Source organism: Macaca fascicularis, chromosome 14 (assembly GCF_037993035.2).
Source record: "Macaca fascicularis isolate 582-1 chromosome 14, T2T-MFA8v1.1".
Taxonomy (NCBI): Eukaryota; Metazoa; Chordata; class Mammalia; order Primates; family Cercopithecidae; genus Macaca; species Macaca fascicularis.
In genome coordinates, this window is record NC_088388.1 from 38,816,463 (window position 1) to 39,969,895 (window position 1,153,433).

The 1,153,433-nt window shown below is 36.3% G+C and overlaps 3 protein-coding genes, 1 long non-coding RNA gene and 1 pseudogene across 11 annotated transcripts; 3 read left to right on the plus strand and 2 right to left on the minus strand.

The window, feature by feature from the left end:
- The first annotated feature begins 53,497 nt into the window (after nucleotides 1–53,497).
- Nucleotides 53,498–104,327, plus strand: SLC5A12 (solute carrier family 5 member 12). Its single transcript, XM_005578363.5, has 15 exons — nucleotides 53,498–54,180; nucleotides 62,880–62,945; nucleotides 64,218–64,269; nucleotides 66,223–66,290; nucleotides 71,624–71,778; nucleotides 71,900–72,040; nucleotides 77,040–77,169; nucleotides 78,300–78,388; nucleotides 82,889–83,001; nucleotides 87,471–87,538; nucleotides 91,274–91,360; nucleotides 93,906–94,072; nucleotides 96,317–96,420; nucleotides 101,603–101,730; nucleotides 103,887–104,327. The coding sequence occupies exons 1-15, from the start codon at nucleotides 53,842–53,844 to the stop codon at nucleotides 104,034–104,036; spliced, it is 1,857 nt and encodes a 618-aa protein (XP_005578420.3). The 5' UTR covers nucleotides 53,498–53,841; the 3' UTR covers nucleotides 104,037–104,327.
- Nucleotides 104,328–111,828: 7,501 nt separating this feature from the next.
- Nucleotides 111,829–587,944, minus strand: ANO3 (anoctamin 3). Of its 8 annotated transcripts, XM_015434966.4 has the most exons (28): nucleotides 587,460–587,944; nucleotides 472,866–472,940; nucleotides 338,298–338,492; nucleotides 336,583–336,654; nucleotides 321,988–322,106; nucleotides 271,788–271,946; nucleotides 262,775–262,875; nucleotides 253,842–253,886; nucleotides 248,616–248,747; nucleotides 239,227–239,333; nucleotides 236,628–236,683; nucleotides 232,060–232,181; nucleotides 227,157–227,291; nucleotides 221,285–221,381; nucleotides 215,237–215,297; nucleotides 176,472–176,554; nucleotides 175,915–176,055; nucleotides 175,262–175,426; nucleotides 150,862–150,898; nucleotides 140,894–141,005; nucleotides 140,150–140,207; nucleotides 135,984–136,081; nucleotides 133,214–133,347; nucleotides 131,922–132,074; nucleotides 126,981–127,128; nucleotides 118,941–119,021; nucleotides 118,666–118,771; nucleotides 111,829–114,857 (listed from the first exon to the last, which is right to left on the minus strand). In XM_015434966.4, exons 1-28 carry the CDS (start codon nucleotides 587,611–587,613, stop codon nucleotides 114,675–114,677), a joined length of 3,129 nt encoding a protein of 1,042 aa, XP_015290452.3. In that variant the 5' UTR covers nucleotides 587,614–587,944; the 3' UTR covers nucleotides 111,829–114,674. The 8 variants fall into 8 exon arrangements, with proteins under 8 accessions (XP_015290452.3, XP_073868696.1, XP_005578424.2 ...); XM_074012595.1 differs by lacking the exon at nucleotides 227,157–227,291; XM_005578367.5 differs by lacking the exons at nucleotides 472,866–472,940; nucleotides 587,460–587,944 and adding an exon at nucleotides 445,789–445,979.
- MUC15 (mucin 15, cell surface associated) lies at nucleotides 202,434–214,308 on the plus strand. The gene is made up of 4 exons (XM_005578365.5): nucleotides 202,434–202,761; nucleotides 209,157–209,888; nucleotides 211,770–211,919; nucleotides 213,797–214,308. Exons 2-4 carry the CDS (start codon nucleotides 209,195–209,197, stop codon nucleotides 213,955–213,957), a joined length of 1,005 nt encoding a protein of 334 aa, XP_005578422.2. The 5' UTR covers nucleotides 202,434–202,761; nucleotides 209,157–209,194; the 3' UTR covers nucleotides 213,958–214,308.
- Nucleotides 484,122–493,313, plus strand: LOC123568764 (uncharacterized). The gene is made up of 3 exons (XR_006692279.3): nucleotides 484,122–484,257; nucleotides 492,615–492,696; nucleotides 493,218–493,313. It is a non-coding gene; the product is annotated as an uncharacterized lncRNA (long non-coding RNA).
- A 183,613-nt stretch (nucleotides 587,945–771,557) lies between the features above and the next one.
- Nucleotides 771,558–772,657, minus strand: LOC123568850 (uncharacterized; annotated as a pseudogene).
- Nucleotides 772,658–1,153,433: the final 380,776 nt, after the last annotated feature.

Below are 1,153,433 nucleotides of genomic sequence, written 5' to 3' on the forward strand. Positions count from 1 at the left end.
CATTCTCCTGCCTCAGCCTCCCGAATAGCTGGGACTACAGGCGCCTGCCACCTCGCCCGGCTAGTTTTTTGTATTTTTTTTTTTTTTTTTTAGTAGAGACGGGTTTTCACCGTGTTAGCCAAGGTGGTCTCGATCTCCTGACCTCGTGATCCGCCCGTCTCGGCCTCCCAAAATGCTGGGATTACAGGCTTGAGCCACCGCGCCCAGCCTACTGGGGCACTTTTAAGAGTTCTCGGAAGTGCATATGTACTAGTGTTATTCTTTGCAACTGGGGCATATAATGATTCTAGATAAAACTCACTTTTGTGTTTCCAGGCTTTTTGGCTCATGGATTAAATCAATTCACCAACACAGTGGCAGAGCTGAATTTCTCTAATCCTATTCTCACAAGCACAATTCTGAGAATCATGGTAATTTGAGTGCTCTTTAGGTTTTGCCCCTTCCCAGCTAGTTTACGAGGTCCCCATAGAGTAACTCCAGTGCGTGTGAATTCATTCCTTTTAGCTAACATAGGAATTGTTACCATTGCCTTCAGCAAATGCAGCGAATGTGGGGAATGTAACCATTCCTACTGCCATGGTATGGTACTAGACATTTTTACTTTACTCAGACATATTGAGTCATGATCTTCTGGTTGTCGTGGAGGCTCTGATATTCTTACCCCTGATGTTTTATTGGTTTCTCGTTTTTTCCTGATGTGAGTTTATCAAGTTTATGAAACTCCCGTTGTATGCATTCACAATATCCTCGTCCTCCTTTCTTATGTTTGTGCTTTATATTCCCCTGTCCTCTACAGACTATAAAACATTGCTTTCAAGGTCTCAATCAGAATTTTAGCTGAATCACTTTTATTTTTCACCACTGTTTCCACTCAAACTTTGGCACTAGCTTCTGGACAAAAGCATTGAATAGGTGGATAATATGAGTTGCTCTACCACTGTTGCACTGACGTTAATTTCTCTATAACTGACTGGCTTTGTAACAGTTTATGTGACTTATTTTTCTAGATGGATTTCCTTAGAATTATCCTTCATAGATTGATTTTTTTCTTTTTTCTTTTTAGAATTAACCTTGATTTTTTATAAAAATACAAACCGGGTAGGCAATCACCATCAGCCCCAGATATGTGTAAATACACTTTTCTTGTTTGAAACTAAGGTCTAAGATGCACACAATGTAGGAGCTTAATCTAGTATGTCTTACAGGCTATCAAAGAAAGATACCACTAGAGGCTGGGCACAGTGGCTCATATCTGTAATCCCAGCACTTTGGGAGGCTGAGGCAGGCAGATCACTTGAGGCCTGGAGTTTGAAACCAGCCTGGCCAGCATGGCAAAACCCCATCTCTACCAAAAATACAACAACAACGACAACAGAAAATAGCCGGATGTGGTGGTGCATGCCTGTGGTTTCAGCTACTTTTGAGGCCGAGGCAAGAGAATCGCTGGAACCTGGGAGGTGGAGGTGAAGGCTACAGTGAGCCAAGATTGTGCCACTGCACTCCAGCCTGGGCAACAGAGCAAGACTCTGTCTCAAAACAAACAAACAAACAAACAAACAGCATTAGGCAACAGCACGAGATAGTTGCTTATAATATGCTAAATTGTGTGCAATAGACTATAAAAGCCGTTTTAGAATGGGGAAGAAAATGGGTGGAACTTGACCTGGATATTAAAGAATCAATTGGTCTAGGGAAGGGATTACATTCTCTAAGGGAGAAAAGGCCTGAATACCGGGCGCGGTGGCTCAAGCCTGTAATCCCAGCACTTTGGGAGGCCGAGACGGGCGGATCACTAGGTCAGGAGATCGAGACCATCCTGGCTAACACGGTGAAACCCCGTCTCTACTAAAAAATACAAAAAACTAGCCGGGCGAGGTGGCGGGCGCCTGTAGTCCCAGCTACTCAGGAGGCTGAGACAGGAGAATGGCGGGAACCCGGGAGGCGGAGCTTGCAGTGAGGTGAGATCCGGCCACTGCACTCCAGCCTGGGCGACAGAGCGAGACTCCGTCTCAAAAAAAAAAAAAAAAAAAGAAAAGGCCTGAATAAAGACGTAGCAGCAGGGATGATTGTGCTTGTATTATAAGAATCCTCGACTGCTTGCACTGAATGATGCATTTGGGGATGTAATTAAAACCAGAATTGTCTCAGCTAACAGTTACTCAGTTTATGCAGGGGCTTGGAGTTGATGCAATACGAGGAAGCCATTGTAGGTTTTAGATAAATAGATAGCTATGGATAATCATATCTACAGGATGGCTTAAAGTAGGTAATGATGGTAAACAGAGAAAACAGCTAGAATATATTAATAAAAGTTATGTGTGAGATGATACAAATTAAGACTCTAGCAGTGGTGGGGACAGCATATGGGTTGGGAAGGAAAATGAAAGATATTTTAAAGAAAACAGCTGACATGACTTGTGAATGGATACAGAAAAGTTATTTTTCAATGGCACACTTCAGAGTGCCAAGATTTATGCCTTGGAGGTTACTTGAGAGTATGGAAGAGAGAGAGAGTATGTGTGAGAGAAAGACAGAGAGGAGGAAAGAGACGGAGAGAGAGCACTGAGCTTACAGAAGTCCCTCACACGCACTTTAATTAGAGCGGCGCCACTTATCTGTTTTATCTAATAAATTCATAGGATTTTTATGTAACTCAGGTTTTTAAGTTGTCCTGTATATTAGTTTGGTTCTTCTGCTTGCAAATAAGAAAAACAAAAAACAAAAATAAAAGAAAAACCCTCAGGTTAATTTCAGCTCCCTCACCCTTCCTTACTCAACCTCTTTGAAAGGAGAAATTAATTGCAGAAATCATCGCAGAACTGGAAGAAGAGTTGAAGAACTATTCCAAAGACAAAACAAATCCCAGGGCTATTTCAGGAAGTTCAGCAAATTGAAATTCATAAATTTTCTCCTCCTTAGGTTGCTTCCATTAAGGTGATTTCATCTAAGGAATCTCGTCTTGGTTTTACTCTCTTACAACTTTACTGTCCTAGGACAGAGAATCAAGCCCAATGGGATCGAGGTTACTACTTCAGTATACTCTTAGCATGCTTCAGTTTAAGCATACAATCTCTAGGCACTCCTGGTTCAAGGCTTACGTGTGGTACTGGTGGGTTTCAGGTAAGCAATGAAGCATACAAACCAATAATAACTTCCCAATTTTGACTCCCAAAACTGGAAAAGAAAAGCAGCCAGGTGCAAAAATGAGAAGACAGGAAATGACATCAATAGTGAGAGTAGGGTCAAGGAACTGATTTTAAATGTGTGGTTGGATTTTGGATATGTGGCTATATGGCGAAATATCCAACAGACAAATATGAAGAGTATTAACTTCCAGGAAGACCAGGATTGGACATAAATATTTGAGTCAGCGGCACAGGGCAATAACTAAAACTCTGAGAGTAAATTTCCTTTTGTGAAGGAAAGGGTAATGTAGAGAAGAATGAAAAAAGAATGGTTTCCCAATAGAGAAGAATGAAAGGGAAGCCTGAGATAAACTGCCTCATCATCCATGCGCAGGGAAAGTATCTATGGTTCCCCCTACAATACCCAGTCATGAACACAGGCTCTTTTGACTGCAAGGCTATAAATCAGAGATGTGACTTATGAATCAAATCGTGGGTTGCTGAATTATCTTAGTCACCCAGCTGTTTTGTATCATGCAGACCCAGCATGTAGCTTCTCCTTCATGCTCTCCCTCTGCATCTGAACTAGTGCTTCCACATGAACGTCTGCACTGTGATACTGATTCATGTACTCCTTTAAAGTCTGCCCAGCTACTTCTTTGTAAAGGCTCACCCCAGATGGGAGGTGATGTAGGTATTACCATCTGACTTTTGGAAATAAAAAGAAATTCCATAATTTTGTGAAATAATGCTTATAGTTTTCCTCATTTCCTACACAGATATCATTTCATTTTTTGCCTCTGGACCCTTCATGAGCATCTTGGGGAGTGGAGAATGAGAGAACCCTTTCAGTGAGAACTACCACTGTCTTCAGTAGCTCACAGCAGTTTTACAGAATGCTAGCTCAGCAAAAGGCACATGCTTCGGAGACCACGGCGCACAATGTAATATTTGCAACCACAGTGAAATTGGCTCAAATAATTTACTTTGAAAAATTCCAGACTGGGGCCAAGATATAGAAAACTAGCTACATAATTTATAGGTCCCCTTTAAATCCTCTCTCAGTAAAATTAAATTCCACTCTTTTTCCTACCTCTTGCAACAGCAGTTTCCTGGCACTGCTGACAAGCATTGCTCTTGAGAGTTCTACTCCTTAGAGCAACGGAAGGCTGTTTGCAAACTCTGGATTAACCTGCCAACTAACTGAATGTAAAGCCATCACTCAGGAAGATTCAAAACAATCTCCACTCTGTTTTCCAGGTGGATTATTCCAAGGGCCAGAGCATGACTGGCCTAAGAGAAATCTGTTGTCGTTTGTGAGAAGGAGAGTGCAACATGGGCTTGGGGTTGATACAATTCTGGAATCTAGTGCAAGCTTTTTACACTGCCTCACCCTCTTTACATTGCTATCCCCTGTGACTGTTCCCTTAGCTTGCTGCATTGCTGACACCTTCTCATTCTTCTCATCTCAGCTTAACTGTCACCTCCCTAAGGAGGCCTTCTCTGAACAGTCCAGTGAAAAAGTAGCCCACTTCCTATTCTCCCTCTAATTATTATCATCACAGTCCTGGGGTCATTTATTTCAAACCTTTTTTCTCCAACTATACCTATTTTGTTTACTTATTTTTTAGTTTCCCCTTTCCTCTAAAAGGCAAGTTACTTGAAGGAAGAACCATAACTACATTTGTTTTATGTTTGAGAAGCAGAATATTGCCATGATTCTCAAACATTTTTGGTCTCCGCATCCCTTTATACTCTTAAAAGTTATTAAGGAGCCCAAAAAGCTTGTATTTATGTAATTTTTATCTATCGACATTTACTATTCAATAATAAAAAATGAGAAATTTTAAAAATATGTTCATCAAATAATTTTAAAATATTAATAAATTATTACATGTTAAAATAACTTTTTAAATAAAATAACTGTTTTTCAAAACATACAAAAATAGTGTGATGAGTGCCATTGTCTTACTTTTTATAAATCTTACTTTTTATAAATCTTACTTTTTATAAATCTCTTTAAATCACTTATTATATATGCTTCTGAATTCAATTTGTTGTGATACTTTTTGTTGAACATTAAGAAAAGTGAAAATACTGCATATATTCCTTTTAATACTGTACTGAAAATTTTGACAAGTAGTAATTTCTTAAATGTTAATTGCAAAATGGACTCTGAAACCATAATTATGAACTTCTCATACTTACATTATAACCCATGGTTTAGCACTTTGAAAGAATCATTTACTTGTGAGCAATTTTGTAATATGGATTGATCATTTAAAAAACATTGGTTAACTGAATTATGCATATCTTTCAAATGCTGACACTTTTCCATTTTTAATATAATCATTGATACCATGAGAAGAGTCTATTTTTTGTTTTGTTTTGAGACAGATTCTTGCTCTGTTGCCCAGACTGGAGTGCAGTGGCATAACCTTGGTTCACTGCAACCTCCACCTCCCGAGTTCAAGCAATTCTATTGCCTCAGCCTGCCAAGTAGCTGGGACTATAGATGTGTGCCACCACACCTGGCTAATTTTTGTATTTTTAGTATTTTTAGTAGAGACAGGGTTTCATCATGTTGGCCAGGCTGGTCTCAAACACCTGACCTCAAGTGATCCACCCACCTCAGCCTCCCACAACTGCTGGGATTATAGGCATGATCCACCATGCCTGGCTGAGAAGAGTCTTTATTAGGAAGCTATTAAGTGCACAATGCTAAATATAAGTTTTCAAAAATTCTAGATTTTGCTTAAAAGCTCAAATTTTATGAACGGCAATAAATATTGATATCTGTTTGACTTTGTAGTGACAGGCTCACTTCATTCATTTTTGAGAAATTATCTACAAAATATGCAAGTGTGAGTGACCTTAATTTGTCTCTCATTCTTTGTAACAAAAATGATGCTGTATTAAAAAAAAAAATGCTGGGCATGGTGGCTCACGCCTGTAATCCTAGTACTGTGGGAGACTGAGGTAGGTGGATCACTTAAGATTAGGCCAACATGGTGAAACTCCATCTCTACCAAAACATACAAAAATTAGCTGGGCGCGGTGGTGTGCACCTCTAATCTCAGCTGCTTGGGAAGCTGAGGCACGAGAATTGTTTGAATCCAGGAGGCGGAGGTTGCAGTGAGCTGACATCACACCATTGCACTCCACCTTAGGTGACAGAGTGAGATCTTTTCTCAGAAAAACAAAACAAACAAACAAAAAAACTAGTGGCTAGTTCATCTCTCAATTCAGATAAACACACCAGTGCTTTTCCTTTAGACAACTATCATAATTTACCAGCAAAATAAAAGGCTTATGTGTACTTTTCATTTCATCATACACAGAATACTGAAAAGACATATATGCAAGTATTGAAATGTTAATGTGATGAATAATTTTACTGCTTTATCAAGTATAACATTAATATCCTTGGCATTAAGAGTTTTATTGTTTTCTGAGTGTGTGAAGAGCACAATGACTACCAGTACAGTTCGATGCCACTGCATTCATCTTTGCAATGGCACCAGCAGTTTATCCACAAATATTTTGCCTCATGAGCATAAATGCTGCTATGAAAAAGGCAAATCATGCCTTAGTGTTATAGGAAAATAATGTTGGCCTGATGGATCTCATGGAAAGATCTCCAGAGCACTCAGGAGACAGCACTTTGAGGACCACTAAAGCAGTGGTTAGTGGAACAGGTCTATGGCTCTAGACTCTCTGGGTTCATACCTATGATGTATTCTTTGCCATTGTATTGATAGGCAGGTTGCTCTTTTCTTTGCCTCAGCTTCCTCATCTCTACAAATTTTAGCAAGCTGGGTAAAATAACTACTTTGTGAATTGTGAGGATGAAACAAAGTCAAACATGTGGGAAAGTTCTTTTAGTTTTAGGTTCTCTAGAAATATTTTTTTCTAATAATAGAATTTTTTACTTATGGGCTTGCAGTCACGTTTTGGTACCTGTTTTACACTGGCTGTTACTTTTTCCCAGTCTCTGCACTCTTCATGCAAAATGCACCATCTTATGTCTCAATCTCATCAGGCATGAATCTGATCAGGCATGCATCTGAATAGCTACGCAGATATGTCAATGACAGATTAACAGCCAACATGTAAGAGTTGCATTGTGCTTGGTCTAGTAAAATTTGCGGAGGAGAAAATGTGCAACTTTGATCTAGAAAAGTACTCATAAAAGACAATGCAAGCCTGAGTTTGAGTAAGTTTCCAAGCTTAATAATCAGTGATGCCTCAGGCTTAATTTATATTAACAGCTGCTGAATTAGTTAGGACTATGGTTTACTAGTGATCAAACTTAATTAAAACTGTATAGGGACAAAAATCCTAGTGAAGTAGGTAGACATCAGATCACACATCTGAAGAAATATTCACATTTATTATCATTAGTTATCTGTTTCTCTTCACTTCTCAACTTTGCTCTTCTTGGTATTGCCCCACTTCTTAGGTTCATACTCGTGATGGTTAATATTGTGTCAACTTGACTGAATTGAAGGATGCAAAGTATTGAACCTGGGTGTGTTTGTGAGGGTGTTGCCAAAGGAGACTAACATTTGAGTAAGTGGACTGGGAGAGGCAGACCCACCTTCAATCTGGGTGGGCACCATCTAATCAGCTGCCAGCATGGCTAGAATAAAGCAGGCAGAAGTTGAAATGATTAGACTTGCTGAGTCTTCCGGCCATGATCTTTCTCCTGTGCTGGATGCTTCCTGCCCTCAAACATCAGACTCCAAGTTCTTCAGCTTTTGGACTCTTGGACTTACACCAGTGATCTGCCAGGGGCTCCCAGGCCTTTGGCCACAGGCTGAAGGCTGCACTGTCGGCTTCCCTACTTTTGAGGTCTTGGGACTTGGACTGGCTCCCTTGCTCCTCAGCTTGCAGATGGCCTATTGTGGGGCTTCACCTTGTGATCTTATGAGTCAATATGCATTGATAAGCTTTCCTTCATATACACGTCTATCCTATCAATTCTGTTCCTCTAGAGAACCCTGATTAACATAGCACCCAAGATATAGTAACAGAACTAACCACAGACAGGTTCAAGCTCACAACACACACATGCTTAGAAACTGGTGGAAGGAGAACAATGCTTTCCCACCTATTGTAGCAAAGTCCTGGGCAGAATTCTCACTGATATGCCCATTTCTTCACCACTCAGAGGACTATGTTCTCTAAAGATTACCAATTAGTAATCACACACCTAGAAGCAAAAGATAAGACAGTCCTGCTATAATTATGTAGGCTGAAAATGAAAAAGGAATGGTTTCCCCATGAAAATTTGATATACTATTACCAAAAGTGGGGAGAGAATTGTGGCAGGCAAAAACAACAGGTCTTTACTTAGGGCAGTGTTAGACAAATATTGTCATGTTACCATTACAGACTGAGTATATATAATATGGGTCCTATATTTTAATAGGACTGTTTCTTGCCGCAAGAGTGACTCTGATAGAGCGAATCCCAGGCAATGAGGCAGGTAAATTGGGGTGTGTGCTTTAAAGAGAGGGGCTTTGTATACCTTAAGATCCCATTAGTGAGTGGCCATTTGTCCCTTCTATGCAAAAGGAAGGTCTTCACATGAAAGAATCAAACTACTTTTTTCATTTCTGTCATTTCTGTCACTAAGTGTCATGTCCTCACATGAGCCATTTTGTTTTCTTCTGTTCCCAATTTTTCCCTTTCATCCAGGTCAGAGAACACTCTCTAGACTTATTACTCTACTGGCCATTCTTCCCCCAAACCCTTGAGTTGATATTTTTTCCTGTTGAAAGAAAGCATAGTTTAATGATGTGAGCATTGGTATATACATGGGATTGTGAATTCTTTCCTCACTATGTCATCTTAGTGTTCAACATCTGTGAGCATCAGTTTTTTTGGCTGTAAAATGGAAAAAGATATTAGCAGTTATGAATATTCAATAAGTTACTACATGAAAAATTTCACATATAAAGTCTGGCCAGGAACAGATACTTTCCTCCTCTGACTATCAACGTTTTCTGAATGTGTATTGTTTCTAATTCTTTCATTTGAAATGCCTCAACACTGCTTCATTATGCTGAACTATCACCCTCTTCCAATTTAATTGGTGTTTCTAGTTCTAAGTGTCCTTAAAGTATACTTAATCCCCATTTTCAACATGTGTTCAGGAACAAAAAAACCTAAGGCCAAATTTATATGTATAAGCAGACCAGGTGACCATTTACAAGGTAGGCAACGACTTAGAGAATGAAAATGGGAGGGCCTCTTGTCCTAAGCTTTCTTCCCCACCTACTTGTCAATTGTAAAAAATTTCCATGAAAATTTCCAATTGTAAAAAATTCTCATGAAGCTCACAGTATAATGAGAACAATTGACATTAAGTAGTTTCAATAAAGGCTGGTATGTTTTATAATAAGCTTAATCCAGGTACTTTAGGAGAGCATAGCTATAATACCTCACCTCCATCACCCAAGGGATTCAGGTAAAGCTTCATGAAAGATGTGCCTTTTAAGTTGAGACCTGCAGAAGGCTATGTGCCCAAAAAAGAAAAGGGAGGAAAATCTTACAGAAAGAGGGAATAAAGGATACACAAGCCTGGCGACTAAAAACAAAAACAAAACAATGCATGGTATAGTTAAGTAAATAAATAAATTTTGTATCCCTGAAATATAGAATACATGAAAAAATAGCTAGAGATAAGGCCAGGGAAATAGGCAAGGATCAAAATCCTGTGAAACTGGATAAAGAGTAGGAAAGGGAGCATATGAGCCTTGCTAAGGAGGTTGTACTTCATGCTGAATTAATGCAGGGCCATTCCAAGATTTTAAGCAGAACAGTAGTATAACTGCATTTACTTTTATCAAGGTCATTCTGGTTGTAGTACATTGGAAGGGAACATGAATGAAAGCAGGCAGATGATTAAAGAAATTAATTACTGCAGCATTCCAGTGAGAGGATATTTGTAAGAGCTAATGCGGCAGTGATGATGATAATGATGATGATGATGGTGATGATCATGACCATGATGACGCCTATATTGACAATGGTGGAGGTGGTGACAGTGGTGCTGTCTTTAGGCACTATCAGGCTTATTTGCCTCCAAGTCTCTACAGCTGCACTGTTGAATCCTGTAGCCAGTAGCCACATGTGGCAAAAGAGCACTTTCAATGTGATAGTGAAACTGTGTCCAACTTAAACAAATGAGATAAAACAAAAAATGTAGTACCTCAGCTGTGCCAATCACATTACAAGTGCTCTTGAGCCACATGCACCTAGTGGCTCTCATGTTAGCTTGTGCAGGTATGAAACATTTCCATCACTGCAGAAAGTTCCACTGGACAGCCCTGCTCTATTGTTTTTCTCTCATCACATCTAGAACTGCTTAACTTCCAACTATATTTGTACCCAACCCTAGATTTTAGGACTAGTCTTATCTTTAGAAGGTGGAATTAGAGCATAATACAATACTTGAAATGCAGTAAGGACATTGTAATGCCCTAACAGTAAAATTAATTTAATGATGCTTGCTTTGACTTGCTCTTATGGGACTTCCAGATTTCCTCAAATTGTCTCTCAGTTATTTCAGGGATCACCTAGGCGACTTTTCATGTGTATACTTAAGTATACCATTTATAGTTAGTAAATAATTTCTTCTACTTCTTTCTCTCTTCTAATACATTTTCTTATCAATTTCCTTGTCCATGTAGGTCTGTCAAAGAATCTCGCTGACTTTTCTACCTCTGAGCATTTCCACAAAAATCCCTGCTATCTATCTGATCTCCTAGTACTCCTAGAATTATCAACATCAGCTGGGCACGGTGGCTCATGATTTCAGGAGTTCAAGATCAGCCTGGCCTACATGGTGAAACCCCATCTCCACTAAAAATACAAAAATTAGTTGGGCATGGTACATGTGCCTGTAATCCCAGCTACTCGGGAGGCTGAGGTAGGAGAATTACTTGAACCTGGGAGGCAGAGGTTGCAGTGAGCTGAGATTGCACTGCTGCACTCCAACCTGGGCAACAGAGCAAGACTCCGACTTGGGGGAAAAAAAGAAAATTACCAACATCAAGGCACTAAAGAAATGCTGTTCCACCTGTCATCCTCGCTATGTCCAAACTGTGTGCCACCCAGAAGAGAGAGTGGGTGTACGTTTTCTGCATTCACTACTACATAATTTTATAAGAGCACAGAAGCAGCACTGCTTGGCCTCCATATTTCACAGGGTCAACCATATAAACGGTTCCTGAGGATGTGTTAATTTAAGAAAACATTCAGTAAGCTTATACTGCATTCCCACACAAAGAGTACAAGAACAATATATTCAACAACAGTAAAGCAAAATCAGTAAAAGTATTCCAAGTAAACTAAATAAGAAGGGTTTCCATGAACTGGGCAGTTGTTGGAACCAAGCTGACATGGGGTTGCTAGCCAATTCCAATATGTTCCCAGAATTATAATTTTGATACCAATTATCACATTACCCATCCCTCTTGTATCTTCTGAGCAGAGATCACTGGTTGATTCACCAGAATAAGCAGGGTCACTCTAAATTGCAGGAAAAAAACCTCAAAAACAACTGATGAAATTAGAATCTAATAACAGGTGTACCACAGTTCTTGAAACATATTTTTTTCTCTTTCCAGTCTTCCATTTTTACTAAAGACAAATCATGGTAAGAATGATTTGCTTTATTATATTTGTCCTGATTATTTATATAATGTGCAGCAAGAATAATTATTTTTCACATAGGCTTTTAAAATTGGCTTTGATGGAACTCTGTTCCAGAGAAGGAATCTCAGATAATATATACGTTTTTTAAAGCTGAGCCCAGCCATGTGTTTTCACCCTCTAATATCTATGAGTTGGGTAAATTTCTTTCCTGTTGAAGTCATAAGATAACTTGGGGCTCCTGGGCCTGTCAGAAAGTGACATTTTTTTTTACTTACACAGGTTAGGAACCCTGCACAGGGACTGTGTAGACAACGTATGAGGCCAGTTTTCCCAAAAGGCTTTTATTGGCTCTTTAACTCAAATTTGATTCCTTACAGGAAAGCACATTGTTCTAATCAAAGTCTTGGTAAAATAACCAGTTTCTCCAGTTGTGTCCTAATACAAATGAAAACAGATTCCTCTTGCACTTACGCAAATAATTATATTGGCATGAGTTAATAATATTAGCAAATAGTTTCCAAATTCTGCAGAAATTAGGTAGAGAAAAACAAATACGCTCCAAATTTCTTTCACAGGAGTATGCTTTACTCAATTGTTAAAAGCTGCCTATATCTCAAAAGAAAAGTTTCCTTGACTCCAAAAAACAAAAGATCAGCACCATTTTCAGCAAAGCATCAAAAAGATTACTTCAGTCTTCTACTAGTTCAGTCCATGCAGTTAACTCCTGTTCTGCTTCATATTCAAGAACATTTCAGCTTCTCATGAGAGTGCTGAAAGTTTTTCTTCTATTCTAATACCACAATCACAAAAGTTATCAGGAACTTGCATTCAAGAGCACCTGTCAAAGTCCTATAGATGATTAAAAACCACATTTTAAAGAGAATTAAAATAAGACAATTGTCTGTGAATGACAAAATGTCTTAGGACAGCTACAGTCAAAAACACAATTGACAAGGAAATTTGATTACTTTTGTGGCATACAATAATTTTACCTAACAATTATAACTATTAATAACATACACTAAATTACATCAAAATTATAGGAGTTTTCCATTAATTTGAAAAACATACCAATAACATATTTATACAAATACAGCCCAAAGAAAGCCAAACATCATTTCATACGTGACAATGCTTCCTGATGATTTTTATACCATCTAAGTCAAACTTCACCCTTTGCTTTAGTGTACTCTTAATGTCAACCCCAATTCTTAATAAAATAATCTTATATTCTTTTATTAAGAATCTTATAGACAAATCTTTTTGATTTTAATCAGTTTGATCTTAATATAGGATTCTCATAAACCTTTTATCATCCTTTATAATTTTTTTTTTTTTTTTTGGTTAAAGAGTAGGTTAGTGCTCTAAGAAAAATGTGTTGTGCTTTTATTCCAATGCTCAATTTATGGAAAAACTGAATAATACTCCTTTAATGTTAGCCAATATATTAACACACATAATTTCTTTTACAAGATTAATTTTTTACAAACCTTCCACAACTTGTTCAAACCTTCAACTTTTCCCTATCTAACTTAAAACAATCCTTTAACCCTCTAAACCAGGCCAAAAAAAAATTATTCACATTTCCATGCCTTCTTAGACTCTTTTACCAAAAACACATTTCACTATCCTTATACATCTTGCATGTAAAACTGTTTTAGTTTCTCAAAGATTACTTAAGCCATATGAACTAAAAGGCATTACCCTTTTTACTTTTCTCACAAAATATTTGATTTAAGCACTTACTACATTTTTTTTTTTTTTTCCTGAGACGGAGTCTTGCTCTGTCGCCCAGGCTGGAGTGCAGTGGCCGGATCTCAGCTCACTGCAAGCTCCGCCTCCCAGGTTTACGCCATTCTCCTGCCTCAGCCTCCTGAGTAGCTGGGACTATAGGCGCCTGCCACCTCGCCCAGTTAGTTTTTTTTTTTTTGTATTTTTTAGTAGAGATGGGGTTTCACCGTATTAGCCAGGATGGTCTTGATCTCCTGACCTCGTGATCTGCCCGTCTCGGCCTCCCAAAGTGCTGGGATTACAGGCTTGAGCCACCGCGCCCGGCCAAGCACTTATTATTTTTAAGCCCATTAATTTGGAGCACTTTTATATATAAACATCACACACACAACATATATAAATACACAGACAGATAGAAGATCCAGTAGTTGTAAGGTTTTTCATTTACCAGTTTTTAAGGTTCTCTTTAAAGCATGCAGTTTCTACTACTTAATTAGCAGGCACAAGTGGAAGGCAAAACAAATCCTCAAAAGTTAAGGATCCCATTTTTACACCAGATCATAGATCCCAAAAAGATAAACACTATGAACCAAGAAAGTGCAATGATTTTACTGTGCGTTTTATTTGATGACAATATTATTTGATGACAATATTATGCATATCCACTATGTCTGTACATCCAAAGAAAGAGAATCAGTTAGGGAATTTGCTATTTGACAGAAGCCATATAAAAATGTCTAGATAGTGTAGTGCAATAGGTAACAAACAAATATATATATTATAGATACATATATTATAACAAAAGAAAAAGTTTCTTTATACACATTGAGGTTCAAGTGTGTGTCATTTAGGTATTCTTGGATTACAGGCTACAGAATATAACCCTGGTTGTTCTTAATAAAAATAATAATAATTTATTGGAAAGCTGACCATTTCCATAAAGTACAAGAACTTGGAGAACCTACCTCAAAAGAGACATAAACAAGTCCAGTCTAATAATCTAGATAATGAGAGAGTCTGATACCTTTAAAGGTCTGAAAGACACAGTTACCATCTATTCTCTCTGAGGGCTGCTACCTGTGAGGTTCCATCTATAGAGCAAGACCACCTTTGCTAGCCAAGCCTCCTCTCCCTCCCATAACCTGTTTTGCCATGATCCAAGTTCCTATTGCTCTTGTACATTCAAGATGGTATAAAAGTATCACCCATTTTGCTTTTCTTTGAGTTTTTATATTTTATGTGACTCTGGTGCACACGTGCGCACATAATAAAATATGTATGCCTTTTTTCCTGTTACTCTATTATCAATTTGTTTTATAAACTAAAATTATCAAATCTTCAGAGGAAAAATTTAAATTTCCCTATACCCTGATTCATTTCAAGGTGTAATTTTCCAAATAAAATTTAAGTTACTATTGTTACCAGTAAGAGGGAGAATACATGCTTGGCACTATAAGATAGTAAATATTACCCACCAAAAGCCAGTTGTGCAAGCACAAAATAGCAAATATATAAAGTACATGTGAGAAGAAGATTCAAGATTTTAGATACCATTAGGTACCATATAAAATTTACATATGAAAACGTTAATATAGATAGATGTATATATGTACATATAGGTACACAAACACACACATACACACACACACACACACACCCACACACACACACACAAATACTAATTACATTAATCAGACCACATTAGGAAAATTGATCTTCACACCTTGAGATCATCATAGATAATTCCAGTATGTTTATAAACACACCTGCACTCTTATACACACCTACCCACACATACACACTTCTAATTGATATGGCTCACTTCACCAGCTTGGAGCATAAGTAAGTTCATAAAATATACTATTAAAATAAATTGCTCAAGCCCTCATTTGTCTAACTTGGCAGGATGTCTCGTTCCTTTTGCTTTCTACTTTCTAGTTTCTGAAAACCCTGAGAACTTACTTGGATCAAAGGGCCCAGTTACATCTGGGTTCCAAACATGAGGCAAAGAGAAACCTAAGAGCTAGAATGATATCTTGGCTAGTTTTAGTATGCCATCACTTCCATCATTTCTAATTAAGTCACTAATAAAAACTGACATTTAAAATTATGGTACATGCTTGTCACTACTGTGGTTACACTCTTGCTGTTCCAGATCTTTCCAGAAGCTACATGTGCTGCTCCCAACCCCACTCAATACCTACATGTAAGTGAAGGGAGTATGACCAGGACTGAGCAGACATTAAACAATATTTGTTTTTCTTCCTGGGTACATATTACATCTATATTTCCTAGCTTCATTTGGAGTTAGTTTGAGACTCTATAAACAGATTCTGACCAATGCAAATGAGAGGAAGCAATGAATGTCAATTTGAGGACTGACTATAATACCCTGACTGATTGCCTGTGTTATTTCTTTCCTTTCCATGGCAGATGTGGAGGTTATACATTAAAGATGATGATATCACAAGATGGAAGGAGCCTGGATCCCTGAGTGATAAATTGGAGGAGAGTTGCACAGGGAAGCTCTCTAGGAAAGCTGTCCATCAGGTTGGAAATGATACATAAGCCTTTATCCTGTTAAGCCACAGAGGTTTGAGGTAACTGTTACTACATCATCATCTATGACTAAAACAGAAAGCTCCTTTGAGGATTACAACTCTCCAAGAATATATTCACACCCTTAGTCATTAATTCCAAGGCATAATCTTTTTAGTAAACCGGCTTAGTTAGTCATGAGCTATGTAAAAGTCAGTTTTCTTCTCCAGCCATTTAAGAGTCCAGGCCAATAATCCAGATGTCTATTAGTCTCATAGCTAGTTCTACTTGGCAGCCTTCAGCACGCTTTCCAGTTGTCACACCTTAGCTGGGAACGTCTCAACCCATCAGAGAGAGTCTAATAAAATTACCCCTCAAAAAACTGGTATTTGATGTTTCTATTTCTTTCTTCCCAGGGGGCTCATTGATTACTACGCAAATTTACCTAAGACATCCCCATAGATGAACTCTATATATCAAGGAGTTTTATGGGGGCTGCCTCAGTTAGTAATTGAGAAACTGTATTAAATCATTCCTCTAGAATAGGGGCAAACAGACTTGAGCCTCTGGTAAATTCTGGTCAGTGCCCTGCTTCTGTACAGCCTGTAAGCTAAGAATGGTATTACCATTTTTAAAAAGTGTGTAAGTTTGAACAAGGAGAAGAAAAAGGAAAAGAAGGAGGAGCAGCAGCAGCAGCAAAGACCTCATGTGGTCCCCAAAGACTTAAGCCTTTACTTCCTGGCTTTACAGTAAAAATTTGCTGGCCTCTGCTTTAGAGCAATGGGTGAGAGCAAACCTTAAGTTGGCATAATTATGAGGACTCAGTTAAGTGATATTTCCTAGAAAAAGAAAATTTACTCCAAGGTGATTTTCAGTGCCCATTCTTAGAAATAGACATACATGGAATTGCTTTTTAAGCTTAGCCTCACTTAAGTATCTTGCTAAAATTTAGCAGTGTATATATGAATGTGAATAAATTTGGAAAGTTATATGCCAAAATATCAAAAGCCTCTCTTTTTGCATAGAAATGCTTCATAGATCATTTAAAAATATATTTTTTTGCCATCTGTGGTTTTCTAATTTTTCTCCAATAAAAATATATTACTTGTATTATTTTTCAAAATATTTTCAAAAAAGAATTGTGTATAATTCTGGGTGAAATTAGAAATAGGAACATTAACATATGAAATGTATGTAGAGGTTAAGTCTTATGAAAAATAATTTAATGAACCATGGGAATTTCTCCTGGACATAAGAAAATTCAAAGGAGCTGTGATCACATCTCTGAAATATCAGAAAGAGCCATCAGGGGAAAAAGGAATTTAACTTATTCTATGTGATAAGAAGGAGTAGGAATAGAACAAATTGGGCAGTCCATAGGGAGACCAGTTTCTGTTTATTATAAGAAAGCTCTTTCCAAAAGTCAGAGCAGGGCAATATTTGTGATTGTCATGAAAGGTGTTGAGAAGTACATTGGATAAATATTTGACAGGGAAGTTGTAAAAGAGATTTGATCATACACAATAGGACTAGACAGGGGTCTTTGAATCTATTTCTAATCCTGTGTACAAGCACACAACACTGAGTCTCTGAAAATATTGCTGATCTCAATAATGCATCCTATGTCTACTCAGGTCACATACAGTCTGCACATCGACATAATGCCTAGTCATTACTCATCTTTTTCTAGTTATTAATATATAATATTTCTGGAACCAAATTCATGGGGAAGAATCAAACAATCTGATTGTATTCTATCCTTGCACTGACAAGAAATCTTCGGTAGAAACATGGTACTTGACATGCCTCAGTTCCTACCCAGATAGCAGGAAGAAAGAGAGGGCAGGCAGACCGTAAAGGAGTAGGAAAGAAATTAGAGGAATGGCACAGGAGTGGGTGTGATACAACCAGGGCTCTTTTTCCAGAACTAAGACAAAATTACCAGGTGACTATATTTTCTCTCCAGGAAAATCAACCCTATCTTGCTTCTTTCCATTGTTTCTGGACTTTGTGTAGATTTCTTTTTTTCTTTCTTTCTTTTTTTTTTTTTTGGTCTTTCTGATTTTTTTATTATTTTAAAAATATTTTTCTTGTCTTAGTTATTTAAAAGTGATCTAAAGAAAAGAGTAATGTATCCAGATGGCAGTGTTAAAGCAACCTGGAGAAAGTAGCTAAGCAAGTTGTGTGATCAAAGACACCTTCTTTTTTGGTATAATTAAACACTTTTAGGGGTAAAAAACCCTACAGAAAAGAACAGAGTTAAAGGTGCAGCCATTGGCCTTCTACCTAAAAGTCAGAAGTCAGAACAGCATGTAATAGGCCTCAAAGACTAGGGACACAAGAAACTACTGAAGCAAATCTTAAGATTGGTCTTTTTTTCCTCGCCCCCAAAAGCTGCTTAAGATTAAATTACAGGATGTTGATGATGTTTATATGTCCTTGGAAGTCACTTCCAATCTCTGTGCCTCATTTTCATCTGAAATAAGATTAGAACTACTGTTCCTAACCCAAAGTCACCGGGATCCTTATGGCTTTAGGAATACAAGATAATAACAAAAATTATTAAATTGTTTTTAATTATCTCTAAAAGCTTAATGGAAAACATAAGCCATGAGAGTAATCAAACTATTGAGTGTCTGCTTTTGTTTAACATTTATCAATGCATTTAGATCATATTGGTTTATAAAGGTGATGAATAGTGCTAACTGGCTACTAATCATTTAACTTGTACTTTATAAGTTAATTTATTTATTGAACTCTATAGGACTTGCTGGGATATAAATGGTGAACAATGTTGGTAAACAAACATGGTCACCCTGGTCATGACCTTTGTGAAGCTCTCTATTAAGTGAAAAAATAAATGAAAGGAGTCTGTGCTGATAAAAAGATAGAAAACTCCAGAGTAGGCAATTTCTAATTGTCCCTCAAGTCCTTATATTCTTCAGTTTTAGGTTCTTAATTTCTGTAGCCTAAATTTGCCATGATCGTATTTCATATTTCATATTTCATCGTTCATTCAAAATTAGCTTCCTAGGATAAACTTGGGAAATCCCCTCTCCTGCAAAGGAGAAAAGGGTGACATTTATCATTACAGAAGCAGTAAAATTGACAACCAGCCTTCTTTGACTGTATCGTAGGTACCATTTAAAGGATAAAACAGCTTTTGAAAATGTAAACCCCAGTCCTTTGCTTTGCCAAGGTTTTCCCTCTTTAGGAGGGCCAGGTCTGGTGTTCTTAAGCACGCAACTATTTCTTTATGTATGTTTCCATAAAGCTGTTTTTAAAATAAAAACATTTACTTTGGATCTTCCTTGTGAGCAATGACAAGAATGGAGTTGACAACTACACAGAGAATCTCAGTGCCCACCTTTTCAAACTCTAGACGTTTAAGTGGCCAAAGTGTAGTCTCTTTCTTTCTGTAATGTACTATTTCAAGTCTTTCACATCTGCCATTGGTATTATTTTAGTAATTGGTTTTTTGGCCTTCAATCTTACCATCTGACTATAGCAGTAAGATAACTCATTCTAAGGCATAGTTCTAAAAATACCTCCACTTAAAATCCTTCAAAGGCTTTTCACGGAATACAGAAAGAAGCGAAATCTTCTTAGCCTGGGATTCAGGGCACTGTATGTTCTGGTCTGGAATTATTTTTAGACTTTCTTCCCATTACAATCTCCTCTATCATTAATTCTAGCAATAATTCTGTACTTATTGTCCTCCATTGTATCATGTACTTTTCATGCCTCCAAGCTTTTGTTCATGATGTTCCCACCAACAAGATTTTTCTTTATTTTCATTTGGAATTTTTAAAAATTAAACCCTTTGGGGACCAGCTGACATATTTCTTAAAGAAACATAAGATCCTCTCAGCAATTCTGCCTCTGTACTTCATTGGTACTTTGAACATGTTATATTTGACCTTACATTGCATTACATAGACTTGCCTGTTACATTTATGAATGGCTAGAGATCAAGAATTAAGTTTTGAATCTTGAATTTCTCCAAGGACTTCACAGAATCTCTAAAAAAACTCAGTTGCCCCCAAAGTAATCAACTGACAAATTATTTTCTCAAAAAGATCCTAGAGAAATAAAGTACCCACATACGAAGAAATGTCTTTCTGTTACTTAAGAGCTAAAAAGTAAGACTTCTTTAATTTTTTCATGTTTCAGATAAGCCTCCATAATCTTCATTAAAAGCTTCCCTCAGCTACTTTGGTGTTACCAAGTTACTAAATGTCATGACCAGTACTCTGGTTGCTTTATTGTATTTTATTCTACCAGATTAGGAGCCTGCTCTCTGCTGACTGCTACTGGAAAATCATCCTTACAGCAGATATTGCCAAGGGTCCTGAACACAAAGATTCTTCCTGATCTCTGAAAAGAACATGTTACCAATCAAGAAAAAACAAATTTTCTTTACTTCAAAGTAGGGAATATCCTCTGCGGGAATCAAGGATGAAGAGCCTGAGGTTTTAAGGAGATCTGACCAGAGCTGCTCAGACTTGTCAGGCACCGAAGAGGATCCTGAGGCAAAGCTAGAGTGGCCAGTCACTAAGCCACAGGAAAGAAAACAAGCCAGAAGATTAAAGAAAGAGTAGCGCTCAATAGATAGGCAGACTTGGTGTCAAAGGTAGAATAACATGGAACCAACCGGAGTGTCCATCAACAGATGAACGGCTTTAAATAATGTGGCATATATACACAATGGAATACTATTCACCCCTAAAAAAGAGGGAAATCCTATCATCTGCAACAACATGAATAAACCTGGCAGATTATTATGTTAAGTGAAATAAGCCAGGCACAAAAAGACAAATGCCACACCATCTCACTCATGTAAGGAATCTAAAAAAGCGTCAAACTCACGGAAGCAGAGAGTAGAATGGTGGTTATCAGAGGCTGAAGCTGTGGGGTCGAGGAGATATTGGTCAAATGATACAACATTTCAGGTAGAGAGAAGAATGTGTTCAAAAGATCTATTGTACATTATTGTGACTATAGTTCATAATAATCTATTGTGTACTTGAAAGTTGCTGAGATTTTAAATGTTCTCATCACAAAAAATAAGTATGTAAGGTAATGTATATGCTGATTACCTCGATTTAACCATTCTACAAAGTATATGTATATGAAAACATCATGTTGTATGATATATATATCATAAATATATAGAATTTTTATTTACCAACCAAAAAAAGGCAGGGTAAAGATTCCACTTCATAAGTGATTATTGTTTTTCCCTTGTTATTAAAAACATATGAATTTCTATTTCAGAATTTAGCATGAGGTATAAGTGAGCAGAGATGTTTCCAAACAAGAAAAAGCTCAATATTTAGCTAACTTACACAGCCTTACTATGATAAAATATATGATTCTATTAAGCTCTAAGAAATATTCATAATGGTTTGTAGAATTTTGCAAGCTCCCAGGAGCCCAGATTTAATACATGAGGGCATCATTACAGTGGATCTATCCCAATGCAATCACATTTATTTTTGGAACACCTTTATTTCAGGAAGAATATTTCCTCTAGCTTTACTTTCTCATCCTACTGCTTTACTCCCAGTAAAGAAGGTCTTCATTGTAAAATTCAGAGAATTTGAAAATCCCTCTGAAGCCACTTTTACTTTAATTGTTCAAGTCTGCCAATCTACCCTCTTCCTTCATGAAACCTAAGGCTGCCATCTGCAACTATTTGAAGATAAAGAGGTCTAGATCCAAGCCTTACAAAAAATTTTCTTCAAGGGAGGCTTAAAATGCATCCTGTGACATGAGAGTCGCATGATACCAGCTGAGAATAAGGCCTTTTGAGGCTGCTGGAGAAAGCGCTCAGTGGAGTGAGAGCAGAGAGGCTGCTCTCATCAGCCACGATTCACACACTTTGAGGAATCATCCCCCTTCCCTCTGTTCATGAGTGATTTGTGCTCAGTGAGCTGACATTTTCTCTTTTTATTCATTTATTTTTATTAAAAATCAATACATGCCTTACTATAAAAATTCTAAATAAAAATACTGCATAAAAAGCCAAATTATTCTTTTACCACGCCCTTATATCCCCAATTTTACAGTCAGTCCCAAGTCGCTATGTATCCTTACACATATTATTGTCTACATGTGTTAAAAAGAGTATGCTCATGCATTTTTATTATCTACATAATATTTCATCACCTTACATATGATATAATTGTATTTCATGGACATCGTTTCATATAAATCATCACGTCCAGGCAGTGTGTTCTTTTCACAAGCTTATGAAGTGAACTAGAAATAGAAAAATGTTTTTGTGTCTTTTTTTTTTCCCCTGGAGATTTGATCCTCTGCTTAATTCCAAATAATCAATTTGCACTCCCCTGTTCTGTAGCTGCAACTAGAGAACAATTTTAATATTAATATTTGCTTCTTGCATTTCTTTACCATGCCCTTCAGTGAAAATTTACCCTCCTTTCAGATAAAGAACAGCTGTAGAGCGGTTGTCAGCCACTCAGTATTTCAAAGTAGAAAGATAAAGGCTGATCATTAGAAACCTATAACACAAATAAAAAGCAAGTCTTTGCTGGATGGTTTACTGCAGATCATTTCTGTTTTCTTCTTTTCCTCTATCTTTACCCCTTTCTATCTTTCATGTGTCCTTTACTTCTCCTCTGTTTTGACCTCTCTTTTCCTGGGTGGTTCTCCGCTGCCTGTCGGCATTTCTGTTCTTTGCTCTTGCTTTTCAATTCTATCCTGTCTTACTCTCCTACTTAACTATTGATTTTATAAAATTATAGTACTTCTAAAAACATTTTTGTGGTAAAGGCCCAATTGAACATACTGTGGCATAATTACACACAGAGCACTATATAACCATTAAAATTTATAGCATGGAAATAAATTTTTAATATGGAAAAATGTATATGATACATTGTGAATTTTTAAAATCTACAAAACAGTATATATATATATATGTATATAAAATCCTGTTTTGGAGATAATTCTATTTATAGAGACATACGATTTTTAGATAACAGTTTATGGGGTTTATATTTGGATAGTGATGACGTTATATTATTTTACATTATTTCTTTTCACTTTTTATATTTAAAATTTTTTTCTTATTTAGTATACATGTGAAATAAAATGTTTTTAAAGAAGTAACTTTAAACACATTTGCTGCATTTATTGAATGAAGTCATTTTGTCTTTTCTAAAATTTCGGTAAGAAAAATTATGAAGTTAAAAGTGCATAACAAAGGAAAAAATTAAATTAAAATTAAGATTTGAAGTAAATAAAAGATAAAGTAATTTTTCAACCACTTAAAAGCCTAAGAAACAAGTACAAGACAATTTTTCTATGCAGGGGTAATGAGGGACTTTGAGTTGAGGCAGCTGCCACAACCAAAAAGATACATATTCTGCTTATTTTCCAGGTTCACATTGCCCCACATGGCCTGAGGTCTACTAGGGCCGACACAGTCAGCCTGGATGGAAGTTAGGGGCAGAGCCCTATAAATGTATTTGTCATTTCAGCATCTTTCTGAAGACAAAACAAAACAAATAAAAAATAAACTTAAAAAAATACATTTCTTTTTACCTGTCTGTGGCCCTTGACTGAATTCCTAGTCCCAAACCTTTCCTCTACTCTGAGATTCTGGGCCCTAAAAACAAACAAAATCTAGCAGGTCTAGGGGAAACCACAGGAGTTAAACATGAAAAGGCTGCCATCTGGTGGCCTCTTAGATCGTGCTTTAATTGTCAGTTTAATTATGCAACACAGCTGGGTCATATTAAACTTGTTTCAAACTGTAGTCCGTAGATTATACATACAAATCCTATTCATGCATTCGAGAAGAATTGGGTTCTTATATGGTCATTTTTTATTACTTTTTATGAAGAAAGGGTCATTTGAATTAGGGTGTGTGGCCCATTTCTGGCAGCTTTGCCATTAACATGACTCTGAATGACTTACTGTCTTCAGTCTTTGGGGACTCTTAGAAATTCACAGTGCACCTTACTGTGTGTGTTTGCTGCACACTGACGACGCTTTCCAGACCCGGGTAGAGGCAGCCACACAGAAGGTCTCTGTGTATTAAGCCAACAGAGACTATATTATAAAGAGGTCTTAGAATTCCATCATATGCAAAAAATTGTATCTGGAGGCTTTATTCCAACACACAAACACACACAATATTCATCTATTCATTTGCTTTTCCAATATTTGAGGAAAAGGCATGGTGGGTTTCAAATTGCCTTTTGTCGTTTTATCTGATGGCAGATGGCTCCTCGGTCAAATAATCAATGTTGAAATTACTGAAACATTGAAATTACTGAAAAAAACTTCAAATCTCTTCCAATATAGGCTCCTCAGACATAGAAAGTACTATATGACCAACTGTCAACCAGTTCCTGAGGGCTGCAGTTTTTGGAAACAAAAAATTCAAAGGAGTGAGTTTCTCTAACTTTCAATGCAACTGTGGCTGGCTCATCCTCTCCTCCTTCAAAATCAATTCTGAGAATTCGTGTTCTTATTGACTCATCATTCTCAGACATCATACTAAGTTCTCCCTCTAAATATCCCCTGATATCTTGCCTCTTCAGTCATCTTTCTTTTATTTTCATTATTCTCTTCAGCTACTTCCTCCTAGTATATAAAGTTGTAAAAACTCCATTATCCCTAAAACACAACAAGAGCAAAAACTAGTTTTGCTCCATCCGATATTTTTCTTAAGCCACCATTCCTCCAAGTTTTTCTTCTCTCCCTTATAAGCCTCTCAAGGGTATAATTTACTTTTCTGTCTTTCTGTGATTTTGAGGATGTGACTTAGACATGGAACTCAATTGGATACATAGATTAAGATGTCCTCAATAGTGACACCGTATCTTAATTAATCAGAACAAAAAGGTCATCCAGAAAACAAATATGGTTTGACAAGAAAAGAGGGCCGAGGATTAGAGGTTAAGAAACGCCTACCTATAAGAGGCAGACAAAGAAAGCAGGGTCAGCATAGCAGCCCAGGTGGAACTTTCGGACATCGCCCTGTAAATACACTTGTGTTTTTGACATCTTCCTGAGGACAAAACAAAAGAAAGGAAATAAAAATAAAATAGAAAGTAGTTGATGAAGAGGGGCCGAATGATGAAAGAACAAAGTGGATACAGCCAGTACCAACAATGGTAGTAGAAGTGAGAGGTGAAGCCGGCAGGGGTTCTGGGTCAAGTGGGGACTTGGAGAACTTTTCTGTCTAGCTAAGGGCTTGTAAACGCACCAATCAGCACTCTGTGTCTAGCTAATTGGGTGGGGACTTGGAAAACTATTCTGTCTGGCTAAAGGATTGTAAATGCACTAATCAGCAACCGGTGTCTAGCTAAATGTTTGCAAATGCACTAATCAACACTGTGTAAAAATGGACCAATCTGCTCTCTGTAAAATGGACCAATCAGCAGGATGTGGGCGGGGCCAAATAAGGGAATAAAAGCTGGCCACCCCAGCCAGCCGCAGCAACCCGCTGCAGTCCCCTTGTATGCTGTGGAAGATTTGTTCTTTTGCTCTTTGCAATAAATCTTGCTGCTGCTCACTCTTTGGGTCCACACTGCCTTTATGAGCTGCAACACTCACTGCAAAAGTCTGCAACTTCACTCCTGAAGCCAGTGAGACCACGAATCCACTAGGAGGAATGAACAATTCCGGACGCACCGCCTTTATGAGCTGTAACACCCACGGCAAAGGTCTGCAGATTCACTCCTGAAGCCAGCGAGACCAGGAACCCACCAGAAGGAATAAACTCCGGACACATCTGAACATCTGAAGGAACAAACTCCTGAAACACCATAACTTGGTTATGTCTATTTTTAAAAAGGATGAAGTTGGTATATGGGATAATTACTCAGGATTTCAGAATCTTCACATTGACTGTCTATGTATTATATTCCACCTTGTTCTAGAAAGAATTTCAGAAGGCTTATTAAGCGACTTGTACAGCACAATAAAATATCATAAAGTAGCCTAGGTTAAATGTGGACAAAGAAATAAAAACTGTAAAAGTGGATCTGAGATAGAAACATAAATAAGGCTAATTCTTCAAACTATAATGAGCAACACATTTAACATGGGTGTGAGCCAGAAATTTTAGTCTAAACTTTCTGGCAGTAATGTCAAAAGTGGACAACCTGGCAATTAAACCAGAGCATCATGCAATAAAACCAGATGGGTTACTAAACTTTTAAGTAATCTTGGATTACTTGAGAGGGTAACCTCTTATTTGTATGTGTTTCACGTGAAAATTATTTTTGTCTGCAACAAGATTATCTCTCTCTTTCTTGACACCCTCCACCCCCACCCCATGATACACAGATGCACACACAGAAAAAAGTACCAAAGCTGATAGTAATTGAAGAATAGGTAATATCTGCATTTTCCCATATCAGCTAGTTTTGGTGGATAATTTAACATTCCTTCCTTTGCCAAAAATAATTCTAGACAATATTCCCTTGATATACAAATATACGATTGATTATTTTGCACTTTTTTGTGATAGGCTTGATAAAATTACAATTTATAGATAGGGTGATTAGGAGAAGAGAAGTGAGAGAGAAGAAAAAATGAAATTTTCTTTTAGATTTTTACTATGATATGAAAACCTATGAGCCAGTGTTTGACCTTGATTGTAAGAGAGCTACACCATGATGCTTAACTGAATCTGTTGCCAAAAGTTACCTAAATTTGTCATACAGATAATATTGTGTGTCTAAGGAAATATTATAAAACTCATGCAAGTCAAATGTGTAGGAGATCAAGTACTAACTGAAATAACATATAGACATAAGAAGACAGTGTCATTTGCAGTAAAGTATAATGAGCTGCTAAATTAGGTACTGTGGTCTTAAAAGAGCAAAGTATTTTTGGACAAACCCAAGCCAAAGTAAGTTCTCCAAATGAGAAAGGCTCATTAAAGTAAGATGTTTGGGCTCCACATTTCTGCAATAATGATAATCAGGTACTCCATAACAAGGCGTTGGTGGATTGCTGCTTTTATAGGCAAAGCCACTACAAAGTCTTGGCAAGTTTCGTTTTTGTTACATCCCAGCCATCAATCCCAACGGACTCTATACAGCTTCTAAAATAGAACATTTCATTTAGCGAGGGAGAATTTTATGGGGCTTATTAAATAATACCCTTGTGAGCAAAAAGAGATAGAGAAATGACCTTAATTACAGTTTGAAATTGAATGGAGAAACACACACACATATTGGACAACACAAAAACACATTCATTATATGACAATTGGAAGAAAGCTTGAGTCCAGGAAAAGAATAAGTCCTAGTAGAAAGGTCATGAGCTTTGGAATTATATAAATCTGGATTTGTGTTAAGTGTATGATCTTGGGAAAGTAGAACAACTTTCTCGGTCTCAATTTTCTCACCTGTAAAATAGGAATAGTGATACCTATTTTTCAGAGTGGATAGAAAAAATAAGGAGATACATTGATTAACATACCTTGCACATAGCCAAGGCATACAGAAGAGTCAACACATGATGACCACTTTTTAAGGTTTTTTGACATTCTGCATAAAGGTATAGCCCTTAGTTTTAGAAATACAGGGTCTAATAGGAAGATGTGCAACACACAGTGATACATTTTTGACTGAAGCTCTAGAGTCTGAGATGAAAATAAAGGGTGAATGAATTTAAACAGTTGTAACAATAGCAATAATAGATACTATTCATTGAGTACTTTTTATACCCAGTCACAATGCTAAAAGCTTTAATACACTATTTAATTTTATTCTGTGAATATCTTGTTTTACATGGAGAATCTCAGAAAAACTAAAAAATTAGATAAGTAGAAAGTGAATTCCATTCCTCAGAGGGAAATTATATAAGGTCACTTAAGAAGCTTTCAACTTCAAGTAACAGAAAGCTAAACTCAAATTCTGTAGTTTATTGATTCACATAATTAAAATGTCCAAAACTAGGGTAGCTCTAGTTGATATTTGGCCCTGAAATTTATTATTTTAAGAACCAATTATCATTTAGTTCCTGCTCTGTCTTCCAAAGATTTGCTGATTGAACAATTTAAATTGTGTGCTTATCCATTATCAATTACTTGGGCTTAAGGAATATGATGTGCGAACTCCTTTAAAGCTGACTTAATGTATGCCCTTGTGAACCAGTCACTATAGCCAGAAAGGAGGATGAAATTATGCTTATCAGTGAAGGCCTACAAGGGCCTCTTCTTGCTCGAGAGATATGGATATCAATCCTATTCGAACTTTAGGATTGTGAAAAGTGGAGTTCTTTTGGGAAGGGAAAGGAAGAGTAGAAGTATTCACTCAACAGAGTAACCGTGAAAGAGGATTAAAAGTGAAATTCTGGGAAAGCACCATGCTTAGAAAACAGACTAAAAAGTGACTTTGCAAGAGAATGAGAGTGTTTGAACATGTAAGAGGAAAACAAGAATATTACTCTCATTTGATCATAAAGCCTCACTTAACATTTTGCAATAATCTTCTCTTTCTCTTGAAATATTCTAAAATTCCTTTTTGCTTTTTAAAGAGAAGATATGGAGAGTCCAATCTCAGGCATATTGTATGGTGTTTGTTGTGGAGGGTCCTCTGACTTCCAACATTACAATGTCTCTGTGATGCCTTTGGACTGGGCATAATCCCCACTGCCACTCCCAAGGTATTAGAAGACCAAAACATTCATCCCATAGCTGCACTTCTTAAGCACACAGCATCCTCTCAAATATTAAAGAGGAAGGACATGCTCAAACTATTTTCTACTAGATGAGATTACTCATTGAAACTAAACATACAGCATTGCTTTATGGAAACAACATAAATTGAAAGGGTCCTACAGATCTGAATTGGAATCTGACTTCTAATGCTAGTTGCATGACCTTAACCAAGCTACCTCATCCTTTTGAAGCTGAGTTTCCTGACAATAAAATGGGAAAATTAACGCTATCTTGAAAAGTGTTTATAACATCGAATAAAACAATGTGTACCTATTAGTTAGCATGATGCATCATAATTGTTCAATAAATGGCATCTATTATATGTTTTAAAGTTTCACATGTGTGTAATGTATAAATTCCTGTTATTATCTCACCTCCCTTCAAAAAGAAAAGGGAGTATAAATAATAGTGTTCACTCATATAAGAATTGAAGTCAAGTTTTCTAGGTATGAATTTCAAAGTCACTTTTTAATAATTGTGTGTTCTTGGACAACTTATTATCTCTGTACCCAGATTCCCAATCTGTAAGCTAAAAATAATAATAGTACTTTCTCGAAGTGTTGTTAGGAAAATTAAAATACATGATAGATGTGAAGTTCTTAGACCTGCCCCTGATGCTCACGAAGAAAGCAGTAAACATTAGCTTGAATTTCCATTAAATAGGATGATGATGAGAGGACTTATAACTTTAATAGAGATATCTCAGGGATGCTTCACTCCCCAGGGCACTTTTTAATAACCTGACCTCATTTCATGAGAGTACTCTACTCCTTTGTTATCTTTAGGCACACAATCTGGTCAAAGATATATGAACTCCTGGTGAACCCATACTCACCTTCGTGCCCAGCCTTTGATGTACAACGTGGTCAGAATAGCAGCAACCACTTCACAGGCCTGTTGTGAAAAATAAATGACATGACATTTTCTAACCATCCAGATCTAGATAAGATTACATGGGAGCTCCATCATATACTACCTAGAATTTCAAATCCTTCCTCAGGTGAAACTGAATTTTACACTCTCATGTTTAATTCTGGTCATGAGATTTTGCTTTTTCTGATTTTTTTCAGGATTATGAAGACTTCCCTTCCCACACGCTTCTGAATTCTATAATGCTTTTATCAGAAAATAGGGCCCGTCCTTGAATATCAGAAAAGAAGAAGGGAGAGAATGAAGGATGAGAGGTGATTGAAAGAGAGATTAAGTAAACACAAAACATTTAAGTGTGTAGTAAGGATCACTGAATATTTGGAAGAATAAAAGGTGTGTTACATGTCAATACTTTAAAGAAATCTCTAACTAAACATTAGATATTCCCACTTAAAATTCCCATATTAAGGGATTTTTTTCCATTCATTGTTTCACCCTTCGAAGTATACTGGCATTTACTCTTATAGTTTCACCTTCTCTGAAACGGCTTACTTATCAAAGGAGTTGGAACAACACTTAGCACAGTGAAGGCAAATAACAGTTGCTCAATAGATACAGCATTTAATATTAATGGAAATAGTAATAATCATTATTATGACCTTACCAAGGAAAAGGGCACTGGTCATGGGAGGAAGATATGGTTGCAAAGTGTCATGCTATTTATTTCTTAGATAGTAATTTGGGGCAAGTTACTTAACCTTCTTACTCTCATGTTCTGCGTCTGTAAAATGAAATATACAATTTTATCTACCTCAAAAGGTGGTTGTATGTATTGCATGAAAGAATATGCAATTTGCATAGCACTGTGCCTGGAATACACTTTACATTTAATGTTTATTAATTATGACTACTATTATTTGTATTTATGAAGTAAATGCTAATTCAGTCAACACATTTTGAAACCCCCAAACACAATTAGTTGTACCCATGGCTTTCTTTCCCAAGCTACTTCTGAATGCCTGGTACAATGGTTTGTAAAGAAATGTTATTTTCACTGATTAACCTATTGGGATATAGGAAAACATATTAGGGCATTGATCTCTCCATCTATACATAAGTATCCTAATTTTTATAATATTTAAATATAATACAAAATATATAATACATATATTTAATGTCTATATAGCATATATCTAGTATCATAATATATAATATCATCCTCTAAATGTTTATATTTGAATATGCTTTGTAATTTGCATATTAGTATATATTATATATACTATATAATATATAATATATATATTATATATATTAGTATAATATATATAAATACTATATATAAGTATATATAGTAAATAATTTATAAGTCAACTATATATTAGAAGTATGATAAAAAATTTATATATATATATTAGAAGTATGATAAAAAATTTTTACCATGGAGTATGAAATTTAAAAACATTTTTTGAAAACCAATTTATAACTTTCTTGGACACAATGATATATTTAATTTCCTACAAGATATCAATTTTCCAGGATCTAACCAAACTCTTAGGAACAACATCAGTTGATGTTGGTATAGGAGAGTCATAGCATAAGCCATTAATTAAGAAAAATAGGTATCTAAGTCTAACATAGACGGCTTGTATAATAATTATTATTACTATAACTAACATTTGTTAAGTACTTATCATGTATCAGACATTGGGCTAAGCAGTTTTCATGTATTATCTTATGTAAACCTCATAAATATTGGCTGTGGTTACTACCGTTGCTGTTTTACATACGAGGAAAGCCCCAAAGAGGCTAAGTAACTTGCCCAAAGCGGCGAAATCTGAGTTAGAAGTCACGTGGTCTGACTACTCCATACATATCAGCATAACAAGATGTGGTTTTGTTACTTTTCTGTTATATTTGACTGAATCCAATATTTAAAACCTGCTAATGGACCCAATCTCATTTGAACCTCACAGCAAATCTTTAAATTGTAATTAGCTATTTCTATGAATGGTCCATATCATAGAGGTTGATGAGCCAAAATCTGGCCCATTAGATCACTGTACTGCAGGTTCCTTATATAATACTTTTTCTTGTATATAGCCATTGCTCTTAGTTAAAGCCTGAATTCTGGTGAGTTGAAATATCAGAAAATTGTATGTTCATCTAATGCTTACATTTTGATTCTCAAGTGTAAACATGAACATATTAGTCTTATCTTTTGTTTCTGATCAATTTTTCAATGTAATCTAAAATCTATGAGTTGTATAACTTCGAATTATTTGTGAAATGCAAATTCCCTTTTCTGTGTTAATAAACATTAAAGGTCTTTCATCAGGTTATAACCTGTTGGATAAAGAAGCAACTAATAACGAACTCCTTTTTGTAAAGTGTGATCAGGGGATGGATTTTCTTTACTTCTTTGATGACTAATATCCTCATTCATTCTTAAGCTTCAGCAAAAACGCAAGCCTGTTCATAATAGTCACATGCACTGCAAAAAGAGGTCATCATCTTCTAAATAAATGTGTGATGGTGGATATAAACATACGTATATACATTCCCAAAATTTCACAGAAAATATTTGAAGTTACATGGAAGTAGAAAAGGGAAGAATGGTTTCTTGTGCTTTCTGCAGTTTCTGAGAGAGATCTAGAGAGACAGATTTGTAAATATTTTTTGAAAAGTCCCTAGTCCAACAATTCATGAGCCGCAGAAAGAAAGTAGAGACAAAGGCAATTGCCTGGTTCACTAAGTTCTTATAACTCCCTCACCCAAAATAACAACATGATGAAAATAACTTGTTTTTGGTCTAAATGATCAGGAAAATTGCATGAGTAGTTCACTTCACATTGCAGATTTTAAGATTATACTAAAGTTCATATATATGTATATAAATATATTTATATATGTATACATTTATATATATATACACACATATATATATATTTCTTATACAGCATACATCTTGCCTATCTAGTACCTAGAGCAGAAGATGACAACCTTTTCTGTAAAGAAACAGACACTGAATATTTTGGGTTTTGTGGGCCAAAGAGTCTCTGTTGCCATTGTAGCAGGAAAGCAACTAGAAACAATAGTAACTAATTAGGCATGGCTGTGTTCTAATAAATCCTTATTTATACAAACAGCAAAGTCCTCTGAGGATCACAGTTTGCTGTTTCCTAATATAGAGCTACAGCTTCCAAAAAACCTTCACCATCAATAAATCTAAACATAGAAGCTACATATACATGGAATATGCACATATGATACGTGTGTGTGTATAATAATATCTTTAATGATGGAAGTCCTATTCAAGCCTCATTTAATAAACTGAAATCTTTCTAAATTCTCATTTTTAAATTAATTCTATCATTTAAGTATCATACCAACTTCATGAGGCAGAAAGTGTACAGACATTATTATTTATTCACTTTCATTTTGTAGAAGATGAAGCCAAGACACTAGCTCATTAGTGAAACTCGAACCAGTTCTTCCAAACTCCAGCCATGGGTTTTTTCTTTTACTGGGTGACTTTAAAATGTAGCTATTATAGCAAATGTTGACTCTTCCTTAAATAAATTTATGCCTAGATTTTACAGTGCTATCTTGTAGACAAGTGTGGATATCAGGTACATCTAAATCCGAAATCAGAGTAGCATATAGTTAAATTTTATATTAGTGCATACATCCTAAAATATGACATTCAAAGGTTTTGTTTGCAGCAGTATCAATCTGAATTTTATGACATCTGTATCTCAAAGATCAAACACTCTTGCTCCCATACCAAACGAGGACTAGGACTGTAATAGAATTAACTCAAAGCTTTCTCTACATTTTTTTAGTAATCAAGGGAGGTCAAAGGGAGGCACAGAACGGAATTAGGCAGAAACTATACAGAGCTGATTTACTCTGAAAACAAAAATGGAAGAACTTTTATTTGATTAAATGGTTGATGTATTTTTCTCCTGAGGAGAAAAAAAGCGAGAGAAGAATAAAGCAAAGAAAGGGGAGAGGATGACTAACCAAAATAGCAAAATATAAACAAACAAAATAAAATAAATAGGAAGAATGGGGATGGCTAGTGTTTAGTTTTAAACCGTTTGCTTTGCAGTGATGGAAACAGCCCCAATGTAAAGTCTGCTCCACATTAAAAGCCCAAGTGCAATTTCTTACATGTGTAAATCAAAAAAAGAAGGCAGTGTTTTTTGTTTTTTTGTTTTTTTTTTCCAGATCGGGGGGCAGTGGTGTACTGTCTGAAATTCTTTGGCTGGGAAAGACAAATTCGCTCTTGGATTAAATGCCCATTTTTCTCAGAATGAATCACTAGGCTAAGGTGGAAGTGGCCCAAAATAATCAATTGACCATCAAGTGCCTTAGTGACCTACTTACATTGGAGGCCTCCCTGAGCTAGGTGGCATTGCAACCATTGTCTATTTTCATTCATTCATTCATTCTATTTCATCAGGTGCCATACTGATCTACTTATATCTGGAGGCCTCCCTGAGCGAGGTGGCAATACAACCATTGTCTATTTTCATTCATTCATTCTATTTCATCAAGTGCCTTACTGACCTACTTACATTGGAGGCCTCCCTGAGTGAGGCGGCATTGCTACCATTGTCTATTTTCATTAATTCATTCTATTTCATCAAGTGCCTTACTGACCTACTTACATTGGAGGCCTCCCTGAGTGAGGCAGCATTGCAACCATTGTCTATTTTCATCTTTCATTTACATACTAAGCTGATCTGTCCTTAAATCAAGTTTTGTCCTGCTTATGCTCAATCCAGAATGAAAAAATGTCCATTTTATAATGTATTCCTGCTGAAACTACTGCCTGGCTGTAAGACTTGGTGGGTCCAAACATGACCCAGCTTATAATGGGGAGTTCTAGACATATGGTCACTTGGTCTCAGTGGCCAAGCTTTCATCTCTACCAGAGTCCAGAATCCAAAAGTCTACCCATTGAATCTCTCACTAGGGCCTGGCATAAATTCCTCAATGCATCTTTCTTCACTAGTGACATCTCCGTCACTAAAGATTTTTTGAGATCTTGTGGCCAAAGTGGCAGTCCTGCTTGTACTGAAGCTTAGATCTGCTGCAGAATGTTGTCTATCTCTGGTCCACTATAGAAGCTGACATTTTTTTCATGATGTCCAATATGTGGACCAGAAAAGTATTCCTAGGTGTGAAATGGGTTGCCTCCAGGAAAAAAACAAAAACAGAAACAACTTCCAAGAATATATAACCCACACAATTTAGCCTCCGCTTTAAAAGAATAAACTGACATAGCCCTGACTTCTGATCCCTTTAAACATTTTGCTAAAGTGGTGGATCTCTAAATATTAATATGGGTATCTTGCCTCCACAGCACGGGCTTTTGCATGCTAGCTGCTCTGGCTTATTCTGGCCAATCAGTGTATGTCAGTGATATACTAGATTAATGTGATATTCTGCAAGACATTGGAATAGCCCAGATCTCCTCACCATGTTATGATAGAGAGATGGAAAGTTAACATAACCCTGGGGTAAAACTGTGAATATAGTGTCAATTTTTGTAAATGTCAACTGTTTCTGGTCCTCTATCGTGATGGGATAGGAAGGAATACATTCACCAAATTAATGGTCACATAACATGTACCCAAAGCCATATTATGTCAATCGACTGTAGAGAAAATATCTTATTTGGCATGATACCTGTGATTGATGCCACTCCTTGAGTGAGCTTGTGGCATCTTATATCAGTTTTTACAGGAGTCCAGACAAGCAAATAAAATAGATGTATAATAGGGACTTTCACCCATGCTCTTTTTAAATCTCTTAATGTTTTATTCTCTGTATAATCTCCTCTAAGATGTGGTGTTTTTGATTTACTACCTTGGCCAGGGGTGGGAGGCAGTTTCAGAGGTTTCCCCTTGGCTTTCCTCACTATATGAGCAATTACATCATAGGTAAAAGACTTGGTGTGGGGGTTACTCCAACTGTCAAAAATACCAATCACAAGCATAACTTCGTGGACTGAGAAAGCGATCACTAGTGAATTCACGTACCCACTGGATCCACTGTAATTTAAACTTTGAGGATGGTGTTGTTGCTTCAGATCTCCAGGTAGCAATCACCTTACGGATACTGTGTTCTACTTACCATCTCTCCAATTCTCAGTAGCTCAAGCACCCTTGACAGCCACCCTGATCTTGCCATTTGTTATGAGAACTGGTGACAACCTGGTTTCTGGCAGTAAATCATTGCCACTGAGATTCATTGCTTTATGGCCCCTTCATTCTCACCGCTATTAATGAGGCAAGTTCTGTGGCAGCCTCTCCAACCAGCTGATCTCAGAGATGTTGATACCTCTCTCTCCAGCAATTCCTGGTAGTTTTGGTGAATAATATACACTCCAGATCTGTTGGTAAAACCCAGTCCTGTGCTAATCACATACCTGTCTAGCTTGCTCACTTACCTGAGCCTATTTTTTTAAAGAAAATTTTAAAATTTAGAATAGTTTTATATACACAGAAAAGGTACAGTCCTTGTGAGGATTCCCATATGTCCCCCAGGCAATTTCCTCTACTGTTATTATATTATAATAATATAATTGTTACAATGAATGAACCAATATTTATACGCTCTTATCAACTGAAGTTCCTGCTTTTTTTGAATTTCTTTAGTTTTTATCTAATGTAATTTTCTGTTTTTGGACTTCATCCAGGCTACCACATTACATTTAGTTATTATATCTCTTTAGACTCCTCTGGATGGTAACAGTTTTTTAGACATTCCTTGTTTCTAATAATCTTGACAGCTTTGAGGAACACTGATCAGGAATTTTGTAAAATGTCTTTTAATGTCCATCAGTCTGTTATTTGTATCAGGTTAAACTGGAGTCCCTGAGCCAATTATCCCTTTCTCTGCTGCTGCCACCTACTATGGTAACCAAAGCACTTCAACCCCACTCAACACGGGTCATTGCTTTACAGTTCTCTGGGAACCATTCTGATAGTGAATTTGTGTGATTCTCTGTTGTCCTTGCCAGCATGTTAAATATCATATCCAATAAGGATGGTCCCAGATCAGCAAACTCTTCTTTCTCTAGTTTTACATTCTGGCTGAAGGTACTGATGACCATGGAAAAGATTGAGAATATGCAAAATTGTGGTGATATCTCTCGATATACATAAGCAGCTTAATAAAGAAAATTAAGACTCCATTTTCAAGAATCAAGAAGGTCCTAGGTGATGCCTGGGTCTATTGTGCAGTGTTTAGCTTTTTGGCTGGCACATAGAGAGTAGGCCATCCAAAAACATGCATTTCTTTTCTTTTCTCTTCTCTTCTGTTGGTTCTCTCTTATGGTTTGGCCTTTGAAAGAAAATTGCATGGTGAGCCTTCAGTTGCCTAGGAAGATGAAATGTGAAACAACTTATAGAAAGGTGTCATTCAAGACAGTTCAGATCCTAAAAATCATTGAGAATTCTTTTTCAGCTTAGAGATTAAAGGGTACATGTGCAGGTTTGTTACATGGATAAACTGCAGGATGTTGAGGCTTGGGATCCCAACAGTCTTGTCATCCAGGCAGTAAGCCTAATACCCAGGAGTGGTTGCTCAGGCCACACCCCCTCCCTCCCTCTTCCATCTAGTTGTGTGCAGTGTGTACTGTTCCCATTTTTATGTTCATGTGTATCCAATGTTTAGCTCCCACTTATAAGTAAGAACATGTAGTATTTGGTTTTCTGTTCTTGCATTAGGTCATTTAGGATAATGGCCTTCAACTCCATCCATGTAGCTGCAAAAGACATTATTTTTTCTTTTTTATGGTTGCATAGTATTCCTTCGTGTACATGTACATTTTCTTTATCCAATCCACTGCTGATGGACACTTAGGTTGATTCCATGTGTTTCCGAATAGCACTGCAATGAACATACTGGTAGATGTGTCTTTCTGGTAGACGTGTCTTTCTGATAGAATGAATTGTTTTCCTTTGGACATATACCCAGTAGTAGGATTGCTGGGTCAAATGGAGTTACATTTTAAGGTCTTTGAAAATCTCCAAATTGCTTTCCACAGTGGCTGAACTAGTTTGCATTCCCACCAACAGTGTATAAACATTTATTTTACTTCACAGCCTTGCCCACATCAGTTGTTTTTTGATTTTTAAATAATCATCATTCTCACTAATGTGAGATGATATCTCATTGTGGTTTTGATTTGCATTTCTTTCTTTCTTCTATGATTAGTGATGTTGAGCGTTTTTTCATATGTATTTTGGCCACTGATATGTCTTCTTTGAGAAGTATCTGTTCATGTCCTTTGCTCATTTTTTAATTGAATTTTTTGTTTCTCACTTGTTGATTTGTTTATATTCCTCATAGATTCTGGATATTAGCCTTTTGTCAGATGTAGAGTCTGTGAATATTCTCTCCCATTCTGTAGGCTGTCTGTTTAGTCTGTTAGTAATTTATTTTGCTGTGCAGAAGCTCTTTAGTTTAACGAGGTCCTACTTATCCATTTTTGTTTTCATTGCAGTTGCTTTTGGAGGACTTAGCCATAAATTCATTGCCAAAACCATGTCGAGAAGGGTATTTCTTAGGTTTTCTTCTAGGATTTTTATAGTTTGAGGTGTTATATGGTTTTTATTTTTCTTTCTTCTAAGTTAAAGGGGTACAAGTGCAGGTTTGTTGCATGGGTAAATTGCATGTTACGGGGGTTTGGTATACAGATAATTTTGTCACCCAGGTAATCAGCGTAATACCTGATGGGTAGTTTTTCAATCCTTGTCCTCATTGCCCCCCAACCCTCAAGTAGGCCCAGTGCCTATAGCTCCCTTCTTTGTATCCATGTATACTCAAACTTTAGCTCTAGCATGTAAGTAAGAACATGTGGTATTTGCTTTTCTGTTCCTGCATTAATTTGCCTAGGATAATGGCCTCCAGCTTAATCCATGTTGCTATCAATGACATTATTTCATTTTTTTTATAGCTGTGTACTTTTCCATGGTATATATGTATGAGGTCTTATATTTAAATCTTTATCTTGAGTTACTTTTCATATATGCTAAGAGAGAGGGGTTCAGTTTCATCCTTCTGCATATGAGTAGCCAGTTATCCCTGGACCATTTGTTGAATAGGGTGTCCTTCCTTCATTGCTTATTTGTGCTGATTTTGTCAAAGATCAGATAGTTGTAGTTGTGTGGGGTTATTTCTGGATTCTCTATTGTGTTCCACTGGTCTTTGTGTCTTTTTTTTCCCAGTACTATTCTGTTTTAATTATTATAGCCTTGTAGCATAGAATTTTTTGCTTAGGATTTCTTTGGCTATTTGGGCTCTTTTTTGATTCCAAACAAATTTTAGAATAGGTTTTTCTAATTTTGTGAAAACTAAAATTGGTATTTTGATAGGGATGGCATTGAATCTGTAAATTGCTTTGGGCAGTGTGGCCATTTTAACTATATTGAGTCTTCTAATCCATGAGCATGGAGTATTTTTCCATTTATTTGTGTTGCTCTGATTTATTCTGGTAGTTGTCTTTGTAGAGCTCTTTCACCTCCTTCATTAGATGAATTCCTGGGTATTTAATTTTCTTTGTGGCTATCGTAAATGGGATTGTGTTCTTCATTTAGTTCTCAGCTAGAATGTTAATGGTGTATAAAAATGCTATTGATTTTTGTACATTAATTTTGTAGCCTGAAACTTTACTGAATTTGTTTATCAGCCCCAGACGTCTTTTGATGGAGTTGCTAGCATTTTCCATGTATAGAATCATATCCTTAGGAAACAGAAATGGTTTGACTCCTTCTTTTCCTATTGTGATGCCTTTTATTTCTTTCTCTTGTCTAATTGCTCTGGTTAGGACTTCCAGTACTATGTTGAATAGGAATGATGAGAGTGGGCATCCTTATCTTGTTGCAATTCTTAAGGGGAATGGTTCTAGTTTTTGCCCATTCAGTGTAATGTTGGCTGTGGGTTTGTCATAGATGCTTCTTATTATTTTGAGGTATGTTCCTTCAATGTCTAGTCTGTTAAGAGTGTTATCGGCCGGGCGTGGTGGCTCACGCCTGTAATCCCAGCACTTTGGGAGGCAGAGGTGGGCAGATCACGAGGTCAGGAGATCAAGACCATCCTGGCTAACCCGGTGAAACCCTGTCTCTACTAAAAAATACAAAAAACTACCGGGTGAGGTGGCGGGCACCTGTAGTCCCAGCTACTCTGGAGGCTGAGGCAGGAGAATGGCGTGAACCTGGGAGGCAGAGCTTGCAGTGAGCCAAGATAGAGCCACTGCACTCCAGTCTAGGTGACAGAGTGAGACTCTGTCTCAAAAAAAGAAAAAAAGAAAAAAAAAAGACTGTTATCATGAAGGAATGTTGGATTTTATCAAAGGTTTTCTCTGCATCTATTAAGATGATCAAATGATTTTTGTTTTCGATTCTGTTTATGTGGTGAATCACATTCATTGATTTGCATATGTTGCACCCACCTTGCATCCCAGAAATAAAGGCCACTTGATCATGGTTAATTAACTTTTTGATGTGTTGCTGGATTCAGTTTGCTAGTATTTTCCTGAGCATTTTTGTGTCTATGTTTATCAGGGATACTGGCCTAAAGTTTTCTTTTTTCATTATGTCTCTGCCAGGTTTGGGTATGAGGACTGGATTTTTTTTTCTTTAAGAATACTAAAAATAGGTCCCCAATTTATTTTGGCTTGTAGGATTTCTGCTAACCAGGATGCTTCTAGCCTGACGGGGTTCCCTTTGTAGGTGATCTGGAAAATATATCATTTTTTTCTAGCAATTATTGCTATTTTTTTCCTTTACACTCAATGACTATTCCCTGGAATGAAGCTTAGTCATTTAGTAACTCATAGACATTCAGCTAAATCTAAATCTCATCCTTTTGATCCGTGATCATTGGTGCAGACTGGTAGTGACATCTATAACTAGATAAAACAATCATTAACAAAAGCCAAAGTCCACTAAAACTTCACCTGAAGGAAAAATGGACTTTGTTTTATGCAAATTGCTACATAAACTTTTAAAATTTAACAAAGTGAGATAAGTAGTGCATTTATAAACTTGATATCCTCAGTAGTGAGACCATTTATTGAGTTGTCATTTACTGAATTCCACCTATGCCTGCTCCTGTATCAGCAACTTTATAAGCATTATCTTATTTAACCCTTAAAACTATGCTACATAGTATGATTCTCATCTTATAGGTGACACTAGATCAAAAGTTCTCATAACTTTGCTCAAACCTGTAGTGTGGAACAGAGCTTGGAAAGGAACCCCGATTTTTCCCAGACTATAATCTGTCCACCATCACATCTTGCCTTCTTAATACTAAATATTTAGTTCTATCTTACAAAGTCACCAGTTGATTTTTAGCCCCTCCTCCCCCATTAGTTGTATTTCATGCAAGACTTACAAGTTTAGTTAGTTACTTGAAGCCTCTAACCTTTAATCAAGATATAAGATCTCTCTTGGGGAAAAACATATATATGGCTTAATAGTGGATGAGCAGACAGAGCCACACTTCCTAAAAATCATATCATTACTTTTGAGAAGGATCATTATGAGTTGATCCTTATGAAGAAATTACATGGAAGTGCCTAAATTTAACACATAGAGATAAAAATCAAACAAAACTGTTTCTATTTTTAAGTATTATGAGGTCTACTTGCTCTTCTTTTTCATTTGTTTTCTGTTGCATTAGTCTGTTCTCACACTGCTAATAAAGACCTACCAGAAACTGGGTAATTTATAAAAGAAAGATGTTTAATTGACTCACAGTTCCACACGGCTCAGGAGGCATCACAATCATGGCAGAAGGCAAAGGAAGAGCAAAGTCATATCTTACATGGCGGAAGGCAAAAGAGCTTGTGCAGGCGAACTCCCATTTATAAAACCATCAGATCTCATGAGACTTATTCACTACCACAAGACCAGTATGGGGAAAACTACCCCCAAGATTCAATTATCTTCATCTAGCCCTGCCCTTGACACATGGGGATTACTATAATTCAATGTGAGATATGGTGGGGACACAGCCAAACCACATCATTCCACTCTGGCCCCTCCCAAATCTCATGTCCTTATGTTTCAAAACCAATCATACTTTCCCAACAGTTTCCCAAAGTCTTAACTCATCTCAGCATTAACTCAAAAGTCCACAGTCCAAAGTTTCATCTGAGACAAGGCAAGTCCCTTCCACCTAAGAGCCTGTAAAATCAAAACAAGTTAGTTACTTTCTAGATACAATGGGGTACAGGCATTGGGTAAATACAGTCACTCCAATGGGAGAAATTGACCAAAACAAAGGGGCTACAGGCCCCATGCAAGTCTGAAATCCAGTGGGCAGTCAAATCTTAAAGCTCTGAAATGATCTTCTCTTACTGCGTGTCTCACATCTAGGTCACACTGATGCAAGAGGTGGGTTCCCATGGTCTTGAGACGCTCCTCCTCTGTGGCTTTGCAGGATACAGCCTCCATCCTGGCTGCTTTCACAGGCTGGCATTGAGTGTCTGTGGCTTTTCCAGGCACACAATGCAAGCTGTCAGTGGATCTACTATTCTGGGGTCTGGAGGATGGTGGCCCTCTTCTCACAGCTCCACTAGGCAATGTCCCAGTGGGGACTCTGTGTGAGGGCTCCAACCCCACATTTCTTTCCACACTGTGCTAGAAGAGGTTCTCCATGAGGGCCCTGTCCCTGCAGCAAACTTCTACTTGGACATCCCTGCGTTTCCATACATCCTCTGAAATCTAGGCAGATTTCCCAAACCTCAATTTTTGACTTCTGTGTACCTGCAGACTCAACATCATGTGGAAACTGCCAAGGCTTGGGGCTTGCACCCTCTCAAGTCATGGCCTGAGCTGTACCTTGGCCCCTTTTAACCACAGCTGGAGTGGCTGGGATGCAGGACACAATGTCCTTAGGCTGCACAGAGCAGGGGTGCCCTGGGACAGGCCCATGAACCCAATTTTTCCTCCTACACCTCTGAGTCTGTGATGGGAGGGACTGCTGTGAAGACCTCTGACATGCCCTGGAGACATTTTCTCCATTGTCTTGGTGGTTCACATTTGGCTCCTCATTACTTATGCAAATTTCTGCAGTCAGCTTGAATTTCTCCTCAGAAAATGGGTTTTTCTTTTCTATCACATTGTCAGGCTGCAAGTTTTCCAAACTTTTATGCTCTGCTTCTCTTTTAAACCTAAGTTCTAATTCCAAACCATATTATTGTGAAACATACAATTGAATGCTTTTAACAGCACCCAAGTCACCTATTGAATGCTTTGCTGCTTAGAAATTTCTTTCACCAGATGCTTTAAATCATCTCTCTCAAGTTCAAAGTTCCACAGATCTCTAGAACTGGGGCAACATGCCACCAGTCTCTTTGTTATAGCATAACAAGGGTCACCTTTGCTCCAATTTCCAGCAAGTTCCTCATCTCCAACTGAGAACACCTCTATCTGAACTTCATTGTCCATATCACTGTCAGCATTTGGGATTTTGGTCAATACCATTCGACAAGTCTCTGGGAAGTTCCAAACTTTCTTTCTTTCTTTCTTTTTTGAGATGGAGTCTTGTTCTGTCACCGAGGCTGGAGTGCAATGGTATGACCTCGGCTCACTGCAACCTCCAACCTCCGCCTCACAGGTTCAAGCAATTCTTCTGCCTCAGCCACCCAAGTAGCTGGGATTACAGGCACCCACCACCATACCTGACTAATTTTTATATTTTTAGTAGAGATGGGGTTTCACCATGTTGGCCAGACTGGTCTCAAACTCCTGACCTCAGGTGATCCGCCCACCTCGGCTTCCCAAAGTGCTGGGATTACAGGTGTGAGCCACTGCGCCTGGCCAGAAGTTCCAAACTTTCTCACATTTTTCTGTCTTTCTCTGAGCCCTCCAAACTGTTCCACCCTCTGCCTGTTACCCAGTTCCAAAGTCACTTTTGCATTTTCGGATATCTTTACAGAAGCACCGTACTCTACCAGCACCAATTTACTGTATTAGTTTGTTCTCATGCTGCTAACAAAGACACACCAGAGACTATGTAATTTATAAAGGAAAGGGATTTAATTGATTCAGTTTCACATGGCTAGAGAGGCCTCACAATCATGGTGGAAGGCAGAGGAAGAGCAAAGTCACATCTTACATGGTGGCAGGTGAGAGAGGTTGTGCAGGGGAACTCCCATTATAAAACTATCAAATTCCATGAAATTTATTCACTGCCACAAGTACACTATGGAGAAACTGCCCCCATGATTCAATTATCTCCACCTGGCCCCACCCTTGACATATGGGGGTTATTACAATTCAAGGTGAGATTTGGGTGGGGACACAGCCAAATCATATGATTTGGTTGTGTGTGTGTGTGTGTGTGTCTGTGTGTATGTGTATGTATGTGTTTGAGGTTGCTTTAATCCCATGGGCATTTGGGGGCTTTTCTTTCTTTGGTGACTAAAAGTAAGTACATCAATAAGACAGGTTTACTGGCAGAAATCAGGGCATCCAAGCATATCAGCGGCAGTGTGTGGGTTTTCCTCCACCTGGATAGGAATGCTTGTGCGTGTGGGAGGGTGCTTTTCCACAAGATGTCATAGGACGGTCCCTTCTTGATCTCAAGCATTTCTCCAGTGGAGACTTTGCCAGAGAGTGGGTGCTGGAGTATCAGAACATTCTGGAAACTTCTGTGATAAGAAACAAAGTACCAATAACTGGCCTAAAAGTTAGCCTGAGGCAATTGCAGGAAGTCAGCCAAATTTATTCCCTGAATTTATTCCAGTGTCTGATACATCTCCCTTCAAGAGAGAGTGACCATATGTCTTGGTTTTTGCTTAGGACAGTCTCAGTTTATGTCTCTGCTCAGTATTATAGCACGATTTTTTTCACTCTCAAAGTGTTAGGATGATGAATCATAAAAAATTACATCCTACCACCATTTATAGATGACCCTCCTATCATTGCAGCTCCACACTCCTACTAGAGTGTAGATATCTTGGGCATATACACCACATTCCATTTACCTTTGCACACTTCCTCAGCATAAGCTTTTAATCTTTTACATAGCTTCCACTCAATGAATGCTTGCTCTAGTAAATCAGCATCAACATTAATGTGGCCATAGTTAAAAAAAAAAAAAAAGAAAACAACTCAACTGTTACTAGTAGTATGTATGGATAAACTATTGTGTGGTAGACACTATGCTGAGCACTGATTTATGTAATCTTGGTACTCATAACTACTGGGTAAGGTAATCTATTTTACAAAAGATAAAGCTCAGAGACACTAAGTAATCAGCCTACATTTTATAGTTAATAAGTAATAGAGCAGAAATGAAATTTACTTGCATTTGATGTCCAAGCCCAAAATTCTGTTATTCTTCCTGCCTTGCCCTGACTACATATGCCAAGTATCCTTATAGAATGCATTTACAGTTTATAATACATCATAGTACGAAAGCCTCAAAACATCCCCTCAAGGTAAGTAATATCTTTATTTTAAGGTAAGGATTATGATGCTCAAAGGGTTTGTTTGCTTGTTTGTTTTGCTCAAGGTCAAAGGATACTTTTGCTCAAGTTTATAGACTAGTAGTAGAATTGGACTCACACTCAGTTTCTTTCACTTCAAATTCCACATTCTTTTGACCTGATATTAAAAAAAATACTCAAAGTAGGGAAAGAGATCACCCAGTGATATCCTTGGCCTCCTAATATTAGTTATGCCCTCCTCGTCCTATCGTCCTATTTTCCTTTCTCAGGAAAGGATAGCTTTCGGAGGAAAGCTCAAAATACAGAGCTTTTTAATTTATACTGATGATCAATTCTTAAAAATAAAATAGTGCATGTATTTGGTTCACAATATATTTTCTTCAGATTGTTATCAAAAGTAATTATGATTAAAAATCTCATAGTATTTCTCTCCTAATAAAAAATTTTTTCTAGTAAACCATGTTTTTCTCAATAGAAAAACCACAGGTATCCTAAACATCTCACAGACTTCAAGCAAAGTCTAATAATTTGAAAACATACTTAGCAGAGGCAAGAAGTGGGATCCTGAACTTGGAATGTAGTAGATAAACATAATCTCACCCATATAGGCAGTTTTACAAATAGTTATATTTAAAAATAAGTAGAAACCAGCTTCTCCAACCTGTGTTTGTCTCATGGAGGTACTGGTATTGTACACTTCCCCATTAATCTTTCTTTCTAATCCTCTAGAATTTTAAAATATACACAACCAGAACATTTGCAAATGTGCTTTCTTTACAGATTCTCCAGGTTCTGGTTTGTGATTTTCCATTACACCATTGCTCCATAGGTGGACTACAATAATGCTGACTTGGGAAAGCTTGAAACATTTGCAAAGTGGGACATATTCTTGTTTCCACAGTGTAAAAATAACTTGAAGTTAAACTTAGAAGATACAATGGCTGTAAATACCTACCAATCTTGTCCAGCTCGCCTTATTTTGTTGTTATTGTTCTGTTTTGTTTTGTTTTGTTTTGTTTTAGACTTTTAGCAGGCTGAAGCCATGGTTTTTAATTTCTGTCTCTAGTGATAAGCGGAAAAGAAGGATGAGGAAGGGGCTTTGCTGGCCCAACCAGAAACAGAAGCTAAGAACCCATGACTGTATTCTCTCTTTTAGACACCCCTGCATCACAAAACAAAGATGAATAAAGATTTTTTTTCACACATTTGTAAGAACATTTGTAAGAATATTTCCAACCTAAGGTGCAAGTAGCTCATGTGAAAAGATAGAAAGAAATGATATAACAATGCACAAAACAAGGGACTACATCAGTGCAATGAAATAGAGAGGATTTCCATAATTTAGACATTACACAGAATTTCTAGATATAGAATAGAGCAAATATCAAGGGAACTCCAAATCAGAAATTTGGCTTTTGTCCTCCTGGGTCAGGAAGTATTATAGGTGATAATATAGTAGCTTCTGTTTTACTTTCCTAGACTCTGTTCTTTCCAGTATAGTATTGGAAGTTGCAGATGTTGAAATGTGATAGATGTAATAACAATAGCATTTTTGAAATTCCTGTGATATGCTTCCTGTAGTTGACACATATCTTTAATTCTCACAACAGACCAGTTAAAAGGGTCCCATTTCCATTTTAAAGATGAGTATGCTAAGTACCAAAGAAAGGAAGTAACTTGTTCAGGGTGATAAAGTTGGCAAATAGCCGAGCAAAACTTTGAGTCTGGCTTTATCTGATTCATATGCCTTCAGTCTTCATTCTTAATAAGAGCTTCCACTTAATGAGCACCTAAGTACATATCAGTCAGTTGACATTTATTATTTCATTTAAGTTCGTAAAATGTATCCCCAAACCATAAGCAGGGCCACCAAGAGCAACCTTCATTTTAAAAAAGAGCTATACATAAAATAAAATAAATCCAAGCCACCCAGAAAGGGAGTAAAAACTTTACATAGGATTTGTATAAGTATGCCTATAGTCAGAAAGGCAGGTTGGAAAGTTGTGCTAAATTTTTCTGGCAGCTTTCCCCCTACCATACCTTGTCTATGGATTAGGTATAATCCTGAGTTCCACGATAAAGAAACTTCAACTCAAAGAGTTAAAGCCACTTTCCCCAAAGTTGTTAAATGGCTGAGCTGAAACTTGAATTCAGACTTGACTGATTTTAATGTGAGGAAAAGCATTCCTCATTAATTGAAGTAATTTCTAAATAGGCACCTGAAAAGCTGACTTCTAATGGGAATTCTATTTATGAGTAATTTTCCATGCATCATGACCCAAACCAAAACCTTCCAGGGTCTGGCAACTTAGTGAAGAAATCAAGGCTTTTCAGAATTTTCAGATACATGAACACACACAAACATCACTAAGAGACTGAGCACTTGAAGAAGAGGAGTGACCTGAGGCTGGACCTTCATTATTATCACCTTAGTCACTTATAAAGGAGGATAGCAATGTCTTTGATTTGCCACTAAACACTTGAGAACGTAATTACTCATATCATGGTAGTATCAAAAGAAAGTCTTGCAAAAATGTGTTGAACAGTAGTAACTATAACATATAGTTTTTTAGCAGTGACTCAATTGGGTGATAATGTGCATCATATAAATGGCATACATTTATTTGTGTATTCCCAGTGATGGCAAATATTCACTGGTTTTCAGTTTAGAAAATATGCAAAAGTCATTTATTCAGAGTGATGCCTAGTGATGGGCCAAGGTGGCATAAAGAACACTGGAATTGCCAAGAAAAGGAAGACTGAAGAGTTCCATTGATAACTGATAGAATTGCCTCTGAGCTTGTGTGAAGTGTATTTCCAAAGAATTTGAGTAATAAAAATCACTCAATATTAAATCTTGTTTGAATTTAATTGAAGTTATATTTGTTTATAAAGTATTTAAGAATTTCTTCCTTTTTTGAGGCCTATTCAAACATCCTGTTTAAGTACCTACAAGCCTGAACCAAATAAGACACTTCCCCTTCATGCTTATTTAGCAAAATTGAGCCCTTGTTGATCATGCTGGTTTCCCCTTTGCCATTCTACAAAGGCGTGGACGATTGGGATCCATGAGACAATTAGCCAAGGACCTTGAACTTCATGCTCAGTTGCCCTCCCAACTGAATATTCTGCTTAAATGTTCTACTTGTTTACTGTGGAACAGTGCTGGCATTAGTCTGTTTTAATATTAAATAATATTCTCTGCTGACCTTTCTGAGTGGACTCTGAAATTTGCCTCTCAAAAGTTTGAGTCAACATCTCTTTTCACATTTGTTAAGTGTCTGTAGAATGTGTGAATAAATGTTTAGCCACAGTCACATTTAGTTACAATGAATTATAGGAATCGGATAGGATGGAATATAAATTCAGTTTTTATTTTCATGGAAACATGTTTGTGAACAGATAAATATTTCAACCTAAATAAAATCTTGAAAAAATGTCTTGTTTTTTTTTTCAATAAAAGAGGAATTAAACATAAACTGTGAACATGGAAGAGACTCCTAGCATTCATGTAATTTAGTTTAATTTATTGAGTGTCTACTATGGGATAGGAACTTCTAGATACTAAGAGTACATTGGAGAGTAAATAGATAAAGTCCTTTAGGGGCTTACATTCCAGTACAGGGATGCTAGCATTTAAAATATATAGTATATTAATAGAGGATACATTTCTTGGATAAGCTGTGAAGAGAGATTTTGAGTGTTAGGGTCTGCAATTTAAATAGGTTGATCAAGGAAGGTGACATTTGAGAGGCTTGAAAAGGTAATTTAATTACTTACGTTGATTTAATTATCTTGCTATTAATCTGATATATTTTCATTTTTACAAATGTGGCCACTAAGAATCAGAGAAATTAAGTGATATGTCCAAAATAACAAGATACCTTAGTAAGAGACTGTAAAAAGAGACTTGGTCTTTTGTTATGGCTAAAGAATGTTTTCCACTTAACACAAATAGCCTTGGAGGGCAAACATTTTTCTAATAAGGGTATTTGAATAAAACTGGAGTGTCAAATCCTCAACTCAAATTCTTCAACCTTTCAGCATTCTCACATTACCCTTCCCTTTGAGAGAGAGAGAGAGAGAGAGAGACAGAGAGGAAGGAAGGAAGGAAGGAAGAAGGGAGGGAGGGAGGGAGGGAGGAAGAAAGAGGAAAGAAAGAAAGAAAGAGGGAAAGAAAGAAAGAAAGAGAGAAAGAAAGAAAGAAAGGAAGAAAGAAAGAAAGAGAAAGAAAGAGAGAGAGAAAGAAAGAAGAAAAGAAAAGAAAAGAAAAGAAGAAGAGAAAAAAGAAAAATAAAAGTAAGCTCAACCTTCGGACTTTGATAGAATCAAATACCAAGTGGTCTTTTCCTCTTCAACCTCAAGACCATAAAGATCCCAGGAGATCTTTCTCGTTTTCTGCTTCTGCTGTATTCTCTATGTCCTTTGTGAGTTTTACTTCCATCTCTACCACCATTTTGAGCCTAAAGTGGAACACAAACTTCTTTCCCTTTAATTTAATGAGAAAATAACAATACAATGTCAATGATGTAGCAAGTTTTCCCTAAAGGTTGAGAGTAAAGAAGGAATTTATCCCCCAGCACAGCACAACAAAAAGTAATACTTAATATGAGTTATTCCCGTTATTAAAATCTCATCAGCTCTTCCTTACACTATGATATTTTTTGAGAAATGTCCGTGCCACCAGCCAGATTTTTGTGCCACTTCTTTGTCTTCACTCCTACGACATCTCCAATATCATTCCCATGGACTAAAAAGAAAAAAAAAATTAAAGGTCTGTTTATTTGCAAGCAGAGTTCTTTTATCTTCCCCACCTGCTCATCAGATTGACTCTTTCTATATTCATAAAGATACCAGCCAATCAAGAAGCTTCTGTTGTGGGCCATATATTTTATAGCCTACAGGAAGAGGAGGACTTCTGGATTTGTAGTCTTTTCTCTTTTATGATAAAATTATTGGACATGGCAGTTGCTATTTCTATGAAAAGCAAGCAAGCAAACAAACAAACAAACAAAAATTCGTGGACATGGTTTTTTCCCTATCAATCTCTGTAAGCAGAAGTAAGCATTATATTGAATTATCCTCTTCAGGATAGGAATTACTCAATTCCTCCTGGAAGGTGGCAATGGCCACAGTTGCTTTGCAGTTTGTTTTTTTAAGCCATAATTTCTGTTAAAGTGTAGTTTGGCATCACCAATTTGCCTCCCAGGAATTTGTTTGACAGGCATGCTCATTGAGAGAAAGCCCTATGGGGAGGACTACTTTCACTATTTCAATTAAGCAGCTTATTCACATTGTGAGCAATTCTTTGAGCCATCCTTGATATTCATTGAACTGAAATATGTAAAAATTATTATAACAGATTAATTTTTCTGAAATGTAGTTTTAATCTTGCCACTTTCTAGTTTAAAATAATAACAGGGCCAGACGTGGTGGCTCACACCTGTAATTCCAGCACTTTGGGAGGCCAAGGTGGGCAGATCACCAGGTCAGGAGATCAAGACCATCCTGGCTAACATGCTGAAACCCCGTCTCTACTAAAAACACAAAAAATTAGCCAGGTGTGGTGGCAGGCGCCTGTAGTTCCAGCTACTTGGGAGGCTGAGGCAGGAGAATGGCGTGAACCTGGGAGGTGGAGGGGGCAATGAGCTGAGATTGTGCCACTGCACTCCAGCCTGGGCAACAGAGTGAGACTCCGTCTCAAAAAAATAAAAAATAAAATAAAAACAGAACAAAATAATGGCCATTTTATTCTTCTACACCACTCCTACTCCCATTGGCTTTGAGAGCAGATGAAGGAAGACAGCAATTTAATGAAAGTCTAGTCTCAAATGGCCAAGACTTGTTCGTGCATTTTCTTCTCTTTCATCCTAGGCCAAAATAACCATGGTGTGCAGAGTTCACTCTTAGCAACATTGAAACAATGGTGTTTTTTGTTGCATTTTGTTTTGTTTTTAATGCCCCATTTTTCCAGTTCTTTACCTTTTTCTCCTTTGGTAGCATTTAATGTCATTAAACTCTCTTTCCCATTACAACTTGCTGCATGCAAATTGCTGAACTATTTTACATTGCAGAGACTACTAATGTTAGCAATTACAAATTTAACTTCTTAAGCATGTGGGTGATTGAATAGCAGGACCTTGTTAAGGCCATGTAAAAGTAACAGGTGATGGTGTTTATATTCTGTCAGGATCTCAAGCCTTACACGAAATGAGTGAAATACAAAAGGCAATGTTTGGTGCACATGAGAGAGGGTAGAGGCGCTACAGGGATTTCTTCAGGTCAAAGAAGCATATTTTCCCCCCGTCTTCTCTGTATATTAGCATTTCTGATATAGCAATGTGCCTTCTAATTGATGAGGTCATTGAATATACTGGGTTGTTTTTTTTTTCACCTGAAAAGTTACGAATAATTGCTGCTGTGCTTTACAATCTGCATGAACTTTTCATGGAGTGAGTCTTTATGGAATTAAGAAGAGAGTTTGAGGACAATGAATGCTACCAAAGGGAGAAAAGGGTAAATATGTAGAAAATAACTGAAAATTAAATTACTGAATAGATGCTGTGCCTTATAATCAACAAAATGTTGAAAGCAAGGAATAAAGAGGCATAAAGATCCCTTCACATCCCAGGTATTAGCCACTCCACTCCCTACTGCTTCAAAATTCAGGACTAATTGGAATCACGTAGATAGTACTGTACTACACAAAGTTTAATTAAAACCAGCAGTGCTCACTAACTCTTTAGTTATAGGTTTCTAATATATACCTTTAGAACCTTATTGATGATAATATTTTGGGCCATTATTAACCTGACCTATACAAGGGGGTTACATGTCCTATTGATTGAATATTAACAATTAGATAGCTTAAACATGAAGCTATAAAGTAGTCAAGTCTCTGAAAGCTAAATAAAGTTCCGATTTTCTGCTGAGATCACTACAACAAAAACCTCATATATAATTGGAATACCTCATGATACAAATAATTAAAAGCACAGGTTAAGGTAAATATATGAAAGACCAAGCTTTTCATTAACATTTATCGTATCAACTCTACAAATATAGCAGAGGAATTTAAATAGAGGACACAGATAGCTTTTGGGAGAGTCTTCATATTTTTATTGGTAACTAAAAGTATATTTAAGCCATCTGATTAGCCCTTTTTGGGGTCTAATTCAAATTCATGAAGCAAAGATTTATTCAGTTATCCAGATGCAAAAAGCAAAATAAAAACAAAAAAAAATTTGTTTTTATGTTGACTGGAAATGTTTCTGTCTTTGGACATAACGGATAATTTTAGTTTTCTTCTTTTTAAAAATTATTTTTTATTTTCTACAATGGCTATAATTTATTGGGTATATGTACTAGACTTTGCTTCTGTCTTCAAGGAAATGGTCATTTGCAACAGCTGACAGACTCCTACAGCCAGTTACATAGAGATTCCCTAAAATAGGCAAGATGATGGCAGACTACAAACTGAGTACTAAGGGAGGCTACGTTCTATAGGAGTTGACGTGGAGAGGCAGCAAAAGCTTCATAGAGTAGAGAAAACTCGTGCTGGATCTTGTAGAATAGACAGGCTTTGTAGAGGTGGAGATGGAGAAGGCCACTGAAGAAGGAGGAGAAGCAAGAACAAAATTAGAAATTGCACTGGAGGTACTTTGGAACAATTGATGGAGTTTAAAGAGAGCAGAAACAGGAATTTACAACTGGGTTGTTACCTTCCTTCTCTCATTTGTCCTGGTCCTAATTCTAACTTAGCCTGTGGGTACAGTTATTGTAACCCGGTAAAAATAAGAGAAAGACAAGATAAAGTTTAAGGCTATACATAATTTGTTAATTAATGGCAAATCAATTTTTCTGAGTCCTAGTGGAAAGAAAGAAAAACTATGATGTTCAAGAGTTCTCTGCTGTAAGCACAGATAGCAGCCAATGAGGTAGATATTATTACCTTTCATTTTACGATCAGGACGAAGAGAGTCAGGAAGTTTAAGACTGAAAAACCTTGCAAGGTCTTACTATCCCTGTGTTCCAGGTGAAGTTCAGAAATGTTAAATGACTTATGAAATGTATCACGGCTTTCTCGTGGTTGAGCCAGGACTCGAGCAAAGGTCTCTGGATTCCTAGTCCTTTGCTCCTTTCCCTCCACAGCCACTGCGTCAGACAATTGCAGGCACACAGCCTTCACTTTCCCTTCCTCAGGAGGAAGACACTGCTGAGGATTGTGTTTGCATTTTACAGATTCCATCTCACGAATTAAAAATGCTGAGGTGGTCAACTGTTATCAATTCTATGTTTCCCAGTAATGTTTAACCTTAAGTTAGAAAAAAAAAATCTAAGAGATAAAACAGCATGTTATCTGGCCAGTCCATTCCACCCCCAGTGGTTATAATTTCAGAACACTTCTGAATTCCTTCTCCGTGGCTATGCTTTAGGAGAGGAGCAGACAGCTCTTTGCCAGGGTCAGATTTCAGATTCTCATCTATTGGTGGCAATACCACCACCAGATTCTTCTTTGAAGTCAACTTTTGAGATCTTCCTTAAGTACACCTTGGTGTCTGAAGATTCGCACAAGTGCCTCTGGTAATCATTTTCTTCAGGGAATCACAGCCTCTCCTCTCAGCAAAGCATCCACTGTACTGAACTTTGCTTTTGAAAACGTCTTCTTCCTGATACCTCATTGAAAGAAGCTCTCTGGTGTCATACTTTCCAGTATGGAGGCGAAGAACTTTGCAATTTGGGATTATGTTGTATTTGCAGCCCTCTTTTTGGTTTCCTCTGGAATTGGGGTGTTCTTTGCCATTAAGGAGAGGAAAAAGGCAACTTCCCGAGAGTTCCTGGTTGGGGGAAGGCAAATGAGCTTTGGCCCTGTCGCCTTGTCTCTGACAGCCAGCTTCATGTCAGCTGTCACGGTCCTGGGGACCCCTTCTGAAGTCTACCGCTTTGGGGCATCCTTCATAATCTTCTTCATTGCTTACCTATTTGTCATCATCTTAACATCAGAGCTCTTTCTCCCTGTGTTCTACAGATCTGGTATCACCAGCACTTATGAGGTAAGATGATTTCTCCATTCTTCTCTGTTTTGTTTTGTTTTTTCTCATCCTCTTGATGGTAGCACCTGGTAGTTGAAGAACACTCACTGATTTTCAGGACAATTACACATTATGAGAAAGACATTAAAAGGGTTTTTTTTTAAAAAGCCTAAGCTTTGGAGAGAGACATATCTATTTTCCCATCTATAGAAAGAAAATAATGATGACAATCCCACAGGGCTATTTTAATGATTAAATGAGAACCTCTATGTAAGCACTTAATGTATGGTCTCATTTGTAGGAGGCTTGCAATAAAGAGGGCTGACGTTATTTTTTATTATTATGAACATCATCATTCTGAAAAGCAAACAGAACATCTATCATGAATATGGCAATTTTCCAGCTAAGAAAATTGAGATACAGATAAATGACCTAGTTAAGATTTTTGAATAGTAAAGTGACCTGAGAACCTAATTTTTTCTGTATCTCTACTTAGTGGCCTTTCTATCAGAGAGTAGAGGGCATTTTAATACAAATTATAATAAGACTCTAATTTTTAATGAGGGAATGGAAATATTTTTGAAAAATACAAAACATATTTTAACAGGAAGGAACTGCTAAATAATACAAATATGGGAATTATTTAATGAGAGGGAAATGAGATAATGCTGTTTTGGCTTTACAATGATTCTCAATGAAGACATCATGTTCAAAATTGAATTTGCATGCTCAATATAGAAGTGTGATAAAAAATAAGTTTCTATTAATAAGGTGTTTATTTTCATTATCCGGCATCATTCCTACTAAGTCACTGCAGAAGACTCAAAAGAGACCTATTTTTTTTTTTTTAATCTGTATGCTAAATGACTATGAAACATTATTCTAGCCTTCAAAAGCCACTCAAGCAAATGAACACTTTTTAGGAACTCTTAAAAAATATTATTGATTCCACAGTTTTACGGAATGTAATTTTTATGACTATACTCAGTAAATATTCATTAAGCATCTACTCTTAAGATACTTAAAAAGGCACTCTTCTTTTTTTCCATTTATTTATTTATTTATTTATTTATTTATTTATTTATTTATGAGATGGGGCTTTTGCTATGTTGCCCGGGCTGTTCTCAAACTCCTGGGCTCAAGTGATTCTCCTGAATCAACCTCCCAAGTGTCTGGGACTACAGGAGTTTGCCACCACGCCCAGCTTGTTCTAGGCATTGTCGTAGCCCTAGGCATAAAGCATTGCACCAAGTTCCTGCTCTCATGGAGCTTACTTCATAGCAGAGAAGGGCAGTCAATAAACATATACTGTGTAAGAAAATTATAATACAAACGTATATGGTATTTAACTAGGTGTTAAGTACTTCTGTAAGTTCCTTATGTGTGTTAAGTCATTTGGCCTTAAAACAATCTTTTTTAGATAGGTACTGTCACCTCCTTTTAACAGACTAGAAAACTGAGGCATATAGAATTAAGTAACTTGCTAAGTGACATAAAGCTAGCAAGTAACAGTTTTTCAAACCAGGCAGTCTACCTTTATATATCATATGCTAAATAACTATGCTATCCCATCCTACAAAAAAAAAAAAAAAAAAAAATGGAGAAAAAGTAAAGTAAATAGGATGAGATAGAGAGGAGGAATGCTGGTATGAGTGGAGAATGTCCATATTCATATATTCATAGACAGTGATCATATGAAACCTCAAGAAAAAAAGGACATCTAAATGGAGACTGGAAGAAAGCAAATAATTGCACCAGACAAGGGAAGTACATCTCAGGCTGAAGGAGTCACAGATGCAAAGGCCCTAGAAAAGGAATGTGACTGACATGTTGAAGGACAGCATAGAAATCAGTGTGCTTGGAGAAGACAGAACAAAGGGGACAATGGTAAAAGATAAGATCAAAGAGTTGGGAGTGCCGAGTTACATACAGCAGGGGTCTCAGGGGGCTGGTGCCACACAGTGGGAGTAATTGGGATATTTGTAGGCTATTTGGTTGTCACAATGATTAGGGGTCACCACCAATGTTTAGGGAGTTGAGGGCAGAGACATCAGATGTCTTTCAGTGTGTAAAGACACACATACAATGAGTAATTTCACTCTGCACTGCATGATATTTTAAGGCTGTAATGCTCAAAAACTACTGCACATAATAATATTACCTTAGTACATAGTAACTTTACAATAAAAAGTTATACACACACAATAAATGAGTACATTTTCCAGAAATTAAATGAAATTAAAACATTATCTTAAAATTATTGAACAATTTACTTACTTTGAGCAATCTGTCTATTCCATACATGCTGCTCAATTCATGGTTTTAGTAAAATGACTCAGTTACTGTAAAAACAACTAAACCAATTGCAATTATGTAACTGAGGAGATTTGATTCTCTTTTTAAATCAATAAATTAGTACAAGTATTGAAAATATAAGGACTTGATTGAATTTAATTTACTAAATTGTTTTCAAAATATTTGCTATTTTTGCCTCTACATGTTTTTAACTTTTTAGTGACCTAATAGTAAGTAATCCAGAGTGTGTAAAGTAGACATAAGGTTATTTTGAGATTACCTCTTGTTTTATAAAAATTGGCATTATGGCATGCAAGTTAAAAGTATGGACTCTAGGTCAGGCGTGGTGGCTCACGTCTGTAATCCCAGTACTTTGGGAGGCCGAGTTGGGGGATCACCTGAGGTCAGGAGTTCGAGACTAGCCTAGCCAACATGGCAAAGCCCCATCTCTACTAAAAAAAAAAAAAAAAAAAAAAAAAAAAAAACACCCACAAAATTAGTCAGGCATGTTGGCATGCCTAATCCCAGCTACTCGAGAGGCTGAGGCATGAGAATCACTTGAACCTGGGAGGTTGCAGTGAACTGCCGAGATCCACTGCACTCCAACCTGGGCAACAGAGTGAGACTCTGTCTTTAAAAAAAAATAAAAAAGAGTATGGACCTACACTCTGTTGACTTGACTTTCAATGTTAGCTCTGCTACTTGCTAGCTGCATGACTTTGGCGTAAACTACTTAACTTTTGTATACCTGGTTTTCACATGTGTAAAATAGTGGTAATAAAAACATCTATCTCAAAGGATGTCTGTGAGGAGTAAATGATGTATTGTAAACAAATACGTTTAACAGAGCCTGGCAAATAGTAAATACTATGTAAGAGTGTTGCATTATTATGATTATTGTTGTTGTTGCTATCTTCAAATGTATACCGCTTAGTCTGTCTGTAGTATCTTAAGCTTCTGTTTCTTTCTGCAGCCTCCATTCTCTAGTAGTTATTGAAAGATACGCTTTCTAGGGTCTTTTTAAATGCCAAAGATTGAAAGAGGTGGAATCTCTTTATCCACCCTGTGAACTTTGGCCAGTTTTGAGACTTGCTTTGACCACTAGAATGTAGCCAAAGTGATGTTCTGTGAGCTTGGAGCCTGGGCCTTATGAGCCTTGTAGCTTCTGCTTTTGTCGTCTTGGGATGCTGCCCTGATACTGCTGTCTAAGGAAGCTAGCATAGCTGATCTAGCTTCAGGAGTAGCAGTGGACACATAGAGAACAGAGATACCCAGCCAACAGCCAATACATGTTACCAGACCTGTGAGTGAGGCCATCTCAGACCTCTCTCCATTGATCTTCCAAGTTACTGAAGCTACATGAGAGTCCTGATGAAACCAGAGAGATCACCCAGTCTGTCCTCAGAGTTACGAGAAATAATAAGTTTTTGGTTTTTGAGCCTATGAGTTTGGGGGTAGGTGTTATATAGCAATAGCCAACTGATTTAAATGCCTTGATATGCAGTGGGATTTCAAGACTAAGATATGCCATCTGCGCTACTTTATCACTATCCTGTCACAAGTCAAAGCATAGGGAATTCTTCTCACCCTCAAGTGATAATTTAGGCTTATCTAGTTTGCAATATCATATATTTTCATTATGTCAATTGTACAGTTTATTATTAGTCTCATAATATTATCTTCACTTTAAAGTTATTTCCTTCCTTCTCTTATCATACACTAATAAATCCAGTTTGTTATTATTTACCTAATTTAATATTGGCTTATAGGCCAATGCCTACCTGTTCTCTCATTTTTTCTTGGACTTCTTGGCTTCTGAACTACTTACTTCTCTTCAATTTCAAATTTTCTTTATGATAATGCCCAGGCTACTACTTCACTGTGTTTTCTTGTACAGTGGTTTCTGAGCATTTATACATTACACACTTTTTTAAGGTAAAATGCTTTCCTTTTAGTTCTTTAAATAACAGTGGCGGTATTTTAGTAATTATATTTATATTTTGAGAAATTCAATGTTTATCTATAAGATATTATTGAATACTATTTCAACAGAGTAAATGGTGCTATATAATATTTGTTGTAAAAGAGATATTTAGGGTCTGAACCAACATCATGGGGCCTCTTAGGTCATCATAGGGATTAGCTTTTACTTTAGAAATGATGGGTTATTACAGTGTTTGGGAAGAGAAGTGACATGATGGGATTTGTATGTTAAGAGGATTACTCTAACTAGATATTAAGAATAATTATAGGGTTTTTACTGCTGAATCGGGGAGGTAATTGGGAGTGTACTTACATAATCTGAGCAAGAGATGATAGTAATAGGGTGGTAAGAGAGGATGAATGCAAGTAAATTTGTTTTGAAAGTGGGGGGCAAGCACCCAGATTTCTTTTATGAATTGGATGTGGGGAGGGAGAGAGAGGAGTAAAGGCTGGTTCTATGTTATTTGGGCTCAAATCAACCTGAAAAGTAGAGTTGGTATTTCCTGAGATGGAAAAGAGTATGGCTGGATCAAGTTTGGGGTTCTGAAAATAATCCATCATAATGTTGGTCAATGTCACCTCAGGTATTTTTATAAGCAAGCACGAAGCATGCAACTTCTCTGTTGCGTTTTTACTTTTGACAATAGGAATAGCTTATATATACACCAAAGTTGACAACTGAATGAAGTAGTGAATACATTGAAAGGAAAAGTGGATAAATTATTTCAGATATCGAAGTATGCAGTTGGAATAGTCTTTCTTCTTTCACAGATGAGAATCCTGAAGCATAGATCATAGAGTGAGATGCCAGCAAATATCAAACTGGAATTCAAGGAGCCTGATTTCTGATCAGGTCTTTGTTCATATAGCTTTTCCCCAGTACTGTCTTTGTAATTTTACTGGGTTGACTGAATTGAGTGGAACTTAACTGAGATGTGAAAACCATTTATTTTTTTCAAGATTCCTATAGCAATATCCTCATGGCTTTACTGTTTTTCAGGATTCATTGCCCCTTAGGTTTTCCAGAATTCCTCGTGCCACCCAGTACCAAAGCTAATGCTACAGGTTTTTGGTTTTAGTTACACCTCCCCACTTCTAGTGCCAATCTTTGTATTCATGGTTATCTATCGCTATGTAGTATACTACCCCAAAATAAATGTCTCAAAATAACAATTTTATCTTCTTACGATCCTGCAGATTAGCAATTTTGCCTGGCTCAGATGGGCCCCATAAAATTGTGCTGGTCTCACTTGGGACCATCTCTGTGACTTCCATAAGATAGCAAGTTGGCTAGCAGCTTGCTGGCCTAGGGGAATGCAAATGAGACAGCTTGTCCTTGTTACCTTTAGTCTCATCCTCTTGTAGGCTATCCTGAGTTCTTTATGTGATGGAAAAGAGTTCCTCTCAGAGAGAGAGCACACCTCATTACAGAAGCATTTTCAAAATGTTTACTTGCATTATATTTACTAGAAATGTCTCTGTCTTAAGTTGCATTCTACTAGAAGCAGATCCTGAAACATGGATTTGAATGCAAGTTTATTTGGGGGGAAGTGATTCTAGTAAGCGTTGATAGACAAGTGGCAACGTGAGACATAGAAGAAAAAGATGCCAATAAAAAATGTAATTTTGAGCAGGTTACCACTGTGAACAACTGGGGTTCAATCCAACTGGGGATCTCTAAGAGACAATATAAAGCATGTCTCAGGATTGTCCTCACTGAAAGGCAAAAAGCCAGGGTATTTTGTTTCCAACTCCATTTAGTCATTGGCTGAGTACCAATGGTAACACCTGCAAGCCTTTCTGATCTGCCCTATGGCCTTGTGCAAAGGCTCAGAACACTCTCAAGCAGATAATCTCAGGCACATTTAGATGCCATCAACATGCACTGGAACAGTGAATGCCAATAAACTATGGGTGTTGCACCCTCCGTGACCACAGCAGTCATTAAATCCTACTATAGCTCTAGTTCTGTACTTGGCATTATCATACCTCCCACCATTTGATCCATACAACATCCACTTTTAGAAGATAAAATCATGGCTTAGTGGCAGAAAATAGTCTTCCCAAGGGCACAAGATTTGAACCTAAGTTGTCTTCACCACAAACATTTCGCAGTGTTTTCTATCTTACGATATTTGAGACCGCTGACTCCTCACTGACTTCCCTTCCTCTGTAATATTTTCCTTATGTCTGGTGCCCTCATTCACATATTCACTGGAGTATACATTCTGGTTCACAGAATGTATCATCTGAAGGGAGGGCCTGAAAATACGGCGGTTTTCTACCTCAGGTTTGGGAGAATCTGGCAGGATAAATTCAGAATGTGAGTTAGTATAAAATGGAATCACAGTTCTGCCAAATGTCCTTTGTTTCAAAGAAGGGCCCATTGTAAGCCATGAAACATTTATCTATTGTTTCTAGGGAAAGGATAACTCGGTTGTCAATCCTTGATTTAATCAAAGTGAATTTTTTAAATTCAGAAAAAAAGAACTACTATCAAGTAGAAACTACTAGCAAGAAATTTAATCCTCAAGCCAATTGATACTTTAAAACTTTATTTTGTTTTTTCAATACATGTTTATTATAAACTGAAAGACACGTATTAATGTCTTCTAGAATACTTACTGAGAAAAACCTTTCCTTACCTCCAAAACAGCAAATCAAATCCTACTATTTAGTAAGTTCACAGCTACTTTTAGCTGTGAACATATCACAATTGAACATACCACAATTGCAACTTTACTTTTATTAGTATAAATATGTGTTAATAGTCACTTCATCTAATCTGTAAGATCCTCTATGGTATGGACTATATCATATTTACTTATCATTTTGTGTCAGAATGCAATATGTAAAGCAGGTAACAAATATTCATTGAATGAATGAATATGTAAATGAAAAAGATAAAAATGAATAAAAGAGAACAGTACTTGTATATATCAGGGATAGTAAATGTGGTAGGCTGAAAACAGCATACCTTCCCCAATATATATCCAGGTGTAATCTCTGAAAGCTGTGAATATTACTTAAATGTTTTTTTTGTTTCAAAGGGATTACTGCAAATGTGATTAAAGGATTTTGAGGTGAGAAAGTTGTCTTGGGTTATCCAGAGAGGCTATATATAAATACAATCACATATATCCTTATATGAGGGAGGTAGCGGGAAATTTGACAGGCAAAAGAAAAGGCAATATAACTATAAAGGCAGAAATTGGAGTGATGGTAACCAGAAGCTAAGGACTGCCAGCAGCCACTAACAGCAGGAAGGCAGGAAGCTGAGTTTTCCTTAGAGCCTCGTGTAGGAGCCTCCTGCTCACACTTTGATTTTGACCCAGTGAAATTGATTTTTAACTTTTGGTTTTCAGTACCGAGAGGTAATAAATTTCTGTTGTTTCAAAACAACAAATTGGTGCCAATTAATTTATACAGTATTAATAATAAACTAATACAGTGAGATAATCAAGTTCAACACCAAAATACAAGATAGCAACTGATAACCACAAAAAAGTCTTAGTATTAGTGCCATATGAGCTCAGAGGATGAAGTATGATCAGGGCCAGGAATAGCAATTGGGCTAATGCTTTCATCTATGATCTAAGCCTTGAGTTTCTCACCTGTGAAAGAAGAAAGGACTATTTCAACTGCATAATTCTATATCTAAAAGAACGTATTTACTTTTCCTTCCGTCTATTGACAGATGACTAAGACTTTGTGAAATTTGGGGAGAGTGGCTCTTATATTGAGAGTTCTGCCTAAACAAAGGAAAGGTCTGAAAAAGCACAAAACATGTTAGCTGAATGATAAACAATAATTGCATGTGGAGAATAAATTATGTGAAGGTTAGTGATATGATTTAAGAAAGGGAGGGTGTGGGTCCGACAATGGAAGGTTTGGAATATCAAGCCTGGGATATGAACTTTGTTTTGTCAATGATAGAGAATCATTGAAGAATTTGAGAAAAAGAGCAACAGGATCAGAGCTCTGCTTTAAAAGAATTGATATGGGAGATATGTGGTTGATAGGATGAGTGGGCAAAGATTGGTATTAGGGAGATCAATTGGGGTGCTACAACAGCAATCCAGAAAAGAGAAAATAAAAGATTGAACTAAATTTGGGGCAGCAGGGATATAAAAGGAAACAATGGCTTCAGTGGGTCTGCTAGGAAGACTTTTGGGCAGAAAGTCAATAGAGTTGAATTTTTATTCAAACAACCCACTTCTCTTCTCTGACCATCATGAGAAACATGAACAAAAATTGAATTTCAATAGATCTTTGACTTTTAACAATCCATGCTTTTTCATTCCTGTTGCTTCTAAGGATACATATCATAAAATCAAATTAAAGTACAAAGCACAACAGACGATATACCAAGATAAAAAGGACTTTCTTAGCAGCTCTTATCTAAACCTCACTGACTCTGCATGTCTTTCTGTTTCCTTTAGTACTTACAACTACGATTCAACAAACCAGTTCGCTATGCTGCCACAGTCATCTACATTGTACAGACGGTAAGGGGTCATGGCTGCTGCAGATGTGGAAACTATGAGGTTACTAGATACAGGTTTGTTTATTTTGGGGGCAATAAACTTAGCTAAAGGACATTTAATACTCAGAAGACACTACTTTCTTCCAAAGATAGCACTTTTAATCTGTACTAAAAATAAGCAAATGTATATTGTATGCCACAAAGGGAAAAAAAGCCATCTGTGTGTGTGTGTATAAACCACCCACATTTTCTTAACATGTATTTCACTGCTGTTTAACCTGTACCAGTTGCTCTAAGTTAGATATGAAATGGTCTGGTAAATAGGGTTTTTCTTTCTTTCTTTTTTTCTTGTTTGTTTTTAACCATTAACTGAGTTGAAGCAGAAATACCTATTTTACTGAAAGTCATTTTAAGACAATATTCCCAGCGAATACTCCTACTTGCCTCTCTTCTCTCTTATGAACTCCTTTCACACCCTCCCAGCTTTGGGATGTCTTCATGCTGCTCCAAATTTGCCCATGGCACAGCATTGGTACACTTCCTACTACTCACCAAGTGCTTTCTGCTAGAAGATAAGCTTCTTCCCTCTTTTTAATCGAAACTCCCACTCACTGACTGAAGAATTTAGGCAAGAAAATAGGAGGAAAACCATGCTCATTTACCTGCCCATAGATATTTGCCTTTTAAACCCCTAACATGAATCTCTGCATGGTGAAATTCCAAATAGAAACTGGAGAAACTGGACCTATTTCCAGCAGGGTGGTGGTTGCACTTCTGGGAATTAGAAGATATATTCATTATGGAGATCACCCATGTTGTTAGTCTTCCCAGCACAGTACTTTTTTTTCCCTCACAGATTCTTTTTATCTCACCTCTAAATTCCGTATTTCAGTAAACTGCTAAAATATGCTTCTGTTCCTTAGTAAAGCTTCTCATGATGTCAGTAGAGAGTACATTGTGATGCGTGTATCAGGAAAATGGGTAGAAGGAAGATGAATCAAAACTTAAGTAAGTCTATTTTTATATCCCTTAGAGATATACAAAATATAACCATAGTATCTCAAAATTAGTAGCAATTTTGAAAACCCAACTCTCTTCCTCCATCTAATGATTACATCCCCTCTACAAACTACTGATAGTGGTGAGCAACTTCAAAATTAGAGTGGACGGGAATGCAATGTTTGGTGAACAAGTTGAAGAGAATACAACTCTAACATCAATAAAGAACTTTCCAGGCAGTTTTCCTTTCTATGTCACTTTCGCACTGCCAACCTGATTCTTGTTTCTCTACCAGATTCTCTACACAGGAGTGGTGGTGTATGCTCCTGCCCTGGCACTCAATCAAGGTAAGTTATCAACATTCCCTTGGCACATTTTACCATTTTTATGCCTGAATTCTAACCTTGGAGAATTATAAATAAAATACTTTGTTGGGGAGATATTCTTCTGGTTAGGGGATTCTGAATTACTATTAGGAGTCATGACATAAAGCTCTAAATATTGATTAAACTTTGAAAATAATGCAAACAATTAATTACTTGGTTTTGACTCATATACTTCTAGACACCAATTTTGATTGCTTTTGCTTGTTTGGGATTTGGTTTTGGTTTTTAAATCATTGGAATTGTGGAAGTTTTGGTATTGTATATGTTGCTAAGTATGGTCATCTATAATATATGGACTTCAGTGATCTCATGAAGTAGATAATCTCAGTATAAGAGTAAAGCTTGCTTGTAATAGTTACACTAAAATATATAGTTTGTTCTTTCAAAATAATAGAATCCTATAAACAAAAAGGAAAGAAATAAAAGTCAAAGTAAACTTCACAATGACGCCTGCCATATTGAAAGTCCTCAATATTCCATTTAATTGGGCTATGTGCTTATATTGAGAAATATTAACCTCAGAGTCAGTGAGGGTTAGATAAGAGCTGACAAGAAAGTCCTTTTTATCTTGATATTCCTCTGAGTTTTGTGCTTTGGACTTGTAATCTGATTTTATGATATGTATTCTTAGAAGCAACAGGAATAAAAAAGCATGGATTGTTAAAAGTCAAAGATCACTGGTAGTTAGAGAAATGCAAATCAAAAACACAATGAGATACCATCTCATGCCAATTAGAATGGCGATCATTAAAAAGTCGGGAAACAACAGATGTGGGAGAGGATGTAGAGAAATAGGAATGCTTTTACATTGTTGGTGGGAGTGTAAATTAGTTCAACCATTATGGAAGACAGTGTGGCGATTCCTCAAGGATCTAGAACCAGAAATATCATTTGACCCAGCATCCCATTACTGGGTATACACCCAAAGGATTATAATCATTTTATTATAAGGACACATGCATACATATGTTTATTGCAGCAGTATTCACAATAGTAAAGACTTGGAACCAACCCAAATGCCCATCAATGATAGACTGGATAAAGAAAATGTGGCACATATACCCCATGGATACTATGCAGCCATAAAAAAGGATGAGTTCATGTCCTCTGCAGGGACATCGATGAAGCTGGAAACCATCATTCTCAGCAAACTATCACAAGGACAGAAAAACAAACACCACATGTTCTCACTCCTAAGTGGGAGTTGAACAAGGAGAACACATGGACACAGGGAGGGGAACATCACACACTGGAGGCCTGTTGAGGGGTAGGGGGCTAGGGGAGGGATAGCATTAGGAGAATTACCTAATGTAGATGATGGGTTTATGGGTGCAGCAAACCGCCACGGCAGATGTGTACCTATATATGCTAGGTACGTTCAATAAAAGGATTGTTTTCCTAGAAAAAAAAAGTCAAAGATCCATTAAAACTCAATTTTTGTTCATGTTTCTCATGATGGTCAGAGAAGAGAAGTGGGTTGTTTGAATAAAAATTCAAGTCTACTGACTTTCTGCCCAACAGTCTTCCTAGTGGAACCTCTAAAGCCATTATTTCCTTTTATATCCCTGCTCATGGATGATGTTTGGGTGATTTCAGAGTACTCAAACTAACTTTGTTGAGAAAAACAGAAACTCAAAAGCAAAACATTTGGATCAAAGATTGGAATCTACAAAATCTTAGGAGGAAAAATTTGACTTAACATTACGTAAAATGTATGGACTAGCTAGAAGTATAAAAATATAACAAAAATAATCTTTCTCAAAGGTGAGAAAATTTAATGAGGGAAAACTCTAATTTGATTTTATTTTTGCCTACAAAGAACACTGATAAAAATATTGTGTCTTTTTCCTCATAAAATTTGCTCTTTAAATTTTTCAAGGAAACTTATTTTAATATATTTTTCTTCTTTCCTAGTGACTGGGTTTGACCTCTGGGGCTCTGTGTTTGCAACAGGAATTGTTTGCACATTCTACTGTACTCTGGTATGTATCTAGCTGTGAAGAAGTATTTAACACTACCTCCTAATATGGGGTAAGGGCACATCTCCAGCAACAGACATCTAATTATAGCGGAATTTGTTATTCCAAAATTAAGCAGAAGTATGTCGGCTTATCTGTCACAGTTTCCTGAGGAAGGTGCTGTTGTTTAAAATTCTTTTCATTATCAACCTTTAAGAGAATTTAATCTCTGCACTCATTCAAGAAAATCATGCCTAAGAAGAAAAAAATCTAATGAAAAAGTCTTCTTGATTAGAGAATAGGTGAACCTATGCTACTTCTGAGAAAATAGTTTACTCATTCATGGCCCTCATAAACCACAGATGACACTTATACTTTACACTTTATACTTCACTGTCTACTGGTTGAGAAATAACAAAATGTACATACAAGTGAGCAATGATGGCTGCTTTTTTATAAACTTGAGAATTTCGCAGCTTGTTTTTGTCTTGTATTTCTGGATAAGCCTGGATTACACTTACCATTTGGCTTTACACATGCTCTGTTTTTAATTAAGGAGCCTGAGTCGTATTGGCAGCATGTTTATGTAATTAATACAATTATATATAGTCTAGTTCAACATTCATTGAGGACCTATTGTTTGCCCATTCCCTGTAACTGTAATCTTTATTCTTCGGAGTCATTTTACCATGTACGACCTATAATTAACCAGTTAAGCATGTGGCAGTGGTTCCCAGACAGTTGAATTCTCTTTCCTTCACTATAGATAAAAATAAAAAAATAATATATTTTCATATAGCAGATAATTCATGTATTTTGGTGTTATGTGCATATCACCTACTCTTTGTAACATCTATTCCGATTATATAACATCCTGATCTCTCTTTTTCATACTTGTAAATTCCATTATTTATTTGCACTTAGTTTTGTCTTCATTTTTAAAAATTTCATTCTCATTACCATAATTCTATTCCAGACACTCAACTCTTCCCAGCTATGCTAAAAAAATAGGATCTTGCTTCTCTTACCTCTAATCTCATGTAATAGATTAGTTGCTCTGAGGTACCTGTCCAGAGAAGGACAGCTAGATGCTGGATATAACAATTTTTAATGCATTGCTTGTCTTGAAAAAGCTATCATAGCTCCCTAAGTAAGTGTTCTTCCCCCAAAACAAAGTAACAAAATAATACAAAACAATTTAAAACATATTAATTATCAGGACTGATATTTGGAAGGAGTGTTGTGGGTAGACAGGATGCATGAGGCTGACTTGAAGGCAGGTGGTGATAACAGTACTACTACCATTAAGGTACTGAAATTTGGGTCAGTGAAAATTTAGGGAAACTGAGCTTGGGACTATAACATTAAGCTAGAATCCTTGAGGGGAGCTGACATGGTTTTACTTCAGTGATGTACTTCAAATTTTTCGAGGAAAAAGTGCAAATCCTCTCTGGAGGAATAATCCAACTTAAGACTATAAGATATTTACACACAGATAAAGATCTAACGATAACTTTAACAAAATATCATAAAAAATACGAAATAGAAATTTACTGTGAGTGAGGATCAGCAAAGCAATAAAGATTTAGCCTCTCAAGAACAAAATACTTTGGTATTAAAAGATATTGAATAAAAGAATAGATATGCATAAACAGCTTAAATAAATAAAGAATGTAATTTCAAAGATGAATAAGCATCAGGAATGACTGACTACACAATATAATTATTATTATAAAGAGCAAATATATTTGAAGAAACAATCAGTATGATGGAAACTCTATCCAAATTCTATCCAAAGAAATAACCTAAAGAATAACAGAGAGACAAGAAGATGAAAAATGTGAAATAGAAATGGAGACATATGGTGGACAAAATTCATGTCCAATTGGAGTCTCAGAGGAGCGTACAAAGTCTCAGAGGAGGTGAAGTAGTGTTTCAAAAAATTATGGCTTGTAATTGTTCAGATATGATAAAATATAAGTACATATAGATTTAGAAAGTGTAACCTTAAAGCAGAAAGCAAAAGAATAAGTTTATGTCTAGATACATTAGTGAAACTGTAGAACAGCAAATACAAATGGAGGACCTGAAAAAGAGCCAGAAGAAAGAGAAAGAGATACTTAAAGAGCGACACTTAGCAACAACAATGGAAACCAGAAGCAGTGGAATAATATATTCAAAGCATTGAGGAAAAACTATTCCAGACCCAGTCATAATTGTGTTTTTGACAAAACTGTCTTTCAGAAGTTGAGTGTCAACAACCAAAGAGAATTTAGCCCTTACAGATCTTCCCTAAAGAAAAATCTAGAGGAGATACTGCGGAAGAAAGGGAAAACATTAAAATATGACAGTTTTAAACAGAAGAATTGATAAGAAAATAAAATAGTAAACATTTAATGAGTCTAGTTAAACTATTTTTGGTACTAAATGATAATCATTATTTTAAAATTTATATAGTATTAAATGTTTTATATTATTGTACAATTTAAAATATAAAACATATCAATAATTATGTTCATAATTATAATTATATGCCACTTTGAAATTAAGAAAAAAGAATTACCCCCAAACTATATAACAATAGCATGTAAATCAGGAAGGGAGTGCTCAGACCTAAATGTTTTATCATCCTTGAATTTCTGGGGATTACGGCATTGCTTAAATATTAACTCTACATTTAAAATGCATGGCAAAATTTCAAGGGAACCCATTTACATAAAATAGTCAAAGTTAAGAAAAATGGAGTTTGAAAAAGCAACCTTCAATTCATCAAAGCAAGAGAAAAAAGAGGAAAACAAGCATAGCCAAAGTAGGACACATAGAAACGAAAAAGCATGACATCAGAAACACATCCAGATATTTTTATAATCACAATAAACTAAAATGAACTAAATTTACTACCTTCTAACTGGTTTTATGCTTCCAGTCTCTTCTTGCTCCCACACCCCACATACCTCTGTCAGATTAATCTTCTTAAAATATTCATTTCTTCGTGCCACTTTACTGATCTAATTCTTTCCTTACTTCCTATTGTTCACAAGATAAATTATAAGCTCCTTAGCCTGGTGTTAAAAATCTTTCATTCTGTGAATCCAATCTACCCATATAATCTCTGTACCACACCTCTGTTCTTCTCTGTTGTCAAATTAGAGGCTTCACCTTTGCTCATATTGCAGTCTCTTTACTGTGCTAAGCCTGTGGATGTATAAAATATTTAAAGTAACAGTGAAAGAGAAAGTGTTTGTTGCCATCCAGGGTTCTGTAGTTTAGTAGGGCAAACATTAGGCCCCAAACAAGGCAGTTTGATTAAATATGTAGGTGACACACAAGGTACCATCAGTATTAAAGAAGATAAGTGTGTGTGTGTGTGTGTGTGTGTGTGAAAGGAGGTGAGGACTCTTGCTGTATGAAGAAGTCAGACAAGTCTTCATGGTGTCTATAATGTGCCTTTTGATTAATATCTGATAAAGTGGTTTGTTCTCTTGCCTTATGCCAAGTTTATGCAGATTTCTGCACAACCAATGCCAAGTATCCTCTGAAAACAGAGGCCTTTGCCATTTTGTCTTCATAGCACTAAAATCTTATGTTGAGATTTGGGTTTGGAAGGCTTAATGGATTTAAGAAAATTAAGCTAGTGCTACCTAGGAGGTAAGAGGTAAGAAATTTATTATTTCTCAAACCATGTGTGAACAAAATACATAAATACAATGCCTTTGGCAGGTACTTTAATGTCTATTTTTAAAACTGAATTTCAATTTTAATTACAAAAGAAGTGATGGGGCAACCCCAATGTCTTCTTTCATCTCAAGATGAAGATGAAGCCTGTCATCTTTTCACTAAAGTGCCTGACACTCTGGAGGAGTAACCAGAGATGATAATTCTGTTTTTCAATGTTAAAAATACCACGTCATTTCATTTTCACAGAGCTCATTCATTTCCCAAGCACTTACTGATACATCACTTTATTTCATCTTTCCCCACTTGCTCATCCCACATAGATCATGGTCCTAAGGGCTTCTATACCTGCAATACTACAACACCCTCTCTTTTTCCTTCCTTCTTCTTGCCCAAAGGTTCCCAACTGTAATTCTACATTAGAGTCAATGAGGGAGCTTTCAAAAGACACTGAGGACCAGACCCCAATCCAGACCTTAATTAATTCACAACCCCTGGGGATAGGGCTTAAATGTTATTTAATTATTTATTTTTCCTTTTGCATTCCTCAAGTGACTCTCAAGGGGAGCTGGGATGGATTTCATAACTACTGCTCTAACCCCTTACCTAATCATTGTATCCTAGATTTTGCTATTAGATTAATCCTCCTGGACCTCTGTTCTGCTTACCTCACCATTTGACCATTCTGTAGCTCTTAAAACTCATTCCTCCATGAATGTCTGGAATATACCATTCCTTCCTAGTTCTTTGTTTGATATTCTACCATCTCAGTTTCCCAAAATATATTCCCTGTGACTAATTTTACAGTTTCTCTAGTTGTGCAAGCCAGACCCTATTGGTTAGTCTTCATTCCTTTACTTCTTTATCACCTGTATTCAATGAATCATGAGTTATGTTGATTTTACCTCCAAAATAGCTTTTAAGCCCATCCACTTCTTTTCATCTCTACCTTACCTCCATCTGCCAATCATATCGGGCATGGACTACTGAAATAAACTGAGATGGTCTCTCAACTCCTTTTCTTTTCCTGCAGTTGATTCTCCACACAATCACCAATGAAACTGCTGTGAAACAAAATCTCTCATCATATAACTCTTGTTAATGCTTTCTTATGCTCCTGAGAAATCATTTAAGTGTCCTCATCAAAGTCTGTGTGGCCAGGCCTCTAGCAAATTCACCCAAAGAGCAAATTCCTCTTTGGGTGTTTCACACCTTTGACCAACATCTTCCAGTTTTCTTGTATTTCCTCAGGGAGCTGTGCTTCTTCACACATGCTGGTTCCCTCTTCTCTTTGTCCTCTGTAGTTGGTAAATTCCTACTCATTCTTCAGAAATTAGCTTGAACATCATTTCCTCAATACCAGGTCAGGGCTCCCTGTTTTATGCTCCTATAGTAACCTGTCTTTCTTAGTTGCACTTTCCACATTTTTAAGTAAATCACTATCTTGTTGTCTAACATCTGCTTCTCCCATTAGATTATAAACTTTATAAAGTTAAAGAAGGGGTCTGTCTCACTTTTCATTTTATTCTCATGCTTAACACAGTACTGGGCACATAAAAGATGCTCAGTGGCTGATGCTGAATAAACAAAAGAATGCATGCATGTATTAGCAGAGAGGCTTTGCAGAGTCAGAAGAGTTACAGGGTTTGTTTTCAAGGACTCAAACATTCTCTCTATTTCAGGGAGGATTAAAAGCAGTGGTGTGGACAGATGCATTTCAGATGGTTGTCATGTTTGTGGGCTTCTTAACGGTTCTCATTCAAGGATCAACTCATGCTGGGGGATTCCACAATGTATTAGAGCAATCAACAAATGGATCTCGACTACATATATTTGAGTATGTCCAATGCACTTTTTTCATACTTTACAAAGATTTAGCTATATGACCTTGTCACCTAAAATAATATCTTGGGCATCAAATGAATATCTTTGTTCACTCATTTCTGTCTGTCTCATAGCTTTGATGTAGATCCTCTCAGGCGACACACTTTTTGGACTATCACAGTGGGAGGAACTTTTACATGGCTCGGAATCTATGGGGTCAATCAATCAACTATTCAGCGATGCATCTCTTGCAAAACAGAAAAGCATGCTAAGCTGTAAGTTCTCAGTAAAGACAAATTTTAATGTTTTATCTTACCTTATTTGGTACTTATTATATATTAATACTTCCTCTTGGGGGGGGGTGTGTGTGTGTGTGTGTGTGTGTGTATGTGTGTGTAAGAGAGAGGCAGAGAGACTCACTTAACTCTTCCAACTTTTTGAGCCAAGCGTTACTACTGTCATCTCAGCAGGAAGTGGCCGAGAAGAGGTATGAACTGAAGTTGATTTGTCTTTTCTCACAATTATTTGCTGCCTCCATTTATTGAGAAATTACTAGATTAAATTAGGTACTGTGGGTGGCAATGCAAAGGTAAATAGCTCACATTTCTTCCTCACTTGATTTAGCATGTGGTCTCTTCAACTATTATTTTTCTTTTCATGGGTTAAAAGGTAAACTGAGGCACAATTAAATTTTTAAAGAGTTTATTTAAGTGAACAGTGATTTATGAATTAGACAGTTATCAAATAGAAGTAGCTCAAGGCCTCCATTGAGGGAGCACAAGGGGAAAAATTATAGGTTAAACATGGAAATAAAGCAAAGGAAATATTTTATTGGTTACATCTGTACAGTTGTCTTACTTGGTCTATCCGACTGGAAATTTCTTAGTTAGATATCTGTAAGTTAGTTGGTGGTTTCTGAGTGGTTAGCATTAAGTTTCTTTTTTTTTGTTTGATATAGGCATTTACCAGAAAAAGCCCAAGTTAAGCTTCATTTATATTTGCAAAGGTTAAGCTCACTTAACAGATGTTTGTACTCTTAAAGTTTCCAAGGAGAGCTTTAAAAAATAAGAAAACAAAGGGTAATGTAGCAAGCCACAGTGGAACTTCAGCTGCTCTGACTGTTTCCTGGTCTGCTTTCTCTGAAGGATACAAGCAGAGGCACAAGCATCAAGTGTTTTCCAAGCCCCGCAAGCTATCCATGCTCCAAAATAGAGACCAAAGTTATATACACTTTCACAAAACTGGCAGAAATAAGCCAAAACTGCATCCAAAATGATTCTTCATCTTCAGTGCTGCTTCCCAAGGTTTCAACCTCCCCAGCCTAACCAGGATACACTAAACTTTTCTTAGAAAAATAGTCACTATGAATATTTCCCCAAGTGATTTTAAAATGCTTTCAATGCACAGTTTCTTATGTTCACTAAATAAAATATAAAATTGCCTGGAAATGATTCAACCATTTTGTAAGCTGAATTCCAAAAGGAGAACTGTAATGTAATATTTCACAGCTCTCAGAATAAGGAAATAAAAGCATTATCTGGTGTTCCATCAATTCACTGGTAACAAATTCAAATCTTATTACAATAAATAATATTGTAACAAATCCTCCACACATGTGGTCATCTCTTTATCAAATAGCTGTGTTATTGAAAATACATGTGACTTAATCTGAAAAATTCATTTAAAATTCTGCTCTAAAATAAATTATAGTTGGCTATACCTGTAAAGAGAAGAATCCTTTGGTAAAATAAATAATAATTCTTTGTTATATCTAGTTTTTAAAACTATTATGAGTTTATATTATTTTCTTTTGCGAATATGCCTAATTTCTCTATGTTAATACCTGAAAGTTAGGAAATGTGTCTTTTTAATCATTTTTCCCCACAAGACCAAGAACAATGCTTTGTGCTTATTAAATGTTTATCGCTTAGTAAACAAAGTAATGCCTTGAGAAGGTCATACTTGTGTGTATGTATTACACAGGGACACACACATGTATGGATGGGCATATATATGTGAGTGTGTGTGTGTACACACTCATATATATATATGTAAATGAAAATTAAGGCTAACTAATCAGAAGCCATCAATGAACTTATCATTATCTAACTAGGACATTTCCAACAAGATAGACCAAGTAATACAATTATATAGCTGTAATCAATCAATATGTGTACACACACACATATTTCTGTATATAAATCTTAGAAACCTCATTTAGTAAAGTAGTTTAATTCAAGAAAAATAAATACAATCCCATTTCTATAGTTACCTGGAAATTGGAATTTGTTTTACTAGTATTTAGTGAGTAAGAAAGCTGGCAGAAAAGGAGGCATACTCATGAAGAAAGAAATGTACACAATTTCCTAACAAATGTACATCATTTTTTAACATTCAGGACTGCCATTCCTGGTTCCACTCATGCTGACTCCCACGAAGGGATTAGGACTGTGATAGTGATTTTGTGAGAATATTGAAAGACGAAACATAAAAATTCGCTTTAGAAAAGGGATCCCTGAGAGAATCTAAGGTGACAGGGTTCATAAAATTCAGGAGAGAGAAATCAGTTCAGATGTTCGGTACAGTTGCAGTGCACAGAGCTGCAGGGGAGATTGCTGTGGTGGGGAAATGGTGAGGGCTCCCATCTGTCACGTAGTTGGAGCCTTGAGGGCACTCAGGGGCATCTGGAAGCCACTCAGAGCCAGCTGCTGACTGACTGTCACCTAGGAGGCTCTGCAGATGCCGATGAGATGTTTTGCTTTTGTTCCATTATCTGAGAGCCTAATGTCATTAAGACATTCCATGGGGCTTCAAAAAATCTCTAGTACTTGAGGAAAATTAATCCTGCAATATAGGTAGGTAGAAATAGATCCATAAAGTTCACACTGAAGGTGGGCATGGGTTAGAATCAGGAGTGGCTCATATACATACATTTGGTTTCATGACCAGAAATGTGATTATTCACCAAAGACAACTTAATCTAAAGCCAAATCTTCCTTGCACCTAGAAATAGTATCACTTACCAAGACAGTTACATGTGCTTCCTGGAAGTTAACTGTTTGTGTTTCTAAACCCTTGTTTATCTTTCAGGTCTTCTGGTAGCAAATGGTGCTGTGAGGGTAGGAGTTGATGCAGGGTATCACGTCCCATCTCCCAATTACGATGAGCACATCTACACACAGTTGCTTTTCCATTTCTATTTCCTTAGTTTATTTTCCCCTTATCTCTATCAGATCTAAAATTATCTTATCTTATTTATGTATGTATGTATTTATTTATTTATTTTCAGTGTTCATTACCTGCTTCTAATCCCAAAATGTAATCTCCACGAGGTTGGGTTTTGCATTGCTTCTTGCTATAGCCACAGTACCTAGAACAGGGCCTGGTACAGACAGTTGCCCAGTAAATGCTTTCTGAATGGATCAGTGAAAAAGCCTATTTTACAAACAGAAGAATTAACCCTGTATAGAACCAACGTCCATTTCAAATGGTAAACAGATTAAAAATACAACGACTTTAATGTTCTATTGCCACTGGTTTCTCATTTTGCGTAGTTGACCGATAAACTTGTAAGATTGTTTTGGATAATATATGACTGTCCTCTGGATGGCTATATAACTTCCACATATTTTTACAGAGTGTAACTCATTAAATCCTCATAATCCTATAATAAAAAGTAAGGCAGTTACATTACATTCTTTTTACAGATGATATAACTGACTCAGAGTGTTATGTGACTTGCCTAAAGTCACATACTTGTTAAGGGTAAAGACTTTTAACTCCAGGTCAAATGGTATATTTTAAAAAGAAACAGTGTAAAAAATGTAATTATGTAGTAATGAATTTCTACCATTAATTTCTTCAATCATTTCATCATTTCTTACCAAAAAAATAATTTTATGTTTGCTATATGCTGAAACTGTTCAGTGCTCTGGGAACACAAAACAATAATACATGAATAAATATAGAATTTCAGATCATAAATACTATAGTGACATAATTAATTCTAAGAAGTAGAAACTGACAAGAAAGCAGGAAGTGACTGTTACAAACAAGGATGAACAGGAAAGCCTCTCTAGCCGGCCAGAGCAAAGGCTTGAATAGAGTTGGCCTGAAGGTTGGAGACAGCCAGAGTACAACTAAAGCAGTTATCAGTATTGATCATTTTATGTAGCAATTGTATTCCCAAAGCCCAGCAAGAAAAACAAACACATAAAAATCATTGCATTGGCAAAATACTTTCAAGGAAGTAGCCTTTGAGATAAAAACTTCTTAAAAAACTTTAAATTGTGAAGTGAAAACTCCTCTAAATGGGATAATTATCTGGCATATTTGCCTTATAAATGTGGACTTTGATTGAAGGGTCTTCTGAAAGTCAAGTACACTTATACAGTATAGGTTTTAGAGGACTTTGAAATAAATGTATGTCCTTACATTTAAATATGATTCCCTTCAAACAGTGACTAGATCTTAGACAATGTTCAGCATTGTTCTCTTGGCCCCCTGTGGCCATCTCCACAGTGAGTTTGTTTATTCTCTCAGGCCAAGGTAAGGCCAGCCTACTTTCATGTCCTCTCTGGAATTGAGGAAATCAGTAAAATTTTGACTTTCAAAGGACAGTAATGAATACAACATAACTGTAGGATACTACAAAAGCACCCAGGCTGGAATTAGGCATATCTGTGCGTTTTAAAATAAAATGAATTGCTCCACATAATATGGGTAAGATGATCCTAAGTTTTTCGTACTTCTGTTGTCTTTTTAACAAACCAACTCTAACTTTTACCTGCATTAATCTACAAAGTGAATATTTCCAACACTTATCTATTTCTGTATTAGCTCATTATCCCTCTGGAAAAAGATGTTAAAAATATAAGTTGCCTTTTTGACAGTTTTATGAATTGAGTAGGGGGAAAATCACTTGAAGTTATATAATATGAGTGATTGGTATGTGAAATTTAATCCAAGAGAATAGATCTCATACCACACATATTAAGACTTTGCAGAAAACTCCTGATTTCAAAGGAAAATTCACTTAAAAATCTTACTTTATTTAAATTTGGTAATGAGTCTAAAAATGTAATGTTCTCAAGCAAAAAAAAAAAAAGAAAAAAAAATAACAAAAGTATAAAGTGTAGTGATTCTTAAAGGCTGTAGAATTTTATTTTACTAGCAAAAAGGTCTAAAATCCTTTACCTTGAGTACTTGATAATGACCTCACCACACCATGATATAGTGTGCAGGCTACCAATAGGCCTATGTGCTCTTTTCTAGGGCCTTGTATTTTAACTTGCTGGGTCTCTGGATCATTCTGGTGTGTGCTGTCTTCTCTGGCTTAATCATGTACTCTCACTTCAAAGACTGTGACCCTTGGACTTCGGGCATCATCTCAGCACCAGACCAGGTATGGGTTTTCTTGAGGACAGTGGGGAATGTCTGGAATGAGCATGCTTCTGGTCATTGTTGGGTAATGTTGGCTTTTCTCTTTTTCTGCCTGGACTGCTCACTATTTCTCAAACCCCAAGAAGTTGGCTTCTTTCTTCTCTTTGGTGATATCTGCATCCACCAGGTTCAAATATAGGGGAATGAGAATGTAAAAAAGAGGGCACCTTGGCCAGGCGCGGTGGTTCACACCTGTAATCCCAGCAGTTGGGGAGGCTGAGGCAGGCAGATCACCTGAGGTCAGGAGTTCGAGACCAGCCTGGCCAACATGGCGAAACCCCATCCCTACTAAAAGTACAAAAATTAGTCAGGCATGGTAGCGAGCGCCTGTAATCCCAGCTACTCAGAGGCTGAGGCAGGAGAATTGCTTGAATCTGGGAGGCAGAGGTTGCAGTGAGCTGAGATGGCGCCACTGCACTTCAGCCTGGGTGACAAGAGTGAGACTCCATCTAAAAAAAAAAAAAAGAGGGCACCTCACCTTGTTTCTGAAGACAAGGCCTGGTAACATAGCAAGGTTGGAAACAGTGGAATGCGGCTTGAACCATGGCTTTGGATGTTGCTGCTGCCTTTGGACTCTTCCTACAGGTTTCACAGTTGATTAAGGAACCTCAGATTGGAGACAATGATCCTTATTTCCACAATGCCTGCCTCTTTTCATGTCTTCTCAGCATAATTTAAATATTGTGCTGATATAGTACAGTAAACATGGTTTTGAAAACTTTATTTATGGACAATATGCTCATGAGAAGCAATCATTTGCCTTCCCTCTCTATATGTATTTAACTGTCCTGCTCTGTCAAAGAGGAACTTCTTTGCCACAAACCTGGATGTAGAGTAGAACATCATATCTAGATTCCCTGAAGACTACTTTTATGGGTTTGATATTAGGGCTTAGTTGCTAACATTCAGGATAAACAGGAAAGAAAATGGCATATATTGAAAACAAGGAAAATAAACTTCCTACCTCCTTTTGCTCAAAAGCTATTTTCCCACATTTCAAACACTAATGAGAAAGCCGCGAATCCTATTTTTTCTCTCTTTTCTTTTCTTTCTTTCTTCATTGTACTTTTTTATTTTTTGCCTCCTCTTCAGCTGATGCCATACTTTGTCATGGAGATATTTGCCACAATGCCAGGACTGCCAGGACTTTTTGTGGCTTGTGCCTTCAGTGGAACTCTGAGGTTTGTATATCAACAACAATCTGATGATGATGATGGAAAGGATGACAAGGATGATGGTGTAGTGATCGACAGTATTCAGCAAGCACTCACTGTGTGTAAACTGATCTTCTGAATGTGTTATTTGTATTTGCTTGTTAATTGGCACACAACATATGAGGCTAGAACTTCACTCATCAGTATACACTTATCAGTATATTCACTCATCAGTATACAGATAAGGAAAATGAGATTTAGCCAGATAGAAAAATTACCTATGGTGAGTTAGTAAACTGCAGGGGCTGGATGTAAGCCTTGATCGGGCTGGATGTAAGCCTTGATCTGTCCCTACTGAAGACTTTTATGCTCATTATCCTACCTTGTCTGATGCTAATTGACCCCACACTTTCACATCACCTTTACATAAAGCAGCTCACTCTGCTGGCTCTTCTTATTCATTCGGCTGCAATGTATATAGTCATGTACCACATGATGTTTCAGTCAATGATGGACTGCATATATGATGATGGCCCTATATTTTAATACTGCATTTTATCATACCTTTTCTATATTTAAGTACACAAATGCTTTGCGATTGTATTACAATTGCCTACAGTATTCAGGACAGTAACATTCTGTACAGGTTTGCAAACTGGGGGTAGTAGGCTATACCATATACCCTAGGTGTATAGCAGACAATGCCATCTAGGCTTATGTAAGCACATTATGATGTTAGCACAATGATGAAATCACCTAACAATGCATTTTCTCAGAACATAGCCTTGCCATTAAGCAATGCATGGCTATATATTCTGCACATCTATTCTTTGCATTCCATTCATCTCATCTTTAATAACACATCAGACAGCTAATAACTTCCATTTCTCAAATAAGGGCATTATTCTAAATACAAAATCATTCATGCATTTTATTATGGCAAATACTTTAGAAGGCTTATATTATACCAGACACAGTTGGTGACATCAGGGATATTGCAGAGAACAAGACTGACATAAGCACTGTCCTTGCTTATACAGAGTTTGCTTTCTAACAGACATGGCAGATGGCCATGTGAGTAAAAAAGATAAATAAGATTGTGTCTGAAAATAGCAAACAGTATAAAGGAAATAACAGCATGTATCCTCGAGAGAGGTGAGGTCTGAGGGTCCTAATTTTGTTAGGCTCTTTAAGGAACTCCTTTCTGAATATGTGATACTTGTATTGAAATCTAAAGGATACAAAAAAGCCAGCTATGTGAAGAGCACAAGCAGGAACATTTACAGGTAGGGGGAAAAGCAAATACTAAAGCCCTGGGGAGACAAACTGTATGGAGTATTTGAAGAACAGAGGAAACACTGGCACCTAAGGCCCTGGGAGCAGAGCAGGTGGGGATGAGTTAGAAGAGGTGAGCAAGAATCAAATCATGACGAGCCTTCATAAAATGGTAGAGTTTGCATTTCAAGTGAAATAGGAAGTCATTAGAAGGTTTGAAACCAAGGGAGTGAGTGATATACAAATTGAAGACTTGGTCTTCTCTGTCAGGAAGATTTGAGCTTGCCTCTTTATATATAAGAAAAGTAGCCAATTGACCTAGGTTAAGGACTCCTTTTCTCATTTGTTCATTGTTTATTTGCTTTATTAATGACATTTTTGAGCACATAAAGATTTTAATTTATATTAATGTTTTACATCCTGATTTCAGGGTTAACATCATGCTCAGAAAGGTTTGTCCATTCTACGATTGTAAATAATCAACTAGACACCATTCTAGTATACTTATGGTTTTATTCAATATTAACATTATTAAATTATCTAGACTATACATGTGATATAAGAAATTAAGTGAAGTTCCTGCTTTATTTTCCTTGTAAACTAGTAACCAAGTTGTCCCATTTGTCTTTAATAAACAGGCCATTTTTCACCACTGACTTGAAATATTACTTTTATTACATTCTATATTCTTCTTTGTAGTTGATACCTCTTCTTAATTATCTTTTACATTCTTTTGATGTATTGGTCTTTAGCTATGCCAACACCAATAATTTTGATGACTGTGCTCTAAAATATAATTTATCTATTAGGCTGATACCCTAATTAATTTTATTTTACAGAACTTTCCTGATACCTGGGGGTTTTAAAACAATATTTTTAGTTGATTCTTTGGGGTTTGATTGTAATCGATTATCTGCAAATACTCTTGACTTATTTTCTTTCTTTTAAATAGGCGTACTTCTATGTTTATTTTCTTATGTAATTGTGCTTTGAGAACAATAATAAATAATTAAGGTAATAACAGAAATCCTCCTTTTATTATGTACTCTAAAAGGAATATTTCTTTGATTTTACAATTTAATAAGGTATTGACTTTCGGTTTGAAAGGTATTATTTATATTTGAGAATATTTGCATAAATTATTTAAAAAGTAGAAGAATAAAATGCATATATTTATGCTAATTTTAGAAAAGATGTTGATCTCAGTGGTATATTTTGGTAAAATTTTAGCATTTTTGAAATGGATATATAATTTTGCTCTTTCAAAACTTTTAGCAGAGACAATGTCCTATGGTGTTGGTCCTAGGATCTCAAGGACACTAAGGACAGAGATAATGAGCACCAGAGACTCAAACACCAGTAAGGGTCACACTCTGTCTTTTTGTCTCTCTCTACGTGCTTTATTTTTTGCTCTCTTACTCTGAGGCTCACTCTTTCCAGACTGGAGAAATATGGCTGTTAACAGAATAAATCCCCCATAAAAGAGTGTTGATTCCTTTATTCTAAGTCCCAAATTTTCAAGGAAGAAACACACTGGACAACATATGGTATAGAGAGATTACTGCTGCCACAACCACAAGGAGACTGTAGGGACAGAGAAAGGAAAAGACAGGAGTGGGGATAGAATGGGGAGATAGTGGTTGAGACATAGGGGAAAAAATATTTGCACTATCTTGTAGCAGCTTTAAAATCTGAAAATTGACATATGGATACACCTGACTGCCAGTGCAACCCTGCAAAGGTTCTACAAACCTTACCCTTCTGGGCCAAATTCAACTTTCTGCTCTCTCCCACCCAAAGGATTCAAAGATTAACCTTGATGTTGGAAACTTTCACAAGATGTATATTAAGACAAAGATTTTGGGAGCATAAAAAGTCCTCTTATTTAATACTCTTCTCTCCTTATTTAACTTTTATGGAGCTCCAGATAGAAGAGGAGTCTGGCAGGGGTCACATATTATGTTTTAATTCTTAGAAAAATACGAACAGTACCCCCAAAGCACTTAGTTTTCAGATATGGGTCTTGGACAGTTTTTACTTCCTCTGTATATATTACTTAGAGAAGTCATAGCTATATCTTGTGTTCAAGTAAGCACCAGAGGATAACAGAATAATTTTTAATTAATATAAATGGAAAAGTTACAAATTCCTAGACATCTTTTGTTCATTGGCCTATTTCTTTTCCAGAATTTTTTTTCATAGTTGTGATTTTGCATCACTTAAATTGAATATTTTATCTATTACACTAGCTAAAATATTCCAGGTCTGTATGAGGAATTAAAGAAGGTCTCATGTCATTCTGCAAAGAAAACCCCAACGTTCAGGTGCTGTGTCACCTAAGCAAGTTTTAGGTCAAATAAGATTGAGCTCTGATTGGAAAGTGAGAGACGGAATATCAGAGGTTTTATGCAGTTTCGATATGTGGACACTTCCCAGTCTTATCTCTTGCCACTTTCTCTTTTACTGTTATAATATCATTCCAGCAACGCTGGTAGCTTTCGGTTGTTGAATGTAACAGCTCCTTTTTATGTTGAGACATTTATATGTAAGTTTTCCTTCTTCCTACAACATCTTTTTCCCATTTTGCATGGATCTTCCCAGTGCCTATCTGTCACTTCCTAAGGAAAATTTTCCAAACTACATATCAATTTAGGTCTCTGTATGCTCTTATAGCACCTTGCTATTTTCCTTCACAACAATTTCACAACTGTAAGCAGGTAAATAATTGGTCGTCAAATGTTTGTGTACCAGTTAGAGTGCAAGATCTATGTCTTCCTGGTTCACCATTGTATGCTTGATACCCAGAATGAATAAAACGATGTATAAATAAATGAATGAATAATTAATGAGTGGCAGGCTGTACTGATTCCTGGGTTAGGGTAGTCACTACTCTCTGTTTCCACTCCAACCTGAACACACACATAGACACACACACACACACACACATTTCCTCTGGTGCTGCCTGCTAGGTCATTTAACCTCTTGTTAAGAGGAATTAGTGGGTGTTAGATTATGAAAGCCTAGCTTCTTCACTGTAGTTCATGGAAAAAATTTAAGAGCAATAGCATGGAAAAAGATTTGAAAGATGAGTAAAGAGGCCATATAGTTCCCATGGAGTCTCAGAAGATAGAGACCTGTCCGCATCTGTTTTTCCTAGAGCCCTGCCTTATCTATCTGCCCTGGACGAGAGGGCAGGCTGGTAGTTCTGCCTTACGTAGCTTAGACCATGTTCTCACTTTTCTTTCCTTATAGCACCGTGGCTGCCAGCATCAATGCCTTGGCAACAGTGACCTTTGAGGATTTTGTCAAGAGCTGTTTTCCCCATCTCTCCGACAAGCTGAGCACCTGGATCAGTAAAGGCTTATGTAGGTACAGCTGGTGGACCTTCTATTCCATATCATGAAATGTACGTGTGGTACATGTCAAAATCCTGCACGTGCTGTTCAGGACACACTTATAAACACAAATGCACAGTGAGACATGTGAAGAATCCCACATATAGATTCTTACACTTCCAAAGATCCGGCGGGGTATCAGGAAAGAATGGCTAGCTAGTTTACCTTAACTAATTTTATTTTCAGATACTCTTCTATACTTACCCTACACTCTAAACGAGGCTTATCCAACCCATGGCCTGTGGGCTACATGCGGCCCGGGATGGCTTTTAATGGAGCCCAACACAAATTTGCAAACTTTCTTAAAACATTCTGGATATTTTTGTAATTTTAAAAATCTTTTGTAATTTTTAAATTCTTAAAATCTTATCAGCTATCATTAGTGTTTGTGTATTTTCTATGTACTCCAAGGCAACTCCTTCTTTCAGTGTGGCCCAGGGAGGCCAAAAGATTGGATGCTCCTGCAGACTAATCACATCAATCTCTCTTGATTACACTGTGTGATGGTCATTAGTCTCTCTACATGGGAAGATGTTGTGCTCACTATGGCCAGTCACCTTGACAAAGAAAAGCCGAATTCTTTTCTGAAGAACTGTTCCTTATTACCAAACTCCCAGTAACCCCATCAAAGAATAATTGCTCCTTGCTTAATCATGCAATTGCATATTATGTTTATAATCAGTTCAGCACTTACCAGAGAAATTGCAGTTTCACAAGGTTTACTTTTTAAAGTATAAACAAATTATGTATTTACTAATAGAAAATATAAGTAATTTGGGAAAACTTATGTACATTGTTAAATAAAATTATACCTATTTTTCTTGGTATGTATTATGAAATCTTGTTCTAGCAGGATTGAATACATAATTATGTGGCAGCAGTGAGTGTTGATACATTTTTTGTGTGCTTAATATTACTATTTTCTAAAATTGCCCAAGTTAGTAGACAAAATGGCATCACATTTTTGCTTTAATTTACATATTTTGAAATATAGACCATTATTTTTCAGATAGTAATGATTTGTATATTTTTGTAAAAAAATTATTTATGCTTTCTATATATTTGTTGATGAGACAGTAGAAATTTTATTGTTTGCAAAATCTCTTTACGTAGAGAGGAAGTAAGTCCTTTGTCTGTTGTAGAATGTCTACCAGCTTAATTATTTTTAAACATATTTTTCATGTACAGAAAATTTCATTTTGTTTGATCAAATATATCATTTCTTTTATTATTTTATCATTTCTTTATGCTTATAAATTTCTTACATTAAAAACTTATGTTTATATTTTCTTTTAGATTGTAAGTACTTTTATATTTTATATTTAATACATCTAAATTACTTATTTGATTTATTATTTAAGATGATAAATTAAATTGTTTATTTATTTATTTATTTATTTTTTGAGACGGAGTCTCGCTGTGTCTCCCAGGCTGGAGTGCAGTGGCGTGATCTCGGCTCACTGCAAGCTCCGCCTCCCGGGTTCACGCCATTCTCCCACCTCAGCCTCCCAAGTAGCTGAGACTACAGGCGCCCGCCACCACGCCCGGCTAGTTTTTTTTTTTTTTTTTTTTTTTTGTATTTTTAGTAGAGACGGGGTTTCACCATGTTAGCCAGGATAGTCTCGATCTCCTGACCTTGTGATCCACCCGCCTCGCCCTCCCAAAGTGCTGGGATTAGATAAATTAAATTGTTTTTCTTTTTCTTTTTTAAGATGGAGTTTCACTTTCATTGCTCAGGCTGGAGTGCAATGGCATGATCTCAGCTCACCGCAACCTCTGCCTTCTGGGTTCAAGCAATTCTCCTGCCTCAGCCTCCCGAGTAGCTGGGATTACAAGCATGTGCCACCACGCCTGGCTAATTTTTTTTTTTTTTTTTTTTTTTTTAGTAGAGATGGGGTTTCTCCATGTTGGTCAGGCTGGTCTTGAACTCCCGACCTCAGATGATCCACCCGCCTCAGCCTCCCAAAGTGCTGGGAGTACAGGCGTGGGCCACCACATCCAGCCACTAAGATTTTTTTTATATAGTTCACTTCCCCAGCATTATTTTTCCAATATTCCTGTTTTAAACATATTTTCATTAATAAAAATATATAACATAAATTTTTTTCATCTATAAGAATATATTTCATAGTATATACTTATTTTCTGTAATTACAGGACTAAACCATCTTGTTTGATATTATAGCTTTGTAGTATTTTATTTAAATATATGATAGAACAATTTCTCATTTTTCTTTCAGTTTAAAAATTAAAAATGTTTCCATTGTAATTTTTACAAAAAAAAATTGGCTATTCATTACTATTTATTCTTTCAAAATGACTTTAACGTTTATTCCATGGAACCTATCTGAACCCCCCACTGCCACTCCTCAATCCCATGGGATTGCATTAAACCTGAAAACATACTTGGAAACAACTGATATCTTTGTCAATCTTCCACCTAGCAATAGAATTTATTTTTTTCTATTTAACTGTATTGTATTTTTTAAATCTTACGTATTAACTATACTAACGTCTTCCTCTTTCAGCTCCTCTTCCTTCCTCCCCCTCGCGCTCTTCTCTTCTTTCTCTTCTCTCTTCTTCTTCTTTTGTTCATCCTCCTCCTCCTCCTTTCCTTGATATTATGAGTAAGATGCTTTCCACATAATGTCTTATAAACTATTTATTGTCATTGTGGAAGCTGTAATTTTTTGTTTTTGTTTTGAAAATGATATATCTGACCATTTACTCAACTCTCATTGATTCTTAAAATGCAAATTGATTTTATTGAAAGTGTGGTTGTTGCTTGCAAATATGAATAGTTTTACCATCCCTTTTATGCTTAATTTGTTTTCTAATTTAGGTGGTTTTCCATATCTTTCACTTTTTCTCTTATTTTCATAACTTTGTCCTTTTCTTCTGTATACTTGAAGAATTCAAGTTTTTCTCTATGTTACTTTGAATTCTCCCTATATAAACTTCTTAACAATAATGATTTTAATTATGCTATTGTGTTATGTTCCTTATATTTTATTACAAAAATTAAATTATTTGGCCAAGTTTAAAAATGTTATTGTGAATTATCATGTATACATTGCCTAGATTCTCCATTAATATTTTCCTAAGCTTGCTTTTTAGCATATCCATCCAGTTGTCTATCCATCCATTAATCCATCATATTTTTGGTACATTTAAAAGTAAATTGTGGACTTCTGCATACTTCCCCCAAATTATTTTAACATGCACATTGTTAATGATAATTCACTATTTAAAAAGCTGGAAAAGAGAGCCTCAAAAGTTGCTAGCCTGATTTCATTTTAAGAGTAAGTTCCTGATAGGAAATATCATGTACTGAATTTGAAATAAAATAAAAATGATAAATACATAGTACTTGCTGTGTACCAGGCATTGTTCTTGGGTATATGCATATACTTGTTGGATTAATTTACAAGTAGTTCCTTTCTACAGTGAAAGCTGTTAGAGACAGGAATCACGTTCTAAGTTTATAGCACTGGCATCTGGTGCAGTGTCAAATCTATGGTTGGTATTCAATAAGATTGAATTAATAGTCATGTTGGGAACTGGGCTGGATGTATAGCTGACAGAGAATGTTCCAAAAGAATCAACACAATAGTTTTCTTTCCATTTCTGTCACTGTGTCTCTGTCTCTACCTGCTACTTTTTGCCTTTCTATTATTTAGTTTATGTGTTATTATTGGAATTCAGTGTACTCTTGAGATGATTTTTAAACAAAGATGTATAAAAAATGGCTTTTTAAAAGATGGTTTAGAAAAGACATTATTTTTACATGTTGACTAAAACATATATGCTGATTTATTAGTGAGCTTTTATGATACCAGAAGAGCACTGTACTCTGAAGGCCCTTATGGTGATATAGAAACAAATAAATCATTATGTAGCATAACTAAGGACCATAAGGAAAATACAAATAAAGTGCCAAAGGGAAAAATCTGAAAAAGTTTCCAGATGTGCGAAATCTGTTAGGTAGAATGTGTAGACGTTATTTAACCATTGTTAAGATGAAAAGCTACTGGACTCCTGCAATTAGTAGCTTCTTTTTCAGCTCCTTGCTGGAGGGTGGTTTCCCTGGAATTAATTTCCACTAATTTTGTCTAGATTTAGTCTGGACCTTTCCCACATTTTCATGTAGTTTCCACATAACAGATTTCTTCTAGAAGCTTAGGATAACCCTTGAGGCTGGATACCAGTTCATTCCGCCTGGCCTGAGGAAGCAGGTCATTGAAACTTTTCCTTGGTAGAGAGACTTCCTAAATGCCTCTCTTGGGGCTGATGACGGCTGAATGTGGAGGACGGTCCTCACTGAGATCCCTTTGCAAAGGGCTTCCATCAGAGACAGTTCTGAGTGGGGGTCATGTCATCCCTTGAAGTCAGGAATCCCTCAGGAAATTACGGTTGTAATTTTTCTTTCTTTCTTTCAGGTCTCTTATTTGGCGTGCTGTGTACCACTATGGCTGTGGCTGCATCCGTCCTGGGAGGTGTTGTGCAGGTAACGAAAGAAGGAAAAGACACATTTGATGTCACCAGAACTTCCCCCCACTCTCTTCTAATGTCCTGCCTCTTCCTCCAAGATCCAAAGGCTGACATTTAATAATACCAGCTCCCAATTAAAAATACATGTAAAATTTCAACCAAAATCACTTTCAGAAGGAGAAACTATTAAAACTAGTAATAGGATAGTGAGATAAAATTAGAAACTCCTAAAAATTCAGATCTGAGAATTTATTATCCTGATATAAAAGTAGTGATAATAATAGTTAAAACAATAATAATTAACATGTATGTAACACTCTGTTCTGGGCAGAGTCCTAAATGTATTATTTCATTTAATCTTCATCACTTCTCTTAAAGTAGTAGAATTAATGCACTAATTTTCCAGATGAAGAAACTAAGAAGTAACTGTCCCAAAGTTACATAATTAAAGAGTGGTAGAATGGGATATCTACTCACCTCCACCTGTCATCCAAGATGAACTCACAGCTCCCAATTCCACAAAATATCAATACTAAAAGGAACCTTATGTTTCAATTATAATCTGTTTCAATTATCTTCATTTTGCAGGTGATTACAGGAAAAAAAGTAAAAATATCCTGTTCAAGGTCTCACAGTTAGTGGAAAAACTAGGTTTATGACCCAAGTCTCCTGAGCCACCCATCCCCATTCCTCATGTTACCCAACTCACAAAACAGCATCAGATAAGTACATCTTCAGGTTCAAGCGATTCTCCTGCCTCATCCTCCCCAGTAGCTGGGATTACAGGTGCCCAGTTAATTTTTGTAGTTTTAGTAGAGATGGAGTTTCGCCATATTTGCCAGACTGGTCTTGAACTTCTGACCTCAAGTGATCCACCAGCCTCGGCCTCCCAGAGTGCTGGGATAACAGACGTGAGCCACCACACCTGGCCTTGTGTAATCTGAACATCATTTAGAGTTTCTTATCATGGTATAAGTTTTCAATAAATGTTTTTCAAATGAAGATATGAGTCACAGTAAGTGAATAGTAATCATTAATGTTTATAGAAGGCCTCCCAGTTCCCAGAGCAGTTTAACTTACTTGATCCTTCCAATGATTACTTAGATAAGTTCCATTAATTCCATTATAAGATTCAGGGAACAAATCTGGGAGAGCTAAGTGATGGAATAATTCACTTGTCTACATAAAAGAACTTACGGGACATGGTGTCCTTTCTAATAGGCCATTAACGTACTGTTTTATCACAGATGCTTTATAATCCCTTCATAATGTTTGAAGCACTCTGATATATACCCGTCTACACAGCAGAAGTGGCAAGATGGTGAGGTTTGTCTTTAGTGATCTCAGGTACTTTTTTAAGATTTATTTTCCTATTCATGGAACCTATATTTCCAAGTTGCCTCTTGATGTCTTGTGCTCCACAATCAGTATTTACTCTTAAGAAAGTATCATCATGTCCAACTGGTGATGATTAGAGTCACTAAATTGTTTTCCTCCAGAGATACTTCCACTGTAAGCTCCTCTGCAATTGAAGTATGAGGGGCTCCAGATAGGCAAGGACTCCTCCAAAGACTAGTGGAAAACAATTCTTGTAGTGAGGAAGAAGTTGTGAGTGATGCCCTCATCCTCCTGCCTTCGTTCAGTTGAGTATGCTGGGCCCACCTTCTTGATGGATTAAGATGTGTGCCATGCAGTTGAAGCGATGTCGATAGGCAAGAATGAAAACCCTGATCTCTCCTTTCCTAGGAGAGGTATTTAAGGTGGTCCACTCATTTCTCTGAACACATCTGACTTTGACGGGCAAGAAAAGGCAACTATAATTCCCTTATTTAATTTTCCAAACACCCTTGCTAAATTGAGTTTAATGGCATAACATTCATATTCTGAATTTACATATGAGAAGAAGACAAGAAATTAGGTACCCTAGGGATGAGATATAGAGCCAGGTTTAATTTCATTTCATGTTTCTGAAACCACCCCGTACCCATGGTATGTGTTTATGGTAGTGCTGAGGGTGAGAGTGGGGCAGCTTAAGTTCCTTAAACAAAGACCCATTCAATGTTTTAGTTAAAGACTTTAGAAAATGTGTTCTGGAAAGTCTCATCCTGCGACATGTTCCAAGAAAGAAAATTTCCACAGTCAAAAGACTTTGGAACACACTGCACACTACATTCCACTCTCCAAAATCCACATGATACAGGGGCATATTGAAGCCTTCGAAAAATCCTCTAGTAAGGAAACCTGTTTCACTTGAAACATGTGACCACAGAACCACAATGGAGTGGAGAGTAGTGGGGCAGGAGGGGCTGGGGTCAAATAGCAGCAGGGAAGATCAGTTCGTGATTTGCCCAGCTCCCTTTGAGAAAGGTCGTTCTATCCAATATGCTGCTGTCCTAATGATTATCAGCTAATTCTGCTAAGAGCTGTTAATGACTTCTAGGGGCATTTTAATCTCAACTTGAGAAAAAACTTTCTGGATATCATAACAGTTCAGCAAACAAATGGCATGCGTCAGGGATCAGAGCTCACTAATAGAGAAGGTTAGAGCAGTAATAAAAAGATAATAATAGTAGTAGTCAACACTTTGGTGCCTTTATGTGCTCCATACTCCTCAGACAGTATTCTGTGTTTTTTCTTGGATTCCACATTGAATACTCACCAAACCCCATGCCCCCCAAATGGGAAGCAAGTATTAGCATACCCACATGACGTGTGAGGAAGCTAAGGCATAGCAAGGTAAAATAAGGTAAAATATCCTGCCCAAGCCCCAAAGGCAACCCTAACCCCAATGCACAAAGCTATTGTCCTGTACTTGCAGGAGTGGCTTAGCAGGTATTTGGGCATTGGGGAGGAGGCTGAATTAGATGGGCTCTAAGTCTTCCTCTAATTAAACATACTTAATATTAACAAAAGAAAGGTAAAAATTAAAATTAGTTTGCTTGTACACTACAGAAATATACATAGTTTTAAATCCAGGAACTCTTGAATTCCTCCCCCACCACCTTGTTTTTTGTTGTTGTTGTTGTTTGTTTGTTTGTTTTTATCATGTGAAGGCCTTTTTCTTCTGAGGCATGGTGGCTACTGACTTTGTAAGAGATTGTGAAATATTTGTCCCACAGGAGAAGATAAAATTACCTTTACTAATTTATTGACTCTCCTATGTAATCACTAGTAAATGAACTTTCAAATTCAGCAACCCTAGAAACTGTGAATTAATGCTATCAGTCAGCAGAGGAAATGCCAGGAATATTAACTTAAGTATTGATGCTGGGTAAGAAGCAAGGCTTTACCCTCATCTGCCTCCATTTTGTCAAGAATATATCTGAGGCATTGACTTCTCTGAAATTAATCTGGAAAAAACAATCAAGCATTGCAACCCATCTTTCTGGAAAAAAGAAAAAAATTTTGCTAGAGGTGATTTGAAGTCCCCTTGGTTCTATGACCTTATTTTTTTTTTTTATAGAGAAAGAAGACTTTGAAATTCACTGAGTTTCAGCTTGGACTTCAAACTAAATTCAGGTTGCTTGCCTTTCTACCATACAAACACACACACAGACACACACACACACATAAATACAGTGCTTATCATTCAGCCTAGAATTTAGAAATGACTTATAGAAAGCACATAATTAATAAATGGCACAGTCAGAACTAGGACCCAATTGTATCCCAGGTCCAGGAGAGGGATGATGCCAGGAAGTCACAGATACCCTTGAGTAGGGGGTTCATCTGGTCTGCTTTTGTTCCACAGGCTGCCCTCAGCATTCACGGCATGTGCGGGGGACCAATGTTGGGTCTATTCTCCTTGGGTATTGTGTTCCCGTTTGTGAACTGGAAGGTAAGGATCCCACAGCCATCTTCACAATTCCTAGTCAAAAACTGGTCCCAGCCATTTCTTCCTCCTCTCACCCCTGTTTGGAAAAGCTATTTGTCTTAACCAGGAAAAGAATCCACAGTAGAATTAAACAGAGCTTGAGTCTACCTATCTCTGACTTCAGTGACATTTTTCTGGGAACAGAAATGAAAGAAAAGCAGAGGTAGTTATGAACTATCATATATCCTGACATGAAAGCTGACTCTTTAAGGTTAAATTAAGTCTTCTCTAAATTAAAGGCCCACAACATTAATTGTAAAATAGATTCTGAATTCAAGAATAGTTTTGTTGAAACACAATTTTGAAAATTCATATTTACAAATGTAAATCTAATTGTTTTCTGTGTATTGTTACCTAGATTTATAACTAACTTTATTAAACTAATTAACTAATTTATGTAGGGGAGAAGGGACAAACTTGGGTTCTGACAGCTGGATCTTCATTTTGCTGCTCTGGCAAGCTAACAGTATGTCTTCAAGTAAATGTTGGCTGGATAACTGTGTATTGAGTATAAATCAAAATAAATAATTATCTGGAAAATAATATAACAATATTTTTTAAACATTTATAATAGCAGGATTTTCTCAATCTAACAAAATTGCCATTTTCCAGTTACTGCCATCTGCACACTTACATGCATGTATTTCGAGAAAAGTCTTTTGATTCCAGAAAGCTTGACTTTATACTTATTTATCTATATACTATAGGATATTCCATAATGTCTGTGTCAGATAGTATACCTGATTAGGTCTCTGTGGCTACCTGACCTTTATTGACCCTTCTCCTAGATAAATCTTGTTGGGCTAGGTAAAGAGGTTGATGGGTAGTGAGCATTCGGGTCTTTGCAGCACTTCCCAAGCAGTCTTAATCACTTGTCTGATATTGGGGTTGACAAGAATATTATGTCTTTGGGGAGATAATGTGAGGGAAGACAATATCCTAGCCACAAAAAAATATGAGCTAACTACATAAGATTTTACAGTGCACTGTAAACATTAATTTATTATCTATGTTAGTACATTGGAGTTTTTTTCTATTTGGTCAGGAAAACCACCTTGATTTCTCTTACTGAAACCACCTTGTCATTTTTGGCAGCCATTGGGGCCCTCATTTACCCTGCGTCAGCCTCTAAGACATGTCCTTTGCCTAGATATTTACTAAAGTATAGTAAATATTATAAATTTGTGTCACCTCTCCCCTCATCAATGGCCATGACTGATCCTACTAACCAATCATGGCTCTCCTTCCCACAGAATGTGGCTGCAACTTCAGAATCTGTCTCAACATGGCTCTCCAGCTAGCTATTATAGAACAACCAGGGTTAGCTGTCCAGTTGAAATCCATTTGCCACTTACTGGTAGGCCAGGGGTCAGCAAACAATATGCCTCAAGCCAAATCTAGCTGGCCCCCTGTGTTTGGTAAGGCCTTCAAGCTAAAAATGGTTTTGACATTTTTAAGTGGTTGGGAAAAAAAAGTCAAAAGAAGAATAATATTTTCTGGCACAAAAATATTATATCAAATTCCAATTTCAGTGCCCATAAATAAAATTTTACTAAAACACAGCCAGCCTCTTCTGTTTGGGTATTGTTCTATAGTTGCTTACATGCTATAAGAGAAGAGCTGAGTAGTTGTGACAGATACTGCATGGCTCATGAAACCTAAAATATTTATTGTCTGACTGTTATATTAGAAATTTGCAGACCACTTGTTTAGACCAAGGCACAAGCATTCAAATCACACACACTGATTTAGTTTCTTCAAACAATAATGAAGAAAGCATTCTGGAACTCTTACCACGGTCTCTTCTATTCTTTTCTGATTAACTAGAGAAGCCAACAGGTTTGTTTTCTCTGACTCAGAAGGCTCAGCTTCCTAGCAGTGACCAGAAACATTTGATTATATTCTCTAGTGGTCCTAATCTCTGCTAAATTGTTCTGCCTCCTCTACAAGAAAAACGATTCTTTGAATTTTCATTATTTATCAAGAAATATAAACCTTAAATGACAAGACTACTAAATGCACTTGCTAGTATTCATACTCAAACAAAAAAACCTCAAAACTAGGGATTCAGGGGACTCTGTCAGTTACTTAGGAAGAGAGATAGGAGTAATATTTTCTGTATAAAAGCTGTCGATAACAAAAAATGATTCTAATATTTGAAGTTTTCCTTAACTTCCGAAAGTCTTCTAATGAGAATCAAAGTTTCAGCAGCTTTTTAAGTAGTAAGAGAAAGAAACCCTAAGGAGAAAAATAATTATTGCTAGAAATCTAAATATATTGATCAGTGTGAAATTATCTCGTGTCTTCGTTTAAAGAACAAGTCACTCCTTAATAAACCTGCATTATGGGAATTGAGGTGAAGGCAGTTTGAGTAGAGTGTTTCCAAAACATGGGGCCAAGATTTGGGGTGGAATGCCAGAATCTCTAAGGCATAGAACTCCTCATCTCATTATTCTTTCAATAGACAACTTTGTCAAATTTCCCATTAACTTTTTTCTTCTTCATCCAGGGTGCACTAGGAGGTCTTCTTACTGGAATCATCTTGTCATTTTGGGTGGCCATTGGGGCCTTCGTTTACCCTGCACCAGCCTCTAAGACATGGCCTTTGCCTCTATCAACAGACCAATGTATCAAATCAAATGTGACAGCAACAGGGTCTCCAGTGCTATCCAGCAGGTATGCTGACTTTAAAGATGGCGCTGAGTCCCAGAGAGTAGGTCACCCGGTAAGAGGGAGGTGCACTCTTCAGAGATAAGTGTGATGAGACACATCTTGCTCTCTTGTGAGACTCACTCTGGGAAGTACCCAGCACTGAAGAGTGCCACGCAGGGCTGCAGCTTTCTGCAGATGTCCATTGTATGTCTGAATACAGAGGTATTCAGACATACAAAAACGGATTTGGTGTAAGAGTTAATGGGAGATATGAGTACAAAACAGAAAAATAGTGGAGGGTTGAAAGGTGACTGGGTATGAGAAATATGGTGTCCTCAAAGAATAAAACTGAGTAGAAGAAGTTTGTGAGCAATGAGGATAATGCTTGTAGGTATGCGGAGTTAGGAGCACTGCTATGAACCTATGGCTTCTAAACCAAACAATATGAACACAGGGTTTAACAAAGAATTTCCCTTTCTGCTTCTGGCTGGGGTAAGTGATCAAAAATATCAAAACACATCAGATACTATTGTGTAGAGAGAAGATTGTGGACTTTGAAATGTGAAATACCTGGGTTTGGATTTTGGTTTTACCATTTATTCCCTCTGTATCTTTGGACAAGTTAGTAAGTTGTAACTTCTTGAATTCTCAGAGCCCTTGATTGAAAAATGAGGGTATTAGTACCTACTATACTTCGTTTTTGAGAGGATCAAATGAGATGACTATATATATCTCTCTCTCTCTTCGTATGTATATATGTTTGTGTGTGTATATATGTATATATGTGTGTATATATATGTATGAGTGTGTATATATATATCAAGTGGCACTACACATGACTTTAATAAATGTTCACTCACATTCTAATTGTATGTAAGAGCAAGTCTAGAAAATACAGGATTTGTGTTATTTGTGTATCCTCAAAAGTACTTCATTTTTAGTAGCCCTTTTCTGATTATCATCAATACCTCCCTGTACACGCTCATTTCCTCTGAGCCCAGCCTTCTCAAACTGGCCAGGTAATGTGGCAAATTACATTTATGAAAGTCTCTCTTGGCCCGGCATATCTTCTCCTCTCCATTGTCCTTGTCAATCTTGAGGCAAGTCTCGTCATTACAAAGTCCAGAAAAGTGAAATTATCTTATTTGTATTTTTGATTTCCTCCATTTTTCTATTTTCTCTTCTTTTCTAATACAACCCATTCTATCCAAGCATCACTAGATTTATTTTTTCTGAAGCGCCTTCCTGAACTCATTACTACCACATGGAGATGACTTCAATGATTCATGTGCTTGTGGAATAAAATGCAACCTTTATCCTGGAGCTAAATATCTGCCAAACTTTCCTGTGGTTTTAATGTTATTAACTATTGTTTTCCTTCTACTCTGAATTCTGTCTCTTCTCTTCTACCTATGCCTATCCCACTCTTTCCTACATTTGGGTCCTTAATCAAGCTATTTCCTCCATAGTAATGTCTTAGTGTTCATTTCTACTCTCCTAAAATCTGTTTATTTTTCAAGAGCTGTACTAGTGTTCCCCATTCCTCCATAAAATTCATTTTGACTCAGGTTCCAAATGGGCACTCCATTATTTTGCTTCCATTTGCCTTTGAGTTTCATTTTCTTTCCATAAATTTTATATCAAAGAATTTCAACCTATTTATGGTTCATCAGAAACCATGTCGATTCTTCCCTCCTGCCTTTACTTACTGTATTACCTTCTTGGAATGCTAATTCCTGGCCCTGACTACCCTCTTTGCTTGATTAACTACTAATTATTCTTTCAAAATGAGCTGAGGTATCATCTCATGCATTGATCTGAATTTGATACTACTATGAAGGCTGCCTTAATCTTTTATACCTCTTCTACTGAGGCAAAACTAACCCATTTTATGATTATCTATTAGCTCCTATATGTAGACTTTGTGACTTTCTCATCTTTAGATCACTAATGCCTGTCACAATCACTAGCACCAAATCTGGGCTTAATAAATATCTGAAGAATAAATAATACAAATGAAATGAAAGACACAATCCTCATGGTAATACTTATGATTCAGTATCTATATTGTTATATTTTTAATTCAGGAATGAATTAGATTGAGTGGAATGCAAAGCACATTTTGTCTAAATATAATTTTTTAAATGACAAGAAGTTATGCTTTAGGCTTTTGAGATGCCAGGCCCTAAAATGAATCCTGAGCAGTCCTCTATACCACTGTGGGTCTTTAGAATGCACGGAATTGGTGACATGTGCTGTTTTCCACAGACCTGCAATAGCTGATACCTGGTACTCAATCTCCTACCTTTACTACAGTGCAGTGGGCTGCCTAGGATGCATTGCTGCTGGAGTAATCATCAGCCTCGTAACAGGTTGGTTATAATTCCTCCCTTTGGGACTAAAGAAGATATGGGCTAATGCATGCATTGGTGGACTGGCTGACTGTCTTATTGGTTTGAATTCAAGTTTCTCAAAAAACCCTTCTTCCCACAGAGATGTCTACTCTCTCAAAACTGACATACAAAGACGCCTTTCATTATTATATATCTGATTATTAATATATAAAACATGTATTCACGGGAGGCTGAGGAAGCAGAATTGCTTGAACCCAGGAGGTGGAGGTTGCAGTGAGCTGAGATGGTGCCATTGCACTCCAGCTTGGGCGACAGAGCAACACTCCGGCTCAAAAAACAAACAAACAAACAAAAAACCACATATATTCAAATATTTCCCATATATTATTTAAAAAAAAGATGCTTTGACACATGTCCCCCAGAAGCTTGAGTATAAAAAACCCTCCGTAATATAACAATCAGTAAATAAGGTTAAATATTCAGAGTGGTTCTTTTCCCCTCATCTCAGTAAGAGACAAAATTTTTGTCATCACCATCTTGCTATCTCATGAAGTCAGCCTTTGCTAACTTACTAGAAAAGCAAAACACTGTTGTTTTTGCCTATGTTGTCCTTTGGAGGCTGCTCCTCTAAAGTCGTGGAGTTCTCTGCAGTGAGCAGCTTCATTGTCAGCCATTTTTAGCAAAGTGTCTACCATCCATACTTGCCCTTTTGATGGATTAATGTCTTTTTTGTTTCAATGCCCATGAGGGATTCATAGTGGTGGTGAGAGTGTGGGAGATAATGGGGTGGAATAAGTTCACTATACTCTTGTCCCTCCACCTCCTTGGAGTACGTATTTTAGCTAAAAAATTTTTAAGGTATTCTACTTTTCCACGACTATTATATACCAGTGAACAATGGCCAACATTCTTACTCAACATGAAACCTGAATGGCAACATTTCTGGTGACTGTGTACTAGAAATGTTATATGCAAGTTCCAATACCCTATTGTTCTGCGTGTGATGTCACTAGCCATTCACTGAAATTTAAGAAGATATTAGCTATGATAAAGAATTGACTATAAATCTTGTAACCCCAGTCTTTCACATAATAACAATTCTCTCAATGTCTTTATTTAAATAGTTCCAGGCGAAAGATTGTTTATTCAATTTGTTTAGATTTTTGCCTTAGAACCCTGACATCCTTGACTCCTTCCTTGATGCTGGAGGAATATACCTAGACATTTCAGTTTAGTGGTCAGTCGCCACTAAGAAGACAGCCAATATTTCAGCTGCCTGGACATTTCCTTCTAAAGCAGGAAATGTGTACACATGAAATCCAGTGGTTTGTCAGTCTATATTTTCCATGTGTGCACCAGAATTAGCATGCTGTTATGTTGATACAGCAGCACTTATATTAAATTTGATTGAAAATTCTTGCACATTTTCAGCATGAACAACTCTTTTGGTATTAATCCCTATGTTTTCTTTTTCTCCAAATGAACCAGGTCTTAGTGAAATGCCCTTGAGACCAAAAGCGAACATGTAACAAAGTCTAGTTATGCCTTCAAACATTTGGAAAAATTTTGGAACATGACCACTAGATGTTCTTGCCTCCTGGTGCCTGTCTTCCAAATGAGGCCTTACTGCTAGCCTGATACCCTCAGGTCTGCTCACCAAGAGGGTTTAACAAATCTTATGTAATACCCACTGAATCTTTTAAAAAGTCTTACAATGTTGAAATGTAGAATAGGGTCAGTGAGGAAGGACAGAGGCCTTTTGTGGGCCTGTTCTCCCTGTGTTATATTTTATCTTGGTCTTATTTGGTCTTAATAGGTAATGTATTCAATTATACTTCTTCCAGAAAAAATATGGCACCTAAAAGATATGCCGTTTATGTTACTCATATATGTTGACACATAGAATCATGTCTGTGTTGATTAGCAACTCCAGGAAGTTTATATCATTAATCATTTTGTGTATCAGCTTCTGAAAGGAGATCTTGGGCTAGGATACACTTTAAATTCTTCATTATTACTGATAAAATTCTGCTGGGTGGCTGAAAATTATTTTTTCATTTTTCCAATTTAGACATGTGAAATGAAAATATCATTTCCTAAATCAAGAACAAATACCATTGTTGGTGTATCAAGTGACCAAAACATCCCATTATCAGGACAGTACGTAGAGATTGATGCTACTCTGTTTTTCAGTGTACAGTAGTTTATATTTATCTGAATCTTACTGTATTTTTCTCATTTACCATAAAGCTGCATGTCTCTTTATGGACATGCAGATCTTTAGTTATGGATATGAAGTCTTTAGTTATCAGTCTATTATTTTTATATTTTAGATTATGGTTCCATATATTAAGGTTAAATGTGGCCTACTACCTATTTTCTTTTTCTTTTTTCTTTTTTTTAGTTTTCTAGAAACAGAGCTTGCCCATTTATTTGCTTTTGACTATGGTTGATTTCACTCTATAGAGGCAGAGTTGAGTAGTGGCAACAAACATCTGGCCAGCAACGCCTCAAATATTTACTATCTATCTCTTAACATACAAAAATTAATCTTTGTGTTAGATAATTCATCTCATCAGAGAAATTTACTGTACTACTTTATAAATTGCCAGGAATTGCGCAGCTCTGTATAATGATGTGAGATAGATAAAAAATATTCTAGCTTTCAGTTTGCTGTGGTGAAAGCTGATACCATTCTAATTTCTGATTCTTGTATGTAATCTACCTTATTTCAGTCTCTCCTGTTTGTCACACAGACACACACAGATACACACACACACACATATACACACACACACAGACACATACACACACACTCATACCATTCTTTCTGTTGAAAGTTTATAGACCATCTTTTTATTCATAGGTTTCTGAAATTTTATGTCCTTGCCACTCCTAATCTGACTTTCTTGACTTGCAACTTAAGCCTATATCTTGTACTCAGGACTTCTGCTGAGAGTTTTGGGGCTTGTGCCCAGTAGAGGGACCATGTAGGGAATGGATTCTAGGTTGCATTCGGCTCGTGGAGTCAGTACCTTGGCATAGAGTTGCTTCTGCTTAGAGGAAGGGGAACTTTCCTCAAAACCACCCCAAGTTACTATACATCTAGTGACATTTCCTCTATAGGCATGAACTTTCTTTTCCTTAGGAAAAACCCACTTGTCTACAGGAAATGATCTCATCCCCTTTGACCTTCTTCTCTTTTCTCACCTAATATGTCTACAGTCCTGCAACCTCTTGACGAACTTGGTTTCACCCAATTTTCTCAACAGTCCACTGATGCTCAATCCCTAAGGTCTTGCTCATGAAAGATGATAAATCCATGATTGAAGGCAAATACAGAGCTTCTGGTTTGAGAATTTGAGTTTCATTTTCAACTTTCCTATCTGTGAGAATTATAGCCCTATACTTTGCTTTACCATCTACTATCTCCCAAAGGCAACATTCTCTTTTTCTAGAAGAAAACAGAATATAAATCCATATGAAGCAAAGAGTCCTGTCCAAATCTCAGGACCTGCTCTTCAGAGACAATAGATCACCATCATTTGTTGGAATGTTTGATACTTTTGTGGTTCATTCAGAGACAAAACTCTTCTCTGTTTGAAACCCTGGAAATGACTTTGTCCCAAATTAAATTATTCTGATTCAGAGATGCCCTTGCATAGAATTTTGAGGTTGTGCAACCCCTCCTCTGCCACTCACACATATACACATATTAAGACAAATGGAGGGTTACAGAGTGTGAGATCACACATGTTTAACTAAACATATATTTCATCATTTATTAGCTCATAGAAAAGTTCACCATTTCCTCATCCATGAAAAGAGAATAATAATACTTACCTATTTATAGGGATTAGTGATAATCTATGTAAAATGTGCCCAGTATGTAGAATACACTGACTAATTGATAAATATTATTATCAACACTAGTAGAATTCTATGTGGTCAAATGTCTTGTGACAGGGTGATGTAATGCCAGGGAATAGATTGTTTAAACCTCAATTTAGAATTTTAAAAATCTACATTTTTGGCCAGGCACAGTGGCTAACGTCTGTAATCACAGCACTTTGGGAGGCTGAGGTGGGCGGATCACTTGAGGTCAGGAATTTTAAACCAGCCTGGCTAACATGGTGAAACCTCATCTCTACAGAAAAAAATGCAAAAAATTAGCCAGGTGTGGTAGTGCGTGCCTATAGTCCCAGCTACTCCAGAGGCTGAGGCAGGAGAATCACTTGAACCCGGGAGGCAGAGGTTGCCGTGAGCCAAGATCATGCCACTGCATTCCAGTCTGGGCAATAGCATGAGACTCTGTCTCATACAAAAACCAAACAAATCTACAATTTTTTTTCTTGTCTCTAGAAAGCAGTTTGAGAAAAAGTTTGTGGATGGGCACAGTATCTGGCACTTAAAAGAAATTTGATCAACGGTATAACCGCTACTCCACTCTTCCTTCTAGTATCTTTACACTACACTGAGTATGGGACTAATAACTATCATTGAATGATATAGGGTATTAGTGAATAGTCTTTATGACTTAAAATTTGCATAAATTCTGGGAGGAGCAACATCACTGGCATTTATGTCTTGGTTTGAATATCAATTTGACTCTTGTTCCACAGCAGGATTTGAAGAAATAGGACATTGAACAGGTATGTTTTGAGGAAGGGAAAAGGAGGTGTGAGGAGTGAGGAGGTGTGAGGAATGCTTAAAGTACCTGGGAGGAACATGAGGATATTGGTTGTTCAGGATGTTAGGGTGAAAGAAAAGAAGGAACAATAAAAATACTCTTTCTAATTTTACAAATACTGACTTAGATGATCTCAAATATTAATATATCTGGTTTGGCTAAAAAATCAAGAGCTTTTTTAAAGGAAGAAATTGAATAATTACTGCTCTCCCCTCTGTTGGCCAAGGAAGGGTACTAGTAGAGTTTTCTATAATAGATATTTAAAAATAAATAGGTTGTCTCTGTTTAACTCTACAGTCATGAGTCTACCTGACCTTATAATTTGTTGATGTTTAAAAATGAACTCCTACCTCTTTCAGCAGTTAAGCAATTTCTGTTTATTAACCACTCAGTCTTGTTTTCACTTTTATTCTAAAAAGTAACCTACTTTTCAAGTTGACAATGTTTAAATTTGTAAAGGAAGAGCTGGAGGCCTGCAACTGTCTAATCTATTTGTTCTTTTGTTAATAGGTCGCCAAAGAGGTGAGGATATTCAACCACTGTTAATTAGACCAGTTTGTAATTTATTTTGCTTTTGGTCTAAGAAGTACAAAACACTATGCTGGTGCGGAGTTCAGCATGACAGTGGTACAGAGCAGGTGAGCTGATGTTTGAGCTTCTAAAAATGTGTATGGACTCAAAGGGATTCCTGGTTTTGCCTATTTAAACCAGCTGCAAAGATGCACTGGAAAGGGAAGGCAGTGATTGAAAGAACTTGAAAGAATTTGAGTTTCAACTTCAGAGTTACCTCAGCTAATCAGCTTTTAAGCACATAAATATGTTGATAGGTAAAAGTGCCTTGAAGCTGAATTATTGGCATTACGGGTGGTCAGTTTTCAAAGCTTGTTTTAACCCTTATGAAGGTGAATTGTAGGAAAATATAAAAGCGAATCATAGAAAAGGAACAAATTGAAGGCACATTCTCCTATAATAGTTCAAAGCATGGACCTCAGCATCAGATAGTCGTGGGATTAATCCTGGTTCCATGTCCTCCATTCCTTGGGTAAATTATTTAACTCCTCAACTCTAGCTTTTCTGATCTGAAAACTGGGTGGGTGAGAGGGGGATTATCAGAGCAACATGGACACAAGCATTTCCAGTTCCATGGGATATAAATGGAAAGCAAGGTCATGGTGGGAATGCACAGGCAAAGAAGCAGCAACATGCACCTAACTCTCTAACTCCCCAGCTCTTTTTATTCTGGGAAAAAGAAGTGTGTTTAGGTCAGGCAGTACTAGAGACACTGTCCAAGTATTATTAAGGTTTCATCAGCCAAAGACCACCAGAAAGAGCCTGTAGTTAGACAAAATTGGACTTACCGACTTGATGCAGCAAGGTGGGGTACTTCAGAGGAATCGGCGAATGCCACCCTCAACAAGAGGGAGGAAGAACATGTCTTGTAAGGTTTGGGTTTCCACTGAAGGATTCTTAAAGGGGTCTACGGGAAGCAGAAATGACCACAAAGCTATCTGGGGCAGCATTGGTAAGAGTGCAATGGTCACTCAAAGGGTTGTTATGGCATTTGATGACTGCCAGATCTTGGGAGCAGCTGGCCTTATCAGTGTCTGTCTTCCCAGCTTGATTAAGTGCAAGAGTGTTTTTGTTGTTATTGTTGTTGTTGTGTTTTTCTTTTTAGTTTAAACTTATATTCACTTTTAGTCCCAGACATTTTATTCTTTTATGATTTTAGGAGAGGGAAGCCTAACCCGAATCACGGCAAATATTTCTGAGTTGCCCATTGCTCTCCTCTCCAGAAAACAGCAGAATAACATGTATATCACCTAAAGCTGAGTTTATTACTTATGGCGGGAGGCAAGAGCACCAGGTTTACAGAGAGGCTCAGAGAATGGAAGTTAGGTGCAGACATTTATAGAATTCTGAGCTTAAGTGACTTAAGGTAGATCTTTCAATTCAGGGTTCTTATTGGAACTGGGCAAAACTGTGGTGTAAGAATTTAAAGTTGGAAAACATAGCCAGGTGAAGGTCCTAAAGTCAGTTTTGATAATTGAACCGTGGCTTGATAAGCAAGGAGTTTGCTTCATTGAACAATCTATACTTTGGAGAAAAGGGCTGTTTACCCAGATGAGAAATTTATTTTGCTTAGAAGGCAGCTGGTTAAGCAGCCTATTGTTTGTATAAATGAATTTTGAGGAAGTTCTAGAAGCAACGGATCAAGTTATTTATTGGTTTGCAGACTCAGGAAGATAGAATTTTCTGGAATAAATAATAAACTTACTTAATTCAGGCAGCCAGCTTCTGTTCTCAAGGCTAAGTTGAATGGGAGGGGACACTCCTTGTGTCACTATTGGGCTTCTTTGCCAGAAAATAATGTTGAGCAGCATCCAGGGGAGTTTGTGTATAGGTGTCCCTCTTATTATCAGCAGGCTCTCCTATTCCCTGGTAGGAAGGGGGCCATCCTCATATGAGATAGAGGTATGTTTCTCCTTATAATGTAATACTACTACCTGACGGGATTGCTGGGTTAAATGAGAGATGTAAAAATTTCTTCATGCAACACAAGACATACTGTAAATGCTCAATAAATTGTTCTTTTTGCTGTTATTATCATTAGAAATAGTACCTTACATGGATTATCAAAGTTATCAATTAGAAATTGTCTTAGGTCAGAGTTGTTTATGCTTCTTTTGTACTTATATATAATTTTTTGAAGCCGAAGCCTAAACAAGATTCTCTCAGGTTAATTTGGAATACATCAAGGCTATATTGCTAATATGTGTCTTTCTATTTTCCTCAGGAAAACCTTGAGAATGGCAGTGCCTGGAAACAAGGGGCTGAATCTGTCTTACAGAATGGACTCAGGAAAGAAAGCCTGGTACATGTTCCAGGCTATGATCCTAAGGACAAAAGCTACAACAATATGGCATTTGAGATTACCCATTTCTAAGGCAATACCTGTATGAATGCACACACACACACAGACACACACAATATACACACACACAAACACACAAACTCCACATACTTCTTGCCTATTTGTTAGTAGATTTGTATAGTTGCCATTGCTAGCAGACAGGGATGTCTGCTGCCTATTTGTACTTATTTATTACTACATGCAAAATACTGTTTCCCAGGATATTATTTGAAAGACTCCAACTTTCACAGAGAAAAACCAATCTGCTCCAAATGTCCTTGACTACTTCCTTCTTGAATAAATTAGGACTGGATTTCATCACCATTCAAGAAATCAAAGTCTGTTTGCTTGGTGTCGTATTAAACTTCAGGTTTTTCATTTTAGTAGTTTTTTAACCATCAAAATATCTTGGATTTTAAAGGCAGAATGGGCAATAGGAATATGCATATTATTGCTTTTCTACCACGAGGAATAAAACAGAGGAATGACATCCACCTCTGACCTCATACCTCACATATATGCAGACATATTTTATGCCACCCATCTCCCATCCTGTAGCTGCAATTGGCATACAACTATTAACATACTATTAACATCCCTTCACCACCACTATTAGGTCCTCTTCCAGTCATTCCAGTCATTAGCTGTCCTGACCAAACATTAAAAAAAAATTCAGCTAAGTGCAGAAGGAGAATATGGTATGTCTGGCTAGTGGGAGCGATTATAACTAAAATCTCTGCTCCTATTATGTTGTCCATGCAGTATTTCTTCTTCCTTTCTATCACTTTACAATGAAAAATTGCCTCAGAGCTCAATAAGAAGTCTGGAGCCTTTTTCCAGGGCTAAGTAAAGAGAAAAGGAATGTCCTATAGAAGGTTGTTAGAATAGAATTTGGTAAAAGAACGTTGCAAATAGTGTAACAGACCATAGATTTCACCAGCAATAGTGTTCTTCTTTGGACAAAACACATTGTCCACAAGACTTGTACTCTGCTCATTCAGCTCATGTGAGCAAGTTCAACTCACTCCACCGGGTAAGGTAACAAAAATGGAGAACTTCATAGTTCGTGTCTAGAAAATAATGTTTAAAGTTCTGGATAATGAGGGCATTGCCAATTAAAAGGCGAGTTGACAAATGAAGGAGCAGTGAAAGATTTTTGGAGGAAGTGAAGAAATAAAATTCTGAAAAGGTAAAAGAAAGAAACAGTATGTCACAGGGGCAAAGTCAGAGGACAGATAATAAGAAACAAAGTTGTATCTGAGAGTCATATATTAGGACAGGTGTCAGATATTTATTTTGGCGGCCAGATAAGAGCAAAAGGCCTAGAAACAGTGCATTAGCAAAGTAAGAAGAAATAGTTCAAATAGGCAAGCATAAGGAACTCCAAAGGTTGTCTTTAAATAGTTCTTGAAAGAGAAAGCCTTGAAAGAAGCATGCAATAGACAATACCAATATCTATTATTAGAAAAGATAGAAAGACAGACAAATCAATGGAGGAATTAAAACAGACACACTGGAGTTTACAAAACAGAACTCAATCCTTGCCTTCTCTCCCTCCACTCAAATAGAAAAGGAGAATAGAGAAAGAGAAAAAAGGTATTGGGCTACAGTTTATAAGAGAGATGAGAAAAAAAATACATTTGGGATAAGAGGGAAGGGGTCAAAAGGGGGCACATTTGGAGAAATATCTGAAAACGAGAAGGAGCAGAATTTTTGGAAACATTTTTCAAAGTCTGGCAATGCTAATTAAGCTGTTGATCTAAGGATTTGCAAATTGAGAGGTGCAATTATTTTCCAAATGACTTGTGATACTCTTATTAATTAGAATACATATTTTGTGAATATTGAAATCTGAGCCAAACCTAGTTGGCTTTATTAATATCTTAGGGAAAGAAGAGAGAAAGAAAGAGGGAGAGACAGAGAGAGAAAGAAAGAAAGGAAGAGGGAGAGAGAGAGAGAGAAAGAATAAAAAGGAAAAAACAGCAATTCTGAGGATGAGAATAAATTAATGGTAGGCATTATATATGCATGTACATATATATACATGTGCATACATATATATGTAAATATGATTTGGAATACATCAGGATTGTGAACTTCCATTTGGGATAGCATAAAAACAAAATATACCGTACAGTTTTTCCTTTTACTCACAAATTTTACTCATACATTTTCCTAAAGACATTTCACTGGGTCAGTACATTTCCGCAAAAGTTTTAAAAATGTTTTTTCTTTTACAGTCCCTAATTATCTTACCTGGAGTGTTATCAAAATGTCATACAACTGGAAGATGCAATTATTATAATAAAAATATCTCTGCCTTCCTTGTGTAATGAAATTTATGGCATTAGCAGATGACATTTCAAGAGATTTTAGAGGTCATTGTAGAGACTCCCCCCATTCTTCTTAATTGAACAAACAGGCATAAATCTAGGGTTTCAGGTAGAGAGCAGATGGGAATCTGTGGGAAACTGTCTTCCACAGTGTATGAAAATCGTGTTTGTTGTGTGATGAAGCAAAAGGGAGCTATGAAGTGCACAGTCAACAGATTCAGCTAGTGAGTCCCAGCACTCCTCTCAGGCCCTCCCTAGGATTAGCAGCCCAGAGTCATGCCAAGGCCACTGGTGCAGTACAAAGACAGTCCATACCATGGAAGAGGGTTTAACTCGTGGCTGTTTTTGCCACAGCATGACCAGAGACATTCTCAATAAATGGCACTAGGAATGATGAGTTTTAGAGGGGCCTAAAATGTTCCAAACTTGATACTCAACACTGTGCTTTAAAGCACAACCACAGATACTGGTAAAAATGGAACAGAATTACCTCAATGCCTCTTTAACTCATTCTGAATGAATTCATTTCTGGGACAGATATTTTTTTGTCACCATTTGGAATAAGAACTACAACAGCTTATGATTGAGATGAGGAACTGGAGTCAAATGGCTTAGGTTCAAACACAAATTCTGACATAAATCTAGGTAATTTTGGGCAATACTTTTTAAATGTTACTTTACCAATTAATAGGAGTAAAAATTATCCCTACTTAATAGAATTATTATGAAGATTTATAGAAGTAAATCATATAAAGTGCTTAGCACAGCGTGACTGGCCCACATGGAACATTCAATACTTGGTCTGCAATATATACAGACCAATACTTGGTCTGCAATAACATGGTGTACATGTTAACTTAAATGGTTTCATTATTTCTCTTCAGGATTTTTAAGATGCAGGATCAGAATATATGTTACTATTTTGAGAATAAGAAATAATAAGACAAACAGAATGTATAAATTAAAAGTCATGCCATAAATTTCCAAAGAGTAGTTTTTTTAATGCCAGAGTTTAAATAAAATATTATTTTCCAGAGAGTAACTTTTCTAAAGGTCCTAAATTCTGAAAAGAGAGAAAACTACTGTTATAAACAAGTTTATTACTAAAAGATGCAATAGTCATTATTATGATTTATTATTTTGTACATGTAAACTTTGATAAGTAAACAGTATCTCAACCCAAGTTTATCACTCAATGCACAGTTCAAAGCAACTGTGACTCTCAAAATAGCAACAGAAGGTGGGGAAGGTCTTTTCCCTTTGTTTATATAATGTTTGCTAAATAAGAACTTTACTATTTCATGACTTTACAGGGTTATACCATTTCATTCTAAAGAGAAACAAAAAGTAAACCATTGCCTATGTGGTTTTCAAATAGTATTTCAAAGAGAATATTACTGAAATATTTTTGTGCTGTTACAGACTTAATCAAACATTATTTATGGAGAAAATAGAGGAGTCTCCCTTTAATTGTTCCCTTAGAAATAAATTGTTTTAAAATATTACAGAAGTTATAGCTGTATGTATATGCACATTTGTATATTTACAAGTCTCATGGACTTAATCTCAATATTGTAAATTAGCTAGGTTTACTATAGTTAACTGCTTTTATCTAGCATTTATAATCTTGTAGCATAAGCTCTTTTCAAATAACTAAAATTTAACTGATATCAATGGTACACATGGAATGATACAAATTTATAAACTAATCAAAGGTAACTCATCATTGATAGTGAATTAACTAATCTGTAGTTTTTACTGGTAGTTCTTGGAAAGAGATAACACCATTATTTCCTCTCCCACTCCAATCTCCCAAGTAAATCAATGTAGATCTGCAAATACCCATGTGAATAATAAACATTCACAAGCCCATTTTTCTAATATTATACTTTGGTGTTTCAACTATTAGCCATCTTCAGAAGAAAAAGAGTTAAGCTCATAAGTATTTAACTTCGAAATCACAACATGACCCTTTCTCGAAGTGTCAGGCTGTCATCATAAATTAGAAAAATAATCTTACCCTGTGGAGCAAGATGGTCATTGATAATGATATTTCAGTACATCGGTAGGACATTTAATAGGATATTTTTGTATTTTCAAAATCTTATGCAGCTTTTTAATTTCAGAGTTCTAGAATACATCTAAATCTAATGTTGTTTATACAACTAGTTAAGATTAGGAAAAATGCCTATAAACAAGTATAGTTAAATAATTTATATATAATTATTTAAATTATTTTTTTAAATTAAGTTTTGATTTAAGTGCATGGGAATTATCAATGTGAATATTTTCTACAGGGTTAGGAATGGAAAGGAAGCTAATCATCTATTCTAAAATCTTTTGTTAAAACCTTATAGATTAAGGAAGGTCCACCAGGTGACCAAGTAAGCATATACCAAAATAAGGTTTTTCATATTATATAACATGACTTCCTTTTTGATGTTTTGGATAATGCCTGTAATATTTAGCTTACCATGGGTTAGGAAGCACACACACACACACACACACACACACACACACACACACACAGAAATAAACATCAAGAGGGCTTGTAACTTAATAAAATAGGTTCTATAAATCAAGAAAAGCAATAAATAATGGTGATATCCTTTGTGGACCTTATCCTCAGGAATTTCCAGAAACGATTCATCTGTGTCCTAAGTTGCTAAAGCAAGTGTGTGCACAGGTGTTCAGAACACCTCATTCCTATTACAGGATCTGCTTTTGACACATTTAAAAGGCTAAGAGTAGTTTCACGTAATTCTTTATTTAATGTCTTAATTTAACTGCCATATTAAAAAAATGAGCAACCCTCAAATCATTTATTTGCAGTATAGTATAATATAAGCAGGCTGAATTTGTGGATAACATTATTGACTGGTTTGGAATACACTTCGTAAAAGTTTATATACCTTTATGTTAACTACTTTCAAGAATGCTAATAGGTCACCTTCTGAAAAATTGATTCCGTCTATTTCAACAGAGCAAAGCTTCCTTAAATTGGCTTTAGAATTTAAGAATTTGGAAGGAATGTTTAATGATAACAATACACAGTGTATTTTTTTTTTTTTATGATTTGCAGGGTAACTGTAGTGAGTAAAAGGAATAAAACCAATATTTATAATCATCTGGATAAATGTATGGTTGCCACATAATTTCTCCTATTGAGAATAAAAATGGAGAAATCCACTGTTGTCTCTTCTGGCCGTCCCCAAATTCTTTTTTCAATTATAGAATTCCAATAGCTCTTTCCTACTTGAAAAATACAATATAGAGGCCAATGGATGTATATGTTAGGAAGATAAAATTGTATAACCTTAAAATTGTGTATCTTTTTAAGTGAATTTTCATGTTTAACACTGAAAATGAGGCTGTTTATTCTTTGGTTAGAGTTGTCACCAAAATCTAGGCTTACTAGATTTAGCTTCATAAATCATAACATAGTCAACAAAAAAAAATCTTCATTTCTTCTGAGTGTTAACAGATGAACTACATTGTGGTTTTTCAGCCAGAAAGAAGGCAGGGCGTGTGCACAGCAGACACTGAAGTAGGATCTGTAAACTAGACATTTTTGCATGGGTAGAAAAGACTCTAAATTATCTTTATCATTTTCAAAACATTGCTTCCACAATTATCTTTGCCATCCGGTTTTTCTGCCACCCAATCTCTCTTTTCTCACCAGAGAGAGAAAAATACGCTGGGTAAAGATCAATGGAAAAGTCTGTTCATATTACTTGTTGGAAAGATACTTAATTTTGCCTGAAGACTTTACTGGTAGGGTTGAATTTCATATATCAACATGCAATTCAAAATAATTGTAATGGTACTGAGGCATTCTGAGTAGCACATGGGGCTAGCCACCTACATGACAATTATGTTTTGAGGAGTATCTAAATAGATTTCATAAAGTTTTGTTTTTCAACTAATAATATAAGAAATGTTACTTTGTGAAAAACAAAGAGGGCAGAGACGTCACTTTAACCACATAGAGAGAATTAAGATGGAAAAAACACTGAGGATGTCAATGAAGGTCTATACCAGAAAATCTCATTTATTTCCTTCTTAGGGAAAGATGTAAAGCAAAGCCCATATAACTGACTGTCTAGTGTAACGAAGACTTCTACTTTGGGCTGGCTGCATGTGAACGGAGGCTTTTTCTAGAGAGAATTTTGCAGAAGCACACATACAGTCACAAAGCAGTAAAACTGGACTTACTTATAGGTTTCTCTTTGAGGGTAGACATTGATAGTAGCAGATATTAGAACTGGTCCCAAATATGAAACTTTTCTCTACCAACCTGTTTGTTTCATTTTACTTTCCTAAAAAAGACATCTTAATGTGTGATGTGGCTAGGATGCAGTGAGGGTAACATTTGTCTTCTCTAGAAAACAAAAAAGCCATCAAATGTGATCATGGGTGTGTTTTTTCAAATGAAGCCAGATGGCAGATTCAATTGAAGGTAACTTATCACTGTTACAAAGGTATCAATCCTAGCTAGCAGAGGCCTGGGCTGATCAATGATTCAAGCTAAAGCCCAATTAATATCCCCTTTGGACTATGTATTGTTGTCGTATTTCATTTGGAATAGAAATGCCTGTAGGGAAATGTTTGGCTTTTCATCAGAAACTGGGTTGTTCAGGTCACTCCTAAAAGGTTCTCTCTGAGCCAGTAAGAATAGCAGGAATGAGGTAAGATGTTAACTGATTCCTTGGATGAAACCTAGAACTATACCCAGAGTCCATTTTAATACCGTGATTTTTGGGGGAAATGGAGTGGAAATATCTGGTCACCATAGTAGGACTGAGTTGGGCATTTTTCAAAGATAGTAAATGCTCACTGATTCTTATACAAAAGATGGCAAGATGCAAGTGTGTGTGTGCACACCCCCACACAACACACATACCCTGGGCTTATGTTAACTTGCCCCCACTTGACAGGATAGTCAATCAAGCCATATCAGTTAAGCAACTCTGCAGGCCACCTGGATTTTCCATTTTGACCATCATTAAAAAAAAAAAATGGGCAAATTGGTAGCCTCTTTTTGACAGTTGGCTGTGGTGCTCCTGCATGTCCTCCCTCCTTAGCATGCACTGTATCTGTGCAAAAATTCCTGTCCTAAAGAGATTTTGATGGTGATTGATGGAGCCAGCATAAATGTGAAAAAGAGAAAGGGCTTATGTGTGATGACACTATTGTTAACCCTCACAAGAACTAATCAAGAGCTTCTTCTCTTATCTGTGTCTAAATACAAAGCATTAGACAGGTGTGATTCCCCACCAGCACTTTATAATGTGCAAGCACCTTGAGGAAAACAATGATCGTATCAGAAGAGAGTCAAACCTTTTTAAGAGTATGGTAATGGCCTGCAAGAATAAGGAACTCGCCTTGCAGAGTAAAGAATGAACAACACCCCCTCCCCATACACAACAGATTTCAATTCAATATTTAAAAAGCAAGCAGAATTAAATTTAACGTGCAAATTATAGGGAAAATACCATATCAAATAATGATTTATTGAGTGAAAAAGTTTTCTATTCATTCCATCATACAATAGATTGTGCTAAGAATCATTTTGGAGGAATGTGCAGCATTCAGAAGTTGTATCTCATCATGCAGTCACTCAGCAGCATTTTATCTAAAAGTACGTGCACAGACTCAGACAATTACAAACTATTTCAGGCATGATCTACAGTGATTTTCCACACATTGTACAGTGAGAGCTCTTCATCTTGGAACAACTTGTCAAGGCAGACTGCATGCACATATATATTAGTTATTCGCTTGAAAAGACAAGTTAGAATATGAAAATATATAAGCAGCATTCATGTAATACAGAATTCCTGAGAATAGCGTGTGCTATAAATCTTTGAGAAGTAATTTGTATTCATATAAAAACCATGATATAAAACATTTCTCTCAACTAAAACAGAGTGATCTAAAACTAACACACTGCAAGGGGCTGTCAGTATTTACTGTCAACAATGATGAAGGCATAACTAGATTCTATTGCACTTTTTCGCAAAATAAACATTTCAGACAATTTTTTTTTCTCTTTTTCACATCTGTTTCGAAAGTATCAGAGAAGGCATTTTATAAACCAATGTATTACAATTTTTAAATTAAAATATTTTTCTCTTCATATTTTTCTTTCTAGTTGATCAATATGGTTTTAAACCCTAACGGGACTATATAAAAACACGGAAAGGAAATACTTCTCAAGGATACAGCTATCATTATTCCTTATACTACTCTCAGACAAATGTTGCTGTTCTGTGACCCTAACTTGGAAAAGATGTTGGTTGATGTTATTAATAGGTAGAGAGAGTATTTATACTCAGGCATGTATTTACATGTACCTAACAAAGCAAAATAAATGCAGAGGATATAAAAATGGAGGAGTGTAAAACTCCCTTGTACTTAGTAGAATTAGTTGCTACAACTGCTACAAATAAGGACGGGGAGCATGAGAACCTCTCTGGAATCTGAATGGAAGAGTCTCACATAACAAGGGCACGTGAGGGAAGTTCAGAGTCTAAGGCCCTTTCCCTTGCTCAGAATCAGAGGACAAGGAGGAAAGTGAATATGCTTGACAAAAACAAACAATGAAACAGCTATCATCTATCCGCTTTTCTTCTGGAGAGAAAGAAGGAAAAGCTAACAAAACATTTTCAGTGTTAATATTTAGAAAATAGTTTTCTAGTAAGAGAAACATAATCGTACTAGAGAAACACTAGCATATATACGTAGTAGCTTTATTTCCATTGTGTTTGATCTGGTCTTTTAAATATTAGAAATAATGGTGCTTTGCTTGATTGGAAAAATAATAATAATCATAGTAACCATAAATATGTAGTTGTGCATATGTGTGATTTCCTTGTTTTGCAAGGAAACGTCTTAATTTCTACCATACATTTACTTCAGCTCTTCTCTTTCTTCCTTTCCAACCTCCACAACTTATGCCTCCTCTGAACTTTCTTGAGTGCACCATCACTCCTGCCTCATCTGTATGTGGAACAGACATACTCATAGATACAGAGTTGACGGTGAAATAGAAATTCCACAACAAAGCAAAATTATGTCTTTTGTGATTAATTTGACTTTGTTTCTAGAGAGTTGTTATAAATAAACCAAATCAAAACTATCAAAGAAATAATAACATAAAACTCCCTTCAGTGATGAAAAAAGAAACTAAAACACAAATAAAGGTTTTGCTTTTTTTAACAAATAATATAGATTTATATTCATGCATTACTTTCATTAGTTCATGAGTAAGAGTGCACATTGTTGAAAAAGCTTAAGTGTTGCAGAGCATCTGGCCTCAGTTTTCCTAAATAAACATATTACAATAGTAAAAACTGGTGTCAGAGCTGCATAAACCACAACATATACTACATACCATCAAGGTGCAAAGGGACAAGGAAAACCAACGTATGTACAGCATTTCAAGTTAATATTCCATGAGAGTTGTAGTAAATCATAGAGAAAAAATTAAATATACTATAAAACAGCCTTCCACAATAAAGTATGGATTCGTTGTGTTCTAAACTATGTAAGAATAGCCATTCATATTTTATAAGTATGTGGCTTTATTGGCAGTTAATACAAAAAATTGCAGTGCAACTGGCTCTGCCAGGGATAAAACAGACTTGAAGTAGCCAATGCAATGGAATATTATTTCAATGAATGCCGTTCTTTTTGGAATCTTGGATTTTTGGTTTGACTACTAAAGGTGATGTACAACTCTTCAACTGCATAGTCAATGTAAAGCAGCATAAATCCCCTGTGGCACAGAACCATAATCTCAGCAAGAGACAAGGGCAATTACTACCAACCTGTAAACTGAAGGGATGTGGAGTTCTGGCAGCCAAGGCAAGAATTTGTTTAAGTCATTTCTTATAAGTACCTGGACTCAATCATACTTTCCAAAGTCAAATTAGTATGTGGGTGAAGACTGCTTGATACTTTAAGCCATGCCTGGCTTGTGAACATTTACATGGAAATCTGTCTTTGAAAACCTCACCAGCCTCTTTCTCATTACACTGCAGTTGATGGAAGGCAGAGGTCTCCAAGCATACAACTCCCTGAGACTGGTTCTGAGAATGACATCCTGGCTTCCTGCAATGTCAATCTAACCCTTTTTAAGGTCATCAAGTCATTGTTTTCTTCCCTACAAGCCTGGATATTTCAAATCCCAAATATGGCGGTGATACATTTCCAAGTAGCGTATTATACACGTGGTTTGCCAAGCATGCCTTCCTCCTAGATTCCACCTAGCATTCAAAGTTGCCATCATTTCTTCCCATTACTGTTATCACCCCTACTGGGTAACAGGTGTCAACTAAGGCCATTCATGGTGAACAGGCTGACCACTTTTTCTCCGTTGTTGTTGCAAATGTTCCAGTTCAGCCTCATACATCATTTCTTGAACTAAGTACTTCTCCCGTCGTATTCGGTCATGTAGACCCTTTGGTACATCTGGAATCAGGTATGCGATGAATGACTTTATCCCAAAAACAAGGTGCTGCAAATTTAAATGTGAAAAGTACAGTTTTCAAAGATTCTGAAATGTTAATTATAAAAAAGTACAACAATGAACAATGTTGCATTTGGCTTGAATCAAGCATCAGAACTTAGTATGTACCATCTAGAATATTAATACCTTCAAAAATTATATTGAAAACACTACTGTTGCCTTCTTCACATAAGTATCAGGACAAAACAAAAAATTACTTCCTCTTTTTGCTGTAACATGTTGATATCACTTTATAAGCACCAAGTAAATCCTAAATTCATACCTATAAAATCTTTACATATTATGAAATATTATTATGACATGAATTGTTATACACAGATGAGAAAGATCATATCCAGGGAGAACCCATGTCCAATAGATCATAACATATATCATGTAAACCACATAGAATGCAATCTGCCTGTTATGCTAGCATTAGACTCAAACTCAGAAAATGCATTTTTCATGTCTATTAAGTTCACATATCACCATAGCTGCTTTAAATATTTTACCTTTATTATATAATTGTTCTATGATGAAAAACATATTACTTTTATTATTACTTCTTTGAGACAGCATCTCATTCTTTTGCCCAGGTTGGAGTGCAGTGGTATATACACAGCTGACTGCAGCCTCCATCTCCTAGGCTTAAGCGATCCTCCTGCCTCAGACTCCCAAGTAGCTAGGAACACAGTTGCCTGCCACTACACTTGGATAATTTTTTAAAAAAATTTTGTAGATACAAGGTCTTACCATGTTGCCCAGACTGGCCTCAAGCTCCTGAGCTCAAGTTATCCTCCCACCTTGGCCTCCCAAAGTGCTGGGATTACAGTTGGGAGCCACTGCGCCTGGTCAATATTTTGAAAAATGAACTGACAAAAGTAATGCATTTTAAAAAAAGCAGGAATAAAACTCAAAGGCAGTGTGTCTGTGGTTAGAAGTATACATGTTGAATGAGGCTGCTTGAATCTGAATCCTACACTTATCAGCTATTTAACCTCAGGCAAATCACCTATATTCTGTGTCATATCCCTAAAATGGTGATAATAGTAATACCTCTTAAAGGTTGGCATAAGTATTAAATGAATATGTGTGTGTGTATATATAAATACACACATACCATATATGTATATATATATTTGTGTGTGTGTGTGTGTGTGTGTGTGTGTATATATGGCTCAGGGATTGCTTGTCATAGCGTGAGCCCTGCTTAAATATTACCTCCTGTTATTATAAATGCATCCTGTTTTTCCCAGGAAGAAGAGTAGATCTTTCAATTTCTCAGAAAGGAAAAAATATGATACTAATAGAGTTAGCATAATCTGTGGAAAATAACACGTTCCTAATGGATTCTTAGTAGATAATAGTCTACGTGGAAAAGAATTCAAGGTACTTTAACTGGGCTTATTATATGTGTCCCAAGAAACTGTACTGTAGAGTAGATCATAGTAAGGCAGGTCATATTTTTCCATATAAAAGCAAATAATCAGAAGTTCTTTCTTGATAAAATATTTGATATTCACAGAAATATCCAGGAATGGGCCTTAAGGGTATAGGAATAAAATTCAAAACCTTTGCTATAATTAAATTAGTAAGGAGGGATATGCTTCAAGTTCCTGAGGAAAAAATAATTTAGTATACCTTTCTTTTCTTTCTTTTTTTTTTTTTTAGATGGAGTTTCACACTTGCTGGCCAGGCTAGAGTGCAAAGCCGTGATCTCGACTCACCACAACTTCCGCCTCTCGGGTTCAAGTAATTCTCCTGCCTCAACCTCCTGAGTAGCTGGGATTACAGGCATGCACCACTGCACCTGGCTAATTTTGTATTTTTAGTAGAGACGGGGTTTCTCCATGTTGGTCAGGCTGCTTCGAACTCCTGACCTCAGGTGATCCGCCTGCCTTGGCCTCCCAAAGTTCTGGGATTACAGGCGTGAGCCACCACACCTGGCCAAGTTAGTATAATTTTAATAACACTGACTAGTGGAATTTAATGCAGAATTATTTTATAATTAAAAAGTTTATTCAACTCATTCTAAATGGCACTCTAAGGGGAAAATATTTAATACAATAAAAGATAGTCTCTTCAATAAATGGTGGAGGGAAAATTGGATATCTATGTACAGAAGAATGAAAACAGAACCCTATCTCTTACCAAATTCAAAAATAAAATCAAAATGGATTAAAGACAGGTGTAAGTCCAAAACTATGAAACCACTAGAAGAAAAACACTGGGGAAATGCTTTAGGACATAGACCTGGGCAGAGATTTTTTTGGGGTAAGTCCTCAAAAGCATGGGCAATAAAAACAAAAATAGACAAATGAGATCACATCAAGCTAAAAAGTTCCTGCATGGCAAATAAAAAAAATCTACAGAACAGACAACTGATAGAGTTGAGAAAATATTTCCAAACTATCCATCTGACAAAGGATTAATAAATTTGATGAAATATCATATAGAAGACAGAGAAAATGTTCTAAATGTGAATCAATCTCATGGCTAGCTCTCTATATATCTAAAAACAATAAAATGGGTAAGGTGCAAAATAAGTTTCATGAAACAATACCATTGAAGTAATTTTGAAAAGGAACACTAAAATTAACACTATGTATTTTTTTTGTAAACAAACACATATGCAAGTAAATATATGGGAGAATTTATACAGATGAAAAGGGAGGGGATGTTTTTGGAATGGGTGGGTAATGGAATTAGCAACGGTGAAAGAAGAAGAAAAAAAATAGTGACGAAATTACATGGATCAATGATGACAGTTTGCTTTGAATCCATGCATTTTATTAACTTTGTTCATTTGAGCTCCAAAATAAGATGGGAGAAGAAGTGTAAATAAAAACACAATAGAAGTTTTTTTAATCACTGGATTGGAAATATGCCTTAACTCTTATGTTAGACACTCTCACTTCATTAGAGATATGTATACAGGTGCAAAGTCGTTAAGTAATAGAATTTCAGTCCCGGATGATACCCTTAGGGGTAAGCATTTTATTTTAAAGATGAAGGATATTTCACTACAAAATTTGAAGTACTTTTTGGAGATCAGTTGAGAGGTATATTACCTTTAAAAATATTTGTTCCAAAAGTCTTAGATATGGCTACCTTTTCTCTGAATAAATTGGTGTGCCCATGTAAAACAGATGCATTTAAAGTCTTTTTATTGACCTTAGTGGTACCTCAGGGAGTATATACTCAATATATCCCAGTGCTAAATTCTTCACTGTATTGAAATAATGATATGCTAAATGAGGCAATAATACAATAGCTTCTGCCAAATTTCTTCACAGGATTACAATCAGATATTATTGTATGGATCTGATAATCAAAGTCTCTGCATTTTTAAATAAAATGTTCTCAAGCACAATTTATTGAATCATCCAGTGTTCCTTATACAAACATGTAAGTGATCAACTGTAATTGGAATTGATTGTTCAGAAAATCAGTTTTTTCCACCCCAATGAATCGATATGGATTCCTTTATCAGATGATGAAAATCATCCTTTCCTTTTTAAACTTGGTTACTAAAAGACTCAAAAGTAGGAGGCTCAAAAGTTTTCAGCTCAACTGTGCAGTAGCTTTTTTTTTTTAACCCTGATTTCCTGGTATTTAAATTAATGTACACTCTTACATTATTCAGCGCTTGCTTTTCTGTACTTGTAATAATGCTTTCATTGTATTAAAGCCTTTTACGGGACCTACTTAAGTGTTTTTGTGGAAGTCTGTGAGGAACTGATTTCGAAGAGGCAGATGATAAATCATTTAGAAGAGCATTTATCCATAGTCATTTTCAACTCAGCTTGTGACTAACCTCAAATACAATAATGAAGGCCAATCTAGCAGCAAGAATATGCCAGTATTGTAAAGTAAACTCATAGGGCTTGGAACTCCAGGGGGGGCCTCTGTAGTCTCTGTACCTGAAATCCACAAAAACAAAGAGAATGACAAATAGAGATCAAACAGTGGAGGCCCAAATTTTCTTGATTTGCCCAAATGCCAAAATAACAGTTTAAATGTGCTCATTAACATGCAGTGGGGAATACATGGAATGGTGAAAGCAAGCAGGAAAGAAACTATTATAAGTACCTGCAATAACCAGATTTTCCCATGCCAAGCTCACTCAGGTCAAAGAAGGATAGGCTATTGTTGACATATCCCTTTAAGCAACTGGGAGAAAAGAAAAATATCATGTGATTCAAAGATTCATACATTTCTAGCCTAATTAATGTATTACAAATGCCAGGATTTTATAAATGTATTATTCTTTCCATTCTAACGATAAACTTTTAGCAACTAAGCTCTTTTATTCCATTCCCTAACTTTCATAATTGTACCTTAATGAGACAGATTCCTGCCCTGCCATTTTCTCCCAATAATTCCTATATTGCCTTTTCATCTGGTTTATGTTTATTAAGTAGTTTCCACACACTAGACATTCTGATAATTACTTTCTATGTATTAAAACTCTATAAAATATGTTTTATAAATATACATGCACATAATACTGTTCAATTATAATTAAGTAGTTAATAAACATTGCTTATTCTTAACTTATTCAACATATATATTTATTCAAGACCTATAATTTGTTGGAAAAATTCTCGATGCTTGGTACTTAACAGTGAACAGAACAGGCAAAAACCCCTATCCTTGTGCAGCTTACATTCTAGTAGGGTGGGAGAGGGGAGAGATACGCACACAATAAACATAATTAATAAGTAAATTGTATTGAATGTTAAAATGCAGTAGGTGCTATGAAAATAAAAATGAAGTAATTCTTCCAGACGGGATATTGTTAAGTCAGCATTCCTACAGTAACAAAAATCCAGTTTTTAAAGACAATGAAGATGTATGGAAACAAGAACTAGATGAATGAATGTTCCAGAGAGAGAAAAGTCCTTCCTAGGGAAATTGGCAATCACCTATTCTTTCCCTTTCCTGGAGGCATTCATTTGCCAAATCTGGGTGAATACTAAGAATTAGGCTCAGTTCAACTGTGCAGTAGCTTTTTGTTGTTGTTGTTGTTGTTGTTAACCCTGATTTCCTGGTATTTAAATTAAGGTACACTCTTACATTAGAGTCTGTACCAAGGGCAATAGAAACCAATGAGTTTTACCAATGGCATGGGGCTGGTGTGACAGATTGGAAGGTACAGACGCCCCATATGCCTGGATGTTTTTCTCATGAGATATTTGCTAAGTTCTTGGGCAGCCTGGAAAGCTGGAGGTGGGAGTGAATTTGGTTTTCAAAAGGCAGAATGAAATCTTCGAGAGTGTCACAGCACTTAAGAGAAAAAGGCCTCTACAAGTCCTACTGCAAGAAGGAGGGGGCCTGCCACTAATAGCTTCTCAAAAGTTTTGAGGCAGTGGAAGGCCGAAAGATAAGTTTGAGTTGTCCATAGGCCATAAATGAATCTCATGACCAAGTGGAGCTAATTCTCGCAATACGAGGTTTTTTCTATCATATAAAATCGCTCAGTGGAACTCACTACATTAATAGAACAAAAAGAAAACCATAGGATTATATTAATAAATAAATGTTTCATAAAATTCAACTGGAGATACAATAAACACTACTCAACAAACCAAAAATCTGGTAGGATCTTAATCTGATGAAGAATGTCTACATAAATACATATAGCTAATATCACATATGTTGAACACTTTCTCCTGAAGTCAGTGAGAAGACAAACACTTAACTGGAATTAACACAAAGAAACAATATATAAATATGACTTTATTCACATATGCATAGTTATGTATATAGGAAATATAAAATAATCTAAAACCCATTTGCATTAATGAGTGAATTTAGCAAGGTCACTAGATAGATACAAGGTCAATATAGAAAAAATATTTCAGCAGCAAACAAAAGAAAATAAAATTTAAATGAATACTACTTATAGTGACATTACAAATACCAAATATCTGGGTATAAATCTAAAAATGCCATATAGGACCTCTACGCTGGCATCTAAAAACAAACAAACAAACCACATGTCTCAGAGAATTCAATAAACACTTAAGTAAATGGAGTCCGCATGTTTAAAGACTGGTTGTTAAAATGTCAATTCTCTCAAATTTTTAAAAAATGGTAACTGATAAATTGAATCTAAAGTTTATATGTAAATGTCAAGAATCTATATTAGCAACATCAGTGTTGAAGAAGAAAATGTACAGAAGATTACAGCACATAATATTGACTTACTGTAAAGCTACAGTAATTAAGACACCGTGATCTTCATACAAGGAAAGGCAATAGGCCAGTGAAGAGGAGATAGTTCAAAAACTGATCCACAAATACACATTCACCTGATTTATGACAAGAATGGCCCTGCCATCCTTGGTGAAATAATTGTCTTTTCAACAAATGGTGCTGGAGAAATTGGATGTTCTTAAAGAAAGTAATGTAAACCTTTGACTACCACACAACATAATAGATTAGGCTAAGGGAAATTGGAATTAGGGGGTTAAAATTTCACATAGAGTCCTTAGGGTAGACTTTGTTAAGAAGGTAACATGAGGAAAGATTAGGAGTTGAGAGAGGCAGCCATGAGGGTATCTGGGGATGGGCAGTTTCAAGCAGAAAAAGCAGAGTCCTTGGCATGTACTGGGGACTGTGAGAGGGCAGCGGTGGTGGAAACAAAGGGAGGGAGGGAAATAGTGTTGGAAAATGAGTTCCGAGAAGAAGCTCACTTTGTATGAATGTAGGGAGGATTCTGGCTCTTAGAGTGAAATAAGAAGACACTACTTTGTTTTGAGCACATGAATCACATGAATGAACTTAAGTTTTAAGTAAGATTATTCAAGGATCCAGGTGAGAGATGATAGTGTCTTGCGCTAGGTGGTGGCAGTGGAAGTGGTATGAACAGGAGATGTTTAGAAAGCAGGGTCAACATGTTTCCCAGTGGATTGTGTGGGGCGTGAAAAAAAAAAGTATTCAAGGCTGATTACCAAGGATCATGGCCTGAGCCACTATAAATATGAAATTGATGTTAACTGAGATGGGGAAGACCAAACGTGAAGCAGGACTGGGTGAAATTTGGACTTTAAATTTGGGCATGGCAAGTTTTAGATGTTTATTAGACATGTAAGAGGAGATGCCAAGTAGATAGTGGAATATTCAAGGCTAGAATTCAGGTGTGAGAGTAGATTGATCCATGAAACTGAATTAGATGGTCAAGGAAATAAACAGAAATACAGACGATAGTAAGTCCATAGATTGAGCCCTTGGGGAACTCCAAAATTAAAGCTGAGAGATGAGGAGAACTAGCAGACATGATTGGTTAGGTGTGGCTGGTGGGGTAGCAGGAAAACCAAAATTATGTGGCTTTCTGAAAGTCAAGTGAATAAAGTATATTAAGAAGGGAATGATCAATTGTCAAATGCTGCTGAGAGGCCAAATGATGTGAGAACTGGAGTCGACAAGTGGGTTTGACAATGTGAAAGTCATCATGACATCTCGATGGAGCCATGGGGCATATGTGTTACTGAAGAGAGTTTAAAAGGGAAGAGGAGAAGGGGAATTGGAGAACATAGGAAGAGAAAGATCTTTGGATGCAGTTTTTGTGATAAATGGGAGCAAAGACATAAAGATGTAACTGGAAGGCAGCTGGGACAAGGAGGACTTTACTGACTAGAAGAATAAAAGCATGTTTCAATGTTAATGTGAAAAAGTAAATAGAGGCAAAATACATAATGTATGAGAAAAAGGGGTGAATTACTAGAATGATGGTCTCAGAGAAAGAGAAAGAGATCCAGGACATAAGTGGAGGAATTTTGCCTTCAAAATGGGAGCACAGATGGTTCTATTTCTAGGAACTTGGAGGAGGCAGGCTATATGGGACACATACTGTAGGTAGGAAGATGTGATAATAGATGTCTGTGGAAGATCTTTTCTAATTGATTCAATTTTTCTTAAGTAGGAAGCAAGATCAGGTCAGAGTAAGAATAAAAAAGGAGGTGCAGAAGGCTTGAGGAGCAAGGAGAAAGTATGATAAACTTCTCTAAAAAAGTAAATGGGCAAATGAACTAGGAAAATAAAATACGTTTGTCAGGTTCACACAAAGTATGTGATACAAATTTAAAGTGAAACTAGTCGGTGTGGTAGTTCATTTTCCTTCATTCATATGCAGCTGCATGAGTGCAGTGCAGAGTAGACAAAGAGTTTGGAGAACCAAGGATGTGATTCTGCATTTCCGTAACAAAGTGAATGGAGGAAAGACCTACGTATCCAAGGAAGTGGTTATGGTGATTGGGCAACTGGTTTGTAAGATGGTTAAGGATGGAAAAGAGGACATTAAAGGAAAGGGGGGGGCAAGAATGAGTTATTATGACCAATGCCTTAGAGATCTAGGTGAGTTCAAAGAATTGTTAAAATTAATTAATTTTTACAACAACCTTAAAAGATATATATTTTATCTCCATCATAATGATTAAAGAATTGAAGTTTAAAGGGATTAAGTAACTTTATCTAGGCCTGTAATTTCAAAAACGTTTGGCCTCAGAACCCCTTTGTATTTAAAAAATTATTGAGGATCTGAAGAAGCTTTTTTTCTTTTTTTCACAAAGATGTATCATTGATATTTTAACATATTCAAAATTAAAGCTGAGAAATTTAGAAAATGTCTGTTACTTCATTTAAAAACAAAAATAATTCATATTAAGGTAAATTAATATAAATGACCTGTTTCTTAAAGAAAAATACCTATATTTTCCAAAAGAAAAACATACTGAGAATGACATTAAATGTTTGCAAATCCCTTTAATGCCTGTTTTAACAGAAGACAGCTAGATTCTCATATCTGGTTCTATATAAAATCTATTGCAATATGTTGTTTTGGTCGAAGAAAAAACAGAAAATCTGGTCTCATATATTAAGACTATTTTAATAGTACTTGAAACAATTGTGGATATTTTTCATTGACATTCCCTCAAAGCTCTACATGTGATACTTTCTAACATTTAGTTGCAATGTGGAATTAAACCATATCAATGAAGTTTTTATTCTGTTACATTAAAATCCCTAAGTCTAACTTGTATTTTAAATTCGTCTTTAATTCATTCATGATTTTGTAACATCAAATATGGGTTATTTGGAAAATATTCATTCCTGGAATCATGCAGCTCTTCCAAATGTTGACATATTTTTACTACATACCATGAAAAAACTCACGATTGTTAATATCGCCATTTATTTTTATCAGAAAAAAATCTAACAGCATTGGGAAACTTTTAAGCTCAAAGTGGTAAATAAAAGTTATCCAAAATTCTAACTTTCACTTCAGTGCTTGAACTTTTTCAATGGCAATAAATATAGCAATTATTTTCTTAAAAATGACAGGCTAGTTGTGAGCATTCTGTAAAAGACTGCTAAGTATCCAAGTCTGAATAATCATAGTTTGTCTGGCAATCATTATTTAATGTTGGAAAAAAGTTTGCTCAGTTTGTAACTCCAACGATCACATGAGTGTTTTTTTTTTCTTTGAGATGACCATCAATCACACTTTGGAATTAAGCAGAAAGTGGTTTATGCACACTTCCTATTTTGTCACATGAAATATTTAAAAGACATCTATTCAATAGTGGAGATTTTATTAAATCAATAATTATTGCTGCTTCACTGAGGACACACTGAACTTCTTATTGAAATTTTTTATGTTGGCCAAATTATGGTGAGGAATACAATCACTACTAATACTGTTTGGTACCACTGCCTTTAGTTACGCGAAACTACCAGAAACTTTATTCACCAATATTTTTGGATCGCTAGAGAAAATGTCAATATATGAAAAGGGCAAATTATATCTTAATTTCATTATAAAAATGGCACTGACTTCATGGACCCCTGAAGGAGATCTGCAGACCACATGTTAAGAAGGACTGCCCTCGGACAACGGTTGTTGGAACCTAGATTCAAACATGCATCTATCTGATCCTAAACCTTGAATTCTTAATTACAGAGCTATGCTGGCTTCACTCCATTCGTTGTCCATACTAGAGCCAATAATTTATCATTTCATCTACTCTCTTGCCAATATCCTCCCCTCCCACTGTCATCTTGTCCTTTTGCCCCCTCCGAAAATTTCCAATCTGAATGAATCTATGCCAATGTAGCTGCTAAGCATACAGGGAAAATAATTAAACAGGGTGCTCCTCTGAATGTGTGCTGTCAGTGTAACATAAGCCCTCCACATCTTTGCTTGAAATTAATCTATATTCCTAACCGATGAATATGGAGAAGATGTCGGGGGCTATCTATATGAAACGCAGGCTCTGGAATGTAGAGTACTAGATACCCAGTCAATCTCATTGTCATTTGCCACTAGGTGGCAGTGAAGACACTGGCAAATAATGCTATGGAAGAGGGCTCCTTAACAAGCCTGTATGTTTTAAATCCTTAACATCCGCTTCTAGATTATTTTGAATTAAGAAAAAAGAGGGTTTTTTAAACTACTAATACAAAATCCCACTTACACTTAGAGAGTGCTTTACAGTTCATAAGATCTTATCTCTGACACCATTTCTTAAGCATAAGGGCTTTTTTTGGGGTGTTTTTTTTTTTTTTTTGAGACAGAGTTTCGCCCTGTCATCCAGGCTGGAGTGCAATGGCACAATCTCGGCTCACTGCAACCTCTGCCTCTCGAGTTCAAACGATTCTCCTACCTCAGTCTCCCAAGTAGCTGGGATTACAGGCACCTGCCACCACACCCAGCTAATTTTTGTGTTTTTAGTAGAGACGGGATTTCATCATGTTGGCCAGGCTGGTCTCGAACTCTTGACCTTGTGATCTGCCCACCTCGGCCCCTCAAAGTGCTGGGGTTAGAGGCCTGAGCCACCGCACCCGGCCGAACATTTCTTATTATGAACCAACTAGGTCCAGATTAATGATGTGTCTTTCACTAAAAGGCAAAGTTAGAACTCAAACCTAAAATGTCTGGCTTCAAGTTAAAATCCTGTGACAAGACCCCAAAATATGCAATATATGAAGGAAATATCCATTCCCTTATCACCTATCTGAAAAATTGAGACATTTATATACAGAAAGATATTTCATTGATCTGAGAAAACGTCCATTCCTCAGCAGTTAACAGTGGATTTCCTCCTATTCCAGTGCTCATCCTGCTTGTGGCACGTGTCCTGCATCCAGATCAGCTGCACACCCAAAGCTGCTCCTGCAGGAAGCAGGAGAAGCAGCTTCTCCTGTCACTTCTTCCACACCTAAGGCTGATCTCTAGCTACAGCTCTGTGTTATGTACCTACAACTCCTCTCTGTTCCTCAAATCCAATGCTCTCTTACATTTTCCCCTAGTACTTTATTTCAGTAAGGAAAGAGTTGAAAAAACCTGTATCACCTAAAGCAGTGGTTCTAAACTGGGTGATTTTGTCCCTCAGCGGACATCTGGCAATGCCCAGAGATAATTATGGTTGTCACAACTTTGGGAGTATGGAGGTTACTATTGGTATCTACTGGGTGGTAACAAGGGTGCTGCTAAACATCCTACAATGTACAAGACAGCCCCTCTGACCTCCATGAAAAGATAGAATTACCTGATCTAAAACATCAACAGAGAAGAAGTTGAGAAACTGTTTGTAAAGAGTGGATTTAAATTTTAAAAGAAAATACATGGGAGACGGATTTTTTTGCGTCCTGAAAACACTTAGTTGTAAATCCCTTTTGAAAATCTCTAGTCACAGAGCTGACAGTTTCTTCAAATTCTGCTTCTCCCCAGAAACTAGCACTGCTCCATTCAGCAATTTGATTAGCCAGTATAGGTTGCAATTTCCACATCTATATGGTAAGAAGATTACATTCTTACCATATAGATGATAAGAAGTTATTCTAAGACAACTTCTATTCACAGAATGTAACTTCTAAATACATTTTTTACTATTTTGATACTTGTGATGCATTTCCAAGTAAAAACATTAGATGGACTCTAAGATTATTTGCTATAATAACACTGTTGTCCTTTTCACTTTGCTTCATTTCATCTAATAAACACATTATAAATGCAAGGCTAAGAAACACCACCCTAAATGGTCATAGAACAAAACTTCCCAGTCAGATCCCATTTTAATTACAAATGTAAAACATATCAGGAGAATGTTTAAATTTAAACCTTACTTTTCACTTGGTTCTACATGATTTGCACAGGGGCCATATTTGTATTCGTAGACAAAACGTGGGATGTAATCAGAAGTAATAGCAATTACAAATGCATTGGTGATCACAGCCAATATACCGATTCCTTCGAGAATTCCAAGCCAGATACCTGATAAGAGAAAGATTAATCATGGTGAACAAAAATGAAAAATATGAAAAGCCTGCAAATAATCTTATTTTGGAAATGTTTTACTTATGTTGGGACCACAGTTCTGTCCACTTTGTGCTTTCTTAGTATACTATCTCAATACAGACATTATAGCTATTGAATATGCTTTTTCCACAAAGAGAAGATAGATCTCATCTAGAAAGATTTAAAAATTGAAATGCCATTAGGACTGGGTTCATGTCTGCTACAATGAAACATGGCACAGGTGCACAAGTGCACAAGATATTTCAAAGTCTAATTTACAGACCTTGCTGAGGCAATAAAAATAGTACATAAGAAACTTAAAGTTCTGCATGCATGGTTATGCACACTGTGAAATATCTGCATTCACTCTGAGGTTTGTCTTTATCTTTTTTTTTTTTTTTTTTTTGAGACAGAGTCTTGCTCTGTCACCCAGACTGGAGTGCAGTGGCGCGATCTTGGTTCACTGCAAGCTCCGCCTCCTGGGTTCATGCTATTCTCCTGCTTCAGCCTCCTGAGTAGCTGGGACTACAGGCGCCCGCCACCACGCCTGTTTACTTTTTTTTTTTGTCTTTTTTAGTAGAGACGGGGTTTCACCGTGTTAGCCAGGATGGTCTCGATCTCCTGACCTCGTGATCCGCCCGCCTCGGCCTCCCAAAGTGCTGAGATTACAGGTTTGAGCCACCGCGCCCGGCTGTCTTTATCTCTGTCAAATGTCTTTTTAAAGTAAAAATATAGAAAAGCAAAACTAGTCTGGTGGTCAGACCTGAAAATTTCTAGTAGACATTTTTTACTTCCTAGGAGGTCAATCTGGCATCATGGAAATACATATACACATACAAAGCTTTTGAAGTTATATAGTATAAAGAAGTAGTATACTATTAATTATAGTCAAAACTAATGTTTTCAGTAGGATTAAACTTAGTTTTAAAAATATGTATGAGAAAAAAATATCCTGGAAAAAAATGCTCTATAGCACTAAAGGTGATTATGTAGCATGCCAACTTTCCTTCCTCCCACACTCAGCATTTCAAAATTTTTATAATGTGCTACATTGAGTTGTAATTAAAAATAATAGTTTAAAAAGATGTTAAAGTTTACTTGATGAGATCATAGGCCAAAAAATCGATACAAACCATATTTGAGTACATTAAAATTAAACACTTATTTTTACAAAAGTCACAATATTTAGGCAAAAGAAAGCATTTTGGGAGAAACAATTTGGTTTACAAAAACTGAAAAAAGGTTAACATGCCTAATATACGAAAAGATCCCAAAATGTTAATAAAATAAACCTAGAGAAAAATGAAGAATAAAAGGAGCAATTTGCTTTCTGAATTAAAATAACCGATAAAAAGAAGCTTCAATCACTAGTATTCAGAGAAATGACACTCAAAAAATAAGATTTTTTAAAAATCCATAGATTGACAAAGATTTGAAAGTCTTATAAAATCTAGTGCTATTTAAGGATTGTGGAAACAGAAACTCTTTTACAGTGTTGCTGGAAGTATGACTTGTTACAACATTTTTAGTAATTAATCTGATACATCTTAAAATTAAAATATGTATACATTTTAATCCTACTTATTGGGACCTATACTATGGATACACTATATGCAAACACATATATAAATATGTGATATGTACTACATGTATAATAACTATGTACATATTTATATTTATAGCTATGAATATATGTGTATTTCTGCTTATAGTGGGAAATAAGTAAATGGTTATACAAATTATGATGTATCAGTATTATAATTATTACTATTCTATTAAAATAAATTGGACAAATATGTTTTGAGCTGGAGAATGTTCATGAAGGAAAAACAATGCACAATTCTACATATGTGTACGAATATATTTTTGTATATTTCTATAAGCGAGAAAAACAATGGCAAAGGATACATGCCAAATTGATAGCATTGACTCCTTGAGGTAGAAGAGAAAAATAAAGGTGAAAGATTACTAACTGTTTTCTTTATACACTTTCGTGTTCTCTGGCTTGAGCAAAGTAAAATCCAGTAATTTAGAAAACACTTATCTATGGGAAGGTATAGTAAGTGCTAACTAAAGCTGAAATGGAAGTTTTTAAAAATTTATTTTCTAGATTTTCTTTAATGTGCTTATATTATTTTTATTTTATTTTAAGTTCCGGGATATATGTGCAGGATGTGCAGGTTTGTTACATAGGTAATCGTGTACCATGGTGATTTGCTGCATCTATCAACCCATTATCTAGGTATTAAATCCAGCATGCATTAGCTATTTTTCCTGATGCTCTCCCTCCTCCTGCCACCCAAACAGGCCCCAGTGTGTGTTGTTCCCCTCCTGTGTCTATATTGTTTAAATAATGAAATCAACAACATCACCAAATTTAAAGGACAGCAATAATTTTAGTTGCTTAAAATATGAGAACTCAAATTGCATTGTATTCAATCTTTACAGATAAGCATATTTTACGTAGACTTTGGTGACGATGTAATATATAAATGGGTAAAATTAATTAAAAGGATAACCTTGCAGTATTAGCCAGAAAATTTCTCCTCCCAAAAAAAGAGACATGTGGAGCTGCTTTCCAATACAGTTGGACTTTTGATTTAAAAACTACAGTTTATTAAAGCAGTATATGTAATAAGTAGCACAATGGGAAAAAGTGAATTATATAAATATAATTGAATTTATAGAGAATTTAGTGTAAGATAACATAAAATAAGTTCAAAAATTGAATTATTTAATGAACGGTCTTGGAAAAATGGATTAGGCATTGGGGAAAAAACCCTGGACCTCAATTTTATCAACAACATATTCCAGATAAATCAACAATTTACACGAACAACAATTAAATGAATCAACAATTTAAATGAAATAATAAAATGACAGCAAACAGCAAGCAAATAAACAAAACAGAATAGCAGACATAACTAAATAATGAAACAACAATAAATACAATAGGTGAAAAATCTTTAGTTCTACAGTACCTTTCTAAGAATGTACCAAAATAATAACAAGGGAAATATGTCAATTTGATTATATATAAAAATTGAAACCTTATCCAAAATAAAGTGAATAAATTGAAAACCAGCATATATGTTATATACATATATATCTACATATATTTATACACAGTTTTATATATATATGTGTATATATATGTGGTGTATATATATGTGTGTGTGTGCGTGTGTGTGTGTGTGATTAGTATTCCAATACAGGGCCAGATAACCAAACCAAATATAATGGCCAAATAGCCAAAGAACATAAACACAATTAGCAAAGAAGAAATGCAAATATATTTAATCTCACAGTTACAAAAATGCTAGTAAATAGAACAATAAATTTTTTCCTCTTCACATTCTCAAAGATAGAAAAATCCAAAAATCCTTATTACATTTGGAGTTGCTGCAGAAATAGAGAAATGTACTTAAGATGAGAGTGTAAATTGGTACAACATCTCTGGAGGACATGCTGCCAAATTGTGTACCAAAAATTTAAATGTGCATGCTCTTTGAACAGGAGCTCCAGTCTAGAAATGTATACTGAGGAAATAATCTGGCAAAGTATGTAAGAACATGGTCACTTCAGTGTTGTTTATATTAGCAAAGTACTGAAGCAATGTAAACATCTCTGGCTAAAGTAATATTTTAAAAAATGTTATACACATATAATAGAAATCTGTGCAGCAATTGTCCAGAATGAGGCAGAGCTGTGTCTATTAACATGGAAAGGTATGGAAAAGTATATATGAAATCCGTTTTAGTTATGACCAAGTTTACGAAATAGCATATTGAATATAAACTTAATCTCAACTAAATTAATGTTCCCTTTATTCTTTTCATAACTAAAAGTGTTAAGTTTTGTTATGGTTGGAAGGGTGTCCTCACAATAGAAAACCACATGGTGCTAAGTAGTACCAAGTTATGTTGTCTTAGTCCCTTTGTGCTGCTATAACAAAATACCTGAGACTGGGTAATTAACAGTGAACAGAAGTTCCTTGCTATTTTGGAGGATAGGAAGCCCTAAATAAATGCACCAGCAGGTTCAATATCTGGAGATGGTCTTGCTTCCAGTTTCCAAAATGGCACCTTGCTGCTGTATCCTCTAGAGGGGGCAGACGCTGTGTCTTCACATAACAGAAGGTGGGAAAGCAAAAGGGATGAATGCTGTGTCCTCACACCACGAGGAAGTGGAAGAGAATGAAGCCACTCCCTCAAGCTATTTTTCATAAGAGTCCTAATCCCATTCATAAGGGATCATGGCTTAATCACTTCTTTTTTTTTTTGTTTTGAGACGGAATTTTGCTCTTGTTGCCCAGGCTGGAGTGCAATGGCGCGATCTGGGCTCACTGCAACCTCTGCCTCCTGTGTTTAAATGATTCTCCTGCCTCAGCTTCCCGAGTAGCTGGTATTACAGGCATCCGCCACCACACCCAGCTAATTTTGTATTTTTAGTAGAGACAAGGTTTCTCCATGTTGGTCAGGCTGGTGTTGAACTCCTGACTAATTTTGTATTTGAGACAGGGTTTCTCCATGTTGGTCAGGCTGGTCTCGAACTCCCGATCTCAGCTGATCTGCCCACCTCGGCCTCCCAAAGTGCTGGGATTACAGGAGTGAGCCACCACACCTGGCTGGCTTAATCACTTCTTAAAGGCCTCTTAATACTATGACACTGGGAATTAAGTTTCAACATATGAATCTGGGGGCACACTCAAACCATAGCACACCTCTTGGTGTTAGCAACGTAAAAATCATTTAACTTCTGAATCTTACCTATGTCAGTTGCTCGGGCTGGCAGAGGCCTCCGCCACTGGGTGACAAATTTGTATGCATCCAGCCTGATTTCAATGATATTGTTTAACAAAGCCAAAAGAGGGGCTAGAGGAAAAGCCGCAACAAAGATGGTGGTAAAACCAAATTGCAAAACTGCAAAAGAAGAGCATTAGGAAATTAATAATATAAACTTCCTTTGTGACAAATTAGTTGCTTTTTCTAAATTGCCTTTAATGCTTTCGACATCCCTACAAAGTAGATATGTTTATCTCATTTTACAGTTAGGACATCTTTATTTCATATATGTTAACTAAACTTGCTAAAGGGTAGATAGCTAGAAAATGTTGAAACCTGTATTCAAATTAAGTTCTGAATGTATTGAAAGTCTATGGGCTTTCCACCTCTATATAATGCAGCATGAAGGAGGGAGAAAAAGAAGAAGAAATAGAGGGAAGATAGGGACAAAGCAGAGGAGGAGGAGAAGGAGGAGGAAGAAGAAGAAAGAAGAAGAAGGAGAAGGAGAAGGAAAAAGAAAAAGAGAAAGAAGAGGAGGAAGAAGGAGGAGGAGTTAAGATTCAGAAGTTAAGATTCAGAAGTTAAGATTCAGACTGAGTCTGTGCAAAGGTTTATTGTGAAAAATAATTATTGCTTTATGTTAGTAGAATGGTAGGTTTCTTAACATAGAAACTGGTTCAGCTGGCCGGGCATGGTGGCTCACGCCTGCAATCCCAGCACTGTGGGAGGCTGAGGTGAGCAGATCACCTGAGGTCAGGAGTTTGAGAACAGCCTGGCCAACATGGCAAAACTCCATCTCTACTAAAAAATGCAAAAATTAGCTGGGCATGGTGGTGTACACCTGTAATCTCAGCTTCTCAGGAGGCTGAGGCAGGAGAATTGCTTGAACCCAGGAGGTGGAGGTTGCAGTGAGCCGAGATCGTGCCACTGCATTCCAGCTTGGTTGGCAGAACAAGACTCTGTCTCAAAAGAAAAAAAAAAGAAAGAAAAGAAACTGGTTCAGCATTATTTTGTTTGCTTAAAATATTTGCTCATAAAATAGGTGTCCCACTGTGAGAAAAACTTTCATTCTGGTCAATGCATGGCTCTCAGAGAATAAAACGTGAATCTGCCAAGAGTAAATATCTCTAGCTCCTTGAGATGAAGGTGTAGATGTGTTTTAGAATGCTTGGGGTTGGAAAGGAAAGAGATAATTTTCTCTGTTGAACCAAAGCTTGTGTAAAGTAGAAAAATAGTATCAAGAAGGCCAAATAGTCCTGCGGATTTCTTTTCCTTACCCATTTCTAAGTACTCATCCATCAGTCCGTGAAGGTTCATGGGCTGTAGATTCCAATCATTTTCCCACTGAGGTATGGAAGCATCATGGATTCCCCGCTTGATTTTATGTCGTGACCACCAGTTCTGGATCAACCTACATCACAAAGCAGACCAAGGGCTTTTGAGCTCTGATTCAAGCATCCAGTTAACAATTTATAGTGAACTACGAAGTGAGTAAAACCAATTCCAGCTCCTTGGAACTGGAGGTATTTGGTTTTACCTTTTATAAAAGTTAAAAAAAAAAAGTTTAAAAAATGTTTTGAAAGCTTAAAATATCTTAAAGAATTTTTAAAAAATCTTTTGAAAAACGTTAGCATAGAAGAGTAGGCCCCAGTCTTCCAGAACTCTCCTAGGTCCTATAAATATCTCCATATTTATCTAGGAATTCATGCCCTGTACACCAAAATCGTCCTTGATATTGACTAAACGAATATTCATTTCTATGATTCCTTCCCCTCTCCCCACCTATAGAAATACTTAAACTTCTATGTTGCCTGCTGTGATTAGGTCTGACTCTTTCATTGCTCATAACCTAAAATCTTCTGAGCTATACTCTCTGAACAGGAAAAAAAATCACGTTTCACATAAACCAGTTGACGGTAGGATTTCAAAAGATCTAAGTTCTAGTTCCCACCCTGCAATGCATTAGCCATGTGATTTTTAGCAAGTCACTTCACCTCTCTGAGTTTAGAAACATGAGGAGTCTAAGTGTTAGTGATTATTACATTCTGCTATTGTGGTGAACAGTAATTACTAGCAATAAGTCTGGGTCCATGAGTCCATTTTTCACACCTGGGAAGGAAGTAACAATACTGTTTCCTTAGCCCAAGTACAATCTTGGAATTATGTGACTCAGAAATATCCTGGTATGCACATATTGTGGCCTTCTGGGTAACGAATTATTTAAGAGTTCAATGAAAATTACCTCCAGGACGAGGTGATTTTTACAGGACTTGGTGAACAGCACCCAACTCTCAATTTTAATCATGGAACCTAAGTGGCAGTTGGAGGAGCAATCAGAGAACAAATGTCAGGCAGTGGAGGTTGCCTCCAGAGCCTCAGGAAGGTGAAAAAGGGGCTGGAGGAGAGAGTTGCGGCAGATCTGCTTGTTTCTATTATATTTACTTTGGTTCTGTTTAAAGTTTTGCTTGAAGAAAGACAATTGTGGTTTACAAGAGTTTTGCTTTAATGGCTCGACTACTCCTGCTCACTTTTCTTTAACAAAGCCTTTGCCTAGGTATCGGGAAGGGTAGGATGTGCCATGGTACCCTTAGGATTTGATATATGTGATTCAGACTGACCCCTAGGGCAAGGCTATAATGAAAATGTTCTGTCTAAAGTGCATGGCAAGTGTAGCAGTCCATGAGTAGTGACAATAAAAAGAACTTTTTTATACTGCAATGACCCCTACATCATCTTGTTGATACTTAAGGACTACTCACAGCATGTTACATTCTGTGCTAAGCACTTGACACCTAATTTCCTGTTTCTTTCAAACAATGACACCTAATTTCCTGTTTCTTTCCTAAACCCTGTTTTAAAGAAGTGCCCCAAGAATAGGAAAGGAATACCACAAATGAACTGGGCTCCCCAATCCTCCATCCTCTATTCTCTCTTTGTTTAGGAGAGATTTGCTTAAATTTGTTTTGAATATTAAGTCTGTATAAAACTCTCTTCACAAAAAGGTTCTGTCATTTATGATGAAGGTTTAAAAAGCATTGGGTCATCTCAATCTTCATAAATACGCTATATTTTATAAATGGACTAAAAAAGCCTTAGAGTTGTCAAGGAAATATAAAACAAATTTAGCAAGGAAGAGAGAAGGAATTTAAACCAGGTCTGGGTAATTCCACAGCCTATGCTCTAAGGCTGCCTGTAAATTAACACAATATGTTATAGCAGACTGCAGGGTTAATATCACTTCTACAACCCCCAGGTCTTTGTTCAGGAATGTTCTGATAAAATGTGTACCGCCAAAAGAAAAAAATAAGAATATAAGTTGATATATAACTCCAAGCTATTTATATCACCAAACAACTAACCAGTTCTTCCCCAATAGTCAGGAAATTATTCAAATAGTCATGTTTTTAGTTGATTAGACTCAAAGCCTCAATATTACGTTGTTTTAAATACCCAGTGTTTTGTCATATTTTAAAGGAAAGCGTATTTTAATATATGTGAAAGTGAGCATTCAGCACCTCTGTAAGCATTGCACAGGCAGCTAAAACGTCTCAAATAATGAAAATAAAGTGCTATTGTTTTGACGTTAGTACAATCAGTCCTGTTCTAACATTTTTTTTCTTCGTAGTAACAAAGAGTACAAGGCTTCTCATCTAGGATTTGATCTTTGCTTTATTCTTTTGGGAGGAATGAAGGCTGTCTTTATTAAACAACGAACTTGGTCTGTTGGTAGTGAAAGAAACATCCCAGAAAATTATTTTTACATTCAAGAACCTGTAATGTCATTCATGTTTTCAAACTAGTAACAAGTGTCTTAACGCATTAAACAAGTTAGAATCTACTCTACATTCATTATTCTGTTTAACCCTTACTGCTGTTCTTGGGGTAGATCTATTGTTGATACATTCTTAGTGAAAACAGGCTCTGAAACAGGAATTGAGCCATCACCTGTGTGATTATCAAGCCCAAATTCTTAAGCACTATTCACACCACCTCTAGTTTTCTTCTTTGTAACTAGACATAAGGCAAGTTTGAAAATAATGTGCTCACGGGTATCCCAGTTCCATGAAGTTGTTCCATATTTGCTTCAAAAACATGATGACACCCATTTGGAGGCAGAGGTCTATCAAACAGCCACTAGGATGACACTGAAATAGAACATAAGAGCAATAATGGTATTGATCTTCTTCCCAGTAGGCTCAGACATGCCCAGCTTTAAATTGTACAGCAAATTTTAAAGCTGGGTCACACCACCTCGTGCATTAAGAAAACAAGAACAAGAAAGAAACAGCATGTATGAGGGCACTTGGTGAGGGAATTCTTCAGTAATTATAATGAAATATCGATCAAAATTATAATAGCACTAACAACAAATCTAACTTTTAGTGAGCACTTACTATCTGCCAGGCTCTGTGTTAGGCACGATCACATTTAATGAATGCTATGGAATATTACATACCCATTAACAATCAGGTAATAGAAAATAGTTAATTGTATGGCATAATGTTCATAACATATTATTTTTAATAACCTTTTTATTTCAGAATAAGTTTAGATGTATAGATAACTTGCAAAGATAGTACAGAGTTCTCATACACTCCTTATCCAGTTCTAGCTGTTGTTCTGTACATTACCATGGTATATTTGACAAAGCTAAGAAAATTATATTAGTACATTACAATTAGCTAAATGTAAAGCTCTCTTTGGATTCCACCAGTTTTCCTCTCTCTGCTCCAGGATCCAAGCCCACATACCTGATTGCATTCATTTTTCCTATCTCCCTAGTCTCCTCTGGTCTGAATAGCTTCTCAGTTTTTAATAACTTTAAATGTTTTGAGGATTGTTGGATGTGTATCCTGTGCAATGTCCCACAATCTAAGTTTGTCTCATGGTTTTCTTACGCTTAGACCAGGATTATGTGTTTTAGAGAGACCAGTCACAAAGGTGAAGTGCTATTTTCCTCACATCGTATGAGGGATACATGGGAAGCACATGACATCACTGGTGGTGTTAATTGGTTAATATAGTGTTTTCCAATTTTTTTCCACTGGAAAGTTTCTCATTCTTCTCCTTTTCGGTTCTATTTTTTAGAAGGGAGCCACTAAGTCTAGCCCATTCTCAAGATGGTGGGGAGGCGTTGAACTCTACCTCCTGGAGAGGAAGTATCTACATATATTATAATGTATTTTTAAGTGATAACGCAACACCACAAAAATAATTCATCAGTATGATCCTATTTTTTCCTGTGCTTTTCTGCTTTTTTAGATTTTCAATAAGTTAGTTTTAGAGCCCCACACAAACAAAAACGTGATTTCAAAGAAAATCACAACCAATGTGTTTTACTTGAAAACACTGCAGTATTTGGGTGGGAGGGCGTGGGTCTGTTTCTTTAGAAATGGGTACATGTCCTGCTCATAAGGAAGACAGTCTTCTCTATCACTTTGATCCACAGTTTCTATTTCTATCAAATTGGTACTAGTGGAACTTCAAAGAGAACAAATAATTAAGACACTAAGAGCCTGCTTTTCCTGTTCCAGCCCAGTAATTTAAGACTCCCTAATCTGAGCCTGAGAGAGGATTTGCAAATGGTCATGCTTACTGCATGAAGAGGTCTAAATTCGCCCATTGAAGCAAACCTCTTTTTTCAGGATGAATTTAGGATTTCCTGAACTCTCCCAAATATATCTGATAAATGGGTTCACTGGAATGACTGAGGCAGAATAATTATTAAGCTACAGGGGCAAATCACAGATCACAGCTGCAAGCTGAAGCTCTTCATTTTTGTAGAAACTCAGAGGCAAGCTGACTTGCCCAAGGCCATGCAGTGTTGACTAGTGCTGTGGAAATGAAAGTTGTCCCCAGTACCCTAATCCACTGCTCTTTTATAATACACTAAGGATGAATTCCATTTACCAATGTGTTTGCTGCCTTAAAGTGTGGGTTTAACACAAACATATTATTTTGTGGGATGGGAAAAAGAAGATGATCATATAGGATCATGTGATTGGTTTGCTACCTACAAAGGATAGGCCAAAATGGGGTGGCTGGAAGACAGGCCATTTACACTTTTGTTGAAATTAAGCCTTGATGACTTTATGATTTATAAGGAAGAGAAGGGGGTCCAACAGTTTTTATGGGTTTGTCCATTCACATAGTGATGGCCTTGCACTAAAGCCAGTCTATCAAAACTTTAAATTTCATTTGGTAGAAAGAGCCCATACTTAGAATGTACAAAAGGGCATGAGTGAGTGTGCAGAAGACATAAGTATTCATTCCAATTGCACCACTCAAGATCATATGACCTTGGACAAGCCAAACTACATGCTGTCATGTATTTTTCTCTTACTCCTTGTCAGAACCTGCCTTGGTAGTTGTTGGTATCTTCACTCTGTAGATAATAAAGCTAAGTGACAGAAAGAACTACCAGACTCCAATACCCAGGTTCCTTCACTTACTTTAGTATGCTTACTCTAAATCCAACATAGACGTGTGAGCCAGCAATCAGACAGCAATTTCTCAGCAAAATAAGTTTTCATTATGTCTTTGATTATACCTACACGCCATTCCAATCGTGGCTGGAAAGCACAGTGCTCAGAGCACAGACTCTGAAGCTACACTGAAAAGATTTAAATCATAACCTCATCAGTGTGTATGTTTGTACAATTGTAGGAAAATCACATTTGCAGTTGCAGGAACTGCACATCTGTGACTTTGTTTCCTGATCTATAAAATGGATATAATGATAGAACTTGAGGATTAAATGCATTAATATACAGAGAGCACTTAGAAACAATTGCTGGAGTACATTAGCATATAGTAAGCCCTCAATAAATCTTAGCTATTATTAAAAACTTTTTAATATTGATTTCACATAAAATATTAATGTGAGATATGATATAGTTGTAGTAGAAGATTCACAAGTCTAGGTTAGCCAGTTCACAAATATCCTAAAACGAACTGTAACACTTTTTAAATTTTGTAATAATGGCTATCATTAATTATAACTATTATTTTACATGCACAATCTAATTTAATACACCAATCACCAGTACTGGGATAGCTATTCTTTATTTTTTCTGTTGTTTAGGGACAGTGTTGGTCTCTCACCCAAGCTGGAGTGCAGTGGTACAATCACGGCTCACTGCATCCTCGAACTCCTGGGCTCAAGGGATCTTCCCACCTCAGCTTCCTGAGTAGCTGGGACTAGAAGCACGTGCCACCACGCCCGGCTAATTTTTAAATTTTTAAAATAAAGACAGGGTCTCATCATTTTGCCCAGGCTGGTCTTGAACTTTTGGCCTCAAGCAATCCACCTGCCTTGGCCTCCTAAAGTGTTGGGACTACAGGTGTGAGCCACAGGGCCAGGCAAGATAGCCATTCTTATCACCAATTTACAAAAGAAGAAAATGAGATTTATAGATATTAAATCACACATCTGGGTGGGCAGCATTAGAATATAGACTGTCAGTCTCCAAAGATAAAATATTAGTTGTGTTTTATTGTTATGCCCTGTTCTTCAAGGCTATGAACAGAAAACTAAAATGTTCAAGAAAAATATGAAAAATATTATCCATGTCATTCATAACTACAGAAACTAAAATCACTGGCTATTAGAATGGTGAAAATTCTACCATTGGCTAAATACTGAAGAAGCAGGCTCATACAGTCTAGGTAGGGGTGGCATTTGGAGGCCCATTTCTCAGTCGCAATGAAAATATATAATATACTTATCCTGTAACCCAGTAATGCTACTCCTGGGCAGTTTTTCCATATTTACAACAAACATATTGTAAATCAATAAAGAAATATGAGTCTTAGGGCAGGTACTTTTATATAATTACATGTTGGTGTTTCCAGTATGATGTCTTTTGGACTAAAAGGAAACCTAACATATTTAAAAGTTTGAAAATGTACCCAATAAATAATAATAATTTCCAATAAAAGAAGGAAAATTACTGGAGCTAAATTCCTGGGGTCTGTAAATACAAGAAATTAAGGTGATTAAAAAAGTAAAGAGAGCTGAGGTGAGAATCTTGAGGTTTAACTTTTCAGTTCACCCTCTTTTTTGAAAAGATGTGGTTGCTTCCTTTCTGAACAATGTGTCTTCAATATCCATAGACTTCCCTGAACTTCTCCTTTCTTCAGTTCCCTTCCTCCCACAGGAACTGGCTCAAATCCGTGCCCATTCCTGCACCCACACTCCCAAAGTTACTTACTTCCTCCAGTCTCCACCGATCAAAAAGTTTATTGTATTTTCCTGGGTGGCCTACGAATCTGTAAAAAGACATTTTAGTTCATTAGCATTTAAGTGGGGATCACTGAAGAACATCTACTAAGGCATCACGACGAGTGCATGTGTGGGTAGACATAAATGTTCACTGGTGCAATCTGTCCCCAGTTGACTTCTGCTATGTTAAACATCAAAGTATCTGACTTACAAAGGAAAAAGTGATGCGTGAATTAATGGGTCAGGAAAGTACCGACAAACCAGCTGGATGATGTTTCCGACCCTCACATAGAGTCTTAATGTTTTGTTGACCTAGTTAATGACTATTACAATAATGTATTGCATTGTTTGGTCCAAAATGTTTCTATCTTCAGTAAGTTTCCACGGCACTGGATGGAGTACTAAGCATATGGCAAAGCAGAATCATTAGTTTACTATGTTGCTTTTTTCGTATTTTGCATTAAAGGTGGAAAAATGTTAAGATGATAGGAGTTTCCACGTTAAGGAATTATAACCCAAGGTTGCACAAAAATTCTTTTCTTCTTTAACAAAACTGTTACTGATGATGAAACAGGCACAATTCAACTAAAATGCAGCAAATAGGATTTTTTTTTTTGTGCCAACTTTAACTGCTGGTGGCTGTCAGAAATCATGAGTGAGAACAGTAATTGTCAATTAAACTATTGACTACGTTTTTGACTCTGTGAAGATAATGTACAAAAAGTTGACTTACCTTCCCAAAAAGAATGCGATATAGAAGATGGAACTGTTTAAATTGACAAACTGGAAGAGGAACATCTTCAGGGCAAAGCTGTTTTCCCACTCAGATTCTGTTCGAGGATATTCTAAAAGGAACACAGGGTACATTGACATAGATGAGGTAAATGTCAAGACTCTGAACATGGAGTCAGAAACCCCAAGTTCAAGTTTTTTTTAAAAAATTATTTATTTATTTATTTATTTATTTATTTATTTATTTATTTATTTATTTATTTTTGGAGATGGAGTCTCAGTCTGTTGCCCAGGCTGGAGTACAGTGGTGCAATCTTGACTCACTGCAACCTGTGCCTCCTGGGTTCAAGCAATTCTTCTGGCTCAGCCTCCCAAGTAGCTGAGATTATAGGTGCCCGCCACCATGCCTGGCTAATTTTTTGTGTTTTTAGTAGAAGTGGGGGGTTTCACCATGTTGGCCAGGGTGGTCTCGAACTCCTGACCTCAGGCGATCTGCCCACCTTGGACCCTCAAAGTGCTAGGATTACAGGCGTGAGCCACCACACCTGGCCAAGGTTTTTAGTTCTATGAGGCACTTAGTTTTGCTGATTTCTAGCATCTGTATCTGTAAAATGTGAATAATATCTACTGTTCACACTTGATGAAAGGACTTCATAAGATAATCTTTGGACTTTCCCCACAGCTACAAAAGTATGTTATTAATACATGAAGATTTTCAGGAGTCTCTCTGCTATCATCATTTAGCAGAAACCATACATAATGGATCAATCATTCACTCAAACTGTCTATACTCAATATAAGGGTCTAAACTGTCCACAGAGTTCTTTGAAGAATGAGTATTTTGTGTACAGACAGAAGTGGAATGGTAAAGAGAAAAGAGGGCTATTATCAGTGTGGAGAGCTGAGCTCTTATCGCAGCCTTACACCTGAGTGGCAGGTAATCTCAGGCAGGTCTCTTCACGTTTTTTTGCAGTCAGTTTTGTCGTCTGTAGAATAAGGGATTTAGACAAGATGATTTATAAAAATCCTGTCAACTCTAACATCTTATGGTTTTATAATGATTAAAAGAAAAAAATAAGGACAGCACGTACTGCAACCTTAGCTCCTATCTAGTACTCAAATGAGTGATAGAAAACAGACATGTCTCATCTAACACATATTGTAACGTAGTTGAAGAATTCAGTAAAGATAGAAAATAGGATCTCCTTTAAGGAAAACATAGGCTAAACGTATGCACGAGCCCAATCACATGGGAGGAAAAAAGAGGTCCTGGGGAACTCCAAGTTCAAAGGTGGTAGGTGCCAAAAGTAGGAAGGGTCCGTGGGCCACCCAGAAGGTGACTGGCAAGTGTGCCTCAGTAAGAACAGTCAGTAAGAACCTGTCCCCACAGGTTTCGACATGTCATGCTTTCACTGTTGTTTCTCTCTAGTTTATAAATTTAGTTTATTAACACAAAACTTATTTAGAAAAGAGGATGTAGATTTTTAGGTAATTTTTATTCTGTAGATTATTTTTGGTTCTTCATTTCTAATTTTATTTCAGCATTGTCCACAAATGTGTCCTGCCTGATTTCTGGTTTTAGGCAAAAAGTTGCGATGTCATTTGTGGCTAAATTGTGTGGATAAGTTTTGTCAATGTATCAAGTGCATGAAAATGATATTTGTTTTCCTGTTGGGCATATGGTTTGTGTGTGTGTATGTGTGTATACATATAGACATGTATTATATATGTATAATATATACATTATATATATTATATACTCTCTCTATATATATATTCTTTCTTTCTTGAGATGGAGTCTCACTCTGTTGACCAGGCTGGAGTACAATGGCATAATCTCGGCTTACTACAACCTCTGCCTCCCAGGTTCAAGTGATGATTCTGCCTCAGCCTCCTGAGTAGCTGGGATGACAGGCATGTGCCACCATGCTGGCTAATTTTTGTACTTTTTGGTAGAGACAGGGTTTCAACATGTTGGCCAGGCTGGTCTCGAACTCCTGACCGCAGGTGATCTGCCCACCTCAACCTCCCAAAGTGCTGGGATTACAGGAGTGAGTCACCGCATCCGGTCTGGTTTGTACATATTTTTAAAGAATGTCAGATATGATAGTCAAACACTGTGTATCTTTTTTTTTTTTTTTTTTTTTTTTTTTTCAGATGGAGTCTCACTCTGTTGCCCAGGCTGGATTGTAGCATGGTGATCTTGGCTCACTGCAACCTCCACCTTCCAGGTTCAAGTGATTCTCCTACTTCAGCCTCCCGAGGAGCTGGGATTACAGGCGCCTGACACCACGCTTGGCTAACTTTTTTTGGTGGGGAGGTATTTTCAGTAGAGACAGGGTTTCACCATATTGGCCAGGCTGGTTTTGAACTCCTGACCTCAAATGATCCTCCTGCCTCGGCCACCCAAAGTGCTGGGATCACAGGCGTGAGCCACCTTGCCTGGCTTAAATACTGTATATCTTTACTTATGTTTTGACTATGGATTTTTCAGTTCTTTTCTATCATTTTTTTGCTATCTATATTTTAAAGCTTGTTAAAAATGCATAGAGATCATGATTATTATACTGACATGTTAGTTCATTTACTAGTATGAAGTATTCCTCTTTCCCTCTAGTTTCCCTAATATTAACCTGGTGACATTTGATTTTATTGTTACTATTCTCTTGATATATGCTCTTACTCTGCGAGTGTCAGTCATTTTTCAGCTTTTTAAATGTAGTTGTGTTTCTTTTCATTATCATCTAGCTGGATTTTATTTTTTGAAGTTCAATCTGTGTCCCAGTTTTCAAATGGCAATTATTCTTATAGATAATTGAAAGATGGATGGATAGATAGATCTGGAGATAAATACAAACACACTTTTTAAAATTTGTTTAATGATTTATCTTTTCTTCTCTATTTGTTATATTGATCATATTCTCACTATTTTATTTATTTTTAATGTATAAATATTATCTTATATAGAAACAAATATTTTAGTTTTTCCTTCAAAGAAGCTACAAGAACAATAAAATAAACAGAAATAAAGTAAAATGAAGGAATAAAAATCGACAATAAAATGTTTTAAAATCTTCAATAAAATAGATAGAATGATTCTTGAACATGTAATATTGACTAACATTTATGAAGTGCAGTTATAAGAAAAGAGAGAAGAGTCCACCACCCCAAATAAAAGACGTATAAACACTGCACTGAAGAGATTAACATTACTAAACATCCTATCAATAATTTTTCAGTGGACAAAACACTTATATATAATAAACAACTACCTACACAAATAGGACTTTTGAAAAAATGGCTCAGAAATAAGTAGGTACTCTTCAAAAAACTAATTACCAGTGCATTAACTAAAAAAAAAAAAAGTAAACATCTACCTCAGAATGACATAATGCCTGGATAGTCACATGGGTTGATTTCATGAAACTCTAATTAAATAACAAATTTGCCTTTTGTATATTTCAGAAAAATATAAAATAATTAAAGTAATTCAACTTGCTTGGTAAGACTAACGTAATATTGACTTAACACAGCATAGCATAACAAGGCCAATGCAAGGACACTATAACCCACTTTCATTTCTAAATTTACCACAAAATTCCTTACTCAACAATGTAATAAAAGAAAATAAAACTGTATCTCGACCAAGTCTAGTAGCATAAGACTAAATGCCTTCAAGGCCCAAAAACTTAACAATTAGGGGGAGAGAGTTTTGGTTTAATACAGTAAGGAGTGGTTAGGCCTGTAACAAACTAAAGAGTATGTAATTATCTAAATGCCTTATGAACTGGTTTTTATAAAACTGTGTGAGAATAAAAGCTACAAGTACACAAGAAAAGTGTTTGGATAGTTTGGATATCCTAAAATAGGATTTAGTAATAGACTTCAACCTCCCAAAATAAGACTTTCTCTGAAAGTTCATGTTTTCCTGATTAATGTCAAGTGACAATAATGTAGGAATCTATGTGGCCAACTAAAGTGACCCTTCTATGAGAAGCCAAACTGAAGACATAAGGTGCTCCAAATTGTCCTGTGAGAAATGCCAGTGAAGACAAATAATACTTTAAAACATTGTCAGGAAAATTAAAGTTTTAAATTCTGTTTTTTACAATTCTTAATTATATAAGGAGAACCACATACCTCTAAATGTTATATTCAACCATTTATTTGTGGGCCATTCTTTATATATTTATGATTATTAATTTTTCATCCACTCTTCTGCCAAGTGTGTACTGGGCTGCTATTTCATACTGGAACAGACTTGATACTAACTACACTTGATACTATTTACACTTGATGCTATGGTATGGGGACTGAACCTATCTTCTTGTTATTTGTGAGATTTGCATAATTTCTGACACTAAAACCCCTCAAAGACAGGGCAAGTAAAAATCTACAAACTATTTTTACTTAAAATTTCATTGGAAATTCCTAGATAAAATATAGCAGATTTAGGTCTGGTGCAGTGGCTCATGCCTGTAATACCAGCACTTTGGGAGGCCAAGGTGGGTGGATCACCTGAGGTTGGCAGTTCGAGACCAGCCTGACCAACATGGAGACACCCCATCTCTACTAAAAATACAAAATTAGCCAGGTGTGGTGGTGCGCACCTGTAATCCCAGCTACTCGGGAGGCTGAGACAAGAAAATTGCTTGAACCTGGGAGGTGCAGGTTGCGGTGAGCCGAGATTGCGCCATTGCCTTCCAGCCTGGGCAACAAGAGTGAAACTCTGTCTCAAAAGAAACAAAAAATAGCAGGTTTAATTCAACCGTTTATTAAAGGAATAATGCATCTTGATAGTCTAATGGTCTGTCTCCCTATCACGTTGTCTAAAATATTAGGTCCTCCACACATATTTCTTTTATGAATGAATGCATGCCAAACTTTGTACCTAAGGATTGAAAGAATCAGAAGTAAGCACATTCATTTCTTGGCTGTAAGAATTTTTTAGTCTTGTAAAGAAACTAGATAGATAGATAGATAGATAGATAGATAGATAGATAGATAGATTAGATAGAGAATAGATCAGAATAATGTAATAGATGCAGTAATGAAAGGAATCACAAACAGCTAAAGGAACATTGTAGAGTGAAGGATCAAGAAGTCAACAAAGATTTCACAGAGGCAAGCTCTGATATCAGAAAAGGTTACTAAGATTTTACTGGGAGAAATCATTCTAAATGGTAGTAAGATTATATACCAAGTTGGAGACATGTTAAGTGCTACTCAGTTGCTTTACATATTCTGATGAAGATTACAATGTTCCTAGCAGAAAGGCATTTTGCTAGAAGTGGAGGATTGTTACATTGATTGCAGTTAAACCTGCGTCCACAGTGAACCACTCCTCCAAGTATACATACCCTAGTGTAGTTGCCTCCAACCTTGATTCTGACTTGCCTTCACCAAGAGGAGACTGGATATGCAAGTAAAATGCAAGCAGAAGCTGGATAAGCACTTGTTACAGGGGCTTGTCTTCCTGGAAGCCAGCTGACATGTAAGATGTCCTATTATACTGCTATAAGCAAGCTAGGCAGGTAGAGATACATAGAGGAGAAGAAGGCGGAAGACACCAGCTATTCCAATAATTCCATATGAGGAAACAGACGTGATTGAAGAGGCCCTCTTACACACCAGCCCCAGCAGACACCACATGGAGGAGAAAAATCACATAGCAGGGCCTAATCTAAATTGTAGGATCATTAAAAATAGTAAGTTGTTGTCCTGAGCTACTAAGTTTGGAGTAAATGGCTATGTGGCAAGAGAAAACTGAAACAATGGAAGTTACTGCAATGATGATAACTTTGAGGTTTAACCTAGGGTCTATGCTGCCAGGAAGAAAACATTTATTTTTCAACACTATTCCATTCACAAATATAGCACATTGTGGATCATTTTGAATTGGCTTTTAACTCAGAGGAGGAATCAAATCCTGAACACTAAGGATATAGGTGCTATTTCTAGGATAACGTATTTCTGGCCAAAATATCTCTTACTTTTTACCTAATGAAGCTAGTTATGGATGAAAAGATAGTTATGAGATGCAGTCACCCAGTAAGGTAATTAGTCCTTGCTTTTTACTGTTAATTTCTCTGTTCCTTGGAATTAATAGTGTGTATAGTAGAAAGTTACTGTGTGTTATGACTATAACACTGTGAGGTACTTTTGACCTCTGTTTGACAAAGTCAAAACTCTTTTCATTAGTTGGCTTAATTTGTTCCTTCGAATCCCAATTTATCTTTAACATAGACAGTTCATTATTAAGAACAACTAACAGCCATCCTGATCTAATTCTCAACAACCACGAAACCAAAGTTCAAAAAAATCACTTTGAAGTAAATGCTTTTAATTTTTTCCATGTTAAAAAACTAATGTAATAGAATTTAAGCTTTATCTTTTTTGCTTTGTGGTTTTTGAAAATATTTGGAAAAAATAAATCAAGAAACACAAAGTTTAAAAAAATTATTTAAATAGCATATGACCTCTTCTGAGAAGCAAAACTTAATTTTTCATTTGTGTTTTCAAGCACAAATTAGCACAGCCAAAAAATTAAACAGAATATAATGTCAGGCACACACACACACACACACACACACACACACACACACAGACACAACATAGATTCTATTATTTTAATCAAACTATCAATATTTTTATTCATTTAAACTAATATAGTCCATGATTAGATAAATGACGAATCAACAGACAGAAATCATCACTGGGTTATAGAGGAAAAAATCAAATATCAAGTGAAAACTTTGACATTTCTTAATACTTAGCACAAATAACTGTTCTGTTTCCTACTATTGATTATGATTTCCCCAAATCATTCTCCTTAGATTTGCTTCAATCCTGGGTATAGGGTACTTTAAAAGCAAATGAATGTAAGGAACAGAGCTAGTGCTTTGTTACCCAGCTGAAGAAAATGCAGCTCAAAGGGTTGAAAGAACAATGAACTGTATCATTGCTATTTATTGAACCACCTGTCATGTGTCAGGCAGCCAACATACAATGGTGAAATAGGAACTATTATTATTGTCATTTTACCAGTGAGGAACCGAAGACCCAAAAAGTAAAGAAGAAGGAGAAGCAGAGGGAGGAGAAAGAATGGGAAGAAGAGGAGACGGAGTGGAGAAGACGACGAGAGAACAGGGAGAGGAAAAAGCTTGCTGATGGTTACACAGTCATAATGGGGCAATCCAAATGTTCATTGCTATATCCAGCTCCAAAGCCTGCTGTTTTCCCCTTTCACAACATTGTTTCTCCAATGTTAGCTCCAGAGCACAGACACTATCTCCTTGTATATATATATAAAAAAAAGAATTTGAGAAACCAAGAGAATAAAATAATTGATTATTACTGTGCAACTATTGATAATGTAAGTTATGGTGCAAAGATTTCAACTCATGCATTCTCACTGTAGAGCCGATGCTCTTAACAATTACATTATATTGCCTACTTAAGACACTGCATCTGTGAGGCTGGAAATGGATGACATAGAAAAAGGACATTCAGAGAACAGGAAATAACTCTAGAAAATGTAAAGCATCAGCCAATATAAAATATTCACGAGAATACTTGGAAGATAAGGTTGAGGTTATCTTGAAGAAATCCCAACAAAAATCACAGAAAATGAAGAAAGAAAAAAATAACTATTGAATATGATAAGAAACATCTGAATGTAAAGAGTTTCAGAAAGATTTTTAAAAGAAGGAAATTATTTAACAAAGAATATACAAAAATTTCCTGGAAGTGAAGTTTCTGAGTTTTCAGATTATGGCAGCAGTAGAGGTTTGCCACTAGGATTTCCCCTCAGTAAGAACTTGCTGTTCAGGTGCAAGGAGTACAGTCACCTGACAGCCTCCAGCTGTTTCCAAGCCTCCAGCTGTTTCCACCCTCATCCTATGACTCAGCTTTTATGCTCAAGTCTTGCTCTTCCCAAGCAACAACCAACCAGTGACTCAGAATGACGGGGTACTAGGTCTTGGCCAATTATACTCAATTATATCCAATGTTGGATTCCTCTAAATCTTTATTTGAAATATTTGTTCTAGAGCTCTCCATTGGATTGGTTAAAACCATCAGATCTGCATTGTTGTCTGAGGCTCTTCTTATCCAGTCCTGCTCCCTTCCTCAGGAGTTTTCCCCTAAGAAATTTCTTGCATTACTAACTCCATCTCAGTGTCTGCTTCCCAAAGGACACAGTGGATATCAATAATTGATGGGATGCACTAAGTATCCGGCATAACAGATGATAAAAAGTTTTCACCAAAGTACATCATTGTGAAATCTCAAAATGAGAAAAGATTCAAAATTATGCTAGAGTATAAACAAATAAAAAAAAATCAAAACAGGTCCTGTGCAAAGGACTGCGAATAGGAATGGTAGCAGAGCTCTCAGTAACAATGCTGGAATCCAGAAGAAAATGAAGTTCCTTCAAGATTCAAAGGGGTCAGTATTTCTAAGATAGAATTTCATACCCAGGAACACTGGATATCAAGTTTGAGGCTAGAATAGAGACATTTTCAGATACACAAAGTTTTAAGAAGCTTACTTACAAATAGCAAAATAAGGAATTGAGCCAAGAAGGAATAAGACATAGGAATTAGTAAATAGTATCCAAATTATAGAAAAATATAAAAGGAATTTCCAGAGTGCTTATGAAAGTTAAGTCTAGATGCAGTTGGCTACAAGCCTAGAAAATAACCCATCTAGTCTGGAGGAGACAGCTTGAGAGGGTAACTCTAAGAAGAAAATCAAGTTTGTATAATACTTGATGTGTTTGAATATATTCAGAGAAAATTTAAGAGTCTTGGCAAAACCTTTGGGATAAATAAAGAAAAGTACGTTAAAAAAAAAGCAAAAAAAGGGGTCATTATTAGCTTAAAAAATACAGAAATGGCATAAAACACATACACAATTATAGAATATACCATGCTGTAGGTATGAAAATAGTTATAGAGACATAATGACGTGAAGACTAATGATTAATTTGGCTAAAAATGCTGATATATCCACCTTGGAAGGAGGAGAAATAACTGTATTTATCAGATAATGAAAGATGGAGTGTGGGGGGACAGGGCACTGCAGGGAACATTAAGACCTAAGTCTTAATAATTCATACTTTTATAATGGGAAGGCAATAGTTATCAAAAGATAAAATCCAATAATGGCCATAGAATGATATTACATGGAAACATGGTGGGAAATAACAAAAAAAACAGATAAAAATATTAAAAAGTAGCCAGGCGCGGTGGCTCACGCCTGTAATCCCAGCATTTTGAGAGGCCGAGGCCGGTTGATCACAAGGTCAGGAGATGGAGACCATTCTGACTAACACGGTGAAACCCCGTCTCTACTAAAAGTACAAAAAATTAGCCGGGCGAGGTGGCGGGAACCTGTAGTCCCAGCTACTTGGGAGGCTGAGGCAGGAGAATGGCGTGAAGCCGGGAGGCGGAGCTTGCAGTGAGCCGAGATCGCGCCACTGCACTCCAGCCTGGGCGATAGAGCAAGACTCCATTAAAAAAAAAAAAAAAAAAAAGAAAGGAAAAACAGTTAAAAAGTAATTCCTTTGGCATAGAAACTAGGAATGGGTGATGTGGTAAAGGATTGGTTTTTATTGTAAATCTCTTAATACTGTTTTGGATTTTAAAATGTGTACATGTAGTATAACACTTTGATAAAACATAAATATTGAGGAAAAACCCGAAGAACTGAAAAGTTGGAGAAGCAAGGACTCCTAAGTAGGAAGAAGTAGGTGTGCTGATTTCTAGTAAAAATATTTTGTAAGTACATGCATTGCCTCTCTCTTATTATTCAATATAGACCAACTTCCTGTACTACCCCTGTCCTTTTTATTGGTAAATACTTAAATAATTGCAGTTATTAAAATGCTACATTATATAAAGTAACTACAGATTGACATGCCCATATGTTATTTTCTGACTAAGGAATGAAGAAAAATGGACTTACCTAAATTGGTGAGGAGGTAAGCAATTTTTTCATAAGCCTGAAATAAAGAGAATACATAGTGAACATTATTCTTCTCTTTTGGAAAAGGCTGGTATTTACACTATTTGAAAAAACATCTATAGTGTATGTTATACAGTGGTTATATTTTACATTAAACAGAGATGTATTGAAACTTAGCATGTAAGGCTTTATATATACATACATGAATGAAATTGATATACATGTGAATGTAAATATGAGCGAACATATATGTGTGTGTAGATACACTTGTAATCTGTAATAATGAATTTTTTCTGGTAGCTATCTTCATTTTCATTTTGTAAATCAAGAAATGAGAAAAAGTCCCTAAAAGTCATTCAGCTAATCAATGGCTGAGCTGAGATTTGAGCTCAAAATTATAGATATTTTTGGCCAGGCAAGGTGGCTCACGCCTGTAATCCCAGCACTTTGGGAGGCCGAGGCGGGCAGATCATGAGGTCAGGCGATCGAGACCATCCTGGCGAACACTGTGAAACCCTGTCTCTACTAAAAATACAAAAAAAGTAGCCGGGCTTGTTGGCGGGCGCCTGTACTCCCAGCCACTCGGGAGGTTGAGGCAGGAGAATGGCGTGAACCTGGGAGGCGGAGCTTGCAGTGAGCTGAGATCGCGCCACTTCACTCCAGCCTGGGCAACAGGCGAGACTCTGTCTTTAAAAAAAAAAAAAAAAAAAAAGTATAGTTTTTTTTACTACACTGGAAGGTGAAGTGGAAGTCTGAATTCTGTACTACTGATAAAGAAATTTCTAAACTATGACAAAAGACTGTATACATTTGTATTTGTAAGGAACAAATTTGTTTTTGTAGTTATTTAAAACAGATGCATGAGTCAAATCTGTTGAATCTGTAAGTCACAATAGATTTTTCTGATAATATTTTTCCTCTTCTGCCATCTTTTCCCTTCTGCTGTATACTCTGACCAATATTTACATAGACTCAAGGAAAGGGCATACATTTCACAATATTCCAAGTAAATATAGTTGGGAAAGTATTCGCTGTAGACAGAAGTACTTGTGGGTATATGTATGTGCATGTGACTATTACCTCATAACCACATAATTCCATAAAATATTGTTTAGATTATCATTTCCAATAACTTTGCCTATTGGCACGAAAAATTAAAAGTATGCATCTGGACATATTAAAAGTTGTTCACCTTCTCTGACAGTTCTTTCAGTAAAATGACTGTCATTACTCATCTTAGCTGTGATTTAAATCTGCCCCTTCCTAAGATTTAAAGTGTTATCTGGAGACAGAAAGATTACACTGAGTACAATACTCTCATTCTCCTCCTAGTGCAGGTTTTTTGTCTTTGTTTTTGTTTTAGCTATACACAAATTATAATTTTCAAATTTTAGGATAAGATTACCGTGAATTCATGAACAGCAAGTGATTCCTACTATAACGGGTTCTTTTTCACGTCCTATTAATTAAGTGAGATAAACATAGCAGGGTCTCCAAGGAGTAGGATAGACTCGATCGCCCAAAAAATAGTACCTGAGCACCCACTATGACTCTAGCACTGAGTTGAGTTCCTTTGTGGGGATTGAAAGTTAGTTCTAGTTAAATAATTGCCATTTGGCTTGTGCCAAACAGTGCTTTACATATATTATTATTCCTTAACAACAATTTTGTTACGTAGATCCCCATTCTACAGAATGATTCCCATTCTACAGAAGAAGAAACTAAGTCCTAGAATGTCAGGGACCTTAGTGGTGAGACAACTCTACTAAGCAAGTAGCAAAGTCAGGATTGACTATCATGGTTGTCTAGCACCACCTACATCGTGCCTTGTCACATAAACGATTTCATTTTTAACTATTTATTTATTTTTGAGACAAAGTCTCACTCTAACGCCCAGGCTGGAGTGCAATGTCATGATCAGAGCTCACTGCATCCTCAACTTCCTGGGCTCAGGTGATCCTCCCACCACAGCTTCCAAAGTAGCTGTAACCACAGGTACACACCACCATGATGCCTGGCTCATTTTCTTTCTTTCTTTTTTTTTTTTTTTTTTTTTTCCAGAGATGGCTTTTGGGCATGTTGCCCAGGCTGGTCTCGAATTCCTCATCCGCCCCAGCCTCCCAAAGTACTAGGATTACAGACATGAGCCACCACGCCCAGTCCTGTTCAAATTTTTCTCTTAATATCTAGCACATAGAGTCACTCTGCAAACTTAGGAAGGAAATATCTGCAACTGATGCACTAGGGGGTTACAATAGCACTGGGAAGAAAGTTATAAATTACAAAAGATGCCATAATGCTTTTGGAAGACTTTCTGGGGTATTTGCAAACCTGCATCATCCAAGGCCCAAATGCTATGGCTGACTGGCAACATCACTGATGAGCTACAGAATCAGTTCAAGCAGAGTGAATTGTTAGATCTCAAACTACAGACTATAAAGTAAATAATGACTTAAATATATCCAACTGTATGGTGTCTGGCAGCAATCACTTTGGCAGTACATACAAGCTGTGAGTGTGTGCATGTGTGTGTGATTGTGTAAAGTGGAATGAGTAAATGCTTGTTGGGGAAGAGGATAAAGGGCTTCAGGGCCGGGCCCTACCTGATACACACACGCGCGCGCGCACACACACACACACGATAACATGTTGGAGAACCTATACTTTAAAAAATCAGCCACTGACGCATTTAGTAAGCTGAAATTCTCTTATTCATGTATATTAATTAGGTTAATATATTCATTATCAATTTCTAGTGCATCAGTTAGTGTTTTAGAAACCAAACAGACCTGAATCAAAAAGACATAATCTCTACTTTCATGGAACTCCAATTTCAGTGGGTAGAGATAAATGGCAAAAGAATATGTAATTGGTTAGGAGGTGAAAAGTGCTCTGAGGGAAAATAAAGCAGGCAGAACGGATAGCGTTTTGGTAGACACAGAGTACTGTTTTATGAAGTATTCAGAAAAGCCTCTTCAAGAGGGTAGCATCTGAGCAGAGAAGTGCATGCAATGAGGGAGGGAGCCAAGCAGAAATCTCAGCTAAGTATCTTTGAGACACAGAAACGGAAATGCCAGTGCCCTGAGACTGGCACGGACTTGATGTATTTCATGAACGGCAGGGAAGTTAGAGAGAAAGGAGTGGCAGCAATAAGACAGTGAAGTAGTAAGAGATGAGTCATTGCGATCTCACAGAGAAACACTTTTTCAGTGCACAGTAGGCCATGGTAAGGATTTTAGAATTCATTCTCAGCTAAGACTTCACCATCTTCCCAGTAATGCCTTGTTTGGGGTGTTATGCAAAAACCAGTTTGGGAGAAAAAGAACAGCAAAGGCAGGAAAAGGACATGGTTATTGTGAGGAGGCATAATAGGTGGTTCTACATGGGTTTTAGAACTTTTTGTCTTTTAGTCATGGCCCCACGATTCAGCCTTCACTGTGAAAATAAACTCCAAGCTTTTGCAGAATTGAAAAGAGCCTCCATTTTCCAGTAATCTACTTGTCTAAATTTCTAGAAACTATGGACATAGACATGAACAAACTAAACAAATACATGTATTAAAAAGCCAATCCTCTTATGAGATGAGTCGTTTGACATTACCTCTTTTCTTGGTTAAAATGCATGGTCCATTGATCCATCCCAATCCACAATAGCCTATTTGCATTGTAATTGGTAACCAGTGGTAACCAGGTATTAAGGAAAGTTAGGTGTATTTTGAGGCCTTCAGTGATCAGGCCTGTGAAAGAAGTATAGGGTTGTATGCTCTGGACTCTAGAGATGGGAATGGATCAACAAGGGAGAAAAGTCCAGAACCTACATGAAGTACTTACATTAGCCAAATGTAGATAGGATTTTTTCTTTTTTTGTTATAGAGTGCTCTGTGCATGGTACATGGATTTTAAAATGAGAGGAGGAAAACCAAAAGGAGTTCATTATTTCATTTAAAAATTTTTAAGTATAATTAAAATTTTAATTTTAGTTTAATTTTAATAAAATTTGATTTAATATTTATAAAAATTTGACTTTAATAACATTTTAATTTTTGATTAAAAGAATTTCACCATGCTGAAATGATTTACTTAGACTAATTCCAGATTTTTCAAACTCTAAGCATACTTCTGTTCTGATGTTTCTTAAAAGTTACCCTTTAATCATGAGGCCAGGCAACTGTCATGCTGCTGTAACAGGTATAATTAGTTAAAGTTGGATTGTCAAGCAACAAGAATATACATTTTTGGAATAACTTTGCATATTTAATTTTCATTAAAATATTTTTAGTAACATTTCAGTACCATGCTACTTTTGATAACTTAAAGTAGCATATCAGTTTCTGAGGGTAGCAAAATAAAGAAGAAAAATAGTAGGCTTAGGAAAGAGCAATTCTCAGTTTCAAATTCTGTCTTTGTAGTTGTTTAGCTATATGCCTGAAAAAGAGATGCTAAAAATAATACATTGATGTTTTAATTATTGTTAAATTTAATTATGTGTAATTTAATTTTAGAAGATGTAATTTCTGATCTTGATTGTGCATCGAAATTACCTTAGCTCTCTTAAATTAATGATTTTCTAATGCTCTTTGAGGGGCTGGCTGGGTAAGAATTACTAGAGAGTATCTTTGAAAGATTTGTTTTAAATACAGATTTCTTAGCCCAACAAAGGAGATTCTGAACAGGACTCAAGAATCTGTATAGTTTTTTTGCCAGGTGCAGTGGCTCACTCCTGTAATCCCAGCACTTTGGGAGGCCAAGGCAGGTGGATCTCTTGAGGTCAGGAGTTCAAGACCAGCCTGGCCAACATGGTGAAACCCTGTCTCTACTAAAAATGCAAAAATTAGCCAGGTGTGGTGATGTGCCCCCAACTACTTGGAAGGCTGAGGCACGAGAATCGCTTGAATACGGGAGGCAGAGGTTGCTGTGAGCTGAGATCCTGCCACTGCGCTCCAGCCTGGGAGACACAGTGAGACTCTATCTCAAAAAACAAAAAAATTAAAAATAAAAAAGAATCTTTAGTTTTTCAAAAGTGTTCCAGGTGATTTGATGCATAGCAAAAATAGAAAATACTATTTTAAATTACTTTCATGACCTGTAAGATGGACTTGTAACCAAATTTTGATTGTTTTAGCCCATATTTTTCTCCCCAGTTAAATATTTATTTAGGAATACTATGATCCACCTATTTTAAAATGTTTAGAAAATGTATAGTGTTTGGTTATAAGTGTAAATTAAAATAAGTGCTGCAAACTTGAAATACATTAAAAATACGATCCCAATAACAAAAAATAATTTTGAGCACATACAGTAAGCAAGATGCTAGGTGGTGAATAAAATATTTCACATTTATTTAAAGACTTGGACATACAAAAATGAGGAAGGTACAGTCCTTGTTCATAAGGAGCTTACACTCTGATAATGGGAGAAATGACATATCCTAAGCACTGTAACAGAAGAATATTCACAAAATGGATTGCTTAATTCTTCAGAAGAATCTGATTGGAGGAATAATGTCCAAACACCCTGCGAGAAGAATAAACACAAAATTCAATTCTACATACATTATTGAAAAAAATGCTTTATGAAGGAAGTGACCCTTAACTGTAATTTTCAAAGATAAAGAGATATTCGTCAAGAAGACAAATTAAGAATGGCATTCCGGGAAGCACTGTGGAGAAAGAGACAGAGTTACAGCAAAGTTCCCTGGGGGACAAACAAAAGTGGTTTTGTAGGTTGGAGTGCAGGGTGATTGGAAAGAGAGGTAGCAAGAGACAATTTTTGTCAAGAAGAGAATGGAAAAGTGGTTTTAAACAATGGAGGGCCTACCAGGCCAGGCTAATGAACTTAGAATTTATACTCAGTAAATACAATAGAAACCCATTAAACAGCCTCAAGCACATGGTAATCACATTTACTATTTAAAAAAGGTTCTTCCAATAGTCGTGTGAAAGGGACATAGGAAGAGTTTAGATTAGAGACAGGAAGAGTTTAGATTGGAGACAGGAAGACTAACCAGTTGGAAGCCCGCTGCAACTGTCCAAGCTAAAAATGACAACTAGCTGAACTAAGGAAGGAGAAGCAAGGATGATGAGCAAAAATGGATAAGAAAAATGTTACAGAAGCAAAATTCACAACAGTTAGTCACTGATACTGTTAAGGAGATAAAAGAAATAATTAAGGACTAGTTTAAGGTTCCTGGCTATGTACAGAAATAGAACTATGTTAAAAGTTCCTATTCAAAAAAAAAAAAAGTCTGACTGATGTAAACTATTTTTCCATGTCTATATTTTGTAATTCCATGTACATGGATTACATTTGAAAAGCAATTTTGATCAATAGAATATTAATCTAAGTCCCTCATTTGGAGAAAATGATGGTACAGGGATCCTGCAGTCAATCTATTAACAAACAAAAAGCATATTTTTATTAGCTGTCTATTTTGTTTTGGTCTGAAAATAGTATAACAAAAGGTAGCATTTCATTTTCTAAATGAATACTTTTGATGGTATAATATTTCACAATAATTTTTTTAATCTAGCCCTCCTTGATTAAATCTGCAGGTTAATCCTGTGTATTCAGGTGAATCAGAGGTCTATTTAATAATCTGTGATGTGCTTTAACATCCTGAATAGAAAGAGAATGCATAAATTCAGAAGATCATTATTATTTTATACTAATTAAATCTGAGGAATATAACCATCTTCTTACATTGTTTATGTTGGCTGTATTATAGTTCACTTCCTTTGCACTCAATTCATTTTATAATCTCCTGAGTTAGTTGAAAAAAGCAAAGGAGAAATATTTACGGTCTATTCCACTTCCAAAAATCCCTGAATCTTTATGCTAAATTGCCCAATAAGTAGAAATAGATATTTAGAAAAATAGGAGGTAGCCTCTGGTTTCTCCCAGGGACTATGATTGTTTTATAGCACTAAGAAGTTACATGGGTCCTAGTATTCAATTAAGAGGAGCTGGTGGGATGTTGAGGCTTTCAAAAGATTGCTTCTATGATTCAAACAATACTCTCCTCACTTGCCTTCTGAAGTCTTATTTCTACAATCAGAGATTCACTCCACTGAGTTCAGCCTTTGTTTTCTGTAAAATGCAAGTGCTTTGGAAGAAATAATACATTAAACCTCATTAAACATATAAACTTAAGAGCAAGTTGTACTGGAACCTTATAAGAGAAAGAGAAAGCCATAGGTATGAGAACCAACTGTGATTCTAGGGAAGGTGTGGCAACTGAGGAAGGGGGTAGGAAGTGGAGAAGAGTGAGAGTTTAAGGGATTGGACATTAAGAAGTAACTGGAATAGTATAAAACTGGAGTCTGGTACAACGATGAAAATTTCAGCCATATCTTGATTTCTGCAATATCAGTGATAATATAAAGAACTATTTTGGGCCGGGCACAGTGACTCACACCTGTAATCCCAGCACTTTGGAAGGCTGGGGCGGGTGGATCACTAGGTCAGGAGTTCAAAACCAGCCTGGCCAGCATGGTGAAACCCCATCCCTACTAAAAATACAAAAAATTAGCTGGGTGTGATGGCACATGCCTGTAGTCCCAGCTACTCAGGAGGCTGAGGCAGGATAATCGCTTGAACCCAGGAGGCAGAGGTTGTGGTGAGCCAAGATCTCGCCACTGCACTCCAGCCTGGGCAACAGAGTGAGACTCCATCTCAAAAAAATAAAAAATTTAAAAAGAATTATTTTGTAAGAAAATGTTTGAGGGTAAACCTCCCATTCTGTTCAAATGCAGGTTCTATCATGAGCTCGCTTGGTCTGACAAGTTTTCAGCTTATTTGGGAATATAGTTATTTTATAAGGTGGAAACTAAGTATTAAATCTTGGAACTGGAGTTTCTGTTCTAGGAGCTGTCATGCTTGCCTTCCAAAGTAAAAATTAATTAACCATATTTGGCTCCTTCATTTTCCTTTCCCTGTCTTCAAAAATGTTAAGTCAGTTCATTAATCTATTCAAGATGTTTTTGAAGATCAGTATGTCTTCGCAACAAATTACTAAAACAAAAAACAAAAAAACATAGAAACACAGGGTGTTTCTTTAAAGGCAATAATAATTAATGGGAGGAGAAGATAATTAAGGGACATGAAACTATTAGGGTGGTGCAAAAGTAATTGCGATTCTTGCTATTATTTTCAATGGCAAGAATCGCAATAACTTTGGTACCAACCTACATTAACAGTGATTACTTCAACAGGTACAATTAGATACATAGTAAGAAGGGAGATGAGTGGCATTATGAATTGAGGAAAGTGGTTTTTATTTAGCATTTCTAACGTTTTTATACTTCACTACTTTTCGTAATATCAATGTGCTGATTTTATAATTCATAGCTGTAAAAGATAAAATAATTACAGACCTTAAAAGAGCATTAAAAAGACTAAGACATTTTAAAAATAAGATTACTGAAAATTATCATAGTGGTATGATTTCTGCATGAATTAATTAAATATTTTTAAAAACTTTTTTATATTACTAGACATATTTGATAGAAAAAATACAAAACAGTGATTCTCTTTCTCTCCAAAGATGGCCCTGAGCATTTAAATATTTATGAATGGGTAATAGAAAACATTTTTTTAAAAAAGAGTAAAACATGAATACCAATCAATGCAGATGTGATATAAAGAATTTAGGAAGAACAAAGAAAAGACTGTCACTGTTTTCATATCTTGAACTGAAGGGAAATAAATGATCAAACTTAAAGATGAAGAAAATGGAGAAAAGTAAAAGTTGGTATTTTGTGATTGGAAATACGAGTATAGATAGTTTTATAAAGGGAAATGAAATGTTAAAATATCGAAAGGAAGCAAGTGTAGAGAAAGTTAACATTTATTACCATCTTTTATGCACTAGAGAGGTTACTCATTTAATCTTTCAATATCCCTATGTGTTATTTTTATCTCCCTCATTTAAAAGATCCAGAAATTACAGCTCATAGATGTTATGTGGTATGGGTAGCATTACACAGGTCAAATAGGAAATTTCTGCTTTGCCTTTGTCCAAAGTCGAGTGATTTTGGTGAAGGCACCATTGAAGAACTAAAAAACATTTTATATATATATATACACACACATATATATATATACACACACACACATTTATATACACACACACACACACACACACACACTTTCAGAAGCTTGGACAGTATTGTGAAAGCCAGGGGAGAGAGGGAAGCATACATGAGAACAGAAGGAATATGTGCTGGGATGCTGCATCCACTGATAAATCTTTTCCTTATTTGGCAAAAGACAAAACTCAAAAAGTGACCTAATGTTGCTACTTGTATGGCTGTAGTTATATGGATAACTCATAAAGAAAAAAAAGAAAGAAAATGCATTTCATTCCTAATTTGTTCTTCATTTTATATAAATAGTAGGATGTTTTAAAAGCAAAGGGTTTTTTTCTGATTATAAATCAACACCTATATACAGAGATAAATATTCAAATGATCAGAAAAAGTTATACTCTTTTTATAGAATATAATATAAACAGAATAGAATAGAAATGTAGAGAGTGATGTCAGAAAGAAGGTTGACTACAGTTACCTGGCACTCAGCCTTCCCCAACAAAAAGGAACCAAAGCAACAAATAAACCACTATATTGAAACTAGTGACTGAAGTAGTGTGCTAGGCAGCACCAGAGGAATGGTAAAATCTATTTGGAGTACAGACACCAAGGATACCATAGAGAGAGAGGAAGACACCCTACCTCTACCACTCTCTCTTCCTTACCAGAATTAGCTCAGAGTTGGGGGATTTCTTCCTATGGAGATAACATGAGCCAAAGATCCCCAGTGGTCCCTATTACCACCACAAACACCAGCAATACTTGCTACAGGAGAGACCCTAATCCTCAGAGGCCTCAAATCCAGTCTGGAGAGTAGCTGAGGTCTGTGCAACTGCATTGCCTCATTGTAAGAGCCCACCTTGAGCATCTCCCACACTGTGACCTAGGCTGCTATGGCACAGTACTATTTTGAACCTGGACCCATGTACACAGTGTGTCTTGCCCTGGGGATCAGCAGCTACTGACTTTCCATTCCTCAGGCCCTGCCATCATACTACCACAGTGCCTAGAGTACCATGACCTCAGCTGCCCAGAACATAGGCCAGATTGGAACACTGAGACCCTGGCATCCAAACCCATGTGGCATGTGTCACAACCTTCCAATAAACAGGTGAACCTGCACAGCAGGAAAGCTGCTGAACAGCCTGCTAGCCATCACATCCATGTGCACCTACACTGCACAGTCTGCCAACCCTGTGAGTGCTTATACCTAGCCTGACAGCCAGTCCTATGGTGAATCCACCCCAGAAGCAACTGCTTCAACCTGACTGGCTCCCCTCCCCAACGCCTGCATATGTTCATGTACAGCCTGACAGCGGGTCCTGCAGCAGCAGTATCCCCAGGACAGCTTGCTACAGCCTGCTTGGCTCAAGTGCATGCATGTTCCTCTATGGCCTGACAGCTGGTCCTGTGGTGATCCTGTCCCTTCAGACAGAACTTTGCAAAACCACCCAGCACCACTGCACCCATGAGCATCTGTGCTTGGCTTCTGACAGTCACTCTGGAAATGGCCACTGCCTCTGCAGGAAACTCACCAGACAGCTTGCTGGCCCTCTGCAGCTTCCTTGTCTGGCTAACATCCAGCCTGCTGCCCCAGCCCCAAGCAAAACCACATTATTGCCCTTATAGTCAACCATACACTAAGCTTCTGAGACAACATCACAGACATCACTGACAAGTATTGTAGCTAAAGAAACAGCATGAAGATCACATTACAGACTCCACTCAGAACCAAAGCCAAAGCTCCTCTGGGACCACCTACCAAAGAAAGTTTCTTCCTACAAATGCTATTCTATAAAACCGGACAGAAGAAATTTACACTAGATGTGCAGATATCAACGTAAGGACACAAGAAACACAAAACAGCAAGAAAACATGACACCTTCAAAGCAACACAGTAAGTCTCTAGTGCCAGACCCCAAAGAAAAGAACATTTATGAAATTCCTGAAAAAGTATTGTAAATAATGATCTTAAGAAAATGCAGTGAGATACAAGAGAGCACAGACAAATGATTCAGTGAAATCAGAAAAATAACTAATGATCTGAATGAGAAATACAACAACCACAAAAAAGATATATAAAAAAGAACCAAACAGAAATCTTGGAGCTGAACAATTCAATAAATACAATAAAAAATACAATTGACAGTTCTAACAACACACCAAATCAAAGAATGTATTTTTAAGCTTGAATACAGGTCTTTTAAAATAACCCAGTCAGAGAAAAATAAACAAACAAAGAAGAATAAAGAAAGCCCATGAGACTTATGAAACACCATTAAGTGAACAAATGTTCCCATTATAGGATTATTAGAGAGAGAAGAGGTGGAGAAAGACACAGAAAGCCTATTGAATGGAAAATAGACAGAAATTTCCCAAATATTGGGAGATATATTTATATCTGAATAGATTCAGGAAGCTCAAAAGTCCCCTATTAGATTCAACTCACAATGATCCTTTTCAAGGTACTTGTTAATCAAACTGCCAAAAGTCAAAGAGAAGATTCTAAAATCTGCAAGAAAAAACTTTCAAGTTGTATATAAAGGAAGCTCCTATTAGACTATCAGCAGAGTTCTCAACAGAAACTTTGCAGGCCAGAAGAAAATAGGTTGTTATATTTAAAGTGCTGAAAGGAAAAAAAAATCTGTCAGGCAATAATACTATATCCATCAAAGCTATCCTTCAGAAATGAAGGAGAAATAAAGGCCTATCCAGACAAACACATGCTGAGGAAATTCATCACCACTAGACTGGCCTTACAAGAAATGCTAGAGAAAATGCTACAATTAGAAACAAAAAGAATATAATTATTGTCAAGAAAACTTGTAAAAGCATAAAACTTAATAGTAGACATAAATTCATAAATCAAACTCAGAATAATCCATTGAAATAATGGTGCTATGTAAACTTTCAATCATCTAGTATGAAAGGTTTAAATTCAAATAAAAAACTACAACAGCCAGAATTAGTGGCTTAGGAACACCTAATAGATAAAGAAGTAAAAATTAAACAACAGGAATATAAATTGCGGGGGAGGGAAAAAGTCTAGGGTATTTTTTAATGTGACCAAAGTTATGTTACTATCAGCTTAAAATAATATATCTACAAGATTATTTAGGTTAGCCCCATGGTAGCCTTAAAGAAAGAAATTACAGTAGTTACACAAATGAAAAGAGGAAGAAAACAAAGCATAGCACCACAGAAAACCATCAAATCACAGAGGTAAACAAACAGAGACAAAGAAAGAAACAGATGATCTATAAACAACCAAGAAATCATTAACTAAGTGGCAGGAGTAAGTCCTTATCTATTAATGATAACTGTGAGTACAAATGGAACAAATTTTTCAATTAAAAGATACTGAGTAGCCAAATGGATTAAAAAATATATCCAACTGTACGCTGTCTACAAAAGATTCACCTCACCATTAAGACAAAGGTAGGCTGAAAATGAAGGCATGGAAAAAGATATTCCATGCAAATGCAAACCAAAAGTGAGCAGGAATAGCCATACTTATATCAGATGAAATAGACTGTAAGTCAAAAACTGTTAAAAGACAAAAAAAAAAAAAAAAAATCATTATATAATGATAAAAGGATCCATTCAACAAGAGGGTATAACAATTGGAAATACACATGCACCTAACACCAGAGCACCCAAATAGGTACAGTAAATAATATCAGATATAAAGGAAGAGAAAGATAGACTATAATACAATTGTGGGAAACTTCAATACCCCAGCCTCAACAATGGATAGATAATCTAGATAGAAAACCAACAAAAAAAAAAAAGACTTAAACTACACCATAGACCAAATGGACATAACAGATATTTACAGAACATTCCATCCAACAGCTGCAGAGTAAACATTCTTCTCAATCAACTGCATATTGAACATTCTCCAGGGCAGATCACATGTTAGGCCACAAAACTAGTCTTAAGAAATTTAGGAAGACAGAGACCATATCAAGTATCCTTTTAGACCACAATATTATAAAACTAGAAATAAACAAGAAAAACTTAGGAAATCTTACAAACATGAAAATTGAACAGCATACTTCTAAATAACCAATAATTCAATGAATAAATTAAAAGAGAAATTGAAAAATTACTTGAGATAAATGAGATTGGAAACACATCATACCAAAATCTATGAGACACAGCAAAAGCAGTTCTAAGAGAGAAGTTTATAGAAATAAATGCCTAAATAAAAAACAAAGATTCCCAATAACCTGACCATGCAGCTCAAAAAAGTAGAACAAAAAGACAAACGAAACCCCAAATTGTAAATAATAAAGCTTAGAGCAGAAATAAATACAATAGTGACTTTTAAAGTTTTCAAAAATAATCAACAAAATTAACAGTTTTTTTGAAAAGATTAACAAATATGAGAAACCTTAGACTCACCACAGAAAAAAAGAGAAAAGACCTACATAAATAAAATAAATAAAATGAAAAAGGAGACATTACAGGTGACATTACAGAAATACAAAGCATCATGAGACTATTATGAACAATTACACACCAAAAACTTTGTGAACATAGATGAACTGGATAGATTCCTTGACAAACACAAGTTACCAAGATTAAATTAGGAAGAAATAGAAAATCTGGACACTCCAATAATGAGTGAGGAAACTGAATTAGTAATAGTCATCTATTGAAAAAAGGCCTAAGACCTAAAATTGAATACCTATATGCAAAAACAAAAAACAAAAAACAACACTATCTTTCACTACATACAAAAATCAACTCAATTGCAATTAAAGACTCAAGTGTAAAACCTAAAACTATTAATCTACTAGAAGAAAATGTAGGGGAAATGCTGTATGACATTGGGCTGGGCAATGATTTTTTTTAAAAAAGACTGCAAAAGCACAGGAAACAAAACGAAAAATAGATAAATGGGACCACATCAAATTAAAAAGCTTCTACCCAGCAAAGGAAACAGTAAAATGAACAGTCAACCTACAGAATGGGAGAAAATATTTGCAACTATACATCTGACAAGGGGTTTATATGCAGAATATATAGGGACTTAAATAACAGCAAAAAAACAAATAACCTGATTAGAAAATTGGAAAAATACTTTAATAGGCAGTTCTCAAAAAAACCACATTGAAAGGGTCAACAGGTATGTAAAAAAAAAAAAAAAAAAAAAAAAAAAGCTCAACATCCCTAGTCATCACAGAAATGAAAATCAAAACCACAATAAGAAGATACCTCACTCCAGTTAGAATGGCTAGAATCAAAAATACAAAGTAGGTCGGGTGTGGTGGCTCACGCCTGTAATCCCAGCACTTTGGGAGGCCGAGGCAGGCGAATCACCTGAGGTCAGTTCAAGACCAGCCTGACCAACATGGAGAAACCCCATCTCTACTAAAAATACAAAATTTAGCTGGGTGCGGTGGCACATGCCTGTAATCCCAGCTACTCCAGAGGCTGAGGCAGGAGAATTGCTTGAACCCAGGAGGTGGAGTTTGCAGTGAGCCAAGATCGCCCCACTGCACCCCAGCCTGGGCAACAAGAGCAAAACTCCATCTCAAATAAATAAATACAAAGTAAACTAGCATTGGCTAGGATACAAAGAAAAGGGAAAACTTACACACTGTTGGTGGAATTGTAAATTAGTACAGCCACTTTGGAAAACTCTATGAATTTTCCTCAGAAAAATAAAAAAGAGAACTACTATATGATCCATCAATCTCACTCCTGGGTATATATCCAAAGAAATGAAATCAGTATGTTGAAGAGATATCTGAATTCCTACGTTTACCGCAGCACAATTTACAATAGTGAAGATGTGGTATTAACACATGTCCTTCAATGGATGAATAGATGAAGAAAATGTGGTAGGGGGCGGGGCCAAAGATGGCTGACTAGAAGCAGCGGGGATCGCAGGCTCCCCTCCAAAAGAACCCTAATAGCATGTGAATCCTGCACCTGCAACCAAGGTATCCACGTTCTCTCATCAGAATCGACTACACGGTTGCCGTGCCCCATGGAGTGGAAGGAACAGCACTGTGGTGCAGAGGCCCTCCTGAGAGACACGGGGTAGGGGAGCCCCCATGCCCCCAGCCAAGGGAGGCAGCGAGTCAGCGTGCTACCCAGCCTGGGAAACTGTGCTTTTTCCATGGAACTGTCGCAACCCGTGGATTTGAAGATTCCACTTGTGAAGCCATGCCACCCAGGACTAGGGTCCCAACCATGGAGCTGCACAGATTCTCAACAGCCTCTCAACTAGAATCTGCTTAAGCCCGCTGAGTTTCTTGGGGTAGGGGCCACCAGCACCACAGCTGCAGCTGCCTGCTGTCTAAGTCCTTTGAGCTCTTTGAAGGAGGGATGGCAGCCAGCACTGGGACTAATAGCCGCCTAACACACTAAGCTCCCTGGGCAGGGGAAGATGGCAGGCATCTCTATAGCTCCAGGCTGTGCTTTTCCTGTGCTGGAGCCAGGGAGGCTGGACGGTTTGTTCACAAGAGGTGTCCCCCACAGCCCAACACACAGTCTAATGTGGCAGACTGCAGCCAGAGTACCTCTTCAGGCCTTCTCCTCACTGGGTGGGGCCTCTCTGCAGGAACTCCAATAACTCCAGCCAGGGGCTCAGGGACAGAACTGTCATCTCCCTGGGCCTGGGTCCCTAGGGACACGGTTGGCTGCAGTTTCTATAAACCAGCAGACTTAGCCTTTCCTCCTCTTAATTCTGAGAAATCCAGGCAGCTCAGAAGACTGGGTTCCCCCCAAGCAAAGCACACCCCCTCCACTAAGAGACAGTAAAATTGCTTCATTATATTGCCCCCGTACCCCGCGCCACCCTCCAACAGGGGATGTCAGACACTCTATGCAGGAGAAATCCTACTGGCATCAGCTTGGTGCTCCTCAAGGTCAGAGATCTCAGAGAAATGAGCAGGCACCCATCTTTTCTGTTCTCCAGCCTCCCTGAGTAACATCTACAGGCGTGGGGGTGAATAGGGCCTGAAGGGAACCCCCAGTCAACTGCAGCAGCCCTACAGAAGGGAGACCTGACCATTGAAAGAAAAACAAACAGAAAGCAAGAACAACAGCATCATCAGCAACAAAAATGTCCCTACAAAAACCCCATCTAAGGGTCAGCAGTCTCAAAGATCGAAACTAGACAAACTCATTAAAATGAGAAAGAATCAACAAAAAAATGCTGAAAACCCAAAAGGCCAGAGTGCCTCCAAATGACTGCAATGCTTCTCTGGCAAGGGCACAGAACTGGACAAAGGATAAGAAGAAATTGACAACAGTAGGCTTCAGACGATGAGTAATAACAAACTCCACTGAGCTAAAGGAACATGTTCTAACCCAATGCAAAGAAGCTAAGAACCTTGGTAAAAGGTTAGAGGAGGTGCTATGTAGAGTAACCAATCTAGAGAGGGATATAAATGACCTGATGGAGCTGAAACACACAACACAAGAAGTTTGTAAAGCATACACAAGTATCAACAGCTGAATCGACCAAGTGATTCTATGCACCCAATAAAGGAGCACTCAGATTCATAAAGCAAGTTCTTAGAGACCTACAAAGAGACTTAAGACGCCCACACAATAATAGTGGGAGGCCTTAACGCCCCCACTGTCAATATTAGAAAGGATGTCACAGTTTGAAAACCACGTTGCTGAAATAAGGCATACAGGCAGATTAGAGAAAAAAGAATGAAAAGGAATGAACAAAGCTTCTGAGAAATAGGAACTATGTAAAAAGACAGAACCCATAATTGATTAGAGTACATAACGAGATGAGGAGAATGGAAACAAGCTGGAAAACACACTTCTGGATACTATCCAGCAGCATTTCCCCAACTTAGCAAGACAGGCCAACATTCAAATTCAGGAAATATAGAGAACAGCAAGATACTCCACGAGAGGATTAACCCCAAGACACATAATTATCAGAGCCTCCAAGCCCGAAATGAAAGATAAAAATATTTAGAGAAATCAGAAAGAAAGGCCAGGTTACCAACAAAGGGAAGTCCATCAGACTATCAGTGAACCTCTTAGCTGAAACCCTACAAGCCAGAAGAGAGTGGGGCCAATATTTGACATTCTTAAAGAATTTTCAAACCAATTTCATATCATATCATATTGAATTTCATATCCAGTCAAACTATACTTCATAAGCAAAGGGGAAATAAAATCCTTTCCAGACAAGCAAATGTTGAGGAATTTCATCACCACCAGACCTGTCTTGCAAGAGTCCTGAAGGAAGCACTAAATATGGAAAGGAAAAGCTGATACTAGCCACTGCAAAAATACACCAAAATATAAAGATCAATGACACTATGAAGAAACTGCATCAACTAGTGTGCAAAATAACCAACTAGCATCATGATGACAGGATCAAACTCACACATAACAATATTAACCTTAAATGTAAATGGACTAAATGCCCCAATTAAAAGACACAAACTGGCAAATTTGATAAAGACTCAAGACCCATTGGAGTCCTAAATTCAGGAGACCTATCTCATGTGCAAAGACACACATAGGCTGAAAATAAAGGGATGAAGGAAAATATACCAAATAGAAAGCCAAAAAAAAAGAAAAAGAAAAAGCAGGGATTGCAATCCTAGTCTCTGATAAAACAGACTTTAAACCAACAAAGAAGAGTGGGAGACCTTAACACCCCACTGTCAATATTAGACAGATCAACGAGACAGAAAATTAACAAGGATATTCAGGACTTGAACTCAGCTCTGGACCATGCAGACCTAATAGACATCGACAGAACTCTCCACCCCAGATCAACAGAATATACATTCTTCTCAGCACCACATCACACTTATTCTAAAATTGACCACATAATTGGAAGTAAAACACTCCTTAGCAAATACAAAAGAACAGAAATAATAACAAACAGTCTCTCAGACCACAGTGCAAACAAATTAGAGCTCAGGATTAGCAAACAACTACATAGAAAGTGAACAATCTGCTCCTGAATGACTATTGGGTAAATAACAAAATTAAGGCAGAAATAAATAAGTTCTTTGAAACCAATGAGAACAAAGACACAATGTACAAGAATCTCTGGGACACAGCTAAAGCAGTGTTTAGAGGGAAATTTATAGCACTAAATGCCCACAAGAGAAAGTGAGAAAGATCTAAAATCAACACCCTATCAATCACAATTTAAAGAACTAGAGAAGCAAGAGCAAACAAATTCAAAACTAGCAGACGACAAGAAATAACTAAGATCAGAGCAGAACAGAAGGAGATAGTGACATGAAAATCCCTTATAAAAATCAATGAATCCAAGGGCTGGTTTTTTGAAAACATTAACAAAATAGACCACTAGCCAGACTAATAAAGAATAAAAGAGAGAATAATCAAATAGGCACAATAAAAAATGATAAAGGGAGGTCACCACTGATCCCACAGAAATACAAGCTACCATCAGAGAATACTATAAACACCTCTGCACTAATAAACTAGAAAATCTAGAAGAAATTGATAAATTCCTGGACACATACACCCTCCCAAGACTAAACCTGGAAGAAGTCAAATCCCCGAATAGACCAATAATATGTTCTGAAATTGAGGCAGTAATTAATAGCCTACCAACCAAAAAAAGCCCAGGACCAGACGAATTCACAGCCGAATTCTACCAGAGGTACAAAGAGGAGCTGGTACCATTCCTTCTGAAACTATTCCAAGCAATAGAAAAAGAGGGACTCCTCACTAACTCATTTTATGAGGCCAGAATCATCCTGATACCAAAACCTGGCAGAGAAACAACAAAAAAAGAAAATTTCAGGCCAATATCCCTGACAAACATTGATGCAAAAATCCTCAATACAATACTGGCAAACTGAATCCAGAAGCACATCAAAAAACGTATCCACCACCATCAAGTTGGCTTCATCCCTGGGATACAAGGCTGGTTCAACATATGCAAATCAATAAACATAATCCATCATATAAACAGAACCAATGACAAAAATTTGTCTTGGTTATCTCAATGGATGCAGATTATCTCAATAGATTATCTCAATAGATGCAGAAAAGGCCTTCAATAAAATTCAATATCCCTTCAGGTTAAAAACTCTCAATAAAATGGATATTGAAGGAACATATCTCAAAATCATAAGAGCTATTTATGAAAAACCCACAGCCAATATCATATTGAATTGGCAAAAGCTGGAAGCATTCCCTTTAAAAATCAGTACAAGACAGGATGCCCTGTCTCACCACTCCTATTCAACATAGTATTGCAAGTTCTGGCCAGGCGATCAGGCAAAACAATGAAACAAAGGATATTCTAAGAGGAAGAGAGGAAGTCAAATTGTCTGTGTTGCAGATAAGATGATCGGATATTTAGAAAACCCCATCGTCTCAACCCCAAAACTCCTTGAGCTGATAAGTAACTTCAGCAAAGTCTTAGGTACAAAATCAATATGCAAAAATCACAAGCACTCCTATACAACATCAATAGACAAGCAGAGAGCCAAATCATAAATGAACTCCCATTCACAATTGCTACAAAGAGAAAAAAATTCCTAGGAATACAGATAACAAGGGATCTGAAGGACCTCTTCAAGGAGAACTACAAACCACTGCTCAAAGAAATACGAGATGACATAAATAAATGGAAAAACCTTCTATTGTCATGGAAAGGAAGAATCAATATCATGAAAATGACCATACTGCCCCAAGTAATTTACAGATTCAATGCTATTCCCATCAAACTACCATTGACATTCTTCACAGAATTAGAAAAACTACTTTAAGTTTCATATGAAACCAAAGAAGAGTCCGTATAGCCAAGACAATCCTAAGCAAAAAGAACAAAGCTGGAGGCATTACACTACCTGAATTCAAACTATGCTACAAGGCTACAGTAACCAAAACAGCATGGTACTAGTATCAAAACAGACATACGTACCAACGAAACAGTACAGAGACCTCAGAAATAACACCACGTATCTACAACCATCTGAATCTTCAACTAAACTGACAAAAACAAGCAATGGGCAGAGGATTTCTTAAAATCAATAAATGAGATGATATCATAGAGGAAGTTTTATCAGAGACTGGGTTGGGGAGGAGAAGATGGGGAGAGGTTGATCAATGGGTACAAAATTATAATTAGATAGAATAAATAAGTTATCGTGTTCTATTACACAGTAGGGTGACATTGTTTAACACTTAGGTATTTTACATTACAAAATAGGTAGAAAAGAGGCTTAGATGACCATCGCAAAAAAATGATAATTGCCATGAGGTGATGGTCATACTAAATACCCTGAGTTGATCATCATACAACATATATATGTTCAAAACATCCAATTATACTCCTAAACATGTATGATTATAATATGTGAATTAAAATAAACATACTAGCTAAACAAATACAAATCCCAATGAACAAAAATTTACACTAAATCAAAAGGGTGTGCCACATTTTTTCTCACTACTGAGGGACCAATATTGTTAATATTTGATTGTAATTTCTTAAAGTTTCAAAATTCAGAAGACTGTATGTGTATTCTAGAAAAAATGGAATCAAGTAAACTTTTATATACTTATATAACTGTATTTCATGTTCTTAAATAATATTCACATAGCATTTTAATAGTTTATATGATACTACCTTATACAGAATTTGAATAACTTTCTTTTATTTTTGGTTATTTAAGGGGGTCTCTTTTCTAATATCTATTACTCTAAATAAAACTATAACTGATAATCCTTCTATATGAATCTTGGATTATTGATAATTCCCTTAAAATAGAATATTGGAAATTAATTTTAAAAAAGGTTTGTCCTTTACTAGATTTGAATAGAATATAAGCTTATTGTAGCAAATCTAGAAAATTCAAATATGTGATAAATATTAGACAATATGTAAAGAAAATAAAAATTACTTACATTCTTCCTTTCAAGAGGTAACTCTAGAAAATATTTTGATCTATACTTGCCATTATTATGTATATAGCTGTAAATGCTCTTTAGTTTGAGTTTTCATACTACCATTGCCAGATATATTTTAAAAATCAGGTTGATGTTTACCCAGGAAGCATTATTTCTTTATCTAAATGCTGGATTAATTTGCACAACAGGTAATTATCTTTTTATTTAATTTTTTAAAAAATGTAATATGGTGCCTATGATAAGACTGCTTTACTAGTTTGTGATATTGTTTTACAATTTCTTTCATGATTGACAATCTACTTAGAATATCTACTTTTACTTTAAGCAGTTGTGACTATTTATCTTTTCCCCAGAAAGGCTTATATTTTCTTGAGAGTTTTCAAATTTACCAGCACGAAAATTACATGGGTTGGGGGAAGGGTGGATGGGGAGACGTCGATCAATGGGTACAAAATTATAATTAGACAGAATAAATAAATTCTAGTGTTCTATTACACAGTAATATCTTTTTTTTTTTTTTTTTTGAGGCTTGATCTCATGTTATCATTCAGGCTGGAGTGCAGTGGGGTGATCACAGCTTATTGTAGCCTTGACATCTGCTCTCAATTGATCCTCCCACCTCGGCCCCCTGAGTAGTTGGGACTACAGGTGTGCACCACCACACCTGGCTTTAAAAAATCTTTTGTAGCAATGAGATCTCACTGTTGCCCAGGCTGGTCTCAAACTGCTGGGCTCAAGTAATCCTCCTGCCTTGACCTCCCAAAGTGTTGGGATTACAGGCATAAGCCACCATGCCTGGCCCCTCTTCTAATATTTTAATCTCCTTTACATCTATAAATGTATCTGGTAAGATGATTTGTGGCTATTTACCTATCAAATACCATCAAGTATGGCTTCTCACTGCCCACAGTGGCCAAAAAAATAACATCATATCCAAACTCTTTACATACCAGTCACACCTCCAAAGCTAGGCACTGATTTACTTTTCCAATCTTATTTTTCTTTATTCTAATATGCTTCACAGACACTTCTCATTATTTCCTTAAGGGCAAAGAACATGCATTTCTGTGCTTCTGTCCATTTGTGGGCTGAATTTCTTCAAACAACAATCTCCTTTCTGCTCTTTCTTGGCTGATCAGAATAAGCACCCTCTCTGTTTCTGTTCAAGTCTTCTGATCCACTATCATAAAACTTTTCATGAGCAATAGATGACTTTTTTCTCACCTTACTCAGGGCCCCTTGTGCTTCAACTATTGTGCATTCTTCATTGAATTCTTCAATTCTCTTTCCCCACTAGACTATAAGATCCTGGATTGCAGAACTATGACCAGTTACTATTATTAATTTTTTTGTCAACCAACCTACTTACAATAAGAAATGAGTCAATTTAAGATCAAATTGGGCGACTGCTTGTGTGACCTAGAAATAAACACAACTACTTAGTTATCTTTTCCCAGATAATAGGGCCAGTTGCAATAACCTCTGTCTACTGAAAAGCTGTCACAGTTCGTACTGATTTTGTTACAAACAAGATGTTTTACTATATACCAGAAAAGTATCAGCAAAAATGTAAAAATCTATAGTGTCTGTGCTGAAAATGACTCTTCCATCAATGTGGTGCTTGTGCAGTGCACAACCTATACTATCTTATATATACTACCATATAGGTTTCCCACTTCTATGTATTTTTTTCAATGTTTATTGTACATTTTAAATTATGAGTCAAGAGCATAAATTACTTTATGGCTCGTTTAGACATAATGTAAACAATATTCTCTTTCTACAAATTAAACTGGACCTGAGCAAAGCAAACTCCAGTAGAAGATGTTAACTACTGTCCTCATAATAATGTGTACTCATTTTATAACCATGACTGTTCACTTTTCTCTTAAGATCTTCTCTGATTATTGTTTTAAAGTTGAATAGCAAATGGTCTCAACTCCCTCCAGGCTAAACAAGTAATGTCAGTATCAATCATATTTGGAACCAAATGCATATTATCTATCTATATTACCAACCTTATTACTTATGTATTGCTCAGCTATATCAAAGAAATTATCTCATGATGTAAATATACTAATATTAACACTTAGTATATGCAAGTTATTTTAGCTCTTTGAATCTCAGTTTCATTATTTACATAATGCAGGATACTGGAGCTGTTGGAAGAATTAAAGATATTATCCTTAATGTGTCAATAGGTGCCTTCTATTTTCAGAGGAAATTGGTTCCCATTGATAGACCTTGTTGAAGACATAGGCCTATGCATACTGTTGTGCCATCAACCATGGACATTTTGTCCATAAGTTATTAAGTGCACATGATGTTGAAACAAAAAGGTGCTTTCTTTGAGTAGCTAGCACATAAAAACAGTGGATGATTTAAGTTAAATAAGCAGTTGAAACATGAGGAACATGGTCATATAGAGAGTCAAAGAAGATAATAAAGGCATAGCAATGCCACAGCATGCCAGACTATGACAAAATGATATAGTTAGGCAAAACCAGTTATCTTTCTTATAGAACAGAGCAGGTATGCAAAGAGAAGCACTGGGAAAAGGAGAGAAAGGAAAGAAGGTAGAAAGGGAGGGGGGGAAGGAGGGAGAGGGAGTGAGAGGAAGGGAGGGAGAGCAAGGAAGGGAGGGAGAGCAAGGAAGGGAGGGAGAGGATGTGAGAGAGGGAGAGATTACGGGAGAGAGACAGAAGAGGAGAAGGAAGGAGAGGAGAGGAGGGGAGGGGAGGGGAAAAGGGGAAGAGAGGGGAGGGGAGGAGAGGAGAGGTGGGCAGAGGAGAGGAGACGAGGGGAGAGGAGAGGAGAGGGGAGGCGAGGAGAGGAGAGGTGGGGAGAGAGGAGAGGAGAGGAGGAGAGGAGAGGAGGAGAGGAGAGGACAGAGAAGAGAAGAGGAGGGGGAGAACAGGAGAGAGAAGAGAGAAACGCTAGATTCAGAGAAAGAAAAATGGAGTAACTGCCTTATTGTTTTTCATTTCTCGTGAAGACTAGTAGATAACAATACTTCGCTTTCAAAAAGATTTTCCCATATCTTTCCAACAAGTTTTCTTATAAAATGGAGTTTATTGGGATGATTTTAAAGCCCAAATAATTCTTTATTTGTTTGAAAAGTGCATAGCACCATCTCTAGTACACACTAGATACTAAAAGAATGGAAGCTATCACTAATCAGATTATAAACTCAAAATGCAGGGAAGATAATACAATTGGAATTTATTTTAATTTCAAAAATCTATCATCTAAGCCAGAAAGATGAAATCTTTTCTGTTAAACTGAGTTGTCATTGACAGAAATGTGGCTTGGTCTTATTTTGGCTTCCATGTAAATACATTTCAAATATAAAGGAAACATAGACCTCTTCCCTTTCCACCCCTTTTTTATCTACTGAAGAATAACATTATAGACACTTACAAGATTCAGCAACATAATGATTATGAAATTGATACAGACAGCAGCAGCAGATGTTGCAAACTGCCAGTATTGTTTGATGAAATTCCACTTGAATGATGCAAACTGTTCCATGACAACCAGGCGGTACACCACGACTCCAAACACTGCAGTGATCACCAAGGATATCTACAATATTAGACACCAGAAAAAACATCCATATTTTACATCACTAACAAGTCAAAAGCAAAACCATAGATCAAATCTACTGTCCCCAAAAATTGAAGGTATTTACCTTTCTAAGAAAGGATATCTAGATTTAATTATCTCCTTTAAGGAAGTTATATATGCAAATTCTGCCCAATGTCCTCTTAAATGGAATGCTCATTTTTAACACAAGATATCTAATCATCAGGTCAACTCATATAATTTCCATTTTATCTTAGACGATCTCTGTTTCTCCCAAAAAGTATTTTCTTTAAAAAGGTGCACAAACTGCCTTTGTAAAATCCCCATAACCTGTTGTGACTTCTGTTTGTTTAATTGTATGTATTACCAAGGTGTTGGAAAGAATAAGGTTTCTGACGTTCTCAATGTCACAAAATGAGTTGATATCATTGAACTTACTTCTAAATTTGGAATCCCAAAACATTTTGATATTGATGGCTATACTTTACCATGAAGAATATTCCTGAGACAGAAACAAGAAGACGAGTGACTTTGTCTGAGGATGGCTGATGTGGTTCAGGTTTTCCCGTGATGGGATTTACGATCTCCATCTTGTAATACTTGGCTTCAAACTGGGGACGAAGTGTTTCCTATGAGAGAAACTAAAGTTATCTAAATATCAAAGCCATAAACTAAAAAAAAATACTCCCCAGAGTTGATACAATACTCCTAAATTTGGCCTACTTTTGTATTAAAAGTCTTCACAATAAAGCAGCCTTTTTAAAATAACATCAAATTGCCTTCCAAATAAATCCTGAGCAGTATTGTAATCAGTATAATTTTCCACTAATGTAATTTAAAGAAACATCACAGAAGTGGTCTGAAAAATACATACTTCATTGATCTCTATTATCTTCATAAAATAATAAATTTTGTTAGTAGGAAAAATCAAGGCAAAAATCTAATGATGGTTAACTGTTTCCAGCCTGAATGCTAGGGCAGCAGATAATTTTCCATATCCTGTAATAGCCCAGTTTCCCTATTTCCTTGTATGCTAACATCTTACCTCCTCTTCTTCCCATTCGATAAGGTCCCAAGTATAGGTCAGTATACTCCTTCTCCTTTTCCAAAACTCCAGGAAGACTGTGGCTATAACATATAAAAATGATAATTCTTTACACAAATCACATCATATTGCTTTTCTTCTTTATATTGATATATCTTATCTCATAATTAAAATTAAATTATTATTAAAGTAATTAATAAAATTTTTATTTTTCCCTTTTCCTCTTCTTCCTGTGTTTATACATCATTAATTAGTGTATCTATTAACATACACTGCTAGAGGGGTGTGATTTCTTTTACTGAAACCAATAAGCAGGGACTTTTTGTCAGCATAGCTCATCAAAATGATGCAATCAATATTACTGAGCTAAATATTGACCCTTTTGACCTGCATATGCTTATTCAAAATCTAAAGACTCAAATAAAGCCTTCTCCAAGAATCACAATAAAGACCATGTGATACTTGTCCAGAACTTACAGAGAGTTGGTGTAGGAGAGAGAATAAAAGAACAAACTCTCGTAGTGAAGGAGAAAAGAAAGACAAGAGAAGAAACTCTCGAATTCATATTCTGGGTGGACTCTACATGGACGGAAAAGGACTCAGTGGAAAAAGTAAAGAAATTCCTGAACTGACAGCTCTTCTGTGTAAACAGCGAGGAGAACGATTGCTGTTTAATTTTTTTTCTAGATGGGCTCTATCTTACACCATTCAAGACTTTGTGGACACAACTAAGAACTCACATATACGTTTTAGAAATGTGTGGTACTGGGGCAACCCTCTTTAGGTCCCCTCCCATTGTATGGGAGCTTTGTTTTCACTCTATTAACTCTTGCAACTGCACACTCTTCTGGTCCATGTTTGTTATGGCTCAAGCTGAGCTTTTGTTCACTGTCGACCACTGCTGTTTGCCATTGTCGCAGACCCGTCACTGACTTCCATCCCTCCTGATCCAGCAAGGCATCCATTGCCGCTCCCGATCAGGCTAAAGGCTCGCCATTGTTCCTGCATGGCTAAGTGCCCAGGTTCATCCTAATTGAGCTGAACACTAGTCACTGGGTTCCACAGTTCTCTTTCATGACCCACGGCTTCTAATAAACCTATAACACTCACCGCATGGCCCAAGGTTCCATTCCTTGGAATCCGTGAGGCCAAGAACCCCAGGTCAGAGAACAAAAGGCTTGTCGACATCTTGGGAGCAGCCCACCCCATCTTGGGAGTGGCCCACCACCATCTTGGGAGCTCTAAGAACAAAGACCCGCTGGTAACATTTGGTAGCCCGCATGGGGCTTCTCCAAAGTAGTGAGTAATATTGAACCACTTTCTTTTGCTATTCTGTCCTATCTTTCCTTAGAATTGGAGGAAAATAACTGGGCACCTGTCAGCCAGTTAAAAACGATTAGTGTGGCCGCTGGACTAAAGACTCAGGTGTGAGGCTTCCTGGGAAAAAGCTTTCTAACAACCCCCAACCCTTCTGGTTTGGGAGTGTTGTTCTGCCTGGAACCAGCTTCTGCTTTCACAATTTTCCTGGGGAAGCTGAGGGTCGACTAGAGGCAGAAAGTTGTCATCCCGAACTCCTAGCGTTGGCCAGTTGAGACCATGGCACAGCCAGAAGTCTCTACTCAACAGTCGCCCATGCGTGCACCCCTTCGTCTCCTTCTGACCCATACCTCCTGGGTCCTAACCACAACTTTCTTGAAAGTGTAGACCCAAAATTCTCCTTACTTCTGAATCTACTTCCTCTGATCCCTGCCTCCTAGGTACTAATGCTTCAGACTTTCACTTCCACTCCCAAGTATTAGAGCAGGTTGTATCTCCAAAGGGACCTAAGGAAGATCTACACTGTGTCCTTAAGCAACTAGGCTATGAACCCAGGGAGTCTTGTCCCTGGTGACTCTCCCAATTTAGGCATACAGCTCTCGACATGGGCAGTTATGTGGGAACCGTCCCCACCACCCTTGCCAGGGCCTTAGAACTGATAACCCAGTACTTTAACAACTGGAACTGGGTCTACAACAACGTAATAGATCAGGATGAAAATGAATTGAGTAAGTTATTCCTATCTAATTAATATTCCTATAGTGGCAAATGGGGCAACAAGCGAACGTCCTTCCACTATGTTTCCAAAATCCTTCTACAGAGGCAGAAAGGAGAAAGAGAGAGGCAGAGAGAGAGAGAGAGAGAGGAAGAGACAGAGACAAAAGGTGAGTCAGAGAGAGAGAGAGACAGAAAGTCAAAGGAGAAAGAAAGAGAGAAAGAGACAGATAGAAATGGTAAAGGAAAAACAGTGTACCCTATTTCTTTAAAAGCCAGGATAAATTTAAAACCTATAATAGATAATTGAAGGTCTTCTCTGTGACACTATAACATGCCAATAGTACCTTGTTGTCAGTGTAAACAAGGGTGTAGCCCAAAACACTGAGACCACTGACAACCCACAGCCTTCCTATCAACAATCCTTAACCCAGTAACCTGCGAATGGCCCAAATGCATTCAATTGGTAGCGGCAACTGCTTTGCTAACAGAAGAAAGTAGAAAAAGAATCTTCAGAGGAAAACTCATTGTGAGCACACCTCACCAGTGTGAGGATAGTTCAGAGCTATCCTAAGTCAAAAAAAGCAAAAAGGTAGCTTACTAACTCAAAAATCTTAAAGTATGGGGCTATTCTGTTAGAAAAAGGTGATTTAACACCAACCACTGAAAATTCCCGTAATCCAGCAAATTTCCTAACGGGGGATTTAAATATTAATTACCATACAAAGGTCCAACCAGACCTAGGAGGAACGCCCTTCAGGAAAGGACTATAGATGGTTCCTCCCAGGTGATCGAGAAAAAAAACCACAATGGGTATTCAGTATTGACAGGGGGACTCTTGTGGAAGCAGAGTTAGGAGAATTGCCTAATAATTGGTCTGCTCAAACGTGTGAGTTGTTTGCACTCAGTCAAGCCTTAAAGTACTTACAGAATTAAAAAAAACTCTATCTCAATACTGAGTCAAAAGGTTACCAACACCCTCTCTGAAACGAATTTGCATAAGAACTGTTGTTTATGCGAATGAATCTTGATGGGCAGCTGAGTTGTTATGAAATACTCAGGAACCCAGCCCTGGTCTAGGACTCACCCTTGAGCCAAAGGCAATGTTGGGCATGCTGGTAAAGGACAATTAGAATCCAGCAGCCTGGACCCCTTTCTTCGTGGTCAAGAGAGGCGGGAAAAGGGGTGCAGGACTGCTACATCGGTGAGCGTAACTAATTCGATAAGCAGAGGTCCATGGGTGGTTACACACCCTGGAAAGGAATAAGCATTAGGACCATAGAGGACGCTCTAGGACTAATGCTCATTGGAAAATGACTAGGGGTGCTGCCATCCCTATGTTCTTTTTTCAGAAGTGAAACATTCCCCCCAAGGCAAAAATGCCCCTAAGATGTATTCTGGAGAATTGGGACCAATTTGATCCTCAAGACATTAAGAAAGAAATGACTTATATTCTTCTGCAGTACTGCCTGGCCACAATATACTCTTCAAGGGGGAGAAACCTGGCCCCATGTGGGAAGTATACATTATAACACCATCTTACAGCTAGACCTCTTTTGTAGAAAGAAGGGCAAATGGAGTGAAGTGCCACATGTGCAAACTTTCTTTTCATTAAGAGACAACTCACAATTATGTAAAAAGTGTAATTTATGCCCTACAGGAAGCCCTCAGAGTCTTACCTCCCTGTCCCGGTGTTTCCCCAGTTCCTTCCCCAACTAATAAGGACCCCCCTTCAACCCAAACGGTCCAAAAAGAGATAGACAAAGGGGTAAACGATGAACCCAAGAGTGCTAATATTCCCCGAGTATGCCCCCTCCAAGCGGTGGCAGGAGGAGAATTTGGCCCAGTCAGAGTGCATGTACCTTTTTCCCTCTCAGACTTGAAGCAAATTAAAATAAACCTAGGTAAATTCTCAGATAACCCTGATAGCTATGTTGATATTTTACAAGGGTTAGGGCAATCCTTTGATCTGATGTGGAGAGATATAATGTTACTGCTGAATCAGACATTAACCCCAAATGAGAGAAGTTCCACCATAACTGCAGCCCGAGAGTGTGGCGATCTCTGGTATCTCAGTCAGGTCAATGATAGGATGACAAGAGAGGAAAGAGAACGATTCCCCACAGGCCAGCAGGCAGTTCCCAGTGTAGACCCTCCTCACTGGGATGCAAAATGAGAACATGGAGATTGGTGCCGCAGACATTTGCTAACTTGCGTGCTGGAAGGACTAAGGAAAACTAGGAAGAAACCTATGAATTATTCAATGATGTCCACTATGACACAGGGAAAGGAAGAAAATCCTACTGCCTTTCTGGGGAGACTAAGGGAGGCATTGAGGAAGCATACCTCCCTGTCACCTGACTCTATTGAAAGCCAACTAATCTTAAAGGATAAGTTTATCACTCAGTCAGCTGCAGACATTAGAAAAAAACTTCAAAAGTCCACCTTAGGCTGAAGCAAAACTTAGAAACCCTATTGAATTTGGCAACTTCGGTTTTTTATAATAGAGATCAGGAGGAGTGGGCGACGGGATAAACGGGATAAAAAGAACGCCACTGCTTTAGTCATGGCCCTCAGGCAAGCGGACTTTGGAGGCTCTGGAACAGGGAAAGTCTGGGCAAATCAAATGCCTAATAGGGCTTGCATCCAGTGCAGTCTACAAGGACACTTTAAAGAAGATTGTCCAAATAGAAATAAGCCACATCCTCGTCCATACCCCTTATGTGAAGGGAATCACTGGAAGGCCCACTGCCCCAGTGAACGAAGGTCCTCTGAGTCAGAAGCCACTAACCAGATGATCCAGCAGCAGGACTGAGGGTGCCCAGGGCAAGCGCCAGCCCATGCTGTCACCCTCACAGAGCCCCGGGTATGCTTGACCATTGAGGGCCAGGAGGTTAACTGTCTCCTGGACACTGGCGCAGCCTTCTCAGTTTTAATGACCTGTCCTGGACAACTGTCCTCCAGATCTGTCACTACCCGAGGGTTCCTAGGACAGGCAGTCACTAGATACTTCTCCTAGCCACTAAATTGTGACTGGGGAACTTTACTCTTTTCACTTGCCTTTCTAATGATGCCAGAAAGCCCCCTCTTTTTTTAGCGAGAGGCATTCTAGCAAAAGCAGGGGCCATTACACACCTGAACATAGGAGAAGGAAAAAGGGTAAATATATATGCAGACTCTAAGTATGCTTACCTAGTCCTCCATGCCCATGCAGCAATATGGAGAGAAAGGGAATTCCTAACTTCCAAGGGAACACCTAGCAAACATCAGGAAGCCATTAGGAGATTATTATTGGCTGTACAGAAACCTAAAGAGGTGGCAGTCTTAACATTGCTGGGGTCATCAGAAAGGAAAGAGAAATAGAAGGGAACTGCCAAGCAGATACTGAAGACAAAAGAGCTGTAAGGTGGGACCCTCCATTAGAAATGCTTATAGAAGGACCCCTAGTGTGGGGTAAGCCCCTTCAGGAAACCAAGCCCCAGTAGTCAGCAGAAGAAATAGAATGGGGAAACTCACGAGGACATAGTTTCCTCTCCTCAGGATGGCTAGCCACTGAAGAAGGAAAAATATTTTTGCCTGCAGCTAACCAATGGAAATTACTTAAAAACCTTCACCAAACCTTTCACTTAGGCATTGATAGCACCCATCAGATGGCCAAAACCTTATTTACTGGACCAGGCCTTTTCAAAACTATCAAGCAGATAGTCAGGGCCTGTGAAGTGTGCCAAAGAAATAATCCCCGGCCTTATCGCCAAGCTCCTTCAGGAGAACAAAGAACAGGCCATTACCCAGGAGAAGACTGGCAACTAGATTTTACCCACATGCCCAAATCTCAGGGATCTCAGTATCTACTATTCTGGGTAGATACTTTCACTGGTTGGGCGGAGGCCTCTCCTTGTAGGACACAAAAGTCCCAAGAGGTAATAAAAGCACTAATTCATGAAATAATTCCCAGATTCGTACTTCCCTGAGGCTTTCAGAGTGACAATGGCCCCAATTTCAAGGCTGCAGTAACCCAGGGAGTATCCCAGGCGTTAGGCATACAATATCACTTACACTGAGCCTGGAGGCCACAATCCTCAGGAAAAGCCAAGAAAAATGAATGAAACACTCAAATGACATCTAAAAAACTAACCCAAGAAACCCACCTCACATGGCCTGCTTTGTTGCCTACAGCCTTACTAAGAATCTGAAACTCCCCCAAAAGCAGGACTTAGCCCATACGAAATGCTGTATGGACGGCCCTTCCTAACCAATGACCTTGTGCTTGACCAAGAGATGGCCAACTTAGTTAGTTGCAGACATCATCACGTCCTTAGCCAAATATCAAGTTCTTAAAACATTAAGAACTTGTCCCCCAGAGGAGGGAAAGGAATTATTCCACCCTGGAGACATGGTATTAGTCAAGTCCCTTCCCTCTAATTCCCCATCCCTAGACACATCCTGGGAAGGACCCTACCCAGTCATTTTATCTACCCCAACCATGGTTAAAGTGGCTGGAGTGGAGTCTTGGATACATTACACTTGAGTCAAACCCTGGATACTGTCAAAGGAGCCTAAAAATCCAAGAGATAACACTAGCTATTCCTGTGACCCTCTAGAGGATCTACGCCTGCTCTTCAAGTGACAACCATGAGGAAAGTAACGAGAATCATAGATCCACATGGCCCTCCCTTGTCATATTTTTCTTTTTACTGTTTTCTTAACCCCTTTCATTCTCACTGCACCTCCTCCATGCCGCTGTACTACCAGTAGCTCCCCTTACCAAGAGCTTCTATGGAGAATGCGACTTCCCAGAAATATTGATGCCCCATCGTAGAGGGGTTTTTCTAAAGGAAACCCCACTTTCACCACCCACAACCATATGCCCCTGCACTTCAGGCCATACATTTCAATCCCTGTATCTTTAACCTCCTTGTAAAATATGTCTCTTCCAGAATTGAAGCTGTAAAACTACAAATGGTTCTTCAAATGGAGCCCCAGATGCAGTCCATGACTAAGATCCACCGCAGACCCCTGGACCGGCCTGCTAGCCCATGCTCTGATGTTAATGACACCGAAGGCACCCCAGGGGTCTCAATTGCACGACCCCTACTATGCCCCAATTCATCAGGAAGCAGTTAAGAGCAGTCGTCAGCCAACCTCCCCAGCATCACTTGGGTTTTCCTGTTGAGTGAGGACTGAGAGACAGGACTAGCTGGATTTCCTAGACGGACTAAGAATTCCTAAGCCTAGCTGGGGAGGGTGACCGCACCTACCTTTCAAAATGGGGCGTGTAACTCAGCTCACACCCAATCAGGTAGTAAAGGGGGCTCACTAAAATACAAATTAGGCTAAAAGCAGGAGGTAAAGAAATATTCAAATCATGTATCACCTGAGAGCACAGGGGAGGGACAATGATAGGGATATAAACGCCAGGCATTGGAGATGGGAGTGGGCAACTCTCTTTGGGTCCCCTCCCATTGTATGGGAGCGCTGTTTTCACTCCACTAAATCTTGCAACTGCACACTCTTCTGGTCCGTGTTTGTTATGGCTCAAGCTGAACTTTCACTTGCCATCCACTACTACCATTTGCCACCATCACAGACCCGCCGCTGACATCCAACCCTCCGGATCCGACAGGATGTCCACTGTGATCCTGATGCAGTGAGGTGCCCATTGCCACTCCCCATCAGGCTAAAGGCTCGCCATTGTTCCTGCACGGCTAAGTGCCCAGGTTCATCCTAATCAAGCTGAACACTAGTCTCTGGGTTCCACGGTTCTCTTCCATGACCCACAGCTTCTAATAGAGCTATAACACTAAGCGCATGGCCCAAGGTTCCATTCCTTGGAATCCATGAGGCCAAGAACCCCAGGTCAGAGAACAAAGGCATGCCGCTATCTTGGGAGCAGCCCGCCCCATCTTGGGAGTGGCCCACCACCATCTTGGGAGCTCTAAGAACAAAGACCTGCCGGTAACAACTGGATGAGTCCGACTGCTTTATAGCTGCCTGTGTGTGGAAAGCAACTAACACTCCCTAGGCCTCAATTTTTTAATCTATAAAATGGAAGCAGTAAATATCGCATCATATAAGTTGTTGAGTATTTATGAGAATTAAAAGGATTAATCACCATAAAAGGCCTGACACTGCCAATAATATATTTGACAAATATGAGTTTCTCTTTTTCCCTTTATTCTACTTTATGGCAACTCCTACTTACTAGTCTCTTTCTTTTGCTACTAAGCGGATATCTGGGTTTGTTTCTTTGTTTCATCAAGGACAGGTTCTAAATGTTGTACCCTTTAACCCTGAAAGCATTATCTATTCTCTTAGAGGGTAAAGGGCAGAGATGTTATCCCTGTTGTTTTCTACCCTCAGAGAAGGTCAGAAATGTCACGAGCTCTCTGTAGATCCTCTTAGCTTCTCTTACACAATCCTTTGGTTCTGTGTGTGGTGAAGGTTGGATGGGGGCTAAATCAGATCAGTAGAAACCAAATGGTGAACCAACTGTGAACAGAGAAATACAAACTGAGTATCCCTACAATGGAATACTATGCAGCAATAGAAAGAAATGTTAAGGCCGGGCGCGGTGGCTCAAGCCTGTAATCCCAGCACTTTGGGAGGCCGAGACGGGCGGATCACGAGGTCAGGAGATCGAGACCATCCTGGCTAACACGGTGAAACCCCGTCTCTACTAAAAAATACAAAAAACTAGCCGGGCGAGGTGGCAGGCGCCTGTAGTCCCAGCTACTCGGGAGGCTGAGGCAGGAGAATGGCGTGAACCCGGGAGGCGGAGCTTGCAGTGAGCTGAGATCTGGCCACTGCACTCCAGCCTGGGCGACAGAGCGACACTCTGTCTCAAAAAAAAAAAAAAAGAAAAAAAAGAAATGTTAAGTATGGACCCACGCATGGAAGGATGCAGGGATGTTTCCTACAGCGTAGAAGGACCTTGAAAACACAGTGCTAAGTGAGAGAAGCTGGACAGGAAGGATCATGTATTGTGTGGTCTGCTTATGTATGATCTGCTCACATATTGTATGATCTGCTTACATGAAATACCCAAGGAAGACAAATCCACAGTCAGGAAATAGATCTGTGGTTGCCAGGGGCAGGGACTTTTGGGGGAAAATAGGGAGTGACTGTTAACAGGGACCTGATTTCTTCTGGGGTAATGAAAATGGTCTAACACTGATTGTAGTGAGGGTTGTGCAGCTCTGTGAATACGCTAAAAAAACATTGAATTGGACACTTTAAATGGGTGCAAATTATATTCCAATAAATTATTTGTAGAAACTAAAAAAAAAAAAAAAGAAATGTGTGGTACTAAGATTTTTTCTCCTTCTTTCTTTATAACTAAAAATCAGCATCAGTATTAGTTAGAAAAAAAAAATACAAAGTTCATAGTTGCATTTTCTTACCTTTCATGACATTTACAAAGCCCTCTCTCACATATGTTTTAAATTCATTGTCACTGTCATAACATTTTTAAAGAGATATGGCAAGTGTTAGCATCATGTGGATTTTGGAAACAAAGATGCCAATTGGCTGTGACCCTGACAATAAATGGCAGAGCCAGGACCAAAACTCTTGCTAGTTACTCTCCACCTACAGTGCCTGACTGGTACATTCCTCAGGCTGTTTTTTGTTGGTTGGTTGGTTGGTGTTCAGATTTTTTTTTTTTCCCTAGGACTACCATAAGTAATTACTCTGTACTGATTTTCAGCAGTTTTAAAAGAGTACAAATGACTAAAAGAAGCAAGACAGCCAAAAATTATTATCAGCAAGAAAAACTAGAATCTCCAAGCACTGGATCTGCTTTCAAATAGCAGACCAGAATCACTGTTACCAAATGAGACATTCATAACTTAAGAGGAAAGTGGAATATAGAGGAAGTAAACAGGAAAAGAGATACAAACAAAAGGAAAACTGAAAAAAAAAGTACAATATTAAGTAAGCAAGTACAACATATAGTGATTCCTAGGCTGGGACCTAAGGTTTTTAATATAGTCCATGACATTTAGAATGCTCTGTCAAATCCTAATTATCATTGGTCTCCGTCAAGGCTTAAAGTTTAAATGTGTCTGTCACATGCTTTCTTCTTAATTTATATTTCCAGCATATACTTGAGCAAAAAACATCTTTCACAAAATATAAAAAATAAAGGTAATCTTGAATTTGGTCCGATTTTAGCTTGAAGGTAATAGCATTAGAGAAAATATATTGAATCTTTCTCAGAAAGTAGGGTGTCCACTTTCAGTTTTAATATTAAGAGGTAACCTTTGTTAAAAATCCATGCTTAGCTGGTGATATATGTATTTTATTCATGGCTTATTTATTTGAACTTTCAGGTAATCCACATTCTCACTTTTTAAAATTGTTAATTAGAAAAAGGGTATACAGAATAATTGAGTATGCAAAACACTAATGAAATAAATTGGCATTTACTAATCCCTACTAAAATTATTAATAAAAATACAATTAGTAATACAAATAGCTAACTTTGAAAGTTAAAACAGTGGTTGCTTCTGGGGGTAGAGATGATTGGCAAGAGGCTCAAGGAACTATGCAAGGCATTGAAATCTATGTTTTAATAGGGGTGATGGTGGTTATACAAGTTCATTTATTTTTCAGAAGCAACCATAGTGTTCTTCGAATCTGTGGATTTCACTCTTACGCAAATTATAACTAAAAATTACAGAAAATAATTTTTTAAATAATAAGTGATTAAAAATATTATATGACTTGATTCTTATGAAAACCCTCTTTGCTTTCCGAATCTTTTTAACTCCTTTTTTTTTTTGAGACAGAGTTTCACTTTGTCCCCTAGGCTAGAGTGCAGTGGCATGATCTCGGCTCACTGCAACCTCTGCCTCCTGGGTTCAAGTGATTCTCTTTCCTCAGCCTTCTGAGTAGCTGAGACTAGAAGTGCATTTCACCATGCCAGGATGATTTTTTTTATTTTAGTCGAGACAGGGTTTCACCAAGCTGTCCAGTCTCGTCTTGAACTCCTGAGCTCAGGCAATTCGCCCACCTTGGCCTCCCAAAGTGCTAGGATTGCAGGCGTGAGCCACCACGCCTAGCCTCAACCTTTTTAACTCTCGTGCTTAGCATTAGCGGGACCTGATCTTGCAGTGAGGGGCTGAAAAGAAAGCAGGGAGATGGGATGACCATGTCATTCCACAGTCAGTTCCAGGGTGGCTGCAAACCTAAATTATGAACATAGGCAACCAGCTTGGATTTGAAGGGTAGGCTGAACAATAAAAATGTCTGCACATTTTTCTAGAACAGTTGTATTAACCAGCCTTGGAAAGGAGAAATGGCTTCTATTTATGCCAAGATCTAAGCAAACAGATGAAGCAGAAGCACCCAACTTAGGTGATCTCAAGGCTCTCTCAGGTATATAAATGCATGTGGCTTTTATAAATATAAATATAGAAGAAAAGGTTGGGGTCGACCCTAAACAAAAAAAGTATTTAGTTCATCTAGACACACCCAAATTTCAATAATACATGATGAAATAAACGTCTAACACTGCCCTAAGTCATCAGCCAGATTTGACTCACTGGCTCACATCTTGTCTATTCCAGCGCAAATATTGGATTCCAACTTATGTGAGATGGAGGGCAAAAAATTGTTAGGGTCTCAGTTCAGCGACTGTTCTCTTAGAAGGATTACATGAATTTAAATCTCAATCTTGATAGCAGAGGAAAAGAGGATGAGAAAAGGGGTTGAGCTGGCATCTTGATCAAGATTGAGTAATGGACATGGGAATTTCAAGAGGAAACAGAAATCTGTGAAAAACTCTATGAATCTATGACTTTGAATAAAGTATCTTATAATCCATTTTATTGTAATTGCTGGTGAAAAGTTTGGCGTGCATAGTTAAGTCTGGAATCCTGGCTGGATCAGGTGGTCTCTGAAGCAAGCAGCAGATTAAAAGAATACAGCAGCATTAATGACAGCCCCAGATCAAATCAGGGGTGAGAATTGAGTGGTTGGAAGAACTGACGAAGTGAATCGGGAGGATTTATATAGTTGAACATTTTAGAGCTTCAAAAAATGTCAATGCTCAATCTACACTTTAGACCAATTAAGTCAAAATCTCCAGGAAAAATATCCCAGCATCAGTACTTTTTAAAGCTCCCAAGGACTTGAAATGTGCAGCCAAGGTCGATCACAGTAGCCTAGAGAATAAGCAGTTGTGCTGATGGAAGAGGTAGAAGAGCAGTCAAAGTCAAGGTTACTGAGGTGGTAGAACCTCAATACAAAAATTATAAGGTTAAGCCAGCAGAAATAATACTGTCATTTTGTTTTGACTTCCAACTATTTATAAAGTATTTTAATAATCACTTTAGATACATTACTTCTAATGTCTATAACACCCATTCTCTTAACAGTCAACAAAAATCTGAACGGGAACTACATGTACAAGGTGTATATGAAATGTTTCATAAAATGGCTATTGTTATTAACCTTCAGCTTAACATATGAGAAATTTGGAGTACTGAGAGGTTAAGTGACTTGCTGAAGTCACATGGATGATAGGAACCTAAGTCATTCTAACTCTAATATTCATACTCTGTCTACCACACAATGCTTCCCTGAATAGACATGAAATAGGTTCTGATATGTGGGAATGAAAATCTGAGAACAAGCTGTGAGTGTCATCAATAAAGAAGTATCCTGCAGATAGGTAGATAGGGATGTAGAAAAAACAGCAGAAATGAAATAGCATGGGGTTCAAAGCACAGAAATCTGATATCTAAAAGCAAAGGAATAATGGCTCAAAATAAAGATGGCAACAGAGGGATGGTGAGGAGGGGAAGGAGTGTATTAAACTTGTTAAATGTTAAAGATAGTTAAAAATAAAAGTGTATAAAATGAAAATAATTAAATTTATAAAGAATAAAACATCAAATCATATATAGATGTAAGGAAGGCTTATAAATATAGATGCATATATAGGTAGGTAGACTGACAAATCTAGATATACAAATAATGCACACACACACATATATATAAGCATTAGCACTGATTGTTTGTGGGAAGCGGATTAGGGAGCATTTTCACTTTGTTCATAGCAGACATTGTACAAAGAAATGTGTGCTGCCTATGTTCTTTTTAACCACTCTGGAAAGTTTATCAACTCCTTTCTTTGGTCCTGTGAAACTGGTCTGGGGATGGAGTCAGAGGATCAGAGGCCTCCATAGGAGAAGTACATTTTTGTTATTAGGGGAAAGCCAGGTTTGACATGACTCACGGAGGTGAAAGGGATATTCCAGAAAAGCTGAAGATAATAAAGCATAACTCTGTTCCTTGGCAACTATACATTATATTTACTTTTCACACCTGCCTCTCTGACAACGACACCCTCTTCTCAACTTAAAAAACATTCAAAGATGAACAGGCTGCACTTAGCTCTTATAGCTCCATTTCCTCGGTTTACAGTTCATAGCACAGAGTGTCAGAATCATAGAGTCACAAATGTAAGGGAGGTCAGATGCTGCATGTGGTTTGTTCCAAGTTATTTACTTTAAATTTAAAAACAACAAGGCCCTGGGGGTTGAAACATATCATTGAGCTTGTTTAGAAACCTTCCAAAGCATCTACAGCACTTTATTATAACTTATTATACTTGTTCTTATACATGATTTTTACTACACTTGAAGTTAAGTTTTTTTAGTGTCTTTTTTTCCTTAGTTTTCTTAGTGTTTGGCACACTGAAAATGCTCAATAAATGTTCATCAAATTGAACTGAATTATTGAATAGAATCCAGTCATAATGTAACTCCTGGTCTTGTCATCTTTCCATTATTCCAGGTTTTCAAATTATGCTTCAAGGAATCTCATTGGCAATATGGGAAGGCCTGTAGTCCCAGCACTTTGGGAGGCTGAGGCAGGTGGATCGCCAGAGGTCAGGAGTTTGAGACCAGCCTGGCCAACATGGTGAAACCTGTCTCTACTAAAAATACAAAAACTAGCTGGGTGTGGTGGCGCGCACCTACAATCCCAGCTACTCAGGAGGCTGAGGCAGGAGAATCACTTGAACCTGGGAGGCAGAGGTTGCAGAGTTGAGATTGCACCATTGCGCTCCAGTCTGGTGATAGAGTGAGACTATGTCTCAAAAAAAAGACAGACTCTCACCAGGGAAGCCCCTTCTTTATCTGCTTTATATCTTGAACAATCAAGATCAATTCTAGTTGAAAAAATAATTATTGCTTAACAATTTTTGAAAACCACGGCACTATACTTCCAATGTGGTTGATTGGAAAGGTCAGTTCAAACACAAATGAAGTTAAATATTTCTGAATATGAAGGAAAAATGAACTCCAAGCATTGTTTTCATCAGAATAGTTAAAGACTTGAAGCCTTCTCAAAAGAAGGCCAAGCTGAAACAATAGTTTATCAGGGCAACAACTCAGATTGCCAGTCTGGACAGCACCCAAGTACTACTAAAGACTCCTCCATTCCCTAGGTTTATTTTCAGCATCATCCTCAAGCATAATGTGCTTTCCCAACGCACTATTGCAACACCACTACACATGAGGTAGAAATAGAAACCTTGCTAAACAGGTTCTGCATTTGGCAAAAGAGCCATGAATATGGGACATTTTACATCTCCATGCCTGGGGAAAATTACTTGGTCTTTTTGGTGAACACCTTACAGAAATGTAATGCATGGAGTTCTCTACATGAGCACAAAGTAGACTAATGGATATGAAGAGCCTGTAAATGTGTGAAGAGGCAGATTTTGAACATTTGGACTGAACTGTATTTGACACAGCGTAGTATCTGGAACTGGTTGCTTAAAACCTGCTTGTCTTGTTAAATTTCCTCTGTTCAAGGACATGGAGTCTCTCTCTAATTTTACTTCAAATTTCCCTTTCCTTCCTTTCTCTAAAAATATTAAATAAGAAAGAAGATAGTAAAGCCAGCATTTGAAGCCTAAGTATTGAAAGTCTTTACCAGTTTCTGAAATCAGACTTGACATCTTTCCCCCACCTTGCAAATTTCATGAATAAGAAACTACCTATAAGCATCATCATGTCTATTAAATTACAATGAGAACTCTCACTCAATCTTGACCAGAGCAGATTCTTAACTTGGAAGCAGAGTCCCTCTAAAAGTAACTCTTCTGGTCACTCAATATTCTATTGGCATTTCTTTATTAAATAGACATTTCAGTAGCATTTATTCAAATTGAAATGGATACTCTCAATTGAATTGCTAAAATATTGTAGGTATCCACACTTGATAAACTAGTCAGCTTTTTGCCATGTATTTTTCATAAATGCAATATAACCTTTTAAAGCACAATATTAATTTTTCTCAAGCCTTTTCCTCATCTAACCATTCAGTGATTTGACATACTTTCTTTAATTCAGTTGAATATTTTCTAATTAAAAATGTAACATCAACAAAAATAGCAGGAATAAGCACCTTGTCTTATATACTTCCGAAATCTAGGGATAGAGGAGTGCATGCCATATAGTTGACCTTTAATTAATATATGTTGAAATAATTAATTAAAAGTATAAAGAAGAAAATAAAAGTCACTAACAATCCCACCATGAATAAACAGCTACTATTAAAATTTTGGCATTTCCATCCAAGGTATTTTTCTTGAGCAGTATATTCAGGACTGACACCTTGCTGATACTCAGAAGTATGGCCATACCGATTGTTAATTTATAAAGGAAAAAACAAAAACTGAACCTGCAATTAAACTCCTCAAAGACTTCCATCTCCTTACTGGTTAGCCTATCCTTCCCACAAAACCTTCACCAGGACCAGATACCTGTATAGTCAGTCCCTGGAACAACTTGTGACTCCAGAAAACTGCTCCAGAACTAAGGTCTTCATCTATTCAAACTGGCCAGTACTAGAGACCTAAACATTATTCAATGTTTGCCTTTTCAACCTATAAGTATTTCTCTGGAACTGGATATAGTACCTCAGTTAGATTGTACTTGGCACCATAGGTAAACACCAACCAGTATAAAATAAATTACTGACTTCACCTTTAAAATAATAAATGCAATGAAAATTATCTTTTTGATTAAGTAATAATGCTCCTCAGAACATACAGGAACAGCAGTGTGGTACTGAACAAAGACCATGGATTAGAGTAGGGATGTTCTGGGTTTGAATGGTGCATATATTTCTAATTGTCTGACCTTGGACAAATTACTAAATGATGATAAAATTCTGCTGTTACTACTTAAAATGAGAATAATAAAACTGTATTCATAAGAGTGTTGTACAAATTAAGTGAGAGACAATTTGTAGTAGTCTATGCTTAATCCACTGGAAGGCCATAATAAATTGTAATAACCAATTTTCTTAACACTCTAGTTTTTACACATACCAAGAACTTTGTCTTAGTTTCCCCTGCATGAAGATAATTTCCTGCTAGGAAAAACAGATGCATTGTCAATTATTTATATTTCAATTGTTTCGCTTTTATAAAAATTCAGTCACAACCAGTCAGCTGTTCCCACAAGATACTTTCCATCTTTTGTTCATGACCTAGGAAACGGCATATTGTTTCTTTTCTCCTTTTTTTTGAGATGGAGTCTCACTGTGTCGCCCAGGGTGGAGTGCAATGGTGCGATCTTGGCTCACTTCAACCTGCGCCTCCCGGCTTCAACAGATTCTCCTGCCTCAGCCTCCCGCGTAGCTGGGATTACAGGCCGGAGCCACCATGCCCAGCTAATTTTTGTATTTTCAGTAGAGACGGGGTTTCACCATGTTGACCAGGGTGGTCTCAAACTCCTGACCTCAGGTGATCCACCTGCCTCGGCCTCCCAAAGTGCTGGGATTACAGGCATGAATCACTGTGTCCGGCCTTCTCCTTTTGTATTTAAGACTGCAAAGCTGCCTCTAGAGTAAATAATTTAATCCCAAACTTATTTTTTGAGAGCACAATGTATGTTCATCGTTACACTGAGCAGAAAAAAAGGCAAGGAATTGCACCATATTTCCAAAGAAAACTGGCATTTATCGAGCGCTTACAAAGTCCTCGAGTTTGTGCTAGATATTTTTACGTTAAGTCACATCATCTTCACAACAACTCAGGTTGACTAAACATTATTCATCTCACTCATTGTATAAACAAACCGAGACTCTTAGAGGTTAAGTTATGTGAGGAAATTACTTGGCTGGAATGCTGAATTTCTTCCATGGTTTATTTCAAACATAATTTGGAATATAACTTTCTTGGCTATATAATCTGTAACTTCTTTCTAGGAAGAAATTAGCATCACAGATAAAAGGTTTAAACAAGTTTCTGATACAGCTAAATGAGACAAGGAACTTCTGGGACGTAAGCTGCTCATCCTTCCAGTGGCCCATCAATCACTCAAAGGCCTGTGACTTGACATGCTTTCCTTTCTGAGTCTAATAATATTTACTAACCATTTTTTTTTAAATAAACATTTCTACTAAGATATAAATCTTTGCATTGGTCTGTTAGAGGACTTTTGCTTCACAGCAAAACTCATAAAATTATGAACTATGTTCATAGCTTAATTGTTTGAAAATATTTCTTTTATGAGACCACTATGTCTGAATTTGTAGACATAGTGCAGTTAAATACGAAGTTAAATATGTCTGAATATAGAGGAAAGCACTGTTTTTATCTGAAGAGTTAAAGACTTGGAGCCTTCTCAAAAGAAGGCCCAGCTGAAATAACAGTTATCGGAGCCTTATTTTGTCTCTCTATTCAGGAGTGGTATGTTGATTTGCCTATGTCCTCTGGTACCCAACACAGGTAATGGAAGAGAAATAAGATCTGAATACCTGGAGCCAGAAACTATGGGAAATTGTAAAAATTTCAACTAATCTATGAAAGACATGAGAGATTCTGCCAAATTCACAACAATCTTAAAAATGTACATAATATTGCCAATGAATTATGAAGCTGAAAGAAACTTTGAAACTATCAATAATAAAAAAAGAATTAACCATGCTAGAGAAAGAGGAAAGACTGAATTACTTTTATATTCTTTATGAAATATTTTTTAAACATCATAAAGAGATAATTTAAAATCTCTAAATTTGCAGACAAATATAGCCCCAAAAGCATTACAGAGGTGTGTTTAGCAGTTAGTTGATTAAAATATTTTTAATTTTCTGTATTTTGCTTTTTATGTATGTTATTTTGGAGTTTTAAAAAATTTATAAATTTGTGGTTTTTCCATTCTCCTTACTTTTGCACCTCATTTTGTATTGGTATTTTTGTAATCTTTTTCTTAAAAGGGGCTTCCAAAATTGTATATCTCGTCTCATGAATGGCTATAATGCATTAAAAACTTATGTGCCAGTCATGTTGTTACATATTCTACACGTTTACTCATTACATCCTCATACCAGCTTCACGTGTAAGAAACTGTTCTATTGCTCTTTTACCGGTAGTAATACTGTTCAAAAGTGAACTCGACTCTGCCCCAGGTTTCTCTGACTCCTCAGACGGTGTTACTAGTTTAAAGTACTTATATTTAAAAGAGGGGATTCATAACAACTTTAACTGGATCTTTTTCAGGGAGAAAAAAAAAGATTCAAGCGACCTAATACTTTCTTTTGCTCTCTAAACAAAAAGTGAGGCAGATAATTAGAAAATCCTAGCATATCTAATTTGTGACTTTCTCCTAATTCAGGACAAAAATTGAGTTCCTTTTCTGTAGCTAAAGAGCTTGTATGAACTGTCAGCTTAGTTACCCATATGTTTTCAATGTTCCCTGCAAATTGTTTAAGGTATGTATAGTCCTTTCACTGGATGAGTAAGTCTTTTGTCATTGTTATTTGCTGCCTATGAATTTGATTTCAAAATCTTCTTCAGGTCATGAATAAATTTCCTTTTCCTTCTGTCCCTGTTTTTGAGCCAAGGAACAAATCAAGATTCTTCCTCAGAGTGTACACACCTGCCCAGGCATCTCACTCTCTCCTCACTCTATCTGCTTCAAGTCATGGCTCCTTGGTGAGAACACTCTGCTGCTGAGGTTATTATTTAGCTATAATAACTTTTTCTAACTAGACAGAAACAAAGTAGATATGCCGGTATTTTCTAATTACCTGCCTTAAGTGCTTTTTTAGAAAGCATTAATAAATCATGTGGATCTTTTCCTAGCAGTGGTAAGATAAGTTAAAATATTATCAAACTGCCAGTTTTGCCACTTCATTATATTTATGCCTGGTTGTAACATCACTTAATAAGTTAAGTTCATATAAAAATAGTTGATAGTTAATAAATTGGGCAAGAGTTGCTTAAACAGATTAGACTATATAATAAAATTAGGGTTTTAAAAGAATAAAGCTGCTATAAGAGTACAATTCATCTCACAGGATTGAATCAGTTACGGTATCTCCACAAAACAAAGTATCACATATTGTTAAAGACAGCTGTCTCATTTCCCTGCTAGGCTGCCATTTGTAGGTTGAAGAGTCACTTGAGTGCTGGAAAGAAAAGGCTCAATTTCAGAGTTCTTCTAATAGCAAGAATCTACAGGGAGCCTAGAATTCTCCATTTTAGCAATAGACCTCTTTCCCCATATTCTACACACACCTTTCTGCCTATGAACATGTACAATTGGTCCATCGGGACTAATATAATTGTGCTTTTTAACCCTGTTCCTATCAGTTACTTCAAGAAGCCCACAATTTCCAGATCATCCCTCACTCCCCAGGAACTGATCTTCATGCCACCAGGAACAGGGATTGCCTTTGTGATGATTGCCCACTCCTTCCCAACTTTTGAAACAAATTCAGTATTCCCTTTTTTAGTCAAAGTCAAGGCAAAGCCTTTTGCATCCCTTCACTTTCTTACTCTAATTGAAACCTGGGACTCCCCTAAAACCCCGCTTTCCATGTAGCACACTCAAGTGATGGCTCTTTGTCTCCTATGTCAATACGTACTGATAATGAGATAGTGAATTTCTTGCTCCTCGTTGCTGCTTTAGGACCATTTTTCCTCCCTCCTCCTTAAGAATTTACAGATTTGAATCTCATATTATCAATTCACGCTTCCTACTGCCACTCCTTGTGGTAGTCATCTTCTGTTTCCTGGAGACATTTACCCAACGTCTATGAAGATTTTAAACTCATGTCTTAATATAACTCTTATCAACATACTCCCAAAATTATTCTTGGAAATTACAATATACACAGATAATCTTTCTAGTACTCTGGTTTCTCAGTTCTTTGATCTCTATCTTCAAAATTGTTTTCTCCTACTCGATTTCACTCATGTACTCCCACAACATATTTTTGATCAATAATAGCAGGTCTTCCATGATATTCAATAATCACATCCATAGTTCCATTTCACTCCCTGTAAACTGCAATTCCAACATTCTCTTGAGCCAGATTATCAATTCATTGATCTTATCATAGTTTTACTATCCTTTCCTCCCTTTGTGCCTTCACTTTTGTCTTTACTTATCCTAATGGGCAATCATTATACTCACTTGGGTACAAATGCCCTCAACTCTCTAGCTCTTGTTTCATTTTGTCGTGAGCCCACGGTTTAAATACGACCCTAGTTAAACCCATCACTCCATCTACTATCTATTTGTACTCATGCACATTAACATAGCTGGAGAAAAGCACAGCTATTCTGAGTGAATTGTTTTATTTTATATTAATGATTACTAACTTTGAGTAGATCTTTGAGGCTGCCATGCTGTCATACTTTCTCTCTCTCTTATTATTATTATTATTATATTATTATTATTATTTTTGAGGCAGAGTTTCTCTCTTGTTGCCCAGGCTGGAGTGTAATGGCGCAATCTCAGTTTCACTGCAACCTTTGCCTCCCGGGTTCAAGCCATTCTCCTGTTTCAGCCTCTCAGGTAGCTGGGATTATAGGCACCCGCCACCACGCCTGGCTAATTTTTTTCTATTTTTAGTACAGACAGCGTTTCACCATGTCGGCCTGACTGGTCTTGAACTCCTAACCTCAGGTGATCCACCCGCCTCAGCCTCCCAAAGTGCTGGGATTACAGGTGTGAGCCACCATGCCCAGCCACTTTAAAAAAAAAAAAAAATCTGATACCTGTACTCCCAATACTCTCAGTTGTCAATGTTTCTGTCTAAACGACTACCACCAAAACCATATCTACCCACTTATCTATCCTTGTGTCCATATCCTCTACATTCTTACATGTTAGAAGATTTCTGCATCTCTGGTTAAGGCCAACTCTTCTTGTGAAATAGCTCCTATCACTAACCACCTACCAAAGGAAACTGCTCACGGATCTATATGCACAGTCATATAAATGTGGCCAAGGAATGTCCTTAAGTGAAAACAAAGTCAAGTTTCAGATCTGAATGGGCCAACGATGAGAAGAATATTCTAAAAATAGGAAAAAGTAAACTTACAGCTGTCTCATGAATAGTATATTCACTTTTTGTTATTATTGTTGACAAATATATTAATATTTATTCAATCATTTATCAATTCACTCATTTATTCTTTCACTTATAAGTTTATCCAGCATTTGCTCTGTGCCAGACATTAGTCTAACTAACCCTGTGGATAAAGCAATGCAGAAAACAGACAAAAATGCAAGCTGTCAGGAGCTGACTTTTCTAGCACGGGACTAGATGAGAAATACATACATAAATAAGATACACAGTATGTTAGATGACAATAAGTGCTATGAATAAAATACAGCAGGGACGAGTGAGAATAGGTCAGGAGAAAAGGGTTTCAGTTTTACAAAGTGTGATCAGAGAAAGTCTCTCTGGCAGGGAAAAATTCAGTTAAAAATAAAGAAGAATTTACTCATTCATTTTTCATGAAATTAATATTCATTGAGCAACTATTATGTGCTGAGAGATGCAAATTCAAAATAATTTAGTATGTGTTTGTACACTTATTGGATTCCTCTCAACATTCATTCATGCTGATACTGAAGCTTCAATTTTTATCATCTCCAAAGAAAAATTATTATATTTATAATTAATTGAGTCTAATTGAGTTTGACTACTAAGTGTCCAATAACACACAATTACTTTATTTTAACTTGACTCCCCACACACAACTAAGAAGTAGTATCACTTTCTTTATCGTACAAATGAGAAAATATTCTTGGAAATGTGATGGCAATTATCCAAGGTTATGAAACCATTAAGTGGCAAAACCAGGATTCAAAACAAAGAAACTGTGACTTGGTAGCCTGAGTTTGCTCTACTCAGCAAACTGCTTCCTTGGTGATTATAAATCTGGAGAATCTAGCCAGAGACGGAGCCCCAGAGTGCTAACACTGAATAAAGATTTCATGGGCCACCTCAGCGACAAAGTCATTCTGCTAACATGTGCGGAGGATGATCACGTCAGCAAAAGTATCATTCTGAAGAAAGTATTGTTTATTTTTTAAATGTTTCCATCATCTTGTAACAACGCTATCCTCTACCATTTTTGTTTTTGTTTGAATAGAACCGGAAGGGAAGATAAAAAGATATAGTGGACACTATGTGAGACCCTAAATAATACAGAAAAATATCCAAGCAAATATTTTAAATCTATGAACAGCTTCAAGTATTACTAGATATCACATAGAAATTACTGAAAATGTCTGATTTACTACTCTGAATTTAATAGCTGCACTATGTCAGTGGTTTTGAAAATGATTGTGCAATCGCTAAAATAATGTTGTGAAATTATTTATCTCCTTGTACAAAATTTCTTTCCATTATATATTTAAATAGTTGTAAAGTTATGATTTCCAGTGCTTTATAAAAACGGACATTTTAAAATAAATTTATACTAGTATTTTATACCTAATTGTGTCTTTTTAAAAATATACCTTTAAAAAGCACTTATCTGTTGCAAAATTTAAATTGTTCATTTTATCTTTAAATCTATTTCCATTTAATTTCTACTTCAAAATATTTCTAATATATATTTATGTTTGAAAGTGTTGATTATCTTGTCATAGTACTCTAAAATAATTTTTAAAATGAGGTAGAAATTTTTAAAAATTTTAAAATTTCTTGTGACCATTAGGCTCTTACCTTAAAAAACAGTTAGAATTGAGTAATCATCAGAAGTAATAAAACAATATAATCGATTTTAAATTTTAATGAATATTAATTGCAAAATCTAAGACTTTGCTATAAACATATTCTTAAGGATATCAGTAGGGTTTGTGTTTGTTTTTCAATTGGTATTTTATATTGTTATAATATGATATTTTCAATTATATATTTTATAATACATTTCAGAATATTTACTAAGAAAACATGTTCACATAAATATATAGATAGAAATGCAACAGGTTTTGCTATAGTCATATCATTCAATTCTTTCAACTATGGCCGAATCAAAATCACATAGGGATCTATCCTTTAAAGTTATTTTTAGTTGATTGAGCAGGTTTACAACTTTCTTTAGCTCACCATTTATGTATGTATGCATGCAAGTATGTATACTTACATATATGTATATGTAATGTCATAACCTCTGCTTAACCAAGGGCATTGTCCTAGAATTTCCTTAACCCCAAAATGGAACACTTGACCCTTCCAAAAAGTTATAGTTAAGTGAAGAAGATCATATCATAGCACCATATTATGTACCAGAGAAAGATAAACTTGAATAACAAACAACCATTAGCATGTATGAGAACAATCCCTCTATTTCTAATAGAATATTGAAATAAATTAAATGCTACCCCAAATACATTTCCCAGCCATTAAATTCTATTTTATTTATAAAGATATCATTAAAATACTCTCAAATAATAGATTCATAATATGATTTATTTTACTATTACTCAAATAGTTCTTTTTTGCTTAAAGTGCCTATGTCCCTATGGGGAACCAAACATGAATTCTACTTGCAGCCTGTATCAGACTCAACATGCTATCAGTGAATCTGATCAATGCAAATTCCCTACATGTGACATCAGCATCAAGATTTGATGCTATAGGGTTTGTACCAAAAGGTACTCTTCTGGATTCAAAACAATGTTTTCCATTCATTTGAAGTGTGGTCCCAATCTATGTCTGCTTCTGTATTGAGATCCATTAGTGATGTTCATGTGTCTTCATGTTCTGGAAACTCCACTTGTGAGTGGTTCTGTCATTTCAGACTAGGAAGAGGTTTTTCTTCCTCCCAGTATGTATTGTGAAACTTAATTAATGAGTGTAAAGCAATTGGTGAGTGCCAGATGAAAGGCACCATAGTGGGTAAGTACCAAAAAAAATTATACAAGCGCTGCACAGTGTGTCATCTCAGCTGGCTTTGCTGATGAAATTGCAGGTAATTATCCCTTACTGTGGAGCTCCTCTGGAGAAAGGAGGTCTAAACTGGGATCGGTCTTAACCTAGAACCTACGACTGTATCTCAGTGAAACTTGTTTGTTGGCTAGAAATTACTTTTTAACTTCAACTCCAGTGAGTAAACAAAGGTTTCTGATAAGAACTAAGTGAGCTAAGTAACAATTGAGGCACTAAATTTATGCACAGTTTACATTTTATAACTTTATTTCCAGATGTGCTCAAGATGGTGAGGGTAGATAAGGTTTATCTCTAGGCTGAGGTCTAATCAACTGATTACGATTGTAAGGAGGGCAATGAATAGGATTCTGGGCCCACAGAAAGAGTCTCCAGGAAAAAACAAAATGAGAAATTAGCCTGACTTTTATGGCAGTGAAAACGGAGAGCTATAGCAAAAGTGCATTGCGATGTTCATGCCTGGTGTAAGCCATAATTACTATGGTTAAGGCAGAAGGGGATAATGATATTCCCACACATATTGCAGAAAATGCCTAGGGAAAAGGTGCACCCAGTCCTGCCCAATCATGTTCAGTTCTCTAACTACAAGCATAAAATAAATTTAGTTGGATTTTTCCCTAAAAAGCGGCTAATCTGAAAATAAGCCACTGAATTCTATTAAGCCACCGTTCGGTAACTAGCTGTTTGATTAAATTTAACCTGCTTTTCTTTGTACCACAGTAGAGACACCTTAAATATCTTTTGAGACAGTATTTTTTAGGGGTTGGTTTAATTTCTAATCAAACTCTGAAGGGGCCTTTGGGCTTCAGAAAATTTAAAACTACAGAATTACCTTGTTCTTTCCTTGGGGCAATTAACTGGGCAAATTCTTTGCATTCCATTTGAAGCTTACTAGCTCCTGCATTTTAGCTAAAGTTTCATTTCTCGCTCAGCGGTTGAAAACCTATCTCTTTGTGCAACAGAAACCAAGTATGAACCTCAGGCATACTGAGCTGAACGGGCCTTGGCGCCATCCCCAAACGCTGATGTACAGAAGATCCCAGTTTCACTCTTCTCCCTTTCATAAGCTCTGAAAGGAAGTGTAGGAAGTATGCCAAGTTGTTATTCAACTCTAGTATTTAATCAAGCATTACCTGGCCACTTCTGAAATTCTCCAGCTTCTAAAGTGAGAGTAAAAGCAGAGAGCACACAGGGTGGAAACTACTTAATCGAGAAGGCTCCTAGGAAAAATGAGGATCACATGGCCATTCTCAGGCCCCAGTTCCTCTCTAAACTACTGAAAGTCAGCAAGAAACCGAATCTCAGTCATGATGATGATTTTTCACGTAACACCTCACAGCGTTCTCAGGGATCCCAATACATACTAATTCACTCTGTGTTAGGTAGGACTTTCTTAAACAATTTCAGTGGACCTCAGAATAGATGCCTCACTACTGACCCGGCTACATTTTCTCTACTTAGGCTTTAAGTACACACATAGGGTACAGTACAGAAACTACAGTACAGAGACATTGTTTATGATTCAAGAGAATGTGGGGCTGGCACAGAGCAACAAGTGCAGGGCATGACTTGTTTGGTTTCCTCACCTGCAAGGAGCGGGGACCCAGCACATGTCAGAAATTCCTGCTATACCAGATGACTTTGCCAAAATCTTTGTCCTTTTTTTTCACTTGGCGGGGGGAAATGATGCCCCATGTTTTGCTACCACTCACGAGAGAGTAATACCTTGTCCCAAAGCTAAAACGATCAACCTATGAAAACTGGAGGGCTGGGCTTTTGTTGTTGTTGTTAAAGGCCTGAATGAGGTGATATCTTAATGCTTACAGCTGAGAAGCAGGTCAGTCAGGTTCCTGGGCGCTCTGTTACACAAGCAAGATACAGCCAGCCCCAGCTAATTTTGTTTCCCTGGCACCCTCCTGCTCAGTGCGACATTGTCACACTTAACCCATCTGTTTTCTCTAATGCACGACAGATTGCTTTCAGACAGGACAACTGTGATATTTCAGTTCCTGATTGTAAATACCTCCTAAGCCTGAAGGTAAGTGTGTGATGGTTACTTAGGTCTCTCTCTTTCTTTCACTCTCCACTCTCTCTCTTCCTTATTTACTAAAGAGAATCACAGTGGTCTCAACTTTTGACAGAACAGCCTGGCAAGTAGCTACGGCAATCCTTGTAAAGACAAGTAGTTGTTTTATTAAGTAATTACCTTCCAAATGAGTATTTGCACTCTTAAATAAGTTAGCTTTAAAAATTACTGCTAAATTTGCTAGATTACGGAACCAGCAGAAGAGTTAAATAAAACCCTTATTTAAAACATACGTGACTGTGAAATAGAATTTCCTTAAGTCAGATCTTAGTAAAGGTTTCAAAATGCTTAAAGTGGAAGCGGCAGCATGAATATAAATTGAATCTTAGATTTAAATTATGCATTTGTGCTGAAAGGTTTTTGCTTTAAGTGTTAGAGGTTTTTGCTTTAAGTATTAGAATAGTTTTGGAAAAAAAATCCTCTAATAAAATAGATTAGAAGCTTCTATACATCTTTTTCAAATGTTTTCTTAATTACAAAGTTGGCAAACTATTGTACAGTACATATAATTATTTAGCATATGTGTACATGTTTTTCACTGGAAATCTAAAAGGTTATATCAGTTACTACAGAAAACATCCTATGAAATGAAAATGTGGTAAAGTTTCTGAAAATTATTTTCATTTTGTGGCTATATAAGCCTCTTTTTTATTAAAAGGATGCTGATTTCCATTTATGTACTTTCTATTTAATCTATAGAGGCTGCTCCTACAGACATTAAAGTATGATACAGAAGGCTGGAAACCCTATGCTTGAAAATTTCAATCTAGAACATTTCTTTCAGAGAAGCATTCTTTCTTTCAAAGCTTGACACCATCACTAATTATTTAAGTATTGGAGTTTACTACTGAAAACCCCTAAGGTAGTGGGTCGTATGACAAATTCTACATTTTTCCTGTGTTTCTGTAGCCTAAGTCTTTAGCCAGAATAATGTTCCCAAACTTCTGAATTTTTTTTTTTTCTTGAAAGAAAGTCAGGCTTTTCTTTTTTCTTTTTTCTTTCTTTTTACATCAAATAAAAGTAAAATGAGAGGCCTAAGTTTCTCAGGCACAATCCTTTTTCTAGTTGGTTACCCTTCCAAAACCCTCATAAAAGAGGCATTTTTAGAAGGAAGTCTAAAGTCCTCATTTATTGTTGCTCTTGCATTTAGGAAACTAAAAATACTTTTTCCAACATTGGAAAAAGCCACTCAGAGTAACACTCAAGTTCTTCCTGAGATGTTAGTTACATGGCAGACAGAGTTTTCTTTAGAGAGACAAACAAAACCCATCTGTCTTAATTTGTAGCCTAGCCGGGCGTGGTGGCTCACGCCTGTAATCCCAGCACTTTGGGAGGCTGAGGCGGGCGGATCACAAGGTCAGGAGATCGAGACCACAGTGAAACCCCATCTCTACTAAAAATACAAAAAATTAGCCGGGCGCGGTGGCGGGCGCCTGTAGTCCCAGCTACTCAGGAGGCTGAGGCAGGAGAATGGCGTGAACCCGGGAGGCGGAGCTTGCAGTGAGCCGAGATCGCGCCACTGCACTCCAGCCTGGGCGACAGAGCGAGACTCCGTCTCAAAAAAAAAAAAAAAAAAAAAAATTGTAGCCTAAGATCTGTAAGAATGATCAAATGCAACTTGGAGAAAAGGCAGCCCCATGTATACTCATCAGTGATTTTACTATAGAAGCATGTTTTATATTATGCCTGCAGTGTACCTGAACTGATGATTCTATTTAGGATTTCTGATTTTGATTCTGTTTGGAATGACTAGCATTTCTTTGCCCTTACATGGGTTAATTACCTGACATAAACCAGGACATCTCCTTATTTCCAAAGCTTGGTATAAAATAAGTATGACTCACGATTTCAACATAGAGCCTGGACAGAATAATGACTTTATGCATTTAAGAGGAAGCAAAAATATGAACAGTGAATGTGGGTTTGCTTCCCTTACTGGCCAGAGGTGTTTTTTGTTTTTTCTCATCACCTTCTGCAGCCCTCCATACAAAAGTAGTAATGTGAAACCACTTTCAGTGCCAATAACAAAGAAGGCGAAAGTCGTGTTCATTCTCTCTGTGTAGAGGAGTTGTTTAAAAACAGTGACACTATGAAAGTATATTTTAAAACTAGTGAAATTTTAGAAACAGAAAAAATTTAATATATACAGGAAAGTTTAGAATCCTAAGGTATCACAAAGGAACTGGAAATCCTCCTTTCTTTCTCTGTTCACTTTATAGTAATTCTACCCTTAGAAGTTTTTCGAGTTTGTGATGATCCTAAACCTGTTTCTATTTTATAACTTCAAAATTCCTCTTAGGAGTTACCACCCAGATGCAAAAAGAGGCAAAGGTCAGGAGGTGAAATCATGTTATCGGGTTCTCCTGATTTCTCTCCCTCTGCAATTCTACTTTTCTTTCATCCCACCTTCTGTCTGCCCCCACAGTGCACCTGGCTGACAGATGAACTTGGGCGCACTCAGGCATACCATCTATAATCCATCATCATTTCAGCTTTATAAAACAAGTATATAGCATAGAGTTAGATATTTGAACTCCAGAGATGGAGAAAGGCTAAAGGAAAGCACACCAAAAAATAAAACATATATACATTTCATTTGTTGCCCTCTGGAGTTGCTGTCCCACCTCTATTAGGTTTTTGTCCCTTGCAAAGCGCTTTGTTCATTTAGCATGAGGTCAAACTTAGGCCAAATCTCCTGGACCTTACTCCAGCAAAATTTCATGGTGGGGTTCTGAATAGCGATGACTTCAATTTCTGGCTGCTTCTACGACTTTAAGATGAAAGGGGCCTGAGTAAGTGGCGTAACCTGGTTCTCCTAGAAGCTGGGCAGCAGAGGCAAACTTGTTCCCTACTGCAATGTCAGGACAATCCGTCTTCACAAAAGCCTTATCTGTAACTGTATCAATTTCTGAATAAACTGTAAATATTTAATAGTATTCACAACATACTGAACTACCCCTCTCTTCCCTTTCTCTCCTTTTCCTGGGAGATAAATTATAGGCAGTAACAGAGTGCTGGGCAGGTTTGGGGTGTTGATACCCTAGGTTTTCAAGTTACAATCAAAAGCTGGGTAAAGGAATGAGAGATCCCCTTGGTGATTCAATGTCACAGGCAAGGTGAAACAGGAACAGCAGAATTCACTTTATTGACTCTTGATATGTAGATTTTCACTATAGGCAGGGAATGAAAGCTCAATGCCATGTCTCTCATATCATATTATAAGAAAAACAGAAGAACAGCTAAGGACATTTTTCCCTCCACTGGTGACCACTTTATTAGGAAGAGAAAAATAGCAAAACAACTAGATATAGAGAAAATAAATCAAATGCCATAATAATGTTGAAAATAGTGGCCAAGTACGGTTTACAAATTAGATCACTTGCAGAAGATAATGAAATGGACCGTTATGTTTGCTGTAAACTTTGCAGAGTTCACGGGAGAGAGATGTTTCTGAAAAGGTACACGTAACTATTTTTAAACTAAAATGAATTATATTTTAAACGTGCTAGGTGAGGCATCAGTTTAAGTAAATATTGGTCAACTACAGGTGCCAGAGATAATCATTCATGCTTTGTAAATGCTCATCTGTAAACTCCGCGGTAAAGATATCCATCTAGAAACCATAATAGACAGTTGTTGTGATTTTCTTATATTAGAGCAAAAGCATATTTAGTGTATTTAATGGGTTCTCTGAAGACAGAGAGACATATTCTCAGTGTTTTGTAAAAATGGGATTATAAACTGCTCTGGTTAAAATCATTAAATTTGGAGAGGCTGTATTTAAAAAAAAAAAAAAGTAATGGTAGAAAGAAGTTCTAAAAAGCAGCTGTGTACCAAATTCTATATTCCTTTGCAACTTATGTTACAAAGATGAATATTGACTAGCTTTAAATCAGACATGTCAAGGTTTGAATCCAAATCTGATCTCTCAGTTACTAGCTATGTGTCCTTGGACGCATTACTTACATTATTTATGTCCCACTTAATCATCTGTAAAGTGGGATTAATAAGCCCTTCATCATTTGTTTATTTTTGATTAGCATTAAATAGAAAACATGTAAAGCAGCTGATATAACAAATGCACAATAGTAATATACTTTCCAGTTATGTTAAACAGTTTTAGAACAATCTAAATGTCCTAGTTGTCACAGAAAAGTGAATGAAATAACAATAAGCAGAATGATCACAAATACAAACACCTACGTAATCACAATCAGGTTGAGAAATAGAGTATCACCAGCACACAAGGTCCTTCCATGCTCCAGCCAATCAATTCTGTCTGTTTCCTTCCAGTAATAAAGCACTTTCCCAATTTGTAGCAATGTAGTTTTGTGCCTGTTTTTGAACTTTATATACTGAAATCACACAATACAACTGGTGTTTTAAGTGTTGCATTATGTTTGTGATAATCATCCATGTCGTTGCATGCAGCTCTAGCTCATCAATTTTCACAATCTGAATACACCACATTTATTATCCAATCTGTTACTAATGAACACTTAGGTTTGAGGCTCTTGTAAATAATGCCACTATGAACGTCCTCATATGTCTGCCTGCTTTTCTTTTTAAGTAGGTTTTTCTTAAGTGATAACCATAGGGCATGGAAGATACAATATGTCTACAATTCTGGAAGTGCATGGTTATGAAATTGCTTGCTAAAAGCTTTCAAAGAGAACTATCAGACTTTGAAGATAATTATCATATATTATAGATATATTTACGTTGTACCATATGTGAAAAATCATTATGTTAAAGGGGACTTGGTACTTGAAACCAACACATAACTAGTGGAAGTGTTTAGAAGCTCTGTAGACCCTAATGACACATCAACAAGGTTGAAAATATTTGTAAAAATTTTAGAGAGCTGTTGAGAAATGGCACACAATAAAAGAACTAAGTAACAGCAGTTGTACCTCCTCCCTTTTCCTCTCTCAGTCAGCATGGAGGCTTTCAGTGAAAAATAAGGTTCAATTCAAATAACATGAAATTAGTACTCAGATTTTATTGCTTGAGAAATAAAAGTCTAATTTTTTAAAAAAGTAAATTTTCCAGTAAAAGCACTTCAAATTTTAGCCTCTTATGAGATTGGAGTCAGATGACTTGGCTTTAAATATTGCCTTTTCCATCTACCAGCTTCTGTTACTAGCCATTGTAAACTTCAGTTTCTTCATCTGCAAAATGGACATAATACAATCTATTCTTGCCACATCAAGGGATTGTATCAAATAAGATGATACTGTAAACTTTGTAACCAAAAAGATGCTATAGATATATTATTATATTTGAATATTAAATGGAGGTTAGCATTTATTAAGTGTTTACTTTAGGCTAGATATTGTTTAGAGTGCTGCTACCTAAGTCAGCCCATTCAGTCATCAGAACAACACTCTGAAGTTAGTTTATTATAATGATTAAAAAGCGACTGCTTATTATGATGATTATTTTTCATGAGTTATTTGTATCAGAAGCCAGAATTTTAATATAAATCTGATTTCAAAACATTTTTCTATATCACCCTATTTATGAATTCTGGTACTTTCACACTTAGGAGGCAGAATGGTGTGCCTGGATTGGTGATCAGGACCCAATCTGCAATTATCTAGCATATTTTTCCACACACACACCCAAACATGTTCTTCTTTTATAAAATAAGAGAATAAGATTAAAGAATATCCTTAAATCTAGAAGACTTCTGAATCTCCCCAATTAGGGATTAAGTAGCAAGAAGGACATCATGAAGTGAAAAGTATTGTGGAAAAGGGATATATTCAAATTCAAGTAATTCAAAGTAGATACTAATAAAATGTATTCAGGGGTATTCTTGACTGACTCACTTTAAAAAACCTAATATGTGGTGCATTTAATGTATAATCAGTAATGTCATTTTCATAATAAATATTTCAAATGACATCTTTATAAAGAATGTGTTTTCTTAAATAGATTGAAGAAATCAGCCAGCTCTACATGGTCTATATTTACAATATTTTAAAAATTTTACTTAACAGCTCATATACATGTTTTAAATATATGTGTGTGAGTGGGTGGGTGTTTATGGTTTTCTTCCACCTTTTCCCAAGCTAAATGGTCTTTGAAATAGCAGTGTATAGCTTGAGAAAATTTTTGCATGGCATTTCCCTAGAAGCAACAAAGGAAGAAAGATTACATGGAAAGTAGTACTCAATGGCACTAGTTTAAGTACATAACCAAAATAAGCAATTTTGGAATAAAAATATGACATTATCATGTCTATATGATGTCTAGATTTTTATTACTTTAAAATATATAGATCCATTTAAAAACTCAGAATATTTTATTAAGGTATTCAAATGATGGTTATTTTCTTTCAGATTCCTTTCAAAAAAAACCAATACCAAAGAAGCCTACAATGTTGACCTTAGCCAAAATTCTGTTGATTTCAACTTTGTTTTATTCACTTCTATCGGGGAGCCATGGAAAAGAAAATCAAGGCATAAACACAACACAGAGCACTGCAGAAGTTTTTAAAACAATGGAAAATAAACCTATTTCTTTGGAAAGTGAAGCAAACTTAAACTCCGATAAAGAAAATATAACCACCTCAAATATCAAGGCGAGTCATTCTCCTCCTTTGAATCTACCAAACAAAAGCCATGGAATAACAGATTTCTCCAGTAACTCGTCAGCTGAGCATTCTTTGGGCAGTCTAAAACCCACACCCACCATTTCCACAAGCCCTCCCTTGATCCATAGCTTTGTTTCTAAATTGCCTTGGAATGCACCTATAGCAGATGAAGATCCTTTGCCCATCTCAGCACATACCAATGCTACACCTGCTCTGTCTTCAGAAAAATTCACTTGGTCTTTGGTCAATGACACCATGAAAATTCCCGATAACAGTTCCATTACAGTTAGCATCCTCTCTTCAGAACCAGCTTCTCCATCTGTGACCCCCTTGATAGTGGAACCAAGTGGATGGCTTACCACAAACAGTGATAGCTTCACTGGGTTTACTCCCTATCAAGAAAAAACAACTCTACAGCCTACTTTAAAATTCACCAATAATTCAAAACTCTTTCCAAATACATCAGATCCCCAAAAAGGTAAATATAAATGAATTTAACTTTCCTTTGGTGTGAAACTGAAATTCCAAATAAGTCATGCAGAGTAAGTCTAAGGAATCACCATGCTAGAAAAATAGAGGATAACACAGTAGCATGAATTTTCTCACTTTTGAGGGATGATCATTATAGTCACTAGAAATACTGAAGTGGTTTTTGGGCTTCAATGAACATATACTAGTCATTTCTCTTTGGGAGTGTAAGGAGACAATGAGACAAAATGTGAAGTTAGGTTAGTTCAAGAAAAGATGGAGACTAAAGCAATGGTATAGTTTTGAGATACTAGGTAACAATTTTCAATGAATCTTGAGAAGACTACCTGAAATTCCACATGCTCATGTGACTACTATTTAACTACACATATATATATATATAATTATATGAGCATATATATATAAGCTTATATATATACAACTGAACATATATATGTTCATATATATGTTTTTTATATATGAGTATATATATATGAGTTTATATATATGAGTTTTAAAAAAGTTGAACAAAGTAATGAATTTATAAATTGTCACCATCACAGACAATTTATTATGTGGACATTTTTATGTTTCATTCAAGGATTACATCAAGCTTTTCCATTTGAAACATAAAAATGGTTTTACATTTTTCCATAAAATGAAAAAAGATAACTAAGTTTCAATAATTCATTAATGTTTTGTTTTTTCAGATCTAATGTATTTTCCCCCCTTGAAATGTTTTTTTAATAATTTGTTTTCCTTCAAGAACTCACTTCCAGTGTGGCTTACTTAAGGATTATATTAATAATGTAAAAACCAAATCATATATACAAATTCCTATGTGAATGCTGTTGCCAGTGTGTATGAAAAGTTTTAAATTCTGAAATCTAGGCTTTTTATAACACCATGATCAATATATTGTATATGTACATTTATGATTTTAACATATCTTGTCATTTAAAAAAATACTTCCTCTCTTTTAGTCTATCTAAACTTAATATACATATTGAGAATACTGAGTACTTACTCTTACCATTGCTATTTTATGTAAAAACAAAATTTAGTTAGCTTACTTCTCTTTTATTTCACTACCAATTTTACTGTACTCCAACATGAAAATTAATTTTTTTAGAAATGAGATTTTATATAGAATCAGAGACCCTGCAAGACCCTTTGCTACCTAATTAATGAGTACCTCAAGAAAAGAGAAGAAAAAAAAGAGAAATGTACTAAATTTCAGTTCAGAGAACACTTAGTTTATTGAAAATTTAGTCTTCAAATAAGATACGGAGTGAAAATAATAATACAGTGAAATTTTGAACTCCCTTAAGCTCAGGCCTAGACAACTGTTCTTGATATGCAAGGCACTGAAGTTATCTTGCCTTGGTTTATTTGTGGTATTTAGAAATAAGCTCTATCAGGATACACTGATTTTTCCTTGCAGTGACTTCTTATTTGTTTTTTCATTTTCTATTACCCACTCACTCCTATTGGCTTTTCACCTTTGAATTATTTATAGAAACAAGTGCAAAGTTCATTTTATCATTAAAGTTCAACACTGATATTAGATCTTAATGGAGTATACACATGGCATTTCAGTGCTATTGATGTTAATAAGAACAAGACACAGTTATAGAGCTAAGACTTAGAAGTATTTCAATGTAATTAAAAATTAGAAGTGTGGTTTTATCAACAAATACGTTTACCAATATATCCCAAACAGTACTTTATAAAACACATACACACACACACACACACACACACACACAAACACATTATTATCTAATTTTTAAATGTTAAACATTCTTTGGTATAAAGAAAGTTAACATGTATGGATTTTGGTACTTTGAATAACTATTTTATATTTCTTTAAATTTTTTTTGTCCTGTAGAAAATAGAAATACAGGAATAGTATTCGGGGCCATTTTAGGTGCTATTCTGGGTGTCTCATTGCTTACTCTTGTTGGCTACTTGTTGTGTGGAAAAAGGAAAACGGATTCATTTTCCCATCGGCGACTTTATGACGACAGAAATGAACCAGGTAAAAGCTATTTTCAATACTTCACCTGGGCACAGTGGTTTTAATTAAATGAGGATGTCAATGTACACTGCATTGCCTAGAAGGTAATTCCAAAAGAATTCATATGAATGAATAAACTGAAGACTTATTCTGATCCATCTTCTGTTTATCAAAGAACAAAACCAAAATAATTATAAACCTGTGAGTGAAATTTAAAAAACATTTGAAGTGTTACTCATTGCATCAAAATTGGTTTTAAATCATAATCCAAGAATCTAAAACATATGTATAAAATTGGAAGATAATGAATGGTAGGACATTAAGGAAAAAATGACCAGTTTGGTTAGCAAGTGAAAGCAGAGCTATTCCTTGCCATTGTGAGATCACTAAGTAGCAGTAATTTGAACAAAGATTGATTCTAATTTGGAGCTCTTTTAAAGTTTATACAGAAACAGCAGTCCTCCATTAACCCTCTTAATGAGGCTCTAAAACAAAGTATCTAAAAGTTGCATATTTGCACACATAAAGTCACATTGTACCTTAATTCAGGAATTTTCCACTCACATGATGGAAAAGGCCAACCATAATATCTATGAATGAGAAATATGTATACTAAAAATAAAATTGTCAGTTTGTGCTTTAATAATATAATATCAATTTGATATTTGATTTAATGTTTGGTTCATCTGTAGTTTTATACTTCAGGGAAAAAAAAATCTGTCTTCTGGTTTGCACAAGGGATTCTTGTCACCATAACAAATAGTTAAATGCTTCTGGTGAGTCCCATTGATGAAGTCTTACTGAATCTTGAGTTTCAATGAGTTCAGATATGACTGATATATTTCTCATATTCTGAACCAAATCTGTTAATTATAAATGTAACTGAATTCTGATTATGGGTTTCTAGGAACTAATACAAAACAAAAAGTATCATTCTTCAAAATTAAAGGATAGGATTTATAACAGTGGTTTTCAATCCATTTTTTAACCTTTATCTTGTCTTTACATGTAATCTCATGCAAAAACTCAATTTATCAAAAATTGATACAATCTAAACTGCAGTGATAGAGGCATAAAGGAATAACTCAATCACAACAACTGTTTTGTCCATCAAAAACAGCTTTGAGACACCTCTCCCAAAGACCTAAGGTTCCTTTGTAAACAGATGGCTAGAGGAATAAGTAGATAAGCAAATGATGATGCCTAAGTGAATAGTTTACTAATTTAATTAACAATTAGTTATTCCTGGTAGTACTTTAAGATACCAAGTGCATGTCCAGTTTTTTTTGAAAATGAATTCAAGATCTTTAGGAAATAATGACTATTTGTTTAAAAAGAAAACTAAATTTCCACATCAACAGTCAGAAAACCTCAAGTACATGGTAACTTGAATGGATCAGAAGAAAACATAAACTCCCACAAATGTTTGTTATCTCCCCCACCTTAAATGGTTTAGCCATCAAGATACTGAGATATTTGGTAAAATAATAACATTAATTTAAAAATTATTGACTTCACTTAAAAAAATTTACACCAGAAGTGACGAATTCTGAACATATTGACAAGGCTTTGAAATCATAAGATTCAAAAGTCAATGAGGCATTGTCTACACTTCCTTATACAAGGTATTGATATACTATAGTGGTCTCTTCTTCAGTTCCTTTACTTTGAGTCCATCAACAGTAAAATTTTGGAAGTAAAACTGTACTCTTAATCTTATAAAAAATGAAGCTTGAAAAACAGCTACTTATTTAAAATTTTAAAATTAAAATATAAAAAGCCCATATAAAACTCTACTTATTTTCTCATCTAGAATAATTCCTATACTTTGGTGGATGTCTGAACGTGAATCTGTCCGAGTATCATTGTGAAACAATATTATTTTGTTACTTTTTTAGTTCTGCGATTAGACAATGCACCGGAACCTTATGATGTGAGTTTTGGGAATTCTAGCTACTACAATCCAAATTTGAATGATTCAGCCATGCCAGAAAGTCAAGAAAATGCACGTGATGGCATTCCTATGGATGACATACCTCCACTTCGCACTTCTGTATAGAACTAAAAGGAAAAAGGCGTCAAACGGCAAGTGTCGTCTACATCCTAGCCTTTTGACAAATTCATCTTTCAGAAGGTTACACAAAATTACTGTCATGTGGATTTTGCCAAGGAGAATCATAAAAGCAGGAGACCAGTAGCAGAAATGTAGACAGGATGTATCATCCAAAGGTTTTCTTTCTTACAATTTTTGGCCAACCTGAGGCATTTACTAAGTAGCCTTAATTTGTATTTTAGTATTATTTTCTTAGTAGAAAATATTTGTGTAATCAGATAAAACTAAAAGATTTCACCATTACAGCCCTGCCTGATAATTTAATAATAAAAATTATTCCACCATGAAATTCTTAAACACTGAAGTTGACTCTTTACTGCTCTGCCTGCAGCCCTAGTGCCATAATTCAAGATTACATGTTCTTAAACGACAATTGAAAGGGTGCTTTTTAAAGCTAAAAAGAGGACATAGCCTAGAGTTCCTGTCACTGGGAAATTGAGGCAATAGAAATTAGAGACCTTATTCTAGTACATTATAATTTTCTAGATCAGCACACACATGATCAGCCCCTTGAGTTGCCAAGCTGACAATGACTGCACTCAACGGGGCCATGGCGGGAAAGCTGACCCTACCCAGGAAAGTAATAGCTTCTTTAAAAGTCTTCAAAGGTTTTGGGAATTTTAACTTGTCTTAATATACCTTAGGCTTCAATTATTTGGGTGCCTTAAAAACTCAATGAGAATCATGGTAAAAAAAAAAAAAAAAAGTTAACCAAAGAATATACCTGTACATAATTTGTACAGTTTTAAGTTGTTAGATAGGAACTAGATTTCTTATATTAGACATTATTGCTCAATCATAATGGAATAGATTCTGTATCTTTAAATGTGTGAACTATAAGGTTAAAAAAGATGAATGGAAATATCAAATAACTTTTTAATGAGCATCAGTTTCATAAGCAATAATATAAGAAGATTAATTTGGATTCTAGTATGTTTCAGTTTGTTTTTAATTACCACCTGCCTTTCATAGAAAAAATATGTTCCTTGATGTAGGAAAGTCTAGGTTTTAGAGATTAGAGGATGAGATCAAGAGTTAAATTCCTAAAGAAGCAGTGAATGTATGAAGAGAGCAAACAAAGCAAGTACCAACCTAGAGGCTTTATTTTTGAACTGATTCATGGTGTGTGTGTGTGTGTGTGTGTGCACGCGCATGTGTGTGTGTGTAGAAACACAGAAACAGCTTCAGAAAATAAGGGATGGAAAGTAATGTAGAAAGTACTTACCCCATATTGCCATAAAAATAGCAAAGAAGACTGTCCCTCCATTATCAAACAAATATGTCACCTGAGGAGAAAACAAACAGAAATATTAGTCATGCAAATTGATTATAATAATCCAGTGAATACTGTTTGCACTCAGGTACTATGATTTTTTCTCAAATAGAATCATATTCTTTTATAGTATGGAAATGTTATATATGAAATCCTTTCATGGGTCCTGCATCAATTTCACACGATTTTTCTCATGGGGAGAGGTAAAGAAACAATATTAGCCCTCTTCTCTCCTCTCTTGATTCCCTTTATACCCCACCATCATTTCTAATTATAAAAAATTCTACCATCCTATGGAAGTATTTGTGGGTCACAGATTGTCAAACTACAATGAAAGTTGTATGAAATTAGTTTTTCAGTTGAGGCATTCCTAGTTGCAATTCCTGTTAGCAAAATGTTTAGGAGTGGGGAAGTTGGAAAATGCAGGATTCTTCCAGTGAGCCAGCATTTCCAATAGCTAACTCTATTCTCTTAGTCTTTCAAAATGTAGGATGGGTCCAATAATGGCTATAAGATGTAATATATCCCATCTTAATTTGTTTCAAAAGTTTCATAAATCACTGGATACTCATGAAACAAAGTGTTTTATAATCAGATAACTGAAACTTCATAAAGAAGGATGCATAGTTTTATAATGTTATTGAATCAAATTTTAAGGCTTGTAAGTATTGTTTGATTTTAATAAAGTATAAATTCAATTTACCTTTGCTTGTTTGCATTTGCATAATGCCCTCAGTATATATGTAACTTAGTGAGAGAAATTAAACTAACACAGTGAAGGCAAAAAATGTTCGGCCAGCACAAAAATTCCATAGAAACTATAGAGAAAATAGGGGCATTGTCCTCACAGGAGGGTAAGGACAATCATGGGCTAAAGTACAGTATTATAAGGAAAGTTGGAATGGAATGGTGTCCTTGCTCAATCTGACATCCAGAGGGTGCTCAATGAGAGCATTAAAATAACAGTAATGTATATTTCAGTTGTAACATCTGGAACACACTGAAAAATATACGTAAAGCAAGTCATCATAAAACGTATTTTTCTATAATGTGGCATTATTGATAATATCATCATAGAAAAGAAGTGCTCCCTTTGAAGGTTGGTGGATAGGTGCAAAATGTCCCATATGCCTCTAAAATTCATTGTTGGTTAAGGCATGGTATTTCTAAAAAAGAATATCAAAATTGGTTTTCAAAACAATCATCAGTGTACTTTTATATCAGGAGAGAAAAGGATCATAAAGAAATTATCCCACAGAGCTCATAAAATTATACCCAGCAGGGAATCAAGAATTTTTTTTTTCTCAAGACGTCCAACAGAGACACCTGAGGCTGCTGAACTGCTGAACAGCTGTCTGTTTTCCTTTGTAAACCAACATCATACAGGAAACAGTCTCTTAAGAGTGTTAGAACAGACTGTGGGGATTTAAAGGTCACCAAGAAATAATGGCTCTCCCCTGCTCTAGAAATAGCCATGCTTTTAGAAAAGTGGCAAATAAAAAACCATCCTTAGTAACAATTGTGTTGCATGAACTTGTCATGGTTTGTGTAGTATTTTCCTTTAAAGTGCTTCTCAATTTTTTTCTTACTGGGTTTGCTAACAAATCTTTCAGGCATTTTAAGTCAATAAATTTAAACATTAACAGTTTAGAAACACCTTCATGAGATCAAGTTGGAGTACATGTAATATTCTTGTAATGTGGGATTACATACATCTAATGAGAGATAAAGCTAGAAGGAGCATTAGAGAAGACTTCAGAACTTGCTCTAAGGAAGAGTACAACCATGTTTAATCATGTGTTAGATTTACCAAGCTATTACACATGGGATGTATTATGATATGGGAGATCATAGAGACAACAAGAACAGCTCTTGAAGTCGGTGGTTATAGCTTGAGGTGTTAAGGGCTTTATTTAGGGTGCTGACATATGAGCTGCTGAATGAAAATGGGAAAAAGAGCGAAGGAAGAGTCAAGCTTATTGTGAAATGGCTCAAGTTTAGATCACGGGTGACTGACAGGAGAATTAAGTGATAAGTAGCGTTCTGTCTAATAGGATAAGAACACTTATTACATTGAAGAAACCCCAACTAAAATATTGAGAAAATTCCATAAGCGGCATAGAAGATTTTTCTAAAAGCAAAAAGAATCTTGTCCTCCATATATAATTACATATGTAATACATGGAATTATTCTATTAGAAAAACAGCTTGCCTTTATGAATGGAGGGCCCATGGCAAGCGTTATGTTCAACACTGTTAATGTGACTAGGCATAACATATAAAGAAGGTCATAAACTTAGCTTCAAAGCTTGATTTAAGTACACATTGTCCAATTTCTTTGACACCTGATTTCTCTTGAAGAGCTGAGTGTGGCTACAAATAAAAAAATGTGGGTACTGTTAAAGAGATAGCTTTCTTATTAGGCTGGAAGCTGAAAGTCTATGTTTTCTGCATTATACCTGCTGGGTCTTGCTCTAAAATTGCCTTATAGGTTCAGAAAAACATAAGGCTCTGAAAAATGCCACTTATATCCCACTAAAGTCCCTCCAGGATAAGGAGAACAAGGTGACTCCTTGGCAGATTCAACCATGTACGCAGAGCTATTACTGGAGACTTGGAGGGCAGGGAGTCAGAATTGAAGCTGGAGGTCATGCCCTTTCACTTCCTCATTCCTTAACTCTTGGGTAGGGTGAAACCTGAATAACCATTTCATTTGCTGGACCTGAGCAGAAGCTACATAAAAAATAGGTATTGATCAGACTATTCTCCACGTATCTTTTAAAAATTTGGTCCTAGAAATTAGAGTCACCTGAGGAGCTTGTTAACATAGAGAGTTTTAGGCCTCACCCTTGACCAGTTGATTCTAAATTTCAGGAAGTGGGGTCCAGAAACCTGCTTTATCACAAATGTTCTAGATGATCGGATGTATAGTCTTATACACACTCTTTTTCTTTTCAATGAAGTTTCTTGAAAAGAACAGCTTCTCTTCTGCTTCTGTTGTAACCTCAAATCAGTATACAGCCTGAGGTTCACACTGGGTATTGAGTAAATGTTAAACAAGTTTTTCTTTAAGAAAATTACTCTGAATAAGACTTAAGTTCAAGGGGTTGGGTCATTTTTTAATTATATGAAAAACAGCTTAGGACCTTCTAGCTAATTATTTTACCTTAGATGAGAATTCCTAGCATTATAGGGTTTGACAACATAGTGTCAGTGAAAATATCACGAAATTACTTAATTGCAAAAATATCCTAATTCCAATTCTTTTAAGTACTAAAATAAAAGTAGTCATGAAAGGAAACATTAATGTACTTAAATATTAATATTTATCATATGATAGGACCAGTTATTTTCAGGCAGACATATCACTGAAATTATAAAGGGGAAATTACATGTACACACGTCCTTTTCAATATAATATGGAAAATTTGATTTCCTTTTATTTGTCACAAGCAGTAATGGATTCTGTAAGGAACTGAATTGAGAACTCCCTAGATCACGTGTCCAGGTGATTTTGCTTCTAGATGATCCTAGATTTGGTGGCTTGTACCTTTGGCAAAAATCTGCTCCCTTATATCTGATTCTACCCATCGAAAAATTATGAGATATTTAAATATGAAAATTTATAGTAAAATAGATTGTTGATTTCCATCCAGTAAGGGAAGAGGAACTCTTATTTTTAAGGTATAAAACAAGTAGCTACATTTTATCTTAGAGGAACAAATAAAAGACATTTCATCCTAGTGGGTTGTATTTCTTACATTCTTCCACGAGGCAATATTCTCCTTTGCAAGCTAACTTTTCCACTTTCCTTATACAAGTTATTAAGTGAATTCTTTGTGAGTCATCCCTGTCCTTAAATGTACCTTTCTCTGTTGAGAAAAGAAGAGATGTATTTACTGCACAATGACAAAAGCACCCTAGATGTAGTGTTTCCTTGGACGGCTTCCTCACTTTATCACTCTGCCATATGTGGATATTTCTTGTCTTCAGTGTTAAAATAATGCCAGTGTGTGTTATTAGATATGTCCAAGTGAAAGAAGAAGTATCTGTATATTTTTGGCGTTTCTAGGCTGTTATATGTCTAAAATACATAGGCTAGGAGAGAGACATATGTATATACATATAACAACTCTTAACACACTTGGTTCTAGCAAAAAGTGATGAGAAAATGCTGCCTCCAAACAAGATAACCATGTTTCTAAGTCCCTATCATCTTTATGGAACATTTAAAAGAATGAAAAACTAAACATTTATTCTGAAATTAAAGTATAAACAAAACAGACTTTAATTTTACTAAGTTATGTTCTTGTAGTAAGGACATTGAGTGGCTTTGGATTTTGCACCCAGCCTTGTCAAAGTTAATTGTATGGAGATCTCCACTTCTGGAAATGATGGAGTAAGAAGGATTGATTTTATCCCTATGCTGGAAACACCCCCAAAACGCACAAAATGTATAAAACAACAGATTACAAGATGGTAGACATCAGGCAACAAAGGGCAATGAGAGACAGAAAACGAACAACGTTCACTTTATTACTACTCAGATTACTGCCTTAAAGAGTTCTCAGGGTGTAGAGAAGAACAACCTAGGCAGTACCCATGAGCATGTATGCAAGGAAACCATCTGTTAAGGAAAGTGCCATTTGAGAGACTGGAGTCAGGAATAGTGCCTGGTCCCATCAGCCACTGAAACCCTCATTATGCATAGTGACTTGGGTAGCATACACAGAAAGAGCTTTAGAATTGTTAAAATTCATAAAGATTGACCACAATGAGGCTCGGTGACTACACAGAAAACTGGAATTCTCATATACCATGGGTGGGTATGTAAAAGGTATAAACACATAGGAAAGGTTTTGCTTAGCAGGGTTTTCATAGGCTAACCATATACCTACCATGTGATCTAACCAGTCTACTCCTAGATATTTACCCAAGAGAAATGATAGCATTTGTCCATACAAGGGCTTGTAGATGGATATTAATAGAAAACTTGTTTAAAATAGGTAACAATTTGAAACAATCAAAAATTTTGATAATCGGTAAAGAAATAAACGGTATAGATATTATGGAATAATGTTCAGCAATAAAAATGATCTATTGATAAATGCTACATTATGAATGAATCTCAATAAATACGCTGTGTGAAAGAAGTCAGAAGAAAATACATAAATACATGATTCGATTTACACAAGAATCTAGAAAATACAAATGTATCTATAACGATACAAAGCAGTCGGCTGCTAGAGCACAGGGGAAGGTCAGGGAGGCAGAGATTAAAAGGGCGCGAAGAAAATGTTGGAGATGATGTGTTCATTATCTTGATTATGCTAATGGTTTCACAGGTGCACGCATATAACAAAATGTATCAACTCATACACTATAAATAGGTATATTTCATTACATGTTAATTATACTTCTATAAAACTGTTTTACAAACAAAAATAATAATGTAGAATTCAGTGTTTCTTAAACTTGGAGGAACACTGAAATCACCCAGGAAAATCTGAAATATACTGATAGCTATGTTCCAATCCCAAAGGTTCTGATTTAATTGCTCTGGGGTTGATCTGAGTTTCAGGAGTTTTAAAAGCCCTTCAGGTAATTCTAATAGGCAGCAATTTTGGGATTTTTTGAATGTTATTTCATTTTCTCTGTACCAATAGAAGTATTTTAACTTCGTAAGTTTTCATGTAACATACAAATTTAGTAAACAGCAATAGAAGTAACTGTTTCTTAAAAAGAAGCTAGATATAATTACATGTGGAAGTTTATGTTTATCTACAGTGGCAAAAATCAGTTATAAAAACCAAGGGAGACAAAAATGTTCAAATAAAAGTATACTTGCTTTGTAATTACAACAGACTGACATTTTATTCAGTTGTCAATGGCACTTATGATGGTTGAAACTCTTGAGAACACTTAACTTTGACTGGAGGACTTCTTACTGCCTGCTTCTCAGTACCGCTCAGGAAGGAGAATGCGAGGGTCCACACTCACCTTGGCATAGATACAGCTGTCGTTGAGTCTCTGCAGGGAGCAGTTCTTGTCACAGAGAGGGCACATAAAGACTTCAGTGGCTTTACAAATTTCTTGGCTTGAGAAAAAAAAAGAAAAAAACCCCATTAAAACATAGCATGAAACTGTGACTAGAAATTCACTTCGCCCCTGCAGCAAATCCTGTTGGAAGCAGCAAGGCAGAGAGGAAAAGGAGAAGCAATGGTAATAGTGGGGAGTGGTGGGCACTGTGGTGTGACTCCAACTCAAACACTTCAGAGTATTTGTGATGCGAAAGTTTTGGTTTGCTTCTTTAATTTTAGAAAATGTTGTCAAGATAATTATAATGATAACAGGCCATATTTTACACTTGTGTGATATCTGGTGAAACTCTGTCTACAATGACACTTTTATACATGATTTCATGGCACTCAGGATAATCTTGTGAGGTATATATAACTCCAATGGAGTTTTAGCCAAACTCCCAGGCTTGGAAGTGGCTGAGCTGGAATCAAACCTATTTGGATTTCTCAAGTCTGGTGATCATACAATTTATAACACCCACTGCAGTACGTATTGTTGGTGCAGAATGTTCATCGGAGATTAAAATAGTTGCTTTTTTATGTTTGTTTATTGGGGTCTTTTGCATCGTCTTGACATACACTGTCACAATGACATGCCATAGTTTATATTTATATAAATATGTTCTCTATTAGAATGTAACTTTATGACGCATCTCTTCAGTTTTATGTCCACTGCCTTTAAAACAATCTCAGCATATATTTTAGATGACTTTGTGATAGCGCTAACACATCAGTAACCATTTCCGAAAAGCCTCAAAGACTCACAGTTCTCAGCAACTTATTTGCAGGACGCTTTATGCGCTTTCCTCTCATATATGGCCCTTTCCCATTTAGTATCCCCTGAATTAACTGTCTTTAAATCTTCTCTAGAAATGTTGAGAGGAATTTAAAGGCTTTAGAAAATGTGTCTGGATTCAACCCTTAACTCAAGTTTAATTAGCAATGTTTACAGCAAGATTTCTTGTTTTTACACATTTGTACTTGAACTAAAAAAAAAGAATGCATTTCAATGTGTATTTCAAGTATGGGAGGTATATAATCTCAAGCCAAAGTGGGGATCAATAGTTAAGTAATAATACCACATAGTGACATAATGCTTTACAGTGGGCAAGATGAATTTATGTTTGTCAAATTGTTTAGTCTTTACTCCAATCTCGGGTAACGGCAATTATCTCCAGTAAAAAGAGAAAAACAATGTTCAATTTAAGGAACTTGCTCAAGGTTATAGAGCTAGCTAGAGGTACCTCAAGGACCCCAAGCTTAAGTTTTCTGATTGTAGATCCAGTTCTCCATCAACTATATCTAAAAGAGAGATAAAGTTTGCTTCATAGTTTAAGGGAACTTTTCTATCAAGTAATAATTTATTAATGATCACAATGATGAAATGGGTCTTACATATACTATAGCTCTTCTACTTTCACACTCATCATCTTACTAGTAATCAGGATGTCTACAGAAGGTAGGAGAAAGCAGGTAAAATATACATATTAAAAACCAAAAAGAAAGAGAAGACTGTATCTCCTCTTGTGTCAATACCAGTAATTTGTAGGAATAAGAACTATTAACACACTTCGTGAAAAAAAAAAATTGAAATGAGCTTTTTAACATAATTCATTGTTTCACAAATGATACAATTTGTCCTGCTTTAGAATCTTATACTAAAAAGGTATTGAAGTTTGTTTATACGACATAATCTTTCTCAATTTCCAAATGGGGTCAATCAAAAGCTCAGATTTATTGAAGCACCAAGTCTAGAATTCCAGAATCTTTTTACTGTAGAATCATTACATTCATTTTCTGAAAGTCACTCAAAGCTCAACTTGATACATGATACACAAAAAACATCACACAACTTTTGACATTTTTTAGTCTAAAATATTTAAGAGTATCACAAGTTTCTTTGACTTTGCTTAACCACTAGAGGAAGGGAGAGTTCCCATCATGAGTGTTTCTTAATTTCTTCTGCAGTGCTTGACAATCTAAACAATCACTCAAACTGTGGTTTTCTTTTGTTTTGTATTTATTGCTACATATACACATCAAGTGTGATTCCAAAGAAATCATCGTTACTACCAATTAAAGATAAAAGTAGAGAGAAATTTTCCATATTGGGGTGGATGTTTGGACCCACTCACTTGAGGGTCCTCATGCTTCCTTATAATCCAGCTAACATGATAAAGAATGGAAGATAAAATATTTGCTTTATGGTACACTTTTTTTGAGAAAAGTGTGAAACTAGGTTTAAGGAAAACCAGTAGGGCATCATGGATAGATCATTGCTTTTAAAATCATACATAATCATCAGAGAAATGCAAATCAAAACTACAATAAAAAAATCACCTCACACCTGTTAGGATTGCTACTATTCCTTAAAAAAAAACAAAAAAAAAGTAAGTATTGGTGAGAATGTGGGGAAATTGTAATCCTGCACACTGCTGGTAGAAATCTAAAATGGTCCACTGCTATGAAAAACAGTAGGGAGGTTTCTCAAAAAATCAAAAATAGAACTACCATATGATTCAGCAATCCCACTTCTGGATACATATCCAAAAGAAATGAAATCATGATCTGGAAGAGCTGTCTGCACTCCCACATTTATTTCAGAATTATTAAAAATATCCAAGATATGGAAACAACCCAAATGTTTATTGACTGATGAATGAAGAAAGAGAATGTGGTATATATGTATAATGGAATATTATTTGGTCTTAGAAAAGAAGGAAATCCTGCCATATGTGATAACATGGATAAACCTAGAAGAAATTATGCTAAGTGAATTAAGCCAATCACAGAATAACCAATACTGAATAATTCAACTTATATGAGGTATATAAAATAGTCAAACTTACAAAAAACAGAGTTAAAATGGTGGTTGCCATTGGCTAGGGGAAGGAGGGAAGGGAGGGTAAAATGGACAAAAAGTTTCAGTTATATAAGATGAATAAATTCCAGAGAACTTCTGTATGACATTGTGCCTGTGGTCAATAATACTGTCTTGTGCACTTAAAAATTTATTAAGAGGCTAGATCTCACACTGTGTTCTCATCACCAATAAACACTTATTAATAATCAATTGATAATTGAATATAAATTAATAAAACATTAATGATGGTATTAATTTATTTCTGTAATTAATTATATATTAATCATAATCCTATAGTTGTTAATACTATTGACAATTTTAAAAATCAGAAATACGTTTGAAACTTAGTTGACCACTTACTAGATATAGTCCCTGACCAAGTCACTTTTTTTTAGGGGATCAATTTATTCATCTTATATGAGGATATCTAACTGGGATATTAGATTAAAAATATTTACAATGTACTTTACACATTGCAGGCACTTGATAAATGAAAGAAACTTATTGCTAAGCACAGCGTCAAGAGAGGGCTCGGAAATCCTCTAAGAAGCAAAGACTCTTAAAAATCTGGTCAATATTGAGAACCACATTCATTTCTTGGTGAGTTCTGATGCTGAAAAGGCAAGAACAGACCAGACAGTTGGGGCTTCAGGTCTGTTTCCTGGTTCCTGAAACCTAGGGCCTAAAAACCAGGCCACACGTATCTGTGCCTGTTCATTTTCAAATTCCTGTATCTTTTCCCAGGCACAGATATGGCCATATTTCACCATGTAAGACCAGTGTATACATGTAAATATATACACGTATGTATATACAGTCATCTAAAACCTGATTGTTATATACTTCTATAATTAAGTGTAAGGCAATTAAGAAACATGATCTTAATTTAGTTGGACCTAATTGGTAGAAACATAATCAATAGAGCCACATCTGCAGCTTTGGAACGTTTTTCTACCCTGCAACAAGTAAAAAAGAGCTTAATAAAATTATACTAACATAAGTCAACACAAAATAAAAGATTGCTCTCCTTCCCCCACCCACCATGATAACACCTACAACTCAACCATGTCTGACACCTTGAATGGAAAATTTCAGTCCCCAAATTTTCAGTCAAGATATTCAGTGCTGCTTATCTTGGTTTAGAATAGAAAGTCTGACAGGATCTTAATTATAGTGTGACAGAAGTGGGAGTAATATAATACCATACAGCACTGAAGAAAAGAGTTTGCTAATGCCTTTTAGAACACTCCTTGTACTAAAGGTTAAAGAATAATTATCTCATACAAAAAGAGCCTAATTTACTCCATTGGTATATAAATCAATAGAAACAGCAAATCTATTCCCTTCATTCCTCTTTGTTCATTTTCAGCTTTGTAGTGGTGGAGCTGAGAAGTCTATATCATATGCTAACATTTTGTTAATATGTTCTCCACAAGACCAACTTGAAGAATCATTTTCCATATTTTAAAACATTTTAAAATGGTTTACTTTTTTTTCCAATTCACTGTAACTCTAAACCACAACCTTTCTTCGGAGCCCCAGATGTTACTGATACAACAGAATATGGGCAAATGCCCAAAAGGAGGATGGATGTTTCCAGTGGGCAGAAGTTTGTTCAGGAAGATGCTACCTTGCAGGATGGTAATGAGTTTGCAAAACCCTGAAATTAACCCATGGCTAGATGAAATGGGTTTGAGCAGTAGGTGTTTCTTTGTTTTCATGTTATTTAGCTTTCGGCATTCATGAAGAACAAGGGGACTTTGAGATATCAAATCAAGCAATTTGATTACTGAATAGGATTTAATTATCGGACAATAAAGCTGTTTCATTTTTAAGCATAATTGCTGTACATATACATACATATACATATTATATTAAGGAAAATTCAGGGAAATTAATTTTTATGATCTCATGAAGAATATAATCTTAACATTAACTGTCACGTTCAGTATCTGGTAGCAAGGCCATGGTTAAAAGATGGATCAAAAGAGAAGAACGTGTTGAGCTCTGAAAGAAGGGGGAGAGATATTTTTCAGATTTTGAATTTTACCTTACGAAGTTAAAGTTGATAATATACTTGTGATTGAAATAGAAAATGCTGTTAAGATTATTTAATGTTAGGGTGACTCTCGTCCTTGCTGAATAATAATGTACTGTTCCTATTTCCAAATCTCAAGTCACTTCAACTTTAATAGAAGCATCACTATTTTGATATATGTTTGACTTTTGTCAAACCTGATTTCACTACAATCTCCATATCTTAAGTGTATGCTAAATAAAATTTATAAATATTTGTTCCTCCAGAGAGTAATAATAAAGTAGAAAGTATGTTATGATCTGTCATGTACTCAGGAGAGTAGAGGAGGTTGCTTAGAGCAGAATTTATGTGGTATAATTGTTTTGTTTAGACATCTTTAAGTCTATTAGGTTCCCTCATGTGCAAAAAGATCTATGCATCTCCAAGGGTGGTAGTGAAGGTTATAGCAAATGAAACAAGGTATTTGGAAGGACTTTGTAAATTATAAATTGAAATTATAAATTATAGCTATTATAATGATTTGAATGAATACATCGAGAGGGCCTTCTAGACTAACAAATACTATGCAAATATAAATCACACAAAACTATCAAATTTTTGAATTATGTGGTATATACTGGAAAGAAGAATTTTACGTAAACATTCTTGGAAATTACTCAAGATAGTTTGCATATAAAAGTATTAAAATGACATTTTGTAATAGTGTTCCTTTCCTACCAAAAAAAAACAAAAAACAAAAAAAAAAACAAAAAACACCAAGAAACAGAAATAGCAAATAAATTAAATTGTAGTATCATCAACCATTTGTTTTTTATAGTCAGCATTATCGTTAAACTTTTGCCCACTCAGAAGACAGGCCAAATATTTTTAATAGGTCTCTTAATAGCCTACCTTACTTGACTTTTATTCATTGTAAATAATCCATAGAAGAAAACGCACAAACCAACAATTGCTGCAGGAATCAACATTCCAGTATACCATCCCAGCCAAGCAAAGTATAGTCCAATCTTCTCACCAAAGTATAGCCTGCATGAGAAAGCAAATCCTTAGACTGAGTTAAGGCAATATAAGCAATATTACAACTATTGATGCCACACCTAGTCAGAATTTCAGACGGAAACTTGAGGCTACACTCGGTTCCTCCTCAGCTCCATCTACAGTATCTAATATTCCTGCTTGTTAATTAATCCAATAATGGCAATATTGTTTATTTTTAAACCTTTTCAATATAGGGGCAATTCTGTCACATGTCTTTATGTATATGCCATACTTCTCAACATGGCTCATAAACCTTGCTTTTCTCCATCTTCCTACTAGCATCCCTTTTCATTTTTCACATCACAGAGCTGCTCTAAACCATATAGCTTTCATGAAAATTGGAAAAAGGTGTCCCCTCTAGGTGGGTGCTGAGAGAGCAGGTTAGATTTCCCTCTTCATCTGCACCCTTCACCAGACACCCTTAGGCTAGACACAATGTGCACCATTATGTCACATCTTCCTCAACAAAGCTCAACTCTGCAGTTTCCAAAGCACGCAGGACTTACCCTGGTTAATGCTGTCCCTAAACTTACAAAAATGTATGGCAATTACCGGCCATTCTTCCATTCCTTTTCCTCCCTATACGATTGTAAGCTGCTGAAAGGTAGACCTGTGTGTTGCTTCACTAATAACCATCACAGGAAGTACTGAAGGACGCTAAGAGAGTTAATGCATTTAATTCCCCTCTAGCTGATGAATATCATTTAAATTGAAATGGCAGAGAAATAACGCAGTTCTAATAACTACTCAGTTGCTCTTTCTTCACCTAACCCACTGTCGGTATTAAAGGCCTGGTTAAAAATGATAATTTCCTGACTTCTTTACCACTGTTTGGTCTCCATCTTCTAAAGACGGTTACTTAACACACACAGTTTTGTTCCTGCAACAAAGATGGGCACTTCAAAGTTGATTTGGGAATATTGCACGGAGCAGTGATTCTTGTTAAGAAGAAAATTCTCTTGTCATATTTCCTTAACAAGGCTTCTCTTTCTGAAAACTATTCTCTTTCTGCTTCATTCTCTGTGTTGTGCCAATTAAATCTTTTGCATATTCTACTGCGTGTAGACCTGGAATAATCATCCGTCAAGCATCACTTCTCCGTATTTTTCCATTTTATTTTTCTCTCCTAGGAAACACAGATCAATAGAAAATTCACTTCTTATACAATAATAACATTCTACTTTGAGATGGAAACTTATTATATTAACAGGTATTGAAAAAAAAATTGTTTGCTTGAACAAGTGTTCCTCTGTGGGGTGGAGCAAAGTTTTTAGCACATGTTACTAACACAGTAGAAGACCTTTATAATTTTGATGACAGAGGACTGCACAGACAAATCAGTGGATATAGACAGTATCATCTATATCAGTATGATATAGATAGATATTTTAAATTACACATTGTTAAAGATTAAGAGAAGCAACAATATTATTTGGTGAAGTATAGTCACCTAAGTAAAAGTAGATTTCAGATCTGTGTCAGAAGAAGGAGCTGGTGCCATGTAAAAGAGGCTAATGAAAAAATGTCCTTGCCTTAGAGCGCTGGTACTCACAATCTTCTATGATTCCTGTGTTCCAAACAGAGCAAGGAGGAAGACGGAGGAAGTGGGGGCTGCTATTGGGTAACTACCCATCACACAACCACAGCTCTCTTTTTATCTTTTTTTTTTTTTAATATTTCTGCCCTGTGTCATATTTCATTCAATGATACAATTCCACTGCTGAAATAATTTCTATCATAAAATGAAACAATGTGGAAATCTATGCTTTTAGAATTGTTTCCTTTAGTGACATTGTTTTTAAATACAAATGCCTCCAATGCCTATTGTGAAATATTTTTTTAAATTGCCATACAAGAATTTTGCTACACAAATTTTATAACTGATGATTTTGAATATGTGCTCTTTGTAGTTTCAAATATTTTTCATGGAAAAACAGATTGCAACTAAAATAGGACTTAGCTATAAAACGTTTAAATTTATTTTTAAAATGGGAAAAACCATGGACACATGTCCAGAAATGGTTATTTATATAAAAAAGGAATTGCCTGTATCTGACTTTCCATCCTAAGGAACTACTTTATTCAGCATGAGACAATACAGGCTGTGCCTATGAGTCTCCATTATCCATAACCAAAGAGTATAAAGAAATTCAACTTTGAACACCCTCTTTCTCTCACTACAGATAGGAAGCAACACAGTAAGAGATGCATGCCCTCAAAAGTGTGTGGTTTTAAGAACAACTTACTCAAAATAAGTAGTCACAAATCTTAAGATAATTTTTCTGCTGGTTGTAGAAAAATGGGCCTTGTAGAAAATGCTATGCATAAATAGTTTACTATCAATGTTTGCCTCATTACCATCTAAATTTTGGTAACACAAGTTAAGTTCCTAAGGGGTAAAAACATGTTCAACTGCCCTCTATACTCTTTTATAAACTTTCTCTTGGGTGAGTATTACACCACACACTCCTTCCCTTAGCCAATTAAAGACAGAAATATAATTTTTTTAAGAAAAAATATCCTCCTATGTCAACAACCAAAGAAGTGGTAATAGTGGCTGAATAAACCTATTTACTGAAAATAAAGGCTGCTTGCTGGAATTATCTGAAGAAGCAAGAGTAATGTCTTCTATAGATGAGAACTTATACTTTCTGTTTATTTTTTGTCAACAAAAATTGTATATATATATTGCATGCATGATATTTTGAAATATGCATATAGTTTTGAAGGACTAAATGAAGCTAATTAACATACACATTACCTCACATATTTATTCTTACTATATAGTAAGAACATTTAAAATGTACTCAGCAATTTTCAACCATAAAATACATTATTATTAACTATAGTCACCATGTTGTACAACAGATCTCTGGAACTTATTCTTCCTATCTAAATTCATTTTTGTATCCTTTGACCAACTTCTCCCCAACTTCTGCCTTCTCCCCACCCCAGCCTTTGGTAACTACTATTCTACTCTCTGCTTCTATGAGTTCAACTTTTTTAGATTCTACCCATACATGAGATTATGTAGTATTTGTATTTCGGTGGCTTATAAAGAAAATATGGTATATATACACAATGAAAAACTACTTAACCTTAAAAAGGAGAAGATCCTGTCATTCGCAATAACATGGATAAGACTGGAGGACATTATCTTAAGTGAAATAAGCTAAGTAAATGTAATTATTGACACTAGAATGCATGCTTGCAAATCCTAACTTCATTTTAATTCCTAATAGATATAGCTTTGTGAACAAGCACATTTCACTGGGTTCACAATATCTAAAATAATTCTCCCGTCTGCATAAAATAAAATCTGAGAATTTCTTGTGGTCATCAAACTAAAAAATAAAACATCTTGGTTCTGAATATGCCCGAATACTTAATGTTTGAAATTAAAAGCGTTTGGTGGTGGATGTTTATCCTCTGTATCTCCAGATCTGCATTCTACTTTTTTTCCTTTCATTATAGGCACTAAGGGGTCTACCTCTATGCACTCTATAAGCTTTGTTCCTTCCCATTTTCTTCTGGCTTCCTGATGGGCTTGTTGACTGACTGAATGTGCTAGCAGGAGATCAGAGGGCAATATAAAAGAGATGGGGTTTATCATCCTGGTTTCCTCTTTCTTGGGCCATGGTTTGGCCATGGCTGCTTTCTTCCTAAGGTCAAATTTTGGGTATAAATTTTGACTGGTTCTGCCAAATATTTTCTCCCCCTGTCCCTTCAAGATCTAGGTTTGATAGCAACTTCCAGCTGTGCTAGTCCCTGGGAGCTTCCTCATCTGTCACTCTTTCCCTTGACTCTGGCTTATGCTTCTGTATATAGTTCTTTTATTAAATTCTCTACAAGTACCCCTTTCCTTGTCCACCTGTTTTATGCTGGGGGCACTGACTGATTCAGCTGTGATTTATTCTTGATGTTTATATTTCATAAACAGCTTAAAATATTAACATATATAATAATATAAATGGTCCTTTTCTTTCATTCTATAAATATTTATAGTTAACCACAGACTTAAGATCTTGTTAATACAGATTTCATGATTTCCAAAAATAAAAAACAAATTATCCTCCATCAACATAAATGATATAAATCATGAATACAACAATATTTCAAGACTAATTCAAGTTGAAGGCAGTTACTTACTAGAATATGCATCCTGAAGTAGAGTAGATCTTTAGTGAAAAATAAATATATACAAACATGTGAAACACGTGTTAGTCATTTTTCTCTTTGCTCTTAGATCCACTTTCTGGCTTGCTTGCTTTCTTTTTTTTTGATTTGGACATTTTAGTCAGGTTTTACTCTAAATTACTTCTGGTTAAGTTGAGTCAGGAGGTGTTACTTCTGGTGAGTTGATCACTCAAAGGTAGAAGGAAGCGATAAGCCAGGACCATTTTCCCTCTCTATGCCCCCTCCATGGCTCCACCCTCCCCGTCACTTTCACCTCTCTACTGGAAGCCCTAGCAATGGTACATAAGTATTGGGCTCTGATAATATATGTTTATTCCAATTTCTCTCCACCCTTAAGGGGTTAGTAATTTTTTGCTGTTGCTAATCCCTTAGACACCTTGCAAAGCCTGTTTGATTTCTCAGCTCTCCCATCCCCTGTATAACCAATTACCTACAGTGAGACTCTTTTAGTGAAAAACCTTATAGCGGTTGCTTTTTTTGTAGACTGCAAATTCCAAGTCTTAGACAATGACAACCAAACAGCATACTTTGCTTTTCATTATTGTTCCACTTGCAATACCTGATTAAATCCAGAGGCTGATGCTTATACCACATTCCCCAGCGTGCCCAGCGCTCATATAATAGATGTCTGTTATTCTGAGGTCCATGGGTTTTAATCGGCTGGCTACTTTTGTAGGCTCCCTGCAACAGATAAAGTAAGATACATTTGGATCTATTTTTTAGTGAAATTTGAACTGAATGAAAACTGTATTTTCCCTCACAGAATAATTTAAAAACTTATTGAAAGCTTCAGAAATGATAAATTAAGCCCATCGCTGAAATGATGTGATAGATGCCTTTACATATCTTTCATTAAAAATAGTCTGACAGTTACTTTAAAAATCTTCTATTAAATTAGTTAAAAAGTACAATGGAACCCATTAGCTTAAAGTAAAGTAGGTGCTAGGCTTTACTGTTTGGAATTTAAGGTCTTTTAATAAACACAATATCTTCACCATCACTGAGAGAAATTGTGATAATCTGTAGTTCAGAATTTAAGGGCATTATTTTGTTTAAGAAGTGATGCAATACCAGGAAATGTTTCTTCCATTTTTACAAGCTGAGGAAGACAGTAAGTGTTCATTCAAAATATATAAGACGCCTCAGCCACCAGTGCTAGTCAGATTTTTTTTTCTCTCTTTTTTTTAATTATAATTTAAGTTCTGGGATACATGTGCAGAACGTGCAGGTTTGTTACATAGGTATACACATCATGGTGGTTTGCTGCACCCTTCAACCCATCATCTGCACTAGGTATTTCTCCTAATGCTATCCCTCCCCTAGCTCCCCACTCCCCAACAGGCCCCAGTGTGTGATGTTCCCCTCCCTGTGTCCATGTGTTCTCATTGTTCAATTCCCAGTTATGAGTGAGAACATAGGGTGTTTGGTTTTCTATTCCTGTGTTAGTTTGCTGAGAATGATGGTTACTAGCTTCATCCATGTCCCTGCAAAGAACATGAACTCATCCTTTTTTATGGCTGCATAGTATTCCATGGTGTATATGTGTCACATTGTCTTTATCCAGTCTATCATTGATGGGTACTTGGACTGGTGCCAAGTCTTTGCTATGGTGAATATTGCTGCAATAAATGTATGTGTGCATGTGTCTTTATAGTAGAATGATTTATAATCCTTTGGGTATATACCCAGTAATAGGATTGCTGGGTCAAATGATATTTCTGGTTCTAGATCCTTGAAGGATCGCCACACTGTCTTCCACAATGGTTGAACTAATTTACACTCCCACCAACAATGTAAAGGCATTCCTGTTTCTCCACATCCTCTCCAGCATCTGTTGTTTCCTGGTTTTTTAATGATCACCATTCTAACTGCCATGAAATGGCACCTCACTGTGGTTTTGATTTGCATTTCTCTAATGACCAGTGATGATGAGTTTTTTTTCATATGTTTGTTGGCCCCATAAATGTCTTCTTTTGAGAAGTGTCTGTTTGTATCTTTTGCCCACTTTTTGATGGAGTTTCTTTTTTTTTTTTTTTTCTTATAAATTTGTTTTAAGTTCCTTGTAGATTCTGGATATTAGCCCATATGGATAGACTGCAAAAATTTTCACTCATTCTGTATGTTGCCTGTTCACTCTGATGATAGTTTCTTTTGCTGTGCAGAAACTCTTTAGTTCCATTAGATCCCATTTTTCAATTTTGGCTTTTGTGACCATGTTTCATCAATACCTAGTTTACTGAGAGTTGTTAGCATGATGGGGTGTTGAATTTTATCGAAGGACTTTTCTGCATCTATTGAGTTAATCATGTGGTTTTTGTCATTGGTTCCGTTTATATGATGGATTACGTTTATTGATTTGCATATGTTGAACCAGCCTTGCAACCCAGGAATGAAGCCGGCTAGTCAGATTTTTAAAGTGGCAGTATCTTTAAAATTTATTTCTGATAAGATATTCCAAAAATTGAAGGATTTTTTTTCAATTCTTTATATGCTCTTTCAAAAATCTGTCATGTGTGTCGCAATTTTGGAACTGCAGATTATATAATATGCCTTATAGAGAAGAGTGTTCCCTAAAGCTTGAACTTCTCTGCTTTTATTATATAAAAAGAGGACAATATATGTGGTGAACTAAAATGTGAGATACAAGATGTGACAGTCTTTCTCCTCACTCCAATGTATGGCTCTATCTTTATGAAAGTTTGACAAAAATTTAAAGCAAGTGGAGTTATGCCTCAGTTTTCTCACCTAGATGACAGAAGTAATAATAATATTACCCAGTATAGAGGGGTTTTACAAGAGTCAACTTAGTACCTATAAAGTGCCTGGCACATGGAAAGTATACAATTAATGTGAGTTATTTTATGCATTTGATACATTGTGACTCTTGAAAAGTGCAAAGCTCATCAGAATATTCCTTGACAACCAGGACGGTGAGCTCCTATAAGGAAAGAAGACACCAAGAGTCATGGCTCACAGGTGCCTCAAGGTTGCCATGAGAGACATGTGGATGCCACTCCTGGCTCCCTGATGAAATAGACACATTAATTTGGGAAGAAATGAAGTACCATTTAAGTGCAGGCCCCAAATTGTCTTCCCTAAGCTAGCTCAAGGTGTTTAAAGCCCAAAAATTAAAAGGCTTTTTGGGTTTCAGATGCTAAACTTTAGAATATGTAGGGTATCTTTTTCTTAACTCTGCTCTATAACCTCAATCAGCTACATCATTCTGGCTTGATAGTGACATGCAGTGGGCTGCAAGAGAAAACTGACCAAAGTGATTCCTCTTGCTCACTCACGTACTTTCACACCTTTCTGAAGTATTGTGTACACTCAGTGGTCTCTGCCACCCCATGATTGGCCCCCTCTGACCTACACACATTTTCTCTCTTTCCACTATTCATCATTCATAGGATTATAAATTCTATCAATATCTTGGACGAATTCTTGTGTGTGTGTATTTCTCTCGTTCCCTTTATTTTGCCTTTTCATACCAAACTCCACAAGACATTTCTTCTTCTTCCCTCTAGCCACTGTCCTTTTTGTAAGTAAAAAACAAACCTCAACTACAGGTAAAAATAAGAGATTGGCACTTGTCTCCTGCATTAAGGAAAAAGAAAAAAGGAAGCCTAGAATTGTGAACTATCCTTAATCAAATTACAGTCAATGCCATTGACTCCATTTTCCTCCTAATAAGCCTTATTTTCCTTACCTCAAGTAGTAGCATTTAAAATCAACAGAAAATTCCTGAGCCCATTTTATGGACCTTCTAATTTACTTTCTTGTATTTCAACAACATTGTTTTCCATTCTTTTCATGTATTTATTCCATATATTAATATTTCATCCAAATTACAAACACAAGTGGGGAGATGATAATTACTTATAACTTATTTATAAAAGTCCCAAATTTCACATAAAAAACTGTCAAATGAACTTTCAGAATGCAGCCTAATTATGTAGAGAAAATTACCTAAATAGAGAACAAATTAAACCTTCTTTGCTACAGAGGTTCTCCTTGGGCCTTAAGTTTGCCATTCTGAACACTTTACCGTTTATTATGTGCTATTTGATATAGTGTTTAATTTCTCTAAGCTTTGTTTCTTCAGCTGTAAAATAAGAATAATAAAATGTACCCCTCCAGGGTTATGTTCAGAATAATGGGAAAATACATGTACGAGGCCTGGCACATCAAATACACAAACATATTTCCTGTTATTATTTCTATTCTGACTATAAGTATGTATACCATAATGAATATAAACATTGGAGATTGGCTTCTGGTGCTCAAAACTGTGCCTTTGATATCTAACCTTTCCGTACCTCAATTACCTATATAAAAAACAGAGCTAATATTATCGTATATCTCAAAGGGCTGCTGCAAGGATTAAATGAGACAATCCGTATAAAACATTTACGTCACTGCCAATAGCAAGCACTCAATACATTTTATCTACTATTGGTCATACCAGACTGCAAATTCCTCAGCCTTGTATTATGTACTGAAGTCCTCAGTCATAAATTTATAAATAGAAATGTGATAGCCTTTGAAAGTTCAGAAGTGAAACCTGTAAAGACCCCACTCTTACCTTAAAACGTGAAATTGCCTTAAAGAAAGAGGTCAGGAAATAAAAGTTGGCTCAGATATCATTTACAGTGGACAGGGCCCACTGCAGCTTAGAGCAGGCATTTCTATTTAAAACTTGTAGGGAGGTAATCATCTGGCAAATAATTGAGTAGGCAGTTGGCTATAGGTTTTTGTGGTGGGACTTTAGATTTTGAAGTATCCCAAAGTAGTAGGCACAAACCAGGAAACTTCTCTATTTGGAATAGTGCGGATCCCAAGTCGGATCATGCTTGGAACTCTATACTGGAGCAGAAGGCAGCAGCTATAGTGTCCAGGAGTGTTTCCGCTAAGGCTGGGATTCCCAGTATGGGGCAAATCGCAGACAGGCTTTGAGGCAGAGGAGCCAGTGTACAGTCGCAAAATTACCATGGGGAGACAGAAGGCCCATGGCTACTTGCAGACTGAATCTTCCTGGGAGTGGACAGCTAGACTCAAATGAAAACAACAGGACGAAACATTGAGCATGAAAACCTTGTTTATAAAGTGGAAACTGTATTTCAAGATTACCTCATGTGGTGGAAACGCTGCTATGTATGAGCCATTGTTTATAAGTTTACGGATACCTGCAAAGAGAAGAAAAGGACAGTTCTTGAGTTAGCTTCAATGAAGCATTTCCTCTGAAGCAACACAAATATACAGGGGACAATGAATTAATTAAAAAGTTTAAGATAACCCAAATGACTTCCATAGCCACATCACCTATGAGGACAGTGCGATTGTGAAAGAAACTGATACTGCGTCTAGTTATGTCCTTATGATATTAGTAAATGAAGATTTGCAAGTTGTCACATGGTTTTACTTTACCATATCATAAAATATTGGGCATTTAACCCACTTATTTAGGATCATGTGACCCAGAAGCAACTTTTTGTTTTTCTCCAAATAACAAAGTTTGGTCAAGAAAGAAGACAAATTCTATATCCCACCCCATCCCTGTCCCCTACCAAAACAAAACAAAACAAAACAAAAGACCTCAAAATGATATTGGTATTGAGAAATATTTAATTTTATAATATCAAACCAAAAAGACACAAATAGCAATATGAGACACTTATTAAAATCTCCTCCCTCTCAATGAGGGTAGAGCGACATGGACACTCTCATATATTCCTGGTAAGAACCGATACCGAGTGAGCAACTATTGTTGCAATATTATTTATATCAGTAAAGAATTAGAAATAATTACATATCCAAAACTGATAAATCATTTAATTTTTATAGTACAATCAATCATAATAGGTACTTAGTAAATAACAGTGATTTGATGAATTTTATTATGGAATATTGTACAGCTTTTTATAATAATGTTTTCAAAGAGTAATTAAGGGCTTGAGAAAATATTCATAATGGTAATTTTTTTAAAATCTGAAAATTATAAATGCTAAAACATCTAATTTATATGTACATATATATACACACACATACACACAAACATAAATATATACACATATATATAAACTTAAAAATGTATAAGTGAGAATTGCAGTTAGGAATAATTTTAATTATTCTGTATTTACTACAAAGGGAACGATGCCCTTATCATTATTTATAATTTCATAATTATTTTAAAAGAATACAAAAGAGTATAGTACTAACATTTAGACACATTTTCAATTTATATTCTGGATTTCATTATTTTTAGTTCCTTTTTTTTTTTTTCTTTTTTGAGACAGGGTCTTACTCTGTTGCCCAGGCTGGAGTGCAATGGTGTGATCTCGGCTCACTGCAACCTCCACCTCCCGGGTTCAAGTGATTCTCTTGCCTCAGTCTCCCTACTAGCTGGAATTACAGTCACCTACCATTGCGCCTGGCTAATTTTTGTATTTTTAGTAGAGACGAGGTTTCACCATGTTGGCCAGGCTGGTCTTGAACTCCTGACCTCAGGTGATCCACCCATCTCGGCCTTCCAAAGTGCTGGGATTACAGGCTTAAGCCACCGTACCCAGCCTATTTTTAGTGCCTTAAATTACTTACTAAATTTATTTCTTTAGTTTTGGTGAAGTTTAGGCATGTGAGTTAACTGTTTTGAATGCTCAGTAATAAGTAAATTATTAATCAGAAGAACAACAGAGTCTGAAGGTTTTTCTTTAAAAAGTGGCTGTCTTGAAACATTGTGTATTTTACTCATATAGTACTCAGTTTTAATAAAATCAGTAGAGACTGGTACAAGTTTTTGCTGGCTACCAACTTTGTATTTTCAAGGCTTTTAAGATGTGACTAACATTTGATCCCTTCAAGCATCTTTTATTTGTCACCTTTATAATTAAAAGTATATCTTGTTTGTTACCTGCTGCTTTCTGCTCAGCTCTATGTAAATTTTGCAATTTTATTTACTTTTTCTAAGTGAAACATTCTCAAGTTTCTTTTGTATTATACATGTTGTACTATACTGCTAAACATTTAAACAACAAAGAAATATCAAAAATTAAAATTAGCTATTATTTCACCTTCCACAGGTAACCTCTAAAAAGTTTCTTACATATTCTTCTAGGGTTTTTGTCTTTTTATGTACATAGGTTTAAGAAATGAAATTATATGAGATGTATAGTTTGTGGATATCTTTTGGAGTTCATAAATAACGAACTCATAACCAATTTACAATCTCCCTGAGTATAGGGCTTATGTCATGTACTTTGTATAACAGATACTTGAAATTTTTATGCTAAAATAAGAGTAAATAAATGTCACATAACTGTTAATGAACGTATTAACATGGACACAGTCTAACTTATTTTTCAGTCCCTAAGCATGGACATGTGGGTATTTCCTGATAATTCTATTACAAACAAGCCCATGATGAACACATTTCTGTATATGTTATCATTCAAAAGTCTGATTATTTGAGGGGTATAACTTTCAAGAAATAATATTTCTGTTTCAAAGTGTTTGCACATTTCACATTTTGATATCTATGACCAAACACCCTCAAAAAAGTTTGTTTTATTAAAAGGCTGAAAATTCGAAAGTCTATAGAGTTTGTGTTCAATATGCTATACACATCTATTTAATAAATTAAAGCAAAGCTTCAGTTGTTAAAAAAAAAACAGTAATTCTGGATATAAACAGTAACAGCAAGTTCCACTCTGTTATTATTTAATGTTCTTACCCACTTTTGATATTCCATTTTCATATTTGGTGCGCTCCAGCATGTGATAGACTATTCTGCTTCGAGTAGCATTGCTGAAGAAGGTGTCTTTATTATTTATTATGAAGCTGTTAAGACGAGCGGATTTGTTTTAATATTCAAAGCAGAACACAGAATCCAGTAATAGTTACAAGTTCCATTAAAGCTAATGCATGTGAAGCATAGTAAATCAGAAGGGAAATCATCCTCTTTAAACAAAAATAGAGAAAAAGAATTCACTCATAAATAATACAAGGCATTATCAAATATTCACTGTTATCTTCTTTCAGTTTATAAGGAATTCTAGATGCTCCTATTTCTTATTTCACATGGAACAAGGACAGAATAGATGGTCCACTGGCTCCCATACATTTTATACTACCTTAAGCAATGTATTTCCAAATAGAACACATCAAAAATTGATGTTATTCCGCATACCACGCTTTCTAATGCAGCTTATCTCGTTTTCAGAGGCTTAACAATGAACAATCATCCTACCTTTCCCTTGATGCTTTTTTATTGTTCCCATGGGAAGAGTAGCAATGAAGAACCATTTGAGAGCCAATGATGTAAGAGCAAAAGCATGAGCTCAAGAGGAATGGAAGGGTCTGTTTCAGTATTTAGTTTATAGTATGCTGGGAACCTCGAAAAAATTGAAGTGTCCTGGGTCTTGCTCAACTCTGACACTTTCTGTTTCTAGTTTATCTATGCGAGTGATAAATCACCACTGTGTCAAGCACGCCGTACTGAATTAGTAGGTATTCTGTGATAGTTCCTTCATCTACACTCTTCATATTCAAACAGATGGCAAATGGTGTAACTTTTCTGACTAAACTATCTCTCTCCAGCTTTTGTTCTGGGTCTCATTGCCTCTTGCCCAGAACACGAGTAGAACATCCTCCTAACTTCCCATGCATTTTTCCACCTGACTTTTAATGCACAGCTCTGATTCTTAGAACACTCCCTTACTTTTAGTGTGCCAACAGCTTTCCTCTACAAGCATCATTAAATTTCTTATTTTCCTCCAAGGCTCTCAGTACTTGCATTCCAACCTACTCTTCAGCTTTGTGTCTTCAGATTTATATGTCTAACAGCTCTGCCTTCTTTTACCCAATCCTCTGTCAATTTGTATAATATTTAGGTTAGTGCAAATGTAATTGCAGTTTTTGCCATTAAAAGCAATGTTGGGAGGGCGTGCCCAAGATGGCTGAATACGAACAGCTCCAGCCTCCAGCTCCCAGCGTGAGTGACACAGAAGACGGATGATTTCTGCATTTTCAACTGAGGTACCGAGTTCATCTTGCTGGGGCGTGTCAGACAGTTGGCGCTGGTCTGCGGGTGCAGCCCGACCAGTGAGAGCTGCAGCAGGGCGAGGCATTGCCTCACCTGGGAAGTGCAAGGGGGAAGGGAATTCCTTTTCCTAGCCAAAGGAAAGTGAGACACACAACAACTGGAAAATCGGGTAACTTCCACCCTAATACTGCGCTTTACCAATGGTCTTAGCAAATGGCACACCAGGAAATTATATCCCACACCTGGCCTAGAGGGTCCCACGCCCATGGAGCCACCCTCATTGCTAGCACAGCAGTCTGAGATCTACCTGCAAGGTGGCAGCAAGGCTGGAGGAGGGGCACCCGCCATTGCTGAGGCTTAAGTAGGTAAACAAAGCCGCCAGGAAGTTTGAATTGGCTGGAGCCCACCACAGCTCAAGGAGGCCTGACTGCCTCTGTAGACTCCTCCTCTGGCGACATGGCAGAGCTAAACAAAAAGCAGCAGAAACCTCGGCAGAGGTAAATGACCCTGTCTGACAGCATTGAAGAGAGCAGTGGATCTCCTAGCATGGAGGTTGAGATCTGAGAACAGACAGATTGCCTGCTCAAGTGGGTCCCTGACCCCCGAGTAGCCTAACTGGGAGACATCCCCCACTAGGTGCAGACTGACACCTAACACCTCACACGGAGACGAAGCTTCCAGAGCAAGAATCAGACAGCAACATCTGCTGTTCAGCAACATTCTATCTTCTGCAGCCTCTGCTGCTGATACCCAGGCAAACAGGGTCTGGAGTGGACCTCAAGCAAACTTCAACAGACCTACAGCTGAGGGTCCTGATGGTTAAAAAGAAAACTAACAAAAAGAAAGGACACCCACACCAAAACCCCATCAGTACATCACCATTATCAAAGCCCAAAGGCAGATAAAACCACAAAGATGGGGAAAAAGCAGGGCAGAAAAGCTGGAAATTCAAAAAATCAGAGTGCATCTCCCCATCCAAAGGAACGCAGCTCATTGCCAGCAACGGAACAAAGTTGGCCGGAGAATCACTTTGAAGAGTTGAGAGAAGAAGTCTTCAGTCCATCAAACTTCTCAGAGCTAAAGGAGGAACTATGCAACCAGCGCAAAGAAACTAAAAACCTTGAAAACAGATTTGACAAATGGCTAATTAAAATAACCAAAGTAGAGAAGTCCTTAAAAGAACTGATAGAGATTAAACCGTAACACGAGAACTACGTGACAAATGCACAAGCTTCAGTAACCAACTCGATCAACTGGAAGAAAGAGTATCAGCGATTGAAACTCAAATGAATGAAATGAAGTGAGAAGAGAAGTGTAGAGAAAAAAGTAAAAAGAAATGAACAAAGTCTCCAAGAAGTATGGGATTATGTGAAAATACCAAATCTACATCTGATTGGGGTGCCTGAAAGTGACGGGGAAAATAGAACCAAATTGGAAAACACTCTTCAGGATATCATCCAGGAGAACTTCCCCAACCTCGTAAGTCAGGCCAACATTCAAATTCAGGATATACAGAGAATGCCACAAAGATACTCCTCGAGAAGAGCAACTCCAAGACACATAATTGTCAGATTCACCAAAGTTGAAATGAAGGAAAAAATGTTAAGGGCAGCCAGAGAGAAAGGTCGGGTTACACACAAAGGGAAGCCCATCAGACTAACAGCAGATCTCTCGGCAGAAACTCTACAAGCCAGAAGAGAGTGGGGGCCAGTATTCAACATTCTTAAAGAAAAGAATTTTCAACCCACAATTTCATATCCAGCCAAACTATGTTTCATAAGTGAAGGAAAAATGAAATCCTTTACAGACAAGCAAATGCTTAGAGATTTTGTCACCACCAGGCCTGCCTTATAAGAGATCCTGAAGGAAGCACCAAACATGTAAAGGAAAAACAGGTACCAGCCATTGCAAAAAACATGTCAAAATGTAAAGTCCATCGATGCTAGGAAGAAACTGCACCAACTAGTGAGCCAAATAACCAGCTAATATCATAATGACAGGATCAAGTTCACACATAACAATATTAACCTTAAATGTAAATGGACTAAATGGTCCAATTAAAAGACACAGACTGGAAAATTGGATAAAGAGTCAAGACTCATCAGTTTGCTGTATTCAGAAGACCCATCTCACACGCAGAGACACACATAGGCTCAAAATAAAGGGATGGAGGAAGATCTACCAAGCAAATGGAAAACAAAAAAAAGCAGGGGTTGCAATCCTAGTCTCTGATAAAACAGACTTTAAACCATCAAAGATCAAAAGAGACAAAGAAGGCCATTACATAATGGTAAAAGGATCAATTCATCAGGAAGAGCTAACTATCTTAAATATATATGCACCCAATACAGGAGCACCCAGATTCATAAAGGAAGTCCTGAGAGACTTACAAAGAGACTTAGACTCCTATACAATAATAAGGGGAGACTTTAACACCCCACTGTCAACATTAGACAGATCAATGAGACAGAAAGTTAATAAGGATATCCAGGAATTGAACTCAACTCTGCACCAAGTAGACCTAATAGACATCTACAGAACTCTCCACCTCAAATCAACAGAATATACATTCTTCTCAGCACCACATCACACTTATTCCAAAATTGACCACATAGTTGGAAGTAAAGCACTCCTCAGCAAATATAAAAGAACAGAAATTATAATAAAGTGTCTATTAGACCACAGTGCAATCAAATTAGAACTCAGGACTAGAAACTCAATCAAAACCGCTCAACTACATGGAAACTGAACAACTTGCTCTTGAATGACTACTGGGTACATAACGAAATGAAGGCAGAAATAAAGATGTTCTTTGAAACCAATGAGAACAAAGCCACAACATACCAGAATCTCTGGGACACATTTAAAGCAGTGTGTAGATGGAAATTTATAGCACTAAATGCCCACAAGGGAAAGCAAAAAGATCTAAAATTGACACCCTAACATTACAATTAAAAGAACTAGAGAAGCAAGAGCAAACACATTCGAAAGCTAGCAGAAGGAAAGAAATAACTAAGATCAGAGGAGAACTGAAGGAGATAGAGACACAAAAAACCCTCCAAAAAATCAATGAATCCAGGAGCTGGTTTTTTGAGAAGATCAACAAAATTGATAGACCGCTAGCAAGACTAATAAAGAAGAAAAGAGAGAAGAATCAAATATATGCAATAAAAAATGATAAAGGGGATATTACCACCGACCCCACAGAAATACAAACTACCATCAGAGAATACTATAAACAACTCTATGCAAATAAACTGGAAAACCTACAAGAAATGGGTAATTTCCTGGACACTTACACTCTCCCAAGACTAAACCAGGAAGAAGTTGAATCCCTGAATAGACAAATAGCAGACTCTGAAATTGAGGCAGTAATTAATAGCCTACCAACCAATAAAGTCCAGGACCAGAAGGATTCACAGCCGAATTCTACCAGAGGTACAAGTTGATACCATTCCTTCTGAAACTATTCCAATCAATAGAAAAAGAGGGAATCCTCCCTAACTCATTTTACGAGGCCAACATCATCCTGATACCAGAGCCTGACATTGATACAACAAAAAAGAGAATTTCAGACCAATATCCCTAATGAATATCGATGCAAAAATCCTCAATAAAATACTGGCAAACCGAATCCAGCAGCACATCAAAAAGCTTATCCACCATGATCAAGTGGGCTTCATCCCTGGCATGCAAGGCTGGTTCAACATTCACAAATTAATAAACGTAATCGAGCATATAAACAGAACCAAAGACAAAAACCACATGATTATCTCAATAGATGAAGAAAAGGCCTTCGACAAAATTCAACAGCCCTTCTTGCTAAAAACAGTTGATAAATTCGGTATTGATGGGAACATATCTCAAAATAATAAGAGCTATTTATGACAAACCCACAGCCAATATCATACTGAATGGGAAAAAGCTGGAAGCAATCTCTTTGAAAACTGGCACAAGACAGGGATGCCCTCTCGCAACACTCCTATTCAAGACAGTGTTGGAAGCTCTTGCAAGGGCAATGAGGCAAAAGAAAGAAATAAAGGTATTCACTTAGAAAAAGAAGTCAAATTGTCCCTGTTTGCAGATGACATGATTGTATATTTAGAAAACCCCATTGTCTCAGCCCAAAATCTCCTTAAGCTGATAAGCAACTTCAGCAAAGTCTCAGGCTACAAAATCAATGTGCAAAAATCACAAGCATTCTTATACACCAGTAACAGAGAAACAGAGAGCCAGAGCTCCCACTCACAATAGCTTCAAAGAGAATAAAATACCTAGGAATCCAACTTACAAGGGATGTAAAGGACCTCTTCAAGGAGAACTACAAACCACTGCTCAGTGAAATAAAAGAGGACACAGACAAATGGAAGAACATACCATGCTCATGGATAGGAAGAATCAATATTGTGAAAATGGCCATACTGCCCAAGGTAATTTATAGATTCAATGCCATCCCCATTAAACTACCAATGAGTTTCTTCACAGAATTGGAAAAAACTGCTTTAAAGTTCATATGGAACCAAAAAAGACCCCGCATTACCAAGACAATCCTAAGCCAAAAGAACAAAGCTGGAGGCATCACGCTACCTGACTTCAAACTATACTACAAGGCTACAGTAACCAAAACAGCATGGTACTGGTACCAAAACAGAGATATAGACCAATGGAACAGAACAGAGCCCTCAGACATAATGCCACACATCTACAGCCATCTGATCTTTGACAAACCTGATAAAAACAAGAAATGGGGAAAGGATTCCCTATTTAATAAATGGTGCTGGGAAAATTGGCTAGCCATAAGTACAAAGCTGAAACTGGATTCTTTTCTTACTCCTTATACGAAAATTAATTCAAGATAGATTAGAGACTTAAATGTTAGACCGAAAATCATAAAAACCATAGAAGAAAACCTCGGTCAGGACATAGGTATGGGCAAGGACTTCATGTCTAAAACACCAAAAGCAACAGCAACCAAAGCCAAAATTCACAAATGGGATCTAATTAACCTAAAGAGCTTCTGCACAGCAAAAGAAACTACCATCAGAGTGAACAGGCAACCTACAGAATGGGAGAAAATTTTTGCAATCTACTCATCTGACAAAGGGCTAATATCCAGAACCTACAAAGAACTCAAACAAATTTACAAGAAAAAAACAAACAACCCCATCAAAGAGTGGGCAAAGGATATGAACAGACACTTCTGAAAAGAAGACATTTATACAGTCAACAGACAGATGAAAAAATGCTCACCATCACTCGCCATCAGAGAAATGCAAATCAAAATCACAATAAGATACCATCTCACACCAGTTAGAATGGCAATCATTAAAAAATCAGGAAACAACAGGTGCTGGAGAGGATGTGGAGAAATAGGAACACTTTTGTTGGGACTGTAAACTAGTTCAACCATTGTGGAAAACAGTGTGGTGATTCCTCAAGGATCTAGAACTAGAAATACCATTTGACCCAGCCATCCCATTACTGGGTATATACCCAAAGGATTATAAGTCATGCTGCTATAAAGACACATGCACACGTATGTTTATTGCAGCACTATTCACAATAGCAGAGACTTGGAATCAACCCAAATGTCCATCAGCGACAGACTGGATTAAGAAAATGTGGCACATATACACCATGGAATACTATGCAGCCATAAAAAAAGATGAGTTCATGTCCTTTGTATGGACATGGATGCAACTGGAAACCATCATTCTCAGCAAACTCTCACAAGAACAGAAAATCAAATACCGCATGTTCTCACTCATAGGTGGGAACCGAACAATGAAATCACTTGGAGACAGGAAGGAGATCATCACACACCAGGTCCTATTTGGGGGGTGGGGGGAGGGATAACATTAGGAGATATACCTAATGTAAATGATGAGTTAATCGGTGCAGCATACCAATATGGCACATGCATACATATGTAACAAACCTGCACATTGTGCACATGTACCCTAGAACTTAAAGTATAATAAAAAAGAAAAAGATATCACTAAATAAAATGTCAGGAATAAAAAAAAAATAGTAATGTTGTACCAACATAATATCATCACCTTAAAATACCATGCTTCTTTTCCTTTAGATTTTGCTCTGTTTCTTCTTCTCTCTCCACGCCACTCCATATTTTTACCTGACAAAAAGAGCTATTTCCTTTGAAAAGGCATTCCAGATCCTCTCCTTTGGATGTGCTGCTCTCTCTCTTACAAAATGTGCATTTTATTTCCATCTTTCTTAATACATTGACTTTACTCTGCCTCGTTTAAGTTAATATGGACATGTGTCTATTTGCTTAGACTCTGAATTCCTCCAGTATTCTTATCTCGATACTTGGATGTACCAGATTCAGGGTCCTGTTAATTGTAGGTAGCAGAAGGAATGTCCACCTGCCTCTTTCACCATTAAGTTGATTCAGCATTCCCTCAACAAGTAATTTTTAAGCAGATCAGTTCAATTTTTCATGAAGTTACATTATAGAGGGATGATATAGCTGATGCATAAGTAAAAAGTAAATAACATAATTTCAAATAATCTCTATGAAGAAAAATGAAACAGTATACTGGGATAGAAAATGACTTGGACAAGGGCACTTTAGGTCACATTTTCAGAGCCGGTCTCTTGGAGGTGGTGATGTTTGAGTGGGAGCTGAATGACAGGAAGGACTATGCCATATGAAGATTTGGGGTAGAGCATGGCAAACAATGAGAACAGCAAGAGCAAAGACTCTGAGTTGGAACTAAGCTTGAGCTTTCAGTGGATAGAACCAAGTCTTGTATGGCTAGAGTGAGTAAATGGTGGGAAAAAATGCAGAAGATGGAATGATAGTGCTGGGCAGTAACTACAGCATCTATGCCCACTTAGTAAAAAATAAGAAATTTGAATTTTATTGAAAGTACAAATGGGAAGCTGTTTCAGAGTCTTAAGAAAGGTGGTTTTATGATGTGGCTGATATTTTCCAAAGATTACTCTGGTTTCTTTATTAAAAAAAGAAAAAAATAAAAAAGAGTAGAATGTTTTTCATTTGGTGTATCACAGATCCTTAAAGGTCCTGAAAAAGTGCAGCAAAAGGCTGAAGAAGTTTCGATGAAACTTTGACCTCTCTCTAAAGCCAACAGTCATTTGGAATTTTACTCCTTCTGCCATTACAATATTGTTGGAATTAGAAAGCATGCTTCTAGTTATACCTACAGGTGTAAGCAGGAATAAGCAACGAGATAAATAGACTACTGGGAAAAGGAGGGTTTCCCATTAATTGATGGCTGTGTTACATGTTTGGTGGTCTGGAATTCTGTTTTATCCACCCTTTCAATTTCCTGCCTCCGAGAATATAGCTCAATTCAGAATGGCCTATAGCAAAGTAGGCCCTATAGCTATAGTCCGTTAATACATCATGCCTTTTCCTATCCTTATGTTTATCCCAGTTAATTATAAATTTACATTTTTGTCTGCCCCATTAGACTGGGCGTACACTGAAGATAGAAACTGTGTCATAAATTCCTTTATATACACAACCTGTGTGATGTAGAAACACAATAAATACTAGTTGAATGAAAACATAAATAAATAAATAGGTATGGTAGGTAGGTAGATGGAGAGAAAGTAATGCAACAAATCTCTTTACAAATTCTCATTCAATTTAGTTTAATAAGATTGAACTAAAATAGATAGCTTAATTAAATATATGTTAATTGAAGCAATTATAATTATAATTTATTTATTACAGCAATCTATTACTCAAACATGCTAATGAACCGTAATCCTATTATTATTAACATTGTTATTTTAACTGGTTCACTATTACAGTAATTGTTTTTAAAGTGTTAGAAACTAGACTACCAGTCCATGGGTCTACAATTACTTATTCACTACCGAATGTCTCTAAATCATCAAATTGATGACGAATTAATAACATTCACTTAGTGTTGTTTATAAGTTAAGTGTGTATTTTAATACAATGATAAGTTGTCGGACATATTTGGTAAACAATGGAAATGGTCCCAGGTGTTTTTGTTCTATAAACAAGCCCCACATCATAAAAGGTATAAAAGCAGGCAGTATGAAAAAAGAGAACTCACTGGTGAATCCGCGCACGGCTGAAGGGGCCAGTATAGCAGTCTGACTCCTCTAAGTCTGGAAAAGCTGACTTATCAAGAACCATTGGGTTTTGGGCCATCCAGTTTTTGATTCTTCTAAAGTAAGTTTGCATCCTGGAATGAAGTCAAAATTTAGAACTAGATTAAGTTGTACTCCAAAGCTGTGACTACCTTCCACTACAATTCTCTTAAGTACCAAAAAACTTCTCCAAAAAGAGATACACAAACCTACATACACCACACATACATGTGCATTGCTTCTGCTCCCACACAAAAGAAGAAAATAGCAAAGCAAACCAAATCTCAAATCTTGCAGTTGTTTAAACTCTTTCATGACAACTATGTTATCCTCATGAAAAAATAAAATAATTGTGGAAAAGATTTCAGAAACAGGATACATAAAGATGGTGGTAGGAAACAGGTTTTCTGTTTTTGTTTTTTTCTTTGAGACAGCGTCTTGCTGTGACACCAAGCTGGAGTCCAGTGGTGCAATCTTGGCTCACTGCAACCTCCATCTCCAGGGTTCAAGCAATTCTCCTGCCTCAGCCTCCCGAGTAGCTGGGTCTGCAGGTGCACGCTACCAAGTACAGCAAATTTTTGTACTTTTTTTTTTTTTTTTTTTTTGGTAGAGATGAGGCTTCACCATGTTGGTCAGGATGGTCTCGATCTCCAGACCTCGAGATCCACCAGTGTTGGCCTCCCAAAGTGCTGGGATTACAGGCATGAGCCGCTGCGCCCAGCCAGAAAGTGTGATTTTTGTTTGTTTGTTTGTTTGTTTTAAAAAAGCAGCAAAACATATTTATTACAATGGTGTGTGTATACATGTATGTAGATAGATAGATAGATAGACAGACAGACATTACTCTCTGGTTTTTTAAAGCAAATAGCATTGCAGCTCTAGAAAAGTGGAAACTGAAAATAAATAAATGACTGTGACACATTCAGTGGCACCGGAAGTCGTGTGGTAGACAGCAAAATTTTAAAGTCAAGCAAAACTGAGTTATTATTTATTGGACTATACTAGCCACGTAAACTTGTACAAGTTATTCAACTTACCTCGGTTTCCTCACTCATAAAATAAAAGTAATGCTGACCTTACTGGAGAGTTGCAAATTGGTGTTTTATTCTAGACTTGGTAATTAACAATAAGGAACACTGAGGCAAAGAGCCGTTGCAGGACTTTTAAGATTCTCATGGGCACAGGAATAACTTGATTATCTTGTTAAAATGCAGATACTAATTCAATAGGCCTGGGATGGGGACTGAGATTCCACATTTCTACATAGCTGCTAAAGGACACTCATGTTGCTAACCACTGACTACACTTTGAGTAATGGGTTTAGCATAGACACCTGGCATATATCATTTGGACACTGGGAAATCTGACATCAGGATACTTTGGCTCCAGCTTTAGATTACATTCATAACCTAGTTCTATTATGGTATATATACTGATTGAAATCAGATTCATTTTACAAAGAAAATAGAAACAGAAGAAAACTACTGACTCCAGAGATTGACTCTGAAAGTCTAAATTCAGATTTACTATAATAATAGCTGTGTTTAATAACACATTTGCAATATTTACACACTATGAGTTTCTATCAGGGGAAATTTTTGGCTTCTTCTGCAATAGTAAGCCCAAGTAGCAGGACTTATTTTTTTCCTAGAGGAGTGTTAAATATAACACACCTCAATATTTCTTTGGCCAACTATGCTTGAACTTCAGAAAAAAAATTAGTATAGCAATGGGCAGGCAGCAAATATTGTATCTCAGGAATTATTTCACTCAAATCTATTATGGTAAAATTACCATGTGTAATCTGAAGTAATAATCAAATCCTAAGGTAAAGTTTAGTATGTGAAAGTCTAGATTTTTCCTTTGCCAAGGAAGGTTATCATTTACTTATCAAATCATTTTTGGTTTTGGAAAAACCAAAACTTTTTTTTCTAGCCTAAAATAAAAAATACATAGTATTTGAGGTGCTTCTTCTCATTGCAAAGACAGCCTTTAAAATGATAAAATATCACCTCATTGGAGAGGCTGATGTATAGACATGTAGAAAATATTGAATAGATTGCACAGAAATTACTCAAGCTTTTTAAACTTAGCATAGTTGAAAAAAAGCAGTGGGGTAGGAGTTGGAACATGAGTGTTCTAGTGCTGAATTTGCTGGTCACTGAAATTGGGCTAAACATTTCTAATCTTTGAGCTTCAGGTTCCTCGTTTCTAAAGGGAGGGAGTAATTCCATCTGTTTTCCTTCATTAGGAGGCTAGGAGGATCAAATAAAAGGAGGCATTCTAATTACACTTAGAAAATGCTGACAGGCTACAGTAGCCAAACCTCTAGTAGCACTGACATTATAAACAAAGTAGGTATAAATGTGAATTTTAAATAGCTTTAAAAGAAATGGAATAAAAGGGTTTTCTGGCCATCATTTGTGATGTTAACAGAAAACAACAATATTATCACTTTAGGTTTTCACATACACTTCCTGTGAAGGAAGGGGTAAATGGAGTCTAATAGTGAAATACGGCTGGCCTAAATCTGAATACCAGGATGCAAGGATCTAGCTTATTAATTCCTTTGAGCCTCACTCAGTTTTGCTTCTCTTAATTGAAAAGAAGTATCTTGAGAATTAAATGACTATTGTCTGACACCACAGTGCACAGAACATAGTAAGCTCTCAATAAATGTTTATAATAATAATGATGTATGATTTATACTACTAAAAGTACCATCACCATGCCACCAATGTAATCTAATACATTATCTACACTCTACTAAACGTTTATTGTGTTGGACATCTTGCAAACTCAAGATATCATGGCATAATGTAAAAATAGAGCTTTAGGTTTATTTGCTACAATCCGGGAAAAGCTAAGAGAATTCTATGAAAACTGAAAATAAGTCTGGATTAAAGGGTCAAAGGGACTTGACTGAAGCACATACTCTGCCAAACCAGCTGTGAAAGCAGGGCATGCGGTGTGGGTGGGGATGGTAAGGGAGTCTTTTTTTGTTTTCGAACCCACAAAACTGGTTACTCTCTGTTCTGCTTCCCTTGCAGAGTCATTTTTAAGATGCTTTAATAATTGAATGTGAAAATGCACTGTAAATAAAAAATAAATTGCAGTGATAATAAAACCAACAATTTCCTCTCAACCTGCTGGAGAAGTGATGATCTTCAAAAGCTGGGTAATTGCCTGTATATTATTTATCCCCAAATAGGTACCGGTCAAAACTAAGCATGTGAGAAAAATACCTTTCTCACTTCAAGGAACGAAAAGCACAAGTGAAACTAAATGGCCATGTTTGATTTCAATTTTCCACTTTTCAAACTGTCTACAGATTGAGTTTACAAATTTTGTAATTTTTTTCAGTTTAATGTTATATAATTTTATAGACTCCTTTTCTATTTATTCCCTACCCCTCCCATGTGAATTCACAAAGACATAGAAAAAAGAGAATTACTTATCATAAGTAAAATGAAAAGGGGCGGGCTGTAGCAAGGTTCAAGATATTTTAATAATCACTTGGAATAATTTGATAACTGAATTTTCATTTTATGAACTTACACAGAAAATAAGAAACATAAAAGATAAAACAAGTAATGAGATATAATAGTGTTCATTTTTCTAGTTTACTTTTAAATTTGACGAAAACAGAGAAAAGAACATTTTTTACATTAAAAATGTTTCTTTAGGATTTAGTATATGCATTTGTCATGATAGCTTTATATAAACAGACATTTGTTCCAATTTTAATGTACAGAATATGTACTTCCCCAAGTCTCCAAAGGAAAGATTCTTGTTTAACAGAAAACCCACTAATTATGTAGTAGCAAAGTCTCCCTAATTCTATAGAAGCAAACTGAAGCAAACCTAGAGATTTTATCAGCCATCCAACAATAAGCAGACATATGCAGAACAAAGACAAGAAAAACCTGCAGTTGTAAACTTGCAAATTATAATATTCCAATGACTAATTTTATTAGCAAAATGACTGGGAATTTGCTACACAGACCAGGACCAAATACCCACATGGGAAATGAGAGCTCATTCTAAATGAGAATATGTTAACCTGACAGAAAAATGTGACTTGGTTGAGGAGCATCATTAATTTAAAGAGGAAAAGCTATTTCCGTGCTAATTTCTTTAATATTCATCTTAACTTCAAGTTTTTTCTCCATAATACTTTTCTTGTCACTCAATACTGCCACGCCCAAAATTAATGCTTAAAAGAGACCAACATTTTCCCATTCTGATTTATAAAGTTTGAAATTACATTCCATTTTCTTTGGTAAAGAAATTAGATTTACTGAATCATTTCCTAAAATGGTCTGTTATTCACACTCCACAGTTATTCTAGCTTTTGTGTTATTCTGATTTGTAACATACATCCTGCAACATTATTTAATGGAGCATACTCTACCACATTCACATGCTTTATCTTTGTTAACTGATTTTTTGGCGAGGTGCAGAAAACTGCCAAGGATAAGAAGATTTTTATTTGAGCATTCATTAAATGGAAGCTGATTTCTTCCAGTTAAATAGTGACAAGACGATTCAGGTAGAAGAGTGTTCCTTCTGTTTCAGGGTCGTGGTTTGATTAACTCCTTTTCCATAGTTATTCTTACCACAATAGGTAAAGAGCTAATGTTTTGAGGTAAAGCTCTTCAAAAGTGCATTTTCAATACTAGGATAAGAGAGGTACCTTCTGGGGTTAGAATAAGAGTGGGTCTGCAATTCAAAAGATGCTATATGGCCTTGGCAAAGCACCTCATCTCTCTGAACACTAGTCTTTACCACTTCTTTCAAATGAGAGAACTGGTCTGAATGATACAGAAGGTCTTTGTTGGGTTTATTGTTCTGTTATTGTGGGTCATCATTTAACCATCGATCCTGGTCTTGTAACTATTTTTAAAATTAAGATATTATAACATGCAAACTTGCAATTAAAGGCCTCCTTCCATAACATTAGAACATGGGACAATTCCAAGAATGGTAGTGATAAATTGTAACAAAAAGATTATCGGATTTTAAATGTTATTCAATTTGGCATAAGTCATTTTGGAAATCTCTTCAACAAATCAATAGAATTTTTCTTCCTACAATTTACAACTGCTGATATGGGGAATCAAATATCTTCTTATGCTTTTTCCAAATGACAAAAGTGGTTATAAAGAAATGATTCATCACCCACCAACCTGCCCATTGATTTGCTCCTCCCGTCAGTGTAATAGCATTTTTTCCTGAAAAAATAATAGAAAACAGATGAGGAAAGTTATAGGAAAATAAAGTGATATAAGTGAGTGACAACATTTAATCATATTGAGCATTTCTATACCCCAAGTTCCATATGCTTAAGAAACTCAAGATGTTTGAAATAACCCAGCATACTATGAGGAACATCAACTTTACATTGTTTTAATTTCAGAATCTAAGATACTAATAACAAAGACACTCTAATAAATCAACACCACTTTTGCAAAAAATACAATTATTTTTAATTCTATTTATTGAAAGTCTGTCTTCTGCCACTCAATTTGTACTAACTGAATTATTTTCTTACATTTTATATAAGGCCATCCATCCATCCATCCCTCCTTCCATTTTTCCATCCATCCATCTACACATCCATTTAGTACATATGTAATAAATACTTCTGATTTGCTAAGGAGTGTAAGTTATAGCCACTAAAACTTTAGAGAAAAAAGAGGTAGGGTCAGTTTGTACCCTCAAGAAGCTTTCTTGATAGTTGAGGTGAGAAGTCATCAGTTCAAATAAAATGTGAAAATGCAAGAAAACAGAGAGGCTATGGAAATACCCAAGAAAGGGAGCTCAATTAGTTTTTAAAAGTGAAGGATGAAGGACACAGGGAAGTTGTCCCAGAGGATATGTCACCTGTATTGAATCTCGAAGCATGAATGGGAATAGTCTTTTGGGTAAAGAGGTTATGCATGACATTCTAGACAAAGGGAACAGTAGCATATAAGGTAGTTATTGGGACAAAACCAAGTATTATAAGATTTAGATAACTGCAGCCAATTTGGTAATAGCTAGAATATATACTAGAACTTGAGCATTGTGATAAAAGAGTGGAGGATGGCAGACAAGGCACAGATGATAATGGGCCTTAACAGCTAATGATAAGTTTTTGGATGAAAAGCAATGGGGAAGATATTGAGTGTTTTAAGTAGAGGTATAGCATTTCTTAGAGAAACTAAAAATTAAGATGACATAATTAATTCATCTCCTAATTTTCTCTACATGCTCATGTTGGAGCTCAGGAATCTGAGATTCTCGCTCTTCTAATATACCTCTTTATCCCCATCACCAAAATTCATTTCATAGGATCAGTGAACTGCTCTATGATGTGGTACCTAGAAAGCAGGGTTAATAGGACAACTGATATTTAGCCCTAAGTACGTTATTAGCTGCTTAGAAAACTTAAAAACTTTTGGAGATATCACATTTCATTGCAATACCTTTCACTGCAAACTTTTGGAGATACCATATTTCACTGCAATCATATTGCCAGAAAATAATTTTAAAGTTGTCCTGCCATATTCCAACACTAACTTCAAATATGGAACATTGAAGCTTGTTATATCTATCCTAAACTGACACTTTAAATACTTCTCCATTTTTTTCAAACATACACAAAACTTATGTGCGTACTTCACTCAATTCTTACTGGACTGTAAACTCATCTTTTCTTCAGAACCACCCCTATATAGATTGTCTTGCACTATTTTCCCAGATGTAACACAGCTCTTCACTTATGGCCAATGAATAAATGGATGAGCCTTTGTTGAATTCACAGTTGCATTTATCTCTTTCAGTGCCAGAGAGTATTTTTCATTTAATAAACACTTACTAAATACAGTATTAAAAAAAAAAAAACTACAAATGTGGAAATTGGTATAAAATAATTTCCAGCATCAAACAAATCCAGGGACATCATTAAAAGGAGATAAAATTTACAATTGTAATTATCAGGAGTGGATATGGTTAGGAATATTATAAAAGAATATGGAGAGGGTTGCTTGGCATTTGAACTCAACACTGCTCTCTATCTTTATTGATGGTAGTCTGAATATTTCTCTTAAACAATTAAAAAACTATTGAGAAAATGCTTTAGGAGAAATAAAGAAAATGGAGAAAGTCATACAAGATGAATATAAATACTTTTTAGACCACTTATATGGTAAGAACAAATAAAAATGAAAAATAATAGACTTAATTCTCCCAGTTGAAAATGGAAGAGATTTCTCCCTCTCTCTTCTGAGAGCATTAACTTAAGAAAACTTGCCATTATAAGTACCTTCTCCTGTCTTTTGAAATGTATTCTTTAGAAAATGAGATGGGCCCTTTGTCAGGATTTAGGGGCCATCTTTTAAAAATGCAAACATGAGGCCCGGTGCGGTGGCTCAAGCCTGTAATCCCAGCACTTTGGGAGGCCGAGACAGGCAGATTACGAGGTCAGGAGATCTAGACCATCCTGGCTAACACGGTGAAACCCCGTCTCTACTAAAAGAAAAAAATACAAAAAACTAGCCGGGCGAGTTGGCGGGTGCCTGTAGTCCCAGCTGCTCAGGAGGCTGAGGCAGGAGAATGGCGTGAACCCGGGAGGAGGAGCTTGCAGTGAGCTGAGATCCGGCCACTGCACTCCAGCCTGGGCGACAGAGCGAGACTCCGTCTCAAAAAAAAAAAAAATAAATAAAATAAAATTAAATAAATAAATAAATATAAAATGCAAACATGAAGGGAGATAGCAGTCCCCTGGCCCAGTTTCTGTGACAGATAGGAGTTTAACTTTGGTGGATGCCTTGCACCAGGTAGCAGAAGTACCTCCTGTCAAAAAGATATGAGGTTTTATTTCTCTTCGTACGAAGCTAATTAACAGCCCAATTACCAGGTGAATCTATGAATGAACTATGAGTGATGAACGGTGCTGTCAAGTCCTCTTACTTAAGGGATTGTGTTTCCACCCAAATCTCATCTCGAAGTGTAATCCGCAGGTGTTGAGGTGGGGAGGTAATTGGATCATGGGAGAGGTTTCCCCCATGCTGTTCTCACGATAGTGAGTTCTCACGAGATCTGAGGGTTTTATAAGTGTTTGGAAGCTCCTCCTTCATTTCTTCTCTCTACTGCTACCTTGTGGTGCTTGCTTCCCCTTCCACCATGATTGTTAGGCTTCCCGAGGCCTTTCCAGTCATGCAGAATTGTGAGTAAATTAAACCGTTTCCATTTATAAAGTACCCAGTCTCCTGGATGTTCTTTATGGCAGTATGAAAACGGACTAATAAAGGACTAGTTATTGTTTATTTTGAGAATATGCTTGCAATAGGTTGTATTTGTTTGGCTATGTTAAAAAAATGAGATTTCCCTCTGCCTTTACAAATTTTAGTGAATTGACTATGATATGCATCACATTCTGGTTTAGTGTTTATTCCATAACGAAATGGTTTTCTTCCTTTTCTATCGTTGTGGAGAGGTTTTCTGGGTGGGGGCAAATTTTGTTTTTATAGTCTCAATATACCACATATCTTTGATCCAGGAAGCAAACAATAAACTGTAATTCTCCTTAATTCTTCTGTGTAAATGAATGTGCAGGGCCAAATCCTTTTCTACCTATAATCTTCCATCCTGTAATTTAGTAACTGCATACTGTTCATGTACAGAGCTTTATTTTTCCCTTAATTTTTCATTTGAAAAGTTCTGCTATTTTATACCTTGTGGCAAGGCTGCAGTCATCTATCTACCTATTACAACAACCACTTCAAATTATAAGTGAATGATTGTCTCAACCACTGTTTCCAGCCAGAGTTCAACACAGTCAATGGCTACATGTGGAGATGCCTGTGGGGCTAAGTGAGGAGGACAGTTAATTGGATGAAATCCTGACCCCCATGCTCCTATCTATTTTATATTGGGCTCCCTTTAGATTTTATATTGCATATTATTTTTGCATAAAAAGTGATCTAAGTTTAACCCCAGTTATGATAAAAATGATTGCTCTTAATGTTTTAAAAGTATAGCCCCCAAATTTGCTTTGTTTAAAATATCTGCAGAAGAATGAGCTTGACAAAAAATGTGAGGTTGGCCCTATCTGGGTACTCCATCTGAAAAGCCACAGGATGACTGAATTATCTTAAAATGTGCTGAACTCTCTTAATGTGTGAGAGGTAAGCATGAATAGGAATCAGCTTTGGATCACAAGAAAAACGCTAAAAGGATCTGACATTTCTGGAATGCAGCGCTAAGTCCTTCCTGATATGACAAAAACTAGAAAATGTAGACTATTATAAACCTTTGAAATTGTCCTGGTTAGATTTGAAACATCAGGTCCAACATGTAGGTCATATTTACTTTGAAAGAAAAGTCAATAAAGAAGTGGCTAGAAAAATGTAGGCAAATAAAAGTTTTACATATATATCCAAGCAGAAAATTTAGATAAAATGGTCAAGATTCACGTTTATAACAGAAGGAGGAAGAAAAAAACTTGCAGAACGGTTATAGCTAACAAATCTAGCAACTTTTCTTTGTTGAATCTGACAGGTAGGTTTCAAAGATGAATAAATATGGAACTGCTCTATATGGGCAAAATTTTGAATGCATAAATTTTTAAAAAATATTATCCTAAAAAGAGACGTGTATGTTTCCTATTTAGGTTATTATTTTGTATAATTTAATTTTAAGTCAGTGTTTTCTCTTGAACATGCTAACAGTTGTCAATTGGAGACTAGATTGGCCATCACAAAAATACTTTGCCACTTAGTTTCTGCTTCAATAGCATTCCCTTATTATGAATTGGCTGCTATCTCAAATTTCCAGTGTACATTGTAAATAAATGACAAGTTAGTTCCTAAGGAGTTAGTTAATGTTACATCCATTATTGAAACTGATTTTGAAGGATTTCCGAAAGAACTCTGTGTTCCAGCAGTTCTCAGACTGTTTTCTCAAGAACACCAGTATCACATGGAAATTAGGAAAAGGTTATACAATTTATAACTGTCTCTTGAAATTTATAAAATATATAAAAGCTATTAAAATATTTAAATCTCCAAGACAAGAGTTCCTTACCATGGGCATCACAAACATTTGGAATGCTTGCTAAAAATTTATATACCCAATCCTATTCCAAAGCTAATATGCCAGAATCTCTGGGAGCAGGTTCCAGAAACCCTCATTTTTATCATTTCCCAGGTCATTTTAATGTGCTCTAAAGACTGAGAGCCACTTCTCTAAAAATATTTTCAGTAAATACTCTTATTTATTAACTCAGAAATTCAGAAACAAATTTGGTCACAGTATATTCTTCCTTTAAGATCCTGTTGAACTAGTATTACTTGGGCACACTTTGGAAAATGTTGCATATTTTAAAATATTTTTATTGGTAAATCATGAGAATTTCCATGGTATTTTCTAAGAGCTTCCACAATCACAATGCAATAATCATATTTTTTTGAAAAACATTATAAAGAAGAAACTTCAGGCAAAACACCAATTAATAGGGATAGTAACTGCATATGTTCCATGTTCTTTCCCCCCTTTTTCATTTTTTCCTTGGATATAGTAGAACACTTCTTCTACATGCATTCCTACCATTTTTTTTAAAAAATGGTCTGAGTCAAGAAAGCATTCTCTTCAAAATCTCCCTTGGGACAGAGGAACACTGGTGGCACATAGCCTGAAGACCTAAGCTCTACTTCATACAAAGGAAGGTCACTCAGAATCCAGCAAGGGAATGTTTTTAATGTACTTCTTAGGAAGAGAAACAAAGAAATTAATTGTGATAACGATTTTTTAAATCTAAGGTAAGGGAATAACAATTATTCCATCACTAAGAGTTCCTTGAAGTTTATTTGAAAAGGCAGAAATAAGGGAAAAGAAAAGAGGCCAAATTGTTTTTTAAATTAGTAAAATCCAACTGAGATGGTGGAAAGAGCAATATGAGAAGTACTACACCATAGAATGTGTTCCCATTCTCTCTATAAGACTTTTCCTGGATAGAGTACTGCAGAATGAACATGTATTAAAGAAAGAAAAGCCTTTTTTGAAATTATGAAAATCAAATACTAAGGGTAAGGCAAACATTTGTTACCAATTGCAATTGACAAAGCAGTTGTATTCCCCAAAACTTCACATGTTAAAATTCCAATACTTAATGGTTCTTGGAGGTGGGGCCTTTGGGAAGTACTTAGGTCATGAGGGTGGAATCCTCATGAATTGCAGGAGAGGCCAGAGAGCTAGCTATCCCTCCTTCTACCATGTGAGGATACACCCCAAAAGAGGGCCCTCACCAGAGCCCAACCATGCTGCCACTTTGATCTCAGACTTCCAGTGTCCAGAACTGTGACAAGTAAATGTTTGTTACTTAAGACATCCAGTCTGTGGTAATTTGTTCTACTATCCCGAGCTAATCAAGACACTGAGGTTGTATTTATATTTCACTATTCTATTGAATGAAATTATAATTACATCTTAATAATAGGTGGTTGTGCCAGAGCTAAGTTAAATAATGCCAACAATGGACAGAAAAAATGGAACCAATGTTCTGGAATCATGGCAAACATCTGTTTCATATGAAGTCTAGAGGAGGCAGGTGGAAGTCATGCTGCCTCTTTGAACATATTTTATACCATGTTCACTCAACCTGAACTGAACTTTATACTGATGTGTACTGAAATGACATGCTTATGATAGTTGCTAAGGGCTTTCTCCTCTTTAATCTACAAGGAAACTAGTTTGTACATAAATTCAGTTATGATGCTTAGAAACAATGATGAAATCATAGAATAGGGGCATGATGAAAGATCCTGAAATTAGGATTAATTTATTAGATTTTTTTCTGTAGCAATTTTTTTCCTGATATTAGAAAACAGGTCATTATCTTGTGTCATTCTTTTGCATCCTGTGTTTACATTAATGCAGTCAAATTAGAACTTATGGAAAATATATACTTTTGTAAGAATATAAAGAAAATAACTGAGAACCACAATTCCATTCATCAGAAGCAATCCTTTCAATCTCTTATTATATTTCATTCCAATTCCATTGCTATAAATTTTACATGATTGAAATCACCTTGTATGAATAATTGCATATGCTGTGTATTTTATTTAAAATTTTTTAGTTAATATTTCCCCAAAATCACTAAGAAATCTTTGTACCCATTCATTTTATAAACTAATTATATTTCATTGCAAAGTTGTATTCTAATTTGCTTATATCCACTAATGATAACATATGAAATATTTTATTTTTCACAATTATAAATTATACTTCAGTTAATATTTTTATATGTGTTTCAACTATAATCATAAGATACAAAGTGGAGGCTATGAAAAGTTGTAAGGCTCACAGAAAATGTTTTCAAATTGAATTTCAGAATATTTTTATTAAGTTTGACTCCCACTGTGAAAAAACAAAGGTGATTATTAACCATATCTATGCTAAATTTGAAGATTGCTACGTGTAAAATTATTTGAGAGTTTAAAATTTATTTCGCTGTTTTTATGCTGCATGGTTTTGTATAACATGAATATGCACAGACCACAGAATAAATTTCAGCAAAGAGCAAGTATTCTGCCATTATCAGCATATTATTATTATACATTATCATCTGTAATAAGTCCAAGTCAAGTATTTTAAAAGACTTTTTAGAAGGTTATATAGCATGAAGATAGAAAAATTCCAGAACTCAAGAAATGTTGTTTACCACAAATGCAAATTTACCTAGCTGTACCCTCAAAATTAGTTCAAAATAATGACCAGAATCGAAACTAGCCTCTACTAACTTCAAACTCTCTAACCATAACACAAATAATATCTCACAGGTGCTTACTGGCGTCTTTCAGAGGTACTTCATAAAAATACACAAACCTCAGGATTTTTTAAAGGAGTCTTACTCATTATTTTTATAAGGTGCTGAGGAATTGGAAATATTATTTCCTTTATTTATCTTTTTTAAAATTTTATTTTTTTTTGCCAAGATCTTTGAGGAATTATTTGCATATATTCTAAATATCAACTCTACAGAGAATTTTTAAAGCCTTAGCCAAGCATGAATATAAGCTAATTAATTTAGGTGTTTAATTCTAATATTATCAAGAAGATTCCTCAGTAGTTTTCAACACTTAATTTATGATTTATGGTCAATGACTATGGTTGCATCTTTGAAGCCCTAGGTGTTTTAAATGACTAAGAAGATGAGGCTCAATACCTCACATTTTATCTTGAATACTGTAGAGGTTTGTCATAATATTTGAGAATATCAGCACTCCTACCAGAGTTGGAGTCTTTCATGCTACCAGATCTGAGAAATTTCTCCATATTTTTGGATTGTACTTAATTTTCACTTATATTCATTATCTAGAGGCTCTTACTTGGCAATTTGTTTGTGCTTAACCTTTTAAAACCGTAGCAACTGAGGAAGCATATTAAGCTCCACATCAGTGTACATGTTCATGTCTTCAATGTGAGTAAATACTTTGCATAGTAAGAGCTTTGTTGAATTTTACTGTGAGAAATGATGGAGGAAAGTGACACATTCTGCATAAAACACAAGATACTCAATATAGGGAAACGGATGCCTATTTAATCTTTACTTGCCTAAAGGAAGGACTGGAAAATCTTGAAAGAAGCAGTCCTCCTATTACCATTTATTTCTTGTTATTGAGGACAGAATTAAGAAACCATCCTGGTTGCACTGACCTGAGAAATGATTCTTGCTAATGACTATATGGAGGACGACAATTTATACACAAAGAAAATGCTATGCACTTACACTTTCAGCCTTCCACAAAACTAAGAAGGGTTCTGCCCACCCATATTAAATAAGAAGTGAGACTGATCTTGCAAATTGTTGTAAGTTAAAATGGAAAATAACTGTTTTACTTTCCCACTAGGCAGGTCCACCTTGAAATGACATAGTGTCCAGGGAATCAGAAAGTTTACCAAATTAGACAAACAAATTAGGAAGAAAAGAAAATAACTGTCCAGAATAACCGAAATTTTGAAAGAAAAAGCATTTTCTCTGTAGAAGAGGTTGCATTTCTTGCTCTAAGGTGATGCAAAAGATAGACTCATTTTAATACATATTGAGATAAAATAAAGTAAAATTTGAAAGTACCTGAAGGGCATCCTGATATTCAGCCTCTCTGCATACTTGCACAGCGTGTCCCATGGAATGTGAATTTTAATAAACATTATATCATGGCTTGCAATAGCTGGCTGCAAATGATAGTAAGATAGGCAACATTATTTAGAATCAGAGCTGATGATATCATGCCACAGTTTGATTTGGGAATAAAGAACATTGTCCCCTTGACTATGCATGATCACTGTCACTGATTTAAAATAAATGTATATGGATAAAAAAATCTTAATGAAGAAAAACCTTGATAAAAATGTAATAATGACACTATGTACAAGAAATAACCATGTATGTGCATTAGTGCATTTTCTTACATTGATGATTTTCAATATACAGAATCCCCAATCAGAACATCAATCATGAACCAATTAAAAATGTGGAGTTATTTTTGATGGGCTTTTTATCATGACGCCATTCCAGTTCAGAGGGGGAAGAAAATACTGCCAGTTACCACCAGTCATTTATTAACTAATTCACTAATTTTTCTACTACATTTTATTGAGTAACTACTAGGTCCTCAAACTATGTGCTTGGTCCTGTGATAATACTGGAAAAAAATTGGGTATAAATCATACAAGTCTGTTAGCTCATAGAGTTGTCATATTTGCTTTCTTTCTTTCATCTTTTCATCCACTTTTACTTGTATTAACAAGTAAGAATTAAAGTGTCTTTGACTAGACAAAAGGTTTTTAAGCAGAGTCAAGTATGCATAAGGATTATGTAGAGAGCTTTTACAAAATGGGGTACTGTGGTTTAATTCTTGGAAATTCCAGGATTGTTTGCTAATCTAATACCCTTTTGAATAAGAGAATCATCACGATTCTTAGATTTGGTTTAGTAGTCTAAAATAACTAAATAAATAACTGACTCCCTAGGCATCATATATCACTCATGTTCATATTGGACCCTGTTTTGAAAGAAAGCCAACACAGTTATTCCCTGAAGATCCTACAGTATCTGAGGTTCATAGAGCATGGAACAAGTTTATGTCCATTCTAACATTGAATTACACAGAGCTTATCCTTCATGTGATTATAGGAGCAAAACATCTGAAATAAAAGAACTGTTTTTTGCTTCCCTTTAGATGCACCCACCAGGTTAGACACAGCTGAGCTCCATTTGATTAACACTGTTCATTGTATTTCCATTAGATGTAATTTATCAAGAAACATATGAATCTTAAAAGCTCCAGAATAGGGTAGAAATAACTCAATTTAATTTAAAATCATGTATGTTTTAAAATCAAACTATAAAGTTTTCATATGCATATATTACTATAGCCCCAAATTCTAAGCAGGGCTAGTTTCATGGATTTGCCAGATGATATTTTATTTTTGTATTACCAACATTTCTAGACAATATTTAGAGAACCAATGTCATTGGCCTAATATTCAAACCTAGAAGGCAACATGGCTACCCTTTCCATTGGGCAGGCACCTTCACAGACCAGGATTTGCCAGTTTGTTCCATAGAGTATTAGAAGCAAAGAAGTGGGGGCTCATTCCATGATCAACTAAATTTTGGGTTTCTCATTAGAGGACTTCTAAGACACTTTAATATGCATGCATTTGCTAAAAAATATCCAAGCAGGAGATAAACTATGCTGAATTTCCAAACTTCTGGATCAAGGATTGTTTTTTCCCCATAGCTTACTGAGGTACTAGTATTTTGCAAATCACCATGGGAAAATAGTTTAAGATGCTTTCATGTCAGTGCAAATTCCAAAGGACTTTTCCTATTTAAAATACATTTGTTTCAAATTAAAGACAAAGGATTATTAAAATGAAAACTGACAATGCCAGAAGTAAACATAATATGTCTCAAATATCTATAGGTCTTTGAATTCAGACCAACCAAAGTTACACATATTATCTATGCTTGGAAAAATGTATATAATTTTTTTAAAGTGACTGTTGATTCATTCAAATAACCATTTGTTCAAAAACATATCACCCAGCTGGAAATCTGTCACTGAAAGAAAAGAGAAGATTGTGATTTTTTTTTCCAGTATCTTTTAGTGAATCTTCCAAATTTGGTGGAAAAGTTTTTGTGCAGGAATGATAGGGATGAGAAAAACTTTTTAAAACATGAAGCGTAAGCATACATCTATTTGAATGACTCCTTCATCCAGGGCAAGTGACAGACGTGTCAAGTTTTATTATACATTTTCTTGCTTTATGCTTACAAAAGTTCTTAGGTAAGATGATGACAAAGATCCTTCATTTGAAATCATCGTGTTGGCTACCAGTGTTACACCAACTTGCCTCTCACCAAGCGTAGTTTGAATTTCCTCAATCTTTACTGCCTACTTGGAAGAGATCACATGGTATAAATGAAAAAGCATGGTATTTGGAATTACAAAGACTTAAGTAGAAATTCTATCTCTACCATTTACTATCTCTATGGCCTTAGAAAAATTATTTAACCACTCTTATCTTCAGTTTTCTCATCTGGAAAATGAAGAAAATTATCTCTGCCTCACAGAGTGTGAATGTTGTAAAAGTTTGGGTGCCTCATCAAGTGTCCATGCCTAATAAATTCTCCAGAAATATTTTTTCTCAGTTGACAGCATGTCTCTCAAATAAGAAACTACCCAAAATGATGATTACTTTCAAAGCCTGAATCTTTCTGTCTACTCAATTCATCTTTGGTAGAGCCTCTTCCTTAGCGCTGTAAACCTTCTTTATAGACCTTTCAGTTGCATAAGCATAAAGCCAGCATTAACCTATGATTTGGGAAGAACTCTGAAGGACAGTGACCTGAATCAAGGTTTAACTTGATGAGTTAAACGTTTTACTCTGAACTGGGCATAAATTTTCTTAAAACAAAACAAAACAAAACTATTTCTGTAGACTTTATAGTTTATTTAGAAGATCTGTCTTTTTCATCTCGATGTATTAAATTGTTCTATGCCTATACTTTATTTTTTGTTCCTGGGGAGACATGAATTCTTATTCAGAGGTAATTCAAGGAGAGAGAAACTGAGACCCTGAAGATTACAGAAAACCTATCTAGTCCTCATTTTTCCCAGAAGCTGGAAGAGTGACCTTCATGAAAATAAATGAGTCTAGACTCAAACAAAAACGAATCTACATCCAGACTGAGATGTTTGACATGTAGGGCTATGTAAGACTGAGTAACCAAGACCTTGAGAACACACTGATCATTTGCATTCTTCCTAATGGTTCCATGCAGGGTTTGAAAGTAAAATTTCTATTGTGAAATAGATAGATCTTGGGACAAGAAATAATTTTTCAGGAGCTGGGCCTTATTCTGGTGTGAATGGAGGTCTCATTCGCCTTCAGAACATCGTGGTTCCTGAAGTCTGGGCATATTGGTTGCCATAGTACAGTAGTAGCACGAAAGAGTGACTAATATGTGATGAATGCTGGAAAAGATCTGGGAAGATTTAAGCTCAACTGCAGGAAAACTTGGGTCTCCTACTACTAGGTTGTTCCTGATTTTACTTTACCGTACATATAGCCAGATTCTGATCCCTCTCTGCCTCCTTCACAGCTATCACTCTGGTTTATATCATCATCATCTTCGGTTGAGACTCCTGCAGTACTTTCAAGCAGCACCCTTTGCTCACGCTCTTGTCCCCAGTGGTCTTGACCCTTTGCACTAGGGTCAGGATGACCTATTTAAATGTAAGTCAGGTCATGCCATTTCTTAGAACCTAATTTCATCCACAGAGAAAGCCAAAGTTTCTTCAGTGACTTACAGAGCCTTTTATAATCTTACCCTTGATATCCCATAACCTCCTCTGCTAATACCTTTTGTCTCACTCATTCCACTTCCATCATTTGATCACTTGCTAGTTCTTGTCTGCCCTTGCTTTATCTTTCTTATTGCCTCTCTCTTTTTTTTTTTTCTATAGCATTTTTACTTTCATTTGCTCTGTCGAAGTCAGGAGAGAAGATTCGTTGTTTTGCTTATGTATCCCTAGCACCTAGCTCTGTGTTGAACACACAGTAGGCATGCACTAAGCATTTATAAAATGGATAAATAAGTTAACCTATTTTGAGAACACATTTTATGTAATTTATATCTAAGCCGGTGTGATGGAGACAAGAAAGCAAATAAGCCTGGACTGTTCTGGAAGAGGGTGCTGTGTCAGGATTCAAATTAACATCATGAACAGCTTGCCTAGTACTGGTTATTAATTCATTACTCTCAACCTCTAGGATGTAAAATAATCTAATACACTTCAATAAGGGGATGCTTTAGAAGGATGTTTCTGCATTATAGTAACTACTATCAACGAGTAAAATGTCAAGCTAAGTGCACACACGTAACATTTCTCATTTTGTATGTCTTAAAATATATAGAGATCTTTATCAACCAACATGAATAACCGTCTTTCATAACTTATTCAACTTAATTTCTCTTTATCTATACCTCTACTTAAAAAACAAAGCAGAAGAAAAGAAATGTAGTTTCATTTTCTTGCAGCTACTGGGCAGGGGCCTGATGCGGGGCTGATGCTGTCAGGGAGAAAGATTACCTTTTCCCCAGGAATCAAAAGCTGCCAATCTGGCACTATTCTGTTCAGCTCTAATGAAGGCAAGCTCCTCAGAGAACAAAACACCCACTGCCTTCACACTTCACATTATTATTTAATTATTCCACCCCAAATTCCCAAGAGGCAGGAGATTCACTCTTGAGAGAAAACTTTAAAATTATGTCTTTACAAAGTCACGCTGCAAATTGTTAGCACAGAGTGGAAAGAACATAGGATGTGATAGCTCATAGCTTTCAAGTCTAAGAGAAAGACACATTGCTGATACAAACTGCGTCTCTAATGCCGCCCATGATCTCTGTGCATCCAGTCTTGCTCTTCAAATCTATGTTCTTTTCAGTAATCCAAATTTATCTTTTTTGAAAACAAATGTGATCATGATACTAACCTGCTTAAAATTATTCAATAACTTCCCATTTTTCTTAAGTTGATCAAAAGTCTTAAACTAACAAAAAAGAATGACTTAACTGCATTCATTCTTTCCAACCTCATTTAGTACCCTGTTTTTTTCTGGTATTGAAAAATATCCATATCCTCCGTCCCACCACCATCGTGATCTTTAATTGATCTATGCTGTGGTGGGATCTGGCATCCATAGTTTAAAAAAATCACCACTTGACTCTAATATACAGCCAGTATTGAAAACCACATCTAGCCCTTTTATTCACCTACATCAGCTACTATTCATTTTTCAAATCTCAATTCAAAGTTTATTTTTAAAATTTCCCTCCTTCCCTTTCTTCTAGTCTCCCCTCACCCTCCAGACCATACCACTGCCATTGTTGCAAGCCATTTAGCACCATTTACTTTCCTTTTATGCCACTTATCACAGGTTCAAATGATAAAGGTTATCCTAGTAAAGAATTTTAAGCATTGTATTAGTAAGTGTAGATTGAAAGTCACCCTGGGTGAGATCATCTTTCTTGTGCAGTCTCTGAAGTACTCTTAGTTGTGCAAGCATTATTCAAGTGGAAAGAGTGTAACAAGTTTTTTTGTTTGTTTTCTTAATTTGTAGTACTTTCCCTTGCTTGAATAGACAGAGTTTTTACAGAGGTTTGGGTAAAATTTCATAAGGCTTCTACGGCCTTTTCAGAGGGAAAATATAAAAATCTCCCAACTCAGCTTCAAAACTAATAATATCTATTCTGGAAAACTGGGGTAGCTTAAACCTTTTCACTTTTAGGAAACTAAGTCAGAGGTACACAGTTGGGAGGACAGAGGAAGTCAAGACTGGTAACTTGTGTTCAACACAATGGCAGCAGTTTGCAGCAACGGCTGGTTCCAACAATATTCTATTGAGGTTGAATACACCTCCTGATCATGCTGTCCTGGCAATTTATTTAACAGTAGGAAACAAATCCTAAGAATGTGAATGTGGACTAAAAGGACTGTAATTGTGGGTGAGAACCCTCTCTGTTCAGGAATAACAGTAGACAAATGGACACTGTCCTGCTGAGAGTCAATCTAAACAAAGACGCCATTTGGGAGTGATTTGAGAGTGAGAGCTCAAGAATAAAGAGACTTCCTTTTAAAAGCAGAACAGGACCCTTTTTGGATGAGTAACATCCAGTATTATTCTTGGGAAAAGTCTGGAGGAACAAGGAAGAGGAAGATTCAGAACTGAGAATCTGAGCTTTCTGGCAAGAAAACTAGGTAGAAGCTGAGAGCAATACCTGTTAGGAATATACAGATTTCATGTCTGACTCCTATACTGACTATAAATTTAGTCAAGGCAGTGAGTTTGTTACTTTGTTACTTATCATATTTCTCAGCAGCTTGCTCAGTGCTAGCCAAAATAATGTGCTGAATGAATAAATAGTTGGAGATATGTGAGAAAACAAATACCAGTATCATAGTAAGATCTATGTATAAACTGCTCTGGGAGCAGATGAAGAGTGATTAATTCTATTTATATGGAGGAGAAGTCACAAGGATATCAAAAGAATAAAAGTCTATCACACAACACTGACTTAATGAGATTTTTTTTTTCCAGTAAGTACTTCTTTATTTAATTAGCCACCAGTGATTGGGGGAGGAGGCGGAATATTCTGGGTTAAAACTTCCTGGAAGAGGAATAATAAAGAAACAACAAAAGGAGTCAACAGAAAACTGAAGTCAGAATTATACTTGCCAGGCTCCATAACTCTAGGTTGTGTATGAGTAATTCTTTCCTCGTAAAGAGCCAAGTCATGGTGTGTTTGTTATTTCATACATATTAAAGGATTTTAATAAACATAAATGGATTAGTTTTTCTTTTCTTTCTTTTTTTTTTTTTTTTTTTTTTGAGACAGAATCTCGCTCTGTCACCAGACTTCCAGACTGGAGTGCAGTGGCGCCATCTCAGCTCACTGCAAGCTCTGCCTCCCGGGTTCAAGTGATTCTCCTGCCTCAGCCTCCCGAGTAGCTGGGACTACAGGCACACGCCACCACGTCCAGCTAATTTTTGTATTTTTAGTAGAGATGAGGTTTCACCATGTTGGTCAGGATGGGCTCGATCTTTTGACCTCATGATCCACCCTTCATGGCTTCCCAAAGTGCTGGGATTACAGGCGCGAGCCATCGTGTCTGGCCTAAATGGATTAGCTTTTCTAGGGCTACCCCAAACTGCAATTTAGTACTTCCTGATGGGTGTTCCTCAGAAAACTAATTCCAGGAGATGTTCTGTGGGGGAAAAGGGATTCCAATATTATATCTAAGTGCCTACTAACACTCTGATAAAGCTTGTTAGCAATTATCTAGATATTTCATCAAAAACAGTTTTTTTTCTTTTGTTTCTTTTGTTTTTCTTGTTGCTCCTATTTTTTACAACTAGTTAAAACCCAGTGGTAGCGCCGGGAGCAGTGGCTCACGCCTGTTATCCAGTACTTTGGGAGGCCGAAGTGGGCGGATCACTTGAGGTCAGGAGCTCAAGACCAGCCTGGCAAACATGGTGAAACCTCGTCTGTACTAAAAATACAAAAATTAGGTGGCCATGGTGATTGGTTCCTGTAATCCCAGCTACTTCGGAGGCTGAGGCAGAATTGCTTGAGCCCGGGTGGCAGAGGCTGCGTTAAGCCAAGATCGTGCCACTGCTCTCCAGCCTGGGCAACAGAATGAGACTCAGTCTGGAAAAAAAAAAAAAAAAAGTAGTAATTTAGGTGTCTCTGTAATAGTTAATTAATTTTTTTTCTCAGTAGAGGAACAGCTGGATAAATCCCTAGTTGTAATAATATGTATCTAGTAAAAAGCTGAGTTGGTTCTAAATGTAATGGCAATTTAAGATATCTGTAATATATTGCTAAATGACAGGAGTGAATAGCAGAATAATATAGATAGATAGATAGATACATACATACATACATATGTGTGTGTATATATGTATATATACATATATATCATGGCTGATTTTGTGTAAAATTTTATATATTTGTATATACTTAGAAAATATACTGAGGGGCACCTAGCAAGATAAAATCAAGTTGTTAACAAGACCACCAAATGAGAGAAGGGTATGATTTGAGAGATTGTAGATACTGACTTTGGCTTTTATTTTGTACATTTCTATACTTTTAATTTTCTACCTTAAGGTTTGTTCTTTCTGTAATGAGATTAATATGTGTTTTCTATAACCATACAAGGTATAACTAAAATAGTGAGAATTTTTTTTTTAATTTTTCTCTGATACTAGGATTATAGAGGATATGCTTTTCCTTCTTTCTATTTTTTTTTTTTTTGAGACGGAGTCTCACTCTGTCGCCCAGGCTGGAGTGCAGTGGCGCATCACTGCAAGCTCCGCCTCCCGGGTTCACGCCATTCTCCTGCCTCAGCCTCCCGAGTAGCTGGGACTACAGGCGCCCGCCACCTCGCCCGGCTAGTTTTTTGTAGTTTTTAGTAGAGACGGGGTTTCACCGTGTTAGCCAGGATGGTCTCGATCTCCTGACCTCGTGATCCGCCCATCTTGGCCTCCCAAAGTGCTGGGATTACAGGCTTGAGCCACCGCTCCCGGCCTCTTTCTATTTTTTTTCTAGTGAGTCTTGGTCCTTTTATTGTTTCACTAGAAAAAATAAATTCTTCCAAGAACATTTTTTTAAAAACTCACAAAAGAAAAAGATTTGGGAAGAAAACCACTCACAGTTCCAGCACTAAAAAACAGACATTAATAGTTTGGCAAACCTTTTTCTTTCAAAATGTTATTTTCCTTTTCATAAAGTTTTCTACTTTACATGACTATAATCTTTCCTTATTCAGTTTTTAAAATTGCAAAAATAGTCATGCCCTTTGAAAATACTTACATTGTACAGAACTATATAGATTAAAAAGTGAATACATATTTAATAGGGCTATGTACATGCATTTATTTAACATTTGACAGAAAAGAACTATGTATTTTATAAAGTCATGTGATACATATTTTCCTCTCTAAACCATAAGTGATTATATCTGTTCCAACACATTTTATCACATAACTAATAATAGTAAAGCACCTACCTCCTTCTCCAACATCAAGCCTTCTGCTCTGAGGTTCTTTTCAAATGTGTTTCTTTTGTCATATTGTATATTTGTCTTTCTATAAACCAAGATGTAATCAATTCTCTTTTTGCCATCTTTGAACAGAGGTCCACTGGATGCTATGTAATTCATGTCATTCTGCAAATAAAGCAATGATTGTTAATGGTGTGGGTTACACAAGCACGTATGTTTTAGTTATAGTTATTTCCATTTGAACACTAGCAATACAATATCGAAAAATGTACTTTTAATATTTCTACCGTAAGATATGAAAATACAATTAAATAGAGTTTACAGTCTACCATAGGAGCCACATTAGCAAGTGATGTTCCAGGATATAAAATTAGGTGGTCTGATATCTGAACATGGGTTCTTTGGTGCTAGCATAAAAATGCATATGTTTTATTCAATAAGACCCATGAAAATGATATCATGTAACAACAAATAATAAAACGATTATTTATTTACTAATTTATTTCATCATAAAATAATGCTAACATATGTTGAATATTTGCTAAACATCATGACCAGACATAAGTGCTTTCAATACTTTATCCTATATACTACTCACTACATGCATTTCAAAGATAAAGACACTAAGGCTTAGAGAACGTAAATACTAATAACTGAAACCAACTTTATTTCCTGTGTGGAATAATACTCAGTCCAGACATTATTTTCCTAAATGTATATTTAGTAATACTGAAACCAAAAAATAATCCCTAAGCTGTTTGCTTTGGGAAATACTTGTTCCTAGAATATACGACTGCAAACCAAATAAAACAGCTTACTTTTCAAAACAAATTGCTTGCTCAGCAAGACTGCTCTTGGGCCTTCATTCTGTTGTACTCACCAACTCAGTCTATTTTTAATGGACTCTGCCCAATTTTCAACCAAATTCCTGCCTTACAAGACCTACTGATTACCCAGTCCAGGCCGTGAGAATCCTTTGAAAACTATTCCCTAACTTCATCCTTCTAAAAAGCTACTTAGACTATCTGTGTGGTATTCTTATTTGCTGTAAGTAATTTTAATAAATCAGCTTTATTGATCAACACATTTTCTTTATGGTCCTCTTAGGGGGCTTTTCCAGTATATTGCCCAAGATCAACGAGGAGCCAGGACTTGAACCCAATACCTTCTGACTCCAAGTTCCTGTTCATAACTATTATCTACCCTTATCCTTCTTTCACCACTTTCCTTCAAACTATTTGGACATCTTTACCAACTCTCTATTTCATATTTCCTATACAGGCATTCTTGAGATTCAAAATGCTTTCCAACATCTGGGGAGATATTAGATAATTTCAGACAAAAGCATTTCAGACTGCTTTGGAGGACCCTGACTAGGGCAGATATGCAGCTCCAGGTGAAAGAAGTGAGGACCTGAGCAACCTGATGTTTAAGGAGATAAAGGCCAATGAGTCATTCAACAAACAAAAAGAATATCCAAGAAATAGTCACCCTACAGCAGCAGGTTAGGCTGCCTGAGGGGCCTCTAGTGGGCTGTAGTTCTGCAGAGAGATTAAGTTCAATTGCGTAAATTTATAGTAGTAGAGACTTCCAAGTTCAAGAACAAGAAAGCTTTACACAGTCTTTTCTTCAATGAATGAAAAAGTTCTGAGATTTCCAGGATTAACTTGGAATCCTGGCAGATTTCACAGGATCTGGAAAGAATTATAAAGTGACTAAGTAACTCCAGTGAAGCCACCAGGGCCTTCCATAACATGGTAATAATGACAATAGTAGCTATCACTTATCAAATACTTACTATGTGCCATGCATTGTGCCAAGTGTTTCATAAGGTTATTTAATTGTCATAACCCATGAGGGTAAATATTGACATGAGTACATAGAAGCCAAAGAGGTTAAGTGACAAACAGATATCATAGAAAATAAAATAATGAAGCCAGCATTTTGACCAATTTGATACCTTAGCTGGTGGTCATGACCACTATATTTAAAAAGATAAAGAGCCATATACAAATAAACACTCCTAGGACTGAGGCTTGAGTATTTTAAAAAGGGTAACAAAAAAGAACATTTCCAGCTTTTACTGAGAGAAGTACTTTTACTTGAGGGAATTTTTTTGCCACAGAAGGCACAGTTAAATTCAGATTTTAGAGGGCGTTTGCCTCCAACACTTCAGACACCTTTTTTTTTTTTAAACAAGGTCACTAATGACATATTCATTGCTGTATCCAGTTATCAAGTTGTTGTCTTTGTTTTTTTTTTTTTTTTTTTGAGACAGAGTCTCGCTCTGTCGCCCGGGCTGGAGTGCAGTGGCACTATCTCAGCTCACTGCAAGCTCCGCCTCCCGGGTTCACGCCATTCTCCTGCCTCAACTCAGCCTCCAGAGTAGCTGGGACTACAGTACAGGCACCCGCCACCATGCCCGGCTATTTTTTTTTTTTTTTTTTGTATTTTTAGTAGAGATGAGATTTCTCCATGTTAGCCAAGATGGTCTTGATCTCCTGGCCTCGTGATCCGCCCGCCTCGACCTCCCAAAGTGCTGGGATTACAGGCGTGAGCCACCGCACCCGGCCAATTCGCTGTCTTTTAAATTTATCTTCCTGCAGTGTAATCACTCTCACCTACTTGATTTACCTTTTTCCTTTGACTCCCAAGATATCTAATGTGTCTGCATTTTCTCCTAGTTAAGTGGTCACTCGTTCTCTCTTCCTCTGATTTGTTAATTAACTATTCATTGGTTCTTTTGCAATTTTTCCCCTATATACTCCCTTCTTGTGATTTCATCCAAGCTCTTGGCTTTAAATAACCATCTATATGTCGACCACTACATAGTAGATATTCACAGGCTTGTATATCCAACTGCCTTCTTGATTTCTTCACTTGGATTTCTAATGAACGTCTCAAAGTTAACTGTTAATTGTTTACCTTCTCCAAACAGGTACTTCCCACAACCTTCTTTATTCTGGTTGATTGCAACTCTGTCCCTTCAATTGCTAACATCCAACATCTTGAATCGTCTCTCTCTCTCTCTTTTTCTTACCCATCAAACATTCAAATCATCAAGAAAATCTTTCAAAATATATTTAAAATCTGACCACTTTCTAACACCCTCATTACTACCACCATTACTACCACTCTGATCTAAACCATAGTAATCTCTCTATTGGATTATTGCGGTAGCCAGGCTTGTCTCTTTGCTTCTATCTTGTCTCTTCTATAGTTTGTTCTCAACATGACAGCTGAGTTATTCCAATGATTCTCGACATTATAGATGAGATAATGTAACTCCTCTCCTCAAGCCCCTCTAATTGCTCTCCAAGTTACTCCTCACTCTTGATTCCACTTCCCCTGATATATATATATATTTTTTTCTCAGCATCTGCTAACTTCTAACTAATATGTAATACAGTGCTAGCTAATTTATTTATTATCTTTTGTTTGCTGACAGTCTTATTCTACATGGATATAAATTTCAAGAAGGTAAGAAATTTTTTAACTTTTTGGTTTACATAGTATTTTAAACATCTAGTCCACAGCCAGACACATTGTTGGCATCAATAAATATTTATAGAAAGAAGGAAACAAGAAAGAAGAGAAGGAGGAAAGGAAGCGAATACGCATCGTTCTATATATTCAGATAGGGTTGACCTCAAGAATACTGGCCTAAAAAAATCATGTGGTCATTTGTCATACTCTCCCTTCTGACATTTATAATAGAACAAATTATAATACACTAAAATGAAGAATCACACAATTACAGTAGCACTGCAATTAGTTACAATTTGCTTGCTTTTTCGCTTTATATCTGTGACCCACTGCTTACAGGCATCTTCATGCTGATCTAAGAAAAGATTAGGTGAAAATAAAATAATACACAAATTTTCCTCCAGGTTGTCTTAAAGTATACTACTCTCCCAGTGTAGTAAAGATAATCAACTGAGTCTCATAGTATTGGTAACATATTTAATCCCAGGCGAAGGCAAAAGTCCTTCAATGAGAAGACCTAGAAATCAAGAGACTGGTTGGTAGAAAAAATATTAGTAAGACAAAAAGGGTTTTAAAAATATTTTATGTTTTTCAAATTTTAAAAGCGGTATGGACTGAAAATGGAACGCTAATAGTTATTATCCATTACTCTGATTCTAAGCTAAGTAAATGCTAAACTCTCCCAGAAAGATAGCTATCTGTTTTAAAAATCCACATCTTCATAAAAAGAAGTAACCTATTATACCCAAATTTTGTCTCTCAGTGAGTAAATAAGTTCACAAACTTATTAAATAAAATTTTTATTTAATTATTATATAAATTCTAAATGTTTAATGATGAGTTTTTACCAGTTTTAACAGGCACCACAAAAAGTAGATATCAAAATGTCAATAGAGAAGCATAGCAAAATTTGGAAACCTCTTCTGAATTGTGTTGTTAAGAACTCAGTGGAGGTTTTATGTAATTTTAAGGTTGATAGTGGTATACTTTATTTTAATATTTATGATAGCCATTCACAAATACGTCAATTAACCCATGTTCAAACCTGTTGCTTTAAAACAGAATTAACTGAAAACTGATTATATATGTCATTACATCTATATAAAAATAATACAGCTTCTTGAATTGTTTGGTATAATAACAGTTGACCAAACATAAAATCACGATTCATTTCATGAGTTATATGAAATAGTGAAATGCTTCCCAATTACTATGTGGAATGCATTCGATTTAGAGTTTTTTCATGTTTATTGTTTCTAGCGGACAGATTAAAATTTGCTTTTTCTCAGAGAAGCTGGGATGCAGCTCATTCATCAGGTACTTACCTAATCTTGCAAGCCGTTTTGAAAATAACTAAATCATTAAAGCTCAAATACTTTCAGAAAAGCTGATCTTTCTAAAAATTATCTCAAGAATATGCAAGTTATGGCTCATGTTGAGTATGTTTTAGCCCATTTGCAAAATAGTAGTAGAGATGTGCCCATTTGCACAAGAACATGTTTTAGGGTACTCTTTAAATAAAATTATGGCAGTAACTGCTTGTCTTGGTGAGGGTGACAGGCTTTTTTGTTTTCCTGAATGTTTATTCTTCTCGATCTAGCAAGCATCACCTAACACCTGTGCGCTAAACTGTAGGGCTAAAGAAAACAAGACATTGAAAACTTTAAGGGATTTTACTATATACTTGCAGTTATAGGCATGTGAACATTGCATTACAATGCTCTATTATGCACATTAATAGAGTTATGAGCTATAAAGATATGAAGAATTTCAGAGTGTACCTAGAAGAACCCTGATAGGTACCAACAGACACCGAAGGTTATATTATCTTTGTGAATTTACCACAGCCAGTCTTAATCCAGCACATACAAAATTAGATCATGTCATTAACAGTAGGTGATTGCTGGTTATCTGTTAACCATACTTGTGAGTTAGTAAAATGTAGTAGGACACATTGGTTAAGGTGTTGAGAACTGTATTCAGACATACTTGGAATCTAATTTACTGCTTTCTTAGGCATTTAATGTCACTGCTTAGCCTAAATTCTACAGGCTTTAAATGAAGATAACAATGTTGCCAACATTATAGAATTATTATTATGGCTAAATGAGATAGTGCAAGCAGGAACACTTGCAATACTGATTCATTTCAGGAGATCAGAAAAATGTTGACTAGTTTAACAAAAAAAAGTCAGGTAAAACTATATAATGTATTCATTTACATTGGGATTTTACTTGTTTTCCAATAATACAAATAACCCCTTTTACTTTCTGGAAAATTATCTTTCTCAGGACAAAGACAGTTGGAAACATAAGTAATGCGAATGGCATTGATGTGAATATGGAACCATAGCAAGGAAAGTAGAAGTCCAAGTAGAAAGTAGAAGTATGTATAATTTTGAAACATAATTCACTACAAAACACAAAAGTGCAGTAAAAGAATTCATAGCTTCATGAGTTTTTACAAGATAAACACCTATATAACCATTACCCAAATTAAGAAATACAACCTCGAGGGGCATGCCCAAGATGGCCGAATAAGAACAGCTTCAGCCTCCAGCTCCCAGCATGAGTGACACAGAAGATGGGTGATTTCTGCATTTTCAACTGAGGTACCAGGTTCATCTCACTGGGGAGTGCTGGACAATCGGTGCTGGTCAGCTGGTGCAGCCTGAACAGCGAGAGCTGAAGCAGGGCGAGGCACTGCCTCACCTGGGAAGCGCAACGGGGAAGGGAATCCCTTTTCCTAGCCAAGGGAAAGTGAGACACACAACACCTGGAAAATCGGGTAACTCCCACCATAATACTGCACTTTACCAAGGGTTTTAGCAAATGGCACACCAGGAGATTATATCCCACACCTGACCCAGAGGGTCACATGCCCACGGAGCCTCCCTCATTGCTAGCACAGCAGTCTGAAATCTAACTGCAAGGCTGCAGTGAGGCTGGGGGAGGAGCACCCGTCATTGCTGAGGCTTAAGTGGGTAAACAAAGCCACCGGGAAGCTCGAATTGGGTGGAGCCCACCGCAGCTCAAGGAGGCTGGCCTGCCTCTGTAGACTCCTCCTATGGGGACAGGGCATAGCTAAACAAAAAGCAGCAGAAACCTTGGCAGAGGTAAATGCCCCTGTCTGATAGCTTTGAAGAGAGCAGTGGATCTCCCAGCACGGAGGTTGAGATCTGAGAACGGACAGACTGCCTGCTCAAGTGGGTACCTGAGTACCCACCTGACCCCTGAGTAGCCTAACTGGGAGACATCCCCCACTAGGTGCAGACCCACAACTCACACAGCGGGGTACACGCCTGAGACAAAGATTCCAGAGGAAGAATCAGACAGCAACACTCGCTGTTCAGCAATATTCTATGTTCTGCAGCCTCCGCTGCTGATACCCAGGGAAACAGGAATAATCAATGCAGAGAAGGCCATAAACGAACTGACAGAGATAAAAACCATGACACGAGAAATATGTGACAAATGCACAAGCTTCAGTAACTGACTTGATCAGCTGGAAGAAAGAGTATTAGCGATTGAAAATCAAATGAATGAAATGAAACGAGAAGAGAAGTCTAAAGAAAAAAGAGGAAAGAGAAATGAACAAAGCCTTCAAGAAGTATGGGATTATGTGAAAAGACCAAATCTACGTCTGATTGGGGTGCCTGAAAGTGACAGGGAAAATGGAACCAAGTTGGAAAATACTCTGCAGGATATCATCCAGGAGAATTTCCCCAACCTAGTAAGGCAGGCCAACATATCAAATACAGATAACACCACAAAGATACTCCTCGAGAAGAACAACTCCAAAACACATAATTGTCAGATTCACCAAAGTTGAAATGAAGGAAAAAATTAAGGGCAGCCTTAGAGAAAGGTCGGGTTGCCCACAAAGGGAAGTGCATCAGACTAACAGCAGATCTCTTGGCAGAAACTCTACAAGCCAGAAGAGAGTGGGGGCCAGTATTCAACATTCTTAAAGAAAAGAATTTTCAACCCAGAATTTCATATCCAGCCAAACTAAGTTTCATAAGTGAAGGAGAAATAAAATCCTTTACACACAAGCAAATGCTTAGAGATTTTGTCACTACCAGGCCTGACCTACAAGAGATCCTGAAGGAAGCACTAAACATGGAAAGGAACAACAGGTACCAGCCATTGCAAAAAACATGGCAAAATGTAAAGTCCATCGTTGCTAGGAAGAAACTGCAACAACTAGTGAGCAAAATAACCAGTTAATATCATAATGACAGGATCAAGTTTACACATAACAATATTAACCTTAAATGTAAATGGACTAAATGCTCCAATTAAAAGACACAGACTGGCAAATTGGATAAAGAATCAAGACCCATCAGTTTTCTGTATTCAGAAGACCCATCTCACATGCAGAGACACACATAGGTTCAAAATAAAGGGATGGAGGAAGATCTACCAAGGAAATGGAAAAAAAAAAAAAGCAGGGGTTGCAATACTAGTCTCTGAAAAAAGAGACTTTAAACCATCAAAGATCAAAAGAGACAAAGAAGGCCATTACATAATGGTAAAGGGATCAATTCATCAGGAAGAACTCACTATCGTAAATATATATGCACCCAATACAGGAGCACCCAGATTCATAAAGCAAGTCCTTAGAGACTTACAAAGAGACTTAGATTCCCATACAATAATAATGGGAAACCTTAACACCACACGGTCAACATTAGACAGATCAACGAGACAGAAAGTTAACGAGGATATCCAGGAATTGAACTTAACCCTGCACCAAGCAGACCTAATAAACATCTACAGAACTCTCCACCTCAAATCAACAGAATATACATTCTTCTCAGCACCACATCACACTTATTCCAAAATTGACCACATAGTTGGAAGTAAAGCACTCCTCAGCAAATGTAAGACAACAGAAATTATAACAAACTGTCTCTCAGACCACAGTGCAATTAAACTAGAACTCAGGACTAAGAAACTCAATCAAAACCGCTCAACTACATGGAAACTGAACAACCTGCTCCTGAATGACTACTGGGTACATAACAAAATGAAGGCAGAAATAAAGATGTTCTTTGAAACCAGTGAGAACAAAGATACAACATACCAGAATCACTGGGACACATTTAAAACAGTGTGTAGAGGGAAATTTGTAGCACTAAATGCCCACAAGAGAAAGCAGGAAAGATCAAAACTGGCACCCTAACATCACAATTAACAGAACTAGAGAACCAAGAGCAAACACATTCAAAAGTTAGCAGAAGGCAAGAAATAACTAAGATCAGAGCAGAACTGAAGGAGATAGAGACACAAAAATCCCTCCAAAAAAATCAATAAATCCAGGAGCTGGTTTTTTGAGAAGATCAACAAAATTGACAGACCGCTAGCAAGACTAATGAAGAAGAAAAGTGAGAAGAATCAAATAGACGCAATAAAAAATGATAAAGGGGATATCACCACCAACCCCACAGAAATACAAACACCATCAGAGAATACTATAAACACCTCTACGCAAATATACTAGAAAACCTAGAAAAATTGATAATTTCCTGGACACTTACACTCTCCCAAGACTAAACCAGGAAGAAGCTGAATCCCTGAATAGACCAATAGCAGCTCTGAAATTGAGGCAATCATTAATAGCTTACCAACCAAAAAAGTCCAGGACCAGATGGATTCACAGCCGAATTCTATCAGAAGTACAAGGAGGAGTTGGTGCCATTCCTTCTGAAACTATTCCAATCAATAGAAAAAGAGGGAATCTTCCCTAACTCATTTTACGAGGCCAACATCATCCTGATACCAAAGCCTGACAGAGATACAACAAAAAAAGAGAATTAGACCAATATCCCTGATGAACATCGATGCAAAAATCCTCAATAAAATATTGGCAAACCGAATCCAGCAGCACATCAAAAAGCTTATCCACCATGATCAAGTGGGCTTCATCCCTGGGATGCAAGGCTGGTTCAACATACACAAATCAATAAATGTAATCGAGCATATAAACCGAACCAAAGACAAAAACCACATGGTTATCTCAACAGATGCAGAAAAGGCCTTCGACAAAATTCAACAGCACTTCTTGCTAAAAACTCTCAATAAATTCGGTATTGATGGATTGTATCTCAAAATAATGAGAGCTATTTATGACAAACCCACAGCCAATATCATACTGTATGGGCAAAAACTGGAAGCATTCTCTTTGAAAACTGGCACAAGACAGGGATGCCCTCTCTCACCACTCCTATTCAACATAGTGTTGGAAGTTCTGGCTAGGGCAATAGGGCAAGAGAAAGAAATAAAGGGTATTCACTTAAGAAAAGAAGTCAAATTGTCCCTGTTTGCAGATGACATTATTGTATATTTAGAAAACCCCATCGTTTCAGCCCCAAATATCCTTAAGCTGATAAGCACTTCAGCAAAGTCTCAGGATACAAAATCAATGCAAAAATCATAAGCATTCTTATACACCAGTAACAGACAAACAGAGAGCCAAATCTTGAATGAGCTCCCATTCACAATAGCTTCAAAGAGAATAAAATACCTAGGAATCCAACTTACAAGGGGTGTAAAGGACCTCTTCAAGGAGAACTACAAACCACTGCTCAGTGAAATAAAAGACGACACAAACAAATGGAAGAACATACCATGCCCATGGATAGGAAGAATCAATATTGTGAAAATGGCCATACTGCCCAAGGTAATTTATAGATTCAATGGCATCCCCAATTAAGCTACCAATGAGTTTCTTCACAGAATTGGAAAAAACTGCTTTAAAGTTCATATGGAACCAAAAAAGAGCCCGCATTGCCAAGACAATCCTAAGCCAAAAGAACAAAGCTGGAGGCATCACGCTACCAGACTTCAAACTATACTACAAGGCTACAGTAACCAAAACAGCATGGTACTGGTACCAAAACAGAGATATAGACCAATGGAACAGAACAGAGCCCCCAGACATGATACCACACATCTACAGCCATCTGATCTTTGACAAACCTGATTTAAAAAAAAGAAATGGGAAAAGGATTCCCTATTTAATAAATGGTGCTGGGAATATTGGCTAGCCGTAAGTAGAAAGCTGAAACTGGATCCTTTTCTTACTCCTTATATGAAAATTAATTCAAGATGGATTAGAGACTTAAATGATAGACCTAAAACCATAAAAATCCTAGAAGAAAACCTAGGTAATACCATTCAGGACATAGGTATGGTCAAGGACTTCATGTCTAAAACACCAAAAGCAATGGCAACCAAAGTCACAATTCACAAATGGGATCTAATTAACCTAAAGAGCTTCTGCACAGCAAAAGAAACTAACATCAGAGTGAACAGGCAACCCACAGAATGGGAGAAAATTTTTACAATCTACTCATCTGACAAAGGGCTAATATCCAGAACCTATAAAGAACTCAATCAAGTTTACAAGAAAAAAACAAACAACCCCATCAAAAAGTGGGCAAAGGATATGAACAGACACTTCTCAAAAGAAGACATTCATACAGCCAACAGACACATGAAAAAAATGCTCCTCATCACTCACCATCAGACAAATGCAAATCAAAACCACAATGAGATACCATCTCACACTAGTTAGAATGGCAATCATTAAAAAATCAGGAAACAACAGGTGCTGGAGAGGATGTGGAGAAATAGGAACACTTTTACACTGTTGGTGGGACTGTAAACTAGTTCAACCATTGTGGAAAACAGTGTGGCGATTCCTCAAGGATCTAGAACTAGAAATACCATTAGACCCAGCCATCCCATTACTGGGTATATACCCAAAGGATTATAAGTCATGCTGCTATAAAGACACATGCACACATATGTTTATTGTGGCACTATTCACAATAGCAAAGACTTGGAATCAACCCAAATGTCCATCAGTGACAGATTGGATTAAGAAAATGTGGCACATATACACCACGGAATACTATGCACCTATAAAAAAGGATGAGTTTGTGTCCTTTGTAGGGACATGGATGCAGCTGGAAACCATCATTCTCAGCAAACTATCACAAGAACAGAAAATCAAATACCGCATGTTCTCACTCATAGGTGGGAATTGAACAATGAAATCACTTGGACACAGGAAGGGGAGCATCACACACCAGGTCCTATTGTGGGGAGGGAGTAGGGGGGAGGGATAGCATTAGGAGATATACCTAATTTAAATGATGAGTTGATGGGTGCAGCACACCAACACGGCACATGTATATATATGTAACAAACCTGCATGTTGTGCACATGTACCCTAGAACTTAAAGTATAATAAAAAGAAAAAAAAGAAATAGAACCTCACCAACTCTTGAATAAGCCTTCTTTATACTACTCTCTCATATGGTTATCCAATTGTTCCAGCAGCCTGTAGTAAAAAGAACTCTTTCTTCATTGCTGTGGTCCTGTTTTTTGTCTTAGATCTAGTCTCTGTGTGTGTGAATACTGAATATTATAAAGGTGTTTTCCATTCGACTGACATTTGTGAAATGGTCATAGTTCATTCACCAACCCTTTGATTGTTGACAGATTCTACCTCAGCTTGCTGATCTTGACCTGATGTGGAGCTTGTGTAAATGCCCTGATCCAATTTATAGTGTCTTGAAAGTCTTCATGTAGCATGCATGGCTCTATACAGGTAGAATCTTGTTGATTACTGATTCCTGGCCTATACTTAAAATGTTGTTTTGCCATTCTCCGTAACATGGCAAAACAAGGATGTAACAAGGATGACACTCTTCCTAGTGTGCGTGGCTCTCAGGTGCTGCCAGTATCTGCTCCCACCCACTCCTTTTCTTCACATTTTTGTATTCAGAACCAATGTAACCAAATATTGTTATACTCATTTAGTAGGCATTTTTTTTTTATTGGATTTAAAGAGTAATAGGCACAGCTGAGGCAGGGCAGAAGCAGCAGGGCATGACTCTGGCCTGCTCAGAAGACTGCTCAAGGGCAGTAGGTGGTTAATTTCCTTGGTTGTGTTGCCTCTGCAGTACAATGTTAAAGGCAGACAATGAATCAGGTTAGTCCGACTCTCCTCCATAGTTTGGGTGGCCATCAGGTGGGTTTCAGCTCATAAGGCCAAGTATCTGTGTTCCAGGTTCATTTTTCTTATTCCTATCCTATTGAATCTGTTAAGAATAGGAATATTTTTCATTAGTTTCTGGTGGTGACATTTATTTTTTACCTTCTGTATCCTTTTATGGCAATGTTTAATGTTAAATTAAAAGATGGACGTTTAGACACTGGTAGCCTGATGCTATGGTTTACCTAGTCGTTCTAGATTTACTCTCCTAAATTAGAGAATAATTCGAAGCCCTTGGTATGTAATTAAAACTTATTTTAGAGTTATAACTGTTTCCTCCTAATAGCTCTTGTTACAGACCCTACTTATTATAGAGAGCAAAACCGGGTGTTTTTCTTTTTTTGGTGGTTTTTTTTCTGCAAAATATACCATAAAGAAAGTGAAAGTGTAAACCACAGAATGAGAAAAATATTCAAAAACCATATATCTGATAAGAAACTTGTTTCCTTAATATGTAAACAACTCTTATAACTCAACAATAAAAACACAAATAAATCAATTAAAAATGGATGAATGATTTGAATAGATATTTCTCCAAAGAAAATATAGAAATGGACAACAAGCACATTCAAAGGTTTTTTTTTTTATTATTCTTATACTTTAAGTTCTAGGATACATGTGCATAACATGCAGGTTTGTTACATATGTATACTTGTGCCATGTTGCTGTGCTGCACCCATCAACTCGTCAGCACCCATCAACTCGTCATTTACATCAGGTATAACTCCCAATGCAATCCCTCCCCCTTCCCCACTCCCTGTGATAGGCCCCGGTGTGTGATGTTCCCCTTCCCGAGTCCAAGTGATCTCACTGTTCAGTTCGCACCTATGAGTGAGAACATGCGGTATTTGGTTTTAAAAAAAATTATAGTTATTAGAGAAGCACAAATCAAAATCACAGTGACATACCATTTTTCACCTTCTATGAAGGCTATAATGAAAAAGACAAAAAAAAGGAATTGACAAGGATATGAAGAAATTCAAACTCTGTTCGTATTTCTCCGAACAGAGATGGGGATGCAAAGCAGTGCAGAATCTTTCGAAAAAAGTTTGGCAATTTCTCATAGTATTAAACATAAAGTTACAATACTATCAGTTTCAACTCATAGGTATATATCCAAGAGAAACAAAAACAATGCATCCACACAAAAACTTGCGTATAAATTTTCATAAAAACATTATTCATAATAGTAAAAAAGGAAGAAAATAAAAAAGCCCATCAGCTTAATACATACATAATGCAGCACGTATATCTATCCAATAAAATATTTTCCAATAGAAAGAAATGAAATGACATATGCTACAACATAGGTCTACCTTGAAAATGTTATACTAAATGAAAGAACCCAGTCACACACATACACAATTATATAATTTCATCCATATAAAACTGAATAGTAGGTAAATACATAGAGATGGAAAATAGATTAATCAATTCCTAGGCCTGAGGGAGGAGTGGGTAGAATGGAGAATAACTCCTAACAGGTACAGGGTTTCTTTCTAGGGAATCAAAATTTTTTAAAATTAGATTGTGGGGATGGTTGCACAATCCTATGAATGTATTAAAAATATTGAATTGAATACTTTAAATGGGTGATTAACAGTATAGCATGTAAATTTTATATCAATAAAGCTGCTAAACTCAATTACAAATGCATTTTTGATTGTAAAATGTGTGAGAATGTATCTTACAGAAGCTAACATGGGAATTTACAGTTCATAAATATTTCTTAAACAGGACATATGGTATTCACGCAGGAATAGGCAACATAAAAATCAAAATAAAACAACATAGAAATACAAACAGAAGAGAAAGATACCAGCATGTATATGATTGATATGGAATTACAAATCCATAAAAATTTCATGGATATAGTGGACTACTCAATTAGAGACACTAAAAAAAGAGTTAATTTAATGGAAATAAACAGACCCTTAACTTTCAATTTACAATAAGAAAAAACACAATGAAAGGAATAAAGATTTAAGTGAGAAAAGCAAAATTAAAAAATAACTTTTAGAATAAATTATGAGAGCATTTTATAATAATTTTGGTAGGAAATTTGTATTTGTTTTTAATAAGTAAAAAGCACCAGCACCAGTTACCAAAAAAAAAAAAAAAAAAAAAAAAAAGCTGGCACATGCAATTACATTCAAATAAAAGCTATTTAAATATAAAAGATATCATAAAGATTGTGAAAAGGTAAGTTATAACTATAATATATTTTTATGATTACAACCAATAAAGCATTAATCTTCAGGTTGCATAACTCTGCGAAATTCGTAAGAAAAGGCAAATAATCTAACGGAAAAATGTCGTAAGACATAAACAAGTATTTAATAAAAGAAATGTTACATTATCTGAAAGAGCAGAAGGCCGAAAACAAAACAGTCTGTCAACTGGAAAGTGAAAACTAAATTGTGGTCAGTTAATATCACTTGTTTTGTAGTCATGCAATGGAACGTGATAGTACAAATGTATCTGCATATCTACAAATGTATATCCATCAAGGAGTTGCTATTGATCTTTTATAGTAAAAGCAATGTCTAATGTGTTACATTTTTTCAAAGCTTAAAAACATAAAAATAGTTTTCAATATTGTTTACAGATTGTACTTTTACTGTACAATGTATACAGTAAAAGTTCAAAAATATCCATAGAAAAGCTAATCACCATAAGCAGAATACTAGTTAGTTCTGTCGAGACTGAGAGAAAAGATCAGCGAATATTATACAGAAGTCTCAATTTTGGCTGTAATAATTTATTCTAAACCAAGTAAGGCAAGCAATAGAGATCATGTAAAGCTCAATGTTGGATATAACTTGTTACAGCTCAATATGATCTTGTAATATGGTTTTTGATATGCATAATGACAATTCTATTGTTTATTATTACTAATTACAATTATTATTAATTATTGACTATCATTGATAATAACAAATATATGACTATATTCATAATAACAATTTAAAAGATCAGCATAACCTATTAATTTGGGAATAAACAATCTGGGATTATATATTAGTGCTAAAATTTTACTTATAACAAGTCTCAGTTTTCTCACCTGTATAACATAACAGGAATAATAATAGCCTTGCATGACTATTTTAAGAATTATGTGAGTTGAACACTCTGTCAATCATAAAATGGTATACACCCTATAGTTATTATTACAACTAAAGACTTTCAAATGGTAAAGTCCAATATTAATCATAATCCCTAAACAATACATTCTCTTCAGTCAACTACAGTTGTATCTACATAATCATTTACAAAATTAAAATATGATTAACATATGCTTATTAGAGATATTAAATTGAACATTTGGTCACTGGTGATTCCGAAGGGATTCCATGAGGTCTAAAGGACATCATTAGGAATGAGTAATCACCTCACAGTACACATATTGAGATGTGAACACGTTCAAGTCCCATAATGTCAGCTGGCAAAGACAACTTTCTACACAATCTCTACTTAAACCCAATCTGTAGTTATTCTGCGCTTCTGCCAATGACCACATGGAAATACAAAAGGAAAGAATTTAGAATTTACTGATAGCTTGAGAATGAAAACAATGAGAATAAAATTTGATCTTTTATGCTAAAAGATCAAGTTTTAAATGCAAAATACAATCAAATACCATTTTATTGTAAAGGAATTTGGGGAGTAAAATTTTATAGGAAGTTTGAAAAAATCAGGAACGTGATTTCAATGCATTACTTGCTATCATAAATGCCACACTTTCCCTTGAGGAGCTCCCAAAACAAAACAAACGAGTTTTCATTGCAAAGAGGCACTTGATGATTTCCAATATGTATTTAGGAAACTCTTGTAAAACATGCGTCACCTCACAGACCCAATGAAAATATTCCTGACACTAGTGCATTTCTATTTCTGGTTGTTTGGATCAATCTTTCCCATGAAAACAAATATAAATTATACAAAGCAAAACTTTTAAAAACATTGGTCTAGTGTAACATAGTATCTCATTGTGGTTAGTAAAAATGTGAATTAGTACAACCTCTATCAAAAACAGCATGGAATTTTCTTAAAGAACTAATCAACCTACCAGTGCCACTGCTGGGTAACTACCCAATAGGAAAGAAATCGTTACATCAAAAAAATATGCACACTTGTATATTTATCACAGCACTATTCACAATAGCAAAGATGCAAAATCAACCTACATATACTTCTGTGTGTGTGTCTGTATCTCTCTCTATATATACACACACACATATATATACATATTTCTGTGTGTGTATGTATGTATATACGTTTCAGTGTTTTCCATAGATTTGTGTGTGTCTGTATACATATTTGTATATACATATATGTGTATAAATATATATACAGACACACAGAAATATATATAGGTTTGTGTGTGTGTCTGTGTGTATATATAGAGAAAATGTAGTGTGTGTCTGTGTGTGTGTGTATATATATATATATATACACACATTTTCTCTGTACAGTCATCTGTGATGAACACTTAGGTTGATTTTATATATAAATATACAGACACATACATACACACACCATGGAATACTACTCAGCCAGAAAAAAGGGATAAAAGCATGTCTTTTGCAGCAACATGGATGGAACTGAAGTCCATTATCTTAAGTGAAATAACTCTCAGGAAGTCAAACACTGCATGTTCTCACTTATAAGTGGGAGCTAAATTATATGTACACATGAATATAGAGAATGGAATAATAGACATTTGAGGCTTGGAGAGTGAGGGATGAGAAATTACCTAATAGGTACGATGTACACTATTTGGGTGATGTTTACATTAAAGCCTGGACTTCACTACTATATAATATATCAGTGTAACAAATCTGCATTTGTACTCCTAAATTTATAAAAACAAACAAACAAACATTGAAGAGTTCACAAGATAGTTAGGAATCACTAAAGTTCAAGACAAAGTAGAAATCAGATATCAAGAGCTAAGCTGCATCTCTGAGCACTTGGGTCCCTATTACCTCCAAAGACATCTGCAGATCCTGCAAATGTGGACTTTTTATTAGCACTTTTTTGTATGCTAGGTGCCAGGGATACACTAGTGAATGAGTCAGACAGCCCAGTCTGCATGAGATATTTTTAGGACACCTCAGTAGTAAGTGTTCTTGAAATATTAAGATACTCCCTTCATTTGGCTCTGGATTTGTAACAGATGAAAGGCAGGCAGGTGCCTGAAGAGAAAGAAAAGCTCAACACATAGAGGTCAAATTATGCAAGGGCAGGTTGAATTTATTTGCATGCTTGCAAATGCAAAAATCAAAATATCAAGTCAAAATATAGAATGGGAAAAAAAATCTCTGAAACAGGAAATAGCCTCAGAATATTCATTACCTTGGTCAAAGCCTACTATTTTCAGTCGCATAAATTTAACTTGAAATGTCAGACCTCTATATCAGAGTATCAAAACTTCTGGCACTGAGTAACTGCTTAGTATCATCATCAGTGTCCTCGACAATACACATGGAAATTAGGTAAATTCACATATGCTCCAAAGCAGACAATCCTAAACTATTAATTCTTTTCCATTAGTCATATATGTGGAGAAGGCAAATAATATAATCTCCCACAACCTTCACACCAAGATGGATTTGATCTGATGAGAAATGTATTGGCTTCCGTAGAAAAGATAAGCCCTAGGCTGTGTTCCTTACATTTGCAGGAAATTAATTTCTATGACCTAGAAGTCCTATGTTCTCCTTTTCTTTCCTCTAAAACCTCTGTCAACACGGCAAGAATCTCCTGAGACTTAGGAAGAGGAAGAAGGATTATCAAGCAGCTATATCATGCTCATGTCTTAAGTGAGATGACCCTATCATGTTGGCTACAAATCATCTACCCAGAGTACAAATGAATAAAGTCACGTTAGAATCTCTGGAAACTTGGCATGGAAAACATACCATAAAATATTCATGCCTATTTTTCCACGAGCTTAGCTCTTTCCAGTATAAGAGTTACTCTTCCTGTTAAAAGTTAGATTTTGGCCAGGTGTGGTGACTCATGCCTGTAATACCAACAATTTGGGGGGCTGAGGCAGGAGATCTCCTGAGCCCAGGAGTTCAAGACAAGCCTGGGCAACATAGAGAAACCCTATCTCTACAGAGAAAAAAAAAAAAAAAAATTAGCCGGCTGTGGTGGCATGTCTATATTCCCAGCTACTCAGAAGGCTAAGGTGGGAGGATCACTTGAGCCCAGGAGTTCAAAGCTGCAGTAAGCTGTGTTTGTGCCACTGTACTCCAGCCTGGATGACAAAGCAAGACCCTGTCTCAAACAAACAAACAAACAAACAAACAAAAGTAGATATTTATAATAAGATACACTCTTTAAACCTACGGGTATCATTTAAGATTATTTATGGCTCCAGCTATTTCTATTTTTATAGGCTTCTTCTAAGTTGATGGCTTAATTTCTGGTGCTGTTGAAGGATAGGTTAAGAAAAAAATCGATGGATCGTAACCCTTCTCTGATAATAGGCAATATCTGGAGAAAACCACACAGACTTACGTATTCAAATCATGCAATTTCAGGGACTTCATAGATCTCCTGGAGCTCACGTGTGCCCTCCCTTAGAGGTCCATGGGTACCATGCTAAGAACCTCTGGGTCAGGCAGTCCCTTAAAATTCCTTCAGTTCTAGGAGCCCCTGTTTTTGCAAACAAAGCTCCCCTTGGCAAGCCTAGGGACAAAGAAGTTGAATCTCTTACATGAAATCTAAGCAGTTTGAAAGTCCCGTAGCTAAACTAACCGTGAAGCCATGTGAATTTTTAAGAAAAATGGGAATTAGTGAAGGTACTCAGCATTTCCTCAAGATAAGTGGTAGCATTCATATTTCTTTAATTTTGTGAGGACAATATGATCTGTAGTTGAAATACCTGAGATGAAGACTCACTTCTACTTCCTATCTCATGTTACTGTGCACATATAAAGTTTCAGTATCTTTATGAAAAGATAATAATATGGACTATGCATTTCCTGTCAAAATTGCGAAGATGGTGACATATGTAAAATAACTAGCAAGAGTGCCAGACTTCTTAGGTGCTAGCTAAATGACAACTATCATCTGGCGAGTGATTAAGCAAGATACAGCATGGCATTGTTTCTCAAATTTTAATTTTTTTATATATATATACACATACACGAGAATATATATTTATATGTGTAAATGTGTATATATATATTTTACAAAGCTACAGATCATCTATTTAATATTTTTCTTTAGATTATACTATTTCTGCAAAAATAGACTTTGCCCAAATTTTAATCTAAAAAACAACAAGTTTAAGATGCTGGTTATGCTTTTTCTAATACACATTAAAATGAAATCACAAAAAAAGTTGTTACTAAGCACCATAAAAATTATTTTGAAAACTATCCTTTCACAAACATAGCAAGCCACTACCATCTTAGATTAAATAAAACCTAATCTAGGTTTATTTAGTATTTTCCTTGGCAAATTCCAGGCTTGAAAGAAGGTATTTAGAGTTTTGATGGTGGAAAGAGAAGAAGGAAATCCCCAGAGGGGGCCAGGTGGCAGTCCTTAGGGCATATGGGGTCCAGCCAGTGAGTGGCAGTCCCTGAGGGCTGCAAACCAGAAGGAGAAGGAGAGAGGAAGGCCAAGTTAGAAGCTGCATTAATTTTTAAAGACTGGTGTTACTTTCTCAGGTCCAGAATTGGACTAGCCTGTGACATTCCTAGCATGTAAGAGCTGCATCTCTATTTAATGACTTCAGTATTCTAAAGGTGGCAAAAAGTCATAGATAATTCATCATTTGAATAGAAATAAAAACATAAGGAAGGAGTGGTTAGGGCATTAGTTCAGAAAACAGAAAAACTGGCTCTCTGTTGCTGATGGACTGACGTGCATCTTTTATAATGCACCCCTATATGTGGAGGCCAAGCACAAGGCCGTAATTCTGTGAAGGGTCTGGAAGATCATTAAAACAATGCTTATCTTTTAGTCAATATTGGCCCTGGAACTGCCCACAGCAGTCCTTTCCAGCATGCTCCTGATTATGCAATCATACAATATATCAGTAAAGAGGGATGGAAGCACATCACATCTCATGAAATCCAGATTAGGAAAACTCAGAGGTATAATCCTTATTCACTTAAAAAGCAAACTCTAAAACACACACACACCTAATGTACTTAACACTACTTTAGGCTATCCATTGAAGGGACAAGAGGCGTATATAAGTCAACAAAATATTTTTGAATGCCTATTGAGTCTCAGACACTCAAGTTATTAAGGCTAGAGAGCTGAATGGCAACTAGAAGACTAAAATGAGTATTAAAGTGAAGTCCTTTACACTCTGACTTGAACAAGAAAATATTTATTAAGAATCTATTATGTGCTAAGAATTGTGTCTTTATCTTTACCTTAGCTTTTTCTTTCTACCATATGGGAAACAGTGCAGCCTAGTATTAGTGACTTATTTTTTGGTGGTAGGGAGACTCAGATTTGAATTCTGGGTATGCTTCTTAACTAGCAGAACTTGGATATGGACTTGAATTTTCCTAATCTCTGTCTTCATTGGTGGCTTCATTCATATAGTAGGAAAAATATTCCCTATAATACAAAATTAAGTACTCACTAAAAATTGATTTTGTGTTTTTCTTTCCTTTTACTGTTTTAGGCATAGATGAAAAACACTGAACAAAACAGAAATGGCCTCAAAACCTAGCCATGAAGATAAATGAGTTGATTAGTCTAAAAATGATTGGGCAATTAATGCCCTGTACTTACAGTTATAATTATCAAATGATGATATTTTGAGTGTAGTACAGGATGAGAACTACATATGCATAAAAGAAGGGCACTTTATTAAAACAAGTGGCAGATGTTAAATGACAAATGACTATCCAACATAAAATAAGCATTTTGAACTCTATGATTAAAGAAACAACTGCTGACCCAGGGAGTTATCATGACAGTTGGAGCTGACCAAAGGTAGTTTTATTGAACAGATAAGTTCAACTTATCAGACATATAAGTAGAATGACTCATAGGATTAGGAACATGCAAAAATATAAGAAAAATCAGATCAGATTGTGCCATCACTATTTAAGCAAAAGCATCTATCACTACTAATTTCAGAAGAGAAGCAGAAGAACTGAAACAGCACAGAACATAGAGCTCAGCTCACTGACTCTAAAGACACTAATGTTTAGTCTCCTTCATCCTAATGCTTCAAAGAGAATCTGATTTTATTAAACGCGATTTTAATTCTAGGTAAGTAAATTATTCCTCTTCCATGGCCAGTGGTCCACAATCAATATATTTTTGCTTATCCACATTGGAATGAGAGACTTCAGAAAACAGGGGAGACCTTGTCCTGATTATGACTGATTTAAAATGATAGTCTTAGGTTTTGGAAGTTACATATAGTATTTAGAGAACATATTAAGCTGTACTTATGAAAAAATTAAGTTTCCTTAGCATAAGCTACCATTTAATAATGTATATGTAATTAACTGCTTTACTTTTAAGTTTTTATATTTTTTTTTCAGAAAACTTCAAAAAATTATAAATTATAGGGCTGCTTTAAATCCTGTGCTGTTTTGTAGAAAATGGCAGTAGGCATGGAAGTGGGGACTACGTAGAAAAAGTAGGTAAAAATTCAACTATTTCCTGTGTGTGTATGGGAAGGATGCAGACAAACTGTATCAAAAAGCAAAATTTTTATGGCTACTTTACCATAACCAAGAGTAATAATAAAATGGTGAGGGAGAACAATATTGCTGTTTCTTTTTTTCCTGACACCTCATGTGGCTTCCCGGTATGAAGCCCTGTAATACACTGCTTCTGTTTTCTGAATACCCTTCTTTATGCTGAGATGTTTCCCTTACTCAGAGGCAGATTGTACCAGCTTACAAGAGCTGACTTTAAATTTTTGGTAATTTTTGAGCCAATTGATCTCAAGTTGGAAGCTTGAAAAATGAGCATTTAAAAAAAAAAAAAACATTGCTTATATGTGTCAATTGAAGTTGTTGTTTATAACTATTACAACTATTTATGTGGTCCTTGGTCTAGTGTCTATTATATGGTTGGTGTATACAGGCTAGACAAATTAGAGAGTTATTAAATAGATTCACTAATTCATTCTTAAAATTTATAGATAACCCTTAAAATCATAACTGCTCAATCTCACAAATAACCCCAATTGAGTAGTTTCACTGTTTCACCATTTCCATAATACCCCTGCAAGACACAGGAAGGGGGAAAATGTACAGGAATAGATACATGTATCGGAGAAGATAGCAATAAAACACAAATTTTATAACAGCCTGTAGGCATTTAGTCCATACTCCCAGCCAGTATTCACAACAGATGAGTTTCAATAGAATAAATGAATTGCTTTCTGAACAGTTTTAGGGAGCTATAGATTTGACATTGCTTTTTAGCCTCCCACTATTAAGAACCACCATGGTGTAGGAATAAAGAATGGAAAAGCAAACAGATTTGGCAACAGGCCAATTAAAAGGCTGATCAAGGTGAGTCACCAATTATTCTTTTCCAGTGTGGCAATACTGAGTTCCTTGATAAACACTCCATCTGTCTCTCATGAAGGAAACACTTGCCAAATTAAAGTTAAAGGCTGAAATGTGGAAGAAGATGTGGTTTTGGGAGAGGATCAGTTGTTGGCTTGTGGGAAGTCTAGTCTGCATTTGGACAATCTGATGGAGTTGTGGTTAGGTGTGAAATCATAGGGCTCTTGGCCTACTCATTCTACCTTCATTTCTCTGTGACGTTATACTGTTTTGTTATTTCTGATACATGGAATATCTTAATGGGCAGTCTCTATGCTGACTTATCTGAAATCCAATCTCTCAGGACCATGCAGCCATAACATCTAAATATTGAACAGTAGAGCACAGTTTATACCACAAAGCCACAACTCTGTATTTTGTTAGTTTGTTAAATTGTCTTCTTGGCAGTCTACTTTGGTATCTAGAGTTTATAATAATGTGCACGTTTGCAAAAAAAAGTATTAGTCCATTTTCACACTGCTGATAAAGACACACTGAAACTGGGAACAAAAAGAGGTTTAACTAGACTTAACAGTTCAACATGTCTAGGGAGGCCTCAGAATCATGGCAGGAGGAAAAAGGCACTTCTTAGATGGCAGTGGCAAGAGAAAAACAAGGAAGAAGTAAAAGCAGAAACCGCTGATAAACCCATCAGATCTCATGAGGCTTATTCACCATCACAAGAATAGCACAGGAAAAACCAGCCTCCATGATTCAATTACCTCCCCCTTTAGTCCCTCCCATAACACATGGGAATTCTGGGAGATACAATTCAAGTTGAGATTCGGATTGGGACACAGTCAAACCATATCATTCTGTCCCTGGACCCTCCAAATCTCATGTCCTCACATTTAAAAACCAATCATGCCTTCCCAACAGTCCCTCAAAGACATAACTCATTTCGGCATTAACCAAAACGTCCACAGTCGAAAGTCTCATTTGAACAAGACAAGTCCCTTCTGCTTATAAGCCTGTAAAATCCAAAGCAAGCTAGTTACTTCCTAGATACAATGGAGATACAGGTATCGGGTCAATACAGCCTTTCCAAATAGGAGAAATTGGCCAAAACAAAGAAGTTATGGGGCCCATGCAAGTCCAAAATCCAGTGGGGTAGTCAAATTTTAAAGCTCCAAAATGATCTCCGTTGACTCCAGGTCTCACATCCAGGTCACACTGATTCAAGAGGTGCGTTCCTACGGTCTTGAGCAGCTCTGCCCCTGTGGCTTTGCAGGGTATACCCTCCCTTCTGGCTGCTTTCACAGACTGATGTTGAGTGCCTGTGGCTTTTCCAGGTACATGATACAAGCTGTTGGTGGATCTACCAGGGACTGGAGGATGGTGGTCCTCCTCTCACAGCTTCACTAAGCAGTGCCCCAGTAGAGACTATGTGTGGGGGCTCCAACCCCACATTTCCCTTCTGCACTGCCCTAGCAGAGGTTCTCCATGAGGGCCCTGTCCTTGCAACAAACTTTTGCCTGGGGATCCAGGCATTTTCATACATCTCTGACATCTAGGCAGAGGTTCCCAAACCTCAATTCTTCTGTGCACCCATAGGCTCCACACAATGTGGAAGGTGCCAAGGCTTCAGGCTTCCACCCTCTGAAGTCACAGCCTGAGCTCTACGTTGGCCCCTTTCAGCCATGGCTGAAGTGGCTAGGACAGGGGGCACCAAGTCCCTAGGCTGCACACAGCACAGGGTCCCTGGGCCAGACCACGAAACCACTTTTTCCTCCTGGACCTCAAAGCCTGTAATTGTGAGAGGTGAAGCCATTTAGACTTCTGAGTCAGGTGGGGACTTGGAGAACTTACCTGTCTAGCTAAAGGATCGTAAACGCACCAATCAGTACTCTGTAAAAACGCACCAATCAGCACTCTATAAAATGGACCAATCAGCACTCTATAAAATGGACCAATCAGCACTCTGCAAAATGGTCAAATCAGCATGATGTGGGCAGGGCCAAATAAGGGAATAAAAGCTGGCCACCTGAGCCAGCAGCAGCAACTGGCTTGGGTCCCTTTGAGGTTGTGGAAGCTTTGTTCTTTCGCTCTTCACAATAAATCTTGCTGCTGCTCACTCTTTGGGTCTGCACTACCTTTATGAGCTGTAACACTCACTGCGAGGGTCTGCGGCTTCATTCCTGAAGTGAGCAAGACCACAAACCCACCCGGAGGAACAAACAACTCCAGATGCACCATCTTTAAGAGTTGTAACACTCACTGTGAGGGTCTGCAGCTTTACTCCTGAAGTCAGCGAGACCACGAACCCACCGGAAGGAAGAAAGTCCGGACACATCTGAACATGTGAAGGAACAAACTCCAGACACACCATCTTTAAGAGCTGTAACACTCACGGCAAGGGTCTGCGGGTTCATTCTTGAAGTCAGTGAGACCAGGAACCCGCCAGAAGGAATAAATTCTGGACACAATGAGAGGGGCTGCCATGAAGGTCTCTGACATAGCCTGGAGCCATTTCCCCATGGTTTTGGGATTAACATTAGGTTCCTTGCTACTTATGCAAATTTCTGCAGCCAGCTTAAATTTCTTCTCAAAAAATGGGGTTTTCTTTTCTACTACATTTTCAGGCTGCAAATTTTCTGAACTTTTATGATGTTTCCCTTTTAAAATGGGATTTTTATTTTTATTTTTATTTTTTTGAGATGGAGTCTCACTCTGTTGTCAGGCTGGAGTGCAGTGGTGCAATCTCGGCTCACTGCAACCTCCACCTCTTGGGTTCAAGTGATTCTCCTGCCTCCTGAGTAGCTGGGACTACAGGTGTGTGCCACCATGCCCAGCTAATATTTTGTATTTTTAGTAGAGAGGGGGTTTCATCATGTTGGCCAGGATGGTCTTGATCTCTTGACCTCATGATCCGCCCACCTCGGCATCCCAAAGTACTGGGATTACAGGCATGAGCCACTGCACCTGGCCTAAAATGGGATGCTTTTAATAGCACCTGAGTCACCTTTTGAGTGCTTTGCTGCTTAGAATCTGTTTCTTCCACCAGATACCCTAAATCATCTCTCTGAAGTTTAAAGTTTCACAAATCTCTAGGGCAGGAGTGAAATGCCAGCAATCTCTTTGGTGACATAACAGGAGTCACCTTTGCTCCAGTTCCCAACAAACTCCTCATCTCCATCTGAGACCACCTCAGCCTGGACCTTATTGTTATATCACTATCAGCATTTTTTTCAAAGCCATTTAACCAGTCTTTAGGAAGTTCCAAGCTTTCCCACATTTTCCTGTCTTCTTATGAGCCCTCCAAACTGTTCCAACCTCTACCTATTACCCAGTTCCAAAGTCACTTCCACATTTTCAGGTTATTTTTCAGCAACTCTACTGGTACCAATTAACTGTATTAGTACATTTTCAAACAGCTGATAAAGACACACTGAAACTGGGAACAAAAAGAAGTTTAATTAGACTTACAGTTCCACATGGCTAAGGAGGCCTCAGAATTATGGTGGGAGGGAAAAGGCACTTCTTACATGGCAGCAGCAAGAGAAAAATGAGGAAGAAGCAAAACCGGAAACCCCTGATAAGCCCATCAGATCTCTTGAGACTTATTCACTATCATGAGAATAGTGCAGGAAAGACTGGCCTCCATGATTCAATTACTTCCCCCTGGGTCCCTCCCACAACACGTGGGAATTTTGGAAGACAAAATTCAAGTCGGGATTTGGGTGAGGACACAGCCAAACCATATCAAATGGTGTTTGGGTTAAAAGACTGTTGTGACTGATTTCTCGGAGACTTTGGAAGCCAACCACTTGTAAGTCACCAAAGACTCCTTGCACATTAGGTTACTGTCTGAGGGGCAGTGGCAACTGCATTAACTAATGGTGACTACAAGCACACAGCATTAGAGGTAATTCTTAAAAATAGTACTCAATAAATGTTTGGTTAATGCTACCTTTTTCCACTAAAAGCCTCCATTCCTAACAGCCTGCTTTGACCCAGTACCACTTTAAGACCCTATCCAATGAAGATGACAGATTCAATTGTTCAGGCTCCATAAGAGTGGTAGTTTCTCTCATCTTTTTCCCTGCCCCAGGGAAAAGAAAAGCCGATTTCTTTAAGATGGCTTTTTCATTCATTAATGAAAACATACCAATTTAGTGTATAAGATGCCAGTAGTTTCTGCTGGACTAAGATCTCATGTCAGGGTAAGAAATTCCTTGAAGACAGTATCTTGTATAGCTTCTTGTTACCAAAGGAAGACTTGCTTATCTAAGAAGAACTAAAATAAAAACTTGCACCTACAAACATATAAATGTTTTGATCACTCCAAAGAGCTCTTACAGTTTCTGAAAATACTGCTTTCCAATGTAGTCACATCACAAATAAAACACAAACATGGAGACTAAACCAGGAAGAAGTTGAATCCCTGAATAGACCAATAGCAGGCTCTGAAATTGAGGCAATAATTAATAGCCTACCAACCAAAAAAAGTCCAGGACCAGATGGATTCACAGCAGAATTCTACCAGAGGTACAAGGAGGAGTTGGTACCATTCCTTCTGAAACTATTCCAATCAATAGAAAAAGAGGGAATCCTCCCTAACTCATTTTATGAGGCCAACATCATCCTGATACCAAAGCCTGGCAGAGACACAACAAAAAAGGAGAATTTTAGACCAATATCCCTGATGAACATCGATGCAAAAATCCTCAATAAAATACTGGCAAACCGGATTCAGCAACACATCAAAAAGCTTATCCACCATGATCAAGTGGGCTTCATCCCTGGGATGCAAGGCTGGTTTAACATTCGCAAATCAATAAACATAATCCAGCATATAAACAGAACCAAAGACAAGAACACATGATTATCTCAATAGATGCAGAAAAGGCTTTTGACAAAATTCAACAGCCCTTCATGCTAAAAACGCTCAATAAATTCGGTATTGATGGAACGTACCTCAAAATAATAAGAGCTATTTATGACAAACCCACAGCCAATATCATACTGAATGGGCAAATCTGGAAAAATTCCCTTTGAAAACTGGCACAAGACAGGGATGCCCTCTCTCACCACTCCTATTCAACATAGTGTTGGAAGTTCTGGCTAGGGCAATTAGGCAAGAGAAAGAAATCAAGGGTATTCAGTTAGGAAAAGAAGAAGTCAAATTGTCCCTCTTTGCAGATGACATGATTGTATATTTAGAAAACCCCATTGTCTCAGCCCAAAATCTCCTTAAGCTGATAAGCAACTTCAGCAAAGTCTCAGGATACAAAATTAATGTGCAAAAATCACAAGCATTCTTATACACCAGTAACAGACAAACAGAGAGCCAAATCAGGAATGAACTTCCATTCACAATTGCTTCAAAGAGAATCAAATACCTAGGAATCCAACTTACAAGGGATGTAAAGGACCTCTTCAAGGAGAACTACAAACCACTGCTCAGTGAAATAAAAGACGACACAAACAAATGGAAGAACATACCATGCTCATGGATAGGAAGAATCAATATCTTGAAAATGGCCATACTGCCCAAGGTAATTTATAGATTCAATGCCATCCCCATCAAACTACCAATGAGTTTCTTCACAGAATTGGAAAAAACTGCTTTAAAGTTCATATGGAACCAAAAAAGAGCCCGCATCTCCAAGACAATCCTAAGTCAAAAGAACAAAGCTGGAGGCATCACGCTACCTGACTTCAAACTATACTACAAGGCTACAGTAACCAAAACAGCATGGTACTGGTACCAAAACAGAGATATAGACCAATGGAACAGAACAGAGGCCTCAGAAATAATACCACACATCTACAGCCATCTGATCTTTGACAAACCTGAGAACAACAAGAAATGGGAAAAGGATTCCCTATTGAATAAATGGTGCTGGGAAAATTGGCTAGCCATAAGTAGAAAGCTGAAACTGGATCCTTTCCTTACTCCTTATACGAAAATTAATTCAAGATGGATTAGAGACTTAAATGTTAGACCTAATACCATAAAAATCCTAGAGGAAAACCTAGGTAGTACCATTCAGGACATAGGCATGGGCAAAGACTTCATGTCTAAAACACCAAAAGCAACGGCAGCAAAAGCCAAAATTGACAAATGGGATCTCATTAAACTAAAGAGCTTCTGCACAGCAAAAGAAACTACCATCAGAGTGAACAGGCAACCTACAGAATGGGAGAAAATTTTTGCAATCTACTCATCTGACAAAGGGCTAATATCCAGAACCTACAAAGAACTCAAACAAATTTACAAGAAAAAAACTAACAACCCCATCAAAAAGTGGGCAAAGGATATGAACAGACATTTCTCAAAAGAAGACATTCATACAGCCAACAGACACATGAAAAAATGCTCATCATCACTGGCCATCAGAGAAATGCAAATCAAAACCACAATGAGATACCATCTCACACCAGTTAGAATGGCGATCATTAAAAAGTCAGGAAACAACAGGTGCTGGAGAGGATGTGGAGAAATAGGAACACTTTTACACTGTTGGTGGGATTGTAAACTAGTTCAACCATTATGGAAAACAGTAAGGCGATTCCTCCAGGATCTAGAACTAGATGTACCATATGACCCAGCCATCCCATTACTGGGTATATACCCAAAGGATTATAAATTATGCTGCTATAAAGACACATGCACACGTATGTTTATTGCAGCACTATGCACAATAGCAAAGACTTGGAATCAACCCAAATGTCCATCAGTGACAGATTGGATTAAGAAAATGTGGCACATATACACCATGGAATACTATGCAGCCATCAAAAAGGATGAGTTCATGTCCTTTGTAGGGACATGGATGCAGCTGGAAACCATCATTCTTAGCAAACTATCACAAGAACAGAAAACCAAACACCGCACGTTCTCACTCATAGGTGGGAACTGAACAATGAGATCACTTGGACTCAGGAAGGGGAACATCACACACCGGGGCCTATCATGGGGAGGGGGGAGGGGGGAGGGGGGAGGGATTGCATTGGGAGTTATACCTGATGTAAATGACGAGTTGATGGGTGCAGCACACCAACATGGCACCAGTATACATATGTAACAAACCTGCATGTTATGCACATGTACCCTACAACTTAAAGTATAATAATGATAAATAAATTAAAAAAAAAAAAACACAAACATGGCTATAGCCAATATTAAAAAAATGTATATTTTTAGAATACAAAAAATGTATGATTTTAGCTATTTTAACTTTTTTTTTTTTTTTTTTTTTTTTTTGAGACACAGTCTCACTCTGTCACCCAGGCTGGAGTGCAGTGGCATGACCTTGGCTCACTGCAACCTCTGCCTCCCGGGTTCAAGCGATTCTTCTGCCTCAGCCTCCCGAGTAGCTGAAACTATAGGTGCATGCCATCACATCCAGCTAATTTTTGTATTTTTAGTAGAGACAGGGTTTCACCATATTGGCCAGGCTGGTCTTGAACTCCTGACCTCGTGATCACCTGCCTTGGCCTCCCAAAGTGCTGGGATTAAAGGCATGAGCCATCGCACCTGGCTGTGATTTTTTAAAAATAAATAAATTTCCTAAGGAATATTTGCTTTATTGACATACACATTTCTTTTAAAAAGGCAACGTTACTTTTTTTTTGAGTTGTTTGAGTTCTTTTTAAATTCTGGGTATCAGTACTATTGGATGCATAGTTTACAAATATTTTCTCCCATAGTGCAGGTTGTCTGTTCACTCTGTTGATTCTTTTGTGTGCAGAAACTTTTCAGTTTGTCTCATTTGATTATTTTTGCTTTTGTTGCTTGTTCTTTTGAAGTCTTAGTCAATCAATTCTATGCCTACCCCAACGTCAAGAAGATTTTTCCCTAGGTTTTTTTTCTGGTACATTCATAGTTTCAGGTCTCATTTAAGTCTTGGATCCATCTTGAGTTGATTTAAAAAGTGGACAAAGGACATGAATGTGAATTTTTCAAAAGAAGTCATACAAAGCATATGAAAAAATGCTCAACCAAGCATATGAAGAAATGCTGAACATCCCTAATCATCAGATGTATTTTTTGTTCTCACATTGCTATAAAGAACTACTTGAGACTGGGTACTTTATAAAGAAAAGAGGTTTAATAGGCTCACAATTCTGCAGGCTGTATAGGAAGCATGGCTGAGGAGGCCTCAGGAATCTTAACAGTCATGGAGAATGGTGAAGACAAAGGAGTCATGACTTACATGGCCAGAGCAGGAAGAAAAGAGCAAATAGGAAGGTGCCCCACACTTTTTTTACAACCAGATCTTCTGTGAACTTACTCATTAACATGAAAACAGCAAGGGGGAAGTCTGCCCCATGATCCATTCACATTCCACCAGGTCTGTCTTCTAACACTGGAAATTACGATTCAACATGATATTTGGGCAGGGACACACACCCAAACCATATCACTCTGCCCCTGGCCCCTGCTAAATCCCATGTCCTTCTCACATTGCAAAGTACAACTGTCCTTTCTCAAGAGTCCCCCAAAGTCTTAACTAATTTCAGCATTAACTCAAAAGTCTGTAGTCCAAAGTTTCATCTGAGGCAAGGCAAGTTCCTTCCACCTATGAGCCTATAAAAATCAAAACAAACCAGTTGATTCCAACATAAAATGGGGATACAGGCATTAGGTAAACACACTTATTCCAAAAGGGAGAAATTTGCCAAAACAAAGGGGCTGCAGGCCCCACACAAGCCCAAAACCCAGGAGGGCAGTTATTAAATCATACATATCCAAAATAATCTCCTTTGACTCCATGTCACATGTTGGCCACACTAATGAAAGGGCCTGACTTTCATCAGTGCTCCCAAGACCTTGAGCATCTGTGCACCAGTGGCTCTGCAGGATACAAACCTCTTGACTGCTTTCATGGGCAAGTATTGAGTGCCTGCAGCTTTTCCAAGTATATGGTACAAACTACCAGTGGATTTAACATTCTGAGGTCTATGGGACAGTCACTTCTCACAGCTCCACTAGGCAGTTTTCCAGTGGGGACTCTGTGTGGGGGCTCCAACCCCACATTTCCTCCTCCACAGTGCCTCTCTACCCCTGCAGCAGACTTCTGGCTGGACATCCAGGCATTTCCATACATCCTGTGAAATCTAGGTGGAGGCTCCTAAGCCTCAACTCTTGCCCTCTGTGAACCTGCAGGCTTAACACCACATGGAAGCTGCTAAGGCTTATGGCTTGCACTTGCTGGAGCAGTGGCCTGAGACATATCTGGGGCCTTTTAGCCACTGCGGAAGCTGTCGTGGCTGGGATGCAGGGAGCAGTGTCCTGAGGTTGTACAGGGCATTTTCCCCATGGTCTTGGCCATAACACTGGGTTCCTCTTTACTAATGCAAATTTCTGCAGCCAGCTTGAATTCCCCCCAAGAAAATGGGTTTTTCATTTCTACCACAGTCAGGTGGCAAATTTTCCAAACTTTTATGCTCTGCTTCCCTTTTAAATACAAGTTCCAGTTCCATGTGATTTCTTTGCTCATGAGTATAAGGATAGTCTGCTAGAAGGAGCCAGGCAACATCTTGAATGTTTTGCTACTTAAAAATTTCTTTCATCAGATACCATAAATCATCACTTTCAACTTCAAAGTTCCAGATCTCTAGAGTAGGGACATAATGACTCCAGACTCTGCCAATGCATCACAAAAGTGACATTTACTCAAGTTCCCAATAAGTTCCTCATTTCCATCTGAGACCTCTTCAGCCTAGACTTCATTGATGATATCAGTATAAGAATTTTGGTTACAACAACTTAGCAAGTATACAGGAAGTTCCAAACTGCCTCATCTTTCTGTCCTCTGAGCCCTCCACACTCTTCCAACCTCTGCCCATTAACCCCAAAGTTGCTTCCCCATTTTCAGGTATATTTATAGCAATGCCCCACATCCCAAGACCAATTTTCTGTGTTAGTTCATTCTTGCATTGCTATAAAGAGCTATCTAAGACTAGGTAATTTATAAAAAACAGAGGTTTAATTGGCTCACGGTTCTGCAGGCTGTATAGGAAACATGGCCAGGGTCAGGGGGAACTCAGAAAACTTACAATCATGGTAGAAGGCACAGAGGAAGGCAGCATGTCTTACATGGCCAGACCAGGAGGAAGAGATTAAAGGGGAAAGTGCCACACACATTTTTGCAACCAGATCTCATGAGAACTCATTATCATGAGAACAGCAAGGGGGAAGTGACCCCGTGATCCAATCATATCCTACCAGACCCCTCCTCCAAAACTGGAGATTACATTTCAACATGAGATTTGGGTGGGAACACAAATCCAAACCGTATTATCAGAAAAATGCAAATTAAAACCACAAAAAGATGTCATCTTACAAAAGTCATAATGACTAATATTAAGATGTCCAAAAATAACAGAGAAAAGGGAACACTTACAGGCTCTTGGTGGGAATGTAAATTAATACTACCTTTATGGAAAACAGTGTGGAGATTTCCTAAAGAACTAAGAACTACCATTTGATCCAGCATTCTCATTACTAGGTATATATCCTAAGGAAAAGAAATCATTATATCAAAAAATACCTGCACTAGTATGTTTATTGCAGCCCTGTTCACAATAGCAAAGACAGGAAATCAACTTAAGTGTCCATCAATGGATGACTGAAAATAAGAAAATGTGATATTCAGCCATAAAAAGGAGTGAAATCATGTCTTTTGCACCAAGCATGGATGGAACTGGAGGCCGTTCTCTTAAGGGAAACAACTCAGGCAGAGAAAGTCAAATATCTCCTGTTCATATACGTGCAAGCTAAATAACTCGTACACATGAGCATACAGTATGGAATAATATTGGAGACTCAGAAGGTTAGGAGGGGATTGAGAAATGAGAAACGACTTAATGAGTACAATTTATACCATTCAGGTGATGGATACACTAATAGCCCAGACTTCACCACTAGGAATATATCCACGTATTAAAACTGCTCTTGTACCCCTTAAATTTATACAAATAAACAAAGATAATGTTAAATATACTTTTAAACAATATAATGAAATAAATACAAATAAAGCTCAATTATATATATTATGAATTTCCCTTACACAGATATGAAAACATCTGAAGTCAGATAATTTCTAAGTAGGACTTTTTACAGAGATATATATATATATACACACATACACATATGTATATATATCTGTATTCAAATTCCTGCAAAATGGAAAAATTGAAAGGCTAGATTTGTAAGTATTCAACAAAATCAGTCCCAAATCACAAACCTAATCTCCATCATATTCCACATGATTCAAAAAACACTAAAGGCTGGGAAGAGCGACTCACACCTGTGACCCCAGGACTTTGGATGGCTGCAGTGGGAGGATCACTTGAACCTAGGAGGTTGGGACCAGACTGGGCAACATAGTGAGACTCTGTCTATAAAAGAAGATTAAAAAAAAAAAAAAAAGAGCAAGGCATGGTAGCATGTGCCTGTGCGCCCAGCTACTTAGGAAGCTGAGGTGAGTGGAATGCGTGAGCCGAGGAGTTTGAGGCTGCAGTGAGCCATGATTTCACCATGGCACTCCAGCATAGGTGACAGAGTGAGACATAGTCTCCAAAAACAAGGAAAAAAAAAGAAAGGAAAAAAGAAACACCCTACAACAGAATTGAGCACATATGAAATAGATCATGGGGGAGGTCAATATTCTTAATATATTGCTTAGGTTTTCCTTGACTTTTAGAAATTTCCCAAAGCAACAAATGATCCCTAATTTGTTTATGGACATTCTTTTCCTTTGCTTTCTCTTTCATTTAGTCCATTTTATCAGGTGCTTTATTTCATTCTTCACCTTCCATCTCCATGCAATACTTGAAGATAAATTTTATCAATAGGGTCCATCCTAGACATGATCAAGCTCCTTGAAACACATTTCACCATTTATTTACCTGTGCAAGGAGAAATTACCTTTATAGTATTCAACAGTTTAGGTCTTTTTGTTATAGGTTATAAACATACAACATATAGCATATATGAACTTCCCTTCATCATCTTTGTAATTTCACTCCCAAAAATCCCACCTGTGGAAATTAGTGAATGTAGTAGAATTTTCCACCTCTACTATAAAGAAAAATGAGCATAGATTTTAAGATTGTATATCACACAGTGTATTAGACAAATTTATTCTCCCAGATCTCTCTCCTCTCTCTCTCTCCCCCTCCCTCCTTCTCCTCCTCCGTGAATTTCTAACCACCTGTATCCTTTTTATCATCTCTCCTTTCCATAAGCTCATCCTCACTTCCCTTTTCACACAAAATCAGCCTGTGGTGCGGGTAAAGGCTAGCTTTGCCATTCACTATGTGGTATGTTCTTGGAACAGTCACTTAACATCTCAATTCCTTATTTTTTTCATCTGTAATAAGATGAATACATTTTCTTTATGGTGCAATTACTATGTGCTGGCACTTTTCTAAGTTTTTCAGTGTATATTCATTCATTCTTTCCTCACAAATACCCATTGAGGTGTGTATTATTTTCTGTAACCACCCCCATTTTATAAACAGAGAATCAGAGGCACTGAAAATTTAAACAATTTTCCATTGCCACATAGCATGCAAGTGGCAGGGCCAGGATTCAAATTCATGTGTTCTAACTCCAGGGGCCAAGTTCTAAAAGACAGCAACTTATTTGCTCAATTATTTTTATTTATTTATTTATATTGTTTTTGAGACAAGGTCTCACTCTGTTGCGCAGGCTGGAGTGCAGTGGAGCGAACTCAGCTCACCGCAACCTCCACCTCCTGGGTTCAAGCAATTCTCCTGCCTCAGCCTCCCAAGTAGCTGGGTCTACAGGTGCGAGCTACCACGCCCAGCTAATTTTTATATTCTTAGTAGAGACAAGGTTTCACCATGTTGGGCAGGCTGTTCTCAAACTCCTTACCTGAAGCGATCCACACACCTCAGCCTCCCAAAGTGCTGGGATTACAGGCATGAATGCCCGGCCTGCTGAATTAATTTTGGAATTCCTTTACATTTTTCATTTTTATTTTTAACTTACTACTACTATGAAATACATAAAAGACCACAGCCTAACATGTTGTTTCATAAAGAAACAAAAAAAAAAAACTGGTGTATTTGCTCTTAAGAATCAAACAGGCACTTATAAACTGAAAGGTTTGTCATTTTCTCTAAAGAATTACACATGGAAGCCCAGTGAACTGGTGATGTGCTTTTAACTTGTTTTAATGATGCTATGGCACCGCCAGCAGAGGCTCAGTCGGCTGACTCTTTAACCCAGCTCACTGTGGAAAGTGTTTTGTAAGTTTGAAGAATATCATGGAAGTTTGTGCTTGTGGGTATGAGGCATTAGAAGTTTCTGCATGAGATTGTTATATAAATCCCTATTGTCCTCAGACTTGTACTCCTTCTATAGCCTATTTCTCCCATGCAGTGTTGTAGCCAGGTATGCCTCTTGCTTTGGCCCCTGCACATGCACAATCTAGTCCAAACTCTGTATCTTTGCTCACGCTATTCCTCCAGTTGTCCAAACCTTTTCCTCTGCCCCTAGCAATTACATTTTCAACTCCCTCTTAATTTTTCCCTGCAGTGCTTTTATTTTCCTAATGTTGCATGATTGATACAAAATAAGGAGAAAGTGGAAGCACTGCTAAAGATAAACAGTTCAGGGATAATTTGCTATTACAAGTTTAGAGTTCTCTTTCTCTTATACCCTCCCTTTCAAAAATGTAGATCTAACTGTATTTGTGAGTGCATATATATTACAGATGAGATATGACTTGCAATATGTATTATAGACACTGATATGGTTTGGCTGTGTCCCCACCTGAATCTCATCGTGAATTGTAATAATCCCCAGGTGTCAAGGGCAGGGCCAGGTGGAGATAATTGAATCATGGGGGTCGTTTCCCCCATGCTGTTCTCGTGGTATTGAGTAAGTCTCATGAGATCTGATGGTTTTATAAATGGGAGTTCCCCTGCACAAGCTCTCTGCCTGCCACCATGTAAGATGTGACTTTACTCCTCATTTGCCTTCTGCCATGATTATGAGGCCTTCCCCAGCCATGTGGAACTGTGAGTCCATTAAACCTCTTTCCTTTATAAATTGCCCAGTTTCGGATATGTCTTTATTAGCAGCGTGAGAACAGACTATTACAGACACACACTGAATTCTGTACATAGTGTTATAAAATCTATTCTTATTCAATTGTAGTTATACTAATTAGGACTCTTTCAGTTCTAAATGACAAATCTAATTTGAACCAGACAATCATAGCCTCTCCTAACAAAAAATTGTTTAAGTCCATGTAGCCAAATTTATTCAGCTCTCTACCTCTGAAAAGGCCAGAGCTAGTATAGCTTTAATAACAGCTGGTTCTCACAATCCAAATGGACCTGTCAGGATTCTTACTCTAGTATTATATTTCTTCTGTATCTCCATCTCTTAATTCTGTTGCTTGTTTTTGCTTTTCTCTCTCATTCTTTCCTACACTTAAAAAACTTTTAGACAAAATAAACTTGACATACTTTATTTAAGCAAAGAACAGTTCATGAATTGGGCAACATGTAAAACTGGAAGAAATTCAGAGAGCTCTGCTCCAGCAGTACAAGCAGTGAGCTTTTATAGCCTGAAGACAGAAGCAAAGTAATTACCTGATGACTACACCTAGTCATTTGCCTCATTTATGTGTGGTGTGAGGAGAGACCCCTAGTTCTATAACCAATCAGCTAGTTGCCTGGTTGTGATTGAGGCTAGATTTTTTTTTCAAGACAGACAAAATTGTCTCCAAGTTAAGTTTTGTTTTGCTTGCATAAAGGTTTTGGGTGAAGAAAAACCCCGAGCCTGATGACTTCCTGCATATTTTGCTGTAATACGACTAAAAATAATTTTCTTCCTGTGGCTGAGAGGGGAATATCTTTTCCTATGTAAGTTCTAAGAGAACATCTCAGAGTGGAATTCAGCTTGGGAAACTTGTACATTACTGCATCTATCATTCTATCCAACAGGAGGGATAATTCTGTTGGCTAGCTTAAAGTAGGGAAATAGGGCCAACAAAGAAAGTGATACTTGCATAAAACAGGAAAAATCCACCAATATCTCTACATCAATATGTAAAGTCTCTTATCTCTTTTACCTAATGTGGGCCAGAAAACAAAGGCTATTCTAGGTTACAGTGATTGGTTGTTTTCATCTTGTTTTAATGCAAAGAATAGACTTGTGATAAAGGGTATGGGGTACTGGGGCTCTCCCAACTTTTTCTGACTTTTCAGAAAAGAGATTCTGAGGCTTGGTGGTCTGCAGAGCATATAGAATGGATCTGCTGGCAGGGAATCCCAGAACCAGATCTCGTTACTCTTAACATAGTGTTTCCCTGGGGTGGCAAATACAATTTTATATTCCCCTATTTATTCTTGTTGTGTGATGGCACACTTGAGAATTAGTGGTGCAGATTGGCCTTGTTTCACTGCACTTTCAAATACCTAAACAATATTCAGTTTTATGATTCTGCCATTATTTACCTCCAACTGAATGATATTTTGGCTTGTTTTGCCAAATTATTCTTTGCTGTGATTCATAATGATGCAGTGAGTATCCCTGTTCATATATCTCTGTTAATCTCTCAATTGTTTTATTACTACAAATCCTTATAAGTAAAATAACTCAAAAAGTTTTGCCCATTTTTAAAGACAAGATTGATTTCCTTCCCTTCCATGAATTGTGCTTGTACTCTTGAAGGCCACACTAATAACTCTATTCCACGTATTCCAATGTTTCCCTAATATTCTTTCAGTAGTTCACTTATTTGACAAGTTTATCCTGAGTTCATTATGAGTCAGCCTCTATGCACAGTGCAGAGGTAATTACAGAGAAAAAAAAAATTCATTGTCCCCCTCCATGAAAAGAGAGTAATTTAGTTAAGGAGACAGATAGGAGGACATATAATTGCAATTTGTGTGATTTGTGCTACGAGGGGGCGGAGGTGCAAGTGCTATGAGAGCAAAGATGAAGTAACTGTCTTGAGAAAGAGAAAAAACCTTCATTCAGAAGTGATATGTGATTTAAATCCTAAAAACATGAATGGAGAAAGGTGGTCAGCCTTCCCAGGTCGAGGAAACTCCATATACAAATACATCTGGGCATGGAAAAGGATGAGTATATTCAACACCTGCTGGAGTACTAGAGGAGTCACTGGTATCTGGAAGTCCTGTCAAATGATATAAAGCATAATTCTTATGCATTCTAAAATTTGAGGACCATTCTTCTGAAGCTCCTATTTTTACTGTCCCCAGTAAACTGCAAACTTTTTGACAATGGGAAGCACGTCACATTCATTTCATATCCACTGAATCTTGTATGGTACCTGGCATGCACGCATCTGTGCACACACACACACACAAATATGCAAATGAATCAAATAATTCAACTTGTAATTGAGTAAAGCCAGTTTTACTCAATGCAATATTTGAATTTGGAAATGTTAGAATATGTATTTTTTATTGCAGGAAACAAAACAAAATTTAAAAATCATCTATATCCCCAGTAGTATTAAAAGTCTCTCTCATACACACACACACACACACACACACACACACACTTATAACTTAGCTTTCTAGCCTGCTTTTTTTACTTTCTTGACTTGTGTCCCTGTCATTAAGTAATCAATTCCAATGTGATTTCTCTAACTTCCACCTTTGTAGTTAGATATCTAAGTGGTTTCCCCATTCTGATGTGGGAAACTGTCTGATGGATTCACCTTACCTTTAACCAGTCTTGGCCAGCCACCTTCGCCTTTATTGAGTTGCATTACTCTAGTGTCGTCCCCACCTCCTACATTGTTTCCCCGCCCAAAGGGGCAGAGTGATCTTACAAAAACAGAGATCTGTCCAAAAACCTTTAAACTTAGAATCAAATTCAAACTCCTCATCATAGGCCCCTGCAGCATTGTGTCTGCTCACTTCTCTCTCACCTCTTCTCTTGGCCATCCTTGTGCTTAGTTTCGGTGTTTCTGCCACATAAGCACATCGCTTCTCAAACACATCTGGATACTCTGCATGCCAGGGCCCTCACATAGGTCACTCTTCTGCCTTGAATGCCACGTTCTTCCACTTTTCCCTCTGTTGACTTCTCATCTCTCATTTCTTGCTCTTAATAAGCTGCTTTCCTGATCACTCAAGTAACTCCCCTTCTTCTACCCTGCACCCACTTATGACAACTTTAAATAGATAATTACATGTAGGCTTATTTTCTTATTCCTCCAGTAGACTACAAGCTTTGCACACTTAGGGATTTTGCCTGTTTTATTCAATAATGTATACCCAGATTAGTATAGAGTCTGGCACATGGTGAATTCTCAAAATAGAGTACACTGAAGATATTAAGGGGATAATTAAGACAATGGTTCTCAAATGTGCTATCTGCACCAATAGCATCAGAATCACCTGGAAACTTAAAAATGCAAATTCTGAGGCCTCAACTGGAGCTACTGTTATCAGAAGCTCTGGGGGGTGGAGTCCAGTTATCTATTTTTTTTTGTGCAACCACTGCTGTAAGGTATCTGTTTAGGAAGGCAACACACATATTTTGTTTAAAGATGATGTAGCCAGAATTCCTTAGAATGTGAGATTTGAACCTTAAATATCACTGAATTTAATCTCTCATTTTGCTGAAAGAGAAGTCCAAGGACAATTTTATTTTTTAATGTAACAATTAGTGATAATTCTGCTTATAAATTTGCTTTTATGATAGTGAGACACACATATTTCTTATGAATATTAAGTATAATTATGCAGCACATACTTTTGAAAAGTTTTCAAATACGAAGCTACTTTTATACTAATAGCTGAGTATGTATTAATTTAGCTAAAATTAGGTAAAAGTATGGAAAAATGCATTTTGCATTTCTCTGAAAATGGTTCAAACAATGAATTGGTCCAGATAATTTATCAGACACTATTTCTCTGTGATTAATTTTGCCTATATTGCTTTCATGTTATTAAGGGGGAAGCAATAGTTTCCTTTGAAGTGTCTTATGAAATCTGGTTCACTGAGCAATGCACTATCATAGAGTTACAAAAAAAGCTAGATTAATTTTACTCAAATTGGACTCAGATTAGATCCAAAACACCTGAGATATCTGGCCTCAGTTAACTGGATAAAGTGTGATGCTGAATACCATATGATAAGACATATATCCACGGGAAGAATAAAAATCATGAAGCAAATGTAAATATAAAACTTAAAAAATACAAAAACTAAGAAGGAAAGAAAATATTGATTGAATTTCCATTATGTAGTGGTATTATACTAAGTGCTGTTTCTTAGATTATCTTATATTATTCTCTTTCCACTAATTTTTACTTTTATTTTTTATTTAAAATCATAGGTTCTCTAGTTTATCTAATGAAGACACAAATCCAAGTCTTTCTCAAAGGAACAGTCTGTGATGAAGCATAGACTATGGTTTTCTATTGGGTTCTCAATACAATAAACATTTTTTAAATATTATATATATGTGAACTTTAAAATATTCCATTAGTGGAAGTAATTTGCAGAGAGTACATTTGAATAGATCTTTTCTCATCACTGATTTTTATATTTTTAATATTATATAAGAAATCATTTAAGTACTTATTTTTCGTAAAGAAAAGAACACTTATTTCCATATCAGTGATTATCTATGCTATATGATCTTATCTTTAACATAGATGTAAAAATGGAAATTCTCCAGATGGAAGCATCTGACATTTTAAACAAATCAAAACATGAACTGAGTCAAAATTAAGTTTCTTATTACCTTTAAAACTGTGAGAAAATAAAGACAGCAGGTTGAAAACATTTTACATCACAGTGAATTTCGTACCTGATGTGATTTATTTATTTTAACATTTGACGCTATGAGATATGCTCCTTTAAATTCAGATGTTTCCCTCAGACTTTCTATTTTCATGAAAATCAGTTAAAAATCTTGTATAAAATTAAGAAAAACTGAAAATATTTTAAAGGTAAATATGTTTTATGTTTTTGAATAAAAACCATTTTAGAGTAGATGCTGTGAATAACTATTTCAATTAAATCAATAAATACATTTAAAAAGACAAAACTTCAGAGAGGTGATATTTTGTTTACATGCAAGATAAACACAGATATTTTTAAAATAACACATTTAGATCATACTTTTTTTTACTTTGAAATATATATCTAGTATTTTGAAATAACAGATACATTCATTTCCAATTCTGAAATCAATATTAATTTCTCTCAATTGGTTTCTCTACATATGTTTAAGAAAATATAAAAATAGTATAGAATTCCTAGATTGATGCACTTTTAAACATACCACAGTCAGAATTCTGAGTTCAGCTGCATTTGGAATCCCTCATTGCTGACAACAGAGTCTCAAATGACAATCTTCTTTAAAGCACTCTTCAGTGTGACAACTGAAAGTTCTCCCTTTCACCGCCTGCTTTTTCCATTAGCTAGAATGTTACATACTGAGTGCTACACAAAGCATTTGACTGGAGGGTTTTTAGCCTACTCTTTAAATGCCTTAGTTTGAATAATCATTTTTTAAAGATAACTCATCTCTTTATAAGAATATCTGTATTTTTTTTATTAATTGCATTTTAGGAGTTGGTTATAGGGTGGAATAGGGGGCTGCCTTCATGTGTCATTGGTTAATGTCTATGCATGAGTCACCTAAGTGACATTTAGTAATATAATGTCAGCGACATTTTTATGATTTTACTGTCAATTATTAATAATCTATTGTATGTGCCATTTGAATGAGCTGGGCAGATTAACATGAAAGATGGGAGGTGTGTTTCAGTTTGATAATAGTGGTCTGGAAAATACAACTAACTTTTTTAATGGTGATCTAGGTAACACTTTTTTGATACTGGAGTGGAGTTCACCAGGAATTCCTATAATTCTTTTTCTGCTTTTAAAGGAAATTGCCTCATTTTCTTGTTCACTGGAGAAAGGTACAATTGAAAGCTTTGTGGTTTCTGAAAAATCCTGCATGTGTTAAACTTCACATTGCATTATATTGTCTCTGAGCCACACATAATGATATGATTGTAATCTGAGAGCACAGGAATTAACTGACACCTAAAAGTAAACAAGCAAATAAAATTGAATGCTTTTGTCCCCATTTAGTTAATATCCACATAAGAAATGCAACACAGGGTTACATTTATTTCTGTTAAAAAAGCCTCTGTAGGGCAGCTTGTAATTGGGACTGACAAGACACTGAACCTAAGAAGTAACCACTTAATGTATATGGTCTTGAGTTAATAAGCATGCTTTAAAATTGATTTTCCAGCAGGCTCAAGAAATAGAAAAAAATAACTTCACACAATGTTAGAAATAGTTAAAGAACAAATGGTATATTACTCTAATACGTAGGTTTAAATTGTCTATGGCAGGAAGGGATTAATGAAATCAAATGGGTTTCCATGACTGAAACCCTCATCTGGAATCCTGGTTTGCATCATGCAAGAAGTCAACCACCACAACAAAACAATAATAATTAGTTTTTTAAAACAGAAGTGTCAGAAATTATTCAGTAAACACAACAGTGCTTTATTCTGCAGGTATTTTCTTCTCTACAGTGATAATTGCTCAAAATATTCATATTTTGATTGATTCTTTGGTGAGATTAAGAAGGCTATGTGCCAAAATATATGGAGAAAGATGACAGAGGGAGATGAAGGGCTATAAGCTGCAAGCTAGAGATAAGTGTTTTAAAATTTATCAGGATATAACTAAGCACAGGAGCCTCAATTTTATTATATTAAGTATAAAACATTGAAAAAAAGCACAATATTCATGCTCTCTAATAAACATAATTTTCCAGTAATGTGAACATGACCGCTAACTACCCAATTCACTTTTCTCGTGGCTTCTATAGTCCCTTGCACGCACCTCCATTATGTGCAGTGTAGCACAGTGCTTGACAGTGTGGTCCCTGTGTATAATTCCTGCCTCCTCCTTACCAGCTGTGTGATAACAGAAAAGTTACGTAGCCATCTAACCCTTCATTTCTTCACCTATGAAATGGGGGTAAAAATAGACCTTACCTTTTAGAGTTGTTGTTGTGATAGAAAAGTAGAAGTTATTAAAATCCCTGTTAAGATCCCTAATAAATGTTAGCTGTTATAATCATTTAACATTATTATTATTAATATTGAAACTTCCAGTTCAGTGTTCACAGCCTGGAGGGCTTGGAGGTGACAGATTAAGGAGGTAGATTTGACTTTTGGTATGCTCAAATAACATGGTTTCTGATCTATCTTCTCTGGCTGCTTTCATGTCTGAACAGCTAGAGAACTGTTTGATTTGAGCCGGTGACTGATTGAATGTTCAAATATCAAGTAGAACCATTATCTGCACCATTTAACTGGTATGCCCATACATTAATTATTGAATTTACTTTCACATCCCATCAAACTATGTATACTTTTTTGCAGAGAAGTTATTGCAACTCTCATTTTAGAGCTAACATCCTCCAGGGAGATTTAGGAGATGTGTCTCCCAAAATGAATTCTTAAGTACTCATGGGAAAAACAAATACATTGGTGATTTGAGAAACCTCTATGTGTTTAATTACTGAGACATTAGTTTCAGGGAAGAGAAAACATCTTTGACATCTTTTTTGTTTCTTTGTATTGCATATGAAATACGACTTCCTAAACAGGCACATTTTTTTTCCCCCATAGTCTTTCAGGGAACTAAAGGCATCTACCCCAACAAATCCATCTCTCACCTAATTGTATTCTCTCAGGTAAATCATCTCATGTCATGATTTCCTAGCCCTCTGCTGTAGACATATTTCAGTTCTGCACAGAACTGTTGGCAGCTATAGGAGCTTTTGGGGAGAGTTTTATGTTTCGTTTTGTGGTGGTGGTGGTGGTGCTGCTTATTTTGTATTTTGATTGGTAAGGGGAGTTCCCATACTGTAATAGATTCAGTTGAAAATATTTATCTACTTATTATTTGATCCCAAGGAATGGAAACTTTCTATTATTTGACTACTTTTGCTGAGGTTTAGTGATATTATATTTGTAACACATTACTATTTTTACTTAGGGGTTTGTAGATACAAGAATAAATTGCAAACAGGTCAATCTAGTTATAGGAGGTTGTGAGTTAGCCACACAATTACTACAATTTAGAGCTGCCTTACTTCAGAGTAATGTTTCAGGGTTTTGGAAAGAGGTAAGTATCTCTGAGGGTATACCTCAGAGATCGAACTGGAGACAGAAACGCCGAGTCTAGAGTTAAAGAGACATGCCACAATGCGGCTCTGGTTCCGCCAAGCTTAGAGACTGGGGCAAGAAACGTTTCTGTTAATTCCTTATTTTCTTGTTTGTAAAAATGAGAGTATTACTACCTATTGTCATTGAATTATTGTGAGATTTAAATTAGATAATGTATATAAAGTGCTTACCACAGTTTCTGGTGCATAAGTGATCAGTGCATATCAGGGCAAAGAAACTGAAATGCTACTTACTATGGTTATTGGGCTAAAAAAGGTGAAGTCCTGAATTGCTACGGTCATGCCAGTGTAACAAAATGGAAAAACTGTTTGGAAGAAAAGACTATCTTATTTTAAATCCTGGCTCAGTCATTTACCAGCTGTATGAGATTGTAAAAAGGTAATGATATTATAATATTTATGGCTTAAATCTATGAATACTTAAGTATTATGTCCTTTGAATTTTACCACCCAGTGATAAAACTATAAACATCTCTTGTATATCATTCCAAGTATTTTCCCCATGAAAACCAGCTAGACATTTTTATATAATTGGCATTATACTGCACATATTGATTTTTAAAACCACTTTATTATATAATAATACACTGTGATCATGTCCTATTATCCTTAAATAGTTTAGAGATTTTCAGCATAGTACTGCCTTGTCTGAGGGCATTACAAATTACTATTTTAAATGTTACCATTTACACTTGACTCTGGAAGTGCTCCTCCCCCACCACAAATTACAATGTGAGAAACATTCTTTAACAGAATTATTTGGGCTAACTTCTTGCTTTTTTTTTTTCTTCCTGTTTTTTTGAGAGGGTCTCCCTCTCTCTCTCTCATGTTGGAGTGTAGTTGTGTGACCATGGCTCACTGTAGCCTCCACCTCTCAGGCTCAAGTGATCCTCGTGCCTCAGCCTCCCGAGTAGTTGGGACTACAGGTACGTGCCACCATACCCGGCTCATTTTTGTATTTTTTCTGTAGAAACAGGGTTTCACTGTGTATCTCAGCCTGTTCTCAAACTCCTGGGCTCACACTCCAGATTACTTGTCTGCCCTCCTCAGCCTCTCAAAGTGCTGGGATTATAGGCATGAGCTACTACACCCAGAAACTTGGCTAACTTCTAATTGCATTCTCTTCATAAATTCCTAGAACTAGTCAACAGGCAAAATTACTTGTAGGTACTGAACCTTCCTTGTGAAACTGTTTTCCAGAAAATTTGGCTCAATATACATACTGACCAGCAAGGAATAAAAATGATAGCTTATAGTTTAAAAGTACAACAAAACCTAATACTGATATAAACATTTTCTAATTTGGTTCAAAAAACATTGCTTACATTTGTATTTCTGTAATTAATAGTACAGCTGATCATTATATATGTTAAAATTAAATTGCTTTTCAATTTATTTCATTCTTATATTTATAAATTACATTATGATATCTGTGTGAATTAAGAATATTAGCCATTCTTCTGGCATGTATATATTTTCCAGCATGTGAGCTGATCACCATATCTTAAGCTTGTCTCTTCTTAATGTTATCAGAATTTTGACACTGATATATTTAGTATCTAAATAGTAAGTCTATCCATGCTTAATTTTATCATTGATTTTAAAAGGCCATTTAAAGAAGCAATTGTTCTATTCTGTCGTTAGAAAAAATGTTAATTTTTTTTTGCTTTGTTTTCAATATATTCAGTTTGAGTATACTTCTTCAGCTCTTCAGTAATTCATTTGTTATAAGATGTGAGATGTCATCTAAGAATATTTTAACTCTTTCCAAATAATTGACTAGTTGTTGTGAGAACATTTGCATGTTTTTGAATAATTAACATTTATTTCCTGATGTGAAATGCTACCTTTATCATAACATATACACCACTCCCTCACATGCGTGTGCACATACACACACACACACGCGCACACACAGGTTTAAGGAGTCTACAGAAAATTTGAAGCAACTCTGAAAACTCTTGTACTAAATCTTTTGGAAAATTTACACTAGCGATCAGCTAATGTAGAACAAGTCTTCACCATTTACTAAGAAAGGTTTCTGAGGGTCAAACTAAGTACTTAAATGGCACAAGGAAGGGAGATTCCTTTTAGGGTTGCAGGGAAGATAATGCTTTTTCAGTATTTCAGAGAATACAAAGACTCTGAAAACAGGGCGAGCTTCCTCTGGGCTGATCGAAAGGAGACTACTTAATGTTAAGTAAGAAGATAAATTTAAAAACATGGACAAAAAGATTAATAAGCCAAGGTGATTTTCTGTATGACCCATGTTTTACATGAAAATTAAATATTTAGGATACCACTTAATAATATAAATAAAAGGTTACTTCAGGTACTAAAGTTAAATAAATATTAATATTTTCTTTAGAAACTGACTATCCCAAAAAGAAGTAAAATTTATTCTCTTAGCATTTCATGTATAATCTTGTCCATTAAAGCAGCCATATAGAGCCAAGTTAGTCATTCATCTTGTAGTTTGTCATCACCATCTCACAATATCTGGACAAAAAAAGGAAGTAGCACATTCAGAATACTAAGTCCTATACACAATTTGGAGGCAAAGAGCCATTTAGGCAAATGAAATAGTTCCTGACATCCACATAAAAGGTATGCTGTAGAAGACTACAAAAGCCATCTCCTTCTCACCTTCTTCAACATATGACCAGTGTCTCCAGCCCTAGAGAAAATTATTTCTAATACCCATTGAGATAAAGATGAGCACCATCTGCCAATGCCAGTTGACACAAAGTGAATGGCCTTGTGATCTAATATTAATGAACTGTTAAAATATACATGTGCAGATTTTCCTTGTCCATAACCTTCTTCCTGTTTGATTTGATACCCAATATCCTTTCAAAGGTGAAGTCACTGTAATTGAAAACTAGATTAATATTCCCAGACTCATTAATGTCAATATCTGTAGTTAATCTGGGCATTGTGACAGTGGTGGACCCATGAAATATCCCAGCTGAGACCAAAAGAGCTATGCAGCTGAGCTTCACTAATGCCCACTACAGACGCCATGGATTCTTTACCATAGGCTTATTCCTGCTAACCTAGATTAACCATAGATAATCCCTGTAAATCGACCACATCTAGAGGCCTCAGCTGGTATGTAGGATGTGACTCCTTGGTGGAGAGAGGGATTCTAGTTTTGAGGATCATACAGTTTGGCGGTAGGACTTTATTATCTTCATATGTTATTCCCAATGTTCTCCATATTCGTGAAACAAGAAAAAGTGATATTTACCCAAACCATCTTAAAAAAAATCACCCTCATTTGCTCTAGAACTTTGCTTGCAGTCAGGCCAGGTCCTTCAGTCTATGGATTTTTGGGAATGTTCCTTTCCTTTCATTACAAAATGCTTCCTTAAATTGCTTAGCTACACATGGATGAAAAAGCCTTTTGTCAAGAGGTAAGACAGAAAGTAAACTGGTCTTAGAGAAAAGTTTTATAAAAGAAATATCTGCACTCCCATATTTATTGCAACAGTATTCACAACAGCCAAGACTTGGAAGCAACCCAAGTGTCCATCAACAAATGAATGGATTTTTAAAAAGTGGAGAACATATACACAATGGAGTACTATTCAGCCATAAAAGAATGAGACCCTGTCATTTGCAACACCGTAGATGGAACTGGAGGTCATTATGCTAAGGGAAATCAGTCAGGCACAGAAAGACAAACTTTTCATGTTCTCACTTATTTGCGAGAGCTGAAAATTAAAACAGTTGAACGCATAGAGATAGAGAGTAGAATGATGATTACCAGGGGCTGGGAAATGTAGGGCAAGGGGAGAGGGGATGATCACTAATTATTAGTGACGAACAAGAATAAAGAAATTTGGCACAATTATCCCTGCATCTATGTATTAGTTTGGTCTCACTTACGATAGTAATATTTAGTCTCTGCCATATTTATTTACTAACACATTGGCGGGTGTCTAATAAAGATATTTGCAAAAGTAATCCAAGAAACACAGAATCAAATATCACAGAGAAAACTGTATTTCTTGTGATTATTAGCCAGGCAGTGAAAATTGAAACCTAAGTCATTCCTTGTGTTAAACTGCACTTAATGTCCAACTATCCTTTTTACAAAGGCGTTTCCTTTTTCATCAATACAAAAAATGAAAAAAAATAAAAATTAAAAAAAATGAGCTTATCCTGAACCAGGATTTGTCGTGAAAATCATCAAAAGGGATATATGGATCAGTTACATTTGCAATGATGAAAAGAAGCAACATTCCGTTTTGTCTTTGGTATCTGATGGGAACACTCCCATGTTTTGAAGAGTCCATGAAAGCATTTTGTTTGAGGAATGGCAGGATTGTTGGAACCAACAGCTTTTAAAATTGAACTCTACCTCATTTTTGTATTGGTGAACTATAATTTTAATAAGATATTCTCAATCTTTTGCTATGCGCCAGACACTTACATGGTTATCTCATTTTGTCTTCAAATAATCTTGTCAAGCAGACAACCAGGAGCATATTCCAAGATGAGAAAACAATTCCCAGTGAGTTTAATTAGTCTTATCAAGTTATTACAACTGGGTAGTGGAAATGGAACTTAAATCTTGGTTGATGTGATACTAAAATCCATGTTCTCATTAAGTCATGCTAAGAAAGACGAAGAAGCCCTAAAGAGACTATTAATGAATAATTTTACATTTCAGATTAAGTGTTTTAAACATTGTTTGAGAAATATGAATCAGTATGATAAATATGAATTAATATCTCTATATAACTTCTGAGTTCTTAATGGTACATATTAACATGTATATTCTTGTATAGTCTCCAGCAAAAACCAAACATGTAGACACATATTAAAAGGTTTTAAAAATTATGCTCTAAAAATGACTTATTGATAAAGTTTAGTTCTCATTACCTTAGATAATTTTGTCTTGAATTCAGATTTATCTTTGATAACAAAGTCATTAATGAGACGAGACCGGTCATAAGTAGCGTGTTCTGATTCATCCGTGTAATCCTTATCTTTTCCTAGGGCTATAAAAGAGAAAGAGAAAGTTATATTTATTTCTATCATTTTTCTTTTCTCTTTTTTCATTAAATGTGCTAATCTCTCCTCTTTCATGTTTCCCAAGGTTTAGCCTAGATATACACACACACACACACACACACACACATATACACACACACTAGAACATACATAAAATTTGTGTGGCAGAATTTTCAAATAATCCATACATTCAATAAATAAGCACATGAAAGTAATCACATGAAAGCTTGCCTGTTATTTACTAATGCTGACACTGATAGTGACTTTCAGAAGAATTAAATGCATCTGTGCTATTGAATGTACTTCAAATTTTTTAAAATAAAATTAGAACCACGAAAAAATCATGTTTTGAACTTGAAGATAGTGACATTAGTAAGAACTGTGTAAGCCTTCATTTGCTTAATTAAAAACTGCATTGATTTTGAGAGTTTGTTTTCTTAAAAGCTGGAAACATTTGAAGAGTGTAAAAAGTCTGAGAAACAGTAGAAAATATGTTTCTTTTATTTGATTATGAGAGCAGACTATATTTTTTCACTTTTCTTTTTATTATACTTTATATTCTAAGGTACATGTGTATAACATGCAGGTTTGTTACATATGTATACATGTGCCATGTTGGTGTGCTGCACCCATTACCTCGTCATTTGCATTAGGTATATCTTCTAATGCTATCCCTTCCCCCTCCCACGACTCCTCAACAGGCCCTGGTGTGTCATGTTCCCTTCCTGTGACCAAGTGTTCTCATTGTTCAGTTCCCACTTATGAGTGAGAACATGCAGTGTTTGGTTTTTTGTCCTTGCGATAGTTTGCTGAGAATGATGGTTTCCAGCTGCACCCATGTCCCTACAAAGGACATGAACTCATCCTTTTTTATGGCTGCATAGTATTCCATGGTGTATATGTGCCACATTTTCTTAATCCAGTCTGTCATTGATGGACATTTGGCTTGGTTCCAAGTCTTTGCTATTGTGAATGGTGCCACAATAAACATACATGTGCATGTGTCTTTATAGCAGCGTAATTTATAATCCTTTGTGTATATACCCAGTAATGGGATGGCTGGGTCATATGGTATTTCTAGTTCTAGATCCTTGAGGAATTGCCACACTGTCTTCCACAATGGTTAAACTAGTTTACAATCCCACCAACAGTGTAAAAGTGTTCCTATTTCTCCACATCTTCTCCAGCACCTGTTGTTTCCTTTTTAATGATAGCCATTCTAACTGGTGTGAGATAGTATCTCATTGTGGTTTTGATTTACATTTCTCTAATGGCGAGTGATGATGAGCATTTTTTCATGTGTCTGCTGGCTGCATAAATCTCTTCTTTTGAGAAGTGTCTGTTCATATCATTTGCCCACTTTTTGATGGGGTTGTTTCTTTCTTGTAAATGTGTTGTATTTACAAGAAAATATGTTAATAAACATTACAAGAAATATAAATCAGGGGATTGAAACAACTACCAGGAAAGAACAGAGAATATTGAAAAATGGTTACTAGTGGAATAGCAAAAAAAAAAAAAAAAAAACCAAAAAAACTATAATATCAGTTACATATAAGGATGTATATGAACAATGAATAAGCTGTAATCAATGTAAAATAGTATAAAATAGGAAATCTCTATGGGGGCTACATGACCAAGAATTCTTGACACATTTCACCAATTTATGTTCCATATGATATAAATATATCTTCAAACTCAAAAACAGATTGCTATACATTTAGCCTTTTCAAAGATATCAAAACATCTTAGAGTTGTTTTACTAGATCAGTTGATATCTATTAAACATGAATTTTGACATGGAAAACTCTAGTGCTTTCAAGATTTCAGTCAATTTACTTATTGTTCAGAAGAAAAACAATTTTGTTTATAGTATATCCATTCCTTTATAAATAATGGTTAAAAGCTATTAAAACACAATATGTTACATCGTGGGCAGCTAATAGTATCAGGTTCATAGTGGTATAAACTAAAATCGTATAGGTTATATTATGTCTTAGGATGCAGTTAATAGCCAGATACGTTAAGAAGCTCTAAGCTTTTAGTGGTTACACTTAGACCTATTAACCATACCTGACACTCATTGATGGTTAACATTTGCTACGTGCATGCAATAGGCCAGAAACTTTACCTGTATTATTTCCTTTCATTCTGATGACAACTTTAAAAGTGGGTATAATTTCTTCCTACATCTAATAATAAGCAAAAAAGGAACACGGAAATGGAACATGCCGAAGGCACTAAACCAGTAAGAGGCACATCTAAAACTGAAACAAATTCTGATCTGACTCCAAAGCCCATGCTTGTGAACATAGTATTCCCCCAGATTTAGGTAAGTTACATTTTATTCATTCAACTTTTGTTTATTAAAGAACTCTGGATATGCAAGATCCTCTTTTACAAGTTGACATTAGAGTAGCAAACACAATTCTGCCTTCATACAACATTCAAGTAAGAGAAAAAAATTTAAAATAAGTAAAATATTAAGTAGGTCTTGTGGTCAGCGCATTTGAGAAAAATACTGTAGACAGGAAGGATGGAGGTGTGAAAGGAGTGGGGGGTGTCATTTTACTAAAGAACATAGTAATATTTGAGCAAAGATACAAAAAGTGAGGCAGTTAGACACACACGTAAACTAGAGGAGGAATGATCAACACAGAAAATCTTAAAATGCAAAATCTGGATTTGCATTGAACTGTTACAGAAGCCAGAAAGAAACTGAAATTTTGGAATTATATTATTGGAGCAGCTACCAAAACCCTACCATTGACTGCCAGTTTGTAAGGCATAGAGTGTTTAGTGTTTTTATTTCCTTTCCAATCCTTTCTCTTCCCTTTCCTTCCTTTTCCCCACGCGCGCTCTGGCTCGCAGGCTCGCTTGCTCTCTCCTTCTCTCTCTGTCCCTGTCTCTCTCTTTCTGTCTCTCCATCTTTTTCCCCATTGGTTATTAGAGAAGGAAGAAATCCTGGTTTGGTTAAACAGCAATCCGCAAATGGCATGTGCTGCTGGGGAGCAGGCACTGGCTTGTGGATCACAAGATGTCATTTCTCATTCTAAATCTGCCACTTCCTCAGCATGCAATTTCCTTTTCCTAAGTCTCTAAGGTTCCTCTAAACTCTAAAATTATTGAATTATGAATTTAATGCTTATAAAAGATAAAATGACAATTTACATTATTTTATTTTCCATGGAACACAAGAAATTAAACCTCTAGAAGTTCATTACTCATTTCCTGCTCCTATTCCACTCACAATTTAGTTTTCTAGGCAGAGAATTTTTTTTTTTTTTTTTTTTTTTTTTTTTTTTTTTTGAGATGCAGTCTCACTCTGTTGCCCAGGCTGGAGTGCAGTGGCGTGATCTTGGCTCACTGCAAGCTCTGCCTCCCAGGTTCACGCCATTCTCCTGCCTCATCCTCCCAAGTAGCTGGGACTACGGGCGCCTGCCACCACGCTCAGCTAATTTTTTATATTTTTAGTAGAGACAGGGTTTCACTGTGTTAGCCAGGATGGGCTCGATCTCCTGACCTCGTGATCCACCTGCCTCGTCCTCCCAAAGTGCTGGGATTACAGGAGTGATCCACCGTGCCCAGCCACTTTTTTTCTTTAATTCCTATAACTCATCTATTTCTGGAAAAGAAATACATAGCATCATCTTGCTGGAGGAAAGCTAACTCAATTTTGAACATTTGCCAAATACCACCATATTCGTTAAGTTTTTTCAGATTTTTTTTTTCCCTGCCCTACTGCGCTGACTGGAGCTAATCATTTTCTCTTCTAAATTCCTTCACATTTGTGTTTTCTTTTCTTTTTTTATGCCTGCCCTCCTTCCCCTTCTCTCTCTTTCTCTCTTGGTATATTAGCGAAGTTAGCATAGTATCTGGGTGAGAAAACTATCTGTACACCAAACCTCCATGACATGCAATTTACCCATTTAACAAACGTGCATATATACCTCTTAAACCTAAAAGCTGGAAAGAAAGAAAATTTTTCAATAAATGCATATTAACAAAATAAAAATAAGAAATACATAACTGAAGCACAAAAATTCAAGTAAATGAACTAAGAAAAATAATATTAGAGTAGGCAGATAACTTTAAATCATTGTCCCGATGAATGATATACAAACATATTGCTATGGCTTGGATATGGTTTGTTTGGTCCAGGTCTCATGTTGAAATTTGATCTCTATGTTGAAAGTGAAGACTGGTGGGAAATGTCTGGGTCGTGGAGGTGCATCCATCAATATGTTTTAAGAGCAAAACAGAGCACAACTGGAAATGCATTCTAAAATTATAATCTAAAAGAAATCTGTGTTAGCAGGAATGTTCCTCTAAGCCTATGAATAATAAAACGTAGAAACTATTGCCATCTTAAGAAACAAGTTTAATTCTAGTTACACAGGCTAAAACCCTAGGAGTAATCTTGACTCCTCATTTTCTCTTCTACCCTACATCAGATCTTTCACCAAATTCTGGTGACTTAGCATGAAGCATTACCTCTTTAGCACATATCACTCTTTAGCACATACCACTAACATGCAATGTGTTTTCACTTATTTGTCTTTGTTCATTATTTGTTCCCCTCACTAAGGTATTTTTTGTGAGCCTGGCCTTTACATATATACACGTGTGTGTGTACATTTTTCCCACTTTTGTTGTCTTGTTTATTGACTGCTTTCACCTTAACATCTAGAACAGGGTCTGGCACATAGTTGCCATTCAATAAATGTTTATTGAATGACTAACTGGAATTAAATGCCCAAATCCTGTCTAAACTGTCTTTAAATTACAGCTCAAAGTTGATCATTTATCAACATCTGATTATAGTTAAAGCCAAAACATCTCTCAAACAGAAGCTCATTTGGTTCTCCAAAACAATCTCCCTGTTTCCTCTTTTGCTCCTACCACATGGTAGCCAGGGTGACCCTTTTAAAAACCCAAGATATTTCACATTAAATCTCTGTTCAAACCTTCTAATAATTCTGCAGCCGCAAGTAAAACCATAGTCCATACAACAGCCCACTGGGCATATGCATCATCTAGCTCCTTACTATTGTGTCTGGAATTGGTTCCTTCTGGTGAGTTCTTGGTCTCGCTGACTTCAAGAATGAAGCCACGGACACTCGCGGTGAATGTTACAGTTCTTAAAGATGGTGTTTGTTTCAAAGTTAGTTCCTTCAGGTGTTCATGTCTCCAGAGTTTCTTCCTTCCAGTAGGTTTGTGGTCTCGCTTGACTTCAGGAGTGAAGCCGCAGACCTTCTCAGCGAGCGTTACGTCTCTTACAGGAGGCGCGTCTGGAGTTGCTTGTTCCTCCTGGTGGGTTCGTGTTCTCGCTGACCTCAGGAGCCAAGCCGCAGACCTTCCCAGTGAGTGTTACAGCTCATAAAGGTAGTGCGGACCCAAAGAGCAAGGAGCAGCAGCAGAATTTATTGTGAAGAGCCAAAGAACAAAGCTTTCACAGTGTGGAAGGGTACCCCAGCATGTTGCCAGTGGTGGCAAAGGTGGCCAGCTTTTCTTACCTTATTTGGCCCCGCCCATATCCTGCTGATTGGTCCATTTTACAGAGTGCTGATTGGTCCATTTTTACAGAGTGCTAATTGGTGTGTTTACAAACCTTTAGCTAGACACAGAGCGCTGACTGGTGTGTTTACAATCCTTTAGCTAGACAGAAAAGTTCTCCAAGTCCCCACCTGACCCAGAAGCCCAGCCAGTTTCACCCCTCACTATCATTCTGTATCCAGCTCATACAGCTCTACCTTCATACCCTCTGATCCAGCTGCACCAGGTTATTTGATGTAAAATATGTTCTCACTGAAGGGTTTTTGCACTTGCTTGTCTCTCTGCAGATAATGCTCAATCTCTGTTTTAGCCACGGTTCTGTTCACTAGTCACCCCATCAGAGAATCACTGTTTGATCATTATTTCTAAAATACAGTCTACATTGTTGTCTCTCTGCACACAATGCTTTATTTTTTTTTATTATTTTTATCAGCACCTGACATCAAATGACAAAACATTCATATAAAACATATATGCTATATATGTACATATACATCAGCATGTGGCATTGAATGTATACATTTATACATATAAATGTTATATCTACCTCCTCCTAACTATAAGTGCTATTAGTGCAGTGACTGTTTTGTTCATCACTATATCCTGATATTTAGTTCATTGTTAATTGCATTGTAATCTCGTAGCAATTGTTAACTAATAAATGAATGGTATGCTTGTATGTGGGAATATTTTGCATCCATTAAATTGCTTTGCAGACTGACAATGTACAGAAATGCTTAAACTATAATCTTAAGTTAAAAAGCTGTTTTAGGCTATTCTCACACATTTTACTTGAAATATAATTTTCCTTCTGAACGTAACTTTGTAAAACAATATAAATGTAAGGACAGTGAAAAACTGTAGTAGGAAGGAAATATAAAATGTGTTACCTATTTTAACTAGGTAGTGGTAGTCCTCTCTCCCTCGTAGATTTTTTTTTTCTTGCTAGGAGTTATTTGTATCATAACGGCAGAATTTAAAAAGCTTTTTAGAGTTAGTATTTGTGTCAGTCAACATCTGAGAGCAACAATGGAGAGAGCCATATTGCATTTTGGTTAATGAAGCTAATTATTCTTCCATCAGTGAGATCTTCTGAAACACAAATGAAACCTACTGTGTTTTGGTTTTTCTCAAGGGCATAGATCCTTATTTTTATGAAATTCTCCCCATGTGGTGATGAGACATTTATTGCACATATGCCCAGAACATCAATCAAATTTCAAATTAAAAAAATGTTTAAGCAATAGCACTAAATTACAATACCAAATATTATATCATATTTCCTCTTTGTAAGATGACTTTCTCCCACATTGTAACATTTCTGAAATCATAGCAGTAACCTATTTTTCCTAAAAGCTCTTATTAATTTGATGATGCTTCCTATAATTGATAGTGTCTTAAAATCTAAAAAGATCAAAGAATAAGTAAAACAGATTTTCACACACACCAAAAAACAAAGATAACAGCTTTCTGGAACAGGTGGTAACAGTTACAGTAAGTCTGATTATGACAAATAGAACTCTTGCTGTTCTCTAGTAGCAGAATAATAGGAAGCCATACATGCATAAAAAATGTAGTCTCAAAGCTCAATAAAATTGCTTCATGTGTTGAAGAACAAAGGCTGATATAGTGGCAAGGGAATCAATATTGGTTTCAACAAATTGAAGTTAAAATCTTGGTTTTATCATTTGTTAGCTGGGTGGCAGTGGGTCCGTTACAGTTTTTTAACCTTAGACTTTAGGATAATAAAATATTCCCATAAAATAGTTCCAAGGATTAAATGCAAGAATCTATGCACAGTTACTCAAACACACAAATATTTTTTTTCATCCTTTTGTTTGCTTTCAATACACAATTTTAGTATTGAGACAGCTATTTAAAAAATAAGTAATTTAGGGCTACCAAAAAAGTCATATCTTTCATTTTAAAGCCTAAGTAGACAGGAAACAACATAATTACCTTGAGTATGCCAGTTGAAAATTTAAAATTTAATCTATAAATCTGTTTTCTAATCATCAATTGTATGCTTTATGTTGAAAACTTATGCTGACTCAAGTGGGAATACATTGTCTTTTAAATTTTGTTTGCATATCAGCATCAGTTCAAAAACGTAAAGGAACTGACCAAGATAACATAGCAGACTATTATGATCACAACATAAACCTTAAGGCTATCTCTGGGAGTAAAAGTTTAATAGCTAAATTATTCCAGCTCAGTCATTCTTCTTTACTATAATGTCATTTTATTTTGTTACTCTCTTACATTGTATTGTTTCAGCATCTGAAAATAGATACTATCCTTCCTGGAGAATTTTCAGTGTGAGTAGATTATTAGTTGGCCTTCACTTACTTGCAACTGTACAAACTTTCTGTACCTTGCTAATAATGGCTTGCCCCAGGATGATCAGAATAGGTGATAATATGGGAGCACATGATAATAACGACCTAAGGTTATTTTCATAATTTATGTTTTATATGTCATCTCTGATAAATATTGTCTAATTTGAGTCTCACAACAGCTTTCACTACAATTATGCTCAATCTCTGTTTATAAGAAGAAATTAATATTGATATCTCCATTTCTCAAATCAGAAAACTCAGCAAAGATAGTGTGTACCCAAGTAGTAAGTGACAGTGTTGGTACCTGAAACTGGAGCTTTTGACCACCAACAAATTTCGTGATTTAAAAAATTATCCTACAGAAGCTTTCTGTGAAGAATAAATTCATGAATGGTCCATACATGGCTTGCTCTGTGGTTAGGACACAATAACAACAAAAACCCAGACTTATTAATTTTTGGGGTTCCTTTGTTGCCTACTTCTCCCTAGCCCTATTGTTCTAAAGTACTACCACTAGCCAGTAGCAGTGAGGGTGCTGGCAGAGCTGTGCTCAATGAACAACACAGAGAAGCAAAACCTGCAGATAAACTGCTTTCCATTGTATCAGTGTGCCAGTGTTTTCTGCTCACCATCTTTCCCTGTACTCTTCCAATCCTCACCCATCCACCCATGTCATTGAGTGGATAGCTTGTACCAAGCAATACGAGCAAGACAAACATAAATCACAGTTATTACCTAGTGAACACTCATCCAAAGTGCTATGAAATAAAGGAAGTAGCATCTAAATGACTATGCATTAGGGAGGACTTCAGCAAGACTGATGTTAGAAAGGCAATTCTACGGCTGGGCGCGGTGGCTCACTCCTGTTAAATAATGATTTTACTAATCATTTAACTAATGATTTAACCATTATCCCAGCACTTTGGGAGGCTGAGCTGGGCGGATTGCCTGAGGTCAGGAGTTCGAGACCAGCCTGCCCAACAAAGTAAAACCCCGTCTCTACTAAAAATACAAAAAATTAGCCGGATGTGGTGGTGGGCACCTGTAATCCCAGCTACTCGGGAGGCTGAGGCAGCAGAATCGCTTGAACCCGAGACAGAGGTTGCAGTGAGCCAAGATCATGCCACTGTACTACTGCAGCCTGGGGGACAAGAGCAAAATACTGTCTCAAAAAAAAAAAAAAAAAAAAGGTAATTCTACTACTTAAGAAGAGTTTTGTTTTAAGCCTTTAAATACTCTACATAAAGGTCCATCATCACAATTTAAATACAAAAGAGAATAATATTTAGATCAGGTCCTCGGTGAGAAAATTAACAAAGCACTAACTCATAACAAGTGAGAAAACTCACAGTGATAAATGACATCACAGAGAGCAAAAAAATGGGTGGATTCTACAGCAGACTCTCCAAAGAGGGGTGTGTGTGTGAGAGAGAGAGAGAGAGAGAGAGAGGGAGAGAGAGAATGCTCTTTCATCCATTTGTCTGTCCTAATCCTAAAAGTATTCTTTAAGCACCTACTATGGGTCAGGTACTATTCTTGATTCTGGTGCTAAAGGTGGCAGCAAGATTGACAGTTTCTGTCTTCTGGAAACACAAAATTGGGGTAAATAACCTAAATAAATAACTTTAGGTAATAAGTATTATGAAGAAAAATCCAAGATGAGGAGACAGAAAGTAAGTCTGATGTGAACCTGGCTTATTTCGGTGTAGAGCCCTAGGATAGCACATATTTATTGTGAACAAGGAACATAAGATGGTTGAGCTGTCTGCAGCTCGTAAGAAAAAGGAAGCATTAGGAAATGGCCTAGAGAGACCAGACCCAGATTCTGCAAGGTTTCTGAATACCAGAGTGAGTTTGAATTTTAAATGTAATAGGAAACCCTGGAGAGACAGGAGCACAGAAATGATGGGATTTAATCTTCCTTTTATTAAAGCTTTCTGTGACTCCTGCTTGTAAAATCATCTATAAGGAGGCAAGATTTTGAGCAGGGAGATCTGTTAGGAATTTATTGTACCAGTGTACCAAGAGAAGGCAGCAGATGGACCCAGGTGCAGCAGTGAATGTGGTGAGCAGTACTCAGATTCTGAATATATTTTGAAAATTGAGGCAAGAGGACCTTATGTGTTCGATAAACAATTGACAAGATTTACAGTGACTGTGAGACTGTCATAACTGAAAAATATGTTCCTTCAGTGTAATTCCTTCATTTCTGTAATCTTAAGTAGGTTAGGAATATTAGAAGAAAGTTATTTCTTATGCCATCTTCATATAAAATGCTACTAAGAAAAAATGAGAATTAGTGGATATTATCTATTGTTATAGAATGAAAGCAAAATCACCATGTACTCTTTGACCATAACTATTTAAAGAAATAAACCAATGAGTATTCCACTGAGCTAAACTATTATGTTTGTAGAAAGCAAATAAATGTTTCAAAACTCTAATATGACCCCATTCCTGAGGAAGTCATTTTATAACATTAGCAAAATGTTGATTTCATAACAAGATTAGACAGATGTGTGTTTGGGTTGGTTGGACTCAAATTATGCTGGTCTTAATGAGCCCTAAATATTTCATTTCTAAGTTACCTGAGTTTATAGCCATATGGGCATGGGAGGAATCAAGCAACAGGCACTTGTTAACGTGGATTACTGTGTCCTTGTCATTTTCCAGCATACTGAGAAGAAAAAAGTAGGCAATGGTAGTGGGGCTTCCAAGATTAATAAATAAAATTATTGCCACACTGGAATTTCAAATTCACTGCTACAAGGATCAGCACTTTCTAGAATAATTTTGTGAGTGTGTGGGGGAGTATGGAATGCTGCTCTGGCTTTGTGAGCTGCTTTATGAAAAGTAGAATTAAAGGCTATGAGATGTCAATAAAAAAAGAAGAGAACAAAAAGAATCAAAACTTTCTGACTCAATTAGCTTTTTAACTAATCATTACCCAAATATATTTTAACATGCAGCTTTATCTTCTCCTTGTACTTTCTGCCTGAAACTTATTAACATCTGACAGAACTAGTGTCTTTGGAAATCATTAACCACTTTTTACCTTAAGGCCTTTGTGTCTACTGTGGTGATTAAAAGAGAAGGCTAGGGATCAAGGCTTCCTGGGTTGAAATCTTAGTTCTCCATTGACTAGCTATGTGACATTTGGCAAATTATTTTATCCATTATGCCATAAAAGTCCCCCTGACCTTTTTTTTTTTTTTTTTTTTTTTTTTTTTTTTTTTTTTTTTTTTTGGCAGAATCCCGCTCTGTTGCCCAGGCTGGAGTGAAGGGGTGTGATCATAGCTCACTGTAGACTCCAACTCCTGGGCTCAAGTGATATTCCCATCTCAGCCTCCTGAGTAGGTGGGACTACAGTCAGGTACCACCATGCTTGGCTAATTATTTTCTTTTTGTAGAAACAGGGTCTCACCACTTTGCTGATGCTGGTCTTAAACCCCTGGGCTTAAGCAATCCTCCTACCTCAGCCTCTGAAGGCGCTGGTATTACAGGCGGGAGCCACCACACCCATCCTAAAATCACTTTTGGTGATCACAGAAATAGCTGTTTAGTGTAAATCTCTCTGGGCCCAGCAGAATTTAGTGTGAAAGATAAGTTTAGTGAGTGACTGAATAAAGCAATGAAAAATATTTGCTGAACCCCCATGATGTGTTAGGAGCTATGATGAAGTTATGCCTTTTTATTTACTTAAAATCCTACTAAGAATGGATCATTGATCCCAATTTACTAGTGAAATCACTAAAGCTCAGAGAGGTTAAGTAATATACTACAGTTACATAGCTAGTGGATATAAGAATAAAGATTTGACCAATGGCTGGCTGGAAAAATAACATTTCTTTCATGATGTATACCCATCCTGTTAGGGAGCCTTAGTAGAAATGTCCTTCTCTGAATCAACAGAGCCATTAATATTTTTTCCTTCATGGTTCTCATTTGGAATAATGAGAAATATCAATCCTCAGTAAAACACTGACCACATGCAGTTAAGTCTGCCTCAGCATTAATATTCTCATGGGGCCGCTCAAAGTGGTTAACTGTAAAAAGCCATTAATAAGATGCATTAGTCAGGAAATTCCCATGCAATAATTAGCCCAATACTCTGCACGCTAACGGCAAACTTAGCGAATGTAACTGCTTTGCATTTAAAAGAGAACATGTATTGCCAAAATGCTTACTCATGCTTTATTTAACTGTACTCTTGGTATATTTGACATTATTTTACTTGATTTCTTTTCGAAGATGATTAAAACACTCATATTAGGCCGGGTGTGGTGGTTCACGCCTGTAATCCCAGCATTTTGGGAGGCCAAGGTGGGTGGATTGCCTGAGGTTGGGACTTTGAGACCAGCCTGGCCAACATGGTAAAACCCTGTCTCTACTAAAAATACAAAAATTAGCTAGGTGTGGTGGTGCGCGCCTGTAGTCCCAGCTACTCAGGAGGCTGAGGCAGGAGAATCTCTTGAACCTGGCAGGCAGAGATTGCAGTGAGCTGAGATCACGCCACTGCAGTTCAGCCTGGGAGACAGAACAAGACTCTATCTCAAAAAAATAACAATAAAATAAAATAATAAAAAACACTCATAGATATGCACCTAACTCTAAAAGAGTATTTCCCAGCCAGGTGTTACATCCAGATGGATTCCTGAAATGCTTAGCGATACTACACAGTTAGCTGGAGACTGTACCTCACCTTCATTATAAAGGCAAACACCTCATCATTTGTATGTATTTTAACTGCAGAAGCTGTGATGTCTTTCTAACTTGAATAAATGACAGACTGATGCTGGGGGATACTAAAATAGTGAATATGAGATACAATGCCTGGAGAGAGATGAATACAGGTCAGCTGGAACAAATAACTGAGACACACAAAAGTGATGTGAAAAGAATCATAAAGTTAAGAGCATCTGATTATGTTAAGCATTCAGAGAAAGTGCTTTTTAATAGTTGGAATGGCAAGCTGTCAAAAATAAAATGCAAGGAATTACATGGAAGGTTTTTCAATACAGTGATTATTATACATTGGTTCTAATTTGGAGGACAGGTTAGTGAAGGGTGCTTTGCAAACTTTCCCACCTGTATGGGTATTTTGGACAAGAAAAACTTCAGGTTCGTTTTTTGTTCTTATTTTTTTTTAAATTAGAAAATAACAGATAATATAGGTTGAGCATCCCAAATCCAAAGTGCTCCAAAATCTGAAACTTTTTGAGTGTTGAAATGACACTCAATGGAAATGCTCACTGGAGCACTTCAGATTTCCGATTTTCAGATTTTGGGATGCTCAGCGAGTAAGTATATGATACAAATATTCTAAAATAAAAAAAAAATTGAAATCTGAAATACTTCTAGTCTCAAGAATTTTGGATAAAAATACTCAACTTGTAGTAATCTTCAGAATTAATTACTACAGGAAAGGCCTTTGTATTCTGAGTGAATTTTTTCTGATGAGATACTCTTTTTGATTCTGTATATGAAATGAACCTGCTGGTCACTGACTTTCTTTAATTAAAAAACTTAATAAGCCAGCACTGTTTCTGTGCCACACATAAAACAAAAATTATTATAAGAAACGTGACTAATTTGCAATCATTCAGAATGTGATTATAAATAGCAAAATTCATAGTTTTAAAAGTTATGAAGAGTGACTTAACAATGCCTGTAGAGAAAAGCCAAGTTACAGTTTTTAGGCCAGAAATTCTTTATCCTGGTTACACTAAATATTTACCGGGCAGGCTGTTAAAAGTATGTATACTAATTTCACTCCCCAGACCAATTAAAACTGATTTTCTGGAACTGTGATCCAGGAAGTATTAAAAAGCCCTCTGGTGATTTGAATGTGTAACCAGAGTTGAGAACTCCTTATGTAGGCACTGAGGCCTGGCCACTGATGTATCCGCTACTGAAAACTCAGGGCTTCGTTTCTTCAGGTTATGTATCAAGGCACTGAGGTTGCAAAGTAAGTGCTGGCACATTAGTATCACTTTTTTTTATTAATTCTGGCTTTATTTTATTTCTATTTAATTTATGAAAATGAAAACCCGATTCAAAAGAATTGTATATAGGCAAGCTACAGATTTGAATGTAAAGCTTGCTCAACTGAAGCAAATCTTATGTAACATCAAAAGGCAAAAAAGGAGATAGAGTAAACTTGTCACTGTTATAGGAAAAATAAATAAAATTTATAGTATCCTCTAATGATGGGTCGAGATAGAATCTCTGAGTGTTACTAACATTCTAAATTCTGAGTGTCAAAATTTTATAGATCTTGAAATAGTACTCTATATGTTCTTACTCATAAAAAATTGAAATTTTCAGAATAATGGCAAAAATTGTTATTTTTTATTATGAGATTGTTGCTCATCATAAATCCTCCTATATATTTGAATTCCAAACTATACATTTCTTAATTTCTTAACCACAGAATATTAAACCCACCCATTACGTTAAAAACCAAACATGAACTTTTTTCTTAAAAAAAAAAATGCTAGTTTTTTTTAGAACACAGTTTACCTTTGGAGAGAGGGATAGGAGTAGTAAATACTGAATATCAACTTACCCAAACAAAAATCGCTGAGGTCAGCAAAAGAACATCTCAGCACAGAGTCGTTTTTATTCTCCTCAGTGTTAACTGAAATAAAATAAGACACTTTGTAGTTTTGGGAAATAAAAGCATAACAGAAAAATAACCATGGTGATAGATGGACAAATGATGGCTAAACGTGAATTTTTTTAACTTAATGAGTTAAAATTAGTTATTTAAAATTTCTCTCTTTTTTTCCTTTTTTTTTTTTTTAGAGACGGAGTCTAGCTCTGTCACTCAGGCTGGAGTGCAATGGCACCATCTCGGCTCACTGCAACCTTCACCTCCCGGGTTGAAGTGATTCTCATGCCTCAGTCTCCTGAGGAGCTGCGACTATAGGCATGCATCATTATGCCTGGCTAACTTTTGTATTTTTAATAGAGACAGGGTTTCACCATCTTGGCCAGGCTGGTCTCGAACTCCTGGCCTCAAGTGATCTGCCCACTTTGGCCTCCCAAAGTGCTGGAATTACAGTCGTGAGCCATTGTGCCCGGCCTAAAATTTCACTTTCGATAAGGGAAAGAAACATCTATATTACGTTGTAATACCCTCATCTTCTTGAACAATTTGCCATTTTACATGCTGGACGTATTTGTAAGCTAACTACAATATGTAGTGATTTCACAACAGTATTGAAACAGTACTTTTGATATTTTTTAGTTATCCAGAAAAAGAAGTAACCATATGGAGTCATAAGGGAATGCATTCTTATAACAAAAAGCCACAAAAGGATTGAAAAATAAAAACACAGCTAGGTGCAGTGACTCATGCCTATAATCCCAGGATTTTGGGAGGCCAAGGTGGGTGGATCACAAGGTCAGGAGTTCGAGACCAGCCTGACAAACATAATGAAACCCAGTCTCTACTAAAAAATACAAAAATTAGCTGGGCATGGTGGCGTGTGCCTGTAATCCCAGTACTCAGGAGGCCGAGGCAGGAGAATCACTTGAACATGCATGGGAGGCAGACGTTGCAGTGAGCCGATATTGCACCACTGCACTCCAGTCTGGGTGAGAAAGCGTGACTCCATCTCAAAAAAAAGAAAAAGAAAAACACACCCTAACCACCGCACAACAGGGAGCATGGTTGTATTCAAATTCTTAACTCTTATTAAAAGGAGTTGTCTAAAGAGATAGTGTGTGTCTTAGTGGGCAAATGTGTGTAGGAGAGTGCCTAAGGGTAGCCACACCGTTTCTTTGTGTGGCACCTAGCTGGTATGTCTCTCAAATTCAGCCCTTGCACACCAGCCTTGGATTGCCAAAATCTTTATGCAACCAAATCTTCACTGCTTTATTGTCAGTTGTAAAGTCTTCAGCTTTTATTTTTAGAAAACCGAGTTTACTATTGCTGACATTTTCTATTTGAATACTGGTTATAAGTTCTCGCCAGGAATGTTACTCATCAACAAGAGGGATGCAAATAGTGGCCAAATGCACCAGTGATTCATGTAGCTGGGACTTCCACTGCGAACAAATATTAGGTCCAGACTCCATGGGATTGGCCACCTTCAAGGCAAGGAAGAGATAAAACACATCTGGCCAACAAATGGCATGGTGTGTTGGTCTCCTTTCTATGCCAGCCTCCTTCCTGAAGAGCTCTATAAAACTGGTCCAATGGAAAAAGGAAGGAAAGGACTATTTGGAAAACGTAGATTTTATAAATTGAACAAGAAAATAGGAATTGTTGCTCACCTTGCTCTGCTTTGTCAGTGGAGATCAAGGTTATAGATGTGGGAGCCTGAGATTCACTCTCTGTTGACTGGAAGAGGGAGGTAGACTGGCTCAAGCTCTTTGAGTAAGCGTAACTCTGGGCGAGGCAAGGCAGGGATCTCCGAGACGGTTTTAACGAAGTTTCTTTTGTTATCTCGCTCTTGCTTATATTCATACCTGCAAATCCAAAATGTTGAGTTTTAGCAATAAAAAAATCAATCAGTAGAGGTCAATAAAAAGTTTTAATTCGTGTGATACCTGTTTCAGGAATGAACTATTGAAAAGCATCACCTAGATATTAGAAATAATTGAGTTAGTTTTGTTTCTATTTTGTCAGGGAGTGTTTGAGATTTTCGTTAAATAGTTCTGAGACATAAATATCTGTTTCCTGTTTGAGCTTTCACCACTCTTTTAAAAGTTCTGTGAAAAAAGAAACTGATGTTTAAGTTCATTTGGGGAATTATGACAACAATTATTTGGATACTCTTTGAATAAAACTTACGATTTAGCCTTTCAAATAGCAAAATAAATAAAACCTAATACATAAACATTCAAATTACTAAATGGCGCCCTTCTTTCTACACCCTCCCCTCCCTTAAACACACACATAATATCGTAGCAGCGACTTAGAGGCTGGAAAGAGATAGCATAACACAGTATAAAAACTGGGCAGCAAGCAGGGATCAAGACACCAACCCTGTGCTTAGTGTTAGAATCACTTCCCTCATGTACGGTCTCATCTGCCAGAAGAAAGAATGCCCTTCAACCAAACTCGGCCTCCAAAAGCGGAAGTCCCGCTATACTGTGTGATCCAGGAAAGAATGGCTCCACTTCCCCATCTCTATTCCTCTTCATCCCGTAATGTCAATCCCAGGTCATTCCTCTCCCTTGGCACTCTAAACCCCAATGTCTCTGGACACTGTTATTTCTAACATTTCCCACCCAGAGTCTTTCACTATGTCCTTTGGGAACTCACATAAAACATCAGAAAATCCACTTAATATCCTCCTTAGATTTTTCTGTGGATCACCCATTTCCCTCCATAATTTCGTCCAAACCTGGCACTGCCCCATATCCCCCCAGTGACACTGCTTCTCTTGCAGCTGCCTTCAGTGGAGGCTCTTTTCTCTTCCACAACCTCATATCAACTTTACTTGAGGTGGAGTAGATATCCTTCTTGTACCTAATTGCCTGTCTCAGTCATTCTTCATGCTTCCTCTCTAAAAATCAGTATTCAAATTCCTGTCATTAAACTATTCTTCTAGTCTTCTTTATTACTGTCATTTTCCTTTAACACTTCCAGGTTATTTCCCATCATTTAAAAAGAAGTTAGCTTTTAATACTACTCTTTTGCTTATTTTCTGCTTAACACCCACTGTCATTCATATTATATATTTTGTTTTATTTCTGTATACCTCCCTAGAATGCAAGCTCTATAATGACACATGAGCCAAATAAAACATTTTCTTTACAAATTATCCAGTCTCAGGTAGTTTGTTATTACCTGAGACTGGATAATTTATAAAGAAATACATTATCAATGTGAAAACAGACTATGGTAAATTGTACAAAGCTGCTTGATCGTAAATAACTCCCTAAAAAGTTTCTTATTGACACCTGACTTGAGAAGTTGGCTATGCATGCTGTCTGCATAATGTGAATAAAACCATGAAACACCCCCCACCTAGTGTTGTGTTTGGACTTCACATTACATAAGGCAAAGGGACTTTTTATTGTGGAGTGCCTATTACATGTCAGGCTTTGTGGTTGGTGCCTTTATTTACTCACTTTGAGGATATTTATGTATTTTACATAAGCAAATTACATGAAATATTCTCATTTTAAAAGGTTTTAAATTATAGAAGTAAACAGATTTAAAAAGTAAAATTAGTTTTACCTGATTCTTAAATTCCAGTCTCTTCTCTAAATGAAATGAATGTTATCAGTTTATTGGTCTTTGTCTATGTATTCAAATATGTAACTATAAAAATAGTTTTCTTACAGAAATGAAATTATAGGCCGGGCGTGGTGGCACACACCTGTAATCTCAGCACTGTGGGAAGCCGAGGCGGGGGGATCACGAGGTCAGGAGATTGAGACCATCCTGGCTAACACGGTGAAACCCCGTCTCTACTAAAAAATACAAAAAACTAGCCGGGCGTGGTGGCGGGTGCCCGTGGTCCCAGCTACTCAGGAGGCTGAGGCAGGAGAATGGCGTGAACCCGGGAGGCGGAGCTTGCAGTGAGCCGAGATCGTGCCAGTGCACTCCAGCCTGGGCGACAGAGCGAGACTCCGTCTCAAAAAAAAAAAAAAAAAAAAAAAATTATAGTTTGTCACATTATATAATATGTCTTAGGTGTTTTTTCCATCTCAGTACATGCACATCTATCCCAGACTTTTTAATTTAAATATCTTTAAAAGCTTTGAGATACAACTCATATACCATAAAATTGACTCCTTTAAGTATACAATTTAGCTGTTTTTAGTATATGCAGAGTTGTGTAAACATCACTCTATGTGGCTTTAAAATGCTCCAAAAAGAAACATCATACCTATTAACAGCCAATTCCCATTCCCTCTTTAGCTCAGTCTCTGGAAACTACTAACCTAATTTCTTACCTCCATGCATTTGCCTATTTTCTTCCTCTGTATGGGTTGTCTTTGCATTTTCATGATTGTGTTCTTGGAAACACAAGCTTTTAATTTTGATGAAGGTCAATTTATCTATTTTTTTCTTTAGTTGTTTGTGCTTTAGGTGCTATATCTATGAAACCATTATCTAATTCAAGGTCATGAAGATTTACTCCTATGTTTTTCTCTAAGAGTTTTATACTTTTGCTCCCACATTTAGGTTATAATCCACTTGTAGCTAATTTTGTACATGGTATGGAGGTGGGCTGCAACTTTATTCTTTCCCATGTGGATATCCAGTTGTTCCTGTACAAGTTGTTGAAAATGCCATTGACTTCTCTTGGCACCCTTGTCTACAATCAATTATCCATAAATTTATGGGTTCATTTCTGAACTCTCAATTCTAACCCACCATTCTATATGTCTACTCCTATGCCAAAACCACAATGTCTTTAGTATTGTAGCTTTGTAGTAAGTTTTAAAATCAGAAAATGTGAGTTCTTTACTTTTGTTGTCTCTTTCCACGATTGCTTTGGCTATTCTTAGTCTTTTGTATTTCTATATAAATTTAAGGATCAACTTGTCAATTCATGCAAAAAAAGGTAGCTATGATGTTTTTTTTTGTTTGTTTGTTTTTTGTTTTGTTTTGTTTTTGAGATAGACTTTTGCTCTTGTTCCCCAGCCTGGAGTGCAGTGGCGCAATCTTGGCTCACTGCAATTTCTGCCCCTTGGGTTCAAGCCATTCTCCTGCCTCAGCCTCCTGAGTAGCTGGGATTATAGGTGCCTGCCACCATGCCCAGCTATTTTTTTTTTTTTTTGTATTTTTAGTAGAGACAGGGTTTCACCACGTTGGCCAGGCTGGTCTTGAACTCCTGACCTCAGGTGATCCACCTACTTCAGCTTCCCAAAGTGCTGGGATTACAGGCATGAGCCACTGAGCCTGGCCGCCAGCTGTGATTTTGATAGGGATTCCATTGAATCTATAATCACTTCGGCAGGAGTACTGCTGTCCACTAGGTGACCTGCAAATATTTTCTCTTAGTCTGTAGCCTATATTTTCATTCTCTTACTCGTGTCTTTCAAAAAAGCAGAAGTTCTTAATTTTGACAAAATCTATGCTGTGATTGTTTTATGGTTCATGCTTTTAGTCAGGTGTTTTAAACTTTTCTTTATATAAGTTTTGCATATTGGTTAGCTCCTGCTCTCTTTTAGCTATTGTAAATGCGTGTTTCTTTCCCATTGTACTGACAGTATAAATAGCCAGTTGGATTATTTTAAACAAGTGAGTAAAATACTGGTTTAGCACTGAGGTGTAAATATTTTTTTCAAGCTAAGAATGTACTACTCACTTTCTAGTTTTTTTTTTTTGTTGTTCAGTAGTGTGTTGATTTTTTTCAGTTTATATAATTTTATTCCTTAGCTATCTTATTATGTTGAGTTCCATTAATGGATTTTCTAAAGGTAAATCCTCTTTTCATTTCCAGAAAACAAAAACAGAACATACTTTGTCATGATTAATTGTTTTAAATATGTTAAATTCTAATTCTCAGTATTTTATTAAGCTTTTTGTAATAATACTTATACATGAGTTATGTGTGTGTATGTGTTTAAATCAGACTTATGCACATTCTCACTTATAAGTGGGAGCTAAGCACTGAGCATACATGAACACAAACATGGGAAGAAGAGACACTGCGGACTACTAGAGGGGTGGGATGTGGGTTGAAAAACTACCTATGGAGGGGCTGGCCAAGACAGCCAATTAGAAGCAGCTAGTGTGCCCCACACTCATGGAGAGAAATGGAAGGGGAAATAAACACAGCACCTATAACTGAAACACTCAGGTATACACATTGGGATTCATCAAGAAAACAAGTCGACCAATGGAGAATGGAGAAAATCAAGACAGGATGACTAACTGACTACCCACCCTCGAGTGACACAGAGCCAGGGGAGCCTCCCACTCTCAGGGAAGCAGTGAGTGAGTGCATGACCCCAGGGACCCACTCTTCTCTCACGGATCTTTGCAACCCTCAGGTTAGGAGATCCCCTTGTGAACCCACTCCAATAGGACCTTCATTCTGACAGGCAGAGCTATGTGGAGTCTCGGCAGAGCAGCCACTTGGGCACATGTGGAGCCCCAGGAGCTTTTGATACCTAGGCTTCCTGGAAAAACTGGCTGCAACTCCAGCAAAGTGGGAGATTAGACCCTTGTACATACCCCTAGGAAAGGAGCTGAGTCCATGGGGCTGAGCAGTGATTGGCTGCAGGCCCCTCTTTCACAGCACCTTGCAGGATAAGACCCACTGGCTTGGAACCCCAGCCTGCCACAGGTAGCAGTGTTACACCCCTCTGAGACGGAGCTCCCAGAGGGAGGGGTAGGCTGCCATCTTTGCTGTTTGGCAGACTTAGCTGTTGAAGCCTTCTGGCTCTGGGGAATCCAAGGTGACTAGGGACTGGAGCTGTCCCGTGGAATACTGCAGCAGTTCTACAAAGAAGCAACCAGACTTTTTCCACCACTGAGCAGAATCTCCTAATCGAGGTCTATAACCACCCCTGCCAGTGTTTTCCAGCCAGCAACTGTTCCAAAGCTCCCTGAGACAGAACTTCCAGAGAGAGGGGAGGACTGCCATCTTTGTTCTTTCACAGTCTTAGCCATTGTTACCTTTGAGCTTTGTAGAGTGCGAGGCAACAAGAAGCTGAAGTGGACGCCCAACCCAGCTCTATGAAAAAGTGGCCAGACTGCTTTTTTATGCAGGTCCCCAATCCTATTCCTCATCACTGGGTGGAAGCTCCTGACCAACATCCCCAACCACCCCTGCCAGTGTGTTGGGGCTGGCAGCAGGTCCATACCTCCCTAGGATGGAGCTGCCAGAGGGAGGGGCAGGCCACCATCTTTACTGTTTTGTAGCCTTCACTGTTAATACCTTCAGGTAATGGGAAATTGGAGATGATTAGAGACCAGAGCAGATCCCCAAACATATTGTAGCAGCCCTGTGGAAAAATGGCCAGACTGTTGGTTATGTGGGCCCCTGATCCATTATCTCCTCACTGGGTTCACCCCCTGCTGGGACTATCGAGCCAGTAGCAGCTTTGTAACTCCCTGGGACAAAGCTGCTGGCACGAGAGGCAGGTTACCATCTTTGCTGTCTCACAGCACTAGCCCTTGCTATCTCCACGTTGTGGAGAATCCACGGGAACAGTGACTGCTCTGGTCCCTTGGCACAGAGCACTCACCTAATGGAAAAGTGGTCAGACTGTTCTCAACGCAGGTCCCAGTCCTCACTTCTCACTGAGCAGGACTGCCTGACCTGCGACTTCAGTGCAACCTCCCTGCCCCCACCTGACCACCTCAATCAGAGGCAGCCTAGCAGTTAAAGGAACAACCACACACAGAGATGAGAAAGAACCAATGCAAGAACTCCAGCAACTTAAGGGGTCAGGGTGTTTTATGTCCTCCGGTCAAACTAGTTCTCCAACAAGGGTTGTTAACCAGGTTGAGTTGACTGAAATCAGAGAAATAGAATTTAGAATATGAACAAGAACAAAGATCATCAAGATTCAGGAGAATGGGAAAACCCAATCCAGGAAACTAAGAATCACAATAAAACGATACAGGAGTTGACAGGTGAAATAGCCAGTATAAAGAAGAACCTAAATGATCTGATAGAGCTGAAACACTACAATAATTTCACAATGCAGCAGCAAGTATTAACAGTAGAATAGACCAAGCTGAGAAAATGACGTCAGAACCTGAAGACTTAAATAAGTCAGACAAAAGTAAAGAACAAAGAATTAAAAAGAGTGAACAAAACCTCTGATAAATGTGGGATTATGTCAAGAGGCCAAATCTATGAATCACTGGCATCCCTAAAAGGGATGAGGAGAAAGCAAACAACTTGGAAACATATTTCAGGGTATAGTCCATGAAAATCTCCCCAACCTTGCTAGAGAGACCAATAGTCAAATGCAGGAAATACTGAGAACACCTGGAAGATTCTACACAAGATAATCTCCAAGAAACATAATCATCAGATTTTCCAAGGTTTAAATGAAAGAATGTTAAAGGCAGCTAGGGAGAAAAGGCAGGTCATCTGCAAAGGGAACTCCATCAGGCCAACAGTGAACCTTTCAGCAGAAACCATACAAGCCAGAAGAGATTGGAGCCTGTATTCACATTCTTAAAGAAAAAAAGAATCTTTAACCAAGAATTTCATATTCGGATCGAAAAAGACCAAGAAGGGCATTACATAATGGTAAAGAATTCAATTCAACAAGGCAATATCCTAAATATTTATGCACCCAAAATAGGAGTGCCCAGACTCATAAAGCAAGTTCTTAGAGACCTACAAAGAGACTTCAATTTCCATACAATAATAGTGGAGACTTTAATACTACACTGACAGTATTAAATCATCAAGGCAGAAAATTAACAAAGATATTCAGGACCTGAACTCAACACTGGACCAAATGGATCTGACAGATATTTACAGAAGTCTCCACCCCAAAACAACAGAATATACATTCCTCTCATCACTATATGGCACATACTTTAAAACTGACTACTCAACTGACCATATAACAACCCTCAGCAAATGTATAAGAACCAGAATGATACCAAACACACTCTTGGATCACAGCAAAATAAAAATCAAGACTTAAAAAATTGCTCAAAACCATTCAATTACATGAAAATTAAACAACCATTTTCCAGAGTGACTTTTAGGTAAGTGAAGGCAGATATCAAGAAGTTCTTTGAAAGTATTGAGAAAAAAGATACAACATATCAGAGTATCTTGGACACAGCTAAGGCAGTATTAGAAGGGAAATTTATAGCACTAAATGCCTACATCAATAAGTTAGAAAGATCCCAAATTAACAACCTAACATCACAACTAAAAGAACTAGAGAAGCAAGAGTAAACCAACCCCAAAAGTAGCAGACAAGAAATAAACAGAATCAGAGGTAAACTGAAGATCGAGACATACACCATTCAAAAGATCAATGAATCCAGGAGTTTGTTTTTTGAAAAAATTAATGATCTACATAGGCCAATAGCTAGAATAATAAAGAAGAAAAGAGACAAGATTCATATAAACACAGTTAGAAATGAGAAAGGAAATGTTGCACAGAAATACTGACTCCACAGGAATGCAGTAACCATCAGAGAGTACTAATGAACACCTCTAGGCACACAAACTATAAAACCTAGACACCCTCCCAAGACTGAATTAAGAAGAAATTGATTCCCTGAACAGACGTGCATCAACAGAACAACTGATTTCCTGAACAGACCAATACTACAAAATTGAATCAATAATAAATAACCTGACAACCAAGAAAAACCCAGAATCAGATGGATTCACAACCACATTCTACCAGATGGATAAAGAAGAACTGGTAGCATTCCTACTGAAACTATCCAAAAATTGAGGAGGAAGGATTCCTCTCCAACTCATTCTGTGAGGTCAGCATCATCCTGATACTACAATCTGGTAAAGGCATAACAAAAAAGATAAGACAACTTCAGGCCAATATCCTTGATGATCATTGATGCAAAAATCCTCAACAAAATCCATGCAAACTGAATGCAGCAGCACATCAGAAAGCTAATCTACCATGATTAAGTAGGCTTTATCCCTGGGATTCAAGGTTAGTTCAACTTGCAAATCAATAAATAAGACTCATCACATAAACAGAGCTAAAGACAAAAATCACATTTTTTTATTATGTCAATAGATGCAGAAAGGCTTTCAATAGAATTCAATATTCCTTCATGTTAAAAACTCTCAATAAACTAGGCAGTGAAGAAATATACTTCAAAATAATAGCCATCTATGACAAACCCACAGCCAACACCATACTGAATTGGCAAAAGCTGAAAGTATTCCCCCTTGAAAACAAGCACAAGACAAGGATGCCCTCCTCACCACTCCTACTCAACCCAGTATTGGAAGTCCTGGCCAAAAAAAATCAGGCAAGAGAAAGAAATAAAGGGAATTGAAACAGGAAAAGAGGAAGTCAAATTATCCCTATTTGCTGATGACATGATTCTATATGTAGGAAACTCCATAGTCTCAGCCCTAGAGCTGATAAACAATTTTAGTAAAGCTCCAGGATACAAAATCAACATACAAAACTCACTAGCATTCCCATACACTAACACCAGACAAGGAACACAATCCCTTTCACAATTGCCACATAAAAAATACCTAGGAATACAGCTAATCAGAGAGGTGAAAGATCTCTACATGGAGAATTACCAAACACTGTTCAAAATCAGAGACAACACAAATGCAAAAGCATTCCATGCTCAGGGATAGAAAGAATCATTGTCATTAAAATGGCCATACTTCACAAAGCAATTTAGAGACTCAGTGCTATTTCTATCAAACTACCAATGACATTCTTCATAGAATTAGAAAAAACAATTTTAAAATTCATACGGAACCAAAAAAAGAGCCCAAATAGCCAAGGCAACCCTAAGCAAAAAGAATAAAGCTGGAGGCATCATGATACCCGACTTCAAACTATACTTCAGGACTACAGTAACCAAAATAGCATGGTACCAGTACAAAAACAGACTTATGGACCAAAGGAACAGCATAGAGAACCTGAAATTAGGGCACAAACCTACAACCATCTGATCTTCAATAGCTGACAAAAAACACACAATGGGGAAACGACTCCCTATTCAATAAATGTTGCTGCGATAACTCGCTAGCCATAAGCAGAAAACTGAAACTGGACCCTTTCCTTATACCATAAACAAAAATCAACTCAAGATGGATTAAAAACTTAAACATAAAACTCAAAAGTGTAAAAACCCTGGAAGACAACCTTGCCAATACCATTATGTATAATGGTATTTGAACTGGCAAAGTTTTATGATGAAGATGCCAAAAGCAATCATACCGAAAGCAAAAAATTGGCAAATGGGATGTAATTAAACTTCTTCGCAGGGAAAGAAATGATCAAGGGAGTCAACAGACAACCTACATAATGGAAGAATATATTTACAAACTATGCATCTCACAGAGATCTAATATCCAGCATCTATAACGAACTTAAACTATTTTACAAGAAAAATTCAGACACCCCCATTAAAAAGTGGGCAAATGACATGAACAGACACTCTTCAAAAGAAGATATACATGTGGCCACCAATTATGTGAAAAAAAGCTCAAAACCACTGATCATTAGAGTAATGCAAATCAAAACCACAATGAGACACCATCTTACATCAGTCAGAATAGTTATTATTAAAAATGTCAAAAAATAACAGATGCTGGAAAGGTTGTGGAGCAAAACGAATACTTCTACACTGTTGGAGGAAGTGTAAATTAGTTCAACCCCTGTGAAAAGCAGTTTGGTGATTCCTCAAAGAGCTAAAAAAAAAGAATTATTCAAACCAGCAATGCCATTACTGGGTATATACCCAAAAGAATATAAATCATTTTACTATAAAGACACATGCATGTGAATGTTCTTTGCAGCACTACTCACAATAGCAAAGACAAGGAATCAAATTAAATGTTCATCAACGCTAGACTGGATAAATAAAATGTAAAATGTGGTACATATATACTACGGGATACTACACACCCATAAAAAGAACAAGATCATGTCCTTTGCAGGAACATGGATGGAGCTGGAGGCCCTCATTTTTAGCAGTCTAACACAGGAACAGACAAACATCACTTGTTCTCACTTGTAAGTGGGAGCTGAACAATGAGAACATATGGATACAGAAGGGAATCGACGTTGAGGTCTACCTGAGGATGGAGGATGGCAGAGGGAGACAAACAGAAAAATAACTATTGGGTAGTAGGCTTAGTACCTAGGTGGCAAAATAATCTGTACAACAAACCTATGTGACACCAGTTTACCTCTGTAACAAACCTACACATGTACCCCTGTATCTAAAATAAAAGTTAAAGAAAAGAAAAACTACCTATTGGGCACTGCTCACTAGCTGAGTTATGGGGGCCATACCCCAAACCTCAGCATCATGCAATATAACCATGTAACAAACCTGCACATGTACCCCTGTTATCCAGTATAAAAGTTGAAATTAAATAAACAAATCTGGTTTAGGCTTCAAAGTTCTACATGGTTCATAAAAAGAATTTAGATATTTTCCTACGTTTTTAGGAGCTAGCACTATACTGCCCAGTACAATAACCATCAGTCACATAAGATCTTATAACTTTAAAAATTACAATTAAATGAGTTAAAAATTCAGTTCCTTAGTCATCGTAGCCACATTTCAAGTGCTCATTCAATAGCCATATGTGGCTGATGACGACCACACTGAACATCACAGACGTCAAATATTTCTACTGCCACAGAGAGTTCTGGATATCACTGACCTACAAGTCAGTTAGCAATGAAACTCTCTGATCCTTACAGTTTGGTAGCTTCCCCTATGAACAAATCCGCACATGGTTGTGGGTGCAATTTCTTGAAAATGTTTGTTTCCTACACATCTCTTTAAACATTATAATGCCACTGAAGTCAATTTGGACAGAAAGTATCTCCCCATTTTAGCTTTCAAATGGATTTGCATAGAGTTATTTCTCCTTTGTCATTTCTTATTTTGTATATCTGTGATTACTCCTTTTATATTATACTAAACAATGGTTTATCTATTTCATTTATTTTTTTCCCCAAAAGAGCAGTACTTTATTTATTGCTTTGCTGTCTTCTATTTCATTAACTTCTTTTTTTCTTTTTTCTTGGTATTTGTTTTGTAATTATTCTGGTAACTTCTTGAGTTAGGAATTAGAATTTTTAATGTTCTTCCTTCCATTTTTATTGATGTCAAGTATTTAAAGCTATAAATAATCTTCCTGAAGGCACTTTAATTGTATGTCCCAATTCTGGTACTTGATGTTTTTATCATTATGGTTTATAATTGTGCAATTTCAGTTTGTTTTCCTTTTTCAAAAAAGAGTTGTTTAGGTTTCTAAATTTCAAGGTAGAAGATTATTTGCAAGGATATAAGATTTAATATGCATACACAAAAACACATATGTAGACACATACATATATATGATCTACCTTATATGATCTACCTTATCCATTAAAGCCTTTAAGATTTTTACTTTTTTTTTTTTTTTTAAACAGAGCCTCGCTCTGTTGCTTGGGCTGGAGTGCAGTGGTGCAATCTTGGCTCACTGCAAACTCTGCTTCCTGGATTCAAGTGATCCTCCTACCTCAGCCTCTCAAGTTGCTGGGATTACAATTAAGCATCATCATGCCTGGTCAATTTTTTTTAATTTTTTATTTTTGTGTGTGTGTGTTTTTGTTAGAGTCTGGGTTTCACCATGTTGGCCAGGATGTTCTCGATCTCAAACTCCTAGCCTCAAGAGATATCCCCGCTTTGGCCTCCCAAAGTGCTGAGGGTTATACTTTTACTTTTTGTCCTCTTGGTCTGTCTTGCCATGAAAGAAGTGTGTTAACTTTCTATTAGTGTGTTAGTATCTATCTATTTGCATTTCCTATAATTCTATTTTATGAAGACAGGTACTTTGTAATTGATACTGATTTATTTATAACTATTACATTTTCATCGTGAATTTTAAGCATTGTCATCTTTAAGCATCAGGTGGCTTCTTTGTCTTGTTTAATGAATCTTAGCCTGAATTTTACCTTGTCCAGTATCAGAACTGCAACCTTTCTTTCTGATTCACTTTTTTATGTATGTCTCCTGTATACAGCACAGAGTGGGTTTTACTTTGAATGCAATCTAAATGTTTTATTCTTTTAATAGGTGGGTTAAATCCATTTACATTTATTAATATAAATTACACATTTGGTCTCAAATCTGTCACATTTTTATTTCCTGAGTTTTTCACATTTACTTCATCTCTATATGATATGTTTCTTTATTTTTTTTGTACTTTTGGAATTTAGGAAATTTTGGATTTTTGTTTTAGGGGTTATCTTTATACGAATATATTTCATAATGTCCTTATCTTCCCCTTTCCTTACTTAGAATTCTACTGTTTGGTATTAGCTTAAGTGATATCTGTTGATCTCATCTAAAGACAGCATAGGAAGAAAGGGGTTTGCTTTCTTGTTCCAGTGTGTTTACTGGACAGGTTCCTGCAGTGCGTGGCAGCCAGTAGTATCAGCGGTCATCAGCAGTAGCACCCCTGCCCCTACCTGTGGTAGCTATGTAGTAGAGTTCCTCCAGAAAAACACCTCTCAATGAATTGCTCTTACCAGCACCAGAGAGGAAACATTTCTAGCAAGTTTCACCAACGTGGCACTACAGTGACTTCGCAGTGACCCAATGAGCCATGGCTATGCCCTTCTAGCAAGGTCTATGACTCAGCTCTGATAATGGGGGAGAGGATGTTCTTCCTAAGGCAATCTATCTGAGTCCTAATGTAGTGGCTTCTCTTTATGTCTGCTGTTCCTATATTCTTTAGAGTTCTCATTCATTTTTACTAGCCAATCCCTCATTATTCCTATACAATTATATTAAACTTTCTGGTTTCAGATTACTGTGTTGTTTTTCACTTTTCATTGAACCCAGACTTACAAACACTCTCTCTCTCTCTCTCTCTCTCTCTAGCCCCCCTCCCCGCCCCAGCCTTGTTTCCTCATCTGATTTTGTCTTAGATTGATTATCTCTTGGTTGGATGAAGCTGCTTCCCCAACTGACTCCTCAGGAAGGGCTTAAGGTTATAGGATCCTCTGAGTTCTAACATGATGAAAACTATTTTCATATGATCTCAATACCTGAAGAACAGTTTGATGAGATATAAAATCCTTGCTCCCATCTTCTTTCCTTGAATTTCCTGAAAATATTGCTCTACTTTTTCTTGTTTTGTACTATGCTGTTGAGAAATCTGATGCAAACCTGACTTTCTTTCCTTTGTAAACAATTGTTTTTTGTCAGAAGCTTAGAGGATTTTTTCCTTAGCGTTTAATAGTTTTACTATAATATGTTTTGGAGCTGACCAATTCAATTTTCCCAGAAACAATTTAGGCCCTTTTCAATATCTAGGTTTGTCTTTTCTTTAATTTTTGGGAAGTGTTAATCTTGTTAAGTGTTAATTCTGTTATATTTTTTTTTTATATTCTTCAGGGCCTCCAATTATGAATGCAGACCCATATATACATATACATGTTGAATCTTTGTTGATTATGTTCAATACCTAACAGTTACTTTCTGATTTTTGTAACCTTTCATATGATTCAAGGAACTTTTTTCATATCTGACACTATGATATGGTTTGTGTCCCCACCCAAATCTCTTCTTGAATTGTAGTTCACATAATCCCCGTGTGTGGTGGGAGGGACCCAAGTGGGAGGTAATAGAATCATGGGGGTGGTTACCTCCATGCTGTTCTCATGACAGTAAGTTCTCATGAGATCTTATGATTTTATTAGGAGCTTTCCTCACTGCTTCACTCTGCATTTCTCCTTGCTGCCGCCATGAGAAGAAGGATGTGTTTCCTTCCCCTTCTGCTACTACTGAAAGTTTCCTGAGACTTCCCCAACCATGCTGAACTGTGAGTCAATTAAACCTCTTTTCTTCATGGATTACCAAGTCTTGGGTATGTCTTTATTAGCAGTGTGAGAATGGTCTAATACAAATATTATTAGTTGTATTCAAGTTAACTTGAGTTGTTGCACAATAGCTGTTTACTGATTAGTCATTGGTTTTGGCAGTATAATTTTCAGTTGTAAAAATGGTTTTATACTCATCTGTTTTTCTTCATATGGAAGATTTTTATGGATACTGACCACTATTTCCTATTGATTTTGAAATGTTTTATATTTTCCCAGACCAGCAAAAGCAAGAGGTTCCATTTTGGCAGGAAACTTGGCTCATGATTTGGCATGATGAAATGCAGTCTCTTTAAAATGGGCCCACAGGGGTCTGCAGCATATTCCCAATCTTTTCGCAGTTCCCAATAGGCTGTATTTCAGCTGATTCAGACAGCTACCAGAATCATTCTCCTTAGCACTGCCATCAAGGTGCAGATGGAGGAAGGTTCCTGTAAATACAGGTGGATGGGGTGTTCTAGGATCCTGGATTTCCAACTTCATACGATCTTGAACTTGTTGCTTGGAGGTGTGTAGGACTGCTTGCAGCAATGGACAGGCACTGGGTCTAAACATGTTTGTTTTAGGTATTTGTCCTTAGTAAGATGACATAGAAGTGACTCCCTTGATGAAGCAGGGAAGGTTCCAGAGACTCTCACAAGCTAAAACATTATAGCAAAGTCAGCAGAAGGCTCCTTTGGGCCATACAAAAAGCACTGCATTCTGCATTATTTCATTTCAATTATTTCTTCAGTTCACAAACACAGACTGCTTTACTTCAAGGAATGTTAAAAGATTGTATTTAAAGTGTGAGTGTAGCCACTGGACAGAATGAAAATCACAATAATCTTCCAAAGTTTAAAGTATTTGACAGTTTTTAAAGATGTTTCCACATCTGAGAGTTCATGGAATCTTCACAACCATCACTGCAAAATGTTAGCAGCAGCTTGATATTGGGCTGCAGACTCTGATAGGTGACCATTTTTTGTTTTCTGACATCATTCTAGTCTATTACTGCATGTGTGGTGGCAGTGGTGGCACAAGGCAACTCACTCCCTTTCCGCCACCATGTTTCACTATTTCAAGGAGAGAGAACTATTCCAGACTTTTCAAAATACTACGAAGTATGGGCAAACCATAGTTTATTTGATCATTCGCCTGTTAGTGGATATTTAGGTATTTTTCAATAATTACCTTTAAAATAATGCTGCTTATGAGCATTCGTACATGTGCTTTTTTCCTTCAAATCTTGAGTGTTTCTCTAAAAGGAAATATTTCAATATACAAATACTGAGTTGGAGTACATAAATATTTGTCATTTGGACTAGAAATGCCAAACTGCCCTCCCTAAAGTTTTATCTTTTCACACTTACATTAATAGCACAAGATGGGATCCATTTCCTTATGCCTTGGCCAACTCCAGATACTATAACTGTTTTAATTGCAAACAAAATAAAAAGCCAACAACAAAAGCTTCGTCATCTTAAATTTAATTTTCCAGCATGTGAGCATGTTTTCATGTATTTCCTAGCTAGTTATAATGTTTAAGTGACTAAGTTAATAAGTTATGTTATAGCTGTATTGTTAGATTTTCTTATTGATTTACAGGTACTGAGCGCACCACACACAGAAACACAGTATTTTATATACTCTGTATTATATGTAATACGTGTGTGTTTCATTTAATTTTACATCAATATTAAAAGACAGACTTTGCAACTTGTAATAGTTGTGGGGAAACTACACAGGAAAAAGACTACACAGGAAAAGTAACATATCACACAGATAAGTAGGCAGAGAGGGAATTTATATTCCAAGCTTTTTCTAGTTCTAAAGCCACCAAATTGTGTATCCATTAACCAATTGAAAACTCCTTAAACAGCATCCATTTACTCCAAAGTTCACAGACGCTGAAATAAATAAAACACTTAGAAAAGACCATAGCAATTGAGGATAAAACACAGAGTGAACACAACTGCAGATACGTTCACTTCCACCACCCTCCCTGTTCACCCACCTTGTATGCTGATTCTCTACATTAAAGCAAATTTTGAATGAAACAGTTGAAAGGTGAAAAAGATACTGCAAATGCATTCAATTAATGAAACTTTTGTTTTGCAGTTACTTAATTTCACTTTTCAGACAGAATATAATCAGGGTCAAAATAAGTGTGAGCAGGAATAAAAATGAAATAGTATACAATTTCAGTAATTTACCGTAAGATTAGAAAAAACTATATTTCACTCATATTGTTTGTTTCAATTATTTTAGCTATATAATTTTGTGGTCACTTTATGAGTAAACTGAAGTTTCTAGGGAACTCTTCAAATGCATAAATTTAAAGAAACACAAGCAGAGATACCGAAGTGCATGCCCTTTGAGGCAAATGGGAATCCTGAAAAGGAAGTGACGGGAATGTTTGAAATAATATCTACTGAAATAAGACATGGTTGAACAGATGAAAATCAGATAACCCTAGGAGTGGGGATTTTCTCTTTCTGCTTTATAGAAATATTTATTTGTTTATTTTTATACTAATTATCAGTGTGAAAATGTGAACTAGAAACAGAGGAAAGGAAGAATTGACTGGAAGAAAAGTACTCAGTCTCTTAGCTTTCTGGAACTCTATTATGACAAGCAAAGAAAACATTATTTTGAAGAGGAATTCCCCAAGGTTCACTGAAATACTACTAAAAGTCATACAGTTCCCCTTAGTCGAAGACTGGCTGATGTTTTCTACAGTAGGTCCAAGAAACAGCATAGGATCTACCTCTCCTAGCAAGTTTTTATGTCAATTAATCATTCGTAAGGTGGTCTTATACTTTCTCTTATTTAAGAAACATTGATGTAGAATATTAAGTGATCAGCTTTCTATTTCCAAGCCCTGGTTGAGAATAGCCTGTTACTCTAGCAGAACAGACAAGTAAAAATATATGGATTTTTTTGGCGGGGAGACAAGGGGTGGTACACAAATAGAAAATGGTGTTAGCTGATGGTAAAGATGTTGGACTGAGAGTAAAATGCTCTTAGCATGTCCTGGGCCCTAGGCTGAAGGCCACTGAAAAACAGAGTCAGACATTTACCAAACAGATAAATATATGCATACATATAAACTGTCTGAAAGGCTATGAAAATACAGGCAGTTTTATATAATGGAGAGTAATAAAGGGAATCTACTTTGAGAAATTTTCTCAGAAGTAGTGACATGTTAAGTGAAAAAGATGAAAAAAAAATCTAACATACAGAAAGGGGTGTGTGTGTGTATGTGTGTGGGGGGAGATTTTAGTCAAAGATAATAACATGTATAAAAGCCATAATGTAGGATAGATTGCAATGTATTTATAAGAGTAAAAAAAAATTTGCAGTGTAGTAAGTGAGAAAAAATAGGTAGTTGTTGCTGCAATCCGAGTTGGAGATAAATATTCTGTTGTTCTTTGTGAAGTTAATTAAATAATTCATTTATTTATCCTTTAATTTCCACAAATTTATATGGCTTATGTACTATTCTTAAATAATTGCATTTGCCAAAATCAAAAAAACATTTTTAAACAATGTCCACATCATAGATGGCAAATGAAACTAGGAGAGGTTAATGAATTTACTTATTTACAGTCACAAATCTAGCAACTGGCAGAACTGAATTGTAAAGTTATAGCTATTGGATTCCAAAGCCCATAACCTTTTCAGTATGCTCCACAGTTCCTCATGTACCCTATCCTGGATGGTGCATTGCCATGACTTCCCGTGGTATAAATAACACACAAATTTTAAGCAGGAAGCTCTGAATATAGAAACCATGGAGCTAAAGCAAAGCTCAGAGAGTATGATAATTCTATATCCACGATCTTAGCAAACTGTAAAATATATTTTGATAAAAAATGAACACGTTGTGCTTGGCACATATGAATAGGAAATGTCTACCTACCATCACCAAACTGTATTTCTTATGTTGATCTTTTTAAAAAAATTGAAATGAATAATGAAATTTGGTGTGAATTAATGTGTGTAACCAAGTTACACAAAATGAGTATCAATTATTTTTTAAGACTAATTTTTATTCATTCAGTTATTCAATCACTTATTCAATAATTCTAAACAATTCTTGAGTTCCTTCCCTATGCCAGGCATTAACTCAGTATCAGTTGTAAAATAGTGCTCATTCACAGGGGAAGTAGATGCACAAATTGTTTAAAAAAAAAAAAACAGTATAAAGGTATATACAGGGTATTATAAAACCACCCACAAGGAACCCCTAATCCAGGTAATAGTATCTGTGAAGACTTCAAAAACACTGATTCTTCTTTTCACATATTCCTTCTTCTATGTTTCTATTGATTTGTAGTTCTTGGGTTTAATATTTTTCTTCATAGGATTAGGCACATAAGAAAGTCTGGAGAAGACTCTCCATACATACATTGCTGCTGAAAATAGTTGTCAAATGTAACACTTAAAGAAATAGAGAAAATAACATTAAAGATGAAACAAACAGCCCTCCTACTGCCCCACGTTTTCCTGCCCATATATCTTTCATGCAGTGCTTTTTCATTTTCTGAACTATCAAGTGTTTCCAAAGCTATTATAAGGATTATCTTTGCTAGAAACTGACACAGTCTAAACTGAAAATCTGATATCCTAATGTTCTCAGAGTACAGTTTCTTTTCAACATTTCTCATCAAACGCCATCACATCCTTGCTTGGCATTACTAGCAGTAATTCTTTGCTTGGCACGACTAAAATTACCCCCACAGCATATTCACTTTTTTCCTTCTCTGTTCCAAAGTTCCATTTCTTTGCTTCTATGGTTTATCCTGGTATTCTTGACTAATATCAGATTACAACCCATCTAAAGCTAAAAATAGAGGACAGATCAGTTTTGGTAAGCATGTGTAGCTCTGAAGTTCAAGGATAACCTGTAAACCCATAGGAAATGTGTCCTTTCTTACATGCAGAACCATTTTTTTCGAAAGTAACATTTAATGCGACTTTCGGCTGTTCTAAGTACAATTCATAAATGTTCCCATATTTAGAAGTATCTCATGAAATAATAGCTTTACTTGGGTATACATGAAGGTCCAAGACATGTAATTACAGGTATCTTTAAAAAAGGCATTCATATAATTCACAACTGACATTGCTCCAAGGAGGAAGAGTTGCTATTCATTTAACTCAATGGGCTTTCTGCTGATATGGAGTTATTAACTGGAAAAACAGATCCTTAGAAAACTTCAAAGAGAAAATTGAAAAGTAAATAAAAACTGGTTGATTATTCTCAGTGTAAAGTACAATTTTTCAAAAGATGTCCCCTCTTGGTAAAATTTCTCATCAAGAAAATTAACTCATCCTAAGGAAACATGAAGAAAAGTTCATATGTTATTTAACACAATAATAGTTTTCCTTTCAACTTTTAAGTTCAGGGGTACAAGTGCAGGTTTGTTTCATAGGAAACTTGTGTCGTGGGTGTTTGTTGCAGAGATTACTTCATCACCCAGCTATTAAGCCTAGTACGCATTAGTTATTTCTCGTGATCCTTTCCCTCCTCCGACCCTCCACCCTCTGAAAGGCCCCAGTGTGTGTTGTTCCCCTCTATGTGTCCATGCGTTCTCATCATTTAGCTCCCACTTATAAGTGAGAACATGTGATATTTGGTTTTTCATTCCTGTGTTAGTTTGCTAAGGAAAATGGCATCAAGGTCCATCCATTTCTCTGCAAAGTACATGATTTCATTCTTTTTTATAGTTGCATGGTATTCCGTGTATATATGTACCACATTCTCTTTATCCAGTCTGTCACTGATGGACATTTAGGTTGATTCTATGTCTTTGCAATTGTGAATAGTGCTGCAGTGAACATACATGTGCTTGATAAAGCCTACCAAGTAAACTGTTAGAATAACTTTAGAATATAGCAAGATAACTTGATATCGTTACCTAACGGATTTTTACATCATGTCCATAAAAAAATTTTTTTTAAATAACAAGCATATTTTTCTGCCTGTGGGGCTTAGTAACTCTTCATATCTATATTAAAACTGACGGGCTTAGAGTGGATGGTGTCTTGGGGATGCTATGTAATTTTATAAAATCTGAATACACTTTTCTATACTATTGGCTGTAGTTAAAGCATATTCATTTACATAATTATCATTGAAGAAAAAAGCATAAATGGACACAGAATTTTCTAATTTGTCTTCTTTGTCAAAATCACTGTAGCTCTGTCCTCTTCAAAAGAGTTTTTCTGAGTGATTACCTGAGTGTAGTCATTTTAGTGGACATTATTGCTAGTGATAAAAATCATTATGTATTTAGTGCCACAAATTATCAAGTTTATCCTGTAGGTTATAGTAATTTCCATAACATCTTCTGTCTACTCATCATAAGGAAAAAAAAATATTCTCTTCAGAGTCCCGTTAGGATCTGTTATCCCCATTTTATGTGTGAAAATCCTGAGAGACAAAGGACTTAGAAACTTTTGTCAAGTCCTACATCTAGGAAGTGTCAGAGCCTGAAACGAAACAGGTCCACCTGATTTCAAAGCCTCTGCTCTTTGCAATATAACATGCTACTTCTTTGTTTACTCAGAAACTTCCTTTGTAATACTTTGTTTTTCACTTATTTTTCATGTCTAGTCTCATTTTCAAAAAGAAAAAAAAATGCCTATTGTAAGAGAGTCCTGGTAGAATACAGATGGTTAATTCAGAGTATTTGAAATAAATTTAATAAAGGGAATATTCACAAGATTGTGGCCAGGACTAAACGAAACCGATAAAGAGTTGATGAAGCTTCCTACAACTACCAAGGGTGAGAAACCTTTATCATTCTGAGGCCTGAAGGAACAAGATATAAGAACCTAGAGACAATTACAGCTAGTGGAGAGGAAATCTGGAAGAATCTATGTGCTTGGATTGAGGATTACAGCCACTGCCAAACAAGAGACTGGCACAGACAGAGCCAGAGGAAAAAATAACCCAACCTCTCTTGTCTACATCTAAATCTGCTGCTGGTGTCTCCCACTGGTCAAACCTAAACAGTAGCTGGAGTTCATGAGAACACTGGGTTGTTGCAGTCCTTAGATAATTGCTTCCTGGGGCACATGGTAAAGTGGTAAGAGGGGCAGGATGAATCTGGAGGCACAAATGGAGATTACCCACTACAAATATACAGATATATAACTTCAGAGAAATTTTCAGCATAACTTTTTGGAGCAGAAAGCAACATATCCACTTTTACCACCAGAGACTAAAATTCAAAGTTTCGTTTGTTTGTTTGTTTTTTCATATACTGTGAGTACTCTAAGATGCTCAGAAGTAAATATGGAGAAGGTAACTACTGAGTTTGATTTATTTTTGAGTTTGCTTGCTAGCAGGACACAAAGGTGAACAATATATATTCAGTCCTTAAGAGTAACTAGCAAAATCAAAATGTATCTACTTCAATTACAATATATCAAGGTTCATGAAGAAAGGTCTCTAAAAATTTTAACACAAGACAAAATACCAAAAGAAAGAAAGTCATGAAGGGCTGTATAAACTGATGAAATTATATTTTAAGACTCCTGAAGGTGCAACGAGTGTCCTCATTTTTACCTTCGTCTTTGTGCACTATTCTCTAATTTGAAACCATTAGATAGAATTTTCTACATCCTAACCTTTTTGCTTTGAATGTTTTGTTTCTTCCCTCTTCAACTAAATCACACATAAATATTGTTTCATAGTTAAAACCTTCCTCACCAAAAACAAAATTCCACTCAAAGTCACATACCCTAACCCAAATAAGCTCATTTTCCTTGCTACATGTTCTCTTAACAATACATACTTTGCTTTCATAGAATTGATTATGTTTCCATTCATTTATTAGCTTATTATTTCACATATGGCCTCTCCAGTTTATAATTCCATTCCATGAGGGCTAAATTCATGTTTGTCTTTTTCACACACACAGCTTCAGTAGTTTGCACTGGGTCTGCATACACAGACAGTATCCAAATGAATAATTACTAAATGAAAGACTGAAAAAATCCTATTAATTAATTACTAATTCGTTCTGAAATGTGTTTATTGCAATACATGGTAGAAATTCTTTTTAGACAATAGAGAAATAGTAGTGAACAAAACAGATAAAACTCCGACCCAATAGACATGAAAATCAGAAACAGAATCAGAAAAAGTGGCTTATCTGAGAGCATAATTCCACACATGGTGGGATTTGGTATGGTTTGGATCTGCGTCCTACCCAAATCTCCACCTGGTGAGAGGTTATTAGATCATGGGGGCAATTTCTCATGATTTAACACCACCCCCCTAGCGCTGTTCTCATGAGAGAGTTCTCGTAAGATCTGGTTTCTTAAAAGTGTGTAGCACCTCCCCTTTCTCTCTCTTCCTCCCACTCTGGCCATGTGAAGTGCTGGCTTCCCCTTTGCCTTCTGCCATGGTTGTAAGTTTCCTGAGTCTTCCCCAGAAGACAAGTAGATGCCAGCATCATGCTTTCTGTACAGCCTGCAGAACTATGAGCCAATTATGCAACTTTTCTTCATAAATTACCCAGTTTTAGGTATTTCTTTATAGCAATGTGAGAACAGACTAATACAGAAAATTTTGTGTCTCCATGGGTTAGAGCCCCTCGCCTTGGTACCAGTTTTCTGTATTAGTCCAAGTACAGATCACTGGAGGAATTCTGGTAACTGACAGTTCTTCATCCCATCACATGTGCCTGTAATCTATGCCTCTTCATTTATTCCTATTTTGTGAAGGTACCTCCAAGTAATTTACATATAAGCTTGAAGGACACAATGTGCAGAGAGAGAGAGAGAGAGAGAGAGAGAGAGTATGTGTGTGCAGCAGTAAAATGGGACTCCTGATCATCCCTGCTTGCTTCATGGAAAGAGATTCCCAGTGAGAACAAATGTGGTTTAGATTAGGAAATAACATGTAAAGTCTTACAGTATTTCTGGCAAGCAGCAAAGTTTTTTAATGTTTACACTATTGCTAAGGAGAATGGGGAAGAGCCATACAGGCTGCTCCACAGCAAAGATCTCAAAATGGCATTTGGATTTTGGTGGTTACATGGACCCAGGAAGAAAATCCGTATTACACCCTGTTTCAGAATGGGGAGGTTCTGAAGTCCCCCATGACATCTCACAGGTTTATGATGGCATTTTAAAAAACTAAAAATATGTTCCAATCTCTTCCAGCCACACATTGTTATTGGTAAAATCAGTAACTCTACTAAAAGCAATTTTGTTGATGTGTAGAATGTGAACCCAAACACACCCTGACTAGTCTAAGCAGTACTGCATCAGGGCACAACCTGTTTTATATTTTTAGCCTATTATTAACATTTGTAACCATAGAGCTTCCCACTTCTTGCCACCTGCTGCTGTTCTTACTTGTGGGTTTCTCCATGCTGTGCCAAAGGCTGAAAATTTATACATCTGTTTTTGAACATAGTTTGACATTTTATCATTGAAAACTAATTTCAAAACCTTAAGAATGGGAAAATTTATTTTACTAATGCTAGAAGAAAACAGAACATACTATTGATTCTTTATACTTTTTTCAACCAGTTCAGGGAGAGAAAATTGTAGTTGTTACTTTGGTATTTTGAAAAGCTATTTTTTAAAGACTAAAAATATGTAGTAAAGGTAGAATACAATGTTGTCACTGTTAACTGTTTATTATTTTTGTTTTACTAATAGTTAATTTACCACCTATTAGCCATCTACTCTTTTCAGTAATATTTATTTTAGAGAAAGTCAGAACTTGAGTTTTAATTTCATATCATTTGGACCTTCATTTTTAACAATCATATTTTAAACATAATTGTTTACATTCATCAGGCAGATTATAATATTAGATTATATACACACACACACACACACACATATATATATATATATATATATATTTTCTTTATAATAGCTAACCAGCAACCCACGGAAGCCACTCTTCCTATGATGTAGCTCTGTTCTGTCTATGGAATAGCCATTTTCCTACACTGTGTTGCTCTAATAAGCTTGCTTTGCTTTCCCTTTATCCTGTTGGTTGACTCTTGAATTCTTTCCTGTGTAAAGGGAAGAATCCTCCCAGGCCAAGCCCCAGTTTTGGAGCTTGCCTGTCACTTTTACTTAACAAAATGCATTTGAGAATTATCCATATTTTTTGTGAGTATCAGGAATTTGTTCCTTTTTATTACTAAGCAGAAATTCCATTTTGCAGATGTCTTGCAGTTTACCCATTCACCCCCTGAAAGGTTGTGTGCAGTCTTTTTGTGATTATGAATGTTACTGAAAACACACTTACAGAGGTTATAGATGTAGTACCATTTACTTATTTTTGCTTTAATTGTCTAAGCTTTTGCTGTCATCTCTTTAGTTAACATACCATTGGATTCATTTTCTAGAATCATGGAACAAATGTATCCTTATATACTTGCTCTTGTGCCATGGTTCTAGAGAATGAATCCAATGGTATGTTAACTAAAGAGATTATAAACTGTAGTATATTTTTTCTTGGTCTTGCCCCTTTGCTACATTTGTTTCCTATGCATTGGGACTTGTGAAGTTGAAGCTGAAAACGGTAAAACTATTAGAGGATAGTTTAGCCAATTTAGACCACACCTTAGAAATAAATAATTTTCCTTCAACATTTCCTTGTGCTTACCCAGGCTTTGAAAGTATGTGATATCAAAATTCAAAATTAGGTGCAGGCCTAGAAGAAAGAGATCTAGGAGGCCACTAGATTTGCTGTTATTTTATATGTTAAGTAGGGTCCAGTTTCAGCAGAGCCAAGAATTTCACTGAAAACTTTGAGGCTAAGGCCCTAGTTAGAAAAAACTAAAACTACTGGGAGGCCGAGGTGGGTGGATCACCAGGTCAGTAGATCGAGACCATCCTGGCCAACATGGTGAAACCCCATCTCTACTAAAATACTAAAAACTAGCTGGGCATGGTGGAGCGCACCTTTAGTCCTAGCTACCTGGGAAGCTGAGGCAGGAGAATGGCGTGAACCCAGGAGGAGGAGTTTGCAGTGAGCTAAGATAAAGCTACTGCACTCCAGCCTGGAGACAGAGCAAGACTCCATCTCTCAAGGAAAAAAAAAAAAAAAAAAAAGAAAGAAAAGAAAAAAGAAAACAAACAGAAAAACACTAAAGCTTTTCCTGAGTGTATCTTATGTCTTCTCTGCATATATTTCTCATTAATCCATATTAGTCCTGGAAAATAATTACCCTAGGTCTCAACTAAATCTTTTTCTTAACACAACAAATACAAATCCTCAGGAACTCTATGCTAGCACTATTTTTCCATTATTCAAATTTACCAGAAATATCAACTCTCAAATAAGTCTGAGGGAAAACAAAAAACTGCCTTAAAATACACACTATTTTATTTGGGGTAGAGAAGGAAAATAAAGTTAAGATGCCCTTATGGAGAATATGTTTGGGTTTTCTAAAGCAAGGCCTCTTGTTATGTAAAATGGAATTCAATAAGAATACAATTGCTAACGACTAACAAAATCAATGCATAAAAGTATAATCACTATATCAAACTGAAAACAATAAGAAATTTAAGAATAATCGATTTAATTCAAAGTCTAAGTCAAAAACCTCAAAGGAGTCCATCACCTCAAAATTTTCTTTCAAAAGCTGTCCAAATACAATTGTACAATTGTTCTAATTTTGTGACTATGGAATAATGACCTATTTAACATTGACAGACTTACATTATAGAAAATAATGCTTTCAAAATCATTCACATTGTGCAGAGATTTAATACCCGGTTCAATGACAGAGGAAAAGAAAAACATGTGCCTGGCTTTATTTCCCTTGGTTTTCAAGAAGTCACTGCTCCTTGATAGGTTTTCTTTCAATGTGCTACACAAAACAACAGAGATGTTTCAGAATTTTTACTTCCTATTCTTTAAAAAGGAAAGTGGAACAATAAATAAGGACATGTAAGCTCTTTTTGCAATAGGAAAGATGAAACAAAAAAAAATGCAAAATCAAGCACAGATTCAAGACTGTCCTACTAGCTATTTTGTCTCTATTAGCAGAAACTGAAACCATAATTTATGATTCAGATATGCATTTCCATTGACATTACTTTTTTGCTTTTTACTGACTGTATAAATTATAAGCCCTTTGCGGTGAAAAAGAATGGCACTAGAATCAGTACAGATCAGGGTATAGCATAGAAATTACTGAGGATGCTCAATGTTAGCATCCTCAGTAAGGTTTGACAACACCTTTCTGAATACACTACTAGGTGAATGGATAGGTTTCAATAGCACTCTCATTTTAGGAGAACACACTGTCTTCTGAAATTCCTGCAGGTCTAACATATGGCATTTTTTCATATGCCAACAACACAGTGGCCTTATGACAAGTCTAGGAATATTGAGGAGCTTCTAAAGAGATTCTAGGTAGGCCTACTAATATCAAGGTGTTGAACTGTCTCACACTTACTCCCAAACACACACACACACACACACACACACCCCAATAACTTTTATACAATCTGGCTCTGCTGTGGTACCCATGGATACTTCTACATTGTCACAAGTATAGAGGTAGGTAGAGAGAGAGGTGAGTGGCTCAAGATGAAAGAAGCCATCCTCTAAATCATGAACAATTTTTTGGAATTAAAACAAACAAATTGGCCAGATTGTAATGATCGTTGACAATCCTGATAAAAAACACTTCATATCATTGAAAACAAAAAAATCTCAAATCAAGGGATTGCTCTAGCACCGGATATGAAATAACTTTCTTTTTTTAAAATTTTACTATAAGTTCCTGTATACATGTGCAGAACATGCAGGTTTGTTACATATGTATACATGTACCATGGTGGTTTGCTGCACCCATCAACCTGTCATCTAGTTTTAAGCCCTGCATGCGTTAGGTATTTGTCTTAATGCTGTCCCTTCCCTTGGCCCCCACCCCTCAACAGGCCCCATTGTATGCTGTTTCCCACTCTGTGTCCATGTGTTCTCATTGTTCAACTCCCACTTATGAGTGAGAACATGTGGTGCTTGGTTTTCTGTTCCTGTGATTGTTTGCTGAGGATGATGGCTTCCAGCTTCATCCATGTCCCTGCAAAGGACACGATCTCATTCTTTCTTATGGCTTCTTAGTATTTCATGGTGTACATATACACATTTTCTTTATCCAGTCTATCATTGATAGGTATTTAGGTTGGTTCCATGTCTTTGCTATTGAAAATAGTGCTGCAATAAACATACGTGTGCATGTGTCTTTAGAGTAGAATGATTTATCTTCCTTTGGGTATATACCTAGTAATGGATTGCTGGGTCAAATGGCTCTTCTGGTTCTAGATCCTTGAGAAATTGCCACATCATCGTCCACAATGGTTTAACTAATTTACATTCCCACTAACAGTGTAAAAGCATTCCTATTTCTTCACAGTCTCACCAGCATATATTGTTTTTTGACTTTTTAATAATTGCAGTTCTGACTGGCGTGAGATGGTATCTCACAAAGTTATAGGCGATTCCAGTTCCAAGATTGTAATATTTTATAGTTTTCAGTGATTAAATTCTGTCACTCTGTGTCTACGAGAAGTTTCAAGGTCTTTCTTTCAGAATTTATTATAGTTACCATGTTGACTGTACTTAATTTAACCTCCATTCAATTTCTTTATGTCTGCCACAGTAAAGCTGCCAATAAATGCAAGAAGGTTATAAATTCAGTTGACATATTCTCATAGACCTGAACAGTAGCTATTGTGCATGAATTCTCCGAAACGAATCCCTTTGTTCTGTTTTTAATGGAAGTAAGAAAACTCAAAGATTAAAGTTTTTAAAGAATTACACAAATAAAGTTTATGAAATTAGTGCATTGGGTGTGCAACCTTCCTCCCAAGTTAAGGGGTTAGTTTCATACTAAATTTATTTTTAGAAAATTTTAAATTAGATTTCCAGCATATTAAATTAGACAAAAATTATATTTCTACATATGGGTTGAAATAATAAGATTTCTCTAAAATATAGAGAGTAATTACACTGCAGTTGAAAAATTAGACAATTCTAAGGAAATACATTTATCTTCATATATGAGTTTGTCCAAAAAATGCATGGCATCCTTACCTTCAGATATTCTTATGCAGAAACTAAAATACATCATACAAACACTCTAATTAGTATTTGTAGCTAAAAAATAAAAGAAGTAATTTCTTTAGTAAAACACCTATATGAAAAGCATTTAGGAAGGATAGAATAACAATTTGCAAAAGGGTGTGATTGAACCAGGCAGCGTTTCCTTCATTTCCTCTGCCTGCTTTCATGATCACCATGGGCATCATAGTGCCGAGCCAAAACACAGTACTACTGGTAAATATAGCACATGGCTGCCATGGGATTACAGGATGAGGTAAGAATATTCTTGCCATTCCCATTCTGAGGCACAAAAAATATGTTCCAGTTCTCGTGAGTCTCTTTAAAAAGGACCTCCAACTTCTGAAACAATAGTTATCCCCTAAAAATTCACTTACAGAAACACATGGAGATTTCCCTGGCTACATTTATGACATCAGAGATTAATGGGAAGCAAAATGAAACCAGGTATTCAATACACAGGAAAAAGGAATATGAGAAATATGGTTCTGAGTCACTACCTTTACTTTACCCAATAATGCACGTGCACGCGCGCGCGCACACACACACACACACACACACACACACACACACACACACACACAGTTTCTTTTCTCTGCCCTTAAAAGTAAAGTGTCTTTCTTTTGAACCTGAATAGTACCTAATCTGCTTAACTAATACTGGTAATTTTTATTTGTCTTACAATTAAGCTATATCTTTACCACTTGTATAACCTATATCTTTACCACAGAACTAAGCCCCTTGAGGTCAGGAAAGATAGATGATTTCTCATTTCCTTCACAGTGGTCTGGTCGGTGCTTTACATTCATGGGGATAACTTGAAGCATCACATAGATTTGAGTATACCAGCTGCCAGCGTGCTCCTCAAAATGTACCTTCACACACTAAAAATCCTAATATTGTTTCATTACTACAGTTACAATAAGTTGTTTGAATATATTATCTTTAAAATGTGTATACCCTGAGATATTACTCAGTTCTCATTTTTTTATTTTGATTATTATTTATTTATTAAACAAATCCTTTATTTGACCTTCCTATTTTTGTCTAGCCAAATATTATAATGACAATTACATTCATTAAGAGCTTTTTTAATGCCACACATTGTGCTCAACCACTTACGTATATACTACTGATCACATAAAATCTATTTTTATCCCCATCTAACAGGTGGCTGAAAATACAGGTTCAGATAGCCTAACTAAATTGCCTGGATTCATATAAATAGTAGAATTGACATTAAAAGCTAGATTTGTATTTTTTTCCAAATCCTATGGGATTTTCACAAAAACGCTCTTATTTTTCTATAAATATTTTGAATTTTTAAATTATCCTTTACTTTCTTTAAGAAATGATCAGTATATAACTTGTAAATACTTGTTGGAAATCACATTAAAATTAACATGTGTAATGATTCATTTGACTCTAGCTCCTTCAATTTTCAGAATCAACCATATACATGGAGGTGCCAACTTCACTGGCCCTGTCTTGAAACATTACAAGGAGAACAGAAGATATGGAGTTATAACATTTAGAGTCTGGGGGGAAGGGAGGATAAGTCAACTGCAATCTTCAAATAGAAAGTGGCAAAGCAGTCATGCAACTTATTAATTGTACCTTTAAGTACAGAATACATAAAGTTACAAATGATAAAGAACATGAGAAAGGCAAAAATAATGGATGGTTTCTGCATACACTCATCTAATATTGCCATACTTATCTCATGGAAAGTGTGGTGAGTATCGCAGTATTAGATAAATGCATGCATAAAAATGTGCTAGCATGTCACTTGGAGATGATACTGGCTAAATTTTGTGAGCATATTCCTAAGTGTTTTGACTTGATTCAGTAAAAGACAAGACTTCTTAGAATGAAAAATTTTCTTAGCATGTTGAATTTATTTAATAATCTAAACTAACTTCCTTTCTATAAGGTTTACTTCTATACTATCTAATATTCGCATTATGACTGGCATGCCTCCAAAAAATTAACTACTGGTAATCATTGAAAACAGTGAAAATAGCAAACACTCTCCCACACTGGCAAAATGTTTGATATTTAAATAATCTAATTATTCTTAACACTTTTGTTACAATAAATGTCTCCTCTTGACTATAGCTTTACATTTACATCCATCTTCTCCATTAGAGTATAAGCTACATACAGTCAAGAGCCACAACTAATTCAGGTTTATATCTTTGAAACCATGAAATGCCATACTCTGCAAATTTTGCAGAGTAAGCAAATGACTAAATGAAATAATGAAATATTTCAATCCTCAGCTACATCTGAGTAGGTTTTCTATGTGACATGTTACAAATGGATGTTTCTTTCCCCATTGAAGTTAGGAAATGTTTATCTTTTTTCCACTCTAGTAAATCATTGCAATTTTAGCCAATAGATTTATCCTAGAGCCAGATAAGCCCTCTGTTGGAGATCCAGAAATGCCATAGCCCAGGGCATAAAGCGGCAATATCCTGAGTGCACAGGCAGCCCATCCTCCCAACAATGGAAATTTATGACTAATACTCCTCTAACATTTGACTCTGAAGTTCTGGTTGGCATGTCATTCCTCTGCTTCAAAACTGTCAATGGCTCCCTCAGTGTAGCCTATTCTACATTCAGACAGTTCCAGCTGTTAAGACCTTCTTTTCGTAGAGCAGAAATCTGCCTTCCTAAGGTTCTCCACACTAGTCTTTGTTCTGTCCTCCAGAAAATTGTAAAACAAGTTGTCTTTCTTCCATGTGACAGCTCTTCAAATATCTGCAGACAATTCTCATTTTTCCTTCCAATCCTTTCCTAATTAAACTAAAGATTTTGTTTCTACAGCTGTTTTGCAGGATATTGCCAAGCCACATCATCTCCCTTCAATTCCTCTGAAGGTGATGATTTGGAATTCAGTTTAGAATCAACTTGTGTTCAATTTCATTATATTATAATCTGCTTATTACTCCAGTTCTTTATATTACAAAGGTAGCAGATTACTTTCAACTACTCAGTATATACTTTCTGATATAACCTCAGTTAAATTAGACTTCCCTGCTTGTGTCCTCTTCAAATACAGGCACGCATCCCAATTTTAATTAAGTAATTCTCTGTAATATTTTGATTTTTGTCTACTTAGCTGCTATATTGTAATGCCTCAGAAGGCAAGAAATATGGTTTGTTCACAACTATGTTGTAAAACTACCAGAGAAGCCACTACAATGCATGGAACCTAGTAGGCAATCAATATATATACTGAATAGATACTGAATGCATACTTATTGAGTGACTGTTGAGAAATACCTGAATACTGAATACTACCTTTTCAGCTCTGTTTACTTTTATGAATGGCAACAGCATTTACTTTATAATTTATCTCACGTATTCATGAAAGTATTGAATGTGGCAGGGTCGAGAAAAATAATTCTGGATCAGGCTTGCAATCAGCTTACAGTCGTGTAGAAAATTACTACTGCATTGATCACTGTCGATGAGATATAGTCATTTAATTATTCAGTCACGTTAACAGTCAGTCAAATAGCTGCCTTGTCTGTAAAGGGTATCTTAGCATCATCTTTACTACATCATTTTGCTAGAAGCAAAAGGAGGATGTCACATAACTTAAAATGCCATCCTACTCACGCACAATTTAATATTCCTGCCAAGACACAAACAGAAACAAGCCAATTAGATGGAAATAATCTGATATAAAAAAATAGATGATACTCATTTCTTTCATCGTAGTTTCTATTTTGATGAATAAGAGAGATGTCCACGTTATTTCATCACATGTATCTCCATACTTAAGTTCACACTTATAAAGTAAATTTAATGTACTGGCATAATTCATGTAATTGTTGTCAATTCAATGTCAGGTCATGAAACTGTATAAGGCAGATGTGAGTTGTCAAGGTCGAGTGTTATATACTGGAGGTAGAAAAAACAATTTCATGTGCATTCTTCAAGGCCATGTCAGTTGACACCAGTCCTAGAGCGTCTTTCTTTCATTTACATGAAAACATGTAAACACTACATGTACAAAAACATGAACATACTACATTTATTCTAATCTGTCTATATCTGTTGAGCTCTTACAATATGCCAGATATAGTGTCAGCTCCAGGGATAAAGGACAAGATAGGTAAAAAGGGGAGCCCTGGAGTGTGTAAGTACACTTACTAGAGTGTAAGAATTATTCTTGAGGTGGGTTTGCCAGTGGGGAGGAACAGAGAAGCCATCCAGAGGAAGTGATATCTAAAGTGGTTCTTAAAGAATAAACAGGAATTAACCAAATAAAATGGGAGAGATGAGTCTTCTACAGATAAATTATAACATGTAGTAACATCTGTATGTGAGAGAAAAGTTTGGTATTCCTGGAAGGTAGAGCAGAATGCAAAAGAGAGTGGGGTAGGGGATGAAGATGGGGCTACGGAGCAGCTCTCAAATGGCCTGGTATGGTTATTGAGGAATTTAAACTTTATCTTAAGAGAAATGGAGAGCCATTTCAAGATTTTAAGCTACAGAGTGACATGGTTTAATTTGTATTTAAGGGTATCGCTCTGCTTTCAGTGTGGAGAATATATATGTAAAGGATGTGAGTAAAATCATGACAAGACGTAAATAGGATACGTCAGTAAACTACAGGAGGGCAGGTGATGGCCTGAAACTGTGGTTGTGGCTATAGGACTAGATAAAAGAAGACAGATTCAATAAAAGTTTATAAAGTTAGAATTCACAAGCCATGAGGATTTGATTGAAAATATTCATTTAATACTAAATATAGAAGAACATTCTGTCAGTACTAGAATATGTTCCAATGATATAGAAGCAGAGAGACAGCACCAGTTTGTTCCAAGTGGAGATAGCAGTAGTAGAAGGAAACGAAAGTCATTTGAGTTGGCTCTTTAAGAATGCATATGATTTTCAAAGGGTATAGCTGAGCACTCAAAGTAATAGAACAAATGAAGAAAGGCACAGAGATAAACAAGTTCATTACATATTCAGAGGACTAACTGGAACACTTGATTTTAGAAATGATTGTTTCGTGTTTTCCAATCAGTGCGCAATGTTGAATTTTGGACTGTATGACATAATTGTTTTCTAACTCTGGCATATATATACACACACACACACACACGCCCTATATATACACACACACCCCTATATATATACACACCTATATACACACACACACACGTATATATGTACATATATGTACATATATACGTGTGTGTGTGTGTATATATATACGCACAGAGATGTATTTATATATGTATTTTTATATATATACAGGTGTGTGTGTGTATATATACACAGATGTATTAATATATATGTATATTTCAGTTTTCTATTTCCCAGCATTAAGAAAATTAATAAAGTCTTGATTTTGCTAAGATATAAATAATCATCACAAAGTTGACAGGAAAGAGTAAGATATTTTGTGTGAATCAGAACAAGAAAATTGGCAATACAGATCATCATGTTAGAAATCACTGGTAATGCCACCAATCCACACACACACACAGTGTCATAGATCATTGGACTCTACTGGACTGGCTTAATGGTTTATCTCCTGCAAAAATTACCATCTGGAAGTTAATGATATGTCATATGTCCAGTCCTATTTTGCCTATGTGAGACGTAGATCCACATGAACCGTAAACTTTCTAACTATGCCAAACCGGTTTTCCGAGGACCTTTTGATTCTCTGATAAAAATTCTATAGAAATATAAAACAGAGTTCCCAGTGAAATTGTTAAAAGTTGTATTCAGTGGTTGCTATGGTTTGAATGATGGTGTCCCCTCCAAAATTCATGTTGAAACTTAGTCTCTAATGCACCAGTATTAAGGAGTGTGACCTGTGGAAGTTGATTAAGTCATGAGGGCTATGTATCATGAATGGGAAAAGCACCATTATCACAGGGCTCAAGGTGGATGACAGCACTCTCTTGCTCTCTGCTCTTCTGCCAAGTGAGGGCATAGCAACCAGGACCATACCAGACACACAATAGGTCAGAAACTTGCTCTTGGAATTCTAAGCCTCCAAGCCCATAAGAAATACATTTCTACTGTTGACAAATTACTCATTCTGTGATATTCTGTTATAGCACCACAAATGGACTATGACAATAGTCTTCTAGCAACAGTTCTGAGTGATGAAACACGGTGCCTAAAAGCATTCTCAGTTTGATCCACTTTAGTGATTGTGCCATCAGGGCTTAAAATGTAAAAATATCACTGGAAACACAATGCTTAGAACATGAAAAAAAAAACTTTTAGAAATTGTAGAGCTAGAGGACACCTTATGAAACTTCAGAGTGAGATCCAGGGCCACCTGTAGTATGTATTACAATGCAGATTCCTCAGCCTTTCTCAAGAAAACTTCTCTCAGGGAGGGGTCCAAGAATCTGAATTTTTAATACACACACTCATGCTCTCTAAATTTGAAAACTACTGATATAACATAATCTGCACATTCAATTCATAAAGAAACCGATAGTAAGAGAAGGTAAATTATTTTCTCAAAGTTGCATATGTAATTTTGCCAGTGTTAGGTCTTGTTTTACAACTTCTGGGTCACAACATTTGTTCTTTACAATCAGTTACGCACGACATTTATAGAGGGTAGCCATGCACTATCTTAATCACCTAATAGGTTAGCCTATACAGAATAATGGCAGATTGGCTATTAATATTCTGAGATGCAATGTCATCTCAATGGTTTTCAGTCATATCCTGCTACTGGGTTTTGTCAGGAAAAGTAACAACATCTAAAAAAAAAAAAAAAGAAATAATTAAAGCACACACATTTAGGACATATCTTCTAATTTCTTCAAGAGAACTTTGAAGAAAATAACTCCAAGAATGAAATTTGCGAGACTAAGAATGGAAGCTCACAAGAAATTTAGGAAATACTATGATATCCAAAGGTGACTGAGGAGAATTCTAGAAATGGGTTATTTCAAGCATCAGGAACTTCATGATATCACTTAAAGGAAATTATATTTTACCTAGTGAAATTATTCTTCTATTTTTGATGTTGAAGATTTATTATTCTTTCCCATGAAAGGAATAAAAATCCCACAGAGTGTGAAGAGGAGAAAAAAGTAATATTTTTTAAATGGCTATTGTTTTATATTATATTTGAGAAGAGATGAAGACACGGTAAGATATTTTTTTTTGTTCAGTCTCTTATGGAGTGTGACACATTTAGCCTGTCTTTTACGTTATTCACTCCTTGGATTTAGCTCCCAAATGGTGAAGAAAACCTGCTCCCTTCAGCATTTCTCACTCACTATAAGGATGGGTGAAAAAAAAAAAAAAGATCCCTGGGAATTGTTCTAGATGATCACTTTCTTTTGTATGGCATACATTTTTTTATGCCCTGTACACAGGGATCTGCCTTATGTCAGTGCTAGCTTATATGATCAATTGAGTGCTTCCTAGGATTAAGATTTGATTATGAAAATGCACCAGCAATCCACTTTAACCTCACAACCAGTAATAATCAGAAACCATTTCTCCTGATGACCTCACATATTGAAGTGTCCTCAAATGGTTTTGGTTAATGCTCCAGATCAACAGTACAAAGGCAAAAACAAAAAACAAAAAAATACACTTTGTTTTGTATAATTATTACACTTGGGTATATAGACCTTACCACAATGGTGTCACATCTTTACCTAAGGAAGTGATTTCATCTACAGGTGGTTAGCAGAATTATATGTATTTCTTAAGTCTTCCTAAATGCTGTGTGTTTTACTATGGTAGTCAGCCTTTGTAGACCACAGAATATGAGCAGTTCAAGTCCAAAAGCAAATATAATGTATCTCGGATTTGAGGAAGGCAGTCAATACCGTGAAGCAAAGAAACAGACAAACAGAAGTTGGGGAGGAAGCCTTACTTTCTAGTGTGGGTAAAGGAATACAAAATGTGTCAGGTTAAACTCATTTAAAATGTGTGGTTGGAGGTGCAGGAAAGGGGGCAGGAGAGGGACTTACACCTTCAAACATCAACAAAAGCAAAGGAGGCCAATCAAAGATGAATGAGAAAAAGTGAACCAACATTCTCTGAAAAAATAATTTACCCAAAGTAAAACTGCTGGTAAACGATTTAATTGAACTCCATCTGTTTCTGAAGCCTGAGCATCCTGCCACTCCCAGATATCGGCCTCTCACAGAGACTTGGGAACAAACTCCAGATGTTAAGTGCTGTAGTACATAGAATGTAGTGAGGAAAGTTGAAATGGTGCACAAGGACCTTTAGGGTCTTTAAAGTCATGCTGAAAAGTTCATATTTAATGGACTTTGTGTGTGTATTTGAAAGGAGGCAACTGAAGCCTCTTAAATGGAGGGTACCATTCTCTAAGAAAGATTCTGGCAAGGGTACTTTATCATTGAAAGCCCCCTCCTTCCCCATGGTCCTGTTTTGGAATGAAAATGCCCCTGAGAGAGGTGACATACAGTTTTAAGACTTCCGTGCAAAAGGATTCCTTGCAAAACTCACAGAAAAAGAATGATAGATGAAGGAAAGCAACATGCGGCTATGAGACGAGAAAAAGTGGTGAGATTGGGCAGAATTTTATCTTGCCAGATTTTGAGCCAGTTTGAGTTTTGCCAGGTAACACAGTATCAGTGGTAAACAGGAGTGAAATTCCAAGCTGAAGAGATATACAAGTATAGACTCTCCCTTTTACGACATTAACTGCTCCATCCACTTGCAGTGGCCTGTCATTATCCCATCACCTGCCCAAATTATACTCATCTTTCTAGACTGACTTCAAAAGTTACTACATTCATGAAGCTGGCCCCGTCTGCTTTGTTCACTTCAATTTGTAAATGGCACTCTCGTTATTTGTTTTCTTTTCTCTTATCTTTCCTTCCCTGGGCTGCTGCATGGAACATTCCAGAGGCCACAAAATCTATGATAACCTACGTGAATACCATCCCTGGATTTTTACAGAGCACTTTCTGCCTGCCTCCATGAGGAAGCTCTGTCTCTGCTAGACAGTGAAAGTACTGCTTATGTTTCATTCACCTTTATATCTTCCAAAATACTTTACACAGTAACTCTCAGTTAGTCCTAATATTAGTAATCCATCCATGTTACATTAAGAGATCCTATTTGAAAATAAATTTGAAAATTATAAAATATCCCAGCTATACAGAAGAAATATTCAATGAACATTCATGTAGTAAATAATCATATTTAACAAATACTAATATTTTGTTAAAATTGCTTTGGTTCATGCATTTTTAGTCTTAAAACATTGCACATACACGTGAAATACATTTTTTTATCCCTTTCCAACCTCATTCTCTCCATCCCTTTCCAAAGGTAATCTATACTCACAGGACCCTTTTGAAAATGTGTACCCATTCTCCTTGATTATATGCTGGCTGAGTTCAATATTTCCTGCAAAACTCTCTGTAGATTGCTTTCAAAGTCACTTATGACATTTAGCCTCCCTAAAGTTTAGGGTGCCCAGAAAATCAAATGTAGCATGAGTTTAGGTACACTCTCCTTTGATGGATTATAAATCTGACCCGCCACTTGGCATTGTACCTGTATATTTTTAGAATGCTTTTCTCCTAAATATTTAGTGATCTTTGCAGATTTTAAACATACATTTCATATGTAATACAATCCTGCTATACAGCACTTTTATTTCCAAGGATCTTTTTTTTTTTTTTTTTCGCCCATCCTTGTAGTGATTGAGAAAAGCTGAAGGGAGCAGGTTTTCTTCACCATTTGGGAGCTAAATCCAAGGAATGAATAACATAAAAGACAGGCTAAATGTGTCACACTCCATAAGAGACTGGACAAAAAAAATCTTACTGTGTTTTCATCTCTTCTCAAAAATATCTAGAAAGGTTTGTTAAAGCATAGAAAATTACAGTTAGTTCTAGTTTGATTGCACTGTGGTCTGAGAGACAGTTTGTTATAATTTCTGTTCTTGTACATTTGCTGAGGAGTGCTTTACTTCCAATTACGTGGTCAATTTTGGAGTAAGTACGATGTGGTGCTGAGAAGAATGTATATTCTGTTGATTTGGGGTGGAGAGTTCTATAGATGTCTATTAGGTCTGCTTGCTGCAGAGATGAATTCAATTCCTGGATATCCTTGTTAACTTTCTGTCTCGTTGATCTGTCTAATGTTGACAGTGGAGTGTTGAAGTCTCCCATTATTATTGTATGGGAGTCTAAGTCTCTTTGTAAGTCTCTAAGGACTTGCTTTATGAATCTGGGTGCTCCTGTATTGGGTGCATATATATTTAGGATAGTTAGCTCTTCCTGTTCAATTGATCCCTTTACCATTATGTAATGGCCTTCTTTGTCTCTTTTGAACTTTGATGGTTTAAAGTCTGTTTTATCAGAGACTAGTATTGCAACCCCCGCTTTTTTTTGTTCTCCATTTGCTTGGTAAATCTTCCTCCATCCCTTTATTTTGAGCCTATGTATGTCTCTGCGTGTGAGATGGGTCTCCTGAATACAGCAGACTGATGGGTCTTGACTCTTTATCCAGTTTGCCAGTCTGTGTCTTTTAATTGGAGCATTTAGTCCATTTACATTTAAGGTTAAGATTGTTATGTGTGAACTTGATCCTGCCATTATGATATTAACTGGTTATTTTGCTCGTTAGTTGATGCAGTTTCTTCCTTGCCTCGATGGTCTTTACATTTTGCCATGTTTTTGCAATGGCTGGTACCGGTTGTTCCTTTCCATGTTTAGTGCTTCCTTCAGGATCTCTTGTAAGGCAGGCCTAGTGGTGACAAAATCTCTAAGCATTTGCTTATCTGTAAAGGATTTTATTTCTCCTTCACTTATGAAACTGAGTTTGGCTGGATATGAAATTCTGGGTTTAAAATTCTTTTCTTTAAGAATGTTGAATATTGGCCCCCACTCTCTTCTGGCTTGTAGAGTTTCTGCCGAGAGATCTGCTGTTAGTCTGATGGGCTTCCCTTTGTGGGTAACCCGACCTTTCTCTCTGGCTGCCCTTAAGATTTTTTCCTTGAAGACATTCATACAGCCAACAGACACATGAAAAAATGCTCATCATCACTGGCCATCAGAGAAATGCAAATCAAAACCACAATGAGATACCATCTCACACCAGTTAGAATGGCGATCATTAAAAAGTCAGGAAACAACAGGTGCTGGAGAGGATGTGGAGAAATAGGAACACTTTTACACTGTTGGTGGGATTGTAAGCTAGTTCAACCATTATGGAAAACAGTATGGCGATTCCTCAAGGATCTAGAACTAGATGTACCATATGACCCAGCCATCCCATTACTGGGTATATACCCAAAGGATTATAAATTATGCTGCTATAAAGACACATGCACACGTATGTTTATTGCAGCACTATGCACAATAGCAGTCTTGGAATCAACCCAAATGTCCATCAGTGACAGAATGGATTAAGAAAATGTGGCACATATACACCATGGAATACTATGCAGCCATCAAAAAGGATGAGTTTGTGTCCTTTGTAGGGACATGGATGCAGCTGGAAACCATCATTCTTAGCAAACTATCACAAGAACAGAAAACCAAACACCACATGTTCTCACTCATAGGTGGGAACTGAACAATGAGATCACTTGGACTCAGGAAGGGGAACATCACACACCGGGGCCTATCATGGGGAGGGGGGAGGGGGGAGGGGGGAGGGATTGCATTGGGAGTTATACCTGATGTAAATGACGAGTTGATGGGTGCAGCACACCAACAAGGCACAAGTATACATATGTAACAAACCTGCACGTTATGCACATGTACCCTACAACTTAAAGTATAATAATGATAAATAAATTAAAAAAAAAAAAAAAGAAAATTACAGTTAGTTAGGTAGAATAAGTTCTTATATTCTATACCACTGCAGGATCACTACAATGGGCATTTTTATACTTTGCAGTTTTAAATATCTAGAAGGAGGATACTGAATGTTCCCAACACAAAGAAATGATAAACATTTCAGAAGATGAATACGCCAATCACCCTGATCTGATCACTGTACATTATATGTCTTGAAACATCATTATCTACCCTAATAATATTTACAATTATTATGTGTCAATTAAAAAATAAAATTAAGACAAAAGTTATACAAAATATTGTGACATTCTTTCAAAGATGTTTCCTTTTTGTATAGAGAACTTCATTCCCATTTTTATGAAACAAACAACTTTCTCAGAGTAGTCTTGAAATTCTGTTATTCCAGTGTTTTGCTTTATTTCTTTTTAATGCCAGATAATTTTCATTTGTACAAGAGGAAAGCAGGCTAAAAATAAAACATTATAATACCATTTGAATACTTCTAAAGCCTACGCTATGAGGTTAGATCTTACTCATCACAACTCTTAGAAAAAAAATACATGTACATTTAAAAAAACATCACTTTTACTTCTGAGAACACTGAGGTTCAAAGTACTTAAGTACTGAGAACTAAAGTACTAAGTACTGAGTACTAAAATGTCCTCAGTCCTTGCAATTAGGTTGAAGCACCTAATACAAGTTTCTTCATGTGTTAGTGATGACAATAGCTGCAGCCAAATGTGCTATGAACTGAGGAGAATGAGAAAGGTTCTGTATCACAGCCTTCCGGCCCCAGGGAATAATCCATTTTACTTTATTTGTTTTGTTTCTTTTTTTTTTTTTTTTTCTGTGAGAGGTTAGTTAGCTCAGACTTATTTATCTGAATCTTTTTTATTATTATTATTATACTTTTAAGTTCTGGGATACATGCGCAGAACATGCAGGTTTGTTACATAGGTATACATGTGCCATGGTGGTTTGCTGAACCTGTCAACCCATCACCTACATTAGGTATTTCTCCTAATGCTATCCCTCCCCTAGTCCCCCACCCCGACAGGCCCCTGGTGTGTGATGTTCCCCTCCCTGTGTCCATGTGTTCTCACTGTTCAACTTCCACTTGTAAGTGACAACATGTGGCATTTGGTTTTCTGTTCCTGTGTTAGTTTGCTGAGAATGATGTTTTCCAGCTTCATTCATGCACCTGCAAAGGACATGAACTCATCTTTTTTATGGCTGCATAGTATTCCTTGGTGTATATGTGCCACATTTTCTTTATCTGGTTAATCATTGATGGGCATTTGGGTTGGTTCCAAGTCTTTGCTATTGTGAACAGGGCTACAATAAATATATGTGTGCATGGATGTCTTTACAGTAGAATGTTTTATAACCCTTTAGGTATATACCCAGTAATGGGATTGCTGGGTCAAATGGTATTTCTCGTTCTAGATCCTTTAGGGATCGCCACACTGTCTTCTGAGTGTAAATGGTTGAACTAATTTACACCCCCACCAACAGTGTAAAAGCATTCCTATTTCTCCACATCCTCTCCAGCATCTGTTGTTTCTTGACTTTTTAATGATCACCGTTAAAAAAGATGGTATCTCATTGTGGTTTTGATTTGCATTTCTGTAATGACCAGTGATGATGAGCTTTTTATCATATGTTTGTTGGCTGCATAAATGTCTTCTTTTGAGAAGTGTCTGTTCATATGCTTTGCCCACTTTTTGATGGGGTTGTTTTTTTCTTGTAAATTTGTTTAAGTTCTTTGTAGGTTCTGGATATTAGCCCTGTGTCAGATGGATAGATTGCAAAAATTTTCTCCCATTCTGTAGGTTGCCTGTTCACTCTGATGATAGCTTCTTTTGCTGTGCAGAAGCTCTTTAGTTTAATTAGATCCCATTAGTCAATTTTGGTTTATGTTGCCCTTGCTTTTGGTGTTTTAGACATGAAATCTTTGCCCATGCCTATGTGCTGAATGGTGTTGCCTACATATTCTTAGGGTTTTTATGGTTTTAGGTCTTCCGTTTAAGTCTTTAACCTATCTTGTGTTAATTTTTTATAAAGTGTAATAAAATTTTTTATAAAGTGTAAGGAAGGGGTCCACTTTCAGTTTTTGCATATGGTAGCCAGTTTTTCCAACAACATTTATTAAACAGGGACTCCTTTCCCCATTGCTTGCTTTTGTCAGGTTTGTCAAAGATCAGATGATTGTAGATGTGTGGGATTATTTTTGAGGCCAATGTACAAAAATCACAAGTATTCCTATACCGCCAATAATAGACAGAGAGCCAAATCATGAGTGAACTCTCATTCACAATTGCTACAAAGAGAATAAAATATCTAGGAATATACCTTATAAGGGATGTGAAGGACCTCTTCAAGGAGAACTACAAACCACTGCTCAAGGAAATAAGAGAGAACACAAACAAATGGAAAAACAAACTTTGCCCAAGGACAGGAAAAATCAGTATCATGAAAATGGCCACACTGCCCAAAGTAATTTGGTGATTCAGTGCTATCACCATCAAGCTACCATTGACTTTCTTCACAGAATTAGAAAAAATCTACTTGAAATTTTATATGGAACCATAAAAGAACCTATTTAGCCAAGACAATCCTAAGCAAAAAGCACAAAGCTGGAGGCATCAGACTACCTGGCTTCAAACTATACTACACGGCTACAGTAACCAAAACAGCATGGTACTGGTACCAATACAGATAAACAGACCAATGGAATCTTCTCTGTTTAGAAATTGTTGGCTGAACACTAACTTTAAACAGTGAGTTTATTTAAGCTTGCAGATTTGACCCCAAAATTCCACAGGGGTCAGGTCCCATAATATGATGTTGTTCCCAGGGGTCTCTGAAAAGATATATTTTTGTTTATTGATTGATTACTAATTCTGAGATCAACAACCATGTAGAAAGTTTGAAAATCTATAGAAATCAACTTTTTGTGTGCATTCAGGGCCAGTTGTGATGACTTAAGCCTGTAATCCCAGCACTTTGTGCAGCCAAGGTGGGTGGATCACATTAGGTCAGGAGTTCAAGACCAGCCTGGCCAACATGGTGAAACCCTGTCTCTACTAAAATACAAAATTAGCTTGGCATGGTGGTGTGTGCCTCTAATCCCAGCTACTTGGTAGTCTGAAGTAGGAGAATTGCCGGGAGGCAGAGGTTGCAGTGAGCTGAGATCATGTCACTGCATTCCAGCTTGGGCAGAAAGAGTGAAACTCCATCTCCAAACAAAAAAAAAAAAGAGAGAAAATGAAATCAGTTTTTTAATGTTTTCAATCTATCCCCTATTATTGAAGGCATTGGTCAATACTGTTTTCCTAGAGAGATTTGGAGTTTTGACCAGTTTTTCTGTTTGGCCAAAGTTATCATTGATAGCTGCAATAGAGTTCTGTGGAATTTCTGACTTTCTAAACTCATTTGTAATATATAAAATGTTATCATCCTAGCCGCATTAGAGTTCTGTAGAATTTCTGACTTTCTAAACCCATTTGTAACATATAAAATGTTTAATAACTACATGTTAATAACTATAATAATGTCAGAACCAGATAATCTCAAAATTTCTCTGATTTTTTAACTTGTTTTCAGTTCTCATTCAGCTGAGGTTTTTCAAATCATCTCTTGTGAGTGTGTCTAGCAATCACTATAGAAAATATTTGACTGCAAATTAGAAAATATGATTAGAATTTTACTTAGATATTGAAAGTGACAGACTATAGAAGTAGTTTGGGAAAATAAAACCAAGTGGCTTATGGAAGTTCCTTTACAATGAAGTTGTGAAATTTTGGCAGTTAAATTAACTTCAGATTTCCTAAAATTTAAACCAAGTGTCTTTCTCAAATTGGCTAAAAACATTCCATGATTTAGAAAGACCATTTCAATAAATGTTAAAATGCATTTGTAAACCAACCGAATATGTCCATAGGTTGAGTTGAATGTAGATTTATTTTAATACCTCTAGGTCAGAAAGAAAGTTTCAGGGAAATGTCAAAATAATCCCTTATATTTCAACTAAAGCATTAAAAAATTTAGCAGTATGTGCATCAACTATTTATGTGAAGTTTTCAAAATATCTTTTTATGCCAATAACAACTCCCAAAGTATATTATTTTGTGACATCAAAAGAAAAAAATGAGACTAATATATTTGCTATCATTTCATGAAATTCAGAAGTCTTACATTTATATATTTTCTAAAAGTACTGAATACGTTCTGAAAACTAAAGCAGCAAATGTTAACCATTAGTATGATTACATAAATTTAATTTCAGCCAATATGTATCAATTAGAACTGATTAAAAATAGAATCTAGATGAGTTCAGAAATCCCCCTCCACTGTGGAGTGCGGCATGGAGCTCTTCATTGTATTATATTGGGAGGAACCTTGAACACAGACTTCTTGGTCTCTTCCATATGCCTATAGATATTCATTTCTTTCCCCTCTTTCATTCCCTCTTTCTCTTCCTTTCCAATAGAGGGCATGCTGCAGTGTTGTTGTGTTCATGCTTCTTTGAGAACAAAATTGCAAGTAAAGGATTCAACCTGCATTTACTGAGCATTACAAGGTAGATAGGACTGTGCTTGGTACTGTAGTATATACTCAGAAGCCGGTCAAGATGAGGACTGTATAGGGTATAAGGAGTAACAGACAGATTCACAAAGGCATAAAATGTGGCAAAGTATGATCAGTGCCAAAGAGAGCTAGGAGCAAAGAGGCCTGGAATAATCTTGAGAGGACACGTGTATCCAGTTGCCTCTATCATCCATAGCTTTTTAGAATTAGAAGGTGCTTTCAAAAGCATTAAGTCCAACCCTTGCCATGGGCCTTTCTGCATATTAACAGCAGAACTAGTATCACTGCCTATTATGATTCTCAAGAGATATGGATACTGGATTTAGCTATGTAGTTACAGAATTCACAAAGCATTTTCACATGCTTTTAAATTATGCAACAATCCATTTACCCACGTACCATTATTCCTATTTTAAGGATGAGGGACAGTCATTATGTTATACAAGGTTACTCAGCTAGTGAATAACAGAGGTTTGGCTTGAACCAAGGCTAAATAATTTAATAATCTCAAAGTTTACACAGTGGTTACAAACCACATAATCTTTTCAATTAATCCTGTTATTGTTATCTCTCTTTTACCCTCTCTCAAAAACATAATGCCAATTCCTACAAAAACTTAAGATAAAGGTCATTTTATAGTAGTACTTAGAGTTTATTTTCTCATTATCACTACTTGTACTGTATTTTTGTACCTTACTGTGCTAGCCTCCTAAATGTGTCTCTCAGGTCTCTGTGTCTGTTCTTTTCCAACTATAATTCACCCTGCAGACAACTATAAAATTACTAAAGCCCTTCGTAAACATAGTATCTCACCCCTATTAAAAACAGTGGTTCCCTCAGATCTAAAAAAAAAAAAAAAAAAAAAAAAGGTACAGGTCATGTTAATTCAAAGCCTTCCTCAATTTATACCACAGATTATATCAAAAGGTAAATCATATATAATTTTCTCTAACATATTGTCACTTAGACAACTGTCATCCTTTTTAAGTTATCAAACATACTCTAAATACAGTGTAAAAATGTTATTCTCAATTTTGGCTAAAGCCCAACACATTAGATGCCATATTCCAAGAAAAAAAAAAAAAAAGGCAGGAATTCACCATGTAGGACACAGACAAAGGAGGGTTCAGAAAACCAGTCTTGTGACTCAATCTCCACAATCCCAGTGAGGTTATGAAAAGATCTGAATGATAAAGATTAGGAATAAAAATCTAGAGAATTTTTGGCATGCTGTGTGTCCCTCTCCCCTCAGAAAGGAAGGGTAAAGAATGTACTCCATCTTCATTTATCTTCAAGAAAGAGGAGTCATTAGGAAACAAAATGGAGAGCTGTGTTTGCTGACATTATTTGGACACAGCAGAAAGATGTCTGACTTATGTCTGAGACATCAAAATGGTGAGTGAGTGACTGACTGGCTAAAAGCTTTAACAATGGAATAAAACAGAAGTGTTTCTGTGTTAGAATCAGCCTGTGATCCTGAGTTTCTCAGGACAGAGAATGTATGAGTGTTTCCACTGGGTTAGATGTTGGCTACACATAAAAGAGCTAATGTGAGTGTCTTAAATAGAGATAAGGTCTCACAGAGATGGACCAAAAGGAGCCAGGAGCCAAAAGAAAAAGTTCTAAACAACCAACAAGAATGTATTATCATCTGCAAATAAGAGATCCACAGAGATTGCAGAAGTGAGGGGTTTCTTTAAAAACACTGAAAACACTTCCCACAGAGAAAGGGTTGGTATCAAACCGTTGCCAAAACTAGAAAGTGTGATGTGATCACATAAAAGTAATAGTGAAAGTAAAATATGCCCTACCCCTTCCCTTGACTCTTAAAGGATCAGAAATCAATGTTTGTGCTACTATTTAAATCCCCTGGAAAAGCCATGTTGAAACTTAATCCCCAATATAACAGTATTAAGAAATAGGAACTTTAAGAGGGTCATGCGGGCTCTGCCTTCATGAATGGATTAATTCATTTATGGATTAATGGATTAGCAGGTTAATGAGTTATCCAGGAAACAGGTTAATCATCATGGGAGTGGGTCTGTTATAAAAGCCAGGTTGTCTGCCTCTCATGAGCCCCTTTGCCATGTGATGCCCTGTCACCTTAAGCCTCTGCAGAGAGTTCCCACAAGAAGGCCCTCATTAGATGTAGCTTCTTGATCTTGGACTTCCTAGTCTCCAGAACTGTAAGAAATAATTTTTTTTAATCCGTAAATGTCCCAGTCTCAGGTATGCAGTTTTAGAAAGAGAAAATGAACTAAGATAGTTGGCAAAGTTGTGGAGGGAAAAAAAAGGACATTTCTTGCCCTTAAGTGGCTATCCTAATATGGTCCAAGATAAGGATTTAATATTTTTACCATTACCCTAAAGTGCACATATTAGCTCTTGGCCAACAAACTTGGAGGAGGTCATAAAGATGGTTATGAAACTTGCCCTACATTTTATCTAGGGACAAGAAAAACTAAGTCACTTGCAATGAATTTATACGTCACATACAAAAATAATGTTGCCTTTATTGTACCTCTTACAAGTCTTGCTTGTTCAATATCATCAACTTCAGTAACTATGTAATGATTCACTATATATTTATATAATATAATTTATTCAGCCAGTGCCTTATAAATATACATTTATTTCCTTTTTTTATTTAAACTATGTAGTTGTGAGCATTCTTGTGCTTACATTATAAAGTTCATATCCTTATTAATGACTATGAATAGCTTCCTTTCATCTCTCAGATAAACTGGGTTGGTACTCTGATGCTCTAGTGTTCTATGCATATAAGATTTCCCCATAAATGCTAACTTCCTTATCTTACCAAATACGTTGGTGGATATTGAAGATGTTGTTTTAAGAAGTGGTGATGAAATTGTCTAGCCACATCAACATTATTGGAAGGGGGTCAGATGGAGGAGAAGAGAAGAAGGGCACAGGTACTTAGACCAATAAAATAGAATAAACTAACATTGAAGAGTAAACCAGGGACAATTTTCCCTCTAAAATGAGGAGGGGGAAAATCTGTTTTCAATTACTTAGAGCTTAATATCTATCCAATACAAAAGAAATATTTGAGGCATAATTTGAGTGCATATAGTTTTGTAAAGCTTCACTAAAAGGACCTTAAAAGGCATTTCTATTAATATTCCAAGAGCTTCACACACTATTTTCTTCTAGCCACAAAATCACTTTCTATAAACTCTAACAGTTTGAAGACAATTAATAAAAGAGAGAACCCTGTTAAGTCAGGAAATGGTGAATAGATTATTGATGATTTATTGCCCTCTTTTTCCCCTTCTTATTTAACTTTTACATCTGCTATCAACTGTCACCTAACAATTCAGACCATTACACAAGTACTTAACATCCTAAGACAGCTCAGTATATGCTTCTGGAGGCACGTAGCAGAGGTGTATAGTGCCTTTTAATTATATTTTTAAAATGCATCAAGTTCATTGTAAACTTCTTTTAAATTCTAGAATTCTAGAGAGTATGCATGAAATTAAAATTTCAATACTCCTTAGAATCTTTTATCCAAAAAGAAAATAATACCTTTTCAAAAACTGCACAATGAAAAAATGAAGCACCATAAAATGTAACTTGAGATATTCAACTTTTAGACAAAATTAGCAAACATGTGGTACTTAATACATATTCATGATTATAATGTAAGGCTTTTCATAGGAATCACAAAATTCTTTTCAAATGTTAAAGTTCTTAAAGTCTCGAAAGAATGGTATCTATAGTCATCCATTTGAAAAGATATCTTTATTTGAAAATGAGCATATCACATTGACTAAAATGACATATATGCATATATTTATATTGTGCTAAATATGTGCCATATCTGGGAATTATTTATTCATTTACTTATTCTTTCATTCATTCATTTATTCAATTAGTTACTTAGTTATATTCACTCAGCCTTGAGCTTTACAAAATTCTTATAAGGTAGGTATCTACTATTAATATCCCCATTGTATTGATGAAGAAATTGAGACACTAAGAGATTAAGTCAGTCCAAGATCGGAGAGACAATAGTGGAGCTGGAATTTGACCCCAGACACTCTCAGTAAATGTTCTTAAGTTTCTTGCTATACTGTTTTGTTTCCACATTTTTTTCCTAAGAAAAAGAGAAAATATCTCTCTGACAAAATTGACTTTATCTTGGTGCTATGGAGATAGAAGAAAAATGTGTGAGTTTATAGGTTAATTTAACACATCAAACACAATTATCCTAAGGACTCACTGCCTGGAAAGAAATTCTGTGTGACTTACTTCTAAACATTGAATTTTGCATATCAAAGACAAGAATACTTCTAGTATTTGGCTTTTCTCAGATATAAAATGTTCAAACATAATACAGAATCTGGGGACTCTATTTGAGTCATGGCAGACTCCTACTTGAAAAATCTAACAGAGAGGAATGTATAGTAAACGTGTGTACAGGGATTTAGGGTGTGTGTACGTGCATGTGTGTATACACAGATAAACATGTATATGTTTATTTACACATACTTAATTCCCCCTTCCATAGATGCTGCCATTCTCACAATGAGGAGACACTGAGCCATCAATAGTGCCTTCAAGTGGCTCTGTGACCAGTGAATATAAAAAATCTGTCATGATGGGATCACTTCCAAGGTTTAATTTTAAACAATTCATTTACTTCTCTCTGCCTCAGTTTCCTTATGAGTAGAATGAGAAAACAGTTGTCAGTCATACATATATTGTAAAGGCTTAAATATGACATTTCATGCAACATACTTAGATTATTGTCTGTTATATTTAAATGTTTAGTACATTTTAGCTGTTATTAGATATTTAAAGGGATATTATAAAGATAAAATATTTCTAATAAAGTTGCATTAATTAATTTGTTGTGTATATGATACCAACTATTTTGTGTGGAGCTAATCTAAAGCCAAGACAGTAAGCATACACAACAGTGTTGTTATCCATAAAGGATTTACAGTCACTTTAGGAAGAATAACACCATATTAAATAAAAAACATTTCCTTTTTCCATGATGAAACACTAGATATTTTAAAGGGCTCATCTACTGACGTATTACTAGATTCTGGTTAAAACATATCTTAATGTATTTGGGTTTATAGGACATAATAGACCATAAATATAATTTTGGGGCCAAAAATACAACATACAAAGTTTATTAAAAAATAAAAATTATAAATCTAAAAGTTAAAAAATATACAAATATATAAAATTAAAAATATAAAAATTATAAAAGTACAATTTGAGGGTCAAAAATATAAATATAGTATTAAAAAAATCAAAGAAGAATAAAATAAATGACCATGATCTGGAACTAGAAGAGAGATAGTGAGTGGTAAGCAAATGAAAACCTGTCCCAGGATACTAGACCTTTGGCCTATTCCCAAGTAAGGAGCTGAAATTGTAATGTCAACACTAAGCTTGGACGATTAAAGCTGGGGAGGGGGTGAGGTGGGAGTGGTTCCAGACATATTGACCCCTGGCGCCCATCAAAAGAAAATGCAAACTCTCTCTGGAGAAAAACATCCCCTGATTTAAGCACTTGGCATTCCCACAGATCACATCTACCAAAATACATGTGCATAAAAGAGATAACCCAAAGACACAAAGAAAGAGACCTCTACTAATGAGAATCAAGGCGAAGAAAAGCCACAGGTTTAGATCTTCAAAAATTTTAGATATTGGAAAAATAACATGCAGGACATAAAGCAACTAAGAATAAAAGTTTTAAAAGATATAATATAGATTCAGAAAGATGAACAGGCAAAAAAAAATTCATTAAATTGTATTTGAGAAATTCATGAAGTAACTTTAGAAATTAAAACTATAATCATTAAAATGTAAAACTTAATAGGGTCATATAGTAGATTATATACAGCTAAAGAGGTAAGTAGGGTACTGGATTTAAATAATTTACATAGAAGGCAAGACAAAGAAAAGGTGATACAATAAATGAGAGAAAAATTAAGGGACATGAAATTAGAAAGTCTAAGATCCAGCTTTTATCACCTTCATCAATACTGCACTTGAAAGGCGGGGGTTGGTGGCTCATGTCTGTAATCCCGGCACTTTGGGAGGCCGAGGTGGGCGGATCATAAGGTCAGGAGTTCCAGACCAGCCTGGAACATGGTGAAACCCTGTCTCTACTAAAAACAAACAAACAAACAAAAAAACTACACTTGCACCAAATAACGATGCTTTCTCTTTCTCATTCTCTCTCTCTGTCACCCTCTTCTCCATTATTTCCATTATAATTATTATGAGACTTTTCTGAGTCTTTTCAGAGCTGCTGACATGGTGCCTCATCACCTTTAAATACTTAAGTGTGTCTCCCTTTCCCCAAAAACACAACAAAATACAAACAAAAATAACAACTTCTACCACTTACCTACGTAAACACATTCAACATTCCAGGTCAAAAAATCAACACGTTACATGCAATTTACATATATGATTAAAATGTTACTAATATACCAACAGTGTTCTTTTTTAACAAAATTTTGGGTCAGGATACCATCCAGGAATATGTATTTAGTTGTTTTCTCTTGTAGGTAACCTCCAAAATGGAATGCTTCTCAAGTCTTTGCAATTTTAAAGATTATATAGTCCTTACATTCTATAGGATAAAGCTTAACCTAAGTTAATATGATGTTTTCTCCTACATTCCTGGCACAAATACTACAGAAATAATGATGTATTCTTCTCAGTACGTTGGATCAGTGGGCTCAGTACGTCAACCCATTGCAACATGGTGATGCCAATATACATTACCTGGACATGTTAGTATCTGAAATGTTTTTTCACAATCAAACCACCATCTTATCATTTGGTAGTTGACTAGTCTTTTGTTGAGAGATAATATGAATTATGAAAATTCTATTCCTCATTAAACTTCCTCCCTCCAGCCTTAGCCTCCATTGAAACTTCCACATTAACTAACAAGCACTATGACGTATGCCAAAAGGTGATCTTTCATCACCATTTAGCATTGTAATGTAAGGAGGAGCCCACACATCCTCCATTTATTTATATACTTATTCATACTTACTTCTATAAATATGGAGTCATATTATAGATTCCTATGCATTCACTGGTTGTATTCCATTATTAGCATTATTTATTTTGATGCTAAAATTCCTCTGGATTTGGCCTGTGTCCGTTTTATATGTCACCACATTCTCTGAATACATTCTCACTTCCTAGCACAAAGAGTTATCCCAAACTCATCATATATTTTTCCTACCCCATTAATCAATTCTAAAGAAGTCCTGGTTCTTTTTACTGGAAGATATTTAAAACTAGTATCTCAGCTCTTGGTGTGTTTGTCGCTACTAAGTGATCTTGTTTCTAGGTTCTCTCAGCAAAAAAGCAAAGAAATTACACACATACATGCATACATATGCTTATACATGTAAATATGTATATATACATACAAAAAACTTCACACAAACCTTTCAGCATATATGTGTGTGTGTGTGTGTGTATGTGAATGTGTGTAAAACTTTGACATCACATTCAAATTGATGTTTCCAGTTCCTGTCTATAGTAGGCAGATTAATATTCCCCATTCCCACGTATGTGCACATCCTAATCCCTGAAACCTGTGATACAGGATCTTGAGATGGAAGAGGAATATGGATTACCCAGATAGGCCCAGTGTAATCACAGGGGTCCTATTAATAGGGACAGTCACAGTCATTGTCACCTAAGATGTGGCAATGGAAGCAGAGATTAGACATTTAAAGAGATTTGAGGATGCTACACTGCATTGAAAGAGAAATAAGCCAGGAGCCAGGAATGCAAGCAGCCTCTAGAAGCTAGAAAATGCAAGAAAAGAGATTTTTTTCCCCCATAGCCTGCAGAAGAAATCAGTCATCCTGGACTTTAGTCCAGTGAGTCTAATTTTGGATTTTTGACCTCCAGAACTGTAAGATAATTTATATCATTTTAACTGACTACATTTGTGGTAATTTGTTGTAGCAGCAATATAAAGCTAATATATCAATACCTACCAAAGGATCTCACAGTTATTTCCAGATGTCCCCTTCTATATGTGTGTAAACACTTTTTCCAACAGTGAGAAACATGGCTCCTAATGTGCTAATTTTATCTCTCTACTTATTCAATCTGTTTTTCTATCTACTTAATCAATTCATTTATTCATTATGAGTCTTATCTTAATTGATCTTTTCATGCAATTTCAAAGTATCAAATGTTATATAACTTTACGTTAAGAATATTAACACCATGTGAGAAAAATTTTGAAGAACAAATAGGATTTAGCCAAGCTATATAAAATAACTTGAGAAAAGGGATAAGCATACAAGAGAGCAGAGGATTTTGGCACACAGAGAGGAAGAGCCTGAATAGGCAAAATCGAATTCTTAGAGAATAAAGTCAGACAAGGTAGAATTGCCAGGGGAAATTTTCCCAGAAAGATTGAGAAATCAAATCAAAGAGAGATGTTCACAGAATTAGGCTTGTCATGTTTTACCAGTTACAGTCTATTTGTGAAAGGAACAGTAAATGCTACTAAATTTAGAAAAGATAGTGTCTAGGGAGTAAGAACATAAGCACAAAAGCCAGCGAGAAGGCTACTGCATTAATCTAGGTGAAAATCGTGGTGGCTTGGCCTGCAATATCATTATATTATAGGAACAATGGGAAAAACTGGAAAGATGTGGCATATGTTTGGAGTAGAACTAAAAGGACTAGGTGATGAATGAGTTTTAGAAGTAAAGAAAAAGAAGGAATCAAGGAAACGTGAGAATTGGGCCTTGAGCACTTAGACGCATTCTCTTTACTTTGAAAGATTTTCATGTACTCCTCTTTAAGCCCTACCTTATGTAGTCCATTCAGAGGTTCTCAGGACCTACATTTTTTGAGCTCATCTCGGAGCTAATACACATTATTCTTGCAGACTTCTCCGTGCACTGTCAGCTTTTTGCCTATCTTATGTCTAAAGTTAACTACTGCTTGTCTGTTTGCATTTTCCAGGGTCTACAATTGGGAGAGTAGACCCATGCCGATTTAACAATTGTTAAATTTATAATTTATATATATAAATTATATAAAACAATTGTTCTTTGTAAAGAACAATGTGTGGGGCTGGGTGCGGTGGCTTATGCCTGTAATGCCAGCACTTTGGGAGGCCAAGGCAGGTGGATCATGAGTTTAAGAGTTTGAGACCAGCCTGACCAACATGGTGAACATTTTTAGTCTCTATTAAAAATACAAAAATTAGCCGGGTTATTGTGGCACATGCCTGTAATCCCAGCTACTCAGGAGGCTGAGGCAGGAGAATCACTTGCACCCAGGAAGCGGAGGTTGCAGTGAGCTGAGATTGCACCACTGCACTCCAGTCTGGGTGACAAAGAGAGATTTTGTCACCAAAAAAAAAAAAAAAAAAAAAAGCAAAAAAGAACAATGCAAAAAAGAACAATGTGTGGCACAAAGTATGTGCTATATGAAAGTTTCCTGTCTTTGTTTGTTATATTTTATTACTTCTAATTATTTACTATAATTTATTTGCCAGCTTTAGTGGAACAAAAAATAAGCAAATCTTATCAGAAGTCTGAATGTTGTATTTTTACCCTTCGCAGTTCAGGCCAAATCTTGGCACTTGCTTGAAGATTGTTTTATTTTTCACTGTAGTTATCTTAAGGTAAACTGAGGTTATTGTAAAGACAGTATCTGACATTTTACACGTAAGTATGTAATAGTCTAACGTCATTTAGGATAGGGTAAGCCGTTATATATATTGCTGTCATCTCCTAAGACAGTCAACCTACTACTGTGAGTTTAATTATTAGGAACATTCTAACATGTGATTGTTGAACCATAGCATCAAATGTGAAAAAAAAGTCAAGATTCTCACAGCTAAATGCCCAGCTAAACATGACAGAAAATGGAGTTTTAATGACCTACTCTGGTTAACATTTCTCAAAGTGGTCTTTGGGAATGCTTTTGCAGGATATTAGATACTGGTTAAAAAAAATTAAGCTTCATTGTTTTTAGAAAAAAAGGTTTGGTCAGTTTGTAAAATTAATGTGAATGTTTGGTGTGCTAATTTTTATTATTAATATCTATCTCAGAAGTGATTATGGGGTGGTAAATATTATTTTAAAAATTGCTACCTCATTTGATCACTAAAGTCCTTTATTTCTTTGCATATTTAGTAGGATACTACACTATGAAAAATATGGATGCAGACTTCATCTAGTGGCGCTCCAGTATAACCATGAGTGGATACCGCTTTCCTATTCTGGACTGAAGATCACAATGTTAATAGAATTTACACAAATCTCAAGTCAAGTATATTCCACTCAGAGTCAGAGACATCACAGGTTAGAATAATTGTAATTTCCCTATAAGGATTTGTAACTGTAGGAAAACAAGTATGACTCAAAAATAGTTATCCTCAGGGGCTACAACTCTTTGACTGTCTCCAATGAATGCCAATGTTTTCAAAACTACAGAAGGCACTCTCCCAGCTTGGGTAACACATATTTCTAATTACATAAGCAGTACAATATTTTTCATAGCCTTGGAACATCCTAAAGGAGGAAGAAACTAGAGTTTACAAGGCTAGTTCATCACTGTTGTAAGCTCATGCTAACAGATAGAAGTGGACTTTGAAGGAATATTTATGTAATTTGTGAGACATGATGACTAACTCCACAGTAGAGGAACTTTTGGGGACAACAGGCTGCTTCTATGACTGATGCTTCTTAGGTACCAAGCTTTAAAAAATAAGACAAATTTTTATAAAATTTTATTAAGGTATAAGTTCTACAATTATTTTTATCTGAGATATCATCAGAGTGGGTGGATGAGGGAAGGGGATTAAGAGCAGACGAGCCAAGTATAATGTGTTAGAGAATGCTCTTGCTGATTAAATTTTAATCTCCAGAAACCCCAGCAAACTGGGAAGTGTATCAGGCTAGCCACCAATTCTGAAGCTAGCATTGCTTTGAAAACTATCAGATAGCGCATTCATTGTACAGACACTACTACTGTTATTATAATATCAGCAGAGCCAATGTTACTGTCTTGGAACTTCTAATTTGGGAAATCCTAACTGAAATGTTTCATGATTCCATCATTGCTTAAGCAACCCATTTCACTTTTGATAAAACTGGTAAGCCCAGAAAGCTCTTTGCACAAACTGAAATATATCTATATATTAATAGATAAATTTCATATATATATGCATGATAATTAACCCAAAATTTGCTAGAATGTAGGGAGATAATGAAACATAGAATGAATGTATTAATAAAAATTCAGAATAATCCTATATTCAAAATACAGTTTGAGAAAGAATATCATCATTTTTCTGACATCAAAGGTATAATTTCAAGAAATAAAAAAATTGTTTTGCCATATGTCCATTTCATGTTTACTTCTAAAAATAAAATATGAATTCTTTGCTCTACTGGGAAGTCATCTGACAATCACTGTCCTTGGGAAATGGTCCTGCCTACAGTCCCCTGATTAGGAAAGCTCTGGACAAGTCATTGTCCAGACATTGTTTGCAATATTTTACATTAAACGCACAAGAATGGAGAGTTGGGGGTAGAGATGTGGCAAGAATGAGGATTTACCAGCTGTGTATATGAGAGCCAATAAAATTATTCTTTCAGTCAACAAACATGATACGCCTTTTATGTGATAGGTATTGTACTATGTGCTAGTAAACAAGACTGGTATTTACATTCAAATGGGATGAGCCAGTTCAGACAAATCAATAACTACATGAATAATTTGGCATAAATAAAACTTGATAATGGGATGGGATATAATATAAATGCTGTATAGAAAGTGTAGGCATAGTAGGAAAAAGCCTATTGAAAGTAGTGATATTGAACTGAGGCCTAACTGATGATGACTAGCTAGCTCCAGGAGAACATTCTAGGAAAAGCAAACAGTGAGTGCTACAGTAAAACAAAACTAAACAAACAAAAAACTATAACTCTTGTGGGATACCTTATAAATCTTCTATGATCACTTGTTTAAAACCTCCTGATAATTAAACTGAAGTTAGAATCATGGGTTGACTGTTTCAGGAATTGGCGGCAATTTACCTAATAGGTTACCCCAATCTCAATCAGTTTAGACAATTACATTCTGATCTTTAACACATTAGGCTTTGGTTTTCACAATAATCTCAGGTTACCTTTAGAGAAAAACTCCCTGAAAAAGGAAAATGATCCTGATTCAGGTGCCTCAATTCAGTCTGAACTAGGAGGAACAAAAGATACAGAATTTATGTTCTTACATTTGTTTTGTGTCCTCTTTTATTTCACTGAGCAGTGGTTTGTAGTTCTCCTAGAAAAGGTCCTTTACATCCCTTGTAAGTTGGATTACTAGGTATTTTATTGTCTTTGAAGCAATTGTGAATGGAAGTTCATTCATGATTTGGTTCTCTGTCTGTTACTGGTGTAAAAGAATGCTTGTGATTTTTGCACATTAATTTTGTATCCTGAGACTTTGCTGAAGTTGCTTATCAGCTTAAGGAGATTTTTGGGCTGAGATGATGGGGTTTTCTAAATATACAATCATGTCATCTGCAAACAGGGACAATTTGACTTCTTCTTTTCTGAACTGAATACCCTTGATTTCTTTCTCTTGCCTGATTACCCTAGCCAGAACTTCCAACACTATGTTGAATAGGAGTGGTGAGAGAGGGCATCCTTGTCTTGTGCCAGTTTTCAAAGGGAATACTTCCAGTTTTTGCCCATTCAGTGTGATATTGGCTGTGGGTTTGCATAAATAGCTCTTATTATTTTGAGATACGTTCCATCAATACCAAATTTATTGAGAGTTTTTAGCAAGAAGGGCTGTTGAATTTTGTCAAAGGCCTTTTCTGCATCTATTGAGATAATCATGTGGTTTTTGTCTTTGGTTCTGTTTATATGCTGGATTACGTTTATTGATTTGCATATGTTGAACCAGCCTTGCATCCCAGGGATGAAGTCCACTTGATCATGGTGGATAAGCTTTTTGATGCACTGCTGGATTCGGCTTGCCAGTATTTTATTCAGGATTTTTACATCGATGTTCATCAGGGATATTGGTCTAAAATTCTCTTTTTTGTTGTTGTGTCTCTGCCAGGCTTTGGTATCAGGATGATGTTGGCCTCATAAAATGAGTTAGGGAGGATTCCCTCTTTTTCTATTGATTGGAATAGTTTCAGAAGGAATGGTAGCAGCTCCTCCTTGTACCTCTGGTAGAATTCAGCTGTGAATCCATCTGGTCTTGGACTTTTTTTGGTTGGTAGGCTATTAATTATTGCCTCAATTTCAGAGCCTGCTATTGGTCTATTCAGGGATTCAACTTCTTCCTGGTTTAGTCTGGGGAGAGTGTAAGTGTCCAGGAAATTATCCATTTCTTCTAGATTTTCTAGTTTATTTGCGTAGAGGTGTTTATAGTATTCTCTGATGGTAGTTTGTATTTCTGTGGGGTCGGTGGTGATATCCCCTTTATCATTTTTTATTGCATCTATTTGATTCTTCTCTCTTTTCTTCTTTATTAGTCTTGCTAGCGGTCTATCAATTTTGTTGTTCTTTTCAAAAAACCAACTCCTAGATTCATTGATTTTGTGGAGGGTTTTTTGTGTCTCTATCTCCTTCAGTTCTGCTCTGATCTCAGTTATTTCTTGCCTTCTGCTAGCTTTTGAATGTGTTTGCTCTTGCTTCTCTAGTTCTTTTAATTGTGATGTTAGAGTGTCAATTTTAGATCTTTCCAACATGCTCATGGATAGGAAGAATCAATATCCGAAAAATGGCCATACTGCCCAAGATAATTTATACATTCAATGCCATCCCCATCAAGCTACCAATCAGTTTCTTCACAGAATTGGAAAAAGGACTGCTTTAAAGTTCATATGGAACCAAAAAAGAGCCCGCATTGCCAAGACAATCCTAAGTCAAAAGAACAAAGCTGGAGGCATCACGCTACCTGACTTCAAACTATACTACAAGGCTACAGTAACCAAAACAGTATGGTACTGGTACCAAAACAGAGATATAGACCAATGGAACAGAACAGAGTCCTCAGAAATAATACCACACATCTACAGCCATCTGATCTTTGACAAACCTGAGAACAACAAGAAATGGGAAAAGGATTCCCTATTGAATAAATGGTGCTGGGAAAATTGGCTAGCCATAAGTAGAAAGCTGAAACTGGATCCTTTCCTTACTCCTTATACGAAAATTAATTCAAGATGGATTAGAGACTTAAATGTTAGACCTAATACCATAAAAACCCTACAGGAAAACCTAGGTAGTACCATTCAGGACATAGGCATGGGCAAGGACTTCACGTCTAAAACACCAAAAGCAATGACAACAAAAGCCAAAATTGACGAATGGGATCTAATTAAACTAAAGAGCGTCTGCACAGCAAAAGAAACTACCATCAGAGTGAACAGGCAACCTACAGAATGGGAGAAATTTTTTGCAATCTACTCATCTGACAAAGGGCTAATATCCAGAACCTACAAAGAACTCAAACAAATTGACAAGAAAAAAACAAACAACCCCATCAAAAAGTGGGCAAAGGATATGAACAGACATTTCTCAGAAGAAGACATGCATACAGCCAACAGACACATGAAAAAATGCTCATCATCACTGGCCATCAGAGAAATGCAAATCAAAACCACAATGAGATACCATCTCACACCAGTTAGAATGGCAATCATTAAAAAGTCAGGAAACAACAGGTGCTGGAAAGGATGTGGAGAAATAGTAACACTTTTACACTGTTGGTGGGATTGTAAACTAGTTCAACCATTATGGAAAACAGTATGGCGATTCCTCAAGGATCTAGAACTAGAAGTACCATATGACCCAGCCATCCCATTACTGGTTGTATACCCAAAGGATTATAAATCATGCTGCTATAAAGACACATGCACACGTATGTTCACTGAGGCACTATTCGCAATAGCAAAGACTTGGAATGAACCCAAATGTCCATCAGTGACAGACTGGATTAAGAAAATGTGGCAGATATACACCATGGAATACTATGCAGCCATAAAAAAGGATGAGTTTGTGTCCTTTGTAGGGACATGGATGCAGCTGGAAACCATCATTCTTAGCAAACTATCACAAGAACAGAAAACCAAACACTGCATGTTCTCACTCATAGGTGGGAACTGAACAATGAGATCACTTGGACTCAGGAAGGGGAACATCACACACTGGGGCCTATTATGGGCAGGGGGGAGGGGGGAGGGATGGCATTGGGAGTTATACCTGATGTAAATGACGAGTTGATGGGTGCTGACGAGTTGATGGGTGTGGCACACCAACTAGGCACAAGTATACATATGTAGCAAACCTGCACCTTATGCACATGTACCCTAGAACTTAAAGTATAATAATAAAAAATAAATTTAAAAAAAAGATATGAAATTTAGATTGTGTTTTTCTTTTTCTTTTTTTCTCTCTCTCTTTTTTTTTGTTTTTGTTTTTGAGATGGAGTCTCGCTCTGTCACCCAGGCTGGAGTGGCAATGGTACGGTCTTGGCTCACTACAACCTCCACCTCGTGTGTTCAAGTGATTCTCCTGTCTCAGCCTCCTGAGTAGCTGGGATTACAGGCACACACCACCATGCCCAGCTAATTTTTGTATTTTTAGTTGAGACAGGATTTCACCATGTTGGTCAGGCTGGTCTTAAACTCCTGACCTCAGGTGATCCACCAGCTCAGCCTCCCAAAGTCCTGGGATTACAGGTGTGAGTTTTCTTATATTAAATATGTGCTGCTATGGTATGAGTGCTTGTGTCTCTCTGAAAATTCGTATGTTAAAACCTAATCCCAAAGGCAATGGTATTAAGATGTAGGGCCTCTAGAAGGTGATTTCATTAATGCCATGTAAAAGAGGTTTCAGAGAGCCTATTTATCCCTTCCACCATTTGAGAACATATAGAAGGCATCTCTGAGGAATAAGTGCTCACCAGACACCTAATGTGCTAATGCCTTGATCTTGGACTTCCCAGCCTCCAGAACTGTCAGCAATAAATTTCTGTTGTTTATAAATTACCCAGTCAAAGGTATTTTGTTATAGCAGCAAGAATAGATCAAGGCATGTACACTGACTCATGCTTTCTTATTTCTAATCCCTTTAAAACTAGCAAAGAAATGACAGTAGGAAATTTGAAAAGATAACCCACAAGAACAAGTAATACAAAATATCCAAATAAGAATAGTAACTAACACTTATATAACACATACTTTGTTCCAGGCATTATTTTAAGTGCTTTTCCTATAATAACAACCAATAATAGATGTACCCACAATTCTGAAATCCTAAAATGGCAGATAAGCAACTGTTACCTGACTAGAACTGAGATAGGAGAAAAACTGAGGATGCATAGAAAAGCCAACAAGAATGATGCTTATCAGTCCACAGAACCAAGAACAACTCAGAAGTTGTCGACACTAAAAACCCCTAAGTAAACTGCATGGATTGGGACATAAACAGGATTAACTAAAAAACTTAAAGTAATGGGAACTCTCCAATGCACCAAAATGCTCAAGGTGTTATTCCCACTTTTGCTTGGTTCTTTTTCTCCCCTCACTCTTAAAAGCAATTCATCACCTAGTTCTTTCAACTCTACTCCCAATAAATGCCAAATCTTTCCAATTTTCACCATTGTTTTTTTGAAACGGGGTCTTACTGTCACACAGGCTGGAATGCAGTGGTGCGATCTCTGCTCAATGAAACCTCCACCTCGCAGGCTCAAGTGACCCTCCCATCTCAGCCTCCTGAGTGGCTGATACTACAGGTGCATGCCACGATACCAAGCTCTTTTTTTTTTTTTTTTTTTTTTTTTTCATTTTTGGTAGAGACAGAGTTTCACCATGTTGCCCAAGCTGGTCTTGAACTCCTGTGCTCAAGCAATCCACCCACCTCAGCCTCCCAAAGTGCTGGGATTACAGGTGTGAGCCACTGTGCCCAGCCCTTCACCATTCTTATTTCCAATGTTACACCAAGCCACAGTCATCTCTCACATAGATCACAGCCATGACTCCTAACTGGCCTTTCTTCTTGTACTTTTACTACTTTACACTCCATCCTCCACGGAGAAGTTTGAGTGATTTACAAATGGAAAATGGATCACATCACACTATTGTTTAAACAACCTGATGATTTATATCAAACTCAGAAAAAAATCCAAACTTTAAAACCAGGGTTATGAGATTCTGTATGGTCCACCTACATCTTTGATCTTTTCTTTTTCCACTGTTAACCAGGCCATCTTCTCATTCTAAAAACCTGACAGTCTCATCTTGCCTTAGAATCTTGGTAGCAGTTCTTTCCCTATGCCTTTCCAGGGACGGCTTCTAATTGTCTGCTAGTTATTTGCTGACGTGTTACTTCATCAGGGATGCTTTCTGTATGGACATTCTGAAGTCTCCTACTCTATACTGTTTCCTTCTCTGCATTGCCTATTATTATGTCTTGAGGCTTTTTTCTTTTTAGAGAAGTAGTTTGTTTTGTTCTTAAGTATATCAAATGAGACTTTTCTTTAAATCTCAGAATCTTAAAAAAAACTTAGTCTCCTAAAGACTTACAATAATACAAACTTTGCCAAGCACCTTACATCATATACTGCATGGTGGAAAATGAGGAAGTTTATCTTGGACCAGAGCATTTGTCTGTGTCCTTCTGGGTACAGTTAACAGACCCATTGACTCTCATCCAAAACTATGTACTCATATTATCAGGTATCGCAGGTAATATTTTGCTTCGATTTGCCCCTTTGTTGATACAGTCATTTTATTTTAATTGAAACCCCTCAGAGATAACAATGCATTTTTCATACATTTAAACTTATTTCTATTACATTTACCATTTTGTGTTTTCTCATTTTAATTTTTTAAAATTTTCTCTGTTTACTTTTTAATTTTCAAATGTGTGTTTCCCATATCCACTGCTGTGGAAATTACCTACTATGGTATTTTAGTGGTAAATTCTCTCTCTCTCTCTCTCTCTCTCTCTCTCTCTATATATATATATATATATATATATATATATACACACACACACATATACTTCATGAGAGTCTAAAGTTAACCAGTAACTCAACCCACTTCCTCAGTACTGTGAGGCCCCTAAAATATCAATTATAATGTTTTACGGTATTATTGCCCATTAGTTGAGATTTATATTTATTTACCAGCCCAAGATATTATACATTATTGTTTTTATTTACTCACATTTTATTTTCTTATTCTGCATTCTATTTTGCATATCAGGCTTTCGGTCTAAGTATTTTCCATATTTACACTGTATAAGTATGAAAATATAATGCTTTATACTGTCCTCAAATTTTATTTTTTATAATGTCACCTAGTTAGTGTTTCCTGGTACATTAAAAAAAAAACTCAGTTTTTTATTCTCTGCAAATGTCTTCCTTTCACATTAAAGATGGCTTTTTCACAAAGTATGCAATTCTGCATGGACAGTGATTTCTTCTCTATAATTTGGAGATATTTGTACCACTATCTGATAGCTTCTACTGTTACTCTTGAGAAGTTAGCTGTCTGTTTAATTACTGTTTATTTGTAGGTAATCATTTCTCTTTCTGGATGCTTTTCAGAGTTTTTCTTGTCTTAAATTCTGCAGTTTTACTACAATGGGTCTAGATATGTGTTTTCATTTATGTGTTTGACATTCATTGAGCTTCCTGAAATTGAAGATTTATGTCTTTCAACAGTTCAGTAAGCTTCCACCATTGTCTCCATTTTTCTTTTTCTAGATTTCCAATTAGACATGTTAAAGTTTCTCATGATGTCCTTTATATGTTAGCCTAGTCTTCAGAGTTTTAATTTACTGTTTTCTATTTTGCATTTTTATTCAGATTTATATTCGAGCTTATTAGTCTCTTCATCTATGTTGATTCTCTGGTTTAACAGTGAACTTTTTATGCTAATGATTTCATTACTATATATGAATATGCTCGTGTGGTTCCTTTTCAGATTTCCTTGCTTTTTATTTATTATCTTTATGCTCATATTTTCAAACACATTTCTTGACATAAATCACATAATAGTCTACACATTTGATAATTCAATATCTGAAGTCTTTCTGCAACTTTTAGTTTTGCCAATGCATGTCCATTGTAGTTTGTTCCATATATTGTGTGTATTGTTATTTGTGGAAATGTGGAACTTTTGAATAGTCAAGTTATTTTATTAGTGGAAATTCAACAAGGCCTACACTGAGTGTGATTTTCTCCAGGATATTTTTATTTTCTTTCAAGTGCACAGAGGCAGTACCAACTACTGTAAATGCATTCTTCCTTTGAGACTTTCTGGGATGAATCTAAGAATTTTTAATGTCGAATTTTTTTCTCCTCCTCACTGAGCCACAGCCAAGATAAACAAATTCTCTTCCCTCATTGTGGAACATATTTCCTCTAGCCCATTCTCTCAGTCATGATACAAGTAATTCTGCTCTGCATGGCTCCTATAAGGACAAATTTCAGTTACCCCAATTTAATTAAATAATACCAGTTCCCCAACAACACAGTTGAAAATTCCCTATCAATATCTATTAACTATTTGGAGTTAAATAAAATACAGAATCCGTTGCTAGCCCTTTACTCCACAAATTATTGCCAAAATAACAGTTGCACATCAGGATTCATGACCAATTACGTGACTTCTTTCAAAATTGTTATTTATTTATTTTTATTCAACTTTTTTTTTTTTTTTTTTTTTGAGACGGAGTCTCACGCTGTTGCCCAGGCTGGAGTGCAGAGGCGCGATCTCGGCTCACTGCAAGCTCCGCCTCCCGGGTTCCCGCCATTCTCCTGCCTCAGCCTCCTGAGTAGCTGGGACTACAGGCGCCCGCCACCGCGCCCGGCTAATTTTTTGTATTTTTAGTAGAGACGGGGTTTCACTGTGGTCTCGATCTCCTGACCTTGTGATCCGCCCGCCTCGGCCTCCCAAAGTGCTGGGATTACAGGCTTGAGCCACCGCGCCCGGCCTTTTATTCAACTTTTAGCAGTAGATTCTTTCCCTAAGGAGAGATCTATATTTTTGGAGGGGGTAGGGGTGTGAATAAGCTTTGAGAAACATATTTGGTTGCAGACAGTGATGCCTTCGAAGGACATGTTTCAAGAAAATGCACAAGTTCCCTTTACCAAACTGCCGAGTTTTATTTTTATGAACTGAGGTAAACGATTTTCTCAGAACAAGGGTGGAAAATTAAAGTAAGAAAGAGATGTTTGAATGGAAAGAATACAGATCTATATAATGTGAAATGTAAAGTTCCTTTATTTATTTGCCTGTGATGTGAATATTTTGCCTGTCTTTTTAAGTATTTAATCAATTTTGTATTAATGGGTTTCAAAATTGGGTCTGTTTAGGTGACTGTTACTAAAAACTAAAAGCAACTTGGTAAAGCTTGAAGTGGGGAGTAAGTGAAGGCTGTTGTTGAAAGGTTCATGGATGTGTATAATTATTTAACTCTTTTTCACTCACGTACAATGACTTCTTATCATTTGGTAATCAAATACATGCTCTTTGGCATTCAAGATGAAGTGTGAATTGAACGTATCTTAAAGTCCACTGTCAAGTAAAATGCCTTTTCTTCTAGGCTGTAGTTTTATTCCCTTTACCATTTTTAACATCATGCTGTTCTTTGAATTGTGGGAATATGAATGCGTATATTTTGGAATGCATACTTTTCTTCTCTCCAGAAAAACTCCATTCTCCTGTCATCCTCACAGAGTAAAAGCAATGCAAAAATTAACTTCTGAATTTCAATCTATACTCATTGTTTTTTTGTTGTTGTTGCTGCTGCTGCTTGTTTCTTTTCATGGGGTCTTGGGAATTATATTATCTTCTCCAGCCAAAAATAATCTATACTTCTGCTAGTCTGTGACAGCTTTGCAATTATGTTGCTGCTGGATTTTTTTCTCTTATTGCCTCATGCATACATATCTTGGCTCTCCTTTTCTCCATTCAAAAGCTAAGCTGTAAACTACTTGGGCATAAAAACATGTCATGATTTTTGCCCTCTAAAATGTCTATCAGCACATGAGTTTACAGAAGATATGGAGAAAATTCTGCTGAATCTGCCATTGTTTGAGGATTTTAAGTGTTGTAGCCAACAATAACTCACTGATTCATTCAGGCTTGTAAACATTTCATTTTGCCACCAAATGCCAAATATTCATTGAGAACTTATTATTTGTAGATGAATACATTTCTGGACATTTGTATAACTATATAATCTACCAGCGGAAAGAGTTCCTTATACCAGGGTCCTTAACTCTGAGACAACAGACTGGTACCAGTCCATGGTCTATTAGGAATCTGGCAGTAGAGCAGGAGGTGAGTGGCAGGCAAGTAAGCAAAACTGAGCTACACCTCCTGTCAGATCTGTGGCAGCACTGGAGTCCCATAGGGGCACAAACCCTACTGTGAACTGCACATGTGAGTGATCTAGATTGTGCACTCCCTATGAGAATCTAATGCCTGATGATCTGTCACTGTCACCCATCATCTCCAGATGAGACTCTTTAGTTGCAGGAAAATAAACTCAAGGCTCCCACTGATTCCACATTATGATGAGTATGTAATAATAATAGAAATAAAGTGCACACGACCAGGCATGGTGGCTCACGCCTGTAATCCTAGCACTTTGGGAGGCCAAGGCAGGCAAATCACTTGAGCTCAGAAGTTCAAGACCAGCTTGGCCAACATTGTGAAACCCTGTCTCTACTAAAAATACAAAAAGTAACCAGGCATGGTGGTGTGCACCTGTAATCCCAGTTACTCAGGAGACTGAGTCAGGAGAATTGCTTGAGCAGAGGTTGCAATGAGCCAACATCATGCGACTGCACTCCAGCCTGGGCGACAGAGCAAGACTCTGTCTCAAAACAAAGCAAAACAAAACAAAAAGAAATAAAGTACATAATAAATGTAATGCACTTGAATCATCCTGAAACCACCTCCACTTTCCCTGTCTGTGGAAAAATTGTCAAAAAGGCTGGAGATAGCTGCCTTATACTTTCATAGAATAGAAGTCCATCAATTGATCATGGCCAACATCTCAATTTCAAAAGCCACACTGAAAAAAAAATAATTAAAATGGCAAATGATTATTACTCATTTTTGTTTCCCTTTATCAGAAACTTATTTGTTCCCTCCTAATGTCCAAGTTCTGTTATCTTTAAGATACCAATATTAAAAAATGATTCCAGTAGTAGACAAAAGCCTTAAAAAAAAACAGGTCTTCAGTAATCTTCAGTAATTCTAGTTGTGGGTCACTTCACTTCTAAGACCTATACAGGACTAGCAAGCAGCTCTCTTTGCCCCAACCATATCAAATCCCGAATGTGTATTATATTTCAACTGCTAAACATGATTTTTATTACCTCAAATAATATTTGATGCATAAATGATTTCTTTGCCACTCAAATAACAATAGAAATGAGAAAGAAACTGAGAATACCATAAAAGGAATATAGATCTTAAAGACAGTCTACCATATATGCGAATTCATTTCTACTTTAATTTACTCATGTTTATATATGAGTACCTGGAAAACACAAGTACTAATGACATTGTGAACCTGGAAGCATGTAATGTCTCTTAGGATCAACAAAAGCTGATACCATTTATATACTTTGCTGGGGTGGATGTGGAGGCACTACCTATTAATATGATTTAAATCTATATAAAAATTAAAACAGCAGTAAGTCTTGAAAATAGAAAGTATAAAAACTATAAACTTCAGACTTGTTATATTCAATCATCTTTTTTGGAAACTTACTTGTTGCTTGCTCCTTAATTGCTAAGATTTGTTAACATAGAATGCCTGTTCTTCCATGTTCTTATCTGCAAAAGACTTTTTACCAAACTGTTCATTACTTTCAAATTAATTTATATTTAAAAACTTACTACGTACGATGTATGCATGCCAACGTGTTTATGTCTTTGTGTGTGGGTAAAACAATTTGATCTTTATGACACTGTAAGCCCGGTGTGATTATATTTCATTTCCTAGATTTGACTAAACTGATACATATACCTGTAACTTGTTGGGGATCACAAAAGTAAGCAGTATTAGGACTACATAAGAACCAGAACTATTTAGTCCTAGAATCTAAATTATTACCTGATGTATTCATCTGTTTTCACACTGATATAAAGAAATACCTGAAATGGGGTAATGTATAAAGAAAAGCAGTTTAATTGACACACAGTTTCACATGCCTGGGGAGGCATCAGGAAATTACAATCATGGTGGAAGGCAAAACAGAAGCAGATATGTTCTTCACAAGGTGGCAGGAGAGAGAAGTGTGAAGAGCAAAGAGGGAAGAGCCCCATATAAAACCATCAGATCTCATTAAGAACTCATTTGCTGTTATGAAAACAGCATGGGGGAACTGTCCCCATGATCCAATCACCTCCCACAGGGTTCCTCCCTCAACATGTGGGGATTATAGGGATTACAATTTGAGATGAAATTTAAATGGGGAAACATATCCAAACCATATCACCTAATACTACTCTATAACTACCAACAGTAAAGAGTTGCAATTGTTAAAAAACACCATTTGCACTTATGTATGTGTGTGTCTGCCCATATGTACATAATTGCCATGCATTCATATGTATAAATCTCTTGGAATAATGAACAGAATAAACCAATGTGATGAAAGTTGTAATTTCTAGGTAGTAAAAGTTAATTTATGATGAATTTTATGTTATCCTTTATGTTTTGGGGATTTTTTTTCAAGTAATCTATAACATATTGCTTTTCTTCCACACAACATGTTTGAAAAATCTGATATTTATAATATGAATATAAATGTTCAAAGTGAAATGGCCAAACTATCTAAGATTTCAACTATTCACTCTGCCACTTTATGACCTCTTTCCTTGTTTAATGTTATATCTTTGGCACCAATCACCATTTGTTCAATATGTTAAGCATGTCCTTTACTTAGTCTTTCTCTGCCACCAGAATACTAACTTCCTCAGTATCAAAAATTTTTGTATGTTTGGTGTACTGCTCTACTTAGAACAGTACCTGGTGCATCCTAGCAAATCAATAAATATTTCTTTGATAAAATAATTGAGATAGTATAAAAAGCACTATTACTTAATTATTGAGGCGTGAACTAATAGGAAAATGTACCCAGTGAAGATGCTTTACAAAAGAGCAGTATTCTCTTCTACGAAAAGAACAATTCTTCAGTTAGGTTAATTAACATAGGTCTGACTTTTCATCGTGAAATGGACATAAAGGCTATTGTAATGGTTCGTTCTCATGCTGGTAATAAAGACATACCTGAGACTGGATATTTCATAAAGGAAAGAGGTTTAATTGACTCAGAGTTCAGCATAGCTGGGGAGGTCTCAGGAAACTTACACTCATGGCAGAGGGGGAAGCAAACCTGTCCTTCTTCACAAGGCAGCAGGAAGGAGAATAATGAGAGCTGAGCAAAGGGGGAAATTCCTTATAAAACCATCAGATCCCATGATAATTTACTATAACAAGAAGAGCATAGGGAAAACCACCCCCATGATTCAATTACCTCCCACCTGGTCCCTCTCACAACATGTGGGGATTATAGGAACTACAATTCAACATGAGATTTGGGTGGGGACACCACCAAACCATATCATTCCATCCCTGGCCCTCCCAAATCTCATGTTCCCATATTTCAAAACACAATCATGCCCTCCTAATAATCCCCCAAAGTCTGAACTTATTCCAGCATTAACTGAAAAGTCCAAGTCCAAAGCATCATCTGATACAAGGTAAGTCCCTTCCACCTATGAGCCTGCACAATCAATAACAAGTGAGTTCCTGCCTAGATACAATGGGCTTAGAGGCATTGGGCAAATACACCAGCTCCAAATGAGAGAAATTAGCCAAAACAAAAAGGCCACAGGCCTTATACAAGTCTGAAATCAAATAGGGCAGTCATTAAACCTTAAAGTTCCAAAATGTCCTCCTTTGACTCCATGGCTCATATCCATATCATGATGATGCAAGAGGTGGGCTCCCACAGCCTTGAGCAGTCACTCCCTTGTGACGTTGCAGGATATAATCCCTCTCCTGGCTGCTCTCTTAGGCTGGTGTTGAGTGCCTGCAGCTCTTCCAGCAGCATGGTGCAAGCTGTTGGTGGATCTACCATTCTGGGTCTGGAGGAGGATGGTCCTCTTCTTACAGCTCCATAAGGTTGTCCCCAGCGGGACTCTGTGGGGGGGTTCCAAGCCTATATTTCTTTTCCATACTGCAGAGGTTCTTCATGAGGGCCCCACCCCTGCAGCAAACTTCTGCCTGGACATCCAGGCATTTCCAAGCATCTTCTGAAATCTTCACAGAGGTTCCCAAAATGCAATTCTTGTCTTCTGTGCACCCACTGGACCAATCCCATGTGGAAGCTGCCAAGGCGTGTGGCTTGCACACTCTGAAGCAATGGCCCAAGATGTACCTTGGCCCCTTTTACCCATGGCTGGAGCTGAAGCAGCTGGGATACAGGACACCATGTCCTGAGACTGCACAGAGCTGGGTGCCCCTTGGCCTGGTCCACTGAAGAATTTTTTCCTATCTAAGCCTCCAGGCCTGTGATGGGAGGGGCTGCTGTGAAGGACTTTGACATACCCTGAAGACATTTTCCCCATTGTCTTGGTGATTCACATTCGATTCCTTATTACTTATGCAAATTGCTGCAGCAGGCTTGAATTTCTCCCCAGAAAATGGATTATTCTTTTCTATTGCATCACGAGACTGCAAATTTTCCAAATTTTATGCTCTGCTGCTTCTTGAATGATTTGCTGCTTAGAAATTTCTCTGCCAGACATCCTAAATCATGTCTCTCAAGTTAAAAGTTTCATTGCTCTCTAGGGCAGGGACAAAATGCTGCCAGTCACTTTGCATAACAACAGTGATCTTAACTCCAGTTTCAAACAAGTGCCTTATCTCCATCTGAGACACCTCAGCCTGGACTTTATTGTCCATATTACTAACAGAATTGTGGCCAAAGCCATCAACAAGTCTCTAGGAAGTTCCAAACTTTCCCACATCTTCCTGTCCTTTGAGCCCTCCAAGCTTTAGGAAGTTTCAAACTTTCTCACATTTTCCTGTTTTCTTCCGAACCCTCAAAACTGTTCCAACCTCTACCTGTTACCCAGTTCCAAAGTCGTCTCCACATTTTCAGGTATTTTTACAGCAGTGCCCCACTCTCTGTGGTACCAATTTACTGTATTAGTTCACGCTCATGTTGCTAATGAAGACATACATGAGACTGGGTGATTTATAAAGAAAAGAGGTTTAATGGACTCAGCATGACTGGGGAAGCCTCATGAAGCTTATAATCATTGTGGAAGGGGAAGCAAACATGTCCTTCTTTACATGGCAGCAGGAAAAAGATTAATGGGAGCTGAGCGAAGGCAAAAGCCCCATATAAAACCATCAGATCCCATTCAAACTTATTATCAGGAGAATAGCATGGGGAAAACCATGCCCATGATTCCATTACCTCCCACTGGGTCCCTCCTACAACGTGTGGGGATTATGGGAACTACAATTCAAGACTAGATATGGGGGAGAACACAGCCAAATCATATCAGGTATCAATTGATTTTTAAGGTTTTTAATCATTCCTAGTACATAGGCTGTTCTAAATAGGGTAATTTAATTAACATCCAAGAACAAGGTTTAATGCTCACATCAAGAGTAGTCTGACTATGAAGAGGAAAAGAAAAGAATGTTCACCTGCTTGATTTCATTTCCTTTTTGTACACTCAGCAGGGTTCAGGAAATTGAACCACTGATGGTAACAAATTGAACATCTTTGAGTATCCAAGGATAACTCCCAAATGATGATTCAGTGTTACACCAAACTGGGAAGATTCCAATTTAGAAAATAACAGTAAACAATAGAGTATTCAATAGTGTTTGAAGAAAAAAAAATGTAAGGAGATACTTTCTTTAAACAGGGATAGAACAGATAAAATAAGGATACAGTTAAAGGGATTAATTGGGTTAAGTATTTAATTTTTTAGTATTGTTAACAAACAAAATCAGACCATATTGAAATAAAGCTCAAACTGGAGAAGTATCAAGGGCATTAGAAAAAAGGTAAAGAAGAAAAAGGGAAAAACTTGATAACTGACAGAATATGTTTTCCTATTTTAAAAATCAGAAAATATTTAAAAATTAGTTTTATATAATACCTCTTAGCCTCAGATCTCTCATATTGAAACAAATTTTGAAAAGGAAAAGTGGTAGGAAAAGGATGAGGAGAATGAGTAGGGGAAGAAGGAGAAGGAGGAGGAGGTGAGAGAGAGGAGGAGGAGAACACTGAAAATTAGAAAATATCAAAGAGAAATGGTATAGTTTCCTTGACATTTTAATGTTTCCAGATGGCATCGATTTTGAAAGAGTTCCTAAATGCCCTTTTAAAATCTGATAAGAATTTCAGAAATGCAGTTTCTGTTTTCTTTTTTATTTTTTTTGCCACTTTTACTCTACTCACCTCCACACTTCCAACACACACATTGATAGGCATGCATGCACATACATACCCACACAGACTTATATGGCTTCAAAAGATTTCTATTGCTTTAGAGTTAAATTTAGCTGACCTATAATTTTTAAAAATGAAACCTTATTTGTTCTTATGAATATAGACCTTGTCAATTGGTGAGGGGGGAATGAAATTGCCTATGACATGACTGTAGATCTTCAGGCTTTTTGAACCATAAAGTAGAATGAATAGTTGATAAAAATTTTATATGGATTAACCAGTTTACCTTGAATATTTATATACATATTATAAACATTACATTTTAAAATAGGTTGTTTCATGGAAATAAAAGCTGTGCATTCTTATTATAGAGTACTTTGGAAAAAACAAAAAATATAAAGATAATATCAAAAATCACTATATAGAAATTACAACTTTTAGCGACTGATGTATTTCTTTCTAGCTATTTTTCCAGACCTAAAGATTTATACATACCAATGAACACATGCACACACACACACACACAAACACACACTTTTCCCTTCCCTCCTCTGTCTCTCTGTATCTCTCAATCTGTCTGTCTCTATCCCTTCTTCTCCCCCACCCTTTCTTTTTTCTCTTTCCATCTTCCTTTCCTTACACATATGGCACTGGTCAAAGGTACTATTATTCCATATAAACTAGGTAAAAATCAAAAACTAATTTTGCCAATTCTATTATTTTCAGGAAATGTACGATTTTATTTTTGAAATTACATTCATATTGAGGTTGATGTAAACTTTGATACAAATATAATTTATAAACTTAAGTTAGAGTTGGTTTAAAATTACTATAGGAAATCTACAGCTCATCATTTCTTCAAGCTTACTCTATAAAAAACTGAAGAGCTATCTATCATTATGTATTTGTATTCACAGTGATGAAGCAGAGAGCTTTCTCAGCACTTTTGGACAATAATTCTCTGTCACCAAGATTTGTTGCTCACTCAGGTGGAATTTAATGCTTATATATTTCAGGATTTCATCTGGAGAGAGAAATATAGACTATGCTATCTTTTAGAAAAACGGCATGGCCTTTCAGGTATGCATAGGGGAACAATACAGTGTGAATGTTTGTCCTCATCCATATCTCATGTTGAATTGCAATCCCCAGTATGAGAGGTGGGACCTAGTGGGAGGAGATTTGAATCATGGGGGTGGATTTCTCATGAATGGTTTAGTGCCATCCCCTTGGTGCTGTCCTCATGATTGTAATTTCTAATGAGATCTGGTTGTTGTAAAGTGTGGTACTTCCCCTGCCCCACTTTCTTTTGCTCCTGCTTTCTCCCTATGGCATATCTGTTTCCTCTTCACCTTGTGCTAAGACTGAAAGTTCCTTGATGCTTCACTAGAAGCCAAACAGATGTCATCGCCATGCTTCCTTTACTGTATGCTTCCATGCAGTAAAGCCTGCAGAACCACAAGCCAATTCAACCTCTTTTCTTTAAAAATTACCCAGCCTCAAGTATTTCTATGTAGAAATACAAGAACAACCTGACACAGAAATTTGGTACTGAGGAGTTGGGCATTAATATAAAGATAGCTGAACATGTAGAAGTGGCTTTGGAACTGGGTAACAGGCAGATGGTGGAAAAGTCTGGAGGGTTCAGAAGAATACAGAAAGATGAGGGAAAGTTTGGAACTTCTCAGAGGGTGATTATATAGTTGTGATCAAAATGGTGCCAGTAATATGGACAGTGAAGGCTGGACTGAGGAGGTCTCAGATGGAAAGAGGAACTTATTGACCTACAGCAATAGTCACATGTGTTATGTCCTAGCAAAAAGCTTGGTGCATTCTGTTCATGTCCTAGGGATATGTGGAAGTTTGAACTCAGAGTGACAACCTAAGGCATCTGGTGGAAGAAGAGCCCATAAAAGTTTGAAAAATTTGTGGCCTGGCCATGTGGCAAAGAAAGAAAAAGTGGTTTGGGGAGAGGAATTCATGCAGGCTATGGAGTAAGTACTCACGAGAGGTTTTGTATAATTAAAAAGGATCCAAGTGCTAATATCCAAACAATGAGGGAAAGGCCTCAAAGTTATTTCAGAGAATTTCATAGCAACCTCTCACCTCACAGGCCGGCCCAGAGGACTAGGAAAAAAGAATGAGTTTAGAAGCCAGGTCGAGGCCCACTGACCTGCACAGCCTTGGGACACTGCTACTCACATCGCAGCTGCTCTGGCTTCAGTCTCAGCTCAAAGGTGTCCAGGTACAGCTGTAGTCACTACTCCAGGGGGTACAAGCCATTAGCTGTGGTGGCTTCCCCATGGTGTTAAGTCTGTAGGCATGCAGAGTGTAAGTGTGAAGGAGGCTTAGCATTGTCCACTTGGATTTTAGAAGATTTATGAGAAAGGATGGGTATCCAGGCAGAAGCCTGCTGCAGGGGTGGAGCCCTCACAGAGAACCTCTACTAGGGAAGAGCAAAGGGGAAATATTTTGGGTTGGAAGCCCCAGAGAATCCCCACTAGGGCACTGCCTAGTGAAGCTATGGGAAGGGAGCCAGTGTCCCCCATACCCCAGAATGGTAGATTCATTGGCAGCTTTCAATCTACACCTGGAAAAGCTGCAGGCACTCAACAACCTATGAGAGCAGTCTTAGCGGCTGAACTCCATAAAGCTGCAGGAGTGGAGCTGCCCATGTTCTTAGGGGCCCAGCTCTTGCATCAGCATGCCCCAGATGTGACACATGGAGTCAAAGGACATTCTTTTGGAGCTTTAATGACTGCCCTGCTATATTTCAAACTTGTGTGTGGCCTGTAGCCCCTTTGTTTTGGTTGATTTCTTCTTTTTGGAATGGGTATGTTTACCAATGCCAATACCCCCATTGTACCTTGGAAGTAAATAACCTGCCTTTGAATTTACATGTTCATGGGTGAAATTAAGTAATTTCCAGATGAGACTTTGGACTTGGGACTTTTCAGTTAATTCTGGAATAAATTAAGACTTTGAGTGACAATTGGGAAGGCAGCATGATTGTATTTTGCAATGTGAGAACGATATGAGATTTGGGGTGGGGCAGGTGCAGAATGATATTGTTTGAATACTTGTTCCCACCCAAATCTCATGTTGAATTGCAATCCCAAGTATTGGAGGTGGGACCCGGTAGGAGGTGATTTGATCATGGCGATGGATTTCTCATGAATGATTTAGCACCATCCCCTTGGTGCTATTTTCATGATGTGAGTGAGTTTTCATCAGATCTGGCTTTTGTAAAGTGTGGCACCTCCACCCCCAGTCTTTCTTGGTCTTGCTTTCACCATGTAATGAGACTATTCTCCTTTGCCTTCTGTTATGATTGAAAGCTCCCTTAGGCCTCACCAGAAGCTGAGCAGATGTCAGAGCCATGCTTCCTGTAAAGCCTGCAGATGGCAAACCAATTAAAACTCTTGTCTTTATAAATTACTTTCTCTCAAATATTTCTTTTTAGCAACACAAGAATGGCCTAACCCAGGGAGATTTAGAGGGATGGGCCTTTCTGGATTAATGGAAATGATATTTTAGAATTACTGCCAAAATTTCTTAAAATCCTGGTTGAACCAATGAGGTTATTAAATGCAAGGAGTAGGTCTGATCCCCATGTTTCTGGATGATCTTCAGAGCAAACAGAAGTCAGACATGCAGAGATGGGGCTAAATTTGTCAACAGGCCCATTCTATGTGGAATTAAAAAAAAATTTCTTATTTGATTTGGAACAGCACCCAGGACCTTAAGAGTTACATGGACCCACATAAGTCAGTGGCATCTACTATGATATAGAAACTGCAAATGCTGCCATTAAAACATCTTTGATGCAAATATTAATTATAGTTTCTGCCAATCCACCTATTCTTCTAGGTAATATCACAAGTTAATGCACCCTTACCCCCACTATAAAGCCAGTCCTATAAGCACTGTCCTGGTCATGGCTTAATGGACCAAGTAGGCACTCCAACTTTGAAAAACTTTGAAAAGACAATCCTTTACATTCTCAAAAGTCTATGGTTCCTTCTTCCTTGGATAGATGAGTTAGGTCAGTTGGTTTTATCTGTTTCTTTTTTTTTTTTTTTTTTTTTTTTTTTGCAGTATATATTAGGGAACATGAAGAAAATCAGCAGTTATTACTAACAGCTGAAGCTGATGGTAGGCTTGAATAAAAGAAATGTCGTAGGAAGCAGTGCAATTTGTCTCAACAATATAAAAACAACCCAAGAATATATCCTCATAAATCACAGACTTGGACTCTGTTATTGACTAAGTTGTGTCCTCCCCAAACTTCGTATGTTGAAGCCTAACTCCCAATGTGACTCTACTTGGAGATATGCCCTTTGAAGAGGCATTTTTTTGTTAAATGAGGTTGTACACGTGAGGCACTAATCCAACATGACTAGTGTCCTGATAAGAAAAGGAAGAGACACCAAGGGATGTGCATAAACAGAGGAAAGAACATGTGAAGACATGACAAGAGGTGCCTGCATGCCAAGGAGAGAAGACTCCAGAGAAACCACACCTGCCAACACCCTCCTGAACTTAAACTTCAGAACTGTGAGAAATGCATTTCTGTTTCTTAAGCCACCCAGTATGTAGTATTTTGTTATGGCATCTCTAAACAGAACCCTGACTAATGCAGACCCTAAAAATGGGCATCAAAAAATTAAGATTTGTATATGGATTATATGATGAGTTTTTGTTCTGCCATTAATTACCAGAGTGATTTATGGGAAGTAATTTAATCTCTATGGGTCATATTTTCCTGACCTTTGATGAAGGATGAAAGAAGAACTAAAAAAATCCGTAAAATAGACACAAGTTTAAATGTAATGGTAATAAAGACATTCCCAATTATGCCAACCAACTGAGGTTTTCTACTTTCTTGATAAATGCATTTAACAGATCTCACCAGTCACTATAGGATAAATATCCAGTTATACAGTTTGCTCTTGATTGACACATGTATATTTGGTTTTCACCAATTGACCTTTAAGAGTCTTAGGGGAAGATTCCAAATTATACATTTAGCTAGTCATTTAAGAAACATTTATTAAACACTTACTATATGAGGTACTGTTGATGTTGACAATAAAATTATAAAGAGGGTATATATGATACCTTCCATCATGGTACAGACTAACCAGCAAAATTATACAAGTTAATTTAAAAAAGCAACTAACAAAATACAAAAACATAATTTAATATTTGTTTAGTGGATATTTGAAAAAGCAGTGCATTTTATGCTAGAGTTCACAGGAAGGTCTTCCCTTCCTCCAGTTTAGAAGATGAACTAATTTAGAATATGAACTGATAATCTAAGGCATATACCAGGAGCACAATTTGTTCATGTATTGAAAATCAGTGGTGAAATTCCCCTGGTTGGGGTCAGCCCTAGCCAGCATGATTTAATAATTGCTCTAAGGCCATCTGCTCAAAAATCTGCAGCCTTTACTTGCCATAGGTCATCCTTTAAGATAAATTGGCTCGCTCAGTGGAACAAAAGGGGTTTCGGGGTCATGTATATCTGTTTCAGAGTCCATAAAGAATAATCTGAATTTACTTAAGTTACATAAAATTCTAGGGCTTCAGTTTCCAATCTACCTTGTACTGTTATGAGAATTACAGGTAATATACACAAAAACTCCAAGAAAAATAACATAGAGTAGACACATAAAGTTTTTATTATTATAATTTTGTTTTGAAGCAAAATTGGCAAAATTATTTTTAGTGATTAATTCTGGCTTCCTGGTGTACTATCTTGAGAACAATTATGAGTGTGTGATTTCACTCATCAAGAGCCATCACCATAGTAAGTGAGGAATTTATGGCGTAGGCATCAGGGAAAGAAGCTGCAACCTGAGTCCCATTTAACTGCCATCCTCATATTTAAAACTCTTAATCCAAAGAGGAAATGGGAAATGGAGGGAGTAATGTACAACTCAATTAACTCCCCTGAATCCATGAATCAAGACACTAAGTCTAAAGAATTGGAAACTGTGCAGTCATTATGACATATATATCAGAAATCTCTGAGGGAGAGAAAAGAACAAAAAGCATTTTTAGAAGTCTAGAACAGGGTTTACCACCCACAGGCAGAGGCAGAATATAATTAATTGTTTAAAGAGTGAATGCAACAATCTTAAATAAATAGTTTGTTGCAAAAAGAAACCAGAGTGTCAAAAAACTAAAGATGAAAATTTATTGGTGGTTTCGTAAACGGTGCCTCCTTTCTTCTTTGGGACAGGTTCATAGTAATTGGAACAATATTTTCAAAAATATTAGCTTCTAAATTATAAGGGCAATAATCTCCAAAGTTGGCAGCTGACACCAGAAGCCTAATTACATCTTTTTTCTTCTTCACAATAAGTATATTTACTGCAAATGTTCTCTACTCTTTTTGCCTGACACTCATAAGAGGGAAGCACAAACAGAAGTTCAACTAAATCCTGACAATTACACCATCAATTATAGTACAGAAGGCAATTAAATCACATTTCTGTGTTGAATGCAATTATGTTTTATTAAAAATATTACAAAAAAGAATAGGTCTCTTCCAAACGCTGTTTCATTTTGTTCTGCCACTCTATAGGACAAAGCCTGGAAAAATAAAATGGCATCAGATTTTTGAAATGAAAAATTAAGCTAACATTCCCCAAATTTCTGTAAATATAGAACCTTACAAAAGCACCCACAAATCTATCATTCCTCAAGGCACTGGAACTCTTAACAAATACTCATTAAGAATCTGTGTACCTTTCATATCCAAGAATAGCTATTCATTATCCAGGCTTTAAGCACTAATCTCTGATATAGTTAAATTAGTCTTGAAATGAAATTAAACTGACTTTTCCTGACTCCTAGAAACCAAGTATAAAATGTTGTCACATGCTGAGTATAAAGTTAAATAGGATAAAATTTAGGGGTGACGGACTTACACACCTAATGCACGAACTTCTCTGAATATGCAACTAGAACCAATTCAAAATGGTAATTTACACAAAGATGTCAGGTTATCCACGTATTAACAGTAGGTATGTCACAAACATACTTATCACTTGTCCATCTATCCTCCAAACTCCACTAACACGAGTAAGTGTACAAATAGTTATTAATCCATTAAGTTAAAGAAAACATGATTTGATAATGTTGAGAGATATGAATAAACTTTTACAAATAAGGTAACAAAGCAAATTGACAAAGTGGAGTACAGAAAGCTTCAAATAAAAACATGCAGAGAGGGTTCCATGAGACCTTTACTAAGTGGTTCAGAATACAGATGATGTAATTTACCATGGAAAGCTGGGTGACACCTAGACCTAAAAGTAGATGGGCAATCTCTCTGCAGAGAGGTCAAGCCACCAGGTCCCTCTCCTGCCACAAAGGGGTGATGTGAGGCACAGGAATAAACTAAGTGGGATTAAATGAGGCCCTACCTAATAAAATTTATAGTCTAAGTCTTTTCTCCTATTCTCAGTAGAATGCCAACACTCCTTTGCATTTTCTACTTCCCCACCATCTTAGCAAGGGAATTTAAAAAAATCTCTATCTGATCACGCTGCAGGGAAGTACATCAGGAACCAGACCCCGCCCACAGACATTCTGGGTAGCTTTTTAGAACCTCAGTTCAGCCATGGATCCATGAATATTTAAGAAAGACTGCAAAGTGAAAGACAGAGGGAAAACCATATATAGTTAAAAAGAACCAGGAGGCAACAAAAGCAATGCAGTAAGTGGAAAAAAAGGGCGGGGTGTTGGGGGAAGCAGTGAAGAAACAAAATCTTATAAAAAGGAAAAAATGTCAGTGAAAATTCTTACAGAAATTTAAAAAACACTAAAAGATTTTGTATTCATAAATCAAAATAGGATTATGAGAATAACAAATAGAGAATAAGTACATATTAGAACTTATTCATATATTTAATATAATTTGTACTTTACATATAAATATAAAATTTCTATGTTGATTTATATAATTTATATGTAAGTTCCAATATATGAATACATTTAAATATAAATAAAAATTTACACACACACTCACACACACACACTAGTCTGATATAGTTCCACTCTGACCAAGATGTAAAACTGTTAACTAGATATTCCTTCCCATCTGAAGTAACGGTTCGCAAGAAAATAGAGATTAGCCGCCAGCAGATAATAATCTCTGAGAGATGGGTAACAAATAAGGTCATCCCTATGATTCTGTCAGTTTATTGCCTTTAAAGAGTTTCCAAGACATTGTGCACTAAGAGGAAATCCAATCGGGATTCAGCAGACTCCCTGGGTAGAGGAGACAGAGAATAGACTCTAAGGAGACCAAGGTGCACAGTGTTTGCAGGATAGAGTTACCAGAGAGGACACTGCTGCGTAGAGGGAGAACTCTAGAGATCTGCAAGATCCCCTTAAGATGTCAGGATAGTGTTGATCAGTACATACATGTGAAACTTCCTGAGTCCAGAGAAAGAACCATTGCCCAAAAAATTAAGAGATTGGTGTACTGTACATGGTGCTCACACTTCAGGGAATACTGCCTTTTCCAATTAGTCAAACTAGGAGCCCTGAAGATTCATGAGACCCCAAAAAAGCCTTGTCTCCATAGTGAGAAATAACCAGATTGAGCACTGTCCTGGTCCCACCTCACAGAACTTAAAAGCAAGAAATAAAAGCATCATCTGTTGCCAAGCTAATTTGACTGCCTTCTAGAACAGTGCTTGAGGATATTCATAGTAATATAAAAATTTCCAGCACTCAACAAGGTAAAACTGCTAGTGCCTGGTTTCTAATATAAAATTTTTAGACATTCAAAGCCCCAGAAAAATTTGAAACCTAATGACAAGATAATTCAGTTAATCAAAGTCGAACCAGAACTAACAGATATGGTAAAATGAACACATAAAGACATTAAAATAGTTATAACTGTACTCTGTATGTTCATGAAGTTAAGAAGAGACATGGAAGACATTTTTTTAAGAGACCCAAATTTTTACTTCTAGAAGTGAACACAAAATTTTATGAGAAAAACATACACTGGATAGGATTAATGACAAATATAGAAGAAAGAAAACAATAGTGAATATGAACATATAGCAAGAAAAACAATTCAAAATTAAAGATGAAAAATTTTAAAATAAAAAGAGCATGAGTGGACTGAATGAAAATTTCCTGTAGCTTAATACATGTGTAACGAGTGACCACAAAAAGGAAGGGGATATTAAAAAAAACTAGTGGCCGAAAGCATTTCAAATGTAATGAAAACTGTACACCCACATGTTTAAGAAAGTTAACAAACTCCAAACACAAAACACATAAAAATTATAAAAATAAAAAATACTATAATTGTAATTTAAAAAAATATGATGGTCAGTTCTCCCAAATTAATCTGTAGAGGCAATACAATCCCAATAAAAATCCCAACAGGATTTTAAGAGTTAAAATTGTTGCCAGGTGCAGTGGCTCATGCCTGTCATCCCAGCACTTTGGGAGGCTAAAGCAGGTGGATCACCGAGTCGAGAGATCAAGACCATCCTGGCCAACATGGCAAAACCCCATCTCGACTAAAAATACAAAAATTAGCCAGGCGTGGTGGTGTGCGCCTTTAGTCCCAGCTACTCAGGAGGCTGTGGCAGGAGAATCACTTGAACCCAGGAGGCGGAGGTTACAGTGAGCTGAGATGGCACCATGGCACTCCAGCCTGGTGACAGAGTAAAACTCCCATCTCAAAAAAAAAAAAGAGTTGAAATTGTATTCTAAGCTTCATGTAAAAATTAAACACAGAATAGCTGAAAAGACATTAAGATAACAAATCTGAAGGAGTATTGCTAAATGATTTCAATATTTTCTATAAAGATACAGTAATCAAGACAGTATGAAGTTGTTGTAAAGATTGACAAGTAGAGTAATGAAACAGAAATAACCCAGTAACAGATCCACATACACAGGGACAATTGAGTTTTGACAAATTGCAAAGGCAATTCAGGGGAAAAAGGACATTGTGTTCAAAACATGATGTCAAAAAATTTGGACGGTCATATGACAAAAAAGCATTCTGATCCATATATTATTTAAGATATTTATGCAAAATGTATAACAGTTACGAATGCAATACCTACATAAAATGATGAAAAAACTTCTAGAAAGAAACACAAAGGGAAACATTTGTGACACTCAGTTATACAAATATATTTTAATACAAAACAGTGATCCATAGAAGAAAAAAATTCTACTTCATCAAAATTAAAAACACTTTCTCTATAAAATACTCTGTTAATAGGATGAAAAGCTACGGACTGGGATAAAAGATTTGAAAATCTTACATCTGGTGAACAACTTGTAGCCATAATATAAAATGAACATTCAAAACTCCACACTGATGACCTGATTTTTAAAAAAACAAAAATTGAAAAGATACATTATTAAGGATGATGTGTGCATATCAAATAAATACAACATAATGAGTCATTAGGCAAATTCAAATAAAAAGCACAATAGATACCACCACCGTGCACTTATTAGAATACTAACATTTGTATGTAGTTAGTGAGTTTATGAAGAAACTAGAAGTCTCATGTTTCCTGCTGATGAGAATGAAAACTGAGAAAACCATGTTGAAAATAAGTTTGACAGTTTCTTAAAGAGTTAATCATACACGCAGAATATAATTCAGTCATTCCATGCCCAATTATTTAAGATAAAGGAAATCATATGTCCATACTGAGATTTGTACTCAAATGTTCACAGCAGCTTTACTTGTAATAGCTGCCAAACTGGAAACAACTGAAATGACCATCAAAGGTGAATGGATAAGCAATGTTTTGTATATCCATATTGATAGGCTGAATAATCCAAGTCCTAATTCCCAAAACCTATGAATTAATCTCATATAGCAAAACGGACTTTGTAGATGTGATTAAGTTAAGGCTCTTGAGCTGGGGAGATTGTGCTAGATATATGAGTAGGCTATAAATATCATTTCCAATGTCCTTATAAGCTGGAGCAGAAGGGAAATTTGACTTCACAACAGCAGGCCATTTGGTAACAGAAGCAGGAATTGGAGTGATACGCCTTGAAAATATAAGGAAGGGGCTGCAAGTCAAAAATACAGGCAGTCACTAGAAGTTGAAAAAGGCAGGAAAATGGGTTCTCCCCTTAGAGCCTCCAGAAAGAACTAGCTATAGCAACAATTTGACTTCTGCCAAGTGAAATTCATTTTGGACTTCAATCTCCAGAAATGTAAGAGAATAAATGTATTGTTTAATGCACTAATTTGTGGTAATTTCTTGCAGCAGCAAAAGAAATTGAATACACATTATAATGGGATAATAATCAACAATGAAAAAGAATGAGCAATTCATATACACAACTTAAATGTAAAAAGCATTATATTGAGTGAAATAAAAGGATAAAAATACATACTGTATTATGTCACTTGTGTAAAATTCTAGAAAATGCAAAGGAATCTATAGTGACAGAAGCATACTAGTGGACACCTAGCAGATATAAGAGATAGGTAGGGACAGAACAGAGGCATAAAGGTACATAAATAAACTTTTAGGGATGAGCTATATTTTCATTATCTTGATTGTCATTGTGGTTTCATGGGTGTGTACATATGTCGAATCTTACCAAAATATATACTTTAAAGTATGTGCAGTTTACAATATGTGCTCAATAAAGTTATCTAAATTACTTACATATGTGTCTAGGAGGTTGTATATATAGCATACACACATATGTGTGTAGATACATAGATATTTATTTCATTTGGAATATATAGATGAGTGGAATAAAAAGAAAAAAAGACAAATAGGTGAAAAATGAGAGAGAATATAATAAAAAAACCAAAACACAAACCATGAATTCTAACATTTATTTTATAGTAGCGTGAGAAAGGAAATGGATAAGATTAAAAATTTGAGAATTGTTATAAAAATAATACAAGAAAACCTCCTACAACTGAAAGATACCCATTTATAGATTGGAAAGAAGTTGCTCACAAAGTGGCCAACATAATGAACAACTAGAAGAACCGTGCCAAGAATCAGCATTATGAATTTTCAGCCGGGGCTGGGCGCAGTGGCTCACGCCTGTAATCCCAGCACTTTGGAAGGCCGAGGCGGATAGATCACCTGAGGTCAGAAGTTCAAGACCAGGCTGGTCAACATGGTGAAACCCTGTGTCTACTAAATATACAAAAATTAGCCGGGTGTGGTGGCACGCGCCTGTAACCCAGCTACTTGGGGGGCTGAGGCAGAAGAATCGCTTGTATCTGGGAGGCAGAGGTTGCAGTGAGCCGAGATAATGCTATTGCGCTCCATCCTGGGCAAAGAGAGCGAAACTTCATCTCAAAAAAAAGAAAAAAAAAAGAAAAAAATTTCTGGGATACCAAATTAACGAGAAGACCCCCAACAGTACAGAAGAGTTGTGGATGAATGAGTTCTTTCAGAGAAAAACCGAAAGAAAATGAAAAACAAACATTTACAAAAGAATGATCCAGAATGACATTAGACTCTTTTAAAGATAACATTTGTGCGGAAGTCAGCAGCAGAATAATGCTATAAAAGTTTTGAAAGGAAAATAAATCCATATTAGAATTATTTATCTAGTCAAATTATCATTCAACTATACAGAAATGTAAAAAAGACATTTTATGATATGCAAAGGCTCAAAAAATCAACTCTTCACTATTTTTTCAATAAGCTGCTGGAGAATATGTCTCAGTGAAACAGGGAGCAAAGAAACTGAAAGACACAGGACCAAGAAAAGAGCCCTAATATAAGAAAATCAGACAGTGAAGTCCCAGTATGACACACTGGCACTAATTCAGAAAGCTAACAGCTCTTCACTGGAGCAAAATGAGACAGAGAAGATGAAGGGGTATCTTCAGAGGGAGAAAAAAAAAGAGTTATGATTTCATAAGCTTGAGTATAAGAAAACGTTATTGCTAGGCCTTTAGTAAATTACTTTGGAACATTAAAACAAATTATGGAAGAATTACAAGGAATATAAAATACATTTTTAAGAGACTTTTTAAAAAAAAATTACCTGAAGAGAAGTCAATCTTAGGATACCACCTGACTTCTATTTGACTACACATTAAACAATTTTAATATGAAAATAATATAAACATTGACTAAACAAAGTTGATACTTATTTACTGAGCAAACAAGGAAAGAAGAATTGTGGAGGTAATATGAAAAGTTAAATTTCAAATAATTCAACAGGAAATTAATGATAACTAAATTTAACAAATAAACTGCAACATAAGTATACAATTTAGAAATATGGAAGAATGTACCAGAAAAAAAATAGCAAGAGCTAAAGAGGCTGCTTTTGGGAACAGGGCCTGGGAAGTGCAAAGTGGTGGGACAGGATATACTGGAAGGTTTTTGTTTGTTTATCTGTTTGTCTTTTTGTCTTTGTCATTATCTCATTATTTTGTAATGGCTTTATTGAGGTATGATTGAAATTTAAGAACATATATTTAATGCATACAAACTGATGTACTTGGAGAAATTATGCACCTGTGAAACTATCAAGCCATCATCACTATCCAATATCCTGAACTTATTCATCACCTCCAGAAGTTTTCCTCCTCTCCCTTTTGTTTTTCACTTTTATGGAAAGAAGAGCAAATTTTTAAGTCTACAATACAGTATTGTTAATCTTAGGCTCTATGTTTCATAGTAGATCTCCAGATTTTTTCAATCCTGTACATATATTACACTAATTTTTAAGTGTTTAATGAGAAATCAGCAACTGTTGCCTTAGCAATACCTCCTAATTAGTACTGCTCTGCATAAGCCTCTCTAATCACCTGCTGAATCACTTATTTTCAGCAAAATATCTTTTATGGCAAAAAAGAAAAGGAACTAAATAAAGTATTTTAATAGAGGTCTAGATTTCATCACCCTTGCATTCCAACTTTTCAAAACTAATTTAAAAATTAAATATCAACTGTGTGTCAGGCAATGATTTCAATTTTGGTGATATAAAGATAAATGAGAATGTGTTCTTCGACTTGTTAAAATTGGTAGTGATAGACAAGTAAAAAGGAATTAGGCCAGGCGCGGTGGCTCACGCCTGTAATCCCAGCCCTTTGGGAGGCTGAGGCAGGCAGATCACGAGGTCAGGAGATCGAGACCATCCTGGCCAACATGATGAAACGCTGTCTCAACTAAAAAATATAAAAAATAGCTTGACGTGGTGGCACATGCCTGTAATCCCAGGTACTCAGGGGGCTGAGGCAGGAGAAGCAATTGAACCAGGCAGTCAGAATTTGCAGTGAGCTGAGATCGCGCCACTACACTCCAGCCTGGTGACAGCGAGACTCTGTCCAAAAAAAGAAAGGAAAGAAGGAAGAAAGTGCAGAAAGGAAGGAAGGAATTGAAATGAGGAAGGAACTGAAGTGAAGAACATGGCTGAGATTAGCCTTGAAGAAATTTGAAAAATTGGATAGATTCCAAGTAAGACAGAAATAATACAGTGTGGTCACAGGAGAATAAAAAATCCAGGCAGCAGTTCCACATGACTAACAAAAAGGAAACTATTGAAATAGCTGCACAAGGTAGGGGACGATAAGACCCTGAAAAGCAGAATGTGGGCTAAGCTGGCTAAGACCAACTGGACCAAACATGTCACTGGATTTGATCACAGACCTCATCATACACTCATCAGCATACCAAATCCCACACCCACCAGCACCATTCCAGTCCAGGAAGAGCTATATTTGGTGTAAAAATGGGTGGCACCACAGTTCTAAGAAATCATCTTTTCCCAGGAGAATATTCCACCTCGTGATTAAAGAAACCCGTAAAGACAGAAGCTCCAAAGCCTGTTGGTATGTCCTGCATACACCTGTACTCCCCTTTCTTGAGTGTGTACTTTTACTTTGCAATAAATCTCTGTACTTTCACTATTTTATGACTCATTTTTGAGTTCTTTCTTGTGATGGTCTCAAGAGGGGGTCAAGTTCATATCAGCGTTTTGTAACCTCCCCTAGCCCACTGATATGATAAGCTTATAGAAAACTTCTTGGACTGACAAGTGTAATCAAGGTAATAATAATGAAAGGTGTAAATGATCTAATATGTATTGAACCAACAGGCATAGGCAAGGCCATTAGTAGAATTACAACCAGAATACATACCTACAAAATAACTGAAGAAGTTGTAAATCAACAAACTAGTGTTAGGGCAAAGAAAGAAAGCAAAGAGAATAGTAAAGAAACATACAATCTAGGTAGCATAAAAACAAAAGGAAGGAAAAGGCACATTCATTTTGATAAATATTTATATATTAGAAATATCTTCAATCTATAACAAGATTCTAGGAAAATGGCTTCTTAAGGATAAGCATCTAATTCCCTCTATCTGAAATTGTGAAGGAAAATTGTCAAAAAGATTCAGGGGAAGAAGAGAGGGAGTAAATGAGTGAATCTTCATTTCTACCTCGGTGCTGGAAACTAGGAAAGAGTTATATAATAGGCCAGTCCAGAATCTAGACCCTAAAAAATAAAATATATTTTAAAAATAAAAAAATATAGATAGGATCTTCAATGTTCTCTTAAATAAAAACTAAAAACTCACTGCCTTCCGTTTCCAGCCTTCAGCCAGATCTCAAGGTGGATAACTATTTGCTCTAAGTTCACCTACCAGTTCAGCGACAGGGTCTTGAGGTAACTTGAGGAACAAATGAGTCCTTGGGTAGTAAAGACTTTTTTTTTTTTTTTTTAGTTAGTACTTGAAGTGTTTGTTCAGTCTGCTCTGCCATGCCTCTAGACCCAGTTACTAATGAAAATTTATTTTTGTCTAGCTTCTACTTTATACATATTGTATGTTTTTATCTGATTTATTCCTGGTTCTCTTTCCTACTGCACCAAGGTAAGCCCAGTAGGATCAATGAAAAATCCCAATTCCAGTTGGATTTCTATTTCGTATGGACACAGTTGCCCTGAGCTATTGCTACTCGGCTGTTAATACATAGGGATGAAAGCATGCCAAACAGTCCCTTTGTCAGCCCTCTCTACCTGTCTTTGCATTTTTAATCAAGGGATATTAGCATGGTCAAACTAGGATCCTATTAAATTAAATTTAGCCTAACACTGTTTCCTTGTAAGTTCAGCCTAAACATTTCTCCGTACATAGTGAACTGTAACCTAACTGGACGTGTAAACAGACTGTAACCTACTCTTTTACCAATCACCAAGTTTCAACCAACGAAAGGTGGCCAACTGTTCAAATTGTGTTTAAATAAGGCAAACACCAAGCTATAACCAATTCAGCTGCTTCTGTACCTCACTTGTGTTTTCTGTAAGTCATTTTCCTTTTTCTGTCCATAAATTCTCTATGACCACCAGGCAAAGAATCTTTCCCTCAAGGACAATAACCAGAAATTAAGTTATAGGAACAATGAAAATGCTTCTTTTTTTTTAATAAACATAAGAGAAACAGTATGTTTTGAAGGTTGCAGAAGAGTAAAACTTTTAACAAAACATGTTACAATTTAAAAATAAAATATATTTTAAAAATGAAAAAATATAGACAGGATCTTCAATGTTCTCTTAAATAAAAATAACATTCTCAAAAAATTAAGTAACATCACATTAAAATAAAAACAGAGCAGGGTAAGTTAAAAATGTGATTTAGGGTCACATATAACTTGGCAGATATTTAAACTGTTAAAGAAAAAAAATAGAATGCACCGATGGAAAAACTGAATTATTGACATAGAAGACCATCTTAAGCAGCATTACCAGAATGTAGAGAAAAAAGGCAAAAATTAAGACAACAAATAAATGTTATTGATTTAAGAAGTGTATATCTCTGAATTTATACAATTAATTGTGATGGTTGAACAAAGAGGTATCTGAAGGTATCAGGAATAATAATTAAAGCATTACTAGGATAAATTTGCTGGACTGACAACACTGTACAGCTCAAAAGTTCTCCCTACATATCAGGCAAAAATGATAGAAAGAGATTCAGTACTCCTACATAATTTCTGGAAATTAGATTTCATTGCTAATGAGAAAACTTACAAGAATTTGGGCAGAAAAGAGCACCTTATCCCTAATAGAGAAATATAAGACTAAATTTAGACTTACCTTTCGCAGTATTGAATTTCAGAAGATTATGGAAAAGTTATGTTGGGAAAAAAACTATTCCTAACTTTAGCAGAGTTAAAATTTTTCATTCACATATGACGGTAACAAAAATGTATTCAATTAGATAATTTGTGTATTTTATGAAAAATATCACAACATTGTACTCTTCAACTGAGCTATTATATCAAAATATATATAACTAAAATATGGAAATTTTAAAAAAGATTGAACCCTGATTCACTGAAACATAGAATTAAGCCTAAGTAAGCTGGAAATAGACTAAATAGATTAAAGTCAGAATCTAAATACATACAAATTGTTCAAGATTTTTAAAAAATTGTAGCACGTAGAGTTTTAAAAAAAGAAACAATTTCAAAGTTTTTCAACTTTCCTACAATAATCATGTGTTATTTGAAAACTAGAAAACAAAAATTTAGATCATGTGCAAATATAATTGCACAAATGTATTTCCCCCTAAGCAGCCTATTTAGACTTGGTGAACAGCTAGAATTGGTAACAGGTCCCAGCCCAGCAAGCCCATACTTGTGCAGGACCTACCACATCACTCGTGCTGATGGGTGTTTCTTGACTAGTTTCACTCATGCCTCCCAAAGGAGAATGGACATGACTTTTACTCTTACCCACAGTCCTCCTAAAGAAGTTTGAAAATTGGGTTCCCGGTATTGATAGTTGAACTGGCTTCTAAATTTTGGGTTGCATTTGTCAGTTTCTCCATATAGATCTGTTTCTTTCTTCTCCCCCTTTCCTTCCTGTCTCCTCCCCAACTCTCTTTTCCCGTCTCTTTCAGATAAATGATTTCTAAGGGGAAGGGGGAAATGCCAGGAGACATCTGCTTCTCCATGCAAGGAGGTCACTGTACTTAGCCTTCAGTTTCTGCTACTGTCAAGGCTCTTCCTAACACTATGGAAGATTCCTTCTTCACTGGATCATTAGCTCCTTTAAAACAATTCTCGGCCGGTCGTGGTGGCTCACGCCTGTAATCCCAGCACTTTGGGAGGCCGAGACGGGCGAATCACGAGGTCAGGAGATCGAGACCATCCTGGCTAACACGGTGAAACCCCGTCTCTACTAAAAATACAAAAACAAAATTAGCTGGGCGTGGTGGCGGGCGCCTGTAGTCCCAGCTACTCGGGAGGCTGAGGCAGGAGAATGGCGTGAACTCGCGAGGCAGCACTTTCAGTGAGCAGAGATCACACCACTGCACTCCAGCCTGGGCCGCAGAGTGAGACTCCATCTCAAAAAGCAAACAAACAAAAACAAAACAAACAAAAAAAAAATTCTCATTTCTCAAGTGACTTATAATAGTAAGTAGCAATTTCTGCCAAATAGTATCATTTCCTATTAGGGCACATGTGAAAATGCTGATTAAAATGATAATAATTCCATATACTTGAGACATGTGTGAATGTTTTTTATATCATATTTTTGATGTTATACACTATAAACAGTTGCACAAGTTTAAGGCGTTATTAGAACAACTTCAAATTACCTGTTTTTAATTTCAATAGTAAGTTTCAGAAGGAATATCTAAACTTAGATTTTACATTTGAATGTTATTTTAAAGCTCAGCCTTAAAGGTCAAACTCTAAGCTATGTAAGGATTAAGGTGCCAGCTACAAATTAAAAGAAATTATTTTAACTGAGTCGGGATCAATTACTAGCGTATAAGTCAATCAGTAAATAGTATTTTTCATTAACACAAAAATCCATGTAGTAATAAGAAGTCCATGACGTCTTCTTTCAAAGACTCTCATAAACCTCTGTGCTTACATGAACAATGGTAAGTCCTCCGTGGTAACAAGTTTCGAAATGAAGCCAAACAAGCAAAAACTCAACAGTTTCACAACATCAACCATAACCTTCTCCTGAAAAACCATTTCCTCATCTTAGGCAAGGGTTCTTCTTTCCCACATAACTATGTCACCTGGTGTACACCCCTTCAGTGTCCTTGTTACACTCCACTGTTAATGTATGTTTCCCCAACAGTTTCACCATAAGAATGTGAGATCTTGAGAGAGCAAATAACACTTCTGATGTTTTTCTCCACAGCCCTTGTACTTTCCACAGTGCCTTGTAAAATTTGTTGAATGGGTAAATAAAATAGGAGTAAATGACTGCTTTTGTTATGTTTCAAGATTCATCCAAAACCTGATCTGCAAGAAGTTTGAGGGGTTAACCATAAATATGCGATAAATAAAAGTTAGGTTAAAAAGTTTATTTAATGTCTGTTATAACCATTGCTGTGATCCTCTTAAGGACAGGAATTTATTGGCCGTCTTTATAATACTAAGCTTAACTTAGCTTACAGATTCTAAATTTTAGAATGCAAAACATGGTAAGAGTTCCATCAATATTTTGTAAAACAAGTCTATTATTGATACCCAGGCCAGAACTGCATGAGCATGGCATTAATGTCTCAGAGATTCTTGAAGGAAGGTCATATGCCTTTCATGGTATTAGAGGTTTAATGTATATAACATGAACTTTAAATACACATGAGAAGATTACTTTCTATTTGACAAAAAGTATCAGTACTGTTGTGGTTATAAGTTATGCTTAATTATTTGTTCAAAACATATCTAACTTCATAAAGAATTTAAGGCATAATATATTTATGTGGTGATAATTTCAGATTTATGCTTGTTTCAAGATCAGGATCAGAAATAAAATAAGAGGAGGAAAGAAAAGAGGGAAAGTATTAATGAAAAATAAGCCATATGTTAAAAGAAATAGGGAAGACATGAGATTAATGACAAAATGAGTGACATTTTTTGAGGTGGCTATTTTTGAGTTGGGAGAACATTTATACCTTTTTCCTTCACCTTTGCAAAGAGTACCCAATGGGCAGGCCAAGGAGGATTACTGGTAAATCATAACCAGAGCCTCTTGGGCCGGGACTCTTTTCTTACTCTCTATAAAACACATGATATTGTACAAGGTTTTCGAGTAAAGCAAATAATACCTAGAGTTTTAAAATATAAAGTAAGCAATACCTGGATTATTCATTAGTTTTGTAACTACATCATAAGATGCAATTCCAAACTTTTTTGCCTTCCTCTAATTCCTCTTTTGTTTTCTTTTGTCTACGCCTTCTGTCTCACACAAGTACTAATAAAAAGCAGAAAAATTTACCACCTTGTCCTTAAAGAATTAATAAGGATGGGCCATGTGCCCATAGCAAAGTGTAAAGGAAGAAATGATGTTGACTAATTTTCAGCATGGGAACAAGCAGAGATATATTCCTGATTCCATAATAAATTTGACAGAATGATTTCGTTTTCACATGAACTCCATCCTGAGATTACCATGTGAAGTATTCTGAAGTCTGGTCTTATCTCAGAGAAAAGGACACGTGATCAGTTGGAACACAGATACTCACCTTCCCTGCTTTCTAGCATCAATGCTATTTGTTAGATATCCAATAAATATCTGTTGTTTGTCGTAATTGGAATAATAGTTTTGATAATCAAGAAATGTTAACCTCAACACTGTTAAATAGTTATTAGCTGCCAACTCTGTGGCAGGCACTTTACTGGTCCTACTAATTGTGCCAATTGATTCAAATATATCACCATATTTAATCCTCGCGGCAACCATAGGAAGCACGTGTTATTTTACACATGGAAGAGTCCAGATTTAGATAATATTTGAAACAGTCAAAATGACACAGTTATTAAGTGATGGAACAAGAATTTGAAGCTTCTGTATGCAACTACCATCTTACATTACCAGCTAACAAGAATTAGATACTCTGAAATTGTATTAAAATACTTGCAAAACATAAATATGGGCAGCACATTTTGGATTTCAGTGCTGGATCAGCTCCCAGGAGTTTATTCCAAGGATTAGAATGGCAATGGCTGTGTATAAAATGGTTCTGCTGGCTTTCAAATTTTTAAGTGTTTCCTTGACCACAAGAATACTTCTTTTTTTTTTTTTTCAACTAAAGATGGTGTCTAAAATGCTGACAGCCAGTTATTTCTTCAATAAAAATGATTGGCAGACAGCTGTATGTTGGAGCACCATGAGTATTGACGAAAATGTAAGTGGATCTTCCTCAGCAGATGTCAAATTTTGTTAAATGTTATATTTTCACTTTAGTGCAGTACCTGGCACATGGTAGGCATTTGATAAGTATTTGCAGAAACACAAAAGCATTGAGCTTAGGGTAAGTCACTTCATCATCTCTGGTTCCTTGTCATTTCCAATCCCAACGAACATAACATTCAAGTCTATGCACATCCAGGTGAAATAACATAAATATTAAGTCCAGATTTAAAAGATATATTACATGTCACTAAAAATTAGGTATTCTGAAGGAAGGTGGTTTAGAATAGCATGGAATGAAAGTCTTTATGATATGGTGAAACAATTATTTAGAGATTGTGAACATCCTATAGAAAGTGAGATATAGCCTGAAACAGAAATTCTCAGAGTCTCTTGTCAATAGCCCTATTGCGCCCTGTAAATTACTAAATTTCATAAGGGCCTATAATCTCCGTACTTTGCCAGAATTATTCTTTATTTAACTCTTAAACCATTTTTTTTTCAGGGTGACTTAAGGCAGAAACAAGCTTAAACATAATATATCTCACAGTGTATAGCAGGTTCATGGGATTTTATCCCAAGTTTTCCATGTATTAGCTATGTGGCCATGTGCAACTTACTTAACATCTCAGGGTGTGCTTCCTTATTTATAAAATAGGGATTTCCCTCAAAGTGTAAATATAAGATCTATGTAACATAACATGTGCACAATAGCCAGCACATTGACAGACACACAGCAGGCCCTGAACTATTATCGGTTCCTTTCCTCCACCTTGGTAAAACTTATAGTGTTTATGAAAACAAGTTATACAGCCATATCGCTCACTCAAATTCCAGCTTTTCTATAAACTTATATTACTGAGTAACTATCACCCTGTGACTTTTTTTCCTTCTGCAAAACAGAGCTGACAGTATCTATTTTGGCATATTTTTGAAACAATTACATAAGTTAATGCACATCGAGCACACAGTGATGATTGGCACACAGTAAGTTAAATTACAAATTCTCCCATGGCTTTAAGACAAGAATTTTTTTCAAGTGTTCAATAAACATTCAGTAACATATTTTCATTTACTGAGAAGTTGAAGAATATATTTAGATCTGACAAAATATTCTTGGTAGAAATAAACTTCAAATATATTGAGCTCTTTTTTTTCTGCTAAGTACAGTTCACATCAAGGATATTTTTTGTTTGTTTGTTTGTTTGTTTGTTTTTTCGAGACGGAGTCTCATTCTGTTGCCCAGGCTGGAGTTCAGTGGCGTGATCTTGGCTCACTGCAACTGCTGCCTCCTGGATTCAAGCGATTCTCCTGCCTCAGCCTCCCAAGTAGCTGGGACTACAGGCACATGCCACGACACCCGACTAATTTTTTATTTTTAGTAGAGACAGGGTTTCACCATGTTGGCCAGGCTGGTCTCAAACTCCTGACCTTAGGTGATCCGCCCGCTTCGGCCTCTCAAAGTGCTGGGATTTCAGGCAAAAGCCACTGTGCCCAGCAAGGATTTTTTATCTTAGTTGAAGGAAGAGATATCTGATAATTTCAAAGCTTTGATGCCTTGATTGTCACGATTCCAATTTTTTTAATTGATCAATACTAGGTCTGAAGAAGAGAGAGATTGCCCTACCCCATTTTACTGTTTTACATAACATCATTTCATTTTATAGACAATATGGTAATTTCCATATCAGTCTCAGATTACAGGAGGAAAATTTTCAGAATATCTTAAACATTATATTTAACAGAATATCCTTATATATGTATTCATTGTTTAGTTTTCTCATTACGCTGTGTTTCTTTAGAGCATGTAAAAGTAAGTTTTACAAAACATGAATTAATATGGAATATATATACAAAAGTAACTTCTATCCATGATTTAAACTCTAGAGTAATGCTGTCTAAATAGGCATAAGTACGTCTGAGTGGGTGATTTCTTCACATCTGGTAAGAGCTATGACTAATTGCAAGCTGTTCACTGTGGTGCTTAACCACCAACTCACTTATCTTGGAGTACTGTGGGAGAAACAGAGATACATCATTCAAAATATTAGTGGCCCAAAGGAGAAATTACACCAAAGACAGTCTTTAAAAAGACAATATTTTTCTCAGTAAGGAGATCTGAGTGTACTGTTTAACTCCCAATTTGTTGTCTATTCTTAGGGATTGACATCATTAATTTTCTCACTGTTTCATATTATAAGATGCATACAACATGGTGAAAAGAAAGATGTAATTTCAACCTTAATACAATTCTTTTTAGATGCCATTTTCCATACTTTCACCCCATGAATAATATTGCTGTCTATTATTTATCAGCACAACAGGTCATAATCAGAAATTACTACTGCTATATAAGAAATAAATGCAAATTCAGAGATAATTTTGATTTCTGAATTTAAATCCTATTATTTTGAAACTTAAAAGTACATTATGATTTTTTTAAAATCTGCCTAAGAACTGAACAATAAGGAAAGTGTGTTAAATTTGAATTTTAGTGGATTCAGTTTTTGTAGGAATCATGTTAGAATGTCTTAAGATGATTTAAGATCAGAAAAGGTTTCAGAAAAAGTGGGAGGGAGGTAGATTGGTAAACGTCTTATTGTTTTAGTATGTACTACTACAAACCATTCTCAAACAACCTTATCAGTCCCAATTTATGTAGGAGAAGAAGTGAAACTTGGAGAAGAAAAATGATGGCAAAGGTCAGACACTCATATACAGAAATTATACAGAAACAACATTTGAATCTAAGCTACTTGAACTCTACACTCCAGTTGGCAACTATAATGTATCTCCTATTATGTTAGACGCCATCTTATGTTGATATGTTCAGTCTGTACTAAAAGTAACTTCAGGCAAGTAGAATGTAAATGCACGACTAGCTGCAAGTGTACCATGGTGTCGTGAGTGGTGAGGATGTGAAGAAAAGGGAATCCTTATATACTCCTGGTGGAAATGTAAATTGGCACAGCCGTTATAAAAAACATTATGGAGGGCCCCCCCAAAATTAAAAATAGAACTTCCATGTGACCCGCCATTCCCATTTCTGCATGTATATTCAAAAGAGAAAATGAAATCTGAATCTTGAAAAGATATCAGCATTCCCATGTTCACTGAGCATTATTTAGAATAGCCAAGACATGGAATCAACATGTGTGTTCACGTGAAAGATGAATGCATAAAGAAAATGTGATATATAAATATATACATGAGATTAGCCAGGTACAGGAAGACAAATATTGCATGATCTTATTTTATGTCGAATCTAACAAAGTTGAACTTACAGAAGCAGAGAGTACAATGGAGGTTATCAAAGGGTAGGATTTGGGGGAACATGTGGTGATATTGGTCAAAGGGTACAGTTTCAGTTATGTAAGATGAGTAAGTTATGGAAATTGAATATCAGCATGGTGACTATAGTTAATATTACTGTACTATATACTTGAAATTTGCTAAGAGGGTGGATATTAAATATTCTCACCAAAAATTGTGTGAGGTGATGGATATTTTAATTGATTGATTGTGGTAATCATTTTACAAAGTATGTATATGTCAAAACATATAAAACACCCTAAATATATATACAATCCTTATTTGCCAATTATACCTCAGTAAAACTAGAAAACAAAAACATAAAAAAATAAAGTGATAAAGTGTGAAATGGTGAAACCAACCAGTTAGTGGATGTTATTCAGATAAACAGCAAAAACCTTTTTCCTTGGAATGGATCATCTTTAATCTAATTTATTTGGAGTAAGTATAGGAACTACTGGCATTTTATAAATACATTAGTGACAAAGTTGTCTTAGTCTATTTGTGCAGCTATAGCAAAATACCACAAACTGGGTAGTGTGTAAGTTATAGAAATTTATTTCTCAAGATTCCAAAGGCTACAAGGTGCCAGTAGGTTCAGTGTCTAATAAGGTCTAGTCTGCTTCCCAGATGGCATCTTGAATTCTACATCCTTTGGAAGGGACAAATGGTATGGCCTTGCATAGGAAAAGGGCAGATCAGCAAAAAGCAGTCAAACTACTTTTCTTTAGCCCTTTCATAAGGCACTCATCCTACATTAATCTACCCTCATGAGTTCATCACCTCCTCAAGGTTGCATCTCTTAATATTGTTACATTTTTGTTAAGTTTCAACATGAATTCTGGAGGCGACACAAACATGAGACTACAGCACATGCATTTAGCCTGCTATATAGCAGTCCCTAAAGGAGGTACTATTCATATAGAATTGCTAATCCTCATAATATTTCTGCCTACAAGATGGGTGCCTTAACTCCACCACTCCTGGTTGTGTCACCCTGAACTCTGACTTAACTTCTCTGCCCTTCCATTTTCTTATCTGTTTTAATGGTTAATATTGTGTGTCAACTTGACTGAGTTAAAGGATGCAAAGTATTGTTCCTGGGTGTATCTCTGAGGGTGTTGCCAAAGGAGAATAACATTTGAGTCAGTGGACTGGGAGAGGCAGACCCACCTTTAATCTGAGTGGGCCCCATCTAATCAGCTGCCAGCCAGGCTAGAATAAAGCAGACAAGAGAAGATGGAAGAGCATCTAGCCTCATCTTTCTCCCATGCTGGATGCCTCCTATCCTCCAACATCAAACTCCAGGTTCTTCAGCTTTGGACTCTTGGACTTACACCGGTGGTTTGCCAGGGATTCCTGGGCCTTTAGCTGAAGGCTACACTGTTGGCTTCCATACTTTTGAGCTTTTGGGCCCTGGACTAATCCACTACTGGCTTCCTTGCTCCGCAACTTGCAGACGGCCTATCATGGGACTTTACCTTGTGATCCTGTGAGTCAATTCTCCTTAATAAACTCCTTTTCACATACACATCTATCCTATTAGTTCTGCCCCTTTGAAGAATCCTGACTAATATATCTGTGAAATGAAATAATAGGAATTTCTCCTTTTTATTAAATGGTTTATAAGCAAAACACTTTTAAAAATGTCTGGCAAAGAGTAAGAATTTAATAACGGAACTTATGTCTGTTTTCATAACTAAAGAAACTGAAACCCACTGAAATTAATTAGTTTGCCCATGACTACTTACTGTGTAACAATCTTAAGATTCAAACACAATTTTTATGACATAATATCTTTTATTTCACACATTGCCTTTCCTACAATGACTTTACATTATTAAAGTGAATTTATAAGGAAACACAAACCTAATACACATTTTCCCTATATATAAATCAAGGAGAATTATAAGCCTTTCATTATGCATTTTTTTCAAGTCATTCTGAGATGTTTCTTTACGTGAGGCTATACAGCAAAGCCCTCTCTTTTGCAAAATGTTACATAGTAAAAAGAAAGGAAAGAAAGAGGGGAAGGGAAGGGGAGGGGAGGTAAGGGAGAGAAAAAAGAAAAGAAAAGAAAACTAACTTCGTTCAGGACCTAGAACAAAGATAAAGAATTGACAGCATTTGGGGTATTTACAAGGGACATGATTGAACAACCGAAAACAAAGTCTAAACATTCTTCCCTACAAGTCTAAAAACCCATTAATTAAAGTGTCCAGTTTGACATGAATTAGTTGAGAAGTTAACAAGCATAGAACACATAAGACAAGACAGCCAAGGCCATTTAGGAACCTTAACAAAACCTTAAAAAGGAAGATAGTTAACATTAGGAAAACACTAAAGTTACATTCCATTGGATGAAATGCATGTATACAACTAAGTATATCTAGTATCTATATAGCTTGTCTTTACTAATAAATATAGCATCAATTGGCAATTTACTATAGTTCACTCACTTAAATTCATTCTCTAATTTAATGTGCACATAGTTATAGTATTGTATTAGCAAAGTGTTTTTGAAATTGACTCAATTGTCAGACTCTCCTAGGGTGCATTTTTGTAAAAAATACAGATTTCTAGTCTTCTGCCCTGGAGTTTAGATTCGGTAGGTCTAGAGGGACTGAAGAATTTGCATTTTAACAAGAATGTTAGGTGATTCTTCAGATCTCACAAGCTAGGAAACCTAGATAGTATAGATGTAGGAAAATGAGCTAAAGTAAATGAAATAAATTGCTCCAGATATCAGGGAGTGCTGGAGTGTGTGTTTAAAGGCAGATCTTGTGCACACATTTAGAAATTAGCCACCACCACCCTCCCAAACTGTTGTTATTAGTGTTCCAAAGACAAATATAAAATATATTAGGTTGGTGTAAAAGTTATTGAGGATTTTGCCATTGAAAGTAATGGCGTTTGACGTTTTACTTGTGCACCAACAAAATACACAACTTTAGGAGGTATTTTTAGGAAATGCCTTTGGGTCAGCCTAGTAACTAAGAGTACAATGATAAGAAATGTACCACAACCAATACAATGCATTTGCAAAAATACTTTCAGTAACATAACTTTCAGGCAACCCAGTTTTACCCTCAAGGAACCTCTCTCCTCAGCAGGCCAACCACATCTCGGTTATAGTGAGGGGGTGAATATGGGAGATTCACGCTTTGGTGAATCTGTATCCCGCAGCTGCTGCAGGCTTCCTACATAGCTGTTGCATTGAAACCAATCGGAATTTAAAGTAATTGCTACTTGCAGTGCAATTTAAGTGGAAAGAATAAGAATAACCAAACGGACAGCCAGGATGGTTGTACTAATACACTACAGGTTAAGGATATTATTTCACACTTCTGTAACTTTTGATGAACTGCAGAGTCAGAAGGGAACATGGAGGGGTCATTCTGCCAGATGTTTTCATTTCAGATATATGGTGACTGAAGTCACAGAAGGGATGGGGAGCTACCCATGATGAAGTTAAGAAACAATAAAAATCTGCCCTGAACTCTGATAATATTTTTAGGGAAAAGGTGTAGAGCAAGGAAACTATCTACAGACAGCTGTGGTGAAAATTAGACAGGACTGAAATGCTTTTCAGCTGTTTAAGTGTTTCATTCTCCAAAGAACCTGCAACAATTAGGCTTCTTTGTGGAATGGACAATGGTTAGAAATGTGGACTTTGGGCCAGGCGCGGTGGCTCACGCCTGTAATCTCAGCACTTTGGGAGGCTGAGGCAGGCGGATCACCTGGGTCAGGAGTTGGAGACCAGCCTAACCAACATGGTAAAACCCCATCTCTACTAAAAATACAAAAATTAGCCAGGCATGGTGACGGGGAGCTGTAATCCCAGCTACTCAGGAGTCTGAGGCAGGAGAATAGTTTGAACCCAGGAGGCAGAGGTTACAGTGAGCCGAGATCACTCCACTGTACTCCAGCCTGGGCAAGAAGAGCAAGACTGTGTCTTAAAAAAAAGGGGGGGCGGGGGACTTTGGCATCAGGGAGGGCTGTGTTCAAACCCTAGCTTTTTCACTCATTAAGAGTTAACTTGCAATGCATATAAGTTATCTCAACCTCAAATCCCTTACCTTGAAAATAAGAACAATAAGAAAATTATTAAAGCCTTAGGAAGTATAAAATAATGCAGTGAATGTGTATCTTTGAACTTTGGGAACAATGGTGTGTCCAGAATTTATTCCTTCCGGTGGGTTCTTGGTCTCGCTGACTTCAAGAATGAAGCCGCGGATCCTCCCGGTGTGTGTTACAGCTCTTAAAAGATGGTGTGTCCAGAGTTTGTTCCTTCAGATGTTCAGATGTGTCCAGAGTTTCTTCCTTCCAGTGGGTTCGTGGCCTCGCTGACTTCACGAGTGAAGTCGCAGACCTTTGCAGTATTACAACTCTTAAAGGTGGCGCATCCGAAGTTGTTTGTTCCTCCTGGTGGGTTCATGGTCTCGCTGACTTCGGGAATGAAGCCAGAGACCCTTGCGGTGAGTGTTACAGCTCATAAAGGTAGTGCGGAACCAAAGAGTGAGCAGCAGCAACATTTACTGTGAAAAGTGAAAGAACAAAGTTTCCACAGCATGGACGGGGTCCCACCAGGTTGCTGCTGCTGGCTCAGGTGGCCAACTTTTATTCCCTTATTTGGCCCCACCCACATCCTGCTGATTGGTCCATTTTACAGAGCACCGATTGGTACGTTTTCACACAGTGCTGTTTAGTGTGTTTACAATCCTTTAGCTAGACACAGAGCACTGATTAGTGCATTTTTACAGAATGCTGATTGGTGCATTTACAATCCTCTAGCTAGGCAGAAAAGTTCTCCAAGTTCCCACTCAACCCAGGAAGTCTAGGGGGCTTCACCTCTCAATGTGTAATAGTGTCCACACAGTATTAGCTTTTGCTGTTGTTTTTGCTGTTATTTTTATTATTATCATTCACTACAATCCTGAGAGGTAGATGTTACTATCCTGAAACTTTGGATAAGGAAACTATTGCTCAGAAAAGGTAAATGCTCAAAGGCACAGAGGTGGTAACAGGGGTCAATCTCAGGGAACTTTGAGTCAGTGCTCTTTTCAACAAGGTACAACTACATTACATTAAGCCATAGTTTTGTTTTGTTTTGTTTTTTTCTTTTGAGACTGAGTTTCACTCTGTCACCCAGGCTGGAGTGCAGTGGTGCAATCTCGGCTCACTGCAACATCCGTCTCCCTGGTTCAAGCGATTCTCCTGCCTCAGCCTCCGGAGTAGCTGGGATTACAGGTGCCCACCACCACACCCAGCCAATTTTTGTATTTTTAGTAGAGATGGGGTTTTACCACGTTGACCAGGATGGTCTCAAACTCCTGTCCTCAAGTGATTCACCACCTCAGCCTCCCAAAGTGAGCCATAATTTTTACGCTAACATTTAATAAACATCTGCAGACTTATAAGACATTGAAATAATGACGAGAAGGTTGAATTTTTCTTGGATTTTTAAGGGTTTGAGTTTAAATTGTCTTTTGATAAATTGGTTTATATAATCATCAACTCCAAATATGTTATTTTCAGAAACATTCATGTGCAGAATATAATTGCAAATCCCAGATTCAAATGAAAACTTCAGCTCTCTAGAATCATCAAGGAATGTGCTATTTTAGATGAGTAAAATTCTAGATAGCTTTGAAACACATTTTAAAATTATAATTACTTTAGATAGAATTAATTTTAAACTCCATCACTTCTCTCCCTTACTAAGTAGAGGATATATATTTATCACATAACATATACTACTATTCTTGCTAATTCAAAGCCATCATTTTAAACAGCACTGTTCTTAGTTTGAATTAACACAGTAATTCCTCTGAGCCATCTGAGGTATATATGCAAGATTTTTTAAGATACGGTCCCAGACACTTGTGTTTTTTTTCGGGTTGAAATATCTCTATATTCTTTTTATAGTTTGGCTCACTCTTACTGGGGGATTGTTAATGGAGAACTGGAGTTCCAAATATCTAGGAAACCTTCTGTGTAAGGAAAGAAAGAGAAAGGTGAAAATTAAAGGACAGAGTAGAAGACCAAATGGGCTCTAAATTAGATTAGACTCCCAATTCTTTCTAATGATCCAGGTTGATATTCAGTACCAGCCTAAGAAAAGTATCACTCCTTACCTTAAAATATCTCCCCCAGTGATTTTTCCTATACAACTTAGAATTATTTTAATGAGAGACAATGCCTCCTAAGCTTTAGTCATAAATAAAAGAATAGACTGTGAAAATACCAGGAAGAGTTAGCACAATGAGTGAATGAAATTTTGTCACTGTATAAATGGCTCCAGATTTTTTCTTATTTCTCTAATATAAGGGTATAGGGAGGTTCTAGATTCTAAGGATGTCAGTTAGGAGAAAAGGAGATGAAAACAGTGGATATCAGAGATTCTGAAACAAGATATTTTCCCCAGGATTGTCCTTCTAAGTAATCTGAAGTCAGAACTCGACACAAAGCAGGATAGTTGTGCCAAGTGGCTTCATGGATGTACACTTGCAATAGCAACTAATTAGAGAAAAAGAGAAAGAAAATACTTTGGTCTGTAAGTCTCATATAAGCGTAAAATATTATTAAATGAGTTGTGTGAGTAGTAAATGCTTATTTCTGCGGAATTACTAAAAACACTCTCTGTTTAACCAAATGTCCTTTAGGATAATGATGAATCACTTAACAGCCTTTGCTGATCCCATTAAGCCCAAGTCTTTTTGGACAGGCTGTGTTTGATTTGATCTATTGTTCTATGAAAAGTCTTGGTAGCTGTACTGGTAAGGAGAAGCCACCAGAAGCCAGATCTATCATTGTCCTTTTCTTGCCCACCCTTGTATGACACATGAGTTCATCATAAATCAAGCAAAACATAGAAAGCCAGGCTAGGAAGCAAAGTTGGACTTTCCCCAGAAAAAACTGCTGATGTGTCAGCTAATGTGTTCTTACAAGATGTGCTAAGACAAAAGCAAACATACACTCTCGGTTGTCTATAACCATAATACACTCCAATTTACCCTTGGGACATCAAAAATAAGCAGACTGCCTCCCCCTCCCCACCACTGCACAGATGTCTCACTTTTTACTTCCTAACCTATTAAGCCTCTTAATAAGATAATCTAAAATTTACAGTGGATTAAAGTTCAAAAATATATGTGTATATCTTCTTCATAAACACAACTGGCACTGCCAAAAAACAAAATGTCAACGTTTTCCTGCAGAAGTGCAGGGTTGTCTGCAATTCTCATAAAAGTGTTTAGCAAATCTCTCAGACTCCCTATTGTACCAATTCCTTTAAGGAGGAGGGTTTGGCAGCACCAGATTCACCAACAAAAGAGTACCGAATAATGCTATTACTAAGCACAGTCCCCGGCATACACGCAGCAAAAGCATGGTACTTAAGAGTGGAGAGTGAATAAATACCATTTCTTGCAAAAACATTTTAGATTATAAAGTTAATTGCAAACCTAAAAATTTCTATGGGAATGCTTTGGAAGTTTTCCCAAGGGATAGACATATGAATTGCGGAGAGTTTGTGATTGTTAACTCCAGACTATTTTAAAGAACCATCCGTAGATGGTCTGGAGTCCACTGTTTTCCTTAAGATGAATCTCAAAGTAATAAAGCTGCATGATGCAAAAGAAAAAAAAAAAAGGCAAGAAATTATAAGGGAACTGCTAAGAGTCCAATATACTACTAAAGAGCCAACCAAAGATGAATGAACCTGGATGAATTTTAGTAAGAAAAATCACTAAATTTTTTGAGCCCCAACTGTGTGTCAGACAAACTGCTAAACACCTTATAACACTGCAAGATAGATAAAATTATCTTCATTTCACATAAGCAGTAACTGTGGCTTAGTTGATATTAAATGACATAACCTATAAGTAGAATGCATTGGATTAATATCCAGGGCTCAAAACAAAGACCAGAGATTAAATTAATGAATAAATTAAGACTTACATACAGTATTTCATTTCACAGATAACAAGTCTGGCATCTATACTTATTTATACTATACTTATACTTACCTATCAAAACAAATTTTGATCGGGGATTGGTTAATACATAGCTCTCAAATATAAAGGAGAATCCCTATGCCTTTTGTAGAGTTTATTGATTGAGTGTGTCTGTTTTTCAATTAAGGGTGTAACCTTTTAAAATAATATAATAAGGGTGATTTCTGGATATATCTAGGTATTTTAAAGTTGAAATCAAAATTTTTAAAAGAGACATTGAGCTCACTAGATTAAAACAAAAGTAAATTCCATCAACTGGATTTTTCAGCTAAATCAATTTGTAAAAGTAAACTAAAAGCAAGGCTCTCTTCTTTATCTGGTCCTGGAAGAAATCATCTCTGCCTTCACATGCAAATTGTCCCTCCCATTAAAGAGAGGAAGAGAGATAGAAAAGGCCAAAGGGATTAGGAATGTATTCTGTTCATCCTATATATGAAGCAAAGTCCAAAGAAATGAACCACGTTGTTGAAGATTTCTCAGCTAGTAACAAAGGCAAGCTTAGAACCTAGGAGTACAGAGTTCCACCAGAGAATTTTCTCCATTTTAATGTGCAATTTCCAGGTTAATTTTATGGTGAAAAGCACATCTGAATGTTTTGTTGTTGTTGCTGTTGCATACCTCCTGGGACAGATAACATCTAGAGAATTATTTTGCTTCTTCCTATCTGAAGAATAAAAATAGCTAATCCTCAATTTGGTCTGTTTTTTTCCTAATGTCCATGCAGGATTAAGAAGCCATTAACCAGAACCACTTAGTTAAAATGAATCTTGCTTCCTTCCTACTGGAGTACTCCTCCTCTAGATTTGTATCCATTTGCTGAAGTTGCCTTTTGTGCCAAACAGTAAATACTATACTTACTTGAAACTAAATGGCTCATAATGCATCATAAAGGAAACAATATGAAATGCCAGCAATTGCACAATTTCTTATCACTCACTTTGAGCAATAACAGTCGGTCCTACAGTTGGCAATTATTTCCTTCTTAAAAGCACAACATGTATCCATACATAATACATTGTTGTGGGGGTCATTTGAAGCTTCCAGATCCCAGAAATGAGTCACCCATAGCCAATGCATCAGAGGAGGTACTCATTCTGTGAGGCCGTTGCAAAGTTCCTACCATCTTTGTCTTCATTCTAAAAGTTTATATATGTTTAAAACCATGATGAAAGAGAACACAACTTCTTGAAGCAGTTTAACTTTCTTTGAAACGTTTAGAGTTGAAGTAGAAGTGCATACTAGCTGAAATTTTTGTCTACCCCCACAGTCTCACACATCACTCCCAATTTCAACATATGTTTGAAACATCCTAGAGAACTTGGGCTTGAACTGAGTACAGAATAATGGTTCTGGAAACTCAGTCAGTCCCATATTCTGTCTTATGCAGGAATCCCTTCGAAATTATTTCTTGTGTGCTAATCTAGTTTTTGTTTAAAAAAAAAAAAAAAAATCAAGGGCCAGGCGTGGTGGCTCACGCCTGTAATCCCAGCACTTTGAGAGGCCGAGGCGGGCGGATCACGAGATCAGGGAATCGAGACCATCCTGGCTAACACTGTGAAACCCAGTCTCTACTAAAAATACAAAAAAAAAAATTAGCTGGGCGTGGTGGCGGGCGCCTGTAGTCCCAGCTACTCAGGAGGCTGAGGCAGGAGAATAGTGTGAACCTGGGAGGAGGAGCTTGCAGTGAGCAGAGATCCTGCCACTGCACTCCAGAGTGGGAGACAGAGCGAGAATCTATCTCAAAAAAAAAAAAAAAAAAAAGCCCTACAAAAAAACAACTGTCGACGAAAGAAATACAAATAATATCTGGAGGGTGGGGGATGAGAATATTTAAGTAAATATTTACTTTGAATGAACAAATTCAGCATTCCAGAATCCACACATCTTAGGCACTCTATGGTTAACTGTATCATTATTGTCATTATTAATTCAGCAAAGTTGCAATTGTGTTAGTTATTGCTTCTGGATAATAAAACTCCAAAAACCGTGAATGTGCCTCAAAATAAAAATGCTCCGTAAAAAGCCTTTTAAACCAAATTAAGAAACAAAGATCAAAGAGTGAGGATAACTTGAACATACAGATTCTTGTCACTATGCCCAGCAAGAAACTTGAGGGAGAAGCTAAAAGACATAATACGAAGCCCCTAGAAGAGAAATCTAACATCAAGAACTTGAAACCCAGAATCAAGCATGGAACATGGGCAAACAATAAATTTTCCCAAGGAAGTGACAGAGCCCCTTTAACTGCAACAGGCCAGCTCTGGAACTCTCCCAAGAATTCATTTATCTTATGATTGTGTAAATGCGTCTCAAGGAGTAGACACACTTTTGTGAAGATTACTCAACATTTGAACCACAGAAGACGGCAAATACTGTTGAACATTTCTGTCCTCACCCCTCAGAGCTCTACTGAGCTATTTGGACAATCCCTACTAAGCGGGGTTTACTGCAGTGCATTGAAACAATCTTCACAGAGATATACATTAAGTCAAGTCCTGAAATGACGAATTCCGCTACTCCCAGGCACTGTGCGGAGGCTCAGAAAATCACTCATCTAGGATGCAGAGTGAAGAGGTATTTAATTTTTTTTTTTTTTTGAACTTCACAGAGTTCCCCACCTCTGTGTCGCATAAGCCTGCAAAGGATGCTCCTACACAACTGCAAGGGCATGCAGAGGGGGAAGTGACGCCCGCAGGGAGAGGGGAGCAAGATTCCAACTGACCTTTCTGCTGTTTAAAAGACTGAATGGAGCCTGAATGGTGGACCATTTTCACTCTGCGCGTCCCAGCCGGCTTAGGGAGCTGCCCGAGAGGGAGGCGGAGGAACAGTAGCCAGACTCAGAGGCTCCAAGGTCCGGAGCCTCGGCGAGCGCGCTGCAATCCGACACCTGCTTTAGCCGGCACTTCGCTCCCCAGGCTACGCGCCCGCCGGTGTCGTTGCCATGGGAACGCGGGAGGGCGGTCTAGCGTCCGGCTCCCCTTAGCGGCTACTCGGGGAATAACCCCGCATCCCCCGCGCGTCCAGTGCCGCAGTGAGGGTGGGCGTTGAGCGGGGTTGGCTAGGAGTGGGAGCAGAGGACTTTACTGGAGGATGAGATATAAATCAGAGCAAACCTCTAGAGCTGCTACTGATGCCCTCTTTATCAAGCTTTGAGGCTGGTTATTTATTTCCTAAAAGTTGGTAGGTAAACCCTGGGACTTTTAAGGAAGGGCAAAGTTGGTCTGTGCTCTGAGAGGGTATGCAGTGGCAGATGCAGAGACGTTTCTATTTTTCTCTCTTAAGTAGCGGGGGCAGAAAGCCACCCCAGCTTAGCCAGCAGCGTGTTTAATTAGGTAAGCTGTGTTCTGTGTCTAGCACTTTTCACTTGAGTGTTCCTCTTCTGCTTCTGCCATTCAGGCCTTGAATTATCTATGATGATGATGATGATTGAGGACCATTTATTACCTACTTAGTCACAGGGGCTGGAAAAACACTACCCACGATGCTCGATTTAATCTTCATAAAGCCCTATAATGTAGGTAAAATATGATTCTAATATTATAAAAAGAAATTTAAGATCAGCGCAACAAAGAGTTCTCAAGACCACATAAATCAACACCTTATTTGAAAGAGAAGGCACCTGATATCCAAAGAAGTGAAGTAACTCTCTTTGTTTAGTTTGAGAAATTTTATTGTATTATTTATTTATTTACTTCACCAATTTTTTTAAGTTCCGGGGTACATGTGCAGGATGTGCAGGTTTGTTACACAGGTAAACGTGTGTCACGGTGGTTTGCTGCACAGATCACCCCATCACCCAGGTATTAAGCCCAGCATCCACTAGCTATTCTTTTTAATGCTCTCCCTCCCCCTCCAACAGGCCCCAGTGTGTGTTGTTTCCCCATTGTGTCCATGTGTTGTCATCATTCAGCTCCCACTTATAAGTGAAGTAACTTTTGAAAGGCCAAACTGCAGTGGCCAAAATGTGACCAGGAGCTAGCTGAACACATTTTTCAGTAGGATCTCCTTTCCTCCATCTATCCCTGCTCCCTGATTCAAAGCCCTAAGTTCTTCCTGGAAGATGTAGGATGTTATTGAACAGACACATCGCAAGAGTCCATTGCTTCCTGAGTTTCGAAGTTTTATGGGATCAACTCAGAATCAGGTGAATAATCCAAATAAAAGCAGATGAAAAATATGCAGAAATTTCCAAACATTCGATACCTCAAAAATATTGAGCTATTATTGTATACTGTTTGATTCACCTGTGGTGCATGATACAAAAGAGTGAGGGGAATATAGCTTTGAACAAGCAGATGCCCCAATGATGTATGGATGCATAACAAACCACCCTGAAACTAACCTGTAAACTGCAATTTATTACTATTACTTATGGATTTTACAGGTTGGCTAGGTTCAGTCAGGCGGTTATCTCTCAGAGTCTCTCTTGATTGTTCAGTAACTGGTCCTAAAGTCATCTGAAGCAAAAAGAGCGGAATTGGATTCTACTCTCAGTGGGAGGAATAGCAAACAATGTGCTACGTTCTTTAATGTATCATAATGGTCTTTCCAGAAAGAAATGCTGAGCATTCAGTAAGAGCTCAGTATGCAGGCATTGAAGAAATACTTGGTTACAGACAATGGACTCAGTGTGAGTTCACTTCCAAATGAAGATCTAAAACAGAGCTCAGAGACTATTTCCACAAGGGCTTTTAATACAGATATTGTATAGATGAGGGCACTGAAACCAAGAAGAATAAATGTCTTGCTTGAGGATTTTTTTTAATTTTGTTCATACAGAGTTAAAATTCTGATAGAACTCAACTTACAGATCATTCTGATGTGAACCAACTCATTGATTCTAACGCAACCCAGTTCTCCTAGGTGAGGATTAGACAATGAATTTAAGAATGGCAGAAAACTAACACCTAATACATACTAGTCACTGTTATAATTATGACCCCTGTAGATCTCATTTAAATTTTTAAAACGCTTTTAAATCACCGGTTTTATAATCACAAATATTTTTGAAATTTAAACTTTAATTCAATCCCTGGTCAGCAGGACTAGTTAAAAGAATTAAAGTCCCCTTGCCAGGCATGCTGGCAGGCGCCTGTGGCCCCAGCTACTCCAGAGGCTGAGGCAGGAGAATGGTTTGAACCTGGGAGGTGGAGCTTGCAGTGAGCCGAGATCACACCACTGCACTCCAGCCTGGGCAACAGATGGAGACTCCATCCAAAACAAACAAACAAAAAGAATTAAAGTCCCTCTACTCCATACTTCCAGATACAGGTATCACCTTTACCTTCCTAAGATCTTTTTCTGTTGATCTCTGATTCTCCAACCTACTCCCTGATCCAAAACCCAGCAGGAGGCAAATATGTATCTGCCAGAACTAGAAATGAGTTGAGATTTTGAACCTCATTGGATTTTTTCCCAAGGAAAGAATGTTTATTATTATTTCTAACACCCTTGCACCCTAACCTCCTTGCTGCAGCTATGATTAAACTATCTTGTCGTAAAGTTAATTACTTTTCTTAAAATTAGAAACATTTTAGGTTGGACTGCCAGATTGACTAGCAGGGGATTCAAAGAACATCTTTGCTTGTTTTAAAATCAGTCTTTTAGGGGAGGTTGCTAGAGGAACAGCTTTGTGAGGGGCCGAGGAAATTTGAAGCACCATCTGCTTTATGGGAAGACAGTGCAAAGAGAAGAAAAAGATTCCTCTGTGTGTGTGTGTGTGTGTGTGTGTGTGTGTGTGTGTGTGTGTGTGTGTGTGTGTGTAAAGAAAGAAAGTACGTTTTGGAAGTGTAGAAAGAGGAGTTTGAGCAAAAGCCCTCTTTTTTAACTCAAAATAATTCTGTGATGTGGTAAAAGGAAGCATTTTGATAGACTGACATCTCCATTGTGGAAAGTTTAAGAATGGATAGCAAATAGCCTTATTAAGGAAAGCTAAGCTAACTATGAACTATGTTGGTTTGCTTTTTCATACTATTTTTAGTTTCAAATATTTTTCTCCAAATTTTAATGACATGCAAAATGTGTATTTTATATAATGTTTTATGAGGGGGCATGATTAATATATAATACACCGTATAGTCTTAACTCTGTTTTCCAAAGTAGAAAAAAAAAAAACAAAAGCCTAGAAATAAACATGTGAAAATGTCCGGAGTAATCATGCTTGCAAGTTGAGTTAAGAGTAATATTTTTTATACTTTCATATATTTTTATGATTTTCATACTTTCTATCAATGATATGTGTTGATTTTATCCTTACTACATACATATATCTTCAACCCCCCTACCCATGTACCTGTCTTGCTACAACTTCAGTTTTTCTCTTTTTTCTGTTGGGACCTAGGGTTTTATTCCCCTTCATGTTTCTGCTGCTCTTGCTCCCCACAACTCACAACCTGTGTCTCCTGTCCTCCTTAAGTAATTAACTTTGCAGCCCCCCTGCTAACATTTGCTCCCCAGAGAGGTAAGAAACTCTGATCTTTACATCACCGGGAAGCTTTTTATTCCTTTGAATTTCAAAACAGGTCCCTCAGCTCAGTCAATTGTGAGTTTCTCTGTATTGTGCTCTGTCAAAGGGACCGAGAGAGTCCTGTTTCTGCCTCTTTGGGTCATGAATCACCGCCTTAATTAAAATTGGAATTGTGAATGATACTTCGCATTGCCTAAATGGTAACAGAAATGGAAAAGCAGTACTTTCCTGCTTCTAGTTTCTCTCCATATATTAAAGACACAAACCAGCTCTGTAAAAAAAACTCATATACTATCATAAAAGGAAAAATGGAGTGAAATTTAACAATTTTCTCCCTAAAAGCCTATGGTTTCTGGCCACATGTGACAGTATAACAGCAGAATTAAGTAGATTCATCCTGCTGATATCCAGGCTGTATGCTCCGAGTAGCATTCAGAAGTGGTACTACTGATGGATGTGTCTAAGATAAAGTCATGGAGGAAGATCAGCAACCTCAACCTTCTCTGAGTCCAGCCTTAAGAAGTCTTACAAAACAGAATTAAAATAATAATAATTCTCAAGTGCGTGGAGCACATGGCATTTTAAAGAGACAGGAACACAAAATGATTTGTGTGAGAAGACAGCATCAAGAGAAGGGAGATGTGCGGGACAAAGGAGGTGATGATGGGTTAAACAGCAGTTCATATCTTAGACCCCTGCTGAAAATCTTAATAATTATTTCAAGTTGCCTATAGGATTAAATCCATGTTGTTTAATCTGTCATCAGCTACCTTGTCCCATACATTCTTTGGATATGTCTGTTGCCTGGATTGTAGTGATAGCATGACAGGTGTTTGCACATGTTCAAGCTCATAGGACATTAAATATGTGCAGTTCTTTGTATATCAATTATACCTCAATCATGTTATTAAAAATAAGCATAATTTATTTAAGCAAAAATCATCAAGTCCATGTTCACTACCTTACCATTCGAGGAGCTCCATATTTCCTTGCAGCACTTTCCAATATTGTTTCAAAGGCTCTTTTACAAACTCTTTTAATCCTGTATTGCTTTCTTCTTTGTTGGTCTGCTTTTGCTGCTGCTGCTGTTTTCTCCACTGGGAATGATTGTCCTAAAACTCCTTCGAGGAGCAATGACATTTCTTGTATGAAGATATATTTTATCCACATCTACTGAGTACACAGCCAGTTAGACCCAGTTAGATGTAGATTTAGCCTTCTCCAATTTCCATCAAGCATGAATAACATCATTTAATTGCATTTTTATAATGTTTCTACCATGCATTTACATGTATGATTTTCAAAGTAGGCACATACTTTTCTACCCGTCAAGAAGAAATCTTTTAAAATAGACTTCAGGTTGACTCACTTTTCTATTTGCCATGGTGCCTAAAAATGACTGACACATAAAAACTGACCAAATAAATATTTGCTGAATAAATGGCTTTCCATAATCCTCAACTACTCTTTATTATTTGTGAAAATAATCTAGTAATAAGACATTCAAACAAATTTCAGTGCGCTAATTGCCCTTTGAAATTTACATATATGTCTGTAGATTTGCTTCATGACTTTATTTCTTCTAGGCAGATAATTTCATAAAGACTCATTTTGCTGTACTGGTTTGAAAATGTAAGAACGTAATAATCGTTGATTTATTTGCCAGGTTCTGCCCAAATTTATAGGCTCTTAAACTGATACTCTGGTCATATCAACAACTTTACTTTATTTTTGGTGAACTGCCATGCTTTTGAACAAAGCTGATACTCAGCAAGTATCCTGGGTGTGATTGAACTGGTTACTTGTTGCTGATGTATCTTCTGATAGCTTGGCCTTTGCCTGACTGGTCTAGGCCTGTGTCTTTTTGGTTGTTTAGGTGTTTGTTTGTAGAAAGATGGAAATGGAGGTAACCTTTGTAGTTATATATTTACTTTCCAGAGATAGTATATGCTTGACCCCCAGAGGCTAGGGTGACTAATTGAGTGAGCAGTGTGATCTCTATTTGAATATGACTAGGCCAGTTATAAGAGTAACAACACAATGCTAAGCAATCATTCAAACATTAAGTGTGCATGAATATTTATTCAAACATTAAGTGTGCATGAATATTTATTTACTGAGAAAAATGATTCTAACACATCATTTATTGATAAAAACACACTCACTGCAAAACAATATTGATCCTTTTGGCAAAAAAATATGTGCATAGATATATCCATAATGATAAAATTCAAAATATAGCTAAGCCTAGATGGAGGAGATGGAGTGAATGGGTTTATTTTTTCATTTTGCTTACTGATATCTTAATTTTATTGTCCATTCATTCATAGAGTGGCTTTATGTTCTGGGTTGCCTTTTATCTCAGTGTAATTATTAATAGCCTCAAACTTTTAAAAAGTGTGCTGGTTTGGACAGTAAGTTATGTGGTCATTCTAACCATCAAATGTGCATTATTTATGTTATAAAAATAAATGTAAAAAGGGAAAAATGATAGCTATGTTTAAATTACTTGATAGAAAATGGTTTTATATGCCATTTTAATCCAATAATAACATAGATTTGAAATTGAAAAAAAATCAGCATTTGGTCATGGAGGGTCTCTTCTTGACTTAGCAGAGATATGTGGAAAGAGTGCATTGCTTTGGGATTCTAGATCATAAACTCTGTGTCCTAGCATGCTGTCTAACTGTGGGAAAATAAGTTTGCCTCCTTGGATCTAGGTCTCTAATCTGTAATGATACTGATGAATTAGATGTTCTCTAAAGGTTATTCCATCTCCTCGTATTCTAGTCTTTGCTAGAAGAGAATTTCATGCACTCTGGCTTCAGAAATATCATCTTTATGGCTGGTTTGACCAGGGGTTATTCCTTTTTCTCCTCTAAAGGAAAATAGTGAAAATAGTAAAGGAAATCCTCATTGATCCAAATATGCAAATAGAAGCTTTGTAGCAATCTGAACTTGAATGGGATTTGAAATCAAACATTGTGATATAATGAAGAGACAAATAGTTTGACAAAACAAAAGTCTTAGGATGAGAAGATTTTTGAAGTATTTAATTTACTTATGAAAATAAATATTGATGACTTGAAACCATTTATGTATCAATAATTAATCTGCCAACTACAGTCTTTAGATTCATTGAAGTAAATCTAAATAATCCATATTTAACATCACTGAATAGTCAATCATATAATGATGCCTTGGAAAATATTCAGTAAAACATATTTTATATCAAATAAAATTATTCTTACTTCGTTTCTGTAATTCCTCTAAGCAACAGGAGAAAGCTGTGTATTTTCTTTTCAGTATAGTTAACAAATATATACTGAAATCTATGTGCAAAATTCAGCTAGGATATATATTTTTAGTCATTGAAAGCTTTATGCCAAAAAAAATACCCTGCACATCTTTGTAATTACATTAGGAATAGATAGCAAATGGTGACATAAGCCCTAAGTGTTTGAAGCGTCAAGTCTTCCAAATTCATGGTGTTTTATTGTAAAACAATGGTGGAACATTTGGAAAAAATTTTATAGTATTACATTTTGCACAATAAAAACAAGGGTTTGTATATGGTCCCTTTCAGGGAAGTTTGCATTTTAACTCTAGTGACTACATTTTCCGGTTCCCAAATCGGATTTTGTCACCAAGAAATTGAATCCTTGAGCTCATCCTTTTCCTTTCCCACTGGTTCAGTGCAATCAGGAGCAACCAATCAATTTAATTATATCTATTCATTTCACTAAAATATTTTTTAAGGTATTTAATACATTATCACCCAGAAACTTGCCTCATATAAAGACTTGATTAGGAGTACCTAACAGTGATATAAGTAGTTTGTGTATTTTTGTTGTTACATGTCTCCAGACTGCCTTTGGACTCAAGTTTGAAACATCAGCTCTTGGGTTCCCAGCCTACTGGCTGGCACTGCAAAATTTTGGCTTACCAGCCCCCATGTGAGTCAATCCCTTAAAATAAAGTGTTCTCTGTACATACATCTAATTGGTTCAGTTTCTGTAGAAAACATTGGGTAGTACAGATTTTGGTTGTTGCCTTGGTTGATGAGTGTTTATTTAATAATGAATTTTGGCTTGGGCTCATTTTTAAAAGTGTATATGCTTTGTGTTGTCCAGTCATTGGCATGTCTTTCAATTTCTTAGTAGTCAGCTAATTTGATAGAGATTTCCTTAAATGTTGTGATATGATTAAATCTTCTACTTCTTGCTGAGGGTCTCAGTGTGTATTCTGGGGTACACCTGGCAGGCAGTGTACAACTTTGCCTACACCTTCACTTCCGGCTTGCACAGTCTCAGGGTCAGCTGAAGTGAGAGATAGGGTCTTTTCTGGGCATATGCCTGGCTCCACAAACATATGTGCTTATTTAGATATCCAAAAATATGTCAAAACTTTTCAAAGTTCCCTATGAATAGCTCATTGCCAGATTTTTCTTTTACATTTTTCGGTCAGCCTCTTATTTACCTCAACTGCTGTTGCCCCCTCAGTCAGCTGCGATATTAAATATTGCCTCTGATTGTTTTTGACAAATACTCTTAAGATAGGGTTTTTCTTATCTACCAAGCTCTGAGTCAGATCAGATAAACATAAACCTTGTGAATGTGGCTTTAACAGATAGGTCAAATAATGACATTTCTCTGGAGAGGGAGCACGTGCTGCTAGGCAGCTGGTTTTCACAGCTACTGTGTTTGTAAGTCTACTGGTTTTCAAGAGTATCACAGAGTTGGTAAGACGGAGGTGGGAATATGGGAAATTAAAATGCCACAAAGGGTACTCTTCTTACCACAATTCAGCTTTTTTTTTCTAAATAAACACATTGAATTGTTGAAAGCTTTGGATTGACTTCCAGAATTCTAAGAATTAATTTTTCAGTTTTTGCCAGTATTTTCTTTGCTTTAATGGAAGAGAAATTGTTTTAGGTCCTTACTCCATAATTCTGGAAGTTATTTTCTTCTATTCTTGATTCTCTGGTATTCAAGTGTTGGTTCTGCAGGCACATTGAGTCTGTACTTCCTCTGACGCTAGGAGAGCACGGGAAGCCCATGCGTTTTGAAATAGTTAATATAGGTTCTTTTTTTTTTTTTTTTTTTGAGATGGAGTCTCGCTCTGTCACCCAGGCTGGACTGCAGTGGCCGGATCTCAGCTCACTGCAAGTTCCGCCTCCCGGGTTGACACCATTCTCCTGCCTCAGCCTCCCTAGTAGCTGGGACTACAGGCGCCTACCACCTCACCTGGCTACTTTTTTGTGTTTTTTAGTAGAGACGGGGTTTCACCATGTTAGCCAGGATGGTCTCAATCTCCTGACCTTGTGATCTGCCCGTCTCGGCCTCCCAAAGTGCTGGGATTACAGGCTTGAGCCACCGTGCCCGGCCTTAATATAGGTTCTTAAGCAAGGACCAATGTCTACTGAATGACAGACCCATAAGAAAAGATGCTGCTTTACATTCACCCACCCCAAGCAGTTTATTCAGTCATTTAATATTCAACCACAGTAAGCCCACAATCCCAGTAAGTCTGGGGGGAAATCCATCCAAAGGATTCCAGTGGTCAGAAATAGGGAAATCAGACAGAGCAAAATGTATACACAGTAAAACAAAACTGCCAAAACAGATATTCATCCTTAAAAAGTTTTAAAAAATGTACTCAAGATAACCTAAAAGAAACAAGACTCTAATAGCACCTCGCACCCCATATTTTGGTTTCTGATACCTTTCTCTAGTAAAAGGGCCCAGGGTTTTTTGGATAAATAGCTGATTTCAGGTCTAGGGCAGGGGATATACCAGTTGAGCCTTGAGCATCTTGAAATCCCAGAAAGTAAGAAAGTGATTAAAAACACACACAGAGACATTGATGAAGGCAGTCAAAGTGGTCACAGAAACCAATGGAAAGAGGTCTCAGTGGTCACAGATGAGAAAATTTGGGCACCAAAATAAATGAAGTAATATTGTATCATAACCTGAAGTCTAAAATATGTATCCATGAAGTTCACAATGACATAAGTAATTGACTAAACAAATGGGGAAGAAAAGACAAATGTTCCTTGCAGAACAATTCCAAATAAGTGATGTAATCACTCTACCCTAAAAGAGGAGAAGCATGACTCCCTATTCCTTAGTGTGAGCTGGGTACAGTGACTTCCCTCCTATGAGTACGGTATGGAAAAGAGAAAGAACACTACCTTTACAGTAGAGAAACCTGATAAACATTACTTCAGCCAGGTAACTAAAGTCAACATCAATGGCCATAAATCTAATTGATAATAGGTACCTTTCATATGCTGTGAAAATGGCACATTCTTTCTGTGTACCTCCCCAAAACTGATAATTCCTTTCTAAGCATAAGGAATACTATTAGAGGAGTATACTATAATATACGTGACCGATAATGTATGTATACTGGTTCATCAGCTGTAACAAACATACAAATATTAAGATGTTAATAAGAAAGGAAATTGTGCAGGGGGAGGGGTATATGGGAATTCTCTGTATTATACACTCAATGTTTTTATAAATTTAAAATTGTTCTTAAAAAGAAGTATATTAATAAAAAACCAGATCTTCAATTATATTCAAGTGCAAGTAATAAGAAGATTTTCTGGAGCTAAATACCATGGTTTTTAAGCTAAAAAAATGTGGTATATAAACTGAAGGAAAGATTCATAGTTAGAACCAAATTAGTGATCTAGAATATCAAAGGTAAGAATCATCACACAGCCAAATAACAGTATAAGAGGAAATGATAGGATGAAATATAAAAAAGCTTGAGGAATGGAACCGTGAACACTGTTGTAGGAGTAATGAAAATGCTATGAAAAGCAAGAAGAATAAACACTGCAAGTGTAGCAATAATTAAACAATCTCAGAAATAAAGATAAAGCTTCCTTGAACATAGACTAGAAGGTTAAGAAAAGACACTAATCCTGACATATCTTGTAAAATTCCTGATCACTAAGGAATTTTATAGGACTGCAAGTGAAACTAATAAAATATTGATGAAGGGAAACAGGAAGGAGATTGACATCAGACTTCTTATTTGCCATGCTGGAGGCTAGAATAGCTTCTTTAGATTGCTGATAAAAGATGAAAACATCCCAAATCACATGGCTAGACGAGACATAATTTATTCTCAAGTGTAGGAAGACATTTGAGAATTTGTAATAATTTGAGGAATATATAGCTTGTAGAACTTGTTTTATTAAAATAGATGAGAAAAGAAATCTAGTCAAAAAACACATCAGAAGACAGACTCCAAGATTTCTGAGTAAAATATACTCATATCAAAATTGTATCTATTTATTTATCTAAGTGCAAGGGAATAATATTACACTTTCCAGGGAACTTAATATAAGAGCCAAAAAAGATACTGAAAAGAAAGGAAACACTGTTAAATAAATTCCTGTTTGTTGTCAATTCTCTCCACAAATCCAGGTGGTTGGGAGTAGGGGATGTAAAAATGTTACAGAAGTCTGTCAAGGGGATGAGGGATAAGAAAGAAAAAGTAAAGAGTGAAAATACTCTTAAGATTTCCTTTTATTGGGGAGGGATCAAGTAGGAGGGAAATAGAAGCATGCATCTTGATGACAAAATAGTTTTATTTAAATCATTTGATTATGAGAACAAAGAAAATAAAAGTGTTATGTAATGAATGAGAAAAGAACAGTACATCGTCCTAGGAGAACACAAATGAAATACATTGCATCTTGATCAAACCAGGAACAATAAGGAAAAGGAAAACATGTGGTCATCAATGGGAAAGAAGTAAAAAGTGTCAAACAAGACGGAATGAATACAATCAAACATATCAGCCGCTACTCAAACTATAAACAGATGCTTTGTTTTCTACTAAAATACAAAGAGCTAAATTAGATCAAATCAAGATATGCACATTGGAAGAAATAAAAATATTTAAGGCAAGGTAATAAAGCAGTGGGCAAAGTGATTCCAGGTAAATGCAAACAAAACAGTAATCAGGACTGGTAATGTTAGTACCAATCAAGGTAAATTTTCATATTAGAAGAACTAAAATGTGAAACAGAAACATGATGTAAAGGTATGAGTGTAATTTATAAATAAGATATAACACCATATATATTTGTGCACCAAACCATATAGCACTTAATATAAAAGTAAACTATTAGACAACTAAGAAATTAATAAATTACAAATACAATGGGAAACAATATATACATCTAAATTTTAAAAAAGAGTATAGTAAAAAGTAAACAAAGATCTAGATTACTTTCTACATTCTGTTTACTTCATTTAACAGAAGTTTTTAAGAGTCTACAACACCTTTGTAGATTGTGGACATTTATGAAAACTGGTTGTGTGCTTTGTCATATCTGTTATGTGTCAGCTTTGCTAAACTATAACTGTGTTCTCTAGAATCTCCTTTCCTTTGTGGTTTCAGGTTAAAGCTAATCAAAAGAGAATTTGCACAAGACTTGGGAAGCTGAAGGGATGCAGCAGACATTATACTCTGAAGGTCATTTTGTTTAGGAGTGATTGGAGACTAAGACTAGTAACATGAGAGATGAAGATAGATTGTAGCCAGAACTTGTTCTTGCCAGCACTGTATCCAGCTCTTTTTCTCTATAGGAATTCCAGCCCAGCAGGAGATAGAGAGGCAATAGCTTGGCCATAGACTGTCCCATCAGTACTGCATCATAATCTCACTCCAGATTCCCTGGAAGCTCTGATTTGTCTGCCACACCAGTGTTTAAGAAGGGCTGGTTCGTGACATTTCTCTGATCCTCGTGCTTTCCCTTTTGGATTCTCATTGTCTCACGAATCTTACAACTGGGTAAGTTCTTAGTTCTAAAGCCCTTCTTCTACAATACTTAAAATAGTTCTCATTCTGCTCTCTTGATTGTACATTGATTGATAAAAATAAAATAGAAAGAAATATTTTTAAAGAAATAAAGCATTTTAAAAACATTGTCAAATTCTAATCAAAAATAAATAATTTAAAGTGGTAAAATTTTTTTCTCTGGAAGTCGTAGAAATATAAGTTAAAATAAGGTATCTTTAACAGCTTTTCTCATTAGTAAAAATGAAAAGGAGCCCTGATACCTATTTTTATAGGATATGTTGACAAAGGTGTTTTATCATACATTGATTTGGAGCTGTAAGGTGTTAGAGACAATGTTAACCAATAATCCATCTCCTGGATATCTATGCCATACAAACAAAGCAGCCGTAAGTAATGACCCATATGTCAAGGTGTTTATTGCATCATTTTTCTTGGCAGCAATAAAATGGAGACAAAATTAATACCCAACAATATAGTTAATGATGGTTTATCCTACTAGAATTATCCTAGGATAATTGATAATCCTTCAATTATCCTAAATAATTGAAGTCTATCCAATTATTTGAGGAGGTAGAAAACATATAGAAAGTTACATACTAGGTTATTAACTTGGGTGGGCAGCTTAAGATGGGAGGATGGAAGAAGAGAGGGAAAAGGAAGAGTCAAAAAAGGGAAAAAGGGGCCCACGCCTGTAATCCTAGCACTTTGGGAGGCCGAGGTGGGAGGATCACTTGAGTCCAGAAGTTCCAGACTATCCCTGGCATCATAAAAGGAACCTGTCTCTACAAAATAATAATAATGATAATAATAATAATAATGTTATCTGGAAGTAGTGGCACACACCTGTAGTTCCAGCCACGTGGGAGACTGAGGTGGGAGGGCCATGTGAGGCTGGAGGTTGAGGCTACAGTGAGCCATGGTCCTGCCATTCCACTCCAGTCTGGGCAATAGAGTGAGACCCTGTCTCAGAAAAAAGTACAAAGGGCTGGGGGAAGAAAACAACTATATATTCAAGAGAAGATGTATTGCCACGTATATGCATTTGTGTAAAATTATGTGTATGTATGGGTAAAACAAAACCAAGCATTAAAAAAAAATTCTTATACATTTAGCCCAACGTAATTTACCACCAGATTTATCCATATTCCTTAGTAGGAACCCTCAACTTGCGTCAAAATATACTCCTAGGCGTGCCTCATAAAAATAACCCAAAATACCTCATTTTGTTTCCTCTTTTTGGAAAGTTCTCCGCCTGATGCTCATCATACAAGTTCTCCAAGGACCAGTTGATGTGTCGTCTCTCCTCTGAATACACCAGCCCACACAACGTCTCTTCCGAACTTCTTTATCCTTACTAAATAATTTAGCACTTAATTATATAGAACCATGACTTGTTCTCTGATTCTTTTATGCTGTCAGTCGTGTCTCCCTACCGATTAGTCCTATTCTCAGTTTCTATTTCTTTTAACAGATGCATCACCAAATTGTACCTTTCAGGTGGTGATTGTTCTATACAGCATAATGCTTAGTCTTTGGTTTCCAAACAGGGATGCAGCTGGGAAAGTATGCAGTCATGACCTCAGAAGACCTTAGTTAAAATTACATTCTGTTAATTGCTGTGGAATGTGCCTCAGTACTTTGTATTTCTCTCAGCCTTGGTTCTAATATCTGTAAAATAGGTCTCTGAGGCTTTAATTACACTTTAAGTTCTGGGGTACATGTGCAGAATGTGCAAGTTTGTTACATAGTTATACATGTGCCATGGTGGTTTGCAGTACCAATCAACCTGTTACCTACATTAGGTATTTCTCCTAATGCTATCCCTCCCCTAGTCCCCAATCTCCCAACAGGCCCCGGCGTGTGATGTTCCCCTCCCTGTGTCCACGTGTTCTCATTGTTCAACTAGCACTTATGAGTGAGAGCATGTGGTGTTTGGTTTTCTGTTCTTGTGTGTGTTTGCTGAGAATGATGGTTTCCAGCTTCATCCATGTGCCTGCAAAGGACATGAACTCATCCTTTTTTATGGTTGCATAGTATTCAGTGGTGTGTATGTGCCACATTTCATTTATCCAGTCTATCATTGACGGGCATTTGGGTTGGTTCCAAGTCTTCGCCATTGTGAACAGTGCTGCAATAAACATACGTGTGCATGTATCTTTATAGTAAAATGATTTATAATCCTTTGGGTATATACCCAGTAATGGGATTGCTGGGTCAAATGGTATTTCTGGTTCTAGATCCTTGAGGAATCGCCACACTGTCTTCCCCAATGTTTGAGCTAATTTACACTCCCACCAAGAGTGTAAAAGTGTTCCTATGTCTCCACATCCTCTCCAGCATCTGATGTTTCCAGACTTTTTAATGATCGCCATTCTAACTGGCCTAAGATGGTATCTCATGTGGTTTTGATTTGCATTTCTCTAATGACCAGTGATGATGAGCATTTTTTCATATGTTTGTTGGCCCCATAAATGTCTTCTTTTGAGAAGTGTCTGTTCGTATCCTTTGCCCATTTTTGGCTGGGGTTGTTTGTTTTATTTTTATTTTTTGTAAATTTGTTTAAGTTCCTTGTAGATTCTGGATATTAGCCCTTTGTCAGATGGATAGATTGCAAAAATTTTCTCCCATTCTGTAGATTGCCTGTTCACTCTGATGGTAATTTCTGCCAGCTCTTTATATACATTTTAAAACAGCTTGGATTGTGGAAAGCATTCTGAATCAGCGAACCTGACCTTGAGTCTGAACTCTGTAACAATTTATCTCATATAACACCTATCAATTTTTTACCTGTCCCTCTGCATCCATGTTATTTGCCACTGAGACTAGCTAAGGCAGTTGTGCTACCCAGAACTAGTGTTACTTTAAAATTTATTTTCCTAACAGGCATACCTTTGAACATGAAAGGGATTGCTATTAATTATTACACTGAATGGGGCCACAGGCATAAACCAGGATTGTCTCTGGTCAACTAGGAACTTTGCGAACCACATCTAGAGTAAATATGCAGCCACAGGTACCTCATTTGTGTGTAGCAGGAGATAGTTCTGTTTCCTATTTACCCCTCTGTTCTCACACTTAACCCAAGTAGAGAGGAAAGGTCTTTAGTGAAAGAGTGCAGACACTCTTTGTTGGCATAATTAATCAGTTACTCTATGAGGTAGAGTCAATATTAATAGGGCTATGTTTTGTTTGACTTGCCCCCTATCAAACATTTTAAGGTTATAAGGCAGTGGTTTTAAGTTGATGAACATGAGACAATTCTGGGTTTTGGGTTGTCTTATTGGGTCTACGGAATATTTCTTTAAAGGATTTGAAAGCATATCCAATACTCTAAAGTGAGATAGGTAGGTAGATAGATAGATAGATAGATAGATAGATAGATAGATAGATAGATTCAGATTTGCAATTTCTCTTGAAAAAAGAACATCTCTTAAAAGTGAAACTTCATTCCCACTTGTCAACAATCAAGTGGAGCTGAACAGTTAATTCTTCCTAATTTTATCTCTACTTCATTATACCTCTCCTAAAGTTGATGGTTAATTATATTTATTCTTCCCCACGAGATAGCATGGTCTGCCTGCCTAATTCACCCACATGTTCTGCCTAGAACCTGAAAGCGTTAGATTTTCTGAGCTTCGGGTAAATCTCCCTCCAGCAACTTGCAGCAGAGACTTTTAGAGTGCTGCCAGAAACAAGGTGGAGAGCAGAAGATTAGAAAAACTGAGGAGAATTGAGGGAAAGTCACTGGAGTCTAGAAAAAGAGGATGGACTGTGAGCTGCTCATCTGAAGTGGATTTTTGTCGACTGATAATTAGATAGGAAATAATAGATAATACATAGATATTTTTGGACTGATAGAAAAAAAGATGACTTGCTCTTCATCTGAATGCCATACATAGATGTAATCATCTACAGCTATTTTTTTCTGAGAATATACATAATATAGACCTACCTAGGATTTATGAAAAGAAAACAAATATTACATATAAAATAAAAACAATAATATTTACTCATAAAACTATTGGGATTAAACCCAGAAATAACAGGATATAACTTATCAACTGCACATAATTATACAATGCTGAATGGCTTGATGATGATGGAGAAGGCTCTATATTAATGGAGCATGATTTTCAGTTTGGGAGGTTGATTAGATTACCCAGATAGTCTTTATATCTTGCTTCTTTGACTCACATTTACTGAACACCTCTTGTTGAAAATAGAAGAGAAAACCCATTAAGTCATTACTAATATGACTTGAATCAAGTTATCATTTATTTCACATATTTATTATGTTTCCTGAGCCCTGAGACCCTGGAGTCTCAGAGAGGAAAGACCAACATCTTTACCCAACAGTGTGGGATGACAGCAAGAGGCTCCAGACAAACTGAGTTCTAGAAACTAATACACAGAAGAAGACAAAGAAAGAAAAAGAAGGAGGGGAAGGTTGGCTGACTTGCCTTTCTCACTTAAAATCATAGGGCACTGCCTCATATCTCTCCACAGCATCCTCCTCAATCCATTTTTGGCCACAGGAATTTTGTGTATTGCCCCATTTACAATGAAAAAGCAGTAATGAGTAGAATAACAGCAACTAATATTTAGTGAGATTTTTAGCATGCTAAGCACTTACCTCAGTCCTAATACTATCTTTATAAGGTCAGCAATGTTATCACAAATTTATAAATGAGGAAATTGAGAAAGAGTTGAATTAAGTAACATACGTAAAATCATGCAGCTGGAAAATGCATAACTAAGATTTGAACGCAGATAATCTGACTCAAAAGTCCAGGAAGATGACTGCTGTGCAGTAATAGCTCTATAACCCCTCTTCTCAGCTGTCTTATAAGAGGGAACACACGACATGTTAGCGAGCGATTTCCATTTCAAGGCCTGATATAAAGGCTACTCTCTTGATAAGGCCTTACTGAATTTGCCACATTGAAATGAAACTATCTCGCCATTGTGGGCTCACAACACTGTATTTCTGTCTAGGGACAAAGATATATTGCCTTTTATTATAAGCACTTATGCATTTTTCTTCTACTGAACTTTTCATGTTGAGAAAACACCCTGGCAGTCATGCTCACTTCTGTCTTTATCTCTTTCTTTTTTATGTACTCTTTTTTTATTATATTATAATTTATTATAATATTTAATTTCATTTAAATATTGACTTTTTGCTGTAATCACAAAAAGTATACATTTATATAGCATTTAGCAAGTTGTTTTCTTTTTTTTTTCAGTTTTATACTTTATTTTTTTATTTTTTTTTATTTTTTTTTTAAATTTATTTATTATTATTATACTTCTAGGGTACATGTGCATAACGTGCAGGTTTGTTACATACGTATACTTGTGCCATGTTGGTGTGCTGCACCCATCAACTCGTCAGCACCCATCAACTCGTCATTTACATCAGGTATAACTCCCAATGCAATCCCTCCCCCCTCCCCCCTCCCCATGATAGGCCCAGTGTGTGATGTTCCCCTTCCTGAGTCCAAGTGATCTCACTGTTCAGTTCCCACCTATGAGTGAGAACATGCGGTGTTTGGTTTTCTGTTCTTGCGATAGTTTGCTGAGAATGATGGTTTCCAGCTGCATCCATGTCCCTACAAAGGACACAAACTCATCCTTTTTGATGGCTGCATAGTATTCCATGGTGTATATGTGCCACATTTTCTTAATCCAATCTGTCACTGATGGACATTTGGGTTGATTCCAAGTCTTTGCTATTGTGAATAGTGCCGCAATAAACATACATGTGCATGTGTCTTTATAGCAGCATGATTTATAATCCTTTGGGTATATACCCAGTAATGGGATGGCTGGGTCATATGGTACATCTAGTTCTAGATCCTTGAGGAATCGCCATACTGTTTTCCATAATGGTTGAACTAGTTTACAATCCCACCAACAGTGTAAAAGTGTTCCTATTTCTCCACATCCTCTCCAGCACCTGTTGTTTCCTGACTTTTTAATGATTGCCATTCTAACTGGTGTGAGATGGTATCTCATTGTGGTTTTGATTTGCATTTCTCTGATGGCCAGTGATGATGAGCATTTTTTCATGTGTCTGTTGGCTGTATGCATGTCTTCTTTTGAGAAATGTCTGTTCATATCCTTTGCCCACTTTTTGATGGGGTTGTTTGTTTTTTTCTTGTAAATTTGTTTGAGTTCTTTGTAGGTTCTGGATATTAGCCCTTTGTCAGATGAGTAGATTGCAAAAATTTTCTCCCATTCTGTAGGTTGCCTGTTCACTCTGATGGTAGTTTATTTTGCTATGCAGAAGCTCTTTAGTTTAATGAGATCCCATTTGTCAATTTTGGCTTTTGCTGCCATTGCTTTTGGTGTTTTAGACATGAAGTCTTTGCCCATGCCTATGTCCTGAATGATACTACCTAGGTTTTCCTCTAGGATTTTTATGGTATTAGGTCTAACATTTAAGTCTCTAATCCATCTTGAATTAATTTTCATATAAGGAGTAAGGAAAGGATCCAGTTTCAGCTTTCTACTTATGGCTAGCCAATTTTCCCAGCACCATTTAGTAAATAGGGAATCCTTTCCCCATTTCTTGTTTCTCTCAGGTTTGTCAAAGATCAGATGGCTGTAGATGTGTGGTATTATTTCTGAGGCCTCTGTTCTGTTCCATTGGTCTATATCTCTGTTTTGGTACCAGTACCATGCTGTTTTGGTTACTGTAGCCTTGTAGTATAGTTTGAAGTCAGGTAGCGTGATGCCTCCAGCTTTGTTCTTTTGACTTAGGATTGTCTTGGAGATGCGGGCTCTTTTTTGGTTCCATATGAACTTTAAAGCAGTTTTTTCCAATTCTGTGAAGAAACTCATTGGTAGCTTGATGGGGATGGCATTGAATCTATAAATAACCTTGGGCAGTATGGCCATTTTCACGATATTGATTCTTCCTATCCATGAGCATGGTATGTTCTTCCATTTGTTTGTGTCCTCTTTGATTTCACTGAGCAGTGGTTTGTAGTTCTCCTTGAAGAGGTCCTTTACATCCCTTGTAAGTTGGATTCCTAGGTATTTTATTCTCTTTGAAGCAATTGTGAATGGAAGTTCATTCATGATTTGGCTCTCTGTTTGTCTGTTACTGGTGTATAAGAATGCTTGTGATTTTTGCACATTAATTTTGTATCCTGAGACTTTGCTGAAGTTGCTTATCAGCTTAAGGAGATTTTGGGCTGAGACAATGGGGTTTTCTAAATATACAATCATGTCATCTGCAAACAGGGACAATTTGACTTCTTCTTTTCCTAACTGAATACCCTTGATTTCTTTCTCTTGCCTAATTGCCCTAGCCAAAACTTCCAACACTATGTTGAATAGGAGTGGTGAGAGAGGGCATCCCTGTCTTGTGCCAGTTTTCAAAGGGAATTTTTCCAGTTTTTGCCCATTCAGTATTATATTGGCTGTGGGTTTGTCATAAATAGCTCTTATTATTTTGAGGTACGTTCCATCAATACCAAATTTATTGAGCGTTTTTAGCATGAAGGGCTGTTGAATTTTGTCAAAAGCCTTTTCTGCATCTATTGAGATAATCATGTGGTTCTTGTCTTTGGTTCTGTTTATATGCTGGATTATGTTTATTGATTTGTGAATGTTGAACCAGCCTTGCATCCCGGGGATGAAGCCCACTTGATCATGGTGGATAAGCTTTTTGATGTGTTGCTGAATCCAGTTTGCCAGTATTTTATTGAGGATTTTTGCATCGATGTTCATCAGGGATATTGGTCTAAAATTCTCTTTTTTTGTTGTGTCTCTGCCAGGCTTTGGTATCAGGATGATGTTGGCCTCATAAAATGAGTTAGGGAGGATTCCCTCTTTTTCTATTGATTGGAATAGTTTCAGAAGGAATGATACCAACTCCTCCTTGTACCTCTGGTAGAATTCAGCTGTGAATCCATCTGGTCCTGGACTTTTTTTGGTTGGTAGGCTATTAATTATTGCCTCAATTTCAGAGCCTGCTATTGGTCTATTCAGGGATTCAACTTCTTCCTGGTTTAGTCTTGGAAGAGTGTAAGTGTCCAGGAAATTATCCATTTCTTCTAGATTTTCCAGTTTATTTGCGTAGAGGTGTTTATAGTATTCTCTGATGGTAGTTTGTATTTCTGTGGGGTCAGTGGTGATATCCCCTTTATCATTTTTAATTGCGTCGATTTGATTCTTCTCTCTTTTCTTCTTTATTAGTCTAGCTAGTGGTCTGTCAATTTTGTTGATCTTTTCAAAAAACCAACTCCTGGATTCATTGATTTTTTGGAGGGTTTTTTGTGTCTCTATCTCCTTCAGTTCTGCTCTGATCTTAGTTATTTCTTGTTTTCTGCTAGCTTTCGAATGTGTTTGCTCTTGCTTCTCTAGTTCTTTTAATTGCGATGTTAGAGTGTCAATTTTAGATCTTTCCTGCTTTCTCTTGTGGGCATTTAGTGCTATAAATTTCCCTCTACACACTGCTTTAAATGTGTCCCAGAGATTCTGGTATGTTGTATCTTTGTTCTCATTGGTTTCAAAGAACATCTTTATTTCTGCCTTCATTTCGTTATGTATCCAGTTGTCATTCAGGAGCAGGTTGTTCAGTTTCCATGTAGTTGAGCGGTTTTGATTGAGTTTCTTAGTCCTGAGTTCTAGTTTGATTGCACTGTGGTCTGAGAGACAGTTTGTTATAATTTCTGTTCTTGTACATTTGCTGAGGAGTGCTTTACTTCCAATTACGTGGTCAATTTTGGAGTAAGTACAATGTGGTGCTGAGAAGAATGTATATTCTGTTGATTTGGGGTGGAGAGTTCTATAGATGTCTATTAGGTCTGCTTGCTGCAGAGATGAGTTCAATTCCTGGATATCCTTGTTAACTTTCTGTCTCGTTGATCTGTCTAATGTTGACAGTGGAGTGTTGAAGTCTCCCATTATTATTGTATGGGAGTCTAAGTCTCTTTGTAAGTCTCTAAGGACTTGCTTTATGAATCTGGGTGCTCCTGTATTGGGTGCATATATATTTAGGAGAGTTAGCTCTTCCTGTTGAATTGATCCCTTTACCATTATGTAATGGCCTTCTTTGTCTCTTTTGATCTTTGATGGTTTAAAGTCTGTTTTATCAGAGACTAGTATTGCAACCCCCGCTTTTTTTTGTTCTCCATTTGCTTGGTAAATCTTCCTCCATCCCTTTATTTTGAGCCTATGTATGTCTCTGCGTGTGAGATGGGTCTCCTGAATACAGCAGACTGATGGGTCTTGACTCTTTATCCAGTTTGCCAGTCTGTGTCTTTTAATTGGAGCATTTAGTCCATTTACATTTAAGGTTAAGATTGTTATGTGTGAACTTGATCCTGCCATTATGATATTAACTGGTTATTTTGCTCGTTAGTTGATGCAGTTTCTTCCTTGCCTCGATGGTCTTTACATTTTGGCATGTTTTTGCAATGGCTGGTACCGGTTGTTCCTTTCCATGTTTAGTGCTTCCTTCAGGGTCTCTTGGAAGGCAGGCCTAGTGGTGACAAAATCTCTAAGCATTTGCTTATCTGTAAAGGATTTTATTTCTCCTTCACTTATGAAACTTAGTTTGGCTGGATATGAAATTCTGGGTTGAAAATTCTTTTCTTTAAGAATGTTGAATATTGGCCCCCACTCTCTTCTGGCTTGGAGAGTTTCTGCCCAGAGATCTGCTGTTAGTCTGATGGGCTTCCCTTTGTGGGTAACCCGACCTTTCTCTCTGGCTGCCCTTAAGATTTTTTCCTTCATTTCAACTTTGGTGAATCTGGCAATTATGTGTCTTGGAGTTGCTCTTCTCGACGAGTATCTTTGTGGCGTTCTCTGTATTTCCTGGATTTGAATGTTGGCCTGCCCTACTAGGTTGGGGAAGTTCTCCTGAATGATATCCTGAAGAGTGTTTTCCAACTTGGTTCCATCTTCCCCCTCACTTTCAGGCACCCCAATCAGACGTAGATTTGGTCTTTTTACATAATCCCATACTTCTTGCAGGCTTTGTTCATTTCTTTTTCTTCTTTTTTCTTTTGGTTTCTCTTCTCGCTTCATTTCATTCATTTGATCCTCAATCGCTGATACTCTTTCTTCCAGTTGATCGAGTCGGTTACTGAAGCTTGTGCATTTGTCACGTATTTCTCGTGTCATGGTTTTCATCTCTTTCATTTCATTTATGACCTTCTCTGCATTAATTACTCTAGCCATCAATTCTTCCACTTTTTTTTCAAGATTTTTAGTTTCTTTGTGCTGGGTACGTAATTCCTCCTTTAGCTCTGAGAAGTTTGATGGACTGAAGCCTTCTTCTCTCATCTCGTCAAAGTCATTCCCCGTCCAGCTTTGATCCATTGCTGGCAATGAGCTGCGCTCCTTTGCTGGGGGAGATGTGCTCTTATTTTTTGAATTTCCAGCTTTTCTGCCCTGCTTTTTCCCCATCTTTGTGGTTTTATCTGCCTCTGGTCTTTGATGATGGTGATGTACTGATGGGGTTTTGGTGTAGGTGTCCTTCCTGTTTGATAGTTTTCCTTCTAACAGTCAGGACTCTCAGCTGTAGGTCTGTTGGAGATTGCTTGAGGTCCACTCCAGACCCTGTTTGCCTGGGTATCAGCAGCAGAGGCTGCAGAAGATAGAATATTGCTGAACAGCAAGTGTACCTGTCTGATTCTTGCTTTGGAAGCTTCCTCTCAGGGGTGTACTCCACTCTGTGAGGTGTGGGGTGTCAGACTGCCCCTAGTGGGGGATGTCTCCCAGTTAGGCTACTCAGGGGTCAGGGACCCACTTGAGCAGGGAGTCTGTCCCTTCTCAGATCTCAACCTCCGTGTTGGGAGATCCACTGCTCTCTTCAAAGCTGTCAGACAGAGTCGTTTGCGTCTGCAGAGGTGTCTGCTGTTTTTGTTATTGTTTACTGTGCCCTGTCCCCAGAGGTGGAGTCTACAGAGACAGGCAGGTTTCCTTGAGCTGCTGTGAGCTCCACCCAGTTCGAGCTTCCCAGCAGCTTTGTTTACCAACTTAAGCCTCAGCAATGGCGGGCGCCCCTCCCCCAGCCTCGCTGCTGCCTTGCCGTGATATCGCAGACTGCTGTGGTAGCAATGAGGGAGGCTCCGTGGACATGGGACCCTCCCGGCCAGGTGTGGGATATGATCTCCTGGTGTGCCTGTTTGCTTAAAGCGCAGTATTGGGGTGGGAGTTACCCGATTTTCCAGGTGTTGTGTGTCTCAGTTCCCCTGGCTAGGAAAAGGGATTCCCTTCCCCTTTGCGCTTCCCAGGTGAGGCGATGCCTCGCCCTGCTTCAGCTCTCGCTGGTCGGGCTGCAGCAGCTGACCAGCACCGATAGTCTGGCACTCCCCAGTGAGATGAACCCAGTACCTCAGTTGAAAATGCAGAAATCACCGGTCTTCTGTGTCGCTCGCGCTGGGAGTTGGAGACTGGAGCTGCTCCTATTTGGCCATCTTGCTCCGCCCCCCAGCAAGTTGTTTTCTAATTCAGTAATTCTTCCAGTACTCATGCATAATCTAAGTTTGTGAACTATGTATTATCACTTGTATTTTTCTTTCTTTTTTTCTTTAATTTTTCTTTTCTTTTTTTTTTTTTTTTTTGAGACAGAGTCTTGCTTCATTGCCAGGCTGGAGTGCAGTGCGATGATCTCAGCTTACTGCAACCTCCGTCTCCTGGGTTCAAGCAATTTTCCTGCCTCAGCCTCCCAAGTAGCTGGGACTATAGGTACGCACCACCACACCCAGCTAATTTTTTGTGTTTTTAGTAGAGATGGAGTTTCATCATGTTGGCCAGAATGGTCTCGATCTCTTGACCTTGTGATCCACCCACCTCGGCCTCCCAAAGTGCTGGGATTACAGGCATGAGCCACCATGCCCGGCCTATCACCTGTATTTTTCTAATAAAAATTAAGAGACTCAAAGAAGTTATATTACTGTGCCTAATTCAATATTGATTCTTCTAATTTTGAATCCAGTGTTCTTTTCAGAGCCTTTTCATGTACTCTCACACCTTGCTTAGTGTCTGTTACAAGAAAGATTCCCAACAATGGTGCAATAAATGAATGAGTGAATGGACACATGTCCTAATAAGACCCTCTGTTGAACATATTTTGTACTGATAGTCTAGGTACAAAATATATTTTGCATTGATATGCTAGGTACTCACCTTTTATCCAAGGAATAAAACGACTTGTGTGAAGACTGGACGTTTCTAGTTTGCATTATAAAAACAAAACGATAATAGGAACAACAGATCTGAAACAATTAAGATTAAAGTACACTCTCTCTGAAGAATTTGGAATTAATTGAAACAATTTCCAAAACAAATGATGGAACAGTATATTTACTTGATATTTAATTATTTACAATGTTCATGAAAATAGAAATCTGTGCTAAAATAAGAGAAGGCTTTTAATCAATTAAGAGGGAAATATGAACCAATTCCCTAGAAAACTCACATGAATCTCCCCGCAGTTAAAAATTTGGCTTAAATTAAGACAGAAAGACATATCAGAGTACAGGAGGTAATTGGTGCTCTGCTGTACACAGCAGTCATGGACTTACAATAAAACTAAGGACCTTTGTAAAACTGTGAATTGTTTTTGAAAAATCAACTTAGAGCTGCGTAACAACTTATCCTTCTCCTCTCTAGTAATATCTTCACCTATACACAGAAGTTGAGTGACCTATCATGTTAGCATACATTTTCTAAGACAGGTCTGGAGACAATGTAAAAATATTCCTTTCCAACAACTCTAATCCTAAATTTCATAGTCAGTGGGAATTTTGTATTTCACTAGTTTCAAGGCTTATGCCAATATCTGTGAATGATGAAAAGCTCTGTCTCTTCACGAGACAGATGTGGGTTCAAGTCCCGTTCAGGCCTTCAGGAGGGCAGAAGTAGCTAGAACACTAGTTACTCATCACTTCACATGTCTAGTCCTCATTCACCTAATCTTAGTAGTAGCACTGGCCTCATAGAGTTGTTGGGAACAGTCAATAAATCCACACAATAGACTTAGTCAAAGAACCAAACACAGTACCTGACACATAAGAATAATTTCATGAATACCAATTTCTTTGAATATTCTTATTGTTCTTAATGTTATCCCAGAATCTGCTTTTACTCACTTCACTGATTTCCCATTTCTCCTTTCTAATTTCCATTCCATAACCCACCTTTCTTTGAGTATGAAGAAACTTCTGATAATGACCTCTACATATTATTTAATATGAGAAAGACATTTATGGGCAAAGCAATGAGGGATAAAATAGTAAAGAAAAAAGATAATAGTAAAGTTTATGCCAGAAAAAATCTAGCTTACTAGTTGCTTGGAGGCATCCCAAGGTGGCTTTTACCCTGTGTATGGTGAGAGATTGATCTTCACTTACCGTCTCAGAAATCTGACTTTGGCAGAAGGAAGCAGAAGCTTTTCCTAAGGTGGACTCATGGTAAACAAGTCCACAGAATATACTATAATATCAATATAATACTAACAAAATTATTCTTGTGCCATGAAAAATAGTACTGCTGTGGGGACTGGCAGTTATAGTGTCTATGTAGCACATAGATTTCCAAAACACACATATTCACACTACACACACATGAGTGCAGACTAGAAAACATGTTAAACCCGAGATTTCTGCCGACTCCAGAATCAAGGAAAGGTAAGTCAGTCATATGATTAAAAAAGTTAATAGCATTATGGTAGTCCAATGTGCACCTCTCAATTTGGTGTTCAGGCAGAAGGAACTCTTGTAGTAAAGTAAACTCTTCTATGAAAAATTCTCCAACAACTATGGCCAATATTTTACTCTCTATTTTATGTTTTCTCATGCGAATAGCTACCTTCTGAGTGATCTATTCTCCATCTAACCCTGATAATGTAATTGATTAACTCAGTTAACCAATAACCAATCAGTTGGTTAACCAATAGAATTGCTCTCTCTCTTGATAATTGGGCCTCAAAAAGGAGTTGACTGCTAAGTACATTTTGCATTTATCTGATTTCATCTATTATAGTTGGTTTATTGCTAACTATTCAAGGATTTTAGGGCTGTTTGCTATTTTATATATGTAGCTATGTGTGCATGTATATAAATGATTATCATATTAAAATCTACATTAAATACCTTTTTAAAAAGTAATGTAAGTATGTATATATCAAATGATTTGTGTAAGGCCTTTTGCTGATTAATTTATTAATGCTTACTGAGATTGCAAAGTTATTTTGGAATGTAAATACTTTCTTAAATGGTGCAAATGTTTTTGTATGTGAGCTCTTGTATGAGACATTTATAAGTAAATGCATTTTTATTAGAAGCTTAGGATAAAAATATATTACATATGTGAATATGCTTTGCAAAGTGCATGATGAGCTAAATGTCACATAGGGTAATTATTAACATGAGACTAAATTTGTGTTAAATTTTCACACCCCATAAAGGCTCTGGAGTTGCTACCACATTATATTGAAGAACAGAGTTGGTGGGAGCTCTTGAAACACCATCCTCAAGACTCACTTTCATTATATGTGCCTTTGGCAGCCCACACACTCTTCTCAAGCCCACGATGAGACAAGCACAACTTTTGCAGGCCTGTGAGAGAGAACAAAAGAGCAAAATAAAAATTGCTCAGAAACTCAGTAGACCAGAAAGAGAGTAGAAAATTATCATGGAAAAGAAGAGCTTTTCATGTTGACTATAGCTGCAGTAGAACTACTATCTGGTATAGGTCAAATCAGTTCTGAAGAAGTGTGTAGGAAGATACAATTTTCAGTAAATTGCATTAGAAACTAAGCAGGTGGGTAGGTTCTATTCACTGTTATGCAAGCTGATTTAGCTGTCATCTTTGAAACAGCTTAGAATGGACAGATTTTCCAATTACATTTTCCTAGGGTGGGTAACACACTCTTCTAATATTCTACCCACCCAAATTCGGAGGCTGAGCCTTTTCCTTTGCTCACTCTGATCTTTTCTGTAGGCATGCTAAATCACCGGAATTATTGAGCATAACCCGTCCTTTCTAACCTCTGCTCAGCCTGTTGTCTGTGTCTAGAATGCCTTTTTTATCTAACAAGTCAATGGAAAGTCTGCTCTTGTGATTCAACTCTTAGAAAGACAACTTTTTAAGTGACACCTCCACTTAGGAACAGTCCTTCCTATTAAAAAAGCCTTTCTACAGAAATGTATGCAATCCTGAAATAATGGTAGTGGAAAGACTACATTCCCATCACTCTAACTATATGAACTTGGGGAGATTAAAAACTCTGACCTCAGTTTTTTTTTCTCCTACAAAATAGAAATAATAAGAAGAACTACCTTGAAATGTTGTAAAAATGAAAAAGTGCACAGGCTATCTAGCTTTTGTGTATGTTAATCCCTGGGATAGATCCTGGTTCATAGTAAGTATTCAGCAAGTGGTAGCAATCAACAACTTTTTCTGCCCATAAATATAGAAATTCCTTTATTTCTATGCCTCCCTCATTAGACAATCACTTCTTTAATGGTACATACCATATCTTTGAATTCATTTCTGTATAATGTTTGACAAAGTACCTTGTATTTAACAAGGTTTTGTTTTCATTTTAATATAAGTTGCCTAAGCTTATTCAATTGATATGTGAAATAGTTAACCTCACCTTTTAAGTAGCCTGCCAATTGAATAAAATTAGTTTTATGTAATAATAGAAAAAATATTCTGTAAAATATCTGCTTAAATACTTTTACAAGAGTATAAACTTGTTTGACAGATAAATGAATAATAATGTACAGTCTACTTCATTTATAATAGTAGAGTGTATTTTATAATGGTTGAGTGCATTCTGTACTAAATTGTATGAAATGCCCTTAAATATCAGTTTATAGAACGTAAACTGGAAGGAACCTTGAGGACTATTTAATCCAGTCCTTATTTCACAGATAAGCAAACTGAGACCCAGTATGTGTAACGGGCTTATTAGGAGATGTGCAGCTTGGAAGTCACAGAGAGAAAACTTGAATCCAGGTCTCTTCATTGTTTTTTCTTGTCTAACACTTTTGTGTTTTTGGAGAAAGATATTTAGATTTGCCAACTGTGCCATCAACATGATAAAACAGATAAAATGATTTTGAGTAGACTAAGACCAGATGTTCGGAAAAACCATAATAAATTTGAACTAAATATCTTCAGTTAAAGATGGAAAGCAAGCTGAACTCCAAAAGTAGAAGGATTTGGGTAGACCAGGGAAATTACAAGGTAACTTCAGGTGTGAGAAATAATGTGAAAGTGTAAAATCAGAATAGACAAAGACTTTTTGAGAGGAAAATGGGGTTAGAGAAGCCTGTTTACAGAACCCTAGACAAACGCAGAAAAGGCATAATTATAAGAAAGCTGAAAACACATAGTGCAATTCAATCATGATGGTAAACAGAACTAAATAATCTTGTCTTTTTCATTAAATTATTATTATTATTATTATTATTTAGAGACGGAGTTTCGCTCTTGTTGCCTAGGCTAGAGTGCAATGATGCCATCTCGGCTCACTGCAACCTCCACCTCCTGGATTCAAGTGATTCTCCTGCCTCAGCCCCCTGAGTAGCTGGGACTACAGGTGTGTCCCACCATATCTGGCTAATTTTTGCAGTTTTAGTAGAGATATTTAAATTTTTAGTAGAGACTTTTCACCATATTGGCCAGGCTGGTCTCAAACTCCTGACCTCAGGTGATCTGCCTGCCTCGGCCTCCGAAAGTGCTGGGATTACAGGCGTAAGCCATGGCACCCAGCCCCTTGTTAAATTATTAACTACATCTGGAGGACATTAAAAAAGAGACCATTTATTTATTTATTATTTTGAGACAGAGTTTCGCTCTTGTTGCCCAGGCTGGAGTGCAATGACGCAATCTCAGCTTACTGCAACCTCTGCCTCCAGGGTTCAAACGATTCTCCTGCCTCATCTTCCCAAGTAGCTGGGACTAGAGATATGTGCCACCACGCCTGGCTAATTTTTGTATTTTTAGTAGAGGCAGGTTTTACTGTGTTGGCCAGGCTGGTCTCAAAACGACCTCGAGATCTGCCCGCCTTGGCCTCCCAAAGTGCCAGGATTTCAGGCATGCGCCACCACACCCAGTTAATTTTTGTATTTTTAGTAGAGACTGGGTTTCACCATGTTGGCCAGGATGTTCTCGATTTCTTGACCTCATGATCCAACTGCCTTGGCCTCCCAAAGTGCTGGGATTACAGGTGTGAGCAACCGCACCTGGCCGTCTTTTTTTTTTTTTTTTTAAATAAACTCTCATGCACTAACCACTTTTTAGGAATGAGCTATTCTCCTCACTTCTCCAAAGAACCAGATAAAATTCAGTTTATGTGTAGGAAATTATATGAGATAGATACCACATGATGACTGGAAGACTGATTGAATCTTGGCAGGTACCTTCACAGCCTCTGCCTAGTACCTGTAGCTTGGCAGGGCTGCATCACCAGTCTCTCGCCTACTTTGCAATTTGTGATATTAGTAAATTTCTATCATTTTTTACCGTAAATGATCTTCTAAAACATGCAGGTCTATATGTGATGGGGCTTAGAAATGAGATGATACAGTAAAGGTCTGTGTCCTCTCACTCTGAGCCTACTTGTCTTTTGAGATTACATCAATGGGGGCGGGGATAAAACAGTCTGTTCTATAAGGTAATTAAAGGTTTTTGTGACAGTAGGGATGGAAGAAATAAAACACTTTATCATATAAGGCATTTAAGGGTTTTTGCAACTGTAGGTATGTAAGAATCTTTTACCTGAAGTTACCACTCATTTTTCATTCTCTGTCTCTCTTTTTCCTTCTGTATCTCTCAATGCCTCCACTCCTCTACATAACATAATGTGTTTATGGAGTGACAGAGCTGGAAGAAATATTAGATCTTCCATGCTACTTTTAAGAATTGTAATCCTTGGAGCACTTGAATTCCATGCAGCTGTCTGAAAGAAACCTAAAACAGTACAAAGGTGTTCAATGAGTGGCCAACTGGATGCACCAGCCCTTGTTTAAATAAAAGTACTTCAGTTTCATTTATGCTGCTATTTTACAATTATTTTAACTGCATATCTAGTCCATTTTTCTCATTTAATAAGCAAAGAAACTAGAGACTCAGAAAGCTCAATTACCTAACCAAGGCTATAAATAGGCAATGTCAGAATTAGGACAACAATTCAGGTATTTGGTTTTTAAATTCCAAACGGAAAGTAGAAAACCAATGACAGTGGTAACAATCTGTCATTCTGGGTTTGCCATAGTTTATGAAATACATTATGAAGAGGCATTAAGAAAGTAAAGAGGCTGGGTGTGGTGGCTCATACCTGTAATCCCAGCACTTTGGAAGGCCACATGAAGTGGGTGGATCATGAGGTCAGGAGTTCGAGACAAGCCTGACCAACATGGTGAAACCCGGTGTCTATTAAAAATACAAAAATTAGCCGGGCGTGGTGGTGGGTGCCTGTAATCCCAACTACTTGGTAGGCTGAGGCATGAGAATCGCTTGAACCCAGGAGGTGGAGGTTTCAGTAGGTGGAAATTGTGCCACTGCACTTCAGCCTGGGCAAGAGAATGAGACTCCATAAAAAAAGAAAGAAGGAAGGAAGGAAGGAAGGAAGGAAGGAAGGAAGGAAGGAAGGAAGGAAGGAAGGAAGGAAGGAAGGAAAGAGAGAGAGAAAAAAAGCAAGCAAGAAGGAAGGAAGGAAGGAAGGAAGGAAGGAAGGAAGGAAGGAGGGAGGGAGGGAGGGAGGGAGGGAGGGAAGGAAGGAAGGAAGGAAGGAAGGAAGGAAGGAAGGAAGGAAGGAAGGAAGGAAGGAAAGAAGGAAAGAAGGAAAGGAAAGAAGGAAAGAAGGAAAGAAGGAAAGAAGGAAAGAAGGAAAGAAGGAAAGAAAGAAAGAAAGAAAGAAAGAAAGAAAGAAAGAAAGAAAGAAAGAAAGGAAGGTAACCAGGCAACAGTAGTGATATTATCCTAACAAGAATATGTATAAGGGATATTATTCAGGGTTAGGTTATTTTGCTTCAACTGAGTTATTGAATATATAAGATAATTTAAGTTGAGCATCTTCTAAGAATTAGCATATACTTTTTCTATACACCTGTTCCACAGACGCATATCTATAAGGGAAACTCCTAGCAGTTTGTTCCTATGTGACTGCCAAAATCTGGGCCAATCCCTTTTAGCTGGTCTTTAGTCTCCCCATCTATAATGAGGAGAATGAGACTGATCTCTAAAATAATTTTCAATTCTTACATACTTGGTTATTTAGTTGGTGTGTGCTATAAAATGGAGGTCAAATGTCGAGAGAGAGAAGGAGAGCTAATGAGAGAGAGAGAGAGAGAGAGACGGAGCTAAAAGGAAAACAAAAATAGCATAGGGAAGATGTAAAACAACTTGTTTTTAAAAGTAAGGTGTGTGTCTGTGTGTGTGTCTGTGTGTGTGTGTGTCTGTGTGTGTGTCTCTGTGTGTGTGTCTCTGTGTGTCTCTGTGTGTGTGTGTGTGTGCATGCGCGCGCGCATGCTCGCATGGTCATCACACTTCCTCCATACTCATATCTGTGCAATTAAACCACAAATGAAGGAAAAAACATGCCAACATACAGACTGGTCTTCCTCAAATTCCTGATAATAACCCCACATGAGGGATTAATGGTGCCCAGCAGTCAAAATATGTTTGCCAGGTCCAGTTATTCTCCCACTCTCCTAGAAGACTACTTCATATTTTATTCCTTCATTTCAAACCATGTCTTCCAACACCTCCTCCCTATATCTCACTCTTAGCTGATAATTTGGCTTCCTATTTCACTGAGAAGATTGAAGCAATGTGAAGAAAACTTCCACAGCTCCCACCCACTTATTGGCAACTGTGTGATCATATATTCTGCCTTCCTGACTGATAGTCTAGATAAATGGACTGTATTCCAACAAAGGTCATCTCTTCCACGTATGGAGTAGTTTCTATCCCCCACCCCTACTTCGGGACAACAGCCCAATAATTCTCCATACATGCTCTCTCCCTACAGAATCAGGTCCAGTCCCTGCACCCACTGCCATTCTAGTTGATAATTATCATCACATATAAGCATGCCAGCCTCCGCCTCCCAACTCTAGTTGACATTTATCATCACTATACAAACAGATCTTCTAATCCCTAAATAAAAGGAAAAAAAAGGCAGTCTCTCTCAATTCCAGTTTTCCTGGTGGCTTCTTCTCAACTTAATTGTTGCCTTTTGCTCTACTAGTCCACAAAAGCAGATAAAGTTAGAACCAAAATTTACTATTTCAAATTCATTTTTCTAAAATCCTCTACAGTATTTATTTGTTTTCTTCTTATCACTTCACTAAGACTGTCAAAATTACCAATGACCTCTTCTTCACCAAAGTCATTGATGAATTCTTAACCTTCAGCTTCTTTGACATATCAGGGCCGTGGTATATAATTAATCACACTTTCCTCCTTGATACACTGCCCCCACTTAGCTTTCAGAATACCGCACTGTCTTGATTGTTCTCCAGCCTCACTAACTGCTCCTTTTCAGCCTCCATTGTCATTCTTCTCTTTCTTAACCTTTTAACTTTGCAAGACTCCAGAGACCTCAAACCTTAGACTCTTCTCTTTATTTCTTATGCCTGCTAATTTCATCCTGTCTCATGGTTTTATATATCAGCTGTAGAATGATACTTCCTAAATGTACACCTCCAGTCCAGATCTCTCTTTCTCACTCCAGATTTTTAAACCACATGTATGTCTTCTTCACATTTCCATTGGTCTGAAAGAATCAAGTCCAAAGTCAACATTCCCAAATAATCTCTCTGATCTTCGCTGCCAGACCATATTCAGTCATTATTTTGTCATTTCAATTGATGGAGAAAAGCTTGGGGCCAAAAATCTTGACTCTTTTTATCTCATAACCCTCATTCAATCTACTTTCAAATATGTCCGAAATCTAACCATGACTTCTCACCATCTCCACTGCCATCATCTATCATACATCTCCTAAATGATCTTGGTCTTGCCAAAGACAAATGATCTGTCTCCATTGCCCAAAATGATGGTAGGTTTGGGTTTGGAAATGAGTAGACATGAGTCAGGTGATATTAACATGAAATTCAGCTAATACAACTCATTTGTTTAAAGGGCTTCCTTCATTCAGTGAAGTCCCACTTTACTCAGAGTAAAAGGTTAATTACTCAGAATAATTATATGAAAACAAGCCCTACAAGGCCTGAAATAATCCTGCTTGGCATTGCAAATATTGAAAACACAACTCTTTCAGTGAACAGTTATTCCATACCCCTCATACTTCCATGTGTAGGGACTTCTGTTGGGGAAAAATTCTAGTTTATCTGGATTATATGATTTTTTAGCTTAAAAAATGTCTAGGAAAGATTGGTTCAGCAATTTATTTTTTCCTCTCCATTTTGGCCTGTTTTCTCTCTCCTGTCACATGGTATGTGATCCATCCCTGTGTGGGGTGCCCTGGGATCCCCTGGTTGTGCCAGTTACTGGGTGGGTAGTTATTAGATTGAGGATGAGGAGAGAAATTTGGGCAAGCTCCTTTGGCCACATATCTAAGTCCTATTTTCCAGCTTACATCAATTCACAATTGACGTTTTGATCTCTGTCTCTATTTCTAGCATTCTTTTTCTCAAATATTTTCTGAGAATCCTGATAGAGAAGATAAAAATGTTATCTACTGATTCTGTTGAAATCCCAGCATGTTTAAGGATTGAGATACTAGTTTCCATGCTCCTCGTTTTTGCAGGCACCACCTGCAGATAGGAAGGAGGGTGTAGTGGAAAGAATGGGGCTGTGGTGTCAGATGGTCTTGGCTTCTCATGTCAGATATGTTACTTACTGATTATGTCACCCAGAGTCAAGTTATTTAACTTCCTCAGCCTCCTTTCCCTGATATAAACAATGGCACGAATAATGACTCTGTCATTGCATTGTTGCGGTGTTAAAAGAAATGATACACATGGAGTTCTTAGAAGGAAACTTGGTACAGATGGATACTCAGAATTATTGCGTTTTCCTTTGTAGCAGTAACCCACTGAATGAATGATTGAAATCAAGAGAAAAAGTTGTTTACAAACTATACAAGTTGAGTTGTAGGAAGAGCATTTTGGGGAAAATGAGCAGTCTTTTATTTCGAAGGGAGAACAAAAAGAATTATCATCTTGGAAAACTAAAGTAGACTAGTGACAATAAAAAGGCACCAGTAAATCTGTCTGAAATGTCTACATTAGCTAATGTGGGTGGATTAAGAGGACCCTTGATTCGTTCAGCCCACTGCCTGTGTTCCGCATAATTACAAGTGCTTATGGCTTATGCAAGAATGTTGTTGATCATTATGACAGGCCCACAAGTGTTTGTCTGTGTTAAAACAGCGACACTCACTGGTTATTTGTGATACTGACAGAAATCCTCCCTACTAAAAAACATCCCATTATAAAGCAAAATTTAAAATGATCCTCATAAATATCAACAAGCCAAAAAAGGGATTAAAAAAAGAAACACAGATATACTGGAGGGTAAAAAGAAATTCACGCACACATACACATACACAAACACACACACACACACAAACACAATGGTTGATGCAACTTGGGATGTTCCGCCAGGAGAAGAAAGAACAGTCAGTGATTACTATTTTTAAATTATAGGAAGTAAGCTAAAACATAAAATCCAAAAGTATATCATATAAATATTTTGATCAATATAATTTTAAGAGTTATCCAATATGAAATGAGCTATCCTGGGTGTGGCTACCTGTCTCCAGAGGTACTCAAGTGTATTTTGAACAACCATTGACCAGAGTACCCTAGAGAAGATTCATATATAACATTAGGAATTCTAGATGATCTCTAGAAGTGTTTCAGCTTCAAGTTCCTGATACTCAAAGGCTCAGAGCAAATCCACATTTACATGGCTTGGAAGCTAATCATATTTTTCATAGTCAAAGCTGTCTCCTTCGCTGATATATATATATTTATGTATATATATTTATATATATAACTATATCTATATCTATATCTATATCTATATTATGAAAACATTTTCTTAATTGTTAAGGTCCTACTGGCTGTGGAAAGGTGAGTGCTTTTCAAATCAGTGTCTGTTATTCATCAATGATAATTACTCACTGCAGTAAGATATAATAGAAGTATCTCCCATGTCTCACCTGTTGGATGATTTTATGTCACCCAACACAAGATAGTAAGAATGACTGACCCCCTGTTTTCCTAACCCCTAACCTCAGTAAAATATTCAAGTCTTATGGTAAAACTAATCTCAGATTCAAGGAGGAAATCAATCTGTGTGAGCAACCAGTAGGACACTACCCAGAAGTCATATTATATTTTCTGTCCCTCATAGGCTGGTAAAAGAGAGACATGATCTGAGTATCAATGAGTTAGATATGCTGCTTAATATTCATAATTCCCGAAAGCATTGAAGAGAGTCAATTAATCTGGGGCCAGGATAAGCTGGAGCATCTCTTGTAGATGTTTTGTCATTTCTTATTTTAGAGATGTTTAAATTTGGAGATTCATAAAAAACTGCCAACTTGCCTAAGGCAGTAGGGTTTTAATAAACTCATTTATATAATGAGAACTCATTTTTCTTAGGTAGCAAGAACATTTTCATATATAAATCAGTGCACATAAGATCAATTGCTAACACAAGAGAAAATGCAACCTTACTGTCCACCGCCAATTTACGACTGAGAATAATAAACCACTTTGTTTTCATTTCTTTATTTTGAAAAAGAAACACCTACTTGGACAATAAACAGCAGTGGCAGCAATTATGTTGAAGTTTGCTATTTCAACCATTCCCCTCTTCAGTTAGCATTGGGGTGTTGATATCACAAGATAATTTTCAGGTTTATGAGTAAAAACAGAAACATCTAAAGAGAGGCAGCTCTGTAATTTCAGAGTAGAAAGGAGACAATTCCATGAAGAACATAAAAAGGGTGGAAACATGGGTGGGAATGGAGCATGGGAGGAATTTGGCTCAAAGTGTTAGGCTCTGTTTTCTTAGATTTATTTCCAAACAATAGCATCTGCAAGAACCAAACCCAGAAATATATTTAAAAACATCTTTAAAATTTTCAATCTGATCTGACATCTGATGGAGATTTGAGGTATTCTATTTCACACCTGAACATTTCTAGAAATACATAATTTTAAAATAAATTTAAAAATTAATAACTTTTTTGGCTACATGATAGCTTTATGTATTACAAAATATCATTTAATGTCTTAAATTAGGCTTACTGCTATCTATTATTATTTTTATTTATTTATTTATTTTTATTTGAGACGGAGTCTTGCTCTATCACCCAGGCCGGAGTGCAGTGGCGCAATCTGGGCTAACTGCAAGCTCCGCCTCCTGGGTTCACGCCATTCTCCTGCCTCAGCCTCCGGATTAGCTGGAACTTGCAGGCGCCTGCCACCACGCCCATTTTTTATTTTTTATTTTTTATTTTTATTTTTTGTATTTTTAGTAGAGACGGAGTTTTACCGTGTTAGCCAGGATGGTCTCGATCTCCTGACTCAAATGATTTTTGATATTGGTAAAGGAAAAACAAAGACCTTATTATCATAAGAGGGGTATAAAATAATGTGTTAGAAAATGGGTGAGCTGACGCCGTCGCGGTGGCTCATGCCTGTAATCTCAGCACTCTGGGAGGCCGAGGTGGACGGATCACGAGGTCAGGAGGTCGAGACCATCCTGGCCAACATGGTGAAACCCCATCTCTACTAAAATACAAAAAACAAAACAAAACAACAACAACATAATTACCCTGGCATGGTGGCACACGCCTGTAGTCCCAGCTACGCAGGAAGCTGAGGCAGGGGAATCGCTTGAACTGGGGAGGCAGAGGTTGCAGTGATCCGAGATCTGCCACTGCACTCCATCCAGCCTGGCAACAGAGCGAGACTCCGTCTCAATAAGTAAATAAATTAATTAATTTAAAAAAAAGAAGAAAATGACCCAGCTGAAAGCCTGTCAACTGGCGACATCTACATTCATTGCCTCAGATATGTTGATGTCTATTAAATACCAAAAAAATGAAAGACATAAGATTTTTTCAATTTGTTTTTAAAGTTTCAAAGAAGAATGATAAAAATCAAACTATAGTAAGTCACAGGCAGTCTTTCTGAGTGAGGGGCAAAGTCACTGTGTAGGTGATGGAGCCAGAGAACACGACCTGAATCTTGCTTCTGTCAATTTTGTGGCATGACCCCACAAAGGTTGCTTAACCCTACTGAACCTCGGTTTCTTCACTTGGGGAGTAGTAATGATAATTTCGCTAATAATAGCAATCATGATTTCTAGAATAGTGCTATTCTATTTAGCCATTCCACAATGCATATATATTTTGAAACAACATGTAATACTTGATAAACATACACATTTTTTATTTTACAATTCAAAATAAAATTTAAAAAATAAAGTGAAACAAAACAGCACTATTTTGAAGATCCAGTGATATCATAATATATAAAGCAGCAGCACAGTGGCTGGTGTGGATAAACACTAAAATACACAGAGGCTCTAGAATAGCTCAATGGCTCTCTAACAGTCCTATGGAATTCATGTAGAAAACATGATGACAGTCTTGAGGCAATCATCGTATTTTCAGGATAGATCAGTTTCTGACCCTCAAGAAAAGATTATAGACTATAATTTCCAAATGTGTGGACTGTAGTTCTCTAAATGTATTTTATTTCCACCGGGCCCACTTTCTACTCTTATTCTTTTAGCTCCTACTGCACATCTCCCTGCAGCTCTCCAAACAGACCCTGTTCCTGTGGACTCCTCCACCAAACACAGAGAGACTCTTCCATTGAAGTGCAATCAGAAACATTGGCAATGCAAGAAAGCTACAAAACTATTTAGGTAAATAACACCCAAATCCTAGTTACATCACTTGAGTGAGTTATTTAATCATTCTAGTGCCAGTTTCTTCACCTATAAATTGCTATTGTAATTCTGTACCAATCTGATAAACTTATTGAGGAGAATAAATTTAATGTGAAAAGCATATGCAAAGTGCAAGGACATGTAAGTAGATGCTCAAGAAAGTTTAATGTCCTTTTTATCGCTGTGGCTCAATTTCTTCATTGTAAAATGATGGATTTGTGCAGGTGATCTTTTAGTCTCTGTTAGAGTGAAATATTCTGTCTCCATGTTTCCATAAAATGATCTTTGCTTTTTAATGGGTTTCTTCTACATATTACAAAGCAAAATGTGAAAAACAACAGGAATATATATATATTTATATATACATATATATTTATATATGTATATATAAATATATATTTATATATAATATTTATTTATATATATTTATATATAATTTATAGACCCACTCTAGACTGAAATTGATTCTTTTGAGTGTCAAAAATTCCAGAAGCATAGGTCTCATTGTTTATCAGTAATCTAAACCTGGATCTAGTTCCTGGAAATAACAATTGAGCAAGTTGTAAAAAATCATCAGGGAGAAAAAAATGCTCACTAGAGTAACAGGGTAAGAGAAGGATTTTCGGAAAAACATTAGCCTCTCTTGTTTTTCTATTCATGTATTTTTTCAAAAATTCTTTGAAAACGTTGTATTATGTTAATTAGATCCTGTATGCCTTTTTATTTAAGTTTTGCTTATTTTAGAATATGAGGCAGAAACTCACAATAATGTTTTCATCAATGGCCTGTGCAATTTAGAAGAATAATTTACCTTTTCAAAATACCTTTTAAAATGGGTATTAAGTATATTCATTAGAGGATTTGGATTAAGGTGAAGTTGACCCAAATTTGTTGCCTTTAATTTAAAGATATGGGGTGGATTTTCTAAGGGCAACTTTTATTCCAAAAAAATACGTGAAGTGTGGTAGTATAAAGTAGCAAACGTTTGAAGTAGAATGAAAAATCAAAAACCGTATTTTATAAAATAATAAAATTATCAAGTTATTTGATATCTTACTCATTGCCCCACTAAAAAAAAAGGATATTTTCAATTGCTTTAAATTTCACATAATATGATTTTTTCAAGTGTATAAACTGAATTTGCTTTTCATTGGTTGATTTGTAAATTAAAAAAACAAATAAACACCGGCCACCTGCTGTGTTGTAGACACCGTTCTTGAGGTTGAGAGAATAATGATAAGACACCTCTAAATATTTCTCTTAGAACTTTAGATATTTATACCAATTCCTCATTGAAATGTAGTAAAGTAAGAGTATCATCTGAATCAGGCACAAAGGTCTCAATAAGTAATTGTTTTATTCATTGTGTGGATGTTAGGTTAATTCATTGAAAATCAATTCATAAAACCCAGCTTCCTAAATTGCCAATTAACTACAAAGCAATTACTCAAGTGATCAATTTCTGCCAATGACCAATTTTCTACATTCATCAAAGCTTGTTTTTTCAATGTAAATAAGGCTTTTATATTCATATTAAGAACAATGGTTTTAATAATCTTTGAAGTGTTCTATGAAATTTTAAGCTTTTTATGTTTAATATTTTTAATTAATAAAAATATTTTATTAAATTTCAGGAACTTGGGATTTTAAAAAAATCTTAAATATTTGCACACAAGTCACCACTATACTTTCTAGAATAGTTGAAATTAACATTTCAAGATTGTCACATATTTCCTTGTGTCACGTAGCACAGAAATCCCAAATCCTGACATTGCCCCCAGATCCTTTCTGGCCATGACTACCAAGTACTCTATTATTCTAATAGAGGACAGTGATAGAAGTGAGTAGAATATTTAAGGAGATCAACTGTGCATGAGCATACTATAACTGAAGTGATAAGAAGATCAATTCCAAAACTATGCCAGGTACACTTTGGAATGCACAACATAATTTGTTTGTATTATATACAAGTTTTCCTTTTGTATTCTTGTTTAGTTCAGGATAAAGCTGCATAAAATAAGTTGCTAGTCCCCGAGGAGCTCAGAAATTGTCAAAGGTCAAAGCAGAGACTTCCTGAAAATAAGACACTGAGGAATCATAGAGTTCATAGAGTTCATAGTGGAGAGCTGCGAGCTCTGTGGATGTAAGAGACAGGACAATTCTTGATGGCCTATCGAGAACTAGGTGTCAAAGCTGGGGCTGCCATGATAGCAGCTCAGTGATACTTGTTGTGTTGAGGGCACTTGGGAATTGAGAGCTACATTCAAAATTTAAAAACAATGCGCTAAAGACTGGCAAGACAACCTGGGGGATGGTAGCTTGCTAAACCATGGTTAACAAACGATTTTTAATTTTATCTTCCTAACAGCGTCTCATATAATTTTTTTAAGCTAAAAGTGGAAGGAGGATTCAGTATTCATTCAGTATGTCAGCAATATTTAGTATGTCATTGATATTATAAGAATATATTCACAAAAGTAAAAATCAGTAACCACATTTGAGAATACAATTACTTTAATAATGCTGATATGAATACAACCTAAGTGCAGCTATTTGTCAAGATAATCACTGAGGAATTAACCTACCTCCTCCAGAATGACAAGGAAGCATAGTATAGCAAAGATCTTATGTTTGAAAGGTAGGTTTGGACTCAAGTATTCATTATGTGATATACTAGCTCTATGACTTCAGAAATATCATTCAACTTCAAAGCCAAAGTTTGGAATCCATATGTGATCAATAAAATAAGATACCTAACACACAGAGTTGCTATGAGGATAAAATGTTATCCATAGTAGGAAAAATCTGCCATGTACATACATTAAGTAATCAAGGCACGCTCACACTTCAAGGCTGCTCTTGTGAATTTTTGTCCTGTGTCCTGATGCTCACAGAAATAAAAGCACATGAATTATTTTAATTGTATATGAGAGAGGCAAACCCACTGAAAAAGACCCAGAGAATGGGGCTGGAACTCTACCATATACAGAAATATGTTAGAATATACATATACATATATGTATGTACACCTATTATATATATATTATACATGTATACATGTATATATACAGATATTAGAATCAAAGGTAATGTATATGAAAATTCTTGGCAAAATAGGCAGTGCTATATAATATTATAATATATAAATATTAAGGATTATTATTATTAGAATGATTATTGAGTGCCAAATATGTTTTCGGTTTGGTGTCAAATTACCTGTATTCATAATCACCAATGTTCACAATGAGTATTATTATCCCATTTTTACTACTGAGTATGCTCAGTTGAAAAAATGAAGTTAATTGCTTAGTAAAACATAGAGCAAATGTGTGGTGTTCCCAGCACCTAACTCCAAGTCTGCTGATTTCAAGGCTTATCTGTTTCCTGTTACTTTTTTTTGCCTGTCATTATAAATCCCACACAGATAAATCTCAATTGATGGCAGTTTATATTAAGAGATAAAATGTGAAGAAAGTAAAAAATTGATTTAAAAAAACTTAGAAGTAATTATTCTAGTCTACCTTGGACCAGAATTGAAAGAGAAGAGAATAAAAAAGAACAAGCTTGGTAATACTCTACTGAATCACTCAAGGAATTTTGGGCTGCAAGTAATAAAATGCTTTATTAAATATGAATTAAATGAGATTTTAGTAAATTATGTCAATTTATAATAACTCCAGATGTAGGTGGTTTTAGAATTGATTCATCAGCTCAACGTCATTAACTGGAACTCAGGCTCTTCTTTGCTTTTCTCCTCTGCCATTATCAGTGGTGGTACAAGTCCCCCTCATGATCACAAGCAAATGCTAGCATTCATATTCACAAATAATGATGTCTGAAAGCAAGAAAGGGAAAAAAATCATATTTGTCTATGTTTCTGCAGATGAGAAATACTTTCCAGAAACCACAAATGTTCTTTCCGGTCACACTGGCCAAAACCAGGTCACGTGCGCCTTCCTAAACCAGTTTCAACAAAATCGCAGAGGATTACCATTGATTCTGAAACCAATAATCCTTCATGTGTAGGGTTCCAAGAGACAGCCCCACATTCCCTGGGCACTTCGCCTCCTCACCCTTGAAGGAAAGAGTCCTGTGATCATCTAAGAAAGGGGGAATGGCTCTTGAAAGGCAACCAGTGGGTTCTGCCCTATGTACCTACTGATAATTTCTGCCGTAACTAATGAACTTGAACCACAGAAGATATTACTTAAAAACTGCTTGCATAATATAGTATTCAATATTCTTAAGGTAAGAAATGCAATTTACTATGTGACATTTGAAATGATAAATTCTCCTCTGGTGAAGTCCCATTGTAATAAAACATAGAGCAAACTCACCTGGTTTTTCATCCTTATGTAAAGGAAGAAATATGCTGCTAAACAATTCTACACTCAATTTATAGTCACTATAAAATTTTACAAACCTCTAAACTGAATATCTAATGAAAAAGAGCTAAAATCAATGTTTAAAAAACTAAAGGAAACTATTCTTAAAAATGGAAAAGAAGTCATGATGACATTTATTTGTGCTCTTCATTTTTTTTTTAAATTTAAATTAACATCCATGTCAATTGTTTTCACCCTGAGAAACTTCCTTTAACGTTTCATATAAGGCCGCTCTGCTAGCAAAGAATTATCTCATTTTTTTTTGGTTTTGTTTATCTTGACATGCCTTTATCTCACAGAAGATTATCTCACAGAAGATAAAGGCATGATCTTTCACACTGAGAGAACCCATTAAAAGGGTTCTCTGAATATGAGAAATGGTATTGTCTACCATGTGATGACTTGTTATACCTGGGCCCATCCATGTTCTCTGTCTATGCCACATCAGAAACTCAACATGTGTAGAAATGAGTATTTGCAGTAATAATATAATTTCTTCTATGTGAATAACTCACGCCTAAATTACTTTCTGGTCTAATTAAGACATGTCTTAAATTGCTTACCAATGATCTACAAGATACTTTGGAGAATTCATCTGCTTATGGCTCTGCCAGTTTGAAAATGGCGATAAATTCACTGAATCTCTTGTCCTGCGCCTGGGAGGATTCTGTAACAGATTCGATAGTCAAAGTGCAGATGCAATAATCTATCAGCCAAGGCATTAAGAGGTAGGCAGAGGCAGGCACTTCTTTTATCTTACAATATTCACTCGTGAAAACCAGTGCCACATAAAAGCTTGATTTCTGGGGAGCACCATGCTGCAAGAAGCCCAAGCCATGTAGACAGGCTCTAAAGAATTGGCCGGGAGAGGTGGCTCACGCCTGTAATCCCAGCACTTTGGGAGGCCGAGTCGGGTAGATCGCTTGAGCCCAGAAATTCGAGACCAGTCTGGGCAACATGATGAAATGCTGTCTCTACCAAAAACATAAAAATTAGCCAGGCGTGGTGGTGTGCACCTATAATTCCAGCTACTCGGGAGGCTGAGGCAGGAGAATTTCTTGAACACGGAAGTCAAAGGTTGCAGTGAGCCAAGATCATGCCACTGCACTCCAGCCTGGAAGACAGAGCTAAACTGGGTCTCAAAGACAAACAAAGAAACAACAACAACAACAGACAAACAAAAAACAGAAAACAGCAACAACAACAACAAACAGAATGAAGCATTTTGTGAAAAGAGAGACGTGGAAATGCCATTTTGGAAGAAGACCTTCCAGCGCCAGCCATCCCAGGTGGAGCCAAATGATCAGAGATAAAATAATTTTTCCTGAATTCCCGACCTACAAACCCTCTGGCTTTCACTATTGGGTAGTGTTTAATGCAGTAAGAGGTAACAGAAATATTCCCCATATCCAAGCTACTAATGTGCTCTGTTAGTGAAACAGGAAAGGTTCCCTTGTTCCCCATGCAGGGCATGCGACAGGGGGAGTGGCTTGCTTCCTTGGTGCCCTGCTGCTCAAACCTCTAGGGGAGCATACAGACGGGCTGGCTGTGGGACTCTGACCATGAGGCAGTGTCTGGGGGTGAATGTTTACAGCTCCTGAAGCCCCAGTAGACCTGTGTTACAGCGTGCTCTTTTAGTTTTGCCATCTATAGTCTTGTGTTAATCAGTTCAATTAGACCCTCTACCTTGTCACAAGGACAGACGGCTTTCTGTATCCTGGCTTCTTGCTTTGGTGTACCAGAAGAGTCGGATCACACCTGGGCTTGAAGAATGAGTGCAAAGTCGTATTGAGTGGAAGTAGCTTTCAGCAGGTAGAGGAGCCAGAAGGGAGGTGGTTTTTCTCTGGAGCTGGACCAGTTGGTGACCCATGCTCTTCTCCCACTGCCCTGGCCATCGTTCTGTCGGTGGATGGACTGCCGGCATGCCGGTGCCTGTTGGTGTGCTCCTGACGTCCTCTCCACGTCCAGCCACTTGTGTGTTCCTCCAGCTATGTGTTCCTCTTGACATCCAGCTGCTTGCATCTTCTTTCACCCAGCTGCTTGTATATTCTTTCGCCGATCTGCTCCTCTCGACGTCCGGCTGCTTGTGTGCCTGCCTGTTAGGGTCTTGAGGGTGTGTCAGGCCATGGTGGTCTTGGGAAATGCAACATTTGGGCAGGAAATGCCTGTCCTCACCTAGGTCCGTGGGGGTGGAGCCCGAGCCAGGGACCTGCCTTTCTCTACCCAGCACTTCCCTCCCGCCTTCCCGTATAATCAGCTCTACTTCAAAATGTATGCTGATCCTGTCAATCTCTCATTCATACCTCCACTGCCCTCCTAGTCCCAAGCAGCATCATATTTTATGAGATGAGTACAAGAAACTTTTAATTATTCTTCCTCCTTTTGCCTGCACAGAAGTCCCTGCACAGAAGCCATGGTTTTCTTTCAAGTTAAATCAGAAAATAATACTGCTTTACTTAAATTCTCCATTGATTTTCCATTGTAATTCCAGTACATTGGTTCATGGTGGCCTATAAAGCCATCATTAATTACCCATGTTTACGTCTTTGATCTATCTCCTGCCACTTGCCCTCTTGGTTACTGCGTTCTACCCTATAGTGTCTTCTTGATGTCCCTGGAACACACTAAGCTCATACCTGTCCCACGGTCATTGTTCTTGTTTTCACCTTTACCTGAAATACTCTTCTCAAGTCCCTCACTGACCCACTTTTTCTCACTGTTCATCTCTGCTTATTTTCTCTAACGAAAACCCTTTCTTAACAACCCTAGATAAAATTGCTTCCACCCAGTTAATAGTCATATGACTTTAACCTGTTTTACTTTTTTATAGCACTTATCAGAGCCTAAAACAATTGTATTTAGTTGTTTTTCATTGTTTATTTCTCCTCCATTAAAATGTATAAAAGGAGACCTGATATGTATGGTTTACCTCTATATTCCTAAGGCCTAGGCCATTGCTTGAGAGTAGGCCCCCTATAGTTGTTGAATGAATGTGATATTAAAATCATTCCAAAATCCATTACCCCGAAACTTTTTATTATTAAACGACTGAAATCTACCAGAAAACCAAAGATTGTGCTAAGTTGTAATAAATTTGAAATCTGGATATTGTACTTCACCTACCTATTGTAGCTTCCCAGAAGGACATTGGCAGGCAAATAGATTTGGCATATTAGATCCATGGCACCATTTAATTTCTTCAATTTACAAATGCCAGTGTTGACTAATTTAGTGTATTCAGATGGCAAAGTAATATTCCTCTCACCTCCTATCCTATCCTGCTGCTTTCTCAGGCATGGTACAGTTCAAAAGAAGAGAATGGTTTGCTTAGATGTTTTCTTGCCCTATTGCTCCAGACCCATAATGGCCAGTGAAATGGGTCTGAAATTGAAAGGAGTGTAGAGGCCAGGGGAAGTATACCTGTTTATTAACCCCAGTTTGTGTTCATTATCATTGAAGCTAAAATGGAAAGCTCTTCTGGGAAGGTCAGAAAAACAAAACAAGGAATCCCTTTCCTACCCACTCATAGAACACTGACAATTTAAGAGTGCAGATTTATAATTTGTCCTATACGTAGGTTTTTAGAACTTAACAACAACAAGGAAAATCCTACTGTTACTGCCAGCTGACATGGACTCTGTGTCTTTCTGAACAACCAGTCTCTCAAATGTCAGTGATAATTGATACCTCCATCATAAACTTCCACTTCTTTATCTTAAAAGCAAGTAATTAAAGGCAGGCTGATGATTCCACCACTAAATTCACTGGCCTTTCACAGGTGAAGTCAGCGTTGCCAACCACCCTTCTTTTATGCCTCTCCCCTTTACCCTGCTTCCTCACTTAGCCTCCTGGCCTAGCAGACGTTCTGATTTCCCACAGAAAGGAGTGTTATTATCTGCCTTTCAGAATAATCTGATTAATTTTTTGACATTAGTCTACCCTCTACAGTGTGAACAACCCATAATATACCTGGAGAAGAATGTAGAAGAGAAATTAAATTCACAGAAGATCCTCCTGATGCTCTTTGGAGGTAAGCATTTTCTACTATTTGACAAAGTTCTCCATTGGTTTCAATAGCCAAGAGAAGAGGAACTTAGAATTTAAAGAAAATAAATGTGAGTTTCAACTCATCCTCTGCCATTAATTCCAGTTTGATATTTGACTATGGCACTTACATTTCTTTCAGGGCTCCTTTCACGCCTAGTAGGTGGTTTCTAACTAATAGGCTAATTGAGAAACTATAAATTAGTCATTAACAAAGGCTCTGGATTTATAACCTGGATTTGAATCTGCCTGGGTTTAAATCCTGGTTTCACCAATTATTAACTGTGTGACTTTGGGTAAGTTGCTTAGAGTCTCTGTGCCTTTGTTTCCTCACCTGTAAATGAGTGACATTATAATAGTACTTATTATATATTTTTGTTATGAACATTAACAGGATACTGGCTCTGGAACCAGAGTGCCTGGATTTAATGTCTGTTTCTATTGCTTAATGACTGTGTGACCTTCATAAATCACTTGACCTCTCTGTGCTTCACTTCCTCTATCTAGAAAATGGAGATTCTCATCTGCATCACTGGGGTGTTATAAATAGTAAATGAATCAATAAACAGATGTGACGTACTTAGACCACTGCTTCGCACATGGTAAGCATTCAATACATGTTAGCCATCATTATTTGGAGGACTAAACTAAATACAGCATTCAAAGCTCACAGCATATTTACTAATTGTGTATTACATATTGTGCTAAGAACATGCAATAATGTTCGGGACAGACTGGGCTCTGCTCTGGTGGTGCAGATAGTCAAGTCTAACAGAATATATTAGTCATTCTATCAATTCTGCTTTCTCCTGCCCCACAGTCTCTGACTTGGTAGAAAAGCATGTCAAATATCCATGAACCTAATTTTACTTACAATAACTAGTGACACAATAATTGGGCAGGTAAAGGCAAAATCTTGTGCTTCCATTTATTTATAACACTTTGTTAGTTTATAAACTCCTTCCTGCAAAAATCTGAATGTCTGTTGGCCCAGAGTTCAAGAAAGAAACCAGATTAAGCAGAGAGTCTTTAGAAGGTTCTGGTGCAAAGCTAACGACTCTAAAAAGATAGTCTGGAGGTAAGCCCTGTTTGTTTTAACATTCCAAGAGCTTCTGTACCATCCAGTAACAATAAATATCAGCAAATGAACAGAAAGAACCCCTGCATTTGAGGAGCTTTGTGTCTATCTTGTATGGAGACCAAAGCCCACCCTCATTGCCAGTTACTGAGTGGTGTGTCAACAGCCATATCGCCATCTTCTGGGAGCTTGTTAGAAATGCAGACACTCAGGCTTTGCCCCAGACATGCTGAACTTAACTGTATTTTAACAAGATCCCAAGGCAATTCCTATCACATGAAGGCTTGGGAAATGGATATATAATTACTATGCAATTATTACACAATTGGTCACATATTAGAATCACCACACATTAGAATCACGGGGGAACTTAAAAAATGATGAATGCTTGGGTTTCAACCAAAATAATTGGGACTTAACTGTATGCCTGAACATCTGAAATTTAAACATTTTTCCAAAATGATTTTGCTGTGCAGCCAGAATTCAGACCCCTGAGCTAAATATTGACAATCCCCAGGCCTTTTTATCAAAATATAACTATTTATTTCATGTGCTCTAAATGAAATAAATGTTAAGGTATACTGAATAGAAATCTTTTGTGGTTAAGAAAGTTCCCTCCTACCCTTTGATTATTTCACATGCTGTTTTCAGAGCCCTGTGAACTATTTCTCCCATTGTCATTTCAGGATTTAGAGTGCTGACCTGCTTATTTTCCTATGGAAGACAATAACCTGATTCCCTGTAGGTTGAACTAATGACCATCTGTTATGATGGGACAATGCTGATTCAAAAAGTGTCGTTTGCCACTTTGTCTGATGTCAGGAGGCAGCACATGAAATCCGAGGGCGTTTAATAGCTCACAACACCTTGTGTGTAAGATCCCCAGCGGAAAGACAACCCCAAATTAGAAACACGTTTCACTGGAAGGGCACTCACTTACTGATACCTTAGGGACTCCACTTTGAGGGATGCCTTTATCATTCATACCTTTCCATGGCATGAATGGAAACCTGCTGAATGCTGCTTCTGTCCTCATGCATTTCATGAGTCAGCACATGACACAGGGAAGGGACACCCAGGTCAGCCCCATCATTGTATCTAAAATCAACGCTTCGAATATAATTGGAATGATTACATACGATTCTACATGTTAAGTGATTAGCACAGCAACTGGTGCCCAGTTGGTTGCTATTATTATTGTTGTTGTTGTCATTAGGATTATGCTTATGCTTATTTTGTGTTATTTATTAAATGAATATACTTATCCCATATGACTCCAACTGCTCCTAAAACTCCCCATGGGTGACAAAATTTGTCTCCCATAATGTATGGCTTTATAAGAAACAGAGATTCAGGGACCATGTTTATAAGATAATCTTTAATTGTTCTTAAATATTTATTAAATATTCATTTAAAATAAGAGTAAAAATGCACAATAAGACGGAACCAAAATAATTTTATAAATTGTAATAACAATGACATCTATCAAATTTTATACAACATGTCTTGCTTTATTTTTAGAGTCTTTTTCCATCACAGTTTAATTTAGGTGCTTTGTTGCCATTATGCAAATTATGAGTTTATTTTTCTTCCTGTATTTTCTTACTCTAAAGTTATTGGTTAAGACTCTTTTAACGAAAAGTTTTTGGTCAGGCTCTTTTACAAAATATGCATTACTATTTTCTAAAAGATAACAAAGTGAACTTTATTAAGATTAAGTTTGTGGGTGATCAGTAAATACTAACCTTACAGCAATTTAAAAAAAAAAAAATTGTACACAGTAAATAAACCACATAGTGGTAGCTCCCCCTAGTGGAAATTCTGAAGTAAAGGTGGCTCTAACAAAACACTATATTTGTAGGCTTGATTCAAATATATCTAGAGATCAGCTATGCCAAATATCCACAAACTTAGAGGAAGAAAGACGTGTATTAAAAATGTGCGTTTTTTTTTTTCTTTTGAGACGGAGTCTCACTCAGTCGCCCAGGCTAGAGTGCAGTGGAGTGATCTCGGCTCACTGTAAGCTCCGCCTCCCAGGTTCGTGCCATTCTCCTGCCTCAGCCTCCCGAGTGGCTGGAACTACAGGCGCCCGCCACCAAACCCGGGTAATTTTTTTATTTTTTATTTTTTATTTATTTATTTTTTTAGTAGAGACGGAGTTTCACCGTGTTAGCCAGGATGGTCTGGATCTCCTGACCTCATGATCCGCCCGTCTCGGCCTCCCAAAGTGCTGGGATTACAGGCGTGAGCCACAGCGCCCGGCCCGAAATGTGCATTTCTTAAAGCAATAAATCCAGGAAACTATTGATTTAGATTCTTCCACTTCCGAATTGAGAGACCCGCGGGAAGTTAATGAAGCTCTCTCATTCTCTGATTTCGTAAACATATAATGAGTACGAAAACACTCAGCTTACAGGGTTGCTGTAAGGATTAAATAAAATCTATTCCCCATTTCCAGTTTATCTCCACATCAGTAAAAGTCTGCAGTATGCGGGAATCAAATTTGAATCCTCTTTCTCCCTTACTTTGCCTCCCGTTCAACCCATCAGGAATTCGTGTTTTATTCTATGCCACTCCACTCCATATTGGCACCTAATCATCTGGCCCAGACCACCATCACCTCTTGCCTGTATTATTAGAATAGGTCCAAGCTGCCCTCTCTGCTTCCTTCTCGTCTCCATTAGCTTCATGCTGCATGCAGTAGACTGAATGAAAGCTATGTCATGTCAGCCTCGGGTCCAACCCTTTAATTGCTTCCCACTGCACTTAGAGCACTTCTGGGCCTGTCCTTCAAGGCCTGCAGTTACCTGGGAACTGCTCGTGCTTCCCTCCTCACGCCATACTATCCACCTACACACCTGCCCCAGCGCAGTTCCCCCACATGGGTCAAATACTGCAAGTCTCAGGACTCCTAACTGTTTTTCTCGTTTTTCATGTGTCTAGTTCTGGTGCATCTTGCAGGTGTCAGCTTAAATAACCTTTACAGATTTCCCTATCTAAATTTGGTCTCCTACCTCTCAGTTTTCCTTTTCATGGCATCCCATTGGTTTCCATCAGAGCATTCATGACAATTTGCAGTTAGATGTTTGCTGACTTACTTTCTGTCTCCTCCATTCGAATTTAAGGCATCAAGTCTGTCTTGTTAACCGTTAGATTTCTAGTACCCTGGCAAGTTGGTGTTTTAAAGTCTCGATTGAATAGATAAATAGATTGATTCATTTTTATAAAATTACTCGGCACACATTGGCCTGAGAAATCTCACTAAGTGACAATCCTTTTCTCTTTCCAGCAAAGTATGTGCTCTATTAGGTCTCAGTTCTGGTCGTGATTATGAGCTACTCTTCATGTTATACTGATTGTGAAATGTTTTACATAATTAACCAACAATGTGGTTTGTCTTCCCAGGCTTGGAGAACAGATTTACACTGAAGCAAATAAACCAAAGCCCAGAGTCACTCATTTCCCCTGGACCTTCTAAGAACAAAGAAAAAAATGCTCTCTCTCTCTCTCTCTCTCTCTCTCTACATATATATATATATATATATATATATATATATATACACACACACACATATTATTTGTTTATTTTGGTAAGACACGGTTATGCTAACAGACTGGTGAATGTAACATTAATTCAAACAGGATTAGAGAGTAGCTCCTACACAAGAAAATGTGACATGCAATAACATCATATACCTCGTATAAGAAAGGAAATTGAAAGAAGACTTTCCATTTTTGACAGTAATCTGAAAAATGTATATGGCAATACTAATAAGTTATGAAGCAAACCAAAAATTTAAAAATTATAATGCAAAATAGTTCATCAACCGTTTTAGATGAAGCAATGATTTCTCTTTCAATTTTTTTCTGTAGAAAATATTATTAAAATGCATTCAAATAAAGACTCAAGGAATATGTGGTCTACAGGTAAGAAAAATAATTATAGAATTGTGATAGGTAGTTACTAAGACACATACCTCGTATTATCTTTCTGGATTTTGTGAGTGATGTTTGTGGGTTTTATAGCCATTGACAAATATATAATTTCTTTTATTTCCTTATTCACTTTCTAATTCAAAATTTATAATTTTGTATTCTTTTTATTCAAAAATTTCCCCAAATTTAAGACTACTGAGGCTTCATGAAACCTGAATCTTCCCTGATTCTTGGTGAGATGATACAGACTAAGTATTGTTTTCAACTGGATACACTGGAAATATATTCTTGTTTTTGTTTTCTTTTTAGTTATGTTAATTTGTTTTTTAAAAATGACACAAAGTGGCCTACACAATTCCAACAGTAGTGGATTCAATTTCAATTTCTTAATTAAAAAATATATCTTATCTTTTAGAGAAAGGAGTAAATACACATAGTAATATTTTTCAAAGCCAAGAAGAAATGGAATAAAAGAAAATACTATTGGAAAAAGATCAATCTAAAAGTTAAATTAATATGTAGAATGCAGTCTATGACTTCATCTAATTTTATTAGAAGTTCATAAAAGTTTATGTCTGAGCTTCCTAACAACCAACAATAAGAGATAAATTCAGACACATGAATCAGATAATCTATTACAGAAAAAAGAAACAAAAATTGAAAACCTGTTTGTTTATGAAAAGCACAGTTCGGATTTATTTCTGGACTTTAGATATATACTTTTCTTTGTAGCTGATGCAGAAAACACTCCATAATGATATGAACAGCATCATCAACTACATTTTCAAGTAAAAAAATGAGTTTCAAAAATTTTTGTCTAACACCCTCTGAAGCAGGTTAATGATATAAGTAAAATTTAGGAAAAACAAGCTCTATTGACTGCCCAAATAATGTATCCCCCAGCCCTGCTTCACAGGCCCCTGCTGCTAGTATTCCAAGAATAGAGTGTGTCAATGCAAAGTACTGGTTTTCACGTTTTTGCTTTGGCCTGGGAGGATATGAATTGTGACTAATCCACATGGTTGTATAGATGAACTACATATCTTCATATGCACATGTGCTGGATTGAAGCAAAAATATTCCAAAAGAGATGAGGAGCTTCATGAAGACGTTTGCCTGAATGTCTTCAAACTTAACTTGCTGGCCGGGCGCGGTGGCTCAAGCCTGTAATCCCAGCACTTTGGGAGGCCAAGACGGGCGGATCACGAGGTCAGGAGATCGAGACCATCCTGGCTAACACGGTGAAACCCCATCTCTACTAAAAAATACAAAAACCTAGCCAGGCGAGGTGGTGGGTGCCTGTAGTCCCAGCTACTCGGGAGGCTGAGGCAGGAGAATGGCGTGAACCCGGGAGGCGAAGCTTGCAGTGAGCTGAGATCCGGCCACTGCACTCCAGCCTGGGCGACAAAGGGAGACTCTGTCTCAACAACAACAAAAAAACCAAAAACCAAACTTGCTATAGTTGCAGAAGGACAATGAGCAAAGATAAGTTACTTTCAGGAACTTATCAGCATATCACCCAGGTCTTAGGCTTTAGAATTTTACATAATCTTTAAATGAGCATAAATATTTTCATGCTTTCCTGACAAAATATTTTTATTTAATTGCACCTGTACCTGTTAGAATGTACAAATAAGAATAACAATGTTTTGCCGACTCCTACTTCCCCAAGTGAAAATTCCTAGGGTGGGGTCAAAATTTATTTTGCATAATTAGCTCAGATGAGAAGAGCTTTGTTTGCTGATTTTAGTTTAAGTGTGAAGAGGAACCTCTCCCTCAAGTCATCGGAGGTGAAGTTTGGACAGGTTCTTAGCTAGTAAAAATTCAGGAGTAGGGTCCCTCTAGGCCTATCTCATTATTTTAGTCATAATTTTTCTATTCTCGTGAGGAGTTCAGAGTGGTTCAGAAATGCTCTTTCAAACATGAATATGATTAGGAAATGGTTATTTCCTTTTCATTCATTCAGTCATTCATTTCTTGAACAGAAATTGAGTGTCAACTATAGGATTATACACATTAATACCAGAGATTCTGAAGCCACTATGACTGTCATTTATGATCTGTATGATCTTAGACAAATTACTTAGCCTTTCTATATCTTTATTTCTTCATCTTCAGAGTAAAGACATTAATGTTAAGTATTTCACAGGGTTATAACAAGAATTAAATGAGACACTACATGTGAAGCACTTTCAATGGGGTTCGGTATCTAGTAAAGTACTGGCACATCTACTATGTGCCAATGCAGGGGATAAAATAATGATAGAGACAGACATTATTCATATTCTTACTGATTTTCGTAGCCATGAGAATGAGCCTGTCAGATCTCCGACTCCCAGGAGCATGCATGACCAGCTTCCCAACTGCTGTGCTGTAAAATCTATCACTGCTTTTGTGCAGAGGCCTTATGGCTGCTCCCTGTCAATAACCAAGTATAGCAGGAATACTAAGGCTGCACCATTCCTGGGAGACAGGGAACTCTTCTAACAGGTGACTGATTTTAGAACACATTGGTGCTTACTCGGTGTGATGGTAAATATTGAGTGTCAACTTGATTGGATTGACGGATGCAAAGTATTGATCCTGGGTGTGTCTGTGAGGGTGTTGCCAAAGGAGATTAACATTTGAGTCAGTGGACTGGGAAAGGCAGACCCCCCCCACCTCCTAATCTGGGTGGGCACCATCTAATCAGCTGCCAGTGTGGCCAGAATAAAAGCAGGCAGAAAAACGTGAGAAGACTAGACTTGTTTAGTGTTCCTTCCTACATATTTCCCCTGTGCTAGATGCTTCCTGCCCTCAAACATCAGAGTCCAAGTTCTTCAGCTTTGGGACTCGGACTGGCTTCCTTGCTCTTCAGCTTGTAGATGGTCTACTGTGGGACCTCACCTTGTGATCATGGGAGTCAATACTCCTTAATAAACTCCCCTTTATATATGCATCTATCCCATTAGTTCCATCCCTCTAGAGAACCCTAATACACTAGGATTTCGGGATGGTAAAGACTAGTGGGGTAGATGTGATAATAAAAAGAGGTGACACAAGAAAACTCTTTGTGGTGATGTAATCGTCCTTTATCTTGAATTCAGTAGTAGTCGCACAACTCTGCACATGTGGTAAAATGACATGAACTATACACACATATTGCACCAATGCCATTGTCCTGGTTTTGAAATTATACTCTGGTTGTGAAAGAGTTAACAATTGGAGAAGATCATCATCAATAATGGTAGCATAAGAACCCTTGAAAATTCTTTTTCATTAAAGCAATGAGACAACTGACAAGCATCATCAGTGTCATTTTTTTTTCCCAGAAATCTGGAAATGAACCAAAGATTTACACTAATCCAGGGAGAGTTATTGAAGAAAAATGGCTTAATTCATTAACAAATGCAAGTATTTATTTTGCATTTTGACTTATTCTATTCCCATCCTATTCTAATTAGCTCTGTAGTAATCTTAAAACGGCCGACAATCACAGTGAAAATAAGGAGTCTTGAAGTTGCTGGATGGACACAAAATGAGTTTGGGGCCCCTTTAAAGCCTCATTCCCAGTTGTCACTATTTATCCGGTTTTCTGGTTCCCTGGGAGACCCTACTGCAAGGGTATCTTGACTTGACTTGAACCAGTGCTCACAGAAATTTGCAAAAAGACAAATGATGTTAAATATCTTTCCATGTGCTTCTTGACTATTTGTACACTTCCTTGGAGAAATATCTATTCAAGTCCTTTGCCCCTTTTTAATAGGGTTACTTGTCTTTTTGTTGTTGAATTGTAGGAATTCTTTATTCTGCATATGAAATCTTTTTCATATACATGATTTGCAAAGTTCCTTACAATTATGTATCCATAGGACAATCTTTCATTTCATGGACTTGAAAACAACAGCAATAGCAAAGCAATTCAAAGAGGCAGAAATATGTTAAGGATTCTATTTGTACGCACTATTTGTGTTGGAATATTATTTCTAATATTATAAAATAATAAATTTAACTTAGGTAAAGTTGTGAAGAATGTTCAACTTCTCTGTTTCTAGACCTGATCTCTTAAAACTTGAAGGGAACTAGTTGAGATAGGGATCCATAAGAAAAAAGCTTCAGAGACTCTAGGGAAGAAACATTCATTTTCTCTCTCCTGGATTATTTGGATGGTCACCGGACATTCTTTCTTGCCTCTAGTCTCTCTCACATTCAGTCTATCCTGCATACAAAATTGCCTCTTTTCAGGACACTAGAACTTCCCTGACCTTACCATTGAAAGCCATGTAGGGTGATCTGTAAGTACTGGAGCATAAAGGTAGAAAGGTAAAGATGTCCACATAGCAACTTCTATTATAAAAGCATCATAGTATACAAATTCCAAGATACAACACACATACTCACACACACATACACACACACAGACATTAAGTCTAGTTTAGGTTCCCTCAGAAGAAGACTGAGAAAAATTTCAAATACAAATAATGTGCTTAAGTCGTGTAAAGAATACCAATAGCCAGCTGGGAAGGTGATAGAGGAAAGACAGATAATAGAGTATATTAACTTGAGACTTAGGAAATTTAGTACTGTTTGTATTTGAAGTTTTAGCCACTGTAGAATTTTGAAACAGCAGTGCAAAATATAATGTCTCAAAATTAGTACATTTGAGGTTCAAATTGGTCATGATTTGTGCCAACTCTAGAGAGCCATCTATTGGTTGCTTCCAACTTGAGCCCAGGTAAGTGAGAACAAACAGTAAACAGTAAGTCCTGAAGGGTACATATGACTCTGCATTCCATAAAAAATTTTTAAAACCCAGTCTTAATTGGATCACATTCTAAAATATTCTGTATTGAGTCATTACTTTATATTCTCAACACCACTAAAACCCCAATTTGTTTGCCTCTCTGATCCATTATCCTAATACTGGTTTAATATGGTAGCAAGAGAGTGGTAGCAGTCCCATTCCTCACAATTTTCAAGATTAGTAGGCGGGTGGAAAAGTGTGAGTTTCTTTTCAAGGAAAATGAACACGGGTCTTCATGTTGTTCATCCTAGAGTTAATTGCCAATGCCAGAAGACTGTGATGCTCTGATTAGCCAGATCTAAACAGAACATCAGAATGACAGCAGAATTGAGTGAAGTCAACAGCACCAGAAGCACACAGGCGCACACAGAAGCAGAGAAAGAGAGTCTGGGAGTCGTTCCTAGACTGATAGGACCAAGAGTCTTTACTAAAATGATGGAGAGTGGATGCTGGGGTGTGAAAATGGCAGACACCACCAAAATGTCTTACAAGGAAAACCATACATTGAATTAAGCTCAGTGTATGTCCACCCATTTATGCTTGGAAATGCAATGCATCTTCTTTATATATTAAACCCATCTTTTATTCATAAAGATGCCTTTACTGGGAATTTTTTAGATCACAGGCAAACTAACATACCTTAAGAAGACTGTCCAAAACTCACAGTCCAGAGATAATGTGGTATGAAGTTCAAGGTAAAAGTAGGAAAAAGAAATAATCTGGAAAGTTTTACAGAAAGATAATGTTAAGCCAAGAAAACATTATTATCTATTTGGACAAGTCTCCTAAAGAGAAAAGAAAGAAAATGGAAAAAAGGCATTTCAAGCAGAAGGAACAGCCTATGTGAAAGCATGTAGTTATGAAAAGATATGACTTCTCTAGGTTAGTGCAGTTTGATTTGGCTAGCATCTCAGGATTCAAAATGAAGGAGCAGCAAAAAATTAAAAAAAAGATTTTGGGAGCCAAATTGTGAAAGTTTTATTTACATTGTGTTAAGGATTTATACATTAACTTATTGCCATTAGGATCCACTTAAGGATTCTTAATAAGGAGGTTAGATGACAAGATGAGAATTCAGACATCCTGGGAATCAAAAGAAATTCTTTAATATATATCGTGATCCATCTATGCTAAAGTTTAGATGTAGCATGGACAATTCTATCTTTTCCTTCAAAATTGTTTTATCCTTTATTTATATAATGAGAAATATATTGTTTAGCCTTTTACTAAACACACACACACACACTCAATGCATTACTTACAACTGCTTTTTTATTAAAATGTTACTCATTTAAGTTCATCAAAAATAGTTACTAAGAAAAAAAATCACATGAAGGACAATTTTATTTTGTGAAATAGGGAGATATGTACTTTTTTATGTGGATGGATTTATTTCTGACTTAAATTACCCCTGCCACCAAGTAAGTGAAGGTAGAACCAAATTCCTTCAGTGCAATATGAATGGTAGCCACTAGAGGGCAAGCTTACCGCGTGCTGTGATCAGATACCACACAGCTGCTTTAAATTAGACCACATTTAAGCAACTAAGGTGACCTCAGAGGAGGTCACGAGGAGCCCATTACTGCAAAAGGAGAGGTCAGTCTCTCAAGTGACAGAGATGAAATATCATTTGAGTCCCTTTGAAGTCACGCTGACCAATTATACCCATCAAAGCCCAAAAGTAATGAAAACCAAAGAGGTGAAGGATATCATTCTGATGGAGATGACCTTTAGAGGGAGGTAGGAGTAAGTTTAACCAACTTTGTTTTTACGTGAAAGAGATGGGAGCATATTTCAAACGCATTGAATTGGCTTTGAAAGCGTGGTCTAACCTAGTGTATTCCTAACAGAAATAGAACAAAGTGGGTGATGCTGTTTTAACTGAAAATCATGGCTAGTCTTCTGCTGAAGTATAACTCCTTAGGGAATATTCATTTTATGGAAGTTTATTTGTTTAGAAACGGATCCCTATTTGAACACAAGCATGACCATCCTAAGACAGCCTGTATGCGGTTAGCCTCATTTCACTTAAAGTGTGGGTGTTTTTTGGAAAGAGCAAATAGTTATACAAATACCAAATTTGCCTATAAAAATGAAGCCAGAGTTTCTCGAAGGGGATCTGATGGGCTGCCTGCTTCAGAGTCACCTGGGGATAGTCGCTAAAATTTTACTTCATGAGTTCTTTCCCAGATCTTCCTAATCAGAATTTTTAAGGTAGAGTTTACGCATATGCATTTTTCACAAGAGCCTTTGGTGATTCTTGTCATATGCAATGATATTTGAGGGCAAATAAGTGTGGTATCTTTTGGGATACCGATATGAAAAATGGGTGAGACACCTGGTCCAGTCTCCAAAGTGCAGCCAAGGGTTATCTGTTTGCTGATATGCAAATACACATACTTTCAGCAAGCAGGCAAGGCCTCCCTTGTGCAGAACACCCATATTTGGCCGCAAACTCTAGTACACATTGTGTGTATGTGTGTATATTACTGTATTTTAATCTTCCCCAAACCAGTGAAGATATTGTTATTCTGTTGAGCAAATGACAGTGAATACAGCTTCAGAGAGGTTAAGTGACTCATTCAAAGTCACATATTTAGAAAGCAGCCAAATGAGAATTAAAAGCAAGATTATTTAATTAAAGTTCTTTAGCTAAAAAAGGAGACAAGAAAGGAAAATCTTCAAACATTTATGTAGTTTCTTGTATTAATTCTCTCACTGCATGTTAGTCCTTGGTTATTGGACTCGATGCCAGAAAGCACTTCAACACCACCTTGAAATCTGCTGCAGTAGAATATTCACCTTATGTCCTGAGATCTGACCTCCAGAGTTATGCAGGTGAAAAGCTAACCTCTGACCTACAGTATGACTTTAGAAAACAGCATTAACTCCTGCCTCCATCCTGAAAGGAGGGATGAGGACTTCCTCATGGTTTTTCCTTTTGGGGGAAAAAATCCATTTTAATGGTTGCTTTGAATTACAGATGTGTTTGTAGGATTGTATGAACTATGGACTTCAGTATTTAGTCAAAAGAAGGTCAGGTACCTCATGGCCACCAAAAATAAAGTGAATAAAAATCCTGAAAACATTATCGTAGCATTTTTTTACATTTCTTTAAAGAATCATATTTCACTCTAGGGAGAGTGTAGCCATGAAATACTGTAGCATAAAAGTGAAATATGTCTTTATTTTCTCTTCTTTTTAGTGGATTTGGCCATTCCTATTACATAAGAAAACATGTATCAGTAAATTCTATTTCATTTTAGCAGCACGAATCTAAGTATGTCAGCTTAAGAACAAATCCAGATTCCATTTCTTTTATATATAATGCTGGTCTGCCCCACAAATAATTGAATAAAGCGATAAAACACAAAAACGAAGCCTTAAAATCAAAGAATTTACAGAAAATTCCTCTGAAATCAATGCAATATTGACAGAGGTAAAGATAAATGATAGCATTTTGAGGTAACCTTTTAAAATGTTTAACTAATGAAATTAGTATTTTATAAACAATAAATTAATATATATTTGTTTAAGGTAAAAATTATGTTTCCTTCTTTCTCTTCCCCTACGTTTCTCCTTCCTAACCATGCTCATGGTTCGCTGTGTTTCCTTTCATATCTATACAGATAAATCAATAGTTGAAGAAGGGTAAGTAGGTAAATTAAAAAATCTAAACAAAATTATCTAAACAAAATTAAAAACTGGTATATCACTGAAGTACCTCTGCTTACTTTATTCGAATTTTCATAGTTCCAAAGTGCAAAAGGATGTCCTAACCTAAAGCAAAAGTATGACAAAGTAACCAACAGATGATATTATGTGTCATTTGTATGTAGCCATTTTAGACTTATGAATTAATTGCTTTATGTTCAGAGTTTGGGAAAGTAGCATATTCATACTATCACCATGTCAGTACCAAGGATTTACTTTCTCAGTGTCACACAAGGCAAAGTTACGCTGTGGTAATAACATACGACTCTAAAGTTCCAATGGATTTCATCAACAAAGGTCTTTTTCTCATTCACGTTATGTAGCAAACAGGAGTGGGTAGCTGCTGTATTCTAGAATTATTTGTATTCCTGAAAAATTAGTAACAACATAAACATACACACATAAGTTATGATGCATTTACATGATGAAATATTATGAACCATTCACAAGCAGGTGATAGATGGAGCAGATTGTATTGTTAACATTGTATATTGTATATTTGTATATTGTTAAAATTTGTATTATTTGTATGTTGGTAAATATTTTTGTATATTTGAATATTGTTTGTATATTTTATGTTTTTATATTGTTAAAAAATATTCACTTATCCTCCTTACACACCTCAGATCTGTTGACGTCAAGCTTGACCAAAGAACTTAAACAGGGCAATAAAATGTGAGCAGAAGAGATTTTCACTCTCTGCCTCTTTTCAACTGAATCATCCACTGTCTATTTTTCTCTTCCCCTTGTGCCATGTCCCAGATGGTTTCTGTCCCATCATCTGTTCTCATGATGGCTAATCATTTTGCTAGTGATATGGAGAAAACTGAAAATAAACATGATCACAGCTTATGTGAAGCTCAACATCATGAATTAGTAGGTTTTACATAGTATATGATTTGCTTTCCTTTAGTCTACAGCCTTCTAGATGTCAGTTTGTTTTCTGGCACTGCTTCCTCCATGTCTTCTTCCTCATGATCTGGCACTGGTTTGGAAGCAGTCATCTCCGTCAAGTCATCTTCTGTTAACTCCTCTGGTGTGATGTCTATTCGTTTTTGAATTTCTCCAAGATTTACATCTTGAAATCCTTCACCTTCCCCCTATTTGTGTGTGTGTGTGTTTGTGTGTGTGTGTGTGTGTGCGCCATATCCACAATCTCTTTCATGATTTCTTTGAGTTGCTCTGTCATAAATCCTGTGAAGGCATGCAAAACATCCGTGCTAGTTTTCTCTAACAGAAATTTATTGTTTGGGGCTTGATGGCTTGTCCTGTAACAACAATGACAGCTCAATGGTGTAATCCTTCCAGACTTCCACGATGTTTTCTCCATCTCAACTCCCTTTCATAGCATTGACAATTATTTCCTTAGACTTACGTGTGTAATGAGCCTTAAAGGTCCTTATGATCCCCTGATCTAGAGGCTGAAATCGAGACATTGTGTTTGGGGGCAAATAGACCACTTGGATGGCTTCGGTGCTGAACTCATGGGGTCTCCGGCTGGTCAGGGCATTGCACAATAGCAGCTTTATATTTATAGGTATTTCATTAAGTATGCACAATACTTAATATTACACAATACTTAAATATGAACATGTTTCCAAGGTGCTCGATAAATGAATTAGAAAGAGCTAGCACAATGCTAAGTATCAAGCATGTACCCTGATGTAGGTAGCAGATAAGGGCAGATAAAGGCAGTCCTGATCACAAAGCAGGCTAGATTTATACAAAGCAGAGTTACCCTATCCTGTCCTGCTTTATATCCTGGTGTTTGTTTATCTTCCTTATTAGTGAATGTCCTTTGTGGCATCTTAAAAGGACACTTTCATCTGCATTAAGAACCTGTGCAGGCAGATAGATATCCTTTCTCCTCAATTATTTTTTTAATGGCATCTGAGATCCTGTCTGCTGTCTTAAGCTGCTTCTCCTGATCTTGACATTTTTAAAGCTAAATCTTCTACAATTATCACACCATCCTTTGCTGGCATTAAATTCGTCAGCTTCAGATGGTTCACCTCTTTTTTACTTTAAATTGTCATAAAATGACTTCATTTCTTTCTGGAGTCATATTAGAGTCTATAGGTATAGACTCTTTCTTATACCATATTAGCAATCACACAAAGGCTGCACGTACAAGTTAAAAAAGGTATTTCACAAAAAATGCAAAGTTTTCATGCCTGCTTGGGACAAATTCGCAAATTTCCTTTTCATTTTCTTAAAACAATGGTCCTTATGCTAGATTCATTTATTTTGAAATGGCAGGCAGTTGCAGACATCAATCTACAGTACATATCAAGCAATTCAACTTTTTCTTGTAATATCATGACTTTTCTCTGCTTCTTGGAGCTCTTCTAGCATCACTGTGGCATTTCACATGGATCTCATGTGTTATTCAAGGTTTATGGTATTGCAGTAAACATGACGAAAACTATGCAAGAACTGTGGGAGATCAGTTTTTACTAATAAACCATTTACTGGAGAGAAGAACTGCTCACTGGGAGATGATTAGCATCACGTGGCATTTTCAATGGATACTCACAACACTTGATCTCACCACACTAGCAGCAGGATCTGGCTATGGAGTTTTGTAAGGATTAAAAGATATAAATACCTAACTCAGAGTATATGCTCAATACTTAACATTGCTGCTAGCCCTTTCTAATTCATTTATCCAGCACCTTGGAAGCATGTTCATATTTAAGTATTGCATAATATTAAGTATGGAACATACTTAATGAAATACCTAAGTCAGAGAGTATTGCCCAGAAATTCTCAGATATACAAATTACTGTCCTAGGCCGAAAGAATATTGACTCTTAAATAATTTTAGAAGAAAACCACCATAAAATTGGACAGCAAAGTCTTAAAGCAGCATTGTGAAATAATCTTAAGTTTATAGTGTTTATAAAAATCAACTAAATTTCTTTTTCAAGTAGTGACATACCTCTAAATTATTAATTATACAAGAAATAAAAACAGGACACTAAGACAATGAAGGGTAGTAAAATGGATAGAAAGAGCTTAAATAAAAGAAATACGAATGCTAATGCATCACAGTTAAATAGATGTTGTCCTGGATAATATTCATAAAATCATATTTTCTGTTATGTAATTGACACTCCTGAATATTTAATAATATCTTTTTGTCTATGATTTTCCTTCAGTAGAGGATATTTAGACATATACACACATTCTATGCCCTATATCAGGACTCCTTCTGTGGCTTTCAGCCATGTGCCAGCAGGGGCAAGTTTACCTCCCATGACATGTATCTATTTCAAACTAGATAGGAAGTAGAAAAAAATGCCACCTATGGGTCTCAGCCTGGCTCATGTGAATTCCACTTACGTAACACGTTTCTCCCTGGAATCACTAAAACAGCATCTTAAATGCTTGCTCTTTCTACATTCTCATTCTCTTGAAAATGATCTCTCACTGTTTTAGAATTATCTTTTAAGAACTGCAATCTTGTTACTAACAAAATTAAATCTAGGCCCTTAGCTTGTTATATTCATCCCTCCAAGATCTGGTTCCTGGCCAACTGTACAAGCTTTTCTTTTGCCCCTTCCTGCCTCCTACCTTCTACCACTCTTTTCAGTACATACTCCAGCTGAGATGAATTAATAGGAATGTCCTGAACATGTCTTTTCCAGAGACTTCTTTTCTTTTATCCTCCAACTCATGCAGTATTTTTCATGATTCACCTCAAATATTCTAAGTCTGCTCTGACCATCTTCGTTTGCATATGCCCCCTATGTGTACAAAGCATCTTTTTCATATGTCAAGGAGAATATTCAAGGAGATTGTAGTGTAGCTGCCTACCCCAATAGATTATAAACCCTTGGAGGAAAGGTCTGTATTTTTCTAATTTCCCGTATTCAGATATAGCTTATTCTTAGCCAATAGAGAATTCCCAATAATCATTGAATGAATAAATGAATTTGTAATATATTTCTAAAGGAACTAATTTCTGAGCTCCTATTTCCTGGCTGCTTTGAGATTGATGGGAGTGAGAATGTTAAGAAAATACCTCCTCAACGTAAGCACTAAAGAATGAGCAAGTGTTTAAATTTAAAAAGAGAGAGATTTTGAGCACAGAAAAAAAGTATGTACACAACCAAAATGTGAAAGTATCACAGATTCCAGGAGAAGAGAATTTATCACTGTAACTGAAGTAGAAGCTTTGGGCTGGCTAATCGTAGGTGATTCAGTTAGATTTTTTCAATAGAGTAATTTTAGTAGATTGTTTTCACCACTCTCCCCCATCCCCAATCAAGAAATTTAAATATTATCTTTAGGACATTTAGGAGTTGTTAAATCATTTGGCAAAAGTGAATGATCTGATAAAAGATTAATATTCCAGTGTACATAGTGGAGAGGGTCTAGAACAGGGTTGCTAATCATTTAAGAGAAGCAGGTAATATATTTCCAAACCCAAAAGAAAAATGAAAGCTGAACATTTTAAAAATATTTACAATGTACTTGAACTGCCTATCATTTTCTGGCAAGATCAGCATGCTGATAGTTTGGGTTCTGAGCCTCTGTCCTTGGTTTCTAGATGGCTGTCTTCTCCCTGGGGCTTCACACGATCTGTTCTCCGTGTGTGTTTGTGTCCTGATCTCTTCTTAGAAGGACATCAGTCACGTTTGATTAGGGCCCATGCTAATTACCTCCTTTTAATTACCCCATAAAGACCCTATCTTCAAATATGGTCACATTAAGAGGTACTGGGGATTAGGATTTCAAGATGTGAATTTTTTGGCAGGGTGGGTGTGGGGCACAATTTAGCTCATAACTGTCAAACCGGAAAAGGTAGCAGAGCGTGAATGTGAATCCAGCCATCTGACTCCGGACTCCATGCCTCCTTAGGATCACACCTTCTGCCTCCACGCAGCGCGGCACCGGATGATGACTGAGAGGAGCCGGAGCACGGAGCTGGAGAGAACTGAGCTGCCAGGTGCTAGAGAAGCCAATTAAGACAGCAGGTCAAAATGAAGGAATCAGTCGAGGCTTTAATCACTTACTGCCAAAGGATAAGCAACAGTCTGAACTGGAGAAGGCGCTGGCTCCCGATTCCACATTTCCCCCCATAGAATAACACCGGTCTAGGACCAGCTGGATTGGCACAGATTTGGGCGTTACTTCACCGCTGAGAGCCGCAAGAGAGATGGGAAAAGTAAGAGGGAGAGACGCTAAGGGCAGAAAACTGCTACGTACTAAGAGTGAAGAAAACATGCCTTCCACGTCTCGCCGCTCCACACCCTCCAATAAGGAGACTCTGGCAGAGGTGCCTGAAGAAGTCCTGCCTGACAGGTGAGTGCCAAAGGCCCCTGATAAAGAGGCCGCTGAGTTGAGCTGCTTGTTCTGGAAATGCAGATTATGTGTAAAAGCTTGGCCAGTATGGAGGGTGGAGGGAGCTGAGTCCTGAAGTGTATTATTGACTTTACACCGAGTCTTGTTTGTGAGCGCCGTTTCCTCTGATGAATCTTGTGAGGTATAGCCTCTTGTCATTGCTTCTGGTTGGGCCTGGGTGATCACAAATAGGTTATGGCCAGAAACCAGATTCCTCAATAACTGAATGTTTCTGAGTTGAGGGAACCTCCGCTAGGACTCTGAGCCTGTGAATTTCAGGGAATGTCATATTTATACATGTGGAGTGATTTTTTTTTTTCCTTGAGGTGCTTTCAGCAGGTCACGATGTCTGTTTTGTCTTCATCACATTCTTCCAGTGGCTTATTCTTACTGCCTTCTAGGTCTGTTAAGCCTGTACGGTGTTGTATGGGGCAATTAAGAAAACTATGTTGTCAGTGAAATCATTTAGGCCGGAAACCTGCTCAGCTGAATGCAGCTCAGCCGTTGCGGTCGTACTGACCTAGAACTAGGAGAGTTGTAACTTCTTTGGCAGATATCAGAGATGTCAAACATGGCCTTCGGAGCACAGCTCTGGCAATCTCCTCTTAATTTAAATGATGCTTTGGAAAGCCAATAAGTAAGTGTTACATACATGTGTAAAAGCTGACGCCTTTGGCTCACCCCTTCAGAAGATACTTTTTTTTTTTTTTTTTCCTCCAAGTAAAAGAGGCCTTTGACATTCCCTTATCCTACGTTTCTGCCTTTGCCTAACAAAAACTTTGTATGCCAGAGGGCGCTGGAGGGATCAAACCCCGGAGTGGCTTTATTCTTGGCATCATCATCGCGGTTTTCTTTACATTCATTCGTACAATGCTAACAACAGTCACATTGAGAGATACTGTCATCTCCATTTTGTAGGTGTTAAAAAAGCCAAAGATTGGATATTGATACCATTAATCCCATTAGAATATAAATTGAATAAACTTATACTTTCTTTGGAACAAGCTCTACCTGGTTTCAAATAACGGTTTTGAGACTATGCATTGCTTTATGACCTTGAAACAAATATTGAAATGACCAACTATTTACTCATGCATTTATATTTGGTAGTGCTTCAGGCAGTGCTTGACACATAATACTCAGTAAATGCTGATTTTCTTATAGTTCTTTCCTGACCAGTACATGTGATATGGAATTAGGTATTTTCTCAACAATGCAGTGATTCCTGTTGATCTTATTAGTGCCATGTTTTTAAATTTTGCTCTTAGTTATTCACAGATTACTTTAGGATTTAAAAAGTTTTTTTGCTAAATTTTTATTTTAGCATATGATTCAACATTTACATGCCAAGATATCAGAAAGAAAGAAAAAATGAGGCAGAAGAAAGTTATAAAATTTTGCAGAGAGAATTAGGGCAGGCAGAAGCTTTTAATCTCAGGACTTTTCCCCAGTGGACACAGTAAGGGGAATATTATGTAAATAAGTGCACCAGATTATTTTGAGGAGCATTAAGAAAAGCAAGAAAATTGGCAAATGTAACTGCACAACAAATCTAACTTAGCTAATGCTGAATTTGAAAAGAGATGTTGAGTCTCTACTTTTAAAAGAGGAAAACATTATGGAATGATTGTAATTGTCTTCAATAAATCTTTCACACTCTCTTAGCTGATGGTGATAGTTTTAAAGTCACTGATAAAAATAAGAGCAAAGGAATTTTTGCATAGTTACCCACTGAACCGCAAATGAAATAATGCAAATTGATAAAGCAGATATTTTAAAATATATTTTCCTTATCTGTATAAAAATACAGTGAACTCTTCATATGAATCCTCTATAGAAGGAAATACTTGACATGTAATATAAATTATTAGTGATGAAATTCTGGCAAAAGACTTTAGGTAACTTCAAGCGTTTAGGATTTTAGGGAATCACTGCAAATACTCTGCATACATGCTTTCAAAGAGAATACTTCATAGTGTCTTTGGAGAGCGGTAGAAAGATGCCAGGTAAATTTAGTTTGAACTATTGTGGACATTTGGGGTGTGTGTGTGTGTGTGTGTGTGAAGGTCCTACTCATACATGCCCATGTTTGACTTTAAATATAAAAGTCTTTTTCAAATACTTGCCACTGACCACTCTGCACCTGCACTTAGAAATATTTACATGTGGTGGCCGGGCACAGTGGCTCACGCTTGTAATCCCACCACTTTGGGAGGCTGAGGTGGGTGGACCACAAGGTTAGGAGTTCGAGAGCAGCCTTGTCAATATGGTGAAACCCTGTCTCTAATAAAAATACAAAATTCAGCTGGGTGTGGTGGCGGGCACCTGTAGTCCCAGCTACTCGGGAGGCTGAGGCAGGAGAATCGCTTGAACCCGGGAGGCAGAGGTTGCAGTGAGCTCAGATCGCACCACTGCACTCCAGCCTGGGCGACGGAGTGAGACTCTGTCAAAAAAAAAAAAAAATTAAATTTGTTGTTTGAATTAACTTTTAATTATTGGATTTAACCTCTGTGAGAGCTAGAATTACATGAATTGTTTGCCATATAATAGGTGCCCAATAAATAGTGTTAAAATCAATTATTGAATATATTCTAATTAATAAACCTTTAAAATCCGAGTCATGAGGAAAAGAGAAGTGTTGAATGAGGGATGGGAAGTCTCTAAGAAACTGAATGCTGGGTGTGAGCAAGTTTGAAATCATTTCTAAGGAAAGCAACTTTGCAGAGGTAGATGAAAAAAAATCTTAGATAATTTATAGAGGCATTTGATAGATTCCAGCATAAATATCTAGTTAGAAAATTATATTGGGTAATAAATTTCATTTTAAAGATGAGAGATAGAAAGTTATTTGAAATATATTTTCCTTACTCTCCAGAATGTTTCCAGTAAAGATGGGATGACACTGACAGGATTTTCCCCTTCATTGTGTAGCTTGTGAAGTAGGCTACTAAGTCGGAATTAAAGGCTTACTTGATATTTATTCCATTCATCACTGACATTCTTTGATTTGTAACCATGTCACTTCTAGGATTTTTAGATTCATACTTTGTCGTGCATTTTGCTCAAGTTAAAAGCCACTATACATAAATTACTGCTTCCCACCTGAGCTTTGAGAAGTGGACTCAGGTTTCAGGGTTATTTGACTACTACCTAGCTCAAGTCTTGGGCCACCATTACTTGTGCTAGAAAGGATTACTAACCTCTGCCCAAGGGCTGTAAGGCTTATTGTAGAATTCTACTTACCTATAGAATAAAGCATGATTATGGATTGTAGTATTGCTCATGGTGTGTGAGTAACATTTATTTCTTATGGGGTTATTTCATTAAACAGTTTCAGTAATGCTGAGACTGTCTTATTATTTTTTATTATTTTATTGTGTGTGACACAGGATACAGAACAATATTTGTTGAATCAAGAAATGATGTTAATGTAGAACCTATTAGGTTAGGTTCCCAAACCTAACCTTATCAAAGCTAAGCATTGATAATATGGAGAGTACATAGCTAGTATTTGTCCTCAAGGAGCTCTGAGGTTAATGGAGGCAATAGGTGTATATGATTATTGTACCAGAAGATAACCCTACTGGGTCTGATACATATCCAGAAGGACAAAGAAAAACCATTGAATTCAAATCAGTGAAAGTGGCAAGATGAAAGGTTTTGTACAGAGGATGATGCTAAAGTTAGTTCTTGAAGAATCTCTACTAGGGATTAGCCATGAAAAAATAATAACAATTGTTGACAAAAAAGTAAATACAAAAGTAGAAAAAATGTCAGGTTAGTAGATTTCTGAGTATTTCTTGGTGAGAAGCAATTCTCCTTTTCTTTTTATCTTTTTTATTCTAGATTTTATATTTTCCACTTTATTGTTAGCACCAAACCACCGACTTCAATATATGTTACCTCCAAAAGAAAATTCAATTACTCTATGAGTGTTTTGGGCTGACTGTGTCTCCCCTATATTTATATGTTGAAGTCCTAATACCTATTGCCTCAAAATATGACAGTTTTTGAAAAAAAAAAAAAGGTCTTTAAAAAGATAATTACATTGAATAAAGTCATTAGAGTGGGCCTTAATCCAATATGACTATTGTCTTACATAAAAATTGAAAATTTGGATACAGACACACACAGGAATGACCATGTGAAAACTCAGGGAGAAGACAGCTATTTATAAGTTAAGGAGCGAGGCCTCAGAAGAAACTAACCCTGCTGATAGTATGATCTTGAACTTCTAGTCTCCAGGACTGTGGGAAAATAAATTTCTCTTATTTAAGCTACCCAGACTGTTGTCCTTCATTGTGGCAGCACTAGCAGACTAATGCAATAAGAAATATTAGGTATCCCCCCTCTATTGGCATAAAAGATAAATTTCCTCACCCAAATAGTATCAAAATAAAGATTCTCACATCATCACTTTGTATTATGAAAAATAAATCAGAGCAGCTGGCACATTAGCTTCCTCTGGGTCTTGATATTCTCTTTGCTGTATTACTTGTGTGTTTCACTGAACTTCTTGCAGGGATTATCTGGTGCCAAATTGTTAACCTAAGTATGTGGTTTGATAGTATTAGTGCTAGTTTTTCTATGAAAGCATTCTTCATAAAGATGCATAGTCATTTGACTCATTTAATTAAAATTATTCAATAAATTGATTTCCTGGTTACATTGAAGCTACATATTCTAGTTTAATTTCTTGGAAATATTTCAAAATCTACTGAGACATATTTCCTTGAAGAACTTGCAGAATCTTCCAGGAAATATATTCTTACCACTCCAGCCCACATGGACCCTACCCCTACTTGGGTTGAAGAAAATCTATTTTGCAGAATTTCACAGGACAGAATGAAGAGTATTTAATTTTAGTCATTCAAATGATAATGAATATGAAACTAATGTGACTATATGGAACTGAATGTGATGGCTTTACCTTTAACAAAAGAAACCTGATATTCTGAAATCATAAATTAATACTTGTTATGGCTGAGTTTAGGTTTTTGACAGAGTAATAAGCTATATTAGTCTTTATAGGAACCAAATGATACTCATGTGTCCATTCATTACTTTCATTTGCATTTGCTATTATTTCAATTTCCACAGTTTCCAGCAATCATTGAAACCAATATGATGTGAATGAATTATGTAGTCACTGAAGTCCTTCAGAAAACATGGGATTTTCACTGTAATTTTAAAAAAACTAAGAAAAAATTTAGCTGCTTCTTGCCCATATGTCTAAATTCCTCTCTTAGATAATCCTTAGTCAAGTTCCAACCAGGAAAAAAAAAATTCGTCTTAGTATTAAAAATAAAAAAGTCAGTGTACTAAATACTGAGGCTGTGGAAAAGCAGAGAGGCTAGGAAGGAGATGGCAAAGCTACCCAGAGATGAGTAACACTGGGAAGGAGCAACTTTCTTGGAATGGAGTGACAACAGGAAGAGTCAGTGTCACTGAAAATCAGGGTATGGGATAACCTGGTAGAACATGAAAGTATGACAGTCTTGTCAGGTAGGGACTTGAACTGAGGGAAAGATGCAGCCCCTACAGAGAAAGAGGAAGGTAAATCCTCTGGTTTCTTTCTCTTCTGCCCTCTACTCTTCAACTAGTTCCCGCAGAGGCCTGAAGGCAAGAAAGGCTGGTTAATTTGACTCATTGGTTTGCACATAACTGCATATTTGATCAGAATTAAGAAAAGATCTTGATTCATTTTCATGTGACTATAATTTAGAGTCTGGAAGTTGGAGATTAAAATAGAAATCAAAAGAAAGAAGTAACAATGGAGGAAACAAAAGGAAGGACTGGCAGGGAGAAAGCTTGGTCTTGGAATGAAGAATATGGGCAACAAAATAGAAATAAATCACATTGCAGATGAAAATAAGAACACAGACATCACCCACCCATTCATTCACTCACTCATGTATTCAGTAAACATCTGATGAGTATGTCTCAGTATTTAGGGCTATTACCACAGAAGACCTTAGACTGGGTGGCTTAAACAACGACTTGTTTCTCACAGTTCTGAAAACTGAAAAGCCCAAGATGAATGTGCAGCTCTTGTTTAGTGTTTGTGGAGGGCACACTTCCTGGTTTGCAGGCAGCCATCTTCTCATTTTATCCTCACTTGGTCACTTGGTTGAAAGAGAATCTCTCTCTCTCTCTCTCTCTCTCTGTGTGTGTGTGTGTGTGTGTGTTTCCTATAAGGATACTAATCCTGTTAATGAGGGCTCTACCTTTCTGACCTAATGCCTTCTCAAAGGTCCTAATACTGTCTCCCGATACCATTACATTGGGTGTTAGGATTTCAATATATAAAGTTTGGGTTGACGCAGGCACAAACATTCAGCAGATAACAGAAGACCTATTATATTTCATGTACTGTGCCGTCAAAGAAAGCAAATATAATATCAATGATTGTCATCCCACAGTGTAGCCTTATAACAGAAGCTGAACATATAACCTCAAATTTAATGCATGTTCCTAAAGGCTGATGAAGACAAACATAGTGGGTTACTGGGCCTCAGAGAAATAGCGGCAAGATAGAATAAAAAATTAAAATGTGCCACTTGATTTTTGTCTTTGTAAAATTTAGCTAAATGAAGAAGAGTATTGAGAGGGTGGTAGGTTACTTCAATCAGAGAGAAGAGTACATAGAGAAAAATAGAAGTACGAGAAAATAGAGCATTTTCACAGAAGTATAAGCTTGAAATTAATATACAAAAATATTCTTGAAGTTTTAGATAATGTTCTAAAGGTAAGCTGGGCAATGTCATAAGGGTGTTGTGGGATAAATTTTCTCTATTCTACTATTTCAAGCAAGTATAGACTATGAGAAACTTTTCTTATCTAGAGAACTTCAGAGATTTATAGCACCTGCTATCACAGACAAGGATACTGGCCCTTACATTTGAACATTTTACTCAAAGTTACTCAACCTCAAAAAACTCTTAGCACTGACCAGCCTTTTACAGCTGGTGCTGGTGGTCAGCTTCTATTTTAAGAGAAGGCATATGGTGCATATTATTTCGGATCCACATTCACTTGTTGAATCCTAATTCAAACGTTTCAGAATACAACTGTATGTCAAACTTATTTGATAGAATGCTCTCACCTCCTTTTATAAAGCTAAGCCATTACTCTTAAATTTTCAGAAATATATTCACTCTTTGTCCTTCCAATTGGCAAAGTCTATTGAGATTCTGACAAAGTAAAGGTTAAGTCCCATCTGAAATGGAACAGTTTGTCTTGGTGTGCCCTAGTGGCTGTCAGTTGTGGAATAAAGTGTGATGCATGAGATCATTATGGCCAGCCATGGAGCAAGTCATCAGAGAAGGCTGCTGGCACTGGTGGGTAGTCCAGCCAGACTCATGGAAGCCTCTAAAAGGGAGGAAATTTATACAATGGGAAGAACAAGGAAAGGTAAGGTAAACAGGGCATTGATCAAAGCAATCAGGTAACTTTTTTTTTTTTTTAAAATGAGGCAAAATTGTTTTTAGCTTTTCTCGATATGTTTCTTGTCCTGGTCAGAAAACCTTTCAGGGCATGGCTAACATTAGAATGGTAAGGATCAGAAGCTAGTACATCCTGAGAGAGGGTACAATAAAAAAGGAAGAAAGCAAGGCTGTTCTCTAAATATTTGTGTAATAAATAAGCGTGTAGATTGAAAATAAAGTCATATAACTTTTTTATGGACAATTAAAAAAAAATGGTGAAAAGCCATCCCAAAGTGACCTGTCAAAAAATAAACTGATAGTTCTGGTTTAATATGTTGTTTAAAAGCTATTTCAGGCCCGTTAGAAGAACCGGAATGTTAAATTCTCTCATCTTGTTGATGTTTGTTCTCTGTGGAAGATTATCTTCTGATACAGAGAAGCTTAGAAGGGCTCTGACAAAGTATGTGATATGTATGGTTAGCTGTTTTGTTGACATATTATTCTACTAAATGCTAATTCTCTAGATATGCACATGCTCTTTTGGGGTCCATGTGCCTCAGTAAGTTTCTCCTGAGTCATTTTAAAGAGGCTTCCCAGCATCATAGATCTACCAACCATGGGAATGGCACCACCAAGAATCTTCAGGCTTAACAAAAGGGAAAATTGCCCAGGAAAATCTGTACATTGTGTGCATTAAAGTGATCTGAAGCCATGAAGCAAAAACAGCCCGCAATAGGTTGTATGGATATAATTTTTCATGGTGCCTAATCCTTACTTCCTTGGCAGTGGTGACATTTATATTGGGGTTGAGAGTCAGTGTTTGCTGAGTAAAGGAAGAGGGTCTGGAATCACACACTTTGGTTAAGATCAGAATCTCCTTTTTTGCCGTAGTTTCTGGTTGTTTTTATTGTTCCCCTCTAAAGTGTCATTCTCCTTTTCCAACAATCTCAGGCCCCCTTCAGAACTGTTCCATGCTGTGATTTCTCTTTCTTGAGGTTCTGTTCGCTTATTGTCTCTTCTCATGTACTACTTTGGCAGTAGTCAAGTGATCTAATACTTGTAGAATAGGATAAATCACAAAACTTCTTTAAAATTTCAATGTCTTCACTTATAAAAAATAATAATTATACTTCACAGGCATGCTGTGAAGATTAGATAATATTTATGTGAAAGTGGTGTGTAAACTGCAGAGGTGTAATATGAAAATACTATCATTCTGGTGTCTGTTGGAGAAAGCAATCATATGTGCCCAGTCTTTCAACCTGGCTCAGCCACAGAATAGTGGGTCTGGACCCTGGAACACTTCCTTATCAAGAGATGAAGAGCCCAAAATGCCTGTGCCAGAAGTATCCCTTTGTGTGGGGCATCTTTCCCTGTTTCAGACTCAGGGAGTGTTCCTTTGTTCTGCTTAAGTTTGTACATTAAAAAAAAAAGCACTTTAAAATTTTAAATCCCTTAGCGACCATCAGACAGGGCCCTAACTGTCAGTATTAAAGACTCTATGGGGTTAGGGTGAGGTCCTTTTACTGTGGCGGCAAACAAGTTGCTCTGTGCCAGCTGCCAGGGTAAACTATTAGCCATGAGGTACCAATGCCATACTATTGGAGTTGGTCTTGCTTTATGTATTCTCTATGTAAGTAAGAAAATTTTCTTTATGTAAGCTGTGTTTCCCCTGGCATATCTGATACCAAGAGGCAATGGGCAGAAGTGCTTGGAGCCCTCCCCTGGGACTGATAAATGGTGCATAGTGTTCTGCTCATTAGTATCCTTCTATTAATGAATAAATATTATTTACTTTTGTCACTTTTTGAGGTGGGGGTAGGGTACGGAGTCTTGCTCTGTTGCCAGTCTGGAGTGCAGTGGCGTGATCTCGGCTCACTGAAATCTCCACCTGCCCCGAGTTCAAGCGATTCTCCTGCCTCAGTCTGCCGAGGAGCTTTGACTACAGGCATGCACCACCATGCCCAGCCAATTTTTGTATTTTTAGTAGAGATGGGGTTTCACCATGTTGGCCAGGATGGTCTCAATCTCTTGACCTCATGATCCACCTGCCTCGGCCTCCCAAAGTGCTGGGATTACAGGCATGAGCAACCTCACCTGGCCACTTTTATCACTTTCTATTCACCTCCCTTTCTGTTTGCATATACTTACATAAGCATATACTTACAAATGAGAGAGATACATACACACAATAGTCAATCTATTCAACAAGAGAGAGAGATACAAACACAATAATCAATCTATTCAATCTATTTCTCTATTCAGTGGCAGTGGAAGAGAATATGTGTATCCCTCAAGAGCCATATAAAATTCCTGGATTTTGTACCAATTTTATTACCTTAGAACTAAGTATTATCACCAGAGGAATATAAAACATTGGTCTTAGGCCTGAACCTTTCATTGTGAAAAGAATGGACAATCAGGGTTTAATTTTAGTCAGCCAAGGTCCACCTGTGAAGTCAACACAATCTAAACTCCATGAACATGTCACTGTGGAGAAACAGTGGGACAACTGTTGTTCAGATATCTGTAGTGCCCACAGTAGATATTCAATGAAAGATGTGTCTGCCTATTTAAAGTTAACTTATTTACACCACTTCTCATTCCATAAAAAATTTGAACCATCTTGAAAGGGGCATTTTGAATTTTTTGTTGATCATTCTTTAGACATTAATTTTAGACTAGCCGTTGGTTATAGACTAAACTGTATAGATTTAATATGAACGCAGTGTTTAGTCTTGCATCTTAATTCTATAAGACTCAGATTGGATAGGAATAAACTAACATGTTAGGAATGCCCCTATGGAGTTTGAGGGAGATGCAAGAATTTAACAGAGAATAAGTAGTAATACTATGAAAAGATGAATCAAAAAGAGACAGTTATGACAGAAATTAACTCAACTATGAGGCACTTAAAGACATGCAGAGTGACTGTAATACAGCTTCCAGTTAGACCTCAAGATTCTTACTCCAATTTCATTTTTAGAAAGTGAACTTTTTTATTTGTAGGTATTCTCACTCATAGCTGCACAGTGATACTTAGCACAATGATGAGCAGCCAGTAGACATTTCATAACTTTGTATTGAATGGTTGACTAATATAACTGCTTTGTAAATGTGTTGTGAATATGATTATAATACATTTTTTGTTCAATACGACTGTTAAGTGAGGTGTCTTTTTGAAATTTAATTGTTCAGATCCTTATAAGAGAGTCAAAGAGTATTATACTTCTGGGACATTAATCAAGAAAATCATTATAAAATATTAGTTAATACATACTTACTTTTGTAAGAACCAGAATACCTCAATTTTACTCTGGTAAAATCTAACATTAGTATGGAAGTTTTCTTGAAAATCTTGTGGTATTAACAGTCTTAAATCTTACCAGAAATGAGTACTCTTTTATTGAAGACACTCACATATGTTATATCCGTCTGTACCCTGGGGGTTTTTGATAATTCTTGTTCTCATAGGAAACATGAAATAAAACTGTGTGGTCAAAGCTGTGTAAATTTTTCTGTAGTATAAATTTTATTTCTGTTTAATCAACCTTAATTTCATCAGTAAACACAATAGTTTTTACTTCTGAAAGGAACACTAGATTTTTAGAAATTTATTATTCTCTCCTTATTCTTTATGATTTGTCAAAAATGTCGCTTATCCAAACAGGAGTTCGTTCTCCGTGGGACAGAATTTTTATTTTTATTGATGTCTATCTATATAGAGTACTGACAGGACCATTGTTTCAGCAACATAAAGTTAAAATTCTTCAGGTATAATCAGTGATGAGAGGGATCTATCAATCAGTGGGCATAGCAGCTTGCATTTTATGGTACTTTAAAATTTTAAAGTGCTTTTATTGATTTCATAACTTTGATGCTCATACTGACTCCATAATGTACATGAAAATGTAAAATCTTTTAAAAAATATTTTTTTACTAAGTAGAAACCGTAACTCAAAAGGATTACATTCTTAGTGAAAGAACTGAACCATTAAGTGGCAGGGCCAGGATTTAAACATCGGGAGACAGCATTGCTTAATGATTTAAAGCAATGGTTTTGGAGTCAAAACACCTGAATTTAACTTATGTCTCCATCAGTGGTTACGTGTCCTTGGGTCAGATTGTATGATATCATCAAGCCTCCTATAAAAATGAGTATAAAATAATCAACTTCATTGAATGGTATAAAACAAAATTAGATAAGTCCAGTAAAAATATATTTTTGTGTGCATGTTTGTGTATGTATATTCATGTACATATATGCATACATACATACATGTATACATACATACATATTTCACATAGTTTAGTCAACAAATACTAATATTTATTGATATTAATGATGATCTAGATTTTAATGATTCCTTCAATTCTATAGTCCTTTTAAGTAAAATATGCATCTAATCAATAATCATCAGACAATTTTGATCTGCATTGTTCACATTTTGGGATGGATAACTTTTTTATTGTTGAGGGTTCTCCTATGAGTTGTAGGATGTTTAGCAGCATTTCTAGCTTCTACTTTCTAGATACTGGCAGCATCTGCCTTTCCTGTGGTAACAACCGAAACTAACCACAGATATTTTCAAATATTCCGTGCAGAGCAAAAATCCTCCAAACTGTGAACAATATATTTAAATAATGTGGAATAAAAAATGACACACCTATTTTAACTTTACCCTGCAAAACTAGAAGTTTAGAAAAAGACAGCAGAAAAATAAAATAGCTTAATTGTGTACATTGTCACAGGGATGGTGGCGTTAGTTGCTTTCACATACATTATTTCATGTGACCTGTTAAACAACTATATGAGCTGTTTTTATTATCTCAAGTTTATATTATAAAAAACTCATAGGGTAGGAGTAATAAGTATATTGCCTATAGAATAAGTATTCAGGCTCTTGGGATTAAGGTGAACTAACTTATATAGTTAGTAAGTGGTGAAATTAAAGACTGCATCTATAAATTACTAAAACTACCAAGTTTTTATTAATCTAATATTTTATTACACATCTGGAAGACAAATATTATTATATATTTAAGCAAAAACATAATGAAGAATTTGAAAAGTCAGAGAAAGAAAATATGCAAGCATTTGAATGAATCTCTAGTATTCAGTGGGGTTTTATTGAGCCATTCAACAATTGAAAGTAGGAACCTCTGGTTTCAGTCCAAACTCCATCATAACCTTTTGGAGTTTGAATACATGATATAGTTTCACATGGTAGAATCTTGAAGTGCTAAGACATTTTCTAAAAACCAAGTAGTGGTTTCAATCCAAAGGGGTCAGCTTTTTTCCCCTATCCTGTTAACTTACAGAATACAGGGAATGTAGCCAATGAATTGTCTCCAGGCTTAACAGGTTTTTCCTATGTTGCTCCCGCTTCCTGATAGTGTCCAGTCTTTCATTCACTTCTCCCCATATTGATCACCTTTCTAATTCCCCTTTTATAATTTACTATCCAATCAAATGAGTATCTTTCCAGAGGCCTACTGGCAGATGGCTGAGGTCTACAGTCTGTGACTGGCCTTGTCTAGTCAAGTCTCTGGGGTGTTAAACAGGGTTCTGAGGATACTTTCCTCTAGCATCTGCTGTGATTTTGCTAAGAATTGAAAGCATTTTTGTCATCATGGCTTAGATAAGACTGTAGAGCATCATGATTTAGTTGTTTGTTCCAGGAACCCTTTGTCTGGGAAAGATAAATCTATAAACAAATAAATAACTTAATTGTTGGCTCTAGGAAGTTCCTACTTATCAATTAATCAGAGTCACTAGTCTACACTAGTCTACTCAACTAATGGCTGGTGCACATAGGAGATTAAAATCCCCCTCCCATCTTTTCTAGCTCGTCTGTATTTTCAACACTTTTTCTTGGGCTCTTATCTAGCTGTGGTTCCTATTAATATGGGTCAAGGCAAATTAAAGGTAGTACTATCTGAAAATGTATGGAAAACATTGTAGAGTACTAAGACTTCTCATGTAAAGTAATGAATGGGCTACGATTAATATGCACCATCAATGTTCCATACACAGCACATATTTAATCCTGACAAGGATCCAAAAAAGTATCTGAGTTGGAGGAAGCTACCAAATATCAGTGCTAGAAATGGTGATACTTAGATTCAAGTCTATCTAAACCATAGCCCATTTCTTCCAATCGCACAACACTTGTGTTGATCAGGGAAATAATGTCAGATGGAGGAGTACAAAGTGAAATTAGAAAGCATGCTTTTGTTGCCTGCAGATAACATTAAGACATTTACTCTAATTGTACCACAAATACTCCAGTGAGTTTTCTAATGAATCTCTCTAAGATACATAGAAAGAGATGCAAAACTCCAACCTAGTTGTCAGATCGCTTCCTAATGGAGCATAATAAACAATAAGTCTGAACATATGGGTTACAGAGGAACAGCTGAATGGACTGAACACAATGTGGGATTGGGTTTGAATTCCGGATCCGTCACTCAGTTTCAGCAACTTATTTAATCTTGAAGAAGTTGTTTTTTCATCTATAAAACTGGGATATTGAGGACAATCTCACATCATTGTTCCGAGGACTAATTGAGATAATACACTGTCAGAGTGTTGTACAGTAATGCTGGGAATATGATTACCTCTTCTTTCTAAGTACTTAGAAATACTCACTGAGCTTCACATAATTGTTAATCCCAAATTACGCAGTTGAATATAGAAACTCTGCTATTTAGACATGTTTTTATTACAATGTATTAATATTTGCTTAGTATGTGTTCTTTATTAAGAGTTATTCTATGCCAAAACATATCATGTCTCAAGTTGATATTTAAAGGGTAGACAGCGTGTTGTTTAAAATAGCATAATGAAATGCATAATAGTAGTGGAATTCTGAGTAGAATTCTTTCTGCCAGCAATGAGTAAGACTAATCCCAAGTTTCAGAAAGAAACAAATGCATTTTTCTCCATATGCTAAATAATAAATTCCTTATAGAATAGAAATGTTAATAATACTTTTAAATAATTTAGAAAGGGATTGTAATTTAATTTCTGATAATATGGTCATTTCAAAAACAAGTTATCTGGCCCAGATAGTTTATTTCTGCAACTCTGACATTATTTTCTGTGTGTTCATTTGCCTTTTATCGATTTTTGAGGTCATTCTAGTTAAACAAAGTACAGCAATATATTAGTTCCTAAACTATTTAGGCTTTCTGACCCAAAGAAATGGGTTGAATTGGGGCAGCTATAATCTTTAGTGCACAATTTGACCTGGGAATATCTTTCTTGTAAATGCTACAAGTACTTATAAGTCACCAGCTTGAAAGGAAACATTTTAGCTTTGTGTACGTCAAAAGCCTAGACCATTAAATTTGTTCCACATGGCTGAATTCATATTGTAAAACAGAATCAGCGCGCTGGTAATTCCATCTAGAATAAAATTGCAGCTTTCAGGGGACTTGGTTAACATCACATGTGAATGTCGAGCATGCCTTCTTGTTTTTTCCTAAACTAAAATCCTGGACCCTGTAAAATTTGCTCAACCTTCGGTAGCACAGGTAGAACAAGCCTATAACCAGTTTGTGCCAGAGGCCTTGTCCTTGGGACCCCATACAAATTAAGGAGGAGCATGGACACACTCTAATACAGAGATTTGCCATCTCGCTTGGTAACATGAGGTGGGGTGGCATAGTAAATTAGCAATTGGGTCTTCTGGCCTCAGATCCCAGCTTTACCATTTACTGACTGTTGGCCATGGATAAGACTCTCATTACATCTTAAGTTCAACTTCTTCATCTACAAATAACCAACATTTGACTCCTTGATTTCTTAAGCTTATTTCAAACCATAGCATTCAGTCATTGCAAATTGTCAAAATGTATCCAATGAATTTTTTTTTAAACGTTTAATTTAAGTTCAGGGGATACAAGTACAGGTTTGTTACATAGGTAAACTTGTGTCATGGGGGTTTGTTGTACAGATTATTTCATCACCCAGGTGTTAAGCCTAGTATCCATTAGTTATTTTTCCTGATCCTCTCCCTCCTCTCACCCTCTACCCTCCAAAAGGCCCCATTGTGTGTTGCTTTTCTCTGTGTCCATGTGTTCTCATCTTTTAGCTCCCACTAAGTGAAAACCTGTGGTATTTGGTTTTCTGTTCCTGTGCTAGTTTGCTAAGGATAATGGCCTCCAGCTCCATCCATGTCCCTGCAAAGGACATGATTTCATTTTAGCATATGTTTGTCATGTAAAGCATTAGTGCAGCAGGCTGTTGTGTTTTTTGTGTGCAGAGAAGTGTTGTGTACCATAGCCATGGCTTCCACCAAATATAGTGCAGTATGAAAAGGCTTGCCTTCTGTGGACATGGCAATCATTATTGTGAAGTGTTAAAGAAGCCCTCTGCTTCCTTTGTCTCCATGCCCAACGGGATGGCTGTGATCCCAGGATCATATTCCTGTGTGATTTGGCTTTCAATCACGTAAAACTTAGCAATGGAAGCTGTCGTTTACACCATTCGAGTGTTTCTTTTAGAGTCAGTGACTTATGAGAATGTCTCAGATCAATGGTTCGAATGGTTTATGAGGCCACTAGCACACTAACATTACACCTTAAATGTGAATTTTGTTCATACTTTAGACATAGCATAAAATGAGAAAAAAAGTTTTAACTTTCATGAAAGTGGTTTACTGAGTATTGAAGAAAGAAAAATAAGAAATAAATGAGTGTAAATACATATGTATGCCTATCCAGTCCCTACTTATATGTATAAATAGGAGTTTATGTTGGGGTCGAGGGGTGTTCAAATGTCTGCTTAACTCTGTATGAAAAAAACCCCTGGATAAAATAAATGAGGGGAAAAATATAGATTAAATAATTAGGAATATCAGGTGGCCAATATCATTCACTAGAGTGACTTTACTACAGGAGGTGATGAAAATAGCATTCCAGGGAACAGTCTAAAAACTGCTCAACTGATTTTAATATTCGAAAATCAAAGAACACAGTTCACATGCCTGTTCTCAGGGTTCTTACTGGCTTCACGTCATAACAGGTTCTGAACTTCCAGAAACCAAAGGGAAAACTGTCTGGAGAGCAAAAAAAAAAAAAAAAAAAGAAAAACTTCTCTAAGGATTACAATAATTCATGGCTTTGCTAGCATGACAGTATCACTAGGATTACTTTTCTTATGACGCGTTTGTGTATTTTATACTCTAGAATCAGACTAAGTCAGTTACAAAACAAGTATGTCATTTTAAAAAGTTGTATTAAATAACGTGACTTTTTCAGCCTCCTTTGGAGTCAAGGCTAAAGTTGAATTTGAACTTTATGAAAAGAAAATATTTTATATGTTGCATAAGATAATTCTACTGGTTATGTATTTAAATTATTGATATAAAAGTTTAGACACATGTTTTTCTCTAGAAAAAAACATTAAATAAGGAACGCTTGAAACCATTTTATACATTGCATATACATGATATAGCCTCACTGATACAGTTTCGGACTGTGTCATCACCCAAATGTCATCTCAAATTGTAATCCCCAGGTGTGGAGGGAGGTATTTGGTGTGAGGTGAATCGATCATGGGGACAGTTTCCCCCATGTTTTCCTCGTGATAGTGAGGGAGTTCTCCTGAGAGCCGATGGTTTTAAATGTGGCACTTCCTCGCTCTTTCTCACACACTCTCTCCTGCCACCAGGTAAGATGTGCCCTGTTTCCCCTTTGCCTTCGCCATTATTGTAAGTTTCCTGAGGCCTCCCCAGCCATGCAGAACTGTGAGTCAATTAACCCTCTTTTCTTTATAAATTACCCAGTCTTGGGCATTTCTTTATAGCAGTGTGAGAATGGACTGATGTACTCACTAAATCAAAATATGATCCTTTGCTGCCTTTTACTTTAAATGTTAAATAAATGCAGAAAAACAGATTATCTCATTAAAGAGAAACTCGATTCATTCATTTGCTTAATGTTTGCAGTGAATTACTAATTTTGATCTATACCAAAAAGGCACAACCAACCTCATTCTTCCTTTTGGATTATAAAAGAGATTTTGATTTGAAAAATGTCTGAAAACATCTGTTTCACTGGATTTCAAAGCCTATTTCTTTAAGACCTAGAATTAGATAGCTGTGCCTCAGCTTTGATCCAGAATCTGGGGGAACCTCATGTTTGCTTCCTATGCCTCCTTTTCAGTTAGAAAGCTTTCATTTTCTTGAATATACATAGGGGTTGTAAGGCAAATTTCATGAAAAAAAGTGTTTTGAGTGTTTTATAAATACAGCTCCTCAATTTACAATTGCTTGACTTACAATTTTTCAACTTTGCAATGGTGTGAAAGCGATATGAACTCAGCAGAAATTATGCTTTAAATTTTGAATTTTGATATTTTCCTGGGGTAGTAACACTCTTTCATGATGCTGAGCAGTATAAGAGAACCACAGCTCCCAGTCAGTCACGGTATCACAAGGGTAAACAGCTGACACGCTACAGTGTACTATGTTGCTAGATGATTTAGCCCAATCGTAGGCTAATGTATGTGTTCGGAGCACTTTTAAGGTAGGCTAGGCTTAGCTATATTTAGTAGGTAGATGCACTAAATGCATTTTTGACTTATGCTATTTTCTACTTCCTATGGATTTATTGGGATGTAACCGACCTTAAGTTGATGTATACAAATGTCCATATGTACAAAATTTGGAAAGAGACTCATCTACTAGCACGTTTATTTAACAGATTAAGTGACTAATGCATGGAGAAGTTAAGTGAAATGCCCAAAGAGGAAAACAATTAACTAGTGACAAAATGAGAAAGATAATTTAGTTCTCCTGATTACCAACTCAGTACCTTAAGCCTATCTTTCAGATGGTAAAGTGCTTCAACATGGAAGTAGGGCAGTGATGAATCCAACAGAAATTTTTGCATAAAATCAGCTCACTGACAGCATACATAAGCCTCAGGTAATAGAAATAATGTAAAACAGTGTCCTTTGGAAGTTTAACCATTTGACTGTGATCTGTACTTTGGAAATAAATAGATCTAGATGCCAGAGACTGTTGTGGTCCTCTTCAGCTCAGAATATAATAAAAATGTTACTTTTTCCTCCAGAGAGAGAAAATGATACTGTTTATTATTAATGCATATTCCTAAATGCAAATGGGTGGAACAAAGAGACAGCCAACGGGAAAACATAAAATACCCATAGCTGCTACAGGAGAAAGAAAACTTCAAACATATGTGAAAAGAAAAGGAATATTTTCATAGATTAGTGAGCAGGCTTTTTGCAAAGCAAGTGATAGAGACAGTTATTGTTCACCTTAATATTGTGTATGCTCCTTAAATTTCCCATCCTCCCTCGTAATTAGGTTGTGGTTACGTAGGGTTATGAGAATAGTTGTGGCTAGTGGCCTTTGGAAGCAACAGTGACAGTGATGTGGGCCACTTCCCATTAGAAATAACAACAGATGTTGGTTTTTCATACTCTTCATTCCTTCTATTGCAATGAGAGTGGAAGTGACATATTGTGAGTAAAGCCCTAATCTTTAAATCTAGATACCTGAGACAGTGTGTGGAAGGGAACTGCAGAAGACTTTGCATAGGAAAAACAGTATCACAGGTGTTAAGCTACTGAGGTGTTTTTTTTATTGTGTTTTTCTTTCTTTCTTTCTTTTTTTTTTTGTTTATTTGTTTTTTCAGCAGAGTTTAGCTTCGACCAAATCTCTGGAGGGAAATTTTTAATAAGAGGCAATTAGAAACATTATTTAATGTTGATTTGTACAGATTTATAAACAGAGTTTGTAGTATTAAATGAGATAATATAAAATATATTTAACAACAAAACAATGCTCCAAATATTTATATTTCTTTTCATTTAGTCATTTTTTTAAAATCATGAATTAAATTAGCACAGCCACCAGGGCCACAAGAAGAAGCACATAACTATATAATTCAAGAAGTATTATATACCAGAACACCACACAAGTCATTCCTTTAGCCAAAGCTGGCTAATGACTTGCATCAGTTCCTTTGTGTAGCAAATGGGAATTAAAATATCACTCTCTCCCTTTCAATGTGTTGTATATTGTATCTGCTATGTTAGCTTCATAGTAGAATGTGTTTAATTTTCATTCATTTTTTTTAAGTAACCTTCTGTTGCCTTCACAAAGTCATTTATAAACAAAACACTGCTGGCATACAATTACTGAAGGATATCTACATTAAGTGGGTCTTGTTTAAATTTGGCAATCAATATCCATATACCCCAGTGGCAAAACCAGGCAATCAGTCTCCATTACAAAGTATTTTGAAGAACTATGCAAATATAAGTTATGGTCAATATTTTATCTGTGCTTATTTTAGTTGCAATAATAAAGAAATTAAGAAATCTAAATCAACAGTCTCCAACCGTTTTGACACCAGGGACCGGTTTTGTGGAAGACAATATTTTCACGGAGGCAGGGCATGGTGTCAGAGGCACTAGATTCTCATAAGGGGCGCACAATCCAGATCCTTTGCATGCACAGTTCACAATATGGTTCGAGCTCCTATTCGCATCCAATCTGATCTGACAGGAGACAGAGTTCAGGTGGTAATGGATGCTCAACGGTCCCTCACCTCCTGCTGTGCCAGTAGGGTTCCTATCCAGTACTGGTCCCTGCCCAGGGTTGGGGACTGCGATATAAAGGCAAAAACAAAACAAAACAAAAAAACAAAAACAAAACAAAACAAAAACAAAACATACAGTATATTCCATAGAAAAAAGAATACCAGAAAGAAAATATTTGAACATTCAGCAGAATCATTGCATCTGAATCAATGTCAGCATACATAATCTAATTCATTTCTGCTAATTGATTTTAAAAATATAAAGTTGAAAAAATTCCTTGAAAGGAAATCTTTTTGTGTTTTGTTGTAATGAATACTATTTGACACATTTTAAATTCAGTTTCTCTATATTTTCTGTCATTGATTCAAGTAAACAAAAATCAAAGTAAATATCAGAGGCATATATGATAACTCTCTCATTAGGGAAAGAACTAACTTGAAAGAGATCAGCTTGGAAGAAATAAAATTTTAAATCTTTCCTTTTTCTGTCTTTTTTTTTTTTTTTTTTAAATTTTGAATCAGAACCTTACTCTGTTGCCCAGGCTGGAGTGCAGTGGCACAATCTGGGCTCACCACAACCTCCGTCTCCCAAGTTCAAGCAATTCTCCTGCCTCATCCTCCTGAGTAGCTGGGACTGCAGGCATGTGCCACCACGCCTGGCTAATTTTTGTATTTTTAGTAGAGATGGTGTTTCACTATGTTGGCCAGGCTGATCTTGAACTCCTGACCTCATGATCTGCCCACCTGGGCCTCCCACCGTGCTGGGATTACAGGCGTGAGCCACCGTGCTCAGCCAATCCTTCCTCTTAAAAATGACTAGAGCGGCCAGGTGTGTTGGGTCACACCTGTAATCACAGCACTTTGGGAGGCCGAAGTGAGCGGATCACGAGGTCAGGAGTTTGAGACCAGCCTGGCCAACATGGTGAAACCCTCATCTCTACTAAAAATACAAAAAAATTAGCTGAGTGTGGTGACAGGCTCCTGTAATCTCAGCTACTCAGGAGGCTGAGGCAAAGAGAATAGCTTGAACCTGGGAGGCAGATGATGCAGTGAGCCAAGATCTCGCCATTGCGCTCCAGCCTGGACGACAGTGTGAGACTCCGTCTCAAAAAAAAAAAAAAAAAAAAATGACTGGAGCTATGGCTAAATAAAACATCTGGGTTTTTCAATAATACTCTCATCTCTTCAAAATGAATAATCACATGACACACACAGAGACAGTAATTGAAAAAGACTCCAGCAGTAATTAAATTGAGTTAAAACAACTGTTTCTGAAAATGCCATTTCCTTCCACTCCCAGTAGCCTGTCTTCTGATTTCACTGACTAACAAAACCAAAATTACTCATAATTCTAATAGTCACTGTGTGGCTGATGAAGTATGTTCCCCTTTTGGTACTGGCATATGGATACACAGATAGCTTGGTGAAATAAAATAAGAAAAACTGGGAATAGATTCATGTACACACAGAAATTTAGCATCTGATGAAAGTGGCATTGAAATCACTGGAGAAAGATGAAGTATTATAGCACATTGTGAGACAACTGGATCACGATTGGAAAAAAGATAGTACTGTATTCATACCTCACATAATACAGTATGTAAAAAATAAACTTTATATGAATCAGAAATCTACATGTAAAAATTAAACTACATAGCACTCAATAATAATTGGCGTTTTAATCTCAGTGTGAGGAAAGGCATTTTCATTGGAGTCAAAAATTCTGATTCATTAGAAGAAATTATTTTTAAATTGAACTACATTAAAACTATATTAAATAAAGTTTAAAAATTAATACTTTAAGAAAATACTTTCAATATATCACAAAAGTGGATAATATAGTAATATTTTATATATTATTGTTTTCGTCCATTCTCATGCTGCTATAAGAAATACCTGAGACTGGGTAATTTATAGTAGCTCCCAAGCCTCAGTGATCACACTCAGTTTTTATTTTCTTTTCTTTTAGACAGAGTCTCGCTATGTTGCCCAGGCTGGAGTGCAATGGCATAATCTTGGCTCACTGCTACCTCTGCCTCCCAAGTTCAAGCAATTCCCCTGCCTCAACCTCCTGAATAGCTGGGACTACAGATACCTACCACCATATCCAGCTAATTTTTCTATTTTTAGTAGAGGGTTTCACCATGTTGACCAGGCTGGTCTCAAACTCCTGACCTCTTGATCTGCCCACCTCGGCCTCCCAAAGTGCTGGGATTATAGGCGGGACACCACACCTGGCCTCATTTTTTTTCAAAAACAACACATACCAGGGCTTCATTTAAGATTTTTCTGAGCATCTCTGGAATGTGGCCAGATATTTGAATTATTAAAAAACCCAAAGAAGCAGATGGAATCAAAGCAAATCGATTCCTCCATAAGATCTTGAATTGAGATTCACTGATAAGTGGTGTTATTCTATCCCCATGAAAATTTTTGGTGGCTATTTATCAAAGTGTGCTTTGCTTCTGAGAAGAGTTAAAATCATAATGGGGAACTTTCTACTGCATTTCCAGGAACAAAGCCAACCTTAGTCAACCAAATAAAAGTGAATCTTTTATCTAAGCAAAATAGCTTTCTCTATAAATCTCTGCAATTGTGTAGATTCCTCTTTTTTTTTTTTTTTTTTCTTTATTGCAGCTCTCCTTTGCTCTTTGTAAATCAGAGAATTGTATGAGAGGGCTTACGTATGCACATCAAGGCTTCTATTCTTGCAAAGAACATATAATCTAGGAAGTCCTGTGAAAAGAAGAAGCCTTTATTTTATTCTTCTAAGAGAAAGAGAAGAGAGTGAGAGAGGGTGAGAGAGAGAGAAAAATAATTGATTAGAAAATAAATCGATTATACCCAGCCTGGCAACAAACTTCTGAAGATGTGTATTGTTTTTTAGCTGAGAGATTTCATTGGCCACGTCTCTGTTTGGCATTTCTTCATTCTTCAAAATATGGTCCCTGGACCATCTTTAGTAGAGTCATTCGGGTGGCTGTTTAAGCAAGAGATTACTGCTCCTTCCCAAGACCTAGGAAATCAGAGTCTTTGGGGGCAAAACCATGGAGTCTGTTTTTTAACAAGCTCCTTAAGTGATGATTGTATACAATAAACATCAACACTAAAATTGAGAAATGTTGCTTAATTCTTCATACATTATTTCTAAATGTCTGCCACTGGAACTTTCTGTTTATCTCAACAACAGTAATAGTTACAGTTACCATTTCATTGATGCTCACATTGAGCTAAGGGTTTTATATTTACTCCTCAATTTAATCTTCAAAATATTGATTTCAGGGAGGTATTTAATGCACGCTTTTGGGATGAGAAAATCAGATTTTGTAATTAACTTGCTACTTGGTAAGCTAGCAAATAGCAGAATTAGTATTCCCATTGAACTGTGTTAGACTATGAAGCCCAATATCTTTACTGCTATTATAAAACTTTTCCATCTAAGAAAACTGTCTGGTAAAAATTTGTGTAGATAGAAAATTATTAATGGATGTACAGAATGATAAATAATGCATAAACTATATGGTGGAATAATGAGTACCACGGAGATGAATAGAGAATGCAAGGGCTACGGAACTGGATAAGGTGGATATGGAAAATTCTTTCCTTGAGGGAAATATTTCGTAAAGGGAAAGGCATTTCTAAACTCGGCCTTGGAGATTAAGTGGTGAACACTTTATTTTAAAATGGACAGGTGCAAATCTACAGAGTAGATTTCATATGGATGGAATAGTATAAATGAAACAATAGCAGTAGGAAAGCATGAAGATAGTGAAAGGAAGTGCATATTACATTATGTAAATTACATAGTAGAAGACAAGAGTGAAAGATGGAACTAGACATTTAGGCTAAGGGAAGATAATATTGGGCTTTAAATGCTAGTTTAATTAATTTGGACATTGTTAATGAGGCAAATAAATGTTTTCAACAATTTCAACTATCATCAGCCCCTCTTTCTTTGCTTTTGTTCAGGCTATTTTCCTTGCACAAAACATCTTTTCTTTGATCATTTGTCCAGAAAACTATACATCCATTGAAACTCACTTCAAATGTTGTAGCTTCTCTGTTATTTTCTTTGGAAGTTCTCTATTTTGCATCCCACCTAAAAGCTTATTAAATCTTGCTTCTGTCCTCTTAGAATGATATTCATACACTGATTTTAGCAGAGTAACTAAAAGTTTGGACCCTGGATTCAGATACTGTCTGGGTAGGAAACCCAGCTTCATTATTACGTGCTTTCTGAATAACCCCAGATACATGATTCAAACTCTCTGTGCCTCAATTGCCTTGTCTGTAAAATGGAGATTTTATTAGCACTGCATGATATAATTATAGGAATCACCTAAAATAAGCTTTAAAATTATTATATTAGATTTTATTAATGTAATAAATTCTCCGCCATTACTATCTATTAATTGTTACTATGATGACACTTTTTATTCTGTACTAAAGTTATTAGTCTATATCGTTCTTACTAAACAGTAATTTCTTTAAAGGCGGAAATGTGTCAGGTCATACATGGGAAAAGCTCCTAGTGAATTAATTTGTACAAAGTTGGTATAAAGCATTTGTTGCTAGGTGTTAGGAGTATGAGAGTAAGAAAGTAAGAATTTTATGATGTAGCTTAAGACCCCAGACAAAATCAGGGACAGTATTTGGGGAATTAAATGTTTTTAGGTTCTATATCTCGAACTACTTTTCTGTCTAAATCCAGAGTTGTCAAATCTCATATGTCAGAAAGGTCCGTTACTAGGATTGTATTAGTCCATTTTCATGCTGCTGATAAAGATATACCCAAGACTGGGAAGAAAAGGAGGCTTAATGGACTTACAGTTCCACGTGGCTGGGGCAGTTTCACAATTGTGGTGGAAGGCAAGGAGGAGCAAGTCTTATCTTGCATGTATGCGACAGACAAAGAGAGAGAGAGCTTGTGCAGGGAAACTCCCATTTGTAAAACAGATCTCACGAGACTTATTCACTATCATGAGAACAGCATGGGAAAGACCTGCCCCCATGATTCAATTACCTCCCACAGGGTTTCTCCAGAGACACGTGGGAACTCTGGGAGTTAGTTACAATTCAAGAAGAGATTTGAGTGGGGACACAGCCAAACCATATCAAGGATGAAGCAGATATTTTAACACAGGCTGTCATAAGCAAGGAATTTTATTTATACATATTGTAGAAATTTTAAAATGTTAAGAGAGTCTGAGGAATATCATACAGAATATTCAAGTGTAATAAGATATACTTTTCCATACATGGCAGTAGTTTAATTTAAGTGTGGGCGAATGCCTGGGTCAAGGGAGTTATTAAGTCACTATCACATATTAAGTTTAGGTGAAATTTAACTCACACTACTTATCCAGGTAGTCAAAATATTGTTTTTTATGAAATGGGAAGTAAAGAGCAGAACAGTATATTTAAAGTGCATTTTAGCAAATCTCAATTTTGATATTTTATGTATTTTAAAAAGTCAATGGAAATATTTCACAGATAAATCACAAAACTGAGGAACATGAGGATGAAGCGCATTGCTGGTGCCATGTATAATTTCCACTTAATACAGTTTTCAGCTTTCACATACTCAGCATCTTTGAAATAGTCCATATTTACTTAATGTTTTGTTTTTGTATAATAGGACTTACCAAATGCATCTCTGAAAACAACTATACCATCAGGGGAAACACTGGTATAATTAAAGATGCAATTAGTACTTTAATTGCAATTTTATTCACAACTTCTGGTTATATAGGGATTATATGTTCTTTATATTATATGCACAAGTGCCATCACAAGAATGAAAACTATAGTCACTAAATAATAATAAAAACCCTATTGTCTTACATTTACTACGTACTATCAGAAATATTTAAGAGGAATAAACTCACTTAGTCCTTCCAATGACATTATAAGGTGAATACTATTCTTATTTTGATTTTGTAGATCAAAAATTATGTGACATGGAGGAGTTAAGTAATTTGCCCCAACAAGTGGCTGAGTTAGAATTTAAACCCTAGCAATCGAGATCCACTTATAATCTTAACAGGGATACGAAACCTACTATATTATACTATACTGTAATATGCACTATAGCACTCTCTTCTCCTCTACTCAGACATAAATACATTTTCTTTCTCCACAAATTGTCAATTCCCATATAATCTGTCAAATAAAACTCAAGTAGAGTAAAAATGTTAAATTATGGAGAAAAAGAAATTGCCTGCAATATTTTAGTCATCAGAAACTTAGGATCTTCTTCATTATTTATTCCACATTGAACAAATATTTATTGAGCACTTACTATGTGCCGGTTACTCAGGTGAGACTGGGGTTATAGAGAGACCAAGACAGACAGAAGCTGGGCATGCTAAGGTAGGAGGACAAGGTGTTAATAAGGAAGCAAAATAAACAATTTCCCTTCAGTTCTATGGGTGATATGAGGGAATGTGACCAAAAGTAAAGGCTACTCCAGTAGCATGAAAAGAAAAATCTCTTTGTTGAGATGATGTTTGTGTTAAGACCTGTGTTGTTGGAAGGGGCCCCTCTGCTTGATCTGGGGAAAGGGACTTCCTGGCAGAGCGACCAGCAAGTAGAGACTTGTGAAGGCAGGTGACTACTTGGCATTTACAATAAATAGCAGAGAAATTTGAACCATAGTTATGCCCATTTTCGAAACGTGACTGTAAGTGAAGATGAAAATTAGGCGGGCTTCTTTCTCCAATGCTATGAAGCAGAACTCTGATTAGCATAAATGGGAGGTCCACAGCTTGCTGTCCCACGTGAATATGGAGGTTCTTTATTTTAATGATAATGTATTTGGAGTACTATTTTTCTGCCTAAAGAAGCAATGCATTATTATGTAAATATTTTAATAATGTGTCTGCATTTATAAATATGTAATATAATTTTTGTTAGGTAAATAATTTCAAATTCAGAAACATGAACCTCAAACTGTAAACACCATTTACAGTTAATCCAAATTATAATTAATGTAAATATTAAATTATATTAATTTATATTTAGAGTACATAATTCATAATTTTAAATATTAAGATTAATATTTAAAATGAACATACATTAACACAATTCCATAAAATGCAAAAAGAAATTATCTCTAGCTAGCAAAACTTTTGATTTACATTTTCCAAATTTTGAATAATGATTTGAAACAGCTTAACTATACAAAATAGAGTGGAATTAAATATATTCTGAAACCCATATGTAATGAATTATTAGGCAACAAGTAAGATGTTGTTTGCAAAAATTTTGACAAGTTCTCCCAACCCACTTTCTTCTGCTCTACATTTCATTTTATATACATTGATCACCTTCTAATACAGTATGTAATTTCCATATGTTATGTTTATTATTAATTTTCTCCTATTTTAGAATATAATCTACTCAAGGGCAGAAATCATTGCCTAATTTGTTCAATTATGTAGAGCCCAGAACATTTTCTGTCAGTAGGCATTTACTCCATGCAGAATGAACAGATAAATAAATAAATGAATGTACATGCCATTGTTTTTAATAGTTGCAACTGTAAATATTTTGGGGTAAACTGTAAATTTTAGAGTATTGATGTTAAATCAGATTACCTCCTAACCTTTTCAGTCTTAACCTATGATGATTCTAAATTAAGACTATTGAATTCAGCAAATTTTGAACATATTTCAAAATAAGTGTATGTCACAGTAGTAAAATACTAGTTGTCCAGTTTTGGCTCCACATTTAAGAGATTCTTACAGAAATTGTTCCTAAGAAAGTTATGCTAACAAAATAAATAGGCAAGTATTCTTTTGTGATTTTGATAGGCTAAATTGAAAAGCTGTCTAATTTAGTTTAATGTCTTGAATCCTAGGAATTCTGTGCTCAAGTTTAATTCTGTGCTGCATTCATGCCCAGGGACATGCACAAATTTATGCACAACACACATGGGGTAATAGTAGGAATGAAGATAAAAAGATTCTGTGAACTGTTTTAACTTAGAAACTTTGGTTTATAAAATAAGCACACACTTTATCTAACAGTCTGTGTAAACTGTCCGGTTTTTGTCTTCCAGACCCAGATACAAGATAAAGACTCTTTATTTTAGAATCAACATAGATCTTGAATTTTATACTAAATTGTGACAGTCATAAACACTTTCATTTAAGCATAGCAGAATGTCTATGTAAAGATTAAAAACTCTCATGATATGCAAAATTATAAATTTTAGAACACTTATTAGAAATAGGGACTGGTACCTAAATTTTGATACATAAACAATTTGGCATATATAACTTTTCTACTATTAATCATTTTTAGTTTACAAAGAAAAGTCTATTTTAGAAATTTTTACCTACACCGAAAGAGTCAAAGAATAATGTTCCTCACTTCCATTATAAGATCAGAGAAAAACATCATTTTGTTATTTTTCTATGGCTAATGCTTATTGAGAAGAACAAAAAAACTTCAGATACATTTTAGAATCATTTTTAAAATAATAATTTTTAAGATTTGTGTGTTATGATGACTGTCGGTTATATTTTATTTGTAAATATTGAAGTGAAATTACATAAAATATGTTGCAATAGGAAATGTATTTTTGACAAAAAGTGTAATTAAAATAGTATAATAAATTTTTATGGTACTAATTGATTTAAAAAAGGAAAGCAAAATTTTTAAAAGTAGAAATATAATCAAACCTCAATTACCAAAATTCTTTGTGGAAAAAAAAGCTATTTGAAGCTTATCCTATTTCAGATGCAAAGATTTTGTCGGTTACAAAAGATTTTGTAGGTTGTAAAAATTTAGTAGGTTACTCTATTTAATCCTAACAGTGTACAGCAAATTAAATAGAGTTAGAATCAGTTCTATAGATTGAAAAATCTCGATTTTAGAGATGATAAGCATATTGACAATATTCCCAGAGTTGGAATTGTGTAATTCACACAGTTTGCCAGAATCACAATCTTAGTCTTACTGCTTTACTCTAGTTGGAATGTAGGAGGAGGAGGCACAGAGGAGTCACTAAAGGATAGTCTTCAATAGTTGAAACTTATAGATAACTGGGTTTTGAACGCAAATACATATTTTCTCAAAATTTAAAAATCTTTTATAACTGTATATATCCCCATTTCTAATTTGGTATAGATCGCTAAATAAATATATTTCCTTAATGTTTGGGGATTTTTAGATTCTTGAGTTAATATTTCATACCATCAAATCTCACAGGGTATGAGGAGTACACACATATTTCTTTTAAAAATGTTTTTATTCTTTTCTTTTCTTTCAAACTGGAGGCCAAAAAAGCACACAAAACACTTTTAAGAGATTGCTTGAACTATAGTATAATATATTGATGAGAATATCAATTGGTATAATCTTTTTTGAGAGAAATTTGGCAATAGACAACAAAACTATCTATGTATTAATATTTTCATTTTGATCCAACAACTTCAGTTCTAGAAATTTATCTCTAACTATAGTAAAGTATACAAATATGTTTATTTATTAAATTATTTTTATAGATACAAAATATTGAGAGCAACTTGAATGTTCATCTATAGAAAGCTGGTTTAATAAACTACGATGCACCTTTAAAATGGGATAATGTGGACCTATTAAAACAGAATGAGAGTTCTACAAGTCAGTATACTGGGATGTAGCAAATAATCTAGAGTTTACTATCTATATTCAACTCAGGAAGGAAAATAAGGATATACACATGTTTTTGCTCATTTGTGCAAAAAGAAACACAAGTATTAACTACATAATATTGAGACTGGCTACTTCCAAGAGATGTGTGAGATCAGGGTGAAAACTATAAAATGGAGGGAGAGGATTGATACTGCTCGGAGTATATACTTTGATTATATAACTGACTTTTAGAATTATGGTAGTGTTTTACATTTGTAAACAAACAAATGATTACATAGAATCAATAGGACTGGTAGTTGTAGGGGGACAGGAAATGGTCTAAAATAGAAACAATAGAGCCTATGGAATTTCATATGAATAATGTAACCACGATGATGGTGAAAAATAAGCAGTGTGGGGAAAAGAAAGAGAGATCAGACTGTTACTGTGTCTATATAGAAAGAAGTAGACATAAAAGACTCCATTTTGTTCTGTATTTGAGATGCTGTTAATCTGTGACCCTTCCCCCAGCCTTGTCCTTGCAAGAGACATGTGTTGCCGTGACTCAAGGTTTAAAGGATTTTGGGCTGTGCTGGGTGTGCTTTGTTGAACAAGTGGCTGAAGGCAGTATGCTTGTGAAAAGTCATCCCCATTCTCTTAATCTCAATTACCCAGGGACACTGCTAAACGTCACAGGGACCTCTGCCTAGGAAAGCTAGGTATTGTCCAAGGTTTCTCCCCATGTCTGAAATATGGCCTCGTGGGAAGGGAAAGACCTGATCGTCGCCCAGCCTGACACCCGTGAAGGGTCTGTGCTGAGGAGGACTAGTACAAGAGGAAAAAAGGCTTTTTGGCAGTTGAGATAGAGAAACGCATCTGTCTCCTGCGCATCCCTGGGCAATGGAACATCTCGGTGTAAAACCGATTGTATATTCTATTTACTAAGATGGGAGAAAACCGCCTTAGGGTGAAAGGTGGGACATGCTAGCGGCAATGCTGCTCTTTATGCACTAAAAAGGTTTATGGAGATGTTTGCATATGCATATCAAGGCATAGCACTTTTCATTAAACTTATTCATGTCACAGAGATCTTTATTCGTATGTCTTACTGCTGACCTTCTCCCTACCATGATTATCCTATTATCCTGCCACTTCACTTTTTCTGAGATGGTAAAGATAATGATCAATAAATACTGAGGGAACTCAGAGACCGGTGCCGGCGCGGGTCCTCTGTATGCTGAGCGCAGGTCCCCTGGGCCCACTTTTTCTTTCTCTATACTTTGTCTCTGTGTCTCATTTCTTTTCTCAAGTCCCTCTTTCCACCTAACGAGAAATGCCCACGGGTGTGGAGGGGCAGGCCACGCCTTCACAGCAGAACAAAATAAACACATGTAATTAATGTTAGAAATTGTTGAACCTTTAGATTCACTAATACCCATAAAGATTAAAAAAAATAGATTTTCTTATTTTTTTCACAGTAATATGTGTTAACAGATTCAGTAAATAAGTAAACATGTAACAACATATAAATACATTATGGATAATGAGAGTGAAATTTCTCAATATTAGAAAGAACATTAGGTTAGATTTAATCCTGTGGTATTTGATTGAAACTGGAAGTATCAGTTGTGGAGAGAGAGAAACACACACACATACACACACACATTTAATAATGGAATTGTATCAATATTAACTTGCTGATTTTGATTATTGTACTGTGGTTATACAGAATAATATATTTTTTAAAAGTATATGCAATCTTTTATATGGGAATATAATTGTTAGTTTATTCATTAACTTGACTGGGCCATGGAATATGCAGATACCTGGTTAAACATTATTACTGGATTTGTCTGCGAGGGCATTTCCAGAAAAGATTAGAATTTGAATTGGTGGACTGAGTAAAGTAGATGGACCTCTCCAATATGGGTGGCATCTAGGAATTCATTGCTAGCCCCAGTAGAACAAAATCTAATAGGAAGGTTTAATTTCTCTCTTGCTCTCCCCCCATCTCTCTCTCTTCCTCTTTCTCTTCCTCTTCCTCTCTCTCTCTGTCTCTCCCTGTCTCTCTCTCTCTTTTCTCTCTCTCTGTCTAATTACTTGAGCTGGGACATTAGTCTTCTCTTGTGCTTGCATTGGTACTTAACACTGTTGGCACTTCTGGCACTCCTGGCTCTCAGACCTTAGGATTTGGACTGGAATTTATACTCCCAGCTTTTCTGTTTCTCCAGCTCACAGAAGGCAGACTGTGGGTCTTAGACTCCATAAGCATGTAAGCCAATTCCTTATAATAAATCTCACTCTATGTATATCCTATTGGCTCTGATTCTCTGAAGAACCCAGATTAATATACGGAACAAATGGGCATAATGTGTGCAATTTACCTCAATACCTTCTAAGACGTAGGGGAAACCCAAAGGATATGGTAAGTATAGATCATATGTCATGAATCACCTGTGAGTCATGTTGGCTATTGACAATGTAAGTTCAATACACGTATACTCACTATCTTAGTCTGTACCTTCTCTTGTGCATTAATTCTGGCTGTGTATTTAAACTAGTTTTTAAAATGATGTAAATCGAGCATCTTAATTTGGTCTCAAAGATTTTCTTTTCCATTAGTTCTTGGATAGTGGCCTTGCTAGTGTATTTGGAGGCTGTCACCATATCAAAGTAATTGTCGAAGTGGCAATTTGTGCCTAAATGTTCAGATTGAGTGAAAAATATAAAATAAAACATATGGCATAGCTAAGTATTTAATAAAGGCAATATGATACCACATACAACACTAAATCTTTGCAATAGTTTAAGAATATGAAAAAAACGAACATGCAATAATAACAATAATATATCCTAAAGTAGGAGGTAAGCATTCATCTTTGAAGGAAAATACAATGGTTACTAAACTATTAACATACTTTTTATTGCTCAGAACTTGTACCTGTAAAGAATGAAATCAACATTATACTGTTTTGTTTTGTTTTTTATTTTAAGTTGTGGGATACATGTGCAGAACATGCAGGTTTGTTACATAGTATACAGGTGCAATGGTGGTTTGCTGCACCTGTCAACCTGTCATCTAGGTTTTAAGTCCTGCATACATTAGATATTTGTCCTAATGCTCTCCCTCCCCTTGCCCTCCCCCACCAAAGACAGGCCCTTGCATGTGATGTTCCCCTCCCTGTGTCCATGTGTTCTCATTGTTCAACTCCCACTTATGAGTGAGAACATGCGGTGTTTGGTGTTTTGTTCTTGTGTTAGTTTGCTGAGAATTAGGGATTCCAGCTTCATCCATGTCCCTGCAAAGGATGTGAACTCATTCTTTTTTTATGGCTGCATAGTATTCCTTGGTGTATATGTACCACATTTTTTTTTATCCATTCTATTATTGATGGGCATTTGGGTTGGTTCCAAGTCTTTGCTATTATAAATAGTGCTTCAATAAACATATGTGTGCATGTGTCTTTATAGTAGAATAATTTATAATCCTTTGGGTATATACCCAGTAATGGGACTACTGGGTCAAATGGTATTTCTGGTTCTAGATCCTTGAGGAATCACCACATTGAATGGTTGAACTAATTTACACTCATCAACAGTGTAAAAGCATTGCTAATTCTCTACATCCTCTCCAGCATCTGTTGTTTCCTGACTTTTTAATGATCGCCATTCTAACTGGTGTGAGATGGTATCTCATGGTGGTTTTGATTTGTATTTCTCTAATGACCAGTGATGATGAGCTTTTTTTCATATGTTTGTTGGCCACATAAATGTCTTATTCTGAGATGTGTCTGTTCATATCCTTTGACCACTTTTTGATGGGGCTGTTTTTTTCTTGTAAATTTATTTAAGTTCCTTGTAGATTCGGGATATTAGACCTTTGTCAGATGGGTAGTTTGCAAAAATTTTCTTCCAATCTGTAGGTTGTCTGTTCACTCTGATGGTAGTTTCTTTTGCTGTGCAGAAGATTTTTAGTTTGATTATATCCCATTTGTCAATTTTGGCTTTTGTTGCAATTGCTTTTGGTGTTTTAGCCATGAAGTCTTTGCCCATGCCTATGTCCTGAATGGTATTGCCTAGGTTTTCTTCTAGGGTTTTTATGGTTTTGGGTTTTACATTTAAGTCTTTAATCTATCTTGAGTTAATTTTTGTATAAGGTGTAAGGTAGAATTCCAGTTTCAGTTTTTTGCATATGGCTAGCCAGTTTTCCCAGTACAATTGATGAAATAGAGAATCCTTTCCCTATTGCTTGTTTTTGTCCATTAAACTGCTTTAAGCAAGAAATGAAATTATTGACTCATGTACTAAGGAAGTTCAGGGCTATGCATTTTTTTCATGAACCTGTAAGTCAAGGGCCCCCTATGATGTAATCAGCACACTCTTTCTCCTCTTGACTCTGTTTTTCTGTCTTTTAGCTTCGTTATCAGGCAATCTTACCCCACACAATGGCCACTGATAGATGCCCTGAGCAGGTCATGCTGTTCCTACCACCAGCTTTTCACCCTTTCCTTCTCCTTTCTTTGGAAGGATCTCTAGATTTAACTCTCATGGGTTCGTATTGTAACAGCTGCAACCCTGGGCCAACCATGGTGACAAATCTTGTGCTATATACAACCAGATCCAACCAGACCACATAGACCTTCAATAGAGAAGGTTCTCTAGAAAGAAAATTGGGGCACATGTATTAGAAGGGTTGATTCCTGAGGAGCAACAAGAAAAAAGACTTGTTTCCTCTTCAAAGCAGGTTTACTTTGACATGCCATCTTGAAAGGGAAGAAGCAATTTTTTTTTTTTTTAAGATGGAGTCTTGCTCTGTCGCCCAGGCTGGAGTGCAGTGGCGCGATCTCGGCTCACTGCAAGCTCTGCCTCCCGGGTTCATGCCATTCTCCTGCCTCAGCCTCCCCAGTAGCTCGGACTACAGGCGCCCACGACCACGCCTGGCTAATTTTTTGTATTTTTAGTAGAGATGGGGTTTCACCGTGTTGGCCAGGATGGTCTCGATCTCCTGATCTTGTGATCCACCTACCTCGGCCTCCCAGAGTGTTGGGATTACAGGCCACCGCGCCCGGCTGGGAAGAAGCTTATAAAGTGCTTCACTACATGCCAGTTCCCATGTCAAGTGTTTTATGAAAAACCAGCTCCATGATTTATAAGCTGCATGAACTTATATACCTTGCAAGTGGCAGAAGCACACTTTCAACTAAGGATTGTTTGACTCCAAATATTAGTCATAATTACACAATAATAAATAACATTTATTGACGACTATCTTACATGAACTGCAACAAGCATCTTACTTTTGTAGATGCATTCCTTGCTTAATATAAGTCTATAAGACAGGGCCTATTATTCCCATTTTATTCAGTTTGAAATTGAGGCATAGAGAACTTAAGTGGCTTTCCAAAAGAAATATGGCTTATGATAGGAAGAATTTGGATCCAAAGCCCCAGAGGTTGAATTCTGAGTCATAACACTCTCTCACCTTACTTTGAAATGTGTACCCTGTTACACATCTAAATTTGAGCATTAATACTGCTAATTGATGAATGACTGATTCACTGCTGTTGTTCAGATGTCAGAGACAAAGTTGGACAAGTCACCTTTCCAGAGATCCCAGGCTGTCAGTCTCCTACTTAATCTCCATCCAAACCTTCATGAACAAAAAATTGCCTGACTGTGGTGAGTCAGTGGTAACTCATCTGCCTCTGCTTCATTTAAGTATAGTTCTCATAGAGCTTGGCCACTCTTAGCAGACTAGAACACATTCTTCAAAGAAAGCATGGTCCTGACCATAGGCCAAGGCTCCTGAGGTCAGACCTCACATTTAACCCCAGATAGTCCTTTCTTTTAAAGTTATCTGCTCAAAGGAATACAAAAAGGAAACTTCTGGTGGGGTGTGATGGCTCACGCTTGTAATCCCAGTACTTTGGGAGGGCAAGGCAAGTGGATCATGAGGTCAGAAGTTTGAGACCAGCCTGACCAACATGGTGAAACCCCGTGTCTACTAAAAATACAAAAATTATCCAGACATGGTGGCACGCACCTGCAATCCCAGCTACTCGGGAGGCTGAGGAAGGAGAACCACTTGAACCCAGGAGGCAGAGGTTGCAGTGAGCTGAGATCCAGCCTGGGCAACAGAGTGAGACTCTGTCTATAAAAACAAACAAACAAACAAACAAACAAAAAAAAACAAAAAAAAAACTTCTAGGAAGAACCAGAAAACAAAACAAACTTTTTTCTTTTTCTCTTTTTTTTTTTGAGATGAAGTCGCGCTCTGTCACCCAGGCTGGAGTGCAGTGGTGGGATCTTGGCTCACTGCAACTTCAGCTTCCTGAGTTCAAGCGATTCTCCTGCCTCAGCCTCCCGAGTAGCTGGGATCACAGGTGTGAACCACCATGCCCGGCTAATTTTTGTATTTCTAGTAGAGACGGGTCTCTACCATGTTGGCCAGGCTGGTCTCGAACTCCTGACCTCAGGCGATCTGCCTGCCTCGGCCTTCCAAAGTGCTGGGATTACAGGCATAAGCTTTAATCTTTAATTAAAGATTGTCTTTAATTAAAGATAATCTTTAATCAGAATGGCATGAAAAATAGTCCAGTTATGAGGGATAGAAATTGCCTTATGTCCCTTTACCCCTTTCTCATCCCTGTTTCCATTCAAAGTATTTTATGGACTCCTGGAAGTGCTGACTTGTTCTTGTTGACAAGTGCTCTCCATTGAAGTTCCTTCACCCCTAGTCCTTCATACTGTTCCTGCCACTTCTCACTATTAAAACTTTCCTATTTCATGTCCATTTCCTCATCTCTACTCTCTGCTCCAACATAGTGGCTTACAAAGAAATAATCTATTTTGTTGAGCTATCCACTTCCATGATTTTTCTCATTATAATATATGTGTCTAGAAAGAGCAGCTCTTTTAGAAGGCTGAAGTTTTTAGGCAACTAGCCTATCCATGCCAGTCTAGTCTCATCTCGGGATGGCCTATCTTGCTTTGCACAGCACGGATCCTAGGAAAAAGTAAGGAGGCTCTGATCCTAACACAGAATGAGGCTAGGAATAAAGGATCAGAGGGTGACAATGATTTTTGCTATATAAAAGTAAATGGGTAAGAAGAACAGGGAATTGCTAATAACTGTTATCTTTTTATTCATGTTCCAATTCTGGCTTTATATATAAATAATATTCCAGATACATACATTGTTTATATAACAATATGAATGGTGGGTAATTGTATGTATACACAATTTTAAAATTTCACACCCTTTCTAACTTCTTGTTGATGTAGAGGGTGCTGAATTTAAACAACAATTAAAAACATTTACTGTTGACCCAGGAAATGTTGCTGATGAAGAAGCAGTGGTTCATAAAGTAAAGAAAAAAACGGCAAGAGTTGATTAACATATAAAAATAACAGTGTGTTCCTAAAGGAAATCTAACTAGGATATGCACACTGAGATATGAAAGGGGGTTGCCTGCCCAGAACTAAGAAGCTACTCGTAGCATTTGTGTCATACTTTGTCATTGGCGAAGTTCCATCACATCCATTTTCCTGTTTTATGTTCACAAAGGGATGAGGAAATATTAATATACTGAGTTAACAACATAGGGTTAGCTGAAGTACATGACTTGAAGTTTTGAATGACTCATTCAAGGTCATAGAATAAGTAAATGGCAGATCTGTGCATCATATCGAGTTTTTGACTCAAAGCTTTATATGCTTTTGATGATGGTTATGATTATATTGGAGAATTGTGTTGCACATCATGTTTTGCAAACACTTAAAATATTACCTGTTTTGAATCTCACTAACACAGAGAATTCTTAGCAGAGGGAAGTTAACGGTGGTAGAAGTGACTGATTAGAAATGTTAGAGAAATTTCTACTTGAAACCAATATGGTGGAGCTTGAATCTAAGCAGGAAAAAAAAAAATGTCCTCTTTATTTAAGATGTAAGGGCCTGAAAAGACAGCTGTGGGCTGTAGCACAACATAAATATTTTGTAGGCTTACATTACTTAGAACTGGAAATGGCAGGTTTAGCTACAGGATGGCATTGTTAATTATTTTTTTCCTTCCATGGTCAAAATTTTTCAGTGACTAATACAATTTTTCAACAAATACAACCAACCAAGTTTGACCATTTATCCATTGCTTTGGCAAATGATTCACGACCATCTCCCACCACGTGCTATCTATTGGCAGTGGGTCTTCAGCTGTTCATCTTTCTAGGATTGCCTCAGCTGCAGAGAGCCAGTACTTCATCCAAGAGCATGCCGTTCCCTGTATGGCCCACATCTAATCACCAATATATGGATGGGTATAAAGGTCTAATTTTGCCCTGTGATAGAAAACTCTGATAGTGACAGACCATTATGTTTCAGAACTTTCCGTGGTGCTAACTTTGGGGCCAATCAAACCTTCATTGCAGCGGCTCAACTTCTTCATCCCAATTCCTTCCTCTCTCTTTTATGATACCAAGGACATACTTTCATAAATACTAATAAATATCTTACACCGATCTGTGTCTCAGCAATTACCTACCATAAAACTTAACTTGTATTTATTGATGCCAGGAATGCACTGAGAAAGTGGAAAATATTATTAGATTTTAGTGCTATACCACTTGTTATTCAGCAGCTTGTTCTTATAGTAAAAGGAGCACAGACAGGACCCTGGCACCATGTGCCAGTCCAATTTTAAAACTTTCACTGGGGATAAATTGTGATGTATACTGGTAGAACAGATTGTACTATCTCATGTGTTTGTTTCAGGAATTTGAAAATTATGTGGATCATAGAAATCATAAAAACAGAGTAATACATTTGACATTTTGACAGCTTCCACCAAAATAAAACATGAGCTTTATTTAAATAATAATCATACCCTCTCAGCTAAGTCAAGATGCAAACCATGAAGTTTCAAGCTTATAATCAGGTCCAAACACCTGGAGATGCAGTAGATTAGCATACACTCTCTCTGACTTACTGAAACGACAACTTGTATACTAAACAGGGAAGCTCTTACCTGTATTGAAGCTAGGCAAATAATTAGATTTTAATAGGCAGGCTTAAGTTTTTAAACTTTATGCCATTTTTTTTTCTGTTACTTTGGGCTGACTTTCCAATCACACTGACCACAACATTGCTTGTATAAAAGGTTTAAAAAATTTAAATTATGTTAAAAGTGTTTATTATTATATATACTAAGAGTGAAAGATTTTCAACTCATTGATCACACACAACTGGAAAGGGATGTCTGAATCGCTATGCTGAAAAGGAGTATAAGGCTTTGGAGAAAGCACTCGACATGATTGAAGAGAAATGTCTGCCAGAATACACAGGCAGCACAAGTGGAATCATGCAGATAAAAACTCTGTCACCCTCGATTATGTAGCTCAGAGTGAATAAATGAAAGTTGAGAACTTACAAGACACAAGGAGAAGAGATTTCCCAATATCGCTGTAGAGACGAATCACTGATTACTTCATCTTTGTTTTCTAAATACGAATTTAGTTTCACAACATTTACTAATACCTTGATCATTTCCTGAGAAAGAACAGAAAATATACACGCATGCATACTCAACCATGACCAAGAGATGGTGGTATTACATAGACAATCAAGCCATTACTTTCACATTATAAAGCAGTTGCTCAAAGCAAGAGGCTTCTACATGGAGGCAGATGTCTGATGCAAATCATCAGAGTAATAAAATGAAGTATAGCAAATGCCTGAGACAGCAGTATAAATTTTCAATAATATAACTGTTCCATGTTTTTAACAACTTTATTCACAGTAGCCCAAAGTAGAAGCAACCCAATTAATCACGGGTGAAAGGATAAACAAAATGTGGTAGATATGTACATTGGAGTATCATTTGGTCTTAAAATGAAAATTTCGACACATGTAACAACATGGTTGAATCCCAAAGACATTATGCTAAGTGAAAACAGCCAGTCACAAAAGGACAAATGATATATGATTGCAAGAGTTTCTTTTACAAGAATCAGAGTTTCTTAGCATAGCCACATTCATAGAGACAGAAAGTAGAATGGTGGTTATCAGGGTTTGAAAGAAGGGGAAATGAGGATATTATCTAATGAGTACTGAGTTTCAGTTTGGGAAAATAAAAAAACTCTGGAAATGGATGATAGTGATGGTTGTACAACGATGTGCATGTATACTTAAACTGTACACTGAACTGTACACTTAAAAATGGTTAAACTGGAAAATGTCATGTGTTTTTTAAAACAATAAAAGTTTAAAAACAAAAAGTTAGTAATAATGAATAAATGAGTTCTCAAAAAATTGGACCAAAATCAAATGTCTAATAATTGAAAAACAGGAGTTATTAAATAAATTAACATCACCCACTCAATGAAATATTTATGTAGCCACCGATGATAGCAACAAGGAAAATGCCCATGATGCAATATTAAGTGTAGGAGAAGGGAAGATAAAATTGTCGTATACTATGATTTCAAGTACAAATAAGTCAGGCTCCAGGAATAAACTAAAAGGAAATATAAAAATGCTTTAAAAATTGACACTCGGCCGGGCGCGGTGGCTCAAGCCTGTAATCCCAGCACTTTGGGAGGCCGAGACGGGCGGATCACTAGGTCAGGAGATCGAGACCATCCTGGCGAACACGGTGAAACCCCGTCTCTACTAAAAAATACAAAAAACTAGCTGGGCGAGGCGGCGGGCGCCTGTAGTCCCAGCTACTCGGGAGGCTGAGGCAGGAGAATGGCGTAAACCCGGGGGGCGGAGCTTGCAGTGAGCTGAGATCCAGCCACTGCACTCCAGCCCGCGCGACAGAGCCAGACTCCGTCTCAAAAAAAAAAAAAAAAAAAAAAAAAAAATTGACACTCGATTTGTTAGACTGGTAAAATCGTTTGTTTTTTCTTCATATATTTCTTGATTGTTTTAGAAAGTGGATGAAATAATCTTTAACAGAAAATATGTTTATAATCAAAACTGAACAAAAGAACTGGGGAAAAATTTTTAAATAATGTAATTGTTTATGTTTTTTTTTCAGAATTTAGTGTAGGTCTCTATAAATCAAGATGTAATAATCACATATTTAATTTTGGTAGCACAGAATTTAACTAAAACAAAATATGCCACACCATCCATCTTGCCTTCTGTTGAAATGGAATTTGCCATTCTTGCCTATATGGCTTAAAGAAATCTGCTCAATACATTTTTAGCGTCCAAAAAGGAAAGAGTTGTAGGGAAACACTTTTGTATCATTTTTTAAAAGACTGAATATGGATATAAGGAATACAAGAGGCTCGTGGGGGTTGTACTTACTAGAATGAACCCCCCAAAACTGCTCCTCAGGGTACTTGAGTTAACAGGTAAGCACATCAGTTAGATCTGTCATTCCTCTGCTTAAAACCATTCAGTGGCTTCTACTAATATATGAGTACTAATGTATAAGTAAAGATGGTTTCTAAGAATATTTCTACCATCTGTTGTGTGAACTCACTTGGAACTATAACACAAAAGTACACATAGAGAGATTGTGATTGTAAAATGAACATTTTCTATGTTGCTTCACTCTAGAAGTTTGTGCTTAGAGAAGAAAAATGTTTGAAAAGTACTAGGCCAAAAAGAAGTCTGAGAAATCAGCTCAAATCTTACAGATAATAAATAAGAAACAAAAGAGATTTTTCCAAATTTGACATTAATCCTAAAAATTACATGATATTACCAAAAATGATTGTATCACTGAAAACAACTACTTTAATGAAAAGAAGAAACTCCAACCAAGCATGATAGAAACAGTACTAAATTATCTTTCTATTCTTGCTATATAAAAAGTCATTGCAAAATTGATGTCATATGAAGTGACTAGTAAAGAGCTAAAAGTCATAGGGAAAAATTCCTGAAAGAGGGTGTCAGGCAGCTAATTAACAAAAATATGTTATTTTTCTGCAGTTTGTGTTTTTGTGCAAATTGTCAGCTTTCTAAAAAAGTAATTGTATTAATTTACTTGTCTCACTCGAAATAAATGTTCCCTTTTATACTTAATATTGCATTTATAATCTTGTATTGTTATTTCTTGAAAAGAGGTTCACAAATCATAAAAGCTTCAAGCCCCACAAATCCTCAAGCATTCCCTGTTCTCAAGCCAGAAATTATTTCTTATTGAAATTTTCTAAGATTCTTGTGCTATTTTTTCTGCCACTTACTGGTTCCTAACTCAATACATATTATTTTAGTTCAGTGCCTACAATACACAAAAGATTATGCAGATTTAAGAGGGCTCTCTAAGGAGAAAATCTTTTCTTGACATGACCTCAGCAGTAAGCATTTAATAAATGAATATTTAAAAATTGTTACTATACAGAGTACATACCATTTTATATTTATAATAATAATGCAATAAAGAAGCAAAAAGGCTTTACCCTCCATGCAAGAGAAGATGGATGTTAGCGCAGGAGGACAGATCCGCAGATGACCTTGGCTAACTAAACGCTTCCTCCTCTTGTTTGCACTTTGGTTACCCCGATGCCAGTCAAATAGATCAAGGCCCGGCATTCATTGCTGAAGCCCAAGCACCGAGGGCCCACATGTTTGGCATTGGCTGGAGCTTCCACTTGCCTTACCATCCACAGGCAACAATTATAGTAGATAAAATTAATGAACAGTTGAAGAAAGCCTTGACAAAAGGATGCTTGGTGGAGGCATTTCAACCATAGATTCTGAATGTCAGGGACCCTCTGGATCATACATACTTCATTCCAACGTAGTAAAAATGTGGTCCTGGGTCACTGGATGGAGCAGCATGCACACAGGGCATAGGGGTACTATTGGAGGAGCCCCTGAGGGGGCATGTATAGGTAGGTGGTGCACAGAGAAGCACAAAAGGGAGTGGTGAGCAGTGAATGGAAGGCAAATAGGGAAACTACAGCATCATAGACCATTCTCATGTCCTTGAGAAAACTACCAATCTTTATTCCCAGTTACTGCTGCCTACATGCTTCCTGGGATGGTAGAAGATGTGGACTGCCTGGCAGGCAGACACACTGGAAGACTGTAAACATGTAGGATTAACCCGATGGGGTGCTGTGCCCTATTGTACAGGGCCCATTGGCCCTATGTATCCAGCCACCGACCTGACAAACTGTGGATGAACTTGGTGTGTGTTCCAGTGCCTCCAGAGAACGTCCTTGCTTACCTGAGAGGAGTAATGGTGGTTCTGCTCATGGAACCCTCTGACCATGCTGGAAGGAGGGTGTGAGTCAGGAGGACCTCAAGAGGGCAGCTGGGGGAAGTGGTAGCAGAAGACCAGGAATAGAGAGATTAGGTCATTATACCAACTTAACCAAAACCTTATCCAATGGTGATGTAGTTTAGATGTGTGTCTCCTCCAAATCTCATGTTGAAATGTGACCTCCAATGTTGGAGTTAAGCCTAGTGAGAGCTGTTTGGATCATGTAAGAAAATTCTTCATGAATGATTTGGTGCTGTCCTTGCAATAATGAGTGAGTTCTCACTCCACTAGTTCACTTGAGACCTGGTCATTTAAAATAGTGTGGCGCCTCTCCACTCTGTCTCTTGCTCCTGCTCTAGCCTTGACTATTCCTGGTCCTGCTTGACTTTGTGCCATGAGTAAAAACTACCTGTGGTATCACCAGAAGCCAGGCAGATGCCAGTGCCATACTTTATGTACAGCTTACAGAAATGTGAGCCAATTAAACCGATTTTCTTCATAAATTTCCCACTCTCAGGTATTTTTTTAATACATAAAAATGCTAGAATGGACTAGCACAGAAAATTGGTACTGAGGAGTGAGGCATTGCTATAAGGATATCCAGAAATGTGGAAGAGGCTTTGGAACTGAGAAACAGGTAGAATTTGGAAGAATTTGGAGGGCTCAGAAGAAGACAAGAAGATGTGGTAAAGTTTAGAGCTTCCTATAGACTTATTAAGTGGTTGTGACCAAAATGCTGATAGAAATATGGACAGTGAAGGCCAGGCTTATGAGGTCTCAGATCAAAATGAGTAGTTTATTTGGGAACTGGGGTAAAGATCACCCATGTTATGCCTTAGCAAAGAGCTTGGCTGAATTCTGTCTATGTTCATGTCCTTAAGTTCAGACTTAATAATGATGACTCAGTGTATCTGGCAGAAGAAATTTTTAAGCAGTAAAGCATTGAAGATGTTGCCTGACTGCTTCTAAGAACCTATGATAAAAAAAAGCATCTTCAGAAGAGTCCAAGCGGGCTGCAGAGCAACCGCTTGCTAGAAAGATTGCCATGTCTAAAAGGGAGCTGACTGCTAATATCAAAGAAAATGAGAAAGGCCCCAAGGAATTTCAGAGATCTTCCAGGCAGCTCTTCCCACCACAGGTCCAGAGGCCTAGAAGGAAAGAATGGTTTCAGGAGCCAGGCCCAGGGCCCCACTGCCCTACACCACCCTGAGAAGCTTATCCCCACATCCAGGATGTTCCAGCTCTAGCCTCAGTTCAAGGGGGCCCAGGTACAGCTTACACCACAGCTCCGGAGGGTGCAAGCCATAAGCCTTAGTAGCTTCTATGTGGCATTAAGCCTGTAGGTGTGCAGAATGCAAGACTGAAAGAAGCATGGCAGCTTTCACCTAATTTTCAGAGAATATATGGAAAGCCTAGACACTCCGGCAGAAACCTGCTGCAGCGGTGGAGTCACCACAGAGATACTCTACTAAGGCAGTGAGGAGATGAAAAATGTGGGGTTGGGACCTCCACACAGAGTGCCCAGTGGGGCACTGCCTAGCAGAGCTGTGGGAAGGGAGCTGCCACTCTCCAGACCTGAGAATGGTAGATCCACTGGCAACTTGCAACCCCAGTGTTTTTAAAGCTGCAGGTACTCAACTCCAATCTGTGAGAGTATCCATGGGGGGTACACCCTGAAAAGCCACAGGGATGGAGCTTTCCAAGGCCTTGGGAGCCCACCTGCTGCACCAGTGTGCACTGGATGCAGTACATGGAGTCCAGGGAAATTATTTTGGAGTTTTAAGATTTAACGACTGCCCTTCTGTGTTTCAGACTTGTGTGGGGCCTATAGCCCATTTCTTCTGGTAACTTCTTCATTTTGGAATGGTAAGACTTATCTTGGAAATAAATAACTTGTTTTGATTTTACAGTGTCATAGGTGGAAATAATGAGTCTCAGATGAGACTTAGGACTTTAGACTTGATGCTGGAACAAGTTAAAACTTTGTTGGGACTATTGGGAAGGGATGATTGTATTTTGCAATGTGAGAAGGACATGAAATTTGGAGGTTCAGGGGCAGCATGATATGGTTTAGATGTGTGTTCCCTCCAAATCTCATGTTGAAATGTGACCTCTGGTATTGGAGGTGGGCCTTGTGGGAGGTATTTAGGTCATGGAGGTGGATATCTTGGTGCTGTCCTTTCAAGAATGAGTGAATCAATGAGTTCTTAACTTTCTTACTTCATGTGAGATCTGATTGTTTAAAGTGTGTGGCATCTCCCCCTTTCCTGTCTTGCACCCACTCTCACTATGTGATGTACTTGCTCCTGCGTCACCTTCTGACATGATTGAAAGCTTCCTGAGGCTTCACCAAAAGCTGAGTAGATGCCAATGCCATACTTCTTGTACAACCTGCAAAATCATGAGTGAATTAAGCCTTTTATCTTTATAAATTATCCAGTGTTAGCTATTTCTTTATAGCAATGAATAAACAGACTAACACACATAGATAAGGAGCCTGTGAGATTCCCTTAATCTGCTCTTTCTACAGAGATGTGGAAGATGCAGAGGTGTGGAAGCACGAAGCCTGTGTTAGACAGTCCCATCCTGTGGCCACTGTGAGTAACCTGATGATCTGTTGGATTTACAACCCTGGATCTCATTCTGTCACAGGCTGTCATGACCCTTTCCTGCCAATGGTAAATTATACCAGCCTTCCTTATGCCACAGTGTACACAAGCAGAACCCAAGCCCTGAATTACTGAATGAAGATCTGGCCTTTGCCCCATAAAAGACAGCCAGAAGTGCCCTGTTTTAACTTTCTTGGCCTGTGATAGCAAAACATCACAGCTACACATCACAAAATCTTAGTGGGTTGGTCCTTTGTCACACCACATTCCTTTGATTACCTAAAAGGAAAGGTGTTCATATGGCAGTGAGCATAACAAGACCTGTACTGTTGCTAACCCTCTGTGTAGAGGATTGTTGTATGGAGGAAATTGAGATCACACAACCCTCATAAATGAAACTTGACTAAAATATGCCAATGGATCTATACTCTTGAACGAGCCACTGAGTATAAGCAGAAGAAGCGATGCTGTATGCACCCAAGGGCCACATCTTTATCTGTAGGTAGTCTGGGGTGACCTAAATATGAAATGCACAATGTCATGCCTGGAAAGCTTATGGATAGTGGGGTCCTGCCCAGTGGGTGTACCTGGGGTGTCCTAGATATCATCCCTGGGAATGGGATGCTCCATTAGGCCAGAAGCCTTAAGCTGTGTACAAGGCTTACTAGGGACCTGTCAGAAGGTGTAACTGACATTGAGTGTTACATCATTTTTGAGATGTTTGATCCATAAATAGGAGTCAATGCTCATGAGGAAATTATAAGAAACCTGTCCCTGACCATGGCAGATATTGTTTCGTCCAATGCCAATGCCTTCACAGTCCACCAGATGTTCCTCAATTCCTGTGGGAAGGTGGTTTTAGACAACACATTGCTCTAAACTTTCTTTTAGCCTAACTGAGAGAAGTGAGAATGATTGCCAACATCTCCTGCTGCACCTAGATAAACATCTTAGGTATTGTAGAGGTACAAGTAGAGTAGATCTAGAAGCAGGCCCATTGGCTGGAGACAGTAAGACCATCTGAATGATCCTTCCTCAATCTATTAGCAACTTTTCATGTGGATCACTGGGATCCTGGTCTAGCTTGCTACTCCAGGCATGCCTGATCATCCTGCCTACAGTAATGGTCTTCATGGGCCTAGCGCCATGTCTTTTAGCCATGACTTAAGGGTGTTGCACCAAGGTCAAACATTTTAAGGCACTGCATTGATTTGATGAGACCAGCCTTTACCTCCAGATTCAAGGAAGTCACTGTTCATATAAAATTGAATAGCTCAGCTAAGTGGAGGTACCTGGCTCAGGAAGTGAACTGTAGGAGGACAGAACCATAGATTACCTTAGCTGACCTTCCTCTTCTCCCTCTTGCTGTAATTCTTCAGCAGAATGGATTGAGAATGCAACATCCTGAGATAAGAAGGAAAATATCTGGAACAACCCAGGCTATGTGCTTATTTGTCCTAGAACAAGAAGTTCTGTAATACTTGAATTCAGCATGCCAAGTGGCACTCAGGGTGTAAAATCCAAAATGGAGTGCTTTCTGGGTTCCTCAGCTGCAGTGCGGCACATACATTTAAGATTCCGTCCACCCTAGGCAGCTTTCCTTAGCCTTGATGGACCAGCTTGTTATGTATCCTAGGCTTCTGTTTATTCTTTTTCTCTATCTGTGAGTAATAAATTTGCTTTGCCTGACTTCCTGTGCAAGGGTTCTGTCTCACCAGACTCATGAGAATGTACTCTGAGCTTCTGTTGGACTTATGAACCTTTGTGGTTATCATTCTAGGCTTCCTCTTGAATTTTGGGTAACTGGTTAGGTGCCTTTGATGAGGTGCTATCTTTTGTATGTCTCACTTTCCCCAGTCACAAAAACTGCTATAATATTCAACATTATATTGTCTTGAAGTAAAGGTTAATGAAAAAACTGGGAAATTCTAAGGGAAAGAGCTTTGTTTACTTTACCATAATGAAAACAAGATATGACTTCCTTTTGCACTGCTAGTTATTAAAGATTTCTTCTTCAATTAAACAAACACCAAGTACAAAACAGAATAGTTTAGTAGGCTCAGATAACACAAAAACATTAGTATAACTCTTTGAAGTTCTTCCCAAATTTCTAACTCATATTTACTTTAAAGTTTTCTATCTCACCATATCCTTTTCTCATGGGTTTAAATATCTCTTGGAAAAGAATTTTTAAAGTATCTCGCACAGCAGTTCTCATCCCGGGGCAATTTTGTCCACTACAAGATATTTGGCAATACCTAGAGACATTTTTTTTTTTCTTTTTTTGTCACAACTCGTGGTGGATGTGGGGAAGCTACTAGCATCTAAGGCATGGGTTCCAGGGATGTTACTAAATATCTTACAATGCACAGGACAGCCCCCTGCAACAGAGAGTTATCTTACCAAAAATGCCAACAGTGCAAAGTTAAGAAACCCTAACCTAGCAGTGGTAAGCATTCAAGAATTAAAATTTCTCAGCAGAGCTTAGGAGATGACTATTTGGCCTGTGGCAATTTAATATGACAACTTAGAATCAAGTTTTCAAATGATGACTGAAACTGTCATTTTGCAGCACACTATCTCTGTCTTCCTTTAAATTTTGTGTTCACACAAAAACACATATGTGCCATGTGATGGGCTATAGGGTTTTATATTTTTTCCCTTAAGAAAAAAACAAAAAACAAACAAAAAAATCCTTAATAGCCTGGAGCTCCACTTGCTTCTATTTCTTTTAAAAGATCTGCACATCATCTACTTGTATAAAATTCCTGATTAAATATTGTCCTTTCATGTTAGTACATATTTATAGAGCTTATATCAGTACAGCTCTTTGGCAAATGCTAATTTGCAGTAAGATGAACATTGGTATGAGGCAGTCACTTGGGATATAAAGGGCCAGGGAGTATAATTGAATACAGATAAGATGTAGGGAAGAAGTAAAGAAACAGAGAAGAACCCTGGGAGGGTAAGTGTTACAAATGAAATTAAAATGTTATTGGTCCAATAAGAGTAGGAACTAGCATAAGAAAATATAGAAAAGAAAAATTCAAGACATTTAGAACAAAAAAAAGTAGAGAAATAAACCAGTCAAGCGTTCTAGATGGCTCCAGGAAAAGGACATCTTATTATTAATACTACTACACACAGCTACCGTGTCGTTTTTCTGGCCATTCTTTGTTCCAGGGTCTGAACTCAGAACTGGGTGCAACAGAGCGCCTTGATCTAATCTGTTCTGCATATAGTGAAGCCAGGACCACTCTAACTTCATAAATTATATTTCCATTAAATATACTAAATATTGTACACTAAAAGAATGCTACCTCACTTACTGAAAATGAATAAATAAATAAATTTTAGAATTGCTATGATTTTCCTGCTGGGAGTTCCTTATAATGTTGGAGACTTGAGGGATTCAGCCATGGCTGTGACCACATTCTCTGGCCCACAGTTCAGTGTCAATCATTCTCACAATATCCACAAAGCAGATGGCATTTCTCACTTAACATTTTACTTCATGTGTTAACACAGGCATCTCTTCACCAACTCTAATAATTCACAAAGCATAAAAAACACAACGCAACGCAACACAACACAACACAACACAACAACAACAACAACCTGTTTTTGACTAAAAACTAAAAATGTTTAAATTTTAAAAGAAGCACAGGCCGGGCGCAGTGGCTCAAGCCTGTAATCCCAGCACTTTGGGAGGCCGAGACGGGCGGATCACGAGGTCAGGAGATGGAGACCATCCTGGCTAACACGGTGAAACCCCGTCTCTATTAAAAAAACAAAAACAAAAACAAAAAAAACTAGCCGGGCGCGGTGGCGGGCTCCTGTAGTCCCAGCTACTCGGGAGGCTGAGGCAGGAGAATGGCGTGAACCTGGGAGGTGGAGCTTGCAGTGAACTGAGATCCGGCCACTGCACTCCAGCCTGGGCGGCAGAGCGAGACTCCGTCTCAAAAAAAAAAAAAAAAAAAAAAAAGAAAAAAGAAAAAAAGAAGCACAGTAACAAATATCTAGAGATAATTTGAGTTTAAATCTGCATTTATAGGCCAGGCACGGTGGCTTACACCTGTAATCCCAGCACTTTGGAAGGCCGAGGCGGGCGGATCACGAGATCAGGAGATCGAGACCATCCTTGCTAACATGGTGAAACCCTGCCTCTACTAAAAATACAAAAAAATTAGCTGGGCGTGGTGGCGGGCGCCTGTAGTCCCAGCTACTTGGGAGGCTGAGGCAGGAGAATGGAGGCAGGAGAATGGAGTGAACCCGGGAGGCAGAGCTTGCAGTAAGCCGAGATGGCAACACTGCACTCCAGCCTGGGAGACAGTGAGACTCCGACTCAAAAAAAAAAAAAAAAAAAAAAAAAAAGAAATCTGCATTTATATCTCAAATACTTTTAGAACATGTACTATTTGCCAACTTTTATCTGAAGCACGTAACAAATATTAACTAATTTGACTTTACATCACCCCTGTATATACGCATTATTATTTTCCTCATGTAGATAGAGAAAATGAGACATGAAAAGTGATGTAAAACATATCTACGATCAGAATATCTGAGTCCAGAGTTTATGATCTCTCTCTATGACTCTCGAATCATTATTTGTGGTATATCTAACTCCCAGCTAACGCACATTACATGGCAAAGGCCATTTTTACCTCAACCAGTTGCCAAGACACACAGATATTCAGACTCCTTGAAGGTCAAGCTGAGAGAGATAAAACAATAGAGAGGGAATAGTGTCTGATAGATGGCGGCACCGGGGGGATGGTTTTTAAAAATTTCCTGTCTTGCATCCAATCCCTGCTGGAAAGTTTTTATTACCTGTTTGTAACCTAGATACAGACCTTATCTTTGTTACAAAAATTAATTCAAAATGGATCATAGAACTAATTATAAAATACAAAACTACAAACATTCCAGACAATAACATAGGAGAAAATCCATATGATCACCTCGTGATCAATTTTTAGGTACAACATCAAATGTGCCATCCATAAAATAAAAAAATTGACTAGTTGGGCTTTAGTAAAATTAAAAATTCTTTGTTGAAAAAGCACTGTTAAGAGAGCTGTTAAAGAGCACTGTTAAGCTACAGATTGAGAGAAAATATTTACAGAACAAATATCTGACAAAGGACTTGTATACAAACCTAGAAAAACTCTCGAAACTCTACAATAAGAAAACTCACCACATGATTAAAAACTGGACAAAAGATCTGAACAGACAGCTCACCAAAAAAAGAAGATCAGATGGCAAATCAATACAAAATATTTCCAACATCTTGTCGTTAAAGCTCTGTAAGTTACCCAACAATGAAATACACATTGTTGGACAGGGTGCAAAGCAATAGCAACTCTCATTCATTGTTGGTTGAAATGTAGACTGGAACAACCGCTTTAAAATATAGTTTGGCTGCTTATTTCAAAGCTAAGCATGATTTTACCATACAATCTAGTAATCATGATTTCAGGAAATTCTCACAATGATTTTAAACCTATGTTCATACAAAGCTTGCACATAAAAGTTAAGTAGCTTTATCTATAATTGTCCCAAACAGGAAACATTCAATATATCTTTAATAAGTGAATGGTTAAATGAAGGGTGATACAGTCATACAACAGAATATTATTCAACAATAAATCGTAATGAGCTATCAAGCCATAAAAAGACATGGATAAACCTTAAGTGCATAGTATGATTCCAAATTATATGAGATTCTCTAAATGGAAAAATTATTGAGATGGTAAAAAAAAAAAAATCAGTGGTTGTGTTCAGTTTCAGGAGGAGGGAGGTTAATTAATGAAGCCCAGTGGATATTTAATGTAGTGAAATTATTGCTTATGATATTGTAATGATAGATATATGCCATTATGCATTTGTGAAAACACTTAGAAATTTGTGACACAAAAAGACAACCCTAATATATGCAAATTTTAAAAAATTCTTTTAGTAGAGTATTTTAAGAGAAGAGGAATAATGTATTATACCAAATCCTTCCATCTGTATTACAAATACATAAAACAACCTAAGTGCCAGGGGTTTGGAGCAGAGTGTGGCTAACCTAAGCAAATTTGGAATGAATGGAATCTGTAATACTAAAGGCAAAAGAATATAAAAAAGAGTATAAATAACTGTACCTTGGTTGATGAAGTAGTTTTGAATGGGGGTATGGGTCAACAATCCTGATAACTTTACACATGTGTATTAAAACTGAAAATTAGGAAATAATTGGATAGTACATTGTGGAGCTGTGGGAAGTTACAGAAAAATGGGGGAGGAGGCTGTAATGGTGTATGTGGTAATGGATTAGAGTCAGGTACATCAGTATCAACTCACATTTAGCTTAACATAGATATAGATAGCTACCCAGAGAAATAGTGATAGTTAAAAGTATATATACAGATTATTATTCACCACATACATATTCTTTTCTTTCAGGTGAGAGACCCTGAAATAGTAGCAATGTTGAATTACTAATAAACGTACTTAATACCCAGATCTTGGTTTCTAATAATATTTTTCAATAAAAGGAACCAGAGTTTTCAGAGAAGTTGTTCATTGTAGGATTGGGGAAGGAAATATACAAGTTAAGCCTTCAATGTTTTGTTTTAACCAAAAGTAAGGAATGTCCGAATAGGGAAAAAAAATCTTCACAATGATAGTGCCAATTCAAAGGGACAATGGAGACAACTGAAACAGTTCCCAGTGGCCAAATCTGGAACAACTGGAGCAACCAAATAAAGCTGTATTGTATTAAAACCCAAAGTATAAAATAAGTATACTTGGTGACCATACCAATAGTAATAAGTGGATATATAAACAAATAAGGTAAAATAGACAAGAAGAATTTCAAAATTTTCTCTTGCTATTACTAGCTCAAGGAGGTGGAACGTAACTCTCTATTCTTTAGATGTGGGCTATGTACAGTGAGCTCCTTCTAAAGAGTACAGTATGGTAAGGGGAAGAAAAATAAATATAGTGGAGAAACCTGACAAATACCACCTCTTTCAGGTGATTAAGATTAATTTCAGCAATCATAAGTCATGTTGATAGTATGTACCTTTGACATGACGTGATCATAATAACACTATATTTCTGTGGTCTTTCCAACAATACATAATCCCGATCTAAACATAAAATGGGTATAGAACAAATATCAGTTAAGAGACATTCTACAAAATACTTGACCTATACTCAAAACTGTTAAGGTAAGGTAAAACTAGGAAACTTTCTGAAACTGTTAAGGCCCAGAGAAACCTAAGGAAACATGGCAACTAAAAGTAATGGGGTGTATTGGATGGAATCCTGAAACAGGAAAATAACTAACGAAATCTGAATAAAGTATGGAATTTAATTAATTATATATCAATATTGGTTCATTGAATATAAAATGCCTTACACTAATGCAATATGTTAATATGGAAAATGGAGTGTGGTGTATGTGGTGATTCTTTGTACTATTTTCTGAAATTTTCTGTAAACCTAAATCTGTTCTAAAACTAAAAGTTTATTTTCAAATACTACATTGAGACAGAGAAGGAAAAAATTAATTGAGTAGAGTACAGAGTATGAAGGGAAGTCAAACTATTTCTGATACTGGGGATCTGAATTTAGCTGTACATGTCCAAATACTGTTGATTAATAGTGATACGATGACATCTATGTTGTGATTGTTGTTATAATGTGGACAATTTTTGCTAAAATCCAACCCTAGTTCTTTATTTAACAGTTCTGCATTGGAAAACAGGTAATACATGACAGTTGTAAACTCACAGAAACTGGAAAGTTCCAGTCTACCTTACACTAACACCACTGCCAAGTCTTAACCACCAAAAGTAAAACAGAAAAAAATTATTTTGTTACTTATGTTGATCAATACACTTGTATCCTTACATGGTTTAGACATTGGTGACATTTGTAACTTGACTTGCTTCACTTTGTCAATTTAGGAGATTGATGCTATATTGTATTCAAATTACATTTATCTCATGGGAAAAATATTTGTTTGGAAATCAGTGTGCTGGTGTAATATCAATCCCCATATACATAAAAATTATCTTTCAAAAGTCTCTTTTATTACTACATACAAATACATTCTAGATTCTGAAATCTAACTAAACCTACAGTAGTCCAAATAGAAATCACATCGATAAATACTTAAATATAAGCACTTTGCATAGAGATAAATGCAAATTCAAATAGCTAAACTTTATTTATTTGCAATAGTCCTTTTAAATACACTTTAGGTATGTAAATACTTTTATCTCACCTTTACTAATTTGCACACCAATCAAAATATATCATTTAACTCTTTCTTGAAAAGTAGAAAACTTAAAGTAGTATTTTCTAATTCTGTGAAGAAAGTCAATGGCAGCTTGATGGGGATAGCATTGAATCTGTAAATTACTTTAGGCACCATGGCCATTTTCATGATATTGGTTCTTCCTATCCATGAACATGGAATGTTTTTCCATTTGTTTGTGTCCTCTCTTATTTCCTTGAGCAGTGGTTTGTAGTTCTCATTGAAGAAGTCCTTCACATCCCTTGTAAGTTGTATTCCTAGGTATTTTATTCACTTTGTAGCAATTGTGAATGGGAGTTCACTCATGATTTGACTCTGTTTGTCTATTATTGGTATATAAGAATGCTTGTGATTTTTGCACATTGATTTTGTATCCTGAAACTTTGCTGAAGTTTCTTTTCAGCTTAAGGAGATTTTAGGCTGAGATGATGGGGCTTCTAAATATGCAATCATGTCATCTGCAAACAGAGACAATTTGACTTCCTCTCTTCCTGTTTGAATACTGTTTATTTCTTTCTTGCCTGATTGCCCTGGCCAGAACTTCCAATACTGTGTTGAATGGGAGTGGTGAGAGAGGGCATCCCTGTCTTGTGCCTGTTTTCAGAGGGAATGCTTTCAGCTTTTGCCCATTCAATATGATACTGGCTGTGGGTTTGTCATATATGGCTCTTATTATTTTGAGATACATTTCATCAATACCTAGTTTATTGGGAGTTTTTAACATGAAGGGGTGTTAAATTTTGTCAAAGGCCTTTTCTGCATCTATTGAGACAATCATGTGGTTTTTGTCATTGGTTCTGTTTATGTCTTGGATTACATTTATTGATTTGCATATGTTGAACTAGCCTTGCATCCCAGGGATGAAGCCAACTTGATCGTGGTGGATAAGCTTTTTGATGTTCTGCTAGATTTAGTTTGCCAGTATTTTATTGAGAATTTTCACATTAATGTTCGTCAGGGATATTGGCCTGAAATTTACATTTTTTGTTGTGTCTTTGCCAGCTTTTTGTATCAGGATGATGCTGGCCTCATAAAATGAGTTAGGGAGGAGTCTCTCTTTTTCTATTGTTTGGAATAGTTTCAGAAGGATTGGTACCAGCTCCTTTTTGTACCTCTGGAAGAATTTGGTTGTCAATTCGTCTGGTCCTGGGCTTTTTTTGGTTGGTAGGCTATTAATTACTGATTCAGTTTCATAACTTGTTATTAATCTATTCAGGGATTCAAATTCTTCCTGGCTCAGTCTTGGGAGGGTGTATATGTCCAGGAATTTATCTGTTTATACTAGATTTTCTAGTTTATTTGCATACAGATATTTATAGTATTCTCTGATAGTAGTTTGTATTTTGGTGGGATCAGTGGTGATCTCCCCTTTATCATTTTTATTGTGTCTATTCAATTCTTCTTTGTTTTCTTCTTTATTAGTCTGGCTTGCAGTCTATTTTGTTAATCTTTGCAGAAAGAAAGGAAGGAAGGAAGGAAGAAAGGAAGGAAGGAAGGAAGGAAGGAAGGAAGGAAGGAAGGAAGGAAGGAAGGAAGGAAAGCAAGCAAGCAAGCAACTCCTGGATTCATTGATTTTTTGAAGAGTTTTTCATGTCTCCATCTCCTTCAGTTCTGCTCTGATCTTAGTTATTTCTTGTCTTCTGCTAGCTTTTGTATTTGTCTGCTCTTGCTTCTCTAGTTCTTTTTTAAATATATATGTATATTTTCTTTATATTATGATTTAAGTTCTGGGGTATATGGGCAGGACGTGCTGTTTTGTTACGTAGGTATACACATGCCATGGTGGTTTGCTGCACCCACAAACCCGTCACCCACATTAGGTATTTCTCCTAATACGATACCTCCCTTATCCCCTCATCACCTGACAGGCCCCAGTGTGTGATATTCCCCTCCCTGTGTCCACGTGTTCTCATTGTTCAACTCCCAGTTATCAGTGAGAATATGTGAGGTTTGTTTTTCTATTATTGTGTTACTTTACTGAGAATGATGGTTTCCAGCTTCATCTACGTCTCTGCAAAGGACATGAACTCATCCATTTTAATGGCTGCATAGTTTTCAATGGTATATATGTGCCACATTTTATTTATCCAGTCTATCATTGATAGACATTTGGGTTGGTTCCAAGTCTTTGCTATTGTGAATAGTACCGCAATAATAATAAGTGTTAAAGTGTCTTTATAGTAGAATGATTTATAATCCTTTGGGTATATACCCACTAATGGGATTGCTCAGTCAAATGATATTTCTAGTTCCAGATCCTTGAGAAGTCACCAAACTGTCTTCCACAATGGTTGAACTAATTTACACTCCCACCAACAGTGTAAAAGCGTTACTATTTCTCCAGCATCTGTTGTTTCCTGACTTTTTAATGATTGCACTCTAATGGATGTGAGATGGTATCTCATTTTGGTTTTGATTTGCATTTTTGTAATGACCAGTAATGATGAGCATTTTGTCATATGTTCATTGGCCACATAAATGTTAGGGTGTCAATTTTAGATCTGTCCCGCTTTCTTCTGTGGGCATTTAGTGCTATAAATTTCCCTCTAAACACTGCATTAGCTTTATTCCAGAGATTCTGGTATATTGTGTCCTTGTTCTCATTCGTTTCAAAGAACTTATTTATTTTTGCCTTAATTTTGTTATTTACCTAGTAGTTGTTCAGTTTCCACGTAGTTGTGCAGTTTTGAGTGAGTTTCTTAATCCTGAGTTCTAATTTGATTGCACTGTGGTCTAAGAGACTGTTTCTTATGATTTCCATTCTTTTGCATTTGCTGAGGAGTGTTTTACTTCCAATTATGTAGTCAATTTTAGAATCAGTACGATGTGGTGCTGAGAAGAATGTGTATTCTGCTGATTTGGGATGGAGAGTTGTGTAGATGTCTATTAAGTCCACTTGGTCCAGAGCTGAGTTCAAGTCCTGAATGTCCTGGTTAATTTTCCGTCTCGTTGATCTGTCTAATAATGACAGTGCGGTGTTAAAGACCTCCACTATTATTGTGTGGGAGTTTCAGCCCCAAATCTCCTTAAGCTGATAAACAACATCAGCAAAGTCTTAGGATACAAAATCAATGTGCAAAAATCACAAGCATTCTTATACACCAATAATAGATAAACAGAGAGCCAAATCATGAGTGAACTCCCATTCACAATTGCTACAGAGAAAATAAAATACCTAGGAATACAACTTACAAGGGATGTGAAGGACTTCTTCAATGAGAACTACAAACCACTGCTCAAGGAAATAAGAGAGGACACAAACAAATGGAAAAACATTCCACGTTCATGGATAGGAAGAACTAATATCGTGAAAATGGCCATAGTGCCCAAAGTAATTTATAGATTCAGTGCTATCCTCATGAAGCTACCATTGACTTTCTTCACAGAATTAGAAAAAACTACTTTAAATTTCATATGGAACCAAAAAAGAGCCCGTATTGCCAAGATAATCCTAAGTAAAAAAAACACAACTGGAGGCATCATGCTACCTGACTTCAAACTATACTATGAGGCTACAGTAACCAAGACAGCATGGTAATGGTATGAAAACAGATATATAGTCCAATGGAGCAGAACAGAGGCCTCAGAAATAACGCCATACATCTACAACCATCTGATCTTTGACAAACCTGATAAAATCAAGCAATGGGGAAAGGATTCACTATTTAATAAATAGTGTTGGGAAAACTGGCTAGCCATATGCAAAAAACTGCAATTGGATGCCTTCCTTACACCTTATACAAAAATTAAGTCAAGATGGATTAAAGACTTAAATGTAAGACCTAAAACCATAAACACCATAGCAGAAAACCTAATCAATACCATTTAGGACATAGGCATGGGCAAATAATTCATGACTAAAATACCAAAAGCAATTGCAAAAAAAGCCAAAATTGGCAAATGGGATCTAATTAAACTAAAGAACTGCTGCACAGCAAAAGAAATTATCATCAGAGTGAACAGACAACCTACAGAAGGGAGAAAATATTTGCAGTGTATCCATCTGACAAAGGTCTAATATCCAGAATCTATGAAGAACTTAAACAAATTTACAAGAAAAAACAAACAGTCCCATCCAAAATTGAACACAGTGGGCAAAGAATATGAACAGACACTTCTTAGAAGAAGATATTTATGTGGCCAACATATGAAAAAAAGCTCATGATCAATGGCCAATAGAGAATGCAAATCAAAACCACGATGAGATACCATCTCACACCAGTTAGAATGGCGATCATTTAAAAGTCAGGAAACAACAGATGCTGGAAAAGATGTGGAGAAATAGGAACCCTTTTACACTGTTGGTGGTAGTATAAATTAGTTCAACCATTGTGGAAGACAGTGTGGCTATTCCTCAAGGATCTAGAACTAGAAATACCATTTGACCGAGCAATCCCATTAGTGGGTATATACCAAAGGATTATAAATCATTCTACTATAAAGACACATGCACACATATGTTTATTGCAGCACTGTTCACAATAGCAAAGACTTGGAACCAACCCAAATGCCCATCAATGATAGACTGAGTAAAGGAAACCTGGCACATATACAACCTAGAATACTTTGGAGCCATAAAAAAGGATAAGTTCATGTCTTTTGCAGTGACAAGGATGAAGCTGGAAACCATCATTCTCAGCAAACTAACACAGGAACAGAAAACCAAACACTGCATGTTCTCACTGATAAGTGGGAGTTGAACAATGAGAACATGTGGACACAGGGAGGGGAACATCACACACTGGGGCCTGTCATGGGGTGGCGCGATAGGGAAGGGATAGCATTAGGAGAAATACCTAATGTAGGTGATAGGTTGATGGGTGCAGCAAACCACCATGGCACATGTATACCTAGGTAAAAAAACTGCACTTTCTGCACATGTATCATAGAACTTTAAGTATAATTTTAAAAAATGAGAAAACTTGACTTTTTCTTATGTTCACCTTGAAGTTGGCTTTATCACAGGAAGAGCACTCTTAAGACTATTTCCAAGAGAGTAGCATCTTACATTTCCGGGCTCATATGATCTGCTATCTGCCTTCAGTTTGAAAAATATATTTATGTGTTCAAACTCAACAAAAGTTAGTACAAAACTTTAAAAAATATTAATCAAAATTATCATTAAAAAGTGTCTTTGAGTACCCTAGGATTTTTTTTTTCTTTTCTGTCAATGAGGGCTAAAAACATTTTCAGAATATATGGACATATTTTGTTTTGATATTTGTTTTAGTATTTCATAAATCATTTAATTCCCTGAGGTGAAATGATCCACAAAGTGTGACTATCTCTGGAGAGCCTCTGTTCTCAATGTTCAGCAAGTAAAGTGTAAGAGGCTTGGTATTTGCTATGGTCTGAATGTTTGTGTCCCCCCCTAATTCCTTTTTATTTATTTTTTTAGACGGAGTCTCGCTCTGTCACCCAGGCTGGAGTGCAGTGGTGCTATCTCAGCTCACTGCAAGCTCAGTCTCCTGGGTTCATACCATTCTCCTGCCTTAGCCTCCTGAGTAGCTGGGACTACAGGCGCCCACCACCATGCCTGGGTAATTTTTTGTAGTTTTTAATAGAGATGGGGTTTCACCGTGTTAGCCAGGATGGTCTTGATCTCCTGACCTCGTGACCTCCCAAAGTGCTGGGATTACAGGCGTGAGCGCCCAGCCCACCCCCAATTCTTATGTTGAAATCCTAACCCCCAAGGTGATAGTGTCTGGATGTGTGGGCTTTGGCATGTGATTAGGTCATGGGGACAGAGACCTCACGAATAGGCTAATTGCTTTTATAGATGAGATTCAGGAAAGACTCCTCACTTCTTCCATCACATGAGGAACACAGCAAGAAAGGTCACTTATGATTAAGAAAGTGGACCCTCACTAGACACTGAATCTCTTGGTACCATGATCTTGAACTTCCCACCCTCCATAACTGGGAGAATTTCTGTTATAAGCCACAGAGTTTATGGTATTTTCTTATAGCAGCCTGAAGTAATTAACACAATATTTATTATATAAATCCTTCTATTTTGTTAAATAGCACTACTGAAAATATGTCTTCAATCTTACATACTATTTTAAAAGATTTCAGTGTCATTCATTCACAGAGGTTTCAATGCTGTCCTATTACAAAATGTATTAAAAAGAAAATGTACTATGGTCAGTTTTATGGGTCCTACATTTTATGACCTTATTGTAATCTAGTTAGGTCTTAAGAGCATTATCTGTGTTTAAAAATCCCACTTTGATCTACCATTTACAAATTGTGTGATCTTGTTAACATCTCTGTGCCTCAGTTTCTTTTTTAAATTAGAGTACCTTTCTCAATGGGTTGTTATGAAGATTAAATAACTTATGACAGCATGTAAGAACAGTGCCTAGTACTGAATAAGTACTTAATGAGTAATTATTACTCTCATTATTAAAGGTGGAGATTGTTTGAGAGGGTGAAGAAGTTGAAGGTATTTGTTCATGCAAGATGCTTGGTAGAAATATGTGAATGCAAACCCATATCTTAACATGTAATGAAGCAATTGGACCGTAAGTGCAGAAAAGAGTTATGGCTGAGCTTTCTAAAAAGCAAACACTCAAACGCCTAGAATATTAACTATGCATTTAAGAAACTGATTTTTTTGTAAGCCATTTGTACTTTTACTTATTTATTTATTTTTTTAACTTTTTCTCTTGCCTTCTTTATTTATCACTATTTGTTACCAGAACACTTAACATAAGATATATCCTATTAGCAAATTTTTAAGTAGGCAATATAGTATTATTAGCTAGTGACACGGTGCTGTATAGTAGATCTTTAGGACTTACTCATCTGGCACAACTGAAACTTTGTATCCTGTGACTAATCCCTTCTCATTTCCTATGACCCCAAGATGTTGGAAACCACCACTCTACTCTGACTGTTTTAGATCCCTCATACAAATGATATCACGTAATATTTGCCTTTTATACTTTTAAATTAATCTTCACTTATTAAAAACCCTTAATCCCTGTTAGGTGATTTCCCTGGGTTCTACACTTCCTATTAACTTGACTTATTTTAGAAATTACCTATAATTAACTGAAACAGCACAGTTTTCAAATTAGTGAAGCAAAAATGTAGTGTCATGTCAAAATGCTCCTTGCCGGAATGTTCATTCATCTGCTCAATGACTAGCTTAATGTTTCAGTGCACTTAATGCATGCCAAAACTTCAGTAATATTCCCTAAATGAGAATAAATAACTTATTAACTTTGAGTTACACCATTTTGATTGAGAATACTCTGATTAATTTGTCCTTGTACACGTTTTTCTCTGCAGCTTCTGAAATAGCTTTGTACCAGAGACTTAAAATAATTTTCATTTCTGAAGTAATTATACTGATGTCCTCCCTACACCACCTTGTCTTTTCCTTGAAGATATTACTTTATATTAAAATATAAGCTAATTTTTTGACATTGTCCAGGAAGGAAATAATATAAATGCTATTTTAATAGTAGTTATGAAAACATAAAGAAAATAAGAGTTTACTAAGAAACACATAGCAATTTTATTAACACATGGCAGATTTCCGATTTTTTGAGAAGAATAATTCTAACCATGTAGTACTTCAAATAATATAATGTTTGCATTTGAAGATGGATGGGTTGACTCATGTTTGGAGATCAGGGCAAGGTAAAATTTTGAATATAAACTGGATGCTACACACATATGTAAAATTTAAATGATGTAAACTTAATGCTCAAATGAGTAATTTAGAAATTGAACAAGTATTGCATCCATATAAACCTGTATTTAAATAGTTCCAAATCACTAATTAAACCAAATTCCAAAATCTGCAATAAAATCATGTTTGATAATTTCTTTACTGCAACCAGAAATAGCATATGTATAAGCTTCTATGATATATTCAATAAAAACTTAAAGCACAAAATTTGCATTATAATTGAGAGACTACAACAATACACTGTTGTTGGCTGCCAATGTTTCTTGCTATCTCTACCCTTTGCATGTATAGATATATCTCAGTGTTTCTTAAAAGGCTTTTGTATTTTCTTTTAACATGTGCAGGGATAAAAAGACCATTAGAGGACACTCATGAAACTTAAGCTTTAGCTTGGACCTTAGACAATGGCTTCTTGGGAGTGGATTAGTAGCTTTCATTCAACTGCCATTTTACTTGGAAATATGACTATACAGTATATTGTTTATGAGGATAATTGGGTCTTATGCTTAAAAGCCAGGTATATTCAAAACAGCTTGATAATGAAGGTCCTAAGTTCCCCAGGTTTTCAGAGGAATCTTCTGGAATAAGGTGACTGCTAGAATACAGTGACTGCTCTGGCCACAGCTGACCATACATCAAAATATCCATTGTTCAGACAATGACCTTTTAGTCCCAAATTATTATCTAGTCTATCAGTAGGCTTCTTGTTCAGACATTTCAGAACTGAGTAGAATTGTGTTGGGCTTTATAATCAGACTCACTCAGGTTTATAGTTGAATTCTGCAACTAGGATAGATTATGTCCTCCGCATCAATTTCCGTATCTGTAAAATGAGAATAATGATACCTAACTCTTAGGACCAATGTGAGTATTAAATAAGCTGTACAATATCTAACAGGATGCAAATGAGAATTTTCCCTGTTCTCCAGTTTAGAAAGATGCTCAAAGTTGCAAACAGTGTGGTTCAGTTCTGAGTTCCCACCAAAACCTCACCTTGAATTGTAATAATTCCCACTTGTCAAGGGCAGGACCAGGTGGAGATAATTAAATTATGGGGGTGGTTTTTCCTGTGATGTTCTTGTGACAGTGAGTGAGTTCTCATGAGATATGATTGTATTATAAGGGGCTTCTCCCTTTGCTTGTCACTTCTTTCTTCTACCACCTTGTGAGGAAAGACTTATTTGGTTCCTCTTTTGCGCTGATTGTGTTTCCTGAGGCCTTTCCAGCCATGCAAAACTGTGAGTCAATTAAACTTCTTTCCTTTATAAATTACCCAGTCTTGGGTATTTCTCCATAGCAGCATGAGAAGAGATTAACACAAGGTACAAATTATTCCCACATTCTAAAGAAAGATGCTAGGCACGTTTATAGAACATGGAGCACACATCTGATTCCCTTAGCACATCTCGCAGCTTCATTGCAACTATCAGATAATATGGGAGGTAAAAGGGAAGAATAAGAACTGCTATAAGGAAGAAAAGTGTGGGCTGCTGTATATGCCATACAGCTCTCTCAGTGTACATGTCCCCTATCTCAAACTAAATAAGAGCAGCTTCAAGAAAACGACTCCAGAGAGTGAGTGTGACTGCAAGGAGGAGGATGGGATTCTCACCCATACGCATGTGAACTACAAAAATGAAAGGTTCTTAGGGCTTCCAAAGAACCAGGGTGATAAGTGAAAAAATTATCCTCAGGGAAAATTGATCTGTATTTCCTGGAGTTCCAATAGCATAGATATCCACATCTACTTTTTCCTTGAAAGTTTATAAGGACAGAGTTGTTGGAGGTGTCCTCATGAGAAAGCAAGGAGAGAACTGAAGAGTAGCTACTTAGCTGCTTGCCCTTCTAGAATGTGTTGTAGGTATTATTACTGTGTTTTCCTGGGGGATAAGTGGGTACTTAGAAAGGTAAATGAACTCCAGACATATTGAAAGGGGCCTACTTAAGAAGAGTGCCTGCCAAGGTAAATAAAACTCTGCAATAAGGGGTGTGTGTGAGTTCCAAGTTCTGAGTGTAAGCAGTCTCCCAGGGAATGTGGTGTTGGAATGCCCCAAGCTCTCCAGAGGGGGTGTGGAGGTTCTGATCAGAGAAAGTCTCCAGAAAACACTAAAAAAATTCCATTAGAAAAAGAAAGCTGGCATTTGGACAGGGCACTCAAAGGTCAGATTAAAATAGTATAGTCATATGACATCTTTATGTTCCTCCTCTCATCCTCCACCAGCTCTGGAAGAACTCACATGTTGTAAAAACTGTGAGAGAAAGAGTGGAAAAGCAAGTGAAGAAATGGTGAATAAACAGGTCACATTACACCCCTCCCCTCTTGTCCATTGCTGTTGTTTTGCTGTTTCCAGTCCCAAGAAGAGAAGACGAGAGAAACTTTTGTAGGAGTTAAGATTGTGCCACTCCAAAATATACCACCCTGGCATATAAACTATTTTTAGTTAAAGGCACATGACAAACATTAGATGCAAGATTATCACTCTGACCTTCAGTTTCCTAAAATCAGGAGATAAAACTCACATGTGAATGTTGTGCTTCCTATACTAGAAGTGTCATCAAAGACAGGAAGTTGAGGCCAAAAGAAATCTGTACAAACAACCATTGTTAGATGAACACCTATCCTTCTAGCCACCTCTCCACCCAATCAATGACTATAGCCCAAGCCTCTTTGCCTTGTCATATTTTCATAATTTATTGATCCTTGTGTAATTCAGTATATAGGTTTTCAACTCCAACTGCATATTTGGGTCTTTATTTCTTTATAAAGGCTCCTGTGCCATGTAAAACTTGTATTAAATGAATTTTATACCTTCCTCCTGTTGCTCTAGGTTATGTTAATTTAATTTAATTATTGGACCTAATTTGGAAAAAGCTCTAAAAAGGTAGAGGTACAATTTTGCCTCTTCTAAATTTTGAATTGCATGAAAGTTTAAAGTTTTAAAATCATATTATTTCTGGACTTTCTAATCTTCAACATGACTTTTATAAACTTAAATGTGATTGGCAAAATAAGCCAGATTGGCCTGTGTTATATTTCAAGAGCAGAGAAGGCAGATTTCTTCCTTCAAAACTATCAATAGCACAGCTTGAACCATGTCACTATCCTATTAAACACCCTTGGTGGCATGTCTTCACTAGAGGAATAAAGGCTAAACTGTTTGTCTTATGTTTAAATCCTATTACAGATTGGCTCAACGTAACCTTATTTTCCATCTCTGTCTCACACAACCCAAAGTCCAGCTCCATTAGTATTCATTTAACGACTGTCTGTTGAATGGCTACTATGGCCAGATGTTATGCTTGGTAAATCAGAAATGATCCCTGCTTTGAAGAATGTAGAGTGTGTTGAAGGGAGTTAGCCTAAGAGAATCATAAATAAACTATTCTCCTAAATACATTTTTAAAATTCTAGACATCCAGAGGAATGATTGACTATTTCTGATGGTTTCTGGGTTGCATTAAACACTGATTTTTTTTTTTTTTTTTTTGTCAGCTGTGTGTTGCTTTCTCATGCCTTTATGTGGTTGACCATGACATTCTCTTTACCTGGACTTCATTTTCCCCTTTATATTTTAACTTTATACAGAAATTTCATTCATAAGGTTTCTGTTCAAATGTCCCCTCCACTGTATACTTTCTCTACAGCTTCTTTCCTACCCATCTTGCAGAATTTAATTCCCTCCCCTGTGTTTCCACAACACATCATTCAAACATTTACTATAGCACAAATAATGTTGCCTTAAAAAAAGAAAAGATTTAAGTGGCTGTCTTCCCACTAGACTGTGCCTAATTTGTTTCGTTGAAGAAGATCCATCCTGTAGGATTCTTAAGATACACACACACACACACACACACACACACATATATTTAATGAATGACATTCTGGAAATAATATAACTTAAAAGATTATGTGAGGTCAGTTAGAAATTTTGTATAAAATATTTGTAAGAAATTTCAGTTTATGACAGTCCTACCCTAAACCTAACTAATTCATATCTTGAACCCAATCTCCAGGGGATCAGTTTGCTTCATTTTTTTTCCCAACACAAGCTGTATCTCAAATTTAAACTGACCTTTCCACAAATGAATAAATAAGTAACAGATATCATAAGTGTAAATGTAAATATTCTGCCTAAAATTATTACAACTTCAATAGGTTTTTACTGGCAATAAAGCTTTCATTTGATAGCTATATGTTCAGAACTGGCAGGCTCTCAGGGATAGTAATAAAAATAGAAAAATCTTACACCTCTTCTACAGATGAAAAACTGAGATCCAGAAAGAGTCAATGCTTTATTCACATAGCTTGAATGTAAAAACAAACAAACAAACAAAAAAACAAAAAAAAACCTTATAATATATTGAACGAAACATATTACTACACCACTATCATGACATTCATGAACTTAGTATTCAGGGTTTCTATATTTGTGAACATATTGAAAATCCACTTATGATTCACATTTTATTTTATGAAGTCACAAAGTTAAGTAGCATGAGTCACTTAGCTTTTGATCAAAGTCAGAGCCAGCTCTTCATATATTTGTCTTTTCTCATCTTTTCTCTATTTGTAATTTGAGTGAATGGTAACTCTTGTAAAGTCACATATGCAAACTTTCATTTGGAAAAAGTATCCCTGGCATAAGGCAGAATAAAATACACCTGAAGAAACTGGGTTAGAAGAAGAAAAGACAAAGTCAATAGATATGATAAAATGAATTCTTGGTTCTTATCTTGAACATAAAATTTTAGATATTCTCAAGAGTGAATTGTTAAACTCAATATTGACCTACCATTTGAACAAAACTCATAATATGGGGTGTATGAAAATAAGAAAAGGTATTTTCTCTTTTTCACTGAGTGCTCTAGTCAATGTTGTACTTCTACAGCATAGAAGATAAAATGCTGGTGAATACTGAAAAGATGGCAAGCTTGTGCTGTGGGCACATGGTACTTATATTTGTGACTTTTAGTGAAATTGTGATTCAGGGAGAATGTGCCAGCTTTGGTAAAATTTCTGCATTTGTGATTTTGGACACCTTTGAAGATCTTAGATATAAGGCTTATTAATGCCAAGCATCAACTCTCAAAATGTAAATAAATAAAAGCAATGTGGATATTCAATAAAAATTAGACAGAATTTAGAGCAGGAAAGATTTTTGTGGAGGGGTGTTAGTCAAGGAAGGTTCAGAGGTAAATATGTTTTGAATCATGTACAAATTCAATAAGTTTTTAAAAATTTATGTTATATACAACAGAATAGCTCTCAGTGATTAAAACAAATTTTTAGCTCCCAGTGATTAAAACAAAGCAAATGAAACACTATTACCAAGGGGCCAATTCTCTCTAGGAATGATCACATTTAGTATTGTGTAACTTTCTTTTGCTATCCCCAAGATATATCATACATGTAATCTTTTGTTTAATATCTGCTTGCATGGCTTCCCTGGTTGTCTGTGTCTTCCTTTTGCTAAAATACATCATATCTCTAATTATCAATAACCTATCAGTTAAATAGTACACACAGGGCATAAACCATGTTGACCTTGTCCAGCATCAAATCTCCAAAGCTTAACCCAATGTGGCACAGAAGAGATGCTAAATAAATATATTACAAAGAATTATAGTAATTTATAACACAAGATACAGATAAGCAAATATAGCATATGATAAAGATTATGATAGAGTGACCGACTATACACTTGTGCCAAAGAAATCCTCACAGATGAGACAATATTTGAGATAAATTTTGAAGAAAAGGAAAGTGTTCTAAGAGAAGAGGCAAAAGGAGAAAATATTTCTTATATTATCAAACTACAAATAGCTACATGTCTTTGTATAAATTGGTTTAAGCAAATAAAATGAACTAAATTTTAATGAGCTCCTAGTTCAGGTTAGCTTCAGGCAAAGCCAGATTTATGCTCCAACATTACGGTAAAAGCAATCTCTTGGGTCTGTTTCCTGTGGGTTTTCTTCATTTTCAGGCTCCCCAGGTCATCCTCAACAATACCAGGCTCTCTCCTTATGACAGCGTCAAGTTTCAGTTTGAAGCCTCATAGTCTTTCCAAGCCCAGAAAGTAAGTCCAGAATTACCAACTAAAGCCTTAAAGTTCACTCTGATTAGATAAACTTAGGCTCCCTTCTAAATCAATCACATACTGTATGGTCATAAATTAGTCAGGCTAACTCCCAGACACTGTGGTTTTATCTACTAACATTACAATTGAGAAAGAGACAAAGAAGGTTTCTTAGAACAAAACAAAACAAAACAAAACAAAAAACATGGCCCCTGTTTCCATAAAGACGACGATGAGCACTGATGTAGTTATATACTGCAACTGCCAAGGTAGGCCTTATGTATTTTTTCCTAAAACCATCTGCTGAAGAAAATAAGTTTCCTCATACTAAGGAATATAAAAATCCATGGGCATTTTCCCCTTAAGTAACCTGAAAATACAGAAGAAGAGGATAGTCATTAATATCAACAACTTCCATAGCCAGTTTCTCAGAGTGTGAAAGAATCTTTGGCCCAGTTCCTAACCAGATGGTTAAATATGACATGTCTCAGTGGTTATACGAGTATAAATTTATGCCTGTGTCCCATCCCTGCATGAAATCACAAACAGGAACATAAAAGACCCACATGAATTCTGCCCTGAAATATAACTGAATCAGACAGGCTTGGCCAATCTGAGACCCCTGGAGGAGTTTCTGTAAACAGCCTAAGATTAAGCAGCTCCTCCTCCCCCTACAAATTAAATAAAATTTTCTCTTTAGTGGGAGGAAGAGAAAAGTAAAATGTTGCCTTAGGGACCCATTAAATTTCTATATGAGGCTCAGTTTCCATCTATTTTAGCTGAAAAAGGATATGGAGTCAGGAACCTTGAGAGCAGAGGTCAAGGCCACAGTTTGTTAGATTTCCATAAATCATTTCCATAAATGATTGCTTGGCTGCGGGTGCAGATTAATGTTACCAGATTAATGTTACTTGAACAGGAAAAAAAGAAAAGAGGAAACCTAAAATTGATCTCCCACAAATAGTAGGATAACTATCAAGGCTACTGGCCAATGCTATTAATTAGTATTTGAGGTTTGCTTTTCTATCCACATTTGACTTAACCTCCCACTACTTTAGAACATGCCTCTTTTGTATGAGCCAGGTAGATCTCGTTGCCATCCACAAAAACTAGAAATTCATTATCACATCTATCACTGAGAACTCTTACTGTTGCAAGTGACAGAAGTGTCAACTCAAATTAGGCATAAACAATAAAGAACTTATTGGCTCAACCATAAGCCAGTACGTTGGAAGTCTGCATTGGAAGGCAGAATGGCTTCAGACAGAGCTTAAATATGGGGCACAAACTATGTCAACAACTTCCATAGCCACAGGATATCCCTTAGAGAAGGGATAACTTTCCAAGAGAACATTAGAATATTCATACTGGAAAGAAAGGCATGTATGCAGGGATGGCAAAAAATAAACTGACAGACACACGAATGAATGCTTTGTGATAATATGCTCTTTGTTCTTGTCATTTCATTCTCCAGAAATGCCCTCCTCCTTTCTTTTTAAAAGTCTGTGTTTCTTTATAATTTCTTTCCTTTTCTATCTTCTTTGGACCATATTTATCTCTTCTACCAAAAGACCAGAACACTTCTACTTTATCATTTATTTTTCCTTCAACATACACTATAATGAATAGTTACCTCATTTCTCCCTTAAATGATCATTCCCAAGTTACAAACAGCTCATGGGTGCTACAAGAGGTAAATTCAAAAGTCTGTAGCATGGAAGATGGAAAAAATTTCTATTTAGAAACATGATAATACAGAGTGACAGTTTCCAGGATATGAATTTAATTCATTTCCTGAATATCAATTTAATACAAATTCCAGGAAATTAATTTAATTAATCCATTGTGTGACTCAGGTACAACATAAACATTTTAATTTGACTTCCAGAACCATCCTAAATCCCCTAGTCCTCCCTAACACGTGCGTCTAATGGTGGAGAGGGAATACTGCTTCCACCCACCACTTGCCTTGCTGGAACTGGGTGATGGGAGGAGGTCCTCCTTCACCACCATTTTTGATGGCTCCCAAAACCTGAGGAAGAGACTGGAGTCATAGAGAGTGCACAGGGGCTCCACAGGTGGGCTTGAGTGAGATGTCATGGGGGTAGAGGATGCAAAAGAAAAATGTTATATTCATTAGGGAAAAGAAGCCTAAGAAAAATGTTATATTCATTAGGGAAAAGAAGCCTAATGTGGATGAGGATTAAAATAGTGGCCAAGGCAGAGCTCAGGATAGCGTTCATTAGAAAGAAGCAGTAGGGGAAGGTTGACAAGCATAAAGAGGTAATAAGACTTAGGACCTTGGAGTAAACCCTGGAAGAGACTTCTAAAGCTTATGTTTTAGGAGATGAAAGTCTGAAATTAAACTATATTAGGCAGGGTGCGGTGGCTCACACCTTTAATCCCAGCACTTTGGGAGGCTGAGGCGGGAGGATCACAAGGTCAGGAGATTGAGATCATCCTGGCTAAAACGGTGAAACCCCGTCTCTATTAAAAATATAAAAGAAAAAAACCAGCCAGGCGTGGTGGCAGGCACCTGTAGTCCCAGCTACTCAGGAAGCCAAGGCAGGAGAATCGCTTGAACCTGGGAGGTGGAAGTTGCAATGATCCAAGATTGCGCCACTGCACTCCAGCCTGGGTGACAGAGCGAGACTCCATCTAAAACAAAAACAGACAAACAAACAAAAAAACTATATTAAACTACCCATATAGTTTAATTTCATTCAATACAGACAGTGTTGTCTGTATTGTGAACCTTCCTCATGCAGGATCTTTTTTGTTGTTGTTCTCTGTTGCCTTCTCCTTCTTTGTAACCATCTACCACATAAGATCCTGATACTGACTTCTACAGGGTGAGATGAGAGTATGAAGATAAGGCTGAAAGAATGACTCTTTAATTATTGCTGGACACCCATGGATGAGGAGGAGCCAGGGTATGCCAGTGATTCCAGGAATAATAGTGTTGTTACCAGTTTAGGCAGTTTGCTTACACATATACACTGTTATGTGTGTGTGTATGTGTGTGTGTCAAAGCACATAACATATATGGCTACTCTGTAAGTACTAATGTGATGAGTGAATGTCTTCTCTAATATTAACTAAAAGCAGGGGCCATGGTTTATTCTTCTCTTAATGAATTTTTATGCTTGTACAATGTCTTACATTTTGGTAGGTCCTATATTATACTGTTGACTGACAAATAGTGAACATTTTATACACTGGAACTTTCACTAATTCTTATTCTGCTCACCTTTTTTGGTGATAAAATTGCCTATTTCAATTCAAATCTCTGTGACTGTGTATGTATTTTATGAAGTTAATAAAGCTCTACTTTGTTTTAATGAATCTTATGAAGAATACCTATAAAAGGATATGAGGAAATTTTTAAGAAACATTTTATTTGATTTTCAAAGCAAAATAAGATAAAAAAGAAAGTCCAAGCTCTCTGTGGTCATCCTTGTGTTCATGAGAAATTGTAAGATATGTAGTATTTGTTTGTGGAAGCCATGATTTCCAAAACCCACTCCTTGGCTCTACTGTAGAATTAATACTTCTGTAAATGCTTTTGCTTTGAGACATGTCTTCATGTTGGCCTTGAAAATGGAGCATGAATTATGAAATTTCACTAGCTAGAGTCAATTATTCAGTGGAAAAGAAGAACTATAAAATGCTGAGTTGTGCTCATCCACTATGGAATCAGATAAGAATTCTGAAGAAAACATCTTCAGAACAAATAGAAGAAAAATATAATTTATTTAATGTTAGAGGAAAATAAACAAAGAAATGATGAGATGAGGATTCTTATATTACTAAAGATGGTTAGACTGACTCCCAGATCTTTGCATTTTTTTGCAATTTATGCAATTCACTCTCAAGAGCATTTGTTTGGTCTAAAAGTCATGTAGTTGCAGGAATTAACTTGGAAACTCAGAGTAATATGAGTATTTGTTGGGCTTTTTTTGGTTTTCAGATTCAATATATATATCTCTTGTCCTTATAGCAATTGATATGAATGGCCCAGGAATTTGGAGGTTGAGAAGTCACAAGAGAGTAAGATAAATAGGCAGAACAATGGAAAAAAAGAAATGGGGCATAATCTCACCCATTAAATGTATATTCTAGGCCCCTTCCCTGCACAAGGCATTTTTCACACATTTTTTAATCCTACAGTCAACTCTACAAAGTAGGTGTCTCACTGAGAATAAACAGAGAAGTTTTAAATAACTTGCACAAGTTCTAAAGTCTCCTGTGTCTGTGCTACATTCATAGTTGTTCTATGTCAAAGTCCAAGTCATATCTTATGTAATGATGACCCTTGGGAGTAAGGAAGACATATAAGGGTATAACAATTCAGGATACAGAGAATTATAGGCTGACCTTTATATCTAATTATCTGAGTGACCTGAAACAAGCCACTCATACTCTTTTGGCCTCACTTGTTCCCTATAAAAGAAGCTTATAAATCTAGCTCTGCCCATCTACAACTTAGTCACTTTGGTCTAGATAATGCATGATTGTTCCTCTCTCTGTTTCCTCTTTAATGCATTATTCATAATTCAAAGAAGGCATCTCATTTCTAAAGGCTACATTAACACTTTATGATAAAAGCAGGAAGTCTTTTTTTTCTGGCTTCTTTTTGTCCAGAGTGGGAACAAAATAGAGAAATTTAATTTCTGGTACATACATAACCTCATTTTCCTTTTCCAATTTCCACTGAAGTAAAGTAAAATTTCCAACCACTTTACAAGGACTTCTGATATCTTCAGAACACTGTTACATGTTGCTAATACTTAAAGCTAACACAGACACACTGAATTCAAGACAAATTACTGACCTCATTAAGACTATGGAGATGCCACTGTCATCATCAGGCGTCAACACCCAAGCAGCCAACAGAAACCAAGGTCTTCCTGCAGCCAACACCTTTCTGTTTTTTCCAGTGCCTCACATACATTCTTTTAGAAATACTTCTATTGGTAGAAAAACAGGAATGCCCAGAGACATCTATAGGTCAAAAGGAGTCCTTCTTTGCAGTCTGACATTTTATCAGAATGTAATGGAAATGTTTGTAACACAAAGAAAGAATAAATGCTTGAGGGGAGGGATACTGTCTTTACTATGATGTGATTGTTATGCATTGTATGCCTGTATCTAAATCTGTCATGTACCCCCACAAATATATATATGTGGCGGGACACGGTGGCTCACACCTGTAATCCCAGCACTTTGGGAGGCAAAGTTGAGTGGATCACCTGAGGTCAGGAGTTTGAGACTAGCTTGATCAACATGGCAAAATCCTGTCTCTACTAAAAATACAAAAAATTAGCCATGTGTGGTGGTGGCATGAGCCTGATGAACATGGAGAAACCTCATTTCTACTAAAAATACAAAATTAGCCCAGCATGGTAGCCCATGCCTGTAATCCCAGCTACTCAGGAGGCTGAGGCAGGAGAATTGCTTGGACCCGGGAGGTGGAGATTGCAGTGAGCTGAGATCATGCCACTGCACTCTAGCCTGGGCAACAAAAGCAAAACTCCATTTCAAATAATAAATAATAAATTAATAAATAATACACACACACACACCCCACACTATGTACCTGCAAAGATGAAAAATTTAAAAAATTAGAAAAAGAATCATGACATTTGTTTCACTTCCTACCAAGGAAGTGAAACATATATATATATATATTTTTTTTTATATATATATTAAATATAAATATATATATAATACACACTGTCCAACATTCCTGGGGATAACTGTGTATCAGTTTGAGAAGCTCAGCTTGTAATACATAGGATTTTGCAATTTGCCTCATATAAATTGTGAGCCCCAGCACGTGCTGAATCATCACCTTCTGGAAAACCATTATAAGAAGTAATCTCACCTCCAGAGTGTATTTTGAATGATAGTTAGCATATGCTAGCTATTAGTTGCAGACATTGTGCTAAATGGTTTTTGACATTATATCATTTAATGTTCTTAAATACTCCATGAGTAGGGATTTTTACACCCTTAATATATATAAGGAATCAGAAACATAGAGTGATTCATTTAACTTTCTGAAGTCATGCAATTAGTAGCAGAGCAAACTGTGAATACTAGTATGACTCTAGAGTCCAGGTAATTACTTCTCTGCTGCAAAGTTTACACAATAAAAATTTTAATTTAGATGGGAATCCTGAATTACCTGATAGATTGCATTCCTAGGTAGGCAACTTCTACTTCTGTCCCAACCAGTATTCAAATATTATATGTACCTCAGAAAAGTACAAAAATAAATGACATAGACTTTTGCATTTATTTACAAATTATAAAAAATGAGAATATCAAATATCAGATTGTCATTATAGCTTATATTTTCTGCTCATACTGAAGCAAGAACTTTCTGAATAGAATTTTCAGAGACCATAAACAAGTATATTTAGCTTTTGAGATCTCAAATTATAGAGTAGGAAAAAGAAAGGGCAATCCAAATTAAAGCTGAAACATGAGAATGTGGAAGTAAGATACAAACATGCACAATATAGATAGTTTATTGATCATCTAAAGATAGGCAAAATTGGGCTGGGTGCGGTGGCTCACGCCTGTAATCCCAGCACTTTGGGAGGCCGAAGCGGGCGGATCACCTGAGGTCAGGAGTTTGAGACCAGCCTGCCCAACACAGAGAAACCCCATCTCTAGTAAAAATACAAAAATTAACTGGGCGTGGCTGTGCATGCCTGTAATCCCAGCTACTCTGGAGGCTGAGGCAGGAGAATCACTTGAACCCGGGAGGCAGAGGTTGCGGTGAGCCGGTGCAACAAATGTTAAGGAATATTGAGATAACTTAAGAGTCATAAAAAAAATTATGGAAGCAAAAAGAGGAAGCATTTTGAGGGATTTCAACTGAGATGTGCTGAGTTTGAGGCATAGCCAGAATAACACGGTGGAAGTGGCTTCTAGGCTGTTTATAGTATGCATCTCTGGAAATGACATTATACCTGTACTATGGATGTGTTGGCCAACTGCATAAAGACAATAGTTGAATCTAACGGAATGGATGTGCTAACTCTGACAGAAATGACTAGAAGACAAAAAAATGGTGAAAAGGCATGAATATTTAAACTATCGATTCTTTTTTTATTAAACTATTTTTCTAACCAAGTCTACTGTAAAAAGTTATGTATATCTGTAAAAAATTAATTTCCCACTTCTGTGAAATTGTAGGTTCAATATCTAGGAAGTCTCAATTTTAGAAGACAAAATAACAGCATGGAGATTTTTTCTTATAGTTGAAAGAAAATTTATAAAAGAATGTCTTATCTCTTGTTTATAGAACTCTTATACTGTAAAACAACTCATATAATACATGATAATCTATGAGCAATAAATCAGAGATTGACTGGGGGTTATATAATAAGGAAGTTTGCCAAAATTCTTAGAAGAATCCTCTTGTTGTATAATGGAATTTATTATTTCCACAAGATTTTTCATGTGACAGAGATCAGTGTCCAACAATATCCAGAGTTTTAATAGCTTTGCTTAACTTTTACATTCCCATTACAACGCCTTCTTTTATGAGGAAAGATAAATTATAGCAGTTTTACTTTAGTACAACATTTAAAATATCTATCATGCAAATTTTCTACAAAGCACAATTAATTCACTATTGACATATAAGAGCTGTTCATTATAAACCAAACCCTCAGAATTTTTTGGTGAATGCAAACTATTAGTATATAGTATTTTTCCCTCAGACCTGCAGAGCAAGAACAAAAACTGAGTCTAAGTAAGTAACACTCAAAGGTTTAAAATTATTCTTCACATTTAATTCTATTAACACTGTCAGCTCATATAGAATCTAAGTCAGATCATAAAATAACTAAAAGGAATATTCTCTTGTTCTTAATGAGAACATAAATAATATATTACCCTTTATATAATTGTGCTTAGGAACAAGAGATAAAAGAGATGAATTAAAATGGCAAGTGTTCTCTTTGCAGTTTATGGTTAAGATTCCTGATTTCACCAGTCATGCCAAACAAAACTAAGCCTTGATAGTCCTGAGCATTCAGAGGAACAAAGTCTATTACACCATTAATATTTTTCTGAGTTTACTGACTTTGTTTTCTGACATTTAATTCTATGCACAAAAACTTCAGCGCTCTACTTTTTACTTCAAAAGTCTATTTATACATTTTGGGAAAAAAAATAACTGAAGAAACTAAAATTGGCATCAGCTATACCACCAGAAAATGGATGACATCAACATTTATTTATTACACATCAGATATTAAAGAAGTACAAACATAAGTTAAGATACTCATACATATCAATCTGAAGGTTAGCTTACCAGTCGGGACAGAACTGGAGTGCTGAAGTTCCAGTTGACTAGAATCACCAGAGAGTTCAGTCAAACAGGGTAAAGCAAAACCTGAGTTGGAAGCATGCTCATATCTGAAGCCTTCAGGAGAAAAATTATCCAGTTCAAATTTTAAAACTGACATCGCAAAATTCCCAAATAATTATGTAAAGCAAAGTTCACACTATTGAATTCTTTAAAATTAAGGGATAGGATAAAATCACAGTATTCTAATCAGTCATAACAATAGGCTTTCCTGTAACTATTTTCACTTGGAAATCCAAAGGAAATAAAACACGCAGAGCTGACTCTAAGAAGTTTTCTGTGTTAATGCCTTTCCTAGACAATTAACTTCAATAGGATGGATGAATTTTAGAGTCGTTTTTCTTGAAGATATATTTTGCCTTTAAACCACAGCAGCACTCATCCCATCTCAGAGAGGCTGCAATGAAAAGTGAAATGGGCTAAGTGAAGACATAGGCAAGGCTGCGACAGATGCTTTTAGTAAGTTGGTACTAGAAGTTCTCACATTTCTGTATGCAAGAGATCAGCTGGGTGGGGCTAAAGACTGTTAGGGAATGCAACTTTGTTCCACTGGGCAGCTCATCAGAGCAATGTTTTAATTGGAAGGAAGTTAATACTAAAAGATATTTCCTGGATGCAGATTGTGAGACTGTAGCCTGCTGCTTATTGAAACATGACCGTGATTGTGGAAATGAAAAGATTTCTTTTTAAATGGTGGTCAAATAAAATATACAGCCTATGAAACACAAAATGTGAGATTTCACAATACAAGCAGGTGATCCATAAGAAGAGCAAACCGCTGAAAAGTTGGCAACCGATGGGGCCGGTATTCTCGTATTAACTGAGAGGTAAAATAGCTGTAGGGGTTGCCTTAGAAAATTTAATGTAAGATTTCACCTTTATTCATTAGTCTTTAGTCCATGAATCCTCTGTAGACTGCCAGAGGTGCACACTGATGTTTGGTCAGAGACTAAGTTAGTAAAAGTTATCATTAGTTTAGGGGTCCAAACTAGATGAGGTCCAGGTATTTCCCTCGTGGTGTGTTTTAATCCATTAGTTATTCATTAATTTGTTGAATGGCATATTTAAAGCATTCTTACTTTTTTGGCTCAGCACTCTGAAAAACATAGACATACATACACACACACACACACACACATGTACCTATATATTTGTGTATATGTAGATATATACTATGAAATATATATTTTATACATTTATGTATATTTATATTTATATATATAAAGTTTGCAAGTCAATTGTTAACATAAAATGTATTCTGGACAAAAGGTGACATGTATTACTCATAGTTACAACAATTGAAAAAGCAAGTAATGAAAACTGACTCTCTGCTCTATGTGCCTTCATAGACTATCACTCAGACAGGGAAATGATTGTCATTCCAACAGCATGAACAACAAACAAAGTATGTTGTGCAAGTCTAGGCCACCACTGTTTCGAAACAGGCATGAAAATCTTTGACTAAAAAAGGCTAACATGGACATGTTCTACTGGTAATTTTACGACATTTTGCTTAGATAAGAAGTTGAAAGCACGATCCAAATTATAAATGATAATTCAGTTTGAGGAAAAGACGGTTGGTAGTTAAAAGGAAAACACATATAGGGAAATGAGTAAATGGTGAAAAGTGCAAATAAAGTTTAGAGAAATAAAGTAGATTATAGAATCACAAAAGATGGACTTTAAAATTCTCAATTGAAACATTTGTTATGAAATACTGTCAAGGACACTTGCTGAAAGATGAAATCTAAATGGTTTTATTTGAGAGTTGGTCAATGAGGTTTAACTACCAGGAAACTTCTACCCTCTATATCTCTGGTACATTTGCCCAAATCCTGAAGTGTTTTTTTCTTTCAAATTATGCTTTATAGAATGTGATTGCACAGAAATACGATTTGGCATGAGAAGTGCCATTACGATCATCTGATAAATGATTCCCCTGGGGGAATGATAGCTGAGGTCACAGGACAGTCTCATTCTCTCTAGCAGCAGCTCTTAAATTATTTAAGAATGAGAACATCTTTGGGAAAAAAAGAATATTTTATCTCTTTACATATGATGCTATCATATGTTGAGTATCAATATATAAAAATTAATAATCATATAAAAGTTCTTGAGAAATTTACTTTTATTTATTCACATATATACCTTTGAAAATGTGTTCATGTGTGAGAAATGCTGCTGATTTTGCGCTAAGGAAATTGATAATATACGGGTCCATTTTTCAATTCTCTGCAGTTACTTGATATGGCATATGTAATACTAAATAGGAAATTACTATTCCATAATACATGCAAAATATATAAAGATGAACATTTCACTGATAGGTATAATATAGATGAGCAAATTCTCTCTACAAATTCACCTCATTTTTCTTTTCTACTAATGACCTAAGTACAAACATCCGCGGAGGTCTCTAGAATGTGGTAACGAAGAACTGATAGTTAATGTGGATACTCTAGAATGGGAACTCTCAGCATATCTCTATACCTGGGTCTTTGCTGAGACTCTTTTAACTTGCATCCAACCCCAAGTGGACTTTCGGTCTTCAGTGACATGTTTTCCATAACCTCTTACCTGGCACTTTTATTTAGAACAGCTGTCTGAAAAAAATAGGAAATACTTGTGTAAACTGGTTACTAATGTCATTTTCTTGATATGCAGAATTCTTCCAATTTTTCCTTCTTAGTGTGCAAACAGAACATGGTAGGAAATGCTGTACATGAACATCTTTCCTTTGAAATACCGAACATATGTTGATATGGTCTAGATGCAAATATGTATTTTTCTTAATCTGGATCTCTCTGTCTCTATTACAATAGTACAATAGTAACCACTGGCTGGCAGTTATAATAAAGTCAGGTCTCTGGTCTCCCATTCATTTCAGAGCATAAACTGCATTTATAAATCCTTCTGTTTCTCGGGCACGCTTAATTTTGATATAATCTTTTTTTTTTTTTTGAGATGAAGTCTCGCTCTGTCGCCCGGGCTGGAGTGCAGTGGCGAGATCTCAGCTCACTGCAAGCTCCGCCTCCCGGGTTTACGCCATTCTCCTGCCTCAGCCTCCCGAGTAGCTGGGACTACAGGCGCCCGCCGCCTCGCCCGGCTAGTTTTTTTGTATTTTTTAGTAGAGACGGGGTTTCACCGTGTTAGCCAGGATGGTCTCGATCTCCTGACCTCGTGATCCGCCCATCTCGGCCTCCCAAAGTGCTGGGATTACAGGCTTGAGCCACCGCGCCCGGCCTATTTTGTTTTGTTTTTTTTTAACAGGCCAAACTAACTATATTTTGTTTTGAAAACGGTTGAAATTATTGTGAGTAATTGCAATTTTAACTTAACCATAACAATACATTTTTAGAGAGGAAAAATAAGCTTGTTCTGCGCAGTTTTCCATGTACTATATTTACAGGACACCAAATAAACAGTTCTTAGGAATTTAAGTCAGGCAATATATTTCGTTATCACAGATCCTTTGCTCTCCTAAACATTATGTGAGACAATTCATTAGACTTATGTTTATTATTTTTCTGGTTTCAGAATGACTCTTTGAACTCGTAAGTTTAACCCCATTATTTCCACTAGAATGCCATTAACTGAAGAAAAACTTTGATGGAAGAGTGCTGAGCAGTTAAGTCTCAGAAAACTTCAGAAAACCCTGGAATATGTGGTGGAGATGAATGCTGAACAAATTGAGTAATAGGCAATTCCACAATTGACACAAATCATGTGCTCAGTAAAATGCAGGTAATTGCCTACCAACCAGAGTGTCTCCACCTCGTTTGAACTGTGCTCTTCTGATAGTTTGATTTCCAGCTTAGGCACTCTGAAGGAATCCTACATTTGAACTCATTCTGATTTACTCACCACTCCCTGTGTGAAACCAGCCCAGATATTCCAGCAAGAGTAATAGGAATGATAGGTAATAAAACTCACACTTCACACTGTATCAGTATGGACCAGATCAGATCTATTGATGAATGAGACAGAGAGGAAGAAAGAAAGAGAGATGGAGAGCAACAGAGAGAGAGAGAGAAAAAGAGAGAGAGAGAGAGAGAGAAACAAAGAGAACTAATACTTTAGAAACTAAATTGAGCATTTAGATCAAATAAACTTTATCATCTCATAGTAAATGCTGAAAACAAAAGATAATTTTACTTCCAAGCTTCAGTTAGATTTGAGAGAATATTATATGCATATGTTAGTAAAAACACGCTGCTAGGAAAAGACAATAATCAGATCAAAATAAAGTTGTTGAAAATAAGTAAAAGCACGCCTTTAATAGCTAACTCTATAAAGGCATTGGATCGCAGGTGAATCACTGCTAAAAAGTGCATTAATTTATTAGAAAATCAATCCGAATAATTTATTTTGAATGTAGAGTAAAAATTTTAAGGTTGGAAATTATGACAGAGACGATAAAAATAGAAAGTGCAATAGGTATAAAATACAAACTAAAAAAAAAATGGAAACTATGATGAAAGCATAAGAAAATGAAAACAAAAGGTTTATTGTGAGAAAATAGAAATAGGTGCTGATTTTTCTTTTTTTTTAAATTTATTTATTATTATTATACTTTAAGTTGTAGGGTACATGTGCATAACGTGCAGGTTTGTTACATATGTATACTTGTGCCATGTTGGTGTGCTGCACCCATCAACTCATCATTTACATCAGGTATAACTCCCAATGCAATCCCTCCCCACTCCCCGCTCCCCCCTCCCCATGATAGGCCCCGGTGTGTGATGTTCCCCTTCCTGAGTCCAAGTGATCTCATTGTTCAGTTCCCACCTATGAGTGAGAACATGCGGTGTTTGGTTTTCTGTTCTTGTGATAGTTTGCTAAGAATGATGGTTTCCAGCTGCATCCATGTCCCTACAAAGGACACAAACTCATCCTTTTTGATGGCTGCATAGTATTCCATGGTGTATATGTGCCACATTTTCTTAATCCAATCTGTCACTGATGGACATTTGGGTTGATTCCAAGTCTTTGCTATTATGCATAGTGCTGCAATAAACATACGTGTGCATGTGTCTTTATAGCAGCATAATTTATAATCCTTTGGGTATATACCCAGTAATGGGATGGCTGGGTCATATGGTACATCTAGTTCTAGATCCTTGAGGAATCGCCATACTGTTTTCCATAATGGTTGAACTAGTTTACAATCCCACCAACAGTGTAAAAGTGTTCCTATTTCTCCACATCCTCTCCAGCACCTGTTGTTTCCAGACTTTTTAATGATCGCCATTCTAACTGGTGTGAGATGGTATCTCATTGTGGTTTTGATTTGCATTTCTCTGATGGCCAGTGATGATGAGCATTTTTTCATGTGTCTGTTGGCTGTCTGAATGTCTTCTTTTGAGAAATGTCTGTTCATATCCTTTGCCCACTTTTTGATGGGGTTGTTTGTTTTTTTCTTGTAAATTTGTTTGAGTTCTTTGTAGGTTCTGGATATTAGCCCTTTGTCAGATGAGTAGATTGCAAAAATTTTCTCCCATTCTGTAGGTTGCCTGTTCACTCTGATGGTAGTTTCTTTTGCTGTGCAGAAGCTCTTTAGTTTAATGAGATCCCATTTGTCAATTTTGGCTTTTGCTGCCGTTGCTTTTGGTGTTTTAGACATGAAGTCTTTGCCCATGCCTATGTCCTGAATGGTACTACCTAGGTTTTCCTCTAGGATTTTTATGGTATTAGGTCTAACATTTAAGTCTCTAATCCATCTTGAATTAATTTTCTTGTAAGGAGTAAGGGTGCTGATTTTTCAAATTTAAATGACTATGTTAATGTAAGGCAAAGGTAGCAATTGATAGAAGATACAATTGGAATCAAACATATCTTGATATGATGTCAATTCCAAGATTTAAAGCAACACCTAACAAGTTGTTTGTTTTTGTTTTTGTTTTGAGACAGAGTCTCACTCTTTTGCTGGGGTTGGAGTGCAGTGGCGAGATCTCGGCTCAAGGCTTACTGCAACCTCTGCCTCCCAGGTTCAAGCGATTCTCCTACCTCAGCCTCCCGAGTAGTTGGGATTATAGGCACCCATCATTAAGCTCAGCTACTAATTTTTTTGTATTTTTAGTAGAGATGGGTTTTCACCATGTTGGCCAGGCTGGTCTTGAACTCATGACCTCGTGATTTGCCCGCCTCGGTCTCCCAAAGTGCTGGGATTACAGGCCATCTAACAAGGTTTAAGATTATGTTCAGAGTGATAGGAGGGATGTTGTGCAAATTTGATCAAATGAAGGACTTCTTATCTTCAACATTAAGTGATAGAAGAACATAAAGAAAAGTTTATATGTATCTGATTTAGAAAGATCAGGTCTCCATAATTAAAAAACATGGCAACAATTAAAATCTTATGAGACAAGGAAGACTCAAAAATATGTAACCCATGTCATTGCTAAAAACATTATTTGAGAAAGTATTCCATCCAAAAGGGAAAACAAACGATATGAATCAGAATAAGGGATTCAAAAATAAAAGAATCATAGCAAATGGTAAGCAAAAAAGACTAATAAGAAAGGCTCATAAATTACTCATTGATGAGTAATTAATTGCTAAAAATTCAATTCTGTAACAATGCAAATAATTAGAAAATTTCATAATTTTAAAATCCAGATTATTTTAACAAAATTTAGGATAAAGGAAAGCTTATCGCTCAAGAAAACATAAGGACAATTAATTAATTAAAAGGAAATAATAAAGATGATAAACATGTAAAAACTGCAACAGATAAATAAAATCTCAGTGAAACTGGGTTAAATGATCACACAAAACAGAGAGGGACTCAGAATTTCTCTACCCCCTGTTTTTCCCTCTCGCTCCCATACACATTCCAAATCATACTCCAAATTCCAAGTGGAAACAGTATTTATGATAAATAGACTGCTTCATATTGAAAAAAGGTACAAATCACAAAATTTAATATAATATAATGGTTTAGGTTGTGTATATTTATGTATATAGACATATATGTGTGCATGTCTATACATATAATAGGGTGTTAAATAAATTATATACATATATGTGTTCTCTCTCTATATTCATATACAATGTTAAAAATGATATGCCTCCTAGATCAGCTTTGACCAAGAGGCAATACAATGATAGTAAGTGTCTGTCTGCAAATATTCTAATACTTACATTTTTCCTTTTTTTATTTCTTTAGTCTTTCTTACCTGGCTAGTAAATCTGGTACAATGTTGAAATGGTAATAGTGGGTATTATTTATTTTGAATGCAAAAATGTTTCAATATTTCATTATGTATTTAGATTTTTGTTTGTTTTCTGTAGATATCTTTGATCAGATTAAGGGCATTCCTTTCTATTCGTAATTGGATAAGTACTTATTCATAAATAATAAATGTGAGTTGATATTTCTCCTCTTTTCTCCTTTTACTGTAATAAGATGTCAAATTTAAAACTAATCTTATTCATATAATGAATCCAACTTGGCCTTGAAATGATGATTTTTTATGTATCACTGAATTCATATACTAATATTATGTTTATGAGATAGATAAATATATAATTTTTTGTAGTCCTGGTAAGATGCAGTATTGAAAATTATGCTATCCTCATATAAAATAAAAAACTATTATTTTTTCTTTTTTCTGAAATAATTTTTAAAATACTGGTGTTAATTTTTTCTTAAATGTTTGATAAAATTAACCAACTGGGAAACCTGTAGGCTTAGAGTTTTCTTAGTTTGAACATTCTTAATTATAGATTTTATTTAACTGTTAGAGAGCTATTCAGTTTTTTATTCCTGAGTCAGTTTTGTAGTGTTGTCTTTTTCAAGGATTTTTTCCTTTTGCGCAGGCTGGAGTACAGTGGCACGATCTCTGCTCACTGCAACCTCCGCCTCTCTGGTTTAAGCGATTCTCATGCCTCAGCCTCCCAAGTAGCTGGGATTACAGGCATATGGCACCATGCCCTGCTGATTTTTGTATTTTTAGTAGAGACGGGGTTTCACCATGTTATCCAGGCTGGTCTTGAACTCCTGACCTCAGGCGATCCGCCTGCCTTGGTCTCCGAAAGTGTTGGGATTACAGGTGTGAGCCACCACGCCTGGCCTCTATCTACATTTAAAATTTTTCTACGTAAGAGTCTATTAATTATTTTCATCATATCCTCTCAATGTCCTTACTGTTTGTAGAATCTGAGGTTATATCCATTTTCATCATATTTATGAACACATTTAAAATATCATACATAAAACTATCTCACACAGAGTCTGGTAGAGGGACTGATTGATGTTTATAACATTAGAATATATTTCTTAAAAATAGCTCCCACAATCCTGACTTACCTGTCTTTCACTACTATATGCCCTGCATTTATATCACCTGAAATTTTGTTTATTCTATAGTAGAAGTCCATAAATATGAGCTGATTTGCCTAAACTTCCAGAATGAGTTCTGAAAAAGAACCAAGGCAACTCCAACTCGATTCAAAAAGCTTTTAGTATACTTACAGCCAGAAAAAAAAAAAAAAAAAGAAAATCAATGTAAGCATTAAAACAACTTATTTTACGTGGTATCCGACTTTAACTTTATTGAATGTCATTTTATCTTAACATGGCTTTGGGTCCTAAATCTATTGATTCATCATTTTAACCCACCTAGGCTATTTTCCAGATATCATTTTATATAATACCTCACATATAACAGATTCACACATTGAATCAGAATTACTCAAAGCCCTACAATCAATCAGATTGACCACACATCCAAATGCATTTTTTGCAGCTCCACCAGAGGCTACTAGAGGAAAAGGTGTTCTCATAACACTGCATTACAGTTCACATAGGAAATGCATGTTCCCAAAGCCCTGGGTGTTTGCTTCCTAAGTTTCTCAATTGAGCTTTCAAAAATTAACTTTTGGGAATCAATCCCACAGGCCCAATTATGTTTACAAACTCCACGTACAGTTGGAAATATTCAACTTAGCACAAGTTTCATTGGAAATAATTGAATGCATTAGCTGCCCATTCCATCTCCAATGAAAGATAGCCACAAAACTTTTTGTCATACCACATCTGCACTTGTATCATTATTTAACTCTTATTTTAAACCAAAGATGCATTCTAGTACAGGAAATACAATTATATGCATGTTCCTAAAAATGAGTTTTAGTGCCAAGCAATCACAGACTTATCAGAAAGCCCCAGGGCATATTAAGATTGTATATTGAAAGATACACAGGCTTCATAAAATAAGTTTAAACAACAAAAGTAAAAGGGAACATTGCTATTTTTATGATATAGTACAGATATAACTGTGGCCAATTGTGGAACAGAGTTTTAGTTCTATTATACAATGCTTTATAATTCTGACTTAGCTCTGGGGATCATATGGTTAAGGACAAATATGTCTCCTGAAGTCCCCAAATTCAAGAATTTGAACATTATGTTTGAATAAATAACCTATTTCTTATCTCAGTACAGTTACCAAGATAGATGAAAGTATATTGGGAAAAAATAAACATCCTTGTAAAACCACAAACTTGGTTTAATTGATATCTTACACTAAACCATGTTGTCATGCTACAAAATAGTGGCTTGTAACAGAGATTTAAAAAAATCTGCACTTTTCTAACTTTTCAGCCAAAACGACTAGGTAGGCAGCACATTGCAGTGGAAAAAGTGAGAAATCTAAAACCACATGGAGCTGGATTCAAATTCTGTTTTACATACGTAGTACTTATGTGCGTCTGTTAAATTCGTTTTTCTTATTTGAATTTGTTTCCCCATGTATTAGAAGTGGAATATTGATACCCATGCCTAGCAGGATTAAGAGTAAATTTGATACTATGACCAAAACTGCTAACATAATCTCTTAATCATGACTACCTATTCATTCAACACACATATATTGAACATCTGCAATATATTAATGTGATGCAAAAATAATTGCAGTTTTTACCATAGAATGTAATGGCAGAAAGCACAATATTTTGCACCAACCTAATACTAGTCATTGGTTTAAGTATTGTTTAGCAAAACAGTGGAAAATATAGAATAAAGCCAATAAATATGTAACGTAACATAAAGAATTGTAGGCATCATTAAAACACACACACAGATACAAACGTACACAGAGCATGTAAGAAGACAACATGTGAAAGGGTGGTCAAGAAAGGATTCTCCAGAGGTAGTGTCTTCATGAAAACTAGAAGGAAAGGCGGGGGGCATGCTTTGTGGATATCTAGAGGAAGAGACTTCCAGGCAAAGGGAGAAGTCCATGAATAGGGTATGTGCCTCACATGTTCTGGGAGGGCTTAGAAAGGGTCTAATATGCCCCTAGAATGTAAAAAAGGGGATAGTATCACAAATATATACTAAACTGTATAACGAAGAGCAAAATCATTGGGGTCAGAGTGTCTAAATCCATGTCCTGGGTCCGCCTTTGGCAAGACACTTAAACTTCTGGGCTTAGGTTTCCTCATCCATAAAGGTGGAAAGACTATCTTCTAGTGTTCTTGTCAGAACTAAGTGTGTTAAATATTAAGAAGCTATAACATGGTAAATACTAATGAAATTTTATTTTTAAAATTAATAACAAGCACAAAATAGGGTCCTATAATTCCCTCGCTGGAAAATCAATCTTTACTTCCCAAGTGTATTATTCAATCAGAATTCTTGAATTTAACATTTTAAAATACATCTTATTTGCATGAAACTTGTGGGCATTCTCTGTTCTAGAAATATGCATTTCCTGTTCTTCCCTTGTTTTGTTTTTTAAAGGGATTTTTTGGGATAAAATTAGAATTTTATTTCTTTCCAAAACTCAAGAAATCTTATTTAAGAGTTCTGCTATCTCTTGAACATCAGTGAACTATACAAACATTCTGAAGATTGATGAATCACAAAATTCTAAAAAGAATTTTTAAATCGAAAAACAAATATTTTTGATGTTTTCTCTTTGAAAAATTTGACAGCTAGATTAACAATGTTATCTACTTTAAACATGACTGGAATTTAGCATTCTAATAAAATGCAGATTTCATTGCCTGTAATAATGCCTTTTGCATCTCAGCTTAGAATTTGCTACTTGCTTTTCCATGTATTTCCTATCTAATTCTGACAATAATGTAGTGAAGTTTTATTTTCTCCACTTTGAAAACATACGAACTAAGATTAATGCAAAGTAACTTAAAATAATCCTGAGGTTAAGTGTTAGTGATAAAACTTAATCTTAGACATCGTAAGTCCAGCACTTATTCCCCATTTAATAATATCTGCCAATTTCAGTTAGTTTTGAATGAACTAGTATGAAAAATCTCATACTAACGGCATCAGCTCATGGTGAATATTTATTGTATTTACTAATCATGAGATGCACAATTGGGTTTACATTTTATAAACTGTTATGTGCAATATAAATTGTCTCTTTCAATTTGAAAGAAAGAATGAGGATATATAGATTTTTATTAAAAAAATTTGTTTAGGGTGTAAGAAAGTGGCCCAGTTTTAACCTTCTGCATATGGTTAGCCAGTTCCCAACACCATTTGTTGAATAGGAAATCCTTTCCCCATTGCTTGCTTTTGCCAGGTTTGTTGAAGATCAGATAGTTGTAGGTATGCAGTCTTATTTCTGGGTTCTCTACTCTGTTCCATTGGTCTATGTGTCTGTTTTTGTATCAGTGCCATGCTGTTTTGATTACTGTAGCCTGGTAATAGTTCGAAGTCAGATAGTGTGAATCCTCCAGCCTTGTTCTTTTTTACTTATTATTTCCTTGACTATTTGGGATTTTTTGGGGTTCCTTCTGGATTTTAAAATCTAGTCCTGTGAAGAATGTCAATGGTAGTTTAATAGATATAGTATTAAATCTATACATTGCTTTGGGCAGTATGGCCATTTTAATGACAATGAAATGATTGTTCCTATCCATGAGCATGAAAGACAGAAATACCATTCAACCAAACAATCTCATTACTGGTTATATACCCAAAGGAATATGAAACATTCTATTATAAAGACACATGCACGTGTGTGTTCACTGCAGCACTATACACAGTAGCAAAGTCATGAAATCAGCCTAAATGCCCACTAATGATAGACTGGATAAAGAAAATGTAGTACATGTATATCATGGCCTACTATGCAGCCATAAAAAAGAATGAGATCATGTCCGTTGGATGGAGCTGGAGACCATTATTTTTAGCACACTAACATGAAACAGAAAACCAAATATCATATGCTCTCACTTATAAGTGCGAACTAAATGATGAGAACACATGGACACATAGAGGGAAACAACACACTCTGGGGCCTTTTGGAGGGTGGAAGTTGGGAGGAAGAAGAGGATCAGGATAAATAACTAATGGGTACTAGGCTTAATACCTGGGCATTGAAATAATCTGTACAATAAACCCCCATGACACAAACTCACAAACTCTATGTGACAAACTGGCACTTGTACCCCTGAAATTAAAAGTCTAAAATAAATAAATAAAAATCTCTCATAGCCTATAAAATGGATCTGAATATATAGGAGTTACTTGGAAAATCTTTGATAAACAAATTAAAATATCTCACTTGGAAATATTATGGGATTTAGAGCCACACACAATTAGATTGATATCTGTTGATTACCATTTCCTAGCTCTGTAATTCTGGGTAGTGGTACTGAGCTCTATTCTCTTTATTTCTTAAGTGGAGCAAATAATTACTTTCTACTATGGTTGTTCTATGAATTGAATGCAAATCATCCACCAGGATCTTGAACACAAGGAGACCATTGCAAAAGTGTTAGTCTTCCTTATCTCATCAACCCCAGCATCTGTTGGAATACGCTGAACAAATGTTACATGTTATCTTGAGTTTATTTTTAAGTCAGTATTCCAAAGACTCATTAATTCTCTTGGTTGGTTTTTCAAGTTATTTCATTTTGGGAAGCAAAATATCCTTTTCATCCTTTGTAGTAGTTTGTACTGTTAGTCTCCATTTCACTTGTAATTTGAATTTGGATTTTCATTTCTTCTTTTCATTTAAATAATCTTTAAAATGGGTTTCCGATAAACTTCATCCAGTTACCTGAAGAATATTCGAGAGGCATGAGAATGTCTTTATAAATAATGCCATCCAGTAATCATAGACCTTAATGTATAAGGTAGATGGTGTCTGGCAATTTTCAAAAATTTTGTACACCATTGGAAGTCATCTGTGGCAGCTATGAGAATATACCTTGCTGGTCTTCAGCTATAGAGAGACTCATTATCTTAGGACCCCAGCATTGAACACTGCAATCCATTTTTGCCGAGATTTCCATTTCCACAGTCTGCTCCCAGCCAATGAGAGTTCAGTTCTATAAGGCAGACCTATTCCAGGAAGACTTGAACTCTGAACTTGCCCAAACTTTATGTGACTGTACAGCATTCTCTGACAATTCTACCCAACGTTTCCTCCCTCTGTTCTTCACATAGGGCTTGATTTGCATCAAAATCTACTTACTCTCCCAGTCTTTCCTAACTTCTTCCCTGTTTTTCTAGAACAGTAATTCCCCTAATAAAATTATTGCAAATTTATACCTTTTTATTGGCTGCTTCTCAGATAAAATGGACTAACACATCAGTTTATCGTCAAGCTTAAATATAAACAAAAAGACCAACTAGGTTTCAAAGAGCTGAATGTGAAACACATAAAAGAATTGGGAATATTTAGCTGAAATAAAAGGTCCATAACATACCCCCTTTCAGTACATTATGACAAAGTGATCTTTCCAAAAAGCACCTGAATATGTTTCTGAATATATTTTTAAAAGCTTTAAAAAGTAAAAAAAAAAAAAAAAAAGAAAAAGAAAAAAAAGTCTCAAGGTCAATATGGTATAGGCAAAATTTGTGGACTTCAAAGTTAGAAATACTTCATTTGAATAATAACCCTTCTACTTATGGGCATATGCATGTAGAATTAGGTAAGACACTTGAAACTTCGGAGTCTCATTTCTGCTTTTTAATAAATTAATAACCATATAACTATTCATCAAGATGCCACTTAGCAAAAATGGTCTCACAGTACCCTTGCTTTTTTCATAAACCATATCATGAATTCAGCAACTCTATCCTGATTTATCGCTTTTCGTTCTCACTTGATAATCTCCTTAACTCCTGATCCACTATCTTCCGTCTTTATAGCTGTGCTCATGGGCCTGATGCTTGTTGCCACTCTTTTTTATTACATAAACTAAGATTTGTACTTAGTCCATGTATTTCTATCTGCTTCTTAGGGTTCTAGGTAGAAAATTTTAAGATTTGTCCTTCTCTTCTGGTGCCGAGTCATGGACAAAAACAATTTTTCAGGTTGGCCTCAGCTCTCAAAATGTGGGAGAGTGAAGAGAAGGCTGTATGGCAAGAATAAAATCATAGCTAGGTTCCACCCCTTGAAATGATGTGATGTAGTAAAATATTCACTCTGTAAAGTTTTAGAAAATTCATTCATTCAAGAGTTACGTGAATTGTTTTGTTCATATCTGCATTCATGCCTGTATTGCTGGAATAAGTTGCCCTGGAGATTGACGTTCTAAATCTTTCTGCCTTTTTTCCCTCTTAGACAATTAATGCCAACAACACCTTTACATTATGTCCTAAAAAACAGCTTATGTCTTTTGCCCATTTTTTAAATGAGGTTTTTGTTGTTGTTGTCGTTGTTGTTGTTTGAGTTCCTTTTGTATATTCTAGATATTAGTCCTTTGTTGGAGGCATAAACTGCAAATATTTTCTCCCATTCTGTAGTATTTCTGTTTACTCTGTTGAATATTTTTTTTCTGCTGAGAAACTTTTTAGTTTAAATAAGTTCCATTTGTCTATTTTTGGTTTTGTTTCATTTGCTTTTTGGGTCTTGTTATAAATTCTTTGTCTCGGTCAATGTCCAGGAACATTTTTCCTAGGTTTTCTTGTAGTATTTTTATAGTTTTGGGTCTTACATTTAAGTCTTCAATCCTTCTTGGCTTAACTTTTGTATATGGTGAGAGCTAGGGGTCCAGTTTCATTCTCCCGCATTGGCTAGCAAATTTTCCCACCGCCATTTATAGAATAGGATGTTCTTTCCCCATTGTTTTTATTTCAATCAACTTTGTCAAAGATCAGTTGGTTGTAGTTTTGTGGCTTTATTTCTGGGTTCTCAATTCTGTTCCATTGATATATGTGTCTATTTTTGTAGCAGTACCATGCTGTTCTAATTACTATTGCCTTGCATAATTTGAAGTCAGGCAATTTGATATATCCAGCTTTGCTTCTTTCACTTAGGGTTGCTTTTTTTTTTTTTTTTTTTTGGTTCCATATGATTCCATGTGAACTTTAGTATTGTTTTTCCTAATCTTGTGAAAAATCATGTTGGTAATGTGATAGGGATTGAATTGCATCTGCAGATTGCTTTGGGCAGTATGGTCATTTTGACAATTTTGATTTTTCCAATCTGTGAGCATGAGATGGTTTTTTTGTTGTTGTTCATTTTTGTCATCAAGAATTACTTTCATCAATGTTTAGTGGATCTCTTTGTAGAGAACTTTCACCTCCACAGTTAAATGTATTCCTAGGTATTTTAATTTTTGTTGTGGTTATTTGTAAATAGGATTGAGTTATTGATTTGTTTCTCAGCTTGAACATTATTGGTGTATAGAAATGCTACTGACTTATGTACGTTGGCCAAAGGAGAAGAGCAGACATTTCTCAAAAGAAGAAATGCAAGCAACTAACAAACACATGAAAAAAATACTCAATGTCACTAGTCATCAGAGAAACGCAAATTAAAACCACATTGAGATATCATCTTATACCAGTCAGAATGGCTGTTAATAAAAAGTTAAAAAAAAAAAAAAAAACAGCAGATGCTGGCATGTATGTGAAAATAAGGACACGCTTATACACTATTGGTAGGAATGTAAATTAGTTTAACCTGTATGGAAAACAGTATGGAGATTTCTAAAATAACCAAAAATAGAACCCATCATTCAACCTAGCAATCCCACTACTGGGTGTCTACCCATAGGAAAATAAATCATTATATAAAAAAGACACTTGCACTCCTATGTTCCCCGCACTCCTATCTTCACAATCACAAAGTCATGAAATCAACCTAGGTGTCCATCAGTGGTTGACTGGTTAAAGTGATTGTGGTATATATACACCATGGAATACTACACAGCCATAAAAAATGAAATCAAATACTTTGCAGCAAGATGGATGGAGGTAGAGGCCATTATCCTAAGTGAACGAACTCAAAAACAGAACATCAAATACTATATTTTCCCATAAGTGGGAGCTAAACAATAGGTACCTGTGGACATAAAGATGAAAATAATAGACACTGGGAACTTGAAAAGTGGGAAGAGGGAGATGGTTGTAAAGAAATTACCTATTGGGTACAATGTCCCCTATTTGAGTAATGGGTACACTAGAAAGTCAATCCCTACCAGTATGCAATATAGCCATGTAATAGGCAGATATAATCCCTGGAGCTAAAATAAATTTTTTTAAAGGTGGCCTGATTCCTTTTAGTTCTCAGCTTTATGGCTTCCACGCATAAACTTTCCTTTAAACATGTAGATTGGCTCCTATGAAAATCAAGGAATTAATGTAAAATTGTCATATATGACTCATGGTTATTATGTACTATTATCTTCATTTAGACACTGTAAAACGTTAACTACAAATCTTAAAAAAGGAGTGTCGTTACATGAAGTAACACCTCCAAGGGATTGCAATAGAAGCAATTACATGGTGCAAAATGCTTCTCTGGTATAACAACAGTGAGTTTGTAAACTTATTCTCCTTCCACTCCACTGCTTTCTTTCCGAAATGCATCCTTTCGTACTAGGATTGTTTTTATCTCCTACTTGGTATCAATCACTGCCCTTATTTGAATTTCATTAATCTGTCATTCAAAGTTCTAATTACATAATTTATCTTTGGACATGGGCAAATTTGTATTTTTAGATGATTTACAAGAGGTTTTTAAAAGTTCAAGGAGGAAACTGTTTAAATGTCCTTATTCTCACTTTCCAGAATCAACCACCTTTAATATTTTGATATAAGTGTTTTTACAGATTTTTTTCCAGATTCATAATTTTGAAAAAATCAAAGTAATGGTTAATGATTTATTTCTATTGGTCATTCATGACTCATTTTCATTTCTTTACCCCCCTTTCTAGGTAAAAAGTAGTAGAAGAAGGAGATTATTCAAACCCCATTGTCAGAATAAAGTTCTTATACCCATCCAGGATCCACAGTTTCATGTAGTAGTTCACTATATTCTCATAGCCTTAAATCCCACATAGAGTCTAAAAACTTGTTTCATTTTCCCATTCCAGAGGACACTTTTATCTAAACAATCCTATCTTACTTCTTTGCTCATAAAAATTTGGCTCCATTAAAGGCTCTTTAAAAAAATCATACATCTGATGGCCTTCTCTACTCATCAAGCAGAGCTGATTCTGACTGTCATACCTGTCCCATGGTTACGCCTCCATTGTAGAACTTGTAACGCTTCTCTCTGTAATTTTGTGTAGCCTCTGTTGTAGGTCTGTGAAGAACTTGAGAGCTGAGGTTGTTTCTTCTTCATCTTTGTAGCTTCTGAATGAGGAATAGTACTGGTCCTTAACCTGGGTTCAATAAATTTGTGTTTTAGAGGAAAAGCAGAGATATGGTGATTATGGATATGGAGGGATGAAAGCAAGGACAGAAAGAGGCTCTAGCTTGATTATGATTTATGAAAATTTGATAAAATGTCTTAGGTGAACAGCTAAAATAGTATATACACTGCAAAGTGGAAAAGTCATACTCACAGGTGATACCTAATTAAAGCTACTCTTGAGTAGCTTTCCTGGCATAAATAATTTGTTTAAGAAATCAGCTTGTGTTTTGAGCACGAGAAAAAAGTTCTGCTTTACTGAAAGGGAATTGTTTTCACAGAGCATTTTAGAATATAAAAATATCAAGTGAAGATGCAGAGGCAAGTCTTTAAATTTTCCCTTAAGAAAGGACAAGGAAAGTAAACTTTGAAAATAACTTTCTATTTGAAATCTCTGAAATGAAACCTTATAGCACTGAAAATGAAATGAAGCCTTATAAAAATAAAATTACACAAAAAGTATGTTTGTTTATTTGTTCAAAGTTTCATATGACTCCAGCGAGATCTTTCAATTTCTGGATTCTAAACTTCAGGTAAATAAGATCGATTAGTAAAAAAAAAAAAATTTGATTAATTTTTATTTAGTAACTAATCTGGTAGATTTCAAAGAAATAATATTTTTTATATTGCTTTAATCTCAAAACAGGAACATTTTGCAGTTACTAGAAATTATTTCCAAAATTTATACAATCTAGTTTAAATATGACTGCATGTCAATGTATCCAAGTAACACTACTATTAGTTATTTAAAAGTGTTAGCTCTGTGTTATTTACTAGGTAATATTTATCAGTCAATTACATAAAATAGTAAAAGAAATTGAGTGAATTTCAAACTAATAAGAGAAAATGTGATTTGTGTTATAGCGATATAGTTGTGGGATGTTGCTGGCGAATTCTTTCTGGATTTTTGGAGATCAACTCACTAACAGTAAATTTGCCCTGTAGGATATAAGTTGATCAATCATATGTGCCTTATATGTGTCTTAAATCAGTTAATTAATTAAATAATTAATTTTATTGAGACAGAGTCTCACTCTGCTGCTAAGGCTGGAGTGCAGTGGCATGATCTCAGCTCACTGCAACCTTCGCCTCCTGGGTTCAAGTGATTCTCCTGCCTCAGCCTCCTGCCCACCTCGGCCTCCCAAAGTGCTGGCATTGCAGGTGTGAGCCACCACACCCAGCCCATATGTGTCTTAAGTCTCAAACCAGAAATTGCTTTCCAGAGTTGCCAAGACTATATCACTTCTTTGAACTACAGCAGATAAAATGACGAGAGAACTCTCACTAAATTATCCTTGCGGGCCCTTCCAATGTTTTTTACATTTCAGAATGAGTTTCAGTCTTGTCAGTTACAATATCACTGGTTATAGATTGAATATAGGTACCAATAGAAAGGACTAATCCAGGTAGGAGACTTAGGTAAAATGTGCCTCAGAAATGGAACTATTTGGTGGCTTTTAGGTGACAGAATTAATCAGAAAGTATATTAAATTGAAGGAAAAGAAAGCAGCAGAATGTATTAACCAGGTTTGCTGTGTATCAAACAGTGTTTAAATCCTATTTATTTATTACTCAGGTCTGTGTGTCATACAGAAATATAAATTAATTTTGAGCAACAACTGAATTCTTTTGAAGTAGTAGCAGTTAAAAATCATCTAATCTTCATGAAGATCTTAAAGTAACTTAAAATATAATAAACACTAAGAAGAAATTTTCAAAGATAGAATATATGTCAGATGGATTTTTTTGTATTTACTACCAATTTAATAAAGAAACAGTTTATGACCCAAATCATATTGAGCCAAATAATGGGAAAGACATGTTTCCAGTATTACATTTGGCATATTTTTAACTTACTTATTTAAATACTATAACAGAGAAATATAATTCAAAACTTTGCCCATGCCTTAATCATTTTAGATCCTTTATTTTTCTTTGAGGTCAGCCAAGTTCTTCAATAGTATAAGATTGTGAAAGTGGTTATTAATATCGTTAGGTGAGTTTGATCATTCTAAAATGTGGAAAATGTATTGCAGTTGCTGGATGGCCTTTTCAGGCAGGGATCTAAAAGTGTATCTAATAAATTTTGGCAGCATTTATTTCATATATGAACTCAATCCATTGATGTGTAATAAGTGCTAACATTTGAGTGCATAAATGTTACATGTTTTAAATAAGCACTTGAAGTGCACTATCTTTTATAATCTCACAATGATCACAAAGGGAGTGGAGTTTTTTCAATGTCTATTTTGCAGAGAGAGAGAGGTTGAGAGAGGTGAAGTTACATTCCAAGTTTACTCATGTAGTAAAGAAGGAGTCAGGATGTGAGACTAGCTCCAGCCATAACATCAGCATCCCACTTAACAATAAAGAAAAAGGTAATGCAAGTATTTATTTTCTCTAAAAAAAGGACTCTAAGTTTCTCTTTGCAATTTAATTCCCCCTTTACTTACCAAGATTCAGTTATATGGGCCACAGAAGCCTAAAGGAGTCTTCTACCTGTATTAGTCCTTCCTGTTGGTGCCTATATTCAATCTATTACCAGTGATACTGTAACTGGCAAGACTGAAACTCATTTTGAAATGTAAAAAATATTGGAAGGAGCCCACAAGGATAATTTAGTGAGAATTCTCTCGTCATTTTATCTGCTGTAGTTCTAAGAAGTGATATAGTCTTAGTAACTGTAGAAAGCAATTTCTGGTTTAAGATTTAAGATCTTAATTTCCTTTAGGCTTAGATACATTGTTCAATTGATTTCAGTTACTGAGGAAGATAGAGAAAGTGGGTATTAGAAGGCTCTGTGCCCAAATGGGAGTCTGTGTTTCTTTTTTCTATTTTGTCTTATCTCATCAGATTAAAGTCTTTTAGCATATTAACACATCACTATTATGCAAAGTATGAGAGGCAATGAATATTAACAAAATATATTTATATGTCCCTTGTAGATGCTCCACTCTGAGTAATATTAGCAACAGTAAATGAACAATTATGAGAAAATACAGAATATCTTGGTGTGAAAAATGTGAGGAACAAAGGGCAATGTAGGATGACAGGACTTGAACTAACCATGAAGGGTTGTTAAACTCCAGTGGAGAGATAACATTAGGTGAATGGAAAGTAAAAGTTCTCTCTACTCTTCGAACTCCCAAGTTACAATGAATAAGACCAATTCTTCCTGTGAATACTGAATCTGTGTACTTTCTCAGCTATTGCAAAGTAATTAATTTCAGAGTTACAAATAAATGAAAAGATCAATTAATGGTTGAACAGCTTATTGAGTTACATTTGTCTGTAGACTCACAGTATTACAAGAACCAGTTGCTTCATTCACCTAACAGACTTTAAAATAATTCAAATTCTTTGAGGATCACTTAAACAAAAACCTTTTGACTGTTTCCACTTTTTCAAATGGTTGTTATTTTGTAACTTTTTTTAAGCAAGAGATATGGGATGTTCATTATTTTTCCTTTAAGTATTTGGTTGAAGGGCTCTTCAGAGATCGCTAGCTCACACTCTCAGACAAGCCAAAAATTACATAATTTACTAGCACTTTGGTAATATACAATCTCAAACAATGTCCATGTCATTTTTTGTTTCTATTCCAAAACTTTGTTTTCATTGGCCATGTCTAAATTTCCTTAGCATTTCTATATGACTTTGAAGTCCACTAAAATTCATACTAGGGAGTTTTCTTATTGTGATCAAAGGTCTAGTTGACACTAAAATCATTCAGGGTGTCTGTAAGCTTCAGGAATAAAGGTGCTTGTTTTGGTCAGTTAAGTCAGGACTGCAATTAGTTCCAAAATTTATCCATGCCTTCAAGGAAATTAGGGCTTATGTGCTATATCATGATTTTTGTGTGCCTCTAAACTTCAGGGCATTCAACAAGTGGTTGATGATGCTCTGAACTGTGTGAAGGCTCTGGATTCAATATTGATGGAAATATACCTTTAAAGAGCTTTTACTGAGAATTTCCCCCATATTTATAGGGGCAAGTGTAGCAAATGAGACTTCCTGAATAGCCATAAATGTATTAAATTTGCAGCCATACGGTCAGGCGCGGTGGCTCACACCTGTAATCCCAGCACTTTGGGAGGCCAAGGTGAGAGGATCACAAGGTCAGGAGATCGAGACCATCCTGGCTAACACGGTGAAACCCCCGTCTCTACTAATAATACAAAAAACATTAGCCGGGTGTGGTGGCAGGCACCTGTAGTCCCTGCTACTCCGTAGGCTGAGGCAGGAGAAAGGCGTAAACCCAGGAGGTGGAGCTTGCAGTGAGCAGAGATCGTGCCACTGCACTCCAGCCAAGAAAAAAAAAAATAATTGCAACCATAGCATGTTGGTGTAAAAATGGAGACAGGGAAAGAGAAAATGGGAGATGGGTAGAGAGAGAGGGAGTGATCCTCAAATTCACAAACCAAATGGTTAAAAAAAAAAAAAAAAGATGAAAATGCCTATGAATGGTTGATCTATCACGCAGTTCTCTAAAAAGAACGTATATAAGTAGATTCCAAACTATGTTCCTTAGAATACTATTATCTTTAAATGTCAAAAATGTTTTTATACATTTGTAATGTTAAGTCCCTTGGGGAAATTAAAATGCCCATAAGAATGTGAAAATTTCTGAAATGCTTTGCAGGAAATAGTTAGAATAACATTAATTCAGTATTTCTCCAATTTATGTATTCAAAAACAGATCCAGATCCACTATTTTTTTTTTCCTTTTTTTCAGATGAGCAGTTACTAGCATTTTGGGAACAGTATACTGTAGAGCACTGTGTGGGAAAAGCTGAATTCATTAAACCAGACTGTCGTCAATATGACAAGTAACAAATAGGAGAAAATCGCATAACAAACTGCCATTTTATCATAATAATTTTTAAAAGTTCAGACTCGTTAATATTAATATAAATTATCAAAGTAATATTCAGCTTTCATGGAAGGTAGATTTTAGGATCAAAATATACTTATTCCCTGGGCCAGTCCATGACCTTTGCTTATGAAAGAATTTAATAGCATAAAAATGTTTTCATCTTTACTATGTACTTGTCAATTCTGTGAGTACAAATACGACGCTGTCACTGACTCTCATACTACACTGTCCTATTTGGAATTTGATTATTTTTCTCATTGTCCTCAGCACGTATTATTTTCCTTGCTGTTGTATGTTTCATGTTGCTTTAACTTGTGTCATTGTAACTTTTGTCATGTTTTCATGGGAATAAGTCATCCTTTTCTCTTTCTCCCTAAAATTACCACATATAACTGGTTTGAATTTCAGAAGGAATCCAAGCCAAGGAGGAAGCTGGTTTGGCATGTACTTCCCATGAACATCTATTGTGATTTTTTTGGCAGATGCTCTCTTAAAAAATGTTCATTGTATCTATTTATGTATTTGTTTCACCTTCCTCTCATTTCTATAGTTTTCCAGTTTTGCCCTCTATTGTGGCGTATGACGTTTATTTTTTCAAGCCAGATTAATTTATATTTATCTTGGAAATTGCATTCTCATTTCCCATAAAACCAAGAGATCTATTTAGCCTGTGATGACTTTCACACTTCAAAGATAGCAAAATCTTTTAGAACTGAAGTTCCTTGAAACAAACTAAAAATACATATAAGCAAACAGAAAAAATAAGTTTAAAAACAACTTCAGGCAGGGTGTGGTGGCTCATGCCTGTAATCCCAGCACTTTGGGAGGCCGAGGCGGGCGGATCACGAGGTCGAGATCGAGACTATACTGGCTGACACGATGAAACCCCTTCTCTACTAAAAAATACAAAAAATTAGCCGGGCGTGGCGGCGGGCGCTTGTAGTCCCAGCTACTCGGGAGGGAGGCTGAGGCAGGAGAATGGTGTGAACCCGAGAGGCGGAACTTGCAGTGAGCCGAGATCGTGCCACTGCACTCCGGCCTGGGCAACAGAATGAAACTCTGTCTCAAAAAACAAAAAACAAAAAGCAAAAAACAACTTCAGTAAAAATCCAGCTAATGATCTGATCTCCCGATGAGTCACTAAATGCTTAAAAATGTTACAGCCTTGACAAAAAAATACAGGTTAATTATTCTTTATTCAGTTTTACAATAACTGACATGTACCATTATGTACAGGTAACAGTGGAGGTAGTTATGATGAAAAGCTATTTTCACTAACCAGATATATGATATAAACATGTATTAGCTAAATTGCTTTTGATTGCAAGTAATATAAGACCCAACGATTTTAGTACTAGAAGGTTAAAAATGTAACTCAGAAGACAGAGGTAGGGTGGGTTTACTAGTTGTCGTGGGGTTCAGAGTCATCAGGTTTTTGCTATGTTGTTTTGTGGCTCTCTCAGGCTGCCCTCTCTCATGGCCCTGCTCACAGCCTTCCAGGCAATGGTTGTCCCAGGAAAGATAGTCGAGGAGAGGATGTGTGTGTGTGTGTGTGTGTGTGTGTGTGTGTGTGTTGCAGGGGTGAGGGGGAGGGGTGTGCTGTAGTTATTCATTTCCTATAAGGTAATGAATATGTTAATTTCTTAATTGTTTTAATCACTTCACAATGTATAAATATATCAAAACATCACATTGTACATCTAATATCTATAAATATGATTTTTGTTTATCAATTATAATTTAATAAAGCTGAAAAATAGCATTGGGTGAATAGATATTATTAAATATAAAAAATAAAACTATTAAAACTATAACAACTTTTAAAAATGTTGCAGGTTTGCCAAGGCTTCTGGAGTTAAAGCTGCCTTCTTATAATGGCAAGTGGATAAATGATCCTTATCAGGTCCCCTACTGGGTTCAGAAAGCTTGTGAAACAAAATGAGAAAAGTCATAATTGGTATCCTTTCCTCTTTCATTCATTCACCCATTCATTGATTCATACAGGAAATGTTTGTTAGGAGTTTGTTATTTGCCTGACAAGATATATGAAGATAAATGAAGCAGTGACCAGAAATAGAAAGACTTAAGTGTGCTCTTCTTAGTGCAAAGGTAGGACCCTTCTGAAGTGACTTCCATGTAAAACGGTGAAAAATCATGGGAAAAGCATTCTGGGCAGAATAAAATGGTTTGAGGCAAGGATGATCATTTGTTAGACTGAATTTCAGCAGGACCAATGTAGTCCTGCTGAAACAAACTAAAGATATATGAAGCAAAAAGGGATATTTCTTTTGCATGGAAAAAAAAAACCCCCACTTGAAGTATTATGTTTAATAGTCCCACACACAAAGAAGCCATCCCTGTTCTGCCTCCTCCCTTCTCTAGCAAAGGGGTACATTTCACCTGCTAGAGGGAGTAGGAAAATACCTTAGGACATTGAACATGTCAGAAGTAGTAGTTGCTGGTTTCAAAGTATTCCATTAATCTCATATAGAAGGTGCAATGAAATGGAACCTGAAGGAGACAAGTGTTAAAAGTAGAATAAAGGGAAGAAACAATCCACTTACCCCTGTTAGGATCAGAGAAATTTCGTGATTGGAGCTGCAGACGCTATTCAGTATGGAGCTCCATAAGTGGGTAGAAGACAACAGTGAAAGACAACAATTTGGCTAAAGCCAAATCCCTGAATTTCTCAACACCATTCTAGAAGAGTTTGACTCTTTCGTGGGCATTAAGCAGCCACAAAATGTTTCTATGAATCAGGAATCAAAATCAGAGTTACTCCAGCCAGAATGAGAGTTACTAGAGAGAAGGAGAGGAAACAGAACTACTTAAGAGACAGCTGTCAAAGTGAATTCAAGTTCAACTGGGAGCCAAGAGGCAAATGCATGCCTGTATCAAAACATCTGTTGTACTTCACAAATATATACACTTACTATGTACCCACAAAAAAATAAAAATTAAAAACAAAATATGAGATCCTCTTGTATTTATTTTGCCCACCACCACCTTCTGATGTACTTCAGGGAGATTTTTCCTTCTTCCAATATGAATGTCCCCGAATGCGTGTCCAGACTCCGAATGCAGGTCCTGACAACCTGGCGATACCTCAGCCTCACAGTCATCATCCTGACTTGCATCTTCACCACCTCCAGCATCATATCTCAGCCAATGACTGAAGGAGACAGCTATAAGTAGAGTTCAGGGAAGAAACAATCCACATACCCATATTGAAACTACCTTCTCTATTACCTGTATATAACTGTACATGTCAGTTATTTTAAAAATGAAGAAAGAATGATTAGCTTGTATTTTTTGTCAAGGCTATAATTTTTTAAAGCATTTATGGACTCATTGGGAGATCAAATTATTAGCTGGATTTTTACTTAAGTTGTTTTTATATGTATTTTTTTCTGTTTGCTTACGTGTATTTTTAGTTTGTTTCAAGTATAGCCACATAGTGAAGGACAGGAAGAGGGATAAGGAATGAGGTCAGGGAAGAAGTCAGAGTCCAATCAAACTATAGTCAAACATTTTTATAGGTTTTTGAGTGAGTATGATATGATTTTATTTGTATTTTTAAAGTCTTACTGTTACTGATTTGGGGAAATTGAGTATAGAGGGTCAAGACTGGAAACTAGGAAGACATTTAGGATACTTGTGTGGTGGTACTGGCTAGATATTGTGGTTTAAATTAGCATGCCATTAATGAAGTATCTGTGAATTGATAGAAATAGGAATACTGATAAAAGTATGATATATTCAATATACTTTGAGAATATCATTTAGTTAATATACTACAATGGAGATATTACCCTGAATAGCATCATGATATTTCATTTACTTTTTTAAAGCAGGTTAAAGAACAGACAAATCAAAGACTGTTTTTCTATCCCAGTGTTTAACATTAAAAGTTTCTTCTTATAAGGCATTCAATCAATATTGATTTCCAAACTGTGATATTACAGAAGCATTCGTGCTATATAATCCAACTGATACAAATCCAAATCTTTGCCTCACTTAGAAGCCTCATAACTTTGGGCAAATTTCATAACTTCTGTGATTCAATTCCTTCATGTATGGAGTCAGGATGTTAATACGTAACTCAATAGACTTTCTCAAGCATTAAGTGGGTTTGTGAATGTGATTCATTGAGCACACTTCCTAGCATGCATTAGCAACTCAACAGGTATTAATTTATTCTCTCCTATATTCTGAATAATTATTTTCAGGCTTTAGATATCATGAGAAATTTCACTGTGCGTGCACTATTTTGATGTACAATTCTTTTTAAGGGTGAAGATGGTCTTAATGACATACCCAGTGGTCCAACAATTTTCTTACAACTGCCAGAGGCTCTTAGAATAAGACGTGACTATGCCATGGAGATGAAAAAAAAAAATCTTTATGAGCTGGGAATTTATCCATTCTAGGCATAGATAATTTTCCTTTGGCAGAAGGCCTGACTGTTTACTGGCTTTGCTTTCTATTCTCTGAAAGAGAGAAAAATAATTTTCCCACGAAATTTCTAAGTTCCCAGAGCTATCAAGCAAAAAGATTTTGAGTAGACAAACTATTATAATTTAACTGAAACTATTAGAATTTAACTGAGCATCCTGTGATCTTCAGCTATCACTGAACAACATCACTAATCTCCATGACTCTCTAAGTTGAACATTTTATTCAGACTCATGTATAATACTATATATGTTCATTTGAAAAAAATTATTGGCTCTTCTTTTATTTAGGATGGCAGAATGAACCAAATTTACCTCTGGCAACATACCTTAATGCCTGTTAATTATGATTCTTGTGTCTGTGGACTGCATTATAGTTAAAACACAAAGACAAGCCACCTCCTCTGCCCCCAAATTATCAGGTACACAGAAATATAAGTATAGCTAGATTTTGAAACTGATAGTATCTATACACTAATGGAAGTTCATATGAACATGAAAGTGAATTGTGTTTTACTCTAATAACTTTAGCACTTTACTGTCAAGTACCTGCATCACTGATACTTTTCTGGTGAAAGTCAACCACAAGTCTCTGGTATCAAGACTCTTTCCATATTCCCCTTTGCTCCTACCTCTTTTTTAAAATTTTTATTTTATTTTTGCTAATTTTAATTTTTAATTTTTGTGGGAACATGATAGGTGTATATATTTGTGGGGTATACGAGATGTTTTGAAACAGGTATGCAACATTGCTTCTTGAGTTGCTCTCAGTTGAACTTGAATTCACTTCGACAGCTGTCTCTTAAGTAGTTCTGTTTCGTCCCCCTCTAGCATCTCTCATTCTAGATAGTGTATCTTTCATTTCTATTCCTGATTCATAGAAACTTTCTGTGGCTGCTTATTGCCCACCAAAGGGTCAAACTCTTCTAGAATGATGTTGAGAAATTTGGGTATTTGGCTTTAGCCAAATTGTTGTCTTTCACTGTTGTCTTCCACTCACTTATGGAGCTCTATACTTAATTATATCTGGAGCTCCAATCACCAAATTTCTCTGATTGCCAACAGGGGTAAGTGGATTGTTTCTTCTCTGAACTCTACTTTTAGCAGTCGCCTCCCTCGGGTCCCATTTCATTGCACCTTCTAAAATAGATTAATGGGATACTTTGAGTCTGGTATCTAATACTTCTATTCAAGGTTCTTAGATTGTTTTCCCACTTCCTTTACCAGGTAAAGTTTACCCCCTTGCTAGAGGAGGGGAGAGGCTGAACAGTGACAGCTCCTTTGTGTATGGGACTACTAAACAAAATACTTTAATTAGGTCTTTTTGCCATGAAAAAGTCAATCACCATCCTGTTTTGAAATGGGAACCTGTCATTAAGGATCAAGTTGGTTTGTATAATAATGACAGAATTTTTGTCTTCTGTTGGCTGACATAGCATACTGGGGGTGATAAAGATGCAGGTGCTTGTCAGGATGATGACTGTGAGGCTGAGATATCTCCAGGTTATCAGGGTCTGCATTCTGAGTTTGGACATGCATTCAGGGAGATTCACGTTGGGAGAAGGAAAAATTTTCTTGAAATAGATCAAGAGTTGGTGGTGGACAAAATAGGTCAGGAGGGATCCCTCACTTCTAGAGGAATGTGTCATCTGAATTCTAGTAGCAGTGATTCTGACATCTAATCTTACATCTATTTTCTTCTTCATTTTGATATATTAATCTATGCATTTAACACCTAATTTTTATAGACCTACTATGTTCCAGGCACCCATCTAGGTGCTATGCTTACAGTGAGAGGCAGATTTATGGGAATCTAATAGAATTAAAGCATCAGGGTCTTTCCATCACAGGGGAACTCTTCTAAGGAGGCTTTATCAATGTCTTTCTATAAATTTTTCCATATAAGATGATTTAACCAAAATCATTTAAAACACCTTTGTCTTTTTATTTCTACTCCCTGTCATCATATTTCTCATCCAGTCAGTGTCTTTGGAGTGGCAAAAGAGATTCCTGGGATAGCATTAAGGGTAATTTGGGTTTAGAATGTACATTTATTTTGAGATGAATGGAATATTTTTGTATTTAATAGTAATTTCCATGTGGAGTTAAGTTATAGTTATTACTAATTATCTGAGGATAGAATGGTGTCCAGTAATACTCTGATCCCTGATGCTAGATGATAATGAACTTCTACTTAGGTGATGCAGTTATTCACACATCTAAGCAATCATCATTCAGAGCAAGAGGAAGCTTTGGATCAAAGCAAGAATGCAGGACATATTGGTTGACAAGGACACTGTGATAGAGCTAATGTGGAAATTGGGAGGAAGATTGCCCTGAGAAAGTGTCTGTGATTGGGGGTGGTTAAAATAGAAACATCTTAATGAATAAATTAGGGCACCCATAACTGCTGAGCAATAATTGGTTACAGCTGACATGTAATTTCACGTGCTACAGGTTAAAGTGGTGTCATATTATTACACAAACACCATTTATTTTGGTAACATGAACTTTTCCTTGATGTCAAGTTTTGGCAGGTTGTTCTTACCTGGCATATATCTGGTAGATACTTTAGATTTTAAGACATATTTTTTAGCCCTTTTATGCCTTTTGGTATGACAAATATTGCTAACTTTAATCAGTGTTCTATTTTTGTACATTTAAATTAGCATGATTTCTCTGATACTTTTACATTTCGTAGCCATAGGCTTGATTACAAATATCCAAAAGCAGCTCTTGACTAGACAGGGACACCATTTTAATGTGACCTCTTTTTCTTTTAGTTTATATTCGGCACTGAACATAAGCATGGGCTTATAGTACATTTACCCCCCCCCCCATTTCATATTCAGGTAAGGTAAATAGAAAATAACAAAGAGATGAACATCTGTAAACTGTTTGTTATAGGACTTATAGGCATCTGTGCCCTGCGATTAGAAAGCAACCTTTTCTATCTTAAGGGCAAATTTGTAGGAAATATTATAGTACCAGAAACTAAGACCGATTGTTCCAGATCATTCACCCCCTTTTGCTGTGTGATTTAAAGGAGATATTTCTTCTTACTACAAACTGCTAAAAAGCAATCTAATTCCATCCTGTCCATCTTCAGTCAAATAAAGTTGAGGATGACAAATTCAAAGCTTGTAGGCTAAAGGCCTCTGCAGTCTTTTTTGCCCAGTACTCTACAACTTTATAAAAAGCAATAAAATTTACTTGACTTTATTTTTCCGTTTTTGGTTTTTTGTGTTCTCTTGGTTGGAAAACTTTTAAATTCACCCATAAACATTTATAACTAAACTCTCCTTCCCCGTAATGTCTCTTTCCTATACATAGTAGCCAATTTAGACTTCATGAATATTCTTCAGTGATTATCTCAGGCCTTCAAACAGTGGCTGAGTATACCACTCTCCAGAAGGTTCTTCAGAAATCCGTGTCCGGATATTCTCAAACTCATCATACAGGATATCTGTATCCTTTAATATCCAAAAACAATCAACCAAACAAAAGCCCCACAGTATTCTTAGATGTATGGGAAATTCCATGGATGAAAATTCACATGAGCACAATTCATGGTTGTATCATGGATGATATATTATTAATATGTATTGCATTATAAGGAGCCAAAAACCTACACCAAATTCAAGTCAATGTGTTTCTCAAAGAGGATTTAATAGCAGAAAACAACAACTCCAAACCATTCAGTTTATAGGCATTCCTCACCAAATCCCTAGGACCAAATTTGCATCTCCGTGATAGTCTTTTAAACTTAATGCTGTGAAAGTCTTCCGGAAGCTGGTAGGTGTTTTATTTTATTTTATTTTCTCAGACCCTTCAAGACTTCTTTCTGGGCCTATTTCTTCCACAATTGTGTAAGGTCTAATTTGCCTTACTTCATAATGTTCTTTCTTAGTGGTTTTGCTTCTCTAATTTGGCTATAACACACCTTCTCACAGATTCCCTCTGGATGGCCAATAAATTGTTAACGTCTTTTGACCACAACTAATGAACCAGGAGAGAAAAACTGATCAAAGAAGAAGTTTATCTTTAGACAAGCCTGCTGAGAAGAGATTACGTGAGCCAATTAGATAACTTTTTGCATTTTAGGATTGGAATACAGGGATTGTGTAGATTAGTCAGTGGATTTCAAATAACTGTATATAGAAATGGGGCAGGGATTCTCATTGTGAAACGTTTTGAAGGATCATATGAAAAATATGTAGAGAGGGAAATAAAAAGAGAGAAAATAATTTCTTAAAATATCACATTTTGCCACAAAATTGTGATTCTGTTGCCAAAAAATAAATAATTTTCTGTAAAACGGATACATCACTATGTATCATGCTCTGTGCTAGGCACTTAAAAAAGACAGAGACACTTTCATCACCTCTCGGTGTTTGGAAGTCAAACCCAGAAACAGAGTTATTAAACAATGTAATGACTTTAGTGATATGCAGGGTAATATGGGGAAGACACGGCATTCCGTCTTTTACAGAACACAAGGCTATGCTTTTCTTCAATTAGGAATAGAAAGATTTCAAGACACCTGCAGTAGTAAGTCTGAGACAGGAAGAGAAGTACATTCTTCTTCAATTACATTCATTTTGTTTTTAACCTATAACAGCTTATATTATCACAGTCAATTACTATAACTCCTTTGCAAACATCCTCAACTGTCATTTCCTTACTTGCTTTCCTATACATCTCTGAAAAAGAAACACAATCCAAGTTAATCAAACTCTCTACTTGTGCCTGCAAGTTTGCGGATGAACATAACTGAAAAAATAGTGCGGATCCCACTTTAAATGTACGACATCTATGCTCCAGGGGACCCCTCCTGTTGTCCAGCATCAGACTTTTCTATTTTTTCTCTGACCCAATCTTTTGTCTCTCCTCCAGTCTTTTCTCTCACCTGTTCTCCTTGTCTTTTCTTTTCAAATCTCCAAAACCCCACACTCCGCATTGTCATCTTCACTCTCAAATTCCCTACCTCTCATCATGGATTTATTTTTCTCCATAATAATTATGTTTAAAATATACTATTTGACTTGTTTTATAGTTTCCTATTTGTTTCATTAGTCTCACAAAGAATAGGTCTAATGAGCACCCCACAGGGGTGACAGAGAGAGCTGAGCAGTTCCAGTTTTATCTGCTTTATTCCAGGTTTTCCATATAACATTTTATTTGAGGGGAAAATAAATCAACAAATAGAAAAATAAAATTAAAAACCACTCATTTAATGGACCATACATTAAAAAAATAAAGAAATATTCATTTTTCATGATTTTGTGGTATAATTTTAATTTGGAAGCACTAAAAAAATGCGAAGAAAAATTGCAAGAACAGGAAAAATGGCTTATTTTTTCACGAACTATTTGTTAGTAATTTGAGCACATGATGCCCCATCATCCCCACACCCTTTCTAGCATTTTAGGCTTCTTCCATAACAACAAAATATTAGAATCAGAAAGTTAATAATGAGTTATTAGCAATCTAACACTCAGACCCAGCAAATGTAGAATGGTCAAAAAAAACGTCTTTTACAACTCAAAAATGCATTTCAGAATCATGATTGTACTTAATTGTCCTGTCTCTTTAGTCCTTTTCAAGATGGAACAGTTCCATAGTCTGTCCACAACTTTCATGGCTCTGATACTTTTGACGTGTACAGGCCAATTGTTTTATAGACTGTTATTCTATAACAGTTGGTTTTATCAGTTGGTTTTATCTGATGTTTCCTCATGAGTAGATGCAGGTAATGTATCTTTGGCTAGATACTACAACAATTATACTGTGTTCTCATTGTAGCCCATCAGGGGCACAAGATTTTAAATTGTTCCATTGCAAATAATGTCTGATAACTTGAGATAAATAATAATTACCAGTGATTGTTTCAAAAAAGTAAAATATTTTGCCCTTTATAATTATTAAATATTTGGCAGAGAGGCATTCTGAAGCTACATAAATATTATGTCCCTCATAAAACAAATACATTTATTTATGTATCTGTTTTTATTAGTCTGAAGTGATCAGTTTCCCATCTTTTTCAATAGATAATTATCCACTACTGTCATGTTTATTTTTGTGCTCAAATTGTGCCAGAGAAAGCTGGTTTCCATGTCTTCCAGATATTATTCCTTGACCATTTCCTCATTTCTTGTCAAAAGCAATGTCAGGCTTATATTCAAGATTGGTTGCCCTATCCTTGAATTCAGTCATTTATCTAAGAATCTCTGTTTCTTGAAGAAGAGAATAGCATACAGAAGATAAAATCCAGGAGGCAGGCATATATGATAACATGAATTTCCATTAATACTTTCAAATTCAGTCAAACACCATTATCTTTTTAACATTTTTGGTCCCATGCTTGCAACTCTATTCCCTGATACTAACTTCCATCACCCTTAATGTATATAATGAAAATCCCCATCATTACAACACTCATTCTCCTATGTATGTGTCCTCTGCACCTTACTTTAGCTCTGGCGGTCTGTGTAGACTCAAATACTACCCACGATATAGTTCCTTCTCATTTTTCCCATGCTCCCTAACTCTGTGCCGAAAAAACCTTCATGGCATAGATGCCCCTCCCATCCAGTCGAGGCTCTGACACCCTGCAAAGGGCTGCCTGCCCCATCCCCATGTGGACACAGCTTTGACTCACTCAGGCTCAGTATCTCATACTGGACATCCCTGCTTAGTTTACTGGACTTCCATTCCTTACTAACATTTCCCTCCTATGTGAAAACCTTCCTCCTTAACCCAGGCTCTCACATGCTGTTTTGATCACTGTGGCTCTTTTCTACTTAGTGCACAAAGTAGAAAACTGCTTTGCTTGGATTTAGGACTGGATGGCTCAGGAAGGGAAAGGAAGAGATAGAAATGGTAGAAGAGTGATGGAAAGGAGTAGGCTAAGAAGGAGAGAAAGGGAAATTCTTATGATTTTAATACACATATATATTTGTTTACTAGATACATAATTCTATAGGTCCTCCTCTCAAATTTTTATCCTCCTTTGGTCTGTCTTCCTTAAATGACTGTTGTATAAAATTGAAGGACAATTAATGAGGATATCTCTTGAGCAGGATTGGCAGTAATAATGTTAATTATAAACCCTAATGACTGAAATATTTCATACTTTTACACTGTAAAGAAAATAATTCCCGCTCAATAGCAGAGTCAGATAAGTATAGTTAAGCACAATGTTTTGTGTATTTCTGAATAGATAGAAGAGAATACTTGAAATGTTCTCAACACACGGAAGTAGTAAGTACTGGAGGTGATAGGCCCCCCAAATACCCTGACTTGATCATTATACATTCTACGTGTGAAACACAACATTACATGTAACCAATTGATGTGTAGGAATATTATGTATCAGTAAAAATATGCAGCAGATCTCAAAAGAGTTAGCATAAAAAAAGAATGCAAAATATCTCCATAAGTTTATATTGCTTACATGCCCAAATAATAATTTGTATGTTGGCACTTCTTGATCCCTTATTTTTCCTGGGTGCCAGTCTTCCATTAGGGGGCTGGGGAATACTGCATATTGAGTGATGTAGTTTGGATATTTGTCTCCACTAAATTTCATGTTTATATTTGATCCCGAATGTTGGAGGTAGGGCCTGGTGAGAAGTGCTTGGTTGTGAGGGCCATCCCTCATGAATGGCTTGGTGCCCTCCTCATAGTGATGAGTGAGTTCTCAATCTATTAGTTCACACAAGATCTGGTTGTTTAAAAGATACTGGTACTTCCTTCCTTCTCTCTTGCTTCCTCTTTTGTCATGTGACATGCTTGCTTCCCTTTTGCCTTCTGCCACGAGTAAAAGCTTCCTGTGACCCTTACCAGAAGCAGAGAAGAGGAAAGCATCATGCTTCTTATACAGCCTGAAGAATCAAGAGCCAAATAAACCTCTTTTCTTTATAAATAATGCAGTCTCAGGTATTCCTTTATAGCAATACAAAACAGACGAATCCACTGAGCAAAAGTTCTTAAGTGATAGGTAGCAAAACAAATCTGATATTAGTATTTCTATTAACTCCAAGTTAAAATGTGAAGTAGTTGAAGATACATGATTCTACTTTTTCTGCCTACCAGCCCCATGTTGCTTCTTGTCTCTCCTTTTTTTTCCATATCTTCTAGACTTTTTGGAAAGCATATCTCTTCTACTAATTGATAAGGATGGTACTGTTCACAATGATAATCTGCTTCTTCACTTTACTTTGAGACACTACTTTCCAATAAAAGGTAATAAAAGCCATGGATACAATATAAAATGTTTCCAGTAGCCACATTAAAAATATTTTTTAAGTTGAGTTTTAAAATGTATCTTAATTCAATTTATACAATTTATTATTTGGGCATGTGAGCAACATAAACTTATTGAGATATTTTGCATTCTTTTTTCACACTAACTCTTGTGAGATCTGCTGCATAATTTTGTTGATATGCTTCTTAGCCTCTGGTGTCTATCACTCTCCTCTCTAAAGGTGTCTTTATCTCCCACATGTGAGTGAAAATATGCTGCATATTTTAACTTACAGAACATCTAATTTGGATGCTAAATTCCCATCTGAAATTTTGCATACTGAGATTACATAAAGTCATAAGTTGAAAAGGCAAATTCATAATTCCAAATTGGTTCAAATGCACTTAAAAGCTTCCTACTCTATGAAGTAACTATTCATTGAAAGGATTAAAATTAAATTAATTAAAATTTTAAAAAGTTAAAAAATTCAACTTCTCAATCACACTAGCCAGATTTCAAGTATTCTGTAGACACATGTCATCAGTGGCGACTGTAATAAACAGTCAGGCACAGTCACTTAGAATTAAGAAGAGTCTGAGTCACAGCACGCTGTTGGTGTGGATAAGAAAGAGCACCAACTTTAAAGTATGAAAATTTAAGAGGAAATAACAGAATAACTTGCATTACTTGCCTAATATAATTCTGAACAAAGTTTTTCACATTTTAGTGTGAAAAAATTTTCTGGAGGAGTTACTTAATAGTACTTATTTCCTTTCTTCAGCACTGTTCCCTCAAATTCTGGTTTGGAAATTCTACAGCAGGGCTTAGAAAACTGCATTTTAGTTGATTCCTCCTCAGATCATTTTGGACTAAACTTTGGGAAATAGTGCCTTCCAGAATTTAACTGTATGATAGTCAGTTTCCAATCTTGTATCAAATCTTTATTGAGCAGCCAATGTTTTCCGGCATTGATTAGGCAATGCTAATTCAGTATCATTACCTGTGATTCATTAATGATACACACCTGCACTCAAAACTCATGGTTTAAAATCTCGACAACATGTGAGGAAAAACTTTGAAGTTTTTAGATCACTAAAAACACAGCAAATGTTAAATTGTCTAAGAGATAAATTCTTTAAAAATCAAGTCTACTGCTAGTTTGCTCTCAGATTGCCAGTATTCAAATAGTGGATATGCTTCTATCCAAAGACATTTTCTTGGACTACATTTATAGAAAGTCCAAAGAAGTCATGTTCTTAACACTAATTAGAGGTTATTCAAATGTTGAAAAAATAATTATTGATGTTTTGATTATACATAGTGACGTTTATTTTGTTTTACATTGCTTTATTTTCTTTCCGAAATGTGTAAGCTTGCCTTATAGACACAAATTTGTCTCACTAGATTTAAAATAAGGTTTTCTGTTTTGCAAAACCTGCTTTTAAAATTTTTATTTATTTATTTATTTATTTATTTATTTATTTATTTATTTTTGAGACAGAGTCCTGCTCTGTTGCCCAGGCTGGAGTGCAGTGGCATGATCTTGGCTCACTGCAGCATCTGCCTCCCAAGTTCCGGCAATTCTCCTGTCTCAGGCTCCCAAGTAGCTGGGACTACAGGCTTGCACTGCCACACCAACCTAGTTTTGTATTTTTAGTACAGGTGGGGTTTCACCATGTTGGCCAGGATGGTCTTGATCGCCTGACCTTGTGATCCACCCACCTTGATACCTGCTATTTGTTAATGATTGATCATTCAGTCTTTAATCATAATTGTTCTTTCAAAAAGAAAAAGACACTAAAGGAAAAAAAAAGCTTTGTTTAGACATTCCTATGTATGACTTCATTTTAAAATGCATGTGTGTCAAGGTTACTTGATAAAAATTTAAAGATAAAAATTAAGTATCTGAAAAAAATGAGTAAAAGGTATAATCTCTGATTGCGGGAATCTGAATGGCATTCTTGGAGAAATTTTTCTGTGAATCTCTACAAGTACTAATGGGAACCTTAGTGTGAGAGACACATCTGATAGCATCAACACAGTATCTGATTGCTATGACATTCTGTCATGGGCTTCCTAGATAACACACCATTTTCCCTCATCAAAATAAAGTGGCAGCATTGAGGATAAAGTATGCCTTGCTTCAGAATGGTTCCTTCTGAAAAGAAATTAATTATTGTGTGACAGAAATCTCCATTGGCTCTAGCAAAATTGGACTAAAGGCCCCATAAAACTATATATTGTACAAAACATTGATACAGGATATATGCCACAGATATGCTCATAGCTTTACAAAACTCCCCTAGCTCACCAGCTGGGCAAGAGAGATTGGTTCCAAATAGGACAGAATTACCAGCCCCCATGGAGCTTCATGGATGAAATCTATGCAGTTCTTTACCGAACATGTAATTGAAGGAATCAGTGGCTTTATTTCTTGCATGTCAGGAGAGTCACTCCTCCAACCTGACACATCCATCTGACGTATTTCAGTCCCCTTCACCCATTTAGTTGCCAATCTTATACAGGCAGTTACCGTGGTTTACCTCTTGTTTCATACCCTGAATCAAAAATAGGCATATCTGAGTTTTCATTGCCTTCAATCTACTTATAAGTTGATCTATTCCTGGAAAATCATCCTGCACAGATTAACACCCAGAGTATGCTTCATTTAAAATCAGACAAGAGAAGCTGTTCTTCAGGATGCTAATAATGGGGAAAGTAAAGAGTGGAATAAAGTCAACTTCCTGTTAATGTTTAGGAATATGGGAAAATACATTTTCAAGTGTTGCCAAGAATTATATTTATTCTTGGAATTCACATAGTTGAAAAGTTTTATAGATATATTCCAACAGAGTTCGCTCCTGCCGGCACCAAAGTGGCCAACCGGTTCCAGTGCGCATGCACTCCAGTTCCCGCCTTGTCTGCTCACAGGCTCACTCCTGCAAGGAATCCAGAGCACGGACTGAGTAAACGAGGCACCCCCTGTTGTGAGGCCTGCGAAGGGTCAGGGAAATTTCCTGCTTCATCTGGAGCTTGTCCAAGATTCGGCAGAAGGGTTAGTAAATGAGGATCTGACGGATTTGTCTCTTCACCTTTTTCCAAGACGTCTTGTCCTCAGACTTTCCTCTGAGCTATGCCATTTGCAGAGGACAGGATGCAACTCTGCCACATCTCTCTTTCTTCGGGGTGAAAGGAAAGTTGACTCTGTTTCCCTTCATGGAGGCCTAGCCAATATGTGGGACCAGAATAAGTCTTGGGGCAACTGAAGGCATTTGGTCAAGGCCATTCCTCAGTGTAGCTGGAAGGCTCCTGGACTGGACCTTGTCCCCGACCATCCATTAAGGCAACGGCCAAGACCCCCGACTTTCCTTTGGTAGCTTTTCTTCTTTCACAGTTTGAAATGGCTCCTATTTCTTCAAATCTTAAGGGTTTTGCCACAAACTGCAGAAAAGTTATTAGGTAGAATGAGCATTTGGTTCAGCCACCAGATATGCAATACAGAACAATGTGATTTCCATTTGTTCTTAGAGGCGCGACCCCCACCCTGACCCCAACAGCTGCAGGTGCCCACTATGCACAGTGGCTCCCCTTCTCGCCCCTTCCTCTCCTGGCTGAGGCTCTTCGGTATGTCCGCAGCTGTGCCCAACAGCCATGCAGGTGGGGAGAGAACCGTGGCTGCCTCCTAGGCCCCAGGGCAGTCTCAGGGCCAGAGGCCCCACACGACTAGTTGGCCAGTGTTTCCCGCTCACTGTCCCCTCCCGCGATGCTCCCACAGAGTCTTTCTTCCCCTGGCTGAGGGGTCTAGCTTGGTGCAGAGGAAATATGTAACAATTAAAGGAACCTATTTGCATAGAGCAAGTCCCCCCCATTGCACTTAAACTGTTTTTCTCTTTTTTCCTTTTCTATGTGGTTTTCTTTCCCACCTTAGCACTCTGCTTACCGTAGGGAAACAACAAAGGAGTGACCCCACTGGCTAATAACTGCAAATTTTGCAAGGCCTGTCTGGGACTTAATCTAAATTAATCCATGCACCCTCTGAGATACCTTTTTTTCCAAACTAATTGTAATCTTTGGTTGAAGTCCAGGAAAGGAAAACAAGACCTGAGGGATCCAAAGCCAGGCAATGGGCAAAGTGTAAATGGGCAGGGCTAATTCTTGCTGATTAAGCCCCTATTTCATGGAAGGAAGTCATGCTCCATGGCCTAGGTAAGGCCCTAAGGAACCCAAAGGTGGCCAACAGTAAGGGGAATGGAGGCGTAGGTGAGTGCAGATAACTCCTATTTTCTGGGCCCTCCTTGCTTCACAGGTGCAGGCCACAATAGCACCCATGGGTGGCATCCATCTAAGGTTGCTGGGACTTGGGAATAAAGCTATGGAAGAGAAAAGGGGGATGCCTATTTTCTTTCTCCTTACACCCTGAGTTTTCACTGAAAGAGGGAAAGGAAATTAGGGACACCTATTTCCCTCTCTCTCAGAATGGGCAACCAACACCCCCTCCCACAATGAATTGAGAGTGGTGGGCTGTGTACAAGAGGCACTCCTGTTGTGAGTCCTGCAAAGGGGTCAGGGAAATATTCTGCTTCATCATGCACTGAAAAAAAAAAAATGTTTACAATAAGGTTTGGAAGATTCAGGACTGGTTCATAGAAATGTTTCAAATTAAGGGAGTAGAAGTTTTCCCCATAGTGCTAACTAAAAAGACATTCCAGACATAAGAAATGGCAGTTACAAAATAGAGTTGACAGTTATAGTATGTTTTTAAAAATGCACATAGCTCAAACAGCCAGAGTGCGGAAATGCATTCAGGAGAATCAAGAGAAATGAGATGAAGCTGAAGGCCAAGGCCATAGTACTGAGAGGCATAAGCATCATTCAGAGTGAACTAGATTTCAGCCTATAGAAGATGATACATGGTTGAAGGATTTTAAACAGGGAAATAATAGCTTGAAATTTCTAGTTCAACCAGATTATTTAAGATTTGTATAGAAACTATAGTTACTGCAATCACAAAGAAATAGGTTTTAGTTCCACAATCTCCAACTCACTTTATTTTTCTGCTTTTCATCTCTTGGTTCCAGTTCAGGGGCTGATAATAAAAATTCTTAACAAATTAAGAATAGAAAGAAACTCAACCTAAAAAGGACATCCAAGGAAAACTTACAGGTAACATTATAACTAATGGTGAAAGACTGAGTGTTCTTGTTCCAAGATCTAGAACAAGGCAAGAATGTCTCACCAATCCTATTCAACCTTTTCCTGGACATCCTAGCTAATAAATTAATGGAAGAACTGTAAAAGTCACATAGGAATTAATAAGAGTTTCTCTTTTCAGATGACATGGTCTTTCACAAAGGAAGAAACAAAGTGTTTCTGTTTGCAGATAACATGTTTTTCCGTGTAAAGAAAAATCCTAGGGAATAAAAAAATGGAAGCTTATAGAGCTAACAAGTACTTGTACTACGTTTAGTATGTCTATATGATAGTGAAGAAAAGTATTTAAACATACCAGGCCCATGAATTGAAAGATTCAACATTATTAAGATATAAATTTTCTCCTAAGTTATTATAGATTCAACTTGACCTCAATCAAAATTCTGGCAGGATTTTTAAAAATACATTGACAAACTATAAAATTTATTGGCAATTTTAATGCCCTATGCTAGCTGAAACAGTTTGAAAAAAAAAAAAAAGGCAAGTTACGCTATATAATTTATGTGCCTGGCGTATAAAAAGTGAATTGTATATATTCATTAAATTAAGGAGTATACATCACATTCATTAAATTAAAGAGTACACATGTCTTACTATTATCAAACTTCACATTCACTTCTGATAGGAAAAATGAACTGTGAGAATAGCAAGTGATGATATAGAATGAAGTAGGAAATTAAGGCAATTAATAGATTTTAAATTCTATTGAGTTTGAGACAGACATATTATCAGGCGGTTGGTGTCTTTGCCATTTGTAGGTTAATATCAATTTTTTTCATAATTCTGTCTTCAAAAATTTAAATCAATATTATACTCTTTCATTGCCAATCCTATGTGTTGTCGCTCTTGTGAAGGATTTAAAGGTGCAGAAGGTATAAACTTTTTTTTTTTTTTTTGAGACGGAATATCCTCTGTTGCCCAGGCTGTAGTGCAGTGGCACAATCTCGGCTCATTGCAACCTCCGCCTCCCAGTTTCAAGCGATTCTCCTGCCTCAGCCTCCCGAGTAGCTGGGATTACAAGTGCCCACCACACCCAGGTGATTCTTTTGTGGTTTTAGTAGAGATGAGTTTCACCATGCTGCCCAGGCTGGTCTCGAACCCCTGATCTCAGGTGATCCGCTTGCCTATGCCTCCCGAAGTGTTGGGATTACAGGCATAAGCCACCATGCACAGCCTAAGTTATAAACTTTTGAGCTATAATAGTCATTAAAAATGTTAAAACAGAAGCAAACCAGTCCATACTGAGATCTCTAAGCATGGCTAACCTGTGAAAGGTAAAGAATTTGGGAACCTAAGGAGACATTCATCACCTCATATAATCAAAGTTAAAATTAATGATTTCATAATTAGAAAACAAAGACAAAATCAAATATATAAAAAATTATTTTCTTAGGCCCAAATTCAAGTTGTTGAACTGATTAAGTGGAAATAAACAGATGTCCATATGAACTTTCTTTCCAGAAACATAATTTCTTCATTTTCATTGTATTTAGCAAGCTTTTTATTATGCCTATCTGCTTCTAGTCTGATCATCTTAGCCCAGAGATTATTGCACATAATTTTGCTAATGCCTTGGAAATTTTCCAAGTAGCTGACAAAATGTGCTAATTATTGTTGATCTTAGCCTAACAAAGGCAACTAATGAGGAGAAATTGTCATCTCTTCTATGAAATATATTAACCAGCAATGGGCTAAAAAGTAGGTACTCCTAAATTGCCATTATCACGTTAAAATGAAATTTGCAAAAAAATCTTTTCCACCTCTCATAAGCAGTAATGCCTTTCAGAATTATAGGCTCTTTTCATATATAGAAACTAAAGCACAAGGAAAAATTTACTCTAACTTGGACGGTTTGTTGATTGTGAATGGAAACCTGTCATTGGGGAAAACAGAGGCAACTTACATTACTGATATCAAAATTTGCAATGAGTTGTTATTTGAAACATTTATTGTGTTTTGTTTTGTGCTCATGTCCAGAACAGTAATACAAGCTGAAAAAGAAATTAAAGGGATAGAGCAAACCAAAAAGTCCCAGGAGATTTGCAAAGAGACTCTCAAACCAATGAGATGATCAAAGTGGAAATAACGAAACAGAACAAAACATTTTATGAAATAACAGATGAGAAAGGATTTCTGAGAGAAAATGGAAAACTATGAATGGTTGAACAGGTGAAGGCAATATGAAAGGCAATAGATCCTGAGTGTGAGCACCAGTAGATCCCTGAGTTGAAAGAAGAAATGCAAGAACCTCCAGATTCCAAAACTTATTAGGAGTAGGCATATAGAGAGTGATGGTGGGAGGAGGTTCTGAACTATTTCATTTAGACACTAATAACCACTCTATTCACCTGAAAGTGTTGATGTTTCTAGGCAACTCTTCATATGGTTCAAATATTTGATTTTCTTCCTTTGAACTGTCTGATTAAGACGGCTAATCAAATACTCCAGGATTAAAATAGTGACTTCAGTAAACAAAAATGTTTACTGAATCAGTAGTGGCCCATGTGGTTTAATAGCAACTTCTTCTACATTCTGAAAGACAGGACAAGATTGTGAGCATATTTCATACCGAATCACCAGCTCTCTGAAGTTCCTGTGTTACTCATAGGTTTGATACGACGATTAAATTAACTAAAGTAACTAATATTTGTTTATAATTTGTATTGTCAGATTATAAACAAATAGTAATATTCATAGTCTTCCTCAAATATTTGCTATAAGTTTCACAACAGCTCTAGTTGCTGTTATCCTAATTGTGCATGTAAGGAAATGGTGGCTCTGAGAGAAGAAGTTGCTTTTCTGAGGTTGTGCAGGTATGCAGTGTGAAAGTCAGATTCAAACACAGCTGAATTTACTTCATTTACTTTAGAGGCAACACTCATTTCCTTCCACCACCTCATCTCATGATTTTTTCCCTTTGCTTGATGGCGTATGACCTGAACTTTACCCAAAACTGTTGCTCCAATTTTTCTTGGGGAATCATCAAAAAAAATTATCTCTTGATACTAAGGATAAATACGTTCAGAGACAATAATGGATTTTAAATTCCTTCAATCATTAAAAGATACACTCTTCCTTAAATGGCTCTAAAGTCTAACTGAAAAAAAAATGAAACTCTCAGACACATAAAGAAAACTATTACATAAAGAAAATGAAAGTTCAGTGCATATCAGTGGTATGAGATAAGCAAGGCTTATTCTGAAACAGCCTCTTTTGGTGCATTAAGTTCATGACCTGGAAATGTTACAGTGACATATTATAGAATTTTTTGGTAGTTCCTGAATAGTTAAAACTGAATATATAGTGTTGGGATGAAAGGACCTTTTCCATAACTTTTCTCCTTTTAAACAGTAAGTTTGTCATTTGGCAATGCTCATAAACTGACCTCTTTACCGTATAAATGCAAATTTATTTCTCTTCAGTGTATCTTAAACATCAAAAGAAGCATATATAATATGATCCAATAACATTAGCTGCATCCCCTCCGTAATTGCAACTTCATTATGATGTGGTCACCCAGTTCATGTTTTGGCACCTGCTTTTTGAGGCAGTTCAGTCCATCTTTGGAATATTGTGAGTAAAAGAAAGTTAGTTTTTATATTGAACTGAAATCCAAATGTCTATGGTTTCTATCCCCACTGAGATACTTAAGACAAATCTTCTGGTAGGCATTAATGCTTTTTTCTTAGGTCTCATTTTTGTAATTCATCTATTTATAGCAACCAAATATACAAACAAAAAACAAAACACAAAATTTAACACAGTCTTTTTATTATTAAAAATAAGATGTTTTTTGTTTCAAGAATGTTGAAGCATTTCACAGACTCAAAGAAAAAACTGAACCTCTATGGAATTTAGCAAGCATGAAAACCAGGGAAGCTCCAGACTTCTGGCTAGATCATTTTGAAGAACACTGTATTCCTGCTTCCCCTTGAAGCATCTTGGACTCCTTTGCCGTCTTAGAAAACGACAACCTTTGAGAACAGTCTTAATGGAAAGGACATTCTTTCCTTTATTTTCTAAAATTTTTCCCATTTCCCTTCTGTTTCTGTTCAAAGTAATATATGAACGGCTTCACTCTTCCAATGCAGATTATCTACCTTTCTTTGAAAAACCTTCAAATAAAGCAAAAAATAAATAAATAAAAATTAAAACAAAACAAAACAGAAATCCTCTTTGACTCCATTGCAGGCCCCTGCTTAATGCATCAAAAAGTCTGTAGTCAAAAAATAAAATGTGGTGTGGAAACATTTATGAAATTTTAATACATCAAGCATCTGTCAGTGACCTGTATAAGCAATTACAGAAAATTGACGTCCCTGTAGTCAAAAAATAATTGTGATATATCATGAATTCCTTGGTGCCCAATTTTTCTCACTTTTCTTTCCACAAGTTTAGATTGATTTTTATATAGATCGATTCTGCCAAGTCAATTTATCCGAGGCTTGTCATAAAATTTTGTCATTACAGTTGTCTATTTTATCCTCATTCCATCTGTTCACCTTTGCACTCTGAAGTTTATAACCTGTGATTTAAGTTTTCCTTCTATTACTTTATTTTATAAAAGTATGTACATATATTTAAGTATCAAAATAACCCTGAAGTCACTTAGTTCAAGTTATTTACTTTACAATTGAAAAAACTGAGCTCCACAGAGAGTAGATTTCTTACCCAAAGTCGTGCACTTGGGATGGAGGTCCACTTTTTGTATTTACTTAGCATTCTTTCTTCAACACCATTCTTTCTGTGTTACATAGTGTATATGTAAAATTGAAAGCATAAAAACAGATGATTCACATAATATCACTTGAATCCAAGCTTGTTAACTTTCAAACACGTGAAAATGGCTGACTACTCACCTCATCCTCATCTTCTGGCTATGCCTTCACTAACAATGCCATTGTTCAAGCCTGAACAAATATGACAGTTAATAGCAAAACAAAAACAAAACAAAACAAAAACAAAATCTATGACAATTGAACGAGAAACCATGGAAAGTTTTTTTTTTTTTTTCCAACTTTTTGAACCAGGGCTTACATTTTTATTGTGCACTGTACCCCAGAAATTGTGTAGCCAGCCTGAATGCAATTCAAGTGGAGGACAAGCTTTTGAGGAATGAACTATCAACAGCACACGTAGTAATTCAGCTTAATGATGACAATTGAAAACAACTGATGCAGGTACTGTAATTTCTGACAAAACTAGAGAGTATACACACACACACAAATTCAATGCCTAACCGAAAACACAAAAGGAAAATTGGAGGACCTCTCCAGCAATTTTTAAAAGTGATTTATCTTCAGTAGTATATATGACTGAAAATCAATCCCACGGCTTGAAGATAAGTTTTTAACTGCAACACCAGTTAAGTGCCCAGACTAAAGCAGAAGTGGGCAAACTTCAAACTGCCTAAATCTGTCCCATCACCAGCTTTTGTAAAGAAAGCTTTTGTAAACTAATTTTATTCATATTAATTTAACTATTACCAATGGTTAGTTTCTAATGGCAGAGTTGAGCAGTTGTAATAAAGAAAGTAAGCCTGAAAAACTGAGAATTTTTATTATTTGGCCCTTTACAGAGGACATTTGTTGACCCCTGGGCTGAAGTACTAGTAAGATGGAATGAGATCCTGATTCAGGAAATGAGGACATTTGGTTAGGACCTAGAAGGCTTAGAATTTTGAATTTCCAACTCCCTATGAAACTTTTTGACTAGCAAGGACATACTCCTACAATGTCCTTTCAGCCCATAATGAGAGTTAGATACCAGTATAAACCGGACCAGAAAATAAGGTCTAAACTAATACTCAATGCTATAAATTTCTCAAAATGTTGGGAATTTAGTCATTTTGAATCAGAATAATTCTGAAGAATAATGTTATGTGAATGAATTTTAAGGATGTAAGTAGAAAGGATAAACAAGATCAAGTTAAATTTATTACCTGATATATAATATGTTGATTGAAGACTTGAAATCACAGTAACAATATCACTTCATCCCTATTATCTCGAAGGACTTGGCTTGAGAGACGGGTGTGATGGCCTGCTTAAGACTCAGCTAGAGTACAGCTAAGAGAAAACACCCAGTGAGATTGGGATGATGTCCAATGTGATATGGATAACATATCATGCAATCTTCCTTTTAGCTATAATACACTTTCAAGAATCAAGAAGTAAAATGGAGACCCTATCACTATTTCACATAACACTTCAGGAATTTTTGATTCTTGTTTCCATGATCTTTGGCTCAGTGAATTTGAAGGCTATGTGCCCAAAGGAGTACTGTGTCCATCAGGAGACAGTCATGGTCATACGAGCTACTCATTTCTCTAAACCAAGAGGGAGAAATGGTGTTCATTATAGTGGCAAGAATCATTGATGCCCTGCTTATGGAGCAGACTTTGGGGTTTTTACCAGACAATGGGGTCAAGAAGGACTCTGGAACCCAGTGAATTCCTTAGGATTTTTAAAGAAATGTATTTCCTTGCCAATGGCACAATTAAAGAGAAAACTCTGGTGGCCAAATAAGGTCAAAAAGAACACAGATAATGCATAAAGGAAGGTTTGAGTTATCTACCAAGCAATGAACTTTCTTTCTCACAAAGCTGACTTTCAGTGTCTTCAGATTCTTAATACCACTATAGATGTGGATGTTATTGATTATTCACTTTTCTTTGGAAAGATACCTTGCCAATTCTGCTTGATATCCCTGCCTTTCTCTTCCCTCTGCAACCTTCTAAGAACATAGGCATTTCTATCTTGATTACAAGATAGAAGAAAACAGAGCTAATTTGTGATGTTCTATGATTTCCTTACATCTTAGCAAGTCAGGAGGATGACGAACTACTAGTTTAGCCTACCTGATGTGCAAGCCACAAGTATTTTACTCTACTTTGTCAATTAGAAAAATTTCCCTTCTACTATCTTTATTTATGACATGACATTACTATTATAAATTTCCATTTAGATAGATCTCTTCTTTCCCTTGTGTTTCATTTTTTCTTTTTGTCTTCCTATTTTTGTAATATATAGAAACAATTTCTAAGATTTCTCATTCTCCTAAGGTACATTTATTGTCGTTAAGAGAAAGATTAATTCATGAATTTGCAAAGCACTTTAAAGTATACAGAACAAATAAACCAAATTATTTCATGTGAGTTGTCACATTAATGTTTATATCCAACAAATCTTTGTTGAGGACTTAATTTGTCTCTCAGGTTATTTGTGGAAGATATGGAGGGTAAAAAAGCAATTGAAATACAGTGAGAGTAAGATTAGCACTATTAGCACTGAGTCAGCACAGAGGAAGAATATGGTATTCATCTAACCTGGGAATCAGGAAGAATTTCATGAAATTTCTATGGGTCAAGTTTAGAAGTATTGTACTATGAATCTTTTATGCTCAAAAGAACTAAGCACCTATTTGCCATAGAGTATAGGAATCTAGCCATGTGCCCAAAGAAGGGAAAGATGATTATGGTGAATGGCTAGAGTTTTCTATTTTCTATTACACCCTGACTCTTCTCATGCCCTCCTCTGAGATAACCATTACTAAAAATATTATTTGTGCTCTCTTGTAATTTTACAACATCTTTGTGCACTTGAAGTATGTCTTCTTAAGAGTCATCTCTTGAGAGATGAATAGAAGTTCAACATCTGGATCCTTGGGTATACATATTTAAAATTTGTATTTTAATTCAACTTTAATTGGACTGTAGAAATGTTTTATAAACATACAGTGATTCACATTCAAATGACCTTTTTATTTACATTCTCCACAAAAGTGTTTCTTTTAAAGTTTTAACTCATTAAAAATCTATACATATATAATGATATATGGATAGGGTCTGGGTTTCCCCACACCATGGATTTAGGTATATACAGATTACAGAGAACAACCTCAGACAAAGTTCTAGCCGTCAGTCAGCATCAGCCTTTATATAAGTAGGTCTTCAAAATAAATCTAGTCCTAATCACCATCTGAATGCAGCTGTATGAAAGATATTTATCAAAAACTACCTAGTTTATTCCAGTCATCCCCCAGAACCATAGGAAATAAATAATTTTTTTTTTTTTTTGTAATTTCACTAGTGTTTGTCGTGGCTTGTTCTTCAGCAAATGATAACTCAACTAGATTTCAGTACTTAGAATTTTATACTACAAAAACAACCTAAAATATGTGGTATTGGCTTTAGGACCAGGTGGCAGATTGAAGTCAGAAGAGCCTCAAGGGGAGTAGAAAAACCTAAAGAGCATCAAGAAAAATAATATTGAAAACCTCAGTGACCGTGAGGAAGTCATTAGATAGAGCTTAAAGGGAGGAAAAATAAAGCTAGAGGATAAGGGACATTTGTTATGTAATGGCAGAAATTTGGCAACACTGTCTTATGAAGTAATGTGGAAAATAGGAAACGTTCCTAATGGACTTGGGGACAAAGAGGTTTCTAGACAGAATACTTGAAAGAGCCACTTCACATCCTCCTGCTGTGTGTAATAAAACGTGAGAAGACAAAGATAAGCTAAAGAATTAACTGTTAAATAAAAAGAAGCCAGGATTTGCTGGGTATAAAAATTAAACTTTCTCATTCCCAGTATCTCCTGAGAGCACAACAGCTTAAGGTTATAGATTAAATTCAAGGTTAGACAATTACATTTTTTTGAAAGACATCAGAAATATTTTATGCAACTACCCATAGGACCATTTAGATTGTCAATGATCCTCTAAGGGTCTTAAGGACATGCCACACAGATCCACTGTGATAAATAATAAAACTTCAAATAATCATTGGGATATGGTTCCACAGCAGCTTCAAAGATAACCCAAGGTAGGAAAGGACTAATCTTAAAAAAAAAAAAAAAAAAAAAAAAAAAAGATTACTTGTTGCAGTTTTTGTCTAATTCAGCAGCCCAAATTAAATTCATAGAAATCTTTCAAAATTTTTAAAGTAATTTTTTTTCTGTTGTTAGTTTCTGGTAGATGTACTACCAGCTTGTACTAAAAGTCCAGAGACAATAATAAAAATGAAAAGAAACCTTTGGTCCCTTGATCTGCTACAGAAAGAAAGCTGAACAAGGAGACTACCTAGCAGCAAACACCAGTAATTTTTTTATTAAAAAGGAAGGGTGAATCAGAAGACAGAGCCAACAGCTGAGAGAGCAGAGCCAAAAACATGGCAAAATCATTCTCAGGCAGTAGGACTGACTCTTCATCAAGAGATTGAAAACTCATATTCAGCAACATTTCAAAAAATTTCTAAGGATGAGTGACTGCTGTGACTAGTGTGAGAAACTGTTTCCCCGCTTATTAAATGTAAATTATTCTATGCCTTCCTAAACATTGCATGTTGATTGTGGGAGAACAAAATAACTTGTCTCTTTAGTTCTGAGTTCTTTATATTGAAAAAAAAAAAACTGTGCTCAAAAATTGCTATTATAGGAAACATATTCCCAAAGTTCATCTGGATGCGGACCTAAAATAGACAACCATATCCAGCACCTGAGCTTGACTATAATTTCATAAAGAGATGTTACTTTGGGAAAGGGGTCATTGGAAGTAAATGAGTGTGGTTTGCATGGAATGGGTATGTGAATAATTTGTGACCAGAGAGACAACAACTCTGACAGTTTCAAAACACCGTTACCAAATTAATTGACTTTGTTCCGTTGGAAGGTAGTGTCTGTGTCTCCTCCCCTTTAAGCTAAACTCTCTGATTGACTGAACAATAGAATATGGTGAAATCGATATGTGGCACAAGGACAGTTTACAGGCCCAGGGTGTAAGAATGTGACAGCTTACATTTTTTATTTCTTGGAAGGTGGTCTCTTTAAACTCAGCTACCGTGCTGTGAGGAAGGCGAGGCTACATGTGTAAGTGTTCTGGCTGCCATGATTATAGGTCTCAGTTCCTAACCAAGGTCAGTCCCCAGGCAAGTAAGTGAAGAAGACCTGAAGCACACCCTAAGCTCAGTCCCCTCTGCCCGCCACCACATGAGAGACCTTTAATTAGAACGTCTTGGCTGAGCCCAGTCAACCTCTAGAAAAATAAAAGATAATAATGACACTATTTTTGTTTGTATTAGCCATTAAATTTTGGGCTGATTTGCTATATAGCAATAGGAACTCTAATAGTATTTATCTCTAAAACTTGAAGTATCTTTTAAAATATCTATATTTTAATTATAAAATTAACAATGATGAGAAAAGGGATTTACTTTTAATAAAAATTTAGATATATGGTCTGTGTTAATTATATCTTCATCCTAGCTCTCATATTTACAACTAAACACACTAGATAGGGAGGGTTTATGCATAATACTAGTAACTTAAAGACCATTTATTGTCCTTAATCATCCAGAAATAAATTATGTTCATTAGACCCTATGCAGTAAAGCAACTCTAGGGTTGAAACAAAACAGAATAAAAATCATTTCAACTTAACCTAACTACATATTTTTATGTAGAGGTTATGCACCCTTCTTTTTATTTTAACCAAACATACCAACAGAGATTTTTCTGGTATCTCTGATTAAAATATTTAAATGTTTATAAGGAAAACCAATGAATCATTTGTGCTATGAAAGTACAATGACTGATATTATATACAATGTCCTATTGTTCATTTATTATCTCGGTTTTAATTGGTCAGATTGGATATTTATAAATAATTTACATATCACAAATTTATAATTCAGAATCAGATGGTTTATATCACATTTTCTGGCTATCGTACTTTTAGGAAACTAACTACTGTTTTTTCCTTTATAGTGAGATAAGACTGAAAGTAATTTAAATATGGATTCCTCTTAAAAATCATTTTTAATTTAAAAATGCTTTACAATCTTTTGTTTTGCAGTGGGCTCCTGTCATATCTTTTCTTATATATACCCATGTTTTACGATTTTATAGACATGTTTATCTTTGTATATTTTTGAAATAGTCACAGTGGACAAAAATAATTTTGTTGAAAGGAGGAATAACACAGGCTTGTAGCCAGATTTTGCTTTTAGCCTTGAATTCATGTGCAGGTCTTCTCAACTATAAAATATAAAAAGGCAACATCTTCCCTGAATATTTCACATGATAGTTAAAATTATGTGTGAGATTAGTCATGTGGACATGCTTTGACATCAATATGTATTTTTATAAAGTAAAAGTTTTGGCATATGCACTAGGCTAGGTGAGTGAGAATGAACTCGCCCATAAACTAAAAAGAAGCAAAAAAGTTGATGCCTCTAAACGACATCAAAGACAATCACTCTCAATCTTATCATTTTATAGATGAGAACTAGTGACTTTTTCAAGTTCACATTTGACTATAATCTGTGCCTCTTGACTCTTAAGACAACATCTAAAATATAATCACCAAGCAAAGAACTACTATGTTGAATAATGTGCTACATTTTTATTTTAATAGCTTTGATTCTGATGCAGTACTCCTAGAACAGATTTTGATAATTTCCTAGCCTTTCTCATCAGGAAAATGAATCAGAGGAAGCACTGAATTTCAGATGAAAGTAAACATACCTTCTTCAACAACAACAGCTTTAGTAGCCTTGGCTCAAATTCCTTGGTGCTGCCTAGATAGCGCACAAAGAGAAGAGCTTCAGAGAAGTGACAAATGATCCCAGCAGCAAACACAAATCATGTCAGAAGATGGCAGTAAAGGAGCAGAAGCAAAGAGAATCCAGGGCTTAGATTCCAGGTTGCATGTATTCCAGCTCCTCTTATCTCTCATTGGAACAGAATTCAATGACTTCATGTGTGTGTGTGTGTGTATATGTATATATATATGCATTTTTAAGTACAATTGAAAACAATATGAGAGGCAGTATGTGTAAAAAAAAAAAAAAAAAAAAAAAAAAAGCAATTCCTGTAGTTGGCACTCCTGAGGACAGGAGATACGAATTATATTAAGATGTAGATAACTAGACGTAGTTTGATGAGTGCTAAAAAAGACACATTAGCAACTAATGAGTAAACAGAAGTAGGTGCAGCATGCTAGGGGTTAGCAGAGAGGGAATATGTTGATAAGGCCAAGAGTAATGGGAGTTTTTCCTGGAGGAAGAGATGTTTGAGCACCAAGAGCAAAAAGAAGTGGACCAGGCAACAAAAATAGTACAAAGGCTTCCTGGCAAAAAAGAAAAACGAAACAAAAAAACTGCCTGCCTAAAATGCAGAGAGAGAACCATCAGGTTATTCATGTAGATTGCATTGGGAGTATGTACACTCCCAATAATAATCAGAGAACCTAATTTATTTTAGTACAAAGGAAATAGATATATGTATACATACTAATTCCTTTAATCCTCACCATTTCCCAATTTGCTACGTTCTCGTTATCTATGCTTTACACAAGAGAAAATTGAAGCTGAGAAGTTAATTAATGTGCCAAAGGTCGTGTTATTAAGAAACAGTAAAACTGACATTTGAACTGTCTTCCTGACTCCACAATCGATACTCTTTACCAGCTATTGGTGGTGGAATAGTTAAATATTGATAAGATCAATTCATGAAGACAAAAGATTTTCAAATGTCAAGCTCTTTGCCATGTAAATTAAGCGTTATGATTGTCAACTATGTGTGCCCACTATGGGGAGATATAACCTTAGTTTTTATTTGTTCTGCCATATTGTCAAGATTTGAAAATCATATGTGATGAACACAAGTCAAACAGGGTATAATAAAGAATGTTTTGTAACTCTAGCTAGTTTGCATGTTCATCTGATTTATTTTAATTTTGGTTGTTTTAGATCAATGTTCTTTTTCATTTATATAAAAAATTAGGGCCTTAACATTGATGCCAACAGTGCATTTTGGAAATACATTAAAATTTAATATATATTTTTACTTAGATGATAGTCTGTTGAGAAACATTCTTTGCCTCGTATAAAACGGAAGTGAATTGATGTGAAATAACTGATGCACAAGTAATACATATCCTTTCCCTATGGCCATTGATGACATCATTAACCTCTCCAAATTCTCTTTGCTTCTAAGGATAAAATGGCTTTGGAATCCTTTTTTAACATAGTGTTCCAGGTAATACAACATATTAATCAGATAATCAAATGTTTCTTTTTTATGACCTGGAAAACCAGAATTTTATCAACCTGTGTTGGAGTTTCAGGGTACAAATTGTTACGTAGTAAATAATTCACAAAAATCATTATAATGTTAATTGATTCAACATAAGCTTATAGAAGAATTCCTCATCGCCAGAATTAGCTGGGTGTCTGCACAGTTACCAGTATTATGTTTGGCACAATGGGGAATATAAGAATAGGTTTAACATTTCAGTTGTTCTTGAGTCTCTTATAGTCTTTCTTGATAACTCTGATTTTCTCCATTCGGCAGTTCAGAAAATTCAGAAGAATGTGGCATTTCAGGTACAAATGCAAGATAACTTTTTGCTTTACATTTAGAGGAACATGAGGGGAAGAAGTCATGTGAATGATGGCATTGGAAATTTTTCTGATATGATTGATGGCTGCAAATTAAAGAATAGACTCTACAACATAGCATCTCATATATCCATCACCTAAAGAGCTATTGAACTATGGTCAGAGTCATCCAAGACTGATGAAAAAACAAAGAGCTTCCACCTCCCCATTTTTTAATGGAAAACAAAATGTGTTCCATGTCATCGCAGTGAATCCAAATTCATTTACTGACAACAAAGGAACAGAATATTTTATCGGTACTGACAGGTAAAGATTTTAGAGCATAAATATCAAGGTTACTAGATAATCATTCAAAACCACAATTGCACAAATAATATAAAAGCATCGATAGAAGCACTGTCAAACACGACTAGTTGGGAAGGTAAAGATGTTTGCTTTGCTCATAGGTTTCCTCACTGACACTGGAAGTGAGATTTCTAAGCCTGTCAAAATATGTCCTGTACCAGTTGTGACTATACTGGCTCTCAAGTACAAATCCATACTCTTTTGCCTTGTCTTATAATATTATATATGGACCTTGTAAACATTGCTTTTATACATGATGACTTGATGTTTAGCTTTGCCAAGAGGGCAATGGAAGACCTGCAAAGACAGAGCAAGTGAAAGAGCCTTCTCTGCCTGGTTTCAGTGTGCTGTTCTAGGTATGGCTGCCAACAGAATAGCAAGTGGGAGTCCTCTTAACGGCCATTAAAGGCTAGCTGAGGATTTTCTGCACCTACCAGCAAATTCCTTTGTTGTCCAGCAGGTCTTTCATAGGGACTGGATCCATGTTACCTGCACCTTCAAGAAATCTCTCAACCACCAGGCTGGCCATTCTTATGCACTGACTCTGACTCAACCACACCATGCAGCAAGGTAGTTGTCTATGTTATCCATGAAATTACTTATACATCATGTTTAAAATTTGACTTGAAAGCAAATGCTCATCAATGAAAAATTGCGGAAAAATGAGAACTTGTGTGCTTGATAAAGTACAAGTTCCAAAGTATTTACAGTATATTAATTACAAATCCTAAGTATTTGTTGAGTATCTTCTAAGTCTGAGAAACTGTACAAGATTCTCTCAGGAAAGGAGCAGAGAGAAGACTTATTCATGCTACTGATAGTGAGTAACTATTTGTGAAATGCACTGTGTAATACATATATGGAGAAAAGAGAGAAAGACTTGACTTTAGTACTCCAGCTTAATAATAAACAGTGTTGAATATAGGTGCTAGACAAATGACGACAAATGTGACGTGCCTTCCAGAAAGTGTTATATGGGTAGGGCTAGTCATTGATTTATGCTTTACATTACAACCTAGTACAATTCCTGTTAAATAACAGAAATTTGATACGATGAAAACATTTGGTAAGGATGAAAACATATTCATCCTGAAAGCTTACTGAGTATTCCACAAAGTATTAAGTACACAGCTTCCTTAAATAATTCACAAAGGATTAAATAATCTACAAAATTATTTCATGAGCCACATTCTTAATTTTCTAGAATATCCTTATATTTGCATATATATCAAGAGAGAGAGAGACAAAACGTACATGCTTGGTATTCATAAGGCATGTATATAAAAACTTAGGGAATTCTCATAATCATAAATGCAGAAATAGCTTCAGAGGTTTGTGAATTTTCTCTGAAGTACAATTCTACCAAAAATTACATATCTGATGCCATATGTTCAAACTAAAAGTTAGCTGTCTTTTTAACTTTCACCTATAATTTATTTCTCACTTTCTGGAAGCTTTTACATTGCCTCAAGGACTCTCATTGAAACTGTTTAACATAATTTTTTCTTATTTCAGTATATAGCATATGGCATATTGTTCAGATGATAGATCAATCCTGCATTTGGCAATCTAATCTTGATTTTATCTAAACCTTCTATTTCCTAAGAACCAAAAACCTCTTGTATTCTCTTTCCTTCAAGTTAATGTTGGCAGTTAGATTTTGCTTTTGTAATTTTCCATGGCCGTTTTTAACACATAAAATAATTATTTTTTGCTTTTGTGACTATGTACTCATTGATGAATGGAGAAAAGCTGAGTAGAAAACGCTATTGTTTGGGAACTGTTGTTGGCCTTGTTCAGAAGTGATGTTTTATGTATTCAATGTTGTGCTAGAGTGAATCACAAAGGATTTTTTAAATATAGTCGATTTTTAGGGTTTCAAGTGTATTAAAACTCATGAAAATAAAGTTGATGAATGCCATGGGTACACAGTAGCAATACTTTTAAAAAAAGTATTATGTTTTATTTCAATGGATTTTGGGGGGAACAGGTGGTGTTTGGTTACATGAATAAGTTCTTTAGTGGTGATTCTGAGATTTGGGTGCACCCATCACCCAAGCAATGTACACTGTACCCAATGTCCAGTCTTTAATCCCTTACCACCCTCCACCCTTCTCCCTGAGTCCCAAAGTCTGATGTATTATTCTCATGCTTTTGAATCCTCATAGCTTAGCTCCCACATATGAGTGAAAACATATGATGTTTGGCTTTCCATTTCTGAGTTGCTTCACTTAGCATAAGAGTCTCCAATTCCATAATTCCATCCAGGTTACTGCAAATGCCATTACTTTGTTCCTTTTTATGGCTGAGTAGTATCCCATTATATATGTATGTGTATATATATATATGTATATATATTTTTTCTTTATCCACTCATTGATTGATGGGCATTTGGTCTGGTTCCATATGTTTGCAGTTGCAAATTGTATGCCTATAAACATGCGTGTACAAGTATCTTTTTTGTATAATGACTTATTTTCCTCTGGGTAGATACCTAGTAGTGGGATTGCTGGCTCAAACAGTAGATCTACTCTTAGTTTTTTAAGGAATCTCCACACTATTTTCCAGAGTTGCTGTATTAATTTACATTCACATCAACAGTGTAAAAGTGTTCCTGTTTCACTGCATCCCTGCCAATATCTATTATTTATTTTTATTTTTATTTTTGATTATGGCTATTCTTGCAGGACTGAGATAGTATCACGTTGTGGTTTTGATTTCCATTTCCCTGATAATTAGCGATGTTGAATATTTTTCCATATGCTTGTTGGTCATTTATATATCTTCTTCTGAGGATTGTCTATTCATGTTCTTAGCCCACTTTTTGATGGGATCATTTGTGTTTTTCTTGCTGATTTGTTTGAGTTCTTTGTAGATTCTCAATATTAGTTCTTTGTTAGCCAAATATATTGTGAAGATTTTCTCCCACTCTGTGGTTTGTCTGTTAACTCTGCTGATTATTTATTTTGCTGTACATAAGCTTTTTGGTTTAGTTAAGTCCCATCTATTTGTCTTTGGTTTTGTTGCATTCGCTTTTGGGTTCTTGGTCATGATTTCTTTGCCGAAACTAATGTCTAGAAGGGTTTTTCCAATGTTATATTCTAGAATCTTTATGTTCTTGATGAGATGATTGTGTACTCAAAAAAACCCTAAAGACTAATCCAAAAACCTCCTAGAACTGATAAATGAATTCAGCAAAGTTTCAGGATACAAAATTAATGTACACAAATAAGTAGCTCTGCTATAAACCAACAGCAACCAAGCTGAGAATCAAATCAAGAACTCCATCCCTTTCGTAATAGCTGCAAAAATAAAATAAAATAAAATACTTAGAAATATACCTAACCAAGGATGTGAAAGACCTCTACAAGGAAAACTACAAAACCCTGCTGAAATTATAGATGATAAAAACAAATGAAACACATTCCGTGCTCATGGATGGGTAAAATCAATATCATGAAAATCACCATCCTGCCAAAAGCAATCTACAAATTCAGTACAATTCCCATCAAAATACCACCATAATTCTTCTGGAACTAGTAAAAGCAATTCTAAAATTCATGTGGAACCAAAAAAGAACCCACAAAACCAAAGCAAGGCTAAACAAAAAGAACACATCTGACAGCATCATATTTCCTGACTTCAAACTATACTGTAAGGGCATAGTCACCAAAACAGCATGGTACTGGTGTACAAATAGGCACATAGAGCAATGGAACAGAATAGAGAATGCAGAAATAAAGCCAACTACAGCCAGCTGATGTTCAACAAAGCAAACAAAAACATAAAGTTGGGAAAACACACCCTATTCAACAAATGGTGCTGGGATAATTGGCAAGCCACCTGCAGAAGAGTGGAACTTCATCTGCTTCTCTCACCTTATACAAAAATCAACTCAAGGTGGAATCATATTTTTTTCTATAATATTTTGTTTCTTCATAGGATAAGATTCAGATATTCAGACCAGACCTATAATAATGTGTGATATTATAGAAATAGCAATAGAGCAGGAGGCAGATAAAGGTGGGTACCACTTCAAACTGTCACTCAAGTGTTGTGTAGATAAGCTCTTTTAAGCTCTCTGAGTCTCATTTTCTTCATCGATAGAACTAGTTTAATGAGTTGTGGTTTTATTTCTGACTCTCACTATTTGCCACTTTAACAAACAGCTTATGAGGAGGAAAGAATGTTCAACAATGCACACCTAATGAATTTTGATAGACTGAATGATCAAAGTGCTTCTCACCTCTTTTTTGTCATTGATTCTCATTTGTGAAACATCAATTAGTGTACAGGATACAACTTATGGCCAAGGAACATAATGAAGCTGACTATTTCTGGGGGATGAAGTTCAAAATATAAACCTTATCAATATTGCTTTATAGTTCCTTTTTATAATTGATCTGATTCAGGTAAAACAGATAGCAACTAAAGTTTCTCATATCTATTCTGATTTCTACTAACCTTGAATAAGATCTTCTAAATTATAATTATTTCCTGTGGATCATTTATTTATATTTTTAACAAACTTGTATAAATTCTATATGTTAGGCAACTTTCAAGATAAGTATTCAAAATCTAGTGGGAAGGACAGCTATGTATATACATTGCAATGCAACACACTTATTGCTATAATGCACTCATGAATAATGTGTGTGAAGCTGGAAAGAAATAGTAACATGTTCTGCCAGAAATAAAATAAAGTTGTATTACAAAAGGATTTAGTCAGAAATGGAAGTTTCGAACTGACTTGTTAAAAATGAAAAGTTTTCCAGAAAGTAAAAGCAGAAATGTGGAAGGACATTTTAGTAAGGGAGTAACATAAGCAACTTCAGGAGGTCACAAAAATGTATGAGAGGCTGGGCATGGTGGCTCACACCTGTAATCCCATTTTTGGAGGCTGAGGTAGAGGCTTGCTTGAGCCCAGGAGTTCAAGACCAGCTTTGGAAACATAGGGAGACCCCCATCTCTACAAAAAAAAAAAAAAAAAAAAAAAAAAAAAAGAAAATTAGCTAGGTGTGGTGGCACACACCTGTAGTCCTAGCTACTTGGGAGACTGAGGCAAGAGGATTACATGAGCCCAGGAAGTCAAGGTCACAGTGAACTATGATCATGCCACTGTTCTCCAGGCTGGACAACAGGGCAATGACAAGACCCTGTCAAATAAAATAAATAGATAAATAAAAATAAAAGAATGAAAGAGGGAGGGAGAGAGGGTTGGAGAGAGCAAGAGAGAGAGAGAGAGAGAGAGAGCAAGAGAGCGAGAGAGAGTGAGAGAACACAAGCAAGCATGAGAGTTACGAAGCAGAAATTTACCTGTGAAAACACTTCAGAAACCTCCAGAATTAGTTAATGATGTATCTAAATTTCATAGTAATTTGTTCACTTATCAACTAACTCCCTGTAACAGACTCTAAATTACTTAATGCATAGAACATTTCTGATTTACTTAGAGCAACATCTGGCGTTGGTAGCTGCTCAACAGATTATTTTTCTATGAATACATGAGGGAAATTACCACTTCCCTCATGTATTCGTAGAACAACAATCTGTTTAGGGGTTGTATGAGGTAGATCCTGAAAGATCAGGCTAGAAGGTTAATCTGGGTTAATGTGTGATGTGATTTAAATGCCAAAGTAAGCAATTTAGCTTTAGTTCTATCGATGAAAACAAGTTTCCAGTGGTATTTAATATGATCAAATATGTAATTCTAAAAGACAATTCTTTTCCACTGTTTTTGAGACTTTCAAAGTTAAAAAGACATTTACTCTAGTCCTCAAACAAAGCCAAATAACCCCAGTAAAATAAATAAGAGTTCTCTTAACTGATGTAAGTCACTTTGATCATGTACAACTATTAGGTTTTATAGTAAATACAATAGTCTCAACAATTATTTTGGTAAAGACTACAGGCTTTCTTCCTACAACCTTCTTGCCACTTTGCAATAAACAAGTCTCAGATAAGCTTCTCCTAATCACACACATACACATTTATTAACAAATATATACAGATTAGTTATTCTGCTCTGTATATGATATGGTTTGGCTCTGTGTCCCCACCCAAATTTCACCTCTAATTATAATCCCCATGTGTTGAGGGAGGGACCTGGTAGAAGGTGATAGATTTATGGGAGTGGCTTTCCCCATGCTGTTCTTGTGATAGTGAGGGAGTTCTCATGAGATCTGATGGTGTAAAAGTGACCTTTTCTCCTTGCTATCTCTCTCTCTCCTGCCACCATGTAAGATGTGCCTTGCTTCACCTTTGCCTTCTGCCATGATTGTAAGTTTCCTTAGACCTCCCCAGTCATGCAGAACTGTGAGTCAATTAAACCTCTTTTGTTTATAAATCACCGAGTCTCAGGTAGTTCTTTACAGCAGTGTGAGAATGGACTAATACAGTAAGTTTGATGGAATCCCAACTGTCCATCCTTTTAGGTGTCTTACCAGTATCTTCCATGAAAGACTAACCAGAGAAAAATGCAATAATGTTCTAACAGCAGGATTCAGCTAACCATCTAATTGGAGTAGGGCACCCAAATAACCTCCGAATCAGCAACTGAAAAATTACTTTTTAGGAGTTAAACCTAAATTACTATATTTTTAGCGTATGAACTATGGGTCCCCAGATGTGTAAACTATTGATATAAGGGTACTGCTATAGATTGAATGTTTGTCCCCTCTGAAACTCATGTGGAAGTTTAAACTTGCCATTATAGCAGTATTGAGAGGGGAGACTTTTCGGACGTGATTAGGTCATGATAGGTTTGCCTTAGTAGGGGTAATAATGCTGTCCAAAAAGGGTGAGCTGGGCCTTCTCTTGTTCTCTTGTGGTCTTGACAATTTGCCTTGTCATGTGATCATGCAGGAAGAGGGCCCTTACAAGATGCCAGCACCTTGATCTTGAACTTCCCAGCCTACAAAACTGTGAGCCAATAACTTGCTCTTTATTATAAATTACCATATCTCAGGTATTCTGTTATAGCTGCAAAAAAATAGACTGAAACAGGTCTTCATGTCTGTATACCATTTATTGACAGACTAGATATTTTAACAATGATATCTAACGTTTAATTGGGCTTATTAACAAATTGTCTCATGTTAGCTTCTGATCAAGTTTGTCTAGGTGAAGTTCCTTATCCAATACTACCCAAGATGGCTTCAATGATATTAACTTCAATAGAAATTTGTGGGAAAATTGGTGTATGTCAGAAATTGGGCTAGATGCATCAGGTACGAAAAATACAAAAATTAAAATGTAAGGAATTGCATGAATATTATACTGTGATCATTGCCATAATTGAGAGTGGTACCATGTGCTTTATGTAGGCAATTCTCTTTTTGTATTTTCTTAAATGTTCAGATTTCAAATGTTCATTTCCACTTTCAGAACACATTTCTAAGCTTGTCTTAGGAAGTATAGCCATTACTAGGATAAAATATCAGGGAAGGCTTTCCAGAGAATGTAATATTAGAGCTGAATCAAAAAGAATAAATAAAACCTTATTGGATTAAAATAGGTGGAATATAATATTTCAGAAAGAGAAAGCTATATGTGCAAAGAAACAAGGACACAAAAGAAAGAGAATGTAGTCAGTGTTGATGTATAACTGGAGCTTCCATAGGAGATTGGTAGAAGATCCTACACTGTTAGTTTTAGCATTGCAGGTAGATAAGCCCAGGGATGCATGTGAAGAAGAGAACTGGACCCAGAATGAAATCTTAAAGTTCTAATACTCTTGCAGTAATGAAAGTGGTATCAGTTGCAGAAAAAGACTCTGAGAAAGAGCAGTCTGGAAGGAGAAAAATTTAACAGACACGATGAAATTCAAAATAAGTAAGTTTCCAAAAGCAATGTCCTTCAAACCAAGTTTGATACTGCCCTCTTGAGAGTTAACATAATTAAAATTATGCAATGATGAGAAAGAAAAAACAAATCTTGAGACAAAGACTAAAAAACAAGACCAACAATTTTAGCATAAGAATTAAGAATTATGACTAACAGGAAGACAGAAAGAAGCTGAGAGCTATAGACTGAGCAGTCCTTGAAGGATTTAATACCTTCAATAGAAAGTAGATGTCATCATATTGATGATTGTTCATTGTCCTCATTTTCTTCTTCCATCTTTGGCTCATTTTTATATTCTACGTTACTCTTGTCAGTTGTTTGTTTTGAGTACAATGGACAATTCAGAATCTCTCCATCCAATGGAAATGCTAATGTTTATTTTTCCTTGACTTGAATATCCAATTGATTCAACACCATTGAGTTGCCTTGGTACACTTTTAAAAATCAATTATTCATATATATTGGGGATTTTTTTGGACATTTAATTCTGTTCCATTGGTGTATATGTCTACATTTTTGTCAATAATAAATTATCTTGTACACTGAAGATGTGTAGAATATCTTAAACTCAGGTGAGACAATCCCTTCAGCACCATTAGTTCAAAGAGAGCTAGTTAGGTGCTAAACATCACCATTTATATTCTGATAGTTGGATAGCTGACATCTTGGGAAAACTATAATTCTTAAATTCATAAGTTCCAGGAATGTTTATTATATGTACACATTGGTAGATCAAGTATATTCTGCAGTGACTATTCTAAAGATAAGAATGCTCCCAAAGTAGATATCCTGAGATGGTAATATTATATTTAAAAGGAGATTTCAGTAGTTCTTTCTCTCCACTCCCCTTTAGGTAAGAAAGAATGATTACAGTAGACTGGTTGCTAAGCCTTTTCTATCCATCTTCTTAATTAACAAATCCATTTATTTAAAATATTTTGAATAATACATGAAATAATCACAATACTAGGAGAAATCTAAAAATGACTACACTTGTCACTGTTTCTTAGAGAAATTCATACATTTATAAACAAGAAAGAATCACATACAATGGTAAGTCTTGGGAAAACTTTGAGCAGAAAGGTATGAGTTGAATTTAATGAAAACTAGGGTTTGGTAAGAAGTGGACAGAAACCAGGAAGGACATACAAGACAGTGAGGAATTGAGAATGCAAATGCTTGTCTTACCTGGATCTTCTCAAAAAGAACTTTAATAAACAAAAATCTTTACTACAAAATAAAAAAAAACAATTCCTCCAGGGTTTCAAACACTAGAAGATGATTTTGGTAAGTACATTTCTAGTGCTATAAAAGAAAATCTTCATTTAGGAAGGCTTGGAATTTAAGTACCAGAGAGTATCATATTTCTGTGGCCACGATGACCTTTCTGAAATGAGCATGTTGTCCACACTGGGTAAGTGAGTGATCTACTAGGGATTTTTACAGGATGTATAGAGAAAGAGACTCAAATTTTAAAAATGCAGGCACTTAGAACTACATGATCTTAGAAATGCCAGGCAATATCATAAAGGAAGTATGTCAGATATCATCACTTATAAAGATAAAGCTAACTTCAAGGTGAAAGAGGAAAAAGTCAAGTTTTTTTGTGTGTTCTAAATAACTTATCCAAATCATGCATTTTGATCACTGTGAAAACTGACAAATACTATTACTGATAATTTTTATTTATTGGAATCTTTATTAATAAAAATAATAAAGAGGTCATAAAAACCTTATGGATATTTGAAGTATATAAAAGTAACTACGATATAAAAAGTTCGCCACAATTTAATTTGTATTTATCTTCCAACCAAATATATTTACTTATTTATCTGTCTTATTTTTATTTGAATTAGTGTAAGATCAATTAGCTTTATGTTTTCCAAATATTTGATATACTCATATAGCTTCTAAAATATTTCTATATTTTCTCAAACTTTTAAATAAATTTTGAATTTGTAATACTGTTGGAAAAACAGAAATTTGAAGGGTGATTTGCATGCATTTAACATTTCATTTTGCAACCAGCATACTCATTTCAGGACAAGTCTTTGAGTTGTATGATAGACAAAATCTACATGTAACATATTGTAATCCTTCTTCCAAAATGACAACAATGAGGCAATCAACTACAAGTATAACCTGTTTCTAAATCACATAAATATGTGTATATAATTATGAATATAAAATTAGAGTATTTTCTGTTTTTCTGTGTGTGTGTGTGTGTGTGCGCGCACGCACGCGTGTGTGTGCGGGTGGTTGACTATCTTGTCTGAAGTCATGTAACTATTGAGTGGCAGCAGCGGGATTAGAACCCGTGTTTGTATGCTTCAGAAGCCCAGGCTGTGACAGACTATGCTACTCTGTCTCAAACCTTCACGGCTACTTTGTCTCCACTGTATCACTCAGGTATTCACCACTCTCCTCTGGGTCTTGAACTAATAATGTCTTAGAAAATCTCTCCAGAATGTTTCTTCTCCATTACATCTTGAAAGGTATGTAAAAGCGTGGGAGAAGTATATCTGTGATTTTACAAATACATGTTATAGTAAGCCATGAAGCTATGAAAGTTCCCTTGTGCCTGTCACATATAATTGGGTAAGGTAGAACCTTAACTCTACAGGTAAGAGGGTGTCTGGCAGAATACAGAAGATTGTCCAGGTTAGGCGTCACATCCTCTTCATTCATGTTATCCAAGTACATAATGCAACACTTCACCCAGAGTATAAAGGGTGGCTTAATTGTGAAGGCCTTGGACAGATGTGCATTTGAATCCAAACTCCACCTCTTGCTACTTTTACTTAACTTCTCTAAACCCAGTTTTCTCCTTTGAAAAAAAAAATGACATTTTCACCTTGCTTTTCATGCAGGATTACTATATAGGTAATATGTGATATAAAGCAGGGGTCTCCAACCCCTGGGCCACCGACTGCTGTAGGTCTGTAGCCTGTTAGGAACCGGGTCACACAGCAGAAGGTGAGCATGCAAGGAAGGTTTACTGCCTGAGCTCCGGCTCCTGTCAGATCAGCTGCTGGCATTAGATTCTCATAGGAGTGTAAACCCTATTGTGAACCAAGCATGCAAGGAATCTAGGTTGTGCCTGCCTTATAGAAATCTAATGATAAACAGAATGTGCTTGAGTCATCCCCAAACCATCTCCACCCACGCCTCCCATCTGTGGAAAAATTGTCTTCCACTAACCCAGTCACTGTTGCCAAAAAAGTTGGGGACTGCTAATATAAAGCACCTGTCTGGAAATAAACAGGAGTTCAATAAATATACCTTTATAACACATACATATTTAGTTAATTTTCAGGAGGACTGCATTCAATTACAGAAAATATAAGAAAAATGATACCTTAGGAAAAGTCAGAATTTGTGGGGGCATGCAAAAGAGGAGGAGACTTGGCCATTTTGATTAATGTAGTGTCATTCTTCATTGGGATACAGCTGTCAAAAACTGGTTTGTGGGACATTTTGTTGGCATATATGTATGTATCTCTTCTCGTATACATGTTCACATGATGACTTGTTGAGGTTGAGGAGGGTCTGTGCTTCCTTGGTATCAATGACCCAAGTGGTAAGTGTGTTATCAGACAATTCGACACATTGGACTAGGCCAGAGGAGGTAGACATAGGAGAAAGGATTCAATCTCTCTCTCTCTCTCTCTAACTCTCTTGATGATTTTCATCAGATCCCCTCATGGATGTAGAAATGTTATATTTTTGATAACTTTCATGTTGCAAAATGTACAGATAACATACATATCTGCTGGGAAAAAATGAGGATGTACCTCTATATCTTTCTGCTCTTCCCCCAGGGAATATTTCAGTGTTTATAAATATTATAAAGTATGTCCTATATGTAGACATGAAGAAATCATAAATTCATTTCTATGATTTACATTGAGAGGTACTGCCTCTCGTAATTTATCACACCTCTTAATACCTATTTAATCATTATGGGATATAAAATAATCAGTGATAACAATGATCATTCCCACGTCCCTCTGACAGACATCTCCATTTTGTCCTCTGCCTCTGAGACTTTATACTCCTTTTTTAACACAGAAACTTAGGCAGTCAGTTCCAATTTTGTTTGATCAATTATTTGAAACACCTTTGCATCTATTTATAAAATACTGAATGCTTTAAACATTATTTTTCTAAACCTACTGTTTACTAAAGTAAAATTTACATCGAATCTAAAGAAAATTCAGTAGTATGAAGAAATAGTGTAATGAGAGTTTTAAAAGATGCAAGCTTGTAAAATCTAATTATTTACCTTTACTCAACATAGTAAGGGTTTTGTAGCTCAGTACATACACAGCGATTGAAGTAAGTCAAGCACAATGCATCCTAAACTGTTACAATCACAGATGTTTAGATCTGACTGTAAGTCTGAGACTTTGTGGTTTACAAACATTTTCTTTTCCTTTCTCTTTTTTTGAGTCTGCTTGTTTTACATGGCTCTAAGTAAGTTCACAATTAGAAATACCTAATTGAAATTAATTGTGTCAATTATATCATCTTAATGTGGTTAACTAAGTGTGATGGAAAGATAAAACGTGGCAAAATCCTAAAATATTTTTCTCATTATTATAAGAAATTTTGATTTTGGCATAGCCATTAAAATTTAAGTGTATTGTTCTCTAATGAGCACCTACCAATTATTACTCTTAAGGCTAAGAAAAGGGTTCCCTCAGGGTATTAGGTGGAAGGGCTGTCGTCTTCATGATGATCACCACCATCATCATCATTTTATTATCAGCTAATATTTGCTGGATACTTTCTACATTCTAGGCGTTTTTCTAAATGCTTCCCAAATTATTTCATCTGATATACACAACAATCTCTGTGATATATTATTATTATCCATCTTTACAGATGCAGAAACTGAGCTCAGCAGGTTTAGGTGGTTTACCCACTGTCACAGAAACTAGGTGGCATGCTATGTGCTGTGGGTTGAATTCAGGCAGTCCAACTTCAGAGACAGATAAGGACAGGAGTTTCTTTACCACAATGTCAAACTCTCTCATATAGCAGAGATTTATGTCTTTGCTACTCCACCTTTTAGGGATGAACACTTTTCAACTCCTTAGGTTATATACAGTCTTTCAAGTACTCTTCATATTTTACCCTTGTAATAATTCTATGAGATAGTTATGATGATGTTCTAAACATTGAAGATAGAAAAATTATAATTTGAAGAGGTCTGGTGATTGGCGCAAGAGTCTCAAGGTAGTAAGTCAAGTTCTAAAGCCTGAACTTGAACCCAGGTCTTCTAATCTTAAATCCCATGTTTAACACTTGCTTTGAATTTTTTTATTAGACACTCACATGGTTAACAATAAAATCTTTGCTTAAAATGAAACCCCAGGTGGTGACTTATAGAGTGGATAAACTCTAAACTTCTCTGGTAACAGCTAATGTCACTGAATGACATTTGTACATGCAAAATTCACCTTTGTGGTTTGCAGTTACAGGGATTCAGCAGGAATCTTGCAGCAAGTTTACAATGCAAGACATTAGGTTAGGATGGAGACATTCTTGATAGAGAAATATTCCTCTCTTCATGAATTAACAAGTGCATTGCCATATACCACTGGACAAAGCTAGCTCTAAGTGATATCTATATGATATGCCTAAGGAACTAACTTAAATATTTTTAATACTTGCCCTTATTTTATGCCCCCAGTTACACACTAGGCACCTACTCTGTGAGTTAAAATCTCTCCTTTACTTTTAAATTCAGATGTATGTCCGGAGATGAATAAATAAGGACAGTAAACCATTCCTTCTACTCTCAAAAGTAAACAAATCTGGTCACTAATTAAAGTGGTAAGAGCAGGTTTTTAATCAGTATCAGTTATTGCAATATAAAAAAGAGTCTAGTGTGTACTGAACTCAACCTCAATTTGTGTAGAGATGACTGGGACTTTCAGAGGAAAAGTAAAAGAGTAGGGAGGGTGGGTGAGCTGGCCTTGAGGAAAGTCAAGGAAGTGATAATTTATAAAAAGCAGGAAGGAAGGTTGGTACATGTGACCAGGACATCTGGGTTTGCTAACTGGCACTTGCCAAAGATAGCCTCCTACTCTCCCACAGAAGCGAAGAGACAGAGACCCTATTTTCAGGTGTTTTTCCCAGGTAGATACTTTAGGGTATCATCATCCTAGGGACATTGCCTTGCTCAGTTAGAAACTATGCTAGTGTTTGTTGAAGTCTCTTAGTGCAGGGGATAGACAACATCATTTGTGCTGAGTCATCAGTTTTAATAGGACCAAAGTTAAGGCCTAGTTGAGAAAATGGCTCAGAGAAACCTAGAGTTTGGTCAAAGAGAGAGTGTTTGCCACTACTTCTTTCTTGAGTAGTGACCTTTCAGTCCTAGACAAGATTTCAGAAGTGACAAAGCAATATTTAGTTAGGGAACTAACACAAATTTCTGCCAAATTTAAACATTGTCCAAGTCAGGTCCAATGGGTGCAATAAGGATAACCCTTCATGGTTGTTTTCTTAGGAAATAAGCAGGCTCTCAAGTTTTGCATCATATTTATTCCTACAAATTCAGAAAATTGAGGTTAAGGATGAGAGAGACTCTGTCATAATTTGGGGAGCAAGGGGTGGACACATGTGATCACATTTGTATTTAGCTCTATGCAACTATGGTTACATTATTTAACTTCTCTGATAACTAGGTTTCTCAACTGTAAATAAAGCTGACAGTCATTTTTTTCTCACAGAGTTGAGTGAGGATGGCAGGAATAATCATAAATATTACTTGATAAAGACAAAGGCTGAAAGAATTACCTCAGGTTATCAGGGTCTATGAGAGTATTATATCCTTTGAGAACTGGATCAGAGAGTACTAAATAACACAGAGGATGGCACTGTATCTGCTCTCATAGAGTTAGAACACAATTTGTGTTAATAAATACACAATTTAATTAATAAAACATGGGATAATATATTTGCAACAGTTTTTATAAGACTGGAACAAGAAATAATTCGGTCAAAGATTTGTTGTTCAAATACTTTTTTTTTTTTTTTTGAAATGGAGTCTTGCTCTATCACCCAGGTTGGAGTGCAGTGGTGCCATCTTAGCTCACTGCCGCCTCTGCCTCCTGGGTTCAAATGATTCTCCTGCTTCAGTCTCCAGAATACCTGAGATTGCAGACATGTGCCACCATGGCTGGCCAGTTTTTGTATTTTTTAGTAGACACGGGTTTCACCATGTTGGCTAGCTGTTCTCGAACTCCTGACCTCAAGGGATCCACCCGCCTCAGCCTCCCAAAGTGCTGGGATTCCAGGTGCGAGCCACTGTGCCCAGTCAGTTGTTCCAATATTTAATTGAAGTTCTCTCAGTTCTCTGTCCAGGTGCTCTCCTTCCTCCTCACAATTCCCAGTGAAGGATGGCAGTAGAATTTAAAGTCCAGAAGAAGTTAAGCGTGTTTTAATTTCATATTTGTCACTTACTAGCTATGGAAATTTGTTTATTATTTCTGAGTGTGAGTTTCTTCAACAAAATTATATATTTTCCCTGAAGTATTGCTTGAGGATGAATGAGGATAGGGAAGAGAGCTACGGAAAGATCTAGGCAATGAGATGTAAAATCTCTACTTGGTGCATGTAGATCAGAATAAACGTCAATGCATGTCCTTTCCCTTCCTCAGATTATTTTGATTATTTCAGATTTGGCCTCAGTTGATATAAAACTTGCCTTGTGTTATTTTTTAAATGAGATTCAGATACAGTTTCATTAATCAGGTGACTATTGACTGGGTTTTTTCTTTTGTTTGTAAGAGTGTTTGAGTTTTTATTAGGCAGGATTTAAATATTATTTTATTTAAATACTCTGCCCCTAAAATAAGGTCAATAATAATAATACATAGATTTTAAAGAATTATTACTTTTAAAAACTTCACTAAAATAGATTAACAATTTTGAAGACTTTTCTTGTTTTCGAAATTGCATGAGTCACTGAAGATGCCCTTGAAAATGATAATGTTTATCTCTGGATCTTTTCTTGAGCTAAGGTGTTTTTATTCTTTATATTTTTCAGTATGGTGTAAATTTCTTCATGAAAAATTATTTTTTAAAGTAAATAGAAAATATGAAAGGAAAAAAATACCAGAATGCATAAATTTAAGGTGTCAGTCTCTATTTCCAAACTTATTCTATAATTTGGGGGCTTGGTACCTTTCACTCTAGTAATTCCTCCTTTCTTAGAAATCCTATAATTTTTAAATGAATGTATTTTTAATTTCAAATATTAGTAGTTATTTCTGTGATTCTATAATAAATATTTCTTTTCTAGTGAATGATTCTGAAGTCAAGAACTGAACAGTTTATATGAACAGTTACATAAACTGTGTATTAACTGTATAAACCAAGGTTTCCACATATAAACAGTTTAGAGTTTCTGGGAGAATGTTTATCTCCCTCAACAGAAGAACCCCTTGGGTGTTGTGTATGAAATTATTTGCATGTGTTTATGAATTCAAACACTAAGGGAAGACAATTTAGGTCTATGCTGCATTCAGTCCAATTAAACTTGCTTCTTTGAAGACTGAATTCCCACAGGCATGTTCTAGTCCTGAAGAGGAAATGTGATAATAAAAATATAAAACTTACCCATTTGACTATACAGCTTTTATAGATTCTTGGAAAGTGAAAGTACCTCTTTCAATGCTAAAAATTATTAACAAAATGTTTACATAGTATAACCTTTTAGTGTTCAAAGTTAGGTCTTGACTCAAATTATACATGGATAAGGCTGAAAATAAGTTGAGATGACTTGGTCAAATCCTAGGCTGCTCTGATCAATGGACAAACAAAATATTTTTATTTAAAATTTGTAGTTATTGAACACAATTATGTATTCATTCATTGATTGATGGATTCATTCATTCACTACTTCCTAGCTAGTATGAGTTAAACATTAGACCTAAAACCATAAAAACCCTAGAAGAAAACCTAGGTAATACCATTCAGGACATAGGCATGGGCAAGGACTTCATGTCTAAAACACCAAAAACAACAGCAACAAAAGCCAAAATTGACAAATGGTATCTAATTAAACTAAAGAGCTTCTGCACAGCAAAAGAAACTACCATCAGAGTGAACAGGCAACCTACAGAATGGGAGAAAATTTTTGCAATCTACTCATCTGACAAAGGGCTAATATCCAGAACCTACAAAGAACTCAAACAAATTTACAAGAAAAAAACAACCCCATCAAAAAGTGGGCAAAGGATATGAACAGACGCTTCTCAAAAGAAGACATTTATGCAGCCAACAGACACATGAAAAAATGCTCATCATCACTGGCCATCAGAGAAATGCAAATCAAAACCACAATGAGATACCATCTCACACCAGTTAGAATGGCGATCATTAAAAAGTCAGGAAACAACAGGTGCTGGAGAGGATGTGGAGAAATGGGAACACTCTTACACTGTTGGTGGGATTGTAAACTCGTTCAACCATTGTGGAAGACAGTGTGGTGATTCCTCAGGGATCTGGAACTAGAAATACCATTTGACCAAGCCATCCCATTATTGGGTGTATGCCCAAAGGATTATAAATCATGCTGCTATAAAGACACATGCACACGTATGTTTATTGCAGCACTATTCACAATAGCAAAGACTTGGAACCAACCCAAATGTCCATCAATGACAGACTGGATTAAGCAAATGTGGCATATATACACCATGGAATACTATGCAGCCATAAAAAATGATGAGTTCGTGTCCTTTGTAGGGACATAGATGCAGCTGGAAACCATCATTCTCAGCAAACTATCACAAGGACAAAAAACCAAACACCGCATGTTTTTACTCATAGGTGAGAATTGAACAATGAGAACACTTGCACACAGGAAGGGGAACGTCACACACTGGGGCCTGTTGTGGGGTTGGGGGAGGGTGGAGGGATAGCATTAGGAGATATACCTAATGTAAATGACGAGTTAATGGGTGCAGCACACCAACATGGCACATGTATACATATGTAACAAACCTGCACGTTGTGCACATGTACCCTGGAACTTAAAGTATAATAAAACAAAATTAAAAAAAGAAAGAAAAAAAAGACCATGTACTCAGTACTCATAAAGCTTGTATTTTATAATGAATCAATTCATAAACTATAAATATGTTAGTAACATACATACTGTATTACACATTTATAGATGAGCAAAAGAAAAACGTAGAGCAGAGTAAAAAAGACATATAAACTTATGTAATGTTAGCCTGTTTTTATGTTCAGAAATATATAGAGATATTGTTTAACTATTTGCTTGCTAATGATTGTTATCATAAAAGGAAAAAAATACATTGTAATTCTTAAAGAACCTTCATTTATAATTCAGAGGTCACTCAACTGGTTTTCAAGAAGAGGTTGGCCAGGTGATTGGAGATTTTCCTACAAGTCCTAAATTTTAATTCCGGTGGGACCACAAGGTGGTGATTTTCCACTTATGCTTTTAGGAGTGGCTTCATGACATTGAGACAGAAGCCAGGCCAACATGTGTCATTATGAATAAAACAGCCTCCTGAAAATGGTTATGTGACTTAGTTTAGCACAGAATTCTCCAGTGTCTGTTGTCCCTCAGCAGTTCCCACCCCTTGTTCCTCTGTGTTTGCAGTTCTCTCTGCACAAAACATTCTTCCCTTCACCGGATTAGACCTTCTGGCTCCTTTTCACAAACAAGTTCTGAAGTCAAACGCCACCTTCTTTAAGACCTTTCTGACACACAATTTGAATCATCTGTTCTGCTCTGTAATTTTCTGTCATAATAATAAATATTTTGTTTTCTTCATAGTGCTGAAGTTAAATAATTACATCTTGCTTCCTTTTTTATTGCTCCCTGTTCTGCAATTTGAACTCCCTTGAGAGCCTGTCTCTAGATTGTCTTATTCAGAGCTATAATCACAGTCCCAGCACACGTACTAAATAAATATTAGTTGAATGACTGATGAGTGGCCCTGATATCCCATACTTAAAATATTCAGTCAGGGTAAGTTTCTCCTTAGTTTAGTATTTTCATTTTAGTTAAATTATTGTCCTAGAATAAATATAATTAAACAAATTCACTCCTGGTACAGAAAATAAAACATTTAGAGTATAGTATAGTTTATTCCAGTAGTTAAGGTAGTGGGTTCTAGAGTTCAAATTATAGCTCTGATCTTGGCAGATTTACTTAATTTTCTATGATATTGGATACTTAATTTTACCTTTTTTGCCTTAATTTTCTCATCTGTAAAATTAGGATAATAGTCATGAGAATGACTGCATAAGAGAAAAATTCTTAGAAAAACATCTGATATAAAATAACTCAGTAATTATTATTTTAAAAACATTTTATAGAGTAACTATAATTCTCAACATTGTGATTGTACCTGTACATATTATAAAAACAGCATAAGAGCAACTCTGGAATATATGGTTAGGCTATGGTTAAAAGTGTAAGTGATTACTATTTCAAACAAAGCAATATGCCACTTCATGGAATAACTGTTTTCAGAAATCCATTTAGGTTGGTGAATTACAAAAAATCAAATGTTTTGTAAAGATGGTGCCCTCTCAAAGCTGCTAAGTATGTAACAGCTGAAATCTGTACTTGCTGGAATTCTCTATTGTCCCTGCAATACACTTTATCTTCTGATGTTCTTCAGTCCTGTAATGCACCTGTGAGAATTTTTTTAATCATTGAAATAGGTCCTTAGAGATGCAAAATGTCAGAATGTGGCTTTGACAAAATATTTTCTTTAGGTATATCTACTCATTTTTATTTTAAATTTGCTAACTAAAATATTTTGACTCTCTGAGTAAATAATGTGAGTACGATTTTAATTATACTTATAGTGTGATGGTAACTCCCTTGGCCCGGGGATGGTAATTCCCTGGGCCCAGGCCCTCTCCAAAACTGACATTAAACTAGTACTATTTTGTGAAAAACACATTGTTCAAAGCCTGTGTGAAATTCCTCAGACCTCGAATGTGCCCATCAATCCTGCTGTTATAAGTAGAGGTCAGACTCAATGGCATCATCAAAATAGGAAGCCAGAAAAAAAGTATTTCAAAAGACTGATAAATTTTCTCAGAACTAGATAAACCAAATGTTTCATGAGGGGGAATATGGCCTTAGGAGTTGATATTTGAGATTTTCAAATGGCAACAATAGTTGTTGAGGAAATTACTTACCAATAATATTAAAATATAAGATGTTTAATTTTCTGGTCATTTTAATAAAGCACATTTCTGAAGTATAAGAGTTGGCAGGCCAGGTGTGGTGGCTCACGCCTGTAATCCCAGCACTTTGGGAGGCTGAGGCGGGTGGATCATGAGGTCAGGAGATTGAGACCATCCTGGCTAACACGGTGGTGTATACATCTAAGGCAAAATATGTATACACATGTATATAACTTATTCAAATGTCCCCAATTGTCTTGATACTGTCTTTTGTACTGTTTTGTTTCAATCATCAAATGTTTTATCAAGTTACACATTTTGTAAAAATACAAAAAATTAGTTGGGCGAGGTGGCAGGCGCCTGTAGTCCCAGCTACTCGGGAGACTGAGGCAGGAGAATGGCGTGAACTCAGGAGGCGGAGCTTGCGGTGAGCCGAGATTGCGCCACTGCCCTCCAGCCTGGGCGACAGAGGGAGACTCCGACTCAAAAAAAAAAAAAAAAAAAAAAAAAAAAAAAAAAAGAGTTGACAAATGTTCTGGTTTAGAAAGATAGATAGTTTGTGTGGTTTAGGACTTAGAAAGAAAACATTCCCTACTTGTACCTAAATTATCATACTGGCAATTTATTTTGGTATCTTAAGCATTGCTCTAGAGTTTACTGTAATTCATCCAAGACATATAACTGATATTATCCAAGTTCCAACTGACCACAAATTACTTCTCTATTTGACTGACTCCTCCATTTGCTGTCAGACACATCTTAGATTAAAGTAACAGCTATATTTTAAATCAAACATCTGATAAGAGAATGTAATCCATAATATATAAAGAACTCTTAAAACTTAATAATAAAAAGATTAAAATCTGATGAAAATGGGAAATTGACGTTTCCCCACGAAGATATACAGATACCTAATAAGTACATAAAAAGATGTTCAGAATCATTAGTTGTTAGAGAAATGATGCCATTCATAACCTCTATGATGACTGAGTTTGAAGATTTCCAAATATCATCATTGCTTCCTGAATAAGGTTCAAATCCATCCAACTGGAACTTATTATTCCAGATAATCTGCTCTCTGCCTAAATTTCCAGCCATGGGTTCTACTATTAACATCCTTTACTTACTGAATTACTTGCTGTTTCTTCCACCAGGCTGACCACATGTTGATGTTGTGCAGATGCTCCATTTTTAGCAAACCTCCAGGTGAGAGCACTGCAGATGGTCTCTGAAGAACTGTCACCAAGCTCATGTCTTGCATACAATAACTATGAAAACTCTCGCTTGTAAAAGTGACATGTCTATCCAGCCAGATACTGCCAGACCGCAAGTTGTGTGTGCCTTGCAAGTGTAGATTTGTTCATACTTATTTGCTTGATTTACGTAGAACAAGAGGACTGTTGTATAACTTACATTAATAAAAAATCTACATGGGAGCAGTGAAGATATAACTTGAAATTATTGGCTAAAACAAATAATCACTTGCATTTTGTGGACTTAATTGATGTTTTGTGGCTAAAAAAACAATTTAAAGTTACTTCCTGGATCTGTAAGAAACTTAATTCAACAAGCAAAAATCAATCCCATTAAAAGTTAGGCAAAAGACACGAAAAGATATTTGTCAATAGAAGACAATCAAGTGGCCAACAAACATATGTAAAAAATGCTCAATACCACTAATCATCAGAGAAATGCCAATAAAAACAACAATGAGATAACATCTCACACCAGTGAGATGACTAATAATAAAAAGTCAAAAAATAACAGTGGCTTCCAAGGCCGCAGAGGAAAGAAAGCATGTATACACTATCAGTGGGAATGTAAATTAGTTCAGCCATGGTGGAAAACATTTTGGAGATTTCTCAGTAAAATAAAAACAGAACTATCAGTTGACCACTGAATGGGATCAGTAATCCCATTACTGGGTATATACCAAAGGAAAATAAATCATTACACCAAAAAGCCACATGCCCTCATGTTCATTGCAATACTATTCACAATAGCAAAGACAAGCAATCAACTTAAGTGCCCATCAGCAGTGGATTGGATAAAGAAAATATTGGTACATGTACCCCATGGAATACTGTGCAGCAAAAAGAGTGAAATCATGTCGTTTGCAGCAACATGGACGCATCTGGAGGCTATTATCCTAAGCAAATTAATACAGAAACAGAAAACCGGAACAGAAAACCAAATACCACATGTCCTCTTTTATAAATGGGAGCTAAGAATTGGGTACTCACGAACATACAGATGGGAGCAATAAACACTGGAGACTACTAAAGGGAGGAAAGAAGGAGGGGATACTATACTATTGGATACTATGCTTACTAACCGGGTGATGGGATTGATCATTCATCACCAAACCTCAGTGTCACTCAATATACCTACATAACAAATCTGTACATGTACCCCAGAATCTAAAATAAATGTTGAAATAATAAAAAATGGAAAAATTAAAAAAAATTTTAAAAAGTGCCTTCTTGGGATTTACAACATTTCTCAAAACATATCATGCTTTGTTTGACAGGAAATTTCCAGAAATTTTAATGGGAATAGAATGTCACCTATTATTGATTCTGACATCAGAATCTCATGGAGAATTGGTGGATTATTTGTCATATAGCTTTGCTTCTTGAGAGATTTCGAAACATAAATCATGGGTATTATTCTGGAATGTTTTTATACTTAGTAGAACTTGGGGTAGACAAGTAATCCAGGCACTTAAGAAAAAGTTAAAAACATCCCAAAATAGAGTTCCTCAGGTTAGCACATAAGACAGTTTTGAGAGATCATCTAAAATGTATTTTTTAGATACACAGGTATTTTTCTTCTTGAAGTTCCAGATACATAGCTGTATCCTGCACTTACTATTCTAGAACCTTATTATGTGGGAGCCCAGGAATCCCTATACATTAAGCAAATTCTTCTAGTGACTCACATGCATGCTAGAGTTCAGGTATTATTGCAAAATCAAGTGCCAATGTTGCCTACAGCACTATAAATGGAAAACATGGCAGCATCCAGAGCTGAAATGTCTAGAGACAAGGGTAGTAGTTAAGGCAGTGGAAATATTTTTCATTTTGTCCATTAAAAAATTAAGTTATAGAAATATTGCAAGAATTATAGAATTAACACCCATACACAATTCACATAGATTTATCAACTATTAACAATTTATCTCTCTTCTTTGTTATTTGGATGAACCATTTGATATATTTTGCAGTTGTCACTCACTTTACTCCTAAATATTCTTGCCAATATCTCCTCTGCAGGAGCCTTCTTAGCCACAACACAGTCATATTCAAGAAATTTAACATCAACATAATTCTATTACCTAATGTAACTGCCCAACTGCAGTACTGGTCCGTGGCCCAGGGGGTTGGGGATCCCTGATTTAAACCATAACCTAAATGTCTTCCAAAGTTAGCTCAGCCTAAACCCAGGAATAATGAAGGCAGGTTGAAAGCTAAAGGCAAGAGGTAGGTAGGTTAGATCAGATCTCTTTCACTGTCATAAGCTTCTCAGTGATAATAATTTTTCTAAGGCAAAATATGTATATACATGTATATAACTTATTCAAATGTCCCCAATTGTCTTGATACTGTCTTTTGTACTGTTTTGTTTCAATCATCAAATTTTTTATCAAGTTACACATTGCATTTAGTTGCCATGTTTTGTTTAATCTCCTTTAATCTAAAACAGTTTTTCTGCTTTTTTTCTTTCGTTACACTGATATTTTTGAAGATTACAGAAAATTTTGTTAAATGTCTATAAATTTTTACTTAGATAATTTCTTTGTAATTAGTTTTAGGTTCAATAGTTTTTGTTAAGAATTGTATAAGGCGATGTGCCATTCACAGTGTATTGGTGTTGCATTGAGATATCAGTACCATTATTGGTGATAGTAACTTTGATCTCTGGATTAAGATGATGTCTTCCAGATTTTTCTATTGTAAATTTATATCTTTCCTTTTCATTAATAAGTATTATGAAGACTGATCCCAGTTATTTTTAATGTCTTTTTATAACACTTAGCTAAAACGATTACAGGTCATCAAATGGAGATGTACGAGTTGAATCATTTCTTCTATAATAAAAAGTTGGCATTCTTTGTAAAGGCTGGATTCCCCTCTCAATATTCCTGTTATTTGTTTTCCTTGGCTGTATTTGCACCACATGTAGCCACAGACTCTTTTCTCCTTTGTAGGGCCAATGTATTATAATTCATTACTATCATTATTTCTATCCATTCTCAAATGTCTCATATGTGGTCAAGGGGAGCCCCTTCAAACTTGGTCTTATGTGTTCTTTGATATGTCCTTATCATTTTTAAGTATTTCCATATATTTGGCCACAACGAAGGGTCTCATTTTATACATTCTCTATATTTGCCCTGGAATTAACAGTTTATCCAAGTATTACAGGTAGATAGGCATGAGTGGGGCAGGAGAGGGCTCTCCCCCTACCCACTAGAAATGTTGGGTGATGGTGGCCAGGCGCGGTGGCTCAGGCCTGTAATCCCAGCACTTTGGGAGGCGGAGGAGGGCAGATCACGAGGTCAGGAGATCCAGACCAGCCTGGCTAACACGGTGAAACCCCGTCTCTACTAAAAATACAAAAATTAGCCAGGCGTGGTGGCGGGCACCCATAGTCCCAGCTACTCAGGAGACTGAGGCAAAAGAACGGCATGAACCGGGAGGCGGAGCTTGCAGTGAGCTGAGATCGTGCCACAGCACTCCAGCCTGGGCAACAAAGCGAGACTCCATCTCTTAAAAAAAAAAAAAAAGTTGGGTGATGGTATGGCAATTGTCACATTGCCCTCTAAAAGTGGTAAGTTGGCAGCCGGTGCCAGGGAAAGGCCATTTCCTGATGATCCACATCTGTTAACGTTAAAGTGTAAATTACAGGCACACCCCAGGGAGAAGCAACTTCCTGAGCATGCACATTAAGAGATAAAATGGCAAAGTATGATCTTCCAGGTACACTCCACCAGAAAAGAGAAGAAGGCCTCAGATAGGCATGTGTACACCTTCCTAAACACACTGCGCATGCTCAATTCCCAAGAGTAAGAGGATCACTGTGCGTGCAAAAGGCCCACTCTAAGGGAAGAATCATGGAAAAGAGGTGAGTATATAAAGTCCCAGGATCAAAATTAAACGGCCCCCTCTTCTTTTTCTCTCTCTTTGACCTTTAGACGCCCACTTGGATCTCCCTCAAGGGTTCTTTCTGTACTTTCTTGTTCTAAATAACTTCCACTCCTGCTCTGGACTTGCCTTGGTTTCTTTTTCTGCTTCACGCCCCTCAGTGGAATTCTTTCTTCTGAGGAGGCAAGAACTGAAGTTGCTGCAGACCCACATGGATGTGCCGCTGGTAACTCAGGGTAACTCGGATCTCTACCACTGCTAAGGTACCCTGGCTATTTAAGTGGTGAAGGAGATTTAAAAACAAAGATCACGTGTGTCCTGTAGGTTGTGTGTCATAATTTTTTGGTCCATTCCTCTACAGTGCTAGAAGATATATATACTTAGAAAATTATGAGTTCATAATGACATTCTAGTTTTCATCTTATACCACAAAGTCCTCCTTTCTCCATTCCGTATATTTCTCCTTTTCCACATAGAGAACACTGGTTATCTGAAACTTTAATATATTTTTTATCATTTGCTTAATATTACAATGCACATTTGTTTCAGAATCACTGTCTTAATATCGTTACAATAAATAAGCTGCTTTTAAAATTTTTTATTTGCATTTTTTTCCTTAAAATATATCCCACTGAGGATATATAGTCAAAGTACTAATTCAAAAGTTGTCTGACTCATCTTTCATTTCTTCCTTCTGTATGTTTGTGCCGTCAGCTTAAAATATATTTAGATTTATTTGTTCATATTTAATTATAAATTATAAATTGTTTCCCATCTATTGGTTATTTTAGAGGGGAAGATGTCAAATATTAATGTGGTTCAAAAATCAAAATATACAATATTAAGAAAGTTTATATTGTCTATCATTTTTGCTGTGATCCTACCTACTCCCTGTCAGTGGTTAATTTGACTCATTTTTGTTTATCTTCCCATATGTTCCTCTTTGCAAAATATACATATACACAAAGAGAGACACAAACATCTGTATGTGTGAATGTATACATACATATAAAAAGCCCATATATGTGTATGTTTATAGTTTTTACACACAAATACACACACACCATTCTTATCTCTTCTTTCTTACATAAAAGGTAGCATGCCATATATACTGTTTTGTAATTTGCTTTTTCCACTTAACCTTACATCTTGGACATCACTTCGAATTAGTCATAGAGGTCATCTTCATTCTTTTTGTGAACTGTGTGATAATGGTTCCTTATTGTATAAATGTGTGGATAAATTACACTTTATTTATTGTCTTCTATATTTGGCATTGACCCCATTTTCTATATTTTACTATCATAAATAATGCCTCAGTGAATAAGAATATGCATTTTTTTCTTACACCTGCAGATGAACCTTCAGGGTAAATTTCTAGTAGAGAGATAGTGAAGTAAATTGTCAATTGATTTGTAGTTTGGTTAGATATTGCTAAGTTTCTCTCCAGTAGAGTTGTAATCCTAACAGGAACACATAAAAAAAAGTGCCTGTTTTCCAACAGAGTAGGGTCTGAAGGCAGGGAACTTAAAGCCAAGTCTTGCTGAATCAAGGAAAAATGCCAAGGTTTGGGGACAGAGAATCTGAGGCCAATTTGTGCTGATTTCCCAAAGCTGGATCAAAAGGAGAACACCTGGGTGTGGGGACAGGTAACCTAAGGCCAATTAACACAAACTTCCTAAAGCTGAACCAAAAAGAAAAAAAAAAAATCTTCCCAGGCCTAGTAACACAAAATCAAATGCTACTCTCCCTATAACCCTTCCCATTCCACCTGTCTCAGATGAAAAGAGAGAGTGCCTTAAATTGGCCACGTGCTAAGCAAGTACCATCTCTTCATCTGCACAGGGCACCTGTTCGCCTCAGCCTTTAATTAGCCACAGGCCAAATCCTTCATCCGGATAAGGGATAACCAATGGGAACCTCAAAAGGAGTACTTAAAACCCGGAAAACTTTGCAACCCGGCACTTGAGCTGCTTGCTTCACCCCCGTTCCTACCCTGGGGAATGCTTTCTCGTGTTACTAAATCCCTGCTTTCACTGCTTCATTCCTGTGCTTTGTTCCTTTTTTACTTTGTGCATTTTGTCCACTTATTTATTCAAAATGCCAGGAATCCGGACAACTTACATTCAAGGCCCTACCTCCGGTAACAGTCTCACTTATAGGGTAGGTTTGTTGAGCTTTGGAATCTCTGCTAATGTTATGGGTGAGAAATGACATGTCAGTGTAGTTTTAATTTGCATTACTATTATGGGGGAAGATGAGCTTTTTTTTATAGGTTTAAGGGCCATTTGCATATCTATTTTTGTGAACTATCATTTATAGTGTTGCTTAATTTAAATTGTATTTCTGATTTTTAATTTTTTTCCTTAAGTGGTATGCACTTATTTTATGCTACAGAGATTATCCTGTATTATTGATATATTTTGAAACATTTCCTCAATTTTCATTTATTTTTTGACATTATCTCCAGGATTTTTCACCTTGCATAAGTACTTAAATGTAGTTGAATTTATTATATATTTCTTTCACTGAATTTTTTTGAATTATAGTTTTTTTCTCATCTTCATATAAAATTTTTTTCTGGCAATGACATAGTTTATTCTATTTTATTTTTAGTTTTCTTAGAGTTCTAATTCATTTGGAATTTACTTTTGTATATTGTTCAAGATATTTGTTCAATTGCATCTTTCCAAATTTCTATCAGGTTGCCTACAAGTTATTAAAAAGTCAATTTTTCCTCAATGATTTGAGATGCTTTTATCTTCTAGATTTCTGGATGTACTTCAGTGTTTCTGAACTATTTCTTGTGTCCTACTGATTCATTTATTCATGTGCAGGTGGCAAAAGAGAATTAGTTTTCATCACTCAGTGACTATTAAAATTGCAAGTACTTTCATTTGTGTCAATCACTCAAACATGTAGAGGCCATTGGAAACCCTAGGAAATGACCTCTATAGAAACAGTTTTACATTCAAATCAATTAGCCTCAGTCTTGTTCAGTTAGGATCTCTCTGTGCTACACATATATTTTGAAGACAAGGGAGACTTGTTGAAAGAGCCAGTTGTTTAATTCACTGAGAATTTGAGTAGCAAGAAGGAGCATTGAAACACTCAGTATCTTCCAGCCTGGTCTCTTCAAAGTTCCTTTTATTTTTTTTTCCTACAGCGAGAAGTCTATTTGTGTCTCTGATATTATTTGCTTTGATTTATTCTTTGATATATGTAACTTGAATATAAAATGATTTATAGAAATGCTACATTAAAAATGATGTCAAATGGTGTTTCAAGAGGGAAGTAAATAGGATTTCACTCAAAGGATGTTTTACATACAGTTTTATTAATCAACACAAGGTGCTAGGTTATATGATTTATGCCCTTACTATATCCTCAGACACAAATATCCTGTTGAAATAGCTTGTTGCTATTTTTTTTTTTTGTTTTTTTGAGAGTCTCCCTCTGTCAGCCAGCAGGCTGAAGTGCAGTGGCACGATCTGCAACCTGCCTCCAAGATTCAAGCAATTCTCCTACCTCAGCCTCCCGAGTAGCTGGGACTGCAGATGTGTGCCACCATGCCCAGCTATTTATTTATTTATTTTTATTTATTTTTATTTTTTTTGTATTTTAGTAGAGATGGGGTTTCACCATGTTGACCAAGCTGGTCTCAAACTCCTGACCTCAGGTGATACACCAGCCTCAACCTCCCAAAGTGCAGGGTTTATAGGCATGAGCTACCGTGCCTGGCCACTTGTTGTTTTTCTTAAATTCACATTAATTTGTTTGTTCTTGCTAATTTTAAGAGAGCTGAAAGTCTGATTGATTCAATTTTTTAATTATCTTCAGATTTTTATTATTCTATTTTAAATAGCAATACTATGATTTTAGAAAAATATACTGAAAAATATTTAACATTTGTTGAGTTCTGTACAATATTCTGCATTGAGAATGTTGACCTGGCTTAACCTGTGTGTAGTAAATGCACCTGATAGCAATAATGTAAATGTACCCTGAGAATGACCCTGTATGGCAGAGTCTCCTGAATGTGTGCTCCAAGCTAGGAATCCAGGAGTGGCCAGCCTGGAGATTTGTTCCTTTTCTATGGGGGAACATCTGAGCCCCTGGCCTGTCCCCTGGAACACAGGCCATATAGGGGATCAAGGCATTAAGTTTTGAGTTGCCTCAAAGTTGCCAGGTGTAGGTTGTTAGGGAAAGGGAGACTTTAGCATTCTCTAAATGAGAATGCTACCTTAACTGCACATCTTTTGCAAGTGGTTGTGGTTCTCCTGCCTAGTCCATCACCACTGACTCTCTCCCCTGTGCGTAAGCCCCCAATAAAACCCCATGTCTCATTTACTGTCTCTGGGTTTTTTCTTCAGCCTCTTGAACTTGGTGCCTTGCGCTTTCTACTAGAGTCAATAGGGATTCAGCAAAACAACCACACTGCACACTAGAATGTTGACTATCATAGTTGGTCCTGATATTGCTTTTTTTTTCTTTTGTAGAGATGAGATCTCACTGTGTTGCCCAGGCTGGTCTCAAATTCCTGGCCTCCAGCTCTCCTCCCGTCTTGGCCGCCCAAAGTGTTGGGTTTACAGGTATGAACCACTGTGGCAGCTTGATATTCTTTAGAGCAAAGCCTACAAGATTTCTTCCCATGCATAATTTTCTGAAGGCAATAAAGAGACTAATTATTGATAACTGAATGCATACTATGAGATGAGGATTAATACATTCTTCTAGACTGTTGAAGAGGATTCAGAAAACTATGCCTGTAAACCAAATGCATTCATCTGCCTACTTTTGTAAATAGTTTTATTGGATCACGATAAAACTATTTGCAGCTGATTTACCCATTACCTATAGCTGCTTTTGCACTGCAAGTACTGAGTTGAGTTGGTATGACAGACCATATGGCCCTCAAAGGCCTGAAGTTTTTGCTGTCAGGCCCTTTACAGAAAATGTTTGCTGATCCCTGACTTGGAAGAGACTATATATTGCAAATCGTAAGTACTATAAAGTGATATTTTACCAATTATGTTATGTAGCAAAACTACCTTTAAAACCTAATGGCTTAAAATAATTTAGTTTTTCTTATCTTGTGACTCGGTTGAGCATTTTCTGCTGCTTTCACCTGAATCACCTGCTTTCACCTGTGTCCAGAATATAATGGAGTTATATTCAGTAGGATAATACTTTCTGCTTGAAAGTCCAAGGTGGCCTCATATATGCTGACAGTTGGTCCTGACTTTCATCTGGGAGGGCTCAGTTCTCCTCTGAGTAGCTCATCATCAGTATGAAAGTCTCATTTCTTTACACACATGGGAATGTTTCAAGGGAATAAAGGCAGTGTATAAAGGTAACTGCATAAAATATTGCAGTATCTGTGAACTCCATCAGGGAGAAGTCAAATTGTACTGATCCTGCTAGTAGCACTTGGCACAGCACTTTGTATATGGCTTGAAGACAGAAGAGAGGTATTGATCACAAAGCAGTTTGAAGAGGATGAGATTAATCATGACAATGGCAAGCTTTGAGGAGAAACCTCTAGACATTCCATTCCCTTATGTGTCGGAGGTGCCTAGACAAGGCCTCTGACAAAAACTGCTCATTTGCCTGTTATGTCTTCTTTGTTAAGTGTTGATTAGAGAAGGATTGGAGATGACCATCATTGTTTTGGCTAAATGTAGTGAACGATGAAATAATATTCTGTGAGCATGGTCAATCATTAACATGCATGTTAACAAGGCACTCTGGGATGTAAACTTACCAAGGAATTTCTAACACCTGGGTTTTAACTTATTCTGTGGAATTCAGCCATCTGGTAAACTAACTGTAACATTCCAGGCCCTCGACCTTCACAAGGATGAAGTGTTTCCTTTCAAGCTAGTGATGTATGAGTGCCTCTAACATTTACTTGAAAGGTCGATCAGTTTAAATTGTGCACTAAAGTAACAATCATAGTCACTTCACTTCAGCCAATTTCTTTGTGTCAAGTTTCCTAAATATTTTAAAAGTCAAGTATGTTGCAGCATTTTCTCTGTAGCAGGGGCAATCTCAGAGATAAAAATAATAAATATAGAAAGGTTAGAAAACAGGTCTGGAGAAGCAAACTATATACATAGATGAGATAACCTTTTATTTTAGAAAACTAAATTAAGACAAGTGACATTATTTGTCTAAAACTTTCAAATTATCACGTTTATTTGTAGAGTATTTGGCATAAGAGAATTTTTAAAGTATCTGCCTACATAGACATTCAATTTAAATGAAGCTTGAAGTTAGTTTTACTGGAGGTTGGCAATACTCAGCGTCCGTTTTCTCATAATGCATTTTAATGCTATGCTTGTTTAAATGACTTTCTCTGTACTTTCCAAATAACTTGCCACGTGGTTGATTTTAGCATAGGTCGATTTTAGCATTCTTTGCAAGGGAACTGTACCAACCATGCAAAATTAAGATATGACAAAAAATCCTGTCTAAATTTCAGACTTCCGTGTTAAATTTAGAATCTTGAGTTAAAAATTGTATGAAGGTAAAGTATTATTTGAACATTTTTCAGTCAAGATATTATTACCTTTTGCTTCATTTTAAGAACCTATTAAGGTACCAAGTATTCATTTTACAGGACCCTTTAATTGCTTTATTTTGTCCTCACAATAACAATTTGAGGTAGGCCTTAATATTCTATTTGCACAAAGAAGGAAGTTAAGTAAATAACTTGCCCAAGTTAAGTGATAGTCTGACATAGTTTGACTCTGTGTCCCCACCCAAATTTCATCTCGAATTGTAATTCCCATGTGTCAGGGGAGGGGCTTGCAGGGAGGTTACTGAATCTTGAGGGTAGACTTTCCCCTTGCTGTTCTCCTGATAGTGAGTTTTTATGACATCTGGCTGTTTGAAAGTGTGTGGTGCTGACACCTTCAGTCTCTTTCCCTTCTACCCCATCCTAAGGCATGCTTGCTTCCCCTTCACCTTCCGCCATGATTGTAAGTTTCCTGAGGCCTCCCAGTTATGCTTCCTATTAAGCCTATGGAACTGTGAGTCAATTAAACCTCTTTTCTTTGCAAATTACCCATCTCCGGTAATTCTTTTTAGTAGTGTTAAGAACAGACTAATACAGAGTCAAAATTCAAAATCAGATCTTCGCTGTTCTAAGGCACACACTGTGTATGATCCACTACATAGTTTCACTGTAATCATGTGTACAGCCATGTTATGTGTTATCCCAAATGAGGAACTGATTTGAGAGTCAGATGATTGCACATCTTTTAAATTTCATAGAATGATGAAGTGGTTACCCAGAGACTTCTGAGGCATTTGTGACACTATAGAATAAGTAGCCTTTAAGTTTGGCAGGTAAAGTCTTTTGCCTTTACAATTTCATTATGTAGCCTATTGTCTGAAATTGTTCCACTGTCAGTTTTATTTATATTATTTTAAGAGTACGGTGCCACTAATAAAGAACTGAGCCTTACGTATAGATTATCTTATTATAAATCCCAAAGCTATCATTTACTAGCTATATTAGTTATTTAGGTAGGCCATTCCAACTCTCTGAGGCTTGGGTTATTTGTAAAATAAAGATAATCATTACACCAAACACTCACTGAGTTTTGGTGAAGATTAAGGGAGCACTATATATGGAATTTGTTGTCACAAAATATAAATAATCATGATCCTCTTGTTGCTTTATTTCAAACTTCATAGTCATGTACTGCAGGATGTCTATTCATTCTTAAATAGTACTAGTGTTTTTCTCTACCCTGAGTCTTAGGAGCAGGGATCAAACCTGGAGAAGTGCATAGGTGAAAAAGTTGAGAATATCAGAGTAGTATAAACAACTGAATAAGAAAGAAACTTGTACTGTGCATCAAGATACTTACGTTTATTAATTACAACAGCAATTGTTAACTTATCTAGTACAAATAGAGGATCTATACTTTCTTGCCAAAGCCAAACACACAAAAGCAGGATCCTTTGCAGCTCTTGAAGTTGGGATGTCTGATTTGAAGTGATATTTGAAATAGATCCTGAGGAACATGAAGGTGGAAGGAAATAACTACATGTAAACCTGAAAATGTTGGTTGAAAACTGATTGTGAGACCCTCAGATGTCAGGTCGAAGGCTTTGTATTTTTCCTGGGGAAATTGAAAAGTCATTTATGTAAGAGCTATCAGACGGCAGTGTGGATTCTGTCTTGAAGACAGGGACTTATTGAATGACAGAGTAGTTAGGGGGATTTTGGAGGTGCTCCTGGTGTGCAGTCATATGGATATGAACTTAGACTGATGTAAGAGCTTATTGATACATGTATTCAGTAAAAATTTACGCAATAATTTGTATGTGTCCAGCATTATTTGAGATAAAGCAGCAGACCAAAAAGGAAGGAAGAGAAAGGTGTGGCAGATAATCAGATATGGGAGCTGCTACAATGTCTAAGAAGTTTCAGGTCTGAATAACTGGGAACAAAATGGAAATTTCTTAAAGATAATTAGAACAAATTCTAGAAGAAAGATGTAGTGTTAGTCATGTTTATGTGGCAAATATGGTTTTGGGTGGGAATTGTTCATTGTGCATTTGGAGCTCTGGGTATAGAAAGAAATTTTGTTTAAATTATAATTTTTAAAGTTGTTTAAATTGAGAAATGAAATAGTCACAATATAAGTAATTATATAAAAATAAAACTGGAAGATCAGGCATGAATCCATGGGGAATGCCCTCATTTAGAAGGAGGGAAGAATTGAGGGAGTCTACGTGAATTTGAGAAATAACAAGACACAAGGCAGGAAGAGTTGGCGACAAAACAGAAGAAAAGCTATTAAAATTTTGCTGAGTGCTACTGGCTAGCTATGTAACGGGCATCTCTGAACTTGTTTATGCATCTGTATAATGGGCACAATAATATACAAAAAGTGTTATGAGGAATAAAAGAGTTAATGAAAGAGGCAGTGAGGTTGTTGGGTAAGAGTGCTGGTTCTGGAGCCTGAAGTCCTGCAGGTTGTAATCCTGTCCCTTCCCCTCAGTGACTGTGAACATCGAACAGGTGACAACCTTGTCACTTCACTTCCTTCTTATGTGATGAGGGGGAATGATAAAAATAATAGCCACCCTGTATAATTGTCCTGAGGCATACATGAAATAATACATGTTAAAGAGTAATCACTTCCCTGGAACACAGTAAAATGTAAATAGATATAGTTAGCTACTGTTAGATACATAGTGAGGGGTTGCTATGTGGGGTGCTTAACACACTAGTGGGCATATACTGGGCCTCAATATGTGGTTGTTACTTACTTTCATTTAGAACGAAGAAAAACCCGATGATTATGAAAGGAAAACAGTAGTTTTTGACATATTTTTTAAGTTTTATAATAAAAGGGGAAAATATTTACTTAAGGAAACTTAAGATAAAATTAAAATTGTGACAGCTTAAGAAAAAGAAAACTTACAAAAGTAAAGGGGCTTGGTTACCTGGAAATGGAAATACTGGGCATTAAACAGGAAGACAACTGAATAGCTTTACCTTAATACCATATTTTTCATTTATTTCATTCATATATTTAGAAATTGTGATTTGGGAAGAATGTTAATAAAATAACTGAAGGTTTTTAAAAATTAATACTGTTGGCTGGACGCGGTAGCTCATGTCTGTAATCCCAGGACTTTGGGAGGCCGAGGCGGGTGAATTGCCTGAGCTCAGGAGTTCGAGACCACCCAGCGCAACATGATGAAACCCCGCCTCTACTAAAAAATACAAAAAAAATTAACCAGGTGTGGTGGTGCTTGCCTATACTCCCAGCTACGTGGGAGGCTGAGGCAGGAGAATAGCTTGAGGCCCAGAGGCGAAAGTTGCAGTGAGCAGAGATTGTGCCACTGCAGTCCAGTTTGGGCGACAGTGAGACTTAATCTCAAAAAACAAAACAAAAACTGTTAAATTGTTTTGCTATATCATTAGTGTCCAATATTATTTAATGCTGGGAATAACAATAGTAATAATAGTAACAATTATTTTGTCGTTCTGACTATTCAGATGCTTCACATGAATTTTTTCAATCATTCCAGTTACCATTTAAAAATTATTATAATTATTTAAAAATATGTATACTCTTAACTCATATAGATATAAAGTATATACATGAAAATTCTTTCATTAATGACAGAACTACTGGTTACAATAGATTTAAAGGAGAATTCACGTACCATGTATATTTAGTCAAAGAAGGAATGTTGAAATGAATTTTAAAATAGATGCAAAACCAAAAACTCTTATACCTACAAGACAATAATCAATTACATTCTAGCAGACTCAATTGAATTTCTGTTGTAAACCAACAATAAAATCTGAAACCCTCCAACCAACAGAATAGAACTCTCCTCTCAGCCAAGAGCATTCTAAATTAACTGAAACATTAGTTCAGGCCATAATAGGAATGGGTTGTAGGCCTTTGTAGGAACAGGTGGTCAGACATACCTCTTTATCCCTTCCTCCCATTGGCATTCAGGCACAGCTGACCAATATCAACATTAAAGCAGGTTTTTAAGACTGACAAAGCTGATTCTGTAGCAATAAGATAGCAACATGACAGAGGCCCAAAATAGATTTCTTTGATGTATTTTGAAATATCCCTGCAAAGTAGTCTCTTGGGAAAATCTACATTCTGTAGAGAATCCTCTTCCATATCCAGGTATTTTTCCTGATCCAGAAGAGAATTAACTAAGAGCCTGGCAGCTTTTTAGGTCTGATAAGAAACATCCACCCTTCTGGACCTAACCAATGTACATCATATATGTATTGTCTGATGGTTTATGTCTGCCTAAAATGTATAAAGCCAAGTTGAAGCCCGACCACTTCAGGCACATGTTCTTGGGATCTCCTGGGGCTGTCACAGGTCATGGTCCCTCATATTTGTCTCAGAATAAGTCTCTTCAAATAATTTGCAGAGTTAGTTTCTTGACATTTTCATCAATAATTACTTAATACATTAAGTTTTCTGTAAGTTAGTGTTGTAAAGGAGCTCAAAGACACTGAGAGACAAGGTCCCCCATTTAATCAGATATGCTATACATATTTCCGTTGAAGATACCATAAAATCTTTTGGTTCATTTAAAATTACTTTACAATTTGTCCTACCGTTCACATTTTACATACTAAGAAACTACACGTAGAGAGGTGCTAGCTTAACGTGAATCCCACAGTGATAGGGTTTAAATGGGAACTAAGATCTGACTCCAGGGACACGTCTTAACCTATAAGGAAGTAGTTCTCACCTATGCATCATTTTTTGCCCAAGGGCATATTTGACAATTTCTGGAAGCATTGTTGGTAGTCACAACTTAAGTGTTCTTTGGCATCTAAGGAGTAGAAGCAAACGATGCTGCTAAACATCAGAAGGTACTCAGTACAGTCCCCTGTAACAAAGAATCACTGAGCTCAAAATGTCAATAGTGCTCATGTTGAGAAAGGGGTTTTTTAGGGCATAGACTTAATCGGCTCATGCTGAAAACCATGATTCTTTTTCATTTCTGGTTATCACAAATAAACTTCTATTAAGTGAAATAACACACTTTGAAATAACACATGCCAGCTAACATTAAAACTGTTAAAGCACCTGTGAGCTTTCTTTCCTCCATGGTTTCATATCGCTTAAATATACACATTTTCCTTAGTGATATTCTTTATTATGTGCGCTGGCCCTGTGGAGAGTATGCGATGCTGGAGGAGCTCTTTGCAGCAGCATGGGAAGAAATCACAAAGGCACAGACACCAAAGGGAATGCCATGCTGTTTTCAGAAATTTAGCTTTGAATAAAAAAATACATGAAGCACAATAGGTGAGCCTGCCTTATGTGATTTAGTAACACATCATTTAACTCTCTCTCTCTATGGCAGAAGAGGTTGGTAAAATTGCATAGACAGCTATCATAAAGAAAATATTACATGTGGACTTGATATTTAACCCCTTCTGAAGGCCTACAGTGTGTTTTAATATGTCAAACTAGATCTATTACTTTAAGTGGAACACATTGTGATAGTTTTACACTATTTCTTATTTGTTCTGCAAATTAAAGTTGTGATACAACTTTATATTATTCTATAAATGCTATAAAATTGCCCAGCTACCTAAAGAGCAGCTCCACTCCTCTTATCCTTTATCTTGTTCTCCATGAAGGTATATATCTAGTTTATGTCCTGTGAAGATCCAACTCAGTCAATACCCAGAGGTTTTCATTGTCCCTGAGAGAAAAGTGAACGTCACAGTTTTTGACCAAGTTTCAAGGTCATAGCCTAGTATCATGTCTCGCTTTCCTTGTTTGGTTTCTCTCATCCCTATATATGTCCTCCTTCAGAGATACTTGTGTCTTCCATCGTGGCCTTCCCACCAGTGCCTGCTGTTTCCTAATAGTTACCTACATGACTGTGTGACCCCGGCTACCCTAATTTTCAGATTTCTTAAGCTTCTTAACTTTCCCTACAACCTTAGCTGTTCAAATCCCCATGCAACAAGTTTCTCCGTCTACGATGGCTCTAACTTTGTCTTTGGCAGAGACAGGAGAGCAAGGCTTGGCATTTTGAAGGACTAGTCCAGACGAGAGATGAGGGTGGTTTAGATGTGTGTTGTAAATGTAGGTGGCAAGAAATGGTCAAAATATGGATATATTTTGGTGAATCTGAATTTGGAATGCATTTAAATGGTAGAGCCCACGTAACTTAAGTACAGATCGAATGTGGGTTATGAGAAAAAGATATCAAGAATGACTGTAACGTTTTCGTACTGAATAAAGAGGAGAATGAAATTGCTATTCATTTAGATTATAAAATTTTTTCTCTATCTACAATTTATTTTGTTATGCCTATGTCCTAGAAAGAATATTTAAATATCACCAATTATACCAATTTGTTTTAAGTTAACAATTTATGAAGGCTAAATTGATGTATATTTGAGAACAAGTAGGTGAAGGGGATTGATACGTTAAATAAGTATGTGATTTTTCTTTTTTGTGTGTGTACAGCCAGAACTTGTGAGATTCAGAGATAATATCTAGCAAATTCTCCTGTTCAGAATAGAATAATTCAACATTTCTAAAAGCTGATTCCCAGAAATGTTAATATAGACAGCAGGAGCAGCAGCAGGGGCAAAGAATGTAATTCGATAATTTGGAATCACTGCTTAAACGGCAAAAGTTATCAAAGGCAGGATATATTAGTATATTTTGCAAACCCTGAAAAATGAGGCATTATATGTGTCATTTCTAAAACATATTTATAGTACACTATATTAAAAAAATCATGGGAGAAGTCCTCAGCAATAATCTATTTGATAATAACAAAAAGGTGAAATATAGAATGCTTATGGAACAAAATGGCAGAAAACCAAAATGGGATTGCTATCATGACTTTCTCTTGATATATAGTTGTATTATTTTAAAAGTCTTATGATGGTCTGAGACCTAGTCACTTTAATTCCATGTTAAACAACTCATCTTTCTTACTAATATTATAATTAAACAATTTTGGCATTTTTTTCTGTGAAACATGGGAATGTGTTTTCTTTAACCACAGGAGTTGAGGATAGGAACATCTTTGTGAACTGTGGTGGAAAATTAAATTTCTTGCAGGAGTCTGTTGGACAATGAAGAAATAGAATCTACGTCAGTTAAGAATTGTATTGAGCTGCAAGAAATCAAAAGGGCCATTCTGGCAGCTTAAACAGAAGAGGATTATTTTTCTCACATGGCAAAAATCTGAATGGAAATCATTAGTATTCAGTCAGCTACTCAGTGTTGATGTTTGGGTCTCTGGCTTTTTTCTTCCACTCTATTATAAACCAACAAGGACTAAAGTCTATGCTTTCTTATTCTGCATTCAATAATCTTTAGACTACAATAGCTAATTGTCTCACAGTGAGAGGGTCACTTAGTCAGCTAACAGGTTTTAGGAAGTCATAAATCATTTTGCTTAGAAAAATGTGAACAAATAACAAGTATGTGCACATACCATTGGCAAACCAAAGTTAATTCCTTCTTAGTGAACTGTGATATCATTAGAAAGTTTGGAGATGTGGAATTTTTCAAAAGTCTTTATTATCAAATCCTCATAAATTGAGTTGGAAAATATATGTTCATTGTCTCCAGAAAGATCTGACTTCAAGTTCAAAATATTCTACATATTAAGTGTATATAATTCTCCTTGGATTATTTAATACCTCTGAAACTGTCTAAATTGGGGATAATGCATTTCAAGAATAATGTGAAGACTAGTTTTTTACATACGGAAACTTCGAAGTAAATGACCCTACCTATCTGATTATGCTGTGTTGACTGTCTGAATACATGCTGGTGATGGTGTTAACTGCCTCTTCATAGATCACTAGAAAACATAGGCCTCTTTGGGAGGCCGAGGCAGGTGGATCACAAGGTCAGGAGATTGAGACCATCCTGGCTAATACAGTGAAACCCTGTCTCTACTAAAAAATAGAAAAAATTAGCAGGCGTGGTGGCGGGTTCCTGTAGTCTCAGCTACTTGGGAGGCTGAGGCAGGAGAATGGTGTGAACTGGGGAGGCAGAGCTTGCAGTGAGCCACTGCACTCCAGCCTGGGCGACAGAGTGAGACTCCATCTCAAAAGAAAAACAAAACAAAACAAAAAATATAGGCTGGCAGATTGTTTTTTCCCTCCAAGGCACTCCAAGATTTCTTGTCTTGCATGTTCTTCCCAAGCCTTGTCAATTCATAATGATGTGCAGTCTATATTCCCTTAATTTGAAACTGATCAGGACTTTTTGAAGCCTTACCAAATAAAATACAGTGACAGAGATGTTCCATGACTTCCACAACAGCATCATAAAAGGTAATACTGCTTGTTCATGGCACAGCCTCTCTCTTGGGACACTCACCCTGCCAACTCATCTTCCAGGTAATGAGGAAGGGGCCAGAAAACACTGAGAGGTAACCTATCTGTGTTGCATGTAAGGCCATGGCCAACAGTCAGACTCAACTACCAGACATGTGAGTGAACAAATATTCTGATAATTTCAGTTCCAATCTTAGAGGCACTCCAGATGTAGCTGAGTAGATTTTAAAGAGAACCTGTTTTCATTGAGCTATGCCTAAATTGTAGCTTCATAAACACAATTATATTGCTGTTGTTTCAAGCCACAACATTTTTCAATGGATTATTATGGAATAATAGGTAATCGGAAGGGTGATACTATTCATCAAAATACTGAAAAATGAATAACAAAATTCTGAGTCCACAGTTGTCTCCATAACACTTTTTTTTAATTTGAAAGATTGTTTTTGTTTCAGTGTAATCATAAACTCTCTGAATTAAGTAACTATGTATTTAAATATCGTGTTGAACTGTGATTCTGCCTAGTTGGTGGTGGAATGTGACCCCTATTGATAGCTGATATCAAACAGAGATTGAAACAGACCTTCCTAGGGGAATTGAAACCTTACCACAGGTGTCACAGCTAAATTCAGCATCATTTTAAAACAGAATATGATTTGGTAGGAGCCAGTTTCCTTTTTCATATTTTCATACGTAAGCAAGTTATTTCTAAAATTATACATATGGCTGTGTGAAATTCGTGTTTTTTTATTATCTAAAAAGATTTTAAAAATCACACTTTTTAAAATTTCTTCTCTTGAGTAAGCATGACAATATTTTTACACGTATTTTTAAAAATAATTTAAAGTCTTATTCTTTTTCATTTGATCTAAACATCCCTTACTGAAATTTAACCTTTCATCTTCAATGTATCTCTGTAATAAAGTGTCTTTATAATACAATGTTAGACCTGAAAAAAAGAAATGCTATGTAAAAGGATGTAATCACCGTGACTTAAGGGGATGAAAGCCTTCTCAACGAAAGAATATCATTCCAGTCATTGTAACTACCATTTGTAGTGTATTTATCATGGGCTTTGTTTGTTGCTAGGGGGCTTCAAAAATTTATCTCAGACCAAGATAAATTTTTTTCTTCAAAAAATTATCTCCAATCCTCAATGAAAAGTTACCAGTTTTGTATGATTTTGTTCCTTTTATCTGGAAAGCAAGGAGTGCAGAACGTTTAACTCACCTGCTGTTATATAATTAGTAAATGGCAGAATCAGACACATGATCATATTCTATATTTATATAACTAAAAATATAAAACAGATGCATCAATATAAATCGAACTCTACCCTTTAATAGAGAACACAACACATCCACCTCCTTTGTTGCAACAAAAAGCCACATAAAACCTTTTTAAAAATTTGTACAGTTTGAAAAATACCACGCCTATCTTCTAAAATGTGTAAATACAACATGTTTATATCCTGTGGATCTGTTTAATACTTGGTCTGAGTTGGAACCTGAGGTATTACTTCCAGACCGTTATAAAACATATTTTACCAAGCTATTTTAATAATGCAGAGAACATCAAGCACCTGTAATCTCTTGAAATAAGAGATATATTGCCTTTCCAGGAGGACAATTCACTGAAATAAGTGGAGGCTAAGAGGTTTCCACTTAGCTTCCACTTAGATGAAAGATGAAAAACAAACTCATCTGTCCTTTCATTAAGTGAGATGTCATGAGCTGCTTAAGGCCATTCAGAAAGAAAAAATATCCTAGAAGCTCTCATTGAAGAGGTCTATTTCATCTCTGCTCTCTAGTCTTGTTTATTCGATCCCATTGGGCCGGGCAGCATTTATTATGGAAGCAAACCCAATTTATTACTGATGATTTTTTAAATTGCTCACTAAGGGCAATTGTTGAGGTACTAGGAAATGCAATTCCATATTTTCCTAAATGCCTGAAGCTAAACTTATGATTAATTCTTTTGATTATCACCAAAGATGTATTTTTAAATATTCCAACAGGCACCGAAGTCAGTAGAGAAAATGCTTTCAGAAAACAACAAAAAATGCACACACAAAAACATACACATAAATATTAGACTCATTGATTCTGAGAACTTAATATTGATATTACTTTTATAGTTCTTTTTCCTTAAAATTTTAATAAACTATAAAATTACAGAAATAACATAGGCTAATATTAGCATTTTTAGAGAAAAAATTATGCTGATATTTAAACATGGATGTTAAATATTCAATTTGTTTTCTAATGCAATTTTAAATAACTGAAATCTCAAGATATAAAATCCGTATAATTCAGGAAAGACAGATTAGTAGTAATCAAGGTACAGTTAATACCTACTGCACCTCTGAGAGCCCTTCTCATATTTTTAAATAAATCTCTTCTCTCAAGACTTCTAGGATGTAACTACTACAAACTATCTGACTCCTGCTCAACAATTTTACTTTGTTTTGTCAATGAACTAGTCAGTTGGAAGTTGGTAAGAAAGTTTTTCAAAGTTAAAACTGATCTCTTTTCCACCCTTCAAAAACATATTTTAGAACACAAAGAATGTTGTATTAACACATATAAAAAGCAAGTCTATTTCTCATATGAAGCTCTTTTTGCTACATATTTCCCAAGAAGAAAGAAGGTTTCTCTCTCATCCCTTTAGGCTATTTCCTGACGAAGGCCACTGGAACTTACTATTCATACATTTATTTGATGTGTTTATTATACATCCCTATATGCCTGGATCTGATTTAGTTTCTTCTCAAATCAATAACTTCTGCTATGTGGTGTACCCCTAGGGCTTAGTCCTTGGGCATTTTCTCTTTCCTAATAGCACCCACTCTGCAGGTGATCTCTTTGAATACCATTTATGGTTGATCAATCCAAATGCACATTTCATGCCCATTCTTGTTGTCTGATTTCTCGACATGTGTATGCAACTGACCATTCTTTGAGGTATTATATTTTATCACCTGGACTAAACTGAAATTATGTCTTCAAAATTATTTTCCCGGTTTTTTTCCAGGTTAGTGTTAGCAAAATAGAAATTTGTGTGAGAATTGGAAAGTGAAATGAAACAATAGTCATTATACTCTAAGATATATGTACAGTTGCTTATCCCTTATTTGAATTTCACTTTCAATGGTTTCAGTTTACTAGTAGTCTAAATATATTAAACAGAAAATTACAAAAATAAACAATTTGTACATTTTAAACCGTGTGCTGTTCTGAGTAGCATGATGAAATCTCCTGTTGTCCTGCTCCGTCTTGCTTGAGATGTGAATCAAACCTTTTCACACCATATTCATGTTGTCCACGCTATCTTCCCTTTTGTCACTTAATAGCTGTCTTGGTTATCAGATCGACAGAATATGGCAGGGTTTGTTTTCAAGTAACCCTTGTTTTACTTAATAATGGCCCCAAAGCATGAGAGTAGTGATGCTGACGTTTCAACTCTGACAAAAAGAAGTTCTAAAGTGTTCCTTTTAAGTGAAGAGGTGAAAGTTCTCCACTTAATAATGAAAGAAAATAAGATCATATGCTGAATTTGTTCAACTCTATCGTAAGAATGAATCTTCTATCCATGAAATTATAATGAAGGAAAGAGAAGTTTGTGCTAGTTTTGCTGTTGCACTATAAACTGCAGTTGGCCACAGTGTATAATAAGTGCTTAGTTAAGATGGAAATACATGAAATTTGTGAATGGAAGATGTGGACAGAAAATGTGTTCCAACTGACAGCAACTTTCACCAGATAGCACTGAGTCTATATGAAAGTCTTCAGCAAGTGATCCACTGAAGTGAGTGACACCAAGCCACGTCCCGTAGGTAAGGTATAATTACACAGATTTAGAAGCACAGATGGTCAATATTGCTTAATGCTATATCACAATGCCTACAACATTCTCCTCACTTAATGTCATCATGTAAGCATTGTATCATCTCACATCCCAAGAAGGGTAAGTACAGTACAATAATTTATTCTGAGATAGAGATTACATTCACATAACTTTTATTACAGTATATTAGGAGTGTCCTATTATTGTCATTGAAAGTAATGACAAAAACAATTCCCTTTTTTTTTTTTTTAAAGTTTCAGGATACATGTGCAGAATGTGCAAGTTTGTTACAAAGGTGTACATGTGCCATGGTGGTTTGCTGCATCTATCAACCCATCATCTATGTTTTAAGCCCTACCTGCATTTGGTATTTTTCCTAATGCTCTCCTTCCCCTAGCCTCCCACCCCATGACAGTCCCCGATATGTGGTGTTCCATTCTGTGTCCATGTTTTCTTATTGTTCAACTCCCACTTATGGATGAGAACATGCAGTGTTTGATTTTCTGTTCCTGTGTTAGTTTGCTGAGAATGATGGCTTCCAGCTTCATCCATGTCCATGCAAATGACATGATCTCATTCTCTTTTATGGCTGCATAGTATTCATGGTGAATATGTACCACATTTTCTTCATGTATCAGTGATGGGCATTTGTGTTGGTTCCATGTCTTTGCTATTGCAAATAGTGCAACAGAGCAGTTACTTATGTATCAACCTAATATTTATCTTAACTCTTTATCTTAACTCTACTAGAATTTAAGCCTCATGAGTGTTGGGTTATTGGCTAGTTTGTTTATGCATAGTTCTCTGGCATATAATAGGGACTCAGAAAATATTTCTTGGTTGAAGGAAAGAGTACTAACTTTAATAGCCTAAAATTTTACAAAATCTATTTATTTCTTCACTGTGTTAGAGGAATTCTATAATGAATGGTTTCTACTGTGTGTTAGACCCATAAACGTATCTATGTCTACTTCTTCTGTTAGGATGAACCATACATGGTTGCCAACATTCTTTTTTTTGACCAAATAGCAATTTGATATGGGCATTTTATATGGATTAATCTATGTGTAAAATGAGATCCAGGAAAAATGAACAGTAATCTGGAGAAAGCTGATTGATTTCTCCACTGACTGTCCAATGATTCATAAGATTCAGAAATATAATTCCAATTGTCTGTACTTGTATAACTGCTAGTAACTTAATTTGTTTTTTTAATGCGCTGTCAATCATCCCATAATCTAACTACACCGGATCAAGCTGCTCCTCTGTAATGATATGTAAGTTAAATATTAGCATGGATAGCTTAGTGAAAAAGTTGTGGACTCCACTGTAATTTTGCAGCATCATAAAAGGTAATCATTTAATGATGAGTTTTTAATTATAAAACTACAAAATGAATCCTGCCTTGTGTACTCACAAGATGGATAATTTAACATCTAGCCTGATTCTCACATAGCTTTTATACCTATTTCTTATAGAAATGTATATATGACTAGTGAAGTCAATGTTCTATCTGCCCTATAGCTCCAAGAGGTTTTGAAAAAGGGAGGAGGACATTATGTGTTTTAATTTTTCATTGGAAATAATGGATTAATGCTTTGCGGACTATCAAATTTTGGAAGAAATATTCAATGTTTGCGAGGCAATTTACAGGAGCTCCATTATCCAAGAACGCTAAGCACTGAAGACCTTACTATCCCAGGATTTCATTATTCAGAGTCTTCACGGTAAAATTGCCCAGGGTCAAACCTGAGTGAGTAGAGTAAGACTCTTTTTTTTGCAACAAATGGAAGAAACACATTCTCTCTTCATGGATGCTTAAATGAATCAAAACATGAAACTCTGTCTAAATCTGGAGAGCCCAGCTGATTCTCCTTTGGTATACGAGGTTCTTGGTAGTGTGAGCAGTGTAAGGATGGCAACAAGAGGAGCTCTGGATCTCCAGAAATGGTAAAGGGGTTGCATTTGTATGTGTGTATTTTTCAGTGAGACAAACCATAGCTTTCGTCAGAGAAGATGGATGAAAAAATAAAAATAAAAGGTTATTGACCACTGATCTAGAGAGAACTCTAGTGGGTTTTAAGAAGAAAACCAACTTTGGTCTAGCTCTTGTGGCTTTAAATCTCTCTAAAATAAATTATTCCATCTTCTTGCTTCATTAAGTACATTGAAGTGAAGATGATGGGCTATTTTATAATGTGATAGAGTGCTTCAGGGTCATCATTCTGTAAATGGATTCCTATGCCTGCCAGCAAATGAAATAGGGGTAGAAATTTGTGTCTCATATATAGTGAACCCAAGACGTGTCTAAGATGTTTGTGCACAGTTTTATCACTGCGATTTACTTTATTTTTTGCTTGTCTTATATTGTGAATCTTAGCAATTTTAACAGATAGGTGAGCAAGGAACATTTTATTGGGCAAAAGACCATCTATGAACTATTCTAATATTTCTTAATTAGCATACATATATAGTAAGGTTTATGTATAGAGTTCTAAAATCACATGTATTGAATTTATAATATTTTCTTAATGATATACTAGGTTCTACAGTAGAATACTAAAATTGTTAAATTTAAATCGTACAAAATAATCCTTGTTCAGAAATGTAAAGATTTGTATTTGTATATTATATAATAGATGGTATATCATACCATATAATATAGCATATTATTTATGAAAATTAATGTAATTTAAATCATTACCAAGCAGATATGGAAAAGTATTCCAATAAAATAAAATGCTATATGTGGTCAAATGAGGAAAACATCCTGTCCAGCTGTGATCACCAAGGACTTTAAGAAAAGGTAGCCTTTAAAAGGAATGAGGGCGTAGGAGCTTAAATCTATCTGTATAGAACCAAGAAAGCAAAATAAAACAAAACTATCTCCAAGTTCCATTATGCAAGAAAAATTTTATTTATAATGTGAATACAGTTATATTTAATGGTTGTAACTGAATATAGTTTCAAACTAGCCTGTTTGCAAAGACTATCTTTGCAATTTCATAAAAAAATGATATGAGTAAATGCCTCAGCAATCATTTGGGCAGTCTTTCCTGTTCGATATAGCCAGAGTTCGATAGGCAAAAAATGTGAGAATATAATCAGAAATAATGACAGCAGAAAATCTCTACTTTGCAAGACCAGATACATTTTACCCATAATTTCATTGGTTAATCATAATCCTTGGTTCACAGCGCAGTTTCAACTTTGAATCTGCATTGCTCTCTTTTATGTATTTATTTTTAATAGTATAATCACCAGGAAAGGCTAAGAACTACAAGAATTCCCCTTAGTACTCTCATTCACAATGTATAAATATGGAAATGGAAGGCCATAGAGGTGAAGTAACTGGCCAAAGCAAAATAGCTGGTGTGAGGATGGGATTTGCACCCATATACTGCCTGTCTCCAGAGTTAGTGCCCGGCTGTTAAGTGAAAATCTTACTGTGAATATAAGTCAATGTCTTTTTTTCTTCCAGACTTACATTAAGCTTGATTGAGGATTGAGAACCCTTTTTTTTTTCTCTTTTCTTCTAATATAATTTCAACCACAGTCAACATTTGTCCTGTTTTGACCTGTTCTTTCTTCTGCGACATATAAAACCTTCCATGCTTTATCAGGTAAAAACATGGATTTACTTCAACCTGAAAGAAACTTAGTTTTAAACTGTGCACTAATTTTTGCTGTTGTTTAAATAAATTGATCCATCATACCTGGTTCCTCAAAACTATATCAGAACCCTCCAACCTTATTATGTTTGACTAGCTTTGAGTTGTCCCACCTTTCTGGACCAAACCAATGTATGCCTCACATGCAATGATTGATGTCTATGTCTCCCTAAGACATATAAAACCAAGCTGTAACACAATCATTTGGACACGTGTTCTCGGGACTTCTTGAGGCTGTGTCACAGGTCATAAAAATCTCCAAATATTTTACAATGTTTGGTTTTTATTTTTCTTTCTTCTTCTTGTTCTTCTTCTTCTTCTTTTTTTTTTTTTTTTTTTTTTTTGAGACACAGCCTTGCTCTGTTGCCCAGGCCGGAGTGCAATAGTGGGATCTCAGCTCACTGCAACCTCCACTTCCCAGATTCAAGAGATTCCCGTGCCACAGCCTCCCAAGTAGCTGGAATTACAGGCATGCACCACCGCCACGCCCAGCTAAATTTTTGTATTTTTAGTAAGAGTTGGGATTTCAACATGATGCCCAGGCTGGTCCTAAACTCCTGAGCTCAGGCAATCAGCCTGCCTAGGCCTCCCAAAGTGCTAGGATTACAGGTGTGAGCCACTACGCCCAGCCCAAGGGTTTGACTTTTTCTATTACACTAAAATTTGACAACTAGACGTGAGCAGATGTGATTTCTGTAATCTCTGAGTCATGCTCTTAATAAAAGGCTACTGGTCATCCCCTTCCCGTCTCTCTTTCCCATTGCTTGACCTATATAACTTGATGGTGCTTGGCTATCTTCGACTGTGTAACCAATAGAAATACTGTAGGTGATGTTAGAAGATAAATTGGATCCCTAGAAAAATCCCATCAAACTTCTTTCTAGTTTCTGTAAATATGACTGTTAACTACTATATCGGGAGCTCTTTATGGCTGGGAAAAGTATGCTCAAGTACCATTAAAGTAAGCACTGTGTGTGTATTATATGTAATAATTTCTATGTATATGTTATATATTTCACATATTGTGTAAAATAGATGAAATACATAAAATCTATAATATATAGGAAATTAATATATAGACAAGATGGTGTATAAAAGGTACACTAAAATGAGTAATCATTTAACTTCACTGTCAATATGCAAATTACTGAAGTGTGGCCCTTACTTGGAAATAGATAACAATGTTATTTAAAGAATGCAAATGAGAAAGACTGTGACTTACGAGTATTGACATAGATCTGTGAAAGTGGCTGACGTTTAATTAGGAAGCTTCCTGAGCTTGACAATATAACTTTGGTGTCCTTTTCCCATCACAATGTCTTATTATAGTGACTATAATGAAGGCAAAGTAACTCATTTAAAACAAACATATTATGTTTGACAATAAAATTGTAGTCAGGATTCTAATTAACAGGATAGTATCTAAATTGTCAGACTGAGACATTGAGTACAACCTTCTTTTACAGATGGGAAGCCCAAGGCTTACAGAAGTTAAGCTCTCGTTTCATGAGATCTTGATTTCTCTCTCTAAACACTTGATCTCCATTTGGCACTAGCTGTACACTACAGAAACTATACTTATGGCTTCGTTTAAGTAGTCACCAAATATAGTTACTTGAGTTGGTGCTTAAATACTTTAAGTTTTGGTTCTTAAAGTGACTTGTATAAAGGAACACACCTTCACATATTAGTATTTGATTGCAGGAAACATTTGTTACAAACTAATACTTTGGATATGATTTTATTTTCAGTCTAAGCTCTCACAAATTTCTCAGGGCTGTGAAGAGATTGTAATGTATGACTCACTTGTGGAAACTCCAAGAGAGTGGCATGCTATATATTTTATTCTATATTACTTTTAAATGTTCATTAAGACATTTTAAAGAGTAACTTAGTTTTCAAATTGAAATTGCAAAACATGTTTGTACAGGAAGAAAATGTAGAAAGAAAGAAAATTACAAACATATTTCTTTTTCTTAAACAAATAAGTACTTAGAAGATATTGGCACATTTTACATAATATATTTTAAAAATGTGATTGGAATCCCACCATAAACACATGTGTTTCTATTTTATTCCACTTAACATAACATGCAAATGTTCTCCAACCAAATACTTTTTGTAAATATCCTATAAATAGCTGCTTATTTGTATCACTGGATCCTTCCCTCAAGTTTACTGTTTATTTTATTTTAGTTTAGTTTAGTTTATAGTCATTTTTGGGGGGTGGGGGCAGGCAGGCGTCATGTAAATATTTCTATTGCCAAAAAAGTTAAAACTAATTTGCTGTGACTAATGATTAGAAAAATCATCTTTAACTCATTTATGTACTAAATGTTTACCTACATCTTCTTATAGTTATTTTTTTGTGATAAAGTGAATTTCTAAAATGTATACACAATATTGGTAAAAACACCTAAAAGGGTTTTTTTAATACTTCTTGAGAGAATTTAAATACTCAAACAACCCTACTTGTCACTAAAATATGACTAGGTTGCAGGCTTGCTTACCCAATTAGATATTTTAAAACAAATATTTGTGTCAATCAAATATTCTGATTAATACAAATTCACAAGTTTAGCCCACTTCCTTTCTTCCTTATCCTGTACAAATAAAATATTTTTATTCTCTTAATAGTTAGAGGTTGTAATCCATCTGAAACCCTAGATGATTTATTTTCTTCAATATTAAACTCTGAAAATTTATGATTTTTCTAGGGTTTTGAGTTTATTTTGAGGATCAGTTCTCATCACGATGGACTCAACTTCTATAGTTCAAGGAGACTGAGCTGAATGTCTGTTGATTCTAATAGATTCAATACTTCAGTTTATGGGGAATTATTTGCGTCATTTCTTTCATCTGTAAAATCATACTCTCTGCCTCATGGGTTTATTGGGAAGAAGGAAGAAGTCTATGTGTGGAAAAGACTGAGGATATGATTAACATTCATTTTTGTTAGCTACGTTCACAGTTACTATTTTCACCAAATGTGAAATTGTGAAAAAAATTGCATCTTGTCATCAAGTGGGTTTTTCATTTATATATATTCAAAGAACCAGTGAGAAGTGCTAGGGTCATTTTGCTAGGGTAGAGTTATTAATTAGTGGTTCTAATTTACTTGTTCCTAAAGTTTACTGATCTTCTTCCCTCCCTATCTTTCATCTTTTTCTATTTTATGCAAGATGTTAGATTTTTAAATGTTATGAGACAGAAAAAGTAGGACTTTACATGTAATAATTGCCCTCACTGCTCATAAAATTCGTTCCTCAGCACAACACATTTGAAGGTGGTACCCCTGGGGTATTTGTATAAACACTATCATCACTGCCTATACATGCTGCGTGTACAAAGCCCAGTTCACAGGAAGATCCTGTGACTAGAACCCCACTTCAGTGAAACAATATGTTGCATTTATTCATTCATCTTCCTTGCTCAAAGCCACTTTCCACAATTACATCTGAACCACCGAAATCAATTACACTCCTCTAACATAGTCCCACAAGTTTCCTCATCTGTGAAAGTTGCGCAGACCAAATTAAAATTGGAATCATCTTTGATGCTTCTTTCTCTCATACTCTGCGGTGAGTGCACCAATCAGCCCAATCCTGTCTGTTCTAAGTTCAACACTATTACTATCCTCTTTTCTGGATTAACGTCTTAATTGGTCTCCCTGAATCTACCCTATTCCTCCTTAGCATTGGAACCAGAGGAATTCTATTGCAATAGGAGTTGCATATGTCTCACCTCACTCAAAAATGCATGGTGGCTTTCCTTATCATTTAGGGTGAAAGTCAAAATAGTTGCAAAGTCTGAGAATGCCCTCTATGATTTATTCCTCCATTATAGCTCTGTGCTTATCCCATTCTACTGTACTCTGGAAACAAATTGCTTTTGGATTGAAAAAAAATCAGATGTCCTTTTAAATTAGTTTATATTTTGATTTATAATTTTATATATCTACAAACATACACATTTTATATGTGTACATTATACATTTATATATAATATGTATGTTATATATCGCTAACTTCATAGATTATTTTTTAATGGTAATAATGTTTTTGACTCTGAATCCTTGCAATCCTATTTGATGAGATTAGAATTCAGTCCACCATGGTTATTCATGCTCCACAATCCTTATTCCCTAGGGAAAATTCTATGTCCACGCCTTAAAATAAGGAATTGGAGAAATCTTGGAGATGTGAACTGATGTAGAAATTATTTTGGGCCAGAAATCAAATGTCATGTTAGAGCTCAGACTACAAGTTAGTTATCACACTTAGAATGTATAAGGGGAGATAACCATTTGGCCACATATATAGTTTCAGGTAATGGTAAATGGAACAAAACAATTGCCTGTACCTTAACGTGCCACTATTCAAGTAGACGTCATTAGTCAAAACTCAGAAATTAAGTTCTCACCAAATGTCTTTATTCCTCATACATATTATCCTCACTTGTGACCTAATTGCCTTTTGAAAGCACCACCTCTTAATACCATCCATTGAAGGCTAGGTTTCAACATACATTCGACCCTAGCAATTTCTTTCTTAATTCTTTTATCTCTATGTTATGATTACATCTTCTAGTGGATTTCCAACTAAGCACACTCCTAATTGGGTCCTAAAGGGCCTTCACTACTTCAATATTCCATAACTAATGTATTTTTGTTTAAGGATATCTATCTTTGCATGTACTTTTTTGATATCTTTCTGTGTACTTTTTTGATATCTTTCCATTATAACTAATGCATAGGGTATTCAATTAATCACTTTTGGTTACCTAGGCAATTTTTTTCAAAATTAAATTAATCTATTTTATGGTACAGTCTACCATAAATCGAGGACCTTGTTTTTCATTTTTAATTCAAATTTAACTTTTAAAACCACATATTTTGGTAGACCATAATGAGGTTGTTGACGAGAGCTCTAATGTGGTTTCTATGCAAAATATATAAAACAATAGCAAGGATAGTCTGGTAAATACATTTAAGCTATATTTTTACATGATATTCAGATACTTAAATTCATCTTCTACCATTCAAAGAGCAATGTCAATGTCTCTATCATATTCAATCTATCAATTACCTATCATATTGATTTATCTAGGTAAAATTAAGATAAAATGCATAAACTTTTTACTATGGACTTCTTTTAACTTCCACAGCTGTTTTTAGCCTATCATAGGAAAAATAAATATATGATCACCTTTTAATTTTTAGAACATGTGTACTTTTTAATAACTTTTTCATGATGAACTCAACAGTCTACTCAGTACCTGATTTGTCAAGTAAATCTGAATACACTGTGCTCTGTGGTGTATGAGAAACAAAGAACAACTGGTAAATCGGGTTTCTGACTTTCAGAAACTCATAATCCTTGAAATTAATGTAATTACCAATTAAATTTCTATTAGTCATCAATCGGGTTACTCTGATTTACTTAAGAATTGTACTGGTCAGTCTCTTTTTTATAAAGAGATTTGTGAATTTTCATTTTAGGGTTTCCAAACTGTATTTTTTGTACTTAGGGAAACTTGAGCTTACAGATGACGTAGATTCAATTTGAGTGTCCTTACTTCTCTTTGATCCAAATTTTTAAATGTGGAAACAACAGAATCTGTGGTATTGTAAATAACAGGTCATCACTTAATGCAGGATCTCTTTCCAAGTTAGTGGTCTTTATTCTCCAAACAAAATGGAATTTCTTACCCTCGTCTAAGAGTTATGAAATAAAATCTGCTTTTATTGATCCATACATTTTTTAACTTGATCCAGTTCCCTCCCCTCAGCATACAAATGTTTATTTAGCTATCAGAACATAATGTTTTATGCTTCTCTATTTTCTAGATAATGCAAATTTATGTGACACTAATAATATAAGAAAAACAGCTATTCCTACCATTCATTGAGTACCTATTGTGTGTGAGCTACTGAATTAAGCATTTTCCTTCTATTATCTTTAATCCTAATGACAATCCAACAAAGTAAGTATTATGGTCTCTGAATCACAGAAAATATACATAAGGAAGATAAGAGACAATCGCTTTCCCAAGTTCACATAAAAAGTCACAGAGACTTTGAACCAAGTTATGTCTGTCTCTAGAGACGTATTATTTTCATTTAAGCAGCAATCTCCTTTTGTCAGGTTCTGCCTTTGTTTCTATGTAGCTCATCTCCCAGTGCTACTATGGTCTTATCACTGCTCATCTTAACCCACATTCTGCCCTACCTGCCTGGACTCCAGTGACAGCCTTGGGATTAGTACCTTATCCAGCAAAAGATGTGGCCCAGATGGGATACCAACCTGTCCTAGAATCAACAACTATAGCCTCTATTTCAGATTCATTTCATGTAGTTTTTGAACTGGAAAGCTACCATCTGTCAGTATGGCTGTGTCCACTTTGGATTCATTGTTTCCCTTGCAGTGACTTCTGGATTTTTTTCTTTATTTTCTGTGAATTCCTGTCCCTGCTGTGCCCTTTGTCTAATTCCAGTGCTTTAAATATGATCATCCTGTTATCTCCTTAATACCTGGATGAAAGCAAATTGCTGTAGCAGTAATAGTTTTGACATTGCAGTCAGAGAACCTAAGTTTGAATTTTATCTCTATAACATGTGGTGAATGAGTTATTTTATTTTGCTTTATTCTGAATAGGCTTTGTGTTCCTATGTTAATCGAAATCCTGCAATGTTTTAGTGGGTCAGGTCAGACTGTTTTGTTTTATTTATATCATTGTTAACATATTAACTTTTGAGAATTTGTTCTTTGTTCATAGGTCAACTTTTAAGTTACAGAAATTCTGCTTTATAGCATCTTACTTTATATTGATTTACTTTATAATTTCCTGTTCTGATTTGTTGCTAAACAATTTTAGCAATACAGTTAACAGTAATAGTAACCCTAGCGGGTATATGTGTGCTTTGGCCTACAGCTCTAACAAGAAAATATGAGCTGCTGATGTTGACTGCCTACAAATGCCTATGGATTGGCTGTGGTGAGAATAGTTTTATGGATTGCTGTAACTCTAATTTGTCCCCCGAAAAAATAGAAAAATAGTAGCAGGTGTTCAAATGTGCTTTTACTAGCTCTCTTGAGATGCCGTAGCTGATTCAAACATTGTCATAGTGAGTTACATTTGCTAACATTTTTCCTTTCTCTTTTGTGCTCAGATGATCATTAATCATTTATTGCTAGAAGGGAGAGAAACATAGTCTTTCCAACATTGAATCTGAGAGAGGAGTAGAATCTATTTTCATTTACTCTGGCCTTGAACATCTCGCTTCAAGTAATGTGAACTGAAAAGGATGCTTTTAAAATGTCAAGTTGTCCATCAGATCCTAGGCAGAAGGTTAAGAGTCTAACCAGGAGTGTAGCCCTCTGAGCATTTTAGGATTCCCTTTAGCCGTTGTACTGAGATCTTGAGAATAAAGTACCTTAAATCAAACTCAGCAGAAGGCAAAGTGATATGCATAGATGCCTGCATTACTTACGTGTACAAATAGCTCTTCTAATCCTCTACGATGTGCATTTTGAGTTTAGTTTCAAAAAATGAGTGAGGGGACACTTACTCATTTTCAGAAATGCACAGGATCCTGATGGTGCCCAATAGTTTATTTATTCAGATTGGCTGAGACTAGGGTCCATAGTCAAGAATTTAAAATAAATGACCAGATTTAGTAAAAATTCACAACCCCAATTTTGGATTCCTGGCCGTTGTGTTCTACTTCCTCGAACTCAATGCTCACATAAATTCAGAAAGATACCATTTTGGAATAAAATCGCTTGATTTCAAGGATCAAATGGACATGAATGCAGCTTTTGAGTTAAAGTGATATAAAATGTTATGATGTTAATAACACAGAATAAATATGTCAATTATATTAACCTTGTGATTATCTAGATTGTAGAAACAAATTCTAAATATCACAGAATTTTAAAGATTTAATGGGTTTGAGATCATTTGACCATAGATGATTATCTTATATTTTAGTTGAATAATGGGGTAGAAAAAAATGAAGTGTTATCAAAACTAACCTCAAAGGTAGTGATGAAATATATTTCGTTGAATTCCTAACCTAATTTATTCTCCAAAGGGTTTCTTTATAGATATTGATAAATTTTGATACTGGATCGCTATGTGGTACAAATATAGTGACACAGATAACATTCACACTTTAAAAACTACAATTTTGAATAAGATATTACTTTTTTACTATTAATGTTTACTTTTTTAATGATTAAAATAGTTTTCCTATTAATATTTTTCTCTTGTTATATAAAAACGATGTCAGATTTTCAGAGATGGTGGAATATTTTTGTTCTCATCTCTGGATTTTTTTTTTTTTTTTTTTTTTGCTTTTTTTCCCTGCAAATTGGTACAAAGTCAGTGATAAACGTATTTTCGACTTGGAAAGTTTATTATTACCTGATTCTATCTGATAGGTATAGCATAAAATATTTTGTGATTAACAGGATAAAAAAATAACAAATGTCAAAATTGTGTAGAGAGCTTTGCATCTCACAGAGCACTTTTATGAGCTTCTTACATTTGATTCTCCTGAAACCATGTGAGGTATAATTTTTATCCTCATTTTATCAACTAACCTTTTTTTTTTTTTTTTTTTTTTTGAGACAGGGTCTTGTTCTGTTGCCCAGGCTGGAGTGCAGTGGCATAATTACGGTTCACTACAGCCTCAATTTCCTGGCTCAAGCCTTTCTTCAGACTCAGTCTCCTGAGTAGCTGGGACTACAAGAGTGCACTGCCATGTCTAGCTAATTTTTTTATTTTTTTGTAAAGACGAGGTCTCACTCTGTTGCCTAGGTTAGTCTGAAACTCATGGGCTCAAGCAATCCCCCCGTGTCAGCCTTCCAAAGTGTTGGGATTGTAAGCGTGAGCCATTATGCCCATCAATTAGAAGCTGGAAGTTTTAGAATTTTAGTGACAGCACAAATCTCACTACTAATATGTGGTAGTGACTTGTAACCACATCTGCTTCTTCTGTGGCCTGAGTACTTACCAGAGTTACAAGGCGTTGCTTTCTCAGCATCTGAGTAAACTGCCATTTCCCTCCTCTACTTGTATACTTGTTTGGGTAATTTAGATTTAGGACCTTAAGACTGGAGAGAGATTTTTTTTTAAGTGCAATGAACTGGATTATATTGAGATTAAATGAACTCATTGTCAACCCTTCACCTCCATTACCTCCACTAAGAGGTACAACCTCTCCATATGCCACACATGTGCCAGCAGGACCCTAGTAGCTGCAAAGTGCATTTGAATGCAGTGACTGTGGCTTTGTTCTCATTATCTGTGAGTACTTAATGATCCATGATGCGTTTTCTGCTGGCTTTGAGGTATTCAGGAGATTCATTTTCGTCCCTAAACTTCTTTCCCTTCGAAATTATTGTAATTTTCTAAAACTTTTGGAATTTTCTCAAACATAGCACAATTTTATATTTAAAGTACAAGTTTCATTTTGGAAACAATCACAATTCATTTTTAGTCAAGTCTGGAGAATAAAATTAATGACTAAGTAGAGTCACATTTCTTAGGTGTAAAAAGAGTTTTAATTGTAAGCAAATGCATTCTTCCAAAGTCACCTTGACTTGTCTTTTTGAGTAACCTAATTCAAATATTCTCCTTTAGTCACAAACTTATTTTGGGAGGGTCTGTCATGAGTATCACATTATTTTGTTATTGACTAATACTTTGACAAGGTTGTGAAACTGGGTGTCCTGTTATTTAATTCAATTCTGGCACTACCCAGAGTTAGCATCAGACTCCACAAGTTTAAGAGCTCAGCCATCTACAAGACTACCCTCATTTCAGGGGCCAGTTTCAAGTCTTAAGGGCACCTGCATTTCTGATCAACCAGCTATAAATTCAGGAGTTCTCATGACACAATCAATTTCAATAATACGCTAGAATGACTCACAGAACTCTATGCTGATAATTCCAGTTTTATTATAAAGTATAAAACTAAGAAATAGCCAAATTGAAGAGAGGCATAGGCTGAGGACTGAGAGGATTCCAGATGAGCTTCTGTGCCCTCTCCCCATGGGGTCAGTGTATCACCCTCTCTGCACATTGATATGTTCACCAACAGGAATGCTCTTTGAGCTTTGGATGGCCAGAGTTTTACTGAGTTCTTACTATGTGATTCATCAGGTGAGCTCAGTTTTCATTCCTCTCCCTTCTCAGAGGTGTGGACAGAAGTGAAGTAAGGATAAAAGTTCCAACCCTTTAGTCATGTACTTGGTCTTTTTGGTGTGGCCAGCCCATCCCTTAAAATGATCTAAGGGCCCCTCTTGAGTCCCCTAATTAGTATCATTTCATTTGTGGTCAAAAGGGACTCCTTTAACAAAAGACACTTATCATTCAGAAAAAAATGAGAAATTTCCAAAGGTTTTTGAAGCCAGGAACCTAGAACAAAAATAAGATACTTTTTTTTTTAATTTTAACACAACCATTGACCATTAATAATTTACTTCTAAAATGATTTAAAAAATCAATTGTTTATAAAAAGTAACAAACTATAATAATTTAATTTTGGAATAACATATGTTAATGTATGTATATGTATGTCCGGGTCTTTATGTGCTGTGAAGGAAAAAAAGACAGAGGAAAATAATGCCAAATCTTTTGCAATAGGACAATATCAGTAAGCCCTAACTGGAATATCAGTCACCAGGGCATTGGTTAGATGTGATGGGTTGGATTTGCTCATGTTCAAATTGATCTAAACTTGAGTCATTAACTATTATAGAAGTTCAGATCTCTTCTATTCTTATAGAAGAACAGCTCTTGCAAGGAAGTATTGTTCCCTATATATTGTATTTTGGATGGGAGGTTTTTGTTTGTCCTAAGTACCTATCTAGGAAAGCTCAAATTAATTGTGTGGATGTATAAAGTACCACTTACTAAACAGCTGAAACTATCTCCATATTCATGTCACATCCCCTAAGGCAAACTATTATTCTGTGCAGCAGGGAGATGTTTGGAAGTAACACTGCATGGTAGATAGGGGTTGCAGGATGAATTCAATCATCTGTTTTCAAATCAAGCTCCATCTCTCACTAGCTGTGTTCCTTTGGGCAAGTTTCTTTCTCTGCTTCAGTTTACTCATGAATAAAGTGGGAGATGACAATATTCCTACTTTCACTCAGTGTGAAAAGTGAATTAATATCTTTGAAACACTTAGCAGTGCCCAGCACACACTGATAATTGAACACATGTCAATGAAGGATTCTGAGTTTTCATACTGGCTCTAGAAAAGTTTCCTTGTAGCCTGTGATCGAAAATTCGTTGTTGTTTAGACTTTCTGATGATCTCGCTGAAAATCTAATATTATTCCATTATAATTGTACCATGCACATAGCTCTACAACTAAAACAGTTTTTTCTTATTGTCCTTGTCCATCTTCTGCTATAATACCACAGACTGAGTTAATGATAAATGATGGTTTATTTGGTTCACAATTCTGGAAGCTGAGAAGTCTAACAGCAAGGTACTGGCATCTGATAAGGGTCATCCCATGGCTGAGGGGTGAAAGTGAAAGGAGACAGAGGACAAAGGAGCCAAACTCCCAAGATAACTAACTCACTCCTGAAATCATTCAGGAAGGTGGAGATTTCATGAGTCAATTACTCCCAAAGACCCCATGTCTTAACACTGCCAGAAGAACAAACACATTTCTAACACACAAACTTTTGGGGAATACATTCAAACCATAGCACTTATCTTCATTGGTTTAATCAGTTGTCATTGTCTAACAGCTTTTTAGCTTGATAGCTCTTGGAAAGCTAGTTATTAACTTCTAATGTAATTTTCTCTTCTATAGAGTATTATCTACTTATGGGAGTGTTGTGAGGATTAAATTAAATAATGCGGATGCATATTTAGTACCTGACACGATGAACTCAATTTCTAAATGTGTGAGATGTGTCTAAATCAATCTGTTGGAACATGGACTGTGCATTGTTTTCTCAGAATTGCTGTTACACTCTTGTTAAAACAAACTAAAAATGGCCTGAGGACTCTGTGTTTCTAAATGTGAGTCCGTGTGGATGAACTGTAAGCTAGCTTAATAGTCAGACAAGATTGAAAACCTAACTTAGGAGTATGTGCCTGTAACAATAATTGAGTCTTGGCCACTCCCAGCTGCCATACTTCAACCACTCACAGACTGCTGAGTGTTCAAACTGTGTTCAAATAAGGCAAATGCCAACCTGTAACCAACCCAGCTGTTTCTGTACCTCACCGCCAATTTTTATACATCATTTCCCCTTTTTTTTCCTATAAATCTTCTTCCGACACGTGGTTGCACTGGAGTCTCTGTGAATCTGCTGATTCTGGGGGCTGCCTGATTTGCAAATCATTCATTGCTCAATTAAACTCCTTTAAATTTGGCTGAAGTTTTTCTTTTATCATCTTTGATTGTGTATTACTTTGGGAGTGGACTGACCTCAGACTACTGGGAGAGCTAAAGACTCCCAAAGGACATCATAACACCTCCTCATGACACTTCCTGACAAAGAAGCCTTGATAAATGCTAACTCCTTTTCTCTGAGTAGATTTCTGTAATGCAAATTATAAAAGTACAATTCTTTTTATCAGAGATTTCTAATCCTACAGTCTAACTAGGATAAACCAAAAGGAGTGTCTGAGACAGGTCTCAATCAATTTAGAGGTTTATTTTGCCAAGGTTGAAGTTGTGTCCAGTAAAAAAAAGAAGACACAACTCACATAGAATGCATAGCCCACCATTTTTCCAAAGAGGATTTTGAGGGCTTTTATATATAAAGGAGAAAATGCATGTGGGAAGGAGGGGAAGTAGGACAAAAGGCAGACGGGGTAGACAAATGAGGCAAGTGATTACAATATTTTGAGGCTTTGATTAGCATTCACTGAATCCACATGTTGCATGTGAGGAGGAGGAGGGGGTAGAGGAACAGTCAATTATATGTTCATCTTATGTTGACTAAATCTGCACTTCACCTAAGATAATGTAAACAGTAGAGGAAGAGAGCAAATATGTATTCACCTTGGGGTGGGCGGTGGGATGATTTCTAGTCTCCTCTTGTCCCATATGCATGAAGATAAACTTTTTTGAGACAGAGTCTCACTGTGTTGCCTAGGCTGGAGTTCAATGGCATGGTCTTGCCTCACTGAAACCTCTGCCTCCCAGGTTCAAGCAATTCTCCTGCCTGAGCTTCCTGAGTAGCTGGGACTACAGGTGCACACCACCACACCCAACTAATATTTGTACTTTTAGTAGATACGGGGTTTCACCATGTTGGCCAGGCTGGTCTTGAACTCCTGACTTTGTGATCTGCCTGCCTCAGCCTCCCAAAGTGCGGGATTACAGGCGTGAGCCACCACACCTGGCTAGATAAACTGTTAATTTACACTGTCAGGGTGAGGGAGTCTACCTGGGGAGATACCTGTTTGAGAACAAAAAGAAAGGCAAAGATTTTTTGTGTGTGTGCCTCAGTTTACAGGCTTAACTTTTCCTTTGGACATAGTGAGCTTGGGATCCCAAGATTTTGTTTTCCTTTTACACTAGAATCAGATTTGTCTTAGTAGTTGTAATTAGATGTGTCACCCCAAGGCAGTTGGATATTCTAAGAATCAAAATTAATAATGAAGATAATAAATATGAGAATGGCTATAATGTGTTCTTAGATGACATGTTTGGCATATACCATATGAGTATGATGTGTTCTTTATATCCTATAATTATAAAAACAATATTTCAAGTTAATTATTACTTTTCCTCATTTAAAATGGGGGGAAGTTTAAATATTTCCTTTAAAGTCACAAAGCAAGCAAGCAGCATTACCAAAATTTAATTATCCAATTCTTTCCCTTTTCTAGGAAGCCTCTATATACAGTGAGGTGGCTACCTGTCTACTCATAGTTTACTTCAGTTTTGATCACTTGAGATCAAAATAATTGTTCACCACTGTTCTAATTTTCAGTTGCCAAGGTAACAACTGTTCTCAGAAGTTATCACAGAAAATCTATGAAACATGATATTATGAGCAAATTTATTGACTAAGTTCTCTTAAAACATCTGCTGGCAAGACACTAGGAGGGTTTTGAATTAATAATTAAAGCATGCTTCTGAATTATACATTTTTCATTTGTTTCTTTAAAGACATTTTAAAGCTTTCATTACTTGTGAAGGGAAATCTCTGAGGGTCATCTGACATGATATTAAAACGGAAACAAATTCAGGAAGATAAAAGGGCAAATTACCTAAACATGACAAGAGATAACAATATAAAGAATATTTTTGTTATTGTTTCTTCACACTCATACTCTGAAATACAGAAGGGTTTTGAAATAAAACACATTTTGATGAAGTATTTTCTTTGATTATTTCTTTGAAGCTCAACTATTCTTACTCTAAATTGAGAGACGTAATTTAATTTTCACAGAATCTGAACCACAACAGTGTGCTAGAGTTGAAACCTCTAAATTTTCACCCAGTTTGTGTGCAAGGTAGCAGAATACATATGGGGGAATCGATTTGGAAAACTAGGATAAAAAGCACAGCTTTTCTTCTACCCTTTTAACAAACTGTTTAAGAATGCAAAGAACTATTGTACCTGTGCTGGGTAATGTCCCAAATCCCATCAGCACTCCCCTAGGAAAAAAATAAAGAAATTCCCTAGATCTAGAAGAGAGTTGAAAATGCATCTTCAGGATAGTGGATAGTGGAGGCATTAGGACCAGTGCATGAAACACAAATCAAAAGTAAGGCTTATTTAGAATGACACTAGCTTTCCCACCATGAATATAACCTTGTTTCTCAGATGTTTAAAAAATGCTATTCATTTTTTTGTGTTTGAGGTACAACGAGTACCAAGAGGTAAAAACTTAACCCATGAGAAGACAATAAAAGCAGAATATTATTTCCTCTTCCTCTACTCACTCTCCTCTTCAGATTTCTCCTCCCTCTTCTTTACAATTGCCAATACTGAGTAGTTTCTGCATTCTTACATTATTCTAAGTGCTTTAAATATGATAAGTTAATTAGCACAACATTCTATATGGTAGAAATTATTTTATTCCCACTTTACAGATAAGAAAACTGAGGTGGAAAGAGGGGGATTGACTTGTGCAAGTATCTACAGCTAGTAAACTCAATCCAGGCCTGCAGAATTTATCTCCTGATCACTGTGCTATATTGCCTTCTTAAGTAATTTAGCCCTGGGCTCTAGAGTTAATTTGAAGTGAGATCAATTATTAGCTCTGCCAAATATCAACTTTTTAAAACATAAGCCAATCATAGTAAAGTTACTTAGCATTCCTCAGTTCCATAAAATGAAGTAAGTAACATCTATCTTCTAGACAGGTCTTGAGTATTAAAGAATTATCGTAGTAACTGGCAGTGGGACATCAAATCCCAAAGTAAAATTTTGCAAAACTTTGTTTTTGTTTCCAAACAAATTAATAAAATTTCATTTTCTTTTACAGTGAAGGTTAGTCCCTGGTAAAATTGTGTTGATAGCTACAATCAAGGATACTTTTCAGCAAAGGTACTATAAAAATGAAATGAATATCACCCAAATGAAAGTTGCAGAAATAGATACCTCCCAAGTGTAGGAGTAAATGGCAGCAAAGGATATTTATTCAGAGTTTGATTAGCAAGGGTGTCAGCCACCATGACTCAGCAGGAGCTCAAAGGCAGGCGGGGGAATTGCAAAAGTTTATAGTGGAAAAAAAGGAATGCTTCATGTATGCAGTCATGAGAGGTTTTTAGTATGGTGAAGTTGGGAACCTGGCTAACTGGATGCATCAATGATATATAATTGTTTAGGGGAGCATATTTGCTTAGTTCTAAGTAGCAGGGGGACAATTTAGGGAAGTTGACAGTTACTAAGTTTTGTTTATTTGGGGTAGATTTCTTCAAAGGTTGTGGTTTGGCTTTTTGGGTTGTTTGCTACTGCAGGTTTTAGGTCAGTGTTCTATATTTCTATATGGTCTGATCATTGCTGGTCATTGTTCCTTTGATAATTAATCTCTCAGTGTCCAATTAATTTAGCTAATATATAACAATACTAGAAACCATGGAATTGAGGAGGGGATTTATGCAGGTTTGTGATGCCTTGATTCTACCTCAGTGCACCCTATCTCTTCCTTTTTGTCTTACTTCTTCATAACTTACTCTCTCCCTATCCCACCCCCTCCACTTTTCTAGTAGAAGTTAGAAAATTTGCTTAGTGTGGTTATCTAGGAATAAGAGAACAACTCTTAACTTTACTCATCCATTCTTCTCCATATACACACTTAAAGCCCTGAGAGTAAGAAGACTGAAAATTTTCTCCATATTGCAGACTTCACAGCAGGTATTTCTTAGGGAATCTTTGTGAAGGAGCTTGGAAGCACCCTCCTCTCTTATACAATAAACAGAGCTGGGGTTCTTGACCTGAGGTCACATTGTACTACACTGCGATATTTGCCATACACTAACTTAATTCAGTTGAGTTAAAAAAAAAAAAACAAAACAAAAAACAAAAAACCAGATCTGTGACCTTATTTTACAATCAAAATCTGCTGAATGGATGAGATACAAGACCACAATTCAATCACGGGCACTAAATAGTCAGAGATGAAATGCTTGCCTGTTCAACCTACCCATGTTATATTCACCTTCAATCTAGCAGTGACTCTGGGAAAAGTAATGTGTCATTTGCTTTCCAGATGATAGTTATCCCCAATTCAGTGCTCATGTTGGGAGAATGAGTAGAATCTGACAGGACAGTACTCTGAAATTTTAGACAGATGCAAAATGTAAGCAAATTTATGAAGGGCACAGTTACGATGTTTCCGAAGTATAAGATAAAAAATACAATGCCTTCCCTAAACCATTTTCTATTTGAGGTCAAGTTTGATTTTCTTAAATACTTCCCCAAACTCTCCCCTGGAAGAACAATTTTGCAAGTGGGTATTTTTACCTTATTTACACTTTCTTATGGTTATGCTTTCAGTGTCAAATGCATCACCAAAAAACTATTATTAATTCTTACTGCATTTGCCACTAGAACCAAAATGATTTTCAGCAAAAGTGTGGAGTAGATCTGGTCTTAAAAACTGTCCTTTGTTTCATGCAATGTCATGAATACTATTTTAGTTTCTGATTTTAATTGGCTCAAACATTTCAGTTTATTTATAATACACTATTCTCTGAGGGTTTATGTATCCCAAGGGAATGTTGTTCCCACAGAAACAGCATATGACCTATCCTTCAAAGGCATTCATGAAAGAATTGCTGAAAATATCTCCAAGAAACTTTACATTTTCTTAAACAAGGAAAATAGGAGATTAGTATTCCATATTCTAGAAATAGAATTATCTAGCTTTATATCTCGCTCTGCCTATCTTTTCAAAGCCTCTGTGATTTTACCTTTAAAAAACATTTTATTCACATTATAAATAAACTTTTCTAGTTTGGATGACATAATGTGCTTTAGAAATCATGTCAAGTCCTTTAGGTTTACTATTTCATTGGATCTTTAGAACTATAGCATTAATTGGGTAATATTTTACCCTCCATTTTGTTTTATAGTTTTGAAATCTACAGAAGTTAAATAAGTGGCCCAATTAAACATAATTCATAAAAAATGAATTTTTGACAGGAAAACTGGGACATCCCTCCAGTGGGGTGTACTCATAAACTTACAAAGATACAAGTACTTACAATGAAGTGTTACATGTTTTTCTTGACTCTGTTTATACGTGCATGAGTATATTCACTTTTAGGGAGAAGAGGTGTAATATAATAAATACACTAGGTTTTAGAATTATATATGTTTCAGTTTGAAACCTGACTCTATCACATATAGCCAGGTGATTTGAGGAAATACTACTTACTTTATTTGAGCCTGTTACCTAATATGCAGAATGAAATACTATCATATTTTTTAAATAAATATGAAATGAAAATATAAAATTTTTATCACAGTGGTAAGCAAAATCTTAAAATTGACAGTATTATTAAAGGTAGAGAGCTTTTAATTATCAGCATTGCAGGTGAACCTCAAGAATTTAAGGAATTAATATTTTATAAGTATTGTTTAAACTCAAAAGGACAGAGAACAGTATTGAGAAGTTAAGTTACTGAAAGCAAGTGCCATGGAGGAGACAAAGAGCAACAACTGGCCAATCAAGAAGGCAGCGGACACACAACCAGGATGTTTGGTTAAAGTCTAAATTTCCAGTGTCTTTTCCAAATATGAAGATTGCAGGCTTTATTTTTGTTTTCAAACATCTATTGGTATAGTTCTCTAGGAAAATTAATTTAGTGCAGAAAAACATTTGTAGATGATTATTTTAAGTCAAACAGACTGATAAAAACTTATGGCCTGTGGTTATCAGACATATTATCTTGAGATATTTAGGCCATTTACAAGGAGTTCTGGATATGGCCATTGAGATCACCTAACCAAATATGTATCTTGTTTAGAGTTCTCCCAGAACAGACACTGAGAAAGCTTTGAATGCAAGTAATATATAAGGGAAGCAGAGAAAATTCCAACAAATAACAAAATGAGAGAAGGAAAGAATAATAACCAATAAATGACATGTATTTATGCAAACAATGAAAGCAAATGAAGCTTAATTCTACAACAGAAGAAAAATGAAAGCCACCAAGATGTGAGTGATCTGGAATATTTATATCCCAGTTTAGCGTAGATAATGGTTTAAGGCTTCTTCTGGGGACATAATAGCCTCGCTTATTGTAGTTATGGCTCCTTTCACAGTTGATGCTGGTAATAGACTATAAAACCAAGTGGCCACAGTGGTGGCCCTACAAGATTTAGCTGAGGCGAGAACAGAAATAAAAGTACATAAATCACATGAAACTTAAGTCACATCAGAAATACTTTGGGGAAACATTTTCCCAAAAGCTGGGATGCTGGATTATCAAATTACTGAAATAACTCTACAATGTTTGATTTAAACCATATGGTAATCACAAAGCAAGGACGTATAATGGATACCTCAGAGATTAAAAGTAAGGAATCAAAGCATGCTACTGGAGAAAATGTAATCACACAGGAAGAAAATAAGAGAGAAAGAAAGGAACAAAGAACCTACAAAACAACAGTAGTTAAAATGGCAAAGATAAGTTCTTACCTAGCAAAAATTACCTTAAATATAAATAGATTTAATTGTTCAATCAAAAAGCACAGAGCGAATGAATGCATTAAAAACAAGATGCAACTAGAAATCTATAAGAGGGTAACATCATCTTTAAGATCACATCACACATAGACTGAAAGTTAAGGGATGGGAAAATATATTCCATACAATTAGAAACCAAAGTAGAGCAGAGATACCTGTCTTTATATCAGAAAAAAAATTATACTACAAGTCAAAAATTGTAAAAAGACAGTCATGTAATGACAAAGAGGTCAGTTCATCAAGAGGATATAACATTTAAAAATCTGCATCCAGCATTGAAGCACTTAAATATATAAAGCAAATATTAATAGATATGAATAGAGAGATAGGCTTTTGACACAATAATTAATACAATAATAGTAGGGAACACAACTTACCTTTAGCAATAGAATGACAGAAAATCAATAAAGAAATATTAAACTATACTTTAGATCAAACGGACCTAAGAGACATACAGAATATTTTACTCAACAGCTGTACAATGGATATTTTTCTCAAGCACAAATGTGACTTTTTTCAGTATAGCGCATACGTTAGGCTGCAAAAATAGTTTTAACATGTTTAAGGAGATTGAAATAATATAAAGTATCTTTTCTGACCACGATGATATGAAAGTAGAAATCTGTAACAGGAGGATTTCAGAAAACATAAAAAACATCGAAATTAAGCATACTCCTGAAAAACAAATGGGTCAAAAAAGAAATCAAGAATTTGAAAGAAATATTGAGAAAAATTAAACGAACACAAAACATACCAAAATTTATAGCAGGCAACAAAACTAGTTATTAAAGTGAAGTTTATAGCAATAAATGACTATATGAAAAATGAAAGAAAATGTTACAAATAAACAACCTAATTTTATACCTTAAGGACCTGGAAAAAGAATAATATGCTAGAAAAACACTAAAAAGGGTCAGCAAAACTGAGTTTGTTTTTTGAAAAGATAAAATTAACAAACCTTCATCTGGCTAATCAAAAAGAATATTCAAAATCAGAAATGAAACAGGAGACATTATAACTCATATAAAAGAAATACAAATGGTCATAAGAGACTACTATGGACAATTACATGCCAACAAATTGAAAAACATAGAAGATCAAATGGATACATTCTTAGACGCCTGAAAACTACCAAGAATAAATCATGAAGGAATAGGAAATATAAACAGACTAATAATGGTTAAGGTGATTGAATCAGTAATAAAAGATCTCCCATCAAAGACAAGCCCAGGACCTGATAGCTTCACTGCTGAATTCGACTGAACATTTAAACAATAAAACTAATACAAATCCTTCTCAAACTCTTCCAAAAATTGGAAAAGAATAAGCATTTTATAGCTCATTTTACAGGGCCAATATTATCCTGATATCAAAAGCCAGACAAGAACACTACAAGAAAAGAAAATTATCAGCCAATATCCTTCATACACATAGGTGTGAAAAATTCTCAACAAAATTCTAGCCAACTGAATTCAAGAGCGCATTAAATAGATCACTCACCAGGACCAAGTGGAAGTTATTCCAGAAGTGCAAAGATGATTCATATGGTTTGTCACATTTATCGATTTTTAAATGATTCAAGATTTACACATCAATAAATGTGATAGATCACATTAACAAAATGAACTAAAATTTTGTTAAATGTTTTTTTCTGCATCTGTTATTAACAAAATTCAACATTCTGTCATGATTAAACACTCTCAACAAATAATGTATAGAAGGAATGTACCTCAACACAATTAAAGGCCATATGACAAATCCACAGTTAAGATATTCAATGATAAAATTTGAATGTTTTTCCTCTAAGATCAGGGTAAAAACCAGGATTCCCTTTTGCCACTGCTAATCAACAAAGTACTACATGAAGTCCTAGACGGAGCAATTAGGCAAGATAAATAAAGATATCCAAATGGTAATGGAAGAAGTTAAATTGTCTCAATTTGCAGATGACATAATCATATATACACACACACACACACACATATATATGGACTCCACCAAAAAACGATTAGAACTAAAAGAGAAGTAAAGTTGAAGAATACAAAATCAACAGATAAATATAATTAGCATTTCTGTATACTAACAGTGAACTATCCAAAAATGAAATAATGAAAACAATCACATTAACAATAGCTACAGAAAAAAAAAAAACTTAGAATGCATTTAACCAAGGAAGTGAAAGACCTTTACATATAAAACTATGAAACATTGATGAAACAAATGGAAGAAGGCACAAATAAGTGGAAAGATATCCATGCAGATTGGAAGAATTAATATTGTTAAGACGTTCATACTACCTAAAATGATATTCAACTGCAATGCAATTCCTTTCAAAATTCCTATGACTTTTTTCATACAAATTTTAAAATATCAAAAAATTCTTAGGGGGATAGCCAAAAAACCTAAATAGCCAAAGCAATCTTGAGCAAAAAGAACAAAGCTAAAGCCATCACAAAACCTGAATTTATAATACATTTAGAAAGCATAATAATCAGAACAACATAGTAACAGCATAAAAACAAACACATAACCCAATGGAACAGAATAGAGTCTCAGGAATAAATCAGTGCATTCATGGTCAACTGATTTTCAACAAAGATGTCACGAATACACAGTGGAAAAAGACAGTCTCTTCGATAAATGCTGTTGGGACAAAAAAGCAAAAATAGACAAATGGAATTATATCAAATTAAAAATCTGCACAGCAAAATGAACACAGTGAAGAGAGACAACTTACAGATACTAAATATTTGTAAAACATACATCTGATAAGAGTTTAACATAAAATATATACAATAGATACAACTCAATAGCAAGGAAACAAATCTGATTTAAAAATGGACAAAGGATCCAGACAGACATTTATCAAAAAGATATACAAATGGCTAATAAGTACATGAAACAATGCTAAACATCAATAATCATAAGGGAAATGCAAATGAAAGCCAAAACGAGATATCGTCATATGTAGCTGAAATGGCTATTATCACAAAGACAGAAAATAACAGATGCTGGCAAAAGTGGTCCATGAAGTAGTTTGAAATTTACCTCATTTTGCCATGCAGGTCAGGTCAGTTTTTACTACCATACACCAAGAATTTGAAAGGATATATATATACTTTCAAAAATATATATACATATAAAATATATATATTATATATATAAAATATTTAATATATATATATATATTTTGAGTCAGGATCTTACTCTTGTTGCCCAGGCTGGAGGGCAGTTGCACGATCTCGGCTCACAGCAACCTCCGCTTCCTGGGTTTAAGCGATTCTTCTGCCTCAGCCTCCTAAATAGCTGGGATTACAGGTGTGCACCACCACACCCTGCTAATTTTTGTATTTTTAGTAGAGACAGGGTTTCACCATGTTGGTTAGGCTGGTCTCAAACTCCTGACCTCATGATCCACCCACCTCGGCCTCCCAAAGAACTGGGATTACAAGCGTGAACCACCACACCCGGCCTGAAAGTCTATATTCTTAAACCACTATTTTGCCAAATATCCACAGCTATAACACTAATCAACCATCAATGCAAAACTTAAGAGTAATGTTTTATTTTATGAGATAGACACATGTGTTAGAGTAGTGCATTGTATTTTTACAGCTATTATATAACTGATGCATTAGACCCTTTTAGCATGTAAAAACCTATGTTTGGTGTGTTGATAGTCAAAGTCATATTTAATATGTTATAAGTAGCTATAATTGTACAGATAATTTTCCATATGATAAATATTCTCATATTTAGAAGACTCTATTTTAAATTTAAAGAAGAAATTTGAAGTTTTGGTTTATTTTTAAAACATAGATACAAAGCGAGTATATGAACTTGTAAGTGAAGAAAGATATTTTTTTTAAATGCCTGACAACCTTGGAACATGGTAGGTAAAACTTGAAGATGACTTTCTGTCAGATTTGACTTTGCAGTGTCTTTGTGTAAATATCCAATGAGCTCACTTTTCCTGTTGCCTAGAAAAAGTCGATTTATCAGGACAGGAGAATTGCAATAGAGAAAAAGTAATTCATGCAGAACTGGCTATGCGGGAGACTGGAGTTTTATTATTACTCAAATCAGTCTCCATGAGACTTCGGGGATCAGAGTTTTTAATAATAATTTGGTGGGTAGGGGGCCAGTGAGTCAGGAGTTCTCATTGGTTGCGTCAAAGATGTAATCTTAAGGAGTCAAAGCTGTCCTTTTGTGCTACGTTGCTTCCTGAGTGGGGACCACAAGACCACATAAGCCAGTTTATCATTCTGGGTTGTGCCAGCTGATCCATTCAGTGCAAGGTCTGCAAAATATCTCAAGCACTGATCTTATGTTTTACAATAGTGATGTTATCCCCAGTAGCAATTTGGGGAGGTTTAGAATCTTGCAACCTCCAGCCGCGTGACTCCTAACCCATAAATTCTAATCTTGTGGCTTAATTTGTTAGTCCTGCAGAGGCAGTCTAGTCCCCAGATATGAAGAAGGTTTGTTGGGAAAGGGCTGTTATCATCTTTGTTTCAATGCTAAACCATTACCTATGTTCCTCCTAAAGTTAGTTCAGCCGAGACCCAGGAATGAAGGAGGACAGCTTGCAGGTTAGAAGCAAGATGGAGTCATTTAGGTCAGGTCTCTTTCACTGCAATAATTGTCTTAGTTATTTTTGCAAAGGTGGTTTCATTGGGAGTGACTGAATCAAGTCGGGGGTCAAATTCTCACCAAGGCTGGGCGCAGTGGCTTACGTCTGTAATCCCAGCACTTTGGGAGGCCGAGGTGGGCGGATCATGAGGTCAGGAGTTTAAGGCCAGCCTGGCCAACATAGTGAAACCCTGTCTTTACTAAAAATACAAAACTTAGCTGGGTGTGTTGACGCTCACCTGTAATCCTAGCTACTCATGAGGCTGAGGCAGGAGAATTGCTTGAATGGGGACCCGGAAGGTGGAGATTGCAGTGAGCCGAGATTGTGAGACTGCACTCCAGTTTGGGCTATAGAGCAAGACTAACAACAACAAAAAAATTCTCCAAAGTATTAATGAAACAGTCTCAAGTGTACAAGCTACAAAAATGACGACTGAAGGAATTATAATGCTGAAGAGACATGTTTCCTTATGAAGTCAAGTGTTTTTTAAGTACTTGAGTCATCCTAGAATTGTGATGATTTTTCTTAGATGTAAAAACAGGTTTTTAATGACCTACATAAATTTAAATTACTCTTAGAGGATAGATAAAATCAGCCTTAGTATCCTAAGCTTCATTAAAACCAATAACCTTAAACTATTTTAGGTAGAGAAAAAAAGAATCCATAAAAACAATTTGCCTAGTTATTATACATACATCTGCCCAGGGAATCATGGGATAGTTTTGTTGACAGGGCAAAAGCTCGACATCAGACAGATGCATGTTCCAAATTTGCTTATTAGTTGTAAGATCTTAAAATTATTCAATTATTTTTGAGACAAGCTAAGTGTAATTAATGCATTCCAGCTTGTATAATTTTATTATTATCTTTAATTTATTCAAGCAAACAATGGTGATAGAAAAAGCTGACCATACAGAGTTGCTAAGGAAAAATAAAACACAGATAAACACTTGTCTGACCACATCAGAGGCAATCAATATGTTGCTTTAGCATCTCTTTCCCATTATGAATTTAACCTCCCATCTAGAAATGCCTCCCCAAATTACAAGGATACTTTTCCTCCTGTCTGATACCTCATTAAGTGGAGTGGATGTTTTGTTTTGTCTTACTTTTATCTTACTTGAAGCCTTTTTCTCCCCTAGTAGACATAGACTGGATATAATAGCTATAAAATAAAAATAAAATTCTAAGCCCCCCGACTGACTGAATGGATCCTCCCTCTTGGCCAAGGGGATCTGAAAGAAAACCTAAAAACTAGTTCAGGCCATGACAGGAAGAGAGGTTGTATATACCTTCTTATACTCTCCTCCTTTTGGAATTTAGGCACAGCTGGCCAGTATTAACATTAAAATAGAGATCATAAGACTGACAAAACAGACTCTTTGTAGCAATAAGATGATGGCAAATTCCAACCCGAGTTTAGTATAGCATCACATGACAGATGGTAGCCCTGAAGGAAATCAGAATATTTTATCCCCATGTATATTTTCTTTTGCATATTTTGAAATGGCCCTGTAAAGCTGTCTCTTGAGGGAGAAGTTTACATTCTGTAGAGAATCTTCATTCCTTATCAATTTAATATTCTATCCAGAACTACCTTTTCCAGAGAGTCTGACACATTTTTAGGCCTGATAAGAGACATTAATTATCTATTTGATCCAAAGCCTGCTACCTGGAGGCTTCATCTGAATAACAAGAATCTTGACTTCCAGAACCTGCCTTATCTTAACTCAAGTATTTATACTGACTTCAATTATTCAGGTATAGCTTAACTCTTTCAACCAATTGTTGGCCAGAAAATCTTTTTAATTCACTCATGACCTGGCTGGGAGCCCCACTACTCAAGATGTCCCACCTTTCCTGACCAAACCAATGTATATTTTACATGCATTGATTTATGTCTTTGCCTGTAACTTCTGTCTCTGTAACATGTGTAGAACCAACCTGTAGCCCAACCACCTTGGGCACATGTTCTCAGGACCTCCTGAGGCTGTATCAAGGGACATGATCCTCAAATTTGTCTCAGAATAAAACTCTTCAAATATTTTCTGAGTTTGGCTTTTCTTCACCAACAACAGCAACATTCCGTTATTAAGGTGGGCTAAAAATAAATAATGAAAAAGACGTAGGTTGAGTGTTAGTCTATTATTAAAATATTTTTATGAGAAAAAACATAATTATTGTAAACCGAAGATCAAAAGAGATAACTTCTTTACATTTCTTTTTTACTCATGAAAGAGACAAGCTATAGAGCTTTGTTTAGTATAAAATAGTAACATTTGCTCAGTAGACAATTACTTCACAGTGAATTATAAAGGAAAAATGAGAACTGTTTGACACAGGCATACTTAGGAGATATGGTGGGTTTGGCTGCAGACCACCAGAATGAATTGAATATTGCAATATGGTAAGTCACACAATTTTTTTTGTTTCCCAGTGCATATAAAAGTTATATTTACACCATACTACAGACCATTATGGAGTAAACAATGGAGATATGAAAAGCTGATTTCACAGAGTTGCTAAGGTAAAGACATACCTCGCAGGTATTTCTTTATAGTAGTGTGAGAAAAGACTAATGGTAGAAGTTACGTTGCTAACACTTAACTCCATAATGTTAAGTGTGCATTAACATTATGCCTAAGAAATTTACATACCTTAATTATTGCAAGAAATGCTGAGGATCATCTGAGCCTTCAGTGAGGCATAATCTTTTTGCTGCTAGAGAGTCTTGGCTTGATATTGATGGCTGCTGACTGATCAAGGTGGTTGTTGCTGAAGGTTGAGATGGCTATGGCAGTTTCTTAAAATAAGACCACAATTAAGTTTTCTGCATTTATTTACTCTTCTTTCACAAAATATTTCTCTGTTGCACATGATGCTGTTTGATAGCAAACAGCAAAGCTTTTTGAAAATTAAAGTCTGATACTGTTTGGATCTGTGTCCCCACTGAAATCTCATGTTCACTTTTAATCCCCAAAGTTGGAGGTGGGGCCTCATGGGAGGTGATTGGATTATGTGGGTGGATTTTTCCCAGGGTGCCGTTCTGGTGATAATGAGAGAGATGTCATAAGATCTGGTTGTTTAAAAGTGTGTGGCACCTCTCCCCAACTTTCCTCCTATTCCAACCATGACAGATGTCTTGCTTCCCTTTGCCTTTCACCATGATTGGAAACTTCCTAAGGCCTCCCCAGAAGCAGAAGCCACTCTGCTTCCTGTACAGCCTGTGAGACCATGAGCCTATGAAACTCTTTCCTTTATAAAGTACCCGGCCTCAGGTATCTCTTTATAGCAGTGCAAGAACAGACTAATACAAAGTCAATTCTCTTGAATCCTGCCACTGCTTTACCAAGTTTATGTAATATTCTAAAGCCTTTGTTGTCATTTCAAAAGCTTTCGCTACATCTTCACAAAGAATAGCTTCTATCTCAAGAAACAACTTTCTTTGCTCGTTCATAAGAAGCAAGTTCTCCTTCATTAAAACTTTATGATATTGCAGCATTTCAATCACATCTTCAGGCTCACTTTCAGTTCTAATTCTTTTGCTATTTCCACCACATTGCAGTAACTTCCTCCTGAAGTTACTGAAATCTTGAACCCTGCAAAGTCATCCACAAGGGTTGGAATCAATTTCTTCCAAACCCCTGCTAATGTTGATATTTTGACCTTCTCTCATGAATCAGGAATGTTCTTAATAAAGTTTGGAATGGTGAATCTTCTCTAGAAGATTTTTAGCTTACTTTGCCCAGATCCGTCAGTGGAATCGCTATTTATGGAAGCTACAGTTTTATGAAATGTATTTCTTAAATAATAAGACTTGAAAGCCAAAATTACTCCTTGATCCATAGGCTGTAGAATGGGTGTTGTTTTAGCAAGCAAGTAAACAACATTAATCTCCTTGTATATCTCCATCAAAACTCTTGGGTGACCAGGTGCATTGCCAATTAGCAGTAAAATTAAAAAAATATATATTTGAGCAGTAGGTCTCAATACTGGGCTTAAAATACCGAGTAAACCATGCTATAAACAGACATGCAATTATCCAGGCTTTGTTGTTTCAATTCTAGAGCACAGGCAGGGCAGATTTAGCATAATTCTTAAGGGCCCTAGGATTTCTGAGATGACAAGCAAGCATCGGCTTAACTTGAAGTTATCAGGTGCCTTAGCCCCTAATAAGTGAATCAGCCGGTCCTTTGAAGATTTGAAGCCAGACATTGGATTTTTCTCTGTAGCTATGAATGTCCTAGATGACACCCTCTTCCAATAAAAGCCTGTTTCACTTACACTGAAAATTTGCTAAGCATAACTGCTTTCATTACTATTTCAGCAAGTTCTTTTGGATAACTTGCTGCAGTTTCTACATCAGCACTTGATGCTGCATCTTGCACTTTTATGTCATGGAGATGGCCTCTTTTCTTAAACTTTATGAGCCCATCTCTGTGCTAGCTTTCAATTCTTCTGTAGTTTCCTCACCTTTCTCAGCCTCCTTAGAGTTGAAGAGAGTTAGGACCTTGGTTTGGATTGTGCTTTCGCTTAAAGGAAGGTTGTAGATGGTTTGATTTTCTATTTAGACCACTCAAACTTTCCCTATATTGGTGTAAGTTTGTCTGGCTTTCTTATCATTCATGTGTTTATTGAAATTATATGTTTAATTTCCATCAAAAACTTTTATTTTGCATTTATAACTTCGCTACTGTTTGGTGCAAGAGGTCCAGTTTTCAGTCGATCTTAACTTTTAACATACCTTAATCATTTCTAGCTGTTTAAAAATTTAATTTTTAATTCAAGTATTTATTTAGGGACAGGGTCTTGCTTTTTCACCCAGGCCAGAGTGCAGTGGCACAGTCTTGGCTCACTGCAGCCTTGACCACCTGTGGTCAAGTGATCCTCCAACCTCAGCCTCCAGAGTAGCTAGGATGAAAGGCATGTGTCACCATGCCAGCTATTTTTTATTTTTTACTAAAGACACCATCTGGCTATATTGCCCAGGCTGATATCAAACTTTTGGCCTCAAGTGATACTCCTGCTTTGGTGTCCCAAAATGCTGGAATTACAGATGTGGGCCACCATGCTCAGCCCATTTCTAGCTTTTGATTTAAGGTGAGACAAATGTGACTCTTCCTTTCACTTGAACACTTAGAAGTCACTGTAGAGTTCTTAGTTGCCCAAATTTCAATATTATTGTGTCTCAGGGAATAGAGAGGCCTGAGGAAGGACTTGATTTGAGAGGTTTAATTTGATTAGGCCACTCATGTTACATTCATTAGGTCCTGAAATAATGGCTGCTATTGTAGCATAGTTCCTATACTAGACCTGTGTCATTTTATCAGTCACATTGAATCACATGGAATTTCTAAGGTTTTACTCCTTTTGATTTTAGCCACTGTATTAATTTTCACATTGGCATTCATTCCTTATCCAAGAAATATTTATTAAGAGCCTGCTATTTGCCAGACATGGCACCATGGATTTGGGTTACACTATTGGATCTATTGGATAGAACAGCCAATATAATTACCCTAATCAAATTAATAGCCTAGTAGATGACATACAAAAGAAATAAATAAAACATATATAGTATTATAATGAGAGCTAAGTGGTAAGGACAAAAGTCTTTAGCAAGGAAGGAAGATATTTTGTGAGTGAGTAGGGTTGTAATTTTAAAGCTGGTTTTCCGGAAGGATAAAAAATAAAAACAAGTCTGGAAGAAAGGGAAAGACGAGTCATGTGATTTCTTGTAGAAAAGCACCTCTGGCAGAGGAAAAAGCAAGCATGAACATCTGGAGGCAGGAGAATCCCTGGCTTGAGGAGGAGGTCAATGTAGATAGAATAGAGGTGATCCAGAGAGAGAGAGAAAGAGAAGAGAAGGAGAGACAATAAGAAAAGGTCATAGTGGCACCAGGTGAATTAGGGCCTTTTGAATCAGCATAAGAACTTAAGCTGTTACTCCAACTGAGATTGAAAACCTTGAAAATTCCTGAACAAAGAAGTAATATTACCTTATTTATTTTGCAACAGACTCAGTCTGTCAGGTGAATGGGTAATAGATTTAGGAGCAGGATCAGAAACGAGAAGACACACAGCAAAACTAATGTAATTATGCCAGTGAGACATCACCTACTTAGGACAGAGTGAAGTGCCAGGTAGAAGATGGAAGAATATATTTTAAAGATGTCACTGAAATAAATAATATGAATGCCGGTGAAAGGCATCAAGGATGACTCCAAGATGTTTGGCTTGAATAAGAGGAAGAAAAAAGTTGCTTTTAATGTGCTGGAGAACATGAGAAGGGCAAGTTTGTGGTAGAAGTAATATCAGGAATTCAGTTGTGAATGTGCTACATTTGAGAGGCCGAATAGGCATCGAGTAACATGTAGCACATCCATTAGGATTTAATCAAGGAAGCAGGACCACTAAGAAGGATATGGTAGGAGCGGCTTATTACAGAGATTAGACCTTCCAAAATTGTTGGAACTGTTGAAGATTTCTTTGGAAGGCTATTACATTTGCCTCTGGTGGTGATCTTGGAATCACTCTTAGACAGCAGGACTGGCAGCTGGAAAGAAGAAAGATAGTGAACACCGAGTTAGCAATAGAAAATGAATCCACAAAAACAATACGGAATAACCTACCATGGCAAAGTGGAACTTTTTCTCTTATTCCCTCTATCCTCAATGATGAGGACTGGCCTGCTGAAGAAGCCAAATTGTGTTGCCACAGACACGCAATGTACTTGGCTCCAAACCAGAGAAGCCGAACGAGAACATGCAATGGCAGCCAGAGAGACCGAATACTGTGACCTTCCTCATTAGCAAGGCGAGCCAGGAGATTAGTGAAAATGTGTGTGAACTGCAGCAGCCCCTGGCACCCTGCATCAACATTCCATGTTTAATGACCCCTGCTTTGTTTCCAAATCTCAATTTTTTTTGTGTGATCAACCATAACTTGGAAGTGCACAGGGAAAAGAACTAGGGGAAATCATACCCCAGCTTAGCCAAGTTGACACAGTACAAAATCACTAAAAGTAGGTAATTGCATAGTGTGTGTAGAATCCAGGGAGGAGGAATGGGCTTAAAGTACACATCTGCATTTATTTGTTTAAAGGTGATACTCAAAGCAATTGGATTATACCATCAAAGGTATTAATGTACCTAAAAGAGAGAAAAGTGTTCAGGAATTAAGCTCTGGGCCACTCCAATTTTTAAATGTCAAGAATATGGGAGGAACTAGCCAAGGACACTGAGAAGAAACAGAAGTATAAAATGGAAATCTAGTGATGATCAGATCCAGGAACTCAAGCAAAGACATAGTGATTAAATGGAGGGGAGAAAAGATGGCTTTTTTTGTTGTTGTTGTTTATCCCACAATTGAATTTCCTTTCTGGGAAAGCAGGTTTCAGGTTTTCATCCAAAATGCTGATGGAGACATAATTAAAAATGACAGGACAGTGCCAGTCCTTGCAGTATTACTGGGTAAGAGAATCATCTGAAATAAATTTTATTTTTACAAGGGAGAAAAATGTTAATAAGGAAATAATTTAACAGCTCTCTCAGCAGAATTTTATAGACTAGAGCACTACCTGGAGCAATTACAGTTTGATTCATTAACACACTATTATTCCACAACTGAGAAGCTGCTGAAGTTTGTGACATTCCAAAATAAATGTGTTATTAACAATTACTAATGGTTTAGTGACTATCTCGATAATCTTTTGAGTAGCAACATCTCTCAGGAATCAATAGTGTGTTTTCAGCAGCTCCAGTTTTACAAAATTTGTGAATAGAGAATCTATAGACCTGAGGGAAAGCAGTAAAACAAGACTTTAATTTTCATAAATGTTCTTCAACTTAATAGTTAGATATCCATGGACATCTATATTGTTGCATATAAATATTAAGTACAATAGTCCATAATATTAAGTACAATACTATTTCATTACCTGGTAATGTCCATGGTGGAAAAGATTTTATTCTTGTTAATTGTATCCAAACCATATTCTTCAGTAAAGGATTCGCATCTTACGACTCCAAGAAATAAAGAATTGCTACAGGGTAATTTTAATTCTTTCTTTGCAATGTCATCATTCACCTGGTCTATGGACTGCAGCATTTTGTCGACATGGTTATTCACAGGAGAACCATACTCATTTGCTTTCACACAGTAAATGTTTTGTGTATTTATGTTTTTTTTTTTTTTTTTTGAGGCGGGGTCTTCACCCTGTCACCCAGGCTGGAGTGCAGTGGCACCATCTCAGCTCACTGCAAGCTCCGCCTCCCGGGTTCGCGCCATTCTCCTGCCTCAGCCTCCCGAGTAGCTGGGACTACAGGCGCCCGCCACCTCGCCCGGCTAATTTTTTGTATTTTAGTAGAGACGGAATTTCACTGTGTTAGCCAGGATGGTCTCGATCTCCAGACCTCGTGATCTGCCCGCCTCGGCCTCCCAAAGTGCAGGGATTACAGGCGTGAGCCACCGCGCCCGGCCGTATTTATGTATTTTTTCAAGTCGGCAATTGTGTCAGAAATTGTCCTTGAATAGGTAAATTTCCTTGACCTTCCTTGGCCACAAATTCCTTTAAGGCATAAACCCCAAAGGATGAAGTTTGTTTGCTGATATTTATTCAGAAATTATTATTAAATATATCTTAAATATTTGGTATGTAAGTAGTAGTTATTGCCATGTTCATATTTTAATAGTTTCTTCAGAATTCCTTTCATCTTCTGAAGTCCTATTTGTATTATTTAGAATCTTTCGTATAATCAAATCCTTAGGCGCCCTTTTTCTTCACGCATTTTGGATATTCACCCATTTGTTTCACTATTCTACTGTGCTAAATATTTATCTATGATCACAATCCTTGGGGTATGGCTATGGTTTGTTTGGGGTTTTTTTGTTTTTTTTTGTTTTTAACATATGATCTAAAACAGAAGACTGAAATATTCTGTCAGCTCAGAAAACAATCTATCCGGTCACAGATCTTGAATGCACTATCTGGATGAAATTCTATTATTGTATATTCTTTTATAATGATCCTTCTATGACCAAGTGGTCCATATGTCCTAAAGTTTAAAAGAGGGATTTGAGAATTCCTGAGGATATCAGGAAGCATCATAGTGTACTATCAGGAAGCCAAATTGCAACCACAGTGGTGAAAATATACGAAAACAAAAGATCACTGGAAGGTTTTCTGAACTCTCACAAAGCTTGTAGACGCATCTTTAATTAGTTTATAAGAATTCCATGGTAACTCAAGCTCAGTTCTTGTGATACTGCTCATTTGAAGGAAAAAGTAATGTATCCACCACCTTTTGTGCTGACCTGATTTTCATCAATAATGGTAAATAAATCAATACCTGTTAATGCTAAGACTTTAAGAATTTCATTCGCTGTGGCTGTTACATTTGTTAGGCAAATGTGAGCAGATTCTAAAACCTCTCACCCACGATCATTCTGCAGCTTCAGCTTCTGTTCCTTGGGCAACTTCCCTGGCTGTACTGTGACTACCCTCTACCCACACAGAGAGCAGCAAGCCCTTCAGAATATCACCAGTAACCCAGGAAATACATTTTTAATATCATTATATTTTAACGTAGTGGAGGATGAAATTAGTATAAAAACTAAATTTCAACATGAACGTTTCTCTTCAGATTCTGTGGTGGTTTTATTGATATTTAATGTTACCTTGATATATTTGTTTACTGAACCCCACAGTTAAGTGAGGAAGATGACAAGAAAATAAGAATAAACTATCTTGAAGAAAAGGGCTTGTCAATTGAAATTTATCCTAGCCCCATTTTATACTAATAAGTGTAAATTATGTAACTGGTGTAAACTATGAGGGTTCTTCAGACTCTACCCTCTCAGAAGTCCTTGGGCAGTTGCTCGTGCACAGCACTAACTCCACAGACAGTGTCTTCAGGTGGGTCACTTAATTTCATGTTACTTTTAAAATAGGCACATGTGTACACATATAACAAACCTGCATGTTGTGCACATGTACCCTAGAACTTAAAGTATAATAAAAAAATAGGATTTTTTTTAGTCTACCTCAAAGAGATGAGGTGACTATTGAAGAGATTATTTCTGTGAAACAATTTGATTATCTCACCAAAGTAGTTTCCAAATGATTTTAAAGCCACCTATTGGATTTTTCCAGTCTGAAGTACAAATCCAAGAAATTGAATTACTCCTGCAGCATTACCTGCATTCAGAATGAAGAGACTTTTTTCCCTGCAGAAAGAAATCAAGTGATGTCTGGTGGTCAGTGATGGCCTGTCTGAGTCAGAGAACTCTCTGATGACTAACTGAAGCTGTCATAAATGTGAGCTAGACACGTGCCACTTTGCTTTCTCTACTACCAGAAGAACTAGTCACTCCTTTTTTTGTACCAGTCTTTTATCTTCTGTTTATAATCCTATATGATAGCACTTCCAAATGATTGGTATTACATAGCTATCTTGCCCGTTGGACTATGAGCCTTTCATGAGGCTAGGGCCCAGATTTTATTTTTCAATTCCTACTTTTTGGTTATAGAACATGACATTTGATAGATGGCTAATAAATCTATTAAATATATGAATAAAAATTAGAGTTAAGTTGGCTTTGTCAGAAAACTGTCTCTGGGAAGTGCAATAGGAACTATTGTTCTTGAACTTGGGAGACTGGACTCCAAGAGCCTGATGGGATAATTGTTTTCCTCAAACATTTCAATGCTTTCTTCCCCAGTATTATAAATGAATATTAAATAGAGAAGAGTCCATTTGCTTTCAGTTTTACCTTTGGGGAAATTTCTCTCCCACTTCTAACTTTTTATTGACCTAAAAAGCTAGAATGATTTATTCAGCTAGAAATCTCAGATATCTTTTGGCAGTTACAGCTCAGCACTCTCAATAGGAGAGATTTATATTAAAATATATCAGATTTTTCACACTGTTCTCATAGCTACAATTTTGGGAGCACATTAATGATTATTCAGCATTATTTTCTGAACCATATTGATTTCATAATGAGAATAGAGTAAAACTTTTGTTTTTAATACTTTAATTTAGATTGGACATGTCATATTTTCACGATTAGATCACAAAACATAAATTTCCCTTTAAAATGACAATATTAGTGATCTCTATTATTTTTATCATTTCATTACAAAATCAATTCTATGATTTCAAATAAAAGAATTATAAATAGGCATCAATGTTTAGTTCTCACAGCCAATGTTAATTTATTTTTCTGAAAACATTTTCTTTACTATCATTTGTCTATTTTGAAATAAATTCAAAAATTATCTTAGGTATTGATAATAAAATGATTTAATCATGAGTTTAGCTTTAGGCATTTGGAAGAAAATAGAATTAGATTTCTTACTGTCTTCTTTTGAACTTAATGTGTTGGTCTAACAAATCATCTTTATTATTTGCTTCACAATATACACTGTCCAATGCAAGTTATCAAGTGCATAAGCAGTTATTTTAGAGGACATTTTCTCTGATGGTTTCTGGAAGATTATTGCTTTTTGCAGATTAGCTTTGAACAAGTTAAAACTTGTTCTCCTAAGTCATGGACATACAGGTTTGTCTTCAGTCTCCAGACAGTTCAATCTCCACTCGGCCCACAATCATCAAAATTGCTATTTAATAAATTTCAATGTGCACTTTCAAATAGGTTGGCAAAATAAGCAAGAAAAAGTAACACATCCGTTTCAGTCCCAGACTGAGTATTAAACATAACCAGGAAATAGGTGAGTTTATATAAGTTTTTTAATAGCTAAGTGCTATAATATATCCTATATAAAAAGCAGACATTTGTTTCTTATAAATAGGATGGTGAACATGCCGATTTCTGTATTCCAAAATGGCATTGGATTTGTGCTGATATATTTGTCCATCCCCCACAGTCTGTGTAATGATGAAATACAATTATGGAACTTATTTTGCCATCACCAACTGGCTCATAGTTGATAAATTACTTAAATTTTCTGAGCCTTGATTAACAGATTTTTAAATTTCTTAATCTTATTCACTTAGCCAGCAGATTTTCTGTGAATATTAGAGGTAAATTTGTGAAGCCCCTAGCATCACACGCAAGCCGTAGTAAATAAAATCCAAATGAAAATTATAATTATTGGAACAAATCATTATATTATCTGCAGTTTTACTTATTATGGTGATTGAACCTCTTTAAGTCTAGGTTATTGTTCAGCGTCTTAACGTTCTCTATCTCTGAGACTGTGACTCCTTTAAGATAAAATGTGAAGATTCTGCTAATGAACAGTTAATGAAATAGAAAATGTTTTTAAAACCAATTATAATATATTTTAAAAGACGTGAATTATCTAGTCATGTTTAATCCCAAGAATAGAATTTGAAGAAAATGTAGCAGTATTTGCAGAATATTTATTTATCTCATTTAACTCTGTGTGTGTGTGTGTGTGTGTGTGTGTGTGTGTGTGTGTAATTAAAAATATTCCTAGGAGGGGTGGGCTCAAGATGGTAGACTAAAAGCAGCTCATATGCTCTCACAGAGAGGAAGCAAAGGGGAGAGTAAACACAGACCCTAAATGCTGATCATCTAAGAAACCACATCAGGGTCTATCCAGGCAACAAGGGGACACGGACAGCAGACAGGAGTGAAGTGGGGCACCAAGGCTTATTTGGGATAAACGTGGAGCCAGGAGAAGCCCCCCAGTATGGCAAAGGGCGAATGCGTGAGACTCTTCAGGGAGATTCACAGTCTCCTCAGTGACCTGTGCAAGACTGGGAACAAGAGAATCCTCCTGCTCCTCCCTCACACTCTGTCACTGCATGTCCACACTGAGGCAGAGAGCCACTTGCACATATTTTGGAGGTAACTTTCAAGTCCAAGGGGACTTCTGCAAACCTTGGACCCCAGAACATACCAGCACCACTGTAATAGCCCCGGTAGAGGCCACAGTCACGATACCTGGGAGCGGTAAGACTACTTCAACCCCCTCACGAGACAAGGCTCAGTGCCAGCTTTTGGCTCAAACAGCCAGCTTCTATCTGAATTCAGCTGGTGGCTACAGTCCCCTATTGTCTTAGAAAACACCCAGATGGCAGGGTGAGGAACCTCACACACGTCTGCCACTGGTAGCCTGATGTTCAGTGACCACTGGAGCTTCTTACCCAGTGGTCGCACTCTGTCTAAACTCAGTCAGCAGCCACAGTCTTATGTTGTCCCGGGCAACACCCAGATAGCAGAGTGGGCTACCTCACCCGCCCTCACCACTGGAAGCCAGGTGAGCAATGCCTGCTGGAGCTTACAGCCCAGCGTCCCACTTCTGTCTGAACTCTGGGCAGGTACAAGCCGGTGTTTCCCCAGGAAGCACCCGGACAGCAAGTTGGTGACCCCATCTATGCACGCAGATCCTAGCTGAGTGGAACTTGCTGGCTTGGGCAGTGGCCAAGCAGGGAGGAGATCTCACTCTTGGATCAATATATATTACAATGTAATAAAAATAAAGTGTGCAATAAATGTAATGCACTTAAATCATCCTGAAACCATTCTCCTACCCTCCCATTCATGGAAAAAATAACTTTCCATCAAAGCATGTGCCTGTGGCTTCTGATAAGATATTCAGGTAATTCCTTTTAGTATAATATAGGAGGTCCTGTCCAAACACAAGGTTGCGTTCTCTAGGTAAGTCAGAAATGTCTTGCACATATGTTCACAACTGAAGAAAAAGAGCGTACAATAAACATTAACCTATACTCTCATCAATTTGACTCCATTCTTATTTTATCTTTGGTCTCTAGCAAACCTCACATTATCAGAGCAACCCTTTGCTAGAAGATGGCTCCCTAGCCTCATTGTTTATGATACACAATATACTAAGCCCTTTGTATTCTTGAGTTCTACATCCATGGAGTCAACCAACTGCAGATGGAAAATATTTGGGATAAAAAGGCAATCAAAATAATATAAATAATACAGCATAGCATTTACATTGTAAATTTATATAGCGTTTACATACTATTAGGTATTATAAGTAATCTAGAGATGATTTAAAGTATACAGAGAATATGCATAGATTATATGCAAGTACTATGACATTGTATATGAGGTACTTGAGCATCCTAAGATTTTGATATTTGGAACAAATTCCCAGTGAGGCAAATACCAAGAGAGTGCTGGACACTGGTGTGTCCACTGAATGCGTTGCTGCTAATAAAACCAAAAGATGCTTGAAGTTGAGTCTTAAATTGCCTTTTTTTGTAATGTATTCCATTTTCTGTGTTGCCCTAAGGGAATTTGATGATGTCCTTTGGACCTCAGAGCTGTGTCTCATACTAAGTAGAACCGTTCAGAAACATACATAAGTAGAGAGTCAGGCATTTCATTTTTGCTTGATATTTCATTTATGGAAAACATGTTACATTTAGATAAAATAGTATAAAAATAAAAGAATTTTGACTGAATTAGATAAATAAAACATTTAAATACTGCCATTTTTCTGTGCTTGTATTTACCTTAAATTTAATGAGTTAGACTTGCCAAAGAAAGCTAGGAAGTGAGAGATGGGTAATTTTCCAATTCTGTAGCATGTGGTATATATCTTCATCTGCAGCAAAGTTAAGACATGACAGCTTTGTCTAATTGAAGACTGAAATGCAGTTAAAACCATTGTTCTGGAAAGGAAATTAGCAATTACATTACAGTTTCTTTATCTGGTTATTTATTATGTTCCAAAATGACTACCCTTCATACACTGCACAATATCTTCAAGTAATATGAACATAACTTCCAGGTCATTTTTGCAAATGCAAATAAAATTAATTTTTTTCTAGAAGATTATATATATTTTGTTCTAGATTTACAGAATGGTACTTTAACAAATTTCAGGCATAGGCCAGGTTGTAATCAAATAAAATCATTTGACACTAGGCTAGATAATTCCTCATGTACTTTCCATGACTGTATTTCAGTTCTATTCAACAGTATTTGATAAATTTTCCTCAAGAGATTGACATAAGAAACCTACCTGTCAGTGGGAAATTTTTCAAAAAGTCATATGAGATGACAAGGTAGATGATCAATCTTACAAGTGAGTGAGGTTCGTGTTCTTTATGTCTAGTAAGCAGACACCACAAGTGGTTTGCTATCAGACAGGTGCAGATGGAAGAATTTCTTCTGTCTTTATGAGAAGTAGTAATTACTCAGATACTTACTGCGTCAACTAGATACCATGCTTTGTTAATGAGTGAGCTACAGTGAGTGGCTATCTATCCGGTCTTTCTATGAATTACTGCTACTTTCTCTTCAGACTTCAAATGAAGCATCCTTTCCACAGAGAAGACTTTCAAGAGTGGGCATTGTACTCAGTGTGGTCTACCTGACATACATTCCTTCATTTACCTTATGAATTGATCATAAATTTTATTTTCATTGCTCACTTATAATTGTCTTTCCAAATACTCAGTAAGATTCCAGAGATCATGTACCATATCTGTACTTTTTATCAACCCATCTCTATCTACAGTGACTATTATTGTCACATAACAGTCGCTCAATCATTTTGATATATGCATGATACCTAAATGCAAATAATAAAAGAATACATAAAATGAAGATCTTCTAAAAGAGACAGTGTAATCCCATGACTTAAGTAAATCCTGGTGTCTGGAAATGTCAGGGAAAATTTTCACCGGGAGTAGACAATATGATAAAACTTACTCTTGGGGGGAAGTTAACCAAGGCTAAGCAGGTGGAACAGAAAAAAAAGTGTATAACAATAGCATGTTACCAAAACTTCAAATTGGAGCATAGACTGTGAGGTAGAGATCATCAGGAAATGAATCCAGGGGAGAAAAGTTGTCTAGTAGTCAAAGAGTTCTTCAGCAGCCGTGCTGACTGCAGCTGCTACATCAACATCAAAGCTTCCATATATTTTTCCAGCAAGGAAACAATGAGCCAATGGATTTCAGCAGCTTAATATTCACAATTCAGCATGCAGTATAAGCTTCATTGTTCCTATCAGTTTCCCTTATTCCCAAGTCCCATAGAGATGATATGAAGCAGGCCCAGGTGAATAATGCATACAGTAGATCTATGACACCGCTGGGGAGCTTGAACTCAGGAAATCCCCAAACTAACAAAATGGAAATCTGCCCAGCCTTTTGCCAACAGAGAGGCATTACCTTTGTTATCCCTGTAAGAGAACATGTCTATATTCTGACCTTGAGGGAAACACCATCTCTAGTTTTCAAGGCTGTTTGCTATGTAATATCTTTGTGAACAGACTCTATCAGAAGATTATAGAAGTGCCTTAGGAGACCTTCCTCCTAACAGTGATGGGAACACATTTTGAAAAGCCTTCCTTACTACCTCAGGCATTTGTATTATATATTTTTTGTTAATGGAGAAAAAGAGGAACTCTATGCAGGTGACTAATAGGGCCATATTTTTATATGAAGGGGTGAAAAATCATGCTCCTGTCAAAGCTGATGGGTGAGCAGCTGCTTCTTGCCTCTGACATCCAAACACTATATGCCTAGGACATCTAGACAGTTTAGTCACTTAGCTATCTCTTTGAAGATATATGCATGAAAATCCCTATACAAAAGTAAATTTATATGTAGAGATTAAAACTTTTCTGAGTTTCTTTGATATTTTATCCTTGTCGATTTACAATGTTGAATTACCCTTTACATTTCATAGCACAGTAAAGTCTTTATGGCATATAATATGATTCTATCATTAATCTGATTCATCTCACTTTCCTGTAGCCAGATTTGCTTTTTTCACTTTTATTTTCTTGCAATGAGTTATTTTGGAATGGTAACTTTTTATGAAACCACATGCCTATTATATGCCTGTTACGATGTTAAGTTTCAGAGTTGCTTTATACTTACATCTGTCGGTAGTGAAAATGTACCCACAAAGGAGACTTCCTCTTTGAAACGTGAATAAAGTTGAGAAGGGAATATTAAGCACAGAAAATGAACACTGTTTTATTTTCTTTTCTGAATAAATGTTAAAATTATACATTTAATTTGCTGGAGAGGGTGGATATTTGAATGAGAATGAGAATCTAATTTACTCATTTGATATTTCTTGAGTATTTTACATGTCCTAGGTTTTCTCTTATGTTTTTATGGAATCACAAATAAGACCTGGTATATACCCTCAATGACCTTTCGGCCTAGTGAGAGAAACAAAGGGAAGGCACCTTTATAACAAAGCATTGAAACTGTTATAATAGGCAAAGGTACAGAGTGTCATGAAAGTGCTCTTCCTATGCAGTTCATACGAAGTTGCATCAGGAAAGCAGTATTAGGACTTGGTATTGAGTAATAAAATTGAGTCTGAAGTGACTTGAAAGAATGGCATGTCACATTAAGAGAAGTATGTAGAAGAAAGTAAAAATACATGTTGCATTAAGGATAACCTTGAGTGTACGGTTGGGGTAGAGCTAAGATTACAAGGCCTGGGGAATCACAGAAAAGGAAGAGAGTATGGTACTACAAAGTTAAGTTGGAGCCATGGGTCGGATCACAAAGGACCTTGAATGTCTTGTAACAACAAAGATTTTATTTCTTGGAGTTGATGTAAAACAAGAAAATGTTTACACCTGTTCTACAAAGGATAATTCAACATTCATGTGGGAATGTATTGAGGGTATGCAAAAATTAGTGCATGGTATGACTGAAAACATAATTAAGGCATTAAAAGTGAACACTGGAAAAAAGAAGGAACCGAGATGTCAGAACGTCTCAATTTCCAAATCGATAGCAATGGGTTGGTTGGCTGTAGGAATGAAAATTGAAAACAAGAAAGACCTTGAGGTTTGGAACTCAAACTGGAAATGTATTATATTTGGAAGACCAGATGTGAATTGGAGTATGAAGTAATATAATATGAAAAAAGAGCTTAGGGGTTATCAGGTTGTCTTGCAGATGGAATCATGTAGTCTGTGAAATAGGGGATTTTGTTAAAGTTGAATGAGTAATAGTAAATTCAGTGGAAGATCTGAACCTAGAAAAGAGAGATGGGCACTTTGATTCATCTTCCCATTTGCTCTTAATTGATGAATTTTCAAATCAACAAATTGGAGTACTAAAAAGACTTGGCAGTCTTCCTAATAGCACTGTGAGGCTCATTATTGTCAAAATCAGTGTATCATGTATCAGAAATATATATTCTACCTTGAAACTTTGAAAAGTAAAAACAGCAAACAAAATGTATGTTTGTTTCTTCCCTTGTGGAGCAGGAAATTGTTTTGGTCAATGAAATTCATCTTTCATGTTAATAATCAATATTCCTTTTGAAATGTAGTACTTCCTACTGTATATCTTTTCCAGAGCTGAAGTACTGCCAGGAAAATAATTGTTCCTTAGTAAACATTTGCATGCGTGCTTGTATGACAGAACAAATTCAGTTTTCCAAATGTTATCCGCAGACTGTAACATGTCAGTAGTATTTTAAATTCAACACATTCTTGAACTGTGTAAACCTTTTTACAGTTCAAGATGTCCTTCTGTGAGCTATTTTATGAACATCATAAACTTTAAGATATCAAGCTTGTATCAAAAGTCTCAAAAGTCTCAAAAGTCCTCCCTGAGTTTTTGTTGGAGGCCATGTTTTCCACTAGTTGAACCCAGCCCTATCCCAGGAGATTCAAGGATCATCACAGTTTCGTGTGCCAGTGAAGAGGCAGATGTCCTCTTGTTAGTTTGATACTATCTAACCTGGGTTGCAAATTAACAGGGTTTACAGAGAACTTGTCTTTCTTGCCCAAGCTCAATCTACTCATATGATGTGCCTCTACTTTAAATATGAAAATTCGCAGTAATTCCTCATACCTGAAAGGCTGGGCTTGTCCTACATGGACAAGATGATTTAATATTTGGACAGTATGATTTAGGATGAGGGGAGATCCATATCCCAGAGTTAATTAGGAGGTCACGATATAGGGAATAAAGATAGTGGGCTTTGTCTCCAAGAGAACTGAGTTTATATACAGCCTGGTTCTGCCACTTACTTATTGTTTGACTTTGAGTAAACTGTTGTTCAATCTATTTGTTTGATCATTTGAAAATAATGACTGCGTATTATGTGTCAAGTATTGTCCTTGAATCTGATGATACAAAAGTAAACAAGAAAAGTACATTTTGTATTCTCAGGAAACTTGCATTCTTATGGTAGAGGCAGACTAAAAAAAGAAAATAAAAGACTTGCATGATGGAGATTGATGGAAGTGTTGGCACTGATGTATAAGACAATTGGGAAAGACATTTTCAGGGAGATGCCTTCTGAGCAGGAAACCTGAATGATGAGGTTCCAGTCAAGTAACCACTCGGTTTGTGTTTCTACCTCTGTATTGTTGAAACTATAATATCTCCTTTATAAAGTTATACTAATAATTTTTAAAAGCTTACATAGGTCAGGTGAATAATAAATGAATATTAGTAAGCAGGCAAACAAGGTCAGATCAATAGCTTGTTTGATACTGTGACCCTATTTTCTTGAGATTACTCTACCACTCTGTAAACATAAACAATCACTAGTTTATAATAAAACTGCTTTCATACCTTATATGACCACAGATTTTGCTAGTCCTATTAAATAGCATTTGTGTTACAGATTTGCCCTTCTGTAGAAAGACACTAAGTGTTCACTGTCATACACCTGCGCCTGACTTTCTTGGAAACAGATTTTCAAAAAAATATTTTCTTCTAATGTACCTATAATGTCTTTCTTTTATCATGTGTATCATACCTTTCAGTTTGCAAAAGGCAATCTAGTGAGAAGAGAGAGTACATGTTTTGAGGGTGACTTGAAAGTACAATAAGAGGTGAATTTTTAAGAAATAGATGAGAACTATGGTTGGGATGCAGGGAAGTATAGCAGAGAGCAATGTGTCCAAACCATTTTCACCACATGAAAAATATGGTAAACAGTAAAATTATATGTGAAACTTTATAAAAGTATTCTAATAGGATAAAATTTGTATGAGTTAATATTTATAGGAAGAGTAGAATATATATTTTGAAGTTAATATTTACCTAAGTTCACATCCTGGTTTTACCATCAATGAATTTTGTGTCCTTTGGCAGTTTACCCAATCCCTGTCTTCTTTGTTTAGGTAATGCATGATTGGATCTAGAATGTTAGATCTCAATAATAATGTCAGAAATCTCTTTCATTCTCTTCCATCCCTTCTGATTACTTTTTAGGTACTTAAGACCCAAGAGACATATCTACTCCAGCAGTATTGTCTTGTCATCAATGACAACATTCACTCAGTGGGTCCAGAGTCACTGTCAGAGGATTCATACTGTCTACTTTCCCAACCATTATTCCTCAATGACTGAAATTAATTCTGTGGCAGTAATCTTCCATGCTACCTCTCCTTCCTTCTGTAAACTAAACGTCTAAGCACAATCAAGACATTTTCACACCCCTACATTTAGCTGACAGATGTTTGCAGTAGATTCAATCATATTTAATGTTCCAATCATAATTATTATTTGTCACTAAGCAAGCTTTATAAAATCACTTTTTTAGTGAGGGAAGATTGCTAGCAAGCGTTTTCCCACAGTTATGGAAGAGAAATGGCATTATTCATCCTTTATCAAATATTTGAATGGGCTAAGCTTTGTGTAAGTGTGGTACTATTCTAGAGATGGGGATATAATAGTGAACAAGACAGGTAATATTCTGTAAATGTGCATAGGTTTGTATGTAACATAGATTTGTATCTGTAGATTAAAATGCATTACATGTAATATATGTCATATATATTATACTTTATACGGTAGGTAGAATAATGTCCTAGGAAAGATGTACATGCCCTAACCTCCAGAGCCAGTGACTGTTACCTTGCAGGGTAAAAGTTTATTTGCAGATGTAAGTTATGTAAGGCTCTTCAGAGAAGGGAACTGTCCTAAATTACCTAGGTAGAGGCAATGTGATCATAAGTGTTCTTAAAAGAGGAATGCCTTACAGGCAATATTAGAAAGAAAGTGATGTGATGACAATAGCAAAAGGGAAAGGTGACATGTGAGGAAATGTGAGGAGGTACTTAAGAGAGGAAACAGATTCTTCTCAGATTCTCCAGAAGGAAACAGTTCTGCTGACACCTTGATTCTAGGACTGCTAATATCTAGAAATGTAAGATATTTTTCAAAAGAAGACTCACAAATGGCCAATAAGCACATGGAAAAATGTTCAACATCACCAATCATCAGAGGGATGGACATAATGAGATATCATCTTCCACCAGTCAGAATGGCTACTATTAAAAAGTCCAAAAATATCAGATGTTGGCAAGGATGCAGAGAAAAGGAAACATTTATACACAGTTGGTAGGAATGTAAATTAGCACAACCTCTATGGGAAACAGTATGGAGATTTTAAAAAGAACTAAAAATAGAATTACCATTAGCTACAGTAATCCCACTACTGGGTATCTATCCAAAGGGAAAGAAATCAGGAGAGGCATGGTGGTTCAGGCCATAATCCCAGTGCTTTGAGAGGTGCGGTAGGAGGAAAACTTCAGGCCAGGAGTTCGAGTAGCCTAGGTGACATAATGAGAACTTGTCTTTAATTTTTTTAAATTTATTTTCATTTATGTTTTGGAGATGGAGTCTTGCTCTGTCGCCCAGGCTGGAGTTCAGTGGCCTGATCTTGGCTTGCTACAAACTCTGCTTCCAGGGTGAAGCGATTCTCCTACCTCAGCCTCCCTAGTAGCTGGGACTACAGGTGCACACCACCATGCCTGGATAATTTTTGTATTTTTAGTACAGACGGGGTTCCACCATGTTGGTCAGGCTGGTCTCGAACTCCTGACCTCATGATCCACCCGTCTCAGCCTCCCAAAGTACTGGGGTTACAGGCATGAGCCACCATGCCCAGCCTAAATTTTTAAAATCATATTAAAAACATATCCGCACATTGTGTGGTTATCACAGCACTATTCACAATAGCAAAGAAACCTAAGTTCCTTCAATGGATGATTGGATAAAGAAAATATAGTATGTATGTACAATGAAAGAGTACTCAGCCATAAAAAATGAATGAAATCATGTCTTTTGCAACCATGTAGATAAAACTGGAGGCCATTATCTTAAATGAAATAACTCAGAAACAGAAAGTCCAGTATCACGTGTTCTCACATATAAGTGGGAGCTAAATAATGTGTACACATGGACATAGAGTGTGGAATAATTGGCACAACTCAGAAGGGTGAGAGGATGAGAGGAAGGGGAGGAATGAGGAATTGGTAGTGGCTACAATGTACATTATTCAGGTGATGGCTACTCTAAAAGCTCAGAATTCATCATTGTGGAATATATCCATATAGCAAAACTGCACTTGTAACACTTAAATTTATACAAATAAAACACTAAAATTGTGTTGTTGTAAGAAACTAATATTGTAGCACCTGTTACAGTAGCAATAGAAAACTAGTACACTCTAAAATATATATTATACACATATATATACATATACTATGTTTATACATGTCTGAGTATATATGTAATATACACTATACTGACTATATAATATATGCAGCTATACAATAGACACTCTATAATACACATTATATATTTATGACATATATGTATAGTGTACATACAAAACACCTATATATTATATTATAATCAGTGGAATTCAAATTAAAACTATATTAAGACACTCACATAAAGCAGAATAAGAAAAGACAAATATTTAAAGTGATGGATATTCCAAGTGCACTGAGTTGATTTTTTACAAATTATATGAATGCCTTATAACATACACCAAAAATTCTGTTATATACCAATAAAAAAAAATAGTGATTATATCAAATGCTGGTGAGAATATGGAGAAAGTGTATCCTTCATACATTTTGCTGGAAATGTAAAATAGTAGTTTCAGTTTCTTAGAACTACTAGAAAATAGCAGTTACTAGTTTCTTATAAAACTAAACATGGAGCTACTGTGTTACTTTGAAATGCACTCTTGGTTATTTGAGAAAAATAAAAACTTCTGTTTACACAAACACAAACATGAAATTGTTCATAGGAAATGTATTTGTAATAGCTATAAACTGGAAATAACACAGATGTCCTTCAACTGGGTAAATAAATTGTAGTACATCCACACCATGAAATAACTGCTCAGCAATAAAATATATGAACTATTTAAACATGTAAAAATCTGGATGAAACTTTAAGGAATTAAGCTGAGTGAATAAAAGCCAACCCCCAAAATCCAGATACTTTATGTATACAGAATTTTTTAATGACAAAATTATAGAAGTGAAGAACATCTTTGAGGTTGACAAAAGGTCAGGAATGAGGTAGGAAAGGGTGGTGGATGTGGCGTTATCAGGGCAATATGAGGTATCTTGTGGTAATGGAATGTTCTCCAGCTTGCCTCTATCAATGCTAATATGCTGGCTGCAAGATTGTATTATAGTTTAACAAGATGTTAAAAGTGAGGTGCAATGGTTCTGCAGTATATGGGAATCTCTCTATAACTGCATATGAATTTATAATTATCTGTAATTTTTTTAAAAGATATTTAAACAGAAGAACATATGTACATACCAGGTACTCAGTAAAGTTTAAATGTCTTTCCTGAAAAAAAAAGTTGGGTTGAACAGCTCCTGTTTTTGTTTACTATGATGAAGAAAATAATGGAGATATTGTTATTTGGAAAACGAATTATGTTAGAGAAAGATCCCTGGAATCTAGAATTTAGAAGACCAGAGTTATCTCTGTTGCTCTGTACTAATGAACAGTGATCCAATAAATGAGCCACTTAATTCTTTAACTTCATTTCTCTTATGTGAAATGCAATGTGAATTTGTTCAGATGATCATAAAGTTCGCTTCCAATTTATGAAATGATTATTAAATAAATTCGAGTAGATTTTCTCCAAAAGCACTAGATATAGTCATTTCACATAAATGTCTCTTGCAGTTTAAAATTACATATTCTTATTTTCCAAAACATGAGGTATATGCTTTCCTTAAATCTCACTGTTTTTGTACACCATCCATGTATTATTGAGGAGTTAATCATCATCAAGTCTTAATTTTTAATATTAGCAAACTATTACAATCATACATTGTCTTATATTTTAATATCAAAACAAAAATCTGTATTATGTTCTCCATCTCTTCATAAAAATTTGAGCTTAATCTTTCATTTATGTTGTACCCAGTAAAAAAGATAAATTTGATATCTGAACATTTCATGCACATAACTGTGAATGCACGCATAAGCACATAAAACATGTATGTACACACACACATCAAGGCAAAATATTTTTATCCATTTTATTCAGAATAAGTCATCTAACTTTTTTATGTTAAAACAAATTCTAAATGTGTGTTCTAAGTTTAAAAGACATACTGAAACTTACATAAGAAAGATATTATACATAAAAATATTCCTATGGAGGTTTATTAAGTAGGCCAAAACAGGTAGGATGGTTATGTTCCCATTATATTTCTACTAAGGGCACCAACTGATGGGATTATGTGTGTGGCTCAAAATAAGTAAATTTTCCTTAGAAACATTTTGATAAATACATAAGTATCCCAAAAATTAAGTCCAAGCATTCTGTATCCTTTTTTTCTCCCCTCCAAGTTTAAAAAAAAAAAAGTCTAGATCCTTCTTCAGAGCCTTTGAACACATCTCTCCTTTACAGAGGCACTGTCCTTGACATTGACATTGGAAATAATAGACTATGAAATTATATTAATGTTTTCCAAAAAATAAAAGAAGTCAAAATGATGTAAGCATGAGGTCATTTATTTTTCTATAGGGTGACTAGAATAGCATATTTAAGTAACATTAGGATTTTCCTTGAGAATTGTTTCAATTGTTGAGAAATTAAACCACTTTTTTTTTTTCTTCTAATGCTTCTTCTACTTATGTCATAGAAAGGCCCCAGGCTGGTCCCAAATGTTTTCATCTTAGGTGGAATCATTATTGAACTCAATGTCACTTGCACGATTAACTGAAAAATTAGTCCAGATCGCTAACACGACCAAAGCCATTTAAAATAATATATTTGAACTGTAGATTGCAGGGAGTAATTTAAGAACTTTCTGATCTTCCTTAGATCCCCTTAAGCTCGTGTAACTGAATTTTCAAGTCTGATACTGTAGAATCATAGTCTTATGGATCTTGATCTGTGATGATAATTGTACCTCTTTGGGATCCAGGAGTGGCTCAAAGAAGACAGACACCAAGTTGAATGCCAGTAATTTTGAAAATTTTGTTGTCTTTTGCATGCAAAAGGCATACAGAAAAATAAGCTCTGTGATATTTCCAATCTTCCTCTGAGTAGTCAATTATTAACCAAGACCTTTACAGACCACCATCACCACCACTTCTTTTCTGTTACAACAATATTCAACTTTTTGTTTCTTTTTACCCAATTTAAGTCGCCTTCCAAACAATGTAAAAACTATACAGATGAGTGGTATCATGCCAGCAACATTACTAAGAAAAACATGATATATCAGCTTGGCATGACAATATTTGTACTTTATCCTGAAGATCTGTTTCTGTGTTCCTGTTATCTTGTGATGTAAAGTCTTTAGCATCTGAAAGATGCAGGGATGGCTTCATAGGTGTGTTTTGTTGAGATGGTTTACTGTTGAGTTGTTTACACAGTGACTCACCCTAAGGACCTTGCACTTGGGGTTTTAATGCTCTACAGTTGCCGTTTTGTAATTGTTAGTAATTTGTTTGTGAAGGGGTAGCCTGCCCCTTCACACCTGTGGGCATTTCTCTTCAGGTGGAAGGAGAGGCTTGAGAAAAGAAAGAGACACAGAGACAAAGTATAGAGAAAAGAAAGTGGGCCCAGGGGACCAGCGCTCAGTATATGGAGGACCTGTGCCAGCACTGGGTCTCTGAGTTTCCTCAGTATTTGTTGATCATTATCTTTACCATCTGGGAGAGGGGGAAGTGGCAGGACAATAGGGTCATAGTAGGGAGAAGGTCAGCAAGCAGACATATGAATAAAGATCTCTGTGTCATGAATAAGTTTAAGGAAAAGTGCTGTGCTTTCATGTGCATATGCAAACATCTCCATAAACATTTTGAGTGCATAAAGAGCAGCATTGCCGCTAGCATATCCCACCTCCAGCCCTAAGGTGATTTTCTCCTATCTCAGTAGATAGAACATACAATCGGGTTTTACACCACCATATTCCATTGCCCAGGGACGGGCAGGAGACAGATGCCTTTCTCTATCTCAACTGCCAAGAGGCCTTCTTTGCTCTTTTACTAATCTTTCTCAGCACAGACCCTTCACGGGTGTCCGGCTGGGGGACGATCAGGTATTTCCCTTCCCATGAGGCCATATTTCAGATTATCACATGGGGAGAAAGCTTGGACAATACCTAGCTTTCCTAGGCAGAGGTCCCTGCGGCTTTCTGCAGTATTTGTGTCACTGGGTACTTGAGATTAGAGAATGGTGATGACTTTTAACAAGCATACTGCCTTCAGGCACTTGTTTAACAAAGCACATCCTGCACAGCCCCAAACCCATTAAACCTTGAGTAGACACAGCACATGTCTCTGCAAGGATAGGGTTGGGGGTAGGGTTACAGATTAACAGTATCTCAAGGCAGAAGAATTTTTCTCAGTACAGAACAAAACGGAGTCTCTTATGTCTACTTCGTTCTACATAAACACAGTAACAGTCTGATCTCTCTTTCTTTTCCCCACAGTTTGAATTTATGTTTTGAAAGTGAAATTTGACAGGTCGGTGGACCATGAATAGGAGGTTCGAATTGGAGATTGAGCTCCCATATTGTTCTGCCTCCATCTTGCATCTGTTTGAATGAGTTCTGGGCTGCTCACAGCCTCACACTTCAGCACCCTGAGCCAAGGTGAGCCCTGCCACCTTTTGCTCCTGGTAAGGTCCTGGAAGTAAACTTGAGAGGTGTCAGGTTTGATGCCTGTGTCACACTGTATCTCAGGCAGGACATGGAGAGGCCCATCTTTGCCCTGTGTTGAAAGCATCAAGGCATATATGGTAGGTGACCAGCCTGAGGTTTCCTGTTGGTGGTGGTGAGTTTCTCCTCCATCCCTGATTTAGTTATTGAGTGTCTCCTGGCACAGAGGTTTAAAAAACTTTGAAGGATACCCACCTATCATGAGTTATGGTATTGGGTCCATTGATAAAAGAGACACATGGCTTCCCCAGTCAGGACATAGCAAAAAGTCTGGCAGGTGGCTGAATGGTTGACCCAGAGCCCTCAGTCTTGTGGCAGAGCAAATCCCTCTGGTGCCTGAGTGTCTGAACTCATCCCATGAGTATTGCTTGCCGAGGAGTAATCCCTTAACCAGCTTTGTGAGTTGGGCTGTGCTCTCTTTCTCCTTACTCTCTTTCTCAGTGTGATTGTGTTTGTTGCTTTGGACAGTTCTTGTCCCCTGGCAAGACACAAAATAGAAATTGTGTAGTTATACTGTTTCCACATGCAGGTTAAATATTCTGAGCATTGGCATTTAAAACTGGCCTTGCAAAATTTAGATGAATGGTAAAAATTATGCTAATAATTTATAATTTAATTCTTGAAAAATTAAATGGCAAATAAAAACACCATGACACATTGAGAGACAGACCATGAAGAAAGGCAGTTCCTGATTGAATGGCAGTTTTCCACTGCTTTTTGAACAGTGGAAAAGTGGTCCCACATTTTTACTTTGTACTAGGTCCTCTGGATTATGTAGCCAGCATCGGATGAGTCTGAGATTTTGCTGTTGATATTCCTTGGTCTCTATATGCTGACAAAATGCTCTACCTATGAAACTATTGAATACTGAAAGTCCTTCTAAAACAATTAGATATTATGCCTTTCGAGCAAGTGATCCTGTTTAGTGTCATGCGCATCCGTATGAAGAGACCACCAGACAGGCTTTGTGTGAGCAATAAAGCTTTTTAATCACCTGGGTGCAGGTGGGCTGAGTCCGAAAAGAGAGTCAGGAAAGGGAGATAAGGGTGGGGCCATTTTATAGGATTTGGGTAGATAAAGGAAAATTACAAAGGGGGTTTGTTCTCTGGCAGGCAGGAGTGGGGGTCACAAGGTGCTCAGTAGGGGAGATTTTTGAGCCAGGATGAGCCAGGAGAAGGACTTTCACAAGGTAATGTCATCACTTAAGGCAAGGACTGCCATTTTCACTTCTGTTGTGGTGGAATGTCGTCAGTTATGGCGGGGCAGGGCATTTTCACTTCTTTTGTGATTCTTCAGTTACTTCAGGCCATCTGGGCTTATACGTGCAAGTCACAGGGGATATGATGGCTTGGCTTGGGCTCAGAGGCCTGACATTTGGTACTTAAGTAATAACATAAGAATAAAGTCTTCCTTAGGGAGTAAATATTTATAAATAAATATTGCTTAAAGAAGCTGACATATTGTCTCATCTTGGCACAGTTAAGACGCGTATGCGAGGAGCCCTGAAGATGCCTGATAGTACCATTAAAGTCATCGAGATTGCAGAGCACGTGGATTCTTCTATTAAAAATTACACCAGCTTTGTTTTTTAAGTAAAACGAAGAGAAGATTGATAAAAATATCCAATGAAAAATAAACTGAAGGGGAAAGAGTGTATAGTCTTGTTTGACTTGTAAAACAAGAACACATGATACAGAATAACACAGAATGATGGGTGACAAATTTCTAAATTTATGTTGTGTAACTTATTCAGGTCGGACATGTTGTACTTGTATTATTTAACTGTCCACAAGTCTAAATTTGCTCAGGAAACAGACTTATTTGCCAAAATATAGTGGGTTTTTCCTCGTTGGTTGTTTTTTGAGGCGTGAAGTAGATAACTACTTCCCGACATCAATATTTCTCAGTTTTATTTATAGACTACTTTCAGGGAGTCCATAAGAAAACGATAAAAATTAACTCATCACACTAATATATATTGAACATTTACTGTGTTTTATGCTCTGTTGTAGGCACTGGTTAAAAAAATGGAGAAGAGAAACTTCTTTCTCTCAGGGAGCTTACATTCTAAAAGAGAAATCAGATATTAAGTATATAAACATACATATGATTACTACAGAGAGAAAGCTACACGGTGTGAGAACTCTAATTGAAATATTTAATTAATCACTGAAGGTCACTGATTGCTGTCCTTAGAAGTCAAAGTTTTAACTAATACATAGAATAGAATTAAAAGTTTGCTAGCTAAAGCAAGCAAGAAAAGTAAGGTATTTTCAGAAACAAAGAACAGCACATACAATAGCATTTTGGGCAAAAAGATGAGAAAGAAAGAGAAGGAGAGCATCTGGTGCAACTTGAGGTGGAAGAGATAAACAGAGACTAGATAGTGCAAGGTCTTATGGATCATAGCATGAACTCTGTCTCTGAATCAGCAATCTGAGAATGGTGTCTGGGATGCTGCATTTGTAACAAATATTCCAATAGTTCTTATTTATACATTAATTAAAATTTGAGAAATCTGGCCTCAAAATCCTATGAGCATTTCGTACATTATTCTGTAACTGTTATTAGAGACACAGGCTTTGTACCTAATCCATTAATATTAGGGACAATTGTAGAGGGATACATATGAGTGATGATGGCCACATTTCAGACCATAAAGGTGATTTATCTCTTAGACATGGCTGGTTCTAGAAGCCTGCTTTTTTTTTTTTTTTTTCTCTTGATTTCTTTCTGAAGATAGCATTTGTTGTCTATCTCCCGAGAATACATACAATTGAAATCATTGATGAATTTTTTCTGATCAAGACTTCCTACTCTGAGATCCTGCTGTAGATAGCTTTAGATTATTTATCAAAATTACTTTTATGAGTTAGACTTTTATAGATTTTACATATAATTGTGCTCATGTAGTTTTTGTCTCTGTATCTAGTTTATTTCATTTGGCATAATGTCCTTCATGTTTCTCTGCATTGTTGCAAATGGCAGGATTTCCTTCTTTTTTGGCTGAATATTATTCATATATTCATATATATGCACATATGTCATATTTTCTATATTTATTCATCCATCAACACTTAGGTTTCCATATCTTGGCTATTATGAATAATCCTGCAATGGACAAGGGAGTGCAGTTCTCTCTGGGATGAGGAATTAATGTCCTTTGGATGTATACCCAGTAGTGGGATTACTGGATCATATGGTAGTTTTCTTTTTTAATTTCTTGAAGAACTTCTATACTGTTTTCCATATGGCTGTTCCTATATGGTTGTTCCCACCAACAGTGTTCCCTTTTTCATTCACATCTTCACCAACACTTGCTACCTTTTGACATTTCGGTAATAGCCATTCTAACAGGTATGAGGAGATAACTCACCTTGTATTGGATTTGCATTTACCTGTTGATCAGTGATAATGAGCACATTTTAATATACCTGTTGGCTATTTGTATGTCTTCTTTGGAGTATGTCTATTCAGGCTCTTTGCTTATTTTTTAAATCAGGTTGTTTTTATTTGTGTCATTGAGTTCTGTAAGTTTCTTAAATATTTTGAATAGTAACCCCTTATCGCATGTATGGTTTACAAGTATTTTCTCCCATTCTCTAGGTTGCCTTTTTTATTGCCTCTTTCCTTTGTTGTGTAGAAACTTTCTAGTTTTACTTATGTTTTATTTTGTTGCCTGTGCTTTTGACGTTATATCTAAAAATTCATTGCCAAGACAGTTGTCATGGAACATTTCTCCCATATTTTCTTCTAGGAATTTTATGATTTCAGGTTTAAGTCTTGAATCCATTTGAGTAGATTTATTTATTTATTTATTTTGAGATGGAGTCTCACTCTGTCACCCAGGCTGGAGAGCAGTGGCACAATCTCGACTCACTGCAAACTCCGCCTCCTGGGTTCACGCCATTCTCCTGCCTCAGCCTCCCGTGTTGCTGGGACTACAGGCACTCGCCACCATGCCCAGCTAATTTTTTCCCGGGCTTTATGGGGTTTCACCATGTTAGCCAGGATGGTCTCGATCTCCTGACCTTGTGATCTGCCCGCCTCGGCCTCCCAAAGTGCTGGGATTACAGGCATGAGCCATCAAGCCCAGCTGAGTTGATTTTTATGAATGATATAAGATAAGGATTCTATTTTACTTTTTTGCATATGAATATTCAGTTTTTCTAATACAATTTGTTAAAGAGACTTTTCTTTTCCCATTATATATTCTTGGTGCCTTTGTCAAAGATTAATTGATTATATACATGTGAGTTCATTTCTGAGCTTTCTATTTTGTTCCATTAACCTGTGTGTCTGTGTTTTTATGTCAGACCTCATAGAATGTTACCATGGGCTCAGGGTGGGGGAAATGGGGAAATGCTTGTCAAAAGGTACAAACTGTCAGTTATAAGGCGAATAAGTTCTGAAGACTCAATGTACAGCATGGTGACTACACTTAATAGTAATGCATTATATACTGCAAGTTTGCTAAGAGAGTGGATTCTAAGTACTCTTACAACAAAGAATAAGAAAAGGTAATTATGTGAAATGATAAATATGTTAACTAGCTTGATTGTTGAAATCATTTCACAACATATACATATACCAATGCATCACATTGTACACCTCAAATATATATAAATTTTGTTTTTTCACTTTACTCAGTAATGCTGAAAAAAAGTTATAAGATATTGGTTCTATATAAAATCAATAATAACAATTTCTATGTATAAAGTTTTAGAGTGGAAAAACTCTCTCATAATAAAGCAGCTACCTAATATCTGGGCAAAAAAATAATAGTTATTGGCATCTCAGCTATTGATCTGCCCAGCAGGTGCTTTTCACAATTACCATACTTGTAGCAGAAAAACATGTCTCCTAATGTTAACTATCTGGCTTAGTGGATTGGTGAATTTTTATCAGCTTCTGAGTGATGGGTCATAACCTCGGTGAAAAACAGACAACTATTCAAAACTCTGGTATGTCAGTATCAGCCCAGCATTTATTTCCCATAAGCCACAGGTGGAGGGGAGGTAGCTGCCCAGGGCTCTTTAAGTTAGGCTCGTAAAACCATGGACGGACATCTGGGTCAAAGGGGCCCGAGAGAAAAATCAATTTGTTCTTTTTGTATTTTTAGTTTACCATGTGCATTTTAAAAAATTAGATTTATTAACATTCAAGAAGTAGGAGGAAAATGAAACTCATAAGGTCAGTGTAGTAGGTCAGAGGATTGACAGTGGGTGACCCTGGCTTTTAATTTCAAGTCCCACCATTAGAGTGAAGTTGATACGCCCTTCTTTACCTTTCTAAAGAATGTTCCTGACATGATGGATCTCCATTAATTTCCTTTGGAAAGAAGTAGCTGACTACTAAGAGAGAAAACTTCCATTACTAACTCTTGTATTACACATAAATAGAAAAAAACAGAGAGATAGCCATGCCTGAGAGGTATGTTTCAAAGATCAAACAAATAAAAAGTAACAAAGGAATAGTGACAGTAACCGCAAAAGGAGAATGAAATAAGAAATATGCTTTGGCTAAAGAATTCTGGATGTTGAAAGAGATTTGATAAACTTTTTGGAGAGAAAGGAAGTTGTGCTGTGAGTTTTTAGACAATATTCGATTATTTTATTTGAATCGAGTTGGTCCTGATGGCTGACTTTGTACAGATAAAATGACCTAATGTACTAGATGGCTGCTGTTTAAGCAACCTGGAGTTAATAGCTGACACCAGCTTCTTTTAACCAATTTAAGCTTATTGTTCCATTATTGGAATGCTAAGCATGTGGAAGTTATTTATATCCTACTACTCAAGGTCATCGTCAAGGTCTGATTGCAAAAGTTCAAAAAATTGCAACCTCAGGCATAAATGGGTTAAGATTAATTTCTGGATAGCCAATACTTATGTAAAATATTGGGTATTTTTCACTAAGGCATGTCCTGGTTTCTGTTTTAGATAATGATGTTTTTATGGGGAACAGGGAAATCATCATGTTTAAAAGAATGGTTTCAAAAATCAGTAATGTAGTTAATAAAAAAGCAGGAGAAAAAGAAAAAAAAAATGAATTGTAAAAGGACTACTGGAACTTCCTCCCAAATGGCAAATAATTCAAATATACAATCTCTAAAGAAAAAAATAACTTTGTAATAAATTAAAAACTTTCATAGTTGTTATAATTGGCAATATATTTATTTATGTAATATATAAATTCATGTTGTAATCAACATGCATTTCTCAATGCAAAGCAATGAATTTCAAAATTAACTACTTTTTATTCATACTTTTTAACCTTGATGTAACTTTCTTGACAGAAATTTTATTGATAGCACCCCTTCTCACTTCGAAGTTGAGTTTCCTTCTTATATATTTGCATTGTTCCTGTAATTCTCCTAGATTGCAACAGAAAACTTACTGTTTATAATCCCTGTTTGGGCCACAACCATGACGATTTTGTCACTGTATCTTGATTTGGTACAATCACGGATATATAGAAAATACATAGAAAGTATTTAATGAATAATAATAAGCATTATGGAATGTGTATTATTGCCAGATACAATAACTCTACTTGCATTACATTATTTTTCACAATAATTTTATAAATTAGGTAAAATTTGTTGCCCCTTTTAGGGATGAAGAAACCAGAGTTTAGTAACATGCCCAGAATCTCATGTCTTACAAGGCAGAAATACACAGAGAAATTGGATCTAAAAATGGCAGGAGATTCATGTAAACAGTGAATTCTGTAGGTATCCTTCATGAGAATAATTAAGCTCTTAACTGCCGAAGAAACTTTGAAATATCCTCAAATCCTTGCTTGAAAATAATTACTAACACAAGGCGCCTTCCATCTGGGGATATTGTGAATAAAGGTATGATAAACATAAGAGATACCTTGACCCCCCCCCAAAAAAAATTACTGATACATATTGTGTACGATCTTAATCATTCCAGATGTTTTTCAAGTAATCAAATGACTGTCTTTTAGGATAGAACATAATGCAGAATTTGAGAATAGCAGGCAAGCCTCTAAACAAAGAGCTCATTTAGTTCTACAGTAGAAACTGAACTTATTACTATGTATCCTTTATTACACATCCTTTCAAAAAGCCTGTACATCCTTTCAATAAGCCCACAGAAATAACTGAAATTCTCTCTCGCTGTCTGTTTTGTACAACACTCATAAAATTTATTTTTTTCTATTGTAAAACTTACACAACATAAAATTTACCATTGCAACCACATTTAAGTGTATTGCTCAGTGGCATTAAATGCATTCACATTGTTGTGCAGCTGTCACAAAAGCTTTATTTTAGGTGTAGCTGCATCACATTTTCAGATTTTTTTTTTTGGTGTTTAAATGCATATAGAAAAGTCCATATAGAATAAGCATATAGCTTGATAATTCATCGACTGCACACAGTCGTGTAAGCAGGACTCACATCAAGTAACTGTGCATTAACAGCACCCCAGATTTCTGCCCCAACATACATGTGCTAAATAAATATTTGTTGAACGTGTCAATAAGTGGACAAAACATGTATATCTCTGCCCCTGAAGAACTTTAACTTCAAGACGTATAAGATATTAAAGCAAAGATCAATCAAATTTCTCTCAGTGAATGCCACTGTTAGTAGGAAATCCCCACTAAAGTCTTTGGGGGTAACGAGAGCCTTTACTCTCAAGCTATTCATCAAAAAAACCAAAAAAAGCACTTTCTTGGTATGATTCTTGTTACTATTTCCATATGTTTGAAATTGCTTAAAAAAGAAGAAAAGATCTTCAAAAGCCTTTGATATGTCCAAAAATGGCAGGTAGAATTAAAATTCCTCAGTGTTTTACATTACCCTTCCTTCGACTTAATTTGCATCTGTATAATGTATGAGTCATTGTTTTCCCACATGTCATTTACAGAATGTAGAGCTGTTGTCATCCTGATTCTTTTATTCATAGTCTGATCGTTACCTCTTAATATCTGATTTTTGTCCTCATTCCATGTGTCATTTATTATTGATGGTCTTTTAACAGCTGTCTCAGTGTTCAGACAATCCATGAATACAAATTTGCTGTATGCTGTGTTTCATTTGTTCAGTTTTTAAAGTATATATCTATTTTCCTCTCCTTTTCTACTCCCATGCCTACTTTTCTTATATATAGTATGAATTTCTGGTAGTTTGTTTTCAAATTCTTTTATGCCTGTGTGTGTGTACACTAAGTATGCATAGAACACATAAATTATCAGATACTTTTTTATTAAGTAATACTTTTAAAAATGAATTTTTGGTTTGACAACATAAATCACTGGGATGATTCTAGACTTACTTGAACAGGAGATAATTATTCAAGAACACGAGGATATAGTTTAAGGACTGGGTAAATAGGTGGCATATACCATCAAATTTGTATTCATAGATTATCTAAACCCTGAGATGGCTGTTAAAAAAAAAATAATAATGAATGCACAAGAAACAAGGGCAAAAAATTGGATGTTAAAATATAATGATCAGGGCTAGGAATAAAAAGCAACAGGGTGACAACAGCTCTATATTCTTTAACTGACATGTAGGGAAACAATTATTTAAATGGAAGAATCTGTCCATCTGGAAACACAGTCTTATTTCATAGAGAATGGACACAAGCCTTAAAGAAAGAAAAATCAAATTTTGAATCTCAGATTTGCCACCTATAAAATAAGACTTTGAGTGTTGTTCTCTCGCATTTAGTGATGCCATTTGGGGGACTTTAAATCAGCTGTAGTGGGAATATTTACACCAGGGAAATTTGCAACGTGTTTCCTCTCTCCCAGTAGCTGGCTTATCAGCACACTCACCATGGACATTGACATAGCACCTGAGAATGGCAACAGGAACAAACCAACGTAAGGCAGAGAGAACAATCTCTTTCCAATGCACTGTGTTTTTTGGCCTTTTCTTCTTCTCTGTAACTGTGGAAAGAATGTTTAAGATGAGATCTCCTCTCATGACAAATTTTTAAGGACACAATATATTTTTGTTGACCATTGGTACAATATTACATAGCAGGTCTCCAGAGCATATTTATCTTGCTTAACTGAAACTTGTAGTATTACTTTGTTGAAATTAACACTATGTGTAATTGTGTGTGTGTGTATTCATGGTTTAATGTCTATACCCATCTACACACACTCCTCACCAGACTGTAAAGTGCAAGAAATACGAATTATTTTCAACTCACCAACACATGTCAACTTCCTATTTTTAGTCCCTAACCTCATAGTAGGTATTTTATAGAATATATTTTGAAAGAATGTGTAACATATTTAATTGGCAACTGATATAATTATTTATAGATTTACAGTACAATAGTTTTGAAATTCTTTACTCACTGACTCCATACTGTAATTTCCTTTTTTAACTTGTGGTTCAAATAAAATGAAAATCATAGCTTCTAGAAGAGGTTCTGTGACAATATGAAAGCATCAATTCACAAATCTAGAAATTTAGCTGTCTACTTTTGCATGTCTCTCTAGCTAAAAATTGCCTTCATATTTTTAAATGGTTTAAAGAAATCAGAAGAATGATATGTTGTGATGCATGAAAATTATAGGAAACTCAAATTTCAGTGCCCATAAATAAAGTTTCATTGAAATAGTCACATTCATTCATTTATGGATTGTCTATGACTGGTTTTACCCTAATAACTATATAGTGAAGCTGTTGCGACAGAGTCTGTAAAACATAAAATAAATACTATCTATCTCTTCACAGAGAAAGCTTGCCAACTCCTTCTGTAGAACATCATACTCTTATTGAACTGCTTCCAATGTTGAATTTACTTCTGAATGAAGTGTTCCTTCTATGGTGAAACAGCTAAATTATAATAAACACTTCCATTATATTGAGAAAAATATTATCATCTGCACATTTTATTAACAAGGCCATAGATTATTATTGGATTGAGAGCTTGATCTCTTTAGCCAAACTGATTTAGGTGGAATCCTGGCACTGCTCTCTTCCAACCGTGTGTTGGAGCAGAACAAGTTACTTTAACTTTCTGTGTCTCATAAAGCTACACCTTAGAATTGTGAATGTTAAACCAATGTTAATATTTGCATATTAGTTTTTGTTGCTATATTATAGTTTCTACAGGTAGGTGCATATAATTTTTTTTTCCTAGAGAGAGGACCCATAACTGCTACTGAATAACTGCTACTGAACCTAATGTGGGCCTGCCTGCCCAGTGCAGCAAAGCCGCATGCTGACATTGAGATTTTGCACTGAGAGAAAGTGAGGTATTTCTTGTAGGGCATCAAGCAATGAGAATACGGTAGCTAATGCTTAAGATTCTAATTCCCCGCAATGGTTTAAATGTAATGATTGTTAAAAGATGGGAGGCAGAGGTTATGGGAAAAGTTATAAACCAACACATGGAGGCCATTTATGGATTTGACCTAAAAATATGGGACATCTTGAAGCAGAACGTCACAGGTAATAGGGAGATATAAAGAGTCTCCGATTTATAATTGGTTAAGGAAGTAAAGCTTTGTCTAAAAACTTGGAGTCAGCAGAAATAATGTTAAGTTCTGGCTTATGGATATTACTTCCTCCAGCCCTCTCAGGAAGAAATTTAGAACATTGGGTCAGCAGATGGCATTTTCCAATTGGAGGGGGTCCAGGTCTCTGAAAACTCAGGAACATATGTTAAGATGTTAACTTTGGTTTCTACAAGGAAACAAACATTTTGTGTCTCTAACTTCCTTGGCAATGATTTTAAGTGATTACTACCTTCTTGCTTATCAGGTTTCTCATTTACTTTTCAAAGCTACACAGGTGCCTCAAATCTTTCTTGAAGAAAATCAAGATTTTCCTTTATTTTCATGCTTGGCTGGGCCCAGCTGAACTCTAAGAGGAGTCCCTGCTATACTCATAACTTTTTTCATACTCATGAATGTGTCTTGGATTCTCAAAAAGTAGAATTCTTGCCTATTAAACGTGTACCTGTAATGCAGCAAAATCTTCCATACCCCTTGTACCCAGGGGAGATTAGGCCGGGTGCGGTGGCTCAAGCCTGTAATCCCAGCACTTTGGGAGGCCGAGACGGGCGGATCACGAGGTCAGGAGATCGAGACCATCCTGGCTAACACGGTGAAACCCCGTCTCTACTAAAAAATACAAAAAAGAAAAAAAAACAAAAAAAAAAAAAACAAAAAAACTAGCCGGGCGAGGTGGCGCGCGCCTGTAGTCCCAGCTACTCGGGAGGCTGAGGCAGGAGAATGGCGTAAACCTGGGAGGTGGAGCTTGCAGTGAGCTGAGATCCGGCCATTGCACTCCAGCCTGGGTGACAGAGCAAGACTCCGTCTCAAAACAAAAAAACAAAACAAACAAACAAACAAAAAAAACTTTGACTTCAAAAAATACTCTGAGGTTCCCTTCGCCTGAGATGTCTGCTGAGCATATTTTCAAGAAATATGCTTAGAGAATCATCTATTTTTCTTTCTGAAACTGAATTTTGCAATCCAAACATTACCTTATTTCCAGAATGTAAAACCAAGTTCATTCTTCTGCCTTGCCCCTTCCTCTTCAGAAATTATAGCCACTATATTGAGAGATGGTATTACTCTCTAAAGGTAAAACTCTTCCTGTCAGGGACCGCAGTCATTTCCAAGGCGACCCAAGTAATGTGCAGGGACAGAGTTGCTCTCTTTTCTTCTTTCTCATTGGTTGTGGTAGGGGAGTGGGCAGGTAGGGTGAGGTGGAAGGTTTCTGAACAGATACTATCATCGTACTTAGGGAAAATAAGATGTGAAATAATGTTACCTTGATTCTTATAGCTACCTCTGTTGGCTATCTCAAAAACAGTTTGAACATTGTAAGGACTGTTACCAAATGAAAAGTACTTTTAAGACCTGTATTGAATTCAAAACTATTTCTACACCCTAGCATTCCATATCACAATAAGACATAGAACCACATAGTTCTTCACATAAGAGAATGACCCAAGCAAAGCAGGAGGATGTGTAATTTGAGTGTTAGATGAGCCAACACTGTTTGATGTAAGGCAAAGAGGGAGATACAAACAAAGAATTTTTTAAAATATCTTCCAACATAGCCTAAATTAGTGTCTGTAATCCTACTGATGAAGGATTTTTTGCTCCTTCGTTCAGCTAAATCTGGGTTCTTGTCTCATGATTGGGAAAAAATAGGCATACAGGCACATTGCAGGGTGAGGAGGGTGGAATTTATTAAGCAAAAGGAAAGCTCTCAGCAAAGAGAGGGGTCCTGCGGGTAGGTTTCCACCTCACAATTGAATACCAGTGCTCCCACACATGAGCTGAAGAGGCTAGGATCCTCCCCAGCACACAGTATGAATTCCTGGTGGCTGCACCCAGGTCTCTCAGTGTGCATGTGGGCTTAGTCTGAACCACTCCACATTGATTTGTTTCCGTTGCTGCCAATGTGTTAAGGGACAGAATTTTTCACCATGGGCATGTTTAGGCGAGCTCCCTGTGGATAATGACCTGGACAGGTCAGAGGTTCTCCAGGGACACTTTCCTATCTGCCTAGGCATTTGGCTGTCGCCTGCCTCTATTACTGCCTTTTGGCTTCATTCCTTGACTTGTCCCACTCCAATTTTGATATGCAAGTATCTATATTGAAAGATAAGACACATTTACCAATGATTTATCAGAACAGCAGAACTCAATCACTTTTCTGTGGCTTGTTAAAGGCTTCTCAGAACCTTGATCCTCCGTATCTAATTCTACCCTCAGCTTTTACATGAATCAGACTCCCGTCAGTCTGGAATACAGTCAATCCAAATGAGCCCAAGGCATTCTGGTCCTGATCTGGCAATCACTGCTTGTTGATCCCCATCATACTTATCTCCCCCATCCCCTAACTAACTTTGATTTCACATGAACTCATTGCCTTTTTCTTTCTAGTTTATGACCTTATGGAAAAAACATAGTACACACATGAAACAGATAACCAACCACTTAATACTTTAAGCTTACTCAGCAACAGGAAAACATGAAAATAAGAGAAACCAAGTTCATTGAGGCCTAGGTTAGTATTAGTATTCCATAAAAATGGAAGCACTTTGAGTTTAATAAAATGACATCTAATTCCTTGTTTGTTTTGTTTTGTGGATGATTTATATAGACCTTCATTACAGCACTGATTGTATTTCATCACCTATGTGACTTTTCCTATACTTTCTGAATTCTTTTCTCAGCTGTACAGGCTGCCAGTTTAGTAGTTTTTTTGAGTAGTCATGTGTTCCTCTTATATTTTTGTACACCTATTCATCTCTCACAGTGCTTGACACCAAGTAGGTGCATAAAATACAAGTTTATTTAATCAAAACATGTGCATACTTGGACTGGGCAAATGGAAGAGAGAATTTCTCATGTTCTAAGTTTCCACTGCTGACAACTGGAAAGAATTGAAGTGCACATATAGAAGAAGACAGCATTTTATTTCAAGGCTTCTCACAGTAGGCACATGGGAAGCTTTCACTCTGATTCATTGTAATACCTCATAATTATTCATTCACTCTCAGAGTTGACATTCATCCTGTGCGGAAATGTTGTCCGCACTTTCTCTTGATTAAACAGTTGTCTTAGTTGTCCTCTGTCATTTTTCTAGTAGGGATACTTGTTTGAAACAATGAATCCAGAAATTCTAATTCTCTTCCTCTCCATGTAACCTGGCCACTTGGGAATTTTTGTTGCCAATTCTAGTCTTTTCAGGTCAATTGCATTGTTTCATGCTGCCCAGGATGCAGTAGAGAGAAATGTTGTAAAGCAGGACTTGGGCTTCAGTGATGAGTGTTGGCTCATCCTCTCCAGCCTGGAGCAATGGGTTGTTCATAAACTTTCAGATATCATGATAAGATTGTTTCCTTGATAGTTTTCATTTATATATTCCTAAATTCTTGTTCTCTAGTGGAACAGAGACATTTTTACAATCTGGTTGATACAATATCGGGAATATGCAGGAAAACCTCAGATTGTGTTTACAGAACAGTGGTTATAAGTAAGGGTTTCTGTGTAAGAACAATCTGAGTTTGAATCTCTGTCACATAATAGTTCTATGACTTCAAAATATGCGGCTTAACCATTTTAAGGTAACCTTGCAAATAAAATTAGGCTAAGTGCTTGAAAAGTGTTTTTTAGTATTCACTGGGATTTTTGATGATGATGTTACTGTTACTTTAGTTTCATTTTCTATAAAATGAGGATAATGTTTCTGCCTTAAATATTTGTAATGGTATTTTATTAATATTATTTATAATTATTGGCTGGGCATAGTTGCTCATGCTTGTAATCCCAGTACTTTGGGAGGCCGAGGACGGTGAATTGCTTGAATCCAGGAGTTTGAGACCAGGCTGGGCAACATAGTGAAACCCCATCTCTATGAAAATACAAAAATTCAAAAAATTAGCCAGGTGAGATATATTTATTTATATATATATTTATATATCCTTATATGTATATATATTTTATATATTATGTATAATGTATTTTATATATCATATATAATATATTTTTATATTTTATATTATGTATTTATATAATATATATTTATAATATATTTGTTATATATAATATATTTATATATTATATATTTATATTATATAATATATTTATATATTATATGTATATTTATATATTATGTATGTATAAACTTATATATTGTATGTATATATTTATAAATATATGTTAATATATATTATATATTTATATGTTGCATATTTATATATTATATATATTTTTATATATATATAGATCTCATACCTTTATTGTGGTATGATTAATATATAAAAACTTGCACATGTTTAATCTGTACAATTTGATGAAATTGGATATATGCATATATCCGTGATGTCATCACCACAATCAAGATAACGTATCCATCACCTCTGAACATTTTCTTGTGCTTCTTTGTTTTTTAATATTTTTGCTATAGCAATATTTAACATGAGATGTTCCCTCGACACATTTTTAAATGCACACTATATTGTTAACTATAAAAACGCTATTATATAGCAGATATCTAAACTTATTCATCTTGTATAACGGCAACTCTATATTAATTGAATAACATATTGCCATTTTCTCCTCCCCTATCTCCTGGCAACCACCATTCAATTTCCCACTTCTGTAATTTTCACTATTTTAGATGTCTCTTATACCTGGAATCATGTAACATTTGTCCCTCTGTGCCTGGCTTATTTCACTTAGCATAACATCTTCTAGGTTCATCCATGTTTTCACAAATAATAGTATTTCCTTCTATTTTAGATTGTGATGTCTGGACATGGTAAATATTTAATAAATAGGCTCAATTTCATATTAAGGTCTAGTTTACTTCTAGTTTTCTGTTTTTCCAATTCTTATTATCTTAATTCTCATAAATGACTCATCCATAAAAACAGGTGTGTAGGAATACCAAGTATATAAGCTTAAGCATTTTCCATCAGGAATTACCCAAGGCCATCTACCATTTGTTCTTGTAGCATTATTCAAATTAGCTAAGATAGAGAAATAAACTGTTCCTTAATGGAGGCATAAAGGAACTATGATATATACGTATCAAATTCAGTCCTTAAAATGAATGAGACCTTTAAAAAAATTTGTCATTACACATTTTATAAATTGTCATGAACATTCCTTTGTCCACTTCCCTCCCCATCTGTCCTCATAATATTGTAACTAAAGAGCTCAGCACAGTACCTCATGCACAGGTAGAATTGAATAATACCATGGGGATAATTTTCTAACCACACCATTAGAGAGAAAAGTAAAACATATTTTTATTGTGGACCATAGTGACTATCTTTATATTACCCTGGGCATGAAAATCAGACTGGAATTAAATTTTCTAAACAGTAACTTCCAGGAGTTTCTTTCCGAAGCAAAGCATTTTCCAGATTGAATGAATCCTTTGGTGACATAAAACCATCTTTTGTTGGTGGAAAAATGTTTATTGCATACAGTAGTATGCAAAAAACTATGTTAGTTGTTACAAGAAAAAGAAAAAAATATTATATATTATCCTACCTAAAAATATATTGCAGTATATTGGGTTAGGTAGATTTGCCTATAGACGTAATAGGTGGCATGATAAAACTGACAAATTGTGCTCTTGGGAGAAGAAACTTCTAATATGTACTTGGAAATTTAGGAAGACCTCACAAAATATTAGTATTTTAGCTAAGCATGGAACATTTCATAGGATTTCACTCAGTGAAGGAAAGGATATGAAAAAATAGCATCAGTATGATCACAAGGTTTGAAAATTGGTCTGAATAATTAGAAAATTAGAATGCCAATGTGAGTTAAGTTTGATGAGAGCTGAGTCTGAGATAGACTGAAGCCAGCCAAGCAGCATGACGGTCGTGCTGAGCTGTACATGTGCTACTAAATCTATCGATTTAGACCTTAAAGCATTTTCCCAGAAAAGTAGAACACTGATAAAAGCTGAGTGATATAACTTGTCTTCAAAAATTCTTTTGAAAAGTTAGAAGGCACTCCAATTAAGTGACAGATAATAAATTATGGACTAGAGTCTTTATTAATTTTTGCCAGTTTTTAAATTAATGATATAAAAGAATACTGCTACTGAAGGAAGGAGAGAGGACTGATTTATAAAGAGTATCCTCTTGTGTTCTCATCTAAAAATAATGAGACTCTGGAGAGTAAGACATTTTTGATTTGGGGTTCCAGGGATACACGGGGAATAAAGAGCATTTATTATTTTTTGTATGTTATTTCTTATGTCATCACTAAAACAATTGAAATGTTTTCTCATAGTTCTGGAGACTAGAAGTCTGAAATCAAGATGCTGGTAGGGCCATGCTCCCTCTGAAGTCTCTCTGAAAAAACACTTCCTTGCTTCTTTCCAGTGATTATACAGAATTATTGGCATTCCTTCGTTCCTGGAAACAATGCTTCACTCTCCCCACCTGTCCACATAGCAACCATCTCTGGATATCTCTATCGGTCTCTACTCCTCTCCTTACGAGGACACCAGTTATAATGGATTATGGCTCACCTTCATCTTAACTTGATTAGATCTGCAAACACCCTACTTCCAAAAAAGTTCACATAAACAGATAATGAAAAGAACATGGACATATTTTTCTTAGGGGGACCACAATTTAATCCATAAAACTTGGTTACTAAGCAACACACTTCTAAGTAATTCGGAGAGGTAACAGGAAGTCTCAAAGTAAGTGCAAGCTATATTTAACTGAAGGAAAATTAAGATTCAACATATTTAAAATTACAGGACACAGCTAAGGTAGTGCTGATAAATAAATTTATGGCACTAAATGCTTAGAAAGGAGAAAAACTCTTGAAACAATAATTAGGCTCCAACCTCAACCTAGAGAAAAAAAAATAAATCCAAAGTAAGCCAAAGGAACGAAATTATGAAAATAAAAGCAGAAATAAATCAATTTGAAAACAGAAAGCAATAAATAAAATTATTCAAACAAAAATCTGGTTATTTGTAAAGTTATGTATAATTGACAGAACTTTTACTAGACTTGTTAATTTAAAAAGAAAGAAGGTATAAATTAATGGAATGGGAAATCATACAGACCCTGCAGATATCAAAAGGATAATAAGGAATACTACAATTTTAATCACATAAATTTGATGACTTTATGAAATGAATCAATTTCTCAAAAAAACAGTCATCCAACATGATATTCAGTAGCCTTAAAACTCTAAACAAATTGAACTTAGAATTTAAAATCTACCAAAAATGAAACCTCCAAGTTGAGATGGTATCATTTTAGTATTCTACCTGTCATTTAATGACAAATTAAGATTGATTTTACACAATCACTTCTAGAAAATGAATATGCAAAAAAAATTTCCAATTCCTGTTTTTTTGAAGCTAGTAGTAACCTATTACCAAAACCGAAGACAAAACTAAAAACTGTAAGCAAATATTCATGAATATAGAGACAAACCTTCTTAAACTATTAAGAAATAGAATTCAGTAATATAATAATGACATGCCATTATCAACTGAAATACATTTTAGGAATGTAAGACTGATTCAATATTTGAAAATCAGTGTGATCTAACAAACTAAAAGTTTCATCATCATATCAATATAAGCAAAAAAGCATATTCAAAATTCAACACACAAACGTAAATACTTCAGAAAAACTGGAATTAAAGATTTTTTTTTTCAATTTGAAAAAGTGTCTCAAACATTGATATTTAAAATTATACTGAATGATAAAAGACTGAATACTTTTCTCATATAATTAAAAGTAAGGCTAGGATATCTGCCTTTAGTTTTCTTATTAAATATAGTGTTGGAATTTCTGGACAGTACAGTAAGACAAAGGAAATAAATGGCATACAGTTTGGAAAGAGCAAAAATATGTTTGTATTTTCAGATGACATAACCGTCTACATAGATAATCCCTGCAAATCCATAAATAGTAAGAAAAAAACACAAGAGTAAACCACCCGGTACTAGTGAGTTTAGCAAGGTTGCAGGATACAAATTAAACATATAAAAATCAATTTATTTTCTAAATACTGGCAGCAAACACATGGCCACTATAATACCACATATAGTTTCTTAATAAAAATGAAATATTTATGTATAAATCTAACAAAACATGCAAAAGACAAATAATTTAAAAATCACAAAATGTGACAAAAAGAGACACAAATTGTAAATAAAAGAGGTATATTCACGGATTGGGAAAGTTAGCATAATAAAGATGTCACTTCTTTTCAGATTGATATACATGATTAACACAACTTCTATCAAAGTCTCAGCAACATATTTTACAAATATAGAAAAGATTATTCTAAAATCTCTTCGGAAAGGCAAAAACTAAAAAACTAAAACAATTACAAAACAGAATAAAATAGGAAGCAAGCAACAACTATCTGATTTCAAGACTTTATATAGCTACAAAAATAAAAAGTGTGATATTTGTACACAGAGATCAATGAAAAAATATACAGAACATTGAAACACACATGCAAATATGTCCACCTGATATTTAACAAAGGTGCAAAAGCAATTCAATGGAGGAAAGACAGCCTTGTAAACAAACAGTGCTAGAGCAATTGGACATTCATAGGTAAGATCTGGCCTAAGGCTTTCATCTTATAGAAATGTTAACTCAAAATGGATCATTGATTTAAATGAAAAATGAAGCTATAAAAGTGTTAGAAAACACACAGGAGAAAATAACTGGAATCTAGGGCTAGGCAAAGAGTTCTTAGACTTGATACCATAGCACAATCCATAAAAGGAAATATTGATAAATAGGACTTGATCAAAATTAAAAACAAAATAAAACAATAACTTTAAGTCTACAAAAGAGTCTTTTGGGGGATGAAAAGAGAAGCTACAATGTGAGAAGAAATATTTGCAAAACACATATCTGTAAAGAATCTGAAATACATAAATAACACTTAAATTCAATAGTAAAAATAAATCCAGCTTGGAAGGGGCAAAAGATATGAAAACATATTTCACTAAAGACATACAGATGACAAAAGCATGCATGAAACAACCAATAGCCATTTAGGAAATGTAAATTAAAAGCACAATATAATATCACTCCATCACAACGACTAACATTTTTACAAAAGGACAGTAACAATACCAGATGCTGGAAAAGATGCAGAGAACCTGGATTATTCATACAGTCCTGAGATGTATGGGGACATGCAATGGAAAATGATACGTTTGCTCTGGAAATCACTTTGGCCACTTCTTAACAATCTAGATGTTTAAATTTCATATGACCTAACAATTGCACTCCTGGGCATTATCCCAAAGAAACAAAAACTTAGGTTCATGCAAAACACTGTACATTAATGTTTAAAGAAGTTTTATTTGTAATGGTCCCAATGGGGAAACTACTCAGGTGTTCTTCAACAGATGAATGAATGAATGAATTGTGGTGCATTTATACCACCATGGAAAACAACTCAGCAATAAAAAAGGAACAAAACTGTCTGAAAATAACAATCTAGATGCATTTCCAGAGACTTACACTGAGTGAAAAAAAGTGAATACTGAAAGATCGCATTCTGTATGATTTCATTTATGTTACTTCCTTTAATTCCTTTGTTCAACCAGCTCATGATTACAGGACCCCTCTCTTGAATTCTCCAATACCTCAGGCTATCATAATTTTTTTAACGTTCTTGGTTTAATTTGCCTGGAAATGCCTCCATATTGCCCTTGTTCTTGAATGATGGTTTAGTCAAAAACACAGTTCAAAGCTGGCTATCATTTCTTTCCAAAATGTAGAAGATATTTTATATTAGACATTACTGCTGTGGTGTCATTTTTTCGTTACTCCTATAGATGATCCTTCCTTTCTGCTTCTGGCTATATACAATTTTATATTTTTCTATGGCAATACTGTAATGCATTTGGTTTAGGTAAAGAACTGCCGCATTCACAAGCAAAGCCATTGCTAAATGAGAATCTCAGAGAGGTAGGTCAATCAGTGAATGAAAATAGGAGAAAAACAGTCTATGATACAATTGGTGCTTCTACCAAAAACAGTGTTTAGAGAAATGTTTAAGAAGCCCTTGGGAAAACTGGGGCAGTCTATATCTGGAATGAAGGGTCTGGATCTAATAAGTCTCCTGCTTCCTTTGCTGGTGCTAGAATACCTCCTGCTTCAGTGGTTTCCAAAGGCAACTGGGTTCTACCATGGCTTTTACTGTAATAGGAGGTGAATGGAGGTCCAATACAGACAGGAACCAACTCCAAGGCTATGCTATGACTCCCTGAATTTACTCACAGCTATGTCTCTAGAGAGGAGTTCTGCAGAAAAGTTTGAAATACTATCTATCTGAAATTCTATCTGCTATATATAAACAGTATACAGCAGAAAAAATGTATATACGTATATATACATACATATACATATATGTACTAAAGATATATACTAAATAGTAGGTAGTGGTTTTAGCTTTACCATTTTTAAAAAAATTTATTTCCCCACATTTCTTCTCCATCCCACTCCCTTTGACTGTTCTTTCTTCAAAATTTTGTATTGCATTCTTGCATTGCAAGCTTAATTCCTCCATCTCTCTCCTTTAACAGTTTAACCTAGTTCTCTGAAGTCCTTGGCAGATTTCCTTGTTAAATATGGGTTCCATGCTGTAGCTTCTCATTTGTGGCCTTTGTGTACTCTCTACTAGAGGCATGTATATTCCTAATCTGTAGGTGAGTTTTTGTTATGTGTTCTGCAGTAATTGTTTTCTGTGAGTCCACTCATGGGCCCTGAGCTGTGAAAGTTTCTTCGTGGGTCGGTTTAGTATTTCCTCTGCTAGTGTCCTAATGCTTCACTGCTATTTTAATTTTTTAAAGTTGATATATAATAATTGCACATATTTATGAAGTACATGTGATATTTTGATACATGCATGCAATGTGTAATAATACATTCAGGGTATTTAGGATACACCCACTTAAATATTTATCATTTTTTGTGTCCTCATACAACTTTTTTTTTTTTTTTTTTTAACTCTAAGTCCTAGGGTACATGTGCACAACGTGCAGCTTTGTTACATATGTATACAATGTGTTGGTGTGCTGCACCTGTTAACTCATCATTTACATTTGGTATATCTCCTAATGCTATCCCTCTCCCCTCCCCCCACCCCCTGGCAGGCCCCAGTGTGTGATGTTCCCCACCCTGCGTCCATGTGTTTTCATTGTTGAATTCCTACCTATGAGTGAGAACATGCGCTGTTTGGTTTTCTGTTCTTGCAAGATGAGAATGATGGTTTCCAGCTGCATCCATGTCCCTACAAATGACATGAACTCATCCTTTTTGATGGCTGCATAGTATTCCATGGTGTATATGTGCCACATTTTCTTAATCCAGTCTATCATTGATGGGCATTTGGGTTGATTCCAAGTCTTTGCTATTGTGAATAGTGCGCAATAAACATACGTGTGCATGTGTCTTTATAGCAGCATGATTTATAATCTTTTGGGTATATGCCCAGTAATGGGATGACTGGGTCAAATGGTACTTCTAGTTCTAGATCCTTGAGGAATTGCCACACTGACTTCTACGATGGTTGAACTAGTTTACAGTCCCACCAACAGTGTAAAAGTGTTTCTATTTCTCTACATCCTCTCCAGCAACTGTTGTTTCCTAACTTTTTAATGATCACCGTTCTAACTGGTGTGAGATGGTATCTCATTGTGGTTTTGATTTGCATTTCTCTGATGGCGAGTGATGATGAGCATTTTTTCATGTGTCTGTTTGCTACATAAATATTTTCTTTTGGAAAGCATCTGTTCATGTCTTTTACCCACTTTTTGATGGGGTTGCTTGAGTTTTTCTTGCAAATTTTTTTAAGTTCTTTGTAGATTCTGGATATTAGCCCTTTGTCAGATGGGTAGATTGTAAAAAATTTTCTCCCATTCTGTAGATTGCCTGTTAACTCTGTTGGTAGTTTCTTTTGCTGTGCAGAAGCTCTTTAGTTTAATTAGATCCCATTTGTCAATTTTGGCTTTTGTTGTCATTGCTTTTCGTGTTTCAGACATGAAGTCCTTGCCCATGCCTAAGTCTTGAATGGTATTACCTAGGTTTTCTTCTAGGGTTTTGATGGTTTTAGGTCTAACATTTAAGTCTTTAATCCATCTTGAATTAATTTTTGTATAAGGTGTAAGGAAGGGAACCAGTTTCCGCTTTCTACATATGGCTAACCAGTTTTCCCAGCGCCATTTATTAAATAGGGAATCCTTTCCCCATTTCTTGTTTTTGTCAGATTTGTCAAAGATCAGATGGCTATAGATGTGTGGTATTATTTCCAAGGGCTCTATTCTGTTCTATTGGTCTATATCTCTGTTTTGGTACCAGTACCATGTTGTTTTGGTTACTGTAGCCTTTTAGTATAGTTTGAAGTCAGATAGTGTGATGCTTTGTTCTTTTGGCTTAGGATTATCTTGGCATTGTGGGCTCTTTTTCGGTTCCATATGAACTTTAAAGCAGTTTTTTCCAATTCTGTGAAGAACGTCATTTGTAGCTTAATGGGGATGGCATTGAAACTATAAATTACCTTGGGCAGTGTGGCCATTTTCACAATATTGATTTTTCCTGTCCATGAGCATGGAATGTTCTTCCATTTGTTTGTGTCCTCTTTTATTTAGTGCTTTGTAGATCTCTTTGAAGAGGTCCTTCACATCCTTTGTAAGTTGGATTCCTGGGTATTTTATTCTCTTTGAAGCAATTGTGAGTGGGAGTTCACTCATGATTTGGCTCTCTGTGTGTCTGTTATTGGTGTATAGGAATGCTTGTGATTTTTGCACATTAATTTTGTATCCTGAGACTTTGCTGAAGTTGCTTATCAGCTTAAGGAGATTTTGGGCTGAGATGATGGGGTTTTCTAAATATACAATCATGTCATCTGCAAACAGGGACAATTTGACTTCTACTTTTACTAACTGAATACCCTTGATTTCTTTCTCTTGCCTGATTGCCCTGGCCAGAACTTCCAACACTATGTTGAATAGGAGTGATGAGAGAGGACATCCCTGTTTTGTGCCAGTTTTCAAAGGGAATGCTTCCAGTTTTTGCCCATTCAGTATGATATTGGCTGTGGGTTTGTCATAAGTAGCTCTTATTATTTTGAGATACGTCCCATCAATACCTAGTTTTAGAGTTTTTAGCATGAAGGGCTGTTGAATTTTGTCAAAGGCCTTTTTTTGCATCTATTGAGAAAATCATGTGTTTTTTGTCTTTGGTTCTGTTTATATGCTGGATTACGTTTATTGATTTGTGTATGTTGAACCAGCGTTTCATCCCAGGTATGAAGCCAATTTGATCATGGTGGATAAGCTTTTTGATGTGCTGCTGGATTCAATTTGCCAGTATTTTTTTGAGGATTTTTGCATTAATGTTCATCAGGGATATTGGTCTAAAATTCTCTTTTTTCGTTGTATCTCTATCAGTCTTTGGTACCAGGATGATGTTGGCCTCATAAAATGAGTTAGGGAGGATTCCCTCTTTTTCTATTGATTGGAATCGTTTCAGAAAGAATGGAACGAGCTCCTCTTTGTACCTCTGGTAGAATTCAGCTGTGAATCCATCTGGTCCTGGACTTTTTTTGGTTGGTAGGCTGTTAATTATTGCCTCAATTTCAGAACCTGTTATTGGTCTGTTCAGGGATTCAACTTCTTCCTAGTTTAGTCTTGGGAGGGTGTATGTGTCCAGGAAATTATCCATTTCTTCTAGATTTTCTAGTTTATTTGCATAGAGGTATTTATATTATTCTCTGATGGCAGTTTGCATTTCTTTGGGATCAGTGGTGATATCCCCTTTATCATTTTTTATTGCATCTATGTGATTCTTCTCTCTTTTCTTCTTTATTAGTCTTGCTAGCGGTCTGTCAATTTTGTTGATCTTTTCAACAAACCAGCTCCTGGATTCATTGATTTTTTGGAGGGTTTTTTGTGTCTCTATCTCCTTCAGTTCTGCTCTGATCTTAGTTATTTCTTGCCTTCTACTAGCCTTTGCATGTGCTTGCTCTTGCTTCTCTAGTGCTTTTAATTGTGATGTTAGGGTGTCAATTTTAGATCTTTCCTGCTTTCTCTTGTGGGCATTTAGTGCTATAAATTTCCCTCTACACACTGCTTTAAATGTGTCCCAGAGATTCTGGTATGTTGTATCTTTGTTCTCATTGGTTTCAAATAACATCTTTATTTCTGCCCTCATTTTGATATGTACCCAGTAGTCATTCAGGAGCAGGTTGTTCAGTTTCCATGTAGTTCAGCAGTTTTGAGTGAATTTCTTTGTCCTGAGTTCTAGTTTGATTGCACTGTGGTCTGAGAGACAGTTTGTTAAAATTTCTTTTCTTTTACATTTGCTGAGGAGTGCTTTACTTCCAACTATGTGGTCAGTTTTGGAATAAGTGTGATGTGGTGCTGAGAAGAATGTATATTCTGTTGATTTGGGGTGGAGAGTTCTGTAGATGTCTATTAGGTCCTCTTGATGCAGAGCTGAATTCAATTCCTGGATATCCTTGTTAACTTTCTGTCTCATTGGTCTGTCTAATGTTGACAGTGGGGTGTTGAAGTCTCCCATTATTATTGTATGGGAGTCTAAGTCTCTTTGTAAGTTTCTAAGGACTTGCTTTGTGAATCTGGGTGCTCCTATATTGGGTGCATATATATTTAGGATAGTTAGCTCTTCTTGTTGAATTGATCCCTTTACCATTATGTAATGGCCTTCTTTGTCTCTTTTTATCTTGTTGGTTTAAAGTCTGTTTTATCAGAGACTAGGATTGCAACCCCTCCTTTTTCTGTTTTCCATTTGCTTGATAGATCTTCCTCCATCCCTTTATTTTGAGCCTATGTGTGTCTCTGCATGTGAATTGGGTCTCCTGAATATGGCACACTGATGGGTCTTAACTCTTTATCCAATTTGCCAATCTGTGTCTTCTAATTGGAGCATTTAGCCCATTTACATTTAAGGTTACTATTGTTATGTGTGAATTTGATCCCGTCATTATGATGTTAGCTGTTTATTTTGCTCATTAGTTGATGCAGTTTCTTCCTAGTATTGATGGTCTTATTTGGCATGTTTTTACAGTGGCTGGTACTGGTTGTTCCTTTCCATGTTTAGTGCTTCCTCCAGGATCTCTTGTAGGGCAGGCCTGGTGGTGACAAAATCTCTAAGCATTTGCTTGTTTGTAAAGGATTTTATTTCTCCTTCACTTATGAACCTTAGTTTGGCTGAATATGAAATTCTGGGTTGAAAATTCTTTTCTTTAAGAATGTTGAATATTGACCCCCACTCTTTTCTAGCTTGTAGAGTTTCTGCCAAGAGTTCCACTGTTAGTCTGATGGGCTTCCCTTTGTGTGTAACCCGACCTTTCTCTCTGGCTGCCCTTAACATTTTTTCCTTTATTTCAACTTTGGTGAATCTGACAATTATGTGTCTTGGAGTTGCTCTTCTCAAGGAGTATCTTTGTGGCATTCTCTGTATTTCCTGAATTTGAATGTTGGCCTGCCTTGCTAGGTTGGGGAAGTTCTCCTGAATGATATCCTGAAGAGTGTTTTCCAACTTGGTTCCTTTCTCCCCATCATTTTCAGGTACACCAATCAGACATAGATTTGGTCTTTTCACATAGTCCCATATATCTTGGAGGTTTTGTTCATTTCTTTTTACTCTTTTTTCTCTAAACTTCTCCTCTCGCTTCATTTCATTCATTTGATCTTCAATCACTGATACCCTTTCTTCCATTTGATCAAATCTGCTACCGAATCTTGTGCATGCATCATGTAGTTCTCGTGCCATGGTTTTCAGCTCCATCAGGTCATTTAAGGAGTTCTCTACACTGTTTATTCTAGTTAGCCATTTGTCTACTCTTTTTTCAAGGTTTTTAGCTTCTTTGTGATGGGTTCGAACATCTTCCTTTAGCTCGGAAAAGTTTGTTATCACCAGTCGTCTGAAGCCTTCTTCTCTTGACTCATCAAAGTCGTTCTCCATCCAGCTTTGTTCCGTTACTGGCGAGGAGCTGCGTTCCTTTGGAGAAGAGGTACTCTGATTTTTACAATTTTCAGCTTTTCTGCTCTGGTTTCTTCCCATCTTTGTGGTTTTATCTACCTTTGGTCTTTGATGATGGTGACCTACAGATGGGGTTTTGGTGCCGATGTCCTTTCTATTTGTTAGTTTTCCTTCTAACAGTCAGGACCCTCAGCTGCAGGTCTGTTGAATTTTGCTGGAGGTCGACTCCAGACCCTGTTTGCCTGGGTATCACCAGCGGAGGCTGCAGAACAGCAAATGTTGCTGCCTAATCCTTCCTCTGGAAGCTTCATCTCAGAGGGGCTCCCAGCCTTATGAGGTGTCCATCACCTCCCTAGTGGGAGGTGCCTCCCAGTTAGGCTACTCGGGGGTCAGGGTAGGCTAACTCTGACCACTTGAAGAGGCAGTCTGTCTGTTTTCAGATTTGAAACTCTGTGCTGGGAGAACCACTACTCTCTTCAAAGCTGTCAGACAGTGACGTTTGAGTCTGCAGAAGTTTCTGCTTCCTTTTCTTCAGCTATGCCCTGCCTCTAGAGGTGGAGTCTACAGAAGCAGGCAGACCTCCTTGAGCTCTGGTGGGCTCCACCCAGTTCTAGCTTCTCGGCCACTTTGTTTACCTATTCAAGCCTCAGCCATGGCGGACAACCCTCCCTGAGCCTCAGGGCCACCTTGCAGTTGGATCTCAGAGTGCTGTGCTAGCAGTGAGCAAGCCTCCGTGGGCATGGGATCCTCCGAGCCAGGTGCGGTATATAATCACCTGGTGTATAGTTTACTAAGGCCGTTGGAAAAGCGCGGTATTAGAGTGGGAGTGTCCCAATTTTCCAGGTACCTTCTGTCAGGGCTTCCCTTTACTAGGAAAGGGAATTCCCTGACCCCTTGCGCTTCCCAGGTGAGGCGATGCCCCGCCCTGCTCCGTAGGCTGCACCCACTTGTCTGGCAAGCCCCAGTGAGATGAACCTGGTACCTCAGTTGGAAATGCAGAAATCACCTGTCTTCTACATCATGCAAGCTGGGAGCTGCAGACTGGAGCTGTTCCTATTCGGCCATTTTGGCGCCAACCCTCACCACTTTTTTTTTTTTTTTTTTGAGAAGGAGTCTCGCTCTGTCATCCAGGCTGGAGTGCAGTGGCGGGATCTCAGCTCACTGCAAGCTCCGCCTCCCGGGTTTACGCCATTCTCCTGCCTCAGCCTCCCGAGTAGCTGGGACTACAGGCGCCTGCCACCTCGCCCGGCTAGTTTTTTGTATTTTTAGTAGAGACCGGGTTTCACCGTGTTAGCCAGGATGGTCTCGATCTCCTGACCTCGTGATCCGCCCATCTGGGCCTCCCAAAGTGCTGGGATTACAGGCTTGAGCCACCGCGCCCGGCCCCTCATACCACTTTTAATAAAAATTTTTACTAGAATGCAACAATGTTGCACAACCATAAGTACTATTTTGGATGCAAGAGTAGCAACTTTAGAATAAATTGAAAACCTCTTCATGAGGGCTGATGTGGTTTAGTGCCACCTGTTTGCTGGAGCTCCTCCAAGTCTCCTTGGCATCTTTGTGCCAGCTTGTCCTGTTGCCCTTCACATTCTCCTAATGTATATTCATTCTTTTCTTTTCACATTATGTATAAAATATTACCTAATCGAAAATTTCTACCTGATGTGATGAAGTGGATAAAAGAGCAGAAATAATAATAAAAAAGGTCAGTACAAAACACTGTAGGGGGAATAGCAAAGGTTGGTTAAACAGAAAGTATAGCTAGGTAGGAGGAATACATTCTAGGTGTTCTATAGCACTATAGGGTGAATATAACTAACAATAACGTTTGTGTATTTCAAACAGAAGTGCAGATTTTGAATATTTCCAACACAAAGAAATGATAAATGTTCGAGGTGATGGATATGCTAATTATCCTGATTTTACACTACACACTGTATAAATATACCAGTATTGAAATGTCACACTGTACCGCATGGTCTAATTATTATGTGCCAAGTAATAATAAAAGGAAAAACTACACTATTTAAACACGCTTTCATCAATTTATTTAAATGACATAAAATTATGTACAGTAATATGCACAACAGTGTATCATTATGTACAACAATAATTGCATAAAAAAGAGGTAAGAGACAATAGAGCTATATAGGAGTAACTAAAAGGATAACTATCTTTTAATATTTAGTATAAATCTGAAGTCGATTCCAGTAAGTTAAGAAGTATATGATAAGCACAATGGGAAGCATTAAAAATAAAACTCAAATGTAGTGCAAAAAATTTTAATACATTAGAAATATTAATTTAATACAAATAAAGCAGTAAAAGAGGGAAAGAGAGATAAACAGATAGGAAGCATATAGAAAACTCAATGTGAAATGGTAGACCTAAATCAAATTATATCAATTACAATGTTACTGGCGGGTCTTTGTTCTTAGAGTTCCTAAGATGGTGGCGGGCCTCTCCCAAGATGGTGAGATTACTTCCTTTACGTGTTTTTTTCTTGCCTGATCTTGAACTCCACCCCCGTCAAACATACTGGTATGGGTGAAGTAAGTACAACAGACAGTGGCTCCAAGCCCTCCAGCACAACTAGGAATATTTTCCTTGTCCAATAATAAGTATTTGCATGCATGCAAAGAGTGGCAGAGTTACAGCTGTTGCAGGGCATATGGGTGTGGGTGGTGAAAGTGGGGTTTCCTTTAGAAAAACTCCATACGATGGGGCATCAATATTTCTGGGAAGCCGCATTCTCCATAGAAGCTCTTGGTAAGGGGAGCTACTGGTAGTACAGCGGCATGGAGGATGTGCAGTGAGAGTTAAAGGGGTTAAGAGAACAGTAAAAAGGAAAATATGACAAGGGAGGGCCGTGTGGATCTATGATTTTAGGTACTTTCCTCACGGTTGTCACTTGAAGAGCAGGCGTAGATCCTCTAGAGTTTCACAGGAATAGCAAGTGTTGTCTCCTGGATTTTCAGGCTCCTTTGGCAGTATCCAGGGTTTGATTCCAGTGCGATGTATCCGAGACTCCACTTCAGTCACTTTAACCGCGGTTGGGGTAGATAAAATGACTGGGTCATTCCCAGGATGTGTCTAGGGATGGGGAATTAGAGGGAAGGGACTTGACTAATATCATGTCACCAGGGTGGAATAATTCCTTTCCCTCTTCTCGGGGACAGGCTCCTTGTAATGTTTTAAGAACTCGTGGATATTTGGCTAAGGAGGTGATGTCTGCAACTAAGTTGGCCGTCTCTCCATCAAGTGCAAGGTCATCGGTTAGGAAGGGCCATCCACGCAGCATCTCGTACGGACTAAGTCCTGCTTTTGGGGGAGAGTTTTGGATTCTTAGTAAGGCTATAGGTAACAATCAGGCCATGCGTGGTGGGTTTCTTGGATTAGCTTTTTTAAGATGTCGTTTAAGTGCTTCATTCACTTTCTTGACTTTTCCTGAGGATTGTGGCCTCCAGGCTGAGTGTAAGTGATATTGTATACCTAATGCCTGGAATACTCCCTGAGTTACTGCAGCCTTGAAAGTGGAGCCACTGTCACTCTGTAAGCCTTGGGGAAGTCCGAATCTGGGAATTATTTCATGAATTAGTGCCTTTATTACCTCTTGGGCTTTTTCTGCCCTACAGGGGAAGGCCTCCGCCCAACCAGTGAAAGTATCTACCCAAACTAGTAGATACTGAGATCCCTGAGATTTGGGCATGTGGGTAAAATCTAGTTGCCAGTCTTCTCCTGGGTAATGGCCTGTTCTTTGTTCTCCTGAAGGAGCTTGGCGATAAGGCCGGGGATTATTTCTTTGGCACACTTCACAGGCCCTGACTGTCTGCTTGATAGTTTTGAAAAGGCCTGGTCCAATAAATAATGTTTTGGCCATCGGATGGGTGCTACCAGTGCCTAAGTGAAAGGTTTGGTGAAGGTTTTTAAGTAATTTCCATTGGTTAGCTGCAGGCAAAAATATTTTTCCTTCTTCAGTGGCTAGCCATCCTGAGGGGAGGAAACTATGTCCTCATGAGTTTCCCCATTCTAGTTCTTCTGCTGAGTACTGGGGCTTGGTTTCCCAGAGGGGATTACCCCATACTAGGGGTCCTTCTATAAGCATTTCTCATGGAGGGTCCCGCCTTACAGCTCTTTTGTCTTCAGTATCTGCTTGGTGGTTCCCTTCTATTTCCCTTTCCTTTCCTTTCTGATGACCCTGGTAGTGTAAGACTGCCACCTCTTTAGGTTTCTGTACAGTCAATAATAATCTCCTAATGGCTTCCTGATGTTTGCTAGGTGTTCCCTTGGAAGTTAGGAATTCCCTTTCTCTCCATATTGCTGCATGGGCATGGAGGACTAGGTAAGCATACTTAGAGTCTGCATATATATTTACCCTTTTTCCTTCTCCTATGTTCAGGTGTGTAATGGCCCCTGCTTTTGCTAGAATGTCTCTCATTAAAAAAAGAGGGGGCTTTCAGGCATCATTAGAAAGGCAGGTGAAAAGAGTAAAGTTCCCCAGTCACAATTTAGTGGCTGGGAGAAGTATCTAGTGGCTGCCTGTCCTAGGACCCCTCGGATAGTGAGAGATCTGGAGGACAGATGTCTGGGACAGGACAGTAAGACTGAGAAGGCGGCGCCAGTGTCCAGGAGACCGTTAACCTCCTGGCCCTCAATGGTCAAGCATACCCAGGGCTCTGTGAGGGTGACAGCATGGGCTGGAGCTTGCCCTGGGCACCCTCAGTCCTGCTGCTGGATCATCTGGTTAGTGGCTTCTGACTCACAGGACCTTCATTCACTGGGACAGTGGGCCTTCCAGTGATTCCCTTCATATAAGGGGCATGGACGAGGGGGTGGCTTATTTCTATTTGGACAATCTTCTTTAAAGTGTCCTTGTAGACCGCACTGGATGCAAGCCCTGTTAGGCATTCAATTTGCCCAGCCTTTCCCTTTTCCAGAGCTTCCAAAGTCTGCTTGCCCGAGGGCCATGACTAAAGCTGTGGCCTTTTTTTTTGGTTTAATCCCGTTTGTCCTGTTCCGCCTGCTCCCCCTGACCTCTATTATAAAAAACTGAGGCTGCCAAGTTCAATAGGTTTTCTAAGTTTTCTCTGGGCCTAATGCGGAGTTTTGAAGTTTTTTTCTAATGTCTGAAGCTGACTGTGTGATAAACTTATCCTTTAAGAGTAGTTGGCCTTCACTAGAGTCAGGTGACAGGGAGGTATGCTTCCTCAATGCCTCCCTTAGTCTCTCCAGAAAGTCAGTAGGATTTTCTTCCATGCCCTGTGTCATAGTGGACATCATTGAATAATTCAAAGGCTTCTCCCTAGTTTTCTCTTAGTCCTTCTAGCACGCAAGTTAGCAAATGTCTGTGGCACCAATCTCCATGTTCTCATTTTGCATCCCAATACTGGGAACTGCCTGTTGGCCTGTGGGGGAATCGTTCTCTTTCCTCTCTTGTCATCCTATCATTGACCTGACTGAGATACCAGAGATTGCCAGACTCTTGGGCTGCAGTTATGGCGGCACTTCTCTCATTTAGGGTTAGTGTCTGATTTAGCAGTAACATATCTCTCCATGTCAGATCAAAGGATTGTCCTAACACTTGTAAAACATCAATATAGCCATCAGGGATATCTGAAAATTTACCTAGGTTTATTTTAATGTGCTTCAAGTCTGAGAGGGAAAAAGGTACCCGCACTCTGACTGGGCCGAATTCTCCTCCTGCCACCGCTTGGAGGGGGCATAATCGGGGAATATTGGCACTCTTGGGATCATTGTTTATCCCTTTGTTTATCTCTTTTTGGACCATTTGGGTTGAAGGGGGGTCCTTATTAGTTGGGGAAGGAGCTGGGGGAACAACAGGAGAGGGAGGTAGACTCTGAGGGCTTCCTGTAGGGCATAAATTACACTTTTTACATAATTGCGAGTTGTCTCTTAATGCAAAGAAAATTTGCACATATGGCACTTCACTCCATTTGCCCTCCTTTCCACAAAAGAGGTCTAGCTGTAAGATGGTGTTATAATGTATACTTCCCACATGGGGCCAGGTTTCTCCCCCTTGAAGAGTATATTGTGGCCAGGCAGTACTGCAGAAGAATATAAGTCACTTCTTTCTTAGTGTCTTGAGGGTCAAATTGGTCCCAATTCTCCAGAATACATCTTAGGGGTGTTTTTGCCTTGCGGGGAACATTTCCCATCTGAAAAAAGAACATAAGGATGCCAGCACCCCTAGTCATTTTCTGCTGAACATTAGTCCTAGAGCATCCTCTATGGTCCTATTTCTTAATCCTTTCCAGGGTGCATAACAACCCATGGACCTCTGCTTATCGGATTAGTTACACTCACCGACGTAGCAGTCCTACACCTGTTTTCCCGCCTCTCTTCACCACAAAGAAAGGGGTTCATGCTGCTGGATTCTAGTGGTCCTTTACAAGCGTGCCCAACACTGCCTTTGTGTTCGGGGTGAGTTCTAGAGCTGGGCTGGGTTCCTGAGTATTTCATGACAACCCAGTTGCCCCATCAAGGTGCATTCCCATAAATAACATCCTCACAAATTCGTTTCAGAGAGGGTGCAGGTAAGCTTTTGAGTCAGGATTGAGATAGAGTTTTTGCCCACTAGGGCCTTTGTCCTTTTCCTCTGTAGGGATATGCCCTAATTATTGATCTTAAACTTTTTGTTGCCCCAGATTAAGTCCTTTTGGGTACAAAATATGAGAGATGGATCCTGTTTATTCTATGTGCCTTTTTCCTATGAGAAGGAGAGTAAGGAGAAAAAGATGGGCTTGCTGGTTTTTATGTGCTAAAGTCCAGTTAATAAACTGTTGGGTGCTATGTTGTCCTTCCAGTAGTATTCACTTACATAGAATCACTAGGCAAAGCTGTGAAAGAGATAATCCTTCTGCTATGTGCAGTATGGGGACTAGGTCCCCTGTGTCTGAGCCACTCCAGCCGTGACTAAAAGGGGCTAGGATACAGCTTGGGCTGTGGCTTCAGAGGGTGCAAGCCCCAAGTCTTGGCAGCTTCCATCCAGTGTTGAGCCTGAGGGAGCACAAACATCAAGAATTAAGGTTTAGGAACTTCCACCTAGATTTCAGAAGATGTATGGAAATGCCCAGATGTCTAGGCAGAAGTTTGCTACAGTGGCAGGGTGCTCATGGAGAACCTCTGCTAAAGCAGCACCAAAAGGAAATGTGGGATCCAAACCCCAACACAGAGTCCCTACTGAGGCACTGCTTAGCAGAGCTGTGAGAAGAGGGCCACCGCCCTCCAGATCCCGGAATAATATATCCATCAACAGCTTGCACCCTGGGCCTGGAAAAGCTGCAGACACTCAATGCCAGCCCATAAAAGCAGCCAGGAGTGGGGCTGTACCCTGCAAAGCCACAGGGTCAGAGCTTCACAAGGCCATGGGAGCCTACCTCTTGCATCAGTGTGACCCAGATGTGAGACATGGAGTCAAAGGAGATCATTTTGGAGCTTTAAGATTTGACTGCCCTGCTGGATTTTGGACTTGCACAAGGCCTGTAGCCCCTTTGTTTTGGCCCATTTCTCCCATTTGGAGCCGCTATATTTACCCAATGTCTGTACACCCATTGTATCTAGGAAGTAACTAATTTGATTTTCATTTTACAAGTTCAAAGGCAGAAGGGACATACCTTGTCTCAGATAAGATTTTGGGCTGTGGACTTTCGAGTTAATGCTGAAATGAGTTAAGACTTTGGGAGACTGTTGGGAAGGCATGATTGGTTCTGAAATGTGAGGGCATGAGATTTGGGAGGGGCCAGGGGCAGAATGCTATGGTTTGGCTCTGTGTCCCCACCCAAATCTTGAGTTGTATCCCATAATTCTCATGTGTTGCAGGAGGGACACCGTGGGAGATAATTGAACCAAGGGGGCAGTTTCTGCCATACTGTTCTCGTGGTAGTAAATATTTCTTACGAGAGCTGATTGTTTTATAAGGGGTTTCTGCTTTTGGTTCCTCTCATTCTCTCTCTTGCCACCACCATGTAAGAGGTGACTTTCGCCTTCTGCCATGATTATGAGACCTCCCTAGCCACTTGGAACTGTAAGTCCATTAAACCTCTTTTGTAACCCAGTCTCAGATATGACTTTATCAGCAGCGTGAAAATGGACCAATACACACACAAATTCAAATGTAGTTAGAAATAAAGAAAAACATTTTATAGCAATCAAAAGGACAATTTTTAATAAAACATAACAGTTTTAAAGTATGTATAACTAAACACAAAACACTAGAATAAGTAAAACAAACTGAATACAATTGAATAAACAGAAAATTAATAATTGGAGATTAAAATATTATTAATAGACTGAACTGTGAAGATCAGCAAGGAAGAAAGAGACTTGAACTAATTATGAACCATCTATACCTAACAGACATCCATAGGATACTCAATCTAATGGTAATAAAATAGAATTTTTTCTCAAATGCACATGAAACTCTATAAAATATAAAACAAAAATCTTTAACAAATTTAAAATAATTGAAATAGCTTCTTCAACAACAATGGAGCGAAATTATAAACAAAGAAGACAATTTGGAAATTCACAAATATGTGAAAGTTAAAATACTACAAAATAACCAATAAGCCAACAAAAAACATAAAAATCAGAGGAAAAAAATCAAGATGAATAAAAATGGAGGTACAACAACCCCAAACTTTGGGGCTGCCATGAAAGCAGTGAAAAGAGATGAATTTATAGATGAAAAGGATTACATTGTAACAGAATAAATATAAATATCTTAATCTAACTTTCACGTTAAGACACTGGGGGAAAATCACAGTAAACCAGAATTAAACAGAAAAGATAAATAATAAGAACAGAGTGAGAATTAATCAAATGGAAAAGAGAAAAACAATAGGAAGAATCAGTTAAACCAAAAGTTGTTTGTTTGAAAGATCCACAGCATTGACAAACTTTTAGCTAGACTGACCAATGTAAGAAGAGGGGATTACAAATCAGGAATGAAGGAAGTAACATTACCGTGAACTTTACAGAAATAAAAAGGATTATAAGGTAATATGTTTTTTACAAATGTATGTCCAAAATTAGATACATAGGTGAAACTGACAAATTCCTAGAAGAGAAATGAAGCTGCATTAGAAACACAAAATCTAAACAGTCCTATAACAAGTAAAGAGATTGAGGTAGTAACAACCACACACACAAAAAGCACAGACTCAAAAGAATTTACTGGTAAAATTTACCAAACTTCTAAAAAAGGATTTTTTGTAATTTTTTTTTTGCACAGACTCTTCCAGAAAACAGAAGAAAGAGAAATTATCATTTCATTTTATGGGTCCAGTATTGTCCTAATACAATAGCCAGAAAAAAATCATAAGGAAAAAAACCCATAAATATGTTACTAATATAGACACATAAATCATTAACAAAATGCTAGAAAACTGAACTCAGCAATATATAAAAAGTTTATGTACCATAACAAGGTGAGTTTTATCCTTGGACTTCAAATTTGGTTTGACATCCAGAAATCAAGTAATAGAATACACCATACTTATAAAACCAAAGATAAAAGTCACTTGAATATCTCAATAGATAAAGAAAAATCACTATACAAAATTCAACTACTCTTCCTGATAAATACACCCAACAGGCTAGGAATAAAACAGAACTTCCTCAACCTGATAAAGAATATCTGTTAAAAAAAATACACGGCTAAATTTATGCCTAATGTTGGGTGTAAGATCAGCAACAAGGCAGGGATGTTAGCTTTCATAATTTCTACTCAAAATTGTAGTGGTGGTAGGCAACTACAGAAGAAAAAAAAGCCTTTTATATAGGAAAGGAGAAAGTAAAATTGTCTCTATTCACAGATAAGTGCCAGACAGGATGTGGAAAAATGGAAATCTCCATACATTACTAATCAGAATATAAAATTGTGCATCTACTTTGGAAAACAGTTTGCAATTCCTCAAAAAGTGAAATTTATAGATACCATAGGATATAACAATTCTATTCCTGTGTACATATCCAAAATAAATGAAAACGTGCTCACACAGAAAATTTTTTTGTGAATGTTCATAGCAGGATTATTCATTAAAGTAAAAAAGTGAAAATCACCACAAATGTTGATGAACTGAGGAATGGATAGAAATATGGTATATCTATAGAATAGAATATTATTTGACAATTAAAATGAATAAATTATAGACACATAGTACAACACAATTAAACCTTGAGAAGATTATGCCAATTGAAAGAAGTCAGAGAGATGAAATATTGCATGACTTCATTTATACTAAATGTTCAAATCAGGCAAATTTATAGAGACAGAAACACATTAGTGATTGCCTAGCATTGGGGTGGGAAAGAACGGGAAGTGACTGCCAATGGCTGTGGAATTCTTTTTTGGGGTAATGAAAATATTCTAAAATTGATCTTGGTGATGTGTGCACAATTTTGAATGAATTTTACACATTAAATGTGTGAATTATAAGGCACATGAATTGTATCTCCATAAAATTTGTTATTTAAAATTCTATAGAATACAGACACAGTGAAAATACATTCACTGTAATACCTGTTGTCTGCAACAAAGCAAAATATACTAACAAGCATAATAATAAATTATAAGGAAATTGGAAGAGTTTATATCAAATTTTTAGAGACAAAGTAGTCTAAACACTCTAGTATAATTGTACTTATGTGTATAATTGTGTAATTTATATTAAACCAGTTATATAATTGTATAATTTGTACTTATAAATCATTTGTAAGTACATCAATTATACATCAAAATAAATCAATTACATAATTTGTACTTACCTAAATTGAGCAGATGTGTAAAAAGCCACTAACATTCTCTTTATTCAGTATGCCTTATTATATTTATTTATTTCAGTAGCCAAAGATTTTGGGGTATTTATGATTTCATTTGTGACTACATTTCCATAGTCAATTTATTCAATAAGTTATTCATTTTCTTAACTATTAATCTACTTCCTCGAGAATTTTCAGTTTTACCTCTTGCTGTTTAAGAAATCATAGAAATGTAAGTGGTTTGATTGTAATCAATACAATTTTGTTTTGTGTTATGTAACAACAGGATTACACATGAATTTTATATATGAGGTACTCTATTCCTTTTTTTTTTTTTAATACCAAAGGTAAGATACTCAAGGTCAGATAGCTTACCTTATTCCTCTCTGTTTTCTTAATACATGGTTCACAGACATGTTCAATGAAATTTTGAGGAATGAATAAATAAATGACTCCATAAACAAAAATTATAATTACAACACATTAAGATAAACTTGGGTATGAGTTTCACACATCATAATATAAGTAGCTGCCAAAGAATGAAAAAGGTACATATATATTGGAGAAATTACAAAGGACTGAATTAAAATAAAAATGAAATGTGGCTGGCCTTTAAAGAATGTTACACTTACTCTAGAAAGGCAATTATTATTTCATGAAAGAAATCAGACTCTGTGTCACAGAATATAGGATTAATGAACAGTTGTTGCTCTTCTCCTTGGCCATATCTGGCCCATTCTCCTTCTAAATTCCTGTTCCTTTTGTGTGCTAGACCCAAAGATCAGAGAACATTTAGGGGAGATTAGAAAGGCAAACTCAAAGAAGCAGAGAGGAGAGGAGTAGTTGCCAGGGGCTAGGGGGATGGGAGAAATAGGGAGGTGTTAGTCACAGGGTACAAATTTTTAGTTATTAGCTGAATAAGTTATGGGAATCTAATACACAACATGGTGACTGTAGATAATAATACTTTATTTACTGGAAATTTGCTATGATAGTAAATCTTAAGTGCCTTCACACACACACACAATTGTAGCAATGTGTGATTATTAATGTCTGAATATAATTAATCATTACATAATGTATTCATATATAGAATCATCCCATTGTACATTTTGAATATATTCAATTTTTATTTGCCAATTATACCTCAATGAAGCTGGAAGAATGAAAAAAGAATGAAAAATAAAGTGCCTAGTTAATTTTGAAATCACAGCTCTTTCATTGAGTGCTCTCATGCAAATTTCATGACCTCTTTATAATTTGCAATAAATGGAAATGATAAAGGAACCTGTTTCACAGAGTTCATTGAAGAGTTAAGTGAATTAATAAATGAAAATCACTTAGTACAAGGCCCAACACTTGGAAAGCACTCAGCATACTTAGTAGTTATTTTTAGTGAACAAGATTATAGTGACTACATCTCTGTTATAACAATTTCTTCTGTAATCTCAAAAGCTTGTCACTCAATTTGATACAGTGAAATGTAAAATTACGTCACTTAACAGTTTGCAGATTCCAACAAAGCTCATATGATAAATAGGAAGTTCATACACCTCAGCCATAAATTCAGGGAGAAATGCTGGACTCACTTCAAAATGGATGGAAGCTATAGTTTAATGCAATAACTACTAACCTCCATCATTTTTATATGAGGATTTTACTATCTTCAGGTATTTGTCTCCTAAGAGTTATACATCTGAGCTCAAATATTCTTAAGTATCTCATAAATAACACAAAACTACATGAGCTGTTTCTTGACATGTACATCATGAAAATTTCAGTTAACAGTGCTAATAAAAGCAATCATCTCAAGATCTAAGATTTGAGTTTATAGCACAAACAATTATTAAGTAGGCAACATCTAATAAATTATAGTTAATCTTTACTACAGCAACAATAAAACTACTTTATGTTGTAGAGATTTAGATTAACTCAGAAGTCTCCAAGGGAATAAGGACTCATTACATTTGTCTGGAACTTTGTACTTAAAAGAAAAAAAAATTATATATCAACATAACCACTCATCAGAAAAGGTTTGTATTATTACATTTATTTTAAACATGATGAATCTAATATGTAAAGACCTGAAGTGACAGACACAGAATCACAGGAGTGTCAGGTTGAATAATCAGTCTCTTTTTGCCACAGCACAGTAACTAGCCCTGTGATTAGCTCAGAGTAAGAACAAAATAAATATGTATTGAATAGATGGACTAATTAGCACTTAAATTAATGAAAGAATAACTATACATGTCTTGATTAAATTGAGAAGAGATATAGGAATTTAGTAGAAACACAGAATGAAAAACTGTACCAAATTACCAGGCTGCATACAGCTGGTTCCATGGCAGAGATGAAATGAGGACAAATGTTTTTGATCAAAGTCTTCTATAGTCTTTGTAAGGCCAGTGGCTGATTTCATACCCGATCTTTTTTAGGACTTCACAAACTTATCTGAATGCATAAAGGCAAACATGGATCATATTATATGTGAACTTTCAGTTGGCAGACAGTGAGAAATTAGAGTCATTGTTGTCTTTGAAACGTTTGTTGTATTATTATGAGGTTACACTCTTTCCCTCAGACAAACGCGTTTTCTACAATGAGGATTCATAAAATAAAAAATTGTTTAAATTTTCGAAATCTTCTCCAGCCTCAATTTATCACCATTTTAAGCAATTTTCTTTATCCTCACCAGGGAATTTTGAATTATGGTTTACACAATAAAATGATGAGTATATTATACAATATAAGGGACCCACCTTAATTTAGATTAATAATTTGCTTATATCATCAAGCATAAAGGATATAGTAAGAACAAAGTCGGCCAGGTGCAGTGGCTCATGCTTGTAACTCCAACACTTTGGGAGGCCGAGGTGGGTGCATCACCTGAGGTCAGGAGTTCCAGACCAATCTGACCAACATGGAGAACCCCGTCTCTACTAAAAATACTAAATTAGCTGGGCATGATGGCACATGCCTGTAATCCCAGCTGCTTGGGAGGCTGAGGCAGGAGAACCACTTGAACCCCGGAGGTGGAGGTTGTGGTGAGCCAAGATCACACCATAAAACTACTTTATGTTGTAGAGATTTAGATTAACTCAGAGGTCTCCAAGGGAATAAAGACTCATTACATTTGTCTGGAACTTTGTACTAAAAAGAAAAAAAAAATTATATATCAACATAACCACTCATCAGAAAAGGTTTGTATTATTACATTTATTTTAAACCTGATGATGAATCATGTTTTGCTCAGGCAATGAGCAAAATTCCATCTAAAAAATAAAAAATAAAAAGAACGAAGTCATTAAAAACTCATTTAAGTAACACCCATTTTTTATGTAGTTTGCCTTCTTTATTAATTCAATCAATATTTCATGACAATCTTCTATTTTCCAGTCACCTTCATAATGGGTGGTAAGACAGAGAACAAGACATAAAATGTACTGCTCTTAAATAAGTTACATTTAAATGGGGGAAAATGTATAATAAAAACATGAATGCATAATTAAGATAATTTGAAATGATAATTAATAGTACAAAGGACATAACATTGGGAAATGTTGTGGATGGAAACTTTAAGGATGAAGCATGGCTGGAAAGGTGACCCAGTTGTGTGTTTCCAAGGTGATCTGTGAGCTAAGATATAAATGGTAAGCAGAATACTTCAAAGAGGAGCACTGCAGGCAAAAGGAACAGCAAGTGAGGAGACTAAATAGGGAATAAGCTTAAGCTGTTAGAAGAGCTGTATATAAAGGGCAGTGTGACTAAAACAATGGGTGAGCCGTGAGGAGACAGTTCTAAAAGATAAGATCTGAGAGATATACAGGAACCCGAGTACCTGAGAGTCTTCTAGGCATGGAGTTTGCATTTTATTTTGGCATCATGTGGCAAAGCAGTTGAGAAAAATGAGTTGATGAAAAGGGATGGGGAAGAAGATGTAAAAGGCAGGGCCGACATTGGAATGGGAGTAAGTTATAAGATCCAGGGAAAAATAATGCTTATAGGGTTTATATAACATTTATTAGGTAAAATCTGGTCCAGTGAACTTCAGGGTGAATAGTGTGGTCAGTTGGTTGAAAACAGATTGGACCAAACTGTACAAATGGAAATATGATGATGTTGTAACAAGTATTGTCCAGATCTGCTAATGGGACTGAGTCAAAGCCAGGTCTTGAGTAGCATCCGTAAATGTCTCCAACCATTTACAGGGGAATTATATGGGTTGGGAGGGGAGCTGGCTGAGCTAGGACAGAATACATTTAGGGTAATCTGAGGCTTTGGGTGAGGGTGAGAGTGGAAGGTGGATGGGGAGTGTGCATAGATAGCAAGCTTGGAGAGATCTGCAACATAGTTTGGGAGTAGGGCCAAAGTCAAAGACAGGTACTACAGCTCAGATATGGAGTTCAAAGTGCAATTAAGTTAGAGTCAAAAGGCTAAGAGGTTGAAATGAAGAACAAAAAGCTCACACCTGTGGCCATGAACGATAAGAAGAAGCTGCATGTTGCAGACTCCATGGCTTTGGCGTGATCCTGGCAATTGCAACAGCTTTGTAGGATTAGACAATTACAGCAATGTTCAGATAATTAAAAATTGGAAATTTTGTCTTGCCTGTTTAGTGTCTGCTAAAAACACAGCTTAAAATCATTAATATAGGTGTTGCAATCCATTTGCTTCAGCATCTCAGTTCTATTTTTAAGAAATGTACTTAACTAAGATAAAATTAGCTCAACTTATGCCTTTAATCTTTACAGATACATTTTTGACCCACATTTCAGTAAGAGGAGCCAGCATATGAATAGAGAGCATGTGGTCCTCCACCCAAGAGATAATGACCATCACTGTTTCCTGCCCAATCTAATCGGAGCATTTCAAATCTATATTTCAAAGCCCGATAGGCTTTGGGTCCTGGCCAAGGCACTCCAGACACTGTCACATTGGCTTTCTTCCCATTGGCCCACTGTAATATGCAAAGGAGGGATCATGTTTAAATTTTTTAGTGCCAACTGGCTGATTTCACTCCCAATACAGTGTTCAACGCCAAGACCTCCTGTTCTGTGGTAACAAAGAAAGGAAGGGTCAGCCAAGATTACTGCAAATTAACCATATAAAGAGCCAATGTAACTATACTCTTTTTTAAAAATGTAATTTATTATAACTTTCTAACACTTCCATTCTAGGAAGAAATTCATTTTGGAATAGATAAGTTTCATTTATTCAAAAAAATTCTCTATTAAGTGCTGGGGACTGTGCTAAATACTGTGTATACAGTGTGCATTGATACATGAACATATTGACATTAACATCAATAACTTACATGAAGGAAACCATCAAGGTTCAATGATAAAACATATTGGGGTGACAATGTTGGAGGAACCAAGGACTTAGGCAAGCAAATCCAAAACAACCAATTTGAAGAAAAATAATGTGTAGGTGTGTACATACATGTCATTGCCTATGTTTTACAAGTTCAGCATATTCCTTCCCATGTTCTACCACCTTCTACCCAAGTTCTTTTAGATTCTTGTTCTGGCTTAGATATCCTGAAAAAGCAAGTCAACAGGCAGAAATAGGATGTCTTTCTTATTTCTAACACATCTTCAGTGACTATAGTAACTGCTTTCATCACAACTGGTCTTTATCTCTTATTAAGGTCACAAAATGAGATTTCATAAAGACCTATTTAATATAGACAAGTTCATCTCAATGTCAAGTATTAGCATCTGTCATATTTGACTCGAAGGAATACTACTAGGTGCTCTGCAGGATCTAATTATGGTCCTTACCATCAAATTTGTGACCATATACAAGAAAGCTTTTTAAGCAATGATAGAAGATGCTTTTAAAACTATATTTCTGGTGCATGCTATAAAAGGTAGTGGTTTTGCTGGTTGTACACTATTTTGTTAGACAAAAGGTGCCTGAGCTGTTGCTTCATTGATCCAATGGTGACTTGAAGCATATCTTGTTAATGTTCCCAGCCTTGTCCGCAGGCCTTACACAAACTAAAGAACCTCTTCCATGTCTTGGTTGGCCTCAAGGCAACATCTCCATATATAATTGCTAACATCTCCAGATGGATGTTAATGTACTGTCTTCTTATTAGGCTCTGTATTCATGCCCCCAAATTGACCTCATTCTATCAGAGTATCATTCCATGTATCTTTCTGTAAGATTTTATGTTCCTACTTCATTTTGAACACTGTAGATACACCCTTTTTTCATTTAAGCTTAGCTTTATTTCGATGTTTTGTTCCAATTTTCAGTATTACTAAATTCTTAGCATTATGTGGGAAATAGAGCTAGCTGGAGGGTGTTTAAATTTGCTTAGGATATCATGTTACTTAAAACAGAAATCTACCATGTGAGATATTTGAATCTTGGTTTTCTCCAAGGTCTTAACAATGCAGGTTTCACAAAGTTTGAAAATATAATATAAATTTATGTATATAAAAATGCACAGGGTATTTCAATATTTATGATAATTTGAGGTTTTGTCAATAGTATTCACCATCATATTAGATTAGCTAATGTATTTCATATGAGTCAGAGGAAATAAGAGATAAGAAAGAAAATAGTTTGATCAGAGACAAAAAAAAATCCAGTGCAAGGAAACTGAGTGAAATACAGGTTGATTTGAGGAGTGGGAAGGGGAGATCTTCTGAGTGAAAGAGACTGATGCTCGCAGAGAGATCTCAGGATTCTAAGGGGAACTTTTTCCACTTCAGAGCAATGTTAAACCATGTCCCCTTTAGTATAAACTATTGCAGTCAAAACCTTTATATCAATACATGAGAAACAAGTAAACAATTTCCCTGCCAACTGGATGTTCCAAATTCAGAACTTCAGGGAAATTATCACACTCCCAGAAACATGTTGAATATAGAATACAACGTTACTTCCTTTCATGTATAAAATAGTTATATTGAAAGCCAATATATTTCTATGTGAGGAGTAAGGAGGAATATGAGAACATGGAGACTGAAAGATAAATAACAACAAAAGCTACTTGTAAAGAACTTGGTGGCTTTTTGTTTGATTTTTGTTTTGTTTTGCTTTTTTAAAAAATTAAAGCTCTGAAGGAGACTATACAAGTTTACTTGACATAATTTTTCAGGATTGACATCCCTATCACATTAATCTATTTCAGACATTGCTTTCATCCAGTAAAACCAACTCTGGTGGTCCAGATGCAATGGCAAACAGCAAGGTCCATGTTATTCTTGCTTAGCAGAATAAAATAAAGTAATGTGCTTGGACAGTTTACCGTATATATTTATCAGAGTGGAAACCAGAGGATTTCATGTTCCTTGAAAGATTAGAAAGACTATGGAAGATAATTGTAACCCAGTTTGTAAAGTCTCCATAGTTACTTGGAGAATATTGGAAGGCAGCTTTCCTTTTCTAGTGAACCTGCAGGCTCACTTAGGCAGGGCCGTGTGAGTGCTAAAAATTGAATTATAGAAACGTTAAGGAAAAAATATTTTATGGCATTCAAATATATTCTGTATACTGGAGATGAAAAAATACTTTTCCCTTAGGTAGTTAAATGTTGTCCTTACATGTGTATTATCTTTATTTGTTTACCTGTGCCAATGATTCTCAATCTTGCTGCACATTAGAATCACCCTCAAATAGAGAATTCTGGTATCTTGCTTTCCCCAGAGATATGTTAAATTTGAATCCTTAGAGTTGTACTGTGAGCATCCATGTTTTAAAATAACCCCCAGAGGGCAACTGAGATAGGCAGAGCTTTTTCCCTACTCCCACCACTATCCTATCTACAAAGGGGAATTTCAGTGCTTCTGTTGTTTGAATTATCTGAAACTTCAATTTGTAAAGTCCAAATTCAAAAGTACTTTAAATGCATGATTACAACATAAAACACTCATAAGAGAAATTGCTTTGATTTTCAACGATGTTTCTTAAAGATGTCTAATAAATTAACATAGAATCATTGGTATGTAAGATTGAAATGATTAGCACAAACTAATGGAAGTTCTAAATTAAAAAAAAAAAAAAAGAGTTTGGACCAGGAATTTCTGAGTACTAGTGGTACAGATTCTTAATGTGTTCACACATTATTTCCATTGTTTCTGTGTTAGGGAAATTGGGAATGAGGAGAATAATGTATACTGTGGAGACATCATTTTAAATACAGAATGTCAAACATTGGTTAAACTAAAAGCTTCTCATATCCTTCTTTAGGATACGTAATGTCACTGCAGTCTTGAAAAATCTTGCTCTGGGAATAAACTTTTCAAACACAAGTTGATGCCATTTTATCTTATTACTGTTAGGTTTTGTTACCCTCTGAAAGACATTTAAAAAGTAAATGTCTTTAAACTAAATGATATTCAGAACCAGTGTTTGAAATGGAGATTCTTTTTATTTCTTCATTTCTGAAATGGTCTTTTAGTTTTTGTAAAATTGTCTTTAAAACTATGTAACTATCATCTAAGAAGTAAACTTCCACTAAAGAATAATTAGTGAACAGCTCTGAAATGTATTCCTCATCCATTCACACAACATATATTTCCTTGATACAGGCTCATAAATCTATATACTCAATGTGTTAGGTCCTGAGATTATCATGGGAAATAAAATAAAGTCTCTAACAACTTTCATAAGATTTTTTAAAAGGGAAAACAGAATAGTGGTACAACTTTAATACGGAATTTGAATAAAAAGAAACATGTTAGGATAGAAACATCTGTCTGGAGGTCAAAGCAACTTCATCTTGGATGCTAATCCATTATGCTGGCATCTGATTAACCCCAGTTCCAGGAAGGCCTATAAGAATTCCAGCTTACGTATTGTTCCTTGTTTCTTACCATAAATTCTGCCATTAGGTCAAACAACCTTGATGTTATGATACCTCAATTGCTCTAGACATCCCTTCTGCACCACCCTTTCCCTGTGGATTATAAACCCTGGGTCTAAGGGGCAATGGCACAGGGATTCACCATGTTGTCTTGCCACCACCTGAGACACAGACATGGCTTCTGTTTGTAAGTCCCGCTTAAATGTTTCTTTCTGAGAAATTGGATTTGTCAGCCTCTTTCTTTGGCCTCTTGTCTTCCTCAGACTTTGGGATAGTTTTGCATGGTTCATGGTTCTTACTATTGATTTTGAAATAAAAAGATCATTGTTGACCTATGGGGAACTGTTTTAAGGATATTTATATGCTCTGGGATCACATTTTTGAAAGGCAAAATATTCTTTGCCCAATTAACAATACCAGTTCAGGAATATTTATTTACCACTTCTACAAACTGATGATAGTGCAGTACATTTTGATGTTTCGGATTTACAAATTTCTGAAGCTAATATATAGTTAAATATAATTGAAGACATTCAACCCTGTGTTAAGTCAAGTCCATGTCCACTCAATCAAACAGCTAATCTTTCCCCAAAACAGCTCCTCTGACAGTCTTCCCCATCAGTGAAGAATCCATCCTTCTAGTTTTTTAGGCTAAACACATTAAAGTTAGACTAGGTTGTTCTTTTTTTTTTTTATGTTTTGCTTATATACTTTGGTGTGTTTTCTGTTTTTTTTGTTAGAGTGTAAACTCCATAAAAGCAAGAATTTTGGAGTGTTTAGCTCAATACTTCAATCCTGTCAATTTATAACGTGGTAAGCATTCAGTAACTACCTAATTTTGGTGAATAAAATTGCTTCTAAAAAGCATTTGAGAAAATATATGAAACATCTTATTAGGCCGGGCGTGGTGGCTCACACCTATAATCCTAGTACTTTGGGAGGCCGAGTAGGGCGGATCACCTGAGGTCAGGAGTTTGAGACCAGCCTAACCAAAATGGTGAAACCCTGTCTCTACTAAAAATATAAAAATTAGCCGGGCATGATGACAGGTACCTGTAATCCCATCTACGTGGGAGGCTAAGGCAGGAAAATAGCTTGAAACTGGGAGGCGGAGGTTGCAGTGAGCTGAGATCGTGCCATTGCACTCCAGCCTGGGCAATAGAGTGAGACTCTGTCTGAAAACGAAACAAAACAAAATTATACTGATACAGTGGCTTTCTCAGATATCAAGCTTTCTAAATAAGTGTTTAATTATGCTAATACATATGAAGATGCTAAAAAAGCAGCTTTTATTAGCACTGGGAAGTAAAGTAGAATTGAGGAAAGTGGTGTCGACCACTGTAAAATCACTCTTTCCAAAATTCTCTATCCAGTTATTTTAGTACAGATGACAATGCACTCTGCTTTTTCTGAAGTCTCAGTGCCTTTACATGGAAGAAAATGGAGTTGAATAACTCGTTTCTGGAGAATCTGTGTAGAATGCTATCCATCTCTATTTAGACTTCAGAAGATCCTTGAAACTAGGGCTGTGTCTTTTTGTTTTGTTTTGTTTTGTTTCACCTTAATTAGGACTAGTCAAAAGTTTGCATGGAAGTATTGGCAAATTTACCCATTCAGTAAATAATTGATAGTAAAACAGTTTAATTGCACTAAAAAGACTTAAAACTCTCTAAAATAATTAGGCAATCAAATTGAGAGAAATCTGAAGACAGAGATAAGTGATAGACCTTTTTTTCTTTGTATCAGCCAGTTGAAGTTGAAGCCTCTGGTCTCTGGCCGAAAGACTGTTTTCACCAGCCCCTTGTCTACCAGGTCTGGGAGAGTTTTTAGGCTGTGATGTGAAAATAAACCTGTATTTTTATTAAAAATGTAGATTCATGGGTCAAAAGCCATATCTGCCAAATCAGAATCTGTTAGTATAGGGCCCAAAAACTTAGTTTTAATAAATGTCCCAGATGATCATTTAACCCTAAAAATTGAGAACAATGTTGCTTACAGATTATAGCCAAGTGCTGAGATTTACCCATTTTATTTCCTTCAAACTGTATGGTATATATTTCTATTTATTGTTTCTTGCAATCAAAAGTTACAATCTAATGTTGTTAACCCAAAACCTTTTTAAATGAACAGTGGGATATAATTTCATTAAAAGTTTGATCCTGGCTGCTAAATCATTTCTTTTAACCCAACCACACACTCATAGCCCTGCTACTGTCTTAATGTCCATTTTGCACCTAGCATGACTTCTATAGTAGGAAACAACTCTGTGTTTTAAGGTGACAAACCATCCTAGACCACAATAATGGTGATTCACACTAGAGTCATGTTGTGAATTTAATCATTTCTGAAATATTAATAGCTGCACCCAGATGAACTTGGGCAATCTGATAATATTATCAAATGGTTCCTCTGACTGCTGGCAGGGAGAAGAGGAAAAGTTAGCTTTTAGTCGAACTTGTGGTATAAGGAAAAGTGTGGGACTGGCTTCTGAAATTTGCAGAAAGTTGAGATTGCAAGCACACTAGGAACTAGGCACATAGCAAAGAGCTGAGTTTCAAAAAATCACTCAAGATACTTGGATTCTAGGAAAATGGTGAATTTTCGTCTGCTGAATAACTTCATATTGATCTTTTCTGGTTTCCAGAGGCCCATTTAATAGAACAAAGAACAAATCAGATGTGTCACACTGGGCACTACAAATATATTTAAATGATTATTTAAGCAAAAGCAAGTACATTGAAACTCTGCTCTTTAACTAGCTTTATTGATTGTTAGGTAAAACCTAACTATAGAAAACAAGCAAAATGAATTTAGAAAGCAAAAGAAACAACAAACCCACAAAAGACGAAAACAAAACAAAGAACTTTATAGAATTGTTTTTAACTTTGTATATATCGGTGCTATGAAACTAGTAGTGTAATATCACTAAATAATGTAACAATAATTTGTCAAAAGTGGTTTCTAATACGTTTCTAAACTTGAATCTTACAGAGGAAAAATCTTATAATGTGAGAGCTTTAGGAAATAGATCTGGGCTATCTTATGCCAAAGTGAGTTTTTGAAATTTAGAACTGATGATTTTACCCTCCTTTTCGGTGGTTCCCTCTTACTTCCTCTCTGAAAATACCGAAAACTCTGAGAATACTAAATCTGTACAACAGTGTTTTATCTTAAGCAAACTCAATATTTTCATAATATATTTTCATTTCATGAAAAATAATGAGTGAACACTGTAAGATTGGTCATTAGTAAAATGCAGTTCCGTGAAACTCTGAGTCAAAAAGAGGAGCAAAGTTTCAGATTTATTCATTCAGGTAATTTTGAGTGAAGCAGCTTTACAATTCTGTGGACATGCATCCAACCCAAAGTAAAACTGGTTAGATCCATCATTACTTTTATTTCATTTATTTGTTTTTTGGTGAACCTGAATACATAGGATTTCCTAATTTCTAGGCTTGAGTGATTTACTGTTAATAAATGCATGCCATTTGTTGAAATAAAAATTAATATTTTTCTTGGCACATCACAGAATAATGTAGGACACATTTAAATGGACTTGTTAATGAAATTTCTCATTTTTCAAAAACAATACCAGAAAAGTCCAATAGTTTATGATAAAATTCAATCAATGTAGGTTAATATGCCCTAGACATCTTCTTTTATATATTAGTATTAAAGTTTGCTTGGGCTTCTGTTGTGCCCATAGTTTTTAGTTTTTCAATACTATCAAAAACATATATAAACTTGGGTTTTAATCCCTCTGCACATATTTTACAAATAATATCTGCAATAATCTGAATAGTGTAAGTGAATGAGTATAAGGCAACCAAGCAAAATGTTTCTCTACATACAAGAAGGAACAGCTTAAAAAACAAACAAACAAACAAAAACTAACATTTAATGAGCATATAGAGTGTATATAATGCACCAGGCCTTGAGTTAGATGCTTTACATCTTCTATTCCAGTTGGATAAGTGAAAAACAGAGGACCAACCAGTAAAACTACAGAAGCCAATAAGCCCAGAGCTAAAATCTCAACTAATGTCACTTTGTCTCCAAGTGACACTGGGGACAGTGTCCCCAAGCACAATGCCCCAAGGCATTATACTATCCTGATTTACTCAGAATCGAGTTGACTCACCCAGAACATATGGATTATGTTAGAACGAAGTTCACCAGGAATATAACCACCCAAAAAGAGGAAGAAAAGAGTAGAAGAGACAGTGATCTCATGGCATCCAGGTCCACAGAAATGACAACCAGAGGGTCCAGCTTTTGCTATGAGCTCCTTAGCAGTCAGGGCAAGAAAAGAAAGAGAGTATACATAGCCTTTATCGCCTGGAGGAGGGAGAAGGGCAGTTTGCAGAGTAAATAGGCTCGGTCACATTTCTGAGTGAAAATCAAATACAGTGATGGATTATGGAATAGAGCATTCCCTCCAGGGAAGAAAGTCCCTCCTGACGCCTCAGTAGGACTCAAGGAATCAGGTCTCAGGCCTGGTTTTGAAGTTCTGCATGGAAAGTCTGAAAACCTGGTTATTTGGTGCACTGACAATGGATTTTGAAGTTCGTGTTCAGAGAAAGCACGACTGGTCCAATGTGGGGCAAATGCACAATTTATGATGTTGCTGACTGCGATAATCCATTTTAGGCATCAGCGTGCCTGGACGATGGTGCCAAGCTATTTGGTCATACACTATTATGGATGTTTCTATGATTTTTGTTTGTTTGTTTGTTTTTGGATAAGATTAACATTTAAATCAGTGGACTTTGAGCAAAGAGTGAGCCTCATCTAATCAGTTGCAGGCCTGAATTGAACAAAAGGCTGACCTCCTCTGAGCAAGAGAAATTCTCCAGCAGACAGCCTTTGGACTTCATCTGTAATACTGGCTCTTCTGGTAAGGAGCTGCTTTAAGTAAGATCTTTCAGCTGGTAACTCATCAAGAGTTGGATAATTATAACAACAGTGATATAATATGCTTGATTGAGCACAGTGACAAAATCATTTCTTTAATCATTCCCTTTCTGTGTCTCACCTTTCTTAGTACCTTCCTCATGATGTTTTTGTGAACATTCAATAAAAATAATAATTATTCACACATTAATTCAGAGAAAATACTTTGTTTTATTTCTATCCTAAGTGTCATTCCTATTTTAGACTGGGTTTTGAAGAGCATATTTTGAGACCTGAAAATCATTCTAAATAAGCAATCTTCAGCCCTTGTCTGAAAAGCAACAAAATATCTTCCTCTTGAAATGTATCACTTCTCATTTTAGAAAAGTCTACTAAAAAATGCTGGCTCCATTGACTTTATTCCAGAAGATTATGTAACATAGTATTTTTTAAAAAATTTCTATGGGTTTTTAATCATTATAAGTACTTAAATGTTATTGAATAACTATCTCATTAAAAATTTTATAGATTATAAACTGGGAATTTCAGCACGAAGAAAAAATTTTAAACAGTATATAAAACCATCATGGGTTAGAAATTTTGTGGCTTCTTCATTTTATCATATGTAATTATTCAGAGATAAGCAAGAAATGCTTAAAAGTAATATTTAGGACTATCAGAGCCCCTATACAATTAATGTGATTAAAGCAGAAATGGGATAGGTGAGGTCTAAAGGAACCAAGCCTCATCACAAAATCAACTGAGAAAGCCATTCCAGTGAGCAGAGACCATACTATTCCCCCACCTGCAGCCAACAATCTCTTCTCATGGTTGGTCACCCTGATGTGTTTTTGCAGCAGAGATCCCAATACTTGAAATGCAGTAAATAGTATTTCAGTGCCTAATTTTGAAACATTTGTCATGGAGCTTATAATTTCTAGAATAACTCCCTCCCCTCCCCCCCTTCCCCCTCCCCACTTTCCCCTTCCCCCACCCCCTCCCTCCCTCCCTCCCTCCCTCCCTCCCTTCCTTCCTTCCTTCCTTCCTTCCTTCCTTCTTTCCTTTTTTTCTGATATTTCTTTATTTCTTCCTTCACATATTTAATACATTACATGGACACTGCTACAGTCCTTCCAAAACCATAAGGCTGGTAAAACACCTTAAAGATCAGCCCAAAACCTTCTCTTACCTATGAGGCGTATGAGGGTCAGTTGACTTGACTGTGGAAACACTGCCACTTTGTGGCTGAAACTGAGAATGTATTTTTTTTCACTTAAAGAGCTCCTTTCACCTCATCTGTCTGGCTACTCTGTGTCTGCATGCTGCTGGAAAACAACAACAACAACAACAAAAATGCTGGCTAGACTTGCAAACATCAAATGACCTTCAACACTGCATAATAGTCTTACTACACTTCATTGATATTGAGACTTCCCTAATCTCTAAAATGACGAGTGCATACCTGTTCATTTTTTGTCAAATTTCCACTCCAACTACCCTATTCTGTGACCACCACAGATTCAACTGACAAACTCCACTTATATTCATTATGGAAATAGAAATGATCATTCATGTACTCTTTCAAGAACATACACAAATTTCCCCCTATTACTGCTGAAGAATTTTCTTTTCTGTAGGGTTAACCCGTGCACTCCCCAGCTTCTGATCTAGATATGATTGCTTACAGTGTAATTAATAACTTCAATCCTGAAATTATACTGAATTACCTTAGAATATCAATCTCTCCCATTTACTGGTTTATCCCTATCACACTACAAAAATTCTCCTGCATAACATTTTAGAAATAAAAAGCTGATATTGCTGGGCCGGGTGAAGTGGCTCACGCCTGTAGTCCCAGCACTTTGGGAGGTGGAGGTGGTGGATTGCTTGAGCTCAGGCATTTGAGACCAGCCTGGGTAACATGGTGAGACCCTGTCTCTACCAAAAATAAAAAATAAAAAAAAAAAAAAAAACCCATAGTGGTACAGATCTGTGGTCCCAGCTCATCGAGATGCTGTGCTGAGAGGATCATTTGAGCTCGGGAGGTGGAGGTTGCAGTGAACTGAGATTGCAACACCACAGTACCACACCACCACATCACCACACTCTAGCCTGGGCAACAGAGAGAGACCATGTCTCAAAAAAAAAAAAAAAAAAAAAGCCGAAAGGAAAAAATCTAGCTAGCTGATATGGTTTCACTGTGTCCCCAACCAAATCTCATCTCAAAATGTAATCCAAATTGTAACACTTACATGTTGAGAGCAGGACCTGGTGGAAGGTGATTGGATCATGGGAATAGTTTACTCCATGCTGTTCTTGTGATAGTGAGTGAGTTCTCAAGAGATCTGGTGGTTTGATAAGTGTCTGGTGCTTTCCCCCACCCCCTCCATCCTGAGGCCTTGTGAAGAAAAGTTCTTTCTTCTCCTTTGTATTCAGCCATGATTGTAAGCTTCTTGAGGCTCCCCAGCCATGTGGAACTGTGAGTCCATTAAACCTCTTTCCTTTATAAATTACTCAGTCTTAGGTAGTATCTTTATAGCAGTGTGAAAACAGACTAATATAAAAGAAAAATAGTACAAAATATAATTTATTCATGTCTTCTTCATGTATCACCAATTTGTCCATTTATCTGCTTCTTTTCAGATCAAAATATACACTTTTTTAAAGTTTCATTTTCCTCTCTCTCTCTCCCTTCCAGTCAAATTTTGATAACTCACTCCAATCCAGCACAACTCTACAAATTATTCTTTTAGTAACATCATTAATACTTTTCATGTGGTCGAATATTAGGTTCACTTCTCTGTTCTTGTTTTTATCAACCACTCAGCAATAGAAAACACAGTTGAAACAACCTTCTTGAGACATTTTCTTCTCTTTGTTTTATGACATTACACATGCTGGTTTTCTTTCTACCCTGATATGGCAAAAAGCTCAAGAGCTACACTCTGGGATTCCTTATTCCTCCTCTTAAGTGATCCTCTTTAGTATCACGGAGATAATTATGACAGAGGAAATGACAAGCAACTATGTTAATATTGTGGGGCAGAAAGGTTTGCCGCAAGTGCTTTTTCTGAAAATTGGTTTATTTCTCCATCAGAGAAGGAATATGATCACTTCCAGGATTCACATCTCCTCAGTGTAGAAACACATTCAGAAACTACAGCCATATGCCCACCCTTTACATATTCAAGTTAAGATGTAAACAGTAAACACACGGCTTACTGCACTTTACACAGAGAATGATAGCTTATCAAGGACTAGCATACATTTTATCATTTTGATTATGCCTTCATTTGCATTATTAGCAGTGCTTAGCCAGCTTCAATTTCTGCTCGTTCAAACTGAGAAGAAAAAATGATACACGAATGAGTCAAAAACCATAGATATTTATTCCTTCTTTTCATATTATTTCAGTCTTGCAAATATAACTGGGCTAACATAGCCTAACCCTTCTACATAGTCATTGTATATCACTGGGCTTGAAAAAAAATATACAAATTCAATTACGCACACACATGAACACACACAGATTCATCATGAACCTTTAGCAATATATACATTAAAATAATAAATCTTAAAAGTTCCCTGACATGCTGACCACCCCAAATGTAATCAATATATCTAGTGTTTGTTATTTTCTGTCCAAATCAACTGTGGCAATCCCAGGGAGAGTTGCCAGATTTAGAAAATAAAAGTACAAAACTTCCAGTTATATTTGAATATCAGATAAATATGAATAATTTGGGGTCATACTTATATGAAAATATCATTCATTGTTTATCTGAATCCAAATGTATGTAGGCATCCTGTATTTTATAAGGCGACCTTCTTCCTATGGGCTCCTAAAAGTTTAATAGCCTGTAGTGAACTCAGCTCTTACTGGAAATATGACCACCTCATTGCATGAAACTTAGCAATAATTGGAATACCTCAATTTACATATTCAGACTTTTACAAAGAGAGGTCTGGGGAGTTTTGTGCCCAAACATACATGTAAGATCAAAGAATCCCAATGGAATGGGTCTGAAATTTTTAGGAGGGAAAAGGCTTATTTGTAATCACGTTGGATGTGGTACTAATTTAACAGGGGAGAGAAACAGGACCTGAGTGGAGGTCTAAATTCTCCATTCAATTCTGAAGAGAGAGGCTTTCAGAGGGACTAAGGGAAACATGCATAGATCTTATTTTCCTTCTCATCAAAATGTTTGTACAGAGTATTACAAATATTCTCACCATAAATAACTTCAAGTCTTTTTTTTTTTAGTTTTATTGCAATGTAACGAATGAATAATAAACTATATATATATGTTGTATAATTTAAGACTTTGATATATGTAAATACCTATGCTATCATCATTGTAAGTTACTAGTTAATATGTTTGTCATCCTCACACTTTTCCTCATGTCTTTTATAAAGTTTCTTCCCTACCCTCTTCCATAACCTCATAGTAGCTGAACTCTTTTTTTCTCTCTCACCACAGATTAGTTTATAATTTGCTAGAACTGTGTGTAAATGACTGTATAGATAAATGTATTATTTTTATCTCTCTTTTCTTACTCAGCATTACTCATTTGAGATTCATTCATATTCATACATACACACACACACACACAGAGAGAGAGAGAGAGAGAGAGAGAGAGAGGATAGAGAGAGTGAATTTATTTGTAATGCTGAAGAGTATTCCCTTGTATGTATATACCACAAATTTGTTTATTCAACTGCTGATACACGTTTGAGTTATTTCTAGTTTTTAACTATTAGAAGTAATGCTGCTGTGAGCATTCATGTACAAGCTTCTATATGGACATTAATTTTATTTCTCTTGGGTGAATATTTAGAAGCAGAATGATGGAGTCGTTGCTAAGTGTACATATAATTTTCTTAAGAAATTGTCAAAATGTCTTCCACTGATTGCACCATTTAACATTTCTAGCATCAGTATTTGAGATTTTTTTAATACTCTAGTGGATATATATGTAGGTGAAAAAATTTTTTAATTATATGAGCCCAGAATCCAAGACCATTCTACATGTAAACACAAATACTTTTGTGTATTTTAATACAAGCTACATTTCCTAGGAGTGGGATTACTATCTAAATCAGCAGTTACTCTTGTAATTTTATCAAAAGATTTTTTTATCATTTCTGAAAATCTTGTTATTGATGGCAATGACCCTTGTTTTGCATCACCAGTACAATATGTCTATATCAGTGGCATTATTGCCATTACTTGCATAGTATTCATATGGAAGTATCTGATGGCCTCATTATGTTTCCAGTGCAGTTGTTCTCAAGCATCGACATACTAAAATACATATAATATTATTATCACTTTTATTACAGTTAGGCAACTCTTTATATTTTAAAAATTATGAGTAAAGGTAAATTTTATTTTAAACTAATTACATTTTACAATAGTTGTGGTAGGCTGAATAACGGTCCCCAAATATGCCCATGTGTTAAACCCAGAACTTGTGGATATGTTACTGTACACAGTAAATGAGACTTTGCGAATATGATTAAGTTAAGAATCTTGAAATGAGTCTATTTTTCTGAATTATCAAGTGGGCCAAATGAAACCACAGAGACCCTTATAAGAGGAAGACAGGAGTCAGTATTAGGAGAAATGACAGTGGAAGAATGAAGTAGGAGTGATGTGAGGAAGGGACCGTGAGCCAAAGACTGCAGGTGGCCCCTAGAGGAAGCTAAAAAAGACACTGAGAATATTTTTTTTCTCAGAGCCACCACTAGGAACAAACCACACCAATGCTTCAGCACAGTGTACCTGATTTGAGACTTCTGACCTGCAGAATTTGAAGATGATAAATTTGTATTGTTTGTAGATACTAGGTTTATGGAAATTTATTACAGTAGCAATAGAAATCTAACACTATGGTCATGGGGACATTTAGAACTGTGAAACATCAGGTCTTCAGAGGGATTAAGAATTATTGCTTTAAGGCCGGGCGCGGTGGCTCATGCCTGTAATCCCAGCACTTTGGGAGGCCGAGACAGGTGGATCACGAGGTCAGGAGATAGAGACCATCCTGGCTAACATGGTGAAACCCCGTCTCTACTAAAAATACAAAAAAAAAAACCCAAAACAACAACAACAACAACAACAAAAACTAGCTGGGCGTGGTGGCAGGCGCCTGTAGTCCCAGCTACTCGGGAGGCTGAGGCAGGAGAATGGCGTGAACCCGGGAGGCAGAGCTTGCAGTGAGCTGAGATCCGGCCACTACACTCCAGCCTGGGCGACAGAGCGAGACTCCGTCTCGAATGAATGAATGAATGAATGAATGAATGAATGAATAAATAAATAAATAAGAATTATTGCTTTAGGTTGTAGAGACCTATGATGGTATATGAAGTATGTAGAAATGTGTTTTAGAATTGGGTCACATTGATGATCCTGTGAATGTTCAGCTGGAAGGTGAGGGTAAGTCTGGAGGAAGACACTATTTGAGAGCGTGTTTGAATGACACAGACAGGTTATTAGAGTAACATGACAGTCGGTACGAATAACAAGCAAGGGAGAGGTTCCTACTAGATTTGATAGGTAGAATTGTGGGGCTTAGGAAACTTTTAGAGGTCAAGGTTAAAAAGTCGAGTAATGGTGGGAAAGAAGCTAGATGGGAGCCAGCATCCCATCTAGCTTTTTCCCATCTAGAGATAACTTTTCCATTGTATCGATGAAACATCTGAGAGTCAGAGACATTAAATCACTTGACAGAGATTATACGAATAGTGTAAAGAAACAACTGGGGTTTGAATTTCAGTGTCTACAAAATGTGAGTTCTTTTCTCTGTGTCTCAGTGTCTTCTTTATATTGAGTCACCTGTGCCAACACTTAAGTGATAAGGACTGAGAGAAAATCAAAGGCAACAAATATGTCTGCGGTACTTCAGCTTTCATTTGCAAAAGAAGGAGCAGCTGTTAAGTAAAAAATAGAAGAGTTGCAAAGTGAGAATTTGAAACTGCAATATCTAAACTCTATCAATATGTTAATGATACTTGTTATTAACTCTAGGGTCAGGCACTGACAAATATATCGAGGAAACCACCTCCACAAATCAAGTAATGAGACTTCTTTTTACTCCCTCCCCTTTTTTCCTGTTCTCTTTCTGCTTCTCCTCTTCTCTCTTTTCCTCTTTCTCCTCCTCCTTTTTTTCATCTTCCTCTTCCTCCTCATATTGATGTTTGTTAAGAGAATATTTAATGCTATATAAATGGATAAAAGTAAGATTTGAAAAGCTTTGAGTTGCAGGAAAAAAAATGATCTGAGTTAAACATAAAATATTCTGATGAGACAGGTGAATAAATAGGACATATACTATTGAAAAGGATGTAGAATTGTATTTCTTCTAGGTGCCATAGAGTCCCATTACAATATAAATAAACATCTTTAGGAATGAATTGAACAATACATAAAATGCCATCTCCTACTCTTCTTTGTGTCTAGTAACTCCTTATTCTGAATGGAAAAAAAGTGTATCATGTATTTATCTTCAACATATTGTTATTTTACATCTACTACATCTCTGTTTCCCTGAAATAAGGAAGGAAGTTATGGTTCTCTGCGTTTAAGTAGCTCAGAGTCAAATCCAGGAGAAAAAACAAAAAATGTTTTCTTGTAGTGTGAATTTTGAAAGAGAAAGAAAATCAGAAACATTTGTAAGTAGAGAATTTGTATTCCTACAAAGACGGGATAATTCTCTGTAGACATGGGCACTGGGGAATATTCTAGACTAAGGAGACATCTCTGTTTAAATATTTAGTATTTTCTTCTTCATTGCCCACTAATCCTCCTCAGCCCCACAGGGCTGTTATTCCTAAACAGGCTTAGAAGCATCACAGATCAAATAATCTCAGCCAGGCAAAGCCTATTAGAAGCTGATTATCAGAGAGTCTATAAGGATATAAGTTTTATTCTCCAATTTTCTCTTCTCTCCCTCTCAGTTTTGTAAGTGTGTGTGTGTATATATGTGTGTGTGTATGTGTGTGTGTGTATATATATATATATGCATTTGTTTTAAATGACTGCCTCACTGTTTAAATGTGGGCCTCACTGGAAATAGAGGGGCATGAACTAAATGTCTCTTTAGCATCTTTTGATCTCTTTTTAGTTATTTATATCCACTATTCTGAAAAGATTTAATATGAAATATCCAGCCATAATATTTTTTAATATCATTTTTCTGCTGAGGAAAATAAAATTGCATTATGCTTGTAGTTCTATTGGCCATCATTTTCTCCAGGTTGTTTCTAGGCCATGATGATTTTTACCATTCCTTGTCTGATTTTGAAAATACCATTTATCCCAACAAAAATGTTCTTGAAAAATCTAGATGTATACATTTTTTGGTGTAACTAATTATACTCTAGGCCACTGGGAAAATAGAAAATGCTTCTTTCCCTACAATTCTTTTCATCCCCTCTTCCATCTCCTCCCTCAGTTATCTATTGACCCTCAACTAGCTTTTTGAGAAGAGAGGGATGTGCTGTACTCTAGCTCTATGGTAGACCACAGGAGGAGACGTAGGTAGCGCAATAAAAACACGTGAGACAGGAGCTATTCTCTTCTGTTCAAGAAAATAGAAATGATATCCCGGCAAACATTCAGAAATGTACTCTCAAATTCATCCTAAGTTACCAGTGTGTGCAAGGTATGATATAACAAATCCATGCCACTTATTCATCATTATTATTATTATTTACATAATAAAGGACACCTGGGTTAAAGAGCTAGCAGCTCTAAGTACGTATATGTACATATATATATATACACACACACATTTGTTAATTCTTCCACATATTTATGTATTTTTTGATTCTTATACATATTCAACTAGAATAGGAGGGGAGCAATGATTGATATTTCTACTTTTGTTTAAACTCTGAACTGAATCTTGGACATATGAAAGATTGTGAATGTCACGAATATGGAATACTTATAAAACCATGTTATATGTTGATACAACTGCTCTTGGCTAGGAACTATACAGGTTTTAATGCAGCTAGTCCCTCCACTCAGTTATTTGGAAAGGCATTTCTGTCAAAGTCATAGCCATACGGTTTACAAATTGTAAAATATGACATGGCTTTCCAGAAACTTTTCTTGAAATGTAAATATGAGTATAAATATATAAAGCTTTGCCTCTATACATTCAGAATATTTGGATCAAGTATTTTTGTGGGGTAGAGATTGTGGAGGAGGGCTGTGATTCTAAATGATCAAGATGGCTCAGCTTATTTACTTGTTTGAATTTAAATCAGAAAGAGTCATGAGACACGTAAATGATTTCCTTTGATCCCCAGCAGAAAAAGGCTATGCTATGAATTTTTTTTCTTGCATTCCACTAGCAATTAAACTCAGAAAAAATATTGGTCACTGGCCATCAGTTATCTCTTTTGCTTACTAATCAGCAGCTCACAGGTTATGAGGTATTCTCTTAAATCTAAAACTTCGAACTTTTGGGTAGTAAATCAAAATATGTATTTTTCAGAATATTAATAGTGATACTTCACAATTTGATAGAGCTTTTCATAAAAAGATTTCTATAAAGCTTAGAGGTACTACTTAAACCTATTTGGGGTTTACTTTTCTTTTAAATATGTGTAGGGTCCTTCATAATATTACAAATCATTAGATATTAGAGATACTCATTATTTTTTTAAATGGTTACTTGCTCTTTTATGTAATTTAGAAAATAATTGACAGATACAAGATATTACTTTTCCAATAAAGGTTCTATACATATAATTCAAACACTTAAGACTTCATCAAAAGTAAATACCCATTGTTCTTCATAGAGTGAAAAATAACCATTGTAAACTTCAACTTCCAGGTATGTCTACCCTTTCCATCTCCATACTTACCTCCTCTATAAGCCTTTTTAGAGTATTTTAATCTACCTTGGGTTATAAATTTTTATTTCTGACTCAAATATTACTTGATATAGATGAAGTATATGGAAAATATTTTCCATGATCATTATTTGGCAACGTTCAACTTTGAAAATGCCTATATGTCTACATGCTAATTTTCCCAAACTTCACTAACTATTTTAAAAAAATTTTAGGTTCATAGGTAGATAAGTCCAAGCATTTTGGGATTAGTTAACTTTAATTTAAATCTCTTCACTGCAATTTACTAGTGGTTTGACATCTGAGTTGACTCAGTCTCAGTCTTTAAGTCAGTTTCTCATTTCTAAAGTAGGTGACATTGTAACTGCCCAACGGGTTCATCTTGCCCGTTGCCTAGACAGACCTGATTTATCAAGATGGGGGAATTGCAATAGAGAAACAGTAATTCACCCAAAGCTAGCTGTGTGGGAGACTGGAGTTTTATTATTACTCAAATCAGTATCTGTGAAAAATCAGGAGTCAGAGATTTTAAGGATAATTTGGTAGGTAAGGGGATATTGAGTTGGGAGTGCTGATTGGTTGGGTAAGAGATGAAATCACAGGAAGTTGAAACTGTCCTTTTGTGCTGAGTCAGTTTGTGGGTCGGAGCCACAAGAACAGATGAGCTAGTTTATTGATCTGGGTGATGCCAGCTCATCTACTGAGTGCAGGGTCTGCAAAATATCTGAAATACTAATCTTAGGTTTTACGATAGTGATGTTATCCCCCAGAAGCAATTTGGGGAGATTTAAAATCTTGCAGCCTCCATCCAGCTGCATGACTCCTAAACCATAAATTCTAATCTTGTGGCTAGTTTGTTAATCCTGCAAAGGCAGGCTAGGCCCCAGGCAGGAAGGAGATTTGTTTTGGGAAAGGGCGGTTATCATCTTTGTTTCAAAGCTAAATTATAAACGAATTTCCTCTTAAAGTTAGTTAGGCCTAAGCCCAGGAATGAACAAACACAGCTTGAGGGTTTAATGCAAGATGGAGCTGATTAAGTCAGATCTCTTTCATTGTCTCAGTTATAATTTTGCAATGGCAGTTTCAACATAACAGAAGCTTGAGAGCATCATCCTATAAACCAAAAACAAACAAACAAACGAAAAACATTCTAAGTCCTTCAACCAATAGAATGGATCCCTTTTCTTGGTCAAGGACATTCTAAAGTAAACCTGAAACAGGAGTTTAGGCAATGATGGAAATGGTGGTCAGATATGCCTCATTAAACCTTCCTCCCGGTTGGAATTCAGGCACAGCTGACCAAAATTAGCAATCAAACAGACCTCAGGAGTGACAGAACAGACTCTTTAAGCTGATAAGAAATGTTTGTTTATTCTCTCCGAAGCTTGCTACCTGGAGACTTCATCTGTATAATAAGAACCTTGGTCTCCACAACCCTTTATCTTTAGATAAACTCTTTCAATAAATTGCCGATCAGAAAATATCACTGAATCTACCTATGATCTGAAGAGCCCTCCCCCTGCTTCCCCCACCCCCATCCTACCTTTCTGGACCAAACATTTTACATATGTTGATTGAGGTAATAAATCCAAGCTGTAGCCTGACCACCTTGGGCATGTATTGTCAGAACTTTCTGAGGTTGTGTCATGGGCATGTCCTTAACTTTGGCAAAATAAACTTATAAATTGATTGGCACTTGTCTCAGATTCTTTTTGGTTTACAAGTCCAACCAAACAACTAAGTTCATCTGCTCATTTGCTGGTAGTAATAGTACATCAGTGAAACCTATCTCTCTATTTTACACCAATATTAGGGTTGCTGACACTTCTGAGATTTAACAATGATGCTATAATACATTAAATACATTATAGTTGATGACTTCATTTGGAATCACAAACTCTTTGAGGAAAAAATGTATTTGTTATTTTAGTGCCTTCAGTGTTTATCAGGAAACAGTACAAAATGATGAATATTTGATGAGCAAAAAGCAAATTAAAAAGCTAAGTGAATGAAGTTGGAAATGGTTCTACCATGGTCCATTCTGTGTACATATAAATGACTTTATATTTTTCAATGAGTTTACCATATCCTTAAAGGTATTCTATGCAAGAATCATATTTATTGTCATGACAGCTATGACTTTTCTTACGAAATTCATATTCTCTCATTTTACCAGTGGCCACATGCATGCTGTAAATTTTAGCCCCTATCATGGTAAGTACTTAGACATTCCCTTTACGATTAGACTTATTTTATATATGAGAAAAGTGAACTTGGAAATACTGACCATTTGTTCTGCATTAGGACATGTGAACATATTTGCATGTTATATACATTTAATATATGTTTTATATACATATTTAATACAAAATATAAAAACAAAAAACAAAACATAGAAACAAAATGTTCTCTCATGGATAATGACATACTATTGTATTCCAGTTATCTGTAACTACCCAACTAGTTTTTGATCCTGTATTCTCGGTCCAGACTTTGAAAAGGAATTTGTTTCTCTCTATCTCTCACTTTGAGTGTTCAGGCATCTCATGGCTAAATTTACCGCAGGGTATAACTTTTAGACACTGAGCCATTTTCTTCCTCATTCAAACCTGATAAATACAGAATGTATATCATGATCCTCCTCCCCACCACCTGGGGGCTTTGATGCCAAAAGATCTACCTAACTGGGAGTTTCACTGTATGCCTATTTAGCCACAAGGGGCAGGATTCCTTACCTGCCTTCTCCTCATAATTTTGATCATCTGTAGTGCCAGATATGTCTTATATCTTATAGATTAGTATTTAAGTTTATTGTTAGGAATTGGGCTCATTATTCAATGTCCATTTGCTTCCCTGAGCACTTGAGAAAACTTATCTAACACATTTTTAGTCCTCCCCCCTAGGGAAAATAAAATATCCTCTCCTTCATCTTCTATTTCTCCCCGAGGTTAAAAATCAGCTGAAATCACAGTGATGCTCACTGACTTCTGCTATTTCTGGATGCCTGTAATGCCATGTTCTCCTGCCTGATTCAATCTCCTTTCTCCCGGTTTCCTCACAGTTGCTCAAACATACTTAAACTTGCTGCACCCACTAGACACTATAAACATTGAATCACCAGCTAGCACAATTCTTTACAACTGTGATACAAGTTCTATCCACCGTACCTCAGTCCTTACTTTCTTCTCAGCCTTTTTCTTCACTGTTACCGAGGACCAGCAATGGTCAATTTAAATCCCAAATTTAATTACAGCACTACTGAAAAGGTCATACATACAACACCATTTTCCTTACTTGAACCGTACAGAAAAATCAGACCCGCCCCAGTTTCTTCATACCTTTAATATATTGTTGGTTCAGTATAGAGAATACAGTTTAAATTTCAACCTTTAAATGGATTGAAATACATACATTGTTACTATTTCTTAAACTCCTAGGCTTTTCCATTTAAGATGAATTTCATGTTTTTAACATTTGTTTTACAGCAACAATAATTTGTTTTATGTTTCTGCTTATAAGACATAAACCATTCAACAAATTTAGATGGTTTTCTGCATATTATAAAATTAATATTTGTTTTTTATGGAGATTTTTACAAGATTATAAAAGTAATGCAAAAACAGATTCTATTTACTGATATCTTAGTACCTGCCTTGCAAAATGCTATCCACATAAACTTATTTCATCCAGTGTATAAGAAGCTGAACTTCTTTTATCCTCTCAAAATTTATGTATAATAAAATATCTTCATTTTCACATAATATTATAATAAAAAAATAATTTATATATATTTCATTTCCACTCTTGTAAACTGAAGTTCATAAAAAGTAATTGGTAGAGATCACACAGCTGGTTAGCATTTCAAGGGAGATAAATCTCATTTTATTGACACTTATTTTAGATATAATTTTTAAAATTCCATATTATATATTTATGTAGGTATACTTGATTTAGGATTGTCCCTATTTCAAAATAATTTTTCATATTTTCTCTATTTGATAAAAATTGAACTAACATTATAGATACAAATAGGACCTCTGCTTCTACTAAATGAGTTTCTTGATGAAATAAATCCTGTTTGGCTCATCCATTAAGTCCTCCTATCTTCCTAATTGATCTCTTTTAATCAATAGCATTTAATATAGTGCCTTAAACACACATTGTGAGTAATCAATAATTGTTTGCTGAATGAATAATTACCCATTACTTTGTTGAGTTTAGGGCTTTGTCAGGCACACATTTGAAGCTGACATTATGGGGTTTCTTAAAGTAATTTCTGAGGTTTCCTGTTGCTACCAGAGACAGAATTGTGACAGAGTGTGGTCTTGATCTGACTCCCGTGACATGGTTTACATTTTTAAACAATTCTTCAAGGTTTTTCATCCTGAAATTTGTTTTTCTACAATATTATTTAAAGTCTCATTGCCTTTTTGAGTATCTATAGATTCCAGCTGTGCTAACCACCTTCCGTGCACTACAGCATTCCAATCAGCAAGGTTTCAAGAACTTTTGAGAATCCAGTGCATTTTTCTGATGACTTGTATATTTTTATGTATAAATGAATGAATAATGTAAAACTAGAAATAGTTTCACAGTAGACTTAATAAGATGTATACAAAAAAAGTGAAATAAATAACTAATTTTTATTTTGGAGAGTCATTCACAAATTTCTCAGTCCCTCTGCTTTTTCTAATACTACCAAAGCAATTTACTGAGCTATTATTAAAAGGAATTTGTTAGAAATATCTCTATTTACCATTTCACAATAAAGTATGATTACTCATCTCCTTTTTAATTGAAAAATCTTCTTCCATAATTTTTAGCTATTCCTATTTTCAGGCAATACATTTGTTGAAGGTAAATACAAGGGTTTTAGAAGAGAGAACTCTTCTTCTCTGCTTAAATAATCTTTCTTTATTGCAGACCTATGTAGTTCTATTATGTCATCCTTGGTAAAAACTTGTTTTATGTTATCTCAAGAGTTATGTTCAAGGCACTGGTGTATACAGCAACATAGATTCTGCTATTATCAAACATATCAGGTTTGCTTCAACAGTAAATCACTCACAAACATTATATTTCAACCTTTCAGTTTTTGTCCCCCTGTATATTAATTTTTAAGAAGAATTTAAACTTCTAGATTTATTTTTGAGGCCTTTTATATCACTGAGATATATCATGGAGTTCCCTCAAGTAGATAATTTTTCTTCAGTTCTTTTTTTTAATACCTTCTTAAATTATTTTCAGCCTAGGCTTTACTGCCTATACTACATAAAATTGTAAACAAATTTATTATTTTTGAAATAAAACTCCGTGTCTTGCTTACTATTTGTGAAATAAAAACTTCTGAATATACTCTTTTTTTAATGTTTTCATTCTGAAATATTATTTGTAGAGTTTGTTGATAGAGAAATTTTACAAATTAACAACAAAATGTTTAGTGGAAAAAAGAACATGTTAGACTGAAACTGAGAGCTCCCGGATCATAGCTCCAATTCTTCTATCAACTGGCTGCCCTTTTGCAATTTACTTTCTATATCTGTGAGTCTTTATTGATATTTGTAAAAGTTTTATAATAATATGAAGGTAGTGAAACAACAGTGAAAACACCTGAAAAATATCTTAGAGGAAGTATTGAAAGTAAGAACCATATGATATTTGATATTTGTGCCCCTGGTGAGTGGACTAGTACATGCAACTAATAAATACTTGTTAAGATTACACATATGTACAATCATGTATATATATGTAGAATAAGTTTCATATTGTATGGATTTTATGTAGTATTTTTCTTTGTATGTGTATAAAATGAAAACATTTACACATTGCATTTAGTTTAGACAGGAAGGGTAAAAGTTACCAAGAACCTATGCCCTTTATGAAACAGTATTGCACTGAGCTATATATTCTCTATACTTCTTTTAAAGTAACATAAATGCAAATAAGTTAAAATTTTAACAGGGAGTGGTTGAGATTAGGCATTTGGATCAATTTATCTTTAAATTTTCCATCCTAGTTGTTTTGAAATATAATTATAGTCACTAGGCTCTGCAATACAGCTTGAAAACTCATTTCTTCTCTCTCTCCTGGAACTGTGTACCCTTTGAGCAGCAACTGTCTCTTTCCTCCCTTCCTATGGTTGCCCTAGCCTACTGTAACCATCATTCTACTTTCTAATTTTATGAGTTCCATTTTTTTAAATTCTTCACATAAGTGAGATCATGCAGTATCTGCACTTCTGTGTCTGGCCTATTTTAACTGAAGTCATCCAGGTTAATCCACATTGTGGCAAATGACAGGATTTCCTTCTTTTTCAGGGCTGAATAGTATTCCATTGTGCACTTACACCTCATTTTCTTTACCCATTCATATGCATACGGGCACTTAGGTTGATTTCATATCTTATCTATTGTGAGTAATGCTGCAATAAACAGGAGAGTGCAGATATTTCTTTGGGATAGTGATTTTATTTTCTTTGGACGTATACCCAGAAATGGGCTTGCTGGATCACATGTTATTTCTAGTTTTCTTTTTTTGGGGAAACTGCACATGATTTTTCATAATGGCTGTAATAATTTACATTCTCACCAACAATGTACAAGTTTTTCTTTCTCCACATCTTCACCAACATTTACTATCTTTCATATTTTGAGAAAAGTCATTCTAACAGGTTTGAGGTGACATCTCTCTGTGGTTTTAATTTGTATTCTCTAACAATTCATGATGCTATGTGTTTTTTTTCATATTCCTGTTTGACATAAGTTTGTCTGCTTTTGAGAAATGTTAGTTCAGGTTTTTAGCCCGTTTTTATATCAGATTACTTGTTTTCTTGCTATTGAGCAATACAATTTCATTAAAGCTTGGGCAATTGTAAGCCATTTTTCCTGTGAAGATGAATTATTACAATGTTCCCTGGAGGTTCTACATAATGTAATATCAATAATTTTAAAATTCATTTAAATATAAATTTTTTCCTGTTTAATTTTTGAAAGTGTACATAGTTGGAATTCAGTATTGCCAGTGGTAAAGAAAGTAGATGGTAGAGTGACCACTATCATGTATTTGCTGTGTAAATTTTGGCAAATTACTTAACCTCTCTGAGCCAATATGCTTATCTTTAATTTGTGATTATTTTAGTTGTTGTGATGTAATGTATAGCAATGTATATGATGCAGCTACATTTTTCTATAACATAGTAAGAATCCTTAAGTAGTAAATAATATTATTATACCCATCATTCCCCCTCGAAAACAAAACTGTTTGTGTTGGTTTACATCTTTAAATTGGTAAAAATCATGTCCCCCCCCATTAACCCTCTTTTCCAACTTTTAAACTTGATTGTTCCCACTTTGAATGCTGTTTGCAGTTGAGCCTCTTTCTGCATATTAGATGTAAGACTATTAACACATCTTTAAATTATTTAAAGAATTTAAAACTGCAAACAATTTAGTTACAAACTGCACATTTAGGCATTATTTCTCAAACTTATTCTGATGTAAACAATGATTTATTTCAGATAGAAATAATAAATACTTGTGTAGGAATCAGTCATTCAATTTAGCAAAGGAATATTTGTCTGCAAAATGCTTTTGTAGTATTAATATCCTATTTCTAATGGTTAATATGGGTCCATTCTCTTCTTGAATACCTATTATTTACATTACTTTTATCTCATAATGTATTAACACTTTCAGACACTTCCACAGTGGAGTTTGAAACACCTATGAAGGCTTATTTACTGAAATTTTCAGCTATTGTTTTTATCCTATATGAAATTTTGTTTGATAGTGACTGAAATTTTAAATAGTAACTCTATGAATAATTATTTGTGAGACTCAGGTGAGACTTAAAAAGTACTCTTTAGATACCAACTTTTCTTCTCTAGCGTCTCAATGATAAAGTTGAAATTCCTCTCCTGGAAATGAAATCGTCATCAGTTTAATACAAAATAGCCTTCAACTATTGAAGCTTTCTCCCTAGAGCAATACATATACTACTTTTTATGCTTGCCAACCTCCATTCTGTTTCTCCTTCCATTTGATGTCATTTAAGACTAATTGCTCTTCCTCAAATATTCTTTTTTCTCCAGGTCAAAATCCCATTCATCTTATAAGATAGACCCAGTTTCTAGACTTCTCGTCTCCTTTATCAAGACTGTCAACACTCTTCCAAAAGGAATAAATTTCCTATTTAAACGTAACCTTTCACCATTATTGTGCCCACTTTTTAAAATTGTAAAAAACTATCAATCTCATTTCAGAAATAGAAAGAAACAAAAAAATACTCCAAAAGAGTATTAACATTCTCAGTTTGATTCAACTTCAAACAGACCTCTTCCTGAATATAGGACCATCACTTGTGTGTTCTTAGAGCATTAACTCTAGAAAATTAGCAACTGTAAATTCTTTCTCTGCCTGCTTTGAAATGTAAATCTTTCTGTAGCTCAGGCTGGAGTGCAGCGGCTGGATCTCAGCTCACTGCAACCTCAGCCTCCCAGGTTCAAGGGATTCTTGTGCCTCAGCCTCCCAAGTAGCTGGGATTACAGGTACATGCCACCAGCCCAGCGAATTTTTGTATTTTTAGTAGAGATGGGGTTTTGCCACATTGGCTATGCTGGTCCAGCTCCCTGTCTCTTTCAATCCACCTGCCCTGGCCTTCCAAAGTTCTGAGATTACAGGAGTGAGTCAACCTGCCCGGCTTCAAATCTGTTTTCTGTTTCAAATTTTCTTCTTTTAGCTTTATAATCACATACCTTTAATCTTCTTTTATTTTACCTTGTACTTTTTAAGTAGTATACTTAAGATGCTTGGCATGTTATTTTACTCTTTTTCTTTTTTGAATATAAACACTTTGAGGCCATGCATCTTACTCTGTAAGTTACTGTTATAGGACTCTTTCTTTAGTTCAGCCGAAGATGGAGTCCTTGTCACAGGGATGTAAAAAACTAGGCTCGCTCTTAGAACACACAAGTGATGGTCCTATATTCAGGAAGAGGTCTGTCTGAAGTTGAATCAAACTGAGAATGTTAATACTCTTTTGCAGTATTTTATTGTTTCTATTTCTGAAATAGATTGATAGCTTTTTACAATTTTAAAAAGTGGGCACAATAATGGTGAAAGGTTGTGTTTAAATAAGAAATTTATTCCTTTTGGAAGAGTATTGACAGACTTGATAAAGGAGGCGAGAAGTCTAGAAACTGGGTCTATCTTATAAGATGAATGGGATTTTGACCTGGAGAAAAAAGAATATTTGAGGAAGAGCAATTAGTCTTAAATGACATCAAATGGAAGGAGATAACAGAATGGAGGTTGGCAAGCATAAAAAGTAGTATATGTATTGCTCTAGGGAGAAAGCTTCAATAGTTGAAGGCTATGTTGTATTAAGCTGATGATGGTTTCATCTTCAGGCAGAGGAATTTCAGCTTTATCGTTGAGACACTAGAGAAGAAAAGTTGGTATCTAAAGAGTACTTTTTAAGTCTCACCTGAGTCTCACAAATAATTATTCATAGAGTTACTATTTAAAATTTCAGTCACTGTCAAACAAAATTTCATATAGGATAAAAGCAATAGCTAAAAATTTCAGTAAATAAGCCTTCATAGGTGTTTCAAACTCCATTGTGGAAGTGTCTGAAAGTGTTAATACATTATGAGATAAAAGTAATGTAAATAATATGTATTCAAGAAGAGAATGGACCCATATTAACCATTAGAAATAGGATATTAATACTACAAAAACATTTTGCAGACAAATATTTTGTAAAATACACCTAAAAAAATCATGTATCCAAGAGAAAATTAAGTATATTTTTTGGTAATTCTTAGAACTTATAATTAAAATGCTACGTTTCAGATTTTTCAACAGCGTCTCTAATTATGAGACAGGAAGGTGGGAAGGGGTCTCCAGAGAAACTCCAACAGGCCTGCGTACTGGGAGGAGTGTGCACTGGGGTCCCAGTGGGGTCACAGAAGTTGCGCTGTTTACAATGGGGAGGAGCCTCGCCCCTCCTCTTCCTGGGTGGAACCTGGGATTCATTCTGTGAGGAGGGTAGTGCAGGAACAGATCTCTGAGCCTGCGGAGAGTCCCTATTTCCCATTTTTCTTTTTCACCGGATAAACCCTGCCTTCCTCACCCTTTTGCTAATGAGTTGATATTTTGTGTGTTTGTTTTCTATTTCATTTCCTCCTCTATATTTTGTAAGGCCATTGGAAAGTTTTCCATGAATATTTATAGTTTAAAAATAGTAATGTTTTTGTATTTCTGACATAGCGCTGACTTTTTGCTAACATTGTTTTTCTACATTGTATTTCCTCCACTAGATTTGGAACAATTTGAAAAGGGCAAGATTTGTGTCTAATCTAACATTTTATATCACACAGTGTTAATGTCTTAAGCATAGTAAGAGCTCAATTTTTATTTTCAGGCTTGCAGTTAATTGTTTGAATCATGAAAATAAGTTTAATAAACCAGTAGGGGTCTTTTAACACTACTGAAACATGTATTTGCTTATTTTTTTCTTAGCAATAGCAGGAGAATAAATTATTTTAATTTCTGCAAAGCCTTTCTTTATATTATTCTTATAAATGGCATGAAAAATAAAATGTTCTTTATCACGATCTTCTGTGACATGCATGAAACATTTTGTGTGTGGGGAGAGGACTATAATTTGATAAAGTATTTTGCCACACATGGGTAAAAGGAGCAATGGCCTCCAACCTGAAATCGGGTTAATGAAAACTATGGTTATGTGACCCCATTGTGCTGATTAGGACCCAAGATTTTGCAGGCATAATGTATCAGACCAAAGCCAAGGAAACTGAGAGAGAATAAGTCAAGCTATGTGAGCTAGTGCAACTCTGATTTTTTTTCTTTTTTGGTATCATTGCCTAAATAGCAAACGGTCTAAAATGGTTAAGAATTCTAAGATTACATGGTCCTGTTCTAGACCTACAGGGTTCTTTTCTATTGCCCTGCTCAACAGTGCAAACACTTTATTCAAAGCCAGATGGCAGTAGTTTTTTTCTGAATGCTATACGCAGACATCATGCATTTTCACTGCTAGGAATTAGTGGGAAAAGAAGTGTTACCATATATCTGATCATATATATCTGATCATACTTTTTCCTTGTTTTAAATTACAAAATATTTTTAAACAGTCAAAAATATATACATTTAAAAATATTTCATATTTTAATTATAATATTTTAAAATACATCATGTACTCTATACCTATCTCTATTAATTTCAAACCCTGTCTATAAATGCTACCAGTCCCAGAGTATAAATGAGAAAACAAAACTTAACACAGGCTAGGTAACTAGAGTAGATATTAGTTGAGCTGGCAGTTTAACACAGGTCTTGCCTTTTCCAAAGTTCATCCGTTTGGCACCAGACCAACCAAGCAATTTTTCTTAGAATAATGACATAGAATGTAAAATAATCTCTAGTTCACTTACAATTGATATTTAGTTCAATTATCCATTTTTGTCACGCTATTTTTTTTTTTCAAATAAACAAGGACAATTTTTTTTTCATTTTCTTTGGTTTTTAAATTTTATATTGTTTTCATGTCAAATGTCAGAGAAACATGAATAGTATTGTGCTGGAGGTGTGGTGGTTTCCAGGATTTGTTGTAGAGGTTTACCTATTTTTATTGTCCCATCTACCATGCACCCAGTCACAAAATGCTGTATTTACTTCCACGTATGTGCTATTTCCTATCTTTGCTTTACACCTGTTGCAACATTTTCCTTGAACTTACCTCCAGTCTCCATCTACCAGTCGCTTGTCCTGCTGGTCATCCTGGTGAACCCTCCTCTATACCTCTGTGCATGTAAAGTGGATCAATCTTTCCTCAGCCTATCTTTATTTTTGTAACTAAGAGAAGATGTTACTATCATGTCTTTCATATCTTCTTCTGACAGTAAACAGTGAACATTCAAGTCAAAGCTAAGTTGCTTATCACTTTGTGTCTAATGCTTGGTGTCATCCCGCAAACAGAGTAGACTCTATGTCTGAATGGGTGCCTGAGCAAATGCAGCAAAGTGGAACGGACACCTCTTGAACCTGGCTCCTGTTTCACAAGATTTTTCGGAATTAAATAAAATATTATATGTAAAATACTTATATTCTAGGGATATAATAAGAGCTATATTATAGATATATAAGTGCTATAACATATATTAATATATGGAAAATCAAGGAGACCATAATCAGAGCTAATATTCCCTCTTAGCCATCCTCATCCACCTTCACAGCTGATACTCTTCTGTGACCTAGAAGGATTCTTGCCTTTCCTTTTCTTTTTTTCCTTCTTTAATGAGAATATCACTTAATAATAAAATACTTTAGCAATCATGTATTACAATAATTTCATTATACAAAATGTCTATATATAAAATTTCAACTACATATAGATATTATATATTCATATATAGTTATACATTATATATCTATATAATTATACATATATAGCTAAGTTTTCTCAAGAAGTTAGAAAAATTCAAAGTTAACAATCTAACTTTGTACCTAAAGGAGTTAGAAAAATAAAGAACAAAGGGATACATATATATCTATACGTATCAAGTTTCTTTATCCAATCCACCATTGATAGACACCTGAGCTGATTCCATGTCTATATTATTTATAGAGATATATAATTAGAATTATATATAATTGAGATATAATGTAATGTAATTATATATCTCATTATGCAAAATATGTTATACATATGTATATCACATTTTGTGTAATATTTAATTTCATTCTCCATTTTTGTCTTGCTAATTTTTTTTCTCAAATAAATGAAGACTATTTGTCCTCATTTTCTCTTATTTTTGAATTGTAAAATGTTTCCATGTTAAATGTCATGGAAACAGATAGTATTGTATTGGAGGTGTGGTACCTTATGCATTTGTGTAAATATATGTATATACATTTTGTATAATGAGATATATATATATATATTTGAAATGGAAGCAAAACCACTTATATACGTGCTCTGTGTACCACCGAAGTGAATGGAAAAATGGGTTAATAGAAACTATACATCCTGGAAATTCTGATTTATGGGAAATGTATTATTTACTCTAGTTTCTTATATTTATGACATGCTGAATTTTTTAAATTGAGGCCTTCAAAATGCTTATTTTGGCCTCTTCATCATATGTAGTATATTAAGCAGTTCTTGAATTGCTGTAAAGAAATAGCTGAGACTGAGTAATTTATAAGAGGTTTAATTGGTTGATAGTTCTGCCGGCTGGACAGGCAGTATAGTGGCATCTGTTTCTGGGGAGACCTCTGGAAGGTTACAGTCATGGCGGGAGGCAAAGCGGAAGCTTGCATGTCACATGGCAAAAGCAGGAGAGAGAGATGGTAGAGAGGGGAGGTGCCATACACTTTTCAGTGACCACATCTTGAGACAACTCACCACTGCAAAGATACAGCACCAGAAGGGTAGTGCTAAAGCATTCATGAGAACTCTGCCCCTATGATCTGATCATCTCCTACAAGGCCTCACCTCCAACATTGGCGATCACATTTCACTATGGGATTTGGGCTGTGACAATATCTAAACTATACCATAAAGGTTTTGGCTCTGTGTTTTTTATTTGTTTTAACCGGAAAGACAAGTGAAGTGTATTACGGAACATTCCATAGTATAATCTTAAACAGGCAGTGAAGTATATTTAAGAGCTAGAAAATGAGTCTCTAACATATTTCTAAATTACCATAAAGCGAAGTGAATCCTCTTTGGATACAAGCTCTCCCAGAGTAAGATAGAAATCATTAGGAAAACAATCAATTTTCAAGAAACATCTGCCATGGATATGTTTTCTATTAGGGGTCTAGTACTTTATGTTTATTTTCTTTATTCCTAACAAAAACCCTTGGATGTAAGTGTTCGTGATGTGTGCCATTTGATATAGCAGGCAATTGAAACTCTGAGAAGTAACATGAATTATGTGGGATCCCACTACTCTCTGTTAAGTTGGGATCAGTATTCAGGTTTCTCTGACTTCAAAGTCCAGTCTCCTTCTCAGGGTTAGGTCTCATTCTGGAATTAATTCAGCAGACTTAAGAAGGTTTATTTTCAGATAATGCAAAGCCATTTTTAGAAAAAGGCTATTTGGTGGTTGTATTTATAATGTTAAATACATGCAGCCTTTCAACAAATGATATGTTTTAAACCTTAAATTATAATTTTTTATGCTTTATTGCTCACATCCGTTTAGTGATGTTTAATTTCTTCTTATTGTTAGAAGAAGTTCATGCATAGACTTTCTTTTAGAATAAAATAAGGTGAGATAACTCACAATTAACATAAGCTGACAAGTTAGGAACCCCAACTGTTTAATAGATAAGCTCTAAAAAAGTTTCAGCAAACTTTTGGAGGAGGGAAATTTTCAATGTCATTTGTTTTCTCCTGTTCTTTGTGCACCTAAATAATAAATTCAGGCCCTATTACCACCCTCCTTTCTAAGTAGCAAGAACTCATCTTACCGTTTCATGCACAAAACTCTCTGAACAAAGGACCTTGTGTTATGAGTGTATCCCTTGTCTCTGACTTTCCAATAAAAAAGGGATCATTTTCAAAATTGCATATTTTTTCATGAGAAAGTAGAATAAATGTATAAGTGGGGAATGATCTAGTAATTAGACATGCCAATTATAACTATATGTATTTAAAATGTATGTGTGTGTGTGTGTGATTAGCACATATTTGTAAGTGGATCTCCCGTCCTTCTATCTTGGTGAGACTGTAGTTACTCTTTGAGCTTCCCAGCTGTGTCACTTATCCCCGTGGTTGTTTCCCAGTGTCAATCGTTATCCCACCGCTTGTGCTGTCTTCTCAATTTTGTATTATTAGTTTCATCCATGCCTCTCTGGTTACAAGAAATAAACACTGACTTTGGCCAACTTGAAAACACGAGTAGTTTATTGACAGAACAACAGGAGCTCACAATAGGAAAGAGACAATGAGAGGAAAAAAAGCCTGGCAATGGATTAGAAAAGAGTAACCTCACAAGGCTAGAAAGCATGCAGATAACACTAGTTTTGTAGCACAGAACCCAGTGTGAAATGAACCCAGATGTTTGTAGTCATTCTATACTTAAATATTAAAATTCCAGGGAAGGAGACTCCAGTTGACATAGCTTGGGTCACTGGTCTATAACTTGGGCAGGGCATGGGATGATTTAACTTTACATGGTGTATAGGATTCCTCAGGTGGACAAAACTAATAGGAGATATATATACACACACATACACATACATACACACAGACATATATTTATAAATATATGTGTATGTATATGTCTGTATATATATAGTGAGACTTCACCTTATGATCGTGTGAGTCAATTCTCCTTAAACCCTTTTCATATATATATGAAAAGCCTTTCGTATACATGATAGGCCACCTGCAAGCTGAGGAGGTAGGAAGCCAATAAGGGCTCAGTCTGAATCCAAAAGCCTCAAAAGTAGGGAAGACAACAGTGCATCCTTAAGTCTGTGGCCAAAGGCCTGAGAATCCCTGGCAAACCACTGGTATGAGTCCAAAGGCTGAAGACCCTGGAGTCTGATGTCCAAGAGCAGGAAACATCCAGTACAGGAGAAAGATGAAGGCTGGAGACTCAGCAAGCCAGCTCAACCCACCTTCTTCCATCTGCTTTGTTCCAGCTGTATTGGCAGTTGACTGGATGGTGCCCACCCACATTGAGGGTTAGTCTTCCTCTCCCAGTCCACTGACTCAAATGTTTATCTCCTCTGGCAACAACCTCACAGAAACACCCAGGAATAATACTTTATCAGCTATCTAGGCATTCTTCAATTCAATCAAGTTGACACCTACTATTAACCATCACACATGGGATGCTTTATTTTGTATCCCCCGGGGAGGAGGCTACCCTCTAGAAGGAAATCAATTACTGTAAGAAGGGAGAAGGAATGGTGACAAGGAATATCCATTAACTGTTTGTGTGAGCTTCTTAAGCTCAACAATCATATTTGTCTGTTTGTTAGTTTTTGTCTTTGATCCCAGGTTCCTAGCATAATGCTGTCACAGAGTGGAGTCTTAATAAACATTTGTTGGCTAGGCTTGGTGGCTCATGCCTGTAATCCCAGAACTTTGGGAGGTCAAGATGGGCAGATCACGAGGTCAGGAGATCAAGACCATCCTGTCTAATACGGTGAAACCCCATCTCTACTAAAAATACTAAAAATTAGCCGGGTGTGGTGGCGGGTGCTACTCGGGAGGCTGAGGCAGGAGAATGGCCAGAACCCAGGAGACTGAGCTTGCAGTGAGCTGAGATTGCACCACTGCACTCCAGCCTGGGGGACAGAGTGAGACTCCGTCTCAAAATAAATAAATAAAAATAGTAAAAAATAAAAATAAACATTTGTTGACTCTTAGTGCTGGAATAAATAATAGTAACACATTTTGACAGCATAATTATAAACATAAATGCATCAATTTCTTTAGTAATGACTTTTCATTCTCCTCTTTGTTATACGAAGTGTATCCTAAAGAATGACCAAAAGAAAATAAAAGCAATTCATTAAAACATTATTGGGCTCAAAATATGCACTTTGTTCAGCAGGTACGATAATGAAAAAGGCAAAATGTCTTCCCCGTAGAAGCTTCCAGCATACCAGGGTCATGTGTCTGGGTCAATGATTACAGTGATACAAGTTATCTAGAGAGGCTGGTAACTAGATTGATCATCATGACAACATTAAGCAAAATAAGCACAATTACAAATAGCCTAAACCTCCCATCACAGTTGAATGAAGTATATAAATGTTTTCAAGTGCACTCAAGAGATTGCTATTCAGACGATAAAAACACGTGAATGAGAAGTCTATGTGACAACCTGAAATACATTTAAAAACAAAATATACAATGGCATGACTCTGGTTAACTATGAAAATATGAATTTACGTGAATGTGGAAAAAACTTAAGGATGAAAAAAATTGTCAGAAAAATAGATGAGTTTTATTTTTCAATTTTCTTTAATGCTGTTATAGTATGGTTATATAATAAATATAATTTATAGAGATAAGTTGGGATTATTTATTCAGTTTTCTCATTATTCAACAACAACCAAATACTCTAAAATTGCTCCCTTACTGTTAATGGGATGTAATTCCATTCATTAACTTACAGCTAGGGCTTCTGTTCTGAATGCCTGGGGAGACTGCCATTTTATGTTAGTTTTTATTTATTCCTCATGAATTCTTGTTGGTTTTGCTCTCTGGGAGCACCTGTACTTTAGGGGCTATGAGAATAAAAAATGTGTAGGTGTTCAATAGAGTTAGAATAAATGATTGTTTATGATTATTGCTAATGTATGTTTTATTTTTTTATTGCTCTACATTGGTATATCTCTGTAGAAGTTCCAAGAACTTTAAATCCTCTTTATCTAAATTGAAAACATCATCTTGACTCAATGTCTTCTCTTTCTCCTGGATACTGTGTTTCTGTGGAATTCTCCAAAGTATGCAGGTTCTGACATTTTCTCCGAATGTAAGATTAGTAACCAATTTCTGTAGATTTTCATATTACCATAGTAGACAAATTGGTTTAGCCCTTAATTATCACATACCTGATCGTTTTAGTAGTGCCTTACCGCTTTTCTCAGTCTCACACCCCTGCTACATCATGCTGACAGAGGCCAAATAGCAGCACACGTCTGCTTTAAAACTTCTCAAAGACTCTCATGCATTAGTCAGCTAAAGTACAAATGCTGTAACTCAAACACTTACCTACTTTGGTAGCATTATCATCCATGATTACCTTGCTCCTGCCCTGTAAATTAACTAAACTGGCTGACTTCCTGTTCCTGCATTGTATCAATGACTCCCACTTCCCTGCCACTGTTCATGTAATCTTTTCTCAAAATGTCTTTCCCCATCTTTGCTGTAATCATTCAGATTTCTATCCTATCCTTAAAGAAATATTCAAACAATTACACATTCTATATTTTGGTTTATTTTTCCAAATAGATATGATTTCCTTCCCTTCAATCTTAATATGCTCCCTTTTACAATATTTAATCTGTGTTATTCTAATGTAAATAGGGATTAGACTGCATAGTCTGAGCACAAATGCCTCTGAACACACATATAATAACTTTGTCACCCTGGCATCTATTTGCTGTACTTAACGCAGATGTTAGCTTGTTCTTCTGTTTTGATTAAAGAATGACTCCAAAATTGTTGAAGATAATTTCCAAGATTATTGAGTATACATTTCACCTCCAGTTTAATTGTTTTTCTGATTCAGAGGAAAGATACAAAGAGGGAATACAAAAGCAGGAGTCTTACAAAAAGATTGAAAGGAGAGAAAGATGAATGAGAGACGGGAAAATAATAAGCAATTTGTAAGACTTGAAGAAGTTTAACTTGAATGAGTTTAGAGAATGAGTAATACATTTTATTGTGTGTGTGGTGGTTGTGGTGTTGATATGTGTACTCCACACAAAGCAGTTTGGGTGTGTGACTCTAGGAAACATGTTAGTGAGAGGTAGTGCTTTATTGTATCTTCTGTCTCTGCATATCTTGTTTAATGATTTACTCATTGCAAGTGAGTTTTATAGTTAATTTTTGTGTCAACTTGACTAGGTTAAAGGATAGCCAGAGACCTGGTAAAATATTATTTCCAGATGTATCTGTAAAAGTGTTTCTGAAAGGAGTTAGCCTTTGAACTTGTACACTGGGAAAGAAAATTCCTGCTGCCATCCTTCTTTATAGTTTCACTCTGTAGATGAGTGAGTGAACTGATCCCACAGGTAAAAGTCAAATCAATACATTATGCAGCCATAGACTAACAGATCAGGTGGAAACCTGAGGGAAGCCTATTTAACCTCTGAAATGCTTAAAAATACCTAGAATTATCTATAAATGAAGATCCAGAGAATTGGCACGGTTAGTGGATTGACTGAGTACATAGAGTGGATTGTTTGTTGGCAGTGCCAGTTTTGTTGTTATTGTTTTGTTTTGATTTTTTGAGATGAAGTTTTGCTCTTGTTGCCCAGGCTGGATTGCAGTGGCGCAATCTTGGCTCACTGCAACCTCTGCCTCCTGGGTTCAAGCGATTCTCCTGCCCCAGCCTCCTGACTAGCTGGGAATACAGGCATGTGCCACCACACCTGGCTAATTTTGTATTTTTTAAGTAGAGACGGGGTTTCTCCACGTTGGTCAGGCTGGTCTGGAACTCCCGACTTCAGGTGATCCACCCACCTCAGCCTCCCAAAGTGCTGGGATGACAGGCCTGAGCCACTGCACCCAGCAGGCAGTGCCAGTTTTAAAATCCAGCGGCTCTGAGCCTCAAACCAGTGCCTCCTGCACTCAGTGCCATGAGCTGCTCCTGAGTAAATCTCCAGCAAAGGGCAAGCTAAAAGACAGTTTAGAAGCAGCTAGTTGAACAGAGTCTCCAGAAAAAAAGCCTGTATAGGCTCAATATTTGAAACTTGAGATTTGTTTTGGCTCTGGCCCATACGCCATGTGGTACAGATATTTCCAAGCATTATTCTTTGAGAGCAATAAGAAAGGGGAGTACAGGGTAAACAATTTTACAGACCGTATCAATGACATGGCTGGTCTTTCATATTGGTCACTCTTGAGCTATAGCTTAAGCAGAAAACAAACCTTAGTATTAAAAAAAAAAGTGTATTTTCTCTCTTTAGAGAGAAGGTAAACCTCTAGAACCAGAAATATCTAAACTCGTATCTTTTTTGTCTCCTCCATTTCACTCTTTTACTTCTTAAAGTCTTGAATTTTGAGATTAGTTATGGCTAAAAGAATGTTAGGAATTTTGCAATGTTCCACTAAAACAAATAAAATTTACTGGAGAGACACAATTACGGAATTTTCTTTGGGAGTCTGTAACTTTTTGGCAGTTATTGTAAATTAGTATCTTTGTATACATTTCTGAGGGATCTTGAAGTTCTGCCCAATTATTTATGCATTTTCTTGTATGTGCGTTTGCTGGTCATCTAATACATTTTTTGTGTATAAAATATATTAGGTTGTCCATGATTTCCCAAAGTAAAAAAGAAAAAAATATGAAAACACGAATTGAAGGAGAACGTCATGTTATTAATCTAAACATGAAAATACAACTGTATATGCACCAGAATATTCAATGAGACTAGCACATTTGTTTGTTGAAGGAAATCCTGTATGCAGCGACTCTCAACCTTTTTAGCACCAGGGACCAGTTCCCTGGAACACATTTTTTTCTGCAGACAAAGTGGGAGGAGAGATGGTTTCGGGATGAAACTGCTCCACCTCAGATCATCAGGCATTGGATTCTCATAAGGAGTGTGGAACCTAGGTTCTGCACATGCGTAGTTCACCGTAGAGTTTGCACTCCTATGATAATATAATGCCGTGGCTGATCTGACAGGAGGCAAAGCTCAGGCAGTAATGCTCTCTCACAGCTCACCTGGTGCTGTGAGGCCAGGTTCCTAACAGGCCATGGATGGGTACCATTTCCATGGCCTGGGGGTTGGGGGTCCCTGCTGCATTGGATACTCAGTTATGTTTAAATGTTTGGCTTCATGAGCACGGAAGTAGAGCAAACAATGTCGAGTAATCACAATGGCTTGTTTCAAGCTGCAATCGCTTGAAACGTAATATGTTTATAGTAAGACCAAGAGACTGGAGATATTATTATCTGCTAATTATGATGTAGTCTTACCTAGGCAAAGCTGGGGAATTATTTCTTTGATAATGATGATGATGATTTTATAATTAGGATTCTTAAAAGATGCATTTTTAATAATATTTTGTGTTCTCTGGAGATCCTTGTAGGTGGTGCAAGTCTCAGTATATAATGTACACTTATAAAAGATTTCACGGCACAATGTTCAATGTCTCTGATATATATAACATTTTACTTTATTGTTTGCAAAGTTACAATTGTATTATGTTTTATATTAACCACAGAATCTATTTGTTGTGTCTATTTGTATTTTCATTAAAATATATTTTTTCAACTTTTATTTTAGATGCAGGGGGTACATGTGCAGGTTTGTTACATAAGTATATTACTCTCAGGTAGTGAGCAATGTACCCAATAGGTAGTTTTTTAACCCATTCCCCTCCAACCTCTAGCAGTTTTCAGTATCTATTGTTCCCATGTTTATGCCTGTGGGTGCTCAATATTTAGTCCTACTCATAAGTAGAAACACATGGTGTTGGGTTTTTGGTTCCTGTGTTAATTTTGCTTAGGATTATGGTCTCCAGTTTTGTCCATATTTTTGCAAAAGACGTAATTTCATTGTATGGCTGTATAGTATTCCATGGTGTATATATAGCAAGTTTTTTTAAAGCCAGTTCACCGTTGGTGGGCACCTGAGTTGATTCCACGTCTTTGCTATCATGAATAGTGCAAAGATAAACGTATGATTCTGTGTCTTTTTAGTATAATGATCTATTTTCCTTTGGGTATATACCAAGTAATGAGATTGCTGGGTCAAATGGTATATCTACTTTTACTTCTTGGAGTAATCTGCAAACTGTTTTCCACAGTGGCTGAACGAATTTACATTCCCACCAACAATGTGTAAGGGGTCCCTTTTCTCTGAAGACTCACAGGCATCTGTTGTTTTTTGACCTTTTATTCACCATTCTGACTGATGTGAGATTGTAACTCTTTGTGGTTTGGATTTGCATTTCTCTGATGATTAGCGATGAGCATTTTTTCATATGTTTCTTGACCATTTCTATGTCTTCTTTTGAGAAGAGTCTGTTCCTGTCCTTTGCCCATTTTATGGTATTGTTTGTTTCTTGCTTGTTGATTTGCTTAATTCCTTAAACATTCTGGATATTAGACCTTTGTCGGATTCATAGCAAATATTTTCTCCCATTCTGTAAGTTGTCTGTTTACTCTTTTGACAGTTTCTTTTTCTATGCAGAAGCTCTTAAGTTCAATTAGTTTCCACTTGTCAATTTTTGTTTTTGTTGAAATCACCTTTGGGGATTTCACCATCAATTCTTTCCCAAGGCTGATGTCAAGAGTGGTGTTTCCTCGGTTTCTTCTGGGATTTTTTATAGTTTGAGATCTTACATTTAAATATTTAATCTATCTTAAGTTAATTTTTGTATATGGTGAAAGGTAGAAGTCCAGTCTCATTCTTTTGCATATAGCCAGCCAGTTATCACAGCACCATTTATTAAATAGGGAATCCTGTCTCCATTGCTTATTTGTATTGGCCTTGTTGAAGATCAGATGGTTATAAGTGTAAGGGTATATTGCTGTGTTTTATATTCTGTTCCATTGGTCTATGTATCTGTTTTTGTATCACTACCATGCTGTTTTGGTTACTATAGCCTTTTAGTTTAGTTTGAAGTTGGATAGTGTGATGCCTCTCACTTTGTTCTTTTTGCTTAGAATTGCTTTGGCTCTTCAGGACCTTTTTTGTTTCTACATGAATTTCAGAATAGTTTTTTCTAGTTCTGTGAAGAATGGCATTGGTGGTTTGATAGGAAGAGCATTGAATCTGTAGATTGTTTTGGGCATTATGATTATTTTAATGATATTGATTCTTCCAATCCACGAGCATAAGATGTTTTTCCATTTGTTTGTGTCATCTCTGATTACTCTTAGCAGTGTTTTGTGGTTCTCCTTGTGGAGATCTTTCACCTCCTTGGTGACCTCTATTCCCAGATATTTTCTTTCCTTTGTGGCTATTGTAAATGGGATTGTGATCTTGATTTGACTCTCAGCCTTGTTATTATTGATGTATAGAAATGCTGTTTATTTCTGTACATTGACTTTGTATCCTGAAAATTTACTACAAAAGTTAATCAGTTCTAGTAGCCCTTTGGAGGAGTCTTTAGCCTGTCTAGGTATAGAATCATATTGCCAGCGAAGAGAAAGAGGTTGACTTCTTTTTTCCATTTGGATGCCTTTCATTTCTTTCTCTTGCCTGATTGCTCTGGCTAGGACTTCCAGTAATATGGTGATCAGGAATGATGACAGCAGAAATCATTGTCTTGTTCCAGTTCTCAACAGGAATAATTCCAGCTTTTTCTCATTCAGTATGAAGTTGGCTGTGAGTTTGTCATAGATCGCTCTTCCTCCTTTGAGGTATAGTACTTTGATGCCCAGTTTGTTGAGGGTTTTCATAATTATGGCTGTTGGACTTTATTAAAAGCTTTTTCTATATTGAGTGAGATAATTATAAGTTTTTATATTTAATTGTTCATGTGCTCAAGGACCTTTATTAATTTGCATATATTAAACCAGTTGTGCAGCTGATGAATAAAGCCTACTGGATCATGGTGTACTAACTTTTGCATGTGCTGCTGGATTCAGTTACCTACTATTTTGTTGAGGATTTTTGTGTCTGTCTTCATCAAAGGCATTGGCCTGGAGTGTGTGTGTATGTGTGTGTATTTGTCAGATTTTGGTATCAGCATGATGCTGGCTTCCAACAATGAGTTAGGGAGGTGCCCCTCCACCTGCATTTTTGGAATAGCTTTGGTAGGATTGGTACCAATTCTTCTTTCTATGCCTGGTAGAAGTGAGCTGTGAATGCCCCTGGTCCAGGGCTTTCTTTTGGTTAGCAGGTTTTTATGTGTGTGTCTGTTTTGTTTTTGTGTTTATTACTGATTAAACTTCAGAGCTCGATATTGGTCTATCCAGGGTTTCAATCTCTTCCTGATTTAATCTTGGGAGATTGTGTTTTTTCAAGAATTTATCAGTTTTCTCTAGATTTTCTAATTTGTGTGCATAGGATTGTTTATGGTATTCTCTGAGGATCTTTTGTATTTCCGTAGGATTAATTATAATGTTATCTTTAACATTTCTGTTTGTACTTATTTGGATCTTCACTTTGTTCTTGTTAATCTAGCTAGTGGTCTGTCAATCTTGTTTATTTGTTCAAAGAACCAACTCTTGGTTTCATTGGTATTTTGTATGGATTGATACATCTCAATTTTATTAGGTGCTCTAATTTTAGTTATTTCCTTTTTTCTGGTGGCTTGAGAAATGGTTTGTTATTGATTTTTGTAGTTCTTTTAGGTGTAATTTTAGATGGTTAATTTGTAATTTTTCTAATTTCTTGAGGAAGGCATTTAGCACTATAACCTTTCCTTATAACACTGCTTTGAGATTTTGGTGGGTTCTCTATTTTCATTAATTTCAAATAATTTTTTTTTAATTTTTGTCTTGATTTCAATGATCACTCATGAGTTGCTCAGAAGCAAGTTGTTTAGTTTTCATGAATTTGTGTAGTTTTGAGAGATCTTCTTGATAATGATTTTTATTTTTATTTTACTGTGAGTGTGTTTGTGATATGATTTTATTTTTCTAATTTATTAAGATTTGCATTAAGACCAAGCATGTGGTTGATCTTACAATATGTTCCATGTGTAGATGAGAAGAATGTTTATCCTGTGGTTACTCAGTGGACTGTTCTGTAGATGTCTATTTGGTTCAATTAGTCAAGTCTTAAGTTTATGTTCAGAATTTTTTTGTTAGTTTTATGCGTTGATAATCTGTATAACAATGTCAGTGTGGTGTTGAAGTCTCTCACTATTATTGTGTGGTTCTCTAAGTTTTTTCATAGACCAATAACTTATTTTATGAATCTAGATACTCAAATGTTGGGCGTATATATATTTGGGATTCTTAAGTTCTCTTGTTGGATTGAACGCTTTACCATTATGTAATGTCTTTCTTTGTCCTTCTTAATTTTTATTGGTTTAAAATCTGTTTTATCGATGTAAGAATGGCAACTCCTGCTCTTGTATGTTTTCCATTTGCATGGTAGCTCTTACTCCATCCCTTTACTTTGAGCCTGTTTGTTTTGTTACATGTGAAAAGGCTCTCTTAAAGACAGCACATGGTTAGGTTTTGTCAGCTTGCCACTTTGTCTCTTTTAAGTGGGATGTTTAGCTCATTTGCATTCCGAGTTAGTAGTGATACATAAGATTTTGATCCTATTATCAAGTTACTAGGTGGTTCTTCTATAAACTTCATGTTGTGACTTCTTTATAGTGACTGTGAGCTATGGGTTTAAGTATATTTTCGGTAGGAGATATCATTCTTTTGTTTCCATGTTTAGCATTCCCTTAAGGACCTCTTGTAAGGTAGTCTACTTAACATGCATTCCCTTAGTGTTTGCTTGTCTGAGATGCATTTTACTTCTCCTTCACTTATGAAACTTAGTTTGTCAGAATATGAAATTCTTACCTGGAATGTCTTTTATTTGATGATGCCGAAAATATGCCCTCAATTTTTTCTGATTTGTAAGATTTCTGCTGCGAGGTCTACTGCTAGCCTGATGAAATTCCCTCTGTACGAGACTTGACCCTTCTCTCTAGATGCCTTTAAGAGAGAGAGAGAGAGAGAGAGAGTGTGTGTGTGTGTGTGTGTGTGTGTACCTTGGGGATGGTTGTCTTGTACAATATTTCACTGGGGTTTTCTGTATATTTTATTTGTATCTCAAGCTCTCTGGCAAGATTTGAGAAATTTTCATGAGCTCTATTCTCAAATATATTCCAACCTGTTTATTTTCTCTTCTTCTCTCTCAGGTAACACTAACGGAGGCAAAGATTTGTTCTCTTTATATAATCCTATATCTCTTGGAAATTTTGTTCATTCTTTAAAACTCTCTTTTATTTTTGTTTGACTGAGTTGATTTGAAGAACCAGCATTCAAGCTCAGAGATTCTTCCCTCAGCTTGGTCTATTCTGCTGTTAATACTTCTGATTTCATTAGGAAATTCCTGTAGTAAATTTTTAGCTCTAGAAGATCAGTTTGGTTATTTCTTAAAATGGCTATCTTGTGGGCAGAAATGACAGGTACTGCTGCAGTGGCAGAGGGGCCACCAGTTGCCTCTGAGAGCTCCACCCCAGAGAAACACAGAGCTGCTGCAATCAGGATGATCAGCTGTGGGTGGTGGCAGCTGTACTGGTGAAGCCCAGGCCAGAGGGCCCTGCCTGGTGAAAAGCAGAGGAGGTTCCGGGAGGGAGAAGGGATGGCACATTGAAGACAGTCTGGTCTCCTTTCCATAGGAAGGCTGTGGCGTTGTGCAAGAGGTGCAAGAAAAGCAATCAAGGTCTTTGTTCCCTCCCTAGCCTGTGGAGGGCAGGGGTAGGTACTGCTAAGGTGGCAATGCCAGAGGGCCTATTGATTATCTCTGGGAGCTCCACCCCAGATAAATGCAAAGCGGCTGTCAACTGAAGTAATCAGGCAGGGGTAGCGCAGCTGTGCTGGAGGTCCAGGCTGGGAGGTCCTGCCCAGTGAGAAGTAGTAGGGCCAAGAACCCATGTGGAAAACAGTCTGGCTGCTTTTCCATGCAGCATCTGTGATGTGCTGGAGGCCTGCAGCAGTTCTTGGGTTCTTGGCTCTCTCCCTTGCCTCAGGGCAGCAGGGGCAAGGTCCACAGCAGTGGGAAATGCTGCAAGCCTGTGTGTTGCTTCTGGGAGCTCTGCCTCAGAAATGCAGAGTTGTGACCAGCTGGAGTGCTCAGACTGAGGATGAGTGGCTGCCCTGGAGTCCCAGACCTGTTGACTTTGTCTGGCCTGGTGCAGCCGACGTGTGTCCTGCCATACCTCCACTCCTTGGCACTGTGGATGCTGTCCCTATCCTGGGGCCATGTGAGAAAGCGTGGCCTCACACACACCCAGGATAGGATGGGGCTACAGCAGCTGGTGCCAGGGTGCTCAGGGATCCAAGCCCATGAGGTTCCACATAGGCCTGAGTGGGTGCTCTGACCAGAATCCATGCCACTATATGTGTCAGTCTGGAAGCTCTGGGACATGGAGGGGGGTGGTAGGGAAAATCTCCTGTGCCCAGAATTGCAAAGGTCTGTGACAGTGATGGCAGTGGCTGCTGCTATCATTCTGGCTGCAGCAGGGAAGCTGGCTGGGACTGCACACTCCACGGAGCCAGTGGGAGCCCTGCTCCTTCTGAGTTGGATAGGGAGCTCTCCCTGCTGCAGCAACCCTGCCCAAGCCACAGCTGCTGACACACGCCTGCTCTGAGGAGCAGGCAGGATCCCTGCCCTCCTGGGCTGGGCTACAGCTGCCCAAACCGCAGCGGTGGATCCGAACCTCCTGGTAGGAGCCGGGAACAGGCAGGATCTGCCCTCCTGGTGCAGCTGCAGCCGGAGGGCGGAGTCCTGCCTGCTCTGTACGGCAGGTCTGGGTCTGCAGCTGTGGCGGCGTCTGCGACCTGAGCTTCCTGCTCCAGGAAGCAGGCGGAGTGGTGACAAAGAGGAGCCCTGCTTCTTCTGAGTTGGCAAGGCTGGAGCTCTGAGGTGCAACTGCCACTGCCCTCCCAGGCGCAGGATCGGGTCGTCTCTGCAGCCTGCCCCCTCGATTTCCCCAGAAAGTACCCCGGTCCCTGCAGGCTCAAGTGTGTCTGCTCTCACTGCCTGGCCTTTCTCTACTCCCAGTGCCCACTGTGGTGTCTGAGCCTGGCTGGGGGCAAACCCCGGGGCTATGAATGGCAGCGGAAGGCAGACGCAGTCCTGGGCGGAAGGGGGTGGGGTCCCCATTAAGGCCCCACCCTCAGGCCAGGGAGGGCCTGAAGGCTGGGGGTGGGCTTGTCAGTCCCGCAGACTGGATTGGGGACTCTTGGTGCCTCTTCCAGCCCGCCCATGGCTGCCCATGGACCAATGGGCATGCACTTCCTCCCCTCTGAGGTCCATAAAAGCCCTGGGCTCAGCTAGAGCAGGGCAGAGGACATTCAGAAGAGGAAGATGGCAGAGAGACACTGGGATTGGAAGACCAGCTGCAGAGACCAGTACCCTCTCCACTTAGCGCTGCAGAGACAACCAGTGAGCAGAAAGGAGCTACCCTCTCTACTGAGAGCGTCAGAGACCTGCAGAGCTGTCCCCACACCCTCCCTGCAGAGAGGAGCTCTCCTCTCCAGGGTCTCCTCTCTGCAGAGAGCCGAACACTCAACAGGACGACCTGCCTACAGAGGGGAGCTACCCACTCCTCTGAGCTGTTCTTACACTAAATAAAACTATTTTGTATCCAAGTGCCAATAAGTGTCTCTCAAGAGGGAAGGCACTTTTATAAATACTGAATAACACAATGTAAAAACAGACATAAGCATTTTAAAAATGTTAATGCCACTATGAGACTTACTATTTGTACGTAATAGCCATTATCTGAACATCCCACCTTCAAGTGTGTGAAAGCAAATATTCTTTGATTAGGACTAAGGAGGTTCCACTGAAAAGCCCTAACCAGTTTTTCAGAGCTTTGTGAAGGTGAGCTCTTAGAGAGATGAGTAGGTGACCAGCAGGCTCAGCAACCTGCCCATTATCACAGCTATGTCATAGAAAGCGGTTAAAATGTGAAAATTTGAAACTTTGCTCTGTGTTTTTGAACAATATTTCTTTTTCTTTTGTTGAGAAGAAGTCTCACTCTGTTGCCCAGGTTGGAGTGCAGTGGTGCGATCTTGGCTCACTGCAACCTCCGCCTCCTGGGTTAAAGCCATTCTCCTGCCTCAGCCTCTGGAGTAACTGGGATTACAGCTCCTGCCACTATGCCTGGCTAATTTTTGTATTTTTAGTAGAGACGACTTTTTGCCATGTTGGCCAGGCTGGTTTCAAACTTCTGACCTCAGGCGATCTGCCCTTGTCGGCCTCACAAAATTCTGGGATTACAGGCATGAGCCTCTGTGCTGAACCAGTGTTTTTGAAGAATTGAAGACATGAATTTTAAATTCAAGGACTTTGTCAGAATATTTTGGATCTTTCCTGCCTAGCTATGAGAAAGAACATTGGATAAATTCAAAACCAGGTCTTTAATGCAGGTGACAAATTTGGAAGAGTACTAAAAAAGTTGCTGTTTGAAAAGAAATCACACTGCAGCTAAAAGATATATGGCAGGATATAAAAACAATTTCATTTCAGACTGCTCCTTGTTCTGGTTGCCAAAGGGGATCGGGGGAAAATAGAATTAGCTGGAAATACTGCCTTAAGTTTATTAGATATTTAAGCATGTGCACAGATAATGCAGGGTAGAACATAATACAGTTAAAAAGAAATTTAAATAAGTGCTCCACAGTTTCAGAGGTTGGTAGATTTCTTTCTAAGAGGAGAGAAATACAAAGTCATCGAGTTACCACATAGGATTTCACATTTGATCTGTACTTTGAAAAATAATCACGTCACTGTCAGTGTGAGCAAATGTGCAGAGCCAGGAAATTTAAGATGTAGAAAAAATGAACTCAGTATACCTTAGAATGTTGGATACATTAGGGAACATCATGGGATGGGATTCTGGGTAAAGAGATTGACGCTATGTTGTGGAGGCATTGGATGACAAGCTATAAGGAGTCTATACTTAGGATGACAATGTGAGGTTGTTAATGTTTGACTTTAGGGAGAATATGTTGGCTTTAAGGCCTGTCTTCCTGGAATTTTTAGAAAGAAATACTACCAACCATGTTTCCTATCAGGAAATACTTGGGAAGTTTTGTTTTCTGCCATTGATTTAAGTGACTTAAAGTGTTTGCTTTTCTTGTAGAAAGTAAGACTCACTATAAATCATGAAGTTGTTTGTTTATTATTTATTTTTATAGTTTCAAGTCATTCAGTTTTATCTTTTGTCTGGTGTCCTTTCCCCTCTCTGGTATTTGACTCATCAGTAATTTCCACAAAACCAGTCTAGATCATTTTAGTAACCTTCACTAAGTGGAAGCTTTCTCTCGGACTACTCCCTTCTGATAAAAACTTATAGTACCTGTGTCTCTACTCTGAAGACACTGTACTTTTCAGCACAGGTCGTGTCCTAAGTGGAGGGGGTACAGTGTGAAATACATTCCCAGACCAAGTGTGTAATGCAAATGAGCAAAATGAGTCAGGTTGCGAGGTCTACATTAGTAGTTTTTATTTGTGGCTAAAGAGTTATGTTACCTGAGGAGCTTTTAAAGTTGTTGAGATGTTCATATGCAGATAAGATTAATGTAAATCAATGTTCTCAAACGTATGTAAGCAGAAAGATTTTTTTTCCCCACTAATGAATTTTCTCAATCATTGACAGAATTATAAATGAATATGAAATTATGTGGATCCCAGGAATTTTTATTTTGTATTTTTGTATTTTTTTTTTTTTTTTTGAGATGGAATCTCATTCTGTCACCCAGGCTGGAGTACAGTGGCGTGCTCTCGGCTCACTGTAAGCTCCACCTCTCGGCTCACTGTAAGCTCCACCTCCCAGGTTCACGCAATTCTCCTGCCTCAGCCTCCCAAGTAGCTGGGACTACAGGTGCCCACCGCCACACCGGGCTAATTTTTTTGTATTTTTAGTAGATGCGGGGTTTCACCATGTTAGCAAGGATGGTCTCGATCTCCTGACCTCGTGATCTACAGGCCTCGGCCTCCAAAAGTGCTGGGATTACAGGCCTAAGCCACCATGCCCGATCCTTGGAATTTTTATTTTTAACAAAGGATATCCCCTACAAACACATACATGATCACTAAGAGGCAGGGTGTTTGTGGACCACAATTTGAGACCTATAAAGGAAGAAATATATTTTAGTATAATAATCATTAGGAAGGGCTTTCTTTTTTCCAAGATATTTTGCATTTTAATGGGGGAAAAGCCTGAATTACACTCCTTAACTATGGGTTTTCTGGTGAAGATTATAGACTTTGTTACACGTTTTGATTATAGGTGGGTGGGAGTCACCCCGAATCCCTTGTCTATGGTATGTTACTACCACATGCATGGCCATTTTTGTAATAAGGTTGTAAATTTTTTCAAAATATATATATGAAGGCTGGGTGTTGTGGCTCATGCCTGTAGCCCAGCACTTTGGGAGGCGGAGGCAGGCGGATCATTTGAGGTCAGGAGTTCAAAACCAGCCTGGACAACATGGTGAAACCCCATCTCTACTAAAAATACAAATACCCAGGAATGGTGGCAGGTGCCTGTAATCCCAGCTACTCAGGAGGCTGAGGCAGGAGAATTGCTTGAGTCTGGGAGGCGGAGATTGCAGTGAGCAGAGATCACACTATTGCACTCCAGTAGACTGGAGGAAGAGCGAGACTCCCTCTCAAAAAAAAAAAAAAATATATATATATATATATATATGTGTGTGTGTGTGTATATATATGTGTGTATATGTGTGTGTGTGTGAAAAAATACTGTTTTTATGCTTTTACCATAAGAGAAATTATTTTTCAATAGACTCGTTATGTGAGAAACAAAATCAAATTGTTAATGAGGAAGGTACTTCCAATGCAAGAGTCTCAGCTGTCCTTGTTTTGTATAATGCCCAGCACTGCACCATATGCATAGGGGTCTTTAATTCATAATTACTGTATTTAAAAAGAAGAAGCCACATGGCATTTGAGATGGGGGAAAATACCTAGCATGTGTTAACTGTCTGTATATTCCCAAGCACTTCACTGGGTAAGTCACATAGGGCCCTTTATTATTAGGAGAATTCTAAAAGTATTATGTTAATTTTACATGCAAGGAAACTCACATTCAACAAAATTGAGCAATGTGCTCAAGGTCAAATGTCTGATTTTAGTTATCTATTTATATGTAACAATTCTCTTTAAAATTAGAGGCTTAAAACACTACACATTTATTATCTCTAAGCTTTTATGGGTGAAGAATCTGGGAACAGATGTAGCTTATGTGTGTCATTTTGGCTCTGAGTATTGACCATAGCTTCAACTAGGGTGTCCATTGATGTGCAATAATTTTAAGTTTGACTAGGTCTGGAGGACCCATTTCCAGGCTCACATCATGGCTAATAGCAGGAGATTTGATTTCTTTGGCACATGGTTCTGTTGGTATGTCTTGTCCTGGAGTGGGAGATCCATGGGAGAAAGAGAATGACGAAGATTGTATTCATAATCTTTTTATAGTCTAATCTTGGAAGGAGCATACATTCTATTCCACCATATTCTATTCCTTAAAAGAGAGCTCAGTTCATATTCAAGAGAAGGGATTTAAAGTTCCACTTCTTAATAGGAAGACTATCAAAGAATTTGTGGATATATGTCAAAAAGATTAAATTATTGACATAAAGAAACAATATAACTTAATATCATTTTGTGCACTGGGCTGCATTGTAAAATAAATGACCCATGGTTCATTCAAAAATAACACAAGAATGATAAAAATCTAACAATTTTCTTATTAGCTAGAAAATAGAAACATTTCATGGATTACTAATTAGCAGTGGACACAATTAATTTGTTCAACGTAATTGGTTGGAATTATGTATCATTAATAGTGCTGAGTTTTGGGATACATTGTAGCAGAGGAGATGAATGTGAAAAGAGTTCAGTGCTATAGCAGTACTATGACAGGAATGGTCAGAGCACACAGGGAAGTACAGGAGAATTGTTCAATGTTATAGGCTGGGGAAATGTGGAGGATGGAAAGTCATCCTATTAGAACTAATACTTAAACCAAGTATTAAAATGTGAGAAGTTGTATGCAGAATGCATTTTAGTGCAAGTGCCCTCCCAAAGGAGACAGAAGTTGTGGGGGGCGGGGAGTGGAGAGAGAGAGAGAGAGAATGAATGAGAATGAATAAAGTTCCAAACAGTGAGACAACATTCCAAAGGACTCAGCTTACCGCAGAAGCCTCAGATAGATCAGAAAGAAACAAATGGTATAGCAGATTCAGGGAACTCCTAGAGGTCTGTTAAGCTTATAGAATGTAGGGGACAGGGAATGGGGTCCTAAAAAAGTGTAATGACAGACGGATAGTGAACTGGGGATGGAAAATCTTCTCCACTGAGGAGTTTGGACTTTATTTTAGACCAATGTTTTTCTATTTTAGTCAGGTACATCCCACCATCACAATTTTTGCCAAGTCTTGTACTGTCTGTGCTGTAATTTGTGCAACATTTTAAAAGTCTCATTTTTTACATACATTTATTTAAAAATGGAACAAAATATTGAGTTAGATATATTTTATTTTTTATACTACACATTCAATATAAAACCTGCATTGATTATTAAGAAGGATAGAAGCGTGATATTGAAGGGTTTTAGGCAAATGAACAATATGACAAGGTTTGTGTTTCATAGTGGTCACCTGGAGAGCTGTGTGGAGAGTACATAGGAGGGGAACAAACAGGGCACAACTTTCCAATTGCATGCACCTTGAACAGTGCTGACCTGTGACTAGTGTTTTCTGGATGCAGATTCCTGCTTGCTTAACCAAATTTCCATCTACTTCATAAAGACCATCATTATCCCAAGCTCTGCTGTCCAGGATATAGACAATCTTAAGCAGAGAAAACCCTCCTGTTCTCTTCCCAATAGAAAGAGACAAATTCTGCTTTCTTCATCTGGCCCATAGAAAGAAAAAGAAAAAACTGTTGGGAATTATGGAAACTGTTCCTTCTTGATTTGTCTAAATTTGCCCAGATGACTCTAATTTTTGATAAATTAGAATGTGGCAAGTATATTAACTTATTTCAATATATTATGGTGATTATTAGTTATTGGCTTCATCTCAAAATAAATGTGCTTGGCGTGAGCCACGTGAAGGTTTCTGGGTTGGTATTAGCAACAAGTTTAGTCTTAATTACATTCTTGTGTTGCACATAATATGTATATGTGGAATTGGGGGCCTGGCAAGGCCGTTTGGAATATGTTCCTTACTATGATTCTCTTTGACAGTTGGAGAAAACTTTAAATGCATCAACAAAAACTTAAAGGAATGTTCAATTTTTCACTTCGAGATATGTTCAAATTACTTAAAATGGGTGGATAGTTGTGGCAATATTGTTTAAATGATAACATTGAAGTTACATAGAGAAAAATAAAAGAATGTGCCTGCTCTAACCAATTTTCCCTCTGCTCACAAATGCATTTCATATTGTTTAATAGTGTAGCAAGAATTAAACTAAGGGTTTGAAACTCAATGTTCAATTTAAATGGGTTTTTGCAATGTTTCCAACACTTAGAGGTAAAAACATTTAATTTTTTCTAATGTACTGAGGAAAATGAAAAGCAACAGTAGCATTTAATTAGCACTGGGACTTCATGCTCAGTTTCCTGTGTTATACTTGCTTACACATTTCTGACCAGAGGGAATTAATTTAACAGTCTGGCATTGTCTAGGGACAGTAAGAGGAGAGAATGAATAGGAAAATATGTCCAAAGGCAGAGAAAAGAAACTTTTGCTAAGTTTTTTTTTCAAATTACAACTGGATTTGGCAATAATTTGTGACATACTTGTCTGCTATTATTCCATCTTTATTGTGTGGCATTTTCAGGCTCAGATGAATTGTTGGCAGGTACTTGATTTTTTCAGAAATATACTAAGACATTTATTTTCTGTTATATTGGTCACAGAGAACACATAGCATCATGACTCTGGGCTAAAATGTATCAGTGGCCTCAGACAATCTGAAAATATTGGCTTCATATACAACATTTTAGCTTCTCTGGTTTGTTTTAAGAAAAGGCAATATCACCTCCACATGTCACAGACTTGATAGTTTCTGAGGTCTTTGGACCAAGTGTCTGTTTTTCTCATCAAGTACTAATCCTCACATTTCCATCCTGTAATATATACAGATCAATGATATGATTGTGTTTATGATCTTAGTAGAAATCTTATGCATATCTTAAGAATAATATTCTTACTTACAGAAATAAAAGTGGAGCAAAAAGTAGGCAATATTTAAGGTAATTGTGAAATGTACAAATGTGCAAATACATAGATTAATCTGATTCACAAGATATATATTGGCTCCTTCCCCTCGGACCCCATGGTACATGATTTATTCAAATATTAGAGCTGATATCATCATATACTTTGTTCGCTTCTATGAGGCGTTATTTACTCAACTACTTGTATGAGGTTTCTCTACTCAAAGTAGATTAAAGAAATTTAAGAACATGGGCTACAAGAATCTGCGTATTCACTTCAGCACTTACCAATAAATGCCCTTACCATAGCACTCAGTGATATTTATTGGATAAAATTGCATCATTTTCAAGCTATAAAGACCTGAGATTTCATCAAATGGAACTCACTCTACAAATAAGAGAGTTCAGGGAGGGACTGTCACTTTCCTGGAGTCACATGGTCAGACAATGAAGAATTTTTATGAGAACCCATATGTAGTACCCCCTGGTCTAATACTTATACTTTGGCTCCATTAACTGGCATCAGCATTATTTTTATAATTCAGCATCTTATATTCATATTATAACTTCTTTCTTTCTCAATATTATCTTTTATTTATGTCTTTTTCTTAATAGTTATACAGTAATAAAGCAGTGATTTTGTATTAGTTTGTTTTCATACTGCTATAAAGATACTACCTGAGATTGGGTAATTTATAGAGGAAAGAGGTTTAATTGACTCATAGTTCTGCAGGGCTGGGGAGGCCTTAGAAAACTTACAATCATGGCTGAAGGCAAAGGGGAAGCAAGACATGTCTTCACAAGGTGGCAAGAGAGAGAGAGAATAAAGAGGAAACTGCAACTTTTAAACCATCGGATCATGTGAGAATGCCTTTACTATCATGAGAATAGCATAGGGGAAACAGCCACCATGATCCCATCGCCTCCCACTAGGCTCATCCCTTGACATGTAGGGATTGCAATTTGAGATGAGATTTGGGTAGGGACACAGAGTCAAACCATATCAACTTTTAAAGAAATGTGTAAATGTTAGCATTGTTAAAACACTAGTTCAACATGCAAATATGTTTATAAGGAATATGGTTCTTAACTCTACTTCAATTTTTTCCCTTTGAAATAAATTGTGCTTATTTTTTTTTTAACTTTCACCCCGTATTCCATCTCTCAAATGAGCAAAGTGAACTGGAGAGTTTTTGCTTTGCTTTTTTCTCTTTTGTTTTTTAATGTGTTACAGATAGTTCTTATTGTTAACATTTCTGGTTTCTGATTATGCATTTGACCTAAGTATGCAGAATTTTCAAAACTTTTTTTTCTTGCCATGTAGAACACAGTGATTAATACCACTAATGTGGTTAGGGCAAAAGTCTGAGGGCAAAGACTCAAACTCCAACAAAAGGTGGCAATGAATAACTATTAAACCACTCAATCTACTTTGTTTTTAAAAGTTACTAATTCAGTAACAGGGCCTTTGATACAGGTCCCTTTAATTACAAGTTGTATTTTGACAAAATGATTTGTGTTAAAGACAAAAATGTACTGCACCTTTTAGTTGATTTTATTCAGTTTATCACAGTAGGGAGGGCACCTCAGGTCTGCAGATGGCAGTGTCTCAGCAGAATGGTTTGCCTTTGACTTTTACAGAGATGGTTAAGTAAGTTACACGCAGGGTGATTTAATAGGTGTGATTGTTTTACTAACAGGACATCTCATTCAGTTAAGTAAATGGGCAACGTTTATCTCTGTGTAAATTACCTTCAAGAGGACAATGTTTTCACTTTAGATAATTGCTCATAAGACAAAGAATGGGAAGTTGGCAAGTGGTGAAAGGGAAAGGGTCTGTGTACAATCTTTTCATTAATATGATGTTTGTGTTGAAGACAAAGATGGGCATGAATCATGAAAACTTTTCAGCCTTCTTGTGTAAAGTTTCCTTTAAGAAGGATTTATTATCCTTTTACATTTCCACCCTCTTCTTAAGACACAACCATCAGAACAGTCCACGCAATCACCTTAAGAAACCTATATTAATTTTCTGTGGCTGCTGTAACAAATATATGCGGATTAGATGACTTCAAACAATGGAATTTTATTTTTGCCTAGCTTTGGAGACCGGAAGTCTGAAATCGGTGTCACTGGGCCAAACTCAAGGTGTAGACAGGGTTGCCTTTCCTTGGAGACTGCAGGCGAGAAGCTGTCCCTTACTTTGTTCAACTCTGGTAGTTTCCAGCATTTCTTAGTTTGTAGCCACTTCCTTCCAGTCTTCAAGGTGAGCATCTTCAAATCTCTCTCTGTGTCATCTTCACATTGTCTTTTCTGTGTGTGGGTCAAAAATCCCTCTAACACTAGAAAACATTTGTGATTGTATTTATGGCCAACCTGGATAATCCAAAATAATCTCCACATAGCAAGATTCTTAATCAAATCACATCTGCAAAGACCCAATCTCATCTTCAACCACCATTTTTTCCATTAGAGATGATATTTATAGGTTTCAGGGATTAGGGCCTTATATCTTTGGGGGTCATTATTTAGTCTATTACAGACTCATGCATTTATTTCCCCAAATTTATATAGCAAATAAGTGGTAAAGGAATTCTATCCTGGGATATGTTCTTTGCTTTATTCTGTAATTGTGTTAATTCAAGAAAGGGGATAAGAGATTAATTCATATTTTTGAGCATCTACTGTATTCTTTCTAGAGGTGTGTTACATTCATTATCTCGTTTCATTTCATTGTCAATATTGAGAGAGCAACTGGCAGTATTTGTATTTTACCAGTGAAGGGGGAAAAAAAAAAAGCAATTTTCTCTGTGCTTTCCAAACATTGATTTACAGGTAACATATTCACCGGTAGGTAAATGCTGCTTGTGGTCAAGTTTTCAACAGTACAGAGATCTAGAAAAATAACACAGAATCTTCCTCTCTTTAAGAATGCTCATTTATTATTAAACTGGATCTTTCCAATATTTTGTATGTTAAAATGCCCTTTCCATAAATAGTGTAAACATATAGTAGTTGTTCTGTTTGTTGGTTTGTGTTAACATCAAAATTCAATGTTTACAGTCAAGATTTGTGTTATTACTGCTTAATTTACTCTTTTACAAAATAGCACAGTCCAGGAAACTTGATGGGCCTTAATTTACTGCACTATCACAGCTAGTATGTGGTGGCATTGTGATTTAAGCTAATCGTGACTCCAAAGCCTGTTTTCTCCCCACTAAGGAGTCCTACTGATTATTGGAGAGAAGATAGTATGATTTCCACTTGCTTCTCTGCCACCTGTTGTCGTGTGTTGTTTTAATGCAGAGATAAGTAATTAACAGCATGTAACTAATCTGCAATTGTGTTGTTTCCTTGCATGTGTTATGTAATATTATCACATTTTGGCAGATGGTCATTTATTGTCAAAAGAACAGAAAAACACTGATTATTCCAGTGGTGTTGGTGGAAATTTGCATTGTAAGGGAGAGGATGTGTAATCATTTCAATAAAGATGCATTTGTGGTTCATTTCATTTCATAATTTACAGACATGCTGAGCTACTCTGTAGGTCTTTTGTATAATTGAATGGATGAGCTGCATATTAAAGTGGCTGAATTTGTGTATGCTTTCCTGATCAAACCACATATTTCATTATTTGAATTTTCAGAGACTGGTAGTTTGCTCATGAAGTTGAATTTTTAAGTAAATGAGGTGATGGAAATGGTTTGAAGAACTGTGCCTACTACTTACTAATTGCACTCTTTTGCACAATTCTCAAGCTTAAGTATTTTAACTGTTTGCTTCTTTTATGACAGAATGCAGTTTCTCTGTATAATCACTCAGTATACCTCATATTTATAGTCATGCTTTACAAAGTAAAATTATATTGTTTATCTTATATGAATGAGGAAAGGTGGGATCTGAAAGTTGCTTTTTCTTTAGTAAATTGAATTTGGGTTTCAATTTGGCAAAGGATATAGAAGGAGCCTGTATTTCTAGGTATTGTTCCAGATGAAACATTACATTTAGGAATATGTAAGAATTTGTGCATTCTTCTATAGGCCAGCTCTATAATGATAAGTTGTTATTTTAGAGTTAGGCATTTCTTTTGGGGAAGTGATAGACCAGTCCTATCCTCACTAAAAACTGAAAGAAATAGGTGGAGAGGGTACATGTTTATGTTATTTCAAATATAGTTGAAATGTCAAAAAAAGAAAAAAGGAGGGGGAATAGAAAGGGAAGGGAAGAAAAGAGGGAGAAAAGGGGCTGAACTGTTGTGCTACTAAATGTCTAACACTTTGTTCTGTGTAATTTTATATAGTTCTATATAATTTTATAAAAATAAGAAAAGCTAAATAATGTTATTTTGATTTTTATTGGTCATAAAATTGAAATCCAAAGCAGTTAAGTAGTTTGTCTAATGTCATACAGAAAGTAAGGGGTGGGTCAGAAATTTTAACCCATGGCTGTCTGGTGCTGTATTAGTCCATTTTCATGCTGCTGATAAAAACATACCCGAGACTGGGCAATTTACAAAAGAAAGAATTTTAATGGACTTACAGTTTCATGTGGCTAGGGAGGCCTCACAGTGGCGGTGGGAGGTGAAAGGAATGTCTTACATGGTGGCAGCAGGAGAGAGAACTTGTGCAGGGAAACTCCTGTTTTTAAAACCATCAGATCTCATGAGACTTATTCACTATCACGAGAGCAGTACAGGAAAGACCTTGCCCCATGATTCAGTTATCTCCCACTTGGTCCCTCCCATAACACGTGGAAATTATGGAAGCTACAAGATGAGATTTGGGTGGGGACACAGAGCCAAATCATATCAGGTATGAAGCCCATAATTTTCGTCCAGATCTACTTCTCATGGGCTGGCATTTTTTTCTAAGAAGTGTAATGCTGTAAAAACAAACATTTTTCAGGATGGAAATAATATACTCTTTGGAACCAGATAATATTCAGATCATTATTGGGTATTGATATGGTACAATCATTTTACACATTCCTAAACATTTACCCCATTTAAGCATTCTCGTCCTCCTCTGTTCAGTGGGGAGAAGGGTTGGAAGAGAGAGCAAAGTGAGAGAGCAGAAAGACAAGATGAATATGAGTTCTACTAACTGGAGAACAAATAACTGTAATGTTGTCAATGGGCCACATGTAGGGGAACACCCCCCTCCAAGAAATTTAAATGTTGAAGTGCTAACCCCCGGTACCTCAGAAAGTGACTATAGTTGGAGATACTGTTTTTAAAGAGAGAATTAAGGTTAAATGAGATCATATGTGTGGGTCCTAGGCCAATATGACTGGTGTCCTCATAAGAAGAGGAGCTTAGGGCACAGACTGCACAGAGGGAAGAACATGTGATGATAAAGAGGAGAAAATGACTGTCTACAAGCCAAGGAGAGAAGCTACAGAAGAAACACACCTGCTGACATCTTGATGTGGGATTTCCAGTCTTTGCAACTATGAAAAAATAAATTTTGGTTGTTTAAGCCACCCAGTCTGTGGTAGTTTGTTTTGGTAACCCTAACAAACTAATACCAATAGTTTAGTGTTATTAAACTATTTGCTGAATTTGTGATTATAATGAGTATATATGGATTGTTGCAAATTTAGAAAATACTAAAAGCAAGAAAATAAGCTACCACCCAGAGATATCCATTATTACATCATTAATGGTTTGATGCATTTTCTTCTAGACCCTGTCTCTCGTGTCTTTCTCGCCTTCTCAATTCCCTACATTATATATATCAAGAAGATTTATTTTCTGTGATTTTTTGGTGTTTAATGAGTGATAAAAAAGCAAATGTTGAGAGTAGATATTGTCTGAAAAGGGCAATTCCTGTGCCTTTTTGATGAGTTCATGCTAAGCAGAGCTTCCACATGACTTCTATAGCATCTATACATGTGCCTTGTCCCCAGGTGTTCAGAAACCCGATATTTAGTACTTAAGGGATGCATAATTGTGAACTTGTTATCATAGTTATCAGAATTGATGCCTGATAATCTCAGGAATTGCCATAAAAAATGAAAAGCAGGGTTTTCTGCCTACTATTATCTGTAAACCCCCTTCTTAATCGTATTAATAGCTTTAGATGTTTATTTTCATATTTATGTGTATAGATATATAAACATATATTCCATGTTCATAATAATATAACTTAGATATTTTTGTATTATATACTTTTAGAATGAGCATTTTCATATCATTAAATGTTAATAGTCATTACATTTTTGACTACAAAATATTTCATCCTACTATTGTATCATTATAACTAGCCAAAATATTTTTTGTTTCACCATTAATTTCTTTAACCTTTTTGCTTTGGTTGTATAAATCACTACCATAAACACTTTTGAGTGCAAAGTTATTTTTTATTGAAGATTATTTACTTCAGAGAGAAAATATCTAGTAAAATTATTAGATCCTAAACATATTTATGAAACTTTATCTCTTTTTCAAAATTAGTTTCTAAAGTTTGTATATGAATTTATTTTCACACCAGCATCAGAATAGAGAGAGGGAAAGAGAAAGAGCGTGAACATTTGTGTTATACTCTAGCCAGGGGTAAGCATTTTAATTGTTTTCGTCTGCTTGCTTAACAGGAAAAACATGTTTAGTCCTTGTTTTAATGATGATTACTATATTTTTCCTAGAGTTAGATTAAAAGAGGATGGCATTGAACTGAAACCACTGTGGTTTGCCAGAACTACGTTTGTTTGCTTCTGAATCTTAGGTCCTACTTGTGTCTTGTGCTTCAGAGACATTTTCTTTAGATGATCTTTTCCTCTCCCCTCTGTCACTTCAGGATTCTGCTATTACTTGTTATTTAAAGTTGTTATTTTGATAGTAAGTAGTAATGGAAGGAGGTGAAGTCTTTGCTATTTGAGCAAATTTCAGCCTCAATCATAAACCACGCCCCTTTTCTTGGGATTGTAGCCTTTGAGGATTTCCTGCCTTTACTCCGGCTGCAGTTATTTTCTCAGTACTTAATTTTGCCTCTCCCTCAGGAGTAAGGTTTCTCTACAAGATGGTGCAAATTCTCCCAATGACCGTGGCCCTAAGGGCTTTTAAACTGTCCTGACAGCCCATACTCACCCTTCAAAAATTGTCAGCAATTGTAGGGAGCTCTAGTTTTAGCTGCTGCTTCAGGTCTACCCTAGGTGATACCTGTTTATGTTCTCTCTTTCTCTCAAGGCACTATTGATCTTTGGCTTTTCAGGTAGTTGTTTGCTCTGACTTCAACTCTCTAAAGAATGTTTAAGAAGTCCTGCATTTATGGTCCTCTTTTTCATTTCAAGGGTGAGAGTGACTCTCCTTCCTTTCTACAACCCCAACAAATGGCAACATTTTCCTTAGTGGATTTTTATAGAGTGTTTTACAAAACTCTGAAAGAGAGAGAAGGTGGGGAGAGAGAAGAGTCCTTGAGATTATATTAGGTGAAGATTAATAATGTTATTGAGTGAGTCACATTCAAAATGTGTTTCTATTCCTTGCTGGGAATTCTTCACATCAGAAGAGAAATTCCCTCAAGGTCTAGTGAGAAGTTTTTAATTTTCACACTGTTTCCAGCTCGTACTTGTTCTTGCTTCTTAGTCAACTACTGTGAATATTAATGATTATAACCTTAAAATTTGTTGTATGAATTGTACTACTGTGAAGTAAAACTCTAAAGGAAAATGATATTTTCTTCACATTGTTTATGTTTATGGAAAATCCAGAATCCTGGGTGGTAAGGGATTAATGAGAGGAATGACTATCACAATTATAACCTTATTACCGCCAAACAACTTATAATAAACTAAGCAGGCAAAAGAATTGGTCTTTCATATGGATCTTGCTTTTAGTGGGAAAGTAGACTACGCTGGGAAAAAGGAGTGTATACATCTGTCTGTTAATGTAATGGGAGTTGATGCTGGGAGATTAATCTAGGGTAATATGGGACAAAAAAGTAAAACTTTGCTTTCTTCTGTAAAGAAGACAGGAATCTTTTTTCTTAGAAGCTGTCATCTCCTTAGCACCCTAGAGACTTCCATTACTAAGATATTGGGGATGGATAAAGGGTTATGATATTTGAAGGTATTTGTGAGAGGAACCTGGACTGCTGGTTTAAGCATCGCTTGTGTCTTCCAAAGCCTTGGCAAACTTAACACTGTACAAATTATATGGTTGAGAGAAGCTTGTTAACAGCCTCTAATTCACTTTTGTCCCTATAGATTTGTGGGTGGGAATATTGGTCCAAAAAATTGTAAGGCCATATAGTTTGAAGGTATACTAGTTGGAATATAGAAATTACTGATTCTTCACAATTCCCTTTCAGTAGGCATTTCAAATGGTTTATAGAACGTACACTTTTTGCATATACTTTTGCAATTTACACAGCATAAAATATTGTAGTCCTTGGTACATTAGAATAAGATTGCTCCTCTGCTTTTTGCTATTTTTATGTTTTTCCCCCAAATATTCAGTTAATATATTCTCATTTCATAAGTGTTTTTATTTAAAGTTGAAAATAACTACTGTCTTTCATAGCACAAGTAAATAGGAGATTCTTGATTCTGGAAATGGCTAAAGTTAATTCATAGTTCAAACATTTACTTTTCTTTCTAGAAATTTTGAAGAAAATGTGTTTATTTTTCCCAGTATATTTTTTTTAATAAAGAAGTAAAATGAGTACTTTTATGAATTTCTATGCCCAGTGGGAAGGACAAGAATAGCAAAGGGATTACAAACTATTTTTTCTTATATCTGGGAGAAGGTCAGAAAAGTAACCCAGTCAGATCTCCTTATAAACATGCTAATAATAGATATGACAAAACACCAAGGATGTTTACTACGGGGAGAGTTCTTTATTTGGAATGCTTTTAGCAGGATATTCGTGATCTGTGCAGGATTGCTTATGGTAAATAAATTTGGACTCTATGAACTCATAGCCATTACTTACTTTTGTTGAAACTATACTTTTATTGACTGAACATTTTTAATATGGGCAATATACTTTGTAATGTTAAAAAAAATGAATACAGAGAACTATCATTAGAGGACTAGACTTTTTCCTATGTTAATTGTTGCTTTCATCTTTTAGTTAACAGTAAAATTTAATATTAAATAAAAATATTTGATTCTTGTGACTCTTGACAATCTGATTTTACTTTCACATGGATATAAAGAAGTGATTTTAATAGCGGTGATCACACAAGCTCAGAAACCTTGAAGTTGTTTTTGATATCTTCTCTTGCATCCTCATATCTAATCAATTAAATTCTGTCAATTTTAGTTCAACACAAGTCTTGAATGTGTTTGTTTTTCTTTTGCATTGCTGTCACTGCAGGCAGGCTAAGCCACTATCATCTCTTCTGTGGTTCTTGTAATAGCCTCCTAACATGTCTCCTGTCCCTGTTGGTATTCTCCTCGAATACGTTTTCTACACCACTGATTCTCTCTTTAGAGACTTCCAGGAATTCCCCATGGCTCTTCTTCTAAAGGCCAAAACCATTAACACTGCTTCACAGTCTCCCGTCCACCCTGAATTCTCTGTTAATCCAATCACAACAGTATTATTTCTGCTTCCAAGCTTCTTCCCACTGCAGGATCTTAACACGTTTTTTTTCTCTGCTTGAAGCACTCTTCCTCAGCTAGTGGGCTTGTCATAGATTAATAAATTTCATGTCCTCTCTGAAGACCCCTTGATCTTCAATGCTAGAAGGAGAATTTATTGTATAATCTTGTTGCTGCTTCTGCTTTATAGGATTTACCCAAGTTGGAACTAATTGGTACTTTTACATTTATCTATCTGTCCGATTTCTGTAGGTCCATCTTTTCTTCAAGCGTTGTAAGTCTCTTTTATTTACTGCTCTATCACAGTGGAAAAACAGCAACTAGCAAGTAGAAAGCATTACAAATAATAAGCAAATTAACATAGTGAGGAATTTCAAGGTGATAAAAGAACAATGAGTGGGTGCTGTGATTTATTCGATGTTTAAGGTAGAATTAGCCCTGGCTCTTTCCTCCTGAATCTGTGCTTTGATAAATGTTGTACAGATACAATTCTCCTTTATAACTAAACACTTACTGCAGAGAAATAAGCAGGGTGATCTGTCAAGATTAGCACATTGCTTTATTACACACAGGCAACTTCTTTGAAGTGCTTAGTGATTAGTGAAGGCATTGCTTGAGAATGAAGCAGGTAAAAAATATCTTCTCTAATGAAAAGAATATCAAGTGTTCATAAAGAATAATGGGGAAATATCTCCCATAAAGTTACAAGCTTATGAATAAATAATAGGACAGACATTCTAGATTTCAGATTTTTATGGGAGCTAAACTTGTCAAGCAAAATATATGTATTCAGAAGAAAGCTCACAATTCTCTTCAATTTGCTTTCAGTATAGTCGTTTTTTTCACCCTTTTCTTCTGTTTCTGTTCTGTATACAGATAGAGTTTAGGTTTTTATGTCAAAGCTTCAGACTATCATTTATCAGCATGCCAATAGGGGAGAACTGTGAGGAAATTGACACAATGGTCATTAAATTTCTGTAGAAGAGGTGAACATCTGATTGTTCTCAGAGATGCTTCTGGCTTTTAACAAACAAGGCAGAACATAAACAGCTCCAGGCAAGACAGAAAACATCAGTCATCTGATTCCAGCATCTGTGTTATTGACAGTAAAGATGAGTGGGTTTTAATTTTTATATATCACCTATGTCACTACTAGAACCATCTCAGTGGATTGGTAGATTGCCTTACTAAATCCTAAATCTCTTAGAAGTTCTTTGGTCCAGTGAAATTCTTTGGTCGAATATAGTCACATCAATTACACATGTCACTGAGTACTGGTTTTTTTCCTTCAACAGATTGGTATATTTTTCTATATAGGTGATATATTGAGAGATCTTGAACTCTATAGAAAATATATGGTAATAAGATTTCAACCATAGTTTGTTTTGTTATAGGTTCTTCATTATGAAGAATGATCTGAGAAGAGTCTTAGTCCATTTAAATGGCTAAAACATAGTGCCATAAACTTGAGGGCTTATAAACAACAGAAATTTATTTCTCCCAGTTCTAAAGGTTAAGTCCAAGATTAAGGTGCTTAGATTTGGCATCTGGTGAAACCCTGCCTCTTAATTAATAGATGGCATCCTCCTGCTGTGTCCTCAAATGGAGAAAGAGAACAGAGGAGCTTTCTTTTTTATGAGGTCACTTATCTCGTTCATAAGGACTCCATCCTCATAACCTAATCATCTCCCAAAGTTCCCACTCCCTAATACTGTCACATGGAGGATTAGATTTCAACATATGGATTTTGGGGAAACATAAAGATGCAGCGTCTATAGCAAGGAGTTTATATTTTCATAGAACAAAGGAAATATTATAATTTTTATGGAATGATCTAGTGTAATGTCTCCTAATCTGCCAATTTCACACAGTGTGTTTAATGTCTTATATACTTCGGGTGTGTGTGTGTGTGTGTACTTCTAGGAAATGATAACCTAAACTATATTACACAACTGTTTATGAGGTATTACAGACCTGAACAAAATCAGAGTGTATAAATACTATATAGAGAGAAGACTTTGGTTTTATTGTGGGGGTTATGACATAAAAGAGCAATAAGAACAGAGTTCTCTTTTGCAAATTTTGCCGCTAATAACCATGTGTACAGGTAGATATGCATTTGTACCTTCTCCATATACTTAATTTTACAGTGAGTTAAAAATGCCAAAGATGAATTTTCTTTTATCCTTGTTTATTTGAAGTGGTGGAATATTTCCTCCATAGTTATCCTTGAGATGTTGCTGATAATTTAGATTCGATTAGCAGGAATTTAACTAGAAAACAGGGAAGGCCCAGCTGAGAAGGTTTTCAAAAAGACATGGACCATTTAAAAGAATAAATGCTGTTTATGTAGTTTTGAATAATGTTTTGCTCAATACTCACAAATAAATAATGATGTTTCACAAATATGAGTTGGAGGAAGTATGAGTTTAATTAAAAAGGAATGAAAAAAGAGTTTCTTGGCTACAGAGAGCATGACTTGCAATGTAGCAAAACAGGATGTCAGTCCTTGTTTTAGCTAAAGTTGCTGCATTTAAAATATCCTATATTTTAGTAGTACATGATTGCAGTTGCCTTATTATGGTTACAAATTGTGTGAATTTGGAAATTAGCATATACAGAATATGAGTGACATTTTAGAACTTTACCATATCTGGTACCTCAGTTGAGCAGCCAGGGGCTGGGACAACTAAGACTGGAGAAAACATTTCCATATAAACTCTACCCACACTCTGTTTTTCAGGGTGTGGTGGCTTAAGGGCAGTCTCAACTGGGACTCTAGAACTTTGAACCTACATGGGCCCTCTCTGTAAGGCTTGGAATTCTCCAGCATAGTGGCTGATTCTGGGAGGGAATGTACAAGAATGAAAGTTCCAGGAAGGAGAATTATGCAAACATGATTTTTGTGTAATTAAAAAAAATGCAAAATCTGCAAGACCTTTTAAAATCTAGATTTAGAAGTCACATATCATTATTTGAAGCTTACAGTATTGATTCAGGAAGTCAAAAGCCCACTCAAATTCAAAGGGAAAATCATAGACTTTACTTCTTAATGAAGGGAGTGCAAAGGATTCTGCGATCACATTTTAAAACGTCACAATTTTTATTCAATGGTTTATTTACATTGTTCCCCATGAAAAATACATGCGCCACCTCCCAATACCCCCATAAGATTGTATCATGTTACTGAAGCAGGCCAGAAACTTGTCATGTAAATCAGATCCAAGTGCAAGTGAGACCTCTTGAGTTCGGTACCTCATGTTCTGGTCCTCTCAATCTGAAGACCTGTGAATTAAAGAAAGACATTTAATTCAGGAACAGAAAATCAAATACTGCATGTTCTCACTTATAAGAAGGAGCTAGGCCAGGCACGGTGGCTCACGCCTGTAATCCCAGCACTTTGGGAGGCTGAGGTGGGTGGATCACTTGAGGTCAGGCGTTCAAGACCACCCTGACCAACATGGTGAAACCGCGTCTCTACTAAAAATACAAAAAGTAGCTAGGTGTGGTGGTGCATGCCTGTAATCCCAGTATTCAGGAGGCTGAGGCAGGAGGATAACTTTATCCCAGGAGACGGAGGTTGCAGTGAGCAGAGATCATGCCACTGCACTCCAGCCTGGGTGACAGAGTGAGGCTCCATCTCCAAAAAAAAAAAAAAAAAAAGAGGGAGCTAAACATAGAGCACACATGGCCATAAAGATGGGAACAATAGATAAAGCAGACTACCAGAGGGGGAAGGGAGGGAGGGGTGTGTGGGTTGAAGAAAAACCTATTGGATACTATCCTCACTACTTGGGTGTTGAGCTCTGAACCCCACACTTCAGCGTCTTGGAATATCTCTATGATTTTATCCATGATAATGCACCCACACATTTACTCCCTGTATCTAAAAGTTGAAATTGTTTAAAAAAAGGAACACTTTATATGCCCCCACATTCAGCCAACAATAATTAGACAGGTATCCAATAAACTTAAATGCAGCTTGGCTCATTTAAAATGAGGAAAATGTGACACATAGAATCATTTCTGGTCCAGAACATTTCTGATCCAGCTAGCATGTGTTGTCACTTCTGTGATTCAATCTCATATTGTTACCTGGAGATAATTTTTCATATTTCTTGTCTTTGTCTTTTGGCTTATCTTACTATCTCTATAGGAAATAGAACAGGAAGATAGATAATTATTTTTTGTCTTGTGATTTTTGAGCAGTCTGTGCAAATGGGAGTTCAGTGGTATGAAGTCTTATTTTATATGGCTTTATCTCCACCCTTTTCCATTTGGGTGGTAGTACTTCTCCCAGTATATTTTGTTCTAAAAAAGATTGTGGATATTTAAAAAATATCATTGAGATTTATTCAATTAGATATAGACTGATATGGTTTGGCTACCCAAATCTCATCTTGAATTCCCATGTGATGTGGCAGGGATTCAGTGGGAGGTAATTGAGTCATGGGGGCAAGTCTTTCCCATGCTTTTCTTGTGATAGTAAGTCTCATGAGATCTGATGGTTTTAAAAGGAGGAGTTCCCATGAACAAGCTCTCTCTCTTTGCCGCTGCTATCCAGGTAAGACGTGACTTGCTCTTTCTTCTGTTGTGAATGTGAGGCTTCCCTAGCCATATGGAACTGTAAGTCCAATTAAACCTCTTTCTTTTGTAAATTGCCCACTCTTGGGCATGTCGTTATCAGCAGTGTAAACATGGACTAATACAGTCAATTGGTACCAGTAGAGTGACACGTTGCAGAAAAGATACCAAAAAATGTGGAAGCAACTTTGGAACTAGGTAACAGGCAGAGGGTGGAACAATTTGGAGGGATAAGAAGAAGACAGGAAAATGTGGGAAAGTTTGGAACTTCATAGAGACTTGTTGAATGGCTTTGACAAAAAATGCTGGTAGCGATATGAACAATAAGGTCCAGATTGAGGTGGTCTCAGGTGGACATGAGGAATTTGTTGGGAATTTGAACGAAAGGTGACTCTTGTTATGTTTTAGCAAAGAGACTGGTGGCATTTTCCCCCTGCCCTAGAGATTTGTGGAACTTTGAACTTGAGAGAGATGATTTAAGGTATCTGGCAGAAGAAATTTCTAAGCAGCAAAGCATTCAAGAGGTGACTTGGTTGTTATAAGGGAAGCAGAGCATAGAATTTCAGAAAACTTGCAGCCTGACCGTGTGATAGAAAAGAAAATCCCATTTTCTGAGGAGAAATTCAAGCTGGCTGCAGAAGTTCCCAAAAGTAATGAGGAGCCAAATATTAATCACCAATACAATGGGGAAATGTCTCCAGGACATGTCAGAGGTCTTTACGGCAGCCCCTCCCATCACAGGCCCAGAGGCCTAGGAGGAAAACGTGGTTTTATGGGTTGGGCCTGGGATCTTTGTGCTTTGTGCAGCCTAGGGACTTGGTGGCCTGCAGTCACTCTAGCTGTGGCTGTAAGGGGCCAACACAGAGCTTGGGCTATGCCTGAAAGGGGCCAATGTAGAGCTCAGGCCATGGCTTCAGAGGCTGCAAGCCTCAAGCTTCCACATGGTGTTGAGCCTGCAAGTACACAGAAGTCAATAACTGAGGTTTGAGAACCTCTGCCTAGATTTCAGAAGATGTATGGAAATGTCTGGATGTCCAGGCAGAAGTTTGCTGCAGGGGTGGGGCTCTCATGCAGAACTTCTGCTAGGGCAGTGTTGAAAGGAAATGTGGGGTCAGAGCCCTCACACAGAGTCCCTACTGGGGTACTGACTAATGAAACTTAGAGAAGAGAGCCACCATCCTCCAGACCTCAGAATGGTAGATTCACTAACAGCTTACACTGTGCATCTGGAAAAGCTGCAGATACTCAATGCCAGCCCATGAAAGTAGCTGGGAGGGAGGCTGTACCTTGCAAAACCACAGGGGAAGAGCTGCCTAAGACCATTGGAACCCACCTCTTGTATCTGCATGACCTAGGTATGAGACATGGAGTCAAAAGACATTATTTTGGAGCTTTAAGATTTTACTGCCTCAGTGGAGTTCACACTTGCATGGGGGATGTATCCCCTTTTTTGGCCAATTTCTCCCATTTGGAATGGCTGCATTTACCCACTGCCTGTACACGCATTGTATCTATGAAGTAACTAACCTCCTTTTGATTTTACGGGCTCAGAGGTGGAAGAGACTTGCCTTGTCTCAGATGAGACTTTGGACTGTGGACTTTTGAGTTAATGCTGAAATGAGTTAAGACTTTGAGGAACTGTTGAGAAGGCAGGATTGGGAGAGGATGTGAAATTTGGGAGGGGTCGGGGTGGAATTATATGGTTTAGCTGTGTCCCTACGCACATCTCCTCTTGAATTCCCATGTGTTGTGGGAGGGACCCAGTGGGAGGTAATTGAATCATGGGGGCAAGCCTTCCCGTGCTGTTCATGTGATAGTGAGTAAGTCCCATGAGATCTGATGATTTTTAAAAAGAGGAGTTCCCCTGCACAAGCTCTCTCTCTTTGCCTGCTGCCATCCATGTAAGACATGACTTGCTCTTTCTTGCCTTTCACCATGAATGTGAGGTTTCCCCAGCCACATGGAACTGTAAGTCCAATTAAACGTCTTTCTTTTGTAAATTGCCCAGTCTCAGGCATGTCTTTATCAGCAGCATGAAAACGGACTAATACACACTCACATCTTTTTGAGATAAACCCTTGTCTGTATTGGGCCCCCTATGAGGCTGTTTTGAGAGTTTTGGAAGCCCTATTGTTTAATAGAGAGGATTTGCTAGATAAGACCCTAAGACCCTTAGAAGGGCTTTTGTCTGTGTGCATGAGTCTATGAGGCACCACTGCCTTATCTCTTTCTAAGGTCTTATTAAAGGGTTTTTAAACTATACCCTTAGCATTATCTTCAACTCCAGTCCACATTTTCCTATTAACACATTAGCTTTGCCATTACCCTGTGGTCCTTTCTTACTCTGTGAAGCCCCAGCTGGTGGGCATTACTGGTCTAAGCTCTTTATATTTCTTCCCAATTCTACTCAAAGTTAAACAATGTATTTTAAGTTAATTTTTCTTTACCTCTCTGCTCCCTCATAGACATGTAGAAGAAGCCAGAAATTACATTTAACAACTCTCCTTAGCATGATTATCAAATTTATTGGTTACTTTATTTTCCCTTTACTGCAGCTTCCAGTAATATTGTCCTCATGTTCTGTTAAGCTCTGAAAAACAGTCTTCATGAGGCTTATCAGGATTCTGCTCACCAACTCTTTCATTAACCAATATTGCATATTTTTAGGTTTTTGTTCTACCAGTATTAACTCCCAGTTACCAAAATATGTTTCAGTGATTTTTGCACCACTAAAAGAAAACTCCAAAATATAGTAATTTTACACAATAAAAACAGATTATTCTCCAAGTTTCTATCCATCAGGAATCTGAATATGGTACAGAGGAGATGACTCTGTAATTTCTATGGCTTCTTCTGGGTTGAACCAAGGGTTGCTGGAATGAGGCAAGATTTAAATGGCAGGGAACTAGATGGTGGGGATGGAGGATGTGATCTCAAATGACTCCTTCACTCATCTGTTTTCACCAAGGCTGAGTAGGCTGAAGTTGAAGCTCAACTAGGCCTTTCCAGTTTAGTAGTTATGCGTGGCATCTCCATATGGTTTAAGCTTATGATAGCATAGTGACTGGGCTCCAAAAGGTGGATGTAGCAAGAGAGAGTTCTAAGATTTAGCATCCTAGGAGAACCAGGTAGATGCTACCTTTAAGTAATGTTTTATGATGTAGGCAGAAGTCATATAGAGTCACCTATATTGTACTTTTTTGGCCAAGTATTCATATGCCTTGCTACATTCCAGGAGAAAAATTATAGATCCCACATCTCAATGAGGAGGCCGTTAAAATTTTTCATATGATTTTTTAAACTATCAAAGACACTAATGTTCACTTTAGATTGAATGATCCTTTTATGATTAACCAACTTTTTATTGATTCTACAATAGGTTCTTAATCATGCAAGTCTTACTAGCTACTGAACTTGGTCTTTATCTCCAGGTAACAGAACTGAGTAGTAAAAATAAATTCTGATACAAATAAATAATTATTTAAAAAGTGGCAGTTTTAGTAAAAGAATTGCATATAAAGTGATGTGGAGGCATATTGGAAGAAGTAAACATACCGAGAAACGTATGCAAATGAAAGTGGCTTCTTGCACTCAGCTTGATTTATCCAAGCAAATAATAATAATAAACTGTTTTAGGAAAGGAAAACAAGTACATGCATAAGCATAGAGGCATGTTTGTAAGCTCCCATAAAATAATAGAAGTTCCCAATATATGGCAGATAATATTAGGGCCAGTTCAAGAGGATTATGATTATTTTTCATCATCTTTAGAAACTCATGTCAATCTACTGGTAATGGCAACATCAAACATCATAGGTAGGTTAGCTATTTAGCTCTGTTGTCAGTTATGTTTTGAAAGTGGAGCTGCAACTAAATGTATAAAGGGATGCAGATAATAGAATACAATTATAGGAGATGATGGGAAAGTGAAAGAAAGAGCTGGAGTATCTGAGAATCCTGAAGAACTGCAGGAGTGTACAATTTGATTTACAGGGAAATCTGAGAAATCCAACATGTCTGTCTGGCAAAGTGGGATCCTGAGGAGGAGCCCATAGATAGATCTGGGGGAATTTGTTTTCTCTGTATAGCTACTACTCTATGGATCTGCAGCCAAGCATCTGGTGTTGGGCTGAGGGGTCCTATTTTTGATCAGCGCTGGCAGTTAGGAAGACAAGCTGGAAGTGGAGCCGAGGAGAGTGATGACAAGCTAGGACCCACTGAGTACCTCTGTATTTGACCATTTTTCATCTGGCCTTAAAGACTTCCTGAGAGGAATGGCTGCTGCTGCCATGTGCCTTCCAAACCTCATTAAGCATTTATCTTTGGCCAATTCTGATTAAAGCCCAGAGAGGAAAGGATTCTGACAAAGGCAGTCCTCAGCCTAAATAATCTGACAATGGTATACTTGCCAATATACACTTCTCAGACTTAGCAGTGTGTATCCCAAATAATATCTGCCTCAGAGTTTTATTCATTAATGGTTAGTTGATAAGATTCGAAGAGAAATAGCCAAATTGTTAAAACATTGAACTAGATTTATTATTTAACATTGTTGATGTTCGCTTTCAAGCACAAGATTTGGCCCAGTCCCGTCTTCCTTGACATTTAATATTCCTTACGTTCTGGAAGGACACCTTGTATTGTGACTCCTGACCCAATAATAACCGTGTCTCAGCAAAATATATTCTCAATTCCTTATCCATTAAGTATCTTTTTCTGCAGTTCTGGTCAGAGTTAGTTGGATCAGGTGTGTGCCTTGACCAAAAATGGGCCAATCATATTCACCCATCTAAAATATTGGAATGAGGACTAAAATTAAGATGAATATCAGTTGGAACTATGTAAAGTTACTATCACTGTGATCTGTTAAAACAGGGTCTGTGAGGTGCCGTGGTTTTTCCTTTCTTCCAGAGAGTCAAAGAGAATCTATCCACTTTGCAACTGATAAAGACAAATAAAGGACTCATTTTCTAAGAAATGCAAAGACTAGAGGAAATAAAAGCAGCAATTGTTGGTTTATTTGTTTCTAAAACATTCTCTTCAGTTCAATTTCTTCCCCAGCTTCCACAGAAAATGATCTTTAGAAGATACTTCCTGATTTGATTCAGCTGGCCTGGTTTGGTTTCTACTATAAATATTCTAAATAATATATGACAAAATAAGTGTCTATATATCACATATATAATATATATTATATGTAACATATATGTTATAATATATATTTGAATTTTTATATATGTTATATATTTGTAATATATATTTAATATATAATATATATTTTATATTGGATCAATATAAAATATATATTCAATATAAAGTAATATATAAATATATATAAATATATGTTATATAATAAATAATATATATTATATGTTTATATATTTTTAATGAGAGTTTTAAAAAATGATATGGGATCTCACTCCATCATCCATGCTGGAACGCAGTGGCACAATCTTGGCTCACTGCAACCTCCTCCTCCCAAGTTCAAGTGATTCTCCTGTCACAGCCTCCTTAGTAGCTGGGATTACAGTCTGCAACCACCATGCCCAGCTAATTTTTGTATTTTTAGTAAAGACAGGGTTTCACCATGTTGGCCAGGCTGGCTGGTCTTGAATCCCTGACCTCAAGTGATCTACCCGCCTCAGCCTCTCAAAGTGCTGAGATCACAGGCGTAAACCACCATGCCCAAACGTAATCTTTTTATATTTTAAATTCTTCAAGTCGGTAGTACAACATAGGCAGCAATTGAGAAGTCATTTAGCAAGAGCGTTCCACTGTAGTAGATAGCAAAGCAGTGTCAACTTCACAAACTACATGTCTATAACACTTTCTTGAAGATGCAAAAGACATTATTATATTTTATTATTATATTTCCAAAGAAAGACTCAAATATTTATGATTTTTTTATGATCTTGGACAATGTATTCTACATATTTGTTCCTTCCTGTTTTATGCGGTTGTTACAAGAATTATGTGTGATAAAATACACAATATACTTAGAAGGTTGTGCTATATACTAGTGAACGTGCTATAAGTATTAAATGTTTTTATTAATTTTAGAGGCTACATCCCTCAATATGATATGACAGTATAATTTATCTGTTTTGCAATAAAAATGTAACCAATTTTTCAGGTTAAAGATATCAAAGGAAATATCAGTATATATACATATATACATAAGTGTATACATATATAATTTTTGAAAAAATTAGGAGACAACTTATATATAAACATTGTGTTTTAGATATTATTTTGCAGAAAAGGAGACAAATTAACAGAAACTACCTTCTGAATCCCTTGTATTAGATGTTAGTTATTTCACAGCAGATATATAATTGCCGTTTATAATCACAAATGATTATAAACTTCATCTGTGATTTCAAGTCTCAGTCATGCTGGCACCAATGCCTATGAGAATCAAAGTACCCTAGTGATGATTTTGTATTGGTTCATTAATGACAATCATTGTTTCTAAAGATTTAATCAAACACTAATGTTCTGCTGGTAATTAATACTGTGACCAAGGAAATTACAGGATATGAAACTATATAAGAATCAGTAGCTATTAAGAAAGAAAAAGAATAAGAAATGAAGTGAGAGAGGAAGGGAAGGGAGGAGAAAAAGGAAGGAGAGACAAAAACATGCAACCTATAGTATTTTTAAGTATTTCAATTATTTTAAAAATAGTATTTCGATTTCATCTCAGGTCATTTGATAACCCTTATTTTATTTCCACATTCCATCCTCCAATAGAAACCTGTAATATTTATGAAATCGATTACATGGAAAATATTTCTACTTCTGTGAGTTTTTAATAAACTGATATGACTGTAAATAACCCAAAGTTGTGTTGAATCACTTAAACAGTTGTTTTTAATATGTATCTATTAAACCTGATTTTTCACTGTGTCTTTCCTAGTATCATTATTTAAGAAACATCTGATGGGTGACCCTCTATTCTGCAGCTATGATAAAGCTTGTGCCATTATAACAAGATAATAGGTCATAACCTAGACAACCACAAATCCACTGCCTATCTCTATAGATTTGCCTATTCTGAATGTATCATATAAATGGAATCATACAATATGTTGTCTTTCTTTGATTGGTCTTTTTCTCTTAGCACAAAATTTACAAGTTTCATCAATATTGGGTCATGTGTTAGTATTTTGTACTTTTGTTAAAAAAATATTTCATTGCAGGGATATACTACGTTTTGTTTACTTTTTCATCAGTTGATTTGAATTTTGGTTTCTTTCATTTTTTTTTTTTTTACCGTAAGTTTGCTATGAACATTTATGTTTAAGTTTTAGTGTGGTTATATGTTTTCTTTTCAATTCAGCATATACCTAAAGGCAGAGTTATTGGAGATATACTAACTATATGTTTAATGTTTGACGAACTGTCAAACTATTTTCCAAAGTAATTGCACCACTTCATATTTCCATCAACTTGCCAGGATGTCAGCATACAAACAATAAATTAGGATCAAATATTTGCCCATTCTCTTCAATAATAATAATAATAATAATCTTTTATAATATAGCAGTCCTCCTGGCTATGAAGTAGTATCTCATTGTGTTTATAATTTTCGTTTCCTTATTACTGATATGTTCAACATCTTTTGATGTACTTAATGCTCATTTGAATGTCTGATTTGAACAAATGTCTATTGAAATGTTTCAATTAAAATTTTGTTTATTATTTTAATTTTTAATTTCAGTTATACATGTGCAGGTTTGTTCTATAAATAAATTTTGTGTCACGGGGGTTTGGTGTAGAGATTATTTCATCACCCAGGTAAAAAGTGTTCTCCCTGACTAGTTTTTTGATCCTCACTCTCCTCACACCCACCACCCTCAAGTAGGCCCTGGAGTCTATTGTTCCCTTCTTTTATATCCGCACATACTCAATGTTGAGCTCTCACTTATAAATGAGAACATGTGGTGTTCGGTTTTCTGTTCCCGCATTAGTTCGCTTAGGATAATGGCCTCTAGCTTCATCCTTATTGCTGCAGAAGACATGATCTCATTTTTTATGGCTGCATAGTATTCCATGGCATATATATATATATATATATATATATATATATATATACACACCACATTTTAATTATCCAGTCTACTGTTGATGGGCATTTAGGCTGATTCCATGTCTTTGCCATTGTGAATAGTGCTGTGATGAACATACACATACATGTGTCTTTATGATAGAATCATTTATATTCCTTTGAGTATATACCCAATAATGAGATTGCTGGGTCAAATGGTAGTTCTATTTTAAGTTCTTTGAGAAATTACCAAATTGCTTTCCACATTGGCTAAACTAGTTTACAATCTCACCAACAGTGTGTTATTCCCTTTGCTCCACAGCCTCACCAGCATCTGTTATTTTTTGACTTTTTGATAATAGCCACTCTAATTTTGTCAGATGGTATCTCATTGTGGTTTTAATTTGCATTTCCCCAAAGATTAATGATGTTGAACATTCTTTCATATTTTCTTGGCCATGTATGTATCTTCTTTTGAAACATGTCCTTTGCCTACTTTTTAAAGAGGTTGTTTTTGCCTTGTTAATGTAAGTTTATTATAGGTTCCGGATATTAGACCTTTATCAGATGATTGATTGTAAATATTTTCTTTCATTCTGTGGGTTATATAGTTACTCTGTTGATAGTTTCTTTCACTGTATGCTCTTTTGTTTAAGTCTCATTCTTCAATTTTGTTTTTCTTGCAAGTGCTTCTGACATTTTTGCCATAAAATCTTTCTGAGGGCTTATGTCTAGAATGGTGTTTCCTCAGTTTTTTTTTCAAGGGTTTTAATAGCTTTATGTTTTATATCTTTAATCCATCTAGAGTTGATTTTTGTGTATAGAGAAAAGGAAGAGCTCTCAATTCTTGTTGTAGAGATCTTAATGAATCTCTTCAACAGAAGAGGTAAGATGTAAAGAAGGGGTCAAGGATGCCCACTGTCACCACTTGTATTCAAGGTAATATTGGAAGTCCTAGCCAGAGCAGTCAGGCAAGAGAAAGAAATAAAAGACATCCAAATAGTAAGAGAGGAAGTCAAACTGTCTGTGTTTGTACATGATATAATTTTATATCTAGAAAACCCCATTGTCTCTGCCTAAAAGCTCCAAGATTTGTTAAGCAACTTCAGCAAAGTTTCTGGATACAAAAATCAATGTACAAAAATCAGTAGAATTTCTATACACCAATAACATCCAAGCTGAGTGCCAAATCAAAAATGTAATCCAATTAACAATACACACACACACCCCCCCCTAGGAATACAGCTAACTAGGGAGATGAAAAATCCCTGCAACAAGAATTTAGATAAAACACTGCTGAAAGAAATCAGAGATGACAGAAACAATGGAAAAAGGTTCCATGCTCATGGATAGGAGGAATCAATATTGTTAAAATGGATGTACTGCCCAAAGCAATTTAGAGATTCAATGCTATTCCTATCAAACTACCAACATCATTTTTCATAGTATTAGAAATCTCCTCTAAAATGGATATGAAAACAAAAAAGGGCCCAAATAGCCAAAGCAATCCTAAGCAAAAGGAAAAATCTAGTGGCATCATATTACCCAAACTTCAAAGTATACTACAAGTGTACAGTGACCTAAATGGCATGATACTGTTATGAAAATAGGTGGGAACTGAACAATGAGATCACTTGGACTCGGGAAGGGGAACATCACACACTGGGGCCTATCGTGGGGAGGTGGGAGGGGGTAAGGATTGCATTGGGAGTTATACCTGATGTAAATGATGAGTTGATGGGTGCTGACGAGTTGATGGGTGCAGCACGCCAACATGGCACAAGTATACATATGTAACAAACCTGTACGTTATGCACATGTACCCTAGAACTTAAAGTATAATAATAAAAATAAAAAAATAAAAATAAAAAATACTGCATGGCAGTATTTAAAGATCATTTTTTCAGTATAGTATAACATTATACTGGTATGAATATGAATAAACAGGTGTACAAATATTAAAAAAAAAAAAGAAAGTAGATACATAGACCAGTGGACTTAAGGAGTCTAGAAACAAAGCAGTACACCTGCAACCATTGGTTCTTTGACAAAGCAGACAAAAAGATACACTGGGGAATGGACAGTCTATTCAATAAATGGTAGTGAAATAACTGGCTACCCTTATGTTGGAGATTAATTTTTTTTTTTCAATAGCTTTGGGGGTACAAGTGGTTTTTGGTTATTACATGGATAAATTGTGTATAGTGGTGAATTCTGCAATTTTAGTGTACCGATTACCTGAATAGTGTACATTGTACCCAATAGATAATTTGTCATCCCTCATCCTCTTCCATCCTTCCCACTTTTGAGTCTCCAGTGTCCATTAAACCACTCTGTATGACTTTGTGTACACATAGCTTAGCTCCCACTTAGAAGTGGGAACATGTGGTATTTAGTTTTCTATTCCTGAGTTACTTCACTTAGGATAATGGCATCCGCTCCCACTAAGTTACTGCAAAATACAGTATTTCATTCTTTTTTTGACTGAGTAGTATTCCATAGTATGGATACACACACACACCATTTTCTTTATCCACACATCAATTGATGTACATCTGAGACTGATTCTATATCTTTGCAATTATGAATTGTGCTGCAAAAAAGATATACATGTTGGTGCCTTTTTAATGTAAGAACTTATTAGGTGTATAGATGTTTATGATTGTTATTTTGTCATAATAAATTGATACTTTGCCATCATAAAATTTTCTCCTTTACCTCATTATAATACTGTTTTGAAATACATTTCATCTGATATTAATATGGCCGCTGTGACTTTAGTGTTTTTTAGCATTCTTTATACATATATGTAGGTATTTTCACACTATTCGCATTTAAAGATTGCCTCTTGTAAGCAGTTTAGAGTTGAGTCCTGTTTTCATTTTGCTTTATTTTGTTCTGTCTGATTTAGTCTTAGTCAGACATTATTGCCTTAAGTTGTGTTCTTATTAAATTTATATTTAATGTGATATTTTGGGGTTTGGGGTTAATATTTTATGTGAACTTTATTTTATCGCCTTTTCTTCTATATTTATTTTGTGTTGTCAATTTTTAAAGTTTAATTTTGTCATTGCCTTTTTTAGCTAAACATACTTTCATTTTTTCATTGATTGCTCTAAGAACAATTATATATGCCCTTAATGTTTTATATTTAATTATAATTAATTTTTTATTATTTAAATAGAAGACAGAAATATTATTATTTTCCTACCATTCATTCATTAAATGTCTAGTGTTTTAGGCATTAAATTTATCTGTTTTAATTTCCAAAACATAAGTTATAATTATTTTGATTTAAATATATATGTATATATAATAAATTCGGAGGAATAAATAAGCATATATTTAACCTTAGAGTTTTATTTCCAGTGTTCTTTACTCATTTTTTGACTTTCCATTAGATATTCTTTTAGGCTTGAAAAACATTTTAGAAGTGTTTCTATAGCAAATTTGTACAAACAAGATGAAAACAACTCTATTCCCATAACAAAAATTCCTTGAAGGCACTAACTACTAAAACTGATTCAAGAAAAAATAAATAATTAAATAGTTTTTAGATCTATTGAAATTTATTACTTTATACATAAAACCCCAGGCAAAGATACTTTCATTGGTAAATTATATAAAATATTTATGGAATAAAATCAGCTCTTCATTTTTTTTTTCCAGAAATTAGAAGATGAGAGCAAATGTCTCAAGTGATTTTGTATGGCCAACATTAACCTAATACTCAAATCAGACGAAGGCATTAAACAAAACATTACTGCAGACCAATATTCTTCATTAACAGAGATACAAATATTTTCAAAGTACTAGTAAATCTAATCCAACATTATTTTTAATGTAAAATTGATAGTATAACCTAAGCAGTGGAGTTTATGCCAGGAATTCAAGGCCAGTTCAACATTCAAAAACCAATTGATGCTATTCACTTTATTAATAGACTGAAAAAAAGAATCATATGATTATTACAGAAAAGCATTCATCTAAAGTTAATATTCATTCCTAATAAAAATTCTTAGTGAACCAAGAATAGAGGCAACCTTCTGAACCTGATGGAGGGCACCTACAAAATCCCTATAACATTCACAGTAGTGAAAAACTGAGTTTTCCCTCCAAAATCAGGGAAAATGGTAGGGTGTACTCTTTTGTCACTCTACCTTGACTTTGTGTTGAGATCCTAAATAGTGTTATAAGACAGGAAAGAAATAAAATGTAATATAGGTTGAAACAAGGTAAAACTGTCCTTGTTCACAGTGTTGTGATTGTCATGACAGAAAACTCAAAGGAATTTACAAAACATTCCTAGAACTAAAAACGAATTTAGTGAATTCACAGGATATGATATTACCATTTCCAATTCAGTTGTGTTTCTACATATAGTCAGGGAGCAATTAAATTTAAAATTAAAAAAATTCTTAGTAGCAGTTCACTAGTCTTAGTAAAACCTTTCTCATGCTATTAGACCATTAGATATTTTGGCATTAGTTAAAAATTGAAGCTTCTGAATACAAATTATTTAATTAGATTTTTTTTTCTACAATTCCTAGACCCAATATACTTGATAGACCTTTAAGATGCACTTTGCTGTGCAGCCTCTTTGCTTGTGAGCATCTAATGACTGAGTATTTATGTAAAGCCTGGAATACCATGTGCTATGGATGTCAGAATAATTTAGCATTTAAGTAAGGGAAGACTGCATAATATATAAGATCCTCCTATGTCATGCAATTTTTCAGTTCAAAGAGCTGCTGAAATTCATGACCCTGGATTTTAAGGGCTATGATTTTTCTTTTGTCTCTTTACATTAAGATGATCATTTTTTTTTTCTATGATGATTGTTATTAGTTTACTAATGAGTATTTACCTTCTCTATATGTAACCAAGCTTTTGCCTAGATTGATGAATACTAGTGATTAACTGATCTTCAACTGAGCAAACATGAAGGGTGTTAACGTTATGGGGAAGTATGACTATATCTACATTGCTTTTGGCATTTATCCCAGAAACCAAGAGATTTATGTAAGGTGTAGTTTAAAGCCTTATAACACTGTTGGTCTGAGCTTTTTTGAAGGCATGATCTTCTACTAAAAGTGTGAGACTGTTGAATTTTATTTTCTACATTATTTTGCTACCACACACATGAGGAAAATTTACAATCACAGAAGAAATAAACGTTAAAATTCACTTAATTAATCTTAGTATTCTCATGTGAAAAATCATGTTCTTGTAGGTGGTAATGAAATGATGCCTGGAAATTGCCTATTGGAGGTTTGCCTTCTCTAAATGTAGGCTCCTGAATCTAATAATAAAGTGAATTCCAAAAGTACAGAAGCAGATTCTCCTGGTTATATGTATTTTTTTAACCCTTCAAGTATAGTGTTTGGATAAAAGCCCTGTGGTCTTTCAGGGGTGTCACAGACAAAATTCCAATGTTTCAAATTTGGGGAAAAGTGGTTAATCTGAATGATCTCCAAGGGAACTCCAAGAGTGAAAAATTTCTAATCCACAAATTGTTTACATTTTAATGTTTTCTTTTTTGAAAATATATTCTAAACTGATAGTCCTGGAGATTATTTCTTCCTTTAGGTGATTTTTGAATATATTTATATTATTTTGCTTTGTAAGAACATTGTTATCAGTTCACTAAAAAATATTTATTCATTGGGTTTTATGTGTAAAATAATTTTACTTAGATTTATAATGATTACCACTGATTAACAGTTACCAAAGTTGTGAGATTTTTTCTCTGGAAGCAAAGTTGTTTGGGACTTTTCCCAGATCAAAGAGTTTATATATGACAATGTTTAAAAAAGGTTATATTGTTTTGGTTTGCACATTTTGAGACCTAAAAAAATTTACAGTCTACTGCAAGTGAACTTTTTCAGCTTTTAATATTTGTGTTTATTGGCATGTGTGTTTTACCTTGCAATTAAACACAAGAGGACATTTTTCATTTTATAATGTTGAAATAAGTTTCTATATGGGTCAAGTACCATTCTAGGTATTTGGGATACATTAAAAGATAAATCAACATTCTAATAAATTTCCAATCTGAAAGCCACCTAATCATTTGTCTATCTATCTCAAAATAATCTGCCCAAATGAACCTTTTTTTGGCTTAGCAGGTATTTTTATCCAGTTGTTTTTGATATCTTACATAAAATATAATCTCTTATTTACAAAGACAACTGAGCATCTTTTGAGGGCACTATCGCAATTTAATAGCTAATGTATAGTTAACTGACAATTGATATAGATTGCACAGAGAAAACTTGGGGTAAACAGACCTTGGTACTGCCAATTGTGTACTATGATGGTCATTTTTGTCTGTGTATGTTCAAGTTACCTCATTTAAAGCAGATGAACATATGTTTTAAAGCAAAATAGAGCAACAAACTCTCAAGAGCTAAAAAATGGGCTGTCTGAACTTAGCGTTCATTCCTATCTTGAATGTGCATGGATGTGTATTTTTGTTTTGAGCTTAAATGAGCTTTGCTAATGGAGTTGCTGCAAACCTTATTTTGTTTAAGACAGTTTGGAAGAATTTTGGGAGAGCTTTTCAAATGTCTTACCCTATTAACCAGGAAATTTAATTTTAGTTCATTGCTCTTCAAACGCAAACCTGTGTGTGCGTGTGTGTATGTACGTGTCTGTGTGTGTATGTTTGGTGTGTGTGTGTGTGTGGTGTGTATAGGTCTTTTATACAATAAAAATATTGAAGACAAATTATAATTCAATAACATAATCTAAAATAAAAGGAAAACTTATGACTTCTCAAAGAGTTATATGAACATCGAAAAAGAATCCCATAAAAAATTCTCCCTTCAGTGTCCCATTTTTATTAAGTTTTTGGATTTATTCTAACTGATCTTCCTATTGTAAGTAAGTTAGTTTGGGATATATTGGTGTATTTTTTTGAAAATTTTAAAGGAAAGGCAGTCGCAAAATATTTAACAAGTTGAGAATTTTAAAAATTCATGGAAGTTATAATTTTAAGCAGTAACTGAGAGGAAAATGTATACAAAAAGCTTTGCACAAATTATGATATGTAAATATATGGTACAATTATTGGAAGTTAAAAGACAAGGTTTCTATTTGCTTCTGATACTAGCTCAATGTGTGAGCTTCAGGAAATGATTCAGGACTCCTGGTTTCATTGTCAATATTTTTCTAATTTCAAAATATTATGAACAAGCTGTTATGATAACCCCCAAAATGAACATATTATTTCCCTCTCTTTTTGCACACCATTTTAAAATTAGTTTCCAGTATAGGATCTAAGTTTACAAAAAAAAAAAAAAAAAGATTGAAAAGTAGTGACTGTGTGATCTAATAGAAACCCAGATTAAGTAATATTAGTGATATTTTATTGAGTACTTATTAAGACTAGTCATTTAAAATATATCCCTTTTAATCTTCCATGCAGTAGGTGTTGTTGGTCTTAATCATAGATACAAAAACTAGGGTCTTTGTGTAGATATTTTGAGAACATTCAAGGCATAAAATTGTCTAGGAAAATGACACCAAAGGAATAAGGAGGCAAAAGAACAAGTTTCCTCGATGGATTACAGAAATGACAATGAACAAATGAACAAACAAGAACTTTTTCAAAACAGTCATTTTGTCCTATGAATAGTATAATTTTTTTTTTAAATTTTTATTTTAAGTCCAGGGATACAAGTGTAGGTTTATTACACAGGTAAACTTGTGTCATGGGGGTTTGTTGTACAGATTATTTCATCACCCAAGTATTAAGCCTGGCTCTGTTAGTTGTTTTTCCTGATCCTTTCCCTTCTCCAACCCTCCAGTCTCCAAAAAGTGCCAGTGTGTGTTGTTCCCCTCTCTGTGTCCATGTGTTCCCATTATTTAGCTCCTATTTATAATTGAGAGCATGCAGTATTTGGCTTTCCGTGCCTGTGTTAGTTTGCTAAGGAAAAAGGCCTCTCTAGATCCATCCATGTCCCTGAAAAGGACAAGATCTCATTCTTGTTTATGGGTGCATAGTATTCCATAGTGTATATGTACCACATCTTCTTTATCCAGTCAATGATTGATGGGCATGTAGGTTGATTCCATGTCATTGCTCTTGTGGGTAGTGCTGCAATTAACATACACTTGCATGTGTCTTCCACAATGACTGAACTAATTTATACTCCTGTCAAGAGTGTATTAGTGTTCCCTTTTTCCACAACCTCACCAACATCTGTTACTGTTTGACTTTTTAGTAATAACCATTCTGACTGGTGTGAGATGACATCTCATTGTGGTTTTGATTTGTCTATTTTAATGATCAGTGATGTTGAGCTTTTTTTCATATGATTCTTGGCCACATGTATGCCTTCTTTTGAAAAGTGTCTGTTTATGTCCTTTGCCCAGTTTTTAATGGGCTTGTTTTTTTTTTTTTTATTGTAAATGCTTTTAAGTTCTTTAATGATGCTGGATATTAGACCATTGTCAACTGCATAATTTGCAAACGTTTTCTTCTATTCTGTAGGCTCTCTGTTTACAAATAGTTTCATGGCAGTTTTTTTTTCTGTGCAGAAACTCTTCAAGCTCTTTAGCTTAATTAGCTACCATTTGTCAATTTTTGCTTTTGTCGCAATTGCTTTTGGCATCTTCTTCATAAAACCTTTGCCCTAAACAGTGTTGCCTAGACTGTCTTCTACGGTTTTTATAGTTTTGTATTTTACATTTAAGTCTTTAAACCATCTTGAGTTAATTTTTGTTTATGGTGTATGGAAGGGGGTCCAGTTTTGGCCTTCTGCCTATGGCTAGCCACTTATCCCAGCACCACTTATTGAATAGGGAATCCTTTCCCCGTTGCTCGTTTTTTTTCAGGTTTGTAAGAGATCAGATAGTTTTAGAAGTGGGGCCTTATTTCTGGGTTCTCTGTTCTGTTCCATTGCTCTATGTATCTGTTCTTGTACCGTTACCATGCTGTTTTGGTTGCTATAGCTCTGTAATATTGTTTGAAGTCAGATAGCATAATGCCTCCAGCTTTGTTAATTTTGCTTAGTATTGCCTTGGCTATTTGGTCTCATTTAGGGTTTCAAATTAATTTTAAAATAGTTTTTCTAGTTCTGTAAACAATGTCAGTGGTAGTTTAATGAGAATATCATTGAATCTATAAATTGTTTTGGGCAATGTGGTCATTTTAATGATACTGATTCTTCCTATCTATGAACATGGAATATTTTTCCATTTATTTGTGTCATATCTGATTTCTTTAAGCCGTGGTTTGTAGTTTCTTGTAGAGATCTTTCATCTCTCTACTTAGCTATATTTCTATGTATTTTATATATTTTTTTGGCAATTGTGAATGGGAGTTTATTCTTGATTTGGCTCCTGGCTTCACTGCTGTTGGTGTATGAAGTGTTAATGATTTTTGCACATTTATTTTGTATGCTGACAGTGTGCTGAATTTGTTTATCAGTTTAAGAAGCTTTTGGGCTGACTGTGGGATTGCTGAGGTATAGGATCATGTCATCTGCAAACAGGGATAGTTTGACTTTTCTTGCTTCCTACCCGAATGCCCTTTAAAGCAAGTTCTTAGAGACCTTCAAAGAGATCTAGAGTCCCACACAGTAATAGAGACTTTAACACCCCACTGATAATATTAGACAGATTATTGAGACAGAAAAGTAATAAAAATATTCAGGAACTGAACTCAACACTGGATCAAATGGAACTCATGGATATCTACAGAACTGTCCACTCAAAAACAACGAAATACACATTCTTCTCATAGCAACATGGCACTTCCTCTAAAGTTAATCACATAATTGGAAGTAAAACATACCTCAGCAAATGCAAAATACCTGAAATCATAACAAACAGCCTCTCAGACAGCAGCACAATCAAATTTGAAATCAGGACTAAGATACTATCTCAAAACCATACAATTACATGGAAGTTGAATAACCTGTTCCTGAATGACTTTCGGGTAAATAATGAAATTAAGACAGAAATCAAGAAGTTATTTGAAACTAATGAAAACAAAGATGGAATATACCAGAATCTCTGGGACACAGCTAAGGCAGTACTAAACGAAAAATTATAGCACTGAATGCCCAAATCAAAAAGTAGAAAGATGTCAAATTAACAACTGTACATCACAACTGAAACAACTAAAGAACCAAGACCAAACAAAGCTTAAAGCTAGCAAAAGTCAAGAAATAACCAAAATCAGAGCTGAACTGAAGGAGATAGAGATACATACACACACAAAATAAAAAGATCAATGAATCTAGGAGCTGGCTTTTTGAAAAAAATTAATAAAATAGACTGTCAGCTAGACTAATAAGAAAAGAGAGAATATTCATATAAACACAGTAAGAAAGATATCACCACTGGCTTCACAGAAATACAAACAACCATCAGAGAATATTATGAGCACCTCTATGCACATAAAGTAGAAAATCTAGAAGAAATGGATAAATTCCTGGATACATACCCCCTTCCAAGACTGAACCAGGAAGAAATTCAATCCCTGAACAGACCAATAAAGAGTTCAAAAATTGAGGCCGTAATAAACAGCCTACCAACCAAAAAACAAAACCACAGGACCAGATGGATTTACAACTGAATTCTACCAGATGTACAGAGAGGAGCTGATACCATTCCTACTAAAATTATTCCAAGAAATTGAGGAGGAACTGCTTCCTAATTATATGAAGCCAGCATCACCTTGATACCAAACCTGGCAGAGATGCCTCTAAAATAGAAAACTTCAGACCAATATTCTTGATGAACATCGATGCAAAAAATCTCAACAGAATACTGGCAAACTGAATCCAGATGCACATCAAAAAGCTTATCTACCGTATTCAAGTAAGCTTCATCCCTGGCATGCAAGGTTGATTGAACATACGCAACTAAATATTATTCATCTAGCTAAAGACAAAAACCACATGATTATTGCAATAGATGCAGAAAAGTCTTTCTATAAAATTCAACATCCCTTCATGTCATACAGTCTCAATAAACTAGGTATTGAAGGAATATACCTGAAAAATTAAGAGGCACATATGGCAAATCCACAGCCAACATTATATAGAATGGGCAAAAGCAGAAAGCATTCCCCTTGAAAACCAACGCAAGACAAGGATGCCCTGTCTCACCACTCCTATTCAACACAGTATTGGGAATTCTGGCCAGGGAAATCAGGCAAGAATAATACTGTTTAGACCAGACAGATCACTGTTCCCAGGAGCTCTTATTAACGTACGTTACCATTTTCATTCTAAGGGGACAGCTTAAAATAAAGTGACAACACTAAGCTCTTAACTAATGCACTTTAAACCAAATCTGGAATGTAATTCCATTTAGCTTCTCAGGCAGTTTTCAATTTCTAGTCCATATTTCTGCTTGCCTCAATCAATACTTTATTAGCTTCAGCAAGTTTGTACCACACAGTTAAATGATATGACCAGATTTCTCATGCTGTTGCTTCATTAAAGAAAAATGAAGGTCAAAAAAAAGAAGGTCACCTTTTTATTATTAAGAGTAAGTTAATTTAATGATAGAAAACATGGCCTATATTATCTAATATTTAAAAGAATGAAAAGCTATTCTCCATTGTCACAAGTAGGTCACTTGAGGCCTCTTCCCATTTTACATGAACTTGTTGAAGGAAAGATTTTTGGCAATACTGAGGGTAAAGTTGACTTTTTAATGTTTTTAACAACAGATGAGTTTTGATTTAAAGTTTTGATATACATCAGCTGCCTGGATTGAATCTAGGAATGCAGAGTAAATATCACTAATGTCAGATTGGTGAGATATTAACAAAATATTGTCATTGGGTTCAGAAAAATATACATGGTATTTTACATATTTCAGATAATCATGAAGGTGGTAAACATTTTTATTATACTGATTTTTCAAAAATATTAAAAGTTTCATATTTTGCAATTATTAATATCATAGTTAATGGCCAATGTGGCCTATTAAACTGAACACAGACTTACAATGTTAATTATTGATCATTTATATACAAATTTCCCCTCAACATTGTTAGAATAACTTGTGATAAAGTTTGCATTGGACATTTGAGTAGGACTTATGTAACAAAAGTAAAATAGAACAGTATACAAGTTAAATGGAGTGTGTTCATAAGTCCTTGCTGAGATAATTATTTCTATTGGGCTTTATATTAAATTATGAACCTCTTGGCAGTCATGGTTAAAATGTCAATAGTTAACATTAATTCGATATGTAATGTTTGCAGGGCACTGAGAGAAACTCTCTGTTTGCATTTTTTCATTTATTAATCACAACAAACCTGTAAGGCATGAACTATCATGATCTCTATTTTACTGATTAATAACAGCATTTATAGAGATTAACTAATTTGTTCAAAGTCATACAGCTAAGAAATGTCAGAAGCAGTTTCACATTCAAGATGTTCTTACTTCCTATCCTGAGTTATTAACCATTGCATTATGATATCTGAAGGTATGAGTTTTTTCCTCCTGGTGATAAGTTAAATGTGCTCTCTTTTTAATGGCCTTTATATATAAATTGGGAATGAATTAACAGTGTTATTACTACTCCTTTCATTTTGGATTAGGGAGTTTCCTAAAAGAATGTTATACATTTCAAGTTTCTAATTCTTGCATTGCCTGAAAGCATAGAGTATCAGTAAAACAGTTTTGTATATGTAACACTAAGTAATCATTTCCAAATATCTGCAATGAGGATTAAAAAATAATTATATATTTCTTTCAAGTATGTATACAAATTTCCTGGTTTAGTGAATGACTCATTGTAAGACTGAATGAATATTCATCTTTTCCTAACTTCCTCCTGTTCTATATGGGAAAAGATACACCTATACAAAAACTTACCGATTATGTATTATAGACCTGGAAAATATAGTGTTTTCATTGTCACTAATCCCTAATAAAGTGAAGCCAAGTAAGACTAAATTTAGTGTTTTGTGAGTATTTTCCATGTTTTTTCAGTCAATTTGTTGTTCTACTCAATTTCATAAATATAATATTACTTATTTAAATTACAAGTATTCATTTTTCAGCATTTTTGTTTTAATTTAATTGCTGTTTTACTGTTATTTCTACCATGAACACTAAAAAAAACCAGCCTTTGGTTCCATGCAAACGAAGACACAGTAGATTACACAAGCAGCTGAAAAAGAACCAAGTGTGAAAGTATTGGTTTCTTTTTCCTGTGTATTTTTGACAGTTAGTTTTTACTGTGTAAAAACCACCCAAAATCACACATAATGACTTAAAAAATGCACACACACAACAGCTTATTTTGGTGTTATTCTGTAGGACAGCTGTTTGGGTTTAGCTTAGCTAGGATAGTTCATCTGTAATACATGTGTTGACAGGGTTACTCATGCCCTTGGGATCCATTCACGTGTTACTCCATTCATATGTCTGGTAGTCTGTAGTTACAGGTAACTGAGCCATGTGTCACCATCCTGCAGGCTAGTTTGAACTTGGTTACTTCAGGATTATTATAGGATTCCTATAAATATGAATAGTTTGCTCCCATTGGCAAGCACTTTTCAAGTCTGCCATAGTTGCTAATATTTCATGGCCAAAACAAGTTACATAGTTGTTTCTAGAATCAGTGCTTAAAGGAACTAGTCAAGAACATGAATATAAGGAGGAAACTTATTGTGACACTCTTTACAAACAATTATTCACAGATGACCATTTAAAATGTCTGGTGGAGACAAGTAGGCACTTATAAATAAAACAAAGTTAATTCATTAAAATAAACAGATTCTTAAGGAAGTGTAATAAAATTATCAATAAAAATATATTTTAAAGCAAAGGCAATAAAATTTTAGAGCTAGTTTCTGATAATAATTTTAAGTTAAACCTGCTTAAACTGGTGAAAGGAAAGTCAGAGGACTTGTGACTAAGGCTTAGAATGCTTGAGAGTGATTTCTCCATGGTCTAAAGTCATGGGGATTAGATGACATTTTTTACAGATAATTTGTTTGGAAACAGGCAGGATATCTTACAGCTTATAGCAGAGAAATTTTCTTGAGAAAGTCTTGACTTAAATCTGCTGCCCAACTCAACTATTAATATCACCACTTTCCATTCCCATGGAACACTGAAAATACTAGATGACAATGTGGTGGCAGGAAAAAGGTAAACCTGCTGCGTATATCTCCTCTGTTCAGTGATATTCTCCCATAAGATTCCACGTAAAAATACAAGTTCAAAGTCAAAATAAGAATTTTAAGGTAGTAACAGCAGAACATTAGACAAAGCACAGAACCCTTTTACCTGTGGGACTCTGTGACTCTTTGGGTCTCATGCCCATAAAACAGATCGTGCTTCTCAATTGGAACACCAAAGTTGGTATCTCCTCAAGTTTGTCTATAGGTGTGTTTGATCCTATTAGGATACTATATTGCAGTTCTGTAGAGGGACAATACTAATAGGATATATGTATATATGAAAGAGAGTTTATTAAGAGTTGACTCACACGATCACAAGGTGAAGTCATGTGATGAGTGGTCTGCAAGCTGAGGAGCAAGGAAGCTAGTAGTGGATCAATCCAAGTTCAAAAACCTCAAAAGTAGGGAAGCTGAGAGTGCAGCCTTCAGTCTGTGGCTGAAGGCCGGAGAGTCCCTGGCAAAACACCGGTGTGAGTCCAAAAGCCAAAGATCCTGGAGTCTGAAGTTCAAGGGCAGAAAGCATCCAGCATGAGAGAAAGATGAAGGCTGAAAGACTCAGCAAGTCAGCTTCTTCCACCTTCTTCTGCCTGCTTTTTCTAGCCATGCTGGCTTCCGATTGGAGGGTACCCACCCACATTGATGATGGTTCTTTCTCTCCCATTCCACTGACTCAAATGTTAATTTTCTCTGGCAACACCCTCACATCCAGAAACAATACTTTGCATCCTTCAATCCAGTTAAGTTGACACTTAATATTAACCATCATAGACACTTAGACTGTTTGTTCATGAGTTATCCACTCAACTGTGGTCATGGCACAGCATCTTGGTTGTTAGAGCCTTTCCCCTGACAGATAAATTCTCATACAAAGAATTTCATTGTGAGCTGTGAAGACAGTGTAATGTGTGCATTGCCACATTGTGTTAGGTGGGTTACGTATATTATCCTAACCAATCCTCTTGGTTACATTGCATATTAATCCATTTAGGGAGCTGAAGCAGAAAGTTTATGTACTTTGCCCAATTTCACAAAGTTGACTGTGGCACAGCAAAAATTTGAATCTAATCTTCCCCAGTTTCAAAGCCCAATCCATCATTTAGAGCTCTGATAAAATAGACATAAGAGAAAAGCAAATAAACAAGACAAAAATAAATAAATAAAGGGAAGAACCAAAAGAAAAGAAATATACTATGGGTAAGTGGGTCATTTATCAAATAGCTAAACTCATGAAAGATCTGAAGCTTCCCTATTAGATCTTGGATTTAGAAAGACAGTTCCCAAATTTCAGTTTCAAGAAGAAAGAGAGGAAAATGTTCAACCAAGGATCATGTCTGTCTTTTCTTTATTTTGGAAATTCAGTTTTATAAAATTGAGTGTGCATAAAAAGAACCACAGAGAGTAGTGGTGGCTGTGCTCTGGAGGGTAGAGTTACTAATAAGTGTACTCTTCAAATGACACATTTAGACATTCAGGCACCACATTACCTATATAGTGTTAGTGTAAAATGTAACCTGACTGGCTAAGACACAAAAAGGTGTTTAATAACTAGAAAGAGTGGTTTGGCGGAGAGGAACATGTCCACGAGTCTGTTTCACTGTTTATCAGTTGCATAAATAACCACTCCCATTCTGCAGTTTTAAGTCCCTGACTTTGACTCATCCCAAAATATGTTTTACCTGAAATTTGTGACGTACAGCCAAAACAAAAAAATAACTTTTCTATGAAGTACATGATTCCTACCTAGTGATCTCTCCTCCCTCAACCTAGATAGAATATTAAGCTAAAGTCAACTTTAAATGAAAGGTGTTATATGTAAGCATTCAAGAATAGGTGATGATGTTAGGAATATAAACGTTTCTGGCTCTAAGTCCTGAAATATATAGTTAATTTAAATAGCTATACAGGTTAAAAAATAATACAGATGTAATCTTTAAAAGGACAGAAGGTTTAATGCCTTAAAAAGACTAGCTTTGACCTTAGATCACTAATAACTAAAATTCAATAAAAATAAATTTTAATCAGCGTATTCGCAAAAAATATTGAAAACTCAATAGAGCAAATATGAATTTCTCATGTAGTTTAGAAAGCTACTAGGAATTTTAGTTAATGCTACTATATTTAGCAATAAATATATATATATATGTATATATAATTTTGTTTCATGTAGTATTTGGGACTAAAATAAGTATTGGTTGTTTATCTCAAATTCTAATTTTACCTGGTATTCTGCATTTTATCTGACAATCATACTCTCAGTATAAGATACATTTTGATTTACCAGCTCACCTGGAGGAGCAAATATAGCCAGAGGAAAAAAAGAAGTATTTTTTTCAGAAATTCATTTTCTCTTAAGAGATCAATTGGCATTTTGCTCCTACCTCAGGGATCCCACAAAACCCTGGGATAGCTTACACTGTTGGCTTCATAACAGTAAATTAGTGAAGCACACTCAAAAGAAGACCTTTGCCATTCATAGATAGAGCCTGAGACTGAGTTAGCAGCTTAGTGTTGGGACATTCTGCAATAAAAATGAGGGAGTAGAACATGGCTAAGAAGATATTAAAGTGCAAGGGCTGTGGAAAATTGTAGAAATGGAGAACATGTGAATAAATAATGAGACAAGTTGTTATTATCCATGAAGGCTAAGGGGAGTACAGATAGGAAAATACCAAACAGCCTGGAGACTTGGGAAAGGAGGCCTTGTCTCTTTTCCCAGGGGCGTAAGGCTTGATTTTTTTCTCCCATTTCCACTCATACTTCCAAGATCTATATATGAATAGCTACATCATCTTATGTACCCCTTTACAAAAGGAAGCATAAACCTTTGTGACGGTCTATTATTAAATATATATTTGCTTTAGGAAAAAAGTGTGAGGAGTTGTCCAGATCAACTTATCACCCTACTCCATGGTCACTGATGTACAAGTTTTAACTACTGCGTAACACAGAATATCTGGCAGGTAAAAGCTTAGTAGGACTAACAGGAAGCTTCATATTAAGCTTAGAATAGATCCCACATTAAACTATAAATATGATATAAAACATATCAAAGATTACATAGAATTCATTTTGAAGGATTATTATATCAGCAGGGCCTGTGGCACATAGTGGTGATTGAATATATTTTATCTTTTTTATTGTATGCAAAGACAGTGAAGCATAGGATATCGTGATAAAAAGAACATTTAAATTTCATGGAAATTTATATAAAATAACACAAGTTTACAACAAGTAAAGAGTATGTGGCAAGTTCATTTTGTCACATATTGTGGATACAAAGGTATATACACAGTTATTCAACACTAAACAAAATGTATAGGGCTTTGCAAAAAAGTATGAGAGACAAAAAACCACTAAATTTATACTGAAATACTAAAAGAGCCTTTCAGAGAAAATAGCATTTAAAATTTGACCTGAATAATGAATGACTATTATCAGAAGAGAGTAAGAGAAAGCCAAATGAAACACAGTGTTACAGAGAGTAGAGACTATATGTGCAAATACTCTGTGTTAGTAATAATGCTTATTCAAGAAACTGAGGAGTAAAACCAGAATGTTTAGAAGAGAGTGTGGAAGTGGGGAATGGTGTGAAGTTGCAGGTTTAGGAACAGCCGAGATTAAGAAGGGCAGTTATTGCATATGAAAAGATTCTCTTCCTCTATTAACGTTGAGTGATATTCCACTGTATGTATGTATGTGTATATTTTCTTTCTTTGTTCATCCGTCTATGAAAGTTAAGATTGTTTCCACAATTTAGCTATTGTGAATAATGCTGCAGTGAACATGGGAGAGCAAATAGCTCTTTCAGATAATGATTTCTATTGTGGGAGGTGAACAGACCTCATAAATAGTCTTCGTTGCCCATATTTCTATGAGCATTCTGTCCATGATCACTTATATAATCTCCAAGGTTGAGACTTTCCCTACTGCTCATCTCTTATTGTGAACCCTCACAGGAATTGCCCTGGATGGTCTGCTCTTAGTAATCTAAGCTTTTCTAGCATGAACTTCAAAATCGTTCCAGTCTCTACCCATTATCCAGTTCCAAAGCCTTTTCCACATCTTGATGTACTTGTTATAGCAACACTGCATTCCTCAGTACCAATTTCTTCCTTAGTCCATTTTCTCTCCTATAACAGAATACCACAGGCTGGATAATTTATAAGCCACATAAATTTATTCCTTACAGTCCTGGAGAATGAGAAGTCCAAGAACAAGGTACTGGCAGGTTGTGTACCTGGCGAGGGCCTTTTTGCTGTATTACATGGTGGATGATCAGAAGACCTCCAGTACAGTCCTTTAAGCCCCTTTAGAAAGATGTAATTCCATCCATAAGGGCTGTGCCCTCATGATTTAATCACCTCTTAAAGTCTCCACCTCTTAATGCTATCACATTGGTGATAAAGTTTCAATACATGAATTTGGGGGAAAACATTTAGACTATAGAAGCCATTCTAACATGGATGAAGTTTGAGGACATTATGCCAAATAAAATAAGAAAGCCACTGAAGGGCAAATAGACACTGAAAGGCAAACACTAAATGATGTCTCTTATATGATGTATCTAAAGTAAACAAACTCATAGAAGTAAAAAGTAGAATGATGGCTGCTGGGGCTGGGCAGAGGAAGCAGTGGGGAGTTGCTGCTCAATCTGTATGAAGTTTCCGTTATGCAAAATGAGAAAGTTCTAGAGTTCTACTGAACAACACTGTGTTTATAGTTATAAATACTGTATTGTACACTAAAGCATTTAAGAGTATAAATTTCATCTTATATGTATTTTATCACACACACACAGAAGGACATTAAAGATAAAGAGAATTATAAAGAAGAAAACTGAGCCCATGTAGAGGATCAGATGGTCAAATCAGATTCACACGAACCAGAGATATCACCCAGTTTTAAGCTTTACTAAGGCTTCATGGATACAGGCTCAGACAAGGCAGAGTGAGATCTGGGACTCATGGGGTGCTTCCCAGGTTCTTCTTTCACTCATGACACACACACCTCTGGTGTAGAGTAACAGAGGCTTTTCTAAGTGAGGTTTGCTGGGCTACCTTATACAGCAACGAACCTCAAACTATGAAACATCTGCATTATTTGTTACCCTAAAGGAGTTGTGTATCTTAAAAGACATTTTCCTGAGAGTAATGCTTCATAGATTCAGGCTTATTAACTTTAAGTAATCCTTAACCAAAGTCTATTTACTTTGGTATTCAGTTGAAAAGGAGAACAGAGAAGGTTTTACATATATATTTATTTATATATTTTTTTATATATTTATATATACATGCACACACATATATACACACACGTGTATATACACACATACATACATAAGTATATACATATGTATATATTCATGTATATGTATTTTATATATATACATATTTTACTTTCTCCCTAGAAGTCTATCTGCTCTACCCTTTGGGAAAGGGAGTAAATCTATCTTGAGTTACCTGTATTAACTACTTTATTTCAGGAGAATTCTAAATCAAGAGTATGTAAAAAAGATAAAAGCAAGTAAAATATAGATGTACTTACCTGGGTGAGTAATATCATATGCTTGTCAGATATTTTTGAGTGTTGCCCTCAGGGGAAAAAATGCACGTGCACACACACACACACACACACAATGGGTAGTTTGGCCGGTATGTGGTCACAGATTGCAGAACAATTTTTTTTTTGCAAGTTTTTTATGTCATGCTATGGCAGTGCTTTTACAGTAATGTTAGTTACAAATTCCATTTCTTGACTAAGAATTGTTGGAGATTCTTCAATTCTAACATTCCCCCAAAATACTAACGATTGAGTAGGCAATGAGTACATAGACATTTTTTGAAGAGGAGAGTGACATCACCCAAACTATGCTTTAGGAATCCTTTGGCTATATTTAGAACAGTCTAGAATGGGAGAAATAAGAAACAGGGTGGCCATTTAGAATATCATGTGTATAGTTAAGGCACAAATTATATTGACCTGAAGTAGAACAGCTATAATGGAAATAGTGCACTGGTACTATGTGGTTTGATAATTGAATTAGTGTAAAAGATAAGTAAGAATAGGCAACGCAACAAAAGATTTAATTTTTTAAACGCTTGAGTTGTTTTCTTGATTCTAAGTTTTACTAGGTGTGTGACCATTGATATGGTTTGACTGTGTCCCCATCCGATTCTCATCTTGAACTGTAGCTCCCATAATCCTCACGTGTCTTGGGAGGGACCCAGTAGGAGGTAAATGAATAATAGGGGCGGTTTTTTCTCATGGTGTTCTTGTGTTAGTGAATAAGTCTCACAAGATCTGATGGTTTTATAAAGAGCACTTCCCCTGCATACGCTCTCTTGCCTGCCACCATGTAAGAAGTGCCATTGCTTTTTCTTCACCTTTTGCCATGATTGTGAGGCCTTCCCGGCCATGTGGAGCTGTGAGTCCATTAAAACTCTTTTCTTTATAAATTATCCAAACTTGGGTATATCTTTATTAGTAGCATGGAAATGAACTAATACAAAGATAAATAAGTTATATGCTTCATTTCCTCTTCAATAATAAAGAGACAAACTTCTAGGTTTATTATAAAGTTTAAATGCATCACAAAGAAGTCCTAGTAAATGCTCATGCATGGGTATGTGTGTGTGCTCTGCTGTATTATATAACTATCAATATTTCAATGGGATTACTAATTGCAGTACAGTGCACTCCCCTTTTGCACTAGCAGTTCTCAAGAATAACTATAAAATGTGTTAAGAATGAAATATTCTGAGCTAGGAGATATAACATCTTAGGTTAGAAAATAACTGCTCTGATCAAGGCAGGCTTTGTTTCTCTCTGGCGTGAAGCAGGATGTCCTTCGAAGCTTTAGCCCATTGGTTCACATGGCCCCTAAGGCTTGTAACCAGGGTGGGCTGCTTTACAGAGTCCCTCCAGCTGTGGTGCAATAGGGCTACACACAGCTGAAACTTCTGCCTCAGGCAGCTTTCTTGAGCCTTGAGGGGCCATTTCACAGTGGACCCTAGGCTTTTTTTTTTTTTTTTTGGTCTCTTCTGCCTGTCTGTAAATAATAAGTACACCCAATGTAATTGATTGCCTATGAGTAGTTCTGTCTCACCAGACTCTGACAAGTGGGTAACCAATGTACAGTTAACCTGCTTTACACTGATCATATTTATTTTAAAAATGTGATTAATTCTAGAATCTTGAGTTTCTGCACAATGCAAAAAAAAAAAAAAACAAAACTATAAAACAATGGATCGTGAGAGAAAATCTGCAACTCTTGAAATTCCATGCATTGTACATTCTGTTCCAAATCACAAATACTGAGATTTAGATTTTCAGGCTGTTGACAAGCTAGATTACACTTGTTAACTTATTACCACATAATTCTTGGCATTTAAGTGTATACCTTATGGTTACGAAAGCATTCTGGCAAATCGAGACCTCAATTCTTCAATACTTGGCTTCTTGAAGATGAAAATAACCAATTATAGATGAAGATCTAAAAATGCAGATGCATTCAAAATAAACGTTGGACATTGCATGCACCAAAAAATGGCATTTGAAATTATCTTGTCCATTAACGTGTCCTTGTATTAAGAAAATTGGTCTCTACAGAGGCCGTGGATTTTATATTAATCAGCAGCCCTGTGGGAGATCCAATTATGTAAGTTAATCATAAATAATCATGGTATAGAAATATGACATTAATTTTCACGATTGCTACTGAGAATATAATGTCTTCAAAATACGATTTTTACTGAGAGCCCTGCCTTCTTGGTAAAAATGCTATCCTACATGGGTAGCAAAGCACAATCAACATCAACAACGTTGCTGATGTTCCCTAGTCTTCAGTTTCTGCATTCAGTGTCCCAGGTATAATTTAAATATAATCTTAAACCTTTATTCATACTACTGCGCAAATTACTGTTAATAACTCCATATTCCTCTTGTTAGTTTACTATTGTGATTATATAATAGATGATTTTGAGGATGAGGAGTTGATAAAGACACAGATGAATCAGGAATGGCATGAGGCTGATAACTATTGAAGGTAATGGATATTGTATTGACTTTGATATATAGTGACTATATAGATACGTGCGTGTGTGTGTGCGCGCGTGTGTATTCCTGACACACAGCAAGAGGGTGTCTTGGGAGAGGAAACCTTTTATAAGTCATATAATAACACCATATTGGAGAATGGTGGTTCTGAACTATGCTTAGATAGTGAAATACATTACACATTTTGTCTTTATAGCACTGCTTTATAAAGAAATATTATTTTCATTTTATAGGCACAGGAATTAAGAGTTAAACAGATTGAAATGTATCCAAGATCACAAGCTAGTCACTGACAAATCAAGGAAGTAGTATTCATTCTACCTCCTTTTAGGGCCAATACTTTTTTTTCAAACTTTTTTCCCAGAAATTTTGTATATATATACAAAGTCAATACAATATGCATCACCTTCAGTAGCTAACTTCATGCCATTCCTCTTTTATCTGTGTCTGTATCCATTCGTCATCTTGAAAATCAACTATTTTGGCCGGGCGCGGTGGCTCAAGCCTGTAATCCCAGCACTTTGGGAGGCCGAGACGGGCGGATCACGAGGTCAGGAGATCGAGACCATCCTGGCTAACAGGGTGAAACCCCGTCTCTACTAAAAAATACAAAAAACTAGCCAGGCGAGGTGGCGGGTGCCTATAGTCCCAGCTATTCGTGAGGCTGAGGCAGGAGAATGGCATGAACCCGAGAGGAGGAGCTTGCAGTGAGCTGAGATCCGGCCACTGCACTCCAGCCTGGGTGACAGAGCAAGACTCCGTCTCAAAAAAAAAAAAAAAAGAAAATCAACTCTTTTATAATCATAATCCTAAACTAACAAGAGGAATCACAATTCTAAACTAACAAGTGTCGTCTCTCTCTATATATGTACATATATACGTATATATGCATATATACGTATATGTGCATATATATGCGTATATATGTGCATATATATATTACATGACTAAAAGACGAATAGTGCACCTAGTGTTGTGCAGTACACACCCACACAGTTATATGTATTGACACTAAGTTTTTAAAAACACTAAACATTAAATAGTCAGTTGTTATACTTCCCCATCACTAAAGCCATAGAATAATGATAGGAAGTTATAAGCTTGGAATTCCAGATGACCCAGGATATGGGATAGAAGATTAAATCTCATCAGGGCTCAATAAATCTCTATCCCCTACACTGACCTGATTATTGTTTTACATTTTCATGAATTGTATGTCTTTAATCAAACCACTTTTAAGGAGATTGGACAGTATACTAAAGTTTTACCTGTTTTATCTTAAACTGCCAGGAAATAGTGAGGTAGATTCTCAGTGTTGAATATGTGATCATAGTCTGTCCCAGGGAAGGGGTCGGGCAGCATGGCTTTCCATTAGACTTTTGTTCCTAACAGTCATTCCTATCTTGCATTATTTCTGCTTTGTAAGCTGCTTCAAACGGTTTTGACTTACAGAAAATGGGGTATAAATTCATAATAAGTGCATTCATAAATATTAATTCTATTTGAAAGGGGAAATGGGCAAGCCTTCACATTTTCTGGAATTGTTGAGCAAGACTCTGAATTATGGGACTGTGTTAAGAGGAATGCTAATGAGGAATGAAGACTCAAGAAGTTTTAGTCCGTGTTACTTGTGTACTTTCTGCAGTGGAATTCAATGAGAATAGATGTATTTTCCATTTAATTGTATGAAATAAATGAAAATATCCTTTTTATGCTCATATATGTGCTTTGCAACTGCACCAACTAAAGGCACCACTGTTAACAACAAAAAATTCAGAGCCAATAACAGAAGTTTTCTGTGTCCTTTATGTTGAATTTGATACATTTAGAAAGTTGATTATTAAATTAACTATTTTCTTAGCAAAAATTTAGATATAGTAATTAATCTCCATGCAAAAATTTAGATGTAGTAATTAATCTCCATGCATACATAATTATTGTATTAATATTTTTATGTTTGATGCTCCTTACTAAAATTAATTTTGATTAATTACTGATTCATTGTTTCACATTTTACTACCAAGTGTTTAATATTAACATGGAATTTCTGCGTGCTCTGTAATCAATGTGAATTGAAATCATTAATCAGTCTGGCCTTAATGTCACTGACAAAACTGTAATTAGATGCACCAATTATGTTGCTAAATAGCCTATAAGTTTATTTTTGTAACACCATCTAGTACCAAAAAATAAATCTATTTTACTTCATACATGTTTAATAATATAAAAGTATGAGAACTATTATGTATATAAAACAATCACTATGTGATGAACAATTTCCATGCGTTTTTCTCATTTAAGCCTAGTAACATTGTTATGAGGTAGGGATCATTACCTCAATTTACAGTCGAGATAACCAAGGTAAAAAATAGAAAAGTAGATCCTCCAATGGCCCCACGCTAGAAAGTGTGAGAGCCAGGATTCTGAACCTAGTCTCTGGCTCATAACACCACGCTGTGTCACCCAGTAGGTAACATCCATTAACATTAAAATAGAAACCAACCACAGGCTTATTTTAAAGAAGCAAGAACCTCTGGGACATTAAGGTTTTTCTATGTTTCATGGCAGAGCACTATTTAACTTTAATAATAATATTATTCTTTTCCTATAAATGAGAGAAAGAGAAAATGTTTTCAGGAAAACAAATATAACCCAAATCTTTTCTCCGTGACTGAATTGTTGAATTTAGTCTCATATTAGAATAATAATGGATGAGCGTGGGAGCAAGACTTAGAGGTTTGTTTAATCTACAGTTCTTCACGTAGACAACTTGGATTTTTACAATACTTCCATCTAGTCTCCAACCCCTGGGGGTGAGGTCAGGTGTCTGAACCTCGGGGAGGAGGAATGGAGAAGAGAAGACATGTACAGATTTAGAAGTCTCAGAGGTGACTGAGATGCACTTTTTTAACAAGCCAGTTCAGTGTCACTGTTCTTACCCTTATTTGTTGGACCTTGTAACAAAAGGCAAAGCCAAAGTGGAAAAAAGTAAATATCACAACAGTCTTCAATGAGTGCAAGTGTTGTTTGGTCACTGTGGGCACCAGAATGCTGACAAATGGGTGGACAGCAATTTAGATCTCTATAGCTTTCAAATACCGAAGACATTGTTTATGTTATTTAAAAGTGCTATATAAGAAAAACTGAATCACACTGTAAAACGACAGTCAGTGCAGACTCTTATGTATGCACCTCAGGAGGGAATTGGAACAGCTTGCCTTCTCACTTGTCAGTTGATGAAACTGATATGAGACTATGGCAAAGGCAAATAGTTAAGAAATGTTATTGTGGTTTCTTTCTTCTAAAACTTGTGATCTTCTGATTCTTCCCTCACTTTTCTTTGAAGTGACTATTTGATGTTTTGGAGCTTTAACTCACTATGAATAGATGTTAATCTCTTTGTTTACGAGAGTTCATCAGGTATGTATATTGTTTTACTTTGGGTCATATCAGAGAGTGTATAGCTTTACGTGGAGCTGAAATTTAGGAGTTCTCTCCAAAAATTCCTACAGAAGCTGTCTGGAGTGCCTTGTCTGAAATTCCTCAGGGTTAGTCATTAAAACAAAAAACTTTTAGCAGGAATTTATCAGGACCTCAAACTGTGCAGAAATAATTGTTTCTATTACTTTATATAAGTGCGATTCCTCTTGCTGCAACAGTCAAGGATTCTGTTACATGATACTTTCTTGTACACTCACGTGCGTAATAGTAACTGTAACTTAAAATGATGTTATTGGTTGTTACACTTTCTCCAATTTGTTTTAAAACGTTTTTTTGTATAAGGAGTGTAATATATACATGTATGTTACTTCCAGTCTGCTCTTTGGGCAGCGAGTTAATATTTGAAGCTACTTAATAAGTTATGCTTTCTCCAGGATGGCATAGTAAAAGTGCTTTGACTAGAAATATGTGGCCATGATTTTACTTTTTAACTGCTCTGTGATGTTAGTAAGTTTTCCTCAGGGAAGTATCTGATAATCAAGGTTTGTGGACTGTTTCCTTTGTTTTAATAAATATCTAGAGAGCTTAGCAGACTGTAGCCTCTAATACACAATTATATATTTGTTTATTAATATATACAAATATATGTTAGTATACTACATGTGGATATACACATATATGACTTATTAATACTCTTAATTTGTGGACAATTAACCCTAATGATATGCTAGTAAGCTAGAATTTAATATAGCCAAGCCCAGTCTAGGAACAAACATTAAAATCAGAAGGAAATTTCCTTATTAGACTACATTAAATAAAAGTAAATTCCTTCTTTAATCTGAATAAATTGAATAAAAATCTTCATATCCCTTTGACATTTCCACAGTTAAAAATATTAGAAATAGTACTATTCTCTGCTCGATATTTGCCAAACTAAAATATCTGTATACTGCGAATAACACAGTAAACAGAACCAAACTTTCACAAATCTCTATTTGGAATCTATTAAGTCTCTAGTTTTGAATGATGTGACAAAGTTGAACAAGGTTTAACAAACAACAAACAAACAAAAACAACAGGTCACAGTCTCTGTTGATTAGCACCATAGTAAATACATTAAATATATATAATGAAGGTCAAGATGGTTCGGCTTACTAGAAAGTGATTTGGAACAAGAAACTAGTCGTTTATACTCTTAACTTTAAACATTTTTTTTTGTGATATAATCAGATGATAGCTCAGAGATAATATCAGGAAAGAAACATAAGGTTTCCTATGTTCTTATATTGAGGCTCTTGTGAATAAATTTAGTGTTTTCGCTTTTATGTTTTAGGAAATGATATATGATTATCTAAGAATATAAATACAAATCTAATCAATATAATCATTAAAGACACAAATGAACAGCAATATTTTGGTATACTCAAGTATTACCTTCTGATATCTTCATGAAACAAAGAAAATTGTGTTAATTTTTGTATGTGTTATGCACACACATAGTATTCACTAACATTGAAAGAAGGAAAAACACATCAATACGTGTATACATGCACTTATACACACAAGCATCTATCTGTATATCTATGTCTATATATGTGTATGTGTGTATTATACCTATATACTTGTATGTACAAATATATAGAGGGTCATGAGTCTTCACTGTCACTTGTTCTAAAAGTCACCAAATTGTCACATGTATGTTAAGATTCTCTGGTTGCAATCTATGAGATAATAATAAAAATAATTGAAAAACACATACATAAATTTCACAGATTGCAGTATTATAATATATTCATAGATTTTTCTGTAAGAAAATTTCCCTCTGTTTATATCTTTTTGTGTGCACAACTGCCTTCTGAAAATCTACTTCATTACAGAAGTTGTATATCAATAGATTATTTTGTTATTTATCTAATTGTTTCACTTTTCACAGTTGAAAAAGCACATTTACAGAATGTGACTGAACTGTCTGTCTAAAATACTGCATTATGTTTAAGTTAGTTAAATCTCCTTTTACTCAAACAACTTAATATCAAGAAAACAGCCCAATTAAAAAATAACAAAGGACCTGAATAGATATTTCTCTCAAAAGAATACACAGAAATGTCAAATAGGTAAATGTAAACGTGCTCAACATCATTAATCATCAGGGAAATGCAAATTAAAACCACAATGAGATACCACCTCATATCTGTTAGAATGGTTATTATCAAAAAGTCAAAAAGACAAAAATATAACAAATGCTGAAGAGGATGTTGAGAACAGGAAACCTTTTTTAATTGTCAATGGAAACGTAGATTAGCACAGCCATTATGGGAAACAGATTGGAGGTTCTTGAAAAAATTAAAAATAGAACCACCATAAGTTCCAGCAATCCCGTGTCTGAGTATATATCCAAAGGAAATGAAATCAGCATGTAGAAGAGTTTCTACACTCTCATGTTCGTTGCAGCATTTCTCACGTTCATTGCAGTGAAGATGTGAAATCAACTTATGTGTCCATCAGTGGATGAATATATAAGGAAAATATGGTATGTATACACAATGGAATACAATTCAGCCTTTAAAAAGAAGGAAATTCTGTCATTTGCAACTACATGGAGGAACATGGAGGATATTGGGCTAAGTGAAATAAGCCTAGCATAGAAAGACAAATACTGCACGATCTCATTTATATGTGGCATCTAACAAAGTCAAACTCACAGAAGCAGTGGAATGATCATTGCCTAGGGCTGGGGGAGAACAGATCGATGAGGAGATATTTGTCAAAGGCTACAAAATCTTAGGATAGGCAATTTGTAGTGATCTATTGTATAACATGGTGACTAGATAATAATAACATATTGTGTGCTTGAAAATTACTAAGAGAATAGGCCTTAATTGTTCTCACCACAAAAATATGCTAAGTATTTGAGGTGATGTATATGTTTACTAGTTTGATTTAATCATTCATTCTACAATGTACACATATATTAGAACATGTACATTGTAAAAATATGATTTTTAAAATTAAAATAAAATACATTAAAAAATAAAATGTTGGGCTGGGCCCAGTGGCTCACCCCTGGAATCTCAGTACTTCGGGAGGCCGAGGTGGGCGGATCACCCGAGGTCAGGAGATTGAGACCAGCCTGGCCAACAAGGTGAAACCCCATCTCTACTAAAAAAAAAAAAAAAAAAAAAAATTGCCAGACGTCGTGGCACATACCTGTAGTCCCAGCTACTCAGGGAGCTGAGGCAGGAGAATGGCTCAAACCTAGGAGACGGAGGTTATAGTGAGCCTTGATCATGCTACCGCACTTCAGCCTGGGCAACAAGAGCAAGACTGTCTCAAATAATGATAATAAAATGTTAAGCAACAAAGAGTAGAAAAAATAAATTAGAACAGAGGCAGGCACAGAGTAAAGACCATGTGAAGACATGGGGGAAAGACAGTCATCTGCAAGCCAAGGAGAGAGGCCTCAGAAGAAACCTAACCTGCTGACAGCTTGCTCATGAATTTCTAGCCTCCAAAGTTGTGAGAAAAATAATTTGTGTTGTTTACCTACTTCCCTCCACCTCAAAATTTTATTTTAACTGTGTGTGTTTTAGTTAAATTTCTCCTTTATATCTAAAATAGGAAAGAAACAGTAATATACACATTAATCACAGTTATGCTAATATTTATTTTGTAAAAATGTATTATACTTCAGTCTTTACACTGTTTTTTCCTAATTAGTCTATAAATTATTTTATCTTACATTCAAATATTTCACAACAGTTAGAAATAATTTTCCTACAACTAATTTATGTTTAACATTTAAAGCAACCAAATATATTTCAGGCCATTTATCCCAGATACCATTATTTTTTTCTTTTCCTCTCAAATTTTAAGGTATGTGAGGAATTAAATCTATATATCTCTGTTGTATTTTTAATTTTTGTATGATTTTATATTTTTATACTTTCTAATATTTTATATGCAATATATGTGCATTAAGTGTTGCCCCATTCTATCCACAATAAATGGATATTTATTTTTAAATTTTCACCATGAAAAATGTAAAGTGATATTTCATTTCCTAATAATTCGTGTTTACTATTATTTAATTTCAACATCATTTGTTAACCATACTGGCTGTTTCTGTTTCTCTCTATAATCAGGTTATATTCTTTGTTTATTTTTCTATCAACATACATATTGTTTTCTTTTTGCAATTTGAAGTGCTCTTTTATGTTACTGCAATTAACCATGTTCTCTGTAATAAAATTTGAGACATCTAGATCTAGCAAAATCACCACCAATCCTTTTGTGTGTAGATCTTTATTCTTCACAGGGAAAATAATTTAATTCATTTTACATTTACAGAAGATTTACAATATATATACCCTATTATTTTATACTACAAAGATTATTAAGGTAATTTCTGCACCCAATTTCAAAACTCAAGATGTGAAGATTACGTCTGCATGAAGAAGATAAATCCAAACATTAAACTTTCTCGCAAATGAACGACATGGAAGAAACAAAGAAACAAACAAAAACCAGAAATATCAGAAAAATAAGACACAGAGCTTAATTTTTCTGGATTTTCTACTTTGTTTACTCTTACATTATATGACACTTAAAAATGTATTTTGAATGAATGAAAAATTCATTATGAATTTATTCATTAATAAATTGATGAATTAATACAATCTAGGAGTAAAAGCTTGTGTTTCAAAGTGAAAATATACATCTTATCAAGCTCAATGTATTGTAAAATGGTGTACCATAAGCCACACAATTATAAACTTGTGGGAAATTAGTAATAAACAGAAGTACCTAAGAAGACTGATTTACATACAGAAATTGGAAATTTGAATGGCACTGAATTTTGTAACAGCAATATGGAAACCTGAACTACAATAAAGAAGTGTCTTGAACATTTTAGAAAAAAAAAGTATTTTGAAACTACAGGCTTATTCTCACCTAAGAAGGATAAATGTAAAATTTTAAAAAGTGCTTTTAGACATGAAAAGTTTTATTCACTTTCTTATAGATATTATTTAAAATACTTTTTTTTTCTTTTTGAAAAGAGGGACCTACTAGAGGAAAAATGACAGGAAATATTTCCAATTTAGCTTACAGCAGGTCTAGTGAGCAGCCAATTACATGGGTGAAGAATTCCGGAAGAATTTCTCTATAGGCTTGAGTAATTAATGAGAACATCGCGAAGAAAATGATGAATCATTTTACTTGAGAAAGTACAATTTTTTTAAAAAAGGCAGTTTAATTGTAGCACACCACATGCCTCAGCTGTGAATATAATTTAAGAAATCACAGGCCGGGTACAGTGGCTAACGCCTGTAATCCGAGCACTTTAGGAGGCCGAGGCGGATGGATCACCTGAGGTCAGGAGTTCAAGACCATCTTGGCCAACATGATGAAACCCTGTCTCTACTAAAAATACAAAAATTAGCTGGGCGTGGTGGCAGGTGTCTGTAGTCCCAGCTACTCAGGAGGCTGAGGCAGGAGAATCACTTGAACCTGGGAGGCGGAGGTTGCAGTGAGCTGATGTTGCCGGACTGCATGCCAGCCTGGATGACAGAGCGACACTCTATCTAAAAAAAAAAAAAAAAAAAAGGAGATGAAAGAAATCACAATAGCATAAATACCAAACAATGATTTATCCAAAATATGCTAAGCAAAAAGGGTAGAAAATGGTGTATGAAGTAAAATTTTAAGAGAATTAAAATTGTGACCTTTATATAAGCAATTTAATAGACATTATCAAAATTTAAAAATCAAAACGTGCCCTTAAATCATTTCATTCAGAAATTTAAAGTTATTTACCAGGTTAAAACGAGAAGAGTTGGAAGTGATTGCTTCTGCCAAATGGAGTGGGAAGAAGATTGATAATTATAGTGATAAGCCATGATCTTTTAATATGTATATACTTATTTAGTTAAAACAACAACAAAACATTTAAAAATTCTTTTGGTTTATTTAGTTATTACCTCAGAGGAGGGTGGTTGACCAGAGAGAAGGGGTTTGGGATTCTGGCATTTGTAAATTCTTGATCTGAGTGTTAGTTTTACAGGAATTTATTTCATAGTTATTTATTAAATCAAAATTGTCTTATAAAGTTTTCTGTATGATTATGTTTTGCAATAAATTGCTTTAGGAGTAAAAAAAAATTATTTAGTTGGCCAACACTCAGAAGAAGATGAGTTCCAATTATAGGCCATGTTGGCATTTGTGTTAAAAGGTCATCACATCGCTTCCTCTCCACATCATGTTTCCTGCTCCTCCCTTATTTCTTCCCTGTTCCCGTTGTGTCTGAGTTTTTTTTTTTTTTTTGAGATGGCTGGTCTCTGTGTAGATTGTAGGTATGCTTTTTAGTTTTTAATTTAATTTTTGGGAAGAGGATGGCACTAGAACTTACCCTGCTTTCTGCCGTCACTTATGACTCATTTCAAGAAAAGCAGTTGCTTGTACCTTTAGCCCTTCCAGAAATACAACCTTCCTATCACTTCCAAATGAGATATTATACTCTCATTTTCCTCTAAACTTTTTGCGTCCTAATAGGTAGCCATAGAAATTTGAAAATTGTAGAATATAGCTGAGGCATAAAGGAACATCCTTCTCTGTGACATGCCACATTCTTCTTATCATTTTTGGGGTTGCAATTTATTACTGTTAATCTTCCACTTTCAGAGATCTCTAGTGGAAGAGTAAGTCCCAGTCTTTATGTATAATAATAACAATATAACTTGCACACACATCAGGTTCTCCTGAGACCTCTGTCACCATGATCCACTCTGCTTTTGATGCCATTACTAGTATGATTCTACAGGTTAACTCATGAAACAACCAACTAGGGAGTAATCTGACAGCATCTCCTTCTTGCAGACTGTATTAGCTAGTGTGGTTGTAACAAAAGACCGCATAATCTGGGGTCACACTCAGTCGGGGTTATAACAAAGGGCCACATTCAGTTGGAGTGAGTGATTTAAACAACAGACATTTATTTTCTCACAGATATGGAGGCTACCAGAATGAGACTGAGGTGTCAGCATGCAGGGTTAGTTTTTCTGAGGCCTCTCTCCTTGACTTGTAAATGATAGCCTTCCCCCTGAATCTTCATTGTCTTCCCTCTGTAGGTGTCTATGTCTACATGTTTTCTTCTGACAAGGATACTTGTCATATTTTATTAGGGGCCGCCCAAAAGACATCATGTTTGCTTAATTATCCCTTTAAAGACTTTATCTCAAAATAGAGTTGCATTCTGAGGTACTAGGATTTAGGGCTTCAAAATATAAATTTGGGTGGGGTATGATTCAGCCCAAAACACAAACACTTAATCTCTATGATGAGTTCACTTTGAGTACATCTTTACCCAAAGGCTTATGGAGTTGAGGGAACCACAGGAAAAGATCTCTCTGACAGACCTTGATCTCTGCACGGACCAAAGACATTGTGAAGTTTTGTTCTTTCATCTCCAGCTTTCTGAAAAAGTCCTGTAAGCCATAAGTGCTGAAATTGAATTGAACGTAGGATAGGTCATCTATTATGTAAACCTGAAAGGAGATGTGTAATGCCAAACGTTGGCACTAAAACATTTTGGGATTCTTATGAACTCTTTCTCTTCAGATTTTTGTCTTGGTTGTCAATGCTAGGGTAACAAAAAAATCTCCCCAAATTCTCTTATCACACCAGACGGAAACAAACTCTTGGCAAAACAACTTGTGCACAAATGGCTTTACTAGAAGAGTGTGGAGGCCTAAACATATCAGCAGAAACACTGGACAAATGACCTTAAGAAAAATCAGTTTCAGAAACCTACGAAGTGGCAATTACAAAAATGGTTTCACAAAAGAAATTGACTATGCGGCAGAAGCCTGTAATCCCAGCTACTCAGGGAGCTGAGGCAGGAGAATCGCTTGAACTTTGGAGGCAGAGGTTGCAGTGAGCTGAGGTCGTGCCACTGCACTCCAGCCTGGGCAACAGAGACTCTGCCTAAAAAAAAAAAAAAAAAGAAAAAATGTATTCCAAATATTTCTTTTATCTTTGCATGTTTCTGCTGCAAGACTTAAATTTCAGGAAAGAAGTACATGATTGTACATGATTCTGCATGATTAGGCAAGAGTTAATCCCTTTTCTCTATCAAGATAATAAGATGAAGAAATGGAATCCTTGGCTTATGCAGTGACTAGCATACCTGCTACATATCCAACCAAAAAACTATACAACATGGGTGGGGAGGCAACAATTTCTCCAAATAAAGATAGTAGCAAATGGCTGTGTCAAAAATAGAGGGTACTAAGTATCTACTACAGATGGATTGGATGAGGGAACAGTATTTTATGCATTGTTCATATTGAAATCATCCTTCCAATCATGAGTCTTATAGAAAGCCATAGTGATATAATTGGCTGGGACAGCAATCCTCAACATGTTTAAATTTCCTTTAGCTGGTGTGCTTCTATTTACTTACATTGCTTTTAGTCTTCCAGTTTCTTATAGAAGTCATAGGTCTCATTAAAAAGATATGATCTTCATTAATATCACAGCAAGGCGAGATAAAGCAATTAAAAACATCTATCAAAAGGTGAAAATGCATTTTCTGTTTGAATCACCAAAATATACATTCAAATAAAAAATACCTTTTTAAATAATACGTGCCTATTTTACTATTATAAAACTATTTTTGTTGGTAAAGTTGATAGTCATAGAATTAGATTTTAAAAACTTGGACTGGGCCAGGCACAGTGGCTCATGCCTGTAATCCCAGCACTTTGGGAGGCCGAGGTAGGCGGATCACCTGAAGTCAGGAGTTCAAGACCAGCCTGGCCAACATAGTGAAACCCCATCTTTACAAAAATACAAAAATTAGCCAAGTGTGACAGTGGGCACCTGTAATCCCAGCTACCTGAGAGGCTGAGGCAGGAGAATTGTATGAACCCGGGAGGCGGAGGTTGCAGTGAGCTGAGATCACGCCCCTTCACTTCAGCCTGGGTGACAGAGTGAGACTGTCTCAAAAAAAAAAACAAAAACAAAAACAAAAAAAACCAAAAAATTGGACTGACAGATTGGGGAAGAACAAAGACATGCATAGCCTATTAAATTTGAAAAAAAAACATAAAATCTCTTGAAGTCTGGAGTCACGTGAACTACACTGGAAAAATGTGTTACATTATTTCGCTCTGCTTTAGAGAATATTTCAACATTGCTACAGGGTTTTATTTAAATTAAAATGCAAAAGTCTATTTTGTATTAAGATTTTTTTGGGCATATTTTGTTATTGTGATGGTGACAATTTAAATAATTGGTCATTCTCACTACCATGTGTATGGGTTCCCAGTAGCTGTTGCCATATATAAATCGTGATTATTCTCACTGGGTTTGCATGGCCAACTGCTACAGACTTTTGCAGACACGATAAATTATAGTGCTAATAAAACCATGAGCTGCGATTAGTTTCAAGAAAAAAATAACATCTCAAATCATCCTCAAATTTTGGAAGTTATTTCCTACCAGTTTTAGACTGAGAATGTAAAGTGTTCTTTCAACAAAATAAAAAATAATTATGCCAGGAAAACATTAAGTGGAAACATTTCTGAGGGAGAAAAACTTCTCTGCTCATTAGCATCTCCACAATGAATTGCCTCCCTTCAGCTTGGAGGGGACGCCACAATGCTTTTGCAGTGTGGAATAGAAAGGTCAGAGTTAAAATCGATCTGTGATTTGTGGGAGAACTAATTGGTTGTCATTCAAAGAGTAATCACTCCTGAACATTTCATTCAGTCGTCGCCTCTCGTCCAACATATACTGGAACACCGCCACCATTTCAGATTATAGGGGTTGAATTGCATAATTATTAGTGTCCAGTCCTAATTGGCTTGTTAATGGATATTTCAGTAAACAAATATTAGGTTGATAAAGGAGTAATTTTGTAAACTTATAATGACCTTGATTTTTAAGTGCATAACCTGCAGAACCATTGAGAACAGATAGACTTCAGCAAACAATTACTTACTTTCTAACTAATGTGACAGAAAAAGGAACTAATTGAGAGCACATTGTGATTGATGATCTCTGCTGCTTAATACACTACTGATGTGAGGGCGAGAGCGAGACTCCATCTCAAAATAAATAAATAAATAAATAAATAAATAAATAAATAAATAAATAAATAATAAGAGAAATCTGTGCAGTTCATGCTATGGAACTACACCATAACAATCTGGAAATGGGGAGAAGAGCTATAATTGACATAAAGTGAAGGGGATGATAGTATCACTTTTAAAATGAAAAATAAAAAAAAATCAGCATAAATAGCACCTCTCTTTTATAATCATTAAATTGTCACATGATGTAAAACATGCCAAATATTGTAACGATTGAATTGTAAAATCAGTTGTCTTTTATTTTTTTAAACTTTTAGATGCATGTGCAGGTTCCTTATGTAGGTAAACTCATGTCATAGGGGTTTATGGTACAGATTATTTTGTCACCTAGGTACTAAGTCTGGTATCCGGTAGGTAGTTTTTCTGCTCCTCTCACTCCTCCTACCCTCTACCCTCAAGTAGGCCTTAGGGTCTGTTGCTACCTTCTTTATGTCCAAGAGTTCTCATCATTTAGCTCCCAATTGTAAGTGAGAATATGCAGTATTTGTTTTTCCTTTCCTGCAGTAGTTTGCTAAGGATAATGGCCTTCAGCTCCATCCATGTTCCCACAAAAGACGTGATCTGATTCTTTTTAATGGCTGCATAGTATTCCATGGTGTATATGTACCACATTAAAAAAAAAATACAATCTATCACTGATGGGCATTTAGATATCTTTGTTATTATGAATAGCACTGTAATGAACATTTACGTACATGTGTCTTTATTGTAGAATTATGTATATTTCTCTAGGTATATACCCAGTAATAGGGTTGCTGGGTCAAATGATAGTTCTGTTTTTAGCTCTTTGATGAATCAACACACTGCTTTCCATAATGGTTGAACTAATTTACACTCTCACCTACAGTGTATAATTGTTCCCCTTTCCCCACAACACCGGCAGCATCTGCTATTTTTTGACTTTTTAATCATAGCCGTCTTACTGGTGTCAGATGATATCTCATTGTGGTTTTGATTTGCAGTTTTCTACTGATCAGTGATATTGAGCTTTTGCTCATATGATTGTTGGCCACATGTATGTCTTCTGTTGAAAAGTACCTGTTCATGTCTTTTGTCTGCTTTTTACTGTTTTTGTTGCTGTTGTTGTTGTTTCTTGTAAATTTGTTTAAGTTAAATGTAGTTGCTAAACCAGTTGTCTTTGCTTGGGGACTCACATTGATGGATTTGATTCATACATTTGACTGTTACGATTCTTTATGCGTGAAGACTTTAAATGATGCTATTCATTGCTTAGAACATGACTCATGACTCATTTTAGAATCCTCATCAGGTTCATGACATGATTTTGATAAATAGTTCATGAACTGAGATGTGTTATTTTCAAAAGGCCAAGGAATTAATAGGCAAAAGAGGTACAAGTTTCCTGGAGTGAGCCAGAATAAAATGTATCAGCTTGCTTGGTTAACTCTTATCTCCAGTGGCTATTTCTCAGTGGACAACATAAGGTAATGTTTTTTCAGCAGGTGCTGTAAATCTTCAATTAGTCTAGTTTAATGAGATCTGTTAAAATCAAATAAGGTTTTCTTTTCAAACGAAAGTTTTCTTTTTACTGGCAAAATCTTTGGCTCTGGTGTGTTTCTTAATATTTTAAACTTAGAAATTTCAGGAGTAAGATAAAATTCTCATTTTTCTATAACAGAGAACCTTCGATTCCCATGTTTTCAAGATTCTACTTAAATTGAGTTTTGATATATTGTTTCCTAAAATGCCTGATTTCATTAGTTTGTGGATATGGTAAGTGAAGGTTAAAGTACTATATAAAGGGATTGTACCCACAATTGAACTAGAAACCTAAGTGCCATTTTATTTATTTATAAAAAATAACCAGTTTTATTTCTTTGCCAGCATATCTATGTTTGCTTGGTTAGCTTATGCCTTTTTTAAAGAACAAATCATTAATAATAATAGGTACCTCTTCTGGGTCCTCTTGAACCACTGTATTATAATAACCAGTTTACATAGGTAATTATTCACAAGTTTAGAGAATATATTACTAATATCCTCATTACACAGATAAATCAAACACAGGAGCTAGGAGAGCAATTTTCTTAAGCTTAGGTGGCAAGTGTAAAATAGATGGCACCAGGTTTGTCTTTATAAAGATCTATTACTAGGCAACACCACATAAAATCAGTCATCACCAATGGTTTCAGGAAATCGCAAGTCAATTAGCTAGATATATATATACTTTTTATTTTTTCCTATCCAGAGTAGATGTTTCCCTAGGACATGAAATCTGGTTCATTGTGCAAAGCCAAGAGATAGGCAACTGGATGCTCAGAGATGCCATATTTTACATTTTTAAGAGACCATTTGATAATTTTAAAGTTCAGTAATTATAATGTGAGAATTCTGTGGGATTTGGGGAAGGAGTGGTGTTTCAAGTCTATTTATTGATATATTATGATTTTGAAAGTCTTTATTATTTTTATGGCAAAATTTTATGCCCAAATCATTATTAAAATATATATAGCAAAGAAAAATCTCTTGTGGTCCTGTCATGAGCATTCGTTACATTTTCTTCTTATGTTTTCTACTTTTCCATGCATGAGCCAAACTTCCTTGTGATTACATAATGTTTTATTAGTAATATTTATATATTCAAATATAATAGATAACGAAAGGGTACTACTGTTCTGTTAGATATCCCCCTCATTCAAATGACATTAGATGCCAAAACTCGAACTCTTTATATGTTGATTTTTAAGCAATCTGTACTTCGTCTCTTACAAGCATTTAAATCTGACAATATCCTGATTTTTCTTTCTTTTTTTTTTTTGAGATGGAGTCTCGCTCTGTCGCTCAGGCTGGAGTGCGGTGGCATGATCTCAGCTCACTGCAAGCTCCGCCTCCCGGGTTTCCGCCATTCTCCTGCCTCAGTCTCCTGAGTAGCTGGGACTCCAGGCGCCCGCCACCTCGCCCGGCTAGTTTTTTTGTATTTTTTAGTAGAGACGGGGTTTCACCGTGTTAGCCAGGATGGTCTCCATCTCCTGACCTCGTGATCCGCCCGTCTCTGGCTTCCAAAGTGCTGGGATTACAGGCTTGAGCCACCGCGCCCGGCCTAAAATCTGACAATATCCTGATAAATTTTCCAACATTTTACAGTAGAAGCAGAAAGATCTTCACTGTAAGTGTCTGACTGTCCTCCCAACTATAGTGCTCTAGATATTTCTAGAAATATATATATATTATATATATAATATAGACATATATATAATATATAGATATATAGATATATAATACACATACACATATACACATATATATTCATATATGTATATATTCATATACGTGTATATGTGTATGTGTGTATATATGACTAATCTCAGTATATATTTGCATCTTATCCACTTTAGAAAATCAGTTTAAGAAAACATAACTTCCTGTGAACTCTCAGATATTAGGTCTTATGAAGTCTTCATAAGGTAAGATGAAAGAGAAATTTGATAACTTTAAACTAAAATGAATACATCATGAAAATTAATAAAGTGAGAAGTACACTTACTTATATTCATAAAAGCTGAGTTTCCTAGAATATTTTAATCACATTTGGGGCATAAAATTTGGCAGTGGAAAACGAAAAATGAAGACTTTCAAATCACAACATATTAAATAGATATGAAGTACTACTCTGCTTACAATCCCATTTGAACATCCTTGCTTTATAAATATATGAACCTTAAAATTCTCAAATTGTTATTTAAAGGTCTAAAATATTTCATCAATAGGAAAGTTATATTGTAAAACACCAACATAATGGAACATTTCATATAACTAATTTGGAAGAATTATGTAGACATAAGAGTTATGACAAGGAAATTTGTCTTAATACATATTTTTAATTTTAAAATACAAGTTTTTAGTTGGATGTGGTGGCACATGCCTGTAGTCCCCACTATTTGGGAGGCTGAGGTGGGAGGATCGCTTGAGCCTAGGAGGCAGAAGTTTCAGTGAGCCAAGACTGTGCCATTGCACTCCAGCCTAGGCCACAGACGGATACCCTGACTCAAAAAAAAAAAAGAAAAAATAATTAAAAATACAACTTTAACATTGCATATAGCATTTTTTGAACCCCTTATGAATTAGTAAATAAGAAGCAATGAAATCAGAAGGGTACAAAGTGAATTGTTCAAAGTTATTATCTCTGAGGAGGTAAGGCAAAGGCTCTTAGCTCTTCATCAAAATTATCTTTCAATTTTTGGGCACACAGCTAGAAAATATCTCACAGACCTCTACCAATTAAGGGTGGTGATAAATTTCTCTTCAGTTATATGAGAGCAGAAGTCATGTTAGCTGCTTTTAGGTCTGGCCCATACATCCTCCCTTTCACATCCCTGCATGTTCGTTTCTCTTCCTTTAGCTGAATTCAGATGGCAGGACCTCAGTGGTAGAAACACAAGATGGCACTGCCTATTTAGCTAGATCACCACATGGAGGAGGGCAGTCTATTGAACAGAAGCACCATGCTCATACTGGCATATGCACAAAAATTATTTACATGTTTATTTTTACTTTTACATTACATATATAATAGATACATTTGAGACAGGGTCTAGCTGTGTAGCTCAAGCTGGAGTTCAGTGGCATGATCATAGCTCACTGTAGCCTTGACCTCCTGTGCTCAAGTGATTCTCTCACCTCAGGCTCCCAAGTAGTGGGGACTACAAGTGTGTGCCACCATGCCTGGCTAATTTTTTAATTATTGATAGAGATGGGGTTTTGCCATGTTGCCCAGGCTAGTCTCAAACTCCTATCCTCAAGGGATTCTCTCACCTCAGCCTCTCAACATGTTGGGATTATGGGCCTGAGCCAACACACCAAGCCAAAATTATATTTTTATAGCTAAGCCATTATATATTTTGATATTTATTTTTTATAACAGCATTTACAATACTCTTGAGAAAGTGGTAGGTGGAGAAGAGGTAATACTCAAGCAATAGCTCAAATCGTAAAAGTATAATTTATATAAATATGCACATAATATATAAATGGCAATTTATTTCTGGGTTGATATTGTCAAATTTACACATAGTAGTAGAATTTTCCTTGTATGTCACGGAAACAGCCATGTAAACATATTTAGACTAATGTGTTGGTAGTCTGCCATTGTAGAAGGAGGCACAGAGTATTCTGATACAAGAGTTAATCAAAATGTTGAGGTAGTAAAACATTAAATATCAAAAGAATAATTATAAGTAGCATAGGGCAACATTTCTTGAAAAACTAGATGTCATTTATATTGAATTTTTAATGTGATTTTTTTCAATGTTTGGAACATGTGGACAACACAGAGGACCCCAGTGCACTCTTGTTGGAATGTGAGAAAGTTTGAATCTCTCTCCATCTTCCATCAACTTCTACAAACAAGTAAAAAAGAATGTATAAGAGTAGATACGTGTGGAAATCTCAAAGACAGTTTTATTTTCTCAAAGAGGACAAAATCCTTGTAATAAAGAAGGCAGGCTAATATTTAAGCAATTCAATTGAATTCTATGTAACTTGACAGGGATCACCACAAGTGAAACTAGGTAGAAGGAAGAAAGTAGAATTAGATCAAGTGGGCAAAGTCTAAAATAGAAAGTTCTCTGATTTAAAGTGATAATCAATGACAATATTTTAAAAATGCATTTCTGTTCATGCTGGGGCTTTGAGTAGAAGGTGATTTCTATCTGTAAAGGGAATTGTGTTATTTGTGAAGCAGAGCCTTGCTCTTGGAAACTTTCATTTCAGTATCCATCCTAAGGGAATGAAAGTCTAGGATGTTTGCATCATTTTAATGATGCTTACATCTTTCCTAGAGAAGCCTATGACTTCCAAGGGAGGAGATGAGGATTAAGGCTGAAATGCATCTGTATTCATTGTCAAGTAGATCTAGGGAAACTGTAAGCAATATGTTTACCACAGGGGACTAGCTGCAGCCGAAGGGTAGTTTAGCAGGCAGTTTTTACTTAGGAAATCATGTTACAATGATCTCTTACTGTATTATGTTTGAGGAAAAACAAAAACAGTAATCTGAAATAGTATAGAAGTATAGTAAGAGGTGATAAATTGCATACTTATGACTTTAGAAAGTTTCGTTTTATGCATGTATAAAGCAGAGACAGTATCTGCCATATTAGAAATCTCATCTCTCTCCACTGTATTAACATCTTCCCATAATTTGGTCATAATAACAATTGATCTTGATAGAGTGCTTATACTGTGTTACGAAGCATTTTTTGGTATTTTACACGTATTAAGTTTTTAAATCTTTATAACAATTTTATGAGGCTAATACTATAATAATCCAGATTTTACAGATTAAGAAATCAAGACACAGATAATTAGTAGCTTGCTCAAATTTATACAACTAATAAGTATCAAAAGCTGTTCCATGAACACAGACTGTCTGGTTCTAGATTAGTACTCATAAATCTCATGATGCCCAGATTCATGGGATATTTCTGATCCCTGTCACCAAGCCTGTCTTCTTAAATTTGTATAGCTTTGTGCTTGGACCTAGGTCTGCCTGGAATGTCTTTAGTCACATCTCAAGGTTCTCCACAGAAAAGAGTATTTCCCTGATTTCTCCCACCCCAAGCTTCTCTGTGCTGCTAGGGAAATTGGTGTTAACAACCTAAATTATTCTAGAATTCAATTCCTTTTTCCTACTTTCCTATTTTTCCAGCAAATTTGAAAATCTCAAGGGCAGAGACATTGTAATTCCTCATTAAATATTTTCTGCTGAGATCACACCATTGCACTCCAGCCTGGGCAACAAGAGTGAAACTATCTCACAAAAAAAAAAAAAAGAAAAAAGAAAAAGAAATATTTTCTTCATCTAAATAGTAATATGCAGGGATATGAGAAAATCTGCTAAAACTGTTTTTTGAACCACAAAGTACCATGCCAATGTTCTATATTATGACTATGCATCAATAAGGCACACAGAATGTTCTCTATATGGAAAAGGAAATAGTGAAAGCATGCAAAGGAAGTGGTATAACACTGCAAGCACTGCCAATTTATACATGCCTGATAAAACAGAAACATTAATTTTACTGAATGACATATTAAGTGGAGGGGTCTTCTGTTAGTGAATATCATGATGTGGCAGCAGAGGGTGACAAAGAAGAGTGATCATACATCCAATATTTGTTTGGCAAATGCTGCTTCCAAGGACAGGTGAATTAATCACTAACATCTTTGTTTGAAATGGCAATAACGTAGAAAGACTCTGAAAGTCAGCTTAGAAGAGAATGTAATTGGTTGCCAGAATTAGAGACACTCTTCATACTATTTGTTTTCCTCTTTGAGAAGGTTATGATAGCCTTCCAATATGCATAGTAATGTTTACCTCATTGAATTTTTGTGATCCAAAGGTAACTATACATGTTAAGTTGCACATCAATACCTATGTTATAGGTACTTAATAAATTTAAATTTTATCTAACCTCCAACCCCTGTTTTCTTTATATCTGTAGTCGTCTATACTAGTAGATCCATTTTAACACTTTGGTTTTAAGTGACTACAAATTATAGACCTAGATTAAATTAGAATTTCCTTTAAAAGTCTTCTTAATCCTATTTCTATAGATATACTAAATGTAATACATTATGATAGTTACCTAAGTTAAAGGTGCAGTTACTCTCAGTAAGTGTCTAAATCTATGGTGGTTTAATTTGTTAGTAATCAATATACGATAGCATTGTCCAAGAACAATAGAAATTAACTATTCATTGTTAGATACAAGGACAAATTTTCCATGACTGCAAATCAGACAAAAGATAGCAATGAAAAAATAAAATAGACTGGGGAAGACAGAGACTATTTTAGAACAATTTTTACTTCCAATTTTAGTAGTATATTGGAATTTTTATATAGTATAAACACTATACTTAAATCTAATTTAGCACTTATGTTGAATACAGTCCAGGTTACTCATTGAAATGTGGATTAGATAACATGCCTGGAGTGATTCATATTATGGTTTAATCAAGACTCAGAGACAAGGAGTGGAGAGAGAGAAAGTTGAGAATTATAAAACAAGGATTTTAATATTTATTCACCTTTATATGCATCTTCACAGGTAGCAGCATATATATTAATTTTTCCCATATTTGTACATGAGGAAATAGGTTTAGAGAAGAATTAACAACTTAGGCCAAGTCACATAGAGATAAGGAAAGTTTAATAAAACTTTTGAGACAGTGAAATGTTCATAATGATAACACTTAGCATCTATTAAATATCAGAACTGTCCTAGAATCTCAGAATATAAAAGTTAGGCAAATAAAGTTCTTCATTTCATAGAATTCAAATTCATCCAGTGATGAGTGGCAATAAAGAAGTCAGCAAATAATGACTCCTGTGCCTTTCAGAATAATGAGTAGGGGCATAAATAAAACTGGAAAAGGTATAGATCATGATGAGAGAAGCACTTATATTTTAGATAGTTGTTATAAAAAGCCTTTCTGAGATGTGAAGTTTGAATATTATCCAACCGATGTGCAAGGAGAAAGTTAAGAGGAGCCCTAGGTATAGGCGTTCTAGGTTGAGGCCCTTGGCAGAAATGAACTTGGCAAGTTCCAAAATTTGCAAGACCTGTTTAGTGGGACCAGAGTGAGCAAGTGGAGGAATGGTAAAATCTGAGCTCATAGAAGGCAACAGTGAAATCATACTGGCAGAGGATGGACAATTTGCAGGAACTTTGTGCAATTTGCACCACGAATTGAAATAATCTCATTTTTGTTTTTAAAAATGAAAGAAGTATCAGATATCACAATCATTTGATATACCTTAGATTTCAGTAATTCTTAGATTGGTCATTATCTAATTCCTGCTCCTATAAGAATGGGATGACACACCCTTAAACAGATTTTCGATGAATGGAATGTTTACGGTGTGTGAATAGGGTTACGAGAAAAAAGGTGTGAGAAATCTTCATTTTTTCTTAATATTAGTACTTGGTGGGTCTGTCTTCATTTGTGTCACCACAGATTTCTATTAACTATTGCTATTGTCATTAAAATATGAAAAATCTCCCCAGTGTATTGAATAGGGTTCAGATATTTATTTGCTCTCATATTTCAGTCTCTGTTATGCAATTAGTAGCAAGCATTTGGACCAATCCAGTAACCCTGTTCTCTGTCTCTTAGTTTAATGGCATGAGGAGCCCCACATGAACATGATAACGTCCCATGGCCATATTCTCAGATTGAGGTATTTTTCCATTTGGGTGCAAGGTTTCTAAATTTACTGAACCAAATGATGAAGAGGGAGGGAGCAAAATTTTCTCAACAGCATTATTAGGTGGAATAATGCCAAGAGTCACTTCCATTTCCACATTTTAACTCCTGGACGCACATATTCTAGCTGCAGTGGAGACTTCACCTTATATTATTCACTTGACTAGGGCATATACTATATCATATAATGAAAAACCACACCTTTGTAGAATTTTTTTCCAGCCGTTACTCTAAGTTTTCAACAGGTGATCGCATGGTTCTATCAAAGAGTGCTTCAATGGTGATGGAGTTGAGATGGGAAAAATAAGCCAACGCTTCAAATCTCAAGTGACTGCATCAGTGTTGACAATTAAAAGCATACAATTTCATCCATAGGCTCATGATTTTTCTGACGCAAATTGGCATAATCATATAATTTTTTGTGTTGTGGTTATGCAGGTTAACTCCTATAAACCAGGCCTTATTTTTCTGTGCCTGCTCTGCTAGCATCTAGCTTTCTATATGAGCTCAGAGGTCATAAAGGGAGGTAGCAGTATGTTTTCTTTAGCAAGGAAATTCAATTACATTTAGATATTTAAAGTCCTTTTCCTTGTCTGTATTGGCGCAAAAGTCCTCATTCCTATATTTCAGAGTATCAGTCCTGCCCTTACCCTACAAGAATACTGGAGGGATTGAACACTTAATTGATTCTGCAGTTCTATAACCCTTATATTCAGACCCAATGATCCACAACCGTTAAAATTGGCCAATACCTTTCCTTCCTATCCTAAATTAAGCATTAAAAGTTTTCACTTTGTCTGTTACTCTATATAGCCTCTAACTTTGTCAGAAACATCAGGCCAAATCACAATTTCTCTTTCACCACCATTGTCATCATATTAAGTTGCCAAAGGTACTCTAACTCCTACAATTTCTCCTCCATTCACTTTACTTTCCATACCACTATAACTGTAAATTTTATAATCATGATGTTGTTCTAAGTCATATATTGCCAGGATCCTGTTTGCTCTGATTGGAAGGATATCTATGCATTTTTGAAACAGATGAACAACCCATTTCCATATTTAAATTATAAAAATATATTTCTTGATTCTATTCTTGGTACCAATGTATCAGAACTCCAGCAAAAAAAGAAAAAAAATAGTGCAAGCTCAAAAGGTGTGATTAAATCTAATTTAATAAAAGGACAATTATGAGAATGTGGGCAAAGAGAGAGAAAATCAGTAACGGTTGGTGAAGCACCCTGTGGCAAGCAGCAGAGTTAAGCAACTACCTACCTTTGTTTTTAATGGGACAGAGGAGAGAGCAGTCACTAGAACCTGAGAGGATGCCTATTCTATAAATTAGAATCACCAGTCAAGAGAGATGATCTTTAATAGAAGAACTCATTGACTGTACTCTTACAGCCCAAAAGGGTGGGAACCTCTCGTTTTATCCCACTTTCCAGTTTCCTGCTGATGCTTACCATTTATCAAAATCAAACAGCAATCAGAGAACAAGGAAACCACGAAAGCAGCACTTTTTGGACAATCTTGGGATGCAGAGGAAGGTGGAGAGTATGATACATAGATCTAGAAGAACAAACGAAATATAGAGAGTACAATCATTTTCCCCTTCTGTGCATAATACTTGGCAATGTCTATGAAAAGCATATGATGCTATAGTAGGTGAAGCTTCAGTTAGTGAGAACCAGGGTAAATCATTCTCATTTGCTCTCAAACTCAGAAACTTAATGTTTAGGTATTTCTGTCTAGGAACCGTATAGCACCAGCCCCAGTTTCACATGCATCCCGTGAGAGCTGTTCTGCAGTAAGATAAGGAAGATTTAGAGACATTTGTCAGGGACAGGATTGTGTTATTGATTTCTCAGAAAACAATCAGGCAAGATGGGCATTAAAATTACATTATTTCACTGAAATTTCTCTGGCTTCCATAACTCCTATATAGGCTGCAATTTGAAATGAACTGTCTGAGACAAAGCTCCATAGAATCCCTTATTTTGCCAGTCTCTTTTCTTTGCTGTCTGGAACATAACAGAGTAAAGATAAAAAGAACAAGCTTGGGTGTAATTCACTTTAGGAAACAATTTTTTATCTATTATGGATCATTATTGCCTGGTTAGAAAATTAAGCATGATTCTCAAAGACATTCTCAAGCAACTTTCTATAGTATACTAAGGGAATAAAAAAATCCAAAATCATTTATTCTATATCTGTCATATAGCTAGCACTGTTGAAGGCTGACTTAAAAAAAACACACACAAAAAAACTATTATATATTTCCCTTTCAATGATAATTAACTGATACCATCACACACAGAATGCAGATACAGCAGCTCTAATTGCTGATGTGGGACATTGGACATCAAAATTGAACCAATGTTGTTTTTTTCGTAACAAAATACTCTATCTCTTCCAATTCAATATTGTTTCAAAGGTGTGGCATTTACATTTCTGTGTAACAGAAATCAGTATGTGTTGATATACAGAGAGTAACTATAAGACTTTAAGTCATATATGTATCTTAAATACATATTAAGGAATCATATTTAGATAAGTTATACATTTGAAACAAATTTAGAGAAAAACTCAAATAGTAGCACAGACAGTGTGCAGATAACTTTATGGATAAGTCATGTAAATGACTAAACTTTGGAAAATATTACCTGTGAAAAGCTGCTTTCTAGGGAAAATGTGGATTACAATTCTATATATATGGTGGGACCAATTAGAAAAAATTGGTTTCTGTCTATTTCAGCATCTAACTTTATTAGGCACAAATGTGATGTCAATAATAACTTACTAAATGATGGACAATTATTAGATGTTAAGTCTACTTTTCAGTGGAATGGAATTATAATTTCATAATCATATACAAATAAAATATGATATATCATTATTCTAGATTGTGGAGAATAATATTCTTTGAATTACCAAAGAGGTTACTTCTTTCTAATTCTATTAAAGTACACACTAGCATTCAGAGGTGACAGACAGTAAAAATAGAAAGTAATATGAAACAGATGTGAGCAAAAGCAACAAAACTGGCATTGATTGATCAGCCAGTTTATTATTTAGAAGTTACTTGGTTTGATTGTGGTGGAAAACCAAACTAAACATAGATCATATAAAAAAGTGAATATTTTCAATTACATGTGAAAATCCAGGGCAGCGTGATCCAGGGTAGTAAACAATGGCATTCCCAGACCTAGGTACTGTGTTGTCTTTACTTTCAGGCCCCATAAAAGTGACCTCCAGCATCTTCAGTTTATGTCATTCTTACTGTCATTAGTTTCACAGGAAAATAAAATCTTTATGCATGATAACTCCTTTTTAAATCTTGGAGTTCACTTTGATCAAATCAACTTGGGTAAAGGAACATATGTGAAACAATTTCTGTGGTTTGGGATCCCGGATTATGCTGGATATCCACAAGTCGGTCACATTGTTTCCCCTTCCCTCCACGCTCACTGTGATTTATGGACGGACTCTTACTGAACCAGATGAAATTAGAGTCAGGGGCAGGGTCGCACCCTGTAAGAAATATACTATTGCTTTGACAACGTGGGATGGATTCAAGTTTATAAAACAAAAGTAAAAAGTCTCACACAACCATAGGCATGACGAGCAACGTATTCCTGAGTTACTTCCCAGTGGTACCTGCTGTGAGATGGTTTTCCTGCATGTTTTAAAGTACTGACTGAGCAATTTACATTTTCTATTCAATGAGTTTATTTTTAGATTGCACTGTAAGTGGACATAATTTTTTCCCCCAAAAGTTCGTAAACTCCATGCCTCCATCACCTTGCTGTCAGTATTCTACGATTTTAGATAACAGCTGGCCAGGAGAATGCAAAAACAGAGATTGCTGACCCAGAGCAAACACAGTGCACAGTATTTCAAGAGAAGAATTGGCTTTCAAAACAATCAAAGAATAATGACTCAGGAAGTAAACTATTTACTTTGAACAAGGGCAGAAGCGTTGTACAATATTTAGTTATGAGAACTAAGCAAAAACCAAGATATTCAATGAAAACAGCAGAAAAAACAAAACAAACAAACAAACAAAACATGAGGCAGAAACAGGAAGATCCAATCTGGCTCATAACTATCCTCAGCTACCCAGGTTCAGGGTCATTGCCTTTTCTAAAGGGAGGAGAAACAAGAGTAATATTAAAATTCATTGCAAAGCTTATATTTATTAAATTGTACATAATGATGTAGGTGAATATAATTAGTTTGTGTTAACACAGTATGGACTCAATAGGCCCAGAAGACAATGAAAAAGTGTGGCCCTTATTCAAAAATGCTTGTACATTTCAAGATCATTAAAGCAAGTATGGTATCCTATAAGTACAGAACCTTGTGCAACTGTGTATGAAGCTGTATCTGAGGCTTAATCATTATTAAAATTTATTTGCCATTCTCATGTAGTCCAAAGTGAAAAAATCTAAACAGATACCTGCATTTGATTCCCAGAGCCTAATCACTTATATAACATTTCTTTTTCTGGACAAATTACCCTATATAGGACCACCAGTATTATGTTGAATAAAAGTGTCAACAATGGGCATTTTTGCATTGTTTCTGAATATAGAGAAAAAGCTTTCAGTCCTTCTCCATTGACTATAGTGTCAGCTGCAGATTTTTCATATGTGACAATTATTGTGTTGTGTTATATGCTGTTGGTGAGAATGTAAATTGGTGCAGCCACTATGGAAAACAGTATGAAGTTTCCTCAAAAAACTAAAAATAGAAACACCACATGATCCAACAAACCCACTTCTGGGCATATAGCCAAAGGAATTGAAATCAGGATTGTAAAGCAATCTGCACTCCTACGTTTATTGCAGCATTACTCACAATAGCTAAGATGTGGAGCAACCTAAATGTTAATTGACACATGAATGCAAAAGGAAAATGTGGCATATACATAGTATAGTTTTCAGCCTTAAAAATAGGAGGAAATCCTTTCATTTATGACAATGTGGATGAACTTGGAGGGCATTTTGCTAAATAAAATAAACATAGAAGAACAAATAATAATTCCACTTATGTGAGGATTTTAAAGCAGTCAAATTCATAGAAGCAGAGGGTAAAAAGGGCTGGGAGGAGGGAGAATCCTGGAGATGTTTGTCAAGAGGCATAAAGTTTCAGTTATGCAAGATGAAAAGGTCTTAAAGATCTGCAGTAAAGTGTAGTGCCTGTAGTTAACAATATCACATTGTATATTTAAAAATGTACTAATAGGGTAGACCTTATGTTATATGTTCTCATCACAAAGCTAAAATAAACAGGGCAAGAGAAAACTTGTAGGTGATGTATATGATTATAAGATTGATTTTAATGATGGTTTTGCAAGTGTATACTTATCTCCAAACTGTACACATTAAGTATACACAGTGTTTTGTCTGTCAATCACACTTCAATACAGTAGTTTAAAAAAAGAATGTTTATTGAACAACTGGAATTTTGTTGTATAGTAGAATATCAAATTATTCAAAGTTAATATTTACATAAGAAGCAATTGAACACTAAATATTCACAATAGGAGGTACTACTATCCTTTGGCATTTCAATTATTTTACAGCTATCATTTATTGAAGCCATATATAGCCTCATAATTTTTTTTCTTTTTATTTTTCGAGACAGAGTTTCACTCTGTTGCCCAGGCTGGAGTGCAATGGTGTGATCATGGCTCACTGCAGCCTCAATCTCCCGGGCTCAAGCGATCCTCCACCTCAGCCTCCTGAGCAGCTGGGACTACAGGCTTGCACCATCATTTCTGGCTAATTTAAAAAAATATTTTGTAGAGACAGGGTCTCCCTATGTTAGCCAGTCTAGTCTCACACTCCTGAGCTCAGGCAGTCCTCCTGCCTCAGCCTCCCAAAGAGCTAAGATTACAGGTGTGAGCCACTGTGTCCAGCCTAAAGTTTAAAATACACATTCACATGCCACAAATAAATTTTATTTTCCTGATTATATGGTGAGGAACATGAAACAATGATAATTTAGGTAATTCACTTTTGGCCACAGAGATAGTACATTAGACTTTATAATCAGGACTATGTATCTCTAAAACCCTTGCTCTTATTTCATTATTCCTGTTGCCTGCTTGACTCTTTCAAGACAGGAAAAAAGAAAGCTGTGTTAGTTACAAAAAGTTTATGGGGTCTTCCATGTTTGAGATGGGGGTACAGAGATGAGAGAGAACACGTGGATTTCTCACAGATTCATCATTCTTTGTGCATTATTTGAGTGGAGCATTTTTCATTTTACATAGCAGCCACTTTCTCAAAACCATTCAGATTCTGGTTGATAATTGATTCCTATCAAAAATATCATGGAATGGCTCAGGGATTAATGGGATAAAATCAGATTTGCAAAAACAAAACAAGAATAATAGCTAACATTCATTGGGCTCTTACAGAACGGTTCCAGAACTTTACAAGGAGTGTCAAAATAGCCTTATAAATTGGTTCTATTATTATCTGCATATTATATATAAAGGAGAAAACAGTGCCATAGAGAGGATACATGATCTTCCAATATCATTTACCAAAGCTATGATTCAACTTAGGTTTTATAGATTATGTATACTTAAATGATACTCTATTAAAGATATATATATATATGTTTATATATGTATATGTATGTATGTTTATGTGTATATGTATATATGTGTGTATATATATGTTTCTCCCTCTATCACAGAAATATCATTGTATTTCAGATATTTAATATTCCTCTTTTCAAAAGGCTTCTGTCCAAAAATCTGTGTGTGATTTTTCAAGCCCAACTTTAGGTAACTCGAAAGGCTTTTCCTGGCAGGTGCAATGGGAGAAAGTTGCTGCTCCCACACCAGATTTGGTGCAGAGGTCTAAGGAAAGCCATAGGCAAGTACTCAGGCCCCCTCTGTCTCTTCAGCGTTTAGCTATATTTGCATTCCTACCCCAGGTGCCTTCCTTCCTAAGTCCTTTTACTCGGAGTGTTTAGCTGAAATCTCCTTCGGCTATCTCTGCCAAAGCCTCTTTATGTGGGGAAGGGGAGAGAAAAACTTTGAAGACATATTTTCCACTCTTTCTCAGAACCTAGTACATTTGCAGTCCTAGCCCTTCCCCCTTGCCCCTCTCCCCTAGCCCTCAGGTCCATAAAATTGAAGAGCCCCTTGTTTGGGGATCCCTTGTCAGTGGGATGAACCCACATCTCTGCTGGTCCACCTGACTCTTGAAATGCACTGGTTCCATGGAAAGAAATGACACAGAGTGGGGCTGGCACTTTCTCCAAGTTTCTCTTGTTTACATTATGACAGTAAGTGATGTGAGATTTCTGTTATTTTTATTTTGGTTTATTATTCCTCGGATGCCTAACAACTCGGTTCTGGTTCCACCTCAGCTGAGTTCCTAACAAGAGTGATTTGTTCGTATTTCCTAACTTTTTGAAATATATTTTAAAATTGGATGAAATAGACTTTCCCTTCTGATTAGGATATAGAAACCCACTAGTGACTTTCATCTTGTTCTTACGATCAAAACAAAGCATAAAAGCTAAAAATGTTTCATAGTTAAAACAAGTCTGAGAGCTGAGGTGGTTGGACCCTCCCCTGAGTGCAAACTTTGCCACCCTCCGAAGTCAGAAAGCAGAGCAGGGGAGATGACTCCAACAGAGGTCCCTGGGATTTCAGATACCATAAACGTTTACAGAAACTTTCCTCCTCTAATTTCATTTATACAAATATACAATTAAGAAAATAAATGGGCAAAGATACAAAGGACAAAAACCTGTTTTCACAACATACGTTTGTCAAGGAACTTATATTAAAAATATAAAAAAAAAAAACTCTTAAAAATGAGCAAGGAAGAGACAACCCACCAAAAGAAAAAAGAAAGCAGGGAAAAGACTTGAATAATAGATATTTCATAAATGAAGACATACCTGTATCATGTATGCACATATAAAAGGTACTCAACTGGCTGGATGTGGTGGCTCACGCCTGTAATCCCAGCACTTTGGGAGGCCGAGGTGGGTGCATCATGTGGGGTCATGAGTCCGAGACCAGCCTGGCCAATATGGTGAAACCCCATCTCTACTAAAAATACAAATAATGGTAATAATAATAATAAGCCGGGTATGGTGGCATGTACCTGTAATCCCAGCTACTCAGGAGGCTGAGGTAAGATAATGGCTTGAACCTGGGAGGTGGAGGCTGCAGTGAGCCGAGATCACGCCACTGTACTCCAGCCTGGGTGACAAAGCAAGACTCCATCTCAAAATATAAATAAATAAAACAAAACATTTCTCTGATGGCCAGTGATGATGAGCATTTTTTCATGTGTCTTTTGGCTGTATGAATGTCCTCTTTTGAGAAATGTCTGTTCATATCCTTTGCCCACTTTTTGATGGGGTTGTTTGTTTTTTTCTTGTAAATTTGTTTGAGTTCTTTGTAGGTTCTGGATATTAGCCCTTTGTCAGATGAGTAGATTGCAAAAATGTTCTCCCATTCTGTAGGTTGCCTGTTCACTCTGATGGTAGTTTCTTTTGCTGTGCAGAAGCTCTTTAGTTTAATGAGATCCCATTTGTCAATTTTGGCTTTTGCTGCCGTTGCTTTTGGTGTTTTAGACATGAAGTCTTTGCCCATGCCTATGTCCTGAATGGTACTACCTAGGTTTTCCTCTAGGATTTTTATGGTATTAGGTCTAACATTTAAGTCTCTAATCCATCTTGAATTAATTTTCGTATAAGGAGTAAGGAAAGGATCCAGTTTCAGCTTTCTACTTATGGCTAGCCAATTTTCCCAGCACCATTTAGTAAATAGGGAATCCTTTCCCCATTTCTTGTTTCTCTCGGGTTTGTCAAAGATCAGATGGCTGTAGATGTGTGGTATTATTTCTGAGGACTCTGTTCTGTTCCATTGGTCTATATCTCTGTTTTGGTACCAGTACCATGCTGTTTTGGTTACTGTAGCCTTGTAGTATAGTTTGAAGTCAGGTAGCGTGATGTCTCCAGCTTTGTTCTTTTGACTTAGGATTGTCTTGGAGATGCGGGCTCTTTTTTGGTTCCATATGAACTTTAAAGCAGTTTTTTCCAATTCTGTGAGGAAACTCATTGGTAGCTTGATGGGGATGGCATTGAATCTATAAATAACCTTGGGCAGTATGGCCATTTTCACGATATTAATTCTTCCTATCCATGAGCATGGTATGTTCTTCCATTTGTTTGTGTCCTCTTTTATTTCACTGAGCAGTGGTTTGTAGTTGTCCTTGAAGAGGTCCTTTACATCCCTTGTAAGTTGGATTCCTAGGTATTTGATTCTCTTTGAAGCAATTGTGAATGGAAGTTCATTCCTGATTTGGCTCTCTGTTTGTCTGTTACTGTGTATAAGAATGCTTGTGATTTTTGCACATTAATTTTGTATTCTGAGACTTTGCTGAAGTTGCTTATCAGCTTAAGGAGATTTTGGGCTGAGACAATGGGGTTTTCTAAACAAAACAAAATAAATAAATAAAATAAAAGTGCTCCACCTAAACAAGTCACCACGGAAATCCAAGTTAAAACAGCTAGAGTATATCACTTTAAAATTAATACACTAGCGAAAGAGATAAAATACTGATCCTGTTAAGCATGAATGTGATGTAGAATGACTGGAAGTTTCATGGCTTGGTCAGGTGAAGTGATAAAAGTAAACCGTGGAACTACTTGGCAGTTTCTTGTAAAGTTAGTCATAAATCTACCTGAAGACGACAGGGTAGTAAAAAGAATTCTTGATAAGACAGAAAATGTGGCTATCTTCCTCCAGTTGATTATGATTTGTATTGTGGAAAAATTATTTACTCTTTTTCAATATTAATACCTTCATTTTAATGTTTGAGAGAAGTACCTTTAAAGATTTATACAAGCTTTAAAATATGCATATAATTCTATATAATAGAGAAACAGAATGATTATGCAGATCACAGACTGCATCCTGAAGACTACAAACAGCCAAGACAGAGTGAGAACAAAAAAGGCAAATCCAATGACAAATTCTGTAGCCAAAGTTGGAAACAATATTTACATAATAGAGTAGGCGGGTTTAACATCAATCTGTACTATTTTAATAGGCTACTAATTAAAACATTGTAAGCTTGCTATGAACCCCCTCACTGGCCCTTTTTGCCTTGGTTATCGTGATTTCAGGCTTTCTAGTTCACAAGCAGGTGTCTAAAATGTGAGACTGAGACAAAAGGAGTTCTTATTTCTTCATGTTTTTTCCAAGACAGAAAGGGGAGTCCACAGTGAAAGTGTGAAGTATTTGTTGGTTTTGAACAAGATCAGAAGAGAGGTGGAAGAAAAATTTGAGAAAAGGGGGAATGCTCCTATTTCTGAGTTATTTCCTGTTGACTTTAAGATGTATGCCTTACTACAGCACACAATAGAAGCTACGAATCATTTCAAAGGAAAGAGGAAGGCGGAACTCTTCAAAATTAAATGATCTAAAGTTCTCTGGAGACTCTTTGCTTCTAATTTTGTTAAAGACTCATGTATGTTCAACATTTCATTGGGTTTCAAAATTATTTTATTATATGTTATCTGTTGGATGGAGACCCTGGGGGATCAGGGTCACCTTAAACCTTAATATTCTCTACTGCAAGGCTGATACAGCTTCATTGATTGGCTTAAATTTTTGTTGTTGTTGTTGTTTTTGAGACCGTCTCACTCTGTTGCCCATGCTGGATTGCAGTGGAGTGATCTCGGCTCACTACAACCTCCATTGCCCGGTTTCACGTGATTCTCCTGCCTCAGCATCTCGAGTAGCTGGGATTACAGGCAGGTGCACAATGCCCGGCTTTTTGTTTGTGTGTATGTGTGTGTGTGTGTGTGTGTGTGTGTGTGTGTGTATTTTTAGTTGAGACGTGGTTTTGCCATGTTGACCAGGCTGGTCTCGAACTCCTGACCTCAAATGATATGCCCACTTTGGCCTCCTAAAGTGCGGGGATTACAGGCATGAGCCACCATGCCTGGCCTGGTTTAATATTTCTTTTCTTAAGGCTGTTAAAAATAGTTATTTTCTGATTTTTTAAAATAGATGTGTATCTTGGTTCTTTTATAAATTACCAAGTACCTAAAATCGGGTAATTTATAAGGAAAAGAAAATTTTTTTGTAGAGTTATGGAGGCTGAAAAGATCAAGGGGCCATATCTCGTGAGGGTCTCCCTGCTGGCTGGGACTCTGCAGAGTCCAGAGATGGCACATGGCATCACATGGTGAGGGGAGCTGAGCTTGTACTAACATACTTGCTTCAGTTTTATAAATTATATTAATGTATCTTTAAGTTCACTGATCTTTATTTCTGCCGTATCTAAACTTTTATAAATCCTATATTATATATAAGGGAGATTGAATTTTTATTTCAGTGACTGTATTTTTTCTCTCTCTTTTTTTGTTTTTTGAGAGAGGGTCTTGCTCTGTTGCCCAGGTTGACGTGCGGTGGTGTGGCATGATCATGGCTCACTGAAGCCTCCACCTCCCAGGCTCAAGCAACCATCCCAGACTCCCAAGTAGCTGGAAATAGAGGAATGTGCCACCACACCCACTGAATCTGAATCTTTTTTTTTTTTTTTCCAGAGAAGAGGTCTCTCTATGTGGCCCAGGCTAGCTATTGCATTTTCATCTCTGGATATCCCTTTTATTTTAAAAAATATGTCCTATTTCCCACCTCCATATGTCTGTGCTGTCTTTTAAGCTCTACAAAATCTTATGACAGCTATTGTAGTGCCTTCATTTCTGATTCCTAAATTTTTGCTCTTTCTTTTTCCCCCTGTTGATTTACTTTGGTCCTGATGAAGGATTCTATTTTTCTGTTTCTTAGAATGGGTAGTAATTATATATTAGATGCTTAATCTTATGATATCTAGAATTTATCTTCCATTAAATAATAGGTGTTCTGTCCTTACATAGTGTTTTTTTTTTTTTTAATTCCGTTTTGCTCTTTTGACGTCTATTTTTATGCATTACAAAAAAGGGTTCAGAGAAGTGTTCCTCTAGGGGTAGTGTGTTCCTACTACAGAAGTATGCTGCGTTTGATGACTCCATGAAATGCTATAGGAATTTTCCAAATGCTCTCTGTTCTGGCTGATCAGAGCAAGAACATCTCCCTACTGTGAATAAGCTCTTAGAGTTGTTTAGCCCGGCTTTGTAAAGATTCACTTAATGTTTGCAGAGCCTCATACTTACCCGTGGTAACAGGTCAGACCTCTTCAAAGATCTGCCTAAAAATTCTCAGCCGTTTATTCTTCCTAAACTCCGGTTGCCCACTCTTCAAGTCAGAAAGACCACCAAGCCCTGTGGGTTACTCACCTTGTGCCTGTGGTGAGAAAATTGACGCCAGACAGAAAGCTTTTGGTACGGATTTTTGTCCTATTTGTAGTTGTTCACAGCATGAGGGTAATCTGATGCTTATTATTCCACTATGTCCAGAAGCGCAAGGCCCTCAATCATAACATTTTTAATGTCTCCTCTTTTTCACACACACACACACACACACTCACACACATATACTGTCAAAAATCTGAGAAAGTTGAAATTGCATTATTATAAGCATTGCCACCATTTTTTCTTGGCCATTTTTGTTTCAGGAAAGAATTTAAAATATTTTTAGCTTAATTTTCATTATAAAAGTGTTACTTGTTTCATTAAATTTAAAATATAATTTCTTTAGTAGTAATTGCAATTAATTTCATGAAGCCTTTAGGTCTCTAACACATTTAAAGTATGATGGTAAAAAATGGAATGTTTTCTGCCTGATGATATCTGTTTGTACTCCCCCCCCCCACCAATTATCTGTGGTCCTTAAGTCTTTTGAGAATGCCATAGCTTTTATTGTAATCCAGCTTCACAGAAACTATAAGCAGAGATGTAGGCATTGAAAAGAAATATGGCCTTGTTTTCCTCCCTTTTCTCCCTCTCTCTCTCTTTAATATTCTTTTCTACTCTTTTGTTAATACGATTTTCTATTCCAAAAAAAGCAAAATTCATTCCTGTAAACCCTTCAGAAGTACAAGGTGGATTTCACACTGGACTTTAGGTATGTACAGAGTGTGACAGCAAATTACTGCAAGCTACTTATTTATCATTGTCACATATAATTTTTAAAAAGTGCTCCATACTGAAAGTATCTCTGAGCAACATCTTGTGTTTTCTTGGGTAACAAAAGCCCAAATATGTCAGCAAGGACTTCCTCTACAATGATTGGCTTCTGATATTGGCAGCCTGGGAAGTAATCTTCTATTGATCTCAGACTATCAGTACTACTTTTAACAACCATGAATAAGGGAGATGATATTTTAGTGAATAACAGTAAAAATACTAAAATCTAAAATAATTATGTTCACTTTACTTCAAAAAGGAACCTTCCTATCTTGTATAAAATTAGACCTCTCTCTATATTTTTTTCTTTAAAGTTCTTACATTGTCAAATCTCATGTTCTTTTTTGCAAATTGACTTCAGGAGTTTCTGGAAGAATGAAACTGAACTGTAATTGGAGAGAAGAAAATTATCCTTCATTTAGAATTGAATATTGTTATTTGTTTTTATCTTTTAAGAATAAATTGAAAGAATTTTCTTATCCCAGAAGAAAATTGCTTTGATAATTTATTACTGCAGAACACATCTGTCATATTTATCCAAGTCTTTGTATTTCAATTGCCAAAGGCCTACTTTGGCCCCAGTCATCAATTATTTGGCCTAGTGCCATAGGCCCCACCTCTTCACTCGGCTTCTGATCTCCTGCCTCATTTGGCCCCAATCATCAATTATTAGGCCTGGTACCATAGCCCCCACCTCTTCACTCTGCTTCTGATCTCCTGCCTCAGCCTAGTATCTCCTACCACATTGCTGGCTACCTCCTTTCTTAATCACTGACTTAAATCCTGAAATTTATCAATTGGGAGGCCTGCTTAGTTACTCAGCATTTACAGGATTAAGTCCGAATATGGCCGTTTTATAGTCCGGCCCATCTGCCCTCCAGCTTTTAATCAATCCCATATATCCTATGTCCTATTCACAATTGAGTATTAGTGAATGACCTTCTTTACTTCCATGTTTCAGCCCTTAATTCAATTCTCTCAGCTTAGAGTGTCCAAAGCAGAGTAAATTAAATTTCTAGAAGATACCCAAATGCAAAGCAAGCAAGTAAAATTGTTCTTTCCTCTATAAGTAGTACTCTTTCTCAATCACTAACTTCAATTTTCCAGGACATATTACTGTGACATCTTGATTGGCTGAGGCAAATTATCTACAAAGTTTATATTTACAGTCCGCATTTCTTTTCGTATTTGTGAACCAATGCTTATGCATTTAAAATGCAGTGTGTTTTGCGTTTATTTTCATTTTATTTACTTTTTATTTATTTTTTTTACAAATGCCTTATTAATGCTGTGTAACTACTTTCATCAACAACACTGTATGTTTTCACATTTTCTCTTGAAAGCAGAAGCACAATGCAATCTCTGCCATCATTAACTTATTATTATGTCTAAGACATCTCGTGCACTTAAGAACTCATTTAAAATGTTAACATTATGAGGTGAATTTTTTTTTATTGTATTTTATAAATGAGAAAACCAAAGCATAGGAACTCCAGGTTTGCTCAACAACACTGGTAAGTAATGAATTCAGGATTTGAATCCATGCTACGCTGCCCCAGTATGTTGAGTTTACATGTTCGTATTGTCTAAGGAGGCAGGGCAGTAGCTGTTATACTCCTTCATGTGAAATGTCCAAACTTAATCTTTCATATATAAATCATTGTGTATGTTTATATTATGCAGGTGTACATATATGCTATAAGTTGGTATAACTTCCATTAACTAGGAATTATTTTAATTCACTCTTTTTCATTGAGTTGTGAGTAGGGATAGTTTCTGTCAAATAGTCAATATCTGATTTAGTGCCTTCTACCTCATAGGCCTTCCATATATGTTTAATAACATATAAAAATGAATAAACAAAAGTGTATAAAGCTATAAAATGTCCTTATGCAAATATTCAGAAAGATTGAGACAAATTTTAGTTTTCAAGAATGTGTACATTCTAAAGTGTGCATGTGTGAATGTAGTTTGTGTATAGGGGAATGAAGTCACCAACGTTAATTAAGACATATTCCTGCCCCCAAGAAGTTTGCGGTTCTGAATGAACTCATTATCTATATGTCTACCTATATATATAATTATATCACCTATAATGTGTCTATATAACATATTGATAAATTCTCAGAGGTTTCAGTTAAACTAAGTATCACATGGAACAGGAGTATAGTTTAAAACAGTTTGCTATTATTATCTAGCTATGAACCCCTGGCATTTATTAAGTGTTTCCTATATGTTAAGACCTCTATATCCGTTATCTCATTTGATTAGTCCTATAAACAAATGAGGTTATACATACGCATTTTAGAGACAAATTCTGTTGCTTACTAGAAATCCAGCATACAGGAATTTGTTGAAGCAGTCCATACCATCTGAGATGACACTCTTCTTTCCAAACTTCTCATGCCATTGCAAATCATGCTTAAGCTTGCTGTGCCCATTAGACACTGTAAACATCAAAACTCCCCAGATCCCTTCTATATAAGTGGAATGGTGTTCCTATGCTCCATAAACTTTCATTTATTTCTTAGGCACCCTGCCTACTGCCAAGGTCCCATCAATGGATCATTAAAAAGCCTAATTTTTTTACAGCATTAATAAAACAGGTAGACTCGTGACCTTCTTGCCATTATTTTGAAACCTATTGAAAATCAAATGTTCCCAGTTTATTCACACCACTAACATTTTATTGGTACCAAATAGAGAATATATTCTGATTTTTGGCTGAAAAATCTGTGGGAAAACACTCAATGCTAATATACTACTTTCCTACAGTTATATTTAAGTCCACAGTTTCCTTATTAAATTGATGTTTGGATAACTTATCCATTGTTGAAAGTGGGGTTTGAAGTCCCCTAATATTTTTATTTTGTGATTTCTCCTTTCATTGCTATTTGATATTTGCTTAATATATTTAGGTGCTCCAATGTTGGATGCATATATGTTTATAATTGTTATATCTTCTTGATGAATTGGCCTCTTTATAACTATATAATAACTTTATTTCTTATTATTTACTTAAGTCTATTTTGTCTGACATAAATGTAGCTACTCTGTGTTTGTTTTGGTTTTCATTTTCATGGAGTTTCTTTTTTCTTCCCTTCGCTTTCAGCCTACGTGTATCTTTAAGCTAAAAAGAGTCTCTCTTAAGGACAAATTGTTGGTTCTTTGTTTTTAATTCATTCAGACACTCTATGTACTTTAATGGGATAATTTAATTCATATAATTTAACATAATTGTTGCTGTGAAAGGACTTACTATCACCACTTTGTTAATTGTCTTCAGACAGTTTTGTAGCTCATTTCTTTCAGTCTTGTTGTCTTCCTTTGTGATTTAATATTTTTTTGTAGTGGTATGCTTTGATTTTATTAAATTTATCTTTTGTGTGTCTACTAGAGGTTTTTCTTTATGGTTACTGTTAGACTCACAAACACAATCTTATATCAGTCTAGTTAAAGCTGATAATGACAGAAATCCTACACATTTACTTTGCTCCTTCCCCTCACATTTTCCATTATTGATGTCCCAATAGCATCATTTTATATTGTATGTCCCTAACACTTTTGTACTTATGACTGCTTTTTATCACATTTATATTTTAAATTTTATATTAGAGTTAAAAGTAATTTTTACATTCTTATTTTAGTGTTAGAGTATTCCAAATATGACAATATATTTACTTTTACCATTGAGCTTTATATTTTTGACTATTTTCATATTACTGATTAGAGTCTTTTCATTTCAATTTGAAGAACTTCCTTTAGCATTTCTTGTGAGGGAAGTCTGGGTTTTTTCCCTCAGATAAATACTTTGAGAAAGTATATATCTCCCCTTCATTCTTAAAAGATTACCTTGCCAGGGATAGTATTCTTGGCTAGAAGTTATTTGATTTTTTTTTAAGAACAATGAATATATCATTCTACTGGCCTTCATGGTTTTTGCAAATATAGCCTTATTGGGGGTGAGGGTTATTTGTATGTAAGTTGTTTTTCTCTTGTTCCTTTCAAAATTCTTTCTTTGTCTTTGACATTTGACAATTTGATGAAAATATGTCTCGGTGTAATCTTCTTTGGGTTGAACTTAGTTGAGAACTGTAGAACTTCCTGAAGCTGGATGTTCATATCCCTCCTAAGATTTGGGAGGAATATTTCAGATATTTTTTAAAAATTAAGCTTTCCATTTCTTTCGCTCTCTTCTTCTTCTAGGATTCCCATGATTTGCATACTGTTTTGGTTGATGGTGTTTTATAAATTTCATAGGCATTATTCATTCTTTTTTATCTCATTTTTTTCTCCTTTGACTGACTAATTTTAAAGGACCTGACTTTGAGTTCACCATTTCTTCTGTTTGATCAAGTGCGCTGTTGAAAATCTGTTTCATTTTTTCATTTCATTCATTGTATTCTGTTCCAGAACTTCTGTTTTGTTCTTTTTGTGACCTCTATCTCTTTCTTGAACTTACCGTTTTCCTCATGTATTGTTTCTTATACCATGGTAAGCTTCCTTAAAACAACTATTTTGAATCCTCTGTTAGCTAATTCATATATTCCAATTTCATTGGGATCTGTTACTGAAAAATTATTGTATTCTTTTTGTGATGCATTTGGGTTCTCTGAAGTCTTGCATTTCTGTCTTCACGTTTGAAGAAGTTACTTCCTCCTCCAGTTTTCACTGAATACCTTCAAGAGATAAAGACCTTCACTAATCAGTCTCGCTAAGGATTCTTGGGGGCATCTCAGACATTTTATATCAATGTAACTCCTGCATGCTGTTTGCTCCTGTTGGCAGTAGTAAGCCTTAAGATTGTATACTTGCTCTTGATCCCAAAAAGCCAAGTCAGATTTTAAGAGCATTGAGTTTATTTTCCCTAGGGTAGTTCCTTGACATGCTCAAGGTTAAGCACCTTCTCCTAATCCAACAGTGTTGAGTTTCCTGTCTCTGTGACCTAATGTACAATCTGCAAAGTTTTACAGTGCCGTTAGTGGAGGCACAAGTGGAGCACAGGCCACAGGGAAGGTAAGGATGTGCATCATGTTGGGAGCATGCATGGGCTAAGTAATGGGCATCTACAGGTTATGCATCCTACTCGGCTCAGGCATGGACCTCTTGGTGGAGTCTGAGAAGCAGTTAGTAGAAACTGTGGAATTTTATTGAGTTCCATGCCCCTGTTGCTGTGAGCTACTGTCCTGGTTTCCTGCTCCTACCTGCCTGAACACTGTTCAGCCACACAGATCTCCTCAATGTTCTGCATGGGGTGGGAAAGTAGTGGGACACTTGGGCAGTGTCTTAACTGCTGGGGAGACAAGTGCCCCTGCACTCTTGCTTTCTGCCATGGGAAAAATCAAGTGCCCAGGGGGATTTCTCCACCTTGAGGTAATGATAATGTGAGTAAAGTGAACGTTATTATATTCTTTAACGTGTGTATTCTCAGATGTTTTGATCCAGTGGTATGCTGGGACCTTACCACTGGCCTCCTAGCCTCCCAAAAAGTACTCTCATCTATGGGTGGTTGTCAAAATTGGTGTTTTGTTCTGGGAAAGAGCAAGGGAATGAGGGTTGAAAAATCATATTCTATCATCTTACTTATGTCATCTCCACTACTTGACTTATTCACTGAAATATTTTATGTGTCTCTTAAGCCAAACATGACAAACCCAAATTTATGAGTTTCTGAACTTCAAATGAAAAAATTAAATAGCAATAAAAAATAAATATACCTCTTCTTCAATTGTCTACTCATGATTCTATTCAAAAATGAAACCTGATCATTTTTCTGTTTCTCAAGCCAAAAATCTTAGGATGTTTCCTGATTATTTATTTCCCTTACACACCACATCCAAATCATAATAAAAGAGAATTATTGTTGTGGTTTTAAATACTTTCTGGAATATAACCAGCATTCCCTCATCTCCACTACTGCCACTTTGGTCTCAGCAACCATCACCTCTACCCAAGACAATTTTAATAGTTTTTCTAATATTCTCCCTGTTTTCATCCTTGCTCCTTTAGAGATTTTTTTTTTTTTTTTTTTAGGCAGCAGTTAGATCCTTCATAAGAAGAAGCAGATTATGTTACACTTCTGAGAAAATTCTCTTCATTTCCTGTAGGATAAAATATAAAGTCTTGGCCGGGCGCGGTGGCTCAAGCCTGTAATCCCAGCACTTTGGGAGGCCGAGACGGGCGGATCACGAGGTCAGGAGATCGAGACCATCGTGGTTAACACGGTGAAACCCCGTCTCTACTATAAAATACAAAAAACGAGCCGGGCGAGGTGGCGGGCGCCTGTAATCCCAGCTACCCGGGAGGCTGAGGCAGGAGAATGGCGTAAACCCGGGAGGCGGAGCTTGCAGTGAGCTGAGATCTGGCCACTGCACTCCAGCCTGGGCGACAGAGTGAGACTCCATCTCAAAAAAAAAAAATATATATATATATATATATATATATATAAAGTCTTTAGTAGGGCCTACAAGACATTGTAATCTTTCAGTTTACTATTTCTCTGGCCTCATTGTCTGCTGCACTCTACCTAACTAATTTTGCTTCAGCATACCTGGACGCATTGTTATTGCTTGGAATCATCAATGTCCAGTAGAATTTTCTGCAATAATGGAAATGCACTACACAGTGCAACTGATACTAATGACATGCAGCTATTTTGTACATAAAATGTGTATACTGTCAGTAAGGAACTAAATTTTAATTTTAATTAATTTAACTGTAAATAGTCACATGTAGCTAGGGACCCTTTCCTAGAGAGTTTAATTCTAAAACAGCATCCACCTTCCTGCCTTTCAGCAGCAGAAGGGGTATTCATCCCCATACATTTGCTAGCCTAGCTCCTTCAGGTCTCCGTTTAAATACCACATTATTAGAGATGCCTTCTTTGACCAGCCTAGAGAAAATAGCAGTAACATGTATAAAGATTCACTCCATATTTTTCTTACATAATTTAGACTTTGTATCATTAATTCCATGTGACAAAACTGTGATTTTTGTTGTTCTATCTTCCTTTACAATCTAGGATAACATTTCCATGGGGATAGCAATTTTGTGTAATTCTTTCCACTGCTTTATCCCAACACCTAGTATCTGGCTTATGGTAGGCATTTGATACAGATTTGTTAAATAATGATACAAGTAAATAGATCTCATTGGCTATTATTTGTGTGGCACTCCTTTTTCTCAAAATCTTTCTCCTTCCAGCTCTAGCTACAGGTTTCTAATCTAATGTTTGTAAACTCATGGCTCACAAGTTGTATCCAGAAGCAGATGTGCTGTTTACAAACATCACAATGGTGATAATCAACAATTGACCTTATAAAATGAGGAAATAAGGATGTTGTGGTCGCTAGAAAATTAAGATTTCAGGGCAAGGGTAACAGTTGGCCTGTAGAATCAGGACATTGGGCCAGTGAAGAATCCGAGAGTCAATTAGAAGGCAGCCCGGAGCAAGGGTGGTGGGCTGAGGGGCACTAAGGTCAGAGAAAAAAAAGCAAGAGCAAAATTGCAGAGGCAGAAGGGCATGACAAACTGATGCTATGAGTGAAAACAGAAAAATTAGTAGGGGTTGGGGGACTGAATTTAAGAGAACATTTTGTCTTTCATAAACTTAAGGCAGTAGCTTATTGTCTAGTTAAGGGAACCAGTAGGCTCACAGGACACTGAAGGAAACTGTCTCAAGTATTCGTTGAGCCCTTTTGTTGTGGAATGAAATCTTAGGACATTGAGTTCAGTGAAACTGTGGCTGGAGGTTGAGATTTTAGGTATGTCTACCTAGATATAACAAACATCTGTGAGTAGATGAGCTAAGAGAAGGAAATAAGTTAACTTATGGAAAAAGAAAAAAAAGAGTCCTGGAAATACAGAGAAGTTCAGAGCAAGAACTGAACAATGAGATCACTTGGACTCGGGACGGGGAACATCACACACCAGGGCCTATCATGGGGAGGGGGGAGGGGGGAGGGATTGCACTGGGAGTTATACCTGATGTAAATGACGAGTTGATGGGTGCAGCACACCAACATGGCACAAGTATACATATGTAACAAACCTGCACGTTATGCACATGTACCCTAGAACTTAAAGTATAAAAAGAAAAAAAAAGTATAAAAGTTAGGGAGTCTTGATGCAAAATGCCTATATTTGAATGCTAGTTCTGGCACTGGCTAGGGAGGTGTCTATGTTCAATAACCTACCCTTTCTATGATATATCCATTTGTGAAAGGAGGACTGTAATAATATCTACTTCCAGGGTTAAGAGACCACACAAATTTGTAGAAAGCTTGGGGCAAGGGTCATTTACAGAAAGTGGTGAATAGATAATGCTGGGGGAATTAGGATAGTAAAATACTTGTTAGTGAGTCAGTTGGAAGTACAAAGGTCAACAGTATCAGTGAAGCACATATAGGAGAACGTTGCAAAGAAAATTAGGTCAGGATAACAAAAAGTGGTTGGAACAGTTGATCTGCATCATCCCAGCAAATTTTCACAGTACTATTGAGCACTTGATATACACATCTCAGTTAATTCTCACAATTCTGTGTGAGATGAAAGTTACCATCCTTATCTAAATGAGGAGACAAAGGCTTACAAATGTTAAATGTGGAAATGAAATTTCAGTTCAGGTCTATACAAATCTAGAGTCCATGCTCTTAACCTCCATCCCACATTTCCTGGAGGGGAAGACGATGCTCAAAGGAGATTCAAGAGGAGGATGGAGACTGTGGAAATATCATTCGGTTTGACAAGTTTATGTTAAGTTCAGGACTACAGAGCAGGTTGCTAAGAATTTGATTATGAGTAAATAGGCCAGGCACAATGGCTCATGTCTTTAATCCTAGCATTTTGGGAGGCCAATGTGGGTGGATCATGAGGTCAGGAGTTTGAGACCAGCCTAACCAACATGGTGAAACCCTGTCTCTACTAAAAAAATACAAAAATTAGCTGGGCGTGGTGGCACACACCTGTAATACCAGCTACTCAGGAGCCTGAGGCAGGAGTATCGCTTGAACCCAGGAGGCGGAGGTTGCAGTGAGCTAAGATCTGTCCACTGCACTCCAACCTGGGTAACAGAGCGAGACTCCATCTCAAAAAAAAAAAAAAAAAAAAAAGGAAACAGTGAGGAAATAAAAGGAATAATTTAGGCAATTCCTCTGGGAACTTTTTTTAGGAATAAAAGGCAAAATAAATAATAACTGGGGACACCAAAATGTCAAGTACGGCTTACTTAGAGGGGAGGCAAATAAGAACATGATTTTAAACTAACAGTAGGAAAAAATGAGAAAGAGCTCTTGGAAATGGAGGTATAAGCAAAGGGAAAAATTGTTAAATAGCAGCTATAAAAGTAAGAGGAGAGAAAACTGGACAGAGAAACTTGAGTGAAGGAGGGTAGGTTTGGGGGAGAAGGGCAGTACTGAGGCTTTGTTGGATTTTGAGGCTATTACTCCGTATTAGTCCATAAGACAGAAGAATAAAAGATTGTTTCTGTCTACAGCAGACAGATGATTTTTGCAAGTCAATGAATGGAGGGAAATTGGGTTATCACTGAGTATTTGCAAAGGGAGACCACAAGACAAGAGAAAGAGAGTGGTAGAAAGTACAGACAAGTTTCCAGAAATGATGTGACAGCCCTGACACATCCCTGTACTTGGTGCAGTGTAGCCACAGAGAATTTAGACTGTGCCCACCGGGTACATGTTTTTTTGTTTCCTATTGGTGCTGTAAAAAAATTATTACAAACTTAATGACTTAAAACAACAGTCTTACAATTCTGTAAGTCATAAATTCAAAATCAGTATCAGTGAACTAAATCAAAGTGTTGTCAGGGCTGGTCCTTTCTAGTAACACCAATGAAAAATCTATTCCTTGCCTCCTCTAGCTTGTAAAATCATGCTGGCATTTCTTGGCTCCTGAATCACTCCAGTCTCTGCTTCTGTCATCTTCTCTTTCTTTCTCTCTCTTTCTCTTTCCTCTGATTCTCCTGCCTCCTGTTTTTAAGGACATTTGTGATTACACTGGGTCCATTCAGGTAATCTAGCATAATCTCCCACCTAAATATCTTTAACTTAATCACATATGCCAAGTTCTACTTACCATGTGTATCAGCCTGTTCTCATGCTGCAAATAAAGACATACCCTAGGGAGGCCGAGGCGGGCGGATCATGAGGTCAGGAGATCGAGACCATCCTGGTGAACACGGTGAAACCCCATCTCTACTGAAAATACAAAAAAAAAAAAGTTAGCCAGGCATGGTGGCGGGCACCTGAAGTCCCAGCTTCTAGGGAGGCTGAGGCAGGAGAATGGCGTGAACCCAGGAGGCAGTGGAGCTTGCAGTGAGTGGAGATCGCGCCACTGCACTCCAGCCTGGGCGACAGAGCGAGACTCCGTCTCAAAAACAAACAAACAAAAAAAGACATACCCAAGGCTGGGTAATTTATAAATGAAAGAGGTTTAATTGACTCACAGTTCCACATGGCTGGGGAAGCCTCACAATCATGGCAGAAGGCAAAGGAGGAGCAAAGTCACATCTTACATGGTGGCAGACAAGAGGACATGTGCAGGGAAACTTCCTTTTATAGAATCATCAGAGCTCATGAGACTTATTCACTATCATGAGAACAGCAAGGGAAAAACCTGTCCCCATGATTCAATTACCTCTCACTGGGGCCCTCCCATGACACTTGGGAATTATTACAATTCAAGGTGAGATTTAGGTGAGGACACAAAGACAAATCATATCACTATGTCAAGCAACTTATTCTATTATTCCAGAGATTAGGGCATGGATGCCTTTGTGGGTGGCTGTAATTTAGCCTATTCTAGTACATCTTTTCAAATTCTTGTGATGGCACAATTCTGGTTGTTTATAGGGCACTAGAGAGGCTACTGCTGAGAACTGCTGAGGGAAGCTAAAACCAGCCAAGTCTCAAAACTGGTCTTTGGACTCTAAGAGCACTGAAAAGATCCTGGAGGAATTCTAGTTTACATCACAGTGGTTTATGCAAGAAGGATTTATTTTTGAGTACATATGAGACAGCTCATGTGTGTAGGCATGGGATGAGGAGGCACCAGGTGATCTGACAAGTGGAGAGGGGTCAGGGAGATTTGAGAAACTGCAGACATAAAGTTCTTCTTTGGACCCACTAGCTGGTTATACCTGAAGAAAATTCTCATACATGTACCAACTTCAGTTAATCTCCCACATTCCCAAATGAAATCCACTATTTCCTGAGGTTCATATACTTTTAAAATACCTGCACAGAAAGTACCTCATTTAATACTCACAGCCACTCTAGTAAAGCAAGATTCTTTTTCATTGATGTTTGAAAAATAAAGAAACAGAAGGAAGATTCAAGGTACCACATGATTTTTCCAAGGTTACACAGCTAGCATGTGGTAAAATCCAATCATAATAATATATGTCCTTATATCTCCTGATTCTATCTCTGATTAAATCTCTTGATCCTCTATTATCAATGCCCTATGTACACTCACAAGTCCCTTCTTTTTGCTTACTTGGGAAATACCAATTCTTGTAAAAATCAACTCTCAGCTTATTCCCACCTCATTAGCATAACTGGACTTGATTAAGGAAAAACTCATCAAATGGAGGAAGGATCTCATCAAATTCATGACATTTGACCTCAAATATGTCATTGGTGCTGTCCAGAAATCCTGCTTTTCTAATATCACACATTCTTTTTTTCCAGCCTACTGGGTGACTATTTCATGACTCTGACCTCAAACTTTAAAAACTCCTTCTCTTTCAGATTATTAGGTTCCATAAGAAGTGAGACAGACCTTTCTCAACCAAAGTTATTCTTATTTTCACAACATCCTTGTGATTCTGGCCTAATAGAATTTTCATTTCTATTTGGCCATGTGAGAATAACTGGCAAAGCAATATGTTTTAGAGTCAAACAGGCTTATACTATAGTTTTGAATCCCCCACTTATTAGGCATGTGATCTTGGAAAGGTTTTTAGCTTCATTGACACTTAGCTTTCTCAGTTGTATAACCAACTGGGCTGTGAACTGGGCTGTGAATTGTCCAGTGTTTGTTAGGAGTATGTCTAAATAAATTGTTCTCAAGTTTGATAGTCGGCGTCTCCGGGGCAGGGCATCTGAAATTGCTGAGACACCACTTAGGGGAGCTGAAGTAAGAACAAAAAAATTAGCCAAATTACCTTCTGTGTGTTAGATAAGGACTTGAAATGGATGCAGGCTCTGATAACCCACACTGGCACTCACATACAAATGCATGCTGTTGAAAAAGAAGATCACTGGATTAGGAGAGGGCCTGTCAAACTTTGGCCTGCAGTACAAATAGGCCTGCCACCTGTTTTAGAAAAGAAAGTTTTCTTAGAATACAGTCACATCCATTTACTCCCATTAATGTCTTGAGCTGATTTCTCTTCACAATGGCAGAGTTGAACAGCTGTGACAGAGACTGGATGGCCTGTGAAGTATAAGATACCTACTACCTGGCCCTTTATGAACAACAAAATTTGCCACACCATGGACTAGGAGATAGATAGATGCAAGTTCTTGTCTCTGCTTTGCAAGTTATTAGCTCTTACCAAGAAAAGTCCTCTTTTTGCATATTTCTTTCCTTTAAAAAAATGGGTTCAGTCTTTTCAGACTATGATAGGCAACATGGTAGACAGAATTCTAAAATGGTCTCTATGATCACCAACCACTAGTGCTATGCTCTGTTATTATTTCCTCCCCTTGGGTGTAGGTGAAGCCTATGCTTTGTATCTAATAAGTTGAACATGACAAAGATAATGAAATGTCACTTTCTTGATTGGCATTATATGCCAAAGGCAATTGGATGCTACTTTCATGATGATGTGACACTGTATAAGATCCCATCTTAGCAGACGGAAGAGAAGGGTTCTCTGACTAGCTTTAAAGAAACAAACAGCCATGATATAAACTACCAATGGACAGGGCCATGTGGCAGGAAACTGGAGGCTGAGGAACTGAGGACCTCAGTCTTACAACCACAAGAAAATGAATTCTGCCAATGATCTGAATGAGCTTGGAGCAGATTGTTCTTTTCTCATTTCTAGTTTCATAGCTTGGCTAACATCTGGCGTATGACATGTTGAGATAGTTATAGAACATCTAGCTAAATTACCCAGATTTCTGACCCACAGAGACTGTGAGATAATAAATGTATATTGCTTTAATCCACTAATTTTGGAGTAATTTTCTACGCAGCAATAGAATGCTAACCCAGACGCCATTTCACAAAATATGTTTGGGTTTGGACACTACTGCTGTTCTGTCTCTCATAGTGTCCTGGAATACCAACACCATGAAAAGGAACAGTTTTCTGCTGTGGGGGATGTCACTGAGGTGGGCATATTGCATGCCTTTGATCACACGTACAATTTTGGCACTGTGCTATCTGGACAATCAGAGTAACTGGATTCTCATTAAAAGAAGAGCTAAAAGAGAGGCCACACTATAGAGCCTCTCTACAGGTATCCTAAGACACATACAAAATTGTATAGTGTTGGTCATACACACTCTAAAATAGAAGGCATAGGGATGTTTACAGTAACTCAATATCTCTGGTAACACGTATAGAGAAAGCAAACTTTAAAGAAAGTAAGACTTAAAGAAATGGGAGTTTTTATAACTGATGTTTTGCTTCTCATAAGATGCTGTTGTGAACTCTGAAACAAATACGGCAAAATACCAGCTTGAGCTAAATTACTTCAACTGTCATATTATTTTTTCTTGATTCTCTGAAATAGTCCGTTGATTTAAAGAAAACAATGAAAATTATAGTGAAGTGAAAGACAATTTCCCACATGCCTTAAAGTTGGCTTTATTTAAGTTTCATTTAAGAATCATCCCAAGGTCCCACAGAGATGAAGATGTTGTGATACATGGCATATGGTGGGAAATCTAGTAATCAGATCCACCCCTGACTGTTAGAGAAAGAAGACTGAGGGCTCAATCTCTGGGCGCTTTGCCAGAGCCTGTGCTTCAGACACCAGCTACTCCATTTGTATCAGGAGCATATTAGAAGATGATAATAACTCATGCACTTTATGCTCCCTGACCTGTTAATATGGAAAAAGTAATTATCAGCATCTCCAGAACTTTTAGGAACAGTTATATTACTAAAACTCACAGATATTAACATGCTACTTGGATTCTGAGATGACCTGAACAGAGATTTTATTGGTAATGCCTATCTCCTTGAATACAGAAGTTTATAGAAACTATGAAATGCACAGGCTGCTAATGTGTCCTCTCCACGAATATACCAGTAGTGCTGCTTCTCATGATTATCTGCCTCCTCCTGTTAGGGAAAAATGACTATAAAAGGCTACAAATGTTCAGCAAAACTACTCATGTCCCTCAGGGTGAGGATATCTCTGACACTCAGGGAGATTCTCTGAAAATTCATTCTAACCTGGGATTATCTAACCTCTCCACAACACCTGGCATCAGAGATGTCGAGTTAAGTGGCTATATTCTCTTGTGCACAATTTACATGTGTTCTCAATGTTCCCAGAGAGGACATGGGATAGGGAGGAGCTGATGAGCTGGTCTTGTGAATAAAGAGAACAGGATCTGTCCTATATTGCATTTATCTGGATAATGGATGAAGTTTTTAACTAGATGCCTGATTATTAATACTGATTTGGCTGTGTAATTTTGCATGTGATTCAGTCGTCTCCATACTAATAAAGAGTATGTAACACCTCATATGGTTATTGAGTGGCTTAAATGAGATAATTCATATAAAATGCTCAGAAGAGTGCCACAAAAAGGGTATATCAAGTGTTAGCTGTAATATTTACCATTCACTTGCCCCTGTGATCTTAAGCAAGATCACTTTTCTGAACGTCTACCTTTTCCATGTCAAAAATCTGCAAAGTTTAAATATACTCCAGACTTCCCTGGGATCGGAGAAGGAGATTATTTTACTACTCAAATTGTTCATTAGAATGATTTAGGGAGCTCTTCAAAACATAATAGAAAAACTATTATCTAAAAGCATTACGTTTGTAATAATTCTCAAATGACATACTTGTCAAAAGACTGCTAGAGATAATAAAAAGATAAAGTTAAGCAATTCCCTGGTCAGTTAAAAGTTGAAGTGTTCTTCATTTGTGATAAATACTTCCTACAAATCTCAAAAATAAACCAGAAAAGTGAGCCTGCTTACTCATAAACTCAGTGATGACGTGTTTTATATTTCAGGTAAATATCAGATTTGAGTCCCTTTATGATAAGATACAAGAAAGTTGTATCAAAGTTGAAGTGACAGATGTTTATAAAATCCCTGGGGTAGAGAAAGTGATCCAAATGTACTGGTTTAGCTTGGCATTCTTCTAGCAGGGTATTAGACTGAGCGTTTTTTGGAAGTCTGTGTGTCTTTGGCAGGAGGCACCGGTAGGGCATTAATCACACAGAACAGATGAGACTGCTTTCATTCATTGGTCAAGTTGCCTCGGGGCTCCATTTCGAAGTATATTTCATAGTGGTCATATTTTATAATATCCAGGAACCAGACTGAGACCATAAAACTATACAAGATCAATTTTAGACCCTTCCATTTACCAGAAGTGGAAGATGTCCTAGTTCAGTATTTTCATTAAGGAATATGGAGTACTTGACCTATTTCAGGAATGGGGCAAAAACCACCGGTAGCCTGGAGCAGGGGTCCCTAAACCCCGTGCCACAGACACGTACCAGTCCATGGTCTGTGAGAAACCAGGCTGCATAGCAGGAGGCGAGCAGTACAGTGGACCATCAAGTGAAGCTGAGCTCCACCTCCTGTCAGATCAGCAGCAGTATTAGATTATTGCAGGAGCACGAATCCTCCTGTGAACTGTGCATGTGAGGGATCTAGGTTGCATACTCCTTATGAGAATCTAATGATCAAGGTAATGTGCTTGAATCATCTCAAAACCATTACTGTCTCCCCAACCTTGTCTGTGGATAACTTGTCTTCCTTGAAACTGGTCCCTGGTGCCAAAAAGTAGGGGACCAATGGCCTTGAGGACCTGTTTCTAGAAGGTCTTGGTAATTCCAACTTCCTGGAGTTGGTTGTAAAGACACTAATTTCTGAAACAGTACCAGCTTCTGTTTGTCTTGTCTTAGTACCCAACAGAGGTTTGTCACTCACATTAATCTCCTGTCAGCCCTCGTTCTGTAGCATGACCAGGTGGAGAAGGTGCAGATATCTATTATTAAGAAGAGACCACTGGGGTTTACAGCCTTCCTCTGCTTTCCAGAAACAAAATCACATCCTTTCAGATTATCTTCAGTTATTTAAACCAAGTATTAAAAATAAAATTGAAGATATTACATTTTATATGCAGTTTAAGAGGTTTGAATACATTTACTTAATTTCTCAAAAAATGGAGATAAATATTATTTTAAGTCCCTTAAAATGAAGGCTAAAGTGACGACACAGTCTCAACAAGCACATCCAATACTCAGATAGCGGCTTCTAAATGCTGTTTTTTCAACAGAAAGAGCCGGATGACTTTGAGAAAAGGCCAATTCAGAGTAGAGGGGATATATAAGCTGTGTATGGGCCCTCTTGCAATATCAAAAGGTAAGGAAGTGCTTACAAAATTATGGGTCATGTTTTATTTTATTTTTATTTTTTATTTTTTATTATTTTTTTATTATTTTTTAAATTTATTATTATTATACTTTAAGTTGTAGGGTACATGTGCATAACGTGCAGGTTTGTTACATATGTATACTTGTGCCATGTTGGTGTGCTGCACCCATCAACTCGTGATTTACATCAGGTATAACTCCCAATGCAATCCCTCCCCCCTCCCCCCTCCCCATGATAGGCCCCGGTGTGTGATGTTCCCCTTCCTGGGTCCAAGTGATCTCATTGTTCAGTTCCCACCTATGAGTGAGAACATGCGGTGTTTGGTTTTCTGTTCTTGTGATAGTTTGCTAAGAATGATGGTTTCCAGCTGCATCCATGTCCCTACAAAGGACACAAACTCATCCTTTTTGATGGCTGCATAGTATTCCATGGTGTATATGTGCCACATTTTCTTAATCCAATCTGTCACTGATGGACATTTGGGTTGATTCCAAGTCTTTGCTATTGTGAATAGTGCTGCAATAAACATACGTGTGCATGTGTCTTTATAGCAGCATAATTTATAATCCTTTGGGTATATACCCAGTAATGGGATGGCTGGGTCATATGGTACATCTAGTTCTAGATCCTTGAGGAATCGCCATACTGTTTTCCATAATGGTTGAACTAGTTTACAATCCCACCAACAGTGTAGAAGTGTTCCTATTTCTCCACATCCTCTCCAGCACCTGTTGTTTCCTGACTTTTTAATGATCGCCATTCTAACTGGTGTGAGATGGTATCTCTTTGCATTTCTCTGATGGCCAGTGATGATGAGCATTTTTTCATGTGTCTGTTGGTTGTATGAATGTCTTCTTTTGAGAAATGTCTGTTCATATCCTTTGCCCACTTTTTGATGGGGTTGATAATACCATAAAAATCCTAGAGGAAAACCTAGGTAGTACCATTCAGGACATAGGCATGGGCAAAGACTTCATGTCTAAAACACCAAAAGCAACGGCAGCAAAAGCCAAAATTGACAAATGGGATCTCATTAAACTAAAGAGCTTCTGCACAGCAAAAGAAACTACCTTCAGAGTGAACAGGCAACCTACAGAATGGGAGAAAATTTTTGCAATCTACTCATCTGACAAAGGGCTAATATCCAGAACCTACAAAGAACTCAAACAAATTTACAAGAAAAAAACAAACAACCCCATCAAAAAGTGGGTCATGTTTTAAAAGAAACTATTCTTAATGAGTTGCTTTTAAAATTTGGTAGAAAGAAAAAAGTTTAACTTTACAGTAGAAAAACATGACAAGCACTAGCTCACCCAGGTGAGCAAGATTAACATCACTAATGGCAAGTCATGTTGATAGCACAAACCTTTGATATGATATGTTGAGACTGGCTGTTCACCTCTGTGGTCTTCCTCCTAAAACCATGTAACCCTGACCTAATCATGAAGAAATACATCAGACAAATTACAATTGAGGGGCATATAGTAGATATAAAATGTTTCCATTAAGGCAAAAATCTCCTGAATGTGTTGTTGAAGTCAGATTCCCATTCTTAGCTCCAGACAATAACTTATCTGCCATAACTATAGAATGATCATAATTTCCCCAGAAAATTATATAAATGGAATCTATGTGTATATATGACATATATATGTGAATATATAGTATCTTTCAATAGCTCAGCAAAATGTATTTGACCTTCATATGCACAATATCAGTAGTACATAAATTTTTATTGCTGAGTAGTATTCTCCTGTAAACAAATACCACAATTTGTTGACTACAACTACAATTTATTTGACCATTCAGTATTTCATGGACATCTGTGCTGTTTCTACTTTTCCACTATTGCAAATAAATATGCAATGGAAAGTTATGGAATGGCTTTTTATATTTTTATGTTAGTTTACGTGAATAATTGCTTACAAGTAGAATTTCTGGGATACATGCTTAGTGCCTGAAAACATTTAGGAGAAACTGACAAAATTGTTTTCACAAATGGTTGTCCGATTTTTAATTATCATCAGGAAAACAGGAAAGTTTGGGGTTCGAATCAATGTTGCCACTGTATTTTCTGTTCCATCAGTCTATCTTTCTATTTTTATGCCAATTCCACACTCTCTTGATTAATGCAGATTTATGGTGAATATTGAGTTCAAATAGAATAAGGCCATTAATATTCCTTTTCAATTTTGCTTTGCTATTTAATTTTAGGTATAGTTCCATTAAATTCTGGAATGAATATATCAATTTCTACAAAAGTTCCCCAAATATTGTTACAGTTTGAAATAAGATTTATCAACTTGAAGAGAAAGGGCATCTGCTATCATTTGAATGTGTTTCCCTCAAATGCATAGTTTGGAAACTTAATTCCCAGTGCAACAGTGTTGGAAGGTGGGACCTAATGGTAGGTGTTTAGATCATGAGGACTCTACCCTCATGAATAGATTAATGCAAATTATAAAAGGATTTGTGGCTGTGAGTTTAATCTCTTGCTCCTTCTCATGCTTGTCCTTTTGCCGTTCTGCCCTTCTACCTTGTGACAATACAGCTAGAAGGCCCTTCCAGGATCAGCCCCTTGGTCTTATACTTCCCAGACTCTGGAACCATGAGTCAAATACATTTCTGTTCATTATAAATTACTCATGTTTTCTGTTATGAGCACAACATACACACACACATAGACACACACACAAATGGGTACCAGGAAGTGGGATGCCATAAAAAAAGTCTGAAAATGTGCAAGTAGTTCTGGAACTGGGTAATGGATAAAGGCTGGGAGAATTTGAAGGGCAGGCTAGAAGAAACCCAGATTTTCATAAATGAGGAGTATTAAGGGCAATTCTGGTGAGAGCTCAGAGGAAAATAAGAGCTGCAGGGGGAGCCTAAATCTTGTTAGGAACTACTCAGTGGTTGTAATCAGAATGTCAGTAGAAATATGGACAGTCAAGGCCATTCTAATTAGATTTGAGAGGAAAATTAGAACCAAGGTATTGGAAACTGGAGGAAAGGCCATACTTGTTATACAGTTACAAAGAACCTGGTGGAATTGTTTCTATATCCTTGGATTGTGTAGGGCAAAAATTAGGAACGATTAACTTGGATATCTGGCAGAAGAAATATCTAAGTAGCAGAACATTCAAGGTGCTGCATGGCTTCTTTTGGCTGCTTGCAGTAAAATAAGAGAAGACAAGAATTATTTGAAGACAGAATTTATAACTGAAAGTGAAGCAGAATGAAAACTTGGAAAAACTCTTAGTATAGCCATATAAAGAATAAAGAAAGCACGTTTAATAAAGAATGCTAAGGGTTTGGTCAAGCAACTATTTGCTAAAAAGATTGATAGTAATAGGATAAAGCTAGGTTCTATTTATAAAGACAATGAGAAAATGAACCTGAGGCATTTCAGTGGTCTTCCAGGCAAGCCAAGGACCTTAAGGGAAAGCTTTCCAGACAGGGCTGTGCCCTCCATACTCTGACACAGCATGCCACTGTGGCTTGATTGGGTCCAGGTGCAGCTGAACCCATCGCTCCTGAAGGTGCACACTGTAAAGGGGTGGCATTCACAATTTTGTAGGCATGCAGAATGCAAGAGCTGTGGAAGCATGGCTTTCTCCACCTAGATTTCAAAGGATGTCAAGGATACCCTGGGTGCCCAGGCAGAGACTATCATAGACTATTACAGGGGCATGGCTACTGCAGAGATCCCCCCTCAAAACAATGCCCAGTGGGGTTGTGGGGTTGAAACCCCAACAGAGAGTCCTCACTAGGGAAATTTCTGGTGGTAGAGTTGTCCTTGAGGCCCCAGAATTGTAGAGTTACGAGATTGCAACACATGGGAGAACCGCAAAAAAAAAGACTTTAATCCAGGAGAGTTGCTATGTGGCCTGAGTCCAGCAAAGCCATGGGGGTGAGCCCTCCAGAGCTTTGAAAGCCCAACTCCCACCGCAGTATATCCAGAAGGTGGGATATGGAGTCAAGGAAGATTGATGACTCCTAGGAAACTTAAGGCAAGGAAACAAGATTTGACATTGATTGCATTCTTGGGTTTGGACTTATCTGGATCTAGCTATCCTTTGTTTTCTTGCCTTTTAATCCCCTTTGCAATGAAAATGTCTATCCTACTATTATATTTGGGAAGTAGATAATGTCTTTAATTTTATAGGCTCATGGTGCGGGAAAATTTGACTCAGGGTGAATTGTGCCTTGACTCTTACCTGTATCTGATTTAGATGTGACTCTGAATTTTGGACTTCTGAAAGGGCGCTGAAAACTGTTAAGACTTTCAGGGTATTGAGATGAAATGATGAGATGAATGTATTTTGAATTTGAGAAGGACATACATTTTGTTAGCCATGGGCAGAATACTATGGTATGATGTGTCTCCCAAAAATCTAGTTTTAGGACTTAATCCCCAATGCCTGCAACAGTGTTGAGAGGTGAAACCTAATAGAAATTGTCTAGGTCATGAGGGCTCCTTCCTCATGAATAAGATTAATGCCATTATAAAAGGGTCTTTTATAATAGTTTATAAAAGAGGGTGAGTTCAATCTCTTGCTCTCGCTGATGCTCTTTTGCCTTTCTATCCTTCCACCAGAAGATGACATAGCAAGAGGGCCCTTACGAGATGTTGTACCTAGATCTTGAACCTCCCAGCTTTCAGGCCCATGAGCCAAATACATTTCCACTCATTATAAGTTATCCAGTAGCAAGTATTCTGTTATAGCAGCACAAAATGGACTATGACAGCATTTAAACTTTTAATTTAGTCTTTCAATAAGTAAACATTATATCTCTCTATATATTTAGATCTTTTTAAAAAAAGTCTTCCAATATGTTCCACAGCTGTTACAATTTTTTCTCCAATTTACATGAAAGTATTTCAACTTTGGATTATATTATAAACGATAATTTCTCAAATTTCAATTTCTGATTTGTCATTGCTACTCTACAGAAACAAAATTAATATTTTTATTTATCCTGATCTTATCCTTTTGATTTTGAGGAAGGTTTTGTCATTTGTATTACTAATTTTTCAATGTAATTTATATTTTTAATTAATGACCATGAAGTTACTAATAGTTAATTACTATGGTTTTAATATCTGGAGAGTCAGTAGTAATGTGCCTTTTTATATCTATTTCTTTCTTTTTCTTTCTTTTTTTTTTTTGAGACGGAGTCTGGCTCTGTCGCCCAGGCTAGAGTGCAGTGGCGCAATCTCGGCTCACTGCAAGCTCTGCCTCCTGGGTTCACACCATTCTCCTGCTTCAGCCTCCCGAGTAGCTGGGACTACAGTTGCCCGCCACCACGCCCGGCTAATTTTTTGTACTTTTTAGTAGAGACGGGGTTTCACTGTGTTAGCCAGGATGGTCTTGATCTCCTGACCTCATGATCCATCCGCCTCGGCCTCCCAAAGTGCTGGGATTACAGGCGTGAGCCACCGTGCTGGCCCACCTTCTAGTATTTCTTAATGTTGGTAATTTGAGCCTCTTCTCCTTTTGTCTACATTTTTCTGTCTAGGAAATTATTAATCTTATTGATGTGTATAAACAGCAGTTTATAATTTCATTGTTTTCTTCCTAATATTTTTCTGATTTCTATCTTGTTAATTTCTGCTTTTACCTTTATTATTTCTTATATATGCTTCATTTGGGTTTTCTGTGCTCTTCTTTTTTAAGATTTTTAAGTGAAATTTTATTTATTTATTTATCTACTTATTTGAGACCGGGTCTCACTCTATACCCCAGGCTGGAGTGCAATGACATGAACATGGCCCACTACAATCTCAGTCTCCTAAGCTAAAGCAATCCTCCCACCCCAGACTCCTGAGTAGCTGGGAACACAGGCTTATGCCACTATACATGCCTAATTTTTAAACTTTCTGTAGAGTTGTGATCTTGCAATGTTGCCCAGGAACATCTCCAACTCCTGAGCTTAGGTGATTCTCCTACCTTGGCCTCCCAGAATGCTGGGATTAGAAGCATGAGCCACCACACCTGGCTTAGTTGAACTTTTAGATGATTGATCTACTACACTTCTTATATAACAATGTGTTGCTGCAAATTTCCTTTGAGGTATTGCATTAGATGTACCACACAAATTTAATGTGCTGTGCTTTTATTTCTATTGAGATTAAAATATTTTGTAAGTCTCCTTATGACTTCTTTGACCGTGGTTTATTTGAAAGTATGCTAATTTGTGATTTTCCATTTAATTTTAATATATTAGAATGCATTTTTAAATTACAAATATTTGTTTTATAGTCAAGAAACTTGTCGATTTAGATAAATATTCCATGTGTATTTGAAATAAGTAGTGTATTCTAGTATTGTATGTAATATCCTATAAAAGTCCATTAGGCCAATTTTGTTGATATATGGTTTCAGGCTTTTACATCCTTATTGACAATCAGATTGTTCTTTCTGTCAGTTACAGAAAGAGAATATTAGAATTCTCCACTTGTGATTGTGAGTTTCACTAGCTCTTTCAGCTCTATCATCTTTTACTTTACCTATGTTAAAGTTTCATTATTAGATATATGTATTTTATTATTCTGTAAATGTTCTTTATTTCTAGTTATATTTCTAATATATGTTCATATCTATCTATGTATCTATCCATACATATATGAAACCAATTTAGCCCCATTTTTCTGTTGGCTGTCAAAGAATATAAAAAAGATGAATAATTCAACAATCTTGCTTTCATTCTTAGGGATTGAGGGCATTTGCAAAAATAATACAAAGTAGGATGTGTGCTCTCCACATGTTCAGTAGAAGAAGTGATTTACTTCCATAAGCAAAAGAATAGTAGGTAAGAAAGGCTTCTGGCAAGAAAAACTGTGTCTGCTGTAATTTTAAAAAATGGTTAGGTCTTTGATTACATGACCAAATGTACAGAAGCAGGAGATTTTAGAACATGTAGGTACAATTCTTTCAAAGCAGTATGAGTAAATCGTGTGAGAGGGTATAATGCTGAAGAGTCACAAGGTAGTTTTGAAAAGAAGGGGAAAAATAACATTTATTCTATGTCCTCCTATCCAGGCATTTTGGTGAGTATTTCATGACAGCCTAGAAATATAATCATGTTTTATTCTTTTACAATGTATAATTAAACTCCTATCAGTGGCTAAGCAGTGTGCCCAAGGTCGCATATCTGGGATTAACAATAATAATGGAATCACTATATGTTGAGACATAGTGTTCCTCAGCATGTTAGTAGACCGGGGTGCCACATTATCTATTAATTTGAGTCACCTGAGGATCTTGTTCAATCTCTAAAGCCCAGACTAACTACACTAGACTGGTTAAGCCATGGTAATTGGTGGTGAATACAGCTGTAAGTAATTTTTGAAGCTCCTCATGTGATTCCAATATGCAAGCACGTTTACAAACAAGTGTACTAGATCATCTCCTTTGAGCCTCCCAATGTGCAGGATGTAATTTTTACCATTATCCCTATCTTACAGATGAGGAAATAAATGCTTAGATTATAGCAGAAATAGTGGAGCCAGGACTTAAATACTGGTGTTTTATCTCCAGGGTGACTTCAGTACCTTTCTGTGGTAGTCACAAAGCAGGATTTTCACTTCTCTACAAAGCAAGACATGTTTAGCTTTATTTTCTTGCCATTTGCAGGGGTGTGAATTTCTGTGCAGTAGAAGAAAACAAGTCTTGCTGAATAGATTCATTTTTTAAGAACTAAAATGTCTGCTCATGCATAAATTTCAGTGTTGTCTCAATAGTTTATTTTAATCTGTCATCTTCCTGACACCCATTTCCACTATTTCTGGATTTTTCTTATGAGAAATGCTTTTGTTAGAGAATACCTAGGGAATCTTACCTCAAGCATTAGCTCAAAATTCTAATTAGTTCTGACTGAGGCTGTATCATAATCCAGTCATTTCTTTTTTTTTTTTTTTTTAACTGAAGACGATATCTTTTTTTTTTAATTTATTTATTATTATTATACTTTAAGTTCTAGGGTACATGTGCATAACGTGCAGGTTTGTTACATACGTATACTTGTGCCATGTTGGTGTGCTGCACCCATCAACTCGTCAGCACCCATTAACTCGTCATTTACATCAGGTATAACTCCCAATCCAGTCATTTCTAAAGTGCCAATAGATTTTGTTTCTTTAAAAGTTTCACTGCTATAAAAAATTCTGAGCAACAGCATAGGATAATTAATGGTAGAAGTCACAGAGAAACATGAGTAGTTAGACTCTACAATGAAAATATACTAATCTCTTTTCATTCTTACCCAGCACATCACAGAATTAGAATGGTATAGTAAAAGATAATGGGCTCAGGAGTCAGACTAGCCTGGGTTCAAATCTCACTTTTTGCTGGATGACCAAACCTCAGTCTTAATATATTTTAGAGTGAATAGTCTTTGCAATAGACCATTTAGATAGTGAACTAAAACAGGCATACATAGCATCTGTCACATGAAAGGCACTTGATAAATGTTACAGTTAATATTTGGTTATTACTATTACACAATTTTAGACTACTACATTACATTGTTACTCTCCTTACTGATCTTTTTGGTGCATCCGAGGATGTAGAGAGGAGCAATAATAAGAATCAACATAGGCCGGGCACGGTGGCTCAAGCCTATAATCCCAGCACTTTGGGAGGCCGAGACGGGCGGATCACGAGGTCAGGAGATCGAGACCATCCTGGCTAACACGGTGAAACCCCGTGTCTACTAAAAAATTACAAAAAAACTAGCCGGGCGTGGTGGCGGGAGGCTGAGGCAGGAGAATGGCGTAAACCCCGGAGGCGGAGCTTGCAGTGAGCTGAGATCCGGCCACTGCACTCCAGCCTGGGTGACAGAGCGAGAGTCCGTCTCAAAAAAAAAAAAAAAAAAAAAAAAAAAAAAAAAAAAAAAATTCAACATAATTATCATTTTACAACATATTTTATCTCAGTGAGTTTTTTTTCTAGAATTAGTATTTGCATATTGGCTCCTGGATAAATGTATTCCCCTGATTTACAATACAGTCTCAAAATCTGAACATGTTACTAAGATATCAAATGTTGACTGTAATCCATATATTGAAAAAAATGTCCTGAATGCTTGGAGAAAGCTTTTTGTAAATTATAAAATTTATCTACGTCCCAGAGGTGTTATGCACTGAAAAGATTGCAAGGACCAAAGCTACAATTGTCTGTGGACACAAAGTCCTAATGTGAGATCTCAGATCAGTCAGACTGAATCTTGGGGTTCCTCTTTGTACACTGGCTAGTAATGTTGTGTCTTTGTGGTATACAGTGCCCTACCTGAGCATTTTGCATGTGTGTCATGGAGACAAAGTGATAAACAAAAGAGTCAACATAATGTATATATTTTGGGGGATAGTGGAAGTAGATTCTCAATGCCTCCACCGTTTCCAAAGACTATATCAATATGGCAAAACTTTATAAGGTCCTTGTTATTTTGTGACTAGAAGCACTGTGTGAAGTAATGCTTATCAGTGGACTGCCATGCATTAATTCAATGCAATTAGTTAGGTATCATGTGTGGTAACAATGCCAAATGCTGGAGATTCAATGCACTGGTGGAGAACTTAAATGTTAAGATCAGTTTAAATAAAGTAGGGGATATAGTTGTTGTTTCAGGACTATATGTGAAACACTTTCAGGAAAATAGCAACAGAGAGGGTATTTCAATGAAATATAAAACAGAAAAAAATAGAGAAAGAAACTTGCGGAGGTAGTAAATTATACTACTGAATAATAAAAAATATTCACTCATGGATGTAGTCATTGGGACTGTGGGGTTAGGGGCTAGACAATGAATGTAGAATGTCTTTCAACTCCAGGACTCAATGACCATGAGAGTATTCAGTGAAAATGTGTAGGAACACAGCTGATATTTGGTGAACAAATGACAAACAGAAGGCATTTGGTAAATAGACTCGGATTTAGATCCTGACATTGCTTGTCCTTTGGACAAGTGACCATTTTATTCTGAGTGTGGGCTTCCTCAGGCATATAATGTTGATTGAGGCTCTCAGATTTTAGGGTAAATTATAAATATATTGTGAACTTGTAAAAATGTCATTTGCACATCTGTTGTTTACATTTTTTATTTCACACATTGAAAAAATAGATGTTAATATTTTGTAGATTAATGGAGATGGTCATTTATAATTAATATTACACTAACAATATTTAACATATCATCAGTCTTCTTTGAAGTAATTTCTCCAGAAGCTGTTCTGCAGTTGTAATATTCTAGATTTCTGGATCTTCAGTTGCCAAGGTTTGGCTCAGAGATCCTGCTTATTCTCAGATATCTTTTTGGTTTCTGTATTAACTGTTCTCACTTTGCTATAAAGAAATACCTAAGACTGAGTAATTTATAAAGAAAAGAGGCTTAATTGGCTCACAGTTCTATAGGTTGTACAGGAAGCACAATGCTGGAATCTGCTTGATTTCTAGGGAGGCTTCATGAAGTTTACAATCATGGCAGAAGGCAAATTGGGGGCAAACATCTTACACGACAGGAGCAAGAGCAAGAGAGTGGGGAGGTGCCCCACACTTTTACATGACCAGATGTCATAAGAAATCACTCCCTATCATGAGGACAGTACCAAGAGGGATGCTGCTAAACCATTCATGAGAAATTAGCTCCCATTATTCAGTCACCTCCCACCAGGCCCCACCTTCAACATTGGAGATTACAATTCAGCATGATATTTTGTGGGGGCACAGATCCAAACCGTATCATCCTGCCCTGGACCACCAAATCTCATGTCCTTCTTAATTGCAAAAATACAATCCTGCCTTCCCAACAGTCCTCCAAAGTCTTAATACATTCTAGCACTATCTCAGAAGTCCAAAGTCGATAATCTCATCTGAAAAAAACCTAGCCCCTTCAACCTATGAGTTTGTGAAATAAAAAGTGAGTTAGCTACTTCTAAGTTACAATGGGTATAGAGACATTGGTAAATGTCCCCATTCCAAAAGGGAATTGGCCATAAGAAAGGGGCTATAGATCCCAGGCAAGATTGAAACTCTGGGCAGTCATTAAACCTTAAAGCTCCAAAATAACCTATTTTGACTGCATATCCTACATCCAGGAAACATAGGAGTGAGAGCTGGACTCACAAGGTCTTGGGCAGCTCTGCCCTTATGGCTTTGCAGGGTGCATCACCCAAGGCTGTTCTCATGGGCTGGCATTGAGTACCTGAAGCTTTTCCAGGTGCAGGGTGCAAGCTGCTGATGGATCTACAGTTCTGGGGTTTGGGAGATGGTGGTCCTCTAGCTCCACTAGGCAGTGCTCCAGTGGGGACTCTATGTGGGGGTTCCACATTTCCCCTCCCCACTGCCTTAGTAAAGATTCTCTGTGAGGGCACCCAGACATCCTGGCTTTTCTGTATATCCTCTGAAATCTAGGGAGAGGCTCCAAAACCTCAACTCTTGTGTTCTGTGCACCTGCAGGCTTAACACCATGTGGAAGCCACTGAGGCTTACAGCTTGCATCCTCTGAAGCAGTGGGCCATGCTGCACCTCATCTCTTTTGAGCCACGGCTGGAGCTGGAGCAGCCAGGATGCAGGGAACAGTGTCCTGAGGCTGCAATGGGCAGTGGGGCCCTGGGCCTGGCCTCCTGGAATTCTTCCTCTGAAAAATGGGCCTTTCTTTTACACCACATAACCAGGCTGCAAACTTTTCAAAGTTTTATGCTTTGCTTCCCCTTTAAATATAAGTTCCAACTTAAGGTCATTTTTTGTTCATGCATGTGAGTATAAGTTGTCAGGAGCAGCTAGGTGATTTCCTGAATGCTTTAATGCTTAGAAATGTCTTCTGCAAGATATCCTAAATCATCATTCTCAAGTTCAAAGTTCCACAGATACCTAGGGCAGGGGCATAATGCAGCCAAGTTCTTTGCTAAGGCATAACAAAAGTAACCTTTGCTCCAGTTCCCAATAAGTTTCTCATTTCCATCTGAGACCCTATCAGTCTGGACATCACTATCTGCATCACTATTATCATTTTTGTCAGAATCATTTAACCAGTCTCTGGGAAGTTCCATACTCTCTCATCTTCCTTTCTTCTTCTGAGCCCTCTCCACTCTTCCAATTTCTATCTGTTACTCAATTCCAAAGCTGCTTCCACATTTTCAGGTATTGTTATAGCAATATCCCACTTCTGGTACTAATTTTCTGTATTAGTCATTCTTGCATTGGTATAAAGAAATACCTGAGACTGGATAATTTAATAAGAAAAGAAGAAGCTTAATTGGCTCACAGTTCTGAAGTATTTACAGGAAGCATGATGCTGGAATCTGTTTAGCTTCTGGAGTAGCTAACATTCATGGCAGAAGGCAAATGAGAAGCAAATGTCTTACATTGTAGGAGCAGGAGCAAGGCAGAGAGCAGGGAGGTGTCTTACACAACTTTTAAATAAGCAAATCTCTACAAGAACTCACTATCACAAAGAAAGTACCAAGAGAGATGTTGCTAAATCATTCATGAAAAATCAGCACCCATGATCCAATCACTTCCCACTGGGCCCCACCTCCAACATTAAGGATTACAATTCAGCATGAGATTTGGTGGGGACATAGCTCTAAACTATACCAGATTCCTTACGTAGGTTGAATATATTCTCTATAAGTGGGGTTGGTTTATTTAGTAAATGGTATTTGAATTCTTTGGTAGTTTTGTTCTTAAAAAAATAGATTTAGAAAACTTGAAATAGATTATGGAGAGTTTAGAGGCGTATTGAATTGTCAGCCTGGGTATGTTTAAATTATTTCAAAATGACTAGTTATTTTCAGCAGCTTTTCCTAAGGGATAATATTGAAGTCACATAGAGAAAGCAAAGGATATACCTGTTCTGTTCCATTTTTGTGCAGGTTGAAATTGTGCCTCATATTGTTTAATGGTATGGCAAAAATTAAAGAAATTGTGCATTTTATTTTAATCTTCACTTAGGAATTAAGACTTCATGGTCAATGTGAATGTGTTTTCAAATGTCTTCAACTTCTAAGTGTAGCAATATTCATTTTTTTTCTTAATGAGTTGAGGGAATGGAAAGCAAAAATGGCACGTACTGGGATGTCTTGCTAAGTTTCTTGCTGTTCCTCTCACATGCACATCCCTTACCAGGGAGAGTTATTCAACAGTAAATCATTGTCTGGGGACAATAAGAAAGGGAAATGTATAAAAACTGAGCTCTGGAGCAGAGGAGAGACAATCATGTCAGGATTTTCAAGTTAAGTATGTTTTTGTTTGTTCTTTTGGTTTTAGAAATTTGGGCAAAATTCACTTGTCCTTAATCCCAGTGGTTATCATATGTGTGACATTTGCAGGCTTTGATAAGCTTTTGACATAAGCTTGATTAATTTTATTTTCTAGGTTAATTGTGGTTTGCTCTAATTTGAACCACAGAGCACATGTCCAGAAATATCACTGTGGCTGCACTACGTCAAACACTCTGGGAAGTTTGGCTTCATACAAAAGTTTCTCATTACTATGGTATTTTTCAAAAAGAAGCATTTGTGCCAGTAGATATTACAAACCAGGTGAATAGTTTTCACACTTTATTCAGACTGAATGACTGCTTTCCTTATTAGATAGCTTTCCTATACAATATCTGATGTAAGAACATGTGATAATGTGAAATATTTTCTTACCATAAAATTTATGGAGATCTAAAGAAATATTGGGGCCAATTTGTTAATTCTGAAGAAAGTAAAGAGAAGCTATGTTAGCAGAGGAGGTCACAAAATCAATAATGTACAAATATAGATATCCATAATTATGTCACCTTCCCCAGAAAATTATTAGCTCTTGCCTCCGTGATCCCCATCCTATTTGGTTTATACATGTATTTTAGTCTGTATCACAGACTAATAGGCATTTCTATTACTTGCATAAAGTTTATTTTTCTAATAGATTTTAAGCAATCTGAGGAAAAGGACAATAAGAAAATCTTTATATTAAGCGCCTCTACAAATACAGGTTAGCAGCAGCTTAATGATAATTGTCAAATGAAAACATACAATTTTTAAGAAAGATGGGACTGTATATATCAACAAATTGGACATTTTCACTTTATAGGTGAAGTTATTAAATTTCAGAAAGGGCGTGTGACTTGCCCAGAATTGCAATCAGTTAGAAATAATATCAATTTTGAAAGTATATGTCTAGTGTAACATATACTGATTTACTGTCAGCTACATCAACTGCAATGAGAGGCATTGCCATGACTACTCATCATTTTTTATCTTTGAACTTTTTTCTCTTTTGTTTTTTGAATTTATGATTAAAAAAATTCAAAACAGTGCTAAATCAGCTTTTTAAAAAAAACATGTGAGATACCCATTTGGTACACACTGGTATTATTTCAGAAACATGGGCTCAAAATATACCTTTTCAAGCAAATTTTTCTTTTTATTTATTTATTTATTTATTTATTTATTTATTATTATACTTTAAGTTGTAGGGTACATGTGCATAACGTGCAGGTTTGTTACATATGTATACTTGTGCCATGTTGGTGTGCTGCACCCATCAACTCATCATTTACATCAGGTATAACTCCCAATGCAATCCCTCCCCCCTCCCCCCTCCCCATGATAGGCCCCTGTGTGTGATGTTCCCCTTCCTGAGTCCAAGTGATCTCATTGTTCAGTTCCCACCTATGAGTGAGAACATGCGGTGTTTGGTTTTCTGTTCTTGAAATGGTGCTGGGAAAATTGGCTAGCCATAAGTAGAAAGCTGAAACTGGATCCTTTCCTTACTCCTTATACGAAAATTAATTCAAGATGGATTAGAGACTTAAATGTTAGACTTAATACCATAAAAATCCTAGAGGAAAACCTAGGTAGTACCATTCAGGACATAGGCATGGGCAAAGACTTCATGTCTAAAACACCAAAAGCAATGGCAGCAAAAGCCAAAATTGACAAATGGGATCTCATTAAACTAAAGAGCTTCTGCACAGCAAAAGAAACTACCATCAGAGTGAACAGGCAACCTACAGAATGGGAGAAAATTTTTGCAATCTACTCATCTGACAAAGGGCTAATATCCAGAACCTACAAAGAACTCAAACAAATTTACAAGAAAAAAACAAACAACCCCATCAAAAAGTGGGCAAAGGATATGAACAGACATTTCTCAAAAGAAGACATTCATACAGCCAACAGACACATGAAAAAATGCTCATCATCACTGGCCATCAGAGAAATGCAAATCAAAACCACAATGAGATACCATCTCACACCAGTTAGAATGGCGATCATTAAAAAGTCAGGAAACAACAGGTGCTGGAGAGGATGTGGAGAAATAGGAACACTTCTACACTGTTGGTGGGATTGTAAACTAGTTCAACCATTATGGAAAACAGTATGGCGATTCCTCAAGGATCTCGAACTAGATGTACCATATGACCCAGCCATCCCATTACTGGGCATATACCCAAAGGATTATAAATTATGCTGCTATAAAGACACATGCACACGTATGTTTATTGCAGCACTATTCACAATAGCAAAGACTTGGAATCAACCCAAAGGTCCATCAGTGACAGATTGGATTAAGAAAATGTGGCACATATACACCATGGAATACTATGCAGCCATCAAAAAGGATGAGTTTGCGTCCTTTGTAGGGACATGGATGCAGCTGGAAACCATCATTCTTAGCAAATTTTTCTTAATTGCATATTTGATATTTTTTCTTTTTGTGTAAATAGCAATTGTATGCTAGTCTCCAACTTCTGCTAAATAAATAAATGTTATTATTTACTATATTTGTCAGTTCTCATGCTGCTAATAAAGACATACCTGAGACTGGTAATTTATAAAGAAAAGAGGTTTAATTGACCACAGTTCAGCATGACTGGGGAGGGTTCATGAAACTTACAATCATGGTGGAAGGGGAAGAGGAAGCAAAGGTCCTTCTTCACACAGTGGCAAGGAGAAGAGGAATGAGAGCCCAGCAAAGGGGGAAGCCCCTTATAAAACCAAACAGATCTTGTGAAAATTAACTCACTACCATGAGAGTAGGATGGGGAAACTGCACTCCTGATACAATTATCTCCACCTGGTCCCTCCTATAACACGTGCGGACTACGGGAACTACAATTAATGATGAGATTTGGGTGGGGGCACAGCCAAACCACATTATTTACTTATGTGCCTTATTTTATTCTGCTATTATTTTATTTATTATTATTTATTCTTCTTATTTTTCTCACGAAAAGAATATTCAGGTCTCTTTTGTGAAAATATATTCAAATTGGATGCTTTATATAAATACTTTTACTTTTATTATTCAGAAGACCTCTGTGAATGTTAGTTTATTAATAATAATTACATCAGTTTGTTGTTCTTCAACAAGATGCTAGATCTTCTAAAAGTCTCTGCCCTGTTGCTCATGTCCCATAAACTATTAAATATCAAATGGAGTGAAGAAAAGCTCTGATGAAAGGCAGCCCTGACATTAGCTAGGGACCATTGATGATATCCAAATTGAATATTTTCCCATCAAATTGAAGTGAAAATGATATCTTGTATTTCAAACAATAACATTTATATGTCTAACAAATATATTAATGATATATGTTTTTCCAATAAGCAAATGATATGTGTTTTATTTAAATCAGAATAAGAAGATTTGTTTTTATTCGCTCAAAAATTTTAACTAAGTGAATGCAACAACTTATTTCCAAGTGATAAAAAGAATAATGCATAACTAAAATATATTTATAGATTTTAAGGCAGATATAGTTTGTATAATTTCCTTCCTAATCCCTTTTTAGAATTTCTGTAGAGATAAGTCCCCTTTAATGGGAAAGTACATATTATACAGAATTTTGTGTTTTAAAAATGAACAGATTTTCTGTTTATTTAGATCACAGGTATTTGCTGAGATTGAAGCAAGTGAAATAGTATCTTCTTTGTACAAATGAAATATGAAGTGTTTATAGAGAATAGTGGGTAAATATGTGTAGAGATGAGAACTTAGAGATGAATGTGGAATAGAAACTCAAGACTTTATCATGGGCTGAACTTGTCATGTAAAACAAGTGTATTCGGAAAAATCCCTATGTTAGCCTTTTCTCTATCTTCACCACAGAGGGTTTTTGTTGTTGTTGTTTTTGTTTGTTTGTTTGTTTTGTTTTTTGCACTAGGGAGCTGGTCTGTACAGTTTTAAAATCTGTGGGTCTTTACTGATATTTCAGGCGATCAAATAGGTTATCAGTAACATACATGCTTCTTATATTCAATTTTACCCTACAAATAAACATTCTTGATTGCACTGGTTTATATAAAGTTATTGATTTTTCCTATATTTAGACAAACAAGGCCATAATTGTATGGACTTAAAGTTCAGTTATATTAGGCTGCATAGTGTTTGAGGGTTCACATGGAAGTTCAGGATAGGTGATACCACATAGAGGAGTTAATTTTAAACTGGATATAAAAGAACAGCTAGGGACTATTCCTAAAAGGGCTTAACATCCCAGAAATAAAACTATAGTCAATAATAACTTCATCGTACATTTTAAAAAACATGTATGTTTGGATTGTTTGTACTTCAAAGGATAAATACTTGAGGGAATGAATACCTCATTCTCTATAATGTGCTTATTTCACATTGCATATATGTATGAAAACATCTCATGTACCCTGTAAATATATACACCTATGTACCCACAAAAATTAAAAATTAAAAAATTAAAAATAAACTCTATATACAATGGAACTCATGAAAGAAGTGCTTACTGCAGTTTTGGAAGATCAGTAGTTTAGAGAAATAAATTATCTACTCCTTCTCCACACACACAGAATCTTTCTCTCTTTTCCTTCCCTTTCTCCGCATGTTTAAATGCAAAGTGAGCTGATCTCTGCAATTAAGGCTTCATTTTGCCTAGCGACTGACTTGTTTTGTTTCGAATTGAGGTACATATTATTAATTATTATTATTACTATAGATAAAGTGATTGAGTCAGAACTACAGACATTTATAAATTCCCTTGGAGCAAATGGGCATTCTTAGTCTACTCTAGAAATTTCCGTATTGTAAAGAAGTTTTTGTTTTAATCCATATTTGATTTATAATTTTCTTTATATATCATTATCCTTCTTCTGGTGCTGTTGGTTTTACTCAAAAAATTCTATTCTTCTGGTGTGTACTCTTGATAGGAAACAAAGTCAAATCTTAGCTTTATCATTAATTAGCAGTAAAATTTTTGAGAAGTAAATTAACATTTCTGGATTTCAGTACCCTCATCTATATCAAGTAGGACATTGACCCAAAAGTTTCTTTTAGGTCTAAATTTTATTCTATAGCTACATAAATGTAAATAATAATTACCTGCCTGTTTTATTTAGAATAAATTGACACTGAAGTAAAATACTATTTCTTACCTGCTTTTGACATTATGAAGAAGTGTGGTTTAAGAGACTGGACCACTTTTTGCATTCTGCTGTTGATACCCATGTTAACATCATTGAATGTTAATGACAATTTGAGTTCATTTTAAGGCAGTTTCTTAGTTTACTTTGTGAAACTAGTGCAATGACAAAAACTTTACAGGAAGAAACATTTTGTAAATGAAGGTGTCATGTATTTGACATAAATTCTAAAAAAATCTTCCCCACTCTAAAAGGGAGTGACAATTCTCTTGAAAGTTAGAGAAGTGTATTTTAAAGGTGATTACATTTATTTGATCTCCAGGAACTGAAAAATGTATGACTTGAACAGAGGTCTGTGTGGTGGCATATTCTTCTTCCCTGTTTTATACTTCTTATTTATTTAGAAACAGGATTAATCATCCATTTTTCTGGCCCTATCAGGTAGTTAGGTTTTGGGCACCCTTCTATTCTATTCTATCTAGTTCTCGCCCCACCTCCAAACTCTCTTCCCTTCTTTTTGCTATGAGGCAATGTTTGCATTTCACCAGATACTTGTTACTTACCTTACAATATCTTATACATGAGAGGCATGCAAGAATAGATTTGTACCATTTAGACCAGTTACACATGGCATAACATGGGGAGAACTGTACAGATTCTGGAAACATGCAACCTGTGTCGAACTGCAGCATTTACTATTTATTGCATAAGTTGTTTAACTTCTTTGTGTCTCATTTTACTTCCCTTTTCAAAGAAATAAATTATATGACCACAGTATAATTAAAGAATTTTTGATATATAAAATGAGTTCAATTTATGAGAAGAGAATATTAGGTACAGAAATTTTGCTAATGTTCCCAGTTATTTTTTGTTTATCACTGGCACTTAAGGCTGATATATTACTTTTCTTACTGCTTTTCATTATTTATTGCAACCTTGAGCTTCCTTAAACCACTCAACACTAATCCCCAGCGAACAGACATCATTCCCTTTCTGTGGTCACTGCTTTACTCAAGGCTCTGCTTATGGAAGCTCGAATTTTATCTAGTAATCAGACACAGGCTCAAAAATCTAATTTTGCTTTATAGTATGTGTCTGAAGCTTTGATGGCTATACTGTACCTGATTAACAAAATCTGATTAATCTGGCCATGATTGCTCCAGATGAAATCCTATATTTCTTTTTCTGTCCTAGGTAGATATACCCTTTTGGCTTCATTTATAATTAGAGAGCAGAGCTCCAAGAACCTGGAACATGGCATCCATGAGAACATAGGTGTGGATGAGAGGGAGATAGAAATAAAGATTAGGACACAGATTATTCCATAACGGGGGTATCAAGAACCATTTGTTAGGAGCTGGAAGAGGGAAAGCACAATCTATTATGATAAAGTTAATTGTGTCCATCAGGTGGTACATATTGCTTACTTTTGCAATGTCCTTCATTTTGAAAAAAAAAATTGGAGAGGTTTATATTTTCAGGGGAGAAATAAAACAATTATTTGTGTTTCACAGCTTCTATGGGTCTTGTTATTTAATGCCACTTTTTTTTTTCTTTTTTCTTTTTTCTTATTTTTTTTTTTTTTGAAATAATCTGTCACCCAGGCTGGAGTGTAATGGCTCAATCTTGGCTCACTGCAAACTCTGCTTTCTGGATTCAAGTGATTCTCCTACCTCGACCTCCTGGGTGGCTGAGGCACATGCCACCAGGGCCAGCTAATCTTTGTGTTTTTAGTCCAGATTGGGTTTTACCATGTTGGCCAGACTGGTCTCGAACTCTTTACCTCAAGTGATCCATCCACCTCAGCCTCAGCCTCCCAAAGTGTTGGGATTACAAGTGTGAGCAACTTTAATGACATATTTCTTGTCTTTTTTTTTTTTTTCTTATTTGATGCACCATTGGATTTTCTGTCCTTTTGAAATTTAGGAAATTTACTCTATTTGTGTTTTAATATGAGCACATGACTAATGCTGCCCTTTTCTTTATCATCTCGGTTTTGCATTAAATATTTTCCTAATAGTTAAGGACAACTGAAAGACATACATACTGGTTTAGAGAAGGCAGAGAAATAACTAATTAAATGTGAGTTATAGGGACTTCTCTTTCTGCTAGGGAATGTGACCTTACATGAAGCTCAAGAATGATTTCAAACTTAATGCTAATTTGTGACTAAACATCCCTTGTATGGTAAAAAGAACCAGTTCTTGCTCATTCACTATATGTTAGTGTCTTTGGTAGTCACCAATGGTGATATTTATTTCCGGGTAACACATTGAAAAAAATGTGTTGAAAAAAAAATGTTTTTGACAGAAATTGGTATGAAAATGGTAGTTATTATGGAAAAACTTTATATAAAGTGATACGAGCTCATCCTGGAAAGGATACTTGAGCACAAAGAAGCTTACACAAGTGAGGACAGTAGTTTCAACTGAATCTTAAAAGTTGAATTAGGCTTATCAGGCAGAGAAGGATCACGAACTATTTTAGAAGATGTAAAGCAGTATATGGCAAGACATAAGTGAATAGAGTTATTCTGTAGAATTATATTGGCTTCAGACATAGAGAAGGCTAATTTTCCTCATGGCAATGCTAGGCCATGTCTCTAATTTTTTACTCTTTTATATCTATATGTACACAATTATTTGTACTAAAAAAGATGATTTGGACTATAAAGTTAAGACTTTCAAAAATGTAGTCATGCAGATAAAGTTCAAACTAGAAACACATCTACAGTTGCATACTAAAATTAGAAATCATAGACTTTTTAACCTAATTCCTTACTGCAGTGAATCTCAAACTTAAATATGCAACCAAATCCCCTGAGATGGCTTGTTAATAAAATTCAAAGCACATTCAGGAGCTTTAATATCAGAGATTCTGCTTTAGTAGATCTAGGATGGTGCCAAAGAGTCAGCTCTTAATATCTCCTTTAGTGTTCCCAACATATTTATGATGTGAATTTTTCTTTAAAATATATAAACATGATGATACATTTCTATTAATTTGTTAGTAAAATAGCAAAATTATAAAAACACTCTAAGAAAATTTACAGCAAAGCTAGCATATATTTGTTTTTTCAATGAATATGATGCAAAGGATTGACGCGGTACAGACCCAGCGTAGTTAATATTAAGTGGTCCTTACTTCATTGTAAAATCTTCATCTTTTAAGACATCATGTATTTTTTAACACTCAAAAAATAAAACAAACAAATGAACAAACAAAAATACTCCAAATAACCAATATAGATTCTTTTAGCTGTTGTGCACTAATACACACAATTTACCAATGAGCTCTATTCCATCTCTAACTCAAATAAACCAAGCATTCTAAGCTAATAATGTACATGCTAAAATATCTATGGGGTTGTGTGCTCATTGATTAAAAATAAATTGGCCATTCCTAAAAATAACTATGCCACTTGTGCTTATTATAATAGCATAATTCAATTAAGTCAATATATAAGTAAACATTCCTTTAAATGTGTGCGTAATTATAAGAGAAGGAAATTTATTTCTATGAAGGCTAAAAGGATAGGTGAAAGTAAATTAGTAAAAATAATTGCTTCTGATTTGTTATGGGGAGTAACCATATGAAACTGGGGAAACATTATTACAGTCTAGTAATAATTCACACTCTAATCTCTTCTTAAATGTTTTAAAATTCTTGTCCATGTTAAAGAAATTTGATGTATAATATATGTAGTTTGTGCAATAAAAGATGAAATGGGCCTTCAATTTGTTAACCTAAGAAAAGTTATTATCTGAATTTAAATAAGCATCACATAAAAGTTTATTTGTATAGTTTAAATTAAAACGTGTACAAGATATTTGTATTATGTTTAGTGGTCCTTCGTTTTAAGTAACTTTACCTGTTAACTGACTCACTACTTATCCTAATCACATTGGATATAAAGGCTCCTGTGGTCCATCTAATAAAGAGTATACTAAATGATAGAAGTTCACTATTATACTTAAATAGCTCACTGCTAAACTGTAAAAATCAGAAAAGAGAAAAATTAACTTGGTATTATTTGGTTTATAATGCATTGATTTATTTCCTAACTTCTCACATAGATAAAATTGATATATTTGAACTCACTAATGTATTAGAAAAAAATATCATTTTTGTGAGTTTATTCTGTCTAAAGACAACCGTAAGATAATTATTTGAATGTTACAGACTGTGCTTTCCTTTTGGAAATGTTTTATTGCCAACGAAATCAGAGATAACAATTTATATCTCAATGTAGAATAAATCATAAAATAGATCCATGGTTAATAGAACTATTACATAAATCTAGTATTTTAAAAAGGAGTTTAAAGATCAGCACATCCTTCTTTTACTAATAGGACCCAGCAAAACTAGTAAATTAGAGGAAAAGGTCTATTCTATACAGCCTATTAAAAATTAAGTTGCCATGAATGATCATTTGGATTCATATCTCAGAGGAAGTTTTGAGACCTTCTGATACATAGATACTCTCCCTCTCCTTTTTTTGATATTTCTAATTGTCTTCTAGAATTGCAATTTTTCCAGTGAATTAATATTTTAGCTGATACCTAAAACAACATTTCAGAATAAAAGTCTAACATTTCACAGCTGATTCTGTAGATTTTCACATAGCCTTACTAAATAAAACACTTATATGCTTAAACACATCTCATTCCATTGAATAAGTGTGATGTAGGTTTTCCTTGCATTAAAATTTATATATCCACAAAATCTTCTCAGCCTTTGGTGTCTATCATTTTACTCTGTATTTCCTTGAGATCAACTTTTTAGCTCCCACATATTAGGGAGAATATGGAATATTTTACTTTCTGTGCCTCGGTATTTCACTTAACATAATGACCTCCAGTTCCATTCATGTTGCGGCAAGTGTCATAATTTCATATTTTATGGCTAAGTAGTATTCTATTTTTTATACATATATGCCACATTTTCTTTATCCATTTATCAATGAATGGACATTTAAGTTGAATGCATATCTTTGACATTGTGAATAGTGTTGCAATAAACACGTGAATGCAGGTATCTATTTAATGTACTGATTCATTTTCCTTTGAGAATGAGACAGAGGTTGGTCCATGGGTATAAACACACAGTTAGATAAAAGGCATAAGTTCTAACGTCCCATAGCATAGTAAGGTGACTATAGTTAATAACAATATATTGTATATTTAAAAGTAGGTAGAAAAGAGACCTTGAAGTGTTCCCAACAAATAAAAACAATGAATACTCAAGGTGAGGGATGGATAGCCCAAATACTCTGGTGTGATCATTACTCGTTCTATGGAACAAATACTCACATGTACTTCATAAAGATGTAAAATATTATGTGTCAATAAAGACATTATATATCCGACATAAAGAATGAGTTAATAAAGTATCAAATATATTGCTTAGTTCAAGTTACATGTTTAAAATGAGTATTTCTCTCTCTTTCACTCACCTATCCCTGTAAAGTAAAAGCCTTTGAGCTGTAATATTTCTCTGTATAGCATGTGTGTGGTTTAATGATGGGTGTGATGAAATGCAGTGTCTCTAGCTTTTTGCTGTCCTGCCAGAAACAGCCTGTCACCCAGCAAGAGTTTGATGACTGACTTCTTGATTTTTAAGTCAGAAAATAATTTCCAAAGTTGTTTCTGCATTTAACTAATTGGGTCATTAACATTTTGTGCACAATTAATTGCTGTGTGGTGGTTTTGCTCTTTGGCTTCCTTCTGTGTTAAAGTCCCAACCAAATATTTTTAGAGGTGTATGCTTTCTAAATGTCTCACTTCAAAATTTATTTTGTGGTCAATTGCCTAGATCTTCAGTGATTGTGGTTGTTTTCTCTACAATTATTTAGTAATAATTATTTATATTTGTTGGCCATGTTGAGGCTTTTCTAAAATAAAATTATATATAACTGACATTTCAAGAGTTCCATAACTTTTTTTAATCTCCAATACACAAAGCATCAATGCAAAGCAAAATTGTAAAAGCCTAGTTTAGCTATCCAGACATTTTCAGTAAACTGAAAAATATCTTTCTCTGTTAAGGAGTAGGCATTGATGAATTACGGTGTAAAATCTATAACTATTGCATTTTTTCTCACTCTGATTTAAAGTTCTAATGTAAATAGCTGAGGGGAGTTTGATGTAAGTACATTTAATATTTCAAAGACGTTTCCTTTGAGGGTTGGATAGAGTTGAATGTATTTTCAGAGTCTTGGTCAATTTTGATTTACCCACCGCTAGGCATATTGACAAAATTTGAAAGACTGTGAGACAGACTCTCAAATGCAGTGAACTCAGTGCAGTGAAGCCTCTCAAAAGAGAGCAATTATCTTCTCCCCTCCAAGTTTAGCTTTAATATTTAATCTCTAGAGTTCATATTTTGGTTATTTCTTTATATCCTTCTAAGCCAGAACAGAGCTGTGCTCATAGCAACTTACTTTGTTGTATGTGGAACTATCACTTGGACCAATTTTGGCAGTTTACATTGAGTGAAAAATGTCATCTTATTTTAAAATGTATCCACCTAATGAGTCTTTGCAGATTGAAGAGATGCTGTGACTTTCCCTTAGGGAGCAAGGCAGAGTGGGAGGACCATGGACTGTGGAATTGGAAGATCAAAATTTTAATCATGCACCAGGGTGGTTGGAAGCAAGTTGGTTTAGTTTTCCTGAACTTGTTGTTCCTCATCTATAAAATCAAGTTGATACTTCTTATCTCACAGGATTAAGAGAGAGAGGGGGAGAGAATAAGAGAGAGAGAGTGTTCGTGTAGTCACAGCTAATATATACTTATTAAAGTATATTAAAGTATATTAGTCACAGCTAATATATACTTTTTGTTAATATATACTTTTTATTAATTATATTATTGGGGCTATTCCAAAATCGCTCAAAGTCCAACAGTCAATGTAGTGCTTTGTATCTTCTAGGACTCAGTATTTAATCATCTTACATTGCTCAAGCTGTTACTGATTTGGAAAGCAAGCTCACAAAATAGAACTGTCTCCTACAAGATGTAGTATATTTATTTTTATCACTTATTTTATGATTTAAATGAGGTTATTGAAGTTCTGATAATAAAAAAGATAGTTTAAATTTCCATTTTACCTGAGTATAAAAATACTATTTTCTTATTATTGTGTTTTCCAGAGGGAAGAATAGTAATAGTATTTTAATATGAATTGGCTTTTTAATCATCATTCAAAAATGCTAGGAGTTATGTCAGTAACGCGGCATGATAATGCATGATTCAAAAAAATTGGTAAAAATTACAGATAAGTGTTTTCTAATTATTTTTTTTTTATTTTTTACTTCCTTAATGTTGAATATATTACCTCTATAAATAAGTGATATGTTTTCCTAAGATTTTAATTAAAACTATTTTTGATTGAAGGAAGTACTCATCACCTTGACAATATTGTAAGGACATATAAAAAGGTGTAGATTCCAAAAATGGAAAAATGTTCCAGGGGGAGGTATTCTGGCAGATGCTTACTGCCTGTGTCACAGTGGGTCAGGTAAAAGCAATTCAACCCAGTGTGTTCTAGCAGAGACAGCATTAGAAGTCAGAAGTTATTCCAGCTAATGAAACAAGGAGTGTGCAGTGCTGGTACAGAACTCTTACAGTGTTGTGTAGGCTGCCTCACAGGGGTGTGCTACGTGCTGTCCAGCTGTGGGAGGTGCTGACTGACAGCAGAAACAGAAGGTCTCCTATATCAAATTCTAGCACAGTAGATAATTTACCTTCTGTGAAAGCCCACATTTAATATTCACATATAAGCTCATTTGCGCTTTTTAAACATTTTAGTAAAACATATACAATATAAAATTTACAATTTTAACCAGTTTTTAAGTGTACCATTTGGTGGCATTAAGCACATTCACACTGCAGTGAATCATCCCCACCATCCATCTCCAGAACTGTTTTCATCTTGCAAATCTGAAGCTCTGTATCTATGAAACACTAACTCCCCACTCCCATCTCCCCCTTCCTCTGGTGACCGACATTTAAACTTCTGTCTCTATGAATATGACTCCTCTAGGTACCCCATATATGTTATATGTGGAATAATACAGTATTTGTCCATTTGTGACTGGCTTATTTCACTTAATATAATGGCCGCAAGATTCATCTGTCTTTTAGGATGTGTCAGAATTTTTTTCCCTTTTAAGGATAAATAAATAGTCCATTATGTATATACCATTTCTTATTCTATCCATTCATCTCTCAATGGATACTTAAGTTACTTCCCCCGACCCTTGGCTATTGTAAAGAATGCTCCTATGATGATGGGTATACAATGTCTTTAGGTCCCTGGTTTCGATTCTTTCTGGGTATATATCCAGAAGTGGAATCACTGGGGCATAAAGTAATTCTATTTTAAATTTTTTTATGGAAGTACCATACTGTTTTTCATAGTGGCGACACCATTTTGCATTCCCACCAACTATGTACAAAGTTTCCAATTTCTCGACATTCTTGCCAACGCTTGTTATTTTCTGTGGTTTGCATAGTTGCCATCCCACCAGATGTGAGGTGGTATACTGTAATGGTCTGGATCTGCATTTTCTTAATCATTAGTGATGTTGAGGATCTTTTCATGTGCCTATTTGCCATATATACACTATCTTTGGGAAATGTCTATTCAAGATATATATTTTTTAAATCAGGTTGTATTTTTGTGATTGAATTCTGCGTTAATTTTCTTTTATTTGTTTTGAAATGGAGTTTCGTTCTTTTTGCCAAGACTAGAGTGCAGAGGCATGATCTCCACTCACTGCAACCTCTGCTTCCCAGGTTCAAGTGATTCTCCTGCCTCAGCCTACCGAGTAGCTGGGATTACAGGTGCCTGCCACCATGCCTGGCTAATTTTTTGCATTTCTAGTAGAGCTAGGGTTTCACCATGTTGGCCAAGCTGGTCTTGAACTCCTGACCTCAGGTGATTCACCCGCCTCGGCCTCCCGAAGTGCTGGGATTACAGGCGTGAGCCACTGCGCCCAGCCTGCCTTTATTTAATCTTAATATTTTTCTTAATTATATTGTTGAGATTATAATGTATGTATATGTAACAAATAAAAGGAAAAGTATAAAGAATGGTTGACAATTGAAATAAATTCTTGCATTTTTCCTGCATTTAAAAATTGATTAAAATGGTAACTTTTTGTTATGTGCATCTTACCACAATTTTAAAATTATGTAAGTTAACTGAAATGCAATACCTTTTAATTCTTTTCTCAGTATAATTTTTTAATGTGTAGTGTGGATGGAGAATTGTCTTATCTGAAATCCTCTTTGTGAGTCCAGACTTTGGTATTTCTTTTTTTTCTTTATATGTTTATTCTTTCATATTCTGTTGAAATAGGGCTTTCCTGGAGTCTACATGTTCTCAGGAACCTATAAGTATCTTATTCTTCATTCTCTGTAAATATAATAGGTTTCTATGATAGTTCTATATTTCTCTCCAGTACATTCTTTTTTTTTTTTTTTTTTTGTTTTTTGAGACCGAATCTCACTCTGTCGCCCAGGCTGGAGTGCAGTGGCGCGATCTCCACTCAATGCAAGCTCTGTCTCCCGGGTTCACCCCATTCTCTTGCCTCAGTCTCCCGAGTAGCTGGGACTACAGGCACCCGCCACCGTGCCTGGCTAATTTTTTGTATTTTTAGTAGAGACGGGGTTTCACCGTGTTAGTCGGGATGGTCTCAGTCTCCTGACCTTGTGATCTGCCCGCCTCGGCCTCCCAAAGTGCTGGGATTACAGGTGTGAGCCACCGCGCCCGGCCTCTCCAGTACACTTTAATAAATTCAGGCTAATTGCTCTCTTTAGCTGTTTACTTGATGCTAAGGTGCATTCTTAAACTGTACATTCTATTCTCTGCATTGAATTACAACATTGCTATACATTGTGGCAAGAGGTTTTTAAAATAATTCTTGACATAAAAATAACTTTCTAAATGAATTTTGACCTGTAAATACAAGCCACTGTCTACCCCGACACCCTAAACTAAGAGTTTACTTGGATGCTATGCATTCTCTGAAAGTGGACCCCTTTGTGTTCTATAATATGAGCAATGTTTTCCAGGCTGTAGTATTTCTGAACAGAGTTACTTACCCAGTGTCCTTCAAAATGTGTTTCCCTAAATACTTCTTTTGTTCAATATTTGCTTTTATAGGGGTTCTTTGACAGATTAAGTTTGTGAAACACTGTATGAAACAAACACACAAAACAAACAAAACATTTTTAATGTTGTCCCAACCATGTTTTCCCAGGGTTAATTTAATAGGGTACATTTTGAATCTATCATGAAGTACATCTCAATTGTTTTCACTGAAAACAATTGGAAACTTTAGGAAATGCACATAATGACACATTTTCTATAAGAAATTTGACATATTTTGCTGCTTGTCATTTATATTTTTCAAATTAGACAGTTTTAATAATTTTATTTTGATTTCAGAGAAGTTATGTTTTTGCTTATTTCTTGTTACTGGAATTTATTCTTTGATACAAATATTTCACAATAGTGGTAGTGTTTATCTTCCTGAAAATATATGTATACAAAAAAGCCCTGGTTAATTTTAGTTCCTAACTCTCCATCTGTGTCAGATAAAGGATTATTGTATTTTCTTAAAATAACTCAGAAAGGTCGTGTGAAGATGATATCGGAAGTAGAGAACAGAAAGTCTGGTGCAATTTTAGTGAAGCAAGAAATGAAAGGCTATGTGTATTTAAAATCTAGTCATGCCGAGGATCCTTTAGTAATTGTTCTTATATGAATGGCCAGACACTTAATATTTTCATTCAAATAATACCTAAAGATTGATATGCTGGGATATTAATTCCAAAAAAGAACACCTATAGTACTAGGCTTCACAAAGCTTACAGTCTAATTTGAGCATTTTCAAACAAATGTCAACATACAGCGATACATACTTTTAACCGCTGAAGTTAAAGGCATAAGTGTAAATGTACTAATTTCCAATATATTGCTTCCAAGTTCACCATTTTAGGTTGTATGTGACATGTGTGGGTCAATTAAATATAAATTGTTTCCTTAGATAGCAATTAATACCCTAACGTATGTTAGAACAAGACAAGCACACAACTCTATGTAATATTATGGGACTAATATTTATTCATCATTTATTTTGGAATAACATTTATATACTTTCTTATTGAATCCTCATACCAGCTCTACAAAGTCTATAAAGAAGTGACACATACTGCTACTAACTTGTGCATTTTTTCCTTCTTCCAATATGCCCAATTTTCTGATGGTTTATGATTGGTCAAAGCCAATCAAGACAGTCATGTTCTGGGATGTCTGCACCTTCCTTAAAGCTGGAGGTTTACCACATGTCTAAATCCTGGGCAGTGTTAACTGAGAGGGAATCTTCGGGGTAGTGGGGAGAATCTGAAAATGCTTCTGCTTTCCTAAGAAATGGAAACATAAAGAGACTCCTCTGCTCTTTACCATGAGCCCTGTAATAATAAATGTGGACTGGCAGAAGCCATTTGGTGACTTTGAAATAACAAATACTGGGGCCGGGCGCTGTGGGTCATGCCTCTAATTCCAGAACTTTGGGAGGCCGAGACGGGCGGATCACGAAGTCGGGAGATCGAGACCATCCTGGCTAACACGGTGAAACCCCGTCTCTACTAAAAATGCAAAAAAATTAGCCAGGGGTAGTGGCGGGCACCTGTAGTCCCAGCTACTAAGGAGGCTGAGGCAGGAGAATGGCGGGAACCCGGGAGGCGGAGCTCGCAGTGAGCCGAGATCGCCCCACTGCACTCCAGCCTGGGTGAGAGCGAGACTCCGTCTCAAAAAAAAAAAAAAAAAAAAAAAAAAGAAATAACAAATATCGCACTGTAAGAATATGGTAGGAACACAAAAACAGTTTGGGTTTATGCTTTTGTCAAAAAGAAGTTCAATCAACAACGGTGAGGCATGGCTTCAGGATTTTTAGTCAAAAATTGACCCATGTTTAAATCAGTCATTGTGGTCATTGTTGTTACATGTAGTTAAGTACATTTCTAATAAATGTATTACTATTACATATATGTGTGAATTATACTAGGGGAACTGAGGACTAGAGAGACTAAATGACTCAAGGTTACACCAAAGTAAGTGAAGGAGCTGAGACTTGAGCTAACTCATTCCATTACATATTGTGTGTTGTTAAGAGGACACTACAACAATTCATTCAGCGGATCAAAGGGGATGTTGTAGAAGTGGAGTAGCAAGATCTTCCTATGGGAAAGTTACACTGCTGATATTGAGACAATCATTGTTATCGGAAGACGCTTAATGAAGTCTAATCTTGTCCAGAGGAAAAAAAAAAAACCTAATATACACACACGTGTGTGTGTGTGTGTGTGTGTGTGTGTATAAAACTAAAGACTAGGGAAGAAGTAAAGAAGTGCGGGAGCTTGGTGTAAATTTCTCTGTTTCCATTTATTTTGCCAAAATTAAAAATTTCCCTTGGCTTAGCAAACATTCTTTTCTAGGCTTTTTAAAAATCATGGGTAGGTTGGGTGCAGTGGCTCACACCTGTAATTCCAGAGCTTTGGGAGACTGAGGTGGGTGGACTACTTGAGGTCAGGAGTTCAAGACCAGCCTGGCCAACATGGTGAAACCCCATCTCTACTAAAAATACAAAAAATTAGCCAGGTGTGGTGGTGGGTGCCTGTAATCCCAGCTACTCATGAGGCTCAGGCAGGATAATCACCTGAACCCAGGAGGCAGAGGTTGCAGTGAGTGGAGACTGCACCACTGCACTCCAGCCTGGGCAACAGGAGTGAAACAAAAAAAAAAAAAAAAAAAAAAAAAAATCACGAGTAAAAAATTTGTTCTTATTTATGAAGTCAATGGGACGTCTCTGATCACACTGTCTGTCTGTGACTTTTCTACAAGCAATCAATGATTTGTTGACAATTTATATGGGTTCTTTAGAGAGTCAGTCTTAGTGGGGCTAAGCCAAGTATTTTGCTCTCTGAAGGCCATTCTTTTCTGTCTATTTGTGCCACCTAAAATGGTAAACCAGAAGGGTAAAATAAATTGTGGAACAAAGCAGACCACAGTCTTCAGTAGCTAAAGTATGGACAGTGTGACCTCAGAGGCCATTCTCATCATGAATGTGCATGGATCTGTGACTTTTTCTTTGAGCTTAAATGGGCTCTGTTGATGTAATTGCTGAAAACCTTAATTTGTTTGAGTGAGTTTTCTACAATTTTCAGCAAACTTTTCAAGACGTACTACTGCTATTTCCTTCCATTAAAGTATTTGTTGTCTTTATTTTTTGTTACCTTATGAATACATGGGGTTCCTTTCCTTTCTTTCTTTCTTTTTTTTTTTTTTTTTTTTTTTTTTTTTTGAGATGGAGTCTTGCTGCCGCCAGGTTGGAGTGCAGTGGCACCATCTCTGCTCACTGCAACCTCCGCCTCCTGGGTTCAAGTGATTCTCCTGCTTCAGCCCCCTGATTAGCTGAGATTACAGGAACATGCCACCCTACCCAGCTAATCTTTGTATTTTTAGTAGAGACAGGGTTTCACCATGTTGTCCAGTATGGTCTCAATCTCCTGACCTCATGTTCCACCTGCCTCAGCCTCTCAAAGTGCTGGGATTACAAGCGTGAGCCACTCTGCCCGGCTAAGATTACTTTTCATATATTTTCACTTAAAAATTTTTTCAAGCAGTTGAATCAGTTCACTTTTCCTCTAATAAAGAGTTGTGTGTGTATTTTCTTCATGCAGTACAAAGTTAAAGGCAGCTTTCAATTCAATAAAATAGGCTAACATAGAACTTCTTAAAAGTGTAATATTAATTGCTTAAAAATGTAAATTAGAAGGGAAAGACTTGTGGGTAGATAGAACATAAATCTGTAAGTCACTTAATTTACATAGTTATAAAAGTGAGCCTCAAATGTTTTCCATTGCTACCGTTTATCAAGTACCTACCCTATGTCACACAATATGTTGTCCTCTGAACCATCTGCCAAAACCACTACTCACACCTAAGAGACCCAGCTACAGTTAGCCAGTTGCTGCTTAAACATAGTTGAGGTTAGGGAAGTCACCATATCACAATTCAACTGACTCTCATAACAAAGAATTTGTTTCAAACTAATAATTTGGGTTGAACTTAGATTTCCTTTTTTACATTAGTCAAGTTAGTTGAATTCAATTTAAATTAGTTAAAAATACAAGGTGCCTGTTTGATACATTAATTTGGGGGCAGATACATACAATCTATACGGGTAGAAGGCTGTAATTTATTTCTTTTTTGTTAGAAATTAATACATTTTTAGCCAGCGCTTTTACCTTTTCTAAAGTCCTCTCCTTTCAATGTGTGTGGATGCTTTGGTAGATCTCTCGCTATTCTTGGCCCATATCAACTGTGAAGGGTTATCGGCATTGTTATTTATATTTGTTTTTGCAAATTGCTCTACATCTGACATTTTCAAGTGCTCCAAATTAACTTTCAGATATGATTAAGTATCTTGATAAATTATCTGTTTCTCTGTAATAGATTTAATAAAATGCTAGCTATTCTGTTCACCTAGGAATGACTGTGATGGTTAATACTGGGTATCAACATGATTGGATTGAAGGATGCAAAGTATTGTTCCTGGGTGTGTCTGTGAGGGTGTTGCCAAAGTAGGTTAACATTTGAGTCAGTGGACTGGAAAAATAGACCCACCCTCAACCCTGGTGGGCACCATCTAAGTAGCTGTCAGTACAGCCAGAATAAAGCAGGCAGGAGAACGTGGGAAGACTTGATTCGCTGAGTCTTCCAGCCTTTAGCTGTCTCCCATGCTGGATGCTTCCTGCCCTTGAACATTAGACTCCAACATCTTCAGCTTTTGGACTCTTGGACTTACACCACTGGTTTACCAGGGGCTCTTGGGCCTTCGGTCACAGACTAAAGGCTGCGTAGCTGGCTTCCCTACTTTTGAGATTTGGGGACTTGGGCTGGCTTCCCTGCTCCTCAGCTTGCAGATGGCCTATTGTGGGACTTCACTTTGTGATCGTGTGAGTCAATACTCCTTAATAAACTCCCTTTCATATTTACATCTATCCTATTACTTCTATCCCTCTAGAGAACCCTAATACAATGACTTTTTAAAATCTTCCTGACGTAGACACTCTGGGTCTCTGTTCTCTGCTGCAGTCTCCTGTTTTAATAGTGAGACATTTTGATGGAAAAGTGGGCCATCTACTGTTGCATGTGAAAGACTCATATCTGGATAGCTGCTCATTTAAGAAATAAATGTTTTGCTCCTATTTGCCTATTGTTCTTCCTCACTCTATGTAACACCGTTCCATACCTCCTTATTAGCCAAAACACAGCATTGCTACTTTCAACCATTCATAGCAAACCTTTAAGCTTCGACTTTGACATTGAGGACAAGTTCTGTTTAATAGATATATTAATCCGTTTTCACACTGCTATAAAGAACTGCCTGAGACTGGGTAATTTATAAATGAAAGAGGTATAATTGAGTCACAGTTTAGCATGTCTGGGGAGGCCTCAGAAAACTTACGGTCATAGCAGAAGGTGAAGGGGAAGGAAGGCACCTTCTTCACAAGATGGCGGGAAGGAGAAGGAACACAGGAGGAACTACCACACACTTATAAAATCATCAGATCTCGTGAGAGCTCACTCACTATCATGACAACACAGGGGGAAACAACCTCCATGATTTAATTACCTCCACCTGGCTTCCCACTTGACATGTGGGGATTATGGGAATGACGGGGACTACAACTCAAGATGAGATTTTGGATGGGGAAACAGCCAAACCATATCAATAGATATTTGTTAAATGGTGTGGAAAAAGTGGTATGTGAGGTAGACAGCTGTTAACAAGCAAGAGGCAGAATTTTAACAACAGTAATGCCAAGGAACAGTAAAGAATTTTGAGTGCTCACTATTTCTTAAAAGGTGTACTGAATATATGAACATTTATATAATTTGATTTCTAATACTCATTGACTATTCAGAAAAACTTTCACCTGTCTTGGAATATTTTCAAATGGCTTCTTTATTTCATTAGAAAAATAACAGTAAGTTAACATTAGTTTACTACAACATAGCAACATGATTTATATTATCCTCATGTCCGTCTTGAGCAATGCTTCAATATTTCCAAAGGCTTTGTAAGAGCTACGCCAACAAATTGGAAGAACAAATCACACAAGCACCTGAAAAAGACACTGTGGGAGATGAAACAAGAGAGGTTATTTTTTATAGCTGTCTATTCATGCAGAACTTTCCTAAGTCAAACATAAGTTGATTTGGGGCAATCCAACTCTGTTTCTCTGCTTTTATAATTATGATATTTTTTCTTGGATATTTCAAAGCCTTTTGAATCAAGAGAACATAAAAATGAGGGAACAAAAGAGTCAAGGTATTTCTTCTTTAGTAACTAAAATCCTTGGGTTCCTTGAAAAGACTTTTTTCTTTTTTTTTTTTGCTTAGTATTTAGCAACCTGGAAAGCCTGCTGGCAATCAGAATATTTTTTTAAATACAGCACAAGAATGTGGAATGTTTTATTTATTCTACTTCACCTAGATTCTAAGAAAGCTCTGTTAGCTATTTCTACTCCACAGAAAACTATATGTTTTTTTGGATTTCTCTACCCCAACTCTAGGGGTTATTTGCTTTGGTTGCAAGTTTTATTAGATCCCTCTTTTGATGAAAATCATAGTACATAAAATATGACACACAGCTTATTTGGTCATATCTTGGACCCAGATATTAACAGTGGTTAGGATCAAGCTACAGATACTGTTTTAAAAAAATAGTTTAATTGTATTGCAGCTTCATACACACACACACACACACACACACACACACACAAGTTTAATCCTGTTTTTCTTTTTCTTTTTTTTTTTTTTTTTTTGAGACAGAGTCTCACTCCGTCACCAGGTTGGAGTGCAGTGGTGCGATCTCGGGTCACTGCAACCTCCGTCTCCCTGGATCAAGCAATTACCTTGACTCGGCTTCCTGAGTAGCTGGGACTACAGGCACATGCCACCACACCTGGCTTTTTTTTTTTTTTTTTTTTTTTTGTGTTTCAGTAGAGATGGGGTTTCACCATGTTGGCCAGGATGGTCCCGATCTCCGGACCTCGTGATCCACCTGCCTTGGCCTTCCAAATTGCTGGGATTACAATTGTGAGCCACCACGCCCAGCCTAATCCTGTTTTTCTTAGTGTACAGTCAATTAAATGCATTTTGATATTGTTCTATCTTTTCACTATTTTGTTAGGTCAATTTTCATTGACATATGTTCACATCTATTCTAAGCAGTCAATTTTCATTGACATATGTTCACATATATTCTAAGCTTCAGCAACAAAGTATATAACTCAGTTGTGACTTGGAATCACCTAGCCACTATGATAGTAATTTTATCTGTCAACTTGACTGGGATACAAGGTGGTCAGATATTTCATCAAACAGTTTATTCTTCATGCTTCTGTCAGTGTGTTTTTATTTGAGATTAACATTTAAGTTGATAGACTGAGTAATCACACTTCTCTCCCAATGCAAGTGGGCCTCATCTCATTAGTTGAAGTCCTGAATAAAACAAAATGATTTATTCTCTCCGGATTAAGAGAGACTCGTTCTTCATGCCTGACTGCTTTTGAACTGAGACATCAGTTCTTTCCTACCTTTGGAGTCATATTTCAACATTAGCTATTTCTGGGTCTTGAGCCTGCTGACCTTCAGACTCGAACTACACCATTGGCTTTCCTGATTCTCAGACTCTCAGATGTGGACTGGAACTACACCGTCAGCTCTCCACAGTCTCCAGCTTGCCCACTCATCCTGAAGATCTTGAGATTTGCCAGTGCCCATAACTGTGTAAGCTCATTCGTTGTAGGAAATACACACACACACACACACACACACTCACACACACCATTGGTTCTGTTCCTCTGGAGAACCCTGTCTAATACAGCCACCATAAGCTAACACAAGTGTATGTGTGACTTTAATCAGTGACCTCCTTGGGGACAATTCTCCCTCTATATGTCTAAGTCGATTATGGAGCTCACACCCTAAGCTACAGAAGAGAAGTAAGATAGTGTTACTTGATATTGTGTATTCAATATATAAGATACCTCAAGAAGCTTATGTTAAGGAAATATAAAAGTATGTATAAGACTTTGATAGGGGAGTGACTTTGACTGATACAGATCAGACAGCAAGAGGGTTTCATATGTTACTAAAAAATGTGGCCTTTGCCCTGGAAGTAAGAGTCTATTAAAGCATTTTGACATACTTGTGCGTTAGAAAGGTCACATAGCAGAAATATAGAGTGAAATTTGGAAGTGATAGAAAGCAGTAGAAAGAAAAAGACTATTAGAAGTTTGGAAATAATCCTGAAATGGAGTGTTTTTGGAAATTTTGGAATGGAAATTTTGCCAGAAGACACAGTAAAAATCCTATTAACCTACAAGTTATGTATAAAATACAGGAACTTAGGGATCCATGTGTCCAGAGACAAACAGTCTATACAAAATGTCATAATTTTGACAAGGATTACTGATCAAGAGGACAAGATAGGGCTGTTGTTCGACAAAGCATATGGAGAGGAATATGATTGACAACTAGATGTTACACTTGGGAGCCTCTTTCCCAGATATGATGGTAGTGCCACAGCCCTGGTCTAAGAATAGCATAGTAAACAGGTATCTGGATGTCTCAGAAGTGAGAAACTGGTCATATCACCTGTTAAGTCACTGAAACCAGAAGAGATTGTAGCTGAGGACAAGGGGGATTTAGAATGGATAAAAGAGGAAACAAATGAGTGTAGGTTTCAGCTCAGAGACCAGCTGCAGTGGTAGGGGCTGTAGATCATCACCGTAATCACAGTAACTTTCCTCTTCTATGTCACCCAAGGAGAAAATCTCTCTGGAATTTCGGAGGAGCCATTGCCCAAACAGATATGAAAAACTGGATGTGAATAGCACAATGGATGAAATAGGGTGGGCATGGAGAGTGTGCGCCCAATCATCATTAAGAATAGACTTGTGGTCCCAGCAATCTGCAGAGAGCTGCCAGATGACAGATCCATCATGGTTTGTCTCAGCTGCAAACAGCTACCTTCCCTGTAAGGCCTATACCCAGTTGCTTGAGTGGGCTTAAATGTTGGCACAACATAAAGCTTTGATAAAACATATATGCTATATGGGTGACTGAGGCATTTTTTGTGACTGTGTTACATTCCATCTCTCCTTCTTCCGAAGACTTTAAGACTAAAGTCTTATGGGAATTTCATTAATCTTCTTAAGAATTATAAATTTAATGAATGTATGACTGCTGATTGCAGTAACATACAATCACAGTATTGTGCAGTTTGGCTGTTTGTAGTATTTTGGTTTTCTTTTTAATGAGACTGGGCATTTTACTTTGTCTCTGTGAGTTACATTCTGAATACGTTTCCTAGGGCTATCTTACTAGGTCAAACTATGTAAATGTCTTTGTAGCTATTGCTTCACATTACCTCATTGCTTTTTGAAGTGTTTCTATCAATTTATGATGCCAGGAGTACTTTCATTAAAACTTTGATAGCAGTAGGCATTACAATTATTATTTTGGTTGTTTAGTTAATATAAAATATTGCCTTGTTAGTTTTCATGTGTATTTTTTATCTATCAAATTAGTAAACATTTCAGACAGTGTTTACTATTTGTATTTTATTTTTATTAATTGCCTCTCATATGTATAACTCTTCAAAATTTAGCACCAAATAAAGAAGAATAGGCATTTCCCCTATTTGGTATTCTTCAATTACTTTTAATAATAAAAGAAAAACAAAACATCTCTTTTGGGGGCATTTCTATTAGGAGAGATACTAAATATATTAAGATAAATGATAACTCTTAAGGTAATGATGTGGTGTATGATTGACGACTGAAAAAAATGAAGGAAAAACTATAGAATGTATTTAGGATTTCTTCATATTAGAGGCTCTTTGGCTAAAGTAACTCTATTGATTATTAAATGCCTAAAGGGGAAAATCAAATTGAAAGAATAAATATGATAAAACAGCATTTGAAAGTCTACGAAAAGGAATAAAATGTTACATGTTGAAATGACACTTAAAAAGCAGATTATAATTATTCAGAAATTCATAATGAAAATAACATGACATTAATTTTAAAGTATAATTCATTGCACTGTGTTCAGGAAAACATAAATCAAGAGGAGAACAAAACAAGGAAGAAAAATAGAAAAATAATTAGAGATACTGACAGGAGAATAATAAAAAAGTACTTGGTTGTTAGAAATTACTTAAAATTTCTTATTGTTTTCTATAATCAATGAAGTCTAAAGTCATTAGACATTAGTACTGAGATTGACAAATATCATAACTACTGCTCTCCCCTTCCATCACTCCCTCCTGAGTCAAGCTATTCTTCTGTATTTCCTTCAACACACCAGGTGCACTCCTGATTTAGGGTTATACTTTAGATTTTAAGATAGGTTACACATGGCTAACTAGACATGTCAGTTCTCCCTGGAAAGAAGCAGCAATTTCATGAATATTGCTATTCATATAGTATAATACCTCAAATAGAATATGAAGTAGAGAACATTAGAACCTAATAGAAAAACCCATGAAAAAACCTGCGAAACAGAAAAAGGGAGAAGCATGACCCCCCAACTCTGGTGAGATCCCTAGGACCTTGTATTGCAGGGAAAGGCTGAGAGTGTTTTGGTGGCCCTCATCCCTTTCATCCCTGCTGCAGCCTGCCAGGATTCTAACTGGGAGAGAACTCCTGTCTTCCCAAACCCTGACAGTAGTGTGGGTGGTGACCTGGAGAACGCTTGAGGGCGTTGCCCCAGATCGTGAACTCATGCTGGGTCACTCACTCACTCTCCCTGCAAGACTCTAGTGGCTGTGTGGCACAAAGCCTTCAGGGGACTGAATCTTGCCCTTGGAACACCAACCTTTGTATGTCCATGTTCTGGGAGCTTCTGCTGACATTCCTCACTGCCTGCACAGAAGGCTGCAGCAACACAGTGTGAGCTGGACCCAAAGGAGCTACAGGGTCCCCAGTAATCTACCCCTCAGGAAGTGCCACTCCTAGGGGATAGGAGAGGGCAGCACACCAAAAAGACAGCTCTTGGGACAAACAAAATCATACCCAAGAGCTCCCTGGTTGGGTCTGTGAAAAGTGGTCCTGCTTCCAACATGGGCACAAACTCCCTGCCCATGCTGCCGTAAGTGAAGAGTGAAATCCTCTCCAACCGGCTGAGTAGCTTCTGTGCTCCAGTGCAGGCCTAGAGAAGGCGATTCCTCCTCCCCTTCTGCACATTGCTGCAGGAACAGCCTCTATTACTGCCATAGGAACGTGACATGGTCAAGCTAGAGAGCTACCTCTCTCTGGCAAGAGTGGCAACTGTGACCCCACTGATGGCATAGCCTCCAGATCTGCACTTAAAAGAAAGCTGGGACCCTCTCCCACTCTCTGCAGCCCTGTTGCACTGCTGCCATAGAGAGCAAGAGAGCCTAAGAGCTCCTGTTCTGGGCTGTGCAAAGTGACTTTGACTTCAGCAGCAGCACGAACTGTGTGCGGGGCTTTACAGGTGAAGGGTTAAATTCCCTTCTACTGGGCAAGCAGACCGTGCTCGCTGGGACTTAGGAGTAGAGAACAAGAACCCTCTCCAGCTTTCACACACCCTCGAAGGCATGGTCCCTGCTGCTGCACTAGAAGGCTGGGGCAAGCAAGCTAGCAGGTGGCCTATCGGGCTATGAGGGGTGACTGCAACTCTACTGGCAGCATGACCTCCTGGCCTGGGCTTGCACCCTTCCCTCTTGGCATGGAGCTGTAGTGCTGCTATCACAGAGAGCAGGAGAGCCCAAGGTCTGGGTGTTTAGGTCTATGAACAGAGATTCTACATTGCACCCACATCCAGGTGCCGCAGAAGTTTAGTGTTGAGACAATGGTCTGGCGTCTCCTACAGCCCTGAGCCACATTGCAGTCTAGAAGCAAACTGCAGTGTCTAACCTAACCAAATATCCGGAACACTGGGACAAGAGCACAAGAGGGGAACAGATCAGATTCCTGCCTGCTGAGAAAGTGGTGCTGGGACGACCCTTCCTCCCTGAGCAGAGACCTCAGTGACCACACATCACCTCCCAGCTATTTCTCCAGGGGCCTGAGACTCCCCTGTGACCCACACAGGAGCTGCTGCTTGCACCTACCATTGGGCGACCCAAGTTCAGGCTTCCCTAGTCCGGCTCTGCCCAGTTTTACCACCCTCCTCCTAGAGGAAAGGCAGAACCCAAGCCTTTGAGCACTCCAGGGCCCAACCCACAATCTAGGATACTGGAGCATTTCTCCAAGATAACAAATGCCAAACATAAACTTTAGTTATCACACCTGGCTCTTATGTGCAAGCATCACCTACTGGCCTGGAGATCAAACCGCAGGGTGCATTACAATATCTCAACCTTAAATAGGTTAAACATGGCTAACTAGACATGTCAGTTCTCCCTGGAAAGAAGCAACAATTATATGAATATTGCTATTCATATAGTACAATACCTCAAATAGAATATGAAGTAGAGAACATTAGAACCTAATAGAAAAACCTATGAAAAAACCTGCGAAACAGAAAAAGGGAGAAGCATGACCCCCAACTCTGGTGAGATCCCTAGGACCTTGTATTGCAGGGAAAGGGTGAGAGTGTTTTGGTGGCCCTCATCCCTTTCATCCCTGCTGCAGCCTGCCAGGATTCTAACTAGGAGAGAACTCCTCTGCCTTCCCAAACCCTGACAGTAGTGTGGGTGGTGACCTGGAGAACCCTTGAGGGCATTGCCCCAGACTGTGAACTCATGCTGGGTCACTCACTCACTCTCCCTGCAAGACTCTAGTGGCTGTGTGGCACAAAGCCTTCAGGGGACTGAATCTTGCCCTTGGAACTCCAACCTTTGTATGTCCATGTTCTGGGAGCTTCTGCTGACATTCCTCACTGCCTGCACAGAAGGCTGCAGCAACACAGTGTGAGCTGGACCCAAAGGAGCCACAGGGTCCCCAGTAATCTACCCCTCAGGAAGTGCCACTCCTAGGGGGTAGGAGAGGCCAGCACTCCAAAAAGACAGCTCCTTTTGCAGACACAAGTTCACAGCACTCAGGAACAAGACACGTTTCTTTCCACCTCTGCTACCACCATCTCCACACCATCGTTGCTACCCAGAATGCAAAGCAATTAACCCACTGATACACCACCGCTGCAACTGGCATTCAAGAAAACCATCACACTAAGGCTATTTATAACAAAATAAATCATACAGAGTCTTCATCATTGAATGCATTCAGAAGCAAAGCCAAACAGCCTTACTCAACATACGTCATAGTCATTTTCTCAAGGAAAACAACAACAACAATTCTCACCGCAAATAAAGTAAATTCAAAAATAAGGAGCAACTGTTTCTCCAGATACAAAGAAATCAGAATAATAGTACTGTGAATATGAAAAAGCAGGATGTTATGACACCACAAAAGAAACACAGTAATTCTCTGGAAATAAATCCTGCCCAAAAACAAGTTTACAAAATGTCAAATAAATAATTCAAAATATTGATGTTTAAAGAAGCTCAATGAGACGCAAGATAAATCTTAAAACCATTGCAAAGAAATCAGAAATCAATTCCAGACATAAACTAAAAATTTACCAAGGAGATAGGCACCTTAAGAAAAACAGTAAGAACTTCTCAAAAGGAAAACAATTATTGAAGGAATTACAAAATACATTGACAGTTTCAACAATAGATTAGACCAAGCAGAACAGAGCATCTCAGGACGTGAAGACAGCTCTTTATAATTAATCCAGCCACAAGAATAAATAACAATTTAAAAAATGAACTGAGCCTTTGAGAAGTATGGGACCACATAAAACGACTGGATTTATGACTCATCGGTTCTCAAAGGAGAAGAAAATGTAAAAAGTTTAGTAAAACTATTTAAAGAAATAATTGATGAAAACTTTCCTAGCCTAGTGTGAGATTTAGATATCCAGATATAGGAGGCCCAACAAACAGTAGTAAAATACATTGCAAGATGGACTTAACTAGAAACATAGTCATCAGACTGTTTAAGTGAGTGGTCCCCATGGGATGGGCTTCGAGGAAGATAACTTTTCCAGGGACTATGGTAGGGTGGGGATGGTTTTGGGATGAAACTGTTTCAACTATGATCATCAGGCATTAGATTCTCACAAGGAGCATCAAACCTAGATCCCTCACATACACCGTTCACAATAGGGTCTGTGCTCCTATTAGAAACTAATGATGTTGCTGATCTGACAGGAGGTAGAACTCAGGCAGTAATGTGAATGACAGGGAGTGGCTGTAAATACAGATGAAGCTTCACTTGTCCACCTAGCACTCACTTCCTGCTGTGCAGCCTGGTTCCCAACAGACCACATACTGGTACCAGTCTATAGCCCAGAGGTTGGGGAACCATGGTCTAAGATCAACATGAAGGAAATAATGCTAAAATTAGCAGGGGAAAATCATGTACATCTATCTTATTAAGAATACCCTATCAGAATTACTGACACTCCTTATGTGCAGAGTCTGTCTGGAACACACTGTGTTATGTTAAGGGGAAAGTGGACATCTTTCAGAGGTCCAAGGGCATCAGAGGCAGACACTTCATGTTGACAGTCAGAAAAATAAATTAATACAGGTATTATGTATTAAAATGTTTCCTGTCTTTCTCCTTGGCTCCTAGGAAGTAACCTCCAAACTAAAGGAATTTTCTCAAGTGAGAGGAGTGTTTTTGTTTATATGTAAATTGAATAAAGCATAATTATTATGCTTCCAGGATTTGTCCATTCAGTATAATATTGGCTGTGGGTTTGTCATAAATAGCTCTTATTATTTTGAGATACATTCCATCAATACTTAGTTTATTGAGAGTTTTTAGCATGCAGTGGTGTTGAATTTTATCAAAGGTCTTTTCTGCATCTATTGAGATTATCATGTGTTTTTGTCATTGATTCTGTCTATGTGATGAATTACATTTACTGATTTACATATGTTGAATCAGCCTTGCATCCCAGGGATGAAGCTGACTTGATTGTGATGGATAAGCTTTTTGATGTACTGCTGGATTCGGTTTGCTAGTATTTTATTGAGGATTTTCACATCGATGTTCATCAGGAATACTGACCTAAAATTTTCTTTTTTGTGTGTGTGTCTCTGCCAGGTTTTGGTATCAGGATGATACTGGCATTGTAAAATGAGTTAGGGAGGTGTCTATCTTTTTATATTATTTGGAATAATTTCAGAAGGAATGGTACCAATCCTCTTTGTATCTCTGGTAGAATTCGGCTGTGAATCTGTCTGGTCCTGGGCTTTTGTTTTTGTTTTTGTTTTGTAGGCTATTATTTACTGCCTCAATTTCAGAACTTGTTATTGGTCTATTCTGGGATTCGACTTCTTCCTGGTTTAATCTTGGCAGGGTGTACATGTCCAAGAATTTATCAATTTCTTCTAGATTTTCTAGTTTATTTGCGTAGGGATGATTATAGTATTCTCTAGTGGCAGTTTGTATTTATGTGGGATCAGTGGTCATATCCCTTTTATCATTTTTTATTCTGTCTATTTGATTCTTCTCTCTTTTCTTCTTTATGAGTCTGGCTAGCAGTCTATCTACTTTGTTAATCTTTTCAAAAAACTACCTCCTGGATTCATTGATTTTTTGAAAGGATTATTGTGTCTATCTCCTTCAGTTCTGCTCTGATCTTTGTTATTTCTTGTCTTCTGCTAGCTTTGAATGTGTTTGCTCTTGCTTATCTAGTTTTTTTTAATTGTGATGTTAGGGTATCAATTTTAGATCTCTTCTGCTTTCTTTTGTGGGGATTTAGTGCTATAAATTTCCCTCTAAACACTGCTTTAGCTACGTCCCAGAGATCCTGGTATGTTGTATCTTTGTTCTCATTGGTTTCAAAAAACTTATTTATTTCTGTCTTAATTTTGTTATTTACCCAGTAGTCATTCAGGATCAAGTTATTCAGTTTCCATGTAATTGTGGGGTTTTGAGTGAATTTCTTAATTCTGAGTCCTAATTTGATCACACTGTGGTCTGAGAGACTGTTATGATTTCTGTTCTTTTGCATTTGCTAAGGAATGTTCTACTTCCAAATATGTGGTCAATTTTAGAATAAGTGCAATGTGGTGCTAAGAAAAAAGTATATTCTGTTGATTTGGGGTGGAGAATTCTGTAGATATCTATTAGGTCCGCTTGATCCAGAGCTGAGTTTAAGTCCTGAATATCCTTGTTATTTTCTGTCTTGCTGATCTGTCTAATGTTGACAGTGGGGTGTTAAAGTCTCCCACTATTATTGTCTGGGAGTCTCAGCTGAAAATCTCTTTAGGCTGATAAGCAACTTCAGCAAAGTTTCAAGATGCAAAATCAATGTGCAAAAATCACAAGCATTCCTATATACCAATAATAGACAAACAGAGAGCCAAATCATGAGCGAACTCCCATTCACAATTGCTACAAAGACAATAAAATACCTAGGCAAACAACTTACAGACTTGTGAGGGACCTCTTCAATAAGAACTCTAAACCACTGCTCAAGAAAATAAGAGAGGACACAAACAAATGGAAAAACATTCCTTGCTCATGGATAGGAAGAATCAATATCATGAAAATGGCCATACTGCCCAAAGTAATGTATAGAATCAGTGCTATCCTCATCAAGCTACCATTTTCTTTCTTCACAGAATTGTAAAAAAAAAAAAAAAAAAAAATTTAAATTTCATATGGAACCAAAGAAGAGCCCATATAGCCAAGACAATCCTAAGCAAAAAGAACAGAGCTGAAGGCATCACACTGCCTGACTTCAAACTATACTACAAGGCTACAGTAACCAGAGCAGCATGGTGCTGATACCAAAACAGACACATTGGCCAATGGAACAGAACAGAAGCCTCAGAAATAATGCTACAAATCTACAACCATCTGATCTTTGACAAACATGACAAAAACAAGAAATTGGGAAAGGATTCCCTGTTTAATAAATGGTGTTGGGAAAATTGGCTACCATATGCAGAAAACTGAAACTGGACCCCTTCCTTACATCTTATACAAAAATTAACTCAAGATGGATTAAAGACTTAAACCTAAGACCTAAAACCATAAAAACCCTAGAAGAAAACCTAGTCAATATCATTCAGGACATAGGCAGGGGCAAAGACTTCATGACTAAAACACAAAAAGCAATGGCAACAAAAGCCAAACTTAACAAATGGGATCTAATTAAACTAAAGCGCTTCTGCACAGCAAAAGAAACTATCATCAGAGTGAACAGGCAACCTACAGAACAGGAGAATATTTTTGTAATGTATCCATCTGACAAAGGGCTAATATCCAGAATCTATGAAGAACTTAAATAAATTTACAAGGAAAAAACCAAACAACTCCATCAAAAAGTAGGCAAAGGATATGAACAGACACTTCTCAAAAGAAGACATTTATGCAGTCAACAAACCTATGAAAAAAAGCTCATCATTACTGATCATTAGAGAAATGCAAATCAAAGCCACAATGAGATACCTAATCTCATACCATTTAGAATGGTGATTATCAGTCAGGAAACAATAGATGGTGATGAGGATATTGAGAAATAGGAACGCTTTTACACTGTTGGTGGGAGTGTAAATTAGTTCAGCCATCGTGGAAGACTGTGTGGTGATTCCTCAAGGATTTAGAACTAGAAATACCATTTGACCCAGCAATCCCATTATTGGGTATATACCCAAAAGATTATAAATCATTCTACTACAAAGACAAATGCACATGTATAATTACTGCAGCACTTTTCACAATAGCAAATACTTGCAACCAACCCAAATGCCCATCAATGATAGACTGGATAAAGAAAACATGGCACATACACACAATGGAATACTATGCAGCCATAAAAAAGGATAACTTCATGTCTTTTGCAGGGCCATGTATGAAGCTGGAAACCATCATTCTCAGCAAACTAACACAGGAACAGAAAACCAAACACCATATATTCTCACTCGTAAGTGGAAGTTGAACAATGAGAACACATGGACACAAGGAGGGGAACATCACACACTAGAGCCTGCCGGGGTATGAGATGGTAGGGGAGTCAGGGTATGAGGTGGTAGGGGAGGCACAGCATTAGGAGAAATACCTAATGTAGATGACGGCTTGATGTGTGCAGCAGACTACCATGGCAGGTGTATACCTATGTAAAAAACTTGCACCTTCTGTACATGTACCCCAGAACTTAAGTATAATAATAGAAAAGAATATACATTGTTGCATCATTGTAGAGTCAGTGTTTACCAGGATGAAACAAGAGAGAGGCAGCCACAATCATAGTAATAACTGAGGCCTAAGAGATATGACGTAGCAAGTTGACAAGTGAAAAATTATCATAGCAGGAGAATCTTTAGAGCTACACACACACACACACACACACACACACACGTGTACCCACTCACACATACAAATCTGAGTGAGTTTTGTCCAATGGATCCTCATTGAAATTTAAGAAATCTTGGTAAGGACCTGAAATTAGCATCAAATATGGAAATATGTCTCCACAATTTTGTTTCATCTAAGAAATAAAGGAAAAGTTAATATCAAAATATTGGAGGGCTTTAGCAGAATACTGGGAGTATAGAGTTTTTAAGAATTAACTTATTAATTAAAAACTGGAGCTATACTGAATAAAATTTTAAGGATTTAGCAAAATACATGAAAATAATTTGTATAAACTTTGACACTTTAAGCCTTTGAATGTGAAATATAATAATTGTTAATCAGAAAGTATGGTTTCTAGTCATGTTTCTTACATTTGCTCAGATGGAAAAAATGAGAATATCTGTTGTATTTTGCATATTTTAAATAACTATTTGTTGACAACTCCTTATGTAAGGAAAGAAAGCAATAATTATTTGTTGAAAATTTCTCATATAAGGAAAGAAAGCAAGATTTGTCTTGCTTTCTTAAATCTGTCTCTAGAACTTTTCTTAGTATGCGTGAATTCACTAATAGGAAAAAAAAAAAAGATGCTGGCCCTGTGATTTTAAACAATCCTAAAAGAAACCCAGATGAAATAATAATTGTGACTGTTCATTGAGCACCTATGAAAATTTGACATTAATAAAGTTTAGCTTACTTAATTATTGACGTATACTTCAAAATTAATTTTTCTTTTTTATAGAAAAGAAAAAAACTCTAGTAGGAGATATTCAAGAGATGATTCAAGCAAATAGCTTGTTCAATATGTGTTCCGCAGATAGCAATTAGGACATATTTTATCCATAGATTACAGGAAAAAAAATAATCTTGCTTAAAAAGTCATTTGGTATTCTGGGGAATCTGTTAAGGCCAGAGGAACTTCTGGTCTCAGGACCTCTTTATTGTTTTCTAGGTAGTTGTCAGCATACTCATTCTAAGGAAATAACCTGAAATGGTGTAAAAGCAATTCTTAAGGGAATTGCATGAGCACTTTGCAAAAATCTAACATGCAATGCCACTTAACTTCTCAGGTGTCCTAGGACTGTTCCTAACTGTTTGTTCGTGTATTTGCTTGCCTCAATCAATACTCTATTAGGTGCAGCAGTTTTATTGCGCTCAGCCATAAAGTGGTTTGACTAGATTTTCCATCCTGTTGCTTCATTAAAGGACAAGGAGCCCCCCATATAATGTTACTAGACTACTATAGACAATAAGTCCATGTAATGATAGTGAACAAAATCAATCTTGTCCAATACTAAATTTAATGAAAAGCAATTCCCACAATTACTAGTAGATCATCTGGATTTTCTTACTAGTTCAGTTAAACTTGTTCAAGGATCCACTGACACTCTTGAATGTGTTGCTTTTTTTTTTTTTTTTACATTATTGTAAACGACTCACAATTCTATATATACATATATACATATATATACACACACATATATACACATATATATACACACATATATATATGCAAGCTGGTGAGATCAGTGCTCAGAATGCAGGCAAATTATTAGTAAGTCAACTTAGTGAGATATTCACAACAAAATTGTCCTGCCTTTATAAGATATGCCTCACTGAGTTTCACATGGTTCACAGAGTTACAAAGGCTTCTAATATTTTGATTGTAAAGTAACATGCAAAGCACAGTAAATATTCCAAATTATCATAAGTGATAGTAATGTCATATTCAATGGGCATAATTATTGCTCATTGAAGACAAGACAGATGTTGTTTTTAAAATTGTTTTGTTAATCTTCTTTCAGAAGGTTTTTGAGCGAGGTTGATACAAAAGGCATGTCCAGTTGTAAAGTAAAATATTTAATTTAGATGAGAATAAAATAAAATGACATAGAGGACTGTGGGTGTTGTTATTTTCAAAACTGGTGGACTGGTGATGATATTTGCAGTTTGTCATTGCATTTGCCTCTGTGGAGTCTCTTGGAAGTTAAGGATGGATGGATGGATGAAAAGATAGATAGACAGATGAATAGATAGATAGATAGAATTTTTATATTCTTATTTTATTCATAGTAGTTGACATTATTTGAATGTTTAATATTGTTAGGGCATTGTGAGAAATTGTCTTCTCATTTAATTCTCACAACGTGTGAAATGTGTAATATTATTACCTTTTTTGTACAGACAAGAAAATAAAGATTTATAAAGGTTTATGTAACTTATTGAAGGTCATAAGTCTCTAAATGTCAAAGGCAGGTTGCAAATTCAGAATATCTCATTGTCATTACTTTTCAGCTTCTGTTCATTGGTGAGTGAATTATATGAGGACTCTTTGTCAGAGTATTGGATTATATACTGATCAAGGTTTATAATGCCGTATCTATTACTGTCTTTTTAGCACAAGGAGGATTCATAGAAAGCTATTGATACGAAATTCAGTTTTCTCAGTTTTGTTTCACCTATCTCATCTAAAACAGCTATGAAGTAAATAAAAGTTCATATGTGATTCTTAGCCTTAAATTTGACACACTGTAAAAGTGAATTTTAATAATTGAGCATAGTTTTATTTTCAGATTTGAAGAAGAGAATATATCAAAATCTCCCAGTACAGTGGCTTATCTATTATGTTTTAATAAATATTGTTTTTCTTTATTTCCTTCATGATTATATAAAAAAAGAAATTTCTGTGTAAACACTATGTCCATGTTATTCCATACCATAGACCTCTAAATCATTAACTGTAACTTACTGATTTTGTTGATATTATGATCAGTGTTGATTTGTCCATGATTAATTTTTATTCAACTGATATTTTGAAGTATTACACTACATTAGTTTGTGAAGCTTTCCCAGCACCATCTTTGCTGTATGGCTTCAAGTCAGAATGGCCAAAAAAGAAATTTCCATGAGACTTGTACCGCAGAAGAGAAGCAGCAACATTGCACTTGAGAGGCCATTGAAGTTAGATATAGAACCAATAATCACAAAGATGCTCATTGGGTTCCATTTGAACTGACACTTCCTGACTTTGCATCCAACTTTTCCTATGTTCAATGCTAGTAGTACCAGGAGCATCACTAGATGCTTGGCTAGAGATTCACAGAGGAAGTACATACACACAGGCAATAGCTCCCCACAGACTTGTATATACATTCTTCTTTCATGATTTTATTTAATTCAGTTGATGTACTTTTCCTTTTCTGGTTTTTATGATCCAACTTGTCTATTCAAGCTAGTGCTTCAGACAGACATGTTAAGGATCTTTTCTGCAACCCTCTGATTTACCCTTCCAGACTTCATGTCTCCATCAACTCCCACTGGTGTATAAGATCTAATTCATAGATAAGTTATTCTTATTATTAAACATTATTTTGTAATATTTATGGGAAACAAAGAGTGGTTCTACTTCTTTCTTTTTTTTTTTTTTTTTTTTGAGACGGAGTCTCGCTCTGTCACCCAGGCTGGAGTGCAGTGGCGCGATCTCGGCTCACTGCAAGCTCCGCCTCCCGGGTTCACGCCATTCTCCTGCCTCAGCCTCCCGAGTAGCTGGGACTACAGGCGCCCACAACCGCGCCCGGCTAATTTTTTGTATTTTTAGTAGAGACGGGGTTTCACCGTGGTCTCGATCTCCTGACCTTGTGATCCGCCCGCCTCGGCCTCCCAAAGTGCTGGGATTACAGGCGTGAGCCACCGCGCCCGGCGAGTGGTTCTACTTCTTTAGGTGAACCTGAATTAATACAAATGTCCAAAAGTCTACCTTTTATTGATGTTTTATAAATTGTTATAATAATTTTGATGAATATATTAGTAAAATTATTACATTTTCACTTTCTTCTTACTAATTCCTCTTATTTTCTCTTAATTATTTAAACCTAGATGTGCAACTTATTTTCCATGGAAGAGATTAGGCAAATTAACACAAAGGGTCATGCTTCTGAATTCTTTCCACCCTATTCTAACTTTAATAAATCGACAATGGAGACAGTAGTATGGAAATTTATTATTTTCAGTTGTAAGAGTCAGGAACTTGAGAAAAAAGGCCTCTATTGCAACATTAAAATTTAAACTTTTGAAGGAAGACGGCATAACATTTATCTCTGAAAAATAAATTATTCAAACAGGAACAAAGAAACTTTTTGTGATAAAATGTTCTAACAGTTCATTGTGGTGCTGGTTGCAAAGTAATATACAATAATTTAAAATAATTAAATTGCATAAAGTGATTATAAAATGAAACTTATTTAGATCTAGTTTTCCCCTTCTAAGTAGTAAGAGTTGGACCAGTTCTGGAAAGACGAAGATTTACAGGGCTTTAAAGAGCCTGGCATTCTGATCTTTCCAGTGCTAAACTCCTATGTGGTGCTGCATTAGTTGACAGTCTTTGCAGATAATTTGGTTAGCTTGCAGTGTATCATATTACAAACAGTGTATTTTATTGTACAGCGATCATATTTTCCAATGTACAGAGAAATTACCATTACACTTCTTGTCCCAGATTAATTATTACTAGTTTCCAATTTCACCCTAGAAATTAATCGAACAATACATTTCTGTATTTAGTGCTAAACAATAAAATCATAATTACTACCGAAGGTCTCCAGATCTTACACATTTCAATATGAAATAAAGAGAAGCATCTACTAATACCCTTATGGTCCCCCATGTAGACAATGGAAATTGACAAACTCGTAATAAAGGATGGAAAGCAAACTGAAGAGAGGACAACAAAATGTAGAGTGTGTGAACCTTGCAAATAGGGGCCCATGAAGGGAACTGCAAAGCTGCAGGGACCTGACAAGATAACCCCAAACCAGAAGCTAAAGGGAGAGAGAACAATACAAATAATTATTATACACCTGCCAGTTCTTGCAGCAGCCAAATAATTTTTATTATGAAAAGTGAGAATTTTAAAGCCTTAAATTTACACAGGACAGACTGAATTTTGTTAGGCTGGTAATGCAATTTTGTGCTCACTCTTTTCAAATAGACTTTCTCTGTTTCTTGTACATATAACACGCAAGTGTTCATCTCCCTCAATCACAGTCATAAGATGTCTATGTATCCCAGTTCCAAATTCCTGAGTATCTGAGCAATCTGTAGACTAGCGATTCAATCAACTGTAGCATTCGGGCAGGGTTAGGATTTCTAGAGTCTTTTACCTGGAGGATGGAAAAAGGGTGAGCTTCCCAGAAAAAAAGTGACATAGTGAATATGCAAACATCCAAAAGATGCCTACTACAGCAATATAGAGTGGCTTATATAGATTATAGTGTTTAATCTTTCACTCTTCTCAGTAATTTTTCAGAGCATGCTAGTTAGGAGTCTAAAAAGGAAACAAATATGCAGTTTGCTCATGGTGTCAAGCAGAATAAATATATTACTCTGAATGATCCACATTTATATATTATACCCTTTCTTTGAGTGTCAGTGACCTCTTTGAATATGAGAGAGTATCACTTTTGTGATTATGTTACATGGCAAAATCGAATTTTGCAAATGGAATTAAGGTTTCTAATTAGAGCTAATCAAATATGAAATTACCTAGTGGCCCTTATCTAGCTAAGTAAGCTTTTAAAACAAAGTCTGGTGGTCAGAGTAACTCTCCCTTGCTGGCCCTGCAAAAACAGCCTCCATAAATTCTATAGCTTCAAGGAAATGAAATTTTCTAAAAACTTCATGAGCTTGAAAGGGAACCTGAATTTCAGATAAGTAACCCTGATTGACACCTTAATTTTAGTTTTTTGAAACCTTGAGCAGAGAACTCTACTATGCCCACACTTCTGATCTATGGACAATGTGGGATAATAAGTGAGCATTGTCTAAAACATCTTCGTTTGTGTAATTTGTTATAAAACTATGTAATGCAACCAGAGTCACAAAGCTGACTGTCAGGTCTAGGATTTGCATCCAGTCTGAGCTAAATTCAAAGCCTGAAAAGAGTCCCAATAAAACAAACATGAAAGCTTCCGATTTGCTGTGTATTGTGTGTGTTTGTGCACATGCGCATGTGTGCATGAAAGAGAGAAAAACAGGTACAAAAGAACAACAAGGAAGGAAGAAAAGGAGAAAGGGAGGAAGGAAGGAAAGCAGTACTAATCATGTACACTTTTTCTGGAAGATTATTGTTTCTTCAATTAACGGCACTAATCATGAAAGACACAATACTTATGCGTCAGAGCTTATAAATTGTTTCCTTATATTATATTACTAGTAAATAAGAAGACCAATAAAAATTATGTTCTTGTGGAAAAAAAGTGTTAAGTTTCTATTTCAAAAAAGAGACAGAAAACTATGATATGTTCAGTCAAGTAATTACTTTAGCTTTTCCATGCCCTAACCTTTGGATTTGATAAGATTTTGTGTAGGTACCTAGCACCACAGCATATATTGGTAACCTTGGTCTGTAGGACTGATAGTTACCCCTAGGTGCATGTTCTGTTAATGTGTTCTATACATTGTACAACAAAATTTTCTACAGTGCTATTGTAAAACATAATATGAGTAGCTTGGGAAAGCATGATGAATGTTCAATGCTTGGAAGATTGGTTTCAGGTAGAGGGATATTTACATGTGCCTGTGTAACTGCTTATTATAGCATAACTGTCTGTTGCACTAATCATAAATTTCAACCTTCTACAGTTTGGTAGCCCTTATTTTCTTAAATTCAGATTGAAGATAACAGAAATTGTTCCCACAAAATGTTATACAATGGTTGACTGGTTAATATTATAATATTAATTGCTTTGAAATGGCACTAAGTCTCATCTACCAGTTGAATGTGGGGTTTTTTAGGCACAAGATAGGGTGGGGTATGGCCATGGGTGGTTTAGGAAAAGGCAGCATTCTAGTGGAAAAGCAGAGATACAAGTTCTCACTTTGTGCTGTGGTTTCAGGCTTTTTGGCTTGAAGGTAGGGTTTTGCTAAGGACCCACCCTTTTCTACCTAGAATTTGTCTGCCTCTTGTCCCTATTAATGTTGAATTTTATTGAAAACCTTTTCTGCAGCTATTGAAATATATGTGTGATGAGTCACATTTATTGATTTGAGTATATTGTGCCTATTCCAACCTTACATTCTAGGAATAAAGCCTATTTGATTGTGGTGGATGAGCTTTTGGATGTGCTGCTGGATTGGGTTTGCTAATATTTTGCTGAAGATTTTTGCATCGATATTCTTCCAGGATATTGGCCTGAAGGTTTTTGTTGTTGTTTTTGTTGTTATGTCTCTACCAGGTTTGGTTCCAAAATGTTGCTGACCATATAGAATGAGTTAGGGATGAGACTCTTCTCCTCAGTGTTTGGGAAAGTTTCAGTGGAATGATACCAACTCCTCTTTATACATCTAGTAAAATTTAGCTATGAATCTGTTTGGCTTTTTGTTACTGGTAGTGGTAGGTTTTTATTACTGATTCCATTTCAGAACTCGTTATTAGTCTCTTCAAGGATTCAGTTTCTTCCTGGTTCAATCTTGGGATGTTGTATGTGTTCAGGAATTCATCCATTTCTTCTAACTTTTCTAGTTGGTGTGCATAAAATTGTTTATGGCAGTCTCTGAGATTTTTTTTTTTATTTCTGTAATTCAGTGGCAATGTCCCCTTTGCTATTTCTGATTGTATTTATTTGGATCTTCCCTCTTTTGTATTTTATTTGTCTAGATAGCTGTCTTATTATTTTTTTCATAGATAAATTCCTAAGTTGTTAATCTTTTGTATGTTTTCTTACATCTCATTTTTCTTCAATTCAGCTCTGATTTTGGTTATTTCTTCTGGTAATTTTTTTTTTTCTTTTTTTTCTAGATCCTCTAGTTGTGATGTTTGGTTGTTAATTTGAGATTGTTGTAACTTTTTGGTTTTGGTGCTTAGTGCTGTGAACTTCCCTCTTAACATCGCCTAGGCTATGTCCCAAAGATTTGTTGAATCTTTGTTCTCATTAGTTTCATAGTATTTCTTGGTTCCTACCTTAATTTCATTATTTACCTAAAAGTCATTTAGTGTGAGATTGTTTAATTTTCATGTAGTTGTATGATTTTGAGATATTTTCTTAGTATTGATTCCTATTTTTATTGTGCTGTGGTCTAACAGTGTGGTTGGTATGATTTCAGTTTTTCTGAATTTGCTAAGGTTTTTTTTTTAATGTCTGATTATCTGATCAATTTTACTGGAAATGACATGTTGTGATGAGAAGAATGTATATCATGTTCTTTTGGGGTAAAGAGCTTTGTAGATGTCTAGTAGGACTATTTGGTAAAGTATCGAATTCAACTCCTAAATATCTTTGTTAATTTTCTTTGTTAATCTCTGTTAATTTGATAATCTGTCTGATATGGTCATTTGGGTGTTATAGATTCCTACTATTATTGTGTGGAAATCTAAGTCTCTTCAGAGGTCTGTAGGAACTTGCTTTGTGAATCTGGATGCTCTTGTGTTGGGTGCATATATATTTAGGATAGTTAGGTCTTCTTGTTGAATTGAACCCTATAGCAGTATGTAATTTCCTTTTTTAAAATCTTTGTTGCTTTAAAGTCTGTTTTGTCTGAAATTAGAATAGCAAACTCTGGTAATTTATACTTTCCATTTTCTTGGTAGATTTTTGTCTATCCCTTTACTGTGATCCTATGGGTGTCATTGCATGTGAGATAGACCTCTTGAAGACAGCATTCTCTGTGTCTTGCTTCTTTATCAAGCTTGCCCCTCTGTGCCTTTTAAATGGAGGCATTTAGCCCATTTTTATTCAAGGTTAATATTTACATTGTGGATTTGATCATATCATTGTGTTGTTAGCTGGTATTTATGCAAACTTGTTTGTGTGGTTGCTTTGTAGTGTCAATGGTCTGTGTACTTAAGTGTGTGTTTGTGGCGGCTAGTAACAGTCTTTCCTTTCCATATGTAGTGCTCCTTTTAGGACCTCTTGTTAGGCAAGTATGGTGATAAAAAATTCCCTCAGCACTTGCTTCTCTAAAACGGATTCTGTTTCTCATTCACTTACAAAGCTTAGTTTGGCTACATGCAAAATTCTTGGTTGGAATTTCTTTCTTTCAGAATTCTGAATATAGGCCCCCTTTTCATCTGGCTTGTAGAGTTTCTGCTGAAAGATCTGCTGTTAGCCTGACGGGGTTCTTTTTGTAGGTGACCTGTCCCTTCTTTCTAGTTTCCTTTAGCATTTTTTTTTCTTCCATTTTGACCTTGGGGAATCTGATGATTATGTGTCTTAGAGGATGGTCTTTTGTAGTATCTTGTATGGGTTCTCTGAATTTCCTGGATTTGAATTTTGGCCTCTCTAGTGAAGTTGAGGAAGATTTGTGTTTTCCAAGTTGATTGCTTTTTCCCTAGCTGTTTCAGGGATGCCCATGAGTCAAATCTGGTCTCTTTACATAATCCTATATTTCTCAGAGGTCTTGTTTATTCATCTTTTATTCTTTTTTCTTTACTTTTGATTGAATGAGTGAGTTCAAAGAACCAGTTCTCAAGCTCTGATATTCTTTCAGCTTGGTCTATTCTGCTGTTAATACTTGCAATTGAATTATGAAACACTTATAGTGCATTTTTCAGCTCTATCAGGTCAGTTTGTTTCTGCTTATAATGACTATTTTGTGTATCAGCTCCTGTATCATTTTATTGTAATCTTTATATTTCTTAGATTGGATTTTTACTTTCTCCTGAATCTCAATGATCTTCCTTCCTGTCCATATTTTGGATTCTGTTTCTGTAACATCAGCCATTTCAGCCAAGTTAAGATCCCTTACTGGGGAATTAATGTAGGCATTTGGTGGAAAAAAGACAGTCTGGCTTTTTTGAGTTGCCAGAGTTATCATGTTGTTTCTTTGTTATCTGTGTGGGTTGATGTTCCTTTAACTGTGGCATAATTTGAGTACAGTCAGTAGACTTTCTTTTCTGGATATTTTCAGAGGGCTAAGACTTTGTGTAGGGTCTTTATTTGTAGTTTAATTATTGCCCTTAGTTCCCCGGGGGGTATATTAGCAAAGTATTTTTGCTGTTGATGTTACACTGTGATGCAGTAGATGGTGCTTAAATATAATGGCCAGTAGGTAGACTCTTGTTCAGCCACACGGCTCATCTGTATTTGCTCATGAATGCAGTCATGCACCCCCTCAGTGGTCTGAAAGTGTGTGCTCCTCTTCCCCTTGAGTGTTGGTTGCAGATCGCATCTTGGCTCTCCTAAGCTGTATACCACTGATCTGGGGCGAGCTCAAGCTTTATGTTCTCTCCCCAGCTTGGAGGCAGCAGGGAACGGGATCTTGATGATGGTTGTGAGAGAGATTTTTTCACTGGTCTCTTGGGGGTTCCCTCGGAGGAATGCAGAACCACTATCAATCAGTGTGATCAGCCTGGGGTGGGGCAGTTGTGCTGTGGGCCCAAGTTAGGGGGTCTTACCCCCTTAGTAGGGAGGTCAGGGAGGTCAAGTAGGGAGGTCATCAAGGAGACAGACTGGCCTCTCCTTCTTAGGGGAACTGCAGCTTGCTGGAGGTGTGGTTGAGTTACTCAAGGGTCTTTGCTCCTTCTCCGGTCTGAGGACAGCAAGGATAGTACTACTATACTATCTAGTGGCAGTGGATAGAGGTATTTTCAGTTGCCTCTGGGAGTTCCACCTCAGAGAAACGTAAAACCAGCCCTACTGGGGTTCAGCCAGCGGCTGGGTGACTGAGCAGCTGACTCGAGCTGAGGGCTCTACCTGTTGAAGACAGTGAGATGAGAGGTGGGGTGTTGAGTGCTCTCAGGGAGGAGACACTAGGCTCCTCTCCCTATGGTGACTGTGATATGCTGGAGGCACAAGTGAAGCCCTCAGGTTCTTTGTTTCTTCATCAGAACAAAGGCTACAGGGGCAAAACCCCTGCCATTGCAATAGAGGGCCTGTCAGTTGCCTCTGGAAGCCCCTTCCTAGGGAAACACAGAGTCATTACCTGTGGGTATGCTCAGCTTGGGCTGGGGTGACTCTTGTGCTGTCTTGATCTTGGGGGCCCTGCCTGGTGATGAGTGGGGTATAGGAGCTCACAGGGAAGAGAGACTGGGCTTCTGTGTGCCCACAGAAGATAATGGCTGCTGTGTGCTGGAGGTGCTAGAGTAATGACCAGGCCTTCTGTTCCTTCCCCAGCCCGAGGTTGGTCACGGCAGTAGCACTGCAGTTGCAAAGGCAGAGGGGCTGTGGTTTGTCTCTGAAGATTCTTTCTAAGAGAAATTAAAAGCTGCCTCTGACTGAGGTGTACAGGCAGGGGAGCTGCCTGCTCCCTCTGGGAGATCTGTCCCAGGAAAGTGTTGAAAAGTATTCTAAATGTAGCTATATTCCTTAGTGTAACAACAGAATAAAAGCCATTTATCTATATGTAAATAATTTCCTTTTTATATGAACGTTGGATATTTCCAGTTAACTATCTCCTAATAAAATAAATTTGGATTAAATAAGATGTTTAAGTCATTATTTAAAGTTTTACTAGCAAGAGTTGAAGGTGATTGTCTTTCACAAATTATACCATGACATTTCTCAGTAGTCTATCATCAAAATATGTTGAGATTGTTAATATATTATAATTTGACATCACAGTTATGATAAATAATAAACTAATGTGTATTTTTAACACAAAGTATTCATAGTGGAAATTCAATGTGTTTTTTGCACATGCTACATGTTTTTTAATTTAGTCAAATAAACTGTATTGCTATTCACAAAGTGACTGTTATGTGCCAAACAATTTATATATATATATATATAAAATATAATCCTAATAATAACCTTATGAGGTAAGCATTATTATTACACTCAACTTACAGATGAGGAAACCCAGACAAATACGTATAATGTTGCTGCTTTTTGTAAGCAGCAAATTGAATATATATTTACCAATACCAAAAGAGATAATTAAGACCAATATGAAATGAAGTCACTGAAACAATGAGAACAACTTAAGTCCCCATATAAAATTAGAATACATGCAAATATATATTATACAATCATATGCAATGATGCTATATACATATATAAACATATGTGTGATAATAATGTTATATATAGGCATGTATATATATGCAATAATTGTAATGTAGGCATGTGTGCATATGTGTATGCATGTGTATGCATGGAGAAAGATCTCATTTTAGATATAAGGTTTAGTAAGTTTTCATATCAATATTAATTCAATTAATTAAATCAGCATTAATACTAATATTAATATTAATATGAAATTTTTATATTAAGACCATTGTGTAGATATCACGAAGGAAAATAGCACAGACCTGATGTTACCAGCATCTTTTTTTTTCTAATTCATCACAATTTTATGTCACCCATTAATCTTCAAATTCTCACATCACTTTACATTGAAATGGGACTGCAGCATCTGCATTAATTAAAAGAAATCTGTCTCTCAGTATATAGTAGATCAATCAAGATCTTCACGGGGTATATTGACTTGTCTAGTGTGGTCCTTACTAGCTACTGTGCGCATTTGATAAATCATAAGATGAGGAGAGTCTGTTCTTCTTTAAGAATGCCTGTCACAGCTATCTGAACCACCTCCACTGTGGCTCAGCAGCTTGGGGAGATAATAGAGGCTGACTTTTAGCAGGAGGATCATGTCTAAACAGAATTATCTCTATAAAATGATTTTATTCTCTGTGGAAGTTATTGACACTATTATTTCATGTATTATTAAATCAGGTCTCCCGTATTTCTCACTGCAAATGCCCAGGGTTTTGTTGTGTAATTATGAATTCTCTACTTCTGTATGAAATAAAATTGTACACAATAATTCTAATTATGCTCATTGTATTATCTGCAATGTGCTTTAAGCAACTTCAGTATAAGTAGTGTACAATGCCTGTGTGTGCTAGTTCTTTTTTCTACCTGGGGAAGTTAATTTTGGAACCTCACCAATCAACCATATACTCTCCAGGGATACCATTCTATAAGAGCTTTCATATGGTTATATAATTTTCACTAGACTGTGCTAATTACAATAAGTGATAAATAGTTTTTCATTGATGAAATAAATGATGTTAACATTTGTGGATTTGTTAGAAATATTGTACTCTGTACTCTGACATTATTAAGAATGTAAAAATCTAGTTCATTTTAGCAGCCAATTTCCCCATTGGTGCTCTTAGTCTAGGACTCAGATGTGGTTCTTTTGTCCTATCACCTACTAGAGCTGTGTAGTCTAGCTTGATAGAAGCTAGCCACATGAATCAATTTAAATGTAAATTCACTAAGATTAACTAAAATTAAAATCTATTACACTGCTACATTTCGAGTACTGAAAGGCCATATGTACCTAGTGGCTAGAGTGTTGGATAGCCAAGATATACCATAATATATTTTGATCACCTCAAGATGTTCTATACGCAGCAATGTACTAGAGAATTGATATTGCCTATTTGACCATAAAATTAGCTGAGCTGGCTGTTATAAATTGTTGCATCTGCCTCAAGACTGCTTTTCACACAAAGTTTTTGGTGGAGTTCTCATGAGTTTAAGATCTAAAATTTCATCAAATTTAAACAACAAGGCTATATAGTTATTGTGTATGAGTGCACATGTGTATGTGTGTATGTGTATATGTGTTTGTGACTTCTTACTATTGAAGGTTTTTAGGCAAGACCTAAGTTGAAACTTTATTTGATTTAAGCATGTTACCTTACAGAAAGGTTGTGAGGATAGTGTATAAAAATCCTCAAACCATAACTCTATAAAACCAATGAAATCTATTAGCTATCTATTGCTTCCTAGAAATTACTCCAAAACTCCGCAGCTTAATACAAGTTTTATTATCTCATTGTTTACACAGTTTAGGAATTCAGGTGTGATATCTGAATTTGAATCACAGTGTCTCCCACGTTTACAATCAAGGCGTTGATTGAAATCATCTCAAGACTTGATGAGTGGAGAATCCACTTCCAAGCTTACTCAATTGGGTCTTGTGAGGTCTCAGGCCTGGTTTTTGGAAAGAAACAACAGTTTCTTGCCACATGGGCCTCTGCATAGGGAATCTCACAATGACATATCTAGATCCATGAAAGTGAAAGGAAGAGAATGAGAAAGAACAGGAAAGGACAAGCAAGAGAAAATCATAGTCCTTTTTAACATAATCTCCAAAGAAACATTTCATCACTGTTATAGAATTTTATTTGTTATAAATGAGTCACTAGGCACAACCCACACTCAGAAGAGGATTACACAAGGATATGGGTATCAGAAGGTAAGGATCGCTGAAAACCATTTTAGAGGCTGTCTGCCACATCTCCAAAAATAACACATGGTGATAAGGTTCAGAGTGACTCATGTCACATTACAACAGATAGAAATAATAGACTGCATCTATAGAAGGATTACTAGGAGATGGACACTGAACGGAGCACTTTATTTGCATTGTCACATTTAATCCTCGAAAAAGATTATGAAGGCGGTAATATTCTCATTCTTTTGAAAAGAAAATGAGACGTAAAAATATGCATATGCACACAGAAACATAAAATTGCAACTATTATAAAAGCATAAATTTATGATTTTGCATAGCATAAAAGGCTTTTCCTCAGGATTTAAAAAATATTTATAGTAATTATAATTGAATAGACGTGTAGTGACATTTGTATTAATACATAAATTTCAGTGTTATGTAATTCAATTTTTCATAATTTTGAATAATGATGTACTAGTGAACATTTCTGCACATAAAGTTTTCTGCTTCTGTTTTGCTATAATTGTTGGATAAACCCCTTGGAGACAGATTTCGAAGTAGTTATAAATATTTCTACATATTGCCTTGTTTTTTCAAAAAGTCTATACCACCTTACAACGCAAAAAGTATAGGCATGCTCCAATTTTACTGTGTGTTGGCAGCACTGGCTTCAACAACTGTAATTTTTAATAATGTGTTAGTGTAAAAAAATAGCTCCTTGATATACCTTTATATGCATTATTTGATCTCAAATATACATTTATACACATTATTGTCACTTAACAAAGGTGAGCATTTTCACTTTTGTATATTTTACTACTTGTCTTTCTTATGTCAACTGATCATTTTGCATGCATGTAATTTTTTAAATTTTAGCAACAAATGTGGGAGGTAACATTTTGTCATTTTCTCTAAATTTGGTAATCGTGACCTGCTTATAAGAATTTTTTTAAAAAAGGGTTCACATGATCTTTCTATCTGCAACATTGTTACATCCATTTGAGTGAATAACACATAATAACACAATGTTAGATATGTAGACGATCTCTGGGAATGGTGGAATAAAAAATCCCAAAGCGCTTTCCATGTTCCCATGAGTCCAGAAACTCTTTTCAGAGAGCTGCTTTGTTGACAAGGCTTAAAATATTGAAAAGGCAAAATAGAATTGAAAGGATAAAGTTCACAAGCTAGAATTTAAAAGGAAAAGGCAAAGAACAAAGCAGGTTCATTTCCCATCAATACCCATTTTAAAAGGCAGAGTATATATTTAAAAGGCAGAGTACTATAATTCTCCAGAGTATATATTGCAAATAACATAGACAGTGGATTTAAAAGGTAATTGATTACAATGTTTGCAGGAAAACATAATCCAGAGATTGCTAAAACAGTGGTGAGGCATAAAAGACAGAGAGAGAAAGATTTTGGCAAAAGGATGGAAAGAGATTCTGATTTGTTAAATAAATTATAGACCCTTCATTTACCTTATCCCATTTTCCCTCTAGTTGCAATACTTAGAAATATAAATAAGATACCAGAGTTAGAAACTCCCACAAGTTAACTAGCCCACATTATTATATTATTTTGTAATAATTAAACATACTTCTTTCTCACTTGTAATATAAAGCAGAAGGTAACAGCTGAAGGAATATTCTGAATGAGTAGAAAATCTTCCATAAGTTTTCATTTCCTGTTCTGACTGAGAAAACATACCCTTCACAATCTGATTCCTCCACTGAGGCTGACTCACTCTCCTTAGCAACATGGAATAGAAATGCCTCGGCTAATTTTGCTATCCATCTAACGTGACTGGATATAAGTATTCTGTCCCTAAATCTGTCAAATCATCACCTTGGATACATTTTTGTATCTGGGGAAGATAGAGTCTTAACATGAATAAATATATGCTCTGAAATGTTTGGATTGATTTTTGAGGCAGAATGCAGACTGGTGGTATGGGATTTTAATGGTCCTGCTCTACACTAAAATTTTACAAGGGACCAAAGTCAGCCACAAGTTTGAATCGTAACTCCATCATCTTCAGTGCTATGACTGTCAAAGTGCTGGGTTTTTTTCCAACATATGAAATATTGAGAAAATGCCACTTGAGGGGTTGGCAGGATTAAAATCTGCTTTGTAGTGGAAATCTTGTAAAGGAGCTAGTCCTAGGAAGAAATACGATGCTGTCAAATGCAGCATTTTCCTCCATTTCATTTGTATTTAAAAGACGTTGATGTTGGAAGTTGGTGGCAATAAAGCTGGGGTGAATTCTCAAGTCAGATCTTTATGGCTGAGAGGTCTAATACTATCTAAAATCTTTTCCTCAGCGTGAGATTCATAGTAATAACAGTAGGAATTTATGCAGACCTGTCCTCTCTCATCAAATCTGAAAAAAAAGAATACATAGAAGGAGGAGACTTGCTGAGCTTCCACAACCGGAGACATCAGAGGGAGGCCCACACTGGGTTATTCTTATTCCCCAGGTGTGCATTTTTATACTTACCATCACTGTTCCTCTGTTTCTTGGATAATTGCATAACCCTTAATCCACTTAGATTATGGAAACACAAATGTCTCAGCATAGCTATTCAATCCACATAAAGTATTTTGGAGCAGCGTGTCAGTTGGAGACAGCTAACAGAGTGCAGAAATAAACATAAAAGCAGATAGTAAATTTCCCTTCGCTGATTATGAATCTACAGCAGAAGAGAAATAAAATTTCTCTTCCTCCCCTATTAAATTTAATAAAAGCCTTTATTCTATTTGACAATTTTAACTTTCTTCTCCTTTAAAAAAAAAAAAGTATAAACACTTTCCTGTTCAATGTGTGCCTCTCTATTAAATGGTGAACCTCTAAGTAGTAAAGCCAGACACAACTTTTACAAGTATTATTTCATGTTGCTAAGGAAAGAAAAGGGTCTGGGAAGCCCTTAGTTGAACTACAAATTGAGACAATATATTGGGAAAAAAAATACTTTTATATATCTAAAGTTGAAACATTCATATTCTTTGGCTTGATAATCCACATGGAAAGAAATGTACTTTCAAATATAGTCTCAATTCAAGTTCTCAACCTTCAGTTCTCAATTGAAATACAAATCCATGCATATAATCAGAATTATCAGGGATTTTATTGCAAAATTAATCTCCATGATTAAAATCACAGCATTAATTCATCCTAAAACTTTTCTTTGTAACGATAGCATTTAAAATTAAAAAACCGATTGTTGGTGAGGATGTAGAGAAATTGGAAGCTTTTCATACTTTGCTGGTGAGAATGTAAAATGGTGCAGTTGTTTTAGGAAACAGTCTGGCAAGTCTTCAAATATTAAATGTAGATTTATATATGTCTCAGCAATGCCTAGGTGTATGCCTGAGATAAATGAAAACACTCATGGGTATACATGCAAAATAAGTGAAAACATACGCTAATGCAAGCTATATACCCAGATGTTCATAGCAGCATTATTTATAAGAGCCAGAAAGTAGAAACAACCCCAAATGCTCATCAGCTAATATATTAATAATTACAGCATGGTAATATTATTTGACTATAAAAAGAAATGAAGTACTGACACAGGCTAAACCTAGCTGAGTGATGAAAACAAGATGTTAAGTGATATAAGCTAGTCCCAAAGAGCACATATTATATGATCCATTTATATAAAATGTCCAGAATACATACATCTATAGAAACAAAAACTACATTAGTGTTTTCCCAATGATTTATAGATCTTGCAATCTGACTATTAAGAAATATTTTTTAAAATTAATTTTAAGATTGAGGGAGTGCTACCCTTTTACAGTTGAAATAACTAACTACAAATTATGTAGTCAGTTTGTTCATTTTTCTGATGTTACATTGCATTATCTAGAAATTTCACAACAAAGTTAATTGTCATAGTAATTGTGGTATATGGGCAAGATAAGGATGAGAACCACACTGTAGAATAATTTAACAGTACTTCAGAGAAGCGATTTGTCTAAGGCCTCACTTCTAGCACAAGTTATGAGTAAAACTTGATCACAAATTCTTTGCCAATACTCAGTCAACTGTTGAATTTATATGATATAGAAGATATTCACCCGTTCCATAATATGTAGGGCAATACGACCTTTAAAAGACTTCCTACATCTCAGAATTTACGATCCTGTCATTTCACTTTTTATTACTTGGAGGGTCTTATAATGCTGAAAGTGAGGATAGAGAGAGGGGTGAACAACCTTCAAAATAAATGAAAGTTGAATGCTATACCCTTTCTGTAAAATGAAAAATGTCCGTACCTGGAAAGCAGGGTATGTAGTTGAAAAATTTTAAACCTGATATGAGAAAGATCCTGCAATCTTTTCTCATTGAATTCTACTCCTCTGGTCCTATAATAAGTATTTCTAAGAAGAATTAATACTCTTAGTATAAAGTCCAAAATTCACTGTTAAAAATAAGTGACGAATTAAATCAACTAAATTTTATTACAAGAATATTAATATTGTATTTGAATAACATATGTGGATGTATCAGAGTGTCTAGAGTTCCCTCCCTCAAAATCCTGGCAATAATATTAAAAGCTTGAATGAACTGATAAAGCAAATATGATCTAAGCCTATAACTTGGGTTAAATCAGGCCACGGACTCATGCCAGAATTGGTACAGAGTCCAAGGTATATGATATGCTTGAAACAAAGCGATAGATAATCAGATGTCAGGCTTCTGAGAGTAGTGGTGGTGTCTGATACATTTTTATAACCCAAGCAACTTAACTGAGGCCTGGCACATGGCTAGTACTCTGTATTTACAGCTTTAAATTCAGGGATCCTGAAAGAGAGTTACAAAGTTCTTTGTCTTAGGAACATGCAAAACATAGAGGCATAGAACTAGAATGAGAAGGAGAAAATTGAAGAACCTGTGATCATCGAAGTACATATGAGGAAAGTGGCAAACAGAGACAATTTGAAACAGAGAAGTGAGAAATAGAAAAATATTCAGAGACAGACACTGGAAGAATATACATTGAAATGCTATTAGTCTCATGGTATAATTGCTTCTTTTGCTTTTTATTTCTTTTTCATTTTTATATTAAATACTTAATTTTTTACAGCAGTTTTAGATTCATAGCAAAATTGAGAGGAATATTTAGAGATTTCTCAAATATCCCCGACCCCCCACATGCATAGTTTCTCCCATCATCAGCATCCCCCACCAGTGTACAGTCCTCCCTCTGTATCTGTGGAAGATTGGTTCCAAGACCTCCTTTGGAAACCCAGACCCAAAGATGATCAAGTCTCTTATATAACATGGCATACTACTTGCATATAACCTATGCACATGCTCATGTATACTTTAAATCATCTCTGGATTATTTATGATATCTAGTATAATGTGAATCCTATGTAAATTGTCATTATGCTGTATTGTTTAGGGAATAATGACAAAGCAAAAAGTCAGCACACACAGAGAACTTAAAATACACATTTTCTATCTATGGTTGGTTGAATTCACAGATTTAGAACCCATAGATACAGAAGGCCAAATACAGTACATTTGTTACAATTAATGAACCTACATTGACACAATATTTATCCAAATTTCATGGTTTACATCAGTGTTCACTCTTGTTGCTGTATACTCGATGGGTTTGGACAAATATTTAGTGACAGGTAACTGCTAATATGGTATCATATAGAATAGATTCATTGTGTTTAAATATTCTATGCTCTGCTTATTCAAGCCTCTCTCCCCATTAACCCCTGACAAGTGCTGATCTTTTTCCTGTCTCTGCAGGTGTGTCTTTTCCAGAATATCATATAGTTGGAATCATACGGTATGCAGCCTTTTCAGATTGATCTTTTCACTTAAATATACATTTAAGTTTACCTCATGTGTTTTCATGGCTTGACAGCTCTTTTCTTTTTAGTGCTAAATAATATTTCATTGCCTAGATTTACCACAGTTTATCTATCTATTCACCTGCTGAGAGGTATCTTAGGTGTATTCAAGTTTCTGCAATTACGAATGAAGCTGCTGCAATATAAACATCCTTGTTCAGATCTTTGTGTACTAAGTTTTCAACTCCTGTGGGTAACAAGGAGTGTGATTACCTCATCTTTTCTATTTTAATTTCTTTTTGATATTTGCATAAAATGTCTTATGTGAAACATTATGTCACTGTGTGCCCCATGATCTAAGCTCTGCCTTCCTCTCTTCGTTCATCTCTTTTCTGAACTAGCTCCTTGCCAGGACATCCACACTGGCATTCTATTTCTTTCTCAGGTATACAAGAGGAGTCTTCCATCTTAAGCCTTCTACTTACTCTTCCCTTTTTCTGAAAAACTCTTGCTTCAGTTTTGTGTGTGTGTGTGTGTGTGTGTGTGTGTGTGGTTGGATCTGCTAAGTTCTTCAAATCAAGGAAATGGACATGCGTGAGGAGATCTCCTTAGCACTCCATCTAAGGAGGCCATTCCATTATCTCCCACCTCCAGCCAATATCTATCAAGTTACTAACATATTTTCTTCATGGCACCTATTAATGTTGATTTGCAGTTTACTTAGTTATTATCTTTATTTCAGTCCTGGAAAGAAACCTCATAAAGCAGGGAATTTGTCTGACTTGTACATTCATATATGCCCACACCTAGGATAACATCTAGCTCCCAGTAAATGATCATGAAGTAATTGCTGAATAAAAATGAATAAATACATATTTGCTGCAATTTTTATATTCTGTTCAAGTAAAGAAGAAAAATACAGATGTATTAAGAAACAAACGGCTGGGCACGGTGGCTCACGCCTGCAATCCCAGCACTTTGGGAGGCCGAGGCACGCGGATCAAGAGGTCAGGAGATTGAGACCATCCTGGCTAATACGGTGAAACCCCGTCTCTACTAAAAAATACCAAAAAAAAAAAAAAAAAAAAAAAAAAAGAAAAAAAAATTAGCCGGGCATGGTGGCGGGCGCCTGTAGTCCCAGTTACTCAAGAGGCTGAGTCAGGAGAACGGCTAGAACCCCGGAGGCAGAGGTTGCAGTGAGCCGAGATCGCGCCACTGCACTCCAGCCTGGGAGACAGAGTGAGACTCCATCTCAGAAAAAAAAAAATAAAATAAAAATAAATAAATAAATAAATAAATAAATAAATATGCACACACACAAACATGGATACTAAGGAAGATACTCTAGTGTTTAAGTTGCAACCTGTAGCGTGGTTGTCTAAATGTACCAAATTGATTTAACAGTTGTTCAAATAACTCTCTCTGAAGTAAAATACGGTCTTCATTAGTGGGACTATGGTGAGGGTGGGTAGGTGAAGATCCGTATTGTTCTTACTCTGGTTGAAGTCAGGTCCAGTTTGGGAATTAGCACTTTTGATTGTTGTGCCTAGAACAGAGCGAAGGATGAATAATGCTGGTGTTCAGAATGAGGAGCTGCGAAACAGAAAAGACAGAGTGACAAGGTTTGGAAGGTAGAATCTGGATATGCCTTCCAAGGGAAAGTAGCAACAAAATAATAGCCTCCCTTGTCATTGCTAAGCAGCTGTTACTTGCTAGGCATCTTGAATAGCTCATGTTTTTCTTGCAGCAGACATTATCTCAATCCTTATAACAAACCTAAGAAAGAAGCAACACGATTACCTCTTATAGAGGTTAGATTGGTATAAAATTCATCTATGAAGCAGTTTCCTATTAAGGTTGGCATGGGGCTAGGAATATCTGCTAAGGTAAAAATCCAGGATCCTTTACCTTTATTCTGAAGGTAGATAGGATATATTATGATGGCAAAATTGTGCTTTCTCCCTTCATTTGTCTCAAATGCATATGAGGCTGTTTAGTTAGTTGTGATGGAAATCATTTAGAAACAACATAAGTCCTCTTTGGTAACTTTTCTAAGACCTCTTTTCCTCTAAGCAAACATTAGCAGAAAACATCATGCTTTCATTCTCTTGTGATATAATCTGAATCCACCTAGTCCACCAAAAAAAAAAAAAAAAAAAAAAAAAAGAAAAGAAAGAAGGAAAAAATCTCTCTGAAGCACAGTCCACAAGAGAGGAAAAAAGATGAATCAACAGTGCAGAAGAAAAAATAAAACTTTTCTTTTTCTAAAATTTCCCCCTCTATTTAGCCATCCAATTGATTATCCATTTATACTTAATCTGATTTTTAGCTTGGGATAGAGTTTACCATTCAAATTGAGAAATATAATCAACATGGACCTTGCGTAGATACATTGTCAAAGTCATTAAATACCTACAAAAGTTACATAGAACCACACTCACCCCTCTGTCCACATTTTCTATTCCCCTTTAAAAATCTGTTCCAGAAACAGCATTTTCTTTGCTCTTTTATAAATATACTAGATATGCTTTGTTTTTAGGCCTTCACTCTGATTCCCCCCGCCCGCCCCCTTGGCAAGGAATGTTCTTGCTCAGATACCCACATGACTCACCCTCTACTGTTCTTCATGTCTGAGCTCCACTTCAAGCTTCTCAAAGAGGCCCTTCTCTGACTATCCCTTTAAAGTTACAACTCATTTGTCCATTCCTCCCCTTCAACTAGTTCTACTCTTCTCGTTCCATAACATTGATTAACTCTAATATACACTATAGTTTGTTTATCATGTTTATTGTTTCCTGTGTGTCTCCGCCCCATCCTGCTAGAATGTAAACTCGTGTTACACTGGGATCTTTATCTTTGTTCACTGATGTATCTCAGCTCCTAAAACAGTGAGAGGTTCACAGTAAAGGCTCTCAGTTGCATGATGGAATAGTGAATGCTTTCCTTTGGGCTAAAGAGCAAGTGCTACCTAAACAGATAATAATTATGACATCTTAACAGTCCTTCAGATAAAGATGTGAGAGATACAAAGAAAAATCCCCAGCAGTGGTCTCTAAGATCAAGACTGTAACTTTCCCCTGAAAAATTGTAGTGCCTTCTGGGCTGCAAAAATACACTGTCATCCCACTGAAGAAATGAGTTCTTTCAATACAGGCACAACATTGAAAGGAAAATGTATGAGCAATTTAATCTGAGCCTCCTTAGAGTTTTTTCTCCTAGAGATTGCTTATTTTAAGAGAAAGAAAATGAGAACACAAATATGAATTTTTCATGTATTGATATCATGGTAAAGTTCAGTGTTGGTTTTAATACTGACTTTCCAACACACACACACACACACACACACACACACACACACCATTCTCTCTACACTCAGGATTTCATTGGTAATGACTTAGTTAACAAACTGGTAATCTTATCACATCGTTATATTTATACATATGACCTATTAGAAAGCATAAATTCATTAGATGTATAAACACAGTAAAATCCCTTTCTACAGTCACAAATTATTAATTATTGTGACTAGGGCTGAGATAATGGAAATATTAATGTTCTGACTATCTTGGTCTGAGACAAAGAAAAAGTTCTAACTACCTTGATGCCTGCAGTAGTAACCTTGACACAATGTGAATTTCAAGTTTGCTTTCCCTGTCTACTTCTGAGACCTGCATGCTAGTTTTTATTTATTTATTCAGATGGCACAATGTGCTCACATATTCTGACACCTCCAGCTCAGTAGTCATGAAACAATGTTTTGCCAAGGAAAATAAATGCAAAGTATGTGGTCACCACTTCTTTTCATTGTATATATGTCAGTATATGTGCCTGTGCTTTCTTCCTCTCTCCCTCCATTCTCCCTCTTTTCCTTCCTTCCTTCTTCTCTTCCCCTTCCCTTCCTTTCCTGTCTCTCCCTCTCTCTCATTATAAAATAACTTGTAGTTTCACTGAGACTTCTTTTCATAGAGAGCAGATTCCTGATCCAATTTATTGTCCAATCACTTATACCCTCCCCATAACAAAAACATACAATAATTTATTTCCTGACTTAAAGGATGCCAAAATGTAGCTTAAGAGTTGTAGCACAAATGTGTGAATAATTAAATAATAGCAGAAAGGTCCAGAGTGTGGTGGATGTGATATAGTTAGAGTTAAGCATTGTGGTATCATGATGATGAATATAGTAATTGGAGAGTATTTAAAATATACTATACACAGTCCTATGTCTTTTACATGTAAGTATCTTAACAGCTTTATGAGAAATATGTTGAAATAATTCTCATTGTTCATGTAAGGAAACTGAGATCATAGATGTTCATCACCTTGCCAAATTTACATAGTTGGAGAGAGATAAAGCCAAGGTTTCAATCCAGATATATCTGCCTCAAGAGTCAAAACTTTAAATTGCTTTACTTTGGATGAGAAGTAAAATAATCAGAAGTAGCTCCCTGTAAAGCTAGAAATTGAGTGGTCTTGAAAGTCATTAAAATTTAGCTTGGTAGACAGGACAGGAAAGAAAAGTAGAAGCCCTAGCTTAGGGATAGTAAAGTCAATTTATCACCTCTGTAACATAACATTGTCCTACAGCTTTCCCTTGGCCAATGATTTTAGGGACTAGTACAGGAAGTCATTTGAAAGTTACTATAAATAAATATTTCTGCTTCGATATTTATTTCTGCTCATGAATTGGATGAAGAAGAATTCCTCAGAAATTAGGTTTATCAGTATGATCCAATATTACAGAAGTCCCAGGGTTACTGAAAAAGATTTGAGAAGGGTTGATTCCTTTCTCTCAGTCTCATTGTATAAAAATAAAAAAGGAAAAATTAACTCACCCTATCTACTCAAGTGTATGAAATCTTATTTCAGTGCCTGAAGAATTCATTTGTCAGACCAGCTGCATTTCTGTACTGTTTATAATCTCAACCAATGCAAACAAAATTTTTAGTGGAAAAAATTGAAGAAGCAATTCAGATTAATGAACAAGGTTATAATGCGCAAAAAGTAATAAGTTTAAAATATGAGTTATAAAGAGCTTAAGGAAGATGAGACATGATAAAATTTTAAGAGGCAAACACTGGCATTTAATGAGTCACAGGTTTGTTTGCATTAGTGATGGTAAGAAGGCTGTGACCCTTCAGGAGGAAAATCAGCAACTGTCGCCTACTACCAAGCTACATTCACGAGTGCAGACTACTCACTTTTGTCTCTACCACAAAAAATAAGTCAATTTCAAGTTGGCTATTCTGCATTAACAAAGATGGGGATTTTATTTATATATATTATCATAAGTTGTGGCAAACTCTGCATACTATTTGTTTTTAAGAGGAAAAATGTTTTCCTTGGACTAAGTAGCTGGCACAATCAACCTGGAGATAAAATAACATGAAACTTTATGCTTTGCCCTATGGTTAATTGTGAGCATACTGCACTATGCTCACATCCCATCACAAACACACATACCTGTTAACTTCCTTTAAGGTAGTTAGTATCTTAATGGCATTTATAGAAGTAGCCTCAGTAGCCAGAAACACTGGTGCATACATTGTAGGTGCTCAACATGAAAGAAATTAAAATATTTTCTTCTGAGAAATACAGATTTCACACAAATATTGGGAGTGTCATTTTAACAGATTAAACATGATCTTAGCTTCTAACAGGAAAAAAACTGAGAGGAAGAATAGCCTTTCTTCCTCTTAGTCAAGTGGTCTTGCTTTCCAGAGCTGTATAATGTCCTTAAGTTACCATGAAAATATTTTTGCATAGTAGTAACACTCTCTTCTTAGCTTTTATACATCAGATCTCACCTTGTTGATGCAATTAAATATTTGCACCCATTGTTGTCTTTAACAATAAAGGCTTTATCTGAATTCATCTAAATGTCATGCAATTCAATGGTTTTCCATACAAAAATGGGCAAATGAGAACACTTGGATTCCATAGCAGCACTGGGTGGCTGACTTTAGTGTAATAATTCAATTAGAAAGTAAATGAAGGATGCAGTAATACAAAGCACCACGATTCAGCTACAATGATCACAGAACGTCTTCTAAATGCTAATGTCCTTCCTTTGTGAAATCTCAAGGAGTCTTTTTAAAGTAGTTTGTCTTTACAATATTTTTCAGTTTATATTGTTCTGTGGTTATTTCATGCGTTGTCTCTTAAACACACTGAGGATACATGCAAATAACATAACATGAAAAACACAGGTAATAGAAAAATGTGTGTAGATGGCAGAAAAATGTGCTAGAGTGACAGCACTTTGGGTGTCCACTTGACTGGATTAAGGGTTACCTAGACATCTGGTAAAGCATTATTTCTAGGTGTGGCTGTGAAGGTGTGGCTGTGAAGCCCAGAGGAGATGGGCTTGTGAGTTGGTGGATTGAATGAGGAAGATCCACCCTTAATGTGGGTCCACACTGTCCAGTTGTCTAGGGACCTAGATCCAACAAAAAGACTGAGAAAAGACTTCTTTCTCTCTCTCTCTCTCTCTCTCTCTCTCTCTATCCAACAAAAAGACTGAGAAAAAACTAATCTCTCTCTCTGTGTGTCCTCTCTCTCTCTCTCCTCCCCCTCCCTCCTTCTCCCTCTCCCTTCTTCTCCCTCTCCCTTCTTCTCCCTCTCCCTTCTTCTCCCTCTCCCTTCTTCTCCCTCTCCCTTCTTCTCCCTCTCCCTCCACCCCCCAAAAAGCAAACAATCAAAAACCAAAAAACTGAGTCAGCCTTCTTCTGTTGCCCTTTTACATTAGAATTCCAGGCTCTCCAGCCTCTGGACTTGCACCTATCCTCCCAAACTCGCTGATCTGGGTTCTCAGGTCTTTGGCCTACCAATTTCTAGCATAGTTCTGAACATTTTGTGGTACACTGGAAGTTCTATAATTGAGAAATTCCTCCACTACCTTGTATTGTCTTGGTTGATATAATAGTGATTATAGTTAAATATTTACTGCATAGTTATATGTGCCTTGAAATCCCAGTATGACTTCATGCTATAAGAATATTGTATGATTGAAAGAAATTCTAGATATAAACAACACCAAGGATAATAACTAAGTAGCAATACAGATTCTTAAACTGATTTTTTGAGCTATTTGTAGAATTGTGTTGAAAACCCTCTGAAGCACTCTCAGACTTAGAAGGATAGACTGTTGGTAGAGGTTAGTGATGTCTCCCATGGTCATAGAAGAGGATATTTGTGATCTATACACCAGATATTTGGTGTCACATCCTTTAATTCTTAAAAACAAATTTTTATTAACACAAAATTTGCGTAATATAAACTTCATTATTTTAACTATTAGAAGGTGTATAATTAAGTGATTTATAGAATATTTGCAATGCTGTATAATCATCATGACTGTCTAATTATAGAATATTTCCACTATTCCAAAAGGAACTCCTTGCCTTGTCATTTATCCCTTATCCCCATCTCCTGGCAACCCCTAATCTACTTTCTTTTTCTATGAGCTTGCCTATTCTGGATGTTTTATACAAATATCATTATAATATATTGTCTTTCATGTCTGGCTTTTTTAACTTACCATAATGTTTTTATAATGTTGTAACATGTTCAGTACTTAATTTCTTCTTATGACTGAATAATGTTTCATTGCATGGGCACATCATTTTTATTTATTTATTCATTAGTTACTGGATTCAGTTTTATACTAGGCAATTTAAGTTTTCTTCTTTTTATTATTATACTTTAAGTTTTGGGATACATATTCAGAACGTGCAGGTTTGTTACATAGGTATACACATGCCATGGTGGTTTGCTGCACACATCAACCCATCACCTACATTAGGTATTTCTCCAAATGCTGTCCTTCCCCTAGCCCCTCACCCCCTGACAGGCCCCAGTGTGTGATGTTACCCTCCCTGTGTCCATGAGTTCTCATTGTTCAACTCCCACTTATGAGTGAGAACATGCGGTGTTTGGTTTTCTGTTCCTGTGTTAGCTTGCTGAGAATGATGGTTTCCAGCTTCACACATGGCCCTGCAAAGGACATGAAGTTATCCTTTTTTATGGCTGCATAGTATTCCATGGTGTATATGTGCCATGTTTTCTTTATCCAGTCTATCATTGATGGGCATTTGGGTTGGTTCCAAGTCTTTGCTATTGTGAAAAGTGCTGCAGTAAACATATGTGCGCATGTGTCTTTGTAGTAGAATAATTTATAATCCTTTGGGTACATATCTAGTAATGGGATTACTGGGTCAAATGGTATTTCTGGTTCTAAATCCTTGAAGAATTGCCACACTGTGTTCCACAATGGTTGAACTAATTTACTCTCCCACCAACAGTGTAAAAGAGTTCTTATTTCTCCACATCCTTTCCAGCATCTGTTGTTTCCTGGCTTCTTAATAATTGCCATTCTAACTGGTGTGAGATGGTATCTCATGGTTTTGGTGTGAATTTCTCTAATGACGAGTGATGATGAGTTTTTTTTCATATGTTTGTTAGCCGCATAAATGTATAAATGTATTATTTTGAGAAGTGTCTGTTCCTATCCTTCACCCACTTTTGGATAGGGTTGTTTGTTTTTTTCTTGTAAATTTGTTTAAGTTCCTTGTAGATTCTGGATATTAGCCCTTTGTCAGATGGGTAGATTGCAAAAAATTTCTCCCATCTATAGGTTGCCTGTTCACTCTGATGACAGTTTCTTTCGCTGTGCAGAAGCTCTTTAGTTTAATAAGGTCCCACTTGTCAAGTTTGGCTTTTGTTGCCATTGCTTTTGGTGTTTTATTTATGAAGTCTTTGCCCATGCCTATGTCTTGAATGATACTGACTAGGTTTTCTTCTAGGGTTTTTATGGTTTCAGGTCTTATGTTTAAGTCTTTAATCCATCTCGAGTTGATTTTTGTATAAGGTGTAAGGAAGGGGTCCAGTTTCAGTTTTCTGCATATGGCTAGCCAATTTTCCCAACACCATTTATTAAATAGGGAATCCTTTCCCCATTGCTTGTGTTTGTCAAAGATCAGATGGTTGTAGATTTGTGGCATTATTCTGAGGTCTCTGTTCTTTTCCAATGGTGTATACATCTGTTTTGGTACCACTACCATGCTGTTTTGGTTACTGTAGCCTTGTAGTATAGTTTGAAGTCAGGTAGCATGATGCCTGCAGCTTTGTTTCTTTTGCTTAGGATTGTCTTGGCTATATGGGCTCTTTCTTGGTTTCATATGAAATTAAGGTAGTTTTTTCTAATTATGTGAAGAAAGTCATTGGTAGCTTGATGGGGATAGCATTGAATCTATAAATTACTTTTGGCAGAATGGCCATTTTCATGATATTGATTCTTAGTATCCATGAGCATGGAATGTTTTTCCATTTGTTTGTATCCTCTATTATTTTCTTGAGCAGTGGTTTGTAGTTCTCCTTGAAGGAGGTCCTTCACATTCCCTGTAAGTTGTATTCCTAGGTATTTTATTTTCTTTGCAGCAATTGTGAATCAGATTTCACTCATGATTTGCCTCTCTATTATCGGTTTATAGGAAAGCTTGTGATTTTTGCTCATTGATTGTGTATCCTGAGACTTTGCTGAAGTTGCTTATCAGCTTAAGGAGATTTTGGGCTGAGACGATGGGGTTTTCTATATATACAATCACCTCATCTGCAAACAGAGACAATTTGACTTCTTCTCTTCCTATTTGAATACCCTTTATTTCTTTCTCTTGCCTGATTGCCTTGGCTGGAACTTCCAATGCTATGTTGAATAGAAGTGGTGAGAGAGGGCATCCTTGTCTTGTGCCTGTTTTTGACGGGAATGCTTTCAGGTTTTGCCCATTCGGTATGATATTAGCTGAGGGTTTGTCATAAATAGCTCATATTGTTTTGAGACACGTTCCATCAATAACTAGTTTATTGAGAGTTTTTAGCATGAAAAGATGTTGAATTTTATCGAAGGCCTTTTCTGCATCTATTGAGATAATCATGTGGTTTTTGTCATTGGTTCTGTTTATGTGATGGATTATGTTTATTGATTTGCATATGTTAAACCAAGCTTGCATCCCAGTAATGAAGCCTACTTGATCGTGGTGGATAAGCTTTTTATGTGCTGCTGGATTCAGTTTGCCAGCATTTTATTGAGGATTTTTGCATCGATGTCCATAAGGGATATTGACCTGAAATTTTCTATTTTTGTTGTGTCTCTGTGAGGCTTTTGTATCAGGATTACGCTGGCCTCATAAAATGGGTTAAAGAGGAGTCCCTCTTTCTGTTGTTTGGAATAGTTTCAGAAGGAAAGGTACCAGCTCCTCTTTGTACCTATGGTAGAATTTGGCTATGAATCGTCTGGTCCTGGACTTTTTTTTTTTAATTGGTAGGTCATAAATTATTGCCTCAATTTCAGAACTTGTTATTGGTCTATTCAGGGATTCATCTTCTTCCTGGTTTAGTCTTGGGAGGGTGTATGTGTCCAGTAATTTATCCATTTCTTCTAGGTTTTCTAGTTTATTTGCAAAGAGGTGTTTGTAGTATTCTCTGATGTTAGTTTATATTTCTGTGAGTTTATTGGCGATATCCCCTTTATCTTTTTTTTTTTATTGTGTCACTTTGATTCTTCTCTCTTTTCTTCTTTATTAGTCTGACCAGCAGTCTATCTTTTTCGTTGATATTTTGAAAAAAACAGTTTCTGGATTCATTGATTTTTTTTGAAAGTTTTCTTGTGTCTCTATCTCCTTCAGTTCTGCTCTGATCTTAGTGATTTCTTGTCTTCTGCTAGCTTTTGAATTTGTTTGCTATTGCTTCTCTAGTTCTTTTAATTTTGATGTTAGGGTGTTGATTTTAGATCTTTCCTGCTTTCTCCTGTGGGGATTTAGTGCTGTAAATTTCCCTCTACACAGTGCTTTAAATGTGTCCCAGAGATTCTGGTATCTTGTGTCTTTGTTCTCATTGGTTTCAAAGAATTTATTTATTTCTGCCTTTATTTTGTTATTTACCCAGTAGTCATTCAGGTTGTTCAACTTCCATGTAGTTGTGCAGTTCTGAGTGAGTTTCTTAATCCTAAATTCTAACTTGATTGTGCTGTGGTCTGAGAGACTGTTTGTTATGATTTGTGTTCTTTTACATTTGCTGAGGAGTGTTTTACTTCCAATTATGTTGTTGATTTTAGAATAAGTGTGATGTGGTGCTGAGGAGAATGTATATTCTGTTGACTTGTGGTGGAGAGTTCTGTAGATGTTTATTAAGTCCACTTGATCCAGAGCTGAGTTCAAGTCCTGAATATCCTTGTCATTTTTCTGTCTCCTTGATGTGTCTAACATTGACAGTGGGGTTTTAAAGTCTCCTACTATTATTGTGTGTGAGTCTAAGTCTCTTCATAGGTCTCTAAGAACTTTCTTTGTGAATCTGGGTGCTTTTTTATTGGGTGTGCATATATTTAAGAAAGTTAGCTCTTCTTGTTACATTGATCTCTTTACCATTATGTAATGTCCTTGTTTGTCTTTTTTGATCTTTTTTGGTTTAAAGTCTGTTTTATCAGAGACTAGGATTGCAACCTCTGCTTTTTTTTTTTTTTTTTCCATTTGTTTGGTAAATCTTCCTCCATTCCTTTATGTTGAGCCTATGTGTGTCTTTCTATGTGAGACAGGTTTCCTGAATACAGCATACTGATGGGTCTTGACTCTTTATACAATTTGCCAGTCTGTGTCTTTTAATTGGGGCATTTAACCCATTTATATTTAGGGATAGTGTTTTTATGTGTGAATTTGATCCTGTGATTATGATGCTAGCTATTTATTTTGCCTGTTAGTTGATGCAGTTTCTTCATAGCGTCGATGGTCTTTACAAGTTGGTATGTTTTTGCAATGGCTGGTACTGGTTTTTCCTTTCCATATTTAGTGCTTCCTTCAGGAACTCTTGCAGGGCAGGTCTAGTGGTGACAAAATCTCTCAGCCTTTGTTTCTCTGTAAAAGAATTTATTTCTCCTTCAGTTATGAAGCTTAGTTTGGCTGGACATGAAATTTTGGGTAGGAAATTCTTTTCTTTAAGAATGTTGAATATTGGCCCCCACTTTTTTCTGGCTTGTAGAGTTTCTGCAGAAATATCCACTGTTAGTCTGATTGGCTTCCCTTTGTGGGCAACCCGACCTTTCTCTCTGGCTGCCCTTAATATTTTTTTCGTCATTTCAACTTCTGATGATTATGTGTCTTGGGGTTGCTCTTCTCAAGGAATATCTTTGTGGTGTACTCTTTATTTCTTTAATTTGAATGTTGGCCTGTCTTGCTGTGTTGGGAAAGTTCTCCTGGATAATATCCTGAAGAGTGTTTTCCAGCTGGGTTCTATTATCCCCATCAATTTCAGGTACACCAATCAAACGTAGGTTTGGTCTTTTCACAAAGTACCATAATTCTTGGAGGCTTTGTTCATTCCTTTTCATTCTTTTTTCTCTAATCTTGTCTTTATGCTCTATTTCATTAAGTTGGTCTTCAATCTCTGATATCCTTTCTTTTGCTTGATCGATTCAGTTATTGATACTTGTGATATGCTCCACGAAGTTCCCTTGCTGTGTTGTTAGCCCCATCAGGTCATTTATGTTCTTCTCTAAACCGGTTATTCTAGTTAGCAATTCCTCTAACCTTTTTTCAAGATTTTTAGCTTCCTTACCTTGGGTTAGAACATGGTTTTTTTTTTTTTTTTTTTTTTTTTTTTTTTTTTTTTTTTTAGCTCAAAGGAGTTTATTATTACCCACCTTCTGAAGCCTACTTCTGCCAATTCTTCAAACTCATTCTCCATCCAGTTTTGTTCCCTTGCTGGTGAGGAGTTGTGATCCTTTGGAGAAGAAGAGGCACTCTGGTTTTTAGAATTTTTAGGCTTTTTGCCCTGGTTTTTCCTCATCTTCGTGGATCTATCTACTTTTGGTCTTTGATGTTGGTGACCTTCAGATGGGGTTTCTGTATGGATGTCCTTTTGGGTGATGTTGATGCTATTCCTTTCTGTTTGTTAGTTTCCCTTCTAACGGTCAGGCCCCTCTGCTGCAGGTCTGCTGGAGTTTGCTGGAGGTCCACTCCAGACCCTGTTTGCCTGGGTATCACCAGCAGAGGCTGCAGAACAGCAAAGATTGCTGCCTGTTCGTTCCTCTGGAAGCTTCAACCCAGAGGAACACCTGTGAGATGCTAGCTGGAGCTCTCCTGCATGAGGTGTCTGTTGACCACTGCTGGAAGGTTTCTCCCATTCCAGAGCCATGGGGGTCAGAAACCCACATGAGCAGCCAGTCTGTTCCTTGGTAGAGCTCAAGCACTGTGCTGGGAAATACCCTGCTCTTTTCAGAGTCGGCAGGCAGGAATGTTTCAGTCTGCTGAAGCAGGCCCACAGCCGCCCCTTCCCCCAGGTGCTCTGTCCCAGGGAGATAAGAGTTTTATCTGTAAGCTCCTAACTGGGGCTGCTCCTTTTCTTTCAGAGACCTCCCTGCCCAGAGAGGAGGAATCTAGAGAGGCAGTCTGGCTACAACAGCTTTGCAGAGCTGCGGTGGGCTCTGCCCAATTTGAACTTCACTGAGGCTTTGTTTACACTGTGAAGGGAAAACTGCCTACTCAAGCCTGAGTAATGGCGGATGCCCCTCCCCTCACCAAGCTCCAGCAACCCAGGTTGACTTCAGACTGCTGTGCTGGCAGCAAGAATTTCAAGCCAGTGAATCTTAGCTTGCCGGGCTCCGTGGGGGTGGAATCCGCTGAGCTAGACCACTTGGCTCCCTGGTTTCAGCTCCTCTTTCCAGGGGAATGGACTGTTCTGACTCACTGGCTTTCCAGGCATCACTGGGGTATGAAAAAAGCTCCTGCACCTAGTTTGGTGTCTGCCTAAATGGCCACCCAGTTTTGTGCTTGAAACCCAGGGACCCAGTGGCATAGGTACCCGAGGGAATCTCCTGGTCTGAGGGTTGTTAAGATCATGGGAAAAGTGTAGTATCTGGGCCAGAGTGCACTGTTCCTCACAGCACAGTCCCTCAAGGCTTCTGTTGGCTAGGGGAAGGAGTTCTCTGACCCCCTTGCACTTCCTAGGTGAGGTAATGCCCCACCCTGCTTCTGCTCACCCTCCATGGTGGGCTGAACCTACTCTCTAACGAGTCCCAATGAGATGAGCCAGGTACCTCAGTTGGAAATGCAGAAATCACCCATCTTCTGAGAAAAAAATAACCTTTATAGTAATAATTTATTTGTTACTGTATTTACTGTATTTTTACTTTGATATATTTTTAGCAGCTTTGATATGCATATTTAGCTCCAGATTTTTCATGGTAATAGATGAGCTTTTACAGGAACTGTTTAATTTTTTCTAATGGAATGAACATGTGAAATAACCTTGGAGTCACAACATATTTCTTTTTTAAATCCCTTTTTATGTTCAAAATTTGACACCATGAAGAAAAAATTAAATCCAAGGTCTGCCCAGAGTGGGTGGGCAAAGAGATACCAAATGAATACATAGTTAACATAAAATAGAAAATGTCTATACTGTTAAAAATATCATGTATAAATTATTATTAATAACACTCAGCCTCTAGTATAAAACTAGAATTCTTTTTATGTTTGATATTGATCTACATGGTACAGAAAAGCCTCTCTGTGATAGCAGACAGGTGTCTGTCTGAAGAGATTGATTGGCTTCGATACCTAAAATTAGTGACTTTTCATAGATGTTTCAAGGCAACAGCTCTCACTTAGTTAACACCTATGCTATCCTATATCAGGTCCATTCTACACGCTTTCTCAAATTTCATCTTTGTATCTTTAGAGAGCAGCAGAAAGCACAACATAAAGTAGTTGTTGAATTATTCTTTGAGGAATTTACTCAAAATTATTAGTTAGGTAACCTGGCTAAAGGCAGTCTAGGTATCCCATCCTTCACTTACTCATGAACTCATTGGCTAAAAGAAGCTATAGACTCTTAGGATACCTAGTTTACCCATAGTTTTTAAATATGGCCACATGCATCTGTAATTGCTACATGTGAAAGTCAGTTGGAGTAGCTTGCCATTGCCAAACACAGTGACATATGCCTTCTTCCAGACTCAATATAAACTCCTTCCCATTCCAACACAAGATTCATAATATTAAAACTTTGGAAAAGAGTATGTTCAGTCATTGTGTTCCAATCTAATGTATTCTGAGGAGAATAAGGATATAAACAGCCTGGCATGTGAGCCCCTGACTGCTTTTACGTATCTTCCCCTTCAAGACTAGATCGATATTTGCAAGTGTGGCCATTTGTCACTTCTTTGTGCCTGTTCCCTTCAAAGACTAAGTTTCTAGGCAGCATTGAATAGTTTGTGTCAAGATTTTGTGATCGTTCCTGCTCTCTGTTACTTTCACTGACATCAAGGCTTTTTCCCTGATTCATTCCTCTCTTCGGAAATGCTAGGTTACTTTCAAAATACATCAGAGTAGGAATGCTTTGAGACATACTTAAACAAACTATATTACTCAATGCAAAAGTTATCGTTTTTCATAATTATGGCAGATTGAAGATGACAGAAATTTATTAGACATTACCCCCTACAAAGAGATAAAATTTAGCTTTCCTCTCCTTGCATTTTCACTTGCTTTAGTAATTTCTTTTGACATTGGATACACTGGAAGTGACACTATGAGCATTCCGAGTTAGGTCAAAAGAAGCTTGCAGGCCAGGCACAATAGCTCACACCTGCAATCCCAGCTCTTTGGGAGGCTGAGGCAGGCAGATCACCTGAGGTCAGGAGTTCGAAACCAGCATGGACAACATGATGAAACCCCGTCTCTACTAAAAATACAAAAATTAACCAAGCATGCTGGTGCACACCTGTAAGCTCAGCTACTCGGGAGGTTTAGGCAGGAGAATTGCTTGAACCCGGGAGGCGGAGGTTACAGTGAGCCGAGATGGCACCACCACACTCTAGCCTGGGTGACAGAGAAAGGCTCCATCTCCAAAAGAGGAAAAAAAAAAAGTGGAAGCTTTCAGTGTTAATATGCCAAAAATATTTACTCTACAATTTCTATGTCACCTCATTTTTAAACAAACTACATTGCTTCATTTATATTATCAGTTTTAATAACATCATAAATTATTTGTTAATATTTATTTATTTGCCTATTTTACTAAGATCTATTTGAGTCCTTGCTAAGATTATTTTGCCAGGATTTCTTGCAATATTATTTTAAAAAGCAATGCCTACTCAAACAAACCAAAAAACCTAACCACAAACCATCATTTTGTGTGAAAAAGTGAAGATGAGGAAAAATTTTAAACCTTGTGAAATTAAAATACAAGATTCCACCCAAATTTGTCTAGCTTAATCTATCCTATTCTGTTCTTTGTAGCGTGAAGCTGCTTTAATTATTATCAATTAATGGCTACTACAATTTTTTGTTTTCATTAATTACAAAATGAAGCCAATTTATTGTAGAGTTAACTTTGAAAATCATCATAGTTAATGCTGTTTATTAGGTGAACTGCAGTCATTTATGATAGTAATTTAATATAAGGTTGTAAAAAATTATGCAAATGATTAAATAAACAATTTAAATCTTAAATTCTATTAGTAATTTATGTATCATAAAATTATCTAATGATGAAATACATATTCATTGTTAAAATTATGTTTTCTAAAATTTAAAAATAGCAGGAAAACATTGTACTCCAAAAAATGAGCACAGATAGAGTTCTATTTTATATCAGCTTTCATTTCTAATTTTAAAAGAAAATTCAAATTTTATATAGCACTAACTAGACAAAAAAAGTTTGGTGTTTATATTCAAAGCAGTCTAGTTTCTGATAGAAGAGAAACTAGATTAATAAAATTCCTAGAGCTATGTATCTTATGGTATAACTATGGGCTAGAGGCCTAAGAGATGAGACCAAGAATATTAAGAAATGTTTTAAAATTTGCATTTTTTTTACTTTTACATGCATAATCTCATAGATCCAGGACATGTATTCATTTTTCTCAGTTTTACAAACAAACATTCAATACTCACCACTCAGAGACAAGAAATGCATTTAAAATTCTCATAACTGTCAAATGAAGGAGGTGAAGTAAATTACTTATAACATTAACATTTAGTTATAACAAAATGTCAGGCATTACCTAGCGACTGAGGATAGCGAAGTAAACGAGATCAAATTCTTGATTTACAAAGCATATGTTTTGTGGGGAACAGAGGCAATAAAGAAGTCAATAACTAAATTACTAGTACCACATGAGTCTTGGAAAATATATAGATAAGGTACAGAGAGTATAGGATGATGAAGGGAATGCTGTCACTTTAAGCATTTTAAGAACAAAAGTCCAATCTAAAGAGGGAGTATTTGAGAAAATCATGAAAAGTCCTGGGGGCCGGTAGTCCAGCCTGAACCCCTTAGCAGAACTGAGCTTGATGTGGTCAAACTTCAAGAAGACTACATGCCAGATCAGAGAGAATCAAAGGAGGAGCTGTAGGAATTTCCATCTAAGAATTTACCAGTGGCCTAATCCTGTCCAGTCCAGTGTTGTGATTTTGGCCAGTGTGAGGTAGGTCAGGATTAGGGCGAGGGTATTAGTTATTGCAGCAGTCCAAGTGGAAGTTGATGGTGGCTTGAAAGAGGCTGTCATGGTAGAGGGAGTGAGACATCACTGGTTTTAGTATATAAAAAAAAGGAATAATACTCATGATCAAATGAGTCAAATAGAGTTTATCCCAGGAAAGAAAGAGGTGTTAACATTCAAATACCAATAAAAATAATTCACTTTATTAAAATAAATATATTAGTAAAGGTATAGAAAGCATATGGAAAAAAGTTCACTATCCTTCAATGATAAAAAATGTTTGTAACCAAGGAATAAAGGGAATTTCCTCAATCTGATGAAGAGCATCTGTGGAAAACCTATAGCTAACATAATAATGTTGGAAGACGGTTTTTCACCCTAAGATTGGCAATATAGCAATGACGTCTTCTCTTATCACTTTATTTCAACGTTATATTCATGGTCCCAGCCAATTCCATAAATCAAGAAAAATAAATAGAAAGAATGTATATTAAAACAAAACAAGTATAGCTGTATTTACTCACTGATGGCATTGCCATCAATGAATCAGCATGCAATGATCAGTATACAAAGATCAATTACGTATCTATATATGTGCTACCATCACATAATCATAAATAGTGATTAAAATGCCCTTCACAAAAGAAGAAAAACATACCCCTCACAGTACAATAAAAATGACCTTAGGCATAAATATTTTAAATAGTCACCAAACATATTTGCACAAAAAATGCAAGTTATTGCTGTGTGTAATTTTATAAAGCCTCAATAAATAGAGTTATACTGTGGTCAAGCAATAGAAATATAATAATTATTAAAATTATAGGAACAAACAAGCTATGGTACATTCACACAATGAAATATTATTCAGTTATAAAAAGGAATGAGCTGTCAAGCCATGAAAAAACAAAGAAATATAAATGTATATGACTAAGTGAAATAAGTCAATGTGGAAAGACACACTGTATGATTTTAATTTTAAGGAATTCTGCAAAAGGCAAAAACCAAGAAGACAGTAAAAACATCAGAGATTACCAGTGGTTCTGGGGGAAGGAGGAATGGATGAATAGGTGGAGCATAAGAGTTTTAGGGTAGTGAAACTACTTCATATTATACTCTAATGGTGGATACATGTCAATTTACATTTGGCAAAGCCCATATAATGTACAATACAATGAGTGAACCCTAATGTAAACTATGGACTTTAGTTAATAATATGTTTCAATATGGGCTCATCAGTTTTAACATATGCACCACACTAATGCAAGATGTTAACCATAGGGAAAATTAAGAGTGGGATAGAGAGATTGAGGCCAAAGGAAGAGGTGTTAAGGTAGGATTTGAGAAGTCTCTGTAATTTCCACTCAATTTTTCTATAAACCTAACACTATGAACAAAACAAAGTCAATTATTTTAAAAATAGTTTTTGTTTTTGAATCTATAAATTCAATCAATGTGAAATCAACTTCCAATGGAGATTTTCATAGACATTAACAAGGTGATTCCAAAGTTTACATTTAAATGTAAATGAGCTAAACTAGTCAAAGTATTTTGCAAAAAGAAAAAGAAAAAAAAAAGAACAAATTTCAAGTACCAACAGCACATAAATACAAGATTTAGTATAAAGCTATTATAGTCAAGGAAGTGTAGTATTTGCACAGAAGAGACATATAGTACAATGAAATAGTGTTCAGAAGTAGATATACATATATGTGACCAATTATTAACATGGATGACTGAACAAATCAATGAAAAATAAATACTAACATTTTAAACAATAGTATGGGGAAATTTACATATTCTTATTCAATGGAGAATAAAATAAGTGTCAGAGTCAAAATGAAAACCTTTAAAAATAGAATTGAAATTATAGTGACTATACATTAATTTCATATTTCTTAAGACAAAAAGCAAAAAACATCAAAACATAAAATAAGAAACGTTGATAATTAGACTTAAATGAATAGGAAATCACTATGCTTTGAAAAAATGTGTGATATATGTACCATGTATGTGATAAATTATATAGTATATGCCATATATATACACTATACATAATTATAGTATGAATATATATTATGCTACATATTTATAAAATAATATATCCATATTTATAGTATAATGCATTCCAGCAAATACTTGTACACACACCACACACACACACACACACACACACACACACACGGACATTTGTAGTTTAATAATAAGAAACAACCAAATAAAACAATGGGCAAAATATTTGATCAGACCCTTAACTAAAACAATGTAAGATGGCAAATAAACATCTGAAAAATGTCCAAGATCATCAAGTTTCAGGAAAATGTTAATTAGGACCATGATAACACACTATGACACACCTACTGATTTGAATAAATTAAAAATTACTGAAATCACCGTATGTTGGAGAAGATTGAGAGGAACTCTCATATATTGCTGCTGAGAATACAACGTAGTATGGCAACCTTGGAAAATAATTTGCAAACAATTTTAAAATTAAAATAAATATATATTTACAGTATGACCCAGAAATTTCACCTGTAGGTATCTACTCAAAATTAATAAAAACACATGTAGACACAAAGACTTGTATTCAAGTGTCCACAGCTGCTTTATTATAACAGCAATGATCTTAAAATAACCAGAATGTTCATGAAAGGTGAATGGACAAAGTATGCCCCATCTCTACCAAAAAATAAAAATAAACCCCCCAAAACAAAACAAAAATTAGTTGGGGGTGGTGGCCTATGCCTGTACTCCCAGCTACTAAGGAGGCTGAGGCAGGATTCCTTGAGTTCCCAGGATCTCTTGAGCCCAGAAGGCAGAATTTGCAGTGAGCCAAGATTGCGCCACTGCACTCCAGCCTGGGTAACAGAATGAAACACTGTCTCAAAAGAAAAAAAAAGAATAAGAAAAAATAATAATAATTTATGCTATGTTCATACAATGAATGCTAATTAGCAATAAAAAGGCTGAACTACTGACACAGACAACATATAGATTCTTAAAAGCATTATGCTAACTGATAGTAGACACAAAATACTGAATCATGGGATTTCATCACATGACATTTAATAGAATCGAATTCACAAGGATAGAAAGCAGGTCAGTGATCGCAGCACTGTGGCAAGAGAATCTTTGGGGTGATGAAATTGTTGTATATACCGGGTGATTAAACAATTGTATATATTTATCAGAACACATTGTATTATACACTCACAAATAGTGAATTTATTTTGTGTAAATTATACCTAAGTAATTATGATAACCCCCAAATATAGTTACACCATCTCAAAATCTCTGAAACCATCCGGGATCCCACATTCTTTTTTTTTTTTTTTTTTTTAAATTTATTTATTATTATTATACTTTAAGTTGTAGGGTACATGTGCATAACGTGCAGGTTTGTTACATATGTATACTTGTGCCATGTTGGTGTGCTGCACCCATCAACTTGTCATTTCCATCAGGTATAACTCCCAATGCAATCCCTCCCCCCTCCCCCCTCCCCATGACAGGCCCCTTTGTGAGATGTTCCCCTTCCTGAGTCCAAGTGATCTCATTGTTCAGTTCCCACCTATGAGTGAGAACATGCGGTGTTTGGTTTTCTGTTCTTGTGATAGATTGCTAAGAATGATGGTTTCCAGCTGCATCCATGTCCCTACAAAGGACACAAACTCATCCTTTTTGATGGCTGCATAGTATTCCATGGTGTATATGTGCCACATTTTCTTAATCCAATCTGTCACTGATGGACATTTGGGTTGATTCCAAGTCTTTGCTATTGTGAATAGTGCTGCAATAAACATATGAGTGCATGTGTCTTTATAGCAGCATAATTTATAATCCTTTGGGTATATCCCCAGTAATGGGATGGCTGGGTCATATGGTACATCTAGTTCTAGATCCTTGAGGAATCACCATACTGTTTTCCATAATGGTTGAACTAGTTTACAATCCCACCAACAGTGTAAAAGTGTTCCTATTTCTCCACATCCTCTCCAGCACCTGTTGTTTCCTGACTTTTTAATGATCGCCATTCTAACTGGTGTGAGATGGTATCTCATTGTGGTTTTGATTTGCATTTCTCTGATGGCCAGTGATGATGAGCATTTTTTCATGTGTCTGTTGGCTGTATGAATGTCTTCTTTTGAGAAATGTCTGTTCATATCCTTTGCCCACTTTTTGATGGGGTTGTTTGTTTTTTTCTTGTAAATTTGTTTGAGTTCTTTGTAGGTTCTGGATATTAGCCCTTTGTCAGATGAGTAGATTGTAAAAATTTTCTCCCATTCTGTAGGTTGCCTGTTCACTCTGATGGTAGTTTCTTTTGCTGTGCAGAAGCTCTTTAGTTTAATGAGATCCCATTTGTCAATTTTGGCTTTTGCTGCCGTTGCTTTTGGTGTTTTAGACATGAAGTCTTTGCCCATGCCTATGTCCTGAATGGTGCTACCTAGGTTTTCCTCTAGGATTTTTATGGTATTAGGTCTAACATTTAACTCTAATCCATCTTGAATTAATTTTCGTATAAGGAGTAAGGAAAGGATCCAGTTTCAGCTTTCTACTTATGGCTAGCCAATTTTCCCAGCACCATTTATTAAATAGGGAATCCTTTCCCCATTTCTTGTTTCTCTCAGGTTTGTCAAAGATCAGATGGCTGTAGATGTGTGGTATTATTTCTGAGGACTCTGTTCTGTTCCATTGGTCTATATCTCTGTTTTGGTACCAGTACCATGCTGTTTTGGTTACTGTAGCCTTGTAGTATAGTTTGAAGTCAGGTAGCGTGATGCCTCCAGCTTTGTTCTTTTGACTTAGGATTGTCTTGGAGATGCGGGCTCTTTTTTGGTTCCATATGAACTTTAAAGCAGTTTTTTCCAATTCTGTGAAGAAAGTCATTGGTTGCTTGATGGGGATGGCATTGAATCTATAAATTACCTTGGGCAGTATGGCCATTTTCACGATATTGATTCTTCCTATCCATGAGCATGGTAAGTTCTTCCATTTGTTTGTGTCCTCTTTTATTTCACTGAGCAGTGGTTTGTAGTTCTCCTTGAAGAGGTCCTTTACATCCCTTGTAAGTTGGATTCCTAGGTATTTGATTCTCTTTGAAGCAATTGTGAATGGAAGTTCATTCCTGATTTGGCTCTCTGTTTGTCTGTTACTGGTGTATAAGAATGCTTGTGATTTTTGCACATTAATTTTGTATCCTGAGACTTTGCTGAAGTTGCTTATCAGCTTAAGGAGATTTTGGGCTGAGACAATGGGGTTTTCTAAATATACAATCATGTCATCTGCAAACAGGGACAATTTGACTTCTTCTTTCCCTAACTGAATACCCTTGATTTCTTTCTCTTGCCTAATTGCCCTAGCCAGAACTTCCAACACTATGTTGAATAGGAGTGGTGAGAGAGGGCATCCCTGTCTTGTGTCAGTTTTCAAAGGGAATTTTTCCAGTTTTTGCCCATTCAGTATGATATTGGCTGTGGGTTTGTCATAAATAGCTCTTATTATTTTGAGGTACGTTCCATCAATACCGAATTTATTGAGCGTTTTTAGCATGAAGGGCTGTTGAATTTTGTCAAAAGCCTTTTCTGCATCTATTGAGATAATCATGTGGTTCTTGTCTTTGGTTCTGTTTCTATGCTGGATTATGTTTATTGATTTGCAAATGTTGAACCAGCCTTGCATCCCAGGGATGAAGCCCACTTGATCATGGTGGATAAGCTTTTTGATGTGTTGCTGAATCCGGTTTGCCAGTATTTTATTGAGGATTTTTGCATCCATGTTCATCAGGGATATTGGTCTAAAATTCTCTTTTTTTGTTGTGTCTCTGCCAGGCTTTGGTATCAGGATGATGTTGGCCTCATAAAATGAGTTAGGGAGGATTCCCTCTTTTTTTATTGATAGGAATCGTTTCAGAAGGAATGGTACCAACTCCTCCTTGTACCTCTGGTAGAATTCAGCTGTGAATCCATCTGGTCCTGGACTTTTTTTGGTTGGTAGGCTATTAATTATTGCCTCAATTTCAGAGCCTGCTATTGGTCTATTCAGGGATTCAACTTCTTCCTGGTTTAGTCTTGGAAGAGTGTAAGTGTCCAGGAAATTATCCATTTCTTCTAGATTTTCCAGTTTATTTGCGTAGAGGTGTTTATAGTATTCTCTGATGGTAGTTTGTATTTCTGTGGGGTCGGTGGTGATATCCCCTTTATCATTTTTTATTGCGTCTATTTGATGCTTCTCTCTTTTCTTCTTTATTAGTCTTGCTAGTGGTCTGTCAATTTTGTTGATCTTTTCAAAAAACCAACTCCTGGATTCATTGATTTTTTTGGAGAGTTTTTTGTGTCTCTATCTCCTTCAGTTCTGCTCTGATCTTAGTTATTTCTTGCCTTCTGCTAGCTTTCGAATGTGTTTGCTCTTGCTTCTCTAGTTCTTTTAATTGCGATGTTAGAGTGTCAATTTTAGATCTTTCCTGCTTTCTCTTGTGGGCATTTAGTGCTATAAATTTCCCTCTACACACTGCTTTAAATGTGTCCCAGAGATTCTGGTATGTTGTATCTTTGTTCTCATTGGTTTCAAAGAACATCTTTATTTCTGCCTTCATTTCGTTATATACCCAGTAGTCATTCAGGAGCAGGTTGTTCAGTTTCCATGTAGTTGAGCGGTTTTGATTGAGTTTCTTAGTCCTGAGTTCTAGTTTGATTGCACTGTGGTCTGAGAGACAGTTTGTTATAATTTCTTTTCTTGTACATTTGCTGAGGAGTGCTTTACTTCCAATTACGTGGTCGATTTTGGAGTAAGTACGATGTGGTGCTGAGAAGAATGTATATTCTGTTGATTTGGGGTGGAGAGTTGTATAGATGTCTATTAGGTCTGCTTGCTGCAGAGATGAGTTCAATTCCTGGATATCCTTGTTAACTTTCTGTCTCATTGATCTGTCTAATGTTGACAGTGGAGTGTTGAAGTCTCCCATTATTATTGTATGGGAGTCTAAGTCTCTTTGTAAGTCTCTAAGGACTTGCTTGATGAATCTGGGTGCTCCTGTATTGGGTGCATATATATTTAGGATAGTTAGCTCTTCCTGTTGAATTGATCCCTTTACCATTATGTAATGGCCTTCTTTGTCTCTTTTGATCTTTGATGGTTTAAAGTCTGTTTTATCAGAGACTAGTATTGCAACCCCCGCTTTTTTTTGTTCTCCATTTGCTTGGTAAATCTTCCTCCATCCCTTTATTTTGAGCCTATGTATGTCTCTGCGTGTGAGATGGGTCTCCTGAATACAGCAGACTGATGGGTCTTGACTCTTTATCCAGTTTGCCAGTCTGTGTCTTTTAATTGGAGCATTTAGTCCATTTACATTTAAGGTTAAGATTGTTATGTGTGAACTTGATCCTGCCATTATGATATTAACTGGTTATTTTGCTCGTTAATTGATGCAGTTTCTTCCTAGCCTCGATGGTCTTTACATTTTGGCATGTTTTTGCAATGGCTGGTACCGGTTGTTCCTTTCCATGTTTAGTGCTTCCTTCAGTGTCTCTTGTAAGGCAGGCCTAGTGGTGACAAAATCTCTAAGCATTTGCTTATCTGTAAAGGATTTTATTTCTCCTTCACTTATGAAACTTAGTTTGGCTGGATATGAAATTCTGGGTTGAAAATTCTTTTCTTTAAGAATGTTGAATATTGGCCCCCACTCTCTTCTGGCTTGGAGAGTTTCTGCCGAGAGATCTGCTGTTAGTCTGATGGGCTTCTCTTTGTGGGTAACCCGACCTTTCTCTCTGGCTGCCCTTAAGATTTTTTCCTTCATTTCAACTTTGGTGAATCTGGCAATTATGTGTCTTGGAGTTGTTCTTCTCGAGGAGTATCTTTGTGGGGTTCTCTGTATTTCCTGGATTTGAATGTTGGCCTGCCCTACTAGGTTGGGGAAGTTCTCCTGGATGATATCCTGAAGAGTGTTTTCCAACTTGGTTCCATTTTCCCCCTCACTTTCAGGCACCTCAATCAGACGTAGATTTGGTCTTTTTACATAATCCCATACTTCTTGCAGGCTTTGTTCATTTCTTTTTCTTCTTTTTTCTTTTGGTTTCTCTTCTCACTTCATTTCATTCATTTGGGGATCCCACACTTCTAAAGGCACACATTCAAATTTTCCTTGATTTCTGTGGGATGTTCTAATGCATTTCTCCTTTGATTAAACCAAAAATAAACAAATTATTTGGGCATATAAAAAATAATACAATAAGCATTTACATATTGTCTAATTAATTATTTATTTTTGGACCGAAATAGAAAAGTTCACTTGGTAGGGATTTTATTTGGGGACTCAAAAGAACAAAGATGAGCATCAATTTAATATATAAATATATATATATAAAATATATATATAATATAAATATATATATTTATGTTATATTCAGTTGAATTTAATGCGGGAAAGAAATCATTAGAAAAGTAGTAGTATCCAAACATGAACTGAATGACAACATCATGTGAAATTAGTAGTGAAGAATATAGCCCATTATTTGTATTCTATTTATTTGTAGTGAACTTGAAACAGAAACACAGTCAGGCAGACTGAGAACCCATCTAGCAGACCACAGAGTATCCACATGCAGTAAACTTTTGTTTTCTTTATACAGTAATTCTTGTTTTATGTAGATAGATTTTACTTTTTTTCTTAGACTTTGCTGTCTTTTAAGAAAAACTATTTATTTTACTTGTATTTGGGATTTCTAACTCACGATATTCTGTGAAATTATCTCTCTACGCCTCCCCAATATCAAGATACATACAATATCTATGTAAATCATCATAATTACAGAAAAATTAGAGCAACAACTTTGGTAAAACAGACACCTACCATTAATGAAACTATAGCACAAATGAAATCAAGTGGTGGAAAAGAGTGAACAATGTTTGTAGAATAATATAGGTTAAAACACCCATGTGTTAATCCTGCTTTTACACCATTATTTGCATAGCCTTGGACAAGTCATCTTATCACTGAGAGCCTCAATTTCCTCATATGTAAAATGAGGATAGCAAACCCTACCATGGGAAAAAGATGAAAGTAGAGGAAAGCCTTTTCTACACTCCTAAATAGTAAGTGCAAGCTAAAATTAAGCATTCTTAAAATAAAATGTTATTCATATAATGCTTAATGTTAGTATACACTCAATACTTATTCTTAAAGTAGACTAATAGCAATATTAATAAGCCTATGGGTAGTTTGAGGATTTCATACAGCTGTTGATTCTTCTATGTGAAATCTATTCAAACACTATCCCTTCTCCCTGGATAAGATGTGAAGTTACTTTAAAACAATGAATCATAGTCAGATAAGATGTGCTTCTATATGAGGTAGTGGTGTTTGTTTACTGAAGCCACTATTTTTACTCTCGCATATTTGAATAGTTGCTTAAATCTTTGGCAGCACAATAGATTATATATTATTCAGGGATTGGCCTACTGATTGCTTAATGTAAGTAGTTACTACCTTAACCTAAGAGAGAAATAATGGCTTAAATGTATAACCAAATCCTCATCCCATCACAATTCCTACTTTCCTACCCTCAGTATTTTAGGAAGTTTTGAAGGTGATTATATTTCCCCTCATCACCTCTGGCTCAAATTTTCTTCTTCTACTGTAGTTTCTATTTTCTGCTATGCTATTTCCCACCTCTGTGATTTCAAAAGAATGACAACTCAGATAATGTTAAGGGAACTGAACAAAAACAAAGTTTTTCCGTGACCACTTTTCCTCTAGTCTCGATGTGAGTTCTTAGAAGCTATTATGAGCTTACTACTGTCTAGATTTCCACAACGGTTTTTCATAGTTCACCTCATTTACTTTTGTAAATATCAAATGAATGAGATTTTTATGATAAATATTAAATTTTACATCTTAGCTATCAGGATCAGGTGGTTAAGAAATATATCCATGTTATAAAATAAGCAAGGAGATTTCACAGAATAAAATTTCAACACCTGATCTTTTCAACTAGACAAAAATGCTGCCATTTCCATGTTTAATAGGTCATAATTTTGACTTCTTTGACTGTTTCCTCATCCATTATTTGGTGAAATGTTTTATTCTTCTTTGTTAGTTCTACCTAAATTCTTGAATTTCTGTTTGCAAATCTACAGGGAATAGTGTCTTCTCTGTTTATTTTTAATCCATTTTCAGGCTATATTGTTGTTCCGGGTGACATAACCACCAATCAAAATATAAATATTTCAAATGTCAGCACATTGAAAAGTTTGACTTAAATAATATCCATCACCTTTATTTTCCCTCAATTACAGTATACAAGCCAAAACCATAAAGTTTGCAAGCTAGCACCAACGCTTCTTATTTTTTACTTTTGCTATAGCTAAAAAAATTATTTCTTAATAATGGTGCAAAAAAGTACCAATCTAATTTTAATTGGTAGGAACAATTTAGGAATGACTCATTTTCAGTCCATTGTTGACCTACCTGTAAGAAGAAATAGCAGTTTATTCACAGCGGAAGCCAGTGCTATGCCAAAAGGGAACAATTATTAAATTTCATATCTAACACACATTCAGAGTTTCCAAGTTGTCAGCAAAATCATGTGCAAATTATCAGCAGGCTAAAATTAGCGGACTTGATAAAGATAAGTGCAATGAACTCTACACAGCATGGAAATCTCACTAAGTGTAAAACACAAGTTTAGATTTTGGACCTTTGGAAAATAGGCCCATGGGTGTATTTTTTCATTGTGATGCAGTCTGTCCAAACCACTTTATTATTGGCTTAAAATAATCACTGTTTGTGTTTACATGCTTGGTTATTCACAAGATAATTAGATTCATTTTTTTAGTATGTAAAGCAAAGAATGTCTCCCGAGGCTCAAACTATTTTCAAATTATTTCTTGCTCTTTGGAGCTTAGTTGTCTTTGAGCTTGCAGGCCTTCATATAGGATGTTTTATTTCTGTTTTAACTTTTTTTCTTTTGATTGTAATCTCAGCTTAAGTGCTTATAAATGTCACAATTTTAGTTATTTAACAGAGAAATAACTTGAGATGGACTATAGAAGGGGTATGATGCTGATATGGAAGTTTGGAGAGTGTAATGTAGAATTTTGCTTTCAATCTACAAAAGGCAAAGCCACATCAAATTTGACAGAACTCAATATTTTAAAGTCTCCTGTTGTCCCTATCTCATCCAGCGCAATTATTTCTCAATCTCATAACCATTATTTTTAATAGAGTAGAACATGAATTTTGATAATACTCATATGTTATTAAGGCTAATGGTTAAAGCATATTAAATGACTACCCCCTCCCCCACCCCCTGACAATCACTAATCTACTCCCTTTTATGAATTTGTCTCTTTCTGTAATTTCAAATATAAGTGAGATTATGCAGCATTTGTCTTTCTGCATCTGGCTTGTTTTACTGAGCTTAATGTCCTCCAGATTCATCTATATTGTCACAAATGCCAGAACTTCCTACTTTTTGAAAGATAAATGATGTTCTGTCATATGCGTGTACTCCATTTTCTTCATCTATTCACCTGTTGAATGCCACTTAGGTTGTTTCCGTATCTTGGCTATTGTGAAAAGTACAATAAATATGAGTGAAATTATCTTTTCACGGTAATGCTTTTATTTCTTTTAGATACATAACCAGAAGTGGGATTGTTGATAATACGGAAGTTCTATTTTTAATGTTGGTGAGAATTTGTCATACTGTTTATAGTGATTATACCTAAAACTCTACCTTTAACTCAGACTACAACATGCACATAATGCCTATGGTGCCTAGTATTCAAGGGCCCTTCAGGAATGAAAGTTTGGACCACCTGATCCCTTTATACCTCAACTATTATTGCCACCTTGTTTGATACTAATTTGCTTTAATTCATTTTCCTTTTCCAACATTTCACTTGTCCCTCAGATCTAAAGACAAATTTTCCTTCTGTGGTTTTGACAATGGCCCCTTGTTTAACTCACTTTTGCATTAGTTCTTCCTTTACTGCCGGCCACCTGGTGAGTTACCTTACCTGCTTCAACTGTAACACTTAGGACCAAAGCTCAGCATTGGTACACAAAGACATATCCTTTCTTGTTCTTTTCTTGTATCATATAAAGAAAAATCAGGCATCTATAGATCATTCCTTCTTCTCTGTCTAAATGCCCAAGGCAAAAGTTGTGTCACTGGTTACTCACTGCCATGGACTGTGGAAGGAACTTCTTATATTGTTTTCTCACCTTCAGCTTTACTCCCACTAAAATGTTTATACCACCCAATGTGATCTATAAATTCAATGCAATCTGTATATAAATTCATTTTTTGCAGAAATAGAAAAAAGCAACATAAAACTCATATGGACACATATGAAGACCCCAGTAGCTAAATGAAGACCCCCTAGTAGCTAACTTCTTAAATGGTTTCCTCACCTTCAACTTTACTCCCATGAAAATGTTCATATCACCCAAAATGATCTACAAATTCAATGCAATCTCTGCAGAAATCCGTTTTTAAAAAAATAGAAAAAACATAAAACTCATATGAATACCCCTAGTAGCTAAATCAATCTTGAGAAAAAAGAACAAATCTGCCCCATACTTACTGATTTCCAAACACACCACAAAACTAGAATAATTAAAATAGTATATCAGAGACATAAGAACAGGCATATAGACTAGTGAGTGGAATAAAGCCCAGAAATAAACTTACACATATACAGTCAGCTGGTCTTTGACAGTGGCACCAAGAATCACCATGGAGGTAAGAATAGCCTAACAAATGGTGCTGGAAAAACCTGAAAATCACATGTGAACAGATAAAAGTGGGCCTTATCTTACACAAAACACAAAACTCGAGTCAAAATGTACTGAAGACTTAAATGTAAAATCTTAAACTGTAAAATCCTGGAAAAACACATAGAGGAAAATCTTTATCACAGTCTATTTACGATAATATCTTGGTTATGATACCATATAACATAGCAAACAGAAAAGCAAACAGACAAGTAGAACTGTGTGTGTGTGTGTGTGTGTGTGTGTGTGTGTGCACACATGTGCTTAAAGTTCTGCAGATATCTCTTTAATATGATAATGTATTCTCTTTTGAATATATACCTAACTGTGGGATTACTGGATCATATGCTAGTTCTATTTTTAATTTTTGAAGGACCTCCATACTGTTATCCATAGTGACTGCACTATTGTACATTCCCACCAACAGTGTAAGAGGGTTTCCCTTTTTGCACATCCTTACCAGCATTCATTATTGCCTGTCTTTTGGACTCCACGTCCTTATCAGCATTCATTATTGCCTGTCTTTTGGATAAAAGCCATTATAATTAGGGTGAGATGATATCTCATAGTTGTTTTATAACATTTCTCTAATGTCTATTGATGTTGAACATTTGTTCATACACCTGTTGGCAATTTGTATGTTTTTTGATCAATGTTTATTCAGATCATTTTTCCCTTTTTAAAAACTGGATTATTTAATTTTTTCCTATTGAGTTATTTGACACCTTATATATTCTGGTTATTAATCCCTTGTCAGATGGATAACTTGCAAATATTTTCTCCCATTCTGTGGGTTTTCTTTCAATTTTGTTGATTGTTTGCTTTGCCATGCAGAGTTTTAGTTTGATGTGATTCCATTTGATCATTTGGTTGCTTTGGTTGCCTGTGCTTTTGAGGTATTACTGAAGATATCTTTGCGTAGACCAGTGTCCTGAAGAGTTTCCCCAATGTTTTCTTTTAGTAATTTCACAGTTTGAGGTCTTGAATTTTATCCGTTTGATCTGATTTCTGTATATGGTGAGAGATAGGGGCCTAGTAGAGTTGTTTCCCCAGCACCATTTACTGAAGAGGCTATCCTTTCCCCAGTGCATGTTTTCAGCACCTTTGTTAAAAACGAGTTTCCTATAAATGTGTGCATTTATTTCTGAGTTCTACATTTAGCTCCATTGGTATATGAAACTGTTTTTATGATAGTTCCATGTTGTTTTGGTTATTAATGCTCTGTAGTATAATTTGAAGTAAGAGAATGTGATTCTTTCAGTTTTCTCCCACTCAGGATGATTTTGGCTATTCTTTTATTTTTGGTGGTTCCACAAAAAAAAAAAAAAAAAAAAATAAGGATATTATTTCTATTCCCATGAAAAATGTCATTGGTATTTTGACAGGAATTGCATTTAATCTGTAGATTACTTTTGGTATTATAGACATTTAAACAATATTGGTTTCTTGCAATTCATGAGTAATCTGGCAATTTTACTGGTAAGTATATGTTAAAAATAACGAAAATTAGTATACTGAGGAGATAGTAGCACTGCCATATTTATTGCATCACTATTCACAATAGCCAAGATTTGGGATCAACCTAAATGTCCATCAACAGATGAATGAATAAAGAAAATGTAGTACATATACACAATGGAATATTATTCAACCATAAAAAGAATGAAATTCTGTCATTTGCAATAACGTGAATGGAACTCTAGGACATTATGTTAAGTGAAATAAGCGAGACACAGAAAAGACAAATTTCACATTCTTTCAATCGTATGTGGGACCCCAAAATTAAAATTATTGAACTCAGAGAGTAGGATGATGGTTACCAGAGGCTGGGAAGGGCTGTGGAAAGAAGGAAAAAATTGGGAATTGTTAATAAGTGTAAAAAAATAGTTAGATGGAAATGATAAAATCTAGTATTTGATAATACAATAGGATGACTATATTCAATAATAATTTATTGTATATTTAAAGTAACTAAAAGAGTGGAATTGGAATGTTTCTAACATAAATGACAAATGCTTGAGGTGATGGATACTCCAGTTACTATGGTATGATTATTATACATTGTATACCTGTACTAAAGCATCACACATACCTATAAATACATACAGCTATTATGTGTCTGTAATAATTGAAAATAATGAAGCTTTAAAGAGTAAATTAAATAACTCAACAATAACAACAATAGCAGCTCTCTTTAGCAATAAAAACAATCAACAGTGAAAAGATAACCTATGGCAAGAGTAAATTGCAAACCATACATCTGATATGGCAATAACTTTCAAAGAAACTCCTACAACTGAACAGTTAAAAAAAAAAAAACCTGTAAAGAAAGCTGTCAGATTAGTTTTTCTAAAATAGAGCTAAATACAGCTATTTTCAACGACTCTACATTCTTTAAATACATCAACTAACATTAAAGAATGTATAGAAAATATTTTTGAATTTTCATTTAAAATATTTTATCATCATATCCGATATTACCTTTCCAGATATAAATATCCATAAATGGGCCAGAACAAAATATAAAAATTAAAATTATAAACTTTCCAGAAGAAAATACAGAAGATGTTTTATGATATTTTTGACCAGGCACAAGCATTATAAAATATAAAAGAAGTAAAAAAGACTAATTTTATTTCATTTAAGTTAAAATATTTGCTCTTGTAAATGGCATTGTTTAAAGCTTGTAAAGCTATTTCCCAAGGGCAATACATATGTCTGCCAAATGCCTGCTAAGGAGCATGAGATAATTTTATGAGTGATGGAAATATAGTTCATAAAAAATGGGTAAAGTGTACACAGATGTACATATTTGTCAAAATCATCACATTTTATATGTAAAATGGATACATTTATTGTATGTAAATTATACTTCAATGATGTTACAAATTATACTTCAATGATGTTACAATGATATTACAAATTGTAATAATAAAAATAATATCATTACCCACACTTTTCTTTCTTAAAGAGCTGAGAATGCAAAGAGAAATGTGTTTTAAGATGAATATTGAAACTGGTACTGTGGTTGCTGATTTGACTATACTTCTGAACAAATCTTCATTTATCTTGCTTTTTTGGCTCAAATAGTCTTGCTAACCTACAAATTAGTTGCTAATCCTTCCCCACTTTGTATCCTTCAAGACTCCCCATTCAGCATATTATCGAAGTTTCCCAATATCATAACCTCAGCCTTTGGCTCTGTTCAAGCATGCCTCTGTTTAAGCCTACAACTCAAAGTTCTGTGTACTCTCAGTGGCTTAGATACACGACGACTTTCAACTCTGCATTTTAAGATCTGCTTCTTCCTTAAACATACTTTAACTTTCTCTTGTTCTAACATCTACTCTTCATTCTATAAACTTGGCAATTTCCACTTAGTTTATTTGTTACTTCCTCTATATTTCCATCCCTAATTTTCCCCAGCTCGTTAGAAATTGTCATCAAGTACAATGTAAAATTACTTGTTGCTCCTTTGACACTTTCCTTGACTGTAGACCAAAGGCCACCAACCACGACCTTTATGTTTTGTTTTCTGAATACTTGTGACAAAGAGCACACATGGACAGTTTAACAAAGTGTTCTTGAAGAAGATCTAGTAATCCAAGTTAGCAACTGTAGGAACCAGATTCTTGATATACATGTAAACTTGACCTGAATGTATACATCTAATAATACGTAGAGAAGTTTCTAACTTTTGAAATTTATATTGACAACAAATAGATTTATAAAATTGACTAATTACTAGTTTGGCATGAGATTACATGCAAAACATTAATAATGATACAGGTGACTACTGAAATAACTTTATAGAAGGGATCTGGAAGACTTTCATGTTCTAATTGTCTGGATGCTAGTAAAGTCCCTTTGCAAGCCTCAGGAAGTGATTTCTGTTGTGCATTCATCCTAAATTTTATTTTCTTTGCTTTATACTTGTCTCTCTAATTCTGCTCTATATGAATATCCCATAGGTTCTTACATAATGCTGATTCTGTGCTGGGCTGCTATGTTTGCATTTTAGGATATTGTTGAAGACTATTAGTAAAACCACACAAACTAAAAGTTATTTTTAAATAACTGGGTATTAGGTAAATGGCTGCTGAGTGGGTATTGAAAAATGCCAGATCCTTTTTTCTTTCTCTTTTTCATGAGGAATGGATTCAAGGACTTTTACCTAGACTACCTTTGCTGGGAGATTTCTCTGTCCTCTGGATTCTGCCTATAATAATCAATATGATTCACCAAGGACTGGGCAGAGCTATCTAAAAGGCAGCTTTCTCTTACTGCTTCTGAAAATCTCCCCATGGCTTCTTATTCCCAATTTGAAAATCTATTACAGACTTTTGTGTGTGGGGGAGAATACTTACAAATTTTCCTATGTCGTCTCAACTGGGCTTTTTCATTCATCAAAACCTGCATCCTTGCCTGGAGCTGACATGCCTGGGAAACATGAGTCAATCATAAGCTAGAAGGAGAGATTTCTGTATTCTTTGGAAGCATTTTTTTTTCTTATTTAAAATTCTCTCTGTAAATCTAAACTATTAAGCTTCTCCTTAAAGTTTCAGCGAATGTATGTATTCATTTGATAAATACATACATACAGCGAATGTATTCATTTGATAAACCAAAATGGATTTTGTATTCATCTATTTGTTAAATTTTAATCCAAATGAATTCATAGTTCATATCGGAAAAAATATCCTTTGTCACACCATGCCTTTCAATTTGGGCTTTCAAAGACTCTGGTCATCATATCTCGAGGACATATTCTCCAGTACAAAAAAAAAATGAGATTTATTTTCTTGGTTAGTTGCTTTTTGATGAAAGTACAGTACAATAATAGCTCTTAAATTTCAGATCTGATTTGGTTTTCAAAATATACAGGATTATTCCCTGGGCATGAAAGATATTGTAAATGTACTAATTACAATAAAAAAATGGAAGAATGACTGTTCTGTTTTAGCATGTCAAGCAGGAAGCATCGTTGAGTCACTGCCTAGACAGAATTGGCCAATAAAAGACTTAAGGGCACTGACATATAATTGTAATTAAATAAATCACATCAAATTTCCAGTAATTCAAAAGGGAACTACAAAGTCACTGCTTCCTTGGGGACATAATCTACCTGTTTAAATGACAACTATGAAGCTTTAGAGGTTATGTCATTGTGTTAGTTGCAGATGGCTACCTTTTCTCTGTGTCAAAGCACAGTCTTTCATCTGTGAAAGTCTGTGTCCTAATCAAGTCTTCTTACAAGGATACAAGTCATATTGGATTAGCACCCACTCCAGTAACCTCACGTTGCTATCATTAGCTCTTTAACGGTCCTATCTCCAAGCACAGTGACATTTTGAGGCACTGAATTTAGGACTCCAATATATGAATTTTGTAGGGATACCATTCAGCTCCAACAGTCCTCCCTAGGGTAAGTTCACTTGTCTAGTAGTTGAGCAAAGGGAATTATCTGAGTCACTTAGAAACTCTTTACTACCTCTTTCATAGCAATGGCCTGTATAGTTCAGAGATTCATGAGAATTCTAGTCTATTTAAATTGTATCTGAAGGAGGCTTCTTTTAACATTTTTATTTTTTATTTTTTTATTTTTTGTCTGATCTTAACATCCCCAGTCAAGATGAACATCATCACAAATGCAGCAACTTTTAAATTAGAAGACCTGGGTTGTCTATAGAGGGAGCCATAACAATGCATCATGATGATGGAATGTTCTTTGTATTCTAGAAGATATTTGTCTGACACCAGAGTTCCCATCAGCACTCACGGAATCTTTCAGGACAAAATAATCATGGATTAGTTATTTCTCTTACATGTGTAATTTTCCCTGTTAACTTTAAACAGGATTTGCACATCTCTAATACTAGATTATACTATACAGCTATACCTAAAAATAAACTCTTTAAATAATGTTAGTGTTATAATCTTTTTATTTATTTATTTATTTTTTATTTTTTTAATTTATTTATTATTATTATATTTTAAGTTGTAGGGTACATGTGCATAACGTGCAGGTTTGTTACATATGTATACTTGTGCCATGTTGCTGTGCTGCAGCCGTCAATTCGTCATTTACATCAGGTATAACTCCCAATGCAATCCCTCCCCCCTCCCCCCTCTCCATGATAGGCCCCGGTGTGTGATGTTCCCCTTCCTGAGTCCAAGTGATCTCATTGTTCAGTTCCCACCTATGAGTGAGAACATGCGGTGTTTGGTTTTCTGTTCTTGTGATAGTTTGCTAAGAATGATGGTTTCCAGCTGCATCCATGTCCCTACAAAGGACACAAACTCATCCTTTTTGATGGCTGCATAGTATTCCATGGTGTATATGTGCCACATTTTCTTAATCCATTCTGTCACTGATGGACATTTGGGTTGATTCCAAGTCTTTGCTATTGTGAATAGTGCTGCAATAAACATACGTGTGCATGTGTCTTTATAGCAGCATGATTTATAATCCTTTGGGTATATCCCCAGTAATGGGATGGCTGGGTCATATGGTACATCTAGTTCTAGATCCTTGAGGAATCGCCATACTGTTTTGCATAATGGTTGAACTAGTTTACAATCCCACCAACAGTGTAAAAGTGTTCCTATTTCTCCACATCCTCTCCAGCACCTGTTGTTTCCTGACTTTTTAATGATCGCCATTCTAACTGGTGTGAGATGGTATCTCATTGTGGTTTTGATTTGCATTTCTCTGATGGCCAGTGATGAGCATTTTTTCATGTGTCTGTTGGCTGTATGAATGTCTTCTTTTGAGAAATGTCTGTTCATATCCTTTGCGCACTTTTTGATGGGGTGGTTTGTTTGTTCTTGTAAATTTGTTTGAGTTCTTTGTAGGTTCTGGATATTAGCCCTTTGTCAGATGAGTAGATTGCAAAAATTTTCTCCCATTCTGTAGGTTGCCTGTTCACTCTGATGGTAGTTTCTTTTGCTGTGCAGAAGCTCTTTAGTTTAATGAGATCCCATTTGTCAATTTTGGCTTTTGCTGCCGTTGCTTTTGGTGTTTTAGACATGAAGTCTTTGCCCATGCCTATGTCCTGAATGGTACTACCTAGGTTTTCCTCTAGGATTTTTATGGTATTAGGTCTAACATTTAAGTCTCTAATCCATCTTGAATTAATTTTCGTATAAGGAGTAAGGAAAGGATCCAGTTTCAGCTTTCTACTTATGGCTAGCCAATTTTCCCAGCACCATTTAGTAAATAGGGAATCCTTTCCCCATTTCTTGTTTCTCTCAGGTTTGTCAAAGATCAGATGGCTGTAGATGTGTGGTATTATTTCTGAGGCCTCTGTTCTGTTCCATTGGTCTATATCTCTGTTTTGGTACCAGTACCATGCTGTTTTGGTTACTGTAGCCTTGTAGTATAGTTTGAAGTCAGGTAGCGTGATGCCTCCAGCTTTGTTCTTTTGACTTAGGATTGTCTTGGAGATGCGGGCTCTTTTTTGGTTCCATATGAACTTTAAAGCAGTTTTTTCCAATTCTGTGAAGAAACTCATTGGTAGCTTGATGGGGATGGCATTGAATCTATAAATTACCTTGGGCAGTATGGCCATTTTCACGATATTGATTCTTCCTATCCATGAGCATGGTATGTTCTTCCATTTGTTTGTGTCCTCTTTTATTTCACTGAGCAGTGGTTTGTAGTTCTCCTTGAAGAGGTCCTTTACATCCCTTGTAAGTTGGATTCCTAGGTATTTGATTCTCTTTGAAGCAATTGTGAATGGAAGTCATTCATGATTTGGCTCTCTGTTTGTCTGTTATTGGTGTATAAGAATGCTTGTGATTTTTGCACATTAATTTTGTATCCTGAGACTTTGCTGAAGTTGCTTATCAGCTTAAGGAGATTTTGGGCTGAGACAATGGGGTTTTCTAAATATACAATCATGTCATCTGCAAACAGGGACAATTTGACTTCTTCTTTTCCTAACTGAATACCCTTGATTTCTTTCTCTTGCCTAATTGCCCTAGCCAGAACTTCCAACACTATGTTGAATAGGAGTGGTGAGAGAGGGCATCCCTGTCTTGTGCCAGTTTTCAAAGGGAATTTTTCCAGTTTTTGCCCATTCAGTATGATATTGGCTGTGGGTTTGTCATAAATAGCTCTTATTATTTTGAGGTACGTTCCATCAATACTGAATTTATTGAGCATTTTTAGCATGAAGGGCTGTTGAATTTTGTCAAAAGCCTTTTCTGCATCTATTGAGATAATCATGTGGTTCTTGTCTTTGGTTCTGTTTCTATGCTGGATTATGTTTATTGATTTGCGAATGTTGAACCAGCCTTGCATCCCAGGGATGAAGCCCACTTGATCATGGTGGATAAGCTTTTTGATGTGCTGCTGAATCCGGTTTGCCAATATTTTATTGAGGATTTTTGCATTGATGTTCATCAGGGATATTGGTCTAAAATTCTCTTTTTTTGTTGTGTCTCTGCCAGACTTTGGTATCAGGATGATGTTGGCCTCATAAAATGAGTTAGGAAGGATTCCCTCTTTTTCTATTGATTGGAATAGTTTCAGAAGGAATGGTACCAACTCCTCCTTGTACCTCTGGCAGAATTCAGCTGTGAATCCATCTGGTCCTGGACTTTTTTTGGTTGGTAGGCTATTAATTATTGCCTCAATTTCAGAGCCTGCTATTGGTCTATTCAGGGATTCAACTTCTTCCTGGTTTAGTCTTGGAAGAGTGTAAGCGTCCAGGAAATTATCCATTTCTTCTAGATTTTCCAGTTTATTTGCGTAGAGATGTTTATAGTGTTCTCTGATGGTAGTTCGTATTTCTGTGGGGTCGGTGGTGGTATCCCCTTTATCATTTTTTATTGCATCGATTTGATTCTTCTCTCTTTTCTTCTTTATTAGTCTTGCTAGTGGTCTGTCAATTTTGTTGATCTTTTCAAAAAACCAACTCCTGGATTCATTGATTTTTTGGAGGGTTTTTTGTGTCTGTATCTCCTTCAGTTCTGCTCTGATCTTAGTTATTTCTAGCCTTCTGCTAGCTTTTGAATGTGTTTGCTCTTGCTTCTCTAGTTCTTTTAATTGCAATGTTAGAGTGTCAATTTTAGATCTTTCCTGCTTTCTCTTGTGGGCATTTAGTGCTATAAATTTCCCTCTACACACTGCTTTAAATGTGTCCCAGAGATTCTGGTATGTTGTATCTTTGTTCTCATTGGTTTCAAAGAACATCTTTATTTCTGCCTTCATTTCGTTGTGTACCCAGTAGTCATTCAGGAGCAGGTTGTTCAGTTTCCATGTAGTTGAGCGGTTTTGATTGAGTTTGTTAGTCCTGAGTTCTAGTTTGATTGCACTGTGGTCTGAGAGACAGTTTGTTATAATTTCTGTTCTTGTACATTTGCTGAGGAGTGCTTTACTTCCAATTACGTGGTCAATTTTGGAGTAAGTACGATGTGGTGCTGAGAAGAATGTATATTCTGTTGATTTGGGGTGGAGAGTTCTATAGATGTCTATTAGGTCTGCTTGCTGCAGAGATGAGTTCAATTCCTGGATATCCTTGTTAACTTTCTGTCTCGTTGATCTGTCTAATGTTGACAGTGGAGTGTTGAAGTCTCCCATTATTATTGTCTGGGAGTCTAAGTTTCTTTGTAAGTCTCTAAGGACTTGCTTGATGAATCTGGGTGCTCCTGTATTGGGTGCATATATATTGAGGATAGTTAGCTCTTCCTGTTGAATTGATCCCTTTACCATTATGTAATGGCCTTCTTTGTCTCTTTTGATCTTTGATGGTTCAAATTCTGTTTTATCAGAGACTAGTATTGCAACCCCCGCTTTTTTTTGTTCTCCATTTGCTTGGTAAATCTGCCTCCATCCCTTTATTTTGAGCCTATGTATGTCTCTGCGTGTGAGATGGGTCTCCTGAATACAGCAGACTCTTTATCCAGTTTGCCAGTCTGTGTCTTTTCATTGGAGCATTTAGTCCATTTACATTTAAGGTTAAGATTGTTATGTGTGAACTTGATCCTGCCATTATGATATTAACTGGTTATTTTGCTCGTTAGTTGATGCAGTTTCTTCCTAGCCTCAATGGTCTTTACATTTTGGCATGTTTTTGCAATGGCTGGTACCGGTTGTTCCTTTCCATGTTGAGTGCTTCCTTCAGGGTCTCTTGTAAGGCAGGCCTAGTGGTGACAAAATCTCTAAGCATTTGCTTATCTGTAAAGGATTTTATTTCTCCTTCACTTATGAAACTTAGTTTGGCTGGATATGAAATTCTGGGTTTAAAGTTCTTTTCTTTAAGAATGTTGAATATTGGCTCCCTCTCTCTTCTGGCTTGTAGAGTTTTTGCAGAGAGATATGCTGTTAGTCTGATGGGCTTCCCTTTGTGGGTAACCCGACCTTTCTCTCTGGCTGCCCTTAAGATTTTTTCTTTCATTTCAACTTTGGTGAATCTGGCAATTATGTGTCTTGGAGTTGCTCTTCTCGAGGAGTATCTTTGTGGCGTTCTCTGTATTTCCTGGATTTGAATGTTGGCCTGCCCTACTAGGTTGGGGAAGTTCTCCTGGATGATATCCTGAAGAGTGTTTTCCAACTTGGTTCCATTTTCCCCCTCACTTTCAGGCACCCCAATCAGACGTAGATTTGGTCTTTTTACATAATCCCATACTTCTTGCAGGCTTTGTTCATTTCTTTTTCTTCTTTGTTCTCTTGGTTTCTCTTCTCGCTTCATTTCATTCATTTGATCCTCCATTGCTGATACTCTTTCTTCCAGTTGATCGAGTCGGTTTCTGAAGCTTGTGCATTTGTCACGTATTTCTCGTGTCATGGTTTTCATCTCTTTCATTTCGTTTATGACCTTCTCTGCATTAATTACTCTAGCCATCAATTCTTCCACTTTTTTTTCAAGATTTTAGTTTCTTTGCGCTGGGTACGTAATTCCTCCTTTAGCTCTGAGAAATTTGATGGACTGAAGCCTTCTTCTCTCATCTCGTCAAAGTCATTCTCCGTCCAGCTTTGATCCGTTGTTGGCGATGAGCTGCGCTCCTTTGCCGGGGGAGATGCGCTCTTATTTTTGGAATTTCCAGCTTTTCTGCCCTGCTTTTTCCCCATCTTTGTGGTTTTATCTGCCTCTGGTCTTTGATGATGGTGACGTACGATGCAGTTTTGGTGTAGGTGTCCTTCCTGTTTGATAGTTTTCCTTCTAACAGTCAGGACCCTCAGCTGTAGGTCTGTTGGAGATTGCTTGAGGTCCACTCCAGACCCTGTTTGCCTGGGTATCCCGCAGCAGAGGTTGCAGATGATAGAATATTTCTGAACAGAAAGTGTACCTGTCTGATTCTTGCTTTGGAAGCTTCCTCTCAGGGGTGTACTCCACCCTGTGAGGTGTGGGGTGTCAGACTGCCCCTACTGGGGGATGTCTCCCAGTTAGGCTACTCAGGGGTCAGGGACCCACTTGAGCAGGGAGTCTGTCCCTTCTCAGATCTCAACCTCCGTGTTGGGAGATCCACTGCTCTCTTCAAAGCTGTCAGACAGAGTCGTTTGCGTCTGCAGAGGTTTCTGCTGTGTTTGTTATTCTTTATTGTGCCCTGTCCCCAGAGGTGGAGTCTGCAGAGACAGGCAGGTTTCCTTGAGCTTCTGTGAGCTCCACCCTGTTCGAGCTTCCCAGCAGCTTTGTTTACCTACTTAAGCCTCAGCAATGGCGGGCGCCCCTCCCCCAGCCTTGCTGCTGCCTTGCCGGTAGATCACAGACTGCTGTGCTAGCAATGAGGGAGGCTCCTGGGTGTGGGACCCTCCCGGCCAGGTGTGGGATGTGATCTCCTGGTGTGCCTGTTTGCTTAAAGCGCAGTATTGGGGTGGGAGTTACCCGATTTTCCAGGTGTTGTGTGTCTCAGTTCCCCTGGCTAGGAAAAGGGATTCCCTTCCCCCTTGCGCTTCCCAGGTGAGGCAATGCCTCGCCCTGCTTCAGCTCTAGCTGGTCGGGCTGCAGCAGGTGACCAGCACCCATCGTCCAGCGCTCCCCAGTGAGATGAACCCAGTACCTCAGTTGAAAATGCAGAAATCACCAGTCTTCTGTGTCGCTCGCGCTGGGAGTTGGAGACTGGAGCTGTTCCTATTCATAATCTTAAATAATAATTAAAGAATAAAAACTCGATGATGTGGCATTCAGAACCAGCAGATACTGACAAACTAAAATTTTCCGTTTAATCTAGGTAGAAGTTTGTTTCTACCTGGCTGACTTACATATTTTGGAAAGTACACAAAAACACAACAGAAAGTAGAATAAATACTTAGATATTCAGACAATTTGTATTGTTTTCTTAGAAAGAAGTAGTTTATAAATGGTGTTAAGGCTGCCAAAACATTTTCACACCTTTTATTTAGCCCAGTAACGATAGGCCAGGAAAATGTATTTGAAAAAAGCCATTATCATTTGAGCTAGGAACAGCAGTGAATTTCATTATTTATAGACACCCTCTTTGACATTTAAACATTTTTTTTGTATTTTGTAATTATCTAAGAGCTTCATTTTTCACCCATTTTCTTGGGAAGATTCTAAAAATCTACGCACGTATTTGAAAAAAATGCTGTCAATAATCAGCCCCAGAATTATTTATGCAATGCTGAAATCACAGTTCACATTCAGGAAATATTTGTAACATCAGACTTGAAAACTGGCTATAAATACCACTTCAAACTCCAGAGGGCAGTATTTCTCAACCTGAACCGGAATCCTTTAGAATTTCTGGAGATGAGTGGAGTTCATAAAATAATTTTTAACTAGCCCCTCAGGAAAATATTCCTTCCCACTCTAGTTCAAGAATTTTATTAAAGAATTTTATAATGTTAGATGAACCACACAATTATGCCCCTGAAATTTATTTCAACTCCCCTATCTCCTGTCATATTCCTAAACCCAGTCAGTCACTATGTGTGACAAGTTCTATTATCCTCAAATCTACTGATATTCCTTCCTCCTTTTCTTCTTTTCCCCTTTTATTTTATATTATTTTATTTTAAGCTCCAGGATACATGTGCAGGATATTTAGGTTTGTTACATAGGTAAACATGTGCCGTGGTGGTTTGTTGCATCTGTCAACACATCACCTAGGTATTAAGCAGAACGCATTATTTTTCCTGATGCTGTCCTTCCTCCCACCCTCCTCGGACAGGCACCAGCGTAGTGTATGTTGTTCCCCTCCCTGTGTATATGTGTTAGCATTGTTCATGTGTTTTTTCCCACTTACAAGTGAGGACGTATGGTGTTTGGTTTTCTGTTCCTGCATTAGTTTGCTGAGGATAGTGGCTTCCAGCTTCATCCATGTCCCTGCAAAGGACATTGTCTCATTTCTTTTTATGCATAGTATTCCGTGGTGTATATGTACCACATTTTCTGTATCCAGTCTATCATTGATGGGCATTTGGGTTGACTCCATGTCTTTACTATTGTCAGTAGTGCTGCAATAAACACACGTGTGCATGTATATTTATAATAGAATAATTTATATTCCTTTTGGTATATACCCAGTAATGGGATTGCTGGGTCAAATGGTATTTTTTCTTCTAGATCTTGGAGCAATTGCCACACTGTCTTCCACAACGGTTGGACTAATTTACATTCCCATCAACAGTGTAAAAGCATTCCTATTTCTTCACGGCCTCACCAGCATCTGTTGTTTCTTTACTTTTAAATAATTGCCATTCTGACTGGCATGGTTTTGATTTGCACGTCTCTAATGATCAGTGATGAGCTTCTTTCCATATGCCTGTTGGTTGCGTAAATGTCTTCTTTTGAGAAGGGTCTGTTCATGTCCTTTGATACTTTTTAATGGGCTTTTGCTTTTTTCTTGTAAATTTGTTTAAGTTCCATGTAGATTCTGGATATGAGACCTTTGTTAGGTGGATAGATTACAAAAATTTTCTGTCATTTTATAGGCTGTCTACTCACTCTGTTGATAGTTTCTCTTGCTGTGCAGAAGCTCTTGGGTTTCATTAGATGCCATTTGTCAATTTTTTTCTTTCATTGCAATAGCTTTTGGTGTTTTAATCATGAAATCTTCACCTGTTCCTATGTCCTAAATTGTATTGTTTAATTTTTCTTCTATGTTTTTATAGTTTTGGTTGTTACATTTAAGTCTTTAATCCATCTTGAGTTAATTTTTGCATAAGGTGTAGGAAGGGGTCCAGATTCGGTTTTCTGCATGTAGCTAGCCAGTTCTCCCAGCACCATTTATTTAATACGGAATTTGTTCCCCATTGTTTGTTTTTGTCAGATTTGTCAAAGACAAGATGGTTATAGATGTGTAGTCTCATTTCCAAGTTCTCTATTCTGTTTCATTGGTCTGTGTGTCTATCCCTGTACCAGTATCATGCTGTTTTAGTTATTGTAGCCTTGTAGTATAGTTTGAAGTCAGGTTGCGTGATGCTTCCAAATTTATTCTTTTTTGCTTAGTATCGTCTTGGCTATAAAGGCTCTTTTTTGGCTTCCTTTGAATTTTAAAGTAGTTTTTTCTAAATCTATGAAGAATGTGATTAGGATTTGGTCCTGTATCCTTCCTTTTTTCTAACACCATTGTGGGTGCTATAATTCAGGCTGTCCTGATTTCTATTTTCATTCTATAATAAGTTTCTCATTAGCCTGTTTTCATCTCACTTTAATGTCTCATTAATGTACTTTTCATTCAGGACCTAGATTCTCCTAAAGGGCAAATCAAATCCAACCAAACAGCCATTGCAATTGAAATGGAAAAAGGACTGTTCTTCCTGTGTTGGAAGGAGACAGGACAGGGAAGATTCTCAGAGCAACCCACTCAACTAGTATGGTTGTTCTTTATTCTCCTGAGTCATCAATTCAGTGAAATAGAAAGTGAAACCTCTGGGGGTGGTCAGGTGGTCAGGTGTGTGTTAACACATATAATTCCTAAAGAGAAATTCTACAGCTCTCACTGTGGGAGCTCTCCATGATCCTCATGCTGAATCTGAAGTTTGTCTCACTGTACATGAAATCTGTCCAAATCTGACCCCTGTTACATCTCCATTATTCTTGTCTTTGGGTCAAGTAAATGTTTTTTACAATTACATTTTGATTTTTCTGTTAAATTTTACTAAATGCCTCTTTGCATTGTTTTATTTTTCTTTATTTAATTCATCTTATTTTAGTGGTTGTTTTAGGAATGAAGATGTATTTTCCTAAATTTTTGCAATCTATTTATAATTAATATATAATAATATCACTTCATCTCAAATGTAAAATCTTTGAAAAAGCACTTACATATTAATATGGTTAGGCTTTGTGTCCCCCACTCAAATCTCATCTTGAATTGTAATCCCCAGGTGTTTAGGGAGACTTAGTTGAGAAGTGATTGGATTATGGAGGTGGTTTGTCCCATGCTGTTCTGATGATAGTGAGTGAGTTCTCATGAGATCTAATGATTTTATAAGCATCTGGCGTTTCTCCTGTTTGTACCTCTCTCTTGTCTGCTGCCATGTAAGATGTGCCTGCTTCCCCTTCCACCATAATTGTAAGTTACCTGAGGCCTCTCAGTCATGCAGAACTGTGAGTCAGTAAATCTTTTTTTGTTTATAAATTACCCAGTCTCAGATAGTATCTTCATAGCAGTATGAAAAGAGATAAACGCATATACTCTCTGTTCTTTGTGGCATGTTTCTTATATGCATTATATCTACATAGGCTGTAAAATTCACAAGCTGATGTCATATTTTTATTTAATTATTAGTACGTATTTTAAAGAAATAAATAGAAAACATAATATGTTATATCTACACATTTCTTTTTATTTACTTCTGACAGTCTGATTTTCCTTTTTATGTTGTTCCTCTGACAAGCTTTCTTTATTTTGTGTAATGTATATTTGTTAGCACCAAATCCTTGTATAATTTATGACATTATTATTTGAAAGGTATGTACACTGTATAAACAAATCTGTTGGAAACACACATATACGTGTGTGTGTGTGTATATCATACACACACACATATATACACACACACACATACACATATATATACACATACATGCACACACACACTGTACAGTTTTCCCTGGATCTTTGGGTCTTCATTTCTAAGGGCTCTCATGTCATATAAAACTTTGATTGAATATATTTGGTATGATTTTCTTTTGTAGAACTCTCTTTCATTATATGGGTGTCAGCTATGAACCTTACAATGGATGAGGATAAGATATTATTTACTGTACCCAACATTGGCAGCATTGCAATTATTTTTGTTAATAGGTTTATGTTACAAACAAGGTTTATGGTGAAATAAGCAGAATGTGAAGTTACACCAACAATATGGCCACAGCTTTATCAAAAGCTCATGTAAGCCACTCAACCCTTGCATCCCACAACACACATAGAGTACAGAGAAAGGATTTAAATTAAGTGCATATAATCTCAACAGTGGATCTGTAGAGGTAAGAATAGCAGCGACTTCTTATCTTTCACTTTTTATAGGGATTTTGATTGACAAGGTTGACAAAATCATTGTGACTTGTCCTGCAGTGTTGAGCAAAGACAATTCTTGCTTTGTCTTGACTCTAGGACCACAAGTCCCTTGAAAACACCCTATGTCTCTTTTGTGTGAGCAAATGCTTTCTTTTTTATTGCCATTTTCCTATGAAAAGAAGGAAGCCAAGTTGACTTTTCCAAGGTCATTCCTTAAAGTTTCCTAGACACTTGAGTCTCATTATAACCAAAAGTGGATCTAGAATTATCTACCTGGTGATAGAAATAGCTTTATGAAAAGTCCTTCTACCACTGTGTGAATAGTACTCTTAGGTAAAAATGTGAACTATTAATACATTTGTAGAAAAGGACACAGAGAGATCTTCTTAGCAAAGATGGCTTACTAGAGTCAGCCAGAAAGAGCTTCTCTCACAGAGACCAGACCACCAAGAAGACTAGAACATTCTGAACAGATTGTAGGAAAGGAGGCATTGAGAGTAGATGGAGGAACGATGCAATCCCCAGGCTGAAAGGAGAGGAAGCCGGGAATGCTGTATGGGGTTGCCAAGCACCAAAACTCATTTCTGGCCTTGACTGGCTCCTGGGGAAGGGCTAAGTAAAATAGGCATGGAGTGGGCATCCAGAATACTACCTATGTGACACCCTACAACCACTACAGACATTTGAGCTGAAAGGGAAAACTGCCAGGTCAGTTGTCAGAGATATAACTCCAGCTTGCATAGAGACCATTGGGTTTGGTGTGGAAATGGCTTCAGTGAGGCATAGCCATGGGTGCCCATCCCTCAAGGCTTGCCATACTCCCGTAGGTAGGTTTAGCTTTTGTTGAGTGACAGATCTGAACGAGGAAGGAATATCTTGCCTGCGGGATGGAGCCAGTCTGATCTGAATGTCCCTCTGTCTGCTGGCCTCTCCCAGGGTCCCTGCCTGGCTGCACCCACTTGCAAGGCATCCTTAGTTGCCCCACTGAAGCACGTGCCAGTGGCTAGCACCATGGCTTTTTAAGAGGCAGACCTTGTCTTTTTTTGCAGACGGAGCCTTACTGGCATGCACCTGCCCACACCCTTCCTCCATCATTTTGCCACCATGCACAGAAGCATGGACCCCACCGCTGTCCCAGCACCAGTGCATACTGCACACAGGACCTACTGCCTCTCTACCAGCAGTGCACTAAATCACTTTTGACAGAGTGTTGTTCCCAGAGAACTGGGAACGCCTTGGCCCCTTCAAGACAACAGGTGCTTAACATTCATGGCCAGAGATAAAAGCTTTTCTCTAACCTCAATGGGACAGAGAAAAAAATGTGCCCCTTGTCTCAGCCTCCCAGAGATAGGATATGCAGTCCGAGCATGCTAAGCTGAATGTTGGCCCTCTGAAATTACCCAGAAATTAAGCAAATTACAAAACCCAACTTGTACTACAGTTAAACGCTAAAGGGTATCAAATAATATAAAAGCAAAAAGGCCCATACAAAGGACAGCAATTTCAAACATTAAAGGAACATCAGTCCACACAGATAAGAAAGAACCAATGTGAGAACTCAGGCATTTCTAAAAGCCAGAGTGTCTTCTGTCCTACCCCCAAAAGACTGCACTAGCTCACCATCAGTGGTCTTAACCAGACCGAAATGGTTAAAATGACCGATATAGAATTCAGAATCTGGATGGCGATGAAGCTCACAGAGCTTCAGGATAAGGGAAAACCCAATACAAGGAATCTAAGGGATCCAATAAAATGATAGAAGAGCTAAAAGATGAAATAGCTATTTTAAGAAAGAACCAAAATGATATTATAGAGCTCAAAATCTTACTACAAGAATTTCATAATAGAATTGGAAGTATTAATAGCAGAATAGACCAAGCTGAAGAAAGAATATCAGGACTTGAAGACTAGTTTTTCAAATCAACCCAGTCACACCAAAATTAATGAAAAAAAAAAAAAAATAAAAATGAACAAAATATCAGAGAAATGTAAAATTATGTAAACAGAACAAACCTATGACTCACTGGCATTCCAGATGGAAAGAGAGAGAGAGAGAGAGAGAGAGAGAGAGTGAACAAACAACTTGAAAAACATGTTTGAGGATATTGTCCACAAAAATTTTCCAACCTAACTAGACAGGTCATTGTGTAAATTCGGGAAATTCAGAGAACCCCTGTTAGATACTATATAACATGACCATTCCCAAACCACAAAGTCAGTATATTCTCCAAGGTTACTCTGAAAGAAAAAATGTACAGGCAGATGGGGAGAAGGGACAGGTCACCTACAAATGGAACACCATCAAGCTAATGGATAAGTTTTAGCAGAAACCGTACAAGCCAAAAGAAATTGGGGCCTCTATATAACATCTTAATGAAAAGATATTCCAACTAATAATTTCATATCCAGCCAAACTAAGTGAAGGAGCAATGAAACTATTTTCAGACAAGCAAATGCCTAGGGAATTCATTACCACCAGATCTGCCTTATAAGATGTCCTTCAGGGAATGCTAAACATGGAAACAAAAGACTGTTACCTGCCACCACAAGACACACTGAAGTACATAACCCACTGACACTATAAAGCAACTATACAATCATGTCTATACAACAACCAGCTGACAGCATGAGGACAGATCAAATCCTTACTTATCAATAATCACTTAGATTTTAAATGGGCAAAATGCCCTACTTAAAAGGCACAAGTTGGTAAATTGTATAAAAAAAAGCAAAGCCCAGCTGTATGCTGTCATCACGAGATTCACCTCACATGCAGTGACACATATAGGCTCAAAGTAAAGGGATAGAGAAAGATCTATCAAGCAGAAAAAAACAAAAGGAGCAAGAGTTGTTATTCTTACTTGTCTTTTATAAAGACAAACCAGACTTTAAGAATGATCAAAAAGGAAAAAGTAGGACATTACATAATTATAAATGGTTCAACTAAACAAGAAGGCTTAGCTATCCTAAACATACATGCTTCCAACACTGGAGCATCCAGATTCATAAAAAAAGTTCTTAAAGACCTAAAAAGAGACTTAGATAACCACACAATAGTAGTGGGAGGCTGCAACACCTCACTGACAGTTTTAGACAGAACACTGAGGCAGAAGACTACCAAAGATATTTAGGACCTAAACGCAACACTTGACCAAGTAGACCTAAAAGATATCTAAAGAACACTTCACCCAAAACAAGAGAATATACAGTATTCTCATCTGTAAACGGCACATACTCTAAGATTGACCAAACTTTTCTAAGGAACTTTACAAAGGAAAATTACACCAACCACACTATTGAACCACAGCTTAACAAAAATAGACATTAATACCAAGATTATTTCTCAAAACTGTACAATTACATGGAAATTAAGCAACCTGCTTCTGAATGGCTTTTGGGTAAATAGTAAAATTAAAGCAGAAATCAATAAATTATTTGAAACTAATGAAAACAAAGGTACATCATACAAAGAATCTCTGGGACACAGCTAAAGCGGTGTTAAGATAAAAAATCATAACATTAAATGCCAATATCAAACATTTAGAAATATCTTAAATTAGAAACTTAACATCACACCTAGAGGAACTAGGAAAATAAGAGCTGACCAACCTCAAAGCTAGCAGAAGAAAATAAATAACCCAAATCGGAACTGTACTGAACAAACGTGAGACACACAAATCCATACAAAAGGTCAAGGAAGGCAAAAGTTTGCTTTTTGAAAGAATACATAAGTTTGATAAACTGCTAGATAAAGAAAGAAAAAAGAGAGAAGCTCTAAATAAACAATCAGAAATGACAAGGGTGGTATTATCAATGAACCCAAAGAAATACAAGAAATCCTCAGAGACTATTACAAACACCTCTGTGCACACAAGTTAGAAAACAGAATAAATGAGTAAGTTCCCAGAAACATAAAACCTCCCCAGACTGAACCAGGAAGAAATTGAATACTGAACACATCAATAATAATTTCCAAAATTGAATCAATAATAAAAAATCTACCAGCCAAAAAAGTCTTGGAGCAGACAAATTCACAGCCAAATTCTACTAGATGTATAATAGAAACCTGGTACCAATCTTCCTGAAACTATGCCAAAACGCTGAGGAGAGACTTTTTCCTAATTCATTCTATGAGGCCAGAATAGTTCTGATGCCAAAACCTGGTAGAGACACAATGAAAAACGCAAACTTCAGGACAATATCCCTGATGAACTTAGACACAAAAGTCCTCAACAAAATACTAGCACATCAAATTCAGCGATATCAAAAATTAATCCACCATGAGAAAGTAGGCTTTATTTCTGATATATGAGGTTGGTTCAATATATGCAAATCAATAAATATGATTTGTCACATGAACAGAACTAAAAACAAAAACCACAAGATCTTCTCGAAACATACATAAAGGCTTTTGATGAAATTTAACATCCATTCACATTAAAACCATCAACAAACTAGGCATTGAAGAGATGTACCTCAAAATAGTAATAGCCATCTATGACAGGCCCACAGCTAATGTCATACTGAATGGGAAAAAGCTGAAAGCATTTCACTTGAGAAATGGAATAAGACAAGTATGTCCACTCTCACCACCCCTATTCAACATAATACTGGAAGTCCTAGCCAGAATAATCAAGCATGAGAAAAATACAAAAGGCATCCAAATAGGAAGAAATGAAATCAAATTATCTATCTTCTCAAATGATGATTCCCTAAATAGAAAATGCATAGTATCTACACAAAGGCCATTCAAACTAATAAACAAGGTCAGTAAAGCCTCAGGATACTAAATTAATGTACACACTGATAATGTGTAGCATTTGTACACACCGATAATGTCTAAGCTAGGAACCAAATCAAGAATGTAATATCATTTACTGTAGTAAAATACTTCGGAATACAGCTAACCAGGTAGATGAGAGATCTCTACAATTAAAATTACAAAAGACTGCTGAAAGAAATCAGAGATGTACAAACAAATGGAAAAACATGCCATGTTCATATGTAGGGAGAATCAATATTATTAAAAATGGACATACTTCCCAAAGCAATTTATAGATTTACAGATTCAATGCTATTCCTATCAAACTTACAACATCGTTTTTCACAGAATTAGAAAAAAAATTGAAAATGTATACGAAACCAAAAATGAGCCTGAATACCCAAAGTGATCCTAAACAAACAGAAAAAAGCCAGAGGCATTACACTACCAAACTTCAAACTATACTGAGTAGCTACAGCAAACAAAGCGTGATAGTGGTACAAAAACAGACACATAGACCAATGCAACAGGTTGGAGAAATCAGAAATAAATCCACATACCTACAACCCATCTGACTTTTTCCAAAGTCAACCATACGAAGCAATGGGGAAAGTACTCCCCATGCAAAAAATGGTGCTGGGAGAACTGGCTAGCTCTATGTAGAATATTGAAACTAGACTCCTTCCTTTCACCATGTACAAAAATCAACTCAAGATGGATTAAAAACTTAAATCTAAAACCTAAAGCTATAAAAGCCCTAAAAGAAAACATAGGAAATACCATTCTGGACATAAGCCTTGACAAAGATTTCATGACAATGTCCTCAAAAGCAATTTGAACAAAAACCAAATAGACAACCGGGACTTAATTAAACTAAAGAGTTTCTGGACAGAAGAATAAATTATCAACAGAGTAAACACCTTACAGAATGAGAGAAAACATTTGTAAACTATGCATCTGACAAAGGTCTAATATGCAGAAATCAAGAAACTTAAACAATCAGTAAGCAAAAAACAACCTCATTAAAAGTGGGCAAAGGACCCAGAAACTTCTCAGAAAGGGACATATGCATGGCCAACAAGCATACGAAAAATGCTCAACATCATTTATCATTAGAGAAATGCAAATCAAAATCACAATGAGATACCATCTCACACCAGTCACAATAGCTATTGTTAAGAAGTCAGAAAATAACAGATGCTGATAAGGCTGTGGAGGAAAGGGCACTCTTGTATACTGCCATTGAGAATGTAATCGATTCAGCCAATTTGGAAAATGTTTTTTCAACTTCTCAAACAACTTAAAACAGAACTCCCATTCAACCTAGCATTCCCATTATTGGGTATATGCCCAAAGGAATGAAAATTGTTATAACATAAGACACGTGCACACATATGTTTACTGCAGCACTACTTGCAGTAGCAAAGACATGGAATCAATGTAGATGCTCATCAGTGGTGGACTGGATAAAGAAAACGTGGTACATTCTCGCCAAAGATTACTATGCAGCCATAAAAAGGAAATCATGTCCTTTGCAGCAACATGGATGCAGCTGGAGGCTATTATTCTAGGCAAATTTATGCAGGAACAGAAAACCAAATCCCACATATTCTCCCTTACAAGTGGGAGCTAAACATTGAGTATATATGGATGCAAAGATGGTAATAAGAGGCAATGGGGCCTACTTGAGGCTGGAGGGTAGGAGGAAAGGAGGATTGAAAAACTCTCTATGGTCACTAGCTGGGTGATTACCTTATTTGTACATCAAAACCCAGCAACACACAATTGACCCATGTCACAAACCTGTGCATGTACCCCCAAACCTAAAATAAAAATTGGAAAGAAAAATACAGAAAATGACACAGAAAGCCAATTAGTTCTATACCATAATTACCTACACAATATTATCTTTAGTTGCTTAATATAATTACAAAGTATAAAGGCTATACATGTCCAGGGAGGTATTCCAACAAACATTGCATTTGCATTTCAATTTTACAGATTTCAGTTCTATCAATTTCAGTTTTATTCTTTTTTACTTCATTTACTTCAGGGAGTAAGTGGCATGCCTCATATTTCTTAACACCCAATGTCCACTTGAACAAGAAATCATGTGGGCTTAGAAAGAAAGATACTTTCTGAAAACTAAAAGAATCTATACCAGCTAGAATCCTTCCCAAAGCCACACCAGAAGTCCTCTTTTTGTCTGATTGTGACTTTATAGAATTTTTTTTTAAATTATACTTTAAGTTCTAGGGTACATGTGCACAACGTGCAGGTTTGTTGCATATGTATACATGTGCCATGTTGGTGTGCTGCACCCATTAACTCGTCATTTACATTAGGGGTATCTCCTAATGCTATCCCTCCCCACTACCCACTCCCCACAATAGGCCCCGATGTGTGATGTTCCCCTTCCTGTGTCCAAGTGATCTCATTGTTCAATTCCCACCTATGAGTGAGAACATGCGGTGTTTGGTTTTCTGTTCTTGTGATAGTTTGCTCAGAATGATGGTTTCCAGCTGCATCCACGTCCCTACAAAGGACACAAACTCATCCTTTTTTATGGCTGCATAGTATTCCGTGGTGTATATGTGCCACTTTTCCTTAATCCAGTCTGTCACTGATGGACATTTGGGTTGACTCCAAGTCTTTGCTTTTGTGAATAGTGCTGCAATGAATATACATGTGCATGTGTCTTTATAGCAGCATGATTTATAATTCTTTGGGTATGTCCCCCGTAATGGGATGGCTGGGTCAAATGGTATTTCTAGTTCTAGATCCTTGAGGAATCACCACACTGTTTTCCACAATGATTGAACTAGTTTACAGTCCCACCAACAGTGTAAAAGTGTTCCTATTTCTCCACATCCTCTCCAGTACCTGTTGTTTCCTCACTTTTTAATGATTGCCATACTAACTGGTGTGAGATGGTATCTCATTGTGGTTGTGATTTGCATTTCTCTGATGGCAAGTGATGATAAGCATTTTTTCATGTGTCTGTTGGCTGTATAAATATGTCTTCTTTTGAGAAATGTCTGTTCATATCCTTTGCCCACTTTTTGACGGGGTTGTTTTTTCTTGTAATTTTGTTTGAGTTCTTTGTAGGTTCTGGATATTAGCCCTTTGTCAGATGAGTAGATTGTAAAAATGTTCTCCCATTCTGTAGGTTGCCTGTTCACTCTGATGGTAGTTTCTTTTGCTGTGCAGAAGCTGTTTAGTTTAATTAGATCCCATTTGTCAATTTTGGCTTTTGCTGCTGTTGCTTTTGGTGTTTTAGACATGAAATCCTTGCCCATGCCTATGTCCTGAATGGTACTACCTAGGTTTTCTTCTACGGTTTTTATGGTTTTAGGTCTATCATTTAAGTCTCTAATCCATCTTGAATTATTTTTCGTATAAGGAATAAGGAAAGGATCCAGTTTCAGCTTTCTACTTATGGCTAGCCAATTTTCCCAGCACCATTTATTAAATAGGGAATCCTTTCCCCATTTCCTGTTTTTGTCAGGTTTGTCAAAGATCAGATGGCTGTAGATGTGTGGTATTATTTCTGAGAAGTCTCTTTGTGGCATTCTCTGTACTTCCTGAATTTGAATGTTGGCCTGCCTTTCTAGGTTGGGAAAGTTCTCCTGGATAATATACTGCAGAATGTTTTCCAACTTGGTTCCATTCTCCCCGTCACTTTCAGGCATGCCAATCAGATGTAGATTTGGTCTTTTCACATAATCCCATATTTCTTGGAGGCTTTGTTCATTTCTTTTTACTCTTTTTTCTCCAAACTTCTCTTCTCATTTCATTTCATTCATTTGATCTTCAATCACTGATAATCTTTCTTCCAGTTGATCGGGTTGGTTACTGAAGCTTGTGCATTTGTCACATAGTTCTCGTGTCATGGTTTTCTTCTCTATCAGTTCGTGTATGGACTTCTCTGCATTGTTTATTCTAGTTATCTATTCTTCCATTCTTTTTTCATGGTTTTTAGTTTCTTTGCACTGGTTACATAGTTCCTCCTTTAGCTCTGAGAAGTTTGATTGACTGAAGCCTTCCTCTCTCAACTCATCAAAGTCATTCTCCGACCAGCTTTGTTCTGTTGCTGGCGATGAGCTGTGTTCCTTTGGAGGGGGAGATGCGCTCCGATTTTTTGAATTTCCAGCTTTTCTGCACTGCTTTTTCCCCATCTTTGTGGTTTTATCTGCCTTTGGTCTTTGATGATGGTGACATAATGATGGAGTTTTGGTGTGGGTGTCCTTTCTGTTCATTAGTTTTCCTTCTAACAGTCAGGACCTTCAGCTGCAGGTTTGTTGGAGTTTGCTTGAGGTCCACTCCAGACCCTGTTTGCCTGGGTATCATCAGTGGAGGCTGCAGAAGGTAGAATATTGCTGCACAGCGAGTGTTGCTGTCTGATTCTTACTCTGGAAGCTTTGTCTCAGAGGTGTACTCAGCTGTGTGAGGAGTGAGGTGTCAGTCTACACCTAGTGGGGGATGTCTCCCAGTTAGGCTACTCAGGGGTCAGGGGCCCACTTGAGCAGGCAGTCTGTCCCTTATCAGATCTCAATCTCCGTGCTGAGAGAACCACTGCTCTCTTCAAAGCTGTCAGACAGGGACATTTACATCTGCAGAGGTTTCTGCTGCTTTTTGTTTAGCCATCCCTGTCCCCAGAGGTGGAGACTACAGAGGCAGGCAGGCCTCCTTGAGCTGCAGTGGGCTCCACCCAGTTCAAGCTTCCCTGTGGTTTTGTTTACCTACTTAAGCCTCAACAATGGCAGATGCCCCTCCCCCAGCCTCGCTGCTGCCTTGCATTTAGATCTCTGACTGCTGTGCTAGCAGTGAGGGAGGCTCTGTTGGTGTAGGACCCTCTGGGCCAGGCGTGGGATATAATCTCCTGGTGTGCCATTTGCTAAGACTCTTGGTAAAGCACAGTATTAGGGTGGGAGTTACCTGATTTTCCAGGTGTTGTATGTCTCAGTTTCCCTTGGCTAGGAAAAGGAATTCCCTTCCCCCTTGTGCTTCCCAGGTGAGGCGATGCCTCGCCCTGCTTCAGCTCTTGCTGGTTGGGCTGCACCCACCGACCACCACCAACTGTCCAACACACGCCCCAGTGAGATGAACCTGGTACCTCAGTTGAAAATGCAGAAATCACCCATCTTCTGTGTCACTCACGCTGGGAGCTGGAGGCTGGAGCTGTTCCTATTCGGCCATCTTGGACACCCACCCCCCCCCCATAAAATTCTTCTAATAGAAATCAATTTAAAAAACACATATACAAATAAGCTTTATTGAAAAATAATTTCAATACTTACCATAACTTTCAAAAATTATAATGTATAAATTGGCACATTTTTGTATATTTGTAGGGTTGCACCTCTATTACTGCTATTTAATTTTAGAACGTTTTCATTGCCTCATAAAGAAACCTTGTACCCATTTAGTAGACATTGTCTATTCTCTCCTCCTCCCAGTTCCTGAAGATCTCTAAACTACTGTCTGTTTATGTGGGATTACCTATTCTGAGCACCTTATTAAGTATGTTATTAAAACAGAGTTGTATATGTTGTGTTTTATGACCAATTTGTATCATTTACCGTAATATTTTCAAGGATTAGCAATGTTATAGCCTATATTCTTCAATTGTGTTTCTTGCTGAATATATTACATTCTGTGGATATATCACATTGTATACATTCTTCAGTTGGTGCACATTTATTTTGTTTTATTTTTAGCTATTATGAATGATTCTGCTATATGCCATTCACATATAAATTTTTGTGTGGATGTCGGTTTTCATTTAAATTGAGTATATACCTGCAATATTACTAGGTTATGTGATAACTCTATGTTTGGCATTATGTGGAACTGTCATAATGTTTTCCAAAGTAGATGCAATGTTTTACATGTTGACCAGCAATGTATAAGGGTTTAATTTATTCACATCCTTGAGAGCAATTACAGTTGTTCCTGTCTTTTTTATTTTAGAAATCTTAGCACTTATGAAGTAGCGTATCATTGTGATTTTCTTTTTTTTTTTTTTAAATGAAGTTTCACTCTTGTTGCCCAGGCTGGCATGCAATGGCACAATCTCGGCTTACCACAACCTCTGCCTCCCAGGTTCAAGAGATTCTCCTGCCTCAGCCTCCCGAGTAGCTGGGATTACAGGCATGTGCCATCACACCTGGCTAGTTTTTTGTTTTTAGTAGAGATGGGGTTTCTCCATGTTGGTCAGGCTGGTCTAGAATTCCTGACCTCAGATGATCCACCTGCCTCAGCCTCCCAAAGTGCTGGGATTACAGACGTGAGCCACCACGCCTGGCCATCATTGTGGTTTCCTTGCCATTTCTCTGATAACTAATGTTGTTAGGCACCATTTCATGTGCATATTGCTCACTGTATTTTATGATTAGAGATTCAGTGTGTACATGTGCAGGTTTCTTACATGTGTATACTGTGTAATGCTATGGTTTGGGCTTCTAGTGAACCCATCATTCAAAGAGAGAACATGGTTATTTGTGGGTTTTCCAGAGATACTCTTGATATGGTTTGGCTGTGTCCCCACCCAAATTTCATCATGAATTATAGCTCCCATAATTCCTTCATGTTGTGCGAGGCACCCAGTGGGAGATAATTGAATCATAGGAGTGGTTTCCCCCATACTGTTTTCATGGTAGTGAATAAGTATCAAGAGATCTGATGGTTTTATAAGGGAAAATCCACTTTTCTTGGCTCTTATTCTCTCTTGTCTGCCACCATGTAAGACGTGCCTTTCACCTTCCACCTTCTCCCACGATTGTGAGGCATCCCCAGCCATGTGGAACTATGAGTTCATTAAACCTGTTTTTGTTAATAAATTACCCAGTCTCGGTTATGTCTTTATCCAGCAGTGTGAAAACCGATGAATACAGCTTTTCCAGGTTGAGGAAGCTCTTTACCATTCTTACTTTTTTGAAAGTTTTAATCATGAAAATGTGCTCAATTTTTATGAACATTTAATTTTTTCTCTTAACATGAGTTTAATCATGAAAGTGTGCTCAATTTTTACGAACATTTCATTTTTTCTCTTAAGATGGCAATTTGATTTTGTCCTTAATTCTATTGATATGATACGTTACATTGATATTTGACTGTAAACCCAAATATATACAAATATATATTCAATATTCTCTAAACAAGTGGGCAGGGATAAAATCAGCTTTGAAATAACAGATTCTTCTTATTATGAAATTTAAAGTCTCAGAAGTATGGAGTATGATTACTCTGTTATGTAGGGTGTAATGTTACAAATTTCCAAAGAAACTATGAATCATTAGCTATAGATCATCTGGCTAAGGCTGATGTAATCAGGGAAATTTTGGTGAAAAAATAACAACTAAGATCGAGTTTATATATAGTGTTACATAAGTTAGGGAGAGGTAAGACTGGAAAGCAGATTGGAGTAAAATCTTAAAAATGTTAAAATCTAAGCTCAAAGCATTTTGTGCATTGGACAATAAGCAGTGTGAAGGTCTCAGAGTAAAAGCTAGACATAATTAGAGTTGTAAGAAACAAAAGTCTGACTTCTGTGAGAGATATAGAAAATTAATGAGAAGAAAGGGCCAGTTAAGAGACCACCAAGACAGTAGACATCCAGCTGAGAAGAAATAAGAGGGCAATCACGAGGAAGAACATCAGATCAATTTGAACAGAAGCTTTAACTTTCATCAGACTATTGGAATGGATCTATGATGTAGGACTCTGATAGAAAAAAGGTAACATTTTAAATTATTTAATGAAAACACATATAAATCTGACGTCACATAATCCTGCACTGAATTTTATATATTTAGTTATCTTATTGAAAGTAAGTTTGTACTTCAATCTAAGTATAATCTTGTTGAGATCCTTTCAATACTTCCATTTTATCATTACTACAGTTCATGGATATTGGGGATATAACCTAAAACATTTTCCATGCTAAACTTGGTTCATCCTGGAATTATAAAATACAAGGGCACTAATGATTTTCCTTTTGCACGTGGACATATGTTATACCATCATACATGAATTTCAATAAAATATGCGTAATTGAAAAAGGACTATGAAAACGTGTGTTTATACTGTTTATATGTAGTTCACAGAATGAATAGTTAAATCTAGTAGCATATGTCTCTTCTTCATGGATAATTCTGGAATTAACATTTCTGTGGAAACAATTCCATTTTTTTTTTTCGCCGAGTTGGGAAGCAAAATCTAGCAAACATCTAGGCCTTCAGCTAAAGACAAATAATCCATACTTTAATGGTCAACTTTCCAGGACATTTGTTTTTCTTTATTTCCATGGTAAAGCCATTCTTGTTTCAAGTACTTCTGGAACTAGCTAAGAAAATGGTTTCACTGCTGTACATGAAATTACCACCTTCTCCCTTAATCTAATTGTATAGTAACACTTTGGGAGGCAATTTTTGTAATGAATAAAATTTCTTATTACACCAAAACAATCATTTAGAATATTAGGAAAATATGTTGTTATACATAAATTGTCTGCCAAATATCAGGCATTGTGTTTAGTGATTCATATTTGTGGTCTTGCTTACTACATGAGAAACTCTTTGGAGAAATATATTGCTGTACTCAATTTACTTACAAAGGAATTAAAACACAGATTATGTCATTTGCCAAAGTCACAGACCGAAAGAAATGAAGCAGAAATGTAGATACATATAAGTCTCATGGCGTAGCCTGCTTGCTTCTATTGTAGTAGAATAATTTGAAATACAATTTTATTGAACATCTCCCAAGATGATAGTTCAGAGTTAATCATTGCTAAAAAGAAAGTGATTTTGTATTACTAGTCTTTCTCTTCTAGCAGGATAACAGATACGCGAAATTATATGGCTGTGTGCAGGATACTCTTTCCAATGAGGTATATTTTTAAAACCATTCTATCTTCTAAATAAGTAATTCTAGTTTTGTACACCCTGTACAAAAGTAGTTCTATACACCCTGCATAACACAGTAATAATACTCCATACTTCTGAGACTTTAAATTTCATAATAAGAAGAATCTGTTATTTCAAAGCTGATTTTATCCCTGCCCACTTGTTTAGAGAATAAATATTGAATATATATTCGTATATATTTGGGTTTACAGTCAAATATCAATGTAACGTATCACATCAAAAAAAAATCACTAGTGATTTTTTACCACTAAATTTTTTTACCATTAAATCACTAGTGATTTAATCTCTTGGCCTTCTAGATTATTTTTTCATCTTTGCCTACTGTAACCACTTCTTGATTGTGGTAAGAATATTTAACATAAGATTATCTCTTTTAAAACATTAAATGTACAATACAGTGTTAACTATAGGCACAGTGCTATACAGAAGATATCTAGAACTAATTCATCCTTCATAGCTGAAACTTTATGCCCACTGAACACCAGCTCCCCATTTCTCCCTTTATTTGAGTCTTGGCAACCACCATTCCCCTCTCTGTTTCTATGAGTTCAAGTATTTTAGATACCTCATATAATTGGAATTATGCATTGTTTGTTCTTCTGTAATTTAATTTACTTAGTAGGATGTACTCAAAGTTGATGTTGTCACATATTGCAGAATTTCCTTCTTTTTTATGGCTCAGTGGTATTCTATTGTGTCTGTGTCAGTATATATCTGAATGCCACATCCTTTCATCACATCAGGGAGATCACAATATGTTTTGTTCACTCTCTTCCCCCTATATTGTCAACTTCTTCCTTCCTGTTGTTAAAATTCATATGAATTTACACATCCAGGATGTATATATATTCTGTTATTCTGTAATACATTTTATCTTAAAGAACCAAAAAGAAAAAACAAAGAAGAAACAGAAATCTCCAACTCATTTCACTCCCCAAGTATGATCCTCTTTCTTCTCTTTCACAGTCAATATATATATTTATTACTTCTGTGTTTTTATCTTTTATTCATTAGTTCATTCCAATTGGGTGACTTCATCTTCACTCCATGCCAACAACTCTCACTGATGTCACCATTGGTCTTTTTGTCACTAAATCATTGGATAATTTTAATCACCTTTTTTTTTTACACGTTTAGCAGCATTAAACACTACTGAATAATAGATTACTGTTGAAAAAGTGTTCCTCTGATTTAAACACACCACATTCTTTTTTATTTCCTCCCATGTCTCTAGCTTATTCTTCTATGGACTATTATGAAAGTCATTTAGATACCTTCTCCCTTGACTCCTACAATAAAACCTGGAAAACTAAACTAGCCTATTTCTTTAGACTTCTTATAGCTAGCTGTGACTAAACTATATATTGCTAATATGTTCTGGAAAATATAATTTAGTCAGAAGTCTCTGAGGGAAGTTACATGTTCACTTTGCCCATTCACTCTGCTTTTACTATCTGACCCACACATTCCATTTCTTGTAGATGGCAGCAGTTACTCTGAACACACGAAGATAGATGCCATATGGTAAGGATTACAGAACAGAAAAATAGAAAGTGTCTAGATTCTTGACGACATTCTTTGACAACTGCATCAGCCTTGGGCCCCATATTCTAAGATTTCTTATTGTGCAAATCAAATTATTATGTGTTTAAGGTTGCTTTTTCAGTTTTCTTTTGTTGACAGCTCAATGTATATCCCTTGATCCTAAAATCTTCATTTTATTCCCATCATTCTAAGGATATGTTAAAAAGGCTCAAGCATTGGTTACAAAATCCTTATAGGATTAGGTATTTTCTTAGACTTCCACTCTGTTTGTTTCACTACTCTTTATAATCGGCTTCCTTTTGGTTTGTTGCATTTACCATATTCTAGCCTGTCTTTGTATACACTGTTTCTTCTGCCTACAATTCTTTCCTGTACTCATACCTCAGTTTAATATCACTCTTTTGGAAAGCATTTCTGCCCCTCGGAGTAAGTTTCCCTGTGTTTCTTTTCATTCACCATTGTATCCTCAGTACATAAAGTTGTGTCTGACATCTAGGACATATTTAATAAATAATTTCTGATAAAATTGAAATAGAGTGATATTGGATTCCAGCTATAGATGTTACCCTTCCATCTCGAGTTTCCTATTCTTCAGCTTGCTAACTTTCCCTATGTATCAATTTTTATAGTGTGATATTATAAATACTATCATAAGTTTTGTTCTTCAAGAGGCAGACGACTCAGATTTAATTTAGTAGGTTGGTGTTTCATTAGGGAGTGCCCTTGTAATCATCACCTTCATAAGTGAGTGGAAGGAGGCAGGAATGAGCAGAGGAAGAAGTCAAGTCCAGTTGTGTTTTAAGTCTAATGACTGTCTTGACCTATACACCAGGTATCTCTGGAGCTAATGTAGCTCATCAAAGTTTATTCAAGTGGGGCTGAGATAGACCTGCCTTTATCTTTTAGCATCAACTAATCATTGGATGCAGACTGGCTATTTGGAGGTATCAGAGCAGGTGATTGTAAAGTCAGAAGCGGCTTCAGTGTTGGTGCTTCCAGGTAGCTTTTTGTTTACTTGATGAATTTGCTTTTGAATGGTTTCTCTCAAGTTGCATGAACCTCTACTGAAATTAGTTTCTTTTCTGAGTTTGCTTTCATTGCAGTAATGATTTTAGCTAGGACAGAAAAAGAGATATGTATTTATTTTATTATATACTGAAATTGAACAAAATCTAAAGCTTTTATCAGTTTCCTAAAAATGGACTAGGAAGTGGTGTGTGCAGGAATATTTATGGGAGGTTCATCTAGAATAATACTTATGAAGGAAAGAAGGAAGTGAGATGAGGCAGAGGAAAAATGTGAAATTCTCCCCCCAATCATGGAGGTAATGGGAAGTTGGGTGGCTCCCCAGAACTACCCTGAAATAAGGAACAGGGGCTGTGCCTTTCCATCTCCACATCCGTCAGTTATTGAATGAGGGCTACCTCCTAGGATGAAACAAATCTTTTGGAGGTAGCTCTTTGAATCCCCTCATACCTTCCATGCTTATTAGACTTTAATCCATATGTTAGTCAGTAATCTTTGTCAAACGTACGTTGGATTTTTATTTTCTCTACTTAAAATGTTTGTTTTATTAGCTTCCTTTTTAAACTGAAAATAACCAAATCCCTCAATACAGTCTATATGTGATCTGTGCCAGTCTGCCTTAATTCATTTATTTGGATGTGTCAAATTCTTCATATCCATAAGACTTTTAAATCGGCTATATTCCACCAAAAAAAAAAAAAAAAAAAAAGTATTCCAAAGGACAGTATTTTCCAGAGAGAATTAAACTGACTCATATTTTCAGCACAACTTTGCTGCAGTGGTAAAATTGAGTGCCAAGCCAAATCAAGATTGCAAGAATCTCCTGGTGCCAAAATTTTATATGTAATACATTTTAGTTAAAAATGTTATCAGAATATTTCTGGCACATTAAAATACATTGAAATATTTTAGGTCTGATTTTGTTTTTTAATGGATCTAGTTAATAGTATTCACTCTAACTGAATAGAGTACATTGTTAAATTTTGAATAAAGTCACAACTTATCTGGTCCATAAACATCAGATCCATTTAGAAAAGTTCTTTTTCTATATTGATGAGTTTCCCTTATAATACTGAAATAATGTATTTCATAGTCCCAAATAAAATTGTTTGTTATTACTTTATATAAATAAATGATCTCCTTTTATAAAAAGACAATATATTGAATTGCTCTTTCTTGATTAATCACAGTTGGTGTGTATATCTAAACTCAAGTTCCCTGTGATGAACAGAGCTTTTGTGTGTTGCCTTCAATTATCTTAACTATCCTCTTGCTTTTTATCTACTCTTGTTTTTGTTTATTTCACTTTATCTGTGCTCTACCCACCCTGGGTTGACCCTCCAATTTTAGGTTTGAATGAAACATGATGAAATGTGGGACCTGACTTACTATCCACTGAGGGAGGCTTTTGATGTGTCCCTGGAGTGTGGAGGACGCAAAGTTCTCTTTTAGGTGTCCTTCGAACAGGGAGCAAGAGATGGAAGGAATGGTTTCTCTCTGATGTCTGGATGGGAAATTTGAATGTTCTATAGAACAACTTGCTGTATCTCTTCCTGGAATATTGTGTATCAGTTGCCAGTACGGTGATACATTGATATTACATTATTATTAGTGATGTATATTTGTTGTTATGTAAATCTTTGGTGACTTTGCACAGACACTATAACAGGAAGTGAGTCTATCATTTTAATATGCTGTTGCACATTTTGAATTTGCTTTACATACTTATCTCTGTCTACATAAAATAATTGATTTATAAAAAGTTGGAAGTTAGTATAAATGATGCATATCTTAAATACTTGTCTTTTTTGGGGAATATCTTTTTCAAATGTCTTTCTTCAGCTCCAGCATATCACTTCAGTTAGACCTAATAAGATAGAGGGTTGTACAATTGCAATTAATTAGTTCAGGTTTGAATTATGGTTCCCACTTGCTTCTTGGGTCTCTTAGGTAATCTAGTTACCAACACCCCCAGTTCTGCTATATTGATATAATTCTTTGTAGGACTATACAAAATTTTTTGCTATCATAATTTTACACAAATATCATACATATATTTTCTGACTCTTGCATTTCTTCTCAATAATTTATTAAGGAAATTAATTCAAGTCATCTGGTATTTTAAAAATCGATTACTGCTATGGTTATAACATAGTTTATGTAGTCATTCTAGTATTGACATGCTTGTACTTTGATTTGTATGGTATAAATTCCCAGGAGTTGAATTATTGAATCAAGGATAGCCATTTTTTAACTAACAGATTTTAACATTTTTTTCATGTTCACCATAAACGTTTTCTTTAAGATATATAATGTAAGTTTGTTTCATACTCTTCCATAGTATTTTTCTAGAAGCAAATAGTACTATGAATGTAGAATATAACTTTCCCATCTATTTTTTATGTCTTTGCTCCCTGTATGTTTATTCATAAGCAAGTATTATTCTACGAATTATTAAAATATGTATGTCTGTCTGTCATTTCATTATTTTCTTTAAACATCTACCCATGCATATCTTTTTGATCTGGTTCAATAGTTTTAATACCTTTATAGTATTCAATAATTATTATTTTTTGAATTGGTACTTTTTTAAGCTTCTAGAAAAGGTCATGAAAATAATGATTTCTGTCTCCATTCAGAGCACAAAAAGCACATGGAAAACCAGATACCTGTTAATTTCTTGTTGTTCCTCTGAAAATAATTTAGTGAGCTCACCTATCTTAAATTTGCACAGCAAATAGAGATCTTTTTAAAAAAGAAAAATTATGACATGATTATACACTCTCAAAAATAGGGATGTGCAACGAGTCGTAAGTCACGTTGTCACAAGGGATGTAGGAATTGCTCTCTTCTGTCATGCAAACCTCTGAGATTGAATTAAATATGATGTCTTTAGCAGAACACCTCACTTTCTTTTGAAAGCAGGAGGCTACTCATGTTTTTGCTTCAGTTCTTAACTCCCCTCTTCTACTTTCTTTTTTCTTTCCCTTTGATGATCTGGCTCTCAAATAAAAGTTAGTTCCTTCTCTTACCCCTCCTTGAACAGCAGAGTTGTGTTCTGAATAAGCCTGGCCTCTGGAGTCAGTCTGCGTCTCCATCATGGAGGAGTCTGTTTTGGTGCAAGATACTTTATCTCTTAGTGCATCAGTCTAATCATGTATCAAATGGAAGGAAAAACAGTATCTTCTTCAGAGAGTATTATAAGAGGACATTTTTTTGGCTCTCATCATTCTTTGAAGCAACTCAAGCAAGTAGAACAAGCTTGAGACAGGCTTAGATTTAAAACCAGTTTCACCATTTACTATTTGCTTTTAATGTGACACTGGTTAAGTCACAACTTCTGGAATCTTGGTCTTCTAGTTTGTATATAGGATATTTTAAATGCAGTTAATATTTTTAAATAACATGTAAAATGACATAGAATTTGTTAGACACTAATAAATAGAAGTTTTGCCTTGTTCTTTCTGAAGAGGGGGTGGAGTGAGTTCAAGGGGTGTGATCAAGGAAAAAGGAGCAAGACATGGCATTAGGGCACAAAGGTCTTTATGAGGCAATGCTTTGATAGATCAGCTTTGGAAGTAGAGATGAGTCCAAAGATACATGAGTCCTTTCAGACACTATGGTAAGGCAGGAAACGGAGGGAGAACTTATGTGTTTATGTAATGTTGCCCAGCAGCACAGCAGGCAGTCTCTGGGTCAAAATGCTCTGAAACACAGCATCCCTTTGGGGTCTTCAGAGCTACAAGGTTTATTTTATCTAATGGCTGGATGATATTTGGTGCAGAGGCAAGAAGAAAAGTTACATCAAAGAGACCAGGTTTAGTTAGTATAGAGCTGAATCAAAAGAGGAAGGTATCTAGGTATATAGGCAAATTTTATTTTGTCCTAAGTTCTCCTTTCCTTACATGTAAGAACATTTGAACATAAAACCAAACACTGCATGGTCTCCCTCATAAGTGGGAGCTGAACATTGAGAACACATGGACACAGAGAGGGGAACAACATACACCAAGGTCTGTTGGTGGGTGGGAGATGAGGGGAGGGAACTTAGAGGATGGGTTAATAGGTGCAGCAAATCACTAGCATATGTAAACCTATGTAACAAACCTGCATGCTCTGCACATGAACCCCCCACCCTTTTTAAGAGAAATAAAAAAATAGGAATATTTTACGTACCTCTTCTCTAGACATGTCCTTGACTACCTCTCTGACCCCATACGCTACCATTCTTTAACTTGCTTCTTTTGCTAGCCACGGTGGGCATCTTGCTGTTCCTCAGTGATACCAAATACCATCCAATGTTGAGGATTTTGCTTAGGATGTATTCACCTACCTAGTCATACAGTCTAACATATATATATTTCCTTTCTCTGCAATTAAATCTCTTAAAATCAATAATTTTTTGTATTCACCACTCAATATCTGACAATAGAAAGTGTATGAGTTGAACTGTCTCCTTTGGAAAAGAAAAGATATGTTGAAGTTCTAACCCCTAGTACCTCAGAATGTGATTTTATTTGAAAATGGGGTGTTTACAGAGGTGATCACTTAAAATGAGATCATGATAATAGGCCTTAATGAAATATTTCTGCTGTCCTTATAAAAGGGGAAAATTTGGATACAAAGACAGACACACACATAGGGAAGATGATGTGAAGACACACAGGGAAAATGTCATATGAGGATAGTGGCTAGAGTGGTGCATCAATGAGACAAAGAATGAAAAAGACTGCTGAACAGACTTGTTAGAAGTTAGAAAGACTCATGAAACCCTGCAGATTTCAGAGGCAGCAGGGCTCTGCTGACACCTTATTTTGAAATTTTGGCCGCTGGAAGATAATAACTTTTTGTTGCTTGAAGTCACATAGTTCGTGGTACTTTGTTATAGTAGCCATAGGAAATGAATTCAGTGTCCAATGTGGTTTTATCAAATAAATGACTGAATAAGTGAATTTCAGTTTCATAGACAGATTTTGGAAAACCCTGACACAATGTCATAAAAAATCATATAATAAATCAATTAAAAAAGGAAGGGGGTAGGGAAGAAGGGAGAAAGGAAAGAAAAATGGAAGAGAGGAGAGAAAAAAAGATAAATATATTCTTAGTATTATAGAGTTGGTTATGATACTGAGCAAATAAAAGGACTCCTTGACCTAAGACAACGTTGGTATTTCAAGAACTCAGTGTCTAGTAAACAAAAAGGAAAGTGCTTACGTTTAGACATTATATTATATTCAAATTATGATCTCCTGTTATAAACCAGAAATTGCTCTTAGTTAATGTGGCCTGTGTTCTATGCTATCCTCAAAGTTGGAGATGGGTAATATTTTCATTTGGCAATATCTAATGCTATTGTCGCTTACTTTATATTAACACAACAGGATCAAATAACCTTATTAATTGTACTTGAGTTTTTGTTTTATAGGTCTATTACTTGTAAATGAGAATATGGGAACATTTAGGCCCAAATCTTAAATTTAGGAGTTCTTATATTGAATCATCCTGCAGCTTCATTCCAAGGAGGAATATCTGAACTCATTCACTAATGTCTGATACCTTGCTAGGATTACATTTTACTAATGAGCTGAATATTTGTGCTTTAGAGGAAGAGAATTCTAGAGATAGCTTCACTCCTGCTCAAATGTAGTTAATACCTCTGGACAGGGTCTTATTTTGAGAGAAGGCCAAGCTATTCTGTGCTAACTTTATTTCCATTCCTACATTTGGTAAACTCACAGAAACTGGTATCTTAGCTTTACTTTTATCATTCATGTAGCCAGGCATGTCAGTGGTCTCAAGGCTCGTCTATTATATCTACTGCAAAAATTCTCCTTGCATTCTTAAACCTGAGTTCAGGTCTGACTTCATGGCCCTAGGTTCTGTGCAAACAGAAGGGTTCCATGAATGGTTTAATGTTCAGCTGTAGCTATACTGAAATTCTTAACAAATAAGAAATTCTAATTTCTAAACTTGTGTTTTATAACTAAGGTCTAATGAGAAAGTGAGCATATGCACAAGCAGTGGAGAAGTACAGGTGGATTAGGAACAATATCTGCTCTGCCTGGCTCAGGCCCTCAGGCACTTGTAATTAAAAATACACCCACAGAGTGCATAAACAGCTATTGTGAACTATGTAAAAATTATGAATTCATTTTTTTTGTAGAACCATCACAAGTTACAGTAAATGTCAAAATCTACAAGGAACTTAAACAAATTTACAAGAAAAAACAACCCCATCAAAAAGTGGGCAAAGAATATGAACAGACACTTCTTAAAAGATCTTTATGCAGCTAACAAACATATGAAAAGAAAAGGTCATCATCACTGATCATTGGAGAAATGGAAATCAAAACCACAATAAGATACCATCTAATGCCAGTTAAAATGGCAGTTATTAAAAAGTCAGGAAACAACAGATGCTGGAGAGGATGTGGGGAAATAGGAACCCTTTTACACTGTTATTGGGAGCATAAATTAGTTCAACCACTGTGGAAGATAGTGTGGTGATTCCTCAGGGACCTGGAACCAGGAATACCATTTGACCCAGCAATCCTATTACTAGGTATATAACCAAAAGATTAGAAATCACTCTACTATAAAGATACATGCACACTTCTGTTTATTGCAGCACTCTTTACAATAGCAAAGACTTGGAAGTAAATTAATGCCTATCAATGATAGACTGGATAAAGAAAATGTGGCACATATACACCATGGAATACTATGCACCCACAAAAAAAGAATGAAATCATGTCCTTCACAGGGACATGGATGAAGCTGGAAGCCATCATTCTCAGCAAACTAACACAGGAACAGAAAACCAAACACTGCATGTTCTCACTCATAAGTGGGAACTGAACGATGAGAACACATGTACATAGGGAGGGGAACATCACACACCGGGGCCTGTTGGGGGTGGAGGTCAAGGGGAAGGAGAGCATTAGGACAAATATGTAAGCATGTGGGGCTTAAAACCTAGATGAACGTTTGATAGGTGCAGCAAACTGTCACAGCACATGCATGCCTGTGTAACAAACCTGTACATTCTGCATGTGTATTCCGGAACTTAAAGTAAAATTTTTAAAAAGAGGAAGAAATATTAATTGACATTGTATAAATTTACATTTTGAATTAAATTCAAACATACAAGGAACTGATTTGTACGGTGTGCTAAATATATTTAGAAAATTTGATTCATGGAAATCACAAGCTGTAGATGCATAAAAATTACATTTTAAAATGCTATATCAGAAACTTATCCCAATATTGTCACAACCCATGAAAATTCTTAACAGCTCTACTAATAGTCATATTATCAGGAAGATTGTTCTCAAAATCATAGAAAATTATATGTGATCTTATACCTACCAAGATCAACTGATTTTGTTTTTCAACTACATCAATTGAAAATAAATTTCTAGATGCAGAAATATTAATAACTAAAACATGATTTTAGAAAAAATCTTAGAAGAGTCTTATGATCAAACTACTGAATTACTAAAGAGGAATTATTTACTTTCTAATATAAAAACATGATACCAAAATATGTTTATGCAATTTTTGTCACTAATGTTATTCATATATCACTCTTATGTTTCACAAGGACTGAAATATTTGCAAAGGAAAAACCTGCATACTTAGTAGCTTTTATGATACTTTCTTTTCTCTCTTTAACAAGAGCCTTTGCCTTTTAATTTTATACTGGTCCCTCAGATTATATAACCAGTCCTCTCTAAGTCTTAGGATATAAGTAACTTTTATTGAAGCATGAGAGAGAATTTACTACGCAGAGGTAATTTATACTATGGAAATTTCTCATTATGTTGTTGCTGTTTGTGGAATTCACAGAGCAAAATAGTAATAATAGGTAGAATTGAAATTCCAAAATCCGACCTTACTCTCATCCATATTATATAACAGGTAAAAGTGTGAGTAAGTTTAAATACAAGTAAATTGGAAGGTCAACATTTTTTTATTTAAGAATTTTGCAGGAAGACTTACAGTACTGAGCAGTATTTATTTTTTTCTGAACTTAGGTGTGAGGAAATGTATTGGTATATGTTCTCTGCTTATGAGTTCAAGTCATCACCTTTAAAGCTTGTGATATGGCTCTCAGATAGAGCCCTCGTCTCAAATTCAAAATTTTATTTCATTTATTAATTCAGCGTATAGCAGACATGCACTAAATATACAAAGATAAATCAGCATGGTGTCAACCTGATGGTGTGCACAGTTCAGTAGGCAAGACAGGTGAGTAGACTGAGAAGGAAGGCACCGTGATAAAATGCTGTGACAGAGCTAAGAACATAATCACAGAGGCAGGGAAGCAGTGCCCAGTGCACACTGGGGTACAGGGAGAGAATCTTAGAAATAACCCGGGTGCGGGGGGCTGAGACTCGAAAGACTGGGAGACATCATCTAGTTGAAGTAAAGTGAAAACTATACTAGGAAGAATGCCATGTTGTACAAAGGCAGGGCATGGTGCATTCAGTAAGTTATCAGCAACCATTAGTTTAGTGGGAACATAGCTGTTAAGGGAGGAAGTACATCTACCTACTACAATAGTTGGTCAGGGATGTGCCCATCTTCTGGTTATTTCTCCTTACCTAGACACCTGGTTCTTATATTTCCTCACCCTGAGCAGTTCCCATCACTCCTGGGGCTTCATTTTCAATTCAGAGAATCTCTGATTCTGGTTTTTAGTTATCTTCAATTTACTGATGATGTCAGGTTTCACACCCTAGTTTTTACTTACTTTGGGTTTCTCTAAATTTAAAGTTAGTTCACATTTTCTTAACCAAGTCCATAAAGAATGGTTTTGGCTAACAAGTGCAGTAATAGAAACTATAAATGAGAATGTCTCTTATTTGGTATTTTATTCTCTTGTTTTGAATCTCAGGTGTACAAACTTGGACTAAGTATGATTTTAGCTTCATTATACACTCTAAGCATTGATCCCTCCTGGTCCACATTATTCATTTATTGAATGGGAAAAGCAAAACTCAGTAAAAGTCAGCCTGAATCAAATTGATTTTAATGAAACTGATTATTATTATGAGACACTACAGACAAAAACTTAAGCACAATAATCTTTTGTTTTTAACATTTATCTTTTTACTTGAAGGGAGTAAACACACACATTTGACTGGATCATTTTGATAGAACATATTGGCACAATGATGTTTCAATCATCAATACTACAGCTAAGAAATCTTAAAAATAAATGCCTTTCTACTTAACTATAATACCATTTTTTATAACCAAGAAAAACTTTTAGTATAACATAATAACTAGTCAAACTCAGATTTTCTTAATTTCCTCTTAATTGTTCTTTATAGATATATAGCAAATGTACATACACCATGCACGCCGCCCCTGCCCCCACCCCCTACAACAAGACTGTGTTCATCTAAGTGATTCTTGCTCAAGGTAGCCAATGTATTTACTGCCATTCGGACTCAGGCCCTGGTGTCATCTGAAGACATTACAGTTTCTACCATACCCTTCAGTGAAGTTTACTTGGTATGAGTTAGACTTTAGGCCTAGTCAATTTTGTGCTCTGTACAATCTGAGTCTGTGATAATCCAAAGTAGACAACAGGTCAAAAGAGGACTTTCTCTTTGCATAGCAGCCTTCCAAGTCCTTCAAATTCTATTTACTGATTTCTCTAAAGTGAATATATACAAATACATTTTGATAACATTATACTTTTTATTTTTACAATTATGGGATATCTTAAAACTGTTATTTTATTTAAAAAAGAACACTATAAAACCAAATTCAAGTAATTTACTGAATTTGTAAAATGAAGGAGTAAAAGGAATAAAATTTTTCTTTTCCCATTACAGCTAAATGAGTTTTACCACACTCCTCAACTGTTCATGTGCAAAATAAATTTTAAAGTGTGTCTTCAAAGTTAAAGCTTTGACCTATTGGAAGAGGAAATTTCAATCAAAAAGGAAGACATTTTCTGACTTTAATAGGGCTCAAAAAGATGGGAAATGGAGATCTATGTCACTTTCTCAGAAAGTGTGTCTTTATTTCTCCACTTAAAACCAGACAGCAGAGATGAAGCATTAACCAAGGAACTTGGTGTGTGCTTTAATTTCATTTCAGATCACTCTAGTCAAATTGTACTCCTTCATGTGCTATCACTTTGTTCTTTACAGAATATTACTCTTCTGTCACACTTCACTGACTTTATTTTTCAAGGTCAGGCACTTCAAAGAAGTCTAAGATGAGTCACTAATGAGCACAGAGCAAATGACCAGTATTGATTGAAATCTTCATGCAGGAAGCATGCATAGTGTGGTCAGAGGAATATATCCAAACTACTTGCTGACATCCTTCAGCAGAGAAAACTCATTTCATAGTCTAATTATGACAGTGATTTGACAGGCATTATATCATGCGAGAATTCGTCACTATAAAGTAGAGGTGTTATATATGCTGGCTATTTGGCTCTTTCAAAAATATTTTTTCTATCTCAGTTTATCTCAGACACATAAAGGGCATGTCTGAAAGGTTGCAAAATACGTGTTTTTCTGAAAGTGGTGTGACATCTTCACTTTATATCAGTTACGACTTCTGTACCCATTTCTAAGTGTGTGTCAAATAATTTGGTCATTCCCTTTGGTTGGACGGCACACACAGAATTTCTATTCACCATTGGAAATGTCTGGAAATAGCAGTGATATATTGTGCTGAAAGGGAGTTATCAATCACCGTGTGTTCTAAATCAGCTCCTTTGCCAGACAAGGAAGTTACAAAGAAAGTAATTGTTGGATGGCATATAACTGTTAATTCTGTAATTTGCAGCCCACTCTCTTAAAAACAACAAAAACAAAAGGCAACTTTTTCTGCTCCTTTGCAATCAATTTGTTAACCATCTTAACACTTATTTCTGTAGCAAGTGCATTAGAGCTATACATTTGTCCATAGGGATTTCCAAAATGATGGTGAGAAAGACATGAGTCAATAACTTGGGTTAGTATAAAAATCAGTTAATTCTGCATGAAACCAGAGATATTAACTCCTAATATGTATACATCATACAGAGAATGTGCTGTAGCAGCACATTCAACCATCCCACTGGCTGTGAGGAAATACATTACAAAGGTACTAATGGGCAGAGGAACGATTCTCTGAAAAAGTTCTGATATTTATTGCCAGGTGTGGTAATTAATTTCTCTTGCTACAGTCACTGGAATAACTTTAGCTTCTAATTCCAAAGCTTATAGCAGAGTGTTCAAAATTTGAGAAATGTGACAAATTCCCACAATGAACTTACCTCCTGTTCACTGGCTCATTAGCACTGTAATTCATCATGATCGGGAAATTTTGCAGCATTTTCTCTTGCAGACCAAATGAGATTATTCATACACAGCAGCTGTTACTTCGGACCCACACATTGAAACAAAAGCTGTGGCAGTGGGGGTGACAGACTGAAGCATTCCCAAAACAGAAATAGATCAATAAAACCTCTCTTAAAATAAACAAAAATAAAAAATATATTTTAATAACAATATTCAAAGAAATCAGAAATTACCTTCGAAAGAAGAGCAGAGAGAAAGATGCTGTACTAGTCCCATGATCTCAAACCAAAAGGGATTTCATTCTATTGATCAAATTTAATAGAATAAAGAGGTCTGTAATTATAGTGAGTGATATCTATTAGGATAAAAATTTTTCATCTTTCTTTTTAAATAGCTGTCATATTTACATTAGAGTTAGTTTATTAAATGTTCCCCTCTGTGCATTTAGAACATCACAAAGCTATTTGTTTGCATGTATAGTTTGGTGATTAAAATTACAAGCATTCTCTCAACCTATGATCATAGGAGACATTCTTTCAATCACTTTACCTCTCTGCTTTTGGAATGTCATTATAAGGCATGTTTTATCCATGAGGCCTCTTTTCTAAGTGAGCCAGTTTTCAAACTGAAAGCTTCAGAAGGCAGTAGAGGTGTATTAAACCACAGCAGTCAGCAAACATGTATTCCTGTCAGGGGACTCTCTCTCCAACCATACATGGCACTGCCATGGATTTTTCTCTTATGTAGAATGCCCATGTGACCTCTATATAGGGGATGAAAAGTTTATCTCTATTCTGATCTATCTACTGTGACTTTTTAGTAGTTATTGGGGGAAGGAGTGGAGTTCAGTATCCATCTTCTTTCCAAATAGCATGTTGATTTTCTTTTGGAGAAATTACTCCTGACTCCCATGTTATATAGCATTATTGGAGCGAATGCTTCTCATTTATGAAACTTACATCTTCACACAACCCTGATAGGGAAAGAGGGCAGGATCCTGACCTACTCTTGCCTAGTCATATATTCCATGTAAGTATTTTAATCATGAATAAAGAAATATAAAATAGAAGAAGTCTTTCTTCTTAGCTATGGCACCATGGCCAGGGTATTCGCCTATGCATTGTAAACTATAAATTTACTGTCTCACTTCTCAGAAGTGCAATCTTCACTTTCAAGTCATAAATAATTACAAAGAATCTAGGTCACAAAAATTATAGAATATTAAAAATTTTGATATTACATGTTTTCAATATAAATAACATTTTAAAGAAAAAAATTCTATGATATACATTGTACAGCTTATTCTGCTAGTAGGAATGTTCCAGAATATCTGAGTGTATATATATATTTTTTATTATACCTTAATTTCTACGGTACATGTGCACAATGTGCAGGTTTGTTACATATGTATACATGCGTCATGTTGGTGTGCTGCACCCATTAACTTGTCATTTACATTAGGTATATCTCCTAATGCTATCCCTCCCCTCTCCCCGCTCCCCACAATAGGCCCTGGTGTGTGATGCTCCCCTTCCTGTGTCCAAGTGATCTCATTGTTCAGTTCCCACCTAAGAGTGAGAACATGCGGTATTTGGTTTTCTGTTCTTGTGATAGTTCGCTGAGAATGATGCCTTCCAGCTGCATCCATGTCCCCACAAAGGACATGAGCTCACCCTTTTTTATGGCTGCATAGTATTCCATGGTGTATATGTGCCACATTTTTTTAGTCCAGTCGGTCACTGATGGACATTTGGGTTGATTCCAAGTCTTTGCTATTATGAATAGTGCTGCAATAAACATATGTGTGCATGTGTCTTTATAGCAGCATGATTTATAATCCTTTGGGTATATACCCAGTAATGGGATGGCTGGGTCAAATGGTATTTCTAGTTCTAGATCCTTGAGGAATCGCCACACTGTTTTCCACAATGGTTGAACTAGTTTACAGTTCCACCAACAGTGTAAAAGCATTCCTATTTCTCCACATTATCTGAGTATGTTTTTATTCTACCCTTTAATATAATATTCTAACAAATATAAGGCCAAACATTACATAAAGCTGATTTCATCAAAGCCTGATGATGTGACCTCCTTTCCCTATCCCCATTGTTAAAACTGAAGTATCCCTAGCCATCACTTAAGATTCTATTAGAGAGTTATTACTTTCCCATTTTCAATTATTTTACAATTACTTTTTAAAGGAAATCTTAATCATGCCATCTAAATAATTAAGGGTCACAAAGGTGAATTGCTAAATTGAGTTAAATAATATGTTTTAACCTAGCAACAGGAGTTCTGAAAACATGAAAGGGGTAAGAGAATTGGGGCAAGGGATTACCCAAATGAAGAGGATAGCTTTAAAGTGGCAGATTATCATTGCAGATTCATAGACAGAGTTAGACTATGTTTTATCCAAAAACAGAGTCAAGAAGATTGTATAGAAAAACTACCCAGAGATAATGTAATAGTCGAAAAACAATCTGGTTTAGGGACAAAGGCCAAGGGGGGGTACAGGAGGACATATGCTAGGTAATGTGATTGTAGGTTTATAAGATGCCAACCTAGCTGACATGGGCATGCCCTCAAAAATTAAACAAATAGATTTTTTAAACTGTATTGGTATGAAATTAATAAGCAACAAATATCCAGACACACCCAGGGTCCCTCTGCTGTGTGCTGTACTCAGCTTGAATGTTATTGGTATATAGAAATACTACTGATGTTGTATATTGATTGTATATTCTGAAATTTTACTAAAGTTTCTTATTAAGTCTGAGTCTTTTGAAAGAGTTCTCAGAGTTTTCATGGTATAAGATCATGTCATTGTGAACAGAGGTCATTTGACTTCATCTTTTCTAATTTAGATGCTTTTTAAAAATTTCTCTTGCTTGATTGCTTTGGCTACAGCTTCCAGTAGCCTGTTGAATATGAGTGGTGAGAATGAACATCTTTGTCTTTTTCCAGTTCATAGGAGGAGTCCTTTCAACTTTTCTCTATTCAGTACGATGATAGCTGTCAGTTTGTTATATATGTATCTTATTATTTTGAGGTAGGTGCCTTCAATATCTAATTTGTTAATTATGTTTATCATGAAGGGATGTTTAATGAAATGCTTTTCTCTACATCTATAACAATTATTATACGTAATAAACGTGGTTTAGCTTTTAAATCTGTTTTTGTGGTGAATCCCATTTATTGATTTGTAAAAGTTTAACCATCCTTGTATTGCTGTAATAAAATCCACTTTATCATGATGAATTTTCTTTTTGATGTGCTGTTGGATTCCATTTGCTTGTATTTTACTGAGGATCTTTGCATCTATGTTCATGGGGGATATTGGACTGTAGTTGTCTTTTTTTGTTGTTTTTGTGTCCTCAACTGCTTTTTTCTATCAGGGTAAAACTGGTTTCATAGAATGAGTTGGGGTGCAATTCCTCCTCCTTCACTTTTGGAAATATTTTCTGTAGAATTAATACTAGTCCTTCTTTGTGCATCTGATAAAATTTGTCTATAAATCCATTGGATCCCAGTTGCTTTGGTTAGAATGATTTTTATTTCTGATTCAATTTCATTACTTCTTATTGGTCTTTTTAGGATTCCTATTTCTTTTTGATTCAATTTTGGTAGGTTGTATACTTCCAGAAATTTATCAGTTTCCTCTAGGTTTTCTAGTTTGTGTGGATAGAGATATTCATAGTAATCTCTGAGGATCTTTTATGTTTCTCTTTATCAGTTGTAATGTCACCTTTATCATTTCTGATTGTGGTTTTTGAATCTCCTCTCTTTTTCTCTTGATTAAGCTAACTAGGAGTCTATCGATTTTGTTTACCCTTTCAAAGAACCAACTTATAATTTCTTTGATCTTTTGTATTCTTTTTTGGTCTCGGTCTCATTTAGTTCTGCTTTGATCTGTGTTATTTATTTTCTTTTGTTAATTTTAGATTTGATTTAATTTTACTTTTCCAGAGTTTTGAGGTGTGACATTTTGTTTTTAACTTAAGATTTTTCTATCTTTTTGATGTAGGCATTTAACACTATAAGTTCTCCTCTTAGCACTGCTTTTGCCATATTCCAGAGGTTTTGGTAAGTTCTGTATCTATTTTCATTCATTTCAATTTTTAAAAAATTTCTGCCTTAATTTTGTTGTTTACTCAAGGTCATTCAGTAACAAGTTGTTTACTTCTCATGCATTTCTGCATTTTTGAAATTTCCTCTTGGCATGATTTCTAATATTATTCCACTGTGGTCTAAGAAGATATTTAACTTAACTTTGATTTTTGAATTTATTGGGACTTGCTTTGTGGTCAAGAATATAGCCAATTTTGGAGAATATTCCATGTGCAGATGAGAAAATATGTATATTCTGCAGTTGTTGAGTAGAATATTCTAGTAAATGTGTATTAGGTCCATTTGGTCTAGAGTCCAGTTTAAGACCAGAGTATCTTTGTTGACTTTTTGCCTCAATGATATTTCTAGTGTTGTTGGTGATGCTGATGTTCCCCACTATCATTGTATTGCTATCACTCTATTTTCTTAGGTCTAGTCGTATTTGTTTTCTGAATCTAAGTGCTTAAGTGTTGGGTGCATATATATTTAGGATAATTAAAATTTCCTATCCTAGCTGGCACTACAGGCGCCCTCCACCATGCCCGGCTAATTTTTTTTGTATATTTAGTAGAGACAGGGTTTCACCGTGTTAGCCGGGATGGTCTTGATCTCCTGACCTTGTGATCCGCCCGCCTCGGCCTCCCAAAGTGCAGAGATTACAGGCATGAGTTACCACGCACGGCCTATTCAATTATTTTTTGCCCAAGATTCAAATAGTCACAGGTACGATTTATCTCCTACTTCAGTTTTTGTTCCCACACTATGTTTAGTCATGCCCAATCTTCGTTGGAATGACATATTGCGGAATTGGCCCAACAAGCCAAACACAGGTGCATTTTCATTGTCAAAGTTGATTGAAGTATTATGTAAATGAATTCAAAGGAGTAGTGAAGGCAAAAGGGAGATATCTATGAGATTAAAATGTCTCTAAGTCTACACACAAAGAAGATAACAATGTTTGAGTACATATACATATATATGCTGAATTAGAAGAGCTGAACTTTTAAGTCTCGTTTTAAAGTTGTATCTATATGTAAACTTAGCATGTTCTTTCCTCTCCCTGGACCTGTTTCTTCAGTCTCTAAGTAACAGGGCAGATCTGTATGATACCTTCCTATTTAGTTAGGCACAAAATAAGAACATATGGGCTAGTGAAACCAAAAGAAAAAGCTCTTTAGTTAGGCATTACACTCATCAATACACATATTAAATTGAATCACTTTAGCAATTGGAAAGCAATTAGGGATAAGTAAATGAATAGTTTGTTTAAAAGTGCTCTAACAGAGAAAAAAAGATTTCCTTTTCATCACTTGCATTCCAGAACCCTGTCTCTATTTCTTTTGATATGTGTTATCTTTGTTTTGCTACAGTACTTATTTATATTTTACGTAAATTTATTATATTTCAAAACATGTCTGTATTATTAGAATTTGGTATAGTAGAAGAAATACATAGTCCATGTTTTTCAAAAGTGATTTCAAGAAAATATAAACTGTTTGGGTCCCTGAATATACCTTTTAATGCCATTCAAAATATGTTTTTTCTTTCATTTTTATTTTTCCCTTTAACCATTTTAAGCCTACACAATGAGACAGTTAGCACCATGGAAAACTCCAAATATGTACTGATGGAAGAGAATGTTGTTTCTTTGCTTGTTTCCTTTTAAATGTACTATTGAAAACAACTAACTCCTAAACACAGAACCTGCTTAAATGAACCTTCTGTATTTGGTGCTGAATTTTGAAAAAGTACATGAATATAAAGAGGCAATTAACATAAGAAAGGTAGATAGTAAATTACCCTTGTGATTGATCAAATCAATATGTATTAAAATAATCTCTCAGCACCCAGTTTTATCCTAACCAAATAAACATAATTAAAATTATAATACCCATTGGGCTTTAGATTTATTGTGACTGCCATGGTAAATTGTTATATTCTCTTGAAAAGGCAAAAAGGTAACATGTAAGAATATGTATACAGACATTTATATACTCAAATCTAGAAATCTGACTCTAGGAATTTATATTTATAACTCAATAAAAGCCCAACAATTTAATATGGAGATGAATTCTCTATGATTAAAAATTTTATAAAATGCAATTAAAACATAATTGTACAATATTATGAAAATGATACATTAATACAAACAGCCATTATATTGTCATTAAATGTTTAATTATTATGAAGTCAAAGCAGAACAATGAGAGGAAGTGTGAGCTTTTAAAATGTTATCTAAAATCATAAATCAATTTATATGAATATAGTGGTTATGCTTACATAAATATATATCCCTGTGTGTAGGCTTGACTCACCTTATCCTTCTGAATATAGAGGTAAAATTGTATCTAAATTCTGGGTTTGTTGTGAGAATTAAATGTGATAATACATATACTCAGAGTAGGCATCTGACTCATAGCAAGCCTTCAACAGATGCTATCTATTACTGTTATTATTATAGTGAACTGATTTAAGGCAGTTTGATCTTCATAGGATTTAGGTCTCTTGTGGTAGATATTATGGGTTTCTTATAATGACTAGTACATGACTGGTTGCTGTATGCAAACTGATCAACTGTATAAGTATCATGAAGTTGCTTTCACATGGTAAGTCATAAATACATTAAATAATAATTACAGTTTTATAACAGCATAGAAGGAAGGTAGGAAGATGTGACCACAAACTTATTACTAGGTAAAATTGTTTTAATTAATTCAAATTTCAGTTTAAATTCTGCAACAAATACAATATTTATTAGCAAAAAAACCACACATCTGAACAAGTATTTATATACCTCTTCTTGTAAACTTGAGATGAAACCTCATTTTCTGGCCTAATCTGAACCCTTGGGTAAAAGATCCACTCTCAAGGTATAAGCTGCTAAACTCACCTGATTCTTATATCCTTGGCTATATAAGAACACAATATGTGTTCTTCTTATATATTGGTTATATAATAACACAAAAAATGTGTGCTATTTCTATTTACACTACAAACTTTATACCACTAGTAATAGCACTATTTTTTTTAAAAGTACTGCTATCATATCTACAGCAATTGCCAAACATTCTAGGGACGACCTTATAAGCCGTAGTTGAATGTCCTCATAGTACAAATGATTAAAAAGTTTATCCGTCAGTTAACTGCTCCTAACAGAGATCAGAACTAACTAACACACTTAGAAATATTGTACTGACTACACTAACATGCTTTAAAGCAAGTTACAGATTATATAATTGTCATGATCATTTTAATAATGATTTTTGTAATTATTTTTATAGAGCAATATCCGATTGCAGTGGGAAATCTTGATAGCAATTAATTCAGTTAATTTTGTATAGTAACACCTACATGGAAAGATTATTATATTTACCTATAATTGTGCTAAAAATTTGCACAAATACTGCTAAGCTTCAAAGAAGTTGGTGCAGAGAGCAGTTACAAATATTTTTAAAGAAAAGAAACTCCTAAATTTCAGCTTTACATGAATGCAATATTAGAAATCAGGATAGACCAAGCAATATAAGCACCCAATGAAGATGCTGCTGGTGCTGCTATAGACCCAGACATAAACATTTCTTTATAATTAGTATAAAATCCCCAGGACACCAGCCCCCTCAATACCTACTTTTACACAAAATATACAAGAGTCAGAAGATCATCAGTAGGTAGCATGGAATGAGGTTACGTTAGAGAAAAGAAGTCTGGGTAGGGTGAGTTCCATGCTGTTTTCTTCTGTATACCCACACAATGGACTCACCAATTCTGTTTCAAGAAGGACCTGAGAATAAACTATAATGTTAGAACTCAGCATTGTTTTCAAAATTTAGGGTCCATCACATAATTTTGTAAAATGTGTTCATTCTAATTCTACAGAACAAATTCAATTATTCACATAATGCTTTCTGGTGATTTTATATGCTATTGTGTCAAATATTCCCTTCTGGTGGTTTGAATGATAAATAAGTTTCCATCCCCTTTTGGGAGTGATATTCTGGTGCCTCCAGAGGCTGGTCAGTCAGCTCATTTTATTTTATTTTATTTTATTTATTTATTTATTTATTTATTTATTTATTTTTTCAAAGAGTGGCTATTTATCTGCCTTTTATTACATTGTGCTAATATAGGTGAGAAGTGCCACCTTAACTGACTTGTCTAGGGAACTTTATTTCAGTCATCAGCCAGGCTTTCTAAGCCTGCAGGTGCCCTTTTCCCTCCTCACTTTCTGAGGTTCAGGCACCCCACCCCATCCCCAGAATTTCAATGTTTTGCGAAGCACTGTAGATAAATAAGCCTCTGAGTGGTGCTTTCACACTCATCCAATACATTTTGATTCTAAGTTAATTTAGATAGTCATGTTAGTGTAAGAGATTTGTGGTCCATTTTCCCTTAAAATAACTTCATCTCTCTCATTTAAAAAGGTATTACGGGAATAATATTTAAGTGAAGCTTTCTGTTATGGAAGATAGAAACTCCTGCACTCTTGAGAGTTCTTGCTCCACCTACATAAGTTTGAGGATGGATGCTCTTTTTAAGCTAACAACATGTTACCTACAGGATGACACAGCGTGATGTCAAGAATAGAAAGTTTTGTGCTAGAGAGGCTGGGGTTAGAATCCTGGTGCTGTCACTACAAGTCTGGGGACTTTGGGAGAGTTACTTGTTTTATTTTGTGACTTAGTTTCTTCATCTATAAGCTGAAATGGAAAGATGCTTCTTTCTTTTTTGGAATCAGGGTCTTGTTCTGGTGCCCAGGCTGGAATGCAGGTGGCACAATGTTGGCTCACTGCAGCCTCGACCTCACGGGCTCAAGCAATCCTCCCACCTCAGCCTCCCGAGTAGCTGAGGCTACAAGCATGTGCCACAGCACGTGCTTAACTTTTTAATCTTTTTTGTAGAAATGTAGTCTCGCCATGTTTCCCAGGCTGGTCTCCAAATCCTGAGTTCAAGTGATCTGCCCGCCTCGGCCTCCCAAAGTGCTGGGATTATAGGCATGAGCCATCTCGCCCAGCCAATGATGCTTATTTCATTGGATTGTTAATATTAAATTTAAAAGTATTAAAGTAATACCTTCAATTTGTATTGAAAATAATTTTTTATAATATGTTGGTACAAAAATTATTGCAGTTTTTCCCATTGAAAGTAGTAGCAAAAACTGCAATAACTTTTGCACCAACCTAATAATATCTTATTTGAATACATTAAAACATATTACATTGAAAACACATTTTCCAAATTCTTTTAACTAAATGGCTTTTGTGTTTTCTAACGTAACTATTGTATACAACTATAGTCCTTATCAGCAACATGAAGATTGAGCTGCTTAATAATTTTAATTATATTAATCACAGACTAGTAAGAAATCCTGTGGGAACATGGTAGTAAGAAGTAAGGCAATGAACCATTTTATTTAGTCAAAATACATTTAAGTAGAGAGTCCTTTATTTAAACAGTACAATAAAAGCGAATTAAATTTACACATATATATATATATATATATATATATATGGCTATCTGAATTTATGGTGAGAAAATATTTATACTCAAATTACGTTCTAGATAGGTCATATGGTCAATAAAAATAAAAAGGTTACAATAACAACTTAATTCTCATCTCTGCATTTTGTGTTATGTCAAAGGTGTGACTTTGGTTGGCATAGTTAAAAAGCAGAGATATGATCACATCAAGAATAACATCCTTCATTTAATAAAAATCAGTAGAAACCACTTCTGTTATCATTTGTTCTCAAATCCTAGAAAGTACAGGAGTGACTTGGAATAAGGAACACTGTCTCCATACCTCATCAGTATTCTACTCAGCAGTCTCACAATTCATAACATGGAGCTTTGCTCAGCCATCCCAGAAAATATGAAACACTGCCCATTTTCAAATGGAATTTGTATTTGTTATGTGTTTCCAATGAAATTTGTACTTATTACTGTGTTTATATAAATATCCCATTTTCCTTAAATTGAAATGTTTTGAAGCAGTTTACAAAATAAACTCAATGGGGATAAAAAGTGCTATTAGGGATAAAATCAGAAAGGAAGTCCTGGAAGGTGATGTGAGAAGTCAGAAGGTGATTTCAATATCCTCTCCATGGAGAGTCTGATAGTTAGAACTCCATAATGGAAACAAACCTCACAATTTCCTGGCAGATGAAGTAAAATGGGCAGAGCTGTGGTTTCTTGCTCTCATTTCCTGACTGGCAAGATGAAAATAGAAAATTAATCAAGTCAGTCAGAAGTGGTGATGGGATGTGGAGACTCAGGGAGACACACATTGCTCTCATTTGCAACAGCCAATGAGAAATTCTAGTGTCCCAGCCGTCAGCCATTCTTATATGGTTTTCATGATTGGGAATAATTATAACAATGATGCACTTAGCACTTTGTGATAACTTAGTTCTGCTGCCTATAATTGAGCATGTTATGTGCTGCACGACACTGGCACGCGGTTGACATTAAATTTACTTAAATTCATATATTAAATAATTTTTTTTTTCTGAAAACAGGATCTGGCTCTGTCATCCCAGGTTGGAGTGTAGTGGCATGATCTCAGCTCACTGCAACCTCCACCTCTTGGTTTCAAGCAATCCTCCCACCTCAGTCTCCCAAGTAGCTGGGACTATGGGTATATGCCACCACACCCTGCTTTTTTTTTTTTTTTTTTTTTTTTTGTAGATATAGGGCTTCACCAAGTTGCCCAGGCTCTTCTTGAACTATTGAGCTCAAGTGATCCACCTGCCTCGACCTCCCAGAGTTTTAGGATTATAGCTGTGAGCCACAGCATCTGGCTTAAATACTTTTTTGAAAAAATAAAATGTCAATAAGATGCTTTGAGGAAGAGTGTGATTTTATTAACATGAAAACAACACATGGGTAAATAATGGCTCTGACATGTGCTAAGGACGTGAAATATATTATCTACTTTGTAAGCTCTTTATAATGGAATGCATCTTCATTTTATTGAAGAAGCAAAGATTGAAAGTTGTCCTAGGTCACAGAGCTCATCACTGACAGACCTGGGACTTGAGGCCAGATTACTCTAATTCTAAAGCATGTATTTTTTTTTTTTTACCTTTTTGTTATTAAAATTCCAAATGTTTAAAATGCAAACACAAAACTGTATGAAATCTTCATGTATTCATCACTCAGCTTCAGCAACTATTGATAGCCTGTGATCCTTGTTTCATATACATTAATACTTCTATCCAGTCTCCATTAACATATATTTTTTTTAAAGCACAGTTTGATACTAACAGAGGGAACACTGATTGGCTGTCAGCCATTTCTATTTTGGTGTGAGAAAAGACTTTAGGTAGTGTCTAAAGGCCTTTGGATCCCTGAGGGTGGAGGGAAGACCCAGCACTGTCAATGACTGATGGTCTTCAGTCATGTGACCCAGCACCTCCACCAGGAGGACAATTCTCTCTCAGCAGAAATCACTTGTTTGATATTATTTATTCTACAGAGATTTTATTTTCAGTGAAGGACATTGTGAAAATTCATGTCAATGTCTCTTATAAAATGTGATTTTTAAAATTTATAACCTCCAAATTTGGATGATTATGTTAGGATTTTTACTAACACAATACTCACTTAGACTATAAAGTCAAAATATCTTAATTCAAGAACATGTTGAGTAGGAAAATTATTTTGAATGGAGTTTTGTTGCCAGTCCAGTGTTTTTAATGTTCATTTATGAATATGTCTGCATTTTTATATGTGATCTATAATTGACTATTTTCATTCTAAATCAACTGAATTCTGAGCAATTGATGACTCAATTTGCTGAATGCTTTTGCAAGCAAAATCCATTTTTTAAAAGCCAGGAATTGTCAAACCAACCAGTCTACTGTGTTCATATGTAACTCTCAGACTCTGTGATTTGACTGCAGAATAATACTTGGATTTAAAGCAACACAGAATTTTCTTTCTTATGTAACTCATTGTCCTATGGTCATTTTTTTTTTTTTCTGATACAATTCAGTAATATGTGACTAGCCACATTCTCTAAACATTTTAATTAACAAGTCCATTCAAATTTCTTTATCAATTTTAGCATGGATTTAAATGAATTAGCATTTGCTATCATCTTATGATTCATTTAATAGCACAATACATCCTTAGTCATTTTAATTATCTCTATTTTATTGACGAAGAATCCAAAGACTTAGAAAACCACATAACTTGTCCAAGGTCATACAATTAAGAAATGTATGAGCCAGAAACCCTACTCAAATTGTTCTAAAACCAGACCCCTTGATTTGACGCCTCTTCATATTTGTTTTATCTTTCATTGTTGGACAAAATTATGTAAGAAATCCTAAATAATAAAATTTGAAAATATATCTTGGACCTGTGTTTTCCCACCCATTTCTGTAATAATGGCTCTAGTTCAAGCCATCAACCTTATCTGAGCTGTACACATAACCTCCTTAACGGTTTTACTGTTTCTTTTCTCCCCTTTTCCATATTGACTTAAAGGTAGCAAACAGAATATTCTTTTTAATTCATGCTGTTTTCCTCCTGAAGAAAAGTCATTTTCCCTATTGCCTATTGACCTTAGATTACAGGTCTCAAATCTTAATGCCCACAATAATTGTCAGGATAAGTGTTAGAAATGCAAATTGCCAAGGTATGCCTCCAAAACCTTCTGTCCAAGAACTTTATTTTGAGCTTAAATTCACTTCGCTTCAATACGTTTAAATACTATGTTAAATATTCATTAAAATCTTTAAAAATCTGGCCTATATTCTTTCCTCTACATACCAGCTCAACTTACCCATGTCTTTGGTTATCTATATTTGGTTCAGTTCTTGGCTTCCAGTGGAGACACTTAACAAATGTTACTTTGGCTTCTGAATTCATTTTTTATTTCCGATAAAATCCATCCAGACAGATGTATATACTTTTTTTTTTCACTTGGTCTTTCCTCTTTCTTCTTTCCTGGGGAAGAAATTAAGACAGCTAGCTGGCAATCCATATACTCTTTTATTCCCCAGGTTATGCCCTCAGATGAAACTAGAAAAGGAAAGTGACTGCATTAGTGGGGGTTCTTCTGATAAATAGATCCAATAGGATATATATTAGAGATATATGAAAGATGAGTTACTGTAAGAATTGGCTCACATGGTTATGGAGGCTGAGAAGTCCCATGGTATGCCATCTGCAAATGGAGAGCCAGGAAAGCTGATGGTGTAGTTCAGTCCACATCTAAATCCCTGAGAATTAAGAGGTCATATGATGTAACTTTCAGTCTGAGGCCAAATGTCTGAGAAACACGGAGTGGCTGGTGCAAATTCTAAGGTCAAAGTGCCTCAGAACCTGGAGTTATAATGTCCAAGAACAGGAAAAGATGGTTGTCCCTGCTCTAGAAGAGAGAGTGAATTTGCTTTTCCTCTACCTTTCTGACCTATCTGAACCCTCAGCGAATTCAGTGGTGCCCACCTACATTGGGTGAGGGCAGATCTTCTTTATTCAGTTTACTGATTAAAATGTCAGTGTCTTCTAGAAACACTCTCAAGTAATACCCAGAAATAACATTTACCAGCTACCTGTGTATCCCTTACTTTAGCGCAGACAACATCTAAAATTAACCATCACAGAGACCAAATCCAATGTCTTTGTGGAGACCATCTCTGGGTAAATGGACTAGTGGAATTTACTAGGAGAAACACACTTTATTGAGTGCTCTTAGGAAGACACTTCTGACTAATGCATTACTTATGGAAAAGAAATCCAGAGTCTATGAGGCATACACTGGAGAATGTCTTGTAAATTATACAACTCTCAGGGAACAAAAAGTAAGATCTTCCATAATTCGAATGCTCTACACTGTGTGAGTTAACCTGGAAATATCACTTAGCATCTTCATCATATGTGTGGGCCAGAGGAACATGCATGATATTGGAAGGAAGGTATTGGGATCCACCTTCATATTCCAGGCCTTTTGGTGCCTTGCTCCCTTGCTTATACCTCTTGATTTCCTATGTTCTTGAAATTGCCACTGAAGAATCTGTGATTCCCAATCTTTCCTATTCATAATGTTATTATGTATATTGGCTCAACTTTCTTATTTTGCTTTCTGTTTTCTTTTGTTTTTTTCTTTTTTTTTTCTTTTCTTTTCACTTGTCCAAATAAAACTGTTATTCTGTGGTTGCCACCAAAACTGCACATTGCGAAACCCACTGATTTATGCATGACCTTTTACTACACATACTTGTAGTCATGCACTGCCCTGTCTCAAGTGTTTCCTCTTTAACAAGAATGCAGTTAGATCCTCCTGCAGTTAGGATCTCTCATTTTCCAGCAAAAATTCTATAGGTCTGTTAAAATGATAATCCTGTTAATTTTTCTTCTCGAAAATGTCTTCATTCAAACTCAACTGTCATGTTACACTTAAAGAGATCTCAGTTATCACATTATTTTTGGGAACAGTGTTTAATTTGTCCCTCAGAAAGTCCAACTTGTGTGACAGTGGTTTTGTTTCTCTTATTAAATATATAAATCCAAAGAGATCTTATTGCAAGTATTAATAGCTTTCCTAGCCATATCCTCTAGTCCATACCTGTGATACATGATAAATTCATATTCTTCTCACTTAAGAAACATTGGTTATATTTTGGATAATTGATATGATAATCATCAAATATTATTATTTGCAACTAACAGACCTTAATGTTCTAAGGCCAAAGCTGACCTCTTGGCTGTTTTACAATATTCAATGGTAGATCTAGTTTCTTTCACCAGAGCAGACAATCTATTTAAATTAACTACATATTTCAGGACACAGAGATGAAGAATTGTACATTATTAACATCTTCCCTTGTTTTTAGTGTTGATAACTGTTATTTATGGATGACATCTTTTATTCCAAACTGATTTCAGCATAACACTTTATTTATACTGAATCAAGGAGATTGTCAATGACATGTATTACATATGAAATTAACATTTTAGTCATATCTATAGCATCTTGTCATATATAGTTTATATTTGACTGAGTAAGAGTAGGGTTCTGAGAGCTTAAAATCCAGTCTAGGGATTTATCCTACTTATAAATAGTCACACAGACATTTGTAAAAGTTACTCTCCCTAAATTTAAACTTAACAATATTGAGCATCTTTCATGCCTTGCAAAGCCGCTCAAATTATACGTTGTACAAGCCTGTAGGAAATGTGATTCCCTAAAATACAAGAATGTATCACTTTGATAGAAACAAATAGTTGTCAGTAAATCTTAGAGAATATGGTTATCCATATGGTCTATGGTGCCATTTATCTTTACATAATTTCATCAAAACAGATGCCTAAGGTAAGAAGAAGGTAAAACTGAATTCTGGCTAAACACAGTATTATTCTGTCTCCGGAACTGAAATAGAAACTTAGCATTTCTCTTATGAAAAAATATAATATTTATTGGTTTCTTTACAATATTCACCAGCAATATGAAGACATAATTAACGATTGTGCATTTAGAAACTATTGAATAAGGATGGGATTGATATGTCAAAGAAAAACTTGCACTGGACAAAGTAAAAAGGAAAAGAAGGCTTCATGTAAGGCTTTTGTAAGAAAGGAGTGATACCAGACTTGGTCTGAGCTCAACTCTGCTGAAATAAAGAGAAAATTTGTATGAACTGGGATGAGAGGATCATTGTCATCTATGTTTACTAGCTGACTTTACCTAAAGGAAAATTAAACTTTCACATATCTTCACAGCAGGAGATAGTTTTACAACTTGAGAGAAATGCCCACCAAAGTTAGGCTCCTACTGTCCTAGAAAGATTAGGAGATAAAGGCGCTGTCTTCCTTGATGAACACATTTTAAAGGTACAGCTCCCAGGTCTTTATTAAGAAAGATACCTCTGGGCTGTAAAACCTACCAGAAACTTTTTGAAAGATTTACATCTCATGGGGAACAGAGAAAGAATGTAGAATTTTAAGTTTTCTAAAGTACATGATGTTACAAAAAGGAGGTTAATATCCTACGGTTAGGGAAATCTGTAGGTAAAGCTCAGTCAAGCTTACAGGAATTTTAAGGCCCTCTTAGTCACATAGGTTCACATATGTGCATCTATTTGATGAATAACCTATTAATGGTACTGTTTCTCTTCTTGCCTCCCCTTCCCACCTCTGCCCTCCCCTTCCCACCTCTGCCCTCCCCTTCCCTTCTCTCTCTTTCTCTCTCGCTCTCTTTCTATCTCTCTCATACGCACATACACTCTTTTTCACTCTCTGAATACACACACACAAACATCTTTTTTTCCAAGATCAAATTGGGGGTTTCTCAAATTGGGCCTCACAAATTTTATTGTAAACGTATGACAAATTGGATTCAAATTCTTTGTCAATCAGCTGTGTGACCCTTGACAAAGTACATAAACCATTCTGATTAAGCTTCCCAACTGCCTCCTCCGAAATACTGCCAGAAGGATTGACCAGGAAAACAAACAACAGCTAGCCAGCACAAGGCTGAAACTGACATCTCTTCAAGCAGTTGCTGAGCTAACAGTGACACGCTTTCTCTGAAGACTTCACCCCAATGGGAGGATCCTGAAATCCATGAACCTATAATCCATGGCAACATCCGAATGGAGGCTGATGGACAAATGGCCCAAATCTCCCTGTATTTTGCAATCTACTCATCAGACAAAGGGCTAATATCCAGAACCTACAAAGAACTCAAACACATTTACAAGAAAAAACAAACAACCCCATCAAAAAGTGGGCAAAGGATATGAACAGACATTTCTCAAAAGAGGACATTCATACAGCCAACAGACACATGAAAAAATGCTCATCATCACTGGCCATCAGAGAAATGCAAATCAAAACCACAATGAGATACCATCTCACACCAGTTAGAATGGCAATCATTAAAAAGTCAGGAAACAACAGGTGCTGGAGAGGATGTGGAGAAATAGGAACACTTGTACACTGTTGGTGGGATTGTAAACTAGTTCAACCATTATGGAAAACAGTATGGCGATTCCTCAAGGATCTAGAACTAGAAGTACCATATGACCCAGCCATCCCATTACTGGGTATATACCCAAAGGATTATAAATCATGCTGCTATAAACACACATGCACACGTATGTTTATTGCGGCACTATTCACAATAGTAAAGACTTGGAATCAACCCAAATGTCCATCAGTGACAGACTGGATGAAGAAAATGTGGCACATATACACCATGGAATACTATGCAGCCATAAAAAAGGGTGAGTTTGTGTCCTTTGTAGGGACATGGATGCAGCTGGAAACCATCATTCTCAGCAAACTATCACAAGAACAGAAAACCAAACACTGCATGTTCTCACTCATAGGTGGGAACTGAACAATGAGATCACTTGGACTCGGGAAGGGGAACATCACACACCGGGGCCTATCACGGGGAGGGGGGAGGGAGGAGGGATTGCATTGGGAGTTATACCTGATGTAAATGACGAGTTGATGGGTGCCGACGAGTTGATGGGTGCAGCACACCAACATGGCACAAGTATACATATGTAACAAACCTGCACGTTATGCACATGTACTCTAGAACTTAAAGTATTAAAAAAAAAAAAAAAAAGAACTGGGACTCCAATATACTGTATGACTGGATAGAGGGAGATGTCAATTTTTGTATTGCGTGTATTGAAAAGAAAAAGTGTATATATATATATGTGAGTATATATATGTGTGTGTATATATATGTATACATATGCATGTATATATATGTGTGAGTATATATAATATAAAGTATATATAAGTATATATAGTGTATATATACTATATATTATATATAGTATAGTGGGTATATATAGTGTGTATATATGTGTGTGTATATATATATTTTATATATATATATATATATAAAAAAAGAGAGATAGCAATAATGAAGCAGTCCTAGAAACATAAAGAGCATAGAAGTGGAGAAGTAACAATGTGAGAGTTCCTGATGCTTTTGAAGCTTCTGATTTCTATTAATAGTTAAATATAGCAATTCTTATTTCTTCAAAATATCCCATACTCTCCAGTAAATATTCCATTTTTGTGTAAGCAAATTCAATTCATTTCTGTTACTGGAAATCAAAACAGTTTTAACCAGAACAAATACCTAGAGCAGAGTGGACTCTCAATACATGTCAGTACTCCCATCACCTAGTCTACTAATAGCCATCTTTAGAAAAATATGACCTTCAACTGCATTGTTCAATTTTTTTCAAAAAAGATTCTTATTGCTTCATTCCATGGTAAGGTTCAGTTGCAGATTTCCTCAATATGCTCAAGAGGTGTGTGTGTGTGTGTGTGTGTGTTGGGTGGGGGGCGGTTCTTGACTTCTACCCTGTTTACATTTTCATTCCCAGACCACTGTGTTTACTGAAACAAGTACCAGATTTGAGTCATATTTTTGACTTTGGTTCTTTGTATTTTCTTCTCATTTGTAACAAAAATATAATTTTGGAAGAATTTTATTTTGCTAGTGTGACCAGTTCATAATTTTTGCTTACAAAATGAATGACCTAATAGCTGTAACTATTTCTTTGAAATTAGCTTGGATCTTCAGGCCCCCTTAGAGTTTAAGGAATTCAATCACTTCAAGTTTAAATATAGCCTCTTAGAATTCTCATGCATACCCCTTCTGAACTAGGTTTGGTGTGTTTGCTTATCTTGTCAGTTCTCTGTAGTTTTGTTCGGGTTATTTGCTTCAGCCTCAGTCCTCACTTTTCTCTACTCACAAGATTTGTGCATTCGATTGTCCTCCTTCTGAATCCAGACTTCTTTGTGCCCTCTCTCTTTTACGAAAACACTGTATTCCTCCCAGAGAGACATGGGAAACTTACAGATGCTCCCCTAATTCCCCATGAGACTTTAAGGAGCAATATTCACACCCATGTCTCCAAGTCTTTCATATTATTCAGACATTATTAGGTATCATGATACACTTTATCTTCCCTCAAGAAAACACTTTGGAAATGAGATGTGACACTAATGGTAAAATAGAGACCATTGGCTTTATTTTATACCATTAAACAGACTTCTACCTATGTTTTCCTGGTAACTTGCACAATTTATATTTCCCTTGGGCAATATCATGTTAAGCTTATTCATATTATTTCATAGTTAAGTGATACAAAACTGTTACACCTAAGAATATATTGCTTGAGGCAAACAGAAATGCAAAGAAACAGTTGGGAATGTTCCCAGGACACCAGGGGAAGCTAGAAGGCATTGCATTTTAGATTTCAGCAAAGTAAGTATGCAATTCTCTTGAGTCATCATTACTTAATTTTAAGTTGATCCTATGGAAAGAAAATACTGACAAACAACTAGTAATCAACCAAAAGTCCCTGGGAGCAGAAGTTCTGGTTTAAATTGCTTTGGATTACCAGGTGACACTTTGGGCAAGACAGGTTAGTTTTTTTTCCATTTTTGTAATCAATGGATAAAGCTTGCTCTTATGCTTCTTAATACTTTTTGTGAAAATTGCCCTAAACTAAGTATTCCACTATATCACTTTGTTTATTTATTTACATTAAAAATGTTGTATAGGCTAAGCACAATGGCTCACTTCTGCAATCCCAGAACTTTGGGAGGTCAAGGCAGGAGGATCACTTTAGTCCAGGAGTTTGAGGCCATTCTGGGTAACATAGCAAGTCCTCATTTCTACACAAATGTAAAAACAAATTAGCTAGGCTTGATGCTGTGCCTATGGTTCCAGCTACCTTACAGGCTGAGGTGGGATAATTGCATAAGCCCAGGAGGCTGCAGTGAGCCGTGTTTTTGCCACTTCACTCCAGCCTTGCCAACAGAGTGAGATCTTGTCTCAAGAACAAATAATAAAAATTTGTACATGATTAATGTATAATACAACCTAATGAGCTTAGAGATTGTGTGAACCCATCACTACAATCAATGCCATAAACTTATTCATTACCTCCAAAAGTTTCCTCACACTCCCTTATTTATTATTATAATCATGTTTTTGTAACAGGAATACTTAACTAAGATTTACCCTCTTAGCAATTTTTTTATCTTCCTGATTTTTTTTATTTTTTGTTGACATATCCTAGTTTATAGAATGTGTGATATTTTGATACATGTATACAATGTGTAATTATCAGATCAGTATAATTGGGATAGCCATCATGTCAGACATTAATCTTTTCTTTGTGTTGAGAGAACTACAATTATTCTTTTCTACTATTTTGAAATACAGATCTTTGTTAACTATAATTACCCTACTGTACTGTACTATATTGAATAGAATAACTTATTTATTCTGCCTAATTGTATTTTTGAAGTAGCCAGCTTTTCATACCCACTCTCCTCTTTTCTCCTCGTCCTCTGGTAAATATCATTCTACTCACCACCTCCATGAGACATTTTTTTTTTATTTTAGCCCCAACATGTGGCTAAGAACATGCAATAATTGAATAATTGTCTTTCTATACCTGTTTTATTTCATTTAACATAATAACCCAGTTCTATTCATGTTGTGCAAATGAAAATATTTTATTCTTGTTATGGATGAATAATATTCTATTTTGTATATAGACCATATTTTCACTATCCATTTATCTGTTGATAGACATTTAGGTTAATTCCATATTTTGGATACCATGAATAGTGCTGCAACAGTAAACATGAGAGTTCACATGTCCCTTCGGTACTCTGATTTCCTTTCTTTTGGATATATACCCAGCAGTGGGATTGTTGGATGATATGGTAGTTGTATACTTATTAGGTTGGCACAAAAGTAATTGCAGTTATAGCCATTAAAAGTAGTAGTAAAACCGTAATTACTTTTGCAACAACTTAATAGATTTCTCAGAAACTTCTCTACTGTTTTCTACATGGCTGTACTACTTTACATTTCTACCAACAGTATGTGAGTGGGCCAGGTGCAGTGGCTCACGCCTGTAATGTCAGCATTTTGGGAGGTCGAGGCAGGCGCATCACCTGAGGTCAGGAGTTCAAGACCAGCCTGGCCAATATGGTGAAACCCCCTCTCTAAAAAGCATACAAAAATTAGTCAGGTGTGGTGGTGGGCGCCTGTAATCCAAGCTAAAAAAAGAAGCAAGGAAGCAACAGTATATTAGTGTTCTACTTTGTCCACATCTTCATGAATACTTGTTACTTTTTGTCCTTAGATAAAAACTGTTTTCACTGGGATGAGGTAGCTTATCGTAGTTTTTATTTGCATTTCCCATATGATTAGTGACGTTGGACAGTTTTTCATACACCTGTTGGATATTTGTTCATCTTCTTTTGAGAAAGACCTATTTAGGTGTTTTGCTTGTTGTTTAATGTGATTATTTCTTATTTTGCAATAAAGTTCCTTACATATTCTAGTTAGTAATCCTTTGATTGGATGGATAGCTTGCAAATGTTTTCTCCCATTCTGTAGATTTTCTCTTCACTTTGTTAATTGTTTCCTTTGTTATCTAGAAGATTTTTAGCTTAAATAACTTCATTTGTTAGTTTTTGCTTTTGTTAACTTTTTTTTAAGGTCTTATCCAAAACATTGCCCAGACCAATGTCCTATCGTGTTTCCTCAAGGTTTTCTGTTAGTACTGTCATAGTTTCGGGTCGTACATTTATGTCTTTAATCAATTTTGAGTTGATTTTTGCATATAGTGAAAGATGGGAATCTAGATTCATTTTTCTGCATGTGAATATCCAATTTTCATAGCACAATTTATTAAAGAAACTGTTTTTTTTCCTCTAATGTATGTTATTGGTGTCTTTGTCAAAAATCACTTGATTGTTAAGTGTGTGGATTTATTTCTGGGCTCTCTCTTCTGTTCCATCAGTCTATGTCTGCTTTTATGACAGTACCATGGTATTCTGGTTATTGGAACTTTGTAGTATAATCTGGAATAAGGTAGTGTGATTCCCCCAGGTTTGTTCTTTTTGTTCAGGATTACTTTAACTATTCGAGGTCTGTTTTGGTTTCATGTGAATTTTGGGATTTTTTTTTTTTTTTCTATTTCTCTTAAGAATGCTGTTGGTAGACATTGGTAATCCATTTAATTGTAATCTCTATTGGTAATAGAGATTACATTTAATCTGTGGATCACTTTTAATTGTATAGACATTTTAAGACTATTATCTCTATCAGCATGATGTGTATTTTATTTTTCTGTTATATTTAATTTCTTCCATTAATGTTTTATAGTTTTCCTTTTAGATATCTGTCACTTCTTTGTTTTATTTCTAGGTATGTTTGTAGCTATTTTAAGAGGAATTGCTTTCCTGATTTATCTTTTAGATTGACCAAATAACTTTTAGAGTCTAGAAACACTACTTTTTTATATTAATTTGTATCCTACAACTTTACTAAATATAATAATAAGTTCTAAGAGATTTTGTGTAGTCTTTAGGGTTTTCTGAAAATAAGATTATATAGTTTGCAAACTACGATAATTTGACTTCTTCCTTTACAATATGGATGCATTTTATTGCTTTTCCTTGCTTAATTGCTCTGGGTCTGACTTCCAGTTCTATGTTGAGTTAAATTGGTATAATTGGATATCTTTGTCTTATTTCAGATTTTAGTGGAAAGGCTTTCAATTTATTTTCCCATTCAATATGACATTACCTGTGGGCTTGTCATACATAATCTGTGTCATGCTCAGATATGTTTCTTCTTCTATACCCAGTTTTTTAAGGGTTTTTATCATGAAAGGATGTTGAATTTTATCAAATAATTTTTCATCAGATATTAAAATGATCATGTGATTTTCGTCCTCAATTGTGTCCATGTGATGTTTCACAATTACTAATTTGCATATGTTGAGCCATGTTTCCATCCCTGGGGTAATCCCACTGGATCATGGTACATGATCTTTTTGACATGTTGTTAAATTCTTTTTGCTAGTATTTTGTTGAGGATTTTTAGATCTATGATTTTTCAGGAATATTGGCTTGTACTTTTTTTGTTGTGTATTAATCTGCTTCTGTATCAGAGTAATGCTGGCTTCATAGAATGAGTTTGAATGTATTCTTTGCTCTTCAATATTTCAAAATAGATTTATCAGAACTGGCAGTATATAACACATTATTAACAACTCCAGGCATTATGATGTATGGTAGATCTTCAGGACTTTTGTAGCCATAACTTTATGCCCTTTGAAATATATTGTCCTCTTTTGCTCTACTTCCAGCCTATATCAATCATCATTCCACTCTCTGCTTCTATGAGTTTGACTATTTTGGAATCGTATAATTGTATAAAATGGTATTTTTTTCTTCTGTGTCTTAATTATTTTCCTTAGAATATTGTCCTGCAGATTCATCCATGTCTTCACAAATGACAGGCTTTTTCTCTTTTCTGTAGGCTAAATATTCCATTATTTCTATGTGCCACATTTTAAAAATTACATCATCTGTTGATGGTCATTTAAATTGTTTCCAAGTCTTGGTTACTGTGAATATTGCAGCAATGAATATGGAAATGAGGGTATTTCTTCAAGACCCTGAATTCAATTTTTTTGAATATATACCCAGAAGTGGGATTGCTGGATCATACAGTAGTTCCAATTTTAATTTTTTGAGGAATCTCCATAGTGTTTTTAATAGTCTCTGCACTATTTTACATTTCCATATACAGTACCTAAGGGTTCCCTTTTCATCACATCCTTGATATATTGGGCTGTTCTTATGCAGCTGTAAGAAATACCTGCGACCGGGTAATTTATAAGAAAACAGGTTTAATTGACTCACGGTTCTGGAGGCTATACAGAAAGTATAGTAGCATTTGCTTTGAGGGAGCCTCAGAAAGCTTCCAATCATGGCAGAAGGTGAAGGTGGAGAAGGCATATCAAGTGGCAGAAGCAGGGGCAAGAAAGTAAGAGTGGGGAGGTGCCACATGCTTTTAAACAACCAGATATCATGAGAACTCATTCATTATTTCAAGGACAACACCAAGTAAATGATATTAAACTATTCATGAGAAATTCACTCCATGATCCAGTCACCTTCCACCAGGCCCCACCTCTAACGTTGGGGGTTACATTTCAACATGAGATTTAGGCAGGGACAACATCCAGACTATATCACTTGACAATATTTATCTTTTATTTTACAAATAAAAGGCATTCTAAAGGATGTGAGGTGATACTCATTGTGGTTTTGATTTTCATTTCACTGATGATTAGTAATGTTGAGCATTTTTCATATGCCTGTTGTCCATTTGTATGTCATCTTTGGAGAAATGTCTATTTAGGTGACTTGCCCATTTTTTAATTAATTTTTTTCTTCTGAGTGTGAGTTCTGTATACTTTGGATATGAACTGTTTATCCTATGTGAAAATTTCAAATATTTTCTCTCATTCTGTAGGTTACATTTTTATTTTGGTGATTTTTTTCCTCTTGCTTTGAAGAAACTTTATTTTCACATCATCCCACTGGTCCATTTTTGTTTATGTTGTCTGTGCCTTGGTGGTGTATCCAAGGAAGTTTTAAATTTTTTTTTCTAGGAGTTTTATGTTTTCAAGCTAGAGTCATCATACTTCCTTATTTTAAAATACATTTTGATGTTACAGTAACAAAACAATAAGGCAGTGACATAAAAATAGACTTACTGACCAAGAAAGCAAAATAGAGATCCCAGACATAAAACAAGCATATATGAACAACTAATCTTTGACAGTGGTGCCAAGAACACACAATGAGGCAAGGATAGTCTTTTCAGTAAATGGTTTGGGAAACCTGACATCCACATTCAAAAGAATAAACTTGGGCTCTTACCTGACACTGTCCACAAAAGTCAACTCAAAATGGGTTAAATACTTGAACATAAGACCTGAAACTGTCAATTATTTCTTGAACATCTCCCTTAAGATCTCACTTTTATTTTATTAAACTACAAATAGCAAAGATAACTCAATGGAGTTTTATGAAAAAAATTAAATAATATAAAATATATTAACTGAAATTGTTTTGAGGTTAAGTAAGCAATCACTATCATTAGTTTCTCTGTGTCTCTATTAAGATCACAATTCCAGAGTATATGTTTTGTATGAGATATTTCATATGAAATTAAATTCAAGCCTGAAGACAAATAATATAAACAGATGGGAAAAATATTTTTTCATTTACTGTGTTCTCATTATATTTAATTAACTGTGTTGTGTATAATATTAACACTCTGGAATGAAAAGAATATGGAGAAGGAGACTCAGAAAGCTTAATTCATTTTCCCAATGATTATGCTACACGTTTCAATAGCGAATATGTCATAATTTAAACAAAGCATTTAAAAATATTTTCTTAATTAATCTTCAATATTGTAACCTTAATATGTATGTCTTTGGGTTATCCAGCTTTTGTGATCACCTTTGCTTTAATATTTATTAACATACATAAAACTATTAAGAGTTCTCATCGCCGGGCACAGTGGCTCACGCCTGTAATCCCAGAACTTTAGGAGGCCGAGACTGGCGGATCACGAGGTCAGAAGATCCAGACCATCCCGGCTAACATGGTGAAACCCCGTCTCTACTAAAAATACAAAAGAATTAGCCGGGCATAGTCACGGGCACCTGTGGTCCCAGCTACTCAGGAGGCTGAGACAGGAGAATGGTGTGAACCCGGGAGGCGGAGCTTGCAGTGAGCCGAGATCGAGATCGCGCCACTGCACTCAAGTCTGGGTAACAGAGCGAGACTCTGTCTCCAAAAAAAAAAAAAAAAAAAGAGTTCTCATCTACAATTGGGAAGTGAAGGCTAATTGCTAATAGACCTGGGAACTCACAGTGCAGCCCACTGGAACCCTGACATTGATTTCTATTACTTTTGAACTTTTGGTTTATTTTACCTCAACTTTTATGAATACTCTCTTCCCTCGGCTCAGTATAAATCTACATAAGGATTTCCCTATGACTTTCCCAAATACTAATAAACTCAAGGTAGTTATAAAGAGTATATTGTTACAGAGAGTTCAGGATAATGCTAGAATGCGCATACTGAATCCTATGCAGCCCTGAAAATATACGTAAGCCGTAAGATATATTTTATTTTATATCCCTGTCCTTAAGTCCTTAATTACTCCTGACCCCAGGAAATTCTACTTTGTTAAGCCCCTGCACAATTCCCAGGCCTCTCTGTAGACCAGTGGTTGCTTATTATATGTTGACTTGATTACTAAAATAGATATGAAGCCTCTGCTCACACCTGCTTCCTTCTCCCTTTCCCCAAAATGTTATTCTTCACTGCTGCAATGGTGTTCATTCTTACACAAGTATGTTCATACAACTCCTTTGTTTAAATAGTTTGATGGCTTCTCATTGTTTTCAGGACCAAATCCATACATTTATGCCATATACATAAAACACATCTGTCTGTCTGACCAGGATTAGCTTTGGATTCTTTCCCCTTCAACATAGATTGTACCTTTTCTTTCCCTACATAATTCTGTCTGAATCTAATAAGACTATAAAGTATGTTATAAATTGAGCATATAATTTTAAATTAATTAATTACCCATCAGTGGTTGCCTGAAGCTTGAGTTTTGTCCCTGTTTCAGCCATGGTTAATGCAGAGGCAGGATTTGCTTAAGTCAAGAGTCCAGGTCTTAAAAAGATATTTCATTAGAGCAAATTGTACACTTCACTTAGCATATAGTGGTAGCATGACCTGAGTCACAAACGAGTTATATGGTTAGTCATTAAAAATTAAATTGCATGAGATCAGTGAGCAGTTCAAATGATTTAGCCTGTGGAATAGAATGAGGAGTATAAACACAAAAATGTGTAAGACAAACTGTTAATGAGGAAATAAAAGTTATAACCATTGACTTTGCGATTATAAAATTATTAAATAAATCATCTCAGAAAATTATTTTACTATTCTATAGAATAGATATTAATATTAAATTATTGATATTAAATGTTTAGCTATAAAAGGCTTACTAACTCACATCCTTTAGAAAATACCTATCACCTGGCTGGGCGCAGTGGCTCATGCCTGTAATCCCAACACTTTGGGACGCTGAGGTGGGCAAATTATGAGGTTAGAAGTTCGAGACCAGTCTGACCAACAGGTGAAACCCTGTCTCCACTAAAAATATAAAAAATTAGCTGGGCATGGTGGCAGGTGCCTGTAATCCCAGCTGCTCGGGAGGCTGAGGCAGGAGAATTGCTTGAACCCATGAGGCAGAGGTTGCAGTGAGCTGATATTGTGCCACTGCACTCCACCCTGGGTGACAGTGCCAGAGTCTGTCTCAAAAAAAAAAAAAAAAAAAAAAAAAGAATCTATCACTATTCATCTCCACAGTAAAAAATACAAAGCTAATTAACATAATTAGCATTTGCTATGAGTGGTTAATAGTAACAGAGTTTTTGTTTGAGATGATGAAAATATTCTGGAATTAAAAAGCTATATGGTTGTACAATATTATAACAGTGCTGCTAAACTGTTTGAGATTTTTCAGTAGTAAATTGTAAATATATTTGACCACAATGAAAATAAATAGATAATTGGAAAAGAGAACCAACCAAACAAAAAGGCATGTTGCTAGAGCTGTTGCTAATAACCAGGTAGTCAGTGATGTTATATAGAGTGAATAAAGACAACACTCCACACATACAAAATTCTATATTTAGTTGGACCATATTGTGAAAGTAACTACCTCCATAGTAGCATTATATGCGTCAAATGGCAGAATATAGACTAATACAAAAAATTGGAGGTAAAGCAACACTTAGGGGTGAGACAAAATTCATATCACAGTGCATAACAAAGCTGACATTTTGATGAGTGTATTAGAGAAAAGCAAAACATTCTTGTAAACCAAATGATAAAGATAGTAATTAAAGTGACTACTGGGCAATGATCAATGAAAAGATGAAGGATAATTTACAAATAATAATACAGTCTCTTCAATGAAAATGTTAAGAAGCCCTGCACAGATGAGTGCGTGTGGATTAAGAATTGTGAGGATTCACAATAGCTAAAAGATGAAAGCAACCTGTATCTATCCATTGATAGATAAACAAAATGTAAGGTGTTTGCTGTGTGTGTGTGTGTGTGTGTGTACTGCCTTTTTATATATAATGCCCTTTTATGTTCTGTATATTCTACTGTCATCTGGGGACTTACTGATTCTGGAAAGACTGTGCCTCCCAAGATTAGTGAAATTCTAGGGGTAGTAAAATACTTGCCTGCAAGTGCACCTTTTATATGCAAATCAAACAATCCAAAGATCATACCCTCTTCCACCTCTACTCTTTTGTCTAGCTGTTATACTCTGGTCTACTAACTAATTGTCCCAATCTTCCCAGGACCAAATACTTGACAGCTAGAGACAGCCCTTATACCTGGGAGACCTCTGAAATTCTTTAAAGTAGCCAATCTTAAACCTCCTTAGCCTGCTTACCCTTTTTTGCTCACTCCTTCCCATGAAAATCATAACTAAGGCTCTGGATTCCCGTTTTCCCCCTTGCTTCTGCCTCCTGACTGACTCAGTCCTTCCCCATGTGGCCCTGTGTGGCATGCCCTGTCTTCTGTTTCTAGGAAGCTATGAGTGGGATTTTATTCCTTTATGACAATCATTTCCATATCTACACATCTCACATGGTTTGGCTGTGTTCCCACCCAAATCTCATCTTGAATTCTAATCCCCATAATCCCCACATTTGGAGGGAGGGACCCAGTAGGAGGCGATTTTATCACGGGAGCTGTTTCTTCCATGTCGTTCTCCTGAGAGTGGTGAGTCCTCAGGAAATCTGGTGGTTTTATAAGTGTCTGGCATTTCCCCTGCTTGTTCTTCTCTCTCCTGTCTCCATGTGAAGAAAGAGCCTACTTCCTTTTCTGCTATGATTTTAAATTTCCCAAAGCCTCCCCAGACATGCAGAACTGTGGGTAAATTAAACCTCTTTTCTTTATAAATTACCCAGCATCAGATATTTCTTTATAGCAGTGTGAGAATACATTAATACAATATCTTACTAATTTAAAACAAATCCTGGTATATTTTAAAACAACATACAATATTATTCAGCCTTACATAGGTAGGAAAATGTGACACACACTACAACATTTATAGACCTTAAAGGCATTAGGATACATAAAACAAGCCAGTCACATAAGGACTCTATGCTTTCATTTACATGTGATCCCTAGAGTCGTAAAATTCAGAGACACAGAAAGTAGAAAGGTAGTTACCACAGGTTGGGTGGGGGGATTGTAAAATGGGGATTATTATTTAATAGATGCAGAGTTTCAGTTTGTGGAGGAAAATGTCCTGGAGGTGGATTGTGGTGATGACTGCACAACAATGTGAATGCACTTAGTGCCACAGAATTATAAATCTAACGATGGCTAAAATGATAAATGTTGTATAATATATATTTTCTACAATTAGAAAAAGTAAAGAGCCCAAAAGAGTCTCAGAAAATTTCAAAGAACAGGTATCTAAATCAGCCCAAATCTGAGGCTATTCTTTTTGTAGCAGAACAAACTAGGCATATGCGAGTAACATGGGTGTGTTTGTTTGTGTTTGGGTAGGGTATGGATTTAGTGTACCCTAATAGTGTACTTAATAAGAGGTAGTTATAGAGACAATATTGCAGCTATTTTTTTTTTTTTTGGACAGGGTCTCACTCTGTCACTCAGACTGGAGTGCAGTGGTGTGATCCTAGTTCACTGTAACCTTGAACTCTTGGGCTCGATCAATCTTCTTATCTCAGCTTCCTGGCTAGTTTTCACATTTTTTAATGGAGATGGTTTCTCACTATGTTGCCCAGGATGCCCTCAAAGTCCTTACTTTAAGAGACTCTCCCACCTCGGCCTCCCAATGTACTGGGATTACAGGCATGAGCCACTGTGTCTGGCCTGAAGCTCAGTTTTCTAACTATCTAGAATGATCTGACCTGGTTAAATCTGTTCTACTCTCCCTACAGTGTGTTTTTATAAATTCATATTTCCCAAGCTCCTAATCTTACGCTTTTAAAAACTATAATTACTACATGTATTTGATTTGTAAACTGCCCCTAAGATTTATTTATCAAAGAGAAGCACATGAACACATGTATTAATTAGTTTGAAGCAAAGAACCAAGATTAATCTCTTTATTTATTTAATAAGTAATAAAGATAAAAGAAATGTCAAACTCAAAAAGAGAGAGACAGCCATAAGACAAAGGGATAAAAGGGACTTAAGAGACTTCTCTAAACTTCTGGCAAATGGGCTCTAATCACAAGAGGTTTTCAGCAGCTCTGTTATCAGAGTTGATGTAAATTCCAAGAAAAGTCACAATCCACACAGATGAAAATGACCTCTGAGATCAGACAATCAGTGATTTTTCAGAAGAGTGTGCTTGCTTTGCTTTACAATATTTTCACCCATCTGGTTTTAAATGTCAGACAATATAAATGAACAGGCCTATATAAACATCACAAGGGACATTTATAAAAGTTTTCTCTGTGAATTCTCCACCCGAACTGTCTGCTATCATACACCAGTTACTGAGAAGCCCAAGAGATTGTGTAGCCACCGAGATGTCTTCATAGATAAGAGGTAATTGTTCACTTATGATAATAAAAGCATTGGGTTGACAATATTCAGTAAGTCAAGAGAGTCTAATTATGGCAAATGAAATTAAGAGTGACATAGAAACACTAGAGATGTATATATATGTAAGTATACAGTATGTATATTTATGTATATTAAATATCTCTAGCATTTCTGTGCCTCTTCAACATACTTTATGGTTTTCTTTTGTTTGTTTTTAATTTGTAGATCTTCTGTCAATATCGTAATGTGTATTTATGTCACTGACTTTTTCAAAATTAATAGTGTAATTCTTCCATGAGATAATCCACCCACTGTTTTCTGTTTTATTCTAGTAAACCCTCTTTGCTCTCCTGGGCTTACCACTCAGTATATTATTTATATTTAAATGAGTTTGGATTTTGAGATAACTTCAAATCTCAGCACCCTACTTAGTCTCCCTCAGTGCCATTATTCCCATCTCCTAACACCTCCCCCCGGAAAAATATCTGAAAATATATTTTGGAAATATATGTAGTTGCAAGTAACAATAAAAATAAAACTTCACTGACTTTTAGGAAAATGTTTATGACATGCTATGGTTTATAGTTTTTATCAAATTGGGAAAAAATGTCCATTATTTCTTCAATTATCTTTATTGACACTCTCCCCGGCATCACCACTGCATTATGAGAATCTATTTACTCACGTGTTTGAGTTTAGCTTGGTATTGGAGCCCCACAGGTCACTGAGGACTGAGGCTCCGTTATTGTTTATTCTTTCCTGCCTCTCTCTTCTCCATGTTTCAGTTTAAATATTTTGTATTGTCCTAGGATGACTGATTAGAACTCACAAGACTACAGACTTTGCTTGATTTCCAGGGATTGTTTGGCCTTCAGGTCTCTATGCTGTTTATTAACCTGTCTGTGGAGTTTTGCTTTGTGCATGTACAGCATAGTATTCAGCAACAGATTAAAGTGGGAATCTACTGAAGGTTTATGGAACCCTTCCTTCAAGTAGCTGTGTCTCCTGAGATACTGTGTTCTACACATTTAGCCACTTCGGGCTCCCCGTACTTTAATCTCTGTCTCTTCAGTTTAGTAAAACTATTGTGTTCTGCTTGGATTCCTCTCCCTGTGCTATGATTCAGAAAGCCCTTTTAGACGGAAAGCGAGAGTTAATCATATGGGCTCACATCAGTTATCCTCCTCCCCCTTCTCTTATTAATCACAGCCCTGCAGTACCTATTATTAATAGTCTGAAGGGAAAAAAAGTCTCAGATATTTTTTCTGCTGTTTTCAATATAAGATCTCAGATATGTTTTCAGTCAGATATAATTACAACTATACTTTAATTTTGCTTCTTCCTTATAGTGCTTATTTGTATCCAAATTCTAAATCATGGTGCATTTTATTTAACCATGTATCATCTCCCATCACAAACGCAAGGTATTTGTTGCAAGCGGAAAGTGAGTGGTTAAGGGTTCTCTCTAATCTGGAAAGTGGTGCTTCAAAAGTACTAATGCAAACATTTGCACAGTAACTTTGTACAGATTATCCTTCAAAATCAGCCACAGAATCTTCCAGGACAATCATAGTTGATTAATTATTGGGTCCAGGAGGCCACAGGACATTAAAGTCACTGTAAAGTCACATAAAATGACTCTGGGCCATTTTGAAGTGACTTCAATAATATGATAAATAGACATTGCAGTTTTCGCTTGTTAATAGCATTACCAACAAATCAATCTCTAATATTCTCAAGCATATAAAAAATGAAGCTTAATTTGATGTTAGCAAATGCTGCTTGACGATTGTATATATTGAAGCATTTTCTCTATGAAATATACTGAATAAGACTGTATGGATTGTAACATTTTTTCTAACTAATAAAAAATCTCTATTCAAAGCTACTGAAGGTAGATTATTCATTCTTAGATCATAAATTCACCTCCATTATATGATTACTTATCCTCTACTGTGTACTTGTACAAAGTAGATATTTAATTTTTAAAAGTATTACTTGCTTTAAAAATATAAACAGTTAAACTTCAACTATTTAGCCTAGCATCCTGTCAAGTTTGGAAATAGTTATATACTTAAAACTGTGATAAAATAACTATGTTTTCATTAGGTAAGAGTGACTAAAACATTTTTAGAGTCTCATATTCAAATCTTTGACAAGCTCATGAAAACTATGAATTCCTTGCTGGAGAAAACACATGTATAAACTCACACATCATTTGCTTGTCATTTATGAGAAGTGTAAGTATATTTCTACTTAGTCAGTCATGAAGAAAGTGATACATCAAATACATGTAAAGATAGGGCAGATCATGTTGGTATTTTAAATTGGAAGGAGTCCAGGACAAAACAACACTTTGTCTTTACTACAATATTTGGACAATTGGAGATATATTAGTTTGTTTTCTATTATTGAATGAGTAATACATAATAAAATAATAAATCATACTAAGTATGAGGGCATGGTGGCTTTATTTTCTTTCATTTATTTAATCAATTTTATAAATATTTACTGTAGATTTACTACATGGTAGACACTGCAGTAGGTATTATGGGTACTGTCATGAATATAGCAAAAAGTTTTGCTTTTATCATTTTTGAATTCCAGTTTGGGGAGATAAATAATGTACAAGTGAGCAAATAAATATGATACAAGCATTTTTATTAACAAGATTATAAATAAAATATAGCAATGAAATAGAAAATAGCTATGGAGACCTGAGGAATATGAATATAATGGGTAAATCACATATAACAGAAGAGTATTCCAGGAAGAGAGACCAGAAAAACTAGAGGACTGATAAACTGACGTGTTTCAGTAACACACTATTGAGCATGGAAGCTCTCCACATAGTTCAAAATTAGATCAGAGATGGAGGCCAGCGGGCGATTATAGAGTAACATATGCCATGATAAAAGATTTGCTGTATTCAAAAATCAAAGAAACTAAAAGAATGAACCCTTAACAATGGAAGCTGAAGCTGTAAGTTCCCAATAAAGAAATAAGTGATAATGAATCATGCATGAACTCAAGTTAGGAGAGAACAATTGAGTAGAATAGACCAGACAGGAGAAGTAAAGAAACAGAGAGAGAAACCATGTGGCACAGAGGTACCTAGTATGTTTAGAATGATTACTGACATACTCTAAGTGCTTCATAGGTATTATTATTATTATTGATATTATTATATAAATACTACAATCTCCATTTTAATTATACAAATAAGTAGGCTCAGGAAAGTTAGGAGGACCCTCTGAAGGTTGGTTACACTGTTTGTGCTTGGTAGATGCCAAGAATCTAATTCAGGTCTTCCAGTTCCAAAGCCTAATGTCTTTCCCATAATCCCTTGTTGTCTCAGGCTGGTATGACTCAATGAGTAGACGTAGTACCAAGAGATGAAATTTGTATTCAAGTAAAACTGCCAAAAATAACTTGAGAAGTGAGAGAGAGAGACAGAGAGAGAGAGAGAGAGAATTATAACCCTATACACAGTTCTATCTTAGGACCTAGGTTGAGACATACAAAGGGATAATTAAAATACTGTCCCTAAAGATCATATTTGAAAGAAAATTTGTGATGCTCAGTGATGGCAAGGAGAGTTGCATTTTTCCAGTTGGGCACAGTGGCTCACATTTGTAATCCTGGCATTTTGGGAGGCCAAGGTGGGAAGATTGCTTGAGTCCAGGAGTTCAAGACTGACCTAGGCAACATAATGAGATCCTGTCTCTACAAAAGAGGTTTTTTTTTTTTTTTTTTTTTTTTTTTAATTTGCTGGGTGTGGTGGCACATGACTGTGGTACCAGCTACTAGGCTGGGGCAGGAGGATCTGCTGATCCCAGGTTGTCAAGGCTGCAGAGAGCTGAGATCATGGCACTGCTCTCCATTCTGGGTGACAGAGCGAGACAGTGTATCAATGCATCAAAAAAAAAAAAAAAAAAGAATTGCTCTTTTCCAAAATCCATTTCTGTTGGCCTCACTGCAACCTAGGATCTGTCCTACAATTATTTAGAGTTCAAAAATCAGATTTTTCAGCACCTAAAATGTAGGTTTGGTTCTCAGGCTTGGAACAAACTCATAGTGATTAAAGCATAGACATATATGGGAATCAATCTCAAACCTCAAGGAAAACTTTTTGAAATATTAAATGTACTTCTAAGAAACTGCTCCTTAGTTCTTTGGCAAAGGTAAGGGGGAGAAAATGCGATTGCTGTAAATTATACATTATTACAAGAAATACCAAATTGCAATGGAAGAAAGATATTTTCAAGATATTTCAAGACTTTTTTTTTTAATTTTGGTGGGTACATAGTATATATTTTAAGGAGTACATGTGATGCTTTGATACAGGAATGCAATATGAAATAAGTACATCATGAAGAATGGGGCATCGACAACCTCAAATATTTGTCCATTAAGTTACAAACAATCCAACTATATTCTTAAAGTTATTTTTAAATGTACAGTTATTTTTGACTACAGTCACCCTGTTGTGCGATTGAACAGTAGGCCTTATCCATTTTTTATTCAATATATTTTTAACAAAATAATTTGTGGAACCAATTATAGCATTTACATTTTGGCCTTGTGTTTATATATCAGAAGGTTGTAAGATAAATCTCTTTACAAGAATATTAGGAGATTATTTTTTTATGTTACTTTAGAAACTCAGTTTGATCTGCTAATCTGATAAGTTAACATTAAAAGATTGTTGAAATTTATAGGGAGATTCCATACCTATGAAAAATTTAAACACTGAACCAATTAACACACTCTGAAATGAGGAATGTCAAAATCGCATTCTTCTAATGGCTTTTGATTGGGAATCTAGTATAAAAGGTATTCATAGCACAAGATCAAGGACAATTAATTTTGCATTAAATGTTAATGACCCCATTTGTTAAATGCATAAACCATTTTGAAAATCTATAATAATTTCAAAATCAATGGTCTAATATCAAACTGTCAGGATGGCAAAAAGCAACACAGAGAGAATCATATTAGTGCTTCACAAATCATCAATAAAAAACATGTGGGTTGGGCACGATGTCTCATGCCTGTAATATCAGCATTTTGGGAGGTTAGGCAGGTGGATTACATGAGCCCTGGAATTCGAAACCAGGTTGGGCAACATGGCAAGACCCTGTCTCTCCAAAAACTACAAAAATTAACAGGAATGTTGGTAAGCACCTGTAGTCACAGTTACACAGGAGGCTGGTAGAAGAATCTTTTGAGCTCAGGAAGTCCAGGCTGCAGTGAGCTGAGATGACACCACTGCACTCCAGCCTAGGTGACACAGTGGGATCCGGTCTCAAAAAAAAAAACAAAAAAAACAAAAAAAAAAACAAAAAATAAAAACAAAAAATGCACACACATGTACCCACGTTTGTATTTGTAAAGCTTCTTTTCATAGTCACACACATTGAAGAAAGTTATTGGAAATACAATTACTTCACTTTGTGGAAAAGGGTGGTGGAGAAAAAAACCACTGGTGCTAGTTAGTATGTTTTAAAAAACTCTCTTTAACATGTCTGTGTTAGACAAATGTATTTTAAAATATAATCTGATTTACACTACGTTGTTATAGTATGTTAACCTAATATATAATATTTAATTATTTCCATGAAGAGAAACAGAAAATTAAAATTTTTTCTAAGATATTATAAAATAAGTAAATTATTGGCCCCTGTTAAAGATAGCATTATAAATTAAGACTCAGATATGAAAAAGTGTGCTTTCATCCTGAAATCCAGAAATATTTTATCTTAAAACTACATTTCTGATAGAGGCCAGAACAACAACAGTAGAAAAAATGCATAGGACGTCCAAGTATCAAAAAGTTCTAAAATGTGTATTGCCATGAAAATCATTATTCATTAGTACCATAATGTGATTTTAATAGGTTATTTTAACTAAAGGTGTTTCCAAATAATTTACCTATTTCATTGGAAATTGTTTAGTGAGAGACACAAGAAAAGAACGAGATGTTATTTAAAACTTTCCCAGCTATAGATTTTATTTCTTTTTTCTTCTGATGTATTTATTTGTATATTTGTAGAATACAAGTAGAATTTTGTTATTTGCATAGATCGAGTAGTGCTTTTTGATATTTCTATTGCTCTTCTGCATAGTTTTGTTAATACAATTACTTTGTTTTTTTGTTTTGAGTATGTAATTTGATAGATCTCTATTATCTGATTAAAACACTTCCTAAACCAAGATAGGAAAAACAAATGCTCTGTTCAGGTCACCTGAAGGTAAGATTAAAATCAGTTTGAAAATGACATTCATTTTAATTATTTTCCAATATTTTAGAGAGTTCATATTTACCAATTCTTTTGATGGAGCAACCAAACGATACATCTTTTCTACTCTCACCAATTGCTTGTTTTTCTTCCTGCTTCTGATGTATAGTGTTAGCTGCTTATTGATGGAATTCATTATCTAATGGACCTTTTCATGTAAAGTACTGCAGGAGATTTTTAACCAATGAGATTAGAGCATAAAGTGGTTTGATTAAGAAATAAATGTTAAAGCAGAAATAAATGTTAAACCATTAAAATCGTGCATATGTGTATATGCATACCATGCCTATTTCCTTTTCACATAAATCATATACTTGAACATATAATTGGCATCCACATCAGAGCTCTGCATTACCTTTCTGGCACGACCACGGCCATAATGCATTCTGATCTCTTTCAACTGAAGAAATCACAAGGGAAGGGTTTCAGGATGACTGACTAAAAGCATTTCATGCCCACCTTCTCCACTGTGCGGAACCTCTTAACTGAAGTAAGAATTAAAAGACACCTGAAAAACAGTCTGAACGCAAAATATTTCTAAATTGCTATACTCCCTCTAAAACTTCCTATCAAAATTCTATAATAAAAATCAATCATTTTAATGATTTGCTTTTAATAATCCTTCCATGCATTCACAGAAATTCCCACTTTATTTCTTTAGTTCTTGCATATTAATTTTATTTAATTGCATAATTAAAATACAAAATTATATCATATCTATGGAAACAAGCAGTTCAACTATCATGTGAATAAATGCACCAGTACACTAGAGAGTAGTTGAATAAGGAGTTCAGTGTGTGGTGGACATCAGCCACTAACGTTTAGAGATACGAAAGATTCGGTTCATCAATTAACCCAGTGTGTCAGGGTAAAGGCTTTATGTTTAAATGAGTCTACTCGATTTTTGAAAATGTTAAATGTCAAATAATAATTTATATTTCAAAAGGTAAAAATATTTCAAAATATGCCTTACTTCTGTTTAGCGTAATGTAGTATTTAATCTTGAGTCAATGATACAACCAAGATGGTTTAGTCCTCATAGTATTTGAAATAACTAAATAGAATAGCATTATCTTGAGTTTTCTCTGGTGTATTCCTAATATTACTTTACGTTACTGTTTGTTTTATCTGTATTTTAGAGAAAAATGTTACATTTAATATTTAAGTTTAAAGATGTTACCATATACACTTTCATATTTTGTATGCATACTGAATGAATTATTAGATAAGGAACGAATCACAAAAACTGTTAATCACTGACCAGTCTAGTTGTCATTAGACAAACCTCAGTAGACAAACAAGACTACATGTCTACAGAAAAACACAGAATGTAGCCCTTAGTTCTTATAATCAATGATACATAATGAATAGGTGCATTTATGCATAACTGTGTGCTTATAATAATTAGGCAGCACCACATCTGGTGGTAATTGGAGCATGAAGTTCAGTGAACTGGAGAGGTTTTTCATTATTTTTCTCCATATGTCTAGTTTTTTAAAAGCTGAGAATATTGGAGAGAAAAGATACGTTAAGCAATTTGTTGTGGAGTAGTTTGCAGACAACATTCTTTGGTATTCTAGCAGTCCATGAAAATGTTCCACTGTCCTCAGTTGGTGGATGGAGTATGGATTAGTAGGGGAGAGCCTAGCAATGGAGGTTGGAGTACCTCTTCATCCCCCTGAAACTGAAAAGACTGGCATTTCTATGCATGTAAAGGAGACTCCTAGATAAAATTTCCTTTGAAAAAGAAAGAGAGAGAGAAAAAAACAAAAGAGAGAAAACTTTCGTATTTTAAACTACTGGGATCTCACTCCTCTTATGTATGAGAAAATTGAAGGCCAAAAAGTTTTAAGATTTATTTAAATTCACAGAGCTAGTAAGACTCAGAGCTGGTCCTTTATTTACATATTTTCAAATGTATCTCTCTGTCTCTCTCTTTTCTGTTTGTCTCTGTCTCTCCCTCACCCCCCCAAAACTCACACAAACCCTTATTTATTTTTATCAAAATCAAATTTGATTTTATGAAATCAAAATCAAATAGAAAGAAACAATTAGAAAAAGCATTGTAGAGAATCCACTCTGTAGCAGAGGTCCTCACTGAAAATCATACAAAGTTCAGGTAGTTTCACTGGAAGTGTTATCTCTGAAACTTTTCTAATTGCTTCTGGTATTCTTTGTTATGAAGACTTTTAAGGCTGGATCTGAGCTGATGAATGAGGTACACTGTGATCAATTACACAGTTACAGCAGCCCTGACCCCAGTTATTTTGGTTATTGCTGTTGTAACAAATAATCAAAAATTTAGTGGCTTAAAATGACGTCCATTTATCTCACACGTTTGTAGGTCACAACTCTAGGTGTAGCATGACAGAGCTAAGGCCTTGGCTTAGATATGTCCTTACAAGGCTAAAATCACGGCGTCAGTAGGGTTATATTCCTTTTAAATTGTTGGTGGAATTCAGTTTTGGAACTCAGACTGGCTCTCCTTGCTCCTCAGCCTGCAGAGAGCCTACTGTGGGACCTTGTGATTGTGTGAGTTAATACTTAATAAACACCCATTTATATATATACGTATATATATTCCATTAGTTCTGTCCCTCTAGAGAAAACCCGGACTAATGCAATGTTTATTTACTAAAGGTATGGTATTTATATATCAGTCAGTAAGGAAAACACATTTTAACCCATAAATCCCCAAAGTAGAATATTTGAATTCATACATTTTAAGAACTCTTTTATAAGATTAATATATCACAATCTTAGTCTTTTAGGCATGATGGCTGGTGGTATAATGTATCATATTAGAAAATTAAACTGGAAGGAATGACAAATTCATGAAATGCAAAGTCATAATCTCATATCAATTGGATTAGTTGGCATACTGAGTATAATTTTAGAGAAATGAAGGGAAGAAAATACAGTTAACAGTATTTGTAGTAGTTGTTTCAGATAAACTGCTTCAATAAGAAGGCAGAAAAATGTCAATCTTTAAATTTTCTGCTTCTCAAATGCTTCACCTGATACAAATAATCAATTTGACATGAATAATAAAGAAGATGATGCAACATTGTCATAAGTAGAAAATAACTAGGATTCTGGAGATTTGTAAACTCACTATAAGTTTACAAGATACTATCCGCCTCTTCTCTACAGACAATAAAATTGCTATATTAATAGAGGTCAAATATGGAAAGTAACTGAGGAGATAATCATTTTAAATTCTGCAAATTTCAGACTATACCTAGAATATTGCATTCAATTCTGGAAGTCATATTTCATGGGAAAAAATAAGGCAGATTTTAGAATAGAGCACCTAACATGTTGAGGGAGAGTAAATATTATGACCTTAGAGAAGTAACTGGAGTAACTGGAGATGAGTAAGAAGACAAAGGTTCTATATGCAATTATCTAAAATATTTTGCTTAAAGAGAAAAACTGAATTTATTCTGAACGACTTAAGGGGAAGAATCATGACAAATCAGCTGGAAGTAACGGAGAAGCTGATCTTTACCTTGATTAATGTAAGAGAAGACTTCATTACTGTGAGAGCTGTTCACCACCACTAAAAAAGCTTCCCTAGAGAGTGAATTTTTTCCTAACTGGAGAAGCTTAAATAGGTCTGGATGAGTAATGGGAGGTGATATTATAAAACAACAGTTCTTCTCAAACGTTAGTGCACATACTAACCACCTGGGGATACTTTGAAAATGGAGTTTCTGAATCAGTAGGGTGGGCTTAAATTTCTGCATTTCTAACAAATCCCAGGTATGCAGATTGCTGCTGTTCCTCAGAGTAGCAATATTGTAGCGGGATTACATGGACTTTATAGCAGAATGAATTGGTGATCTGTGACTCCTTTCATTCCAATACTTAATCAAATCCTGTTGGATGTACCAGGAACACAGTTGCTCTCTTGATTAAGGAATTTCTATCATCCTTCTCACATTGGCAAGAGAAATAGGCCAGCCTTTGTAAGGAAGAGTCATTAGAGAAAGTGAGACCACCTTACCTAAAAAAAGGATATCTGGGATTCCATGTACTTCTCATTACCCTCCTTATTTCATTACCCTTATTATTTGTCAAAACCTCATTAAGGTTTTGACAACAAATGATAATTGGAAACAGTTTTCCGGCTCATTTAGTAGTAGTATGTCATTTTATGTGCTTCTTGGCCTTAGTATGTTTGAAGTGAAACTGTTTACTGAGATGTTTCTATTTGGTTCAAGCTTAAATGCCAAATGAATCTTGGCAAATTCCATGTGGCAAGCAAGAAGATGAAACATTATTCAACTTCCAAAGCTTTTTGCTGTTGTTTTATTTCTTTTATGTTCTAGCTGTAAAAGGAGGCCCATGAAAGTTTCAGTCACTTGACTCTAAAGCAGAAGCATGCGAACTGAATTGAGTGAATTTTCTGGGCAGAAATGTTCTAGCACTGTATCTTCGTTAACACATGAATTATAAACTATATTTAGTTTGACTATAATTAAATCTTGTTTCTAAAGATGCAATGCAGTTTCTGCTGCATTGAGAAAGTTTTCCTCAAAAATGGTAGTGATGGTTTTACTGCCGCATCATTGATTCTAGTTACTTTTTTCAGTATTATATAGGAAATCTAAATATATATATATATATATATGAATTTCAAATATTTTTCAAAGTCTGTTGTGAAACAGAACCCTCCTCTTTATATTTTAATTTGAATTATGTTAATAATTTGTATTAGTAGTATAGTTCAATTTTTAGCTCCCAGTGCCTACATCCAAGCTAGAACTCTGCTAAAATGCAAAGAAAGACGTTGGGAGTCTCCCATCAATTCCTGAAAGCTAAAATAAATAAATAAATTAAAAATACTGAGAAATGTTTTAATTTTTGGCATTTCATTCCAATGTGTTGTTTACCATTCATTAGAGATGAAAGGAGGAAACAATTGAATGGATTTTTTTCCGAATTATGTAAAAAATTGTAATAAATTGGTGTAAGGAGCCAGACTTCAAGTTTTTGCTCTGATTAATGGAAACCATTCTCTTAAGAGGATGAAAGGAATAGTGAACTTAGGAGAATTAGGCTGACAGATTTGACTTACCATATTGGGAAAAAAGAAAACGATAAGTTCTTTGCATTTAGGTGTCAATCATTGAAAATCAATCCCTATAATTAAAAATTTTTTGTTATCTGTCTTCCTGTCTGCTTTAAAAGGACATTGTCACAAAACAGTTTTAGAATAACAATTTTGGAACAGGATCACATCTCAGAGGTCCAAAATGTTCTGTTGAAAACATATTTTGTAGAAAAAAATTTAAGTTTTAAAATTGGAAAAATATAATCACCACAGAATACAACTCCAAGGATGGGTGAATGGGGGAAGGGGGCAGTTCTAATTGACTTGGAGCCATTGAGACAGATATGTGTCATATATATATATCATATATATAAAGATATGTGTGTGTGTGTATATATAAAACTATATACTACCATAATTTACATACTGTTAGGTTGATGGTGACTTTGTATACAATGCTTATATGCTAACATTTTATTTGGGGATAGGGTGTGATAGCAAAGAATGTTATTAAGGAAGGTGATTTCCAGGGGGAAAACAGAGGAGACTCTAGAAATAGGAGGCTGGAACAAAATGCTGATAGTGGAGTGGATCACGGGGAAAGAAAAAGGAAAAACATGAAAAGAGAAAAAATTAGAACATTTCCACAAAAATTATTCAAAGGTAGCATCATTTATATTTTAATTCATTTATATTTTGTCTATGGAAAAAAATAAAAAGAAGGCAAATTTAAACCTCAATTTGACTCCAAAGGGGTTTCATCTCCTTTTAAGAAATGTTACTGCATGAGATAAATATTCACCATTAACATGAAATCAATTAGCTTTGCTCAAAACAACATATTTACACCCCACATGTTCCTTAATATTTTATGTACACACAAAATATTGTATCTGTATTCTATATTTTATTTCATTTGCACTTTTCTTTTGCTGTATCAATATCACAGTTTCTTATAGCATTTGGTTTTTAAATATTAATTAGGACATATCGTATCTGTTTAATCTATCTACCTGCTTGTTTACCTATAAACACACTAAAAATTGGCCAGAGGTGATGGCTCACGCCTGTAATCCCAGCACTTTGGGAAGCCAAGGCAGGCGGATCACAAGGTCAGGAAATCGAGACCATTCTGGCTAACTAACATGGTGAAACCCTGTCTCTACTAAAAATACAAAAAAATTAGCCAGGCGTGGTGGCACGCACTTGTAGTCCCAGTTACTCGGCAGACTGAGGTAGGAGAATGGCGTGAACCCGGGAGGCGGAGCTTGCAGTGAGCCGAGATTGTGCTACTGTACTCCAGCCTGGGCAACAGAGCGAGACTCTGTCTCAAAAACAAAAAACGAAAAACAAACAAAATACACTAAAAATTTTATGACTATTTGAACTAGACAGATATGAGTTGACTTATAAAAGCCAATAGAAAAACAAAAACAAAAAAAAAGGAAAATGAAGTCTAGTTAGGAATTGAATTGAGATTGCAATGAAATAATAAATAATTTAAATCCTAGATTCATTTAAGCTAATTTCATCTTGATTGTATAGTAATAAAAATATGTCAGACACCTGAAAATCTTACTTGTTCTCAAAATAAATAACCTTCTGCATGTTTTCATTCATGGCTTTCATAGCTCATGTTAAAATGCACTCCGTTTATATGCCCTTTAAATTCCTTCATATATGTATATACATATATACGTGTGTGTGTGTGTGTGTGTGTGTATATATATATATATATATAGAGAGAGAGAGAGAGAGAGAGAGTTGAATGCTTAAATTTAGGTAATTAATAAGTGCATTACCTCACAGTTATCATTTCTGTGGTAAGAATACTTAACATCCACTCTCTTGGCATTTTTCAAGAAGGCACAGGAAAAGACAAATACTGCATGTTCTCACTCATATTTGGAATAAAAAAAAATCTCACAGAAGCAGAAAGTAAAATGATGTTTTATTTTTGTTACTTTTTTTTTTTTTTTTCAATTGAATAAAACAATGTAGGTGTTCCTATCAATCCTCTGGGATCTTCCTACAAGTGACACAACAGACAGGTCAAACTTAAAACCTGCTCATCTTTTCTGGAAGTGAAGTAGAAGCTAGAATCAAGTAAATCAGTGCCTTTGTTTTGGCCCACAGCCTTTATTCGAGGTTTCACCACTAGTTAAATGTCAGAAGAATCTTTGAGAAGAATCAGATGTTCGTGTCTTCTACCAGAAAGTAATTGCCCTTGTGTCATTTTATTCAGCTCTTCCATTTGCTCTTCAGCTAAGTTATGGCCTGAAAGATTAGTACAAACCCACAAATTCTAAAACTATTTATAGCAGAAGACAAATGCAAGAAACACAATTTTGTGTTTAAGTTGAATAGAATGTTGACAGGAGTAGTCAGTGTGTATTTGTTGCAATTTACAAATCCAGCCCCAAGGAATTAAAAATATAATTTGTTTGTCCCTCATTTATTTACAAGCTTGTGTCTTATCTTCTACCTCTAAGGAAGACATTCATCCATAATCTCTATTAATGTTTTGTAACGCATTTACAAAACAAAATATTTCATCTAGCGCCTTTACTAGATACTCAGGGAATCTGTCTGCTTTTATTTAGAGCCATATGCTCTTCTCAAAAGATCACTCTGTTTATTACTTCACAGCTTAAAGGCGTAGAGTTACTGCAGAATTGGTGTCAACAAACGGGATTTGGAAGGAAAGAATGAAGGTTAATTTTATTTCGAAATCAAAGACAATATGGCAGCCATGTGTGGCTCATTCATCATCCAGAATTCAGCACTTACTAAGAGTCATCTGCAGTGTTATGCATTTGGGATACAGCAGAAAACAGGAAATAAAATCCTGACTTCATAGGACTCTCAGGTGAGGAAAAAGTGTAGAAATTAGGACCTCACAAAAGTCATCAACTAGTTTATTTTAACTTTGACAAATACTCTAAAGAAATATAGGTAGTCTTGAGATTAATTGCTGGAGATAACTAATCTCTCTGAGGTCAGGGAAGTCTTCCTAAAGTAAACAAAATTTGAGGTAAAATGAAAGATACACATTAGCTGGAGAAGAGTGTACAGGGTAGGATAAATTTGTTGTATTAAAGTCCTGTGGTAGAAGGACAGCTTAGGTAGTTATCAACATCTACATGAGCGTGTGGTTTTGCTTGAGTAGCAGCAGTAGAAATGGTGAGACATGGACAGATTCAAAGCACATGGAATTTTGTATCTATGAAGGCAGAATTTTCTCTATTTATTCACAAGCTTGTGTCTTAACTTCTACCTCTAAAGAAGATGTTTATTCGGAAGCTAGCTTCTGAATTTTATAAAACTCCAAAGCTAGCTCAAAGGAAGTGCTTAAGTCTAGGTACCACAGATGGCTGTCCTTGTCATGTCTCCTTAGTCTGCTCTTAACAAATGTAGCAATGTTAACCCTTGCTCAATAATATCTTTCTTACTTTATTTTCACTCTCTCTGTGTGTGTGTGTATATATATATTTATATATATATGAAATATTTCATAAGACTTACAGCATGATATTCTAACTGCCTATTTGCTTATCTGTACTTTCCATTAGAGTGACCTCAGAATATTATTCAATGAACAGTCCTCTAACCCAACCCAGGGTCTGCCTTTTCATTTCATGACAGAAACCATGGACAGTTTTCTCATCCCTTTCCCTGGGAAAGTAAGAAGGAATTCACTGTGGTGCCTAAAGGTTAGGTGAACCACTCATGTCTGTCCCTTGGAAAAACATCTGCCATTACTTTATTCCACTGATATGTCAATATTGTTAGTGATTTCTATTTAAAGTCACATTTGCCATTCTCCAGTATTATGTTCTTGGTGGCACTTAAGAATTAATAATTTATTGTATTAGAGTATGGGTAAGTCAATTGGCCAAGAGGGATTTACATGACTGGGCTTTGTGTAGAAAAAAACTTTCAAGCTATTTTCCTCTACTCCCACACCACCACCACAAGAATGATCATCACAGAAGACTTCTGTGACCAAATATGTGAGAATTTTTTCCCACACTCCAAGCAGCAGATACCAGTTGGATGTCCTCCAATTTAATTTTGATGCTGTCTACTGGGAGATACCGTTAGATCCCCTGGGTTGAGTGATCAGTCCAACCCAAAATGAACCTCTTTGGGTTCGTTTATTTTGCTGGAGCAGCTGACAGAAATCAAGGAAATGATTATTTACATTTCCCCATTTATTATGAAAGATATTGCAAAGGATAGAGATGTAGAAATACACAGAGTGAGATACGGCAGAAGTGATGCGGATCTTTCATGCTCTCCCTGGGCCAATCATCCTAGATCCTCCACATTGAGCAGATAGATATTCAGAAGGTCCCCGAACCCAGTGTTTTGGGTTTTTATAGAAGCCTCCTAATGTCAGCATTCCTTCCCCCAGGGCAAGTCAGTACCCTCTCTGGGGACGGTAGTAAGACCCAAAATTAGAAAGGCAGGTGAAAGGAGGGCAGAGGAAGGTCAGAGAGATTGCTCTCTGAGACCTTCCCCTGAGGCCTAACGAACTCAATATTATCATAAATGACTATAACAAGGGCTATGGGAGTTTAGAGCCAGAAACTGCGGACAAAAATACATATATGGTGTATTTTCATATATATATATACACATACACACACTATATATATTCATTCACATATATATGCTATATATATATACACTATACATTATAGAGAAACTTTTCCTACTATATTTCCAGAGTTTCCACAACATTATACTGTCTTCCACTTCTGAGATGGTGGGGAAGTTTGGGGCAGGACACTGTTCTTGCTGTACCCATCTTTATTTCCCTTTTACCAACTACATTATCAGAATCACAGGACTTTTTAAATGTTATTTTTTATCACTCACTGATACAGAAAAGAAAGTGTGAAGTCACTCAAAAGATATGGTTTCATGGCTAAGGTTATATCTGTGTTTCCATAATAAGATTCAAATTTTCATCTAGATTCATCGTAACAAATATTGATCCAGTTAATTAAATAATTCATAATTAGGTTTACTTATAGGAGTTTTAATTGTAAAAACATGTGGAATAAAATGCTGGCTCACTTGTTTAATCCTGGAACTAAGCCAGGAGAATCACCTGCCAAACAGATAGAAGTGTTTAAGCTAGAGACCAGGGCTGAAGGGGTACAATCATAATATTTTAATATTTTCACACCTGAGATAACACAAAGAGCCATATTATTAAACCAGAGACATATGAATCAGAATTCTTACCAAGTATCCAGCTTTACTTCAAATTTTTAGGATACAGGGCACCTTCTGCTATTTCCTTATTTTTTCTTGCCACATTAGTATGTATCTGGCTCAGATTTTTACACCTGAGGTCTGTAAGTGATACATAATGAGCATCAAATGTACACAAGGGATCTAAGTAATGAAATCTCTCCACTTTTTATGCTAATATGTTCATAGCTTAAGTAATATTTCCATATAACCACACACAACAAATCCATCAATTTTAGGTATGTTTCCGATAAGGAATCCTAGACAGACCACGTATATCACGGTAAAAGCATTCTATAGAAGACTTCCAGGTAGTAATATTATAAATGTGTTTATCAGGATGTCTGTTAGTGGTATGTATATAAGAAGATTTGATTAAGTCCTCTATTTCTCCTCCTGGACGATCCCTTCTTAAAACTGGAGAATGTGCTGCAGGCAGGTGCATGTTTTGCCACCATGAAGATTTGCATTGTAAAAGTTCTTAAAAATGCTTTTGTGTAATGAAAGTTGTGTAGATGTGAAAATTGAAAAAAAAAAATGTTACTTGAATTTTAACCACTGAGGAGGACAGTTTTGAAGAGAGCTGGAAAGGAGGCAATGGGATATTGTTTTTATGATCCTAATGATGATTAAAGTGAGCCTGATCTAAGGCAGTGATTAGGTTCACTTTTTTTAAAAAAATTATTATTATACTTTAAGTTCTAGGGTACATGTACACAATGTGCAGGTTTGTTACATATGTATACATGTGCCATGCTGGTGTGCTGCACCCATTAACTCGTCATTTACATTAGGTATATCTCCTAATGCTATCCCTCCACCTCCCTCCCCACAATAGGACCCAGTGTGTGATAATCCCATTCCTGTGTCCAAGTGATCTCATTGTTCAGTTCCCACCTATGAGTGAGAACATGTGGTATTTGGTTTTCCGTTCTTGCGATAGTTTGCTGAGAATGATGGTTTCCAGCTGCATCCATGTCCCTACAAAGGACACAAACTCATCCTTTTTGATGGCTGCATAGTATTCCATGGTGTATATGTGCCACATTTTCTTCATCCAGTCTGTCACTGATGGACATTCGAGTTGATTCCAAGTCTTTGCTATTGTGAATAGTGCTGCAATAAACATACGTGTGCATGTGTCTTTATAGCAGCATGACTTATAATCCTTTGGATATATCACCAGTAATGGGATGCCTGGGGCAAATGGTATTTCTAGTTCTAGATCTTTGAGGAATAGCCACACTGTTTTCCCAAATAGTTGAACTACTTTACAGTTCCACCAACAGTGTAAAAGTGTTCCTATTTCTCCATATCCTCTCCAGCACCTGTGGTTTCCTGATTTTTTAATGATTGCTATTCTAACTGGTGTGAGATGGTATCTCATTGTGGTTTTGATTTGCATTTCTCTGATGGCAAGTGATGATGAGCATTGTTTCATGTGTCTGTTGGCTGTATGAATGTCCTCTTTTGAGAAGTGTCTGTTCATATCCTTTGCCCACTTTTTGATGGGGTTGTTTTTCTCTTGTAAATTTGATTGAGTTCTTTATAGGATCGGGATATTAGCCCTTTGTCAGATGAGTAGATTGTAAATATTTTCTCCCATTCTGTAGGTTGCCTATTCACTCTGATGGTAGTTTCTTTTGCTGTGCAGAGGCTCTTTAGTTTAATTAGATCCCATTTGTCAATTTTTGCTTTTGTTGCCATTGCTTTTGGTGTTTCAGACATGAAGTCCTTGCCCATGCCTATGTCCTGAATGGTATTCCCTAGGTTTTCTTCTAGGGCTTTTATGGTTTTAGGTCTAACATTTAAGTCTCTAATCCATCTTGAATTAATTTTCATATAAGGAGTAAGGAAAGGATCCAGTTTCAGCTTTCTACTTATGGCTAGCTAATTTTCCCAGCACCATTTAGTAAATAGGGAATCCTTTTCCCATTTCTTGTTTTTGTCAGGTTTGTCAAAGATCAGATGGCTGTAGATGTGTGGTATTATTTCTGAGGACTCAGTTCTGTTCCATTGGTCTATATCTCTGTTTTGGTACCAGTACCATGCTGTTTTAGTTACTGTAGCCTTGTAGTATACTTTGAAGTCAAGTAGCGTGATGCCTCCAGCTTTGTTCTTTTGGCTTAGGATTGTCTTGGCAATGCGGGCTCTTTTTTGGTTCCATATGAACTTTAAAGCCATCTTTTCCAATTCTGTGAAGAAAGTCAATGGTAGCTTAATGGGGATGGCATTGAATCTATAAATTACCTTGGGCAGTATGGCCATTTCTACAATATTGAGTCTTCCTATCCATGAGCATGGTATGTTCTTCCATTTGTTTGTGTCCTCTTTTATTTCACTGAGCAGTGGTTTGTAGTTCTCCTTGAAGAGGTCCCTTACATCCCTTGTAAGTTGGATTCCTAGGTATTTTATTCTCTTTGAAACTATTGTGAATGGGAGTTCATTCACGATTTGGCTTTCTGTTTGTTACTGGTGTATAAGAATGCTTGTGATTCTTGCACATTGATTTTGTATCCTGAGACTTTGCTGAAGTTTCTTATCAGCCTAAGGTGATTTTGGGCTGAGATAATGGGGTTTTCTAAATATATAATCATGTCATCTGCAAACAGGAACAATTTCAATTCCTCTTTTTCTAATTGAATACGCTTTATTTCTTTCTCTTGACTGATTGCCCCACCAAGAACTTCCAACACTATGTTGAATAGGAGTGGTGAGAGAGGGCATTCCTGTCTTGTGCCAGTTTTCAAAGGGAATGCTTCCAGTCTTTGCCCATTCAGTATGATATTGGCTGTGGGTTTGTCATAAGCAGCTCTTATTATTTTGAGATACATTCCATCAATACTGAATTTATTGAGAGTTTTTAGCATGAAGGGCTGTTGAATTTTGTCAAAAGCCTTTTCTGCATCTATTGAGATAATCATGTGGTTTTTGTCTTTGGTTCTGTTTATATGTTGGATTACGTTTATTGATTTGCGTATGCTGAACCAGCCTTGCATCCCAGGGAGGAAGCCCATTTGATCATGGTGGATAAGCTTTGTGACGTGCTGCTGGATTTGGTTTCCCAGTATTTTTTTGAGGATTTTTGCATTGATGTTCATCAGGGATATTGGTCTAAAATTCTCTTTTTTTGTTGTATCTCTGTCAGGCTTTGGTATCAAGATGATGTTGGCCTCATAAAAAGAGTTAGGGATGATTCCCTCTTTTTCTATTAATTGGAATAGTTTCAGAAGGAATGGTACCAACTCCTCCTTGTACCTCTGGTAGAATTTGGCTGTGAATCCATCTGGTCCTGGACTTTTTTTGGTTGGTAGGCTACTGATTATTGCCTCAATTTCAGAGTCTGCTATTGGTCTATTCAGGGATTCAACTTCTTCCTGGTTTAGTCTTGGGAAAGTGTAAGTGTCCAGGAAATTATCCATTTCTTCTAGGTTTTCTAGTTTATTTTCATACAGGTTTTTATAGTATTCTCTGATGGTAGTTTGTATATGTGTGGGGTCAGTGGTGATATCCCCTTTATCATTTTCTATTGTGTCTCTTTGATTCTTCTCTCTTTTCTTCTTTATTAGTCTTGCTAGCAGTCCATCAATTTTGTTGATCTTTTCAAAAAACCAGCTCCTGGATTCATGGATTTTTTGGAGGGATTTTTGTGTCTCTATCTCCTTCAATTCTGCTCTTAGTTGTTTCTTGCCTTCTGCTAGCTTTTGAATGTGTTTGCTCTTGCTTCTCTAGTTCTTTTAATTGTGGTGTTAGAGTGTCCACTTTAGATCTTTCCAGCTTTCTCTTGTGGGCATTTAGTGCTTTAAATTTCCCTCTACACACTGCTTTAAATGTGTCCCAGAGATTCTGGTATGTTGTATCTTTGTTCTCATTGGTTTCAAAGAACATCTTTCTTTCTGCCTTCAGTTTGTTATTTACCCAGTAGTCATTCACGAGCAGGTTGTTCAGTTTCCATATAGTTGAGTGGTTTTGAGTGAATTTCTTAGTCCTGAGTTCTAGTTTGATTGCACTGTGGTCTGAGAGACAGTTTGTTATAATTTCTGTTCTTTTACATTTGCTAAAGAGTGCTTTACTTCCAAGTATGTGGTCAATTTTGGAATACGTGTGATGTGGTGCTGAGAAGAATGTATATTCTGCTGATTTGGAGTGGAGAGTCCTGTAGATGTCTATTAGGTTCACTTGGTGCAGAGTTGAGGTTAATTACTGGATATCCTTGTTAACTTTCTGTCTCTTTGATCTGTCTAATGTTGACAGTGTGTTGTTAAAGTCTCCCATTATTATTGTATGGGAGTCTAATTCTCTTTGTAAGTTTCTAAGGACTTGCTTTATGAATCTGGATGCTCCTGTATTGGGTGCATATATATTTACCATAGTTAGCTCTTCCTGATGAATTGATCCCTTTACCATTATGTAATGGCCTTCTTTGTCTCTTTTGATCTTTGATGGTTTAAAGTCTGTTTTATCAGAGACTAGGATTGCAACCCTGGCTTTTTTTTGTTTTCCATTTGCTTGGTAGATCCTCCTCCATCCCTTTATTTTGAGCCTATGTGTATCTCTACATGTGAGATGGGTCTCCTGAATACAGCAAACTGATGGGTCTTGACTCTGTATCCAATTTGCCAATCTGTGTCTTTTAATTGGACCATTTAGTCCATTTACATTTTGTTAATATGGTTACGTGTGAACTTGATCCTGTCATTATGATGGTAGCTCATTATTTTGCACAGTAGTTGATGCAGTTTCTTCCTAGAATCGCTGGACTTTACATTTTGACGTTTTTGCAATGGCTGGTAACTGTTGTTTCTTTCCATATTTAGTGCTTCCTTCAGGATCTCTTGTAGGGCAGGCCTGGTGTTGACAAAATCTCTAAGCATTTGCTTATCTGTAAAGGATTTTATTTCTCCTTCACTTATGAAACTTAGTTTGGCTGGATATGAAATTCTGGGTTGAAAATTCTTTTCTTTCAGAATGTTGAGTATTGGCCCCCACTCTCTTGTGGCTTGGAGAGTTTCTGCCGAGAGAGCTGCTGTTAGTCTGATGGGTTTCCATTTGTGGGTAACCCGACCTTTCTCTCTGGCCGCCCTTAACATTTTTCCTTCATTTCAACTTTGGTGAATCTAACAATTATGTGTCTTGGAGTTGCTCTTCTCGAGGAATATCTTTGTGGTGTTCTCTGTATTTCCTGAATTTGAATGTTGGCCTGCCTTACTAGGTTGGGGAAGTTCTCCTCGATGATATCCTACAGAGTGTTTTACAACTTGGTTCCATTTTCCCCGTCACTTTCAGGCACACCAATCAGATGTAGATTTGGTCTTTTCAAATAATCCTCTATTTCTTGGAGGCTTTGTTCATTTCGTTTTACTCTTTTTTCTCCAAACTTCTCTTCTTGCTTCATTTCATTCATTTGATCTTCAATCACTGATACTCTTTCTTCCAGTTGATCGAGTCAGTTACTGAAGCTTGTGCATTTATCACGTACTTCTTGTGGTATGGTTTTCATCTCTCTTTATCAGTTCTTTTAAGGTCTTCTCTGCATTGATTATTCTAGTTATCCATTCATCCATTCTTTTTTCAAAGTTTTTACTTTCTTTTTGCTGGTTACGTAGTTCCTGCTTTAGCTCTGAGAAGTTTGATCGAGTGAAGCCTTCTTCTCTCAACTTGTCAGTCATTCTCCATCCAGTTTTTTTCCATTGCTGGCGATGAGCTGCGTTCCTTTGGAGGGGGAGACGCGCTCTGATTTTTTGAATTTCCAGCTTTTCTGCACTGCTTCTTCCCCATCTTTGTGATTTTATGTCTTTGGTCTTTGATGATGGTGATGTACTGATGGGGTTTTGGTGTGGGTGTCCTTTCTGTTTGTTAGTTTTTCTTCTAACAATCAGGACTCTCAGCTGTAGGTCTGTTAGAGTGTGCTTGATGTCCACTCCAGACCCTGTTTGCCGAGGTATCAGCAGTGGAGGCTGCAGAAGATAGAATATTGTTGAACAGCGATTGTTGCTGTCTGATTCTTGCTCTGGAAGCTTCGTCTCAGGGGTGTACCCCACTGTGTGAGGTGTCGGTCTGCACCTAGCAGGGGATGTCTCCCAGTTAGGCTACTTAGGGGTCAGGGACCCACTTGCGCAGGCAGTCCGTCCATTCTCAGATCTCAGCTTCCCTGCTGGGAGATCCACTGCTCTCTTCAAAGCTGTCAGATGGGGGTATTTACCTCAGCCAAGGTTTCTGCTGCTTTTTGTTTAGCTATCCCCTGTCCCCAGAGGAGTCGTCTATAGAGGCAGGCCAGCCTCCTTGAGCTGTGGTGGGCTTCACCCAACTCGAGCTTCTTGGAGGCTTTGTTCACCTACTTAAGCCTCAGCAATGGAAGACACCCCTCCCCCAGCCTCACTGCTGCCTTGCAGTTAGACCTCAGACTGCTTTGCTAGCAATGAGGGAGGCTCTGTGGGCCTGGGACCCTCCGGGCCAGGCGTGGGATATAATCTCCTGGTGTGCCATTTGCTAAGACCCTTGGTAAAGAGCAGTATTAGGATGGCAGTTACCAGATTTTCCAGTTGTGTGTCTCAATTTCCTTTGGCTAGGAAAAGGAATTCCCTTCCCCCTTGTGCTTCCTAGGTGAGGCTATGTCTCACCCTGCTTCAGCTCTCACTGGTCAGGCTGCACCCGTGGACCAGCACCAACTGTCTGACACACACCCCAGCGAGATGAACCTGGTACCTCAGTTGAAAATGCAGAAATCACCCATCTTCTGTGTCAATCATGCTGGGAGTTGGAGGCTGGAGCTGTTCCTATTCGGCCATCTTGGGTGTGCCCTAGTCCACACGAGGTTACTTTTTATTGTATTAAAAAAGAATAAGAAAGGTAAAGCCAGAGAAGAAACATTTAATGCATGAGAAAATTGTGGTTTCCACAGGATTTGCATCTATTGGATGTGAAATGTGAAGACAAAAGTTACTTCTAATTTCTTGAATGGACATCCCAGGTTCTATTTGATAAGAAAATTTTAAAAGTATATGTATTTTCATTAAGATTGATTTCACTCATTATTAGAAGCCTTTTTATACTGCATGAAGGGATATAATTTATATGGGCATGCATTAGTCATTACAGGCAAAAGATATTTGCATGCTGGCTTCTTCATCAAAAATTATTCTATATATGCCCAAAACAAAATTATTTATAATTTGAAAAAGAAGAAAAGTGTTGCACATTTAGCAACAAAGACATTAGAAACTTTTACACTTATTTTACAGACTCAAAACATATTTCATATTTGTAAATTATATTAACTGAAAATTAAAAATAAGCAACTTATTCTATAATTAAAAACACTAGTGATATACATCTCTTTTCATTCTGTGAAATCATCTGTTTTATATATCAGTTGCACTATGGAGAATGTAATTTTATTTTTACTGAACCACTTAAACTCCTTTGTTAGACCTATAACTATTCATTCTTAAAATAGCTCACAGAGACATCTCTAGAGAGTAATTAGAGAAGAATAACATATTATATAAATCCTGGGAAACAGTAATTCATGTAATTAACTTCCAGATATAATAAAATCGGCATATTTTTTCTTTAGTCATGTTCATTTACATACATATTGCTCATAGTCTTAAAGTGCATATTTTTTCTATGTTATATTTTAGTTAAATATTACAGATGACATAATTTTAAAAAGTCATTTCATCTAATTTCTTTATCATAGTTTGTTTAATATTACAATAGTCGCTGCAACTGACATTGCTCTCCTGTTACACCATTGTCCCTGCTTCTACCTAAATAAACACTGGGCTCTGTTGTTTCTTTTTTTAACTCATGAACTTTCCCTCAACAACTATCTGCTGTGTTTTCTGAATTATGATTTATCTTTTTAAAGCATTTTTTGTGTCAGTTGAGTCAGTGAAGCACAGGCATGAATGCAAAGGAGTGTAAAAGCTCTTTGGCAGATGCTTACTGTGAAAGATAAAAGTGGGAGAAAGCCGGACTAAGCAGAAAGGTCTTCAGACAATGAAAGAGTTGTGAAATTAAAGGGGGAAATTGGAATGGGCCAGGAGAGCCTCTTGTGATGATGTCGATCTGACAATGTTGGTCAATTCAACATGGAGCTCTAGAGAAAAGATAGCCTATTAGAGAAGGCATAGCATAGAAATGGTGCAGGGCTGCCTGGATTGACAATGTCCTTGGCTAGAATATGGACGTGGATTTTGAATCCATTTCCAGCTGGAGACTGCCAACTGGAATTTTATTCTTGGAACAGCACAGATTATTTCTTAAAGAATATAAAAATATGGACCTCCTCTAATGCTACCCTTCACCTGTTGCATTGAATTAATTCACTTTTCTAAAAATATGTGGGCATAAGCTCCTTCAGACTTTCTTGACTTTTTTTCTGAGGAGATACATAGAGATGAGTGGGCTGAACTATAGCCTTCTCACTGTGGTTGATTTGGGGGCCATAGTTTGTACTCATTATTATTTTCATCCACTTTTTATTATTAATTTCTATTATCATTGAGAGTTTTCTGCTGGTTTAAATAAATATTTTGGTGATGTGGCTCAAATCCTCATTCTGGAAAATTCTGAGAAGCTGTTCATCATACTTTTTATTTTCTCTAGATTGTTATACCTACCATTCTGTCTCATTTGGACAAGGGATTACCGTGAGGTACTCAAGTGGACAACCTGTGTTCTACATATAGTCTTCTCAGACCCTATTAGGTAACAGAAACTCTAACTTTTCTTGTTTATCTGGGTCAATTATTCTTAAAACAATGGTAATTCCTTGCATGCTGCTTCTCTAATTAAAGGAGTCTAAATTGCTTAAGTTGTAATCGTAGATTTCTAGTTTAAGAAATCTTTCTTGTGTTTCCTGGAAAATGCATGTTTCATTTGTGACCAGAACCTGTAATCCTGAAGTCCCCAGAATTTTAGGGATAGAGAGTACATCATCCCCCATTAGTCACTGAGAATGATGGAAAGTGATGCCACTCTTCCATTCATTCGTCTTTGGACTCTTATGTACTTTCTATTGTGCACACAACACCAAGTAGAGGTTTCTGACTCACTGTACATACTGTACCCTGTAGGACAGTCTTCTGTGAACTGCCGCTTTACTTGTGCCTTTAGAAATTCATTCAAACACTCATTCTTTAAACACGGTGGCATTCTGTAGACAGAGTGGCATTTCTATGCTATAAATCCTATCAGTGTCTTGCTTAAAACTGAGCTATTTGCTCAATTTGAGCATAGTAAATCCAAAATTCCTAACCATGAGGGATATTTCATGGTTTGTCTTTTTCATCAAAATTTCTGCTGATCGAGGTCAGTGCTTTTCACATCATGATAATCTGTAATATTAGCCATCTGATTGCTTACCTATTCTTTTGTTGGCCATATTCTCTTCTTTCCAAAATTTCATTAATATAGCAATTATTTACATATTAGGAAGTACTGTTTATTTATAAGATATTGAATTACAAGAGACAGTCCCCAACTTATAACCAAAAGGGGAATTTATAGTTTAATAATTCAGAAGTATAGGGATTCACATGTTTTATATCTTAGGGTCCTCATAGCAAAGTGATAGTATATTCAAATTTGGTAATTTATAAAAAGTTTAATAAGGGAATTTTTACAAATGTGTAGGCAGGATTTAGGGACATTTACAAGGAACATGGCAGGAAGCAGTTAGCATATCCCACTGAAATTCTGAATTAAGACTGCCACTTGGCACCAGCTGTGAACTTTAATAAAACACCCTTAGTGATCCAAAAGGAATATAATAGAGGGGAAAACTTAGCTTGACCTCATGTTTCTTACCTTCCTGTCTTGGGTTGCTAGCTTGTTTGACTAAATCCAATTAGAAGCTGTGTGAAAAAGAAGTGCATGGGATTGAGCCTCCCCACAAACTGCTTGATGTTAAAGTTGATCTAGAACTGGTCAATAAGAATTATATCTCTATAGTTATATTATTATTTCATAGTGATTGTGAAACCAGAACAATCTAAATTGATTCTAGAAATTTTGCTACAATTGTTGAAGAAGAAGAAGTATTCACTTTTTACCTTGCTTATAAAGGTAGTGAGAAGTAAGCAGTAGTAGACATCTTTGTCATAACTCTAGAAAAGTGCAGTTGAGAAAGAAGTAAACAGAGAAAAAAAAGCAATGTAAAGAAATATCAGTAAAAACTTGAAAATACAAATTTCATGACACTGTTGCTACTTTGAATTCAGATGAGCTTGAAGTTGGTTCTCCTCCTGGAAATTTATATTACATATGTCAATATCCTTGCCCTTTTTTTGTATAAACTAATTTGTGATGTGTCTGTCACATATCATACAATGTTATAACATAAAATATAATCTTGAATTAAATGAACTTTATAAATTAGTATTCTGATGTTTCTAAATGCTAAACCCATTTATAGAAACAAATAAACAAAAAATGTTCAAAACTCGTTTGAAGAAAGACACTATTCCCCTATAAAATTTACTACTTTGAAAGCTAGCATTTTTTGAATAAGTTTTGAATGTTTATTTAACATATTGACCAAAATTATCTTATAGGTACACAAAAACCTTGATTCACAAAGTCAAGGTAAATATTACATAACACAAAATACTTTTTAAAATACTTATAAATTAGACATGGTACCCTTTGCCTGCAATCCTTGTGACTCAGGAGGCTGAGGAAAAAAGATTGCTTGTGCCCAGGAGATGGAAGCTGCAGTGAGCTATGATCCTGCCACTGCACTCCAGCCTGGGTGACAGAGTAAGACCCTGAGATCCCATCTGTCTTTTTTTTTTTTTTCTTTGCATGAGAGAGTCTTGACTTTTGAATGATGATGAGTACACAAAGTAATAACATGTAACAAGTTCTTGAATTCTACCATCTAATAGTTTTGATTAAGATAAATTAAAAGCAGCCCAATCATATCAGTATTCATTGTTGTAGCCATTAGTAGGAATGGACTACTTTAAGGCTGGCTGCTCCTTCACACAGGTTACAAAAACCAACTTACTAGTTTTACACAGATAAAGTTCTTGACCTTCAAGAAAGCATTAGAGAGAAAAAAATAATAATATCTTTCTTCAAAAAATTCCTTTTACTAAATCTAAGAAAGAAAGAGAAAGTCAGGCCAGGCGTGGTGGCTCACCTGTAATCCCAGCACTTTGCGGGGCCGAGGCAGGTGGATCACCAGGTCAGGAGATCGAGACCATCCTGGCTAACACAGTGAAACCCAGTCTCTACTAAAAAATAAAAAAAAAAAAAAATTAGCCAAGGCTGATGTCGGGCATCTGTAGTCCCAGCTACTCGGGAGGCTGAGGCAGGAGAATGGTGTGAACCTGGGAGGCCGGAGCTTGCAGTGAGCCGAGATTGCACCACCGCACTCCAGCCTGGGCCACAGAGCAAGACTCCGTCTCAAAAAACAAAACAAACAAAAAAACACAAAAAGAAAGTCAACATCATTATATATGTTGCCTGAGCCAAAAGGCATAGGAAAACACAGAACATATACCCATTAAATTTCTAAGAAACAACAGGTAAAAAGACTAAATCTCACCAGGCACAGTGTCTCACACTTGTAATCTCAGCACTTTGAGAGGTTTAGACGGGCGGATCACTTGAGGTTAGGAGTTCAAGACCAGCCGGCCAACATGGTAAAACCCTGTCTCTACTAAAAATAAAAATAAATAAATAAACAAACAAACATTAGCCAGGCATTGTGTTATGTGCCTGTAATCCCAACTACTCAGGAGGCTGAGGCAGGAGAATTGCTTGAACCTGTGAGGTGGAGGGTACAGTGAGCTGAGATTGCATCACTGCACTCCAGCCTGGACAACAGGGCAAGACTCAATCTATCTCAGAAAAAAGAAAAAAAGGTTAAATCTCTAAGTAAGTTCTAAGTCTGTACAGAGGCTAGATTCGATACTCTTCAAAAAATGATGGGAACTATTATAAAATACAGAAATAATTTAATGCCTTTTCGTAAGAATATAACTCAAGCTGTGCTCAAGCATCATATTCCATGAGGACATGTAAAATGACAATCTATGGAAGAGATGCATCTTTCTTCTCTTACCCATTTATGGAGTAGATTTCATGGATTTTTGGCTGGATATCTCAAAGGCCAACAGGTTACCCAAACCTTCATCTCTGTTTTGCCTGAAGTAGTTCTGGAAGATGATCATCTTCTCCTAGGTCTCCTCCACTTCAGTGCTGCAACTGCCCTGTGATTTCAGTGCAGGGGTTTCTTGGCCTTGAACTCTTTCTCCCTCTGCAGAAGATACTGTTCAATTTCACCCTTAGCTTCTTTGGCCTGGGTCATCATCTTGTGTTCGGAATTGGTGGGTTCTTGGTTGCGCTGACTTCAAGAATGAAGCCGCGGACCCTCGTAGTGAGAGTTACAGTTCTTAAAGATGGTGTGTCCAGAGTTTGTTCCTTCAGATGTTCAGATGTGTCTGGAGCTTCTTCCTTCTGGTGGGTTCATTGTCTCACTGAAAGGAAGAAGCTGCAGACTTTCACAGTGAGTGTTACAGCTCTTAAAGGCAGCACCTCTCTAGTTGCTCCTTCTTCCCAGTGGGTTCGTGGTCTCGTTGGTTTCAGGAGTGAAGCTGCAGACCTTCGCTGTGAATGTTACAGCTCATAAAGGCAGTGTGGACCCAAAGAGTGAGCAGCAGCAAGATTTATTACAAAGAGTCAAAGAACAAAGCTCCCACAGCAGCCAAGGGGACAGGGAGCTTGTTGCCTCTGGCTGGCTTTGGCAGCCTGCTTTTATTCCCTTATGTGACCCCACCCACATCCTGCTGATTGGTCCATTTTACAGAGAACTGATTGGGCCATTTTGCCAGGGTGCTGATTGGTGCATTTACAATCCTTGAGCTAGATACAATGCTAGATGGAAAAGTTCTCCAAGTCCCCACTAAGTTAGCTAGACACAGAGTTACCTAGATACAGAATACCAATTGGTGTATTTACAAACCCTGAGCTAGACACAAAGTGCTTATTGGTATATTTACCATCCTCTAGCTAGCCATAAAAGTTCTCCAAGTCCCCACCAGATTAGCTAGATACAGAGTGCTGACTGGTGCAGGTACCAATCCTCCAGCTAGATTTAAAAGTTCTCCAGGTCCTCATCAGGCTCAGAAGCCCATCTGGCTTCACCTAGTGGATCCTGCACCAGGGCTGCAGGCAGAGCTGCCCACCAGTCCGGAGCCAGCCTTCACTCCTCAGCCCTTGGGCTGTTAATGGGACTGGGTGCCACAGAGCAGGAGGCAGTGCCCATCCGGGAGGCTCTGGCTTCTGGGAGCCCACACAGGGGGTAGCTCAGACATGGCAGGCTGCAGGTCCTGAGCCCTGCCCCCGGGGGGAGGCAGCTAAATCCAGTGAGAATTTGAGTGCAGCCCTGGGGGCAGCAATGCTGGGGGACCCAGGGCAACTTCCGCAGCTGCTGGCCAGGCTGCTAAGCCCCTCACTGCCCTGGGCCGGAGGGCTGGCTGCTCTGTGTGCGGGGCCTGCCTAGCCGGCGCCCTTGCCTGCTGGAACTCGCACTGCTCACCAGCTCTGCGCCAAGCCCCCCTGTTGGCACCTGCCCTCTCCCTCCACACCTCCCCGCAAGCAGAGGGAGGCGTCTGTGGCCTACGCCAGTCCAGAGAGGGGCTCCCACAGTGCCGTGACTGGCTGAAAGGCTCCTCAGGAGACGCCAGAGTGAACGGAGGCTGAGGAGGCAGGGAGAGCGAGGGCTGCTAGCACATTGTCACCTCTCACTGTTTATGTGGCTTGTGGGCCTCCATCACCTCTGCCTGCAACAGCTACTGGATCACCTGCAACTGCCTTGCCATGGCAGCGGCCTGATACCATCTCTTAAAAATAAAAAAAAAATAATAATAATAATGAAAAAAAGCTGGTAAATGACCTTCTTATTGGCTTAGTCCAATTCTCTGGTATATTTTACCTGGATTATTATAATAGCCTTCTAACAGTTCTCTCCATTTTTACGTGTTTATGTATTTATTTTTTATTATACTTTAAGTTCTAGGGTACATGTGCACAACATGCAGGTTTGTTACATATGTATACATGAGCCACGTTGGTGTGCTGCACCCATTAATTCGTCATTTACATTAGGCATATCTGCTAATGCTATCCCTCCCCCCACCCCCTCCCCAAAATAGGACCCAGTGTGTGATGTTCCCCTTCCTGTGTCCCAGTGATCTCATTGTTCAATTCCCACCTATGAGTGAGAACATGTGGTATTTGGTTTTCTGTTCTTGCGATAGTTTGCTGAGAATGATGGTTTCCAGCTGCATCCATGTCCCTACAAAGGACACAAATTCATCTTTTTTTATGGCTGCATAATATCCCTTGGTGTATATTTGCCACATTTTCTTCATCCAGTCTGTCACTGATGGACATTTGGGTTGGTTCCAAGTCTTTGCTATTGTGAATAGTGCCACAATAAACATAGGTGTGCATGGGTTTTTATAGCAGGATGACTTATAATCCTTTGGGTATATCCCCAGTAATGGGATGGCTGGGTCAAATGGTATTTCTAGTTCTAGATCCTTGAGGAATCACCACACTGTTTTCCACAATGGTTGAACTAGTTTACAGTCCCACCAACAATATAAAAGTGTTCCTATTTCTCCACATCCTCTCCAGCACCTGTGGTTTCCTGATTTTTTAATGATTGCCATTCTAACTGGTGTGAGATGGTATCCCATTGTGGTTGTGATTTGCATTTCTCTGATGGTGAGTGATGATAAGCATTTTTTCATGTGTCTATTGGCTGTACGAATGTCTTCTTTTGAGAAGTGTCTGTTTATACACTTTGACCAATTTTTGATGGGGTTGTTTTTTTCTTGTATATTTGATTGAGTTCTTTATAGGTTCTGGATATTAGCCCTTTGTCAGATGAGTAGATTGTAAATATTTTCTCCCATTCTGTAGGTTGCCTATTCACTCTGATGGTAGTTTCTTTTGCTGTGCAGAAGCTCTTTAGTTTAATTAGATCCCATTTGTCAGTTTTGGCTTTTGTTGCCATTGCTTTTGGTATTTTAGACATGAAGTCGTTGCCTATGCCTATGTCCTGAATGGTATTCCCTAGGTTTTCTTCTAGAGCTTTTATGGTTTTAGGTCTAACATTTAAGTCTCTAATCCATCTTGAATTAATTTTCGTATAAGGAGTAAGAAAAGGATCCAGTTTCAGCTTTCTACTTATGGCTAGCCAATTTTCCCAGCACCATTTACTAAATAGGGAATCCGTTCCCCATTTCTTGTTATTGTCAGGTTTGTCAAAGATGAGATGGCAGTAGATGTGTGGTATTATTTCTGAGGGCTCTGTTGTGTTCTATTGGTCTATATCTCTGTTTTGGTACCAGTACCATGCTGTTTTGGTTACTGTAGCCTTGTAGTACAGTTTGAAGTCAGGTAGTGTGATGCCTCTAGCTTTGTTCTTTTGGCTCCATATTAACTTTAAAGCAGTTTTTTTTTTTTTTTTTTTTTTTCCAATTCTGTAAAGAAAGTCATTGGTAGCTTAATGGGGATTGCATTGACTCTATAAATTACCTTGAGCAGTATGGCCATTTTCAAAATATTGATTCTTCCTATCCATGAGAATAGTATGTTCTTCCATTTGTTTGTGTCCTCTTTTATTTCACTGAGCAGTGGTTTGTAGTTCTGCTTGAAGAGGTCCTTTACATTCCTTGTAAGTTGGATTCCTAGGTATTTTATTCTCTTTGAAGCTATTGTGAATGAGAGTTCATTCATGATTTGGCTCTCCGTTTGTTACTGGTGTATAAGAATGCTTGTGATTCTTGCACATTGATTTTGTATCCTGAAAGTTTGCTGAAGTTGCTTATCAGTTTAAAGAGATTTTGGGCTGAGACAATGGGGTTTTCTAAATATAAAATCATGTCACCTGCAAACAGCAACAATTTGACTTCTTCTTTTCCTAACTGAATACCCTTGATTTCTTTCTCTTGCCGGATTGCCCTAACCAGAACTTCCAACACTATGTTGAATAGGAGTGGTGAGAGAGGGCATCCCTGTCTTGTGCTGGTTTTCAAAGGGAATGCTTCCAGGATTTGCCCATTCAGTATGATATTGGCTGTGGGTTTGTCATAAATAGGTTTTATTATTTTGAGATATGTTCCATCAATACTGAATTTATTGAGAGTTTTTAGCATGAAGGGCTGTTGAATTTTGTCAAAGGCCTTTTCTGCATCTATTGAGATAATCATGTGTTTTTTTGGTCTTTGGTTCTGTTTATATGTTGGATTACATTTATTGATTTGTGTATGTTGAACCAGCCTTGCATACCAGGGATGAAGCCCACATAATCATGGTGGATAAGCTTTTTGACGTGCTGCTGGATTTGGTTTCCCAGTATTTTATTGAAGATTTTTGCATTGATGTTCATCAGGGATATTGGTCTAAAATTCTTTTTGTTGTATCTCTGTCAGGCTTTGGTATCAGGATGATGTTGGCCTCGTAAAAAGAGTTAGGGAGGATTCCCTCTTTTTCTATTGATTGGAATAGTTTCAGAAGGAATGGTACCAACTCCTCCTTGTACCTCTGGTAGAATTTGGCTGTGAATCCATCTGGTCCTGGACTTTTTTTGGTTGGTAGGCTACTGATTATTGCCTCAATTTCAGAGTCTGCTATTGGTCTATTCAGGGATTCAACTTCTTCCTGGTTTAGTCTTGGGAAAGTGTAAGTGTCCAGGAAATTACCCATTTCTTCTAGGTTTTCTAGTTTATTTTCATACAGGTTTTTATAGTATTCTCTGATGGTAGTTTGTATATGTGTGGGGTCAGTGGTGATATCCCCTTTATCATTTTCTATTGTGTCTCTTTGATTCTTCTCTCTTTTCTTCTTTATTAGTCTTGCTAGCAGTCCATCAATTTTGTTGATCTTTTCAAAAAACCAGCTCCTGGATTCATGGATTTTTTGGAGGGATTTTTGTGTCTCTATCTCCTTCAATTCTGCTCTTAGTTGTTTCTTGCCTTCTGCTAGCTTTTGAATGTGTTTGCTCTTGCTTCTCTAGTTCTTTTAATTGTGGTGTTAGAGTGTCCACTTTAGATCTTTCCAGCTTTCTCTTGTGGGCATTTAGTGCTTTAAATTTCCCTCTACACACTGCTTTAAATGTGTCCCAGAGATTCTGGTATGTTGTATCTTTGTTCTCATTGGTTTCAAAGAACATCTTTATTTCTGCCTTCAGTTTGTTATTTACCCAGTAGTCATTCACGAGCAGGTTGTTCAGTTTCCATGTAGTTCAGTGGTTTTGATTGAGTTTCTTAGTCCTGAGTTCCAGTTTGATTGCACTTTGGTCTGAGAGACCGTTTGTTATAATTTCTGTTCTTTTACATTTGCTAAGGAGTGTTTTACTTCCATGTATGTGGTCAATTTTGGAATAAGTGTGATGTAGTGCTGAGAAGAATGTATATTCTGTTGATTTGGGGTGGAGAGTTCTGTAGATGTCTATTAGGTCCACTTGGTGCAGAGCTGAGTACAATTCCTGGATATCTTCGTTGACTTTGTCTCATTGATCTGTCTAATGTTGACAGTAGGGTGTTAAAATCTTAAAGATTTTAAAGTGTTAAAGATTTTGGGGTGACAAAATCTCTAAGCATTTGCTTATCTGTAAAGGATTTTATTTCTCCTTCACTTATGAAACTCCCATTATTATTTTATGGGAGTCTAAGTCTCTTTGTAAGTGTCTAAGGACTTGCTTTATGAATCTGGGTGCTCCTGTATTGGCTGCATATATATTTAGGATAGTTTGCTCTTCCTGATGAATTGATCCCTTTACCATTATGTACTGGCCTTCTTTGTCTCTTTTGATCTTTGATGGTTTAAAGTCTCTTTTATCAGAGACTAGGATTGCAACCCCTGCTTTGTTTTGTTTTCCATTTGCTTGGCAGATCTTCCTCCATCCCTTTATTTTGAGCCTGTGAGTGTCTCTGAATGTGAGATGGGTCTCCTGAATACAGCAAACTGATGGGTCTTGACTCTGTATCCAATTTGCCAGTCTGTGTCTTTTAATTGGACCATTTAGTCTATTTACATTTTAGGTTAATATTGTTATGTGTGAACTTGATCCTGTCATTGTAACCTTATGTGGTTATCTTGCTCGCTAGTTGATGCAGTTTCTTCCTAGCATTGATGGACTACATTTTGCCTCTTTTTTCCAATGGCTGGTACCTGTTGTTCCTTTCCATGTTTAGTGGTTCCTTCAGAATGTCTTATAGGGCAGGCCTGGTGGTGACAAAGTCTCTAGGCATTTGCTTGTCTGTAAAGGATTTTAATTCTCCTTCACTTATGAAAGTTAGTTTGGCTGGATATGAAATTCTGGTTGCAAATTATTTTCTTTAAGAATGTTGAGTATTGGCCCCCTCTCTCTCTGGCTTGGAGAGTTTCTGCTGAGAGATCTGCTGTTAGTCTGATGGGTTTCTCTTTGTGGGTAACCCGACCTTTCTCTCTGGCTGCTCTTAACACTTTTTTTTCATTTCAACTTTGGTGAATCTGACAATTATGTGTCTTGGAGTTGCTCTTCTCGAGGAGTATCTTTGTGGCGTTCTCTGTATTTCCTGAATTTCAATGTTGGCGTGCCTTCCTAGGTTGGGGAAATTCTCCTGGACAATAACCTGGAGAGTGTTTTCCAACTTGGTTCCATTATCCCCATCATTTTCAGGCATACCAATGAGACGTAGATTTGGTCTTTTCACATAATCCATATTTATTGGAGGGTTTGTTCATTTCTTTTTACTCTTTTTTTATCTACACTTCTCTCCTTGCTTCATTTCATTCATTTGATCTTCAATTGCTGATACTCTTTCTTCCAGATGATCGAGTCAGTTACTGAAGCTTGTGCATTTGTCACGTAGTTCTCATGTTATGGTTTTCATGTCTATCAGTTCTTTTAAGGACTTCTCTACATTGGTTATTCTAGTTAGCTATTCATCAAATCTTTTTTCAAGGTTTTTACTTTCTTTGCGCTGGTTACATAGTTCCTCCTTTAGCTCTGAGATTTTGATTGGCTGAAGCCTACTTCTCTCAACTCGTCAAAAGCATTCTCCATCCAGCTTTGTTCTGTTGCTGGCAATGAGCTGCGTTCCTTTGGACGGGGAGATGCATTCTGATTTTTTGAATTTCCAGCTTTTCTGCACTGCTTTTCCCCCATCTTTGTGGTTTTATCTGCCTTTGGTCTTCAATGAAGGTGACGTACTGATGGGATTTTGGTGTGGATGTCCTTTCTGTTTGTTAGTTTTCCTTCTAACAATCAGGACCCTCAGCTGCAGGTCTGTTGGAGTTTGCTTGAGGTCCACTCCAGACCCTGTTTGCCTGGGTATCAGCAGCGGAGGCTGCAGAAGATAGAATATTGCTGATCAGCGAGTGTTGCTGTCTGATTCTTGATCTGGAAGCTTTGTTTCAGGTGTGTGCCCCACCCTGTGAGGTGTGAGGCGTCGGTCTGCACCTAGTGGGGGATGTCTCCCCCTTAGGCACTCAGGGGTCAGGGACCCACTTGAGCAGGCAGTCTGTCCATTCTCACATCTCAACCTCCATGCTGGGAGATCCACTGCTCTCTTCAAAGCTGTCAGACAGGGGCATTTACCTCTGCTGAGGTTTCTGCTGCTTTTGGTTTAGCTATGACCTGTCCCCATAGGAGGAGTCTGCAGAGGCAGTTTGGCCTCCTTGAGCTGTGGTGTGCTGCACCCAATTCGAGCTTCCAATTCCAGAGGTTTTGTTTACTACTAAAGCCTCAGCAATGGCTGTCGCCCCTCCCACAGCCTCGCTGCTGCCTTGCATTTAGATCTCAGACTGCTGTGCGAGCAATGAGGGAGGGTCCGTGGGTGTGGGGCCCTCTTGGCCAGGTGTGGGATATAATCTCCTGGTCTGCCATTTGCCAAGACCCCTGGTAAAGTGCAGTATTAGGGTGGGAGTTACCAGATTTTCCAGGTGTTGTATGTCTCAATTTCCTTTGGCTAGGAAAAGGAATTCCCTTCTCCCTTGCGCTTCCCAGGTGAGAACATGCCTCGCTCTGCTTCAGCTCTCACTGGTTGGGCTGCACCCGTGGACCAGCGCCAACTATTCGACACAACCCAGTGAGATGGACATGGTACCTCAGTTGAAAATGCAGAAATCACTCGTCTATGTGTCACACTGGGAGCTGGAGGCTGCAGCTGTTCCTATTTGGCCATCTTGGGCATGCCCCCTTTATGTGTTTCTTATTAGTATTTTCTCAATACATCCATTGAAGTTGCTGGTTTAGAATACAACTCACATCACTTTTGGTTCAAAACATTTTAATGGTGTGTTCAAAGGGAATTTAAAAAGCTCTACTGGCTTGAATGGTCCTCCATGATATCATCTCCAAGATCTCACTGATATCAAACGTTATCACTCTCCCTCCACAAACCATACCATAGGGCACTCCTTGCTTTTCCCCAAATACATTGAATATATTCCTCTCCCAAGTGTCTATATTATTCCCCATACAAATACATCTGTTGCTTCTTTGAAGTTTGTATTCCCTTTCCTTGCTTAATTTTTCTCTGTTTCACTTAGCTCCAATTACTTATTTTTCTTTTACCCTCTGCTCCAACCTCTGTCAGAAATTCAGCTTCTTGTGCCCATGAGATACAGATTTAAAAAATAATTATTTCATTCATTAATGGGCACTCAGTGTTCAGAACAATGCTTGCAAATACTTGGAGTCAAAAAGTATGTTGAATTAAAAGATAAATATGCTGGTTTATGAATGACAATAAATGTAATATAGTTATTGATCAATAGCTATTTTTTTGGATTGAAGGACAAATGAATGATTAAATGAATTAAAATAAAATGACAAGTACATTTCTGATATACTCTGGCCATATCAAACAAAAAGCAGTACATTGTATGCTACAAAGACTTTGCAGTTGAATGGCAGACAACGCCATCTTACACATTTAAAACTATCCTTGTAATTTTCAAAGTCTCTCATTATCTTCAATTTATAAAAACTTCCTTTTGAGATGGAGAGCCAGTTATCAATTTATTCTTTGATCCAAATTCAACCTCCTTTTCTTGGCTTTGTGATACCAGACCTGGACCTTATAAGTGGTTCTCCTTTGCCGGATGGCACAATATTGTGCTTTGTTATTAAATGGTAAAGAGGAAACACTGACAAAGAAAAGGGTTTGTCTTACCACCTCAAATGTACTCCTCTCTTCTAGGGGTTGCATAATTCCATAGCCAGTGGTGTGTGGAGCATCTTGTAGCACCCGTTTCCAGCAGGCAGTATCTCAATGAGTTCCTCTGGCATCACAATGAGTGGTTTTCTGCTTACCAGGCCCAAGTTTTTTTGGATCTTCCTAAACTTCTCCACTATTCACTGGGCACATTCTATCCAACAAGCTGTTTATTTGTTGAGGGTGGTCCTCTTTATAGTTTGTTTCTCTCTTGGGCCCTCTGCCTTAGCCATTGCAGTGTTGGCTGCCCTCTGTCTCTGCTATTCTTGTCATATATTTACTTATTTTTACGTCTTAGGAATTAATGACTTGATACTACCTAATACTACTTTATATTAAGTTTTCTTACGTAAATTATGGAGTAGTTCTGTCTTCTGACTGTACCCTCCTTAATACAAACAGACATCAGATGTACTATTTTATTAGTAAGGAAAATTGTTATTAGTCCATTCTCATGATGCTGATAAAGACATACCTGACACTGGGTAATTTTTAAAGAAAAGGAGGTTTAATGGACTCTCAGTTCCATGTGGCTGGTGGGGCCCCACAATTATGGTGGAAGGCAAAAGGCACATCTTACATGGTGGCAGACAAGAGAGAATTTGTGCAGGGTAACTCCCTCTTATAAAACCATCAGATCAGCCAAACGTGGTGGCTCATGCCTGTAATCCCAGTACTTTGGAACGACAAAGTGGGCTGATCACGAGGTCAGGAATTCAAGACCAGCCTCATGAACATGGTGAAACCGCGTCTCTACTAAAGTACAAAAATTAGCTGGGTGTGTTGGCAGGTGCCTGTAATCCCAGCTACTCAGGAGGCTGAGGGAGGAGAATCCATTGAGCCCAGGAGAAGAAGGTGGCAGTGAGCCAAGATTGTGCCACTGCACTCCAGGCTGGGCGACAGAGCAAGACTCCCTCTCAAAAGAAACAAAACAAAAAAACCCCACGAGATCTTGTGAAACTTATTCACTATCATGAGAACATCATAGGAAAGACCTGTTACTGGTAGGTCTTTTTTCTCAGTGCTCCCAACTCCCAAGATGGTGGCAGGCCACTCCCAAGATGGCGGCAAGTCTTTTATTCTCTTACCAGGGCTTCTTGGCCTCATGGATTCCAAGGAATGAAAGCTTAGGCCATGCGGTGACTGGGTCACAGAAGAGAACATTGGAACCCAATGACTAGTGTTCAGCTCAATTAGGACAAACCCAGGCACTTAGCTGTGCAGGAACAATGGCGCACCTCTAGTGCAATTGGGGGTAGCAATGGGCCCCTTGCTGGATTAGAAGCACAGCAGACGGTGTGCCACAGCTCAGCTGGAGCCTGAACAACTACAGACCAGAAGAGGGTGCAGTTGCAAGATTTAACGGAGTGAAAACAGTGCTACTATACAATGGGAGGGGACCCAAAGAGGGTTGTCAAATCTGGCTCAAATGCCTGAGTTTATATACCAATCATTGTTCCTCCCACTGTGCTCTCAGGTTATAGATGATTTGACTATTTCTTTACGTCCTGCTTTAAGCCTAATTGGTATTTCAGTGAGCTCTCTTTAGTACCGTTACAAGTCCCGTGTTTAAAGGTGGGTGTGGTCACCTTCTGCAGCTAGGCTTTGGAATTCTTGGTCGGCCTAGGAAATCCTGTTTCTCAATATTAGTTCTCTGAACACCCCAAATTTTGGGGTAAATGGCAGTATCTTCTGAAAGCTTTCTTTTATTTATCAGCTGTGACTTGGTAATTTATCCACATTTACATTCTGAGTTATCCTGCCAGTGAGGTAGAACAGGTACTTTGAGAGAGCATAACTGCTGATAGACAAGAAAATAAATAAACACAGCTCACTTGAATAAAATAAATTATTATTATCACTCTGTTTGAGTGTGCTCTTTTGGATATAAATAGCATTAGATTATTCCATACAGCCTGCACAGTGATTCAAACATCAGGTTGCTTTTCAACAGCCTATCTGATACAGATTCAAATAATTTCATAGAATGCCCTTTTTTCCAAATGTTAACTTTTCAACGCTCATTTAAAACTGGATAAAATAAGTTCACACTAATACAATTTTCCCAGCTGTAATTTCCAAAAGAATTGGTTACATAAAAGTTATTCCAAAAAAGTGGCTGTAATACTCAACAATTTTCTCTAAATACAGTTTTTAAAATACAGTTTTAAATAATTGTTTCCTTATTGACTCACATCTGAAATCGCCATTTATAGCTCTGGCATTTTTTAATAGAGCATCTCCTAACTATTAAAATTCTACTCTCAGGAAATTTCAGGTTCCTTTGTGTAGAGTGAAAGCAATTAAAGACCCCTAGTCTGACATGATACTCAAGTTTATTAGCCTCAAGTTCTCTTTCTAAATGTCCAATACTTTGCAAGTAAAATTAACTTTTAAATAAAATTCCCTTTTAATTATAAAGTTTTATTGTGTGTAGGGCTTAAGGAAATAATAACATCACTGTAGATAGAAAAATTTTTACTGTTTTAAAAGTAAAATGAAACTTGAAATGAGCTGTTCTAACTTCATGTCACTATTCTGCCATTTGTAAGTGTTATGGCCATTATGACCATGAGAATTAATTTGCCGTTTTTGCATTTCAGTTTTATTATTAAACAAAAGGATATCAATGTTATACATTATCCAAGACAATCATATAATTAATGCAACACTGTTTTAGTCATATGATGTAAAATGTTCCTGGATAATAAATGTTATAAAATACACAGTTTATTTCACAAATTATGATTGCATTATATGTATGTATATATAATATACACACACATACTACTAATTCACCCACCATGTATTAATAATTTATGACTATCTACCTTGAACCAAACATTCTAAGTTATAAAATAATTCTTGACAATATTATATCCTAAGTTAATTAATTTCTTACATGTTATGAAAAGTCTCAGATGAAATCATAAATTACTATTTGGAATGACAATAAATGAAAAAACTCTAGTTTCATAAGAGAAGCTAGAGCAGAAGTGCCTTACACAGTTGGTACAGTTATTAGATATTTGGCATTGAAGACACAGAAATGATATGAATTTCAAGAAGGTATGTAGGCTTAGAATTGAATCTGTGTCTAGTATGGAGTGGAATGTGAAGTGTTTTGGTCCCTTCATGTTAGTTGAACCAAGATACATTGGAAGTGTTATTGTACAGGCTGGAACAATTTATTTTTATTACTAAATGGGTTCACAGCTCTACAGTACTGGCAAGGAGAACTATGGCTGGAATATACAGGATCCACTGGCCATATTACAGTACATTTATTTCTAAACAATAATTGTCAGTGGGGTCTACAGTTCCCCCAAAGAGACAGCACAACTAGGTGTAGAATTAACAATGATTTGTGACATCTACTAAGAAAGTTATGAAGCCAACCTGCAATAGGTAAGAGTAAAGTGAAATGGGTAGTGGAAGAAAGAAGCTGATGATCTAATTCAGCCTAATGTCCTGCTAGGAATGAAGAATCAGAAAAGCTACAATTTTGTTGTTGCTGTTATTCATTCGAATGATTTTTCTGCAATCTGATATGAAAAGTATCTGTGGCACTTCATTTTATCATTTAAATTCTAGCTGTAACTGTGATTGAATTGACATCATCCCATCATAATTGTGGTTGCAGATGGGACTTCATGTTTCCTTGTTTGGAGGACAGACGAACTGGTAGTTTCTTCTCCCAAGTAAAGGACATAAATGTATGTTAAGTGGCAAAACAGGATTAGATACACTAGTTTTTCTCTGCTTACACTGAATATTTATTTACCAACCTCTCTAACTTGCATTATCTGGACTCCATCACCTTCTGGATGCAAGCAGTCAAAGGGAAAGACTGGCGGGATATCAGAAGTGGAGAGAGATAAATATTGGGGCAATGATTCCCATGCTCTGTCCCTGCCATTTCCTTCTGATTTACTGTGGGTCTGATAGTGTCTGTGTGTCTAATGCGTGATGACTTATTTTCCATAATTTCTCTCTTTTCTACATTTCTGGTGTTCACATCTCTTTATCCTTTAGTTCTAGATGTGGTAACGAAGTCTTGATGATTCCTGCTATTATCCACTTCACACTGCCTGTTGGTTCTCTTGTGTCTAACTTTAACCTGAGGCCTTGTATGCACTTCTGTGAGCAGTCCCTTCAGTTAACCTTCAGAGGAAACTTTGAGTGTTGCCTCTGTTGTCTGCTGTGTACTTGAATACTAAACCAGTCAATGGAGCTCCACCACAAATATTTTCTTTCTACCCAATATTATCACCTTTAGAGGAGAGTTTTAGCCTGTACTATTGCTTAAATGTCATGAAACATGTTTTATTTAAATAATCACTTCAGTTAAGAAAAGGTTTCCTGAAAATATGTAGTTAAATATTTTAGTCTTAAAGCATGAAAATGAATCCAAAATTTATGGCACCATAGACAACAGCGTGTACACAATAAAGTTCCTTCAGCCTTGTGCATCTTTTCCTTTTACAGAATAATTTTCCTTTTTTAAATATCCCTTTTTTAACATGGTTTGCTGAACATGGTCATTGAGTAGCCACAATCTCCCTAAATGCATAGACTGATCATTAGAGTTCAAAAGGATCTTAGTATTACTCAGTCCATTTTCCTCATTTGGCTGTCATAGGAACCAAAGACAATAATGGAGAAGAAACTTGGCCAAAATTCCACAGCTTATGAGCAGTAAAACCCAGTATGTGATCTTGACTCCCAGAGAAAAGATGGCATTCACTGGAGAAAAGGCATGTGGTACCTGTCTATAAATTTTCATTGTAAGAAAAGTATTTTGCAAATCTGTGTATATATAAAATTATATATTTTATGGATATAAAATATATACTCATGGATAGGAATGGATATCCTATCCATGGATAGCTCATGGATAGGAAGAATCAATATAGTGAAAATGGACATACTGCGCAAGGTAATTTATAGATTCCATGCCATCCCCATTAAGCTACCAATGACTTTCTTCACAGAATTGGAAAAAACTGCTTTAAAGTTTATATGGAACCAAAAAAGACCCCTCATTGCCAAGACAATCCTAAGCCAAAAGAACAAAGCTGGTGGCATCACGCTACCTGACTTCAAACTATACTACAAGGCTACAGTAACCAAAACAGCATGGTACTGGTACCAAAACAGAGATATAGACCAATGGAACACAACAGAGCCCTCAGAAATAATACCACACATCTACAGCCCTCTCATCTTTGACAAACCTGATAGAAACAAGAAATGGGGAAAGGGTTCCCTATTTAATAAATGGTGCTGGGAAAATTGGCTAGCCATCAGTAGAAAGCTGAAACTGGATCCTTTCCTTACTCCTTACATGAAAATTAATTCAAGATGGATTAGAGACTTAAATGTTAGACCTGAAACCATAAAAACCCTAGAAGAAAACCTAGGGAATACCATTCAGGACATAGGCATGGGCAAGGACTTCATGTCTGAAACACCAAAAGCAATGGCAACAAAAGCCAAAATTGACAAATGGGATATAATTAAACTAAAGAGCTTCTGCACAGCAAAAGAAACTACCATCAGAGTGAACAGGGAATCTACAGAATGTGAGAACATTTTTGCAATCTACTCATCTGACAAAGGGCTAATATCCAGAACCTACAAAGAACTCAATCAAATTTACAAGAAAAAAAACAACCCCATCAAAAAGTAGGCAAAGGATATGAACAGACACTTCTCAAAAGAAGACATTCATATAGCCAACAGACACATGAAAAAATGCTTATCATCACTGGCCATCAGAGAAATGCAAATCAAAACCACAATGAGATACCATCTCATACCAGTTAGAATGGCAATCATTAAAAAATCAGGAAACCACGGTTGCTGGAGAGGATGTGGAGAAATAGGAACACTTTTATACTGTTGGTGGGACTGTAAACTAGTTCAACCATTGTGGAAAACAGTATGGTGATTCCTCAAGGATCTAGAACTAGAAATACCATTTGACCCAGCCATCCCATTACTGGGAAGATACCCAAAGGATTAAAAGTCATGCTGTTATAAAGACACATGCACTCGTATGTTTATTGCAGCACTATTCACAATAGCGAAGATTTAGAATCAACCCAAATGTCCATCAGTGACAGACTGGATTAAGAAAATTGGCACATATACACCATGGAATACTATGCTGTCATACAAAAGAATGAGTTCATGTCCTTTGTAGGGACATGGACGCAGCTGGAAACCATCATTCTCAGCAAACGATCGCAAGAACAGAAAACCAAATACTGCATGTTCTCACTCATAGGTGGGAATTGAACAATGAGATCACTTGAACACAGGAAGGGGATCATCACACACCGGGTCCTATTGTGGGGAGGGGAGTGAGAGGAGGGATAGCATTAGTAGATATACCTAATGTAAATGACGAGTTAATGGGTGCAGCACACCAACATGGCACATCTATACATATATAACAAACCTGCACGTTGTGCACATATACCCTAGAAAAGTATATATATATATAAAAAGAAACAAAAGGCATTAAAATATATATTAAAAAATGTAGTTAGAAAGAATAAAACCTAGTATTTGATAGCACAACGGGGTGACTATAGTCAATAACAATTTAATGACATTGAAAAATAACTAAAAGAATATATAATTGGATTGTTTATAACAGAAAAGATAAATGCTTGAAGTGATAGATACCCCATTTACCATAATGTAATTATTATGCATTACATGCCTGTATCAAGGTATCTCTTGTAACCCACAAATATAAACACCTACTATGTACCCATAAAAATAAATGAACATCTCACGTGCCAAAAAAAAAAAGTATTTTACAAATCTGTGTATATATAAAATTATATATTTTAAATTATATGTTAATATATAAGATAATAATACATTATATTAATTTATAATTATGTATTAATCATATGCTATATATTGTATTACATATTTCATATATAATTATACACTTCAAAAAATACATATATATATAATTAAAACTTTTATTTGGGATGTCATTTGGGTGAGTTAACTCATTAAGCAAACTAAAGTCAAATGTAAACAGTAAGAACAAATTTAAGCTTAACCAATCAGAAACTGCCCACTAATCTTTATCTAAAATTTTTTAAATCAAATCTATTTTCTTTGTCTTGTTTCTGTGAACACCTTATGAATGTTTTCTTTCTTGCCCCTCATCAATGGAGGGTTAAGCCACTTGCTGTCTCATGCTCATGAATCATGGAATGCTCGAAATTTTCAACATTTTAATGTACTGAAATTTATCTTTGAACTATCTACACAACAAAAGTTTATATGGTAACTGGCAATATTCATGAATATTTTTAAAAGTACACAGGTAGAGATAGGGGTATGTATGAAAATATAGAACTATAATTCTGAAGAGACAGAGATTATCCTCTCAAATGAAGAGATTTGCTAGTAAGAGAGGAGGGTTTTATTAAAGTGTAAGACTTTTGAAAAGGCAAATGTCTAGCCAGGATCACTGACAAGACCAGTATGTGCTATCATTCTAAGAGATTTCCAGTTTGTTTTACGGGGAGAAAATAAGACATATGTGATATCTCTCCTTCCCAATGATGGGGAGTGAACATCACTCTCAAAGTCCTTCTAAATGTCCTCCTGGTGCTATATTTGGAAGATATTTTTCAGAGAGCAGGAGCTTTGAGCAAACTGCACTAATAGAGTCTTGTAAATTTCCAGGATAGTAGACAGCCTGGAAAAAAAGCAATAAAACAAAGCAAACAAAACCCCACGTACTACAGAGATTAGGAAGAGCAGAGGGAAGTGACCTGATAGGAGATTTTGATTTGTTACAGATTAATTATGTGAACAAAATTTAAAATGTGGAACAACTTTATATTTTAAACTTTGTCCAATGTATAAGGGCAAAGGAGACTAAAACCATTGATTTAGGTAAAATTAAACAAACACAAAACCAAAGAATAAAATTGGTTCTGATTTTATTTGTCATCTGGCAGCAACATCTAACTCCTTGCTTTACAGTGGGTGCCATAGGAGTTATAGGAGCCTAGCACAGGAGCAGGATGGAGGGGAGTTGCTTAAGGAAGGTATTAAAGGAATCATTACATGAATGGAAGGTTGATGTCACGTACATTGCATACCAACGTGAAAACACGACAAATCATGGAGATGTCTATCTGCAAACATCAAGAATATGTCCTAGAACTTTGGGAGGGCCTTATAGACAGTTACTATTCTACAGTTTATGGTTTGGACAAATAATTCATTTTTGTCTTCCCTGCTACCTTCTTGCCTTCTGTAAACATATAGTCCAAAAAAAAAAAAAAACAGTTTTATTGCAATCATTTATTTTTCTTAAGGGATGAAATGGGCCAAGTGAATTAGAACAGGCCATTCAGAGATGTTGAAATGTGAGATTATTTAACTTCCTTTCTGACATAATTTATAAGTCCCTTACTTCTGTATGAACTGATCTGTGACCCTCAATGGAAAAGATATCACTCAAAACAGGCCCATAGTAATTCTAAGTGTAATGCAGTTACAAAATATATTTTAAAAAACATTTTAAGTTAAAAAAAATAGATTTGTCTGGACTCTTTTAACAGTAGATTTACTTGCTTTTTTGTTTTATTCAATTACATTCTGTTAATTTAAGGCCATGATCCATATGACTAATCTGTAAACTTTGCCATAGTCTGAATGTGCGTGTTATCCACAATTTAAATGTTAAAATTGTAGTCTACAAGATGATGATATTAGGAGAGGGGGCCTTTGGGAGATGATTAGGTCATGAAGACAGACCTCTGGTAATGGGATTAGTGTTCTTAAAAACGAAGCCTAAGAGAGACCCATCTCTCTTTCTTCCACATGAAGACAAAGTCAAGAAGGTGCTGTCAATTAAGCAGGAAGTTGACTCTCACCAGATACAGAACCTGCCAACATCTTGATCTTGGGCTTCCCAGTCTCTAGACTGTGAGGGATAAATTTCTGTTGTTTATGAACCACCCACTATTTGGTATTTTGTTATAGTAGTCCAAATATATTAAAACACTTATTGAAAAGGAAAAAATTTTGAGGAAAATCTCAAACATATTTTCAAAGAAAATGTAATATAAACAACTTCAGCAAAGTCTCAGGATACAAAATCAATATGCAAAAATCACAGGCATTCCTATACACCAATAACAGACAAACAGAGAGCCTAATCATGAGTGAACTCCCATTCACAATTGCTACAAAGAGAATAAAATACCTAGGGATACAACTTACAAGGGATGTGAAGGACCTCCTCAAAGGGAACTACAAACCACTACTAAAGGAAATAAGAGAGGACACAACTAAGTGGAAAAACATTTCATGCTCATGGATAGGAAGAATCAATATTATGAAAATGGCCATACTGCCCAAAGTAATTTATAGATTCAATACTATCCCCATCAAGCTACCACTGACTTTCTTCACAAAATTAGAAAAAACAACTTTAAATTTCATATGGAACCAAAAAAGAGCATGCATAGCCAAGACAATCTGAAGGAAAGAGAACTAAGCTGGAGGCATCATGCTACCTGACTTTAAAATATACTACAAGGCTACAATAACCAAAAGACCATGGTATTGGTACCAAAACATATATATATATATATATATAGACCAATGGAACAGAACAGAGGCCTCAGAAATAATTCCACACATCTACAACCATCTGATCTTTGACAAACCTGACAAAAACAAACAATGGGAAAGGATTCCCTATTTAATAAATGTTGTTAGGAAAACTGGCTAACATATGCAGAAATTTGAAACTGGACCCCTTCCTTACACCTTATACAAAAATTTACTCAAGATGGATTAAAGATTTAAATGTTCGACCTAAAACCATAAAAACCCTAGAAGAAAATCTAGGCAATACCATTCAGTTCATAGGCATGGGCAAAGACTGCATGACTAAAACACCCAAAGCAATGGCAACAAAAGCCAAACTGGACAAATGGAATCTAATTAAACTAAAGAGCTTCTGCACAACAACAACAACAATAGCAAAAACTATCATCAGAGTGAACAGGCAACTTACAGAATGGGAGAAAAATTGTGCAGTCTATCCACCTGACAAAGAGCCAATATCCAGAATTTACAAAGAACTCAAACAAATTTACAAGAAAAAACAACCCCATCAAAATGTGGGCAAAGGATATGAACAGACACTTCTCAGAAGAAGACATTTATGCAGCCAAAAAATGCTCATCATCACTGGTCATTAGAGAAATGCAAATCAAAGCCACAACGAGATAGCATCTCATGCCATTCAGAATGGCAATCACTAAAAAGTCAGGAAACAACAGATGCTGTAGAGGATGTGGAGAAACAGGAATGCTTTTACACTGTTAGTGGGAGTGTAAATTAGTTCAATCATTATGGAAGACAGTGTGGTGATTCATCAAGGATCTAGGACCAGAAATATCTTTTGATCCAGCAATCCCATTACTGGGTATATAGGCAAAGGATTAGAAATAATTCTACCATAAGACACATGCACACCTGTGTTTATTGCAGCACTATTACCAATAGAAAAGACTTGGAACCAACCCAAATGCCCATCCATGATAGACTCGATAAAGAAAATGTGGCACGTATACACCATGGAATACTATGTAGCCATAAAAAAGAATGGCCTCATGTCCTTTGCAGGGATATGGCTGAAGCTGGAAACCATCATTCTCAGCAAACTAACACAAGAACAGAAAACCAAGCACCACATGTTCTCACTCATAAGTGGGAGTTGGACAATGAGAACACATGGACACACGGAGGGGAACATCACATACTGGGGCCTGTTGGGGGGTTGGGGGCTAGGGGAGGTGTATCATTAGGAGAAATACCTAATGTAGATGACGGGTTGATGGGCGCAGCAAACCACCATGGCACATGTATAACTATGTAACAAACCTACATGTTTTGCACATGTACCCCAGAACTTAAAGTATAATTAAAAAAAGAAAATATAAAATACTATACTTGCCTTCAGAGAAAAATTTACAGTGTAATTAAATGAGCCAATATCAAGATGTTTTTCATAACTTAAAACGTTAATTTTATATACCCTGCCACTTAAAATACTTGGCAGGAATCTAACAAATGAAATGTAAACCTTTCCTATATTTATTTTACATACCATCAATATAGCTTACTACTATTTTGCTTCCTATACTCACACACTTATGAATGAAATACTATCTTAAAGCAGAAGAAAAATAAAGGCTCATCAAATATGAAACAAAAGAAAATGTTTTATAAAAGAAATATGTAAATATGATATAAAATAAATTTTAATTCACCATTACACTTTCCAAAATACTTTATAAT

Excerpts from the sequence above, each read along its gene's own strand:
- SLC5A12 (XM_005578363.5), top strand. The coding sequence starts at position 53,842 with ATGGAGGCGAAGAACTTTGCAATTTGGGATTATGTTGTATTTGCAGCC. Across the intron at positions 62,946-64,217 it reads TCATCTACATTGTACAGACG|ATTCTCTACACAGGAGTGGT; the intron begins GTAAGGGGTCAT and ends TTTCTCTACCAG. Across the intron at positions 64,270-66,222 it reads TGCCCTGGCACTCAATCAAG|TGACTGGGTTTGACCTCTGG; the intron begins GTAAGTTATCAA and ends CTTCTTTCCTAG.
- MUC15 (XM_005578365.5), top strand. The coding sequence starts at position 209,195 with ATGTTGACCTTAGCCAAAATTCTGTTGATTTCAACTTTGTTTTATTCA. Across the intron at positions 209,889-211,769 it reads TACATCAGATCCCCAAAAAG|AAAATAGAAATACAGGAATA; the intron begins GTAAATATAAAT and ends TTTGTCCTGTAG. Across the intron at positions 211,920-213,796 it reads TGACGACAGAAATGAACCAG|TTCTGCGATTAGACAATGCA; the intron begins GTAAAAGCTATT and ends TTACTTTTTTAG.
- ANO3 (XM_015434966.4), bottom strand. The coding sequence starts at position 587,613 with ATGTCAGTTTTAAAATTTGAACTGGATAATTTTTCTCCTGAAGGCTTC. Across the intron at positions 322,107-336,582 it reads CCTCAGCGATTTTTGTTTGG|CCCTAGGAAAAGATAAGGAT; the intron begins GTAAGTTGATAT and ends TCTCTTTTATAG. Across the intron at positions 271,947-321,987 it reads TCAAGACAAAATTATCTAAG|AATGACATGAATTACATAGC; the intron begins GTAATGAGAACT and ends CTTTATTTGCAG.